At 26.7% G+C, this 1,134,202-nt stretch overlaps 15 protein-coding genes and 2 long non-coding RNA genes across 33 annotated transcripts; 10 read left to right on the top strand and 7 right to left on the bottom strand.

Annotated features, from left to right (window-relative positions):
* Positions 1-5,712: 5,712 nt before the first annotated feature.
* On the bottom strand, positions 5,713-6,540 carry LOC122498810. The gene is made up of 2 exons (XM_043606735.1): positions 6,232-6,540; positions 5,713-5,942 (listed from the first exon to the last, which is right to left on the bottom strand). The coding sequence occupies exons 1-2, from the start codon at positions 6,479-6,481 to the stop codon at positions 5,806-5,808; spliced, it is 387 nt and encodes a 128-aa protein (XP_043462670.1). The 5' UTR covers positions 6,482-6,540; the 3' UTR covers positions 5,713-5,805.
* A 219-nt stretch (positions 6,541-6,759) lies between these two features.
* Positions 6,760-129,882, top strand: LOC122498809 (protein Skeletor, isoforms B/C). 8 transcript variants are annotated; one of them, XM_043606728.1, is made up of 14 exons: positions 6,760-6,812; positions 7,449-7,577; positions 16,154-16,312; positions 72,480-72,699; positions 77,144-77,255; positions 113,495-113,733; positions 115,787-115,967; positions 119,011-119,031; positions 120,025-120,406; positions 122,844-123,164; positions 124,904-124,930; positions 126,393-126,516; positions 126,861-127,155; positions 128,849-129,882. In XM_043606728.1, exons 3-14 carry the CDS (start codon positions 16,249-16,251, stop codon positions 129,011-129,013), a joined length of 2,151 nt encoding a protein of 716 aa, XP_043462663.1. In that variant the 5' UTR covers positions 6,760-6,812; positions 7,449-7,577; positions 16,154-16,248; the 3' UTR covers positions 129,014-129,882. The 8 variants fall into 8 exon arrangements, with proteins under 8 accessions (XP_043462663.1, XP_043462665.1, XP_043462662.1 ...); XM_043606730.1 differs by having other exon boundaries at positions 6,797-6,812; positions 7,452-7,577; XM_043606727.1 differs by lacking the exons at positions 6,760-6,812; positions 7,449-7,577 and adding an exon at positions 15,808-16,064.
* Positions 129,883-140,447: 10,565 nt separating this feature from the next.
* Positions 140,448-150,254, bottom strand: LOC122498805 (nuclear pore complex protein Nup107). The gene is made up of 7 exons (XM_043606720.1): positions 149,814-150,254; positions 149,225-149,697; positions 146,435-146,642; positions 145,493-146,346; positions 145,045-145,362; positions 143,398-143,649; positions 140,448-141,213 (listed from the first exon to the last, which is right to left on the bottom strand). The coding sequence occupies exons 1-7, from the start codon at positions 150,208-150,210 to the stop codon at positions 141,112-141,114; spliced, it is 2,604 nt and encodes an 867-aa protein (XP_043462655.1). The 5' UTR covers positions 150,211-150,254; the 3' UTR covers positions 140,448-141,111.
* Positions 150,255-150,594: 340 nt separating this feature from the next.
* LOC122498808 (U4/U6 small nuclear ribonucleoprotein Prp3) lies at positions 150,595-168,856 on the top strand. The gene is made up of 6 exons (XM_043606725.1): positions 150,595-150,912; positions 151,374-151,588; positions 154,322-155,108; positions 157,863-158,220; positions 160,445-160,839; positions 167,321-168,856. Exons 1-6 carry the CDS (start codon positions 150,765-150,767, stop codon positions 167,323-167,325), a joined length of 1,908 nt encoding a protein of 635 aa, XP_043462660.1. The 5' UTR covers positions 150,595-150,764; the 3' UTR covers positions 167,326-168,856.
* An 8,694-nt stretch (positions 168,857-177,550) lies between these two features.
* LOC122498806 (peroxidasin homolog) lies at positions 177,551-201,647 on the top strand. Of its 4 annotated transcripts, XM_043606721.1 has the most exons (10): positions 187,829-187,902; positions 188,954-189,225; positions 189,649-189,946; positions 193,728-194,204; positions 195,628-196,055; positions 196,590-196,837; positions 197,262-197,511; positions 198,069-198,187; positions 199,149-199,308; positions 200,169-201,647. In XM_043606721.1, the coding sequence occupies exons 2-10, from the start codon at positions 189,188-189,190 to the stop codon at positions 200,248-200,250; spliced, it is 2,100 nt and encodes a 699-aa protein (XP_043462656.1). In that variant the 5' UTR covers positions 187,829-187,902; positions 188,954-189,187; the 3' UTR covers positions 200,251-201,647. The 4 variants fall into 4 exon arrangements, with proteins under 4 accessions (XP_043462657.1, XP_043462656.1, XP_043462659.1 ...); XM_043606722.1 differs by lacking the exons at positions 187,829-187,902; positions 188,954-189,225 and adding an exon at positions 177,551-177,880; XM_043606724.1 differs by lacking the exon at positions 187,829-187,902 and having other exon boundaries at positions 188,636-189,090.
* A 32,711-nt stretch (positions 201,648-234,358) lies between these two features.
* LOC122498776 (cytoplasmic polyadenylation element-binding protein 2) lies at positions 234,359-741,568 on the bottom strand. 4 transcript variants are annotated; one of them, XM_043606687.1, is made up of 11 exons: positions 739,220-741,558; positions 686,971-687,082; positions 397,175-397,225; positions 380,632-380,715; positions 321,697-321,738; positions 289,305-289,379; positions 251,152-251,394; positions 250,867-250,979; positions 247,797-248,189; positions 243,818-243,928; positions 234,359-237,632 (listed from the first exon to the last, which is right to left on the bottom strand). In XM_043606687.1, the coding sequence occupies exons 1-11, from the start codon at positions 740,189-740,191 to the stop codon at positions 237,516-237,518; spliced, it is 2,313 nt and encodes a 770-aa protein (XP_043462622.1). In that variant the 5' UTR covers positions 740,192-741,558; the 3' UTR covers positions 234,359-237,515. The 4 variants fall into 4 exon arrangements, with proteins under 4 accessions (XP_043462622.1, XP_043462623.1, XP_043462624.1 ...); XM_043606688.1 differs by lacking the exon at positions 380,632-380,715 and having other exon boundaries at positions 739,220-741,553; XM_043606689.1 differs by lacking the exons at positions 321,697-321,738; positions 380,632-380,715 and having other exon boundaries at positions 739,220-741,560.
* On the top strand, positions 391,760-393,473 carry LOC122498778. Of its 2 annotated transcripts, XR_006301258.1 has the most exons (4): positions 391,760-391,774; positions 392,229-392,397; positions 392,551-392,683; positions 392,996-393,473. It is a non-coding gene; the product is annotated as an uncharacterized LOC122498778 (long non-coding RNA). The 2 variants fall into 2 exon arrangements; XR_006301257.1 differs by lacking the exon at positions 391,760-391,774 and having other exon boundaries at positions 392,133-392,397.
* Positions 741,569-782,916: 41,348 nt separating the features above from the next.
* Positions 782,917-795,687, bottom strand: LOC122498792 (cytochrome P450 307a1-like). Its single transcript, XM_043606703.1, has 2 exons — positions 793,988-795,687; positions 782,917-784,518 (listed from the first exon to the last, which is right to left on the bottom strand). The coding sequence occupies exons 1-2, from the start codon at positions 794,463-794,465 to the stop codon at positions 783,344-783,346; spliced, it is 1,653 nt and encodes a 550-aa protein (XP_043462638.1). The 5' UTR covers positions 794,466-795,687; the 3' UTR covers positions 782,917-783,343.
* Positions 795,688-834,257: 38,570 nt separating this feature from the next.
* On the top strand, positions 834,258-868,111 carry LOC122498793 (cholesterol 7-desaturase nvd 1). 2 transcript variants are annotated; one of them, XM_043606705.1, is made up of 6 exons: positions 834,258-834,311; positions 834,488-834,759; positions 842,016-842,185; positions 842,477-842,637; positions 866,540-866,718; positions 866,862-868,111. In XM_043606705.1, the coding sequence occupies exons 2-6, from the start codon at positions 834,649-834,651 to the stop codon at positions 867,495-867,497; spliced, it is 1,257 nt and encodes a 418-aa protein (XP_043462640.1). In that variant the 5' UTR covers positions 834,258-834,311; positions 834,488-834,648; the 3' UTR covers positions 867,498-868,111. The 2 variants fall into 2 exon arrangements, with proteins under 2 accessions (XP_043462640.1, XP_043462639.1); XM_043606704.1 differs by lacking the exon at positions 834,258-834,311 and having other exon boundaries at positions 834,362-834,759.
* Positions 863,100-866,507, top strand: LOC122498794. The gene is made up of 2 exons (XM_043606706.1): positions 863,100-863,403; positions 863,497-866,507. Exon 2 carries the CDS (start codon positions 864,747-864,749, stop codon positions 865,167-865,169), a length of 423 nt encoding a protein of 140 aa, XP_043462641.1. The 5' UTR covers positions 863,100-863,403; positions 863,497-864,746; the 3' UTR covers positions 865,170-866,507.
* Positions 868,112-874,259: 6,148 nt separating the features above from the next.
* On the bottom strand, positions 874,260-893,920 carry LOC122498774. Its single transcript, XM_043606685.1, has 6 exons — positions 893,474-893,920; positions 891,076-891,285; positions 886,255-886,714; positions 879,060-879,701; positions 877,602-877,743; positions 874,260-874,697 (listed from the first exon to the last, which is right to left on the bottom strand). The coding sequence occupies exons 2-6, from the start codon at positions 891,182-891,184 to the stop codon at positions 874,329-874,331; spliced, it is 1,722 nt and encodes a 573-aa protein (XP_043462620.1). The 5' UTR covers positions 891,185-891,285; positions 893,474-893,920; the 3' UTR covers positions 874,260-874,328.
* A 73-nt stretch (positions 893,921-893,993) lies between these two features.
* On the bottom strand, positions 893,994-898,275 carry LOC122498775 (cell growth-regulating nucleolar protein). Its single transcript, XM_043606686.1, has 3 exons — positions 897,852-898,275; positions 896,483-896,838; positions 893,994-894,573 (listed from the first exon to the last, which is right to left on the bottom strand). The coding sequence occupies exons 1-3, from the start codon at positions 897,977-897,979 to the stop codon at positions 894,095-894,097; spliced, it is 963 nt and encodes a 320-aa protein (XP_043462621.1). The 5' UTR covers positions 897,980-898,275; the 3' UTR covers positions 893,994-894,094.
* A 202-nt stretch (positions 898,276-898,477) lies between these two features.
* Positions 898,478-921,553, top strand: LOC122498773 (ubiquitin carboxyl-terminal hydrolase 8-like). Of its 2 annotated transcripts, none has more exons than XM_043606683.1 (12): positions 898,478-898,612; positions 899,076-899,392; positions 902,610-902,947; positions 903,022-903,877; positions 903,973-904,127; positions 907,757-907,895; positions 907,987-908,145; positions 913,093-913,329; positions 913,529-913,633; positions 915,895-916,104; positions 916,230-916,582; positions 920,026-921,553. In XM_043606683.1, exons 2-12 carry the CDS (start codon positions 899,126-899,128, stop codon positions 920,147-920,149), a joined length of 2,943 nt encoding a protein of 980 aa, XP_043462618.1. In that variant the 5' UTR covers positions 898,478-898,612; positions 899,076-899,125; the 3' UTR covers positions 920,150-921,553. The 2 variants fall into 2 exon arrangements, with proteins under 2 accessions (XP_043462618.1, XP_043462619.1); XM_043606684.1 differs by having other exon boundaries at positions 899,066-899,392.
* A 3,394-nt stretch (positions 921,554-924,947) lies between these two features.
* On the top strand, positions 924,948-942,707 carry LOC122498791 (transcription elongation factor SPT5). Its single transcript, XM_043606702.1, has 11 exons — positions 924,948-925,091; positions 926,618-926,900; positions 926,991-927,058; positions 930,616-930,862; positions 931,030-931,262; positions 931,359-932,209; positions 934,152-934,741; positions 937,390-937,748; positions 937,828-938,229; positions 941,688-941,860; positions 942,025-942,707. Exons 2-11 carry the CDS (start codon positions 926,662-926,664, stop codon positions 942,256-942,258), a joined length of 3,396 nt encoding a protein of 1,131 aa, XP_043462637.1. The 5' UTR covers positions 924,948-925,091; positions 926,618-926,661; the 3' UTR covers positions 942,259-942,707.
* A 2,793-nt stretch (positions 942,708-945,500) lies between these two features.
* Positions 945,501-948,277, bottom strand: LOC122498779 (ubiquitin-like domain-containing CTD phosphatase 1). Its single transcript, XM_043606691.1, has 2 exons — positions 947,880-948,277; positions 945,501-946,512 (listed from the first exon to the last, which is right to left on the bottom strand). The coding sequence occupies exons 1-2, from the start codon at positions 948,034-948,036 to the stop codon at positions 945,674-945,676; spliced, it is 996 nt and encodes a 331-aa protein (XP_043462626.1). The 5' UTR covers positions 948,037-948,277; the 3' UTR covers positions 945,501-945,673.
* A 36,393-nt stretch (positions 948,278-984,670) lies between these two features.
* LOC122498771 lies at positions 984,671-1,131,103 on the top strand. Its single transcript, XM_043606681.1, has 4 exons — positions 984,671-985,418; positions 1,078,172-1,078,302; positions 1,113,876-1,113,933; positions 1,130,361-1,131,103. Exons 1-4 carry the CDS (start codon positions 985,349-985,351, stop codon positions 1,130,492-1,130,494), a joined length of 393 nt encoding a protein of 130 aa, XP_043462616.1. The 5' UTR covers positions 984,671-985,348; the 3' UTR covers positions 1,130,495-1,131,103.
* LOC122498772 lies at positions 1,127,844-1,128,145 on the top strand. Its single transcript, XR_006301256.1, has 2 exons — positions 1,127,844-1,127,887; positions 1,127,983-1,128,145. It is a non-coding gene; the product is annotated as an uncharacterized LOC122498772 (long non-coding RNA).
* Positions 1,131,104-1,134,202: the final 3,099 nt, after the last annotated feature.

Raw genomic sequence — 1,134,202 nt, 5'->3', positions numbered from 1 at the left:
CAATTGAATAACGCATTGAAATTGCCCGATTTAACCCGAAATGGTAGCGCATGATGTTTTCAAATGTCTTCAAATTATTTGATCATATACACATACATAGGTATGTACTCCGAAATATATACAGACTTTCAAATAGATTTTTCGTCCTGTTTTTCTCTTTTTTATTTAAATTTTTTAATTACAAAAGTTTATTTTTAAATACTTCATTATTTATAATTGAATTTTGAAAAATAAAAATTATTTCTTATTCTCATTATTGTTTGTCAAAATTTAATCAATGATTGTAAGTATAAATATTTTATATACAAATGGATTTGAAAAGAATTTTTTTTATTGAGACTTGAGAAATTCAGCAGAAAAATACTCGCAATCTTATTTTTCTATGACGCGAAAGTTTTGTTAGAATATCATATTTATATGGATATACATAGTTTTCTCACGTTTTGTGTTTGTTCCAAATTCAATATGTATAATCTCAAAACCAATATTACTTTTTCTTCGCGATAAAGGGGTGATTGGATTTTCTCATAAAGCAATTTTAAAACTTGAATATTTTCTTGAAAAGTAGAATTCGATTTACATAATATCTGTTCGTGCGTATGCATGAGTCGCAAGTCTGACAAGAGAGAGAAAAATTCTTTTATACAATAAGCAATGAAAAAGAGAGGCCGGATCGAAGAACCGACGCTTGGCCAATGCGCAAGTCACCTGCGCAGCTGGGGGATTAGTCACGCAGGCGACCAAAAGTGACGGCGAAATGCCGGTTCTTCGATTCGGCCCTTCATTATAATTATTAGTTGTAAAAACTGATTATTCTTACAACTCACAAATTTCGATGAGATTCCGAACATTCAAAAAATTAGATTTAATTACTTGTAAGAAATTCGTGTAGTTCCTTTTCTATTTTATGTAATTAAAGAATCGCGTCAATTTTGAAGAAGAATGAAAAAGAAGTCTCTTTGGATAATTAATTTAACCACAAATTTGGAGCTTTGAATCACTGATGTTTCCGACGTATCCATTAGTTTGGACTTTCTTAGAATGCCAATTATTCTCAAGTTCTACTTCAAGTATCTAGAAAATAATCCTGACTTAATTCCCTGGGAATATTCAAGAATACCCGACTTTTGGAAGGTTTTGCCAAATTTTGAGTCGTTGCTCGAAACTCCCTTTGCTGTGAATAGACAAAGCCCATATTATATACTTATTTATGTTCGAGATTTTATGTCAGTTTGGGATTGAAAGGTAGTCAATGTTCAGCTTTCTATACATAAGTGGCATTCAGTTTTTTGGAATTACAACATTACCTAATATCAAATTACCGGTGTAACGTCCTGTAACAATTACGTCATAATTAAAATATTCAGAATTTCTATATTTTACATAAACAAGATAGTAGTAAACACAAAAATCAACTCTCAAAATTTTGAATTTTAATCTTAGAATACATTATCTTAGTCTCCACATGCAAATAGAAATTTCTTGAAACCCAAAATTATTAAATAACAATTTTGATTATTTTTGTTTTATTAATTAATAGAATATGTTTAAATAAATTATCCATCTCCAAATTTTCCTCCCTTAACCCTTATGTCCATACTCGGGTACCCGGGTACCCACAACTACACATTTTTTCATTTTAGTCAAATCAATATTAAAATTTCGTCTCAGCGCTCTAGATCTACGTTACTTATGTTAAAGTAACAATTTAAGCAATTTCTTCTTAAAGAAATTATTTTTTTTATAAATAAATAAAAAATCAGTTTAAAGTATAGATATTGACTGCATTCCAGGTACCTGAGACAAATTATTTAAAAATTCATTAGATTCACTTGAAATTTGTTACTCGGGGGTTTTTTGGGTCGCTGTTTACGAATATGATAACAGTTTTTAGAAATTCAAAATGACGGATCCAATATGGCGGACATTTTTAAAATTTCATTAGATTCACTTAAAACTTGATACTCGGGGGTTTTTTGGGTCGCTGATTACGAATATGATAACAGTTTTTAGAAATTCAAAATGGCCGATCCAATACGGCGGACATTTTTAAAATTTCATTAAATTCACTTAAAACTTGATACTCGGGGGTTTTTGGGGTCGCTTATTACGAATCTGATGTTAATTTTACAAAATTCAAAATGGCTAATCCAATAATGGCTTTAATTTGACTCCTATGGCTAGTCTCTATCACGTCGGATTTACCAGGTAAAAATTTTCAAAAACTGCTAAAATGTGATTTTTAGGACTTTTACTCTAACTTTTCTCAAAATCCTGACGTGATGGGAGGTTTTTGCTGCCCGATTCGGATTCAGCGCGCCAAAAACTACGGAAAATGACTTCTCGATCTCAGACAACGGAAATTTTTATTTGTTTGCAGATTTGTGTTATTGAACAATTCATTTTGTTTAAGAAAAATCTCATTCCTTTGAAACTCAATATTCCTTATTTAAACTAAAAGATTGAACCAAAGAAATAAGAAAATAATAGAAATAATTGTTCCTAAGCTATAGGATGTAAAAATCAAGGCTTAAAACAATTTATTAATTAATTTTTAATATTTAATTATATTAAAAACAGGTATATTGTTATTTACCATTTTTTTGGGACGTAACACCAGAATTGAATTTTATTTGAATTTCTGCCTTATCGACCATCGATTAATTTAAATTTATAAATGTATCAGCCAATCGAATCTCCTAGGAGAAAAATAAACAACTACATATTTATAAAAGGACACGTAATTTTCCTTTTCATTAAAAACTAGTTTATTAATTTGATTTATTCTAAATTAAGAAGCCTTGGATCAGTTCGAATTGGGGGATTAAGAATTTAATATTTTCCAGAGATTAGTTAATTCCACTGTGCTTTTGTTCCATTTAAGTTCTTGTAAGAACTTCTGATGATTTTGAAAATTGTCAAAGAAATTTAACGTTTCATTTCTATTATTTTCTTTGATGTCGATAATGAACTTTTATTCTTTTGAACTAATTTAACTTAAATTTAACTTCAATTGTGTAATTTTTCGTAATATCTGAAAATTTAAATAGGTACCCACGCATAATTTCTTCTAATTATTTTCTTTAATAACTGTTCAAAATCTCGATGAAAGAATCATTATTCTTTTCGAAGATTATGTTTTATTGATGAATTCATATAAATATATAGTATGTTTTATTATTAATTTTGTTATTAATTACGCTTGTAAACTAAATTTATTAAATTGAAAATTTTGAAAAAGTTATCTTTAATGGCCTTTTGGTATTAAATTGACACTTGTAAGTTTAAAATATATTCTCTATTCATTGCATAGATGCTTCATAAACGCATCGAATGACCTATTTTTCAACTTTTGACGACTAACAATTAAGCAGTTATGGATATCTAAAAAATTTGGAAAAATGTACGAATTTTTGTAGTTTTTTGGTATAGCATTGTAATATTGTATGGCAATAATGCAATTTATAATGAAAAATGAAAATTTTCATGAGGAAGCAAAGTATTTATGAAATATAGACAAAAATTTCAGTTTTAACTTTGAAGCGGTTTTTAATATGGTTTGAAAATTCAGAATGCTAATGTACTTGTAAATAAAAGTTGCAGTAATTCCATGAATATTAAATTTTATTTTCTATACGTAGAAAGTAAAATTTAATTTTTAAATTTCATTTCAAAAAGAAATTTTATGTAATATTCATTTATCGCAGTAAATGTTAAATGTCAGTGAAATATGTAACTTAAATATTGCAGTAATTTTTGTAAAATTCACTAACGGTATGTATATTATATGTAGGTACGAGTTGACAGTAAATGCCTGCGATGCATGCATATGTATAATTAATTTAAATGTATGTATATGACATAAATGATCATCGTTTGATGTGAAAATGCATATTATAATTCTATAACGTGAGTAATAAACATAAGAAGCTTAAATAGAAACAAAACTATACCAACTGTTAATTGAATTGCAAAATTAAACACCCATTTATGTATTTGTCTCATATTTAGATGAAATTTAAGAGAAAGTTTATTATTACACATTATAGGTTGGGTCAAATTTTTTTTTCGATAAAGCTTATCGCAAATACGTAATCTACAGATCATTCAGAGTAAAATTGATCAAAATGACCATAGCTGCGCAAAACGAATTTCGAGGCTCCGATATTTGTGAAATAGATACAGTGGTACCTCGATTATCCGAACTAATTGGGTCAGTTCGAGTCGAATTTAAAGCCCTACTTTTGGCCTAAAATGTAAGGTTTATTTCGGTTTGAGCAGTCGCAAAGTCGGTTGTAATTATTTGAATTATTAGACCCTGCTGTATATTGCAATCAGACCCCTCTTTACCCCTGCTGAAACCTAAATAAACCCAAAAATAATAATATTAGTTTTTTAATAAAAAATAAATACTTTTTCGTGTAGAAATTTTAGTTTGTCAGTTATCGGGACCATATCATGTAAAGTAGGGCCCGAATCAGGGAAAACGAGAAATTTTTATATAAGGCCCAATTCGGGTTGTGAAAGGGGCCACACTTATCTTAATATAATAAAAAAAAATTAAAATAAAAAGTGCTGGACTTTAATTTTAACATCATCTTAACAATACAACTAATTGTGGTACCAATAGAAGAAAAAATACAAAATATTCTCTTCATTCAGCATTACAAAGGTTAATTATTTAAACGCAATGATTACTTTCTTTTTAATTAAAAATTATAATTTAAATTTTTTTTATTAAAAATTGTAAAATTAATTTTAGATGCTTTAAATTTTAATTCTTCTGTCACTTTTTTATTACGAATAAAATATGTACTGGAAACTGACTAGCCTATATGTATATAAATTATTTTTTATTTTAATTAATATGAATTTTTTAAAAATAGTTATTAAGAAAAATGTACATATATATTATATGCTTTTTGAAATTCAATGGAAATTTGAAAATTTTATGTACATTTTACTTACTTTCATTAGCGTTAATGTATAAATTTTTGAGCCCTTTTATAAAGCGATATTTCCTAACACGTGTTGAACTTTTATGTTTTCTCATTTTTAAAAATATTGTAAGCGTGAAAACGATCTGACATTTGTTAATAATAATAATTGAATATAGTTAGAAAAAAAGAAATAATAAATGTTCCACTTTTTAGAAATGACATCTGCAATGTAGCTTCCTATCAGGCCCCGAAAACTCCAATTGGAGTTTTCGGATTAGGCTATAACTTTTATAAGAAACTGGTTCATTTGAAGCTCAAAGTTCAAAAGAATTTAGTTGAAGTAGAAAAGAAAAGACTAAAAAACGATGGTTTTTAACTGTAATATATAGGTATGTGAAGAACACCAATACTGTATTTAAAGAACAGCAATACAGTATGTTTATCTTAGACAAAAGTCCTAATCATACTCGTATGTTAGAATTAACGATATCATTTTTTCAGTGTATTATCAATATAATCGAGAATATAAGTCATGATTTTTTTTAACCTTAGAAACAGGGAGTAAGGGTTTAAATATTAAAAACAAATTTTATTATTTAAACAAATTATCTTAAAATTAATTATTTTTATTTATAACTTATGGACCTGATTAAATGCAACAGGGGTTGCCCCCTTAAACATACAGTTTCAAGAAAAATACCTTTAAAGTATTATAATTGATTTACTAACAAAAAATACACTTTAAAAGGTCATCATAAGTCGTTTGCTGACGTTCAACTATCACAAATAGATATTGACATAACAATAGTCTAACATCTAAGGGACAGACATCTTACATTGATTTCAGATGTATACAGTATTAAAATTAATTATCAGCAGAGCTAACGACGTACTGCATCTGTCTTATCTTGTGGGACGAAAGTAGTATAGTATCTATCCAACAGAAAAGCGGAAGTGATAACACGCTGAAACCGATGTTGCTTGAAAGGTTAAGTAGAAAATCTGTAATGTGTTTAGGATAGCATTTCAAAATTTAATGAATAGATTATTAAACTTGAGCTGTTTGGTATTTGCTACAAAATATTATTAGTGTCATGTCTCTACTAAATAGTCACACGAGTAGTCACAGCGAAAAGAAGAGAATGTTAGCTTACTATTAAATTCCTTTCTTTCCGCTGTGATAATTATCTACTATTATTATTAATATGATGTAGCAAATATCGAATAACACAAGTTAAATAAATAAGTTTATTAAACTTTGAAATAAAAAGTATTTTTTTTGCATACTTACCACCAGCAAGTAGTTCAAGTGGGGCACAATTGAAAAATTTGTTGGAATCAAATAAACATTTAGTTAAGCACAACAGTACATTGTATACCAATAAATTTGACATGTCTCCTTTATTTTTTCTTCCGCATGCGTTTTCGGCTCTTGCGGTCATGTGCTTTCTGTCCCAAAATTCTCTTAGACTTCCTTTTGCTATTCTCTCTCTCTCTCTCTCTCTCTTTCTCTCTCTTGCTGTCTCACTCGCTCTAGTCATTCTCACTTGGTAAGCTAACGGCTCGTACTACTACTCCTGATGAATGTGTAGGTATACATTGTATATATAGTATAAATGTTGGGCTGCAAAGGCCATTGAGGGAGGCTTGCAAGCTTCCAAAGTTGGGAAAAAGCCAAGGAAGGGGTTGTGCTATGCGAACTTTAATCATCAGAGCGCAAGCTCAAGAATCTTATGTATCCTCCCACTATAGTCGAAAGGGAGGAGCTTTCATGCTTGCCAATACATATTCGGTCAAATTCATCTCAGTTCTTTCACGTCCAAAACGCGCGCGACGCACGATCTCGCAGTGCTCTGCTGCACCATAAACTAGGTATAAAAACTATTTTTCAAAAAAAAAAAATGTCAATTAAAACAAAGAAACGTGTTCGTTTGTCGACCACATCTCAAGAGTTTCAGGGATTTATGTATTCCTTCAGTGTTACATAACCTCAGCATGTTTTTTGTTTATTTAATTTAAAAAATCGATTTCATTTTTTTTTTTTCATTTATTTCTATTTTTCATCATTGAGCGTTCGAAATTTTTATTTTGCAAATTTTTGTCACTTTTTATTTTAATATTTTGTTTTTTTTATTATTTTTTTCTCTTCTTGGAAACTGACGACAAGTTATGTAATAACTCTAGTTACATTTGTAATAAGGGAAGAATAAAAAATGTTAATCTAATTATTTTTTAAAAATATTCGGAAACTTATTTTTCATTTATTTTTATTTGAAAAAGTTAAAAATTCAAGGTTATATATCAAAATTTAGTTTTTTGTAATTATTTTTCATCCTTATTCTGTTTGTTGGGTATTTAATTTCTGAAAATAGAGTATTGGGAAAATTTTAAAATATAAAAAGGAAATAACATAATAAATGTTGAATTTGAAGAATTGCAATTTTTCAAAAATGTTAATTATTGCTTTTCATTATACATTAGTATAGAATTCTTATCTTTCCTCAATAGCAGTTCCCTTCTCATCAAAAATGATGTCATCAGAACGCGAGTGGGAGTTTTTCAAAAAGATGGATTAAAATAATTTCTTGGAATTGTGCCAGTTTTTTTCTTTTGGGGAAGAAGAACGCTATACCTAAGGTGAGGAAACTAATTTTCTTCCTCGCATTGCATTTTTTCTTTTCTTTTATCTACTAAATTCTCTCTCCCCCTTTCTCTGTCCTTTAATCGTGATTTATTAAATTGAAAAACTTTATATTTTTTGCTCATTTCGCTGCGTAATTACATTCTGTTCGGTGACAAAAAATTTAAAAGAATCATTGTTAGATTGCATATTTGCTAAGTGAGAGACAAATTTTAATAATATTCAACCTTGTTTTCATTTAGACACGTTGATATGTGTGTACAAATAATAATTTTTTTTAAAGACAGTTATATTATTTTATAGTTTGAACCTTTCCTGGTAGGTGTATGATGTAATTTTATGCGAATGATTTAGGTATCCTCTTATTTTTTAAATGTTGTTGCGCCTCCTTGACCACTTTGCGGTCGACTTCGTTGCTTCCCCATTTCCATTCAACATGTCCCTTTTACTAAATTCGTATCTTGTTTAATATAATTTATTTAAAATTACTTTAAGTTTCACTTAGTTTCTAAAGTTAAATTAATTAAAATTATATAAAAATTGCAACTGCAATGATACTGAAAAGCGCGATTGGTGCTCCATCTCTTAAGTATTTGTGAGTTTTTGAGGTACTACATTTCATTTGGAAATGGGAATTCGTCCTTGTATTCACTTTTTACATTATCAATGCTGATTTTTTATTTCAATATATTCAACCTAAAGACGTTGTTAAGACGTTAATCTTCATTAACAATATTATTAAAAATCAATGTTCTTTATTCAAAAAGCTTGTTGAAAATTTTTAGCAGCTAAAATGATTTAACAATTGATGTAAATTGCTTGTAGGGTTTAAATGATATTTAAAATTATGTCAGTCGTTGCCAGAGTTTTGACAACCGTTGGGCCAACCATGTCCCGGAGTTTGCCAACTAAAAATTAGAAGTCATTTGAAATATGTTTTCCACAGTTTTGCCAACCGTTGGGCCAATCATGGCGCAAAGTTTGTCCAACCAAGAAATTTTAAGTCATTTAAACTACGTTCGCCAGAGTTTCGTCAACCAAAAAGTTTGCGTGTCTTAAACTACGTTTCCCAAAGTTTTGCCAAACGTTAGGCTAACCATGGCCCGGAGTTTGGCCAACCGAAACTCAAAATCTTTTAAACTACTTTGCTCGTTTTTGATGCGTTTCAAATTGAGTCAAAGATTCACTCACAATGATCCCAGTGTTGTAGTATACGACAAAAGCTAGACTACAAAATTTGTATAATGAGTTGTCTTTTTCCAACCGTTTAATAACACGTTTTCTATATTTGCTCTCACGAATAACAAGTTTCCACATGTCGGACTCATGGTTAGGTATTTGAAAGAACATCCGTAAAGCAAGCATTTTACTTGTTTGTTACTGAACAAAAGGTGCGAAACAATATTATTTAAAAGTCATTCTTGCGAATCAAATGGAAGGTAACGGTTTTTAATGCGGAAATTCTAGGACCAAGTTGGACGATCACTAGAATAGAATATTGACCTAACGGTAAAATTTGTACATATACACATATAGTAATTTCAATACATCACAATATGTATATATATATATAACAATGTTTCGCTAAATTTTACCTCAAAGCCTACGCGAACGATTGTATGCAGAAAAATTAACGGTATGATAGAAAGCCATGTCTTTATTATTTTCTTCATATATGCACATAATAACGAGCTGGGGAAATGTTACAAGACGTTGCAATTTATAATTAATGTCACGATTATGACTCATCACTTTTTAAAAATAGAAAGAAAAATCTAGCTTTCTTTCATTTTATTTTGATGTATTTCAAAATATAACATTTTTTTTTAATTATTTCAAATTGTAAAAATTTTTTCAATTTAAGTTTGTTCAAAACAAAGAAATTCTATAGTACAAACATTAAAATTTTAAGATGAACACAAAAAACCTATAGATTATTATACTATTGTAGTAAAAATGTTAAAAATAAACTAAAATTATTAAGTTTAAAATAATAATAACAAAAAGGAGAAAATATATAATTATAAAATAATATTGCAGCAGTTTGAGTGATAAAGTTTTTTTCCGTATAAGTTTATAAAGATTTAACATAGCAAAAGTACTTGCTGGGTTTTGTTATCCTAATTTGCACTACGTAACTGTGCAAAAATTAGAACACGTTCAAAAAATTATCACATTAATAATAATTTTAATACATTTACACAGAAGTCTCCTTTAGTTACTGATAACGAATAAATTTAATTTAAACAAAACTGAGAGAAATATTAAAAACCGCTACCAACTTAAAATGTTTATTTTTGGAAAGCTTTAATTTTTGTTTTTTTGGTGTTCATTTTAAAAACGCAGTACATTTTCATAGAGATCAAAGAATTACATGGAAATTAAATACTCAAATAATAAAAAGTGAAAAGCATAAAACTCTAAAAAACATTTCTCTTAAAAATTAAACTACTATCAAGTAGGTACATTTAGTTAAAAATAACTGATGTTGCAGTAGATTTCTTTTTTAACTGATTCAATTAGTAAAGTTTAACTAATGTTTTAGGATTGATCTATTATTATAAATTTATTACATTAATGTAAAAAATAAATACTAATTAGTAACCAAACTTGCTAGAATTTTTTTTCGATGTTTCATTCATGTCTGGACAGGAGTGGTTCCTGTTCAGAAAGCAAAGAGTACTGTCTTAACGAAAAAAAATTTTTGAACAGGGACCATTCCTGTCCGGATAATACCCAGTCATGTTTATTTTTCTCAGGGTAAGAAAAACAGTTCTTTAAAAGATAAAATAAAAGAACCTTATTTAAATAAGAATTTTAAGAATAAAAAGAAAAAGAAAAAAAAGAATTTTCTAACCAAACTTTTATTGTTGATAATGTAGTCAAAGCATTTCTTTCAGTGTATACCTAAATAGATTAAATTTTTTTAATTAAATTAAAATTAGTACAACAGGGATTGTAACTGCCATATGTACAACAATTAATTGTTTTTTATTCTTATCGACAATTATGTAATTTGCCAGTAAATCTGTTTCTTGCTGAACCGACATGTATTTGTCCCATTTAAGAATAGCAACTTTTCGTTTTTCTAAAATGGGTTGATTGCCGTAAAAAACTGTTAACAAAAATTGCGTTATTGTTAAAATGAAACGCGGATTTTTGTTGTTGATTTCATCCTTGAACTCTTCAGTTGCCACCAAATCTTGTGGATAATTTCGCGAAACATGCTTGTGAAGAACTTCCCTCCCCTTATTTTTACCAATGAGCCATCGAAATGTCGAAGATTTTATTTTTATGTGTTTATCTATGGAGTGAATATTAAAGTCGCCGTTGACTTCTTTCTGGACTCCTGTAAAAACAAATCTTTAATACGGGATCAAGCGTCCTTTTAAGAGATCGAAATTTTTCAACTCCTCTTTCAACACTGGATTTTTCGGAATTGAAAAATATACTTGTTTTTTAGGATTTTTTAAATTGAAAATGACAGATACTCCTACCCTGTCCGTTATAATAGTCCCCGAAAATTTCATTAGCTCCTTATTTATCCGTAAATGAGAAATGTTAAGGAGTCTAGTTCATCGATGAGCATTTTCAATATATTTATTTATTTTCGTGTCTCTTCTGTAAAATTTCTTTATGCACATTTTTGAATTTATTCTCATTGTCATTAATCGGTTTTAATTCTTCATTAAGTTTCGTTAACTTCCCCGCAGCTTGTCCACTGCGAAACATGACTGACATCATGGATATGTTCGGTAGACTTAGGTGACAGGGCTTTTCACTAACGAACAACCAAACAGCTAGAATGAATTAAAGTTATATATTTTAAACCGCAATTCATAAGTGGAACAAGAATGAAACTCTTCCATTTGTTTTTCGCTAAACATAATTGTAGCCGATAGAAAAAGTTGAGGAATTTATAGCATTCTTTGCGTTTATCAATGTCTGTAAAATCTAAATTTTCTTCGTTCATAATATTTAATGTTTTGTCACATTTGTTACTGATGATGAGATCGTCTCGATTTTTCATTCTTTTTCTGGATACGATTTTGCCATGTCGTATGCGTCACATCATAAACATGTTTTCTAGGTAAAATTCTTTTATTTCTTTCTTCATTTCGCTCTTGGTGGAATATCACGGCATCTGTGCTCTTTATTTCGGGATATGTTTGCAGCAACGCAGCATGCATTTCACTACGTAGTTGTTTTAAAATTTCTATTTTCCTCCTTTTCTTTTGTTTTATCTCGGACGTTTCTTCTTGTTATTTCTTGTTCTCTTTCTTATTTTTTCACCTTTAAATATTTCCATTTTAAAAAATTGAGCTAATCGATTTTGATTTGTTTTGAAATTTACATCTAATTGTTAAGTCATTTCCTGAATTGGTAATGACAAATTTATGCAATCGAATTTTTCCAATGGTCTGTCCATATATTCGGTAAATTCGGGAACAAATTGTTTATTTAATTCTGTTAGTACTTTATCCTTATTCGTTTTTTCATGACTCTTTTGGAACGAATATAAGTAATATGGACCTTGTTCACTCCAAAGATTACGAAGGTAATCGTTGTTATAAATATATATATTTATATATGTATATAGCTTGTGAAAGTTCAATGATGTTTAATGAACTCACCTTCTCGTGTCAACGAATTCCAAGTGCGATGCATTGATTTAATGACACTCCTTAAATTTCACAACGTCAAGGAAATAACCTCGAGGATGAGTAACCTAGTACCTGCATCGTTTGTTTTTTTTTCTTTTATTATTCCTTTTATAATGCTATCTCATATTTCATTTTTATTGTCAATTGATATAAGGTACCCACTTATATATTTTATTGAGCAACGCTAACTAAATCTGGGTGTTCCATTTTTTTTTTCACTTTCAATTCAATATCGTGTTACTAATTTAGCATTCAGTTTCACAGAATGCGTGGGTGCCTTACATACCTATGTATGTTGTGAAAGTCTTTTTATAGGAAAATATATGTATATTAGAAAATGAAAGTGCATTTTATGTATCGATGATAAATTTTATATTTTGAATCTCCGCAAATTGTTTGCTTTATATGCTTTTGATTTTACGACCCAATATTTTTAGGTGGAAAAATTTCAATGAAAGGGTATTGACGATTTAAATATAGTTGGGTATTTGCAATTTCTATAATTTTGATTTCTAAATATTTTGGTTTATTTCATAAATTTAGTTATACATATCTATTGTTTTAAGTATCAAAAAATTAAAATTGCAATTATCCTAAAATCTGACGTGTAGTGAAAAAACGAGTTGATTCGAGTTCAGCGTTCAAATTTACCTTATAAACAGGTTTCGTTGCTCGGGTCCAAAACCTTGTAAACCTGTAATATTTGTAACATTTTTAATTTTTACTCAAATATCATATTATACCCATTATCCATAACAATAAAAATGTCATTTCATATAAGTGATCCTGAGCCGAGTTGAACCATAGAGTTATAAGAATAGAGTGTACTAGAATTTCTTGAAGTTCATCACTAATTGATATAAAGAATTCAATTAATCATATATTTACATATGAAATTCCATATTTCGAATAAGAAAATAAAAGTTAATTTTATTAAAAGTTAATTTTATCTTGATTATTTTTTAAGATGTTGGAGTATATTGATGAGTTCTTAAAAAGAAAACTTGTTTAATGAATCTCGTGTAATGTGATGCTTCTCTATTATATAATACAGTGGAAGTTGACGTTCACTTTCATCAGAAGGATTTTTCATAAGCTGACACCACGTAAAAGAAAGAAAACCTTATAAACTTGATATCATTGTTTTTAACCCAATTTAAAAGTGAGTTTATTTTTAGGTTTCGGCTTATTAAAAATGGGTTAAATTTGTTCTTTTTTGTTTTGAATTAATTAAATTTTGTCGTTTTTAATATTTTCAAGACGCTACTTACAAAGGAATTACTAAGTTCACAGTTTTCTAAATATTTAAGATGTGGATATTAAGGATCTTAATATGGTTGCAGTTGTTCTAAAAATACATAATAATTTATCAGGGTTGACACAAAAATTTAATTTTGTTTTTCCCTGACACTAAATAATATCAGAATCAGAATTCACTCTAAAAATTATTAGAAACTCAAAAAAATGTTCGAATATTTTCGAATTTCTTTAATTATTGTAAAATTATTTTAAACAATTGTTTTATTTATATCATAATTATTTAATCATTATTTTTCTAATGAAATTATGATTTTCAAAAATTTCAAATTTAAATCTTTTGAAATTTAATAACTTATAAGAATAATATTATGTATAAAAACATGAAGAAGTCAATCATTCCGAGTCTTCGACTCGGAGTAATTGATTTCTTCATGTTTTTATAACAATTAATAAATAAAAATAAATAAATATATAATATTATTAATAAATAATAAATAAATAAATTATTATTTTATATAAAAATATTGTAACTCCTAACTTCTTTGAAATTATTTTCATCATTTAAATTCAATTATTATTTTCTAGAATTTTTAATTAAAATTCTTCTTTAAATCAATTATTATTTAAAACAACGAAAAATTTAGATTTTCAAAGATTTGAATTTGAAACCTTTGCAAAATTCAATTATTTCTAAAAATCCATGCTATGTTTTTAATATTCAATTATTATCTACAATTTTAACCGAAATTCATTTTCATTTCATTTAAATCAATTTTTATAAGAAAATTCTACGAGAATTCAATTATTATTTAAATACAAAAATAAATTATTTATTCAATAATTGAATTTTATAACAATTTTTGAAAATAATTGAAAACTTTTTCAAGAATTTTATTAAAATTTTTAAAAATAATTAAATTCCTGAGAAGAATTTAAATAATAATGAAATTATTTATGAAAATAATTGAATTCATGCGATGAATTTTATTAAATTTTGTTTAAATAATTGAAATTTTTACAAGAAGTTTTTAAAAAATTTTGACAACAATTTAATTTTTGAGAAGAATTTCGCTACCTATTTATAAAGATTTAATTATTAAGGAGAATTTTAAAAAAATTTTTAAAATAATTTAATTTCTGCAAAGAATTTTATTACTTTTCAAAAAAATTTAATTTTTGTGATAAATTTTGATATTTATGAAAATAATTGAATTTTAGAAAAGAATTTTATTAAAATTCCTTTCAATAATTGATTTTGTGGGGAGAATTTTGTTGTTTAACAAGACAATTGAATTCATTTGCAGAATTACTTAAGAATTTTTTTGAAAATAATTGGTTTCCTGAGACGAATTAAAAGTTATTTATGAAAATAATAATTTAATCATTGCAAAGAATTTTATTATTTTATTGAATAATTATGAATGTTTCTTAAATTTGAATTCTTTCGTCAAGTTTTATTAAAAATTTTAAGAATAACTGCATTTTTCGAGAAATTTATTTAAAATTATGTTAAAAATATTTAAAATTTTCTCATGAAAATAATTCAATTCCTAAATGAAATTTTATTATTTTTGAAAAAATTGAATGTTTCCGTAGAATTTTATCAACAATTTTTTTCAATAATTACATTTTTTGATAAATTTTATGAAAATAGTGAATATTGAAAATTATTGAAATGCGAAAAACTTTTAAAAATATCTAATTGAAACTTTTGCAAAGAATTTTATTTAAATTTTTTGAAAATTATTTAATTTTTCGATAAAAATTTTGCTATTTATAAAAATAATTGAATTCTTGACGAATTATTCGTTAAAATTTTTCAAAATAATTGAATTTCTTCGAAGAATTTTATTACTTTTGAAAATAATTGAATTTTGCAAAGAATTTTTTTTAAATTCTTAAAAATAATTGAATCTTTGTGAAGAATCTTGTTATTTTATCAAGATAATTGCATTAAAACTTTTAAAGTAATTAAATATTAAAAATTTTAATTCATCAATTTTTTGAATGGGTTTTTATAAGAATGTTTCTTTTTCGAAGTTTGTTAACTATTTAGAAATTGTTTAACTATTTAGAAATTTCTTGTTAAGAAAAATTTAGAAAATTAGCCACTTCCTCTCTAAAATATCACTTTGTACAATCGTTTACACATTTTTCTTGCGCAATAGGTAAATAATAATTATTAGTAAACGCTTTCTTCCGATGTGGGTATTAGTTGATATTTTTCCGAGTTCCTGGTACCGTCGATTTTTTCTCTATTTGTTCTCTTTCTTTTTCATTAAGATATATTGTACCTTTCGTGTGAATGTAAAAATTTCAGGAGAGACTTGCGATTGGCTCTCGCCCGTCTCAGACGATTCACGAAGGTTACACCTCCAACGTACGTGTAAGTCCAGATCACAAATATCGGATCGCGGTAACGGTAGATCGAATGAACCTTTGCACCGGTAAGATCTTTGAGTGGCGTGCTTGATAATTACTTTACACATTCATCTCTCTGTGTTTCGATTAATGTGAATTGCTTTTTTTGTTCGTGTCTTCCCACTGTTAGTTATCAAAGTAATTAATTTTCCTCTTTTCTTTAGAATTTGTGACAATACTTGTAAACACAGTAATAAGTGATTGTTTTCTTCTGTTTTAATTTGCAGATCAAATGTAAGTGCGCGTGTGATCGTGTGTGTGTGTGTTACTGCAACAACAACAGTACAGGCGTTTTTGGAGGAAGACTGTGGAAATCCAAAAAATGGCAAGGTGTCAACATTTCATATTCAGCCTCATATTTTACAGTTGCCTCGTGCTGCATTTTGGTAAGTCTTTCTATTTTTTTTTTCGCTCTTTTTTCACCGCGCAATTTTTTAAATGAAACTTTTGTTATCGATGCTTCCAGTTTTTATTTTTTTCCACACAATTGTGAAAAACGAATGTTCAATTGAACATCTCCAACGTTCGTTGGAGCAAAAATTGTTATTTGATTAATGAAAAGTATATAAATTACAAGAGCAACTATTTTACCAAATGAAAAAGGCAAAAGAAAGAAGAATTACAACTTGAAACATTTTCTGTTAAAAAATAATACTTTAAATACATGAAAGTATTTAAAGTATTTACTTTTTTAACATTAAAATTAAAAATTAAATTTAATATTTTGCAAGTTTCTTTTTGTTGAAGAATAGTTAAAATTTGTAAATTAAACAATGTTTTATTTAATTTGTCTTTTGTATTCTGTCGTTTGAGAATTTTTACCTTTTTTTTTGAACAATTTTAGTCAAATATCATTTGCTTTGTAAATGCTGCAAAGTTTATTTTTATTAAACAAAAATAAAATTCAAAAGTTTACTGGGAATAGTGTTCTATTTACATTGAAAGAACGATGTAGAGAAACTTTTTGATTTAAATATTGAATATCATTTTTTGAAATTCTTTTGTGTTGGTGAAACGCAAAGGTAATAAAAGTAAAATAAATGTCTATGAATGACAGTAAAGTTACTCTGTCGAAATGTGATTGAAAGTAATGAATGGAACAGAATTGCTCTAAACGAAAACTTTAATTAACTTTATCATTGAATTATTTACAACTGTTAAAATTATTTTATTTAAATTCCTTTACTTAAAAAACATAACGATTGACGGAAAAAGATTTACGATAATATAATTCTTATGTAAGAAATTGTAATAAATTTTCTATATTGCAAAATGGATATTTGAATATTCAAACATAATATTTAATAACAAATTTCTTATTACCCTAAAAAAAGTAATCTTTATTTTTGATGCGGATTTCTCTAAATTAAATTCGTATTTTTCTCCTATATTGTATCAAAACTTTATGAATTAATAAAGAAAAGCTATTCTGATGCAATAAATTAGTCATTTTAAAAATAATAGAATTTAAAAATTTTCTAATTTAAATTTATGTTGAAAACTCTAAAAAAATTGAATTTTGGAGAAATTACAAATAATTGCAGAAATTCAATTATTTAAAAAAAAATAAAATTCTTCTTACAAAATTCAACTATGTTCAAAATTTGAAAAAGATTCTTGTAAAAATCCCAATTAACTTTATAAATAACAAAATTCTTCTCCAAAGTTCAATTATTTTCATAAACGTCAAAAAAATTATTGTTCTAATTTTAATAATTTTCAAAAAATTGTCTAATTTTAATGATTTTCAATATCTATTTTAATAAAATTTTCCAAAAAGAATTCAAATTTTAATTACTATTTTACTAAAATTTCACAAAACAATTCTATTATTCAAAAAAAAAAAAAAAAATGTTAAAAAATTCCTTTCAAACATGCAATTTATATAAAAAATATTAAAATTTTTCGTAAGAATTCAATTATTTTCAAAAATAATAAAATTCTTTACAAAATTTCAATTATTTCAAAGATTTTAATAAAAATTCTTGTAAAGAATTCAATTTTTTCTTATAAATAATTAAATTTTTCAGGGGAAATTCAATTATTTTTCAAAATTTTAACAAAATTCTTCACAAAAATTCAATTATTTTCATAAATAATAAAATTTTTCTGACGAATTCAATTATTTCGAAAAATAATAAAATTCTTTGCAACATTCAAATTATTTCAAAGATTTAAATCAAAATTCTTGTAAAGAATTCAATTATTTTTATAAATATAAGTAAATTTTTTAGGGGATTTCAATTACTTTTATAAATAATTAAATTTTTCAGGAAAATTCAATTATTTTTGAAAATGTTAACAAAATTCTTCATAAAAATTCAATTATTTTCATAAGTAAGAAAATTCTTGTGAGGAATTCAATTATTTCAATGATTTTAATCAATTTTTTGGAAAGAATTCAATTAATTTCATAAATAATAAAATTCTTCTGAGTTCAAAATTTGAAAAAAATTCTCGTAAAAATTTCAATTATTTCTATAAATAACAAAATTCTTCTCCAAATTTCAAATATTTTCATAAATGTCAAAAAAATTCTTGTCCTATTTTCAATTATTTTCAATTTAAATTTCAATTTATGCAAACATTTAATTATTTTCATAAATAATAAAAATTTGACTGCAATTGAATTATTTTCATAAATAATAAAATTCTTTTAAGGAATTCAAAATTATTATTTTCATAAAAAATAATTTTAAATTCTAGAAAATAATAATTGAATTAAAATGATGAAAATAATTTTGATGAAGTTACAGGTAAAACAATATTCTTATAATATAAAATAATGATTTTATCTCTCGGTCATCGTTAATTATTATAATTTGTTTAATTTCAAAAAGGTTTGAATTTAAAATTTTTAAACTTCTTAATTCCTGTGGAAAATCCTGTTACAAAAATAAAATTAAAAATAGAAATTTTGCAAATGTTTTTCTTCTTTTTCTAAAACAAAATAATAATTTTGTTAAAAAAATTGTGATTCATAAACAAAAAATAATGCAAAATAAATAAATTTTCTATTTCTTAATCACAGTTCTAATTCTAATAAAAAAAATAATGTAAAATAAATAAATTTTCTATTTCTTAATCACAGTTCTATTTCTAATTTTCTTTAGAAGTAAAGAACAAAAATCTGCATAATTTCAATTTGACAAAACACAATATTTAACAAAATTTTAGTCTTTTAATGGAAAGAAGTGAAAAAAATTTTGATGATTTCTATTTGTCATTACAATTTTGATTGAATTATAAAATAAAAATAATTAAAATATAATAATAGAATATACAATCTATCTAAAGTTGATAAAAAACAAAAGTATAAACAAAAGACAACTTCAGAGTGTGAGGGACAGAAAAAGTATGAATGAATGAAAGAACATTCAAATTATTATAGTTAATTATAGTTAATTAATAATTAATTAATTATTAGTTAATTTAAATATTTTATATTATATTTATATTTAAATATTTTTAAAAATTCATTAAATTAATCAGATAAACAGTTTGAAATTGGTTGAGCTTTGAAAAATGAATAAATGATCTGAAAAAGATGTGTATTCTCCAAGGGTTAATTAATATTTTTGAATATTTAAAAAATACCTATTTTAAATAAGAAAAGTGAATTTTTTTATTAAAAAATTTCAAATAGGAAATTTTACGAATAGAAAAAGGGACATTTTTTTCTCATTAATTTAAAAATGGTTGGCGCAAGGAGCTCTTGAGCAACGTACAATGTAAACGACTTCTGTATGCAATTACAATTGTCCCAATTACAATAATAGGCACTTATCTATTCCAAGATGTATTTCCAATTATTTTCTTATAGAGACGTACAATAAAGTTTCAACTTTCACTAAGTTTGTCGCATTTGTGATAAAATCGAAACCTTGACACGTCAAGGATTATGTTCATCACATTCTTTTGTTTGTTAATTTTGATTCGGGTTGTGGTTGATTGTATACATAATAGAAAATTGCTATAACTCGCAGTTATTTTAAAATTCTATCTAGTTTCAAAAATAATAAAGTTTAATAATTATTTTAATTTAAATTCAATAAAAAAAGTCGCGCACTATAAACTGTCAAAAAAAATGTGATAATTTTTTATTCACTTTTTCATAAAATATGTCCGCAAGTTCTAAGAATATTGAAATATAAAATATAAGTCACTATAGAGATTAGTCACAGAGGTTGATGACGTTTTTCATAATTCCGCATTTATATATTTTTGCTTCCTTCTGATTAGCTATTTATGTGTGTGAAAGTTGCTTAAATATTCATTGAGCCAGGTGGAATGTTGATTGAAATAGTTGAATTCGTAATTATGGTCAAGGTAAAAAATAATTTATTAATGTATACAATTTATAAGCTTTGAGATATTTTTAGCTATTTTTCGGTCAGTTTCTTTTAAGGATTCTTTAGGAAAATAATCGCTGTCATCATTTCATAATTTTATGATCCTACTCTTGCACTCTTCTTCCTAACAGCGCACTTGCGACGTTGCCAAATTAACAACGTAACGTTACGATTCCTAGCACAGGTCAAGAGGAAAATATAACCTCAAAATTTAGGTCAAATCCAAAAGAGATTTATTTAATTTAGGTCAAATCAAATAGATAACAGAATCTTTTAATTGAAGGTAAAACTAACACGAACATAATCTAAAAATGACAATTTTTAGAAGTAGTACAAAAAGCTTGAATAGACGAGTCAAATCAAAATTCAGGTACTCGAATATTTTTGAAGTCTCGAGTGAATCCGAAAACTTGAGTTTCGAGCTTTTCGCACACCTCTAGAATTTTTCTGCTACAAGTGCAAAGCTTTAGGTACACTGAAAAAAACTGGCTTGTGGATAGAGACTCAAAAAACCTTTAAGTAACGACTTTCAAACGAAACTGGTTAATTTTAAAAATAAATACGCCTCGGCGGTTATGACAATTTTTAATGATCCGTCTTGACGTTTTATAAATAACAAATTTTGAAAAATCGGTATTTAGAATGTGATAACCCTTACCGGTTATAACCGATTACTGAGAGAAATTATTGAATACATTACTTTTCAGGAATGACATGGAAAAAAACGTTATTGACAAATTTTTCTGTCGGATTTAGTTCAAATTTAAATATTCCTCTAATGAATTGTTTTCAAGGAGGATGGTACCTAATCCTAACATATACTTTAACAGCAACGGATATTTTAGGTGTTCTAAAATTTCTTTAAAGTTATGGGCAAAAAACGTTTTTTTGCAAAATTACAAATGCAAAAAAATATAGTTAAAATTTATGAATCGGGCTGAAAATACTCTTATTTTATGTCCTACAGGGAGATCTAAAATATTTCTGTTTGTAGTGCAGCTCTGCTGTGATGTATAGGGTTAAAAAGTAATTTGACTATTTTTAAATATTATAAACATTAGGACTCTGAAAATCCACATCTATATTCCACCTCCTTTACGATAAAATATTTTCATTTATAGTCTTTCGTCATGATTTCACCAACTCCGATTAAAAGTTAATCAATGATTAATGTCAGTTTATAACCGCTCATGATTGGTCAGTCAATGATTTAATCATTGATTAACTTTTAATCAGTATTATGGTAAAACTGGCCCTAAATTTGATTAGAGAATTAATGGGTATTCCAAGGTTTTTAGAATAGATCTTACAAAATTATTTGAATTTAATTGTTCATGTGTTAAATTTTTTTTTAGTTTCAATGTTATGTTAAGGTCACCACTCTCCTTAAGTGGATATCAAAGTCAATTGTATTTTATATAGAGTTTCAATTCAAAAATCAAATCGACTTCGACACCCACTTAAAGAATATTTCGACCACTTGAAAATTGATTCGGATCATTTTTGTTTTAAATAAAAAAGTAAACTAATATAATAACTTATTAATATTTTGTTTTCGATTTTTATTGTCTTTTTAAATGATTAAATAAAAATTACTTTTTATTCAATATTTTTGAAAGCTATAAAATTATATAAATAAAAGATGTTTTTATTCTTCTGTTTGGCCTAATGGCTTCAGTAAGGGGAAGTCCCCTATGCACCAGACACCTAAGGTTTTCATAAAATAAAATTAAAACTATTTCAAAAAATATGACTTCATTTATGAATTAAGTAACTCTACAATCCTATATAACACCAAAATCAATTAACAAAAATACAATATTTTCCTAAACTTTCTTTTTAAGTTCAATTTAGTTTTGGTGAAAAAATACTACAATTTTGGTATTGGAAAAAATTTAATTTGTAGAATTCATAAGAAAACTCTGAATTGTTTGTATTTTTTCTTTTTTGTTTTCCTCATAAAGAATGAAACTACCACGAATTCTAATACAATACCTTTAAAATTTGTTCCTAATTCTGACTAGAATGAATATTTTAATATTATTTAATTATTTCAAAAGTTTTAATACAATATTCTATTATTAAAGATAAATAACAAAATTATTCCCGAAAATTTAATTATTTTGAGGAATTTTAATAAAATTCTTTGCAAAATTCAATTATTTAAAAAAAAAAACAATATTCATAACAAGAATTCAATTATTTTTAAAAGTAATAAATTTCTTTTTGGAAATTCAATTATTTTCATAAATAATAAAATGCTTTTTAGAAATCCAATTATTTTCAAAAAATTGATTAAAATGCCACACAAACATTGAATTATTCTGAAAAATTTTTGTAGAATAAAATTCTTTGCAAAATTTAATTATTTTTAAAATTTTTTTGCAATTTCAATGATTTTTAATACCTACTATTTTAATAAAATTTTCCAAGAAGAATTCATTTATTTGAAAAAAAAATTCTAATAAAATTGTATGCAAAAACTAGCTGTCGTACCCGTCTTCGACGGGTTTTAGTTTCTACCAATACATTTAAGTTTCTACCAATCTGGAAAATCAGGAAATAGCTAGGGAATTTAATTTGACCGGAAAAAAATAATAATTAGTTACCATTATAGCTATTTTAGTAGGAAAATATTACTATTTGAATCAGTGATTGACTTTTTGTTATCAAATTAGTTATTTTAACCAATTCAAATGCAGAGAACAATATTTATCAATTTGTAGTACTTTAATTAATGTATTAAAAAAATTAAATTTTCCATACAGTTTTTGGAGTTATAGTAGAGTCTAATTGGAACTAATTGTATCGCAAGTAGACCCTACGTTACGACTGCTAAAACCTAACATAAGACCTAAATTTTAGGCTGAAAGTAGGGCTTAAATTTTGACTCGGGTCTGTTTTCATAAATATTATACATCAATAAAAATTGAAGTAAAAAGCAATTTTTTAAAAGCGAATTAATATAATGAAACTTTTTCTTAATTTGATAGGAAAATTCCCGGTTCGGCATATTCCCAGCTTTTTACAGTTTTTCCCGTTTGGTAGATACCCAGTTAAATGTATTAGTATAAACAGAAAACTGTACGACAGCAAGTAATACAATCTATATTTATATGAACTTAAGAAACAGTATTTTCATAAAATAAGTAAATTTTTATAGCCATTTGTAGATTTATTTATGGATAAAATCAAGTAAATTTAAATTTGACAAAAAAGAGATAAACCGTGAAAAGTTTGGACAAAGCAGGGAATTTTGTTAAACAAAAATAGACACCGTGTTAACTTTTGTCTTTACATTGCTCAAAACATCTCTTAAAGTTAAATCTAGAGTTAAAATGAAAAAACGTTTTAACATGTAAGTTTTTGCCTAGTGGCATAATATGCTTGTATTGTATCACAGGTGACTTACAATTCTTGACATCCTGCGAAATCATTTTAATCATAAGAAATTTCCATTTTCAATATTTCTGAACTTCTTGAAAATATTAGATTGATTTGATAAATAATTTTGAATTGCACTATTTTGACATCAAAATATTAATCAGAGACTCCAAAAATACTACTGAATTATACTTCATATAGTAATTAGTATCGATTTTTTGATATATTGAAAATTTTTTTATATTTCTTGTAGGATAGTATTTTTTGCAAAATTATGATAAAATCTGACTAAATAACATATAATATTCATTTTTAGAAAGTTTAAAAGCTATCCATTAAAAATTGTGAAATTTGGAAATTTTCCATTTTTCAAGTTTTTGAAAATATTTTTATATTTACATCTTAGTTGTAGAATAGTATTTTTTGAAAAATTATGCTAAAATGTGACCAAATAACATGTAATACTCAAATATAGAAAGTTTAAAAGCAATCCATAAAAAAATGTAAAATTTTGAAATTTTCGATTTTTTGAAAACATTTGTATATTTACATATTAGTTATAGGACTTTATTTTTTGCAAAGTTATGCTATAATGTGACTAAATAACATATAATACTCAAGTATATAAACTTCAAAAGCAATCCATGAAAAATAAAAAATTTTGAAATTTTCGATTTTTTGAATTTTTTGAAAAAATTGAATATCTCCCGTTCTAATTAATATTTTTTAAATCTGTAAATTTATAAACCTTCCTTGGGTCAATACCTAATAACCTACCAAGTTGGACTTAAATCGATTCACATGTTTTTGTGTGATTGGGGTACAAAGTTTTTGTGACAGACAAACATACATACATACATACATACATACATACATTAAATTTTTTAAGAACATTTTTGGAATCTCTGATGTCCATAATAACTAATCATGTTAACATTTTGAAGTTTTAAGCAATGTACAGACAGACATCTGATTTTATTAATAAGGATTTAATTATTTTCATAAATAATAAAAATTTCACAAGAATTCAACTAAATTTTCATAAATAATAAATTTTTTTTAAAGAAATTCAATTGTTTTCATAAAAAATATTTTAAAATTCTAGAAAATAATAATTGAAGTATAGTGATGAAAATAATTTTGATGATGTTACAGTAACAATATATTCTTTTAATATAAAATAATGATTTTATCTCTCGGTTATTTTTAATTATTAGAAAACATGAAGATATGATATCTTCATGTTTTATAACAAATACTTTTATAAGTTAATTTAAAAAAGGTTTGAATTTGAAATTTTTTAATGTCTTAATTCCTGTGGAAAATCCTGTTCCAATAATAAGATTAAAAATAGGAATTGTGCAAATATTTTTCTTCTTTTTCTAAAACAAAATAATAATTTTGTTAAAAAAATTGTGATTCATAAACAAAAATAATGCAAAAATAAATAAATTTTCTATTTCTTAATTACAGTTGTTTAACAATTTTCTAATTTTGTTAAGACAGGATTGCCACAGGTCAGGGAAATCAGGGAATTCAGGGATTTTTATTTAAGTAGGGGAGAGTGGGGCAAAATGGGGTACCTTTTTGAAATTGGCTGTTTACAGAGAACCAAACGAATAAATCGATTCAGCTAAACTTCAGAATTCTTCTTTGTACACTTAGCTTTGAGGAAATTATGATAATAGCGGAGAAAAAAATTTTTGAAAGAACTTATATCGTATTTTCTGAGAAAGTGCTAAAATCCCATTTTGCCCCACCCGTGGGGCAAAATGGGGTGTCATCAAATAACTATACAAAACATTGAATATTTTTTCAAAATTCATTAAATTCTTGTTGTATGAGATTATAAATACAAACACAAAGTAGGATTCTTCATTATTATGAAAAAACAAGTAATATTTATTAGAATTTAACAAAAAAACATGGATATTGCAAAATATCGATATATCGATAATGAAACATCGATAGTATAAATGCCTCGAAGCAATAATATCGATTCTTCTGCTGGAAACCTTTAAATATGCATAATATAATGTTTTTAAATAGTTTTAATGAAACGGCGTAGCTTCCGGCATGCCCCACACTTAGGTACCCCATTCTGCCCCACACTGCATATTAAAACAAAATGCAATGTTTACAAGTTATTGTAAACAATTAAACAATCTATTTTATTGGAAATTACTCTAGAATAAGTACTGAAAAAGATACCACACTTGCCAAATTAAATGCATTATCCCAAAAAGTTTGGTAAGCACTTTAATTTTGAAAAAAGTTCATATTTTTTTTGCTTAAAACTTAAAAGTTGTATAACTTTCAAAAAAAAATTTTCTTTGGAGTGTCTTCATAATTAATAACAGTTTCTTATCAACATGAATGATATATGTCGAGGATAAAAAAATTAAAAGTACCTATCATGGAAAAACAGAGGTACCCCATTTGACCCGCCTACCCCATTTTGCCCCACTCTCCCCTAACTGGAAAAAATTGAATTTTTGAGAAGTTACAAATGATTGCAGAAATTCAAATATTTTCAAAAGTAATAAAATTCTTCGCAAAAATTCAATTATGTTCAAAAATTAAAAAAAATTCTCGTCAAAATTCAATTATATCTTTAAAAATAATAAAACTCTTCTCCAAATTTCAATTATTTTCAAAAATTTTAATAAAATTCTTTGCAAAATTTCAATTGTTTTCAAAAAATTTTTCTCAATTCAATGATTTTCAATATCTACAGTTTTAATAAAATTTCTCAAAAGAATTCAATTATTAAAAAAAAAAAATTTCGATAAAATTCTAAACAAAATTGGCAATAATTCAATTATTTTCATAAATAATAACATTCTTTACAAAAATTCAATTATTTTCATGAATAATAAAATTTATCATGGAATTTCAATTATTTTTAATACAATTTTAATTGAATTCCTCGAAAAATTTAATTATTCTTGAAAATTTTATTAAAATTTCTCGAAAAAAATTCAAGTTTGTTGATAAAATTCTTTACGATAATTTAGTTTCAAAAAACATTCATTTATTTAATAAATTATTTATTTTTGTATTTAAATAATTGAATTCTTGTAGAATTTCTCAATAAAAATTGATTTAAAAATGAATATTAGTTAAAATTTTAGATAATAATTGAATATTAAAAGCATTATAGCATGAATTGTTAAAAATACATAATTGATAAAATACATAATTGAATTCTTTCGACGAATTATAACAAAATTTTTGAAAATAGTTACATTTTTCGAAGAATTTACTTAAAATTTTATTAAAAATAATTGAAATCCTGTGAAGAATTTTATTAATTTATGAAAGTAATTGAATTCATGCAATGAATTTTTTCAAATTTTTTTTTAAATAATTGAAATAATGTAAAGAGTCTTATTATTTATGAAAATAATTGAATTCCTGCATCGAATTTTATTACATTTTTTTAAATAATTGAATTCTTCTGAGAACTTTTATTAAAAAAGTAGATTGTGAAAATATTTGAATTTCAACGAAGAATTTCATTATATTCGTGAAATGTAATTAAATTCTTACAAAAAAATTAAGAGAATAATTCCATTTTTCTAGGAATTTACTTTCAATTGTATTATAACTAATTGAAAACCTCAGAAAAATTTTATAATTTATGAAAATAATTGAATTCTTACAACGAATTTTATCAATTTTTTTTAAATAATTGAATTCATGTGAAAAATGTTATTACTTGTAAAAATAATTGAATTTATGCAACGAATTTTCTTACATTTTATTTAAATAATTATATTCTTTTGATAACTTGTATTTAAAATGTAAATTTTGAAAATTTTTGAATTTCAGCGAAGAATTTCATTATTTGTAAAATGTACTTAATTTAATTCTTGCAAAAATTTTTTGAAGATAATTTTATTTTTCGAGAAATTTAACTAAAATTGTATTAAAAATAATTTAAACCATGTGAAGAATTTTATTATTTATGAAAATTATTGAATTCTTGCTTAGAATTTTATTATAATTTTTGTAAATAATTTAATTTTTTTTTTTTGAAAAATTTTATGGAAATTAAAATTTTTATAAAACATGAAGATATGAATCACTCCGAGTCGAAGACTTTCGACTCGGAGTAATTACTATCTTCATGTTTTATAATAATATTCTTATAAGTTGTTGACTTTTAAAAATGTTTGAATTTGAATGTTTTGAAAAATTTTAATTCCTATGGAAAAATAATAATAATTTAATACTTATTTAAAAATTTAGTTATTGATGTTTGCGAATAATTTTATAATTTAAGAAATTCGTAAGTAAATGTGATAGAATGTTTTTTTGAGTATCTAATAATTTTTAGAGTGAATCAGAATATTCTTTATGGTCAGGGAAAAAGTGAAAATTATGTCTCGAAATCAGGGAAAAGTCAGGGAAAAATAAAATTAAATATTTGTGGCAACCTTGTAAGAAGTAAAGAACAAAAATGTGCATAATTTCAATTTGACAAAACATAATATTTAACAAAATTTTAGTCTTTTAATGGAAAGAATTGAAAAAAATTCTGATGATTTCTATTTGTCATTACAATTTTGATTTAATTATAAAAAAAAATATTAATAGAATATACAATCTATCTAAAGTTGACAAAAAACAAAAGTATAAACAAAAGACAACTTCAGAGTGTGAGGGACAGAAGAAATGAATGAATGAAAGAACATTCAAATTATTATAGTTAATTAATTATATCTTTTTTTAAAATAAAGCTTCATTTCAAGAATGAGCTTTATTTGTATATAAGTACACATTTGAAAGTTTTTAATCAATGTTCACTCTTGTTAGAAATAATAATTGTAAATTAATATACGCATCGTGAGGTGAAATTCTTTATTAAAAGTCCACTATGCGGTACATGAAACTTGACGCTTGGAGAAAACTGTTCTAATTGCCTAGTTTACATAATTGAGTACATCTTGAAGCAATAATTAAATCTGTTGTTTATGTATATACGAACTCGCGAGCTCACTATTTATAAAGATCGTTATTCTTATTATCATTTGCAAAACAGAGTTAAAAGATGTAGAACTAATTGTAAAGTCCAAGTTGGAAAGTTTTCACGTTTAAAATGTAAATTAATATGTAAAATGGGATGCGACTTTGGCGTATATATTATATCTATATAGTTTATGTACAATCATACATCATGGTCGCAAGTAATGTGCGCGCGTATACAATAATTGCATAATGGTTTCTCTGTCCGCGCTGAGATAGGGAGCCGTGGCCTGCTTTTTATATTCTATAGGACTTTCACTCAGTGTCTCTCAAACCTGTCCAGAATATATTTGCCAGGGGCAATATATATTTATAATTATATATTTATATTCAATTCGAAAATCGTAACAAGCGCTCTTTTTTTCTTTATATTCTAAGCACTTTAGTGTCCAATTTGACCATTGCTTGTAAAATATATATATATTGCTACCGGTTTCAATTTCTCCTCGATTTATAACTCTTGGCTTTTGAAAAGAAATTTTTCCTATATTTCTTCGTTCGCGTTTTTTTTTTTTTGCTTAGATAACTAGTCCGTTTTCGAGAATGTATAACATTGTATATAACTTTCAGATGGAAGTTAATGAAAGGCTAGCATCTCTATTATGTAAGTTTTCCATTAGGACTATTTTTTTTACTCGAACACTTTCTCTGTCGAGAAGGTTGAGTTATTGATTGTATGTATGTGTGTGTACTTTCCGGTTACACAAACGGATTTTAAACAATCCCGTTTCAATTCATCGAAATTGAAAGTAAAGCTGCGCTTCTTATATGTATTGATTGACGATTTAGATGATTGTTTCTCTAATAGAAATAAGAATATATTTGTTTTGTGGCACATAAATGCATTGTATATTAAAAATACAATTATATTTAAACGTTTGAATATACTTTTTTGAGGTATAAGCGTATATTTTTTTTATTTTGAAATTGAAAAATTTGCCTTTATTTATGTTTTATAGACATTAGCAATTTTGTAATTTGTTATTATTATCATTTTAGCGTGATGTTTCGAAAAAGAGGTAATCATGTTATGGTAACAGGCATATTATATTCGGGTAGGAAGAAACTTTGTTTTAAGGGCTCATCCTTCTCAAATTGCTGACGTTTAGCAGCTTATCTGGATTATAGGTACCCTACATACTTTATGTGGGGAGAATGAAAGTGAGATGAGTTCAATGAAAAACAGCCTACTACTGATACATGTTGAGAGAGTAATCTGCCAAAATCAGTAGCTTTATATACTTTTATGACATGAATTCTCTCTCGTTTATCTGAAGAAGAAAATAACTTTTGCAATTTTCGTTATGAATTTAAGGAATTAGAATGTATTAGGTATCATTATTATGTTTCAACTGCTTAAGAAAATAAAATTTATTTTGTTTAAGGGCTTTTAAACCATAATGTCGTCACTGTTTTAAAATAATTATACAAATCTTTCCCGTATCTGTTTAATGAAGTTTTGAATAATTTTTAATGAAAGTTGTTGGGAAATGTTTTTAGAATATTATATTGATGACTGCATTAAATCGATAAAATATCAGAACGGAAACTTTTACTATTTCTCGTGTAAATTTTACTATTTTCGAAGTAAATTTTAATAAAAATAGGTAATATTTACTTGATACAAGGCTTCGTACGATTAAAATATTTTCAAAAAATATTCGATATTCAATTATTTTCAATATCTAGTATTTTCAATATCTAGTATTTTCATGAAATTTCGCAAAAGAATTCAATTATTTAAAAAAAAAATTAATAAAATTCATCCAAAATTCCATTATTTTCATAAATAATAAAATTTCCACATGAATTCAATTAATTTAAAATAGTATTAAAAAAAATTTTTTGCAAAAATCAATTATTTAAGAAAATTTTTATACAATTCTTCACAATAATTCCATTACATACTTTCACTACTAATTACATTTTTCATGAAAATTCCATTTTTTAAATAAGTTTTTGATAAAATTCTAAGAAAGAATTCAATTATTTTCATTAATAATAAAACTCATCAAAGAATTTCCATTATTTTTAATACTAAGGTAATTGAAATTATTTAATCGAAAAATTAAATTATTTTCACAAATAAAGTTTTCCACAAGAATTCAATTATTTAAAATACAATTTTCATAATATTTATTATATTTCGAAAAAATTAATTATTTAAAACAATGGTCACAAAATTCTTATGAAGAATTCAATTATTTTCAAGAATAACACAATTATTTTAAAGAAATTCAATTTTTTTTAAACATTTTAAAAAATTTTTTCGCATTAGTTCAATTATTTTCATATTAATAATAAAATTCTTCTCAATATTTCAATTATTTTTGAAAATTTTAATAAAATTCCTAGCAACTATTCAATAATTTTCACCTAAATAATAAAATTCATCGCAGGATTTCAATTATTTTTAATACGATTTTACAGGAATTGTTAAAAAAATGTAATTATTTATTAAAAACTGAATTTCAATTCCACGGAAAAATCAAATATATTTAAAGAAATGTTTTTTTTTAATTTTTTGGAAGAATTCAATTATTTACAAAAATATTAGAATTTTTCACAAGAATTCAATTATTTACATAAATAATTCTTCGAAAGAATTCAATTATTAAAGATAAATACCTAATAAAATTATTGCCAAGAATTCAATAATTATTTCAAGTCATTTTAATAAAATTCTTTTGCGAAATTCAATTATTTTCATAAATAACAATATTCATCACAAGGATTCAATTATTTTTAAAAGTAATAAATTTCTTTTTGGAAATTCAATTATTTTCAAAAATTCTAATGAAATCATTCGCAAAAATTCAATTATTTTCATAATAAAAAAAAATAAAATGCTTTTTATGAATTCAATTATTTTTAAAAAAATTTAATAAAATACCACACATACATTCAATTATTCTCAAAAATTCTAATAAAATCGTTCGCAAGAATTCAATTATTTTCAAAAATTTTAATTGAATCTTTGTAAAATTGAATTATTTTCAAAAACTTTTATCAATTCAATGATTTTCAATATCTACTATTTTCATAAAATTTCCAAACAGAATTTAATTATTTAAAAATTTTTTGTAAAAATCTTTATAATTATTCAATTATTTTCATGAATAATAATAACTTTTCAGGAACTCAATTATTTAAATTAGAATTTGCATGAAATTAGTCGAAAGAAATCAATTATTTAAAATTTTTTATAAAAATTCTTTACAAGAATTAAATTATTTTTATAAATATTTAAATTCTTTGATGAATAATAAAATTCGTTGCAGGAATTCAATTTATTAGTATCAGGATAAGAAAGAAGTAAATATTTTTCATGAAAATTAGGAAAAAGTCAGGAAAATAAAATATAGAATGGAATTTTTGTCATTTTTGTGAAGTGTCCAAAACGAGTATTTTTAATCGTCATAATTTTAATTTTTCGATAGCTACTTTTTTATTATTTTTTTTTAGTTTGAAAGCTTCTTTTTGCTACATTTTTACTAATAATTATTGAGTGTGAAGTCTGTGATACTTATAGTAAAATTTTCTCCGGAAATAGTCATTGTTTCCGTAGAAATGTGCAGAACTTCCAAATAGTTAAGATTTTATTTTTTAAACAGTAAAAGTAACATTAATTTTTTTTTTCTGTTAAAAGTTTGTTTTAGGTTGATTTCAACTTTCAAGATTACAGGAAAAAGCACCTTAAAGCTAATTTCAGTTATATTCTATAAAAAAAAGTAATCTATATTTAGAGAAAAAATTCTTTACAATTTTTCCTTTTAAAACAAAAGTATTCCATTTAATGGTTTATTTTTATTCTTTGGTACCTAATAATAAATCAAAATAATTTTTTTAAGGTTCTGATTTAAAAAAAAAACTAAAGTGAAGTAAATAAATTTGTTAATTTATGTAAGTAATTAACTATGAATCAATAAATATTTTTGTTTAATTAAAAACATTTAATTTAGAGGAATCCACATGAAGTCAAGATCACTTTTTTTAGGGTCTATTAACTTTTTACTTAACATGTCAGTTATTATAAATAAAAATAGTCAACGTTTTCTACTTTTTATTTATTTTAAATCGAATAAAAATATAATTGTTGTGCTTTAAAGTCCATTCGAGATCTCTATTCATAATGAAATACAGTGAAAAAGAGATTTAATCACATAAGGCATTTGCATTAGATTTAATGAAGACAATTATAATTTTTTTCCTCACGAGAATTCAATTAAGACGTTAATAAAGATTAAAGTACAAGTTATGACTTAATTATTATTAGATTATTTAAAAACTTTCTCTACAAATATCAATTAAGTAATTATGTTATTAAGCCTCATCGTAAATTCATTTTTTGTTTGCACTTTTTATGCATTTTATTATTATTCTTATTAAATTATAATTTTATGAGATTTTTTTAACTTTACTATGTAGCATTTTTTTTTTTTCATGTTTAAAATTATACATGGGACAATTTTTCGCCGCATGAAAGAAACTAAATTATTTCTCATTTTCAAAAAAAAAAAAAAATTAAATATCCCAATTGTCTGCACAAATTACAAGTAACGTTGCAAGCAATTATTATCACTCGTTTTAGTAGTAATTTGCATTAATACACTTAACATCCTTTCTGTCATCTTCTTTGTTTCCGTTTTCTTCTGTATATATATAAATAGAATCCTTTCTTTCGCAATTCTCTTTTATATTTCCAAGATTATCCTTTTCCTGTATTCACTGATCATTATTTTTCAACGTCTGAGATGTGCTCGTGCAGTAAAGACCATTTTTTTGTGCCCTCTCATTTCTATTATTGTCCTAGAGAGAAATAAAGCAAAAGGGAAAAAAAGCACAAAAATAATATCTTTCGTGAAATGACAAAAACTATATTTATAGCAATATATAGAATGGTACTCACATTTATAAAAATGGTTTTGTAAATTTTTCCCCCCCGTAAATCTGTTGTGTTGTATCAGGGTCATTCAGCAAGGTCTTTGATCGAAAATACAAATGTGTTGAGTCTGTGAATTGTAACACAAGTGCGATCACATACAAGTACGAGCCTCATTTTCCAATAAAGCTCTTCGTCGAGTGCTCGAGGATCTCGAGTCTGACAATGAATCATCCATCTGAAACAACCTATAGATCTGCCTATATGTATAAACTGATACTAATGCCGGTTGTGAATATATATCTGTTGTACTGGTGTATATATATAGCTGCAATATTTTTTTATCTTCTTTGCCGCGAGATTAGTTCGAGTTCGATGATTCCGACTCGGTTGAGTTTCATCCCTATATATGTGCTTTAAGTCAGATTACTGAACCCCAACTTGTAACGTCTATACAGAAGGAAAACGTTGGCGTTTACACGCACTCATCTGGATGAGCTCTCTACACGACTTATCACGTGGATCAATGTCAATATTGTTAAATATTCATTAATTCGTTCCATTTTCATCATAATTATAGTCGAGAATTTTATCTTCTTGTATTTTACAATTCTCAGGTGCTCTCAGGTGCTCCATTTCTTCGGGGCTTTTAAATTCCTTGCTGATTAGTGTTTTCTTGATGATATCAATCTTGAATGCTATATACCATTTAAGGTGGTTGTAAAAATGTTACATTTACTTAATTGATGTTTGCAATAAAGAAACAGAAGTTGAAAAAGACGAAGTATCTAATGCTGTAGATTAATAGCATCATACTGTGGTGGTTAAATTTTATTTATTTTTAAACTGAATGTGCCACACAAAACTCTAAAGTATTTAAGTAGTTTATGTATATTTAGAATAAAAATTGATTTAATGATGAAGGCCTGGATCATCAAACTAATTTTTAATTTTCATACGGTCTACAATAAAAATTAAGAAATATATTTAGAATAACAGACTTCGCAGTCGATAATTAATTTTTAAAAAAATAGCAAAAAGTAGCTTTCAAATTAAAAAAAAAGTAGTAAAAAAGTAGCTATCGAAAAATTAAGGGGAGACCCCACCTTAATTTTGATCCCTTCAAAATAAATTTATTAATCGAGGTAATATTTTTTTTCTTGCATCATTTTTAACCTGAAAACATATAAGATGGTCAAAAATATTTAATTTTAATTTTTGAAGAGGTTAGAATTTTTTTCTCTTGACCTATTGCGTATTATTGCAAATCCATGCGAGAAGTTGTTTAGAATGGTAAAATATGCATGGAAAAAAATTTTCGTTAAAAAATATTAAAAACTGTAAGAGAAGATCGATTTTTAATATTTAAATCTTTAAATTTTGCCGAAATTTCGGAAGTCCTGAACCTTTATTTTTTTCCAATTTGATGCTCTGAGTCGAAAAAACATAGTTAAAATTGACGATTAGCTTATTTTCATGGTAAAAACTATAAAAATCATGGCTTTTTGCATTTATATTTCGGTATATATAAAGTATACCATAAAAGCTTCGAACTATGATTTTTATGGTTTTCACCAAAAAAAAGAGCTAAATGTCAATTATAACAATGTTTTTTAAATAATAGCATAAAATTACGTAAATATACACAATTTGGAAAAAAATTAAAGATTTACGGCTTTTGAAATTTTGGCAAAATTTAAAGATTTGAATATTAAAAATTGATCTTCTCTTACAGTTTTTAATATTTTTTAACGAAAATTTTTTTCCATGCATATTTTACCAATTCTAAACAACTTCTCGCATGGATTTGCAATAATATGCAATAGGTAAAAAGAAAAAAATTCTAACCTCTTCAAAAATTAAAATTAAATATTTTTGACCACCTTATATGTTTTTAGGTTAAAAATGATGCAAGAAAAAAAATATTACCTCGTTTAATAATTTTATTTTAAAGGGGTCAAAATTAAGGTGGGGTCTCCCCTTAAACTTGAAGAAAAAAAAACTCATTTTAGACTTTTCACAAAACTGACAAAAATTCCGTTCTATTTTTTATTTTTCTGACTTTTTTTTCTAATTTTCATCAAAAATATTTACTTCTTTCTTATCCTGCTGATAAAATTAATTCCTGCAACGAATTTTATTGTTCATGAAAGAATTTAAATATTTATAAAAATAATTTAATTCTTGTGAAGAATTTTATGAAAAATTTTAAATAATTGATTTCTTTCGACTAATTTCATACAAATTCTAATTTAAATAATTGAGTTTCTGAAAAGTTATTATTATTCATGAAAAGAATTGAATTATTATAAAGATTTTTACAAAAAATTTTTAAATAATTGAATTCTGCTTAGAAATTTTATGAAAATAGTAGATATTGAAAATCATTGAATTGATAAAAGTTTTTGAAAATAATTTAATTTCACAAAGATTGAATTAAAATTTTTGAAAAAAATTGAATTCTTGCGAACGATTTTATTAGAATTTTTTAAAATAATTAAATTTTCAAGAAAAATTTATTGCTTTAAAAATAATTGAATTCCTGTGATGAATATTGTTATTTATGAAAACAATTGAATTTTGCAAAGAATTTTATTAAAATGCCTCAAAATAATTGAATTTTCGGGAATAATTTTGTTATTTATCGACATAATTCAATTCTTTCGAAGAATTATTTATATGTAAATAATTGAATTCTTGGGAAGAATTTTATTAAAATCTAAAAGAATAATTGAAATTATTTCAAAACAATTTAATTAAAATTGTATTTAAAATAATTGATTTCTTTCGAACAATTTCATTAAAATATTTGAAAATAATTGAATTCCTGTGAAAAATTCTAATATTTTTGTAAATAATTGAATTCTTCCAAAGAATTTTAAAAAACCCTTTTTAAAATCATTGATTTTTTTTTAAAGGAATTGAAATTGAATTTTTAAGAATAATTACACTTTTTGAGCAATTCCTGTATAATTGTATTAAAAATAATTGAAATCCTGATGAATTTTATTATTTAGGTGAAAATAATTGAATAGTTGGTAAGAATTTGTTTAAAATTGTCAAAAATCCCTGAGATGAATTTGATTATTTCTATGAAAATAATTGAATTATTGCGATAAATTTTATTAAAATGTTTAAAAAGAATTGAATTTCTGTAAAAAATTGTGTTATTCTTGAAAATAATTGAATTCTTCATAAGAATTTTGTGACCATTGTTTTAAATAATTAATTTTTTCAAAAGATAATAAATATTATGAAAATGTTATTTTAAATAATTGAATACTTGTGGAAAACTTTATTTGTGAAAATAATTGAATTTTTCGATTAATTAATTTTAAATAGTATTATAAAAAGAATTGAAATTTTTTGATGAGTTTTATTATTATTTATGAAAATAATTGAATTCCTGAGAAGAATTTTATTATTTATGAAAATAATTGAATTATTGCTTAAAATTTTAAATAATTGAATTCTTGTGGAAAACTTTATTTGTGAAATTCTTCGATGAGTTTTATTATTTATGAAAGTAATTGATTTCTTGCTTAGAATTTCATCAAAATTTTTTTTTTAAATTGAATTTCCATGAAAAATGTAATTAGTAGTGAAAGTATGTAATGGAATTATTGTGAAGAATTGTATAAAAATTTTCTTAAATAATTGATTTTTTCAAAATTTTTTTGAAAATGCTATTCTAAATTAATTGAATTCCTGTGGAAATTTTATTTTTTATGAAAATAATTGAATTTTGGATGAGTTGTATCAATTTTTTTTATATAATTGAATTCTTTTGCGAAATCTCATGAAAATACTAGACATTGAAAATAATTGAATTTTGAATATTTTTTGAAAATAATTAAATCGTTTTAAAGAATTTGATTATAATTTTTGAGATTAGTTTTTTGATTTATTTGTTTATAGTTATAAACGGGCAGTGCTCTTTCGTACATTAAGTACTAAATTTAAACATTAAATGAAAAACAAAAAATGCGAAGTAATGACAATTTAATTAGCATTGGCGAGAATTAGTCTGCGCAAATCGATAATAAATCTATTTAACGAGATTCAATAAAAATCGATATTACTGTAGTACTCATTGGTACTCATTCTAGTAATAGAGAGTTTAAAGTAGTGGAAATTAAAAAAAAACAGAAATTGTAGTTTTTAGTGGCTGAAATATAAAAAAAGTACCCAAATAGTAGCATATCGTAAAAAAGTAGTAAATAGTAGGTTTTAGTAGATGAGTGCGAAGACTGTAACTTAATATGTTACTGAACTTGGAAAATCCTAACGAAGATATCTATTTTAAAAGCTTTTTTTTTTTAATAACAATTCCAACAATAGTCTGATTTGAACATACTGAATCTTAAAGTTTTAATGCAATTTTTAATAACCAAAAACTGTGATTCAATGTATTTGATTAGAAATGTTACATCATTCTAGAATTCGAAATGTCTCGTAGTACCATTAAATGTATTTATTAACTTGATTAAATCATAAAGAGAATGTGGATAACCGTATTCAATAAGGATTTAGAACTTCCTAAGAAAATACGAAAACGATTGTTGAATGAAATGCTCACAATTTATACCTTCGTTAAAATATTATTTTTTTAGAGAATCCAATTAAATTAAACCATGTCGAAGTTGTAGTTTTATCATTATTAAAATTACACAGCTTTCTTCGAACGATTTCTTACAATCAGCTGATCTATATTTTTGTACGTGTTCCGCAATTAAATATTATCTTCGACGGTTACGATATTTTGCGACAGTTTTAATACATGGTGTATACCATCCATGTTCAAAAGTCATATCATATAATTAAACTAAAATTTTGTTTTCATTTTAAGAATAACTTTACTCTTTTTACGTTTATAAAAAACATTACGTGATGCAAATTTTCAGAAACCATCTCATTATTATAGCGATTGATTTATTAACCTAATGAAATTTTGTAATTAAAAACATGTTAAAAAGATTTTAAATATGCTTGTATGCATAATATGGGTTTAAAGGAAACCACAAAATTGCTAGGTCGATTGGGAAAAGTGCCCTACACTTAAGGCCAGAATCGGGCGTTTATGTCGATTAATGGTAGCCCACACACATTGAGGGTGCAGACAGGGGCAGTAATCGATTGCGTCCCGTGAGGGGAAGTAGCCATCCCCACCATGCATCGGGGGCCTAGGTCCGAGCTCTGGAACGAAGGTGAAGAACCCTTAATCTCCCCTTAAGTGCTTTCTCTTAATGACATTTTTAAAAGGAATAGTTTTCTATTATTATTTATTATTAAAAGTTTACTATTTGCATTTGCATATTCACAACCATAAAATTATTACTAATTCATCTATATATAAGTTGTTGGTTAGAAAAAAGTTGAAATAGTTAAATAAATATTTTTAAGAATTGTGCTTTTTATTCCCTAAGCAATTCAAAGCCACATGAGAACTGAAGTTCAATAACCTTTACCTGCAATCGTTTTAACCTTCCGTTGATCCTACCAATTTATTATAAACTGATTTTTAATATAGTTTACGTATTAAATATTTTTAAACTTAATATAAAACAAGCATGCCTAGGATGGCTTAAAGTTGCGTTTGCAAATTGTTACACTGCAAAAACAAACATCTTAAAAATTTAAAATACATTGTAGTCACTTTTAAAACGTTTAAAACATCTTATTTTTCCATCTTCCATCTTAGAAACTGATGTATTTTAAGATGGTTTTGATAACTTTTTGGAAACAATAACTTAAAAAGAACTACCAAAGTATCTTAAAATAAGATGCCTTTGTTTTTACAGTGTTTTTTTGGTTTATCTAATATTAATGTATGCCCTGAAATTAATGTATATTTTGAGGAGAATCAATCATAGTTTTTCAGGTTGATGTAGGATACAGCCCGAAAGGATTTACCCTTTGATAGTCGCGACCTGTTTTGGATTCAATTAATTTCACTTCCGGTTATGATCATTACTTGGCTTCTTGTTTCGTCCGGGATCAGGATAATAATTTATCAATAACGTACCCCAGGAGTAGGGAACTCCAAAAGTACTATACACCCAAGAGATGATAACTATACTAATTGCCTGAAATTACATCAAAACATTCATTAGCTCCCTTTTCTTCCCTTTTTTTTTGGAATAATCAAAATTATAGTCAGTTTTATGCGACAACTCGATGGCACTGCCAGCCCCGAGTTAGGGTATTATACGGAGTTGAATCTTTTCCTGGTTGAGGAGGGGCAGGTTACTTCCCCTCACGGGACGGAATTGATGATCACCCGCAGACAGCGTAGCCTCCGTAGGGAACTACACATCTGGCGACCAAGCAACAAGTACGCATTTACTGCATATCCATTGCGACCAGTTTCAATTAACCAAAGAACCCGAATGTGGTTGTAATGTAGAACACGAGCACTCATATGTATATTGCAATTTGTTTCCTTTCAAATATTACCTACAGTTTTAGATACACATAATAATTGCTTGGGGATTACATGTGTATCTATTAGTTTTAAATGGATATTTATTTCTTTGCATAAATATTCTTATACAGAATTGGAAGAGATGACCATTTTTAATTGTTATTTTTTAATTTTTTTAACAATTATATAAACAACTTAATAATCAAAATAATGTAAAGAATTAACCAAACTGAAATAAAGCAAGATCATTTCAAATTTTTATGTCGAATAAACATTTTATTTTATTCATGATTCAGTATGTTATTTTATTTTCTTATCAATAAAATCAATAAATTTTTATTTACTGCGAAATATTTATAATTATTCAACTATATAATATGATTACTAAAGATGTTCAAGACAATTAAAAAGATTCGAATTCAGCGTCCTTAAAAACCCTTAAGAAAGCATTTTCAAAAGGATTGTATAAAATTTAATCTTCTTTGCCTGCCATATTGGATCCGCTATTTTGAATTTTGAAAAACTAATATCAGATTCGTAATCAGCGACCCCGAAACCCCTCAAGTAAATAGTTTCAAGTGAATCCAACAGATTTTTGAAAATGTCCGCCATATTGGATCCGCCATTTTGAATTCTGAAAAACTAATATCAGATTCGTAATTAGCGACCCCAAAAATTCCCAAGTAAGAATAATCAAGAGAATCCGACTGATTTTTGAAAATGTCGTCCGCCATATTGGATCCGCCATTTTGAATTTTGGAAAACTAACGTCAGATTCGTATTCAGAGACCCGGAAAAGCCCCCGAGTAAGCATTTTCAAGCCAGATTTCTGAAAAAATTGTACATCGAACAATAAATTTAAAATTTTCATAAATTTTTGAGTTTTTAGGCGCCATTTTGAAAAATCAAAAGTTTATATTCTAAAGGTCGACATAAATTTTGAAAGTGTAACAATCGAGTACATGATTTATGGAAATATTATTTGTTACAATTTTTTTTTTGACATTTAAATTTAAGAATTTTTAATAAAAAATCTTTCAAAAAAATGAAAATTTTTAATTATATGCAAAAAATATTGTTAAACAATTTTTTAATAATTTTTTGACATATTCGGGTAAAAGACACTGTAATACATTAAAAAAAAATTTCTGAAGAGAAAATAATATGTTTATTAAAAGATATTAAAATTTGAAGTTAGATTTAAAATTCAGTGCATTCAGGAGTTAATGGGTTAAATTTACACAAAGTTTCAGAAAAAATGACGAATTTTTAAATTTTTAAAAAAAATTGTTTTTTGTATTTTTTTAAATAACTTTGTTCTATAATTATATAGAAGTCGTTAACTTCTCTTAATTGATGTATTATTTATTTTATTAATTTAGAAAGTGTTTACATTTGTACTAAACGTACAATCCAAAAAATATATTTTTAAATTCAAACTTAAGAAATAATAATAAAAACAATAAACCAAAACTTAATTTCGTAAAAAAATTAATCTAGGTCTTGGTTTTAAATGAGCTCGAACATAAATAAATGATAACGCACTTGAAATTTATTATTCTAAGGTATTTATAATTTATAGTTACGAATCTGATATTAGTTTGTGTAAGTTCAAAATTATGCTGTTCACAAGTAATTTTTAAATAATTTTAGTCAAATATCAGGCAAACATGCAACAATATTTTTGGAGAATAAAGTAAACTTTCTCATTTCCATAGAATGGTGAAAACTTTAATTTAATAATACTCCTTATAATGGAATCTTCATTCTCTGGTAATATAACTTTTCGGGGTAAATTAAATCATTGGATGATCTAACACAGATTGATGGGACAAGTTTAATTCGTTTCAGTTTCTCATCATAATCCCATTATGATTCAATATTTCAACTTCTCATCTATTGCATAAAGATACACATATTATATTCATATTTCAGACAAATACTATTATATTGTTGTTCTACTTGAAAATCAAATTCCACGTAATTGTGAATAGCAGCATTATAATTGCCATAAAATTAGATCACGGACTGAAAAGTGAGTGTAAAATTCTTTAAATAGCTGCGTTTCATATATGTCTAAGATAAAAATATTATTTTGTTCCCATAAATGTTTCTAATAATTATGTGTATTCAATTCTTGTAATATGGTGCATAACATATATATAGTTAATTAATTAGGGTCAAGGAAAAGAATGAGCAATGTTAAACAAGGTCGAATAGGATGTTGACATTTATTTCATCATATTATAAACCAGATTGATTGATTGAGTGAACGATTTTTAATAGTCAAAGGAAATAATATTCAAATATATTTTGTCTCTTGAATACGTATAATAATAATTTTATATTATATTATTTTATACTGTTAACGAACGATAATAAATGTTAATTGAAAATTGTATAACCCATTAAACCTACCTTCTAGTTGATTGAATTTTCATTTTGTGAATTTTTTACATATTTTACGAAATTTTACATGGATCGAAAGGAACATTGGAATTAATAATTTTTTTGCTATTTAAATGAGAAATGTTTTAAAACATATGTTAAATAGAAATAAGTTTGTCTCGCTCTCTTTTAAGAAATACATATGTAGTTGAAATTATACTGTGATTTTTATCTCAAATTATAAATTTTTAGGGATAACTGCAAATTGTCTAATATTATTAATTAAAATTAATTTGCGCATTTACCCCATATGACCCTACATATAAATTATGATTTCAATTTTGCAGTGGAACTTTAATTACAAATATTTATTCAAAAATAATACTCTAAAATTCTTCTTCAAGAATTTCTACTCTGTTTTTAATCAGCTTAAAAGATTGCAGATTTCTTTCACTATAGTTTTGTTTATCCGAATCACAAAATCAGAAGAAATCGTATTTCTCAAAAGAAGGAAATGTCCTTTAAAACTATAAGATGTACTTTGTTGAGGGTGAACTGTAGAATAGACTTTCGTATCAGGAAAACAATTTAACTAATGGAAGGATATTACGTCGTGAAAACTTACACAAGGGTCAGTTTCTTTGTATATAGGTTTCTGTATTTTCTTCTTTTATATTCACAATCTTTAAGTTTATTTTTTTAAATTCAAATCTCATTGTTTCGTGCACAGGAGAAACGAATAATGTAACTTTTACTATTTTCAGATATAGGAAAATCTAAATTAGATCAATTAAACTTTTTGAATGTATAAAAGAGGTATCTTAACTACAGACCACAATTTTTAACCGATTGGAAAAACTTTTTTTTTAATTACCCAGAACAAAATTCTTCAGAGAACTGTCATTGCAGAATTTTTCTTTTTGTTAATGTTTAATTAATAAATAAACAAATATAGGTACTGATAAAATTTGACTTTTTAAGAATATGCCTAACGTTTTTTCTAAAAGAAATTAAACAAACATAAACTTAATATCTCATAAAAAGGTTGTGATTGTACTTACAGACAATGATTAATGTAAATATGTACAATCATGTGACATAGAATAGTCATAAACAATTTTCTAAAACAAAGTATTGTATGTGCTATCATATCAAGATTATTGGCTCCAATTTTCTAACTCGGAGGTTTTTGAAGTCGCTAATTACGAATCTGGTATTAGATTTTCAAAATGTCAGATCTAGTATGGAGGACGATATTATTTAGGTGATTCTAAGAAGGTCCGATTGAAGATTTGATAATTTTTGAAAACTGTTTTTTTTACATCAAGCCATGTACATGGCGCTGAAAAGGGCCGATTGAGTATAGTAATTTCCATTAATTAGTTTTCAGATCTAGCTTGCAGTGAGTTTAATTCGAACTCAATTTAATTTCGTATTGCTCTAATAATTGCGCAATTTCTGGATCCAGATCTGAAGCTACTGTTTCTTTTTCAGGTCCAAGAGATACAATGTAAAGATCTGAAGACACTAATAGTTTATGAATTAGATCTTCCATAGAATGCAATCGAGAATTTTTTCTCGTGTTATGAAGCCGAAAGTATTTAACATCTTTATTTCTGGCTTCTGAAGCCTCCACCGAATAAGCTTCAATTGGAAGAAGAAAATTGTCAATATCTTTACCTCCGTAAACTAGAATTTTATGAATTGATGAAGGCATATAATACCATGGGTATTAATTGTACATAAAAGTCAGGCATCTCTAAGGCAAAGTTATTGAAAAATTTTGATGGAATTTTTACATTACTAGCAAGCATTTCTAAGATCTGGCTAATAACCTTTCTAGTAACTCCTTGTCAACTCCAATTATTTCTGACGTCTGATCAATGTCTGCAAAAAACCTACGAGAAGTGTTGCCACAATTAGAGTTACCCTCCAGATTGTGGGTGATCTATGATCAATCCCATTTTCTTTTTGAAGTGATCACAAATTTCATTTTTTGTTTCGCGAATCAATTCCTTTTTAGCATTATTTTTCACTTATCATTTTTGGACTTTGAGCTTATATGTAAAATGCACTCCATAAACCTGATGCGGGCATGCAAAGTGGACAGACCAAAATTTTTGTAAGGTATGTTTTCAACCTTTTTTTACGTGCTCCAGATCGTTTATTTTTTATAGTCTTGATTCACAAATATAGCAAGTAGAACTCAAGTTATAAAGTGTATCAGTAAGTGCCTGTCAAACTTTACCGTCCACCATAGTTAACTTCATTTCAGTTTTAACAATATATGCAGCATTAGATTTAAAGACTTTCGTAGGCTTAAGATTCTCAATTTGAGATTTGATGGAATTTATCTCTGCCTTTGTAAGCTCTTTAGTTTCCTTAGAAAATTTCACCATGATTGGTATGCATCTTTTAGCTGATGAAGTATGAGGATTTTTCCAAACTGTTTACGATGCATCTTCCAATTTCAAGCACACAGGAACCATTGAGGCAGTTAGTAAACTTGTGTCCGACAAATTTTCATTAGACAATTTTTTGTTGTACTTTGTGCCAGTTGACAATCCATCTATGCCATAATTAAATTCAAAATCCAAGTACACTGATCTCTGTCTATTTTCCGGCAGTGGAAGATGCAAATTTGGGTCTTTAAATAGCCTATTAATAGAGAGGTCAATAAGAGACTGAATATTTATACTGGCACCATCTTCTGTTATATGTATTCCGGAAGGATAATATTTCTTTTTAGTCTGCAGTAGACGATGGTATGGTAGATAAATATCAACATTTCTTTTTTTTTAGCCTGAAACCGAAATTATCTGGGACTGATATTTCGACAATCGTGCTTGTTCCGATAAAGCTTCTTCTGAAGAGTAGGGAACATAAGAATCCTGTTCAATATTGTTTAATATTATTATTATTATTATTACAGAAATGTTTGCTCGACATCTTAATGAAGTATTTTTAACCTTAGACAGTAATTTTAAATCAATATTGCTGCAATATGTGTTTCACCATCAAGAATTGTAATTTTAAGAGTGATTTATTGAAACACCACATTATGGAAATTAATTATGAAGAAATGAACTGTTGTTGCCTATTTAACCGAGAGAAATTTCCTTATCCAAGAGTGTAACTATTGCAAGAATAATTTGTATCGATCTGCATAAATATGTGTATAAGATGTATTGGTGTCTATAACTTATTTGCAAGGTTTATGGTAATACATTGTAACGGGACTGCTGAAGCTTCATTAGAGGCACGTGACAAATGCTTGAATGTGATATCATTATCTGAACTTGCTCAGTAGTAATGGGTATCCCCCTCCTCTCTCCACTTCGTAAAGGTTCCCAGGAAATACGTGTTTCATGATCTATATATTGTGTAGAAAGCGTCACTCCACAGGGTTCTACTATGAATTACCATCGCTACCCCATTCCAGCAAATATATATATATATACACATATATATACGACGACGCTCCCGTGGGGAAACATTCATATCACACTCCAACCAAACAGTCGCGTGCGTGGGGCTGAAAATGCAATCGCGATAGATACTTTCAAATCCATATAAATTTTTTTCTTTCTGTGTATCCTACCTTCTTTTTCTAACGAGACACAATGTCATATCGATTCGTTTCCTATACTTTTCCTTCTATTCTCCATTTTTTGCGAGACGAAAAGAATTACAGTTTTTCATCTGATCTAATGGAAAGATTTTAGGGACAGTATTTGTGAATTATTACACACATTTTTTACAAGTCTTTTGAATATTACTATAAAATTCGCAGTTTCATTCAGAAAGTAAATCTTTCAATTTTCTTTAAATTCTGCAAAAAGTTTCTTGAAAGAAAATCCTGATATCTTTTTTACTAATTCTGACAAAGGAAATGTTTTAGTTTGTATGAAAAAATCAGACTACATTACTAAAGCACATGACTTACTTTCCGACCGACGCACTTATAACTTATAAACTTATTACCTTATAACGAAAGGAGTTTTATCCAAATTACAATCAAGAACTTATGAAATTCTTAAAAATTTAAATGACAATGAATTTCTTAAGCATAAATATCATAATAATCAGTTATCTGTGACTAATATCTCTTTGGCAAAATTTTATGGCTTACCAAAAATCTGTAAAGACAAAGCACCTCATTTTTTGGCCAAAATCATATGCAAAGAGTTAAAAACTGTAATTCCTTTACCAAAATATCATGTAAACTAAAGCTTCCAGTTAAAAAAAAATTGAACAATATTACTGTGCCACAAGATTTTGTTTTACTTTCTCTTGATGATAGTTCACTTTTCACTAACATTCCATGCTATTTAGTTATACAAAGCCTCGATAGAAGACACAATATTATTCACAATAAATGTAAAATTCCTTTTGTTGATATTATTAATTGTACTAAATTTCTATTTGATAAATACATATTTTGTTTTTGATGAAAAAATTTATTAACAAATTTACGGTACCCCTTGGGGTCACCAATGTCACCATTTTTTGCGGATATTGTAATGGATGACTTGGAATCTGCTTGTTTGAATTTACTTAAAAATAATTTCAATTGTGTTCCTTTATTTTATTTTAGATATGTCGACGACACGCTTTTGTGCGTCCACAAAGATCAAGTCGAACTTTTAATTAATACTTATAATTCTTTTAATATTAATTCAAAATTCTCTCATGAATTAGAAATGGATAATAAAATTAATTTCTTAGACATGACATTAATAAAAAACAATAATCAACTCATCACTAATTAGTATCAAACATCCATTTCTTCCATTAGATTAATAAATTATTTTTCACGTGATCCAATTCAACAAAAGAAGAACATTGTTTACAATCTGTATAATAGAGCTATTTTATTGTCTCACAATTCCTTTCATAATGAAAACATTAAACGTATCATTAAAATTTTGGAAAACAACGATTAACCTTTAGAATTTATACAAAAAAAAATATTAAAAAACGAAAACATTCATTAATTCATAAAACAATAGATAAAAAACAAACTAATAATGCCGTTAGTATTTGTCAACAACTACATACCTAAAGTCTGTATAAAAATTGGTTTTAAATTTTTGTTTAATTTTTTATTTTAGTTTTAAAATTGTGTTGTATTTATTTGAAAATTTTTTTTTTTAAAGTGACCTGATGATGGTGTCGAACTAGATCACCGAAAAGTCGTCTATTTTTTAAAAAAGTAAAAGAGTGTTTTTCTTTTACCTTTTATACGTCTTCCAAAAATCGAAAAAATTAATTTATTACATTGTTATTATTATTAAACGGAGTGTCCTAGGGCATGCTCAGTAGACAAATTAAACAATTTAATTTACTGGAAATATTAAATATAATGACACATTTTAAAGAACTTATAAAGCTTCCAAGAGGAAGAAAATTAAACCCTCTACTAAATTTCAAAACTATAAAAACTGTAATATCCTCATATTAGATACTCCCAATCCTTGATTTTATTTTATTATTCTCGTTTCAAAAAAAAAATGAAATTTTTATATATTGAAAACAATTTTTCATATAATAATTTGACCACCAACGTTGTGAAGCTAAAATGAATACTAAAAATTGGTACTAAAAGACCTTGCGCCCATCATTTTCAGTTTTAATGGTTACTCTTTTTTTTCTGCTATACGGAAAAAGTGAGGAGGTTTTTTTTTTTTGTTAGCAGCTAACTTTGATGCGCATATTCGTGTCAAGGACTTTGCTGCTAAATAAATGTGTTCAGAATGAGGCAGCAACGAAGGACAGTAAAAAAAAAGAGAGAAATATAATATATCGATCATAGAATTATAACATTTTATTCTCTCATCCATATAAAAGCTGTGGCGTGTATATATAATAGCTTCTCTCTATATACTGTGCAACGAATATAACTGCCTTGAACTCAAAACAATTTAAACTGGTTTTTTTCTTATATTTTTTAATAAGATAGAATTCACTTGGAAGAAACGTATGCATTGTAAAATGTTGCTTCATGTTCTTTTTATGTGTATACTCCGTAGTAGACTACATTGGTAGCTAATTTTATCAGAATATACAATTGCTCTCTTTTAGCAATTTCGCAATTCTTCACTCTTCCCATCATTCTTTAGCTCACTTTGAGCCACCTTGACAGTATTTGTGTCACGGTTTCTATTTCCTTGAAGGTTTCATTTCGCACCCTCTTGAAGAATGTTGAAGGGTCTCAATGTTTTCAGCATTTCGCTGGAGTGCGTCTCCCCCCTCCCCTCTTCTCTCCACTTCTTTTTTCTTTCAATTCAACTATTGCTTGAAAAGAAATGTGTGTGCGAATTTACAACGTGCCGAGTAATGTAAACTTTATGATGCTTTGAAATTTTCTATATACCTTTGACAAAAATCCGAAGTGTCGTAAATTTATAGGATTCATGTTTTTGGAGTTGGAAATTAACTAGAGCAAAAGCCTCCCGTTGATATAATGGGGATCATTATATGTAAAGCTAATCTCAGATGGCAGCACCATAGTAAGATTTGTCTAGCGCTTAATTTTTGATTTCGCGAAAAGTCATATTTGTTTTACAAACAAATGGGCGAAGTAAATAAATACTTTTTTTGGAATTGTGAAAAGTTAAAAATTGAATTACTTGGGTGAGGAATTTGTGTCACAGGAAAAAAGACGGTTTTGCAAGTCACAGTATCGTAAAAGTATAGATAAAAAAAATTGAGGTTATGTTGCCTGTTATTAAAAATATTGTAAACACATTTTAATTTTGAATCTCCCAACATCTTTAAATAGTTTTCCGTACTTTATTATAACCAATATTTCTGATCTAATGATTTTATTCTTTATTTACATGAACAAAAACCATTTATATTGTTTAATGAATATTATGCAACAAATCACATTTAAAATTTTGCGCCATAAAATCTTATAGTAGTGCTGCACTCTACTGGTCAAGTTTGGCTGTGAGGATCCCCATTGTAAAATTACGACGGTTTCGTAAAGCATCTTTTTTGCTATAAAACTTATATCATCCATTTTTTGTAATGCAGAAATTATTAGACGATTTTATGTACATCAAAATTTTGTTTTAGAAGATTTTGATGCATAGATAGGTATTAGAGGTATTAGTGTTTATATTTAGAAAAAAATGGTATGTATATTAGAAAGTTGTGTGAGGATTGAATACATATTAGAAAATTGTACAGATAGTGGAGGATTGTATGCATATTAGTGGTTTGTATGTATGCAAGAAGATAGTATGTATATTAGAGGATTGTTTGTGTGTATATTAGAGTATTGCATGTGTATATAGAGGATTGTAGAGAGTTCAATATTGCTCTGGGGTGGTAGGCGGTCTTAATGCATTTGGTTGAGGTAGCTTGGGTACGCATCACCAAGCACCCTTTCCGCAAGCTCAGCACATACCCTCCCTGTCCCTCTTCGCCCCTGCCCAACAATCCCCGTTCACCCCTCTTTCCTCCCTCACGATTTCAAAGTCTCTTACTCTATTTGTCCCGTTCTAGACATCATCTCTCACTTTCCCTCTGTCAAATTCGTTCCCGCGTTCTCTTTTTGACTATATACGTCGCTCTCTTTCACCCTCATCAACTATCCATCCTCTCCGAGAGTATAATGCTTCTAAAACGAAGCAACCGACCCCCTTCGGCTTTAATCTCTTAACGGGCAAACGACAAAAAATATCATTCATATTCTTCTTCTTAGAAGCCGGACGAATAAGAGTTCTTGATCTCCTTGGGATCGGTTAAGAGATTGGCGAATGTCTGGAACAATATAAATTATATTGCGTCAGCATCCTGGAGAGTACAGGCGAATTGTAATTTAAGAGAATATATCGCATTAGCATTTAATTGGAGTGAAAAATTAAGAATGTTCTATAATCAGGGTTGCCACAAGTCAGGAAAGTCAGGGAAATTAGAATTGGTCAGGGATTTTTATTAAAAGTACTAGAAAAAATTTAAGTTTTAGAATTTATAAGAAAATTCTGAATTTTTGTGTATTTTTTGTTTGCCTCACAAACTATGAAATTGCGACAAGAATTTTAATACAAAACTTTCAATTTTTTCTGTTTCTGACAATAATTTCCTTTTAAATAACTTAATTCTTCAAGAACTATATCATAAAATTATTACTTAAAAATTATTTAATGAATAATTATACTTAAAAATTTTTTTTAATTAATTAGGTTTCAAAAGAGTTGCGTTTAAAATCTGCATAAATAGATGAACTTCAAAGGCTTCAATATGAAATTTTTAAAAATTTCCATTTTTAATAAATTTAAATACAAATTTTAAGAACAATTATTGATTACAGAAATTAAATTATTTTCAAAAATTTATAAACATTCTCGTCAAAATTTCAATTATTTTCAAAAATTTTCTTCATTTCAATTATTTTTAATATCTACTATTTTAATCAAATTTTCCAAAAGAATTCAATTATTTAAAGTTAAACGAAATTTCAATAAAAATTTTACAGGAATTTAATAACTTTCCAATTTTTTATAAATTTCTTCGCACCAATTCAATTATTTTTAATTTTTTAATGAAGTTTCTCGAAAGAATTCAAATATATTCAAAGAATAGAAAAAAATAGTTCTAAAAATTCAATTATTTCGAAAAATTTAAATAAAATTCTATTATTTAAAAAAATTTTGACAAAATTCTTTACAAGATTTAGTTAATAAAATTGCAATTTTAATAAAATTTTTCTATTCAATTCAATTATTTTCAATACAATTCTTCTTAAGAATCCAATTATTTTCACAAATAATACATTTTTTATGGGAATTCAATTATTTAAAAAAATTTGAATAAAATTCTTCGTAAGAAATCAATTATTTTCATAAATAATAAAATTTTTCTCGAAAATTCAATTACTTTTTTTTTCATTATTTGAAAAATTATAATAAAATTGACTATAGAATACAATTATTTTCGTAAAATATAACATTCCTTCTAAGAATTACAATTTTACTGTCAAAAATGATTGTAAAAATCTTCGAAGAAATTCAATTATTTTCTTAAAAAATAAAATTCTTCAAAGCAATTCAATTATTTAGGAAATTTTAATTAAATTCTTCCTAAGAATTCAATTTTCTTTCAAAAATAAAAGTTTTCACAAGAATTCAATTATTTAAAAAAAAATTTAATAAAATTCTTCGACAGATTTCACTTATTTTCAATTTTTTAATGAAATTTCTCGATGGAATTTAATTATTTTCAAAATGTTATAAAAAATTCTGAGAAATTCAATTATTGAAAAAATTTGAATAAAATTCTTTATACAAGAAATTAATTAATATCATAAATAATAATATTTTTCTCTGGAATTCAATTATTTTCACAAATAAAATTCTTCACAGGAATTCAATTCTTTAAAAATTTTTTTAATAAAATTCGTTGCAAGAATTAAATTACTTTTATAAATAACAATATTTATAGCAGAGTTTCAATTATTTTTTATGTACAATTTTACGTAAACTGATAGAAAATTGCATTTATTCTTTATATTTTTGTTTGAAAATTCGCCAAAAGAATTCAATTATTTTTAGAATTTTTTTATAAATTTCTTTAAAAAAATTCAATTTTAAGAAATATTCAATTATTTAATACATTATTTATCTTTGCATTTAAATAATTGAATTCTCGAAAAATTTTCTAATAAAAATTGATTAAATATGAATTTCACTTAAAATTTAAAATTATAATTGAATATTAAAAGCATGATAGCGTGAATTTTTATAAATAAGTGAATTTTTGAAAAGGGTTCAAAAATTAAAATCTTTGAAAATTTAAATTTATAGTTGCAATATTCTTATAATGTAAAATAATGATTTTATTACTCTGTCATTTTAAATTTATTATAAAAACATGAAGAAATCGATTGCTCCGAGTCGAAGACTTGGAGTGATCGATTTCTTCATGTTTTTTAACAATTTTTTATAACTTGTTTTATTTCAGAAGGTTTGAATTTAAGATCGTTAATTCGTATAGAAAAATAATAATGATTAAGTATTTATTTAAAAAAGAAGTTATCGATGTTGTCGAATAATTTTACACTTAAAGAAATTCGTAAATATAAATGTAATGAACATTTCTTTGAGTAACTAATAATTTTTGGAGTGAATCGGTATATTCTTCAGGGTCAGGGAGAAAGTCAAAATTTTGGCTGGAAATCAGGGAAAAGTCAGGGAAAAAAAAATTAAATTTTCGTAAAACAAAAAAACAACCCTGATAATGCTGATAATCAAACATGTTTTTTTATTTGCATTATTAACAAGCTCACAGTTGGAGACTATCAAAGGGCACTAGTTCGAATAATTATAATAATAATTTTATTATTTTAATTAATTTTATTATTAATTTAATTAATTAATTAATTAATTAATTAATTTAATTATTAATTTTAATTTTATTATTAATTATAATAATAATTTTTCTTAACTACAGACCACAATTTTTAACCGATTGGAAAAACTTTTTTTTTAATTACCCAGAACAAAATTCTTCAGAGTTTTTTTTTACATCAAGCCATGTATATATAGCGCTGAAAAGGGCCGATTGAGTATAGTAATTTCCATTAATTAGTTTTCAGATCTAGCTTGTTATTTATGTGAAATGATGGAAGAGACGATCCCGATCTCTGAGGAGGAGAGGTGGAAACATTTATTTGCTGTCATGAACGAGTTAAAATTTTCTCAGGATGATTTAAAGAGGCAATTTGAATCTTACTCTAATATGCAGCAAACTATCACTAAGAGAGCAGATGGGCATGAGGCGAGGCTAATTCGGATTGAAGAAAACTTAAAATTTTCCAGCAGCATTTCAAGGTCAAAAAATCTGGTTTTATTTAATTTCGAAGATTCCGATGAAGTAAATAACGATCTATTCAAAACGTTATCGAAATTATTTAGAAAAGTGGGTCTGGATATTCCGGAACTAGCTTTTGACGATGCTCATAGACTTGGTAAAATCAAAGGAAATAGGCCAGTTTTAATCAAGTTCCTGGCTACCAGATGGGTAAGATTGTCTTTCAGTAAGGTGAAGGAATTTAAGGCAATTGGCATAATAATAACAAACGACCGCACAAAGGAAGAGAGAGACAGACGTAGAGATTTGTTGGGAAAAGTTAGAATTCTTAAAGCAGCTGGCTTGATAGCATTTCTTAGAGGCGAACAAATTTTCCTCGATGACAAACCTGTGAATTTTCAAGATGTTAACGATGTGTTGGTTTCTCTCGACAAAAACAAACCTACACACAGTAACGCTATTGATGGTGAGTCAACTCCTGACACAAGGAAATCTTCTGATCCCGATCGTACTATAGTTACTAGGAGTAGGGGTCGCCAGCGCAAGGATACTTCTACTCGCTCGAAGAAGAATACCTCCATAAAAAATACTCTGGATTCTTTCTTTGGTAGTACTACTCCAAAAGTCAATAAAGGTACTTTTAAGGAAATGCAAAACACATCGCCCAGAAGACTTTTCACACATAAAGAGATTGTCAATGCAGATGAGTAGCAACCAGTATCTTACAAGAAGATGGAAGATGGTACCGGGGAGTTAATTCGTCAGTTATCCTTCGATGTAGTTCCACCTAGGTTCATATTTTGGAATTCCAGAGGTTATAAAAATCTATCAGACATTAATAGTTTGTTGAGTGGAAAAGATGTATTGTGTGTTTGTGAGTCATGGACTTTATATGAAAATATTATTCTGGAAAATAGTGATTTTAAAATTGTTTATTCTGCTGCAACGAAGGAGAAAGTACACGGTAGGGCGAAAGGAGGTTTGTTAATTGTCTATAACTCTAAATTTTACTCTATTGACATAATTTTTAATTTAAAAAATCTGATTTTTGTTCGATTGTATTTTGGAAATTTATATATCATACTTGGATTAATTTATATACCACCCGATGAAAATATTGACTCTTTTTTGGATAGTTTGAATTGTATTCTTATACAGATTAGAGAGCGCTTTCTTAATATTCCGATTATTATAGGGGGTGATTTTAATTGCAGAGTTGCTGACATGAATCAAATTGATCCAAATTTTTCTCAATCGTTATTTCCCTTTAGCATGGAGAGACGCTCATATGACCTAGTTTCAAACGCGAGAGGTAACAAATTGGTCACAAATATGGAGATCAATAACTTTTTATTGCTGAATGGTCGTGCTATGAGTGACTCTCCAGCTAATTTTACCTTCCTGGGTTCCCAAGGGATGAGTGTGATTGACCTGGTGTTTTGCACTTTTGATGATCTTGCTCTGTTTGATGATCTCGTTGTCAGTCCTTTAGCATCTCTATCAGATCATCTCCCTGTAATTTTGAGCATGTCTCCTCCCATTGATTTTTATCAAAACGAGAGAATTGATACACCTCTCAAACTTTTTTGGAATGATGATTTTATGAGTGCATTTACAAACGCTATGGAATGGAGAAGTGAGGTGGGGGAAGTAAACCTGGATGTCGATGAACTTAACGAGACTTTGTTGTTTACGATAAGAGAAGTGTCGATGAATCTGGGGATGACTAAGAAAATAGGGCCACGCAAGCTTTTAAAATGTAAACCGTGGTTTGATAACACCTGTAAACAAGCTAAAAAACAAATGTTGGATGCCTTGAAAACCTGTAAAAGGGAATGTTTTTCTGTTGAGTCTAGGTCACTTTTTTTCTCGAGAAAGCAAATTTTTTATAAAGTTCTTAAACAAAAGGAAAAAGATTATTGTATCAATAGATTAAATGTAATTGCAAATTGCAAAGATTCTAAACAATTTTGGAAAGTTGTGAATGCCCATCGCCCCAGAAATAAACAGAATTGCGGTATTACAATAAATGATTGGTTTGAGTATTTGTGTAAATGTTTTCCGCAACAGGATCGTAGCCCATCAAGTGAATGCGTTTTTTTGAGGATTTCTCACCCTATTTTGGATAGTCATATATCAACTGATGAAATCATTAAAAGTCTTTCTTCATGTAAAAATGGAAAAGCCCCTGGTTCGGATGGAATTAATTATAATTTTTACAAGAATCTGCCTTCGAATTGGGTATTTTATGTGGAAATACTTTTTAATAAAGTACTTGATAATGAAAAGGTTCCTAAAGAATGGGGGAAGACTATCACCACTATGTTTTATAAGAAAGGTAACGCTCTCGACCCTGAAAACTACAGACCCATTACATTGGTCAACTGTATAGCTAAAGTTTTTTCTCAAGTTTTATGTAATCGTCTTGTTTCGTGGTCCAATGAATTGGGTCTGATTCCCGAATCTCAGTCCGGGTTTAGAAAGGGCCGAAGCTGCACCGACAATTTGTTCACTTTATTAGCTAGTATTCAGATTCATTTGCAAAAACCGGGAGCCGTAGTATATGCATTATTTGTGGATTTCAAGGGGGCTTTTCCATCAGTGTCGCACCATCTTTTATGGAAAAAACTCCACTCACTGGGCATAAGTACGAAAATGATTAATTTGTTAAGAGATTTTTATTATGCTGCAACGACATGTATCAGAACGGGCGAGGGTTGTACAAATAACGTTAAAGTCACTCAAGGAGTACTCCAAGGGGAAGTCCTAAGTCCGTACGAATTTTTGCTTTTTATATCTGACATGGAGGCTCATTTTGTTAACTGTGGGTGCAGAGGTATCGCAATTGATAACATGTTGGATATTTTGCTACTTGGATTTGCTGATGACTATGTATTTCTATCGGATACTCCAATCGAGTTGAATAAAAAATTGGAGGCATTGCACTCCTATTGCGAGCTTAATAAATTGAGTGTCAATGTTAAAAAAACCAAGGTGCTAATTTTTACGAGATCGGGAAATTCTTCTGCTAGAAGATATAAATCTTTTAAATTCGGTGATGAGCGTATAGAGGTGGTTAATGAGTATATGTACTTGGGTATCCCGTTTGACAGCTTTTGTTCATTTTCGGCTGCGGCAAAAAAAGCATCCGGAGCGGCTAATATTGCAATTGGTTCCGTTTTGAGGGTCATCCAGGCTACCAAGGCCGACTCATGGAGCGCTTATTTCAGATTGTTTGAGAGTATGCCCCTAAGTGTTTTATTTTATGGTGCCCAAGTTTGGGCTTTAAAACATTTAGATTGCCTAGAGAAGACCCAGCAATCTTTTTATAAGCAACTTTTGTTTCTACCCACTTGTTCTCCTGGTTATGCAGTTAGATTGGATACTGGAATAATGCATTTATCCTTCTTAGTCCTCAAAAGAGTAATGTCCTGGATAACAAAAATCTTTGATATGGAATTTTCACGGTACCCTAGGCGTTGCTTTGAGAGGCTAAAGAAGTTGGCATTGAAAAATGAAAATTGTAAATTTAACTGGTTTGCCCAAACACGGTATTTTTTTGAGGTTTGTAACCGGGTGGACAGGTGGAGAAGTTTAAACTCTAATTCTATTGCTGTGGATAGTGGGATGATTCTCAAAGAGTATGGAACTTTTTTAAAAGATAAAGATATTCACAGTAGATCTCATTCTAAGAGTCTTTTATTTTATCCTCAAATTTCTCTGCAAACGGGAACCCAGCAATACTTGCTCATGAGATTACCTATATTAGTAAAGCGAATTTTTTCACAAGTCCGAATGCTAAATGGTCATGTTTGTAGGTTGTTTATGGGCAAAAGCAAATGTGTATTTCGTTTAAATGAAAGATGTCCTTTTTGCAATTTAGAACAAGAAAGTCTATATCATTTACTAATGTTTTGCCCAGCTTGCAGGCATATTTGTTTAAGATTTTTTCCTTTTGTTTATAATGAACCTGATTTTGAGAGTGGATGGATGTCAATTATATCGTCAAATGATCGCGCAACGATTACAAAATTCATTCACATGTTGCTACAGATTTTTAAGAATTTTTCGAATTTTTAATACTTAAGTTTAATTGTAACTATTTAATGCTCATATCTTGAAACTCCTCTTGTATTTACTTTATGTAATAAGGCAAGTGTAAATAAATAAATAAATAAATATATTAGAAAATAATAATAATTTTTACTTTAGTAATGTGATTAATATGGTAATGTCTTTATATGATACGCACTAAGGTTTAGTTTAAGATTATTAATTAAACACCAATCGTCAAAAAATTTTAATTTCTCTTGGAGGAACTCAACATCATCTCGAATTTTTATACAAGTGAAAATTTTTAAGTCGTCTACGTAAAGTAGTTTGTCTACTGTTAAGTGTGAAAGCAAATCATTAATAAATGAGTTAAACAATAAGGAACCTAAAACAACCCTGGGGAATTCCTGCGATGTTGGTGTAAAGTCTGTTGAAGAAATTCCGTTATATTGTACAATATTCGTTCTATGCGTTAGGTATTTAATTCTGGAACAGAAATTTTACTATAAATTTTACTAAATCTAAATATTAATTTAGGTATGTTGCAATTAAATAAATTAAATAAATTTAAAAGTTTGTCATTTGGCTTACAGAGATATTTTTCGATAAGCTGAGATATGAATGTACAATCTGAATCTGAGATATGAAAGTTTTTTTTTCAAAAAAGTGTATTAGGAGAATTATTGCCATACGATTGACGTTGGAATGATCGGCCTGTCAATCGAAGATGAATTACGTCGTCTTCTGTTATAGAGGAGCGACATGAGCCAAGAATGTTCCCTCGGTTTTTTTTTTTCTATATACAGTGGAAAAATTAGCTTTGAACTTTGTGAGGATGTGGAGGAGGAGGAGGAGGAAAAAAAAGAAGGCGGAAAAGAACTAAGAAACACCAGGTTTTCTGTGTGTCAGTTTAAAATCCGCGTACAGCAGGGAGGCTACTTGGTCATGAGCACTTAGAAAATCAATAGCTTGGCTCACTTGATCCGGCGTTGGCTGCTGCCAGGCCATATCTTGATTAAAATCAGTGCCAACGCCATCTCGTCTCTTTCTTTACTCTTTCCTCTGTCTCACTCTATTTTCTATACCCTTGAAGCATGGTACACCCGCACAGTTCACTCTTCGAACGCCACGCCAACCTCTTCCAGATGAATCCGGTTAGTCTCGTTAATGTCTAAGTCGTCCAACTCTACGATGCCATGTAAAATGTAAACCGCCCCCTTTATTTCCTTTTTTCCCGCTATATACACGTAGACAATGAGAAATAAATACGAAAAGAATCGTCAAGGAAGAAATATTTTTTTTAAAGGTTCCCTTTCATTTATTCTCATGCTTTTTTTTGCACTAGTCTGAATTCTATCGGATTTTTTTAACAATTTTTTTGTTAGAAAGAGTTTGATTGAATCAAACAAATATTTGGTTGCTAAGGTTAATGTTCTAACTTTTCAGCGTGCTCTTTAATTTGCAATCAGTAAAAGTTACCAATGAGATGATGACAAATCATCCACCAAGTGGTTTAGAGTTTTAGACTGAAACAAAAATTAAAAATTTTTATTAAATTTCAAAAAGTTCAAAATGATTTGCTTTTACTTCAAGCATATAATGGTAGTATATCACAGTTGTCACTAATAAATCTGATTACATTCATGTAGTTTCTGATATGTTTGATAATAGTGATCTATATGTTAGATAAAGAACAGGTCTTGTACCTACTGTTAAAGAGTAATGATATTGTCAAGCATTGGGAGAAAAAGGATATATTAATAGTTCTGTATCTTACACATTCAAATGTTAAGGTTCAGTTGTTTCTATAAGTGTTATGCTCCTCCTAAAATTCATATACCGGTTTAAAATTAGAGACCAATTGTTTCATCTGTTGTATCTTCTACTCATAACTTAGCCTCATATTTATCAAAAATTTAAAAACCAATTGCAGGTGAAACATCATTCTTTGTTAAAGATTCTTCGAGTTTTAACCCTTTCTCAGTCACCTCTTTTTCTTTTTACTGAATTTGCATGAAACTCGTTACTCGGGAGTTCTTGGGGTCGCTGAATACGAATCTTGAGTCAGTTTTTAAAAATTCAAAATGGCGGATCCAATATGGCTGATATGAAAATTAAAAATCGACTGAATTTGCTTGGAACTTGTTAATCGGGGGTTTTTGGGGTCGCAGAATACGAATCTGCGGTTATCTTTTAAAAAATAAAAGTGGCATTTTAGCAATCAATAAATTGATAACAAATTTTTATTTTTAGTTTAATAATAACATATTGGTTAAATAAAAATAGTAAATGAAGATTTGTTATTTTTAGCTAAAATTTATTATTGGTCCGAGAAGCAGAGGAAAAGTAAAGTGAAGATGAGTAAAGATGAGACATTTTTTTTTTTTGAAAAGCACAGGATATGATCCTCGAGATGCATAGGGAGCCTGGTCAACATTTGATCAGAGTAAACAGCCCTTCGGCTTGAGCATAGGCCTTTTGGGAATTTCCTTTGGTGATATATAGAACTTACAGTTTTGTACCCGGTGGCATGAAACATATTGTATACTTATTGCTTTGAGCGTTGAAAAAGCACGCATTAAATTTACTCAACATATTGCCATATGATTACAAAGAAAAAAGTTTTGCAATTTTTCATTCTCTTTCGTATTATTATGGGATATATTTAAATATCATACTGCATTATATGAAATTAATTTTTGGTGACATTATTATTTTTTGAAAAATGTTTCCTTTGGTGAAAAACTATACTACATGGAAAAAAAATAATATTAACTTGATAGCAGGGTTGACACGTTTTTGCTCATTTCAAATTCCCCGACTTTTCCAGGTTTTCCAGGTTAAACAACGGAATTTTTCCAGGTTTTTAAAACTACATTATTGTTGCCAACAAAAATTTAATTTTGTTTTTCCCTGACTTTCCCTTAAATTCCAGACAAAATTGTTACTTCTTGACTCTAAAGAGTAATTCTTTATTACTCAGAAAAATGTTCTATTGCTTCTTTTTAAATTTTAAAATAAATATTAAATCATTATTATTTTTCCATAAGAATTCAGATTTTCAAAAATTTCAAATTCAAATCTTTTTGAAATTAAACGATTTAAAAAAAAATTGTTACAAAACATGAAGAAATCGATCACTCCGAGTCTTCGACTCGGAGCAATCGATATCTTTATGTTTTATAATAATAGAAAGATGATCGACTGATAAAATTCATTATTTTAGATTTTAAGAATATTGTTACTGTAACTGCATAAAAATTATTCTCATTTCAATTCAATTATTTTCTAGAATTTTTAACTAAAATTCTTCTTTAAATTAATTATTCATTCATTTTTAATAATTTTTGAAAAATTTCTTTGAATAATTTTAAATCCCTTTGTTTACAATTTAATTTTACGAAATTTCATCGATTATTCGGAAATTCTTCAATCAAATATATATTAGAAAATAAAAACTTTCAGTTAAAAGTATGAAAAATTTAAACTTTCAAAGATTATAATTTGAAACCTTTTCAAAGTTTAATTATTTCTAAAAATTGACGATATAATACTTTCTCTCTAAATTTGAATTAGTAAAAATGTTTACTATTTTAGAATTAGTGACTGAATTTTTGCTTTTGAATTAATCAATTTTACTATTAAATTAGTAGAAACGACTATTTATTGGTAAAATTTGCTAATTCAAAAGCAAAAAGTCTGTCACTAATTCAAATTAGAAAGTATTTTTACTAATTAAAATTCAGAGCTTAATATCTCAATTATTATCTAAAATTTTAACTGAAATTCATATTTAAATCAATTTTTATTAGAAAATTCTACGAGAATTCAATTATTTAAATAGAAAAATTAATAATTTATTCACTAATTGAATGTTTCTTAAAATTGAACTCTCATGAAGAATTTTATCAACAAATTTTTAAATAATTAAAATTCTTTTGACGATTATTAATAACATTCTTAAGAATAATTTCATTTTTCGAGAAATTAGATTAAAATTGTATTAAAAATAATTGAATTTCTGTAAAAGAAATTTTATTTTATTGAGAAAAGTTTTTGAAAATAATTGAAATTTTGCAAAGAATTTTTATTAAAATTTTTGAAAATAATTGAATTTTGGAAAAAAATTTTATTATTTATTTAAAAATAATTGAAATTTTGACGATAATTTTAAATTTTCAGTGAAATTCATTTTTAATTATTTTTATTAGAAAATTCTACGAGAATTCAATTATTTAAATACAAATAAAATGCAAATAAATAATTTATTGAATAATTGAATGTTTCTTAAAATTGAACTCTCATGAAGAATTTTATTAACAAATTTTTAAATAATTAAAATTCTTTTGACGATTATTAATAACATTCTTAAGAATAATTTCATTTTTCGAGAAATTAGATTAAAATTGTATTAAAAATAATTGAATTTCTGTAAAAGAAATTTTATTTTATTGAGAAAAGTTTTTGAAAATAATTGAAATTTTGCAAAGAATTTTTATTAAAATTTTTGAAAATAATTGAATTTTGGAAAAAAATTTTATTATTTATTTAAAAATAATTGAAATTTTGACGATAATTTTAAATTTTCAGTGAAATTCATTTTTAATTATTTTTATTAGAAAATTCTACGAGAATTCAATTATTTAAATACAAATAAAATGCAAATAAATAATTTATTGAATAATTGAATGTTTCTTAAAATTGAACTCTCATGAAGAATTTTATTAACAAATTTTTAAATAATTAAAATTCTTTTGACGAATTTTAATAAAATTTTTAAGAATAATTTCATTTTTCGAGAAATTAGATTAAAATTGTATTAAGAATAATTGTATCTCTGTAAAAAAAAATTTGATTTAATTGAGAAAAATTTTTGAAAATAATTGAAATTTTGCAAAGAATTTTTATTAAAATTTTTGAAAATAATTGAATTTTGGAAAAAATTTTTATTATTTATAAAGATAATTGACATTTTGACGATAATTTTTCTAAACTTTTCACCATAATTGAATTTCTACGAAGAATTTTATTACTTTTGAAAATAATTGAAATTTTGAGACGAATTTTTTAATAATATTTTCTTTTTAAATACCTAATTGAATTCTTTTGTGAAATTTTATTGAAATAGTAGATATTGAAAATAATTGAATTCTTCATAAATTATTGAAATTAATTAAATTTCTACGAAGAATTTCATTAAAATTATTTTTAAAAAAGTTGAATTGTTGAATTGAATTTCATTAAAATTTTTGAAAATAATTTAATTCTTTCAAAAAATTTAATTAAAAATGTATTGATAATATAATACTTAAATTCTAATAAATAAATTATGGGAAAAAGCTTTGGAAAATAATTGAGTTTCTTTGACGAATTTGAATAAAATTTTTAAGAATAATTTCTTTTTTTGAGAAATTAGATTAAAATTGCATTAAAAATAATTGAATGTCCGTAAAAAATTTGATTGACTTGAAAAAATTTTTTGAAAATAATTGTAATTTTGCCAAGAATTTTCATTAAAATTTTTGATAATTATTAAATTTTGACGTTAATTTTTTTAAACTTTTGACCATAATTGAATTTCTACGAAGAATTTTATATTACTTTGGAAATAGTTGAAATCTTCGGATGAATTTTTTAAAAATATTTCTTTTTAAATACCTAATTAAATTCTTTTGTGAAATTTCATTGAAATAGTAGATATTGAAAATAATTGAATTTTCATAAATTATTGAAATTAATTAAATTTCTACGAAGAATTTTATTAAAATTATTTTGAAAAAATTGAATTGTTAAAAAGAATTTCATCAAAATTTTTGAAAATAATTTAATTCTTTCAAGAAATTTAATTCATCTGTACTTATGAAAATTGTAAACGCAACTCTTTTAAAATCGAATTAATTTTGAAATATTTAAGTTTAATTATATTTCAAGTATAAGCACAATAACTTTAGAAAAGAATAATTTTCCAGGATTCCGATTAAAATTCCCTGACATTTCCAGGTTTTCCAGGTTTTCATGTTGCGTGGCAACCCTGGATACGATATGTAGGGGAGAGTGGGGCAAAATATAAAATTAATTATAAAAATGCTACCAATAAAGAATTTGCTTTAAATAATTATAATACTATGGTAAATAAAATTGAAAAAAAGTAAGAAGAGCATAATAAAGTTATACTTCCCGTTCGAAGACATTTTCCCGTCAGACTTGCCTCTTATCCGCACGAGATTTTATATTAAAAAGTACGAGACAAAAAAAGGGGAAAAAATAGTAAACAAACTGTATAAATTTAATAACTTGGTGAAGGGAAAAGTTGACAAGTCACGGTGGGCGAAAAATATAATTATAAAAATTTCCAAAGGACTTTGTTTGGAGAAAGTTCTTTTTCTCTGAAAATAAATAGAAGTTTTAATTTTTGAAATTGACATTTCTAAATAAATAAATATCATTAAAAAGTATGGTGGAATGATGGGATTAAAAGTGGATGGAGGAAGTAAATGCGTTAATTCGTGACGGTGATTATGGAGCCATTAGCGTGGCAGCCAACAAATAGCACGGTACAATCCAATAACCGTTCAGAGCCATATAATAAAAGGGACTACGGTTTAGACACCAGTCAGGGGTAGTTTAGCGTACTGCCACGTCGCACTGGGGCGTCCACCCTCCGGCGGATAGTGATCATTGCATTCATTGTCACATCACTATAATACCTCTCGCAACTCGGTGGAAGTAAGGGTGGAATTTCCTGTGCGCCCACGTCGACTATGGGACATGGACATAAAGTCTATACACGAGACCAGATATCTATAAAATGTGCGAGGTTAAAGTATTCTCCAACACATATATACAAAATAGCTACAGAAAAGGGTTCACTAAAAGCTCCTGAGATTCATGCATTAGATAAAGACCTGTCTGATGTATTAATTACTGCGCCGCGCCGTGGCATTTACTGCCTTGCAATTAAGTGCAAGTGAATTTTCACAGAATTTACAAGATTCCCGAAAATGTTTGCAATTATCGTTGCTAAAAGCATAATTTCAACTAACTTTTCATGCATAATTATATTTTATAATTGTTCTCGTGCAGACATATAAGTTACTAAAACTGTCACATTTTTTTTTATAAACTTTCATTTTTAGATTTCTTTTTGGCTAATAATTCAGGCTTCGCACTCATTTACTAAAACCTATTATTTACTACTTTTTTCACGTTATGCTACTATTTGGGTTTTTTTAGTTTTCAGCCACTAAAAGCTATACTATTTCTGTTTTTTTAGAATTTCCTCTACTTTAAGGGGAGACCCCACCTTAATTTTGACCCCTTTAAAATAAAATTATTAAACAAGACAATATTTTTTTCCTGCTTCATTTTTAACCTGAAAACATATAAGATAGTCAAAAATATTTAATTTTAATTTTTGAAGAGGTTAGAATTTTTTTCTTTTTACCTATTGCATATTATTGCAAATCCATGCGAGAAGTTGTTTAGAATGGTAAAATATGCATGGAAAAAAATTTTCGTTAAAAAATATTAAAAACTGTAAGAGAAGATCAATTTTTAATATTCAAATCTTTAAATTTTGCCGAAATTTCAAAAGCCGTAAATCTTTAATTTTTTTCCAAATTGTGTATATTTACGTAATTTTATGCTTTTATTCAAAAAACATTGTTATAATTGACATTTAGCTCATTTTCGTGGTAAATTCCATAAAAATCATTGTCCGAAGCTTTTATGGTATACTTTATATATACCGAAATAAATGCAAAAAGCCATGATTTTTATAGTTTTTACCATGAACATGAGCTAATCGTCAATTTTAACTATGTTTTTTCGACTCAGAGCATCAAATTGGAAAAAAATAAAGGTTCAGGACTTCCGAAATTTCGGCAAAATTTAAAGATTTAAATATTAAAAATCGATCTTCTCTTATAGTTTTTAATATTTTTTAACGAAAATTTTTTCCCATGCATATTTTACCATTCTAAACGACTTCTCGCATGGATTTGCAATAATATGCAATAGGTCAGAAGAAACAAATTCTAACCTCTTCAAAAATTAAAATTAAATATTTTTGACCATCTTATGTTTTCAGGTTAAAAATGATGCAAGAAAAAAAATATTGCCTCGTTTAATAATTTTATTTTAAAGGGGTCAAAATTAAGGTGGGGTCTCCCCTTAAATTCGCTAATACTATATTAAAAAATATTTGAAAATAATTGAATTCCTGTGAAAAATTCTAATATTTTTGAAAAATAATTAAATTCTTTTAAAGAATTTAATAAAAACATTTTTTTAAATAATTGATTTTTTCGAGGAATTGAAATTAAATATTTAATAATAATTACATGCTTTGAGCAATTCCTGTAAAATTGTATTAAAAATAATTGAAATCCAGCGATGAATTTTATTATTTATGAAAATAATTGAATAGTTGCTAAGAATTTTATTAAAAGTTTCAAAAATAATTAAATTCCTGAGAAGAATATTATTATTTTTGAAAATACCTAATTGAATTATTGCGAAAAATTTTATTAAAATGTTTAAAAAGAATTGAATTTCTGTGAATTTGTGACATTTTTTTTTAATTCTTCATAAGAATTTTATAAACATTGTTTTAAATAATTAATTTCTTCAAAATATAATAAATACAGGGCTCGAACTAGGTCCGTAAATCCCGTAAAAGTCCGTAACTTTGCTTGAAGTCCGTAAAAGTCCGTTTTTTTTTTAAAAAAAAGGTCCGTAAAGTCCATAATTCGATTGAAAAAGGTTCGTAAAGTACGTAAATTATACGATATAATTTGGATAATTTTAGAGAAATTACAAATGATTGAAGGAATTCAATTATTTTCAAAAGTAATAAAATTCTTCGCAAATATTCAATTATGTTCAAAAATTTTTAAAAATTCTCGTCAAAATTTCAATTATCTTTAAAAAGAATTAAATTCTTCTCCGAAATATCAATTATTTTCAAAAATTTGAATAAAATTCTTGGATAAATTTCAATTATTTTCAAAATTTTTCCTCAATTCAATCATTTCCAATATCAGTCTATTATTTTGTAATAAAATTTTCCAAAAGAATTCAATTATTTAAAAAAAATCTAATAAAATTCTACACAAACCTTTAATTATATTTTCAAAAAAATAATGGAAATTTTACAGGAATTTCATTATTTACACATTTTTTTTATAAATTTCTTCGCAAAATTCAATTATTTTCATAAATAATAAAATTTTTATACAGGTATTTAATTTTTTTGGCAAATAATAAAATTCTTATTAGGAATTCATAATTATTTTGATAAATAATAAAACTCATTGCAGAATTTCAATTATTTTTAATACAATTTTAATCGAATTCCTCGAAAAATGTAATTATTCTTAAAAGTTTTATTAAAATTTATCAAAGAAATTTAATTATTTTTAATAACCTTTGCTACAATTTATTTATTAGAATTTAAATATTATTTTTAATAAATTTTTTAATTAAATTTCTTTAAAGAATAAAATTATTGCATTCAAAATTTTTAATGCAATTCTTTGCGTAAATTATTAATTATCTTTATAAATAATAAAATTCTTCTCTAAAATTGAATTATTTTTTTAAAAAATTTAATAAATTTCTTTGCAAAATTTCGATTATTTTCAAAAATTTTCCCTAATTTAATTGTTTTTAATATCTACTATTTTAATTAAAAATTTTGCAAAAGAATTCAAATTATTTAAAAATTGATTGATACAATCAATTCTTTAAAAGAATTCAATTTTAAGAAACATATGTAATTATTCAATAAATTTTCAATAAATTGTTTGTTTTGTATTTAAATAATTGAATTCTGGTAAAATTTTCTCATAAACATTGATTTAAAAATGGATTTCAATTAAAATTTTAGATTATAATTGAATATTAAAATTATTAGAGCGTAAAGTTTTAAAAATAATTAAATTTTGAAAAGGTTTCAGATTCAAATCTTTGAAAATTTGAATTTTTCATAATTTTAACTAACAATTCTGTGGAATTAATTTTTTTGAGAAATTTTAATTGCGGATTTTTTTTTAATATTATTTGAAGTTTTTATTTTCTAATACATATGTAATTGAAGAATTTACAAATAATTGAAACTTCGTAAAATTGAATATTGTAAAGAAATGGATTTTAAAATTGTCAAAGAACTTTTTCGAAAATTATTAAAAATTATTATAGATAATCGATTTAAAGAAGAATTTTAGTTAAAAATTCTTGAAAAAAATAATTGAATTGATAATGATTTTATCACTCTATCTTTAATTATTATAAAACATGAAGTAATCGATCGCTCCTGTCGAAGACTCGGAGTTATCAATATCTTCATGTTTTTTAGTTATGAAAAAATCTAATTTATTGTTTTAAGTAATTTTACTTAAAACTATAAATTCTCTTATATATTTTTGTCAGTAATTGGTCCGTAATTTTTCATTTTTGGTCCATAAAGTCCGTATTTTTAAATACTTTCACTGGTTCGAGCCCTGTAAATATTATGATTCTCTGCATCAAGAGAGCAACACTTTAATTTAGAAACTCACAAGTTTTCTTGTATTTAATTTGCTTGAATACAGGTCGATTAGTACATTCAATTTTAAATATGATTTATAGTTAATTCCTAAAAATTTCCTGATCCAATGAATGAATTTACTGATGGAGTGATTGAATCAGCAATTTTTACCAACTAAATCAGTAAATTCTTGAATCAGCAATTCTACTCATATGTATAGTTAAATTTAGAGAATTTATTTATTTGAAGCAAATTTAGAGATTGAGTGAAAACATGACGAAATATTAAAATTTTTCACTCACAAAATACCAAAGAGAAAAACAAATTTTAAAAGGATGTATACTAATAATGTATGCAAAGTATCTGAATATTATATAGATGGAATATTTTTGAAACACGGAGAAGAAACAATTTTGCGTTTGTCGATATGAGATAGCAGACAGAATGAGTGACGGATTTTAAATTTGAATAGCTAAGTGGACAACGTGTACACTTGTAGAATTTATGCAACACAATAGATATACGTTCAGGCACAGTGAGAATGGCTAGACGCATCATCGCCCCAATACAAAAGTGATGCATCGTGATATACATACAGCTTTTAATCGCGAGAATGTTGCTAACAGACAGGAGAATTGAAATACTGGGATGTTCGTTGATTTGCATGAATTTCATTTTACTTGCTTGACAGAGCTATAAAAGACGAGAGCATGAGCGAGAAATCGAGAAGGATAGGAGGAGACATCAGGCAATAAAGATTAAAACTTTTAGTGTTCAAGGGAGATCGTTTCCGGTTCGAAACTTCAAAGAATTTCTCTTTCTCCTCTTCGCGGAAATTAAATTGTCATTTTTTTAAACATATCGTATAATGCTTGTAGTAATAAAACAGTACTAACTAGTGGGAAAAATCCGATGAGATTGGTCTTAACTTGGGGGCAAAGCTATACTAAAATTAGACCCATAATGGTCCAATTTTTGGGTCCAACATTTTGGATGTCTGGATTAATTTGATAAAATCTTCTCCTTAATAATAATTATTGTAAATTTTCATGGTAAAAACTAATCATTTTACTTAAAATTAAAAAATAATACCAACTTTTTGCTTAAATTAAACTTATTATCAATCACAGTAAACTACGAGGTATTGAAAAGCATTGCAGCACGGTGTTAATTTTGAAAATTAAGCATTTTACAAAATAATGCAGCACTATTAGAATAAAATAGCTTAGATAAATAAAATGAATAAAATAGCTTTCTTTTCCAATAAAAAGGTAAAAATAAATTTTTATAATCATAACAATAATATAAAAAATGCGTGTGTTTCGCACTTTGTTGGTGAAAACTTATCAATTGATAAATATGTAACATTGTCACATAATGTTTATTTTAATTATAAATAATTATTTATAATTATCAGATTTCGCACTCGACAATTAATTTTCAAAAAATAGCAAACAGGAGCTTTCAAACTAAAAAATGTATCTATCGAAAAATTAAACTTGAAGACAAAAAAACTCGTTTTAGACTTTTCACAAAACTGACCCGTTCTATTTTTTATTTTCCTGACTTTTTCCTAATTTTCATAAAAAATATTTACTTCTTTTTTATTCTACTAATAAATTCAATTCCTACAACGAATTTAAATATTTATAAAAATAATTTAATTCTTGCGAAAAATTTAATAGAAATTTTTTAATGAATGATTTCTTTCGACTAAATTGATGCAAATTCTAATTTAAATAATTAAAGTCCAGATAAATTTTTATTAATCATGAAAAGAATTAAATACTCACGAAGATTTTTACAAAATTTTTTTTAAATAATTGAATTCTGTTGGAAATTTTATAAAAATAGTAGATATTGAAAATCATTCAATTGCGAAAAGTTTTTAAAAATAATTAAATTTTTCCATCAATTCTATATTAAAATTTTTGACAATAATTGAATGTATGAATGGTATTTTATTAAATTTTTTTGAAAATAATTGAATTCTTGTGAACGATTTTATTAGAATTTTTTAAAATAATTGAATTTCAAAGAAGAAATTTATTACTTCTAAAAATCATTGAATTCTTGTGATGAATATTGTTATTCATATAAAATTGTTCGAAAGAAATCAATTATTTTAAATACAATTTTAATTACATTTTTTTTTAAATAAATAAATTATTTTTTTAGATTTTAATTAAATTCTTCTAAGAATTTAATTATTTACATAAAATTCCATTATGTCGTTAAATCTCAAAATTATTCCCAAAAATTCAATTATTTTTAGGCAATTGAATCAAATTCTTTGCAAGATTCAATTTATTTTTATAAATAATTAAAATTCTCACAGAAATTCAATTCTTTTTAAACATTTTAATACAATTTTTCGCAATAATTCAATTATATTCATAAATAATAAAATTCTTCTCAGGATTTCAATTATTCAAAATTAGATTTCAATTCCTCGAAAAAATCAATTATTTAAAAAAATTTTTTTTTTTTAAATTCTTTGGAAAAATTCAATTATTTTTCAAAAATATTAGCATTTTTCACAGGAATTCAATTATTTTCAAACATCTTAATAAAATTGTTCAAAAGAAGTAAATTATTTTGACTTATTTACAGAATGATAAATTCATTTCCTTTAATTGTTTTAAATACAATTTTAATTGTATTTACATATTTACATAAATAATTCTTCAAAAGAATTCTATTAGGTATTTTAAATAACAAAATTATTCCTAAAAATTCAATTATTTTGAGGTATTTTAATAAAATTTTATGTAAAATTAAATTATTTTAATAAATATAACAGTATTCATCACAAGAATTCAATTATTTTCAAAAGTAATAAAATTCTTCGTAGAAATGCAATTGTTTTCAAAAATGTCGATGAATATCTTGTCAAGAATTCAATTATTTTCATAAATAACTTTTAATTCGTCACAAGAAATTAATTATTTAAAAAAATTTTTAAGTAATTCTGCAAAAAAATTTAATTATCTCGATAAACAACAAAATTCTTGCCATAAAATTAATTATTTTAAGGAATTTTGAATAAAATTCTTTTTCAAAATTTAATTATTTTGATAAATATCAAAATTCATTACAAGAATTCAATTTTTTTGAAAAGTAATAAAATACTTTGGAGAATTTACATTATTTTCAAAGTTTTTTAAAAATTCTCGCCCAGAGAAATAAATAGGTAGGTATATAAAAAGGTAGTAAAATTCTTGTTAAAAATTCAATTATTTTCAAAAATTTTATTAAAATTTCAATTATTTAAACAAAATTTAAAAAAATTCTGTGTACGAATTCAATTATTTTCATGAATAATTGTATTCTTAGGAATAAAATTATTTTTAAAAGAATAAATAAAATTCTTCAAAACTTTTCAATTATTTTCAAAAATTGTTTTCAATTTAAAAAATTTCAGTAAAATTTTAATTAAATTAAATTGTGAACAGATGGATGACACTCCGAGTCGAAGACTTGGAGTGATTGATTTCTTTATGTTTTATAACAATTTTTTATAAGTTATTTAATTTCAAAAAGGTTTGAACGTGATATTTTTAAAAATATTAATTCCTATGGAAAAATAATAATTATTAAATATTCATTTAATATATCCCTTTGCTTTCAAAAAATTATTTCCAAATAAATTCTATTATAAATTTATAATTAGGGGAGAGGGCCCTAAGGTGGTCACCCATCTTTTGAACGACTCTAGATTTCAAATGGAATTATATATAAAGATCAATAATACGGCGTTTGAAACTTTATCTTATTACCTAACTTCCTATCATAAAGTTTTTTTCATTTCATTAATAAAAAAAAAGTTATGGCACTTTTTAAAAAAAGTTGAAAATTCGACTTTTAAAAAAGTGGCCCCAAGGTGGTCACCATACAAAAATTCACTAAAAAAGTTTTAAAAAAATGTAAAAAACGTATTATTAAGTTGTTTATTTAATATTAATTGTTTTCCAGAATCACAGAAACATATTACATTTTTTTTTTGCACTTTGTCCTTTCGTCAAAAATTATACTTTTTGTGTATGTATTAGACAGGTAAAATTTTGAAAATAATTCTATTTCATTATTATTCATCATAAAACTTAAAAATTGATAAAATTCACATTCATAGTGATAAATGTTGATAAATATAGCGTATAAACACATTTTCATAAAAAATCAAAAGTGACCACCTTGGGGCCAAAAAAGTGTCCACCTTAGGGCCAAGACACAATTTTTTAAACGTTAATGAAAAAATTTTTTAAAGCACAATATTAATTATATTCATTTGGAATATTATTGTACGATATATAAAGATAATTATAACGATTTTTCTAATTTAAAATGGTTAATTTCGATGATTTTAACACCCTGAGAAAAAAATTTCTCGATCATTTAAAAACAGAAATTTTACGACGTTCACGTTACAACAAGACTCATACGACTATTTACCTCAAAACTTTACTAAAATCTTTGTCTTCTCAAATAATAACAATAACAAAAAAAAATTGGAAGATACTAACTAATATACAAAAATTTTCTTAGGGTGACCACCTTAGGGCCCTGACCACCTTGGGGCCCTCTCCCCTATACAATTATATTATAATTATATATAATTATTATTGCATATGATACCAATCTTTAAATATAATTGACAAATAATTAAGAAATTGTATTGTTTGTTTTGCAGGACATGCCCAAATAGGAAACTATGGCAAAAAGATCGGAGAATTCAATAGTTACGCTCACGGAATCAGTGGTGATGTTTACGCAGTTGATGAATCGACAATATTCATAAAAGATTTTTCTTACGATGGAACTGGTCCCGATACACATTTTTGGGTTGGCAACGGAACTAAAGCATCACCTTTAGGATACTTAATTCCTTATCCAGAAGACTATAAGGGAAGGTTCGTAAATTATTCACATTATTTCTTGAACAATTATAAGAAATTATATGCTTCTTACATATTTTAAAAAGTAAAGTAAAGAAGTGTTTAACATTTAAGGGAAAAGTTTATTTGACTTAACCAAACTGGTAAATTAACTTAATGTTTTATTCAAAAATCGTGTTTTAAAAAATATCCCGATAAATATTTTCATCTAAGTGTAGTATAGTGGCAAGTCTATTAAATGAAATTCGTTCCACTAGAAATTGAAACTAAAGAGTTTCGTTTCCTACCAAAAAAAAAAAAAATTACGAATGCCAAGAGAAAGTACAAAATGAATATACTTGAAAATAAAATTAATTGTGACTAGGTATGAATAGTGAAATTTATGGCGTGTATTGAAAATCAATTAATGACAATAATCGTCTACGAGTAGTGTATACTCTTATTAGGGAGTAGATTCTTCATTAAGAGTTGTGTAATGTATTCGCATAGATGAACTGCAATAGCGATCGAGCGGTAATTCTCATTTTATTATCTACACCCCCGCACGAGTCATCCACCCATCTATTTTCCGCGCCCAACCCCTCGCACACAACAATCCCTGTGAGTATTTCGTTTCAACCCTTGGTTACGGACTGCCGCGCTCATCTAACCGTCCCACTGCTTTTAAACTTCCCGCACAATTCACCGTTCACTCATGATTCTAAACACGTTTTGGAATAAATAAATATAGATATATACTCAACTGTGTACGCTGCTCACAAAACCGCAGAAAATACATCATTAACTATTACATATACTAAAGTGTTTCACTTGCATCCCGCATGTGACATAAAATGTGGTCCATTAATATTGGAAAATCTAAAAATGAATCAATTTACTCGCCAATGAATTAAATTTTATTTACCGAGAATAAAAGACGAGAATTTCTCTCTCTCTCTGTTTTACGACCTACTAACAATCATTCCGTTATTCTATCTCGAGTTTTTACAATATTTTAAAAATTTTAATTTATCTGGTTTTTAGGTTGAAATAGGTTCTAAAATTATATTCTAATACAAAGTTGCCACGCTTTTCCTCATTTCAAATTCCCTGACTTTTCCAAGTTTTCCAGGTTAAAAAACGAAATTTTTCCATGTTTTTAAAACTACATAATTATATTTTACCAAATTTTAATTTTATTTTTAATTTTACCAAACTCCCTGATTTCCAGACAAAACGACTTTTTTCCTGTTCTATTACATTTATTTACGAATTTCTTTAATTGTAAAAGTTGTAAAATTACTCGAAAACATCAATAACTTCGTTTTTAAATGAATATTTAATAATTATTATTTTTTTACAGAAATTGAAGTTTTCAAAAATTTTAAATTCAATAACATATAAGAATATTTATTATAAAACATAAAGATATCGATCACTCCGAGTCTTCGACTCGGAATAATCGCTTTCTTCATGTTTTATAATCATTAAAACTTGATACTATCATTATTTTATATTATAAAAATATTGTTACTGTAATTTCTTCATAATTATTACTTCCTCTCATAGAGGAAGTATTGTAATACCAAAATTTTTCGAGTTCGATTTTTTGACATATCTTTATGTTATTTGACCTCAGGAGTTCAAAAATGACATTTTTAAAAAATGTCATTCCGTATGTGTGTGTGTGTGTGTAAACATCACATTTTCATAAATATCTCGAAATCATGAAGAGCTTTTGGGTTGAATTTTTTTTTAAATTGTAGATCTCACCTGCGGACATAAAATGAGAGTACTTTGAGATAGATTAATAAAGTTTAACTACATTTTTTGGAATTTTAATTTTGCAAAAAAAAGTTTTTTGCCCATAACTTTAAAAAAATGTCAGGACACCTATAAATGTTTTTCCATAATTTTGTAGAGTTTTTTTAGACGCATCTTTTGAGCCCTAATTGAACATTTTTCGTCCATATTAACCGGAGATATTAAACTTTTAAAAATCAAAAATTTTGGAAAATAAGACTTTTTTGAAAATTTTGTTGGAAAACGTAGAAGTACCATTAAAATTATCGTTATCTACTTGTAGAGCATTAAAAAACTCTTCGATTGACCTATTTTTGAACCTAATTCGATAATAAATTTCGAAATTATTGGTATTTTAAAAACCAAAAATTGTAAAAAATGACATTTTCTCAACTTTTTTGTTTGAAAATTTTTATTTAACTATTAAATTATTGTAACTATCTCGTAGGGTATTTAAAAATACATTGATTGACCCAAAATTCAATCACTTTTACCATATTTATAAAAAGTTAATCATATATTTCTAACATTTTTATCTCTATGAGGAAGTAAAGTGTTCATGAAATCAGCACCAAAATTATAAAAAAAATATACAACTTGGCAGCGGTTTTTTCATTTAAATTATTCAATTCTTCATTTCTAGAATTTTTAACTAAAATTCTTCTTGAACTCAATTTTTTTTTATAATTTTTGAAAAAGTTCTTTGAGAATTTCCAAATCCTTTTGTTTACAATTCACGTAATTTCGATTATTCTGACATTCTTCAATTAAATATATATTATAAAATAAAAACTTGAAGAATTAAAGAAAAATCCAATTAAAATTTAAAAAAAAAAATTAATTCTACAGAATTGTTAATCAAAAAGTACGAAAAGTTAAAGTTTTCAAAGATTTTAATTTGAAATCATTTCAAAATTCAATTATTTCTAAAAAAAATTACGCTAATAGCTTTCAATATTCTATGATAATGTAAAATTTTAACTGAAATTAATTTTTAAATCAATATTTACTAAATAAAAATCCACGAGAATGCAATTATTAAAATACAAAAAAGAATAATTTTTTGAATAATTGAATATTTCGTAAAATTGAACTCTCAGAAAGAATTTTTTTTAACAAATTTTTAAATATTTGATTTCTCTTGACAAATTTTAATAAAATTTTTAAAAATAAGTTCATTTTTCGGAAATTTGATTAAAATTTTAATTAAAAATAATTGAATTTCTCCAAAGAATTTTTTAAGAGTTTTTGAAAATAATTGAAATTTTGCCAAGAATTTTTTTAAAATTTTTGAATATTATTGAATTCCGGAGAAAAATTTTATTATTTATTTAAAAATAATTGAAATTTTGACGATAATTTAAAATTTTCAGTGAAATTTTTTGAAATAATTGAATTCTTGAGACGAATTTTATTAAAATGTCTTTTTAAATAATTGAATTCTTTTATGAAATTTTATTGAAATAGTAGGTAGACATAGCAAATAATTGAATTTTGACAAATTTTTAAAATTATTTAACTTTCTACGAAGAATTTTATTAACATTATTTCGAAAAAAATTTGAATTGTTACAAAGAATTGCATTAAAATTTTTGAAAATAATTTAATTTTTTCAAGAAATTTAATTAAAACTTTATATAGCAAATAATACTTAAATTCTAATAAATAAATTGTAGCAAAAGTTTTGAAAATAATTGAATTTCTTTGATGAATTTTAATAAAATTTTTAGGAATAATTATATTTTTCGTCTCCATTAAAATTGTATTTAAAATAATTGAAAATTTGCGATGAGTTTTATTATTTATGAAAATAATTGAATTCCTGTAAAAAATGCTATTATTTATGAAAATAATTAAACGTTTATGTAGAATTTTATTAAAAAATTTTTTAAATAATTGAATTCTTTTTGACAATTTTATTAAAGTAGTAGATTTATTAAAAATCATTGAATTGAGGAAAGTTTTTTAAAATAATTGAAATTTTGCCATAAATTGTATAATAAAAGTATTTCATAATATTTCATTTTGAAAATATTAAAACTTTTGCACCTCACTGTCCTTTCTTATCATATTTTTAGAGTTTTTTTTACAAAAAATTAGATTAGGATTTAATTGATATTTTAAGAGAAAAATTATTGAAAAATTAACATTAGAGATCTAACAGTCACATGAGGTTAATATTCATTTAATTTCAAGTTAATGAAATTAAATTACTTTGCAGAAAAAAGTTTTTAAATATATCATAGATTTCTGACATTTCATAGAGAGACTTAAATAATATAATATTTGACATTTTTTTTTATAATGTTAAATATACTTTAATTAAGTGCAATAAACATAAATTTAAAATAAAATAAAATGACTTTAAAAATAAATATCAATCGGTTTTCTTATATTTTTAAAAGTAATTACTGTATTTTTTTGAGTATTTTTTACTTTTTGTCAAAGTGTAATTTGTTCGTGTCGACCCAAACAAAATTTTTTTTTCAATCTTCGTGCATTTTGTCATCTTAAAACATGTAAAAAAATTCTTAAAGTATTAAAGTTTTTTGAAAAGGTCAAAAATACATTAGGCGAGGTAAACTGGTTTGACCTCTATTAAATTATATTTTATATGAGATTTTTTATAACATAACTTGCATGCATTATTTCTAACATTTTTTTTTTCATTTTATAGGGAACCTCCAACTTTAGGCAGCTATGAAAGGGCGAATATCATCTTAAAGTTGAAAAACGATTTGAAGATACGGGACATCAAATATCTCGCTGTATGGTGTCGCAGATTTACTGTAAGTACTAAAAACAAAAATTATAAAATATTTATCAGAATAAACTTCTCTTTTTTATTAATGCAGTTAAAAGTAAAATTTGGTATACCTGCTTATTAAATGAATGATTCCAAATAATTAGAATTTATCCATTTTTGAAAATTTAGCAAACTAATAAGATTGTGTTAAAAATGCTAAAAGGGTTTCAAAAGGGTGAACAAATATTCGTTATTTTACTCTCAAGGTTCAAAAAGTGTCATTTTATTCATTTTCATTAAAGATGATAAAAATAGACTTATTCCTCCTTTTCATCAACACACAAAAAACCCAGTCTCATTTTCGTTACAGCTCAAAATTTTAAACTCATTTTAATATCAGGATTTTTTAGTGAATAATGTTGGACATTATTCACTAAAAAAAATGATTGGCATGTTCAAAGTTTTAATTATTAATTGACTCTAATTTTCTCCATTGACTCTAAGGGCCGATTTCACCAACACCGATTAAAAGTTAATCAATGATTAAATCCTCAATTAACCAATCAGAAGCCTTTAAACTGTCTTTAATCATTGATTAACTTTTAATCGGAAGTTGGTGAAACTGGCTCTAAAAGTTGATGGCTTTAATTTAAAGAGTAAAATTATTTAGCTAGGTATACTAGGAACTATATATTCAAAGCAAGTTTATTGCATTATATAAATGATCGCGTAGCTGAGAAATTTTTCATCTCGGTTTTACTACCAGGGCCATAAACAATTCTCGTAGTGGGTTATATGGGCACGAAGGAATCGAGATAACTTGATTTTTGAGGAGGACCATGGGCGGTCCTATCGGACGTGCATTCGTGGTCAATGGTGCGTATTAGATGGATACGGAAGCCGAGACAAGGGGCGCGTACACACACACATACACTGAAACATCATTCTATATTTTCAAGGTACAAGTACATACTTTGTTGGTGAGCATTTTATCATGATGATGGACCGACCAGCGTGAGAAAAAGGAGCCAAACGGGGGGAAGGGAGGTAGAAAGTGATGTTATTACTTTACTGCAGAAATGATATTCTCGTTTTAAAGAATATTCTTTTATTACTGCTCTAACTTGTATATTCCTCCAATCATTGGATTATTTTTCTTTCATATAATTGTTCCCTTTCCCTGAACAATTTATCAGTAATTTGATTTTATAATATTTTGTCTCGAACATACCCAGGTGGAAAAGTTAACAATAGCTAATGCTACTAACGTTAGACTAACGTTAACTAACATTAACTAACGTTAGACTAAAGTTAGACTAATGTTAACTAACGTTATAATCTGATTTTAGTGATCAAAATATGTCGTTAGACTAACGTTAGCCTACCGTTAGTTAACGTCAGTCTAACGTTAGTAGCATTAGCTAACGTTAACTTTTCCACCTGGGAAAATCATGTTAAATGCTAATATAATCCCTAATATTGCTCATTATATAATTAATAACTCCCCTTTTTCAAGCTGGTCATTATTTCTAAAAACTCTTAATATTCTGCTAGTAAATATGGTAGTAAAATTATAATTTCTGATAAAGAGTACTTTGATCTCAAGAATATCAGGAGCGATCAAATTAATTTGTCGAAAATTTGTAATTAAAAGTTGTAAACCTAATTTAATTTTAGAATAATTACCCTTAAATTTTTAGAAATAATTATATTATAAAAGGATTTGAACTACAATTTTTTAAAAATAGTAAAATGGCCTCCAATATTTGTTTTTGGCCATTTTTAATTTCTCACTTTAATTCTGGTAGAATTAAGAAACAAAAAACAATCCTGTTAGACTAGGCGATCTGTCAAATTAGGGTTACCACGAAATCTGGAAACCTGAAAAACCTGGAAATGTCAGGGAATTTGATAAATCTTGAAAAAACCTGGACAAGTTAGGGAATTTTAATCGGAATCCTGGAAAATTATTGTTTTCTAAAGTCATTGTGCTTACTCTTGAAATCTAATTTTACTTAAATATTTCAAAATTAATTGAATTTTAAAAGAGTTGCATTTACAATTTTCATAAATTAGATGAACTTTATAAAAAGTTTTAATTTGAAATTTTAGAAAATTTAAATTTTGAATGAATATGAATTAAATAATAAAAATTTCACAGGAATTCTATTATTTACAAATTTTTTATAATTATATTTCTTCACAATAATGAAATTCTGTATAGGTTTTCATTTATTTTCATAAATAATAAAAATTATCTCAGAATTTCAATTATTTTTAATTCAATTTTAATCGAATTTCTTGAAAAATGTAATTATTCTTAAAAATCTTATTAAAATTCATTAAAAAAGAATTCAATTATTTTAGAAAGCCTTCCTATAATTTATGTATTATTTTCAAAAATTTTAATGAAATTCAATTTAACAATTAATTCAATTCTTTTTTAAAATAATTTTAATAAAATTCTTCGTAGAATTAAATTAATTTCAATAATTTATCAAAATTCAATTATTTTGAATATCTATGTATTTCAATAAAATTTCACACAAGAATTCAATTATTTAAAAAGAAATGTATCATTAAAATTCGTCTCAAGAATTCAATTATTTTCAAAAATTTTAATAAAAATTCTTTGCAAAATTTCAATTATTTTCAAAAACTTTTCTCAATTAAATCAAATTTTTTTTACAGAGATTCAATTATTTAGAATACAATTTTAATCTAATTTCTCGAAAAATGAAATTATTCTTAAAAATTTTATTAAAATTCGTCAAAAGAATTTTAATTATTTAAAAATTTGTTGATAAAATTCTTCATGAGAGTTCAATTTTAAGAAACATTCAATTAGTGAATAAATTATTAATTTTTGTATTTAAATAATTGAATTCTCGTAGAATTTTCTAATAAAAATAATTAAAAATGAATTTCACTGAAAATTTAAAATTATCGTCAAAATTTCAATTATTTTTAAATAAATAATAAAATTTTTTTCCAAAATTCAATTATTTTCAAAAATTTTAATAAAAATTCTTTGCAAAATTTCAATTATTTTCAAAAACTTTTCTCAATAAAATAAAATGTCTTTTACAGAGATACAATTATTTTTAATACAATTTTAATCTAATTTCTCGAAAAATGAAATTATTCTTAAGAATGTTATTAATATTCGTCAAAAGAATTTTAATTATTTAAAAATTTATTGATAAAATTCTTTGTGCGAGTTCAATTTTAAGAAACATTCAATTAGTAAATAAATTATTAATTTTTGTATTTAAATAATTGAATTCTCGTAAAGTTTTCTAATAAAAATTGATTTGAATATGAATTTCAGTTAAAATTTTAGATAATAATTGAATATTAAACTCTGAATTTTAATTAGTAAAAATGCTTTTTAATTTGAATTAGTGACAGACTTTTTGCTTTTGAATTAGCAAATTTTACCAATAAATAGTCGTTTCTACTAATTTAATAGTAAAATTTATTAATTCAAAAGCAAAAATTCAGTCACTAATTCTAAAATAGTAAACATTTTTACTAATTCAAATTTAGAGAGAAAGTATTAGATCGTGGATTTTTAGAAATAATTGCATTTTGAAAAGGTTTCAAATTATAATCGTTGAAAGTTTGAATTTTTCATACTTTTAACTGAAAGTTTTTATTTTCTAATATATATTTGATTGAAGAATTTCCGAATAATCGATGAAATTTCGTAAAATTAAATTGTAAACAAAAGAATTTAAAATTTTTCAAAGAAATTTTTCAAAAATTATTAAAAATGAATGAATAATTAATTTAAAGAAGAATTTTAGTTAAAAATTCTAGAAAATAATTAAATTGAAATGAGAATAATTTTTATGAAGTTACAGTAACAATATTTTTAAAATCTAAAATAATTATTTTATCAGTCGATCATCTTTCTATTATTATAAAACATAAAGATATCGATTGCTCCGAGTCGAAGACTCGGAGTGATCAATATCTTCATGTTTTATAACAATTTTTTTTTTAAATTGTTTAATTTCAAAAAGGTTTGAATTTGAAATTTTTGAAAATCTTAATTCTTATGGAAAAATAATAATGATTTAATATTTTTTTAAAAAAGAAGTAATAGAATATTTTTCGGAGTAATAATTTTTAAACTAATTGAGAATATTCTTTAGAGTCAAGAAGTAAAAATTTTGTCTGGAATTTAAGGGAAAGTCAGGGAAGAACAAAATTAAATTTTTGTTGGCAACAAATGTAGTTTTAAAAACCTGAAAAAATCCCGTTTCTTAACCTCGAAAACCTGTAAAAGTCAGGGAATTTGAAATGAGCAAAAGCGTGGCAACCCTGCACATCAAATCAAAATTTTCAGAATTTATACATATGCATAGAGTAGAAGAATAAAATTGTTACTTTGATAATAAGATTGTTATTAAAAAATTTAGTTTCTTGATCTAACGATTCAGATTTGTTGTGATGACAATAAACCTGTTTAAGCAAGAACAAACGAAAGTATGCGCATAAGTAGTATACCTATTCTTAAAATAATAGATCTATTTCTAAAATACTTTATAATAAGAGTATGTATTTTAGAATATTGAACTGACGATGTTAATGATAATAATCTTAAAAGTTGAATATCGTTTCTCAGTGATAAAGTAGAGGTGTGGGGTATAAGGGATATCGAGAAAGAAAAAGTGGAGGAAGGGTGGGGCGGCTGCAGAACAGAGCTTTCGCTCTTATATTAGAAGGGCTTTAATATCGAAGTCTGAGGGGTGCTCCCGTACCGTGACAACCCTCCATCAGACACGCTCTGTCACCGCAAAACGCGCTGTCCGTCGCCTGCCTGATCTACTGGGTGTTTCATCAAGACCTGTTTCTGAACGATCCGGATTGAGTGATCCTTCACTTATGAGTATTTCACTCTATATATGTATATCACTCTCATCTATATATAACGACCCACTAAGCCTTTGTTCTCTTTAATTACTTTCGAATGCTCTTCAATAATTTATATATATTCTCATCGATTATTCCACATTTTTAATAAATCTATTTACAGTTATTTATTTCTCTAGATACATTTTTTTTACCTTTTATTTTCTTACTTTGCTTCTGCATATTCATACCTACAAATTCATTGTTAAAGAAAACGTACCTACTAAATTAGGTATAGAAATTAGGAGAAAATTTTATTTCATTTTATGCAAATTGAAAAATTTCTTGGAGTTTTCTTCAAGAAGTTGATAAATTAAGGAACTATATAGACCGGAGGAAAATAAAAATGAAATTAAAATTTCAAGTGGAACGAGCAATGTTTAGTTGAAGCCAAGCTTTCTTACTCGGTTGATTGTTTATAATTCTCAAACGTCTTACTTAATAACGCCATCGACTCAAATATTAATTGCAAGTAGAATATTTTAAACTTTGATGTGCTTCAAAATATTCTTTATAAATTTTAATTAATTAACAAGTCGAAACGTTTATTTTCCCATTTAATAACTAGAAGATTGTTATTTAGAAACTTATGAATGTTTGCAGAGTTATTATTTTTCCTAATATTTATCAATACCAAATTTTTGTTTATTTTTTATTAATATCTTTAAAGAATTCATGTAATTATCACGAAAAATGCACTTTTAGAGTTCCAGTTTACTTTTCATGAGATTAAAACAAAATATAAATGAAAAAATCCAACTTTATTTATTTAAAAATTTAAGTCTCAAGAGAAGTGTGTTTTATTGCTCTTAACAAAAAATTCTATTTTCTTATAATTATTCCAGTGTAAAAATATTAAATTAACGGAGTAATTTCTTTATTTCGTCAAGCGATTCAGTAGATATAAAAAGCTTTAGTCAGACGAGTTACCATAACTGAAGCAGAATGTCGGAGCATAAAACTGTAATAGCTGTAATGTAAAATAATCTCTTTTGTGTATGTACAATCGTATTTATACTTAAGGTTATTGTTATCTCCTAATAGTCTCTTCTAAAAGTTAAATTAATCACTTAATTAAATAATAATAAATACTTTTAAATACTATTTTCTATTTTGAAGTTATCTATTATTGCATGCTATTTTCTGCAATTTTAAAAACATTAAATATAAAATATTTAATATTCAACGACAAGTTGCATTTGAGTCTAGACATTCGTTAACGAGCACAGTAGACACCAAATTATTTCTATTATTATAATTAAAAAATTATATACTTATTATTATATTAAAATTAATGTAAATTTGAATCATTTGAGTTTTAATTTTAAAAATTGAGATGCAAATCAATCTTAATATACGCTTGTGGGCAGTCCGAAAAAAAAGTTTCCAAATAATTATGATTTTATATCAAATATAAGGTTTTTGGGGTCGCTGAATACGAATTTGAGGTCAGTTTTTCAAAATTCAAAATGGCGGATCCAATACTACAACCTAATATGGCGGGATAATTTTAAAATTGATGCGTTTTGACCAAATTTCATGTCTCAGGATTTTTCAGGATCACACTTCTAAATTTGTTAAAAATTTTACAAACCATTTTGCATATTTTAAGACTGACATCAAATTTAAATTCACTTCTAAAATTTTGGTCGACATATTATCGACATCAGTTTTAAATTTTTTAATTTTAACATCAAATTTGTATTTAGTGACCCCAAAAACCCCCGAGAAATGAATTTCGATTCAATCGCATCAATCTTGAAATTATCCGCCATATTGGATCCGCCATTTTGATTTTTTAAAATCTGACATCATATTCGTAAGCAGAGACCCTAAAAACCCCCGAGTAACGAGTTTCAAGCAAATCTGATAAATTAAAAAATTTTTGTAGTCTTCATTTGTTTATAAAATTGTTATAAACAAATTATGCTGAATGAAGGGTGTTTCATCCCAAGTATAAACAAATGGATTTTAAGTAAAATTAACAATTGGATACATAGGCAAATTGAAAAAAAAAAAGATTTGTATACCTGTTTTTTTGTTTTTAATTCCCAATTGTTTAACAATAATTGTTTAAACAAATTAATAAAAATTTAGCAATTTTTAAAAACTGTTAATATTAATCGATTCTGTGTGAATAATTAGGAAAGTTTTGTATTGGTCATTTTATTCACCAAGTCGTATTTTGTTGACAAAATTGTTATAAATAAATTATGCTGGAATGAAGGGTGTTTCATCCCAAGTATAAACAAATGGATTTTAAGTAAAATTAACAATTGGATTGATAGGTAAATTGAAAAAAAGATATACCTGTTTTTTTGTTTTTAATTTTCAATTGTTTAAACAAATTAATAAAATTTGTCAATTTTTAATAATTTATTATATAATTTGTTTATAACAATTTTATAAATAAAATACGACTTGGAGAAAGAAATGACCCATACAAAACTTTCTTAATTTTTATAACACAGAATCGATTGGCATTAACAGTTTTTAAAAATTGCGAAATTTTTATTAATTTGTTTAAACAATTGTTGTCAAACAATTGAAAATTATAAACAAAAAAACGGGTATGTCTATTTTTTAATTTGCCAATGAATCCAATTGTTAGTTTTTTAATACAATGGCTGCTTTCTTCATACTTAATGGATTAATGTTTTATAAACTGGTAAATGACTTTTTCAAACCCGGTTTTGACCCACTTTCCTCTAATAGTTTTATAGGTATCACAGAAAATTGTGGAGGCTTTTAAAAATACATTCTAAAACCTTTCGGTCATATTTTTATTGTTAATTTATATTAAATAGTTTTTTAAACGGGACAAAAATTGTTAAACGTTTTTATCTCAGATTTCTTCTTATTTTGCGAAAGGAAGTGAAACACGTGAAGAACGTCCATCATCATGTGCTTATCGCAAAGCGTGTGGTACGGAAAAATGAAAAAAGGGAAGAGAAAGAAAGAGGAAAAAAGGGGAAAAAGGAAAAAAGGACGCCCCCTCAAAGCACGTCAGCACATAACTACGCGATATTCGATGTCCGAGAGGGGTTCTTGGGAAGGGTGCTGATTTCGAATTGGTTCGTAGCTCGCTGCTCGGATGGTATAAGGTTTTGCTTGGATATCGAGTAGACAGGAGCTGTCTGTCAGTCAGTTTTCCCCTTCCTGCTTTCTCATGTGAGCTTAAAGGATGTATTGTCAGGATAAGTCCCTTTCGTTTCTGTTCCTTATACACTTTTACCTTCTCCAGTTTCTCAATGAACATACACATTACACACTGTCCGCATTTCTCGCTTTCTTCAAATCCACACGAGGCTCACTCGCTTTCAAAGGAGATCTTTACGCGATATCAAACCGCTGCTCAATAGACCAACGATTCAGATAGGATTTAGTAATTTTTTTACCCCATGCTCCTGCGGGATTTGGTGATTTTATCCCAGAAACGTAGTGGAATGATGGAATCTCTCAATCTCTCTAAGTGAAAGCACAAAATCGCTTTTTTTTATTTTTTCTCTCTCCCCTCAACAGGCAAATGTATATTGAAATTGTCTGACCAGTCGTTGATCTTTACTACTTCAAGTCGAGTTAGTGTTTTTTTCTTTGGGCTTTCAACATTTGCATCACTGTACGTTTATATTTATTTCTTTTTTTTCTTCTTCTAAAGAAAGAATTATAAATATTTTCAGTTCAACTTTTTATAATTTATTATTATATTAAGTTCATATGTACAGACCTCGCACTCATCTACTAAAACCTACTATTGTCTATACTTTTTTAAGGAGGAATGGTATAGAAATTCAAAACATTCAGAATCTTTTGATATTTTGGGAAATGATTTGCTTTTATATAATAAAATGACCCACCAAATTTCAGAACTTTTCACTAAATAGTTTACAAGTTAAAAATTATTTAATTTAACATTACACGGAAAGAAAAAGTCCGTCAATCATTAATAGACTAGTATATTACTTTGAGACGGGACACAAAATCATTGAATGCATAACATACTTTGAGTCACAATCAGTGACGAGTTGCTTGCTAAAATTTAGAAAACTGTCATCAATATATAAAACTCGTTCACTAAAATTTAGAAAACTGTCTATTAAATTTTCTATGACTATCAAAAGCATTCAAAAAATTCAACTTCTTTCAGAATTATCCCTAATTTTAGACACTATTTGGTACAGAATGAACACATTTTTTTCGTTGCACAGTTCCGATATTTTATTTACACTCTTAGACGCTTTAGACCAACACATTTTCCAACACATTTTCGCACTTATAATAACTACACGTAGAAACGCACACTTATAACATTTTAAGTTTAGAAGCGAACTGTTCTTATATACCAAATAACAAAATTTTTCACAACTTGTGAGAAATGATTTTGCACTAATAACTACTTTTTAATTAGCGAGAAATATAAAAGAAAATATATTTTTATCGAGGTCAATTTCTAGACGCAATTCAACTGCAAATTATTAGTTAAGTTAAATATTCACATTACACATAATAGTATATAGGGATATGTATAGCAGACAGCAAAAACACATGGACTATAGAGAAACCGGAAGAAATGCGCATCGGTACACTGCGCAACAATGCGCTAGTGAAGAGCGCCGATTTAGAATACGAGTCAACTAACGTTTCACAAACTTTCACTAATGATTCGTAAACATTCAAACAGCCATTGATAACAATTCAGCATTAAATCTAAAACAATTGGTCACATACTGGCATTCCAATCAATCCATGACTCGTTTTCAATCGTTAAGTAAAGTTAAGTAACCATCAACGGAAGAAGAGTCCCGTCTCAAAGTAATATACTAATCCATTAATGGTTGACGGACTTTTTCTTTCCGTGTACCTCTTATGGAGAAAGCACGAATTTGCATGTTTATCATTAAAAATTTTATACTTAAAACAATCAGAATTTTTTGTAAAAATTCTATCCTGAAGGTCAAGATTTAAGCTTTATTAATCACGAAGGTTCTTTTTTATTCACTAATTAGTTTAAAAGTAATTAATTAGTTTCTGGAAGAAAACTAATTTTATGACAGACAAACAGAGAAAACGTGGCAACACTGCATATAAAAACTCACATGTGACAGCTGTTTAGTGGTACATAGAACCAAGAGATGGCGCCAAAGGTACCAAAAATGACAAATTTTCATTATTTTTAACCACAGAAATGCAAATCATAACACTTGACACTGTTACCAATGATCAAAAAGCAAACTATTTGCATTGCGAGGTTGTCACGATTAAACGCTCATTACAAATTGTTATTTGACAATGTTTATAATTAATAACATTAATATTACAGCATAATAAGACACATATATACGTAATAATAGCATTTTTTCAAAGTTTGCAATGGAACACTCGATAAATCCGAAAATAATCTTGAGAGAATTTCAGTAACTTTTATTTTCTTAGGTTTCAAATTCGTACAGACAGTTACAAAAATTATTTTCTGCTTTTATAAAAAAAATTAATTTGATTAATTTATTATCTTTTCCCTATTTAATATATACTTTTTAATATTCATTGATGTTTACTTTTATGATTTCAATAAGAAAAACTGCTATATGTAGCTTAAATAACAAAATTACAAATTCCCCTAAATGTCACAAACTTTTGGCCCGATTAGGTATACCATTCCTCCTTAAGTTTTTCTACTATTTGAGTACTTTTTTAAGATTTCAGCCACTAAAAGCGAGACGCATGCTTATTCCCGAAATCTTTATGACCAAATAGGTATTTGATATAAAACTACTTAACTTAAAATTCACATAATATGCACATTATTTGACATAAATTTCATTGTACACAAAAACCATTTAACATAATATCATTTGTCATAGAATTCATTAAACAGAAATATTATGTTACATAAAACTCAGATAACTTAATTTTTATTTGACATAAAAATTATGTAACATAAATTTCTATTGACATAAAAATCATTTAACATAAATTTCTTTTGACATAAAATTCATTTAACGTAAATTTTATTTGTTATAAAATTCATTTGACATCAATTTCATTTGGCATAAATGTCATTTAACGTAATTCTCATTTGACATAAATATCATTAGACATAAAATTAGCTTGACATAAATTTCATTTGACGTGAATATCATTCAACATAATTATTATTTAACGTAAAATTAAATTTATATAAACTTCATTTAGCATAAATTTCATTTAACATAATTCTCATTTGGCATAAAATTTACTTGACATAAATTTTATTTGGTATAAATCCCATTTAACATAATTTTCATTTGACATAAAGTTCACTTGATATAAATTTCATTTGACGGATAACTCATTACACATAATTCTTATTTGACATAAAATTCAGTTGTCATAGATTTTATTTTACGTAAAGATCATTTGACATGGAAATATAGGCGCGAATTTCAAAATTGGCGAATCACAATGTTGTTGATAATATCTAATTGGTTACTTTTAAAATTCGCGCCGATATTGTTATGTAATTTGTGTAAAATGATTTTTATGTCAAATGAGAATTTTGTTGAATGACTTTTATGACAAATGAGAATTGTGTTAACTGTCTTTTATGTCAAATGAACTTTATGTCAAATGAAAATTATGTTAAATGGGATTTATACCAAATGAAATTTATGTCAAGTAAATTTTATGCCAAATAAGAATTATGTTAAATGGAATTTATGCTAAATGAAATTTATATAAATTTAATTTTACGTTAAATAATAATTATGTTAAATGATATTCACGTCAAATAAAATTTATGTCAAGCTAATTTTATGTCTAATGATATTCATGTCAAATAAGAATTACGTTAAATGACATTTATGCCAAATGAAATTGATGTCAAATGAATTTTATAACAAATAAAATTTACGTTAAATGAGTTTTATGTGAAGAGAAATTTATGTTAAATGATTTTTATGTCAATAGAAATTTATGTTACATAATTTTTATGTCAAATGGGAATTAAGTTATCTGAGTTTTATGTAACATAATATTTCTGTTTAATGAATTCTATGACAAATGATATTTATGTTAAATGGTTTTTGTGTACAATGAAATTTATGTCAAATAAGCATGTGTCTCCTAAAAGCTAATATTTCTGCTTTTTTTGAGAATTTCTACTACTTTAAATTCGCTAATACTAGAAATCAAAAAACTATTCTCAAAAATTATAATCAAATTTTTTAAAACGATTCCATTATATTTTCAAAAAATATTCAAAATTCAATTATTTTCAATGTCTAGTATTTTCATAAAATTTCACAAAAGAATTCAATTATTAAAAAAAATATTGATAAAATTCATTCAAAATTCCATTATTTTCACAAATAATAAAATTTCTACAGGAATTCAATTAATTCAGAATAGCATTTTGAAAAAAATTTCCAAAAAATCAATTATTGAACAAAATTTGTATACAATTCTTCACAATAATTTAATTACTTTCACTAATAATAACACTTTTCATTGAAATTCAATTATTTAACAAAATTTGGGATCAAATTCTAAGCAAGAATTCAATTATTTCCATAAATATTAAAACTCTTTGAAGAATTTCAATTATTTTCAATATTAAATTATTTAATTTTAATATTAAATTAATTTTAATTAATTGAAAACTTCAATTATTTAAAATCAAATTTTGAGAATAATTGAAGAAGCATTTTATTATTTATGAAAATAATTGAATTCTTGCAAACGATTTTATTAGAATTGTTTGAAATAATTGAATTTCCAAGAAAAAATTTATTACTTTTAAAAATAATTGAATTCTTGTGATGAATTTTGTTATTTATGAAAATAATTGAATTTTGAAAAGAATTTTATTAAAATGTCTCAAAATAATTTTGTTATTTTTTATTGTTAAGGATGAATTTTGAATACTTTAATTTATTAATCAAAATTCTTATTTTTACAAAAACTAGTTTTAACAATTTGCTAACAAATTAATTAAACACAAAAATTTAAATAAAAATGTCTCAAGGTAAAACGTTATTTGCCCTTCGAAAATAATTTATTTATTTAAAGGTAGTGGATCCTTTCTTAGATTATTATTGTTCAATAATCCCGGATAGACGGTATTTATATTTAAATAAAAGGAATAAAGTAAAAAAGACAGGTGTGAAAAAGTTAATCGTAATAAAACACTACAATGTGTGTGTAATGTGATTCTCACAGTTTATTCAACTTTAAATTTTCCAAGATTAGAAACAATAATGTGTATCTTATATTTTTACATATATTGACAATTATAGTTATTCCAAATAATTAGCTGTAACTCTTTAGCAATAGTTATTGCACATTTTATATTTAGTTAATATAAACAGAAAAAGGTTTTTTTAGAATTTATTAAATTCTTGTAAAATAGTATTGTGTATGACTCTCAATGTGTGTGTGAATAATAGTAGTTATTTGACAATTTTACTCACCAATAAAAATAACATATTTTATATATATTGTTGTTACCCTTAGACTTCTGTGCTTTTCCTCAAATAATCCAAGTTATGTCACTTGAAAAATGACACTATTGTCATCAAAATTGCTTATCGCTTATTCTCTCTAATTTCTTTATTAAGAATCTTCTTTGATTTGTTCCAACAATAATAAATTAATAATTTCAAATCAACTTACAATATTCAAACTACAGGGTCACTGCATTTAAATATTTGGTTGATGATATTATTTAATCAATCGATTTTAAGTGCATTAGACGGAGGTTGATATTTCTAATATCAATGAGACTTTAATTATTTTAATTTATTTTTATTCAATTCAAATTATTTCTTTACTACTTTATTACTACTCAAATCACTTTCTTTCACAGAACTTCAATTCAATATTTAAATCAACTTTTTTTTATTATAAATATTTCACTTCACAATTTATGTCGTATAAATTCACTATAGTTATTAAATTCACAAATCAACCCTTCTTTTGGGGATAAAATATAAACCTCCGACTTTGCGGGAAATGCAAAATATAAACTCTACCAATTTTCGGTAGAAACAATATATTACGCAGCCTTACTGCGGGAGGAACAAATTCAGACTCAATCGTTAAATCGATCGAAGTTATGGATCACACCCTGAAATTGCATTAAAATGTTAATAGTGGGGAGACTGTTACACACAGTTCATTAAACTTCTTTGTTGCCAGGCAAGCTTTTCGCAAGCTTGCAAATTCCTAAAGTTGGCTAACACGAGTTCAATGCTCTAAATCCACTATACTTTTAATGTGTATGTTGCTTTTCTTGATATTTAAAACAATACATTTAGAGTCTTCCACTGGAAAATAACTCTTTCGAAATATGGGTGTTGTCCATACTTCTTAGCGATTCTTAATTTTAATAAATTAAAATGTCATTTAATATTGTTAGTGCAAAAGAAAATATATCCAAATTACTATTTAGGTAAAATTAAGGATAACAAATAGTAAATTTGTTACTTTTAAATGATAGATAGTTTGAATTGTCTTTGTGTGAATGATTTGTATGCTATAGTGTACTTAAATCTAATTACAAAATTCCCAATTTTTTAAATGAAGTTATATAATATAAGAATTTTTAATTTATTAAAAAAATTAAAAATAGTTACGAAGTCATACGTAACATTTATCTTTAATAATTCAATTCTTTCGAAGAATTATGTATGTAAATAATTGAATTCTTGGGAAGAATTTTATTAAAATCTAAAAGAATAATAATTGAATTATTTCAAAAAAATTTAATTAAAATTTAATTTAAAATAATTGATTTCTTTCGAACAATTTTATTAAAATATTTGAAAATAATTAAATTCCTGTAAAAATTCTAATATTTTTTTAAATAATTGAATTCTTCCAAAGAATTTAAAAAAAAATTTTTTTAATAATTGATTTTTTCGAGGAATTGAAATTAAATTGTAAAGAATAATTTCATTTTTCGAGCAATTTCTGTAAAATTGTATTAAAAATAATTGAAATCCTGCGAAGAATTTTATTTTTTATGAAAATAATTGAATAGTTAAACAATGATAGACAATTAAAACAATGTTTATAGAATTCTTATGAAGAATTCAATTATTTTCAAAAATAACAAAATTTTTCACAGAAATTCAATTCTGTTTAAATATTTTAATAAAATTTTTCGCAATAATTCAATTATTTTCAAAAATAATAAAATTCTTCGCAGGAATTCAATTATTTTTGAAATTTTAATTAAAATTCTTAGCAGCTATTTAATTATTTTTATAAATAATAAAATTCATCGCATGATTTCAATTATTTTTAATATAATTTTACAGGAATTGCTCCAAAAATGTAATTATTCTTAAAAATTTAATTTCAATTCCTCGAAAAAATCAATTATTTAAAAAAATGTTTTTTTAAAATTCTTTGGAAGGATTTAATTATTTACAAAAAAAAATTAAAATTTTCCATAGGAATTCGATTTTTTAAAAATATTTTAATAAAATTATTTGAAGGAAATCAATTATGTTAAATACAATTTTAATTAAATTTTTTCGAAATGATTCAATTATTCTTTTAGATTTTAATAAAATTCTTCCCAAAGATTCAATTATTTTGAAAAGTAATACATTTTTTTGGGAATTCAATTATTTTAAAAAATTCTAATAAAATCGTTCGCAAGAATTCAATTATTTTCATTTTTAATAACATGCTTTTAAGGAATTCAATTATTTTTAAAAAAATTTAATTAAATGCCACATAGACATTCAATTATTCTCAAAAATTTTAATAGAATTCTTTGTAAAATTTAATTATTTTTAAAAACTTTTTGCAATTCATTGTTTATCAATATTTACTATTTTCATAAAATTTCCAAACAGAATTCAATTGTTTAAAAATTTTTTGTAAAAATCTTCGCAAGAATTCAATTTTTTTCATGAATACTAAAAATTTCTCAGGAATTCAATTATTTAAATTAGAATTTGCATAAAATTAGTCGAAAGAAATTAATTATTAAACATTTTTTATAAAATTCTTAACAAGAATTAAATTATTTTTATAAATATTTAAAGTAGCAGGATAAGAAAGAAGTAAATATTTTTGATGAAAATTAGGAAAAAGTCAGGGAAATAAAATATAGAATGGAATTCTTGTCAGTTTTTTAAAATGTTTTTTGTTGTCAAGTTTAATTTTTTGATGCAAAGTCTGTATGTAGTGTACCTATGTTAATTTCTTTATTAAGTTTAGTTTAGCATTTCTCATTTAAGTTTTAAAATTTTTGAAAAATTAGGTTGACTTCTATACAAAAGGTTTATTTGCGAATGAATGTGAAATCTTTTCCGGATAAATTTTGTCATTTAAGAGAAACGAAATGAAATGACAAAATCCCTTGATACGATCTATTGACAATATATTACACTTGAAACGTCATTTCCTCTCTTATTCAATTTATGCTCCAACAATTTTTTATATTCCAAAAATGGGAAAAATATAAAATGGTGAACAATATATAATTGGAGATGAGAATTTTTATTGGTGCTTCAAAATATAATAATATCTTGTATGATGTGTTTGTCATTTTCATTGCTCTCGTGTTATGGAATTATTGTTTTATATATATTATGTATATTTATTGTATAATTACAATATTTAAGGAAAAACTTGATATATATATATATATATATGTAATTTAGATGCACTATCATCAGAATTCGCCTCTGCGTTTGCAGAACACTAAAGTTAATTAAACGCCTCGCAGTTATTTGGGGGAAGAAAGACAGGATATCTGGTCTTGGCGTTAAGTGTACTCTTCTTTGCGCCAACGTCAATTATCAAGCTTATATGAACATGATGTATTATATATACATATATTTATAGTATATTTATACTTAGGAAAGAGTAACTATTTTTTCACTATTTTTACTATTATATTTTAATTTTTTTTAAGAATGTAAGATTTTAAGGGAAGAGGGGGGGTCGCTATTTCTTACGGTCATATTTAATAATGTATCCAAAGGAACCTAAAATTATGATTGTCAAATAAAAGTTCTTTATAGGAAATCGTAGGATCCTCGTAAGACTCTCGCTATATTTTTCACTTTCAAATTTTTAACAAGATTCGAACGGCATTGAAAATGCAAGGGCCAAACCAGTTTCCCATATTTTTCCCTATTAGAAACCTACTAAACTTCAACTGTAGATAAGGATAATTATTGGTTCGGTGGAACCATTTCTTATTAGAAGTAAACAATTAGCCGAATATGTTCCTGTTTTAGCATAATTAAAACTAAAATTCCATAAGCAGAGTACACGTCATAAATTGAAAACACGAGTGTTTCAGAATATAAAAATGCGATTTTAAAATGAAACAGTAATTATTTGAAAAGTAAAAAATGAAACAGTAATTAGTTAAAAGGTAAACGCAAATGACAGGCACGACTGCAATTACCATATGAATAAGTAAAGTGGTAAATTTAAATCGATTAAATGAAATCTACTATTACCCACAGAAAGTTCCTAGAAATTGCGGTAAATCCAGATAGAGGAAACAAATTGATCTCCTCCATTTGAATTTAACTTCATTTCTAGGAACTTTCTGTGGCTAACAGTAGACTCGTTTTAATCAATTTAAACTTAATTCTTTTCTAATTCATATGGTAATGCAGTTGCACCTATCAAATTTTGCTTTTACCAGTTTTTAAACAAATTTCACTGTTTCTTTATACGAATTCGGCATTTTTATATTATGGGACACTCGTGTTTTAAATGTATGATGTATAATCTGCTTATGGAATTTTAATGATAAAACAGGGACGTATTCGGCAGAGGCAAAAAGTATTGGCTCAAACGTCCTTATGATGTTTTTACACAAATTCGTATTGGCTCATCTCTTACTCCTAATACGAAATTTAACATAAAAATATCGACGAGAATTTTAAATGTAACCAATCAAATAATGTAATTATATATTTTTTTCATTCTACAAGGGTAGTTAACATAAACTTTACAACCTAGTAGCTTCAATTGGAAAGGTTATGAAAACATTAAAATCTTTCATAGAGAACCAATTTGCTATAAACTGATTCATGTCGAAGTATACCCATTGCTGTTCAACTTACAGGCTAAGGACTTGGATCGGTACTATCATGATAAAGACCCTTTTATACTGAACTATTTATTCACCTACGGTACTACTTTCCAGCTTCAGATTTCGTAGATGAATGGTTCCTTTTTGTTGCTTGTACGACCCTGTCGTGCCACTCTTGTTCTGGACCTAATTTTTCTGTGGCCTTGAGAAAATATTCTTTGCATCCTCTAGAGCAATTCTGAAATTCTGTGGGCTTCTCCACACCTGAAAACCACTTCTCCGCACCTGGCCTATCCACTGTTTTACAATCTCTACCTATATGTCCATAGTCAAGGCATCTATGATACCTTGCGGCCATAACTTTTCTTCTAAGTTTACAATACACAAAACCAATCTTTACGTGTTAAATTTTCTCCAACTTGTCATCATTTTCTTGTCTGGTAACCACGATAGCGAGCTTCACTCCTTGCTTATTAAGTCCAAGGACAGTCACCTTCCGTCTGCATACTGAAACCATCGAAATATTTTTCAGGGCCTGCTCTCCAATTATTTCTGTCACCCGAGCTGTCACCTCTCTGGTAAAAGACTCCTCATTTGAAGATCCTTCAATTTTAATAAAGAGATCTTCCTTTTCGGTGGGTCTTACTCCCGCAATCCTGGTATTTTGGCCTTTGGGTTTGATTCTTTAGGAAACGTCCCCAGTTCTTGGGTGTATGTCGTTTTTTTGTAAGTTTAACAATCATCGATGATTCTCGCAGCGTTTACTTCGCCTTTTTTAAGACTATCATTTTCTCCGTTCAGTTACCTTGCGACATTTTAAATGACCTTTCTTCTTTTCGATTCCATCGTCAACTAAGGATTGCTTCTCTTCCTTTCCTAACTTTTTTTCTTACCTGGACTTCCTATATGAGCGATGTTATGATTTTAAGTCTAACCTTGATTGTCATATTGACATTCTTCTGGACTTTGTAAGTCTTCAACATTTTGCTGACCCGTTCTTCTATTTTAAATATGCATGCTGCTTCTTCCTTCTGATGCAGTTGTCGCAGACTTTTTTACAGCGATATCAAGTTTAGATGCATTACTGAATATAGACTTGCAACTGTCATGACTTGTCGCGCTGCTTGTATTTCCTCGTCTTTCCATCCTGTCAAAAATGATTCTTGGTACTAATAATGCGTTGTTGCCTTCCTGCATTCTTGGGCGCTTGAGTTCGGAACCAGTGAGGGACTTAGCCGTAGCATTACCATGCGAGAACTCTTCCATGATTTTACAATCGATGTTTGTTCTGTATCGAGGGACGATTGGGCCTTTACAGGGAACTACCATCTGGTCAAGATGGGTTCTGAACCGCCACTATTGGTTACATAGACGTTATAGTATTGCCGAAGCAATGATGCGACATCTATGATATCCAGTATCAGGTGAGCTCAGGTGCTCGGACCTAAGATAATTTACCTAGATCCGGCAAGGGACCTGGTGGCACGTGGACTAACTAGATAATCCCATTAGTAAGAAAAGGATAGGTGTATCTTCGTCCTTTTCTTACTAATGGTATTTTCAAGTTAGTCCACGTGCCACCAGGACCCTTGCCAGATCTAGGTAAATTATCTTAGCTCGGACCTTACCTACTTGTGTCAAGATAATGACAATTTCTACACAGCAATCTATACTTTAATATTATTACCGATGATATAGTTCGGTTGGCGGATTCCCATGGCTTGCAATCACGGAGGTTAAGCATCATTGAGTGCGGTTAGTACCTAGATGGGTGACCTCTGTGGGACGCTAAATCCTTTGGTGTTTTTCGCTGCGATCCAGATAAACCAAACAGGACGTTTGACGCCGAGGCTATGTTTGTGCATTTGTGATGACTATTCAAATGTACAATCAGGACTCCACAATCAATAAACCAGTTGTACTCGGGAGTAGTTTTTCTGCAGTTTTCCTCTCCCCTCGATGAATGTCCAGGCAAATGTGAATGCACCTAATTCAAGTCGGTTGCAGCCACAAAAGTAGTCCACCCCTAAGTGTTGTGAGTTGAAAAAGTTGAGTAATGATGTTGAGGAGACTGTAAAAGCCGAAAGGCATACAATGAAAATCTTAGTTTACTTTACTTTAATATTATTTATTTATTATAAATAATAATTTTTATTATTAGTTTTCAAAACAAAAATTGTTTATAATAAAATATGATAAAAATAACATTTCACCTAATACTTTAATTATAATAGTCATTACTTTATCAAACATTAGACTTAATCAATGTTATTATATGCGAAAGCACGAAGGCTCTTTTACTCAAATATACTCAGAATTTTTAGAAATTTTAAAAAGCGGAGATATTTAGGAAATTTATTAAAAGTACTGAATGAATTTACATTAATAATGTTTTTACTTTTTAGTTCAAGTTTGATAATTTGAAAATTAAAATATTTGCAATTACATTTAAAAACATCACCTTTAAATAAAAGAAAAGTTTGCAACAACTTTGTAATAATGATGAAAACAAGAGCAATTATTTAAAATTACCAATTATAAATATAATTAATTAATTGTAATTATCAAGTATAACAAAAATTTATTAAAGGAAAAATAAAGTTTCGAGTTACATTTATTTTCTTCTTTTTTGTTGGTGGTGAAAGTTTTTGTTGCGTCTATTGACATGAGTTTGATTGGCACGAAAAGTGACTTCCGTGTGATGCAAAAGCGTTATTTAAAAACAAACGTCATTGGAATTTGTGGCACGTAGCTATATCGTTGGATGTGGTGCGGCAATATAAGCATCGTATTGAATCACGACAATAGCGATCGTTGTTGATCTTAAAGTATGCCGAGATCTCGAAATCGAAACCACTATTCTTGAAAGGTCCTGAAAATGGTCCAAAGTGCGTCCGAAAGTGAGGGAGGCCAGTCAATAGATATCCGGTCGAGAGGGAGGAATAAGAGAGAAAAATCAGGACAGCTTTACTTCATCCTCGCAGTGGTGATTTTGCTACAATCGGCGAATAATGTCGGATCATGGGGTGGCTTGTCGGGAGGGTTAGAAATTTTCCCTCCTCCCGTGTACAGCGCGCGGGGGGCGAAGGGTAGAAAACGATCAAGTATTGAAGCACGACATTCAGTTGATATTCTTGCCCGAGAAAAGCGCTTGCGCGAGACCATGAAATACCGGTCGATGCTGGCCGGGCTTAGCTTCAACGAGCGCGACTCTGTTTCGGTTTCTCGACTTTAAACATCCGCCATTTTGAAACCATTTTAGTACCAGTGACAACGGAAGATGGTACCGGCACACGCACCGGCATTCTGACGCAAGAATGATATTTAAATTTTTAACAATTAACTTTGTTTTTTATTTTAAAAAACACTTCTATTTTATTCTTTCAGTTAGAAGACAATAATTCTTTAAAAAAATTTGATGTTAGATTTCAAAAATTCAAAATGGCGGATCCAATATGGCGGACAACAATTTTAAAATTTGTTCAATTGGCCTTAATGGCCAATTGAACAAATTTTAAAATTGTTGTCCGCCATATATAGATTAACTTGTTACTCACATCAGGGGTTTTAGGGGTTGATGATTACGTATTCGATGTTAGTTTTCAAAAATTTTAAATGTCGAATGATAACGATATGGCCAATAGAATAAATTAGAAAATTTTGTCCACCATTTTAAATTTTTGAAAACTAACATTGAATTCGTAATTAGCGACCTCGAAAACCCCCGAGTGACAAGATTAAGGCCAATTAAATAAATTTAAAAAATTTTGTCCACTACTTTGAATTTTTGAAAACTAACATTTAATTCGTAATGAAGGACCCAAAAAACCCATGAGGAACAAAATTTAGACTAATTGAATAAATTTTAAAATTTTTGTCCACCATATTGGATCCGCCATTTTGAATTCTTGAAAAACCCATCAGATAGCGGCCCCTAAGAAGGGAACGTTAGCTTGAATGATTCACCATTAATCTTTTTATAAATATACGATATAGTCAATTTATTATTATAACAATGTATATTACGATTCTATTATTCAAGAAAGTTTATGCAAGATGAGTTCTACAAAATCACAGTGAACTTTTTTTTGAAATATAATTAAACTAAAACATAAGGGAAAGTTTGAAAACTAATCACAGTATTTTCATAAAAAATTAAGGGGGCACTGTCCGAGGGTATCTTTTTCTATCATGGGACAGCAGTGGGAAGCACATAAAAGCTTTGGCAAAGCAGAGAAATGGCTGGTGAAGTAAAACGAAGGCAAATTGGGGCAAAGTTAACGGCGCAGGTCTGACCACGAGTGTATTTCAGCAAAAGTTATAATTTTTCGTATATATACGCTCCGGATACGAAAGCCCCCCGGGGTCTACAGTCGTATAATACTCGGCACCGATTGGATAGGAGCTTGCGAAAGTTCCAGGTATACCGTATAGTACCGCCCACTAAAGCTCACAACCACGCTTTCCTCTCTCTCTCTCTCTCTCACACACACACAAACTGACAAAGTTTTGTCCCAAACTCCACTTAGCCCTGGCTCACGAATCTGCTTCTGTTTCAACTATAATTTTCACGGATGTTCAAAAGACCGTGTCGCGTGCGTACAGAAGCCAGAGACACCGTTTTCAATAGACTTCCTCTCGTTTACTCTCTCTCCCCCTGCATAAAGTGAAACTTCGTTTCTGCTAAATTACTCAACGGCTCAAATAAGTTACTCACTCATTCTCTCTCACTCTCTCTCTCCCTCCTTCTCTTTTCAGTAATACTCCAAACTATAATAAAATAAACTAAAAAGCAAACTTTGGACAGGACTTCAATACTTTATTTTTCATCTTGATTGGAAAACTTGAACAGTCACAAAATGCTTTGGAAAAAATTCTGAATTCATTGAGCTATTCTTTTCTTTCTCCTTTACTTATTTTAAAATTAAAGTTTCTTTTCCAATTGACCCTTTTTTATGTTCAATTAATCTTTAACGTTACTTCGAGAAGAGAAATATTTTTCATCCATACTAACCGTGTGGAATTTGACAATCTTGGTCAAAATTTGGGATGTAACGTTTCCCCTGATCGGAGCCAAGTCTAGCTATTTGTGGTTCCCATCAGATAAGACGTTTCATTGCCATTTTTGTTTTCCAAACTTGGTTCAAATTAGGAGTCAGACTCCATTAAACCTAATGTTCGAGTTGTGTTCACAAAAGAGGCAAACAAAAAAACTTTTAAAAAATTTTGTGACACATTGGAACATAACCTTTAAATTCACCAATAGACGCTTCAATAAAGCCTATATCCGTCAGGAATGCTGAACAAAATCCTCTTCTATTTTACAAATTATTATTTTAAAAAAAAATTTTGTTTTAATAATCACGTTAGATATCACGACAGTGCATAACTATTTTTAACGCTGCTTCGAACGACGACTGCGTAATTATAATTGCGATCCGATCATTGCGCAGGTGCAAATTAATGCGCCTGAGCCATTGGCAATGGTCGGGATAATTAAATAAGTAAAATCCAAAGTAATACCGTTAGCTCAACTAAAGCTATGGTTACCACATTCATATTAAGTACATAAATATTATACGGTTCCCTTAACCGTATTTTTTGTTTATTCTTCCATACTGAAAGTTGTACTAGAACCTAAAATAATTACTTTTAGGTCACGGACCTCTAATTGTTACAATTTTTTAGAGAAATTTAAGTTTAAACTAAAAGACATGGGTCACGCAGACCCTTTATGTGCTCTGAGGGTTAACTTACGATGTCTTTCGCTTTGGGTATCTTAACTGCTGATGCTAACGACCGTTATCGTCAAAAATCGTCATTCTGGACGCCTGGTGGGGACTATGGGAGTTGCGTTCTTTGTCGATAGAGTGGGGATAAGTTAGCATCAGCAGAGGGCTAATACAAGGACTTTAAAAAATACCCGGTTCAATGATGGCCACTCTGTGATGGATAACAATTATTTTTTATCTTAGAGGTAAAAATAGCAATTAATTTTAAGTGTAAAATATTGAATTCTAACTTCATAATTAAATTTCAAAGGACATTTTTAATCCAAATTTCAGAAAAATGATAGTATTTATAATGACAGCACACAATTTATCGAAAAGCTTCCTCAGAAAAGTGACGTGAAAAGAGAAGGAATAAAAGTGTGTAAAATGCACTCACATTCATTCTTCAGTAAAAGTTTAATTATTATACCTCTTTTTTTTGCTCATTTAAAATTTTTATTCTCTCCTGCAGCACAGCTTTTTTCCATTTCAATTTTTTTCAAACAAGAATTGCAACAACTTAATACATAAAACTCAAGGAAGCCTTTAGAGATAATTAAGAAAGACTTGAAATCCGATTTTGTTACATCTTTGATAAAAAGTTATGTACCGTCAAAATAAAAAAAAAAAATCAACGAATGAAAATGAGTAAAATTCAGAATAATTAGATGCTTGAAAAAAAAGTATTCAACGAAAGCTTAACTCTCGGAATATAAAGTTTTGGCGGAAAGGAACTTCTATTAAAAACTCGGTGGAAACGCGCTGCGCGGCACGGGAACGGTGGTTGAAGGGCATCGAGGGGGATCGTTTAATTTATCACCTACTTAAAGTCCAACGAACATAGAAGGCCGTCTGTATACGGGAGATTCTTTTTAAGCTCGCGTTTCAACCCGCTATACCAATTGCTCGCCCGTGCAAGGAAAACGGAATCAGGTTTTATGGGGTTAGTAAAACCGAATACACCTTCGAATTAAAGATTCCAAGCTCGTTCGGTAAAAGTATCACTCTTCTCGATAAATCAATTTCACTGGAGATTTCTTTTTTATTTCATGCTTCCACTTTACATTTCTCTTTTTACTGTGTGAGATAGTGTGAGTGGGGGGCAAACTCTGTTTCTTTGCTCGCTTTTTCCGTGTATTTCGTCACGTTATTTCATTAGGGTTTTTGCAACATTACTTCAAATTAATATGTGGGGAAGTCTCCACATTCACTTTGTTTACGTTTATTAACTGTGCGAAAAGTTTTTTTTTATTAAATAATATAAATATAATAATAATAAATTAGCGTTCTCTTGGCTGGTGATCACGATAGCGAGCTTTACTCCTCGCTTATTTGGTCCAAGGACCATGACCTTCCTGCTTCCTGATGGTACTGTAGAATTTTTTTTCAGTACATCCTGAACCTCTTCCTTTTCCGTAAGGACATCCATATCGCGGATTTCCAGCATAGTTTGCCTGTCCGTTATCTGCACCTTACCTAATGCTCCTATTACCTTTGCCACCTCCACGGTGAATGACGCCTTATTTGAAGTCCCTCCAATTTTAATAAGAAGATCTTCCTTTTTAGTGGGTCTTGCTCCCACAACCCTTGTCTGCCTGGCCTTCAGGTCAGCCTTTTAACGAATTTTCTTCAGCACTTTGTCCAATGTAGTTCCTTCAGCCACTTTGACGATCACTATGGTTCTTCCTTTCTTGACTGAATTTGGCTTTAGTTCCGCTTTGGCTCCTCTTGCCTTCAGTCCTTTTAGGTGGTCTCTCCTCCTTCTTCCTCTTCATGCCCTTCGCAAGATCAAGACCGCTTATCTTCCTCTTATGACCCTCCAAGACAACGTTTTTTAGCATTGCTGCGTTAAAATGATCACATCTCAGCCTTTGGTCTTGGCGTGCTTCTTCCGACCAAGTTAATCCCTAGAAGAATTTCTCATCTTTTTTAAGCGCTGCTGCGTGCTTCTTCTTGACATCCTGTACGAGCGATGTTAAGCTTCTGAGTCCATCCTTGATTGTCATTCGTCTGGACTTCACAGGACTTCAGCATCTTGCTGACCTCTTCTTCCAATTTTAGAATGCTCGCTGCATCTTCCTCACGCAACTTAATGCATTCATCTCGATCTTCATTACAGTTAGCAATGGCAATCGCAGAAGCATTACTGAAGACAGAAATGCAGCTGGCTTGACTTGTTACACTGCTCGTACTCCCTCGACTCGCCACCTTGTCCACGATGTTATGTAATACTCCCAACGCGTTGTACTCTTCCATGTTTTTACAATCGCTTATACTTGATAATTGTCCCGTATTGATAACACTATAAATAAAACAATTATACATGTTGGAGTAGAAGAGACTCAGGTAGCAGTGGTTTATGGACCTGCCAGCAGGAGTCTTTCCCCAAAAGATAAAAGACTCAGCATTGGTTTATGGAAGGGGCAGTGTAAAATGAACCTTCTAGAAGATAAGTTGTACTATGGTATAACTATGGTAGGGATGAGCATCAATGACTTTTCATGGATTCATAATAGGTGAATATAATACGATCGCTTCAACGTTTTAATATATTTTTTGTCTCAATTTGATATCCTTAGTAAAACTGTACGTGAAAGAAAGAAAGAGGAGTTAAATTTTACAAAAAAGGGGCAACTTAGTTTTATTTATAGAGATGACCCCTAGATGAGATGCTGAGGACATTCCAACATGGCTCAACATTGACGATAAGAATTAGTCGAATATAATTTACCAGTCGTTATCATCCTACGCAAATCGGTGCGTGATGTGTGTGTGCCAGTTTGTGATATACGAGTTTCATTAATCCAAGACTCTTATATGAGGATGAAAATTATATTAAATAAATCTCGAGCAATTTGAGTCACGCTCTTTCACCCCCGTTTGATTTATTTGTTTTGGAATAAGCGGGCGTACGATGAAGGAGGCTGCCGATATTATTCAATCAAATAAATCCCCTAACAAACTAGAGAGGTAGGAGATACGATCGAGAAACAATCGTGGGTGCCGTGACCGGATAAGCATAACGGGCATATAGGTATATGGGGGATTGGTTTGCGCGCATTCGCACAATGTATATATACTACCGGTAAAATCCAGTCTGGGCCAAGAAGCTATATTATTTTGTCCCGTTATCAGCTTTCTATCACCCCTCGATGATCAGGGGTCAGACCCCTTGTCATGAAGCGAGCATCGTTTCGGAAATTGAGACATCGAGCAAACGCGCGGGACGTACATATACACATCAAACTGCTTCCCCTATTCAACGCGCATTCTCAAAGATCATTATTGCATATCGCTTTCGGAAACATTCCAATTAATTTTTTGTTTCAGTGAGAGAATACTATTTGAAAATAAAGGGCGTTTTCATCGGTATAATATAGAGAGAAAAAATTGAACAGCAGTTTTTATGAATTTAAAAACTTTAGGATTTACTTCTAGATTCTATATTAACAGTAATTATTTAATAAATGACTCGGAAGTTTTCGGGGTCCCTTATTATGAATCTAATGTCGTTTTTTTCCAAATTTCTAATTGAGGATTAATTTTTAAAAATTGATTTAATTGACAATTTTATTCTCCAGTTCTCAAGTCTAATAATTTGTTTTTTCAATTTTTGAATAAAATTTCTTTCCGTGCAGCATTTTGAGTGTCGTATGTTTAAAAAATTTGTATTTTTATTCACTTCTTATCGAGTGGTTTTTGGCATGGTCCGAGAGCCATAATAATTTTGATGGTTGGGGTCGGGTGAATTTTGTCATAAAATTCGGCGATTCTACTCACGGAATCGATAAAAGGCTTAGGCTATATCACTTGCCTACCGGGCGAATTTTGATTATCCCAGTTTGAATGTGGTGACGCAGCCAGGGCCCTACGTCAATTTGATACCTTTGATCTGGTCGTTATGGGCTGCTACAGATCTTCCCCAGCACAGTCCCCTAATAGACTGTTTATCTCGTAAGCTCGAATTTAAGATTCGGATCATACGGAGGCTATTATAAGTTTCTTTTTGTCTCTTTTCATTTGCATATTCATTCACTTTCGACATAATAATTTATATTTAATCTTCTAATACGTTAATTAATTTATTTTTGAAAAGAACTTTTTTCCTTTTATGCAGTACGGTTTTACATCTTTGTTTCATTATTGTTATTGAATATATATTTATCAAAAGAATTAAAATTGAATTCGCTATTGTACAATACTGACATTATTATACTAATTATACAATTTGACAGAGCTGGCGTAAATTTGATCGGATAAAATATGTTGTATGTCTGAACTGATTGTCGAAGTTTGAGCAGTATTGAAAATCAATAGGTATACTGCCTAAGTGCTGGCATTTAAAGTTAACTCATTAACCGTTACGATGAGACCCAAGCAAAAATTTACAATTCACTCAGTATTGTATTGGAAATTACTATTGGTTTACTGTACGATTAGTTTATTTTTTAACCAAAACTGGACAAAAACTAGTACTGCTATTAAAAATTAATTTTTTTTGTTCAGGCCTCGACTAATATGACTTCGACTTTTTTCGACTTATTTTTAAAAAAATGTGAAAAATAACTATATAGCTATAATCAAATTTTTTTCCTCTAACGTTTAGTAGTAGTGGAAATTTCTGAGAAAAATTAAGTTTCCAACTCTGAACAATTCAGTTTTTCAAGAAATATGAATTGAAATTAGTTGAATTTTTGAATATAGGTACAATAAATATAAAAATATAAAAATAATCAAAATTTTGTAGAATAAAATTTAAAAATAACAGAATTTTAAATTGTATTTTAAGTGAACTTGTTTTGAGTAATTCAAGTTTTAATAAAGAACATTCTGAAAATTATTAAAAATTAATTGAAAAATTAGAAAATAATTTTGATCAAAAATTGTATAGATATAAAAAATTTCAAATTAAAATTGTAAAAGATTTGAGTTTTCATTAATTTTAATTAGAAATTCTAAACAAAAAGTAAAAAATTTAAATTGAAGAATATATATTTGTAAAAAAAACTGTTGCAAAAATTAAAACTTAAATTTTTGGGTTCATTTTATAAATACTGTTCTTCCTCATAAAAATTTCATTTTATGAATTTTATAAATTGCATTTATTGATATTATTGTAAATTTAAAACCAAGAAACCACAAAAAGTTATTTTTTTGAAAATTTATAATTTTTCAAATGTCATTAACCTTGACTATCATGTCCAAAAAATATTCGATGAAGGGTCAGAAGATGCGCTTCATAAAAAACTTTAAAAAAATAAACAATGAAATTAAATGTCAATTTATTACCAAAAAAAAAACTTTTTTCAAAATTTTGATTCTTTAAAATATTATTAGTTACTTTGGTCAATATTATCGAAAAATGTTTAATAGGAGGTCTAAAGATGCGTCTTCAAAAGCTCTAATAAAACTGAAAAAAAATTATATAGCCATCCATATACGATTTAAAAAATTCAAAATATCGAACCTAAAATGGCGACTACAAAAATTAAAAAATTTATTAGATTCGCTTGAAACTCGTTACTTGAGAGTTTTCGGGATCGCTGATTACGAATATAATGTCAGATTTTCAAAATTCAATAATTGAAAAAAGAGATACAAAAAGCAACTTTTACAATTTCACATTAAATTTTAATTTCGTAACTTTAAAAACTTCCGTCAACTTTTAAAAAATTTGGTCGACATGTTGGATCAGCCATTTTGAATTTTTAAAATCTGACATCAGATTCGTAATCAACGAACCCGAAAACCCAATGAGCAACAAGTTTAACGCAAATCCACTGAATTCTTTTTTCTTGTCCGCCATATTTGATCCGCCATTTTGAATTTTGAAAATCTAATCTCAGAATCGTAATCAGCGACCCCGAAATTAGGCTGCAACGACTATATTCCAAATGTAATGGTTTTAATAGAATAATTAATTTAATTAGAATTTTAGTTCCTGAGGTCAGGAAACGTAAAGCAATGTAAAGAAAATCGAGTTTCCAAATTTTTGGTAAAACAATATGCTTTTATAAAGCAATAAATGTTTGAAGAGAAATTGAACATTTATTTTTAATTCTTTTCAAATTTTAGATAAATTTTAGAAAATTTTTATATTTCTTTTATTGTTTTATCATTTTTTTTTATCCTTGCTCTATAATTTCAGTTGTATTTCTATTACATATAATATACATATGGGCAATTCCACGTGAAATTTTCCAATGACATTTTAAAATCGGTTAAACATAGTATATTTTTTTCTCGTACTTTATAAAAAATATTAAATAGGTACGTATTTTTATTTTTGTATAATTGTCCAAATTTTCGAGTTATGAATTTTCGAAATTTAGAATTTATAAAAGTATAGTAAAAGTAGTCTATATCCTACAATTTTTCGTTTTTTAACACTCAAATCGGTTAAAAATTATAGGATTTAGACAGATTCGAACAGCCAATTTAGTAAAAAAATCAGACCATCTCGGGACTTTTAGAAAAATTTTCTGTATCTTATCAGGTATAAATAAATAAAGAAAAAATTAAAATTAATCATGTTCAAATTAAAAAAAATTTATTTATTTATTTATTTATTCAAAATTTGTTTATAAAAAAATAATTTTTTTCAATTAAAAATTAAAAAAAATTTTTTTTACATTACTTAAAAGTTGAAGAAGAACCACAATTTTTTTCTTAACTCAATATTGGCAAAGCTATAAGCTACTGAAAATAGGTCTACTTTTAAAAATCCTAAATTTCGAAAATTCATAACTCGAAAATTTGGGCAATTATACAAAAATAAAGAAATACGTATTTATTTTTTTTTTCTATAAAGAACGAGAAAAAGTATGTTTAACCCTTTCGTGCCCTCGAAAAACCCAACGATTGCATTTTATTGAAATTTGTTACTCAGGGGTTTTTGGGATCGCTGATTACGAATTCTGAAGTCACATTTTCAAAATTTTGAAAAATCAAAATGGCGGATCCAATATGGCGGATATGTTTTTCAAAATTGCTAAAATTTACATAAAACTTGTTACTCGGGGGTTTCTGAGGTCGCTGATTGCGAATCTGAAATCAGATTTAAAAAATTCAAAATGGTGACCCCGAAAACCCCCGAACAACAAGTTTCAAGAGAATTTGATCAGATTTGAAAAAAAATGTCCACTATTTTGAATTTTGAAAATCTGACTTTAGATTCGTAATCAGCGACCCCGAAAACCTCTGAGTAAGAAGTTTCAAGCGAATTTGAGTCAATTTTGAAAAATTATATTTCGCTGTTTTCTTATAAATATTTTACCTATTGTTTATAATAATTATAATCGTACTATGTAATTTTTTATTTTTTTTTTACAAATAATACTAACGTTCGTCATTAAAACAAGCTAAATTAATTGTTACTATTGGTTCAAATTTATAAGAATTATGTCAAATTTTTTAAGTGGTAGTTAAAAAATCGGTTAACGAAAGGGTCAACCGATTTTAAAATGTCATAGGAAAGTTTTACGTGGAATTGCCCATATATATTTAGTTTATTTTTTATTTTTATTTTTTTTTTGTTTTTATACGATTTACACAAAGTAGAAAATAACTGTATTTTTAAAAATGAAATAGTATGAAAAGAATTCAGGTATTTGAAAACTTTCAACGATGTCATATTATTCCTTTTTGAAAAAAGTATATCCTCTACTAATAATATAGATTTGTATAAAAAAAAGAAAAAAAATTGGCATTCTTTTATTGCGTTTTTCACGTTATTTGACCTTTTAAATATTGCGGGGGTTTTTGTTATATTCCGCACCTACGTTTCAAACTTTTCGATAATTACAAAATTCACAGGATTTGAAATTAAATATATATCACAAATACAAAGTGAAAATATGATTTGAAATATTTCCCCTCACGAGTAATCATCATCTTTGATGATTGGTCCATCATGTTCTATGAAGCGAGTGATTCTCTCGTCCAGTGCATTATATTTGGGGGGGGGAAGAGGGATTTTGATTGACAAGTCCTTAAACGCAATAGGATTAATGTCTAAATGCAAATTTATAGCTGCGGATCTATTGTCGACAGGTTTGATGACAATCATTATCGCTTTTGGAATATATTTATCTAATTAATCACACATACCAAAGAGAGAATTTTCTTCAAGCATTCCTTGAACATTTCATTTATTTCTCAAATTCAAAAAAAGAATTAAAAAATAATATTTTTTATTCTTTTTTTGAATTTGAGAAATAAATAAAAAAAATAATTAAAAAATAATATTTTTTAATTCTTTTTTTGAATTTGAGAAATAAATAAAATTTTCTTTTGGAAAAATTTAACTTTAATTATAGGTGTGAATAAAAAATAATTAGTATTATTTTTTCATTTTAATATAGTCGTAGGAAAAGCTTATAACTTTCTATATATAAAAAAGTCTAATAAGATTCATATTCTTTTCGGATTCGATATGAAATTTGAAATAAATGACTTTTGCGTCAGAAACTTTGTCTTCTTCATCGAAAAGCTGCACACGTCAAATTCGAAATGTCCGCGCGTGAGATTGGAAATGATTGATTGGCTTTTTGATTCGCTTTGCGAACAAGTGGAAATATGTATATAAATCTAGAGGACACAAATTAGAGATCTCCGATTTCGTTGGAGTAACTTTTGATGAAAATTCTCGCACTGATTAACTCTTTTCAGTCACTCAGAATATTTCCCCTCGTTGACGAATATGGTGAAAACATTCAAATAAACTTCTAAAAATAAATTTATATTTTTCCCTTTTAATTTTATCCTTTTTTCAATTTACTTTGTTTTATAAATTAAACTATTTTTTTAATTTAATTAATTTTAAATTATTTGTTTAATTTCAATTCAACGTTTTAATTTTTCTATTTTAAACATTATTTTCAAAAAAAAATTTGAGAAAAAAATAAGAAAAGTTAAACGTTTTGCAACAGTAGATTTTCTTTATAGACGAATATTTTTAAGAATTTTTCACTAAAATTTTTCATTTAAATCAATTAATTTTCGAAAAAGTTTTTCGACAATTATTTCAAAATCCATTTATTTACAAAATTCTATTTTACAAATTTCAATTATTCGTAAATTCTTCAATTAAATATATATTAAAAAATAAAAACATCAAATATATATATATATGGGACATTCCACGTCAACACGGACAGAGCTCTAAACAAAAATTGCTTTGATGGATTTAAACGTTCTAGGGCTTAAAAGATTTCTACGTTCATGTACTTTAAGATGCCGATGGGCGTTTTTTGCAAAATTCCATTTCCGATGCCAATAGAACTATCAAAAGTCAAAAGGTCCAAAAATCTCAAAATACTTTTATGAATTAAAAGCAAAAAACGAGGTAAATTATTCTGTAACTCATTCTTTATCATTTTTTAGGGTTCTCGAATATAAATCTAAAGTTTTTTTTTTAAAAATCCAAAATGGCGAAATCAATATGGCGGACAAAATTCAAATTTGATCAGATTCGATTAAAACTTGTTACTCGGGGGTTTTTAAGGTCGCTGATTACGAATCTGAAGTCACTTTTTAAAAATTCAAAATGGCGGATCCAATATGTCGGAAAAAATTTTCAAATTTGATCCGATTCCCTTAAAACGTGTTACTCGGGGGCTTTTGGGGTCGCAGATTATGAATATGAAGTTACTTTGTGTTTGAGACTTCAAATTCATAATCAGATACGCTAAAAACCACCGAGTAACACTTTTTAATTAAATCTGATCAAATTAAAAAATTTGATCCGCCATTTTGAATTTCTACAAAGTAACTTCATATTCATAATCTGCGACCCCAAAAGCCCCCGAGTAACACGTTTTAAGGGAATCGGATCAAATTTGAAAATTTTTTCCGCCATATTGGATCCGCCATTTTGAATTTTTAAAAAGTGACTTCAGATTCGTAATCAGCGACCTTAAAAACCCCCGAGTAACAAGTTTTAATCGAATCTGATCAAATTTGAATTTTGTCCGCCATATTGATTTCGCCATTTTGGATTTTAAAAAAAAAAACTTTAGATTTATATTCGAGAACCCTAAAAAATGATAAAGAATGAGTTACAGAATAATTTACCTCGTTTTTTGCTTTTAATTCATAAAAGTATTTTGAGATTTTTGGACCTTTTGACTTTTGATAGTTCTATTGGCATCGGAAATGGAATTTTGCAAAAAACGCCCATCGGCATCTTAAAGTACATGAACGTAGAAATCTTTTAAGCCCTAGAACGTTTAAATCCATCAAAGCAATTTTTGTTTAGAGCTCTGTCCGTGTTGACGTGGAATGTCCCATATAAATTCAATTATAATTTTTAAAAAAAATAATTTCAAAAAAAATTTTTAAATCAATTTTCACTAGAAAAGTCTACTAGAATTTCTACTAGAAATTCGATTAAAATTTTATTAAAAAGAATTAAAATTCTGCATTAAGTTTTATTATTTATAAAAATAATTGAATGCCTATAAGAGGAATTTTTTTATTTTTGAACATAATTAAATTTCTAATTAAATTTTCTAAATTTTTTGAAAATTCAATTATTTTATTACTTTTAAAAACAATTGAATTTCTGCAATAATTTATATCTTCTCCAAAATTAAATTTTTTATTAGTGTTAACTAAAATTTTTCTATAAATCAATTATTTTAAATAATTCTTCAAAAAGTTTTTAGAGAATTTTCAAATTCATTTGTTTTTAACTGAAATTCATTTTTATATCAATTTTTATTAGAAAATTCTAATAGAATTCAATTATTTAAATACAAAAATAATTTTTATTCAATATTTGATCGCTTCTCAAAATTATTATAAAAGAATTTTATCAACAAGTTTTTAAATAATTGAATTCTTTTGACGAATTTTAATAAAATTTTTAATAATAATTACATTTATAAAAGATTTTAATTAAAATTTTATTAAAAATAATTGAAATTCATGAAAATAATTGAATTCGTAAAAACAATTTTTATTATTTACGAAAATAATTGAATTAATGTAAAAAATTTTATTTTTTATAAAAATAATTGAATTCCTAAAAGGAATTTTATTATTTTTAAACATAATTAAATTTCTAATTAAATTTTCTAAATTTTTTTGAAAATTCAATTATTTTTTTACCTTCGAAAACAATGGAATTTCTGCAATAATTTATATCTTCTCCAAAATTATATTTTTCTTAGTGTTAACTAAAATTTTTCTATAAATCAATATTATTTTAAATAATTCTTCAAAAAGTTTTTTGAGAATTTTCAAATTCATTTTTAACTGAAATTCATTTTTATATCAATTTTTATTAGAAAATTCTAATAGAATTCAATTATTTAAAAAAAAAATAATTTATTGAATATTTGATCGTTTTTCAAAATTCTCATAAAGAATTTTATCAACAAGTTTTAAAATAAATTAATTCTTTTGACGAATTTGAATAAAATTTTTAATAATAATTACATTTATAGAAGAATTTGATTAAAATTTGATTAAAAATAATTGAAATTCTCCTATGAGTTTTATTATTCATGAAAATAATTGAATTCGTAAAAACAATTTTTATTATTTACGAAAATAATATTGAATTCCTGTAGAAAATTTTATTTTTTATAAAAATAATTGAATTATATTGCGAAGAAATTTATTAAAGAAATTTGTAAATAATTGAATTTTAGTGAAATTTGTATTATTTTATGAAAATAATTAAATGTTAGCGTAGAATTTTATTGAAATTTTCTTAAATAATTGAATTCTTTTGGAAAATTTTATTAAAATAATGGAAATATTAAAAATCATTCAATTGAGGAAAATTCTTGAAAGTAATTGAAATTTTGCAAAGAATTTTATTAAAATTTTTTTTAAATAATTGAATTCTTTTGGAAAATTTTATAAAAATAATAGAAATTTAAAAAATTATTAAATTGAGGAAAAATTTTGAAAATAATTTAAATTTTGCGAAGAATTTTATTAAAAATTTTTTAAATAATTGAATTTCGGAGAATAATTTTATTATTTTTTATGATAATTGAAGTTTTGAAGATAATTTTTAAATAATTTTGAACATAATTGAATTTCTGCAAAAAATGTTATTACTTTTGAAAATAATTGAATTTCTGCAATCATTTGTAATTTCTCTAAGATTCTCAAAATTATATCGTACAATTTAAAAACTTTTCGTCCTTTTTTAATGAAATTACGAACATTACGGACCTTTTTTCGAAAAAAAACTTACTTTTACGGACTTGAAGCAAATTTACGAACCTTTACGGTATTTACGAACCTAGTTCGAGCCCTGTAGTAAACCATTCACTAATATAATGTTAAAAAAATTTTTCACGAAATTTATATCCTTTCTAATTAAAAATCACTAAAATTTAGAATTTAGAATTTAGAGAATCGTTTTAGTGAAATTCTATAGAACTTTTTCAGCTGGGATACATATTATATTCTTGACTTTTTTTTTAACAATTTGGAAATATATTTTTGGAATTTTGTAAATATTTGGAATTTGGAAATACAATAATTATTAATTGAAATATGATGTATGTATATTTTTAGGTGAACTTTGGCGATGTCTTCATTCCATCGAATCTTGAAATACCAAAACCTCGAGTACTACCAGAATTTTCGAGATTAGCACACGGCTTGCGAAGTGGAAACATCAGTATTCTGGACAGCAAAACATTCTACATTCCAAACCTCCATTATGACGGCGCCGGTCCAGATGCATATTTCTGGGTTGGAAATGGCTCAGAACCTAATATACATGGCACTAAAGTACCCAATGAAATGGGCAGGTGAGCATTTTTTCCCACAATTTTTATATACTTTATTTTTATTCAAAACCAAATTAATAAATGCCAAGAATAAATTAATTTATAAATACATCAATTTACTCAAAACATTAATATCTATAACATGAAGAAAATGAATATTCTAATAATTTAAAATTTTTTTTAATTTTTCTTCACAACTGTTTCTCGATTTATTTCTATAATTACTATTTTATTAAATAAATTATTATTATTATTGCTTTTTTGTTTCTTAACTTTTTAAATAATTTTTCTTTTCAAACACTTTCAATTTTAAAATTAATGTACCTATTGAAAACCATTGAATTCTTGCAAAGAATTTGGTCCAAAAATTTAAGAATAATTTAATTCCGTCAAAGAATGTTATTATTTAGGAAAATAATTTGAATTCGTGCAAAGGATTTTGTCAAAACATTTGAGAATAATTGAATTCCTTCGAAGAATTTTATTATTTAGGAAAATAATTGAATTCTCGCGAAGAATTTTTATAAAATTTTTGAAAATTCTAATTACTTAAGTTCTTTTTGAAGAATTTCTTAGAATTTTTTTTTTTAAATAATGGAGTTTCTTTAATAATTTTAATTAAAATTTTTTTAAATAATTCAATTTTATGAACAATTTCTTTCAAGTTTTTAAAATAATCGTGTTTGTTAATTATTGCAATTGAACATTTAATTATTAAATTTTATTAAAATTTTAGAAAAAAATTGAATTCTTTTAAAAAACTTTATAACAAAATAAGAAAAAAATTAAATTTTTCGTGAATTTTTTTTTAAAATAATTGAATTTCTGCAATGAATTTTACTATTTATAAATATAATTGAATTGTTTCGAAGGATTTATTAAAATTTTTTAATATAATTGAATTTTTTTGAAAAATATTATTAAAAATGAAAAAAATTGAATTCTTTCATGAAATTTTATTAAAAATAATTATAGAAAGTGAAAAACAAAAATAAAATAATTGCATTTTTGCAAAATAAATGTAACTATTTATAAATATAATTGAATTTTTTCGAAGAATTTATTAAAATTTTAGAAAATAATTGTTTTCGTTCGTGAAATTTTTTTTTAAATTGTGTTTAAAAATAATTTAATTTTTGCAAAAAATTCTACTATTTATAAAAATAATTGAATTCTTATGAAAGAATGTTATTATTTATGAAAATAATTGAATTTTTGCTAAGAATTTTATTAAAATTTTTGAAATTAATGAACAGGAATAATTAATTAGTAAATTGAATTTGAATAAAGTTTGAATTTAAAATTATTTAAAAATTCATATTTGAAAATAAAAAATTTTGTATTTTGCATAATAATAGTAGTGAAAATACAGTAAAATTCGTCTTTAAAAATTATCTATAAATATAATTGTATTTTTTTAAATACATTATTTTATGAATTTACAAAAATTATAGAAATTGATTTATAAAAATTCAGTTAAAATTTTGGAAAATAATTGAATATTGAAAACGTTATAAGAGAAATTTTAGGAATTAATAAGATTTTTAAATTAAATTCTTTGAAAATTTAAGAGAAGCAAAAGTATAAAAATATTTAAATTTTTATTTTAAATGAATTATTAATTACATTTTTAAAGTTTTGTACCTATAATTTTATTCAAAAAATTTTAAAAAAATAATTGAATTTTAGAATATAATTACAATTGCAATTTTTACAAAAAATTAAATTTCAAAAGGTGTTTCTTTGAAATTATTTGAAATTTTAATTTCTGTGGGAAAATAAATAAGAATGAGTTTTTAAATTTTTGTTTAACAATTATTGAAGTTTTGAATATAATTTAATTTAAAAATTTCGAAAAAATGTACATAGGTATAATTAAAATTTTTTTTAAATAATTGTATTTCCGAAAATAATTTTAAAAAATAATTTTTTTGAGTTTTGTAAATATTTCAAATAAAATTGTATTTTATATGAATGTACTTCAATAATTGTAAAGTAAATTTGAATAATTTTCTAATATTTTCTATTGTATATCAGTTTGTGAGTGAAAAAATAAATGTATTTTATTTTTCAGTCTCGATCCACTGAGAGGATATCAGGGCGAGGATATTGAGGTGGTTTTGCCGAAGAATCTAACTGTCTATAACATCGAGTGGCTGTCCGTCTGGTGTGTTCAATATAAGCACAATTTCGGACACGTCCTGATCCCAAAAGACCTCGACGTCCCTCCAGCACTTGGACAAACAAAGATTACGGTAAACCGAGATCATTTTTCTTCTGATCGATGGGAGCTGAAAGCTTTCGCAAGCCACTACAATAAACCATTCGCTAAAATGCTTCCGAGAAAAGGAAAAAAAACTCAAAGCAGCTCTCATGATTTTTCATATTACAATACATCTCCATTTTTCTCTTCATTTCACAATTTACAGAGGTTTTGGATTTAACTCGTATTAATTAATATTAATTAATTTAAAAAAAGTGTGAAAAATTAATTTTCACTTTGCGTTAAGAATTTTGTGATTAACAACTTCTTCAATAATTTTAAATTATAGTGCGATAATTGTGTAAGATTATAAATTTAATGTGGTTCGTAAAATAGAATTTAAATAGAATTTAGAAATCAAATAGAACTTAAAATTTAACATTAAAGTCTTATTAAAATTATCAGTTTAATAAATATTTTTATATTTAGTAACAAAAAGAGACATTTTATAAATTTTTTAATTAAATTAAATTATTAATAAATTATCTATAATTAGTAATCGTTGAATCAAGAAATTACCAAAGAAAAAAATTGATTTTTATAGTTTTTGAAGCATTTTCACGAAAAAAAAACTTTATTTTTATGCTGTAAATGTTAAAACATACAACTGTTATTCGATTTTTTTATTTGAAAATTTATTTTTTTATTTTTCTAACTAATTTCATATCATAAGTTTTATTGTATATTAAAAATAAAAAATATAATAAAATTATCATCTGAAGTTGGAAAAATAAACAAATAAATTTTCAAATAAAAAATTGAATAATAATGGCTTTTTTTAACATTTTCAACCAAAAAAATAAAGTTTTTTTCAAAGGAATGCTTCAAAAATGATAAAAATCAATTTCTTCATTTGGCAAATTTTTTGGATTTAAAAAAATATTTTCTACCAAATTACGCAAAGATTTCAAAATCTAGGTATCAATTTTTAAACAAAATAAACATTCAAAATTCAAAAATGGTTAAAATATTTTCCATCCCCTTTTAATTTATGGCCATAGAATTCCTCTCAAAAAATCACCTTAAAAATAATTTTATGGAATATTTAAATAATTTTCTTGATATAGTTAAAAATATCGGTGTACCATTCCCTTAATAATTTTTCTATTTAAATGTTCTTAACTTTAAAATGATTGTAAGTATTGAAAATAATTTGAATTCTTGATAAGAATTTTATCAAAAAATTTGAAAATAATTGAATTTCTGAAAAGAATTTATAATTTATGAAAAAAATTGAATTTTTGAATTGAATTGAATTTTTTGAATTGAATTAAAATGAAAAAAATTGAATTTTTGCGAAGAATTTTATTAATATTTTTGAAGATCCTAATTAACATCTTTTGAAGAATTTCTTTGAATTTTTTTAAAATAATGAATTTTTTTTCAAATTTCTGAAATAATTGTGTTTGTTAATAATTAAAATTAAACATTTCATTATTGAATTTTATTAAAATTTTTTTTAATTTTCTAAAATAATTGTGTTTGTTAATAATTGAAACTAAACATTTGATTACTGAATTTTATTAAAATTTAAAAAAAAAATTGAATTCTCAGAATTTTATTACAATTTTTTTAAATAATTCAATTGATTCAAGGAATTTTACAAAAAAATAGGAAAAATATTTGAATTCTTTCGAAGAATAGATACTATTAAAGGTCTTGACAATAACAATTGAATTTTTTCAAAAATTAAAAAAAAATTTTTTTATAATCGATTTCGTTAATAAGTGTAATTATTAATTAATAATTTTACTATTAAATTTTATTAGAATTATTGATAGAAAATTAGATTCTTTTGAATGATTTTAGTAAAGTTTTTTTTAAATAATTAAATTATTTAAAAAAATGTCTTTCATTTTTATAAAAATAATGTAGTTTTTAATAATTTTAATTCAAAGTTTTGAAAATAATTGAATTAAACAAAGAATTTTTTTCAACATTTTTAAAATAATCGTGTCTGCTATTAATAATTATAATTAAAATTTTGACTATTGACTTTTATTAATATTGCACTTTTTCTATTTTTTTTAAATTGTAGGTATAGAAAATAATTGAATTTCTGAAAAGAATAATTAAATATTTATAAAAATAATTTAATTGCTTCGAAGAATTTATTAAAATTTTATAGAATAATTGAATTCTTTCAAAAAATTTTTTAAAATAATTGAATCTTTTCGTGAAATTTTATTAAAATTGTATTGGAAATAATTGGATTCCTGCAAAGAATTTTTCTATTTGTAAAAATAATTGAATTCTTGCCAAGAATTTTATCAAAAAATTTGAAAATAATTGAATTCTTGAAAAGAATTTATAATTTATGAAAAAAATTGAATTTTTGAATTAAATTGAATTAAAATGAAAAAAATTTTTTTTTTAATTGAATTGAATTAAAATGAAAAAAATTGAATTCTTTCGAAAAATTTTTTAAAATAATTGAATATTTTCGTGAAATTATATTAAAATTTTATTGGAAATAATTGGATTCCTGCAAAGAATTTTTCTATTTGTAAAAATAATTGAATTCTTGCTAAGAATTTTATCAAAAAATTTGAAAATAATTGAATTCTTGAAAAGAATTTATAATTTATGAAAAAAATTGAATTTTTGAATTAAATTGAATGAAAATGAAAAAAATTGAATTTTTTGAATTGAATTGAATCAAAATGAAAAAAATTGAATTCTTTCGAAAAATTTTTTAAAATAATTGAATCTTTTCGTGAAATTTTATTAAAATTGTATTGGAAATAATTGGATTCCTGCAAAGAATTCATCTATTTATAAAAATAATTGAATTCTTGCTAAGAATTTTATTAAAAATTTTGAATAATAAATAAATAAATTGAAGTTCATGTTTGAAAATAAAAAAAAATTAAATTTGCATTATAATAATAAAGTGAACATCATGTTTTGCGCGTAACATTCTCTGGTTGTTAAAAATTATTAAATACCTATTATTAATTATTATTAATTGAAAATTAACAGTGTTTTTAAAACAACTTATTCTTATAATTATTTCATGTTCGTTTGTTTTGCAGCCACCCTGGTGGTATAATCCTGTGAGTATTTTAGAAACATATATTTCTGAATAAAATAAGAGTTGAGCATGATTATAATTATTCACCACAAGCAACTCAACTTTTTTATGTGGAAAAAATAATAATTATTTTTAATGAAATTTTATTTCTTTCATTTCGGTCAGTATTTCTTTTGTACGAAACAAATTACTCAAATGTTCGTTTACTTAACTACTACGTATGTAAATGATTATTTTTTTAATTTTATCAACTGAATATATTTATTTCTATTACTTAGATAATTTTAATCTAATATTTCTTATTTGAAACAATTAAATATTATCTTCCTCAAATGCAGAAATTATTGATTCGAATAAAATTCGTTGGATTTAAATAAAATTAACTTCGGTTCAAGTCAATACTTTGATATTTAGTTATTTTTTCAAATTTCATATTATTAGTTTAAGTTTTTTGTTAAAGGCATTGGTCTACTATTTATTTAAAAATAATAGTAGCAATAAATGAAATATTTTATTTATATTTAAATTTGATAGGAATTACATGAGTTTCTTGAATTACTCCTGAGTTTCTTGAATTTATTTTCAACAGGTTTTCATTCACTCTTTCTTGCTTCATTTTCTGTATTCTAATTAATTTTTCTTCGCTGTCTTCTGTTGGCTTAAAAAGTGCATGTTTTTAAAACATCAATGCTGCTCCCGATTGTCCTGCCTACATCTTTACCTATACTTTTCATTTTTTATTCTTTAATAAGCAACGGTAAGTCGCTTATCATAATCTTCTTACATCAATTTCTTAGTTTCGTATTTATGCTCTTCACTTTTCAGAATAATGAGCAGAACCATTTCTTTTTTTTCAATTATCAACATTTTTTTTTTTTTTTGTATAAATCTCAATTTTATTGTTGTTTTTAATTTCGTTATTTTTATTTTATTGTACGATTTTTTAAATTGATTTTATTAATGATATTAATGTATTGATATTAATGTTAATAATAATAAGAGAAATATTTCACAGACGAGCAGTACACCGCAGCCATTTGTTCCGACGCCAACGACCCACGATTTCAGCAATTGCAAGGAAATGTTGGACGGTCGTGTTCAAGTTCAATGGGAAGTCATTGGAGACGATGTGAAAATCAGAGTATCGGGAAAAATCAAAGACGATCAGTATGTTGCTTTTGGCCTCTCCGGACAAGAAAATGAATCGAAAATGATTGGCGGCGATGTTGTCGTTGTTGCCTACGATTCGAGAACACAAAAATACATTGCTGTTGACTATTACATGTCACATTTATCTCAATGCGATGGAGAAAAAGGTGTTTGTCCTGACGAAAGAGTGGGAGGCAAAAACGATGCCATTTTACTTGGAGGAACACGAAAAAATGGAGTGACTTCAGGTATTTTTTCAAATTTTTAACAATCCGACACTGATTTTGCCTCTTGAATAATTCTGGTCACTTACTCACTTTCGATAGATTTTGTCGATCTTTGATTTAGAATAAATAAAAAATAAGAGATGCACTGGTTATTTTAAGAGAAATGTTAGAAATATTTATTTTAAAACTTATTAATTATATTTCATTAAAAAAGATTCAATGATCCAAAGGTCAGGAAAATCAAGGAAAAGTCAGAAAATTTTATCGAAAGTACAGAAAAAATATTATATTTCAAAAATGTTGATTAATGAAAATTCTAAATCTTGTTGCCCAACGTAACAGAATTAAAAAAAAAAAATATTCAATTAAATTTTTAATTCTTTCTATTTTTAACAATAATATATGAATTACTAGAAAAACTGGCTATTTAATTTGTTATAATTATGTAAATTACCAAATTTTTTATTTTCAAAAATCATCTTCAATTTTTGAATAAATTCTTCTCTGCAATAACATTATAAGTATAACAAAACATGGTCTCTAAATTTGAATTAGTAAAAATTTGAACTATTTAGAACAAAAGTGATACGAAATTTCTAAAAACTAATTTTTAAATATTAAATAAAGTAAATAAAAAAATAAATAAAATTTTGTTTTTTTTTAGCAAATAAAATTTTAAAAACCCGTATTTTGCAATAATATCAATTCGTTTTTCTACATTAATTTATAAGTAAAGCTATTTTTATATTTTAGAATGTTAACTTAATATTATTAATATTTTTAAAAAAGATTGAATTTCAAAAAGTTTCAGAAAAGTTGAATTTTAAAGAATTTTAATTAAAAATTCTGAATAAGTTAGTTTTTTTAAACATTTTTAGTTACACTTTTTGAAATTAGTTATATTTTTAAACATATATTTAATGGAAAAATTTTCAAATTATTCGAAATTCCATAAAATTGTCTTGTAAACAAGTGGATTTTAAAAATGTTTTAGTTGTAGGTGAACTTTTTTCGAAACAATTTAATTTTTAAGGAACTATCTTCAAAAATATTAAAAATAATTGAATTAAAGAAGAATTTTAATTCAAATTTATAGAAAATAATTAAATTGAAATCTTGAAAATAATTTTTGATAGCTTTTTTTATGACCGAGAAATGACCAGGAATTTTCTGTTATTAAAAAGGCGGTCACCCTGAGTACGTAAACTCCGGTTCTGCGAAAATTACTGAATTCTTAATAGATAAAAAAAGATAAAAAATAATAGTGATTTAAAGTAAGCAAATTTTTTTTTAAATTCTGTAAATTAATGAATCATTGAATTCTTGAAAAGTATTTATCAAAAAATTTGAAAATAATTGCATTCATTTCAAGATTTTATCAACATTTTTTTTAATAATTGAATTCTGACGAGAAAATGTAATTAAAATTATTGTATTGAAAATAATTTAATTCTTGGCAAGATTTTTATTAAAATTCTTTAAAATAATTGAATTGTTTTGAAGAATTTATTTCAATTCTCTTAGAAATAATTGAGTTTTTTTAGATAATTTTTAATGAAAATTTTGAAAGTAATTGAATTTTATGAAGATTTTTTTTAAGTTTTTAAAATAATCGTGTTTATTATTAATTGTAATTAATAATTTTCCAATTAAATTATATTAAAATTATTTATGGAAAATGAAATTTTTTTAAGCAATTTTATTAGAGTTTTTTTTAAAGGAATTTTATTAAAAATTTTGAAAATAATGAATTTTTTAAAAGAATTTCATCAAAATTGTAAAAAATAATTGAATTTATTTTAAAATTCTTGAAAATAATTGAATTTAATTAATATTTTTAAAAATAATTTTATTCTTTCGAGAAATTTCATTAAAACTGTATAGAAAATAATTTAATTGCTCTACAAAATATTATTATTAATGAGAATAATGAAATTTTTGAATAATAAATACGTAACAAATAAGAATATTTAATATTATGTTCTTAAAAGTGAATTTTTCAAATTTTGAATCTGTAATCATTCAAAAAAGTTTCAAATTAAATTTTGAGAAAAGTTGAATTTTAAAGAATTTTAATTAAAAATTCTGAATAAGTTAGTTTTTTGAAACATTTTTATTCACATTTTTTTAAATTAGTTATATTATTAAAAAATATATATATTTAATGGAAAAATTTTCAAATTATTCGAAATTCCATGAAATTTTCTTGTAAACAAGTGGATTTTACAAACATTTTAGTTTTAGGACAACTTTTTTTGAAATATGTAATTGAATTTTTAAGGAAATTTCTCAATAAGAATTAGAAATAATTGAATAAGAGAAGAATTTTAGTTAAAATTTCTAAAAAATAATCAAGGATCAGAAAAAAATTCATTTTTATCGAAAAGTGATAGCAGATCAGTGATTGTTGATTTATAAATAATATAGTTGATTAATTATATTAATTTATTTTTTTCAGTGACATACATGCGGCCATTGAGAACAAATGAGCCGGTGAAAGATAAAATGATTCCAGAATTTGAGACCAGTGTGATCGCCGCCATAGGACGACTAAATTCAAGAGGTGAAGCAAATGCTCATGCACCAACTGATCAAACATCCGAGGATATCAGAATTGATTTCACATCCAGGAATATTCACGAGTGTAAAACTTCCCTGTATAACTTGTCAGATTCGACAACTTTGAAACCTTGGAAGATTCCAGAAATTATTGACACTGATACTTTCACAGCGAGAATAGGACCTGCTGGCAATAAAAGGGGATATTTTGCGATTACAGGTAAATAAATTTCATTTTCTATTTATTTCACGTTTTAGCAGGTGAAATTACTAATAAATCTGATAACTATCAAATTTCTAATCAAGTGAATTACCTGAATTCCAATAATCAACGTGTGCTTCATTTACGTAGAAATGTTTAAATTTATTACTTTTTATCAACTACAAGTTTCGGATAGTTGAACTTTTTTGACTTTTCTTCCATATATTCCAACCGAATGCTACTATTTTAGTACAAAATGTAACTTATTTAGAAAGTAAAAAAATTCTCTTTTAAGAAAATTTCTCACAATTGGCAATTTAGATTTTTAGAATGAATTTTGGGTACTAAACCATTATGTATTTATTTCATTTTTATAACTAAAAACGGCTTTGATTCAAAACCCTTTTGTTCTACATTAACAACGTTTTTTACACTGCTAAATTGTTGAATTATTATTCATTAAGAAAACAAAAATTTAACAAATTTAGTTTTAAATAAAATTTAAAATTTATTTTTGAGTTAGACTTGTTTTAACATTTCTTTAAAGTTTGATAATAACAGAGTTGCCGCAGGTCAGAAAATTCATAAAAGTTAGACAATATTTTCCAAAATATAGAAACAAAAACAACAAATTTCTAGAAATATTACAAAATAAATTCTGATTTTTATTTTCCTTTAAAAATACTGAAAATTTTAAATTTCCCTTGAATTTAATAGTTTACGTTAAAAACTTAACAAAAACACAAAAAGTAACAGTTTGCAATTTTTATTAAAAATATGGAATTTTTACATATAAAATAATTGCATTACCGAATAACATTCTGAAAATTATTAAAATTAATAATTAATTTAGAGAAGAATTTTAGTTAAATATTCTAGAAAATAATTCAATATCGGAAGAGTTATAGTAGAAATTTTTAGAAATATACATAATTAAATTTGAAAACATTTCAAATTAAAATTTTTGAAAATTTAAATTATGATAAACTTTAATTAAAAATTCTTTAGAACTTAGCCAATTTTTTAAATTTTTGTGAAATTAATTGAACTTTTAATATTATTTAAATAAAAAAATTTCGTATAATCAAAATTAGAATGTAGAGTTCAAATCGAGCACTGTATTTGGTTTTTGAAAATTTTAACTTTTCGGATTTAAAAAAGTTATTTGATTTTTGTACCCGGAATTTTGAGTTTAAAAAAAAAAGAATTTTTGCACAAAAGAGCACAAATCCGGCACAATATTTGTTTTTTGATCTAGTTTTTACTTTATAAACATAATAAAAATACAAGAGAAAAATATAAATAAAATTAATAAAAAAAGAGTAAAAATACTTTTCATTGAAAAAGTCTTTTTTTCAAAATTGAATCCCATTGTAAACAAAATATTATAAAATCGTAAGAAGTAAAGTAAAATATAATATTTACTAAGAGGCATTAGAGAAAATGCATAACATTTTTTTATTTCAAGAAAAGTACGAAAGTTATGATTTTTTTTAAACTTAACGACTTTAAAAGCAGAATAACTGAATATAAATTTAAAGAGATTTTGCAATGAAAAAATATCTGACCGAGACAACCGCAAAAAAATTTTTAAATCGTCTTTTGCTTACACATAGTTATTCATTGTGTTTACAAAAATTTTAAAAACAAACGTAAGCAAAACTATAATTAATTTTTTACTATAAATATAACAATACAACTATTCTATAAAATACCTAGTTTTACAAAAGTATAAAAAAGATTTTTAATTCTTTAAGGAAAAGACGACTCCAACAATATCGATGGTATGGGACAATTTTACTTCAAATTGCATGTTATTTATGTATTTATAGTTTTATTTTTTATATTTAGGTATTTACTAGATTTCTAAAGTTTGCAAAATTAAAAATTTATTTTTTAACGTTAATTTTTATCAGAAAAAGATTTTTTTTAAAGTATCTAGATATTAACCATTTAAAAAAAGAATTATATACAGAAAATGTGAAATATTTCGTTTTTGTTACAACTGTTTTTAAATTTTTTTGTAAGAAATCCTAAATATGGTTGTTTTAAGAAAAATTCATTTTGTTTATTGAAAAAAATTACCCCTGTTTTTTTAATAAATAATATTAAACCGTGACTCAAAGCCTTGAAATTTGCCACGTATTTTAAATGCATGAAGAAAAATATAAAGTAACTTTTACTACTTTTATAGTAAAACATTTCTAGTAACTTTTACTACTTTCGGAGTAAATTTTGCTACGTTCGAAGTAAATTTTATTAATTTTTTACAAATATATTCTTTGAACGTAGTAAAATTTACTCCGAAAGTAGAAAAAGTTACCAGAAATGTTTTACTATGGAAGTAGTAAAAGTTACTTTATATTTTTCTTCATGTGGAAAAAAAACATTTTTCGGAAAATTGATATAAAATCTAGAAAAATCTAAAATTCTCAAGTGTTAATTATTTATTTTATTTGTTTATGCCAGGCGCTTTGCGTTTGTCTCTCTCGCTAATTTTTTTTGCTTTTCTGAGAATTTTTCAAAAATCTGTAAAATGTTTTAAAAAAATTAAAATCTTGGAACATTTTTAAAGAAAAACATAGTAGTCCGAATGGAAAATATTGGTTTTTCTAAATTTTATATAAAATTTATGAAAAATTGTTTTTTTCGATTTAAAAAAATGGGAAATTTGAAGAGCTTTGAGACACAGTTTAATATTGTTTAAAAAAAAGACAGAGATAATTTTTTTTTCTAGATAAACTACAATCCGAGAGGGTGAGGCCGAAAGAATTTCGATTTTTCTTTTTTTGGATCATCCTATTGTTAATGTTATTAATTTGAAGACCAGTTGATTTATAATATTTGAATCCTAATTGTTAGCACTGTTTTTTAAAATTATTTTACAATGAAAGAACCGAATACAGAGTCTTATTATTTTATTATTTGCCTTTTATTACAAAATAATTAAAAAAATGTTTAAGTATAAAAATTATATTTTCTTCCTAAACATTTTTTTAGTTAGTTTTTAAAAATAAGTTCTACAGTTGATTTTTATTTAGATATAATTTTTCAGTTTAAAAATCAGTTTTACATTGGAATGCACGCAATAGCATATTTGCTTTTGCAGTTATTTTTTTTGTATCTTCTGTATTATTATTTTCAGTGTCGTATGTACATAAAAAATTGTAGTTGATTAGCAAAGATATTCATTAGTAATTTATTTCTTCCATTACAAGTTGTAAAATAGTTAATTTTAATTTTCAGGAATACCTCCGTGGGGAATTGCTTGGTACATAAACGATCGTCTCATACCTGAAATTACTGTGGAAAGAGGTCGCACATACACTTTCATTGTTGAAGGTGGAAATGATCCATCCAACCCTGCAAAGTAAGTCTTGATAAATTTGTCTCATTAAACATCTTCGTAATGAATATAAAACGGGGCACTTATTAGTCCTGCAATATTGTTCGGTAAGAGCTTCGGTATTATATGAACAAGATAATATTCATAATTTATTTTAAAATATGAGCATTTATTTTTTTTGCTGAATTTTAAATGCTGATCAATATTTCCAGCTTTATGAATTGTTTTGCAATTATAAATAAGGCAAAATTGAATTTTTGTTTAAATAATAAATAGAAATTCTATTTATTATTTAAACATAAATTCAATTCTTTGTCTTTTTATATTTTTTAAAGAATTATTTATTTCTGATTTCTCGAATTTTGTAGATATCATCCATTTTACATAACAACGAGTCCAGAAGGTGGTTACGAGCAAAAAAGTGAGGGTCAACGAAAACAACAAAGAATTCTTGCGGGTGTTGCTCACAATAAAGAAGGTGAAGAAATTCCGACGGCCCAAGGACGCTACTGCGAGTGGGTTCACAAAACCATAGATAGAAGCGTAGAATTTAATAATTTTGAGGACTTTTTCAAAACATTGAAACTCGATTGTCAACCTGGTCAACCGGCAAAATTGGAGTGGACAGTAGCACAAGATACGCCAAATTTGGTTTATTATCAAGTGAGTCAAAAATTCCATAATTCATTTAATTTCGTAAATGGAAGTTATTATTTTTATATCTTACAAATTATTTTCATTTTCATCTTATGACTTTTTTTTACTTGGGCGATTCTCAACGAAGTGGTAACTTTTAACTACGGTAAATTTTTTTTAGATTTGGTCGAATTTTGCCTTCGCTAATATTATGAAATCTTTACGTTAAAATTATTCAAAATTATCAAAAATTCAAAAAACCGAATTTCTTAAAATTCAACATTTTTTCTTCTCTTTTATGGCATTTAGCTTCATTATTTTTGGGCTTTTCAAAAACACTTTACTTATTTAATAGTCTCCACCCTTTGGTAAAAAATCTAAAATTATCGAAAATTATCAAAAATTCGAAAAACCGAATTTCTTAGAATTCAACATTTTTTCTTCTTTTTTATGGCATCTAGCTTCATTATTTTTGTGCTCTTCAAAAATATTTTACTTATTTAATAGTCTCTATTCTTTGGCAAAAATCTAAAATTATGGAAAATTAGCAAAAATTCAAAAAACCGAATTTCTTAAAATTCAACATTTTTTCTTCTTTTTTATGGCATTTTGCTTCACTATTTTTGGGCTCTTCAAAAACACTTTACTCATTTAATAGTCTCCACCCTTTGGTAAAAAATCTAAAATTACTAAAAATTATCAAAAATTCGAAAAACCGAATTTCTTGAAATTTAACATTTTTTCTTTTTTTTATGGCATTTAGCTTCATTATTTTTGGGCTTTTCAAAAACACTTTACTTATTTAATAGTCTTCACACTTTGGCAAAAAATAAAAAATTATTAAATATTTAAAATTATTCAAAAAACCGAATTTCTTTAATATTTAACATAGAAAGAAACGATAATAAAAATCTTCTAAGTTTTGTTAGATTAAAAAAATTCTTTACTTACAAAAATTTAAATTTTTGTATAAATTTTTAGAAATTTCCCTGGCTTTCAATGAAATTTTCTGACATTCCCTGACTTTTCCATGACTTTTCCCTGACCAAAAAAATTCCCTGACTTCCCTAACTTTCCTGACTGTTAGACACCCTGTTAATGTAAAATACGGTTTTTCAAAAAATTTATTTTCTAAGAAAAACAGTACTTAATTTTTGCTTACAGTTTTATTAACATTTTTGAAAATAATTTAATTGTTTTGAAGAATTTTATGAAAATTTTGTGAAAATAATTAAATTCTTTTGAGGAGAATTCTTTTTAATTATATTAAAATTGTATATTGAAAATAATTAAATTCTTATGTACCTATAATTGAATTCTTTTGAAAAATTTGATTAAAATTATTTTTAAAATAATGAAATTCCTGAGTGAGGAATTTTATTACATATGTATGAACATAATTAAATTCTTGCAAATTTTTTCAACGAATTTAATTAAAATTGTATTGAAATTTGAAAATAATTTAATCTCGGGCGAAGAATTTTATTAAATTTATTGAAAATAATTGAATTGTTTTAAGGAATTTTATTAATTAATTTATCAAAATTAAAAGCTCAACATTTATATAAAATTCAATTATTTTTTTAATTTTTAAATAAAATTATTTGCAAAATTATTTAAAATAAGTTCAATTTTAAATCCAGTAAAGTTTAAATAGGTAGATTTTTATTCCAAGCTCTCATTCCATTATTTTTATTAAATTTCCATTTTTTTTTCTCAGTGTTTCACGCACAATAACCTGGGTTGGAAAATTCACGTTGTAAACCCTGGAGAACGAGCACGAAGAGAAGAGGAGCAAGAAGGCCTAACGAGCGCCGGTTCAGCCATCACAACAATTACAATATTCTTCCTCACACCTTTGTACACTCTTTATTTTCTAAGATGAATCTCCATAATTATTTTATTGGCTACGCTTCGCATTCAATTCCAGAAAAGAGAAGTGCGAACACGAGAAAATGCCATTTGTATGAATTCAACGACTGGCGTTGGAATGAAGAAAACGTTTAAAATTAAGATCAGGACATTCGTGATAGACGTGTGTTGCAACTTAAAAAAAGATTTAAAATAAGAAACTCACGATGCAAGGTTGTATGAAAGTACTTTAGCGCCTAAGATCTGCCTGTATCGTTAAAATCAAAAAGTGAAAAACAGAAAGAATTGTGGGAAGATATTTTTAAGAGCTACCAGATTCAATATTTCATATTATATATATATATACATATTATATACATACAGTAATACATAATTATATATATTATTATATATATGATATACAAAGAAACGACGTACACATAAAATGCGCTCAATCGGGCCGGACAATAAATGAAAATTTAGGGAATTAATAAATATTCAAAATGAAATTCAAGACAATACTTAAATAAAGAGAAATTCAATGAATTTCAGACAATAAACTGGCAGCACAATAATAATTAATGAGAGTACAAAAACCGTTGAAAGTAATAATAAAAAAAAATATTGCGGTTTTCTGTTCTCTCGTGAGTGATCAATTTTTGATCCACACTCTTAAAAGAATAGTAAATCTTACGATACGTTCTTTTATTTTTGATAAAAAAGAAAATACAACAAAAATACTTAGCGAATTAAGAAAACTTCGACAATATGAAAATCAAAATAGGTACAATCTCAAAAAGAGAAAATTCAAATAAGTGTTTTATCAGAAAAGTTTATATGTAAAAATAAATTTTAATTCTTGAAAATAGAAAAAAAAAATTTTAATTCTTGCAAATAAAAAAATTAAATTTTAACATTCGAATGTCAAAATTAAAAAAGGTTTATATTAAAAATTGTTTTTCCATTCAGCACTTTTTAAACTTGCACTTATTGAACGAAAGAAACTATTAAAAATTGAAAGTTTTATAAATTAGAAATGAAAAAGAAAAATATATTCTCTATAATTGATCAATTGATATATAAATGTATATTTTAGATTGGAATAAACTTTTAGAGTGTGGAGAGAATATATATATGTGTACGATTGTAAATTTTGCACAAAGTTATAAAATAAAAAAATGAAAATAATGATAATTTAAAATTTAAGTAAATAGCTAAGGGAATATTTATAATAAATGCTGTTTGACAATAATTCAGTACTAAAGTTGAAGCGAACGACGATTAATGAGAAATCTAATTTCTTAACAAAAGTCACAGCTAAAAAACTAATAATTATAAAAGAATAAATATGTGCTGTAACGTATAGATGTATGCAAATACAAGGAAAAAAAGTAAGCGTGAACCTTCCTAAAACGGAGTGAAAGTATAATTGTGCCTTGGGTGCAGATATATACATATACATATAAATAAATATATAGTATAAATAAAATATTGTTTAAAGAAAAAAAGAGCAAGAATTAAAATCAGGAACAACTCGGACAGGAGATACCCTGTAGTACTTAGGAACAAATTCCTTGTGCACGTCTCTCTGAGAACATAGAGAAAAAAAATTATGGCATATTTTTTTAATAGCAAATATGACTGAATAATAAATCTTATAGATGTGATACGGGTGTAGAGTCAATGTCGATTTTAGTAAACCAACAATCTCGTAACTTGTCATTGATTTTTGTCAAAAGAGATTTTTTTTTTGTTATATTAAATATTTTTGATAATCAAAGGGGCTCGAAGCAGTGAAAGTATTTAAAAATACGGACTTTATGGACCAAAAATGAAAAATTGCAAAATTATTTTCATCATTTCACTTCAATTATTACTTTCTAAAATTTTCAACTAAAATTCTTTTTTAAATCAATTATCTTCTATATTAATAAGCATTGTATTCCGGCAATCTATTCGCAGTTTAAAGTTGGTTGCTGTTTGCTTCTTTGTTAACTAACTTTTTAAATGTTTAAAATTTAAAAATTAATACACTGGAAATCATTGAATTCTTGTAAAGTATTTATCAAAAAATTTGAAAATAATTGAATTTTTATGAAGAATTCAATAATTGTAATAAAATTCTTTACAAAAGAATAAGTTTTTTGATTCATTGTTTATTTAATTCAGAATATATTTTTGGACAAATAATCCAAGTGATGTAAATTTTCCATTATTATTTATTAAATCTCGACGATTCTAAAAAAAAAATTTCTTTAGTCTTTTAATGGTAAATAATAAAAATCTTCGTAAAAAATTCAATTATTTTTATTTAAATAATAAAGTTCTTATCAGGATTTCACTTATTTTCAATTCCATTTTTAAATGCAATTACTTCGAAAATTTCAATTATTTTTAAAAATCTTGTAAAAATTATCCGAGAAAATTCAATTATTTAAAAAAATTGAATTTTTCACAGAAGTTTAATTATTTAAAAATTTTTTAATAAAATTCAAGAATTCAATTATTTTTAAAAATAGGTAATGAAATTTTTGCTGGAATTCAATTATTTTAAATACAAGATTTAATTGAATTCTAGGGAAATTTCAATTCTTTCTAAACATTCTTTTTAAATTCTTCGAAAAAATTCAATAATATCAATAAATAGTAAATTTTTCACAGGAATAGAATTTTTTTTAAATACAATTTTAATAAAATACTTCTCAAAAATTCAATTGTTTTTTTTAAATTTTGCAAATATTCAATTCTTTGTTGAAATAATAAATTTTCTCGCAGGGATTCAATTATTTAAAAAAGTTTTAATAAAAATTCTATTCAAGAATTCAATTATTTTCAGAAATAATTAAATAGTCGATTTACTGAAAATCAAATTGAATTCTTGTAAAGTATTTATAAAAAAATTTGAAAATAATTGAATTCATTTCAAGAAGTTTATCAACATTTTTTCAATAATTGAATTCTTACGAGAAAATGTAATTAAAATTATTGTATTTAAAATAATTAATAAAATAAATATTAAATATTTAATAATAATTCTTGACAAGATTTTTATTAAAATTCTTTAAAATAATTTAATTGTTTTGAAAAATTTGTTTCAATTCTCTTAGAAATAATGGAGTTTTTTTAAAATAATTTTTAATGAAAATTTTGAAAGTAATTGAATTTTATAAAGATTTTCTTTTAAGTTTTTAAAATAATCGGTGTTTATTATTATTTATTATTATTTTTGAAGGAATTTTACTAAATATTAATTCTTCTACAGAATTAGTATGAAAAATTAAAATTTTCAATGATTTTAATATGAAACCTTTTCAAAATTCAATTATTTCCAAAAACTCACGCTATAATGCTTTTAATATTCAATTATTATAATCTAATATTTCAAGTTAAATTCATTTTTAAATCAATTTTTATTAGAAAATTCTACTAGAATTCAATTATTTAAATAAAAAAATAATTTATTGAATAATTGAATTCTCATAAAGAATGTTATTAACAAATTTTTAAATAATTGAATTCTTTCGACCAATTTTAATAAAAATTTTAAGAGTTTAAGAGTTTTTAAAAGTTTTTTTAAAATTTTTTTGACACTTTTCGAGGAATTCCATTAAAATTGTATTAAAAATAATTTAAATTCTACATTGAGTTTCTATATTTATGAAAATAATTGAATTCCTAAGAAGAATTTTATTTACAAAAATAATTGAATCCCTGTAAAAATTTTATTATTCATGAAAATAATTGAATTATTTAAAAGAAATTTATAAAAAATTTGTAAATAAATGAATTTTTGCAATCATTTGTAATTTCTCTAAAATTCTCCAAATAATATCGAACAATTTACGAACTTTTCGTTCTTTTTCTATCAAATTACGGACTTTACAGACTTTTTAAAAAAAAAATTACTTTTACTGACTTGAATCAAATTTACGGACCTATTTCGTGCCCTGTAATCAGAAAGAAACATCAGTAATTTATAATTGCATATTTGAAAATAATTCAATTATTATAAAATAATATAATGTCAAGGAAGAATTTTTTATTTTAAATAGTAATTTCTTTCATAAAAATTCTTCCTGGAGGAATAAAATATTTTCGAATAAAGTGAGAATTATAATTGAAAAAAATTGTTTTCGGCAAATTTTGCAAATATTTTGACAATTCACGAGACAAACGTATGAAAGTGAAACAAAGTGATATAAAGTTATGGAAAGTATAAAATATATTAGACGACGCGCACAAGGACATATGAAACCAAGAAATCAGCGAAATACATAATCAGTGTAGATTGTAGAGATTGTAGCCATGATTTTTGTTTTTGTAATTATTTTCCACCTGTAAATGCTTAGTTCAGAGTTCCAAGTGCTGGGGTGTCCTCTAAATTGACTTTGAAAAACTCGGAATTTCAATTTTTTCGTCAATATAAGTATTATTTTGCAACTGTTGATAAACAAAAATTAAAGAAACAAAAAAGTAAAGATGAAAGTAAATAACACCAGTGCAGTGTGTAAAATTGCTATACATATTTACGCGAAACAAGAAAAAAATATACTATATAAAACTTCTGTTCTGTCTCTCCATGAAAAAATGAAACGATTTGTAAAAAGTCAAAAAAAAGTTTAAAATTTAAGTAATACCACGAGACTTAAATTTGTAATCACAAAAATAAGTGACAATAAGATTTAACACAACAGTTATATAATTAACTGTTTCGTCAATGTTGAAATCTAAGTGACGAAAAGGGCTGAGATGCAATTTTTATTTCTTATAATGGACATTTTTTAAAAATTATGTTCAATGAATGAGTGAACAAATAAACACTGCTAAAAAATAAAATTAATAAATAATAATAAATAAAAGTCAACATTATTAAAAGTAAAAATGTATTTGTTAAGTTATTTAGTTATTATCTAAATATAAGTGATGAATAATTCGGATTATATCACATAATTATAATATTAATTTATAATAATGATAATTAATTAATAGTAACAGTGAGAATAATTTGTTCAGTTCTCACTCTATATCGAAAGTTAATCCTGATTGATTCATTTTAAACATATATTTTTTTATTATTATAATTCTTAATCTGAATAAGAAGAAATTTATTTTCTAAGTTAAAAATAAAATATATTAGCATAAGTGTTTCAAAAATTCTTTTTCTCGAGACAGCATTGTTTTACCGAAAATTTATAAATATTATCTTTGCATTTAACCTTCCATTGAACCACACATAATTAAAATTATTGTCTATGAAGCACGTATTTTGTCGAAAAATCTATTTTTAAGAACTTAATTAAGTAATTTATTGTTTCATTTACTTATATTTTTATTCACTTTCAAAAAATTCTAGTTAATATAAAGAATTATAAAATATAATAAATAAAAATTTTCTTAAATAAAAATAAATTTTTTTCTTAAAATGAATTTGAGCAGAATTAACTTTTATCATATTTTTATAAGCGTCGAAAAGGGATCTAATTTTTATTAAATTTTAACTGTAAAAAAATAAACTGTCAACTTTTTAAATTAGTCAAAAATAATCGATTTGTTCAAAATAATTGTATTCTTTCGAGAAATTTTACTAAAATTGATAGAAAAATAATTAAATTCCTTCGAAGAATTATACTATTAATGAAAATAATTTAAATCCTTCAAGGAATTACATTATTTATGAAAATAACTGAAATTTTGCGAAGAATCTAATAAACATTTTAATTGTATTTTAAATTCTGAAAAATTAGTTTTTAAATTCTATGAAAAGAAATTTAATTCTTCAAGAATTTTATTAAAAAATTGACATAATTAAATTTTTATAAACAAATTGTATGATTTTCTAATTTTAATAGAATATAATTTAATATTTTACAAGAAATTTCTTAAAAATTTTAAAAATAATTGAATTTTGGAATCATAATTAAAATTTCTTAATTTTTAAAGAAGATATTTGAATATTTTTCAAGAAATTTATTAAACGTTTTGAAAATTAAGGAATTTTTAAAGGAATTTTACAGAGAAAAAGATTTTAAATAACCAGAAGGAAACAAGAAGGAAAAAATTAAAATAATTGAAAGTAAATTGAATGTTTGCAAAGACTTTATTATTTTAAAACAATAATTGAATTGATTCAATAGATTTATTAAAATTTAAGAAAATAATTGAATTTTTTCGTGAAAAATGTATTAAAAATTAAAATTTTGTTGAAAATATTTGAATTTTTGAAAAACATTTTATTATTTATAATAATAATTTAATTCTTCCGAAGTATGTTATTATTTATAAAAATAAGTGAATACTTGCGAAGAGTTATATCAAAATTTTTGAAAATATAAACAATAATAATTAATTATGTACTTAATAAGAGAATTTTTTAAATTTTGATTATGAAATTATTCAAAAATTTAAATTTGAAAATAAAAAAATTTGTACTTTGCATAATAATAATAATAATAAATGGAACATCACGTTTCAAACGTAATATTTGCTAGTTAATAAATAAATAAAATTGATTTAAAATGAATTTTGCATTATTTTAAAGTATTTGCAAATATTTTAATAGCGAAAATACTAAAGACAGTAAATTTTTCAAAGTGATAAAATGAAAATTAAATAGTTTTTAGAAAAACTATATTTCATAAAAGACTTTTTCCATTTAAAAAAAAATTTTTTTTAATAAAGAAAATATTAAAGAAACACTTTATAGAACAGTTTTTTCCTCTTTGGAATCAAAAATAACTTAATTTCAGTTTTTTATATTTTTCTCGAAATTAAAATTATCAAAGTTAGATCTCTCTTACGATCAAATACGAGCAGCGTATTTGACTTTATTAATTTATTAATAGTTGAATTAATTATTCTATTAAAGTAATCAATTATTTCATTAAATTAGTTAATTAATTATCATCATTAAAGATTAAATTAATGTACAATTAATAATTAATTGTGACTATGTATAAAATTAGAAAAGTTCAAAGCAAAACGAACAAAGAAATAAAAATGATAAAAAATGAAAATTTATAATAAACGATTTATTAAATTGATTAAAAAATTAATTATAAATGACAATAATAACATAATTCGTCGAATTAACAGCAGTGTTTTGAGTGTGTGAGCTGCTCCGGAAGAGTAGATCTAGAAATAATAATAAAGTTTATGTGAATACATATCCATTCGATACATAAACATATTATCATCAATGGACTCAATTCCCTTGTATTTTTGCAATTATTAATAATTATTAAATGTAAAAAACCATATCTTTAGAATTAAATCGAAATAAGCTGATCGTTTTCGCGGAGCAGCCCAAAAATATTGTGTCCAGAGGAGTGAATTGTTTAAAGAGACAGTTATTTATAATAATAAAATTCCCAAGACATTTTTCTTTCGTGTATATTACAAATAAGCCGCAAAAAAATTTATTTATGTAAAATATTCATCAGAATTTAAATAATTGATTTCCTTATTCATTCAAAAGAATTGATAAAATTGAGATTAGTAAATTGTATATATTTATAATAAGATTGTTAGAATTTTATAATTTCTTTTAATAATTCAATTGCTTTAACGATTTTACGTTTACTTTTCAAAAACCCTTAAAAAATTGATGAATTTCGTCTTTGATTTTTTGGGATTATTAAAGAAAATTAAAAATACATTTTTAAAATATAATAACTAATAATTATCATATTTATTTAAAAAATATTCTGAACATTTTTTTTTTACACTGGAATTTTGTGGATATTAGAAATATTTTCATTCTAATAACATAAATTGTATAAAATACATATAGATAATAAATAATAAGTATTAATAATAATAATGAAAAATAATAACAATAACAATAATAGTAATAATAATAATAATGATAATAATAATAATAATGATAATAATAATAATATTGATAATAATAATAATGATAATAATAATAATAATAATAATAATAATAATGATAATAATAATAATAATGAAAATAATAATAATAATAAAAATAAAAGTCTCGGTAAAAATGAATGAGAGATAATTGTGGCATTTAATTGTAGCTACTCTAAAGTCTTACGAATTTCGAAAATAAACCAGAACTTTGTCAATAAACATACGAAGGTCCTGCATAATAAATACGAAGTGAAAGATTCTAGAATATAAAGAGAAAAAAAAACTATCACTGTTTTTGAAAAGCACATTAAAATTTACCAAAACAGTTCTTTCTTCTATGATGACCCCTGTGACTGTTAGAATATTAGCAAAATGTTGTCTTTGATCCACGAAAAAAAATATGTTTATAAAAAAAAAAAAATGTATCAGAATCTTGTCTCAAGAAATTATATCTTCTTCCCCCCACCCTCTGCCCTCTTAACATGATAAACGTTATTAAAAAGATTGTCAACCATTTTTTTCAAAGTTTGTGTGTTAGGCTAGGCAAATTCACAAGTAATTAAAAATTAGCCAGTTGTAAAGCATTTTTAAAATCATCTTTCAATTCCCTCGTATCTCCTGTTTCGAGTAAAAAGAATGAGAAAAGAAGAGAGAGAAAGATGTTTTAATTGATTATATACTGAATAGAAAGAATGTTTTGAGAGTGAAAACGGAGAATGCTTGCCGAATAGTTACTGGACTAACAATTACCATTAATTCCTTACAATATGAAAATCGTATACGATTTAAATACACTTATTCAGCAGTAATTTTCTCTCAATAGATGTTTACCTTATCAAGTACAAGGCAAAATATTGTAACTGTCAAAAAAAAAAATTTAATTTCCCCCCGTCATTATAGATAATATAACATTTCACCATTTTGTCAATAATTGGAAAAAATTTTTTGTTCCAAGAAAAGAAAAATTGCGGTAAACAATCGTTAGTCACGAGACTAATCGATTTATAGTTTAGCGAATGTTTTTGGAAAATTGTAGTAGAAATATTGCATTAACGTTTACACAAAGTTTCATGTTAATTATGTGTCTTACAGGGTTTGAAAATGTATTTTTTATATTTCTGGCCTTTAAAAAACAAAAACAAAAAAAAAAATGCCACAAAAAAACTTCTTAATTAATAATTAGCTCTTTCTCAAATTACGTTTCGTAAAAAAATTGTAGAAATAGGCAAAAGACAAACTTAGTTTTAGAATGAGTTGACAACGTTTTATGCAATGTAAATAATTTTACGAAGACAAATTTTTTGGGAAAATAATATTTAGAGTTTACACTGGAAAACCGCTCGAGAGGTGGTGTCCAGTGTATTTGAAAACAAATGTCCTGGAAATTTTTAGCTTCTTTTAATTATTATAAATTGTCAGGAGAGAAAAGTATAAAATTTTTTTTCTGTTTTTATAGAGAATAAACGATAAAAACATAAAATTGTTAAATTGATCAAGAACTGATCAAGAAAAAAAAAAAGATTCAGTAAATTTAATGTTGTCGCAATTGTGAATAATTAAAGGAAATTTATTTTTTTCTTGAAAACTATTGTATTGAAAATGATACGGTTTTCGTAATGAAAATATAATTTTTATTAGTGAATAATTTTTTTAAAATAAGTAATATTGATGTTATTCAAGAGTCAGTCTTATTAGTATTTTGAAAAACAGTTATTTATTATTTTAAATTCTAACTGTTTTTTAAGATTTTAAACCTTTTTTCAACAATATTATGGTAAAATTTTTTCTTTTTGAAACATTCAATACCAAAAGAATTACACACTTTTTTTACAACAGAAGAAAACAATATAAAATTTTATAAATATATTTTGAAAGATTCATCAACGCAATTTTGAAAAATAATTATCTTCATAAACATTGTTTCAATAAATTATTTTTATTTAAATCAGAGAAAATATATAATTATATTTTGCTCACCATTATTTACTGAAAAATTTTATACAATTGTTTATTGAATTGTATAGAAAATAATTTATTTCAAAAAATTAGCAAAAGGAGAATTTTTATTAATAAATATTTATATTTTTAATGATTTTAATATTTTAAAAAAGAATTATCAAAAAAAATTATCAACAAGCAAAGTTATAAACAAACTTCCAATAAATGAAGTAAACTATTATTTACAGGCTTCGGGTCGACTTTAACGAACAAAAAAAGTCGCTTTAGTCGATTAAAAATAGAAAAAAAATTGAAATTTGGTAAAATCTTTTAAAAAATAATTTAAATTTAGTAAAATCTTTGAAAAATATTTGAAATTTGATCAAATCTTTTAAAAATAATTGAGTTTTTAAAAAATATAAAAAAAATAATCAAATTTTTGAAGAATTTTAATTCTTATAAAATTATAAATAATTTCTCAAAAATTCTAAAATAGTAAATTTTTTAAAATTTTAATTTACTTTGTTAGAAGGTAATTGAATCTTAAAAAATTATGATAAAACAATTCGAAGAGTTAGTTTTTCATAAATATTGTAATGTAATTTGTCGAAAATAATTGAAGAATTTTTGTAAAATTTAAAAAAAAACTAATTTTTTGAAGAATTATAATTAAAAATTTTGAATATGATTATTTTCTCCAAAATGTTAAAAATAATTCTAAAAAATATTAATGTTATTATTTTGTGTTCGTATTTGAATTTTCGGAAATATTAAAAATATTGAATATCGAAAATATTGAAAATAATTGAATTTTAAAAAATTAGAACGAAATAATTTAGAGAATTACTTTTTTCAAAAATATTTTAATATTGTTTTAAGAATCTAATTTTCATTTATAGTTTTCATTTTTATTGAATTTACACTTGAAGATTATTCATTAAAATTTTTGAGAATTCAATTATATATATACAAAATTTTCAATTATAATTCTTTAAAAGTTAATTTTCAAAAATTGTAATAAAATACTTGAAAAAATGATTTATTTTCAATTGAATTTTACAAAATTTCAATTATTCAAAATCATTTTAATTGTATAATTCAAAATTTTAATTAGAAAAATTATTCAAAAATAACTTTTCAAAGATTTGTCTATTATATTTTTTTATACTAATAAAAATCGAAATAAGTTGCATTTTATACTGAAAATATGGTATTTTGTCGCAAAATTTGGTAGAAAAATCGAAAAAGTGTCAATTTTTTAATATAAGTCGATAAAAGTAGCATTATTTGAAAATAGTCGAAAAATGTCGAAAAAGTCATAATATCCGAGGCCTGTATGTCCTAATTAACAGCTCTGCATTAATAAATTTTTCAAAATGCATTACATTTTTTTTCATAAGGATGTATTCTTAATTTGAGTTTACATCATATTGAACCTTTTTAATTTTGCCAAATTAATTCATCACTTTATAACTTTACTAAAACAAATATTATTTAATTCGAATTTGTTGAACATTTAGATTATTATGAATTATATTAATATATATAGTTTATAAACATTACGAGCTATTCACTTTTTTCTGAGTAGTCATTGAAAAGAATAATTTATATAAAAATGCACATAATTTGTATCTGCAGAAATTAAAGACTGCTTTTATCAAGATACGCATTGCTTTATTTCGAATTACAATTATTGTTAAAAAAAATACGTTGATTATACAGTAATTAAAAAAACATGTTTGTTTCATATTTACAAAAAGATTATTTCTTTTTCTGTTAAATTGACCATTACAAAAATGAAGTACACATTTTCAGTGTATGTAATATAAAAAATATCGGTATTTATATGAAATAAAAATTCACTTTATTTAATCATAGACGTAAAATGTAAAAAAGAATCTTGAATTGATAGAAAATTTATTTAAGTGTATAAAATAGGAATGGAAAATTCCTTTACAAAATTTCAGTTTAATGAAAAAATATATAATAAATTAGTCAAAGAAAACTTAATGCACAAAGCTAGTCCTATACAGAATAATCTTTTCATACTTTCAAACTTGACTAATATCTTTTTTTTTAGTCCGCACTCTGCAAAACAGCGATTCATAAAAGTGAAATCCTTTCAACAATTATGAGGTATTGTAAGGTATTATGATTATGATTATTCATTATTAAACATTGTATCAAATTTTATATTCACTTCTTGTGGTTGACAATAAACTGGTTTTATAAAAAAAAAAATTGTTCAGACTTTACATTGGATATTGTACATTTTGTTTATAGTCTTACTTACATAATGAAGAAAATTTCAAGTCCAAAATACTATTTTGAATATCCCCAGGCGTCTTTCTTTTGGTCCATCAGTGCAACCGATGATTCGCAAATCTTTTTGAAGATTTCTCTGAGTTTCTCTCTTGGAAAAACCTGGAGTAAGAAAATAATTAAATTCACTTTATTTACTTAGTAAAAGTTGGTCAAAATGTATTTTATACAAATGAAGCTTCCAGTAAAACAAATTATTTTTTTGACATAAAAATAAACCTTTTAGAAATCTAATTAAACAACAATTCTATTAATTAGAAAATTGTTTGTTAAAAATTAGAGAAATATTCTAAAAATAGAAAAAATTGTTAAATGGTGGCAAATATTTTCTAAATTTTTCAAAATGGAATATTCTCAATTTCAAAGAATGCAAAGAAAAAAATATAAGTTTTCCATAATTTTGATTTTCATTCAACAATTTTATCAAAGTTGCCAGAAAAATTTGATTCATTGTTTTTCCCTGATTTTCAGAAAGAATTTTGATTTTTTTCCCTGACCCTAAAAAAATCTCATTCATATTCTAAAAATGATTATACAAACAAAAAAATGTTTTTAATACATTCATTTCTGAATAAAAATAAATAAATTATTATTATTATTATTATTATTATTATTATTATTATTATATATAAATTATTTGAATTATCTTAAGATTTATTGAGATATGTATCATTTTTCTACAGGAATTAAGATTTTAAAAAATTTCCACTTTCAAACCATTTAAAATTCAATAGTTTATCAAAATTGCTCCTGTAACTTCTTCAAAATTAATTTCAAGACTTCACTTCAATCATTTTCTAGATTTTCCAACTAAAATTATTCTCTGAATCAATTATTTTTTAATAATTTTTGAGATAGTTCTTTAAAAATTCATTTATTCAAAGAAAAAGAATGTTCATCTAAAATTTTTCAGAAATCCACTTGTCTACAACTCAATCTTACGAAATTTCAAATATTCAAAAATTTTCTACATAAAATTTTTCAAAAAAATAAAATCTTCTGAATTTTTTATTAAAACTATTCAAAATTCAATTTTTCAAAAGTTTCAATTGAAAATCTTTTTGGATTATTTCTATGAATTCCTACTATACTATAACTCTTCTAACATTCAATTATTTACTCGAACTTTTAACTAAAATTCTTCTCTAAATCAATAATTTTCAGAAAGTTCTTTGAGAATTCAATTATTCAATTATTATTTACATAAAAAAGAAAGTTTACTTAAATACGTCTAAAATTCATTTGTTTTCAATTAAATTTTACGAAAATTCGATTATTTGAGATTTTTTAAAATTAAAGACACATTTTTATAATTTAATTAATTTCAAAAAAATTTTAATAAAAATTTTTTTAAAAAACTAGGTAATTCAATTACTTGGTATTAAAATTGTAATAGCAACTCTTCTAAAATTCAATTATTTTTGGACTTTTTAAGAAAAATTATTTAATTATTAATTATTTAAGAACTGTTCTTAAATAATTAAATAATTTAAAATAAATTCAATTTCATATTAAGGTTAAGGTTTTGAATTAAAATTCGTGGTGATTTCAAAATTAGCAAGCCATCAAAAGGAAATTTAAGAAAAATTTAATATTTCAATACTTAATATTTTAAAGGTCGCTGGATACCAAAATTCAGAATTTTTTTATGAATTCTAGAAATTTAATTTATTCCAGTACTTTTAATAGAATTTCCTGACTAATTTTACTTTCCTTGACTTTTTCCTAATTTCACTTTTCTTTGGCAACTTTGTTTATTACGAAAAATTATGTTTTGAATTCTACAAACATTTTAATTAACATATGGTTTTCCGAATGAAAATTATGATTTTTTTTACTAAAAAATGAAATTTATTATTGAATGAAATTTAAATCAATAACATTAGATTAAAATTTAGGCAAACTAAAAATTAGGATGAATTAAAGTTTGAATAAATTGAATTTTGGATTATCGGAATTGAATGTTAGTTAAAATTGGAATAATTTTAATTATGATAGATTTAATTTTCAATATTTACTGCGACTTTTGTTAGTTAAATTAAAACCGATTGAAACTAGAATTGAGGCAACGAATCTTAGAAGGAAATACGCAGTATTGATAGTAAATTCTGCAAAGTTTCTTTTTAAGTACCGAAGCCTCAATTAAGTCATTTTTTATTTGACCGGAACTCCTGATAAATTAAAAATAGTAAATGCTTAAAATATGTTTCATTTTCTTTTTTGTCTATGTTTAAAAATAGAAAAAATGCAGTAAAACAAGTTTGAATTGATATAAAATTGACTTACGTTATACAGATGATATTGTTCGGAAGCAAGAACGTCTGCCAATTGAACACACTCAAAGTGTTCATTCATTTCAGACATAACAGTGTGTAGTAAAAGAGCAATTTTTGGAATGCACAATTTTCTTAATTTCTCCATTTGATGTTCTCGTAAAATTTCCTCTGGACTTAGAGGATCGTTCTCATTATTGTGAGCATCGACTAACCAACCGCCATCAGGAAACAGAAGGACATTGAAGAGTAATTGTTTCACTTCCTAGGGAAAAAAGGAAATAAATAAGAGTTAATAAATAATACACTATCAAAACAATATTATTACAGTAAATTACAATTAATTAATTTAATTCTCGTACAGGGGAGGATACACCGATAATTTTAATTAAATATCAAGAAAATAATTTAATTTCATTTTATGACATCAAATTGTTTTTATATAGTAATTTTTATATCAATATCAGATATAAATAGCTTCAAAAATTTTTATTAGAGTTTTATGAATAATTAAATTCTTTTGTCGAGTTTCTTTAAATTTTTTTGAAAATAATGTTTTTTTTAATAATTTTAATTGAAAATTTGAAAAATAATTTAATTAAACAAAGAATTTTTTTAATTTTTTAAAATAATCTACAGTTTATAATTATAATTGAAAATTTTATTAAAATTTTATTGATAATAATTGAGTTTCTGCAAAGAATTTTACTATTTATAAAAGTAATTGAATCCTTCAAAATATTATTATTTATGAAAATAATTCAATTCTTGATAAGAATTTTATTAAAATTTTTGAAAATAATAAGCAGTACCTAATAATTAATTATTATAAGTAATAAAAATTTAATTTGCTCAAGAAATAAATAAATCATTTATTTTGAATATTCAGAAATTTAAAATTATAAAAATTTAAGAGAAATTAAAAAATTATTATTTTTAAAAGCAAAAATTGATTTAAAACTTTAAGAGAGACTTTATATTTTAAAAATAAAATTAAAATTATGGTCACTAACTTTCCTTGATTCATTTCGAAAAATTTAAATAAAATTCTTTAAAAGAATTTAATTATTTTTAACAGAATGTAACTTTGAAGCATTTTTTAAAATAGAGCTTCATTTTTGGGTTGAAAATACTAATAAATACAATTGTTATTCAATTTTTTTATTTAAAAATTTATTTTTCTTGCTAATTTCAGATCATATATATTAAAAAATTATGATCTGAAGTTAGTTAGAAAAATAAATAAAATAATCAAACAAAAACAAACTGAATTTTCAAGTAAAAAAAATTAAATAATAATGGTATTTTTAGTATTTTTAGCCTAAAAATAAAATTTAAAACAAAATGCTTTAAAAGTTAAAAAAATAAATTTTTGGAGTTTGAAAATTTTTTGTGGATTCAAAAACACATTTTTTTTACAAAATTACGCATGGATTTAAAAAATCTACCAGTTTTTAAGAAAAGTAAATATTCAAAAAGGGTCAAAATATTGTACTTCCCTTCTTATTTTATGACCATTGAATTCCTCACAAAAAATTACCTTAAAAATATTATTATGGAATATTTAAATTATATTCTTGATATAGTTAATGAATAAATAAATAGTTAAAAATATCGGTGTACCCTCCCCTTAAAAAAGAAACTATTTTGTAAAACATACTTTGGTTTGATGAGCCATTGTGCTCTTCCAGCGTTCCAATTCAGAGTTGTACTGAGCTTTTTTGTGATCGTGCGCCACTTTTTCCGTGAAAGTAGCATAGGTTGGCAAGTCCTCTAACGGAATTGGTTTTCCATGGTGATAGTGAGAAAACCATTCCGAAAAGCCTTCTTGAGCGTCGAGATATGCTTTATAACACATGTATTCACGTATTGAGGAGGATGGTTTTTTCGGAAGAGAATTAGTCATTGTTAGGTTTGCAATCGTATCACCCAAGTTTGGATAGCCTGACATTAAAACCTCGATTGTATCGTTTGGAATCTAAAAGAGAGTAAATTTTTTAATATTTAAATCTTTATTATTATAAAATTATATATATCATAATTTTTATTACTATGAATCTTTATCTTTATTATTATGATTTACTGTTAAGAAATGAAATTGGACAAACCTTGTTAAAAGTTTTTCTTGCGGCGTCAATTTTTTCACTGGAAAGAAAACATCGCATCAGTGCATTGCTCTGCCATAAAGCTTCTTCTCTCTGATTTGGATAGAAAAGCACCCAGTCGAGTGCATCAATTTTTTCTAAATCGGCAGCGGTGATTTCGCCCTTTAAATCGAGAGATTCTAATTCGACATTTTTTACACGAATATTTTCAACGACTAATTTTGTGATTGCCTCAACGTTCAAATTTGCCTCTTCAGCGGCGACGAGACACTTTTTCCTCTGCTCGTACTGCTTCACGTCTTCCAGGAAATGTGCGTAATTTGTCACTTGATCTTCTTGTGGCAATGTTGCGGCATAATAAGCCACGAGAATTGGATCGCCAATGTCAATAAGAACTCGCACGTACGCTAGTAGGACTTTATTTGCTATTTTATCATTCGAACATTTTCCAATTCGTCGTAGGAATAATACTAAATGGGCCAGGAATCGAAGTAACTGCGAGTCGCACACACCAAGGTGTATCATTGTTTCGATTTCTTCCATTAATTGGGGGATTTGATCGAGAATAAGGTACTTTTGAATGAGATGATCGGGTTTTGATGCTTCGGTGCGTACTTTTTGATCTTTCGAGGCGCGAAGTTCGGTGAAAATATCTTCGAGACTTACTTCACCTTTCCAATAATCGTCTGGCATTGTTGTATAACTTTTGGGCATTGTGCCTGTTACTTCGCGTTCTACCTTGATGTCTAGCAGGCCCTTCATGTGTGACCACAATGCATCCTGCCACGATATTGCCATCGGCAGTAATTGCTGCACATTCCCGCAAAGACTTGCATACAAAGCTCGATAAAATCGCCCTGGAAGTAATAGACATTTTTTGTTGAAGAAAACAGTTTTTTTAAACTCAAATCTGAAAAGGAAGGTCAAAAAAAGTGTTTTACTAACCAACTCGCTTATCTTCAGAAAGTTCCCAAGCACAACGCTTCCAAAGACCTCTGTTCGGATTTCCCTCCACGGGCAACTTTGTGTCATTTAGAGGATTTGTGTAGTTTGGGTCATGATACGGTGTCCAACCCAATAAACAAGCAGCTCTCCAAGGCTGACCACAGTGTATGGCCAGAGCTTGTGCCCTTTGCAGTCTTCCGCAACGAATCTAAATAAAATTATTACTTCACTGATTCATAAGGCGAAAAATTTCGATTTAACTTCTACTTATTCAAAAAGTATCCTATAATTTTAATCCTTATAAATAAAATCATTACATAAAAAATTATTATTATTATTATTATTTTTTGTCTTACATTGCTTAAAACTTGAAAATTTTAGTATAAAAAAATTGTTTTGAACATCAACAAATCCATTATTGCCCTAAGGCAATAATGGACTTTTTATTGACCTTTGGGTTATAAGGGGGAACTTAGTATGCAACTGTACAGACAGATAAAGTCACCAAAATAAGCCTGAGTTGCATAAACATTTTAATTTTCTGGGAATGTCTTATAACTCCGGTAAAATTTTGTTATGTATGAAAGTAATAAAATCCTAAAATATTAACTCTTATAATAATTATTTGTGTAAATTATGGGGGTTGCAGTTGTGCTGTTTTCAGCGAAATTATTAATTTCAAATCTAATTTCGACAGAACTTGACAAATTTCAATTTTTTGATATTAAATTTTAAAGCATATTTTGTTTACTTTTCAATCCAAAAACTCTTTTTTCAAAAAAAAAATTTTGAACTCCTCTTTTTTCAAAAATAAACTTTATTTTTCAATTGTCACAAAAAATAACTTTTTTTTATTTTTATCATTTTCATTGGAATAAGCTGAGATTTTTTCCAATAAATTATGTAAATTTTAAAAATGGGACAACAATGGGTTTTCAAGAAAATAAAAAAAAATCAACTTTTTAAATACTTTTCGTTTATTTTATTGAAAACTCATTGCGTCTCATTTTTAACTATACATAATTTAATGGAAAAAAGCTTTCCAATAAAAATGATAAGATAAAAAAATATGTAGTTTCTGTAAAAAATAAGTTTACAAATAAGGTTTTAAAAAAATAAGACAATTTAGGTTTATTTTTTAAAAAAGAAAGGTTAAATAATTTTTTTTTTAAAAAAGAGTTTTGGAAATGAAAAGTAAACAAAAAATGATTTAAAATAATTCACTATATAAAAATTAAAATCACTTAATTCTTCTAAAAGCAAAACTTAAAACGGCTTTTCAATTATTTCTATAAATTCAAGCTAGGAATAATGCTTTTAATATTCAATTTTTAACAAAAATTTTAACTGAAATTAATTTTTAAAACAATTTTATTAGAAAATTCTTCAAGAATTCAATTTATTTAAATATAAAAATAAATAATTTATTGAATAATTGAATGTTTCTTAAAATTGAATTTTAATAAAGAATTTTATCAATAAATTTTTAAATAATAATGTAATTCTTTCAACGAATTTTAATAAATCTTTTAAAGAATAATCACATTTTTCGTGGAATTCGATTAAAATTGTACTAAAAATAATTGAATTCCTGTAGAAAATTTTATTATTTATGAAAATAATTCAATTATTACGAAGAAATTTATAAGAAATTTGTAAATAATTGAATTTTTGTGAAATTTTTAGTATTTATGAAAGTAATTAAATGTTTAAGTAGACATAATTATCAACATTTTTTTTTAAATAATTGACGTCTTTTGGAAAAATTTAATAAAATAGTAGAGATTCGAAACCATTAAATTGATGAGAATATTTGAAAATAATTGATTTTCGGAGAAGAATTTTATTATTTATAAAAGTAATTGAAATTTTGACGAAATTTTTTTTTAAATTTTGAACATAATCTAAACTTTTAACTGAAATTCATATTTAAATCAATTTTTATTAGAGAAAATTCTGAGAGAATTCAATTATTTGAATACAAAAATAAATAATTTATTGAATAATAAATTGAATGTTTTTTAAAATTGAATTCTCATAAAGAATTTAATCAACTAATTTTTAAATAATTAAATTCTTTTCGAAAATTTTATTAAAATAGTAGATATTAAAAATCATTGAATTGAGAAAAATTTTTGAAAATAATTGAAATTTTGTCAAGAATTTTATTAAAATTTTTGAAAATAATTAAATTTATGCAATCATTTGTAACTTCTACAAAATTCATTTTTTTCTGGTATTTTAAACTAAAATTCTTCTAAAAATCTATTATTTTTAATAATTAATTAAATATGTATTAAAAAATTAAAATAATTTCAGAATTTGAATTATTAATTTTTTTTCAAAAATCGAAGTTCTTTAAAATTTCTAATGAAATTCATTCAAAATTGAAATTTTCTAAAACTTTAAATTGAAACCTTTTGAATTTATGAAAATTGTAAATGTAACTCTTAAAATTCAATTAATTTTGAAATATGTAAGTAAAATTATTGATTAAATAATTTCTAATATTTTTATGATATAGTTCTTCAAGAATTAAGATATTTAAAAAGAAATTATTTTCAGAAATAGAAAAAATTGAATGATCTGTATTAGAATTCGTGGTAATTTCATAGTTTATGAGCTTTTTGCTTTCGATAATTAAATTTCAATAATAAACACAATAACTTTAGAAAACAACAATTTACCAGGATTCCGATCAATTATATTTATTTCCTCGCATTAGATTCTCTTGCAATTTTTCTTTAAATGATTTCTGATATAAAAATAAACTATAAAAAGAATAATTACCTCAATAAACATTCTTCTTTCGAGTCTCTCGTCATCTTCTCTGTCTAAATCGTGAAGAGGCTTTCCCTCCCTCACTGGAGCGTCAGGATCAAGAGACGACACTATGGGTCTCGATGAAGCAAACATTATTCCAAATTGTCGATTATGAAGTTGATGTAATGTATTTTCCCAAGCGACTGTTTTGTCCGTGAATTGTTCGATTGAAGGCAATTTATCTGCTTGATCGAGGGCATTTTTCTCCAGCCAGTCGATGATTAGCTGATACTCTCTTATAAGTTTATCACTATCGTATAATGAATTAATCAATTCTTTCTCCGAAATATTCGAATTCATATCGATATCCATGGATTTTTGAAAACTTGCATTCTGACGATTCTGATACAAACAATAAATCAATCTCCAAGTATTTCGTTCATTTTCCAAATTTACTTCTTCATTTGACAGCTCTTTACTCTCCACTTTTGCCTGCATACCTAATCGAAAATAAGTTAAAAATAAAGTTTAAAATAACCTAATCTGGAATAAGTTTTGAAATAATAAAAAAAATAAAAAATGTAAATTCTTGAAAAAAGAAAATAATAAAACTTACCCCTCATTAATTCCAAAGTATCAGTGCAATTTTGAATAAAATCAGCTATGGTATTAAAGACTTCAGGTTCGGATAAATGTGATTGTATACTTTCCATAAATTCATAGTACAAATTGGAGTTTATATCACGCCAGGGTTCCTTTGATTTCAAGATAATACCTGTTGCAGAACCATCGTCCATCATTTCCCTCAGAGTGATATCAGTTTTTTCGGAGTTTGCCATAATATCACGCAACTCATGAGGTGCCATTGTGAGCGATGTATCAAAATCATATTCACTATTTTCTTTATTTTTTCTCGAAATATAGGAGAAATCCATTGAATTTCTTCGCAGAGAGTCATTTTTTATTATACTTTTATGAGATAACCTTAAAAAAGACCTTCTTCTGTCCTCCATGTTTCCACTTTACCCGTTTACCGCCCCGGTAAACGAAACAAAACTCTGACATGAGGCATTTTCTCAGCGATAACATTGTTACCACTCGCTCAATTCTACCAACAATACATAATCAAATTTATTCTTCAAATTTTAAAAAGTCTTTGTAATTACATTTCTTTTTAAAAAATATATTTATATGATATATTTTAAAAAAATTCACCACTGCCAGTATTTTAAAACAAATAGAATCAAATTTACTTATTTATTTACAAAATTAAAAAAGAAAATTCAAAATTACGCGGGCTATTTTCACCAATCAAAAAATTTGATTCTTGCAGATAATTTCAAACAGCACCAGGATTGGACGAATCGAATTTCAATATCTCGACTACCTTCACGCTGGAGAAACATAACCTCAATTCTTTGAGTAAACGATCAGCAACGTTCGTTCGTGTCAATTTTAATCTTCTTTCTTTCTAAATATTACACATGTTTTGAAATTCGAGTGTGTGAATTAGGTGTGTTGAAAAAGAGTTTATCGTGAAGAGTTATTAAATCAAAAACTTGTAATAATGTCATATTTAAGCAGGAAAGAAATAGACGAGATGAAACCTCAAATTGAACGAGCTGTGCACAAGTTCCTCGGCTTTGGGGAGCCCTCGATTGTCACCACTGCTGTTAATTGTATCACTTCTGGGTATGATAAACGCAAAACAGCAGGTTAGTAAATAATTTACACGTATTTAAAAATTCTTCCTCTGAGAAAAAAAGAATTAACTTTTTGTAATACAAACGGGTGTATAGTTTACTCTCCAATACTACTGATGCTTGAATGTAGAGTAACAGTGATGTCATATAAATCTTTTCAACAAAAACTAAAGGTATATTTTATATTTTTAAATAATAAGTAATATTTACGAACTTAATTTTATTTCAAACGCACAACAATTTTTAGAAATTGAATTTCAGAAATTTATTTATTATGATATATTTATCATAATACATAACCTTTAAAAGACATTATTTATAGAATATTTTAATATTTTTCGTCCTGTTTAAAATTATTTGTTAATACTTAATTATGATTCTCTGTAATTAAGATTTTTTTCAATTGTCTTGAATTTATAGCTGGGAATATTTTTAAGAATTAACACTTATTTTATATCAATATTCTCTTACAGACAAACTCTCGGCATTGTTGGACGATAAGAAAGCCTTAAAATTGACGGAAAAAATATTCGTAATTTATGATGACGCAAAGGCTTCACAGAGAAGTAAAAAACGATCGCATTCGGATGATAAAGACAAGGATAAAGATAAAGATTCGAAGAAGGCGAAATTTAAGGACGACGGAGGAAAAAATGAAAAAAGTGACGCGAAACTATCCGCTGATAAGGTATATTTATTTTCATTTAACTTTATAATTTTTATTTAATTTTATTACTTAATCAGAGTTGCCACAGGCTTGGGAAGTCAGGGAAATGTTTAGGAAAGTCAAATTGGTCAAGGAAATCAGGGAAAAATTAGGGAATTTTATTAAAAGTACTGGAAAAAAATTTAATTTTTAGAATTCATTAGAAAATTCTGAATTTTGGTGCCTTTTTTGTTTGTCTTGTAAACTATAAAATTACCAGGAATTCTAATAGAAAACCTTCAATTTTTTCTATTTCTGACAATAATTTCTTTTTAAGTAACTTAATTTTTCAAGAACTATCATAAAATTATTACATTTATAAATTATTTAATAAAGAATTTAGTTTAATATTTCAAAATTAATTGAATTAACAGTTGCCTTTATAATTTTCATAAATAGATGAATTTCAAAAGGTTTCAATTTGCAATTTAATAAAATTTCAATTTTCAATTAATTTAATTAGAAATTTTAAAGAACTTAGAATTTTGAAAAATTTTAATAATTTAAATTCTTCTAAAATTATAGTTAAATTTTTTAATATATATATTTAATTATTTATTAAAAATAATGGATTTATAGAAGAATTTTAGTTCAAAACTATTAAAAAAATTGAATTTTGGAGAAGTTATAAATGATATCAAAAATTCAATTATTTTCAAAAGTAGTAAAATACGTCGCAAAAATTCAATTATATTAAAAAATTTCAAAAAAATTCTCGTCAAATTAAAAATAAATTCTTTTCCGAAATTCAATTATTTTCAAAAATTTTCCTCAATTTAATGATTTTCAATATCTACTGTTTTCATAATATTTTCCAAAAGAATTCAATTATTTAAAGAAAATGTTGATAAAATTCAACGCAAGCATTTAATTATTTTCATAAATAATAAGAATTCAATTATTTACAAATTTTTTTATAAATTTCTTCGCAATAATTCCATTATTTTCATAAATAATAAAACTCATTGTAGATTTTCAATTATCTTTAATAGGTACAATTTAAATCGAATTCCACGAAAAATGCAATTATTCTTAAAAATTTTATTAAAATTCGTCGAAAGAATTCAATTATTTAAAAATTGGTTGATAAAATTCTTTATGAGAATTCAATTTTAAAAGCATTCAATTATTCAATAAGTTATTTATTTTTGTATTCAAATAATTTAATTCTTTTAAAATTTTCTGATATACCTAAATTGATTTAAATAAGAACTTCAGTTAAAATTTTAGATTATGTTCAAACATTTAAAAGGTTTCAAGGGTTTCAATTTTAAAATTCATAAAATTTCAATTTTGAATGAATTTAATTAGAAATTTTAAAGAATTTAGATTTTTGAAAAACTTTAATAATTCAAATTCTTTTGAAATTAGTTACATTTTTTAATATATATTTAATTAATTACTAAAAATAATGGATTTATAGAAGAATTTTAGTTAAAAACACTAAAAAATTGAATTTTTCAGAAATTATGAATGATTGCAGAAATCCAATTATTTTCAAAAGGAATAAAATTCTTCGCAGAAATTCAATTATGTTCAAAAAATTTGAAAAATTATCGTAAAAATTTAAATTATTTTTACAAATAATAAAATTCTTCTCCGAAATTCATTATTTTTCAAAAAAAAAAAAAAATAAATTTTTGGCATTATTTTTAAAAATTTTCCTCAATTCAATGATTTTAAATATCTAATAGTTTAAGAAAATTTTCGAAAAGAACTCAATTATTTAAAAAAATTGTAAATAAAATTCTACGAAGACATTTAATTATTTTCATAAATATTAAAAATATCACAGGAATTCGATTATTTACATTTAGAAATTTCTTCCCGATAATTCAATTATTTTTATTAATTTATAAAATTTTTTACAGAAATTCAATTGTTTTCATAAATAATAAAATTCTTTTTAGGAATTCAATTATTTATAAGACTCATCACAGAATTCCAATTACTCTTAATACAATTTTAATTGAATACCTCGAAAAATTTAATTATTTTTAAAAATTGTATTGAAATTTCTCAAAAAATATTCGATTACTTAAAAATTTATGAAAAATTTTAATTAATTTAAAAATTTGTTAATAAAATTCTTTATGTGAATTAAATTTGAAGAAACATTCCATTATTCAATAAATTATTTATTTTTATATTTAAATAATTGAATTCTCGTAGAATTTTGTAATAAAAATTGATTTAAAAATGAATTTTAGTGAAAATTTTAGTTAACAATTAAATATTAATTAAAAGCAGTATAGCCTGAATTTTTAGAAATAATTGTATTTTGAAAAAGTTTAATTGAATTTTTTGTTTGAAATTATTTCAAGTTCTTAAAATTGAATTGTAAATAAATGGATTTGAAAATTCTCAAAGAACTTTTTCAAAAATTAATTAAAAATAATTGATAATTTAATTCTTTTGAAGAATTTTAATAAGATTTTTGAAAATAGTTACATTTTTCGAAGAATTTACTTCAAATTGTATTAAAAATAATTGAAATTCTATAAAGAATTTTATTATTTAGGAGAATAACTGAATTCTTGTAGCGAATTTTTATTACATTTGTTTAAATAATTGAAATTCAGATTCTGTAAAGAATATTATTATTTTTATGAAAATAATTGAATTCTTTTAGGTAATTTTATTAAAATAGATTTTGATAATATTGAAATTCTTTTTTGCATAATTTATTGAAAATGAAATATATCTTCTTTTCAGATTAAGCAGATGATGGCAAATGCTCAGAGGGAAATAGAAGAAAGAAAACGGGCTTTAAAGTCCATAAGAAAAGATGATTTCCCACCAGTGAGACAGTCATTAAAAACGCGAGAACAATTTCAATCAATGGGTAGCATGTACAATCAAGGTTTATTGAGTAAAACCGATTCGGATAAAGCTCGAAAAATCGCTGCCCTGCAAGCTCAGATTGGAAATAAATTGAGTGCCCTTGCTTTGCCTAATATTGGCATTCCAGACAAACCGACACCACTAATTCTCGATGAGTCGGGAAGAACGGTTGACATCACTGGAAAAGAAGTTCAACTTACTCAGATTGTACCCACATTGAAGGCAAATATTCGTGCGAAAAAACGTGAAGAATTTAAAGCTCAATTACAAGAATCGAAACCAGAAGAAATACAAGATACGGGATTTTATGATCCACGAATTGGCATGAAAACAAATGTACGTCTAAAACGGGCACTTAAATTCAATGATCCAGGTAAATTTCAGCAACTCGCTCACAAAATTCGTATGAAGGCACAACTCGAAAAATTGCAAAATGAAATCAGTCAAATCGCGCGAAAAACGGGAATTAGTTCGGCAACGAAATTGGCATTAATTGCACCGAAGACAGAGGCTTTAAATGAAGATGTGCCTAATTTGGAATGGTGGGATTCGGTTATTTTGAACGGAGGTTATCCAAATGAAGACGATACTGCGGGGTCTATTAAAACTGCCACCATTACTAATCTAGTTGAGCATCCATATCAAATACGACCACCAAGTTAGTATTATTTTTTATACACTTCAGTTAAGTTTTAAAAATTCAATTTTCTATTATAATACAGTCTTTAACGTCAGAGTGGAAACGTCGAAACGTTGGAGTAACATTAAAGAATCTTTGATTGTTTTCGTTTAATTATTCAATTTTCAGGGTTGCCACAAGTCAGGGAATTCAGGGAAAAGTCAGGGAAAGTAAAATTGGTCAAGGAAGTCAGGGAAAAGTCAGAGATTTTTATTTAAGTAATTGGAAAAAATTGAATTTTGGAGAAGTTACAAATGATTGCAGAAATTCAATTATTTAAAAAAATTTTTCTCAATTCAATGATTTTCAATATCTACAGTTTTAATAAAATTTCTCAAAAGAATTCAATTATTTAAAAAAAAATTTTGATAAAATTCTAAGCAAACTTTGCAGTAATTCAATTATTTTCATGAATAATAACATTTTTTACAAAAATTCAATTATTTTCATGAATAATAAAATTCATCATAGAATTTCAATTATTTTTAATACAATTTTAATTGTCAGGGTGTCCAGCTGCCTTGAAAACCTTAAAAACCTTGAAAAGTACTTGGATTTTTTTGCTCCTTGAAAACCTTGAAAACACCTTGAATTTTATGACAAAACCTTGAAAAATTAAAAATTCTTAAAAATGAGATTTATTTCCTTGACGTTTTAACTTGAATTCTCTTCAATATTTCAATTATCTTTATAAATATAAAAATTCTTTGCCGAAATTTAATTATATTCAGGAACTTTGATAAAATTCATTGCAAAATACAATTATTTTCATAAATAACAATATTCACCATAAGAATTCAATTATTTTAAAAATGAATTGAATTTTCCGCAGAAATTCAATTATTTTCAAAAAATTTTAAAAATTGTGGTCAACAATTTAATTATCTTTAGAAATAAATAACAATAATCCTTGACAAAGTTCAATTATTTTGAGGAAAAAAAAATTTCTTATTTCGAGATGGTTTTCAATATTCTACTATTTTAATGAATTTTCCCGAAAGAATTTTATTATTAAACAAAAGTTTTTAAAAAATTCTACACTGATTCGCAAAAATCAATTGTTTTAAAATTTGCCATTAAATTCTTCTCAGTAATTCAATTATTTTCAAAAATTTTAATGAAATTCATTGCAAAATTTCAATTATTTTCAAAAATTATTTTAATCAATCAATTATTTTTAAATTTGCCATTAGATTCTTCGCACTAATTCAATTATTTTCAAAAATTTTAATAAAATTCTTTGCAAAATTTCAATTATTTTCAAAAAAATTTTCTCAAGTCAATGATTTTCAATATCTACAGTTTTAATAAAATTTTTCAAAAGAATTCAATTACTTAAAAAAAAATTTTTGATAAAATTCTAAGCAAATTTTGCAATAATTCAATTATTTTCATAAATGATAACATTTTTTACAAAAATTCAATTATTTTCATGAATAATAAAATTCATCACAGAATTTCAATTATTTTTAATACAATTTTAATTGAATTCCTCGAAAAATTCAAGTTTGTTGATAAAATTCTTTATATTATGATAATTTAGTTTCGAAAAACATTCATTTCTTTAATAGATTATTTATTTTTGTATTTAAATAATTGAATTCTTGTAGAATTTTCCAATAAAAATTGATTTGAAAATGAATATTAGTTAAAATTTTAGATAATAATTGAATATTAAAAGCATTGGAAGAATTTACTTAAAATTGTATTAAAGATAATTGAAATCCTGTGAAGAATTTTTATTAATTTATGAAAATAATTGAATTCTTGCGATTAATTTTTTCAATTTTTTTTTTAAATAATTGAATTCTTTTGAGAACTTTTATTTAAAAAGTATATTGTGAAAATATTTGAATTTCAATGAAAAATTTCATTATATTCGTGAAATGTAATTGAATTCATGTGGCAAATTTTATTACTTGTAAAAATAATTGAATTTATGCAACGAATTTTCTTACATTTTATTTAAATAATTATATTCTTTTGATAACTTGTATTTAAAATGTAAATTTTGAAAATTTTTGAATTTCAGCGAAGAATTTCATTATTTGTAAAATGTACCTAATTTAATTCTTGCAAAAATGTTTTGAAAATAATTTTATTTTTCGAGAAATTTATCTAAAATTGTATTAAAAATAATTTAAACCATGTGAAGAATTTTATTATTTATGAAAATAATTGAATTCTTGCTTAGAATTTTATTTTAATTTTTGTAAATAATTTAATTTTTTTTTGAAAAATTTTATGGAAATTAAAATTTTTATAAAACATGAAGATATGAATCACTCCGAGTCGAAGACTTTCGACTCGGAGTAATTACTATCTTCATGTTTTATAATAATATTCTTATAAGTTGTTGACTTTTAAAAATGTTTGAATTTGAATGTTTTGAAAAATCTTAATTCCTATGGAATAATAATAATGATTAAATATATATTTAAAAAAGAATTTATTGTTGTTTTGGAATAATTTGACAATTAAAAAAATTCGTAAGTAAATGTAATAGAATGTTTTTTTGAGTATCTAATAATTTTTAGAGTGAATCAGAATATTCTTTATGGTCAGGGAAAAAGTGAAAATTTTGTCTGGAAATCAAAGAAAAGTCAGGGAAAAATAAAATTAAATATTTGTGGCAACCCTGATTTTCTAAATTATATGAATTACATTCTAAAAACTAAAGAGTAGTTAGGAAACTTTTGAATACAAAATTAAGAGTTTTTTTGTATTCTTCAGCGGACCCTCTTAAACCAGTGTACATGCCTGTGTTTCTCACGAAGAAGGAGAGAAAAAAGCTTCGTAGGCAAAATCGACGAGAGGCGTGGAAGGAGGAGCAGGAGAAAATTCGTTTGGGACTGGAACCACCTCCAGAACCGAAATTACGAATTTCGAATCTTATGAGGGTTTTGGGTACGGAAGCAGTTCAAGATCCGACGAAAATTGAACAACATGTTAGGCAACAAATGGCGAAGAGATTGAAAGCCCACGAGGACGCGAACGCTGCTCGCAGATTAACAGTCGAACAACGTCGAGAGAAAAAAGCGAGGAAACTTAAAGAGGACACTTCGCTTGGCGTTAATGTCGCAGTTTATAGGTAATTACTATAATTAAATTTTTAAAATATAACTATAATTAAAAAATTATGAATAATTGAAATTTTGTAGCATTTAATTGTAAATAATTTATTTTTTTCAAGTATTTTATTACAATGTTTGAAAATCAATTATTGAAGAATTTTAATTGCAAATTTTTGAAAGAATTGAATTCTCAAAAATTTTAATGAAAAATCTTTAAGTGTAAATTTAAAAATTTAAATTAATGCAAATTAGCTTCTAAAAATTATATTAAAGTATTTTTTTAAAAAAGTCTTTCTGAGAATTTTCATTTGAATTTTTTATTCAGTTATTAATTTTCAATATTTTCAATTACCGAAAATTCAAATAAACAAAAAACCACATTAGAATTTTTTAGAAATATATCTCATTTTGAAGAAAACAATAATGTTCAAAATTTTGATATTTTTAATATTTTAATAAATTTTAATATAATTCTTCGCAAGAATTCAATTATTTTCATAAATTATAATATTCTACAGAAGAATAATTTTTATAAATAGTAAATTTTTTTGCAAAAATTCAATTATTTTCAACAAAATTTTGATACAATTTCACGAAAGAATTCAATTATTATCTAAAATTTTAATAAATCCATTAAAACAATTCAATTATTCTTTAGAATAGTAAAATCTTTGCAAAAATTCAATTATTTTCAATAAAATTTCACGAAAGAATTAAATTTTTTTTCTTATTTCGTTATACATTTTTTTTAAAGATTTCAATTATTTTCTGAAACTGTAATAAATTCTTCGAAACAATTCAATTTAATTATTTTCAAAATTTCCAATTGAAATTAATCAAAAAAACTACATTGTTTAAAAAGAAAGAAATTCTTCAAAAGAATTTAATTATTTACAAAAACTCCAATAAAATTGTTTAAAAGAGTTTAATTCTATATCAATAATTTTTAATAAAATTCAGTAATTAAATGTTCAATTTCAATTATTAAGAAACACGATTATATTACAACAACAGCAAAATTGTACATAAAATTGAATCACTTTCAAATTTTTCAAATAAAAATATTAAAGAAACTCTAGTGTTTTAAAAAAATTTTAAGAAATTCTTCACAAGAATTCAATTATTTTCATATAAAATAAAATTCTTCGAAGGAATTCAATTATTCTCAAATTTTTTGACAAAATTCTTTGCAAGAATTCAATGATTTTCAATACATTAATTTTAAAATTCAAAATATTTTAAAAGAAAAATTATTTTAAAAAAGTTAGAAAACAAAAAAGCAAATACATATCTAACTTTTAACTGCGAACAGATTACCGGAATACAACGATTATTAATATAGAAGATAATTGATTTAGAGAAAAAGTTTAGTTTAAAATTTTAGAAAGTAATTGAATTATGGAAGGGTTATATTTTTAGAAATTATCTAAACGCTGAAGTTTTTAAATTGAAAGTTTTATCAGGCAGTTAATCTTTAATGTCCGAGATTTTAATCAAATTTTATTTTCCTTACAAAAACAAATAAGTGTTTAACTTTAAATGTATATTTAACAAAATTATTGAAATTTTGAATAATTGAATTTGAAAATCAGTGAAATCAGGGTGGCCACATGTCAGTAAAGTCAGTAAAGTCAGGGAAATGTCAGGGAAAAAAATATTTTGTCAGTAAAGTCAGGGAAATGTCAGGAAAAAAATTTTTTGTCAGTAAAGTCAGGGAAATGTCAGGAAAAATTTTTTTGTCAGGACAATTAAAGAAACTAAGACGGTCATGCAATACATTTTTTGCTCTAAACAAAAAAATTTTTGTCAGGGAAATTCGTTGTTATGTCAGTAAAATGTCAGAGAAATGTCAGGGAAATTGATAAAGTCAATCTTGCGGCCACCCTGGAAATGCCAGGGAAATACAAAATAAAAATTTTGTGACAACACTGAATGAAATAAACAATTTTTTCGACTTTTTTCTATTTTTAATCTACTAAAGCGACTTTTTTTGCGCTTTAAACTCGATCCGAGGCATGAAATACTAATTTATTCAACTTATCCAAATTGTTTTGGTAAAAAAATAATCATTAAAATTGTAATAAATTTTAAATTTTCATTTCAATTATTTTCAATTTCAATCAAATGTAAATTTAATCAAATGAAATTCGAGTATTCCAGTATATTTAGAAATTAATCGATTAAATCTGAAAATTGCCACAATTAGCTGTAAAATAAAAGTATAATTATTGTCTGTTTCAGAATAAGAGATTTAGTAAATAATGCATCAAAAAAATTCAAAGTGGAGACGAATGCAAAGCAACTCTACTTGACTGGTTGTGTAATGCTTTTTAGAGACTGTAATGTTGTGGTTGTTGAAGGTGGAGCAAAACAACTGAGTAAATATAAACGACTAATGTTACATCGAATCAAGTGGGAAGAAGATATTGTGAAAGACACTGACGGTAATGATGTTCCAAACAAGTGTGTTCTCGTTTGGGAAGGTACAAGCAAAAATCGACACTTCAATGACGTGAAATTTAAAGTGTGTCCAATTGAAAAAATGGCTCGAGAACATTTTAAGAAACACCAAGTGGAACATTATTGGGATCTCGCATATAGTGGAGCTGTTCTTGACAATACGGATGATGTTAATGGTAATTATTAATATAATAATAATAATATAATTTTTAAAAAAAGTGCGACTACTGACGAGTTTAACGATAATCTCTTTTTGTCAAAATTACATTTCTTGCTCTAGAAGAAAGACTAATTCTACCAATTGTAATCAAATTTGGTAGGGAAATGTAATTTTCAACTTGGAATTTAAAAAAATGTTTAAAACATGATTAGATTTGGTTATCACGATGGTTTATACAGGATTGCCATAGGGAAATTAGATAAAAATCAGGGAAAGTAGAATTTATCAGGAAAATAAGGAAAGTCAGAATTTTATTAAAAGTACTGGAAAAAATTACATTTTTATGGAATTCATAACAAAATTCTGAATTTTGGTGACTTTATTGTTTACCTTAAAACTTTGAATTAAATTAACAAGAATTTAAGTACAAAACAATAAATATTTCTATTTTTTCAAATAGTGTATTTTAAATTATCAAGATTCGCGGTAGAGAATCGCCGCCAAGTAAAAAGTAAAAACCGCGAATATATATTCTCAAAATATCGACTGTTTATAGATAAAATCGAATAAGTCGAGTAAATTTTAACCGATTTTGCTCAATTTTTTTTTGTTGGATAAAGAATGATAAACGAAAGAATTCTGTTAAGTTTATTCAATATTTTTGATACTTTTGTAAAATTGAAGCAAAGAAAACGGAAAAAATAGTGACTTTTTGACATTTAGACAAACGTAGAGCTTAAACTTCTCTACGGATTTGTAAAATATTCTAGGATATTATTAAGTAATTGGGTTTCAGGAAATTTCAATACATTTCGTATTTTTTGAAATATTTTAATTTTTCCCCAAGAAATTGGATGTTTTTCATATTTGTTACAATTCAAAATATAACGTGAAATATTGACTCAATTATATTATAATCAATCAATATTAAAACTTTAATTATATAAATTTTACTTGGTAAACTTTTATTTCACTAATTGTTTGGACAATTACAAAAACTTTTACTTGACTGAACTTTTTGTATCAAAGATGTTTTGTTGTGTTTAAATCTTAAAGAACTATCAGTAAATTATTACTTATAAATTACTTAATGAAAAATTTCAAAAATAATTGAATTTTAACGGGTTTCAATTTTAAATTTTAGAAAATTTATATTTTTAATGAATTTAATTAATAATTTTAAAAAACAACGATTTTTAAAAAACTTTAACTCAAATTCTTTTGATATTAGTTGAATTTTTTACATTCTCATCAAAAATGAGAAAGTCTTGGATTTGTGCGATTTTGAGCAATGTCTAATTTTGCTAAATCTTTACGTTTCATGACCCCCTGATTCCAAAAAAATGGTTTTTAGAAAAGTGTCTGTCCGTCTGTCTGTCTGTCTGTCGTCTGTCTGTAGAAAAATTTGTCGCCACGATAACTCGAATAAATTTTTATGAATCGTCTTGCAATTTGGCACACTTTTTTAGTCCATAAAAATGAAGCCTGAGTTCGTTGGGCAGCCCATTTCGTCAAAAAACAACAAAAATACAAAATTTTGAAATTTTCAAAATTTTGTATTTTTTACAATTTTCAAAAAAAAAAAATTTTTTTTTAATTTTTTCCTTAAATTTGGTGCAAAAACAAACAACTTTTCCTTTAGACACTTTTCAGTACAACAAAAAACAAAAAAGTTATGAATTTTTTAATTTTTTAAAAATTTGCTATTTATTGCTTTTTTTGGACTTTTTGTCAGCCTTCTCTTCAGTAGAAAATTTGTCATATTGGGGCCGTGTTAATAAAAATTAGTTCACATTATGCTAATACACCTTTCTTAACATTAGAATCGACAATTGCATCTTTTACACAAATTAAAAAAATTTTTTTCCAAAAAAGTGCAAAAAATTGAGATTTATAGTGAGTGAAGCATTAGCCGAAACATGAGAAAACATTAAAAACATATCGAAACCTTCCTTTTTTTCTTTTAGATGCCAAATTTAGGTAAAAATACAAAATTAGGAACAAGAAAGAACTCAAAAGTTTCAAAAATTCTGCCTTTTTTTGATTTTTTCCATAAAATTTGTTTTTACATTCTCATCAAAAATGAGAAAGTCTTGGATTTGTGCGATTTTGAGCAATGTCTAATTTTGCTAAATCTTTACGTTTCATGACCCCCTGATTCCAAAAAAATGGTTTTTAGAAAAGTGTCTGTCCGTCTGTCTGTCTGTCTGTCTGTCGTCTGTCTGTAGAAAAATTTGTCGCCACGATAACTCGAATAAATTTTTATGAATCGTCTTGCAATTTGGCACACTTTTTTAGTCCATAAAAATGAAGCCTGAGTTCGTTGGGCAGCCCATTTCGTCAAAAAACAACAAAAATACAAAATTTTGAAATTTTCAAAATTTTGTATTTTTTACAATTTTCAAAAAAAAAATTTTTTTTTAAATTTTTTCCTTAAATTTGGTGCAAAAACAAACAACTTTTCCTTTAGACACTTTTCAGTACAACAAAAAACAAAAAAGTTATGAATTTTTTTTTTTTTTTTTTAAGTTCTTGGGCCAGGTATATTTTTTAAGTTTTTGGGCCAGATTTAGCCAAACGGTTTATCTAGAATTAAAAAATTTTATTTTCATATTAAAATATTTTTTTTTGTCTCTCAACATTGTTTAGAAATATTGCTTTACATATTACTCAGAAATTTTTTTTGAAGTTATTAAAAATTTAATTTTTTAGTATTTCTAAATTAAACAAATTTTTTTTGAGTTCTGGTTAACCGATATAAAATTCGAAATATGATTTTTCATTTTCAATTGCACTATTTGAATATATTTTTTTTTTTTAATCATTTTTACATTATTATCACATGAGAAAGTATTAGTTTTGGTCGAAAATTGACTTTCGCTAATTTCTTGAAATCTCGACGTTTTGGGGTCCCCTGAGTCTGTTAAACATGGTCTAGAAAAAGTGTCTGTCTGTATGTCTGTCTTCGTGTCTGTCTGTAGACACAATGGTGTCCCTACGATAACTCTTGAAAAACTTATTGCATCAACTTGCAACTTTGCATGCACAAAGTTACTGTTAAAATACAGATCGAGTTCGTTAGCCAGCCATTTTCGTCGAAAACTACACAAACTACAGTAGTTTCAAAATTTTGAAAATTCAATTTTTTCAAATTTCAATATTTTTAATTTTATATTACTTTCGATTAGAAAAATACAAACAACTTTTCTCTACAACATTTTTTCATAGAAACTTAATTTTTTTTAAGTTTTTGGGTCAGGCGAGGTCAACTGGGTTAAAAAAATTTTATTGGTTTTCTAAAATGTTGTAACTAAAATATATTCATAAAAGATATAACATTTTAGAAAATCAATGAAATTTTTTTAATACAGTTGGGCTGGTGTGACCCCTTTTTACATTTCAATTTTTGGTCATATCTTGTTGGAAATGGTTTTTTACATTCTCATCACATATGAGAAAGTAATATACCAGAGTAACTTTTCTAGGAGATAAACACTTAATTAAAACAAAAATGTCTGAGTAAATAAACAAAGAGTGAAAAGTTAGTCATTACGCTCCGGTCTACACTACACAAAAAATTTGATACTAATTCTTTAAAAATATTTTAGCTGCTTCTGCAAATCATGTTTTTACTAAGAGAGTTAGTATAATTAAAAATAACTTTACAATTTTAATCATCAAGACCAAAAATATACATTTAAATTCACTTAATATCGCAATCATCAGCAAACTTAAACATGTGATGAGAATGTAATCCTTAAAGTCGTAGTAACTTTAAGAAAAAAAAACTGTTTTATGAAACATATAATAGGAAACAAGAACATAAATAATGCACAACAATTGCAGACCCCGGCGAGCGAAGCGAGCCATTTGCGCGCGAAGCGCGCAACAACACACGGAGCGCGAAGCGCGACGTGCGAAATAATCGCCGGAGCGCGAAGCGCGACGATCAATAATCGCGCGCCCCGAGGCGCGCTGAAACTTGCGAGCGAAGCGAGCCCCCGCGCGAAGCGCGGATGAGAATGTGTCCGCGCTTGCGCGGACAGATTTTTTAATATATATTTAATTATTAAAAATTTATTTAAAAAAGAATCTTAGTAAAAAAAACCCCATAGCAAATAATTGAATTTTGGAGAAGTTGCAAATAATAATAATAATTTTTGAAATTATTTGAAGTTATTTGAAGTTGAATCGAAAATTTAATAAAATTGAATTGTATAAACAAATGGATTTCAAAATTCTCAAAGAACTTTGTCAAAAATTATTTAAAATAATTGAATTGAAAAAAATTATTTCGATGAATTTACAGTAACAATATTCTTATAAGTTATTGAATTTCAAAAAGTTTGAATTTGAAAATTTTGAAAATTTTAATTCCGCTATGGACAAATAATATTTATTTTTAATAAAACTATTGATATTTTGGAATAATTTTACATTTAAAGAAAATCGCAAATAAATGTATTAGAATATTTTTTCGAGTTTCTAATCATTTTTAGAATGAATCAGAATATTTTTAGAGCCAGGGAAAAAGTCAAAATTCTGTCTGGAAATCAGGGAAAAGACACTCTCTAAATCTGAATATGTGAAAATTCACATATTTGTACGTTATAAGTCGTCTTCTCGATCAATAAGTGCATATACACTTATAATAAGTGAAATTTCACTCAGAATAAGTGAAAAATTCACTTATTTATAAGTGTATATGCACTTATTGATCGAGAGGACGACTTATAACGTACAATAAGTGAAATTTCACATATTCAGATTTAGAGAGCAAGATTCAATTTTTTTGGCAACCCTGTTTATAAGATTTTCTAAAAAAAATGCTGCATACGTTTTTCCCAAACTCAGCCTTTTAAACGAATTACGAATTTTTCTGAAAACTTTGACGGAAACTTTTTACCTGAAATTACGAGAAATAAACAGCGAATCCGATTCAAATTGATTAAATTTTACTTCTTTTCGACTGATGAAAAAATTCGAAAAAATGGTCACCAGCTTTAAATTTTTCAATTTTTGATCTTGTCATTTATAAGATTATATTAGTTTTCTGGTGTATTTTTACTAATAAATTTTAATCAAAATACAGTGACTCAAATGACTTTAATTATATTTTACATGACTAAAATCTTTTGGCTTATCTTATTGTATTTTTATTAAAATTCACTCTATAAAAAGCACCAGAAATCTCATTTTTAAATATCCAAAATTGAAATTAGAATTCAAAATTCTAAAATTGAAAAATTTAAAGCTGCTGACCAATTTTTTTTTAATATTTCATTTAACGAGAAAACTACCTAAATTATGATTAAAATCTTTTGACTTACTGTATTTTTATTAAAATTTACTCTATAAAAAACACCAGAAATCTTATTTTTAAATTTCCAAGGTCTAAAATTGAAAAATATAAAATTGGTAACCATTTTTTTCGAATTTTTTCATGTTTCTAGAAAAATTACATTTTAATCAATTTGCATCGGGTTTAAGATTTTTTTTGTCATTTTAGTTGAAAAGTACAACTTTTTACAAAGTTTCAGAAAAAATTGTTGAAAAGGCTGAGTTTGGGGAAAACGGATACAACATTTTTTCTTAAAATCTTAAAAAACATCGTGATAATCAAATCTAATCGTGTTTTGCCTTTTTAGGGTTTCGTGGCCAAGGGCCAAAACCCTTATAGCGAGACTCCGGTGTCCGTCCGTAGTTCTTACGTCTTAAGTTTTAAGTCTTATGTAATTAAGTCTTACGTCTTAAGTCTTATGCCTTATGCCTTATGTCTTATGTCTTATGTCTTAAGTCTTATGTCTTAAGTCATAATTCTTAAGTCTTATGTCTTAACTTTTAAGTCTTATGAATTAAGTCCTATGTCTTAAGTCTTAAGACAACAGAACAACCGTTGCTATGTTAATGGTTGCCATAATAACCATTGCTATATTAATGGTTGACATAACAACCGTTGCCGTGGCAACCGTTGATATAGTAATGATTGCCATTACAACCGTTACTATGATAATAAAAACAATTTGCAATCTTAAGTACAAAAAAATTTCTAAGTAAATTATTATTTTTTTTTGTCATTTTAGGCCATAACAACCGTTACTATGGTAATAAAAAAAAATTTCAATCTTAAGTAAAAAAAAATTCTAAATAAATTATTATTTATTTAGTTTTTTGTCATTTTAGGCCACGAAACCCTATGATGTAGGCGCATTGCGCCTGCTTCTCTGAATGATTTTTTAAATTCTACATTGAAAAATACGTATCCCTACTAAATTTGATCACAATTGGTCGAATAGTGCAAGAAATGTAATTTTGACAAAAAGGGAGACTAATACACAAAGTGTACGGATCTCTAAAATAAAAATAAATTCTAATAAAAAAATGAAATATATAAATAAATAAAATAAAATATAACTTAAAATAAATAAATAAAATATATTCTAATAAAAAATAAATGTTTACTTCAGCTAATCAGTAAAAAATTTTTTGTTTTACAGAATAAAAAATTTAGCAAACAAAATGCATCATAGAAAATCAAAGTGGAAATGAACGCGAAGCAGCTTTACTTGACTGGTTGAGTGATGTTGTTTCGAGATTGTAATATTATTGTTGTTGTTGTTGTTGTTGATGATGAAAAAACGAAGCAAGTAATTAAAACGGTACCAATGAAAGTGATGTTCCCAAAACACAAGTATGTTGAAAAAAGTTTTACTAGACATTAAATTCAAAATGTTTTTCGAATTGAGAAAAAAAAATCTTGACATCATTATCAAGTTTTCAGTGAAGTTGTTCTTAACGGATAATGTATATTACGTGGAGAAAAATGGAAGCGTTAGACCAATAAATAGGTAAACCAGTTTTTTTTACATACATTTTACAAGTTTCAAAAATGTTGCAAACTTTAAAACCAACTTACCTATTAGGATATAACTTTTTAATGTAACTTAAAAATTTATCAATATTTTAATTGAAACTTGTGAAAATATCTAGAAAAGCTAAATGTTTTTTTTTCTCTCCCTGTAATAATAATAATAAATATAAATAAGTATAAATTAATGTGAATAGCATAATCGAATTGAGTGATATTCATGATTCAAGATTTTTGATTACTTATTATTTATTTAGGTATTCAATTATTGCTCTTATAAAAAAGGAGATGTTTAAATTGTTCGAATTTTTTAAATTGACATCCCGTGACGATAGAACAATGCAGAATATTATAATATAATTTAGTGATGTATATACTATACATATATATAATATTTATACTGTATTCAGTATACTGTAAATTTCTGCACAAAGTTCAAATTCGCGTCAATTTTGTCAACTTTTGCAAGTTTACTTCGTAAGTGAATGAAAAATAAAATAACTATTTTTTTTTAATAAAGTCAATGCTTGAATTTATTTTGTTGGAAAATGAAATTTTTCTTCTAAAGCATTTGAGCGTACTTTTTACTTTTTGTTTTTTTGATTTTGAATATTATGATGTAAGAAAGAAAAGAGAAATCTTTGCCCAAGGGGTTAAATATCGTAAAATTCAGATTTCAAATTCAAGGTCATGTATAATATTGAGACAATGCATTAAGACTTTGTTGCCCACGTGTCTCATGTAACAAAATGTCATCATCGTGACTATGTGCTCATTGACTCAAAAATAAGACAAAAATGAAAATATGTAGAAATTAGAAAATGATTGAAAATGATTAAAAAACAAAAAAAGAAAAGGTTTTGAAAAATATTTTTAATAAAGGTTGATCCTCGAAGTGACTTTCAATTATTTTTAATGTAAATGAGCTAAAAGTTTTATTTTTTAAATATACAAATTCAATTTTCGACTGTTATTAACTGGAGAAATGTTAAATTGATTTTTCAATTTTTATAGTAACGAAAGTCTAGATAATCATTTTTTAAATGTTATATATATATACATGTATTTTTGTGACGCTTCACAGAAACACTTTTGTAATCATAAAATCGAATATTCTTCTGTAAAGAGTTGTAAATTTGTCAATAAAATTTAGTTTCTAATTTTCCATTCAATTTTTTTAATTATTCGTTTATCTGTAGAATAATTTTTTTAAGAGTGATTTTCAATAATCCAATTGAAACTTAAAAAATAAATTTAAACATTAAACTCATCTACTAAAGTCTACTCTTAAATATTTTTTAACGATTAGCTACAATTTTGGATACTTTTTTAAACTTGTGACACTAAAAGCTACTTTTTTTCAATTTGCACTAGTTTAAATCCGCTAATATTTGAAATAAAAAAATTATTCTCAAAAATTTTAATAAAATTCTTCTTAGAAATAATTCAATTATTTTCACAAATAATAGAATTCTTCGCTAAAATTCAGATATTTTCAGTATCCACTATTTTATTAAAATTTATCGAAAGAATTCAATTATTTTAAAAAAGTTGTAAAATTTGAATGAATTATTTTTTTAATTTTTCATAAAATGATTCAAAAAAATTCAATTATTTCTAAAAATTTTAATAAAGTCTTTCTCAAGAATTCAATTATTCTTACAAATAATAAAATTTTTCACAGGAATTCAATTACTTACAAAAATTCTAATAAAATTCGATGGAAGAATTAAATTATTTTTATAATCAATAAAATTCTTCACAGGATTTCAATTATTTTTAATACAATTCCTTGAAAAATGTAATTTTGTATGTATTTTCAAAAATTTTATTAAAATTCTTCGAAAGAAATCAATTATTTTCTAAAATTTTGATAAAATTCTTATTCAATTTCAAGAAATAATCAATTATGTATTTTGATATTTAAATAATTGAATTCCTGTAAAACTTTCTAATGAGAATTGATTTAAAAATAAATTTCCGTTAAAATTTTAGATTATAATTGAATATTAACAAATTATTTAATGAATAATTTTACTTAAAAATATCTCAAAATTAATTGAATTTGATTAGAGTTGCGTTTACAATTTTCATAAATAAAAAATTTTCAATAATTCAAATTCTTCTGAAATTAGTTAAATTTTTTAATATGAATTTAATTATTTATTAAAAATAATGGATTTATAGAGGAATTTTAGTTAAAAACTACTAAAACAAATTGGATTTTGGAGAAGTTACAAATAATTGCAGAAATTCATTGATTTCAAAAATAAAATTCTTCGAAAATGCAATTATTTTCAAAAATTTTCCTTAATTCAATGATTTTCAATTTCTACTACTTCAATAAAATTTTCCAAAAGAATTCAATTATTTACAAAAAATCTTAATAAAATTCTACGCAAACATTTAATTATTTTTATACATAATAAAAATTTTAGAGGAAATTAATTATTTACACATTTTTTTATAAATTTCTTTGCAATAATACAATTATTTTGAAAAACAAATTTTAAAGCTATGAAAAAATGAGGGACTATAACTCTGCTGAGTCAGAGCAATTATTTTCATAAATAATATAACTCACCGTATAATTTCAATTATTTTTAATACAATTTCAATCAAATTCCTCGAAAAATGTAATTTATTCTTAATAATTTTGTTAAAAATCGTCAAAAATATTCAATTATTTAAAAATTTGTTGATAAAATTCTTTATGAGAATTCAATTTTAAGAAACATTCAATTATTCAATAAATAATTTACTTTTGTATTTAAATAATTGAATTCCCGTAGAATTTTCTAATAAAAATTGATTTAGAAATGAATTTCAGTTAAAATTTTAGATAATAATTGAATATTAAAAACATTATAAGCTTGAATTTTTAGAAATAATTAAATTTTGAAAAGAGGTGTCAAATTAAAATTTTTTAAAATTTGTATTTTTTTACTTTTAACTAACAATTTTGTAGAATTAATTTTTTGAAAAAGTTTAATTAAATTTGTATTGAAATTCTTTATTTGAAGTAAATATTTATTTAATTAAAGAATTTTCGAATAATCGAAATTTCGTAAAATTGAATTGTAAATAAATAGATTTGAAAATTCTCAAAGAACTTTTTGAAAAATTATTAAATATAATTGATTTAGAGAAGAATTTTAGTTAAAAATTCTAGAAAATAATAATTGAATTGAGATAATGAATATAATTGTGAAGAGGAAAAGTCAAAATTTTGTCTGAAAATCAGGGAAAAGTCAGGGGAAAAATAAAATTTTTGTGTTAATCCTGATAGTTAAATTGTCGTAAAAGTTAAAAATATTTATTAAAATTTCCAATAAATTGGAATTGTAAGCTCAAGTAGAAGTTACAGAGGAGAAATAATAAAGCATGAAAAATTGCAAATTCTTGTAATTTTATGGAATTCGAAATGCGTTTATCCAGGCATGTATAATCATATATCCTGCTTAGGAGATTAAAATCTTGTTGAAATATTAGAATTAGCTTTACATTCAAAAGAGACAATCATTTATAAATTTCATTAATTTCACAATAATTCACATAAATTCTTATTTTCTTAATATTACAGCTTTCCTCGGTTGTAGTTGCAATAAAGGGAATTTAATATTAATTATAGTTATTAATATTAATAATTACAAGAAAATTTTTTCTTAATTTTTATAAAGAAATTTGAATTGACAAAGAACTCGAGAGTAAAAAATTGGAAAAAGTCGAATGTTGTGAATTAAAAAAAGTGATAAATTTAAAAAAAAAAAAAAATTGTAAATTTATAAATAAAAATGATTTAAATACGAACGTGAAAAAAATTGATCTATTGAAAGAACTGAAAAATGTAGGACAATGGTAAATTACAGATGAGGATTTGCAAATAGAATTTTCGAGAAGTGATTTCCATTTCTTCTGATATTTTTGCAATTATTTTTATGTTCTTCTAAGAACAAATATTCTGAACTGCTCATTTGAAAAGAAATAATACTTTGCCATGTCCTTGATCTCGTTGAGAATCCCGATTTACCATTGAAGTCTAAAGGATGCTGCATTTCTTTCAGTCGTGGGTGTTTACAATTATTACATCGAGGTGGGAACCGCAATCATTATTTATGAATGGATTATTTATTTCAATGTCTAGGAAAAAGTATTGAACCTGCTTACTTCATTTCAAAATGATTCTGAATTTCCAGAAAATAAAATAGAAGCAAAAAAATTTGTTTTTAATTTTAAAGTTTAACACCAAGCGATCAACAATTTTTTCTTTTCAAAAAAATAATCATATTTGTTTATAATTTTTCTTAAACAATTTTTCTTTTCATAATTGTAATCTATTATTTAGCAACGGTTTCTTTATTTTTGATTAAAAGAATGAAAATAAATGCTAAACATTTCTTGATAAAAGCAAATTTTTGGTAAACTAAAGTCAGGGAATATAATCAAAAGTATAGAAAAAATTATTAAATTTCTAGAATTGATGAGAAAATTAGAATTTTTTATGTTCAGAATATATTAAAAATATTTAACTCTTCTTAAATGTTTTTTTGTTCATCTTATGAATTTTAAAATCACTCCGAATTTTTACTATAAAACTTAATTTTTTTCTATCTCTAACAATAATTGAAATTTACAGAATAGGAAAATTAAATTTATTTTGAATAATTTAACTCTTGAAAAACTTTCATATTAATATATTTATAAATTATTTAAGGAATAATTTTACTTAAAAACTGAAAATAAAAAAAAATTTAATTTTGCAAGAGTTGCATTTGCAATTTTTAAAAATAATTGAATTTCAAAAAGTTTTAGTTTTGAAATTTTTAAGAATTTTAATTTCCATTAATTATTATTTTTTTTACAAAAATTAAGATTTCCAAAAATTTTAAATATAAAACTTTTGAGGTCCTCAAACTTTTTGAAATTTAATTATTTATAAAAATTAAAAATGCACTAAACGGAGAATTTTTTGATCAATTCCAAAAATTTTAGGGAAAGGAACCCCGATATTTTTAACATTTCAAGAAAATAATTTAAATATTCCAAAAAAATTGTTATGACAGTAATTTTTTGAGAGGACTTAAATGGTTATCAAATAAAATCGGTCAGAAAATATATTGACCATTTTTGAATTTCTATTTTACTTAAAAATTGGAAGTTTTTGAAATACATCGATAATTTTGTAGGAAATATATTTTTTTTATTCACAAAAAAATTGCCAAACAATTGTCAAAATTTTGACAATTAATTTGTAAATAGAGTGATTATAGTGTTTTAGTTTTTTATTAGTGTATTAGTTTTTTTCACCTCACAACTTTTACAATAACAGCATTTTCAAAGTATTAAAAAATATCAAATTTTTGAAAATCTTAAATCTTAAATTCCTGTAAAACTTTCTAATAAAAATTGATTTAAAAAAGAATATTTTAGTTAAAATTGTTTCGCAAACATTTGAAGAATTGAAAGAACTGAAGTTCTAATTTTTATAAACAATTAAATTTCAAAAGGTTTTATATTGAAAGTATTTTGAAATTTTAATTTCTGGCGGACAAATAAATAACAATAAGTATTAAAATATTTATTAAACAAAAATTACTGGAAAAATGAGGTTTTTTAAAAATTTTTATTAAAATTTTTCGAAAATAAATAGCCAAAAATAATTTTAAAAAATTGAAAGAATAAGGGTATTTCAAATTTCATTAATATAAATTTTATAATTCAAAAAAATTTTATTTTCTCACTTTAAAAATTTATTTTTAAAATTACATTATTTGTATTTTTTGAATAATTGTAACTAAAAATTTGTAAAATACTAATTAAATTTTATAAAAAAAAATTTTGTATTTAAATAATTCAATTATCGTTGAATTTTAATAAGAATTGATTTAGAAAAGAATTTCAGTTAAAATTTTGAAAAGTAATTAAATATTAAATATTAGAAGCGTTATGAGAGGAATTTTAAGATATAATTTAATTTTAAGGGCATTCGAACCATTATGACGTCACAGTTTTAGAACATATGTTTTGCACCAACTGTTACATCATAATGATTCAGATGCTCTTTTATAAGGTTTTTAAGTTCAAATCGTTTTAACATTTCAAACGCCATGAAAGTAAAATAATAGAATTTAAATGTTTATTTAAAATATTAATAGGTATATTATTTTCCATTCAAAATTATTAATTTTTTGTATAATTTTAATAAAAAATTCCAAGAAATAACTGACTTTTGAAAAAGTTGCAGTTGTAATTCTTATAAATAATTAAATTTCGAAAGTTTTTACATTAAAATTATTTGAAATTTCAATTAAAATAAATAATAATAAGTTTTTAAATATTTCTTCAACAAAAATTATTGAAGTTTTCAATAATTTAATGTAGAAATTCAAAAAAAATTAAGTTTTCGAAAATACTAAATTAAAATGTTTTTGAAGATAATTGAATTCCCGAAAATAATTTTAAAAATTGAAGCAATTAAAAGTTTTGTCAAATTTCATTGAAATAAATTTTATATTTTAATGAATTTTATTTGTTTACTTTTAATGATTATTTTGATTTTCTGAGATAAATATTTAATCGTTATTATTATTTTTCTAAAGGAATTTAGATTTTCGAAAATTTCCACTTTCTAATCTTTTAAAATTAAATAATTTATCAAAATAGCTCCTGTAACTTCTTTAAAATTAATCTCAAGACTTCAAATCAATCATTTTCTATAGAATTTTTAACTGAAATTATTCTCTAAATTAATTATTTTTTTAATAATTTTTAAGAAACTTCTTTGAAAATTCAATTATTCAAATAAAAAGAAAATATAATATAATCTTTTAATTTAATTAAAACTATTCAAAAATCAAAATTTCAAAAATTTCAATTCAAAATCTTTTTGGATTATTTCTAGGAATTTTTACTTTAACTTCTCTAACGTTTTATCATTTTCTCGAATTTTAACTAAAATTCGTCTCTAAATCAATTATTTTTAATAATTTGTAGAAAGTTCTTTGAGAATTCAATTATTCAATTATTTATTTATAAAAAAAGAAAGTTTACTTAAATACGTATAAAATTAATTTTTTTTCAATTCTATTTTACAAAAATTCGATTATTACAGATTTTTTCAATTCAAAAAAATTTTTTTAATTGGTAGATTTTGAAACCTATGGGTAATTTTATAGAAAATATGTTTTTTTAATTGAAAAAATCTGTAATAATCGAATTTTCGTAAAATAGAGTTGAAAACAAATTAATTTTATTATTCAGGGTTGCCACAGGTCAGGAAAATCAGGGAATTTAGGGAAAAGTCAGGGATTTTTATTTAAGTAACTGGAAAAAATTGAATTTTGGAGAAGTTACAAATGATTGCAGAAATTCAATTATTTTCAAAAGTAATAAAATTCTTCGCAAAAATTCAATTATGTTCAAAAATTAAAAAAAATTCTCGTCAAAATTAAATTATCTTTAAAAATCATAAAATTCTTCTCCAAATTTCAATTATTTTCAAAAATTTTAATAAAATTTTTTGCAAAATTTCAATTATTTTCAAAAAAATTTTCTCAATTCAATGATTTTCAACATCTACGGTTTTAATAAAATTTCTCAAAAGAATTCGATTATTTAAAAAAAAATTTTGATAAAATTCTAAGCAAACTTCGCAATAATTCAATTATTTTCATAAATAATAACATTTTTTTTACAAAAATTCAATTATTTTCATAAATAATAAAATTCATAATAGAATTTAAATTATTTTTAATACAATTTTAATTGAATTCTTCAAAAAATTTAATTATTCTTGAAAATTTTATTAAAATTTCTCGAAAAAATTCAAGTTTGTTGATAAAATTCTTTATGATAATTTAGTTTCGAAAAACATTCATTTATTGAATAAATTATATATTTTTGTACTTGGATAATTGAATTCTTGTAGAATTTTCCAATAAAAATTGATTTAAAAATGAATATTAGTTAAAATTTTAGATAATAATTGAATATTAAAAGCATTATAGCATGAATTTTTAAAAATACATAATTGAATTCTTTCGAAGAATTTTAACAAAATTTTTGAAAATAGTTACATTTTTCGAAGAATTTACTTAAAATTGTATTAAAAATAATTTAAATCCTGTGAAGAATTTTATTAATTTATGAAAGTAATTGAATTCTTGCAATGAATTTTTTCAAATTTTTTTTTTAAATAATTGAAATAATATAAAGAATCTTATTATTTATGAAAATAATTGAATTTCTGCATCGAATTTTATAACATTTTTTTAAATAATTCAATTCTTTTGAGAACTTTGATTTAAAAAGTAGATTGTGAAAATATTTGAATTTCAATGAAAAATTTCATTATATTCGTGAAATGTAATTAAATTCTTACAAAAAAATTAAGAGAATAATTCCATTTTTCTAGGAATTTACTTTAAATTGTATTATACAAAATTGAAATCCTCAGAAAAATTTTATAATTTTATGAATATAATGTAATTCTTACAACGAATTTTATCAATTTTTTTCAAATAATTGAATTCATGTGAAAAATTTTATTACTTGTAAAAATAATTGAATTTATGCAACGAATTCTCTTTACATTTTATTTAAATAATTATACTCTTTTAAAAACTTGTATTAAAAATATAAATTTTGAAAATTTTTGAATTTCAGCGAAGAATTTAATTATTTGTAAAATGTACCTAATTTAATTCTTGCAAAATTGTTTTAAAAATAATTTTATTTTTCGAGAAATTTATCTAAAATTGTATTAAAAATAATTGAAACAATGTGAAGAATTTTATTATTTATGAAAATTATTGAATTCTTGCAACGAATTTTATTATAATTTTTGTAAATAATTTAATTTTTTTTTTTAAATTTTATGGAAATTAAAACTTTTATAAAACATGAAGATATCAATCACTCCGAGTCTTCGACTCGGAGTCATTAATATCTTCATGTTTTATAATAATATTCTTATAAGTTGTTTAATTTTAAAAATGTTTGAATTTGAATGTTTTGAAGAATTTTAATTCCTATGGAAAAATAATAATTAAATACTTATTTAAAAATTTAGTTATTGATGTTTGCGAATAATTTTACAATTTAAGAAATTCGTAAGTAAATGTAATAGAATGTTTTTTTGAGTATCTAATAATTTTTAGAGTGATTCAGAATATTCTTTATGGTCAGGGAAAAAGTGAACATTTTGTCTGGAAATCAGGGAAAAGTAAAATTAAATATTTGTGGCAACCCTGCATGTTCTTAAGAATATGATACAGTTGAAAATATTGGTGAACACTTCCCTTAATACTTTTTTCAGTTCTCTCTTAATTTGAATCAGTTAAAAATCATGGTTCTAACTGACAGTCAATGACTGACTTTTTGCTTCTAAATCAGTTATTTTTAACTGATTCGTATTTAGAGAATTCTTTTGATAAAGTTTCCTGATTTCTCCCTGATCTGTATGACAACCCTAATAATGTAAGAAATGAAAATAAAAATGAAGAAAATGAAAAATGCAAAGGGAAACTAACAACTTAGCATAAATGGTGACATTGAAGAGAAAAATAAAAAGCGTGCTTTGAAAAATGACGAATCGAAGGAGGAAGGAGAAGAAGAGGAAAGCTTACTCATCAGGAGTGGAGTATAATTATAATTATCCTTTATACCAATTTTCCAATCTCCTGATCATGTGACAATTCTGCATTCTAATGCCTCTCTATTGCACGTGACTAGGTGCAATGGATCGACACCCCATACAATAAAATCACGAGTTAGGGCCCCACTCCTATATATAATTCTCAAGGGGCCCCAGAGCCTTTCTTTCGATCGTACATCGACTTCAGTTCACGTTTATCTTTGCGACCTCTTACAACCTCAATCCGTTTACAATTTAATTGTTCATTCATTTTCAAAAGGATTCTCCGCTTTAGCCGTGACATTGATAATCAAGTTTCACGCGTTTCAGTTTCTAGTGTGAATAACTGCGAGTGTGACAGAGTTTTCATATTTTTTGTCTCTTCTTCTCATCCCCCCCCTGGAGAAGAGGAGCTTTCGGGGGAATTTTCATTCAAAATTTACTTCAATGATTTTATTTTTTTAAATATAGACTTGGAGAGAGAGAGTTAGAGAGTAAGAAAAAGGAGGAAAAATTTGGAAAAGAGAAAAAAAAAATGATCGTCTTCGCGTTTCGGTGAGTGCTTTCGATTTCATTGTAATGTATCGTTACGATACGATGCACATCCTTGTGCAATTATTTATTGTTCACACAGGGTTGGCTCGAATGCCGCATGCAATTCATTTGCATGCTAGGTGAAAGAATCGTTTCTACTTCTTCTTTTTCGTAGTGGCAATTAAATTATTTGCTTGAATAGATTCGAAAAACTATGACATAAGTTGATGCATAAACATTGAGAGAAGAGTTTGTTTTTAACAACGAAACGTGGTGTGTAAACGATCAACATTTTTTTGGTTGTATCAATAATTTTGATTTCTTAAATACAAACCAAACGTTTTGTTGCAAAAATCAAACTTTTTTCGAGTTTATAAATTTAAAAAAAAATCTATATACTTTTTAAAATGAATGAACTAAATGCCATTTAAGCCTGACATGTTATATTCTATTCATAATTTAATGAACTATTTAAATTTGATTACAAAAATAAATAATTTACTATTGATTTTTATTACTGTTATCACAAGTTAACGGTTTATAATATAAAGTAAATTTACAAATGTAATAATTAATATATCAACTTAGTTTTATTCAAATTCGTAAATCTATAATAGTGATAACAATAGTGATAGGGATAATTAAATTATTAAAATTAACTTAAATTTAAATTAATCAAAGATTATTATTAGAAAAATGTTCTCATTATTTTTGTCAAAGAGAAATCAAACCAACTTTTTAAATGCAGTATTTGAACGTAAACAAAATTTGCATGAAAGCGACAATGATAAACTTTCCTTGCTATTAAAAAGGATTTTGAATAATTTGCATAATTACAATTATGAAATTATGAATTATGAGACCAGTATTCTTTGTACTGAGAATAAATGCGAATATTTAATAAAATGAAAATAAATGAGTTAAGGGTATAATTAATAAATAAGTGCACCGAGAGAACTGTTTAGATTTAGTTAGTAAAAAGATCGTTGCTAATTTTTTATTAGTTACTATTATTGTTTTAGTTACCAGCCATTTAGTTGGTAATTTAACTAATTAAATAGTTATACCAACAAAAAAAATTATTAAATGAAATAAATAATTAAATATAATAGCTAAGTTTATTGATAAAGATTAAAATCACAACTAATAGATTAAATTAAAAATTATCTTGGAAAAAATGGTTTAACTGTTGTCAAATGGTGACAAACACTTTTTCAAAATTTTTCAACATGGAATATTCTCGGTTTTGAAGCACAGTTTTTCTATAACGTTTTGATACGTTTTTTTTGTCTCAATTTGATATTATTCTTAGAAAAACTGTGAGAATGCAAAACAAAAATAATAAGTTTTCCATAAATTTGAGTTTTCTCCATTTATTAGGGTGACCAGAAAAATTTGATTTTGTTTTTCCCTGATTTCTATAAAGAATTTTAATTTTTTCTCTGACCATAAAAAACATTCTGATTCATTCTAAAAATGATTAAATACAAACCAAAAAAAATGTTTCTAATCCTACATTTATTTCTGAATATTCTTAATAATTGTAAAATTATTCGAAATATCATTAGATTTTTTGGAATAAATATATTTAATCATTATTATTATTTTTTCAAAGGAATTAAGATTTTCAAAAATTTCCACTTTCAAATGATTTAAAATTCATTAATTTATCAAAATTTCTCCTGTAATTTCTTCAAAATTAATTTCAAGCCTTCAATTCAATAATTTTCTGATAAAATTTTTAACTGAAATTATTCTCTAAATTAATTATTTTTTAATAATTTTTAAGAAACTTCTTTGAAAATTAAAATAATTCAAATAAAGAGAAAAGTTCATTTGAAATATTTCTGAAATCCACTTGTCTACAATTCAATTTTACGAAATTTCAATTATTTGAAAATGTTTTTAAAAAAATGAATTAATTTCAAAAGAATTTGATATAAAAATTTTCGAAAATAATAAAATCTTTGAATTTAATTAAAACTATTCAAAATTCAAATTTTCAAAAATTTCAATTCAAAATCTTTTTGGATTATTTCTAGGAATTTCTACTATAATTTCTCTAATATTTAAATATTTTTTTCAACTTTTAATTAAAACTGATTTCTACACTGAAAAAAAATTATTTGATTCAAATAACCGATTAATTGACTATTATCAATTAAATATTTTCTTGAATCAAATAATATTTATTGGAGTCAATTAAATGGTATTTGAACCAATAATTTCAGTATTTGAAGCAAATACCATTTAATTGACTCCAATAAATATTATTTGATTGAAGAAAATATTTAATTGATAATAGTCAAGTAATCGGTTATTTAAATCAAATAAATTTTTTTTAAGTGTAAATCAATTATTTTTAATAATTTTTAAAAAGTCCTTTGAGAATTCAATTATTCAATTATTATTTACATAAAAAAGAAAGTTTACTTAAATACGTATAAATTTCATTTGTTTTCAATTCTATTTAAGGAAAATTCGATTATTCGAGATTTTTTCAATTAAAGATATATTTTCATATAATTTAATTGATTTCAAAAAAATTTTAATAAAAAGTTTTCAAAAAACTAACTTATTCAGAATTTTTAATTAAAATTATCAAAAGTTGAAATTTTTTAATATTTCTGTTTGAAATCTGTCGAAATTTAATTATTATAATTTATTAAAATATTGCAAACGCAATTCTTCTAAAATTCAATTATTTTCGGACTTTTTAAGTAAAATTATTCGTTAATTAATTTATAAATAATAATTTTATATGCTATAAAGAGAAAAATGTTCTTAAATCCAAAAATAAGTAGCAAACCAAAAAAATATGTTTGAATTAAACATATTTTATAATTGAATTAAATGTAATTTTTATTGAATCAAACTTATTTTGCATTGAATCAAAGTTATTATGTTTAATTCAAAAATAATTTTTGGTTGACTGTTTGATATGTTTGATTTAAAATTTAAATATAGTTTTCTCAGTGTAGTTCTATAATAATTACACCGAAAAAAAAATGTTTTATATAAATAATTTCCATCAAAGAAGAAAGATTGAAATTAATCTTTTAATTAAAAAATTTTCAAATATAGACAAAAATTCCTCTTTTTTTGTAGATGAATATTCGTATTTGAAAATAAAATGAAAAAATAATAATAGTTGAACCGAATTTTCTTCTCACTTTAGGATTTTATTTTTTTCTGTGTAAATTATTATTTAAAATAAATTCAATTTCATATTTTGTAAACTCGTGTAAATTTCAATTATTGTCAAAAATAGAAAAAAACTTTAGGTTTTGTATTAAAATTCGTGGGGATTTCAAAGTTTATAAGCCATCAAAAAGAAATTCAAGAAAAATTTAATATTTCAAAGGTTGTTGAACACCAAAATTCAGAATTTTCTTATGAATTCTAGAAATTTAATATTTTTCCAGCACTTTTGATGAAATTCCCTGAATTTTCCCTGATTTCTCTGAACAACTTTATTTTTTCTGTCTTTTCCCTGAATTCCCTGATTTTCCTTAACTGTAGCAACCCTGATAATAAAAATTATAAAAATGTAACAAATAGTATCTTTTGAATTATAAATAAATATTGATATATTTTTTTATTGCTTTATAAATAAATATTGTTGTGTACAGTAAATAAATAAATAAAAAAAATAATAAAAATGAAAGAAGAAAACAAAGTATAAAATATAATGGAAGAGTTTAAAGTATATTTCCATTTTCTTTAATTGAAGTGCAGTTATCAAGTTTATTTTAAAAGCAATTTCCAAGATATACCTAATTATTCTTTTTAACTCTCTCCCATTGACATTTAATATTGCCGTTATTAAAGCAATGTCATATTATCAGAAGAGTGCATGATTTCTGCGAGCAGTTAACATTGAAGTTAAATTATGAAGTGCGATAGATTAATTAGTGTTTGTAACAAGTCATAATTAACTTTTTATACCATTCAATGTGATGTTAAATAATTGAACCGTGTAATATTTAATTTATCATCGTGTTAAAAAGGATTCATCAAATAAATTCTTACAAGCATTCATCCTTATACCGAAGGACGTGACAGTGATATTTTTCTCATTAACTTTTCGCGACAGTGGAATTCAAATTTCATAATTTTCTTACGATTTTGCAAGTCTATTAATTTTGTTTTTATTTATATTCTTTATTAGATATAATTTTCAAACGATTTTTTGTTCAACTCCATATTCAAACGCTAATTTTTAATCCTGAATAATATGGAAAAATCACTAAATTATTCTGAGATTATTATTATTATATTTTTTAAATTATTATTATAAAAAGAAATTACATTATATACCCTTTCTTTAAAAATTGAGAATGTTTCGATAATTATTGTAAAAAATTTTTAGTTAAGAATTTATTGTGTTTACTCAATTTGTTGTTTTCTAATTTAGAAATACAACATGCGGTGGATGTCTATAACTTTCAATCCAAAACAACAATATTTAACTGTTTTAAAAAATTAATTTACACTACAAAAAATATTCAAAAATTAAAGGTCCTTAATAGTTTTAAGTATTTATGATTGAGAAATCATATCGAAAAATTCCCTTATTTTTGTTTCCGTTAAAACTTTTTAATGGAGTATGCAAAAAAACTTAAATGAAGAAATTGTTTTTTTTTATTTTGACAAGATCTTCAATTTCTTCGAAGGTTGTTTTTTTCAAGTCAAAATATGAGAAGATTTTTATTTCACAAAGAAATAAATAAAGTAGAAGAGAAAGTATAATGGAAAAAAATGACATAATTCTTATACCTTCATATGCAACAACAATGCATGTAGGACATATATATTTATTCTCAAACCTCAAGAAAGTTATTATGCAAGAAAAAATTAACCAATCAATTTAAAAAAATGTCTTTAATATTAATATTTACTAATGTCACACTTATCGAAATTAAAAGTAAAAGATTTTTCTTCTTCATTACATTACAATTATTATTGTAAAATTTTTTTTTATGTCTTACTTCGGATCTTTTTAAGATATTTTTGAAATTTAGTTTGAAAATGCTTATAAAAATAAATTTTTATGTATATAATAAATATGGGATAAATAAATAATAAACCCTTTATTTTCTTCACACCGTTGAATTGAAAGTGAATAAATAAATAATGTACTTACCAACATTTATAGACGCGAAGTGCAAATCAACTAAGGTTATCGGATACTTTTAATTATGCTTATCAGTTTGTACCATTCTCTTTACAATTGAATGGTTAATGAATAATAATGTGTTTACTTACAATGTCGACCGTTATATTATGAAAATTTTCTGGTCCTATAACGTACTTTTAAATCAATGCATTATACTAACAGTATAACTAACTCTTCCCTGTGACGTAAGTTTCTTACAGACGAATAATTATATTGTTTCTGAAGAATAATCTATGCAAAGATACCATTCACTACTTATTCATTCCTTAAAAGAACAATTGAAATTTATTTGAGAAGAAACCGTTTCTTTTTCTTGTTTACCTGAAACATTAAATAAAAGTAGAACATTATTTGTCTCTTTATTTCGTTATTCATTTATTCCACATTGGGGAAAATTTTAATCTTTTTTGCATGGAAATAATAACAATTAAGATTTAATACTCTAATCGTGGTTCCAGTGGAAGTAAGCGAAAAAGCGCTAGTTTAACGATTTCAAATTTTCAACGTTAGAAAGCGAAACTACCAATAAGTTGTCTTTTGATTTTTCTAGAGAAAGACGGTAAATCTTTCATGTATGTAAAGCAATGGATCGACATACAATTACTGTGAACCATTTTGCATTGACGGATAAGGTGAACGAAGAGGTCGTGTAGGTCACGCTGATTACGTAAAGGAGTCTCGAGTTAACCAGGAAGAGCGAATCCTAAATGTCAGATTGGATCTGTTCAGTAGGCTCCATAGAGTCCTCTCTTATTCTCCCAACAATAAATTAGAGGTCAAAGGTCATAAAGGCCTATTATCTGAAACATTAATATCGTTTAAGCTGTATGCAGAAAATTCGACCACATACTTTACGCGTATGAACAATGAATGAAATTAGCAAATAACCATAAAGAATGAGCCATCGCGTGAGTTATTATAATATTAATCCCAAGCGGATCGAGTACAAGCGAAATGTCATCTCTTACAAGACAAGGTCTTCGTTCTTCCACCTAGAGAATGTATTTATATATATATATATATACCTCTAACTCGGCTTATTTGTGTTGCCACATATTTTTAAAATAAATACCAACTTCTCATTTGAAATTACCTTTAAGCGCATGCTGAATCATTTCGGGTACTTTGACTTTTTTTGTTCTCATAGTTTTAGAAAATAAATAACATTTGAATGGTTATTGCAAATAATATTAATTCTGTGCCACGAATTTACTATTTTAATATTGTCGTATATCGGTGATTAGATTTAAAATGACATTTTTAGTCCTACTGGAAAAAATACCCGTTTTCGGTACTTCGATTTTTGAAAATATTTGTAGGCCAAAAAAATGGTTGCAAAACCAAAAATGGTTATACTTTTATGATAACCTATATAATCATAAATAAATTATGCAAATTTGAGCAATTTTGAAAAAAATGTCCGCCATTTTGAATTTTGAAAATTATGAAAATCTGACTTTAGATTTGTAATCAGCGACCCAAAAAAACCCCCGGGTATAACTAGTTTCAGTAAAATCCACTGGCTGAGTTTCCCAAGGGTATATGAGAGGGTTAAGACGTTTCTTTTGACTTTAAACACTTTTCGTTCATATTATCAAAAGTTATTAACATTTTAAAAATCGAAATTTTGAAAAAACTTGTCAGTGGGTTTTTAATAATTTTTGAGAAAATTTCTCAATTGAATTCTAAAAGAGAATACCGTGGAACCTCGATTATCCGAACTAATTTAGACAGGATCTGGTTCGGATAATCGAAAGTCAATAAAATTTCTTTATTTTTATGAGATTTTTGTACCAATAGACGTAAAAATTAATTTACTTTGTGTTTAAGATGACGAAAAAGTTCTGATAAACGGAAGTTCGGATCAAATGATTTACAGTTCGAATAACAGCAATTTAATTATTCAAAGAAAAAAAATCACCTAAAATAACTAATAGTTTTTTAATAAATAAACTAGAGTTTCTGATAATGAAGCCAATAACCATAAGAGCCACCCTCACAACAAAAGGATATCCAGAGGATATATAAAACTATCAAAAAGAGATAAATTTCAAAATTTTTTAATATTTAACATTTTTGAAATAGTGCCAAATTTTCTACTAATAAAATATTTTCTAGGGAAGTAAATTTACGATTTTAATTAAAAAATCTTTATTGTGTACCTAGGGTAGAGGGTCTCAAGATGGAAATTTCGTTTAAAATTTTTGTATAAAGTAGCAGCACCTTATGCTTTTTGTTGTTAGTATAGACGAAGTTTTTAATGCACATTTGAAGGAAAAAAAAAATTTGTTTATGTTCTGCACACACCTCCTGAAATTTGTGTCCCATGAAGTTTTCCTACAATTTCTATTTAATTAGGTAACAGTTATTTAAATTTTTATTTTCAATAGGTATTTATCGTTAAAATACTATTTACGTATTGTACAATAATATTCTAGAATGATTTTGTCGATATTTTGTTTGAATACAAATTTTTTCTGGGGCTTAAAAAATTGTGTCATTTAACCATAAAAATAGGCTACTTTTCATTTATTCTTTTCTAAGCTGTAAATGGTTTCAGACTTTGTTTTTTATATTCTTATATTTACTTTTGTTTTCGATTATACACAATTTTTAATAGTTTTGTGAGATTTTTTTGAGATTATTTAGAATATCTAAGTGTCTATCTAAGGGCCATTTTTTTAAATAGAAAATTTCGATAATTGGAAAAAATATTTTAAAAAATTTGTGTGTTGACAATAAAAAGTTTTTTCTTTGGTCAAAAGATACCTAATACCTGTATTATACTTTCATTCAGTGTATTTTAATTTAACATATATCTTATTGGGTTTGGATTCTAGAACATTAAATCAAAACCATGTCCAACATGGGGCGCTCCAATAAATTCACCCAAATTAAAGTTAAATGCAAAAAATTATGATTTTTGACTTTCTGATTTTTAACCATTAAATATTTTAATCCGACATTTGTAATTCATAATTCATAATTTCATTATTCTGACGACAAAATTCTAATAAAAAACATCAAAATTAACCCAGTGCCAAATTTAACATTTTCATGCCTCTGGTATATGTACCACTTAGAAAATTTAATAAAACTCTTATAATTTTAAACCAATAAACAATTAATATAGCTTTTTTAATCACCAACGTAACTATATACTATAAGCAGAGCTCGAACCAGTGAAAGTATTTAAAAATACGGACTTTACGGACCAAAAATGAAAAATTACGGACCATTTACGGACCAATTACTGACAAAAATATATAAGATTACATTTTTCTTAAAACTATAAATTAGATTTTTTCATAACTAAATAACATGAAGATATCGATAAGCAATCGATTACTTCAGGTTTTATAATAATTAAAGATAGAGTGATAAAATCATTATCAATTCAATTATTATTTTCAAGAATTTTTAACTAAAATTCTTCTGAAAATCGATTATTTTTAATAATTTTCGAAAAAGTTCTTTGACAATTTTCAAATCCATTTGTTTACAATATTTAATTTTATAAAATTTCAATTATTCGCAAATTCTTTAAAATTAAAAAATTATTAGAAAATAAAAACTTTAAATAATATAAAAAAATCAGCAATTAAACTTTTTCAAAAAAAAAATTAATTCCACAGAATTGTTAGTTAAAAATATGAAAAATTCAAATTTTCAAAGATTTGTATCTGAAACCTTTTCAAAATTTAATTATTTCTAAAACTTTACGCTCTAATACTTTTAATATTCAATTATAATCTAAAATTTTAACTGAAATCCATTTATAAATCAATTTTTATAAGAAAATTCTACGAGAATTTCATTATTTAAATACAAAAAAAACAATTTATTGAAAATTTATTGAATATTTACATATGTGACTGTCCACGAGAAAACAGGGCTTAGCTCCCAAACGTGAATTTCACAGGGCGAGCGATTGAAGTACTACGATTGAAGTTAACTACGCTTGAAATACCCATCTTTAAAACGATATATTGTCGAAAGTAGTTGATATTTTTAACTTTTGACTTTTGCATTTGAAAAAGCAACATAAAATCTGTCGATTACCATAAAAAACTCAAAATTTATTTTTTGGGCCTAAGCCCTGTTTTCTCGTGGACAGTCACATATGTTTCTTAAAATTGAATTTTTTTAAAGAATTGTATCTATCAATTTTCAAATAATTTGAATTCTTTTGCAAAATTTTATTAAAATAGTAGATATTAAAAATAATTAAATTAGGGAAAATTTTTGAAAATAATTGAAATTTTTCCAAGAATTTTATTAAAATTTTTGAAAATAATTGATATTGCGGAGAAGAATTTAATTATCTCTAAAATTTTGACGAGAATTTAAAAAAATTTTTGAACATAATTGAATTTTTGCGAAGAATTTTATTACTTTTAAAAATAATTGAATTCCTTCAATCATTTGTAATTTCTCTAAAATTATCCGAATTATATCGTATAACTTACGTACTTTACGGACCTTTTTCAATCGAATTACGGACTTTACGAACCTTTTTTCAAAAAAACGGACTTTTACGGACTTCAAGCAAAGTTACGGACTTTTACGGGATTTACGGACCTAGTTCGAGGCCTGTATAAGATATAAAATACATTTTTTCCAGGGTTGCCATTTTGAATTTTGAAAATCTGACTTTAGATTCATAATCAACGATCCCAAAAACCCCCGAGTAACAAGTTTTAATAATAAATCTACTGCCTGAGTTTCTCGGGGATAATGCCTAATTGACTGTCAAGTTTCACTTCTATCGGTCAAAACCGTTTTTGAGTGATGCGCGGTCAAAATTTTGCGGACACACATACATACATAATTTTCTTGATAACATTTTTGAATCTTCTAGAGTGTAAAAATAAATAATATAATAGAAATTTTGAATTCTGTGTAATGTATATATGAGGCATTCCATGTCAAGTGATCCAGGTGGAGAAAAATTTTTCTCCAATCGTAGCAAAACTTGGGGCTTTTGTAGTACTAATAGGTAGTAATTTTTCGTGAAAATATTTTTTTACCTAGTCCAATATTTTCCGAGGGGGAGGGGGTTAAATTTTTGGGTTTTTCAGTACAATGCTTATTTCGATAATTTTTTACTCTTAAACTATTAAACATAAAAATTTGGCAAGGTACATTTTGGAAAGGTTTTTTCATGCTCTTTCGATTGAAAATAAGCATTTAAAAAAAAAAATTTTTTTTGACCCAAAAAAATCAAAATTAAAAATAAATTTTAATTTTTTGGAAAAAAGGTCCCATTTTTTTTTTTTTTTTTTTTTTTTAAACGAAAGCTGAGGTTTTTTCCTAAAAGGACATATAAATGAAAAAGTGGGACAAGAATGTTTAAACATTGAAAAAATGAATTTTCTCGTAAACAGAGCTAAAAACCGGGTTTAGAGAGTAGAAACCTCTGTTTTTCAATGTTTAAACATTCTTGTCCCACTTTTTCATTTATATGTCCTTTTAGGAAAAAACCTCAGCTTTCGTTTAAAAAAAAAAAAAAAAAAAAAAAATGGGACCTTTTTTCCAAAAAATTAAAATTTATTTTTAATTTTGATTTTTTTGGGTCAAAAAAATTTTTTTTTTTAAATGCTTATTTTCAATCGAAAGAGCATGAAAAAACCTTTCCAAAATGTACCTTGCCAAATTTTTATGTTTAATAGTTTAAGAGTAAAAAATTATCGAAATAAGCATTACACCGTAAGACACCTGGATCACTTGACATGGAATGCCTCATATATAGACAAAAGTCTGATTTTATTAATAAGGACTGTAGAAAGCTTGGAGCACGGGCGTGATTCTTATTTCAACATCAAGAGTGTTGTTAAATTAATAAGCAATAGATTTTACACCATTTAAGGGCGCCACTGTCTATATGCTCATTAACCACTATGTTAAAATAACAGGCAACAAAAACAACACCACTTTTCTTCTGTGTTTAGTAATTCGACCATGTACCTGTAAAGAGATATAAATAGTGTAGCGGACGGATTGATTTATTGAAATGATTGAATCGAAATTAGCACTCGTGAGAGTAGAACAGGTAGTGGTTTGTTTAAGAGGCGAAAATGGATGGAGTGTCATTTGTATTAAAAGGGGGGAAAATAACAATCGTGATATAGAACCTTGGGAAACACTACATGAACACTGACGTGATGTTGTGGCAGGTGCGGCGCGTGTATGCAAATCAGTCTGAAATATAAGATTTATAATCTCAATATCAATAGTTTTTATATGGTGTTTTCTAATATTAGTAGTATGAATTTCATGTAAACTCTAAAGAAGGATTTTTTTTATGATGGAATGAGATTTTGCTATACAAAAACATTCTTATCAATAGCAAAAAAAATTGCAAACAGGAATTTTGTTAAAATTTTAAAAACTGTTCGAAAATAGCTGCATTTTTTTAAAAAAGCTCGTAACTCAGTTTTATTGTTGATTTTCAATTTTAAGATGCTAATGATTGCCTTAAAATACAATTAAAATTAAACCAAATTTTTTTATGAATTTGATAAACCTGTTTGGAAATAAATTAATAAAAATATATCTAAAATTCTCAAGATTCTTATGCTTCTTATTTTTTCTTTCTTCGCGTATACAGGTTCTTAGGCCTATTTGCATTCGCGCAATGTACAATTTTACCAACCAGAATGGTGCAGGATCTTGGTCGAAGGGCCAACGCATCGATGGAAAAATATTACCAACAAGAACAGGCAATTATCGATTCTCGAATTCACTTGACTCAAGGTTCACCGTCGTGGTACCTGGCTGCTTCCCACGAGATGAGTCCAGCTTCCCAGAATCTTTCAAAGAGAGCCCTTAGGATGGAGACCATGGCATTGATGCTCGTTGAATTACTCAAAATGACTCCTGAGGATGCTGTAACTCTTCTTCCTTCGGTATTCATTTTTTAAATAAATATATTTATTATAAATATTTTTAAAAACAAAATTAACTATAAAAATTCTTTGTGTTAATTAAAACTAAGATTACTAGTAGTTTTAGTTGCAGCAAAGTTATCGTAAACGCATAATTAATAATTTAAAGTAGGATATACTTTATCTAAAAAATTTCAAATATCTTTTAAAATGAAATGGACAAACTGAGACTTTTTTGTGAACGTATCTACACATTGACAAAAACAGTATATTAGCATATTAAAAATCCATTGTGTAACAAACATTGAGTAATAAATCAACAATAAAGATGTATATATATTATACTATATTCAGGTACATTTTTATAAAAGTATTTCAAAACAAATAATTATTGAAATATTTATGTCAGATGTAATTAAAGATGCATATTTAACAATTCGCGGCAATTGCTGAGATACTAAAGTTAAATCAAAGTATTTTTGCTGCAATAAGCAGTTAAATTATGAATTGATTTGCAGCATTATAATTCCATTTATCATAAAAATTATATAATCTATTACTCAAACTGATAATAATTTTTACAATCTTAATAATAACAACAGAAATAATTAATAAATCTTGTAGGTTTTTTTTTATTTCACATGTGAATTCTTTGAACTTTAAATATAGAAAATAATAATAATAACAATCCGATTTACTTTATACTTGAATGATTTTTTAATATCATAACTCGAACGATTTCCAATGAAAGTCTTTGACATTTAATTTCATTGTTTCATTCACTTTCTCTACAGTAACTACTAAAATCTTTATGCAACCTTCAACTTGAATATCTTCATTTCTTTTACTACTCAAGATGGAAATGTTATTTTCTGCTACCTCAGGGTTGCCTTGCCACAAATATTGAATTTTACTTTTCCCTGACTTTTCCCTAATTTCCAGACAAAATTTCCAGTTTTTCCCTGACCATAAAGAATATTCTAAATCACTCTAAAAATTATTAGATACTCAAAAAAACATTCTATTACATTTACATACGAATTTCTTAAATTGTAAAATTATTCGAAAACATCAATAACTAAATTTTTAAAAAAGTATTTAATTATTATTTTTCCATAGGATTAAAATTCTTCAAAACATTCAAATTCAAACATTTTTAAAATTAAACAACTTATAAGAATTTTATTATAAAACATGAAGATATTAATTACTCCGAGTCGAAGACTCGGAGTGATTAATGTCTTCATGTTTTATAAAAGTTTTAATTTCCATAAAATTTATCAAAAAAAAATTAAATTATTTACAAAAATTATAATAAAATTCTAAGCAAGAATTCAATAATTTTCATAAATAATAAAATTCTTCACATGGTTTGAATTATTTTTAATACAATTTTAGATAAATTTCTCGAAAAATAAAATTATCTTCAACAATTTTTTGCAAGAATTAAATTAGGTACATTTCACAAATAATGAAATTCTTCGCTGAAATTCAAAATTTTTCAAAATTTACATTTTTAATACAAGTTTTCAAAAGAATATAATTATTTAAATAAAATGTAAGAAAATTCGTTGCATAAATTCAATTATTTTTACAAGTAATAAAATTTTCACATGAATTCAATTATTTAAAAAAAATTGATAAAATTCGTTGTAAGAATTACATTATTTTCATAAAATTATAAAATTTTTCTGAGGATTTCAATTATTTATAATACAATTTAAAGTAAATTCCTAGAAAAATGGAATTATTCTCTTAAATTTTTTGTAAGAATTTAATTACATTTCACGAATATAATGAAATTGTTCGTTGAAATTTAAATGTTTTCACAATATACTTTTTTAATAAAAGTTCTCAAAAGAATTTAATTATTTAAAAAAATGTAATAAAATTCGATGCAAGAATTCAATTATTTTCATAAATAATAAGATTCTTTACATTATTTCAATTATTTAAAAAAAATTTGAAAAAATTCATTGCAAGAATTCAATTACTTTCATAAATTAATAAAATTCTTCACAGGATTTAAATTGTTTTTAATACAATTTAAAGTAAATTCTTCGAAAAATGTCACTATTTTCAAAAATTTTGTTAAAATTCGTCGATTTCCATTCAATTATTTTTAAAAATTCATGCTATAATGCTTTTAATATTCAATTATCATCTAAAATTTTAACTAATATTCATTTTTAAATCAATTTTTATTGGAAAATTCTACAAGAATTCAATTATTTAAATTCAAAAATAAATAATTTATGGAATAAATGAATGTTTTTCGAAACTAAATTATCGTAAAGAATTTTATCAACAAATTTGAATTTTTTCGAGAAATTTTAATAAAATTTTCAAGAATAATTAATTTTTCGAGGAATTCAATTAAAATTGTATTAAAAACAATTGAAATTCTATATGATGAATTTTATTATTCATGAAAATAATTGAATTTTTGTAAAAAGTGTTATTATTTATGAAAATAATTGAATTATTGCGAAGTTTGCTTAGAATTTTATCAAAATTTTTTTTTTAAATAATTGAATTCTTTTGAAAACTTTTTATTAAAACTGTAGTTGTTGAAAGTCATTGAATTGAGAAAAATTTTTTGAAAATTAATTGAAATTTTGCAAAGAATTTTATTAAAATTTTTGAAAATAATTGAAATTTGGAGGAGAATTTTATTATTTTTAAAGATAATTGAAATTTGGAGAAGAATTTTATTATTTTTAAGGATAATTGAATTATGACGGAATTTTTTTTAAATTTTTGAACATAATTGAATTTTTGCGAAGAATTTTATTGCATTTGAAAATAATTGAATTTCTGCAATCATTTGTAACTTCTCCAAAATTCAATTTTTTCCAATTACTTAAATAAAAATCCCTGACTTTTCCCTGACCAATTTTACTTTCCCCTGATTTCCCTGACCTCTGACAACCCTGAACCTATATGTTTCAGAATGATTTTATATTTTTATTTTATAATTTAATACGTCTGTACATTTTTAACTTTTCATTATTTATTTCTGTAATACAAATCAATCTAATTTAATATTATTTAAAAATATATTTTTTTAATTATTATTAATCAGGGTGTTTAACATGGATTGGGAAAAGAATTTTCTGACTTTTCCCTGATTTTTTACTAATTTTATTTTTGCTTTCTTGGGCCAAAAATATGGTAACTGACATATTTAAGATAAGACATTTTTATTCTTATTGTTTTTTCAACACATATTGTTAAGATATATGTAAATACGAAACAGTTTTTGAAAAAAATTAAAAATAGTGGAGATACGCACGCATTCCCGTGCAGCACTACATTCATTTATGGTGTACATGATTGGCATTTCAATTTTTATCTGAAACAAGTAAAAAAAACATTTTTTCTAAAAAGTGATATATTTTGATAAAATTTTTTTTTCTGACGTAACTATTTGGAAAAAAATTTTTTTACGTAAATGGGAATCTTTTCAGAAAGCTTGCCTTTATCTCTCGAATTACGTCTTACATTGAGACACTTGTTTTTGCAGTGTAAATAACATTCAACCATTAATAAATTAAATTTTTTTTCAAAAATTAAACATATGATTTTGTCTTATAAATTTGAAATTATTATTTATGTTTAAATTACACATCCAAAAGTTTAGTTCTATAAATTTAATTAAAGTCAGAGCAATAAATAAACTGAATAGTGTCTTTTAATAGATTCAAGCTTGAATCAGAATGGGATGTTCAAGTTTCATTCATAAAGATTGAACGAGTCTTGAATCAAACTTGAAATCAGCATTTTATATTTTCTATTACAGGTGGGAATCAATGTATGTAGTGGAAACGTGGCGAATAGTTTACGCATGGTCGCGGAATGTAAAAAAGTTGATCCCAGCTATAGAACACACACAGGAAGATGCAACAATGCCCTGCATCCTTCTTGGGGTGGTGCTCTTGAATCCTATACAAGATTCCTGGCTCCAGAGTACGAGGACGGTGTGTCTCTACCAAAATCACACCTCCCCAGTGCCCGGGAAGTTTCTACTAAAGTGCATTCGGGTGGGCCCGATCTGAAGCATCCTTATCTCATGGCACTCACAGCCATGTTTGGCCAATTTATTGCCCATGACTTGGCACACACTCCACGAATGGAGCTGCCGAATGGCGAGAGACTGAAATGTTGCGATGTTGAATTCGAGAATTTCCATCCGGAATGCTTTCCAATCCAGGCTGAAAATGCAATTGGATGCATGGAATATACCAGGTCAGCTCCTCATCCAGGAAGTACGCTTGAGGTGAGACTTTCGGAAGTACATGAGTTTAATTACACACGATATATAAATAATAGTATATGCATATCTTACTCAAGGAGAATCATAAATTTTATATATTCGATTAAATGCTTTCAGGAAGGAATGTTGATTAATAATATTTATTTAACTCAACATTTATTATATTGACTTTTTTCAATTATTTTCTCCCCATTGATCTTGGAATTTAAATTTTATTTCCTTGAGTAAAATTCAATTTTCATTTAACGGTTTTGTTATATTTTATTCATTCAAACAATTTTATTTTGTACCTTATTAATAATAATAGAGAAAGTGTTATAGTTAAATAAAAAAGGTAATAGTGTTCAAGTAAGTAAATTATAAACTCTTTAAACTTTTTCATATTTACTGACGGTTTAAGTCAGAAAATCGAATTTCATATATAAAATCCACTAATTAATAGAGGGGTCATAAAATGACTTTATTATTTTACTGAAACTGAATTTTGATAGCAGCTTGAATGTAAATATAAATCATCGTCGGCTGTCGATAATAATCATTGACTATATAATTAACGTTAATATTCAAGTGGCAAAGATGTACCGTATTGCTAATCAATCAGATGTTATCCTAAACGCAAGCTGTAAATCTTGCGACATTTGTTATTACAAACATCTTATCCTATTGATCCTTATCAAACTTTCTCAATGTACCAGGAAATTATTGTATAGTGTATTTTTTTTGATTAATTCCACACTTATTTATTTATGAACATTTATTGTAGAATTTGTAATTGACATGATGCCATATTACTACATTTATTAGACATTAATTAGTTTTTTAAAAATTTATTTACATTTTCATCCTCACTTTATTATTTTTATTAATCAAGTTAGTATCATACTCTCTAAATCTGAATATGTGAAATTTCACTTATTGTACGTTATAAGTCGTCCTCTCGATCAATAAGTGCATATACACTTATAAATAAGTGAATTTTTCACTTATTCTGAGTGAAATTTCACTTATTATAAGTGTATATGCACTTATTGATCGAGAGGACGACTTATAACGTACAAATATGTGAATTTTCACATATTTAGATTTAGAGAGTAAGATTAATTTTCTAAATTTTAATTTATAAAATAAAGTATTCTTTATTTATTTATATATTTTAAAGGGGTACAAATCTGACCTTTCGTATAAAGTACCTAAACTTATAAATGAAAAATTACAATAATCAGTCAGTCATAAACTTAGATATAGATTGTGAAAAGAAACCAACACAAATAGAAACCACATTCATTTTTCTATGAATTTTATTTATAAACAATTCTTTATTGTATAAAAATTATTATTTTCTTGAATTATTATTACCTTTAAACTATTATTTAATGTTCATTTTATTTAAGAAAAATAGTTTGTTTTCTATTTATTTAAATTTTAGGGATGTAAATTAGGACCAAGGCAACAGATAAATCAAGCGTCGTCTTATCTTGATTTATCAACAATTTATGGAAGCTCAGAGGAGACTTCGAATGTCCTTAGAGCAAGAACTGGGGGATTATTGAATACGCAGAGAAAAAATTTACCAATGGCATCGAAGGACTCATTAAATTGTCGAAGTCAAAGTAAAGCCTTACCATGTTTTTTCAGCGGTGATTCAAGAATTAATGAGCATCCTGGATTGGCATTAATGCACGTTCTTTTTCTTCGTGAGCACAATCGAATAGCACAGAAACTTGAAAAAATTAATCCACATTGGGACGATGAGAAACTTTATCAGGAAACGAGAAAAATTGTCATTGCCGAAATGCAACATGTGACTTACAATGAATTTCTTCCTGTCATCATGGGCGAGAGTCTTCTAGATAAGTGAGTCAGATTTTATGTTAAACTTAATCAAATAAATTAATAATTAATTAATTTTGTTTATTCTAATAATGTTCAGTTTAGAAAAACAATTTTATACTAAATGTATGAGTATTAATAAAACATTAAATTAACAGTATCCATGTGCGGAAAAGTTCCCGGGAATGAATCCGAGAAATTCTCAGGAATGAAATGGGAATAAAAACTGAAAAAGTCATACAGGCACTTCTGTCAAATTTTCGGTTTCGTTCCCTGGAACTCTTTCACAGGAAAGCAATTGCAGGGTAAAATTAGAAATAATCTTTAAATATTCATATAATAAAGTTTAATTGGCTATTCAGGTAATACTCCATGTTGGCATTGAAACAATGTTAGAAAATATTGCTTTAATATTACAATGAAATATTTCAAACTTGCATGCAACAATTTAACGAAAATACATATAGGAAACATTATTATAATTTAAATTACTCTAATTTTTTAAGAGAAAAAATTCAAATTTAAAAAGAATTTTTCCGTTTGTCCGGCTGTTTGAAGATTCGACTTGCGTTTAACTCCAGGAGGATACTTTCGTGGATATGATTTTCGCGTGGACGGCACAATGACGAATGCAGCTTCTTCGGCAGGATTTTCATTTTTTGTTGCATTGACACCAAAGACTCTTGATCTTGTTGACTCACGATCTGCTCAGAAGTCCGGTGAACGATCGCTTCTTTCTGCTTTTTATGCACCACAAGAGCTTTACGAGGCTGGAGCAATTGATCGATTAATCGCTGGAGCAACTGGTAAGTAAATGCACTGTGATGTCCTGAGAACAGAATCTATTTAATATTCTTTAATGGATTAAGCCTTTCCCAGGGTAACCTCAACAAACATTTTTTTTATTTTATATTATTCTGTTGTGAGTTATAGTGTACACCGCAAAACTATTTTTTTGAGGGTGCTTGAGAAGATTCACATTCAATCGCTCAAGTTCTAATATTTTGACATAAAAATTTAGAAAAATATTGTTCAAAAGTTGCAGTATCATATGAAAACGGATAATATAAATTAACTCTTTCTGTATCACCAAAAAAAATTATTAAAAATATAAATTTTTTCACCATATTAACCTTACCCCCTTAAGAAATGTAATTTACATTTTCCAAAAGCAAATTTTCTAAAAGTCATTAGATCTTCTTTAATGATAATTTGTAAATTCCATGACAGCGGGACATTCCAGAAAGCCATTTCCGCCAGGAATAAATGAGATTCTTTTGGATCGATATTTTCACGATGGAAAGACAAATGATGTTGCTGTTGACTATGCTGCTCAAATGATTCAACAAGGCAGAGATCATGGCTTGGCATCTTATACCAAATGGAGATCATTCTGCGATCTTCCAAATGTCGATGAGTTCTTCGATCTTAAAGGAACAATGTTATTAGAAACTATTGATAGATTACAACGAGTTTATAGGTGCGCACGACAGTTTATTATCTTATATATACTAACTTATAAAACTACTGTTGAGAACATGTGGTCACTTCAATTCAGTCAATTCAGTGGTCACGTATTTCCTTAGTACAGTATATGGAACTTGTGAACACTAAATAACATGACCCCCCACTGCCGTCCAAAGGAGAAAGATACATAAACAACTGTTTTGAAAAAATTGAGTTTTTGGTATCAATGAGCTGAAAGATTATTTAAATGCACCGATTAAATAAATGTTTAGTGTGAAATTTGCTTGAGCATTTAAATTACATTTTCACGTAAATCGATTTAGACACAAATTTTAAAAATTGTTACGTTCAGATTACTTTTACACTAAACATTTATTTAATGCGGACATTCAAATCCGTTCACTAAACATTGTTTCAAATATTTCAAACAGTTGAAGTAATTATTTAATAAATTTTCAGAAATTTTTCGTTGCTGTGGGGGTGCACAACATATGTGCATATATAATAATTTTCATTTATTTTTATTTTGTTGATTTATTCGATATTCGATATATTTGTTAATTTTTTCAGCAAGGTGGAAGACGTGGATTTGGTAACTGGGGCACTTTCTGAATTACCTATAGAAGGTTCAGTTCTGGGTCCAACCTTCCTCTGCTTATTGGGCAGAACTTTCAGAAATGCACGTCTAGGTATGCAGATAATTTATAAATAGTATACTTTTCAACTCTTTATTCGTTTAAAATTAAACATACAATTTTTTATTTTAATTTGCTTTTTCATGAAGGAAGCTTTATACTCTTTATTTTAAAAAATCATTAAATCCAATACAATGATACATAATGGAAATGAAACATATTCTTTTCTCTAGGTTTATCCGCTAATTTTTTCAAATATCTCAAAAATAAAAAAATCCTCCTCAATAGCAAAAATTTGTAATCTGCATTGAGGTTTGGAATTAATTATTTAATTACTTGTGGTTAATTAATTAATTAATTAATTACTAATTAATTATTGACATTGCACAATGAGGATAGAGCTGTCTGCATTTCAATTGTAATGTTTATCAATTGGAACTAAGTGTAGATTTCTCAAGCAGTTAAGTCTTTTTATAAACATACTTCCTCTTTGGGTTCAATCTTTTTCAGATGTCCCCTAAGAACAAGAATAAAATCCTGGAGAACCAGATGTTAATTCTTTCCCTTTTCCTTCTTGGAACATTGTGAGAATGTACAAAATTTTCTCTAAATTTTACATATAAAATGTTAATAATAAAATAAAAGGTTAATATGAAGTTAAGAATATTATCCAAAGCATTCAAATAGGATACAATTGAAACATTATAAATCAGCATGAAATATCATAGAGAATAGTTTGTAACAAAAAGTAACAGCGTTTAGCAAATAAAACATTCACACTTAATATAGAAAGTAATTAAATTATCCATTTGCATCTCTCATCCTGAGATAAGCTCAAAAAGAAAACCGTGTGGGTCTTACATCTTGGGACATAACAGATTCACAAAAACTAACTTAAAACTGCGAACAGAATCAATGAATGAACGAATAATTATGTAATTATTATTATGCGTATAATGTATAATAATATAATATAATTTCATGTTTTAAATTAATATTTTGCTTCTCATTTAAGGGGACAGATACTGGTATGAAAATGAACACACTCCAGGTTCCTTCCTACCAAAGCAAGTAGAGGAAATTAAAAAAACCACAATGGCGAGATTATTATGTGATAATGGTGACAGATTACAACGAGTTCAACCTAGAGCTTTTATTTTAAAGGATCCATTCCTGTAATTATTTTGATTTTAATTTATTTATTTAATATTAGATATAATATACCTTCACAGCACCGAAACTTTCCTAAAAATTTATTAAATATTTACTTGCAATATTCGTCATATTTAACTGAAAAGTTTAGTGAAAATTGTGTAAAGATTTAAATGTCCCGATTAAATAAATGTTTAGCGCGAAGCTTTCCTGAACATTTCCTGAACATGAAATTACATCTTCGCATAATTATAATTATAATTATGCGAAGATTTTATTGAAATGTTCAGGAAAGCTTCGCGCTAAACATTTATTTAATCGGGACATTTAAATCTGTACACAACTTTCAATAAACATTGCAATTAAATATTCCGAATATTGCAAGTAAATATTTAATAAATTTTTAGGAAAGTTTCGGTGCTGTGGGGGTAAATTTTATTCCCTCAGTGTAATTTTAATCTTTCTCAATCTATAATAATCATTCAATATTTATACGATACAGAACAATTTAAAACCAGAAAATAATAAATTGTGATGAATCATTTGGATACAACTTACATTGTACAATATTTTGGAGATAGTTTGCAGCAAACTGTATGTTTATATAAAAATGTCCCCTCTTTTAAGCCTGTATTAAAAAACACACTAAATTTAAAACGTAAAATTTCTGTAAATTATAATATTATTATTTTGTTAAGAAATGCACATTGTAGAAAGGAGTAGTAAATTCAAACTATGATATTACCAAGAATATTTTCAAAGCTTATTAAGTAAATTTTCATTAAAATTTGTACAGAGATGTAAAGTTTGCTGTAAACATTCTGATAATAGGATTTATTTAGAAATCTTGTAAAATCAATCTGACACTTTAACTGTATTTCAGAAACGAGATGAGTGACTGCTCAATTTATGAATCCAATGATTTAAATTTGATTCACTGGCAAGAGAGAGAAACGTCGATTTAGGTATTCACAAGTTTCCAGGTAAATAAATTGCCTGATTGCAGATTGAAGTGCCAACAAATATTTAAGTCATGAGATGAGACATCAAGAAAAAACGTTTAAGATAACATTCTAATCAGAATCAGATTCAAACACTTTTCGTGAGCATGTTATTTTGCTTTTACTGTTATAAATGAAGTGTTAAAATATTTCAAAGTACGGAATAGAGTGAAAAAGTGTCCCAACTTCGTGTAAAAAATTTTGAAGCAAAGCAGATATATATAGGATAAAGGAATCAATAATCGAGAAAGAAGTATTTTTAGATTATTCTAATGTTTATCAAGTGTGCACTGCAAAGCACTGGATGACATTATGATCGACAAATGGATACGTCTCGGAAATTGGTTCCTTCATATTATTTCATAAAACTATATTTTTGATTAAACTTTTTTTTTACATAAGCAATGTTTTAACTGATGTAAATTATTATAATTAGACAATCTCCTATATTTAATATTGAATATTATTTAATAGAATGTATATATAATTCAAAATAACTTATAAATTTATTATATATTGAATGTATCATACTTTATTAAATTAATGTTAGATTTATGATTAAGTCTAAAGTAAGCGCCTTAACCATTTTAAGATTACAAATTTGTTGTTATTATTAACTCTTTAAGGTGCGTTTAATTATTCTTCGGGTGTTTTTTGTAAAACATGTCAATGACGGCACTAATGTTATATAATTAATGTAGTATTATTATATTTATTAATGTTAATAGGAAAATAAATTAAATATTGTTTATTATTATCTTTTAAAGTTTTTATATGTGGTGGTAACTTAAGTGGAATATGGTTTAGTGTGAAAACCGTATTAGGAGGTTACGGTGAATACATTTTGCTTATTGTGAATACATGTTTTAAAACTTTTGAATTAAAGATTTCTAAGCAAAGTTCATAATATTTATGAAGAGCGTAAGTGACATGCAGTATAAAAATGCCTATTGCGAGAAGAAAATACGACATTTTGAGAAAATATTAGAAAACGAAATGTGACAGGTAGATTGTAAAATGTTGATCGATTACCATATACTTTACTGTGCTTAAAACATATTATAGATTAGAAGTATATGGTAATTACCATATACTTAATTAATCGATCAACATTTTACAGTCTACCTGTCACATGTCGTTTTCTAATATTTTCACAAAATTTCGTATTTCCTTCTCGCAATCGACATTTTTATACTTCAGGGCACTCATGCTATTCATAAATATTCTCAACTTTGTTTAGAAATCTTTAAATCAAAAGCTTTAAAAAAATGTATTCACCGTAACCTCCTAATAAGGTTTTCACACGAAACCGTATTCAGCCTAAGTTACCACCAATACTATCTACTATTCTAAATATTTTTTTGCTATCCCTGTAAAAAAAAAGTATTGGGAGGTACGGGATTCCGCATTGCGAGTGCCAACCTGCCAATGCGGTATTCGCGAATTACCGCATTGGGTGTCGTGGTGAATACGGAAATCAAGGGGTCCCAATGCGGTGCCAGTTTTAAGCTTTAAAAAAACGAAAATACGTGACAGGAAGAAATAATTAGTGTCAGTGGAGAAATATGCGAGTTAAAGGAATGAGAAAATAATAATAGTGAGAGTAAAAATGAAATTTTAAGAAAAAAGGTAAGTTGAACTGTCAAATATGGGCCCAATGCGGCATAGGCTGATTTCAATGCGCCACAGCAAAAGCAACTTTGACTGGTTTGAATGGCGTGAAATAGGTAAACAAACATTTTCTAACACATTTGTCTCCGTACACAGACCCTTTAACTAAATCTGCCAACGTACAATTGGTAAGCATCTTCTAAATTACAATAATCGAAAATATTGTTTAGATTTATGCAGAAACGTGGTTATAAAATAAAAAATTGGAAAGTAATGTAATGCAAATCATATGTCAGCTGGGCCACTGTGTTCGCTCGATTCGCTCTGCTTGCTTCTGCCCTCTACTGGCGACTTGCACTATGTACCGATTGTGTACCGTATTGAAAGCAGCCTACGCCGCATTGGACTCATATTTGACAGTTCAACTTACCTTTTTTTCTTTAAGTTTCATTTTTACACTCACTATTATTATTTTCTCATTCCTTTAACTCGCATATTTCTGCACTGACACTAATTATTTCCTCCTGTCACGTATTTTCGTTTTTTTAAAGCTTAAAACTGGCACCGCATTGGGACCCCTTGATTTCCGTATTCACCAGGACACTCAATGCGGTAATTCGCGAATACCGCATTGGCAGGTTGGCACTTGCAATACGGAATCCCGTACCTCCCAATACATTTTTTTTACAGGGTAGGCATATAACGATAATATAAATAATAAGATGTAAAAGTTGTTGATCAGTGTCAATTTTAAATAGTCCAAGATGTATATTTTGTCATTTTATTCGTCTGATCATGAAAATAAAAATTATATAAAAATCTTTAGCTTAAATAACGATAATGTTTAAAGGTCTCTGAAATTTATAGGTTAGGGGTCGTACACATATTTAAATGACGTGAAATAGATAAAAAAAACAATTTTCAATAAATTTTTTTCTGAACAAAGACTTTTTACAAAATCTACTGGCCACTAGCTGTCTGTAAACACTTTTTGCAGCATGTCATTACATTACTTTCCAATTTTTTATTTTACAACCGCGTTTCTTTATGAATCTCAACAATCTTTTTGCTTATTGTAATTTAGAAGATGCTTACTTATTGTATTTTGGCAGATTTCGTACAAAGTGTACCTAATCAAACTTGTTTTGTAAAGTGTGTACACTACTTTTAATTACTACAAAGCAATATTTCTATATTTTAGATAGCAGGGAATCAGAATATCATAATAAAAATTCCAGTCCTTGAGATTTTTAATGTTTTTTCGAACGTTGAAATCGGCTATTTTTAATACTTTCCAACAAATGGCGTTCCACTTTTTTAAGAAAGGCAATGTTGCCTCAATTTTGTTACAGGGGGGAAACATTCAAGAAACTTTCGGCGCTTTTCGGACTGAATTTTCCATATGCTTTACTAAAATGTTTAAGTTTTTAATTGTCCAATTATTTTTATAAAATAAAAAGTTTTATAAAATCTATTTTTTTTCTTTGAGTGTGAAGGTTAAAAGTGTCAAAAGTCAGAGTGATTACATAACGATTTACAAGTATGTAAGTACAACTATGTATTTTATACACTTTAATCAGACTTCTTTTAACTCTTGTTACGTTCTTTTAGTCTTTAATTGCACACGTAACCAAGAAAATTACAACATTGTTCATTGACGGAGAAGGCCTCTTATACTCATTCCATACATAAACGACATTAATCTCGAACAGTATTTAGTTTTGACATTTATCAAGAAGGGTATATATAATGAAGTTGCAGTGATCAGCAACTGAAGAAGGCGAGAATAACTTCATTGTATTGAAGAACGCACTAAAACGTCAATGACTAATGGAAAATACTTCTAAAACCTTGACCCCATGACTCTGTTGCTTCTTCTGTAGGCGAGAAAGCTGACTGACTAAATGGCGCTTAATAATAATCTGAATTTGATGTGTGCCTTTTTACAAATTACGAATTAAGGTTTTGGAAAAATTAGGTATTCATACGTATTCCTACGTTATTCCGTACAAATTTATGGGAGACAAATTTTATCCTGGATCAGTCCATATTAATTTTGTAATATTTGCTATAATTTTGCACCAACTTAAATAAAATTTTAGGTAACTTAACAAAAATCTGAAAAGTTTTAAAAGAATGTTATATTAAATGTACAATTTAAATTTGACTGAGAAAAAATTATTACTTGTTAAGCCAGTACTTTGAATATTGCGTGGGGTATCTAAACACCCAATTACTCCTTCCAGGGTTTATGTTGTATGCACTCTCTATTTGCTCAAATAATTTATTATTGTTAATTACTAACGTCTATCTCTGTACACCTAGAGAAATACAGCTTTTTCACAATTTTAAAAAACCAATCGGCTTGATAAATGTTCATATTAGAAAAAATTGCATCTTTCTAGATGCTTCCAGTACAAACTATTTAAATAATAATTACTATTACTTTTAAAATTGATGATTTAAACAAATAATTGTTATTATTTAATTACTTTTACATAATGCATACAGGGCATTCCACGCCAAGTCGGAAATCATTTTGCTTTTACATCTCAAATTCTTTTCAAATATTTTTTTCTTTCATTGCTTATTAAATTGAGCTACCATGATTTTTTTAAAATTTTTTTATAAAGCGATTTAGGAGATACAGTTTTTTTGGAAAATTACATTTTTACGTAATTTTTTTTTTGAAATACTTATAACTCAGACAAAAATTGATCAACTTGGACGTTCTTTTAGTAAAAATTTTTGTTTTCACACGTAGTTTTTAATAAAAATTTACTTTTTTCTTTAAATTTACGATAAGATTTAAAGAAATTTTTTTTTAATTTTATTTTTAACAATGTATGTATCGATCAATTTTTTTCAAAATTTGTTTGTTAGAAACTAGTATTAAATCAAGAATTTTTAAGCCTTGTCTAATTGTGGGCAAACGATAGGATCTATTTATTTCGAAATTTTTAATTTTTATATACGCAGTGAAAATGGTATAAAAATTTAAAAATAGATAGATCACATCGTTTGCCCACAATCAGACAAGACTTAAAAATTGTGAAATTTAGTAATAGTTTCTTACAAAATTTTTTTTCAAAAAATTGATAGATACACACATTATTAAAAATTAAATTTTTTAAAAAAATTTTTAAGTCTTATCGTAAATTTAAAAAAAAAATTTTATATTTTTATTAAAAACTACGGGTGATGAAAAAAAAATTTTCCTTAAAAGAACGTCCAATTTAATCAATTTTTGGCTGAGTTATAAGCATTTCAAAAAAAAAAAATTACGTAAAAAACGTAATTTTTCAAAAATCTGTATCTCTTAACCCAGCGAGTATGTGATGATCCCCAAGTTTTGAACGTTCAAATGAACGAAATATTTTTTATTGAAGATATTTTAATAAATTACTTATCACAAACAAATTTAAAAACTGAAATATTTACGTTTAGAAACTCAGTAATTAATTTTTTGGATAGTAACGCAAAATAATTGCAATAAAAATTTAATTTGGAGAAGAAATAAATAAATTTCGTTCATTTGAACGTTCAGAACTTTAGGTTCTTAGTATGTGTTTGGGCATATCATGCCCCACACTTACTTAAACCATATTAAATCTAAAAATTTCACACAACCGTCGGCGTGGCTCCACGCGCATGGCCCAAAAACATACCAATCAATCATACCAATAAAATTATGATCTTCCTGTAAAAACTAATGTCAGAAACTTAGCAAATCTACCGTTTGAAAGCCTTTAATATTCTATGTTAAATGATATCCATTTCGAAATTTTAGAAAATTACACTAAGATTTTAACAATCGACAAGTTTGAAAAAGAAATTAAAAAATGAAAGTTTTTTGACAATTTTTTAAACTCTGGCATATTTTTTAAAAATTTCAGACAAAATTTAAAACTTATAGTTATGTCATCCTTCAAGTCTTGTCTTTAATTTAAGACTAAAAACGTTAAAAAATCTTATTCGGTTCGCGAGATATCATTATAAATGTCAGTGCATGTTTTTGGACAAATGCATTGAATAAAAAATATGTTCCTTACTGGGTATACCTACAAAATTAAAAAAAAGACATTTTTTAATACTTTTTTTAAATAAAAAATGGCGGGAAAAAAGTCATTTTTTAATTTTTTCGTTTAAATTAGTGTCATTTTTTAAATTTTGATTTTTTAAGGTATAACTACTAGATAAGTACCTCAACTGTAAAAGTTCTTTTGGTTTTCTGTTTTCGACCACTTGGGACGGCCCTATACTTGCAACCGCGGAGTGCCTAATAAAATTAAAAAATGTTGAATTTTGACATAATTTGGGCACTTCTCATGAGGAATCCCCCTTTAATTACTTGAACGTAAACGTGATTTTGGCATACCATTCTGCGGTATAGGGACAAAAGATACAAAACAAAAGGTCCAAACCGAAAGGTCCAAAACTTTGAAGATCCAAAACACAAAAAGTCCATGGAATTAAATATCCAAAAATTTAAATTTAAATACTGTTGAAATTCATCGACAATATACACTAATACACACAAGTTACTACTAATACAGACAAACAGACACTTAGGACTTGAAAAAACAGATTTTAGACCTGGAATTGTGTAATATTTTGTAAAAGGTGCGCGATTGGGTGGCCACAGAGCAAGTGAATTAGTCGACTAATGTAAGTTGATCTGTAATAAACGCTTAACACTAATTACTACTGTTTTAATAACTTTACCTAACTCACCCTCCTTGAGGTGTTTATTGTTATTATAAACTAACATATTTTACTTAAATAATTGTCGACGTTTTTTCGACTGGCGCCAGGCAAACCTTAAAACTTTCATACTGAACCCTCACAACATTGAACCTTGCCGCGTAAGGTGAAGAATCTTTTTATATTTCACACTGTAAAAAATTCTGGTGTATTAAAACATACTGAATGTAATTTTACACAGCAATATTATAGGCTGGACGTAGTAAATTTACTAAGTTTCAAAGTAGTTTTACTATTTTTAATAATTTTACTTTATATGACTATGTAATTTAATAGTTTTGTGTAAATTTACTACGTCCGACGTAGGAAAATTTGATCACTATGTCCAGCATGTTGTATTACACTCGTCTGTTTTTTTACTTTATTCTGTGAATTTACAATGGTCATGTAAAGTTACCACGGATACGTAAATTTACGTTGTATTGCATGTAAGATTACATGCCGCGTGTATTTTTCCTTTAGCGCGGAGTTAAATATATTATATGGATGCTTGCACATGCTCAAAATAAAGTGAACTGCCAACACCGACATTTTGCCTTTTTTGTGTTTTTATTATTAGTATATATATTTTAGTGTTTTCAATTAGTATTATTTAACAGATTACGCATTAGTTAAATTACATGCGGCATGTTTTTGAACAGAACGCTATTTGAAGCAACCCATTTTAACATTGAGCATGTAAAATAACATGCAGGTTATGTCAAATGATCAGCCATTTGTAAAATTACACGCTTGACGTAGTGATTTTCTTTTCCTACGTCGGACGTAGTAAATTTACATGAGAATTTTTTACAGTGCATGTAAATTTTATTTAACAAAAGTTTCTGTTTCAAACTATTATTGGGTTTACAAGGATTAGAACTATTTGTTTTACAATAGGAGGAATTTTATCACAAAGAATAATTGGCAAAGGTCAACCAGTTGTTTACCCATACTCAAAAAATATTGTGAAAGAAAAGGGATATCTAATTTTATATTCTTAATTTCCGAGTATAATATATCCAATGTAAATTTTTCTAATATTCAATAAAATATTTATTTTGGAAATATACATTTAAATTATAAGTCTTAATATATAAATTATAAATATTTTTAGAGTAAATTGTTTTAAGTCAATCGTAATATACTGTATCAACTGCAGTCTCAGATGATATATTATTCAGTAAGACAAATTTTTTAGGACAAGGGGTATCAGGCCTTAAGCATTTTTTAGTAGAAAATGTTCTATAAGAATATATTTTGATTTACCACTCGACGTTACCTCATAAGCATGAAGATACCATTCGTGATATAAGAAACAAATTTTTCCATTTTGCAAAATGCACCACTTGTTGAGAATGATGATATGCCAGGCTAGGAAATTTGCTAGAGTCTACGACTGTTATAACAGAATATCATGAAGTACACGGAAAAGATTGTGGGCGCGCAGCTATCTCACTTGGCTTGAATAAATCATATATATAATCGATTTCGGAACTGGAAAATTTAATTCAATATTTTAATAAATTGAAAGTGTTCACAGGTTGTGCTTTACCAAATTCCGTTAAAAATATTGAAAATTCTTTCGCAGTTCGAGATTTTTCAGGGTATTTGAGTCATGTACAATGTGCATTAATAATCACGCCTGATAGTAATCGTTTGTCTTGCGAAACTTGTTCGAAAGGTAAAAAAACTCTTTCAAAAAAGAAAATACGCTTACAAAGAAAGTCCTACAAAAAACAGAAACTTAATTTAATTCGAAATCGGATGTACAAATCGAATAAAAATTAACTAATTACAGTAGAACCTCGATTATCCGAGGTAATGTGGGGAAGAGGTACCTCGGATAATCGAAAACTCGGATAACACGGAACCAATGAAAATTTCAAAATTTTAAATTATTTTTCATGTGTTTAAAGTGTTAGAATAATATTAAATGACAAAAATTGACGAAATTTTAAATGCAATGATCACAAATAGTGGTTTTGTAAAATTTATTTTCCAAATTTAGTCGCTCGATCCGTTTTATCCGAGTTATTCCGCATTATCCGAGCATGTTTAGTGCCTCGGATAATCCGGAATCTCGGATAATCGAGGCTCGAATAACCGAGGTTCTACTGTATGCACAACTTTATCACCATTACAAAAATCAAATACAGAAAAGTCAAGAGGAAATTTCCCTTCTTCGTAATGAAAGTTTACGAACAAAACTTGACGATATAAAAATAAATAAAAACACTCGAACTGGAATAGACGAAATATTGGCAGCATCAAAAATAAAAGATTCCAAGGGTAGACGTTATTCCGAAGATTGGATAATTTTATGTTTAATTTTCCGCACAAAATCACCAGCCGCTTATAATCTTTTAAGAGATAATAAGATTTTACCGTTGCCTGCAACAAGTACTATTAGAAGGTAATATGAACTTAAATAAATATATTGTTAGACAATAAAATAATTTTTAATGTGAAACGAGATTAAAAGTATTTTCTTTAAGTGATACATTAATAGTTAAAATTTTGGTTTAAAATAGGTATCTATCCTTAATTTAAACACCTTGCAGATTCGATGACACGTTTTTTAAATTGAACGTTTATCTCGCTTGCTTGACGGACTTAAGGGCATCCGGGAAATAATACTGGTTTCGTGATAGACGTCTCATTTAAAAAGAAAAGAATATTTTGAGTCGGGATTTTTTGGTAAATATAGAGAAATGCTCTGGGACCAGCGGTCCTCTCGGATTTTAGAGAAATTTTGATAAATAATTATTGAAAAAAATTGTTTAAATATACGGAAAAAAGGGGTTTTGAACGGTTCAGTATAGACGTCTCATTTTGAGAGGATAAAATATTTCGGGTTCATATTTGGAGGGGTGATAGAGGAAGACTCTCCGAAGAGCGGCCCTCTCCGTTTTTGCAATAATTTTGCGAGGAAATTATTTTATTAACGATTGAAAGTGGAGTAATTTGAGGTTAATACATTTCCCTCAGTTCAACTCGCGACCACTTCCGAGAATTGGCGCCACCTCCTTGACCACTGACACATAGATCCACTTGTCTGTGTGCTCGCCGCCATATTGTCTCTCACTTTCGCCCAAAATCCAACTTTTGTAATTTCGTTTTTCAATATTTATTTCAAAAATTACTTGCAAATTTCGAGAATATTCTTTATCATCATGAATTCCCCTAATTATCATGATAAATCCAAACTAAATATCTCTAATTATTTAGGAGTGAGACGACACGCGGGAAAACACTTTTTGGGCTCGATTTTTCCCGGATGCCCTTAAACATGGAGTTTTACTCATCGACGAAATGGGAACACGAAAAAACTTGCGGTTAGATCCGAAAAAAATGAAAATTTTGGGTGACAGACATAGTTTTATACTTATTGACATGTTACTATGTAACTTACATTTATAATTTTAGTTAACCTGAAGAGGATGACAAACCATGTCATAAAAACGTCGGTGTTTTGTTAAATAAATAAAATAACACTATCTGTTGTTATTTATCTACCTTCCATTGGATCAAAATTTTCCATTTTACAAATAAATAATTCAGAAGGAAATTTTCTACTATTTCTAAATCTGTAAAAATGTATAAAGCAGATCACGGTCTCGTTATAATGTTCCATTCACTAATGGAATCATTTTCCTAACCGATTGCAGTATTTGTTTCGAAGGGACCTGTATCTGGAACTACTTTAGCTAAATTGATTATCCAAGCTATATGTTTATTGGAGAAGGCAGGTGCGAAAATTCATGGAGTGGTATCGGATTTAGCTTCTTCTTTGTAAAATAAAAGTAATATTTATTATTCTTCTACAATTTAAAAATTTATCATTCAATTGTTAATAAAATTTTTTTAAAAATTTGAATTTTATCTCACAACTTACACCACCGATTCATGCAACACAGACGGAAACTTTTGAACTAAGATAAGCTTCCGACGCAAAAGTGATCGGCTATATTGAAGTACGAGCATAGCAGTTTGGTCTCCTATAGTCTATTTTCCATGGTGAGAACTATTTCCATGAAACTGGGAGTACACCAAGTTCCTGGGCTAAAATAACCACCAGTTTCCTTACAGAGACCGTAGCAAAATGGGTAGAGCCTTACAAAAATTTGTTGCTTCCCTGGCCCACATTCACAACACTTCTTTCTCAACGTTTCGCCAGCATCAACCATTTTAATAAGCTACTAGTGAAACTGTACCGCTTCTTTTGAAAATTTCGAACAACTTTTTCAAAGAACAGTGCAAGCAGAAGCCGATCAGGCAGAGGAACATCACGCCAAGTCTACCTTAAAGCAAAAAATGTCGCTGCTGGTATCCTCGCACCAACCTCTGAACCTGGGGCACCCGCTCCATCCAAAATCCGCAGTGCTCTGCAATGCCATTATTGTCCCGAAAAACATCTGCATCGCTAATACGAACATGCCGCCATGTGTCCGGATGTCGCTAGGTGACCGTGAATTGACCACAGAAATCGACACACTAGCATCGGAAAATTTTGTACGTAGTTCTTTCCTCTCAGACAAGGAAGTCGTTGCATTGAAACAAGGCTTTACACACGCACTCCTTGCGGCGGTTTATCAGACTATCCCACTTATTGGACAAATCGATCTCGACCCGATCCTACAAGGAACGAATTACCCAGGAGAATGATTTTGGGGCGACCATGGCTAAAACAACATCATGTGATCGTCGTTTCATTTTTGACCAAGTGCGAGAAATGCTCAGAGACAATGTCATAGAACCAACAACCGAGGAGTTTAGCTCTGAAATCGTCGTTGCTGGAAAAAAGGGCTGATAATTTCGTTTCTGTTAAATGACATCGGCAAAGCCAGGATATTCTCCACTGTCTATTTTAAAAGCGGTTGTTGGCAAATTCGCATGGCTCGGGATTCCCGCAAATATACTGCTTTCTCCGTCCCTGGTGGGGGACGGTTTGGACAAACAACCTTACCGTATCTAGGGTACCTCGTAAGCTCAGACCGTAATGCTACTCAACAAGGTCACCTCGAAGCCATCTTACCGTCCCCCACTCCAAAGACCCGAAAACGTTCTTTTATTGGAATATGTATTTGGATAAAGGAATACGTACCCAGAGCTTCAGAAATATTTGCTCCACTAACCAACCTGCTCTCACCCAAGAGGCCCAACATGGCCCACAAGTGGAGTACATCCCTGGACAAAGCTTTCCAGAAAGTAAAGAAGGCTTTCTCCAAGCCGATCAAATTGAGTCGCCCTGATTCCAAGCTACACTTTATTCTTCAAACTGACGCCAGTGCTAAGGGAATGGGAGCAGTTCTCATGCAGAAGGCCTAGGATGGGACAATGTGGATCATTGCTTTCGCCAGCGCTAAATTTTCTAACACCGAAGCCAAATATCATTGTATTAGCCAGAATGTCTAGCGATAATTTGGGCACTCATGAAATTCCGCCCATGCCCATACGTTTTGACAGGACGCATTAACCAAGATCCTTTAGAGGTATAGATATTTTTGTCTTCTAATTTTGTGATGTTACATAATTCTGTTTCAGACGTCAACAAATATCCAGTTTAAGGTGCTTCTATACCTCCGGTGGATTGGTCAAGCAATCGGCTCGATGAATTTTCACGGTCGGAAAATGTACTTTCATGGCGGGTATTTTTGAATAAGTAAATGTTGAAAAGGTTTTTATTTGAAAATTTATTTAAAAAAATGATTTTATCATAGAAATTCTTTTGAAATTTATGTTAAAAAACATGTTTTATTTTAAAAGTTATCAAATTTTAATTCAAAATGTTTTAATTTTCCAAAGAAGTGTAAAAAGCCTAATGTTTTTGAAATGCTAGTACAGACGGTACAGACTGTTTGTTATGAATGTACATAACCTAGCGTTGTGTTGTCTGTTCATTATTATTTAATTTAATATAATAATAATAAAATCATTAAATTTAGAATATAATATCACAAGCACGACAACACAACGCTAGGTTATGTACATTCATAACAAACAGTCTGTACCGTCTGTACTAGCATTTCAAAAACATTAGGCTTTTTACACTTCTTTGGAAAATTAAAACATTTTGAATTAAAATTTGATAACTTTTAAAATAAAACATGTTTTTTAACATAAATTTCAAAAGAATTTCTATGATAAAATCATTTTTTTAAATAAATTTTCAAATAAAAACCTTTTCAACATTTACTTATTCAAAAATACCCGCCATGAAAGTACATTTTCCGACCGTGAAAATTCATCGAGCCGATTGCTTGACCAATCCACCGGAGGTATAGAAGCACCTTTAGTAGTTTTAAATACTTTTTTAAATTAAAAAAATACAATCGTGCTTAATCAACTTTTTTTTATTACAAACAGATTTTTTGGAAAAAAATGTTATTCTAAGGGTGCGATTCCATATGAACAGAATACGTCGACCGAAAGCAGAAAATCATGAGAGTGAAAAGAACAACAATATCTCCCTATCTCTTTTGCACTCATGATTTTCTGCTTTCGGTCGACGTATTTTGCTCACATGGGATCGCACCCTTAATGAAAAAATCGACTAAAACGAGTTGAATCATTTATATTATATTTCTAAAATTTATTGTAAATATCAAGAATTATTGTCGCCACGCGATTGATAAGCAATGGGTAGGGAGAGAATGAATGAGCAATTTCCAAAAACGAGGGAAATTCAGTTCCCGACGAGAGTTCGTACACTTAAGTTGATATTATAAACCGACGAGTTTTATTGTATTATATTCATTTTAATCTATATTAATAATTTATAATAAAGGCCTTTTAAGTGTACAATATTGGTGTTTTTTTATATTTGTGACACCAAGCCGCCTTCAAGTGAAACAAAACACTATTTTAAAAATATGAGTTTAAGGCAGAACATGGTCCTTCGAGCCGGATTCCAGTGTAGTGTGGAAAGTATTATAGACTGATCAATTATACAAAATGCTCAGAGCAACAGACGTCGGGATCTCAAAAGATCAATGAAAATTAGCAACTTTTTAAACTAAAAACTCTTAAATTGAAGAATAATATAATGTGATGAATCAAATTATTTGAATATTTTCGATTATAACTGCTAAAATTTGGACATAAAACCTACAAGGCTGTTCGAGAGATCATCAGGAAAACAAACATCTATTGTCTTCAAAGTTACATCAACAATCGCAAGTACAACAATGACTATTGTATCGAGTAGTAACTCGATACAATAGTCATTGTAAATTATTGTAATCGTTTGAGTGATTAAATTTAACGAAATCTTGAATATTTAATTTAAAATTTTAATGTAATGTTTCGTTAATTATTTATTTGATTATTGTAATTATTTTGAGTAGTTAAAGTTAACGGAATCGTGAATATTTTATATCAAGTTTTAATGTGACGTTTCTTTGATTATGTATTTGATTGTTGTAATTCTTTAAATAGTTAAATTTAACGAAATAGCGATTAATATTGACTGAAATTTAATTATCATAATTGTTCGAGTGTTATTTATTCATTTGTAGTTGCGTTCTAACTGTGTACCTGGTGGCGTATTACGAGAAACACAGAATGTTACCTAAGATCATCCAATGATCTTAGGTGATTCGATGCACCCTTCGGGTGCATCCAATGATCGCAGAGATATACAGGAAGGGGAAACCAGGCTCTATGAGAGAATGCTGCAAAGTACCAGATCAAGCCTGGAACGACCTCGAATTTGTACAGAATCCCACTTTTAATTATTTCCCCCAAGTCAGTGACCATTTGGACGACAAGGCTATTACATCGCATCGGTCAAAAATCTATTAAATTTAAGCTACGGACGCTCTCAAAGTGGTTGGCCAAGAACCACTAAAGGTATATGACGAGACAAGGTTAATTGTAGAAATGTTGAAAAGAGCAGAAATTGATATCAAGCAGTTCTTTAATGAAGTGGAGAAAAGTTGAAGGATTCCTTGGGAATGGGCAGTAATTCAGCTGATGGGGAAAGAACCGGAGCTCAAGAAAAAGGCTTGTGTGTTCTCCATACTCACTTTTGAGTGTCGAATGATTGCCTCTGCGTATGAACGAAATATAAGCGAGCAAATAAAGTTGTTGTTCAAGGAGCAATCAATGACTCTATCAGGTTCACAACTTAAGCAAAAAATGGACGCTTTATCCACTCTTCCAGAAGGAGTGAATAGGATCTGGGTTATGTACCAGATGGATTTGGAACAGTGGAACTACACCTTTAGACTCCTTCAACAGATCTTTCTACCTATGGTTCTGGACATTCTATTTGGAGCTCCACTTACTCGTAACTACAGGTAGCTTACAGATCTGCAAGTAAGAAAGGCTTTTCTTTAAACCTTCAATTTTGTCCTGCTTCCGTTGTAGAAGATGTATTAAATATAAAAGATTTTTGCGAAATGTCAGAAATTCAGTTATCTTCTGAATTCTCATTGGCTTGTTTGGAACTCCCATGGATTAACTACAAAAATACTCGATATAAAATTGGAATAAATATTGCTACCGAATTTGATGATTCTTGTGGCCTGTCATTTTTGGTTAAATAGATAACATTTTTTGTAACGAAAATGGAAAAATTTGTTTCTTATATCACAAATGGTATACTGTTGGGTTTGAGGAAATCTTCATGCTTATGAGGTAACGTCGACTGGTAATTCAAACCTATTCTTATAGAAAATTTTCTACTAAAAAATGCTTAAGGCCTGATACCCCTTGTCCTAAAAAATTTTTCATACTGAATAATATGACATCTGTGACTACAGTTGATACAGTATATTATGATTGACTTAAAAAAATTTACTCTAAAAATATTTATAATTTATATAAGACTTTTAATTTAAATGTATATTTCCAAAATAAATATTATATTAAGTATTAGACAAATTTACTTTAGATATATTATACTCGAAAATTAAAAATATAAAATTAGATATCCCTTTTCTTTCACAATATTCTTTGACTTTTCTTTTTTTATAAAAACTAATTTCTAGGTTCAGGGATCGTTTAAAGGAAGATCGCAAAGGTCAGAATATTAACGATGATTTAACTAAAGTGCAAAATGATTTTAAACAACTGCAACTTAATAATGCTGGAAAATCAATCAACGGACATCGATTCACAGATCGGCAAAAAACAATTGCTCTCACTTTATTGAAAAAATCTCGAAAACCGTATATTTTTTTGAGATCATTAATTATTTTTCCTTCTGTTAAAACTTTGGGACGCCATACAAGAGCTGTCTATTTACGCACTGTAATAAGCGAAAATGTTGTAAGTCTGGTAAAAAATGTGGTCCAAAATATAGAATATAGCAAGGAAAAAGTGTGTGAAGTAAAGTGGGATGAGTTCAGTGTAGATTTCCATGTTTGGTACGATGTCAAAGATGATATTATAATAGGATTTGAAGATTATAGTATCAGAAGAACTTGCAGATTTGCTAATAATGTGTTGGTCTTCATGATTAAGGGGTTGCCATGCGGTTGGAAAATGCCTTTATCTTATTATTATTGCTGTTCCGGGCCAACTTGGGAACAATTATCCGTTTCTATAAAAGATAATGTAAAAGCAATAAAGGAGACTGGACTTCACCTGATTTTATGCATATGCAACAAAGGATCTTCAAAAGTGAAGGCAATAAATGAATTCAAAGCTCAGTATAACGCTGAATGTTAAATTAAAGATTCCATAAGAAGCTATCAATACATATGATTATATTTTATTTAAAGATCGTTTATTCGATTCCGTTAATGGTGAATCATTAATCTCACTTAAACCCTTACAAGAGGTGATTAAAAATGGTAGTGCACACATAGCATTTTGTCAGCAAGCCGAACAGAAGCTTTTGAACATGAGATGTGTTGATAAAAAAACAAAAGCACCTTATCTATATTCACCATGTTATAAAGCGTGACCAAACATACTCAAGATTATGTAAAAAGCATGAAATAAGGTCCAAGACCTCAGGTTTCCATATTTAAAGTTAGGCCTACTTAATCAGTTTGTATGCAAACTGAAATGTATGCAAGTAAAAGGAATTTTCAAAATGGTTTTAACAAATACCTTTGGGTCCAATCACTCCAAAACTGCTAATTGTGAAGCTGACTTAGAAAAACTGTAAGCAGGTATAAATTCATTTTGAAACTTCGAAAATAATAATGGTACTGAAGAATTCAATGCAAATGACGAATGAGAACATCCACAGCAAAACCAGTTAAGAGGAATAAAATGGAGTTTTACTGTTCAAAAATCTCATGCAGTAATTTTTGGTCAGAAATTGCTGCTGTACAAAAACTTTAAGGATTGTGGAAATTATAAAACTGTTTTCTTTGGCACCCAAAACAACGTTGCCTCTACGATAATAAATGAACATGCTATGGAATACTTTGATAGGGGCTATCTTAGAAGCACAACATTTATTTTTCGTAAGTTGCCTCCAATGTGTTGCAGAAGAAAAGTGTGCAGCACTTAAAGCCAAAAATGGATTTCGAGTGAATAAGTTGTTTAGACCACATAGAATAGAAGCCAATAGGCTGAAATTTTTTTGAAAATGGTAATTGTTAATTGCATACATAAATAGTGCATCCAATTAAATAAAATTTTAAGGGGAACCTTAATAAACCACGGAGGTAGCATTGTTGAAAATAATGTACTACATTAAACATTCCGCAAGTACTCAGGGAAAAAATAAGCGGTAAGTAATTGAGCAAAATAAATAAGAAATCGTCTAATAAAAAATAATATTTTTAATTAATAATTATAATTGTTATTTGCAGAAGTGGCTATCAGGTGTAAAAAAAGAAGAGATAGTATATTTTAAACATCCTTCTTTATAAGTGTTATGTTATACAGGGCCGTGGAGAGCCAGCACGGGCCCTGGGAAAATTAACATGGGCGGGCCCCATTAGTAGGATTAAAAAGCGTAAATTATACCCCATGCTGGTAGAATAGTGTAATAAGATTTGACCAATCAAAATAAGTGTTCAAAAATCCAGTCATTTGATTGGTCAAAATTGTTCCACTATTTTACTATTCTACTACCATGGGACAGCATTCTGATTGGATAATAACATTTTTGGAAATGTTGCAAAACAGAGATAAAAAGTGAGTTTAATGAAAATTTAGTTCAAGGTGTTTTCACTTGCTTTCGTTGTGCAGGGATGGGTAGTTGTCGGTTAGTTTATTTTAATCTTTGTTCGTTTGTCTTTTAATTTCTGCTAATATAGGACTGTACCCTAAAATTTGGTTTATATTAAATTTTTTTCCAAACACCCCAGGCCCAACAAGAGGAGGACAGCAGAGGTAAAAGTCCCGGGCCCCGGTACTTTTACCTCTGCTGTACCCCCCTCTTGTCGGGCCTGATGTTATATATATATATTTAAATATGTAATTTCAACATGTTATTTTTATTAATTGACAGAAATTTTCAAAGCATATTGCTACCACTCAAAGCTTAAGCAGGTGATCAAAAATACGTTAAAAGATAGCGGAATAGATACACAAACCTTCTCGACACATATCTCGAAACAAGTCGTAAAACAGCAGGATGGACTCAGAAATCTTCAGTATTTGCCAGATTTTACAATAGACCAATAGCAAATAAATCCTTATTTTCAGAAGTAATATTATGATAAAAATATATAAAACTATTATTTTTTGCATCTTTTTTATCATTTATACTAATACCATTTGATTAATCGCATAGTTATGAACATAAAGTATTTTTTATTAACATTTAAAGAAAATGTAAGAATCTGTTTTTTCATCTTACTAATAAAAACAATTTTTCTTAATCAGTTTAATACGAACAAGAAATGGAGTAATTCACTTTTAACTCTAAACATCTACCTAATTTAATCTTGAGGGCGAGGCAAAAAAATACAATTAATAAATAGAACGAACTTACCTAAAGTGAAGTTCAATTGAAACTGCATGAACTGCCTCGTCCGAAGAGATCAAACTCTTTCAACACATAGCTTCTATAACGCAGCCCCAAATAATTGTCATCGTGATTTACTCTAGACTTTAAAATATAATGAGAGATAGAGGAAACGAAGAGGTATCGACGCCTAAGAGTAGTGCCTAAAAATCTCCGGATTTAAAATACTGTGTGACGCAACATAAAGTTACTAAAGCAACTACCTGATTTGATCTCTTCGGACGAGGCAGCTCATACATTTTTAATTGAACTTCACTTTAGGTAAGTTCGTTCTATTTATTAATTTTTCGTTACTTAATGTAGTTGACTTAGTTTGCTCGTGATCTTGTTTAAATACAGTAAAAAAATTTCTTTTACACGAGTAAGGAGAAGAAATAATAACTTTCTTCTAATACTATTAATACCGCATTTATAAAGTATAATCAATGCCCAATTATCACAAACATTTCGGGACTTCACAAATTTAAATTTTTAAAATTTAGAAAACCAAAAATGTTAGTACGAGCTTTCTCAAGTTAGGCGTTGCTGTTCTATGTGGTATGGATATCGAGATATCTGCCCTACTGAAAATCCCCGTACAAGATATTGCACATTTTCCTGTACATGTTCAGTAACAAAACTTGTACCGTTTCTGTCAAAGAAAATCTACTATTTCAGCATGCGAAATTGAAACAAGATCTTGTACAACAACCTGTACACGCAAATTTTTTCTCGCTTTTAAATAAATGTTCATGCCCAATTTCTTGAAAAAGATCATGTACATGTATAAATTAATTAAAAACTTTTAAGGCTGCGCAGTAGTTTTCTATGGCTTCTGCCGCTGCGCAGTTATTTTTAGATAATAAATGCAAAGAGTCTTGAAGACAATGTTAACAATTTCCTTATATTTTGCATAAATAAAAAAATTAATAAATGATAATAATAAAATATTATCTATGTATGATCCTGCACATGATTTTGTACAAGTACACAAGAGTGAACTTGAGGTACCATTTCAAGAACATTTACATGTTTTTGTACATGTTCATTGTTCCAAATCCTTGGGGTATTTTTCTTATACAAGATGTTGTACAAGATCTTGTTTCAACTTCGTATGCTGAAATGGTACAATTTCTTTGACAGAAATGGTACAAGTTTTGATACTAAACTTGTACAGGAAAATGTGCAAGGTCGTGTACGGGGATTTATACTGATTATCTTGTCATAATAAGTACACAAAAAAGGAGTGTTAACAAAAGGAGAATAATAATTTAATGTGTTAATTTATGCTGCTGATAATTATAATTGCTCTCAAGAGCTGCGCTTTGGCCACCTGCTGCTGATGAAACCTCTCCTTGTTCTTAAGGTAGGGGAGAGCGGGGTTGAAAGTGCCGGGGGTATGTTGTACCGTTAGTTATATCTCGAAAACAAAAAAAGATTTTAAAAAAATTCAAGTAAGAGAAGTATTTTTATTGCCTGTGCACCTTTGGCAGATACTTATATTTCGTCTGCTGCGCGAAATAAACAGCTATTAGTATCTTGGTACTTTGATGCTACGTGAGTATAAATTTTCAGGTGTGCAACTTTTGGTCTACTTTTTAAATTATTAAAGCTATCAATACACTTGTTTTACTAAAGAAATTCACATTTAAATAGGAATCAAATAGTATATTATACTGAACTATTTATTCAACTGACTTTTTCATATTTTATATAGCGTCGGAATAACCGACCCCATAATAATTAATTCAAAAACTACACTAAATACTTCATAAATTGAAACAAATAGTTGATATTTTACTATTACTTTAATTCATTTTGTCGAAATCGGCACTTTCAACCCCGCTCTCGCCTAAGGAACACTAAATCTGTCCAAAATGAGGTAATACGACTGTGCTGAATTTTCTATTTTGCATTTTTATATAATTTTCATTGACCTTCTTTCACTAATAGTTATATATGATAACGTAAAAAAAGGTTTTTTATTTAATTTCTTAAGTTAATTTTTTAATTGGTTTTCACATAATTCAATAAAGTTTTTATTCCTTGGCTTACGATCAATTAACTGTTTGGAAGTCTGATTTTAGATTTATGATCAGCGATCTCAAAAAGCTTTGTATACCAAATTTCATAAAAAAGATAAATTTTTTATAATTTTTTATCCTCTATTTTGAATTTACAAAATCTTTCTTTAGATTCGTCATCAGCAACAATAGTTAGGATTATCTAAATTTCTAAATATCTCGTAATTTTAGAGTAAATAATTTTCGTTTCTGGCCCACACTGTGCATGCTGGTCGTGATGTCTCCTTATTCTACTTCATGATTAAGAAATAACTGTTGATCGAATCCAATCAAAAGAAATTCCATAGACTGTCGAACACTTAGAAAATAAAAAGACAAAAGGAATATAATGTAAAATGAAAAAAATCAAATAAAAGCACTTAAAAAGAAAAGGTTGGATAAAATCAAAAGAAAGGAACAGAATCAAGGTATTGCGAGAAAAATTCGCCCGGGCAAAAAAATTGCTTCGAGCGTAAATAAAGGGTCAAATTATTTTTAACAAACTCATTTATTAAAGTACTAAAAGGGTTTGAAATTAACAAAAAATCGTAAATTACACATAAATACCAAGTAGTAAGAATAGAATAGTAGTACGAAATGAGTACACGTGGGAGCGCGACTTCTTTTCGTTTGACGAAATACTCGTGGAGGTTTTTTCCTCTTTCTTTTAAATTTATCTATAACTCTTTGAAATTGATTTTTACATTATTTATTTTGCTCTCTTTCTTTTTGCAGAACTCACAAGGAAGATGAGGTTGTTTTAGGCGAATTTTGCTTACGATTCATTTTCCCCTCATTATTTTTTCTTCTTCTTTTTTTTATAATGCGTCTCATGCACAAATCGCTTTTTTGCTCGGCAAGGTTTTCTTTTTATCAGACAAAATTCAAAGACTTTCCATTAAAGAATCAATCTATTTTTATAGCATTTCATTTTCAAGAAAAAGGAAAAAGTGATTCTTATAATTAATAACAAACACGTTTCAAATTACGAAGGAGGTTTTTTCACACATTCAACTCTTTTGCAACACCATCTGTTTCACTTTTTTTTTGTTTTCTAAATAATTCGTCAAATACATTCAAAAAAAACGTCTCCCAAGTAACATATTTCTTTTCACCTCAATCGTTCTCTAATCATAATTGATTCGTTCTATTTTCCATTCCCATTTTTTTTTATTTTTTTTTTGTTTTGCAACTTGTCCCTAAGAAATTTCACTTTTTGTTTTTTTTTAAATATAAAACATAAAAATCATCGTCGTACATAGTACCCTTATTTTTATTATAATAGCGAAAAAGTAACACTAAGTAGTAAAAGGATTTTAGGAAAAAATCTCCCCCTCGACTAAAAACACAGCACGAACAAACGGACAAACATACACCATTTTTTTTTTACCATTTCTCTCAAATTTTTCTCTTTTCTGCTCACTTTTTTTTGACAAATATCTTCACACTTAATTCACACTTTTATGCATAAAAATTTTTTTTTTCTCGCCACACCGTCAAATTCGCCGTTTGAACACTTTTGGGGGAGGTTCGCGGGATTTTTTTTCTCTTTGGGACATTGAGGGAGGGAGGATATATAAGGTCAAAGGGGAACGCGGGAAATTCCAGACTTTTTTTTGCCATTCTTTCCGCTAAGGATTATTATACAAAATAATTAGAAAAATGTACAAAAATTCATAAAAATAGTAATAGTTACATAGTACAAATTACTTTTGTTAGGTAATTATAATAATGTGTTTGTGTGTAGGAGCATATATGTATTTGTTATGCGCATGTGTGTATGTGTATGATTTGAGAAAACGAGCACGAAAGTACCATCCTACTTTACATACATTGATATGTATAAATGTATATGTACACAGGAAATACATATATTTTTGTATGCATACAAAAATATAAGATTATTAAACATTGCGATTGCATTCAAAGACTTTGTTCCCTTCGCTTTTCTTCACCTCACCCACTTCTTTTGCTTCCATGTACGTACATATACAGGTATACATATGAATATATTTATATACACAGTCTGCGCAGTGATATCTTCACTTCAACAAGGAGACAATTTGAAAATTCGAATGAAAAATTTTTCATTACGAATTTTTTTCCTTCTCTTCTTGTTGCAATTCGCTCCGATTGATACGATTTACAGGCTTTTAGCAACTGACGTCTTCGATCTTGCGCATCCAGAGAAAAGATTTGAGCCATGTTTCGTTATACGGGAGACAAAAACAATTTTCTTGTTTTGATAAAATATTTGTAAAAGCTAAAATTTACAGCTCGATGATGGTTTTTAAAAAATAAACTTTGCAAGGGAAGAAAATTAAAAAAACATTGGACCAAATCAAATCTCAGATTGCTTTCACGGGCTTCGGAATCTTAACGACTATAATTATATGTAAATACAAAAAAGACCAATGGCTCATTTTTTTTTCTACGCAGATCTCAAGCGGATCTGTTAAAAAATTTCATTTTGTCGCATGAAATTCCTGTTAAATGTTTTCACAGCCTGAATGCGTTCTCAGGTGGGCTGTGTCCTGAGAAACTAAAATGGGTTGATCAAAGACGCCAGTCGGTGAACAGAAAGTATATGTAGTGGCACAGCCAATTTATTCTAAAAACATCTCTTGGTTTCGTTAGCGTGCCTTAATTTAATTAATGCCACAGTATACAGCCACCGCACGATACCAAGATTTTCTTCTTTTTTTTAGAGTACATTTTCTGAACAACGAGAGTGGTACTCTATTCCTTATCATCAGTGAACCAAAAGTCTTCAGTCGAATATATAACTTCAATTTTTCAAAAAGGCTTAAAAATTACATATATTTATTTGAAAAATTTTCTTAGTTAATTTCACATTCGAAAATATTAATAATACTAAGAATATTCTTTATGTAAATTACATTATTTAAGTTTTATCTTAAGCTTAATTTCTTTTTGTCTAATTTTTCCATCTTTTCATTAATAAAAAATTCTCCTAATTTTAACTATAATTTAAATATCAAGTCTCAATTGGAATTGTAACTGTGGTTCACCGAATTACAAACGCTAATTTGGTAACTGGGCGCCTTATAACAATAAAATCCCATTGCACCATATATAATGTTACATAACTATATTTATATTTTTATACAGAGTACGCTAATTAGTTTTTCCAATTGCGAGGAGAAATCACAATTTTTGTTCTCTAATCATTTTTTACAACTTTGGTTAAAAATTCATTGAAGAAACATTTATTTCTCTCTCTTCTATGAACGAGAATTTACAATCTTCAAGTGAATTTTATACAAATATTTACTCAATTGTTTACTTAAAATATGAATTCAATTGAGTAAATTTTGAAAAAACAATTGTGATCTCCCCCCGGCTTAGAATAAGAGAAAAAAAGAATTGCCCTCACGCAAATAATTTTCGCACTTTCATTGTTACAGCTTTTCTTCTCAATATGCTCGTTTTACTCTTAAATGTAATAAGGACTCGTTCCATTAAATATACTTAATTAACAATTATTCTGCGAGCAAAAAAATAAATTCTATGTATATTATCAGTTAATAATTAAGCTATTTTTTCTCGATTAAATGCTACTATATAATTATGAAGATCGACATTAGATTAAAAAAAAAAATTTAATTGGACTGGTGCGGTGGCTTCGTAGGATACTTTTTATTTTCTTTCTTTCATTTTTTTTTTTTTTTTTTTTTTTGCACACTTTTTTTCGAGGATCGAAAGACCGTCTCTCCGTTTTTATAGACCGGGCGATCTCGGTCGTGGTGCGAATTGGGAGTAGATTTTTAAAAATCGTCCTTGTTGAGCTCGGTCCTTCGAGAATTTCCTCTATTTTCTCACAAATTTAATTTTTAAAAAAATTTTTTCTTTCTTTCTTTTGATGTAGCGTGGCTCTCGATAATAGCCAATCACAGTGAATCGTCGGTCCAATCGAGCGATCGCTTCCAAAAAAAAAAAATTTTTTTTCTTTGTTTTTTGTGAATGTTACAAAAATTGAGTGAAGAAAATTCACAAAAAAGTATGAGAAAAGTGATAAAAAAAAATTATTGAAATATTGAGAAGTGAGCGCTCGACTTAATGGTATAAATTAATCGGACAAAAGACACATCGCTCATCTCGAAACGAGACTATTTTTTAAAAACAAGAAATAATTGAAAATTATTATATTGAAAAAGCTTGGAATTTATTATCAATAGGGAGATCGGAACAAGCGAATACAATTTAATACAAATTGCTCTTGTCTCCTCATCGCTGACATTTGCACTCGTTGGATATCGCTTTCGAAAAAAGGAAACATTTTAAAAAATTGATTTTCTGTGCAAACATCGCATCGAAACAGAGTAAATTCGAAAGACCAACAAGAGAAATGTATATATATATAGATTATGTATAGATTTCAATGAAAAAATTGATATTTGATATTAACTAGAATCGAACTTTAAACTCTCTATTACATGCATAGATTTTTCTTTATTATTTATTGAAAAAAAGTTGGCTTTTGAGATTTGCTCTGTTCGTGTTGTGAAAAGTGTTATACTAGTAAAAGTAGATAACAAAGACAAGGTGTAGTCTTGTGTATTAGGCAAGTGTCCGTGTCTCCCTCTTATTTGTTGTCAAGTGAAGTGTAATTATGTAGAATTTACTTTTTTTCTTTGATTAATTTAAATATAGATATGGGATCGGTAGCAATCGCAATCGTCTAAGAAGTTCAACAACGAGAATTAATATTATAAATCGTATCAAACGCGTGCATGTTACAACGTGTTAACAATGAGAAAAAGAAGCATACGCTGATACCTCCAGTACTCGAGTAATACTGTTTCTGTTCAGCTAACGATTATCTAAGATTTGCCTAACGCTCGAAACGGTCGATTGCATTGCGCACGATTTTATTTTATTTATTTATTTTTTAAATCTTTAGTCTATTCGTTTATTCGAGTGAGTCGCGTATCTATACCGAAAATAAACCTCTCTTAAAAATTGAATTGCACTCCTCTTATAATAATATTCGTCTAATATATGTTTCATCGCCATAACATAAAATAGTAAAAAAAAATACTTTAAATTAATTTACAACAAAAAAAAAACAGAACACCTGGCTTAATGTTCGATGAAAAAATATTACAAATTAAAAAAAAATATTACAAATTTCACCGATTCTCACGGTTTTAACAATAATTGAATTCTTTTTTTTTCTTTTAATAATAAAGTACTCTATAATGACTAGTACACTCATGGAAAGGAGCGAGGAGATTAAAAAAAAATAGTGACACGCGATGAAGATCAATTAACTTTATTAATTAGTCCAGAAAAAAGGTAAAAAGTGGAGAAAAATAGCTAAATACTGGTGCTAGATTTTTTTTTCGAAAGTCAAAATGACGCGAAAAAAAGCGGAAGCTCAGCGCTCCTAAGTCTATAATTGCAATCACGTTTACAAGAAATATTATACAAAAACACTAATCGAAATACTAATTTTTTTTTTTATTCGTCTTCTTCCATTTAAAATCGATCTAATTCGAAAGTTTCAAAAAAGTGCCAAGTACATTCAAACTACGAACATCTTAGGTCAACCGTATTATAATATTACTTTTTTTTTATTATTTTTTAGAAAATGGTAAAAAATCTCCCGCCAAACGATTTTTGCCAATGTGTTTTTTTTTTCACTTGCGCTCACAGTCTCTATCTCTTACTCCCGAAACTAGCTCCCGAAAAAGCCACTCACACGCTTCTGTTATTAGCTTCTACATTCATTCTGTTAAAATTCAGTGTTTATAATTTTTTTCCCCTCTTTGTTTTTTTTTCGCGTTTCTCCCACAATCATGTCGTCACACTACGTGAAAAAGGCTTAATATTTAATAGCTTTTAAAAGGTTACCTCGTATTTTTTTTAACGCCTAACTAGGTACATGCGAAAAACACCTAACGTATGAAAAAACAGGTATCTTAAAAACCTAATCTTTCCTTCGTTCTGCGCCTTTTTCTATCTTTCATCGAGCCCTCCCCCTTCTTTTTTTTTTTTATTTAATCACAATACCAACTATTTTTTCGGGTCGATTTTCGCGAATGGTGCTCGAGTTTAATTTCATACTTCTTCTCCTTCCCTCGTGGAAGGTGAATTTTTTGGACGTATAAAAAATTCTAATATTTACCAAAAAACGATTTTGTATATTATAGAGCGAGGGAGCCTCGGCGAAAATCGAATTTTTTTTCCTCCACGAATTTATTTTTTCATTAAAGTCGCGTGACCCGATCGAAGATCACGAATATATCTTGCGATCAAAAATGTCACTATTAACAGACGTGTGGCGTGAACGCGCGTGTGTTTGTGTATTGGGGAGGGGGGTGTAGAAAAAATTCGTCTAAGCGTATACAGAAATACACGTTTATAATAATGCTAAATAGTGATTATTTAGAAAAAAGAATGGTACAAAAGACTTTAGGAGCAAATTGGCTAGCGAGCTATCGAGCAAGTTGAGACATCTCAGGCTCTATTTTTTCTTTACTTTTTTTTATTTATTTATTTATTTATAATATTTATATAATATCCTAAATATATCGATATTCAACTACTACTAATGTAAGAATAATTAAGAAATCAGGTTTAACCTCTCGTTTCGCACGAAACAGCGATTTTACAAATATAATTACAAAAATTTCATTATTCCGCCTCTAATAGCTCTCTATTATTTCTCACTTGCTTCTCACTCCTCTTCTACAAAATGTACACATTAGAAAAAAAATTCAATTAAAATATATATTTATATATTTTTATATATATGTAAAATTTTTATTTCAATTAAGAATTTTTTTTTAAACTCGTATAAGTGTGTGAGGGGTGTATAAGAGTGTGTCTTGAATGAAACGTGAGTGTAACTTTTTTTTTTCCTTATGCGAATAATGCGTGCGCCACAAAATAAAAAAAAAAGACGAACTTACAGATTTACAACATTAGACAGTCATCGAAACATGCCTCGTCACTAGAAAACACACGTAATATAATATTTAGGCTAAAATGTACATATCAAACGTTGGTTTTTACAATCATCTTCCATTTTCTCCATACTCTCGTACTTTTCTATTTATTCATAATTTTTTTTTATCGTTTTTCATTTTGCATCTATATTCGGAGAACTCTTTCGATACTCCTTTAACTTTACGAATTTCTATCATAACAAAACTTATAAGAATCGGAGACGGGGAGGGTTTTTTTTTAGGAATGATCGAGCAAATTATTAAGAAAACGATAAAAATATACAATAATATTTATACAGCTTTCTAATTTTCCGTCTTTGATGACAATTTTCCCCTTCGAATATAAATACCTACACAATACGCAGAATCGAAGATAAAAAATAAAAATATGATTTTTTTTCAAAATTGCCAAAAAAAAAGCTATTCGATAATCAGTACAATTTTTTCTAACATTTGGTATTCATGCGACTCATTTATATTATTTTAATCATTAAAATTACGATTTTTTCTTTACTAGCAAATTCACTAAATAATTACGAAATATTAATTATTATTGGCTTAACAATACCCTATTATAATTGAATTCATATTAGAAAAGCTAAAAACAACAATCAAAGATTTTGACATTTTTTCTCGTAAAAAATACGAAAATTTTAAATTCAAAATAAAATTATTAATAATCACAAAAAAAATATTATGCAACACTGTTTTCATTATAGAAAATTATTTTTGAAAATAATTTCCAAAAAACTTAAAAGTTAAGATAATTTAAAATTGCAGGAAAATATAAAAATATCCTCCCAAAAGTAAAATATCAAAAAATAATTTTTTTAAAATTAATCAAATTTTGTTAAAATTAATATCCAAAAATAAAAGTTTATTTAAAATTATTCTTTCGGTAATTTTTCAAATTATCGAAAGAAGAATATTTGAAAAATAATTTTTGAGCTAAGAAACTAATTTTGGAGAAATTTATTTAAAATTTATTTAAAATTTATTTAAAATTTATAAAAAAAGAATAATATGAGAAAATATCCCAAAAGAGGATAGAAAAATACGAAGATTATTTGAAAATAAATATTTCAAATCATGAGACTTAGTAAACGTAAAATGTTTAACAAATATAAACTCTAAAATTATCACAACGAATGAAATTAATTTAAAATTTTTTCGATTCGAGCGCATTGGATATTGACATTTTTTGCTTTTTGCAGAAATTAGATTTCAATCTCAACTCTGATTTCTGATCATTTCTTTTCTTGATTCTTTTTTCGAACTTGAAATCGAAGCTTTTTCCCCATTCAATCAAAAAATGGCATCAAAGACAGAAATTATTTTCAATTTTGCTAATTTAAATTTTCCTATGCACGTAATTATACTAAAATTTTAGTGTCAACTACGTAATTTTAGTTATCATTTCAAAATTTTGAAATTAATCACACAATCAAAGAATTAAAATTAATTTTTCTACACATTAATAGTTTTTAAAGAATATTTAATAAAAGCCCGTATCATTCCATGTACCTCTCGCCACATCCCGTAATTTTTTGTTTCTTAACATTGCACTACTCCCAGCTTCAAGTTTGTCTTAAAAAGTCTTAGCAATTACTTTATACGTCTAAAGTCCTAAACATTTCGTGACTTGAATTTCCTAGCCAAAAGCGCGATTATTTTCTTCCTTTTATTCGCCAGGGCTCAAAAATTAGACATTATAATTTTTTTCTTCCTCTCATCCAAAAGAGGATGTTCGCTCAATCGTCAGTTTCACGAAAAGACTCAGAAACCAACGCTTGCCTTCTTTTAATGCTCGGATATTCACTATAAATGTCTCCACAAAATCCTTAGGCTACTTGGATTTTTTTTTCTTTTAATAATGTGCACGTTTGCGCTATATAATTTTGTCTTATTTTCAAAAATGCATTTTTAAAATTAATTGATTATGCATGCTTTTACTTTTTTATTTATTTTTTTCGTGTAAATGTTATGAAAATTTGGCTGTGTGATTGTTTCCTTGTCTCTTTGGTACGTGGAGATCTCTACAATTATAATAGTGACAGGAATCATAGCGATAACGATCAATGATAATATAACAATGTATTAAGTGGCATTATAGCAATTAAACATAATAATTATATAGCGATAGGTGCTCTTCTTAGAATTATATTGTTATTTTTATAAAAATCAAAAACTAAATTGACAATCGATTTTTTATAATTTCATTTAGAGAAATTACAAAAATTGCTCTTGTCGAATATGAATTAAGAGAATAATTATAAAAGAGACAAACAAAGAAAACAATCTTCTATTTTTTATTATAAACGCTACGGATTTTCTTTATCTACAATTAGAATAATATAATAATAACTTCTTTTTATATAAAAAAATAAAAATCATTTGAATCTTCCTCGGAAAACGGTATATCGGAGGGTGAGCAGGGGTAATTTATATTACTATTCATTAAATAATAGGTATATTGTAGGAAGTACGCACGATCACGCACGTATCACTTTTTTTTTTAAATTTGACTCTTTTTCTTCACTTTCGCGATATTGCAATATTATTATTATTATTATTTATTTTTTACACATGATTCAGGATTAATTCTCAAAGGGGTTGCAAAAATTATTTCTCATTTCGAAAATAAAAGATTTCTTCCCCTAATTATTATTCGCTTTCACGCATTATTAATTTTCATCAAAAAAACTGCGATGTTATTTTTTAGAGATACAAAAGTTTCCACAACCATCAGATCTCATTAAACTAACATCGAACCCGTTCTTTCCAATTTATATTTTTTTTTTTTGCTTATTATAGAGCCAATTGTTCATCCCCCCTCCCCCCTTGTAATCATTCACACCCGGAGGCACTCTCTTTTTTCCATAAACGCATTTACACTCATTCTCTTTTGCTCTCGCTTTTGCTCGGAACTAAGATATATAGACAAGAATATAACAGCGGTATAAAAAACTTTTCAACACTGAAAAATACAAATCTATCGTAAGTGACTACCATTGTTACTCTTTTCCCCCTCTCGTTTTTATTTTTTTTTAACATCGCGTACTTAATTTGTTTTTTTTTCACGATTTTCCCTTAATTAATTCATTCAGTAAATCGAACGACAGAGTTCGGTCGAGATGCGCCATTAAAGATTACTTTTTTTTTTATTATCATAGTTACATACCGTTGTTGTGTTTCGTGTATAAGTGATGTTTTTTTTTGAATATTTTGAATATTTTTTTTTTGTGTACCGGATTTTTTTGTAATTTTTTGTTGTTACTGTTTCACTAATGTCGTGTCGTGCAAATTATTTTTCTCTATACTGTTCGGACACGAAAGTCAATGAAAAATATAGGTTCTACCTCAAAAAATTGTTTTTGCGGGGAAAAAAAATTTTAATTCGAAAAAAAAAAGATTTTTAGTAAATTTTTTTTGAAAATAGATTTGAAAATTTATTTTTTGTTCGTTTCTTATGTGTATTCTTTCTCTGAGGTAGAAAACCGCTCAAAGTTATAAAAAAAAAGTGGACTTTTGTCCCCGAAAGTAAAGTTACATTTTTTCGTGTCTGTCAGAATATATTAAATATTTTTAATCATTATTATCATATATTAGTACTTTATATATAATATTTATATTTATATATATAATAGTCATTATATATATTCTATGCTTTATCACACACATTACAAAGGAGGTGAAGAATCACACCTAACATATTGTTATTATTTTTCTTGTTTTCTGTTAATACGCGTGCAACGCGTCAATGAGTGCTTTCATTCGTGTGTCGTTTTTTTGTTTCGCGTGCTTGTGTATCTTTTTGTGAAAAGTCAATTTTTGTCTGCATTTATTTTTTTTAAGATGAATTTTTCGAAATTCTTTTACATCTATTGTTGTGAATTTTTTTTTTTTTATGTAATTGTGTGAATTTTTTTTCTTGTGTATTTTTAAACCGCGTCTCACGAGTTGATTTTTTTCCGACAACGCGCCTCTATTACAGCTCACGATTAAAATTAAAATTCCCAATGCACTCGAGATTCGCAAAATAGTTTCGAAATAAGAAAATCTGATTTCTCCTCTGTTTTTTTTGTGCGAAAATCGATTTTGATATGTGGGTGTCTCGTATGACGAATAATTTCGATTCTGACGAGGAGTAAAGAGTCGTTGTCATCTGCATTTTGCAGAGAAAGACAATTTTCCATTTTTTTTTTTTATTCCCGGAAGAAGATTTTTTCTGTTCTACCAAAAAAAATTTTCGAATTAGCAAAATTTTGTTAAAATTTGAAAACAGAATTAAGTCTCTTTCTATGTGTGAAAAAAAGTTGTTCCTTTTCTGGGAAGGTTTTCTTTTTTCGAAAAATTCTCATGACGTGAAGACGCTTAAAGGAGATGTTTTTTTTTTAAATTTGAATTGCGTATTTATCATCATTTAGACCATAGAGCATGAGCAAGGATACAGTGAACAACAGGGCATTTCGATTCTTTTTTTTTTAAATGGTGAAGTACTACCGCAAAAGCAGTGGTTTCACGCATCAGTAATAATTCTCACACGACATCTAGAACAGTTTGATTCACGTATGAAAACAGCACCGCTTCGGCACTAGAAATCTTCTTTTATTTTTTTTTTTTTTATAAAAAGCACGATAACACAACTGAGATTTTTTTTTAATAACTACATTATTTATATTCATATTAAAAAGGTACGATCGTAATTTCGAATTGTAAGAATACGCACATTGCGTCTGCGAGAATGTTAATTTTTTTTTTTCATTTATGTATCGTGTGTCACTAACTAAAAAAAACAGCCGTTCTCACTTTTGTTATTTTTTTTTTTGGGAAATTCTCTAGGGGAATTTCACAATAAGATAAGAAGAAAAAAAACTTAATTATAAAAAGAACCTTATATATTAAATTTTGTACAATTAAACGTTAATTCTAGGTTTAAAAAAAAAGATTGTTTTCCAACAAAAAAAATAAATCACAATTCGATTAAAAAAATATCTTTGGGTTAGATATTGTATATATATAGAAATATATATAGTTATTTTATAGTTTAAAAAATAAATAGAAAAATAAATGTGCGATAAACGGCTGATAATTTTTAGTGAAAAAACTGGGAAGTAGGGGGGCGGGGGTGTGTGGGGGGGGGGTTAATGAGATTGAAAACAGGCTCACGGAAATAGCCCGGTTATATGTCATAAAAATTAGACAAATTTCACTAGAAAAAACGGTCCATTGTCGAAAAAACGTCGGCGGTCAAAAAGTCTTGAATATATTGCTACTCTCTATATAATATATATATATTATTTATAATATGTATATCAATATATATTTTTTAATTATCAATTGATTTAGGTGAATTGGTACCTAGGTAAGTTTCGCTACAATTATACCGATTAGCGTGTGTCGCGCTTGTGTTTTTATTTTTTCATTTTTTTTTCTTTTTTGTATACGTGTTTAAATGTCCGTGTATTAGGTGTGTCCTTCCACGTTAAATATAATTGTTTTTTTTTTTTCGTTTATCATTTTTTCCCTTATTGTTTATAATATATCTCTCGAAATATCGAATTGTGATGTATAGAAAAACGTTACACGAACAAAAACGCGCTGTGGGAAAAATTTAAATTTTTTGCGAGTTCACGCCATTTTTTTTTTATTTTATATTACGAATTGCATATTTATATTACGTACAATATATATTTTTGTTTTTATAAATTTAACCGCGAGTAGTGTTGAGTACGGTTAATTTTTCTTTTTCCACATTTTAATTTGTTGATAACTCCGATCATGAATTTATTTAATAAGGCGGACATGCAACGTGAATATATATGCAAAATCAAATGAAGGAAAAATCGGAATTTTTTCCCCCAAGAGCGTGTCAAGGTTTTCATTTTTTATCTTTATAATTTTATAAAAATAAATTTGGTCTTTGTAAAAATTAATGAATATTCAAAAAGAAATATTTTAAAAGTGAATTAATGTGGAAATTTTTTTTTTTTGAATAGAATTTTTTTTTATTTTTGTGTCAACGCCTCGAGTAGACAATAAAAAAATGCTGCTTTTCCGTTCATTTGTTTTTGCCATTCGCGGCTTTTTGTCCTTATTCTTTTTTTTATAATTCGCGCGTCACGTGAAAGGTCGTAACTCGCGTTAAAATTGCACTAACTAATGCTCGCTCTTTTTTGCACGCCTCAAAAAATCCCCATTGTACTATTGAATTTTCGATTTTATTTTCTTTTTTCACCTTAAAACTACGTGATCTGTGAGTTTTTTTTTAAAAACAAAGTGTTTAAAACACTAAATGAATAGAAACTACAAAAAGAGACGAGACAAACACACAAAAAACATTTTTTTTTTGTTCATTTTTATAACAAATGATTTTTCTTGAAAAAAAAGATTTAAAAAAATTCTCTTAAATATAAATAGAAAAAAAGAGGTACAAATATTTCATTTGAAAAAAATTTATTATAATTTATTTATGAAAAATATAAATCATGAGTTAGGAAATTTATTCGTAGGTATAAAAAAATTAGGGAGTAAAAATTAATTTACTTAGAAAAAAAATTATACGTAAATTGCCACAGCGAACAATAATAAGAATTAATTAAAGTATAAAAATCATTTTCATGCTAACAATAATATTTTAAGACATTTTCACAAATCACCCGGTTTTTTGTTGCCGGATTTCATTTTTTTTTTTTTTTCTTTGCTAATATTGCACGATTTTTTTCGCGTCTTCGCGATTTTCACATTTTTTCTAGTTTTACTTTTTTTGCATTGAGAGCGTAGCGCGTTTATTTTCATTTTTCGAGCAGTTGAAATACCGAGAATCGAAGGGGAGAAGCTAAGTTCAGAATGACTCTTACTAATTCTTTCCTTCGTCTCCGGCATGTCTAGTCGCCACCTACGTCCTATGGTGGCCCATTTATATACAAAAAGGAGACCAAAAAAATAAATATATATGTTTATATTTATATATATATGTATATATAGATGTGGAGATTACTTTGTCTTTCTCTTAAACCTTACGGGTCCATATTGTGGATTTTCTCTCCGTGTTTTTGTGTTTTGGTGTTTGTGTCTGAAGAAATGTTCTGTAAATCGAAAGAGGTTTCTTCTTTTCGTGTATTTTATGTATTTTCGTGTATTTTATGTATTTTCATGTATTTTCGTGTATTTCATGTATTTTCGTGTATTTTCGCATTGGTTATAATATATATATTGTATATACGTATAATCGTGCTTCAGAAGCGTCAACTTGCCCCGTCAGTGGGAAAGAAACACGACACAACACGTTCTCGACTCTTTCTAATTAATTAGAATAATTGTCCCCCATTTCGGGACACGTGTGTTACTTTTTTTTTCAATTTGAACTACGCGATTGCATTCGTTTGATTATATACACCGAGAGAAGAAATCGTGGTTAAGAGTGCGCACTCGAACGCTGCTGGCGCGGGCAGGTAGCAATAGAAGGTTTTACACATTTATGTACAAAATAAGCCCCCCCTATCTCTAATATTTAGAGGGCGATCACGAGCGAGCTCAAGGGTTTGCTTCTTTCTTTCTCGCTCTCTGCACAACGAGATCTTCATTTCTTTCCTTTTTTTGTATGAAATTTGCTTTTACTTTTTTTTTTTTTTTTGTTTAAATTGGATTTGTTCCGCTTATTGTCGGCGTCTCAACTTTTCGGACACCCTTATCCTCGATCCCTCTCCCGACTCTCGGATTTAGGTAGAAAAAAATACAAAAATAAATCGTTGATCCGAGTGACACATTGGCTATTAATATCGAAGAAATTATTTTATTTTCTTCGAAAATTCAAATTCAAATGTAAGTCTAAACCAAGAGGTATGAGAATTACTTTCGAGAGTGTAATTTCTTCGATTTTAATTTTTTTGAAGCCAAATCCAAAATTGTCTTAGATTGGAACGCGCCCACGAAAACCGCTCTCACACTGCTAGATTTTTTTTATTTTTTCCCTTATATTATTATTATTATTATAATTATTATTAATATTATTATTATTATTATTAAGAGTTAAAACACTTGTCTACCATAGCAAAAATTTTGGACAAAAAAGTTATTTTTTTTTTATATAAAAGTAGGACACGAAGCAACGATAATGCCGGTTTTTGGTGGGCGCGTCACACAATCTAGCCACTTGGATGTCGAATTCGGTGAGCATCGAGGATGCTTGATCTCGTACATCATTAATTTTCTTTTTTTTAGTTTTGCCTAGAGCTTCCTCGTGGTTTTTTTGTTATTTTTTTTCCCCTCAAAAAAAGCCTTTTTTCGAATTGCAAAAAAGGTTTTTTTTGGTCTGGCTTGAAGAAAGATAAAAAAAAATCTATCATTTCGTTATTTCGGAAAGTACATATGCCTTTGGCAAATGTCGAATTCTACGAGATAGTAGCAAAAGTCCTCTATCCTAGATGAAAATAGATCGTTTTTTTTTTTTGCGTCATTAAAGTCAAGGACGATTTTTCTTTTAACGAATTCCTACGTTTTTCTCTACTCTACGGATCACTTCTAAACCTGTACCAATGGGAGATTTAATCCGAAGATTTCTCGCTAGGTGGAAAAAATTTTCATTTTTCTGTCACGATATTTGCAAAAATTGACAAGCATTTATCGAATATTTCTTTTTTTAGAAAAATGAATTATTTTTTCCATTTAGGGAGAATGATATTTTTTGTTTGCTTCCAAATTGAAGCGTTGGCGAAGGGGTCTTTCTCTTTCTTCAGGCAGACACACCTGAAAATCTAAGACCGGATGCTCTTTCTGCGGGGCCGGTGAAAAAATAATTATCGATGAATTTGTCTCCTAAAAGGTCGCCCCTCGCGAAAAAATTCAACTATCAAATTAAAAACCTCTCACACCTCTTTTTTTTTGGAGAGATGTTTTTTGGGGGAAAAAAAAGGAATTTTTCTCCGCGCGGGCTTTTTTTTATAATTAACGTACCTATGTAACGCACTTAATAAAGATTCTTAGGTGCTAGAAACTGTGATACAGAGAATTCTTCTAATACACAGCGATAAAGCGTGGGTTTTCCATTTATCGATTAAATAACGCGCTCTCACGAGAGCGTGTTTCGTTATTTTTTTTTCCCATATATTATTAATTTCTTTAATTCTCTCCCTCTCCCCCTTTTTCCCTCCTTACTTTCTTTACTCTTCTCCTCCTCTTTTCCACCCTCGAATTTTTTTCTTTGTATTTCCGGAAGTTTAACGATCGAAAACTTGTTTTTTATTTCTCGATTATTTTCTTCACAAATGTCGTGAGAATGCTTGTTTTTTTTTGTGTCGAGAAATAAAAAAAAAATTGTTCGTCGAACGAGAAAAATGATATAAGCCGCATTATATCTGGTTCGCATAAAAGAATTCTCGAAGAAGTAAATAACACGCGATCTTAATCGGGACATGTGGTCCGACGAGGTTTACAAGAATTCAATTAACGACAATACGGGTTTTTTCTTTTTTCTATCCACTTGACACGTTGATGATGATGATCCAACTTCCTGAACTTGTCTCTTGAATATTGTATTGGACTGTTTGTCCAAATTCTAATGGTGATAAGATCCGAGAGAGTAGAGGAAGATCTTGTGGGTTCCTTTTTTTGCGTTTACGGGTTTCCTTATTTTCAATCATCTTGCGAGTAAAATCGGTGGTAATAGGGGTAGTAATGGAGTAATAAGTAGTAATAGTTTCGTAGCATATTAGTGGTAGTAGTAGTAGTAGAGTAGTAGTAGTAGTAGTAGAGTAGTAGTAGTAATAGTAGTAGTAGTAGAAGAGTGGAGTAGTGACAATCGAGTAGTAGTACTTGTGACTAGGTAAGGTGGGTAAAGGTATAATGGGTTCAGGGCATTGTAGAAGTGGTAGTTAATTAGCTAGAGCCGCGAGGTAATTAGGGGCGACGCAGTTGGGGTTAACACCAGCGAAAAGGCACGGCGCGAGGCCGATCCGCACCCTCCTTCACCAGAGGCTTGTGGAACTCTCGTCCTGGTCGGGAGTGAATTGTTGCCCAACAGTGCTCGCAATAGTACTGAAAACAAATAAATTCTTTAATTCTCCACACTCAACAATATTTGGGGATCACAACATTAATTAAACGTTCCTTTTCAATCATTCTTTTCAATTTTCATTCACGTTCAGGGTGGTCACGAGTTTCGGTTTTTTAATTCAATTTCCCTGACAATTTACTCACATTAGAATTATTTTCGGTAATTATGCAGAAAAAGGACTTCTCAATTTTGAAGATAAATGGTTAATCTTTATTACCTTATTTTCCCTGACAAAATTCTTTTTACAGAAAAAAATGAAAGTTTACCGAAAATGAGAAAAATTTATGAAATTCAATATTTTCTAAAAATTAAAATTAAACCCTTCCTGAATATAATTATTTTCTACAATTTTAAACTAAACTTCATCTCTGACATAATTATTATAAATAATTTTTAGGAAGTTCTTTTAGAATACGGATCAAAAATTAAAAATTACGGACCATTCACGAACCAACTGACAAAAAATATAATCAGACCGAGTGAAATAAAGAAACATTTTACTTAAAACTATAAATTAAATTTTTCAAAACTATAAAACATGAAGATATCGATAACTCCGAGTCGAAGACTCGGAGTGATCGATTCAATTATATTTCTAAAAATTCATGGTACGATTTTAATATTTAATTATAATCGAAAATTTTAACTGAAATTCATTTTTAAATCAATTTTTATTAGAAAATTCTACGAGAATTCAATTATTAAAATGCAAAAATAAATCATTTACTGAATAATTGAATGTTTTTTAAAATTCAATTCCCATAAAGAATTTTATCAACAAATTTTAAAATAATTGAATTCTTTCGACGAATTTTAATAAAATCTTTAAGAATAATTATTACTACATTTTTCGAGGAATTCGATTAAAATTGTATTAAAAATAAATAAAAAATTGAAATTCTGCAATGAGTTTTATTATTTGTGAAAGTAATTGAATCTCTAACAAAGAATTTTATTATTTTTGAATATTTATTATTTTTATTATTTTTGATTATAATTTTCGCGAAGAATATAATAATTGAATTTCTACAATAATTTTTAACTTGTCCAAAATTAAATTTTTCTTCTCGTGTTTTTAATTAAAATTCTTCTATAAATGCATTATTTTTAATAATTTTTGCAAAATTTCTTTGACAATTTTCAAATTCATTTGTTTATAATTTACAATCTACAATTTCGAGAATTTCGATTAAAATTGCAATAAAATTAAATGAAATTTTCCAATGAGTTTTATTATTTATGAAAATAATTGAATGATTGCGAAGAAATTTATAAAAAATTTGTAAATAATTGAATTCATGTGAAATTTTTATTATTTTATAAAAATAATTAATGGATTGCGTAGAATATTATTAAATTTTTAAATTTTTCTTTAAATAATTGAATTCTTTTGAAAAATTTGATTAAAATAATAAATTTATTAAAAAACATTGAATTGAGGAAAATTTTTGAAAATAATTGTAATTTTGCCCAGAATTTTATTAAAATCTTGGCTTTTTTAAATCAAATTACTTTTTTATTAAACTTTTTCTGTGAATTATTAATATTTCTTTCTATCTTTTCCGTAGTTCGTAACATTCTTTAGATTTTTAATCAAAATATTTATTACAACGCTACTTTTGTTTTAAAATTTCATAAATTTTACGATATGAAGTAAATTTTAGAAAAAAATTAGTAAAATTAATTTGAAACTTGGAAAAATTTCCTTCTAAAATAGTCAAATTTAATATTAAAATTGTTATTTTCAGCATAACTTTTACTATTTTCAAAGACTAATTTTTTTTTAATAGAAATTTATTTCAAAAATAGTAAAATTTACTCTAAAAATAAAAATATTTATTAGATAATTGTAATGTTCGAAGAAAATTTGAACAATTTTTTTTTAAAAAATTGACATTGAAAATAGGAAATTTTGCTGTAATTATATACAATTGAACCAAACAATTGGAATTTGGTAAAATCTTTAAAGAATAATTGAACTTTTGAAAAAAAAATATAAAAAAATAATCAAATTTTTGAAGAATTTTAATTATAAATATGAACATGATTTTTCCAAAATTTTATAATAAATCTACAAAAGAAAAAATTTTTAAATTTTAATTTACTTTGTTCGAAGATAATTGAATCTTTAAAAATTATGGTAAAACAATTCTAAGGCTTAGTTTTTTATAAATATTGCAATGCAATTTTCTCGAAAAAAAATTGAATTCCTGAAAAGAATTTTTGTATAATTTAAGAAAACTAATTAATTTTTTTTTGAAGAATTTCAATTAAAATTTTGAACATGATTGTTTTCTCCAAAATGTAAAAAATGATTCTAAAAAATAATAAAATATTATTTCTTGTGTAGATTTGAATTTTTTGACAATAATTGAGAATACTGAAAATATTAAATTTTAAAAAATTAGAATAAAATATTTTTTTTAATAAAATATTTTTTCATAAATAAGTCTCAATTTTTTTAATTTTCCTGACAAAAAATTTTTTTCCTTTTTTTTCTGACTTTACTGACAAAAATTTCGTTTTTCTGACATTTACCCCACTTTACTGACACGTGGCCACTCTGAATGTTAACGAATGCTCTATTTTATATCATTATCAAATCGAAAAAATTTGAATTTGTTCTTGTTCATCAATTGACATTAACATATTGAAAAAAAATCAATTAAAAAATAACATTTTTCTTTTAAAATTGAATCCCACTTTTGAGTTCTTGTGATTTTATAGAATTTGATATTGAATATTATTTGCTTTATTAAAACTTATGTTCAATAATGATTTTTATTTTTATTAAACTGTTTTAAAAATTGAGAAAGATTCAGTTGTTGGAATCACCAAATAAGTTTAAAATTACGCTAAAAAAACATTTCTTCGAATTTTGTTATTCCGAATGATTTTCCTAGCGTGTAAACTTTTCCGTTTATATAAACAAACGTTGAATTTAATTTTTAATAATAAAATGCATAAATCAATTCTTAGTTGAAAAGTGAAAAACAATAATTTTAATAATAGTTATTGTGTCGGTGTAGATTATTTATTTACTTTATTAAAATACGACCCTGATAGTACTTGACAGAAATGTAGAACTTTATTATTCATTACAAGAGTAAATAGTAAACAAGGCCGATTTCAAAGAACAAACATTGCTAGAGGGCTATAAGTAACTGGCATTTATATAATCAACAATACAATTATTTTCAACACATGAAATCACCACTTGAATTATAGTTTTTAATCAATTACCGGCTAGTTTAAGGTCATTTTAAAGAATATTCTTTAAAAAAAAATAATTCACGTCAATTAATGAAAAAATACAATAATTATCTAGATTGGGGCTTTTTATTTTACCGAAAGAAACAAGTGCGAGAGATTATATTTCTTTGCTAAGTCTTTTATTATTGCAATAATATTTATAGTCATTTTTAATTCTAGCTTACAATTTACTATTTTTGCCGAATATTAATTTTTACATAGTTTCATTAATTTATAATTTTGTACAATTCATACAATGCATATAATCTAGTTTTACCTAATTTCATTTTTTTAATTCTAATTTTAACCTATAGACTTTAATTTTTAAAAAACTATATTACATTAATCTTAATTTTCCGTTTTTTACAATTTCATTCTATCGTTTCATATTATTTCAGAAAATTGTAATTTTCTGTAAATTTTTTATTTCTATAAATCTATAATCAGTCCAATAATAATTAACTATTTGCTTTAACTATAATTAAAGTATGTATATTAATTTCATAATATCGTGATCAATATTTAAAAGTGAAATCAAGTAAATGTGGAATATTATAAATCACGAGAATGAAAATTTATTAACGCGGCTCAGAATTCATTAAATTATTTTAAAAAATAGTTATATATTTTTTCCATTTTTGTAAATATTCATAAAGTAACATTCAGTAACAATGATAAATTTTTTTAAAATTCTATTTCTCATGTAATGAATATGCAATGGCAGTAATTTGATAGGAAAATTATAAGAGTCTTTAAAAATCGAAAAAAGCTTCCAAACATTTCATAAAATAATTAATATTTAAATTCAATATGAATAAAGAATACTTTCTGCATTTACAATTGTAACGGAGAAATTCAATTTTACTATCTTTTTTTTTTTGAATTTTACAGAATTTTTACTAAATTTGATTTAGAAATAAAATTTTATTTAAAAATTAACATTCAAAAACAATATTTTAAAAAACTTTTAAAAATTAACATTCAAAAACAATATTTTTTTTAAATTTAAAAATTAACATTCCAAAACAATATTTTCTTTTTTTTAAAAAGAGTTTTTTCTCAGGGTTGCCACAAAAAATTTTAATATCTTTTACCCTGATTTTCAGACAGAATTTTGATTTTTTGCCTGATTCCATAAAAACATTTGAAAAAATTTCAATTATTAAAAAAATTATAATTTTCAGAAGCAAAATTTTCATTTAAGGAGAAATTTGATAAAAATTACAAAAAATAAAAATTACAGGGATCACAGTTATTTTTTCATGTAATTTTAAGTAAAATAGGGGATTTTATTTTCCAAAATGGGGATTCAGTTTAAAAAAAAGGAAAATTTTTAAATTAAGTAAAAATTATTGTATTATAGCGAAAAAAATTTATTTTAAATATTTTTCACTTTTACTTTTAACTTTTTCTGTTAATTATTGATATTTTTTATCTTTTTCTGTAGTTTGTAACTTTCTTTGAATTTTTATTCAAAACTTTTACTACAACGCTACTTTTGTTTTAAAATTACATGAATTTTATACGATATACGAAGTAAATTTCATAAAAAATTTAGTAAAATTTAAATTTAAATTTAAAAATTAAAATTAAAATGGGCCTTGGAAAAAAATTTCCTTCAAAATTAGTAAAATTTAATATTAAAAATAGTTTTTTCCAGAATAACTTTTACTATTTTCAAAGACCATTTTTTAAATAAAAGCTATAAAAATTGATTTAAAAAATAGTAAAATTTACTCAAAAAATAAGAATATTTATTAGCTAATTGTAATGTTCGAGGAAAATTTGAACAATTTTTGTAAAAAAATTGACATTAAAAATAGTAAATTTTTCCATTAAAAATCGTTATTTCCAGAGTAAAAATTAACTCGGGACTTGGAAAAAATTCCTTTGAAACCAGTAAAATTTAATATAAAAAATTGTTATTTCCGGAAAAACTTTTACAATTTTCAAAGACCATTTTCTTTATAAATTATAAAAATTAAAAATTATAAAAATTTATTTCGAAAATAGTAAAAATTGTTATTTTTAGAGGAAATGTTAAAATATTAATAAATTTTATTAAAAATTAGTAAAATAAACTTTGAATTTAGTAAAATTTATTCTGAAAATAATGCAATTTGGCAAAAATTTCAAAAAATTTTAATTTTTCTCAGAAGTAAAAGTTATTTTATATTTCTTATCTTTTATGAAAAAATTTCTAACTTTAAAGACTGAGAAATAATAAAAAAAAAAATTGTTTCAAAATAGTAAAAATTTTCCAAAGTTTGCGAAAAGTAAAAATTTTTTCTTCAAGCATAATTAAAATTGTTTCTAACTTCCAAAAAATGACAATTTTTACAAGTTTTTCTTAAAAATACGAGGAAAGGGGGAGAAAATTCAAGATTTTAGGTGTTTTAGGGAATTTTATTAATTTAAGGGGATAAAAAAGGGACTAACTGTGATCCCTGCAATTATTTTTAATAAAGTTTTAGAAATTATTCACAATTACTTTTTTGTAAAAATTATAAATGAAAATAAATTAAATTTAAAAACTAAATTATTTTAGATGTGATCTTCACTTTTTCCCAGACTAATTTAATTTCCTCTACATTTTTTCTAATTTCTCTGTTTTTGTAAAAACTTTTATAAAAAAATAAATTTTTATTTACATTCAAAATAAGAAATTTAATAACTATTTAAGTAAATTTAGTTTCATGATGAAATTTTAGATAAATCTAAGATAAAATGTGTATAGTTCACTTTTGTGAATGGTAAAGATTTCTCTACTTTGTTGCGCAAAAGGAAAGTAAGTCATATATTTCCTTTTATTTTTAGAGAAGCATATAATCTTTTGACAAAAAAGAAACGAAGGGGAATAAAGCTAAAAGAATACAAAGATAAGGTTAAAGGTAAAAGAATGTATTGATTATACCTGAAGGCAGGTAACGTTGGCGCAGAAGAAGGGAGCAAATTTTCCTCCACAGCGTTGACCTTGACATTCGTCACACATCTGATCGTCCAAGACGTAGGGTTTGACTTCGACCTAAAGAGATTTGAAGATTAGATAATTTTCCTTGGCAAGGATACATTGTATACACATGTATATAAGAATGGTTCTAAAAATATTTCAAAATCATGGCTACGGTAGATAACATCGTATAGCAAAAGCTCAAAAGCAGAACTATAGTTTTCTGATTTCACTTGTAAATTTCACTTTAAAACTTCTATTTGTAATTTCAAACACAAAAAAAATTTAAATAGAATCAATCGAAAGGAGTTCCCTCAAAATTTATCTTTTTTTAATTCTTTCTTTTTTTCTCCTTTTTTATTATCCCCTTACTTTTAAATATTTAGTACTCATTTTCATATCTCCTATTGTTAATGATATTTACAAGTTTCTTTATTTCCATAAAATCTATTTTTTCTAATTTTCAAAAATTACTGACTCAGGGTTGCCACAAACAATTAATTTTATTTTTCCCTGATTTCCAGACAAAACGTTGACTTTTTTCCCTAACCCTGAAGAATATTCTGATTCACTTAAAAAATTATTAGATACTCAAAAAAATGTTCTATTACATTTATTTACGAATTTCATAAATATTGTAAAAATATTCGAAAACATCTATAACTTCTTTTTAAAATAAATATTTAATAATTATTATTTTTCAATAGGAATTTAGATTTTTAAACAATTCAAATTTAAACCTTTTCAAATTCAATAACTTTTAAGAATATTATTATAAAACATAAAGATATCGATCGCTATCTTCATGTTATATAATAATTTAAACTTTCATAAAATTAAGAAAAAAAAATTAAATTATTTACAAAAATTTTAATAAAATTCTTCGCAAAAATTTAATTATTTTTACAAGTAATACAATTTTTCACATCAATTAAAATTATTTTAAAAAAATGTAATAAAATTCGTTGTAAAAATTCAATTATTGTCATAAATAATAAAATTTTTCCTAGAATTTAAATTATTTTTAATACAATAAAAGGAAATGAATTTAATATTTTTAATACAACTTGAAATTAATTCCTCGAAAATTATAATTATTTTCAAAACATTTCTTGCAAAAATTCAATTACATTTCACAAGAAATGAAATTTTTCGCTGAAATTCAAATATTTTCAAAATCTTAATTTTTAATAAAATTTCTCAATAAGAATTCAATTATTATTTAAAAAAAAATAATAAAATTTAAAATAATAAATCAATTAATATATTGAATAATAAATGTTTTACAGAAATTTAATTATTTGAAATACATTTTTCAAGAAAATTTTTCGAATGAAATGAATTTAAATTATTTTAATAAAATTGTTTGAAACAAGAATTCAATTATTTTTATAAATAATAAAATGCATCCCGAGTATTCAATTATTTTTAATAAAATTTTAATTAAATTATTCGAGATAATTGAATTATTCTTCTAAATTTTTATCAAACATTTTAAAAAATTCATTTATTTACATAAATTTTAATAAAATTCTTGACAAGAATTCAATTATTTTTACAAATAATAAAATTTTTCACAGAAATTTAATTATTCAAAAAAAAAAAAATTCAATAAAATTCGTTGCAAGAATTCAATTACTTTCATAAATAATAATATTCTTCACAGGATTGCAGTTATTTTAAAAGAAATTAATAAAATTCGTGTTGCAAGAATTCAATTATTCTCCTAAATAATAAAATTCTTCATAGGATTTCAATTATTTTTAATACAATTTTAAGTAAATTCTTCGAAAAATGTAATTATTTTCGAAAATTTTATTAAAATTGAATTCTTAGAAAGAATTCAATTATCAATTATTTTTAATAATTTTTGAAAAAGTTCCTTGAGAATTTTCAAATGTATTTATTTACAATTCAATTTTACGAAATTTCGATTGTTCGGAAATTCTTCAATTAAATATTTAGGAAATAAAAACTGGAAATAATTTTTTTTAAAAATTCAATTAAACTTTTTTAAAATACAATTATTTCTAAAAATTCATGCTATAATGCTTTAATAATTTTAATAATACAAAAATGAAAAAAATTATTGAATAAATGAATGTTTTTCAAAATTTAATTCTCATAAAGAATTTTATCAACAGATTTTTGAATAATTGAATTTTTTCGACGAATTTTAATAAAATTTTCAAGAATAATCACATTTTTCGAGGAATTCGATTAAAAATTATATTAAAAATAATTGAAATTCTGCAAAAAGTTTTATTATTTATGAAAATAATTGAATCTCTGTAAAAAATTTTATTATTTATGAAAATAATTTAATTATTTCGAAAAAATTTTGTAAATAAGTTGAATTCCTGTGAAATTTGCATTATTTATGAAAATAATTGAATTTTGGAGAAGAATTTTATTATTTTTAAAGATAATTGAAATTTTGACGAGAATTTTTTTTAATTTTTGATCATAATTAAATTCTTGCAAACATTTGCAACTTCTCTAAAATTCATTTTTTTAAGTGTTTTTAATTAAAATTTTTCTATATAAATCCATGAATTTTTAATAATTAGTTAAGTATATTATATTGAAAAATTAAATAAAACTAATTATGAATCCTGAAAATTTAATTTTTTTCAGTACTTTAATAAAAATCCCTTAAGGGCATCCGGGAAATAATACTGGTTTCGTGATAGACGTCTCATTTAAAAGAAAAGAATATTTTGAGTCGGGATTTTTTGGTAAATATAGAGAAATGCTCTGGGAGTAGCGGTCCTCTCGGAATTTGGAGAAATTTTGATAAATAATTATAGAAAAAAATTGTTTAAATATACGGAAAAAGGTGTTTTTTACGGTTCAGTATCACGGTCTCATTTTGAGAGGATAAAATATTTCGGGTTCATATTTGGAGGGGTGATAGAGGAAGACTCTCCGAGGAGCGGCCCTCTCCGTTTTTGCAATAATTTTGCGAGGAAATTATTTTATTAACGATTGAAAGTGGAGTAATTTGAGTTTAATACATTTCCTTAATTCAAGTCGCGACCACTTCCGAGAATTGGCGCCACCTCCTTGACCACTGACACATAGATCCACTTGTCTGTGTGCTCGCCGCCATATTGTCTCTCACTTTCGCCCAAAATCCAACTTTTGTAATTTCGTTTTTCAATATTTATTTCAAAAATTACTTGCAAATTTCGAGAATATTCTTTATCATCACGAATTCCCCTAATTATCATGATAAATCGGAACTAAATATCTCTAATTATTTAGGAGTGAGACGACACGCGGGAAAACACTTTTTGGGCTCGATTTTTCCCGGATGCCCTTAACTCTTCCCTGATTTCCCTGACAATTTTAATTGTTTGCATGAATTTTTTTTTCACATATTGAAATTTTTAACAAAACACGTTTCATTGGCATGAATTTTGTTTAGTTTCCTATTTATTTTCATAAATAATAATATTCTTTACAGGATTTCAATTATTTAAAAAGAAATTAATAAAATTCATTGCAAGAATTCAATTATTTTCATAAATAATAAAATTCTTCACAGTATTTCAATTATTTTAAAAAAAATGTAATATTAATTAGTTGCAAGAAGTTGATTATTGCTTTTTTGATTTATTATTATTATTTATTTGATTTATTGTTGATTTCTCTTTAAAAGAATGCTCCTTTTTTGATATTTGAATTGGAAAACATTTTTTTGAAAAAGCGTTTATGGTAAATATTTTTTTTTGGTAAAAATGAATTGAAAATAAACTTTTTCGACAAACAAAACTTTCTAACTTGATGGTTTGGATGAAAATGACTCCCAATCAGAAAATAAATTAACGAAATTGCAAAAAAATGTTAATTTTCAATATTTTCTGCAGGGAAATTCGAAATTTTCTCGGGAATCTAATTTGTATTTAAGAAAATTGGCCTGAAGAATTGAATTTCTCACCCTCTTGTCAATGTCGCCGTGTTGTAACTGAACGAAACGCGCTGAGATGGCGGCAATGTAACTTTGCTGATTGCTGAAAGCCACCCTTCCAGCTCCTTTGGGATACTTTAATTCAGGATCAGTGTCGATGCCGGCGTAACAAACGCCGCCGTACAATCGATCCATGATCATTGCGAGTTCAACAGCTTTCAAAGGTCGCGGTACCCCACCAACGAAAACTGTTTTTCGTGGATCGAGTGGCATTGAAGCGTCAAGCACAAAGTCAGCGTCGCTCAAGCGCCAAGGTCGAATTTGCACTGGCTTGTCCTTGATTGTTGGTGAACTTACGCACAGGTATAGTTTGTCATCGTCCTGAATGCACGCGTCAATCAACTGCTGCACCGAACTCTCGTCCTAGAATGAGAAATAACATTTTTTTAACAAGAACATTCATTTAACTTTTAACGAATATTATTTATTCCAAAATATTCAAAGAACAGGCTTCGCACTCAATAATTAATTTTCAACAATGAACTTGTTAATGAACAACTATTGTTCATCATTCAGCTTCTTCACTCTCTAAATCTGAATCAGTGAAATTCCACTGTGAAGATCACAGTGAAATTTGACTGAAAATCAGTGACTCTATTTTTAAGATTTGAATAAAATATTATTCATTCTTGAGTGATTTTTGTTCAATAAATATATATAAATAATTGTTAATTTTTCTACAAGAATTAACATTTATTTTAATTTAATAAAAAGCGATTTGAAATTTGACTATTTTGCTGGAATTTCACTGAAAATCAGTTGAATTCACTGAATGGCCATTAAAAAATTACTAGTAATTTTTGTCATACGTATATTAAAAATTTCAGTTATTTTTTAATTATTGTCCAATCAGTGAAAAATTACTGAAATTTCAATCATTTTTAACTGATCTTCAGTGAAATTTTACTGATTCAAATCGCAAGAATTTTCAAATAAAATTGTTTTCGAATCATTGATAAAATTTAAACTTTATATTCTGCCAATTGCTTCATTTTTTATTACAGAATAATTATTTTAAATTGTTAACATAAGTTTACAAAAAAAATACAAAAACTGGAATTTTTTGTAAAAAATAAAAATAGCTATTAATTCTATAAATATTGACAAAATATTTATATCATAATTTACAATTCGTTTTCGTGTCAGGAATATAATTTTCACAAAAATTTATTAAAATTTCTATATAAAGAAAAAAGTTATTTCAAAAAATACAAAAATCGATTTTTTTCAAAAATTAAAAATTAATGAAAAAAATTTTTTTTTAGATTATTTCTTGTAAATCCTTAATAATTTCAATACTAAATTTTTATGAAATTTAATTATTTTTCAAACTTTTAGTTAGAATTCTTCTAAAATTCAATTATTAGGTCAAAAATAATCTTGGAAAGTAAAAAAAATATTTTTTTTTTAAATATAAAATTTATTTCAATTAAATTTGACAAAATTTCTAATTATTAATTGGAAATTCAAATAAATATTTTTAATTTTTACGAGAATTTAACTGTATTCAAAAAATTTTAATTGAAGTTTTTCAAATGACCAATTTTCTTCATAATTTCTAAATAAAAAATATTCATTCTTGAGTGATTTTTGTTCAATAAATATATAAATAATTGTTCATTTTTCTACAAGAATTCAAATTTTTTTTAAATTTAATGAAAAGCTATTTGAAATTTAACTATTTTTTAAAATTCATACTATAACACATTTAATATTTAATTGAGGCCTTGGATCCAATAACTCGCCCGACGCTCGGAGGAACGCGCAACTGCCAGTCAGTGAGCAGTGAGCGCCTCTGGGCCACTCACTGCTACCCGACTGGCATTAACGCGTGTCTCCGAGCGTCGGGCGAGTTATTGGATCCAAGGCCTCAATTATAATCTAAAATTTTAACTGAAATTAATTTTTAAATCAATTCTTATAAGAAAGTTATACAAGAATTAAATTACTTAAACAGAAAAATAAATAGTTTATTGAATAATAGAATATTTCTTAAAATTAAATTTTCTCAAAGAATTTTATTAACAAATTTTTAAATAATTTGAATTTTTTGACGAATTCAAAAAAAAATTTTTTAAATTATTACATTTTTCAAGAAATTCATTTCGAATTGTATTAAAAATAATAATTAAATTCCTGTAAAAAATTGTATTATTTCTGAAAATAATTGAGTTCTTGCAAAGAATTTTATTGAATTTTTTGTTGTTTTTGAATAATTGAATTCTTTTAACGAATTTTATTGAACTTTTTTTGAATAATTGAATTCCTGTGAAGAATTTTATTATTTCTGAAAATAATTGAATTCTTGCAAAGAATTTTATTGATTTTTTTAATAATTGAAATACTATGAAAAATTACCTATTCATTATATTAATTGAATTATTGTATTGAATTTTATTAATTTTTTTCTAAACTAATTGAATTTTTTTGAGAAATTTTATTAAAGTATTTAATAAATTAATTTTTTTCGATTTTTGGAAGACGTATATAAAAAGTAAAAGAAAAACACTCTTTTACTTTTTATACGTCTTCTAAAAATCGAAAAAAATTAATTTATTAAATAATTGTGGAAGAATTTACTAAATATTTAATTTTATTAAAGTAGTAGATATTGAAACTATTTGAATTTCAACGGAAAATTTCATTATTTATGAAAATTATTATATTCCTATGAAACATTTTCCAAAATTTTTTTTAAATAATTGAATTATTTCAAAGAATTTTTTAAAAAATTTCAAATTGTTTTTTATTAAAATTTTTGAAAATAATTTTTTTATTTAAACTATTAGCGGATTTAAAGTAGTGTAAATTTTTTTAAAAATTAAGGAAAAAAGTATCTTTTAGTGTGACAAATTTAAAAACTGTATTCAAATAGTAGCTAATCGTGAAAAAGTAGTAAATAGTAGGTTTTAGTAGATGAGTGCGAAGCCTGAAAGAATTGAAGGAAACATTTAATATTATATTGAATTTGTGTAATTATGCTGGAGTTGAGATTTATAATTTTTTTTTTGTAATTAATTATAATTTATAGGAAACGTACCTGAAACAACAGGAAAGCGTAGCCCTTTGGTGGAAAATAGGATTTACTTTCAGCTTTGTGAGGCCAATCAACGACTAAAGGCCCGAAGCGACGAAAACTAACTGTGATCTCATCTGTAAAATGAAATTTTAAAAATGTTTAATTATTCTCAACTTTTTTTATTAACTTTTTTTAAACTTTTTTAAAAGTAAGTATAGACATTAAACTCTTCGCACATCTCTAAAAAGGACATTTACAAATAGAAAATTAATAAAATGGAAATATTTTCAGAATAATAAAATTTACCTTCGTCGATATCTGGTGGGAGACCGCCGACGAAGACTTTCCTTGAAAATCGTTCGCCGGTTTCGCTTCCCTGACTGTGTGGACTGCTTCGACTTGGGGAAGAAAGTGGTGCGGCTTGTGGTGCATTCATGCCAACTCCTACACCAACTCCGACACCGACTCCGACGCCATCCAATTGTCCAGTTGGGTCGTCTAAAAGATTTCCTCCCTGCTCGTCGAGACTTGGAAAGAATGGAGATTTGCCTGAAACAAAAACATCACAAGATTAGCAAAATTCATCATTAAATTACAATTACAATTTTCTCTTGTATTGTTCTTGAAAAATATTTCAATATTTTTTTGTCTAAATCTATTTTATATTAATTACATTTTAATATATTAACTTAATAACTTAATTTCAAAATTGCTTTTGACCAGTAAATTTTACTAATAAATTCGTAGAAATTACTATTTATTAGTCAAATTTATTAATTAAAAAGCAAAAAATCAGTCACTAAAATTCAAATTTATAAACATTTTTACTAATTAAAAATTTACAGAGTGTTTAATAATATATTTTTATTCATCTTTAAAACATTAATAGTATAAATATTTTTATAATTTTAGAAATAGTATAAAAAAGATTTCGAGGTAAATAGAAAATACAAAATCTTGAAGAATATCAAAATAAGAATAAATTGAGAAAAATTTTCGAAAAAAGGTATAAAAGTAGATGTAGAGTGAGCAGAAGGATAAAAAATTCTCTTTTACAATATAGATAAAGTAATAAGTAATAAAAAATTTAAAAAACTTCAACGTTTAAATATCCGAGTTTGATATTTTTACCTCTCAGAATTCAATATTTGACATGTTCAATTTATTTTAATGAAAAAGAAAATTTATATATAATATTTCTCTCTCTCGTTAAGATTATACACTTTCAAAAAAAAATTTAACAAAGAGACAAAAAATATACTCCCGTACACTGAGGATTTGCCTAATTAAAATGCTAATTTTCAACATTGAGTGTGTCGTTATATTAGAAAAAAAATATCAAATCCTATCAACCAAGGGATTCCGGAAATGATGAATTTCAAAAATTACATTCGTTACCGACCATCCAATTAAAATTGTCACAGTGCGTTTAAGAGCAAAAGCTTTCAAAGAGGATACAATTTTTTTTTTAAATCTCAATATTTTTTTGAAAAAATTTCATACTCACGTTAATTGGAGTAATAAAAAAAAAAAAAATACAAGAATAATATTTTAAAATAAAAATCAAATGGAAGAAGAGAAATGTGTATAAAAATCAATACACCGAGTTCATTAATGAATAAAAATAATATTAAATAATGAATATTGTTTTTTTTTTACTTTATCAAAAATTATAACTTTATAAAATTACTGTTTTATAATTATTGTTATTTTTCAATTAATAATTCGTTGAATAATTAATTGTAAATAATTATTGTCATTTTTCAATTAATAATTCATTGAATAATTAATTGTAAATAATTATTGTTATTTTTCAATTAATAATTCGTTGAATAATTAATTGTAAATAATTATTGTTATTTTTCAATTAATAGTTCGTTGAATAATTAATTGTAAATAATTATTATTTTTCAATAAATAATTCGTTGAATAAATAATTGTTATTTTTCAATAAATAATTCGTTGAATAATTAATTGCAAATAATTGTTATTTTTCAATTAATAATTCGTTGAATAATTAATTGCAAATAATTATTATTTTTCAATTAATAATTCGCTGAATAATTAATTGTAAATAATTACTGTTATTTTTCAATTAATAGTTCGTTGAATAATTTAGACTAAAAATTCATTACAAATAAAATGAAAAAATAAAATAGTGAAAGTATGTTAGGAAAATAATTTTCCTTTTAAGAAAAATTTGAAAAATGCAGATTAAGTAGAGCGAAAAAGATTTAATGATAATTAATAAATAAAATTGCAAAGAATTATTGGTAGTGCGTGATGGTTTGATATTTTATGACAAAAGAGAAAATGAAATTAAATTTCCCCTTTTTGCAGATAGCTCTCGTTGCACGTACATGCAATTGAGATAAGGCATGATGCATCGCGTGTAATTAGACGCTCGTAGAGATAAGCGAGGGATTTTAATTCCGAGGGAGGGGGGGGGGAGAAGTCCAGGTGGATATCTTCAAGACTTTCAGAGTTAGAAATCAGCCCCCAAAAGTTGATATCTGCGTGTCAATTTAATCTTGGCAACCTGCTTCTAACTCGATGAATAAGATTAGCAAAAATTTATTATTATTAACATTTTCTTTATTATAAAATTTCTCTATCAATTTTTAAATCTGTTTCTATAAATTTAACTCTGTACGAATAGGTTATTACCCATATAAATAAATAAATAAATAAATAAATAAATAAATAAATAAAATATAATATAAGAATATAATTATAATATAAATAAATAAATAAATTATAATATTATAATTATTAATATACAATTATAATTATATTATAATAAATAAATAAATCAATTAATTAAAATTTTAAAAAATTGTATCACAAAAATGGAATTAATTTTATAAATGAAGAAGATAAAAATCTTTAATGTTCTTGAACTTTGTATTCAATTATTATAATTAGCTAAACAATGTTATTCGAATTGTAAATAATAATTATTAATTGTCATCACTTTAACCCTTAATTAAAATATTAAAAATTTTATATTTTCCTGAGTGGCGCGTTTTTAAAATTTGCGGCCAATATTAAAAAATATTTTTTACTTGAACCACTCAAAACCTCCAAATTTTATTTTTAATTTATTCAATTATTGCATTTTTCAAAATTTCCAGAAAAATAGCTTCAAATTTTCACACGGAAAAAAAATTTACCATAAACATTGTGATAAAAAAAGTTGTTGTAGAATTTTCTCAGCATTTCTAAGAATTGAAAACTTTTTTCCCCCAGAAAAAAATTTAAATATCCACAAAGGAAATTCAAAAGAATATTATTAAGAAATTTCTATTCAAAGGAAAAAATACACAAATCGAATGAAATTTCAATATAAAATTATGCGTTTTCATTCAAAAGCAAAAAAATACTGACTGAAATCATTTTCAATTTAAAGCAAACAAAAAAAGAGTATTCATTAATTTTTTTTTTTTTTGAATTTTAATTTTCCAAGAAGAAAAATTTTTTTTCACTTTTCGAAAATAGCATTGAAAAAAAAAATTAAAACTCACTGTAACGTCTTTTGATGACGAGTCTTGCTCTTCTAACAGAAGTTGCCATATTTAATTAAAAAAAAGGTCTAAAAAATCTTTAATTATCACAATCACTTCAATTAAGTCAATTATAAAGATTATATAATTATTATATTGTGTATATAAATTATGAAAGAAAAGTGGGTACGAATCTTCAAAAAATATATACAATTATTTTTCTCGACGTCAAACTAAACGATAAAAATAGTAAAATGAAGCCATGTTTTTTATAAAACAAAAGTGCATCAAGTTTGGACGGTTCGTTGTTTTCCAAGAAAAATTGAGAGAAACAAATAAAATACGAATTTTTTTAATTTCCCAGAAAAATAGATGTCAGGGGCGTAGTACCACAGGGGCGGATATTGAATTTTTAAGAGGGTTCCAATTAATTATTCAAAATATGTGTTTAAATAAAATTAAAATTTTCCTATAATTGAACGAGATATTATTTTCTCAAGAATTTAAAAAACGGTTAATTTTAATAATTTTAGTAGAAAAAATTTTAATTTAATAAAAATTTCAATAAATTTAAATTTTTAATAAACGGCGAAAATAACTAATTGTCAAGTGACGTTTTATTAAATAAATTAAAGATTGTATTTTACAGATAATTATTCAAAATAATAAAAAGACAATTTTAATTAATTATGAATAATAATCAGAAAATTGAAAAAAGTGTATAATTAAAAACTTTAAAAACTGATAAATATTGTATGAAGAGAATTATAATTTTTCTGTTAATTAATTTTAATTAAAATCAAATTAATATTTAAACACTTTAAGGCGTTGTCAAAGTCGATTGGATTTTTGCATTGAGCTTCAATGGGAAAATCGCATCGACTTTGACATCCTCTTAAGAATTAATAACAGTCGTATGAAGATAATTATATTTATATTATAATATAATTATAGTATATATATTATATTATAATTATATTACAATATTTATTAATAATTTCTATTTCTACTTAGAGAAAATTAATTGATTTTTTACGTGAGAATGACAAATATTAAAAATACTTTTTTTTATGTAATAAATCAAAATGATAAAACTATTTTTTCTCTACTTTCAATTTAGATAGTTTTGATTAAATTCTTAATATGATTTTTTATTTTATTAATTTATTAGAATTTTATTATTATTAGGAATTTAGGATTCTAGTAAAATTAGATAAGTGTCTTGTTAGAGAATTTAAAATCTAAAAAAATTTCCAGTCAGTTTTCATAAAAATTACGTAAGTGTCTTTTTAAGGAAAAATCCGATAAACAATCGGAACAAAAGTTAGTCCAATGTCATAATTTCGTATTTCAGAAGAAAAAGTCAAATGAAATTTTAAATTCCCCTTGGTAGAAGCGTAAGGAATTTAATTTTCTACATTTTGATCAAATTAAAGTTATATTTGAATAAAAATTACAATTTTTTGTCAATAGTAAATGATTTAAGTAACATAACCTAAAATTTAACAAATGTTTCTTATTGACAAAATTGTAATTTTTATGCAAATCAATCATTTCAATTTTCAATCATTTTAAATGTTCGAAATGAAATTCTTTACCTTTTCACCAAAATGAATTTAAAATTTAACTTTTTCGTTTAGATTTCCGATTTTTTTTAAATTAAAAAAAATAACTACGAAAGTAAAAATTAATGAATTCTAATAACTTATAATAAGAAATTTACCTCTTCTTATTACTGGTTTTACTTTCGAACAATTATTGCAGTAGCCCGGGCATCTATAAATGGCCATCATCTTGTTTATTTAAAAATAAAAAAAAATCACTTAATCACAATCGAAAAACGTAGAAAAAATTTTCCTACGAAATAAAAAATGGAGAAACACGCACGCGCACAGTATAAAAAAAACGATGATAAATAATTAAATTCTATATACACGTGACTGAACTATCACTATCACTAGGCGAAGTATTAAAAACCCCCGAAAAAATGAAGTGTGTAAAAGCGGGCGAGAGAGGAGAGAACCGAACGACTTCCTTGTTGGGACTCAAGTGACTCTGACTCAATGACCCAGTGTGGCCAGTGGTGCCAGTTGTGCTGGTGGTCTCTAGCGATGCGATGGTGTTGAACTCTTCAACTAAACATCCGCATGTCGGATTTTTCGTCTACCTCTACTACTTAATTCCCGAAAAATTGTCTGCCGAGCGGAGTGCAATGGCCTTTCCGGGAATCGAGGGGGTTCCAGGAGAGACACACGAATCGAACGTCAACAAACCAACTGTTTCCCTGAATTTGAAAAAGTAAGGGAAATTCTACTGCGCGTTACGCCAACGATATCCTCTCTGGGGCACAATTCCGACAATACTGAAACTTATTCTTCTATGTCACCCTATTAAAGGGACGAAGGACGACCCTTTCTATTTCGCCCTTTTCCCCTTCTACAAATTTTCACGATCTACGTGTCTGGCATTCACAATTTTCACTTTTACCATTTTACCATTGGGAAAAATTTACTTATACCGCAAGAAGTGGTCGCAATTCTATACTGAAAATCAAAAATAATATAAAAATATCGCTAAGAAATTTATTTTTATTTTATTTTTAAAAAAATAAGAATTTTTTTTTATTTATAAGTCAAAAAAAAATATCTTTTTCTTTAATTTTCAATTTAAATAATATTACACGTTATAATTACTATTTTCAACAACACTACTCATGTTTTTAATAAATAAATTTAAATTATATATATTATTTTAAATCTGAAGAAACTAAAAGAAAATTTTAAATAATAATAATTATAACATATAAGAAAATTCTACTTTGAAAAATAGGCTCAAGGAAATTTATTTTCTCATCAAAGTGTGAAAAGCGGTTTTAAAAAAAAATTATTTGATGATAAATAATGATAAATAAACAATAAGTTATAGAATTTAAAAATCAGCAAATAAAAAATATGTAAAAGAATAATATATAAATTAACAAAAAAAATGAAAATAATACTTATTATAGCAAATATAAATGTAAAGCAGGACTGCCACAAAAATTAAATTTTGGTTTTCCCTGACCCTAAAAAATATTTTGATTCACTCTCAAAATGATTAGATACTCGAAAAAATGTTCTATTATATTTACTTACGAATTTCTTTAATTGTAAAATTATTCGAAAACATCAATAACTTATTTTTGAAATAAATATTTAATCCTTATTATTTTTCCACGAATTATACGATTTTCAAAAATTTCAAATTCAAACCTTTTGAAATTCAATCAGTTTTCAAAAAAATTAATTATTTACAAAAATTCTAATAAAATCTTTCGCAAGAATTCAATTATTTTTACAAGTAATAAAAATTTTCACATGAATTCAATTATTTTTAAAAAATGTAATAAAATTCGTAATAAGAATTCAATTTTATTATTTTCATTAATGAAGATGTTATTAATGAAAATAATGTTTCACAGGATTTCTACTATTTTTTTATACAAATTTAAATTAATTTTTCGAGAAATATAATTATTTTCAAGAAGTAATTGGAAAATTTTTGCAAGAATTCAATTACTTTTCACAAATAAAAAAATTCTTTGCTAAAATTCAAATATTTTCAAAATCTATTATTTTAATAAATTTTATGAATAAATGAATTCAATTATTTAAAAAAATATAATAAAGTTCGTTGCGAGAATTCAATTATTTTCATGAATAATATTTACAGGATGAAATTCACAGGATTTCAATTATTTTTATTTCAATTTTAAATAAATTCCTTGAAAAATGTAATTTCTTTCAAAAAATATTGGAAAATATTTTGCAAGAATTCAAATATATTTTACAAATAATGAAGTTCTCCGCTGAAATTCAAATATTTTCAAAATCTACTATTTTAATATTTAAATTTTCAAACATTTTAATTTCAAACCTTTTCAAAATTCAATTATTTCTAAAACTTTGTACTATAATGTTTTTAATATTAATTATTACCTAAAATTTTAACTAAAATTCATTTTTATGTCAATTTTTAATAGAAAATTCTATTAGAATTCAATTATTTAAAAACAAAACTAAATAATTTATTGAATAATTGAATTTTTCTCAAAATTGAATTCTCTTAAATAATTTTATCAACTAAGTTTTAAATAGGTAATTGAATTGTTTCTACGAATTTTAATAAAAGTTTTAAGATGAATTTTTTTAGTTAAAATGAGTTTTATATTTTATTATTAATGAAAATAATTGAATTCCTAAAAAGAATTTTATTATTTATGAAAATAATTAAATTCATACAACGAACTCTATTACATTTTTTTAAACTATAATAATTTAATTCTTGTGACAAAATATTTTGCAAATATATTTTAATTTCAACAAAGAATTGCATTATTTGTGAAAAGTAATTGAATTCTTGCAACGAATTTTCTTGTATATTTTTTTAAATAATTGAAATCCAGTGAAGAATTTGATTATTTATGAAAATAATTAAATTCTTACAACGAACTTTATTACATTTTTTTTAATCATTGAATTCTTTTGACAAAAATTTATTAAAATAGTATAGATTTTGAAAATATTTGAATTTCAGCGAAAAATTGTAATATTTGTGAAAATAATTGAACTATTGCGAAAAAAAAATTATAAAAAAATTGTAAAGAATAGAATAACTGTGAAATTTTTCTCATTTATGAAAATAAATTAAATGTTAGTAGAATTTTATAAAAAATTTTTTTTTAAATAATTAGATTATTTTGGAAAACTATATTAAAACAGTAGATATTGAAAATCATTGAATTGGGAAAACTTTTTGAGAAATTTCTAAATATGCAATTCATTCAAAATCGAAATTTTATAAAATTTAAAATTTAAACCTTTTGAAATTGATTTATTTATGAAAATAATTGTAAACGCAACTCTTTTAAAATTCAATTAATTTAAAAATATTTCAGTAAAATTATTTATTAAATAAAATTTCTAAGTAACAATTTTATAATAGTTCTTCAAGAATTAAGTTATAAAAAGAAATTATTGTCAAAAATAGAAAAAATTGAAGGTTTTGTATTAGAATTCTTGGTAATTATTCATAGTTTTTGAAGGAACCGAAAAAACACAAAAGTTCAGAATTTTCTTAAAAGTTCTAATCGTTTAATTTTTATCAGTACTATTAATAAAAATCCCTGACATATTTTTTACAGTGAAATGTTTTTAGATTATGTATAATCGTTATGTCCGAAAAATTTGAATATATAACGTATATTTCTTTGCTTCCTTTAAAAATGCGATGTAAATTCAAATTCTTTTCTTTTTTCATTGAAAACATTTTAAAATTTTTGTAGGAAATAAATCTTGTCTTGAATTCTTAGTCATATAGAAATATTAAGTCGCGGGCGAATTTCTTGATTTTCCCTACGTACATTTTCCAGATATTACACTATACGCTCTCTCGTTGGTAGGTTGAATTAAGTTCGCCTTTTCCGCCAATTTCATCTCGCTCTCTCTTCATTCTCTTTCCCTCTTTCTGGCGGCTCATCTATATATAAGAAATTTGCATAATAAAAAATCACTTCCGCCCCTCTCGCGCAATCAGGGTTTCTTGGCCTAAGGGATTGTTCTCTTTCATGTATATATATATAGGTATATAAATAAAATGACGTTGCTTGTGAATTGGCAGGAAAGAGAAGAAGACGACTACGACAATGATTATAATAATGATGATGATGATACGCGCATTCACTTTGATTGCCCAGAACAAAAAGAGATGGGGGAAGATTCAATGTGTCTATATTGCTGACAACGAGAATGTCACATTTATCTCGCAGCGTGTCGTTATACATTTCTTTCATTTTCTTCTCGAAATTGAAACTTTATACATTATTTTTTCTCCCCCTTTATGCGCATGGAAAACAACAATTTCTTAACGCACACCAGCTTTGAACAAAAAAAAAATTAAGAGAACGAGCGAAAAACTGTCATTCTCACTCGAGGTTATGGCGAATTCTTGTAAATTTTATTTTACATCCCTTTCAACCTTACACTTCCATCAACTGAAAAACTTAACAAATCAAGAGAGAGACGAGAAAATATTCAGATTTCCATGTAGAAATTTATCAAATTTTTAATAAAAAAGTATTTAGTTTAAATAATATACCCTTTTTGGACTTTTATTTTTGTTAAAATTTGATAGATTGTAAAATCCATCCGTAATTGTGTAGAAAATATGTATTTGTATATCTACAAAAAAATTGATTTTTACCATTTTTCAAATACTTTAAATTCTCAAACCTATAAATATCTGACCAATTTTATTTTCTGACCATTGATTTCCTCTCAAAAAATTACTATATAAAAATAATTTAATGGAAGATTTAAATCATTTTCGTGATATGGTTAAAAATGTAGTCGAAGAAATATTTTTTAGAAATAGAATTTTTACATAACCTAACCCCCTATCTCCTTGGACCATTCTTCAGGGTTGCCATACAGGTCAGGGAATTCAGGAAAAAGTCAGCGATTTTTAGAAAAAGTACTGCAAAAAAATTTAATTTTAAAAATTCATGAAAAAACTCTGAATTTTGATGTTTTTTTTGTTTGCATCGTAAACTATGAAATTACCACGAATTTTAATACAAAACCTTGAATTTTTTCTATTTCATACAATAATTTCTTTTTAAATAACTTAATTTTACAAGAACTATCATAAAATTATGACTTATAAATTATTTAATGAATCATTTTTATAATTTTCATAAATACTGGATTGATAAAAGAATTCACAGGAAAAAAAAAGTCTGACTCCTTTTACACCTTAAATTCAGCCCATGTATTTCACATAAGTCTGTCCTTGTTTAACGGGGCTGACTCCGTTTACATCTTAAATTCAGCCTCAAAAATAGGCTGAAAGTAAAACTTTTTTTTTAGTGTGTTTTAGTTAAAAATACTAAAAAAAAAATTTAATTTTGGAAAAGTTACAAATAATTCCAGAAATTCAATTATTTTCAAAAGTAATAAAATTTTTCGCAGAAATTTAATTATATTCAAAAATTAAAAAAAATACTTGTCATTTCAATTATATTCAAAAATTAAAAAAAATACTTGTCATTTCAATTATATAAAAATAATAAAATTCTTCTCCAAAATTCAATTCTGTTCAAAAATTAAAAAAAAATTCTCGTCAAAATTTCAATTATCTTTATAAATAATACAATTCTTCTACGAAATTCAATTATTTTTAAAAACTTTAATAAAATTCTTGGCAAAATTTCACAGGAATTCAATAATTTACAAGAATTTTAATTAATTTCTTCGAAATAAATCAATTATTTTCATAAATAATAAAATTTTCACAGAAATTCAATTATTTAATATAAAAAATTTTAAAAAATTTTCGGAAAAATATCAATAATTTAAAAAGAATTTTATAAAATTCATCGCGGGAATTCAATTATTTAAAAAAAATTTAACAAACATCTTTTCAAGAATTCAATTATTTTTAGAAATAGTAAAATTCTTCACCAAAATTCAATTATTTTTATAAACTTGAATAAAATTCGTTGGAAGAATTAAATTATTTTCAAAAGGAATTAAATTCTTCGCAGAAATTCAATTATGTTCAAAAATTAAAAAAAAAATTCTTGTCAAAATTGCAATTCTCTTTATAAATAATAAAATTCTTTAATATTCAATTATTTAAAAATTTTTTTTTTAAATTCTTGTCAAAATTTCAATTATTGTTATAAATAATAAAATTCTTCTTCTTTAAAATTCAATTATTTTAAAAAACTTGAATAAAATTCTTGTTAAAATTTCCCAGGAATTCAATAATTTATAAAATTTTTAATAAATTTCTTTGAAATAATTCAATTATTTTCATAAATAATAAAATTTTCACATGAGTTCAATTATTAAATATGAAAATTTCATAAAATTTTTCGAAAAATATCAATTATTTAAAAAGATTTTTATTAAATTCGTCGCATGAATTCAATTATTTTAAAAAAAATTTACTAAAGTTCTTTTCAAGGATTCAATTATTTTTATAAATAATAAAATTCTTCACTAAAATTCAATTATTTTAGAAAAATTTTAATAACATTTTTGGAAAAAGTTTTAATTATTTTCATAAATAATAAAACTCATCGCAGGATTTTAATTAATTTTTGATACAATATTTTAATCAAATTCCTCGATAAATGTAATTATTCTTAAAAATTTCATTAAAATTTGTCAAAATAATTGAATTATTTAAAAATTTGTTGATAAAATTCTTTATGAGAATTCAATTTTAACAAACATTTCAATTATTCAATAAATTATTTATTTTTTAATTTAAATAATTGAATTCTTCTAGAATTTTCCAATAAAAATTGATTAAAAAATGAATTACCGAATAATCGATTTATTATTTATGAAAATAATTTAATTATTGCAACGAATTTCATTACAATTTTTTCAAATAATTGAATTTTTTTGAGAAAATTTACTACTTTTTAAAAATAATTGAATTATTGTGAAGGATTTTATTAGGATTTTTGTAAATAATAAAAATTTTTTTGAAAATATTCATAGTAATTTAAATTATAACAAAACATGAAGAAGGCGATCACTTCGAGTCGAAGACTCGGAGTGATCGCCTTCTTTATGTTTTGTAATAATATTCTTATAAATTGTTGAATTTCAAAAAGGTTTGAATTTGAATGTATATTGAAGAATTTCAATTCCTACGGAAAAATAATAATGATTAAATATTTATTTAAAAAATAAATTATTGATGTTTTTGAATAATTTGACAATTAACGAAATTTGTAAATAAATGTAATAGAACATTTTTTTGAGATTCTAATAATTTTTAGAGTGAATCAGAATATTTTTTAGGGTCAGGGAAAAAGTGAGAATTTTGTCTGGAAATCAGGGAAAAAGTCAGGGAAAAATAATATTAAATATTTGTGGCAACCCTGTTCTTAAAATGCTAAATTAGAAAAATACATATTAAATTTAAAATGATTGACTTTTTTTTCAATCACAATAGCTATAAAAAAAGTATACAGAAAAATGGAAAAATTCCATAAAAACAATTATATAATGAAGCAATTAATAATAATACGTTTAGTTCGGAATGAAATAAAGCTTATGCATAAATAATGTAACGGGTGTTTAATTAAAGCAGGCCTGAATTAAAGACACTTATCAATGACAGAAGACAGTCATGTAATTAATGCTGAATACTTGATGGAACCTGTAGTTCTATTAATCTGAAATTGTCTGAAATTGTGCACGACGTCTGGAGAGAATGCATAAAGGACAATTAATTAATACATCACCGGTAAGCAATATTAAGGTGGGTTTACAATATGTCACAATATGCGCACATATATACATACACAAAAGGAATCGCTCAATTTCATGGATGATAGTGTCACACTGTGTGCCATTAACTCAAGAAGCGCGCACGCGATATCACGTCAAAAGTGTTCGTGTGTGTGCTGCGACACACGAGAAACAATTCGCAGCAGGAAGTGTTATTGATAAAGGTGCAAAATACCAAAGCGAGTTTGCTCTACATGATAATAAAATTAAGGTGAAAAAAATGTCATATCATAGCGCACGCGGATATAAAAGTAGAGCATGTTAACGAGAAATATGATAGACAGTAATATGTTGCATAAACCGCATGTTTTTTATTTTTCCTGACAAGCAATTAGGCCGTAATTCACCAAAATTTTCATTCTCCAAAGTCCAAAGTTTATGGAGAGTCATAAAATTAAAATAAATCATTCGTTAAGTATAATATATTCGAAACAATTTTTAACTAATTTAGTACCAATTTTTGGTACTAAATCGTCATTTGGTTCTATTTTAATACCGAAAATCAGCTCTAATTTAGAACCTTTTATTTACAGTGACTATAGTCATCATATAAATTATCTTTATAAATAAATAACAAAATTCTTCGACAAAATTCAATTATTTCCAAGAATTTTAATAAAATTCATTACATAATTCAATAATTATTTTCATAAATAATAGCATTCATCACAAGAATTCAATTATTTCAAAAAAATTTAATAAAATTCATGTAAAAATTTCAATTATTTTAAAAAATATTTCTTAATTCAATGAACTGAATTCTTAAACAAAAATTTTGATAATATTCTACACGAAAATTTAATTATTTTTCAAAAAAATTAAAATTTCCGATGAATTTAATTATTTGCGTAAATTTTCCGAAAATTTCAAATATTTTAAAATTTGTTATTAAAAAATTCTTCGCAGCAATTCAATTTATTTTCATAAATTTTAAAACTCCTTTCAGGGATTTAATTTCAAAAATAAAAATAAAAATTCCACATGAATTCACTTATTTTAAAATAGAATTTGCATAAATTTTTTTGAAAAAATGAAATGTTTTAAAATTTGACATTAAATTCTTTGCAGTAATTCAATTATTTTCATAAATTTTAAAATTCTTTTCAGGGATTTAATTATTTTTATAAATAATAAATTCATTCGGAGGAAGTCAATTATTTTCATAAATAACAATATTCATCCCAAGAATTCAATTATTTTCAAAAGTAATGAAGTTCAATTATTTAGAAAATTTTTAATAAAAATCATGGTAAAATTGCAATTATTTTCAAAAAATTTTCTTATTTCAATAATTTGTATATTTAAGTATTATTTTAATAAAATTTTCCAAAAGAATTCAATTATTTAAGAACAATTTTGACAAAGTTCTACACGAATATTCAATTATTTTCTAAAATAATGAAAACTTTTTTTATAAAATTCTACGCAGAAATTCAATTATATGTTTACAAATTAAAAGAAAAACTGGTCAAAAGATCAATTATTTTTAGTAATAATAAAATTCTTTTCCGAAATTCCATTATTTTCAAAAATTTTCCTCAATTCAATGATTTGCAATATCTACTATTTTAATCAAATTTTCCAAAAAAATTTACTTATTTAAAAAAATTTTAATAAAATTCTACTCCAAACATTTAATATTATTTTTATAAAATAATAAAAATTTCACAGGAATTCAATTATATACAAATTTTTTAAAAATTTCTTCTAAATAATTCAATTATTTTCATAAATAATAAGATTTTTACAGGAATTCAATTATTTTAGTAAATAAAATTCTTTCGAGGAATTCAATTATTCTCATAAATAATAAAAATCATCGCAGAATTTCAATTATTCTTAATACAATTTTAATCAAATTTCTCGAAAAATGTAATTATTCTTAAAAATTTTTTTGAAAATTCGTCGAAAGAATTTAATTATTGAAAAATTTATTGATAAAATTCTTTATGAAAATTGAATTTTAAAAAAATGTTTATTTATTCAATAATTTTTTCATTTTTGTATTTAAATAATTGATTTCTAGTAGAATTTTCTAATAAAAATTGATTTAAAAATTAATTTCAGTTACAATTTTAGATAATAATTGAATATTATATCGTGCATTTTTAGAAATAATTGAATTTTTTAATTAATTTTTTTGTAAAAGTTTAATTGAATTTTTTTTTTGATATTATTTGAAGTTTCTATTTTCTAATATATAATTATTTGGAAAATTAACGAATAATTGAAATTTCGTTAAATTGAATATTGTAAACAAATAAATTTGAAAATTGTCAAAGAATTTTTTCAAAAATTATTAAAAATATTTGATGTAAAGAAGAATTTTAGTTAGAAATTCTTGATGTTTTATAGTTATGAAAGAATTTTAATTTATAATTTTAAGTAAAATGTTCTCTTATTTGACTCCAACTGGTTATATTTTTGTTAGTAACAATTGGTCCGTAAATGGTCCATAATTTTTAATTTTTAGCCCGTAAAGTTCGTATTTTTAAATACTTTCACGGGTTCGAGCCTTAAAGTAGGCAAATAATTTATTTTGAATTATAATAAATAATATGGTTGAATGGAATAAATTAATGCATTGACTCGTATATCAAATAATTAAACAAATTAACTAAATAATTAAAAATACAACTTTGGTTTGAACGATAATTCTTTGTTAAAAATTACTAATTTGATAGTATAGAAAACTACTGATTCAATTTGTGAAGTTTACTAATTTAAGGGGACTTTCTGGTATGTAGAATCGGTAAAAAAACACACTTTATGTAAACAATGTATTAAAGTTGTTGCCCTAGGGCAATAAAGTACCCATTATTACCCTAGGGAAATAGGGCATCTTATTGATCGCTGGATTTTAAGGGGTAACGCTCACAGGTCAACAAAATACCCATTATTACCCTAGGGAAAAATGTAAGTTTGAATAACCGCTATAACTATAATAATTTTATTTTAATAATAAATAAAATAAAATAAAAATTTTATTTTAATAAATATTACACATTTCGATTAGAGCCAATAAGTTCCCAAGCAAAAATTAACAACTGGCGCAGTACTGCGCCAGTACTGCCCAGTACTGGCGGAGTACTGGCCGCCATAGTTGAACCAGTACTGGTTTAGTACCCGTGTAGAAAAATCTTCTGGTGCTGGCCTGAATCAGACCAGACCGTCTATTTTCCAATCTAGTGGAAATTTTTTTTAAATTCAATATTAATATAATAAAAAAAAAAATTAATTTATATTTGCAAACATGTAATAATCCCCAACTTTTAACTTTTAATCAAATTTATGTTTACAACGCAGAATAAACACAAAGCTATAACGAAATAAAATTTGCTACTGTGGGGAATCGAACCTACGACCTACGGACTTCTAGCCTAACACTCTAACCACTACCCTATTGAAGCTGCAGGATAATAAATTTTAATTTTCGACACCTTTTACACTTACAATTAATAAAGAGCGTTTAACTGCGTAATTAAGTTAAATTATTATTTAATTGAACTAAATTCAAAAAAACCAAATAAGTAAATTACCTAATAAATTTCCATGAATTACCTCTAAAATATCCATAAATTACCATAAATTACCGACATTAAATATTTTTGGTCTAATTTGTGTTTTACATATTTTGATAAATTATCGTATAAATTTCCATAAATTACCGCAAAAATTTCCATAAATTACCATAAATTACCGATGTTCATTTTTTTAGTTCTCGTTTGTGTTTTACATAGTTTTATAAACTATCGTCAAAATGTTGATAGATTACCGCTTAAATTTCCATAAATTACCGTAAAATTTCCATAAATGACTGAAATCCAAAATATTAATGATAATTTTTGCTTTACATATATTTACGAATTATTGCGAAAATTTCTATAAATTACCGCAAAAATTTCCATAAATTGCTAAAATAAAAGTTTTTACTTGTAACTTATGTGGAACATATTTTTATGAATTGTTGCGAAAATTTCTATAAATTACCGCATAAATTTCCATTAATTAGTTCCTAACTGACTATTGTCAGTTTACCGTGTTAGCAATACTGGCACAGTACTGGCGTAGTACTGGTTTGCCAGTGTTGTTTTCGCAGTACTGGCACAGTACTGGCATAGTACTGGCATACCAGTCTTAAAGGGCAGTACTGGCGTAGTACAGAAATTTTAATGAAGCCAGTACTAAACCAGTACTGGCAAGCCAACTGCTGGCATGCCAGTACTGGTGCAATACTGCGCCAGTTGTGAATACTGGCATTTGACAAAAATTTTTGCTTGGGTTCATTATTCCTTGAAGTAATTGAAATTAAAAGTCACATGCAAAAACAAATTTTAGCACTAGTATAAATGTTATCGCAATTTTGTGGTCAAGTGATCACTTTATTTCTAAATCCGATTGCCCATCAATCAGAATTGAGTGTCCACTTCTCGGACACGAATTGCAGTGGAGCTAAAACATATAGACGTCTCCTCGGTTCAGCTGCACTCATCAAAGTTTAAGACTTCGCTTTAGACAAAAATACCACTTGATGGCAGACAACGACTCTTTAGAGTACATTCCACTAGGGGATGAATAAGCCTTTATTTCAGGAAATGTATCAGCTGCTGACTAATGTCTTTTAATCACAGTACATACAGACGGATTCTCAACATCCAATAATGCATCACAATGTAAAAGATTTTCCATTTAGCTAATTATATTTTATTTCATTGTTATAAACCTATATACCTGGGTCGGAGGAAAGTGTTCAGAAATCAATTATATAAAAGAATAGGTACGTTTTTAAAAAGATATAAATAGAATTTTCAATTTTTCATTTTCTGTCTATTCAACGCTTTCTTCGATTTGTGATGATTCACTTTGAGGAATTCTTGATGATGGGCTGCAGCTGTAACCTGGCTCAAGATTGGTTCGCGATCGGTTCAGAAAATTGGCCTAAAATTATTTATATCAAATAAACTATAATTGTAAAATTACTTTGATGTGAATGGTTATAGTATATAAATTTTTTTTGATGAGAGAGAAAGAGAGATGCAGCCCCTCAATTTAAAAATAAAAAGCCCAATGAAACTTATTGATATAAATAATTACCTTACTTTTCTAGGTTAAAAAAATGATATAATAGCTATTATGTAAAAATCAGTTCTTCTTTTGGTTTCTAAGACCCTTTTGTATTCCGAGACTCTTCGTGTGCTACGTTGTTGACCATAATAGAGTTATCACCAGAGGAAGAAGGATCACATGACCACAGAGAACCCCTCGCTTTGAAACCGAGTTCAAGACTCTAATCCCGTCTCACTTGGACTACATGGTCTTTTCTTCTCTGTTCCTTCACCTCTTCAACCCTCTCCCTATGTATATGGTATACATGTATGATTTTCTCCTCGAACAAACCTCATCCAACGTTATATATATATATCGATTAGACGTGTGCACACTGGTGAGTGCAATTTCTTGCGAATACGATACACATGCAGCACGATCCGGTGCTTATAAAATTGTGACTTTTTTGCAAGAAAATCATCACTCATCTCATCGAAAAATATCATATTTAAGAAGCAAACGATAGGACTCTTTTAACATATCATAGAAAAAAACCTGATAGTTTGAAAATGATCCGCGTACAATACTATAATTTTCATAAGCAGCTAAAATAATAATTTAAAATGTAAAAAAATAGTTACTCTTCTTTCCCATGGTTTGACATTCCTTGTCCCCAGTTCAAAATTTTGAGAATAAAATTAAAAAATGTAAAAAAAAACTTCTTTCTTCTCCCCATGCTTCTTCCTATATAGGTACTTTGCCCAGGGGTCACAAATAAAAAACCGCTGCCAAGTTGTACATTATTTTTATAATTTTGGTGTTCATTTCATGAACACTTTGCTTCCTCATAGAAATAATAATAATTGAAATAATAATAATTGTAATATAAGAATTACTTTTTATAAAAGGGTTAAAAATCATTAAGTCCAAAAAATGTGTTTTTATATATTCTATAAGATGGTTATAATAGTTTAATAATTAGTTAATTTAATTAATTAATTTAATTAATTAATTACACATAAGTTAATAAACAAGAATGTTGAAAAAAATGATATTTTCCACAATTTTTGATTTTTTTAATTACCAATAATTTTATAATTTCTGCCCGAATCAGGTTCAGAAGTATAGGTCAATAGAAGCGTTTTTTAATGCTCTTCAAGTTAATAATATTTTTAAAGTTACTTCTACATAATTTTAAAAATTTTTCATAAAAGTCTAATTTTTCGAAATTTTAGATTTTTAAAATTTTTATATCTCCGGCTAATATGGACAAAAAATGTTCAATGAACGCTCAAAAGATGCGTCTGAAAAAACTCTACAAAACTATAAAGAAAAACATTTATAGGTGTCCTAACATTTTTTTTAAGTTATGACCAAAAAAACGTTTTTTTTACAAAATGAAAAATGAAGTTTTGTTGTCGCTATTCTTAGACTTTGCACTCGATAACTAATTTGAAAAAAGTAGCAAAAAGTAGCTTTCAAACTAAAAAAAGTAGTAAAAAATAGGTTTTGAAAAATTAAACTTGAAGAAAAAAAACTCGTTTTAGACTTTTCACAAAACTGACAAAAATTCCATTTTATATTTTATTTTTCTGACTTTTTCCTAATCTTCATCAAAAATATTTACATCCTGTTTATTTCTTTATAATAAATTGTTAAATTCGTGCAACGAATTTTATAATTCATAAAAAAAAATTAAAATATTATATAAAAATAATTAAATTCTTGCGAAGAATTTTATAGGTAAGTGATTTCTTTTGACTAGATTTATGCAAATTCTGATTTAAATAATTGAATTCCTGAGAAATTTTTATTATTCATGAAAAGAATTGAAATTCTTACGATTTTATTAAATTTTTTTTTTTTGAAAATAATTGAATTTCTAAAAAGCATTTTATTATTTATGAAAATAATTGAATTCTTGCGAACGATTTTATTAGAATTTTTTATAATAATTGAATTTTTAAGAAAAAATTTATTACTTTTAAAAATACTTAAATTCTTGGGTGGGGGGGGGGGGGTCAATTTTCCCAAAAAAAATTATTCCCAAAAAATGTTTTCCCAAAAAAAATTTTTCCCAATATTATATTTCCCAAAAAAAAAATTTTCCCAAGCAAATCATTTTTCCCAATATTTCATTTCCCAAAAAAAATAATCCAACATTGTCCACCAATCTGTTTGAACTAGAATTTATTAAAAAAAAATTTCAAACTAGAATTTACTCAAACTATTATTTTTTCAAATTACAATCTATTCAAATTATTATTTTTTCAAACAAAAATTTATTGTAACTATTATTTTTTCGAAATAGAATTTACTCAAACTATATTATTTTTTCAAACCAGAATTTATTGAAATTAGTCTTTTTTCGAAATTTGAAACTATTAATTTGTCGAACTAGAACTTACATTTTGGAAAAAATATAACATTGGGAAAATTATTTTTTGGAAAATCCAGCATTGGGAAAAAAATATTTTGGGATAAACTGTTTTGGGAAAAGTTTTTTTTGGGAAAATTGTCCACCAATCAAATTCTTGTGATAAATATTGTTATTTTTGAAAATAATTGAATTTTGTAAAAAATTTTATTAAAATATCTCAAAATAATTGCATTTTCGGGAATAATTTTCTTATTTATCTTTAATAATTGAATTCTTTCGAAGAATTATTTTTGTAAATAATTGAATTGTTGGGAAAAATTTTATTAAAATCTAAAAGAATAATTGAATTTATTTCAAAAAAATTTAATTAAAATTGCATTTAAAATAATTGATTTCTTTCAAACAATTTTATTAAAATACTTGAAAATAATAAATTGAACTTCCGTGAAAAATTCTAATATTTTTGTAAATAATTGAATTCTTCCAAAGAATTTTAGAAAAACATTTTTTTAAATAATTAGTTTCTACGAGGGATTGAAATTAAATTTTTAAAGAATAATTACAATTTTTGAGCAATAACTGTAAAATTGTATTAAAAATAATTGAAATACTGCCATGAATTTTATTATTTATGAAAATAATTGAATATTTTTTGCTATAAGAATTTTATTAAAATACCTCAAGATAATTGAATTCCTGAGAAGAATTTTATTATTTATAAAAATAATTAAATTATTGAGAAAATTTTTATTGAAATGTTTAAAAAGAATTGAATTTCTGTGAAAATTTTTGTTATTTTTGAAAATAATAAATTGAATTCCTGTGAAAAATTCTAATATTTTTGTAAATAATTGAATTCTTCCAAAGAATTTAAAAACAAACATTTATTTAAATAATTGACTTTTTCGAGGGATTGAAATTAAATTTTTAAGAATAATTACAATTTTTGAGCAATAACTATAAAATTGTATTAAAAATAATTGAAATCCTGCGATGAATTTTATTATTTATGAAAATAATTGAATAGTTGCAAAGAATTTTATTAAAATTTTCAAAAATAATTAAATTCCTCAGAAGAATTTTATTATTTATAAAAATAATTGAATTATTGTGAAAAATTTTATTAAAATGTTTAAAAAGAATTGAATTTCTGCGAAAAATTTGGTTATTTTTAAAAATAGTTGAATTCTTCTTAAGAATTTTATAAACATTGTTTTAAAATAATTACTTTTTTCGAAATAAAATAAATATTATGAAAATTTTATTTTAAATAATTGAATTCTTTGTGGAAAATTTTATTTGAGAAAATAATTGAATTTTTGAATTAATTTAAAATAGTATTAAAAATAATAATTGAAATTCTTCGATGAGTTTCATTATTTATGAAAATAATTGAATTCTTGCTAAAAATTTTATCAAACAATTTTTTAACAAATTGAAGTTCTTTGAAAAATGTTATTATTAGTGAAAGTAATTGAATTATTGTGAAGAATTGTATAAAGATTTTGTTAAATAATTGATTTATTCGAAATTTTTTCAAAAACGCTGTTTTAAATTAATTGAATTCCTGTGGAAATTTTATTATTTATGAAAATAATTGAATTATGGATGAATTTTATCAATTTTTTAAAAAATAATTGAATTCTTTTGCGAAATTTTATGAAAATACTAAATATTGAAAATTGAATTTCGAATATTTTTAAAAAATAATTTAATCGTTTTAAAGAATTTGATTATAATTTTTGAGAATAGTTTTTTGATTTCTAGTATTAGTGAATTTTAAGTAGTTGAAAATTTTGAAAAAAAATCAGAAATAGTACTTTCTAGTGGCTGAAATTTAAAAAAGTACCCAAATAGTAGGATAACGTAAAAAAGTACTAAATAGTAGGTTTTAGTAGATGAGTGCGATTCCTGCATTCACTAAAATGTCGAATAATTTTTAAAATTACTGCGATAAAACTTTTTCAGCAATCTATTGAGGGTGCACTGTTTTTGTGAATTAAGTTTGAGTCTAAATTTTTCCCCCCTTAATTTATCGACTTTATAAGAAAATACTTAAAAAGAATCCTTGTTTATCTCAAAAGCAATTCTGCGGGAAATTGGTGACCCTCAATATGATGAAATAAATACTCAATCATTGCAATATTTAAAGATCGAAAGATTTCTATTCAACTTATTTGATCATCTATATGAAATGGTGGTTCGTTCTCCTCATCGTTTCTTTTTCCTCCCTCATATTTTCTGTACTTTGCTTATCTCGAGAAGTCAATTTTGCCCAAAGCATCGAGGACCCCTCTTACCCCTAAAAAGATCAGTGCAGATAAGTCTTGAAGAAATTTAGAAGCTACGACGTAAAGATTAAACCCTCGAAAACCAACTGAAAGGCGGCCTCTCTCTTTTTTTTTGGGTAAAAAAGATTAGCTCGTAAAGTCTGATGGAACTAATTTTGGCGCTATCTATTGGAAAAAAAATACGAGCGGAATTGTATCGTCCAGCATATAGAAGTGTTTTCTCGGGAGGTTTTTTTTCCGAGGCGCAAAAAAAAGAAGTCCTGACTATATGGTCCTGATGATTTCATTGCTGGAAGTGATTCGTAGTTCAGAATTACTTTTATATGGTCTTTCAAAACTTCCCGCCGTATCTTTGACACTGTCTCTTCCTCCCTCACTCTTATCAATTCACAATCTCGCACTCGTTCTCAATGCGCGACGCAACGCACTTCTCGTCTCGGGTCTTTCCCTCTTTCGAGTCTTCCCAGACGGAAAAACGACACACTTCACCCTTCGACTTTTATCCATCGCAGACAGACTCAATGAGGTTTTATAAGAGAATCCTGCGGTTTATTACAAGCAAGAAATTTCGCCTCTAGAGTAACGCTTGAAAAAATAACGCGTTATTTACGCTTCTTTCGAATTTCGAGGAATTTATTAAAATTTTAAAACAGAACTTTTTAGATAAACATTTTACTTTGAAGTATTATGACAATTTATTTTAAACGAATCGATGTTCTTAAACCATCAGTAAGGGAAAAACTTATTTTTTGACCCCGAGGTTTGTTTTCCGTTTAAATGCGCGATGAGCGAGAGTGGCGCTTACATATATATAGAGAGAGAGAGAGATAAGAGGACTTTTTCCAATAAAAGAGAGGCGAAACTCTTCGAAAAGTGGGTCGCAATTTACTTAAACTCCATTTGAGCTTATCCCCCATCTATTCTAGTTCTCAAGAGGGTTTAAACTAAAAAAATATAGCTGCAATTTTCCATACGGGGTGACGAGTGAACGCGCTAGGGATGAAGATATAGAAAGTTATAGGTGACGGCTTAACAGAATTTCCCAGGCTCGAAAAAAAAACGACAGCGACGATGGATAACGGATTCAGAGTTTTTAAATTATACCAGAAGGGACGTTGAATATTTAAAGAAATTGAAACCGGATAATAGATCTTTATCCGCATATATAAAATAATATGCCTTCAATTTTCACCCTTGTCATTTTTTTTAATTATATCAATTATTTAATTAAATATAAATATGGTAAAATTAATTATGTATTTTAATCTAATAAAATATCAAATTGAGACAAAAAACGAATCAAAATGTTGCTTCGCAACATTTTTGATTCGTTTTTTGTCTCAATTTGATAACCTTAGAAAAATTGTGTTATAATGTCAATGTATGTAAACAATGTTGCCACAAAAATTAAAATTTTGTTTTTCTCTAATTTCCAGACAGAATTTTGACTTTTTCCCTGATCTCTATAACCCGTGTAGAAATTGCCCTACTAGGGCCATAGTAAGGAATGAAACGCCGCGCCCGATCAGGGCCAGATCGGGGCGACAAGAAAATGTGGATTTCCTGATCAGGGCCACATCGGGCGCGGCGTTTCATTCCCTAATAGGTCGGCCCTATCCGGCCCTGATCAGGGCCCCAGCGAAATTTCTACACGGGAAATAAAAATTCAAAGCAAATTGAATATTATAAAAAATATCATTTTAAGAAACAAAAATTTAATGCTGCTTTTCTTGACAACATGAAAATTGCTCTGAATTCAATGAGAGATGTTCAAAATACGACCAAACGAAAAGAAAAATAATTTAAGCGATTAAAAATCGAAGTTAAAGCTAAAACCAAAAATTGCAAGTATATTGGCCACCTCGCCCGGACATTCAAATGCACTTTTTAAAAAATGTAATTTTTAAGATTGTTCCTATAAAAATAATTTATTTTATTTTTAGTCATTTTAAAGTTAAGCGTTCAATGTTTATAATTATCAGGCCTTTAGTCGATTAAAAATCCAAAAAAATGTCAAAAAAGTCGCTTATTTTATTCAATCTTGCAACAAAAATTTTATCTTGTAACTGCGTAATTATTGTTCATGTTTTATTTAAAGCTATTAAGGTATGATATTTTTAAAAAATTATAATAAAGAAACGCTTAAAATTAATTCTTTAAAAATATTTTTAAATAATTTTCTAAAGATAATTATATATACAAATTAAATGAGTCCTTTCAATTATTTATACAATTAAAAAATTTCAAAACAATTGAATTTTGATAAAATCTTTTTAAAATAATTGAAATTTGATAAAATCTTTTTAAAACGATTGAATTTTGGTAAAATCTTTTTAAAATAATTGAAATTTGATAAAATCTTTTTAAAACGATTAAATTTTGGTAAAATCTTTTTAAAATAATTGAAATTTGATAAAATCTTTTTAAAATAATTGAATTTTGGTAAAATCTTTTTAAAATAATTGAAATTTAATAAAATCTTTTAAAAATAATTGAATTTTTGAAAAATATAAAAAAAAATAAAATTTTTGAAGAATTTTAATTATAAATATAAATATGGTTCTCTTAAATTTTAATAAGAATCTAAACAAGTAAATTTAAGAAAAATTTAATTTACTTTGATCGAAGATAAGTAAATCTTAAGAAATTATGATAAAACAATATTATTCTAAGAATTAGTTTTTTTAAAAATATTCTAATTTAATTTTTCAAAAATAATTAAATTTCTTAAAAGAATTTTTTGTATTAATTTAAAAAAAACTAAGTAATTTTTTAAAGAATTTTAATTAAAAATTTTCACAATGATTTTTTTCTGTAAAATGTTAAAAATAATTCTAAAAATTTTTAAAGTTTGTATTATTTTTTATACCTATGTATTTGAATTTTCGGAATTATGTTTTTGAAAATAATGAAAATAATTGAATTTTAAACATTTATAATAAAAAAAAAATCCAAGAATTACTTTTTAAAAAAAATGTTAATATAATTCTTTAAAAGCTAGTATTCATTAATTTTCATAAATGTACACTCTTGATGATTTTTCATTAAATTTTTTATAATTTTAAGTTTTATAATATTTTTGGTTTTAGCTTGAACTTCATTTTTAATCGTTTAAATTATTTTTCTTTTCTTTTTGTCGCATTTTGAACATCTGTCATTGAATTCAGAGCAATTTTCATGTTGTCAAAAAAAGCAACATTAAATTTTTGTTTCTTAAAATGATAATTTTCATAAATGTACACTCTTGATGATTTTTCATTAAATTTTTTTGAGAATTCAATTATTTTCACAAAATTTGCAATTAAATTTCTTCAAAAGCTGATTTTCAAAAATTGTAATAATAATACTTGAAAAAAATTAATTATTTTTCATTAAATTTGACAAAATTTCAATTATTATTCAAAATCTTTTTAATTGTATATTTCGAAAATTTAATTAGAAAAATTATTCAAAAATAATTTTTGAAAGATTTGTCTACAGTTATTTTTCACACTAGGAACATTGAAATAATTTGTAATTTATATTAAGAATATGGTATTTTATGGCAATATTTGGAAGAAAAGTCGAAAAGCAGCAATTTTAGAAAATAAGTAAAAAAAAGTTGCATTTTTGGAAAATAGTCGAAAAATCATAATATCCGAGGCCTGAATTAAAAGTTTAGACAAAATTTTGCTCTTTTATGATGATTTTTAAAATTTTAAAAAAACTGTGGTCATCTCCCTCGGACTTACCCTCTAATAGTATTTAAAAATGAAATAATTTTTTAATTAATCAATTTATTTTTTCTTTACAGTACCTAATTGAAATTGCCAACAATGTTAGTTTAGAATCTTCTGAATTAATCTTTGGAAGAAAGATTTATTTTTTCAATCAAGAAGAAAACTGCGCTGTAAGTCTATATACCGTGCAGCTTTCAAAGCTCTACCATTTCTAAATTACTCATCCGTTTAACTTAAGAAAATCAATACTCCTTAGTAAGTGCGTAAAATAAGCCCCCTTAATAAATTTCAAAGCCCCTTTAAACATGTTTAAGCATCGAAAAATAATTTAAAAGTATCATAATATCAAATATCTGAGAGGGCATTTCTCAGTTTTTAAAAAATTATGTTTTCGAAATACAAATTGGATTCGATTGAAAAATAAAATTTCCGAAGAAATGGGTCAAAAGAGCTGTAAGCTGGTAAGAACACTATCTTGGTACAAACTCGACACCTCATTAATTTTAAAGTGAGCATATGCGGAGAGTCAAAATCTTGCGGACAAGAATGAACCCATAAGTTTACATGAATAATTGCTTTTGGCGGAGGGGGGCCAACTGAATAATAATTCCTCCTGGAAAAGAGCAGCGCACACAGGGGTCTACGTACTGCTGAACATTTTGAACGAGGACACAACTGTCCGTCATACTTATACATTCTAAACACAATATGACATTCAGAGAATGGTGTTTCAGGAGCCGCAACCCTTTTCTTCATTATTATAATCCCTTCACGTGTTCCACGATTGGTTTTTCCTCATGTCAGTTATAATTTCCTCGTCGTAATCATGGGATTATATCCGATATGCGAGCCCAGGCAACTTTTGGCCCAGACAAGACCACATCCAAGTTGCCTCGGCGGAACACGAATACATTTCCAAGGGGGTCAAAGGGAAATCCAAGGGGGCATACATATGTATATATACCCGTGCGCACAGGGTCAACAAACCTACATATATATATATATTAAAGACAGATGCAGAGGGTTCCCCGCGATGACGTAACAAAACTAATCGAAATTTTAGTGGAAACTCGCCGAGGCGAGGGGAGTTGCAAAATGAAATAATTGGAGGAAAGTTTCCTCAAATGGAAATAATTGGTCCCTGCGCTGTGGGTTTTTTTTAAATTTATTGATGGATTAAAGGCTTTTTTCCAATTGGAAACTAGAATTTATTGCAAGATAGTAATCTGTATGTGGGTCAAATAATAAGTGAAGACTTTTGTCTCTTATCTATATTCTTCTGCTTCTTTTTTCTTAATATTTACCCCTATTGTAAATGTTTACCTAAAATTTTATTTAGTTTGGCTTTGGAAACATATTTTAGTTTTTCATTTAATTATTACCAAAAATTTCAGAATAATGACATAAATTACTATTTCTTATTTCCAGAAAATATTATTATATTAAATATTATTTTCCAATTAATGTAATGTTTGTTGGCCTAATGGCCAAACAGAAGAACTAAAACATTCTTTTATTTATATAATTTTATGGCTTCCAAAAAATATTGAATTATAAAATTATTATACGCGTATAAATTATTTAATGAATAATTTTACTTAAAAATTTCGAAATTAATTAGATTTCAAAAAAATTGCGTTTATGCGATCTTCATGAATAGATGAACTTCAAAGGCAACAATTTAAAATTTTAGAAAATATCAATGTTTAATGAATTTAAATATAAATTTTAAAAACAACTGATTACAGAAATTTAATTATTTTCTGTGATAAACTTCAAATATTTTCAATTTTGTTCAAAAATTAAAAAAAAAATTCTCGTCATAATTTCAATTATCTTTATAAATAATAAAATTCTTCTTCGAAATTCAATTATTTTCAAAAAATTTAATAAAATTCTTGGCAAAATTTCAATTATTTTCAAAAAATTTCCTCATTTCAAATATTTGTCGGTAACATCTATTTTAATAAAATTTTCCAAAACAATTCAATTATTTAAACAAAATTTTAATAAAAATTTCACAGGAATTCAATTAGTTACCAATTTTTTTTTTTAAATTTCTTCGAACCAATTTAATTATTTTTAATTTTTTAATCAAGTTTCTCTAAAGAATTCTTAACTATATTCAGAGAATTGAAAAAGATAGTTCTGAGAAATTCAATTATTTCGAAAAATTTAAATAAAATTCTTTTAAAAATTTTATTATTTAAAAAAATTTTGACAAAATTCTTTACAAGATTTAGTTAATAAAATTGCAATTTTAATAAAATTTTCCTATTTCCTATTTTTCCAGGTTTTTAAAACTACATTTGTATTTTACAAAATTAAATAATTCCAATGAATTTTTACAAATAAAATGAACTCTGTATTCCGCATTGTTATTTTTATCTTTTTTAAATAAATCTTTAATTATTTTTTTTTCTATTAAAATTCTTCAAAAGATTAAAATTCAACCCTTTTTGAAATTAAACAACTTTTAAAAATTGTTATAAAAGATGAAGAAATCGATCACTCCGAGTCTTCGACTCGGAGCAATCGATATCTTCATGTTTTATAATGATTAAAAATGCATGAGTGATAAAATCATTATTTTATATTATAAGAATAATTGTTACTATAACTTATTAAAAATTACTTTCATTACTTTCATCGCTTCAATTCAATTTTATTGTTTTCCAGAATTTTTAACTAAAAATCTTCTTTAAATTATAATTTTTTAAAATAATTTTTGAAAAATTTCTTTGAAAATTTTCAAATCCCTTTGTTTACTATTCAATTCTACCTCAAATTTTGATTATTCGGAAATTCTTCAATATATTAGAAAATAAAAACTTCAAATAACTTAAAAAAAATTCAATTAAACTTTTTCAAAAAATTAAATCTACACATATTTCAGTTAAAAGTGGGAAAAATTTAAGCATTCAAAGATTATAATTAGAAACCTTTTCAAAATTCAATTATTTCTAAAAATGCACGATTTAATGCTTTCTGTATAAATTTGAATTGGGAAAAAATTAAAAATGCGTTTACTAATTGGAATTATTAATGACTGACTTTTTGCTCTTGAATTAGTAAATTTTACTATTAAATTAGCAGAAACGATTATTTATTAGTAAAATCTGCAAAATTAGCAAATTCAAAAGCAAAAAGTCAGTCACAAATTCAAATTAGAAAACATTTTTACTAATTCAAATTTAGAGAGTTTAATATTCAATTATTATCTGAAACATTAACTGAAATTCATATTTGAATCAATTTTTATTAGAAAATTCTACGACAATTCAATTATTTAAATACAAAAATAAATTTATAAACGAATTTCAATAAAATTTTTAATAAGAATAATTTTATTTTTCGAGAAAGTAAATTAAAAATTATATTAAAAATAATTGAATCTCTGCAAAAAATTTTTATTGAATTGTGACAATTTTTTGAAAATAATTGAAATTTTGCCAAGAATTTTATTAAAATTTTTGGAAAATAATTGATCTTTAGAGAAAAATTTTATTATTTATAAAGATAATTGAAATTTTGACGAGAATTTCTTAAAACTTTTGACCATAATTGAATTTCTGCGAAGAATTTTATTACTTCTGAAAATAATTGAATTCATGAGACGAATTTTATTAAAATTTCTTTTTAAATAATTAAATTTTTTTGTGAAATTTTATTGAAATAGTAGGATATTGAAAATAATTGAATTTTGATTAATTATTGAAATTAATTAAATTTCTATGAAGAATTTTATTAAAATTATTTTGAAAAAAAATTGAATTTTGAAAAGAATTTGCATTAAAATTTTTGAAAATAATTTAATTCTTTCAAGAAATTTAATTAAAAATGTATATTGAAAATAATACTCAAATTCTTATAAATAAATTATAGGAAGGCTTTTTAAACAAAATTGAATTTCTTTGATGAATTTTAATAAAATTTTTTAAGAATAATTACACTTTTCGAGAAATTCCATTAAAATTTGTATATTAAAAATAATTGCAATTCTGCGATGAGTTTTATTATTTATGAAAATAATTAAAAATCTATGAAGTTTTTTATTATTTATGAAAATAATTGAATCTCTGCTGGAAAAAATATGATTATTTATGAAAATAATTGAATTTTTGCGAAGAAATTTATAAAGAATTTGTAAATATATAGAATTCCTGTGAAATTGTTATTATTTAATTAATTCATTCAAAATTGAAATTGCACAAAATTTCAAATAACAACCTTTTGAAGTTTATCTATTTATGAAAATTGTAAATGAAACTATTTTAAAAATGAAGTAATTCAATTATTAAAGAAATTTTAATAAAATTCTTCCCAGGAATTAAATTCTTTTCAAAAATAAGCATTTTTACAGAAATTCAATTAGTTAAAAAAAATTAATAAAATTCTTCGTCAGATTTTTGTGGCAACCCTGTTTGTATATTCCAACTAATGCTATATACTCTTGGAATTAATTTATAGACATATTAGTTTAATGATTAAGGTATTAGTCGCGTAAAATGGTTTTCGTCAGATTTTTTTCAAATTTTGCATACTTATTCCTGAAGTATTTATCTACAGAATGAGACCAATTTCATTAATTTTGACCGTTTCAAAGCTTCAAAAAATGAATTCAAAGTTCATACATTTTGCATGGAGAAAGCACCCAATGCATGTATTAATTTTGTTTAATAATTATTTATATGATAACTAATCGTCAGATTTTGAAATAAAACTACCAAAGTATTCGATTAGATGAAACAAATGAATAGAAAAAACATGACATTTTTTGACCGCACCAAACTATAAATATATTGACAGAAAGTTAAAAAAAATAACTAAATTATATGAATTTTCATACGAACGAATAGAGTGGGGAGTTAAACTATCTCTCTCACTCTCACTGCCCCACTCTAGTAAGCGGCCCGGTAAACTTTTGGCCAGAGCCAGCAGCGCGACTACTACCTTAAGTATAATAAGTCAATAAAATATCCTACACTCCTGGGATTATTAATTTTAAATTATCTGAGACATAATGTTGTTATTTGAAGTTATTATTACCTTTTAACCTAGATATTGAATTTTATTAGGAAAACAATAAACTTAATTATTCCTCTATAACTATTATATTTTCGAGTATACTAAACATTAATTAATTATACGTTGATTAAAATTGTTTTAAATTTTGTAATTAATTATGAGCGATTGACACACATTGTGAGCACTGAGCAGGGTATAATTTAATAAAATTTATTATATCCTTCATAATTTCAGTAAGTAATACCTAAAGATATCAAAAAGTGAATTTTAGTGTCAAATTATGTTCACTATAAAAACGTTTTCATATGTGACGCGCTCCCAAGAAAATAATAAATAAGAAACTAAAAAAAATTTTAAACAAACTAATTATTTATTATAATAAAACTATAATTATTTTATTTGAAATATTAATAATAAAAATTATCACCTACAGTTAATTATTCGTTAAAGTCAATTAAACGAAATGCAAGTATTGCAAGTTTAAATTTAATTCCGTTTTAAACTTTAAACTTTTTTTTTATAAAATTACAGTTAAATTACAAAATACGATTGGTATGAAGTGTATGAAGAAAAAAATGATATTAATTGTAAATGAGATTTTAATTGTCTCCCTCTTTCTCTCTCTTTCTCTTTTATTTCAATTGCCTTCATAACCACAAAGCATCTTGTTTCTTTGGATAAAGTGAAAAAAATGTCAAGTCTCCTTTAATCTCGAATCTTTCTTCTTACCGCACAAGACTCAAGTAATAATTGAATTTAATCCAAGCACTGCAGCATTTATAACCCCTATATTTTTAAATTAAATATAGTAGCTCAAAGCGATATGCACCCATAAAGAGAAATTAAGACGCAATGATGTCAGTCAAAATCCTATACAATTATCTTCAATTATGACTGATTATAATGCATCTCTCAAAAGCAACATAAAATAATCTTTTCCTTATAACTGTAATTATTGTCTCTTTCATTGCAAAGATAAACAAATTTCACAAGTTTAAATAAATGGGATAATTACAAAATATTAAAAACATTAAAAACAAATATGGAAATATGGAAAATTTACTCAAGTTTCAAAATATTATTATTGAAGAGCGAATTCTTTATTTTTTTATATTTACTGTTTATTTTTTTTAATTTATAATTATGATACAGTTTTTTTATCATTTTAAAAATAAAATAAAATAAATTTTTTTTTTTTGTATTTAAATCGAGATTTAAATTTTCCAGTTTCGTTTTTCCTCTTACTTTTCTAAATGGAAATTGATGAAAATCAAAATGTTGAAATTTAAACTGCAATTAGAATTTAATGGATTAAATGTCCAACTTTAACGGAGATCAATGATTCAAAACTATACTCGATAAGCTTTTACCAGAGCAGAGAGACATTGAGGTACTTTGATTGATCAGCGCTCCATCGGTCAATGTTTTTACACAATTTTCATCTAATGGCAATCGGAGCGAAGGTTTTTTTTTACTCTCAAGAAACTTGATTGCAGCACGATTAGTTTCATTTTACGTAAAAATTGAAATAAAACAATTTTTCCAAAATAAACAAAGTTCAATTTTTTCCATTTTGTTGAAACTTAAAAAATTTTAACATTAATTATTATTATTTATTAAAACTCTAAAAATACTGTTTTTTTATTAAATATGTAGGTATTTTAAAAATTTTGATTTTATTTTTAAAATGAAAACTAATAAATAAGTAAAAAATTTTCTTCAATTTCTTGATATTTAACTGATAAATATTTAATATTTATTTAATTATTTAATATTTAATATTTAAATAAATTTTTCTGGTTCGAAAAATAAATTAATAAATTAAATACAGGGTGGCCACATGTCAGTAAAGTCAGAGAAATGTCAGGTAATCAAAATTTTTGTCAGTATAAAGTCAAGGAAAGAATGACAGGAAAAAAATTTGTTGTCAGGGAAATTAAGAAAATTGATACTTTTTTCGATTTATTTTCAAAAATTGCAACTTTTTCAATTTTTTTCCAAATATTGCAACAAAATATCACATTTTTTTTAGTATAAAATGCAACTTATTTTAATAATTATAGTGTGAAAAATAACTATAAATAAATTTTTGAAAAATTATTTTTGAATCATTTTTTAAGATAATTAAATTTTTCAAATATAATCTACAATAAAAATCTTTTTGAATAATTGAAATTTTGTAAAATTTAATTGAAAATAATTAATTTTTTTCAAGTATTTTGTTACAATTTTTGAAAATCAACTTTTGAAGAATTTTAATTGCAAATTAGGGAAAATAATTGAATGATTAAAGATCTTAATGGAAAAATCTTTAAATGTAAACCTTAAAAATGAAAATTAGTGAAAATTAGTTTCTTATTTTTTAAAAATCAATATTTTCTGTATTTTCAATTACATATTTTCGAAAATTCAAAATACATGCAAAAAATAATATTTTAGAATTATTTTTAACATTATGAAGAAAAAAACCATGATCAACATTTTTAATTAAAATTCATGAAAAAATTAATTAGTTTTTTAAAAATATACAAACTTCTTTTAAATAATTCAATTATTTTCGAAAAATTTCATTAAAATATTTTTAAAAAATATTTTTTAGATTGTTTTATCATAATTTTTTAAGATTTAATTATCTTCGAATTCGAACAAAGTGAAGAAAAATTTATTATTTAGACTTATTAAAATTTCGGAGAAATCATTGGCATATTTATAATTAAAATATTCTTCAAAAATTTGATTATTTTTATTTATATTTTTCAAAAATTCAATTTATTAAAAAAAAATTTTACCAAATTTCAATTGTTTGGATATTTTTCAATTTAGAAAACTATTATCTTTCAAAATAATAATTTTATAAATTATTATTACTATACTTAATAAATAATAATTTTCAAAATAATTGAATTTTTAAAAATCTTAATGGAAAAATCTTTAAATATAAATGTAACCTTAAAAATGAAAATAATGAAAATTAACTTCTAATTTTTTAAAAATCAATATTTTCTGCATTTTCATTTACATATTTCCGAAAATTCAAAATACATGCAAAAAATAATATTTTTGAAATTATTTTTAACATTATTGGGAAAAAAATATTGATTATTTAATTAAAATTCATCAAAAAATTAATTAGTTTTTTTAAAATATACAAAAATCCTTTTAAGAAATTCAATTACTTTCGAAAAATTAAATTAAAATCTTTCTAAAAACTAATTCTTAGAATTGTTTTATCATATTTTTTCAAGATTCAATTATTATCTTTGAACAAAGTAAATAAAAATTTATGAAAATTTGCATTTTTAGACTTATTAAATTTTCAGAGAAATCTTGGTCATATTTATAATTAAAATTCTTCAAAAATTTGACTATTTTTATTTATATTTTTCAAAAATTCAATTATTTTAAAAGATTTTACCAAATTTCAATTATTTGGAAATTTTTCAATTCAAAAAACTATTATATTTTAAAAATTATTTAAAATTTTTTTTTAAAAATTAATTGCAAAAATTTCTTTATTGTTTTGAAAATTAATCTCAATAACTTAGGAAAAAAACATAGACAGTTACAATTGTTATCAAAAAATTGAGTTTTTTGATTTAAATAATTGAATTCTAGAAGAACTTTCTAAAAATTATTTAAAATAATTGTTTTTTAAAAGAAGTTTAGTTAAAAATTGTAGAAAATAATTATATTCAGGAAGTGTTATAATTGTAATTTTGAGAAAATATTGAATTTCATAAATTTTACTCATTTTTCGTAAACTTTCATTTTTTTCTGTAAAAAGAATTTTGTCAGGGAAAATAATTTTAATGTCAGCCAATTGTCAGGGAAACGTCAGGAAAATTGATAAACTGATAAACTGAAACTTGTGACTACCCTGAAATAAAAATGATTTAAGTTAAAAAATTTACTGAAAAATATCTAAATATTTAATTATAAATAAGAATTATTCTTTGCATTGAACACTTATTTTTTAATTAATAAAAATTCCGCCTCTAGTAACAAAATTGAACGGCTTTTAAAGAAAATAATAATAGAGAATTAGATAAGGAAAGATGAATAACTAAAAATTTCATCGTATAATGAGATGTTTCAGCAAGCCATAGTGTAATTAAGAAAGACAAAGAAAACATTTTTTTACCCGCAGTTGCAAAAAAAATTAACTTTTACAAAATACGTAAAATAATGAGACGTAACGTTTCCAAAAAAAAAAAAGATTCATTGTTTACGGAATTTGAAAGACAAGCGCGACGTAAAAACCATAAAGTTTAAAAAGTGTTACAACGACTTGGACACTATTCATTGCTACAACGGATATTTTTCACATATGTACATAAATTTTTTTTTTATTTTTTATATTTTTTTTTTAAACAGAAAGCTATTCTTTTACACGGTCATCGTTCAAAGTACTTCGACAGCCCTAAATTATGAGGACTTTCATATATTTTACCAAAAAATAAAAGTCGCACTGTACAAGGAGAAAGTGAACCCAAAGAAATAAGAATAAAGAAAAGAAAAGAAAAGTGCAAACCCTGTATATATGAGAACTACTCTCGGTCGTAAAAAGGGTTATGAATCTTTTTTCGAAGTGACCATTTATATATATATATATATCCATTAAATTTACAATGTAGTATTTTGTTAAATTTCAGTTGTCACTTCTCAAGACGCGTCTCGTACATGATATAAGTTTCATAAAGATTATTTTTAAATTTATTAATCATCATTAATGTCAAAAATGGGTATGAAGAAAAAATAATAAATCCTCATGTAACTTTGAAAGTACCTCTCGCGATGAGACTCTGTTGTTAATTTCGTTTCTTATTCTCATATACTTATATCGAGATCAGGAACATCAAATGGACCTTCTCTTTGCGGAATGGCGTTATAAAAAAAAGAAGGTTCTTAAGGACGACAAGTTCTTGCGAAAACAGAAGCCTGTTTCTGGGACTGATTATTGTAGGTATGTATACGGAGTTTATAGTATCGGAATCAAAGTGTGTCTCATTAATTTAAATATTATTTTCTTAACCAAATTTCTTTAATTATACTTTGTTAGGGTACAGTTTTTATAAAACGTATTTTCTAATTTTTTATTTTCCAAAACTTTTTTTTATTCTAATAAAAATGAATTTCTAAAAAAACTTTTTTCTAATGAAGGTGATCAATTTTCTTCTGAAAAAAAATTTGATTCAAATAACCGATTAATTGACTACTCTAAAAATTTGAATTAGTCAAAATGTTTATTAATTTGAATTAGTGACTGACTTTTTGCTTTTGAATTAGTAAAGTTTACTTATAAATTAGTAGAAAATACTACTTACTAGTCAAATTTACTAATTCAAAAGCAAACAGTCAGACACTGATTCAAATTAGTAAAAAATTTTACTAATTCAAAAGCAAAAAGTCAGACACTGATTCAAATTAGTAAAAAATTTTACTAATTCAAATTTAGAGAGTATTATCAATAATTAAATATTTAATTGAATGAAATAATATTTATTGGAGTCAATTAAATGGTATTTGCTTAAAATACTGTAATTTTTGGTTCAAATACTATTTAATTGACTACAATAAATATTACTTGATTCAAGTGAACATTTAATTGAGAAAAGTCAATTAATCGGTTAGTTGAATAAAATAAATTTTTTTTCAGTGTAATAATAATTGTTTTCTAAAAATTTCTTTTTCTAATAAAGGTAATTTTCAAATTTATTTTTTTCTAACAATATTTCATTTTTGTAATGACGATCAAATAGGTATATGATTAAAAAATAAAATTTATAAAAATGTTTTAATTCTTTAAAAAAAATATATTCGAGTTTTTGTTAAAAAATTCTAAAAAAATAGAGGTTATGCAAATTTTTTAACAAAATTTTTAATCAATCTAGTTAAAAATTGTAAAAAAATAGAAATTATGCAAATTTTTTAACAAAATTTTTAAACAATCTAGTTAAAAATTGTAATTATCAAATAGAAATTATAGAGATTTTTTCCCTAAAGATATTGAAAATTTTCTTTCTTTAAAAAAAAGTATTTGAGATTTTGTTAAAAAATTGTAAAAAAATAGAAATTATGCAAATTTTTTAACAAAATTTTTAAACAATCTAGTTAAAAATTGCAATTAACAAATAGAAATTATAGGGATTTTTTCCCCAAAGATATTTAAAATTTTCTTTCTTTAAAAAAAAAATATTTAAGATTTTGTTAAAAAATTGTAAAAAAATAGATATTATGCAAATTTTTTAACAAAATTTTTAAATAATAAGTAGTTAAAAATTGTAATTAACAAATTGAAATTATAGGGATTTTATCCCTAAAGATATTTAAAATTTTCTTTCTTTAAAATAAAAAATATTTGAGATTTTGTTAAAAAATTGTAAAAAAATAGAAAATTATGCAAATTTTTTAACAAAATTTTTAAATAATCTAGTTAAAAATTGTAATTAACAAATAGAAATTATAGGGATTTTTTCCTAAAGTTATTTAAAATTTTCTAAAAAAAATGTTTTATAAATATATTAATTTTGGTATAAAAATGATGCAAATTATTGTTTCTTTTTCTTCAAAGAACAGAATTTGGTTTAAAAATTGTGATAAGAAATAGGAATTTTATAAATTTTTTTTTCTTTTTCAAAAAGAAATACTCATAATTATGTGAACAGAATTGTGATTGAGAAGCAGAAAATATGCAAAATAGTTTCTATTTCCTAATCTTAATTTTTATAACAATTTTCTAACTTTTATCAAAATTATGAAATTTCACAAATTTTAGGAAAATAAATATTAGAAATCGTAACTTTTTAGAAAAACTTTTTTACAAATCAAAACTTGTTAGAAAAACTTTTTTCAGAAAACAGATTTAATTAGAAATCGCTTTTTTTAGACAAAAAGGATTAGAAAATATTTTTTAATAAAAGTGACCATCTACCTTGTAGGTTTACTCTTATTATTTAAAACTTAATTTTTTACGAATGTAAGTAATTTTCTGCTTTTTAATTAGTATGTACCTACGAATTACTTTTTCTTATAAATAAAAGATTGAAACATTAAGAAAGAATATAGAGTAGAAAATAATTAAAAGAGAGTAGAAAATAAAGAGTAGAAGAATATTTAGTAAAAAAAGAAAATAATGAACTTACAATTATTGATAAATTCACGAGGGACACCTGAATAATTTTTTCTTCCATACTGCTTATCTTGAGCTGACCACTTACCTGTAAAACAAAAAGAAAAATATTTTTTAAAAATACGGTAGAATTAATCATTAAATTAAAATTAACAGCATTATTATGCGCATTTATCACTTATATTGTCAATTTATAATTAAATTTTTGTAATTCAATTATGAATGAACATTTTGCAGAATGCAGATGTCATTCCCATTATAATTATTTAATAATTGAGTAACAATAAATTAAGTACTATGAAATTATTTAATTACAATTAATATCTCATCATGTAATTATTACCTTCTGATAATAATTTGTTGTCAAAAAAAGAATAAAAAAAAAAAAGAAAAAAAAAATACTTTTCATGATTTTATCAGTTGATTTAATTCAACAAAAAGTAGAATGAAAGCTTGATATAAGAATTAAATATTGAAATGGGGAGAAATGAGAAAATTCGATAAAAAAAAAATATTTAACATTAGTTTTCGATAATCTCCAATTGCAATGAAGCAAGAAATGTCAAAGTTGAACATAACTTTTCAATAATAGTCTATTTCTAATTTCGTTCAGCTATTTATTATGTACAGGTATTTTCCCTCTCTCGTTCTTACGGCGCATTATGAAAAAAATACGATGACATCCATTTATACGCCGTTCAAATATGGCTAATATTAAATTTCTATATATATATATACCTATACGTGATATCAGTTTTATAAATCGATTCGTCAACATAATTTCAGGTTAAATCTTAAATCTTTTAAGAACGGGCCATTCATTAATTACGTAAGGGTCATGGGGGGAGGTGTTCAAAAATCTCCACACGATCTTACGTCACACTCGACTGAGAGAGCTCAATTTCAAACGTAAATTAGTGTACAGTCTTACGTCAAAACTCAAATACAGTCGTTTATTACGTTACACAAACAATTACACATTAATATTCTTAAATATTTGATACTTTTATTAATTAGTATACAAATATTTATTTTTAAATACTAAATCTTCTTTAGAAATGAAAATTTGAATTCTGGCAAAAAATGGGGTATAGGTGTACCAATTACTGCTGCTTTATGAAAACTATTATTATTTACTATTTAAGAATTTTTAACTATTTCAAAATCTTTGAAATACTGAGAAAACAATATATATTTGAAGCCAGGGTTGCCACAAATATTTTATTTTATTTTCCCTGACTTTTCCCTGATTTCCAGACAAAATTTTTTACTTTTTCCCTGACCCTAAAGAATATTCTAATTCACTCTAAAAATTATTAGATATACTCAAAAAAATGTTCTATTACATTTATTTACAAATTCCTTTAATTGTAAAATTATTCAAAAACATCAATAATTTCTTTTTTAAATAAATATTTAATCATTATTATTTTTCCGTAGGAATTAAAATTCTTCAAAACAATCAAATTCAAACCTTTTTGAAATTCAACAATTTATTACAAAACATGAAAACATGAAATTCAACTATTAATAATAAAATAATAATAATAATTTAAATTATTATAAAATTTTTCAAAAAAAATTAAATTATTTACAAAAATCCTAATAAAATCCTTCGCAAGAATTCAATTATTTTTAAAAAGTAGTAAATTTTCTCAAAAAAAATCATTAATTAGAAAAAATTGTAATAAAATTCGTTGCAATAATTCAATTATTTTCATAAATAATAAATCGATTATTCGCTAATTCATTTTTAAATCAATTTTTATTATAAACTTCTAGAAGACTTCAATTATTTAAATCAGAAAATAAAAAATGTATTGAATAATTATTGAATGTTTGTTAAAATTGAATTCTCAAAATAATTGAATTTTAAATAAATTTCAAATTCAATTTTAAATAAATTGCATTATTTTTTAATTTCAATTTAATAAATAATTTTTAATTATTTAAGTTATTTATAAAAATAATTGAATTCTTGAAAAGAAATTTGTTAAATTTTTTTTAAATAATTGAATTCTCGCGACGAAATTTATAAAAATCTTTTTAAATATTTGATATTTTTCGAAAAATGGTATGAAACTTTGTATTTTTAATAATTATTGAATTCCTGTGAAAATTTGTCAATAATTTTATTAAAATTTTTCTAAAATAATTGAATTTCGGAAAATAATTATTTTATTATTTATAAAAATACTAGAAATTTTGATAAGAATTTTTTTTTAATTTTTGAAAATAATTGAATTCTTTCAACGATTATTATTAAAACTTTAAAAAATAATTGAATTTTGATGAAGAATTTTATTAATTATAAAAACAATTGTATTCTTGAAAAGAACTTTGTTAAATTTTTTTTTAAATAATTGAATTCTTGAGATGAATTTTATAAAAATATTTTTAAATAATTGAATTTCTATAAAAATTTTGTAAATAATTGAACTCCTGTGAAATTTTGCCAAGAATTTTATTAAAATTTTTCTAAAATAATTGAATTTCGGAGAAGAATTTTATTATTTATAAAGATAATTGAAATTTTCACCTGAATTTTAAAAAAATTTTTTAACATAATTTAAATTTTGTGAAGAATTTTTATAACTTTTGAAAATAAAATTTTAATTTGAAAAAGAAGTAAATAAATTTTGTTCGATTTGAACGTTCACAACGTTTTCGCTTTTGATACAATAATTTTAATAAATAATTTTTCGAACTCGAAAATAAATAATCTCGTGGAGAATTAGAAGCAAATATAAAATTTTAATATTGCCTCGTTCATCGTTTTCCTATGATGGCATTCACGAATTTTGCAGTTATATTATCAGAGCTGATAACTCGATAATTCATTTAGCAAAGATTGGCTGCTGGTATTTCGAACGCTGTCGATCTGACTTTTCCTTGTCTTTGACCTACATTCAATTTCTACTAAATTGTATTCTCATTTTTCACTAAATTAATTTCCCGCATTTTATTTCATTGAAATAAATTCAAATATAGTTTCATATGCCATTCGATAAATTGTACGACGAGTATTTAATTAAATAATAAAAAATAATTCAAAGCGAGAATAAGACGCAGTTCTGAAGTTAAAAATAGTTTTTTTTATGAAAATATGATAAACAATTGACAATGTAAGATACTTTTCAAATAATTTCTCTCTAAATTTGAATTAGTAAAAATTTTGACTAATTTTAATTACTGACTGACTGTTTGCTTTTGAATTAGTAAATTTTACTAATAAATTGGTAGAAATGACAAGCCAAAGCTTGGACAAGCCACGGCGGCAAGTGCTGGCTGAGTATAGAAAAATTGTTCACGACGCTCTTTGCCAACATTGCTTTTTTGACATAAACTTGATAAAAATTATAAAAAAAGTTTATGAATGTTTATAAATATAAATTTATTGAAAAAAATTAATATTTTACTTTTCAGTTGTTCATTTTTTATTCTTATTAAATTTAATAATAACAATTTAACACAATTGTCTAATTTTGTAAATAATAAATTATTTAAACAAATTAAAATTATAAACAAAATTTAAACTTTAATCTCAATAATAATTTGGTTCCTATTAAAATACTATTATACTTCTTACTATGAATAAAAAATTATTAAAAAATTACCACGTAATTTAAGAATTACGTAAAATGTTAAATGCAATAAGTAAAGTAATTTAATTTAATTATTATTAATTTATTTTATTTGAATTTATTATTTCTAACGTATCCCTATTTTTTTCTCATCTTTGACTCAATAATTGTATGTCTGAATGATACTGAGATATTAATACTTTACTGTACACATGTGTCGTTAGCATAGTGGTTAGAGCGTTAGTCTGTTAGTCCGTAGGTCGTAGGTTCGATTCCCCTAGTCAGCAATTTTGTTTATTTTCATAGGTTTGCGATATTTCTAGATTCCAATCGTTAGGTACTAAAATATGAAAATCTAATGCACACTTACTGTAATTGTTTATTATTTAATTTTTAAATGTTATAAACAATTTTTTTCCACTTCATTTACTATATCCATTGTTAGTCTCCATCTTTAATACAATTTATTTAAGAAGAGAAATATTTTATGAATAATAACTATTTATTAATATTATTTACCATTTTGTTGTTAAATTATTTATAATTATTAATTTACGACTAATTAATAACAATACGGCATTTATTGCGGCAATATTCTCAGCCAGCACTGGTCCAGTGCTTATCCATTGGGATATTACTAGAAATTACTATTTATTAGTAAAATTCACTAATTCCAAAGCAGAAAGTCAGTCACTAATATTGAAAGAATTTTGATAGTAAATTATTTATTTACTCATATGACATTTACGGGGAAGATATACCATTTTGAAAAAATCCATTTTACAATTTAATATATCACAGTACTAATAATGTTGTACATACAATGAATGATGTAATAAAATGACAGGGTAACGATAGACAGAAAATTAATTGGTAAATGGATATAAATAAAAAAAAGAAAGAAAAATGATGGGGAAAAAATGTAAGGAAGAGGAAAAGAGAAGGATGAAAAATAGAACGTGAAAATTTCATCGTAAAATGCTGTTTCACGAGCTGACAGAAACGTTAATGGCGGCACGATGTTTTCCATCGTTTTTCTCGAGCTACCGGAGCGTTAATTTTCCGATGATTAATTACGACGCGCGAAATCTCTCGCGGATGCTGCATCCATTCTGATGGAACGCTACAGACTCAACTCGTTTCCTATAACTCCCATTTCATCTACACTCTCTTCTTCCTTTCCTTTTCAAATGTACATTCTCGTAATATATATATATGTATATATGAACCAACAGGAAAATCGTCTACTGCAACTTCCATTCGAAATTTTCAAGCCGAATTCTAGTTTTCAATGTATTTTTTTATTTCATTCTTTACTTTATTTTCACACATTTTTTTTATATAAATAAATGTCTTTTATTTGTTATGAAAAATGACGAAACAATTAAAACTCGTTATTCGGAGTTTTTTAAGGTCGCTGCACTGCAAAAATTAAGTATCATAAAAGTGACTACAAAGTTATACTTAAAACATATAAGATAAAACATCTTAATTTAAGATGTTTTAAGTAACTTTGTAGTCACTTTTAAATTACTTCTTTTTACAGTGTGATTACGAATCCATGTCAGTTTTTAATAATTCAAAATGGCGGATCCAATATGGTGGACGAAATTTTAAAAAGTTGAGCTAAGCTTTTGAAAATAACTACTTGGCGGTTTTTTGGATCGCTAATTACAAATCAGTATTACAAAATTTGAAATTGTGATTAAAACAACCCACGTCGAAAAATTCCATTGAAGTACCCCCTGGAAATTCTGCAAGTTTTTTATTTTAAAAATATTTTAACATTTCCAGTGTTGTCATAGGTCAGGAAAATCAGGGAAAAGTCAGGGATTTTTATTAAACTGAAAAATTGAATTTAGAAGAAGTTACAAATGATTGCAGAAATTCAATTTATTTTCAAAAGTAATAAAATTCTTCGCGAAAATTCAATTATGTTCGAAAATTTTTTAAAATAATAAAATTCTTCTCCAAAATTCAATTATTTTCAAACAATTTCCTCAATTCAATCATTTTCAATATCTATTATTTTGTAATAAAATTTTTCAAAAGATTTCAATTATTTAAAAAAAGTGTTGTTAAAATTTAAAGCAAACATTAAATTATTTTCATAAATAATGAAAGTATTTACTGAGATTCAATTATTTTTATGAATAATAAAACTCATCGTAGAATTTCAATTATTTTTAATATAATTTCAATCGAATTCCTCGATAAATGTAATTATTCTTGAAAATTTTAATAAAATTCGTGGAAAAAATTCAATTATTTATAAATTTGTTGATAAAATTCTTTATGAGGATTCAATTTTGAAAAACATTCATTTATTGAATAAATTATTTATTTTTGTATTTAAATAATTGAATTCTTGTAGGATTTTCTAATAAAAATTGATTTAACAATGAATTACAGTTAAAATTTTAAATAATAATTGAATATTAAAAGCATTATAGCATGAATTTTTAAAACCAATTGAATTTTGAATATTTTTAAAAATAATTATATTTTTCGAAGAATTTACTTAAAATTGTATTAAAAATAATTGAAATCCTGTGAAGAATTATATTATTTAGGAGAATAATTGAATTCTTGTAAAGAATTTTTATTAAATTTTTTTTTAAATAAATGAAGTTCTGTGAAGAATTTTATTATTTATGAAAATAGTTCAATTCTTGCTACGAATTTTTATTAAACTTTTTTTAATAATTGAAATCCTATAAAGCATTGTATTATTTATGAAAATAATTGAATTCTTGCAACGCATTTTATAACATTTTTGTTAAATAATTGAATTCGTTTAAGAAATTTTATTAAAATAGAAGATTTTGAAAATATTTGAATTTCAGCGAAGAATTCCATTATTTGTGAAATATAATTTAATTTTAGTAAAAATTTTCCAAAACTTTTTAAAACTAATTACATTTTTCGAAAAATTTATTTAAAATTGTAATACAAATAATTGAATCTTGTGAAAAATTGTAATATTTATGAAAATAATTGAATTCATAGAACAAATTTTTATTACATTTTTTTTTAATAATTGAAATCCTGTAAAGAATTGTTTTCTTTATGAAAATAATTGAATTCTTGCAACGAATTTTTATTAATTTTATTTTAAATAATTGAAATTTTGTAAAGAATTGTTTTATTTATGAAAATAATTGAATTCTTGCAACGCATTTTAATACATTCTTTTTAAGTAATTGAATTCATTTAAGAAATTTTATTAAAATAGTAGATTTTGAAAATATTTGAATTTCAGCAAATAATTTTATTACTTATGAAATGTAATTGAATTCTTGCAAACAATTTTGAAAATAATTACATTTTTTGAGAAATTTATTAAAAATTGGATTAAAAATAATTGAAAACCTATGAAAAATTTTATTATTTATGAAAATAATTGAATTCTTAGAACGAATATTATTACAATTTTTTTTAAATAATTGAATTCCTGTGAAAAATTTTATTACTTGCAAAAATAATTGAAGTCTTGGGAAAAATTTTATTAAAATTATTATTATTTTTTTTTCGAAAAATTGTATGGAAATTTATTATAATCTTATTTCCTATGAAATAATAATAATGATTAAATATTTATTTAAAAAAGAATTTATTGGTGTTTGGAATAATTTTACAATTAAAAAAATTCGTAACTAAATGTAATGGAACAGTTTTTTGAGTATCTAATAATTTTTAGAGTGAATCAGAATATTTTTTAGGGTCTGGGAAAAATTGAAAATTTTGTCTGGAAATCAGGGAAAAGTCAGGGAAATTCTGTAAATTTTTTATTTGAATAATATTTTAACATTTTTATTGTGATTAGAGTCTAATAATAAGCTTTGTTGCAATTTTTTGCAAAATTCGTATTTCATTCAAGTTTTGCAAATGAATTACAACAACTTAACATTAGACTCGAATCATAATAGAAATGTTAAAATAATATAAAAATATAAAACTTCCAAAATTTCCGCGGAATCTCCACGGAAATTCCATGGAATTTTTTGACATGGGAATAATTAAATTTTCTATTGAAACATTACAAACAGGAATTAAATTTTAATTTCTAAAGAATAAAGAAATACTTAAAAAAAATGAGAAATTTAGATGTGAAGGAAAATACAGTTCTTAAAATTGACCAGAAGTTCGTGCGCGGATCATGAGGAGAAAGGAAGTGTGAAGGATATGACGAAGGTGGAAGTGAAGCTTTTTGCAAAAACATTGTATGCTAATGGGCGAGCTCTAGAAATGTAGAATATTCTTGGGTACTTTTTCCTGTTGGTCTTCCTGCTCTTTTGCACTATACCCTATATTTTCAGCTCGGTTGAGTGAACCTTCTAGTTAGAATAGGATGTTTAAGAATGAAGGGTTACAATATAACTTCTAGGGCAACATTATTATCTCGCCAAGAAATCACTATATCCACTCTTGTAATCGAAAAGTCTTGTTAAAGGAAGTCTTTGCTTCATTTTTCAAGTAAAATTTCCCATTTAAATAACTTTATTTTCAAGAATAATTTCTTTCAGGTTAGACACTTTGTTACTATGTACCTACAAAAGAACCAAAGTTTTTTTTCATTTTCTTTCAGTGAGTTAAAAAATGTTCTTTTAACTTTTTTTTAAAAAATTCTTGAAGCTTTCTTCTTGCTCTCTAAATTCAAAGTAGAAAATTGATCTTTTTTGGCATATTTTAAACCTATCAGAAACTGTAGGAAAACTGTTTGGAACCTTGCTAAAAAACCCCATTTAAATTTGGGTAAGAAGGAAAATTGCTTTTTTTTAACCTTGTTTTAAATTTTACAATGTATTTACAAATTTTTTTTTCAATCTTTTTCTAATTATTCCTTTTTTTAATATTTCCTTGAATTCTACTTCCTTTTTCTTTAAATTTAATTTATTTTTAAAGAACTTAGTATTTTTCTTTCAAGTTTTATTAGATTTTTCTTTATTTTATCTTAAAACTTTTCTTATTTATATCTTAAAACTTCTTTCCTTAAGCTCCTACTGGTAAATTTTATCTATAAGCTTCTTCCTGCTTTTCTTTCATTTTCTCACTCTTTATTTTCGTTTTGAGATTTATTCTGACTTTTCTAAAAGCTGCTTTTTCATATAATACGAATTTCCGAGATTCCATTTTTTTAATTTCCTTGTCTTCGAAAGCTTCTTTAAAATTTACTTTAATCTTTTTTATAGTCTATTTGTTTTATTCTGCAATCTTTTAATATTTTTTCCAGCATTCTCATTTTACTTTTAACTTTTTCATTTTTTAAAACTACTTGGATTTTCAAACTGCAATAATTTTCAATTTTATTATTTTTATACTATATTTAATCCTAATTCGGTTTTTTCAACGATCTTATTATTTTAATTTCATTTTTTTATATCTTTGAAAAAGGGTTTTTGCAAGCAAATTTTTCGTTTCTAACGAAAGACTTTTGATAAAATCTTGTAGAGAAAATTATCCTTTTCTTATTAAAGTTCGTTGTTTTTAGCTGCAGTGGCTAATTTTGAGAGATTTGACATCAAACAGCAGTTAAAAAGTGACAGCATTTTATTTATTTCCTTGTATAAAAACTAGAGTACAATTGATATAACGATTACGATATATGGTTGACAAGATGAAAGGATATCAGATAAAGGAATTTGTATGGATTTCGAGTGGTTTAAGGAAAATTCCAACAAGGAAGCAAAGAGATTTATCGAACCCACGAGGATCGGAAACATATATCGTCTATTACAAACTCACCGCGGAAGACGAATGTAGGTCACGTTTTCCTAGGGATTTCAAACTGTTTCAGATTATCTTGCATGTTCACAAATACTTGAGAATCCTTCAGAACTAGAGTAACTCTTAAGACTCTTCTTTCAGCTTCCAACTTCAAATTGCTGTTCTGTGCCATTGCAGAATTCTGCTTCTTCAATAAAAAGACGACGCGGAAAAAGGGAAACTTTGGTACATTTACATGTCTTCTTGAATTCCTTTATAATATATGTATAATACTGGCTGTCGTACTTTTTTTATTTTCTATGTTGGTAAATTAAAAATGTAAGCTATACATTAATTAAAACTCTTCCTGTGTCGGTTCTCTTATTGCCCTATAACCAAAGCAATAAAATTACGGCAATAAATTTCTGTTAAAATGGGAATATTTCCTTTAGAATACTGAGGAAACTATACTGTCATAAGTACATTTTTAAAAAAATGCAATTTTTTAAAATTAAATGAAATTTAACCAATTTTGAAAATTATTACACTAAAGATTTGGACCCGAGCAAAAAAATTTGTTTCTAAAGTGAACGCTGAATTCAAATTAACAGTCAGTTGTTTCACTACACGTCAGGTTTTTGAGATAATTAACAGAATTCTTTTATTTATCATTCTTTTCTAATAAAAAAAAATTAAGCAAAATCGGTTAAGATTTCCAACGTTGAAAAATTTCATAGAAGTACCACCTTTAAATTCCATATGGAATTTCCGTGAAGATTCCGTGGAAATTCTGCAAGTTTTATATTTTAATATTATTTTAACATTTCTATTACGATTTGAGTCTAATAATAAGTTGTTGCAATTCATTTGCAAAACTTTAATGAAATACGCATTTTGCAAAAAAATTGCAACAAAGCTTATTATTAGACTCTAATCATAATAGAAATGTTAAAATATTATTAAAATAAAAAACTTACAGAATTTCCCTGACTTTTCCCTGATTTCCAGATAAAATTTTCAATTTTTCCCTGACCCTAAAGAATATTCTGATTCACTCTAAAAATCATTAGATACTCAAAAAACTGTTCTATTACATTTAATAACGAATCCTTTTAATTGTAAAATTATTCCAAAACACCAATAAATTAATTTTTAAATAAATATTTAATCATTATTATTATTTCATAGGAATTAAGATTTTTAAAAATTTTTATTTCAAATCTTTATGAAATTCAACATTAACTTATAAGAATATTATTATAAAACATGAAGATATCGATCACTCCGAGTTGAAGACTCGGAGTGATTGGTATCTTCATGTTTTAAAATAATTAAAATTTCCATAAAATTTTTCAAAAAAAAATAAAATTATTTACAATAATTTCAATAAAATCCTTCTCAAGAATTCAATTATTTTTACAAGAAATAAAATTTTTTACATGAATTCAATTATTTAAAAAAGTGTAATAAAATTCGTTAAAAAAAAGAATTCAATTATTTTCATAAATAATAAAATTTTTCATAGGATTTCAAATATTTTTAATAAAATTTTTAAAACAACTCCTCAAAAAATGCTATTATTTTCAAAAATTATTGAAAATGTTTTGCAAGAATTCAATTATTTTTCGATGGAATTTAAATATTTTTTAAATCTACTATTTTAATAAAATTTGTCAAAAAAATTCAATTTTAAAACAAATGCAATAAAGTTTGTTACAACAATTTAATTATTGTCATGAATAATAAAATTCTTCACAGGATTTCATTCATTTTAAAAAAAATATAAGAAAACTCGTTGTACAAATTCAATTATTTTTATGAATAATAAAATTCTTTTCATGATTTCGTTCATTTTAAAAAAATATTAGAAAACTCGTTGGACAAATTCAATTATTTTCATAAAATACTAAAATTTCTCACAGGAATTCAATTATTTGTATTATTACAAATTACAATTTAAAATAAATCACTCGAAAAATGTATAATTAGTTTCAAAAAGTTTTGGAAAAATTTTTTGCTAGAATTAAATTTTTATTTAACAAATAATGAAGTTCTTCGCTAAAATTCAAATATTTTCAAAATCTACTATTTTAATAAAATTTCTTAAATTTCAATTATTTAAAAAAAAGTAATAAAATGCGTTGCAAGAATTCAACTATTTTCATAAATAATTAAATTCTTCACAGGACTTTAATTATTTAAAAACAATGTAATAAAAATTGTTTACAATAATTCAATTATTCTCCTAAATAATAAAATTCTTCACAGGATTTTAATTATTTTTAATACAATTTTAAGTAAATTCTTCGAAAAATATAATTATTTTTAAAAATATTCAAAATTCAATTATTTCTAAAAATTCATTCTATAATGTTTTTAATATTCAATTATTATGTAAAATTTGAACTATGTAATTCATTTTTAAATCAATTTTTATTTGAAAATTCTACGAAAATTCAATTATTTAAATACAAAAATAAATAATTTATTCAATAAATGAATATTTTTCAAAATTGAATCCCCATAAAGAATTTTATCAACAAATTTTTAAATAATTGATTTTTTTTGAAGAATTTTAATAAAATTTTCAAGAATAATTACATTTATCGAGGAATTCGATTGAAATTATATTAAAAATAATTGAAAACCCTTTGAAAATTTTTATTATTTATGATAATAATTGAATTTTTGTAAAAAATGTTATTATTTATAAAAATAATTTAATGTTTGCTTTAAATTTTAACAACACTTTTTTTAAATAATTGAAATCTTTTGAAAAATTTTATTATAAAATAACAAATGTTGAAAATGATTGAATTGAGGTAATTTTTTGAAAATAATTGAATTTTGGAGAAGAATTTTATTATTTTTAAAGATAATTAAAATTTTGACTTTGCATTTTGAAAAATTTTCGAACATAATTGAATTTTCGCGAAGAATTTTATTACTTTTGAAAATAAATTGAATTTCTGCAATTATTTGTAACTTCTTCTAAATTCAATTTTTTTTAGTACTTTAATAAAAATCCCTGACTTTTCTCTGATTTCTCTGACCTATGACAACCCTGGAAATGTTAAAATAGTTATAGTTTTAAAATAAAAAACTTGCAGAATTTTCATGGAAATCCCCTGGAAATTCCATGGAGAAAAGTTCCATGGAATATCCAGGGGGTACATATACTTTCATGGAATTTTTCGACGTGGGTTACTTGAGTTATTGGATTTCATCTATAATTAGTCGATATTTTGAGAATATATTCGCGGTTTTTACTTTTTATACTTGGCTGGCGATTATCTACCGCGAATCTTGATCTCGAAGGACATTTTTATGCATGTAAGGTCAAGAATAAAATTTAATGCATTATTTTTGTTTTTCACGAATTGCAGTAGTAGATGAAATATATATTCTGGTCCCATTTCCCAAAGATCATATATGAGATGAAAAGGGGGAAAATCCTCCCTCGGGAATTGAAGTGGACGGAGCAAGAACAAGAAGACATGGATCGTTGAGAAGGACGGTGTTTTGGTTTTCATTTGAAGACCCAAGCCAACGCAACGCAACTGAACGCAACGCCAAGTAAAGCGACAATTGCGACAGTTTCTACTCAACACCATGGAAGGGAAGGTAGGTTCGGATCAATATTACAGGTAGCCTGGCTGCGTCCTCGTTTCTCCCCCATCGCGCCCACCTTCGCCGAGGATATAACTCTGCCTACTGTCTCGAGAGTCTAGACTCGAGACCCACCAAAGGCGATTTGCCGCCCGGGTTTTGAGTGAGTGTGCGACGCTGTATCATGCAGTGCTGCATATGTCACATACACGTTCCAGTGGCTCTCGCTATTTTGTATATGTTGAGGCTTGAGGTTCACTCTCGGCGCGAGCAATTATTTCTGGCACCGGGACATAAAGCACTTCTTGGGTCCAAAAAACAACGAGCGAGTGAAAATACGTGGAAATTCATTTTCCAAAGGGGCGGGGCAGGGAGGAAATATGAAAAAATCATTATACTTGCGGTCGCCATGTTTAATTTCGGGCTTACCCTTATATTCCTATATGCACGCAAGAGAAAATTAGAAAGAACGTGTTGTAATAACCTTTCTCTTTAAAGAGCAATTTACTACGGTTTTGCGTATGCACACTAAAAGCAGAAAAGGGAAATTCAAATATTTTTCTTTGCATATTTAATTACTCTTGATTATTACAAGATTTGGTGCAAAAATATTTAACTTTTTGCCTGATCCTAAAGAATAATCTGATTCACTCTAAAAATTATTCGATTATACTCAAAAAAGATCTACTATATTTATTTACGATTTTCTTTAACTGGAAAATTATTCGAAAACATCCATAACTTCATTTTAAAATAAATATTTAATCATTATTTTTCCATATGAATTAAGATGGTCAAAAATTTCAAATTCAAACCTTTTTGAAATTAAACAATTAATAAAAAATTGTTATAAAACATGAAGAAATCGATCACTCCGAGTTTTATAATAATTTAAATTTCCATTAAAAATTAAAAAAAAATTGAATTATTTACAAAAAATCTAATAAAATCCTTCGCAAGAATTCAATTATTTTTTCAAGTAATAAAATATTTTACATGAATTCAATTATTTAAAAAAGTGTAATAAAATTTGTTGTAAGAATTCAATTTTTTTCGTAAATAATAAAAATTTTCACAGGATTTCAATTCTTTTTATTCAATTATAAATGAATTTCTCGAAAAATGTAAAATTATTTTCAAAAAGTATTTGAAAATTCTTGCAAGAATTTAATTACTTTTCATAAGTAGGTAATAAAATTTTTTGCTGAAAATTCAAATATTTTCAAAAACTACTATTTTATAATAAAATTTGTCAAAAGAATTTAATTATTTAAAAAATGCAATAAAGTTCGTTGCAAGAATTCAATTACTTTTCACAAATAATAAAATTCTTACCTGAAATTAAAATATTTTAAAAATCTACTATTTTGATAAATTTTTGTGAAAAGAATTCAATTAGTTAAAAAAAAAAAAAATGTAATAGAATTCGTTGCAAGAATTCAATTATTTAAAAAAAATATTATAAAATTCTTTACAAGAATTCAATTATTTTCATAAATAATAAAATATTTCACTGGAATTGAGTTATTAAAAAAAAATTCATTAAAATTCGTTGCAAGAATTCAATTATTTTCATAAAAAAAAATTTTTCACAGGATTTCAATTATTTTTATTACAATTTAAAATAAATTTCTCGAAAAATGTAATTAGCTTCAAAAAGTTTTGGAAAATTTTTTGCTAGAATTAAATTATATTTTACAAATAATGATGTTCTTCGCTGAAATTCAGTTATTTTCAAAATCTACTATTTTAATAAAATTTATTAAAAGAATTCAATTTTTTAAAAAAATTTAATAAATTTCGATGCCAGAATTTATAAATAATAAATCGATTATTGGGAAATTATTTAATTAAATATATTATAAGAAAATGAAATCTTCCAAAAATTAAAAAAAAAACTAAAATAAACTTTTTCAAAAAAAGTAATTATACAGAATTGTTATAGTTAAAAGTATGACAAATTTAGTTTTTCAAAGATTTTAATTTCAAACCGTTTCAAAATTCAATTATTTCTAAAAATCCATTCTGTAATATGCTTTTAATATTCAATTGATAATAAAAATTTTAACTAAAATTCATTTTTAAATCAATTTTTAATAGAAAATTTTACTAGAATTCAATTATTTAAATACAAAAATAAATAATTTATAGAATAAATGAATGTTTTTTTAAAATTGAATCCTCATAAAGAATTTTATCAATAAATTTTTAAATAATTGCATTCTTTCGACTAATTTGAATTAAAATTTTGAAAATAATTACATTTTTCGAGGAATTTAATTCAAATTTGATTAAAAATAATTGAAATTCTGCGATGAGATTTACTATTTATGAAAATAATTAAATTCCTGAGAACAGTTTTATTATTTATAAATATATAATTGAATTATTGCGAAGATATTTTTTAAAAATTTGTAAATAATCCAATTCGTGGAAAATTTTTATTATTTATACAAATAATCAAATGTTTGAGTAGAATTTTATTAACATTTTTTTTAAAATAATTGAATTCTTTTGGAAAATTTTATTAAAATAGGAGAAATTGAAAATAATTGAATTGAGTAAAAATTTTTTTAAAAATAATTGAAATTTCACCAAGAATTTTATTAAAATTTTTGAAAATAATTTGAATTTCGAAGAAGAATTTTACTAATTTTGAAAATAATAATTGAATTCTTGTGATGGACATTGTTAATTATGCGAAAATTATCGAGTTTCAAAATGAATTTTATTAAAATTCCTAAAAATAATTGAATTTCGGCGAAGAATTTTACTATATTTATGAAAATAATTGAAATGTTGACGACTATTTAAAAAATTTTTTGAAAATAATTGAATTTCTGCGAAGAATTTTATTAATTATGAAAATAATTGAATTTTATTAAAATTCTCGAAAATAATTGAATTTTGCTATTATATAGAAATAATGGAAATGTTTTCGCCATTTTTTATATATTTTTTGAAAATAATATTGAATTCTTGTGATGAATATTTTTAATTATGATAATAATTGAATTTTATTAAAATTTTTAAAAATAATTGAATTTAGGCGAAGAATTTTGCTATCTATAAAGCCAATTAAAATATTTACGACAATTTTTTTGAGATTTTTTTGAAAATAATTGAATTTTTACGAAGAATTTTATTAATTTTGAAAATAATTAAATTCTTTTCGCATATTTTTATTGAAATAGTAGATATTGAAAATAATCAAATTAAGGAAAATTTCTTTGAAAATAATTGAAATTTCTCCAAGAATTTAATTAAAATTGTTGAAAATAATTGAATCTCGAAGAAGAATTTTACTATTTATAAAGATAATTGAAATTCTGACGAGACTATGTAAAGTTATGAATACAACTCTCCTATGAAGAGTAATGTTCTTAATTGAAGAATTCAATAGAATTGAAAACAAAATAATTATAGTTGATTAATTATTTTGTTTTCAATTGTGAGGGGTATAGTTTGAAACAATTGCTTATTCCTTTTTTGTTTTACAATACCCAGAGTCAATTATTTTGTATTTTCGAAACTTGGATGTCAATTCTAGTTGCTCTTTACTTTTAACTGTACAGCCTGTTTGTTGTATTTCCTAATGCTTTATAACAGTCACATATTTCGCCCTCGACCCATTTGGCTCAATCATGTTTTGACACACTCTATTTTGTCCCATCCAATTTTTCCTACTCTCCACTTTTCCTAGTATAAAGTAAACTTGCTATACATATACAACAGTAGTCGTTGCCTAGCAACAGTATCGAAAAATAGTCAAGCAAATGATATTTCGTGACGGAAAACCGTTCAATGTTTTTTTAAGCGGGGTTTCGTTCTTTTACACACCGGGAAAATTACATTTTTCCAAGAAACTTTTGGAAAAAATGTAAAATTAAAGAAAAAGGAAAATTTGCAAAAACATTGTTATTTTTAAAAAAATTTATTTTTATCTATGCTTTATTTTACTAATTTTTTTTTATACTTTTCTCATTTTGTACATAATGCTTTCTCGTGGAAGCATTTACGGGAAATTTTCAAATTTTATTTTTATCACTTTTTTTTACGTTTAAATAAAGTTATTATTTGTCAGGAACATTTTCAAGTGAGAAAAATATCTTTTTGTGTTTTTTAGTATTAAATTGGAATAATGTATGGTAAAAATGCAATTTACAATATTCATAAAAAGAAAATGAAAATTTTCATTCTCAATGCTTATATGAAAAGAATACACAACAAATTTTAGCTTTCACTTTGCAGCGATTTTTAAAATTTTTTCTTTCCTCCCAGAAGAAAATAAGGATATAATAGAAAAAAATTTCAATTTGGATTTTCTCTTCTCCTGACTTTGAAGAAAAAATATTTATATCAATTTTTGGGGTATACAAATTTTTTGTTATACACTGTTAAAAATCTGACTCCAACTGAACAGAAAAAATATTAAAATGACGTTATTTCAATCTTACAAAGTATGAATGCTTGCATTTCATTGGTTTAAAGTTTAAACTATTTAAAGTTTTTAGTGAATCCAATAAAATGATTGAATTCATACTTTTTGAGATTAAAATTATATAATTTTTAATTACTATTATTATTTTTTTTATTATTTTATTATTATTATTATTATTATTATTATTATTATTATTATTATTATTATTATTATTATTAATTTGTTTAATAAAAAATTTAAAAAAATTTTTTTTTATAATAAAATAGATCTATGGGATGATCTATTTGATTGATTTTTTAAAAAAAAAATTTTTTATTTATTTATTTTCTTTTCGGTGTAGAGTTGGAGTCCAATTTTTAACAGTGTATTTTTCTTTACAAGAATTTATCTTGCATTTTCCGAAATTTTCCATGGAAAGCTAATAAAATACTTTTGATTTTATACATTAATTTGTTTTCTCCATTCACACTCGAGGCATTTTATTTTTCTTCAAAGTCAACACTTTTTATATTAGTTTCTTAAAAGAATAACTAAATGTGACGGCTATTCATATTATAATAATTCATCGAGATTTTTCTTTCACCCTCGCACTTTTTCACACAGCACCGGAAAAGTGCAGAGAGTAACATTTTCTTATACCCTTCAGCACGAAATTCCCCTTCGCCTTATAGTGTGGTGGTGTAGGTATAAGTTTATGAAAGGAAACAGACTGCTTCAGCAGGGAAGGGTGATTTCCAGACGCGTTCCAAATACGTAAAAACGTTTTTGTTTAATAAGCATGAAAAGCATAAAAATCAAGTCTAACACTACCGTGTCAGTGGTTTCTATAATTAAATACCTTTCGGACTTGAGGAGGTTGAAATTTATATTGTAACTCTGACATCATTCTTTTTGTGGGGGAAATTACAAAAAAATTTCATATAAAAATCAATACAGGGTTGCTACAAAATATTTCATTTTGTTTTTCCTTGATTTTCAGACAAAATTTTGATTTTTTCGCAATCAAATTATTCGAAAACATCAATGTAATTTCTTTTTTTAATTATTATTATTTTTCCATAGGAATTAAAATTCTTCAAAACATTCAAATTCAAACATTTTTAAAATTCAACAACTTATAAAAGAATATTATTATAAAACATGAAGATATCGATCACTTATAGAGTCGAAGACTCGGAGTGATCGATTTCTTCATATTTTATGATAATTAAAGATGAGAGAGTGATAAAATCATTATTTTATATATTATCAGAATATTGTTACTGTAACTAATTCAAAATTATTTTCATCATTTCAATTCAATTATTATATGTTCTACAATTTTTAAATAAAATTCTTCTTGAAATCAATTATTCTTAATGATTTTTGATAAAGTTGCTTTGATAACTTCTACTTTCAAATTAATTTTTTTGCAATTAAATTTTACCAAATTTTGATTAATTGGAATTTCTTCAATTAAATATACATTAAAAAATGAAAATTTTAAATAATTTTAAAAAATTTGTATTAAGCTTTTTGAAAACAAATTAGTACCATAGAATTTTTAATTAAAAGTATAAAAAATTCAGATTTTCAAACATTTTAGTTTGAAACCTTTACAAAATTCAATTATTTTATCTAAACTTTAACTAAAAAATGAAAATATTAAATAATTTTTAAATCAATTTTTATTAGAAAATTCTACGAGAATTCAATTAATTAACTACAAAAATTAATAATTTATTCAATAATTGAATGTTTCTTAAAGTTGAATTCTTATACATAATCTTACCAACAAATTTTTTAAATAATTGAATTCCTTCGACGGATTTTTGAAAAAAAAATTTAAGATTAATTACATTTTACGAGAAATGCGATTAAAATTGTATTAAAAATAATTGAAATTCTGCAATAAATTTTATTATTTATGAAAATAATTGAATTATTGCGAAGAATTAAATAAAAAAGTTTCAAACAATTTATTTTTTTCTAAAAAATTTATGAAAATTTTATTTTTAATAATTGAATTCCTGTAAAAATTTCATTACATACTTTAGAAAATAATTGAATACCGATTCGTGTAGAACTTTGTCAAAATTTTTTTTAAATGATTGAATTCTTTTGGAAAATTGTATTAAAATAGTAGGTATACAAATTATTGAATTAAGAAAATCAAATCAAATTAAAATCAACTGGGACGTAAAAGTTTATTCAATATGAATCAAGAAACATTTTTGAAAATAATTGTAAATTTTGCCATGAAATTTATTAAAATTTTTGAAAATAATTGAAACTTTGGCATGAATTTTATTGAAACTTTTGAAAACAATTGAATATTATTACTTTTGAAAATAATTAAATTTCTGCAAAGAATTTTATTAATTTAAAAAATAATTGAATTCATGTGATGAATATTTTTAATTATGAAAATAATTGAATTTTACAATGAATTTCATAAAAATTCATGAAAATAATTGAATTTTATAAAAATCCATGACAATAATTGAAATTCAGCAAAAACTTTTTCTATTTCTAAAGATAATTGAAGTTTTGACTTTTTTTTAGATTTTTTGAAAATAATTGAATTTTGGAGAAAAATTTTATTAATTTTGAAAATAATTGAATTTTTGTGATGAATATTGTTAATTATGAAAATAATTGAATTTTACAATGAATTTCAATAAAATTCTTTAAAATAATTGAATTTTGGCGAAGAATTTTGCTATTTTTAAAAATAATTGAAATGTTGACGAGAATTTTATTAAAATTTATGAAAATAATTGAATTTCGGCAAAGAATTTTTCTATGTCTAAAGATAATTGAAATGTTCCTGACAATTTTTTTAGATTTTTTGAAAATAATTGAATTTCTGCGAAAAATGTTATTAAGTTTGAAAATAATTGAATTCTCGTGATGAATATTGTTAATTATGAAAATAATTGAATTTAACAATGAATTTCATTAAAATTCTTGAAAATAATTGAATTTTAGCGAAGAATTTTTTTGCTATTTCTAAAGATAATTGAAATTTTGACGACAATTTTTTTAGATTTTTTGAAAATAATTGAATTTTGGCGAAAATTTGTATTAATTTTGAAAATAAATGAATTTCTGTGATGAATATTGTTAATTATGAAAATAATTGAATTTTACAATAAATTTTATTAAAATTCTTGAAAATAATTGAATTTTGGCGAAGAATTTTTCTATTTCTAAAAATAATTGAAATTTTGACATATTTTTGAAATTTTTTGAAAATAATTGAATTTTGGTGAAGAATTTGATTAATTTTGAAAATAATTGAATTCTTGTGATGAATATTGTTAATTATGAAAATAATTGAATTTTGCAATGATTTTTATTAAAATTCATGAAAATAATTGAATTTTGGCGTAGAAATTTTTTGCTATTTATAGAGATAATTGAAATTTTGACAATTTTTTTAGATTTTTTCAAAATAATTGAATGTTTAGAAAGAATTTTGATATTTATTAAGAATTCTTTCAAAGAATTTCTGAAACATTTTTAAAATTAAAACTAATTTCGACAGAATTGAAATTAAAATTTTCAAAAAAATACTTCGTTAAATGATTTATGTATGAGTAATAACTTTATGTCAGTTCTGCAATCGAATTAAGTTATTCAAAATAAATTATTGTCAAAAATAAAAAAAATCAAAACCGAATCAATTTGAAAACATTTCGAAAAAATAATATCCTTCGATGGATTATTTTAATCCTTGATGCGGATTAGAGCGTTGCAGATTATTTTAATCCATTTTGGTGTTAAAATAATACCCGCCACAATTTTCTATACGACGATGGAAAATGCGCTGGACTAACTTTTGTTTTTAATCGTTTGTCGGATTCTTGCTTCCATTCAAAAAAGCAATTTCTATATACCTTCGCAGTTAAAATTCTAAACGAGATTATAGACTACCATTGTATTAGTTTCTAATTTTCCACATTATCGATGAAAAAAGGAAACTCCATTGTGAGATGATGTTTTTCCAGTGTATACTGCCAAACTAATTTATATAGATATACCTGAAAAGACGATCGAGCGGATTGTTGAGCGAAACACGTAGCGGAACTCGAGAGTGAGGAACAATTTATTTCACCTATACCGCTATATATAGCGCAGATGCTTTTCCCGGGATCCATTAATCGTCCCGAGCAGTCCCGAGATCGTCGACGACGTTGACGAGTGGCCTCGCGCGATTTCCTGAAGGCAGGCGGAGTTCCGCTTTTCTCACTTAATGCCGCAGTGGAAACGGAATCCTCCAACTTTCATATATATATCTATATGTTTGTATGAACCTACCAACTATCCTCATCCAAAATGAACCGATAATGACAGGGAGATAATTCGACCCGAAACGACCTATCGGATCCATCCCTATGTTTCTAACACCCGGAGAGAGCCCCCCTCTCTCGCCTACCCAAATTTCCTGTTTCAAATCGATTTCAAATTCTTCATTAAAGGACTTTGATTCGAAAATTGTTCGAAATTTCTTTTCAGCTGCAGTTTATACACAATCAACTTTTGACAATTTCATTCCAACTTTTTTCATATAGTGTATTTTAATGATTTATTTGTTTTTTTGTTAAAAATTGTGAAGAAGAAAAATTTGAATAATATCGATTTGAGAAAGGAGTTTTAATAATAGCGATTTAATAGAATAGTAATAAAGTTAAAAAAATTAAAATGAATATTCATTTTCAATAATCTTCAAGAAAATAGTTTATACGTATACTAAACTAACAACTGTACACTGAAAAAAATTTAGTTGAATGGTAAGTAGTTAAATTAATTACTTTTTTAGTTATGCGCTCACAGTTTGCTTGGAAGTATCAAATTGATACTAAAGTCTATCAATTTGATAAAAAAAGTTTAGAACAATTTTTTATTTGATCCACATTTTGGTATTAAATTGATATACTTTAGTATCAATTTGATACTTTCAATAAAACTGTGGCTAACAATGTTTGTGCAGTTGATTTCACTGCAAAAATCAGATCTAAGAATGTATAGTTGTTGCAATCGGATTTTATAATTGGTTTGTAATTTAGAGGAGCATGATTATTCCCCAAATGTCATTTGACCGAATTGTCATTTTACCGAATTGCATTTATCCGAACTGTTATTTTAACGAAATGTCACTTTTGCAAATCGACATTTTTACGAATTGCCACTTTTGCGAAAAGTCATTTTTACGAATTGTCATTTTTACGAATAGTTATTGTTCCGAAATGTCATTTTTTAAATTGTCAATTTTACGAAATGTCGAATTTTTGCAAAAATGACAATCCGTAACAGTGACATTTCGTAAAAATGACAATTCGAAAAAATGTCAGTTCGCATAAATGACAATTCGCAAAAATGACAATTCAAAAAATGACTCCGTAAAAGTGACAATTCGTGAAAATGGCGATTTGCAAAAATGACAATTCGTAACAGTGACATTTCGTAAAAATGACAATTCAAAAAAATGTCAGTTTGCATAAATGACATTTCGTAAAAATGATATTTCGCAAAAATGACTTTTCGCAAAAGTGACAATTCGTAAAAATGTCAATTTGCAACAGTGACATTTCGTAAAGATGACAATTCGAAAAAATGACATTTCGGAATAATAACTATTCGTAAAAATGCCAATTCGTAAAAATGATATTTCGCAAAAATGACTTTTCGTAAAAGTGTCAATTCGTAAAGATGACGATTCGCAAAAGTGACATTTCGTTAAAATAACAGTTCGGATAAATGCAATTCGGTAAAATGACAGTTCGGTCAAATGACATTTGGGAAATAATCATATGCGCCTCGTAATTTAACTACAAAATCTGATTGCAACAACTACATTCTTAGATCTTTTAACATTTTTTGGTAGTCAATTTTTAAATTCAGTTAAGAACATATTGAATTATTGAGAGTAGTTGAAAAGTAGTCAAATCATACTAGAAATTTTTTTGAGTGCAACAAAAGTGATCAATTAGAGTAATAATTTAAATTTTTCCACCTGCTTTAAAATTATCATAATTTCCAACAATAGTTTTTAGATAATGCAATAATAAGTTTTAATTAATGGCACTTCTGAAGATAAAATGTTCAAGTAATGATACTTTCAAACAATCGTAGTTTTAATTAATGATAGTTTCTAATAGAATTTTAGGTCAATTATATCTAGTTTCAAAACAATTGTTGCCTTTACTTCGCACCCCTTTTGTTCGAGAATTTACGACACTTGCAGTTGATGATGTCAGCTTGCACAGTGACCTGAGAGAGTTCTATGTATGAAAATATTTTACTACTGCATTTATGAGATTCTTGTGATTCTGAATCTTATAGATATAATGCCTTAAAAATTAAAATATCAATATACAAGGAGAGAAAATATAAATTTTGTAAAAGTATTTTAGAATTTGGGGAAAAAGTGCAACAAACCGAAATTTTAACATAGAAAATACTAAACAGTGAAAGAATGAAATTTCATAATAATGAAATTTAGTAAAGTTATATTAGAATTTAACTATAAAATTTTAGATAATCTAACAATATTTGTACAGTAAATTTTACTATTTCTCATGTAGTAAAAATTTATAATTCAAGCAACTAAAAAAAGTAGTTGAATTTCAAAAATAACTACAAAATCTTATTGCATTAACGAAATTCTTGGTTCTTTTAACTACTTTCTGGTGGTCAATAAAAATTTTTTAATTCTTATTGAACTTATTTGACTTATTGAACTGAGCAGAGTAGTTTGAAAGTAGTTAAATTTATTAAGAATTTTTTTTCTATAGGAAAGTAAACAAAACCCGATTGCCTCGAGTCGCGATAAGTGTATAAGTTAAAATGGGAATTTTATGCTCCCTCGCAGTAGGTTAACGACAAGTTGCAATAGGTCGATGCAAGAAATGTTCGAAGAAGAGCTTTAAACTGGGCAGTGCGAAAATTTACGACTTCAAGTTGAGGTAGAGATTCGTCCTAAAAGTCGTATTTATCTCCCGGCGAGATCATCTTCTTTGGTCTACTATATAGCAAAGATTCATTTCCTTTCAAGTTACACGTTAAATGGTTTGCAATCACATGAAAGATCTAATATATATATTATACTGTGTATCACGTTTTCAGAGAGAGAGAGAGAGAGCTTGAAATTCGGCCACGTTTTTCAATTTCATCAAAAGATCGCTTTTCCAGCTATTTTTGAATGAAAATCTTTCAACTCTCGAATCATGAATGCTCATGCTCTGAATGTGTAAGACGTCTTCTTTTACGTCTACCTAATTTTACTTGTATTTTATTTTTCACTTTGAAATCACAAAAATGAACTAAATTATTTTTATTAAAAATCAGTGCATATATTTCAGACTTCGCACTAATAATAAAATTTCACACAGAAAAATGAATTTCGAATAGCATTTTCAAAAAAATTTCGAAAAAATCAATTATTTAAGAAAATTTTTACACAATTCTTCACAATAATTCAATTACATTCACTAATAATAACATTTTTCATAGAAATTCCATTTTTAAAAAGTAAATTTTTGATGAAATTCTTAACAAGAATTCAATATTTTCATAAATAATTCAATTATTTAAAATAAAATTTTCATACTATTGAAAATTCAATTATTTTCGGGAATTTTAATAAAATTCAATTATTTCCATAATTAACAATATTCATCACAAGAATTCAATTATTTTTAAAATTAATAAAATTCTTTGCAATTATTTTCAAAAAATCTAAAAAAAATTGTCAACATTTTAATTATCTTTAATTCTTTATAAATAGCAAAATTCTTCGCCGAAATTCAATTATTTTCGGGAATTTTAATAAAATTCAATTATTTTCATAATTAACAATATTCATCACAAGAATTCAATTATTTTCAAAAATAACAAAATTTTTCACAGAAATTTAATTCTTTTTAAACATTTTAATAAAATTTTTCACAATAATTCAATTATTTTTTAACCTTTTTAATAAAATTCTTTGCAACTTTTCATTTATTTTCATAAATAATAAAATTCATCGCATGATATCAATTATTTTTAATACAGATTTATAGGAATTGCTCAAAAAATGTTATTATTCTTAAAAATTTAATTTCAATTCCTCGAAAAAAATCAATTTTATTTGAAAATAATGCTTTTTTTAATTCTTTGGAAGAAGTTTTTGCAATTACTTAATTATTCTTTTAAATTTTAGTAAAATTCTTCCCAAGATTTCAATTATTTACATAAATAATTCTTCGAAAGAGTTCAATTATGTCAATTAATAACAAAATTAGTCCTAAAAATTCAATTATTTTGAGGCATTTTAATAAAATTCTTTGCAAAATTTAAATATTTTCATAAACGACAATATTCTTCTTTGAAATTCAATTATTTTTAAAAGTAATAAATTTCTTCTTGGAAATTCAATTATTTTCAAAAATTCTAATAAAATCATTCGCAAGAATTCAATTATTTTCATGAATAGTAAAATGCTTTTTATAGGAATTCAATAAATTAAAAAAAAACAATTAAATAAAATGCCACACAGACATTCAATTTCAAAAATTTCAATAGAATTCTTTGTTAAATTTAATTATTTTCAAAAACTTTCCGCAATTCAATGATCTTCAATATCTACTATTTTCATAAAATTTTCAAACAAAATTCAATTATTAAAAAAAAATTTTGTAAAAATCTTCATAAGAATTCAATTTTTTTCATAAATTGTAGAAAAAAAAAAATTGTATTATCACAATAATAGTAACGATAATGTTGGCAATGCGGCTATTTAATTTATTTTCTTTTGTAACACTCTTAGTACTTTGTACGACTGGGCTCTGCTAAAAACTTTGCCCGTTTATGAATAAATAAATAAATAAATAAATAATAAAAATTTCTCAGGAATTCAATTGTTTAAATTAGAATTTGCATAAAATTAGTCAAAAGAAATCAATTATTTAAACTTAATTTTTATAAAATTCTTCGCAAGAATTAAATTATTTTTATAAATATTTAAATTCTTTCATGAATAATAAAATTCGTTGCAGATATTCAATTTATTAGCAGGATAAGAAAGATGTAAATATTTTTGATGAAAAGTAGGAAAAAGTCAGGAAAATAAAATATAGAATGGAATTTTTCGTCAGTTTTGTGAAGTGTCTAAAACGAGTTTTTTTTTGTCGTCAAGTTTAATTTTTTTATAACTACTTTTTACTACTTTTTTTTAGTTTGAAAGCTATTTTTTACTACGTTTGTAAAATTAATTATCGTCTGTGAAGTCTGATATTTTTTAAATTATTTTTTCTCAATGCAGTTTTTTCTTTTATAAAAATTCACTACTTTGTAACTATATCCATATACTGCAAAAATAAGTGTCTTATTTGATATCTTAAAATAAGATGTAAGATGGAAAAATGGTATCTTACATTTTAAAATAAGATGTTTTCTAAAGTATCTTACTAATTTTTAAGATGTTTTATACGTCTTAGATATTTCTTCTATCTTAAAAAAGTAAGATACTTCTGTAAGTTTTTTAAAGTATCTTAATTAAGATGTTTCTGTCTCAATAAGATGTTTAGCGATAAGATACTTGTGAATTGTAAGATGCGAATAAAATTTAAGTTACTAAAAACTAAGATGCATAAAATGTCTTACATATAAGCCCATAGTTAACCTCAAAACTTTTTTCCCAAAAAATATGATGAAAATGTGTACGAAGATACTTTAAACATCTTAAATTAAGATATTTTAAATAACTTAAAAGTGACTACAAAAACATCTTAGAAATATTGACTACCAAAACATCTTAAATAAGATACTTCTTTTTGCAGTGTAGTTGTTTTGAACTGTCATATAAGTGAATATGTACGCTATAGATTCAATAGCATAACTTTTTCTTTTTTAAAAAAATCTATTTTATCTAAATTTTTAAAAATTTGGATGTGTTTCTTTATATGTTTATTGCGTAAAAATTCTACAACTCCTTGTATTCTTGAAGAAAAGGGTGAGCTGAGTGTGTACTTTTTTCTTGCAAGCATAATTCAATTTTAATTGCGACACCAATTTCATTAAACCCAGATCATAATTCACCGAAATGTGGAGATATTGCTTCTTACTCGTAGTGCTCGTATATAGATGTATAAAAAAATGCACATAAGCGCTTGTAGTGTTTTTTTCTCTCTCTCTCTCTCTTGAAATAATAGGAAAATTACACCTATTTCCGCCATTTAAAATGGGGAGGAAATTGCAAGATAAGTAAACAGTAGGCACTACCTCAAGCAATAAGTTAGAATGTACGAAGGGAATCTCATAGCACGACATAGCAGCTGACAGCGAATGAGGCTCGCGTATACCTTCGTTGCAAATCGAAATGCAGAGGAGTATTGGTGAAACAGAAAGCTAGCAGTATATGGCAGTATAAAGGGGGTGAGAAATGACAAGACCAAGAGGGTATATAACGGGGATATTAGTTCGGGGTCGAAAAATATGACAGGCTTGCGTGCGGAGGTAAAGAATATGTTTTTGGGGTCTCCATTCTGACCGAGTCTCTCTCTCCCTGCTTTTCACTCTTTTCCTCCCTCATTTTCAGGGATAAAACCATAATACCTTCGCCCGAGTGCAGTTGTTACGTGGATATTGTATGAGAATGTGCCGAGACGCGTGCGCACGGGACCCCAAGAGGTGAATGCCCTTTTCTAGGCACCCTCGTCCTTCCGTCCCTCACTTCTCCTTTTCCAGTTGGCGATACACTCATCCTCTTATTTAATGTCAAAAACGGGATGCTTATGCACAAAAATCATGTCGGATGTGCGACCACGTAGAATATAGGTGCGAGTATTAGTGTTGCACTCCCTGCTGTCCCTTTTTGGCGAATGAACGCGTGCCCAAAAAAGATCAGGTACGATAAAAGACCCCTTGGACCAAGTGTCATAAATTTGTCCTTGCAGTTTGTTTGGCATTTAGTCGATCGTGATTTTTTCCGCTCTCTGGCATTGAAAAAAGTCTATAAATTAGATTAATAAATTAATCGACTTTTCTCGATGAGGGTGATTGCGATGTAATATATATCGAAACTTGCAGAAACTTTTGGAAAACTTTTTTCAAGGTCACAGGGGTTAGGGGCTAACGATTTTAGAGTTCTGGACCATCTCTTATCGCTAGAAAACACCGGTTGGTTCTACCTAACAAAAAGACCCATTAAATAATATTAATAATTTTTTTCATTTTTATGTTATATCCATAGTTTTTCTAAGGATATCGACATGAGACAAAAAACCTATCCAGGGTTGCCACGCTTTTCCTCATTTCAAATTCCCTAACTTTTTCAGGTTTTTAAAACTACATTTGTTGACAGCAAAAATTTAATTTTGTTTTTCCCTTACTTTCCCTTGAATTCCAGACAAAATATTCTTACTTTTTCTTCACTCTAAAGAATATTTTGATTCAGTTTAAAAATTATTACTCGGAAAAATATTCTATTACTTCTTTTTTAAATAAATATTCAATAATTATTATTATACTTATTTGAAATTAAACAATTTTAAAAAAATTGTTATAAAACATGAGGAAATCGATCACTCCGTAACCGTATGTCTTCGACTCGGAGCAATCGATATCTTCATGTTTTATAATAATTAATTAATTATTAAAGATGACCGACTGATAAAATTATTATTTTATATTATAAGAATTATGTTGCTACTGTAACTTCATAAAATTTATTTTTATCATTTCAATTCAATTATTTTTAACTAAAACTCTTCTTTAAATTTTTACTAATTACTAATTACTATACACGGAGAGAGAATATATATTAAATTTTGTAAAAATATTTTCAAATTAGGGAAAAAGTGCGACAAAGCGAAATTTTGATATAAAAAATACTAAACTTTAAAAAAAACTTAAATGTGAAATTTAGTATAATTATATCAAATATCAAGAATATTAATTAAATTCTAATATAACTTTAATAAATTTCACAAAACTTTTTTTAAAGTAAAGTATTTTCTATATCAAAATTTCGCTTTGTTGCACTTTTTCCCCAATTTGAAAATATTTTTACAAAATTTAATATATATTCTCTCTCCCTTGTAATTAATTATTTCTAATAATTTTTGAAAAATTTCTTTGAAAACTTTCAAATTTTTTTGTTTACAATTCAATTTTACGAAATTTCATAGATTATTCGGAAATTTTTCAATCAAATATATATTAGAAAATAAAAACTTCAAATAATTTCAAAAGTTCCATTAAACTTTTTTAAAAAAATTAAATCTATACACAATTTTCAGTTAAAAGTATGAAAAATTCAAACTTTTAAAGATTATAATTAGAAAGCTTTTCAAAATTCAATATTACTTCTAAAATTAAATAAATAAAATTATAAATTAACTGTTAAATTATTAGAAACGACTATTCATTAATAAAATCTGCATATTCTAAAGCAAAAAGTCAGTCACTAATTCAAATTAGAAAGTATATTTTTACTAATTAAAATTTAGTTTAATAATCAATTATTATTTAAAATTTTAACTGAAATGCATATATTGAAATCAATTTTTATTAGAAAATTTTACAAAAATTTAATTATTTAAATAAAAAAATAAATAATTTACTAAATAATCGAATGTTTCTCAAAATTAAATTCTGATAAAGAATTTTATTAACAAATTTTTAAATAATTAAAATTCTTTTGACAAAAATTTTAATAAATAATTGAATCTCTGTGAAAAATTTGATTGAATTGAAAAAAGTTTTTGAAAATAATTGAAATTTTGCCAAGAATTTGATTACTTTTGAAAATAATTGAATTCTTGAGACGAATTTTAATAATATATTTCTTTTTAAAATAATTTGAATTAAATTAAAAATTAAAAATGCATTGGACAATAATAATTAAATGCTAATAAATAAATTATACAAAGGCTTTTTATAAAATAATTGAATTTCTTTGATGAATATTAATAAAATTATTAAGGATAATTACATTTTTCAAGAAACATTAAAATTATTGTATTCAAAATAATTGGAATTCTGCGATGAGTTTTATTATTTACGAAAATAATTGAAAACCTGTATGGAATTTTATTATTTATGAAATTAATTGAATTCCTGGTTAAAAAAAAATGTTATTTTTTATGAAAATAATTGAAGAAAATTTATAAAAATTTATTTTTAAATTGAAGAAATTTATAAAAAATTTGTAAATAATAGAATTCCTGTGAAATTTTTATTATTTAATTCATTCATTCAAAATTAAAATTTTCTAAAATTTCGAATTAAAACCTTTTATAAAGTTCATCTAATTTATGAAAATTGTAAACGCAACTCTTTTAAAATTCAATTAATTTTGAAATATTTAAGTAAAATTAGATTTCAAGAATAAGCACAATAACTTTAGAGAACAATAATTTTACAGGATTCCGATCAAAATTCTCTGATTTTTCTAGGTTATTTCATCAGATGATGATTTACACGAGGATTGGTAATTTCATGTTTCCGTGGTCACTGATTACGAATCTGAAGTCTGTTTTTGAAAATCCAAAATAGCGGACCCAACATGGCAGATGAATTCTCTCTAAGCATTCAACAGATCTTCATGAAAATTTAGTAAACGGGTTTTTTCAGGTCGTTGATTACTATTCTAAAGGCAGTTTTTAAAAATCTAAAATAGCGGATCCAATGTAGCTAATGAAATTTTTATACATTCAATAGATCTTCATTAAAATTTGTTAGAGGGAGTTTTTCAGGTCGCTGACTACGAATCCGAAGTCAGTTTTTATAAATTCAATTTGGCGGATGAATCTGCTTGCACCAATTAATACATTCTTAGTTATCTTTTAACTACTCTGTTAGTCAATACAACTGTTTAAATTCAATTGAGGACTTATTGCACTCAATCAGGAAAAATATAAATTTTGTAAAATAACTTTCTTTAAACTTTATATGGTAAGTTCGTAGGAGATGATCCTATACGGAAGAGATGCGGTCAATTGAAATACGACACTGAATTCCTTGATAAATGTTCAAAATGTAAAAACAAGAATAGAAAAGTAATTTGAACGGTTGAAAACTAAGTTTAAGCTAAAAGCCAAAAATTAGAAGTATTGGCCATCTCTCCCGAACACATGTGGCCATATCTCTCCCGGACATTCCGGAACAGATGGCCAAATGCACTCTTCAAAAAATGTAAATTTTAAGATTATTCCCATGTGACTTTTCACATGGAAATAATCTTAAAATTTACATTTTTTGAAAAGTGCATTATTTTATTTTTCGACATTTTAAAGTTGAGTGTTTAATGATTATAATTATGGAAAAAGTTTAGACAAAAATCGCTCTTTTATAATTTTTACAATCCTTTATAAAAACTGCGACCATCTCCTCCGGATTTATCCTAGAATATTCAATAGAATTTATATATAGTATATTTCTATGAAATTCTATAGAAGTTTTTCGACTGGGAATAGTGAATTCGTTGTCAGCAAACCTTTTTAGTCTCACAGCGAACTTGTTAGATGTCCCTATTTCAACAAACCAAGTTTGCTGTGACAGCTAAAAGTTTGCTGCCACATCAAAGCTTTTCTCCGCGTGTGGTACTTGACAAAAATATTCAGCTCTAATGTTGTAAATGCAAAAGAAGAGGACCGATACTTTACCCTACATTTAAAAAAAATGTAATTTGGACATTAACAGATTTCTTCTATATACGTAAATTTAAATTAACATAGTAAGTTCATTTACAGATTTTACAAAAATTTAATTTCTATATAATAAAGATGATTATTTATTAATAATTAAGTAAAACTATAATTATAAATTACTTTTTCTTATCACAGTAAAAAGAAATATTTAAAAAGTCGTTAAACTTATTTCAATTTCAAGAAAATTGATGAAAATTTATTTCTTACATACATACTTCAATAAAATTATTTACCATTCTTGATGTGTAATAAAACTTTGTGGTTTCTTTCTTAATCTTCAAAATTTTAAAGTTACTATTCAATCTATTGTTTCTTTTATCCCGATGAACGATTTTAAATATATTTTTTTTAATATGATAGTCTTGTATTAGTTTGAATTTTACTTACATTTACGCTGATTGTTGTTACTAAACAATTGAGCAGACTCACCTGTAACAAAAAAGGAAAATATTCATTAAATTCATCATTCGTCAAAAACAATTTTTTAATTATTTTATAATACTATTTAATAGTTCTATAATAAAAGAATGAATTTCATTCATTTTTAAAAATTCAAAATAGTGGACAAATTTTTAAAAGAATCCGCACAAAATATAAATGCGTTATCCAACATTTTTAATAGATTAATTTTTTTTTACGTCAGAATTAGAATCAGCGATCCCAAAAACCTTTTTATACTAATTTTTATAAATATTTGTTTTTTGAAAAATTTTGTCCGACATATTGAATCCGACATTTTGAATTTCTTTTCTGACGTCATATTTGAATTTACTTAAATTCTTCTTCGAAATTCAATTATTTTCAATAATTTTACTAAAATTCTTGGCAAAATTTCAATTACTTTCAAAAATTTTCCTCAATCAATGATTTTCAATATTTACTATTTTAATAAAATTGTCCAAAAAATCCTCGAAAAATGTAATTGAGGCCTTGGATCCAATAACTCGCCCGACGCTCGGAGGAACGCGCAACTGCCAGTCAGTGAGCAGTGAGCGCCTCTGGGCCACTCACTGCTACCCGACTGGTATTACCGCGTGCCTTCGAGCGTCGGGCGAGTTATTGGATCCAAGGCCTCAATTGATGTTCTAAAAATTCTATTAAAATTTGTCAAAAGAATTCAATGGTTTAAAAATTTATTCATAAAATTCTTTATGAGAATTCAATTTCAAGAAACATTTAATTATTATTCAATAAATTACGTATTTTTCTACTTAAATAATTGAATTCTAATAGAATTCTCTAATCAAAAATTGATTTAAAAAATGAACTTTAGTTAAAATTTTAGATTATAATTAAATATTAAAAGCATTAGAACGTGAATTTTTAGAAATAATTAAATTTTGAAAAGGTTTTAAATTAAAATCTTTGACAATCGGAATTTTTCATATTTTCAACTAACAATTCTGTGGAATTAATTTTTTTTTAAAAGTTTAATTGCGGACTTTTTTTGGAATTATTTCAAGTTTTTATTTTATTGAAGAATTTACGAATAATTGAAATTTTGTGTAAAATTGAATTGTAAACAAATGAATTTGAAAATTCTCAAAGAACTTTTTCAAAAATTATATAAAAAATAATGTAAATTATTTTAATAAATAATAAATAAATTAATAAAGTTTTTTTTAATTATTGCAGAAATTAAATTATTTTTTAAAAGTAATAATATTCTTCGCAAAAATGAAATATTGTTTAAAAATAATAAAATTCTTTTTAGGTATTTAATAATTATTTTCACAAATAACAAAACTCATCGAAGAATTTCTATTATTTTTTATACAATTTTAATCGAATTTTTCGAAAAATGTAATTATTCTTAAAAATTCTTAAAAATTTTATTAAAATTCGTCGAAAGACAAATAAGAATTTAATTTTAGGAAACATACAATAAATAAATTTTTTCTTTTTATATTTAAATAATATTGATTTCTAGTAGAATTTTCTAATAAAAATTAATTTAAAAATGAATTTCAGTTAAAATTTTAGATAATAATTGAATATTAAAAGTGTGAATTTTTAGAAATAATTGAATTTTGAAATTAATTTTTTTGAAAAAGTTTAATTGAATTTTTTGTTTACAGCATGTGACTGTTACAGAAATCAATGTTAATTTTTTCGACCACTTTTCTCTTAAAATATTAAATAAATTAAGCTAGTTTTTTGTGAATAACTCTAAAATATAATAAAGAAGAGCAGTGATGTACAAAAGTTTTAATAATTCTAAAATAAATTATAAAAAAATACTTTGAAATCGGAAAAGACGAGAAATTGATTAAAAGTGATTTTGAGAACTGATAATTTTAAAGTTATTTTTTAATAAATAATTTTAAAAATATTAAAACTTTTTCACATCATTGCCCTTCTTTATGATATTTTAGAGTTATTCACAAAAAACTAGCTTAATTTATTTAATATTTTAAGAGAAAAGTGGTCGAAAAAATTAACATTGATTTCTGTAACAATCAATTGCTGTTTATATTATTTGAAGTTTCTATTTTCTAACATGTAATTAATTAAAAAATTTACGAATAATTGAAATTTCGTCAAATTGAATATTGTAAACAAATGGATTTGAAAATTGTCAAAGAACTTTTTTGAAAATTATTCAAAATAATCGATTTAAAGAAGAATTTTATAGTTAAAAATGCGCTTGAAAATTATAATTCAATTTATAATGATTTTATCACTCGGCCATCTTTAATTATTATAAAATATGATAAGAAATCGATCACTTTGAGTCGAAAACTCGGAGTTATCGATAACTTCATGTTTTATAGTTATGAAAAATTTAATTAGTTTTAAGTAAAATGTTCTCGCACTGGTTATATTTTTATCAGTAATTGGTCCGTAATTTTTAATTTTTGGGGCCTTAAAAGTCCGTATTTTGAAATACTTTCACTGGTTCGAGCCCTGTTAACAGTAAATGCTGGTAAATAGGAGAAATTGATTGATAAAAAAATAATTGAAAGAATCCCATGCAGAAATTGAGATTGGAATTTTATGGGGTCCTAGCCAGAATTCCCTATCTGTAGTGGGGAACTGATTAGAGAAAATCGTTAGAACCCAACTACTTTCATAACGGTCGGCAGATGGGGTATAGACTAGAATATCTAGTCGGGAACTAGTATTAAAACTAGCTGTGTGTTGATAGGGCCCCGACTAGAATTTTCTAGTTGACTTTTAAAAATTATTATTTTTCAACTTAACCTATTTATAATTAAATTCTTCATTCATATTAACATTATTAATGAATGTTGTACACGAAAAACCTGAAACTTGAGTTGAAAAATTTCGTGCCCATGGGGGATCGAACCTTGGACCTTGGGGACTCCAGTCGGATACACATACCTCCCGGCCGTGATAGCTTGGAAGCACCTCCGCTTAAATAACATCCCGTGCAGCAATTCACCATTTGCCCCTATCTCTAGTAGGGCTCTCGCTAGATTCTAACTAGAATCTCTAGTCTAGAAAAACTAGTCGGGTTCCAATCAAATTCTAGTTAAATAATTTTTACCAGCATTATTTTTTAAAAAATTTTGCATACTATTTAATTATTTCATTTTTTAACATATTTGAAACCCAATTTTTAATATTGTAGAACATTCTTACATAAAATTCCAATAAAACAATTTTATTAAATAAAAATCTTTTATTTAATAAGTAAATTAAAAGAATAAGACACAAATAAATATTAATTATGTGAGTATAATTAATTTTTATTACCTAAATTTTGTAATATTATCCGTAAAAATAATTATTTAAAAATATATGTAAGTGCAATTATACTTTAAAATGTTTTTGACAATTCATAAAAATATTTATTTATAGAAAGACAATTTATGTATATTACTTGTACACTAGTTTGTCGCTAGTTGGAAATCAATAAGGTCCTAGTGAGTTTTTCTAGTCTGAATTATCTAATAATTTCAATTAATAATAATTCTTTATAATCTAATAATAATTTAAATTAAAAAATTATAAAGTTATTAAATTATTTAAATTATTAAAATAATAAATAATAATATCAATTAATAATAATTCTTTATAATACAAAATTAGTAATAATAATTCTTTAACTAGAATTTGATTGGAAACCGATTAGTTTTTGTAGACTAGAGATTCTAGTCAGAATCTAGCGAGGTTCTAGACAGATTTTTCTAGAGTAGATTTTCTAGGATGGTTCTAATCAGAATCCAACATTTGGTAGGGACAAGTAGGGAAATTTCTACATGGGATGATGTGAAAAATCAATAATATTTTCATATTTTGCTCGAGACGCATAAGAATTATATTTTTATCTCATCCGTGTATAGGCTGGCTCGTCGCATACATAATTATCTATTTTTAGCGCATCATAACGTGCCAAGTAAGATAGGAAAAAAAAAGAAAATAAAAATGAAAATAATAAAGAGAAGTTGTTCCACGCGAGAGAAGTGACTCTCAGGTTATTTCTTGAACTTTTCTGTATTTCTAGAGTAAAGCACACTCAAGTGTAGTAAAGTGTTGAGACACACGTGCTTACATACTACACACTTTTCTCCTCCCCTCCTCCTTGTCGCGGGGTCACTGGACGCTCACGAGCTTGGAAATTCGATCTCTCTGCGTATGTAGTATGTGTGCAAGAAAAGTATATACGATGCAAGTGTTTCCAGGCAAAATACTTTACCCCAGTAAAGTCTTCATTCAAGGCACGTTCTCGGCTCACGAGAACTACACACGAAAGCGAAAAAGAGAGAGAGAGAGAGAGAGAGAGAGAGAGAGAGAGGGAGTGACGTATGTGGAACCATTAAATGTATTGGCAGGCAGGGGTATATTGCCACGCGGTTTATCTGAATGCATCCTCCCTCACCCCCTGGGTAGCTCTGTAATTTACCCTCGTTTTTGGCGAGTGTGTCGGTCAGTAAGTTCATCAATAACTTGCAGTCGCTGCTTATGGTTATACCCATCACTGATTCATCGTATATATCAGATGCACCATTCACCAATCAATTCACTTCTCTGGTCCTTCATATACGAACTTGAATGTTTGTTCAAGTAATTTTCCTCAAATATTTACTCATGTCATACACGCAATTACTACATACATATATATATTGCTGAGTGCAACTGACTGTTTACAGCTGGAATGTGTTCATTTCGATAACACAATATGTAATTATTCAAGGAAAATGTTTCGAAAATTCAAATATATTTTCCCTTTTGTTTATCTTTTTTTTTGAAATTCACATCTTTTACTATATTTATTTTAATTATAATAATAATTTGTATAAATATAGAAAGTGAACTTATCATTCGGCATCTTTAATAATTTGTATATATACATAAATATTATATACAGTTTGTACCTATATAATTTTAGTTAAAACTTTACTTCTGTCTAAATCTCAATTAGTAGAAAGTTACTTATGAAATAACGAAAAATCCTCCACAAAATGATTTAGTAATAATTTTACTAACAATTAGTAAAATTTTTACTAGTTGTTAGTGAAATTTTTTACTAATTGTTAATAGAATTTTACTAACAATTAGCAGAACTCTTTTACTAGTCAAAACAGTTTCACTAATTCATTTAGTGAAATCAACGACTAGCGATTAAAGAAATTTTACCAATTCAGATTTAGAGAGTTGAAAAGGAAAAGAAATATAATTCTTGTTCAATCATATAGAGAAAAAATTGTACAAAGTAAATTTTATCATACTCTATAAATATTTGAATCAGTTAAAAATAACTGATCTAGAAGTAAAAAGTCAGTCACTAATATTATGGGTTGCCACAAAAATATAATTTTGTTTTTCCCTGATTTCCGGACTCTTTCCTATAACTCAAAAAAATATTCAATTATTATATTTCTCTACGAATTTCTTTAAATGTCAAATTATTCGAAAACATTAATAACTTCTTTATAAAATAAAATACTTAATCATTATTATTTTTCCCTACGAATTTAGATTTTGTCAAAAATTTCAAATTCAAACCTTGTGAAATCCAATCACTTATGAAAATATGAAACATGAAAAAATCGATTACTCCGAGTCTTCGACTCGGAGTGATCGTTTTTTTCATGTTTCATAACAATTTTAATTTCCATAAAATTTTTCAAACAAAAATTAGGTACATAAATTATTTGCAAAAATTCTAAAAAAATCCTTCTTAAGAATTCAATTATTTTAACAAGTAATAAAATTTTTCTCATCAATTCAATTATTTTCAAAAAATGTAATAAAATTCCTTGTAAAAATTCAATTATTTTCATAAAAAATACAATTTTTCATAGGATTTCAATTGAGGCCTTGGATCCAATAACTCGCCCGACGCTCGAAGGCACGCGCTAATACCAGTCGGGTAGCAGTGAGTGGCCCAGAGGCGCTCACTGCTCACTGACTGGGAGTTGCGCGTTCCTCCGAGCGTCGGGCGAGTTATTGGATCCAAGGCCTCAATTATTTTTAATAAAATTTTAAATAAATGCGTCAAAAAATGTATTTATTTTCAAAAATTTTCTGCAAGAATTCAATTACATTTCACAAATAATTAAATTCTTGTCTGAAATTAAAATATTTTCAAAATCAACTATTTTAATCAAACTTAAATGAATTCAATTATTTAAAAGAAATTTAATAAAAATTCGTTACAAGACTTCAACTATCTTCGTAAATAATAAAATTCTTCACAGGACTTCAATTATTTAAAAAAAAATGTAATAAAAATTCTTTACAAGAATTCAATTATTCTCCTAAATAATAAAATTCTTCACAGATTTTCAATTATTTTTAATACAGTTTTAAGTAAATTCTTTGAAAAATATAATTATTTTTAAAAATATTCAAAATTTAATTCTTTTTTAAAATTCAAGCTATAATGCTTTTAATATTCAATTATTATGTAAAATTGTAACTGTAATTCATTTTTAAATAAATTTTTATTAGAAATTTCTACGAGAATTCAATTATTTAAATATATATTTATTTTGTATATATACAAAAATAAATAATTTACTGTATGAATGAATGCTCTTCATAATTATATTCTCATAAAGAATTTCGTTAACAAATTTTTAAATAATTGAATTTTTTCGACGAATTTTAATAATATTTTCAAGAATAATTACATTTAACGAGGAATTCAATTAAAATTATATTAAAAATAATTGAAATTCTATGATGAGTTTTATTATTCATGAAAATAATTGAATCTCTGTAAAAAAATTTATTATTTATGAAAATAATTTAATGTTTGCTTTAAATTTTATCAACACTTTTTTAAATAATTCAATTTTTTTATAAATAATAAAATTCTTCACTGGATTTCAATTATTTAATAAAAATATAAGAATATTTGTTGCAAGAATTCAATGAATTTTCACAAATAATCAAATTCTTCGCTGAAATTCAAATATTTTCAAAATCTACTATTTTAATAAATTTTTATCAAAAGAATTTAAATTATTTTAAAATAATGTAATGAAATTAGTTGCAATAATTCATTTATTTTCATAAATAATAAATCGATTTTTCGGAAATTCTTCAATTAAATAAATTATTATAAGAAAATGAAAACTTCCAATAATTAAAAAAAAACTCAAAAATTAATTAATTAAAAATTAAATTAAAATTAAATTAATTAATTCTACAAAATTGTTAGTTAAAATATATTAATTATTACCTCAAATTTTAACTAAAAATCATTTTTAAATCAATATTTTTCTTAGTAAATTCTACGAGAATTAAATTACTTGAATCGAAAAATAAATAATTTATTGAATAATTAAATTTTTCTTAAAATTAAATTCTCATAAAGAATTTTATCAAAAAATTTTTAAATGATTGAAATTTGTTAACGAATTTTAATAAAATTTTTAAGAATAATTATATTTTTCGAGGAATTTGATTAAAATATTGTAATATTTGTACTGATCATTTAGTAAAAAATAACTGACTATTTTTGCAATTATTTTTTTTACTGAAAATCAGTCATTTTTTTTCACTGAAAAGTAGTTATTTTTAAATGATTCAGGAACAAAAAAGTCAGTCACTGATTGTCAGTTAAAACTATGATTTTTAATTAACTGATTTAAATTTAGAGGAGAGATTTTCAAGAATGTTAAATTTAATCTCTAAATCTGATTCAGTGAAATCTCGATGATTTTCAGCTATTAGTAAACCATTGATTTATCATTCAGTATTTATGCTGATGACCTTTTAAGTAAAATTATTTTCTAAATATTTTATAAATACCTTATAGCTTTATGAAAGTTTTCCAATAATTAAATTATTGAAAATAAATTCAATTTTATTGAAACTAAATAAATATAATTAAAGTTTAATTATTGTGACAAACAGAAAAAATATTTCAGGTCTTGCATTATTTACATAGTGATTTTAAAGTTTATAAGAGGTGAACAAAAAAATTCTAGAAGAATTAAATGTTTTTAAAATATCTTCAATAAATAAATATTAAAATTATCTTCAATAAGGTTACCAAAAGACAGAATTTATTATTAACTCTAGAAATTTAATACTTTTTCGAGTACTTTTGATGAAATTCCCTGACATTTCGCACTGATTTCCCTATGACCTGTGTCAACCCTATTTTTACGAGCAACAGACAAAATTTTTGGCCGCTATTTTTGAGCCTAAATTTTGAATTTTTTTTAAATTTTGACGAAAGATTCGAATTCAGTGATCCCTAAAAATTTAGAATATAGTCATTGACATTCATATATTTATTTAAGTCATTTTTCATTTAGATGCTGCTATGGGCGGTCATATACACATTGGTGGCACGAGTTATTTTTGCGTCTATAAATTTCAAACAGTGTAAAGGAGTTAACAATAGAAAATATCATTTCTCTATCTTACGTCTTATTATAAGATATTAAAATTAGTCATTTATTTCTGCACTCCTGTCTCGCTTAATTTAAATCATTAAAAATATCTGATTGACATTAAAATCTAGACTTAATTTTTACTTCTAAATTAGTTATTTTTAACTGATTTAAATTTAAAGAGCGAAGGATTGGAAAGTATTGGACGAACTTTTATCGTCAATATTGAACTAAGGCTTCGAATATAGACACCAATCTTGACTTTAAGTATTGAAAATTGGAACAATATTCATTCAAGATTTTAGTCATAAAAGAATAACTTTTAAGCATAAATAATATTTATTTCACATACATAACCACACAGAAACGAGAATTCCCCAAAACTTCAGAAGCTGAGCATCCGGAAACTACTAATACATCCAAAAAGCTTGACCTCTTGGCTCGGTTAGACATCATATTTGTAATCAAAATTCTATGTCAATATTTTTCATTTAGACTAATTTTTACAAAGAGATCAAGGGTTTCCTGTTTTTTATGGTCAAAAGAATGCTATACAAAATTTTACAACTTGTGATGTTTATTTAAGCACACAATCAATTATGTTTTCCTTTTTTTCACCAACAAACAAAGTCATTTTTCATTGACGAATTCTTTTCTTCATCCATATAGTTAAATTTTCAACAGTAAACATGATTCTTATTTATAAAAGAAAAATCCTATTGTCATGCTCTTATTTACAAAAGCGAAAAAGAAAGTAAAAGTACCTTTTACGAGGGTTTTATTAACCATAAAACTAGTCTATCCTACTTTCCCCTAAATTCGCCATTTTATGGCTAATAATCCGACCCTTAAATTCATTTACCTTCCGAAAATGCGAAATGATATATACATTCGAGTGGCACTCGAACAACATGTATAAAATTTATTAGATAAGATATACATGAAATCAAGTCTGTCTATCAATTTCCTCAGAAAGTCAGAACAGTTGTATGTATGATAATTTATTCATTTTCGTACCAATTAATTTTTTTTTGCCGCAAAACTGCAGGAAGCACAACTTTGAAAAATATGAATGTCCAATTTTTGTTCAATGATAAATATATTTTATGAAGAAAAATCGTAAAAGAAAGTCAAAATTTATTGCCAAAAAACTCAGACATGAGAATTTGCATTTTAGTCATAAAAAAAAGAAGTTGCGTGCTCTGGGGCGTCAACCCTCGAAAATCAAGTTCCGTGGGCCGCACCCCCTTGAAGAATACGCACACAGGGAGGGGTGATGATATGGGCCCATTTGCTTGAAAAAAAAAAAACTTCCAGGAGAGAAAAGGGAGTGAATCACATGTGATATTTCTATTTTTAGATTCAGACTGTGACAACGCAACACTGCTACGATCCCTTTACACGTTGCGTACATTTGGAATACCAAAAGGAGATCTAAGATGGAATCGCGTGTCAAAGGGGGTGTGTTATCGGAAAATGTGAGTAGACCATATTCTGCAGCCGTGTGCATAAAAAATGGTAACACGCTTTTAGGAATGTATATTTATATATATTTCGTTTTTATTCCACGCTGGGGAGTCGATCAGCCCTTATTCTCGGTTTTTTTTTCGATACGCGCTTTGTTGTTACTTCGATCGCTGCTAATGTCCTGTTGACGTGTCTGAATTTTTCCTTTTACACAGGAGAAAACACGATTATTCCTTTTAAATGTATGATAAAGCTATATACTCATACATAGTACATGACAGAATGGTTTCAATTCTTTCTTCCGAAAAATAGTCGAAGCATTGAAGGCGCAATCATTGTTTTCATAAAGTAATAAAACTTGTATTTTCTATTGAAGAAATTGACCCACTTGGTTCTATAGTTAAAATAGAGCTCGAAAAAGGACCAAAAAAAGTGTCCAAGGTACTGGCTAAAGACCCATATCACAGATAAAACATGGGCAAATTTAATAGAATAATAAAAATAATTACAATATTTAGAATTTTAGTTATTTTAGTGATTTAGTCAGACTTTATTTTAGTATTTGTAGCTTACTGGTTAGTGTGTTAGATTATAAATATTCTCATTGATTTTATTCCATACTGCGAGCAAACAATATGTTTGAATAGAATATAACTATCTTTGATATACAATCAACATTTTGGTTTGGAAATTTTTATACAAAATGTTTATTTTTAGTCAATAATAAGTTGAGAATTTATATGAGAATGCCTACGTACACAATTACCTATACGTTCTATAGTATTTCCCACCGGTTTGATTATTATTTATTTAAACAAAAAAGACAGGAAATGTCAAGGGTATGGAATATTTACCATAAACTGAGTTCAGGTTTTGAAGGTAATAGAAAATCTATAAAGTTTCTAAGCTAACGGTATATGTTCGATTATCGGAAGCTGGAACTAATTAAAGAGTTGAGGGAGGGGCATCAACTTACAATTAAAGACCACACTGGAGGAGGAAAACTGCTATAATACTTAAGGAAGCGAGAGTGAGACTGAATCGAATCTTCCATCGAGATACTAAAAGTCTCGTACGTGACTAGTTACAAGTGTAGGATATACACTGAAGAAAAAGGAAGTTACAATTTAAGTTTCCAGCGGGATTCTGTAAAAGTCGCACGCTTTCGAAGTTAAGGGAGAATAAGGGTAAAATATATAGTGATGACCCACGTCAAAAAATTCCACGAAAGTACCCCCTGGAAATTCCGTGGAGATTCCGTGGAAATTCTACAAGTTTTTTATTTTAATATTATTTTAACATTTCCATTGCAACAAAGCTTATTACTAGACTCTAATCATAATAGAAATGTTAAAATATATTATTAAAGTAAAAAAACTTACCGAATTTCCCTGACTTTTCCCTGATTTCCAGACAAAATTTTCAATTTTTCTCTGACCCTAAAGAATATTCTGATTCACTCTAAAAATTATTAGACGCTCGAAAAACTGTTCTATTACATTTAATTGCGAATTTTTTTAATTGTAAAATTATTCCATAAAATAACAATAAATTCTTTTTAAAATAAATATTAAATTATTATTATTATTCCATAGGAAATAAGATTTTCAAACATTTCAAATTCAAATCTTTATCAAATTCAACAACTTATAAGAATATTATTATAAAACATGAAGATATCAATCATCAAGGTATCTTCATGTTTTATAATAATTTAAATTTCCACAAAATTTTTTCAAAAAAATTTAAATCATTTACAAAAATTTTAATAAAATCCTTCCCAAGAATTCAATTCAATTCAATTACTTTTACAAGTAATAAAAATTTTTACATTAATTCAATTATTTAACAAAATTGTAATAATATTCGTTCTAAGAATTCAATTATTTTCATAAATAATAAAATTTTTCATAGGATTTCAATTATTTTTAATACAGTTTTAAATAAATTCCTCGAAAAATGTAATTATTTTCAAAATTTTTTTGCAAAAATTCAATTACATTTCACAAATAATAAAATTCTTCGCTGAAATTGAAATATTTTCATAATCTACTAATTTAATAAAATTTCTGAAATGAATTCAATTATTTAAAAAAAATGTAATAAAATTCGTTGAAAAAATTCTATTATTTTTATAAATAATACAATGTTTTACAGGATTTCATTTATTTTTAATACAATTTTTAGTAAATTCATCGAAAAATGTAATTCTTTTCAAAAATTCTTTACAAGAATTCAATAACATTTCACAAATAATGAAATTTTTATCTGAAATTCAAATATTTTCAAAATCTACTAATTTAATAAAATTTATTAAATGAATTCAATTATTTAAAAAAAAATATAATAAAAATTCTTTACAAGAATGCAATTATTCTCCTAAATAATATAATTCTTCACAGGATTTCAATTATTTTTAATACAATTTTAAGTAAATTCTTCGAAAAATATAATTATTTTTAAAAATATTCAAAATTCAATTATTTTTGAAAATTCATGCTATAATGCTTTTAATTTTAATATTTAATTCTCATATCAAATTTTAATTGTAATTAATTTTTAAATCAAATTTTTATTAGAAAATTCTACTAGAATTCAATTATTTTAAATTTAAATTCAAAAATAAATAATTTATTGAATAAATAAATGTTTTTCAAAATTGAATCCTCATAAAGATGTTTATCACTAAATTTTTAAGTATAATTGAATTTTTTCTACGAATTTCAATAAAATTTTCAAGAATTTTATTGAATTTTCATTGAATTTTCATCGAACATTTTTCGAGGAATTCGATTAAAATTATATTAAAAATAATTTAAATTCTATGATGAGTTTTATTGTTCATGAAAATAATTATAAATCTCTGCGTAAAAAATGTTATTATTTATGAAAATAATTTAATGTTTGCTTTAAATTTTATCAACATTTCAATTATTTATTTTTAAATAATTGAAATCTTTTGAAAAATTTTATTATAAAATAATAGATATTGAAAATGATTGATTTGAGGAAAATTTTTGATAATAATTATTGAATTTTGTAGAAGAATTTTATCATTTTTAAAGGTAATTAAAATTTTGACATATGGCATTTTTAAATATTTTCGAACATAATTGAATATTTCTGTGAAGAATTTTATTACATTTGAAAATAAATTGATTTTCTGCAATTATTTGTAATTTCTTCTAAATTTGATTTTTTTCAGTACTTTAATAAAAAATTCCATACTTTTCCCTGATTTCCCTGACCTATGACAATCCTGGAAATGTTAAAATATTTTTAAAATAAAAAACTTGCAGAATTTTCATGGAGTTTCCATGGACATTCCATGCAGAAGTTCCATCACTAAAACACAATTTTCAATGTTAAAAAAGTGTCTTTATTTTTTGCCCCCTGAAAAAAGATGTTATCCCCTTTTTAACCAGTTTTATCCTATAATAATAAATTACACTGTTTTATGACCGAAAAAAGAAGTTATAATGTAAATGTGGCTGAAACTTTTTTTTTTCTAAAAAAGAAAAAGAGAACGAAATCTTGAAAGGGCAGTTTCCAGAAAGGATTTCCGTCGACTCAGCTCTTGAGACTTGCGCTCGTTAATTTATAAGATTTTCTAAGTCGGTAATAAGCTCATAATTATATATAACTTTTTTTTTTAACTTTTTCACCTCTTATTTCTTATTCTGGGCGTCACAGATTTTTTTTATAATAATATATTTTTTATTTGCAAGTTCTTACACGCACACTTTGTCAATATATGCGGCCGTGTGTATTTGCGAAAAATACGCGCGAGAAGAAATTGGAAAGAATTTATATTCAGGACGTAAAGGGTGGGCGTAAAGTAAAGGGTTTTAGAAGAGGAACCATACCCGCAGACTGACATTTTAATTGCAATTATTCCTCCAATTACCATTATCGTAATCGCAGAGTTGCAACGATCACATTACTTTTGCATTGACTGTGTGCGTCGTTAAAACACACTCGCTACACAGTTAATTAGTATAACCTGGCGCACTAATTAATGCGATACAATTTTGGTCTTGAAATAAGTTTATACCTTTTTACCTTTAAAATCTGAATATATATGTATTATTTGCACCAGTTTTCCTTATTGCCAATGTCTATATAATATAATAGTTTTTTTTATATTATAATTATTCTGAATATTTCATTTTAAATTTAAATTTGCAATTTATTTAAATCAAATGATAAAATTCCTTTTTTTTACAATAAGACTTTGAAATATACAAATTAAACTGTGAAATATTTTTATCGATAAATTTGAACGCGCAGTAACTGTTGAAAAGTGTAGTATTTTGTTTCAATGCTATAATTAAAGTATTTGAATTTAATTCATCTCGGTTGAATATTTTCAACGAAAAATAGTGACAAATATAAAATGTTGTCAATGGGAAATCGTCATTCTTTGAATTCCAATAAAACACACATATTCTATTGCAGCGAATCAAAACCGTTACAAATGCAAACGAACGTGAGAGTGCATTTTATGATTTCATGAACACACACACACACAGAGACACATGTGGAGGGAGCTGATAAACCCAGGTGCTTTTCCTGGCTTAGATTTCATTCGTGGGCGCAAAAATCGATATATTTTTTCTTTACACATTTTTCATTCAACTCACATTTTAGCTGTCTCTTGTGCCAATAGGCTTTTCTGATATAGATAAGCGAGGATTTAGCGTAGGTATAGTTTAGGGGGTAGTTGGGGTCAGTTAATTTTTTTCCTCTTTTATGCACACGTGAAAAATGCAATTTATTCGCTTTCATGGGATTTTTCTTTCGTGTCTCGTTTATATAAAGGTACTGAATAATTAGTCGTTCGATAGAAACGATTTCATTAGTAGCTATCGCAAAAATTCACGTGGAAAATTTATTGTCTCAACTCGTGTTTTACGTTCTGCCTATCAGCCAAGGGGAAAAATTTATTTAATTGCTTTTTTGTAAATCTAAAATTGCGACGAACATAATTTATTAGTGACCGCTGGACTGGGAAAACCGGAAAATGACAGGAAATTTTTTTCTTGACCGGGAATGAAAAAGTTTGTTTTTTATAATTTTTGAATTTTTTGTAAAAAAATCTTTATTTTAAGGCTCAAAATGCCTAAAAATACTATTATTATTCAATTTTTTTAATTTAAAAATTCATTTGTTTATTTGCTAACTAATTTCAAATTATATTTTTTTTATCCTTGTGATTAAGGGCTGAGACTTAAATAAATAAATATATTTAAAAAATACAAAAAAGTTAGGATAAAATTATGATTTGAAATTAGGTATACAAAAATAAACAAATGAATTTCTATAAAGAAAAATTTAATATCAATTGTATTTTTAGTATTTTCAGCCTAAAGCAGATTTTTTTCCAAAAAAAAATGCTTAAAAAATTATGAAAATCAATTTTTTCATCCGAAAAATTTTTTGTGGATTCAAAAACATATTTTCTGCAAAGTTACGCATGGATTTCAAAATCCTTGCAATTTTTAAGAAAAACAGAAATTCAAAATGATTAAAAAAATTACAAAATTACAAATAATTGCAGAAATTCAACTATTTAAAAAAAAAAAAAAAAAATTCTTATAAAATTCAACTATGTACAAAATTTGAAAAAAAAATTGTAAAAATCCCAATTATCTTTTGAAATAACAAAATTCTTCTCCAATGATCAATTATTTTCCTTGTCCTAATATCAATTATTTTCAAAAATAAAATGCATTTTTCTAATTTCAATGATTTTCAATATCTACTATTTTAATAAAATTTCAAAAAAAAAAAATGCAATTATTTAAAAAAATTTTTAATAAAATTGTATGCAAACATTTAATTATTTTCATAAATAATAAACTTTTTTAAGAAATTTAATTATTTCCATAAAAAATAATTTAAAATTCGAGAAAATAATAATTGAATTAAAATGATGAAAATAATTTTGATGAAGTTACAGTATAAAATTCTTATTTTATATTATTTAATATCGATATCTTCATATTTTATAACAATATACTTTTTAAAAAAATTTGAATTGGAAATTTTTTAATGTCTTAATTCCTGCGTTGAAAATCCTGTTCCAAAAATAAGATTAAAAAAAAATAGGAAATTTGCAAATATTTTTCATCTTTTTCTAATGAAACAAAATAATAATTTTGTTAAAAAAATTGTGATTCATAAACAAAAATAATGCAAAATAAATTGCATTATTATTAACTTTTTTATAATTTTTCTTTTCAAATATTTTCAATTTTAAAATTAATATTTTGAAAATCATCGAATTGTTGCAAAGAATTTTATCAAAAAATTTGATGATTATATAGAATTCCTTCAAAGAATTTTATTATTTAGGAAAACAACTGAATTCCCGCAAAGAATTTTATTAAAATCCTAATTAAATTCTTCAGAAGAATTTCTTTGAATTTTTTTTTTTTAAACTAATGGAGTTTCTTTAATAATTTTAATTGAAAATTTTGAAAGCATTTGAATTTTATGAAGAAGAATTTTATTAAAGGTGAATTGAAAATAATTTAATTCTAGCGGAGAATTTTACTGTATTTATAAAAATTGTTTCGAAGAATTTATTAAAATTTTTGAACATAATTGAAATTTATGGAAATATTTAAGAATATTTGAATTCATCCGAGGAATTCAAATAAAATTGTTTTGAAAATCATTGGATTTTTGTAAAGATTTTACTATTGAAAAAAATAATTGAATATTGTTTAGAAGGATTTTACTATTTATAAAAATAATAAAAATGTTTCGCGAGAATTTTTAAAAATTTTAAGAAATAATTAAATTTTTATGAAGAATTTTATAGAAATATTTTAAATATTTAAATAATGAAATTTTTTCGAGAAATTCAATTAAAGTTTTGTTTCGAAAATAATGGAATTTCTTTAAAGAATTTTATTAAAATTATGTATATTATAGAAAATAATTGAATTCTTTCAATTTTTTTTATGACGAATATATTTAAAAATTGCATTGAAAGTAATTTAATTTTTATATACATAGAATTTTTTAAAAATATTTTGAGAATAATTGAATTATTTTTAGAGAATTTTAAATTTTTGTTGAAATTGCATTTTATGGAAATTTTTGAAAATAATTAAATTCTTTCATGTAATTTTATTTAAATTTGATTAAAAATAATTTAATTCTAGTGAATAAAATTTTACTATTTATATATAAAAATAATTGAATTTTTTCGAAGGATTTATTAAAATTTTAGAAAATATGAACAGTAATAATTAATTTTGTACTTAATAAGTGAATTTTTTAAATTTTGATTATGAAATTATTTTAAAAATTTATATTTGAAGATTAAAAATATTTGTAATTTGCATAACAATAATAAATTGAATATCACATTCCGCGCGTAAAATTTTCTATAGTTATCTAAGGATAACAAAAACAAAAATATAAATAGAAGATAACTTCAGAGTGTGAGGGACAGCAAAAGTGAATAAATGAAAGAACATTCAAATTAATATAGTTAATTAATTAATTAATAATTTATATAGTTAATTGAAAACATTTTATTCTTATTTTTTCCGTGAGTAGATACTACAATAAACAAAAATTTGCGTCAGCGCTGAAAATCTTTCGAAAAAGTGTCTCGAGAGAATAGAAGCGCATAATACGAACAAATAAAGTTTAATTATTATGAATATTTACGCACCTATCAACAACTATATTCGCAAACTGCGTGTGCGCGTGAAAATTCTTGTCAGACATTTAAATTCTGAATACAGAATTACTCTCGGAGGTCGTTTCCGGTTTACAATAGCAATCGCAATGAATCGTCTGCAATAATGGAGAGAGGAAAAATAAAAAAAATAGTTTTTTTGACCCGCGTTGGTGCACATGTAAACGAATAAACGGCTCTCTGGGGGGAGACACAACCTAACGTTGAATCGAAACATCGTCGTAATACAGAACAAATACATCGTGTATTTGTGTCCACACGTACACAGTACACACCTACACGTTTACTCTAATAATAATGCAACAGAGAGGATAGGCTAATTGATATCTGAAAATGCAATACGTGTGCTTCGTTACATTCACATATATGATGTTTATTTATAACAATTATACCGCCCGGCAAACTAATTGGCGAAATGCACAGAAACATCAGTGAAAGTAATGATGGGAATTGAAATAATTAAAAGAATTGGAAAATGTGACGTGAGCCATAAATAGAAATCTCCGATTTCAGAGAATTATACTTTTTAAATACAAGTGTTTGCTGTTTACTTTAAAAAAGGAGTTCAACATTGCTTTCAATTCGACATTTTTTTTTGCTTTCCTATTTTAACATTATACGGATCTATTCATTCATTTTTCACTCAGTTTATTAATTTATTTTATATTTTTATTTTTATTATTTATATTCTATATTTTAATTTTATATATTTATACATTTTTATATATTTTTTAAAAATTCAATTATTTTAAAAAGATTTTATCAAATTTCAATTATTTTAAAAAGATTTTTCAAAAATTCAATTATTTTTAAAAGATCTTATCAAATTTCAATTATTTTAAAAAGATTTTACCAAAATTCAATCGTTTTAAAAAGATCTTATCAAATTTCAATTATTTTAAAAAGATTTTACCAAAATTCAATATTATTATTTTTAAAAAATATTGTAAAATTTTAATTATTTTAAAAAGATTTTACCATAAAATTCAATTGTTTGGAAATTTTTTAATTGCAAATATAATTGAAAGACAATAATTTTTAATAAATGATTTAAAAATATTTTTAAGAAATTAATTTTAAAAGTTCTTTTATTATAATTTTTTAAAAATATTATACGTTAATGACTTTAAAAAAACATGGACAATAATTATAGTTACAAAATTTTTGTTGTAAGACTGAATTAAATAAACGACCTTTTTTGACTTAAAGTCGATCTGAGGCCTGATACTTTGAAAGTCTTGAAAATATTTCCGAAAAGTTTGCTTCTTGTATGAATAAAAATTTGAATTAGTGATTGAAATTTTGCTTTTGTTAGTAAATTTTTGTTAGTAAAGTAGAAATTACTATTTATTAGCAAAATTTACTAATTCAAAAGCAAAAAGTCAATCACCAATTTGAACTAGTAAACATTTTTACAAATTCAAATTAAGAGAGTTAATTAAAAAAATCGACTCTTTTTCGCGTATAGATTTTGATGCGGTGTATTTTTTTTAAGAAAAAAGAATACCTTGACTTGGATGGATATTAAATATAATTTAAGATTTCTTAATAAAAGAATAATAAATTTTATTATTTTAGTAATTTCTCTATTGAGTAAAAATTTAATAGTTTGGGGGGTCTCTAACACCCCATGATTTTTTATAAAAAAAATTAAAAATAGTTTTATCTATATTTGAATATTTTTAATATTTTATTTATTATTTATTTTTATTTATTTTTTATTTATTTTATTTTTATTTTATTTTTTTTAAACTATAAATTAAAAAAACTTCTTCAATTCGATCAAATGGACAATTTGTAATAAATTAGTTGAGCTTTGAAAAATGATACAAAAAAAAGGGTTGTGTTCTCCGAGGCAAGGGTTAATAAAATTTGGTGAATTCTGATTTTAAAAATTTTGAAAAGATTATCACATAATAATAATCTAACGGTTGTCGAGGAAACAAAAATTAATCATAGAGCATCTGTTATAAAAATCGTCCTGTCCTGAAATCACCCTTTCATTTTTCTTCTTTTTTTTCGTCACCACCATTTCACCCTTTCCTCTCGACTACAGAGAACATAGAGAGGTCTTTGGAAACGATCCTTTAATGTGGTGCCACGAACTCCTTATTTTATAAACTGATTTAATTTTAGATAAGTTCCAGTAGTCGGGCTAAAGGTTAACATAGGTTCGGAAGATCGACTTCTCTCTCACCAACTTGATTAAACTTAGTCTCCAAAACTGTATAGAGGATAATAATTTACCTGCATTGCACAAGCAGACTTTGTTTACTAAAATGAAAACTACGTCCCACAGAAACTTTTTTTTTCTTTTTCTTTTTCTTCTTTCGCATCTTAAATATAAATCTAGGCTGTGCTATCTATTTTTGATCAGTAAACGACGAAATATTCCTTGGTTTCACAAGCCAAGTTAAAACAAACGCATTGACGTCTTTCGCGTAGAGTTTCTCAAATAATTCTCTATAGAAATTATATGAATTTAAGTTTAACAAAAGAATGATTAAATAATGTATTTTTATTCTATTTTTACTATTTTCTAATAGATATGCTTAAAAAGTAAAGGAGATATAGACTCAGGGTTGCCACAGGTCAGGGAAGTCAGGGAATTCAGGGAAAAGTCAGGGAAAGTAAAATTGGTCAGGGAAGTCAGGGAAAAGTCAGGGATTTTTAAGTAAAAGTACTGGAAAAAATTGAATTTTAAAAATTCATGAAAAAACTCTGAATTTTGATCTTTTTTTGTTTGCCTCGTAAACTATGAAATTACCACGAATTTTAATACAAAACCTTGAATTTTTTCTATTTCAGACAATAATTTCTTTTTCAATAACTTTATTTTACAAGAACTATCATAAAATTAGGACTTATAAATTATTTAATGAATCATTTTTACAATTTTCATAAATACTAGATTGATAGAAGAATTTTAGTTAAAAATATTTTAAAAAATTGAATTTTGGAAAAGTTACAAATAATTCCAGAAATTCAATTATTTTCAAAAGTAATAACATTTTTCGCAGAAATTCAATTATATTTAAAAATTAAAAAAATTCTAATCATTTCAATTATATCTTTAAAAATAATAAAATTCATCTCCAAAATTCAATTATGTTCAAAAATTTTTTAAAAATTCTCGTCAAAATTTAAATTATATCTTTATAAATAATACAGTTCTTCTACGAAATTCAATTATTTTTAAAAACTTTAATAAAATTCTTGGCAAAATTTCACAGGAATTCAATAATTTACAAGATTTTTAATTAATTTCTTCGAAATAAATCAATTATTTTCATAAATCATTAAATTTACACAGGAATTCAATTATTTAATATAAAAAATTTAAATTATTTAAAAAAAATTTTAACAAAGTTCTTTTCAAGAATTCAATTATTTTTCGAATTAGTAAAATTCTTCACCGAAATTCAATTATTCTTATAAACTTGAATAAAATCCGTTGGAAGAATTAAATTATTTTCAAAAGGAATAAAATTCTTCGCAGAAATTCAATTATGTTCAAAAGTTTAAAAAAAATTAATGTCAAAATTTCAATTATTCTTATAAATAATAAAATTCTTTAATATTCAATTGTTTAAAATTTTTTTTTTAAAATTCTCGTCAAAATTTCAATTATTGTTATAAATAATAAAATTCTTCTTCAAAATTCAATTATTTTTAAAAACTTGAATAAAACTCTTATTAAAATTTCACAGGAATTCAAGAATTTTTAAAATTTTTAATAAATTTCTTTGAAATAGTTCAATTATTTTCATAAATAATAAAATTTTCACATGAGTTCAATTATTAAATATAGAAAATTTCATAAAATTTTTCGAAAAATATCAATTATTTCAAAAGAATTTTATAAAATTCGTCGCATGAATTCAATTATTTAAAAAAAAATTAACAAACTTCTTTTCAAGGATTCTATTATTTTTATAAATAATAAAATTCTTCACCGAAATTCAATTATTTTAGAAAAATTTTAATAACATTTTTGGGAAAAGTTTTAATTATTTTCATAAATAATAAAACTCATCGCAGGATTTTAATTAATTTTTTATACAATATTTTAATCAAATTCCTCGATAAATGTAATTATTCTTGAAAATTTCATTAAAGTTTGTCAAAATAATTGAATTATTTAAAAATTTGTTGATAAAATTCTTTATGAGAATTCAATTTTAACAAACATTCAATTATTCAATAAATTATTTATTTTTTAATTTAAATAATTGAATTCTTCTAGAATTTTCTAATAAAAATTGATTTAGAAATGAATTACCGAATAATCGATTTATTATTTATGAAAATAATTTAATTATTGCAACGAATTTTATTTCAATTTTTTCAAATAATTGAATTTTTTTGAGAAAATTTACTACTTTTTAAAAATAATTGAATTCTTGCGAAGGATTTTATTAGGATTTTTGTAAATAATAAAATTTTTTTGGAAAAATTTCATGGTAATTTAAATTATAACAAAACATGAAGAAGTCGAGATCACTCCGAGTCGAAGACTCGGAATGATCGCGTTTTTTATGTTTTGTAATAATATTCTTATAAATTGTTGAATTTCAAAAAGGTTTGAATTTGAATGTATTGAAGAATTTTAATTCCTACGGAAAAATAATAATGATTAAATATTTAATTAAAAAAGAAATTTTTGATATTTTGGAATAATTTTGCAATTAATGAAATTTGTAAATAAATGTAATAGAACATTTTTTTGAGTTTCTAATAATTTTTAGAGTGAATCATAATATTGTTTAGGGTCAGGGAAAAAGTGAGAATTTTGTCTGGAAATCAGAGAAAAGTCCGGGAAAAATAAAATTAAATAATTTTGAAATAAATACTTTTTGTGAAAAGTTTGTTGAATTATGATATAGTTTTAAATATTTAGAGTTGGAACATATTTTCATAAATTAAATGATTTAAGAAACAGTTTTTATCGCACATATACACTTTTATGAAAGATGACGTTAATCTTGAACAATTCTTATTACGAAATAATTTAAATTGCTGTAAACTTTAAAAGAGTGTGCGTGAGTTTATATATATACGCGTATATAGTATTTTCTTAGCGCGTGAGTTTTCGAATAATATCATCATGTAATAATAACGCAGGCTGCGCGAAAACAAAGTTTCTAAAACTCATTAAACATTCCTGCATGAGTGTGTGGTGACAATTTCGATTGTATAATGGGGCAAACTGAGCACTAATCACTCGTAGAATTAGAATAATGGTATAGTAGGTGCAATATGCTTGAGGAAATATTCAATATATAAAAGCCACACGTGTCACATGATTATTATCCAGTTATTAATTATTCGAAATTCATAGCCCCGCGCAGCTGACGGTAGTACCGTTAATATCACATTAAAACCCTAACGTCTTATTATATCCGTGTCCGAAATTTGGAAATTTCAAACTTCCTTCAAAACTGCGTGCACTGTGCACTATTTTCATTTCCGGACAATATCTGCGGTCACGCTTTTTTGTAAAAACCGATAAAAACGTCATTATATTTTTAGTCAGATGTTTTCATAATTACAGGAAAATCAAACCAAAGCAGATATCATAGTTATAATAATTGTGTCAATGTTAATTTATGACTTTTCTGACTATTTTCAAAAAATGCCATTGTTTTCGACTTATTTTCAAAAATTGCGACTTAAAAATTCATTCGATATCGAAAGTATAATTGAAAATTATTTCTTAAAAGAAAAATTGTTATCAGCCGAATGTTCCAGGTGAATAATGTTTTCAAATAGGGCATTTTTCATATACATATATATAAATTTTGTCGTAAGTGGAGGAAACAAAGTTTCAGTTGCACAAGATATTCGAAAAGGTCAGGAGTGCATATAATTATACGCGAATAGTGTATTCGCAGCGTCTTTCATTTTTTTCTTCATTTCTTTTTCGTTTTTTCCTCCCTTCTCCCTTCTGCTGCTCCTTCTTCACTTGTTATACACGGAGATACTCTTAAGATAGATGTATCGAGAAGAATAGATCGAATATTGAACGTATTTTGTAACTGAAAATGAATAAAACATTTCCTCTGTCTTTGTAGCCTTTCGTATAATCTTCAGTTTGCTAAACGCGTCTAGTGTACGCTTCCCCAGACGGTGTAATTTATCTAAAACGTCAGTCAAAACGCTATCATTCACTGCCTAAAATTTTCTCACATTTTTTTTTTATAAATTGCTATTGCGGTAATATATCGTTGAGAAAATTTGAATTTCTGTATTTTTGTCTCTTTTCGATGCAGTTCAATTTTTTCTTTGTTGCTCTAAAGATTCGAGAAAATTTTAATTTTCTAGAATTAGAAACGAATTGATATAAAAAATGTGGATCAAATCAAAAATTGATCTAAATTTTTGGTTTCATCCACTTTAGTATCAAATTGAAGCTTTTAAGAAAACTGTACCCACGTCGAAAAATTCCATTGAAGTACCCCCTGGAAATTCTGCAAGTTTTTTATTTTAAAAATATTTCAACATTTTCAAGTTTGTCATAGGTCAGGGAAATCAGGGAAAAGTCAGGGATTTTTATTAAAGTACTCAAAAAAATTGAATTTAGAAGAAGTTACAAATAATTGCACAAAATTCAATTTATTTTAAAAAGTAATAAAATTCTTTGCAGAAATTCAATTATGTTCAAAAATATTTAAAAATTCCACGTCAAAATTTCAATTATCTTTAAAAATAATAAAATTCTTCACCAAAATTCAATTACTTTCAAAAATTTTCCTCAATTCAATCATTTTCAATATCTATTATTTTATGCTAAAATTTTTCAAAAGATTTCAATTATTTAAAAAAAAATGTTGGTAAAATTTAAAGCAAACATTAAATTATTTTCATAAATAATAAAAATTTTTACTGAGATTCAATTATTTTCATGAATAATAAAACTCATCATAGAATTTCAATTATTTTTAATATAATTTTTAGTCGAATTCCTCGAAAAATGTAATTATTTTTGAAAATTTTATTAAAAATCGTCGAAAAAAGACAATTATTTAAAAATTTGTTGATAAAATTCTTTATGAGGATTCAATTTTGAAAAACATTGATTTATTAAATAAATTATTTATTTTTCTATTTAAATAATTGAATTCTCGTATATAATTTTCTAATAAAAATTGATTTAAAAATGAATTACAGTTAAAATTTTACATAATAATTGAATATTAAAAGCATTATTGCATGAATTTTCAAAAATAATTGAATTTTGAATATTTTTAAAAATAATTATATTTTTGGAAGAATTTACTTAAAATTGTATTAAAAATAATTGAAATCCTGTGAAGAACTTTATGATTTAGAAGAATAATAAATTGAATTCTTGTAAAGAATTTTTACTAAATTTTTTTTAAATAATTGAATTCATGTAAGAAATTTTATTAAAAAGTAAATTTCAAAAATATTTGAATTTCAGCGAAAAGTTTCATTATTTGTGAAATGTAATTGAATTCCAGTAAAGAATTTTTGAAAACAATTACAATTACAATTGAAATCATATGAAAAATTTTATTATTTAATATTTACAAAAATAATTGAATTCTTAGAATGAATATTATTACAATTTTTTTAAATAATTGAAATCATTTAAAAAATTTTATTAAAACAGTAGATTTTGAATTCTTCCTGAGAAGAATTTTATTATTTAGAAGAATAATTGAATCCTTGTAAAGAATTTTTATTACATTTTTTTAAATAATTGAAATCCTTTGAAGAATTTTATTATTTAGGAGAATAATTGAATTTATGTAAAGAATTTTTATTACATTTGTTTTAAATAATTGAAGTCCTGTAAAGAATTTTATTATTTATGAAAATAGTTGAATTCTTTCAACGAATTTTTATTAAATAATTGAAAACCTATGAAAAATTTTATTATTTATGAAAATAATTGAATTCTTGTAACATGTAACGTATTTAACATTTAACATTTAACATTTTTGTTAAATAATTGAATTTATATAAAAAATTCTATTAAAATACTTGACTTTGAAAATATTTGAATTTCTGCAAAAAATTTCATTATTTGTGAAATGTAACTGAATTCTTGCTAAAAATTTTTGAAAATAATTACATTTTTCGAGGAATTTATTTGAAATTCTACTAAAAATAATTGAAATCCTATGAAAAATTTTATTACTTATGAAAATAATTTAATTCTTAGAACGAATAATATTACAATTTTTTTAAAAAATTGAATTCATATTAAAAATTTTATAACTTGTAAAAATAATTGAATCTTTACGAAGGATTTTATTAAAATTTTTCTAAATAATTTAATTTATTTTAAAAAAGTTGTATGGAAATTTAAATTATTATAATTTGTTGAATTTCATAAAGATTTGAATTTAAATTTTTTAAAAATTTTAATTTCTGTGGAATAATAATAATAATTTAATATTTATTTAAAAAAGAATTTATTGGTATTTCGGAACAATTTTTTAATTAAAAAAATTCATAATTAAATGTAATAAAACAGATTTTTTTTTAATCTCGACGGAAATTCCATGGAATTTTTTGTCGTGGATAATAATTATTAATTAATTTTACATATTTTTTAATAATTAATTAATATTAATTATTTATTTCTAATTAATGTACGTTTTTTTATCACTTAATAGCAGTATAATACACTTTTTTTTGTAAATGAAAAAACGCATTACATGGCTAAAGTAATTATTTCCTGTAAAAAAGTGATGTCCATTTCGTATCAATGATAGGAGAGCGCAAAAAATGAATGAAAAAGAAATTCACTGTTTACGCCCTTGTTCAGATTCACAAGGGTCAGAGATGGTGAAGATAATGTTTTTATATAAATCGATTTCAGCTTCGCAGAATCTACTGTCGTGCCGAATTCCAGGAGTCAATTGAGAAATGATTTCAAAATATATTCTTGACGTCTCAACGTAATTGCTTTGCCGAAGGCGTTTTAGATCTCGATATGATTAAAAGGAAAAAAAAAGAAGAAGTATTCTTATTCTGTTACAGAGGAGAACGCATCCGCATCTGTAATGGTACATTGATCGTGTATAGATCAGTAATCGCGCCACTGATCAAACGATCTTAATCTCTCGCCATTCTTTATTGTCCAACAATGGTTTTATTTTTATGTAAATGTGCGCCTTGATAACTTTCGATCTGAAATTTCACTTTCGAGCATCTCGCTTTTTAAAGGTTTTTATTTTATTATTTTGCAAGTTCTTTTAAGGAAAATTTTCGTTAATTTTTTTTTCTTTTGTATAAGTTAGTTGTAATCTTGAAATAATAATGTAACTTACCCTTGTCGTTAAAATTATTTTCCTCGCAACAAATTAAATATATAAAACTTCTTTGACATCTTCACGATGCAAGATTACCGATCGACGTATATTCAGTGGCATTCGTTTTTCTCTCTTCGTGTTTGCATTTTATTACTGATCTTATCTGAAATTCAAATTGGTGTTTGCTGCTAATTTACGTGAGTAATTCCGTAGAGAGAAGAAATTTATTTTGGACGAATGAAAATATTTACTTGGCGGAAGTCATTAACAATTGTTTAATTTTATTTTTCATAATGAGAATTTATTTTTGCTATTCCTCGTGCAGGAAGCTTTGTAGTCCTTCAATTTATAAAATTTATCAAATTTATAAAATTTATAAACATGGTTTAAACGCCGCTGGAGTCTTCTTTTAAAATTAGCATTTTTAAGAACAATTCCAATCTTTACAAACTGTTAAAAATGTTTAAAATCGTATGAAGTGATTTGGTACGGTTTTCAAGGAAATAGGTGACTTTATAGATGAATAACAATAACTGCAAACAAATGCTAATGATAGGGAAGAAAGTAGGTAATTATAACAGTAGGACAAATGCTAGAACTAAAATGCGCATCTGTTAAAAAACATTGTTAATTTCGGCTCCATCGGGAAAGGTTGGCAGATAAGACGATATATTGAACGGCAGAAGTCAGAGCGAGTGTCTCGAAGCAAATGTATGTGGCTTTCTCGAGTCTGTAATAAAATCATCGTAAACTGCTTTGAGTGCATCTGGTCAGTAGCCTATTATTAGTTTCTCGGTAGCACTAGAGGTATTTATTACCAGATCTGGTAACTTGTTTAATCTTCGCTTAACTCCTGTCTGCATTTGCAAATCCCTGTGTGCCTGTATATTTCATATGCGTAGACATTTACATGCGCATTTACAAATGGCATTTATGCATTCAGGTATTTACCTGCGAGAGTATTTACATGAATGCCCTGTACACACATACTCACAGTCGCGAGACGAATCATAAAATGATTACGACTAAGTCGTCCCTACATGCATTTGCATAACGTAGGCGGATCCTCGTATTGTTCTTGGCACTTCGTTATACACTCTCTAAAGTAGATCTTTAGTCTGCAATTAGAGTCCGTAAAGTCAATTGAGATACACCGCTTATTCAGAAAACGTATAACAGTAGTAGTCATCCCTATTTCGTAACAAGGCCTTTCTCCGTTAACTTCACTTTGGACCTGCGAGTAATTTCTTCCTTTAAATCTCCTTTTCTTTTTCTTTTTTTATTAATTTGTTTGCCATATTTTTAAAACTTTTACCTTCTTGTGTCCCTTTGGAATTACCGCGTCACGCTATAATAATTTTAGGTAAACATAAATTGTTATCTCTTCTCTTTGCGTAAATTATACCTTGTATACCTGATTACAGCAGTATGGCTCAATTATAAAAATTTACGAGAAAATTTTTTCGGAATCTGGAAATTTCATTCATTTTTCTATACCATAAATAAATCTCGGAAAATTTAAATTTCTAACTCTAATATAGAATCTTAAGTTGTGTGTACCTACCCCGTTTTTTTTGTAGAAAAAACGAAAACTTTACGGGGGACCAATTAAAATCAGTAATTATACATGATGGTACATCCTAGGCGTATACTGCGCGTCGCAATTAAGAATAATTACCATCGTGTTGTATTCGTGTCGCAGATCACGTGCCACAATCTGTATCATGAACTACTTTTACTCACATGAGACTAGGTCCTAACTTGTCCATATGCATAAACATGAACACCTTGTAAAGTTTATAAACAGTGATACCGTGCACACGTCATTACGTATACAGTGTAGTTTGGCGAAATTTCCCTCGCGTGGAAAAAAAGTTATTAATCTAAACTTGAAGACCCATTTTTCTTTGTGTCGAAAAACAAGAGAGAAGAATGTGTATCAGACTAATTAGGGATGATGTATTTCACAGGTGCTTCTCACTCAATATTTATAGAAAGATAGAAACTTAATTTTTCCATTCATTTATCTTCTGTATTAATGATCTCCTTTAATTATGACATTTATTAAATAACAAATATTCTGATTTACTCTAAAAATAATTAGGTAATCAAAAAACTGTTCTATTATATTTAATTACGAATTTTTTTAATTGTAAAAGTATTCCAAAACACCAATAAATTCTTTTTTAAATAAATACTTATTTGTTATTACTACCGTAGGAATTAAGATTTTCAAAAAATTTATAATTCAAACCTTTATGAAATTGAACAACTTATAAGAATATTATTATAAAACATGAAGATATTGATCACTCCGAGTCGAAGACTCGAAGTGATCGATATTTTCATGTTTTACAATAATAATAATTTAAATTTCTATAAAATTAAAAAAAAATTAAATTATTTATAACAATTTTAATAAAATCCTTCCTAAGAATTTAATTATTTTTACAAGTAATAAAATTTTTCACATGAATTTAATTATTTAAAAAAATTGTAATAATATTCGTTCTAAGAATTCAATTATTTTTATAAATAATAACATTTTTCATAGAATTGTTTGCAAGAATTCAGTTACATTTCACAAATAATGAAATTCTTTGCTGAAATTCAAATATTTTCAAAATCTACAATTTTAATAAAATTTCTTAAATTCATTCAATTATTTTAAAAGAAATGTAAAAAATGCGTTGCAAGAATTCAATTATTCACATAAATAATACAAATGCTTTACAGGATTTCAAATTTTTTCAATAAAAATTTAATAAAAATTCGTTGCAAGAATTCAACTATTTTCTTAAATAATAAAATTCTTTACAGGACTTCAATAATTTAAAAAAAATTAATAAAAATTCTTTATATTCAATTATTATGAACTAAATTTTTAATTATAATTCATTTTTAAATCAATTTTTATTAGAAAATTTTACGAGAAATCAATTATTTAAATACAAAAACAAATAGTAATTGGTATCTTCATGTTTTATAATAATTTAAATTTCCATAAAATTTTTCAAAAAAAAAATTAAATTATTAACAAACATTTTAATAAAATCCTTCCAAAAATTCAATTATTTTTACAAGTAATACAATTTTTCACATGAATTCAATTATTTTTAATAAAATTTTAAAAAAATTTCTCGGAAAATGTAATTATTTTCAAAACTTTTTTTCAAGAATTCAATTAAATTTTACAAATAATAAAATTCTTTGCTTTAATTATTTAAAAAAAGTAATAAAATGCGTTGCAAGAATTCAATTATTTTCATAAATAATACAATGCTTTACAGGATTTCAATTATTAAAAAAAAAATTAATAAAAATTCGTCGCAAGAATTCAACTATTCTCATAAATAATAAAATTCTTCGCAGGACTTTCATTATTAAATAAATGTAATATAAATTCTTTTCAAGAATTTAATTTTAAGTAACTTCTTCCAAAAATATAATTATTTTTAAAAATATTCAAAATTCAATTATTTTTTAAAATTCATGCTATAATGCTTTTAATATTTAATTATTATGAACTAAATTTTTAATTATAATTCATTTCTATCAATTTTTATTAGAAAATTCTATGAAAATTCAATTTATTATTTAAATACAAAAAGTAAATAACTTATTGGATAAATGAATGTTTTTCAAAATTGATTCCTCATAAAGAATTTTGTCAACAAATTTTTAAATAATTAAATTTTTTCGTCGAATTTTAATAAAAATTTTCAACAATAATATTACATTTTTCAAGTAATTCGTTTAAAAATTATATTAATAATTGAAATTCTATGTTGAGTTTTATTATTCATGAAAATAATTTCATTTTTGCTTTAAATTTTATCAACATTTGTTTTTAAATAATTGAAATCTTTTGCAAAATTTTATTATAAAATAATTGATTTTGAAAATGATTGAATTGAGAAAAATTTTTGAAAATATAATTGAATTTTGGAGAAGAATTTTATTATTTTTAAAGATAATTGAAATTTTGATAATTGAATTTTGAACATAATGGAATTTCTGCGACGAATTTTATTACTTTTGATTTTTTGAAAATAAATTGAATTTCTGCAATTATCTGTAACTTCTTCTAAATTCAATTTTTTCCTGTACTTCAATAAAAATCACAGGATTTATATAATGACATTTATTTTATTTAAATACATAATATTTATGGATTTGTATTAATTCCTATCATGTTCGTGTGAAATGATACAAAAAAATATAAGATGTGATTCTTAAAAGTATAAGATATATAGAATGTATAAGTGCCTAATGAAAAAAGCATGCAGTAAATCTCAATAATTTAAAGGTATTTAGCTTATTAATAATTGTGCAATAGATATGTTTAATGGAAGAATGAAGAAAATGCCTCTTGGAGCATAAATAATATGTGTATGAACATACTTTCTCGTTTACTGTCTCATGTTCTCAAAACATGACAAGCAACGAGATAACTTAGTAATTCGATCGGTTCTAGAGAATCCTGTAACGGTATAACGTATGTCGTGAATGTCGACTTTGTCTTCATTGTCTTCGGTAGTTTCATGTCCACCAGAGGATGATACCTCGCCTTCAGGATAAGCGAACGTTATGTACGATAAGAAATAAAAATATCTTCTTTATTTCTCTTTCTCTTGTTGCATAACATGATTTTTAGATAGTTATTATAACAGCTATCTTGTGAAATTAGCAAATAGTTAAAAAACCATTGCAATGTTAAAGCTGAAATTTGTTTCTTCAATCTTCACTTTGGTTTCTCATGAAGATTTTGGTTTTAGAAAATATCATATAATAAATTGCATTATTATAATTTAATATAAAAAAAATCACAAATATTCACTTTCTTGACAATTTTTAATTTATAAAATATTAATAACTTTTTAGTTCTAGGCCGTATAAAAATTAAAAATATGTCAAGATTCGTCTTTAACCTTTTGCGGCAGAGTGGTAACAGAAACCTGAAGTCCTTTTTCCAAAATCAAAAATTTGAAGAAAAGAAATAATTTTTTTTCGTCACTGTTTAATACTAACACTGAACTGAACTTTAAAAATTGTGCCTTCGCCTCATTTTCTTGTATGTCCATAATACATTATTCAAATGTTAATAAAAAGGGTCGAGAAAGGACGAGACCCGAACAAGTGTATTTTTCAAAAAATGACAATGTCATTTTTTCAGGATCACACGTCTGTTTCGGAGAACATGTTGTAGTGTAGATATAATATAAAATAATGGAAAGAATGTTAATCCGAAAAAAAGAAACTTTATACACGATGCGGTGTGAAAAGAGAAAAGTATACAAGGGGAAGAGGTCCATTTGTGTCCGTGATGATCTACATTGTAAATCGCGATTGACACACACCACAGAAGAAGAGAAGGAATAATAGCACTTGTCCCATAGCCTTGAAAAGAAGTTATTCAGGATTCGTGTCTTTGAAGCAGGTTTCGAGTTCCGTTTACATGGAAGAGTAATGGTTGCTCATGGTCCCCAGGTGTTGGTCGCGGGAGTCCGCAATTTGTGACGCTTCCGTCAACCTAGCGCATTTGAATAATATGTTTCTCGCGCGTTTCTTATCCTCCAACCCATGTAAAGCGCCAGATGTTTTCGCATCTATCACCAAAAACCGTTCAACATATATTATTTTTTTCTTTTAAACTATTCAAGAGACAATGAACTGAATAAAAGTTCCCCTCACAACAAAAAGTCTTGAGATAAAATTTTCCTTTCTTCTTCCTTTCGAGGATTTTCACAAAATTTCACAAAATTTTGTACTGCGACTTAGCGAATTATAGATTTTCCTCAATACTTATTTCAGATCGTCCGGAGTACTTTCACGTCGACAAATTCCATTGAAGTACCCCATGGAAAATTGGAATCACCCCATGGAATTTCCGTGGAGATTCCGTGGAAATTCTGCAAGTTTTATATTTTATTATTATTTGAACATTTCTATTATGATTAGAGTCTAATAATAAGTTGTTGCAATTCATTTGCAAAACTTGAATGAAATACGCATTTTGCAAACAATTGCAACAAAGTTTACAATTAGACTCTAATCATAATAAAAAATTTTTAAATATTATTAAAATAAAAAACTTACAGAATTTCCCTGACTTTTCCCTGATTTCCAGACAAAATTTTCAATTTTTCCCTGACCCTAAAGAATATTCTGATTTACTCTAAAAATGTTTAAATACTCAAATAACTGTTCTATTACATTTATTTACGAATTTTTTTTATTGTAAAATTATTCAAAAACACCAATAAATTCTTTTTTAAATAAATATTTAATCATTATTATTATTCCATAGGAATTGAGATTTTTAAAAATTTCCAATCCAAATCTTTATGAAATTCAACAAAACTTATAAGAATATTATTATAAAACATGAAGATATCAATCACTCCGAGTCAAAGACTCGGAGTGATTGGTATCTTCATGTTTTACAATTATTTAAATTTCCATAAAATTTTTTCAAAAAATTTAAATAATTTACAAAAATTTTAATAAAATCCTTTTAATAAAATCAATCACTCCGAGTCAAAGACTCGGAGTGATTGGTATCTTCATGTTTTACAATTATTTAAATTTCCATAAAATTTTTTCAAAAAATTTAAATAATTTACAAAAATTTTAATAAAATCCTTCCCAAGAATTTAATTATTTTTACAAGTAATAAAAATTTTTACATTAATTCAATTATTTAACAAAATTGTAAATGAATTTCTTTCTAAGAATTCAATTATTTTCATAAATAATAAAATTTTTTATTGGATTTCAATTATTTTTAGTACAATTTCAAATAAATTCCTCGAAAAATGTAATTATTTTCAAAAATTTTTTGCAAGAATTCAATTACATTTTACAAATAATGAAATTCTTTGTTGAAATTGAAATATTTTCATAATCCACTATTTAAATAAAATTTCTGAAATTAATTCAATTATTAAAAAAAAATGTATTGAAATTCGTTGCAAGAATTCAATTATTTTCATACATAATACAATACTTTACAGGATTTCAATTATTTAAAAAAAATTTAATGAAAATTCGTTGCAAGAATTCAACTATTTTCATAAAAAATAAAATTCTTGACAGGACTTCAATTATTTAAAAAAAATGTAATAAAAATTCTTAACAATAATTCAATTATTCTCCTAAATAATAAAATTATTTACAGGATTTCTATCATTCTTAATACAATTTTAAGTAAATTTCTCGATAAATGTAATTATTTTTAAAAATTTTTTGCAAGAATTCAATTACATTTTACAAATAATGAAATTCTTCGCTGAAATTGAAATATTTTTAAAATCTACAATTTTAATAAAATTTCTTAAATGAATTCAATTATTTAAAAAAATTGTAATAAAATGCGTTGCAGGAATTCAATTATTGTCCTAAATAATACAATACTTTACAGGATTTCAATTATTTAAAAAAAATTTAATAAAAATTCGTTGCAAGAATTTAACTATTTTCATAAAAAATAAAATTCTTCACAGGACTTCAATTATTTAAAAAAATGTAATAAAAATTCTTTACAAGAATTCAATTATTCTCCAAAATAATAAAATTCTTCACAGGATTTCAATTATTTTTAATACAATTTTAAGTAAATTCCTCGAAAAATGTAATTGTTTTCAAAAATTCTTACAAAGAATTCAATTATTATTCAATTTTTTTTCACAAATAATGAAATTTTTTGTTGAAATTAAAAAACTTTTAAAATGTACTATTTTAATAAAATTTCTTAAATGATTTCAATTATTTAAAAAATTGTAATAATATTTGTTCTAAGAATTCAATTATTTTCATAAATATTAAATAATCAAATTTTTCATAGGATTTGAATTATTTTTAGTATAATTTCAAATAAATTCCTAGAAAAATGTAATTATTTTTAAAAATTTTTTGCAAGAATTCAATTATATTTCACAAATAATGAAATTCTTCGCTGAAATTAAAATATTTTCAAAATCTACTATTGTAATAAAATTTCTTAAATGAATTCAATTATTTAACAAAAATGTAATAAAATGCGTTGCCAGAATTCAATAATTTTCATAAAAAATAAATAATTTATTGAATTAATGAATGTTTTTTAAAATTCAATCCTCACAAAGAGTTTTATTAACAAATTTTTAAATAATTGAATTTTTTCGACGTATTTTAATAAAATTTTCGAAAATAATTACATTTTTTGAGGAATTCGATTAAAATTATATATTAAAAATAATTGAAATTCTATGATGAATTTTATTATTTATGAAAATTATTGAATCTCAGTAAAAAAAATTTATTATTTATGAAAATAATTTAATGTTTGCTTTAAATTTTATCAACACTTTTATAAATAATTGAAATCTTTTGAAAAATTTTATTATAAAATAACAGATGTTGAAAATGATTGAATTGAGGTAATTTTTTGAAAATAATTGAATTTTGGAGAAGAATTTTATTATTTTAATAGATAATTGAAATTTTACAATGGCATTTGAAAAAATTTTCGAACATAATTGAATTTTCGCGAAGAATTTTATTACTTTTGAAAATAAATTGAATTTCTGCAATAATTTGTAACTTCTTCTAAATTCAATTTATTACAGTACTTTAATAAAAAGCCCTTATTTTTTCCTGATTTTTCTGACCTATGACAACCCTAGAAATGTTAAAATAATTTTAAATTAAAAAACTTGCAGAATTTCCATGGAATTTTTCGACGTGGGCTTTTCTCTTTTTGTATAATTAAATTAACGTTTTATGTGTCAAGAAATTATCTATAATGTTTACGACAGACAATCACATCTAATATAACATAATGTGAAAAACGAGAGAAATTATCATTTCCGGACTCTTAAGTGTTTCTTTTTTGTCGAAATGAAGGTAATTTAAAGACCATATTATTCCTATATTTAAAAATTTTCCACAATACTCAATACACATATATATATATATATAGTTATTTGATGCATTCTGTCTTCTGTATATCTAAATAATAATACGGATGTACATTTTGAAGAGTAAAATATTTCCTGTTGTAAAAAAGGAAAAATATGCAAAGAAATTTGTATTTCTATATTTTTTTACTGCATTCTTTATATTGCTTTGTTTTTATTCTCAATTTTATTTTTTTGAGGTTTACTGTTGAAGTTTTTACTCTTTTCAATGTCTCGTAATATTCTTTTTTAGTGCAAAAGCGTAAAATGCATTAACTCTATTATACAAAGTGCATATATAGTGACGTCAGAAAAGTAAGTCGTCATAAAATATAATCTTTATTTACTTGTAAAACAAATTATACAAGTAGTGCAAATTTAGTGCTTATTTACACGCAATTTTGTTTACTTCAAATTATACCTACTTTCTGTAATTTTAGTTCGAATAAAGTATTTTTAGCTTGAAAAAATTTTTTCATTCATATGAATGAATTTTTTCTTGAAAAGAAAAATTGTTTATTGATAACATTTCTGTAATCATGTCTGAGATTTTTGCTATTAAGTTTAATAGTGTAAACAATTTTTTGTTCGTGAGATGTAGAAAATAGGAAATTAGAGCTCTGCAATTCTGCAATTTTGTGCTTAAGAAAACAGAGAATATTTTTCTATTTTTAGTAGCATTGTTATTTCACAAATAAAATTCATTTAATTTTACACGTGCGTAAGGCTAATCAAATTATTTTAACTTCCATCAAATTATCAATTTATTTACAAATAATAAAATAATTTTTTATTTTAAAATTAAAATTTAAAGTTTAAAGTAAAGTTTAAAATTAATTTAAAATTTAAAGTAAAATTTTTATGAGTTTTTTTTCATGTAAGAAATATTACATTTTTTTTTAATTTTAGAAAAAGTTAATTTTTAAAACTGTTATTATTAAAAAAAATGATTTAGGATTGTTTTTTCAATTGTCTACGAGGATGATTTTATTATTCAATAAACATTGTGTCATATATGATGATTGGGAAAAAAGCAGTATTTTGACCTGCCGGAAATAAGTGTTTTTTTTTAATGTTACGAGTAGAGGAATGAATGCTCGTGACCCTGAGGCCTCGCGATTGAAAATAGTGTAATATATATACGTAATGACGTAGTGCATGTGAAACGCGTTTACTGGAACGTAAAAACACTCGTGCGCGTGGATAGTGCATTACGCGTGCATTATGCAACGCCCCTATATAACACGTGACAAGTTAGCATAACATAATTATCATCTCCCGCACTTTAAAAGTCACATGAAAAATTTTAATTTTTTGACAGTTTTCCCATTTTGTTTTTATTAAAAAAATTTGTTTATTTTCTGTAAAAAATGAAATATTATTTTTATACATCTAAAAGTAAATGAAAAGGTTTAGAAAAAACAGAGACTATATTTTAACAATGAGTTTTAAAAATCTTAAGGCATTACATAAAAATCTAAATATGACATATATATTAACAAACAAAAAAAATTTCGTTCGAAAAGAAATATTTTATTATCTTCTTTTTAGATTAAAATACGTATTAAGATTAAAAAAATAAAAAGGTAAAGAATAATAATAATAATTTTAACTTGATTATTATTTTGTAGAAAAATTAATTTTTCAAACAAAACTAATTTGTTTTTACTTATCTTTATAAAAAGAGAAAATAAATAAAAAATTCTAAAAGAAAAAAGAATAAGAACAGTGTTAAAAGTGAGATTTTTAATTCGATTTCTGTATGTTTGAATACTATAAATGCAAATAACTCATTAGTTCTAATTTATTCAACTAGAAATGCAAGATAGAAAATTAAAAATGTGAAAAATGAATTTCGCAAAGTTAAAAATATACTTGTGAGTTTTGAAGAATTTAAAATTATCAAAATTTATTATAACATACGATTATTGGAATTCATTAAAATATAAAACGATTTAATGAATTAATTTCAGTTACGGTTCTTGAGAAACTTAAATGTCATTTTGTGTATATGTTAGGCTCAAAAGCCGAAAACGGCCAATGGCCGAAAAAAACAGCCAAACCTAGTTTTGGCAAGTGCAGTTTTGCCAAAACTGGGTTTGGACGTTTCACTTCGGCCATTGGCCGTTTTAAATTGCCAAAACTAGTTTTGTCAAATCGACATTTGCCAAAACTAGTTTTGGCAATTTAAATTCGGCCAAAACTAGTTTTGTCAATTTGACTTTTGTCAAAACTAGTTTTGTCAATTTTACTTTTGCCAAAACTAGTTTTGTCAATTTGACATTTAACAAAACTAGGTGAGGCATTTCAAATTGTGAGAAATTGAAAGAAAGAAAGAAAAGAAAAAGAAAGACCGCCGTATTAATAGGAAATTTGTTTAGAATTAGCATATTGTTTCTGTATTCTGTATTGTTTCTGTATTGAATGATTGTGTGTATGAAATAAGAAATCGTCAACAAGGTAAATTAGTCTTTGCTCTCAACTTGTAATAGCCAGTGCAACTCTAAATGTCACTCCAACATCGCGTGTAAAAATAAATAAGTGTTAAAAAAGTTTTTTTAATTAACTTTTATGTGCAAAATATTAATGGATTTTTGTTAGAGAAATTTTATTTTATTGTAAATAATATTAATCAATGACACATTTTTAAATAAATATATTCCTATTGTATAACGAAGCGGTCTTTCTCACAATTTGAAATGCCTCACCTAGTTTTGTCAAATGTCAAATTGACAAAAACAGTTTTGGCAAAAGTCAAATTGACAAAACTAGTTTTGGCAAAAGTCAAATTGACAAAACCAGTTTTGGCAAAAGTCAAATTGCCAAAACTAGTTTTGGCAATTAGAAACGTCCAATGGCCGAATTTAAATTGCCAAAACTAGTTTTGGCAAATGTCGATTTGACAAAACTAGTTTTGGCAATTTAAAACGGCCAATGGCCGAAGTGAAACGTCCAAACCCAGTTTTGGCAAAACTGCACTTGCCAAAACTAGGTTTGGCTGTTTTTTTCGGCCATTGGCCGTTTTCGGCTTTTGAGCCTAACATATATAAGAAAAAAGAAGGATGTGGTAATGTGCATCTATATACATAGGAAGTTATAATTTATTATAATAATAATTGAGTGCTTGCACAAGGAAACTTACGAAATTGTTCAATTTTAAAAAGTTTAAGGCGTTTAAAAAATTACCATGTTTTCGAATTTCATAATCGTTTACGCTTTTACCTTTTTTCAAAATCAGTTCTTGGCAAATCGTATTTTACTAAAAAAAAAGTTTAATCGTTAGAAACTGACAAAATTAAACAAAAATAATTAAAAATCGGATAAATAATAGAATATGACTTCGCACTCGTTAATTAATTTTAAAAATGTAGTAAAAAGTAGCTTTCAAACTAAAAAAAAAGTAGTAAAAAAGTAGCTATCGAAAAATTAAACTTGACGACCAAAAAAACTCGTCTTAGACACTTCACAAAACTGACAAAAATTCCATTCCATATTTTTTATTTTCTTGATTTTTTCCTTATTTTTCTTCAAAAATATTTACTTCTTTCTTATCCTGCTGAGCAACGAATTTTATTATTCATGAAACAATATTTATAAAAATATATAATTTATCAACAAATATAAAAATAATTTAATTATTGCGAAAAATTTTATAAAAATTTTTAAATAATTGATTTCTTTCGACTAATTTTATGCAAATTCTAATTTAAATAATTGAATTCCTGAGAAATTTTTTATTATTCATGAAAAGAATTGAATTCTTACGAAGATTTTAACAAAAAATTTTTTAAATAATTGAATTCTGTTTGGAAATTTTATGAAAATAGTTATGAAAATAGAAAATCATTGAATTGCGAAAAGTTTTTTAAAAATAATTAATTTTATTTTTATTATTTATCAAAATAATTGAATTCGTGTGAACGATTTTATTAGAATTTTTAAAAATAATTGAATTTCCAAGAAGAAATTTATTACTTTTAAAAATAATTGAATTCTTGTGATATTGTTATTCTTTGAAAATAATTGAATTTTGGAAAGAATTTTATTAAAATGACTCAAAATAATTGAATTTTCGTGAATAATTTTGTTATTTATCGACATAATTGAATTCTTTCGAAGAATTATTTATGTAAATCATGTAAATAATTGAATTCTCGGGAAGAATTTTATTAAAATCTAAAAGAATAATTGAATTATTTAAAAAAAATTTAATTAAAATTCTACTTAAAATAATTAATTTCTTTCGAACAATTTTATTAAAATATTTGAAAATAATTGAATTCTAGTGAAAAATCGAATCTTTTTGTAAATAATTGAATTTTTCAAAAGACTTTTAAAAAACATATTTTTAAATAATTGATTTTTTCAAGGAATTGAAATTAAATTTTTAAGAATAATTTACATTTTTTGATAAATTCCTGTAAAATTGTATTGACAATAATTGAAATCCTGCGCGATGAATTTTATTATTTATGAAAATAATTGAATAGTTGCTAAGAATTTTATTAAAATTTTCAAAAATAATTGAAATCCTGAGAAGAATTTTACTATTTATGAAAATAATTGAATTAATCGCGAAAAATTTTATTAAAATATTTAAAAAGAATTCAATTTCTGCTTGAAAAATTTTGTTATTTTTGAAAATAATTACTTCTTCTTAAGAATTTTATAAACATCGTTTTAAATAATTAATTTTTTCGAAATATAATAAATATTATGAAAATTTTGTTTTAAATAATTGAATTCTTGTGGAAAACTTTATTTGTGAAAATAATTGAATTTTTCGATTAATTAATTAAAATAGTATTAAGAATAATTGAAATTCTTCGATGAGTTTCATTATTTATAAAAATAATTGAATTCTTGCTTAGAATTTTATCAAAAAATTTTTTAAAAAATTGAATATCCATGAAAAATGTTATTATTAGTGAATTTGAATTATTGTCATGAATTGTATAAAAATTTGGTTAATTGATTTTTTCTAAATTTTTTTGAAAATGGTATTCTAAATTAATTGAAATTCTGTGAAAATTTAATTATTAACTGAAAATAATTGAATTTTGGATGAATTTTATCAATTTTTTGAAAATAATTGAATTGTTTTGCGAAATTTTATGAAAATACTAGATATTCAAAATAATTGAATTTTCGAATATTTTTTTGAAAATAATATTGAATCGTTTTAAAGAATTTGATTATAATTTTTGAGAATAGTTTTTTGATTTCTATTAGTGAATTTAAAGTAGTGGAAATTCTCAAAAAAACAATAGAAATAGTAGCTTTTAGTGGCTAAAATCTAAAAACACCCAAATAATATAGCATAACGTTAAAAAGTAGTAAATAGTAGGTTTTAGTAGATGAGTGCGAAGGTGTAATAAAAATGAAACCTAAACTCAATGTTTGTAAAAAATACAAAGTTCAATAGAAATTCTTTAAACTAATAAAAAGAACAAATAAAAACAGTTAAGAAACAAACATTGTGTGAAAATATGAAATATTTATAAAATACAACACGTAAATATTGAACAACATTGATGATCGTAAAAAACATTCTCTCCCCCGTCTGAAAGTAGCAACTATGAATTGACCGCAAGGTTCCCCTCCAGAAAATCTCAAGAAGTTATCCTAAACCAATATTCTTGATCTTCCGTCTTTTTTGTTCTCTCATAACAAGTCTGCTGCGCCTATATCCAATTTCCAACCCGAATCACACTTAGCTGCCAAAATACTGGCCGTAGTCTTATATTCCTCCCTTATTCTCATTGTCCGTCAGCCCCTGGTGTCACTTTATCCTGATTTCCACCATCTGATATGTATATACACATATATTGCGTTTAGTAGCTCATAGAGAAGAATAAAATTGCACATAGGGCGAACGGAAAAATAATATTGAACCCAAAGAAAGTATATACCCACTATGCTTCCCTATATATATGGTTGAAGGGTGAATATTGACCGGTACGGAAAGAAAACGAGAAAGGAAAAAAGTATCGATCTCTCACTTCAGTGCCACTCTCGTGAGTTTATTTATTTATTCGTCTAAACGCGTTGTTACTGCCCCAACAGGAGTGGAAGAAGAATTACGACGGTTAATTTACGGTACTAACACGTGCAAAAGTGTATTGCAATGTACACAAACTGCAGACCAGTTCCGAGGAAAATTAAACTCACGTTTCAAAATCCCCTCCTCCCACTGTGCTCCTTCATAGGATTAACCCGGGCTTTTAGTGCAACGGAATAAATTAACAATCATAATATCTCATTTTGATTTAAACCTCAATTTATTATTGCCCCTTATGTTTATATGAACCGGAAATAAGTAAAAACTTTGGTAAAATCATAGTTAATTTACATAGAGAGAAACGTGCTTCGATAGCTGTAAACTATTCTCATGTTGTATTCACTTACAAGAGGTCACAACAAACAATATTTATTGGGTTTGTGTAAATATTTCCTTCGTGAAATCAAATATTTACAAATGCAGCAATTCCCGTTAAAGAAATTGCATAACACAGCTATCGATAATATTATTTTCAAGTTACGAATAATTAAGGATAAAATTAAGAAATTGCGAATGAATTATTTTCATTAAAGGAAGTGAATTTATCATTCGATAATTAATATTACCGAGCATATTTTCAATGTATCTTTATTCTTCCTGCGTGAAATTCAGGGTTTGAGATTCCAAATATCATAGTCCTTGTACTAATAGGTTAGATAATAAAGTTCATTTAATCGGAGAACTATTATTCCTCTTGCCCCTACGGCTTCGTCTACATTAACGCCCACAAACTTCATTATACTCTTCTATTTTCCTTTCCATCTACCAATCTACTCATATTCTTATTATTTATGTTTACACACATTTTATTTTTTCTATACTTCACAGTCGCACTCTATCCACTTATTTTCTTACTCTTTTCACCTTTTTATCTCGCCAATCAGCACCTTTTCCATATCCTCCATATGATCCTAAATAATTTCTATGTTCCTATCTATATCTATAAATTTTCATACTTGCTCTTTCATTTTTAACATCCCACGTGGAAATGGAAATGTGGGAAACAGAAACAGATGGCAAACTATTGCTAATGAGCGAATCCCATAGTTAAAGAATGGCGACAACAAAAATTAATTTGTCATTAAATCAACTAAAATAAACATAAAAACTTTTAAGGTTCTTAAATTTGCACCATGGGCATAGTATGGCAAAGCAATGGGGAGAGGAAAAAACTATTTTTTATATTATCAAACCATGAGCAAAGAATAGCGAACCATGGGCAAAAAAAATATTTATTTTTGAATTTTCAAACTATAGGCAAAGTATGGCGAACCATAGGAAGAAAACAAGAATATTTTTTTTATTTTCAAACCATAGGAAGAAAATAACATTTTTTTTAACCATGGGCAAAGTTATGTCGAAGAAGAAAAACTATATTTCTTTTATATTTTCAAATTGTGGTCAAAGTATGTCGAACCATGGGAAGAAAAAAAAATTTTTCCTTGTTCGCCATTTCTTGCCCAGCATAGTTTTAAAAAAAATACAAAAAATAGTTTTTCTTCACCTCGTCATAGTTCTACGTTTTCATTCAAATAATTGAATTCTCGTATAATTTTCTAATAAAAATTGATTTAAAAATTAATTTCAGTTAAAGTTTTAGATAATAATTGAATATTAAAAGCATTATACAAATAATTTTCAAAAATAATTGAATTTTGAATATTTTTAAAAATCATTATATTTTTCGAAGAATTTACTTAAAAATGGAATTAATAATAATTGAAATCCTGTGAAGAATTTTATTATTTAGGAGAATAATTAAATTACCTATTGTAAAGAATTTTTATTACATTTTTTTAAAATAATTGATGTTCTGTGAATAATTTCATTATTTATGAAAATAGTTAAATTCTTGCAACTCATTTTATTACTTTTTTTTAAATAATTGAAGTCATTTAAAAAATTTCATTAAAATAGTAGATTTTGAAAATATTTGAATTTCAGCGAGGAATTTAATTATTTTTGCAATGTAATTGAATTCTTGCAAAACATTTTTGAAAATAATTACATTTTTCGAGAAATTTATTCAAATATGTATTGAAAATAATTAAAATCCTATGGAAAATTTTATTATTTATGAAAACAATTAAATTCTTAGAACGAATTTACAAATTTTTTTTATAAATTTATTCGCAATAATTCAATTATTTTCATAAATAATAAAATTTTTACAGCAATTCAATTATTTACAATTTTTTTTATAAATTTCTTCGCAATGATTCCATTATTTTAAAAAATAATAAAAATTTTTAGGGATTCAATCATTTTCATAAATAATAAAATTCTTTTTAAGAATTCAATTATTTTTATAAATAATAAATCTCATTGCAGAATTTCAATTATTTTTAATACAATTTTAATCGAATTCCTTGAAAAATTAAATTATTCTTCAAAATTTGATTCAAATCCGTCGAAAAAAGTCAATTATTTAAAAATTTGTTAATGAAATTCTGTATGGAAATTCAGTTTTAAGAAAGATTAATCAATTATTCACTTATTTTTTCATTTTTGTATTTGAATAATTGAATTCTCGTAGAATTTGTTAATAAAAATTGTTTTAAAAATGAATTTCAGTAAAAATTTTAGATAATGATTTTCAATTTTTCATATTTTTGACAAACAATTCTGTAGAATTAATTCTTTTTAAAAGTTTAATAAGATTTTTTATTGAAATTATTTCAAGTTTTTATTTTCTAAATATTTAATTGAAAAATTATCGAATAATCGAAATTTCGTAACATTGAATTGTAAATAAATTAATTTGAAAATTCTCAAGGAAATTTTTCAAAAATTATTAAAAATAATTGATAATTGAATTTTTTTTTGAAGAATTTTAATAAAATTTTTGAAAATAATAACATTTTTCGAGGAATTTATTTAAAATTGTATTAAAAATAATTGAAATCGTATGAAAAATTGTATTATTCATGAAAATAATTGAATTCTCAGAACGGATATTATTACAATTTTTTTTAATCAATTGAATTCATGTGAAAAATTTTATTAAATTGTAAAAATTATTGAATATTAAAAGCATTATACAATGAATTTTAAAAAATAATTAAATTTTGAATATTTTTGAGAATAATTATATTTTTCGAAGAATTTATTTAAAATTGAAATTAAAAATAACTAAAATCCTGTGAAGAATTTTATTATTTAGGAAAATAATTGAATTCTTTCAAATAATTATTATTGCAATTTTTTTTTAATAATGGAAGTCCTGCGAAGAATTTTATTATTTATGAAAATAATTGAATTCTTGTAACGGATTTTACTACATTTTTTTTTAAATAATTGAATTCATTAAAAAAATTCTATTAAAATAGTAGATTTTGAAAATATTTAAATTTCAGCGAAGAATTTCATTATTTGTGAAATGCAATTGAATTCTTGCAAAAAGTTTTTGAAAATAATTACATTTTTCGAGAAATTTATTTAAAATTGTATTAAAAATAATTGAAATCCTATGAAAAATTGTATTACTTATGAAAATAATTGAATTCTTAGAGCGAATAATATTACAATTTTTTTAAATAATTGAATTCTCGTTAAAAATGTTATAACTTGTAAAAATAATTGAATCCTTGGGAAGAATTTTTTAATAATTTTTGTAAAAAATGTATTTTTTTTTTTTTTGAAAAATTTTATGGAAGTTTAAATTATTAAAACATGAAGATAATATATTAACATTTTTATTATGATTAGAGTCTAATAATAAGCTTTGTTGAAATTTTTTTGCAAAATGCGTATTTCATTAAAGTTTTGCAAATGAATTGCAACAACTTATTATTAGACTCTAATCATAATTGAAATGTTAAAATAATATCAAAATATAAAACTTGCAGAATCTCCACGTAAATTACATGGAATTTTTGACGTGGGATGGTAATTCTAATTCGTGAGAGTTTTCATCGAAATAGTATAGATTTGATTTAATATGGTCAGCATTTTACAGTAATTGTTCTCATTGCCGTTTATATACTTAATCAATATGATAGTACCAAATTATCATGATTGGATTGAATAAAATTGATTCCAAAGAATAATAATAATAACAGTATTAGTTCTGAAAAGTTTCACCAGTACAATTGGGAGTTTTTCATTATAATAAAATATGTCTCCTTAGGCGAAATATTTTTCTAAATGAAAATTCGTAAGCACTTTTATCCACGGCCTATATTAGTAGAGGGAATTTATGTAAGTGTCGGAAACTTCTATAAATATTGAACAGTCCCGGATTTATAGTAGCCGAGGGTAGTCAACTTAAATAGAGGGTCTCGACCATTACAGGATCGTCGATTGTGTAGAATCACGTTCCTTGCCTTTAACCCCCCAAAAAGGTTATATCTAATTAATGTATTGTTTCAATTATTGCACGGTTAGAAGAATTTACATTCGATGAATATGCACATATATTAAAGTATTTGTTTTCTACATGTATACTCCGTATACAATCAATACCCAACAAGTTTCGAAATCAAAAAAATCTTACAAAAAACTGATATAGATTGAGAGGAAAGAAACAATTTATTTAAGTAGAGAAAGATCTTAAAAGTTTAAAAGTAATAAAAGTTTTAGAAAATTATAATTTCAAATGAAATATTCCATTTGTGTGTTCACACACAACTTGTTTGAAAAAGCTACTGTTTAATTAACTCGTGTGTCTACTTGGCAAGTGTCAAGGCCAAAAAGCAACATTCAAGATGTGTATTCGCGGAAACGGTGTCTTTTTGCACCTTTCTCTTTATACCCGGAAACCTCTGTGCGAAATAATCGTTGTAATACCTCACCTTTTATCTATTATTTTTTTGTGGCAGATTCACTGTAACACAGTCAAGGTGCAAAGTTTTCCTTGTCCTGCATTTCTTGGTATCCTTGGCAGCGTTTCTAATCGTCAACGCACTGCATTTTGCGCAATAAAAAAAAATATATACATATATATATATTTTTTATGCTGGGGTATAAAATTTCATCCGACAATCCAAGAAAACAAAACCACAGGGAAATCATGACATAATTTTTTAAATATCTTCCTAGGTCAAAATCATTGGACAATTCGATATTCTTGTGTTTAGCAAATGCGTTCATTATATAAGCGAAAAACTTTTCCATGATTTTCCTGATCTATGACAACCCTGGAAATAATAATGAATAATTTTTAAAATAAAAAAATTGTTGAATTTCCAGGGGGTACTTCTATGGAATATTTCGACGTGGGATTACACTACCATTGTTCGGCATTTTATATCAATTTGATAAAAAAAACTTTAATTAACATCACAGTAAAACGTAAGGTGTTAGAATAACACTAGAATGGATTAAAATAATCTGCAACAGTTTAATCCCTCTAGGATTAAATTAACACCAGAAAGGATTAAAATAATCTATTTTGGTGTTATTTTTAAACTATGAATGAAATTTTACTTTAAATAAAACACCAAAGTCAACGATTTGTAACAATTCAACGAATTTAGCTTCTACAGGGAGAATAGTAAGTTTGTAAGTTAGTTACTAACTTACTAAATAACTTAGTAACATATTTACTAAATTCAATTGTGTTCCAAAATTTAAAAAAATTCTCGTCAAAATTTCAATTCTCTTTATAAATAATAAAATGTTTCTCTGATATTCAATTATTTTACAAAATTTTAATCAAATTCTTGTTAAAATTTGAATTATTTTCAAAAGTTTTCTAAAATTCAATGATTTTCAATATCTACTATTTCAATAAAATTTTCCAAAAGAATTCCATTATTAAAAAAAATTTCAATAAAATTCTACGCAAACATTCAATTATTTATTATTTTCATAAATAATAAAAAAATTTTACAGGAATTCAATTATTTACAAATTTTATTTATAAATTTCTTCGCAATAATTCAACTATTTTTATAAATAATAACATTCTTACAGGGATTCAATTATTTTTATAAATTTTTAAAAAGAAATCAATTATTTAAAAAAAAATTTGATAAAATTCTACACAAACATTTAATTATTTTCATAAAATAATAAAAATTTCACAGGAATTCAATAAATCAAAAAATAAATCTCACAGCAGAATTTGTTAATAAAATTTTTTTTGAAAAATGAATTTCAGTAAAAATTTTAGATAATGATTTAATATTAAAAGCATTATAGCATGAATCTTTATAAATCGTTGTATTTTAAAAAAGTTTAATTGAATTTTTAAAAAAATTATTTCGACTTTTTATTTTCTAAATATTTTATTGACAAAATTTCCGAATAATCGAAATTTCGTAACATTGAATTGTTAATAAATTGATTTGATAATTCTCAAGGAACTTTTTCAAAAAATATTAAATATAATTGATAATTGATAATTGAATTCTTTCGAAGAATTTTAATAAAATTTTTGAAAATAATTGAATTTACAAAAAGAAATTTATTACTTTTTAAAAATAATTGAATTCTTGTGATGAATATTGTTATTTATGAAAATAATTGAATTTTGCAAAGAATTTTATTAAAATACTTAAAAATAATTGAATATTGATAATAATTGAATACTTATAATTTTATTTTATTATTTTATTATTATTTATTTTATTTTATTTTATTTAAATTTTTAATGTAAATTTAAATTATTATAAAACATGAAGATTGGGATTGCTCCGAGTCGAAGACTCGGAGTGATCGATATCTTCATGTTTTATAATATTTTTATAAGTGATTGAAAAAAGAATAATTGAATTATTTAAAAATAATTAATTAAAATTGTATTTAAAATAATTGATTGCTTTAGAACAATTTTATTAAAATATTTGAAAATAATTGAATTCCTGTGATAAATTCTAATATTTTTGTAAATAATTGAATTCTTCCAAAGAATTTCAAAAAATTTGTTTATATACAATTCTTTATGAGAATAAAAATTTAAAGAATTATTATTATTATTATTATTATTATTTTATTATTATTATTATTATTATTATTATTATTATTATTATTATTATTATTATTATTATTATTATTATTATTATTATTATTATTATTATTATTATTATTATTATTATTATTATTATTATATTGTTAGGTAGAATCTTTAAAATACTAATGAACCAAAAATTCATACCACTTTTTATTTTTAAACAAAATTGGTAGTAGGAGAATATTCTTTACTCGCTTGTAAAATTTTTATCCTCTACAAAGTCCTGGAGAATTAAATTAGAACCTGTTTCTAATGTCACATTGCGCACATATTATATAAATCTTGGGAAAATAATTAAAATTTACTTGCGTCTTATTACTTAAATATAAGATACCTACGACTCGAAGAGATCATTTTAAACCGTAGATTTACATTTCCCGTTTTGTTTTACTATAAACTTTTTTAATTTGTCCTTAATGTTTAAAATTCTTCTTCTTTTTCATTTTATATGGTTTTTTTTATCTCGTTTTTTATTAATATATGGTTTTCAATTTAAACATTTCCACCGATTTTACGTTTCATTCAAAAATAAATGATGCGCATTTGAAATTGTTATTATGTTTCATTATTTGTCAAGATTTTTGTGTAAATGTTATTTTAACGCACATATGAATTTCACATTAACAAGTTTGTTTAGTTTTATAAACATCCAGCTAATTGAACTGGAGAGACCGACCGACGAGTCAAGACAAAGATAATAATTGTTTGCTTCGAAGTAATTAAAGTGCGAAGCCTCTTAAAAAAAAAAGAATAGCATCTATCCATTATATGTATATAAACTTAGACGTATATAACATTTATATGCCGGTTAATTGAATCGCGTGAATTTCTCGGAACGAAACACACATTATCATAGTGTTTATCTTATCTTCGCGTGTTAAGAAATGCATCTTGATTTCACCTATACAGAAAATCTAAATGCACTTCTTTCAACAACTAAACAACACACTGTAATAATTATCCGAGGGTAATTGTTTCCTTTCGCTCTCTTTAACATGTGTAAAGTTTCCATTAGAGCGTGAATAATCCGGAGATTCTCCAAGATTCATTAATTATGCAATTTTCACAATAATTCATTGCTTTATTATAATTATTTACACTTTAACGGACAGATGCATATGTTTTTAGTAAACGAAGTTTAATTCAAATTGTTTAAAACTGAGCAAAGTGTTTTTAATTAATTGGTTGATGCAATCAATTTTTTTCCATTTTTACTTTGATATATAAAAATAAATAATTTATTGAATAAATTAATGTTTCTCAAAAGTCAAAATTGAATCTTTATAAAGAATTTTATCAACTTTTTAAATAATTAAATTCTTTGGACGAATTTTAATTTTTCTATATAGCTATACTTTTTTTACTACTTTTCTTTAATTTTCAAATTACTTTTTGCTACTTTTTTAAAATTCATTATCGAGTGCGATGTCATCAGACTTTTTAAAATTAAATTTTCATTTTGGTAAAAATCAGTTTTTTTAAGAATTTTGATTTGAAATTCGTTCTATTTTTGAATCCAAGACCTGGCATTGATTCTACATTTCCTGACGTGAACCAATATATTTGCAACATTGTTTGCATCCTAGATTTATCAAATCTTGCGCCAATCGTATAAATTTTTCCGCACTGCGAGGAAGAGAACTGCTCGCGAAAGAAGAAAAAACACAAAAATAATGATCTAAATTTTGTGAGAAAAAAAATTCTCATGTGCAAGACAGTAAAGACAGTATCTTGAACTATGAATTCATAGACACAACTGCACTTGGCGAGATGTAGGTGTACGATAATGGGTACCTGTCTGCAGTGTGGATTTGAATTTCGTGTCGTGTGTACCAGGTCGTGATACACATTGAGTATGGTTCAGAGCTCGCGACACAGTTGCTGCAATATACAGAATTTATGTAGGTATTCACACAGAGTAAAACGACGTCGATAATGTCAAAAAAGGAAGAAAAAAGAAACTTTCCAAGTCAGAATTTAAAACATTGATAATATCATACCCAATTTACTGTCACCACTATTGATTGTAGTGGATATGATGTTGAAAAAATAGCAGACAAACCTCATTCTTTTTTATCAGCTAAATATAGTTTTATGAAGACAAATGTAAAGATAAATATATAAGTAGAAGATGCGAGGCACTAATGTGGAACACCTTTGGCTTAGAGTTAGTGCTCTTTTTTTAAAGAGTAAATAATACATGTGTAGACGATTGCTTATAAGTTTGCTACGCCTCCTGAGGATTAACCAGTTACACATATGACGTGATGATTTTAACAGACGACATAATGTGATTTACGAGTCTATAGCTGTACATGGATTTTGCACAGAGTCGAGGCCAAAGGCCTCTTGGAATCGTTAGCGACTACATGCCACCTCGTTCACGCTAGTTACCTAAGACCCGATTAAACGAAAACCTCGTAATTTCAGTAATTCCCAACGCTACCGTTCCACAAACCCTGCAACACGTTCGGGGTTAATACATTCCAAATATGTTTTCTCCTAACACCCTCGCACAAAGTGTTAGCATTCATTATTTTAATTATCAAAGGGAATTTATGTCTCGCTCTTCTCTCCGCACACACGCACACACACACACACACATACATATTTCAAAAGTTCTTCTTAGCAATTCTGTTATACAAAATAAAAACAAATAATTTAATTCAATTATTGCTTTTCTTTGCATCCGAAACATGGTTATTTTTTGTATTTCAGCGCGGAGGGAAATGAATATTCATATAAGTGAATTTCGTCTAAAAAAAAAAGTCAATTGTAGTGAAACAATATTTCAGAAAATTGTTACACATATAGAAAATGACCGAACCTTATACTGCTTTAACAGCATGTGACTGTTACAGAAATCAATGTTAATTTTTTCGACCACTTTTCTCTTAAAATATTAAATAAATTAAGCTAGTTTTTTGTGAATGACTCTAAAATATTATAAAGAAGGGCAGTGATGTGCAAAAGTTTTAATAATTCTTAAATAAATTATAAAAAAATACTTTGAAATCGGAAAAGACGAGAAATTGATTAAAAGTGATTTTGAGAACTGATAATTTTAAAGTTATTTTTTAATAAATAATTTTAAAAATATTAAAACTTTTTCACATCACTGCCCTTCTTTATGATATTTTAGAGTTATTCACAAAAAACTAGCTTAATTTATTTAATATTTTAAGAGAAAAGTGGTCGAAAAAATTAACATTGAATTCTGTAACAATCACATGCTGTTAAGGAAATTATATTTTACTAAATTCTGGGCAAAAACTTCAAAACAATGGGGAAAAAAAATTCCTCCCTATAATTAAATTTGTTGCTTTTATAAAAAAAGAAAAAAATTTTCTGTCTTTAACTGTGGGCAAAAGTTTTTTTGAAAAAAGGTTCCTAAAGTCCATAATTTTAATAGAAAAAGAAGGAAAAATTCATAAATTATATAAATTGGAGAATTTTAAAGAAATTACAAATGATTGCAGAAATTCAATTATTTTCAAAATTAATAAAATTCTTCGCAGAAATTCAATTAGGTTCAAAAAATTTTTTAAATTCTCGTCAAAATTTTAATTCTTTTTATAAATAATAAAATTCTTCTCTGATATTCAATTATTTTACAAAATTTTAATTAAATTCTATTGTCAAAATTTCAATTATTTTCAAAAGTTTTTTAAAATTCAATGATTTTCAATATCAACTATATCAATAAAATTTTCCAAAAGAATTCCATTATTAAAAAAAAATTTCAATAAAATTCTACGCAAACATTCAATTATTTACATAAATAATAAAAAATTTTACAGGAATTAAATTATTTACAAATTTTATTAATAAATTTCTTCGCAATAATTCAATTATTTTCATAAATAATAATATTTTTACAGGGATTCAATTATTTTTATAAATTTTTAAAAAGAAATCAATTATTTAAAAAAAAATTTAATAAAATTCTACACAAACATTTTGAATTATTTTCATAAAATAATAAAAATTTCACAGGAATTCAATAAATCAAAAATAAATCTCATAGCAGAATTTCAATTATTTTTGTGTTTAAATAACTGAATTCTCGTAGAATTTGTTAATAAAAATTGTTTTAAAAATTAATTTCAGTAAAAATTTTAGATAATGATTGAATATTAAAAGCATTATAGCATGAATTTTTATAAATCATTGTATTTTGAAAAAGTTTAATTGAATTTTTAAAAAAAATTATTTCGAGTTTTTAATTTCTAAATATTTTATTGGTAAATTTCCGAATAATGGAAATATCGTAATATTGAATTGTTAATAAATTGATTTGAAAATTTTCAAGGAACTTTTACAAAAAATTTAAAAAATAATTGATAATTGATGATTGAATTCTTTAGAAGAATTTTAATAAAATTTTTGAAAACAATTGAATTTACAAGAATAAATTTATTACTTTTAAAAATAATTAAATTCTTGTGATGAATATTGTTATTTATGAAAATAATTGAATTTTGCAAAGAATTTTATTAAAATGCTTCAAAATAATTGAATATTAATAATATTTGAATACTTATAATTTTATTTTATTATTTTATTTTGAAAAAAGAATAATTGAATTATTTAAAAATAATTAATTAAAATTGTATTTAAAATAATTGATTGCTTTAGAACAATATTATTAAAATATTTGAAAATAATTGAATTCCTGTAAAAATTCTAATATTTTTGTAAATAATTGAATTCTTCCAAAGAATTTCAAAAAAAAACATTTTTTAAAAATAATTGATTTTTTCGAGGAATTGAAATTAAATTTTTAAGAATAATTACATTTTTTGAGCAATTCCTGTAAAATTGTTGTTAAAATATTGAAATCCTGAAATGAATTTTATTATTTATGAAAATAATTGAATAGTTGCTAAGAATTTTATTAAAATTTTCAAAAATAATTGAATTCCTGCGAAGAATTTTATTATTTATGAAAATAATTGAATTGTTGCTTAGAATTTTATCAAAAATGTTTTTAAATAATTGAATTTTCAAGAAGAAATGTATTAATTTTAAAAATAATTGAATTCTTGCGGTGAATATTGTTATTTATGAAAATAATTGAAGTTTGCAACGAATTTTATTAAAATACTTCAAAATAATTGAATTTTAGAGAAGAATTTTATTATTTTTGAAAATAATTGAATTATTGCGAATAATTTTATTAAAATATTTAAAAAGAATTGAATTTCTGTAAAAAATTTTGTTATTTTTGAAAATAATGAAATTCTTTATAAAAATTTTAATAAAAAAATGTTTTAAATAATTATTTTTTTCAAAATGTAATAAATATTATGAAAATTTTATTTTAAATAATTGAATTCTTGTGGAAAACTTTATTTGTAAAAATCATTGAATTTTTCGATTAATTAATTTAAAATAGTATTTAGAATAATTGAAAATCTTCGATGAGTTTTATTATTTTTGAAAGTAGATAATTAAATTCTTGCTTAGAATTTTATCAAAAATTTTTTTAAAAAATTGAATTTCTATGAAAAATGTTATTATTTGTGAAAGTAATTGAATTATTGTGAAGAATTTTATAAAAATTTTCTTAAATAATTGATTGTTTCGACATTTTTTAAAAAATGTTTTTCTAAATTAATTGAATTTCTGTTGAAATTTTATTATTTATGAAAATAATTGAATTGTTGATAAATTTTATCAATTTTTTTAAATAATTGAATTCTTTTGTGTAATTTTATTAAAATACTAGATAAAATTGAAAATAATTGAATTTTGACTTTTTTTTGGAAAATAATTGAATTGGTTTAAAGAATTTGATTATTATTTTTAAGAATAGTTTTTTGATTTCTATTAGCGAATTTAGAGTAGTGGAAATTGAAAAAAAGCAGAAATAGTAGCATTTAGTGGTTGAAATCGAAAAAAGTACCCAAATAGTAGCATAACTTGAAAAAAGTAGTGAATAGTAGGTTAAAATAATTTTTTACCTTCCATCCACATATCTCCTTAAAAATGCACTCGCAATAATTCTCACGTGTCAAATAACCAGAATTGGCGATGATCGTTACTTTGAAATTAATACAAGTATAGAAAAAAGAACAGTGGAAATGTTTTCCCAAATTACTTAATAGATGTATGTAATTGCAACTAATTACGTTTCATCAAACAGCCTTTTCAAATAGAATTTAAAGAAATGATTTTCAACGAATTGAGAGGTGATGCATATATATAAAATAAGCCTTGAAAGCAAAAGGAAGATGTGTATAATGAATCATAGTCGTATAACACTTCAGTTTGCAGAAAAATAATTATTACTCGTAGCTGGTGTTGTCCCACTTTAACTAATAAATGTCAACACTCATGCGGTAAATAATCTTCAGAGTTGAAGAAAAATTTTACCTGGGATAAAAGATGAATTACCCCTCAAAATTTTAATTTACTTGATGATTTATATTTTACTAAATTCAAAAGTGAATTATTAACATCTTAATAAATTTCTATGTGTTTCATTTCATTTTTCAATGTTGCGCAATATTTTTCTTCAATAATGAAAACACATTTGTCCTGAGTTCTATTTTTAATGAATTTGCCATTTAATAATTTATTAATAATTCATAAGAAAATATAACATTTTGAAATATAATAAATGTCAATTACCTTTGATAATAATGAAGCAACGAACAGAATATCAATTGGAAAAATAAGAAAGAATTAGTGAAATTACAATTGAATTTGACAATTTATGGCAAAAAAAAAAAATGATTGCAAAAATTCAATTATTTTCAAAAGTAATAAAATTCTTCGCAGAAATTCAATTATTTAAAAAAATTTTTTTTAATTCTCGTCAAAATTTCAATTGTCTTTATAAACAATAAAATTCTTCTCCAAAATTCAATTATTTTAAAAAATTTTTAATAAAATTCTACGCAAAATTCACAAAAATTCAATTATTTACATATTTTTTTTTAAATTTCTTCGCAATATGAAAATTCAATTATTTTTATAAATAATAAAATTATTACAGGGATTCAATTATTTTTCTGAATAATAAAATTCCTTTTAGAAATTCAATTATTTTCATAAATAATAAAACTTATAGCAGAAATTCGTCAAAAAAATTCAATTATTTAAAAATTTGTTTATACAATTCTTTATGAGAATAAAAATTTTAAGAAACATTCAAATATTCAAAAAATTATTTTTTTGTATTTAAATAATTGAATTCTAGTAGAATTTTTTAATAAAAATTCATTTAAAAATAAATTTTAGTTAAAAACAGATAAATTTGAAAATTCTCAAAAAACTTTTTTAAAAATTATTAAAAATAATGGATTTATAGAAAAATTTTAGTTAACACTAAAAAAAAATTTAATTTTGTAGAAGTTACAAATTATTGCAGAAATTTAATTATTTTCAAAAATAGTAAAATTCTTTTTAGGAATTGAATTTTTTTTAGAAATAATAAAACTCAATCCAGAATTTCAACTATTTTTTATACAATTTTAATCGAATTTCTTGGAAAATGTAATTATTCTTACAAATTTTATTAAAAATCGTCGAAAGAATTCAATTATTTAAAAATATAATGATAAAATTCTTTATGAGAATTCAATTTTAACAAACATTAAATTATTCAATAAATGTATTTAAATAATTAAATTCTAGTAAAATTTTCTAATAAAAATTGATTTAAAAATGAATTTCAGTTAAAATTTTAGATAATAATTGAATATTTTAAAGGCAATGTGAATTTTATAAATAATTGAATTTTAAAATTAATCTTTTTAAAAAAGTTTAGGTAATTGAATTTATTTATATTTTAAGTTTTTATTTTTTAATATACATTTATTTGAAGAATTTACGAATAATTGAAATTTGTAAAATTGAATATTGTAAATTTAAATACAATTCTTGTCAAAATTTCAATTATTTTCAAAAAATTTTCCTCCATTAAATGATTTTCAATATTTACTTTTTTAATAAAATTTTTCAAAAAAATTCTATTATTTAAAAAATAAAAAAAAATTCAATTATTTACAAATTTTTTTTATAAATTTCTACGCAATAATTCAATTATTTTCATAAATAATAAAATTTCTACAAAGATTCAATTATTTTCATAAATATAATAAATTTCTTCGCAAAAATTCAATTATTTTCATAAATAATAAAACTCATGGCAGAATTTCAATTATTTTTAATACAATTTTAATCAAATTTCTCGAAAAATGTAATTATTCTTTATTAAAATTCGTCCAAAGAATTTAATTATTTAAAAATTTACTTTATTTTTATTTATTTAATTTATTTAAAAATTTGTTAATAAAATTCTTTATGAGAATTGAATTTTAAGAAACATTCAATTCTTCAATAAATTCTTTATTTTTCAAAGAAGCTTTTTTTTCATTTTTGTATTTAAATAATTGAATTCTAGACGAATTTTCAAATAAAAATTGATTTAAAAATGAATTTCAGTTAAAATTTTATATGATAATTGAATATTTGAAGCAATATAGCGTGAATTTTAAGAAATAATTGAATTTTAAAATTAATTTTTTGAAAAAGTTTAATTACGGTTTTTTTTTTTTTTTTGTTTTTTTAAATTGAAATTATTTTAAGTTTTTATTTTTCTAATATATATTTAATAATTTACGAATAATTGAAATTTTGTAAAACTGAATATTATAAAGAAATGAATTTGAAAATTGTCAAAAAACTTTTTCGTAAATTATTAAAAATAATTGATGAAAGAAGAATTTTAGTTAAAAATTCTTGAAAATAATAATTGAATTGAAATGAAAATAATTTTCAAGAAGTATAATATTCTTATAATATAAAATAATGATTTTATCAATTTGACATCTTTAATTATTATAAAACAAGAAGAAATTAATCAGTCCGAGTCGAAGACTCGGAGTGATCCATTTCTTCATGTTTTATAGTTATAAAAAAATTTAATTTACACTTTTAAGTAAAATGTTTTTTTATTTGACTTCGACTGGTTATATTTTTTGTGAGTATTTGGTTCGTAATTTTTTATTTTTATCCATAAAGCTCGTATTTTTAAATAATTTCACTGGTTCGAGCCCTGTTACTATCTTAAATGAATTATTTTTATTTAAATGGTATAAACAATTTTTGCCTAGAATTTGTCATGGAAATTAAATGATAAAATTTAATTTCACAATAATCTAAAGTTGAAAAATATTATTTCACGAATTTAAATTCTTTCTAATTAAAAATCACTAAAATTTAGTAAAATTCATTTAGAAATTCAAAAGAATCATTCTAGTGAAATTCTGTAGAATATTCACTAGAATTTATATAAAAATAATATAAAATTATATAAGATTATTAATAAATATAATATAAATGTAATATAAAATTATTCTATTGAATCATTCTAATGAAAATCTATAAAATTTTTTCAGGTAAAGAGATTAAATAAACGGAAGTAATTTTTAGGAAATTGCAATAATTTCCCAATTCATTTTCACGGTGAGACTGTTATAGATTGCAGATAACTGGATTCTGTATGTTCTAGACATGCATCTGTGGCTTATTGTCGCGGATAACGTTAGACCCATCAGTTCCAGTTCTCGGGCGTGTCCTTGTCACGCACTACAATTTTCGATACATTGTATACAGGAACTATGCCATTATATATACCTTAACCAAATATATATATAGCATGCTTGCATTTTACATAAAGTTTCCCAATAAAATTTCAAAATGGAATCTACTTATTCCTCGAGTATATAGTCCATTATTATTATATATACCAATTTGCCCATATAATACCAAAATACGTATACAAATATAGAAAATCGATAGCACTTAGAGACTGTTTCTTCGTTTTTGTTTCTTTTACGAAATTCGAAACTTGGGGCGTAAAAGCTAAAAGCTTGCGAGAGCTTAGAATCTGTTTTCTTAACCACACTTTCTTTTTCATTAAAAAAAAAAAAAAGTTACCCCCTCAACTTTTCATGTAAAATATCGTGTTTCTTTCTAATGTTTCTCTTTTTAAAAAAGAAAATCAACTTATTTTTCAGAGTATATGGAAAAAAATTTGAAAATAAAATTTGGTATACTTGCATTCGACTGCCTGTGGATGATTTTGAAATGCTGTTCTCAATATTTGGGGTTTCGTGATAAGAAGGTGTTGACTCACTGACTTACCTGAAACAATAAGATAACTTTTTATTAGTATAAATGCCTACATTTTAAAAAAGTTAAATAATGTAAAAATTCCAAATTAAAAAAAATTATGTTTTTTTTTAATGAAAATTAACTCAAGCTAATTATAATCTATTTCAGGATTGCCAAAGGTTGGAAAATCCAGGAAAAAATCAGGAAATTATAATCATAAAATCTATGAAATTACCATGATTCTAAAAATACAAAAACTTCAATTTTTTCTCTTTCTGACAATAATTTCTTTTTTAATAATTTAATTCTTGCAGAACTATAATAAAATTATTACACTTAGGAATTATTATTTAATAAATAATTTTACTTAAATATTTCGAAATTAGTTTGATTTTAAAAGAGTTGCGTTTACAATTTTCATTAATAAATGAACTTCAAACGACTTCAATTTGAAATTTTATAAAATTTCAATTTTCAATGAATTTAATTACAAATTTTAAAGAACTTCGATTTTTTAAAAAAAATTTAATAATTCAAATTCTTTTGAAATTAGTTCCATTTTTGAATAGAATATTTAATTACTTATTAAAAATAATGGATTTATAGAAGAATTTTAGTAAAAAACAGTTAAAAAATTGAACTTTTGAGGAGTTAAAATTTATTGCACGAAATTCAATTATTTTCAAAAAATTTAATAAAATTCTTGTCGAAACTTCAATTATTGTCAAAAAATTTCTTTTAATTCAATGATTTTCAATATTTATTATTTTAATCAAATTTTTCAAAAGAATTCAATTATTTAAAAAAAAAATTTTAATCAAATTCTACGTAAAAATTTAAGTATTTTCATAAATAATCAAATTTTTACAAAGATTCAATTATTTCCAATTTTTTTGTTTATAAATTTCTTCGCAATGATTCCATTATTTTAAAAAATAATAAAAATTTTTAGAGGTTCAATTATTTTCATAAATTAAAATATCCTTTTTAAAAATTCAATTATTTTCATAAATAATAAATTTCATGGCAGAATTTCCATTATTTCTAATACAATTTTAATCGAATTCCTTGAAAAATGTAATTATTCTTAAAAATTTGATTCAAATTCGCTGAAAAAAGTTAATTATTTAAAGTTCATAAAAATTTTTATGAGAATTCAGTTTTAAGAAAAATTAATCAATTATTCACTAATTTTTTCATTTTTCTATTTAAATAATTAAATTCTCGTAGAATTTGCTAATAAAAATTGTTTTAAAAATGAATTTCAGTATAAATTTTATATTATGATTGAATATTAAAATAATTATAACACAAATTTTTAGAAATAATTGTATTTTGAAAAAGTTTAATTGAATTTTTTTAAAAAATTATTTCTAAGTATTTCTTGTTAGTCCGAACATTGTTGCGTGTAATTATATTGTTCACTTTTTTAAAGAATGTAAATTAACTATTTAAACACATGTAAGCTTATAAACCTTTTGAGAGGTTTTTTTATGCTTTAAATAAAAAAAAAAAAAAAAAAAAATTTAAATAATTGAATTTTGCAAAGAATTTTATTAAAATACTTCAAAATAATTGAATTTTTGGGAATAATTTTGTTATTTATCGACATAATTGAATTCTCTCGAAGAATTATTCATGTAAATAATTTCTTTTGAACAATTTTATTAAAATATTTGAAAATAATTAAATTGCTGAGAAAATTTTTAATATTTTTATAAAAAATTGAATTCTTCAAATGAATTTAAAAAAATATTTTTTTAAATAATTAATTTTTTTCGAGGAATTGAAACCAAATTTTTAAGAATAATTACATTTTTGGAGCAATTCCTGTAAAATTGTATTAAAAATAATTGAAATCCTACAATGAATTATATTATTTATGAAAATAATTGAATAGTTGCTAAGAATTTTATTAAAATTTTTAAAAATAATTGAATTCCTGAGAAGAATTTTGTTAATTATGAAAGTAATTGAATTTTGCAAAAAATTTTTATTAAAATACTTTAAAATAATTGAATTTTCGGGAATAATTTTGTTATTTATATATAGACATAATTGAATTCTTTCCAATATTTATTTATGTAAATAATTGAATTCTTTCGAAAAATTCTTTATGTAAATAACTGAATTCTTGGAACGAATATTATTACAATTTTTTTAAATAATTGAATTCATGTGATAAATTTTATTACTTGTAAAAATAATGGAATTCTTGGGAAGGATTTTATTAAAATGTCTGTAAATAATTTAATTTTTTTTTGAAAAATTTTATGTAAATTTAAATTGTTACAAAACATGAAGATATCGATCACTCCGAGTCGAAGACTCGGAGTGATCTCTATCTTCGTGTTTTATAATAATATTCTTAAAAGTTATTGAATTTCAAAAGGTTTAAATTTGAATTTTTTAAAAATCTAATTTCTTATGGAAAAATAATAATGATTAAATATTTATTTGAAAAAAAAGTTATTGATGTTTTCGAATAATTTTACAATTCAAGAAATTCGTAAATAAATGTAATAGAACATTTTTTTGAGTTTCCAATAATTTTTCGAGTGAATCAGAATATTTTTTAGGGTCAGAGAAAAAGTCAAAATTTTGTCTGAAAATTAGGGAAAAAATTAAATTTTTGTTGCAATTATATGTATTAAGTATTCACTAATTATTATTAATTTATTTATTTCATCTATTTTAAATAATATAAATTGTACTGGATTTTAAAATCATTTCTGACACAGAATAAAGCTTAAAGCATTAAAATAAGATGCAACACTGTTTTATTTAAATATCAAATTTGAATAAAGTTATCAAAAAATGGGTTCAAATTAGTGTCACGTTCGAGAATGCATCATCACTGGATCAAATTTGAGCATTGCATCTTATATTCTAACTGAAAATTTTTAGTGTAAATAAAAAAATTAAACTCATTTTCAATCAAGTTTAAAAAGTGATTAATATTAATTTATGTAACATAAAATCATAAAACAGAATTGAGAATATATTTTTTACTCAAAGTGATAGTTTACTTCTTTATTTTAGAATATATTTTTAAATTAAAAATTGTTTTAGTAACTATTGAGATATTTTTAAAAAAAGCAAAATTTTTAATTTCCAAGAAGAATTTTGAATCAAATGCAAAAATTTAGTAAACTAAATGAAATGAATTTTCAAAGAAATTTCATTCGATTGAGAAATGGACTTTTCAAAAGAAAACCGCGTATAGTAACTTTTCCCGACAATAATAAATGTTCATTTCTTCAGTTCAACTATTTTGATTTCCCATGAATAAAAATTTTGCGAGTCGTTCGAGTTCGTATCATTGAACGTTTTGGTTGTGATTTCAAAACCGTCAGCAACTTTCGACAGGAAACTAATGTTGAGCAAAAAGGATTGGAATCCCGCTGACAATGCATCGCAAAATAGCATTTTTATTCGCAGAATAAAAACAAAGCAATATTGCTTCATATAAATGAAAACTCGTATAATTCATTAATTCTAACAATAACATAATATTTTGATAATTGAAACCGTAAACAAATCTAAATTTGAAAACATAAGAATAATGATGAAATTATTTTATCCGTTATTATGATAATAAAGAAAATCGAGACAATAAATTTGTTTATTTTTTATTTTGCTGTATTGTATAAAAGATTTCTGTGACATAAATTATTTTAATTAAAACATAGCTATGACTGCAGCGTATAAAGTTTGAATGTAACATATAAGAAAGTAGATGCATTGTCAGAACTCCGTCTCTTAATAAAACAAATAAACAAAAAAGAAAAAACAAACATATTGTTCCGGGAGGAATATTTTCAGAAACACAAAAGATTCTGCCGAGTAACGAGAATAGAACAACTGTCCCAGAGATTTTATTTGAAAAAGACTAAAAAGTGTGAAGGCGTACCTTGCACTCGGAAGCAGCAATATGTATGATAATGCCCGGCTTATGTGTTGGTACCAAGTTCATGTGTAAGTATTATATTATGCCCGACTGTAATATACATCTAGTGTACGTAAGGTTTTCTATAAAAATAACCGCATATGCGCGCACGTTTCTATCTGTATACGCAAACTGGTTACCATCTATATTATTTCCAGTTATTCTTATACACATATTTTCCGCAAATTTCTTTTACGTTTTACGTAAACGCGATTCCAGCCAAATATTAATCTCACAAATACATACCATGCAAGGTGAGTGGAAATATTTTTCAAAACCAGTTTTTCGTGTCGTTTTCAACGAAAATTTACATTTTAATCAATAAAATCATTTTTCTGTATAATTAATAATAATTATATTTACTATTATTAACTATACTCATCTCCGTATTCTTTCATTCATTCTGTCCAAAGTTTGAAGTTAGTTTCTGTGTATGCTTTTGTTTTTTTTTCTTTCTTTAAAAAATATTGTTTGACAAATCGAAAATCAAGTATTTTTTCATGATTTATAATAAAATAATATTACAAATTAGAAAATTTAAAAAAAATTATGATTAACAAATCAAAAATATACCCAGTTTGTTTGTTATATGCTTTTTCTATAACAAATTTCGTTTGACTGATCTAAATTATCATGCACATTATTCTCCTCTTTATTTATAAAAATTACTACAAAGTTGTTAATTATTAAACAATTTTCGAATTATTTACGAATATTTTTAATTGTAAAATTATTCGAAAACAATAATTTCTTTTTTAAATATTTTGAATATTTAATATTATTATTCTTTTTCCATAGGAATTAAGATTCTTCAAAACATTCAAATTCAAACCTTCTTGAAATTAAACAACTTTAAAAATATTGTTATAAAACATAAAGAGAATCGAGTGTTAAAATCATTATTTTATATATTATAAATTAGTTATTGAAATAATAGAATGCTTCTTAAAATTTAATTCTAATAAAGAATTTTATTAACAAATTTTTAAATAATTAAATTATTTTGACGAATTTTAATAAAATTTTTAAGAATATAATTACATTTTTTAAGAAATTTTATTAAAATTGTATTAAAAATAATTAAAATTCTGCCATGAGTTTCATTATTTTTGAAAATAATTGAATTTTGCAAAGAATTTTATTAAAATGCCTCAAAATAATTGAATTTTCGGGAAAAATATTTTTATTTATCGACATATAATTGAATTCTTTAGAATATTTATCTATGTAAATATAATTGAAATGAAATCTTGGGAAGAATTGTATTAAAATCTAAAAGAATAATTGAATTTTTTCAAAAAAAATTAAATTAAAATTACATTGAAAATAATTGATTTCTTTCGAACAATTTTATTAAAATATTTGAAAATAATTAAATTCCTGTAAAAAATTCTAATATTTTTGTAAATAATTTAATTCTCCCAAAAAATTAGAAAAAAACATTTTTTTTAAATAATTGATTTTTTCGAAGAATTGAAATTAAATTTTTAAGAATAATTACATTTTTTTGTGCAATTCTTGTAAAATGGTATTGAAAATAATTGAATTCCTTTTGATGAATTTTTTTATTTATGAAAATAATTCAATAGTTGCTAAGAAATTTATTAATATTTTCAAAAAATTTCGAATTCCTGTAAAATTTTTATTATTTATATGAAAATAATTAAATGTTTGCGTACAATTTCATTAAAATTGTTTTTAAATAATTGAATTCTTTTGGGTAATTTTATTAAAATGGTTGATAATAAAAATCATTAAATTGAGGAAAATTTTTGAAAATAATAATTGAAATTTTGATTAGAATTTTATTAAAATTTTTGAAAATAATTGAATTTTGAAGCAGAATTTTTTTATTTATAAAGATAATAATTGGGATTTTGTCCAGATTTCTTTGTAAATTTTTGAACATAATTGAATTTTGTGATAGGAATTTTATTACTTTTAAAAATAATTGAATTTCTGCAATTATTTGTAACTTTCTTAAAAATCAATTTTTTTAGTGTTATTAACTAAAATTCTTCTACAAATCCATTATTTTTAATAACTAATTAAATATTATATTAAAAAGTGGAACTAATTTCAGAAGAATTTGAATTATTAAAATTTTTTAAAAATCTAAGTTCATTAAAATTTCTAATTAAATTCATTCAACATTGAAATTTTATAAAATTTCAAATCCAAATTGTTTAAAGTTCATTTACATAATTCTTATAAAGAATTTTATAAACAAATTTTTAAATAATTGAATTCCTTTGACGAATTTTAATAAAAATTTTAAGAATAATTACATTTTTCGAGGAATTTCATTAAAATATTACAAAAAATAATTGAATTCATAAAAAAAATTTATTATTTATGAAATTAATTGAATTATTGAGAAGAAATTTATAAAAAATTTGTTAATAATTGAATTCTTTCAGGATATGTACTAAAATAGTAGATATTGAAAATAATTGAAATTAGGAACATTTTTTAAAATAATTGAATTTTAGAGAAGAATTTTGTTATTTACAATGCTAATTGTGATTTCGACGAGAGTTTTTTTAAATTTAGAACATGATTGAACTTTTGTAAGAAGAATTTTACTAAATTCAATTTTTTAAATGTTTTTAACCACCATTTTTCTATAAATCCATTATTTTTATAATAATTAAATAAATATATATATTGATAAATTTAACTAATTTCACACGAAGAATTTGAATTATTAACATTTTCCAAAAATCTAATAAGTTTTTTAAAATTTCTAATTAACTTCATTATATACTACTGTTGGGTTTGTTTATACTGTTGAGCTTTGTAATTTCAAATAAATAAAGTAAAAATTAAAATTTTATAAAATTTTAAATTAAAGCCTTTTGGAGTTCATCTATATATGAAAATTGTAAACTCAATTCTTTTTATAGTCAATTAGTAGGTATTAAAATATTTAAAAGTAAAATTATTCATTAAATAAAAAAGACACTAAAATATTCAGAATTCTTTTATGGATTTTAAAAATTTAATTTTTTTCAGGACTTTTAATAGAAATGTCTATCTTTTCCTTGAATATAAATGATCTCAAAATATATGATTATTGTGGTTATAATAGTAATAATCTATATTTCAATTTTCAACTGATATTTTTTATTTTTATGAAAAAAAATTTGAATTACAATATTTTTTAAATTCTATTTTTTTAAAATTGCTAATTTTATTTAAAAAAGTATGTAAGAAGTTAGCTAGTATATATTAATTAACAAACATAAAAATGTTGAAATTAGTTTTCAATTTGGGGTGCTCGGTGAATTTATGTCGATAAATACGTATTTATATCTGTAACGAACAATAATCTAGCGACATGAAAGAAGCAGCAGATTAAGGTGTTGATTTGAATTTAATTAGATTTATCTTATTCTCTTAGCAAATAAAAATCTTGCTCTATTTATATTGTGTGTGGCAGCGATAGGAGACTGTGAATCATAGTCATTTTATGCTCCTCAAAGGCAGAAGATCTCTCTGAAATTAGGTTTCTCCTACTTTAAACGAATCAAACTGACTAATCTAATACACAATGTTGGACATTCCCTGTTGCTAGGCAGACGCTTGCAGGTGCAGGTGTCCTGCATCTAATAACACAAGTTCCAACACTCTTGCGAGTAGACCACAAGGGAAATCTACCTCTCTCTCTCTTTTTTACACCAGTAACAACGAATTAGATTTTTTAACTTACAAAAAAAAAGAATACAATATAGATTAAGTCTCGCGCACGTTAGCGGAATAACGAACAAATTTTTTATATTCATACTGCATTCTTCTTAATCTCTTCTTTTTATATATAGTTATAAAATGTCACTTTTAAATTTCAATTCAAGTTTTTGTAAAATTCATTTATTTTCACATTTTTCTGCAAACACGCGATTCTTATTTTAAAAAAATAAAATAAAAATCTCAAAAACATAAATTATAATACAATATGACGAAATTTATAATTTTTTGACAATTTCTTAATTACTTTCGGGAGTTGATATAAATTTCAGAAAGAATTAATTAAAAATTTTCAAAACTCTAATTTTTTCAAAATTTCTGAATTCAATTATTTAAAACTTCAATAATTTTTGTTAAAAAGAAACATTTAAATGTTTATAGTATCTACTCTCTAAATTTAAATTAGTAAAAATGTTAATACAAATTTAAAGGTATATAGTGACTGACTTTTTGCTTTTGAATTAGTAGATTTTACTAATAAATTAGTAGAAACTACTATTTATTAGTAAATTTTATAAATTCAAAATTTCAAAAGCAAAATGTCAGTCAATCAGTAAAATCTCCTAATAAACAAAAAGTCAGTCTCACTAATTCAAATTGATAAACATTTTTACAAATTCAAAATTAGAGAGTATAATATAAATTTTTAATAATTTCAATTATTCCGTATTTTCTGAAATTCCATTACTTTCAAAAAATATATATTATACATCTGTAAATTCTTCAAAAATTTAACTACTTTCTAGAATATTAGAATATTAGAAATAATTTCAATATTAGAAATATTAAAAAAAATTTTGAGTTGAGTTTAATTATAAAATTATTCCAAAACATCAACAAATTCTTTTTTAAATAAAATATTTAATCATTGTTATTATTCAATAGGAATTAAGATTTTCAAAAAATTTAAAATTATTCAAACTTTTATGAAATTGAACTTATAAGAATATTATTACAAAACATGAAGATTATCGATCACTCCGAGAATGTAAATTTACATAAAATTTTACAAAAAAAATTTATTTATTTATTTATTCAAAAGTTTAACGGGTAAAACCCTTTCGCACAAAGTACAAAGTAATTATTTTCAAAAATTTTTTGCAAGAATTCAATTACATTTCACAATTAATAAAATTCTTCGCTGAAATTCAAATATTTTCAAAATCTACTATTTTTATAAAATTTCTTAAATGAATTCGAGTTTTTTAAAAAAATATAATCAAACGCGTTGCAAGAATTCAATTATTTTCATATATAATACAATTCTTTGCAAAATTTCAATTATTTAAAAAATAAATTAATAAAAATTCGTTGCAAGAATTCAACTATTTTCATAAATAATAAAATCCTTGACAGGACTTCAATTATTTTAAAAAAAATGTAATAAAAATTCTTTACAAGAATTCAATTATTTTTCTAAATAATCAAATTCTTCACAGGCTTTCAATTCTTTTTCATACTATTTTATAGGAATTGTTTAAAAAATGTACTTATTCCTGAAAATTTTGTTAAAATTAGTCGAAAGAAATTATTAAAAAAAGTGTTTTTTTTTTGTAAATTCTTTGAAAGAATTCAATTATTTACAAAAATATTAGAATTTTTCACAGAAATTCAATTATTTTAAAATATTTTTAATAAAATTGTTCGAATGAAATGAATTATTTTCAATATAATTATATTAAATTTTTTTGAAATAATTATTCTTTTATAGATTTTAATAAAATTCTTACCGAGAATTCAATTATTTACATAAATAATTCTTATCGAAAAAATTCAATTGTGTCGATAAAGAACAAAATTATTCCCGAAAATTCAATTATTTTGAGGCATTTTAATATTATAAGATTAATTAATTAAAATCCAATTGTTCTGAATTCAATTTTAAGAAATTTCGGTTATTTGAATTTTTTTAAATTTATATTTAAAAATTTAACTATGTTTTTTCAAAAAATTTTAAATAATATTAAATTGTTCAGAAGTTTTAAATTTAATTATTACTCAGATTTTCTACTATATTTATAGGTACTCTTCCCAAATTCAATTATTATTTTTTAAGTTATGTTTGCAATTTTTTAAATGAAAGTCTTTATTAAATTTAAAATAATAATTAATAATAATTTAATAATTTAAATAATTTTTAAATATAATTTAATACTGATTTTATTCTCAAACATTTAAATATAAATTTTTGGGTAACTTTAAGGTAAAAATAACCCAAAAATAACTATATTTTATTGTTATGTTTCTTCTTAGGTACCTTTCTTCAAAGTCATTTAGATTATATTATTTATTATAGATAATTAAAATATTAAAAACTAAAAAATAAAAAGTGGCATTAGCAGCTTTTTTTTACCTTACAAATAAACTTTTCAATCTTCAAATAATATACTGAAAAATAGTCTTAGTTTGCAATGCTTACACAATGAATTTTGAATAAGCAAAAAACTATTGCAGATGCATTATGAGAAAATAATTGAATCCTGTTAATAAAATAATTCTGTTGGGCATTTTTTGTTAAGCAAACAAAAAGTTGGTTAATTTAAAATTGTTTGAACACTAATGTAATAAATATATGTCTATTAGAAGAGGCTTTCATTTTTACTAATAAAAGTTGAAAAAATAATACAAATTTTTGAGAAATAGATACGTTAAAAAAAAATAATAGTTCTTTTTTTTTTTTCTTTTAATAGTTACGTTTTAACGTGGTTTTGACTTTAGTTCAAACGAATAAAAAGAATATAAAAGACACACCCCACTTTTCAAACTAAAACTCCCGTCCTCAAAGTCTGATTGGTATTACTTTAATTGTCCTCATCCTTGGCCTACCTATTAATTTTGATCTCGATTTTAATTCTTATATAAGAGCATTGAAAATTTGAAATAATTTGATAATTTCCATTATAGAGAAAATTCAGAAATATTGTGAGTGTCACCGAATATGTTCAGTCAACTATCTCTGTGTCTGTATAATCAATTTATCTGCGTCTATTGACAAATTGATTCTATATTGTAACGAGGACAAAATGCGATCGACCAGTCGTAAAAGCAATGCGAACAAAATACATTGATGAATAATTGTCGCTTGATTGAAAATATAAACGAAAATGGTTTTAAGGATTTTAAGCTTTTTTACAAGAGCTGTAGGTGTATAAGGATAAAATTAACAGAGTTAAATTCATTGCCTACGGTTGAGTCCATTGCAAGGGAAAGTACCAGGTAATTTCGGTCGAGGTCGATTTTTCTATCTGCACAACTCATCCAATATTATAAACACGTTTCGTGTGTTACCAACACTACTCGTAACAACTTTTGTGAATCAATTACGTCTACGCAGTTGAATAGCAAATACGATTCTCTCCTACAAGCTTTATTTTATAACTTTTATAATTAAAAGTAGCACACTAAATATAACGGCTATTTTTTGCCTATTTCAAAAATACTTATAAGACAATCACGTGCTTTTTCACTTTTTCAAAACTTTTCATCTTATCCTTATCTTTTATAAACTCAAGAATTTAAAGTTTCTCTAAATTAAAAAAAATTTAAAGTTAATTGAACGTTTAAATATTAATTGTATTCACATAATTTTAATACTTTCATTGTTTTACCAAAAACTTTCAAACCACATTTTTTACTTTTCTTTAGAATCTCAAAAATCACATTTTTTAAAAAAATTCCATGTATTCACTCTCTAAATTTGAATTAGTGAAAATTTCACTATTTGATTCAGTTAATGTAGTTGTCACTGGAAAATAGCGAATTTCACTTCTGAATTAGTGAAAATTTCGCTATTTGATCAGTGAATGTAGTTGTCACTGGAAAATAGTGAATCCCACTTTTGAATTAGTGAAAATTGCGTCTGCGCATAAATCCACTGTCTCTCGTCGTTTAGTTGCGTCTTGTTGACAGTGAAACTCGTGAGTGAATCGTTTAAACCGAGGAAATTGATAATTTGTGAGGAGATTTATAATTAAAGATTACATTTTATTATTCACCGAAAAATATCATAAAATAAGGTAAGTTAACTTTAAACTTATTAGCAACTATATTTGTTTAACTATATATTTATTACTACTAAAGAACTATACCTAACCTCAAATATCTTTTGTTTTGATTGTTCTATTTCTCTCTAAGATTAAATATTCTTTACTTATAAATTGTTTATACAGAAGGAAGGGCTCGATACACGTTTAAAATAATAATTAATTTCTGCAAATATAAATTCAATGACTGAGGAAAATAATTACGAAGACGAGTTAAGAAAGTTTGGCGTTTCGGAAGAAACATTGTCTACTTTGAGAGGTTCGTTTCTTAATAAATATATTTTACTGTGCATGTTTTTTTGTTGAAATGATATATATTATTTAAAATCAATTCAACATGTTATTTCAGATTTTTTGAATGTTTAAATGAAATAATATTATTTTCTTTCTGGATAAATATTTTCAAAAATTAGTATAGTATTGTAATGCAAAAAATGTAAATTAAATATTTACTTATTTAAAAAATTCATTTTTTAATTAACAAAATAATTTTGCATAAAAAATAAAAATTTCTAGTAAATGAGAAAAAAAATTAAGGATCAATAAATAATTTTTTAAATATTTATTTTAGGAGGGGACTAACTTGCCTTATTCAGTCAAGGAATCGGCTTTGAAGTCAAACACGGCTGTTCAGCCATATATTTTGTGCACCAAAGGACAAAATGGGTGCAACACTTATTTTGTCCAAGGAGATGGCTTCTTTCTCAAACCTTCAAACAATGAACCAGTGAATGCTTTCGATTTGTTGTTTAAAGTTTACTTCGCGTTAAATTTATGCTATCCCATTGGTTTACAAAATTTTTTTAATTTTATGGACAGTTATGTCTACGAGGTAAATAATGAACCTCGTGGCATTGTTACATCATTTCACGTAAATTTAACTAATTTAACATTAGACGAAACTACTGAAGGCATGAATCTCTCAGATAATTAGTGCAACACTTGTCATCATTCGTTCGATTATATAATTTTTATTTCTTTGCACTATTTCAGTAATTATATTTCCTATAAATGTAAATTTACAAATAAAATTTGTATTTTTCTTTAAATATATCTTTAATTTTATTTCACTACTACGTGCTTTTCGCTTCAATTTATTTAAAGAAAAATTTTTTTACAAGTTCATTTTAATAAGTTACAAACAATTTTTAATTTTTAAAAAAATATTTTTCTCAAATTCGAAACATCGATAATTTTACTGCAGAGAAATTAAAAATTAAGTTTCTATTAAAAAAGTATTCAATACTTCAGGTAATATTTAAATCATACGATAGATTAATTATTTTTATCAAAAATTTAATTTTTAAATTCAAAATTTCAATAAAAAAATTTTTTTTAAAATTTCGCTACTTAAATCAGTGGAATTTTCACTTATTCAATAAGTGATATTATTTTTCACTGGTTGAATCAGCGAATATTCACTAATTCTCAGTGGTATACTTATCGCTATTTCAAAAAGTGACTATTCGCTGGCAATAAGTGGAATTTCACTAATTCAAATTTAGAGAGCAGACTTCACACACGATAATTAGTTTTAAAAAAGTAGCAAAAAGTAGCTTTTAAATTAAAAATTTAAATATTTATAAAAAGAATTTAATTCTTGCGAAGAATTTTATAAAATTTTTTAAAGAATTGATTTCTTTCGACTAATTTTATGCAAATTCTAATTTAAATAATTGAATTCCTGAGAAATTTTTATTATTCATGAAAAGAATTGAATTCTTACGAAGATTTTTACAAAAAAAATTTTAAATAATTGAATTCTGTTTGAAAATTTTATGAAAATAGTAGATTTTAATAATTGTTGAATTGCGAAAAGTTTTTGAAAATAATTAAATTATACAAAGTATATTTTATTAAAATTTTTGATAATAATAGAATGTCCTGTGTGACATTTTATTAAATTTTTTTTTTTGAAAATAACACAGGACCACAAAATTTTTTTAAAGAAAGTATTGACCGGACTATGTTTTTTACATGTTTTTTGAGTCGCTGAATTCGAATCCGAACTCAGTTTTCCGCCATCACGTCAAGTTTCTTCACAAATTAATAAAATTCGAAAAAAACTGACTGTAAACAAGATTTAAATAAAAATAAGCAGAATATTCTATTAAAAACCAACTTTAAAACACTGAAAAAATATTATATAATGTTAAACAATCAAAGAAACTCGCAAATATTCAAAATTTAAGATGGCTGATCCAATATGGCGTCGATTTTTTTAAAATTCATCCAATTCGCCTGAAACTTGTTACTCGGGGGTTTTTGAGGTTGCTAAATACGAATTTCACCTCAGTTTTCAAAAATTCAAAATGGCGGATCCAATATGGCTGACGTATTTTTAAAAAAATTATCAGATTTATTCGAAACTTGTTACTTGGGGGTTTTCGGGGTCGCTGAATACGAATTTCTCCTTAGTTTTCAAAAATTCAAAATCTAAGAAATTTTTAAATAATTCTTTAGCCATATTGGATCCGACATTTTGGATTTTTTAAAATTAAAGTGAAATTCGTATTCAGCGACCCCGAAAACCCCCAAGTAACAAGTTTCGAATAAATCTGATAATTTTTTTAAAAATACGTCAGCCATATTTGATCCGCCATTTTGAATTTTGAAAAACTAAGGTGAAATTCGTATTCAGCGACTTCAAAAACCCCTGAGTAACAAGTTTCAAGTAAATCTGATACATTTTTAATAAATTCGACAGCCATATTGGATCCGCCATTTTGAAGAAACTTGACGTGATGGCGCAAAACTGAGTTCGGATTCGAATTAAGCGACTCAAAAAACATATAAAAAACATGGTCCGGTCTATACTTTCTTTAAAAAAAATTTTGTGTTCCTGTGTAATTGAATTCCTAAAAAGCATTTTATTATTTTTTGAAAATAATTGAATTCTTATATGAACGATTTTATCAGATTTTTTTTTTAAAATTGAAATTTTAAGAAAAAATTTATTACTCTTAAAAATTAATTGAATTCTTGTGAATAATATTGTTATTTATGAAAATAATTGAATTTTGCAAAGAATTTTATTAAAATGCCTCAAATTAATTGAATTTTTGGGAATAATTTTGTTAGTTATCTTTAATAATTGAATTCTTACGAAGCATTATTTATGCAAATAATTGAATTCTACGAAAGAAATTTATTAAAATATAAAAGAATAATTAAATTATTTCAAAAAAAAATTTAATTAAAATTGTATTTAAAATAATTGAATTCTTTCGAACAATTTTATTAAAATATTTGAAAATAATTGAATTCTTGTGAAAAATTCTAATATTTTTCTGAATAATTGAATTCTTCCAAAGAATTTAAAAAAACATTTTTTTAAATAATTAATTTTTTCGAGGAATTGAAATTGAATTTTTAAGAATTAATTAATTTACATTTTTTGAGCAATTCGTGTAAAATTGTATTAAAAATATTTGAAATCCTGCTATGAATTTTTTTTATTTATGAAAATAATTGAATAATTGCTAAGAATTTTATTAAAATTTTAAAAAATAATTGAATTCCTGAGAAGAATTTTATTAGGTATTTATAAAAATAATTGAATGTTTGATGAATTTTATCAGTTTTTGTTAAATAATTGAATTTCGGATGAATGTTATAAATTTTTTTTAAATAATTGAAACCTTTTGCGAAATTTTATGAAAATACTAGATATTAAAAATAATTGAATTTCGAATATTTTTTTGAAAATAATTGAATCGGTCTAAAGAATTTGATTATCATTTTTTGAGAATAGTTTTTTGATTTCTGGTATTAGCGATTTTAAAGTAGGGGAAATGAAAGCTTCTAGTGGCTGAAATCTAAAAAAAGTACGCAAATAGTATCAGAACGTAAAAAAAGTACCTAGTAAATGGTAGGTTTTAGGATTTTAGTATTTTTTTTACTAAATATTAGGAATTTTGAAAAAAGTAATTTTTTGTGTTCTTTTAAGAATTGAATTGTATTGTCAAAACATAAAAATGCAAATTATAACATTATTCATGAAATAAAAATTTTCAAAAGGAAGTAAAGTATTTATGTAATGAAGACAAAAATTTTAACTGTTTCTTTCCTTTAATTTTGTTATTGAATAAAATGTTTAAAAATTTTAATGAAATTTTGCAAATGAATGAAAATGGATATTAATTTTCCGTAAACTGGAAAAAATTGTGCTTATAAGAGAAAGAGAAAGAAAGGTCTTGGATTTTTAAAATCAAGTTTGTCTCTAATCAAGACCTTTATCATGAAATTAAGCTTGAAGGAGTGAAAAGTAAAGAAAAAAATAAAAAAATAGAAAGAACGAATTGCGACTTTCTCTCTGCCAAATAGAAAGCATTATTCTTACTTTAGGTATTATATATAACTATAAATTTTAATTAAGTAATTCCCAACAACAAAGCACTTTTCTCAAGCATTCCCTTCTATTTAGCTTCCCTAACCAACGACACTTTACTTTGCTTTTTCGACCCATTGTATTTTCTCTTTTTGTTTATTGTCGCCATCTTCATCTTGCGGTTTCATTTCAAAACTCAGTCTAAAATAATACAACCTCTTCTTTGCATAATTTTTATTATTTTAAAAAATAAAAAATAATATTATTTATAAAATCAAGGTTTATTATCATTTTTCACACAATTAAAAGTGTACAAGATGTATAGTGATGATATATAATCCAAAAAGATAATAAAAGTTGATGGAAACCTCTTCGGTTATTCTCTATACTATGGGAAATAAATATTTTTTGAAAACTCACCGTGTAGCTGTGCGAGGGACTGTAGCGTGTTGGAATTGCAATTTATGAATCCTGAAACAAAAATCACATTGCTTAGAATCGGTTGCGTGCCATGCCATCGGGAAACTATCTATATATACATAAATACATATACACGAAGAGTTTGTTCTCTTATCTTTTCCTTAAAACTTTTGTGAGCTTTGTGTACTTTTTTTCTTTCTTCAAATAAAAATGAATGATTAATAGACTAAATGATCGATTTACTTCTAGGAACAATGCGCTCCAGAAAGAATAAAAACTAGCATCATCAGACAATTTTCAAGAAAAAAGAAGTAAAAGTTTCGTTTTTTTTAATATAGAAGCATAAAAAAAAGAAATAAATCATATTTCCTAATTTTAGAAAAAAATTAAAATAAACTATATTAATTTATTAATTTAAGTAATTTTTAGGACAATATTTTTTTATTTTTTTTATTAATTTATGCATTAGCAGGGCTCGAAGTAAGTCCGTAAATCCTGAAAAATTCGGTAATAAAATTCTTCGCGAAAATTCAATTATATTTAAAATTTTTTTTTAAATTCTCGTCAAAATTTCAATTTTCTTTAGAAATATTAAAATTCTTCTCTGAAATTCAATTATTTTCAAAAAATAAAAAAAAAACATTGTCAACATTTCAATTAACTTTATAAATAAATAGCAAAATTCTTCGACAAAATTCAATTATTTTCAAAAATTTTATTAAAATTCATTAAAAAATTCAATTATTTTATAAAGTAATAAAATTAAATTATTTTCAAAAATTTTAATAAAATCCATTGCAAAATTTCAATTATTTTCAAAAGTAATTAATTTATTCTTTGCAAAAATTAAATATTGTTCATTATCTACTATTTTCATAAAATTTACCAAAAGAATTTAATTATTTAAAAAAAAAAATTAATAAAATTCTACAAAAACTTTTAACTATTGTCAAAAAATAGTAAAAATTTCACAAGAATTTCATTAATAACAAATTTTTTTTATAAATTTCTTCGCAATCATTCAACTATTTTTATAAATAATAAAATTTTTACGGGGATTAAATTATTTTCGTAAACATAATAAAATTCTTTTCAGGAATTCAATTATTTTCAATAGAATTTTAATTGAATTCCTCGAAAAAATTCTTAAAAATTTTCTTAAAATTCGTCCAAAGAATTTAATTATTTAAAAATTTGTTGATAACATTTTTAATAGAAATTGAATTCCAAGAAACATTGAATTATTCAATATATTATTTGTTCTTGTATTTAAATAATTGAATTCTGGTAGAATTTTCTCATAAACATTGATTTAAAAATAGATTTCAGTTAAAATCTTAGATTATAATAATTGAATTTTTTCGAAGAATTTCATTAAAATTTTAAAAATAATTGAATTTTATCGAGACATTTTTTTAAATTGTCTTAAAAATAATTGAATTTCTACAAAAAAAAGTTTTATCAAAACTTTTTAAAATGTTTGAATTTCTGCTAAAATTTTGATATTTTTGAAAATAATTAAATTACTGTTAATTTTTTACAAGAATTTCATTAAAATTTTAAAAATAATTGAATTTTATCGAGACATTTTTTAAAAATTTTTTTAAAAATAATTGAATTTCTACCAAAAAAAGTTTTATCAAAACTTTTTAAAATGTTTGAATTTCTGCTAAAATTCTGATATTTTTGATAATAATTGAATTCCTGTTAAGTTTTTACAAGAATTTAATTATTCTCGAAAATTTTAATAAAATTCTTCGTAAGAATTCAATTATTTTCATAAATAATAAAATCCAATGCAGAATTTCAATTATTTTCAATACAATTTTAATCGAATTTCTCGAAAAATGTAATTATTCTTTAAAATTTTATTAAAATTCGTTGATAGAATTCAATTATTTGAAAATTTGTTGATAACGATTTTTTATGGGAATTGAATTTTAACAAACGTTAAATTATTCAATAAATTATTTATTTGCATTTTCACATTTAAATTTGTATTTAAATAATTGAATTCTAGTAGAATTTTCTAATAAAAATTGATTTTCATTTCATAAAAATGAATTTCAGTTAAAATTTTAGATAATAATTGAATATTAAATGCAATAGAGCGTGAATTTAAAAAAATAATTGAATTTTGTAATTAATTTCTTTGAAAAAGTTTAATTGGTTTTTTTAATATTATTTTTAGTTTCTATTTTCTAATATTTATTTAATTAAAGAATTTACAAAGAATTAAAATTTCGTAAAATTGAATATTGCCTAAAGAAATGAATTTGAAAATTGTCAAAGAATTATTTCGAAAATTATTAAAAATAATCGATATTTATAAAGAAGAATTTTAGATAAAACTTCTTAAAAATAATAATTGAATTGATAATGATTTTAATTATTATAAATTATTTTTATTAATTTTTATTAATAATTATTATTAATTATTATAAAACATGAAGAAAGCGATGACTTCGAGTCGAAGACTCGGAGTTATCGATTTCTTCATGTTTTATAGAATTATGAAAAATTGAATTTCTAGTTTTAAGTAAAATGTTTTCTTATTTGATTCGGCCTGATTCTATTTTTGTCAGTTGGTCCGTAAATGGCCTGTAATTTTTAATTTTTGTTTTTTTTTTAATTTTTTAATTTTTCTTTTTAAATACTTTCACTGCTTTGAGTGCTGCATTAGGCATATAATTAATTAAAAATAATTATCCATAATAAGTAAAATCAAACTTTTGTCAAACCAATAAAATTTTTGATTCGGTATCATAACCGACTATCAATCATAGGTAATAAGTGTAATTATTGCTTTGATATAGAATTATTTTGTAATATTTTTATCCAAGTCTAATTTAATAAACCGTATAGTTAAAAAAACGATCACATAATTTGAAAAGACGAATGTATAACAGTATCGTCGTTCATTGTTTATTATTTGTTATCCGCGCAGGAATGGCGAAAAAAATACAATGTAGTTACATTGAAAAAATGCAGCAGTGCGTGAAAATGATTATGTTTTCCGTGAGCTACAAAGTTTAACAAAACAAGAGAGATAAAGATTCTGATGCATTCGAGGAAGAAATTTATCCATGATGCAAGAACAATTTTATTACGTAATATTTAACATTGTTTTCGATATTTCATAAATATATTATGCATTCGTTAAACAAATAAATATAGGAACGAGCGTTAACAAGCGGCGCACTGCGAAAGCTCGCATTGAAAACTGATTGATTCCCGAAGCGAGAATGCACATACATACAATGAATACGCGCAATGCAGACACAAATAAATTAGATAAAACTTGTGTATATTTATCTATTTTCAATATATTTACAAATATATATATATATATATATATATCATTGTAAAAGGATTTTGTCAACGCTGATTTCTGGAATTTAGATTCTATAGAATTTCACTAGAATCATTCTATATGAAATCTATAGTGAATGTTTCTACAGAATTTTACTAGAATGATCCTGTAGAATTTCTACAGGAATTCTAGTAAATTTTAGCAAAGTTTAATTAGAAAAAATTTAAATTCCTGAAATTATTTTTTTTCAACTTTATAATAATAATAATAAATGAAAGGAAAATTATTAAAAAAAAAAAAAAAAATTTTAAATTTTAAAAAATTTAAATTCAAATTTTTGAATTTATATAATTCATTAAATTTAGTAACCAGACAATAATATAATGTTAAAAAAATTATTTCACGAAATTTATATTCTTTCTAATTAAAAATCAATTAAAATTTAGTAGAATTCATGTAGAAATTCTATTGTACTATTCTACTATTGTACTATTCTACTATTCTACTATTCTACTAAAACCTACTATTTACTACTTTTTTTACGTTATGCTACTAATTGGGTACTTTTTTCGATTTTAGCAACTAAAAAGCTACTATTTCTGTTTTTTTTTTTGAGATTTTCTACTACTTTAAATTCGCTAATACTAAAAATCAAAAAAACTATTCTCAAAATTTATAATAAAATTCTTTAAAACGATTTAATTATTTTCAAAAAATATTCGAAAATTCAATTATTTTCAAAATCTAGTATTTTCATAAAATGTCGCAAAAGAATTCAATTATTTAAAAAAAACTTGATAAAATTCATCTAAAATTCAATTATTTTTATAAATAATAAAATTTCCACAAGAATTCAATTAATTTAGAATAGCATTTTCAAAAAAATTTCGAAAAAACAAATTATTTAACAAAATTTGTATGCAATTTTTCACAATAATTCAATTACTTTCACTAATGATAACATTTTTCATAAAAATTAAATTTTTTAAAAAAATTTTTGATAAAATTCTATGCAAGAATTCAATTATTTTCATAAATAATAAAACTCATCAAATAATTTCAATTCTTTTTAATACTATTATAAATTAATTAATAGAAAAATTCAATTAATTTCACAAATAAAATTTTTCACAAGAATTCAATTATTTAAAATGAAATTTTCATAATATTTATTATATTTCGAAAAAAATAATTATTTTCAAAAATAACAAAATTTTTCAAAGAAATTCCATTCTTTTTACACGCATTTTAATAAAATTTTTCGCATTAATTCAATTATTTTCATAAATAATAAAATTCTTTTCAGGAATTCAATTATTTAAAACAATTGTAATAATATTCGTTATAAAAATTCAATTATTTTCATAAATAATAAAATTCATCGCAAGATTTCAATTACTTTCAATTCAATTTTACAAGAATTGCTCAAAAATGTAATTATTCTTAAAAATTTAATTTCAATTAATACTAAAACAAAAATTTTTTATAATAATAAAATTCATCGCAAGATTTCAATTACTTTCAATTCAATTTTACAAGAATTGCTCAAAAATGGAATTATTCTTAAAAATTTAATTTCAATTCAATTAATACTAAAACAAAATTTTTTTTAAAATTCTTTGAAAGAATTCAATTATTTTCATAAATAATAAAACTCATCGAAGAATTTCAATTATTTTTAAAAGTAATAAATTTCTTCTTGTAAATTGAATTATTTTTAAAAATTCTAATAAATTCGTTCGCAAGAATTTAATAATATTCATAAATAATAAAATGCTTAATTTAGGAATTGAATTATTTCCAAAAAAATTAAATATAATTTCACTCAGACATTCAATATTATTGTCAAAAGTTTTAGTAGAATTCTCTGTCAAATTTAATTATTTCTAGAAACTTTTTGCAAATCAATGATTTTTAAAATCTATTGTTTATTTCATAAAATTTCCAAACAGAATTCAATGATTTAAAAAAATTTTTGTAAATATCTTCCTAAGAATTCAATTCTTTTCATGAATAATAAAAATTTCTCAGGAATTCAATTATTTAAATTAGAATTTGCATAAAATTAGTCGAAAGAAAACAATTATTTAAAAATTTTTATAAAATTCTTTGTAAGAATTAAATTATTTTTATAAATATTTAAATTCATTCATGAATAATATAATTCGTTGCAGGAATTCAATTTATTAGCATCAGGATAAGAAAAAAGAAAATATTTTTCATGAAAATTAGGAAAAAATCAGGAAAATAAAATATAGCTTCTTATAGACGTTTTCGATACACAAATGACAATGTTCACACAGTAATGTTTAAATAAGTCACACATGACGTGTGAGGATTTAAATTTATTTATATTTATAGAACTATATAGAATTTTTTATTAAAAGTAATAAATTATTTTGAATTTATTCAAATTTTTTAACCATAAAATTTTTTTATTTTTTTTAAAAAAATATTATTGTTATAAATTTAAATAAATTAAATTCTGTTATGTGTCACATTTTTTTAATCATTACCATGAACACTGTTGCTTATAAATCGACAACGTCTAACCATTCATCGAAGTTTGATCCTTTTCAATGTAAAATAAAACGAATTTATAAATTAAGTATAACTTTTATACCATAAAGGTTGATATCCTTTGGTACATGTAATCTACATGCTATAAACTTTTTTTCAAGCTATTTTCGAAAATTTTTGATATCGTCGAATGTCTTTAAAAGTAAACTTGAAACTCACGTTTTTACTTCTTTCAATGGAAATTTATACAATTTTAAAATTAAAAATAACTAAATTAAAGACAACTTTCGCTATATTAAAAAAGTGGCGTAATTTTTTTTATTTCATGCAACATTTTAGTAAGCAAAAAAAAAATATATATACTGCATGTTTTATCTAAATGACGTTTTCTAAGAATTCTTTTTAAGTGTTACAATAATAATAATGTACGTTCCAGCTGAAACTCTCATCCAGTTCAACAGGAACTACATAATATTTTGCTTCAACTAGTCTCAGGAAACGAGCTGCTATTTTCTCGTGCCCTTAGCATGCTTGTCATATCCACGCTTCAGTTACACTTTATTTTACAAACATATACTCGTACGTATGAATTATTTGAATTTGAAAATACAGTTTCTTTCTTCCTCGTGATAAAAAATAGACTTTGAGGCAAAAGACAAAAATTTAGATTCAGAAGAGTTGTAAAATAATCCAAACACAGAATTTTTTTGAAAGTATCAAATTGGTATCAATTTTATATACTTTCAAGAAAACTGGTGTTTGGATTATTTTACAACTCTAGTGAATCAAATTCATGCCAAAAATTTGGATCAATTTCTGATTTAATCCTCATTTTTGGTATCAATTCGTTGCAATTTGATACTTTTAATGTTAAGAGTGAATAATAGAAACAAAACGATAAATAATGGTGACCAAAAAATTAAAAAGTAAAAGTTTCGAAAGAAGGTGTTAGGAATGTTAGGATGCTTTAATGCTGCACTGTTCTTAAACAATATTCATTATGAAACATTTGTAGGTTAACGAAGTTGGAGGAATCAGTATTATAGTATATGTTGGGCACATATTCCCATGGCACGTTGTAACCTCTGATCCTGAATGGAGGGTTCATCTCCCATGGTTCAAGCGTGTGTGGGTAAACATTGACATTTGAAATTAAAAATATTTGAGTATGGGGTTCTCCTGCCAATACTAATTTCTTGCTTCGTGACTAACCTCTTAGACTTCCTAGATCATTTGATTTTGCATCGTTCAGATCACTATAATATGCATAAAGGCAAACGAAAGGTGCAGATTGTCTCTACTTAAAACGATTTCATAAGTGTATTTGGAGAAAGTCTATTATTAGAACAATTATAAACGTCAAGAAAAATATTCTTCAATTTAATAAATTCTTCAATGCAGATGTACGTGCGCGCCTTCATTTAAATACAACCAGTGTTTTTTGATTTTTTCGAAAATAAAGTTGTATTTTCTAATTACGAGGTGTCAAAATCCAAATGTCTCCGGTTTTCAAGTTACCAAAAATAAAAAATTACGGACCGATTACTAAGAAAAATATAACCAGTTCGAGTCAAATAAGAGAAGATTTTACTTAAAACTAAAAATTAAATTTTTCATAACTATAAAACATGAAGATATCGATAACATATCGAAATAAGAAGAAACGATCACTCCGAGTCTTCGACTCATCGGAGTGTTCGTTTCTTCATATTTTATAATAATTAAAGATTACCGAGGGATAAAATCATTACCAATTCAATTATTATTTTTAAGAATTTTTAACTAAAATTCTTCTTTAAATCGATTATTTTTAATAATTTTCGAAAAACTTCTTTGACAATTTTCAAAATGCATTTGAAATTACAATTATTATTAAATTCTTCAATTAAATATATATTAGAAAATAAAACCTTAAAATAATATAAAAAAATTCAATTAAACTTTTTCAAAAAAATTAATTTCAAATTTATCCCAAAATTCAATTAATTCTCAAAATTCACGCTTTTAATATTCAATTATTATCTAAAATTTTAACTGAAATTCATATTTAAATTAATTTTTATTAGAGAAAATTCTGAGAGAATTCAATTATTTGAATACAAAAATAAATAATATATTGAACAATTAAATGTTTCTTAAAATTCAATTTCTATAAAGAATTTTATCAACAAATTTTTAAATATAATTGAATTCTTTCGACGAATTTTAATACAATTTTTAAGAATAAATGAAATGAAATGAAAAGAATAATGACATTTTTCGAGGAATTCGATTGAAATTGTATTAAAAATAAAAATAATAATTTTTAAGAATAATTGACTTTTTTGCGAAGAATTTAATTACTTATGAAGATACTTAATTGAATTCTTGACTAGAATTTTATTAACATTTTCGAAAATAATTAGATTCTTTAGAAGAAATTTAAGAAAATTATTAAGAAATTTATTTTTTGAGCAATTTATATATTTATAATTGTATTAAAAATAATTGAAATTCTGCAATGAGTTTTATTTATGTGAAAATAATTATATTTCTAAAAAGGATTTTATTATTTATGCAAATAATTGAATTCCTGTAAAAAATTGTATTATTTATAATATTTATTAATTATATATTTATTATATTATATATTTATTATATTATTTATTAATTAGAATAATTATATTAAAATTTTTCTTAAATAATTGAATTCCTTTGGAAAATGTTATTAAAATAGTAGATATTGTAAATCATTGTTGAGGAACATTTTTGAAAATAATTGAAAATTTGATAAGAATTTTATTAAAATTTTTGAAAATAATTGAATTTCGGAAAAAAAATTTTATTATTTATAAAGATAATTAAAATTTTGACAAGAATTTTTTTTACATTTTAGAACTTAATTGAATTTTTGCAAAGAATTTTATTATTTTTGAAAATAATTGAATTTCTGCAATAATTTGTAACTTTTCCAAAATTAAATTTTTTTTCGTGTTTTTGACTTAAAATTCTTCTTTAAATGTATTATTTTTTATAATTCTTGAAAAAGTTTTTTTTGAGAATTTTCAAATTCATTTGTTTTTCATTCAATTTTACAAAATTTCAATTATTCATAAATTCTTCAATTAAATATATATTAGAAAATAAAAACTTGAAATAATTTTCAAAAAAATCCACAATTAAACTTTCTCAAAAAATTTAATTTCACAGAACTCTTAGTTAAAAATATGAAAAATTCAGATTTTCAAAGATTTTAATTTGAAACCTTTTAAAAATTCAATTATTTCTAAAAATTCACGCTCTAATGCTTTTAATATTCAATTATAATTTAAAATTTTAACTGAAATCTATTTTTAAATCAATTTTTAGTTAGAAAATTCTACTAGAATTTAATTATTTAAATACAAAAAAAACAATTTTTTAATAAATTTTTTAATAAAATTTTGAAGAATAATTACATTTTTCGAGAAATTTTATTAAAATTGTATTAAAAATAATTGAAATTCTGCAATGAGTTTTATTATTTACGAAAATAATTGAATTCCTGAAAAGAATAAATTTTATTATTTACGTAAATAATTGAATCCGTGTAAAACAATTTTTTTAGGAAAATAATTGAATGATTGCGAAGAAATTTATAAAAAAATTTGTAAATAATTGAATTCCTGTAAAATTTTTATTATTTTATGAAAATAATTAAAGCTTTGCGTAGAATTTTATTACTTTTGAAAATAATTGAGTTTCTGCAATAATTTGTAATTTTTCTAAAATTCTCTAAATTATATCGTACAATTTACGAATTTATCGTCTTTTCTCAATCGAATTGCGGACTTTACCGACCTTTTTTCAAGAAAATGAACTTTTACGGACTGGAAGTAAATTTACGGACCTTTACGGGATTTACGGACCAAGTTCGAGCCCTGTATCTATGATTTTTGATAGACAGTATACACTTTTTCCTCATGAAATATATTTTTTATTTTGGAAGTTACCAGGTTTTGAAGTCTTAGGTTATTTTATTTTATATTTATATTATAAGTATATTTTATTCTCTTTTTATTATTACTCCGAATCAAGATAAATAATCGAATTTCTTTTTAAACGAAAGTCTATAGTTTACAAATGATTCAAAGTGACCGTTTTCAGTTTTATTTTAGCCCAACACTTTTTTCTTCATTCTTCCTTTCTTCATTGTTGAAGAAAGTGTTGTATTTTTCCATTGTTGTGACGAAGAATCTGATGTTTAATTGAAAGAGATTTAAATTTAAATTGTGACACATTGTGTAACGCTGTGGTAACCTTTTGCTAATGTTCGTTATTCTGGCAAAACGAGTTCTCGGATCTATCGCGAAGGAATTCATTGCAAGGAAAAAGTGGAGTGAAGTAACGTGTATCATTTAGGTTGCAACTTCTAATCTTGTCAGTTATCGGACTATATTCACTATATTTATGTATTAGTATAAATAAATATAGGAGAAGAAGCATATACTTGGAATTTATGGTTATTTCTAGCATAGCACGTGCCATTGCCTCTAAAGAAGAAACGAGGAGTGAAAACCGGATTGCTTCAGCTTTTTACGTCAAGGAAGATAATAATAATACACCATACCTTTAAGTAGAAGAAAAAGAGAATATATCTCAGGAATTTGACCATGAAATTCATTCCACATCATGTTAAGTTAAGGAATAATTGAATAATTTCATTTTTCCCCTAAAAATCGCGCATTATATTTTCAAGATGATGAATATTATCTTAATGCCAACTAATGTGAAATGCCGTTCTGTGTGGGTATTAATGACGTAGAATCTCAAGTCTCAAAAGGAATTGTTCGCGATCTGAGTCATATGAGACATCACATAATATATTTATAAATTTAGAACGTTTCAAATTTGATCCAAGCAAAAAATGTTTTAACAAAAGAAACAAAGTTAAAAGAAAGATCCAAGTAATTTTAACAAATGATATATTTTTTGGAATCAAAACAATCCTTCTCCCTAGTTACATAGGCTTCACAGTAAAACGTGAGGTGTTAAAATAACACCAGAATGGATTAAAATAATCTGCAACAGTTTAATCCCTCTAGGATTAAATTAACACCAGAAAGGATTAAAATAATCTATTTTGGTGTTATTTTTCAACTATGAATGAAATTTTACTTTAAATAAAACACCAAAGTCAACGATTTGTAAAAATTCAACGAATTTAGCTTCTACAGGGAGAATAGTAAGTTCGTAAGTTAGTTAGTTACTAACTTACTAACTAACTTAGTAACATATTTACTAAATTCAATTGTGTTCCAAAATTTAAAAAAAATCTCGTCAAAATTTCAATTCTCTTTATAAATAATAAAATTCTTCTCTGATATTCAATTATTTTACAAAAATTATTTTAATCAAATTCTTGTCAAAATTTCAATTATTTTTAAAAGTTTCCTAAAAATCAATGATTTTCAATATCTACTACTTCAATAAAATTTTCTAAAGGAATTCCAATATAAAAAAAATTTGAATAAAATTCTACGCAATCAATCAATTATTTTCATAAATAATAGAAATTTTTACAGGAATTCAATTATTTACAAATTTTTTTATAAATTTTTTCGCAAAAATTCAATTATTTTCATAAATAATAAAATTCATTGCAGAATTTCAATTATTTTTAATGCAATTTTAATCGAAAAATGTAATTATTCTTAAAAAAATGTTTATTAAAATTCGTCCAAAGAATTTAATGATTTAAAAAATTTGTTAATAACATTTTTTATGAGAATTTAAATTCAAGAAACATGAAATTAATAAATTATTTATTTTTTTATTCAAATAATTGAATTCTCGTAGAATTTACTGATAAAAATAGTTTTAAAAATGAATTTCAGTTAAAATTTTAGATTATAATTAAATATTAAAAGCATTATAACGTGGATTATTAGAAATAATTAAATTTTGAAAAAGTTTCAAACTAAAATCATTGAAATTAATTAAAAAGTATTTAAAAATAATTAAAAAGTATTTAATAATAATTAAAAAGTATTTAAAAATAATTAAAAAGTATTTAAAAATAATTAGAAAGTATTTAAAAAGAATTGTAAATATTTAAAAATAGTTAAAAATATTTCGAATCAATTAAAAACATTTCAAAATAATTAGAAACATTTAACAAAAATTCAAATCGTTTAGAACTATAATTGAAAGTATTTAAAAATATTTGAAATTGTTACGAAATAATTGGAACTATTTAAAAATAATTGAAAATATTTAAAAATAATTAAAAATTTTTCGAAACAATTAAAAATATTTGAAAATGATTAGAAACATTTAAAAATAATTCGAATCGTTTAGAATTAATTGAAAGTATTTAAAAATATTTGAAAATTTTACAAACTAATTGAAAATATTTAAAAATAATTGAAAAGTTTTCAGAATTAATTGAAACCCTTTAAAAATAATTAAAAATATTTTGAAGTAATTGAAACTATTTGAAAATAATCAAGAATATTCCGAAATAATTGAAACATTTTAAAAATTAAAGCTAATTGAAAATATTAAAAAAAAATTGTAAATATTTAAGAATAATTGAAAATATTCAAAATTAATTAAAACTTTTAAAAAACATTTGAAAATAATTAAAAATATTTTAAAAAAATTGTAAATATTTAAGAAAAATTGAAAATAATTGAAAATAATTAAAAATAATTATTAATCACAAAAAATTCGAGCCAATTTCCAAATTTATATTTTTCAATATATATTTAATTGCAGAATTTCCAAATAATTGAAATTTTGTAAAATTGAATTGTAAACGAATAAATTTGAAAATTCTCATAAAACTCATCGCAGCGTTTCATTTTTTTTTCATACAATTAAAATTGAATTCCTTGAAAAAAGTAATTATGTTCATGCAAGTTATAATAAACCACGACAAAAGAATTCAATTATTTAAAAATTTGTTACTAAAATTCTTTATGAGAATTGAATTTTCAGAAATATTCAATTATTCAATAAATTATTTACTTTTGCATTTAAATAATTAAATTCTTGTAGAATTTTCTAATAAAGATTGATTTTCATTTCATAAAAATGAATTTCAGTTAAACTTTTAGATTATAATTGAATATTAAAAGCAATATAGCGTGAATTTTTAGAAATAATTGAATTTTGAAATTAATTTTTTTGAAAAAGTTTAAATTTTTGTTATATTATTTGAAGTTTTTAATTTCTAATGTATATTTAATTGAAGAATTTACGAATAATTAAAATTTCGTGAAATTTAATATTGTAAACAAATGGATTTGAAAATTGCCAAAGAACTTTTTCGAAAATTATTAAAAATAGATATAAAGTAAAATTGTAGTAAAAAATTTTTGAAAATAATAATTGAATTGAAATATAATGTAAATAATTTTGAAGAAGTATAATATTCTCATAATATAAAATAATGATTTTATTACTTGGTCATCTTTAATTATTATAAAATATGAAGAAATCGAGCACTCCGAGTCGAATCACTCCGAACTCGGAGTTATCGATATCTTCATGTTTTATAGTTACGAAAAAATTTAATAAGCTAAAATTTCATTCATTGTAAAAAATAACACCAAAATTGATTATTTTAATATTTTTTAATGTTAATTTAATCTGCAACATTTTTTAATACCTCACGATTTACTGCGTTAGGCTTGTTTATGATGATACTATAAAAATATTTAGTAATTGTTTTTATCTCATCTTTCTTCTGTCATTTCACTTTTGTGTCACTAATTGTGAACTTGATTTGTTTTTTAATGCATAAATAATAGTCTTTATTTTCGAAATAAAGTTACAAAAACGAAACGATTATAAATTCTCTAATAATATGAACCGGTCCAAACTACTTTCATGTGAATGTGTGTCTTCAGATTTGTCACGTCATGCGAGGAAGTTAAGGATTATGCAAGAGACCATTGAATAGACTATATATATTCTGTGTCTGTCTAGACTCAGCAAAAAAAAAGAGAAGAAGACAAATTCTTTTAAAAACTGTTAATTGGTATGCTAATAAGTACCTTCCACACAGGTACAAAACTGAATTAACTTTTACTTCCTTTTTGCAAAAAAGGGAAAAATATTTCAACTTGCTGCACTTGACAAATTCTCCTCCATAAAGTTTAGAATGCAATTTATAACATTTTAATTTGTTTTCTATTTTATTAAATGAAAAATTAAAAATTAAAAAAAAGATTCAAAAACGATGTAAAAACTATAAATACTGTATCGTGATTACATTAACAATGAGGACAAAATTAATTTCATTAAAACGATAAAAGAATATTCAGCTCGGAATAATTGAGTTATAAAAGCTGTGAAAAAGAATAGACGAGCCAGTTAGATTGTTTTATGTATGAAGGAAATGAGAGGGAAGGACAAAGCCTTCCTAAAAAAAAAACTTTCAGGTCTGATGCCCACGTTAAATTTATTGTTGATTGCACAGAACTACTTTCCAGTGAAACTTCTAATTTCATTTCAATTTGCGTACATCCATCTTCACAAGATTATTCAGTCACTTTAATTTAAATTACCAAATTCTTTTTTTAAAGTCCAGTTTTATTAAAAAAACGTGTTTTTAAATACGAATCAGTGTTTAATTTTAGATTTTTCTATTTTCTTTTCGAGAACAGAGTACAAAAATATAAAATTCGAATTACTTTTGTTAGTGTTACAAGTGTTATATATTGTATACATAAACAATATATTCGCGGTAGAATAATGAAAGTAAATTAGTTGCGCTTGATATCTTTAAGCGAAATAAGGAACGTTTTTCATAAAGCATGAAGACCTCCATGACCGTGAAATTAATAAACGGTAATTTTGAGACAAGACGGAGCTTATTAGCGTTCGATATGATTATGGTCTCATGATTGCGCAAGGACGAGTGAGTCTTTTTCTCGTTTTACGCAAAAAAAAAAAACGAGAAAAAAAATCTTTAAAAGAGGTAAAAGGACTTTCACAAAGTTGGCAGTCAAGATACTCAAGAAGTTAAGAAAATACTTATCTTTGCATATAATTTATCTCGGTAATTAAATCAACTCGATGGTAATATAACTAACGATGTGTGTTAGCATACATATTTAATAAAATGCAAAATGTATAACCAACACATTAGCTGACTAACCTGAACTTTATCAGAATAACCTTTCTGCATAACTTCAGGAATAAACAACCAATTTTCATAGAAATTTTGTGAGAAATTCCATAATAAATGAGATGTAAAGGTCGCTAACGGAAATTAGATCCAGAACATGTCGGACAAATTTTTATTCGTATTTATCATAAAAATTAGGTGTAAGATTTTTTAAATAATATGCTAAAATACTATCATCTATTCAACTATCAAGTATCGATTAATATTTTCTTTAAAATTGAAAAATTGACATTTCTCTAAAGAACCTTTCGAGGTTTTGTAAATACTAAAATATACATACATTTAATTATATTTAATTACGAATTTCTTTAATTGGAAAATTATTCGAAAACATAAATAAATTCTTTTTGAAACAAATATTATTATTATTTTTCCATGGAAATTTAAATTTAAATTCAATAACTTTTAAGAATATTATTATAAAATTTAAAAAAAATTAAATTATTTACAAAAATCAAAATTCAATTATTATCATAAATAATAAAAATTCTCCATGGGATTTAAATTATTTTTAATACAATTTTAAATAAATTCCTCGAAAAATGTAATTCTTTTCAAAAATGTTTATTAAAATTCTTCAAAAGAATTTAATTATCAATTATCAATTATTTTTAATAATTTTTCAAAAAGTTCCTTAAGAATTTTCAAATCCATTTATTTACAATTCAATTTTATCAAATTTCGATTATTCGGAAATTTTTCAATTAAATATTTAGAAAATAAAAACTTGAAATAATTTTTTTAAAAAATTCAAATAAACTTTTTCAAAATACAATTATTTCTAAAAATTCATGTTATAATGCTTTTAATAATCAATTTTAATATTCAATTATCGAAAATTTTACTGAAATTCATTTTTAAAACAATTTTTATTAGCAAATTCGACGAGAATTCAATTATTTAAATACAAAAATTAAAAAATTATTGAATAATTTGATGAATGTTTCTTAAAAACTGAATTCTCATACAGAATTTTATCAACAAATTTCTAACTATTTGACTTTTTTCGACGAATTTGAATAAGATTTTGAAGAATAATTACATTTTTCGAGGAATTCGATTAAAATTATATTAGAAATAATTGAAATTCTGCGATGAGTTTTATTATTTATGAAAACAATTATTGTATCCTTAAAAAAAATCTATTATTCATCAAAATAATTGAATCTCTTTAAAAAATTTTATTATTTTTAAAAATAATTGAATTATTGCTAAGAAATTTAAAAAAAAAATTGGTAAACAATGAAATTCCTGTTAAATTTTTATTATTTTTGATAATATTTAAATGTTTGCGTAGAATTTTATCAAAATTTTTTTTAAATAATTGAATTCTGTTTGAAAATTTTTTGAAAATAGTAAATATTAAAAATCATTAAACTGCAAAAAGTTTTTTAAAATAATTAAATTTTACAAAGAATGGAATTAAAATTTTTGACAATAATTGAATGTCAGTGTGGTATTTTATTTAATATTTTTGAAAATAATTAAATTCCTAAAAAGGATTATTTATTCAAATAAATAAATAAAATAATTGAATTATTGCGAAGACTCGGAGTGATTGGTATCTTCATGTTTCTTAATAATTTAAATATCCATAAAATTTTTCAAAAAAAAAAAAAAAAAATTATTTACAAAAATTTTTATAAATAATAAAATTCTTCACAAGACTTCAATTATTTTTAAAAAATGTAATAAACATTCTTTACAAGAATTCAACTTTGAAAATAATTAAATTTTGGAGTAGAATTTTATTATTTTTAAAGATAATTGAAATTTTGACGTGGCATTTTAAAAAATTTTTGAACATAATTGAATTTCTACGAAGAATTTTATTACTTTTGAAAATAAATTGAATTTCTGCAATAATTTGTAACTTCTTCTAAATTCAATTTTTTCAGTACTTAATATTATATATACATTAGAAATTAATAATAATTAAAAGAAAATAAATTATATAATTCCATACAAATTTTTTAATTAAAAGTAGGGGAATGTAGTCAAGGTTGGTCTACTGTCTAGGTAGGCCATCGCGATTTTTTGGACAAGTTCACTAGCGCCACCTACGCGCATGCTTGTCGAAGCTTGTCTTAGTAAAACCTAACTTTTTGTTCAATTACATTTTCGGAGGATCGAAAATTGTGTTTTCTGTGACGTCGGTACAAAAAAAGCTGAAAAAAAGTTTTGTGCATAATGTGAAAAACCATTAATAAAAGATAAAAAACAAATTGAATCGTCAAGGCAAGTATGTAGAAAATTTGTGGGACTCATGGTTGAAAGGAAACCAAAGTAAAAAATCGTATCCCGAAACGTATTTCTTTATGGTTACAACAATTCGGTAATGTTACTTACTGTCAAGGTCGGCCACTATGTGTTTAAAATGCGCAAAGATGAGGACGAGCTACTTCATTTGCAAAAACTGCAATTCTGTATAACTCATAATATAATTGATCATCTTATTAATATTTTTATTTAATTTTATTAATATTTTAGTGCAAAATTTTTTTTTATTTATATTTATTTTTTTATATTGTTTATTGTTATTATTTTGTTATTTCATTAAGTTACAAGCTGTAAACAATAAAGAATCAATTTTCCGTAACTCCAAACATGTTATTTTATTTTTTAACGATTAATGCCCTTTGAATTTTAAACATGGCCGACCTTGACTGTAATGGCCAACCTGGACTACAAATTTCTTTTTTTTTAAATCTTTATAACTTTTTTATTTTTAAACCTGTCAATTTACTTTGTACAGAAAAAATGTTCCTATTAAACAGGACTTTCCAACCATATACTTCAATTGTCCAAATTCATTTTTAAAAAAAAGTTATAAACAAAAGTCAAAAAGGTGGCCGACCTAGACTACGTTCCCCTATAAAAAACTCAGATTTTTAAAAAGATTTTAATTTGAAACCTTCTATACAAAATTTAATTATTTTTCTAAATATTTCAATTATTAGTAACTTCTCGAAAATCCAATTATTATCTTTAAAACTTTAACTGAAATTAATTTTTAAATCCATTTTTATTAGAAAAATTCTACGAGAATTTAATTATTTAAATGCAAACATAATTTTATCAAAAAATTTTGTAAATAATTGAATTCTTTTGGCGACTTTTAATAAAAATTTTTAAGAATAATTCCATTTTTCGAGGAATTTGATTAAAATTATATTAAAAATAATTGAAATTCTGCAATGAGTTTCATTATTTATGAAAATAATTTAATTCTTTCAAAGAATTTTAAAAAAAATGTTGCAAACAATTGACTTTTTTCAAAAAAATGTATGCAAATTCTATTTTTAATGATTAAATTCCTGTGAAATTTTCATTATTTTAGAAGATAGGGTAAGTGTACTAATTCCTGTGGTATTTTGGTCAAGACGTCTTTTAACTATAAAATATAATTTTTATATTGATCAAATTGAACTTATGTCTTATTAAATTTGTAGTTTGTGTTATTAAGATATGTTTACAATAAATAACATCTCTAAAATATAATTTATTTTAATAAATTTAATGAATTAAAAATAATATTCAATGCGTTTAATTCTGCGCGTTTGAGTCAGTTGCTGCGCATCAGTTTCTGCGCGAATTCAATTCCTGTGGGTCAGTTTCTGCGCATAATTTTGTGCTTATGTGTATAATACCGCAAACTACTATGAAATCAAAATGGGACAATGATTTTAATCAATGTTTAATTGAATAGAATATAAATTTATTAAAAATAAATATATATCATATATTAACAAAAGTAACAAATAATTTCTGAATTATCACATTTTTGAAACATTTAGTTAAAACTTAATAACAGAATTCTTCCTTAATTAATTTATGTATTTATTAAATTTTCTTTAGTTTTTCCTCCATAATCTTCATTTTTTCTTTCATTTTCATAATTTTTTCTTGCTCTTTTTCAAAATAGATAGTCTATTGTAACCAGTCTTAGTTGATTTTCTGAGGGCGCAGAAATTAAATCAAGCCCAAATTCTGTGTTAATTACTACTCTTAAAAATAAAATATAATAACAGACAAAAATAAAGTAAAGTTTAATTTTTCTTTTAAAACAAGGTTTTCTTTATCTAAAATCATCATAATAATAACCACTTTAAGTCTAAAAACAATAATAAAGCCTTTTTTATGTAGGTATTTTTGCACCGCCAGCAAAGTTAGCAATGAAAATAAATAAAACCTTGAACACGTCAACTTTTAATTAAAATTAAATACATAAATATTATGTTTTGGTATATACTTCCTATATCTATTTTAAAACTTACATCGTTAAGTAATTTTTAAAAAAAATTTCAAAATTATTTGTGCCCTGAACAAATGTATTCACTTAAATTATTAAAATGCCGCAGAAACTGAAGCACCCGCAGCAATTGACGCACTTACCCTAATTGAATTTTGTCAAAATTGTTTTTAAATAATTGAATTTTTTTTTACAAATTTTATTGAAATTTTTGTAAATAATTGAATTTTATTTTCTTTTGAAAGTAATTGAATTCTAGTGACGAATATTGTTATTTGTGAAAATAATTGATTTCCTCCGAATGATTTTATTATTTATGAAAATAATTAAATCCCTAAAAGGAATTTTAAAATTTATGAAAATTATTTTGGAAAATTTATTAAAATAGTAGAATATTGAAAATCATTCAACAAATTTTTTGAAAATAATTAAAATTTTGACGTGAATTTTATTAAAATTTTTGAATATAATCAATTATATTCAAAAATTTTAATAAATAAATGAATACTAGGTATTATTTATGAAAATAATTAAATATTGCAAAGAATTTTTAAAAAAATTTTAAAAATAATTGAATTGTGGAGAAGAATTTTGCTATTCATTTATAAATATAATTGAAATGTTGACGAATTTTTTTTTTTTATTTTTTGAAAATATTTGAATTTTTAACAAGAATTTTATTAATTTTGAAAATAATTAAATTCTTGTGATGAATATATGTTATTTATGAAAATAATTGAATTTCTGGAAAGAATTTAGATTTAGAGAGTGGAACCTCAATATTACTGTCTAATAAAACATTTATCGTTTTATATAGGTGTTCATGTCGATCTACTTAAATTTATATTGTTATTGACATATTATCCAATATATTTAATATTTCCAATTTCATGATGATCAATTTCTACTAAAATGTTTCAACTTTTATTTCATTTCCGCATATTTATGCTTATCTCCAGAGGGGAGTTTAAACATTAATATTGGAAATTCATTATAAAAGTTTCTTAACTGTTGAAATGTTGTAAAATTTGAATTATAATTCATTAATATTTTTCTGGAAAATTCAATCCAGATTTTAAATTAATTAAGCAAGCTTTAGTAAAATGTCCTAATATGTATTTAATTTTCGAAAAACTTATTAACATATTTCATTAGAGGTTTTTAATTACTTTATCGTACAAATTTTCAAACAAAATGTCAGCCGATTATATTTGTAAAAGTGTGTGTGTGTGTGTGTGTTTGCATAGTCACGAGATTTATACGATTTGCGCAAGTCAAGTGCATTGGAGTAACTTGTGATTGTGTCGCAGTAATTATAATTTAAATTAAACTCCACAAATAAAAAGTGAATGCGGAAGTGCTCGGTTTTCTCGCCGCTGAATCAGTAGAGGACCCTAAAGAAATCTAACGCAGAATTTCATCTTACTTTTCGTTTAGCGAGAATTTTTTTAGAATTTATAAAAAAAGAAAAAAAAGAAAAGAAAACATGCTTTAAATTTTATGCAATTTAGAATAGTAATTATAATAATACAATGTGTTAATTATACAGATACAAATTTGTTCTTTTAAAGATTTATTTATCTCAAACACTATAAGAGTTAATCAGTAAATACAAAACCTTGACGACTGATTGGCTAATTTCAAGAATTTAACTTACGACCTCTAAATAGCAATGAAACTGAGTGTGCCAATGCAATAACTCGTTCGACGCGACATTCAAAGTCCCCTTTATTTATGTACTTGAAGATACGAACGTTCAATGAACGAAAAGGCCCGGGCCATTCGATCACTGTAATTCAGGCCGGCACACCGCAGAAGACAGTGAGTAAGGGGAAACAGGTAGCAGCCCCCACCATACCACCATATAGGCTTGTGCGGCAGGCCCAGGGACAAATAGAAAGAAGGAAAACCCGCAATGTGATGTCCCCCACTCCTTTCCCCTTACTCGCAGACTGCTTCCGTGTGCCGGCCTGAAATTTGTCAATTTTCAAAACCAAATAACTCAAAGATGACCGACTGGAAATTAAAAAATTTGTATAAACAATTTGATTATTTAGTTATGAAGAAGACAAAAAAAATTGTTTGAACCTTCACAAAAGCTAATAACCTATAATGAACGGTGAAAACGCTATTTTCTCACCGTTTCATATCAAAACTTCAAAATTATAAAAGTCAAAGATGGCCGCCTGGAAATTAAAAATTTTGTAGTAACAATTTCTTTATTTAGGTAAAAAGAGTATTAAAAAAATTGTTAGAACCTTCGCTAAGGTCAAAATTTTGAGAATTTTAGAAAAAACTGGTCTTGAACGGTAAAAAATCAAAATTGTTAATTTTCAAAATTAAAAAAGTCAAAGATGGCCGCCTGGAAATTAAAAATTTTGTATTAATAATTTATTTATTTAGGTAGAAAGAGTATTAAAAAAATTGTTAGAACCTTCGCTAAGGTTTGAATTTTGAGAATTTTCGAAAAAACTGGTCTTGAACGGTAAAAAATCAAAATTGTTAATTTTCAAAATTATTAAAGTCAAAGATGGCCGCCAGGAAATTAAAAATTTTGTATTAACAATTTATTTATTTAGGTAGAAAGTGTATTAAAAAAATTGTTAGAACCTTCGCTAAGGTCAAAATTTTGAGAATTTTCGAAAAAACTAGTCTTGAACGGTAAAAAATCAAAATTGTTAATTTTCAAAATTAAAAAAGTCAAAGATGGCCGCCTGGAAATTAAAAATTTTGTATTAACAATTTATTTATTTAGGTATAAAGAATACAAAAAAAAATGTTAGAACTTTCGCAAAAGTTGAAAACCTATAATGAACGGTGAAAACGTTATTTTCTCACCGTTTTTTATCATAACTTCAAAATTAAAAAAGTCAAAGATGGCCGCCTGGAAATTAAAAATTATGTATTAACAATTTCTTTATTTAGGTAGAAAGAGTATTAAAAAAATTGTTAGAACCTTCGCTAAGGTCAAAATTTTGAGAATTTTCGAAAAAACTAGTCTTGAACGGTAAAAAATCAAAATTGTTAATTTTTAAAATTAAAAAAGTCAAAGATGGCCGCCTGGAAATTAAAAATTTTGTATTAACAATTTATTTATTTAGGTATAAAGAATACAAAAAAAAATGTTAAAACTTTCGCAAAAGTTGAAAACCTATAATGAACGGTGAAAACGTTATTTTCTCACCGTTTTATATCATAACTTCAAAATTAAAAAAGTCAAAGATGGCCGCCTGGAAATTAAAAATTATGTATTAACAATTTCTTTATTTAGGTAGAAAGAGTATTAAAAAATTTGTTAGAACCTTCGCTAAGGTCAAAATTTTGAGAATTTTCGAAAAAACTAGTCTTGAACGGTAAAAAATCAAAATTGTTAATTTTCAAAATTAAAAAAGTCAAAGATGGCCGCCTGGAAATTAAAAATTTTGTATTAACAATTTATTTATTTAGGTATAAAGAATACAAAAAAAAATGTTAGAACTTTCGCAAAAGTTGAAAACCTATAATGAACGGTGAAAACGTTATTTTCTCCCCGTTTTATATCATAACTTCAAAATTAAAAAAGTCAAAGATGGCCGCCTGGAAATTAAAAATTATGTATTAACAATTTCTTTATTTAGGTAGAAAGAGTATTAAAAAAATTGTTAGAACCTTCGCTAAGGTCAAAATTTTGAGAATTTTCGAAAAAACTGGTCTTGAACGGTAAAATCTCAAAATTGTTAATTTTCAAAATTAAAAAAGTCAAAGATGGCCGCCTGGAAATTAAAAATTTTGTATTAACAATTTCTTTATATAGGTATAAAGAATACAAAAAAAAATGTTAGAACCTTCGCTAAGGTCAAAATTTTGAGAATTTTCGAAAAAACTAGTCTTGAACGGTAAAAAATCAAAATTGTTAATTTTCAAAATTAAAAAAGTCAAAGATGGCCGCCTGGAAATTAAAAATTTTGTATTAACAATTTATTTATTTAGGTATAAAGAATACAAAAAAAAATGTTAGAACTTTCGCAAAAGTTGAAAACCTATAATGAACGGTGAAAACGTTATTTTCTCCCCGTTTTATATCATAACTTCAAAATTAAAAAAGTCAAAGATGGCCGCCTGGAAATTAAAAATTATGTATTAACAATTTCTTTATTTAGGTAGAAAGAGTATTAAAAAAATTGTTAGAACCTTCGCTAAGGTCAAAATTTTGAGAATTTTCGAAAAAACTGGTCTTGAACGGTAAAATCTCAAAATTGTTAATTTTCAAAATTAAAAAAGTCAAAGATGGCCGCCTGGAAATTAAAAATTTTGTATTAACAATTTATTTATTTAGGTAGAAAGAGTATTAAAAAAATTGTTAGAACCTTCGCTAAGGTCAAAATTTTGAGAATTTTCGAAAAAACTGGTCTTGAACGGTAAAATCTCAAAATTGTTAATTTTCAAAATTAAAAAAGTCAAAGATGGCCGCCTGGAAATTAAAAATTTTGTATTAATAATTTATTTATTTAGGTAGAAAGAGTATTAAAAAAATTGTTAGAACCTTCGCTAAGGTCAAAATTTTGAGAATTTTCGAAAAAACTGGTCTTGAACGATAAAAAATCAAAATTGTTAATTTTCAAAATTAAAAAAGTCAAAGATGGCCGCCTGGAAATTAAAAATTTTGTATTAACAATTTATTTATTTAGGTAGAAAGAGTATTAAAAAAATTGTTAGAACCTTCGCTAAGGTCAAAATTTTGAGAATTTTCGAAAAAACTGGTCTTGAACGATAAAAAATCAAAATTGTTAATTTTCAAAATTAAAAAAGTCAAAGATGGCCGCCTGGAAATTAAAAATTTTGTATTAACAATTTATTTATTTAGGTATAAAGAATACAAAAAAAAATGTTAGAACCTTCGCAAAAGTTGAAAACCTATAATGAACGGTGAAAACGTTATTTTCTCACCGTTTCATATCATAACTTCAAAATTAAAAAACTCAAAGATGGCCGCCTGGAAATTAAAAATTTTGTATTAACAATTTATTTATTTAGGTAGGAAGAGTATTAAAAAAATTGTTAGAACCTTCGCTAAGGTTTGAATTTTGAGAATTTTCGAAAAAACTGGTCTTGAACGGTAAAAAATCAAAATTGTTAATTTTCAAAATTATTAAAGTCAAAGATGGCCGCCAGGAAATTAAAAATTTTGTATTAACAATTTCTTTATATAGGTATAAAGAATGCAAAAAAAATGTTAGAATTAAATTATGCGAAGTGAAGTTTTGATGATAAAATTTAGATGTTTTGAACATTAGAAAATTAAAATTTGGGGAATAATCATGCCCCCCCCCCCCCATCCAATGTTTGTAAACCGAAATATCATTTCGTTGTCCCCTTTTTGATTTACGTTTCTTGTGCTAAGCAATGCAGAACGGTTACAAATATCTAAGTGAACCGAGCTTAGCCGAACGCACCCGAACTAAGACCCAATAGGAACAAAAACACAAGCTCGGGTCACCAAGGGATTTACAGCATTGCTACACGGAGAGAAATATCTGGGCTTTTTAGCATGAAGTTCTTCATACTACGATTGCAAGAAACCTATGCGATTTCGGTAAAAGTTTTCTGCAATGTGATTGGTCGGCCCAGGCTCTGGGCGTGGCCTAATAGCCAGTTGCAAGGGTCTAATACCGAAAAAGCATAGGATTCTTGCAATCGCAGTATACTGTTTTGCAGTTATAGTATACTAACATTTCATACTTTTAAAATACAAAGCATTCATGCTATAAACGATTGATTTTTCTCTCCGTGTACCTGTCGCCTAAGCACAAAACGAAAATGAAAAAAGACTCGCAAAATAAAATCTATTTTCGCCTGATTTTTTAAAAAAATTAAAATTATGGTGGAACAGAATTTTAGAAAAATAATAAGTTTTTTTGGATTTCGCGAACGTTTTCACAATTTTTTTTTAATTATTTATAACTAAAAAAAATGGTTAATAAAATTTTTTTAAATTTCCAGTATTTAAAAATAAAATAAATCTAAAAATAATTAATTATGAGATTGTAAATTTAATGAAATACCATTTTTTAAAGAAATTCTCAAAAATTTTGACTATAGCGAAGGTTCCAACATTTTTTTTGTCTTCTTCATAACTAAATAAACAAATTGTTAATACAAAATTTTTAACTTCGAGGCGGCCATCTTTGAGTTTTTTGGTTTTGAAAATTAACAAATATAAGATTTTACCGATCAGGACCATTTTTTTTTACAAATTCTAAAATTTTTGACCTTACCGAAAGTTCTAACAATTTTTTTTTGTAGTCTTTGTAACTAAATAAACAAATTGTTAATACAATATTTTTAATTTCCAGCCTGTCATCTTTGACTTTTTTTAGTAGTCAAATTTTTAGGCCTGCACAAGGGAGCACTTAGCGTGTAAGGGGAAACAAGCAGCAGCCCCTACCATGCCACTATAATAGGATTGTGCGGCAGGCCGAGGGGCGAGGAGAAAAAAGGAAAGCCCCAAGGCAATGTCCCCACTCCTTTCCCCTTACTCGTTGACTGCTCCCGTGTGCAGGCCTGAATTATTTAATTTTACTACTAAAAACCACTATATTATTATATATATTCAATAAGACGCACTGTCCCCAATACTTAAAAACAGCAAAAACAAATTTTTTTAGAAATTTTAAAATTCTAAAATTACAGTGACTGTACTGAAAAAATGAAAACGCTATTTTCTCACCGTTCTGTATAAAAACTTCAAAACCAAAAAAGTTTATGAAAACCAACTGGAAATAAAACTTTTGTGCAAACAAGTAGTTTAATTAGCCTTAAAGAATATAAAAAAATTGTTAGAACCTTCGCTAAAGTAAAAATTTTGAAAATTTACAAAAAAAAACTGATTCAGAACGGTAAAAACTCAAATTGTTCAAATTCTAAAGCTAAAAAAGTCAAAGAAGACTGGCTGGAAATTAAAAATTTTCCCAGGCGCGAAAGACCAATGCTGACGATGGATTGAAGATTTATTGAGCCTTGAACGCCCAGCCTGGGTAACCCAGTGTTGAAGCAGTCTTTATACCACTGTCACTCAATGTTGATTCAGCATTGGACACCAATGTTCGTTCCATGCTCGATTCAAGACTCGGTCAATCTTCGTGAGTGAAGCTCGAACATCTGATCTTAATTCAAGCCTGAATCAATCTTGACAGTTTATTTATTGACGTGTGCACTTAAAAATATTAAATATAAATATTTATAATTTATAAATTAATTAATATTAAAATATTTTTTATGATAATTTTGTATACTATTTAAAAATTATTATTAATTATTATTATCAAGATATCAATTGGTAAATAAATATTAATATTTATTTAGTGTATAATATTTATATTAATTATTAATTTATTAATAATAATGATTATTATTATTATTATAAAAAAATATTAAATTAAAAATAAATATTAAATATTATTATTATTATTATTATTATTATAATAATTATTATTATTAATTATATAAGATTTATATAAATAAAGTTAAATTATACATTATTATTTTTTTCTTGCACAGTGTCAAATAATTGTATTCAAAGTTCAAGAGTTTCGTTTGTCTGAAAAATTTTTAGTGAAAAAAATGTTTATTAGGGTGTAATAAATATTTATGCCTAGTAGTTTTACACTAGGATTAACTGTTTAGTAAATATGTATTATCAAAAAACTATTTTTTGTCAAACGCGTGCGATTAAACACAAATAACCTTGAGACTTTAGCATTGCCAACTCAAGAGTTTAACGTATGTGTTGAGTTGGTAATGCTGGAGTTTCAAGGTTATTTGTGTTTAGTCGCGCGCGTTTGACAAAAAATAGTTTTTTGATAATATTTACTAAACAGTTAATCCTAGTGTAAAACTACTAAGCATAAATATTTATTACTACCTAATGAACATTTTTTTCACTAATAATTTTTCAGATAAACGAAACTCTTAAACTTTGAAAATAATAATTTGACACTGTACAAGAAAAAAAATAATATATATAATTTAACTTATAAAATTATCATAAAAAATATTTTAATAATAAATAATTTATAAATATTGATATTTAATATTGTTCAGTGCACACGGTAATAAAGAAAGTGAATATTGTATCAAGATTGACCGAGTCTTGAATCGAACATGGGACGAACATTGGTGTCCCATGCTGAACAAATATTGAGTGACGCGCCGTATATACAGAATATACGGCGCTGGCATTGAAATAGTAGATTAGGCGAGGTGCCTTCCAGCCTTCTGTGGCCGAGCGGTTTAAATGCGTGCGTTTAGGACTTCCGGTATGCGTTAGGGGCGGGGTGCGTGAGTTCGATCCCACATGCGAGCGAATATTTTTCATTCTTTGTTTTAAGCGTTATATCTAATAATAAAATTGTGTGTTGTGTTGTGAATAAAAAATGTGAATATGTTTGTAAATAATATTAAAAAGTCTGCTGAAAAATCGAGAAAAAAATGTACCGATTAACAGAAAAATTGTTTTCTCTTACTAAAATTATTTTTTTAATATTACTATTTCAAATGACATTTATTGTTAGTAATATAAATTATTTATATGATAATAATATAATTATTATAATAGTAACTTAATGCCATTAAATTAACAAACGCATATAATATGAATAAAAATAATAACAATAATATTCATTACTATTATAATTATAATTATTACTATTATTATTATTATATACAATTCATATATCCATATTATATTGAATGAGCGCGAGAGACGCGTAAATTTGGGAACAGTGGAAGCAGCCTTGTTTCAGTCCTGCATTATAGGGTTCCGCAGCATTGATTGAACATTGAACGCCAATCTACAACAAAGACTGGAGCGTCAGTCTTAAATAAGTGTTACATTATAGCTAGAAGCAACCTTCGTTCCGCCGTCCCACCAAGGCTTGATCAATGTTGACCAAGCCTCAACGAAGGTTCCGTAAAGCCTGAATCCAGCGTCAGTTCTCGCCTGGGTTGTATTAACAACAGAAAAAGGAAACTCAAGAATAAAAATTGTCTTAGAAAAACTGGGGCCCTGTACAGAGAGTAGAGTAGGGAAATACCCGGGGACGAAGTTTCGGCGCCAAGCAAACAAGAAGGGCGAGTTTCACATCTAAAAGAAAATCGCCTGCCATAATTCATTAATGCGAGAAAGAGACTTTAGCGTTATCACCGTTCATTACAAGTTATTGCACTTTGCAAAGGTCCTCACTATTTTCTTGTATTCTTTATAACTAAATAAATAAATTGTTAATGCAAAATTTTTAATTTCGAGCTAGTCTTCTTTGACTTTTTTAATTTTGAAAAATGACAAATTTGAGTTTTTACCGTTCAGAAGCAGTTGACCAAAAAAAGTTGTTTTTGAAGCAATTTTGACGTAGCCAAAGTTCTAACAATTTTTTAGTATTCTTTATAACTAAATAAACAAATAGTTTTTACAAAACTTTAATTTTTAGGCGGCCATCTTTGAGTTTTTTAATTTTGAAGTTATGATATGAAACGGTGAGAAAATAACGTTTTCACCGTTCATTATAGGTTTTCAACTTTTGCGAAGGTTCTAACATTTTTTTTTGTATTCTTTATACCTATATAAAGAAATTGTTAATACAAAATTTTTAATTTCCAGGCGGCCATCTTTGACTTTTTTAATTTTGAAAATTAACAATTTTGATTTTTTACCGTTCAAGACCAGTTTTTTCGAAAATTCTCAAAATTTAAACCTTAGCGAAGGTTCTAACAATTTTTTTAATACTCTTCCTACCTAAATAAATAAATTGTTAATACAAAATTTTTAATTTCCAGGCGGCCATCTTTGACTTTTTTAATTTTGAAAATTAACAATTTTGATTTTTTACCGTTCAAGACCAGTTTTTTCGAAAATTCTCAAAATTTAGACCTTAGCGAAGGTTCTAACAATTTTTTTAATACTCTTTCTACCTAAATAAATAAATTGTTAATACAAAATTTTTAATTTCCAGGCGGCCATCTTTGACTTTTTTAATTTTGAAAATTAACAATTTTGATTTTTTACCGTTCAAGACCAGTTTTTTCGAAAATTCTCAAAATTTTGACTTCGCCGAAGGTTCTAACAATTTTTTTAGTATTCTTTATAACTTAATAAATAAATTGTTAATACAAAATTTTTAATTTCCAGGCGGTCATCTTTGAGTTTATTAATTTTGAAGTTATGATATGAAACGGTGAGAAAATAACGTTTTCACCGTTCATTATAGGTTTTCAACTTTTGCGAAGGTTCTAACATTTTTTTTTGTATTCTTTATACCTATATAAAGAAATTGTTAATACAAAATTTTTAATTTCCAGGCGGCCATCTTTGACTTTTTTAATTTTGAAAATTAACAATTTTGAGATTTTACCGTTCAAGACCAGTTTTTTCGAAAATTCTCAAAATTTTGACCTTAGCGAAGGTTCTAACAATTTTTTTAATACTCTTTCTACCTAAATAAATAAATTGTTAATACAAAATTTTTAATTTCCAGGCGGCCATCTTTGACTTTTTTAATTTTGAAAATTAACAATTTTGATTTTTTACACGGAGAAACTTTTAATACCACTAATTCTTAAAACTGGTGAGACATTTTAGTATGTTAGGTTAGATTCAAGGGAAAAACGACATAGGTTATAGAAATTGCTATTGAGACTATCAAAAACACTCATTCAGTATATATTTTACAGTTCTTCATAAGGAAACTAACGAAAATTAGTATGTTGTTTTAGAAAGAAAATAATAATTTTTGCAAAGTTGGGAAAGCCATGAATTAAAAAGAAACACAACAAATTAATTGTCTATAGATACTCATAGAGACGATAGTGATACTTGGAACTGATGGTAGATGGCATTAGTGTATGTCACTGTAACTGTAGGTAAATATATTTAACACGACGTAAGAACCTAACCTATATTATTAACGCACACACGCACACGCAAGTAAAGACACGACGATTGGTCACGGAAACCGAAAGATCGCACGATTCGTTAGAAGTACACAGCTGAATCGTCCTTATATATTAAACGAGTGGAAAAATATGTGCCTTCGAGAGAGAGCATTTTTTAAAATAACTTACTAATCAAATTATGTAAATAAGTAAAAGTCGTGAAAAAAATTATGTTATATTGAGGAACAGTTCTTGAATTTAATTTGGCATGAGGAGACATTCACGTTTATTAATAAAAGGTTTTTTTCTTTCATACACGTGTGAATTTCAACTTCGAAAACATTAGGGTTAGTTCGCGACGTCAGGTGATGGACTCGGTGATGCTCGGGCGAAATCGGTTAAGTCCGCCCGCAGTCCTTCCAAAATTGGTATGTTACGTTAGAATGTCTGTTATATATTCTATCTATATGTGGAAAAAAGGTTAGAATTACCGTATTATTTCACAAACAAAAACTAGCATTTTATTCTTTTCTAAAGAAAAATAAGACTATTTCTAATGCAGATAGTAATTTTTGTACACCGAAGGTTGCTTAATATATAACGAACTTATCATATTTTCGTATTAATGTTGAAATTATTAGCACAACGCACGAAAAATCCTCACATTCTAACGTACTTTTAGAATAAACATAACCAAATATATTTAATATTAGAAGAAAAAGTTTCTCCGTGTACCGTTCAAGACCAGTTTTTTCTAAAATTCTCAAAATTTTGACCTTAGCGAAGGTTCTAACAATTTTGTTAATACTCTTTCTACCTAAATAAAGAAATTGTTAATACATAATTTTTAATTTCCAGGCGGCCATCTTTGACTTTTTTAATTTTGAAGTTATGATATAAAACGGGGAGAAAATAACGTTTTCACCGTTCATTATAGGTTTTCAACTTTTGCGAAGGTTCTAACATTTTTTTTTGTATTCTTTATACCTATATAAAGAAATTGTTAATACAAAATTTTTAATTTCCAGGCGGCCATCTTTGACTTTTTTAATTTTGAAAATTAACAATTTTGATTTTTTACCGTTCAAGACCAGTTTTTTCAAAAATTCTCAAAATTTTGACCTTAGCGAAGGTTCTAACAATTTTTTTAATACTCTTTCTACCTAAATAAATAAATTATTAATACAAAATTTTTAATTTCCAGGCGGCCATCTTTGACTTTTTTAATTTTGAAAATTAACAATTTTGATTTTTTACCGTTCAAGACCAGTTTTTTCTAAAATTCTCAAAATTTTGACCTTAGCGAAGGTTCTAACAATTTTTTTAATACTCTTTTTACCTAAATAAAGAAATTGTTACTACAAAATTTTTAATTTCCAGGCGGCCATCTTTGACTTTTATAATTTTGAAGTTTTGATATGAAACGGTGAGAAAATAGCGTTTTCACCGTTCATTATAGGTTATTAGCTTTTGTGAAGGTTCAAACAATTTTTTTTGTCTTCTTCATAACTAAATAATCAAATTGTTTATACAAATTTTTTAATTTCCAGTCGGTCATCTTTGAGTTATTTGGTTTTGAAAATTGACAAATTTCAGGCCGGCACACGGAAGCAGTCTGCGAGTAAGGGGAAAGGAGTGGGGGACATCACATTGCGGGTTTTCCTTCTTTCTATTTGTCCCTGGGCCTGCCGCACAAGCCTATATGGTGGTATGGTGGGGGCTGCTACCTGTTTCCCCTTACTCACTGTCTTCTGCGGTGTGCCGGCCTGAATTACAGTGATCGAATGGCCCGGGCCTTTTCGTTCATTGAACGTTCGTATCTTCAAGTACATCTTTATTTGAAATAATTTCCAGATACGCGAGGGACATGTATGTATAGCAAAACGAGTTGTTGCATTGCAACACTCAATTTTGCACTTCTACAAACTACAATTATAATAAAAATCCTTGCTTTAAAATAGTATGTGTGTACCAAGGAGAGTATCCCCTGGAAATTGCATAGAACTTATCCATGGAATTTCTATGGAAATTCTGCAAGTTTTTTATTTTAAAAATATTTTAATATTTCCAAGGTTTTGTCATTGGTCAGGGAAATCAGGAAAAAGTCAGGGATTTTTATAAAACTGAAAAAAATTGAATTCAAAAAAAGTTACAAATTATTGCAGAAATTCAATTTACTTTCAAAAGTAATAAAATTCGTCGCAGAAATTGAATCATGTTCAAAAATTTTTTAAAATACCACGTCAAAAATTCAATTATCTTTTAAATAATAAAATTCTTCTTCAAAATTCAATTATTTTCAAAAATTTTCCTCAATTCAATCATTTCCAATATCAGTCTATTATTATTTTGTAATAAAATTTTTCAAAAAATTTCAATTGTTTAAAATAGTGTTGATAAAATTTATAAAGCAAACATTAAATTATTTTCATAAATTATAAAATTTTTTACCGATATTCAATTATTTTCATGAATAATAAAACTCATCATGTAGCTGTAGAATTTCAATTATTTTTAATATGTAATTTTAATCGAATTCCTCAAAAAATGTAATTATTTTTGAAAATTTTCTTAAAATTCGTTGAAAAATTTAAATTATTCAAAAATTTGTTGATAAAATTCTTTATGGGAACTGAATTTTAAGAAACATTCAATCATTCAATAAATTATTAATTTTTGTTTTTAAATATAATTGAATTCTAGTAGAATTTTCTAATAAAAATTAATTTAAAAAAAAAATTCTCGTCAACGTTTCAATTATTATCTTTATACATATGGGAAAAATCTTCAACAAAATTCAATTATTTTCAGGAATTTTAATAAAAAATTCTTTGCGAAATTCAATTATTTTCATAAATAATATATTATTCACCAAAAGAATTTAATTATTTCCAAAAATTTTAATAAAATTCATGTCAAAATTTGGGGCCGTTCAAAAAATACGTAACGCTATTTTTCGGAAATTTGGACCCCCCCCCCATGTAACGCAATGTTGTATACATTAGCGCCATTTTTTCTGCTGACCGTAACAAATAGCTTGACCCCCCCCCTCCCCCCTAAAGCGTTACGTATTTTTTGAACGGCCCCTTTCAATTTATTATTTTCAAAAATTTTTAATAAATAAATAATAATTTTATAATAATTTTTAATAAATTTACGAACATTTAATTATTTTCCAAAAACATAAAAATTTTACATGAATTCAAATATTTAAAATAGAATTTGAATACATTTTTTCGAAAATTTCATATGTTTTAAAATTTGGGATCAAATTCTTCGCAGGAATTCAAGTATTTTAATAAATTTTAGAATTCCTTTCAGTGATTTAATTATTTTCATAAATAATAAAATCATTCGGAGAAAGTCAATTATTTTCAAAAATTTTAATAAAATTCATGACAAAATTTCAATTATTTAAAAAATTTTTTTTTTATTCAATAATTTGTATAATAGCTAATTATTTTAATAAAATTTCCGAAAAGAATTCAATTAGGTATTTAAAAACAATTTTGACAAAATTCTACACGAATATTCAATCATTTTCTAAATAATTTAAATAAAATTTACATAAAATGAAAATTTCACAGGAATTCAATTATAAAAAGTAGAATTTGCATACATTTTTTCGAATAAAGTCAATAATATTATAATATAATAATAATAATAATAATAATATAATAATAATAATAATAATAATACCTACTAATAATAATAATAATAATAATAATAATAATAATAATAATAATAATAATAATAATAATAATAATAATAATAATAATAATATAATATTTATAAAAATAGTAATAATATTTTTATAATATTTTTGTTATAATATTTTTTGTAATTTTTTTTTATAAAATTCTTCGTAATAACTCAATTATTTTCATAAATAATAAAACTCATTGCAGAATTTAGATTATTTTTAATACAATATTATAATCGAATTCCTCGAAAGAATTCAATTATTTAAAAATTGATTGAGAAAATTATGAAAAAGCAGGATTCAATTTTAAGAAACATTCAATTATTCAATAAATGTTCTAATAAAAATTGATTGAAAAAATAATTTTATTTAAAGTTTTAGATGATAATTGGATTTTGGAGAAGTTACTAATAATTATTGATTTTTCAGAAATAATTGAATTTTGTATAAAAGGTTTCAAATTAAAATCTTTGAAAATCTGAAGGGGGGGGCTGTTATATTAAAAAAATTGAAATAAATCAAAATAAAGTTAATGAAGGGGCAATATTTATAAGACTTTTATTTAAAAATATTCTTCGTAATTTTAATCGGGTGTAAGAGATCATTTACTAAAAAAAATATAGCAGATAATCCATGTCTAATTATTATAATTAGGCTACCTATAAAATTCCTGTTAATCTTGTAGAGATTAATCCATTAACTATTAAACTTATATATGAACTACAGAAGAGTATACTAATTTTTTAGTCAGGAAAAATGAAAATTAAATTTTTGTCGCATCCCTGTTGAGGAAAATTAAGAAAATCTTTTACGAAATAGGTGAATTGTGTATTTTATATGCCGGAAAAGAAATATACCTGCTGCTACTGGGCCAAATATTAAAAATGAGAACTGGCATATATTCCCTTTTGTTTCATGATAAAGGTTTATTGGCGATGTTTTTTTTTTATTTTCTTTTATTTTTTTTTTGTTTGTTCTGGTGTATCGAACATGAGCGCAGAATTTGAGACGCCGCCAATATACCACGAGGAAGTGTCACGCAACAGCTGCCTCGAATAGTAGCTTGCTACGATTGAAGTTGATTACACAAGCGACCCTCGTGGTACGTGGATCGCACATGCAACGACCAACTCGTACATGCAGCCATTCATAGAAACCTACGAGTATGCACGTGCACACCCACAGTGGGGGAGTACTTATACAACTCAACTTTTCTGTTCGTGTGCCCGCTCATGGTTGTCAGGCGTGTCTGCGCAATCCCTCCTTCTCCTTTATATACAGATACACAATATATATATACATCATCAACAGCGAACAGCGATCGATGCACCTTCCACTAGAGAGCACCATCGAAATTAAATGCCCAGGTACTTGTAACCTTTTACGTGAACAGCAGATCACGTAAACAACATAAGACTTTTTTTTAAATCCCAGAGACTCTACACTCTACAGACTACAATTACCATTCGCGAAGCCATCATTAATAAAAATATACAATCGGTTGAAAATTATCGTGCATCATGTGATAAAAATTAATGTGCTAAAATCTAGTAATGGATATGACTGTAGTATCAACACCTAAAAGCTAAAAATAATAAACTCTTCTACTAAAGTATATACTTAAAACAAAACCCTGTTTATTCTATTAAAACTATTAAAAGATACAAAAAACTAAAGCTAAACTAACTAAACCCAAAAATTAATTAAGTTCTACTAAACTGTACTTAAAACTTCCCTGTTCATTCTACTAAAGGATACAAGAAAATACAGGTTCGAAAGAGTCTTAAAAAACGAGGGACAAAACCAGACTTTGCACTCATCTACTAAAACCTACTATTTACTACTTTTTTACGTTATGCTACTATTTGGGTCTTTTTTTAGATTTCAGCCACTAAAAGCTACTATTTCTAGTTTTTTTTTGAGAATTTCCACTACTTTAAATTCGCTAATAGAAATCAAAAAATTATTCTCAAAAATTATAATCAAATTCTTTAAAACGATTCAATTATTTACAAAAAGTTTCGAAAATTCAATGATTTTTAATATCTAGTATTTTTATAAAATATCGCAAAAGAATTCAATTATTTACAAAAAAAAATTGATAAAATTCATGCAAAATTCTATTATTTTCATAAATAACAACATTTCCACATGAATTCAATTAATTAAGAACAGGATTTTCAAAAAAATTTCGAAAAAATCAATTATTTTACCAAATTTTTATACAGTTCTTCACAATAATTCAAATGCTTTCACTAATAATAACATTTTTCATGGAAATTCAATTTAAAAAAAAAATTTTGATAAAATTCAAAGCAAGAATTTAATATTACTTTCATTAATAATAAAACTCATCAAAGACAATTTTTTCCACAAGAATAATTTAATTATTTCAAATAGAGTTTTCATAATATTTATTTTAATTCGAAAAAATTAATTATTTGAAACAATGTTTATAAATCTCTTATGGAGAATTCAATATTATTTTAAAAAATAATAAAATTTTTCACAGAAATTCAATTCTTATTAAACATTTTAATAAAATGTTTCACAATAATTCAATTGTTTTCATAAATAATAAAATTCAATTTCAATTCCTCGAAATAATCAATTATTAATTATTTTTAAAAATATTTTTTTAAATTCTATGCAGGAATTCAAATATTTTCAAAAATTTTAATAAAATTCTTACACGGAGAGAGAATATACCTATATATGAAATTTTGTATAAAAGTATTTTACAAATTGGAGAAAAAGTGCGACAATACGAAATTTAAAAAAAAAATTTTTAATGATTTTTATAAAACTATTTGCTAGAATTTAATTATTTAAAAAAAATTAATAAAGTTCTTCATAAGAATTCAATTATGTTTGGAAATTTTAATAAAATTTGTTGCAAGAATTCAATTATTATTTAAAAAAATTTTAATGAAATTCTCGGCAAAATTTAAATAATTTTCAAAAATCTTCCTCAATTCAATGATTTTTAATATCTACTATTTTAATAAAAATTTTCCAAAAGAATTCAATTATAAAATTTTGATACAATTCTACGCATACATTTAAAAATTTTCAGAAATAATAAAAATTTTACAGGAATTTCATAATTTATAAATTTTTTACAAATTTATTCGCAATAATTCCATTATTTTTAAAAATAATAAAATTTTTTATAGAGATTCAATTATTTTCATGAATTATAAAATTCTTTTCAAGGTTTCAATTGTTTTCATAAATAATAGAACTCATCGCAGAATTTCAATATTATTTCTAATACAATTTTAATCGAATTTCTCGAAAAATGTAATTATTCTTCAAAATTTTATTCAAATTCGTCGAAAAAAGTCAAATAGTTAGAAATTTGTTGATAAAATTCTGTATGAGAATTCAGTTTTTAAGAAACATTAATCAATATAATTCAATAATTTTTTAATTTTTGTATTTAAATAATTGAATTCTCGTTGAATTTGCTAATAAAAATTGTTTTAAAAATGAATTTCAGTAAAATTTTCGATAATTGAATATTAAAAATTTAAAATTGATTATTAAAAGCATTATAACATGAATTTTTAGAAATAATTGTATTTTGAAAAAGTTTAATAAATTTGAAATTTTTTAAAAAATTATTTCAAGTTTTTATTTTCTAAATATTTAATTGAAAAATTTCCGAATTATCGAAATAATTGAATTGTAAATAAATGGATTTGAAAATTCTCAAGGAACTTTTTCAAAAATTATTAAAAATAATAATTGATAACTGATAATTGAATTCTTTCGGAGAATTTTAATAAAATTTTTGAAAATAATCACATTTTTCGAGGAATTTATTTAAAATTGTAGGTATTAAAAGTTTTTTAAATCCTTATGGAAAAATTTTATTATATTTATGATAATAATTGAATTCTTACAACGAATTTTATTCAATTTTTTTAAATAATTGAATTGATGTGAAAAATATTGTATTACTTGTAAAAATAATTGAATTCTTGCGAAGGATTTTATTAAAATTTTTGTAAATAATTTAATTTTTAAAAAATTTGTTTAAAGTTTTATAATAATATTCTTAAAAGTTATTGAATTTAAATTTAAATTTTTGTGGCAACCACAACAACGGATAAAACTACCAAAAAATTAAGTTTATTTAAAAGACTAAAAAAACTACTATATAGAAAAGACGTTCATTGCATCTTCGGGAAGAAATGACTGCCATAAAAATAAATGATTGGGTACTATCTTTTACATTGACAGGCGTCACATAAGGAAAGAGACCTTTAAAGATCGCTTAACATCTGACGCCTCTCGTAAAATTAAAAAAAAAATCATTTACGATGCCTACCGATTCATTAATCTTTTTATAAAAGATGCAAATTTTATCAAAGCTGTATATCAAAATACGATTTGAAAAACTAATGGCTCCCGACATTTTATATTTTGATTGACTATTCATGTTTGAAATATTACTTAACTATCAAATCAACATTGAAAGTGCTTGTTTTTTTTAAACTTTTCCATTTTTAGATTAAAACATATATGATTTCTGTATAGTCAGTGTATATTTGTTATCAAGTTGTGTAATAATATTCTTTAAAGGCAAAATCGCATACTCACATATTTCAAAATATTCAAGTATAAAAGATTTCTATATGTAAAAATATTGTCATTAGAAATTTCTATATTTAAAATTTTAAATCGTGAAAAATTAAAAATGTTTGTAAATCGTTTTTAAAATTGTACTTTTTATAAAACAAGTTAGAAAATTTTCACGTAATGTTAACTGTATGAAATTTAATATACATTTGAAAGCAAATACTTTTATTGTAAAAGATTTAAAAATAATACCAAAATTAAATCATAAACAATTAATTGAAACATAAACGTAATTGAATCATAAACATTTAATAACGAATTTTAGTAAATTGACAAATTATTTAAATAAATGAAACTTCAATTTGAAGAATTAAAAATTTCCTTTTATTAAACATATTTTGAGAAAGGATAGAAATTAAAAATTTCGCAATGCAGTAAAATGAGTGCTTCATCTTTTGAAAAATGTTAACTATATAGAGATAGTAATTCTTCTTGTGAAAATTAATAAACGAGAGATAAAGACAACAGAAAAAAAAATTAAAATAAATATCGTCCTGTCCGATGCAAAATGCAGTGAAAAGTTTATGAGAGAGCATCTGGGCCAACAAAGAGCTCATTTGTCAGATCTAATAAAACCTAGAAATAAATTCTTATCTTCAGGAATTTCACAGAAAAAGCCAGACATCACTTTAATATAAATAAGATAAAATATCCTAGTTACACACAATCTTAATAGATCTACATTCTGAGCTTCTTTTTACTCCATTATTATTAACTTCCACTATTTTAATTTTTTTATTTATACAGGAAATAAAATAAAAAATGAAAATCTCTCGCTAGCAGTACACTAACTCTCTAATATTTACAATTTTAATTCTTCTGATTCTTTCAATTATTACTAGCAACAATTCTAACTTCTTATTACCTTTTTTAAATAAAATTAGTAATTTTCAAAATAATAGAATTTAAAAATTTTCTAATTTAAATTCATGTTGAAAACACTACAAAAAAATTCAATTTTAAAGAAATTACAAATAATTTCAAAAATTCAATTATTAAAAAAAAAATAAAATTCTTCTTACAAAATTCAACTATGTTCAAAATTTAAAAAAAATTTCTCGTAAAAATCCTAATTAACTTTATAAATAAAAAAATTCTTCTCCAAATTTCAATTATTTTTATAAACGTCAAAAAAATTATTGTCCTAATTTTAATAATTTTCAAAAAATTTTCTAATTTCAATGATTTTCAATATCTACTATTTTAATAAAATTTCCCAAAAAGAATTCAAATTTTAATGACTATTTTACTAAAATTTCGCAAAACAATTCTATTATTCAAAAAAATAAAATGTTAAAAAATTCCTCTCAAACATTCAATTAATATAAAAAATAATAAAATTTTCTGACGAATTCAAGTATTTCGAAAAATAATAAATTTTTTTTGTAACATTCAAATTATTTCAAAGATTTAAATTAAAATTCTTCTAAAGAATTCAATTTTTTTTATAAATAATTCAATTTTTCAGGGAAATTCAATTATTTTTTTTAAATTTTAACAAAATTCTTCAAAAAAATTCAATTATTTTCATAAATAATAAAATTCTTCTGACGAATTCAAGTATTTCGAAAAATAATAAATTTCTTTGCAACATTTAAATTATTTCAAAGATTTAAATCAAAATTCTTGTAAAGAATTCAATTATTTTTATAAATAAGTAATTTTTTTAGGGGATTTCAATTATTTTTATAAATAATAAAATTTTTCAGGAAAATTCAATTATTTTTGAAAATGTTAAAAAAATTCTTCATAAAAATTCAATTATTTTCATAAGTAAGAAAATTCTTGTGAGGAATTCAATTATTTCAAAGATTTTAATCAGTTTTTTTTTGTCAAGAATTCAATTAATTTTCTAAATAATAACATTTTTCTAAGGAATTTTAATTTTTTTTTAAATTAAAATCGATGCAAAAATTCAATTATTTCTATATATAAATAATAAAAATCATTGTAGAAGTTCAATTATTTTTTCATACAATTTTAAATGAATTCCGCGAAAAGTGCGCAATATTATTTTTAAAAAATCTTATTAAAATATATTTATAAAATAAAAAATCTGATTTAACATTGATTTTTTCGAAAAAATTTTTAAATAAAATAATAAAATTTTCAAATAATTGCAGAAATTCAATTATTTGAAGAAAAAATAAAATTCTTCTTACAAAATTCAACTATGTTTAAAATTTGAAAAAATTTCTCGTAAAAATCTCAATTAATTTTATAAATAACAAAATTCTTCTCCAAATTTCAATTATTTTCATAAATGTCAAAAAAATTCTTGTCCTAATTTCAATAATTTTCAAAAAATTTTATAATTTTAATGATTTTCAATATCTACGTTATTTTAATTAAATTTCCAAAAAAGAATTCAATTATTTAAAAAAAAGTTTAATAAAATTTTATGCAAACATTTAAATATTTTCATAAATAATACACTTTTTTAAGGAATTCAATTATTATTTTCATAAAAAATAATTAAAAATTTTAGAAAATAATAATTGAATTAAAATGATGAAAATAATTTTGATGATGTTACAGTAACAATATATTCTTTTAATATAAAATAATGATTTTATCTCTCGGTCATCTTTAATTATTAGAAAACATGAAGAAATCGATCACTCCGAGTCTTCGACTCGGAGCAATCGATATCTTCATGTTTTATAACAATAATATTTTTGTAACTTGTTTAATTTAAAAAAGTTTTGAATTTGAAATTTTTGAGTGTCTTCACTCATGTGGAAAATCCTGTTCCAAAAATAAGATTAAAAATATAAATTTTGCAAATATTTTTCTTCTTTTTCTAAAACAAAATAATAATTTCGTTAAAAAAATTGTGATTCATAAAGAAAAATAATGCAAAATAAATAATATTTTCGATTTCTTAATCACAGTTGTTTAACAATTTTCTAATTTTCCTTAGAAGTAAAGAAGAAAATAATTTCAATTTGACAAAACATAATATTTAACAATTGAGTCTTTCAATGAAAAGAAGTGAAAAAAAATTCTGATGATTTCTATTTGTCATTACAATTTTGAATTAATTATAAAATATAAAAATAATTATAACATAGATATAATAATAAAATATACAATCTATTTGCTGAAATTAAGACTCGTTTTAGTGTAAAATTAATAAATTGATACTTTTTTTTATATTTAATGGTTATTCTTTTTCTTTCGCCTTTGATTTTACGAGCGGCACATGTTGTGCATTGAGAGAAGAATCAGGAAACCACCCAATTAAACGCAAATGAACAGAGGCAGCCTGCGTAAGAAATCCCCCAATGCAATTGCATCATCACGATCATCTGAGATCGGGTTTCGACCTGGTGGATTAATGTTTCCTGTCTATTTTATCGGCGCCCTCGATATCACCCGTTAACACTCAATAAATTGCCGCGCTAATTGAACTAAAACAGTATCAAATTGTCAGGAATCATCAGAGCCTCCATACAGCCGCACGGGAAGAAAGTTTGGAAATTTCAATACATTTATCACTTATTCAATCAGAATACAATTAAATTTAACTAAAAGTGAAACCATTTTTTCATAATTATATATATAAGAAAAAATACTTTAGTTTTTAATTAAACATAAAAATTAGGTACTATTTAAAGTTTTTAAATTGACAGGGCTCGAACCAGTGAAAATATTTAAAAATACGGACTTTACGGACCAAAAATGAAAAATTACGGACCAATTATTGACAAAAATATAATCAGTCTTACCAGTCCGAGTCAAATAAGAGAACATTTTACTTAAAACTATATAAATTAAATTTTTATAATAATTAAAGATGACCGAGTGATAAAATCATTATCAATTCAATTCTTATTTTCAAGAATTTTTAACTAAAATTCTTCTTTAAATCGATTATTATTTTTAAATAAAAAATAAATAAAATAAATAATTAAAAATTTACTCTAAGTTTTTCTTAAAAATAAGGGGAAAAGGGGAGAAAATTTATGATCTTAGGTGTTTTAGGGGATTTTATTTATTTAAGGAAATAAAAAAGGAGAAAAGAGAAAAAAAAGGTAATTAACTGTGATCCTTGTAATTGAAGAAAGCAAATGTTTTTTAAATTATTTTTATATTCGACTAAAGTTTTTAATTATTTTTAATTTTACGAATTCAAGTACCTATAAAGTATCTAATATGAAAAAAGGAATTGCGGTTTCTTAGGTCTCATTGGTTTCAAGAAGCTTATGGTGCAAATAATAATTCTTTTATTGAAAAATGCGCTTGATAAATGCCCGCAACTTGAGGTAAATGTTTACAATTTTTAACGGATGTGCCACGCAGTATCCTTGTCTCAATTTTTACTTCCAACTTTGTGGAGAAATGGTGCTAAAATTTTTACGACAAAACCATAAACTTTATTTATTTTTCTGCGCGTACACCTGTGGAAATCATGGTCTAAAAAACTTTAGGCCTCACTTTTTAGAACAGATGAAGTATCACAAAATTTTCTTTTCAAACTTTTTATATGTTTTGAATTTCTTCGTATAAACATCTTCAAACATCCATTTGCTTTTTAATTTTAAAAATTTTTTTTTTTTTTTTTTCTTTTAATTTTTTTTTTTTAATTAAATTGTAAATAAAAAATATTCGCCAAAAAATTAGTATAAAATAGAATCAATTCAGGGCTCAAACTATACGTCCTGAAATTCGGTAAAGGTCCGTAAATTTGCTTGAAGTCTGTAAAAGTCCGTTTTTTTAAAAAAAGGTCCGTAAAGTCCATAATTTGATTGAAAAAGGACGAAAAGTTCGTAAATTTTACGATATAATTTGGAGAATTTTAGAGAAATTCAATTATTTTCAAAAAGTAATAAAATTCTTCGAAAAAATTCATTTATTTTGAAAAATTTGAAAAAAAATTTTCGTCAAAATTTCAATTATCTTTAGAAATAATTAAATTCTTCTTCGAAATTCAATTATTTTCAAAATATTTAATACAATTCTTGGCAAAATTTCAATTATTTTCCAAAATTTTTCTCAATCAATGCGATATTCAATATTTATAATTTTAATAAAATTGACCAAAGAATTCAATTATTTTTAAAAAATTTTTATAAAATTCTACGCAAATCTTTAATTATTTTCATAAAATAATAAAAATTTCACAAAAATTCAATTATTTACAATTTTTTTATTATTTCTAATACAATTTTAATTGAATTTCACGAAAAATGTAATAATCCTTAAAATTTTTATTAAAATTCGTTAAAAGAATTCTATTATTTAAAAAATTATTGATAAAATTCTATATGAGAATTCAATTTTAAGAAATATGCAATTTTTCAATAAAATTTTTTCTTTAAAATAATTGACTACTAGTAGAATTTTCAAACCAAAAATTGAATTGAAAATGGATTTCAGTTAAAATTTTATATTATAATTGAATATTAAAAGCAATATAGCGTGAATTTTTAAAAAATAATTTGATTTTGAAATTAATTTTTTTGAAAAAGTTTAATTATCGCATTTTTTGTATATTATTTGAAGTTTCTATTTTCTAATATATATTTAATTGAAGAATTTACGAATAGTTGAAATTTCGTAACATATTGAATAGTGAAAAAAAATTAATCTGAAAAATGGCATTTTTTTAAATAAATTTTTTTTTATTTTTATAAGAAAAATAATTGTGTTTGATAATATGTAAAAATTATTATGGAAATAACAATTTTTAATATTAAATTTTGCTATTTTTAAAAGCGTTGTAATAAAAATTTTGATTAAAAATTTAAAGAAAGTTACGGACTACGGAAAAAGATAAAAAAGAATATAAATAATTAACAGAAAAAGTTTTTTAAAAAACATGAAAAGATCACTGTCATCCCTGAAATTATAAAATTCTATTTTTGCTATTGTTTTTGTTTTTTAAATTATATAAAAAAATATTTTTTATTAACTGACGTTACAGTAATTTTTTATAAATTGACTTTTTGACTAATTTTTTTATGCTTACAATTTACAATAAATTATGAAACTAAAGTTATCAACGATTTTTTCGACGAAAAACGAGAATTTTTTTTAATACCAAGGAGCAAATAATTTTTCATAAAAATAACTTATAAAACTTTGCTATTTTATCTGAGAGGGGACGACAATAATGACTAATTTAAATATTTTTATTTGATTTCATCGACGTGAATGTAGATAAATTTAGATTCATTATAATAAATTTACGCAGTATTTGGTATAAAAATACATAAAATTTTCAGAGGATATAATTCAAATCAAAACAATGTTTAAATAAAGTTTGCAATTTTAATTGTAATTGAATTTCTACAATTGTTAATGCTTTTAAAAAGCATAAAATAAAACATAAAATTCATAAAATGTTATATATTATATAACTCGTCATCAGAAAATGTTTTAAACTTTCAAAATTTATCTTATGTAGCCAGTGATAAATTTGTATTTTTACAATTTTAGTTTCAAATTAAACATGAACTTTCATTTATTTTTATTTATTTTTATTTATTTTATTTACACACAACATTGCTGGGATATCAAATTAAGACAAAAAACGAATCAAAATGTTGATTCAACACTTTTGATTCGTTTTTTGTCTCAATTTGATATCTTTAGAAATCTAATATTTCTAGATCTAAATGGACCATTATTTGGATATTATCTCCTGAATATCTTGTACTCAACGGGTTTTTTTTGTACATCAAGAAACCAGTGCACTACAATGTCGAAATTTTTCGACAAAATGCGTGAAAGACACTTTCTCTTCTCAAAAAAAAAAAAAAAAAAAAAAAAAAAAAAAAAAAAAAAAAAAAAAAAAAAAAGTATTTGTTTCTTCGACTTCTTTATAGACAAGATATTGACACGTGGGTTCTGAGCGAGTGATCGAACTTCGATTTATATGGAAACATCTACTTGAGTGCAGAATAAAAATATAAAGTTAAAATCATCAGCGTATATATATGTACTATAGGTATAGGTGAAGAAAACGTGATCGGAATAACTACAATTATTATTCGAGAAGAGTTAAATATTTATATAAAAGCAAATAAATAAAGCAGATGGCATTATTATATGTACAACGTGGCTCTGCGTTTATGTTCTCGATTTAATTGAATTGGGTGTAGACTTTTACGTATACGCACATACTTTTGCAATGTCATCGCAAACGATGAGAAAGTTTTGTTATTACTTTTTAATCTGCTCGCCGATATTTAACACTTTGCTTAACGTACTTCATGAATTCCATTTAATTGCCAATTTATTTTATATCCTTTATTTATTTATAGGAATTTATAGGAATTTTGAATATTTTTTTAAAAGCAATACGAAATAAATTATATGCAATATAGATAATACAAAGAATTTTCAAGAATATTTTAAAACAAGTTGTGTAAATAATAATTAATCTTTATTATTGATAATTAAGTTATTCAACATTATTAATTATTAAATTTTAACTTTATTGTATTAATAGACATTAAATCAACAATTTATTAATTAAAAAAGTAATCGAATTTTTTTAATTATTTATTTATTTTATACTTTATATAAATTAATTATTTATTATTGATAATTAAGTAATTATTCAACATTATTAAATTTTAACTTTATCATGTATTAATATTTAATAACAATTAAGTTGAAAATTTATTAATTAAGAAAAAGTTCGAACTTTTCGTAAAAAAAACTTAGTCAATAGAGCGTCTATTCAGCAAGTTTTTTAATTTCCACTATACGGCTATCATGGAAAGCTTGATGCTATCAAAAAATAATTATTTAAAAACAAAATCTTTGTGAAAGTAAATTACCAACTTTTAAGGAAAGTAGATTTAAGATGAATCAATAGGCGGCGAGAAGATTATAAAAACCAATAAAAACTTACTTGTAATAGAAAGAGAGGTTATAAAACAAGTTTTCGCTTTCACCACTTTTTTGTTTCCGCAACGACAAACTTACTGGACCAAAGATATTATTCGACTCATTTGTCTTTTTTAAAAATCGTCGTCACTACTCGCTTAATGAATTTCGAGTCCATTATTTCATCAAAAAAAAAAGAAAAAAAAATATATCTAACTTTCGCCAAATATATCTATATTTCTTCTATTCTATAGATACTTTTAGTTATACATAAGACTTTCAAAAAATGATTTCTTTTTTAATTTCATTATTTTCAAAACGTTGTAAAAATGTAACATAAATACTACAAATTAAATGAAATATGAATCATAAAATTATTTATTGGTTTATTACTGCTCAATTAATTATTTTTAAACAGCTCTTATAGAACTGTTATAATAAAATTTAATGAAATGTCTTGAGTATTTTATAACTATAATTTATTTCATAGATGAGTTCAGTTAGTAAATCAGAACAAATCGTAAAAAAACAGATAAAAATTACTAGGATTAAATAATTGATTACTGAACTATTTTTAAAATAAATAATTATACGAACAAAATGATTTTTAATTCAATCAAATAAAACTCTATTCGAAATAGAAAAAAAATTTAAATCACTTTTTGACCCCCTTCCCTCCATATGGACAATCGTGGATTTCATGTTTTATAATAATTAAAGATGACCGAATGATAAAATCATTATTTTATATTATAAGAATATTGTTACCTACTGCAACTTATTCAAAATTATTTTCCTATCATTTGAATTCAATTATTACTTTCTACAATTTTTAAAAACAATTCTTCTTTAAATCAATTATTTTTAATCATTTTTGATAAAGTTCTTTTGAGAATTTTCAAATTCATTTATTTATAATTAGATTTTACGAAATTTCATTGATTATTCGAAAATTGTTCAATTAAATATGTATTAGAAAATAAAAATTTGAAATAATTTTAAAAAATTTCGATTAAGCATTTTAAAAAAAATTAGTTGCATAGAATTTTTAATTAAAAGCATAAAAAAATTAAGATTTTCAAAGATTTTAATTTTTTTAATTTAAAAACCTTTACAAAATTCAATTATTTTTAAAAATTGCAATTACAAGTAAAATTCTACGAGAATTTAATTATTAAAATGCAAACATAGATAATTTACTGAATAATTGAATGTTTCTTCAAATTGAATTCTTATACATAATTTTATTAACAAATTTTTAAATAATTCAATTCTTTCGACGAATTTTAATAACCTTTTTAAGAATAATTACATTGTTTGAGGAATTTGATTAAAATTGTATTAAAAATATTTGAAGTTCTGCAATGAGTTTTATTATTTATGAAAATAATTGAATTATTGCGAAGAATTTTATAAAAAACTTTCAAACAATTCGATTTTTTCGAACAAATTTATGCAAATTCTATTTTTAGTAATTGAATTTCTGTGAAATTTTCCTTATTTTAGAAAATAATTGAATATTCGTGTAGAATTTTGTCAAAATAGTTTTTAAATAATTGAATTCTTGTGATAAATATTGTTATTTATGGAAATAATTGAACTTTTGCAATGAATTTTATAAAAATTTCTGAAAGTAATTGAATTTTATTGTCGCAGAATTTTGCTATTCATTTATAAAAATAATTGAAATGTTGATATTTCTTTAGATTTTTTGAAAATAATTTAATTTCTAGGAGGAGTTTTATTACTTTTGAAAATAATTGAATTTATTCTTGTGATGAATATTGTTATTTATTAAAATAATTGACTTCCTCCGAATGATTTCATTATTTATGAAAATAATAATTAAATCCCTGGGAAAGGAATTTTAAAAATCAAAATAATTGAATTAATGCGTAGAATTGAATGACAAATTTTAAAACATTTGCAATTTTCGAAAAAAATTGATGCAAATTCTATTTTAAATAATTGAATTCTTGTGAAATTTTGATATTTTTGAAAAATAATTGAATGTTTGTGTAGAATATTATAAAAAATTTTGTTTAATAATTGAAGTCTTTTGGGAAATTTTATTAAAATAGTAGAATATTGAAAAAATCATTGGATTAAGAAAAATTTTTGCGAAAATAATTGAAATTTTGACATGAATTTAAATGAAATTTTTGAAAATAATTCAATTCTTGTGATGAATACTATTATTAATGACAATAATTGAATTTTGTATAGAATTTTATTTAAATTCCAAAAAATAATTGAATTATAAAATTTTATACAATTTTTTTTTTAAATAATTAAATTTTTTTGGGAAATTTTATTAAAATAGTACCTATAGAATATATTGAAAATCATTAAATATTAGGAAAAAATTTTGAAAATAAATGAAATTTTGCCATGACTTTTATTAAATTTTTTGAAAATAATTGAAATTTTGCTGTGACTTTTATTAAAATTTTTGAAAATAATTAAATTTTATGATGTACTTTTGAAAATAATTGAATTCTTGTGATGAATACTGTTATTTATGAAAATAATTGAATTTTGCAATGAATTTCATTAAAATTTTTGAAAATAATTGAATTTCTGCGAAGAATTTGATTAATTTTGAAAAATAATTGGATTTCTGCGAAGAATTTTGATATTTATTAAGATACTTGCAGATACTTGAATTCTTTCAAAGAATTGTGTTAAAATTTTTAAAATTGAAACTAATTGCATCAAAATTGAAATTATAGTTTTTCAAAAAAATACTTCATTTATTGATTTATAAATAATCACTTTATGGCAGTTCTTCAATAGAATTAAGTTATTTAAAATAAATTATTGTCAGAAATAGAAAATATTTCAGGTTTTTTAGAATTCATGGTAATTTCATAGTTTATATGAGGCAAACAAAAGGACAAAAAAAAATTTAATTTTCTTATAAATTCTAAACATTTAATTTTTTCCAGTACTTTTAATAAAAATCCCCAACTTTCTCCCGATTTCCCGGACCAATTCTATTTTCCCTACTTTCTTAATTTGAATCAGTTAAAAATCATGATTTTAACTGACAATCAATGACTGACATTTTTCTTCTGAATCAGTTGAAAATAACTGATTTTCAGTAAAAAATAACTGAAAACTTGGTTAAACTTGACTAATTGAATCAGTCAAAAACAATTTACTGAAACATTAGTTATTTTTAACATAATTTTCAGTAGAAATATTACTATTTGAATTAGTGACTATGACATTTTGCTTCTGAATCAGTTGAAAATAACTGATTCAAATTTAGAGAGAGTGACTTTTCCCTGAATTCCCTGACCTGTGGCAACCTTGTAAAATATCTCAGAAACTTGACTTGCAGGATCGATTCTGTGGCTAGACTCGGGTGCAACTCATCAAAAACCTTTCGGAAAGTATGGGGTCCATTTTGAAAATTTAAACCTCTCTTTACAAGGCAGTTGCATATTGATCATAAATACCTAGATTGCACCCTAAATGCATAACGTAATTTATAAATAATCCATTTAGAAAAAGAAAATTGTTTCCTAAAATATTCCTATATTGTACAGCATTTACAGAACGAATAAACGAAACAAAACGCCGTACAGGTACATAAATTTCTCAAAGAGCATTGCTCTATTCAGAGAGAAATAAAATAACGAAAACTCTGATCAGTTTAACTGTTTAAATGTGTATATAGAAATACGAAAAGGTGACTAATGTAAAACAGAGGTCGCGTCCACAATTGAATGGTGCGGGAAGAACTTGGAGCTTATCGGTAATCGTTATCGCATTAGAGAAGTGGCAGTAATGCAAAAAGCGGCTTCAAGTCAGTGGATTCGATTTTCTCCTTGGGTTATCGAGAGCAGGTGCATATCAACAATCGAACCCGGCAGCGCAGCGTATTTATATAGACCCACTGATTGGTGCGATTCCACTTTCCATATGAGATTTACTGAATCTCTTTTCAGTGAGAGAGAAAGAGAGACTAACGAGAATCGACTAATAGCCTCAAAGGATCTCGACGACGCGGCAGATCGAGGAGACACGGAAGCAGTATCTCTTTGTGGATATTCATTCAATTATTTTTTAATTCCTCCTCATCGTGTATAATTATGCTGCGTGTTACAGTAAAACAGAAAGGTCGCTCCGGAGCTGAGGATGTAAGTAGATCTCTCGCCAAATGGTGACACATGGGAATTATTGCAATCGTTGTGGAGTTTGTCGTCCCTACCATGCATAGCAGTGAGAGGAGAGCAGCTCTTATCGCGCACGTGTTTCCCGCTTGAGGGAACTTATTGCTGCATTCATTAAAGTTTTGCGGACTAACTAAAGTTAATCGCATTTAACTACTGCGAGCTGAATACTATGCAAGTGGTTAATGTATTGTGGAAGTTAACTCGGAAGCTTATTTAGACTGACGTCTACAATTCATACGATTTACTTCATTCCGAGAGGAATTATTCTATGTATACACATATACATACAAATATTATACAGGTCTCAGAGTTGTGAACTAGAAAATACATTGCTGTATTATTTCAATTAGTATTCAAATAATTGAGAAATGGCAAATGAAAAGAATATATGGAGTGTACAATGTCTTATTCCTGGTCTAAAAATACTCGATTCTATCAAATCAATATTATTTTTAAACCTATCAATTGAACAAATTTGGAGTGAAATTTCACCTCATCAATACGTCAATTTTTTTTATTTTTTTGGAACAACAATTTCACTATGTTAATAACAGAATTTCTTTATTATTTTAGAATTTTCGTATCAGAACTACGAAAACAGTCTAAAAAATGGTTTGCGTAATTGATTTCACTATTTTTAAAGTAGTTAAAAAATATAATAGTTCAGTTGACTCAAAAAAGTAGTTAATAATTACAAAAACAATTACAAAGTCTGCTTGCACCAACTACATTTTTAGTTCTTTTAACTACTTTTTGGTAGTAAATACGGTATCCGGTCAAATTCCCGAATCCAAAAACCCGAAAGCGAAATTCCCGAAGACCTTTTCCAAGGTTGCCCAAATATTTAATTTTATTTTTCCCTGACTTTTCCCTGATTTCCAGACAAAATTCTCACTTTTTCCCTCACCCTAAAAAATATTCTGATTCACTCTAAAATTTATTAGAAACTCAATATATAATAATAAATAATATAACTTTTTTTATAATATCTTTTTTAAATAAATATTTAATCATTATTAATTTTTCCGTAGGAATTGAAATTCTTCAATACATTCAAATTAAAACCTTTTTGAAATTCAACAATTTATAAGAATATTATAACAAAACATAAAGAAGGCGATCTCTGAGTCTTCGACTCGGAGTGATCGCCTTCTTGATGTTTTGTTATAATTTAAATTACCATGAAATTTTTCAAAAAAAAATTTTTTATTTACAAAAATCCAAATAAAATCCTTCGCAAGAATTCAATTATTTTTAAAAAGTACTAAATTTTCTCAAAAAAATTCATTAATTTGAAAAAATTGTAATAAAATTCGTTGCGATAATTCAATTATTATTTTCAAAAATAGTAAATCGATTATTCGGTAATTCATTTTTTAATCAATTTTTAATAGAAAATTCAAAAAGAATTCAATTATTTAAATTAAAACATAAATAATTTATTGAATAATTGAATGTTTGTTAAAATTGAATTCTCATAAAGAATTATATCAACTTATTTTTAAATAATTCAATTATTTTATTCATTTTGACAAATTTTAATGAAATTTTTAAGAATAATTACATTTATCGAGGAATTTAATTAAAATATTGTATCAAAAATTAATTAAAATCCTGCGATGAGTTTTATTATTTATAAAAATAATTAAAACTTCCCAAAAATTTTATTAAAATTTTTCTAAAATAATTGAATTTCAGTGAAGAATTTTATTATTTATAAAAATAATTATATCCTTGAAAAGAACTTTATTAAATTTTTTTTAAATAATTGAATTTCTGCGACGAATGTTATAAAAATCTTTTTAAATAATTGATATTTTTCGAAAAATTTTATGAAATTTTCTATATTAAATAATTGAACTCATGTGAAAATTAAGATCCTAAAATTATGAACATTCAAATGAACGAAATTTATTTATTTCTTCAACAAATTAAATTTTTATTGAAATTATTTTGCGTCTCTATCCAAAAAATTAATTACTGAGTTTCTAAACGTAAAATTTTAGTTTGTAAATTTGTTTCTGATTATAGAAATGCATAAAAATATCTTCAATAAATAATATTTCGTTCATTTGAACGTTCAAAACTTGGGGATCATTAAAAATTTTATTATTTAAGAAAATAATTGAATTATTTCAAAAAAATTTATTAAAAATTTTATAAATTATTGAATTCTTGTGAAATTTGAACAAGAATTTTATTAAAATTTTTAAAAATAATTGAATTTTGAAGAAGAATCTTATTATTTATAACGATAATTGAAATTTTGCCAAGAATTTTATTAAAATTTTTGAAAATAATTGAATTTCTGCGAGGAATTTTATTATTTATAAAGATAATTGAAATTTTGACAAGAAAATTTAAAAATTTTTGATCATAATTGAATTTTTTTGAAGAACTTTATAAAATTCTTTTTAAATAATTGATATTTTTCGAAAAAATTTTTGAAATTTTTTATAGTAAATAATTGAATATCTGTGAAAATTTCATTATTTATGAAAATAATTGATTTATTTCAAAGAAATTTATTAAAGATCTTGTAAATTATTGAATTTCTGTGAAATATTGCCAAGAATTTTATTAGTTTTTAAAAATAATTGAATTTCGTAGAAGAATTGTATTATTTATAAAGATAATTGAAATTATGACGAGAATTTTTTTTTTAATTTTTGAACATAATTGAATTTTGCAGAAGAATTTTATTATTTTTATATAATTGAAATGACCAGTATTTTTTTTAATTTTTGAATATAATTGAATTTCAGCGAAAAATTTTATTACTTTTGAAAAAAATTGGATTTTTGGAATTATTTGTAACTTTTCCAAATTTCATTTTTTTTTTAGTATTTTAAACTAAAATTCTTTTATCAATCTAGTATTTATGAAAATGCTAAAAATGATTCATTAAATAATTTATAAGTCCTAATTTTATGATAGTTCTTGTAAAATAAAGTTATTGAAAAAGAAATTATTGTCTGAAATAGAAAAAATTTAAGATTTTGTATTAAATTTTGTGGTAATTTCATAGTTTACGAGGCAAACAAAAAAAAAAACATCAAAATTCAGAGTTTTTTCATGAGTTTTTAAAATTCAATTTTTTTCCAGTACTTTTACTAAAAATCCCTGACTTTTCCCTGAATTCCCTTACTTCCCTGACCTGTGGCAACCCTGTTTTTCCTGAAGGTCTTTAAACCCGAAATTTTTTTTTCAAATCTATTAAAAATCGGAGTAAGTAAACCAATTGAATTTTTATGAGAAGTTTCATTAAAATAGTAGATATTGAAAATTATTGAATTTCAAAAAATTTTTGAAAATAATGAAATCCTTTCTAAGAATTTTATTAAAAATTTTCAGAATAATTTTTTTTTTATTTTAACTTTTAGCGAATTTAAAGTTGTGCAAATTCTGAAAAAGGAAAAAAGTTGCAATAAAAATCCTTAAATATTTCAAATCATTTTTAAAATACAAATAATTTAATAAACACTGTATAAGAAAGTGTTAATAAGTTTAAGTTAATTTCAGGTATTAAAATAAAATCAAAAGACGATCTGAGGGTATTACCTAATATTGGGTATTAACCCAAAATATACTCTAAATTGGTAAACTTATCTTTTTAAACTTTTTAAAATATAATTCGAGCAAAGTGCTTGATTATTTTATTTTTGATTGAAAATTTGTAAAATTTGCCTTATTTAAAAAAATAAAGAAAACAAATATTCCTTTTCTTTCAGCACCTGAAAGAACCCCTAGATAAATTTTCCGATTTTACAAGGTCTGTTTACACTGACCGCTTTATGACTTTTGAGTTATAAAAGTTTCTCTCGTGGCTTTTCATACTTTTCCGGATATTCCTGAACTGCGGTTATACTGCCTTTTCTATTTTATTTTTTAAAGCACATTTTCGTATACGGAATCCCACAAAATAGATATATACAGTGAAATATATTTTCTACTATTCATATACTACTTGAAATATTAAAGATTTTTATATAGAACGGACAAAAGAAAGGCAAAAAACGAGAAAAAAAATAGAGTGTTAGAGATACATCACGTTCTGACAACAGGATTTTTAAAATTGTTTCTCAATTCTAGTTTGTATAAATATAAATACCAATACAAATATAATACTGTCTTCTTCGATATAGAGTAAATTTTATGAAACAGACAGTGAAGGAAATTTATTACCTATTTATTTGCAAATTACGTTTTGGATTTTGAAACTTTAATAGGATTTTGTTGGCAGATATGGGTTTCGAAATTTACGGTATTATGAAAGTTTATATTATAACAAAAATAGTAAAAAGTTTATACCAGCAAATAATACACTAGCTCTTAATTTCCCAAATAAAAATATTTTCATTTAATTATTTAAATCTTTATAATAATGTAAGCAATAGGATGCAATAATCGACTCGATATTTTCGAATTCATGACTGAATTGGAAACGCCTACTTAGGACTCCCGGACGATTCATTGGCCACATTCCAAGGTCATAAAATGACAGCCAATGGTTTTTTCATGACCTTCATGTGTGGCCAATAAACTAAGCGGAAGCCTCAAGTGGGCGTTTTTATTCAAGCTACGAGTTTCCGCAAAGGATCAGTTTCACATTCGAATAAAAAATAACTGTACTTATTATAATTTTTACCTTTTTATTATTTATTTAGAAATATAAACGGATTTGGAAAATAGTATCCTTTCACATTATTATAAAAATACTACTTATTAATATTATTATTATTATTATTTTTTATTACATAAAGAGATTAAATCTAAAGTTTAATTAAACATTTCACATGTGATAGAAGATAAACTTTTAAAAAGAATATAATTAGATCTTTTCTACTTACGGGCTTTACTCGCATCCATAGGGATATTCAGCGATAATTCGTGAAAATTCAGCGATAATTCATGTAACTTCATCTCACCTGAAAGACGAAAAAATTTGCACATTAATTAATATGATAATTTTACGATCTTCATGCAAACTCTTACCGTATAGTTTAAAATATCGAACAAAACTGTAAAGTATTTTTTTAAGGAAAAGGTATAAAAATTAATTATCATCAAATCTTATTATTACTATCAATTAAAACATATATAATGTTAAGATAATTAATTTTCATAACACTGGCAATTTCTCATAGCAAAGTGTTTCTTTATTATAAATTAAGCAGATATGCTAATAATTTTACTATCTCTAAATCTGAATAAATGAAAATTCACTTAAGGAATTAAGTGATTCTTTACTAAAAAAGGTTTAGAGAGTAGTAATTAGTTTAAATTTAAGTGGATTTAATAAATAAAAAATCAGGGTTGACAAAAAAATTTAATTTTGTTTATCAAGATAAAATTTTGACTTTTTCCCTTCTTTCGAGAACTTTCAAATTTATTTGTTTACAAATCAATTTTATGAAATTTCGAATATTGGAGAATTAAATATACATTAGAAAATAAAAATAAAAATAAAAACTTTCAAAATTTTACAAAATTCAATTATTTCTGAAAAATTGCAATTATTAGTAACTTCTCCAAAATTCCATTATTATCTAAACTCTGAAATTAATTTTCAAATCAATTTTTATTAGAAACTTCTACGAGAATTTAATTATTAAAATGCAAAGATAGATAATTTATTTGAATAATTAAATGTTTCTTCAAATTGAATTCTTAATTCTTATACATAATTTTATTAAAAACTTTTTAAGTAATTGAATTCTTTCGACGAATTTTAATAACATTTTTAAGAATAATTACATTTTTCGAGGAATTCGATTAAAATATTGTATTAAAAAAATTGAAACTCTGCAATGAGTTTTATTATTTATGAAAATAATTGAATTATTGCGAAGAATTTCATAAAAAACTTTTAAACAGTTCGTTTTTTTCGAACAAATATATGCAAATTTTATTTTTAATAATTGAATTTCTGTGAAATTTCCATTATTTTAGAAAATAATTAAATATTCGAGTAGAACTTGGTGAAAATTGTTTTTAAATAATTGAATTATTTTGGAAGATTTTATTAAAATAATAAATATATACAAATTATTGAATATAGAAATATTTTTTAAAATATTCTAAATTTTGCTATGAATTTTACTAAAATTTTGAAAATAATTGAATTCTTGTGGTGAATATAATTGAATTCTTGTTATTTATGGAAATAATTGAACTTTTGCAATGAATTTTATTAAAATTTCTGAAAGTTGTTGAATTTTGTCGAAGAATTTTACTATTTATTTTTAAAGATAATTGAAATGTTGACAATTTTTTTTTTGAGTTTTTGAAAATAATTGAATTTTTGCGAAGAATTTTATCACTTTTTGAAAATAATTGAATTCTTGTGATGAATATTGTTATTTATAGAAATAATTGCTATCCTCCGAATGATTTTATTATTTATGAAAATAATTAAATCCCTGAAAAGAATTTTCAAATTTATAAAAATCATTAAATTACTGCGAAAAATTTAAGGCCAAATTTTAAAATATTTGATTTTTTTGAAAAAAGTTATGTAAATTCTATTTTAAATAATTGAATTCTTGTGAAATTTTGATATTTTTGAAAAATAATTGAATGTTTGTGTAGAATATTATAAAAAATTTTGTTTAATAATTGAAATCTTTTGGGAAATTTTATTAAAATAGTAGAATATATTGAAAATTATTGAATTAAGAAAAATTTTTAAATGAATTTTATTAAACTTCTTGAAAGTAATTGAATTTTGTCGAAGAATTTTGCTAGTCATTTATAAAGATAATTGAAATGTTAACAATTTTTTTTTATTTTTTGAAAATAATTGAATTTCTGCGAAGAATTTTATTAATTTTTAAAATAATTGAATTTTTGCGAAGAATTTTATTAATTTTTAAAATAATTGAATTTTTGCGAAGAATTTTATTAATTTTTAAAATAATTGAATCATATGTTAAGAATTTCCATATTTTTGAGAATAATTGAATTTTTGCGAAGAATTTTATTAATTTTTAAAATAATTGAAGCATCGGTTAAAAATTTTGTTATTTTTGAATATAATTGAATTTCTGCGAAGAATTTTATTAATTTTTAAAATAATTGAATTTCTGCGAAGAATTTTATTAATTTTTAAAATAATTGAAGCATATGTTAAAAATTTTGTTATTTTTGAAAATAATTGAATTTTTTAGGCGAAGAATTTTATTAATTTTTAAAATAATTGAATTTTTGCGAAGAATGTTATTAATTTTTAAAATAATTGAATCATATGTTAAGAATTTTGTTATTTTTGAAAATAATTGAATTTCTGCGAAGAATTTTATTAATTTTTAAAATAATTGCATTTTTGCATTGAATACTGTAATTTATGAAAATAATTGAATTTTACAATGAATTTTATAAAAATTCCTGAATAGAATTCAATTTCGTCGAACAAATTTGCTATTTATAAAGATATAGTTGAAATGTTGATGAGAATTTTTTTATCATTATTTTTTTTCAATTATTTTTGAAAATAATTGAATTTGATATTTATTAAGATAGTTGAATTCTTTCAAAGAAATGCGTTAATATTTATAAACTGAAACTAATTTCAACAGAATTTTCTCCAGTATATACTTTTAATAAAAATCCCTGACTTTTCCCTGAATTCCCTGATTTCCCTGACCTGTGGCAACCCTGAATTTATTTTAGGGACTTTCTCGAAATTTGGTAAAATAAAAGTTATACTTTTCATATAGCCAAATACTGGTTTTCTAAGAAAAAACTGAAATTAAAACAAAAATGTATCCGTTTTACATTTGTATAATAGTGAAGTAGCTAAACATGATTGTAATGAATTAAAGCATTTTTACATGTCCTCGCGACAATAAAAAGATATCTCTCATCATTATATTGATATCAGAACAAGGAACAGATTGTGATTGCCGGTCGAGTTTAATAGTATACATATAATAGAGAAGAATGGCGTACACATCAGAAACCGCAAAATAAAATTCAAAATATAATTCAATCGTAAATCTTCCACCGTTATTAACTTTCTCATATTTTTTATTAACTCTTTGATTGCCATTAACATAAAAGGCGCACAATAATAATAATAATTTTTACACACCCCAATGAGACGCGATATATGAGGAAGTTGTGTGAAAGTATTCCGCAGCTTTTGAATTGAAACGATAAAATGCAGACAGTACATGGCAGTGCATCAGAAAGAGGCGCTTTTAAAAGCGTTATTGCTAGACATGTGTTTGAAAAGTGTGCGCTCACTAAGTATTGTAACGTGTGTAAAGAGAGTAACGACAGATGCTCGCCGTGCTGTGTACCATAACTGAGTGCTTGGATGATTTGCAATCCCGCTGCTGTCTCTCTTCTTCTTTTTAATAGTGTCGCTCTCTCATCGCGCCACACCAACAATGGAGACGCGGATGTTACAACCTAAGGTGTAAAAGAATCCTTAGAATCGGAGGGAACATCCTTTAGTTCATTGACGTCTTCCGTGATGGCACTCATCTTGATTAATATTTACTATGCCTTATCTGTTTTTATTGCCATGCCAGAGGGCATTTCATCTTTCTCATACTTGTCACTCGTCGTTGCGAAAATTGCTTCCGTCATTTTATGGAATCTGTTCTTAATAATTTAACAAGAGGATGAATTTACTGATACACATATAAAAAAAAGGTGATGCTTTTGCTGTTTGTTATTTTGACACACCACTTTAGATGCTGAAATAACAGTTTCTTTTTGTGTAAACAATTCTTTGCATGCAAGAAATTGTTTACACAGAAAGAATTGTTCACAAAACTGATTTATTATTATTTGTATTTTTAACGAGTTTGGACATAGAACAAACAAACAAAAAAACAATTGGATATTGACAAGAATTCAAGGTGTAAACTATTTTCTTCATTCATTTTTATATCGTGTCTGAAATACGTTTGCGGAAAGAGTCCTCGAAAGATATTATACCGGAAGCAAAAGAGATGATGATCACCAACTCTCGAGTTGAGATCTGAAGCGAACAATGACCATGAAGTAAAGAGAAAGAGAGGGAGAGAATCAGTAACGGGAGAATTAAGTGTAGCAAAATATAAAAAAAGAAGGATAGAGTCGACAGAGAACCAACATGAGGTCGAAAGAGTTAACACGAAAGCTGGTAACGCTCTCTTGTTCTCACGGTTAGATGAGATGATGAGGAGGAATAGAATCTGTAGCTAGAAAGAGTGGTGTGAAAGAAAAGAAAAAGGAAACAAGAAATAGAAGAAGAAGAAGAAGAAGAGAGCAAATATATAATGGTGGTCACCACCTTTAACTTTGATGCTTTATAGCGATACCGCTAACCAAGTCAAGTCAACTCAGCGACAGACTGACTGACGGACCGATGGATGGGATACTTGCGCATAGACAACAGAAGTGCATGACATTGCACCAAGGAAAGATCAAGCGAAGCGATCCTCCGGGGTTATTGCAATGTGCCTCGAGACTAGAGAGAGAGATCACCCAGCGATACACCTTCCAAGGACCAGAATCATCGTTATGCACTAACAGCGACTTGCAGAATAATCCCTCAAGTTCTGCTCTCGTCTCAAGCGAACCACACTTTCGACTTCAAGTCTTATTTTTCTAACTCTCATTCTGCTTCATCTTTTTATTTATTAAATTCACTTAAATTTAAACTAATTACCTCTCTCCAAACCTTTTTCAGTAAAGAATCACTCAATTCTATAAGTGCACTGCAAAAAGAAGCATTTTAATTATTTAAGATGTTTTGATAGTCATTTCTATAAGATGTTTTGGTAGACACTTTTTATTTATTTGAAATATTTTAATTTAAGATGTTAAAAGTATCTTCGTACACATTTTCAGTATATTTTTTTGAGAAAAAAGTCTTGTGCTTAACTGTGGGCACATATGTAAAATACGACTTTATAAACTCGACATCACAATCTGTTCCTTGTTCCGATATCAGTTTAATAATGAGAGATATCTTTTTATTTCCGAGGACATGTAAAAATCCTTTAATTCTTTACAATCATATTTTGCTACTTCACTATCTTCGCACTATTCTCTCAATTTGATATCAGAGTTGCCACAAATATTTAATTTTATTTTTCCCTGATCTCTAGACAAAATTCTCACTTTTTCCCTGACCCTAAAAAATATTCTGATTCACTCTAAAAATTATTAGAAACTCAAAAAAATGTTCTATTACATTTATTTACAAATTTCGTTAATTGTCAAATTATTCAAAAACATCAATAATTTCTGTTTTAAATAAATATTTAATCATTATTATTTTTCCGTAGGAATTGAAATTCTTCAATACATTCAAATTCAAACCTTTTTGAAATTCAACAATTTATATAAGAATATTATTACAAAACATAAAGAAGGCGATCACTCCGAGTCTTCGACTCGAAGTGATCGCCTTCTTCATGTTTTGTTATAATTTAAATTACCATGAAATTTTTCAAAAAAAATTTTATTATTTACAAAAATTCTAATAAAATCCTTCGCAAGAATTCAATTATTTTTAAAAAGTAGTAATTCTAAAAAAAAATTCAATTATTTGAAACAATTGTAATAAAATTCGTTGCAACAATTAAATTATTTTCATAAATAATAAATCGATTAAATTCGGTAATTCATTTTTTAATCAATTTTTATTGGAAAATTCTAGAAGAATTCAATTATTTAAATTAAAAAATAAATAATTTATTGAATAATTGAATGTTTGTTAAAATTGAATTCTCATATAAAGAATTTTATCAACAAATTTTTAAATAATTCAATTATTTTGACAAACTTTAATGAAATTTTCAAGAATAATTACATTTATCGAGGAATTTAATTAAAATATTGTATCAAAAATTAATTAAAATCCTGCGATGAGTTTTACTATTTATGAAAATAATTAAAACTTTTCCCGAAAATTTTATTAAAATTTTTCTAAAATAATTGAATTTCAGTGAAGAATTTTATTATTTATAAAAATAATTGAATCCTTGAAAAGAACTTTATTAAATTTTTTTTAAATAATTGAATTTATGCGACGAATTTTATAAAAATCTTTTTAAATAATTGATATTTTTCGAAAAATTTTATGAAATTTTCTATATTAAATAATTGAACTCATGTGAAAATTTTATTATTTATGAAAATAATTGAATTATTTCAAAGAAATTTATTAAAAATTTTATAAATTATTGAATTCCTGTGAAATTTTAAATAAGAATTTTATTCAAGTTTTTAAAAATAATTGAATTTTGAAAAAGAATTTTATTATTTATAACAATAATTGAAATTTTGACGAGAATTTAAAAAAAAAAATTTTAAATAATTGAATATTAAAGAATTTCATTATTTATAAAGATAATTGCAATTTTGACAAGAATTTTTTTTTAATTTTTGAACATAATTGAATTTCGGCGAAGAATTTTATTCCTTTTGAAAATAATTTAATTCTTCCAACGAATTTTATACAAGTTTATAAAAATAATTGAATTTCGGTGAAGAATTTTACTATTTCTAAAAATAATTAAATTCTTGAAAAGAACTTTGTTAAATTTTTTTGTAAATAATTGAATTCCTGCGACGAATTTTATAAAATTCTTTTTAAATAATTGATATTTTTCAAAATTTTTTTTGAAATTTTCTATATTAAATAATTGAATTCCTGTAAAAATTTTATTATTTATGAAAATAATTGATTTATTTCGAAGAAATTTATTAAAGATCTTGTAAATTATTGAATTCCTGTGAAATTTTGCCAAGAATTTTATTAAAGTTTTTGAAAATAATTGAATTTTGTAGAAGAATTGTATTATTTATAAAGATAATTGAAATTTTGACGAGAATTTTTAAAAAATTTTTGAACATAATTGAATTTTGGAGAAGAATTTTATTATTTTTAATGATATAATTGAATTGACCAGATTTTTTTTTTAATTTTTGAATATAATTGAATTTCTGGAATTATTTGTAACTTTTCCAAAATTAAATTTTTTTAGTATTTTTAACTAAAATTCTTTTATCAATCTAGTATTTATGAAAATTGTAAAAATGATTCATTAAATAATTTATAACTCATAATTTTATGATAGTTCTTGTAAAATTAAGTTATTTAAAAAGAAATTATTGTCTGAAATAGAAAAAATTCAAGTTTTTATATTAAAATTCGTGGTAGTTTCATAGTTTACGAGGCAAACAAAAAAAAAAACACCAAAATTCAGAGTTTTTTCATGAATTTTTAAAATTCAATTTTTTCCAGTACTTTTACTAGAAATCACTGACTTTTCCTTGAATTCTCTGACCTGTGGCAACCCTGAATATCCTTAAAAAAACTGCGTATTCGGCTTTGAAAAGTAAAACTTCGATTTCACCAAATTTCTAGAGCATAAGTCACTAAAATAAATTAATCAAGATTTTCATCAAGAGACATGGATATAATAATTTATTGAAAGCTTGAAACTATAGGAAAACTTAGAAATTTAATTATTACAGTTAAAGATAAAATTTACCTTTGCTGAACACCACTATTGGGTTGAAACCGAAAAAATTTAATTATAGAACTAAAAAATTTGTGAAATTTAAAAAATCCTTAAAATTGAAAAGCATTAAATTTAGTAAACTTTCTCTTGTTCGAAAAATACTTGGAATTCTTTGAGAATCAATTGTTTTCGTACAGTGACTAATGTCAGTTGAAAATAATGGATATGGTCAGTGACGAGCGAAGAATTTAAACTCACATTGTGCATTTTATTTTGTCTTTGATGTGACTCATCGTGTATCGATTTCAAGATTATTACTATCGGACATTCTTCTGAAAGTACAATTGGTATATATCTCTGTAAATATTTTCGATCATCATCGTTTCATCAAAAAAAAAAAAAAAAATGAAGGTCCCTGACCTCTGTCTCTCTCACCGCGCTTTACAATATCCTTCTCTTTCTTGCCAAGCGGAACGAGAGATTGAGACTCTGAAGGAGTTTCATTTCAGGTAGCTATAAGCTTTTATAGTGACAGCAGAGTCATTTCCTCCTTCTATATTATCTTGTCCCGGGCGTGAAATGTCATACAGAAAAAAATATGTGAACGTTGAGAAATTTATTTTTAATAGGTCGCTAATGTCTTTTTTAATAAAGATATGTTTATTAATAAATAGAACTAATATTAATAAATAAAATAATATTAATAAATAAAATATTAAATACCTATAACTATAATAATTATTTCAATATTAAATATTTAATCTTTTAGTTCTGCATAGTTATTGGAGTAAATGCAAAAAGATAAAATATTTAATTTTTAATTTCTTGTTTATTGAACCTGCATTTTTTTAAAAGAATTTTTCAAAAATTGTTCACTTATTAGAAAGTTTGCTTTTAATTTTTTAACAACAATGAATAAATGTTTTTAATTAAATAAATTTTATTAATGATTAATAGTTAATTACTTACATTAATTAATTTATTTACATAGCAACAATTCGCGCATGGATAACTTCTTCCTCTCTTTTTAAATAAAATTAGCGCTTTTGAATGAATTTAATTAAAAATTTTAAAGAACTCAGATTTTTGAAAAAATCGACAAATTCAATTATTTTCAAAACTGATAGAATTCTTCGCAGAAATTCAATTATGTTCAAAATTTTTTTTTTAATTCTTGTCAAAATTTCAATTATATTTATAAATAATAAAATTCTTCCCCGAAATTCAATTATTTTCAATATCTACTATAATAATACCTAAAATTTTCCACAAAAATTCAATTATTTAAAAAAAAATTTAATAAAATTCGACGCAAACTTTTACTTATTTTCATAAATAATAAAAAATTTACAGGAATTCAATTATTTACAAATTTTTTTATAATTTTTTTCGCAATAATTCAATTATTTTCATAAATAATAAAACTCGTAGAATTTCAATTGTTTTTAATAGAATTTTAATCGAATTCCTCGAAAAATGTAATTCTTCTTATAAATTTTATTAAAATTCGTCAAAAGAATTCAATTATTTAAAAAAAATTTGTTAATAAAATTCTTCAAGAGAATTAAACTTTAAGAAGTAATCAAGTATTCAATAAATTATTCATTTTTGTATTTAAATAATTGAATTCTCGTAGAATTTTCTAATAAAAAATTGATTTAAAAATGAATTTTAGTTAAAATTTTATAGATAATAATTAAATATTAAAAGCATTATAGGATCAATTTTTGTAAATAATTGATTTTCTAAAAAGTTTCATATGAAAACCTTTGAAATACCTTTTGAAAATATTTACATTTTCGAAGAATTTACTTAAAATTGTATTATAAAAATAATTGAAATTCTATATGAAGAATTTTATTATTTAGGAGAATATAATTGAATTCTTGCAACGAATTTTTATTACATTTTGATAAATAATTGAAATTGTATGAAGAATTTTATTCTTTATAAAAATAATTAATTGCAACGAATTTTAATAATTTTTTGTTAAATAATTGAAATCCTGTAAAAAATATTATTATTTATGAAAATAATTGAATTCTTGCAAGAAATCTTATTGAAATAGTAACTAGATTTTGAAAAAATTTTAATTTTAGCACAGAATTTCATTATTTGTGAAATGTAATTGAATTCTTGCAAACAATTTTTGAAAATAATTGAATTTTTGCGGAGAATATTGTTATTTATAATGATAATTGAAGTTTTGCTCAGAATTGTACTACATTTTTAAATAATAATTGAATATCTGAGATGAAAATTATAAAAAGTTTAGAAAATAATTGAATTTCTGAAAGAATTTTATGTAGTGTTTGAAAATAATTGAATTTCTGCGAAGAATTTTGTTATTAATAAATAAAAATAATAGAATTCTTTTTAAGAACTTTATTAAAAGTTTTGAAAATAATAGAATTTTTGCGAAGTATTTTATGATAATTTTTGAAAATAATTGAATTCCTGCTAAGAATTTTGTTATTTTTGTAAATAATTGAAATTTTGTCAAGAATTTTATTAAAATTTATGAAAATAATTGAATTCTTACGAATTTTATTACACTTTTTTTAAATAATTGAATTCATGTGAAAAATTTTATTATTTGTAAAAATAATTGAATTCATGTGAAAAATTTTATTACTTGTAAAAATAATTGAATTCTTACGAAGGATTTTATTAAAAATTTTGTAAATAATTTAATTTTTTTTTTTGGAAAAATTTTATGGAAATTGAAATTATTATAAAAATGAGGTTGCACATTTAAGAAAAAGTTGATTAAATAAAAATTCTATTAAATTAAAATTAAGTTACGTAAAAATTCAATATAAGCGCAGATAATCCGCCTTATAAAAATTCAATAAAACGGAGAAATCTTATAAAATTTGGTTAAATAAATAACCTTATAAATTTCGACACTCACTCGCTCTGAAAATCCGATAATCGCGAATTTAAAAATTATATTTTATGCATCCCAACGTTTTAAATTATCAATTCCAATTAAATTAAAGCTGATTTTGTCAAAGGTTAAGAACCAAAAACTAAATTAAGACAAGACGAGTCGCTTTCGCGAGAGTGTCACGCGAGAAATAAGATAAACGAGCATGATCAACATTATTGCGGTGCTGGACACTAAATTGACACGAGGTCACCAAAGTTCACCTGCGAAGATCATCATCTCGTCGACTTATTTATTTTAATTTTGTCAAAATAAAATAAAAAAAAATGTATCCAACGAAACAAAATAGGAATTCTAGACTTTACTCTAGAATTCCTATTTTGTTCTAGAATTTCTAATTTGTTTCGTTGGATACATTTTAGATTCTAGACTAAAAACTAGAATTCCTATTTTGTTTGCTTGGATACATTTTGGAATCTAGACTAAAGTCTAGAATTCCTATTTTGTTTGGTTGGATACGTTTTGGATTTTAGAATTTCTATTTTGTTCCGTTGGATACATTTTAGATTTTAGATTAAAAACTAGAATTCCTATTTTGTTTGGTTGGATACATTTTGGAATCTAGAATTCCTATTTTGTTTGGTTGGATACGTTTTGGATTCTAGAATTCCTATTTTGTTTGGTTGGATACGTTTTGGATTCTAGAATTCCTATTTTGTTTGGTTGGATACGTTTAGGATTCTAGACTTTCTAATTTGTTTCGTTGGATACATTTTAGATTTTAGATTAAAAACTAGAATTCCTATTTTGTTTGGTTGGATACATTTTGGAATCTAGACTAAAGTCTAGAATTCCTACTTTGCTTCGTTGGATACATTTTGGATTTCTATTTTGTTTTGTTGGATACATTTTTTTCTTTTAGAAAATGAATCGAACAAAGTTTATGCTGTAGCCTAGAAAAGAGGAAGAATATTCTAGATTAATTTATTTCGGGGCCTCATGGAAAAGGACGACGCGAAATCGTTGAAGCGTTCATGCGTTAGACCGAATCTTCACAATTTCTTGCATTTTTTTCTCGTTTTGAATCTTTTTGTTCTATCTTCACCTCTATTTCTTCTTCAATTGTTACACGAGAGACTATATGGAGACAACTTTGGCTGATTTCCAAGCGATCTCGAGATGGATTCGAACGGTGCACGGATGCGGTCTAGTTAACCGTAAATTTCCAAATCCCACAGAACAAACTTACATGAATAAAGGTGGAGGTTGAGAAAAAAAAGCCTCAAATATAATTGTGCTTAGAAACATCATTGATAAAACCGAAAATATAGAATAAATTTATTTTCCAACTATATTAAAAGTCAAAAGTTAGTACACTTATAATTGCATAACCATTCGTTGGATTATCATTGGTCGGTTTAATAACCTGTCACATAATCGATCTCGTTTTGAGCGATATTCCAATCGAAGGTCAGTTTATAGCATGTTGCGCGCATTTCATGCCTCGCATTTATCGTTTTAGCACAGTGATAAACCCGTTTATGTATAGTGGCCTTGCCTGATCGGCAGAGATGCGAAATTATAATTCATCAACCAACAATTATATATACTAATTTTAAATTATAAAAATAATTAGAAAATTAAAAGTACTCTTCTTTTTCAATAGGTCAAATAACAAATAACAAATAAAAATAATTAGAAAATGAAAAGTACTCTTCTTTTTTAATAGGTCAAATAACAATTCCTGTTTATATTAATGAAAACACACTTGTTATGCAAACGAATGTACATACAATAATTAATAATTAATGCTTGAAATTGAATTATAAAGAGTCAATGCTTATTCGCGAAAAGCTGTTGATAAGGGGAGTAATTGTTATAAAATGAATGTACTTTTAAAATGCAATTGTGCAATAAAAATAAAGAGAATAAATAAAATTGAATATACAAATGTCAATATATTTTCGAATTATTGATAATATTCAAATTTCAAAATATAAGCTGTTCAGAATATGGATATTTTCATTCATGAAAATGATATTTTTGATGTGATGTGGATTTACTGTTTAAGCGAAATTTCAATTATCGGAATTTCTATACTTATCTTGTGTATATGGAAAATTTTCTAGTTAAATGAATTTCCAATTTAACGGAAATTCTATTTATAGGTGAATTTTAATTTAATGGAAAATCCGCTATTTTAAGCTAATTGTAATCAACTATAATTCGTATTAATCAAATTTAGAGAATTTCAGGGTTCGAATCCAGGGAAATTATTTAAAAATATACGGACTTTACGGACCAAAAATTAAAAACTACGGACCAATTATCTACTGACAAAAATATAACCAGGCCGAGTCAAATAAGAGAACATTTTACTTAAAAATTTAAATTAAATTTTTATATCTATAATAATTAATAAAGATGACAGTGATAAAATCATTATTTTATATTATAACAATATTGTCACTGTAACTTCTTCAAAATTATTTTCATCTCTTCAAATTCATTTGCTTACCATTCAATTTTACAAAATTTCATTTAATTCCTAAATTCTTCAATTAAATATAAATTAAAAAATAAAAACTCGAAATAATTTTTTTTAAAAATAGTTAAACATATGAAAAATTCAAAATTTTTAAAGATTTTAATTTGAATCCTTTTCAAAATTTAATTATTTCCAAAAAAATTCATGCTAGAATGCTTTTAATATTGAATTATAATATCTAAAATTTTAACTTGGAATTCATTTTTAAATCAATTTTTATCAGAAAATTCAATACGAGAATTCAATTATTTATTTATTTCTCTCTTTATTTTACAATCAATTAAATACAAAAATAAATAATTTATTAAATAATTAAAAGTTTCTGAAAATTAAATTCTTATAAACAATTTTATCAATAAATTTTTAAATCGTTAAATTCTTTTGACGAATTTTAATAAAATTTTTAAGAATAATTACATTTTTTAGAGGAATTCAATTAAAATTGAATTTATAATAATTGAAATTCTGCGATGAGTTTTATTATTTATGAAAATAATTGAATATGTAAACAGAATTTTATTATTTACGAAAATAATTGAATCTTTGTAAAAAATTGTATAGTTTATGAAAATAATAGAATTGTATTACGAAGAAATTTACGACAAAAATTGTAAATAATTGAATTTCCTGTAATATTTTTATTATTTATGAAAATAATTAAATGTTTTCTTGCAATTTTATCAAAATTTTCTGAAAATAATTTAATTTCGGAGAAGAATTTTATTATTTACAATTAGATAAATGAAATTTTGGCGAAAATTTCTTTAAACTTTTGAATATAATTGAATTTTTGCAATCATCTGTTACTTCTCAAAAATACAATTTACAAAATTTCATGTATTCCTAAATTCTTCAATTAAATATTTATATTAGAAAATAAAAACTCAAAATAATTTTTAAAAAAAATAGTTAAAAATATGAAAAAATTCAAATTTTCAAAGATTTTAATTTGAAATATAAAATTTGAATCTAAAATTTTAACATGAAGCTCATTTTTAAATCAATTTTTATTAGAAAATTCTCCGAGAATTCAAAAAAGTTTATTAAAATTTTTGAAAATAATTGGATTTCTGTGAAGAATTTTATGAAAAATTTTTTAAAATAATTGAATTCCTGCTAAAAAAAATTGTTATTTTTGAAAATAATTGAATTTCTGCGAGGAATTTTACGAAATTTTTTAAAATAATTGAATTCCTGCTCAAAAATTTGTTATTTTCGAAAATAATTATATTTCTGCGAAGAATTTTTTGAAATTTTTAAAAATAATTCAATTCTTGCTAAAAAAATTTGTTATTTTAGAAAATAATTGAATTTCTGCGAAGAATTTTGTAAAAAAGTTTTAAATTAATTTAATTCCTACTAAGAATTTTGTTCTTTATAAAAAGAATTGAATTCTTATGAAGAATTTTGTTATTTATAAAAATAATTGAATTCTTTTTAAGGAGCTTTATTAAAAGTTTTGATAATAATAGAATTTTTGGGAAGAATTTTATGATAATTTTTGAAAATAATTCAATTCCTGCTAAAACATTTGTTATTTTGAAAAATAATTGAATTTCTGCGAAGAATGTTATGGAATTTTTAAAAATTCCTGTAAAAATTTTATTATTTATGAAAATAATTAAATTCCTAAAAAGAATTTTATTATTTACAAAAATAATTAAATCCTTTTAAAATTTTTTTATTATTTATAAAAATAATGAAATTATTGGCGAAGAAAATTTAAAAAAAAATTGTAAATAAGTAAATTCTTTTGGAAAATTTTATTAAAATAGTAGATTTTGAAAATCATATTGAAGTGAGAAAAATTTTTGAAAATAATTGAATTTCGGAGAAGAATTTTATTATTTATAAAGATAATGGAAATTTTGATGAGAATTTTTCCAAATTTTTTAACATAATTGAATTTCTACGAAGAATTTTATTACTTTTTCAATTTTACGGACCTTTTTTTAAAAAAATGAGTTTTACGGACTTTAAACAAATTTACGGACCTATACTTCGAGCCCTTGAATGTATGTTGGATATAATTTCCGGAAACTCTGATAAATATTCCATGTATCATTATACAATATTTTGTAACTATACAAAATATTAAAAAACACTTGAAGAATTTTAAATTATACAAGTCTTTTGTAAATTTTCTATTTGCATTTGTTTAAAAAAGATAAATGAAAAAATAAAGTCAACTTCTCATTGAAGGTATAAGCGAAGGCCTCGCCGTCGAAACCTTGTAATAGTTGCTAACTTGCTAGCATCAAAATGCGTTGTAGTAGAGAGATCTAACGAACGAGTTACATTACAACTCTAGAACCAATTAACGTCCATATGTACATGCACAAGTCTTCTATGAAACAGTTTTGCACAGCCGTGCGTTGGCGCGCACCGATTCATTATAAAACTTTCTGAATGAAGTTGAAAACATTTACGTCACTTTAAGTATGGGAATAACCACTTGAAACCAACAAACTTCATTCACTTTATCAACAGCTTGCAACCATAAAACTCAACCCTCATATCCAATATATATACGAAAACGAAATATTTTACAAAAGCGCACAAAAACTTTTCGCATAAATTCACACGAGTCAATACACACGAAAAAAAAATCCAACGCGAAACGTTAATGGTCAATAAAAAATGATAAAAATATTATTGAGAATGGAATGTTTCTCAATAAAATAATTAATACAATAAATAACTGTATAGAAAGTTTTGTGGAAAAATTTGTGGAAAATTATTAATCTACTCTCTATAATTGAATCAGTGAAATTTCACTGCAGTCGATAATTAAATCGCACTCGATAATTAATTTTAAAAAAGTAGCAAAAAGCAGCTTAAAAACTAAAAAAAAAGTATAGTAAAAAGGTAGCTATCGAAAAATTAAACTTGACCAAAAAAAAAAAAAAAACGTTTTAGAAACTTTTCAAAACTGACAAAAATTCCATTCTATATTTTATTTTCCTGACTTTTTCCTAATTTTCATGAAAAATATTTACTTCTTTCTTATCCTGATGCTAATAAATTGAATTCCTGCAACGAATTTTATTATTCACGAAAGAATTTAAAATAAAAATAATTTAAATAATTTAATTTAATTTAATTTTATTAGTATTTTAAAATAATTGATTTTTTTCGACCAATTTTATACAAATTTTAATTTAAATAATTGAATTTCTGAGAAATTTCTATCATTCATGAAAAAAATTGAATTCTTACAAAGATTTTTACAAAAATTTTTTTAAATAATTGAATTCTGTTTGTAAATTTAATGAAAAACGAAATTTACTTAAAATTTATTGAAAATCATTGAATTGCGAAAAGTTTTTAAAAATAATTCAATTTTACAAAGAATTCTATTAAAATTTTTGACAATAATTGAATGTCCATGTGGTGTTTTATTAAATATTTTGAAAATTATTGAATTCCTAAAAAGCATTTTATTATTTATGACAATAATTGAATTCTTGCAAACGATTTTATTAGAATTTTTGGAAAATAATTGAATTTCCAAGAAAAAATTCATTACTTTTAAAAATAATTGAATTCTTGTGATGAATATTGGTATTTATGAAAACAATTGAATTTTCCAAAGAATTTTATTAAAATGCCTCAAAATAATTGAATTTTCGGGAATAATTTTGTTAGGTATTTATCTTTAATAATTGAATTCTTTTGAAGAATTATTTATGTTAATAATTGAATCCTTGACAAGAATTTTATTAAAATCAAAAAGAATAATTTAATAATTCAAAAAAAATTAAATTAAAATTGTATTTAAAATAATTGATTTCTTTCGAACATTTTTATTAAAATATTTGAAAATAATTGAAATTCTGTGAAAAATTCTAATATTTTTCTAAATAATTGAATTCTTCCAAAGAATTTAAAAAAACATTTTTTTAAATAATTAATTTTTTCGAGGAATTGAAATCAAATTTTTAAGAATAATTACATTTTTGGAGCAATTCCTGTAAAATTTTATTATTAAAAATAATTGAAATCCTACAATGAATTATATTATTTATGAAAATAATTGAATAGTTGCTAAGAATTTTATTAAAATTTTCAAAAATAATTGAATTCCTGGGAAGAATTTATGAAAATAATTGAATAGAGTTACAAAGAGTTTTATTAAAATTTTCTAAAATAATTGAATTCTTGAGAAGAATTTTATTATTTATATAAAGATAATTGAATTATTGCGAAAAATTTTATTAAAATGTTTAAAACGAATCAAATTTCTGTGGAAAATTTTATTTGTGAAAATAATTGAAATTCTTCGATGTGTTTTATTATTTATGAAAATAAATTGAATTCTTGGTTAGAATTTTATTAAAAATATTTTTAAATAATTGAATTTCCAAGAAGAAATTTATTACTTTTAAAAATAATTGAATTCTTGTGATGAATATTGTTATTTATGAGAATAATTGAATTCTGCAAGAAATTTTATTAAAATACTTCAAAATAATTGAATTCTCGGTAACAATTTTGTTAGTCATCGTCATAATTGAATTGAATTTTTAAGAATAATCACATTTTTTGAGCAATTCCTGTAAAACTGTATTAAAAATAATTGAAATTCTCCTATAAGTTTTATTATTTCTGAAAATAATTGAATTATTCAGAAGAAACTTTTAAAAAATTTGTAAATATTTGAATTTCTATGAGAAGAATTTTATTATTAATAAAAATAGATAATTGAATTATTGCGAAAAATTTGATTTAAAATGTTTAAAAAGAATCGAATTTCTGTAGAAAATTTTATTTCTGAAAGTCATTGAATCATTGCGAAGAATTGTATAAAAATTTTGTTAAATAATTGATTTTTTTGAAAATGCTATTCTAAATTAATTGAATTTCTGTGCAAAATTTTATTATTTATGAAAATAATAAATTGAATTTTATCAATTGTTTTCTAACAATTAAATTCTTTTGCGAAATTTTTATGAGAAAATACTTGATATTGAAAATAATTGAATAGTTTTAAAGAATTTGATTATAATGTTTGAGAATAATTTTTAGTGTTCTAGTATTTGCGAATTGAACTTGAAAGTAGTGGAAATTCTGAAAAAACAGATACAGTAGCTTTTAGTGGCTGAAATCTAAAAAAGGGATATAGGAAAAAGTCAGTCACTAACTAAAATTGATAAGAATTGTTTTTAAATACTTTAGAGTGTAAGGATGATAAAAATTAAAAATATTTGTAACGAAGACAACATATCTATTTTGATATTATAATAAGGAACATTAAAGAGAAATTATTTATTGCATTATATGTATGTAAGTTGTGTAGACAATGCCCATTCTCCACTCTCTTTATATATGTCGATAATCTGCGACGAAAAAACGAAATTCTGAAAAAACGTTCAGCTTTATTGTGTAGCAATGCTTAAAAAAAAGCAGAGAAAAAACAAAAACAAAAAAAGAGAATTTCAGATTTACGTGACTTGTGTATACCTTTTGCATGTCTTTGTTCAACTGCGTGCAAAGAGATCGAAGTTCAAGGATAAAAGAGCCGAGAGCTCTTCAATAATGTCTGGCCTTGACCCTCGCGCGTATACAGTTTGTAATTATGAAATGTAATAACACGTTGTAATTTGTAATTTGTAATTTACAATTTACAATTTTAAAGTTCAATGTTCGCATTACTTAATACATAGACAAAAATTCATCTACTTTATAAAATATAACTTTTATGAAAATATGCTAGATTACTTTTAATGAGTCAGTCGGAAAAAAAAATTCATAGCTACTGTGTTAGTTAACATTTTTTTTTTTGCTCGAAATGACTCGACAATCTATTAATGACCTAAATTAATGTTTACTTATATTCTCTAAATGATATGGGAAAAAGTATTATACTTTTTGACAAACAATTTTATTTCCTTTTTCTATTTAGCAAAAGCTAAACATTCAGATTTGACAAACAATTTTATTTCTTTTTTCTATTTACATATAGCAAAAGCTAAACATTCAGATTTGACAAACAATTTTATTTCCTTTTTCTATTTAGCTTTCGCTAAATATTTCTATTTAGCTTTTTTTTCTATTTAGCTTTCACTAAATAGAAAAAGGAAATAAAATTGTTTGTCAAATCTGAATGTTTCGTAAAAGAAGAATCATGAACAGATCCTTAAATCTAGAAAAGGATTTTATAATTATTAAAGAAAATTATTATTTGATTGAATAAATATTTACATAGTTTATAAGTTTAATGATCTTAGATAAGAGACCTTGATTTAAAATTGGTTTGAATCATTAACTGTAATTTAAATTTCTTCAATTAGAACATTATGCAACTACTTTTTCTCTCGTGTACTGTTCAAATAAGCACAACATAAGGTCACATTCTCTCAGCAAAATTAGAGAAAATAGCAAAAATATTTCAAACAATAACGAGTTAATTCTAAAATCAGAAATGTTTTTTATCAGAAGTGTTTCTGTATGACGAAAAAATGCATTATTTTTTTTAAAAAGGGTGTTTTACTGTATGATGAATGACTGAACATGTATAGAGGGAGGGAACAAAAGTGTTACAGGTGCGCATATGGATTTTCTGCAGTTATAATAGAGAAATTAATTGACCTCAATCCTTGTAGAATTCAAGAAGAGGGTTATCAATTAATAAAAAGTATCGTAATTGAGTCTTCAGTATCATAATTGAGGCCTTGCAGTGAAACTGCCAATTAATTGCGCGACATGAACAAATGTACATAAGCAACACACACTACATACATATGTGCAATGCAAGTTCAAGGTGGATAAAATATAAATAATAATAATTGTTACACACTGTGTTATTGGTAAGAAAATAATTATTCTTGGTCTGTTAAATATACTTACACAACCAACCGGTACTTTATTTTCACTTGCGAGATTAATAATTTTATATTGTAATAATGCCACTATGACTTTGTCATCCTTTCGAGAAATCTCGTAAAAGGCATATTATACGACTCTTTAATATTTCCTTTAATGACCCTTTTTCCTTTACTACAAATAACGTCGTTCTATCGATTCTTAGTAGACATTATTAATTTGACGGTGAATTATTATTCTTCGAAAGTGTGGTGTTGTAAAAAAATATATCTATACAATCTTTTCTTCTGAAATTGATCCACAGGAGTTTTTTTTTGAAAATTAAAAAATAATTAAAAGTGGGAATTTTAATAGAAACTATAGGCTAACTACTCACTCATTTTTTTAAATAAAATTAGCAATTTTAAAAATAATAGAACATAAAAATTTTTAATTCAAATTTTTGTTATGAAAATAAAATATGAATTGGAATATAAAGTTTCAATGTTATTATAATTGTAATTATCATATATTCTGACATAGGGAATTCAGAGGAAAAAGTCAGGAATTTTTATTAAAAGTAGTGAAAAAATTAAATTTTTAGAATTCATAAGAAAATTCTGAATTTTTGTGTCTTTTTTGTTTGCTTCTTAAACTATAAAATTACCACGAATTCTAATACAAAACCTTCAATTTTTTCAATTTCTGACAAAAATTTCTTTTTAAATGAACTTAAATCTTGAACAACTATCGTAAAAATGAATAAATTATTTAATGAATAATTTTACTTAAATATTTCAAAATTAATTGAATTTTAAAAGAGTTGCGTTTACAATTTTCATAAATAAATGAACTCCAAACGGTTTCAATTCGAAATATTATAAAATTTCAATGTTGAATGAATTTAATTAAAAATTTTAATGAATTTAGATTTTTTCAAAATTATAATAATTCAAAATCTTCTATAAAATTAGTTAAATTTGTCAGAATATATTTAATTAATTATTTAAAATAATGGATTTATAGAAGAATTTTAGTTAAAAACAATAAAAAAAAATTAGATTTTGAAGAAGTTATATAAATAATTGCAGAAATTCAATTATTTTCAAAAGTAATAAGATTCTTATCACAAAATTCAATTATGTTTAAAAATTACAAAAAAAATCTCGACAAAATCCTAATTTATATCTTTACAAAGTAAAAAATTCTTCAAAATTCAATTATTTTTAAAAATTTTAATAAAATTCTTATAAAAATTTCAATTATTTTCAAAAATTTTCCTCATTTCAATGATTTTTAATATCTACTATTTTAGTAAAATTAGCCAAAAGAATTCAATTATTTAAAAACAATTTTTATGAAATTGTACGCAAACATTTAATAAATTATTTTTATAAAATAATAAAAATATCACAAGAATTCAATTATTTACAAATTTTTTATAATTTTCTTTTCAATAAATTCAATTATTTTCAGAAATAATTAAAGTCATGGCAGAATTTCAATTATTTTTAATACAATTTTAATCAAATTTATTGAAAAATGTGATTATTCTTAAAAATTTTATTAAAATTCATCAAAGAAATTCAATTATTATAAAAAGCCTTTCTATAATTTATTTATTAGAATTTTAGTATTAATTATTGTCAATACATTTTTAATTAAATTTCTTTAAAAAAACTAAATTATTTTCAAAAATTTTTATGAAATTCTTTCTAACAATTCAATTTTTTTCAAAATAATTTTAATAAAATTCTTAGCAAAAATTCAATTGTAGTCAAAAGTTTAAAAAAAAATTGTTATCAAAATTTCAATTATCTTCATAAATAATAAAATTCTTCTTCAAAATTCAATTATTTTCAAAAATTTTAATAAAATTCTTGGCAAAATTTTAATTATTTTCAAAAACTTTTCTCAATTCAATCAATTTTTTTTACAGAGATTTAATTATTTTAATATAATTTAATTATTTAATATAATTTCAATCTGATTTCTCGAAAATTCTTTATGAGATTTCAATTTTAAAAAACATTTAATTATTCAATAAATAATTTACTTTTGTATTTAAATAATTTAATTCTCGTAGGATTTTCTAATAAAAATTGAAAATGAATTTTAATTATATTTTAAATAATAATAAAATATGAAAAAATAATTGAATTCCTGATAAAAATATTGTTATTTTTTTTTTAAAATTGAACTTTTGTGAAGAATTCTGTTATTTATGAAAAGATAATTGAATTCTTTACAAGAACTTTATTTGAAACTTTTGAAAATAATTGAATTTGCGCAAAGAATTTTACGAAATTTTTGAAAATAATTGAATTCCTGCTAAAAAATTTGTTATTTTTAAAAATAATTAAATTTTTGTGAAGAATTTTGTTATCTATAATGAGAATTGAATTCTTGCCCAGAATTGTATTATATTCTTCAATAATAATTGAATTCGAAGAATTTTGTAAAACAAATTTTAAATAATTTAATTTCTACTAAGAATTTTGTTCTTTATGAAAATAATTGAATTCCTAATAAAGATTTTGTTGTTTTTGAAAACAATTGTATTTTTGCGAAAAATTTTGTTATTTTTAATAATAATTGAATTCTTGCCCACAATTGTATTACATTTTTCAATAATAATTGAATATCTGCGATAAAAATTAGGAAAAGTTTAGAAAATAATTGAATTTCTGCGAAGAATATTTTATATAGTTTGAAAATAATTGAATTTACTTTTGCATTTAAATAATTTAATTCTCGTAGAATTTTCTAATAAAAATTAAAAATGAATTTTAGTTTAAATTTTAAATAGGTAATAATAAAGTATGAAAATAATTTTTAAGAAGTTACAGTAACAATATTCTTATAATATAAAATAATTTATTTTAACACTCGATCCTCTTTAATTATAAAACATGAAGAAATTATTGTTTTCAAATAATTTTACAATTAAAGATATTCGTTAATAAATTTAACAGAAAATTTTTTCCTTTATTTTCTAAATATTCAAGAATTTTCAGTTTCATCTTCAATTAAATTTTCTAATTGACAAATATAATTTATAAACATTTTTTTTCCTTCTTTTAAAAAAACTTTGAATGTTATTAAAATAATTGAAATTAAGAAATAGAATTAATGCAAATTATTTCCTTATGAAAATTATGAGAATTTTCTACAAAAATATTAAAAAACTTGAATATCTCATGTTTTTCTTTCCCGAAGAAAAGAATAATCAGTTTGTGAACAATATTGTTATTGAGAAATAAAAATTATCCATAAAATAGTATATTTCTTATTTCTTAATCATAATTTTTTAACAATTAAAAATAATTAATTAAAAATTATCTAGCATTTTTTATAAATAATAATGAGAAGATACGGAGATTAATATAGTTAATAATAATAATTTTAAACAATTAGATTCTGAAAGATAAACAAACGAGCAAAAAAAGTTAAACTATTATAATTTTGATTGATATTTTATTTGATATATTATTAGTTTGCTGAATACAGTGCTCGAGAAATACACACGAATCATGAAAAAGAAAACAGTCATTATATTATATGTTGATGTTGAAATAAATAGCCCAAGGGAAATTGAAATGGAACATGAAATCGACTCTGATCCGAACACGTCAAACGAATTCACGCTTAGACTTGGTGAAAGTATTAGACAACCATATAGTCACGAAGGAAGTATTAAAGCCCGTGATGGACTACTTATCGAGTTCGCGAGCCCATTACTAATCTAATTGTAAGAGTGAATCTATTCAGTTTGCACATCAGCTAATTCAAATTTCATTTCACGAAGGTGGAAACTATAAATTACATATTGAAATCATAGATTTACATAACGTGCTGAATAAAGCATTTTAAATAAATTATTAATTAAAGAAAGATGCGACGGTAATAAATTAAAAGAAGAGTAAAGCACAGTTTCGTTTCATTATAAGATTATAAACTCTGAATGTATATTTATTGCTTTTAGATGTTTATTATCAATAGGAAACCAATTTAATTTAATTCCTCGCTTATATGCTTATAAATTTTAACAGAGAAAGAGACAAGAGCGATAATTTATTGACAGCATTATGATCTGCAAATATTGCTAATTTTTCATAACAACAGGTGCAGCGTCTTTTGTAAATTCGTTTTTTATTGATATCTGATAATACTGGGGATCAATTATGTAAAATAAATTGTCTTCCTCTTCCATTTCGTCATTTCAACGCTTTTAAAGGAGTAACCTAACATCAGACAATAAATTAAAAAAATTATTTCTAATTAATTATTTAAATATACATGACAGGGCTCGAAACAGTGAAAGTATTTAAAAATACGGACTTTACGGAAATTAAAAGAAATTAAAAATTACCGATTGATTACAGACAAAAATATAAAGTCTGAGTCAAATATATAGGAGAAAATTCTACTTAAAATTATAAATAAAAATTTTTTCATAACAATAAAAATGCCCGAGTGACAAAATCATTATTTTATATTATTATAAGAATATTATTACTGCAACTTCTTAAAAATTATTTTCATCATCATTTTAATTTAATTATTATTTTCTATAATTTTTAACCAAAATTCTTCTTTAAATCGATTACTTTGAATAATATTTTCGAAAAAGTTCTTTTTGAGAATTTTCAAATCCATTTCTTTACAATACAATTTTACGTAAAATTACGATTATTATTCGGCAATTCTTCAATTAAATATATTGTAGAAAATAAGAAAATTCAAATAATTTAAAAAAAAATTCAATTAAACTTTTTCAAAAAAAAAATTAATTCTACAAAATTGTTGATTAAAACTATGAAAAATTCAAATTTTTCTAAAATTTTAATTTGTAAACTTTTTAAAATTCAATTATTGATAAAAATTCACGATATAATGCTTATTTTAATATTTATTCAATTATTATCTCAAATTTTAACTGAAATTCATTTTTAAATCAATTTTTATTAGAAAATTCTACGAGCATTTAAAGGAATTCATTAAAATTTTTGAAAATAATTGAATTTGTGTGAAGAATATTTAAAATTTTTTTAAAAAGAATTGAATTCCTGATAAAAATGTTTTTATTTTTTAAAAAAATTAAATTTTTTGGGAAGAATTCTGTTATTTATGAAAAAATAATTGAATTCTTTTCAAGAATTTTTATTTGAACGTTTTGAGAATAATTGAATTTCTGCGAAGAATTCTATGAAATTTTTAAAAATAATTGAATTCCTGATAAAGAATTTGTTATTTTTTAAAAGAATTCGGATAGTTATGAAAAGGTAATTAAATTCTTTCCAAGAACTTTCTTTGAAAGTTTTAAAAATAATTGAATTTCTGCGAAGAATTTTATAAAATTTTTTAAAATAATTGAATTCCTGCTAAAAAATTTGTTATTTTTGAAAATAATTGAATTTTTGCGAAGAATTGATGATAATATAAATGATAATTGAATTCTTGACAAGAAATGTATTCCAATTTTTTAAAATAATTGAATTTCTTCGATGAATTTTGTAAAAAAAAAATTTAATAATTTAACTCCTACTAATAATTTTGTTCTTTATGAAAATAATTAAATTCTTACGAAGGATTTTGTTATTTATAAAAATAATTGAATTCTTTTTAAGAACTTTATTTAAATTATTCAAAATAATTGAATTTCAGTGAATAATTTTCTGAAAATTTAAAAAAATAATTGAATTTCTGTTAAAAAATTGGTTATTTTTGAAAATAATTGAATTGCTGCGATGAAAATTATGAAAAGTTTAGAAAATAATTGAATTTTTGCATAGAGTTTTATGTAGTTATTTGAAAATAATTGAATCATGTTAAAAATGTTTGTTATTTTTTAAAATAAGTGAATTTTTGTGAAAAATTTTAAATGATAATTGAATTCTTGACAAGAAATGTATTCAAATTTTTTAAAATAATTGAATTTCTTCGAAGAATTTTGTAAAAAAAATTTTAAATAATTTAACTCCTACTAATAATTTTGTTCTTTATGAAAATAATTTAATTCTTACTAAGGATTTTGTTATTTATTAAAATAATTGAATTCTTTTTAAGAACTATATTAAAATTATTGAAAATAATTGAATTTATGTGAAGAATTATATGAAAATTTTAAAAAATAATTGAATTGCTGTTAAAAAGTTGGTTATTTTTGAAAATAATTGAATTCCTGCTGAAAAATTTGTTATTTTTGAAAATAATTGAATTCCTGCTGAAAAATTTGTTATTTTTGGAAATAATTGAATTTTTGCGACGAATTTTTCCATTTATAATGAGAATTGAATTCTTGCAATAATAATTGAATATCTTCGATAAAAATGATGAAAACTTTAGAAAATAATTGAATCATGTTAAAATATATTTGTTATTTTTGAAAATATGTAATTGAATTTCTTCGAAGAATTTTGTAAAAAAATTTTTTAAATAATTTAAATTTCTACCATATGAATTTTGTTCTTTATGAAAATAATTGAATTCTTACGAAGAATTTTTTTATTTATAAAAATAATTCAATTCTTTTTTAAACTTTATTAAAATTTTTTAAAATAATTGCGAATTTTATGAAAATTTAAAAAAATAATTGAATTCCTGCTAAAAATGTTGTTATTTTAAAGAATTGAATTTTTGGGAAAAATTGTTATTTATGAAAAGATAATAATTGAATTCTTTTCAAAAACTTTATTCGAAAGTTTTGAAAATAATTGAATTTTAGGGAAGAATTTTATTATTTATATAAAGATAAATGGAATTTTGACGAGAATTTTTAAAAAATTTTGATAATAATTTAATTTTTGCGAAGAGAGTTTTATTATTTTTGAAAATAATTGAATATCTGCAATCATTTGTAACTTTTTCAAAATTTCCAAAATTATATCATATAATTTACAAAGTTTTCGTCCTTTTTCAATACAATGCAATTACGGATTGTACGGACCTTTTTTCAAAATAAACTGATTTTTACGGACATGAAGCAAATTTACGGACCTATAGTTTGAGCCCTGAAATAATAATAGTAGTGTAAAATAAATAGTATCAGTAGTAATAATATATCTCGTAAATTCGTGCATGACAAATGATAGCAAAACATCCAGTCTCGCATAAAACTTTCTAATTTCATTTGACCTATTCAAATAAATGTAGCATGATGACACAAGAAACAGTGAATTTCAAACTGCTATATAAATATGTATAACTATATGGAAGTCATGTGAATATTAATAGAGTGCAAATTCTTGTAATGAAACAATAAAGCCATTTAATAACGAGATGATTATATTTCTTACCGATAAATTATACAGCTTATAAATTTGACCCGGTGACATACATATATATCGGTAAACTTTCAACTCTGTGTTCATCGTTTTAATATGTGGATCTGCAAATTATTATTAACCCTCTGCAAACTCATTCTCAATTTATTTTCAATTTGCCACTTTATGTGAGTAATTATTTTTCTTCTTTTTTTTGAAAAATCTGATTCTACAAATGGGTGTTAATTAAAAAAATGTGCCTTTGAGATAAATTCATCATCCGAGCTATACTTCTCACACAAGAAAAAATTAATCACTTAATTTTCTTTTTACAATTGAGTTAGAGAACATTTTTCGTATTAATTCTTAACCCTCTAAGCCAGCAAATCCTTTTTGTAACTAATAATTGCTATACACTAATTAGTGATATTGTCAATGAGTTTGAAATATTAGGTTAATTAATAATATTAATTGACTAGAAAATAGTGAAACATCCAGAAGAAGATTTTTATACAAACTTTCACATATATTTCAATCTAATTAGTGTCTCCACGATGGCATTAATTATTATTATTATTGTAATAATTAATTGGAAATTCTGCATGCATGTTCACAATGTGTCCTCTGTAGAATTTGTCACTTGAGTGTCGTGAGGAACCTATGGACATAATTTGTCGCCGAGATATAATTCTCGAATGAGGTTTCATTCTGTCTGATAGTCAACGATCAATGATTCCCGCAGCTGTTAATTAAAATTTTCACTTGACATTTTCGCCATCAGGTAAAGTTTGATTGGTATTCCTCAATTATAAGCATTTTAATATCCAATATATAATCACATGTTGAAAATATAAATGCGTTATAAATTTCACTGTTTATTTTATATGCAACTTGCGGCTATAATTTTGTATATATAGGTAAATGACTTTCTATGAAGAAATTATTTTTTCTTCTTTTTAAAGTAGCAGTGATGATTATCGAATAAAAGTATATTTATTGCCTGAAAAACGAGGTATTGAAAGCTTTATAGGATTCAATTGCGCAGCTTTTCTTCAACATTTATATGTATATGAAAGTTACTTTCCTTTTTTATCAAATGTAATAAACTCGAGAGGTCGTGAAACTTAATTTCTTTATTTTGGTTTTCTGCGCGAGAAATTTAGGGTTCAGCAATAAAACTATCTTCTTTACTTCTGCAGAAAGTTTGTATTATACCAAACCTCGCAGGGATATAATGATAATATATGGTGTAATAATATTTAAAGATGGTTTTATCGATGCTCATAAGGAAATCATAACCAACGTTTAATTTGAATAGACGTAGACTATTCCTCGAATGAGAAATTGAAATGGGAAAAGATTGTCAACATTTTGAAAATTAAAATTTCGAAAGTCGAAACATATTTGAGAAGAAGAAAGAAAGAATGATTTATTATGACGAAGTTACTGGAACTGACAATGCGTCAAAAGAAGAGAATGCACGTTGGAGTGTTTCATTTATGAATTCACATATATATGAATGACTTTTGATGAACAGTTATAGTAAAGATGCCGGATGCACTAATGAAATTACTGCCATAGTGGATTAATAAATTGTTATCACTGCCGGAGAAACCCTAAACTGTTTAACCAATAAAAACATACTACGTTCTATTTTGCTTGATATTCCTTCTTGAAGAGACGCACATGCAACAATAGCCCTATATACATTATATGTTCACATAAATATACGTGTATATATATATTGGGCCCTGTCGCCCAATTATAATCATCGCATCGATGGCATAACGTGCGTAAGCTGCGATACGGATGTGCATATTAACCCACTTAACCGTGTTACGTGTGACCAATGCGCATTACACGGACATAACGAGAGTTACTACTGCTTTGCATTAAACGTGTCAGGGATGCTCAAGAAAAAACTGTCTTATTTCGTGTGTTAACATATATTTTTCTCATTATTGCTAGCTTTAACGAGGTGCACACTCACACAGGCGCACAAAGAAAAAATTAATAAAATACCTAACTTTTACCATTTTCAGGACTAGAACCAATGAAACTATTTAAAAATACGGACTATACGGACCAAACGTGAAAAATTACGGACCCATTTTCACTAACAAAAATATAACCAGTTCGGAGTCAAATAAGAGAAAATTTTGATGAAAAGACAATTATTTTTTAAAGAACACTAAAACATAGTATAAATTCATTCTAGTATTTGCCCGCATACTTTGCGTCAGACTCATTATTCCATAGCAAGGAAAATGTATAGAACTTAATAGAAAATTAAAAAATCTTGCAAAAATTGATTCTAACCGTTGCCCATACTTTAACAGACTCTTCTCTTTATACTGCAAAAATAGAAGTTTTCTTAATGTTTTAAAAGATGTAAGATGGAAAAATTGTATGTTAAATCTTAAAATAAAATGTTTTGTAAAGTATCTTGCTTCTTATCCAGTATAAATTTTACTTTTATTTTTCAAAAGTGTGCGACTTTTATAAAATTCAATGGAGTGTTTAATTTTAATTTATTCCTTTTGGTTGCTGACTTAGGACATCATATATTTATGATGACTAAAAATTTTTAATTTAAACAACAGAAATAAGAAATATAGTATCAATCCTTATAGTATAATTCAATTTTATTATGAAGGACATGACCTTAAAATTTATTTTAAGTTTTTTACAAGTCCAACTCGTGTAGAAATTGACCCACTTTGCCCTACTTAAAATAGACTTAAAATAGGGCTCTATAATAATGGCCTTAATAAAAAAAAAGGGAAACTGACTAGACATGAAAGCTTAAACCTAAAATTGCATGTCAAGAGACGAACTTAACCTCAAAATTAAGGTCAAATTCGCTTTCCAATAATTACTCTAAAAAAACTAATAAGCACTTACAGAAATAGTGCTGTACTTGAAAATATAATAGTAAATATGATAATTTCCTATTTTTACATTTTTAACCTGTTTGTAGAGAATAAAATTTTTGCGAGTAGCACGAATTTTTGCACGTTTTTGCAAATTTTAGCAAAATGAGAAAAGCTTTTGGAACATGAAAAAAAACTATGGTTTTTTGATGGGACAGAGAAAAGCAGACTTTGGATGAAACCTTTGCGGATTCTTGGCGAATTTTTCCATGTGGAATTCCATTATCTCTATAGTATATAAAGGAGCACGAAACCCTGGTAATATTAACGCGACCTAATTTCAGGGACTCGGATTTTACCCCGGGGGTAGGAGAACTAGGTAGTCAACCTACAACGAATCGATAATCTCGCCACCTACAACCCTCTGCAACCACCTCTGCACCGTGGAGGGAATGTACATCTCCATTGACATGACCCAATTCGGAGCCAACCGATCCAGGGCTTGATTCAATTTCATCTCGCGCGCTGTCTCTATTCTCGTTCTCATTTCCCCCAAAAATAGAGCAAGCTTATATATTCATATTCTATAAATATTTCTCTTTCCATTTTATCTTTTTCCTTCTTGCATTAAATATATTCGCATATATATTTCAAATTATAGGCATTTTTACATTTTTCTGATTTCTCTGCATATTTTACTGGATAATCATAGAGAGAAGTTTTAAAACAAGTTTTAAAAGTATAAACTATTTTAGTAGTTGTGAGAAAGTAGTTTACAAATTTGTGTTTTCTGCAATTTTTCATTTATGGTTATAAATAGTCAATTATGTGAACAACTCTTTTGAGATGAAAAAAATTCATTTGCATTTTAGTCGAAAAACATGTGTCAGTTTTAATAATTGCCATCATGGATGACCTTCAATAGTGTGACGTTTAACGCTATTGTGTATGATCGTTAAAAAATTCACAAGTAGTCACCGTTATAGAAAAACGGAAGGAAAAACAACAGCCGTATTACGTAAATAAAAGTTAACAAAAGAAAACATTAAAAATTTTCTCAACTGAAAAATTATTCAATTCATCTTTTCCTTTAAAATGATAATTTTTCAATGAATATTAATATACTGTGTGCTGTTTTTATTTTTCTTTATCATTTTTCTTTTCGTCTATTGTTAAGATATTATTTTTGTTTCCTAAAAACGCGGTTTTCGTATATACAGGTCTATGATATTACTAGGAAAATAAAATTTACATTTGCAAAATTCAGTTAAGGTTAAAAAGATGGACCATTCCTTTTTCAGGGTTGTCACAAATATTTAATTTTATTTTTCCCGGACTTTTCCCTGATTTCGAGACAAAATTCTCACTTTCTCCCTAACCCTAAAAAATATTTTGATTCACTCTAAAAATTATTAGAAACTCAAAAAATGTTCTATTAAATTTATTTTCAAATTTCATTAATTGTAAAATTATTCCAAAACATCAATAATTTATTTTTTAAATAAATATTTAATCATTATTATTTTTCCGTAGGAATTGAAATTCTTCAATACATTCAAATTCAAACCTTTTTAAAATTCAACAATTTATAAGAATATTATTGCGAAACATAAAAAGGCGATCATTCCGAGTCTTCGACTCGGAGTGATCTCGCCTTCTTCATGTTTTGTTATAATTTAAATTACCATAAAATTTTTCAAAAAAAATTTTATTATTTACAAAAATTCTAATAAAATCCTTCGCAAGAATTCAATTATTTTTAAAAAGTAGTAAATTTTCTAAAAAAAAATTAAATTATTTGAAAAAATTGTAATGAAATTCGTTGCAATAATTAAATTATTTTCATAAATAATAAATCGATTATTCGGTAATTCATTTTTTAATCAATTTTTATTGGAAAATTATAGAAGAATTCAATTATTTAAATTAAAAAATAAATAATTTATTGAATAATTGAATGTTTCTTAAAATTGAATTCTCATAAAGAATTTTTTCACCAATTTTTTAAATAATTCAATTATTTTGACAAACTTTAATGAAATTTTTAAGAATAATTACATTTATCAAGGAATTTGATTAAAATATTGTATCAAAAATTAATTAAAATCCTGCGATGAGTTTTATTATTTATGAAAATAATTAAAACTTTTCACGAAAATTTTATTAAAATTTTTCTAAAATAATTGAATTTCAGTGAAGAATTTTATTATTTATATAAATAATTGAATCCTTGAAAAGAAGTTTGTTAATTTTTTTTAAATAATTGAATTTATGCGACGAATTTTATAAAAATCTTTTTAAATAATTGATATTTTTCGAAAAATTTTATGAAATTTTTTATATTAAATAATTGAACTCATGTGAAAATTTTATTATTTATGAAAATAATTGAATTATTTCAAAGAAATTTATTAAAAATTTTATAAATTATTGAATTCCTGTGAAATTTTAACAAGAATTTTATTCAAGTTTTTAAAAATAATTGAATTTTGAAGAAGAATTTTATTATTCATAACAATAATTGAAATTTTGACGAAAATTAAAAAAAATTTTTTTTAAATAATTGGATATTAAAGAATTTTATTATTTATAAAGATAATTGAAATTTTGTCAAGAATTTTATTTAAATTTTTGAACATAATTGAATTCCTGCGACGAATTTTATAAAATTCTTTTTAAATAATTGATATTTTTCAAAAAAATTTTTGAAATTTTTTATATTAAATAATTTAATTCATGTAAAAATTTTATTAGGGTAGAGTGGGGTAAAAAAGCCACATTTTTACTTTTGATGCTGTAAAATCTGTATTTAAAATTTTTTTCTCAAATTTCCAATTGTTATTGAAAGTTTAGTTATTAAGCTTGAAAATTCTTGCCGGAAATATTTTTTATCTCATGAAAGGACTAAGTTATAAGAGTTTTACGAAAGCACTGCAAGTGGCTTTTTTGCACCACCTGGTGGGGTGAAAAAGCCACCCTTTGATTTTAGCAAAACATGTTATCAATTTAGGTATTTTTATAGTTTTCCTTTATTTATATGACAAATAGTCTTATTTGAAAAATATTTTAATAAATATTAAAGAGTTTTTAGCAAGCAAAATTGAAAATTATATTAAATTTACCTGTTTTCGATTTGCACTGCCAATTTTTCGTACCTTTTTTAGAAGTTCTCTTTAAGTTTTACCACAGATAACATATTTCGTTGCAACCGTTTATTCATTGTTTATTTTTTAAATGCACTTTGAACTACTTTTTCGTCGTGTTTAATTTATTTTATTAAATAAACACGAGAAATTTTGTAAAATAAGAAGGTTAGTTTAAATAGAAAACAAGTGAATTTCACAAAATATTCAATGGATTTTTTGCCCTGGCTTTTTTACACCCAAGACCAGTTATTAAAAAAAGCAAAAATAAATTGTTAATTCAGTTCAATTTCTAAAAATTAACATTGTATACTTTTTCGGTATACTTTTCTCCTTATGTACAAACATTTACTTTTACTATTCGTTCACTTAATCAGATTGTAATATGTTTGAAAAGTTCACCAAAATGTTTTCAAAAAAGCAACAAAAAATTAAAATTACAATAAAAACAATATTAATCTAGGAACAACATTCAAATTAGATTCAAAAGTTGCGTATTACCTAATAGTATTTATATTCTAAACAGCTGATAAATCGGCTTAATAGTTTTTAAATAAAACTCAAATGGCTTTTTTACACCATGGCTTTTTTACCCCACTCTACCCTATTTATGAAAATAATTGATTTATTTCGAAGAAATTAATTAAATATCTTGTAAATTATTGAATTCCTGTAAAATTTTGCCAAGAATTTTATTAAAGTTTTTAAAAATAATTGAATTTCGTAGAAGAATTGAATTATTTATAAAGATAATTGAAATTTTGACGAGAATTTTTAAAAAATTTTTGAACATAATTGAGTTTTGGAGAAGAATTTTATTATTTTTAAAGATATAATTGAAATGACCAGAATTATTTTTTTAATTTTTGAATATAATTGAATTTCTGCGATAAATTTTATTACTTTTGAAAATAATTGGATTTCTGGAATTATTTGTAACTTTTCCAAAATTCAATTTTTTTTAGTATTTTTAACTAAAATTCTTTTATCAATCTAGTATTTATGAAAATGCTAAAAATGATTCATTAAATAGTTTATAAGTCATAATTTTATGATAGGTCTTGTAAAATTAAGTTATTTAAAAAGAAATTATTGTCTGAAATAGAAAAAATTCAAGGTTTTGTATTAAAATTCGTGGTAGTTTCATAGTTTACGAGGCAAACAAAAAAAAAACACCAAAATTCAGAGTTTTTTCATGAGTTTTTAAAATTCAATTTTTTTCCAGTACTTTTACTAAAAATCCCTGACTTTTCCCTGACCAATTTTACTTTCCCTGTCTTTTCCCTGAATTCCCTGACCTGTGGCAACCCTGTTTTTGATAAAGAAAAAAAGTGAAGTTTTGTACGCACATATAGCCTGCTATGTGCCTACAAAACTTCACTTCCCTTTTTTTTAACAAAAACCTCAGGAGGTTTTCATTTATCTCGAGGTAATATGCAGGCAAAAGTTAGAATCAATTTTTACAAGATTTTTTAATTTTCTGTTAAGTTTTGTACATTTTCCTTGTTATGGAATGAGTCTGACGCAAAGTATGGACAAAGATTAGAATGAATTTATGCGATGTTTTAGCGTTTTTTTTTAAATTTGTCTTTTTATCAAAATATGGAAAAATTTTGGCGAAGTATGGAGAACAGTTGAAATCAATATTTGTGACAATTTTCATTTTTTAACAAACAGTTTTTATCTTTTGAAGTATGGCAGAAGTCTAGTAAAGTTTTAGCAACCAGCTAATATAATTTTTTTGCGAAATTTTCAACAAATTAAGAGAGCATGATTTCTACACTTGCAGAGGGCCAACATTTATATTCGACGCTTAGCGAACTAATATAATTTTTTTTCTCATATTTAACCAATCATGAGCTTTGGTAATTTCTCTGATGTGAAGTAAAATGAAATACGATATTGCATATATCGAAAAGATAGCGATAGGCCCAAATAAAGTCGATGTAGAGTATACGGATGATGACGGTAGCCTGCTCATCGCGTAGAGCGTGGATTCTATTTCCGGTCTTGTGAAAAACGAGCGTCACGTGTTACGTATGCAACATACACGTAACCACGTCAAGTGCTCAGATGCACACAAGCATAAATGCCAATATATATGTACACACGAATCTTGAATGCACGTACAGTACAACGAGGATGTCATACCATACCACGCGAGGCAAACACGAGTGCCGAGGCACTCGCTTATTCTTAGGCCACTCAACGCAGCTACTAATGAAAACGTCGCCCCTGGCTTTCAACCACTTTTAGGTCGTTTACTTTTAAATAATTGCAGGCCCCAAACTTATTTTTCCTTCATACATAAATTAGTATCATTATTTTATTATAAACCATTAACTGTAACTTGCATAACGATATTATATATACACGTACAACAACTACTGTATATATGCATCTATTTCCGTGAAACTATAATTTACTCGCATTCACATTAGGAAGAAAATATCGTTTTCATTATACATTATATCTACTTAAGCTATATATACACACATAATTCTATGGTAGTTTACAAACGACTTTTTAAATAGCTTTTATAACTATATAATGATTGTTTTTAAGAAATGCTATTAGATTTTCGAAACCTAAAGATTATTTTATTAATTACTTAATTATACACAATCATTTTCTTTAAATGAATTATTCACTTTCAGTTAAAACAAATCTACAATTATCGCACCATTTACGGATATTAGATATTGACGATAGTTTTCAAAAGATGGTATAATTTAAAGTACTAATCATTAAATCATTGCAACAAATTTAGTTAGAATGTAAAATGTCAAGTAAATCGTGTGTGATTAATTTTACTTGATGGTTTCAAACTATATATGGTTTCCTTTAGCATCTTGTGGATTTTATTAATAATAGTAATTCCAAATTATAGATGCTTAATTCAACTAATGGAAGAGCTACATAATGGATGATTAAAATAGTAAGATGCTATATTTGTGGTGCAATATTCTTGTATATATTGATCGCTACTTCACATGACAAAATTGATTCTTATAAAATATTAGTGCCCTTTATTTTTACGATAATAATAAAGATCATTTTAAGATAATAAAGCAGAGGAAACCAGTTTTTACAATTGCGTTATAAATTTATTATTCTTCAAATTTGGGTCAGTTAAAATTTTAATCTATTTAAATCAATTATTTACTGTTTTCTATTAAATCTTAAAATTTACTGCTAAATCAGTAAATTTTGATTTGAAAGCAAAAGTCACAGGCCTCGCACTCATCTACTAAAACCTACCATTTACTACTTTTTTTTACGATTTGCTACGATTTGGATACTTTTTTTTATTTGTTATTACACTAAAAGCTACTTTCTTCCATGTTTGAGAACTATTTTGAATACAATTTTAAATAAATTCCTCGAAAAATGCAAACACTCTTAAAAAATTTTATAACAATTGTTTGAAAAAAATACAATTATTTAAAATAAATTTTTTAAAATGCAAATTTCATCAAAATTCTGGAAAAAATCGATTATTTAAAGAAATTCTTATAAAATTTTTCACAAAATTCAATTATTTTAAAAAAATTTAATGAAATTCGTTGCAAGATTTTAATTATTTTTGTAAATAATTAAATTTTCACCTTGGTATTCAATTATATAAAATACAAATTTCATAACAATTTTTGGAAAAAAATCAATTATTTAAAAAATTTCTATAAAATTCTTCACAAGAATTGAATTTCTTAAAATTTAATAAAACTCTTCGCAAGAATTCAATTATATTTATAAACAATAAAATTTCTTCTCAAGAATTCAATTAATTTTATACACAATAAAATTTTTCACAAAAATTCAATTATTTTTTAAAAATTTAATAAAATTTGTTGCAAAATTTAATTATTTTTGTAAATAACAAAATTTTCATAGGAATTCAATTATTTAAAATACAAATTTCATATCAATTTTTGGCAAAAAGTAAATTATTTAAAAAATTTCTATATAAAATTCTTCATAAGAATTGAATTTCTTAAAATTTAATAAAACTTAGCAAGAATTCAATTATTTTTATAAACAATAAAATTTCTTCTCAAGAATTCAATTATTTTCAAAATTTTTTTAATAAAATTCGTGACAAGAATTTAATTATTTTCATAAATATTAAAACGCATGGCAGGATTCCAATTATTTTTAATATAATTTTAAATAAATTGCGCGAAAAATGCAATTATTCTTAAAAATTTTAATGAAATTCTCTATAATAATTAAATTGTTTTCAATGCAATTTTAATAAAAATTTTTGAAACAATTCAATTATTTTAATAAATAATATAGGGGAACATAGTCTAGGTCGGCCACCTTTTTGACTTTTGTTTATAACTTTTTTTTAAAAATGAATTTGGACAATTGAAGTATATGGTTGGAAAGTCCTGTTTAATAGGAACATTTTTTCTGTACAAAGTAAATTGACAGGTTTAAAAATGAAAAAGTTATAAAGATTTAAAAAAAAAAAAATTTGTAGTCCAGGTTGGCCATTACAGTCAAGGTCGGCCATGTTTAAAATTCAAAGGGCATTAATCGTTAAAAACTAAAATAACATGTTTGGAGTTACGGAAAATTGATTCTTTATTGTTTACAGTTTGTAACTTAATGAAATAACAAAATAATAACAGTAAACAATATAAAAAAATAAATATAAATAAAAAAAAGTTTTGCACTAAAATATTAATAAAATTAAATAAAAATATTAATAAGATGATCAATTATATTATGAGTTATACAGAATTGCAGTTTTTGCAAATGAAGTAGCTCGTCCTCAACTTTGCGCATTTTAAGCACATAGTGGCCGACCTTGACAGTAAGTAACATTACCGAATTGTTGTAACCATAAAGAAATACGTTTCGGGATTCGATTTTTTACTTTGTCTTCCTTTCAACCATGAGTCCCACAAATTTTCTGCATACTTGCCTTGACGATTCAATTTGTTTTTTATCTTTTATTAATGGTTTTTCACATTATGCACAAAACTTTTTTTGAGCTTTTTTTGTACCGACGTCACAGAAAACACAATTTTCGATTTTCCGAAAATGTAATTGAACAAAAAGTTAGGTTTCACTAAGACAAGCTTCGACAAAAATGCGCGTAGGTGGCGCTAGTGAACTTGACAAAAAAACGCGAGTGGCCTACCTAGACAGTAGGCCAACCTTGACTACATTCCCCTACAATTTTCAAAGAAATTCAATTACTTAACACACAATTTTTATAAAATTCTCCTCGATAATGCAGTTATTTTAAAAACTTTATTAAAGTTCGGTGACAAAAATTCAATTATTTTCATAAATTTCATAAAATTCTTCACAAAAATTCAATTATTTTCTAAAATTTTCATAATTTTCATCGCGCAGATATTCAATTATTATTAAAAAATGTAATACAATTCTGGGCAAGAATTCAATTATCATTATAAATAACAAAGTTCTTCGCAAAATTCAATTATTTTCAAAAATAACCAATTTTTTAGCAGGAATTCAATTATTTTTAAAAATTTGAATTAATTTCGTCGAAAAAAATTCAATTATTTAAAAAAAATTTGATATAATTTGTTTCTTAGATTGTAATAATTATATTTAATTAATTTTTAATTACATTTCTTGAATGAATTTAATTATTATCAAAAATTTTAATGCAATTCTTCGTAAAAATTCAATTATTTTAAAAAATATATTCAATTAATTAATAAATTATTTATTTTTGGATTTCAATAATTGAATTCTCGTAGAACTTTGTAATAAGAATTGATTTAGAATTGAATAAAATAAAATGATTAGTTTTGAATAATTTTATTTATAAATTTCAAGAAAAAAATGATTGAATTTTGAAAGTAATTGAATTATACAATTACTTAATTGTAATTTTTAGAAATAGTTAAATTTCAAAAATTCGTTACATCGAAATCATTTGAAATATTTTAATTCCTGTAGACAAAAAAAATAGGTATTTAAATATTTATTTTTAAAAATTATTCTATTTTTGAATGTAATTAAGAAATTATAAAAAAAAATTGAGTCGTCAAGTTTAATTTTTCGATAGCTATTTTTTTACTACTTTTTTTCTGTCTTTAAGCTACTTTTTGTTACTTTTTAAAATTAATTATCGAGTACGAAGCCTGCAAGTTAAAATTTTAACTTAGCTATTCATATTTAGAAATTAGGTTTAGAAAAATAAAACTTTTTTAATATTAACTCAGTTTTTCTAAGGATACACTGAAACAAAAATTTATTTGATTATTATTTATTTTATTAACCGGTTAATTGACTATTATCAATTAAATATTTAATTGAATCAAATAATATTTTTTTGGAGTTAATTAAATGGTTTATTTTTGTATTTCAATAATTGAATTTTGTTTATTTGTTTCAAATACTGAAATTATTGATTCAAATACCATTTAATTGACTCCAATAATAATAAATATTATTTGATTCAAGTAAATATTTAATTGATAATAGTCAATCGGTTATTTGAATCAAATAAATTTTGTTAGTGTATCAAATCTAAGATAATCATAAATTATGAGAGAAATTTGAAACTCATCATCTAAAGGAGAAGATTTCAAAAGATTCAGATTCTTATAGAAGAATATTATTATGAATCTTGCCTTCATCTTTTGTGAAGAGTTTGAAGCAGTTCCTGTGATTTTTTGAAAATCTATGTTGCCAAAAGTATATTATACGGGTGTTGTGGTTTCAGGAAGTAATTTCCAACTTGTGTATAACTTTCGAGCAAAAAGAGGTAATTTGCAATGAACTGCAATTATTGTCCTTGGACTAAGTGGTTAAGAGTGCGAAACGAGACCTCATAAACTAAAGATTTTCAGATAAGGAATAGAGAATAAAGATTTACGATCATTATTTACTATTCGATAAATATTTCTGCTTCGCGATGTATATATATAAATATAGTGCCTATATATTAATGTTTCACTTCGACCAATTAGTTAAGGCTGTAAAAAGAAATTACAGCCTTTAGAAGGTTATTTTATTCGACACGCTTTATTATTACACAAACATTTGCTAATTTTATCCTTATAATTGTTATTGTTCATTTCTCTAGAAGGTTGGTCAAAATATAAATTTAGCTATACAAATACATAAATGCTATAAGTATAGATAAATTCATCATATAGATTATTTATACAGCATATCAAAAATTATAAGAAAATGGAACTAAAATTCAAACTAAGAAGAAAATTCTTCTTAATTATTCTATTCTACTATATAGTCATTTTCTTAGTGACTTATTGAAACGAAACATAGAAACATTGACGAGATTTGAAAAGGATGCGAAGTTTATCGAGAATGATCACTTTATTGCGAGGAAACTCAAGGTTTTAATCAAACTGATGTCTTCCCACGTATCATTTTTATCAAATTACAAGTACACTGGGGTAGGGACAAGACGTCACAAATGATACAAACATAAAAACGTAGTAAGTATACATGTGCGATCAACGAAAATAATACCTACTCTTTGAAACGTAAAATCCATCATGCGACAAAGTTTTCCTAAAATATATGTCATTATACAATTATGACGTAATTCAGTTCATGTGATCAATAACAAAAAGTGTATATATTTCGAAAATAAAAATTCTTTTCCATCAAAAATGCACTTTCCTCGTGTCAAATAATGGCCAGAATGTGTGCGATGAGGGAAAATATATCCATCGTTCCTGTCAAAACTTTATAAATATTTAAGGAATCGTTCATATATACTACGTGGACAATTTTTTTTATCACTTTTTGACCCTCCCTTTCTCCCCCCATTGTGGACATTTGACACCCCCCCCCCTCCCATAACTGACCATGTGGACATGTTTTTGTGAGAAATTAATATTTTTGGGAGAATATAAAAACTTTTTACTATAAAAAAGGTTTTTTACTTTATGATGGTAAATATGATATTTTTCTCTCTTGATTTGAATCATTTAAAAATCGTGGTTTCAACTGACAATCAGTGACTGAAATTTTGTTTCTGAATCAGTTAAAATTAAAAATAATTGATTTTCAGTAAAAAATAACTGAAAAATTAGTTAAACTTGACTAATTGAATCCGTCAAAGAAAATTTACTGAAACCAGTTATTTTTAACTAGTTAAAAAATGAAATGAAACAGTTATTTTTAGTGACTGACTTTTTGCTTCTAGATCAGTTAACTGATTCAAATTTAGCTAAAGTTTTATTTAATGATTTTTTTAAAACAAATTTAATTATATTTAACACAAAAGTATTTATAATATTTCAAAATATCTTAATGTTTTGTACTACAGGCCTTGAATCGATTTTAAGGCGTAAAAAAGTATTTTTAGTCGATTAAAAATAAAAAACAGTAGAAACAGTTGTTTATTTAATTCTGTGTTGTCACAAAAATATTATTTTGTTTTTTCCTAACTTTTCATTGATTTCTAAATTCAATCGTTCAAAACTTGAATAATTTTGTTAAATAAATGTTTACATCCTTATTTGTTTTTCCATTAACAAGATTTCAATTTAAAACCTTCTGAACAAATTCTAAAAATTACAACATAATCCTAATGAAATTTAATTATTTTCTACAATTTTTAACGAAACATCATCTCTAAATCAATGAATTTTAATAATTTTCCGAAAGTTTTTCGAGAATTCAATTATTTAAATACAAAATTGAATTTTTTATAATAATTTTCCGAAAGTTTTTCGGGAATTCAATTATTTAAATACAAAAATTCAATTTTTTATAATAATTGAAACCATCCATGTTTTCTTTAAAATCATAATATTTTTAAAAACTTATAATAAAGAAATTCTTCAAAATATTAATCTTTTAAAACTATTTAAAAATCATTTTTAAAAGATAATAGTTTTTTAATTACCTACACATATATACAATTAATTAATTATTTTTAAAAATTTGAACAAAATTTTTAGAAAAAATTAAATTCTTTAAAAAAATTTGATATTTTTAATTCATTTTTAATTACATTTCTTGAATGAATTCAATTATTATCAAAAATTTTAATGCAATATTCTTCAGAAAAATTCAATTATCTTAAGAAATATTTAATTAATCAATAAATATTATTTATTTTTTGTATTTCAATAATTGAATTCTTGTAGAACTTTGTAATAAATATTTATTTAGAATTGAATAAAATGAAATGATTTTAGTTTTTAATAATATTATTTATAAATTTCATAAATATAATTAAAAAATTTTCAAACAATTCAAATTTAATGAAAATCTTTAAAAATAATTGAACTTTTGAAAAATATAAAAAAAAGTAATCAGTTGTTTGCAGAATTTTTATTAAAAATTTTGAATATTTCTACAAAATGTTAAAAACGATTGTAAAAAAATTTTATTTTATTATTTATTGTATGTAATTGAGTTTTTGCTAATATGTAATTGAAAATATTAAGTATAATTGAATTTTAAAAAATTATAATGAATTAAAAATTATTTTCAAACTTTGAAATTAAAATTCTTTAAAAGTTCATTTTAAAAATTGTAATATAAAATACTTAAAAAAATAAGTTATTTTTAATAAAATTCTACAAAATTTCAATTATTCTAAAATATTTTATTAATACGAATATTTTTTATCGTAAAAAAATTATTCAAAAATATAAGCTTGGAAGATTTGTCTATACACGGAGAGAGAATATTGTATATTAAATTTTGTAAAAATATTTTATAATTTGGGGAAAAGTGCGAAAAAGCGAAATTTTGATATAAAAAATACTAAATTTTAGAAAAACTTTTGTGAAATTTAGTAAAATAATTATATTAAAATTTAATTAATATTCTTGATATTTGATATAATTATACTAAATTTCACAAAAGTTCGTTTTAAAGTTTAGTACTTTTTATATCAAAATTTCGCCTTGTCGCTCTTTTTCTCCAATTTGTAAAATACTTTTACAAAATTTAATATATATATATATTTTACTAAAAATATGGTATTTTGTTGCAATATTTGGAAAAAAGTCGAAAAAGTCGCAATTTTTGAAAATAAATTTAAAAAAGTCGCATTTTTTGAAAATATTCGTATAATATCCGAAGCCTGCTACTAATAAAAATAATTTTTGTTAGAACAAATCTTTTCAAAATGAAATAAAACAGTCGTGCAAAATTTGAAAGTTGGATAAACAAAATATAAGAGATTTTTTACTTGGGTCCACGTGGACATTTGCTTTGACCCCCCTTCCCCCAAAACTGTCCACGTGGTATATTAACGACCCCTAATAATCATTAAATTAATCAATAATAGCCAAAAAAAAAAAAATTAGAATTGATCAAATGTAGGAAATATTTTTTCAATATAGAAATATTTTCAAAAAATACTGACTTTAATAAAAATTGTAAAATTTAAATGTGGAACTTTATAAATAATTTTTAAATACCTTACTTAATATTATAATAAATTTTGAATTCGTAAAATAAATAATTACAAACTTTCGATCATTTGAAAATTAAAAATTTTGTGGACATAAATTGAGCGCTCCAATGCAGCAACTCGTTGACGCTCGAAAATTTTTCGAGCGTCGAACGAGTTGTTGCATTGCAGCGCTCAATTAATGAAAAAAATGAAAAGTTAAAGTTATAAAAAATAAAATTTTATAAAAATATGTAAATATATAAATATATTTAAGTATAATATTATAAAATATTTATAAAAGATAGTTCATAATAAAAGTTTGCTAATTAATTTTCCATTCCAGATTTAAAAGAAAATAAAAAAAAAATAATTATAGATTTAAAGCTGCTCGACGGCATATATTTAGGAAAGAAGGATCGCAGTAGTGGGCATTTGTGGAAAACATCAATGAATTACATTAACAAAGCTTCTGCGTTGGAAATGTGTTAGGCAGAAATGGACGCGCCTGTACACATGTGTGCCAAACGATCAGCTGGTCTGCACACGTGGTTCCTCCCCTCTTTATACCCTCATATCGCCCCCACCTACTCGAATCCCTGCCATCAATCCCCTCCCATACGTTTTCATCCATCGGACTGGGCGACTGGGGGTTTCCAAGTTGACTCCAATTTTTTTTTCTTTCCTTCTAATATGTATATCCATTCTACATTCATACCAATTCATACATTTATCCTTCACACTAACCCGACTACAAAACGCTCCATTACACTAAATGGATTACAGTCACTTTTCATCCTTTCTCCTTTTATCAGTTACTATAGACATTTTTTCCCACGACGCTATGAATCTTTTTTCGAAAATTTTGATGAAACTTCATTCTTCTTCTTCTTCTTCCTTGTGTATAGATTCTAAAGATGAGCTCATTAATTAGGTCATTGAACAAATTTTTCATATCGGTATTTTTTACCCCAGTAGAAATTATTATGTCCTTTTTAAAATTAATGAATTTCTTTTGAAAACAATTTCTATATCTAAAAATAAGAATTTAAATTATTCTTTTCCCTTTCCGAATTACACATTTTACCTTCTTTTATATTTAGAATCGATTTTTGGGGAGATCAGGCCTCGGATCGACTTTAACGAACAAAAAAAGTCGCTTTAGTCGATTACAAATACAAAAAAGTCGATTATTTAATTTAGTGTTGTCACAAATATTTTATTTTCTATTTCCCTGATTATTCACTGATTTCTAAATTCCATTAATCAATTAATGAAAATTGAATTTAGACAAAAATTTTTATTAAAATTCCTGAAAATAATTAAATTTTGCAATACATTTTTTAAAAATTCCTAAAAATTGGATTTGGACAAAAATTTTATTAAAATTTCAAAAAATAATTGAATTTTGCAAAGAGTTTTAGTAAAATTCAGTAAAATAATTGAATTTTTCAATAAATTTTTTAAAAAATCCTGAAAATTGAATTTAGACAAAATTTTTTATTAAAATTTCTGAAAATAATTGAATTTTGCAATAAATTTTTTAAAAATTCCTGAAAATTGGATTTAAACAAAAATTTTATTAAAATTCATGAAAATAATTAAATTTTGCAACGAATTTTAATAAAATTCCTAAAAATTGAATTTAGACAAAAATTTTATTAAAATTTCTGAATATAATTGAATTTTGCAATAAATTTTTTAAAAATTCCTGAAAATTGGATTTAAACAAAAATTTTATTAAAATTCATGAAAATAATTAAATATTGCAACGAATTTTAATAAAATTCCTAAAAATTGAATTTAGACAAAAATTTTATTAAAATTTCTGAATATAATTGAATTTTGCAATAAATTTTTTAAAAATTCCTGAAAATTGGATTTAAACAAAAATTTTATTAAAATTTATGAAAATAATTAAATTTTGCAATGAATTTTATTAAAATTCCTAAAAATTGAATTTGAACAAAAATTTTATTATAATTTCTGAAAATAATTGAATTTTGCAAAGAGTTTTTTTATTAAAATTATAGATGAATTAGAATTTTAATAAAATTCCAAAAAAAAAGTGAATTTTGCAAAGAGTTTTATTAAAATTCATGAAAACAATTGAATTTTCAATAAATTTTTTAAAAATTCCTAAAAAAATGGAATTGAGACATAAATTTTATTAAAATTCATGAAAATAATTAAATTTTGCAACGAATTTTAATAAAATTCCTAAAAATTGAATTTAGACAAAAATTTTATTAAAATTTCTGAATATAATTGAATTTGTCAATAAATTTTTTAAAAATTCCTAAAAAAATGGAATTGAGACAGAAATTTTAAAAATTCATGAAAATAATTAAATTTTGCAACGAATTTTAATAAAATTCCTAAAAATTGAATTTAGACAAAAATTTTATTAAAATTTCTGAATATAATTGAATTTTGCAATAAATTTTTTAAAAATTCCTGAAAATTGGATTTAAACAAAAATTTTATTAAAATTCATGAAAATAATTAAATTTTGCAACGAATTTTAATAAAATTCCTAAAAATTGAATTTAGACAAAAATTTTATTAAAATTTCGAAAAATAATTGAATTTTGCAAAGAATTTTATTAAATTATAGATGAATTAGAATTTTAATAAAATTCCAGAAAAAAAAATTGAATTTTGCAAAGAGTTTTATTAAAATTCATGAAAATAATTGAATTTTTCAATAAATTTAAAATGAATTCCTAAAAATTGAATTTAGACAAAAATTTTATTAAAATTTCTGAAAATAATTGAATTTTGCAAAGAGTTTTATTGAAATTATAGATGAATTAGAATTTTAATAAAATTCGAGAAAAAAAACTGAATTTTGCAAAGAGTTTTATTAAAATTCATGAAAACAATTGAATTTTTCAATAAATTTTTTAAAAATTTCTAAAAAAATGGAATTGAGACATAAATTTTATTAAAATTCATGAAAATAATTAAATTTTGCAACGAATTTTAATAAAATTCCGTAAATTAATTAAATTTTGCAAAAAAAATTTATCAAGCAAATAAATAATTGAGTTTTTAGAAAATATTAAAAACATAATCAAATTTTTGATCTTTTATCTTTTTAAATCAATTTGTAAGAATAACCTTCCAAGAGAGATTGCAAAATAGTAAATTTTGAAAATATCAGCTATATATGAAGGAATTATAGGAAATGATTGAATGATTGAAGGAGGACAATATATATATTTTTTTGCTGAACTTTTATGTGATTTCCAAGAGTCGAAGGGGATTTGAAAGAGCTCTTTGAGGGATTTCCCAGGTAATTGAAGACGAACCATTCAAACGATTCAGGAAATAATCTTATTTTCAAGGTTTAATCAATTTTTAAAAAAAATCTTAATCATAGTTTTACTAAATTATGATAAATTATCTTGTCCTATTTTTGGATTTTATTTTTTTTAAAGAAACGATTTGGGCCTATTGCATTTAGAAATGTTTTAGGACAAGAATCAATTAGTGTTCAAGATGCGACGATCCCCCGGATTGTCTCCTCAAAGTTAATTATCTCTAATATTATAATAAACAGTTCAATTTTCCTCGCTGCTTACACGTTTTTGTTCTGAAAATTAAATTATCTAAAATGAAGTGTACATCTACTACATTTATTTTATTACTTTTTATTAGAATAAGTCCGGAGGAGATGGTCACAGCTTTTATAAAGGATTGTAAAAATTATAAAAGAGGGATTTTTGTCTAACCTTTTAATCATTAAACATTTAACTTTAAAATTAGGAAACAAAATATTTTCATGGAAACAATCTTAAAATTTACATTTTTTGAAAAGTGCATATTGGCATCTGTCCCGGAATGTCCGGGAGAGATATAGCCACATGTGTGCGGAAGAGATGGTCAATACTTCTAACATTTGGCTTTTAGCTTAAACCTAATTTTTAATCGTTCACATTACTTTTCACTTTTTCTGGTCGTACTTAGAACATTTATCATGGGATTAAGTTTTCATGTAGTCAAAAATGTCAAATACTGCACTCAATCCAATCTTCAATCAATGTCGTTTGATTATATCTTTCGCCACAACCTATACAAATATAGATTTCCACCTCTGGTGCCAATTAGATCAATTATTTTGTTAACAGAAATTTTTTAATTTGTTTTTCTTTAATATTTCTTCAGCATCTAAAATTAACATTAAAAAAAAAATTTAAATAAAAGTCATTAAAATGGCCATGGTTATATCAGGTTATATCAAAGCAGGGATTATTCTGTAGGTATACTGCTTAATAAAACATGAAATTAAAAACAATCTTAAATAACAATACAATAATAAGAAATCTGAATTCTCTAATTTTTTTAGAACCATGAAAAAAAGAAGGATTACATTTACATTTTCATTATTTTTCAAAACAATAATTTCTTGTTTACATTCATTTTTAGTTACCGACTCAAAATCTAGCATTTCAGCAATTCTTAATAAAAATAATAAAAATCCACTAATTAAAAACATACAAAGAGAAATAATCGAACTTTCCCAAAACCAAATCACCATATTATTATTTTGGATTCCGGCACATCAAGGAATCATTGGAAATGAAACAGCAGATAAAGCAGCAAAGGAAGCAACAAAAATGTTACTTATAGACCCCACTGCAACTCCAAATATTTCAGAAAATAAAAAATTCATCTTCAATAAAATAATAGAAATATGGGACTTTCAATGGAAAAATAAGTTAACTAAACTTCATGACATAAGAGAAAATACAATGGAACAACCTCTATTTAAACCTAAAAATCGTCGAGAAGAAACCATCATCAACAGACTTAGAATTGGACACACAAACTTTAGTCATCTACACTTAATCACCAAGGAACAACCAAATAAGTGTTCAAGATGCAACTCCCTACTTACAGTTCAACACAGTCATCTTAGTAGACTGTAACAACTACAGAAGTGAAAGAAACATTATAAATTTACCAGTGCAATTAAGAAACATACTTAATACACCTGACGGTTGTGAAAAAACAATTAAATTCTTAAAATCCTTAAACTTATTAAAAACAATTTAACCATTTATAGAAAAAGCTAAACTGTTATTGTTATATTTCAATTTTCCTGTATTTTACTATTGTAAAGATTATTGTAACATAATTATGTTTAAATGTTAATATGAACAGTCGCTTATGACCCACGTTGTTAAAGCGACTTTAAATAAACATATTAAAAAAAAAAAAAAAAAAAAAAAAAAAAAAATGTATTGAAAATAATACTTTAATTGTAATAAATAGATTGTAGTAAAAGTTTTTAAAATAATTGTATTTCTTTGCTGAATTTTAATAAAATTTTGAAGAATAATTACATTTTTTTTCGAGGAATTCCATTAAAATTGTATATTAAAAATTAAAAATAATTAAAAGTCTGCGATGAGTTTTATTATGTATTTATGAAAATAATTAAATCCGTGTAAAAAATGTTATTATTTATGAAAATAATTGAATAATAATTTCTGAAAATAATTTTTGTTGCGTGTGGCAGTGATCGGATTTACCAAACGAATATAGTAAGGCAAACAAATCAGTTTGTTAGTAGTTACTAAACGGGCATTAAACCGCAAGAGGCGCCACTGTCCTTCGCCATTTAGATTTATTACTAAACGCGTTCTGTAGCCATGACTCTAACTCTTCTCTCCGTGTATAGATGCGGGCTATGGGCAAAGCTATGCTGTTTACATATCTGTGTAAGAGTATAAATCGAGAATGAAGGAAGCAAGCAAGAGTGAGCTGAAAAGGGATTTGCAGACGCATTGGAGGGAGAAGGACGAAAGGAAGAGGAGGAAATTGAGTAAGAAAGAGAAAGAGTAAAAAAAATAAAAGAGTAAAGTAGAAGAAGAGAGAGAGTGAGGTCTTGCCGAGGGGTAGCCAGGACTATGGGATCGATAGTTGAATGCCCTCCAGTTGACATGCGTAGCCCCTACCCTATTGGCTACACAGCTCGACTGTGATAAGTCTCTCCTTCTCTCTCCACCACCCTCTAAATAATGTCATTTTTCCTATCCCACACATCCTTATTCACTCTTTCGCATGCATACATTAACGCACTCTCGCTGCCGCTGTCCCTTTCCGCTTTCCGCGCTAGACACAAAGCAAAAATAACTCGATAGTCGCACTCTATCGACGTTGTCATTGACTGGCGTTGGAAAGACTTGTCGGGGAATTTCCATTGAGAGGAAAACCTCGTGTACGCAAAACCTGAGACCGCCTGAGACTAAACTACCCGACTTTGGCATCAGATCCTTGGCAGCTGTTTGAATTTGTCATCGAGTCATCAGGCATGAAATCGGAAGTGATCATTTTACTTTTGAGGCGACAGTCTAGAATATGCTTCATTTCAGCTGCGTGGGGGATTGTATTTCTTCCTCTTTTTGCTTCAAATTGCTTTAGTACTTTTCGTGGAATGCACTCGTGCGATTTACTGATGAAGATGAAACGTATTTAAAACTGTCATTTCAGATATAGCTGAATCAATGCTTTCAAATCTCTCTATTATATAATAAATATAAACTTAATACTCTAAATTTGAATCGGCGAGATTCTGCAGATGGAGATCTATTAAAAATCATTTAGTTTTAAATTCGCACTATTTCAATTTCAACCAAAATAGAATTAAACTTAGAAATTTATTAAAATAATAAAATAAAACTTGGAAAAAATTATTGTTGTGCGTCGAATGATACTTTCTAAATTTGAATTAATAAAAATCTTAACTACATAATTTGAATTAGTGACTACGACTTTTTGCTATCGAAATAGTAAATTCAATTAATTTTACTAGTGAAATAAATAATTTCTACTAATTTATTAGAAATTTACTCGTTTACTGATTCAAAAGCAAAAGGTCAGACACTAATTAAAAGTAATAAACATTTTTATTAAATACCGCAGGGTTGAATTTTTTTGAATAATTTTAATTTCAATTCTGTTGAAATTAGTTATAATTTAAAACATTTTTGATGCAATTCTTTAAAAGAATTCAACTCGAAGTTCTTTCGCGAAATTCAATTACTTTCAAAATTAATAAGATTCTTCGCAGAAATTTAATTATTTTCAAATTTTTTTTTTTAAATTCTCGTCAACATTTCAATTATTTTTATAAATAACAAAATTTTTCGCCGAATTTCAATTACTTTCGGGAATTTTTTAATAAAATTCAATTATTTTAAAAAAGTAACAAAATTCTTCGCAAAAATTCAATTATTTTTAAAAAATCTAAAAAGAAATTGTCTTCAACATTTCAATTATCTTTATAAATAGCGAAATTCTTTGCCGAAATTCAATTACTTTCGGGAATTTTAAAAAAATTCATTATGAATTTTAATAGAATTCATTGCAAAATTCAATTATTTTACAAACGTAAAATTATTTAATTGTTTTAAAAAATTTAAATAAAATTCATGGCAAACTTTCAATTATTTTCAAAATTTTTTTCTTTATTCAATGATTTTCAATATTCTACTACTATTTTAATAAAATTTCCAAACAAAATTCAATTGTTATGTTAAAAACAATTTTACAAAATTCTACACGAACATTAAATTATTTTCCAAAAAAAAATTTTACAGGAATTCAATTATTTAAAATAGAATTTACATAAATCTTTGCAAAAATATCAAATATTTTAAAATTTGGACCTAAATTCTTAGTAGTAATTCAATTATTTTTACAAATTTTAAAATTCTTATCAGGGATTTAAGTATTTTTATAAATAATAAAATCATTCGGAGGATTACAATTATTTCCATAAATAACAATATTCATCACAAAAATTCAATTATTTTAAAAAAGTAACAAAATTCTTCGCATAAATTCTATTATTTTTAAAAACTCTAAAAAAACTGTCAACATTTCAATTATTTTGTATAAATGAACAACAAAATTCTTCACAGAAATTCAATTATTTTCAAGAATTTTAATAATATTCATTGCAAAAATTCAATTATTTCCATAAATAAGAAAAATTTAATTATTTTCAAAAGTAAAAAAATTTTTAAAAACTTCCCTTAATTAAAAAATTTTTTATATCTACTATTTTAATAAAATTTTCAATTAAAAATATAGTTTGTATAAATTTTTTTGAAAAAATCCATTATTTGAAACTTTTTTATTAAATTCTTCGCAATAATTCAATTATTTTCAATAAATAATAAAACTCATTGCAGAGTTTTAATTGTTATTAATACAATTCTAATCAAGTTTTTTGAAAAATGTAAATATTTTAAAAAATTTTATTAAAATTCGTCGAAAGAATTCTATTATATAAGTTGATAAAATTATGTATAAAAATTCAATTTTAAGAAACATTTAAATTAAAATCTTTGAAAATCTGAATTTTCATACTTTTAATTAAAAATTCTATGGAACTAAAATTTTTTTCAAAAAGCTTAAACGAAATTTTTTAAAATTATTTCAAGCTTTTATTTTCTAATGTATATTTAATTGAAAATGTTTTAAATAATTGAAATTTCACGTAAAATTAATTTTTTAACAAATGGATTTAAAAATTCTCGAAGAACATCTTTTTTCAAAAACCATTAAAAATAATTGATAATTATATACTAAATTTCTTATTTAGTTAAAAATTGTAGAAAATAATATAATATTGAATGATGAAGATAATTTTAAATGAGTTGCAGTAACAATATTCTTATAATAATATAAAATAATGATTTTATCACTCGGTCATTGTTAATTTTTTTATAAATTGTTTAATTATCAAAAACGTTTGGATTTGAAATTTTTTGAAAATCTCAATTCTTATGGCAAAATAATAATGATTAAATATATTTATTTAAAGATTATTTTAGATTGAATCAGAATATTTTGTAGGGTCAGGGAAAAAGTTAAAACTTTGTCTGGATATAAACAAAAAAAAAAAATTCAAGGGAAAACAAAATTTAATTTTTGTGTCAACCCTAATTTAGATTTCCACTTTATGATAAAGAATATTTATTCTCTGCTTATGTGCTATTTACATTAATAGAAAGTTTAGTACTGAGTGCAGAAGTTGCAGATTGAACATAGTCTTTCTAATAAAGGATATATCAAATTGAGACAAAAAACGTATCAAAAAGTTGTTTCACAACACTTTTGATATTTTTTTTCTCAATTTGATATCCTTAGAAAAACTGTGTGCAATCTGCAATTTCTGCACTCAGTCCTAAACTTTTTATAATATATAAATCATTTAAAAAATAATGTTTCAAAGTTTAATAATTGTTTTAATGTTTTTTTTTAATAATGTTTTTAAGAAAAGATATAAATGTTTTCTAAAGAAAGAATAAAAATAATCAACAAAATACGAAAAGAAAGAAGCAAAAGAGAAAAACCTAAAACTTGAGAGACTATACAAAAGCTCAACTTGATTTGAGAGAGCAGTGAATGTTTGTAATTGCGGTTGAAATTTCGAATGTGCCGAACGAACACAGAGGAATATCGCGAGTTCGCATGTCACTGTGTATAGAAAGTAGGTATTGATTTTGCTAATTAATGGACACCGATTGTTCACCATTCCTGCGGGACCGGCATATCCTCTTGTCCCGTTTCCTTCTTCCATCCTTTATATATGAACAAAATACGACTAACGATGCGCCCTATTTGATAGCTCACTCAAAATCGTCGAGTTGACTAACAAACAATATATACCTATTCTCAAACACAGTGGTGTGCACGTCACATGCTTTTCCAGATAATTGTATAATAATCTTAATAGCCACTGTATTGTTTTGCATTCATGGGAAATTTAATAATTTCCGGATTCAAATTTTAGATTTTACACGTTTTTTGAGGTTCAATTTTTTAAATTAGTTCACTTTTCAATTTATTCAAAATTCAATTTTCCTTATTTTTCACCTTCGCACAATATAATTATTATTTCTTTACTTAAAAATTTTTCAAGTTACTTACAGAGCAGCACATGCGTAAATACAAAAAGACAATTGACCCACCTGCAACAAAAAATTATACAATGTTAGCATATTGTAATTTGCATTTTTTTATTATAATATAAACAGTTAATCAAAATTGTCTTCCAATACATTTTATAACAAAGTTGGTTTTCGGAAAAAATTTACAAAATAAAACCTAAAATATGGCTCAGACTGGGAACCTTCACATTTAAACAATTTTTACTCAATATATAAAAAGCATCTGGGTCATTCTCACAATCGGGACACATGACACGTACAATAGATTTTTAAAAATAAATAATAATATTTTTTCAAAATCTTTACGTCCTAATAATAGCATTCATCATGATTTAATCGGATCCTATGAAAAATAAATCGAAAATTTGAAATATTTAAAGATACACGTGTTTATATAGCATAAAAACTCCCCTCCGTTACCGTTCATGAAGTAAGTTTCATTTATAGAAAAGGTATTATATTAATTCTGTAATACAAAAAAATCTTTTGCCCGGTAATATCTACTTATTATTTTATTTCTAATTGAATCATGAAAAATAAAGTAAAATATTTGTTAGTTATTTTTACCTAGAATTAAATTAGTTTTGTGCAGAAATAAAACTCCCCTCCGTTACCGCTCACAAATATAATTATAAAATATAAACAAAAACGATAAAATAGAAATAAATACATCAAAACTCTTTGTAGTGTCAGTATAGTTATGGTTATTGCATAAAATGATGAAACAAAATGAAAACAATTAGTTTTAAAAGAATCTTTAGTTTGTCAGTGTTCATCGACACAATAAAAACTCCCCTCCGTTACCGCAGTAAATTTAGTTTTTAGGACGTAAATAATAATAATTTTTAATAATCTTTAAAACATTGTTTTATTTAAAAACAAAGAAAACAAATGCTGTCATTAATTTATTTATAATATTTATTTTTTTTATATTATAATCATAACATTTTGAAGCTGTATAATGGAAGAAAACTCCCCTCCGTTACCCATGGTATATTTCCATTACACAGCACGTAAATTACAGACTTTATTAATCATCGGATTCGCCTGAAAATCGTTACTCGGGGATTTTTAGAGTTGCTGATTACGAATATGATAATAATTTTTGAAAATTCAAAATGGCGGATCCAACATGGCGGACAATTTTTTAAAACATTCATCAGATTTGCTTGAAACTCGTTACTCGGGGGTTTTCGGGGTTGCTGATTACGAATCTCATGTCAGTTTTTGAAAATTCAAAATGGCGGATCCAATATGGCCGACATTTTTTTAAAAACTGCTCAGATTTGCATAAAATTTGTTACTTGGTGGTTTTCGGGGTCGCTGATTACGAATCTGTTATTAGTTTTTAAAAATTCAGAATGGCGGATCCAACATGGCGGACACTTTTTGAAAAATTCATCGGATTTGCTTGAAACTTGTTATTAGTGGGTTTTCGGGGTCGCTGATTACGAATTTTGGGTCAGTTTTAAAAAATTTTAAATGGCGGATCCAATATGGCGGATAATTTGAAGATTGATGCTATTCGATAGAAATTCGTTCCTCAGGGGTTTTTGGGGTCGCTGAATTCGAATTTGATCTAGTATGAATAATTAATTAGATTGGCTTAAAACTTGTCGCTCTGGGGATTTCGGGATTTTGAATTTTCAAAAACTGACATCGGATTCGTAATCAGCAACCCCGAAAACTCCCGAATAACGAGTTTCAAGCATACCCGAAGAATTTTTGAAAAAAGTGTCCACCATATTGGATCCGCCATTTTCAATTTTCAAAAACTATCTTGAAATTCATAATCAGCGACCCCGAAAACCCCCGAGTAACGAGTTTCAAGCAAATCCGTTAAATTTTTGAAGAAAGTGTCTGCCATATTGGATCCACCATTTTGGATTTTGAGAAACTGACATCGGATTCGTAATCGGCGACACCTAAAACCCCTGAGTAACGAGTTTTAATTAATTTTCATCAATTTTGAAACCCATTTAGCTGCGAGAAATTTTCAACAAAAATTCTGATTAAAAAACATTAATTTTTAATAATAATGTTGATAAAGATTGTAACCACGTATTTTATAGGCTTATTAGGATCCCCCTTTTGCCAAAGGACTAATAATAAAAGTGAATTTTCAACTTTTTTTAAAATGAAATTTCAATTCTGAATTTGTTCATTTCTAGAGATTGACCCATCTATTTTTGTCGATTAAAGATAGAAAAAAGACGAAAAAGTCGCTTTTTTTTTAATTTAGTGTTGTCACACATTTTTTTTTTATTTCCCTGATTCTTCACTGATTTATCTAAATTCAATTAATTAAAACTTCTATAATTTCTTAAAATAAATATTTAAATACTTCTTAATTCTTTTTTCACAGGAAATAAAATTTAAAAAATTTCAACTTCTGAAATTTAATAATTTCTAAAAATTAAAACTATACCCCTTCTGAAAATTCAATTATTTTCTACAATTTTGAACTAAACTTCATCTCTAAATCAATTATCTATATTAATTTTTAATCATTTTCCGAAAGTTCTTCGAGAATTTAATTATTTAAAATTTTAAATACAAAAATTCAATTTTTTACAATAATTGAAACCGTCAATTTTTCTTTTTAAAAATATGAAGGTAGAATAATTTCAAAAGTTTTAATAAAGAAATTCGTAAAATTAACTTTTTAAAAATATTTCTAAATAATTTTTAAAAGGCAAAAGTTTTACAATTACATACAATAAAAATATGTCAAAAAAATTGAAATTTGGTAAAATCTTTTAAAACATAATTAAAATTTAGTAAAATCTTTTAAAACATAATTAAAATGTATAGTAAAATCTTTGAAAAATAATTGAAATTGGATGAAATATTTGAAAAATAATTGAGTTTTCAAAAAATATAAAAAAATAATCAAATTTTTGAAGAATTTTAACTATAAATAATTTCTCAAAAATTCTAAAATAGTAATTTTTAAAAAATTTAAATTACTCTGTTCAAAGGTAACTGAATCTTAAAAAATTATGATAAAACAATTCTAAGAATTAGTTTTTTTATAAATATTGTAATGTAATTTTTCGAAAATAATAAATTGAAAAATTTTTGTATAATTTAACAAATTAATAATTTTTTGAAGAAAAGAAATTTTTCTCCAAAATGTTAAAAATAATTCTAAAAAATTTTAATCTTATTATTTTGTGTATGTATTTGAGTTTTTGAAATATTGAAAATAGTGAAAATATTGAAAATATTGAAAATAATTGAATTTTAAAAAATTAGAACGAAATAATTCTGAGAATTACTTTTTTCAAAACTATTTTAATATTATTTTTAAAACCTAATTTTCATTAATTTTCATTTTTATTTGAATTTACATTTGAAGATTCTTCGATAAAATTTCTACTACTGAAATTTAATAATTTTAAAAAATTAAAACTATAACCCTTGCAAAAATTTAAATATTTTATACAATTTTGAAGTAAACTTCATCTCTAAATCAATTATCTATATTAATTTTTTCTCATTTTCCGAAAGTTCTTCGAGAATTCAATTATTTAAATACGAAAAATAATTAAAACCGTCCATTTTTCTTATAAAAGATATATTTTTAGAAATTTTAATAAAGAAATTCGTAAAATTAACTTTTTAAAAATATTTCTAATTAATTTTCGGAAGGAAATAGTTTTACAATTACATACAATATTAAAAAATATCAAAAAAATTGAAGCTTAGTAAAATCTTTTAAAAAATAATATAAATTTAGTAAAATCTTTGAAAAATAATTGAGTTTTTAAAAAATTTTTAAAAATAATCAACTTTTTGAAGAATTTTAATTATAAATAATTTCTCAAAAATTCTAAAATAGTAAATTTTTAAAAATTTTAATTTACTTTGTTCGAAGGTAATTGAATCTTAAAAAATTATGATAAAATAATTCGAAGAGTTGTATAAAGAAGAGTCTTTATAAAGATTGTAATGCAATTTTTCGAAAATATTTGAAGAATTTTTGTATAAATTAAAAAAAATTTTCTTTGAAGGATTTTAATTAAAAATTTTGAATATGATTATTTTCTCCAAAATGTTAAAAATAATTTTAAGAAATTTTAATTTTATTAGTTTGTGTATGTATTTGATTTTTTGGAAATATATTGAAAATATTGAATATCAAAAATATTGAAAATAATCGAATTTTAAAAAATTAAAACGAAATAATTCAGAGAATTACTTTTTTTATAACTTATTTTAATATTATTTTTAGAACCTAATTTTCATTCATTTTTCATTCTTATTGAATTTACACTTGAAGATTATTGACTAAAATTTTCGAGAATTCAATTATTTCCAAAATTTTCAATAAAAATTCTTTAAAAGTTAATTTTTAAAAGATGTAATAAAATAATTGAAAAAATAATTTATTTTCAATTAAATTTTACAAAATTTCAATTATTTAATTAGAAAAATTATGTTCAAAAATAAATTTTCAAAGATTTGTCCATAGTTATGCTTTTCACACTATAAAAATCGAAATAAGTTAAATTTTGTACTAAAATTATGGTATTTTGTCACAAAATTTAGAAAAAAAGTCGAAAAAGTAGTATTATTTGAAAAAGTCATAATATCCGAGGTCTGATGAAGATATAATAATATATTTTAATTTTGTGAAAAAAAATTTTTTCCGAGTGTAAATATATTAAGTAAATGCATAATAAAAATCAATGTACAAAAATAAATATAACTATTTTGTGAAACATTTGTTTACTTTAAATATTAATCTATTTGGGGAAATCTCACGAACCTTCCAAGCAGTTTAGAAGTCATATAAAATAAAACCTTTCAGTTATCTAAAACTTCTGACTGACATCAAGGCTAGGAGATTTGTTGACCTTCCAAATCAAACCAAATAGCATTTATTATTTACACGGGAAATGCAGTCATACCTCAAATTTTATGATTTCAGCGAATAAATTTGTTATTTAAACCCTTGATTTTGATAAAAACATTTCCATACCTACTAATTACCGTTATATCCTATAATAATAGGCAATTGGTCCCCATCGTATAAGACCTCATCTGATACATTCAATAAATAATTTTAAATAATAGGATTGTAATAATTATAAAATATATTATTTTTATATTAGTAAAAAAATAATAGACTTCTTCAGTTAAAAATGATTAATAAAACATTACATAAATAAGGCGAAATTTTCGTGGAAGAAAGTAAAATAACATATATGGAGGTTTATATTAGTGCGGAAGAAAAGAAAGTAAAAATTGTTAAAAATAAAGAAAGGTCAGTTAATTGTGGGTATTGAATAATTATATAAAGCATATCATTAGGGAATTTTCGCCAACCACGAATCACTGTCAGAAATTTACGTTCATTATATAAAAATCGTCTAATTTCATGGGAATATCGCAGTTAAACTTAAAACTGACCGTCACTCTGTCCAATAAACTGACATTGAAAATATAATCAGCTCCAGACAACAAAATAACATCAACTCTACTTGCAGGGAAATTCTGTATACTTAAGTGAAATTTGCGTGATGAATGTTTTAAAATCACACGACTGAATTGCATGTATAATAAAAATAATAATAATAATAATACGCTCTTTAGAGAAAAAAGATATTTTCTTTATGTTTTCACCATTTATTTGCCTTATTAATGATGAACAATGACAGACAGTTTTATAAATAAAAATACTAAATAAAGACCGCTGCATTAAAATGCACTTAAAACATTTAAATAAAAACTAAATAAAAACGTATTCATTTTGGGAGTGTGTTACATTTTTGGGTTCATCTTCAATTTTTTCAATTTCTGACAAAAATTTCTTATTATAAATAACTTAAATCTTGGACAACTATTATAAAATAAATAAATTATTTAACGAATAATTTTACTTAAAAAAGGCAAAATTAATTCAACTTTAAATGAGTTGCGTTTACAATTTTCATATAAGTAAATGAATTTTAAACGGTTTCAATTTGAAATTTTAAAAAATTTCAATTCTGAATGAACTTAATTTGAAATTTCAATGAACTTAGATTTTTGAAAAATTTTAATAATTCAAAATCTTCTAAAATTAGTTAAATTTGACAATATATATTTAATTAATTATTAATATAATGGATTTATAGAAGAATTTTAGTTAAAAACACTAAAAAAATTGAATTTTGAACAAGTTACAAATTATTGCAGAAACTAAATTATTTTCAAAGGTAAAAAATTCTTATAACAAAATTCAATTATCTTCAAAATTTACAAAAAAATCTCGACAAAATCCCAATTATTATCTTTCGAAATAATTAAATTCTTCTTGAAAATTCAATTAATTTCTAAACATTAATAAAACTCTTGTCAAAATTTCAATTTTTTTAAAAAAAATTCTTTTCATTTCAATGATTTTCAATACCTATCTACTATTTTAATAAAATTTCCAATAAGAATTCAATTATTTAAAAAAAAATTTTGATGAAATTCTACAAGAACATTTAATTATTTTCCAAAAACATAAAAATTTCACAGGAATTCAATTATTTAAAATAGAATTTACATAAATTTAAAAAAAAAAATTAAATATTTTAAAATTTGGCCATAAATTCTTGGCAGTAATTCAATTATTTTCATAAATAATAAAATCATTCGGAGGATTACAATTATTTCCATAAATAACAATATTCATCACAAGAATTCAATTATTTTTATAAAGTAATAAAATTCTTCGCAAAAATTCAATTATTTTCAAAAACTCAAAAAAAAAATTGTCAACATTTCAATTATTTATATAAATGAATTGCAAAATTCTTCGCAGAAATACAATTATTTTCAAGAATTGTAATAAAATTCATTGCAAAAATTCAATTATTTCTATAAATAACAAGAATTTAATTATATTCACCACAAGAATTCAATTATTTTCAAAAGTAATAAAATCCAATTATTTTCAAAAATTTTAATAAAATTCATGGCAAAATTTCAATTATTTTCAAAGATTTTCTTTAATTTAAAAATTTGTATATCTACCATTTTAATAATATTTCCCAGATGAATTCAATTATTTAAAATCAATTTTGACAAAATTCTACACGAATATTCAATTCTTTTCTAAAATAATGAAAATTTCATATGAATTCAATTATTAAAAATATAGTTTGTATAAATTTTTCTGAAAAAAAATCAATTATTTGAAACTTTTTTATAAAATTCTTCAGAATAATTAAATTATTTTTATAAATAATAAAATCATTCGGAGGATTACAATTATTTCCATAAATAACAATATTCATCACAAGAATTCAATTATTTTTATAAAGTAATAAAATTCTTCGCAAAAATTCAATTATTTTCAAAAATTAAAAAAAAAAATTGTCAACATTTCAATTATTTATATAAATGAATTGCAAAATTCTTCGCAGAAATACAATTATTTTTAAGAATTTTAATAAAATTCATTGCAAAAATTCAATTATTTCTATAAATAACAAGAATTTAATGATATTCACCACAAGAATTTAATTATTTTCAAAAAGTAATAAAATTCAATTTTTTTTTTAAATTTTAATAAAATTCATGGCAAAATTTCAATTATTTTCAAAGATTTTCTTTAATTCAAAAATTTGTATATCTACTATATTTTAATAAAATTTCCTCAAAGAATCCAATATTTAAAAACAATTTTACCAAAATTCTTTACAAATATTCAATTCTTTTCTAAAATACTGAAAATTTCATATGAATTCAATTATTAAAAATATAGTTTGTATAAATTTTTTTAAAAAAAATCAATTATTTGAAACTTTTTTTTATAAAATACTTCACAATAATTCAATTATTTTCATAAATAATAAAACTCATGTCAGAATTTCAATTCTTTTAATACAATTTTAATCGAATTCTTTGAAAAATGTAACTATTCTAAAAATTTTCATTAAAATTCGACAAGAGAATTCAATTATTTAAAAATTTGTTAATAAAATTCTTTATGAGTATTAAATTTTAAGAAACATTCAATTATTCAATAAATCATTTACTTTTATTTTTTTGTGTATTTAAATAATTGAATTCTCGTAGAATTTTCTAATAAAAATTGATTTGAAGATGAATTTTAGTTTAAATTTTGGATAATAATAGAATATGAAAATAATTTTGAGGAAGTTACAGTAACAATATTTTTATATTATAAAATAATTATTTTAACACTCGATTCTCATTATAATTATAAAACATGAAGAAATCGAATACTCCGAGTCGAAGACTCGGAGTGATTGATTTCTTCATGTTTCATAACAATTTTTTATAACTTATTTAATTTCAAAAAGGTTTGAATTTGAAATTTTTTAAAATCTTAATTGATTAAAATTTTTTGCTATTAATTGTTTATCCCTTTTCGTATCAATTTTGATATTATAAAAAACACTGTTTTTAAAATAAATAAATAAATACATTTTTTCATTTCAATTTAAATGATTATAACTATGTGGTTTTTTTTTAGAAACAGATATTGGAAATTCGATAAAAATATGTATTCTGCAAACTAAGCTTTGAAAAAAAGTATATATTTTTCCCAATGCTGATTGCTTTTAAATGATTAATATTTATTTCGAAATATAGAAATTAACGTTGAGTGTATACTTATGATTATTTAATTCGCGATTTATTATTTCCAATCACGTTTAAAAAATGGTATTTCTTTATTTTCACAAAAAATAATAATGGAATTATATTCGAGAGCACTATGATGTATTTATTAACTTTGATTTAAAAATTATTTATATCGAAAATGGACAATTTCTAGATACATACATTTATATTTATATATATATATGAAATTCTGCCTATAGATAACAATCTCGTGCATTACCGATAATATCAAACAAATTTCGATAAACTATATCTATATGCATTTCTTTATAAATGTTACAATTTTTTAATTTAATTTATAAATTCATTTTTTGAGAAAACACGTAATTTTATTTCTCAGTTTTTTTAATTAAATTTTTTTATATTTTGTCTATACTTATATTCTTCACTTGTAATCCACTTATAATAATTTATTCGTTTTTCTATTTTTATTTTTCACATTTTTTCCCTTCTGATAGTTTCCTTATTTCTTTTCTCATTTGTAATTTTTTATATACAGATATATACCTAATTATTTCTTACATAAAATATAATTGATAGAGGTTTGTATTATTCTGTACATATTTTCTTGAAATAATCATTTAAAGAAAAACAAAAGAATGTGAAAGACGAACGTATATATTAGAAGAAGTTTATTTATTGTGAATATAATCGAAGATTGTAAGAAAATAATTGATATATCGTTCGATTTTGAAAGATGAGTGAATATAAATTGCAGAAATTTATTGACGATATAGATATAATGTACAATTATAATTTATAATCCAAGAAAGTGACGTTCGATCAACCTTCGAAAATTGCAAAGACTATTTTATAATAATCGCTTTCACACGATATCAGAGGATTTATTTCTTGTTCGAAAAAAAGAAAAATTAAACGTCATCGACTAATTGAAAATAACACCTTTTGCACAAAAAGAAAAATATTTCCCATATATATATAATAAAGAACAAAATTATCGGAAGTGAGACTTTTTAGAAGTGATTAAAATACTTTCGAAACTAATCTCTAAAAGCCCCTTATCTATAGAATATAATAAATATTGAATAAATATAAATTATATTTTCAAATGTTATATAATATTTTATGCATTTTATATATATTTTCAGTTTTTATAAAAAAAACTATACTAATTGTCTAATCGTGTTAAGTATTCATTAAACACGGTGCGAGTAAAATTTTCTCCAAAGAATAGTTTGACTTTAATACACGACCTTTGTATATACCAGGGGATGATTAATGAATGTCGAAATTGTCGGAAAAAAAATGGGAACCTATATAAAAACCCTCTAAGGATTCGAGAAAAGAGAGCCGCCCGCCGAAAAATTCTTTTCACTTCAAACAATTCCGACTCTCTCAGTAGTGAATACCAATTACTTCCACAGTTGTAGTTTCAGAAAAAATTAATTATCGATGTAAAGTTTTTTTTAAAACAAAAATTCATTGTTGTTTTCAAATAATCCGGAAAAATTGTTTCTCATGCGAGGTGAAAATTAAAAATTAAAAATTTTAGTATAGGTATTTATTAAAGTGAAATTCAAGTTTAGCAATTTCAATAATTAATAATTATTTAAATAATTAATAATTATTTAAAATAATTAATTTAATTAAATTTAAAAATTATCTTTAGGGTCAAAATTGTTCAGAGGTAAAATTTTATATGCTGACAAGATATTAATATATTTCTTTGAAAAGAGGTTAAATACTTCATTTAGAGTCAAAATTGATTAAGTAAACAAAAAAATTGTTGATATAAGAAAGAATATTAAATAATAAAAAATATTTTACTTAGTGTCAATATTTTTTTGAGGTAAATCTATTTACTTAAAATGTTAAAATATTAAAAAATTACAATACTTAATAAAAAATAATAGGTTTAACTGAAAAAGTGTTGAAATACAGTAAAGTTGTTTTCGAAAGCAAAAGATTCAATTTTCCTGATGTAAAATAATAAATTCTACTGTTTCCCAATGGGAAATTTACAACTGGCGTAGTACTGCGCCAGCACTGGCAGCACTGGCGGCAAGGCTGACAGACAGCACTGGCATAACTCTGGGATGATAACGCCGTCCGGCGCTGCCGAAGTACTGTCTGTCAGTGCTGCCAGACAGCGCTGGCGCAGCACTGGACCAGTGCTGGCTGAGAATATTGCCGCAATAAATGCCGTATTGTTATTAATTAGTCGTAAATTAATAATTATAAATAATTTAACAACAAAATGGTAAATAATATTAATAAATAGTTATTATTCATAAAATATTTCTCTTCTTAAAGAAATCGTATTAAAGATGGAGACTAACAATGGATATTCTAAATGAAGTAGAAAAAAATTGTTTATAACATTTAAAAATTAAATAATAAACAATTACAGTAAGTGTGCATTAGATTTTCATATTTTAGTACCTAACGGATTGGAATCTAGAAATATCGCAAACCTATGAAAATAAACAAAATTGCTGACGAGGGGAATCGAACCTACGACCTACGGACTAACAGACTAACGCTCTAACCACTATGCTAACGACACATGTGTGCAGTAAAATTTTAATATCTCAGTATCATTCAGTCATACAATTATTGTATCAAAGATGAGAAAAAAATAGGGATACGTTAGAAATAATAAATTGAAGTAAAATAAGTTAAACTAAATTTTTAATAATTAAATTACTTTACTTATTGCATTTAACATTTTACGTAATTCTTAAATTACGTGGTAATTTTTTAATAATTTTTTATTCATAGTAAGAAGTATAATAGTATTTTAATAGGAACCAAATTATTATTGAGATTAAAGTTTAAATTTTGTTTATAATTTTAATTTGTTTAAATAATTTATTATTTACAGAATTAGAAAATTGTGTTAAATTCTTATTATTAAATTTAATAAGAATAAAAATGAACAACTGAAAAGTAAAATATTAATTTTTTTCAATAAATTTATATTTATAAACATTTATAAACTTTTTTTATAATTTTTTTCAAGTTTATGTCAAAAAAGCAATGTTGGCAAAGAGCGTTGTGAACAATTTTTCTATACTCAGCCAGCACTTGCCGCCGTGGCTTGTCCAAGCTTTGGCGAAACAAAAATTCTGTACTGCGCCAGCACTAATTGTCGAGGCTCGGCTAGAATACGCCGAACAATCGTCTGAGTACTAAGCCAGTGGTGAACATTGGCACGACACTGGCATTTCCCATTGGGTTTTTGTATAATATACTCCTGGAATTTCCAGGGTTGTCATAGTTAAGGAAAATCAGGGAAAAGTTAGGGATTTTTATTAAACTGAAAAAATTAAATTTAGAAGAAATTATAAATGATTGCAGAAATTCTATTTATTTTCAAAAGTAATAAAATTCTTCGCAAAAATTCAATTATGTTCGAAAATTTTTTCAAATGCCACGTCAAAATTTCAATTATCTTTAAGGGGCCATTCAAGTATTACGTAAGCATATTTTTCAGGTTTTTAGACCCCCCCCTCCCCCATGTAAGATTTTTTATATGCATTAGCGCCATTTTTTCTAATGGAAATAAGCAATAGCTAGACCCCCCCCTCCCCCTTAAATGCTTACGTAATACTTGAATGGTCCCTAAAAATAATAAAATTCTTCTCCAAAATTCAATTATTTTCAAAAAATTTCCTCAATTTAAATCATTTTCAATATCTATTATTTTATAATAAAATTTTTCAAAAGATTTCAATTATTTAAAAAAAAGTTTTGCTAAAATTTAAAGCAAACATTAAATTATCTTCTTAAATAATAAAATTTTTTACAGAGATTCAATTATTTTCATGAATAATAAAACTCATCACAGAATTTCAATTATTTTTAATATAATTTTAATCGAATTCCTCGAAAAAATTTATTATTATTCTTGAAAATTTTATTAAAATTCGTCGAAAAAATTCAATTATTTAAAAATTTGTTGATAAAATTCTTTATGAGGATTCAATTTTGAAAAACATTCATTTTTTCAATAAATTAATTTTTGTATTTAAATAATAATTGAATTCTCGTAGAATTTTCTAATAAAATTGATTTAAAAATTAAGTTATTAATACAGTTATTAATACAGTTAAAATTTTACATAATAATTGAATATTAAAAGCATTATAGCATGAATTTTTCAAATATAATTGAATTTTGAATATTTTTAAAAATAATTATATTTTTCGAAGAATTTACTTAAAATTGTATTAAAAATAATTGAAGTATACTGTAAAGAATTTTATTATTTAGGATAAAAATAGTTGAATTCTTGCAACGAATTTTTATTAAATTTCTTTTAAATAATTGAAATCCTGTAAAGCATTGTATTATTTCTGAAAATAATTGAATTTTTGCAACGCATTTTATTACTTTTTTAAATAATTGAAAATATTTGAATTTCAACGAAGAATTTCATTATTTGTAAAATTTAATTAAATTCTTGCAAAAAATTTGGGAAAATAATTACATTTTTCGAAGAATTTATTTAAAATTGTATTAAAAATAATTAAAAATAATTAAAAATAATTTAAAATAATTTAAAATAATTTAAAACTTATGAAAAATTAAAAATAATTTAAAATAATTTAAAATAATTAAAAATAATTTAAAATAATTAAAAATAATTTAAAACCCATGACAAATTTTCTTATTTATGAAAATAATTGAATTCATGTTAAACATTTTATTACTTGTATAAATAATTGAATTCTTGAAAAGAATTTTATTAAAATTTTTGTAAATAATGTAATTCTTTTTTGAAAATTTTTATGGAAATTTTAATGATTATAAAACATGAAGATATCAATCACTCCGAGTCTTCGACTCGGAGTGATCGATATCTTTATGTTTTATACTAATATTTTTGTAAATTGTTGAATTTCATAAAGATTTGAATATGAAATTTTTGAAAATCTCATTTCCAGTGGAAGAATAATAATGATTTAATATTTATTTGAAGAAAAATTTATTAATGTTTTGGAATAATTTTACAATTAAAAAAAATTCGTAATTAAATGTAATAGAACAGTTTTTTGAGTATCTAATAATTTTTATAGTGAATCATAATATTCTTTAGGGTCAGGGAAAAATTGAAAATTTTGTCTGGAAATCAGGGAAAAGTTAGGGAAATTCTGTAAGTTTTTTATTTTAATAATATTTTAACATTTCTATTATGATTAGAGTCTAATAATATAAGCTTTGTTGCAATTTTTTTGCAAAATGCGTATTTCATTCAATTTTCGCAAATGAATTGCAACAACTTATTATTAGACTCTAATCATAATAGAAATGTTAAAATAATATTAAAATATAAAACTTGCAGAATTTCCACGGAATCTCCACGGAAATTCCAGGGAATTTTTCGACGTGGGTATATAAAACCAGAAAATATCAGGATAGAATATAATTTTGCATACAATATTCAAATATTAAATAAAATGTCAGTGTATCAAGCAGAACAATATAATAAGAGTAAAAGATAAACATTTTTTGCAACAATAGAAAGTTAACTTTGATAACAAAGTTCTCTTATTAGGTCAATTGAAAAGGTGTAAAAATGAAGGATATGTCAATTAGAAGTATATAGGCATGCAAGAAATGAAAGGCGCAATAAGAATATTGTATTTTTTATATGAAAAATTATAAATTATCAAGAAAATAAATTGAGCTGTTTGTATGATTTTTTTAAATTAATTAATTAATTGTATAAATTTTAAATTAATTATTATAAAATACTTTAAACTAAACTAAACTTTGAAACTAAACTTTAGGCGCATATATTTATACGTGACAGTTGCTTAATAATGAAAATGAGAGACCTCCTTCTGATTATTATTTGAGCATGGCAGTGGGGAACTTTCTTTATTTTGTTAATTACTCGCTTAATGAACGATCAACTTTCAATTACACCGACTGAGTTTATATCCAAAAGGATGAGTCTAGAGTAATATAATCAAATTGACTCTCGTGAAAAAGTTGAAGGGTCGCTAAAGATAAGCTGAATCTTCGAAAACCCTTGTCCTTTCTCAGTGTTCGCATTTCATTTTATTTTGTTCGTTAAACATTCAAGGAGACTCAAATTAGTACCAAAATGATGATCGTAAATTAAGATTGAAACTGCCTGTAATTGGAAAGCTTGTTCTAATTAAAATTTCCTGTCAATTGTTTGATTGATTTCTTTTCCGATCAACTTCATTTCTCGCTTCTGCAAAATTTTCGTCAGAAATATTATTCTTCATTATTTGACACTCAAATTTTATTATGTATAAATTTATTAAATGTCAAATATACAATAACTCTTGTTATGTTTTAAAAACGATTCCACATTTATGAAAATTTTCACCAACTCATCCAAAAAAGTGTAACTCTTATAAAATCCTATATAAAATCCTGTTGAGAGTTAAAAAAACAATGTAAATTTGAAAATAGAAAAAATATTTTTGAAAAATTCTTCATGTCTAATACTTTTTTCTCTCACGTTAGCTCAAAATTTACAACCCTAGGGAATCTTACCTGAAATGAGGTGAAAGTTATGAAATTCTGTTGAAATATTGAAAACTCGTTTCGTAACAAGTACAGACCATGTTTAGCTTGCAAGGACTGGACACAACTTCATTTCAACTCATGCCCATATTTATCGTAAGGATTGCGCAAAATCGGCAAAATTCTGGTATTGACCAAACATAAATAAAGGAAGAACTCTGTGTGTTGTTATTTGCGTCTCTTTAGTCTTGCGAACTACGTCATCAAAAAAAAAGTAGCACTTGAAGATTGCAATGTGAATAAAATATTCACGTTCAACCAAAAATAGACTAAATTTCAACCAAAAAAAAATAAAAGAAAAAAACTCTAATTGATATTCCGAGAGCGTGACAGATTCATATCTTCGTGCATAAAGAAAAAAAAAGATAGAAATTTTAAAATCGCAAATTTTTAAATTTCATTCACGGAATATTTATATATACCTGAAAAAGTTTTTATCATTCAATTATATTCTTACTGCTTCTTTCATTTTAAATTAGAATATTCATTATAATTAATTAATATATGAAAAAAGCCTAAAGGCTTTTTCATTTTTCTGCAAATTACTATATTCAACGGTCAACCAACAAAAAGTATAATATAAAAAAGAATAAAGTATATTTTACAATTAATGAAATTTGTAAATAAATTTAATAGAACATTTTTTTGAGTTTCTAATAATTTTTAGAGTGAATCAGAATATTTTTTAGGGTCAGGGAAAAAGTGAGAATTTTGTTTGGAAATCAGGGAAAAGTCAGGGAAAAATAAAATTAAATATTTGTGGCAAAACCCTGAAAGTAAAAAAATTGGACAGTTGCTGTATGTAATTCAACATTTTCAGTAAATTTTAGTTCAATTTGAATATAAAAATAAAAAAAAATTTTTATTCATATGCGTTTTTATTATTTATAAAAATAAAATTACGCAAATTTTGTAACGCGTCAAATTCAGTGAATTGGTTTATGTAATATAGAGGTTAAAAGTTGAAAAAATTCCTGAATGCTGATTGCATACAGTTTTAAAATCGCTATCGCGTATTCTGGGCACTCGTCCTTTTATATGTTGGTGTTGTTGTTTTTTTCTGGTTTTTTTTCAAGTGTGTGAGTGCTATGGAGACTCCAATGGGTATAGAAACTTACATCGCATTACGTTTACATAATATCCAAGCATGCGGGTGAGAACAGAGAGTTATCTATACAACCTTATGTTACATGCCAACTCACCAAACTTTGATAATAATAATAATAATATAATGTATGTGTGCGTGCGTGCACACGAATAAACATTTGACATCATCAACTTTACGACACTTTATCACGAAAATCAATATATCTAATCTGATAATAAAGCTTTCTGTTTTCAATAGATTCACCTGCCTCGTCATTTAAATTCAGGTCAACAATTATTTTTACCGATTAGAATATATATGAAAAAAATTATTTTACTGCAAATCAATGATGATTATTATTTTAATAATTTATTAATATATTTTTTCTTAATATTATTTTTTATATTATTGTAATTAAATTTTCCACGATGTTGGTCATTTCAAATTCCCTTACTTTTCTAGGTTTTCCAGGTTAAAAATCCAGCTTAAAATTCAGGTTAGAATTCAGGTAAAAATCCAGGTTGAAAAACGTAATTTTTTAAAGAAAAAATATTTAAGGTTAAAAATAACTGGTTGAATTATTGGCGCCAACAAAAAATTTAATTTTGTTTTCCCCTGACTTTCCCTTGAATCCTAGACAAAATTTTTACTTCTTGAATTCTTACTCCTTATTGACTCTAAATAATATTCTCATTCAGTTTAAAAATTATTACTAATTGAATAATTCAATTATTTTGACAAATTTCAATGAAATTGTTAAGAATAATTATCAATTATTATTATAATTATTAAGAATAATTATTATTTATCAAGGAATTTGATTAAAATATTGTATCAAAAATTAATTAAAATCCTGCGATGAGTTTTATTATTTATGAAAATAATTAAAACTTTTCCCGAAAATTTTATTAAAATTTTTCTAAAATAATTGAATTTCAGTGAAGAATTTTATTATTTATAAAAATAATTGAATCCTTGAAAAGAAGTTTGTTAATTTTTTTTTAAATAATTGAATTTATGCGACGAATTTTATAAAAATCTTTTTAAATAATTGATATTTTTCGAAAAATTTTATGAAATTTTCTATATTTAATAATTGAACTCATGTGAAAATTTTATTATTTATGAAAATAATTGAATTATTTCAAAGAAATTTATTAAAAATTTTATAAATTATTGAATTCCTGTGAAATTTTAAATAAGAATTTTATTCAAGTTTTTAAAAATAATTGAATTTTGAAAAAGAATTTTATTATTTATAACAATAATTGAAATTTTGACGAGAATTTTTTTAAAAAAATTTAAAATAATTGAATATTAAAGAATTTTACTATTTATAAAGATAATTGCAATTTTGACAAGAATTTTTTTTAAATTTTTGAACATAATTGAATTTCGGCGAAGAATTTTATTCCTTTTGAAAATAATTTAATTCTTCCAACCAATTTTATACAAGTTTATAAAAATAATTGAATTTTGGTGAAGAATTTTACTATTTCTAAAAGTAATTGAATTCTTGAAAAGAACTTTGTTAAATTTTTTTTTAATAATTGAATTCCTGCGACGAATTTTATAAAATTCTTTTTAAATAATTGATATTTTTCGAAAAATTTTTAAAAATTTTTTATATTAAATAATTGAATTCCTGTGAAAATTGTATTATTTATGAAAATAATTGATTTATTTCGAAGAAATTAATTAAAAATCTTGTAAATTATTGAATTCCTGTGAAATTTTGCCAAGAATTTTATTAAAGTTTTTTAAAATAATTGAATTTCGTAGAAGAATTGAATTATTTATAAAGATAATTGAAATTTTGACGAGAATTTTTAAAAAATTTTAGAACATAATTGAATTTTGGAAAAGAATTTTATTATTTTTAAAGACATAATTGAAATGACCAGAATTTTTTTATTTATTGAATATAATTAAATTTCTGCGAAAAATTTTATTACTTTTGAAAATAATTGAATTTCTGTAATTATTTGTACCTAACTTTTTCAAAATTCAATTTTTTTTAGTATTTTTAACTAAAATTCTTTTATCAATCCAGTATTTATGAAAATTATAAAAATGATTCATTAAATAATTTATAAGTCATAATTTTATGATAGTTCTTGTGAAATTAAGTTATTTAAAAAGAAATTATTGTCCGAAATAGAAAAAATTCAAGGTTTTGTATTAAAATTCGTGGTAATTTCATAGTTTACGAGGCAAACAAAAAAATCACCAAAATTCAGAGTTTTTTCATGAATTTTTAAAATTCAATTTTTTCCAGTACTTTAACTAAAAATCCCTGACTTCCCTGACCTGTGGCAACCCTGACTTTAATTATGAAAACAATTTAAAGTATCTGAACCTGGAAAATATGTAGTTTTGGCTCAAATAAGAAAAAAAATCAGTTATTTTCAACTGATGCAGAAGCAATAAAAGTCAGTCACTGATTGTTAGTTAAAACCATGATTTTGAACTGATTCAAATAAAGAGAGTTTATTTTAGTTATTTCCTTTTTCTGGAATTGTTACATTAATTAATTTTGTTAATTGTTACAGAGACTCCACTTTTTCCAAAAACATGATTTAATAACTATGATAAAAAAAAATTGAAAAAGATGAGAATTTATACTGAAGCTGTATGGCATTATAATGGCGCCACCCATTATGCAGATACATGGCGCCCATAATTCAACGAGTAGGAAGCACGATCTCTTCACGATCGAACGCCTCTACTCGCGTCTATTCTCCGTATTTCTATGCGCTGTAATGTTGGTCCTTCGTTTCTCATAGATTACACATATATTTATATTTTCTCTTTTACTTTATGGTGAATTCCTCCGTCTGGAGGCAGAAAATCGCGTGCACGCGTGAGCGCGGTTAAAACCAGGGAAACCCCCTGGAGAAGGTGTGGTTTCGCCTTGCGTGGATCGATACCGCGACGTATGCGACGCGCTCTAAATCGGGAATAAACTCTCGACGAGGCAGAGGGGATCCTATCTTATGCGACCTCATAACATCCATGAATCGAGCCAAGACACAATACACTACGTCATAAAGGGGCAGGTCGCAAAAATTATTTTATTCAATTATCGACGCAAATTAATTTCAAAATAAAAAAACAATTTTCTTTTTTTACACTATCAGGGCTCGAACCAGTGAAAGTATTTCAAAATACGGACTTTACGGACCAAAAATTAAATATTATGGACCAATTACTAAAAAAAATATAACCCGAGACAAATAAGAAAACATTTTACTTAAAAATATAAATTAAATTTTTCATAACTAAAAAAATGACCGAGTAATAAAATCATTATCAATTCAATTATTATTTTCAAGAATTTTTAACTAAAATTCTTCTTTAAATCGATTATTTTTAATAATTTTCGAAAAACTTCTTTAAAAGTTTTCAAATCCATTTGTTTACAATATTCAATTTTACGAAATTTCAATTAATCGTAAATTCTTCAATGAAATATATATTAGAAAATAAAAACTTAAAATAATATAAAAAAAATTCAATTAAACTTTTTCAAAAAAATTAATTTCAAAATTCAATTCCTTATAAAAATTCACGCTTTTAATACCTATTCAATTAATATCTTAAATTTGAACATGAATTTCAATTTTAAATTACTTTAAAAACTAAAATTCAATTATTTAAATACCAAAATAAATAATTTATTGAATAATTGAATGTTTCTTAAAATTCAATTCCAATAAAGAATTTTATCAAAAAAATTTTAAATAATTGAATTCTTTCGACGAATTTTAATAAAATTTGTGAGAATAATAACATTTTTCGAGGAATTCGATTGAAATTGCATTAAAAATAAAAAATATAAAAAAATAATTTTGAAGAATAATTGACTTTTTTGCGAAGAATTTAATTACTTATGAAGATACTTAATTGAATTCTTGACTAGAATTTTATTAACATTTTCGAAAAGAATTAGATTCTTCAGAAGAATTTTAATAAAATTATTGAGAAATTTATTTTTTGAGCAATTTATATTTATAATTGTATTAAAAATAATTGAAATTCTGCGATGAGTTTTATTTATATAAAAATAATTGAATCCCTGTAAAAAATTGTATTATTTATAAAAATAATTGAGTCCCAATGAATAATTTTATTATTCATGAAATTAATTAAATTACTATGCGAAGAAATTTATCAAAAATTTGTATTAAATTTTAAGTATTAAAAAAATAATTGAATTTTCACGTAAAATTTTTTACTATTTATGAGAATAATTTAATGTTAGCGTGGAATTTTATTACAATTTTTTTTAAATAATTGAATTCTTTTGGAAAATGTTATTAAAATAGTAGATATTGTAAATCATTGAATTGAGGAACATTTTTGAAAATAATTGAAAATTTGCCAAGAATTATATTACAATTTTTGAAAATAATTGAATTTCGAAAAAAAGTTCCATTATTTATAAAGATAATTAAAATTTTGACGTGAATTTTTTTACATTTTAGAACATAATTGAATTTTTGGGAAGAATTTTATTATTTTTGAAAATAATTGAATTTCTGCTATCAATTGTATAACTTTTCTCCAAATTCAATTATTTTACTGTTTATCACTAAAACTAAAACTTACGAGAATTCAAGTATTTAAATACAAAAATAAATAATTTATTGAATTCGATTAAAATTATATTAAAAATAATTGAAATTTTACTATGACTATGAGTATTATTATTTGTGAAAATAATTGAATCCCTAAGAAGAATTTTATTATTTTTGAACAATATTGCATTTTTGCAAAGAATATTATTACTCTTGAAAAATAATTGAATTTCTGCAACAATTTAAAACTTTTCCAAAATTAAATTTTTTTTCGTGTTTTTAACTAAAATTCTTCTATAAATGCATTATTTTTAATAATTTTTGAAAAAGTTCTTTGAGTATTCTCAACTTCATTTGTTTACAATTCAATTTTATAAAATTTCCATTATTCGTAAATTCTTTAGTATTAAATATATATTTAGAAAATAAAAACTTCAAATAATTTTTAAAAAAATTCAGTTAAATTTTTTCAAAAATATTCAATCTTTTACAGAATTGTTAGTTAAAAATATGGAAAATTCAGATTTTCAAAGATTTTAATTAAAAACATTTTCAAAATTCAATTATTTCTAAAAATTCACGCTATAATGCTTTTAATATTCAATTATAATCTAATATTTTAACTGAAATTCATTTTTAAATCAATTCTTGGTTAGAAAATTCACCTACAATTCAATTACTTAAATACAAAAAATCAATTTATTCAATAATTGCATATTTCTTAAAATTAAATTCTCATAAAGAATTTCATCAATAAATTTTCGAATAATTGAATTTTTTTAACGAATTTTAATAAAGTTTTTAAGAATAATTACACTTTTCGAGGAATTCCATTAAAATTGTATTAAAAATAATTGCAATTCTGCAATGAGTTTTATTATTTATTAAAATAATTGAATTCCTGAAAAGAATTTTTTTATTAAACCTAAATAATTGAATCCGAGTAAAAATTTTATTAGGAAAATAATAATTGATTGCGAAGAAATTTATAAAAAATTTGTAAATAATTGAATTTACTGTGAAATTTTTATTATTTTATGAATATAATTAAAGGTTTGCGTAGAATTTTATTAAATTTTTTAAAAATAATTTGATTCTTTTGGACAATTTTATTAAAATTTTAAATATTGAAAATGAATTGATTAAGGAAAATTTTGGAAAATAATAATTGAAAAGTTTTGCCAAGAATTTTATTAAAATTTTTGAAAATAATTGAAATTTTGCCAAGAATTTTATTAAATTTTTTTTAAAATAATTGAATTTCGAAGAAGAATTTAATTATTTATGAAGATAATTGAAATTTTGACGAGAGTTTAAAAAACTTTTTGAACATAAATGAATTTCTGCGTAGAATTTTATTACTTTTGAAAACAATTGAATTTCTGAAATTATTTGTAATTTCTCTACAATTCTCCAAATTATAGTATACAATTTACGAACTTTCTGTCCTTTTTCTATATCAAATTACGGACTTTACGGACCTTTTTTTAAAAAAACGGACTTTTACGGACTTGAAGCAAATTTACGGACCTACACGGAAAAAAAAGTACAACCGAAATGGAGAAATTTTTCGCCATAACAGCTAAATATTTCGTCAAAAACGAGCGAGCGATATTGGCATTATCGCTAGAATCGCGATATTGAATTTTACTTGAAAGACAACCTAACCCTAAAATGATTTTTAATTTTTTTCAATTGTATGTTTCAAATTATAACCATATGAAAGTAAATTATTGAAATTAATACTGTTTTAAAACTAAAAAAAACACAAAACTGATATTTATGCTGTCAAAAAAATTTCTGGGTAGGAGCCGTAGGAGCGGCAGGTTTCCATATAGTTCCAATATGGCTGACGAATTGCACTCAACCAAAGCTCACTATCACTGAATTGGCTAAACTTTCGGCTAATGTAGTTAAGCTTAATTCCAAACGTGGGTTATGTTGTTCTTCATTTTAATTATATTCCCAATATTGCTCGTTCGCGTCATGAAATTTTTTTCCGTGTAGTTCGAGCCCTGCACTATGTAATTATGTTAAAAATAAATAAAACTTATTTACATTGAAAATATCACAATTCCTGTTTGTAAAAGGCGTATATTAATTAAATCACGACGACGAGTGTAAATGTTAATAGCAAGGTTTACTGCAACCATTATATTATTTACTCTGATATAGTTTACATATCGTGAGTTTAATGACAGTCATTTGCAAAATACTCGATATTAATTTTTTCCCTATAGATGGTTATTTTTTTCATACTTTTATTTTGTACATATAGCTAAACAAGTGAAGGTACAGGTATGTATAATTATAGAAAATCTTGGAAGCAGTTGAGAAAAGTTTCCATGTCGTAACGACTGTCGCGCAGTTTCCTTTATCGCCTCAGAATAAAACTCCACTTTATCACAAGTGCGAGCGCTATCCCCAGATATGCCGAGTGTTTAACAGTTTTCCCTTTCTCGAACACGCATCTAAGGCATCTCAGGCACAATTCAGATAATCAGCTTTATAGAAAAGAATGTTTCGACGCAAACCCAAAGAGGGAAAAGGAAAAACTATTATACTAGTAAGGAAGTATGCATTAAGCTGAATGAAATCGCCAGCCTATCAGACTCACTTAACCGACACGAAACCCGCGAGATCGTTAATAATCTCCGTCAGAACAATTGTGCCTGGCTCCACTCTTCTCGTATCCTTTTCAAAAGAGAAACACGTCCCATTTCAGTCCATCAAGCACCCCGTGGGGTAGACAAACGATGTCGCAGACTATCGATTGCCGGTCTGCTATATACGACAACTGTATATATACTTATTCCAAAGTAAAACCACTATTATACCAGTTCTTAAATTATTTTATCCTAAAGAAATTCCCCTTTCAAACTGTCTGAAAAAATTTAATTAAACTATTAAAAATGTCTCCTAAGTCTCTATTTTTATTTATTTCTATAATAAATGTCCATTATTTATGTATGCACTGCAAAGAAAAACATCTTAAAATAAATTGTAGTCACTTTAATTTCAAACATCTTATTTTTCGATCCTCTATCTTGAAAATCAATGCATTTTAAGATGTTTTTGATAACTTTTACGAAACAACTTACAAGTGACAACAATAGAATCTTAAGATAAGATGCTTTCTTTTTACAGTGTGACATAATGTATATTTTATTTCGAGTCAACAATAGAATTCTCCAAAATGATGAAATATTTCGAAAATAAAGAATCAATCATTAAAATCCGCTATGGACACAACATAAATTCCTTTTACTCGAAAGAATTGATTGACAAAATATTTATTCTCGTTAAAATTTCTAGCATTATACATACACCTATTAATGCAGAAAAATAAAATCACATCAGGGTTGCCACAAACATTAATTTTGTTTTTCCCTGATTTACAGACAAAATTATAACTTTTTCCCTGACTCTAAAGAATATTCTGACTCACTCTAAAAATTATTAGATACTTGATGTTCTATTACATTCATTTAAGAATTTTTTTAATTGTAAAATAATTCGAAGACATCAATAACTTCATTTTTAAATAAATATTTAATCACTATTACTTCATCATAGGAATTAAAATTTTTCAAAACATTCAAATTCAAACCTTTTTGAAATTCAATAACTTATACACTGAAAAACAAAGAGTTTAATAAAAGCCTTTGTAGGAATTTAATTATTTTTATAAGTAATAAAATATTCCACATGAATTTAATTATTTAAAAAAGAGTAATAAAATTAGTTGCAAGAATTCAACTATTTCTATAAATAATAAAATTTAATTATTTTCATAAAATTCCTAAAAGGAATTCAATTATTTTCATAAATAATAATATATTCTTTAAAGGATTTCAATAATTATACAAAAAAATTAATAAAATTCGTTGCAAGAATTCAATTATTTTCATAAATAATAATATTCTTTACAGAATTTCAATTATTTAAAAAAAATTAATAAAATTCTTCACAGAATTTTAATTATTTAAAAAAAATGTAATAAAAATTCGTTGCAAGAATTTAATTATTTTCCTAAATAATAACATTCTTTTTAGGATTTCAATTATTTTTAATACAATTTTAAGTAAATTCTTCACAAAATGTAATTATTTATAAAAATTTTAATAAAATCATTGATAAGAATTCAATTATTTAAAAAAAGTGTAATAAAAATTCGTTGCAAGAATTCAATTATTCTCCTAAATTATAAAATTCTTCATAAAATTTCAATTATTTTTAATACAATTTATTTATTTAGTATATTAACGGGCTTATATTGCCGTTTCGTACAATATGTTATGACGATTCTTTTAATAATGAATAAGAAAATTTATTAAATCAAACAAATTATATTATTTCCCTTATTCGTCAAAAATCAAAATTCGCACCAAATATAGCTGTCAGACGCCAGTTAGTTTAATTGTTGAAAAACTAACAAAAAACAATAATTCAATAATGATAAAAAAAAGTAAACCAACACTTCTCTAAAAGTCAAAATAATCCTCGAAATAATCTCAAAGGAGATTCCGCTTAGAAAAGTTAAGAAGGGAAAGTATAACCTTTTTGAAACACGACTTTTAACCAATAATTTTACTTACTATTTTCTTGTCAATTTATCCTTCTGCTATAGTCAGGAATTTAGACAAATCAATCTTCTTTAAAGAAAACACAACAGAAATACACTTTCAAAAATAACACTTTTATTCAAACTATATAAATTCTCTTTAAATACAACCTTCCGAAACTCCACAGCCCGCATGTCTATTACTCTACAAGATCACAAAAATTATATTATATTTACTCCATGTGCTTTCGTCGTCTGCTACATTTTTCGCGAAACGTCGCTACACACTTGTCATAAAGGGGGATTTACATTTCTCCCTACGCCTTAAAGTCAAAAAGACTAACGCGCTAAACCAAAAATCAAATAATTATTAATTCAAATTATAATAATAAAAAGAAAGTAAATAATGAACATATCGTGACGAAACCACTTCGTCACAATGTATATACTGAAAAATGAGAATCTTATGTTGACCGCATTGTTGTTATTTTGGTCGAAAATCTGATTGTACAGTTCTCTAACAAACGCGTAATTTTAAGTCAATTCTTCAAAAAATGAAATTATTTTCAAAAATTTTATTAAAATTCTTCAAAGGAATTCAACTATCAATTATTTTTAATAATTTTGGAAAAAGTTCCTAGTGAATTCTCAAATCCATACACGGAGAGAGAATATATATTAAATTTTGTAAAAATATTTTCAAATTGGGGAAAAAGTGCGACAAAGCGAAATTTTGATATAAAAAATACTAAACTTTAAAAAAACTTGTGTGAAATTTAGTATAATTATATCAAATATCAAGAATATTAATTAAATTCTAATATAACTTTAATAAATTTCACAAAACTTTTTTTAAAGTTTAGTATTTTCTATATCAAAATTTCGCTTTGTTGCACTTTTTCCCCAATTTGAAAATATTTTTACAAAATTTAATATATATTCTCTCTCCGTGTATTTATTTACAATTCAATTTTAGGATATTGCGATTATTCGGAAATTCTTCAATTAATATTAAAAAATAAAAACTCGAAATAATTTCAAAATAAAAATTCAATTAAACTTTTTCAAAAAAATTAATTCTACATACTTGTTAGTTAAAAATATTAAAAATTCAGATTTTCAAAGATTTTAATTTGAAAACTTTTCAAAATTCAATTATTTCTAAAAATGCATGCTATAATGTCTTTATAGTATTCAATTATTATTTAAAATTTTAACTGAAATTTCATTATTAAATCAATTTTTATTTCTTATTACATAATTCCACAAGAATTCAATCATTTTAATACAAAAATAAATAATTTATTGAAAAAAATAAATGTTTCTCATAATTCAATTCTTATAAAAAATTTTACCTACAAATTTTTAAATAAATGAATTATTGCAAAAAGATTTATTAAAAATTTGTAAATAGTTGAATTCCTGTTGAATTTTTATTATTTATGAAAATAATTTTATGATTGCTGAGAATTTTATTAATTTTTTTTAAAATAATTGCAATCATGCAATTGAATTCTTGCAATGAATTTTAATAAAATTTTTGGAAATAATTGAATTTTGGAGAAGAATTTTATTATTTGCGAAGAATTTTATTACTTTTGAAAATAATGCAATTTCTCAAATTATTTGTAACTTCTCCAAAATTCAATTTTTTTCAATGACTTTAATAAGAATCCCTCATTTTCCTGACTTGTGGCATCCTTGATATCACACATATAATAATGTACAATTAATTATGAGCTCTAATTAAAAGATCATTCTGCACGGATTTGTTTCAAAATTGTCATTAAAAACAATGGCACAACATTTCATTATAATAATAAAAAAATTATTAATATAATAATTAACGTTTTAAAAAATGACAAGATACTGAATAAATTTGGAATTTTAGGTCAGTTGCGAATGAAAGTTTTTTGAGGTAAAAAGAAGATGGATTCTTTATCTGCATTGGAAGGCTCGACGAAAAAAGATGACGCTGTGGAGTTGGGTCACACTGTCGAAATTGAAAATACCCTCGGAAAGTGCAAGAGAAATGACAGAGAGAAAGGGAATAAAACAAAAAGAGAAAAAAGAGAAAAAAAGAAAAGAAGAAAAGAATGAGAGTGAAGGAGAATTTTCGAGGGGTTGAGTGATGCATTGAGAGCGACTAGGGGTAGATTGTAAAAGTGCAGACTGTAGCAGGTAGCGAGTAGGGTGAAAAGTTGCGCAGGTCAGGCCAGGTCAAGGCACTCTTCCCCATCCCATCCCTTTAATTCTCTCTTTCTCTCTCTCTCTCCCCTCCGAACCCCCCCCCCCCCCTTCTCATGGGTTCGCTTCCTAGTAGATTCTTAGTCGACGAGCACGCACAAACGCTTACTTCACGCGAACAAACTTAACTACCACTCAGGTGCCAAGCACCTGCCTTCTATTTTCTTGGCCCTTTAAACTTTAAAAAGATCCTTACAGGAGTCTTGGCTACACTATATTCTACGCTATTCTTCTAAAGCCACATTGTTACGAATTTATGCTGTTATTGTGCTCAAAAATTAAGGGAACTCCCAGTCCCAAAGGCACACAACTATAGATACTAAACACTATTTTTTCCTTCACCATTTCCTTTACTTCTTTCTCTCTCCAAACAGAGTCTTATTTTATGGCACCAAGGTAGTCTTAAATTAAGATCAGGATTGCCACACTTTTCATCATTCCGAATTATTATATTCATCTATCACTCAATCAGGGATGCCAAACAAATGTTATTTTGTTTTTCCCTGATTTCCAGACAAAATTTTGCGACTTTTTTCCTGACCCTAAAGAATTCTGATTTACTCTAAGCTTAGATTTCTTTAATTATTGTAAATGTTACCCCAACGTTTCGAAATCCAAAGATTTCGAAAATTTTTAAAATTCAAACACAAATTCAAACTCAAACTTTCGAAATCCACAAATTATTTTCATCATTTCAATTCAATTATTATTTTTCAGCATTTTTAACTACAATTCTTCTTTAAATCAATTATTTTTTATAATTTTTCAAAAAGTTCTCTGATAATTTTCAAATCAATTCGCTGTAAGCAAAAAAATTGAATTGTAAATTCAATTTCAGGTGAAATTTCGATTATTCGGAAATTTTTCAATTTAAAAAGATGTTAGAAAATAAAAATTTAAGTAATTTCCAAAAAATTCAATTAAAATTTCTCAAAAAAATTAATTCCACAGAAATGTATAAAAAAATTCAATTTTCAAAGATTTTAATTTGAAACCTTTTCAAAATTCAATTATTTCCAAAAAAATCCACGCTATATTTTTTTTTAATTTTCAATTATTATTCAAAATTTTAACTGAAATTAATTTTTAAATCAATTTTTATTAGAAAATTTTGCGAGAATACAATAAATTATTTAAATACAAAAAGAAATAATTTATTCATTGAATGTTCCTTAAAATTGAATTCTCCTAAAGAATTTTATCAACAAATATTAAAATATAATTGACTTATTTCGATGAATTTTAATGAAATTTTTAAGAATAATTATTTCATTTTTCGAGAAATTCGATTAAAATTATAAAAATAAAAATAAGTAAATTCTTTCAAAAAATGTTAATAAAATTTTTAAGAATAATTGACTTTTTGCGAATAATATAATTATTTATGAATATTTACAAATTTTTGCCAGGAATTTTATTAAAATTTTTAAAAATAAATCGACTTTCTACAAACAATATTGTTTTTTATTAAAATAATTAAATTTGAGCAAATAATATTGTATTAAAAATAAATGATGAAAATAAATAAATTCCTTTATGGAATTTAATTTAATTAAATATTTAGTAAATTCTTCCACAGTTATTTAATAAATTAATTTTTTCGATTTTTGGAAGACGTATATAAAAGGTAAAAGAAAAACACTCTTTTACTTTTTTATAAAATAGACGACGTTTCGGTGGTCAGGTTCGCCACCATCATCAGGTCACTTTAATAGAAAAATTTTTTTAAAAAAAATTAATACAACAAAATTTTGAAAATTTAAATTTAAACAAAAAATAAAAAACAATTTTTACCTAGTTAAAGTCAATAAATAAACATCACGTCAATAAATTAAAAACATAAATAAACGCAATACAACAAAAAAATAAAATATTTAAATTTACAAATCACAAACATATTAAAACGAGTGATTAGTCAAACTGACTGAGCCGGTGACAATTTTCGCGTTATATACAGTCGATGGGGTCAATGACCCGCAATCGAAATATTATGAATTATAACCATTATTTCAATTTATTAAGCAAAGGAAAATAGGAATTACTAAGAAACTGTATATCTTCCTTCTTGTTAATAGTAAAATTATTGCATTTAATATAAATCATCTCAGAAATTAATCGTTTTTTATAAGAAGTTTCATAATCTAAAATTTCTGCATCGTCAAAATTAAAAGAATGATTATATTCAGTTTGATGTTTGTTCACAACGGATTCGAGGTTTTTGTTTTTATGCTCGCTAATTCTTTTTTTCAAAGTAATAATACTTATTTAATAATACTTATTTTGTTTTTGATGAAAGAATTTATAAACAAATTTACGGTACTCCGATGGGGTCACCGATATCTCCATTTTTTGCGGATATTGTAATGGATGACGTGGAAACTGATTGTTTGAATTTGCTTAAAAACAATTTCAATTGTGTTCCTCTATTTTATTATAGATATGTGGACGACACACTTTTGTGCGTCCATAAAGATCAAGTCGAACTTTTCATTGACACTTTTAATTCGTTTAATATTAATTTAAAATTTACTCATGAACTAGAAATGGATAATAAAATTAATTTCCTAGATATGACATTAATAAAAAATAACAATCAACTCATCACTAATTGGTATCAAAAATCCATTTCTTCTAATAGATTGATAAATTATTTTTCACGTCATCCAATTCAACAAAAGAAAAACATTGTTTACAATTTATATGATAGAGCAATTTTATTGTCTCACAAGTCCTTTCATAATGAAAACATTAAACGAATCTTTAAAATTTTGCAAAACAACGATTACCCTTTAGAATTTATACAAAAAAATATTAAAAAACGAAAACATACATTAATTCATAAAACAATAGATAAAAAACAAACTAACAATGTCGTTAGTATTTATCAACAACTACCTAAAATCTGTATTCCTTTCAATGATATTTATTATCAATTATCTAATATTTTAAAAAAATATAATTTACTTTCTATTCCTATTGTGGAAAAAAGCTTAAGCTCTGTAATAAAATTAGGAAAGGACTTGACAAAAAAGTGGGATCGGAATAATATTGTTTATAAATTTAATTGTAATAGTTGCCCTGCAACATATATTGGTGAATCAAAGCGTACTTTGAAAAAAAGAATTAGCGAGCATAAAAACAAAAACCTCGAATCCGTTGTGAACAAACATCAAACTGAATATAATCATTCTTTTAATTTTGACGATGCAGAAATTTTAGATTATGAAACTTCTTATAAAAAACGATTAATTTCTGAGATGATTTATATTAAATGCAATAATTTTACTATTAACAAGAAGGAAGATATACAGTTTCTTAGTAATTCCTATTTTCCTTTGCTTAATAAATTGAAATAATGGTTATAATTCATAATATTTCGATTGCGGGTCATTGACCCCATCGACTGTATATAACGCGAAAATTGTCACCGGCTCAGTCAGTTTGACTAATCACTCGTTTTAATATGTTTGTGATTTGTAAATTTAAATATTTTATTTTTTTGTTGTATTGCGTTTATTTATGTTTTTAATTTATTGACGTGATGTTTATTTATTGACTTTAACTAGGTAAAAATTGTTTTTTATTTTTTGTTTAAATTTAAATTTTCAAAATTTTGTTGTATTAATTTTTTTTAAAAAAATTTTTCTATTAAAGTGACCTGATGATGGTGGCGAACCTGACCACCGAAACGTCGTCTATTTTATAAAAAAGTAAAAGAGTGTTTTTCTTTTACCTTTTATATACGTCTTCCAAAAATCGAAAAAATTAATTTATGGAATTTAATTTAAATTGTATTGAAACTATAATTGAATTCTTATAAACAATTTTGTATAATTATATTAAAATAATTGAATTTTTACGAAGAATTTAATTATTTATGCAGATAATTGAATTCAATTAAGAAAAGAATTTAAAAAAAAATTCGAGAATTAATTCTTGACTAGAATTTCATTAAAATTTTCAAAAATATTTAAATTCTTTAGAAGAATTTTAATAAAATTATTAAGAAATGCATTTTTTAAGGAATTTTTATTTATAATTGTATTAAAAATAATTGAAATTCTGCGATGAGTTTTATTATTTTATGAATAAAATTGAATTTTTTAAAGAATTTTATTATTTATGAAAATAATTAAATTCCTATGAAACATTAAATTATTTATAAAAATAATTGAGTCCCTATAAATAATTTTTTTATCCATGAAAATAATTGAATTATTATGCGAGGAAATTTATAAAAAAATTGTATTAAATTTAAAATATTAAAAAAATAATTGAATTCCTGTAAATAATTTTATTATTTATGAAAATAATTGAAATTATTGCGAAGAAATTTATACAAAACTTGTAAATAATATATAGAATTTCTGTAAAGTGTTTATTATTTTTGAAAGTAATTATAATATTCACATAGAATTTCATTATTTTTGAAAATAATGGAATTCGTGCAATAAATTTCAACTTTTCCAAAATTCAATTTTGTTTAGTGTTTTTAACCAAAATTCTTCTATAAGTCCATTATTTTTAATAATTAATGAAATGTATATTAAAAAAATGAATAAACAATCTGAGTGATTAAATGGATGTAATTTTAAAAAAAGTAAAAGAAACATGTAAAAAATATTAATTTATCACCTTTTGCAAAAAATAATTTTTATGATTAATTATAATAGGTTTTTAATCAAGTGTTCATTCACTTGAGGCTTTGTTCTCCTTGTACAACTGGAACAATTAAATCCATTTTTAAAATTGTGTTTGAATATTTGTAGGTCAAAGTCAACGCATAAGTTATTTAATAATGGACCATTGGACCATTTACCGCTTGTAAAATAATTATATCTAAATATAAAACAACGATATATATCTGTATATACATCGAAATGAAGGAATTCGACATAGCAACATATTACTAATATTCCTGTTCCTGGCCGCAAGCCAAGTAGACACGTTAATTTCTGGGGACTTGGAAAGCTTCGAGATTTCCAATATCCCACAAGCATCAGGCATATTATTTTAATCGATACTATAAATTGCTTCTATGCGGCTGCTGATGCAAAAATAGGCCAAATAGTGGATATTTTCTTCGTGACATTAACTGTGAATCTCTTCAGTTTATTCATGAAAATTACACTATACGCACTCTCATCATTTTTTCCCCTGATGATTACAAATTAAGAAAAAAAATAAAATCTCTATAAACATTTCTTATTGAAGTTTATAAAAGTTTAATATTACAGGAGCACGTAATATTTCATCATCGCTATAGGAAAAGAAAATATTCTATGATAAAAAGTTAATACTTTGTATTTTTATTATTTTATTTCAAAATTAATAAATGCAGTTTCTGAAGAAAAAGAAATGTGTCTTTAAATTTAAGATTCTACTCTCGTAATCTAAACCAGTGAGTAAACCGAATAACTGAATTGAAATTAGTGAAAATTCTCACTGTTTGAACCAGTGACTGCAACTGATTGCTGGCAGTGAAAATCACTGGCTGAAACAGTACGAGAATTGAAATCAATGAAATTTTCAATATAGTTCAAATTAAGAAAGTATTGAGAACAAATTGAATATTAAAATGCGCTATAAAATGAATTTAAATTATTTTCAATTTTTTTCTCTTTTATTGCGGAAAAATTTTAAACACAACAAAAATATTTTGAATATCAAGAAAATCATATTTCTTTATAATTTTTTCTTTTGCAACGTCAACCGTATGGAAAAGTGATAATGTCTCATCATCTTAAATACTTCACTTGCTTTATATGATATCGTTATTTGAGATGAAAGTGTAAATTAAAGTTGATCATTTTTCACTCTTGAGAATTTGATATTCATAAATCTCGAATGTTATATATAAACGTATATAAAAACTAATACCTAGATTAAAAAAATTTCACTGATTTTAAATCGAGCATCCCAACAAATGGAACGGTTAGCGAACAGATTCAATTTAACCCTTTACTAATAAAATTTTCAATAATTTAAACCAGAAAAATAATATATATAAATGTTGATTTAATTTATTCAAACTCTGAGGATTTTTTTTACTAATAAGAATTATTATCGGCTCAATTGTAATATCAGTGCATTTGAATCGATAATTTGATTCACTACTTTGCGAAATATTCACACACAGCTTGGATGCTAATGGATTCTATTTGACCCAAATAACTTATTCCATAAATAAATTTACTCTCTCAGTTGTACGCCAAGTTTTGCACGTTGTCAGTGAATTTTATATAGGGAATTCTCAAAATAGCAATGTCAATAATGTGTGGTTCATCAGAATATTTTAAACTGCAAAAAAATCAATCCACGGTTTACAGATTTTATTTTCATTTTTATAAAAAGATAACGAGAATCGACTAATAACCTAAAAATGTCTCGAGTTTTTTCATTATAAAAATGATTCAATAATTATGTTCATTTTAATTTAGTTTGTTTTGTGAGTCAGAATCATTAAATTACCTACATGATCCTATATAATATGATTAATAATTTTTTATATATCACAACAAAATTTTCTAACCTATGGTATCAAATATTATAAAAATTAATGCGTTTTCACTGAAAATTAATATAAATGGAATATTTTTTTGAAATGAATTCTTGGATTTTGAAAAATATATTAATGTCCACAATTAATGAAAGTTATGTGTAAGTAAAACTAAAAACTCACCAAATTGATATTAGAAAATTAAGCAAGGGAATCAAAATGAAACTTTTGTTTTTCTAATATTATTTAATATATTTTATTTTACGAGTTTCTTCAATGCAAATCAATTATTATAAGTATAGAATACGACGTATTATTTGAAATAATTTGAAGTATAATTAACTGATGCAACACTCGGAGGAAATTGTACAATGTCTGAAAAAGGTAATTTATAATGTATACCAGACAATAAAATAGAACATTTTATCTATTGAGAATAGATAATAGTTTACATTGAAGTCTTTATCTCTCTTTCTCTCTCTTCAAAAATGAAAAAATAATCACTATAGATTTAATAACTTTCGAGATTATATTTTACCAGAAAGTGCTTTGTGGTAAATTTCCAATTACAAACAATTAATATCTGTTAGATTCGAAAATCAACAATAGACAAATTATTTTTACTTGTTGTACACACACGTTGAGCATAGACTAAGTTCAACCTAAAAGTTTTTGCAGAGTTAAATTTTTTCTGATTATTTTTGTTCAGGATGCCACATGATTCAAAGGCGAAAATGAAAATAAGCGATTGAAGAAATTTTATAAATAAATTCAACTTATCGATTTTTTAAGGTTATTCTATACAGTTTTATTAACGCCTACAAACTTTAATTTGTTAGTAAATCTTCTTATTAACATCGAGGAAGATGTTGCATGATTAACAACGCTGATAATTATCAGTGGAAACAGAAAAATGGCAATTCTAGTAAACTGTTGCCAATGACTTTAGCCAAAGTAATCAAGCTTTGAGCCATAATTTGAAACCTTGGCCAACAATTAATAACACTATTGCTTATGGCCTTCTCCTATACTATAAAAAAATTATAATATGTACCACTGCCAAAATCTAGCAAACCATGGTCGAAAACAAAAATAAGTATTTAAGTATGAAGAATTTTCAATTTTTAACTGTGGCCAAAAAATCGAAAAACCATGATGGGAATAGCGAGAATATTTTAAAACCTAAAAATTTTTTATATTTTGACCATTTTCAAAACTTAAACTTTTTATTTAATGCAAAAAATAATATAAAAAAAGAAAAAAAAACATATTTTTTTTTATTTTATTATACTTTATTGCATTAAGATATTAAATCTATTACAACAGTCCGTCTGAAACAGCTGTAATATATATCAATAATCATTTTCTAACAAAAGTGAACGTCGTTTCAGACTATGCGTAATAAAATGAACTAAATTTTTACAATGTAATATTGAATCAGTAAAAAGAACCTTACAAAAAGGATCACAAATTAAATACTTTTCCAGGGTGGCCACAAGTTTCAGTTTATCAATTTCCCTGACATTTCCCTGACAATTTACTGACATTAAAATTACTTTCCAGGACAAAATTCTTTTTACAGGAAAATATGAATGTTGACGGAAAATGGGTAAAATTTATGAATTTGAATAATTTCTAAAAATTACAATTATAACCCTTCCTGAATTCAATTATTTTTTTACAATTTTCCAGTAAACTTCATCTCTGAATCAATTAATTTAAATAATTTCCCAAAAATTCTTCTAGAATTCAATTATTTAACTACAAAAATTAAATTTTTTATAATAATTGTAATTATATAAATATAATAGTTTTTCAATTTTGAATAATTTCCAAACAATTAAAATTTGGTAAAATCTTTTAAAAATAATTGAATTTTTGAAAAATATAAATAAAAATGATCAAATTTTTGAAGAATTTTAATTATAAGCAGGACCATGATTTCTGAAAAATTTTAATAACTCCAAAAAGTAAATTTTCATAAATTTTTATTTACATCGTTAGAGGATAATTGAATCTTATAAAAAATTATTATAAAACAATTCTAATAATTAGTTTTTAAAAATATTTTAATGTAATTTTTCGAAAATATAATTGAATTTCTTAAAAAAAATTTGTATGATTTAAAAAACTAATTAATTTTTTTTTTAAATTTTAATTAAAATTTTTGAACTTGATTGTATTTTCCAAAATGTTAAAAAGAATTCTAAAATGTTATTATTTTTGTATGTATTTGAATTTTTGGAAATATGTAATTGAAAATACTGAAAACATTCAATTTTAAAAAATTAGAAGTTAATTTTCATTAATTTTCATTTTTAAATTTTCCTTTAAAGATATTTCATTAAAATGTTTGATACTTCAATTATTTTCAAAATTTGCAATTAAAATTCTTCAAAAAATGATTTTTAAAAATTGTAAATGAATTCTTGAAATGTTTGAAAAAAAGTTGAAAAAGTCGTAATTTTTGAAAATAAGTCGAAAAATTCTCAATTTTCTTAATTTCTCTGACAAACTTTTTTTTCCTGACATTTCCCTGACTTTACTGACAAAAAATTTGTTTCCCTGACATTTCCCTGACTTTACTGACATGTGGCTACCCTGTTTTCTCTCAAATCCGCGTACTTAGGACACTCCCACATAAAATGTTCTAATCTCTAATGATTCAGGTACATATTCATCACAAAGTGTATACACATTGCTTCCGTTGAGAACCGATAAACTATTTTGTTGAATTTAAATCTTACTTCATTAAAATTTGAGAGTCTTAATTGAGCCATAATTCGTGTAAAATGAATAGGGACTTGAAAGGTTCAATATTTTTCACATATAAGCTCATTTAAATTAACAAGAAACTTATAAATTGGACTATTTCTAGAATCACTCACTCGTTGAATGTCACTATTAAAAGAAAGTAAAAAGAAAAAAAAAATTAATAAAGCTTGTAGAAAAATCTGTTTATTAAATTTATAACTTAAAAAAATCATTTTGCATTATAAATTCTTATTTTTGAAATTCACTTATTTTACAAATCAGTCAAGTAAAAACAAATTCAGATTCAGAGAGAAAAAGCCATAATATATACTGAAAACAAAAATTACGATAAAAAATATTGGTAAATTGATACCGAATCTGTATGTAGGAATTTTTTAATTAATGAGCAACAAAACCCATTAATCGTGTATTGACACAATATACTATCGAGTTTGATTGAATATTTTGCGACGCAAAACGATACTTATTGGGAATTACGAGGCCTTGTTCTAACGATAAAAACATGTGCAATCGAGATATGTGTGTATAATGTATCAATTTTCATCTCTGAGGGATTTAAACGCAAAACAAACATATTGCATTCATTTTTGCAATTTGTATTTTATATTATAAAAGATAAAAACTATCCAATAACTATGAAATGAATTGAATGCGAGTATAGAGGTGTATATTAGGTAAAAATATCTCTCTCAATCCGAGGACACCTTTATCATAACACGCGAAAGACAAGAATTGGTCATGCGCGTACAAATAACAAATCTCCTCGTCTTCTTTCCATGCGTATCATCCCCACCATTTCTCACATGTCACGTGCTCTAAATGCATTCCACATCATTTTCTTTTTAACAATTATTAAATTGCCCCACATGCTTTCTATATGTGCAATAGAAAACTATTAATAATCCATTTTAAATTATTAAACCATTTCTCAACAATAGACCCCATTTGTATTATATTGTGTTTTGTTGGGGACTTTTTCCTTCATTTTTCATTTTATCGGTTGAAAAAATATCGGGTTTTTTGACTCAGAGAAACAAATTTCACTTTCAGAAGAATTTCGTAATTTTCTGTTTAAATCTGAAGAATAATTATAAATTTAATTAGGGGATTTTAAAGCAAAGATATGTCTTTTTTATTCTTAAAGTATTTTAAGTTTTAGTTTATTAAAAATATGTTTTGTAAAAGATACTTTATATAGTCGTCATTATTACTTTTTCGTTTAGGTACTAAACGCGTCAAGTAGAAAATATATACAGTAGGATGCCTTTAATTTCAAGGACCTCTATAGTTTCAACTTTCCCCTAATTTATCCTCCCTCAGCACCATGTTGTCGAACCGTGACGTCACTTTAAAAGGCGGACGTAAGTTTAAGTAAACATAACCTCTAATATAAATAAAAAGTCGCCAGCAATAAACTGGCGAAGTAGGACAAATATAAAAAAATATTCAAGATTAAGCGACTGTGATATCAACTGCAGCAAATCACTGATATCACTTACGAAAAATTTTAAATTCCCTGCAGAAGTAAAAATCGTTAAGAAAAAAAGCCCGCCAATATTAAATATTTATTATGCACAGTGAGAATAAATATTTAATATTGTTATTCCTCAAAAGCGGGCCATTTTTTTAAACAGTTTTTTACTCAAAATCGGTTAACAAAGACCAGAGAAAAAATATATTCATTTGTCACAGTTAGCAATTTAAATTGTTTATAACTTTAACCAAAAAATTTTTTTTTACTCCAAAAATTGTATGACATCATTTTCAATATAAAAGGGTTAGAAAAAAGTAAGTTGAATTGAAAAAAAAAATTATTTTAATTTTAGCTGATCCGTTTGGCAAAGCCAGACCCATCAAACCCAGACTTATATATATAAAATCAAATTTCTAAATCAAAATTTTTTTAATTTTAGTTAAAGTCAGGGAAAATTTCTTTAAAATTACATAAATATGGTATAGTACAAGCAACATAGTATTTCAGTTTAAATTATAGTAATTTTTTTGGTAGAAAGAAAGTTTATATAAATAGTAAATTGTTTATCTTTATTAATTTCAAGTATTCAGAAGAAGCATTTCAATGTATAAGTGTTTAATGTTATTGTGACAAGAAGAAAAACAATCTGATGAGGTGAACCTGGAATTAAAAAATTTTTTATTGAAGAAGCTTGGCTGTCATAGAAATATATTACCGACATTAAAAGAAATTAACATTTAGAACTGTATACTATCACCTAAAGGTATTGCAAAAGTTCTTCTATAGAATTCAATTATATTTTAAAATAATTTTTGAAAGATAATAATTTTTCAATTTAGAAAAATTTCCAAACAATTAAAATGTGGTAAAATCATTTAAAAATAATTGAACTTTTGAAAAATAAAAATAATCAAATTTTTGAAAATTTTTTTTTTTTAAATAAATAAATTATAAACAGGACCAGGAATTTTCAAAAAATTTTAATAAGTCCAAAAAGTAAATTTTCATAAATTTTTATTTACATTGTTTGAAGATAATTGAATCTTAAAAAATTATTATAAAACAATTCTAATAATTAGTTTTTAATGTTGTTTTTCGAAAATATAATTGAATTTCGAATTTTTGTATAATTTAAAAAACTTATTAATTTTTTGATGAATTTTAATTAAAAATTTTGAACGCATGATTGTTTACTCCAAAATGTTAAAAATAATTCTAAAATGTTTATTATTTTTGTATGTATTTGAATTTTTGGAAATATGTATATGTGAAAATACTGAAAATATTGTATTTTAAAAAATTAGAAGCTAATTTTCATTAATTTTCATTTTTAAATTTACCTTTAAAGATTTTTTATTCTTATTCAAAAATTGATTTTTAAAAATTGTAACAAAATACTTGAAATAAATAATTTACTTTTAATTAAATTTTACAAAATTTCAACTATATTTAAAAAGATTTTTATTATAGATATATTTGACAAATTTAATTATGTTAAAAAATGATTCAAAAATAATTTTTGAAAGTTTTGTTTATAGTTATTTTTCGCATTATAAAATAAAATAAACCTAATTTCTCTGCCAAAAAATTTTTTTCCTGACATTTCCTTGACTTTACTGACAAAAATTTTGTTTTCCTGGCATAACTGACATGTGGCCACCTTGCAAACTTTTCCGATAGTTCGAAAAATGTATCAAATTTATTAGAAAAGTATATAAAATTCACAAAAATCGATTCTAATCGTTGCCCGTACTTTGCCAGACATTTAAAATTGACAAGAAATGTGGAATGAAAATGAAGATTTTCGAGTGTTATCATTTTTCTGGTATGTATAATCTTGTTTACTTCTCAAGTGCAATTATTTTTTTGACCATAAAACGGTGTTATTTAATAAACAAAAACAAATTTTTAGTTTCTTTAAAATTTTGTTTTAAACTTGTTTATTATGATTAGTATTCAATTATCACTTATACATTAATATTAAGGAGTTATTTTCTTCGTCATATCACTCACAAAACAGTCTATTTAAATAAAAAGGAATCTTTTTACTATAAGCGGATTTTCCTTTTAATATTTGTCTAAGAGGAATTCCTTTTCTATTAAAAGGAAATTCCTTTAAATTATATCCTTTAATTATTAACTGATTTTTGTTTACTATTAAAAAGAATCATTTTATCAGTAGTTTAATTTATTCTTATTATCTGTGATGCATTAATTTATTTATTTAATTGTAATAATAATTGTTTTATTTGGGACTCAAATTTATTTATTTATTTCTCTTATCATAATTTCCATATATAACCTTCTATCAATTTAGAAATTTTTTAAATGTTATGAATTAGATACTACATTTTTTAATTATTTAAATTACAGTTTTCGAATACATAAATAATTATTATAATTATCCAAAATTGACAATATTTTATTTAAATTTTGTATTTTGTTTATTTTATTAAAATAATAATTTAATTTTTATTAAGTATTATTATTATTATTAATCATTAAATTTATTTGTGCAGATTACCTTTGCATTATATAAAGAGTAAATAACATTTTTTATTTTAACATTTTGATTTGTTTACAAACGTCAAATCACGTGAAACTATCCTTTTGACATATAAGGATTTCATTTAAAAATCAAAAGAAATCAGTTAATATTAAAACGTATTTCTTTTTTCCAATAAACTTCTAACCTTTTTATATTTAAAAAATTCCTCTTACAATAAAACTATTTCTGCTAACGATTAAAGGACATGATTTAAAAGGAAATTAGTTTTATGTTGAATAGATAATTTTTGTGAGTATAATGTGAAAAAAAATTTTAATATCTTAAACCGGGAATTCGAAGACTAAAAAATAGTAGACACCCTGTTTTGTCTCTATCTTAAAATATTCACTTTTCTTACCAAATTCGTTAAATTTTTCCTTTTTCCTAAATAAGAAACAATAAAATAATATAAGTATAAAAATAATAATTACTTGACGTGCATCACTACAAAGAAGAACTGAATGAAAATATTTAGATGGATGAATATTCAAAAACGAAGATTGCGTAATCTTGTGACAGATGACAATAATAACACTAGCATACATGTAATAATAATAATAAGTTTTGTAACATGTCGAAACTACCAGAATTTTGGGAAAATTATATAAAAAAATTTCTAGATTATACGAGCTTCATCATTACTATTGACGCGAAATACAACAGAATTGTCTGGAAAAGCCGAAAGAAAGAAAATAGGAATAGTGTCAAAGAGAAGAGGAACCACACACATGTAATAGAGAACTGACCATGGAAGTAATTTATAAAAATGACATAGCAATCGAACCTTTATTGTAGTACTGTGTTGTGCTCCAGGGGTACAGGTCGCCGGCTGAAGGTGTTTCCGGCGGAGCAGTGCCGTACGCTCGAAACATCTTCCCCTGGGCAATTTACAAACAGTGTCACTCTCACAAAATATGTGAGATGTTCAAGCCAAAGCAGAGTGTAATTCCTTTTGGCTTTTCTTCTTTGCTTTTATTATTTGATCACTGTCAAAAACTTGTACACCTTCCTTGTTAAAAACAGCGCTTACGCCACTGAGTAATAGAGACGATAATCGATTCTCCTGTATAGCAGGGAGCGCCAATCACTCGAGTTGGTTCAAACGTCGATATTGTTTTCACACCGGCGAGAGATCAGATGATTTTTATTTGTATTTTGATCTGCTTTCATTAACGACAAAAATTGTATTCACTTGGAATTCACCTTATTTGATGTTAAATGCATTATTGACGTGAAATGCGTGTATCACAGCGTTTTGCCGGTTCGAATCACGAAACACCGGGTGGAACACGTACGATAAACGGCACTGAAAAACACGAGGATGTTGTATGTGTATGGTCACTTGCGAGATGATTCTGTATTGCAAGATTTTCACAAGGTTGACTGGTTTGTGAGCGAAAAAGGGTTAAAGAGAGAAGATGGTAAAAATTGACTCTTCAAGTGACAGGGGCGTAAAATTAAGGTGATAGTATTCGTTTTCTTCCACCCTTCTCGTTAGCACTGAAACACTTTTTTTTTTATAAATCACTTTGTTGCAATTGTTTTTTTTTCTTTTTTTTAAGAAAAGTTCCTAATTGTCTTGTTGTGTGTGTGTTTTTTTCGAAAGGTGTGGTTGTCGGGATCTTGTGAATGAAAACACACGTTTGATCCACGCTGTTCGAAGCTCGGTGAAGAAATGGCTGCTCTGCGATGGTCCCTGGCCCCCAGGCGTGGGAGGAAGCAAGGAGGGGTAAAGGGTGGGGGACACAGTCGAGTCGTGGTGTGACTGTGTGCGTCACTGAATGAGAGTGTGTACGAGGGGAAAAAGAGGGAGAGAGCAACGGAGAGAGAGAGAGAGAGAGATATGCGAAAGTGAGAAGGAGAGAGTGTACATAGAACAAGACGAGTTTGAGAGAGAGAGAGAAATGGAGGGATACCACGTTGATAGAGAAGAACGGAAGCAGGGAGAGGATATGCTTCAGAGTGAGAGGGATAGTGCTTGCAGGAGGCTATAACTCCCAGGGATGTGACTTTGCCATTTCGTGCCATTCGTTTTGTTCTTCTTGTTATAAGCATAGAAATAGAAAAATATTGAAAAAACAGACACTTTTTAAGTCTGCAAGAATAATTATTATCATCTCTCTGCATCCATATTATTTTTTAAAATAGTGAAAATCTAATCTAACACAAAATATAAGGCAATGAGAAAAAATTGATTATTTTGGAGTCACCGCATTGACTTTATATCACATAAATTGCTTTTAATTATAATAATTTGCAATAAACATTTCTAAAAAAAGTTTTTTTTTAACAAGTTTTACTCAAAAGTTATAATTTCTAATACTTATTTTGCTATTAAAATTTGTGATATTCCATAATTTTGATAAAAGTTAGAAAATTGTTTAAAAAAAACTAAGATTTTAATTAATTATAAGTTTCTTTTTGAAAAAGAAGAAAAACCTTTATAAAATTACTATCTCTTATCAAAATTTGTTAACAAAATTCGGCTCTTCTTTTAAAAAAATAATAATTTGCGTCAAAATTTCCATAATTAATTTATTAATAAAACACTTTTTTAGAAAATTTTGAACATCTTTAGGGAAAAAATTCCTATAATTTCTATTTTTTAACGAAATCTCAAGTATTTTTTTTTAAATTAAAAAGTCTTAGTAAATTTTATTTTTTAATCATATATCTATTAATCGTCAATATAAAAATTGAATATTGTTAAAATTTTTTTTTTTTGAAAATTACCTTTAGGATTAGAAAAAGATTTATTAGAAAATTTTTAGAAAATAAAAAATAGAAAAAACGTTTTAGAAAAACTGTACCCCAACAGTTCGAAACACTAAATTGGTTAAAAAATGCAACGAAAAAGTTAAAATAAAAATTTTCCTTTGTGTAACAAACTGCGAATTTTATGCATTTATTAAAATAAAATTAAGAATCACCTTTAATTCTTATTTCTAATGGTTCATTTATTCCAATTTGATATTCGAAAATAACGATAAACAATTATAATCGATATTTGATAAATTACGTAATAACTCGAATACACTTAATAATTATGAGCCGGATTCTGGTATTTCTCAAGATATACAAATATTTATACCGAAAAAGTTTTTTGGTGTGGGAGAAACAATTCAAGATAACGCAGTTATTTACTTTGGTTTCGTTATTATTTACAAGCACAACCTGTAATCGACCAAAAAGTGCATAATCACTTTTCCTTATTTAAAAAATATTTAAAATATGTAAAAATTATTATAATGAAAATTAAATCCCTCTTTGGATTAATTTTTTCCATGAAAAAAATGTATCTAAATATCAAAACCAAATCACTTTGAAAACATTTTGAGAAAATTAAATATTTTTGGAAGCCATAAAACATCTTTTATTTATATTTTGAGAAAATAATCCTTCGATGGGTTATTTTAATCCTTGATGGGATTAAAACATTGCAGATTATTTTAATCCATTTTGGTGTTAAAATAATACCTGAAAATTTTCACTGTTAATTTAAAAGTATCAAATTGCAACGAATTGATAACAAAAATGTGGATCAAATCAAAAATTGATTTAAAATTTTTGTATCAATTTGATACTTTGAAGAAAACTGTGAGTTCAAGATGGTGTTATTTTAACGCCCATAAAAAATGCGTAATAATTTAACACACTCTAAAGTTATTTTAACACCAAATGTAGTGTTAAAATCACAAATTAACGGTTTGAAATATTGCGCGTATTGTTTTAACATCACATTTGGTGTTAAAATAACACTTTATTATTTTCTGTGTAGAGAAAGTCAAGGGGATGAGAAGTGTCCAACTGAAATATTTTACAGAATTTGTACAAAAAGATCACTTATTTTTATGGTTTATTCTTTAACCTTTTTTGTGACTAAAAATAATTGTAAACAATAAATTGTTGGAAAATAATTTAAATGCGGAAGTGTAATCTTTCTTCATTTGTGATGTGAATAAGGTAACATAACGTGCTACTTGGGAATGTATTTTTATTTACTGAAAATTAAAAATATATTTTCATCTATAGTTTTAAAAATAAAAATCAACTTGCACTTTGAAAACGAAAGTGAAAAAAAATTTGTTGTTTTTTGCCTGGGGAAAAGAGTTTAATATAGTGATGCGAGAGTGTAAAAAATGCATTTAACCTGAGACATCTAAATATAAAAGAAAATGTCACATCCTCCAATCATCAGCGACTGTAACTTTTAACAGTTTGCTCTTTCATTTATCTTGTTTATCATGCATTTTGGAGCTTGTGGAATGTTCATCTCAAAGGATTTCTAAAATTGGCACTAAGAACTTGGGCTACGTTATTTAATTTAAATGACAATATAAGAGAAATTTATTTTAATTGTTCTCAAAATGAGTTCACAGTTTTCTTAAAAGTATCAAATGGATATTAAAGTGTATCAATTTGATACCAAAATTTAGGTCAATTTTTTATTTGATGCGCATTTTATTAGTATCAATTTTTGTTTCTTTCAAGAAAACTGTGTGTTGTTAAAGGGACAGAAAACAAGTATTGCATCTTATTTTGATTGATATAGTAAGACACATATTTAAATTATCTCATTTTGAGACACTTTGTCCCATATTATTTTTACAATGTGCTTCGGAAATTAGGAACAAAGCTGCAGATTACTGCACGGGAAAATTCAAACAGAAATAAATTAATATAAAAAATAGAAATGCCTATAATTCAAACAAAAAATTAATGTCTAGCAATATTAAATTAACACTACACTTTTGATGTGATTATACATTTTTAAATTAAAAATATATACTATTTTAGTAAGTATAGGGTAACTGCACCAATTGCCGAGGGTGCTCCAATTGTCGAGGATAATAATTTTCTTTTTTAGATAAATAGTATAATATATAATATTTAAGAACAAAAAAAATTTCTAAATAATCTTTGTATTTTCAACTGTATATTTATATATACAAATTTCGTAGCGATTCTACTAAAATAATTATTTAATTAATATTATAATTCACTGCTGTGAAATTTACACGAATCTCCATTTTCTTAATACTTCAGGTTGATTAAAACAGATTTTTATAAATGCAAATTAAACGTATTTATAATGACTTTTTGTGTACAAAATTATTATTATAATTTTGTACACGAACTAAATTAATTTTGTATGCATGTTTTTTTGTTAAAAAAAATATTTAATATTTTTTAAAAGCAAATCATCGGTATTTGGTTCCTTTTTTCTTGACAGTTCCATTTTTCGAGGTAATGACTCGAAAATTGGTGTAGTCACTTTTTTCGCTGATGCACCATTTATCAATGGTTAAGTGTTTATTTACTAAACGTCAAACATAAATGCCAAACATTTATAGGTACAGAGAAAAAGAAAAAAAATGCTCCAAAAATTTACAACCAACAGAAAATAATCAACCAAAAAAACGAGGAAGACCGAAAAAAAATTAATAAAAAAATGCATTATTTAAAACTAAAAAATTTTGTACTATAGTTTAATTATAATTAACCATTATATTTACAGTTCGTAATAAAAGTTTATTTTATTCGTTTACAAATTTAATGTGACTTAAATTAATTTATTTTTTCAATTAATGTCTGATTAACAAAATTAATTAAATTTAATTAACTTATATTTATAAAAGTTTAAAAAACAGTTAAATAATTTTCTGTCCTGTATCATCTACTATAAAAATGTTTTATATCGATATTATAAATTATTCAATTATAGTTAAATAAATATATTTGTTTTCTGGTAACGTTCTATAATATTTTTATCGAAAAAATAAATATCTACTCGATTTTCTAATATCTGTACAGGTTAATTGTTAGGTTATATTGGGTTATATGTTTAAAAATGTCATACCCTCGACAATTGGAACAGACCCTCGAGAAATTAGCACAAGACCATCGACAAATGGTGCTTTTGCTCGATTGACTTTTAAATATATTTTTTGCTTAACAATTTAGTTTATATTAAAAAAATAAATATGAATATTAAACATTATTAGATCCTTCGTCCAAATATACAAAAATCAAATTTTAAAGTGCATTTACTTCCGAGAAAAAAAATGTCAAAGTCACATGTTGCCTAAAACCCTCGACAATTGGTACAGTTACCCTACCTATAAATTTAAACTTTGAAAATATTTTCATACTTTTAGTAGAATATGCTATAATTTGAGAAACAGAATTTTATTGGATCTGTGGTAGAGGACACATTGTAATTATGTGTACATACGAAGTATTTAAGACTCTACTTAGATAATTATAGAGATTCTGTAAAATTACTCGCGTACACATATAAAAGTTTTGTCCAACTATTATACGTCAACGAAGCAACCTGATAATATCGTTCAAGGCTGTCTACTTGCTTACGTGATTATCTAGTTTTATATGTTCGAAATATCGTTCTCCGATACAGTTGCAAATATCAGAAAGATTGTTTTCAATTTTTAATTTTCTAGCTTATCAAAATCATCGACAATATTGCTTATAATTATTTATCAATCTGTTTTATAAATTTATAAAACAACTCTTAAAAGAGACTTGTTAAAATGGTGTCAACTTCGCCAGTGCTGGTCCAGTATTGGTTCGTGTTGATTTTCGCATTTAAACGCAATATTAAAAACATTTGAAAAATTCTTACCACTCGCGGGGATCGATACCTCAACCTGATGACAAACCGAACACTGAGGCCAATTTTAAAATTGACCGCAATCTCTATTTTCTTGATAACTTCTGATTGGGTCAATTATAAGATTGTCGCTGAAACCTTTTTGTCGGATGTTTGTTCGGGCAAATGATACTTCTGTCATTTGATAACCACGTCGAAAAATTCCATGGAAGTACCCCCTTGAAATTCCATAGAATTACAGTAGAGATTCCGTGGAAATCTGCAAGTTTTATATTTTAATATTATTTTAACATTTCTATTGTGATTAGAGTCTAATAATAAGTTGTTGCAATTCATTTGCAAAATTTGAATGAAATACACATTTTGCAAAAAAACTGCAACAAAGCTTATTATTAGACTCTAATTATAATAGAAATGTTAAAATATTATTAAAATAAAAAACTTGCAGAATTTCCCTGACTGTTCCCTGATTTCCAGACAAAATATTCCATTTTTCCCTGACCCTAAAGAATATTCTGATTTACTCTAAAAATTATTAGATATACGCAAAAAACTGTTTTATTACATTTAATTACGAATTTTTTTAATTTGAAAATTATTCGAAAACACCAATAAATTCTTTTTTATATAAATATTTGATCATTATTATTATTCCATAGGAATTAAGATTTTCAAAAATTTCAAAACTCAAATCTTTATAAAATTCAACAACTAATAATAATTTAAATTTCCATAAAATTTTTCAAAGAAAAAATTTAATTATTTACCAAAATTTTAATAAAATCCATCCCAAGAATTCAATTATTTTTACAAGTAATAAAATTTTTCACATGCATTCAATTATTTAAAAAAATTGTAATAATATTCGTTCTAAAAATTCAATTATTTTCATACATAATAAAACTTTTTTAAAATTTCAATTATTTTTAATACAATTTTAAATAAACTCCTCGAAAAATGTAATTATTTTCAAAAATTTTTTGAAAAATTTAATTACATTTCACAAACAATGAACTTCGTTAAAATTCAAATATTTTAAAAATCTACTATTTTAATAGTAAATTAAAAAAATTCCCAAAAATTCAATTATTTTGGAGGCATTTTAATAAAATTCTTTGCAAAATTCAATTATTTTTATAAATAATAATATTTATCACAAGAATTCAATAATTTTTAAAAGTAAAATTTCTTCTTGAAAATTCAATTATTTAAAAAAAAATGTAATAAAATGCATTGCAAGAATTCAATTATTTTCATAAATAAAACAATTCTTTAACAAAATTTCAATTATTTAAAATAAAATTAATAAAAATTCGTTGCAAGAATTCAATTATTTTCATAAAGAAAGCAATTCTTTACAGGATTTCAATTATTAAAAAAAAATTTAATAAAAATTCGTTGAAAGAATTCAACTATTTTCATAAATAATATAATTCTTCACATAAATTCAATTATTTAAAAAAAAATTTAATAAAAATTCTTTACAAGAATTCAATTTCTCCTCTAAATAATAAAATTCTTCACAGGATTTCAATTATTTTTAATACAATTTTAAGTAAATTCTTCCAAAAGTATAATTATTTTTAAAAATATTCAAAATTCAATTATTTTTGAAAATTCATGCAATAATGCTTTTAATATTCAATTATTATGTAAAATTTTAACTGTAATTCATTTTTAAGTCAATTTTTATTAGAAAATTCTACAAGAATTCAATTATTTAAATACAAAAATAAATAATTTATTGAATAAATGAATGTTTTTCAAAATTGAATCCTCATAAAGAATTTTATCAACAAATTTTTAAATAATTTAATTTTTTCGACGAATTTTAATAAAATTTTCAAGAATAATTACATTTTTTCGATGAATTTAATTAAAATTATATTAAAAATAATTGAAATTCTATGATGAGTTTTATTATTCATGAAAATAATTGAATCTCGGTAAAAAATGTTATTATTTATGAAAATAATTTAATGTTTGCTTTAAATTCATCAACACTTTATTTAAATAATTGAAATCTTTTGAAAAATGATATTATAAAATATAATAGATAATGAAAATGATTGAATTGAGGAAAATTTTTGAAAATAATTGATTTTTGGAGAAGAATTTTATTTTTTTTAAAGATAATTGAAATTTTGACGTGGCATTTGAAAAAATTTTTGATCATAATTGAATTTCTGCGAAGAATTTTATTACTTTTGAAAATAAATTGAATTTCTGCAATCATTTGTAACTTCTTCTAAATTCAATTTTTTTCAGTACTTTAATAAAAATCCCTGACTTTTCCCTGATTTCTCTGACCCTGGAAATGTCAAAATATTTTTATAATAAAAACTTCCAGAATTTCCATGGAAATTCCATGGAATTTTTCGAGGTGGGTATTTCGGCATTTAAAGAGCTCTACTAAGTGATAATTTGTGCAAATAAAAATTCAGACAAATGAAGATTTGATGTAATAGAATTTATAATATTTAAATGTTCGGCTCACTTTAATATTCTCCTGATATTTTTCTAAATATTCTATTAGAATTCGATTAGATTACGTTTTTTTTATATAAAAAGTCTGTTATAATTAAAACTTTAATCAATTGCAGATTCTACTGTTAAATAAAATTTCGGCCACTATTTTGTTAAGTAAAATTTTTACTATGTAAAAACTCGCCTTAATTTATATTCGAAATTTTTTAAATTTATACTAACCTGATTTTTTTAAATAAATATTTTTCTGCACAGGATCTTAAAAAAAATAAAAAAGTGGACAAAAGTGCTCCTTGGGGTGTTACTGGGAAGTCATAACTCACCGATTGGAGAGCGTAAAGACAAAAGGAGTTACGAGAGTAAAATGAGAACACATAAAGAAGAATGAGAAGAGATAATATACGAAAACCAACCGCATGTAAGATCAAAATTATTTTTTCTGATCAGATAAATCTTTGGGTTGTCAAATATTTTATGATGCTCATCTTTTTCTAAATTATATATAAGAAACTTTTTCTGGATTGTAAAAAAAAATTCTCTTTGTGAAATCAGATACACATGCATCGTAAAAATGGACTCTTTATATATATATACGAATTTTATTTACATTCATACATATACACTTCATAGAAGAATAATTTGTGTAAATTTTCATAAAATTCGAGAGGAATTTAATGAATGTCCAATTATATATAAATAAATTTTTCCATATATCGACAAATTAAAAAACTCTTGAGAAGCGAAAATAACTTTGGCTAATAAACACACTTATAAATTAGAAACACATCACAACAAAACTTTCCTTTTTCTTATTTTCTCGCATCAATTAATTTACTTCCTCTAAATGACAATATATTTGTCAGTTTAAGAAATTACATAATATAGTATTTCTAAAATGAGAGTTATTTTGACATTAATAATCCTTTTCACAAATTCTCTGATATTCCATATGGATCAATAATATTCGAAATAATGCGTATTTGTTTTAATGATTACGAATCTCGTATATGAAAGGCTTTGCGTGCGAGGATCAACTCATATTATTTCATGTATATATATAAAGGAATGTAATACATATTTGCGTATATGTACAAGATATGTGTAAAAAATATAAATATAATATTCATTTCTCCCCCTCTCTCTTATATTATTATTTTCCGTCTCGACTTCATCCCCTTTTTTGGAATTTTTTTTCCTCAACTGCTCACATTAACCTTCAACGAGAGTGTATATATATATGCGTAAAACCACCCCTGACGCGTTCCGTTTTTATTCATTTTCTAGTGACGCCCTTCGCTAAGTCCAAAATAATTTCCAAGAGACCCCAAACTTTCAAGTCTGACGCCTCGGGGGAAGAACTCGCGGAAAAATATTCGACTCAATTTACTCTGATTTTCCTTTTTTTATTTTAACTGAATGGAATAAAATTGAATGAAAAACTTATTTCAAAAAATGCTTTAAAATTTATATGTAAATTTTAGAAAAATTTTTAGTGTAATTTAAAATTTGAGTATTTTGAATAAAGAATTCATGTGTCGTAGAATTTTCATTTGAAAGAATTTTATTATAGACTTCGCACTCAACTATACTAAAACCTACTATTTACTACTTTTTTTTACGTTATGCTACTATTTGTGTACTTTTTTTAGATTTCAGTCACTAACAGCTACTATTTTTTTAGAATCTACACTACTTTAAATTCGCTAATAGAAATAAAAAAATATTCTCAAAAAATACTCCAAATTCAATTATTTTCAATATCTAGTATTTTCATATAATTTCGCAAAAAAAAATTCAATAATTAAAAAAAAAATTGAAAAAGTTCATCCAAAATTCAATTATTTTCATAAATAATAAAATTTCCACAGGAATTCAATTTAGCATTCAAAAAAGCATTCAAAAAAATGTCGAAAAAATCCATTATTTAACAAAATTTTTATACAATTCTTCACAATCATTCAATTACTTTTACTAATAATAACATTTTTCATGGAAATTCAATTTTTAAAAAAATTTTTTTGATAAAATTCTAAGCAAGAATTCAATTATTTTCATAAATCATAAAACTTATCAAAGAATTTCAATTATTTTTAATATCTACTATTTTAAATTAATTAATCGAAAAATTCAATTATCTTCAAAATAAAGTTTTCCACAAGAATTCAATTGTTTAAAATAAAATTTTCATAATATTTATTATTTTTCGAAAAGGTTAATTATTTTTAAAACAATGTGTATAAAATTCTTATGAAAAATTCAATTATTTTTAAAAATAACAAAATTTTTCACAATTCAAATATTTTCATAAATAATAAAATTTTTCTGAGGAATTCAATTGTTTTTAAAAATTTTAATAAAATTCTTAGCAACTATTCAATTATTTTCATAAATAATATAATTCATTGTAGGATTTCAATTATTTTTAATAATAAAATTTTACAGGAATTGCTCCAAAAATGTAATTATTCTTAAAAATTTAATTTTAGTTCCTAGGAAAAATCAATTATTTAAAAAAATATTATATAGGTGTTAGAACTTTTTACAGGAATTCAGTTATTTTCAAATATTTTAATAAAATTGTTCGAAAGAAATGAATTATTTTAAACTTTAAATACAATTTTAATTAAATTTTTTTGAAATAATTATATTATTCCTTTAGAGTTTAATAAAATTCATCACAAGAATTCAATAATTTACATAAATAATTTTTTGAAAGAATTCAATTTTGTCGATAAATTACAAAATTATTCCCAAAAATTCAATTACTTTGAGACATTTTAATAAAATTCTTTGCAAAATTCAATTATTTTCAAAAATAATAATATTCATCACAAGAATTCAATTATTTGTAAAAGTAATAAATTTCTTCTCAAAAATTCATAATTTTAAGAAATTCCAATAAAATCGTTCGCAAGAATACAATTATTTTCATAAATAATAAAATGCTTTTTAGAAATTCAATTTTTTCAAAAATATTTAATAAAATACCACACAGACATTGAATTCAAAAACTTTTATATAATTCTTTGTAAAATTTAGTTATTTTTAAAAAAATTTTCGCAATTCAATGATTTTCAATATTCTACTATTTTCATAAAGTTTCGAAATATAAAAAATTTATTTGAATTAATTATTTAAAACATTTTTTGTAAAAATCTTGGTAATAATTTAATATTCTTTTCATGAATAATAAAATTTTCTCAGGAATTCAATATTTAAATTAAAATTTGCATAAAATAAGTCGAAAGAAATTAATTATTAAAATATTTTTATAAAATTCTTTGCAAAAATTAAATTATTTTTATAAATATTTAAACTCTTTCATGAATAAAGTTCGTTGATGAAATTAAATTTATTATCTGGATTAAATATTTTTGATGAATATTAGGAAAAATATCAAAATTTTTTAAATTCTTAAATTTTTTTTTTTAAATTAAAATACGCAGCATTAGGTATTTAAAAGAAGAGTGAAATATTGAAGAAAGTAGACGAGAGAGTTGATAAAGAAGATATTTTAAAGAAATGTCAAATATGTATCGAACACTACTTCGCTTTCATGCACCGTATGGCCCTGAGTGTTTATATACTTTTCGGCGTCAAAATGTCCATACTCAAAACTTTAGATACCAGTACCGAGCAGTTTAATATTCAAGAAAGATCTTTATTTTATGAATTAAATATTTAAAAAATGTCATTTTTGAATTTCTGAGATCGAAAAGTTAATTGAATAATTTTAGACGAATAATTAAACTTTTTGAATTTTGAAAGTATAAAGAACATGTTATACAAGAAATTGAAATTCATTTCTGACACTAAACTAAAAACAGAGTTTGTTTCAACAAAAGTAAATATAATAACATTCTGAAGTGGCACTGAGGGGCTTTCGAGGATTATGTAAATTACAAAATGTAGCAAATGACAGAATATGAAAAGTAAGTCATGTATATAATGCTGCACAACTTTCGTTTTAAATAAGCTTGACAAATTTAACTCTGTCTTTTTATGGATATATATTATATATATATATATGTATATATATACTGAAATGCAAGGACTTGAGAAATTTATAAAAAGATGGAAACATTTCGGCACGAGTTCTATTTGAAGTCGTCTCAAGGATAAAATAAATTTGAATAATTCCCGTCCCTTAAAATCCTGGGTTTTCTCGTCATCTGTCGGCAAACATTTTCGACAGCTACTTGGATTTGATACCTCCATTGACAATCGTTTAATATGTGAAATTTAAATTATAAATCCATCTCGAAATATAAATAATAATAATAATAATAATAATAATAATAATAATAATAATAATAATAATAATAATAATAACAATAATAATAATAATAATTAACGAGGATAATAAATAAGATCATTTTTATAAAAAATAATTCAAGTAAGGAATTTGTTATACAAACAGCATTAAAATAATCCAGCTGCATTAATGCATTTCAAGTGCAAAAATGTGTCCCAATTCTGAACGTACTTTAATTTAGAGTAAATCACGCGCATGGAAAAGGTTAGCTACTATATGCAAACTTTGTTTTAGTTGAAATAGGAACGCAGCTAAAAAGTTTTCAGTTAGGTCAAAGAAGTTTGCTGTGAGCGAATGTACTTAAATTTTTACTGATGATGGTTGTCACATAGTACAGCAAAATAGTTCGGTGCCTCTGCAACATATTTTAGTTGTAGCATATCTAATTTTTAGAGATTTCATCGCAAACAGTCAAGAAATAAACAATTTTTTTTTTACTTTTATTTTCTAATTATTAAATTGTTTCTGTATTCTGTTTTCCATTATAATTATTGAGAATAAATAGAAATAAATAGCCTGCAAATTTTAAGCAGTATTAAAAATGTTTTGTTCAATTAAATAAACTGTGCGAATAAAGGAATTACTTTCACTAAGTGCTGACTTCGGAAAAAAAATAAATTAAGCTCCACAGTGATTCACGCAATGTTTTCGATAGAATTTTATCTGTAAATATTATCAGACATTATTAAGCATTATTAATTAACTTAAGAGGATTTGGGAAGTCATCGAAAAACAGATGGACTGATAATAATTGTATATCCGTATATGTCCCTCTTGTAAATAATTTCTCTTTCAAGGAAAATAATATGTCTAATTATTTTTAGAGGGTTACTATGTGACTTATAATTTTAAGATCATTTAATTTTACTTTGCGAAATTAAAAAAAATGAATTCTCGAATTAATTGTTACATTGTCCAGAATAATTTGATATCTACGATCCCCCTTTGCCTGGTAAAAAATAAAAGCATTGTCAACCTGATTCTATGCGAAAGATGCTTAATCAATATGCGAGGTTAAGCCGGCCTACGATTATTATGATAATGTACAAGGGTCTTGTTGCGACATTGCTCGAATAATGTATGTGTTATAATATTTCGCTAGTATGTGTTTTGTAACACACACCGATTATGTAACGCAACTATTATCACTGGAAACTATAGTAATATATAAATACAAGGTGCTCAACTAACCACCGACATCTTGTGGATAATCTCATGTAAACATATGTCGTATTACTCTCTAAATCTGAATCATAGCGGAATCTCACTGATTTACAGCTATTTCAAATACTTTTCAGTACATGACAGTGAAAATTAGCCAACATTTATATTTTTTATTTCTTATTAATTTTACTAATCTATGCAGGGAGGAACATAACAAAGCAGACAGAACATACCGATAGGTGCTTCTGAAAGGAGTCTTAAAAAAGTCTAGTACTGAGTCCCATACTGACTTCAATGTGAGTATGGCGGTGTGGATCGTTTCAATTAGAACTTAATGAAATAACCAGAATCTTATAGTAACCTAAATTATTCTTTTTGGTTCAAAACATTCAGCATTCTTATAATTATTAATAAACTAACTATTTACCATTATTTTTGATATATCGAAAAACTTGAATATGTAACTTGAATTGAAGCTTAAATCTGAATAAACTAATGCATTTTGAGATGCTTTTGATAACTTTCTGGAAACAACTTAAAAGTGACTACCAAAGTATCTTAAAATAAGATGCCATCTTTTTGCAGTGTGATTTAAAAAATATTGTATTTAATAATATGATAAATTTTCGTCATATTTGTAAGGAATGACTTTGACAAAATTAAATGTTATCTGGATACTCCCCTAGAAATTCCAATAACATTTCTGATACGGTACACGCCCACTTAATGCATCAAATACAAAAAACAATAATAAAATAATTTATGGAAACAGAATGTTACATCCATAATATTGTGTGAACGTAAAATGAACAATCTTATCTCAGTTTTTGCGCATTTGATTCAATATAAAACAAGATTCCAAACGAATTTAGGTTTGAATGGGAAAAAATGAGGCAAAAAGCGCAGATATCATCATTTGTCTAAATGTGTTACATTTCCCTAATTTAACGTTGCAAGGTTGATCCATGGAAGTGATTCTCGTGAGGCTTACAAAATTTATCAAAGTGAAAGAAGGTGTTAGTGTCTATAGACAATAAATTTTGTAATGTTCTGCTATGTATTTAGCCTGACGTAATTCCTTTATATCTACCGTTCTATTATCCAACAACGAGCGATTATTAAACGCAGATACATTTTAGAAAATATCTAATGCTCGCAGGGTTTGAACCCTCAATCGAACGCACCCTTGGGCCAACCATGACCCAAAGATTGTTCAACTGAAACTTGTTTTTTAAACTACGTTTCGATGAGTTGTGCCAACCTTTGGGCCCAAAGTTTGTCCGATGATTGGTTAAACTTCGCATGCTAAAGTTAGGACAACCTCTAAACTCTGGCAACCAACCTAAATTCGCACCCTGGGGCAGTAATGGTTCAACACTGTCTCTCAGTGCTGAGAAAAAAATATGTACCTGCACTATACATCTGAGAAATTAAATAAAATTATAATGAATCATGATATAACAGACCTAAACGCATACTAAAATACTATTTAAAATTCCTAAACTAACTGAGCAAAAATATCTGAAATTTTGAAATTATTAAATATCGCTCTTTTTTTTACAAGCGGCAAAGAAATGTTCCTAAAAGGACTTTGATAAAGTAGATTCATAGCTTGCGAATTAATTTTAGTTACACGGAAAAAAAAAGTACGTGAATCCTTCCTTGAAAGTGCTTGACTTTTGGATAGGACACAAAATACAAGGCTGTATCATATACTTTTTATTAGAAAATATAGAAAAGTCCTAGAGTTATTCTAGTACTAGTATGGGCAACAGTGTTTTTTAAATTTTAACGAAAAGTCATTTGTTCAGTTTTATAAAGTACGTGAAAGATTAGTTGACTGCGCTTGAAAATTCTGTAGAGCATGCGCAGTGTGCGTTGCGCGTTTCTACCCAAGGTAAATGCCAGCTGATCGTCTGTTTCCATTTGTGTTAATTTCAGATGTGAATATACTATTATTTTATGAAAAACAAATAGTGTTAATATATATTTGTCTTCAAGAATTGACATTCAAAAAAATATTTTTTGTTTTGTGTTTCTCACAAAACAGAATGTTATGTAAGTCTCAGTTTTCAGTGAAATAGCATGTCTCAGAAGTCGTGAAAAATTTCACCATGTGGTATATAAGAACAATTCGATACGTACTTTTAAGTGTTAAGTGTGTGTTTATATTTAAGTTATACGCGAATATATGTGTGTGTTATAGGTTAGTTCATAAGTGTTGACGAACGTCGAAAAGTGATACAATAATTGTTCTTTGTTTGTGTGATTAATTATCCAAATATGTGAATGAATGAGTCAATTTCAGAAAAACTGTGAACAAGTGGAAATTATTTTTTTTATTTTACAATTTTTTTGAAAGTCAATGAAATTCTCAAGCAAGGTACTAGAAATTTTCATTGACTGCTTTTGAAACTCTCATGCAAAAGTACAAGACTGTTTTCAGTATTTTGTGTCATATCCAAAAGTCAAGTACCGAGTCAATGAAAATTTCACGTACTTTTTTTTTCCGTGTATGCGTTAATGTTAGGATTAAGTTTGTGACAAGTTGGTTGGTCAAAAAAAAGTTTTTTACATGTGTGTTTGTTCAGTGTTAGGATTGTGTGAATATGCAGAAGTAATTTGATCACATGCCAGCACTGGTTCAGTATTGGCTGTCAGTATTCTGTCAGTACTGGCGCAGTATTGCGCCAGTTGTAAATTTCTTGCTCGGGTGGTTGAAATTGTATTTAATAATTCAAGTATTAGGAATATGATGATGAAAGTAGTAAATTTTTAATAATAAAAAATGAATAATTTCTGTTAAAAATGTGCTATCTTCGCTCCAGACTTCGTTCCTAGGCGCCCTGGCACATGGTGGGAGAAGTCTACTTCCCCTCATGGGACGCAATCAATGACTGCCGCCAGCAACACTTTCATATCTCTGCAACATCCTTCATCTTATCCCTTGTGTAAATTTCCCCACTTGTCTCCCTCTTTTTAATTTGTTTTGCAATAAAAACTAAAAAGTTTTACTATTCACCTCTGGCGAGGGACTTTTTTTAGTCTATAGATGGCCTAAGGAAGCCCTGAAAAAATTGTTTACATAATTTTAATGTAAATTTTAATTATTTATATTGTAACGAAAAGTTCATATCATCGAAGCTACTGAGTCAAATCATGTCTAACAGATCAAAGTTGACCCTTAGTTCTTCGATTTTGATGAAATTTTGAGAATGTGCTTTGAACATCCTGAGGATGTTTATGTCCGTTCCAAGGATGTTCTAAAAATATCTTATGTTCTAGAGACATCCTAAGGACATAAGATGTTTTTTGGATGTCTTTCGAACTTTATCAACAGTAGGGCAGACTGGTTGTTAACCTTCTACTATATACCTGAGACCAATTTCCGCATGGAATATGTCGTCATTTACAACTTGCAACAACAAATTGTCCCAAGATAAAATATGCAAAAATAACAGTGCCGTTTATTATTATCTGATAAGATAATGCGCGGTGAATTACTCACTTAAATCATTATTGCAATAATTTACCAAAATAATCTTTAATAAAATTTACAAATTATTATGAAACAAACGTATAATTACAAAGATCCATTATTTTAAATATATTTGAAATCTAATTCCAAATTTGTATTTAGTATCGATCGACCATTTTGAATTTGTTAAATATAAGTCTAGACTCTTATTCAGCATTTTCTAGGGCATTAGAAATTGAATCCTAAATTGGAGAAAATTTTTCTATCAAGCTTCTTGCTCAGCACATCAAAAACTGCGGTAAAATTACGTTGCATATTTCAGATATCTGATAAAAAATTCTTAGGCTTATGTTATATCAGCTTCGGTAATTTCCTGTTACGGGAGGCAACATATTTTTAATACACTATGAATTGCTAATTTTCAGAATATTATAAAGCAAGTACTTATAGGAGATGTATATATAATTTTGAGAAAAGGCATTTTTTGGTTGGTTGAATTGTTGCTAAGTCGGTAGCGGATTGTTACGGAGGACTGAGTATGTAGAAACTGTACAAGTCGTTAAACAGTAATACAAAGTGAGCACAACTAACAAGAGTGAAGTGTACATTGCCAAATGCACGTGGCTGCCGTATGTATGTGTATAATACGAATATAACAACAAGGCGAGTCTGAGCGCAACAGCCTGCACCCGAAGGATGAACATACACATCGTATTCTAAATTTAGCCTAACTCACTCTGCTTACTTCCGCTTACTTTGGCGAAAGGTGAAGGCGTACCAACAACGAGGATAACACTACTCGACATTTCCTGCCTCTCTCTCTCTCTCTTTCTTTCTTTCTCTACTATTCACAATTGCTTTACTTCCGTTTCGACGAATTCTTCAAGACACAAGACAAGGAAGTTGAGTCAGTGACCTTTCTTAACCAGTTTTTAGATTTAACACTAAATAATCTCTTCTGTTTACCATCGAAAAATAGTGTAAAACAAAGAGATAGGCATTTCTCCGAAAAATCCCTTTCATTTTTTTGGAAATATCAAAAATTTGTATATACATATATTTACAGAAAAATTAGGTGTTATACTTGTTATGCAGGGGAAAAAAATATTCCATGTAAATTTGGGGATATGACACATTTTTACATTGAATGTGAAATAAAGTGTCAATAAAACCAGTTTTCGAAGTGTGAAGATTATTTTTGTACTTAATGCAGATTTATTGTAAAGTAAATATGTATAAAAAGTAAACAAATTGATGCATATTATAGCAATTTTACGTGCAATGATCCAGTCGACGTCCTATCACTATAAGGAAGAGATTACACAACAGTTCACTTTCCTCTATTATTATCCCAAAAAATATCTCAACTCACACTGTGATAACTACGAACCAGCCTGTCTCAAACTAGCCTTTTTGTGTTCACTACAAATAAGCCTGTGCGAAACACAATAAAATTTGATAGACAGCACAATTCGACCGTTTTGTGTATTCAACAAATTGGCGTTGTAGTACAATAAACAGAACATTTTTTTCCTTTCGGGAAATCCTTTTTTTTTGTCGATTTTACCAGCAGTTCTATTTAATTTGAAAGATTTTTATTTCTTTCAATCTACACCTACGTGAAGCAACATCTTGAAAAGTAAAAACAAGAAAATTTTCAAATCCACACAAAGATAAGATTCCCAAGTATATATTTGATAAATGATTAGAGACAAAAATAGCTAAAATAAAATATGTATACAATCTACCGTATATGAGCATTGGGATAAGAGAATGAATGAGGGGCGTGAGAAGAAAAAAAAAAGAATGAAAGAGAGAGGAAAATAAAAGGATGGCATCTGTAAAAGAAGGATAGAAGGATGGGAGGCAATGCATTCTTATCGCAGAAAATTTCTCTTATCGCGGGTCCCCGACGACACAACTACTAGTATAAAGGTGTAAACTGCGGGATATAATGTACACATATAGAAGCTGCATGAAACTCGATTCTCTTCTTGCTTAACATGCTACACGAGCTCAAAACAATAAACCAAACCGGGTACAGAGCATTACAAAATCCTGAATGCTCTATTGTTTAATTGTTACTGCTTGACGTTAGAGCAGCAGTCGTCGCGTCGACGGACTTGAAACGGGAGGGCATCAGTTCCATCAACCAGCATTCTCTATCATTATATAATTCTCTCACTCTATATCATATTACAATGGAACAAATATATCATTTGCAATACATTAGACTAGTACTCAAATCAAGTAATTTATCATCGTACAACTTTATTATAAAACTAGTGTAGTTCTAAATAATCATAACTTGAAAAATGTGTGGAAATTTTAATTAATCGTAGTTTTAGTTACGAACGCTCATCTGTAAGATTAATATCTTGTAGCATAGCTGGTTCTAAAAAATATAATAAAAAGGAAGTAAACATTAATTAAACTATTAAACATTTGATTTATACAGTAGGTAGAATTGGAATCAATTGCAATTAATGATAATTTTAATCAACCAATAAGTTTCAAATAATGGTAATTTTAAAAATAGTAAAAAACCTGCATCAGAAAATCTAGTTACGAAGGAGATAAGTCATATAATTTATTTGGTGCAAGCTTTGTTTTTCCTATGACAAGGTCTTGATGTTTCACAATGAATATGCGAAGCCTTTCTATTAGTTTTAATTACATAATAACTGTCGCCCGCATAACTGGCCTTGATGTTACTTTGTCCCGCTTACAGTGTGAACTTGTTTAGTATCTTAAATAATTACACAGAAAAACTACAATTGCCATTTACTTTTAAGAGTGAAAATAGAATTTTAAATTGTATCGACTACCTTCCACTATTTACTATTTACATTTTCAATTCATAGCAATTCTCTATTTTTCTAAACGGAAAAAATACAATTCAATAAAAGATAATATATATTAATGAGATGGAAAAAAAAGGAAAGAACTGTGCACACTTAAGGATTCAAGTTATGATCAAGGCCATCGTCATATCACTGCCAAGACATTATACACCAATTATTACTGATGACTCGCTATACCCTTAAGAAACTGGGCTAATATTAATAGAAATTTCTACTTTTTCAGGAAACAAACATCACTCATTCCAAGACCATTACGAATAACGCAAGTACATAACCACGCGCCGCGAGATCATTAATCATCTTCGCGTTCAGAATACTCTCACAATATAAGAATAATATAGAGTCGAAATATTTGCTATGCAATAATAAATGACAGAAATCATTCTTTTATGTACATAAATATACAAACGCATCACTTTTGGAGAGAATGAAGCATATCTGAATATACGGAAAAAAAGCATGGAAAATTTCTGAAGAAGGGAAAATGCAATCTATGGGAAAGTATGTTACATTAGTTTAGTTACTATATAGCTAAGGATTGTCTGAATATTGAGCCAAAATCCAAAAAAATTAGATCAATGCGAAACCTCGAACTTAAATGTTAAAACACGTTCCAATGTTTTAGTCATAGATGACATTAATTCTTTAGTTATTTTCTTTTAAAAAGTTGTAAATTAATTAGAAGTAACTATTCATAACTATTCATGCAGTAATTATTTATTGTTACATAATAGACCTCGTATTGTATTTACCGATTAGCCATATTTCTTGACACTCTCCAAACCTTCGAATAAGTGAAATTTCTCTGACAATCAATATTGAAGTAATTTAAATACCACACATTTTTCACTGATTAACCAGTTAAAAAATAACCGAAATTTTCAAATCCGTCATTGAAGTTTCAGTTAACTGATTTCATGAAATTTGACTGAATTTTTAGGGAGCATGGATCAATTCAAGGATATAATAGTGATTTTGCCTTCATTAGGGAAAAACTTGCCATATGCCAAAAATATTAAATCAATATTTGTATCAAAACCAAGAAAATTATTATAATTTAAAATCATGTCGTAAAGTTTAAAAAATCTATTATACATATTTATTAGGGGAGATTGGGGAATTGTGGGCCACCTCCATTATTTAATAATATTTAAAAGTTTGATAATCCAATTAAAAAAAATTTTTTTTTGTTTGTCCAAAAGAGATTTTTTATAACCATGTCATGACTTTACAACGTTTTACAATTAACTATCAGCCGTAAACAACAACCAGCTGAAAAATTATGAGTTCAAATAGTTATTTTGGGTCTTCATGTTTTTATTGTTTTTACAAGAATTTTCAATTATGGACAATATTTTTTTAATTATTATGTGGCATTGGTATTTTGACTCCAAGAAGAAATTTTGCATCAAATTAAAATGAATAAATAATTGAAAGCTTTTTGTATAATGAAGCATTTGGTGAATTGTGGGCCACTTGTTTTGAGGAAGTATATTTGTTGCTTGTTTTTGGTAATTTAATTGCACAATGCAGGTGTATATTATTAAAATTACTCGTAGCTATAGTAATTTAACAAAAACAATTCGATTCATGCGATAGAGCTGTTCATTTAAAATGTGCAATTAATGGAGCCTATTTTACTTGTCTAAAATTGTGATCCCGATTAATTTTATCTTTTTACTTTTTCTTTTCTAATTTTAAGCTAATAATTAAACATTTATAACATTATTTATATCTCTAGCCATTTAATATAAATATATTTTATCGTTATTTTTTATTTTGAACTTAATTTAGGCAGTGGCCCACAATTCCCCAACATTTTTAAAAATCATAAAAGTGCACTCTTTGGTAAAAATGAAATTTTTTTGGGTAAGTGATAATTTTAGGAAACTGACTATGATATATGTTAGTTTATACCTCTTACTGACAAAAAAAATTTTAAAATTAAAAAAAATTTTTTGTGCAAGATATTGAGCTAAGAAAAAGTGTAGCCCACAATACCCCAATCGCTCTTACCTACAAATGTTTACTAGAATTTAGAGACGTTGCCAATTTATTCTCAACCCAGGTGCGAAAAGTTGGTCGGGCCATGGTCGCGCCGACCAAGTGGATAGTCGTGCCGACCTTGGCAACCAAAGGTCGGCCGAACTAGCGAATTGTAACACCCGCCGTCCAGTGGCTGACATGGTCGGGCCGACTATGGCTGCCAAAGTCGGACCGACCAGGGGTGCCAAAGTTTTGCCAACCATGTGAAAGAATGTCGGCTTGACTTTGGCAACCATGGTCGTGCCGACCTTGGCAGCCAAAAGTCGGCCGACCGATTGCAAAAAATTATTAATTATTTATTATTATTATTAATTATTATTATTCATTATTTATTTGTTTATTGTATACATCTTAACACTAAAGAGCGAGTCCACGTCAACTGATCACAACATTTTATGATTATTTGAGCAAATTTGATAAAATTGATAATTTGAGTTAGTTAAAGGGTTAAAAAAAGAAATACCAAATATTTTTGAAAAATTTGAAATATTTTCCAAATTATTCAATTTTGAAAATTTTAGCATAATTTTTTTTGATTAATCATAACTTCCGTTATTTTAAAGCAATTGAGTTGGGTTTTGTATTAAATTACTCGTATTCACAAGCATTTTTATAAAAAAAATATTAACCCAAAAAACCCAAAAAAATTTTAATTGTTATTAACAAAAAATTGTTTATTTTTTAAATAATTTGAAAAGTATATCTTCGATTTATTTCAAAAAATTCATGAACATTCTTTATAATGTCCTGAAAAATTTAAGACCTTAACAAAGATGGTATCTATAATAGTTTTTGAGAAAAAAATTATTTAGTGGAGCCATGCAGACTGCTACGAGCCGTTGCGCGCAACGTGACTTGCGCAGTAGACACGGACAGGTAGTACTATGTCTGTGTGTGAACCTCTTTTCATTTGTTTTTTACTCTTACCTCATGCTTGCTGTCATTCTTTATCGTTATGTCGATACGTTAAATGTTTTTAGCTTACTATTTATTGTTTAATGTTCACATAATTATATTAACCTAAACAAAGTGTGTATTTTATTCTATAAAATAACCTCTTAAAATAAGACGTATATTCTCGTTACCTGTTAATAAAATTTTTTAAACTGTAGTTTTTCATGTTTTTTTCGTAAAGTGATGTGTTTGTGAATACATGTTTATTTGAAATTGTTTTTTATTTTCGCCCTGTAGTATATGAGCATTTTTTAATTTAAATAAAACGTAAAAATGCCATTTAAGTTTTGTTGCAATCCTTTAAAAAAACCTAACCATAATTATTGCACAAAAAGTCTGCGAAACATACCAGCATCTATTTCCCAAATAAATCCATTGTTAACAAATGAACATCTAATTTGCAATACATGTAGGATTAATGTTTTATCTCAAAAATTTCCGGTATTGAACTTAAGCGTTACTTCTTCGAAAGAAGTAGAGAATCTAGTCGAGAATGAAATTCTTGAAGAAATTGAAAGCGAATCTTCAGAAGAAAATTTTGATTTTGATCAAACAAAAATAGACAAAGAGCTCGCCTTTTCTCACTTGAATCAGTGTTTAAAAGTTTTAGGAGAATCTCCTATAAATCATAACGAACTATCTTCTGTCGCTAAAAAACAAAAATCTTTGCAAAATATTATTTTAATTCTGAAAAATAAATTATTTGATTTACCTGATTTCAAAACCGATGATAATGAGTTACTAACTCATTTAAAAGAAAAATTTTCTAATACTGAAGATCGATCACTAAAAATGAAAGTTTTAACTGCTCTTCCAAACTCTTGGCCTCAAAGGAAAATAGAATCAGTTTTTGGTGCTTCAAATCGAATGGCTCGAATAGCGATTAAATTAATGTCACAGGGACAATTTTTGAGTTCATGCAAAACAAAATTAGGAAAAAGCTTGTCTTCAGAAACTGTTACGTATGTAAAAGCTTTTTATGTAAACTACAGTAACAGTCGAATGATGCCAGGAAAAAAGGATTTTGTCACAATTAAAACAGACGGTAAGACAGAAAAAGTGCAGAAACGTTTAGTTTTGTGCAATTTGAGGGAATTGTACCAACTATTCAAAGACAATTATCCAAATATAAAAATTGGTTTTTCAAAATTCGCAGAGCTAAGGCCTAAAGAATGTATATTAGCTGGAGCAAGTGGAACACACTCAATATGTGTATGTGTTTCTCATCAGAATGTGAAACTAATGTTCTCAGCAGCTGAAATTAACAAATTAGTTGTCGATAATCCCGATTTTACAACTTTGACTTATAAACACTGGATTGCTCAAATAATGTGTAATCCTGCATTGCCAATTTGCCATCTTGGAGAATGTAAATATTGTCCAGACGATAAAAACTTGCGAAAACAATTGAAGCAATTGTTTTTTGAAAACTTTACCGAAAAAATTTCGTTCAAACAATGGATAACAGTCGACAGGTCCAACTTGGAAACTGTTACTAAGCCAGCAGATGAATTTGTAGACATGTTAGCTGATATGCTTAAAAAACTCAAAGTGCATGATTTTTGTGCTAGAGAGCAACAAAATTTTCTAGAAGAAAAGAAGACTAAACTAAAAGTTGGAGAATTTGTAGTCCTGGGCGATTTCTCTGAAAATTTTTCATTTGTTGTCCAAGATGCAGTGCAATCATTTTACTGGTCTAACAGTCAAGCGACTATTCATCCATTTGCAGTTTATTATAATACAGGCAATAAATTAGAACACATCAGCTTTGTAATTATAAGTGAAATTTTAGATCATAACACTGTTTCGGTCCATTTGTTTCAGAAAAAATTATTAAATTTTATTCGAGAAAAAGTAACTCAAACTGTGCACAAAATTTTTTATTTTTCAGATGGTTCAGCTGCACAATATAAGAACAAAAAAAATTTCATCAATTTAGCCCATCATGTTGATGATTTTTCTTGTGAAGCAGAATGGCACTTTTTTGCCACATCACATGGCAAAGGACCATGTGACGGCATTGGCGGTACAGTCAAAAGATTAGCGGGTTTAGCAAGTTTACAACGCCCATTTAATAATCAAATTACTACTCCTTATGATTTATACGAATGGGCTAAATCAAATTTGACAAATATTCATGTAGAATATTGCAATCACGAAGAATATCAAGCTGAAGAAAAATTGTTACTCAAAAGATTTAATCAGGCTGTAACTATTCAAGGAACACAAAAATTACATTCTTTTGTACCCTGTGAAAACAAAACCGAAATTCAGACAAAAATATACTCCAATTCATCGAGCAGTTCAACGAAAAAAATAGCACGATAAAAGCTTATGGATAATACAATTAAATTCTCGGAAAAGAGTTACAATTAATTAATTACGTATATGGATCAATTAGTCAATATCAATCAGTCCTTTTCAGGACTTTAATTTCGCTAAATAAAATTAAAATTCAGTTCAATCAGTCCTTTTCAGGACTTTAATTTCGCTAAATAGAATTAAAATCAACTTCAATCAGTCCTTTTCAGGACTTTCTTTATAAATAGAATTAAAATTCGCTACAATCAGTCCTTTTTAGGACTTTTTTATTTCGCTAAATAGAATTAAAATCTACTTTAATCAGTCCTTTTCAGGACTTCAATTTCACAAAATTGCTTCAAATGAGTGCTTAAAAAAGTTTGAGTTTAATTTTCCCATTGTACCTAAGGCTTGTGATATTAACCAATTTTAATGAATTTTGCATAATAAACAACTAATCCCGTAGTATTAATTATATTGAATAATGATAAGTTATCATAAATTTTAGCGTTAGGACTCATAAGGAATTTACGGGCGTGTCTACTGCGCAAGTCACGTTGCGCGCAACGGCTCGTAGCAGTCTGCATGGCTCCACTAAATATTTTTTTTCTCGAAAACTATTATAGATACCATCTTTGTTAAGGTCTTAAATTTTTCAGGACATTATAAAGAATGTTCATGAATTTTTTGAAATAAATCGAAGATATACTTTTCGAATTATTTAAAAAATAAACAATTTTTTGTTAATAACAATTAAAATTTTTTTGGTTTTTTTAGGTTAATATTTTTTTTATAAAAATGCTTGTGAATACGAGTAATTTAATACAAAACCCAACTCAATTGCTTTAAAATAACGGAAGTTATGATTAATCAAAAAAAATTATGCTAAAATTTTCAAAATTGAATAGTTTGGAAAATATTTCAAATTTTTCAAAAATATTTGGTATTTCTTTTTTTAACCCTTTAACTAACTCAAATTATCAATTTTATCAAATTTGCTCAAATAATCATAAAATGTTGTGATCAGTTGACGTGGACTCGCTCTAAACGCAATCTTACACATAAATACAAATTAAAATTTCTAACGCTCGCAGGAATCGAACTCGCAACCTAACGCACCGAAGTCTAACACGCTAACCATTACGCTACGCTTACATGAAAGCCTAAGAACAAAAATGATTTTATAAGCTGCAACTTCAAACTGACCATCGGCCCGACTCTGGCCAAAGTCGGCCCGACCAAGTGAAATTAGGTTTTTTGCACTCTGGCTGCCATAGTTTTACCGACCGTCGGCCCGACTCAGGCCAGAGTCGGCCCGACCAATTGAAATTAGGTTTTTTAAACTCTGGCTGCCATAGTTTAACCCACCATCGGCCCGACTCAGGCCAAAGTCGGCCCGACCAACAGAAATTAACCTTTTTAAACTCTGGCTGCCATACTTTAGCCGACCATCGGCCCGACTCAGGCCAGAGTCGGCCCGACTAACTAAAATTAGGTTCTCTAAACTCTGGCTGCCATAGTTTTACCGACCGTCGGCCCGACTCAGGCCAGAGTCGGCCCGACCAAGTGAAATTAGGTTTTTTGCACTCTGGCTGCCATAGTTTTACCGACCGTCGGCCCGACTCAGGCCAAAGTCGGCCCGACCAACAGAAATTAACCTTTTTAAACTCTGGCTGCCATACTTTAGCCGACCATCGGCCCGACTCAGGCCAGAGTCGGCCCGACCAACAGAAATTAGGTTTTTTAAACTCTGGCTGCCATAGTTTTACCGACCGTCGGCCCGACTCAGGCCAAAGTCGGCCCGACCAACAGAAATTAACCTTTTTAAACTCTGGCTGCCATACTTTAGCCGACCATCGGCCCGACTCAGGCCAGAGTCGGCCCGACCAACAGAAATTAGGTTTTTTAAACTCTGGCTGCCATAGTTTTACCGACCGTCGGCCCGACTCAGGCCAGAGTCGGCCCGACCAACAGAAATTAGGTTCTCTAAACTCTGGCTGCCATAGTTTTACCGACCGTCGGCCCGACTCAGGCCAGAGTCGGCCCGACCAACAGAAATTAGGTTCTCTAAACTTTGGCACCCATAGTCGGCCCAAACTTGGGTGGAAACAGTAACCAAAGTCGGCCCGACTTTGGCTGCCGACCTATTGGCAGCCATAGATGGGCCGACCTGCGCCCGACCTTCCAACTCTGGCGGCCGACCAAAATTCGCACCTGGGAATATAGGAATTTGCAAATGAAGGATTTTCTAAGTCTAAATTGGTCCAATATTGATATAACAGATTGTTTACCAATGTCTCAACTAATATTTGATTATATCTTGGCTACAAATATTGGGCTAACATTCAAAATCAATGTTTTACAAAATAAAAGCAAAGACAAACACGTATGGTAAAAGCTTGTCAAAAAATAAATTGAATTATAAGTAAAAAAAAAGGACAAGTGATTCTATTTTTGCTTAAAAATGTTAGCATCATAAAATTACTCTTTTAAAATATTTTTTAAGAAGTATGCAAAAGAAAACAAGTTGTAATTTTTATGACCGTTTCTTAGCCCATTGTATTATGTTACGAAAACTTTAAAACCTTTAAAATTTTCAGATTTCTACCCACTGTTATTTTCTATGTCTCTCATAGGGCCAAAATCGCTAGTTTTTGTCCCCCAAAATAAATTTAACGCTCTCAAAAAGCATTAAATTTATGCCGAAGGAACGTTCACAAATGATGTCACGTTTTTGGGGGTATAGGGGGAAGGGTCTCTACTAAACGCGACACAATGTATTTTTCACATGTGAAATTGCGTGACGGGGGGGAGGGTGGGTTGAAAATCTCAAAAAATTGCGTGACATCATTTGTGAACGCTCCCCAATATGTCGGACATAACAAATTTTAAAAATTAATAAATTTTAATGAAACTTAATGAGAGGGGTTTTTGGGAGAAGCTGATTTCGAATATGATGTCATATTTTAAAATTCAATATGTCGGACATAAAATTAAAAAAATTATTCAATTTTCATGAAACTAGATATCAGAGGGGTTATCTTTCGAAAAATTAAAATTGTATAATCATATAAAATATTTACGAGAAACATTTTTTTTCTTGTTAAAATCAAAATGGGCAAAAATGAGGATAAGATAAAATATACTATCTAAGAAGTAATTTTGCATATTTCTCATTTAATTTGGTGGTGGAAATCGAGGGAAACTTTAATTTAAATCTAGTCACGTACGAAATTATATCTATAAATGATTATTTAATCAGGCGTAACTTCAACTCAAATTAATTAGGAAGCTGCAATATGATTGATTAACAACCTTTTATCTTATATGTGAATATAAAAAGTGCCTGATTATGACATTTAAAAAAATTGTATATAAAAAAGTGCGTCAAACATTCATGGAACACTAGAAATTTAAAAAATAAAAGTTTGTGTTCAAAGAATTGTATAATTCTTCTCAAATAATATAATGCAAAACTATTGCAGTATTTGATATAAAAAAAAATGTATAGAAATATGTAATATACATCTTCTCTAATTGAAATCAAGTTAAAAAAAATTGGAGTTCCTGGCCCACTGTGGCTTGATAATTTCAATTCTGTGGACGAGTTTTCTTTGATGAATCAGTGCAACTTCACTGAGAATCAGTTGTTTTTCCGCATTCTCAGTGAAATTTCACTAATGAATTAAAGAAACCTTTTCCACTAAATTGAAATTAGTGAAATTATCATTGATTCAGATTTTGAATGTAATTTATCATTTGGAAACTGATTTTGGATAGTTGGTATGGACACAGACGTGAGTTAATATTGATCCGATTTGAGTAACATCTCTCCTAAAACTGACCGAATCTTATATATGCCAATCGTATTTTTCCCACTGGGTATGTGAATGATGTTGCAAGAATAAATTGGCACGCGCAACCACAGTCCAATCATGTGAAAGCCTGGATTTATACTCCCCTCGAGAGAAACAATTATGTTTAACTACAAGTCATTTATTGATAGGTGAAATCTAAATATGACAATCGCAAGAGGGATACAGTGAAAGAAAACTCTCTTACCAATTTTCATCTGAATGCTTTTGAAAAATAACGAGGGTTTGTATATACATACATACATATACTGTTGTAACATTATAGGTGTGCCATTAACAGAAGAATCGATAGGAAAATTAAGTCAATGTTGGAGAAGAAACCTTATACCGAGAAAACAATGATTAACCGAGTGGAAGAACAACAGATTTTCTCAAAAAGATGGTTTCTATTCAACCATCAAAAATGTGATAAACTGAATGAGTTTTTCTTTTGGTGAAAGATTATACGTACTTTATATTCCCATGTTCTTCAAAATTAATTGTAATCAAAATAATTATTTATTAAAATGAAAAAACTGCTTTTCCATTTTACTTATTTGAATATCTAGAATGAAAAGAATTGAAAAAATAATAATTCACACTGAAAAAATGATAAAAATATATACATACTGCGTATAGCTAAAAGAACGATACTGTATGTCATTATTTTATCCAAGTAGTTCACGTATCCCGAATTACTATAAAGTATATTGAATCAAGAATATTATGTTCCTGAGCAAAATAATTTTAATATTTTAATATTGTCTGAAAAACCTCCATTTCTTGAATGAAATCGATTTATTCATTCGCTTTGAAAATTTGTTTACTTAATACAAAAACAGTTTTCTTGATCACAGAAAATATTTCTCTTCAAATAGATATGAAATTTAAATAGATGTAGCATGTGATTGTTAGAAATTCAATGGTAATTTTTTCGACTACTTTTCTCTTAAAATATTTAATAAATTGAGTTGAAATTTTGTAAGAAAGTCTAAAATATAATAAAGAAGGGCAGTGATGTGCAAAAGTTTTAATAATTCAAAAATAAATTATAATAAAACACTTTGAAATCGGTAAAGAAGAGAAATTGATTATAGAAGTGACCGGGACAACTGATAATTTTAAAGTGATTTGTAATAATTAATTTTTAAAACATTAAAACTTTTGTACATCACTGCCCTTCTTAATTGTATTTTAGACTTTCGTACAAAATTTCAGCTCAATTTATTAAATATTTAAGGGGAAAAGTAGTCGAAAAAATTACCATTGAGAACCTAACAATCACATGCTGTTAAAAGCTATTAATTGAGTCTAGGATGGTTGTACAGTCTCTGATATTATTATTATTATTTAGGTTCAAATTTTCAATTCTTGAATTATGTAAGATATAGGTAAGAATCAGCTGACAAGTAAGTAAATGCCTGTGGTTCTGTTAGGACCGCTCTATATAGTGAATCTGTCTATCTGAATGCCAATTTTGTATAAATTCTCTCCCCTGTTATTCGTAATTTGGTCTGACCACTCCGTGTGTCTCGAGTTCAAGTCCCCTGCCAGTAAATAATAATTATTGACTGAGTGAAGATTTAATTCTTAAAAATTAAGTTTAAATCATTAATATAAGTTTCTCTTATATATTCTTTGAGGGCTGTTATGCTACCATTATGCCATCCTAGACTCAGTAGAAAATTTAAAAAATCTTATTAAAGTTTCGTATCTATTTGAAGCGAAATATTTATTTAGTTCAAGAACACTGTCTTTGTATTTAGTAAAAAAAACTTTCAAAGAGAATAAATTAAACGGTTTGATTCAAGAATAAATGAAAATTTTCCAGACAATATTTTATTATTTTGCTTAAAAACATAATATTCTTGATTCAATATACTATTCGGTACTTCGGATAATTATAAAATATTTGGTTGACAATGATAAAATATTTACTTCTGTCAAATGCTAAACTCTTAATTCGAAAAATCTGTTCAGTGCTAATAATTATACTTGGCACAAGCAAATAAATTTCTCTCTTCCAATAAATAGGGGATTGACGCAAAAAAATTATGTCAAAGTTAATTAATTTACTTTATTCAATAAAATTTTTTTCAGATATAGGAACCCACGTCGAAAAATTTCATGGAAGTACCCCCTGGAAATTCCATGGAGTTTCCATTGAAAATCTGCAAGTTTTTTATTTTAAAAATATTTTAACATTTCCAGGATTGTCATAGGTCAGGGAAATCATGGAAAAGTCAAGAATTTTTATTAAACTACTGAAAAAATTGAATTTAGAAGAAGTTACAAATGATTGCAGAAATTCAATTTATTTTCAAAAGTAATAAAATTCTTCGCAGAAATTCAATTATGTTCAAAAATTTTCTAAAATATTTTGGCATATGCCACGTCAAAATTTAAATTATCTTTAAAAAAGAAAAATTCTTCTCCAAAATTCAATTATTTTCAAAAATTTTCCTCAATTCAATCATTTTCAATATCAATTATTTTATAATAAAATTTTGCAAAAGATTTCAATTCTTTGAAAAAAATGTTGATATAATTTAAAGCAAACATTAAATTATTTTCATAAATAATAAATTTTTTTTACCGAGATTCAATTATTTTCATGAATAATCTTTATGAGGATTCAATTTTGAAAAACATTCATTATTCAATAAATTATTTATTTTTGTATTTAAATAATTAAATTCTCGTAGAATTTTCTAATAAACATTATTGATTTAAAAATAAATTACAGTTAAAATTTTACATATAATAATTGAATATTAAAAGCATTATAGCATAAATTTTCAAAAAGAATTGAATTTTGAATTTTTATTTAAATAATTATATTTTTGGAAGGATTTACTTAAAATTGTATTAAAAACAATTGAAATCCTGGGAAGAATTTTATTATTTAGAAGAATAATTGAATTCTTGTAAACAATTTTTATTACATTTTTTTAAAAATAATTTGAAGTTCTATGAAGAATTTTATTATATTTATGAAAATAGTTGAATTCTTGCAACGAATTTTTTTTAAATAATTGAAATTCTATAAAGCATTGTATTATTTATTAAAATAATTGAATTCTTACAACACATTTTATTAAATTTTTTAAAATAATTGAATTCATTTAAGAAATTTTATTAAAATAGTAGATTTTGAAAATATTTGAATTTTAGAGAAAAATTTCATTACTTTTGAAATGTAATTGAATTCTTGCAAAAAATTTTTGAAAATAGTTACATTTTTCGAGGAAATTATTTAAAATAATTGAAATCCTATATGAAAAATTGTATTACTTATGAAAATAATTTAATCCTTGCAACGCATTTTATTACAATTTTTTTTAATAATTGAATTCATGTGAAAAATTTTATTACTTTTAAAAATAATTGAATTCTTGGGATGGATTTTATTAAAATTTTTGTAAATAATTTAATTTTTTTTTTTTTGAAAAATTTTATAGAAATTTAAATAATTGTAAAACATGAATGATTAAATATTTATTTAAAAAAGAATTTATTTTTGTTTTAGAATAATTTTACAATTAAAAAAATTTTTAATTAAATGTAATAGAACAGTTTTTTGAGTGTCTAATAATTTTTAGAGTGAATCAGAATATTCTTTAGGGTCAGAGAAAAATTGAAAATTTTGTCTGGAAATCAGGGAAAAGTCAGGGAAATTCTGCAAGTTTTTTATTTTAATAATATTTTAACATTTCTATTATAATTAGAGTCTAATAATAAGCTTTGTTGCAGTTTTTTTGCAAAATGCGTATTTCATTCAAGTTTTGCAAGTGAATTGCAACAACTTATTATAGACTCTAATCATAATAGAAATTTTAAAATAATATTAAAATATAAAACTTGCAGAATTTCCACGGAATCTCCACGGAAATTCCATGGAATTTTTCGACGTGGGAAAAGAAAAATAATTTTTATCCTCTACTCTGAATCTGAATGAGCGAAATTTCATTGATTTCCAGAAATAAGCATACCTAACACTAATCTCTGAAAGCATATGCTAATAAATTAGTGAAACACTGATTGCACGCTAATTAGAGTCAGTCGTATAATACGCACTTATCGCTTTTTCAGATTTGTGCTAAATTTGAAATTTGAAAGTGTGCGCTATGATTATTATTTTTTTCCAAGCCGAAAAATTAGCAAAGTAATTATTTTGTTAATTTTTTGGCGTGGGAAAGAATAATAATAATAATCATAATTAGCATGATAATCATAATTATTATTATTATTCTTTCAGACGCCAAAAAATTAGCAGAATAATTATTTTGTTAAATTTTCGGCTTGGAAAAAAATAATAATGATAATTAGCGCACTCGAGTATGAAGCGATAATTATTATACCACTGATGCCAATTAGCGTATTTACGCTGTGAATTAGTTAAATTTTACTAATTCTAAAAAATCTAAATATCCATTGAAATTTATTCTTAACTATATGAGTGAAATTTAGAATTTTTTTTAATTTCCAAAAAGCATGATAATTAGGGTTTGACATTTTTCGGAAATGTAATTGCATAACTATTTATTTTTTATGGAGAATCTGAATGATATATCGTTTGAGACACAGAAAGTGATAAAAAATTGTAATACCCCTAAATTAAGACACCAAAAAGGACAAACAGTGAGAAAAGATTGTTAGGATAAAGAAATTTTTTATGATGTGAATCTGAAACGCAAAGGAGGATAATTCGCGATCAAGTTATTTCCAAGACCAGAATGTGACGAGATTAAGTACCATGATTAAACTGTTTTTTCCTCATTTTTTTTCTTTATTCTTTTTATCATACTTACCGCAGTGCAGAGCGGTAAACTCAGCGTATTTTAAGTGGAAGCGTTATGGCTTTGGTGCTAATGGCCACTGTATATATAGCGAATGATATTATTGAAGGGATAAAGGGTTAGGTATAGAGTCAACATACATATACATATATGTATAGTCGAACGCACAAGGTTATATTATGAGGAAGGCAGTCGTATACGATTATATAGGAATAAAAATCCGTTGAGCCAGATATCGTGAAAACACGCCCAAAAATGATACGAAAGAGAATTACGAGATTACTATATACGCGACCATCAAAGTGTACATATATTTTTTTAAATAAATATCATCATTCTTTCATGATCATTTAAAATTAAATAATATTATATTTCATTCAAATATATAAATTTTGGTTGATTTTAAATTACACATAACATTTTCAAAAAAGGGGTTTAAAACCCATAAAAATATTCAGATTTTGCCATTTTCGGAGTTGCTGGAATCGAATTTGATGTTAAAATTAAAAAATTTAATATTGATGTCGTCAACATGGTGACCAAAATTTTTAAAATAAATTAAAATCTTTTACTTCAGATTTGTAATCAGTGACCCAGAAAACCCTTAAATACCAAATTTGGTAAGATGATATTTATCTATTTTAAATTTTTACATTAATTAATTAATTAAATAACTATATTAATTTGAATGTTCTTTCATTCTTTCATTCTTTCATTCACTTTTTCTGTCCCTCACACTCTGAAGTTGTCTTTTGTTTATACTTTTGTTTTTTGTTAACTTTAGATAGAAAATAGAAATCATCAGAATTTTTTTTACTTCTTTAATTATTAAACAACTGTGATTAAGAAATAGAAAATTTATTTATTTTCCATTATTTTCTTTTTGAATCACAATTTTTTTAAGAAAATTATTATTTTGTTTTAGAAAAAGAAGAAAAATATTTGCACAATTTTTATTTTAATCTTACCTTTGGAACAGGATTTTCCACAGGAATTAAGACATTCAAAAATTCAAAATTCAAACCTTTTTAAAATTAAACAACTTATAAAAGTATTGTTTATAAAACATGAAGATATCAATTGCTCCGACTCGAAGACTCGGAGTGAATTTCAATAAAATTTTTTATAATTGAATTCTTTTGAAAAATTTTAGTAGATATTATAAAAATCATTGAATTGAGGAAAATTTTAAAAAATAATTGAAATTTTTGCCGAGAATTTTTTAAAAATTTTTTTAAATAATTGAATTGATTCGAAGAATTTTATAAAATTTTTTTAAAATAATTGAATTTTTGCAACGAATTTTATTAAAATTTTGAAAAATAATTGAATTCTTGCAAAGAATTTTATCAAAAAATTTGATACTAATTAAATTTCTTCGAAGAATTTTATTGTTTATGAAAATAATTGAATTTAGGAAGAATTTTATTAAAATTTTACATAATCTTAATTAAAATTCTTTTGAAGAATTTCTTTGAGTTTCTTTAAAATAATGGACTTTCTTTAATCATCTTAATTACAAGTTTTCAAAGTAATTGAATTCTATATGAATAATTTATTTCAAGTTTTTATAATAATCCTCTTTCTTAATAATTGAAATTAAGCATTTAATTCTTGAATTTTATTAAAAATTTTTGGAAAATAATTGAATTTTTTTGAAAAATTTCTTTAATTTATTGAATACAATCGAATTTTTTAATAATTGTATTAAAAATAATTGAATACCTGAGAAGAATTTTAATATTTATGAAAAATACTTTAATTCTTGCGATGAATTTTAATAATATATTTCTTTTTAAATAATTGAATTCTTCTGTGAATTTTTATTGAAATAGTAGATATTAAAAATAATTGAATTTTGATATTATTGAAATTAATTTAATTCTACGAAGAATTTAATTCAAATTATTTTGAAAAAAATCGAATTGTTAAAAATTATTTCATTAAAATCTTTGAAAATTAATTTTAATAAAAATTTTAAGAATAATTACATTTTTCGAGAAATTCCATTAACATTGTACGAAAAATAATTGAAGTTCTGCGATGATTTTTATTATTTATGAAAATAATTGAAAACCTACATATACCTATAGAATTTTATTATTTATGAAAATAATTGAATTCCTGGTTAAAAAAATGTTATTCTTCATGAAAATAATTGAATTATTGCGAAGAAATTTATAAAAAAATTTGTAAATAATAGAATTCCTCTGAAATTTTTATTACTTAATTAATTCATTCAAAATTGTCATTTTCTAAAATTTCAAATTAAATTTTTTTTTAAATAATTGAATTCGTTTTGAAAAGTATTTTATTAAAATCGTAGATATTGAAAATCATTAAAATTAGAAAAATTTCTGAAAATAATTGAAATTTGGAGAAGAATTTTTTTATTTATAAAGATAATTGGGATTTTTACGAGAATTTTTTTCAAGATTTGAACATAGTTGAATTTAATAAGAAGAATTTTATTTTATTTTGAAGAATTTTTGCAATTATTTTTAAATTCTACAAAATTGAATTTTTTTAGAATTTTCAACAAAAATTTAAATTAGAAAATTTTCAAATTTTATTATTTTTAAAATTGCTAATTTTATTTAAAAAAAGGTTGTAAGAAGTTAGCCGCGCGCTTTAGCGCGCGATTTGTTACTAGTTTTACTTTAAGATGATGTGATTAAAAGCAATTATTTGCTGTTTGATTCCGAATTTGACGCGTGAGATATTTTAAACATTCAAAATGTCTGATTTAATATGTCAGCAAAAAGGGCAAAAAGCATAGACAGAATTGTTGCATGCCGAACGATTGATCGACTAATTCTATATCCAAAGTCGAGAATATCAGTTTGAACTTAGTAAATTCTCAGTTCTGCGTTGGTTGGAACCCTTGAAACTTGTTTCTTGGAGGTTAATGGAATCGCTAAATCTATACAAAATATAAAAATATAGACGATATGACTGAAATCTTATTCTTGTGCTGAAATCAAGCATATAGATACAGTTTTCTCTGACTTAAATCTTAAAAAACATGCAACACTTGGCATTAAAATAAGACTCTGTTTTTATAGTGAAACGGCGCGTGGACAAATTCAACAAGCACACGGTTCCATCCTTGGATTTATGTAAGACTTCAGTCGTTCTAGCGTAATTTGTAGGCTTCTGCCTCACACACACCATTTACCTATACGTAAGTGCATATTGTTACATTATTGTATCAAGCACACACATACACAGTCGTTTATATTTTTAATAATGTAAAAAATAAAACAAATGGGAAATATATAAAATGCAAGTCAATTTTCTAGACTTGTGATCCTTGTGATCCTTGTGATGCGAAGGTTATGCCCGATAGATTATCGCGTTCCACTGGTTATCTTCCTTCGGAATCAATGCGCGTATTCCATGCGAAAGCCGATACCAGACACGATTTGTATATGATACACGTGGTATTTATGAGACGATGATCGGGAGAATGGCATAAATTGTCCTTTACCCATTAAGGTATGCTGTGTTTCGAAAGGAAAAGTCCGAAATTAAACATAAAGGATAAACACCAGCGTTTAATAGTGATGCAATATTGCCATGTGGAAATTGATTAAGAAAACGAAACGACGCCCATTAATAATATTGGCATAATTCTGGAGGATCTGCGGAGATACGAGAGACTTATATTTATGTTCCTGTTTTCCGAGCAATCTATAACATCCGAATTCCTTAGGTGAGATATTATGCTTAACACATACGGAAAAGGAAACTTGTGAAAATGTTTGCTGATATTGAAGGACACCTCGACGGAAGCGGATACTAACCATTATATTAATCATTCAACACAAACAAAAGCGGCGACCTTCATTTCTTAATTGTTCCTTTGATTAATGTGTATTGCAGAACTGTAACACATTTATCAACGGGAAATACAATTCTCCCTTTAGTATTAATTGTCAATGTTTAAATAATAGTCTTAATAAACTCACAACTTTCTTGTAAAAATTATGCATGAATCTTATACTTCAAGTCATAAGTTGTGTCACACATTTGCCTTGGCTTAGGTTGATTATATCTCTAAGGGTTCCTCGTTATGTTGCCAGAATTATCTCAAAGTTTTTTTATTTAAGAAACTAATATATTTTAATGAACTTTTGAATCGACATTTTTACGAATTGACACATTTGCGAAAAGTCATTTTTGCGAAATATCATTTTTACGAATCGTTATTATTCCGAATTGTCATTTTTACGAAATATCATTTTTGCGAATTGACATTTTTACGAATTGTCACTTTTGCGAAATATCATTTTTACGAATTGTCATTTATGCAAACTGTCATTTTTGCGAATTGTCATTTTTTCGAATTGTCATTTTTACGAATTGTCATTTTTACGAAATGTCACTTTTGTGAATCGACATTTTTACGAATTGACACTTTTGCGAAATATCATTTTTACGAATTGTCATTTTTTCGAATTGTCATTTTTACGAAATGTCACTTTTGTGAATCGACATTTTTACGAATTGCCACTTTTGCGAAAAGTCATTTTTGCGAAATATCATTTTTACGAATTGTCATTTATGCGAACTGTCATTTTTTCGAATTGTCATTTTTACGAAATGTCACTGTTGCGAATTGTCATTTTTGCGACAATTGCTATAGTAAATCTATATATATGCATACAAGTTTACTATAGCAATTTTCGCAAAAATGACAATCCGCAACAGTGACATTTCGTAAAAATGACAATTCGAAAAAATGTCAGTTCGCATAAATGACATTTCGTAAAAATGACAATTCAAGAAAATGACATTTCGGAACAATGACGATTCGTAAAAATGACAATTCGTAAAAATGATATTTTGCAAAAATGACTTTTCGCAAAAGTGACAATTCGTAAAAATGGCGATTCGCAAAAGTGACATTTCGTTAAAATAACATAGTTCGGATAAATGCAATTCGGTAAAATGATAGTTCGGTCAAATGACATTTGGGGAATAATCATGCGCCTCGGATACCCAATAAAGCGAAAAATTACGAATCCAATGTCAGTTTTTAAAAATTCAAAATGTCGGATCCAATATGGCGGACGACATTTTCAAAATTTCATTAGATTTACTTGAATTTCATTACTCGGGAGGTTTTTGGGGTCTCTGATTACGAATATGATGCCAGTTTTTTAAAATTCAAAATGGCGGATCCAATATGGCGGATGACTTTTTTAAAATTTCATTAGATTCACTTGAAATTTATTACTCGGGAGTTTTTGAGGTCGCTGATTACGAATTTGATGTCAATTTTTCAAAATGCAAATTATTAAATCCAATATAGAAGTCAACATTTATTAAAAAATCTGATTTCTTATGAATGTTGGTATCTGCGTTGATCAAAATGGCCGATCTAAAATTTTATTTAAAAATTAAAAAATCGGTGTATTTTTATAAAACTTGGTATCTAGAGATTTTTGAGGTCGATAATTACAGATATGATGGTAGATTTTTTTTATTTGAAATGTCTAACCTGATAAAGTAGAAGATTAGAAAACGCCATATTCGATACGCCATTTTGAATTTTGTAAAATTAAAATCAGATTTGTAATCAGTGACCCCAAAAGACCCCCGACTAACGAATTTCAAGTAAATTTTATGAAATTTTAAAAATGTCCGCCATATTGGATCCGCCATTTTGAATTTTTAAAAACTGGCATCATGTTTGTAATCAGTGACCCTAAAAATCTCAGAGTAACGAATTTTAAGTGAATCTAATGAATTTTTAAATAATTTGTCTTAAGCACCCGGAGTGCAGACACTGCATATCTATATTTTAAACTAATTTTTTATTTATTTATAAAAACAATAATTTTTTTTAATGAAGAAATTGCTTTTATTTACAAACACCACAAAAGAAATTAACCAGAAGAAATATGGAGTTTTTTCAAAAATCAATCAGTGAAAAGTGTGTCTTTTGTAGACAATTAAAAAATCTTGATTTCAATATCTTTTACCAATAAAAAGTTATGCGGTTACAAAAAAAAAAAAAATACCAGTCGTACATTTTCCATTGGGAAATAGGGTCTAAATGAATTACAACAACAACCTACTTTACGACTGCTAAAACTCAAATAAAATTTACAATTATTCAGGTTCAAAGTATACGGCTTCAATTTTGACATGAGAAGATTTAGGAATTTAAGTTAATCCAATACCTTTAACGTTAATTGATCGAACCATTTTCTTTTCTTTTCTCTTTCTTTTTTCTGTGCCACTAATAAAACTTTAGCAAAAGGAAGGTGCTAAACTACCAAAAGAAAGAAAAAAATTTTATAGTTAAACTCAGTGAAAATTTTTTCTACAGCTTGAATTAATAGTTGCTTTACGCTCTTTTAGATTTGAAGAGTTTTTTTTATTTCAGTTAAATCACTTTGCTTTTCTAGGTCAAACAATTTTCACAACTATACGAGAGAGAATTCTCTGTTGACTTTGGCTCAAGTTCATGTCCTATAAATTAGATTTGCGATATAATATTTTAAACAATATAATTGCCGCCTTACGGTTGATTGGAGTACAAAACACAATATAATAGTGCTACATATGGGAAGATAAAACACGTGTGTATGTTTAAGCAGTAAATCAAAATAGAGATTAAATATTAAAAATTATGCGTTTCAAGGGAATAATGTGTGTGTGTGTGCGTTTGTGGGAGAAGTCAAACAATAGGCTCCTTCGATTAGACTAGACGATATTGATTTAGGTATTAATTCAAAAATTTTCCTTTGAAAGATTTAAAAAAAATTCTATATGTATTCTTTAAAATATATAAGATACGAGATTTATTGACTTTTATACTGTGTTTAAACTGAGAAATATGCTTTGGTAAATATGCAAGGTTATGATCCTTATAAATATCTATTTTTTTATATAAGACAAATATTTAGAAACTCGAGAAGTGTGAAAAGCTTTTATTTTTGAAAAATAAAATATAAAAATATGGATACAAATTAACTATATTAATCTTTGTATTCTTTCATTCATTTTGTCCGCAGTTTGAAGTGAGTATGCTTTTGTTTTTTTTTCTTTAAAAAATATTGTTTGACAAATGGAAAATATGCAGGTTTTTTTCATGATTTAAGTAATAAAATATTATTACAAATTAGAAAATTTTTTTTAAAAATTATGATTAACAAATAAAAAATATACCCATTTTGTTTGATAACAAATTTCTATAACAAATCTATAACAGATCTATAACAAATTTCGTTTGACTGATCTAAATTATCATTATGCAAATTATTCTCCTTTTTATTTATACAAAATACTAGAAAATTGTTCTGTTATTAAATTTATTTACGAATATCTTTGATTGTAAAATCATTCGAAAACAATAATTTCTTTTTTAAATATTTTAAATATTTAATTATTATTATTTTCTCATAGGATTATTTTTGATAAAGAATTTAAACCAAAATTCATATTCGAATCAATTTTAATTAGAAAATTCTACGAGAATTCAATTATTTAAATACAAAAGTAAATTATTTATTGAATAATTGAATTATTTTGACGAATTTTAATAAAAAATTTTAGGATAATAATTTTTTAAGAAATCCGATTAAAATTGTATTAAAAATAATTGAAATTCTGCGATGAGTTTTATTATTTCTGAAAATAATTGAATTATTGAGAAGAAACTTGTAAAAAATTTTGTAAATATTTGAATTCCTGCGAAATTTTTATTATTTATGAAAATAATTAAATGTTTGCAATTTGCATACAATTTTATTAAAATTGTTTTAAATAATTGATTTCTTTTGGGTAATTTTTTAAAAATAGTAGATATTGAAAATCATTGAAAGAAAATTTTTTGAAAATAATAATTGAAATTTTGTCAAGAATTATATTACAATTTTTGAAAATAATTGAAATTTTGACAATAATTTTATTACAATTTTTGAAAATAATTGAAATTTTGACAATAATTTTATTCAAATTTTTGAAAATAATTGAATTTTGAAGAATTTTTTTATTTATAATGATAATAATTGGAATTTTGTCGAGATTTTTTTGTAAATTTTAAACAGAATTGAATTTTGTGATAAGAATTTTATTACTTTTGAAAATAATTTCTGCAATCATTTGTAACTTCTTCAAAATTCAATTTTTTTAAGTGTTTTTAACTAAAATTATTCTTCTATAATTCCATTATTTTGAATAATTAATTAAATATATATTGACAAATTTAACTAATTTTAGAAGATTTTGAATTATTAAAGTTTTTCAAAAATCTAAGTTCATTAAAATTTCTAATTAAATTCATTCAAGATGAGAATTTTATAATATTTCAAATTGAAACCGTTTGAAGTTCATTTATTTATGAAAATTGTAAACGCAACTCTTTTAAAATTCAATTAATTTTGAAATATTTAAGTAAAATTATTCATTGAATAATTTATTTATTTTATGATAGTTGTTCAAGATTTAAGTTATTTAAAAAGAAATTTTTGTCAGAAATTGAAAAAATTGAAGGTTTTGTATTAGAATTCGTGGTTATTTTATAGCTTATGAGTCAAACAAAAAAGACACAAAAATCCAAAAATTTTTTATTAAAACTATATATTCCAATTCATATTTTATTTATATAAAAAAAAATTTGAATTAAAAATTTTTACGTTCTATTATATTTCAAATTTGCTAATTTTATTTAAAAAAGTAAGTGAGAAGTCAGCCGCGCACGAATTGTTACTATAATATTGTTTTTGAAACTGTTATCCGCATATTTAAAATAAATGAATTATTGTTCACAGTTTGTTTCATTTTTTTGAATTTATCAAAACTTCAAAAATGTATTATTTTTTTGCAGGAAAAATGAATTCTTGACGTTATCTTTTATCCATTTATCATTTTTTTCGTCACAGAGTCATGAACACCGATTACGTGGTTGCATGTATTGTCATTCGACGTTATCAATTTACAACACATTTTCAAAAAGCACTCGTAAAAAAGAACAGAGAATATTTTCAGTTTCATATCAAATTAGTAATTTTATTTTGCAAAAATATTCGTCATTGTATAATTTGTTTTTATAGTTTACCATTATTTTCGGACATTAAGTTTCAACCAGAATATTGATAATGAAATATTTTATCGGATGAATGTCTCTCTTCAAATCTCACTATATTTAATAAAAATCTACTGATTTTACATATATAAAAAATATCATCAGTCACCATGATTTGTTAGTATTTCATTATAATTAAATTTTTATTCTGTGAAGAGTAAATCTTCTTTTAATTATCTTTTAAATTTTATTGATAATCATTTTTGAATTATATTATTAAAAATTTAATGTAGGACATGACCTGCATCAAATTTTATTCACTTTAAAAAAATAAAAAGTTTGAATAATTGATGTCAGCAACAGATGTTTTATTAGCAATTACTTACAATGTTACAAATAAGTAATAAATTAGTAAATACAAATATTTATTAACAAATTCATTAGTTAAATGTAAACTACGATGAAAAAAATTATACAGATTGAAAACAATGTTTTTTACTCATTTACCTAATTTTTAAAGTAATTTAGGTTTTGATTTTATTACAGTTTATTTATTGAATATAATCTAAAATAAATATCTCATCTAGAATTTATAAATTTTCTTTATATTCTAATTCCTAACGCGCATTATTAAAAATTTCTTAATGAATTTCCTCGGCGATGTAAAAAAGTCAACGATATTTATCTGTTACAAATAATAAATTCGAGACATAAGAAAGTCGATTTTTTGTAAAATTATCAACTAAACCACACGACTGAATGTGATATTTATCAATTCTAACCGGAAAAGCATTTTTCTAGCTGCCCTTGTATAATATACTTGGGGGTGTCTACCCTTCCCCTTTTCTTTCCCTAGATCTATGGACTAGAAACATGAGAAACAAGGTGTTATTTTTATTATGAATCACTCCTTAGCACTTTATATAATATACAATATATATATATATATATATATATATATATATATATATATATATATATATATATATATATATATATATATATATATATATATATATATATATATATATATATATATATATATATAAATATTTAATATTAATGAAAAATTATTTGATTAATATTCCCAACCTTATGAAAAGTAAACTAAATTTTAATTCATTTTACATTTCAAAAAATGTTTAATTCTAATTAAAAAATCAAAAAATTTAATAAAATTCTTGTCAAATTTTCAATTATTTTCAAAAATTCTCCTTATTTCAATTATTTTTAATATCCATTTTAATAAAATTTTCCAAAAGAATTCAAATATTTAAATAAAATTTTACAGGAATTCAATTTATTATAAATTTTTTCGCACCAATTCAATTATTTTTAATTTTCTAATGAAGTTTCTCGAAAGAGTTCAAATATATTCAGAGAATTGAACAAAATAGTTCTAAGATATTCAACAATTTAAAAATATTTTGATAAAATGTTTTATAAAAAAAAAAAAAAAAAAAAAAAATTATAATAAAATTGATAATGGAATACAATTTTTTCATTTTTCTAAGGAATACAATTATTGTCAAAAATTAATGTTAGAAAAAATCTTGGAAACAATTCAATTATTTTCGTAAAAAATAAAATTCTTCGAAGCAATTCAATATTATTTATGAAATTTTAATAAAATTCTTCCCAAGAATTCAATTTTTTTCAAAAATAAAAAATTTTTCACAGGAATTCAATTATTTAACAAAAATGTAATAAAATTCTTCATCAGATTTCAATTATTTATTTTTTATTTATTTATTTATTTTTTTTTCATGAAATTTCTCGACGGAATTTAATTATTTTTAAATAGTTTTAAAAAATTCTGAGAAATTCAATTTTATTTTAAAAAATTTGAATAAAATTCTTCACAAGAAATTAATTATTTTCATAAATAATAATATTTTTCTGTGGAATTCAATTATTTTCACAAATACAATTCTTCACAGAAATTCAATTCTTTAAAAAAAAATTTTTAATAAAATTCGTTGCAAAAATTCAATTCTTAAAAAAAAAATTTTTAATAAAATTCGTTGCAAAAATTCAACTATTTTTCATAAATAACAAAACTTATTGAAGAATTTCAATTATTTTTTATACAACAATTGTAAATAAAATGATAGAAAATTGAACTTATTGTTAAAATTTTTTTTAAATTAGCCGAAAAAATTCAATTATTTTCAAAAAAGTTTTGAAAAATTCGATTATTTAAAAAAATTTGAATAAAATTCTTCAGAAAAAACTAATTATTTATATAAATAATACTATTTTTCTCTGGAATTCAATTATTTTCAGAAATACAATTCTTCACCAGAAATTCAATTCTAAAAAAATTTTAATAAAATTCGTTGCAAAAATTAAATTATTGTCATAAATAACAAAATTTTCGCAGAATTTCAAATATTTTTTATAAAATTTTAAATAAAATGATAGAAAATTGCACTTATTATTAAATTTTTTTTTTAAATTTGCCGAAAAAATTCAATTATTTTTTAAAATTTTGATAAAATTCTTCATAAAAATACAATTTTAGAAATATTTAGTTATTTTATAAATTATTAATTTTTCTACTTAAATAAATGAATTCTCAAAAAATTTTCTAATAAAAATTGATTAAAAAATGAATTTCACTTAAAATTTTAAATTATAATTGAATATTAAATGCATTAAAGTGTGAATTTTTAGAAACAATTGAATAATTGAAATGGGTTGAACTCTGTCGTCTTTAATTTATTATAAGTTATTGAATTTCAGAATGTTTGAATTTGAAAATCTTAATTTCTATAGAAAAGTAATAATGATTAAATATTTAGTTTAAAAAAAGAAGTTATTAATGTTTTCGAATGATTTTACTATATTAAAGAAATTCGCAAATAAATGTTATAGAACAGTTTTTAGAGTATCTAATAATTTTTGGAGTGAATCAGAATATTCTTCAGGGTCAAAGAAAAAGTCAAAATTTCGTCTGGAAATCAGGGTAAAAGAAAATTTAATTTTTGTGGCAACCCAGTTTAAGAAGCAAAAAAAATATATTTTTAAAAATATCTCAAGTTTTTTCCAAATTATTTTCGGGTGTCATCCAGTAATATTACAAATTGTAAATTAAAATCAAGATTTTATATGGATTATTTTTATTTATTAAATTGAGACGTTTCAACACCGTCGTCGGTGTTCTCTTCAGTCAAATTACATTTAATTGAAAATTTTTTTGATATAATAATATTTTTATAAAAAAGACATGTTCTCCGAAAATGGGAGAACATATTTATTGTTATTCATTACATGTTTGTTATTTTTAATTGAAAAATCTTTGCTTCAATTTCAAACTTTTAACACGTGTCAAAAATAAGAGCATTCTTTTTTATAAAAATATTATATCAAAAAAATTTTCAATTAAATGTAATTTAACTGAAAAGGACACCGACGTCGGTGTTGAAACTTCTCGATTTAATAATAATAAGAATAATCCAAAAAATCTTGAGTTTAATTTACAATTTATAAAAATATCGTGAAAAAGGTTATAATCAAACTTAACATTTTTAGCTCTAGCGTGGAAGTTTTTGTTAATTTTCGCATCAAATAGAACACAAAAAAGGTTTCTGGAATATATTTTACTGATATAGTGAACATATTTCCCTTCCTTCCCAAGAAGAAATGGTTTGTACATATAAAAGAGTGAAGAAGTTGAGTCACGAGCTGGTAACGAGGTCAATGCACTCAGTCGCCATTAGATTCAACCCCTAGACACACGAAAATGACGTTGTTGATAGTTACGGGTTGCGGAGTTTGATTGATGAGGCATACCTACTGCTGGCTGCCCATCTACAATCACCCGTGAGTCGTGCGACCCTGATTCCATTTCGACCATCCCTCGATGACCCCAATACTTTTCAAGGAGGTGAGGACCTTTATATCTGATTCTAATTCCACCTCTCCTTTTATCTATCCTACTTCCATTTTTTTTTCTTTTCTTCCCCTTTATATACTGTCGTACATGCTTTTCCTCTCCCTCGAAAAAAAACTTTATCTTAGTCTCGCTTTTTCCCCTCTCAAACTTTCAAACTTTTTCGAACATTTCACTGCTATTTAGGCTCTCTTAACAATTACTCTCGAATGACAGGACGAAATCTGGTTTCGAGTACCTAAAAGGAAAATTAATCACAAGAAGATAAAATGAGAAAAGGAAATTAAGAATTTTATTAGAGCATTTAAATATAAATATTATAAAGCATTTTACAATATGTATGTAAAGTTGGTCCCCTATACTTGTAAAAACTATTATTTTTCGGAAATCTAAATTTCTTTCTAGAGTTCCTGATTTATTTTACTTAGAAATTGTTTTCGCAATAACAAAATTTTTAGTATGCAACAAGAGTTCTGTTAAATTTAAATTTTCGCAGTTGCCATATTGGATCCGCCATTTCGATTTCATAAATATAATAAAATTCTTTTTAAGAATTCAATTATTTTTCTAAATAATAAAACTCATTGCAGAATTTCAATTATTTTTAATAAAATTGAATTTTTAGAAATAATTGAATTTTGAAAAGGTTTCATACTAAAATCTTTGAAAATATGAATTTTTCATATTTTTAACTAACAATTCTGTGGAATTAATTTTTTGGAGAAAGTTTAATTGCGAATTAATTTTTTTTTTGAAATTATTTCAAGTTTTCATTTTCTAATATATATTTATAATTGAAGAATTTACGAGTAATTGAAATTTTGTAAAATTGAATTGTAAGCAAATAAATTTGAAAATTCTCAAAGAAATTTTTCAAAAATTTATTAAAAATAATGCATAATTATATTAGAAGAATTTTAGTTAAAACACGAAATAAAAATTTAATTTTGGAAAAGTTACAAATTATTGCAGAAATTCAATTATTTTTCAAGAGTATATATTTAGTATATACTAAATTTAGACTTTAGTATATTTAGAGTATATATTTTTCGCAAAAATTAAATATTGTTCAAAAATAATAAAATTTTTTGTAGGAATTCAATTATTTTCCTAAATAATAAAACTCATCGCAGAATTTCAATTATTTGTTAGGATAATTTTAATTGAATTCTTCGAAAAATGTAATTATTCTTAAAAATTTTATTAAAATTTGTCGAAACAATTCAATTATTTATAAATTTATTGATAAAAATTTTAAATTTTATTTTATTTTTAAGACACATTGAATTATTTAATAAATTATTTATTTTTGTATTTAAATAATTGAATTCTAGTAGAATTTTCTAATAAAAATTGATTTCAAAATGAATTTCATAGTAAAAATTTTAGATAATTGAATATTAAAAGAATTTTTAGAAATAATTGAATATTGAAATTAATTTTTTTGAAAAAGTTTAATTGTATTTTTTTTATATGATTTGCAGTTGTTATTTTCTAATATATATTTAATTGAAAAATTTGAGAATAATTGAAATTTAGTAAGGGGCTGCGTCCATAAATTACGTAAGACATTTTTTTGAAAAAATTGACCCCTCCTCCCCACTCGTAAGATATTTTATATACATTAGCGCCATTTTTCCTATTGTTCGTAAAATCTTGCTGACCCCCCCCCCTTCCCTCTAAATGTCTTACGTAATTTATGGACGTCCCCTAAAATTGAATATTGTAAACAAATAGATTTAAAAATTGTCAAAGAACTTTTTCGAAAATTATTAAAAATTAATATAGATAATCGATTTAAAGAAGAATTTTAGTTAAAAATTTTTGAAAATAATAATTGAATTGATAATGATTTTATCACTTGGTCATTTTTAATTATTATATAAAACATGAAGAAACCGATCACTCCGAGTCGAATGTTTTAACTTACAATCTTCGAAAAAAATTGTCACTTTTTCTAATTTAATTTTTTTGCAATTCAAATTTGGGATTCTGAAAGAGGGCGAAAATCCCATAAGGAATGGTACAGGTGAAATTTTTGCCAATGGTGGGCCATTAATGATAAATCGTCCAAGCGCCCATCCTGCCGGAAGGACGTTCCGAAAAAAAGGCTTTTAAAAAAAGGGAATTCAACTTTTCTTTTCTGGCACTCTTTGGGGTTAAAGTAGACGAAAAGACGAAAAAATCCATATTTTTGACTTTTTAAAATAATAATTTAAACCATTTTTCAAAGCCTTCAAACTTGCTATGTTTATAAACAGTGAAAAAAACATTTTTTCGTAAATTTAATGTAAAATCCCCAAAAATCAATATTTTTTGACCGGACAAGTCTCTTTCTCTTCAGAAACGTTCAAAGAATGAAACCTAATTGTTCAATTAAAAAACAATTCATTTTTAATATTGTTCAGTATATCTGAGTAATACTCAGGCGCGAGTCCCTTCGAAATTGCTCTATAAAATTAATATGGAAGCAGATAAATATAAAACTAAATATATCGTTGGAAAGGTAATGAAACAAGTTTTCAAATGATGTAAATATCGAGTCTTTAAATTTATAAACCTGGGCTAGGCAATCTCTTAAATAAAGCGAAAAGCGTCCTGCCGGCAGGACCGGGCTTCGTCATTCTGCGACTAAAAATTATGTGAATTTTTGGAACATGTAACTTCTTCAAACTACCCAGCCCTTAGTTTTGGACTTACAAGCTCGATATTTATATGCGCTGAAAGCTTGATTCGTTACCTTTCTAATGATATATTTCATTTTTTATTTATCTGAATCCATGTAAGTTTTCTTTAGTGATTTCGGAGGGACTCACCTGAGTCTTTTTCGTCCTGCCGGAAGGACGTTGGACGATCTATCATTAAGGGCATCCGGGAAATAATACTGGTTTCGTGATAGACGTCTCATTTAAAAATAAAAGAATATTTTGAGTCGGGATTTTTTGGTAAATATAGAGAAATGCTCTGGGACCAGCGGTCCTCTCGGAATTTAGAGAAATTTTAATAAATAATTATAGAAAAAAATTGTTTAAATATACGGAAAAAGGGGTTTTTTACGGTTCAGTATAGACGTCTCATTTTGAGAGAATCAAATATTTCGGGTTCATATTTGGAGGGGTGATGGAGGAAGACTCTCCGAGGAGCGGCCCTCTCCGTTTTTGCAATAATTTTGCGAGGAAATTATTTGATTAACGATTGAAAGTGGAGTAATTTGAGGTTAATACATTTCCCTCAGTTCAACTCGCGACCACTTCCGAGAATTGGCGCCACCTCCTTGACCACTGACACATAGATCCACTTGTCTGTGTGCTCGCCGCCATATTGTCTCTCACTTTCGCCAAAAATCCAACTTTTGTAATTTCGTTTTTCAATATTTATTTCAAAAATTACTTGCAATTTTCGAGAATATTCTTTATCATCATGAATCCCCCTAATTATCATGATAAATCCGAACTAAATATCTCTAATTATTTAGGAGTGAGACGACACGCGGGAAAACACTTTTTGGGCTCGATTTTTCCCGGATGCCCTTAATGTCTGTCGACTTCCAAACCCCAATTAACACCATAATAGTGGGCCTAATATTGTCTGTCAACATTAGGGGCCAAGTTTACCAATGCTGGGCCAGTATTTGACCATGTTGGTTTTTGCACTTAAATTTTTTAATAAGGAAAACAACTTCACATTCATTAGATAACTGGATGTTAACAGACTAAGGGTGAAGAAAAATAAAAAGCAGACATGAGTCAAGTCTGTTCATACGTGGACGATTTTCGTTATATATTCTTATAAGTAAAAGATTTTAAAGATCGCAATTCCTATCAGAAATTCTCTGAATGCTTTGAACATTAAGTAAGCCTTATTCTGTGATCCTGCGAGGCATAATTAAACACAAATCCTTGTCTGATTGCTTCTCGTAAAGGTCTCCGCTGTGAAGTATTCTATATACACTTGCTGTATAATGTTTCGGATGACTTAGTATGAGTTTATATATTATAGGAAATGCTTCTTCGGTTTGTTCGGCACGGCCACCTCTGCTTTTAATGACGCTGGGAAATCATGCGAAGTCTATTTCAATCTCGGGATACTCTCTCTCTAGCAATATGGGAAAATTAATTCCAAGGGTAACTCTCTTTCTCTCTCCCTCTCTTTCTCTCTCTCTCTCAAATCGAATCGAATTCAGCAAAATCTTATCACGGTAGTCTCAATATAATACCGTCGTTGATTGTTAGTTTTAATGATCGTTCACGTTTAATGACCTTTAAGAATAGAAGTATGCAGTCAAGTATACAGGAATCAAACAAAAGTAACATTACAACTGATCCCTTCTCCCCTTATCTGCGTCTATGTATTTGTCAATCTACACACTCAGGATTTCTATCGAATGTTGGCGATTAAGATTTTTTTTCAAGAGCCTGTCTTAATGCTTTTGAAGAATAGTGAACAAAGTACTTTAGCTTCTGAGGATTTAGAAGAATGCCGCATTGTCAAAAAGAAAAATCGCAGAAAAACAGATAACAAGAGTGATTGATGTCGAACTTAATGTCGAGGAGGATATTACGTTGATTCTTGCTTACAGACTAATTTTTTTTATCAAAATTTTGAGAGTAAAAAAAAATAGGTTGATAATTGATTAGAGTTAAATCCTTCCATAATTTAGTTAATATTATTAAATAAATGATCACGGGAAGGTGGAAAATTGAATAGAAAATCCAATGCGTATCGTCAGTAAAGCGACGTTTCATTGGCTAAGGTTCGCCAACTTCATCAGGACAGTTAAAAAACTTATCAAAGAATCTATCGTCCAACATTGTTTAATTTGTTTTTAAGTTCTAAACTATTGTTAATGTGTGACTGTGGTAAAGTAATACAATTTTTTAAAGAAGTATACAGTATTTTAGCCAGCAAATATGTAGGACTATTTATTAAGGAAATAATTGGTCGTAGTAGGACATTTTCTTTATATGTTTTTCGAAGTCCATAAGCCATAGCCAAAACAGTGTCAGTCAAGATCATTTGATTCGGGTGACAATTTTTATCAAAGAAATCGATTTTATTTAAATATTTAAGAATTGCTGATGTTTCTTTGATAAGTTTCTTAATTGTTCTGATAAGGTTGTCAAACCTTAGTCAACGAAACGTCGCTTTACTAACGATACTCATTGGATTTTTTATTAAATTTTCGACCTTACCATGATCATTTATTTAATATCAAAAAATAGGTTCTTCTAAGTTAATAATAAAACCCCTCACCAGGCTGCTTTATAGAGAATAATTTTAGGTACTTACGAAATGAATTCTCAGTAAAAACTTGGACTCACCTGTAACAAATAAATGAAAGCGTTGTTAAAATTTGTAAGTAAAATACATTAATGTGTTAAATATATTATCAAAGTAAAGAAGTAAATAATAATTAGTAATCATTATGTCACGTTCTCGTGACGAATAATTTTATTTCATTGAATAAAATTTTAAGAAAATTTTTATATTGTTAAAAAAACTTTAACTTTATACCTAAAGTTAATGTAAGATTGCCTCCTTGTTACCATGTGCCTACAATCAATCGAGGAGTTAACTATTCTTATCATAATACAATGCTTTGAAGGGTCACCTGCGAATCTTCGATTCGTTATTCCACGAAAAATCCTCTTCTTGAAACAATGGGGGTGTTGCTCTAAAAATGGATTATTTGTGAGTGAATAAACGACCTTGTTCTTCGGGAAAAGTTATAGTTTTGTAGCAGTCCATCAGTTTATAATTCGTCATCAACCTTACAAGTAAGTCGTCAGTTTGTGTTATAGTTCTTTGTTATCAGTGACATTTTTGATAAACAACCTACCGCAACTTTGTGCGTGATATCAGAAACTAGTAAAACTTATATAAGTTTGAAGTTTAAACGCCCTCTACAAAACTCCTGCACGGCCTACAGTATTTAAGTCTAAAAATCCTAAGACAGTACAACGCTACTCTAGTCCAACATCTCCAAGGGTGTTTTTCCCTACTTTTTTCAACTTAAAGTTGAAAAAAGAAGATAATGTTATAAGTTCAAGTTCTAGTCTTTTTGAAGGATGTTCCAATCTAGTTTTAGCCTAGTCTGAAGGAAGTTGGCAATTTTAAAGAAGAGAGTGTTGCCCATTCATTGTGACAAATAATTAAAAGATCTCTTGACATTAATTCTGACCATTGATTTCCTTTGCCTATTCTCTTCGTTCAGAACCTTCCGCTCCGTCAGTAGAACATGAATTTTTAAAATAAGGTTGGTTAAATACAAGTCTTTTTCTCAGACCTAACAGTTAAAAGATTTAAAAATTAAAACACATTAACTTTTAACTAAATCATTAACACTTTTATCTCCGAGAACAACAAATTATTTAAATAGGAAGCAGTTATTCAAAAGATCCCGATATCGTTTTAAAAAGCGGAGAAATAGAAGAACAAAGAAACAAGAGCTGAATGGAAGATGCTATATCTGAAAAAATATCGAAAAGATGATTGTCGAAGAAAAGGAAAAATAGAATTAAAGACAACGGAAGGGCGTATATTCAGTTTCGAATCTGTAGAAAAACAAGAAGCGTGGGCAGGAAAGAGAAATTGAAAGGAAAAAATACAGAATGCCTATCTATGACTCCTGTATGCTACACTAAAGGTGAAGAAAGGAAATAGATATAGGAGAAAATGAGGTGGATTACCAGGAGGGAAAGTTTGAAAAGGTGAGACGTGCTTTAAGCTTGGAGCGCGAGAAGAAAATTTCGCGAGGGTGGTCTCCACAAAGACCTAATTGGACCGTAATTGGCTAAAAAGCTTGATCGCTTCGAGACTCGTTTACACTCGAACGCATGTGAACGTATTCACCAGACCAGAAGGTGAACTCATTACCTCAAAAAAAAGAAAAAAGAGAATTGAGTCTGAAGCTCATACTTTGAAAATCCATACGAAATCAACCTTGTAATGAAAAAAAATATCCTTCAAATCGATCTCTTCAAACTCTTCAGGAGAGTAACATTATAGATGTGTTAAAAAAATCTATTCTTCCAAAGTCATTAATTGTAACAAGAAAATTTTTCTTTTCGAACATAGAAAGAATATTTTATTCTAGAAATGTGTAAATCATTAGTTTCAAAGCTTATTTCTTTAATGCAATACAAATTAAAATTGTCATATGAATTCAATATAGCGTATGGTTTTATTATATAGTTTTCATGTTTTTCGAAATGCATAATATTGCATTGATAATTCAGTCTGAAGCGTAGTTTTACAATTAGGTAGCTTTCTTTCATGGAATAACATTTGTCATTTTTGCTGAATCATTTATTTGCAATTTTGGAACAATTCTTAAAAATTCGTGATGCTTTAACGGGTAATTTCATAGCTATACATATAGTTCACACACAACTGATGATATTTTGAGGGGTCGAAGAAGAAAGTGATCGACAAAAAGTGCAAAAGAATTGTGAAAGTGAGGGGAAAAGCTCTTTTTTCCCGAGGATATGTAATTTTTCATATAAAACGAAAACTCTCTCTCTCTCTCCTCCCCCATTTCCAGAACCAATCGTAATGCAATGGTTTGGATGGGTAAGTTTTCCTAAACGGGGATATTGGTCGGCCTCAGCAGGCTTTTCCCCCAATTTTCTATATATCGCATCTCTCCCCAAGTCATATAAAAAGAGAACTTGGAATATGACATGAAACTGCAGAAAGATGGTATGAGTTTTCACAAGAAAAACTCAAGTGCAAGCGGAAAACTTACACATCTCAAAAGCGAAAACTTATTCCGATTGCGAATTCCTATGAGAGGTTTGCGGATGAAATTTTATTGCAACTTTTACACAACTCATTATATATATATAAGATCGTTTGGAGTATTAAAAGTGTATTGCGGTTTAAAAATCTGTACCGAATAATAACTTATTTTTTCATGTATAGAATCTTTAGAATGTTAATTATGTACCTACACAGTACTGAAAAATAATTGGTCGGGATAAATGTTGAATGAATTTGGTGAAACTAGTAAAAAATTTATAATTTATTAAATGTTATACACAGTGAAACGAAATTCTTATTTTATGGCAGTAAGACGGTCTTAAATTAAGATGCAACATTTTTAAGGTAGTCAATGCTAAATTTACGCAATGGACTTCGGAGAATTTTACATTGAAGCAGATAATGCTGAATTTAAGACCGCTCTTCTCATGACCTAATTTTTTTCCAGTTCTTGGGAAAGTGTTGTTCTGAATAAAAGACTTTTCAACTTCCTGATCCTCAAACGTGGTTGGAATTCTTCCTCCTGCAGCAATGCTCTTTACATGGGAAGTAATTTAAGCTATACTTGCAATCTGCAAACTTGTAATTGGACTTTTTGCACATAAAGCACAAAGTCGATCTGTCCGCCGTCACTTTCTACGTGCTCAATACCCAGACACTGATGGCAATCCAGTGATCATAATACAGTTCCGATCATACCCAACTGCTTTTATGATCTATGAAATGGAAACCTTCTTGTTGGTGTAATCTTTGACTTTAGTCAAGCTTCCCTTCTTTGTTAAACTCTTGACAATTTCATTAGACCCTAAAAATATGGATTAACTTCCTTACAAAGATTGTAAAGGTCAGTGCATTTATGCACTTTTTGTTAATAGAATCCGTGTCTAAATCTAAAAGCTAACAACACTAATGCTGCTATTGCTGTTTCTTCAAAATTCTACTCCTTTCACGAAGATGTATTGCACTGTAAACTGTTGAGAGCCTCTTGATTCTATGTCCTCTTGATCATCAGTCACAGAAGTCTGGCAGTTAAATTTCCTGCTCGCAACCTTCTCACAAGGGGTACTAATCTTGAATTCAGTGATACCATTCTAAATGTTTGGTGCCTGCCAGTAAAAACTAAAAATTCCCACCATATAAATATATGGTGTTATATATGTTAACGGACCCTTATTGTTAATTTGAGTTAATTAGAAGCAAATGGCAAGATTCTAGGTGTAATCCGCCATATTGGATCCGCCATTTTGAATTTTGAAAATCTGACTCCTGATTCGTAATCAGCGACCCCAAAAACCCCCAAATAACTTATTTCAAGCGATTTAATTAATGGCAAGGTCTTAAACATTTTTGGCCCATTTTATAATATTTTATCTGCACGCAGAAAGAGTTGATATACCTAAACAATTAAAATATAAAAAAATTTTCAAATGGTTTTAAAAAAATGATAAACCTAGATAAAAAATGATTAAATATACGTATGACAACCTTTGGATTAGAAATATAATTTGAAAGATTAACAAATTAATTAGATTCACGGTTTATTATTACCCTAGTAGAAATTTGTCGTGGCATGACTAGATTTATTCAAGTTACTGTACAGTTTTAGTCATGGAAGTTTAATCTAGCTTAACTGGCGAATTACTAGACAGCTACTGCATAACACTGTTAAAGAAAATATAAAGTTGAACTTGATTATTACTGCATAGAAGTCCTGTACAGTTATTTTCATGGCACTGTCGAGGCGTTCCGAGAAATGATGTTCCAAAGTTTGTCGTGGCGTTAGCGCTACCGCCAGTTTCAGTAACTAAACAGTTGTGTATTGACATTTTCGAAATATTTTCTATAAAATAAATCTTTTGGTTTTACAGTTTATAGTTTTTATAATTTTAATTTTGTTCTTTTATTTTACTGTTGACAACTAAATAACAAATTTTTTAAATTATTTAATATTAAAATTTTGATTTAATAATAAAAATTTCTTTTCAATCAAAATTTATTTTTAATGACAATTCCTTTAGAAAAAAAAAATTTTTTTAAAATTCGCTTCAATTAATTGAGTTAATTAAAATAACTAATTTTTTAAATTCAGAAGACAATTTCTTTTCAAGATTATATACTCTTATTATATGTATAAATATTAATTTAACAAACCTGTTACATACAAAAAGTTAGAATTGGTCCAATAAAGTGAGGTTATGTTTTACATTGATGAATTGACGTTGACATATGTATAGCTCTCCGATCTGAATAACAGAACTGTCTATAATTAATGACAGTAGACAGTAACAATTTATTACTAATTCCTTACGGAAAAAATAGACATAATTCTAGTTACACCCGCGAATTATTTCTTTCAGTGTATACTCTGATGTATTTATGGAAAATGTCTACACAACACTGTTCAGTTGCTGGACTGACGGTAGCGCTAACGCCACGACAAACTTTGAAACATAATTTCACGGAACGCCTAGACAGTACCATGAGAATAACTGGACAGACAGAACTTCTATACAGTAATAATCAATAAGTTCAACTTTAGAGTGTTATGCAGTAGCTGTCCAGTAATTCGCCAGTTGAGCTAGAAAAGATGAAAAAGGGAACTGCTTTACCTGCCGGTAGAGTATGGTTCTTATTTTTCCGGAATCGTCCATCGACTAGAACGGCCGTGATGCGTAAAGCGTGCGTTTAGGTATTTCGTCCCAGTGTGACCCGAGTTCGCTCCCCGAAACCGCTAGATATTTTTCGTTTGAACTGAATTAATTCTTCATATTAGGGTTTACTTATAAGTTTGTAGTGTGATAAAATAATAATATTTATTTCAGTGTTGTGCTTAATTAAAGGAAAAAGTGAATGTTGTTTAATGTAAAAAAATGACATGTGTTCAAGAATCAGTAATTTTTATATTTTTTTTTAATTATGTAGTTATTTAAAAATAATTTTACAGATAATTTATTATAAATCATTTATTATACGGAACAATAGATACACCAACAGTAAAAATATAGTTTCGTAAAATTTTAATTTATTTAATTTGTTGACAAAAAAATTTAACGTTATATTTTCAAATTTGTACGTGTTTAATACGTAACGTCAATATAAAGAAAGTTTTGACATTTCCAAGTGAATTATTTTGTATAGTTTTTCTACAGGACTGATGATCAGAAACTGTAAAATTTGACTGGACAATAACTTGAAGAAATTAGCGTGACATCACTTTATAGTTTTTAGCCAGTTTAACTGTAAAGTGCCTCGAAATTTTCCAGTGGAACTGTCCAGTGCCCTTAAAGATACTATGACAAATTTCTACTAGGGTAGGATCAAACTCACATGATATCGTAAGTCAGTAATTGTCGATGTAGCAGATGTCGAAAATTTATTGCGAACGAGAATTTCGTTAATGCCAGATAGGAGAAATGAAGATAGAGGGAAAGAAGCTAATTGCAAATACTCCGTACCGATGAGGCTGCTTATTAATTTCCCTAATGAATCGACTGCAATGAGGATCGAGGGTGAGGTTAACTATATATACTCGAAGGTAATCGGTCGATTAAATGCCAATTAATCGACTTGAGTTCATGGTCTTGCTATTTCGTTATAGGTAGAGGATATTTTTGTACAATTCTCTGAATCGAAAAAAAAATTGTCCTTTCAGCTGTAAAATATATATAATTGTTCTCGATGAAGATTTTAGGCATAATTAAAAATATTTCTCAACGTCAAAGAAAAATGAGAATTTCTCAAGAGAAAGAAGAATTTAGTTTTATTACAACTAACGAATTTTTATTGTGATTTACAGTAATTGCAAATTAGGATGTACTTGTTTCGAAATGAAATTTGTGTTTACAGTTATAATTAATGTTCTATTGACATTTTACAAAGTGGGAAAAGAAAATCCAATTGAAGTGAACTATTAACAGGAACAATAATAAGTAACACTAATTTTTTCACAGGTTTTGTATTTTAGTTAATGCCACATCAAGTCATGGTAAGATTTTTTCAATGCGGTTTCTAAGCACCACGGAAGAAATATCTTGTGGTCGAACGAACGGGTCGAGTAACTCTAACAGAATGACAAATCGCGTTGGTACTTTCGCCAAACAATCTAGTTCTTATTTTTTCATTTTATTTCCCGTTTGAACCTCATTTCGAAAATATCGGTTATTAAAAGTTTTATATTTTAATAAATTCAATTTGCTATAAAAGAAAAGAACATTGTCAAAAGAAGGCATCTTTATTTAAAATACTATTGAAGTCACTTTTATGTTGTTTCGAAACAGTTACATTGACAATATTGCTGAAAGATTCTCAATATTGAGACAATGTTGTCAATGTTGTTGCAAGTTTAGATGCTGTGGGGTTATATAATTTTTTTAGTGAAATATTTACTATATTAGTAAATAGATTTGAGGCATTTTGTGCTGTTTTTCTTCATGAAAAAACATTTTATTAGAAAATTTAATAAACAGATTATTAAATCTGGGTTATTCACTGTTCGCTAAAAATATTAATAGTGTTACTGGCCAATTATCACAATAAAAAAGAAGAGAAGTTTCATTTTTGTTGCAGTTAGAAATGAGACAATGATAAACGCGATAGAACGTGGCGCCACCAATGAGTCATTTTTTGTTGCAACTCAAGATGAGTAAACCTACGCTACACGAGACCAGATTTATTCACTGTATTTTCATTCAAATTATTAGTATATTATTTAGTATATCTCTTCGCTTCATTTAATAGCCGCCGGTCAAATTTTGATATTATAGTTGTTTCTGAAACATGGTTAATAAAGTTTGAGAGTTTGTTTGGTGTCGGTGAGTTTCTGAAGTTCTTTTTATCCTACAGCTAAATTATTATTTATTGATAAATAAGCGAGAGATAATAGTGCAGTAATTGGAATTGTTTCTAAACCTCCAAATGCATCGTTTGACTTTGATTTGGAGAACAGAATTTTATCTTTAATTCAATTTTTAACAGCACAATAATAATTATAGCTGACTTCAATTGTGACTTAAATACAACTTCTCCTTTTAGTATCTCACCTTAATTGTGTATTCTTCAGGCTTGTGTATTGTCTCTGACAGCTCTACTTACCATCTGAACAACTTTAGTACTAGACTAAACGCAATTTTTGTTATAGTGTTCTCTATAGAGTAGTTTCATTTATGTAGCATTCGGAACCTACTTTATCTAATCATCATATAATCAATAAAATATTACTGACTATAGACCTATTGCAATTTTATGTACTCTGTCTTAATCTGTAGAACGGACTGTTTGTTCCCAATTAACTTCATTTTTAACTGATAACGATTTTCCTAAACCACTACAATCTGGTTTTCGTTCAGGACATAGCACATGCTCAGCTTCATTAAAATTTATTACTGGCGTTGATCTTACTATGAACGTAAAGAACGTAACAATTGTAGTGTTTTTTGATTTTTCGAAAACATTTCCGTCAGTAAATTATAGTATTTTATTAGGTAAACTTCATTTCTTTAATTTGTCTGATTCCAAAAAGAGTTATTGACGACAATAGTGATTACTAAAACTGGGACATGGTAAAGTGTGGTATTCCTCAAGGAGCATCGCTTTCCTCTTTGCTGTTTAATTTATTTATCTCTGATCTGGGAATAGGGCTTAAATATTTTAAGTATCATAAATACGCTGATGATTTTAAGGTCTATCTTTCACGTCCTTCATCATCATTTCCTGAATAGGTATGGTTCAAAACGACGTTGACTAATATTTGGTAAAATGGGTTGAGTTTTAAAAAACTGTTAATTTCCTATTTAAAGAAAATCATTAGCTTTCACAGCACAAAAATTAGGTGTGAGACGTATAATTATTAGCTGTGACAGTTAACAATCACTGCTATCTATATAATAGTAATTTAGTTAGCTATGATAGTTAAAAATTAGCTTCTTCTCCGTGAAAGTCTGAATCATAGTTAGAATTTTATTTGGGGTCATCAGGAATAACCCCCGCAGTTGATGTTTTCTGGGTTATGATTTTTAATTTCTATAAATATTTAATAAACTTGAACTCTTCTAAACAATTTGATGTTTCTTTATTATAATCTTAATCTAACATCTTTTTGTTAATTTAATGAACTGTTATAGTGAAAGTTTATTTTCCCCGATATGAAAGCAGTAAAGAAGCAGTAAATAGCATAGACAGAAGCTGGTCGAATATCAAAAGTTGGAAGGCGATTACAAAGTGTCTCTCTCTTTCTCTCTCTTTCTTAACGTTTTCGGTTTGTCCGTTTCTCATCAAAGCGTTTTTGGCAAGTTTTAATTAACTCATTTGAGTTCCTCCCATTCTCTACTTTTTAGAATAATCTTTTTATCAATGTTCTTTCTTCTTTACCACCTTCCTTTGTAGATTGTGAGTTCCTAAGATTATACAGTGCACTTTCCAGGGCACTTATATTCTTACAATGTATTTTGTAGGATACTAAAAGATGAGAATGTCAGGATGAATAATTCTTGGAAGCAAAATAACGGTCTTATACTCGACAAACCACTTCCTCTTTTTTCTGTCGCGAGTGATTATGCGACAGCTTCATTATTTTGCAAAAACTTCCGTTCATATAGTACATGTTTTATATTTTCTATTATTATTAATTTTTATTCAACCAATAAAAATTATACGCAGCTTGTACAATGCATAACCCCATCTAATCAAGTCCTCTTATTAATTTTTATCATTGCATATAATTTATTTTACAATCCGAAATGGAAATCACTTGAATTCATTTCAATAATTTTGTATCAATTCAATAAATTAATCTCATTTAATTATTAATAATTTATTCGTTTTAATTAATTATAATTATGAATTTTTAATAAATTCTTTATTTCTTTAAGTGACAGAGTCGAAATATAGGTTCTGCTTTAAAAAAGCTAACATCTTCTTAACGTCTTCTTTAATCCTACACAATACTTCTCAATCCTTAATTCTTTACTTTGGTACTCTCTGAAATTTTTTGTCATGCTTGGTTTTTGACAGAAATATTTTCTGGGAAATTATAGGGTGTGCCTCAAGAGAACCTTGAGAGAACTTTATATTTTTTATTAAAAATTGTTTCAAAAAATTTTATTTTTAAATGTATACAAAATAGGAAATAATAACAAGGAATTAATAATAAAAAACATTAATAAAGTATATTCAATAAATCATTAGTTAATAAGAATATTAATAAATAAGTTTATAGTAGACTTTGTAAAAAGAATTATTGTAAATTAATTATATGATTACCAAATAAATGGTAATTTAATTTAATAAACCTGATTATGAGACAAAAAAAGGTAAAATTTGTCCTCATTTAATTGCAAGGATAAGTAGCGTATCAATAAAGCATATAATAAGAAAATATCTACATTGTAATTTATTGAATTACAATTTGTCTGGATATTAATTTGCGTCAGAAAATTTTGCATAATTAATTTGCTTTTACTTCCGTAATGAAGGATATTCTTGTTCAATTATTTAGATTAAATATATGCTTTAAAGTTATTGGAGAAATTATATGGAAATTATATAAGATTAAATTGAATGTTGCATCTAATAAAATTGTGCGGACATTATCATGCTTGTGAACATATCACATCTATATTATGACGAATCAGCGCGATTGTAATTACCCAAGAGACCGTTACTTTCCGAGTACTCAACGATTACCCTTTTCGTGACTATCTGGCATGCTCGTTTCATATTTTCTTCCTCCCGAGTCGCAATTCCATTAATAGGTCTCTGTTATAACCCCTCGACACTTTTCGTTCCCACCTACTTTTGCTATAAATTATTCTAATAATAATAATAATAATAAAAATATTAATATCAAAGGTGGAAGAAGTTAGCGATCTTTCCGAATCAATTTTTCTTTTGAAGCTCTCAATATCATGTATCTTGATAACTATAATAATAATTTTAGGTATGTTTATGTAAAAAATAATATTAATAATTAATATCCTATTCAGAAGAATATTAGAAATTCTGAATAAAAATTCATTGTCAATTTTCAGCTATTTTCAATGACTAGAATTTTCTAGTAAGTATATAAATATATAAATATGTTAATTCGAATCTTTTGAGGTGGTAATTCACGTATTTGGGCATCCCTTTCTCAAATTCTGGCTCATTTCTTTCGGCGGCAAACGGAGCGATTAATGCGGGAAAAGGTTAGCGGTCGGGGGAATTATGAATATAATTTATTCTTCTGTGGCTAACTCGTGGTTTTCTTTTCGGAAATTGTTTCAGAGTATTGCAGTGAGTATTTTGTACTATGGGATACAAGTGTGGGAGTTTTGCATCTAGAACGAGATCAAGAGAATACAACTCACTTTTTTAAAAAATTTCTCTCTTTGCCAAACAATACGCCAAATTAGACGGTGAGATTGGAATTGGAATCTCTTTGACTTTTTGAATGAATCCAAGGCAGCTATTAGACCTAACGACCATACATCTGTTTCTGATTGGACACGACATAAAGCCTACTTTTATGCGTCCCAACTTTTCAAGTTTTTCAGCTTTTTCCAAGTTCGTGAATACAACAGAGAGCTTTAAGCCATGTTTGAAGTTGTTGGATCCTAGGACCGTCACTCTTCTACCAGCTGATGGTGTTCCTAAAATTTCCGCCAAGGCTTCCTGGACTTTGTCATTGTTATTAAGGTAATCCAGGTCACGGATCTCCAGTGTGACCTTTCGATCCGCCATCTGCACCTTACCAAGCTCTCCTACAATCCTTGTCACCTCTTCGGTGAACTTCTCATTATCTTGTCATTCTTCCAAGTTTATAAGAAGGTCACGTTTCTTCGTAGGTCTTGCTCCTACTACTCTTGTCTGTCTGGCATCAGGTTCAGACTTTCTTTTAATCTTTCCCAAGCATCAGCATAACTAATTCTTTTAGCTACCTTGACAATCATTGTTGATTCTCGCTGTAGCCTTGGTACCTTTCTGCCCTGGTTTGCATTCGATACTTTGTTGACCTTGCCCACAGATGATTTGGGAAGTTTCACCTCCTTTTTTTCTTTTGACCAATCGCCGTTTCAGAACTGCTTAATCTTCTTTTTTGTGACCTAATAGCAACGTTTTTCAATGCAATTGCATGGAATCTATCTCTTCTGCGTCTTTGGCCCTGTCGTGTCTCCTCTGACCAAACTAAACCTTGATAGAGACGCTCATCCTTCCTTTTCGCTTCATCGTGCTTTTCCCCAACGTTTTGAATGAGCGATTTTAGCCTTTTTAGTCCCTCTTTAATAGTCATATTGACATTTTTCTGCACCTCGCAGGTCTTCAGCATTATGCTGACCTCGTCTACAATGATATCAATGCATACTGCCTCTTCTTCTCTCAGCTCAATGCATGTATCTCTATCCTCATTGCAGCTTGCAATGTCAAGTTCGGATGCGTTGCTAAAGACAGTAACGCAACTGACTTGACTTGCCACACTGCTTTCACTTCCTCTTGCTGGGTCCACGATATTTTGTTAATCGTTCGTAGTCTCCACCTCGATGTAACAGTCAAGTAGGTGCAAACGATATTGAACCGGATAGATGGATGTTGTAAGAAAGTAGGTTTATCTGTAAATCCTGGAAAAACAGAAGCTGTTATCTATACCAGGCGGCATAAGTGGAACGCAAGCAAAGTATCTAAGGGTAATTCTGATTGCTTTAGAAAAAACATTCAGAGGAGAAGTGCAAGAAACTTACAGCTAATTTTTGGCAATGTAGAAGGTCCATTTGATGGAAAAAATGGACTGGCAATCATTCCAACGAATTGTGATATCTGGTATACAGATGAATCAAAAAGGGAAAGTGGATCCGGTACAGGAGTCTATCATGTAACATCTCAAGTGAGACACTCCTAAAGTTAGGGTCCACTGTTACTAGGTTCCAATCCGAAATGATACCGAAATTCCATGGTGCTGTAGAGGCCCTAAAAATTTGTGAAGATAAAAATATTTCATAGCAAGGCAGCGATTTTTGCATTGAAATGCTATGTAACTACATCACAGCTGGTCGTTGACTGCCATAAAGCACTCAATAAACTACACGGAAAAAAAAATCAGCCTAATAATGCATGGAGTCTATTGGTTCGATTTTTACATGAGCCCATTTTGCAAATATCACACAGGAGTTTACTAAAAATGCATGGCTTTTGTGACTTTTGCCACAGCACCATGCGAAAATAGGATGGATTCCAAGCTAATCACGCATGGTAGTGTGCGTGCAATATACACAACAGACGCTCATGTGTTTTTAGCCTAGTATTTTTTTCCGTGTATAGTTGGAATTAATTACGCTACTCTTTTCTGGGTCCCTGGTCACAGTGGATTCATTGAAAATGATAAAGTGTATGATGTAGGTGCTAGTAAGTGCTACGGAACAATATATTGGGCTTGAGCCTCCTATTGGCGTTTCTGACAAATTTTTAAATGACAATTTAAAAAACAGACTATTGGCATGCTAAAACACTCATGGGAACTAACAAGAAAAGAGGCGAAAATCTTAAGAGGGACTGGTCATGATGATTTACTTTATAATAGGCATAACATGAGGATTGTTGAAGATCCTAAATATCCTGAGTGTGGAGAGGAAAATAAAACCTCGATACATACAATATTAACAACTGAACCCATATGAGTTATTTCTCTATAGCAATAAAGATATATTTACATGGAATTCTTATGACGCTTCATTATTGTTTCACTCAAAAATTTATATTGAAGGGAAAAATATTGAGTATTCGTGGAAATCAATTTCAAGATTCAATAAAGACTTTTGCAAATATCGAAATCTATCTTTAAGGGAAAATATACAAGAAAAAGGCGAGGAAGTGAAGGAAATGTTCACCATGAGTACTTTTGAGAATATCTAACCTTTTGACCAACCTCGTAGACGCACCGGTCGAAGATATCACTTTCCGATTTCCAATTTCAATTTCAATTTCGAATGGCATATAGAGTCGTGTTCTCGTACATATATCATGAAATCGATACACATAAAGAGTGCACAGTGCGTCGCTAGATATACGACTCATCGTGTATATGTATTCAGATATGGGGTGTATGAAAAGCATCATCTCTAGTGAATTCAAATTCGACAAATACTCTCCACGCAAATTGTTTATATAATAGGAAATTCCCACAAATTTACCCATGTTTCATTTGTAAATAATTCAGAAATCTTATTGATCGCGAATGTTGTCCAAAAATAGTCAATAAGCGAAAAAGTTACGTTTTAACCCCAGATGAGATAAGATTTTGCCAAGTGGAAAAATATTTAAATTTAGATATAAAAATCTAATGAAAAAATAGTAAATAAAAAAATCAAACAATGTTGGTTAAATATAGTAACCAAAAAGTAATGGCAGGGTCATTTTTGGAAATTTTTTCAAACATCTATTTCATTCTGTTCTAGCTCGCCACCATGAACTACAATCGGGTCAGCTATAATTTTCCTGTAATCTACAGAGCCCTGATCTATTACCATATGATTCCTAAATCATATTCCTAAATCTATTATACCATATGATTTAGGGTATTTTCGAGGTTCGCGCTGAGGGCGCTGTGCGGTTAACTATATCTTTTTCTAACCTTTTTCTAAAAAGTTACACTTATGCTAACAGCGCTAACCACGAAAACTCCCTTAATCTCATATGGTAATAGATCGACAGAGTACAGTCTGTCTGACAAATTTTATTTTGTTTATAAAAATTAAGAGTGAATACAGAATATTTTCTGATGCTTCGTACAAAAGTGAATCCTAAATTTTTTTCTAAATAAAATAAATAAAATAAATAAAATCCTAAAAATATTTCCTAAATCATTTAAAAATAAAACATTTTCTGCAATATATCAACTTAAAAAAGTTTATATTCATATTTCAGTTCATATTTTGAATAAAAAAAAATTTTAAGTAATTGTTTTTATTTCGTACTCCTGTTGTATTACAGAATTAATTTTGCAAGTATCAATTATTTCTAAAAATTAGTCAGCAATGACTTTCTTCATTAAAAAAATTTAAAAAAGTAACTTATATCATTACCTCTATTGAAAATAATTATTTTTGAGAACAATAAATATTTTATTTAGAAAAAAAAAATAGTTTATTGTTTTCAGAAAACTGTTTCTGAAAAAAAAAATTTTTAGCAAAATTGTGAAAAGTAATTTAAAACTAATAAATTTCTAGTGTCAATGAACTTTTTACACTGTGTATGTAGACAAAGTTATACATCATGTGTGCGATTCTTTCTCGATTATTCCCTCGATTCAAACCTTTTTGAAATTCTCTCGCCTTTGTAAGTCTATAATGCTCGCGTGTCGCGAACCGTTTTTACCATAGGACGTTATACGCCTGTTTTGCATGTCTCAATGCGAATGATAAATGCTTCAAATATTGATGCGCGCAACAAAAATTTTCAATTTCCCGCTAAATTTACACAACAAAAATGTGTTTTTGTATAAAAGTTTAACTGCAATTTTTCAATAGCATAATAAACAAATAACAATTCCTTTATTTCACATCATTTAATAAATTAATTAACCCATTAAGCCCAATGAAGAAATAAGCAGTCGTTTTATTAAAAAAGTAACAATTGGATTCATAGACAAATTGAAAAAAATATACCGATTTTTTGTTTTTAATTTGCCTATGAATCCAATTGTTAATTTTACTTAAAATCCATTTGTTTATGCTTGGGATGAAACACCCTTTTTCAGCATAATTTGTTTATAACAATTATATAATTATAAACATAATACGACGTGGAAAAAAATATGAACCTACAAAACTTTCCGAATTTTTCACATATAATCGATTAGCGTTAACAATTTAAAATCTTTTTTTAATTTTTATTAATGAATGTATACTAGTGAAACACATAGTAGTAATTGCATTGTGTGGAACCACAAAAACCATTCGTAATACGCAACCGACAGTATTCATCTGCATCCGATATTGTATGAAATTGAGTGTAGTATAAGATATAATTGTTGCAATAAATAACTCTATTATTCATTTGCTTCTAATAACATTAATACATACTTAATAAACATAAATATTTAGAACACACAATTTCAGTATAAAATGATTTCTAAAAATTAAGTGATGATAACAGTAATTTATTTAATTAAGAAACATTTTTATTGTAGTTAAGAATCAACTACACAAATAAATTAAACTGACCAGATATTCGATTCTTTTTTATGAAAAATTTATAAGTGTAGGTATTCTAATGACTTAGTGCAAAATATCACTTTTCTTTTATTAATTTAATTTATAAAGTATGAGTCTGCACATTGAGGTACATAATGTGAATACATTTTTTTGCAGAAATAGAAACATAGTTTCTAATAGTTTAGAAACTTCTAAATCTTTTGCTAATTTTTTTTTAGTGATTTTTAATTTTCCTATATCAAAGCCAAATAAAAAGAATATGATTTTATCGAAACAGGACAACATAAAATATATGCAGTGTTAATCGCATAATTAATTTGTCTCTTGTTGACGAATCACTATTATAAGTAGTAGTTGATTAATCAAGCACTGTCTTTATGAAACAAGAATGATAGTTAATGATCTGTAAAGACCTGTTTCTGTTTATTTTAACTCGTGTCTTTTCATATAAAACATATTGTATGAAAGATGTAAGTGAAAGGATCCAGAATATTGAGTTGTAACACCCGCAATCATGAATCATTTAAAACGATCATAAATTACATTTGTCATTACTAAAACTTTTATTGCTGTTGGTAAAAATAACCTTTTTTTTAAAAATCTACGTAGACAATTTGTCTATTAAATACTTTTGATTAACCTTGGAAGTTACTATAGTTTCAGTGTTGGATTTTTAGATTTAAAACATTATAAATTATAAAAGGAGGAAGTTATAAATTATTATTATTATTAATATTATTACTATTATTATTAATGACAAGCAGTAATAGTAATATGTCAATTATCATCGAGACATATTGATTCTTTCAAGGAAATAAATGATTGAACAGTGAAAAAGAAATCAGCGATTTCTAATGAAATAGTAAATAAGAGAATTTTATATTTTGTTGCGAAGCAGTGGAAAGCACGTCAAGTTCACGTGAAATCAAATGGCAAACTTGAAATCATGTCGTGGAACGAACGATTCTCGGGTCACAAACCCCTTGGCCACAGTGTCGCTCAAGTGCGAACAATATTGCTATTGCTGTCTCTACTTGTTTCCTTAAGATGAACTTACCAGCATTTGTGGACAAGTAAGAGCTCGTAAAGGTTCAAATTTATTACAAACTCTTAAAGCTATTTCAAATAAAACAAGAACCCTTTTCGCCTTTGAGATCGGCGTGAAATAGTGCAAAACGCTTACGAGTGTTTCTTTTCATTAGAAAATTATTCATTAAGATATTTTCATTTAACTATGCATAAAGTTCTATATCAATTAAAGAATCACCTAATTACAATAAAAAATACTTATATTGAAATTTTAACATTAAATTAATATACACATTCAAAAAAGTACATAATATTTAGTTTTTATTCACGCAAAAATCAGTGATGCCTATTATGGACTTTAAAGTTAAAGGAAAAGTTGAATTAAGATGTGAGAAGATTGTAAAAAGTATAAAATGTATAAAATGAAATCTTAATTGTTTAGTTACCCAAATTAACAATATAAAAACAATTCCGAATGTAAAACTTGAATTGGAACTGTTTTATTTCAGCTTTATCCACTATTGTCTGATGTATAAAAAGTGATAATTTGACAATGAAATACAAATGCCATTGTTTCGTAACTTTATTGATGAACAATAGGGCTTTGGTGTATACGTACAATACACTAGATTTGTCTTAATTTAGAATGCATTCAAAGCACATTTCTTTAGTAACTGCACTATAACTTTGAAATTGAGACAATTAAATAAAATGTATTGCAACAGGAACGCACTTTGTGTGTGGAGTACTATATACATATACATTTCTAGAGTAAAACTGTCACTAAATTTTAACGAGAGTGCAGTGTCACAGAATCGAGTTGCCAACTATCGACAGGTAACTCTGTGAACGAGTACCCTTAACAAGCAATTTTCCATCCAACCATCACTCCTCTGCTGTCAATTTTTTTGCTTTGTTTTTGTTTATTGCCTCTTGGGAATGTGAAAAATTTGTCTCTATGAAATTTCATATGTGTTTAACTGCGAAAAACAAAATGGTTTATATATAAACATGGAAGGAAATGTACTGGTGTTGTATTCAGTAAAATATTGTTGTAATATCCAATGAAATGGAAAGGACAACTTTTCAAATGGAAACAGTTTCAAAATACTATGAATGGAGTGTGAGCCATATTACTCAAGTATAGCATGCAATATTATATCTTAATATCAGTGTACTACTATTACATTGGATATTCGTAACATTACTTGTAATGTAACCTTGGGAAAGACATTTTAATATTGCTGTTATGTAATATTACGAACAAATTACATGTAACATTACAGTAACACATTTTTTAACCCTTTGAGTTACTCAATTCAGGAAAAGTCGAAATGTTAAAATGTCAGGTTTTCATAATTTTTAAAATTCAAAATAGCGAATGCAATATGGGGACGACTTTTTTTAAAAACTGATCCAACTTGCCTGAAAATTGTTACTCGGGAATTTTAAAGGTCACTGATTACAAATGTGGTGTTAGTTTTTAAAAATTTTAAATGGTGGATCCAATATGGTGGACGACTTTTTCAACAATCGAACCAATTTACTTAACCCTTCAAGACCCAGCGGTTTCGATTGAAACCATGTTTGTGTTTAAACATTTATAACTTCGTCAAAATTTAATCAATTTTTTAATTCTAAACACCAAAGATCCATAAATTTATATTACTTTGTAAAAATAATTATAGTCCAAAAAATTTAAAACAATCTTGTAATTTTAACAATAAAAAAAATGTTTTTGCTAAGGTTTGATAAAAAAGAGGCGCATGATTAATTCCCGAATGTCATTTGACCGAACTGTCATTTTACCGAATTGCATTTATCCGTACTGTTATTTAAACGAAATGTCACTTTTGCGAATCGCCATTTTTACGAATTTTTTTCGAATTGACGCTTTTGTGAAAAGTCATTTATGCGAACTGACATTTTTTCGAATTGTCGTTTTTTCGAATTGTCACTTTTGCGAACTGCCATTTTTTCGAATTGTCATTTTTACGAAAATTTATTGATATAATAAACTTGTATGCATATATAGATTTACTACAGCAATTTACGCAAAAATGACAATTCGCAACAGTGACATTACGTAAAAATGACAATTCGAAAAAATGAATTTTCGCAAAAGTGACAATTTCGCAAAAATGACAATTCGAAAAAAAGAATTTTCGCAAAAGTGACAATTCGTAAAAATGGCGATTCGCAAAAATATCATTTCGTAAAAATGACAATTCGAAAAAACGACAATTCGAAAAAATGTCAGTTCGCATAAATGACAATTCGCAAAAATGACAATTTGAAAAAATAACTTTTCGCAAAAGTGACAATTCGTAAAAATGACGATTCACAAAAGTGACATTTCGTAAAAATGACAATTCGAAAAAACGACAATTCGAAAAAATGTCAGTTCGCATAAATAACAATTCGCAAAAATGACAATTTGAAAAAATAACTTTTCACAAAAGTGACAATTCGTAAAAATGATGATTCGCAAAAGTGACATTTCGTGAAAATAACAGTTCGAATAAATGCAATTCGGTAAAATGACAGTTGAAAGCAAAGCTCATGAAAATTACTACTCGGGGGCTTTCGGGGTCGCTGATTACGAATCTAGTGTTAGTTTTTTAAAATTCAAAATGGCGGATCCAATATGGCGAACGAAAAAATTTTAAAATTGATCTAGGTTCATGAAAATTATCACTTGTGGGTTTTTGGGGTCGCTGATTACAAATCTAATGTTAGTTTTCAAAATTCAAAATGGCAGATCCAATATGGCGTATAAAAAAATTTGAAAATTGAATTAGGCTCATGAAAATTACTGCTTGGGGGTTTTTTGTGATTGGTGATTACGAATGTGATGTTAGTTTTTCAAAATTCAAAATAGAGGATCTAATATGGCAGACGAAAAATTAAAAAATTGAGATATGCTTATAAAAATTATCACTTGAGATATTTTAAATTTAGGAATTAGTTTCTGAATTTTTAGGAACTAATATCAAATTTGTAATTAGCGACCAAAAAAATCACTAAATGGTCATTTTTATAAGCCTGGCTCAATTTTTCAATTTTTTCGTCCGCCATATTGGATCCGCCATTTTGAATTTGGAAAAACTAACACTAGATTCGTAATCAGTGACCCCAACAATCCTCCAAGTAATAATTTTTCTTATTATTTCATATCTTTAATTGCTTATATCAATTGACAATAATAAATTCAAGTTCTTCACAAATGTTAATAATTTTTTTGCAATTTTGCAATAAATTGTATGTTTCTTAAGTAATTTCAAAGAATTAAAAAATTTAAAAAAACAAAAAATTTTAAATTCAACTTTAAAAAAATTATTTTTATTTACAAAAAAAAAATGTTTCACATTATTGCAATTTTTTGTGACTTTGTTTTTAGTATTTTATTAACAAATATATGTATACCAGTTGTACTTTCGTACAAGTATATATTTGTTAATAAAATACTCATCCTAAAAATGTTATCTGGGGTCAATGTTCTGTAGAGCGATATATATATGTATACCAAAAATATTACCAAGTGGCGGAGTAGGAGAGAGAAGGATAAAAAAAAATTTGCATACATTACACGATTATACATTCGCCTAATAGCTTGGCGTGTATATAACACAATAGTGCGAGCACCACATGTCATTGCATGGCAATCATACACGTTTTAAGTACGCGTTACGTGCTTACATTCTCCACAATGATACGTGATGTATAAATACCCATTCATGATACATCCATGAGTTTATTTGACACAAGACAAACACATAGAGAGATACTTCAAGACAATAGCTTTTACATACAAATTAATACGAAGAATTTGCAAAGAGCTGGCCACCTAATTAACATATAAATATTTTTTTTTCTCACTTAAACTCCATCCAAAAACTCGAGTATATTATGTCTAGTATATACATGCATAAAGGTCACAGCATCACAAACTGATAATTTACTGATGGCGTGAATTAAATTTTTCATTTTTAAGCACTTTTTTTAGTGTTCATAAAAATTAATATTAATTGTAAAAAAAATTTGCATTACACTATAAAAAATTTAATTCATTTAAGTAAAAAGATGAGTTTGAATAATTTTATTTAGTTTATTTTATTTATGATTGTAATTATAATATAATTATAATATAATATAATTATAATATAATTATAATATAATTTATCCATGAATATAGTTTTTATATACAGTAATGATTAAGGTTACGTCAAATTTGTTGTGGAAACATTGAGATTGAGAGATCAAAAGTGAAAGAAAGCGAGAGTGGTCCAAAGATCTTAAAAGTAAAGGTGGCGGTGATATTTCTTATATTTGTAATAGTGGCTAATATATTTTTGTATAAAAAACATCCTCTTTTCAAATAATTTATATTGTTTGAATAATATAAAGATTACCTGTGACTTGACCATTTGACTTTTCAAATTTCTCAAATTTGCATTTTACTGAAATACGAACAATACAAAATTAGCATGTTTCTGAATTGGCCGATAACTAAATTTACATTTGTATGAATTTCAAATAGGAGAAGTTTAAGTTTACTAAATTTTTCAAGCCATATACGAATTTGTCTACATTATAATAATATTTTGTAAATTCATAGAAATTTTATAAAAAGAAGGACCCAAGGGTGCTAAGTGTCGTACACCTCTTTTTCTACTATATGTAAAATATGAAAAATCTTCTAAGAAATAAGAAATGAAAAAAAATAAAAATGCGAAAGAAGAGACAAGATAAAACAAGACAATAAAGATGCTGCAGGTGTATGTACGCTCTTCTTCATAAACTTGTCTCAACAAGCGTCTAGAAATATGTTGTATATAAATGAACCTTATCTCAAAACCGTAATTAAATTTTAGTAATAATGTATCATTTTTCTGCTTCTATTTGTGAAGAAAGAAGAAATATTTTAAATACATTTTTAAATTACAAGACAAAATTTTAATTATTCAAAAAAAGGTTTGAATCCGAATCAGTACTACGTCGAAGTTAGAAAAATATTAAAGTCAATACAAAGCAATACAAAATTGCCATTAACACCGAATCAGCATTTAAAGAAGGTAAAAAAACATCAACAAAAATTTGTTATAATGTTATTATATATTAAACCGGTTATACTATTAATAATAAAATCGTTTAATTTATTAAACATTAAAATATTATCCAAATGTTATCAACAGTCAACAACAACAGTTTTTTAAATAATTTTAATTTGTTTAAATAACTTTTTGAAACAAAAAATTGTTCCATAACCATTCTTTTGGACTTTGAGCAACAATTATGAACTCTGAGCTAAATTAAGTTTGGTTAAAACATTTTTTATATATTTCAACAATTAATTGTTACAGGGTTGCAACAAAAAATTAATTTTCTTTTTCTCTAATTTCAAGACAAAATTTTGACTTTTTCCCTGAGCGTAAAGAATATTCTGATTCACTCTAAAAATAATTAGATACTGAAAAAATGTTCTATTCTATTTATTTACAAATTTCTTTAAAAGTAAAATTATTCGAAAACATCAATAAATTTTTTTTTAAATAAATATTTAATCATTATTATTACTCCATAGGAATTAAGATTTTAAAAAAATTTTAAATATAAACTTTATGAAATTTAACAACTTATAAGAATAATATAATAAAACATGAATATATCGATCACTCCGAGTCCTCGACTCGGAGTGATTGATATCTTCATGTTTTATAATAATTCAAATTTCCATAAAATTTTTCAAAAAAATATAAATTATTACGAAAATTTTAATAAAATCATTCGCAAGAATTCAATTATTTTCACAAGTAATAAAATTTTTCACAGGAATTCAATTATTTAAAAAATGTAATAAAATTCGTTGTAAAAATTCAATTATTTTTAATACAATTTTAATTAAATTCCTCGAAAAATGTCATTATTTTCAAAAATTTTCTGCAAGAATTCAATTACATTTCACAAATAATGAAATTCTTCGCTGAAATTAAAATATTTTTAAAATCTACTATTTTAATAAAATTTTTCAAAAGAATTCAATTATTTTCATAAATTATAAAATTCTTTACAGTGTTTAATTATTTTAAAAAATGTAATAAAAATTAGTTGCAAGAATTCAAAGATTCTCCTAAATAATAAAATTATTCACAGGCTTTAAATTATTTTTAATACAATTTTAAGTAAATTCCTCAAAAAATGTATAATTATTTTCTAAAATTTTATTAAAATTCTTCAAAAGAATTCAATTATCAATTATTTTTAATAATTTTTGCAAAAGTTCTTTGAGAATTTTTAAATCCATTTGTTTACAATTCAATTTTACGAAATTTCGATTATTCGGAAATTCTTTAATTAAATATATATTAGAAAATAAAAGCTCCAAATAATTTTACAAAACATTCAATTAAACTTTAAACAAAAATTAATTCTAATGAATCGTCAGTTGAAAGTATGAACAGTTTAAATTTTTCAATGATTTTTATTCGAAACCTTTTCAAAATTTAACAATTTTTAAAAATTCATGATTTTAATATTCAATTATTATCTAAAATTTTAACTGAAATTCATTTTTAAATCAATTTTTATTACGAAATTCTACGAGAATTCAATTATTTAAAAACAAAAATAAATAAATTATTGGGTAATTGAATTGAATTCTCATAAACAATTTTATCAACATTTTAAATAATTGAATTCTTTCTACGAATTTTAATAAAATTTTTAAGAATAATGCCATTTTTCGACAAAATTCGATTAAAATTGTTTTAAAAATAATTGAAATTCTTATTATTTATGATGATAATCGAATTCCTGAAAAGAATTTTATTATTTATGAAAATAATTGATCCCCTGGAAAGAATTTTAACATTTATAAAAATATTTAAATTCTTATAAAGAATTTTATAAAAAAAATTTAAATAATTGTATTCTTTTGATGAATTTAAATGAAAATTTTAAGAATAATTACATTTTTTGAGAAATTCGATTAAAATTGTATTAAAAATAATTAAAAGTCTGCGTAGAATTTTATTATTTATAGAAAAAATAATTGAATTCTTTGGAAAATTTAATCAAATTTTTTTTTTTAAATATTTGAATTCTTTTGGAAAGTTTTATTAAAGCAGTAGATATTAAAAAAATCATTGAATTGAGGAAAACTTTTGAAAATAATTGAAATTTTGTCAATAATTTTATTGTTTATAAAAAAAATTAACATTTTAACGAGAATTTAAAAAAATTTTTGAACGTAATTGAATTTATGTGAAGAGTTTTATTAATTTTGAAAATATTTGAAATTTTATCAAGAATTTAATTACAAATTTTTTTTAAATAATTTAATTTTAGAGAAGAATTTTATTATTTTTAAAGATTGAAATTTTGACGAGAATTTAAAAAAAAATTTTAAACATAATATGTAATTGAATTTCTGCGAAGAATTTTATTACTTTTGAAATTAATTGAACATCTGCAATCATTTGTAACTGCTCCAAAATTAAATTTTTTTCCGTGTACCTTAATAAAAAATCACTGACTTTTTCCTGACTTTTCCCTGACCTGTGGCAACCCTGTGTTAAATAATTTAAAATTCTCGTATAATTACCCTAAATTATTGTATTTTTTCTATATTATTAATTTGTTTTTTTTTGGCATTGGAACAACCCCAACAGCACCGAAACTTTCCTAAAAATTTATTAAATATTTACTTGCAATGTTCGAAATATGTAATTGCAATGTTTATTGAAAGTTGTGTAAAGATTTTAATAAATTTTTAGGAAAGTTTCGGTGCTGTGGGGGAAACTGCGGTTTTTTTTTACGTTTTTCAACGAAAAAAAAATGTTTGAGCCACCCTAATGGAGATTTAGTGAAATCAAAGGTTGGTTCATGTACCAAAAGCGAAAACTCTTTTTCCCGTGCGAATAATACTTATTGATTTTATAAAAATTTAAAAATCAACTTCAATATTCAATATACTGGGCAGAAGCAGAAAATAGAAATTCGAAGTCGAATCAGAACATTATTTATACTTTTCTTTTTTCAGCTTCTAGAGTGAAGCACAAAAGTAATAAAGTTAACTCACTTTTGGATACAATTTTTAACTCCGGAAATTTGCCTTAGAAAGTCGAAATTTTTTTCTGTTGTCGAAAACTTAATTTGAAAAGCCGGAGTTAGGTACAGTTACAAGTATATATGTCTGTTTTGTATGGTTAAATTAATCGGAGAGTGCAGTGCGCGCCTCTCAAACATTAATATTCGAAATTTGTTTAATACCAACTTAGTGATCATCAATCCGCGCTTGCAGAACTCGGGGAGGTCGAAAGTTCAGTTATTTCTTGTAGAGTAGTAGCTTATCAAAGTAGTCTGTATCAAAGTGCACAGTGGGTGCTTCATGGTCTATGTTTTCATTCGTGAATAAATTCCACAATTCGAGTTCAAGGAACACATACAGCTTCATCTCGGGGGTTCTCATTTAAGTTGAGTCTTATTTTTCAACAGGAAGGTGAAAGAAGAAGAAGAAGAAGAGGAAGAACCTATCTTTAATATTTACCCACAACCTACTTGTTCGATTTAATGGAGGTCATAAGTTAGCTGACGTTGTTGACACTGCCTGTCAAAATGAACAGAATGAAAGTTTTCTATAAATGTGTGTGTTTGTAACAAAAATCGATTCTTCGAGAGCAAAACATATTATAAGATGATTACCAACATTTCAAATTGAATTTACCTAAGTATCCATACTTTGACTGAAATATGTATCTCCATCTTGTATTTATCAATGATGTTATCGATTACTGAGCATTCCTTTATATTATTACGGCTCACGTTTCACTTTATGCTATAAATGTACTGCGAGATAGCCATTTAAGCATTAGTGTACATTTTTTCCCCAGGTTAATTTTCATATTTACTTATCGATTATGCATAATTTTAGTCAGTTAAAGAATTTATAATGCTTATTTATTTCTTCAAATATTTCGCATTATTGATTTTTTAACGGATGTCATAAAATAGAGAAATTCTGTTTACTTAATGAACGTAAGAATATTTACAATTAAGTTTAGCATGTTTTTAGAAAATAATCCGTGTGATTATTTATGGCAAAACAAATAAGTTAAATAAAGACAAATTATTTTTATTTCAGGCAAATTTTATTTCATTTATACCAAAATTCTATTTAAATCAAATCTTTAGTTTGACTAATATCTGTTCTTTTGACCCCAAAATTGCTATCAAATTAGAAGAAAAAAATGGTTTATAAAGAAATTCCTTTAAATTGAAAATCATTTAAATGGAAGTTCATTTGAATAAAAAATGTAGTCGAATAAATATTTTGTTAAATAAAAATGAGGTGAAATGGAAACTGTGTCGCGATTATATAAAAATTCAGTGTGATGGAAAATTCGGTTAAATTTTAGCTCGTGAATTTTAAAGCTATACGAACAGAGTGAAAATTCCAAATGAGTTAATTGGAGATGAAGAAGACGTAAAGCGAGATTAAATCATGAAAGGTCATGGTTTTAAGTTCCAGTGTTGAGAGATATGTCATACAAGTTGTCAAATTGATTCTGCGCATCCCTGACCGTTACGTGAAACGAACCGTTGAAGTCGGTTCTACAATGGGCACGTCGGACGTGGTCGTCGGACGTGCCGTGCTGACGTCACCCATGCTATTCAAATGGGTGACGTCAGCACGGCACGTTAGACGTCCACGTCCGACGTGCCCATTGTAGAACCGACTTGAGATAGCTTTGAGTAGGCGACAGGACTGTAATTAATTTTCGATATACATAACCGCCCCGAGCGGTGAACACGAAAATTATTGGGGCACATTAATGCATCGTAACACCGATTAATTAACCGTAATATCACCATCAACCAGTATCAAAACTTAATATAACCAGCTATTGCTCGAGGAGATTTAACAGCCTCTCTTTTTCGACCAACTTCCACCTACGGAATATTATCATACCCTGCTTCTTCTTCTTCTCCTTATTCTGCTTTTTGTAGACCTCGTGGGAAATCGCGGATTCGATGTATACCGAAGATATCATATTCAGACGCGCCATAACTATATTTGTATTATGTCTTGTGTTCTTAGTTTATGGAAAAGTATCTAATTCACGTCTAGAAAATCTAGTTTATGTTTGAAAAAAAACTTATTTAAATTGTGATGTTTAAAAAATTGTTAATGTATCTTGTATTAACATTAGTTGTAAATTGTATTAACATTAGTATCTTGTATAAACATCTTGTATTAACAGAAAATATATATAAAAAAATAATAAAAAGAATATAATATACGCATGTATGTTGTATCTGTGACAAAACCCGAAATTTTGAGTCATTTACCTTTTTCTCCTGCAAATATGAAAATCGACAGTTCACCAGTGGCTATGTACTTTTTTTTATTTTTTCTCATTACAGTGATAAATTTTTCATTTTTTAAAAATCTTTAAATTTTCCGAATTTGCCTTTAGACTGCTTTTAGAAGAGTCAATGAATTACCTCGTATGTTGATCTTCATATATACATATACATTTGGTTTCAATTCATTCATTAGTCCTTCAATGTAGGAACAATATACTGCCGTCCTGATGAAGAAAATGGTTACTTGCAGTCAGAGTGATTTCGAGATATTTAACGAAACGCGTTTCTAACGAGCTCCACTAATATTTAACAGTTTTTTTAATTTTTACAATTGCTATTATAACTAAATTTAATATGCTCTATTTAATGGTGTTGAAATAATTTAAAAATTTTAATTTATTATAAACAAAATGTCGATTACTGTTAAAAATTAGTTTTTAAATCGTCGAAATACTGCCTTAAAAGCGTAAGTGCACTTACGGCCTGAGAAGCTTAATTTTTGACACTGCTTTACTAACCGTAACTACAAATTCTATTAGACATTTTAGCATGGCGTGCATAAAACAATTCAAATTTTAAAAGTTTGCACAATTTATTGAACATATTATTAAAATGTAACGTTTTTTTTGTTTAATGGTATTTTTTATTTAAAGTAAAAGAAAAAATTAAAAATCAATGAAAAAAATATTTTCAATAATTACTTTACTTTAATCCAAACTCAAATTAACAATGTTCAATTGAAAAGATACAGAAATAATTGATTTAAACACAGTTCATATGATTCAAATAATTATTGAATTGAAGTAAATTTTTAGTAAGTTATTAAAAATATATCCTTCCATAGTTTGATAATGTTGATAATGTATATGATCTTGGGAAGGTAAGATTTGAATAAAAAATTCAAAAGTGTGTCGTTAAAAGAGCGACGTTTCGTTGGCTAGGGTTTGCCAACCTCATCAGGCTAAAATTTTATTAAATACATAGGTTACACATCAGTATTTCTTTGGAAAGGTCTAAAAGCACTATTTCTATAAATTAACAATAATGATATACCTAAATTTCGTTAGAACATCGAACACATGCTAACACGTCAAAGATTAAAATTCTGTCAAAATATAATAAAAAATCACTCCACACTTATAAAAATAAAATTTAAAGTAGAGAGAAGACATTCTCACACAGCGATTCACTGTCAACTGAAAAGAAATTTAATTATCTTACAAAGTCGAACCAGGAAACACGTGAGAGAAGTCAATGAACCAAAACATAAACACATTCTTAAATGAGGTACAAGTTATATTGATTTTATTATTTTCTCTATGGACACGAGTCCATACGTCTAAGTAAAGGAAAGAATGTTTTGTTTAAGGTGAAAATATCTTCCTTTCTGTTGATAGTGGAATGATTTGTTTTTATATGGATCATTTCAGATATTCGTCTTTTTTTAAAATTAGGTTCATTATCCAATATTTTTGTATTTTCCCAATCAAAATCATGATTAAAATTTAAACGATGTCGATAGACCACAGAATTGTCATTTACTTTTTTATGTTCGTTGATGCGAGTTTGTAGTGATCGCTTTGTCTCTCCTATATAAGTTGCTGGGCAGTCTTTACAATCAAACTTATATACGACATTCGTTTTATCCCATTTTTTAGTTGTATCTTTTCCCAATTTTATAATAGAATTAGAGTTTTTGTTAACGATGGGAATAGAGGTACAATTAAATTCCCTAAGAACATTTGACAACTTAAAGAAATATTTTTCATTAAAGGGCAAAGCAACCTTGGGGATTTGACTATATATACTAACTCTATTTGGATCGTTATTATTCTCATTCGAATATTTTAATTTGTTCATTCTAATACCAATATGTTTTTCAATAAAATCTAAAGGATAACTATTGTTTTTAAGAATTTTTCTAATTTTCTTCAAGTTGTCAAAATGGAATTTTTTATTGGATAATGAAGTGGCTCTATCAACTAAGTTGTACACAATATTCTTTTTTTGTTGAATTGGATGATCTGAAAAATAATTAATTAGTCTGTCGGAAGAAGTAGGTTTTTGATACCAGTTAGTGATTATATGATTATTTTCTCTAATGAGTGTCAAGTCAAGAAAGTTAATGGAATTGTTCTTTTCTATTTCCATAGTAAATTGTAACTTCTGGTTATAAGAATTAAAAGTGTCAATTACAAGATCGACGTGTTCTCTTCTTACAGCCAAAATTGTATCATCCACATATCTGAAGTAGAATAGTGGAACACAATTATATTTTTCTTTTAATATTTCAAGACAATCACTTTCAAGTAAATTTTTATTTGATAACAGTCAATATTAAAGAAATAATAAATGAATTTTATTTATTAGAAACAATATATTTATTATTGCTGCGCATCAGTTTCAGCAGCAAAATTATAGGCAATTCATATTTTAGTAAAAATTTTCTTTCAAGTTTTATTAAAATAATTGAAAAAATTATTTCAATAATATAAAAATATTTTGCAGAAGCAACCAACCTAATAATTACAAATTACTGCTTCGATTATTTTGAGTCACTTAAAGTTTGTTATTTATTCAATTTGATACTAACTCAAAATGAGTTGCAAAAAAGTTATAATTGATTTAATTATATTATTATTTGCATTATAACTAATGATACATAGTAATGAAATTTTGTTTCGGATTAAAAAATCAATCAGATTTCACTTTATTAATATACATTTTATTACCAGCACAATGCAGAAATGCAAGTACGCTTCTGAAAGTTGATCATTTTGGGGTTATAAAATTTGAGAATAAAGTGGATAAGTGTTATACGGTTCAACGCTTTAGTTTCTTGGGTCTAGTCGGGCTACATTTCCAAGCCGCACTCGCCAATACGGTTCGAGCTCCAATGAAAGTTCTCATCTACGTCATCATTTTGGCGAATCTTTGCAAGTACGGTTAAATTTTCTGCAAGTACGGTTCTATAAATAAGTATTTCACAAAAATCTCTGCAAGTACGATAATTAGGGTCTCATTATCTTTAAAATTAATTAATATCGGTAAAAAGTAATACTGTAGATAGATTCTAAATTTTATAACGAATCCAACGGTATAAAAATCTCATTTTTCATAAAAATGTCACTTAACCACTTTCTTCATCAGGACGGCAGTATACTAATAACAGCTCATCATCTTTTGTAAAATATTTTCGAAATTCCTTTTCTCTGTCATTCTAAAAAATATCAAAAATATTCAGTCGTAATGACCCAGTGATTTGAAACTTTTAAAGTCTGACTTGAAATTTGTAATCAGGACCCAAACAACCACTAAGTGTACTTAGTACATTTTAAAGCAAAATAAATTAATTTTTTAAAAAATGAGCACCATATTGGATCCGCCATTTTGAAATTTTAAAATCTGACTGTAGATTCGTCATCAGCGACCTTAAAATCTCCCAAGGAACAAGTTTCAAATAAATCTAATTAAGTTAAAAAAAATCGAAAAGAATTCCTGAAATTTAGTCAATTTTTGGATCTTAGAACGGGAACCTCTCTTTAAGTAAAAAATATAATTGGGATATTCTTTGTCAAATTTTACCCCCCCCCCCCCCGTCTGTCCATTTTTAATTTAAACGATAAAAATCAAAATAGGGCTTAAATTAAAGCTTGGAACTTTTATTTTTATTTGAATGGTGGCTTTTTAAAAAAATTCAAATTGATGGACTTTGTACGTCGCTTTAAAGAAGTCATATGGAGAATAAAAAATTCTACTTTTTGCTAAAAAAATATAAATTTAATACTTAATGATAAAAGTAGTTAATTTTTGGCACAAAACATACCTCATTATGCGTACTTTATTTACCCTTATTGACATTTGAGAAATTTCAAAATGGCCGATCCAATATGGTTGAAAGAATATAAATTTTTGTCAATCTTTGCGAAACTTATTATTAAAGGATTATTTCGATCGCTGATTACGAATCTGAAGTAAGTTTTGCAAAATAAAAAATGTCGGATCTTTTAAAAAATTTATATTGAGTATTTTTTTGAAATTAAATTTTCATTTTATATTTTTAAGACACTATTTAAAATACATATTGATTAGTTTTGAATGCTGCGTTAATTCATGAAAAACAAAAAAAAAAATTGTTTATAAGAAGCAAGGACAAGAAGAAAGTGAGACTATTTTGTTGCGTTAGAGATCCATTGAAGTGATAAGAGAAAGGAGAGACGAATTTAAAGAGAGAAAAAGGGACTACAAAAGTGGTGTAATGCATCGTGAAAGTAACGCAAATGGCTTAAGACGAGTGGTGAATTAAAACCATATATGAATGATAAAATCTACATTTCGCTTTTTATTCAAATATTTCCGACATTTGTGAATGAGACCCATTAAAAGGGAATTTTAAGATTAAAAAAATTAAATAGAACTCTAATTTAATAATTGAATATTACAAACAAAAATATAAATTAATTAAAAAGGAATTTTAAGATTAAAAAATTAAATAGAATTCTCTAATTTAATAATTTAATATTACAAACAACAATTTGTTTATATTTTATTTAACAACACACTTTAATCACCTATTTCGGGTAGTGCAAAATTATTCAATTTTAAAATTTATTTCAAATTTTTTATTTTATATTAATTTTAAAATAGGTAGAAATCATACATTAGGGAATGAAAAAATTAAAAATATTTTTAGTTTTAGAAAAATTGTTAGGACGCTTATAATGATATCTCATGAACCGAATAAGATTTTTGAACTTTTTTGGTCTTAAATTAAAGGTGATATTTGAATGATGACATTTATATCCTAAGTCATAAATTTTTTCTGCAATTTTTCAATAATATGCCAGAGGTTAAAAAATTGACAAATAAAAATAAAAATTTCCTAATTTTTTTTCAAACACGTCGAGTGATAAAATCTTTGTATGTAATTAATTAAAAATTTCAATTATATATGTTTTCTTTTTCCATAATTTCCAAAGTATTAGTGCAAAAACAATTATGAAGCCGTAAAATAAGTTTGCATCAAAATTCACTAGTCACCTAAATAAGACGAAACTTCAGTCATAATTAAATATGAAGCAATAATATAAAAATTGTCGATTACCCTATGATGCAGCAAGTTGAACAATGATTTATTAAAGTAGTGATGCTTTTTATCATTTCTTTTATACCTGAAACAAAAAAAAAATAGTATTTAGATTAATTATTAGGAATTATGAACAATTATTAAAATAAATAAATATTTTATTTGTTCAGTTTGTGTCCAAACATTAATCAAAACTCCACTATAGTTAAAAAGGTGTCTTCTTTATAAAAAAAAGATTTCGACTTTATCAGCCAATAGTGACATCTATGAGATGTCAATTAAACTCTTTGGTTTAGAGTTCGATGTTCTTATGATAATTATATCGATAACGAATCTGACATTAGTCTTTAAAAATTCAAAATGGCGGATCCAATATGGCGGTTAACAAAGTAAAAAATTTATTCGAACAATTTTGAATATTTTTGCGCCATATTGAATCAGCCATTTTGAATAACTGATTTCAGATTTGTAATCCACGACTCTGAAAATCCCCGAGTATTCAGTTTCAAGTCAATCTAATCAATTTTTTATTTTGTCGTCCGACATAATGGATCCGCCATTTCGAATTTTTGACAACTGATAACAGATTCGTAATCAGCGACCCCGGAAACCTTAGAATACCAAGTTTTATAAAAATACATTAAATATTTTTTAACACACTTTTGGCCCAAACAGTGAAAATCTCGTCGACAGCCAAGGGTCTAAAATGCATCGTTAAATGCATATTAATAAATCAATTTAGATGATTATAAGGATAAAATAATAAGGAATTAAAATAAAATTTCTAACAAAAAATATTTGCTCAGTATAATTAAAAAGTTTAACAACATTTAGAGAAGTTATTTAAAAATGTTTGTCATATTTAATGAAGCCAGACAGGTGAAAGAACGTCCGAAGAAAGGTAAAATTTTCTACAGTTTTTTGTTAAGAGTGAAAAAAGCTTTTTTATAGCATTTTAGTGCTTTTTGATGAGGGCTGAGGAAGTATGATGATGGGGAGGAGGTGGAGGAGGCGATGGTGGGGAAAGAAAGGAAAGCCAGTTGTGAAAAAGGGGTAAAAAATAATCGGACCTCAACGTTTTCCCCTGCTGCTGTTGGAACTGCGAGGAACAAAAATTTTGTTCAAGTTATTAGTAGAGAAACGTGAGTCTCAGAGCTGGAAAATTGTCCCCGCCCCCTGCTTTTGCAGAGCGTACGACCTCCGTTCATTTCACTTCCACCGCAACCACCACCAAACGCGCGAAAGTCGGTGCGCGACCGGAGGGGGTTCATGCTTTATACGGAGATTTAAAATGCTGAGCGTCAGGTATGCCCCTGAGTTAGTAGGCTTTTTGTGGAATAAAGCGTTCCACCCGGTAGTGGGACATAATTTTCATTTTACATAACCGCGAGATCTTACCACATGACGTTGGAGGGCAGCCGAAACGTGAAAATTCGCCTATTTTATTTTGACAAAAATTAATTGTTACTAGAGCTTTATGATCAAAATATATCACAAAATTTTATGCATATGATTTTCCAATTATGAATATGTACCCTCTTCACACACATATATTTACATAAATACAGAATAAACCTCTGGGTCAAAAATTATTATTATCGCAAAATACTCATTTTGATAAGCAGCAAAAATGATACCATTCCTTGTGGAAAAACTTGACCAAGCACTTAATAGACCGTCCAGTGTCTTTCTAGGCCTCTATCTTCTTGATTAAATTCAAATGTTGAAAATCTTTAAGCCTTAGAATTTCCTGATCTTGTAAAAACCACAATTTTGATTTTTTTCACGTCAACTACCAGTTTGTTTAAGACACAGTTTTTTTTTAGAGTGGAAACAGAAAAATATCAAATTGCATCCGAATATTTTGGATAAACATATTTAAATACCTAAAAATTTAAATATATTGAAAATAGTTAATATCTAGTAAGACATGTCCAACTGCAAAATAGTTTAACCCTTTTAGTCACGCATTTTTGTTTTTACTGAATTCGCTTGAAGATAGTTACTCAGGGGTTTTTGGGGTAGCTGAAGACGAATCTGGGGTCAGTTTTTAAAAATTCAAAATGGCGGATCCAATATGGCGGACATGAAAATTAAAAATTGACTAAATTCACTTGAAAATAGTATTACGCGAGGGTATTTGGGGTCGCTGAAAACGAATCTGAGGTCAGTTTTTAAAAATTAAAAATGTCAGACATGAAAATTTAAAATCGACTGAATTCGCTTAAAAATAGTTACTTGGGGGTTTTTTAGGGTAGCTGAATACTAATCTGTGGTTATTTAAAAAAAAATTAAATATGGCGGATCCAATATATGTTGGTCATGAGAATTCAAATTCGACTGAATTGCTTGAAAATAGTTACTCGGTGTTTTTTTAGGTCTGGTGAATACGAATCTAAAGTCAACTTTTAAAAATCCAATATGGCATATCCAATATGGCGGACATGTAAATTAAGAATCTAATATTTTTAGTCGATCATCTTGCTCTCAGCATTAACCAGAACCAACGACAAGGACATAACAAGATTGTGGTTCCAAATTTTTTTAATTTTATTTATTTTTTTGTTTTAAATACAACAATCTATTTCAATCAAAAATATTATACATTGGATTCAGTAACAAAAAAATGAATGCTAATTTTCTTGTAAATAAAAATATTGATGCTAATGAATAGGCTATCATTTTATTACAGATTATTCCATATAATTAAAGATTGTTTGGTACATGACTTATATATAAGCATCTTTTATTTTTATTCAACCGTTTTAAATCATTAAAATCTTTTTTCATGTTCGTATTCAGCGACCCCAAAAAAAGCCTATAAGTAACTATAATTTCAAAGAAATTCAAACGATTTTTAATGTTCATGTCCGCCATATTGGATCCGCCATTTTTAATTTTTAAAAAATAACTACAGATTCGTATTCAGCGACCCTAAAAACCCCCAAGTGTCTAGTTTTAAGCGATTCAGTCGATCTTTAATTTTCATGGCCGCCATTTTGCATCAGACATTTTGAATTATCGAAAAATAACCTCAAATTTGTATTCAGCGGCCCTAAAAAACAACAAATAACTTTTTTTTTAAAAAAGGATATAATTTTCTCTAAAAATATTTTTATTAAAAAAATATTACATAATAAAGTAATTTACTGTTAAAAATTGAAGTGAAAATTCACAAAAAACAAATAGTATATTTCGTAACGAGTGCGAGTAGTTGTCAATTTTTGAATGAGCACTTTTTTGGAACAAACTAATATGGAAATTTATAGAAATTTTCGCAATAATTCGTAAAGATATGTTCCACATATAAGTTACAATTAAAAACTTTTATTTTAGCAATTTATGGAAATTTTTACGGTAATTTATAGACATTTTCGCAATAATTCGTAAAGATATGTAAAGCAAAAATTATCATTAAAATTTTGGATTTCAGTCATTTATGGAAATTTATGAGATAATTTATGATAATTTTGACGATAAATTTTTAACTAAAAAACTTAACTTTGGTAATTTATGGAAATTTATATTAAAATATGTAAAACACAAATTAGACCTAAAATATTTAATGTTGGTAATTTATGGTAATTTATGGATATTTTAGAGGTAATTTATGGAAATTTATTAGGTAATTTACTTACTTGGTTTTTTTGAATTTAGTTCAATTAAACAATAATTTAACTTAATTACGCAGTTAAATGCTCTTTATTAATTGTAAGTGTAAAAGGTGTCGAAAATTAAAATTTATTATCCTGTAGCTTCGATAGGGTAGTGGTTAGAGTGTTAGGCTAAAAGTCCGTAGATCGTAGGTTCGATTCCCCACAGTGGCAAATTTTATTTCGTTATAGTAATTTCGTTATAGTTATTTCGTTGTAAACATTAATTTAATTAAAAGTTAAAAGTTGGAGATTATTACATGTTTGCAAATATAAATTAATTTTTTTTTATTATATCAACATTGAATTTAAATAAATTTTCCACTAGATTGGAAAATAGACGTTCTGGTCTGATTCAGGCCAGCGCCAGAAGATTTTTCTACACGGGTACTAAACCAGTACTGAACCAGTACTGTCTGCCAGTAATGCGCCAGTAACATCCAACCAGTACTGAAAAGCTTTATCATTTCAGTCAAATGCCAGTACTGGTTCAACCATGGCGTCCAGTACTGGCGCAGTACTGCGCCAGTTGTCAATTTTTGCTTGGGCTTCACATACTCAGTGTCTCTTAAAGGTGTTCTAACACAGGTAGAAGCAGACGCATTAAAGTTCCTTACCACATTAATAATTTTTGTACTTAGTCCAAGTCCACGTAAAAATTGTTATATTACATTTATTTAAAAAAATTTTAATTTTTAATTGGTTTGTTTCAGTATTTGACATTAATCTCAAAGTGTCTAATTGCTCTAAAATATTGTATCTCTATTACACTGTAAAACATTTACACAATATTCTAAAACACCTCTATGAATAAATAAAATTTCTTGTTAGAGTGGAACTTTCTCAAGGATGATGTGAGAATTCCCCTAAAAGAAAAAAGTAACGAAAAGAAAACTTTTTTGCGAAAAATTGTAATGTGTGTGTGAGAAGAAGGAAATTGAAGGAGAGGGAGAAAAGTGTCAAAAATAAGGGAAAGAAAACACGATACGATCCCCGAAGGTGTTCGAATGCTTGGGAAGTACTAATTCAATTCCTTCGATCCGCGTTTTTCTTATCCTTCCTTCTTATTCTTCTTCCGGAGTCCGCCGCACGTCGCCGCCAGGCCGACCCTCATTTTTATTGCTTTTTTCCCACCTCTCGACTTTTTTTTCTCTTCTTTTTTTCCTCTCTCTTTCTGCAAACCTTCCTTGAGGACATTGTGTAGCCCCGTCCTAGCCCCCGGCGAATGGGAGAGTTTTCTCCGTTGGGAAAACTACTGGGTTCCTGGAGAAATGGCCATTGCCCGTAAGCCATACGTGTCTAGATTTACTTTGAATCAAAGACTCGACTTATGTATAGTGAAACGAGGAAAAGCGATTCTTTGCTAAGAAAACAAGAGGAGAGATTTCGAGTGTGGAGAGGACAGTAAACGAAACGTCCAGAATAGAGTTCAAGTTATTCCCACAGTCATGAGACTTACAATAATTTTTCGAAATCGATGAAAATCAAGTAGAATCCTCAATAATCAAAGATACGAATTTCCATTGGGTTTACGAATTGAAGAAATTCTAGGGATTCCAGCAATTCCGAGTTATACTCGCTACGGGTGATTGAGACCAGTGGTACGATCTCAATGGAAAATCTAAATCGACGGAAGAAAAAGATATTCGATAAGTGCTCTTGCAAAGTAATGTCTCCGTCGAGTCATTGGATTTTATCTGACAACGAATTTTCACAAGCAGCACATTTCCACCTTTTACTGTTCCAGTTTATTCAAATATCAAACGACATTTGGAGAGCGACGAAATTAGCAAAATTTCCTCCTCAAATTATCCTTTAAAGTAGATAAAGTCAAATTACTCAAATCATACAAAAATATTCAACTATTTTATAGAATAATTTTAGTTTAAAATAATTCAATTTGCCGAATCATCAAATCGATAATGTTCTTAGTAAAAAAAGATTGTTAATTGATCTTTATTATTAGCAGTAAGAAAAAATGGCGCTTTTTAATGGTCCCTTACGAATATGATGTCAGATTTTCAAATTTCAAAATGGCGGATTCAATATGGCGGTTAATTTCAAGATTGATGCGGTTTTATCCAAATTTATATCTCAGAGGTTTTTTGGGATCGCTGAATTCGAATTTGATGTCCGTTTTTAAAAATTCAAAATGGCGGATGCAATATGACGACCAAAATTTTTAAATGTTGCCGGATTTGTCTAAAATGTTTACTCGGTGGTTTTTGGGGTCAATAAATCAAAATTTGATGTCAAAATGAAAAATTAATGTCATTAATATGTCGACTAAAATTTTTAAATTTAATTAAAATCTGATGTCAGACTTCAAAAATGCAAAATTGTTTGTAAAATATATAACTAGTTAGAAGTGTAACGTACGGTTCAGTATAATTGAAAAAAATAGAAAAAACAAATTTTACAATTTACAATTTTACATTAAATTCGAATTTCATAACTTTAAAAACTCCCGAATGAATAGTTTTAGAAAAATCCGTCAACTTTTAAAAATTTGGTCGCCATATTGGAACCTCCATTTTGAATTTCGAAAATCTGACATCAGATTCGTAATCAACGACCCCAAAAACCCTCGAGTAACAAATTTCAAGCGAATCTAATAATTTTTTAGAAAAATATTGTCCGCCATATTGGATCCGCCATTTTGAATTTTTAAAATTGGACTTCAGATTCGTGATCAGCGACCTATAAATCCCCCGAATAACACGTTTCAAGCTGATCTAAACACTTTTAATAATTTCGTACTTTCGAATCTTGAAAAAAAATTGAACTTCAAACTCCATTTTTGAGCCGCCATTTTAATTTTTAATTTTCTCTATTGTCCTATCTTCTAGGTTATATATCTATGTCGCGTTATTTGCAACATTTGGAATTATTTCTCCGCTATTTCATAGTAGAAAAAATTGTAAATTAAACAAAAATTGGAAAAAAATCGGACATTTTTTATAAAAACATTAATAACTTTTTTGTTTATAAATTTTTGACTTTTTTTAACGCCATTCCATAGAGCGCATATGAAAACATAAGAAATGATGATTCGTGAATTTTTCTATTAATTTTTAAGTACCGAAATATGTTCTCAAACTACATGCCAAAATTTTGTCCATTTGGGCGTTAAAGAGTTAATATTTTTGTAAAAAATTCTAAATTTTCAGAAGAAAATAATAATAATAATAATAATAATAATAATAATAATAATAATAATAATAATAATAATAATAATAATAATAAGTTTTTTAAAAATAAAGGAAAAAAATGTTTATAAATTCTATTTGTCAATTGCAAATTTTAATTGAAAGTAAAGTTGAAAATTTTTAAATTTTAAAAAAATAAAGGGAACAATTTTTTCTCAAAAAAATGTTCTGTTATATTTATTTACGAATTTCTTTAATTGTAAAATTATTCGAAAACAATAATTTCTTTTTTAAATCTTTTAAATATTTAATTATTATTATTTTTCCCTAAGAATTAAGATTTTCAAAAGATTCAAATTCAAATCTTTTTAAATTCATTAACTTGTAAGAATATTTTTTTAAAACATGAAGATATCGATTGCTCCGAGTCGAAGACTCGGAGTGATCGATTTCTTCATGTTTTATAATAAATTAAAGATGACCGAGTGATAAAATCCTTATTTTATAAATTATAAAAATATTCTTACTGTAACTTCTTTAAAATTATTTTCTTCATTTCAATTCAATTATTATTTTCTAGAATTTTTAATTATTTTTAATGAAAATAATTGAATTATTGAGAAGAAATTTATACAAAATTCGTAAATAATTTAATGCCTGTGAAATTTTTATTATTTATTCAAAACATTTTTTATGTTTATTATTTATGAAAATATTAACTGTTTGAGTACAATTTTATTAAAAAAAATTTTAAATAATTAAATTTTTTTTGGAAAATTTTATTAAAATACTGGATATTGAAAATCATTTAAATGAAACAAATTTTTTGAAAATAATTGAAATTAAGAGAAAAATGATATTGACATTTTTGAAAATAATTGAACTTTGTGGGAAAATTTTGTTATTTATAAAGAAAATTGAGATTTTGCCAAGAATTTTTTTTAAATTTTGAATATAATTGAATTTTATTAATTTTGAAAATATAATTGATTTTCTGCAATTAACTGTAATTTCTCCAAAATTGAATTTTCTTAGTGTTTTCAACAAAAATTTGAAATAAAAATTTTCAAATTCTATTATTTTCAGAATTGCTAATTTTATTTAAAAAAATAAGTAAAAAGTTAGCCGCGCGTTTTAGCGCGTGAATTGTTGCTAGTTTTAATTAAAAACAATTTCAACTAATTTTTCGTTTTTCAATATATATAAAAGTTTAAAGTTGAAATCGTGTGTATAAATAATTGGATAAACAATAGCACACGAATTATTTTCACTCTGGAAAATATTTGTTCAACATGGAAAGAACAAACAAAAGAAAATTGAGGGATTTGATGAAAAATTATAGAATTATAGAAATTATAGAAATTATAGCGAAAAGCAAAAAAAAAAAAAAAGTGCCGTGAGATCAAAACTTTTCAAGGACCATTTTAAGTCCCTTCGCGAATATATAATGTAAGAAAGACACAAGGATTCGAGGACCTTGAAAAACTTTAGATGGGACATGATTCGTGAGTGCGTTTTCATCAGTACGTTCCGCCTGTGACGCTTTTTTCACCCTTTTTTTTACTCTTTTAAAGTAAGCCTTTTGTCCCTCTGGATATTTGCAAAGCTTTGTCTTCTCTTGACGGGGGCCCACTGCAGCTTAAATATACTTCGCTAATGGCACGAGAACCCGCGCACAAAGGACTCCCCCGCTTATCAGCAAATGTTTATTTATAATTTGACCGTGGTCAACAAAACAACGTTCAAAACCTGAGCTAGAAGGGAGGAAGTACCTCAACCTTTGAAACTTCCTGTTTTAATTACCTCGTGACAGTGACTATACACAATTTCATTGATAATATCGCTAAATATATATATATCTATATAGATTTCGCACGTTACCTATTTTATTAACGCCGTTTACAATTAATCCAGCCAGGATTATGCTGTCAATTTCAATATACAATATTATGCAAATGTTGATTCATTTTCAGATTTTAATTTCCATCCATAATGTACGTCTATCGAATCTATATATACTAAATAAACGAGAGACGCCTTTCAATTTATGTGCTCATGTGAGAAAATTATATTTAAAGCAAAAGTTGATTGAACATTTAAAATAAATGCTCGTTAATTATTTGTCGAAAATATTTGTGAAAAATCAAAGAATGAGACAGACATACTAGTGTATGGCGAAAACTTATAAAATTTCTACAAGATTCCCAAATATTCATGTCTGTCGGATTTCTAAATAATTTCCATAAACTTCCAAAATTTCTATGACTCAAAAATAAGGAAATCCATGATTTTTTTTAGTTCAAAGCTCCTCGTATTACACTAATACATTTTCGCTGTTTCGTAAGCTACCTATCATTTCTCATCGTCCTTACTAAATGGAACATTTCTTTACCGCTTGTGAAAAAAGTGCCACATTTTGCAAATTAAAAATTTTAGATATTTTTGCTAGACTAGTTTGAGAATTTTAAATAGTATTTTAGTATGCGTTTAGGACAATTTTACTATTTTTTTAATTTTATTATTTAATTTATCAAATGTATAGAAAAACTATTATTCAATTCGAATAATAATTGTGTCAAGCAAATTATTTTCTATTAATTAAATTTAAAAATTTTTTAACGATTATCAATCATAAATCCGTCAACTTTTAAAAAATTTGGTCGCCATATTGGATCCGCCATTTTGAATTTTGAAAATCTGATATCAGATTCGTAATCAGCGACCCCGAAAACCCCCGAGTAATGAATTTTGGTCGAAACGCATCAATTTTAAAATTATCCGCCATATTGGATCCGCCATTTTGAATGTTGAAAAACAAACCTCCAATTCGAATTCAGCTATCCTAAAAACCTTATTTATGATGAAATCACATTTTTTAGAAACTTTTCTCGGACCGTTTTTAGGACAGCAAGCAATTTTTAACTGAATTGCGAAGGGGTTAAAAAAATGGCTCCAAAATGACACCTTTTTAAGAATCACTAAAAAATGGGTTAAATTAAAAATAAACTTATAATAATAATTTTTAAACTGATTTTCTCTTTTTAATTTTGCTTCTTAACATTTAACAATTTTTAAATTTGTAATTTCAATTACGAGGCTTACAAAACTATTGAAGAAAGTGTATAACACAGGACCACAAAATTTTTTTAAAGAAAGTATTGACCGGACCATATATTTTATATGCTATTTGGGTTGCTGAATTCGAATCCGAACTCAGTTTTCCGCCATCACGTCAAGTTTCTTCACAAATTAATAAAATTCGAAAAAACTGACTGTAAACAATATTTAAATAAAAATAAGCAGAAGATTCTATTAAAAAACAATATGCGTCAATTTTTTTAAAATTCGCCCAATTCGACTGAAACTTATGTTTACTCGGGGGTTTTTGGGGTTGCTAAATACGAATTTAACCTTAGTTTTCAAAAATTGAAAATGGCGGATCCAATATGGCTGATCAATGTTTAACAAAATTATTGGATTTACTTGAAACGATATACTCGGGGGTTTTTGGGGTCGCTGAATACGAATTTCACCTTCATTTTAAAAAATGCAAAATCTGATAAATTTTTAAATAATGCGTTAGCCATATTGGATCCGCCATTTTGGATTTTTTAAAGCTAATAAGGTAAAATTCGTATTCAGCGACCCCATAAACCCCCAAGTAACAAGTTTCGAATAAATCTGATAAATTTTTTTTAAAAAATTAAAAAATTCGACAGCCATATTGGATCCGCCATTTTGAAAATACTTGACGTGATGGCGGAAAACTGAGTTTGCATATTTTTAAGCTTAAAATTGGATTAAGTTAATTTTAGGACTTAAAATAAATATTATTAATAAATAAATATTTAGTTTAAAAATGGTTTTAGAAAAATGTGGACTGAAAGTATGATTTTTCTTACAGTGCGTGTATGGTGACAAAAAAATTGTGAATAACAAGAATCCTAAGATTTACTCTCTAAATCTGAAAAATGATAAGTATATCATTATAACCTTATTATTTTTTTGACTAATAATAACATTTCAAGCCTTTGAAAATAAATAAATAAGGACTTAATTTCTAGTATTAAAAATAATTATAAATTTCAAAAACATTTTAAGTAAAATAAAAAGAAATTAATTTTAAATAGTGAATTGAATATGAAGTAAATTTGAACTCAATTATTGAAAATAATGATGCAAATTGTAATTAAATCAAGCAAATTAATTAAGCGCGTTACATAACAATTTTCAGGTTAAAACTATAATAACAGACACCCGATACTTGCTGTTGCCACGGTATAATATTAACCGATACTATTTAATATCGACATTTAATGATATTTAATAATCTGCAGTATGGAATTTTTTTAATTCAGAGGTCTTGACATTATTATTTTCTTTAATACAAATTATATTTAACCTTCTGACATTTTCCAAGATCGTATATATATATGGGATATTTAAGAAAGATTTTTCATATAATGAAGTATTTTTTTTTTATTTATAAAACGTTCAACGCGTGTATTTGTGAGGCTAATAATTCGTAAACACTCTGGAAATTATAGACGTTGAGAAATTGTCAAGAATCATCACACTTTCTAATTGGCACGCGCGTCGAGTGCCTTTGAAATTCATGTATAATATAGAAGATAAATCGTTAACTAAATGTCCGATTACTTAAACAGCCTGCAATTGATTACACATTTATTTTTGTATACACATCACGTTACAAATGAAAACACGCTAAGAAAACATTATACTTAATTCGAATAAAAAAAATAATTATTCTAAATGATTTTGTTTTAAAATTAGTTTATAAGCCTTATTCCAATATATAGAAAATACCTACTCAGCTTTGATTCAAAAATATTATTTGTTTTAATAATTATGTTTAATTCGAACATAACTGTTTTGGTTTAAACAAAAAATATATTTAAAAATTTTATGTTTGATTTAAAAAGTTGATTATAAACAGGGTTGGCACCCAACCTGGAAACCTGGAAATGTCAGGGAATTTTATAAACCTTGAAAAAACCAGGAATTATTGTTTTCTAAAGTTATTGTGCTTATTCTTGAAAGATAATTTTACTTAAATTCAAAATTAATTCAATTTTAAAAGTTTACAATTTTTATAAATTTTTATAAATTTTTATAAATATATAAACTTCAAATGGTTTTAATTTGAATTTTTGTAAAATTTCAATTTTCAAAGAATTTAATTAGAAATCTTAAAGAATACTTATATTTTTGAAAAATTTTAATAATTTAAATTCTTCTGCAATTAGTTACATTTTTTAATATATATTTTATTAATTATTGAAAATACCTAATGGATTCATAGAAGAATTTCACTTTAAAATACTAAAAGAAATTGAATTTTGGAGTAGTTACAAATGCGATTGTAGAAATTCAATTATTTTTAAAGTAGTAAAGTTCTTCGCAAAAATTCAATTATTTCCAACAATTTTTAACAATTCTCGTCAAAATTTCAATTATCTTTATAAATAATAACATTTTTCTTCGAAATTCAATTATTTTCAAAAATTTTCCTTAATTAAATTATTTTCAATATCTATACTATTTTAATAAAATTACCCAAAAGAATTCAATTCAACAATTTTAATAAAATTGTACGCAAACATTTAATTATTTTCATAAATAATAAAAATTTCACAGGAATTCAAATATTTACAATTTTTTTTATAAATTTCTTCGCAATAATTCAATTATTTTCATAAATAATAAAATTCTTTTTAGGAATTCAATTATTATTTTCATAAATAATAAAACTCATTGCAGAATTTCAATTATTTTTAATACAATTTTAATCGAATTTCTCGAAAAATGTAATTATTCTTAAAAAAACTTATTAATATTCATCAAAGAAATTCAATAATCCTAAAAAACTTTGCTGTAATTCATTTATTAGAATTTAAGTATTATTATCAAAAATTTTAATAAAATTCTTCGTAGAAAATTAATTAATTTCAATAGTTTGTCAAAATTCAATTATTTTTATTTTTAACATCTACTATTTCAATAAATTTTCACTGAAAGAATTCAATTATTTAAACTGGAAATAAAATATTAAAATTCGTCTCAAAAATTTAATTGTTTTCAATAAGAATAAAATAAAATTCTAATAAAATTCTTCGGAGAAATTCAATTGTAGTCAAAAGTTTAAAAAAATTCTCCTCAAAATTTAAATATTATCTTTATGAAGAATAATATAAAATTCTACAAAATTCAATTATTTTCAAAAATTTTAATAAAATTCTTGTCAAAATTTCAATTATTTTCAAAAATTTTTCTCAATTCAATCAAATGTTTTACAGAGATTTAATTATTTTTAATACAATTTTTATCTAATTTCTCGAAAAATTAAATTAGTCTTAAAAATTTTGAATTAATTAAAATTAAAAAATTCTAAAAAATTCCTCATAATAATTTTAATTATTTAAATATTTGTTGATAAATTTCTTTATGAGAGTTTAATTTAGAGAAACATTGAATTATTCAATAATTTATTTACTTTTGTATTTAAATAATTGAATTCCCGTAAAATTTTCTAATAAAAATTGATTTTCATTTCATAAAAATGAATTTCAGTTAAAATTTTAGACAAGAATTGAATATTAAACTCTAAATTTGAATTAGTAAGAATGTTTTCTAATTTGAATTAGTGACTGACTTTTTGCTTTTGAATTAGCAGATTTTACCAATAAGTACACAGGAAAAAAAAAGTCTGACTCCGTTTACACCTTAAATTCAGCCCATGTATTTCACATAAGTCTGTCCTTGTTTAACGGGGCTGACTCCGTTTACATAATAAATTCAGCCTCAAAAAGAGGCTGAAAGTAAAACTTTTTTTTTAGTGTGTAGTCGTTTCTATTAATTTAATAGTAAAATCTACTGATTCAAAAGCAAAAAGTCAGTTACTAATTCCAATTAGTAAACATTTTTACTAATTCAAATTTAGAGAGAAAGTACATATTGTAGTGTAAATTTTTAGAAATAATTAAATTTTGAAAAGGTTTCAAATTATAATCTTTCAATGTTTGAATTTTTCATACTTTTAACTGTAAATTGTGTGGATTTAATTTTTTTTGAAAAAGTTTAATTGAATTCTTTTAAAGTTATTTGAAATTTTTATTTTTTTATTTGAATTAAAATAAATTGAATTGTAAACAAAAGGATTTAAAAATTTCCAAAGAAATTTTTCAAAAATTATTGAAAATAATTGAATTGAAATGGAAATAATTTTTATGAAGTTAAAGTAACAAGATTAAATAATGATAAAATTTTTATTATATATTATTTCTATATTATATTATAAAAGAACGTTTCTATTATATATTATCAAATAATGATTTTATCACTCGGTCATCTTTAATTATTATATAAAACTTGAAGATATCGATTGTTCCGAGTCGAAGACTCGGAGTGATCGATTTCTTCATGTTTTATAAAATTTTTTTTAAAATTGTTTAATTTCAAAAAGTTTTGAATTTGAAATGTTTTGAAAATCTTAATTCTTATGAAAAATAATAATGATTAAATTTTACAATTTTGTAAACCCGTTTATAATTAAAATAAAATAAAAATATTTATTTAAAAAAGAAGCATTAGAAGATTTTTCTGAGTAATAATTTTTAAATTGTATGAGAATATTCTTTAGAGTCAAGGAGAAGTAAGAATTTTGTCTGGAATTCAAGGGAAAGTCAGGGAAAAACAAAATTAAATTTTTGTTGTCATCAAAAATGTTGTTTTAAAATCGTGGAAAAATTCCGTTTTTAACCTAAAAAACCTGTAAAAGTCAAGAAAATTGAAATGAGCAAAAGCGTGTCAACCTTGTTTAAATAATTTAAAATCAACCATGTATGTTTTAATTAAAAATATTATTTCTTTAAATGAACCAAAAAATATGTTCCAAGCTTAAATGTGTTTTAATGTATAGCAAAAATATTTTAAGTTTGATTTAAACAAAATTTGATTGAATCAAATAAATCATAATACTCTTGTAGGTCCTAAAGACATCGACATGATATCCTACGGATATAAAAATAAAGATTTAAACATTTAAAGATACTTTCGAAAATGTAAAAATGTTTTAACTAACATGCAATGTTTAGTGCATTTTTACGTCAAATACACAGTAAAAAGTAAATCTTAATTTAAGAGCTGCCTTAAATTCAACACTGTCTGCTATAATGTTAAAGGATACGAAAAACGTGCGTAAATTCAACATTGACTGTCTTAAAAATGTTGCATCCTAATTTAAGGCAGCTTTCGTGCCTTAAAATAAGATTTTCTTTTTACTGTGTATTAAAAATCAGTAGATATTTAAGGAATTACTTTAAGTTTTATGAGCTTCGCAAATAAATATAAAATCCTAAGGATATCCACAGGATATACCATTTTGACACGACATTTAAAAATGAGAGGAACTAAGAATATTCGATTTTTAGAGAAATGAAAAAGAGAGATAGAGAGAGGGGCGAATCCCTAGGGAAACATGGAAAATGCAGAAGAGAAGGAAAAGGGAGTTGAGGTGGACGACATGAGTTTTTGGTGAACTGATTACAATTTCAAATCGCACTGTCGATGAATTAAAGATCCTCACATAGCAGCATCGGTCTGTCTGTATTTTCGCATACAAGATTATATAGAGGGGTCAGGCACACCATTACATGATTCAATTTCTTGCTTCCTTCCTGTTTCTATGTTCCCCTGTTTCCCAATTCCTTCACTGCTTAATCGCAAACTCTATTCAATACCATCTCAATGCTCAGCCACAAATGATGCAATTAACCCACTTAAGCAAAGTTTCTTCCTTTAAATTATAGCGAATTTCCAGTTTATGTAATTCTTTCTCTCCTCGCTAATGGCTTTAATTAACTTTATAGTTCTAAACAATAGCATATAGATGATAATAATACTTCATTCATCTGTTTCTAAATAAGTAACATCATTAAATACTCTAATATTTTCACTCAATAGTAGAAAAAATAGTCGCATTCTTAATCTATTGTTATAGATGTGTTCTTTGCTGGTTGGTTAAATCTGTGAAATTTCTAGCAATGACAAAACCAAAAATTCAGATTATGTCTCAAAATAGGTCATAATCAATTTTAATACTATTTTGGAGCTAATACAAAATTTTGTTATTGATTTCTCTAAAATTGGAAACAGAAACATTTATGAAAATCATTAGTTTACAAAGGTAGGTGGTCACTTTTTCTAAAAAATGTTTTCTAATCGGTTAAATAATGTTTTGGGTTATAAATATTGGTTTAAGAAGAGCGATACCAAAAACATCAAGAAATCCTATTTTCTTTTAAAGCTTTAATCATTTTTATAAGTGGGAAACCTGCATTAAAACAAGAACTTCTCATTTTTATGAGAATGTAAAAGATTAGAAGATCGATTTTGGAAAACTGTGAAAATTGGGTGTAAAATTTTTATTAGTTTATATTCCTGAGCTATAGGACATAACTATTTAGGTATCGTTTCGAAAAATCTATATTCCTTTTATGAATAAAAAACTTCAGGTGGGCCAACCTGCAAAGAATTCCCCTACAGAATAAATATTCACCTATTCCAGGAAATCTGTAACATCAAGTTAGATCTCCAATGCTAATTTTTCAACCATTTTTCTCTTAATACATTATGAATAAATTGAGCTGATATTTTGCGAGGAATTCTAGAATATAATTCAAAAAGACACTAAAAAGCAAAAGTTTTAATAATTTTTATTTATTATAAAATACTTTGAAATTTGTAAGATAGTTAAATTGAAAATGATCGTACAACTGATCATTTTAAAGTGTTTTAAAATTATCAATTTAAGAAATATTAATACTATTGCACCTCAGTGTCCTTTTGTATCATATTTTAGAAGAGAAATAAAAGAAATTGAAGCATAAAGAAAGATAAAAATGATCAAAAAATTAATAATTGGTAATTTAACAGTCATGCTAGATTATTTTCAGATGGATGCTTTTCACTTATCTTTTTTAAAGTTTAACTAATATTTTATAATACATTTCCATTTATTACGATGTTATTTTTGTTTGGATTTGTAATTTTAGTATTTCCATTTCCATTTATATTTTATAAGGATTTTTCAAAAGTAAGTACTGACTGAATTGATACAGTAAGTTACCATACTAACACCAATTTTTATAAAGTAATTTTTCATGCCTTAATTTAAGAACGTTGAAAACTTAAAGATCTCCAAGATCACGCAATTGCGATACAGAAAAAGTTGAAGAGCGCGCCAAAAAAGAGAAAGAGGATAAAAAAGCAATTAAATGAGGTGAACTCTCTTTTTTTGGGAATCTCGTGAAATTATAGTATAATGAGTTGCACGATACTTGTGAGGTTAATGAATGGGCTGGCGGACCGCGTTTCTTTTCTTTCGCGGGAGTTATAATTTATTCAAGAGTCGTTTTGGAAGCTTGGACGAAGGGGTGCAAAGTGGAACGTTGGAGATATTTAGATTTTGGACAACGCTGGCTCTCTGCCTATTGACCGACTGCCACCAACAGCCGCATTGCTGTGACCTACGGTACTGGATGTAGGTACGCCAACCTCCACTACCATAACCTATTTGTTTTTCCTTCAAGTTTCACTTCCAACACACTGTGTATACACAAAAACGGTGCTATTGCACTGCAAACATGCCCATCACGCTTGTTTGTTCGAAATTTCGAATTTAGTGTTGTAGTAAAATGAGAAAGTTTGTATTTGTCAACGCTCCTCAGATGGATCTTGCAACAAGCTTTCCGTTCAAGTTTTGTCAGCTTGCATTCCAAGATTGTTGCAAGTGTCAAAAGTTCCGCTCATAGTAAACTTCCTGCCTCGGTGAACTTAAAAAAATTAAACACTTGAAACTATTTTTTGTTAATGAAAGTGTTCATAGTTTAAGCAACTAAACTTTGTTTTCTAGGGAAATTGACTTTTCGATGAATTTGTGAAAATCTAGGAAACTGAGTCAAAAGAGAAAGAAGTTGTCACGGATTAATCTCGGATAAATCATAGTTGCTCAGGTGATAGATGTGTCGAGGGATTCGGATCGACAACCACCCTCTACAATTCGGAAAAGAAAACTAATGACATCCTTGCTTTTCTCTACACTCATTTTCTCCTTCGTCTTCCGTTATCGACACTTTTCGCCACTTTATCCTCTTAGCTTAATTCACGGGTCACTTCTTTGATAAATGGAGAATTTAGATTTCACTCTCCGATTACCCAAAAGCAAATATATTAATCTCAACTCTCAGCATTCCAGTGAAATTACATTCAAATATCTATCTCTTCTTCTTTTCACATCACTCTTGTCACTTAATTCAGAAAATCCTAATAATTGCGTAGAAAGTTATTAAAACTCATTAGTGCACTAAAACTTATTGAATAACTTATTATTATTGCATAGAAATCTGCATTTTATAATCGGTTTAATTCAGCGTTGATAATACTTAATGGAAGCAAACATATTTTTTTTCATACAAAGGAAAAGAATCCCATATGTATATGCTTACAATGCAATCTCTGCCACATAGATTTTGGAAGATGCGAGTGTCCACTATGCATGCAAATATCTCACCCCGTAGTTACAAACCTGCGTTTCACGCAACGGGATTTTAATTAAAACTAGGTTCCGTAATGACGTTCTGACACCTGGGGTCAAAGTTCTATAATGAAATTTGTTATAAATTGAGAGGGCAACTTGTGCCATCGTTTTGGCTTTTCATAAGAGCCTTTAAAAGTGTTTTCCATGGGACATTATTTTATCTTCTATTCATTTTTCTCCCAATGTTTTTTTAAAATTGAATAATTAAATTTTTTACAAAAAAAAGAAAAGATGCCAGAAACTTTCAGTTCTTACTTCTGGAAACAAAAAAAATCATTTCCATTTTTTTCGAATAATATAAGAATAATAAACAGAATAATAGAAGCACTAATTGACAAACAAATGCTAACGAGTTGTGTACAATATCAATATCATAATCGCCAAACAAGATAAAGGATAAAACGTGAAAATTTTTGATGGAATGAAGCAAAGACTATTGGATAAGGAAATTACTGAGATTTCTCAAGGGAGGGAAGATCTGCCAAAAGTCTATACTGGGCATTAAAGGTGAAATCTAATAAAGTAGCCTCAGGGCTGGCATACAACTACCGCTTCCACTGACTCTGTCGGTAAGTATTTCTTATATCGACAGCGATCAATAGCGCAACGTATCCCTCAACTATCAACTCTCACATAATCTAAAGGCAATATCGTATCTGACTGACGCCAACTCGTAACAGACACCTGCATCGCGATCTTCTCGAAGGATAAATTTTCAAGAAATTTCAAAAAAGTGATGGCAAAAAAAAGCAATAAAAATATTCGTAGTGTTTTAACATCAAGAGAGATTGAGAGAATCGCAAACATTGGAAAAGTTCTTGATCTCTGATTTTCTACAGTCTCTCTCGAACTATCCTCAACTTCGTCTTCGTCAATGTCATCGATCCATCAAACACTGCAAAGCAAAGTTCATGACCCCCCAACTCAAGATTCACTATTTATAATAAAATCAAAGACTTCGGGAAAGAAAGCTTTTAACGATGAATTAGAAAAATCAAAACCAACTATACATTCTGAAATGAATAATATCGATGCCAAGTTGATTTAATAGATTTACAATCCCAAGCTGATAAACAATTTAAATTTATTATGGTAGGTACATCAAGATCATCTCACAAAATTTGTTCTCCTTCGACCACTAACATCTAAACGTGCAGATTGACATCTTGCAAAACAAAAAGATGTTTATGCAAAAAGGACCTGCTTTGTAATTCGAAGTGACACAATAGTTCGACATGATGCAACAAATGACCGACATAAAACGACATTAATGTTAAAAAATGTAAAAATGAAATGTTAAAAAAAATATGTAGATTTAAAGGCAAAGAGGACCACTTTGATCAAAAATAAAAAATCATGCAGGATTGTGTTATTAATGGAACAGATATTATTGAATCCAAACTGAATCAAAAGTTAAAGTTTGGAAGATACTTTGTACAAAAACAACATACTCTATGTATGTCGCACTAAAACATTTCTAATATAATGCTCGTTATAGATGATGGTAGAATTTACGAGGAAAATATATTTTGACGATGACTTGAACGATGCTCTTTATTAAAAAGGTTATACTCACTAACTTTGTGGTCGCAACACACAGAAAGAGTTATATTTACTTTATTCTTTGCTTTTAGAACAACTTTATTAAAATGAGAAGAATGTGGAAAATGAAACTTGACATTTCTAATTCTCTCAATGAAAATAAAGTTATAAGAAATGAAACTTTCAATATTCAAGTAAGCGTGGAAATTAATTCTTTTGAAATTAAGTTCTTCTTAAAAATATAAAAGAAAAAAAAATTGATTTTTATTTACATTTCAAACAAAGATTAAGATTAATGAGATTAATTTATCTGCTCCTGCAAGATTCACTAGAAATTATTTACTTTTTTGTGACCCTGTCGGGCTGGCAGTAGGTCGCCAGTTTATTAAATTTTGTTATGTTATTTATTGATTTATTTTTTTATTATACCAACCCCACATAACCTTAGAGTGCGGAATCCAAGGTATCTGTAGTCAGATTTCCCAAAATTCGATAAGCAAAACAGAAAAAAAGATTCACCTCAGCATTACTTAAAATAATATTGAGCCAACCTAGATGTTAGTTGTTAATTGTAAACGAATTTAGTTTTCATAAGTATTAATGTACGAAGGGGCATGTCCCGTCTAAATACTAAAATAAAAAAAAACAAAGAGTTTAATTCATAAATAAAGATATAGACACAAAGCAGAAAAACCAGAAAAATCAAATGATTTTTGAGTAAAATTAGTCGAAAATATGCGGGAGTATTTTGTGATAAATGAATCTGTACGCCACTAATTTGAACGGGGTAAATAAATCAATGTCAAAGTAGTCGATATAACGTTATGTTGATACTTTATTAAATCGAATGAATTCATGTTGATATTATTAGGAAATGTATAGCAAGCGCAGTAAATTGCAAAAGTACGTTTTATTGCACGCAGACAGTATGGACATTGGAACGATCTCTGAATATTCAAGAGACATGAGCTAGGATGTATACCGGACCGTTTTGTACGCGAATTGAATGCTGCCACACCGTTTAATTTACAAGCGATCACGAAAGTGAATCGACCGCGATGTGTTCAGGGTTTTCAGAACTAAAAACGGGCGGAGCTCAAACTATATGCACGTATGTATATATAAATGCACGTATATACATATAAAGACTAAGGCGTTCGTTTGCAATTTCCCAATGCGAATTTTCTTAATGCATCTCACATAGTCTCGGCGTGGGCGCACGTATTACTATGTTGCCACCATTTGGATAATTGGATGGAAAACTCTTGCCTTCTACCCCTGATCTCCATTTGCCAAAGCTACAGTAAAAGCAAAGAGAAGTTAAACGACATGCGCTAAATACCAAGACTGAAATGTACTTCTGTGGTCACGACAAACATAATATGTGTGTGTACACACTGCACGTATTGCATGGTAGAAATGCATGTTAGTACATAGTTCTGCAACTATTTAGAGCGCGCAGGGGTGCTCGGAGATTGTCCCAGGTGTGAATGGGGAGCAACCGACGGATCGTTAAACAAGCTATTGTTTCAACTCCCAAGCAAACTCAATACTAATTTACCAAAAATTCCTGCTACACATTTCTCTAAGCAACAATTTACTTCAAGAGGATATAGACGTGTTGATTAATTTCTTCCATTAATACTGTTGAATTTTAAGTTTCATTATAGCAACTTCAGGAATGCTTCATCATTTTGCTTCCTCATGGAAATAGATTTGTTTTCCACTAAAACCTAAATTTTTTTTAAAATGCTCTGAACATTATCAGTGTACCCTCCCCTCAAGTGATGCCAAGAGACGGAAATTAAATCAGGAAAAAGAATTAAAGGATGATGAATTTATTTAAAAAGTAAAGAAAATAGTTAGTTTTTTATTAGAAACATCAGATGAAAATATTGTGGTAATTGGTTTTTTGAAATAAAACTTGATAAAGTACAAGAAAGCAAATTCTCAGGCAGCGTGGATAAGAGTAAAAGCCAAAATGTTATTTCAAAACTTAATTTAAATTCTTCGTCATCTCTTCTTATCAATTATAGATAAACAGAATATAGGTATTTGTTAAAAATTAATATTCTCCTTCTAACTTATAGATAAACAGAATATAGATAAACCTTATACATAAACAGAATATAGGTATTTGTTAAAAAATTAATATTCTCCTTCTAACTCAATTTATAAATTTATCAGAAAAGATATTTTTGTGCAAAAGGAACTGAATGATCGCGCATAGATTATTTATTTAATTTGAAAACGCATTTAAATTAATAATCATTTGTTTCCTTTCAGATGAAAATCATAATTCTAAAAGATAAGTTACACTCAAAAAGATAACAGTGGATGTACTTTCTGGCCGTGCAGCGTGACATAATCACAAAATTCGGAATTTTTAAAGTTTTTTATTCAGATTCCTACTAACTAAGATATTATTTTAATAGATTTAGCAAATTCTAAAAGAATTTATAATTTACAGGCACGTTATACATCAAAAAAGTTATTTTTTAAATCAACTGTAAGCGGTGAGAATCAAAGACGCCATTGGCTATTGCATTCAAAATTGAAAGGTTCTGTATTTTATGCAGAGTGCAAATTCAGTGACCTCTTCTGACACATATGTACCGAGCTAACATTAACCTGTTGATAGTTTTCATTATACAGACGACATAACATTTTTTTGAAATTAATGTGATCTACACAACGGTCGATCCAGGAATATCGGCAATCGCTGACGCGAGCATGGTGCTAATTTTACGCACGCGTCAAGTCCCGTGACAATATTCAGAACATTAACAATACAAAATCCACCCCGATCTTCTAATTAATAATCGCCAAGGATAAATTTCCGTTAGTAAATGTTATTGATTGAGTTTCTTAGTAGTCAAGATTAAGCCTTTCGAGGAAGCATTGACATCATAGGTTCAGAATGCAACCTGGAATTATATAGGAATCTTAGAAATGATTGCAACTTACAGATACCTTGGATTCCGCAAACCAAGGTCATGTGAGGTTGGTTTGAAAGGAGAAAAATAATAAATAAATAAAACATTTTAACTTAAATAGCTGGCGACCTACCACTAGCCTCGACCCACCAAAATCCGTAAACATTCTTGAGGAACCATTTTATCCACACTCGGAACTGTGGTAAGACTTCTGCCTTCAAGGGTGCCACTCCATCTTTGTCGAGAATACGACTTCTTCTAATCCCTGCAACTATCCATATTTTGCTACTAAATTTTCTTATTTACTTTTAGTTTCTTCGGAGTCGTTTTCGACTCTTCAAGGGCTGAGCGCGACGCTCCGTAGACTCCACTACCGGCCATAAGGTTCACCTTTACCTTATCCATACTTTACCTTACAAAGGAAACAGCTTAGGCTTCTTTTACACTTTACGAACTTATGATCGACTTCTTCGCGCCTGAACCACGCACCTGAACCTAGTGAATATCTCTCTCTTCCTAATTGAATCTCCAAATTCTATAATTGGGTCGGTGTTTACAACCGCAAGCATCATTCCTCGACAGTTTTGGGCGAAGGACAATCAGCTTCTTCAGAACATCTGCCAACACTTTTCAGACCTCTTCAAATATGTTAAGTCGCCTCCTACTTTAATCTAGAGATCTCCCTTTATTGAAGGTTGTAACGAAGTGTTTCGTTACTTACTCTGCCTAATTTGCCATGTGTAGGAAAAGCATTTTCAGCGTATGGAGAGTCGTTTGTTAGTCTCTTTCTTATCATAGGTCTGTCTCGATTGTTGTCAAGTCTCTTGTATATTTCCTTTGTATCAGCACGTAAGGAGCTGCAGTTTTCATGAAATCAGAATTTATATGATTTTGCGCATGATTAATTGTCAGCGTACGTCATATCGTCAGCGATCTTTTCCTAGTTTCTTTCAAGTGCTGTTCCGTGGGGATAAGCAGAAAGGTTCTTCCGAAAATTGCGAAGGAAAAACAAGGAAACCATTTGATAATGAGAAAGCCTACTGGGGACAATCAGATGGTTCGACACTTACTTGCGGGTTTGTGAGAAGTCGCGACGCGGTTTTTGACGAGTTTCAGAAGTGAGAGATAATTTGAGAGTTTGATTTATTGTTTTGTAGTTTGTTGATTATTTCGAGTTTTATTAATAAATACTTGTTTTCGTTAATTGTGAGTTTTACTGTGTTTTACGTTTATTGAGGACCGGAGGAAAGTGCAAGAGTAGAGAATATTAGTAGCGTCTCAACGGTCGTGTTTGAAAAGTTCGTTTGGTTGTTCGTCGTTCAGAGGGCCGTTTTGCATTACGGCATCGGCATGTCAGAATTCCCCGATGAGATTGTGTGGATTTTGAGAAAAGCGTTAGTTGCGAGTGGCAGAGTATTTCTTGGACGGGATTCCATGCAAATGTTTCGGATTGAATATATAAATACATTAATTTGAATCATCAGTAACCTTCAACGTCACAAGGTTTTGCAGCTGTAACTCTTATTGTGTGGCTTTCCTCCTTCTGGTCTTTACGGTGACACTCCGCACCGCTGAGAACGCATGCCAATTCGAAGTCCTGGATGATTTTGAGACCATCGTTTACAGTCCTGTTTACGTTCTTTTGAATGTCATCATCCTTGCGACCTCCAACTCCATTTTGTACAGGTAAGTGTGAATTCAACCTCTTCAGGATTATCCATGACACTGCGCGATGTTGTGCGCCTCCACAATCCGTGCGCACTTGAGAACCATTTCTAGGACTCGAGGTGAAATTTCCCGTTTCCGGCCTGCTGACATGGAGTACTTTCTCTGAATTTGTAGAATTCATTTATTCTTGCTGTTTGGTTGTCCTTAAGTGAAAAGTTCAGCTACCACGATAAGGTCTACAGAGCGATGGTCAGACAAAACAGTAGCATGTTGTGCACTGAGCGTTTCGTATTTTCCCTTCGGAGAAGCACTTTGTACAATTACGGAAAATACAAACGAGCTTTTAACTACCAGGGCAGAAGCAGAATGATTATATGTATATTAAATTTTTTCAATTGAAAACATAAATATTAGCTAAGCTTTGCTGTTATATTTTAGAATACTTTGACGCAACAAGCAAAATTTTACAAATTACATCTCTTAAAATAAGTGACGTTATTTTGTAATACGAAATTTGCAAACCTATATTGCTGGATTGCAATAGTATAGAATAAACTTCAGAAATATTAAATATTTATTCTACAACTTCTGAAGTTTATCCTGTATTATTCACCACATTTTACAGAACTTCGTATCGTGAATGGTTGTACCTACTAGCCTGTAAAGGCATTGTAAATTTCTCTGAATTATTATTTACCTTATACTGGGTCAGGAGATATTGGAGTTTTTGTAAAAAAAAAGTCTGCGTTGCGCCGTAGTGAGCATTAATTTAATAAATATTCAATCGAAAATAGAGTAAAATTACAATACGAGTTGTAAAATATCTTGCAAAGTATTATAAAATAAATACCACAAAGTTTCAGAGGATTACACTAAATTTCCTATTACCTACAATATTCTACATATAAAATTTTGCTTTAATAAATTAGCAAAGAAAAAGGAAACACGAATACTGCAACGTAATCCTCTATTAGAAGTTTACGTTTAACAAAGAGATGATCATAATAATTTAAGATAAATTTATAGTTTGTATTTATGATAGCATACATAGGTAAATAGATTATGTTACAAGCAAAAATATGGTTTCAGAATTTTAAATAAAAACATTAAATTATGTTTGCTTAGTTAAATACTACTGACTTTTTCTCTTCAGTATATTAATTTATCATCGAATTTTGCATAAAAAGCAAAAACAATAATTTTATTCGTTTAACTCACCGAAAAGAGAATTAAATTCAACGATGAATAATACAATTCTAAAGGGTTTATGCGTTAATCTCTAAAAAGATATTTCTTTTATAATTGAAACACATACATACTTTTTAATGCAATTTAAAGGATTTGCGAAAACAATAAAAACATTTTGTTTGTATCACCATCACAATTTCAAAATATTGAATAATATTAATAAGAGCTAGAATAGGAGGAATGGGTTTTTTCAATAATGTACTAGCTGTCACATAAACAAGATTAAAAGTAGCAAACAGTTAGAGAAAGTCATTAAAAATTTTCTTTTGACATTTATCAGTAAATTTCTAATTATTAATAAGCTTAGCGTTCTTAATTTAAACCGTTCGCGTTCTTGTATTAAAAACTGAATATGCTGGACATTTAAGTCAGGGAATTTTAATCATGGCTTCTTTTATGTATTACATTATAATTAATTCTCTTTAAATTATATATATATACTTACATAAAAACGTTTATCCCACAAAAAGAATTTATATGAACTCACCTGAAACAGAAATGAAACAATTCGATTAGATTATAAATATATGATTATAATATATAATTGTTTTGTAATACGGTTAAATTACATCTATAATATTTTCTAGTGTTTGAGAAGATATAGATTTCTTTATCTCTCTTTAAAATATATGTTACTTATATTTTTCACACATTCTTTGTATAAAAATACACCTGTGCAAATCAAATTTTAATACTTTGTGTCAAATAGTTTTAATACAGTTAATGTTTAGAAGGAATGGTAATTTCTAATAAATCTTTGATAAAAAAACATTACATAAATTCTTTGACAATACTATGAGTCAATGACCATTTATCTCTAATCACATTCGCTATGTTTTATGTGTAATCTAAGCCGAAAAATTATAAGAGGTGTGCAAGATTTGAATTGAAGAACTCTTTTTTAAAAATCGTAACTTTGACTTTCGAATTGACCGATTCTTGCTTCGAATTAATTTTTGTTACAAAGTTTTAATACGAAAACAATTTTAAGGCGTCAGATGCGCTGCTTATCTTCGAGAACCGTAACATTTGTTTATTTATAAGATACAACTGCAAGAAATTATCAAACCATAATTGAAACCATTAAACACAAATCATGGTAATAATTATTATAAAATCATCAAATTCTCTGATATAAATGGAGAAAAACAATCAATATAAAAAAACATAATAAACATAATTTTTTATTTTGTTAAAGGAAGTCCTTTAACAAAATTTCAAAAATATATAGAGGGAAGAATAATTCGTTCTATGGATGGAAAATAGTTTACGAGTCTTCTTCGTTCGAGAAGAATGAGCTTTATATAGAAATCGTAAGGAGGTCCAAGACTTTTATTTGTTCCCTCTGAAACTCAAGAATGAGGGATCATCAATTTTTATTATATTTTTGATTTTTCATATAGACCGTCTCTGAATAATAGGTATTTTCAAATATCCAAATCCTATTATGGTTCAAAGATAATAAGTCCTTAGGAAAATAATAATGAGAAAAAGTTCCCGAGTGAACAAAAGATATGCTTTATATATCTTCTTTCGAAAACAAATATTATTTTCGATTTCCGTTGAAAAAGATTTGCCTGTGAATCTCTTGAAAATTTTCCACTCCACGTTGACCCAAATGCGATTGAATTTTAACTTTCAATGTTTTTTATATCTTCTCGTATAGAAGTTTTTACGCTTAACATTCAAACCATTAAATATATGTTAAGATTTTTGAAGTCTTAACATTATTCTAAATTTCAGGTAAATTTGTCAGATCTTAAAATGGGAGATAATGTTTATTAATTAACTTGGATGAAACTTGATTTCTAAAAATGTCTAGGATTCTAAAATAAAATGTTATTAACTTGTATTTGGAGCCACTAACCTTGCTTAATGCAGAGGGAGTAAAAAAACTAATTTCTGCCTGGATATGCGCCCGACAATAACTTTTACACAATTGCAAACATTTCGAATATTTGGATCTTATTTTTTAGGGTTTCTGTTTACTGTTTCTATAACAACCGTTGATATGGTAATGGTTACCATACGAACTGTTTGCATAGCAACTGATGCTATGATAATGGTTACCATATCAATTGTTTCCATAACAATCACTCCCATAGTAACGGTTGCTAGGGTAATGGTTACCAAATCAAAGGCGGATATAGTAATGGTTACCAAATCAAAGGCGAATATAGTAATGGTTACCAAACAAAGGTGGATATAGTAATGGTTACCACAGCAACTTTTTTTCATAGCAACCGTTGCTATATAAACAGTAACCATAGCAACCGATGTTATGAAAATGGTTTTCATAGCATTAACTGGTTGTCAAGATGGAACGAAAGTCAACAGTCAGTTAAGAATTCCAGATCCCTTTTGGATGTTAGGCGACAGACTGAAAATTCCCGGCGGGTCGCTGGTCGGTAGAATGCTAGTAGCGAACTTAATCTGTCGACCATTAATTAGTAACTACTTAAACTCGTTATGGCGAACTTATTTTCTAAGCATGTTTCCAGACAATATTTTCCTTGACTCCTTACTTTGTTTTGCAGCGGCGAAGCTTTCCCTTGAAGGGATTTTCAAACATCAACAAGAAGATAAGGAAGGACACGGGGTCGATTTACGTTAATTAATTGAGCATCGGGTAAGCACTGGAAAATATAACAGAATAAAAGAAGAAAAAGAAAAGTTTACAGCAAAGTGAAAAACTGTCAGTTCGCTCTCTCTCTTTCTCAAACTCTGTTAAAGTGAACAGAAAAAAAGGGAGAGTAATTTCCCTAGTGTTACACAAAAAGGGACCCGAGGAAATCGGAGGCTCCCGGCAATATCCAAAGTAGGAAGCGCATACGCTTGATTCTCATGTGTAAAACCAATAAATCTAAATGGGAACCACCAGTCGAGGAGTTTCGTACCTTCGCAACCTTTGCTTCATTTCCTCTATAGTTTTTTGCTTGCTTGCTTACTTCTATCATCATTCCTTTTATCATTTCACTCGATGGTGAACACTTTAGGCAAATCTTTAATCCAAATCTATAGTCACATATACTCATAAGTAAAATATAAACTTATGCAAAAACCTTCAAGGGGATGAAGAAAAAGAAGAGGCCAACTGTAATGGTTGTAACAAAAATAAAAGCTTGATATTGAATAATTTATAATAGTTAGGCCAAAGCTCCACGTATTTACTTTGGCCTGTCGGAAGGCCATAATAGATGTTTCGAAGACATGGAAAAAGACTTCAAAAGTTCTTTCACTTGTCCAGACCTGGCATTTATAATAACAATTTATTAATAAAAATTAATTAACCAGGTTACAAATTAATATAAGTTAAATATTCTTGAAGACTTATTAACTAAAGGAAACTATTTATAGTAAATTTTACTAAGAATTTTGTTGAATGCACTCTCTCTCTTTCTCTGTTTCTCATTCCCCCTATCAATCCACCACTGGGTGTTCAACTTTCAAATGGTATTAAAATCCCATAGAATAAATCAGGCACGTGAAGAACTGAGCTGTATAAAAAAAGAAGCAAAACAAAAGTTCGTGCGACCGATAGCGTCGATTTTTGTACCCTTGCTCTTTAGCACATATCTGCAACCGTTGCGTATAAATAAAGAAAGAAAAGTACTGAGAAGGCAAGGGTTGAAAAACCTAAAAGATAACTTTTTGAACATTCTTTTTTATGTTCATTCATGCATACACAAAACAATTGAAGCTAAACTCCTTCATTTACATTTCTGCATGTTTTATGTTTCTAAAAAAATTCTGCATGTTTTACACTATACAGGAAAATAAATATAACTTATTGAAACTTATTTTACTATTTGTCTAAAAAAAGTCAAAATACTAGAAAAAGTGAACATTTGTGGCCACTTTCTTCATGAACATACAAAAATGGAAAGGATTTTAAAAGAAATGGAAATTTTTAATGTTGTAAAATTCTATCCACGAGTTTATTCATTGTAAAGTTTTTAACCGCAAAATTTATCTTATTTTAAAAGCAATATTTTCGAGTGTTTTTGAAAGAAACGATTTGGAAAAGTATTTCTGAAACATAGAGAGCGTAACTCGAATATAAAGAGAGTCTCGTACATAAAGAAAAGTTTAATATCGGCTGCGAACGGCGAGAACAAGAAATAAAATCGCAAAAAAAAGAAATCAAATTTATTTATAATATAAGGGAGAGAGGGAAACAAAAAAAATAAAAAAAAATACAACAAAAGAAGTGTCTTTAGTATATATACATATATACAGTTGATCGTTGGGTACTGTGGTTACTTGTGTGATCGAGAGCAAAAGCCATAGGGTTCTTTCACTCGCAAAATGGCATTTTTCACCCCCATTTCGCGTCAAGGGTCACTAAGGGACTTTTACATCTTATAGAAAGATGCTTTCGTCCTACCGAAGGTCTCTCTTGTGCCAGTCCTCTTTTCTTATATATATATGACGCTCCCTTCTCTTAATAATCTACGATCTTCATGGGTACATCGTTTCTTTGATAAAAAAAAACGAAGACTGACGTTTATCCCAAATTACACTTTCCTCAGTTCACGTATGTCGGCAGGGTCAACAAATTTCTTACATTCAACGTAAATGTGAAATTTGATTTTTAGCCCGGGGTTTAGAAATTTCCTGCTTTCATAAAAAGAAACTAATAAATGCTACTGGTGAATAAAATATTCTTTAATTCAAAAGAAATTTAGTTTTTTATATTTAAACATTTTTTTATTTTGAAAAAGTAAAGGTTTTTGAATAAACTGTTTATAATTTAAATTTTATTATACATGTAAATATCTGAATGTCAAATGCATTTTCGCAAAATGAGTCACGAAATTATTTTTGACTTACGTATTTTAGTTTAAGAGTGTGTTATTTTCAAATGACATTTAATGAATGTGTCACGTAAAGCAAAAAAAATAATTACTTTAATAAGAAAAAATGATAAAATAATTAAGTGTCAAAGAATGACATTAATCAAGAAACAAATTATATTAATTTTTTAACTATTAAAACACAATTGACAATTATGTAAATAAAAAAAAATGTATCTACTATTAAACCACAGAATGTTATTAAAATCTCGGTAATTTACTCACAGTCCTGAACATTCGTAAAATGGCCAATTAAAATATAAGAAAACTCCTGAGTATTAATATTTAATCTCACGCAAAGAGCGCATTATCCTTGTTTTGTATATTAAGGTATAAAAATATTACTTGATATAATGATAAATATAACACATTATTTCTATCACCACATGATATAGTACGCAATTAGAAAAATTTATATTTAATTTAAGTGTGCAAATATTGTCCATTGTTATTTGTAAGTTATGACGGTATTCTTTAAAATTATTTACATATTTTTGAAATATGTATAAATTGCTGTATAGTTGAAGATTAACGATTGATTATAATCTTTCTAAGATATATAAAATTTGATTACAATTTTTTTAATGGAAATTTTCCTTTCTGTATATATCGACTTCAAAAGAAGAATTTGTAGACTCTTTTATACTATAAGCGATTAATGTAGGTGCACTTGATGTGGCTTGTAAAAATTGCTATTTAGTAGTAAAATTTAATTCAGAAATAACATCCTCCCTGACAAAGCGATGCAATTCAAAGCTTATATCGAAATTCTCTTAGGCAAAGGCATTCCGGGGAAAATCCGCGCCCACGAAAAAAACATTATAGAAATACATATTTGTGACTGAAAACACTAATGGTAAATAGTTTAACAGTTTCCATGCGGGTATAAATACTTGTTCAACTAAAAGTTGTAATTTCTTGTTCGTCAAACAAATTTTGGATAAAGTGCAGATAGATGTACTGTTTTTCCTATTTTTCCATTTTAAATTAACAATTTCGTTTATTATTATTATTATATTATTATTTTTGAATTTTGGTATTCTAGAGGTCAAATAGGTAACAAAAATACATCAATAATTAAAAAATGGAAAATTTCCACCAACGCAATAATTTATGCATCAGTAAATGGAGAACTTGGTGCCAGATAACTAGGAAGAGGAAAAAGAATGCTCTTCGGTCAGTCACTTGGCAATGGAACTCAGAATGAATTTCGAAGTATTTAATTAAATTTAAAGCAACATAAATTAAATTACATATAAAAGAAAAATAAAATGAAGATGTTTCCAGAACTGCAATAGTACACTTTGAAAAGTCAAAAGTAATATAATTAATAATAAAATGATAAATTTTTTTTTGTTATGAAATTTGAAATTCATTTTTTTAAAAATATTTTTCACTAATATCTCTTTTTCGCTCTTTTTTCGTTTTAGAAATATTGATTTCAGTGTTGCAGTTTCTATTTATATGATGCAGGGAACCTTGCCAAGTGGAGAACCTGAATTGCAGCAGTTCGAATGCTATCGTGGCACGAACCAATCGATTCTTTAACTACGAAACAAACATGTCCGACAGGGAAAGAGCGAGCGTGGAAAAAAAGAGGAAAAGACGTGCGAGTGTGCGGCATCGGAGGGAAAATGAAAGAGGCGAGGAAATAATTTGTGTGCACGTTTGTTCGAAGGACAGACGAATTTGGAAGAACAAAAAACGAGAAACTTGTCATTCAACTTCAACCACAATAAATTGAACTTTTCTCCGCGTGATTTCTACCCTCTTCTGATCATATTGTAATTTTTAACACACACACAATTAAATACATATGGTTCAAATTTGGAATTAATCTAGGCTCTTGAAAAGACCCTTTACAATTAGCTTAACCTGCTAATGATAATAGTTGACGTCTATTACGACGTTAACAATTTTTAGTATAAAATCCATTGATCGTGGATTATAAAATCCCAGTTCTTTGGAGAAATTAACGATAAAAGAAAATTTTTAATCGATCTTAAAATTTATCTTCGCTATTCCTCGCCAAATAAGGGATATATGCGTTACGTTCGGTTTCGAGTCTGAGAAAATAGTTTGAATATTTAGCATAATTCTATAGTCACAGGAAGTTCTCAAAATTGAATGTAAAACCAACAGAATCAAATCAAACATCTAAGAGTCATCAAAATTTCACAAAAGAAGGAATTAAACCAAATATCTCATCTCATTCTTGAAATTACAGAACCCAAAATGGTATTTAGTTAAAGCTATCGTTGGCACATCTAGGTCTCTATAAAAAAAATTTTAAAGTTGAAATAGTTAAAAAAATGTAATTCCAAAAAAGTAGGGAAAAGAATAAAATTCACCGTGGAGCATTGTGCAGTGAAAGTGCTTTTAGTGAAAAATGGAAAAAATGTTTGCGAATGTAACTTGAGTTATGAATTCAATCGAGGTTGAAGGACTCATTTACAAGAGCATGAAAAAAGGGGGCTTATCGGTCTGGTGGTAGCTGAGGTCACGCTGGGATTTTCTAAGACTTGACCTACTAGTGCTGTTTGAAGTGTCGTGCTGACACTTCTCAAGATGGCGTCGTTGCAAGTACGCCCACTCAGCGGAGCCTTACAATGCCTCGACAAAGCTTTTTGTTCTAGAATAAAGACCTTGCTCAGACCACCAGGTTACCCCTACGTTTCTTCAACGTTAAACTTGCCATATACGCGCGCCGAAAACGAATACATTTAATTACACTAATAATATTGTCAGACCGGGTGATTATCAGTTATGTAAGAGATGTATACTTCTCCTTCTCAATTAGGAAAAGATTTAACACCTATACTCTAAGCCAAAACACTTGCCTATAACACTAATACTTTTTATGTAAAAAAATACCGATCGTACATCAATTAGACGACCTCCCATAACCTTCGCCACGTGGAGGAACGAAGAGCAGCGGAATTTAAGTTAAACCATTCTATAACTAGGAAAATCAACAGGCTCCGAGCAGCTAGGCCCAACAAGCAAAGGCCCCACTTCAAATCCAAGCGAATATATGGAGTTTTATAATTAGCATTGATGCAGGCGTCGGAACAGCCACCCTGGCAGAGAACCCAAATCTACACGTGTACGATTCAAAACAGCATTAGACTAATGAGGAAAGTTTGATATAAAAAGGGCACCAGTTCTGTTCAGATCAGAGAGTAATTATTTAGAAATCAACCTAAACACATCGTTCAGTACAAGAGACTAGAGAGTAATTTTTTGGAAATCAACGTGAACACATCGTCTCCAAGTGAACAGTACAACTCCAAGTATTATTTTTGAACGTGCATCGTTAAAAATGAACTATTTCTCCAAGTATTAAATTTGAATTGAACTTTAAACCAACCTTTTATAACACACCAATTTACAAAGTATAATTTTGAACAATTTCCAAAAATTATTAAATTGGGAATAAACTCAACTAGCAACGAAGGTCTAATATTGAAACAACACATTCCAAATTTCGAACCATCAAAATTTGCTCAAGAGGCGACAACCGTCTGGAAGAAAGCAGATATTTTCACAATACAATACACTATCTCATTAGTGTAAACAAGAGGACTAATACCAAACCATTAAGGACAACAGGCGGAAGGCCTCAACGTCTAGCGCTCAATACCATTGAGATTGGATTACCAGATTATCATCATACCACCAGTAATCGTTATTCTTTAAGTTAGATTTGTAATTTTAATTATACTCATTGTATTTTTGTCAACTCTTTTCTTTCTTGTTGGTTTTTAAATAAATTATTCTCTCAGTACATTTAGTTAGCTCATTGACTCATCCTCATCCCAAATTAGACTCATTTATGAAACTAATTTAAAACGAGAAACGTTAGGTATATTTAAAAAGGTTTTTTTACGTAACATTAATTTTGAATGTTTAAAATCATATGCATTCTAACGATCTCGAAAATTCCAAACAGTGAATATGATTAATTTTCAATATTCTTGATCATCATATCAGGTCCACTATTTTCTTTTTTTGAAGTCTGATATTTTATTCATAATTATATTCGTAATCAAGGACCCAAAAAAATTAACGTGCAGGAATATCAATACCAAATCTCCATGCCCTTATTTTAACTGCAAATATCATTTTTCGATTTAAGTGCTGCTGATATTTTAATATTTATTCTTATTTTTTAATAACTTTGCATTCATTTTAACTTCTGACAATTGGTATACAGCTTTTTAAAGACATTGACAATCCGAAAATTAAGTTTCCAGAAATGAACATTATCATTGCAATTTTATCAATTTTTTGCGACTTTATCGACTTCTGGCAAGGTCAAATTGCAGACTTGGACTTCTGGCAATAATTTTATGTGATGTGTCCAGAAAATATCTACCTTCTGGCGGTAAGGTTTTGTGTTCACGTGTTAATAAGGAAGGCTTTTATAAAAAAAACTTGCCTTACAACTTATCGTTTCTAAAATTTCTTTTTGGTAAATGATAATAATCTCTTAATCTTTCTTCATCTGACTTCATATATTATTTCAACGAATTTAAAAGATTGAAAACTTTTCCATCAAGATTTTTGCTTATCGACGTTGAAGCAATGGGGTACTTCTTTATATACAAGAATATTTCAGTCGCTTAGTTTTTTTGAGGTAACTCACGACGTGAGTCAGGCAACGACGAGGATTTTAATTGCTGCGGGAGATCCAAGTTTGAGAAGAGCGAAAGAAGTAGACAAAGAAATAATCACCGCTTAATCGCAAGGCGAGTATGCACTTTGCGGCTTTTGCTTCTCAAAAAAGTCTCGAAAATAATAATTATAAGAACACTAGGGGAGAGTCTCCAGTTGTGAGACGGGTTTTATTTTTGACCCGTAAATTGTAAACGGGTAAACGAAATTGTAAATAAAATACACCGTTCGAAAGGTAACAGAAATACGCAACTTTTATTAAAAGAAAGTATAGTGTTTCGATGAACTCAAAAAATTTTACGATACATTTTCCGAGCACATCGCTTTTTTCAAAAAAAAAAAATGTCTCCAGTTGTGAGACACTCATTAAAAATTGCTAAAATTTAATAAGTTTGACATAAAACGTTATGTTTAGTAGAAATAATTGAATATATTAATAATATATATTTTTATATACTAAATAATAATATTTATTCGGCAAAATATGACTATCAAATAAACACAATTTAATAGCTTCAACAAGAGCATTAAAATTGATTTCTTCTGAATCAATTGACTTTTTTCCACTTGACATGCCCAAAAATACTAGAAAAAGAAATCAAAACAACATTTAAATAGTATGCCTGCAAAGTCGTATTTTTTATGCTGCCCAGATGGGTGTTGACACCGTCTCACAACTGGTGATATGCTGTGTCTCACACCCAGAAATTCGCGCTATTTTGAAAAAGGAAAATTAAATTATTTTCAACCGTAAATTGGAACAATGCAATATTGCATCACAAAATATAAGGAAAACACTAAAAGAAAATGCATTACATTTACCTTTTCCAATTAATTAACTTGGAAAAAAATTACTTTGCATTTATTGAAAAAACGCTTTTTAGTCGATTATCACACACAGTGTTGGTATTTATCAAAAACAGTTTATATATCCGCTTCAGCGTACACGAAAAAGTTAGCTCATATAAAAAGAAATGTTTTTATATAAACCAATCGGCTTTTTAATATTGCATGTTAAAAAAAATTGACTGTCTCACAACTGGAGGTGTCTCACAACTGGAGACTCTCCCCTATATATACAATAATTGAAGTGAAAAAAACTTTAAACAGCAGTGATAGAAAAAGAAAATAAATCGAAAATTTTAATTGTAGTATTTCACTCTTTTCTGAAAGGGTAAACAATAATGGGATGTCATTTCATTCATACATGAAATTATTTTTTAAAATTAAGGGGCGTCATCAAATAACTCGATCTATGTTTGGAAACTCACGCAAATACCAGTCGGAGAGCAGTGTGCTCGAGTGCAGATCGAGATATTTAATGATATCCTTTAATTATTAAATGAAAACTAGACTTCTATAGAAAAAATCATAGGGGAGAGTTGGGTTACCCTTATCAGGGGCTACCGACAATTTTTTAAAGATTATGAATTTGCTACCTATATTTGTCCTTAAATTTTTCTTAATAGGTTTAATTTTTTTAAAAATAGATTTGTTTTAAGGAGACAGTTTAATAATAATTCAAATAATAAGTAAGGTTTGTTTAATTAAATATATTTTTTCTAAAATAAGACATATAATTTTTTTAATTAATTAAAACTCATTAAAGTTTCTTTGATATTCTCATTCTACATGTAAAAATAAATAAGTATGCAAATTTTTAGGTCTCTAGGTAGAAAACAGTGAGCGCCAGGAAAACAAAATTTTTAAAAAAACTTTGAGTTTTTTGCTAAAAACACTATAAATATGATCTTTAATCATGTTTACTATATTTTTCCTGCAATCTCCACGTAAAAATACATATGTATGCAAATTTTTAACTCTCTAGATAAAAAACAGTAAGCGCTAGAGGAGGGGGGGGGTGGTTACATTGTTATGGTATGTTCACCTCTAAATATAAGGCTGGACCTGAAAACAATATCATCAAGTAACTTTATTTTTTATAAATATAAGTCAATATTTCTTTAAAACAGATAAATTGCTTTATTAGCTGTTTTAGTTTTCGAGAAATACAAATTTTTAAAAAGGCTTCTCTAATTCTTTAATTTTATTACCAAACAAGCAGTGTAGTACAAGTAAAACAAGTAAACACTCAATAGTTAATAGAAGCTTGCTCTTCGTTATAAAGTAATTTAATTAATATTACAAACATAAAAGTACAAATTATTCATTAAACTGCTTAAATTACAGGATATAATTCTTTAAGATTTTAGTTGTGTTACAGTTTTTAAGAAACATTATTATTCTAATAAGTGAGAAGATATCTTTTAGTACCGAAGGGGGCATCTAATTCACCTAGGTAGGTGTCCACTCAAGGAGCATGACCTTAAGTTTACTTTCGGTCTTGTGAGAGATATATCGTCCTTCGAAGTCCGAGCTTCCGAACTCACCTGACACTGAATATCATAGACGTCGCATCAATGCTCCGGCAATGCTATAATGTCTATGTAACTAATGAAGGTCTGTAAGGTCCAGAAGAATGTTAACATGACAATCAAGGATAGACTCAAAAGCTTAATATCGCTTAAACAGGATGTCAAGAAGAAGCACGCAGCATCGACCAAAAAAGATGAGATGGTCTTACAATCTTACAATCGTGTTAAGAAATGTGCTAGGTGCTGAGAAGCGGAAGAGAAGTAGTCCTGAGTTGCCGAAGGGCTAAAAGAAGAATAAAGAAGAGAGATCTCCAAAAAAGACTGATGGCAAGAGGGCCAAAACGACACTGCAGCTAGGTTCAGCCAAAAAGAAAAGAGAGCCACAACAAACAATAATCTCCTAAGTGGTTGAAGAAATGTCATTCGCCACAGTGCTGCGGAAGGTTCGTGAAGAGGCAGACCTGAAGGCTAGTGAAACAAGAGTTGTGGGAGCAAGACCCACTAAGAAAGGAGACCTCCTTATTAAAATTAAAGGGTCTTCAAACAAGAAGTCGTTCACCGAAGAGGTGACAAAGGTAATCGGTGACTTTAGGTAAAGTGCAGACGGCGGACCGTCAGACTATGCTGGAAATCCACGACACGGACATCTTTACGGAACAGGAAGATGTTCAGGAGGACCATGATAAACTATCTACGGTACCAGCTGGAAGCAGAAAGATCACGGTTCTAGGACCAAATAAGCGAGGAATAAAGCTCGTTGTCGTGGTCAACAACCAAGAGGACGCTAACAAACTGGAGAAAATAGTGCACGTTAAAATTGGTTTCGTGTCCTGCAAAGTTAGAAGAAGAGTTATGGTCACAAGGTGTCAGATGCCTTGACTACGGCTATATAGGTTGAGATTGACAAGCAGTAGATAGGTCGACTGCGTGCTTTAAGTTCGGAGAAGCTGGTCATAAGGTTGCAAGAAAAGCCCATGCTGCTTCTTATGCCAGACGAAGTTCAGCAAAAAGGAGAATATCCAACATGTCGCTGGATCAGGCAGATGCAGAGTCTTCAGAATTGCCCTAGAGGAAGCAAAGAAGGCTTTGTCAAGGACAAGGAGAAAATAAAGCCAGAACAAGAGCCACACAGAAGAGTTGTGTCAGCGACTAAATGGGACCATTTATCTGCGAAGACTGAAGCCGAAATCTAGTTCCGTAGGTGGATGGAAGGTATCGTCCTGCATGCATCATTTTGTAGAAAATTGGTTCTCTATAAAAGATTTTAATGTTTTAAGAACCCTTCCAATTGAATAAATTCGGTTGTAAAGTTTATGTTAACTACCCTTGCAGAGCGCAAAAAAATCCACCCCTACGTGGAATGCATAGCCAAATGCAGAACTTTAGTATTTTCATTCTTATTAATTTTTTATTTAATCTAGGTATCTGGAAGTTACATGTCAATGATAAATAGGATTAGTGTCGAAAAATTAAATATCCATTAAAAAATATTAATATTTATTGAAATTAGTTGTAATTTTTAAATTGGGGGCATATATTCGCAGTTTACTATTTAGTGCAAAGATCGACTGAATGTTTAAAATAAATGATCGTGTTCTATATTTGATGAAAATATTTGCATATTTGGAATTTTTTCGATTAATGTTTCTAATTATTTTATCTCTTCATTTGTGTAGTAAAAATAAATTTTTGTGAACTTTCTTGTAGATAGTGATCAATATGGTAAACTAGAATAAGATTTCCAACATTTGTCAAAGTTCATTGCATAAGGGATAAAGTTAAATAAGTCAGTGACCGAAGAAAACCTTGAACCAAAAACGTCTTCATTCAGGAAAATTACACGTACAACATGCAAGTTCAGTTTCACTTACGGGCAAGAGAATTACTGTCACGTACATAAGGAAAAATGAGGCACGTGAAGGAAGACACGATACGTAAAATTCCTTGAATTATACTCATAGTCTTATATCAAAAATTTCAATTACTTCTGTCCATTTTTCTCACTCTTTTTATATCCTCTTTATTTTGACATTTTTCAGGTTGATGGATGATTTAAATAAAGTAAAGAATTAATTATCAATTCAAATTGTTTTTATAATACAACTTGAATGTAATATAGAGAATAATTTCTGATACGTCATCTGTCAATATTAATTTTTTATTATAGTAATAAAAGCACATCCTAAACAACTTGCGTCTTTTATTACGCAACTATTGTAATTAAATTAGCCTCCTTTCATTAGATTATACCATACACCTCTTAAGTATGCACGTTCGATTCTTCGGCTGATCTTTCATTCAATGATCACATTTCTGAAACAGTATCTAAAGCTTTGAGGTCTTTGGGATTTGTAATAATATGTGCCTCAGTTTTCCATAATGTATTAACTTTGAAAGTTCTTTACTTTGCACATGTAAGATCAATCCTTGAAAATGTTTCAATTATTTGGGTCCCTTTTTATACTTTTAATATTTTGAGAATTAAGAGGGTTCAGAATAGATTTCTCCGGTTGGCTGCGAGAAAGCTTAATTTACTATTTGATACAGAAATGCATGATTACAATAATCTGAGAACCTCATTAAAATTCCTTTGATTACGTCCAGATTCCTTTATATAGACATGGTTTTTTGTATAAAATTTTAAATGATTATACTAATTGTCCTACGATATTATCAATGATAAAATTCTCTATTCCACAAAGAACTACAAGAAATTATACATTGTTTTCTGTAACACTTCACAGAACGAATTATGGTAACCATTCCTTAATGAATAGACTTTGTAGGGAGGCTAATATTATATTTGATGAAATTGATTTTTTCGATACAAACTTAACAAGTTTTATGTGTCTTCTGTGTCGTTATTTGTTAGACACAATTTTATAATATAGTCATACTAGCTTTTTATCAATATAATTCAATGTTGAAGTATGTAGTGTCAGCATTGGAACGAGGAATTACTTGTATTACATAATTTCAGGACTGTTACTGTCACAGAAACGCTTCTCTCTCTTACGGTCTAGTCTTCTTAGATCAGAAAGGTGCGTATCAAGTTTCAGGTCGAGAAAGACGAATTTAAGGGAGGTGTCTGCATCCTCTCTCATTGCCACCCTTTCATTTTCCCCTTTTGAAACAGTTTGGCTCTAGGAGCGGCGCGACGTCGATGATTGCACCCTTGCCCTTGACTAGTGCGCGAGAATGCTTATGTCTGAGGGTTGCAATGATGCAGACAAGAGGGGAGACACGGGCGAAAGAGTTAGAGAGGAAGTGAGAGGACGCGACACCAGACCGCACAGTGTCGAGTAGGTATATAGATATAACTAATACTATCCTCCTTCTATACGAGTGCCGAGTGCGTAGAATCGAGTCGAGTGGAGTGGAGGGAGCAAAGAGAGGGTTATATGCGTTAAGTGGTTGGTTGGCTGGTTGTTGGTGGATTGCAAGCTGCCTGGTTACCTCTACGGTCGTGTCGTCGGTTTCAATGGTAGACCAGCAAATTCCAGCGATCGATGCAGTGGATTCAGTCGATTGCAAAACCGAAATCTCTTCAATGATTAGCTCTGAATAGCAGTTTTTCCCCACTAAGCCTCTCAAACATTTTATCCCCAGGATATTACAGTCATTTCACAACTTCTCTAATTTGTCATTTCACAATCACAATTCATCTAAAATCTTTTTCATGATTTTTAATTCTTCTCACGTTCATTTTAAATGAAGTTTAAATTAATTTTCACACTTTTTTAAGGAATATTTTTTTAGTATCTAATTATTTCTAGAGTGAATCAGAATATTCTTTACGTTTAGAGAAAAAGTCAAAATTTTATCTGGAAATCAGGGAAAAGCAAAATTATATTTTTGTGGCAACCCTGATTAGGAAAAATTGCATTTATGACATCTTTAACCTAACTTTACAGAAAAATTTACTAAAAATTAACAAACAAATTTTCTCCGTGAAAGAGAATTTCCACTAAAGCTTAAAAGAATATTTTAAAAATAAAATAACTGCAGCAACAACTTTCGTCATTTATAATTCACGTTTTATTCCCAGTAAATAAAAGAAAATTTAAACAAGTCAGCTTTGGAAAATGGAATTTTCTTGAAAGTTTGATGTTAACCTTTAAAAAAAACAAGATCAAATCTGTTAAGAATTGTAAACTGTCGAGTATTGTGAACAGAATATATTCTTTATTTCAAATACTGCGCGACGTGTTTTAACTCTAAATACGCTTCCACTTCGGGTCTTGTCGAGCTTTAAATTAAACTGGAAAAAGCAGTCGTTGCAAAATAAGTTTTCCAACCGAGTTTCCCTTCTCGTTTTACGGTAAAATTTTATTTTATCTGCTTCTCTGGCTAAGCTTCACCGCTGAATTGATTTACTCCCAATCGTAATGAACGCTAATAAAGAATACATATTATCAAAGACTGAATATTACTTTGAATTAAATTTTCTCGAACAATAAAATTTTTGCAACAAAATTTAAATTTAAATTAAAATTAACTAAATTCGTCTTAAAGTAATAATAAAGTCAGAGAATTTATATACGGAATAATATAAAAGTTATTTTTAAAAAAATTTCTGCAGTAAACACTTTTAAGGATAGAACGGGTAAAATACTTTGTAGAATGTTGACAAAATAAATCCAGAAGCTTTCTGTCATTTTGAGAATTAAATAATGTTGCAGGAGTAGAATATGAAAAAACTCGTAAATGTTCAACTGAATTGTCATTTTTAACAAAGTAACAGACATAAGAGGCTTCCATTCGTATTTTTTTTTGTCGCTTTATGTATATTTTTCTCCATTTCGCGAATTCTTCGTAAGAGCTCTGCTCAAACATCAACATTTCATTTATAATATGTCCTACTTTTTAATTCACACAGAAAAAATAGTGTGACAATTCACATTAAATTGTGGTGCATTCATGTCAAAATTCCACCCAATGGGAGATACCAATGCAACGAGCCGCTTGAAACAGACAACTGTATATCTTGACTCGTTCATAAATCATGCAGTGCCATTTCCATAGGAATACGTGCACTGTGTGGTTGCATGGTTATGGTCCTTTAATATCTCTACCTATATATACTGCATGTAAGCAGTGAAAATGGAGGTAAGCAGTTAACCGTAAGGAAGAGAAATATTCATGCGTGTCTTATTTTCCAAATCACGACAAATCTCTTCAGGTAAATAGTATTAAGATTTATTATATTTTCTACAAGTGAACCGATGTTATAGCTCGATACTCATCTCATGTGATCATTTGTCTGGGAGGTCTAAGGCCCCAAGTTTAATATTGATTATAATAATAAGATATATTATTTTATTCATAAAAATATAAAATGTTATATGATATGTACTTCTGTCATGTATTATTGAGTGATATGGCCATTAATGACTTTTATTTTAATTTTTTATGTTGATTTTAGATGCATAGAAAATATTAAAGGAAAACAAATTAAAAAGTCTCTGATAACAAAATAATTGATCTAAAATTGACACCAGAGGTGGAAATTTATTTGCAGGTTATTGATTAGAGACTTTTTTGGTTGAGTGTATGAACTATAGAGAACTTTTGAAAACAATTAAAGTAGTACCAATCTCCTGTTTTTTGATTAATTTCTGTTCCTGTTTAGTAGATCGCCGGCTACCGTAAAGTAGAGAGAGACGATAAGTCAGATCCAGTATTGTACCAGTCGTGTCTCGTCGTTGGCATTTCTGCTTGCCAAGTTGTTCAGGCAGAATTCCCTCTGACGATTAAGAGAGTATCGGAAGTGTTGTTGTAATTGAATTAGTTTATTAATTTGTCTTGAAAATTAATTGGAACCTGACGGCAAAATTTATTTAAGTTTCTAAATTTTTGTTTACGTTTAAAGCGTCAGATTTTGCTTGATGTTAAGCAGAAGATTTAATTTCTTAAATTCAAACTTCACAGTCATTATGGGTATTGGAGTTTTCACTGGGTGTATTGACCATCAATACAGTCTCGCAGCTTCTTCAGTATATCTGCGATATGCAGTCGGATGGCATGGCATGCTGTACATCTGGGAAAAGCTGCTACTATAAAGAAGGGATTCCCTCACCCTGAATTCGAAAAAAAAGAACTACAAAAACGAATAAAATATCGAGTCTCGAAGAAAATGGCGCTATTGACATCTCACCATCTTGAGGAAAAAAAGTTCTGATTTATTTGAGCTGGTGTCCTCTGGCACGTACCGTGCGTTTCGAGACCGAGAGAAAACAAGAAATACCAGAATCAGGAAAAAGGGACAGGAATTGATCTGTCGCAAGAAGGGTTACGTGTTTTTTTTTGAAGAAGAGCAAAATATTTTATACATCCCATTGCACTGCCACAGTAGTTGAATTTTTAGAACAAATGTTTTTCAGTGTGAATCTAGCCCAACTGTACAGTTTATTATAAACTTGCAGGACTTTCTACAAGGAAAGTTGCAAGTCGCAAGTTGAAAGTGTATGGATGAGCTAAAGTTTATCAAGAAAATCTTTAACGACCAATGACTGGTTGCAGTTGTAATTGTAGTTTACTGTATTTTGTGAAAAAAAGAATGTCCGAAAGTGCAAACGTGAACGTTGTACAAGTGTCAAGCGCACAGGCAAACGGGCGCGCTAACGATCCATTTAGTTTGCCGACGATCCATTTGGGGATAGTTTCAGTAACGCTCGTGGTAAATAAGCGCACATTTACCGAAGCGACCCGATGCGGTGTGCTCTTGGCTCAAGTGACCCCTGTGGCCAGGAAGCCGTGAATTTGAACCTCTCGCGGGAGTCCAAGTATTTCCGAAAGTTTACCGAACATAGCTTTTCCTATTATACAAAAGCAACGAAGCGACGAGTAATCAATCTACTTCACATACTGGAAGCCACATCCCACTTAATCCACTTTCGATGTGACAAAGACATTACCTAGCTTACACGAAATTAATCTCGATTCCAAATGAACATAAGCTTACATGTGCATAGCAACTATAGATGTATTACCTCTAACATTCATGAGGTCATATACTTAATCTTCATTTGCATCTCTGATTTAATTATCGAAGAGCATAGAGAAATTCTTCTAAAGACGTAAATTTCAATTGCAACATATGTGCAATTTCCAAATATTTCATTTTATTGGTAATGAAAATGAAATTTTTCGTATTTATTATATTAGGTAGGTCCATAAAAAATAGTGCAGTTAATTAACATTTTTTTAATACTTTTAACCACATAGAAAAAATATGTGTTAAATTTTTTGCGTGTAGTTTTCAGATGGTGTTGTTTTAACACAATGTTGGTGTTATTTTAACCCCATTAAAAATGTATATTAATTAAACAACCTCTAGTGTTAATTTAACACGCTCTATTGTTATTTTAACTCCAATGTGGTGTTAAAATCACACAGTGACGGTTAAAAATTTTGCGTGCAATTTTAAGGAGGAATGGTAGACCTAATCGGGCCAAAAGTTTGTGACATTTAGGGGAATTTGTAATTTTTTTAATTAAGCTATATATAGCACTTTTTCTTATTGAAATCATAAAAGTAGACATCAATGAATATTAAAAAGTATATATTAAATAAGGAAAAGATAATAAATTAATGAAATTAATTTTTTTTATAAAAGCAGAAAATAATTTTTGTTACTGTCTGAACGAATTTAAAACCTAAGAAAATAAAAGTTACTGAAATTCTCTAAAAATTATTTTCGGATTTATCGAGTATTCCATTGCAAACTTTGAAAAAATGCTATTATTACGTATATATGTGTCTTATTATGCTGTAATATTAATGTTATTAATTATAAACATTGTCAAATAACAATTTGTAATGAGCGTATAATCGTGACAACGTCGCAATGCAAGTAGTTTGTTTTTTGATCGTTGGTAACAGTGTCAAGTGTTATGATTTGCATTTGTGGGGCTCAAAGAAAAAGTGGTATAAAATAACAGTGCGAGCAAAAGTGAGTTAACTTTTCTGACGGGTAAGAATGGGCCAGATGAATGCTGCGAGGAAAAACAGAATTTCTTTCGAGCGCGAGCAAAAGCGGGCTAAATGGCTATCCCATTTTTGCTCTTAGTCAAAAGTTGATCCGCTTTTGCTCGCACCGTGAAGTCTATAGTAATGTCGAGATACGAGCCGTCGCTACATTTTGACAATTTGACGTTTGATTCCATTTCGTTTATTTTACTTTTATTTAATTGTTTCAATGTGTGAATAATAAAATAAGAATAAATAATAAAAATAATAATAATAATGTGTGAATATTGATAGAATATTCCTTTAAAGTGAACAGAATATTTCTTCCAAAACTTATTTTAAATATTTTGTTGTTGTTGAAAAATTTGTTAGTTACATTAAAAATATGATCATGTTATTTATTTATTTATTTATATGTAGATAAATAATTTCCTAATATTTTTCAAGTTTTTAACATGCTAATTTTTACTGGAAAACTTTTTCATTTTTCTCGAACATTTTTCTCGAAAAATTATTTTCAAAAGGTTGTTAAATAATAAATTTTAATAATTGAAATTAACAAAAAATTTCAAGTCAAAATTACTAAACATTATAACTCTATTTCTTCCAAAGTTCAATTATTAAAATTTTTTTAATAAAAGTTTAGTTTCATAAGTCAATTTCAATTATTGTAATAAAATTTTTTAGAAATTCAATTATGTTTAAAAAATCTCGCATTAAAAATTCCTTAAAATGTAATTACTGACCTAAATTTGTGAAAAAAAGTAAGTATTTCAAATATACAAAAATTTGTATTTCAAATTTCCTACATTTATATTATTTACAAACTTTTTAACAAAAATTATATTTCAAATTAATTATTTTCAAAAAATTATAGTATGAAATTTAAGGCAAATTTTTAGCAATTAAAATTTACAAATATTCGTAGTTTAATTTTTCTAAAATTCAATTTTTATTAAATATACATTAGAATTTAGATTGAAATTTTAAATAATTAAATTTTAATGTGCCTGAAGTTGCCATCGATGCTCAGCATCGAAATTTTTTTTTCATCAGACAATCAATTTTTTTGCATTTTCGTACTCAAGTAGGTACCCAATAAATACCTAATAAGTTTCGTCCTATTATCGATAGGGGAAAGTTGTCAAATCAACCCCTAAATTTAAAAAAATAAAAAAAAATAGGAAAAAATTGTTATTTAAAAACTAATAACGAGACCATAAATTTTATTGCATAAAATGCATTCACTCGATGCCCAATGAATACAAAAAAATTTTGACCCGCAAGTCGATAGGGAAAAGTTGTCATTTTCAACCCTTAATATTTAAAAAATCGAAAAAAAATTACAAAAAAATTTATTAAAATTGCAGTTATCCTTTGACCAGCGATTTTCTTTTTGTTTATTGTTTCTACATACTCCACTAATAATGAAAAATAATTTCAGAAAAATCGCCGCCCGGAAAACTTGACTTTTTTGCCCGTAAAAATTAAAAAATTGAAAAAAAATTAGAAAAAAATTTGTGAAAATTACAATTATCTTTTGACCAGGGATTTTCTTTTTGTTTATTGCTTCTACATACTCCACTAATAAGTAAAAATAATTTCAGAAAAATTGCCGCCCGGAAAACTTGATTTTTCTGCCCGTAAAAATTAAAAAATTGAAAAAAAATTAGAAAAAAATTTGTGAAAATTACAATTATCTGTTGACCAGGGATTTTCTTTTTGTTTATTGCTTCTACATACTCTACTAATAAGTAAAAATAATTTCAGAAAAATTGCCGCCCGGAAAACTTGATTTTTCTGCCCGTAAAAATTAAAAAAAAATTAGAAAAAAATTTGTGAAAATTACAATTATCTTTTGACCAGGGATTTTCTTTTTGTTTATTGCTTCTACATACTCCACTAATAAGTAAAAATAATTTCAGAAAAATCTATTTTTCAATTATTATTGTTTACAACAATTTAAAAAAATTATTATATGTTTTATTAATTGCCTAGTGGTCTGCTTGGATTATCTTGAACTGATTTAAATCATGTGCAGTAACGGAATAAGAAATAAAAGTCCATTTTAAAAAATTGTATTAATTTGTTAACTTTGATTAAACTAAAAAATTATAAACAATTAAAATCTCAAAAATCAGTCTCAAGGGATGTCATAAGAATTTATTCCCCTTTAATTTAAATACAAGATCACTCAAATCGTTTAAAAATTGTAGGCTGAAGACATTTTTGAAAAGTAAATTGTAAAAAAATCCCACTGTGTGTAGGACCAAAATGTCATTTGGTAGTCCCTATTCGATTTTCGTTCTTTGTGCTAAACGTGGAAAGCAACGTAGCGAGTCTTTAAATCTCAAGGTAAGCCGAAAATTGCCGAACGCACCAGAGCTAGGACCCAACAGGCAAACACTCAAGTTCGCGGAGAGAACAGGCGACGTTGAGAGTTTGTGTTGGAGAATTACTTCGGGTGTATTCGGGTAATCTCGTCTTCCCGTAGGATTTAAAGTATCGCTGCATTGCCCGAGCACTGAACGAATGCCAAAAGAAGACACGATAAATAAAAATCTCCCCTTGAATTGCACAATTCGGACAAATGGCAACTGTGATTTTAACAATTTTTTTTCTTATTTTTTTGAGTTTTACTAATATTTACGGGCAAAAAGTAAAACTTTCCGGAAGGCAATTTTTTTAAAATTATGTACACATATTAGAGGAATATGTAGAAGTAATAACAAAGAAGAAAAAATCCCTGGTCAAAAAACAACTGTAATTTTTACATTTTTTTTTTAATTTTTTAATTTTTTCATTTTTACGGGCAAAAAATCAAAGTTTCCGGTCGACGAATTTTTTGAAATTTTGTTGATACATTAGGAAAATATGTAGAAGTAAGAAACAAGAAGAAAATCTCTCGTCAAAAGAAATTTGTAATTTTCACCATTTTTTTACCTATTTTTTCTTAATTTTTTTGTTTTTACGGGCAAAAAAGTCAAAGTTTCCGGGCGACAATTTTTTTGAAATTGTGTAGATACATTAGGGGAATGTGTAGAAGTAAGAAGAGGAAGAAAATCTCTGGTCAAAAGACATCTGTAATTTTTACAATTTTTTTCTTATTTTTTTTTGTTTTTATGGTCAAAAAAATCAAGTATTCCGGTCGGCGATTTTTCTGAAATTATTTTTATTTATCATTGGAGTATGTAGAAGCAATAAACAAAAAAAAAAATCCCTGGTCAAAAGATAATTGTAATTTTCACAAATTTTTTTCTAATTTTTTTTTAATTTTTACGGGCAGAAAAATCAAGTTTTCCGGGCGGCAATTTTTCTGAAATTATTTTTACTTATTAGTAGAGTATGTAGAAGCAATAAACAAAAAGAAAATCCCTGGTCAACAGATAATTGTAATTTTCACAAATTTTTTTCTAATTTTTTTTCAATTTTTTAATTTTTACGGGCAGAAAAATCAAGTTTTCCGGGCGGCGATTTTCCTGAAATTATTTTTACTTATTAGTGGAGTATGTAGAAGCAATAAACAAAAAGAAAATCCCTGGTCAAAGGATAATTGTAATTTTCACAAATTTTTTTCTAACTTTTTTTTCAATTTTTTAATTTTTACGGGCAAAAAAGTCAAGTTTTCCGGGCGGCGATTTTTCTGAAATTATTTTTACTTATTAGTGGAGTATGTAGAAACAATAAACAAAAAGAAAATCGCTGGTCAAAGGATAACTGCAATTTTAATAAAGTTTTTTGTAATTTTTTTTCGATTTTTTAAATATTAAGGGTTGAAAATGACAACTTTCCCCTATCGATTTGGGGGTCAAAATTTTTTTGTATTGATTGGGCATCGAGTGAATGAATTTTATGCAATAAAATTTATGGTCTCGTTATTAGTTTTTAAATAACAATTTTTTCCTATTTTTTTTTATTTTTTTAAATTTAGGGGTTGATTTAACAACTTTCCCCTATCGATAATAGGACGAAACTTATTAGGTATTTATTGGGTACCTACTTGAATAGGAAAATGCAAAAAAATTGATGGTCTGCTGAAAAAAAATTTTCGATTCTTGTCTGATTGTAAAGTAATTGAATTTATATTTAAATACCTAAAAATTGAAATAATTATATTATTCTTAAATTAAAATTTTAAAAAATTGAATTTGTTAATTAATTTTGAAATAATATCATTATAAGTATTAAAGTGGTAATAATACCTATAAAATATATGGGAAGAGTGAAACAGGCAAAAATGAATCTTAAAATGAGTGCGGGCAAAAACGGAATATATCTGTATCCCTTTCTTGCGCGCAGTGAAATCTTATCCCGCTTTTGCTCGCAGCCAAAAGTAATTCGTTTTTCCTCGTAGCGTAACATTTGTTTCGTTCTTCCGCGCTTACGAAAACTTGACTCACTTTTGCTTGCACTGTTATTTTATACCACTTTTACTTTGAGCCCCTCATTTGTGTGGTTAAAAATAATGAAAATTTGTCATTTTTGGTACCTTTGGCGCCATCTCTTGGTTTTATGTACCACTAAACAGCTGTCACATGTGAGACTTTATATACAGTGTTGCCACGTTTTCTCTGTTTGTCTGTCATAAAATTAGTTTTCTTCCAGAAACTAATTAATTACTTTTAAACTAATTAGTGAATAAAAAAGAACCTTCGTGATTAATAAAGCTTAAATCTTGACCTTCAAGATACAATTTTTACAAAAAATTCTGAATGTTTTAAGTATTAAATTTTTTATGATAAACATGCAAATTCGTGCTTTCCCCATAAGAGGTAATGTTAAATTAAATAATTTTTAACTTGTAAACTATTTAGTGAAAAATTCTGAAATTTGGTGGGTAACTTTATTATATAAAAGCAAATCATTTCCCAAAATATCAAAAGATTCTGAATGTTTTGAATTTCTATACCATTCCTCCTTAACACTACGTTTAGTGACAATTTTAAAATCCAATTGTTTACAATATTTTATTTTACGAAATTTAAATTATTGGTAAATTCTTCGATTAAATATATATTAGAAAAAATAAAAACTTAAAATAATGTAAAAAAAATTCAATTAAACTTTCTAAAAAAATTAATTGCATAGAATTGTTATCTAAAATGTAGGAAAAATTCCGACTTTCAAAGATTTTTTTTTTTTGAAACCTTTTCAAAATTCAATACATTTCTAAAACTTCACGCTATTTTGCTTTTAATATTCAATTATTATCTAAAATTTTAATTGAAATTCGTTTTTAAATCAATTGTTATATTAGGAAATTCTACTAGAATTAAATTATTTAAATCCAAAAAAATAAATAATTTTTTGAATAATTGCATGTTTCTTAAAATTTAATTCCCATAAAGAATTTAATTAACAAATTTTTAAATAATTGAATTCTTTCAAAGAATTTTAATAAAATTTTTAAGAATACTTACATTTTTCGAGAAATTTGATTAAAATTTAATTAATACCTAATAATTGAAATTCTCCAATAAATTTTATTATTTGTGAAAATAATTGAATCTCTAAGAAGAATTTTATTATTTTTGAACAATATTTAATTTTTGCTTAGAATATTATTAATCTTGTAAAATAATTTAATTTCTGAAATAATTTGTAACTTTTCCAAAATTAAATTTTTTTTCGTGTTTTTAACTAAAATTATTCTTTAAATGCATTATTTTTTATAATTTTTTGAAAAAGTTCTTTGAGAATTTTCAAATTCACTTGTTTACAATTCAATTTTACACAATTTTAATTATTCGTAAATTCTTCAATTATAAATATATATTAGAAAATAAAAATTTGAATTAGTTTTAAAAAAAATCCGTAATTAAAATTTCCCAAAAAAATTAATTCCACAGAATTATTAGTTAAAAATATGAAAAATTCAGATTATCAAAGGTTTTAATTTATAATTATTTAAATAAAAAAAATAATTTTTTGAATAATTGCATGTTTCTCAAAATTGAATTCTCCTAAAGAATTTCATCAATAAATTGTTTATTAATTGAATTCTTTTGAATAATTTTAATAAAATTTTTAAGAATAATTACATTTTTCGAGAAATTTGATTAAAATTGCATTAAAAATGATTGAATTCCACAATGAATTTTATTATTATTGAATTCCTAAAAATAATTTTATTATTTGCGATAATAATTAAATCCCTGCAAAAATTTTATTATTTATGAAAATAATTGAATGATTGAGAAGAAATTTATAAAAAATTTGTAAATAATTGAATTCCTGTGAAATTTTATTTATTTTATGAAAATAATTATATGTATATATTAAAAATGATTGAATTGAGAAAAAATTTTGTAAATAATTAAAATTTTGTCAAGAATTTTATTAAATATTTTTGGAAAATAATTGAATTTTGGAGAAGTATTTAATTATTTCTAAAGATAATTGAAATTTTGACGAGAATTTTTTAAAAATTTGGAATATAATTGAATATTTGCGATGAAATTTATTACTTTTGAAAATAATTGAATTTCTACAATCATTTGCAATTTCTCTAAAATTCTCCAAATTATATTTTCTCATTGATTCAAAAATGAAAAGTTTTGTGTTTATATCGTCAGTTGATTTAAGAAAAAATTTATTTTTGTTTTTGAAATGCTATTTAACCATATTTGCTGATTAGATGCAAATTTGTATCATATCCTCAAATATAATATGATAGTAAAAATGTTAAATATTATGTCAGAAAACATTGTGATTTGGAACATCAAATTACATCGCAAATGTGAAATTTCTTTTTTTACTGTTCTCATTTTACTTGAATTCACATTTTTTTATCCTCTCCATTTTTAACCCTACATAGTATACGTGATGACTCTAAATTTTGCGAAACGAGGGTTTGCCAACCAAAGTCAGGAAATTGGAAGATCTCAACATTACTCTGCACTTTTTCACTAATCGACAATCGATACTTTGTCCCACTCAGCTCCCGGTGTTCAATTTCAAAATGAATTGCACCAATTTCATTATCCAGAATTAGCCAAATTAAATATTACACTCTTCAGATTAGTGTGGGATAAACCTTATTGCATTAAATAGAATTGAATTGAAACGTACTTTAATTCAATTTCCTAATTCACAGAAACAAGAAAAAAAAAAATAGGTATATCCATTCTTACTTTACGCTAAGTGATTCCAACAATTATTTTTAAAAAATTGAAAAGATAAACTTATGTACTTGTTATGTAATTAAATTAGCATTTTTATCACAGTAATTTTTTGTTTGTATTGATTAATAGTAACAAAAGTAATTTAATTCACTGAATGTTATTTTTTATTAATAGTTAAATTAATGATCACGAATACAAAGTCAGAGTTTAAAAATTCAAAATGGCGGATCCAACATGGCGGACGAAATTTTTCAAAAATCTGTGGATTCGATTGAAATTTGTTACTCTAGAGTTTTCAGGGTCGCTGATTACGAATCCAAAGTCAAATTTGGAAAATTCAAAATGGCGGATTCAATATGGCGAACAAAATTGTTAAAAACTAATTGAATTCACGTGATTATTACTTAAGAGGTTTCAGGGTCTCTGATTACGCATTCAAAGTCAAATATGGAAAATTCAAAATGGCGGATCCAATATGGTGGATAAAATTTAATATGTCGAATAAAATTGTGCAAAAAGCAATAATTGAATAAAAATTTATAAACCCCTTTTTCTGTAGAGTTTAAAAAAAATTTAGTTTTTTAAAATTTAATATGTCGAATAAAATTGTGCAAAAAGCAATAATTGAATAAAAATTTATAAACCCCTTTTTCTGTAGAGTTTTTATGTTAAAATACAGTGTCAAACTGAATGTAAACAAAAATGCTTAATTTAAAAAAATACTTTTTTAAAAATCTAAAACAGCTAAAACTAAATAAAATTCTAAAAATAAAAGCGGATTTTCAAGAAATTCTCGTTTCTCAACTCATTTTTGTAGCTATTTGTCTGAAGTAGGTAAGGGCGGGAATTCAGAGGGTTGCCTAGTCCACGAAAAAGAGAAATCGCAGTGAAAAGTGGCGCAACGAAGCCAAAGAGGCAGATGAAATGTGTAGAGAATAAAAATCGAAAAAGGAGAAAAAGGCGAAGAACACGAGAGAGTCGAGGTGGGATTGACGCACTGAATTGAGTTTCCGTATTGGGTCGCTGTCATAGATTTGCGACAATCTTTCTGAGACACATTGCCAATGCGATTCTACCTTGGATTCTATCTTCTGCTTCATGGACTGTCGACCTTGTCGAAAGTCAAGAAATAGATGAAAGCCAAAATGGAAAAGGAGAAGACACAAAACGAACGTTAGGTATACACAGCCAATCATAAACAAATGGTCGTGCCAATGGGATATTTAGGAATCTTTTAGAAACGTAAAATACTTTGCTTCCGTCTTTTGCGTTTGTACTCTTTACTCTCATATTTTTCAGAAAGCTTTTATTCAATGCACTTTTGGTTTCATAAGATTTACGAAAAAAAATGTTACTCTATATTCATCATCCGTAGTTTTGAAAAAATATTATTAATTTGATCACGCTATTATAATAAAAGTTCTTCATTATTCTAAATATGGGGGGTCGATTATGTAATTTGATTTCACTTTGATTTTGAATTCGAATTTACGTCAAATGTGTGTTGACTTGGAATTCGAATTGACTTTGGTGCCAAACTCATTTAGATTTCAAATTCATTTTGAAGTTAATTCTAATTCGAAATCAAAATGAATGTGGCGCAAAAGTTAATTCAAATTCTACATTAAAATGAATTTAACGTCAAAAACAATTCGAATAACAAACTATATTGATTATATTCGAGATTCCATACACGGATCTTTTTGTAAACATATACAGTTGTAAAATTTATGATATAATTATTATTTTGGGAAAGTTAAATTATTTAATTCTTAATTAATGCAATTCTGTGTTGGTCTGGAAAAGTGTGACGTGCAATTTACAACATGCAAATAAGTGTTGCGACCCAGTGGGCACAGGGACATGTGATGTTTATAAGATGTCTCGTTAATGTTCATATTCGGAAGTGTACAGCATCAGAAACAGTATTCTTACCTTTTAGATGTTCCGGAGTATCAGCCGCACCCGCTCGCATGATGTCACTTAAATAATGTTCTAACGTCCGCATACTATCCAAAGGTGAATTTCCGTTAGCCGTCATACGCTCCTGAAATCAGACAATTTTTATTAATGGTTTTTTCTAAATAAACGATTTAACACATATAGATTTATAAAACTTTTTATCACATATTTTTTTAAATTAAAGCGCCAGATACAGTTATATTAACCCCAGACAGTAGCTAATTATGTAAATGTTGTTCTTTTTGTTTTAGATTTTTGTAAATTCTTAACCATATTTTTCATCCTATAAAAAAATAAAAAACGCTATCTTCTTCCTTATAAAAAATAAAGAATATGACATAATAATAAACAAAACAATTTTGCGCTTCTACGTATATGAGTCAGCTATGTTGTTCAGTCTAAATTTAAAATTTAAATATACATAAGAGAAATAACAAGATAATCGATTTTTACTTCGCGGTTTGTGGAGTCGCTTATTACGATTCTGGCATTAAATTTTTTAAATTCAAAACGGTGGATGAGTATTTCTAAAAGTCGATCGTTTCTTCAAAACCTTTATAGACTTTAAGTTGTGTGAGAAACCAATTTTTTTAGATTTCGTCCACTATATTGGAACAACCGCATTTTTAACTTTGGAATTATAACTTTAGATTCATATAAAAATCAACCTGGAAAACCTCTGAATTTCTTTTTTTTAGTAAACTTTCCTTTTAGAAACATATGATATGCAATTTACAACATGAATAAGTGTTGTAATTTACGTGGCGTATTTTCGCGACGCCAGGAATAAAACATTAGCTTATCGAGAATGTCAAATTATTTTGAACTTTTCAGGTAACCTAATCAAATTATCAAAAGCGCTAATTAGTGTATTTTTAATGTATTTTAAACCCGGTAAATCCGGATCTCAAGCCAAAATTGGCATAGTCGTTCAAATTTTAAAATAACCTTACACGAATAAAAAACTTGGTTAGTTGAAATAGGAACACGCAGGAAACAAGTTTGCTGCTATATCAAAAAGGTTCGCAACCGTTCGTTCGGACGTGAAAGTCGATGTATCTCTTCAAGATAGCAGGAAGCTTCCGCAAGGGGAACGCATCTTATAGTATCTCTTCTCTAGTCCGCTGCAAACTTATTTGTTGATACATAATTTTTTTAAAATTATTTTTCGCCCGCACACTAAATGCATGATTTTGTTAAAGCTTTTTGCTTTTATTGAACACTTTGCTACCTCTTGAAGATTTTTTAGATCAGTTTATTTTTTTTTTTATTACTACATAAATTTGATTACATTAAACACTTCTGCTTTTATAAAATTATTTTTACTATAAATTTTGAAAATTATGCATTCGGAATGATATTTTTGAAAAATGTGATTTTTGAATTCTTGAGGTTATAAAAAAATTATTTAATAAAGATTATTAATTTGCATATTAACAGGTACAAAAATAAGAGTTAAAAAACAATCGCAGAATAACTGTGAAGTTATTATTTTACTGCAAATTGAGCTGCAATTGATTGTGAAATAGTTTATAATTAATATGAACATATGAAAGAACTTTTATTAAAATAAAAGTTGAAATGTTCCGTGTTTACTAAACTTTCTGTTTAATGCAAAAGTAACAGAATTAGAGAACGTGCAAAGTATCCCATCTAGTCCTACTCTCCTCTAATTTGTTTAATTTAAGAAAGTTAATTTTTCTCCATACAAAAATAATAACAACACCAGGTATATAGTTTTCCTGAAATGTGAAAAGAAACTTTGCGAAAGGAATAGGAAGAGAGGGAGGAATAAAATAAAGAAGAAACTAAAGGGATACTTCCCTATAAGATACTTACGCACAGTATATTGAGCTACTACGTAGTGTTCGTGAAAGTCAAGTCTTTCATTCCTGCCATACCTCTCCACCATTATACTTAATCGAAATGAGCTCTTCTGGTCAAGAAAAGACTTTTAGAGATGGTAGAGGAGCTCGGACAGAAAGACCAAACCCCTTCTCTCTTTGCAATGGGGTATATAATGGTGACTCAAAAAAGAGAAGAAGAAAAGGAAGAAGACTTGCCGGAGCGGAAGGTGGATGGCAAGTCAAAGGTAGATCGAGAGATCGGAAGACGCAGAAAACCCGTCAAGCTGCCCAAAGGGACTAGACGCACGAGGGTGTAAGGGTTTGTAAAGGAGACTGGAAAAAGAGAGAAAGGCCTGTAATAGACCACTTGCACGAACTAGAGTGCTGTTAATGCGAGGAAGCATTCAAAACGTCTACCACCGCCTTTCCAACTCCCACTCTTAAAAACCAAACTGAAGCCATTTTTTCCGTCTCGCCATCCACTTTGAGACTATCAACATCGGCTAAATTCTAAAACACCAAGTGTTCAACCGATGCCATATGAGCTGCAAAAAAGTCAGTCTTGTTAAATGTACATTTACTTTTTTGTGAACTTGTACTAAACTACTAGTTTAACAATTTCTCATATTTATTTTGTAATAGAATACATTATTTATTTTTTCAGTCGAAATGACTTTTGTGAAAAAAAACTTTACTGATAGACTAAAATTAGCATTTTTCAATAATACTCTGACTTTAACTTTTCTTAAAATGAATTTTTTTCACTTTATCAAGAACATTTTTTACATTTACGCTCTCATTTTCACTTCCACTAAAATTAAAATTATTTTTTCCATTTACACTATGACTAATTTTTACCACAACAAACAGTACTGTATTTGAAGAATAGCAATTCTATATGTTTATTTCAGACAAAAGTCCTAACCATACTCGTACGTCAGAATTAACAATATAATTTTTTTCAGTGTATACAAAATTACAGCTTTGCTATTTGGCAACGACTCTGTGTATGTACAGGCCTAAAAAGGAAAACGACCTCAGAAAGTAGAGAGGAAAAGGCGAGTTTGACATTGACCAATTGAGAAAAACGAGTGTTCTAACGGAAAATAACGAGTGGGAGAAATAGGTGGACTAAGAGAAATGTCAGACGACACGTACAAATGCCACTGGCTGACTTAAAAACCTCTTTTCATTCCCTCTTTTCGCGTTAAAACCCACGATAAGGCTCGTCTGACCACTGTCGGATCTACACTACTTGTCAGACGACGTTTCTCTTCGATCTTTCCTTCTGCCTCGCCACCAGCGATTCTTTCTCCTTGCACCTTTCATCCTTTAACTACAGGCATTAATCTTAAAATTAGATTTTAACGTCCCATTCCTGGGGGTGGGGTTTACAAATTTTACCCATTTGCGTAACGTAATATGTGAATGATCCCCTTACGGCAAATTATAACTGACAAACAGTAAATCGTGAGGTGTTAAAATAACACCAGAATGGATTAAAATAATCTGCAACAGTTTAATCCCTCTAAGATTAAATTAACACAAGAAAGGATTAAAATAATCTATTTTAGTATTATCATTGACTATGAATGAAATTTTACTTTAAATTTAAATCAAACACCAAGTCAATGATTTGTCAAAATTCGACGAATTTAGATTCACCAGGGACAATTGTTCGTTAGTTACTAACTTACTAACTATCAAACTTACTAACTAACGAGCTAGCTAACTAACTTTCTAATTAACTAACTTACAAACTTAATTACTAATTAAGTTACTAACTTATTAACTAACTTACAAACTTAATTACTAATAACTTAATTAACTTACTAACTAACTTATTAAATTAATAACTTAAATACTGACTAACTTAGTAAGGAAGTAAGTAACTAAGTTAACTAGTTAGTTAGTTAGTAACTAAGTTAAGTAAGTTAGTTAGTTAGTAAGTTAATTAGTAATTAAATTAGTAAGTTAGTTAGTTAGTAGTAAGGTAGTAAGTAACTAAGTTAACTAGTTAGTTAGTTAGTAACTTAGTTAAGTAAGTTAGTTAGTTAGTAAGTTAATTAGTAATTAAATTAGTTAGTTAGTTAGTAGTAAGGTAGTAAGTAACTAAGTTAACTAGTTAGTTAGTTAGTAACTTAGTTAAGTAAGTTAGTTAGTTAGTAAGTTAATTAGTAATTAAGTTAGTAACTTAGTTAGTAAGTTAGTTAGTAAGTTAGTTATTAAGTAAGTTTATTAGTAATTAAGTATGTAAGTTAGTTAGTAACTTTGTTAACTAAGTTAGTTAGTATGTTAATTAGTAATTAAGTTAGTAAGTTAGTTAGCTAGTTAGTTAGCAAGTTAGTTATTAAATTAGTTAGTAAGTTAGTCAGAAAGTTAATTAACAAGTCAGTTAGTTAGTTAGTTAGTAAATTAGTAAGTTAGTTAGTTAGTAATGGTCGTAGTTCGTCGAATTAAGTAATTAAATTTTAATATGTTACTCGGGGGTTTTGGGGTAGCTGATTACGAATCTGAAGTCGAATTTCAAAAATTCAAAATGGTGGATCTAATATGGCTGCCGAGTTTTGTAAAATTCATGGAATTTAGTTGAAACTAATTACTCGGGTGTTTTCGGGGTTGCTGATTACGAATTTGAAGTCAGATTTCAAAAATTCAAAATAGCGGAATCCGAGAAACGATTTTTAAATGAATTCCATGATGCATTCCATTTTCAGATTGAAATGGTGAGAAATACACTCTTTAAGTTAAAAATATCTGGTGTTTCAGTACCTAAATTATTTTTTTAACTGATTCAATTAGTCAAGTTTAACCAATTTTTCAGTTACTTTTTACTGAAAATCAGTAACTGATTAATATTATTTAATAAAATTAAATGATGTAATATTTATATTAATAGGTAACATAATGTCGCTTATGTAAAATCAGACAATTTTGTCCACTTTTAAGTTGTTTCAATGCATCGTTTTTAAACTTGGTTCCTCATCTGAGGGATGGAATAGGGTCAAGGTAGTAAATGAACAGAAATATAAAGCAGAGGAAGGGGCTTCAAAAAATAGTGTACACATTCCTGTTGAGGACCAACTTGGAGTAATCGTCCTCATCTCTCGGAGATCCTTTACACTGATACTATCAACCCTCCCCTCTACTATCAACCTTGCCCAACTTAGTCCCACCCCTATTATCTCCTCTCTCTTTCTCTCACCACGTGACTGAATATTCTGGTCCAGGTTTAACCTACTCCTCTCTCTCTCTCCCTCTCTCAATGCATCCGCATTTCATCTTCCTTTCTCCACCTATATAATATTCATCTCGCTTCCTCTATACTCAAAACTGTATTCTCTCCCTTTCATTCACACGGCACACTGGAAAATCAATAAAGGGAAACTAAGGAGCGGCGCGGCGGCAGGCAAGCAAGCAGGGCGTCGACAGCAACCCCCATGCTAGCTCCACCCCATTTTCACCCCTTCTCTTCAACCCTCTGCGAACTTCCGTCTCTTTCGATTCATCTATCTCTGTCCCATTTCATCCAACTTTCTCTTCCTTCCTCTCTCATTTCAGAGTGATTGGAGCTCGCTTTCAACCTACTGCCAACAGTTATTGACTGTTTCTCATCAACCGTTAACCTTCATTGGCCATCCGAATACCATAACCCCTTTTACACTCACCCACCATGTTTGTCGCATCGTTGCATTAATATTTCCCTACAATACTTCTATTGCGTTTTGCAATAGTGATGGCGAGATGCCTAGAAATTAGCTAACCTCAAAAGTGTGCATAAGATCAAAATAAGACGGAGAATGGAAGTCTATTATTCCTTTATTTATAAACCTTTTCTAAGTCAAGGAACAATAATTATAGCCGCAAATTTTTTCTATCATTCATATTTTTTTTAATCTCAGGTGTGAAAACCAACATGACTCAATACTGACATAGGATTGTCAATGTTAGTAGGACGTCGACAGACATTAATGGTCCAAAATTGTCTGCCATTATGCTACCATCCAAACAACCATTTCTGTCAAATGCCAGTATTCACAACAGGCGCAGTATTGCACAATTACTAGCGTGCCACCAGTTGGCTTGCCAGTACTGGTTCAGTAATGGCTTCAATAAAATTTTTGTACGACGCCAGTACTGCACTTTAAGACTGGTATTCCAGTACTATGCCAGTACTGTACCAGTATTGCTAACACGGTAAATCGTTAGGTGTTAAAATAACACAATAGTGTTATTTACTAACTAACAAACTTACTAACTAACGAGCTTACTAACTAAGTTTCTAACTTACCAACTAAGTAGCTTACTAACTTTCTAACTAACTTACAAAATAAATTACTAATTAACTTACTAACTAACTGACTCACTTTCTAACTTACTAACTTACTTAATGACTAACTTACTAACTTTCCAACTAATTTTACATCCTCCCTTACTAACTAGCTAACTAACTTACAAACTTAATTACTAATTAACTTACTAACTTACTGTAACTGACTTTCTAACTTACTAAGTAGCTAACTAACTTACTAACTTACTATGTAACTTCCTAACTTTTTAACTAACATATAAACTTACTAACTTATTTACTAACTAACTTACTAACTAACATACAAACCTAATTACTAATTAATTTAATTAACTTACTAACTTATGAACTAACTAATTAAGTAGCTAACTAACTTACTGACTTACTATGTAACTTCCTAACTTTTTAAGTAACATACAAACTTACTAACTAACTTACTAACTAATTTACTAACTAATTTACTAACTAACTTACTAACTAACTTACTAACTAACTTACTAACTAACATACAAACCTAATTACTAATTAATTTAATTAACTTACTAACTTATGAACTAACTAATTAAGTAGCTAACTAACTTACTGACTTACTATGTAACTTCCTAACTTTTTAACTAACATACAAACTTACTAACTAACTTACTAACTAACTTACTAACTAACATACAAACTTAATTACTAATAAATTTAATTAACTTACTAACTAATTTACTAACTAACTTACTAAGTAACTTACTAACTAACATACAAACTTAATTACTAATTAATTTAATTAACTTACTAACTTATGAACTAACTAACTAAGTAGCTAACTAACTTACTAACTTTCTAATTAACTTATAAACTCACTTACTAACTAACTGGTTAACTAACTTACAAACTTAATTACTAATTAATATACTAACCTACTAACTAACTGACTTTCTACCTTACTAACTGAATAACAAACTTACTAACTTACTAAGTAACTTCTTAATTTACTGACTAACTTATTAACTAATTTAGTAACTAAGTTCCTAACTAATATCCTTACAAAGTTACTAAGTAACTTACAAACTAAATTACTTATTAACTTAATTAACTAACTAACTAACTTACTAACTGACTAACTAACTAACTTTGTAAGATAGTAAGTAACTAAGTTGGTTAGTTAGTAAGTTAGTTCGTAACGAATGTAACTATTTAATTAGTAAGTAACTAATTTTAGTAAGATATTTATTAAGTAAGTTAGTTAGTAATTAAGTTGAGTATGTATATTAGCGAATTAGGAAGTAACAAGGCTAATTATTAAGTAAGTTAGTAAGTAAGTTAGCTACTTTTTAAGTTAGATAGTCAGTTAGTACTGGTCAGTACTGGCGCAGTATACGGCTTATATTTCCTATAATTAAACAACCTTCAAACATTAGAAAAATTCTTACAGCTCGCGGGGATCGATACCCTAACCTAACTCACCAAAGTTTAACACTGACCACTCTGCTACGCTGACGGGAAGTCGAGAAAGCAAAAAAGTTCTTATAAGCTAGACTACTGGCCAATATTGTACCATTATTGGGCCAACACTGAAAAAAGAGTATTCTAACTTTAAGGATATTCTACTTGACGTTAGAATATTCGCCACTTAAATGAGCGCCAAGAATATTTTCTTAGTGTAAGTGGGGAATATGCTTTAAATAAGAATATATTCTAAAAGTCTCTTTTGAGAATATATTCTTAACCTATTAAGCCGTTCTTCTTATACTTATTAAGAATATTATATTCTTGAATTTATAAGCACATAATATTTTTGGGTTTCTGGAAATAATATTTTTCATTTATGATCTAAATAATAAACTTTCAATTAAATAGACATAATTTTGGAATGATAATATATGACAAAAATATGAAATTTGATAAAACTGTTTGATATAATCAAAATATTTCTTAAGTTAAAAAAATATTTATTTTTTTAAATAAATTTTTTCGAAACAAAATTTTGGATAGAATTTTGTAATAACAATATTTTTTATTATAATAAAATTTGGTCGGTCAAAACTATATTAATAATAATAAGAAAAATAGATTAAACAACTTATCTCTTGTATCTTTACTTTAAGGTTAAAATATACATTACCTGTCAAATTTACGTAAATAATTCTTTTAATAATAATTAAATTAATCTATTTTTAAAAATAGTAATAATAATCTAAATAATTTATTGTTATTAATTACATCTAATTCATTTTTAATAAATAAACACACAAAATTAAAACTCAACACTGCGTCGCACACACTATAAAACCAATTAAACGAATGAGTGCGAATGAGAAAACGAAGACGCGTTATGGCGACCGCAGCACGCTCTATCGTAAGTATATTTTCTTAGCTTGCCAAGAAGATATTCTCAAAATAAGAATATTTCTTTCATCGATAAGAATATAATTTAGAATATTTCTTTAAGAATATAATATACTTAAAAGTAGAATACTCTTTTTTCAGTGAAGCTACGTCCCAATATTGGCAATTATAATTTTTTTAATAGAAATTTTTTTTAACCATTAACCCTTTTGTGCCCCTGGAAAATCCAGACAGTGGATTTTATTGAAACTTGTTACTCGAGAGTTTTTGGTGTCGCTGATTACTAAGGTAAAGTTAGATTTTCGAAATTTTAAAATTTCAAAATGGCGGATTCAATATGGCTGACCTTTTTTCTCAAAATTGCTCAAATTTGCATAATATGTAATATGATTTGCTGAATACAAATCTGACGTCCGATTTTCGAAATTCAAAATGGCATCCCTGTAAAGCCCCGAGTAACAAGTTTCAAGCGAACAAATGCAATTTTGAAAAAAAATGTCAACCAATTTGAATTTTGAAAATCTGACTTTAGATTCGTAATCAGCGACCCCGAAAACCCCTGAGTATAAGAAGTTTTAAACAATTTTGAACGACACGTCCGACACGATTTTGCACACATCAACGAACCAAGAATTTTCAGAAACTAGAGCCAAAAAAAGATACCCATGTCTGCCCGGTTGTCGAGATCAAGTCGTTTACAGTTTTTAGGAGTGAAAACTTTTCTTAAGCATAAGGTTACCAATTGTCTTGCTAAAAATCTCGAAAATGGGAAATTTTATTTAAAAATTGGTTTAACATTATTGGAACTATTAAACATACCCTTATTAATAATTTAGCTCCAACTTTCAACCTCAAAACTACACCTATTTTGATTTATTTAATACAAATATCATGATAAAACTAAAAAGTTTACGATTTTTTTAAATTAATCGTTGAATAAGTGTAATATCTTTTTACAGCCTATCATTTTCAATTTTCCACCCCAACTCTTATCTCAAAACAAATCCCTAAGGTAAATCAACATATTTAATATTGCCCTATGATTTTTTAATTTTTATAAAACTTCGTATATAAGGGCTTCGGTCGCTAATTACAGATCTCAAGTCAGTTTTTAGAAATTCAAAATGGCGTATCCAAAATTTCGGACAAATTTTTAAAAGATCATCCGATTTTTATGAAACTTAATAACCACGGTATAACGGACTTGCGGAATATGAATTTAAAGTTAGTTGTGTAAAACTCAAAATTACTGACTTTAAAAAAAATGTATACTTTTATGAAATTGAAATAAGGGTTCTTTAAGGGTTAGGGAGAAAAATTAAAATTGATAGGCTGTAAAAAAATATTACACTTATTCAACGATTAATTTTAAAAAATCAAAAACTTTTTAGTTTTATTGATATTTTTTAAAAATAAATCGAAATAGGGGTAGTTTTGGGGTTAAAAGTTGGACCTGAAATATTAGTAAAGGTATGTTTAATGGTCCCAATAATGTTAAAACAATTTTTAAATAAAAATTCCCCATTCTCTAAATTTCCCATATTGGGAAATTTCTACACGGGATATTCTACAATACCCAATAGGAAATGGCAGTAGTGTAGTGCCAATGATATGATTAGCACTGACATATTACAAAGCCTATTGTTCAGCCATAATCCAGCTGAGCCATGACAATTGGTGTTAGGGCAAGATAAAATTTTTGTTTTCTCAATACTCAAAAAAGCCTTGATTTTCAATATTTGATAAATGTTGAAAATTATATCAACACATGTCTATAAATACATTTAGTTTAAACATAATTAATCTTTAATTATGAGGCTTCAAAGCTAAAAATATTCGAGAAAGTGAGGAAATTTTAAGTAAAAAAAGGTTTTAAAATATAATAAAGTTATAATTATAATATTTATAACGTCAAAGGTAAATTTTTTCGAAAAACTGTATGAATATTTCAATATCATCTTCGAGTTTATTTTCAACACAAAAATAAATATATATATATATATATATATATCACTCAGGTTGGTTTAGCACAGTTTCCCTTCGTATATGAGATGAGAAGTTGAAAGTATAGTATATATTATATATATATTTCTAGAAGTAAACAAACTGAAAGTAATAAACAGTAAGGAACAAAGTAAATAAAGTAGCAATAGAGGTGATGAAGAACATAGTAAAGTAGCACGAGAAGGAAAAATTTCGACTTGCGCCGTGTCACGGGATGCGCGTAGGAAAATACAGAAAGCATGTGCCCGCAAAGCGTTTGACCCAGTTCAGAGTTTGCCGCTCATAAAAAGCAACAGCAGCAGCACTACCACCACCACCGCCAGTAGCACCCCTCACCCATCCCAATCGTACAACCTACAAGCAACAACCCCTCCACAGTTCACAATCACCCTGGAAAGTCGATCTCATCCTCCCAAGTCTCCCCCAGTCGAACGACGATCCGCCTGCCAGAAACATCATACAGAGCATGAATCGAATTACGCTGAACGGAACAGAAACTGCCGGATGTAATTGTCGTGAAGCCGGGTCTCATCCCTGTCTATTGGAATTTCGTACCATGTACACACATACATACATCTATATATTAAAGTTTTGTCCCATGTACATTCAAACATAACATCACTACGATTAACAGGTATCTCATCTTGAGAGAGACGCAATATTTCATTTCAAAATATTAATAATCCTGTCATGCATTATTTACTATTTCTCTCAAGTAAATTTTACTAATTGTTACTAAAATTTAGAAATTAGAACTTTTAATTGTAAAGTGGTGAGCAAAATCACGCAGGAATTTCAGACAATTGAGGCTCCGGATCTAATAACTCGTTCGACACAGCTGTGTGTATGGTGTTGACGTGCAAATTACTTTGCTAGCCAACCATGACATGTAGAGTTCAGCCAACCATCGGGACAACTTTGGGCCCAAAGGTTGTCCTCAATGTTCTGGAGAAAATCGAATTTTGACTGAAAAAGCTCTTTTGGACTGGACACGCTAATATTGCAAAAAAGCAAAAATATTTTACATTAGCAAAGACGTCTATGTTGTGACTGTACAAAAATCGAAGTACAGATTGATGATGATTAGATACAAACATATCCAAATCTGGTTGCAGTGTACGAAACATTTCATTACACCTCAGTAGAACGTAATGTTCCAGTAACATTGACAACATTAAGGCAATATTAGAAATGTTAATGCAGTCAGGGTTGCCACGGACCTGGAAAACCTGGGAAACCTGGAATTGTCATGGAATTTTTTTTCAGTCATGGAAAACCTGGAATTGTCAGGGAATTTTATAAAGCCTGATACTAAAAACTCAATTTTTTTTTGTATTTGAGTCGTAAAAATTTCAAGTTTTCAAGTTGACATTATACAACTTTTTGATTTTAAATTTACTGCTTCCAATTGAAATCAATATGGCATTTCTAAATTTTAGTTTCTTTTAGTCAATATCTTCCTTTAAATAATTTTAAAATTAATACATTTTAGAAACCTAAAAATTTTATGAAACTGAAGTTACCAACTTTTATGCAATGAAAATTTTTTCTTTTGCTAATTGTTTTTTAATGTAAGAAGGCCTTTAAAAAATTGCAAGTGCATCTATATTAAGAAATAAACAATTAGCAATAAAAAAAATTTGCTTCTAAAGCGAGGAAATGATAATTTAGTTGAAATTTCGGGATATTTGGAAAATCCACGACAAAAATAATTAAAAATCATCTTAAAATTTTTTTAAATGACTTCTCACATTAAAATAAATAATTAGTAAAAGAAAAAATTGCTTATGAGCTGAGGAAATAATAATTTTGTTGAAATATATGGTTTTTTTGGAAAATCCGTGTAAAGAATAAAAATTACTGATTCCCCCAACTTCGATCTTTTGAAATTTTTTAAAGGGGTTCTAACATTAAAATAAATAATTATCAAAAGAAAAGATTGTCATTGGATAAACGTATGTAACTTCAGTTTCATAAAATGATATTAAAATGTTTAAAATATTAAATTTGCTTATTTTTTTAAAAATGATAAAATTTTGAACAGAACAAGATATTTCAGAAGTCGTTTGGCCAATAATTCATTTAGATATTTTTAAAAAATCGCTATTTTCAATGTTTTACAAAAATTTGAATAACTTCTAAAATAATGAACGCTTTTTAATGATCTTAGGCTTATTTTAAAGGTCATTTGCTACACTATAAGAATTACTTATAGAAATTAACGTGTTATTTTTTTCTTAAAAAATGCAGGCGGTCAAACTTGAACCAATAAAATATAACAAATTTGAAACATTCTTATTTACAGAAAAATAATTTTTAAAATTCCAACGTATTTTTTTTATTAAATTTTCTTGATAAATCTACACCATATAATGTTTTATGTATTTTCTAAAACAGTTTTTAGTACAGAAAAATTGTTCCAAATTTTTTGAATTTTTTTGGTGCAAGTTTGACGGTCTGCATTTTCTAAGAAAAAAATTACACGTTAATGCCTATAAGTAATTCTTATAGTGTAGCAAATGACCTTTAAAAAAAGCTTAAGATCATTAAAAAGCGTTCATTATTTTAATAGTTATTTAAATTTTTGTAAGACATTGAAAATGACAATTTTTTTAAATATATCTAAATAAAATATTGGCCAAATGACTTCTAAAAGATCTTGTTCTTTTCAAAATTTTATCATCTTTCAAAAAATAAAAAGCAAAATATTTTAGATTCCATACATTTTATGTTTTAAAATGTTTTTCAATCACCTGAAAGTGGATGGTTTCTCAATTTTGACCGGTAGTGTAACTTATTTTATTAACAATTTACTTGAAGGAGTTTATATTTTTTGTCGTAATTAGCTAAAACAAGTTGTAAATCCAGATGTTCATTACATGAACATTTTGCTTCCTCTTTACGATTATCAAAAAAAATTTGCTTCCTCGTGGAGGAAGCATTAACGATAAATATATTTCATTTTTAAATAATTATTAATACAATTTAACATTTATAAAATAAAGTGCATTTGTCTTAATAGAAAGAATAAAATTTTCTTATACAGTAATATAAATCTAAATAAACAAAAAAATTTTTAGTAAAAAAGTGAATTTTTCAAATTTGATTGTAATTAATTCTTTAATTTTCAATAGAATATATACTTTATATACATCAATCGATTCGTCTTGATTTAAAGAATAAGATTTTTGATTTATTTTTCAATAAATAATAACATTTTATTGTACAGCAACATGATTTTTAAGAAAAAATGAATTTTTATTAATAGTGCAAATTTTTTGTCTATAATTGGTTTTAATTCTATAAATTTAAATACAATATATAGTTGACATATACCAATCGATTCGTCTTGATGCAAAGAATAAGATTTTATTATATATTAACTTCAATAATCAACTTAAAAAAATTTTTTTGAAAAAAAATTTTTTTTAGAAAAAAGTCAAAAAAATTTTTTTTTTGAGAATTTTTTAAAGTCTATTAATCCATTTCGAGATATTTTTATGAAAAATATACCTGGTAAATTTTAGCCAAATTCGTTAAAACTTCTTCGAGTTATCGTGTTCACAAAAATCGGGATCCACACACACACACACATCCATACATACATCCGGACAATAAATTGTTCAGGGTCTTATATAACATAGTCCTATATATAAAAGAAAATTTGTTAAAAGGATTTTTAAAAGTTTTGTAAATTAAACGACTACAAAGCTTCCTCACGAGGAAGCAAAAATACCAAAACAATTTTATTTTTGGGTCTGGAATTATTTAACAAATGGTCTGGAAAACCTGGAAATGTCATGGAATTTTAAAATCGATGTTTTGTGGCAACCCTGTGCAGTGTTCTCAATATTGCTGTAATATTACGTGCTACTGGGGCAGAGTATTTGCTAAAATATGGATTCCAGACCTTATCAGCATACTCAACTTTTGAACGAACAAGAGAGTTAAACAAAGTAAGGATGGTATTAAGTTGTTTGAAGTCTTTGGTGCTACGGATCAAAAATCCCAAAGCCCTTGATGCACTATAGTATCCAGTTTGCTATAATGTTCATGAAAATTTAGATTAGAGTCAAAAGTAACACCTAAATCGCAGGTGGAAAATAATTTTTGCAATGAAGTCTGGTTTATAGTGTAATCAAAGAATACAGACTATTCTTATTTTTAATTACTTTACCAGCTTGCCTAAATCAGCCGGGTAATCTTTATCCGATCTAAACGGATTGAAAATGCTATACCATCTTTTCTTCATCATCTGGGTAATCCTCATCAGATCTTTTCTGATTTTTTATTAACATTTTGCCATTATCGGATGGATAATCCTTCGTGAAAATGAATCGTGCGTATTTCGTACGAATTTTGTTCGGAATTCGTTTAGAAATTGGGTTAAATTCCAATAGGAATACGTGTGCCGTTTTGGAACGTATTTCCTGCGAATTCCAGGTGGAAAAACGGATACAGAATTAATAAAAAGAACCATTCCACACGAAAATCCAAACGGAATTCTGTCCGTAAAATATATGGGGAATCTTTTTTAAAAATTCCGCTAGGAATCCAGTAATAATTCCGCACGAAATAATTGCTAAAAATTTTTAAAAATAATATCTTCACCAATTTTACATTACTACCTTGCCTTTAGTGGCTGGGTAATGTTGATCTTATCTTTACAGATTACAATGCTACCACATAGCTTTCATCGGCTGGGTAATTTTTGTCTGATATTTACTGATTAAACATACTATTACGTGGTGGTCCTGGGCGCAGGATAAGCTACTTATAGTCTGCCACGTATCGTATGAGACAACAAAAGGGGGCTCTCGGAGGGCTGCTGCTTCTTACAGGCTAGCTTGGGCTCTCGCGTAGAGCTGAAATCATGACGTCACTAACAAACATGGCGGTCGGCAACGGGGTCAAATTTTAACAAACACACATGTTTCAGACTTCTTTTTAATTATTTTTTATATAAAAAGTTGAATAAAGTTAATTGGGGGGCTAAAAATTGTTTCAGTTTGTTTATACGCAAGTTTTAAAAAATTATAAAATGCAATACGCTCCAAATAATTAATGTATTCAGTAAAATAAATCACATAAGTAAATGCAACTGTCAATAAAAGAATTGTTTTCATATCGAAAAACATTGTTTACTTCATTAAAATGTTAAAAAATATCTACTCTAAATATTTAATTAAAATTTGAAGTGGAAATACAGTTTTCTTTTCAAGAAAAGTTAGGAGTTAATCGAGTTAAAAAATAGTTCCAATAGTTTTAAGGTTATGTTGTGTTTCTTGTTTACCAATCTGAAAATGTTAAATAAATATGTTGTAGGAGACACACTACAACGAAAAAATATTATTTATAAACTACTTTTAATTTCAAATCTTGATTAACTGAAAATACAATTAATTAAACATGTTTTAATTAAATATTTATTGTGACAAAATAGAGTTAGATTATTGCTTTCATACTTTGCTTTTGAATATCTCATAATATTAATCAATATTATTTATTGTACTGAATGTGTCTGATTCGTAGTATTTTCTTTTTTCCAAATTAATTTAATTATTAATTATTATATTTTAGGATTTTTAATTATAAAACTTGCGAGTTTAGAAATTATTCCATGTAAAATGTCAAAATCGACCCCGTTGTATTAGTTAAATTTTCTGCCACCAGAATGCGTATCGCAGTATTTCAGATCCCTATACCGATGACGATGATGGACAGTGCCATGTCGAGGATTGTCCTCACTAATTTAAACCATTACGATAGAGTATTATCGGAGCCGATACGAATGCAACTAACTGCTACTTCGTTTCATCGGGTACCAATCTTCTTGCATTCTGGGCATAGTCTATCTTATTGCGCTAGTATCAGTGGAAGGAATTTACTTTCTCTGATAGGAAGGGAGTTTCTCAATGAATTAAATGCTTTCTGAAACGTTTTTCCTATCCCACCGTACCTGTGGGTGGTTACTAGACAAAGTGGTCACTATACAATATGCTATTTGGACTATAGTCCTTAATGGACCCAGGCACCCGCATAGGACCTACAAGAGGCTAAGGCCTCTTTCTTAAAGATACGGTATACTGCTGGTTGCACATGCTACCATTTTGTCTTTATCAACTTGGTAATCCTTGTCTGATTTTAAAATTACCATCTTACCTAAATCGGCTGGATAATCTTTGTCTGATGTTCACTGATTGTACATGCTACCATCCTGCCATCATCTAATCTATAATCTTTGTCTGTATTTCACTGATTAAGTATATGCTTTCCCGTGGTGGTCCGGGCGCAGAATAGGACACCCATTATCCATCGCCTGTCGTAGGACGTGACGCGACTAAAGGGGGCACTGAGTCGCTACTGCTTGCGAAGAGCTTTGTCATGCCGCTGATGTGAACAGTACCGTATCAGTCCGGTAAGTCTAATATTGAACCGACTACCCGGAGAATAAGCGTGTTTTTGTCCTACGGACCTAACGAACCCGGAGTACCTGAGATGGACCGCCTGCCTTTGGCGTCGCCTATTTTGAATAGGGTTTAACCGACAAGAGAATAGTTAATCCGTCTGCCATCGGTCAATTTATCTTGAGTGTGTGAATATGACATGTGGTTGGCTGACTATATATCAAAGCCATTCGGAATATAGTCCTTAATAGGCACAGGAATCCGCAAACCTTTCCTTAAGGTATGATCCAACGATGACTGAACATGCTACCATCTAGCTGACAACCTGATTTAGAGATTATGCTCTTTAGTATGCTTCTTCTATTTTACCACTCCTTACAATTCTCTTTCTCTGCATTTGCTGCAAACAAATTTTTCCACTAATCCTCCATATCGTTAAGCCTATATTAAAATGTAGTTATTTACTCACTTTCAAATCATCATTACCGACTGGCTAAAAATCAATAATAAAACTGACAACTCACAAAGTCGAAATTTGTCACGGTAAATTGATCATGATAAAAAGCTGCATATAGACCAAACACATTATTTACTTATACTCAACACGTTCATTGCATCAAATTTTTCATCCAAATAAAGTAAAGCAGACTCGTAATGTTGTTCACAACAAAGTAATTCAACGAGCACAGTCTGGTTTAGCAAGGAAAACAATGAACAATATAAAAACAAGTAAAAATAACGTGTAGAATGTAATTGCAGGCGAGACGCATTCTTCATTGCCAACGACAAGGGAAAAGGGTGATGTGTTTCACGTCGCGTAACTTTGAAACGGATTTAGAGGAGTTGTAGGGTGGTAAAGCGCTGAAAGAGAAAGAGGAGAGAGAGAGGGCTGAAGAGGAAGAACAGACTGGAGGTGAGGGTCGAAGGCGACTATAAAGAGGTACCGAACAAAAAGTCACTCAAATTTTGTCTCTGAGTGCTATTCAGAAGCAGACTCTGCTTCTCAATGCCGGCTGTGTCGACAAACTACGCCCTGTCGGGAAGGTTTTGTTTTCGCGTAAAGTACCGACAATCCCTGCAGTCGCGCTACCGTCTTCTTCACTCGTTCGGTATTTTCCTCTCGTTGCACTGAAGCTATAGCTGCAGGTACTTTCTTTCTCTGTATATACATACATGCAGAGAGAGAGAGAGAGAGAGAGAAAGTACCTGCTATTCGTTCTGCTAAATTTCTACGTAAACAACAGCCGGATTTGATGCTTGCGAATAGTTCAAGTACCGCGTTTAAATGTTTATTCCGACAAGATGGAAGGGCTAAATTTAATGCGAAACAATGCAATTCGTTAATAAAGAATTTGCTCTGCTTTTCAGTTATGTACTTCAAGGCTGGCAACACTTGACTATTATTAATTACGTAATTACGAAAGGGAGAAAAACTTTAGCTCTATCAAATGAGCTTACATACCGCTGCTGTATTGTTGTTTTGTTAGGAAGAATAATTAGCAATTTCATAAAATAAAGGCCAACTTGCTGCAAGCAACGGTGATACGAATATTTTAATTTAAATACTCTTGCAATAAGATTGTTTAGTATTTGCAGAACAAAAGATTTTCTTCACATTTTTTAGTTACAGTAAACTCTCAATAAGACAAACTCGAAGGGAGACCGAGAAAACTGAGTTATCAAATGTTGATAATGCTTATAGGGAATTACCGGGACCTGAGTATTTTTATACATTTTTGCTCACAAATGTGTCCATTTATTACATTTCTTTTTAAACTGATATTTTTAACTATGTCAAGAAAATAATTTAAATATTCCATAAAATTATTTTTAAATCAATTTTTTGTGAGGAATTCAATGGCAAACAAAATTCTTAAAAATATGCCATTTTTTTAATAAATTAACCTTACCTCCATTTAATAATAGAATTGTCAAGTTGGTTTTTATTTCGTTTTTTGCGCGAAATAAACAGTCGTTAATACTTTGGCACTTATTCTAAAATAAAAACTAAAAGCTTCTTTTCATCAAGCTTTTTAATAATAATTAAATAAATTTATACATACTTACAACCATGAGAGTATAATTAATGCATTGACCAACATAATCCAAAGAAACTCACCTGAAAGCAAACGAAAAAGTTTTTGATTGTTTTATATGTAAATAAGAATTAACAAAAACATACAAACTTATTATATACATTGAATATATATTTACATATTTATTTAAATTAAAATATTCATATATATTTGCACGTAAAAAATTTAGCGGAGTAATTGTGAATAGTTAAATCAGCAGCACCAACAGAGGGGTGTTCCACATGTTCTTTGGAGAATGGGAATAGTTTTTTGGGGCGCCTATAGACTAACACATCTATACGTTTTCATAATTTATATTTATATATAAATTTGAAGTAAAATTTCATTATAAGAGCACTGCAAAAAAATAATTTAATTCAAATAATCGATTATTGTCTATTTATCAAATAAATGTTTACTTGAATCAAACAGTTTTTATTCAAATCAAATAAATTGTATTTGAACACCCCTGATGGAGCGATTAATATTGAGTAAAAACTCGACAAGATTGTAACGATTTTCTTATTTCAGAAAATAAATAGAAACCGCGACAATACAAAATACAAAAACAATAAAAATTATAAAACGAAGAATTTCAAATAATTAAATAAAATAACGAAATTGCACAAAATACAAAATACTCGATTAATAAACACACAAATAATTTACAAAAAGAAATAAAATGTATATTTCCGTCAAAAGTTTAAATCAAATAGGCCTGACGTCAGGGATTCATACAAGTATAGAAAATAAAATGACAAATAGACACACAAATATACGCACATTCAAATAACAATATTTAAAAAGAAATCAGTCAAAATAAAATACAATAATAAAATCAAAATAATAAATTAATAAACAAGATAATTAAAAAGAATAATCCGCAACTCATCACACGACTAAAATCACTCTCTTTCTTTTATACCATCAGACATAGACATTTTTAAATGATAATTTAATTGATAATTTAATTTTAATTATCAAAGTTTATAAATTTGTGCACCTGAAATCACCAGGGCCACTTTATTAATTATGGTCGTGCACTTAAGAGTAACCCAACAGTTGGCAAAGAATACTCGTTCCGTTGAGGAAGATTTTGGTTTCCCGACCGGTTCCGACTTCCAAGTCACCATATTCGTCCAATATTATAAATAATGATCTTCATTATATTTAATCCGTATCCAATAGTTATTAATGGTCACACTTTATATTTAACACAAAAAGAAACACATATTTTATAAAACAAAAATAATAAACTGAATTTTAAATAAATTTGGATTTAAAGAAAAACTACCTTCCGTGTCCTCGGATGGCACGTGAGAGCGTAGCCGCTGTTGATCCCGTGTCGATGAATTGCGAAAGTCAATTAATAAATTAATCAATCGCACTTTTCATCGACCCCGCGATTCAACCCGTCAATCCCCACTCCTAGCCGAATATTAGATGACACGGAAATGATTAAATTTTGGAAATACTGTGAAGTCGGACCGGTAACATTTTCCAGGAGTCAATCTTTCATGAGATTGTATCGCTTCAAGATATAGGTTGAAAGCAAATGTTCTAAAAAATTTTGAAGTTCATGGTATATTAAAAACCTCTATCAACAACGGATATTTGTTTGTTTGTTTATACACCCGTCTTACGCTTATCTAGCTATACAAATGATTTTACATACCATTTCTCTTACCCTAATAACCTTATACTAATTTTGCGTCTACAGAATGACTTGAAATTAGGAGTACTCGCATTTGCCTGGACCACCCGTCTAATGGGTTTTCTCGCCAGAGGAGAAGGAAACTGTAGAATACCTCTCCTGAGTACAACCGGTTTATCAACAGCCGAGTTCTAATGGTGTGTACCGAACAATAATCGATAGTGCACATCATTATACTTCGACGTCAAACCTCCTGCTTGATAAATTACGAAAGTACTAACCGCACTGGACGTTGCTTAAACCTCGATGATCGCAAGCTAACGGAGTCTCGCCACCGTAATTTACCATCGGTCAACAACGGATATTTTAGGATATTCTACGTATCTAGTCACTTCTGGAATTTATCCTTACCTATGAATTTCCTACGGATATAATAACATCCGGATATCCTTAGGACGTTCGTAGAAAACCCTGATTATCTCGATTCTGTTAGGGACATTATAATTTCTTTTGACAAAAGTTGAAAATCTGTAAAACATCAAAAACCTGGAATAAATCCAAGGTAATGTTGGTTTGACCGCACTTGTTCTAGCGGACCTACTAAAAACCACTCCCGTCTTTGGATGGACTTTGGAAAAATGTCTCTGTGATTTCGATTAACCAATATGTTCTTGGTACATGCGAGAATTTTCTTGGCTTTTTCAAGAGCCGTCCTGAAGACTCCACATACGCCACGTCCGGCTATGATGTTCACCTTGTAGCCCAATTTTTTCTACATAAAATGCAGCTTGCACTCTTCTGGAAGGAGGAAATCGTATGACCAGCTTCTCAGCTCCTAAATTATGCAGCCGACTGATCCAATTCCTTATAGCCATTCCCTAAATGGTCGTATCCTGGGCAACGATGACACCGTACGACCATCCCTCTTCTCCTAATCAGGCAGCACACAAAGTCAATCTTTATGTTCTCAAATCTCTCCGTTTCCTCTTGGTCGGTGATAACAACAGCCAGTTTCAGTCCTCGCTTGTTGTATTCTAGAACATTCACTTTCCTGCTTCTAGACTTTCCGAAACGTTGTTTCTTGGCCTTCGTCTTTCTGGGGAAGTGAATACAAGTCTCGGATTTCGAGAGTAACTATTTAATCCGCCGGCTGTACCTTTCCAATGCTTCCAATCACTTCAGTTACCTCTATGGTAAAAACTTCTTTATTGGAGTCTCCTCCAATTAGAATCAGAAGGTTATCCTTTCTTGTAGGCTTTGCCCCCTACAACGTGTTGATTTTTTCGTTGAATTCTTTGTCGGCTTAGGCTTTGGTACCTACATCTTCTTAATTTATTCAATAATGACTTAATTCGATTTTAGAAATCATTTCAGTTTCCTCTACGCTCATAGTATCACACTGCTTTATATTTATTAACACTGCTTGTTAATAGCTTCCGTGTCCAACTTCGAAGAGCCATTTTGCGGTACAGTTTAGAACTATGTCTTATAATTATCGACATACAGTTTTCAAGACGTAGTTACGCAAGGTTTTATTTCGTACAGCACTATAAGAACAGCAAGTTCAGTGAGGTACAACTAATTCTTGGTATCTTGACCGAGATATATTATGTGCCTCACTCCTCCCCCACTCAAAGCATACATTCGTTATTATATAAAACGTATTTATTTTTTTAAACAAGAAATCTTTTACTCTTTTATTTATTATCTATAAATACCAGTATAGATAAACATCCACTGTTCAGAAAGATGAACTTTACTCAACTTTTGCTTTCACCGTTACTGAGTGTCATGTTACTAGAATTTATACAGAGAAGCCAATTCAACAATTTGATAGGGATATTATTTAATACTCGTATTTCTCCTACTTTCCACTTATTGCAGGTACTTTCATACTTTTTAATATATCTATATTTCTTTTAGTTCTTAACACTATCAAAGTATAATTCACCTTCCTTACAGAAAAATTTCAGGATAATTGGAAGTATAACAAAGGCTAATTGAACAACCGGACCAGTTCACCAAAAACAGATTTATCTACAATATATAATTAGTATTTTGTTGTTTTATGTTATACCGTTATTCGATAATTCTTATGCATAAACAAAAGAAGTTGACAAATATGTAGATCAGTTATTTAAAGCATACGTTTTTTTTAACAATGTAAAAAAACATAAAGTACGTGACTCAACCAGTTTCTCTTTTAAAACTTTGTCTTGTGACCTCCCGTACAATGCTATAAGCAATGAAACTTTAACATTACTGGTCACTGTATATAAACTTTTTTCCTAACTTTAATACATAAGAAATGAACCACTGGCTATTTATCCCACATAAGAAAGAGGTGCTTTCCACATTGAGAGAAATTTATAAGTGAAATTACATGAACTGCAGCTATACTTTTTTCGCATCTATATGACGTTCTTCATTGGTAGAAAACATATTCATTTTGTAGAGTTAACGCTATTTTGGAATGTCCCCTGAGAGAAATCGGTATGTATTCATAACGAAGCCTCACGTCAGAGGACATACGATGAACGCTCATTATTTCAATACTATTTAGTACAGAAATTTGTCTCAGTGCAGTAAAAGAAGTATCTAGCGTAGTCGTTGAACGGTCCTACAATATTGTCATCAACTCTGTGCTCCAACTCGCTTCTCCAAACACTCTTCTACATTTTATGATGAATTTCATAGAGCAAATTATGGGAATAACTCTACAATAAACAGAATATGGAGGGAAGGTAACCTTTACAGCGACTGCCTGAATTTTCTAATACTAATTTGAATAGATTTATTGTTACTTTGCGCAAAACAATACTAAGATGTTAAATATCCATTAGGTTGTAATTATATAAATGTTTAAGAGCCAGTTCTACAACTCTTTTTAACTAGAGTTTAATTCGATGAACTTTGTTTAGTAATGTAATTAGATCGAGTTCAACGACTTAAACTCTGGTTAATACAGTTGTGGAACCGGCCCTAAAACCTGGAACCTCGAAAGCCCTCTAAATCAAAGGATAATAGATAAAAACAGCTACGCTGAATACTTTTTTACTAGGTTCCAAATAAGTACACATAGGTACATAACTCGGCTCTTTCTTATATTTCGACAAAATAAAGCTTTCTCGTCAAGGAAAATAAAAAGGAAAAAAAATCCTATGTGACCCGTCACCCGGTTATTCCATCACGAAACATAGAGAAGGTCACATCGAAGAGAGGAAAAAGAATAAAGAGAGAATTAAGAGAGAAAGAAGTATAGCGATAAAGGTATAGCCACTATGCTAGAGGGAGGAAAACGTGGCTACGTGCAGCCGGGTAGCGTAGCCTGGATTGTAAAGTGTACTGAGGAAACGGTTTCAGCCGGATAGCATAAGTAGGTCACCCCATTGGCGTGAGTACAACCGAGGGACTGAACGAGCTGCAACGAGAGACAGAGGGAGTGAAAGAGATGAAACCTGAACCAGCGATATAATATAGTACGAGTAAAAGAGGATGAAAATAGATAAGAGAGAAGGGAAGAGAAGAGGGAAAGGTTATTGAAAGATGGGTCCAGGAAAATAGAAAACAATAAGAGTAGAAACAAGATGAAGGAAAAACAACCAAGGTAATGGTTATACGAAGAAATGGTTATAGTAGAATAGTAAATACCTTTGTAGAAATTTCAGCAAGATTCTCGTATGAATCTGGTCAGATTTCCCTATTACCTTCAGGAATCTGATAAGGAAAAATGCAAGGAACTAGGAGGGTCCCGGGATTTTCTGTGACGCTAACGAAAAATTGTTGGTTTTTTTATTTTAGTTGATCCAGTCCAGAAATATCCTGCTCACCGCAAGATGCCTCGCTTCGGAGGAGCTCCCGCAAATTCTTTATAGAAGTTTTTAAAAAAAATTATTTTTATAAATAAAATATGTCAAAATATAGTTCAAAGTACCCTTTGTGCCTTAATTTTTAAATTGAAATACTCAATAGTTTTCTCAGAAAAAATTCCTAAAATATTGACTATTTTTGGCTATCTAACTGGACGTAACCCCTTAAGGTGAAAGAAATTTAAAAATCTCTCATAACAATATATTTGATGTAATTGACACCAGAGGGTGAGATCTGTATTTGTAGGTTGTGGCGAAAATTACAATCAAATGACTTTTATTGAATATTGGATTCAGTGAAGTATATAACATTTTTGGCAACATGAAAACTGCTCTGAATTCCATTAATATTGATGTTTAAAATACGAGCAAAAGAAGAGAAACATAAAATGTCATTGAAAATAACGATTGAAAATTAAGTTAAAACTAAAAGCCAAAAATTATTGGTATTGACCACCTCTCCCTCAAATATGTGTCCATCTCTTCCAGAGATTCCGGGAGACATGGCCAAATGAAGTTCTTAAAAAATGTATTTTATGGCCTCCAAAAATATTAAAATAATATTTTATTGTATTGACGATTATATGTCGTCAAAAGATTCTAGATATTAATCTTTGATAACCAGATGCTAAGCGTTGATATTCATTTTTAATGAAAATGGATAAACGAGGTAAAAAGAAAGGGGAGAATAAGAGCAAGAGAAAAAATGGTTAAGAGGGATAGAAGAAAATGAATAATAATAGAGGTAGATAATAAAATAAGAGATAGAAAAAGATAAAGGAATACAAAAAGCAGAAGAAACCAGAAGTGAAAGGAATGGATAATAGACATAAAAACAAGAATTAATAAATGTGGTGTGAAAAAAAATGAAAAGAACTAAAAGGGATAGGAAACAAGACGAAAAAAAATTGCATCGGATGGAAAGTGAAACTGATCAGAAATTTTAAATAGGAAGAAAGACCCAATAATGGATTTATTATATGGTATGAGGGTTGCCCATCAACAATTAGGGAAATCAATGAAATGTAGCAAAAAAAGAACCGAATGCAGTGAAAAATACCTGAATACACGGTGTATACGTACATACGTATACGTCTACTGTGAACTTATATAAATAATCGCGACGACGTCACAGAATCGATATCCAGGGGAATCCCCTCCGCGCCTGCGGCACGCTACCCGGCGAACTTCCGCGCGAGAACGGCAACTCTCGTACGACTCTTAAATTCATTATCGACTTTTCCCGAACAAAAAACAATCGCCAACCCTATTAACCCTGTCGTATGATGTGAGCAGTCAATTCTTTCAGGCGGGAAGTCCGAGCATCCTACACTGAATAAGACACACATGCGTGCAAAATGTCCAAGTGTTTTTCCTGCGGTCATATAACGGCTTGCCCCGTTTATCGGAGATTTTATGAGGGTGTCGACGCTTTTGGGACGCGACATACATTCCTTGGGATACGCGGGAATTCTCTATTTTCAGAATCGTTATTCTCACCACCAAGAATGCAAAAATAAAATCTTTAGGACAAGAATTTTCTAAAATATGTTTTGTTTCTAAATTGAAATTATCCTAACAAGATAAACACTATTTTATGTTTGTATTTTCATAATTTTAATTGTTATTGCACTATTTGCAAATTCTAAAAATTGACAACAACTTAAAGAAATAATGATATATTATTATCAGAGGAATCCTTAATTGGAAAATAAACTAGCATTATTATGCAATTAACTCTTGCTTTTTGATTCAAATTCAAAAATCACCAAACTAAGAATAAAAGCAGGAGACTTACAATATGATGGAAAACAATAACCAATTTTTGACAATGTTTTTCCAGGTGATTTGCAATTGGTAAACTTTTCTTATTCAACAGCTTCACTATAGTTTAAAACTTTTCCCATAAACACTAGGGGGTCTGGGCGCAAAAGTTGATCTCTCCTAAACTTTCTATGAAAACTTTTCATTAAACTCTTCACGTTCCTCAAATTCTCCCACAAGAAGTTATGTACAATCAGAGTATACAATCTCTCTATCGTGAAATCGATTTTTTTCCACTGAGACAATTACAATAGCATTAAGAATAGTTTCAATGTAATTTTAGATCTCTGAAATTCCACCATCATGAGAATATAATCCTCCTTTTCAATAGAAATTGCTCCTACATAAACATGATATATACTGCAAAAGAGGGGATTTCGATTTTAATTCACAATGGGATTTCATAAGAGTCATATACCTTCTTGGAGTTGAGGTGAAGGAAGTACCTAAAATTTAAAGGGCTGAAATTTTACTTCCGTGAAATTATTCTTTCATTAATTGTAAATCCGAAATAACTTGTGGAGTTAATTTTTATTTGAAAAGCATTACTCCTTAGGGGCAGTCCATAAACTACGTTACCAATTTTTCAGACTTTTTAGACCCCCTACCACCTCGTTACCATTGTGTTACATGTAATTTTTTTAATTTTTGAATTAAAAAAATCCCCCCCTCTCTAAATTGATTGATTGATCCTCCCCCTAAATTGATAACGTAGTTTTATGAATGGCCTCTTACTCTAGATGCCATTAACTCATGAAATATTTAAAATTATATTTGCTGTGAATTTATAATTAGAATTTCTTCATTGGGACCTATGAGCTGCGTTTTTCAAAAAGTATATAACGACACTGAGACAAAAAAAATTTTAAGCATTTAATTAATTAATGTCAAAATGTAACTTGAGTCATTCTGTACAGATTTTGTTTATTAACATAGACCACTTATCGAATAACCGCATATGTACGAAATAAATTATTAACCGATGGGGGGACACGAACTCTGCACTTAACGCATACACTAAACACTAAAACTAACCACAGTATATACTCAACTATAATATTTCAGCATCTAATACTCATTATATTTTACATATTTCATAAAAAATAAATTTTGAAAATAAATTATGAATAATATCAATAATAATAAATAATTAACAATTTTTAACACAATTTTTCTCCTAAGTGGCTGAACTGATTTTCATGAAAAAAATATTTGTTACAGAACACATAAAAACAAGTTTAAAGTAAAATTGTCTACCAAATTCTCACACATAAAGACAATAACAATTTTTTTTTATTTTAAAACAATTTTTTTGGTCGAAAATTTTTTTGCACCACCGACATTTTTTCTATAGAATAACTATCATACCAAAAGTAGGATATATTTTTTACAAGATGATTAAAAGGGTACTTTGTATTTAAAAAAATAAAAAACCGATTTTTGGCCCCGAAATAGTACAGTTTTCTATATAATCGAGGGGACAACATTTTTTTAAATTTTAAATTCCTAAAAAAGTTAATAGTATATGAGTATATTTATTGCAAATATATATTTTTTGGTAAACTTTTCGAAAATATATTCACAAAAATGTTAAGACACTGCTGCAAAACGATCGCCAAACAGTTTATTCCGGATCCCATGTTGCAACAATTTTTTATTTGGTAGGTCAACACTTTTCCCAATCAACATTTCCCAATGGACATTTTTCCCCCAAAAAAAATATTCCCAAAAAGAAGTGTTTCCCAAAAAAATCGTTTCTCAAAAAATCATATTCCCAAAGAACTTTTTTTCCAAACTATGTTTTTTAATTGTCAGTAATAGTAAATCGTATTTTTGTAAATCAAAGTATAAAATCATGGCTGAACTTATTGTGAAAAATAGAAGTATAGAAGTATAGAAGTATCTTAATATTGGAAATTTTTTATATTACAAACATTCGTGGAAACAAAATATTATTATTGAAAAAGGTCCGCAGCAATCGGAGCTTAGCCATGCAAACATAAAATTTCTACAGCGGTATTCGTTAACCCCTGACACCTCGAAAAATAATTTTTTTAAATAAAGTTTTTCACTATCTTATAGGAAATTTCCTTGCGCATTTTTTTTCTCCTTATGGCTTTTTTTATATTTATAACAGTTTTTGAGAAAAAAGCCAACGAATACCGCTGTTGAAATTTTATGTGTTGTTTTAAGATCCAGCCCCTCAATTTTAATGCACTGGTATTGAAAATCAGCAAATATAAAACAAAACTTTAAAATTATAGTTAAATAGAAAATTATTTTTGAAATTTTGGGGAAAAAGTACTTTGGGAACGTGATTTCTTTAGAAAATTTTTTTTTTTGGAATTACTACTCCTTGGGAATGGCACTTTTTGGGAAAAATACCCATTGGGAAAAGTCAATTGGGAAAAGTGTATACCAATCTTTTATTTATTGTCCAATGCAAGATATTTAGCAAAAATTGTCAGTTCCATTTTTTCGATTGTGAATATTTTGTAAATTTTTTTTTCAAAAATTGGTATTTTATTTTTTAAAATATAAAATATCCTTTCAATCATCTTGTCAAAAATATATTTTACTTTTAAGATGATAATTTCATTAAAAAATTAACCTTTTTAAATTTTAAACAAACTTTTTGAAAAAACGAAGTAATTGACGAAAACAGTGACGAAAATTAAAAAAGTAATTTTAGAAGATACAATTTGTAAGTAAATATTAGTGTAAATAGTGTAAATTATACAAAAACCTTTCTACATAAAATGAGCTAATAATCTATAACTGACAAACCCCTCGTGGTGTACTTTGGGCAAACGGGAACATTTTTACGAATGTCAGTAGTGCCATCTTTACTTTTTAGTAAATTTTTTCGAAAAGTTTCCTAAGAAATATATTTACAATAAATATTATTATTAACTTTTTTAGGAGTTTTAAATTTTAAAAAAATGTTGGCCCCTCGATTATATAGAAAGCTGTACTGTTTAGGGGCCAGAAATCGTTTTTTTATTTTTTTAAAATATGAAGTACCCTTTCAATCATTTTGTCAAAAATATATGTTACTTTTGAGGTGATAGTTATTTTATAGAATAAAATGGCGGTAGTGCAAAGAAATTGTATTAAAAAAATTTTTTTATTCTCGTTTCAGCCATTTAGGAGAAAATAAAAATGTTTGAATTTTCAAAAAAATCGTTTAACTCAAAATCAAATTTTTTTTGAATTGAAACTTGGTGTAAATAAGTTAATAACACAATAATAACAACAATATAGCTAATAACACAATGTGTTTTCATCAAAAAACTCGAAATTTTTTATGAATTTATGAAAATATGTTTACTCTCCCTCCTTGCATTCTGGTGTATTTTGTAAAGATTATATAAAAATTTGTAATTTATTTACACAAAAGTAAATATTAATAATAATAATTATTATTATTATTATTCTTATTAATTGTCAATTATAAATGAAAAATTCAGTACGTGTACGGAACACCCTCAGTACGAGTTTATCTTGCTCTTTTTCGATTTTTGGTATTAAATTGACATTTAACTTTAAATATTTTATGTTCCATTTAATTTTATTAATATTATTATTAATTATTAATTTTATGTTTTCAGCTTAAATTAAAAATTATAGATATTCGGTGAAAAATTAAAAATGTTGATAAAAGTGACTTTTCGAAGAATTCCTGTTAGGGGCCATCCATAAACTACGTTACCAATTTAGGGGGGAAGGGTTCAAAAATCTAAAAAATTGCATTTAACCCAATGGTAACGAAGGTGAAGGGGGTCTAAAAAGTGAGAAAAATTGGTAACGTAGTTTATGGACGACCCCTTAAAGACATTAATGATGTTTTTCAATACATAAAAAGAAGAATTCTGACTCCAGTCCCCAGCAGAGTACTCTGATATTTATACACAAACAAAGTCAAATATAAAAAGAGATAAAAGGCAAAGGTCTATATGGGTTTGGAGGAGTTAGGTGAAGTGAGTCAGTCAAAAAAGAGAAGATTAATCGAGCAAGAGGCAATAAAAAGAATGAAAAACGGTCACGGGAGAAATAGAAAATTGTAGTCAGCTAAAAGAAGAAAAAAAGGGGAAAGGATAATACAGGAGAATAGGTTTTAAGATTTTCGCACTGGCCGCTGGTCGAACTGAAGGGGTTGGCACTCGCACTAAAAATCTATATAGCTAGCACCGGGCTGACCTATAAACGAGAAACTAGGTCATACGACTGCGGTGCGCCATCGAACTAGTGAAAGACTAGGATCTGATCTTCAATCATTCTGCATTTATCCTCTTGTTTGTTTGAACCAGTTGCATCTTCCACGAATAAAAAGTTTGATAACCCTAGTCAAAAGAAATATGTCGTACAGTCAATAGATTTATTCAAGTTAGTCACCAGTTTTTCCTAAACTCTAAACTGGAAGTAATTACAAAGAAAATATTTTCTATTCATTTCAGGATATTAAAAATATCATTATATCGTGGATTCTAATTCATAGCAAATTTGTAATAAATGCTGCAATGATAAACTCTTTTCGAAATGAAAATAAAAATAAAATTCTTTAGTTAAAAAAAGCTTTACAGGAATAATGTTAAAAAATCAATGCTGGACATACAGCAAGCAAGACAAAATATTTCAAAGATTGGTATCTCATCATCAGTAAGAATCAAAGAAAAGGCGAAGATTTCCTTCACTCCCGAGAGGAAGAAGAGTCTAGTATCGCGACCGTTCGTCTCGGTTCACCCTAAAACGATTAATCGTAGCCAAGTGTGTGTGTGTGTATGTGTGTGGGTATTGGAAACTCATGGGAGTTGTTTTTCTCGATTTTGAATGCAATGCCATGTCCCATGGGTGCCATAATTCCATAGACAAGAAAGAGAAACTTTGGGACAGGAGACGCTGTAAAAAAAGTACCAAGGATTCTTCAAAAATTTCCACTAACAATAAGAAGAAGAAGAAGTTATTTTCGCAGGGAGAGATTCACTTCTACGTCCCTTAACGCCTCTATAACTGAGAGACACTTAAAATTTATTTATTTAGTACTACCTACAAATTGTCACAAGTTCTTGTAAAATAATAGTTATGCAAATCATTTCCTTATATTTTCCTGTTGGAAAGTTTTTATTTTAAGTCGATGAATTTTTTATGTTGTCAGTTTTAATTATACAAAAAAGTAGATATTCAAAATATAGTAAAATTATGAAAAATGATACTATAGTCCTAATGAAGGTTTCTAAATTTTTCTAAATACGTTTAAACCGATTTAATTCAATGTCAGTTTTCCGAAATTCAAAATGGAGGATCCAATATGTCAGACGGTAATTTTTAAAGGTCGAGCTAAGCTTAGAAAAATGGCTACTATGGGGTTTTTGGGGTCGCTGATTACGAAACTGAAATCATATTTCAAAAATTCAAAATCTAACCTAAAAATGGTCCATCACGTCAGGATTTTCTGTAATATTATGTTAAATAGACAAAAAATGTCCATTTTTGTGAATTTTTTGTGACATCAAAATTATTTTTAATTTTACGAAATGTTTTCGTAAAGTGCTACTCTTAAACTTGTTTTACGATTTGTTATAAAAAAGTTTATGCAGATTTGAAATTTTTTCATTTAGTTAAATATGCATGTGAAACTATGAAGGTTGCGCTATATAAGAAAATTGATAATAATAATAAAAGATTAACTCAATTTTAAACAAAAACACATGTAATCATTTCTTATTATTACAAATTAATTGCAAATAATTTTTTTAACAGTTTTTTTTATAAACAATTACAATTGCTTGCTTTTAACGCTTTCATAATGTATAAAAAAAATTGTATTAACAATTTGCAATTAATTTGAAATAATAAGAAGTTATTATGTTTGTCTTTGCGAATTACCAAACTTCATATAAATACTGATTCAGATTAAAAATAAAATTATTGTTTAAACAATTTTAAACAATTTTTTAATAATTTATAATTTTTATTTACTAACTTTTATGAAAATTTACTTAGAAAGTTGCAGTTTTTTCAAAATTTTGCAATTTAGCAATTTTTATATAAGCACCGATTCAGATTCTTTCAAAATTTGAATCAGTCCATATGCGCTGTTTCGTCAGTAAAGTAAACTGAATTGACATATATTCCATTAGTTTTCCTTTCTTTAAGTGTATTTACTTCGTTTTATACACTTGTTCTACAAAAAAATGAGTCTATAAAATTGCTTCTATTGTTCGGTTGGGTGCTAAAAATTTCCTTTTATGACATACCAACTGTAGCATTCACTAACGAATTAAGCGGTGCAGAAATTGGAAGTGATATATGATAAGAAGTTATATATATATGAAGTTGCGATTTACGGCTGGATTTGTCAGACCTGTTATTTAAACCAATAAAAATTATAGTTTAATTTTTAATCTTTTCACCTTACTGAACACTATACAATTATTAATTGTTTTACATAATTGTAAAGAAAGTGTTTTGTGAAAAAGTTTAAATCTTATTAAGGATGAGTCATTGTATAATCAACAATAAACATGATGTAAATTTGAAATTTTTGCGATTGTGACGAGTGTTATAGAGTTAAATTTTTTGTATGTAGCGGTCGTTAAGTGACTCATATGCCACCCAAATGTAAGTAGAAACTGGCTGCTGGCTCTGAATTTAGAGGAACGCACATTTACGTCGTTTAGTCAGGTTGGCCCGGTTAATTCTATTCCTAGACATACGTATGACCGAATACCTTTTCCCCTCTTTCTATTCGACGTTACTCGTATTTGCGAATCACTGACTGATAACAAATAGACACACATTGAGAACGACAATTTTCCTAAATCTTCAAGTTCAATTTCATTTAAAATTTAAAGTATGTCTAATACCTTTAAATTTTCTAATTTCTAAATATTCAGAAATACCTGTGAATGAACTGAAATACATAGTAGGGTACACTAACAACTGTAGTAAGAAATATTCTTTTTCTTAACCGTTTGTACAGCCGGGTATCGGGTTATGCCCACTGCACTGGCTTTAATTTTTAAAAAATGTTTATGCTTCGCTTAAAATATTTACCATTAAAGCTTAGTAAATTACCATTAATAATATCAGAATAAACAATATGCAATATAAAATCAAATTAAAATCATGAAAATACAATAAAATCTGTCCAAAGAATATTATTTCAAATGAAGTTTCAATAACTTCAGAAGATTCATTTGAAGCAGTAGATATTGTGTTGGTGGTCCAATCAATGAAGAACAGGAATATTGGATCCAATCATTGCAGGTAAAATATTTTGGAAATTCATATAATGATGATCAAGGGTATTGGATCCAACCATTGAAAGTTATTTTGGAAGTCTAATCAATGAAGATCAGGGATATTATATCCATTAACCATTGAAGATAAGATTGTGTTGATGGTCCAATCAATGAAGATAAAAGATATTAGATTCAACCATTGAAGCTAAGATACATTGGTTGGCAAATCAATGAATTTCTGAAATGTTAAATGTGTTGGTGGATTAATCAATGAAGATAAAAGATATTAGATTCAACCATTGAAGCTAAGATATATCGGTTGCCCAATCAATGAACAGTCGTGCTAAGTAATGCCTTCTCTCAGGGAAGGCAACAATTTCATAAAGTTTGCCTACCTTCTATATTGTCTAAAAAATCACCCAATGGAAAAGCATAATTCTGTTGGAATTATTAACACGAAGTATAAAGAATATAGAAAGTGGGCAAATCGCGTAAAATTAGTGTCTTCCCTGAGAGAAGGCATTACTGAGTACGACTGAACATGAGGAATATGACATTCATCCATTACAGATAAGATATTTTGGTTGCCAATTAATTGGGATACCAACCCACATCCTACCCTCAAAGGTTGGATATAATATCCCTGATTTTCATTATCAAGAATTATTAGCCATTTAATAATTTAGAACGTCCTTTGAACAGATATCATATGTCCCTAGTGCCCACTAGACTGTTTGGATAGATGAACATAACTAAAAATTAAAAAATTAAATCTCTGTTCACATATTCAAAATAGACATCCAGATATGCCAAATCTCAAAAAGCAGTACCATGTGATTTTAGAGGGATTCAGAGCTACCAATTGCAACCGCAAGCTATATGTGTGTAAAGTGGGGATGGACATGAGTGTATGGGTTGGGGTATTTGCGAGCCACCCTAATCTACAATGCAAATACGGCGCGAATATATATATTCATGCCAAAGCGAAGTCAAGGGGGCAGTAACTTTGGCTAGGTAACAACCTATAACGGAAAATTTACTTGCACATATCTTGAAATTTCTAAAATTGGTACACGGAAAAAAAATTTATGACGTGGACTAGAAATATATTTAATATAAAGGACGACACAATCAAAGTTGTGAACTAGACTTCACAACATTAGCCGAATGTTTAGATTCAGCTAGAATGAATTTTTTAGTTGAGTCCAATTTGTCGTTGCAAAAACGGGTGTCTCATACTTGGACAGAAGTTCTTAAATCAAGAAACTTATGGTGTGTAAGAAACTAAAAGTATCCTACTTTAAGAAACTTTTGTCCCATTTTTAAGACACTCGTTTTTGCAATGAAGAAATGAACAATTGCTTCAATAATGGTCCACTATTGGGAGCCAGTCGTTTTTTTTTTTGTTGTAGCACAAAACGAGATAATGATTAACGATGACGAACGTGGTGCTACCAAAAAGTAACATTTTGCAATTCAAAATAAAAGTCTAGGCTATTCATTTTGAGACCAGGTTTTTTTTAGTGCTGACTGCCAATGATGGACCGCGATTGGTAAAATCTTAGGATGATCACGACCTTGACAAGAGTGGGTTGAGAAAATGTTGGGTCTTCATTGGTTTATTCATTTATTCATTCCTGAAGAAAAGTGTAGTAGTCCTGTCGAAAAATATTCATTTTTAACGATTCTACAGAAAATCTACGAAAAAGCGTTTTTTCACATGTAAATTATATGTGAAAATTCATGGGCTCTGCGGCACCATTAAATATTTATTAAAATCAAAATGCAAAAATACGTATCTCTTTTTTCTCATTTAAAAGAAGATTTTGCCTGGGGATACTAAAAATTCAATATGGCCTATTCTTGATAGCCTTATTTTATCCAAACTTTTATTTAAACAAAATGAGATCTATTCATCTATATTATACGTGAGATCAAAATAAAAGGAAATTTTAGGATTAAATGTAATTAATGGTTTTAATTACATTCTAATTCGGTCTCTTCTTACGGTGCACTTCTTGTCAATACAAATTGGAATCAATTATTTCCCTTAATACATAGAAAATCATTCTCGGGTCAATACTGAATCAATAATAGCTCTTAATTACACCAGTACCCTATTATGGAGTCAATCATTAATTTCTTGTAATTACAATTAATGTAAAATTAATATTAAAACAATTAAAATCCATTTTTGAGTTATCCGTGAGTATTTCCAATTTTAGAATATTTTTGTGAATATTCCAAATTCTCTGCGCAATTGATGTAAAATATGTGGGAAGAATAAAATGACACGCAATGCACTGAAAACTTAGTTAGAAAGTCACAAGTTACAATTATCACATTACACTGGAGGACTGCGCTTTTATACGCGTTGGTATTGATTCGTTGGACATTCCATTAATTACGGTCCACTATAGAATTCATTACACAGTGCTTCCTATAGTTCACACATTCGTTTATAATTTACGTTTGTAATATCCAGCGAAATGTATTTCTGTTGTATCGCCGCTAGAATAATTATTATATAAATGAATATTCATACTAGGTTAATCGGCATCGCACCAAGAGAATTGCAATACCTGCACGGCTTCTGTTAAGCTCTTTAGCTATCCCGAGAAAAATATTATTTTGAATTCATTGTAATTGGATTATGTCAAAACATTCGTGGTCAATTTTATTTCCACACCATTAACAGAATTCTGGAAAATGCCTGCTTGATACATTTGAATTATAGTAATGTTCTTGGAGAAAGTGTCGAAAGGAAGTGTAATAAAAAATATTGGGAAAAAAGGAATGTTGCAACTCTGATGTAGATATTTCGTGCTGTTTTATGTAAATGTGAAATTCTCGTTCAAAAAACGAACAAACTTGAAATTCCATATAGTTTCTGCCTTCTCGTGCAGATGCAATAAGATGAAGGAGGAAAATCGTCGCATGCTAGTGGCAAAGTGGCATTGCACTAGTATATAATTGTGAATATTTATTGCCTAAGATTACAAAAGAGTGATTTAGAACTGCATTTCCAAGTCTTAATTACAGATATTAAAATTCTCTTTTTTTCCTTTTGACACTGACATTTGTTTCTTTTGTGCGATATTTATCTTAAATTTGGGTGTAATAAAAAAATAACTTAAATTCCATTCTCCCAAAGAAGAGAAGACTATATATTTGATATTTTTTACAATGCCTATAATTCCTAAAGTTCGATTGATTAGATCTATGTATTTGAAAAAAAAAATTGTAAACGAATAACAAAGGAATTGCATTTCAAGTATATATATTGGATCCGACATTTTTAATTTTTGAAATCCGACTTCATATTCATAATCAGCGACCCCAAAAACCCCCGAGTGACGATTTTCAACTGAATTCAATAAGTTTTATTAATTTTGGCCGCCATATTGTATCCGCCATTTTGAATTTTTGAAATCCGACAAAAATGTAATTCTTATTTGTAAAAATGTAGGTTCATTTAAATCAAAATCTCAAATGGACCAAATATAGGCCTTAGGGGCCCTCTCCTAAATGGAGATTTTGTACCATATATAAATATGAATATTAAAGATAATATTAAATTTCTGTTTTTGATTCCTCATGGTGGAAGTATTGTAATACCAACATTTTTCAAGTTCGATTCTTTGACATATCTTTATGTTATTTGAATCCAATTAGTAGTTGAAATTCAGCCCATTAGTGTAAATATGTCCTAAAAACAGCAAAGCTGAAATGCTTCAATAAATTCATTCATTAACGTTAAGTTAAACACTATTTTTTTTAAATTATAAGTATGCTGCAGAAAAAATTATGTCATTAAGCTGGTTTTTAATTCTGTAAATTGTTGTTATAAACAATATTTACTATTGATTTTCAAATTCATTAAATATTTTAAAAATATTTTACACTGTCATTTCTTGTCGTCCCAATGCAATGTGAACTTCAAAAAGAGAGGAGTAGGTACACTCTAATTTCTCGTTTAAAAAATACAAAAATATTAGATGTTTTCCTGGTCATTGAACTTTATGTTTCTTATCACATTCGACCACGGTATTTACATGTGTAGTTGAACCCATTTCAAAGTATATTTATATAATTGAAATAAATATTGTATTATTTATATACGTATGTCTTTTCATCTCCAGGTGCATAATATAACTTTTCATTCTTTATCATCACATTCAAGTTTTGTTATTTTTATTATCTTATATTATTACGAGACAGGTCCTGTGTCATTCTTCCCTAGTCGACTGATAACTTTTCACTCGATCTTCGTTTACTTTATTCTCTTATAACGGCAACCTTACCACCGAGGCCATGTCGTGAAAACGACTTATTTTTAGCGTGGCAATCGCTTATCTTGACACCTTTGTGATACCAATTATTAAGCGCAAAATAACTTGCTATTTACTACGAAACTTAGGTGTATTGTTATAGCAATTGTTTTCAACGCATCGAGTGAAACATTTTCTCGATGCAAGAATACTTTCAAATTAATTATTTATTCAGATGCCACAAACTTTTAAATCTTTATTAAAAAATATGCACTATATATTTGTATAGAAAATTTTAAATCTTGAAGGCTACATTTTGCTGTACTATATTATCTATTTTAGGGAAAATGTCTTTTTATTAAAATATGGTAAAGATTATTATACTAATTTTTTATGTGTAACTTTCTTAAATTCTCAAATGATTCATAAACTGATACTATATTTTGCCTGAATTGATATATTTTATTTTAAATGTTCATAGGAATAACAGTGATATTAAGATAATTTTATGTGCTGCTTAGGAGGTCGACACTCCTTAAATCCTATTTAAACTTTAACCCGTCTGTGAAATGGCTTAATATTTATCAAATGACCCGTTCTTATACAGCTCATTTTTTTCACATTCTAAACTGAATTTCTCTCGACCTAAAGAATTCCAACTTTCACAAAATAAGAACCACCCTAATATAATATAAATAAAAAAATAACCTATGAGATTTTGAGGATTCGAGGGGACCTCAAAATTGCGTCTATAAGTGAGGTGAGCTTACAATACATACTGGGGCGGGGATTGTGTTATCGACCAGTGTTCCAGTGTGTCCAGTCGATACGACACGAGGTTTGCAACAAACGGATGGTAGATATCTAACCTCTATGAAACCAACTCACTTTTAAAGTATCATCTTCCTCCACTAATCTCTCAGTTTACTCGCAACACAATTTCAACTCGTTATAACTCTATTTATCAAATGCAATACAAGAGATTTTCACAAATCTAAACTATAAACCGATTAAATATGATATATACTTATTTAAAGAAGACAACACACCTAACCCTTTAGCAACGAGAACAAAATAAATTGAAATACTTTAGAGAAATTTTGAAACTCCACTTTCCATTATGCTTGAAATATTCTTGTAAACAGAGGTCTTTGAGAGGTCAGGTAAAGTAACCAAATTCCAACCACAGCCTCTCTGTAAATTGTAACAGTGTGAAAGCATATTTGTATATAGGACAGACGTTAATTATATTCTCCCTGGGAAAAGCATTATGTTAAAATTCGGATGCTAGAAGTTGTACACTACTGCATAACTCGAGAAATGAGAAATTTCAATCAAAAATAATGTCATGATTTGCATACCATCCAGTATAATATTATATTATAGTATTATATTATATAGTGAAACTAACACTATGATATAAACATTCTGTTTGTGGTATCAGTTCTTTGCCAAAATATATTCGAAATCTGCTAAAAACAAATCACAAAATTTTAGTGTTTAGTAAAATTGCAAAAAGAAAACAAATTCCTTACGGTAAAATCCGCAATTTTCCAGAATAACTTAAATTACGAGAGAGAATTCACGAATTGGTTTAAACGAAAAAGTTTAACGCTACTTCTTCCTTTTAAAATAGTTTGGGAATTCTTTGGCACGCAATGACTTTTCCCATATCTTCAGTTCCTAAATAAATTCAAGAATAATCCTTGAACAAATAAACTTGTTAATATCTATTTTTTTGGCTTTCGTATTCATAATAAAAAAGATAAATTTGTGTCACGAAAATATTATTTTGCGAGACAAATTCAGTTAGTTAAAAATTCTTTCTATATTCACAAATGTATACTCGACTATTTTGATTTCATTTTCATTTCTATTCCGGTCATAACGGAAATATAAATAATAAAAAGTACATTGAAAAAAATCTTTATATGAGCGACTCGAAGTTAAATTTCTGATACGTGGGAGTAAGTAAAATTGCAATGAAACTTAGGAATTAAAATCTACACATAAAAAGAAATGTTTTCACCAAAAATTACGTCAAAATATTCAGTTCTTAAAATGTCAACATTTTGAAAAAATTTTGAAATCTATTTTTTTCCATTTTAACCAAAACTCTTAATTCTTATTTTTTTTAATTAAGAATAACATTTGTCTTATATAATTATAAAAAGACGAAAAAATGGTTTATATTTATACAATATTTTTATAAACTAAAGAGATATTAAATAATAGTTAACTTTTGAGCGGCCAAACGAAATTAAATGAGACAAACACTAAACTAATCTTCGCTATGGTTTCCTGAAGATTCCGAAAAAAAAATTGTGTAATAGAAACATTTATATAGAATATTTTAATATTTTTCTTCAATTTTGAACGTAAACATCATAAGTTTCTGCTATTTAACGTGTAAATTTAATGCTCGCGCACACCTCTCCTTCTAAAACTGGAAAGTAACGATTTTCTTGCAAATCCGAACAATTTTTTAAAAAATCATCCGCCATATTGAATCCGATATTTTAAATTTTGAAAATTTTGCAAAACTGATATCGAATTAAGTAATTTGTGACCCCAGAAACCCTTAACTACACTGGTTAATAAAATTGTTGTTACTTTTAAAAAGTCAGGCGTAAAGGGAAAACGAGTAACTTATAAAATTTTTGTTAAGGAATATTAAAAGTCAGTAGCAAAACTTTTTTAAAAATTCAAAATTTAAATTATTTGTTCAATATAAAAATGGTTATTAATAATATAAATATTGGTAATATAAATTGTAAATGAAAATGAGTCCATACATCCTTCTTTTTGAAAATTTAAAATCAACACGAATGCAAAGCTTCCTTATGAGGAAGCAAAATAAGGTCATGTATGTTAAGAAAACTTTTTATAAACAAAATTAGAAAGACAAAAACAACTCAGTAATTTATTTTTAACCATATAAAATTAGTACGAAAAATTTTTTTTCTTAGAGAAAAATTTCAAAATCATTTTTCTTAAAAAGATCTCAATGCAAGATTTTGATTCTTTGATTTTCATAATCTATAAACATAACACTTTCAAAAACAAGAAAATTTCAAGTACTTTGATATTTTGTTTCGTTTCTCTCAAACGTATCGTGAGTAACAAGAAAATTCATGTTGTGTAAGACTTCATCGCAGCCTACACCTTAAATTTCATATTAAATATCATATGATATCAAAATGCAATATTGATGCAATTCCAATGAAATCTCTTATTTAAGAAAAAAAAATTAGAAACTGATTTAAAGAAAAAAGGAATGAAGAAATGAAATTGCTTCGTTGATGTCGGTTAAAATCTTTATCTGAATCGATTGGGCGGATTTTTTCTTTTTTTTAATGCATCAACTATGGTTTCATGCATGTGCATGTGTTTGTACGTGCACATGAATATTTCTGTGTTTTGATACCAACAGAAAGCTAACAGCAATTGGTTTTCTAGACTTGGTCGCCATTTGCACGTGCCTGGATTTCTACTCAAGGTGAATCACAAATACAAACTACGAACATTGGATAATATATCTTCTATCCGATAAAGAGTTATTGCAGTTTCTATTTTCCTTTTTATGGTCTATGTGAAATAATGAAGACTTAGACAAAATTAGATGCTTACAATACAGTTACAGATATTTGGAATTTTACGATGGGTTATAAAATTATGAATATGGCGATTATTAAATATGTCGGTTTTAATTTTAAAAAACAAATTTTCATTTTTTCAAAAGTGATAATTTTTTTACCCATAAAACGTGTGTGAATAAAATTCAATTCTCAACCATAGGTGGATAAAAATTGTATACTTTTGAGAAACAAAAACTATAGAATTTATAATTTCAAGATGGCGTCAAATATGAAGTAACATTTGAAAATTTCGGCCACTATATTTTAAAATATCAAAATTTATTGAATTCGACTAATTTTTGTTACTTGGGGGTTTTTGGAATCGCTGATTACGAATTCGATGTTAGTTTTTAAAAATTGAAAATGTCGGATTCAATATGGCTGACAAAAATTTTAAAATTTATTTAATCGACCTTAATTTTGTCACTTGGGGTTGTTGATTACGAATTCAATGTAAGTTTTCAAAAATTCAAAATGGCGGATTCAAAATGGCTGACAAAAATTTAAAAATTTGTTTAATTGACCTTAATTTTATCACTCCGGGGTTTTAGGGGTCGCTAATTACGAATTCGATGTTATTTTTCAAAAATTTTAAATAGCGGATTCAATATGTGGGACAAAAAAATTTTTTAATTTATTTCATTGGCCTAAATCTCTTTATTTGGGGGTTTCCAGGGTAGCTGATTACGAATTCGGCGTAAGTTTTCGAAAATTCAAAATGGATGATGCAATATGGCGGACTGAAAGTTTAAAAATGTTTAGGGTTTTCCAGTGTTTCTAATTGCGAATCTGAACAATTTTTTTTTTTTAAATTCAGAATTATATAATTTAAAAAAAATGTTTGCTTTTGTCTCTTAGCCACCTAATAGACTTAATTTTTATTTTAAAATTTTTTTGTAATTTCAATTTTTCAACATATTGCATTATTTTGAATTTTTGAAAAATAACATCGAATTCGTAATCAGCGACACCAAAAACCCTTGATTAACAAAATTTAGGTGAATTCAATAACATTTTGGTATTTTGAAATATTATAGTGACCAAAACTTTCAAATTTCAAATTTACATTTGACGCCATATTTGGTCCGCCATCTTGGAACTTTTAATTCTAGTTTATGTCTCTTAAAAGTATACAGTTTTTATCCACCTATTTGTTTGTTTTTTCAAATTAAAACCGCCATATTTAATATTTGGTTGAACGAAATTCCTTTTTACACCGGAATCGAAAAGAGCACACTCAAAACCTATAAGAATCATACTTTTAGATTTAGTATAAAATATAATCCATTTTATTCATAAAAACCTAGGTTGAAATTGCTCAAAGAATTTTCTTGTTTTGAGCGTTAATGGTTTAGATTTGAATTTCTTATTTTCTTACGATTTCAGGTTTATGTTGTTTGTTTTAAAAATGTTTAAAGGATCACAGGTGCGACAATTGAAGGAACTATAACCTCCCAACGAGATTCGCCATTTCGCTGGGATGGCATGTAAGGACTATTTTCAGCCCGCAGCTAAAATAGCTGAGCTTAAACTTCTGCTAGACACTGTCAGAGCTAGCGCATCGCAAGGGAATTAGGTCAGAATTTCGACGACGACGATGATGATAATGATGATAATGATGATGATGAAAAGACAAACAACTTGCAATTAAGTTTAAGACGCATAAATAAGCCTTAAAATTAACTAGTTAGTATTTTCATTTCATAGAATTTTTTTAGTTTCTTAAGTTTTACGGCTTTCAGTCTTAATTATAAGGCTGTAAGGGTAAAAAGCGTCCTTTTTCTTGACTAACTCCAATCACAGCTCCACAAGCTTTGAAAACTCCTCAGGTATTTAAACTAGAAACTTTTCTTTCTAATTTGCGTGAATGCAGATGTTTTCTAAAATATTACTCTCTGCGATTTGCAAAAAAAAACTTCAAACATTAAATAAAGAAGGTATTTTCGGTATTTTTGCAAGAAAATGTATAAAAAATCTGTAGAAAAAGAAACACAAAGAGTAAAATCTATAGTAAAAATCTATTGAAAAAGGTGTAGAAAAATATTACTTTTTCTGAATGAAGGTAAAAAATGAAGACACAGTGGAATACAGGGAAAGAGATATATAGTGCTTAGAATTGAATCATAAGAAAAACTTCAAAAGAAATGAAGTGGTGCAACGACACGAAGCAATCATTTCACAAAGCGTCAAAGCATGGCTGTTGAGACAGCCGTTGCACTGGCTAAATTTAAATCTAAGTCGCATTGCATAACCTGGTACGAGTGAATCACCCATAGAAGAAGAAGAGAAAGAAGACGACAACGAAAGAGAATATAAACCAAATGATGAAAGGGGCGAGATTTCATCGTTATTTTCTATGTGAGATTCTTTGCGATAACACTTAACGTTTATAGAAATCATTCTGATAACACAGGTCGACAACATTTTGTAGAATCTTAAAACCAAGAACCAAACTAATATAAACTTTTCCAAGGGTTTTTGACGTGATAAATCCGAATCACTTGAAACTATCGTTACTCAGGATTTGTCGAGGCCGCAGATTACAAATCCGATGTCAATTTTTAAAATTCAAAATGGCGGATCCAATATGTCGGATCATTTTTCCAAAAAAGGCAAAAAATTTAAAATTGTTTCAAAATAAATAACAAAACAATTTCGAGTAACAAATTTCATACGCATATGATCAATTTTTAAAATATCTTTCCCCATATTGAAACCGTTTTTTAAAATTTTATGAATCTGATAACAAAATTAGAACGGGAAACACAAAAACTTTTGACTAACAGAATTCAGATAAATCTAGTTAACTTTCAAAATTACTGGTTCTCATATTGGATCCGTCATTTTGAAAGTCGACATCATATTAATTGTAATCTGCGACCTCGAAAACCTATGAGTAACTAGTTTTAAGTGAATTCGATGAATTCTTAAAAATGTCGTCCGCCATATTGGATCCGCCATCTTGAATTTTCAAATGTAATGCAAGATTCTCACTCGGCGACCTCGAAAACCCCGTAGTAACATGTTTTAAGTGAATCTGATGAGTGTTTAAGAATGTTGTCCACCATATTGGATCCGACATTTTGAATGTTTGAAAACTGACACAAGTAACAATTTTGGGACAAATCTGTCTGTTTTCTAGACAAAAATCTGCTTACGTCTATACACGACATCCATTGCCAAAGGGTTAAATTATTTTATAAATAGTGTTATATTAATTTGAAACATTTTCTTTTTTATAAATTATAATATCTCAAAATTGTGGAGTAAAACTGTTCAAAAGTGAAAATTAAAAATTACTCTACATCATTAAGAATCTTGTATTTTTTTACACTTTTAAAGAGATATTTTTATGATCGTTATGAGTAAGATTTTATCTTCAGATATTAGGTAATGAAAATGCGAACTCCAAATTAAAAATAGAAGATTAAAAAATTTTCAAAGCAAAAAAAAAGTTAAAAAGAAATTTTTTTTCTATAATATTAAAAATACAAATAAGAAATTCTAATTAACGAATCCAAATATTTGAGGTTTGCAAATTACAATAACTCTACTGTTCCTAAAATAATTATAATCTTGGGTCGAAATTAAATTCAAATTCATGCAAAAATAATAGCTGCGAGAATGTATAGTATTTTATTCTTATTTTATTACAGAAAATAAATTTATTACAAAAAATAAAAATAATTACAGAAAATAAAATAAATAGAAATAGATAAAATAAAATTTAAAAAGTAACCCTCTGAAGACAACAAATGAAACAGATAAAATTAAAATTAGTAATCTGAGTATAATGTGATGCTTATATATGACCTGAGCACTTAAAAGAGGCCTGCAAAAAGTAGATTTCTGAGCAAATTATAAAAAATGTAAATATCAAAGAAAAGAAGGTATTTGTATTTTTTACCAAGTTTTCAAGGTATTTTAAAATTTCAAATGTGAGAAACTATAATTTACAGAAGTCACGAGTCAACCCTTGAGCTCAACATTCTAATTATTAAAAGTTCCTTTGTACATGTGAAAAGACAGTGATATTTTTCGACCAACTTGTGTACAAATTACCTAACTTGCATAAAACACTAGGTTTAACATTTGAAAAGCACAATTTGAGAAGTCCACGAGAAGTGGACTTTTGTTTCGTTACTAAATAAAATTTAAAATACATTTGTAATTTCACCCCGTTTTCAAATATCAAGAAGGAAATAAAAATCAACTTTTGAAAATGTTTCTAGTTTTTTAAGTATAATTACACTGTAAAAAAGGGAGTTAAATTTTAACTCCCCAGGGGATTCTATAAAAGTCGCACCCATTAGAGAGTTAATGCCAGGGGAGTTAAATAAAGAGAGTTAAAATTTAACACCCAAATGCTAACTCCCCATGGAAAAAATAACTCGCGCGGGTGTTGAATGAAGGGAGTTAGAAATTAACTCTCTTTTGGAGTTGATTTTTAACTCGAAAAATTTAACTCCCAACTCCCGAGTCCGTTAACTCCCTAAATTTTTTACAGTGTACTTATTATTTATGATTCATGTTATTATTATTTATATTCAAGTTTTTTAATGTTTATTAAAACATTAAATGTTATTTTTTATATATTCGAGAAGGAAATGAAAAATTTTTAATGAAATCGATTATATAGGAAGGAAACTCCTGAAGTGTTAATTTAGGTTGGTCGCGCCAGAGTTTGAAGGTTAGCCTAAGGTTGGTCTAACTTTGTCATGCAAAATTTCGGTTGTCAAAGTTTCCCCACTTTACTAGGTACTTTGCCCATGGTTGGCCCAACTTTGCAAGCCAACCATTACTTCCAGAGTTTAACCAGCTCTGGGCAATGGTTGGCCCGATAATTGTAAAAAATTCAAGGAACTTATATTATTTTAACAGACTTAAAATTTTTAGTTATCCAAACTCTGGGCCATGATTGTCACAACAGACATAGTTTTTAAATTAATTTCTTTATATAATCCCATGAAAGCGTAGCGTAAATGTAATGCCCCCGAAAATAATAATGAATTAATTGTTATTTAATTATTTTTTTGGACTGATATAACTAAAAATTCGCACCTAGGCCAATCATCATCAAATATGCAAAAAAAAATTGTTGCTTCAACTAAAACATTCCGCGACCTACGGCAGCAAAGCTCAATCGATTTACCAAAGCCCCTGCAGTTATATCGCATCTACTTAAAATAAGTGAAACTTGAACTCTTAAAGGAACCATCCGATTGTTAGATTATGATTTAAGTTTTCCTTCAATTACAATCGATTTAAACTATCTGCGCTTCTACCTTCTTTCTTTAGTTCAAGTAAAAACCCTGTGATAGACTAATCTTTTATCTAATAGGTACTTCTTGAAATTTAATAGTCTTTCAAAAATCTAGCTGATCTGTTAAAAATATTATCAAATAATATAATTAAACATACATTATATTTTGATATTTTAATAAATTTAAATTTAATAAAGCAATACGATATTTATTTCCAAACGATTCGTTTGGTAAATTTTATGCTTTATGCGATAATACAAAATCGCCTGACTAACATTTTATAGATGCTCGAAACAGTCTTGACAAAAGAATCTTTTCAATAATTGACAAAAATTTTTAGTTACTCTTTCGTGGTACTGCAGTAGCTCCGTCGACTTTATTCACACCACAAATTTAAAATCAATCCAAGGACATAGGTCGCCAAGGATTTCGCGAAAAGCAAAATTTCATATATTTATTTCCTAAATATTCCATTTGTCGCAATCTGCTTAATTATCAGAAAACATTTGAAATTTAAAGTAGCAATAAAACATTTTTAATGAATAAACAAATGGAAAATAAAAGATTTAGATACTTTTTAAACAATAGGAAAGTTATGGATTTTTCAATGTTTTCATGGTCAATATACTTGAATGCATAAAGCATTCAATCAAAATCTTGGCAAGAAACCAAGTAATTTATATGAATGTCTAAATGAAAATCAAAAACAATACAAAAACAAACCTTTACAGTCATTTAACTTTCAAACTTTACCCAACAATCTTGTGCTTTTTTCAAATTATATATATACTTTACTTGTCAAAGTTATTAAAAAAATAAACATGATTTGTTAAAACACAAATTTATTAAAACTGTTTGAAAGTTCTCTAATTTGTGAATTTCTATATACACTGTAAAATATTGTGACTTTATTTTGAAAAGTATATTCATTGTAAAGAACACTGGAGTTAATATTATTATTTATATGCACCGGAATAATATTAAATCAATACTACATGCAAAGAAAGTATAAGTTAATCGGTCAAGGAAAGATACAGAAATTTGATAAAATGCTAAGTTGATTATAGATAATGGCACGAAATTGCGGATGAAAATGAAAAGAAAATACTTCGACTAGCAAAAGAGAGAATACAAATTAAATACTGAATATTTATTTCACGCGAAATAAACATAATAAATAAAAATTTGTTTCTAAGACATGAAATTGTGTACTAGAATGAGAAATTTAAAAGAAATATGTTTCTCTACTATTACTTTATTAACAAAATAAATAGTGATAACTCTATACAAATGTTTTATGAATGAAGTTGTCATGTGAAGATAAGGTATCAAAATAAATACTTATAAAAGGGTCAATTAGAAAAAGATTTGGGTCGAATCTATATAATAGAATCATCATTCTATATTTAGAATCATCAGGTGAATATTAAATCAATTCTATATTTGTAGGTAATATATTCATATTCAAACCGTTCTATACTTATTCATGAAAAAAAAGTAAAATAAATTTTTAAATAAATGTTCTTGCTTATGACTGGAAAATAAATTAATAATAATATAGAAGATATACATATATCGTCAGAGCTACAACAGTAATCTTGATTTTAACGGATTCTTCTAAATTTTATACATATTCCCTCATATGTATATGATAACAAAAATTCTAATCTTCACTTGAGAGGATTTTCCAATTAAGGTTATGAACTGATAAGAGAAAGTTATTTTGACACAACAATAAATTAAATGTTTTCAATGAAATGAATAAAATTAATGATTAATAATTAATTACCTACATTGATTAATAAGTTTATTAATCTTTTTATTTCAGTTTAATTCAATGTTTTCAACCCTTATTTTCATACCTGGGTATACCCGGGTATACCCGGGTACCAGGGGGTAATCAGCGACCCCAAAAAACCCCGAGTAACAAATTTCAAGTGAATCTAATGAATTTTTAAAAGTGTCGTCCGCCATATTGGATCCGCCATTTTGCATTTTTAAAAACTGGCCTCGAAACTGGCATCATAAAAAATAATCTGATTATTTTTTATAAATTTTTTGCTTTAGTAGGTACCCAGGTACCCTGGGTGCGAAACAGCGTAGAATTTCTTGGGTATGGACACAAGGGTTAAGGGAAGGCACCGCCCCCAACTTTGACCCTTTTAAATTTTAATTATCAAAGAAGATTATATTTTTTTCTTGCACTATTTTTAAGCCAAAAACATATAGGATGGTAAAAAATTTGAAAATTAAATTGTTGAAGAGGTTAGAGTTTTTATCTTTAAACTCGTTGTATATTTTTACAAATCCATCCGAGAGGTTGTTTAAAACTATAAAATAATAAGCTTAGAAAAAAATTTACGTTAAAAAATTTTGAAAATTGTAAGACAAGATTAATTTTGAATGTTTAAGTTTTTAAACTTTTGACATTTTATAATTTTGACACCTATAATTTTTTTGAAAATATGTGTGCTTTTAAAAGTTTATGCGCTGAATGCAAAAATCATAATTATATTTGTCAAACGACTCACAGTTTTAAGGTAAATATTATAAAACATTTACTGAAATAAAATTTAAAAAATATTGAAAGAATCTTTCTGTTTGATATAACAAAAATTAATTAATGTTCCAAAAATATGAACACAAATTATTCATCAAAAAGTTTATGTGTTTGTGGCTATCCCATTCTCCCCTATATTAAAAAACAAACATTTTTTATATTAAAATCGATATTAATTTTGGATTATATAAAATATTATTTAAAAACAAACATTTTTACGTTATCAAAATGCATAATAATTTTATATTTTCAGAAATAAATATTTAAAAAATCCACAATCAGGGCCACGTCAAGGCCCCATTAGGGATGATCCGATATAGCCCTGATCAGGTTGGCCACATTTCTTTTCTGCACGAGATAATACATCAACTATATATGTAATTTATTTGTTAAATATTTTTTAAAATTCTATTTTATTTTTATGGTAAAAATAATACAACTTAAAAAAATAAAATTATTAAAATTTAAAAAAAAATTTTTTTAAACTTTTTTGAATTCATTATTATTTATGTTATTATTTGTATTATTATTGGTATTAGTATTATTATTATTAGTATTATTCATAGTGTATAGCTTCAAATAATTACAAATGTACAACACAATTTCAATTATTACAAATATTGGATAATACAGTCTCGAAATTCAAATGGACTGTAAGTGGAATCACTCCTAAGCTTGCGTGCGCGGTACGTGTATTCAACTTGCATCTTCGAGGTCTAGGGTTTGATTCATTTAAGTGAGGGACTGATAGTGAAAATGGTTTATAACAACAATGGGAGCAAAAAGGGGTTAAAATGATTGATGAATTTCTTGATAAATTAATTATATTAGTGCTTAAAAAGTATTTGCAAAAGTAAAAAAAGACTTATTTTATTTAAATTAATATTTTGTAATCATTAGCATAATAAACTTATCGATAAATTCATCAATCATTTTAACCCGTTTTTGCTCCCAAGTCACTTATGCCACTTTTGCTCCCGTTGTTAAATTATAAACCATTTTTACTATCAGTCCATCAAGTGTTTTGTTTACAATATTTGTTAATATTAATAACAATAAATCATATGTACTGAAATGTATGTATAAATAATAATAATAATAATTTAGTGATTTACTAATCACAATTAAAAAATAGCAATTATACAAAAACTTGGTTTTTTAAAATAGTAAAAAGAAATTTGAATGTTTTTACTAGTAATAGCAGGTTTATTAAAATTAATACTTTAACCTACGAAAAGATCAATATCTATAAACAAAATTAATATTTTTTATCTAAATTTGATACGTTATTTTCTTCAGCGAAGAGAGGGCGTCAACAATTTATTGACCAGAAAGTATCTACAATTTTCTATTGTTTAAAAAATGTATAAACAAATGTTCAAATTTATAAATTTTCAAAAACCAGCATCAGATTCGTAATGAACGACCCAAAAAACTCTCGGTAATAAGATAAGTTACAAACGAATTGCATTAGAATTTTAAAAAGTCGTCCGCCATATTGAATCTGCTAAACATCAGATTTGTAATTATTACAAACCCCAAAAATACAAGTAAATTAAATTTTTCCTTTCGTTAAATAATCATTTTAAAATTATTATTCACAAAAATAAAATCTTAGAATATAAATATTCACAAAAATAGATGTATAACTACCTCCAAAAATTAATTAATACATTAAAAAATTCTACTTGACATATTTTGATTCAACACTTGATTAATTTAAAAATCAATAAAAAAAATTAATTTAAGAATAATTGAAAAACCGCAAAGAAATTAAATGTTGATCGTATTTTACTTTCTTACTTAATCCCATAAGAACAGTAAATAATAATTACATTGACATTATATGATATCACGATCAATAATTACCAATAAAGAATACCAGTATCGAAATTATATTTCTCACCGACTTTCGCTTTTATTAATATTATCGGAAATCTATGCTGTTCAACGAAAGTCACCATATCAATATATTATATTCAGTTACCAAAACACTGACAAGGCAAATGTTAAATAATTAATGTTAAAATGTTAAATTAATGTTAAATAATTTTTGTTATTTATTTTCCACACGCTCAGCATTTATTTATTATTTATTGAAAACAAAATTAATTTACGATAATATTTTGAAAAATTACTTAAAAATAATTTTAATTTTTCATTTTAATTTTCACTTGACATAATTGCGCAAAAAATTAATTCATTAGTAGAGTAGTTTTTTTTTTAATTCATTAATGTTGAAAATCATAAATGCAATACTACAACTATGCTCGAAATGTAAATTCACAAAAATGTGTGGTTTATATAAAGAAAAGAAATTTAAAAAAAAATGAAGAAATGTAAATTTTGTTACAAATCCATTGAAAATTTTTCGTCTATAATGAAAAAGTTTAACATAAACAACTATAGCAATCAATTGGCATATTTACGTCAGTAGTTCATTAATGTTACAATGAATGTATAATGGGTGTTTAGTTTTCAAATGTTCACACAATACAGTTCACCTCGTATAATGAACTCTTGCATTCTTTTCCATCAAATTACGCAATACGCATACAATTGCAAGAACACCCCACTTAGTGAGTTGCTGGCTCGCTGCAATGGGTGTCCTTGAACTTCTTGTCTTTAATAATTTTAAACATACTGAACATATTTACTGTATTGTGTATTCTTAATCTCATAAAGAAACAGAGAAATCCAACTGTTGAAAAATAAAATGGAAAAGGCAAAACTTCTCAACTTCTATTCTACTTTTGATGATCCTAACACTATTAATTTAAAAGCATCAAATTTCAACGAATTGATACCAAAAATCTAAATCAAATAAAAAATTTGGATCAATTTTTTATTTGATCCACATTTTTGGTATCAATTCAAATTTCAAGAAAACTGAATACATAAGTGGAATTTAAATAGACTAACCTGCTGATATGGTGGAAGCTGCATGAGATCCCGTTCATCTGCAGAGGTGACCTCGAACGTGGGTGTTGGTTGAGGTGGGTATAAATTACCTTTCCCGGGATATGACGTACTTCTTCGAAATTTCACTGGACTAATACTTGATGGATGACCCGTGGGAACAGGATGACCGGGAAATGTTGGACTTGGCTTCCTGTTTTGTAGACCCGCTGCTGCAGCAACGGCAGCTGCAGCATGCAATGACGAGTGCAATGGTGGTAGATTTGGTACAGATCTGCCACGACTCCAAGGCGAGAGTGCAGGACTTTGAGCAGCAGCTTGAGGTCCACTGCCCCATTGTTGTGGGGCTTGTGGACCTCCTGACCAGGCAGCGTATCCTTTCCCCTGTAGATAGACACCAGGGTGAGAGGATTGCTGTTGTTGTTGCTGCTGCTGTTGTTGTTGTTGTTGTTGAACGGACGCTGTCGGTAGACCATGCCTGCTACTTGGAGCTGCATTTCCATGTTGTGGAAAATTGTGACTAGCTGTGATTGCACGTCGTCCAGTGGCACTGGATCCGGCAAATAGGCCAGGACCACTAGTTGGAAAATTTTGAAAGCTAGCGATTGATCCATTTACCGGAAGTGAGTGCAGACTAGAGTCGTCTGGAGCTGCCCACAGGCTGGGTACCCTCACTTGGTCCGAGAAGCCTTGTAAACCCGATGTGGTATTACAGGATAAATCCTTTTCGGAGGAAGTGACATTCTGTGTTATACTGATAGTGTCAACTTCCACTGAATCCTTTGATTTGTCCTGTCCAATGCTCTGGTCTAAGACACCACCAGGTGAAAGTGGAGCACTTTTCGCCGAACTCTGCTTCTCGATGAGTAAGTCGTCTTGCATTGTTGTTGTAATTGTTGCACTAGTGGAGTTAAATGGTTTGTTGATGGGACGACAATTATTGGAGTAAAGGTTAGCCTCACCAAAGTCCCCCATAAAACGCAGGATAAGTGCGGTTTTTCTCGGCCGATTACGAGTTACATGAAATCGGGTCACTTATGCTGATGAAATTTCACCTCGTGTCGGAGTGTGAATGTCACCAGGGGGTATTTCGCTAACGTCAACGTCAAGTCGAGCTCGCGAGGCCACTATCGATCCACGCCACGCTCATCAAGACACGCACCGAAAACCCCGGAAGACCAAGAGGTTAGGGGTTTCTAATTTTTATCAATGAAAAATGATATTATGTAAAACTGTGATAATGCTTTGCACTAATCACTTATCACTTTTCCCTTTCAATACTAACGGATTATCCGACTTGGTAATTGTGTCTGATCATTAGAAAAGAGACGGTCATACATCATCTTCCTGATTGTCGATTCAGAGTGTTAATATTAATTTTTCTGCACTGATTTTGCACACTCACTTGTCTTACTATGTACCTCAGAGCTAAAAGAGGTTGAGCTCTGTTAAAGGATTGTTCTTTTATCACTAGTTGGCCCTACTTTCCCGCACGATGATTCCAAATAATCAGAATCAATTGACACTCGCGTTCGGCACCGTTCACACCGTTGAACACCGTTCACGAAATATGGGGAAAGAAACTCCGACACACTACGAATACACGGTATTTGACGACACTAGGAAGTGAGGAAGGTCAGGGACGGTAAGGGTAGTTGTGAATCTAGGGACTACTCGAACGAATCCAGGTGAGTTTTAATGAAATGATGTCCTCCCACCTCCACCGACCTCCACCACCACACTCCAGTTTCAAAGTATATTTCTCGTGATGTACAACATTTCCACAACGGCTCGCATTGGGGTGGCGTGACCTGGAATCAGTAGCCGTTGTCGGTACTATCCTCAAGTTTGCAGTTACTCGGAGTTTGCCAGGTTCTCCCCTCGGAGTCCTTGCTTCGCGCAGGATCAGCACTTCCGTCAGGAGAGTGGAGGCTATCGTTCAGCGAGCCGTGACGACGATACGTTTTGAGGAGGCACACGCGTTGTACGTATATTTGAGGTTTCGGGATTCGAGTGTGTCTCGAGGATATTCTTGGTGTGTGTGTTTCGCGTGCGTGTTCGTTTCTTGTTGAACGTGTGTCTTAAGGCGTCGACGTGCGGTTCGTGCGTGGTGCCGACTTTTGGAACACTGCGAGAGTAGCCCGTGCCAGGCCAAACCAACCGGAGTCTCCACGTAGCCGTGCTTGCTCGGTGAACTTCGGTCGTTGCGACGCGCGTCGTCGTCGTCGAAACCCCACGCAAGCGCCCTCGAGCTCCACCACCTCGACCTAGTACTCACGTCGACGTCCCTGTCGTGGTCGTCATCGTCATCATCGTCGTCAAGCCATCAATGCAACGAAAAACACTTTCCCCGCTATATTATGCTCTGACTTAATTACTGTCCTTCCTCAACTTATTGTTTTTCTAAAAAGCACGTGGGAATTACAGTCCAACAACTTGGGTGCTGAAAATCGATGAATGTGTAAACGTTGCTCTCTAATTCTGAATTAGTCACTTTTGGCTAATTCAACAACACCCATTCGTTTATTAAATTAATTAATTTCTGATTTATTTCTAATAGTAAAAAATTGGTTAATCAAATTTTTCTAATAAAAAAATTAGTAGATTTATATCCACCAAATATTTTAGTAATTTTTCACAAATTTTTAATTAGATTTGACTCTTGAATTAGTTGTTTTCTACTAATAATTAGTTATTTGTTACTAATTCGATTAGGACCGATAGTTCACGATTTTACTGTTAATTTTGCAATTTTCTAGGTATACTAATTCAGATTTAGAGAGTGACAAAAATGTTTTCTTTAATAAACTATTGGTCCAAATTCCTGGCATCATCGACTTACATGATAAACACAATAGATAGAGACTACAGAAATAGCAGTAACCTTGTTTCCGCTTATCGCGTAAACGTCATGCTTATCAGTGGGACTGTTCGAATAATCGTACGACTTTTAATGAAAAATATCATAGCGCTCAACATAAAAGCTAACAATGCAAAATACTGGTTCTTGAACAGGTTGAAAACAAATAGTTTTCACTGTTAACTAGAAAGTGTCAAATTGCATCGAATTGATATACCAAAACTATGGGACAAATTCTTTGACTAAAATTTTTGCTATCTTGATACACCTTCAAGAAAACTGTGATTAACATATAGAAAAATTATAAATCATATAGATAAGAATGGATTTGATTCAAGAGTCGATCGTTTTGAAAACAACTAATAAAATAGTTAAAGTTCACTTATGTAAAACATTCAAAATTTGAGAAATTGTTTTAAATTCAGAAAACAAATGGGGAAAAGGGAAGACTTCCTGATTGATAAGTCCCTTCTGGCAAAATTTTGCTTACCACCTATCTGCTTTATCACAATGCACCTTTATCTTGTTCGAAAAGATTTCTTTATAGGCTGCATTACAATTCATAACACGTTATGTGTCGTCTGTACGCATGCAGCATGTAACCGTCCTGACCGATATTGCGAGCGCGATTGCGTAACTGGATGAGACCAAGTAAATGCGAGGCGCCTCAACGTCACACGTACTAGTAGCTTTACCTTATCGTAGAAAAATAAATAAAGACTGATTTGAATTAAAATTATATGCACAGGTGAACTGTATTACATTTTAGGTGAAGAATAATTATTACTTTTTAAAAGAATTAATATTATCATTGATATAAAAGACATTTGGTTAAGTTGTAAAATGGAAAAAAGATTTACTAGGAAACAGTAAAAGTTTGCAATATTGTTTTATTCTATTTTTTTCGATATAGATGATTTTTATGTCCATATCAGCTGAATTTTAATAAATTAACGTTCAATTCTACACGAACTATATATTTTGAACTCATTTTTTTAAGTACACCCATTGACAAAAATTGTTTATTTTAACCATTATCAATGGGTCGCAAACCATTTTATTTCACCAAATATATTTTTGACCTTATTTTTTAAAAATTTTAATAGTTCAGAGGGGTATTTTTACATGATTTGAGACGACAAAATGCAAAATAATAATTACAACAAAATTATTTTTATGATAAAAAAAATTTTTAAATATAAAAGACCCGAAAAATGGCACATTGACAGACAATAAAGAATAACTTTGAAAAATCAGTACCTAATTATTAATTAAACTATAATAATTTTTGTATCAGTGCTACCAGATTGGAAGATTTTTCTTTAAATCTGAAGAAAATTAAAGCAATAAGCGATATTTTAAGAATTTGAAGAAATATTATAAAAACTTGAAGATTTTTTGAAAATTTTTCAAAGGCTTTGTATGTATATCAAGTAATAATGAAAATGTTTATAAACATTTAAATAATATAAATAAACCATTTTTTAAAGATAAATTATAATTTTTATTCTTTACATTCTTATGATTATAATAATAAATGTAATAATTTTTAATTACTATCGTAAATGTTACTGTTCCATTTATTATTTCGCAAATTAAAAAATTTTATGTTTTCAAATATACCTAAACATTAAATTTTGAATAATTTCATATTCAAAATTTAAAAACTACATAATTAATATTCTTAACTATTCCTGTTTATTATTTTCAAAAATGTTAATAACATTTTTCGCAAGAATTAAATTATTAAAAAAAATTTGTAATTATTATTAACTATTTTAATTATTAAGTTATTTTCAAAAATTGTAATAAAACATTCTTTGAAAGAATCCAATTATTTTTATAAAGAGTAAAATTCGAGCATCGTGGATTTAATTATTTTCAAAACAATTTTAATAAAATTTCACGAAAAGATTTAATTATTTTTTAAATTTTTTAATAAAATTCTTGTTAAGAATCAAATTATTTTCAATAATTTTAATAACATTCTTTATAAGACTTCGATTCTTTTTATAAATAATAATATTTTTTGTGATTCAATATTATTTTCAATACAATTTTAATTAAATTTTCTCGAAAGAATTCAATTATTTCAAAAAGATTTGGATAAAATTCGTCAAATGACTTTAATTATTTTTAAATTTTTTGATAAAAACTTTGCAAGAATTTAGTAATTTTCAGTGCATTAATTTTTACAATTCAAAACATTGAAAAAGAAAATTTATTAAAAAAGTTGAGAAGCAAACAAAAACTAACTTCAAATTTCAAACAGATTTAAACACAACTAGGTATATTAATTTTTTTTAAATTGTTTGTGAAATTTAATTTTATTTATAATATTTTAGAAAAAATTATAACCAAAATCTGAATATTTGCGTACAATTTTATTAAAAATTTATTTTTAGTAATTAAATTCTTTTGGGTAATTTTATTAAAATATAGATATTGAAAATCATTGAAATGAGGAAAAGTTTTTGAAAATAATTGAGTTTAGAAGAAGAATGATTTATTATTTATAAAGATAATTGGGTTTCTTTATTTCGAGATTTCTTTTTAAATTTTGAACATAATTTAATTTTGTGTTACTAATGATTTTATTTTTAAAGGTTAAATTTGTGTTTTGTAATTAATTAAAGTATTTAATACCTAAAATAAAATAAAATGTAAAATATGTTATTAAAGTTTCTGTAAAGAAATGTCAAAAATCTATCGTGTTTAAGAACTTTTTTCTGAAAAGTAATTTAATTTTAGTGAATCGGAATTATTAAGATATGTAATAAGTATTTTAATTACATTTTAATATTATGTAAATACTTTTTTGATAATTTGCTTAGAAATATTAAAATTTTTACCTGAAAAGTTGATCACTATTCATTTTATCGGTATTTTGAAAGTTTACTCAAAGTAAATGTTTATTTTAAAGGTTATCAACAAGTAATAACATCTAACTTGAAGTTGGTTGGCAAATGGCAATAAAAATCAAAGTCAAAATAAATCAATTTTTTAATGTCAGTTCAAAATCCTATTTAATCTCTTTTTACTAAATTATATAATCAAAATTAAAAAATCTGAATTTAGTAAATATACAGACGGACATACATACAGACGGACAGACAGACGGACTCGCCGGATCATGTTTTTCGGGTTCAGGGGACACCAAAACGTAAAGATTTCATAAAATTAGCAAAAGTCAATTTTCGACCAAAACTAATACTTTCTCATGTGATGAGAATGTAATGAAATTAAAAATTACTTGGTTCAAGACTCCTTAGTACATTCACAAGTCAACTTCTTCTATATATACAAAATTTCTTAACCTATAACGCCACTCATGTCCCACATCAACAAAACTTAACCTACACGCAACTTAACCTATTCTCATCACACTCATCCACTCAAAATTTGCCAGTATCAGGGCTTCCGTTACCCGTTCCCTTTGTCCACACTGATTGATTTCCCATTAATGCTCCACCCCTTTAAATTACTTAAATCCTTAAACTCCATCTTCATTCCTATCCTTCTTCGTATTTCTCTCCATTCACCCGATCATTTATTCCAACTTCAAACATTCGTCCATTACATTCTCTCACGCACCATTTTACCCCATCCACCCACACACATTCCCTACCCATTCTTACTTCCCTTCCACTCCTTCTTTCGATCCATGCCTTCTCTCTTAGTAAACATATCATTCTCCTTTCCCTCCACTATCCTCATCTATTCTTTCAACACGTCCTTTCAACCTCATAACCTCCTCTTTTTCCTCCTCACTTCCCAGTTCTACTAACCACATCCTCGGAATCCCATTCGCATCCATACTCATTGCTTTCATCTGCCTAATATTAATTTTCACCCCTATCCTTTCAGCCAGTCTCCCCACCTCTCTTCTTCCTTCACTTAAACCTGCATTCATACCCCTAATCACTATATTTCTTTTTCTTTCATCCTTTTCCATCCATTCCACTTTTCTTTCCAGCTCATTCACCTTTCGTTCATAATATACACTTTTACTTCCCTCACTACTCATTTTTATCCCCTTTTTTAACATAACCTCTAGAGTTGTGCAAAAAGCTCGAGGCTCGAGGCTCGAGCGAGCTTTTTCGAGCTTTTCATTTTTCGGGCCGAGCCGAGCCGAGCCTAATCAGTTCGAGCTCGAGCCGAGTTCGAGCCGAGCCGAGCTGTGTAAAAAGCTCGAATAGTTTCGAGTACTCGAGTTAATTCGAGTACTCGAATTTTTCGAGCACTCGAGGGAATTCGAGTACTCGAATTTTTTCGAGCTCTGAGTAAATTCGAGTTCTAGAGAAAATTCATAGAATTTTCGCATTTATTATATTTAGCAAATAGATATATTGATTCAGTAATTCAAAAAAATTCGAAATTTTTTACTTATTAATAGTTTTTTTAGTAAGTCAAAAGCTCGAATCCATTCGAGTACTCGAAAAATTCGAGTACTCGAATTCACTCGAGTGCTCGAATTTAATCGAGTACTCGAATTTACCCGAGTACTCGAATTTTTCGAGTACTCGAAGTCACTCGAGTACTCGAAAATTTCGAGTACTCGATACATCGAGCCGGCTCGGGCTCGGCTCGGCCCGAAAAAATTTCGGCTCGGCTCGGCTCGACTTTTCGAGCTTTTTGCACATCTCTAATAACCTCTATTTTTTTATCCTCTTCCTTCTTCTCTAATATGCATTTTTCCAAATCATCCACTCTTTCTCTCATACCTTCCAACTCACTCGCCCACCTTTTCCACTTTTCCTGCATCCTTTCCATTTCCTCATCTTATTCATCTATCTCTTTACCCCTCTCATCACCTGCTTCACACACCGTTACAAAATTCTTCCTCACTCTCACAAAACGCTCTTCCATTGCCTCATTCAACATTTCCACTAGCTCTTTTAAGTCCGTACAATCTTCACACGTCATCACCTTTCCATTCTTCCTCATCATTCAATATTTCACACTGTCTCTCTCTCTCTCTCTCTTTTCTCTCACTTCAAGCAACCTAACCTCACAATATCCACTTCTCTTTTTTATCTTTTTTATCACTCACACTTACCCACTCGTACATATACACTGTTTTTATTTTCACCACCACTCTTTCCTTTGTTATCTAAAACACTACTACCCACCCTTTAATAAAATACTCAAAGTTTCGCCAACAACTCTTAACCCTTTACAAACGCGTGCACAACTCAACGGTACCGGTAACGGAAGCCCACCCAGCTTTATATGTATTTTTTGTTTAAGGTAAATTTAAAAAAGGAGGAAATGCGGTATGTAATTTTCTCCTTGATACTATAAAAAATAAAAAATTGTTTATTAAGACAAAATTTGTGACGCGCTCTCAAGAAAGGTACACTTGTGTTCATCGATGCCTTTGTCGGATGAACGTGTTGCACTCATAGAAACATATGAGTGCAACACGTTCGTCCGGGGAAGGCATCGATGTACTCAAGTGTACCTAAGAAGCAAACGAATTATAGGTTGAGTTCGAGTTAGATTTCTCTTGATTAAAAGTTTATTTTTAATTATTTGAATTTGAAACTAATATTCATTGAATATTTTGAATATAATGAAGACTTAAAGACCAACAATTTTTAATTATTAATTGATTCTCTTTCTGTATTTTTACTCAAAAAATTTAAAACATAACCTCAAATTTTTTGCTTCTTAGGTACCTTTCTTGGGAGCGCGTCACATTTATCTATTCTCTGATAATTGTGCCGGTCAAATTAAAAATTATTTGACACTTACTTTTTTATCTTTACTTTCTAAGAAAATTACAAGTTGAGATTCACCACTTGTTTTCAAATTGCAGTCACTCTTTCTGTTCTTGTGATAGAAATTTTAGCACATACGCAAAAACAAAAGAGCAGACAGAAACAATCGAAAGTGCTAAGAATATATCAAAATAATTAAAGGAGTGAGGAAACCATTATTCTTGGTAATAAATGATTCCGAAATTACTGTTCATGATTTTGAACTGCATTTTCCAAATAAAGTAAACATTCCAAAAACAATGATAATCTGTGAGTCAGAAAAAATCAACTATTTCCCAAACGGACAAATTAATGTCTTTACAGATTACAATGACAACAATTTACAGTATAATCTAAGGACTGATCTTGAGTTCAATGACTTACAAAAAACTCAAACCGCACCTTTCGCAGGGATAACAATGTCAAAAGTAAACGATGTAAAATCATTACTTAAATATTTAAGTCCTAAAGAGCTGTAAAGGGTTTTTTACAGATTTATTTGAATCATCTTGTATGTCAAACATCATGCGTGCAAGAGTGCAAACAATAAAAATGATGTATTAAACTCTCTGTGCGCGATCACATAAATTTATTTGGAAGAATAGAATCTCACTATTGTCATTCAACATCAAGACAGGAATAAGAACATATTTATGCTGTCAAGGTGTCGTGAACAAATTACTTGAAAATTGTATGTTCAGTAACAGCAAGTATTATTAACTATCTGCTGAAATAAAAAAAGAATTGTTAGAAAGACAATTTAATTGCAGGTGTTGAAGAAAAACAACTTAAAATACCTCAAAGGGATTTAGACATTTTAAAATCAAATTTCACTTTCAAATTAAAAACTTTTATTCGTTCCAAAAAGATTTGGGACCCTAATTTACGTTCATCACAATTCAAATAAAATAAAACTAAGTGTTTTTTAATGAATAACAAAAATATAATTATAACTAAAGCTGATAAAGGAAAAACTACTGCAGCTTTGTATAAAACTGACTATGCTACAAAATTGGATGCAGTTTATTGAAACACAGATTTTGGATGAAATTGCTTACCATATAATTTTATATTATAGGTATGTTAATGACATGATATGTTGTCTTCCGATTAGTGAAATGCAAGATTTTGAAATAGATTTAATTCGAAAGATGGTCCACACTGGAGATGGTCCAAAACAGAATTGGAGGTTAAGATAAGGGCTCTGAAAAACAATAGTGCTGTTCGTCTAACATCAAACCAATTTCTTCATATTTAATTCATCTTCAAACGCTGACAATTTTCCAGATTACTGGAAATTAGGAATCACCTCGCCTATGTATAAATCTGGTGACAAGTCTAGTACCCGTTCAGGTCGCTCGCACGCAGTACCACTGGGATGTTTTTACAATTTACTATTCAAAATTGTCTAGAGCAGACAAATTTGATCGGATTTTGATGTTCTTAATCTTAAAATAAAGGGGATAAAATTCTTAAGACATTAGAGTTAATAACTATCATTGTTATTAACAATTACACTGGAGCTTCACTTATTTTCACATGGTCGAAACAAATCAAAGCTAAGAGTCTCACTTATTTTCACTTCGAGGCGTGATCCACAGCATTTAAGGAGCTTATCTAATTGGCTCGTTCTATTTGAAAACGAACCAATGAAAATGTTAGGTTGTCTCTGTTTGCGTTTGCGCACTATAGCGCACTATTGGCATGAAATTGAGGGTTATGTTAGTTATTTATGTCAAAATATTTTACAGTATACAGTGAAAATAAAGGTAAGAGACTGTGCATTATTATTACAACAAATTATTAACAAATCCAGAAGTCTTTTATTTAATTTTATCCAAGCTGTAAAGAAATGAACCGATCCTAGGTGAAAATAAGCGAGACTAGAAACTATGAAAATAAGTGGGACTGAAAATAAGTGAAACTCCAGTGTACACTAGTTTACAAAGATTTTGATCCGCTACATTTCACTGTCATTTCTTATGTAAAATTTTCTCCCGAATCTGAATATGAAGTCAAATATTAAGAAAGTAGAACAGTTTTCGAGATATAGGTACATTTAAATTTTTTTAGTTTCGACAAGAAGTGGATTCACTTATTTAGTAATTTACCATTATTTCCGAATGTAGTCTATCGATTTCAATATTCTTTGAAGCAAAGTAAAGGTAATTAAATCTCCCATAAAAAAAGTATTAAAACATTTACGAGCTATCTATAAATTTATTTGGAATTTCTTATTATTTTAAATAAAATTTTAGAAAACTATTCACTTTTTCGATTAATTACGTCATAAAAAACGCGTTTACTTCTGGTTTTCTTTTTTGGTCGTCAAAGTACAATGTCTTAGGAAAAAAATAAGCCGTTGCCGATTGAAATTTCTGTATTTTTACTTAAGTAGTTATATCTTCTATATTTTCAGTTCAATTTTTATCGGCAACGGCTTATTTTCTTTCCAAGAAATTATTATACCTTGACGACCAAAAAAGAAAAGTCGAAGTAAACATGTTTTTTATGACAAAATTAACTAACCAACTCAATAAATAATTTTCTAAAATTTTATTTAAAATAATGAGAAATTCCAAATAAATTTATAGATAGTTCCTAAACCATCGCGTCAGTCGAATTAAAAAATGTTGTAATTCCTTTTTTATGGGAAATTTAAATACCTTTAATTTGCTTCAAAGAACATTGAAATCGATAGACTACATTCGGAAATAATGGTAAATTAGTGAATCCACTTCTTGTCGAAACTAAAAAAATTTAAATTTACCTATATCTCGAAAACTGTTCTACTTTCTTAATATCTGACTTCATATTCGGATTTGGGAGCAAATTTTACATAAGAAATGACAGTGAAATGCCGTGGATCAGAAATTTTTTTTTTAAATGAACAATAATAATAATACAAATTAATAATAATCAAAAGAAACTTGATTATTGGTCATACAATTGGTAATAACAATGATAATTGTTAAATCCGATCAAATTTGTAGGCTCTAGACAATTTTGAATAGTAAATTGTAAAAACATCCCAGTGGTACCATGTGCGAGTGACTTAATTATTTATTTAAACCCATCAAACTTGTCAGGCCCACACTGAAACTTTTTGCAAAACCTTCTTAGCATTTCAAAGTATATTTTAAAGAAAAAAAATAAAAAATGTATCATACCCAAACTTAAAAAAAATTAATTTTTTTATTTGTTTAATAAAAAATGATTAAAAATTTTTTGTTATGATTATTTAAAAGTAGAAAGAAAAACAAAACTTTTTTTTTCTTTAGAAAAAATAAAAAGAAACAATATTTTTTGAGTTATCTGACATTAAAAATATATCTACATTTAAAAAATGAAAATTTTGAAAACTCATAACTCAAAAATTTGTCCCAAAAAAAATTAAAAAATACGTATTTATTTGTTTTCAATACAGAATAGGAAAAAAATATTGTTGGTTGATTTTAAGAGATCCATTGAAGTCTCACGTGGAATTGCCCATATGTATTTTAAGCTAGGGACCTTAGCTAACTGCTAGCAATGAAAGGGAATTAATACAAAATTTATGAAAATTACACAATTTTAAAAATATGAGTCCTCAATATTTGATTCGCTACTTTAAATTGGAAAAATTGGTTTTTTAATTTGATGCAGCAGATTCTAAAACTTCATTCAAAGTCAAACTTCTTAATTTCTTATGAAAATGTAATGTTATAAACAGATAACGTTAAGTTTCAAACAGGCTTGGTTACAAATATAAACTAAAAATATGATGATAGTTTACGATAAATGTTATGTGTGACGACGCATCTTATACTTCCTCAAATAAGTTTTGACATAATTATGTTTCATATACATATTTATTAATATTTAACTCCCTAAAAAATTCGTTTCTTGACTAGCAACGATTCTATCCTAATTCTTTAGATATGATAGAAATGTATTTCTTTTAAAATGGAAGGAAAATAACTCCCTCGGAAAATGAAAAATTAAAATTTCGCCTTTTGTGGGCAACCCGATATACAGTTCTGTATATACGAAGTTGGTATATAGAAGAAATCAGAAGCTAAAAACGTAAATTATTTCTCTAATTTAATACTATTATTTTTATTATTATTATTATTATTATTATTATTATTATTATTATTATTATTATTATTATTATTATTATTATTATTATTATTATTATTATTATTATTATTATTATTATTATTATTATTTAACAATCATAATTATGTAGGAAAAATTTTTTCTATTATTTTTAATTAATAGTTATAACAAATAATTTAAGAGAAATATTTAAATGAAATAAAAAATTAACATTTGTCAAATTTTTCAAAAACACATTTTTAAACATTTTTTTTCTATAAATCCCAGGCCATAATATATTATACGGAAATGAAAACTAAAAATATTAAGCTTTATTTTTAAATAATTTTGATAAAAATCGACGAGGGGTGTTTTGACGTATTAAGAGTTTAAACTTTTAAACAGAAAATAAAAGTGGGATAAAAATATTTTTTTAACATGACATATAATATTTTGTTTTTAACTCTTTGTCATTTATTTTTTAAAATTAATGACAAAAAAGATTAAAATAATTTTTTACAAGGTTAAAATATATTTTTTCATTTTTAATCAATAAATAAATTCCTTAAAATGTCGATACGGAAAACTTGCAGCCAACTCAACGACATAGCGCCAAAAATTGTGAAAAAGTAAAACTCGTCTAACAATTTTTTGTGCTAAAAAAATAACAATTATTGTTTAAAATAATTCAATTTTACTAAAAATAACAATATATATAATACTGAAATAATCTTTTTGCTTGTTAAGAAAGCAAAGTTTTTGTTTTATTTGACAAGTGTTTTAATTAATTGTTTCAACAAGGTAAATAATTTTAGCAATTACTTTTTTTAATCGGAACTCTTTAGCTCAATTTGATAAAAAGTTGTATATAAACAATAATAATTTGTTTAAACAAATTAGCAATTACATGGAATAATGTTTAAAAATCAATATTTGTGTTATTTATTCATAATCTAGAAAAAAACTTTGATAAAAATAGTAAAAAATATTTTTTAACGATTTTTTTATAATTTTGAAATTTATGGGGTTTTTTGGGGCTTTATTAAAAATAGTTGATTTAAAAAAATGATTGAATATACAATTTAGCACTATTCTTTGAAGTCTTCTGAAGAGAAGCAGAGTTTGCTGAATGAAAAATATTGATTTTCAAGGATTCTATACCAATTCTACGAAAAAGTGTTTTTTCCCCATGCATTTTACAAGGGAAACTTCGAGCGCTTTGAGCGACCTCTAAATATTTTTTTATTTTCAAAAAAAAAATAGGGGTTTTTTTTTCTCCATATAGAACAATCCTAGGGGGTGAGAGCATTAAAATTCTGATTTTATTGTTTTCCCATGTATTTTTGGACCACCCTACTGCACACTACATAGAGAGTGACTCTATCGAGAGTAAAATTTTTTTGTAAAACAGTAAAGGGACAGGAGGGGAGATATAGGCGTAGTCAAAAGCGAAAAAAAGATGAAAAGAAAAATGAAAGAAATCGAAAAATCTTTTTAGATATTGAAACGATATAGATATAAACGATATATGTAGGTCAGCTTAGAGCAAATAATATTAATAGTTTAGTGTTTCATTGTCTAATTCATCAAGAATCGCTATGCGACAATGCGACGAGTCATTAATTCAGTGCTACTGTCGTATTCTTACTTGTTTATTTTCAAATTTTTTTAACGAATATTTGAATATATATACTTATAAATGTATGTTTACTTATATTTATAATTTGTATTTTATGTTAAATAAATAATTCATAAAAAGGAGAGCGAGGAAATAGGTTGGATGATAAGTGCCAAGCAGTTCATGAAAATATTAATCTAGTTGGAGTTATGCTGAAAAGCCAAATTTATAATTTTACAGACATTACGAAAGCCTTGAAGCCATAAATATTTAGTGGCCCTTCATATTGAACCGTATTTGTTCGATTATGTAATATTTTTGTCAATTTTTTGACAAACTAATTTTTAAAGTGTAGTGTATGATGTAGTGTAGTTTTTATAGTGTAGTAATAAAAACCTTAACGGTATTTAAAACGCGCAATAATTTGTAGTTGTTAATATAAAATAATATTACTCATCGGTGTACTATATGTGGTATTTAAACTGAATAAATTCAGTGTTTTGTATATTTAATGTATTTTTAAGACTTTTTGTTATGGACTTTTAAACTAAATTTATTTGTGTTTTATCATTTACGACATTATAAACACCAAAAAATAATTCTATTTTTTTGGAATTTTTTACCCTGCCTTTGCCTCCTGGCAAAATTTAGAAAAGTTGATAAAAAAATAGTTACTTTCACAGACTATTCCATGTAATCCAAGCTTTAAATAGAGACAAAGAACAGCAAAAAATATTAACGGTTTCCGAGATATTACAAAAAGAGTGGGACCGTGCGAAGCAAAATTTTCAATCATCAATTTCTCTAATTTGCCGTTGAGTCAGTTGCGTGGCTGTGTGAAAAGTGTCGAAAATGAATTTTACCAAATACATACCAAATTTTGCCAAGAGTCAAAGTGAAGGTAATAAATTCCCAAAAAAATAGAATTATTTTTTTTGTGTTTATGACATGATATCTCGCTTCCTATTTATGCAATACAAATTAAAATAGAGTCATTTCATTGGAAACGTAATAAGCTTTCCAATGCAATTTAAAAAAGCATCTAGCTTCATTTTTGACGGAGTTATCACAGTTTTTGTACGGGTGTGTTTTTTAATAGCTCGAGGTGTTAGCGGTCGAACAATTTCCGCCGGTAGTGTATATGTTCAAATATAAAAATTAATTTTGAGAGATACTTGACCCTTTTTGTATAACATTTTGTCTTTTAATATTTGATCAATATCAATTGGTATTGTTGTAGTTGCTAGGAGAATTGCACTTTCAAGCGAGTCACCACTTAAATTGCTTCGGAGTTGAGTTTTTATTATTTTCATTGTTGAAAATGTACGTTAGCAAATGTGATTAGAACCAAATATCAAAAAAAAATTTTAAAGCGAAATATCTTAAATTTGTCGTTTGTCACTACCTAATTCTAATCTGAACATTAAAGATTCAATTTATTAAAAACAAAATGCTTTTTGGATTGGAGGAATTTATAATTGGTGAAACCTTAACGAAAAAAATTATTGGTAATGAATTACGGTTGGTACTTAAATTGATGCATGGCATACATGTTTCTCTGCGTAAAACCTTTAAACTATTTCTGAAAATACCAGGAATGTTATATTAGATTATTTATAAATTATATGAACAAATTTTCTTAAGAATCTCACGTAATATCTAACATACTTCAGGTAGACTTATGGTTAAGAAAATACAAGGATGAAACTGACGATCTACTTTTACCATTTGTGATCTTTTATGACGAGTTAGAAATTTGTAATCCTTTAGGAAGTCATGCGGGAATCAATAAATTCGGGGCTGTGTATGCAGCAATAGCATGTCTTCCTTCTAATATTGCATCTCGTCTAGATAACATAATTACTTAAACTTTATATTATGCTAATGATATAAAGGAAACGAATAATAAAAACATTTTTTCTGATAAACTAACTGAAGAAATAAACTTTCTTTGCCAAGAAATAGTAGAGAAAGTAGATGGTGTTTCGTAAATTGTAAAATTTCGGTTGGTTTTGATTTTTGGCGATAATTTTGGCTTTAATAGAATTTTGGGGTTTGTGGAATCATTTAATGGTACTCACTTTTGTATAATTTTACCAGAATCATCCCTAAGCTCAATTGTTGAAAATGATTGAAAAATGATAAAAATTATGAAAAGAATATTAAAACTGCGGATATATCTAGAAAAAGAAAAAAAATCGCTGTGCGTTTAACGATGCCAGAAGCGTTTATGTCGTGGAAGATTTGAGCGTCAATGTAACGGATGATATTTTAGAAGGCATTTGTAAATAGGTACGTTATGCAGTTTCTAATTTATGAATTCATTTTCGGTAAAAAGAAATGTTTCACATTCCAAACGTTAAATAGTAGAATTCAGAGCTTCGATTATGGTCATGAAAACAAACAAACCTCCATTAATTTTAGCGCATAGGAATAAAAAAGAATGGCTTTGAAAATGTCTGCTTCAGAAAAAATAATGTGCTTGACACGGTATTTTGGTTTAATAATAGAACACTTAATTCCTAAGAATAATGAACACTGGGAATTGTACATATGCTTGCGTCAAATTCTTAATATTTTTACCTTCCCAAAAATAATTTGCAGTCATGCAAAGACTTTGAAAACAATTGTAGAAAAACTGAATTATCTATATTTAAATTTTTTTGGAGTTTATTATGCAAGAATTTTATTGGAAAATGGCTCAACTGTTTATTTCTGGTGTATGCGTTTTGAGGTGCGTGATAGAGCTTTAAAAAATTTGCGCAAACTGCAAGCAGCACTATAAATCTGTTAAAAACAATTTTCACTAAACAACTTCTTCAAATGTATCACACGATATATAGTTTAGAATTCAAACGTAAAATGAAGTTTGGATCACTCGATAACAAAAAACTTAATTCGATTTATGTCCATTTTGGCATCGTGGTACTACCTAAAGAAATCAAGTGCTTTAATTATTTATTTATTTAAAGTTTAACGGGTTATACCCTTGATTACATTTATAAAAAACAGAAAAAATTATAATATTATAAAAGAACATATATAAGCAGTACATGTAATCATCAAGCAGTATCGTATGCCATTTTAAACGCACCATTCCGTGACAAATTCAATTGTCTCTTAAGAGCAGAGGGTGAAGAGTCAAAAAAATTTACATCTTTATAGAAGTTTGCTTCTCTGCAAATACGTGACAGTGGACAATTCTAACCGTAATTAGTACATTTGCAACATGATATATGAAAAGGGAATATTTTATAATATTTTATATGTAGTTAACGGCGTTGGCAGGTCTGTAAAATTTATAGGTTACGTGAGACCACCGATTATCACCCAAAAGAATAAGGCACTGGCTGATTTAAATGAAATAGGTAAACAAACGTTTTAAACCACTTTTTCTTTAAACACTGGCACTTTTATCAAAATAGGCAAACGTACGATTTAAACAACCTTTTGGATAATTGAATTTTAGAAGATGCTTACCCGTTGTACGTTGGCCTATTTTTTAAAAAGTGTCTGTGTATATTATTCATAAAAAAAGTAGAGGTTGCACAATCACCGCCGGTACTGTAATAGGTAAAATTCCATCTGTGAGTGACGTCTTGAATTAATTTTAAATTGTCTGCTATAATGTTAAAGGATACGAAAAACGTGCGTAAATTCAACATTGACTGTCTTAAAAATTTTGCATCCTAATTTAAGGCAGCTTTCGTGCCTTAAAATAAGATTTTCTTTTTACTGTGTAAGTTTAGTTTATGAGCATTGCATCCAATGTGTCTATTTCCCCCTACGAAATCTTCCCCATCTTAGACAACATTTGCTGCACTATCTGTGACAATAGCACTTATGCGGACGAAGTCAATGTCTCAATCAGTACAAACTTTTTGCAGTTTCATTTTTATATTCTCTGAAGTATGAGCTGTAGGGAATTCATACACTCCTATGATGACAGTTTCCGTCTCGGAACCGACAAAGTAGTAGGCAGTAATTACTAAAAAACTTCGATTATTTAATGTTTCCATCTACAAGTCTGAGGTTAACGTAATGTTTGAATAAGTTTTTAAAATCTCTTTATATGTATTAGAAACTTCATCATATTTTTTATCTAAATATTCTGTAAAACTTTTTGCATGGAATGACACTATGATGCTTTTGCGTCTACATGAAACGACACCTTAAAGTCCTATAATATAAGAACACTGCTTTTTCTTGAATATTTCAAAAATGTTTTATATGTAATGTAATATGTATTCCGTCTTAAAAGTAACTTTTCTCAAAACCGAAGTAATTGATTTTCGATTTTTTTTATACTAGAATCACTGATAAATAAAGATATTTCAAATGATATTTAAAATTATGTCAGTCGTTGCACAGAGGTTTATTCGACTTTTACACTTGTAAAAAAATTAGCATTTAATTTTAAAACAAAAAAAATTCCTTTACTAATAAAATTGAGTTTTATAGTAGTAATTCTTAGATACTTACTTAAATTCTGACAAGTTACTTTTTTAGACCTTTTGAAAGATAAAAATAAACGTTTTTGTTCGCCTCTTATGTCCTTGGTCGTCTCAATGTATCTTCAAATTGATCTTTGTTCTTGAAAAAAGTAAAGATTTTTTTCAAAACCGTAATTCTTATTTCTACACTCTCTGTGAGACTCTTCATATTCCTAATTTTGATAAACTACAAGGATTATAGTGGAAGTGGAAGGACGGAGTTTAAAAACTTCTCAAAAAAAATGTGATAACAATAGACTTCCTAAAAGATCCTTGTCTGTAATAAGCACCACTGCAGATCTAATTGTATTTATCGTTGCATAAGCTGATTCCTCGTGCAATTTTTTGGTTAAAAATCTCAAAATCATATTTTTGTCCAAGACACAAGGATCGTGATTTTGTGATTGACAATAAAGTCACCAGGACTTTAAAGCAGAATCATATTGCTTCTTTTTACCTGAACATATTTGGGGGATTTTCTTTTGATGCAACGTATTCTGCGAAAATCCACAGTTCTTTCAATACACCACAATCAGATTTCTTTGGTTATTTCATTTAGATACCTGTGTTTAATAAAATTAAATTTTGCGAAATATCTCAGTCTGAAAGCAATATTTCAATGTATCTAAAGTTTAAAATGCACTTTGAATAATCATAGAGGAGTAAATTTTGAAAAAACTAATAAAAATATACTTCCTACACAAAGGGTCTAGCGGGGTAAGAACGTGCAATCGGATCCAGCACGAAACAAGTTCGGGTATATATAATTTTTTTAATTAGTAGTAATGAGATGTAACTTTTTGACAAATATTAGTCTCCAAAATATTTCCCTTTCAAAGTTGTAAGTGATTTTTCAAAAAAATATTCTTTTTTCAAAAACGGTTTGACTGATTCGAGCGGACTAATTTTTTTCTTTTTATGTAATCTAATTACAGCGAGTTTACAAAAAAATTGAAAAAGACTTGAATTAAAATTTCTTTAAAAAATAAGTAAATAGCAGCTTTTTAAATTTTAAAACAATATGTTATCGGTTAATAAAATATGTGTATTTTTCCATTTTATTGTACCGATTTCCACACCACCCAAAAGGTACAGCACGTGGAGCGTTTTTTTAAAGTGGGTTCCCCAATAGTTTCTCTGCGTTTCTACTTCAAATGCTTTAAAAATAATTATTATTACGGTGTTTTATTACAATAGATAAACAGTATATATAATCGTTTTTCATTCATATATTCACAACACAAATTTTCTGTGCACACAGGTACTTTTTATAAAATCTGTCAATGAATCTTCTTAATTACCTGAATCCAAAAGATTTTGTTAATCCATGCACAAACGCGATTGCAAAATGGGAAATACCATAGTAATTTAAGGCGAATCATATGACATCTGAGCCTTTACGCTCGTTGCATTACATTACTATGGTATTTCCCATTTTGCAACCACGTTTCTTCATTTATTAAAAAAATCTTTTGGATTTAGGTAATTAAAAAGATTTGTGTCGTTAGTACCTGGGCAGATTTTGTAAAAATTGTCTCTGTGCAGAGAAAAACTCGTTCGAAAATGATTGTTTACTAATTTCACGTGATTAAAACCATTTAAATATTTAAAAATTCTGTGATAGAAATCTTTATAAAAAATTCAATTTTAAGAAATATTTTATTGTTTAATAAATTATTTTAAAAATAAATAATGGATTAAAAGAAGAAACAACGACCTTGGCAGCTTGGTGCCTCCCCGAACCAAAATTAAAGGTCCATTTCAAAAGTCCGAATTAAACAACAAAAATAAATTTCCCGGTTTGTAACATTTAGAATTGTTTTGTCTATATTTACAAAAAATACAAAATATAAATTTCAAACAACTTTTTTTCAATAATTTGAAAAATAATAAAAAATCCAATTACTAACTTCTCGTTATTGTATGTATAGACAACCTGAAAATATAAATTTTTACATCATCAAAAAGACCCTTTCTTTACCGATCGTTCGAAAAGGTACGTTTGACACCGCTTCCACAAAACAAATCAGTCTTCACAAATTGCAGTAAATGGCATGTTTTTCGTCGTTTATCAGAATTGTCACACTCTTCCCCCAAGCGACGTGTTTTTCTTATATGAGAATATATTTTATCTCACTAACAAGCAATGACGGATGGTGCATTTGAGCGAAAACATCGTATTTCTAACTTTTATATAGTTGTATAATTTTGTATATGCTCTTTACACAGACAGTAGTGCAACATTTCACGGCGCACATGCTGGCAACCATATGAAAACAACCCTAATAGTTTAGTGTTCTCGGTATCACTAGTCTATAAAATGCAATAAAATTTCATGTTCCTACATCAGTTTATGAACAGCAATTCAAGGATAACTAAGAATAATGACTGTCAATATCAATTTACTTTTATTGGTATAAAACTATATCCGCAAACCAAGCACGATAAAAGATGTATACCATAGAGCGTAAACGGTAATTTTTATAAACAGGACTGCATTTCTTTATTTTTAAAAACCAACATTCTTTTATATTAAGTCTATTAAAATAAAAAACTTTTTTTTATTCCTGGTTAGTGCGATGAAAAAATCAATTAAATTTAAAAGTAAAAAAATATTAAAGAAATATTAAATTTTAGGTTTCTATCTCAAAAAGTGCTACACTTATCACTTTTGGCATTAATTGTGTGCATTCTAATTTTTAATATAAATCAAAAAGTAATGAATTCTAAAGTGCTGTTATTATTTTAATTTAGCTACTCAATGGTTACAAACAGTTTATTAGTGCTCACTTAAAATGAACTATTTTTAGCAATAAACAATGTAAAGCTCTAACAAGAAGAACATGAGACCATTCTTTCAATTTTTTTGTAGGTTGTACCTCTTAGTTCCAACTATAAAGTTAATTTGATCTCCTCTTTTATTAAAAGAGAGTCAAAAACCTGCGGAGTAAAGGAAATTTTAATGTTATTTTCATTTTTTTTCATTTAAAAAAAATCAAATTAGGAGAAATATGTATTTTATTTATTTGTACACTCGTCTTTTTCGTTAATACTAATCGTTACAAGTGTCCCCGTGGAAATTTTCTTACAAACTATGACATATACTACATTTTTACGTCAACAGAACGACTTTGAATTAGGAGTACTCGCATTTGCCTGGACCACCCGCCTAGATGGGTTTTCTCGACAGAAGAGAGGGAAACTATAGAAAACCTCTCCTAAATACAACTGGTTTATTGACGGCCAAGTTCTAATGGTATGTGCTAGACAATAATCGACAGTGCACATCATTACACCTTGACGTTAAACTTTTCGCTTCATAAATTACAAAAGCAGTGAGAAAACACCGGGCTATTGCACTGAACGTTGCTTAACCTCGATGATCGAAAGCTACGGAGTCTCACTACCGTAATTTAACATCGGTTAAGAAGAAATATGTATACAACATAAAAGCGTATTTTAACGAAATCAACAACTTTAATGTACAAGATTTTATTTATATTTTTAATTTATAAACAGTTATAGGCAAAAAACCATAATATTGATCATGTTTCCCACCCCTGTCAGTCCCAAAGTTAACTTTTTTGTCTTCCCCTATCTGATTTTTTATTTTCTAACTACAGTCGAATTGTGTCTAGGCCTTGATATAAGAAAATTAACTTATGGGAGATTCTACTGTAAATGAAAGCTTTTCCAAAAAGAATAATAAATTAACTCTAAAATTGGGAAAAGCCCTTCTTCTGCATAATTACCTTTATTTCTGTCTATAATTTACACACTACAATCTCAATACATTGAACTTTCGAAATATGTAAAAATATCGATTTTTTAAAACCCTGGAACCAGTCGATTAATTGACTCTTTGAGTGAGAATGGCGCATCCGACGAAACAAATCGGCACCGAGGACTTAGAATAATATATTTACCTTCATGTCCCGAAATGTGTATGCTTATTATTGACGGATTTATCCTATGTGCATTATCCTCATAAAACTTTAAGACATAATCTACGGAGATCTTTAGGATTTTCTTTTAATCCTTTTCACAATGATGACCACTGCGGAAATGGAAGTCCTTTTGAATAATAGGATATTTCCTCCTACATCTCCGGTAAAATGATTTTCATACATTGAATTATTACAATGTCAATATCCTTTTCCTCCATTTTGTACATTACATAAAGGAAATGCAAAGCTTCGCTTTTTTTGGCAAACCAGTCGATTTTCTATACGGCTTCATTTGATACACGAAATAAATACTGCAGCTACATCGGAATTAAAAAGGTTTAGCTTTTATCACTTTCCCATTATAAAAATCTGAAGATTTAGTGACATATTTACTTATGTCTAACAGTGCAATCAATTTTGTATTGTAATAATAACTCTTGTCATTCACACTATTTTCATTTGTATTACATAAATAGGAAGCGACATATCATGTTATAAAAACAAACAAATAATTTTTTTTGTTGGAATTTCATACCCTGACTTTGACTTCTGGTCAAGTTAAGAAAACTTGATAAAAAGATTGTTACTTTCACAGATTATTCCTTGAAATCTAAGCTGTAAATAGAGTCAGTTGCGTAGCTGTGTCATTTCATTGAAAATTTAATAAGCTTTATAATGCAATTTAAAAAAGCATCTAGCTTCATTTTTGACGAAGTTATTACTGTTTTTGTGCGAGTGTGATTTTTAATAGCTCGAGGTGTTAGCGGTCGCACAATTTCCGCCTGTAGTGTACAATCGACAAAAATAATTTGCAATAGATCACTGATTCCATAAACTTATACATTTTCCTGGTGTCGTTGTCCTTTACTGGAAGCATTTCCACGATCTCATTGATAAAACTTTCAGTACTATTGTCATTTGCGTCGTTGGATTCGCTCCATTAGAAGATTTCAGAGTCCTCGTTACCCGAAATAGAGTCGTGGAACAACTTGTTCCCGACACCTACAGCGGAATAATAAAGAAGTATCATGGAGAACTGAATGCTCGGCGGAAGGTGGAGTGCCATCAAAAGAGTATACATCCCTAAACCGATTGACACTTATACGAGCTACAATTGCGTAACACACACTGTCGTAGAAAACAAAACAGTTCTCGTGCTTTTTCACGGGTATAAATGCGTTCACCATTACGAAATAGTACATTGCGTAACAAGTGTGAACTAGCGGCCTTTTTGGAAACTATTTTAGAGGGGGGTAACCAATAGCAACCAAACGACCTTCCTTTGTTCAAAAACATAATTTAGTAGACATTTTTTATCAACATGACATACATGCAGAACGATTATAGTTACTTTTTAAAGCATCTTGAGAAAGTGTCGTGACTGCGAACATATTTAAGTAAAAGTGATTACAAGTTTAATTTGCGTAATAAAAGTGATGACGATAAAATTCGAAAAGAAGACCTGAAAGTTACAGGAAACTTTTCCAATGCTCATGAGGAGCATAACGTTGACAATGTTAAAACGGTAGGCGAAGTGACCATCCCGCTGATTACAACAGTTTAAAGACTGCACATGTGGAGCATAACGTCGACAATGTTAAAACGGTAGGTTTAGCAAATAAATTTTTACAAGAAGCGACCGTACCCGAGGAAGAACAATTGTCCAGATTGGCGTGTACATCTCTACATGAAGCAATCAAAACCGCAGAAGAAGATTTGTCCAGTTTGGCGAATAATAATCCACAAGAAACGACCGTGCACGCGGAAGAACAATTTTCCAGTGTCGCGAGTAAATCTCCACAAGAAGCGACCGTATCCGCGGAAGCAGACAATATCTCTTTTACCTCGGAGAACAAGGTTGTGAGCAAAGAAGAGCTATTAAGTTCTCAAAAGTCAGTGGGAAGGCCTAAACGAGTGACTGAAATCGCGGAAACTAAAACCCTGTTACAACAGTTGAGTGTGCCGTTTTTGCTTATATTTTATTATTATTAATAATAATAAGAGAGGGGGTAACCAATAGCAACCAAACCACCTTCCTTTGTTCAGAAACATAATTTAGTAGACATTTCTCATCAATATGGCGCACATGCAGAACGATTATCATTACTTTTCAAAGCATCTTGAGAAACTGTGGTGACTCCGAACTTATTTAGGTAATAGTGATTACAAGTTTGATTTACGTAATAAAAGTGATGCCGATAAAATTCGAAAGGAAGATCTGAATTTCACAGGGAAAGCGTTCTCAGCTTCAATAATCTCTATAGGCAGATACATTCAAAAGTATGGTGGTACGGTGCAGGAATTCATATCCACTCGAATTTACAAGCAAAGCCCAACAATTTGTGTCGGTCAGTGTCTTTAGGAGTAAGTGTTATGCAATCTGTGACTTTATCCGTTAAACCTTTAAAACTTGTTCCTCAATCCATTTAAATAGGCTGCAACCAAACAAAAAGTATATTAAAATTTATAATTATCTAAGGAAATACTCATTTTAAAGGTTTTACAAAAAAGTGTCAATTATTGTACTTATTTGTACGTTTGACTTTATCCGCGGAATTGGATAAATTTTATCTTTAGGCAGATACATTCAAAATTATGGTGATGGGGGTGCATAAATCCATGTACCACAGTGTCTTTAGGATTAAGTGTTATACAAGCTGTGACTTTCTCCGCGGAACCTTCAAGTAATTTTTTTTAGTTTTCATGAAGCTGCAAATCGTGAAGCGGAAAATCTAACGAACATATCGTATAAAACAGCAAAAAATTTTGGTATATTAGTATTCAATCGCGATACAGGAATTAAAGCCCTGACTGTAAAAATTAGATCGTCGATCAACAAAACCTTAAACGTAAATCGTATTAAATTAAAAGTTTTAAATAAAATAACCCCCATACATTGTAGACGAAAAGTTGCAATGCGAAAAATTTATGTTAGCTATCTGTAAGTTACTACCAGATAAATAAAACTTTTTAAAATATCCCAATAAGAACCAAAACCTACAGTGACTGCAAGAACGCTGCAAGTTTTGGTTCTGATAAGGACGTTTTAAAAACGATTATTTAAAACCGCCAGAGAAATATCTTAATTTAAAATCAATATTTTATTTAGCAAAGAAGAGTATATACTCACTGCCACAAAACGTTATCAAGCAATAGTACAATTGAAAGATATGAACCAAAGCTCGAGTTTAACAAAACTGGTACTTCTTCATCTCTCTCTCTCTCTCTGGATCGGAATCTCCTTCATCACCTCGTGCGCAATCACGCTCTTGATCACAATAACACTCTCCATCACAATCACGCTCTCCACCACGATCACACTCTCAATCACAACCTCCTTTAACATCTCGTGCGCAATCACGCTCTCGTTCACACTGACGCTCTACATCAAGAAGGAGACGAAGGAGACCATCATTTTAAAAAACAAATAAATGCTAATAGCCTTGTATAGGTGCAATCACGCACTTCATCACAACCTCCTTCATCATCTCGTTCGCAATCACGCTCTCGACCACAATCTCAGTTTCGATCACAATCACGCTCTCCACCACGATCACACTCTCAATCACAATCATGCTCTCGATCACAATCACACTCTGGATTACAATCACGCTCTCCACTAAGATCACACTCTCGATCACAACCTCCTTTATTATGTTGTGCGCAATCAAGCTTTGTATCACAATCACACTCTCGATCACAATCACTCTCTCAATCTCTATCACGCTCTACATCAAGAAGGAGACCAACATTATATCAACAAATAAATTCTAATAGCCTTGTATAGGCACAATCACGCACTCCATCACAATCACACTCTTGATCACATCCTCCTTTATAATCTCGTTCCTAATCACGCTGTCGATCACAATCAGACTCTTGATTACAATCACGGTCTCCTCTAAGATCACACTCTCAATCCCAATCATGCTCTCGATCACAATCACACTCTGGATTACAATCACGCTCTGCTCTAAGATCACACTTTCAATAACAATCACACTCAAGATCACAACGTCCTTCATCATGTTGTGCGCAATCACGCTATCGATCACAATCACACTCTCTATCACAATCACGCTCTCCCCCATGATCACTCTCTCAGTCACAATCACACTCCTGATCATAACCTCCTTCATCATCTCGTTCGCAATCACGCTCTCGATCACAATCTCAATTTCGATCACAATCACGCTCTCTACCACGACCATACTCTCAATCACGATCATGCTCTCGATCACAATCATAGTCTGGATTACAATCACGCTCTCCTCTAAGATCACACTCTCGATCACAACCCCCTTCATCATGTTGTGCGCAATCAAGCTCTCGATCACAATCACACTCTCCATCACAATCACGCTCTCCACCACAATCACATTCTCAATCACAACTTCCTTTATTATCTCGTGCGCAATAACGCTCTCGTTCACAATCACGCTCTACATCTACAATAACTATCGCGCTCAACATCAAGAAAGAGACAATGGGGACCAACATTTTACCAACAAATACATGCTAATAGTCTTGTATATGCAATCACGCACTCCATCACAACCTCCTTCATCATCTCGTTCGCAATCACGCTCTCGACTACAATCTCACTTTCGATCACAATCAAGCTCTCCACGACGATCACACTCTCAATCACAATCTTCTCTCGATCACGATCACACTCTAGATTACAATCACGTTCTTCACTAAGATCATACTCTCGATCACAACCTCCTTTATTATGTTGTGCGCAATCAAACTCTGGATCACAATCACACTCTCGATTACAATCACGTTTACCATTTAGAAGAAGACAAAGGGGACAAACATTAAACCATCACAAAAATGCTAATTAATATCATTGTATGGGCCACGTATTGTAAACGTGGTCCATACAATGATATTAATTAGCATTTTTGTGATGGTTTAATGTTGGTCCCCTTTGTCTTCTTCTAAATGGTAAACGTGATTGTAATCGAGAGTGTGATTGTGATCCAGAGTTTGATTGCGCACAACATAATAAAGGAGGTTGTGATCGAGAGTATGATCTTAGTGAAGAACGTGATTGTAATCTAGAGTGTGATCGTGATCGAGAGAAGATTGTGATTGAGAGTGTGATCGTCGTGGAGAGCTTGATTGTGATCGAAAGTGAGATTGTAGTCGAGAGCGTGATTGCGAACGAGATGATGAAGGAGGTTGTGATGGAGTGCGTGATTGCATATACAAGACTATTAGCATGTATTTGTTGGTAAAATGTTGGTCCCCATTGTCTCTTTCTTGATGTTGAGCGCGATAGTTATTGTAGATGTAGAGCGTGATTGTGAACGAGAGCGTTATTGCGCACGAGATAATAAAGGAAGTTGTGATTGAGAATGTGATTGTGGTGGAGAGCGTGATTGTGATGGAGAGTGTGATTGTGATCGAGAGCTTGATTGCGCACAACATGATGAAGGGGGTTGTGATCGAGAGTGTGATCTTAGAGGAGAGCGTGATTGTAATCCAGACTATGATTGTGATCGAGAGCATGATCGTGATTGAGAGTATGGTCGTGGTAGAGAGCGTGATTGTGATCGAAATTGAGATTGTGATCGAGAGCGTGATTGCGAACGAGATGATGAAGGAGGTTATGATCAGGAGTGTGATTGTGACTGAGAGAGTGATCATGGGGGAGAGCGTGATTGTGATAGAGAGTGTGATTGTGATCGATAGCGTGATTGCGCACAACATGATGAAGGACGTTGTGATCTTGAGTGTGATTGTTATTGAAAGTGTGATCTTAGAGCAGAGCGTGATTGTAATCCAGAGTGTGATTGTGATCGAGAGCATGATTGGGATTGAGAGTGTGATCTTAGAGGAGACCGTGATTGTAATCAAGAGTCTGATTGTGATCGACAGCGTGATTAGGAACGAGATTATAAAGGAGGATGTGATCAAGAGTGTGATTGTGATGGAGTGCGTGATTGTGCCTATACAAGGCTATTAGAATTTATTTGTTGATATAATGTTGGTCTCCTTCTTGATGTAGAGCGTGATAGAGATTGAGAGAGTGATTGTGATCGAGAGTGTGATTGTGATACAAAGCTTGATTGCGCACAACATAATAAAGGAGGTTGTGATCGAGAGTGTGATCTTAGTGGAGAGCGTGATTGTAATCCAGAGTGTGATTGTGATCGAGAGCATGATTGTGATTGAGAGTGTGATCGTGGTGGAGAGCGTGATTGTGATCGAAACTGAGATTGTGGTCGAGAGCGTGATTGCGAACGAGATGATGAAGGAGGTTGTGATGAAGTGCGTGATTGCACCTATACAAGGCTATTAGCATTTATTTGTTTTTTAAAATGATGGTCTCCTTCGTCTCCTTCTTGATGTAGAGCGTCAGTGTGAACGAGAGCGTGATTGCGCACGAGATGTTAAAGGAGGTTGTGATTGAGAGTGTGATCGTGGTGGAGAGCGTGATTGTGATGGAGAGTGTTATTGTGATCAAGAGCGTGATTGCGCACGAGGTGATGAAGGAGATTCCGATCCAGAGAGAGAGAGAGAGATGAAGAAGTACCAGTTTTGTTAAACTCGAGCTTTGGTTCATATCTTTCAATTGTACTATTGCTTGATAACGTTTTGTGGCAGTGAGTATATACTCTTCTTTGCTAAATAAAATATTGATTTTAAATTAAGATATTTCTCTGGCGGTTTTAAATAATCGTTTTTAAAACGTCCTTATCAGAACCAAAACTTGCAGCGTTCTTGCAGTCACTGTAGGTTTTGGTTCTTATTGGGATATTTTAAAAAGTTTTATTTATCTGGTAGTAACTTACAGATAGCTAACATAAATTTTTCGCATTGCAACTTTTCGTCTACAATGTATGGGGGTTATTTTATTTAAAACTTTTAATTTAATACGATTTACGTTTAAGGTTTTGTTGATCGACGATCTAATTTTTACAGTCAGGGCTTTAATTCCTGTATCGCGATTGAATACTAATATACCAAAATTTTTTGCTGTTTTATACGATATGTTCGTTAGATTTTCCGCTTCACGATTTGCAGCTTCATGAAAACTAAAAAAAATTACTTGAAGGTTCCGCGGAGAAAGTCACAGCTTGTATAACACTTAATCCTAAAGACACTGTGGTACATGGATTTATGCACCCCCATCACCATAATTTTGAATGTATCTGCCTAAAGATAAAATTTATCCAATTCCGCGGATAAAGTCAAACGTACAAATAAGTACAATAATTGACACTTTTTTGTAAAACCTTTAAAATGAGTATTTCCTTAGATAATTATAAATTTTAATATACTTTTTGTTTGGTTGCAGCCTATTTAAATGGATTGAGGAACAAGTTTTAAAGGTTTAACGGATAAAGTCACAGATTGCATAACACTTACTCCTAAAGACACTGACCGACACAAATTGTTGGGCTTTGCTTGTAAATTCGAGTGGATATGAATTCCTGCACCGTACCACCATACTTTTGAATGTATCTGCCTATAGAGATTATTGAAGCTGAGAACGCTTTCCCTGTGAAATTCAGATCTTCCTTTCGAATTTTATCGGCATCACTTTTATTACGTAAATCAAACTTGTAATCACTATTACCTAAATAAGTTCGGAGTCACCACAGTTTCTCAAGATGCTTTGAAAAGTAATGATAATCGTTCTGCATGTGCGCCATATTGATGAGAAATGTCTACTAAATTATGTTTCTGAACAAAGGAAGGTGGTTTGGTTGCTATTGGTTACCCCCTCTCTTATTATTATTAATAATAATAAAATATAAGCAAAAACGGCACACTCAACTGTTGTAACAGGGTTTTAGTTTCCGCGATTTCAGTCACTCGTTTAGGCCTTCCCACTGACTTTTGAGAACTTAATAGCTCTTCTTTGCTCACAACCTTGTTCTCCGAGGTAAAAGAGATATTGTCTGCTTCCGCGGATACGGTCGCTTCTTGTGGAGATTTACTCGCGACACTGGAAAATTGTTCTTCCGCGTGCACGGTCGTTTCTTGTGGATTATTATTCGCCAAACTGGACAAATCTTCTTCTGCGGTTTTGATTGCTTCATGTAGAGATGTACACGCCAATCTGGACAATTGTTCTTCCTCGGGTACGGTCGCTTCTTGTAAAAATTTATTTGCTAAACCTACCGTTTTAACATTGTCGACGTTATGCTCCACATGTGCAGTCTTTAAACTGTTGTAATCAGCGGGATGGTCACTTCGCCTACCGTTTTAACATTGTCAACGTTATGCTCCTCATGAGCATTGGAAAAGTTTCCTGTAACTTTCAGGTCTTCTTTTCGAATTTTATCGTCATCACTTTTATTACGCAAATTAAACTTGTAATCACTTTTACTTAAATATGTTCGCAGTCACGACACTTTCTCAAGATGCTTTAAAAAGTAACTATAATCGTTCTGCATGTATGTCATGTTGATAAAAAATGTCTACTAAATTATGTTTTTGAACAAAGGAAGGTCGTTTGGTTGCTATTGGTTACCCCCCTCTAAAATAGTTTCCAAAAAGGCCGCTAGTTCACACTTGTTACGCAATGTACTATTTCGTAATGGTGAACGCATTTATACCCGTGAAAAAGCACGAGAACTGTTTTGTTTTCTACGACAGTGTGTGTTACGCAATTGTAGCTCGTATAAGTGTCAATCGGTTTAGGGATGTATACTCTTTTGATGGCACTCCACCTTCCGCCGAGCATTCAGTTCTCCATGATACTTCTTTATTATTCCGCTGTAGGTGTCGGGAACAAGTTGTTCCACGACTCTATTTCGGGTAACGAGGACTCTGAAATCTTCTAATGGAGCGAATCCAACGACGCAAATGACAATAGTACTGAAAGTTTTATCAATGAGATCGTGGAAATGCTTCCAGTAAAGGACAACGACACCAGGAAAATGTATAAGTTTATGGAATCAGTCATCTATTGCAAATTATTTTTGTCGATTGTACACTACAGGCGGAAATTGTGCGACCGCTAACACCTCGAGCTATTAAAAATCACACCCGCGCAAAAACAGTAATAACTTGTTTTTGTTTCTTGTGGAGTATTATTCGCGAAACTGGACAAATCTTCTTCCGCGGTTTTGATTGCTTCATGTAGAGATGTACACGCCAATCTAGACAATTGTTCTTACGCGGGTACGGTCGCTTCTTGTGAAGATTTATTCGCTAAACCTACCGTTTTAACATTGGCGACGTTATGCTTCTCATGTGCAGTCTTCAACCCGTTGTAATCAGCAGGATGGTCACTTCGCCTACCGTTTTAACATTGTCAACGTTATACTCCTCATGAGCAGTTTTCAACCCATTTTGATCCGCGGTAATGGTCACGTCGCCTACAGTATCACTCTCCAAGCTGCTAAATCTTATATTTTGTTTCCCTGTTCTCTTTCTTCTTCTGTTTTGATTCACCTTTCTTTTTCCCACTAATAATCACAGCACTTGTCAGAACGGTCTCATGTTTCCCGGGAACGATCCTTTTGCAATTTAAAATAGCCATTGTCCAATTACAGACGCCATTCGCAAGCACATCTTGTTTATTGATTTTGCTTCTAGCTCAAACGACGAGTAGACTCTGAAACAATGGGAACAATAGATGAGTTTCTTGTCCCGTTCCACGGAAAAAGTCAAGCTTGACTGAAATTGCAGGCGAGAAACTCATATAAAAATGCATCATTTTCACTTAAAGTTTCTTACCTACTTGCACTGATTTTTGATTTTATTGTTTGAAATAAAATCTGTTTTCATTTCCCTTGTGCCCATAATATACTCTTGTCTCTGTTGCTGACTCAGAGTCGGTGTTGTCCGACGAACTAAGGATTGTCATTTTAATGCTCTTTTTAACATTCAATGGAATTCACTTGAAGATCCAAAATACTTCTACTACTTGCGGAACATCAAATTCATTTTTTAGTTGAAGTTAATTAAATTTTTCCGAGAGTTTTTCAATTGACACTTATCTAAGACCTCTACTCTTGCATTGGTTAGAAAAAGTAAATCTCTGCTTTATGGATTTTAATGCAGAATTTGAATAGTAATCAAGTATTATTTTCGAGACCTGTTAATTAACTGGGTATTCTCTTAAATATTTAATTTGTTTAATTGAACTAAATAATAATTAATTTATTGATTAAGTATTGTTATTAATATTTAATAATTAGGATTAACATATATACTCAAGATAATAAAATTGATAATATAATAATTTTTTTAATAACTAAAAACTATAATGAACCGCTGACAAATTGATCTCCAGCGGGCAATAACTCGATCTGCGCTCAGAAGCACTTTCTAATGCCAGACGGCTGGCAGTGAGTGGCGCAGAGGCGCTCACTGCTCCCCGACTGGTGCTTGCGCTTGCGTCCGAGCGCAGATCGAGTTATTGCCCGCGGAAGCTCAGTTGTATATTTTTTTATAATTTTGGTGCTCATTTCATGAACACTTTGCTTTCTCATAGAGATAAAAATTATAGAAATATATGAACAACTGTTTACAAATAATTTCGTAATTTATTATCGAATTAGGTTCAAAAATAGGTAAATCGAAGCGTTTTTTAATGCTCTACAAGTTGATAACGATAATTTTACCGTTACTTCTACATTTTTTAACAAAATTTTCAAAAAAGTCTTATTTTCAAAAATTGTTGATTTTTAAAAGTTTAATATCTCCAATTAAGGGCATCCGGGAAAAATCGAGTCCAAAAAGTGTTTTCCCGCGTGTCATCTCACTCCTAAATAATTAGAGATATTTAGTTCGGATTTATCATGATAATTAGGGGAATTGATGATGATAAAGAATATTCTCGAAATTTGCAAGTAATTTTTGAAATAAATATTGAAAAACGAAATTACAAAAATTGGATTTTTGGCGAAAGTGAGAGACAATATGGCGGCGAGCACACAGACAAGTGGATCTATGTAGTGGTCAAGGAGGTGGCGCCAATTCTCGGAAGTGGTCGCGACTGGAACTAAGGAAATGTCTCAATCTCAAATTACTCCACTTTCAATCGTTAGTAAAATAATTTCCTCGCAAAATTATTGCAAAAACGGAGAGGTTCGCTCCTCGGAGAGTCTTCCTCTATCACCCCTTCAAATATGAACCCGAAATATTTTATCCTCTCAAAATGAGACGTCTATACTGAACCCCTTTTTTCCGTATATTTAAACAATTTTTTTCAATAATTATTTATCAAAATTTCTCTAAATTCCGAGAGGACCGCTTATCCCAGAGCATTTCTCTATATTTACCAAAAAATCCCGACTCAAAATATTCTTTTCTTTTTAAATGAGACGTCTATCACGAAACCAGTATTATTTCCCGGATGCCCTTAATATAGACGAAAAATGTTCAATTAGGGCTCGAAAGATGCGCCTAAAAAAACTACAAAATTATAGAAAAACATTTATAGGTGTCCTAGCATTTTTTTAAAGTTATGGGCAAAAAACCTTTTTTTTGCAAAATTAAAAATCCAAAAAAATTTAGTTAAACTTTATTATTTTATCAAAGTACCCTCACTTTATATCCGCAGGTGAGTTCTACAATTTAAAAAAAATTCAACCCAAAAGCTTTTCATGATTTCGAGATATTTATGAAAATGTGATGTTTACACACGCGCACATATACGGAATGACAATTTTTAAAAATGTCATTTTTGAACTCCTGAGATCAAATAACATAAAGATATGTCAAAAAATCGAACTCGAAAAATTTTGGTATTACAATACTTCCTCTATGAGGAAGTAATAATAATAAAACAAACATTTTTGGGTTACACGTGATGTAGCATTTCTTACATGTTTTTGAATGACACATTCAATCCTAAATTTCTAATTTTGAAAATCAAATCCCAAATTTGTAATCAGCGACTCTAAATACCTCTGATTAACGAGTTGTAAGCCATTTACCGCGTGTCATATTACTCTTAAATAAGTTTTTATATCTCGTTCAGATTTATCAGGATATTTAGAGGAAAGCGTGCTGATAAAGAATATTCTCGAAATTTACAAGTAATTTTTGAAATAAGTATTAAAAAGCGAAATTAAAAAGTGTCATTTTTGGCGAAAGTGACAGACAATATGGCGGCAAGCACATAGACAATAAAGGCCAACGCAGAATAGATCTGTAACCGGAACCGCAATCGTAAGCGTAACCGTAAGAATGAGTTAGAGAAGGATAGGTATATTGTTTATCCTTCTCTAACTCATTCTTACGCTTACGGTTACGATTGCGGTTCCAGTTACAGATCTATTTTGCGTTGGCCTTTAGATCTGTGCCAGTGATTAAGAAGGTGACGCGAATTCGAGATAGTGGTCGCGGCTGAACTAAAAAAATGACTCAATCTCAAATTACTTCAATTTCAAATTTTTAATAGAATCATTTTCTCTCAAAATTATTATAAAAAAGGAGAAGAGCGCACCTCAGTGACCCTTCCTCTATCACTCCTCCAAATATAAAATCGAAATATTTTAACCTCTTGAGATGAGACGTCCCACATTGGTAAACCTAAATCGGTTTTAGAAAGGGTAGATATTAAACATTTAGATAGACTAAACAGAAGACAAGTAATAAAATTAATAAAAAATTTACGTAACTTTTCTTTCACCTCCGACATGAATTAACCGAGACAGATTTAGTTTCTCATGTTATTTTATCAGTCAATGATATCCTAAAATCCACGATACAATATCGCTACTCTCTTATTCACAAACAAGAATCTTATTAACAAATAAAAAAATTGCTAGGACTTGGAATAATAAAAAAAAGTCTTCTCCTTTTAATTCTCAATTGTGGATTATCCTAAAAATAAATAAATTATTGCCTTGACTATCCGATGATAGTCAAGGCAATATACAATAGAGACCCGTAATCCTTTTTCGCGCTTTAAAGTCAAAAAGTATAGGGGGCGCGTAACCCTTTCCCAACATTTCTGAGATTTTGGATTCTGTTGGAAATGACAAATTTTTCTCAATCTTTGATGTGGCTTTTGCACTTTACTAAATTCACATATATACCAAGTAGATAGAGCAGACTGTTTTTTAACCGATAATGGCAACTATGAATTTCTTTGCATGCCTTTTGGTCTAAAGTGGGTCTCAGCCACTTTCCAAAGGCTGATGGATCGCATGCACGGAAAAAAAAGTTCACGAATCTCTCGTGAACTAGTATATCACTTTTGGATGGGACACAAAATTCTTGAAAATCAACAAACACAGTTCGTCAAAATTTCATCAACTCCTTCACTAGAAACATAGTACGGTTTCCGAACTTTTCGTCAAAGTTAACGAAAAATTCGTGAACTTTTAAAAAATGCTAAAAACAAGAAAAAATAATTTCCAGACACTACTTTTTTATAGTATTTCACTTTATTTGATAACTTGACGCCTATTACGCATCCAACTACACAGAATACACAATTTTATCGCCATTAAAATTCGTAATTCGCTTCACGGGATTCGAACCTAGTACCTATACCCTATAACATAATATTTCTAACAACTAACCGCCACGGCTAAATCTAGATACACTGTCCTTCGACAAACGAAACGATTAGCTTTGTCTGCTGTAAAACTCAGGACCGTGCAAAGTAGAAAAAGTCCCTTATCGTAACTTTTAATTCATTTTATGAATTATTTGTTTCACAAAGGAAATTAGCAAACAAAAATATTCACTAAGTAATAAAAAACACTGATTCTAAATAATAACTTTCATCAAAGAATTTTCCCGAATGTAAACACCGATGACACCGACTGAATGATGAATGCTTGATCAGCCATATTTGATGCGCATTACGAACTGCGCATACTACTGACACTCGCGAGTTCACGATTTTTTCGTCAACTTGTACCTCTACTTTTGACGAACTACTCTTCATTAACAGTTCATCAAAAATTCATTAACTTTGTTTCAGTTTTTCGTTGACGTTCGCCATTTCTAATCAAAAGTGAATGAAAATTTTGAAATTTTGTGTCCCATCCAAAAGTGATATACTAGTTCACGAGAGATTCGTGAACTTTTTTTTTCCGTGTATCTAAAATTACAGTCACATTACCTTTATCGGCTTTGCAAACAACAATATCCTTATTTTCTTTAAAAAATTGTTGTGTCTTTTGACCAATAGAGCTATATAACGAATTATTAAAGACATGATGATTATTATTTATTATTAGTATTAAAAAATGTTAATGAAAATAAATTGTTTCATTCATATTTTTGAAAATCCCCGCCTTCAACTAAAAGGAACCAGGTCAAACCGCAAACTGATGGTGGCGACGCCCTACACATTTGTGGGAGAAGCCATGCCGCATCTAGTATATTTATTTAAGGAAGTACTTTTATTGTCAATTTTGGAATCATCATTTTTGTCAAATTTTTCATCACATTCATGAGTTAGATAAATAATTCATTATAAATATTATTAACAGGAATACTAACTTTAGGTAGTTGTTGGTAAATACTAACAGTATTATTAGTTTACTTCTTATCTATTGTTTTGTAGATTAATGAATGTTTTAATTGTGAATTGTAAGACAATAAGATAGCTCTAGCAAACAAATTTATAAACTATATTCTTCTTTTGTTGAATTGGATGACATGAAAAATAATTTATTAATCTACACTAAAAGAATTTTGGGCAGGCTGTTAACCTCAAAAAGGCGAGAATCTACTCCCAAAAGGTAAGCAGCAACTCCTCAGGGGCAACTGCTCACCTTTCGGGAGTAGATGCTCGCTTTTTTGCGGTGAGCTGCGAGCCCTGTGCAAGGGGCACTAATTTCGGACATGTAAAGCCAGCAGCCTGGCTAAAATTCTTTCAGTGTATTAGAAGCAATGGATTTTTCATACCAATTAGTATCTTTTACTTTTGACGTTACAGGAATTTTAGTATGAAACTTCTTATAAAAACGATTAATTTCTGAGATGATTTATAATAAATGCAATAATTTTACTGTTAACATGAAGGAAGATGTACAGTTTTTTAGAAATACATCTATTTTTATTTGCTTTATAAATTGACATAATCATTCTATAGAATATTAATAACATTAAAAAGTGGGTGTGTGCTGTTGATTTTTGGCATAGATGATCTGAAACAAAAATTGCAAACAGTATTAGATTTAGCGGATGTTTATAGTTATAGCGCATATTTATTATCTATAGAAGTATTTTATTATGTGTAATGTTAATATTTATAATTTAAACCTAAAAAAAATTTACAAAAATAGTATTTTTTAACGCGTCTAAACTCGATAGTCCCCTTTAAAAAATATCCAGTTGTGAGAAAAACTTCAAAACTTATTTTAATTTCAAAAATTTTTGACTAAATATTTTATTTTCTTAATTTAAGTATTTTTATCATAAAACTAGAAAAAGCTTCTGAACCGCTCATAAACACAGAAGATCGATTTACTTTGGTAATTGTTTTGATAAGTTGAATATTTCAGCACGGAGTTAAAATAGAAAAATTTAAACGCCTGTATCTTGACAACCCGTCATACCGAGAATCAGATGTCGCATCGACATTAGGTACTCCGACATTGAAAAACATAGTAAGATTAAAAAAGTTGAAATCTATAGAAAAATATATAAAACCTGATATTTTTTATATGGATTGTAATTATTATAGAATTTTTTACCATTCTACATTTTTTAGTAATTAACATTCACTCATACCTTTACAACAATTAACCCATAAGCATAATGATAAAGATTGACGAAAACTAACTATTGAAATGAGGACATTAGGTAGCAAACATGTAGAAACACAGTTAAAATAGTTTTTATGAATTGCTTAAACAATGATAATTTTTTTTTATTTATAAGTAATTTTAAAAACTTTAAAATTTTATTTTTCCTAGCAGTCCAATAAATATAATTACTTATAATTGATTTTAATAAATTATGTGTCTGAAATAAAGAAACCAATAATATTAATTCTTTCTTTCTTCTAAAACTACCCTTATTTCAAAAAACAACCCTTAAAAGTATTAATAGCAGTAATTACTGAAAAAAGTTCCAAACTTTTGTTTGTTTAAAATATATAAAAAAGGTAAATCTATAGCTTTTTAAAAACAACCCCTAAATTACAAATCAACTCCTAAATTTTCACAATTTATGTTACTAAATAATAGAATTTGATAACACCTAGATGCTAGTCCGGAATTAATCTTGTTATGGTCAGGTTTTTGCAATACGAAATTATAATTATAGTTTGAATTTATATGAATTTAATACAAATTGTTTTTAACTGGATAAAGTTCAGATTGTGTATTTTAATACCGATTTCGGACTAACGCGGATCATTTTCGGACCTTTTTCATACCCTCACAGCATCGGGATATTCAGGATATTCCAGAGACGTCCTGGGGATATCGATTTGTTTTCGGAAGTTTGGATATCCCTGGAATATCCTCTGGATATCCATGGACGTCCCTAGGATATCCCAGAGATATCCAAACTTCCGAAAACAAATCGATATCCCCAGGACGTCTCTGGGATATCTTGAATATCCCGGTGCTGTGAGGGTACAATTTTCGGACTGATGCGTACTAATCTATCTGTATTTAATTTGGAATTAGTCCGAAATTTTTACCAGGGCAGACAGACAGACAGAAATTTGATGTGTTAGAGAAAATCTAACGACAGATTCGAATTGAGCGTAAGAAAATACGATACAAAACGTTCTTACTTCTCCGGATCCAAAAGTTGACCCAAATTTGTTTTACTGGGTATCTAGTTAATAATAATTCAAAAACTATTCAGTTATATTAAGTATCACAAATAATTAAGAAATAAATATTTTGATTAAAAATTAATATAAATAATTAAATCAATTATTTAATTAATAATTTATTAATTAACCTTCGGAGAACACACCTCTTTTTTAAGTCATTTTTCAATGCTTAACCAATTTTGAACTGTTCATCTGCTTAACCTAAGGATTTTTTGAAAATATAGTTTAAACTCTGTAAAATAAGTCTGTGTACTTTAAAATCCTTATAAAAAATATTAAACAATAGATAAAAAGCTTTTCGCAAAAAATCGTGGGGTCAAAATGATCCCATGTGTTCTCCGAGGGTTAAGTTACTATTATAAATAAAAATAATCACTATGAGTATTTTGAAAATTTTTATAAAAAACAAAACATTTTCCCAAATTTAAATTTACTTTTTATAAGTCTTTTAAAATTAAAAATTGACTATACTTAATAAATAAACATTACCCAAACAACATTCGGATATACAGGATATCCTACAAACTTCCTAAGGATATTCGTGGATTGTAATATGCGTAGAATATCCCAGAGATGTCCTGGGATATTTTGAGGACATCCTAGATATATCCTAATTTCCAGATACTACTAGGATATTGATAGGATATACTGTAATATGCATTTGTGTTAGGATAAAATTAATTTAATGTTGGAATTCATATATAGATGTAGTATACTATTTTTGCTGAATTAAGACTTTTATAATTACGAATGATGAATTTGACTTTGCACAGTGCATTCTAATATGCAAATTATTTTTTTAAAGCAAAATTAATTTAAGTTGATAATTATTTATCGATAACTTGATTCATATAATTATCATATGAACGCCAAACTCTAAACCAAAGAGTTTAAATGACAACTAGTAGATGTCACTAATTGCTGATAAAGTCGAATTCTTCATTCGTAATTAATATTTATTTATCAATTTAAAAATGAATAATGTAATTTTAATTATATTTAATAACTAAATAATAACCATTAAAAATATTACTAAAAAATTCACAATATTAAATACTATTTTAAATAGTTTAAATATTATTTAATTAAGTACACACGGAAATGACAAACTGAATATCGTGTCAAGATTTACTGTAAAAGGAATAAGTGTTAAATTAGAGTTTCTTTCAGGTAATAAAATTGAACCTAATGATCCCAAAATAAGTACTAAATTGTTACTTTCTACTTCTTACAGTGTTGATTTAGGCTTGAATTGAGATTGAATATTTAAGTTTTACTCATGAAGATTAAATGAGTCTTGAATCGAGCTTGGAATGAGCATTGGTATCCAAAACTCAACCCATATTAGCTTAACATTTAAATATAAAGGTTGCTTTCTGTCTAGGTTACCCAGGCTGGACGTTAAAGCTAGAATCAAGCTTAATCTCACCATCATCTTTGGTTCATCTCACCTGGGTATATCTCTAATATTTTAATAATGTCTACTACTACTACTAACATTTAGTGATAAAATTATTATAGCTATTGCCTCAAAAATTTAATTGTTTGTAAATTCAATAGCAGAATAAAAAATTATTATCTAAGAATTTATAGAATATGAAACTTCTCTCATAATTTAAAATTCTATACATGTTATAATGCAATGAAAGTATTTTCTACAAACCACAACTCGGATTTATTAATAGAATTTTTATCACGATGAAGTTTTTCAAAAAAAGTAAAAAAGTAAAACTGACTAGATGAGATAGAATGCCTGGGAAGCGAATGTTTAAAATGTTTTTTTTTTGGTACTGCAGCATCTAAGACAAGTTTCCTATCCGATTGCTGTTTTTTTATCCTAAGCCTAGTAAGAATCTAAGACTGGTTTATAATCCAGTCCTTGCTTCTTAACTTGTCTGGATAAAGTAGTCTTGTTTATGTAAAGTACTTAGAAATAATTTGAAAATCAAAAAATAATGCATGAGTAATTGAAAGCAAAATTGCAGTTAGAAAATACCAATACTGGAGAGTCATCGCATCCTTTTACATTTACGGTAGGAAATAATTTCTGATTTGTACAAAATGCTCCAATTACTTATTAAAACGATCGTAACAGCCGAATAATGAAATACATTAGATGAAAGTCTTCGACCTAAATACATATATCTTGAATTTAAACAATTTTACAGTGAATAATAATTCCTTTTTTCAGGATATATTTTAATAAATATTCAGTTGATAGGAGAAATATTTTATGCAAAAACATGTTTACTTACATTACTGAAAAGATATGTTTCATTAAATAGACTAAGTAGATAATGGTTTAATAATTAAATAATATTAATTATTTTATTTAATTAATTTGAATAAATAAAATATAAATGAATAATTTAAAAAATTAAATCTCAGACAACTATAGTTATACACTTTATAATCTTCGCTTTGTAAAAGAAAGGATTTTTTTACAAAATCCTATCAACAAATTCGCAAAAACTACAAAATATCTATAAATTAATAATGAATACACATGTAGAATAAATATTGCATGTTACGTGTTGAATAAAATTGAAGTAAAAACATATATTTATTTCAATAACACCCCTACAATTGAAAATAAAATATTGTTCGTGTTCTTTAAAAAGGGTTAAATGTTTACAACATTGAAAACGGTATTCAAAAGTGGGCCAGGGATCCGAGTTACATATCTTTGCACGGAATAAGGATAGTGAGTAAACGAAGTGGAGAAGAAATAAAAGAGCAGGAAAAGAAGAAATACATGTAACAGACGGAGGCGAATTAACAGAGTGTGGGATGCGGGTAATAAGATGAAATCGAATAACTCGCGCTTAAAATTGCTTGAAATTCAAGGGCAGCAAGGAATGGTGGTATAGAGATTGCCTGTGCCATGAAAAAGGTGAGATATAAACGACAAAGGGCCTCGAATGTAAAAACGTCGTCCCAGATGGATGAGGCAGACGAACGAAAAGAAGAACTTCTACTGCCAATGTCGAACGACTTCTTCGCCCGATGCCAGCCAAGGTGATCATCTTCGCGATCTTCTCCTTCATCTAAGAAAGATGTCCTTTTTTAAACTTTTCTTAAAAACCGTCTAAGGTTCTCTAAGATATTCCTCTTTCAATACATTTAAAAAAATGTTTTTAAATACACAAACTTTTTTATTTTTTCTTTAACAAATTAATACAATTGTACAATTGTTACCTACAAAAATATTGCTATAGTTATATATTAAATAACTATTTATTGAATTTAAACAAGTGTTGAAATCAGTGTAATGAATTATTATTCATTTAAAGATAAAATATTATTCTACTAACTAAACTTTTAATTAAGTGAAACATAATTTTGGTTTACACCTTTTTGGAAGTTATTCTAATTAAAACTTTTCTATTTTAAATAAATACTTTTCTGCATTGTTATTATATTATTAGTATTCTGAAAAATTATATTAAATCTAATTTTAAGAAGTAAACTAAATTATTTTATATTAATTGGTTATATAATAATTTATACACTTTCAAAAATATCTCTTACTTTAAGGAAAACTAGTCTTATTTTATGTTACAACATTTTTAAAAGTGTTTATTTAGATTCAGAAAAGATTCTTAATTCTGCTTTTTAGCTCTTTTCAGATGCTCAATTTAAGTCAATTATCTACTAAAATCATGCATTACCTTTGTGCTGTATTTAAAATGTTCCATGTTTTTTAATAAATATATTTTACTTTCCTGCACTCAATTAACTGTAAAAACAATAATAATTCTTTTGTACAAAAGTGGAAAATTAAAAGTATTGGGAAAATGAAAAAAATCTAATGTAAAATATGAAATTTAATAAGGCAATCTTACAGGAAATACTTGTTTTGTATTTATAGTAAAAGATAAATAGAACAATTATAGTTAACAATATTACTCAGTCTTATTGAGAAGATTATTTCGTAATAAAATATCTGAAATAATGAAATCAGTATACAAGTTTTTAAAACTAAACGACAACTATTGCTATTAACTCGGAAAATTTAATTTAATTTAATTAAAAAATAGTAATACCATAGTTTTATTATATCAAATTCATCAAAAGAATCGTAATTTTATTACGGAAAACTGCAATATACGAGAAATTAAGAACAAAAATTTTTCAAACTAATAGCAAATTATTGCACATCATTTTTATCAAAATGTAATATCATTTAAAAATCTTAATATTTAGACATCGCAATTAATATTCTATTGAATATCATACATAATATACCATTCAGTATCTCTTAAAATTAAATAAATGAAAGCACCATGTAGAAAATTCTTATAAAATGAGTCTTTTTCGAAGTAATTTATTCTACAAAAAAATAAATATGTTTTTCCAAACGAAAATTTAAAAAACTAGGCTTGCATTAAAAAAGACTATAAAAAATGTTTTAAAAAAATGCTATTACAACTAAAACAGAAAGTTTAATGTTTCTTAACATGATTTAAGGACAAGCGATAATTAAAATCATTTTCACAAATTAGCTAATACATGCAATTTTTGGTGTTGATTACGTCGCTCTGAAAAATGTTAATACCAAATACATCAAATTAATTATACGCTATTTTTGATAATTGGATAAAGTAAAGTTCATGAGTAACATTATTAAAACTACTTCCGTGGTTTTAGCTTTAAATGAAACGTTTCTGGCGGAAGGGCCACGAGTCCAGGTTGTAATCGACTCATTACATCGTCGACGGCAAAGACGTCATAATTTGAAAGAATTGTCGAGACCAAAACAAAAGTCAATCCCTGAACCAATTTTTGACCAATGCAAGTTCTCTTCCCAGTAGAAAACGGAAAGAAAAAATTCGGTTTAACAACAATATTTTTCCGTTGACCATCAACTTTATCAACAATCGATTTCAAAAAGCGTTCTGGTCGAAAAACTTTTGAATCAGGTCCCCAGTATTCCTCTCCCAAATTAAGTTGATAATTGTTGATAAAAACAACAGTATCTTTCTTGACAACATATCCGCCAACTTCAGTATCTTGTGTAGCAACATGCGGTACAATTGGAGAACTATTTGCTCTCAACGTTTCCCACATTACAGCTTCTGTATAGGGCATGTCCTTTTTATCGTCTAGAGAAATTAAACTTCTTCCTGATTTCGATAAAACCTCATCACACTCGTCTTGAATCTTTTTCTGCACTTCAGGATAAATGACTGCATATGCAAAGATGATCATTGCCAAATTGCCAATCGCAGAATGACCACCAATAAAATCTTCTAGTTCAAAAATAATATGTTCCCAAGATAATTCAGAATCAGGACTCTCCAATTGTATCAAAAGATTGTCAGTAAAATCAAGTTGACCAATATTTTCATCATACTTTCCTCGCCGAGGATTAACAATTTTATCTAATATAAAATCTCTTATTTCCGAAGTCCAAAGATGTAGGCGTTTAAATACGTGTGAATAAAATGGTGAAAGCCATGGCATAAAATCAACCGCATATCCTTGATTAATGTCCCAAAATATTTTATCAAAATTACTGATAACTTTATTGAATCTATCACAATTGTAACCAAAGCGAGTCGAGCACATGTAACCAGTAAACATATTGGCAGCTGCGGCAAGCATCAATGGTTTTATTGGTTGTTGTCCATTGAGATTTGGAAAATATTCTTCTTGCTTAAGAATCTTGAGAAATTCAAAACTTTCTGTATACGCCACTCGTGTCAATTCTTCTAACTGGAAACTTCCACCTCGTGGTGAGCAGAAACTCCTCGCCAGTGACCTGCGCTTCCGCTGAAGATCTGACCAATCACATAAAGCGAGCGCTGAAATTAAAAAAAAATTTGCTATAAAAAACTGAGTTATGTTTCTGAGATATTTTTTAATATTTTTGCAAAAGAGGACTTTCATGAATAAACTTTTCAGTTAACTTTTTCTGCAAACACAAACTTGAGCCTTTTAAACGCACAAAAACATTTTTTTAATAGTGGAAATAAAACTTTTTTCAAATAAAAAACATCTTATTATCCAATTATAACTGCGAACATGTTAATATTCAATAATAGTTATTTTCGTATTAAGGGCGCAAAATAGGTGATTTTGGCGAAGGCGAGATTAGGGAAACCGAGGGGACCTGAAGCACCGAGGCGAAGCCGAGGATGCGTAGGGTCGCCGAGGTTGTCCCATAATCTCGCCTGAGACACTATCACCTTTTGCGCCCGTGCTGCGAACAACATTTTTTGTCCTGCTGCATGGAAAGTGTGTTATTAAGTGCACACACATTTGGATGAATTGTTTGTTTGTTCCATATGGCTAAAAATGACTTGTGATGTCATTTTCTAAAAGTTAAGGTCACTGGATGCACAAATGAGCAAAGAAATATTTTGCGCCCGCATCTATATAACGGCAGCGGGCGGGAATGTATTTTGCGCCCGCTCTTATGACGTCAGCGGGCGGGAATGTACTTTGCGCCCGCTCCTATGACGTCAGCGGGCGCGAATGTATTTTGCGCCCGCTCACCTTACCTCTGGGCGGGAATCACTTACTTTGCGCCCCTTTCATGTGCACGAAATAACACATTTTCCGTGCAGGCAGGACAAAAATACATATTCCTGAATTACCTTTTTTAGTTTCTTAAACTTTTTTGGGAAATATTTTAATTGTTCTATCTCAAAAATAGTCTGATCTTAGATACTCCGCAATGCGTTTTGTTAGTGAGAGAATCGAATTTTTGACGCCTTGCGGACAAACATGGAACTATAAATTTAAATGAAATCCGATAAATTGTTGAAAAATGTTCCGCCACATTGGATCCGCCATTTTGAATTTTAAAAAACTAAGTTCAAATTCGTAATCTTCGACCCGGAAAACTCCCGAGTAAGAAATATTAATCGATTCCGATAAATTTAGAAAAAAATTCCTCCATATTGAAACCGCCATTTTGAATTTTTAAAAACTAAGTTCAGATTCGGAATCAGCGACCCCAAAATCCTCTGAGTAAATAATTTCAACTGAATTTGAGCATTGTTTACGAATTTCATACAAGAGGTTGTTATATTATACAAAAATTGACTTTTGGTCGACATTTTGTATCAGCCATCTTGAATTTTAAGCAAATACGCTTTACCATCTGAAAGCTTGAACATTTTGGACGCGATATTTCATAGTTTTACGAACTTCTTCTAACTCAATACCTTAAAAAAATACATTTTCGAAAAAACTTTCAAAAAAAAACGTTCTTCCAAAAAAATGTCTTCAACTTTTTAGTTTTGATTTTTTTTAATTTTGAGTGCAGATTCTGAAAGAGTGATATCCAAGACGTAAGGTATAGTTCTCCTGAATTTTTTAAACCCTTGGTCGATGAGAAAAATACCATAAAAATAGTCTTTAAAATGTGTCCACCCCGTTTTTTAAAGGTTAATTAAACTTTGTTAAAAAATATTTTAATCTAATTTTTGAAATATTTTGAAGATACTTTCAAGTGTAATTAGAAGAAAGGCAGTTTAGAAATTCGAATATATTTTTTAAAACCATTATTAGTAATTTTTTATCTAATACTTGCATTAAAGTTTTAAAAATAAATTTGAAATAAATAGAAATATTAAAAAGATAATAATTATATAAAGTGAAGAAAGAAAAAAGGAGAAAAAAAGGTTGTTTAAGAGTCAGAGTAACCTTGACCTTGAACTTCTTGGAGTCGACAAAATTTCCTACCACCTGGGCCCAAAGTCTGTTGAATTTACTTTCTCGGTAGTCGATACCTATACAAGAAAAACAAAATTCTCCAGGAGTTCTCCATCCTTTCCTTCACACTCTCTTACGCATACGCGCACATCGAGAATGAACGGAAAATAAAAGTCTTGCGATGCTCGTCCATCGACATCGTTATCGAGATCGAGTTTAACTTGCACAAGAAGAGATACATCGGAGCATTCGGATAAGTTGTTAATTCGACTGTCAAGTCACTCTCCAGGTTACGCTTCCTGTTCCTAGTATTACGAGTTTGTATTTATTGATAACCAATCGCGCCACAGTACCCTCACTTTTTCCAAAACAATATATATAAATAAAAATATAATATATCTTTACTTTTCTCATCAAAAAATTTAAATTTTTTAATTACAAGAGGAAACCAAAGACTGATTGAGAAACCGGCAAATAAGAAAAACAGGTAAAAAAAAGAATATATGCATTAAGAAATAAAGGAAACAAATGATTAATTCCAAAATATAAACTAAAAACAAACACATCCAAATTATTTCACTCATTAAATAAAATTAAAATTATAAAAATGATAAATATTTGTCAATTCGGAAAGAAGCGGAACAAGTATCAACAAATATGTTCATTTCTCCGATCAATTATAAAGATGCAACAGAAATTTTATTTGATTTAGAGATAATAATTGTTTATATCTCAATGTAAAAGAATGAGTAAAATGTTAAAAGTAAAAATAGAAAGAATTTTTAGGCTTTATTTGAAAATTATCGACTTTCAATTTACAGTTGATCATAAAAAAGACAAAGTATTCAAAAAGACAAGAAGATTGATTCATTACATAAAAACTTAACTGCAATGAAAGCGGAAAAAACACTTTACATAAAAATGAGGATCATCAATCTTCTCAACATATTGACGTTAAATTCTAGACTTTATGAAAGTTCTTTACTATCAACTATTGAATATTTTATATTAATTTTACTTAAAACTTATTTTAACATACAAATTGTTTGTAATATAGAAAAGAATTAAAAAATTTTACGAGATAGATAACAAATTATTTTTTATAATATGAATACTCATCCCCTATTAGTTGTATATACTGTTTTCACTGGATTCTTCGCGAAAGTTCTCCAGACGACTAGATATCATGTAGCAAGACTATTATGTCTAATATAGATATCGCAGGTATACGTGAGAGTAAGACGGTAGCGTGTAAACAAATCCGCATATTACGGAACTGCTTCCGTAATATAAAACTACATTCTTCATAATGTCGATTCGTAAAATTTTAACGAATATGATCCTCCTGTTCTTTCTTTTTAATTTAACTGTTCTTTTAAATGAAATATAAACTACAATTAACAAATAATCTATTTTTCTAATAAGGTTCAAACTATACTCTCAAAATCATGAAAAAATTAGAGCTCAAAATGATCCCCCTATATACGATACTCATATTGATAAACAGGCAAAATTGAATCTGAGTTTTTTCTATCCTGTAAATAAGTGAAATTTCATTTCTCTTAATTTATAAATCGCTCTCTCAATCAATTAGCGCATATATGTACTTATAATAAGTGAACCGTTATTTCAAACCACACTGGAACTCCAGTTATTGAGATACTCACCTATTTAGCTTGCGCGTCTCAATAACTGCAGTTTAAGCGAAATTAACTTTTTTTTAATGAATAAATGGGATAAAACAAGGAAATAATGCTAAACTTCCTTTAAAATAACGTAACAAATGGGTCAAAATGCTTTATTTCGCCGAATGTATTTTTGATCTTTTGATAAAAAACTTTAATACTTAAGAGAATACATTAACAGATAATAAAAAATATTTTAAAACAGCTTACTTCTAAAAATATAATGAGTGCGATTAATACTTATTAGCACTTAATTAAAATATTCAATAATACAAAATAAAATGATAAAAATAGTAGTAAAATATGTTATTTAAGTTTCTGTACATGTAAAAATTAAAATATTTTTACACTTTAATTACATAATCAATTAAGGCTTTAAAAATAAATTTCAATCTGTTTTTTATATTTTTAGGTAAGTAATTACAGCTTTTTAAAAATATTTTTCGATGCCTGTCTAATGTATTATTTTTCCAAGACCTCTTGATTAAATAATTTTTTTAAAATTTGTAATGTAATTTTTTTTAAATCATCGTGCATTTAGACCTCGGATCGACTTTCAGGAGCAAAAAAAGTAACTTTAGTCGATTAAAAATACAAAAAAAGTCGAAAAAGTCGTTTATTTAATTCATATACAGTAATTTCACAAGAATTTTATTTTGTATTCTCCTGATTTTCCCCTTTCACTGATTTCTAAATTCAATTTTTCAAAACTTGAATAATTTTATTAAATAAATAATTAAATTATTATTATTTGTTTTTCCATAGGAAATAAAATCAGAAAAATTTCAAATTAAAACCTTCTAAAATTGAATAATTTCTTAAAATTACAATTATAACCCTTCCAAAATTAAATTATTTTCTATAATTTTTAACTAAACTTAATTTTCAAATAAATTATTTTTAATTTTTCTTCCAATTATTTAAATCCAAAAATTCAATTTTCCATAAGAATTGTAACTATAACTGTTCATGGTTCTTTTTTATGAAAATCATAAAGATAAATTACTGAAAATATTTAACCAAAAATGTTGAAAGTAACTAATTTTTAAAAATTATAATAAAGAAATTCTTAAAATTAATTTTCAAAATATTTTTTGAAAGTTTATAGGTATTTAATTTATACAATTGAAAAATTTTCAAATAATTGGCATTTGGTAAAATCTTTCAACAATAATTGAATTTTTGAAAAATATAAAAAGAAATAATCAAATCTTTATGAAGAATTTTAATTTTATAAATGAACATGATTTCTCCAAAATTTTAATAAGTCTAAAAAAGTAAATTTACAAAAATTTTAATTTATTTTGTTCGAAAATAATTATCTTCGAACAAAACCTAATGAAACAATATTATAAACTATAAAACTCAGTTTTTTAAAAATGTTGCAACGTAATTTTAAAAAAATAATTGAATTTCTTTAAAGAATTTTCATACAATTTAAAAGAAACTAATTTTTTGTTAAATTTTCAAAAATTGTAATAAAATACTTTAAAAAAATCAATTATTTTCAGTTAAATTATTCACAAAATTTCAATTATTGAAAAATTTTTTAATTGTTTTGTTTCAAAAATTTAATTAGAAAAATCATTCAAAAATAGTTTTTGAAAGATTTGTCTATATAGGTTATACTTTTTACACTATAAAAATCGAAATAAATTGCATTTTATACCAAAAATGTGGTTTTTGAGACAAAACTTGGAGGAAATGTCGAAAAAGTCGCAGTTTTTAAAAAATAAGTGGAAAAAGGTTGAGTTTTTTGAAAATAGTTGAAAAAAGTCGAAAAAGTAATAATATCCTAGGCCCGTGGATTTTGTCATTTCAAAACATGCAAAAATATTCTACCAAAGTAATAAAGGTTTTTAAAAAGTTTGAAAATACATATTAGGCGAAATAAAATCGATACACTCAAATATTCTAATTTTACCAGGAAACGAAAATGTTTATTTTTTTAGATGTTTTTTGTTTTTATTCTAATGCTACTCGATAAATTTCAAACTGACTGAAAATTAAATTCTAAATGATGCATAAAAAACGAATTATTGAAATTAATTGTACGATACTCGTAATTCTAATAAATTTGCAAAAGTTAAGATTATTTTAATTCGAAAATAACAGCTATATAAGTGAAATAAATAAAGACCTTGTTACCACTATGCCGATCAACTGTTTTTTATTAGTTTGCTCCCTGATATAGTGTGTGCTTGCCCTAGTATCCAGCAGCCAACTAGACCTGCGGCTGACCGGTTTTTGCCGGAAGATTTTCAGTTGCATGAAGATAAATTAGAACTATCGAAGATTGGTTGCTCTTAACCTGTTTTAGGTATCCTGTACTACGCATTTTAAAAAGATAACAAAACTCTCAGTACCGAGAAAGTGTCTGGAGGTAGGCATGCACTGGTTGCATGGTTCTTCATTGCAACAAAATCAGATCATTTCTAGTTATAGACTCGTAAAATAGAATGAGAAAAATCGAGAAAAATTATCATTCCAAGGTATACAGAATATAATAGAGAATACAAATGTCAATGAAAAAATATGTAAAGCTGAATAAATATCGATAGAGTGTCATCAACTTAAAATTGTCTGAAAATATTTAAAAACAATAGGTGATCAAAATTCGAAGATAAGAAATAAAACTGTGAAAAACAATCTATCTTACTTAACATCACGAATTGCTAAACTCACTATACGATATTTTAATAAACTGATATAGACTACCAGACAACTACCCATCCATAACGTTGATTAACCTTTATGATCAGACAAGAATATGTTCTATATCGACGTTTGTTTATAAATTATTATTTATTTATAACAAATGTGTACACTATTTTATAAATTTTAGTTTTATACAAAATAATTTCTTCTAAAACAACATAATATACACTACCAGTCAAAATTGAGAGATCACCTATTTTCAGGTGAATGAAAAACATTTTAATGTTTTACGAAACTTTGAATAACTTCTAAAATAATGAATGTCAAGAGTTTTCAAGTTTAATAACTAAATTCTCGTTACGAAATTTAATTTTTTTGTACTTGATTTTAAAGAGAGATAGGTATAGATACACCTATTATGGTAAGAAATAATAATTTTGCAATTTTGGCATTTCCTTAAAGATTGACTTTTTAAAAATGTCTGGCGAAAATTTCAATTCGTTATCTTAATAAAAATGACGAAGTTATTGCCGGAAGAGTAAACCGTACGCCGAAAGAATGCCATACCGCCCGCTGTGTTTCGGGCAGAGCTGCGTAGAAGCTAGACGAATATCTCCATTGGAAACAATATTTTGACGACGTTAATATTTCTTCTTCCTCAGACACCTATATTATGGTTCTGATATTGATAATTCTACGTATGTTGTAAAATTTCATAATATTCTCTTAAAATTTCAAATGCATTTTTCAAAAATTCCAAAACTATATTTTTCAAGTCGGTGCCGAAAACTTTTCGAAAACCACTGAACCGAATAAATAATAATGGTCGAATATTTTTGAAATAGAACTATTTTCTATTCACTATTTTTTTCACAGGAAAAATAAGATTCTATTTTTTTATAAAAAATCGTTATTTTATATTCAAACATCAACCATTTTGTTAAAAATCATCAATATTTTCAAAAACAGCTGCGTCAAATAATAGATTATAGTATATCTATCTTAATAAAGTTTTTGATTTTTTTTTTTTTTTTTTGATATTTTACGGTTCTCAGAAGTAATTAGAAGCATGAATATTCACCAATTCTATTATGACATAAATTTCATTTGACATAAAGTTATTGAACATAAATGTTGTTTTCAACGGCGTATTCCGTCTAGCCTCGACGCAACTTGGACCAAAACACAGCAGGTGGTACGGCGCGGCTTCGATGGAGGTTTACTCTTCCGACTATATAATTTCGTTATTTATAATTATAATTCGCATTTGACATAAAAATTATATTTGACATACAATTTACCTCTTGGAAAAATTAAATGACATAAGGACATAACCTTATTTGGCATAAATCTTGTTTCAAGTAAAACTTACTTATGTAAAACTTATACAATTATGTATTATAAGTCATTTGTCATAAGCTTCACTCTGCATAAATTTTACTTATTTGATGATTTTCTCGCACCATAAAAGAATATAGTAATATAAAATTGTTTTACAGCAAATCATTCAATTTATAATTTTAAAAAATCAATTTAAAAATGGAAAAATTAAAAGTTTCTATAAAATTTTAGAATTTATAAATTATTTTGAAATTACATATTATGTAAAAAATTTTCACAGCCTCCTTTGAAGGAGAGCGTCTAGGTACCTCAATGTGCCTAACCATCTAAAGTAACCATTTTCAGATGTTTTGTCACTTAATTTTTTGTTCAGAACAACTTCAACTATACAGAATATGCTTACGAGAAAAATCACAATATTTTACCCATTTTACTTTAATTCTAAAAGCGTATGCGAAATTTATAGAATTTTGTTGAGAATTGAATTCTAACACTTTTTGTCAGTGTAATTATATAAAATATTAAAATATCCTTCATTTTACCTCTTTTCCCAATTTCTCTCAGATTTATATATGCAAATTTTCGCTATAATTTAAAAAAGGATTATGTTTGAAAAAATTGTCATAGAATTTCGTATCATTTCTACCTAATATTATAATTGTATTATTATGACTAAAAACATATTTTAGAGAATTGGATATGAAAAATTTGTAAACTCGGCAGAAAAAATGTACCTTTTATAAAAATCTGTGATGATATCAAAACTGTAGTTTTCGCATAAACAAAGGCGTGTTTGCTCAATAAATATAAACAAATCCTCTTACATAAATGAAAATTTCATCACATTTTGTAAACTTGACAAATTTTGTGATTATAACTTCCGATCAAACATGAAAGTCCTTTTAAACTTAATTAAAATGTTCTACTAGTAATGGGATATTTTTTGTAAATTCTCACACAATTATTTTTATTCTAATAGTTTCAACTTTAAAATCAACAATATTTCAAGTCGAAAATAAATTTTAATAAATTTTATTTGTTAAAATATTTCAATAAATTTTAAGCATAATAATATCAAAATAAATTTTAAATAATTCCAACGAGTAGTGAAAATATTTATAATTTGTTCTGAATCAGGACAATGATTATTTTAATTAGAAAGATAATTAAACACTCAGGGAAAAGTTCATTTGATATAATAAATAAATTATTATTACTAATTAATTATTACTAAACTATATTACTAATTTTGTGGTATTAACCAAATTTACCATGTAAAATTAACCCACTTTGATTGACTGAATGAAACATTTGATCACTTGTCTAATAAAATATTCAATTAACTAACTAATAGCTGATTTAAACAAATTATTTCTTTATTCATAAAACATTAGTAAAAAAAACAGTTCGTTTGAAATAAACCTTTCCCGGAGTGTTTCCATTACTTCAAGCTCCTTACAATTTTTTAGGTTTACTATTTTAAATTAATTTCTTTGGTTTTTAGGCTCGATTTAAATGAATTATTCAAATTATTGCACATTTAATGATTAAAATAAGTTTAATCATTAACAAATATAGGAGAAATCCCATTATCCTGATTTTCTATTATCCGAACAAGTTTTCGGTTTCTTTTCTTTTATTAACTTTTTGAAACCTGATATTTTAAGACAGAAATTATAAAAATATGAATAACAAAATGTTAAATTAATCGTCTTTTTAATGCTAATTTATACGTATATTGTATGTAAATTTTATAATGTTATAGCGTTTTTATTTCATGATTTAAAAAAAAATGTTTACTTGCACCATTAGTCCGGATAATGGGGTTTCTATTGTAATATAAATAGCGTGTTTAACAGGAATCAAAACAGAACAGATTCTAGTCAGCAATAATTATTATTATTCAAAGAAATAAAAAAATACTTGCAGTTATTTCGATCTCCGTTAAAAAGTTTATGGAATCGGATAAAGTCTGGACGACCGCCAAAGTGACTTCCCTTCGTAATCAGGACTTCCTTGACCATGTCGTAGCTGCTGACAACAACGCATTTTGCAACACCTAATTGTATTTGATAAATGCTCCCATATAATTTTGCTAAATTGGTAAATGCCTCAAATGGTCCACCAGGTGCTCTCAATAGATGCAAGCTTCCAATAAATGGCAGACTTCTCGGACCTTTCAAAACTTTCACCATCGTCTCATCAGACTTGTTCCTTACTTCCTCTTCCATTTCTCTTTCTTTCGCACCATCATTACTAACACTCTCATTCCTCTGTTGTGTCTCAGTCAACCTGAAATTCCTCTTTTCATTGAATTTCCGCGATTTCGATTTATTCGTCTGTCTAAGGATTAATAATAAAATTGTGCAACAGGAGCAGAGGAGCCAGAAGACAGTGTCCGTCATGATTTCCGGTCAAGGACGTGTTCCAAGTTCTCCGGCGAATAACGTCTTGTACACTAGGTCAAGGTCCTTTTCTCTCTCCCAATGTCACACGAAATACCCAGCAGAAGGTCGTCGTCGTTGTCGTCGTCGTCGTCGTTGCACTTGATCCTTCCTGATTGTATGGTGCGAAACTCCTAAGACCTAAGACACTCTTTATGTACTCACTCGGAGCGTGTTGCGCGGTTACTTCGCGATCCGAAAGTGCATTTGGCAAAGCACGGATACCGTTAGAAATTCCACCGTGTTGAGAGGTCTTTTTCGCGTACAATCATACACACTTATCGCTATATTCTCTCTTGAGCCTTTCCTCGACCCCCCTCCCCTCGGTGTATCGTCTTCGCCTTCTTCTTCTTCTTCTTACCGCCCGCTCAACCAAAGGATTGACCATCCACCCGGATTATCACCGAAAGGAGGAGGTACTTCCGGAGAGGCAGTGATCCAATTGACTTCTGACTAAAGTTGCTGACGGTGTGTCTTTTCGTGAAAATCGCACATGCATACAGTTGTGTGTTTGTGTGAATACATACAAGAAACACTGTCCCATGAAAAAAGTTGAGAGAGCAATAAGGCAAGGCAATAAGGTAAAAAGAAAGAATTGATGGAAGGAAAAAAGAAGGATGATTGGAAAAAAGTTGCAACGAGGAGGAAAGAAGAAGAAGAAGAAGAAGAAGGGGCAGGACCAACGATAGAAGAGAACAAGCAGGGTGGATTGAAGAAACCAAGGTGTCTGAATGGAGAACGGAGGTAGAAGTGGGGATTAAAGATAACAAGATGATGATGAAGAAGAGGGGATTGAAAAGAGTGAAGAGAAAAACAATCCAACGTGAATCGAAATAGATGCTGTTTTTTATGGATCAAAAAAAAATTCTAGATAACGATAGAATGAATAGAGAATTAATAGAAATACTTTTCAAAAAAAGTTTTTCTAAACAACAAATTTTTTTGAGATAAACACCGCAAAAACTTAATTTTGCAAGTGTATCTGCAAGTTACTATCCTGATAGAGATCGGCTAGACGGGAGAGTACCTAAGTGCTACCTTGATACTGAATGGAAGGTTGTTAGGCGGGGCAGGGGTTCTTATAGTGAGGGCCGAGAGTTTCAAGCCCGTCTTCCCGCTTGAGGTATACCATATTACGGCTCTTTCCAACCCGCTCTTTCCATGTTGTGTCACACGATTTTGTATATACGAAACTTTAGTCAAGATTTATATATTTCACGTATATACGCGAACAATCTTATCAGATATTAAAAAAAGAGAAGAAATTCATTAGAAACTCCGAAAAGTTTTCCCACAAAATTATTATTATTTAAATCATCTATTACAAGGTCTTTTAATAATTCTTTGAACAAGTGCTTCTTTTCGAACTAGTTAATAGAAAAACATTGTGATAATCATTTATTTAACTTATCTGGTCTTATTTTATTCTAAGCAAATAATTCAAAGCGAATCACTACGCAGTTTTATTAATATTCTATATCATTAAATGTTATTTTATACAGAGACAATTTTTAAGATGATAAATCTCAAAAATTGTTCCAATAAGTGAGTCAATAAAAAAAAATTGCCTTTTAAGAATTTCGTTAAGAATTTTATTGTTGATAGTTTTTGAAAAAAAGTTTTTCAAAGGTCTGAAATTTAACATATGAATAAGTTATTTTTTATGAATAATTATTATTGAACAATGAAATAAAAGATAATATTTAAAGTATTACAAAATTCAATTATGTATATATGTGTATTAAATGTTCTATTTATCAATAAACTGATAATTTTCATGAAAAATAAAAGTATTTTTAACGCTGCTTAACCCTTTTGTGTTATAATGTAAAAATTACTTATTGCGTGTCATTTTTTTTAAAAGAATATTAAAACTCAAAGTTATCTATTTATATTTAAAATGAATGTTTGAAGAAGAATTAGAAAAAAACAATTATTTTGGTTAGAAGTAAAGTTGAAAACTTGTAAATATAAAAATGTATACACTGAAAATGTTATACTATAATATTAAACTAATATTTTAAACAAATGCAGCCGCTGGATCGAGAAGGGCATGTAAATTTTTCTTGTCCTAAATCAAAGTTCTTCTGGAAACTCAAAATTCAATTTAAATATTTTTCGGCTAGGAAAAATTTATGTTTTTTTGGCTCAATTATAGCTTTTCTTCCACATTCATCCAATACCTTTTCTTTTTTACACCCACACCTATTTTGTACCATACCATCATTTCTCTTCATCCTCTTCTTTCCAACCATCTTTCAATTTATGCCTTTATGGGAGGCCTGCACGATAAGCATATCGCAAACAGAAACAATAGTACAACTGAAACAGAGAATTTTTTCGCCATAACAGCTAGAGTATTTCGTCAAAAGTGAACGAGCAATATAGGCTTAATAGCGCATTTTTGAATCTTCTGATTCATATTTTTCAAATTACAACCAATTGGAAGTAAATTATTGAAATTAATACTAAAAATAAAAAATAAAATAAAAATAAATACTAAAAAATAAATAAAAAATAATAAATACTAAAAAAAATAAATACTTAAATACTTAAATACTTTAAGTGAAAAAACGCAAAAGTTGATACTTATAATTTACACAGTAAATTGTGAGGTATTAAAAAGCGTTGCAGATTAAATTAACACCAAAAAGGATTTAAATAATCCATTTTGGTTTTATTTTTTGCTATGACTGAAATTTTACTTTAAATCAAAACCAAGTCAACGATTACTAACTAACTAACTTAGTTACTAACTAACTTACTAACTAACTAACTAACTTACTAACTAACTAACTAACTAACTAACTTACTAACTAACTAACTAACTTACTAACTAACTAACTCACTTATTTACTTACTAACTTACTAACTAACTAGTTAACTAAGTTACGAACTAACTAACTAACTTACTAACATAGGGACCATTCAAGTATTACGTAAGAATTTGAGGGGGACGGGGTCTAGCTATTGCTTACTTTCATTAGAAAAATTTGCGCTAATGCATGTAAAAAATCTTACAAGGGGGAGGGGGTTTAAACACATTAAAAATAATGCTCACGTAATACTTAAATGGCCCCTTACTAACTAACTAACAAACTTACTAACTACCTTATTAACTAACTTACTGACTAACTTACTAACGGACACACTAACTAATTTACTAACTAACTTACTAACTAATTAACTAGCTAACAAACTTACAAACTTAATTATTAATTAACTTACTAAATAACTTACTTACTTAACTCAGTTAATAACTAACACTGAAAAAACGATAATCTAATTTTAAGAAGCTCCTACTTAAATAGGAGCCAAGACTATTCCCCACTTAAATTAAGTACGGAATATTCTTACAATAAGATTGATATTCTTATTGTAAGAATAATTCCCACTTAATTTTAGTGGGGCCACTTAATTAAGGTAGGCGCTTCTTAAAATTAGATTATTGTTTTTTCTGTGAACTTATTTACTTAACTTAAAGTCTTAAATATTAACTAACTTACTGAATTGTTACCTAACTAACATACTACCTAACTTTCTAACTAACTTACAAACTTAATTTCTAATTAACGTACTAACTAACTAACTTAGTTACTTACTAACTTAATAAGTTAGTTAGTAACTAAGTTAGTAAGTTTATTAAGTTATTAGTATTTAAGTTTGTAAGCTAGTTTGTAACTAAGTTAAGTAAGTAAGTGAGTTAGTAAGTTAATTAGTAATTAAGTTTGTAAGTTAGTTAGCTATTTAGTAAGTTAGTTGGTAAGTTAGCTATAGTAAATTAATTAGTAAGTTAGTTAGTTAGTTAGTTAGTAAGTTAGTACGCTACTTAGATAGTAAGTTAGTTAGTTAGCTAGTTCGTTAGTTATTAAGTTTGTTAATTAGTTAGGAAGTCAGTTACTAACTAACTATTATCCCTGCTGAAGCTAAATTCGTCGAATTTTGACAAATCGTTGACTTGGTGTTTAATTTAAAGTAAAATTTCATTTATAGTAAAAAAATAACACCAAAATGAAATTTTTTAATCCTTTCTGGTGTTAATTTAATCCTAGAGGGATTAAACTGTTGCTGTTGTTAAGAAATATTTCTTGGTAAGATCGATAAGTTTCCAAATATATACAACATGTCTGACAAACTTGACTCAACCTAAATTCTTTTAGCTGAATCGGATAAAGATTCTTCTAATGTTGTGAAGCTTAATTCACAATATTGGTTGTGTCCTCCTTAATATTAAATATTATAGTGCTCGTCTACATCGTAAAATCTTTTTTCCGTGCAGTATTGCTGCAAGATTATATAGGGATTAAAACCTTATAGGAGGGCACATTTTCTGATATTTTTGAAAAGTTATATAACCCAGACTACGACACGCGGAAATTATTATTATTACATTGAGAGAAATGGATGGTAAGATTTTTATGGTTAAAAGTAGATGATACCCGGTACCATCATTATGTTATTGAGTACCATTGTTATGTTATTGAGTACCATCATTATGTTATTGAGTACCAACAAAGGTGTTATAAAAATATGGTTATGTTATTCACTACAATCAAAGGTGTTACTACGTACAATCTGATTATAACTGATACAATTTATATAGCTGTTCTCTTTTACTCTATCATTAAATGTAACTACAACCCAAATAACTAACAAGGTATTAGTTAATAATAAACTCTTTTTGTTTAACTCACTTTTGGAGTAGATTTTTAACTCGAAAACATTGCTTCCCAAATTTTTACAGTGTAAAATTACAAGTTATTTGCGTATATAATACTGCATCTTAAAAAATTTCCCCTTTTACATACAACTAGGTACATCAAAAGTGAAAATGTATAAACTTAAAAAAAATGCATTTTAATGTTTTGTCGTTGAAAACGCTGTAAAGTTAAACTTATTAACAATGTATATAACACAGGCACACAAAAAAAAAAGTGTCGTGGCCGAGACACTACAGTAGTATATTCCCATGTATTTTTGGCCGCTGAATCCGAATCTGAAGTCCGAATGCTCAAATTGGTTCTTTTTTTTTGAGTTATACTCAAAAAACGACTCAAAACACGAATTTGAACCAAAAAAATTAAAAATTTTTTTTGTGACATGACAATAGCATATTTCCATGTATTTTTTCCCGCTGAATCCGGATTCGAAGTCAGAATTGACAGATGTGCTCAAAATTATGAGCTAAACTCAAAAAACGACTCAAAAAACCGAATTAAAATGACAAAAATGAAAAATTTTTTCTGTGACACTGCAAAAGTATATTCCTATGTATTTTTTCACGCTGAATCCGAATTCGAAGTCAAAATAGACAGATTTGCTCAAAATTTTGAGATAAACTCAAAAAACCACTCAAAAAAAGACTCAAAAAACCGAATTAAGATGAAAAAAATTTTTTATGACACTGCAAAAGTATATTCCTATGTATTTTTTCACGCTGAATCCGAATTCGAAGTCAAAATAGACAGATTTGCTCAAAATTTTGAGATAAACTCAAAAAACCACTCAAAAAAAGACTCAAAAAACCGAATTAAGATGAAAAAAATTTTTTATGACACTACACTACTATATTCCCATGTACTTTTTCCCGCTGAATCCGAATTCGCAGTCAGAATTGACAGATTTGCTCAAAATTTTGAGATAAGCTCAAAGAACTGATAAAAAAGCGATTTAAAATAAAGAAATGGAAATTTTTTGCTATGACACTACATTACAGTATTTCCATATCGGATCTCGCATTTAAAGTCAGAATTGACAGATTTATGACTGATTTGCTCAAAATTTTGAGATATTCTCAAAAAACTGATAAAAATGTAATTTAATATGAATAAAGGAAATTTTTTGCTATGACACTACACTAGTGTATTCCCATGTATTTTTTCACTGTGATTCCAAAGTCAGAATTTTCAAAGTGGCTCAAAATTTTGGATTTCATTAAAAGTGCTCAAAAACATGCATGCTTGTACCTGTAACCAGGGTTTGAGTTCTAAAAAATTTTATGTCATTCTGATAATTCTAACTTCGAATTTGTATTCAGCGTATATAAAATTCATGAGAATACACTACCGAATCCCAAAAAAATGAACTCTTTTGCATTAAATTAAATTTTGAGCATTTTTGGATTTAACTTAAAATTTTGAGCCAATTTAATAATTTTAACTTTGAATTTAGAAGCACATGTAAAAACATGAGAATATACTAATGTAGTGTACTAGCAAGAAAAGTAGAGTTTCTTGACTTTAATTTTTGTAACTTAACAGATTTTCTTGTGTGTCTCAGAATTTTGAGCCATTAGAATAATTTTGACTTCAAATGCGAGATCCGAGTGTAAAAATATATGGAAATACTGTAATGTAGTGTCATAGCAAAAAATTTCCATTTCTTTATTTTAAATCGCTTTTTTTATCAGTTCTTTGAGCTTATTTCAAAATTTTGAGCAAATCTGTTAATTCTGACTGCGAATTCGGATTCTGCGGAAAAAAGTACATGGGAATATAGTAGTGTAGTGTCATAAAAAATTTTTTCATCTTAATTCGGATTTTTGAGTCTTTTTTTGAGTGGTTTTTTAAGTTTATCTCAAAATTTTGAGCAAATCTGTCTATTTTGACTTCGAATTCGGATTCAGCGTGAAAAAATACATAGGAATATACTTTTGCAGTGTCACAGAAAAAATTTTTCATTTTCGTCATTTTAATTCGGTTTTTTGAGTCGTTTTTTGAGTTTAGCTCATAATTTTGAGCACATCTGTCAATTCTGACTTCGAATCCGGATTCAGCGGGAAAAAATACATGGAAATATGCTATTGTCATGTCACAAAAAAAATTTTTAATTTTTTTGGTTCAAATTCGTGTTTTGAGTCGTTTTTTGAGTATAACTCAAAAAAAAGAACCAATTTGAGCATTCGGACTTCAGATTCGGATTCAGCGGCCAAAAATACATTGGAATATACTACTGTAGTGTCTCGGCCACGAAACTTGTTTTTTTTTGTGTGCCTGTGTAATCAAAGGATTGAAAAACTTCCAAGGAACAGTTTCAAGTGAATTTCATTATTTTTAAGAAAATTCATACAGTATGTACTTTTTATTCATTATACTCCTTGACAAAGACACCTCTCCTGCAGAATATACGATTAATTAAAAAACTTTTAAAATGCTTACATTTTTAAAGTTTTTTTGAAGAAATTTTTAAACGTATCCTATTTTTATAGGGGTTTCAGCACTTGGGGATCCCTTACGAAAAAACCTTTTTGTTTAACAATATTGTATTGCATTCACAGAAAAAAGTAAAAATTTCCAAGTCAGTCAGTCAATAATGAACAGTTAACAAATGATTTATACCAGATCCATTAAAATAATGAAAATGAGTTAAAAGTGATTTATCTGCTTTTTTTGTCTTTTTCGAATAACGATTAAGAATCTACAAGATAATCGTGTATGTTTAGAAATTTGCAATATACATTTGTTATTTTTCGCTAAATGTTGATTACGGTTTCACTAAAGTATTTCGAAAATAAATTGAGGTCAACCCTATGACCGATTGTTACTTTCACATCTGTGATTGGCCAAGGTATTTCGAAGGAAAAATAAATTTCAGGTGGTAATAGTGCAATTAATCTTCTTTCATGTACTTTGCATAAGTAAAATTAGAAAATCACTGTTAAGGTAAATACTTATATATGTATAAGTATAATTATCGTTGTTTATAGTTTACGAAATGCAAAATCACGTGCGAAACTTTTGCTTAATGAAGCAACGATTTCACAGATTTTTCAATAACAAGTCAATCAAAAGAAAATATATATATATTATATTCCCTACAATCATCATTATGAAATTTAAGATTAATTTTATTTGTTGTTGATTTTAGTACCAATAAGATGAAAAACCCATGAAGTACTTCAATATATAGTTATTACTTATATTGGTTTGTCTTAGTGAAGCTTTGACTTAGGGAACGTTCACAAATGATGTCACGCTTTTGGGTTAGGGGGGGGTCTCTACTAAACGTGACACAATGTATTTTTCTCATGTGAAATTGCAAAAATTGCGAGACAGGGGGGAGGGGGGGGGTCGAAAATCTCCAAAAATTGCGTGACATCATTTGTGAACGCTCCCTTAGTGAAAATTTTCAATTGTGATTTTTCGATTGATTTCGATTTTTTTCGACCATAGGAACTCAAAAATGGTGTTCTCAAAAAATATTCTGAGATGTATACGTGTAAATATATATATATATACCCTCAAAACTCATGAATATTTAAGATGGATTGATACGTACAATTGAATGAGACATACAAGTAGAAATATTTTTACCGGATTATCATATTTGTGTCCTTTTTTAATTTTAATTTTGAAAAAAATGTTTTTCGTTCATAACTATTAAAAAAAATATTCTCAGGGTGGCCACGTGTCAGTAAACTCATAAAAACAAAATAACACATTTTTTAGTATAAAATGCAACTTATTTCGATTCTTATAGTACAAAAAATAACTATAAGCAAATCTTTCAAAAATTATTATTGAATAATTTTTTAAATATATCTGTATAATAAAAATCTTTTTGAGTAATTGAAATTTTGTAAAATTTAATTGAAAATAGTCAATTTTTTTTCAAGTAGGTATTTTATTAGGTACAATTTTCGAAAGTCAACTTTTGCAGAATTTTAATTACAATATTTTTAAAAACTAATTCTTAGAATTGTTTTATCATAATTTTTTAAAATTCAATTATCTTCGAACAAAGTAAATAATAAAAATTTATAAAAATTGACTGTTTTAGATTTATTAAAATTTTTAAGAAATCATGGTCGTATTTGTAATTAAAATTCTTAAAAAATTTGGTTATTTTTTAAATATTTAAACAAATTTTAATTCTTTGGAAATTTTTCAATTGTAATTTTAATTAGAGAACTATTATCTTTAAAAAATTATTTAAAAACATTTTTAAAAAATTAATTATAAGAATTTCTTTATTATAGAATTTTTTAAAAATATTATACCTTAATAACTTAAGAAAAAACATGAACAGTAAAATTATCATAAAGAATTGAGTTTTTGTATTTAAATAATTGAGTTCTAGAAGAACTTTAAGAAAATTATTTAAAACTATCTATAATTCGCGCGTGGACAACTTTTTATTTACCCATTTTATATAAAATTAACAATTTTAAAAATGATAGAATTTAAAAATCTATCATTCAAATTTTCTTTATAAAAATAATTTTTCTCTTCCACTCGAACATTTACAATAAAAATTTTTAATCAACTAATTTATTTCAAAGTTGTCAATAAATTAATTATTGAATATTATTCTTCATAAAATTGGTCTTATAGTATACTAAGCAAGAAGAAATAATAAAATTGTTACAAAGAAAGGTTTAATAATAAATTTTTTCCTTGTTTTTAAAAAAAACGCAGAATTTTATATAAAACTTGTGATTCAAAAAATGGAATTATGCAAATATTTTTCTTCATTTTCTAAAACAAACATATTTTTATAAACAAAATTGTGATTAATTGACAACAAACATGCAAAATGGGTATATTTTCTATTTTGTTATATTTTTAAAATATTGTAATTTTGTAAAAATAATGAAAAAAATATGCATGATTTCGATTTGATAAACAACAATTATTAACAAAACTTTATTTTCTTATTCAAAAAAAAAAAAATGAAAAAAAAATTTGTATGATTGCTATTTGTCAATTTTAATTTTTGTTACAAAGTTCTAATTTTTTTCTTAAAATGGAAAAAATTTGCAATAATCTCTTTTTTCTCAATAAAATAATAATTAATAAATAAAAACAGTAAATTTTTTTAAATTAATTAGCATTTATTTTAAGTAATTAATAATAAAAATTTTGAATTTATTATCAAATAAAAAAAATAATTACAATAATGAAATCTATACAAACTTAACGAAAAACAAAAGAATGCACAAAATACTAACTTCAAATGTGGACAGAAAGAAAGAATACGACGACTATTATAGTTAATAATTGATTTGAAGATGAAGTCTGGTTGAAAATTGTAGAAAATAATTGAATTCAGAAAGAGTTGTAATTGTAAATTTTTTAAATTATTAAAATTCACAAATTTTACTCATTTTTCGTAAAGTTTCATAAGTTTCTGTAAAAAGAATGTTGTCAGGGGAAATAATTTCATTGTCAGGAAAATGGCAAGGTAATTGATAAGCTGAAACTTCTGATCACCCTGATTCTTCTTTTTAGAGGAAAATTCCTCTTCTAAAATCCACTTACATTTTATGTTAGAATTAAGAATATTATTCTTCATAGGAGACCATTTCCTCTACTTTTAAAAGGAATACTTTCAAGTAGAGAATAATCCTTTTAAAATAAGAGGACATAATATTTTCTTTTATTTTGTAGTTTTTTGAGATGCATCTTTTGACCTATAAGCGAAATTCAGTTATAATTTTATTCAGAGTTGTAAAAGTTTATAATAACAATTTGAAGAGAGCATTTTTTAGTATTTTCAGTTTAAATCTATATATAAAATAATCCTAATTTTTTCCTTTTGTTTAGTATTTTTTAAACACGCATCTTTTGACCTATTAGCGAGTAATGACAGTTTTAATGTAAACTATAAAACATCAGTATTTGTCAATTATTTATAGTGCTTTATGCGTTTTGTAGTGCTTCAAATAATAATGGCATTAAAAAATATTCCAAAATTGTTTTTCAGAATATATTGGGTCTAGGAGTATGAAAGTAGGGTATTCAACATTTTAATGTATATTGTATACCAAGTTTGACCTTTTTTTATTATTCTTAGATTATAAATTAGTAAACAATAAATAAAGATTGTTGCATCGATCAGTGGCGGATCCAGAATTTACTCCAGGGGGGGGTCATTTATAGATTCGGCGAGCAACGACCATAATTAGCTGACCTTTTTTTTATGTAAATTTTTCGCCCCAGGGGGGGGGGGTCATGACCCCCATGACCCCCCCCTGGATCCGCCACTGGCATCGATCGAAGAAAAACGTTAAATTTACTAGGTATAGATAATGCGAAAAATGTTATACAAAATATCTTGCCAGGTAAACTTATTGCCTATTATTATGATTTATTATTATGAATTGATGATCTAACAAGACAGTGAAAAAAATTTAAAGAAACATATAAAATTTACTAAGAAAATTTGTTGTCCATGCCTACCTCATCTATAATATTAACGTTTCTTTTTTCTCTCCAAGTGCACTTCTTCCTGAAGCCAGAAACAATAGTGGTTAAAGTGGAAAGAAAACGATTCCGAAAAGGAAGGAGAAAAAAGATAGAAAAGAAAAGGAGAGAAAAATTGCAAAGAGAAAAAATTTCACGTCAGCATAAGAAAGCTATCGTCGATCTCCTACTGAAACATTGCTTTCTGATAGTTTCTATACATGTAACATTCAAATGGTGAGTCAACAGTTTCCAAAATACCGAATAAACAATTATATATATTCTTTAAGACTATGGAATACAAAGAAATTTCAATTCAATTGTTCACATAATATATTATATTATACATAAAGAGAGGGAGAGAAGAAAAAATTTTAACACTCAAAGCTTAAGTTTATTTAATTGAAACAAACTGTGGAATTAACCTATTTTATTTGTATACTATAAAAGTTTTGTTGATTCGAATAAAAATTTGGTTCGTTTTAATATAAATACATAACATTCATTAAAAAAAAAAATATTTATCTAAAGTTGTTTGTTTCATTCAATCAAATTAATATTTTGAGCGAAGAATATTGTTCAGTTAAATATAATTTGGTCCACATTAAGCACTAATTTATTTCATACAACCAAATCAGTTATTTATTCAAACAAATACTTACTTTTTTTATTTAAATAAATTTTTTTTTGTGTGGAACAAAACATTTGGTTAAAGAAACAAAAAACTTTTGTTGAATGCAATAACTTGCTTCATTCAAATAAAAATATTTAATTGAAAAATTTGGTTAAATTAAAGAAACGTTTAGCTAACTGTATAGCAATATTATTTATTTGGTCGATTCAAATAAAATTTTGTTGTTTCAAATACATTTTTTTCTGATAAAACAATATCTAAGTCTGTAGGGCATATAATTCTTCTTGTTAATAATATATATATGTATATATAATATATATAATACGAGTGGTTTTATATTGGATACCTGCGCTTGCATTTCATGATTCTATTAGTGTACACATAATATATACACGTGCGTGTGGAGATTTTCCTCTGAAATTGGAGCGACGGTGTCGCGTAATACGCGGAGCAATATCGCGAAAAAAAATTGCTCAACTTACTCATGTATAATATATATATATATTTTACAAAATTATTTGCAGATGAGAAAAGAATATATGCAGCTTTTTATTATTTACAATACTCAAATAATTTAACACGCATTTCCTTATCTATATATTGTTAAATAAATTATGATTACTAAATTAAATTAATAAATCATGTGAGAATTAAAAATTAGAGTTAAATTGAATTAATTTACAAATTTAAATTCTATTTCTAGAATTGCTAAATAAATCACAAAAAAAAATTCCGTAAAAATTAAGAAAGAAAAGAACAAGATTTTGCAAAACAGATCACTTTCCTCCTTGGGATAGAAGGTGTATAATGCATATTAATTAACACGACTCTTTTGCATATAAAATAAACCACATGTTATATGTTTGATGTATGCTGTGTTTATAGAAGAGGCAATGTGTGTAAGTCTTTAAGGAAGAGTCAGTCAAGTTCAGGGACTTAAGACTTTCCAGTTCCTTAGCTGAGACTACCTTCTTTATCACGATGAAAGCAAATGTGAGATTAACTATCTATATGTTTACTTGAAAGTCATTAATAGTTTATAAAAATCAACTGACACATGATGATTGATTTCAAAAAGAAAATTTTTAATTCTTATTACCTAGTCACTTTTTAGGAATTATTTTGTTAAACCCATAAAAGAATTAATTATTTTTTAATCAAAGAAATATTTCTAAATTGAAATTTTTATAAACGAAATATGTGTACTGAATCTTTTGGACTTTATAATGTGTGTTCCGTCAGCTATAGAATTGGATATTATCTTTCAGCAAAACTATCTTAGGTAGATTGAAAATTCTCAGAGTTATGCTTGTTAGAAAAAAATTACTTTAAACTTTAATGCCTGGTAAAACACAAAATTTTGAAAAAAAATTTTCCCTCTTTCTTCTCTTACACAACACTATATTTGCACCAAATTTCAAAAAAATTGACAGACCCAATGCAAACATTAATTTTTTTAAGAAAATTTGACCCATATTAGAGTGCAAAGGTGTCAACCATGGCGCGCTTTAAGGGTTAAGTAAATAATAATAAATAATTATATAAAAATTTTTGACGAAGAAACTATTAGGTAAGATTCTAAAATAATTTGTAAAAAATTGTCCATGTTTCTAAGTTTTTAAATCATTATTTGAAGCATTCCTTTAGAACGACAAACTTTTAAAAAAATAATGTTATTCGTGAATATTCAAATTGGAGAATAAACGGACGTAATTGAAGGTTCTTAAATGATAAAAAAAATGCTAGCTTCCTGATAATGGTATAATCGGTCTGCGCTACCGTATAAACATATAAGATTTAGTGCCAGACTGCCGATTCCCTTGAGGCTAATTATTAGTCCCAGGACTTGGATCAAGTTTAGATTTGATAATTCATCGTTAGATTCGAGACGAAAACAGAAGAATAAGAAAAAATCGTCTGCTGCTAGCCGGACCTTACATACTTTCACTTTCAGTCTACTGTTCCAAAGAGAGCTTTGACGAAGAGGTGCTTTTGCACCTTATAGTTAGTGAGATCAGAGCAAGAAGAAAAGGATCTAACGACCACCCTGAGGAAGAAGAAAGAGACATGCTAAAATGAAGTAAGATAAATGTGAAGGGAAGATGGGGGAATAAATTAGAGGTACAACCTGTGTTGCTTCTAAAGCTGAAGATGCTACTTGTTGATAAACATTCGAAAATATATATCTCGTTCAACCACTATTTTCTTTATGATGATGATTTTTCGAATATTAAAACTTAAAACACAAACAACTGTTTTATAGCTTTTCCCTATACTGGATTGCATTAATTTAAAATTTATAAAAAGGTGGTAAAACAATTTTCAAATAATACACTTAAAAAATACTTGCGCATATGATTATAATTAGCCCACCAAGAAACAAATACAGTAGTATTTAGTATTTATATAGTAACAGTACAACAAGATTATAATATATAAATGAGAGAAAAAAATTAAATTGATATTATACACTACCGTCCATAATTAAGTGGACATCCCTTTTTAATTATATAGAGTAGAAAGCGTTAAACGTAAAAAAAAGAATCAAAATTATATATTTATTTATAATATTTTTACGGACAGTGCCCGTATAAATGAGATAAAAAATTATCTCTATTTTTTTCCTAAAAGCTGATAAAATGCTGAAAAAATGACTTCTAATAGAAGAGATTAGGTCAAATTTTCTGTTAGATATATAAAAAAATATTGATTTTGCATGCATTTCTTAATTACTTGATCGTTATTTAATATTAACTACTCGAGCTACTTTATATTAGCTAACATTATTAGCTGTATAATAGCTTACTTGGACAACTTTTACAGATAATGATTAATTATTTTATTTATTATCAAATACATCCCCGCGGTCCTAAAAAGAACCATAAATGGGTTACAAAAGAAAAATAGAATTGAACAAAAAATGTGTTTTTAGAAAAGCTAATACAATCAGAACTAAGCTGCTTAAAGGAAAAAAAACAAAAATAAAACGGAAAATAAAATTAAAAATATGTTAGCTAATAGTGACGTGATCAGTGTTTTGTTCTCGTAGACTGACAATATAGTTTTTTACGCATTCTGCAAATTTAGATTGTGACGCCACAAATAAGTCCATATTCGGACAAAAAGAATTGTACATTCGGTTTATATGATAGCACGCAAAAAAGATAGGAGAATTTTTTATTCGAATTAAGTCATTTTGGTCAATATATAAAATGGTGAAACATCTCTGGATGATATACGTGGGGTCCTGAAATTAATTAATTCTAGTAGTTTTTTACAGTCAATGTGATAGTTGATGATTTTAAATACAAAAATAGTTGCATTGATTATGCGTCGTTCTTCTAAAGTCGAAAAATCAAAACTTTCACACAGTGCAATATAATCAATATAATTATTAAATGTAATTTAAATTTAAACTTACTTTGTTTTAATTGTATCGCGTGAACTTATGACCAGCCGACTATCCAATTAACATATTTAATTGGCAAAATGTCAGCTTTTCAATAAAAATAAATAAAATTTTTTTAAAATACCCAATGGGGTGAAAATTCATGTTATTTAAAATGTCAAAATTTTAACCCCCACCATTTTCTACTATTTTTTAAAAATAAACTAATGTTTTAAAATGTGTTACTTTCTTATAGGACAATAATTTCCTGAAGTATCAAACCAATTTCAAAACTTTTGCCTTTTGGTTGGTACATTTGAGGAAAAATGACTCATATCATCTTATTCCACTTAATGTGGTTAATAAAGCGATTTTTGATAATCCCCTTTCATTACATTTATCTCTAAAAAGGCAAAAATATTTTATGATGTATATATAAAATTATTATCAAGAATTTAAAAAGAGATTTTAGTTTTTCACTGAAAACACCATAAAGATCAATAATTTTAATCATTTTGGCTATATTTTTCCTTCAATCTACGCGTGAAAATACAGAAGTATTCCAATTTTCAGCACTCTAGATAAAAAAAGTGTGGGCACTAGGGTGAAATTACACGTTTTTTTGAAGATATTTTCAAAAACTTCGAATTTTTCGATGAAAAAATATAAAGATCAAATCCAATCATGTTCGCTATATTTTTCCTGAAATCTACACATGAAAATACATAAAATAAGCAAAACTGGAGTCCACTAGACCAAGAATTGTGAAAACCAAAGGGGGGTACTACTTTTTTCTAAATCAAAAAATTTTGATTTTTTCGCAAAAAAAGTAGATTATAACTCCAATAATTTTTTCTGTATGTTGGTTAACATTTACACATGACAGTAAATAAAAATGTATAACTCCAGTCCACTAGATTAAGAATTGGAAGAACCAGCAAGGGTTAAAGTATTTTTGAGCTTGCAAAAAGAGATTTTAGTTTTTCGATTAAAATACCATGAAGATCAATTCTAATCATTTCCGCAATATTTTTTCTGTAATTTACACGTAAAAATATATTTAAGTATACCAATTTCCAGCTCTCTAGGTAAAAAAATGTGGACGCCAGAGGGGTACATGCATTTTTTAAAAATTTTCGAGTTTTTCGCTGAAAATTATTATAAATTATAAATAAAAATTACAATACCTTCTCATTTGATAATAAATTAAAAAGAAACAATTTACAAACAATTTATTTAATTATTTAAATTTTCTTATCTGATAAGCCAAAAAATAATAGATCTAGACAATCTATTAGAGACAAGAAAAGAATATTTTTTTAAGTCTTGAATGCAGCCAATCAAAGAATTTGGTGTAATAAACACAATTTTTTCATGTTAAGCTGCAGCTGCCCTAATAAAACCTCATTGCCCTGTCAAGCGTCTCTCTCATTCCCCTGTCATTCCGAACCCCCGTAATTCTTTTGGTCAACCTTACCTCTGCGTTTTTTTAATCTTCCTTTTCCTTTTTTCTACGCCTCAATTACGCATGGATTCAACCTGTCTTATATTATACGCACCGAGCATTGGCGCCTAAACCTCAACTTTTCGTCATTTTCATAAACGATATTTAATTGAAGAAGAAGAAGAAATAATAATAATTGATATTTTAAAATTAAACGGCTCTTAAAAATTATTTGATCCATCGAATTAGTAGTAATAAAGTTGATATGTGTTTTGTTGGTTGCAGACATAATAATTGCAACGGAGAATTCATATTACAGGTTTTACTCACGTACAGGTAACAAATAATAGTGTGCGATGTGCTGATTAAGAACAAATGTTTTAGTAAGCGAATGACAAGAAGTCAAATCGTCATATATGTGTATGTAAGATGATACTTGTTTGAATATTTCTGAAACTACTATTCTGGTAATACCAAGAAATAAAAATGTTTGCCGCCTATGGTGAACACGGTGCACAAGTGCCATTTCTTACGAATGTTTCATGAGCGTTATAGTGTATGTACGTTCATGGAAGATGTGCACCGAGAGGACCACACTTAATAATTTTCGTTACTTCACATCCACTTTTTTTTATTCGCTTTTGACATTTTCGGCAAGATTCGATTACAACCACCAACCACTTGTGTCGTGCATTGACTAAAATACGAGTGTACTTACCAAAAAAGAAAAATCATGCAGTGCCTCTCTTAAATTCCCCAAACCACGAGGGCATATTTGAGAATACTGTCCTGTCCGGTTATGGAGTCTCCGAAACCTGTTTCAAAACAACATTCGCTTTTTAATACAATATTTTTTTGCAAAAATTGGTTGTTCTTAAATCATTTCTGGGGTAGTAAGTATAATCGCAGGGAAAAGATTAAAGAAAATAAAAAATCAATTTAAAAATAAGTTTTCAACTTATAATCTTTTAACTTAAAAGATAAAATAGAAAAACAATTATTCCTAACATTTTCAAGACTCACAATTAAAAAATTAATTATTTTCAATTCATCATTTTCAAATTTTTCTAATTTAACAATTTTTAGTTATATTTTAATAACTTCAGTTTTTGAAGTTATAAATCATTATAATTTACTAAGTATCAAGAAAGTTAAATTTTTTACATTCCGTGGTAGAAATCGAAGTACATTTGAAATTGGGCATTTTGCCCCAATAGGACCCTATAATCAATAAGGAACACTAATGATTACCTCACCAGTTTCCAAGTTGAATTTCTGCACATTGTAAAAAAACTGTTTCATATAATTTTAATAGCATAAAAGTTATTTCAATTTCATCTTTGTGTTTATAACCAAATAGGAAGTTTAGCATATATGGTCAAATCTACAGAACTGATCGATTTTCACTTATGAAAATTAAAATTTTAAAATTGTAAGCCCACATTTTTTATATATAGTTCCATTTCTTCAAAATTTATTCCAAAACAATTATCATCTTCTGTTTGTTTCTCTAAAAATTTTGTAATATGTGCAAAACATTTTTGCATTATAAAATATTATTAATTATAATTATTGACATAAGACAATGAATATTAATTTATTTTAATTAACATAATAATTAATTTTATTTTGTCATCTAGGATTCTAATTCTAACACTAATTTTGACGTAAGTTTAAAAAATATGTCAAATTTTCTCAAAAAAAATCAAAGTTTGTCATGGGTCTTTCAGTTTTTGCGAAACTTGGTATAAATGTAGTGTTTTATGACAGAAGATTTTAGGAAAAAAAGATTAGAATTTTTTTTTGAAATTGTAGATTTTACAGGGCATCAAACATTAAAGTAAATTTTTTAAAAACAAATAACTTTTATCCATTTAGTTAGATTTTGTTTATACTTTATATCACATTTTTTTGTAACTATGATATTTACATTGAATGTAAATATCATAGTTACAAGTTAGATGCCTATCTTCTCCAATTTCAAAAAAAAATTCCTTGAGACTTAAAAACTAACCAAAATATCGAATTTGTTGTCCTAAAGAGCACATACTTTGCACTCACGCAAATCTCGCAAAAATTAGATTCTCAAATTTAATTATGTGTTGACAAATTTTTCTTTCAATCGCAAGTAAGTCGAAGTTTTTATAGACTACTTTAAAATTTTTTTCTATTACTTTTAAAACATTTGCAGAATCCAGCTTAGTTTCTTAGAAAAAATACAAATTTTATATAAAATAATTGTCAGCTTTAAACTTTACTATTTTAAAAAACAATTTTTCGACAATAAATATTTTTTGTGAAAAGGGATATTTTTCAATTTTTGTTTAAGATAAAGAAGGAAAATTAATATCAAAACTTTTCAAGATATTATGAAGTCTAAAATATTACTAACATTATTCCAATGATGATGAAAAATAAAAATAAAAGCTAAATGTAAAATATTATTTTGCTTTTATTGTACTTTTATTTGTCCATCGAGACATAAGGTATTTAAAATAAATGTTAAGTAATATATAAATTTATATAAAATAAATATATTTATCTATTTTTATTGTATTTCTTTTTAGACGAAAGACAAACATTAATTGTCAACAGTAGCAATGATGAAATGGGATAAATGGAGGAATCATCTAATTACAGAAACGAAATGATTAAAAATTAAAATAATTAGGTACTTTTTAACAATCAGAGATTGTTGGAAACGCAATTCTGAGGAAAATAAAATAAGTTGTTACAATAAATTAATACAATTAATTAAAAATAAAAAAGAGTCTCAAATGTAACAATATAATTAATTTTATAATTAAAAAAATAATTTTATACTGTCGCACTTATTGTATTATTTGCTATTTTTTAAAAATTATTTATCTTCAATAACAGATTTAAAAACCGCTGCCAAGTTGTGTATTTTTTTTTTTATAATTTTGGTGCTCATTTCATGAACACTTTACTTCCTCATGGAGATAAAAATAATAGAAATATATGAATAACTTTTTATAAATATAGTAAAAGTGATTAAATTTTGAGTCAATCAATGTATTTTTAAATACCCTACTAGATAGTTACAATAATTTAATAGTTAAACAAAAATTTTCAAACAAAAAAGTTGAGAAAATGTCATTTTTCACAATTTTTGGTTTTTAAAATACCAATAATTTCGAAATTTATTATCGAAGTAGGTTCAAAAATAGGTCAATCGAAGCGTTTTTTAATGCTCTACAAGTTGATAACGAGAATTTTAAAGTTACTTTTACGTTTTTCAACAAAATTTTCAAAAAAGTCTTATTTTCTAAAATTTTGTATTTTTAAAAGTTTAATAACTCCGGTTAATATGGACGAAAAATGTTCAATTAGGGCTTAATAGATGCGTCTAAAAAAACTCTACAAAATTATGGAAAAACATTTATAGGTGTCCTAACATTTTTTTAAAGTTATGGGCAAAAAACGTTTTTTTTCAAAATTAAAAATAAAAAAAAAATTTAGTTAAACTTTATTAATATATCAGAAAGTACTCTCACTTTATGTCCGCAGGTGAGATCTACAATTTAAAAAAGAATTCAACCCAAAAGCTCTTCATAATTTCGAGATATTTATGAAAATGTGATGTTTACACACACACACACACATACGGAATGACATTTTTTAAAAATGTCATTTTTGAACTCCTGAGGTCAAATAACATAAAGATATGTCAAAAAATCGAACTCGAAAAATTTTGGTATTACAATACTTCCTCTATGAGGAAGTAAAAAATGATTGTACCACTGAATTTTCAATAATATTCTTTGATTAATTTCGTTTTTCATTTTTCTATATTCGTATAATCATAAAACTATAAATTTTCTACGTATTCTAAAAAATTGTTATCTTAAAATTGTTTTGTACTACTTTTTAAAAAATGCGTAACTTCTGTTGCAAAAATTCAATCAAAATTTTTTATATAAAAAATTGTGCAAAAATTGTAATATTTTATAATAAAACAATCAGAATTATAAAAAAAAATTTTTCATTATTTTAGACGAATTTGAAAAATAAAAATCGCTATTACGAATATATTAGGATTTTTAATTTTTTAATTTTTATACCAAATGATATCTAAAATTGTCTTTTATATGACCTATGAGTTTCATTATGGGACAGCTATAAGTTTTCAAGATAAATAATTAAGTGTAACGAAATTCAATGAACTTATATACTTCTTTTCAGAAAATGTGAAAAACAAATGACAATGACAAAAGCAAGACCGCGGATTGTTCTTTACCACGAACGAGATTTTACAATACATAACGTTAAACTTAATTTTTTTTCTCCAAAACTTATTATTAAGGTCCCACAAAAAACTTATATATCAAGTAGAAGACAATTTTTGGCTTTATTTGTTATAAAAATAAAAAAATTTGAAAACCCTATATTTTTTATTTTTAATTTTTAAGTTATCAGGTGTTGAAATATTGGGTCATTTTATTTTCATTTTATTATTACTTTGAATTTTGAAACAAATAAAGATAATTAAGTGAATTGTTTTTAATTAAAACCTTAAAGTCTATATTTTAAATATGAAATAAAGCGATTGCTAAAAAGAACTTTTTAATTGTTATTAACAATTGTTTTAAACAATTGCAAATTAAAGAATGTCCTCAATGTTTTTAAAAGATTTAATTATGATATATTGATGAGCACAACTCGAAGGATTCATTAAAAAAAAAGAAAAATCAGTAACCTCAAATATTATAGAAATTATGTAAATTTTTCTTCCGAATCGCAGGCGAAAATTGACTCAAGTTTCTGGAAAAAGATAAAATTGGAAACGGACAAATAAGATCTTCTTTTGTTATGTTAGAAACTTCACGCTTTCAAGCGGATTTTTAAGATTAAGAGTCGATTTTTGCCTGCATTTTGGCAGAAAAATTTACACAATTTTCATAATATTAGAGGTTACTGATTTTTCTTTTAAGGTTAAGGTTAAGGTTATAAAAAATTTAGCATTAAAAGTGGCTTAAATTTGATTTACACTGTTTGTTATGCATATTATCTGGTTCTCGAATAAAAAGCCAACAAAATTCACCTATTATTGCCTCGTCCCGAAATCCTTGGTAGAGACGTTCCATGTCCTTTATTTGCTGGTGAAAACGTATTCACCATGTTCATCACTTTAATCGCCTAAATTTTCTAAGAAGAAATCCAGATGGGACGCAAGGAAATGTATTTTCAAAGACATATTTACACCTATTCCAGTAAAAACGAATTAAAATAAATAAAGTTTGAAAGTTAAGAATGTATTTGCGCGACTTTTTAGAATAAAAAAATACATACACAGACATCTTTTAAAAAATATTAGTAAGCTCAAGCAAAATAAATAAAAGAAGGCGTATTTGTGGCTCCACAAATTAAAAAACTAATGAAAGACGTCAAATTTTGTTCAATTTTGTCAGAAAATGAGGCAAAAGCATGGTATTCATTTTGCTTGACCATATCTGGCTTAAATCGAATTTTAAACAACTTTAAATGTTTAAAATTTTTTAAAACCTTAAACCAAACAATATGTCGTTAATAAATCGTAAAATTAGGTAAAAGCTAATTTTCTGTATTTTTACTTAAGTGGTTATATCTTCTATATTTTCAGTTAAATTTTGATCGGCAAAGGCTTATTTTCTTCCTAAGAAATTGTACTTTGACGTCCAAAAAAGAAAACCCGAAGTAAGCACGTTTTTATAACGTAATTAACTGAAAAATTCAATCATCGGGAGCAAATGAAATGTCATAAGACACTGTCATAAAGAATGACATTGATATGCCTTCGATCAGAATTTTTTTTAATTTTATAAACTTGTATAATGGGTTATTCTTTAATCTTTTGTGAATAATAATAAATTTAAAAAACAAGAATTGTTGAAAAATAATGAAATTGAAAATATGTAATCCTATTTCATATTTTTTGCATGAGTCTAAAACAATTTGAGAAATTCAGATTTCTTATTGTTATTTTGTTAATTTTAATATAATTTTTAATTTTATGTTTTATTGGGTAGTTCATAACACATTATGACTTTTATTTAAATTTTTTATGTTAATTTTGGGTGCTTGAGATCTATTAAAGAAAAACAAGTTAAAAAATGTCTGATAACAAAACAATTTATCTAATCGAAAAATTCTCCGTAACGAATGGAAGCTTTACAAATACTTTTTTTAAACTGTCACGTGAGACTGATTGTCAACTGTGTTTGTTGCATCGTTTTCAAAATCTCTATCAACTAATTCGTCAACGGGATTTTCATGAGAATCAGTCTTTTTCCTTCTATAACTCTGCATTTCACTTGTACGATTACACTTCATCACAAAATGGTTTTTTCAATATTTTATTTGTGAAGTCTTTCTTATTTAAACTTTATGTTAAAAATAGATTAAACAGTATACTTGGCAAGAGATGGACGCCATATTGACAACAAATATCACGTGACGCATGAATACTTAGGATGTCCAGAAATACAGTGTTGTTACAAAAGTGAAGAGGATGTGTACTATTAATTTTTGTAATAAGAATATTTTTAATAATTTAATTCAAGTAGCAAATGGGCTTATTTTTTATAAAATATTTTAATGTTTAAATAATAATTTCACAAATATTTTTCTTTAGATATAAAGAGAACAATTATATTGCACTTCTTATTATTAAAAAAAACTTAATACTATTCAAAACTCCTTTTTCAACACTCGAATTGAGGACCTTCATCAAATATGAGGACGAGAGCGCAGACTGAAAGGTATCCCTTTATATTATTATTATATTTATTTTATTATTATTATTATTATTATTACATTATTAATATTTAATATATATTATTTTATTATTATTATTCTTATTTTTATTGTTATGAAGACCGTCAATTACAGGCGAATAATTACAAAACTTTTGTTGAAAGGAACAACAATTTCGTTTAGCGCTGACGCTATTGATAAAAGTTAATTGGCTATATTGAACTATGAAAATTCTCTCGAATTTAGAAAATATTATTTTTTAATAAATACTTTAAATTCTGAGATTTGTACTAGTTTGTACGGACTTTTAAATTTGTACTATTGATAGGGTACTAAAAAAGTCATTGGGGTACTAGTGTACTACAACCTGTCAAATTGTACTAGAAAAGTACAATTTTACTAGTAATAATAACCCTGATTCTAATATATTATATTAAAAAACAGAATTGAATCTTTTGCAAAACCAATAAACAGTTAGAGCGGCAGCAAGATTTAAACATTTGAAATGCCACCGCATTAAATTGGACAATCGACATTTGCGCATCTCATCATTTCTTGGTCACTTCCGGGCTCTTTGTAATCGCACCACAATTGCTCACTATGAGATGACTGCTTATTTTGTTGCGTGTGACACATTTCTAATAACTCCGTATTTAATTTACTTCGGTTCAAATAGAATTTTTTGTGGGTAGCAATTAGATTTAATTAATCAAATTGAAGGTCTTTCTTTTAAAGTTCTACAAACTTTCTTCATATTGGAGGCAATTATTTTACCGGATTTCACCTTGTACCAGGTTACAACAAGCATTGTACCGCTTTCGACACTTTTAAAATTTTTCATAAAGCTGATTTAATGTCACACTGGACTACTCAATTATTCTCATAATTTTAATGTATTTTGTTTTGGGAAGTTTTTTTCTTGTATTTTTTCTACTACATGATTCCTGGAGTATCATCTGACATAATATCCTGTTAAATTTATTGAATATTTCACTAAAAGTAGAATGCAAGCAGGACAAGGGTCAAGATAGCAGAATTTGAAAGCTAAAAGCTGTTCTTAATGTTGAAATTGTTGAACAAGAAATAGACCCCCCGTCAAATAAAAATGCAAATAGAGAAGATCAAGGGAACAATGAAGCCTTTCCTAAAACAAAGACTTCTTCAGACAGCGCGAATAGAATCGATCCTACTGAAATCATATGTTGGAACCCGAAAGAAATTTAAAAATGGGAAAGTCAAAAAAACGTCCAATGCCGACCAAACTGTATTAGTTAACGACCAGGATACAGGATTTAGCTTCATCTACCCGTGGAAAGGTTCACGACAATCAGAATAGGTAATACCCCTAACGTTCAAGCTTTAATTGATAATGGTAGCATGAGCATCGCGTACAGTATCGGGAAATATCGGATAAAAAATTAAAATTCCAGAAAATTTAAATGTTTCAACTTCTAATTCCCAAGAAAGGTTTCTTACAATGAGTCTTTGAACAGTATTTTATAAACAAATAAGAAATTATCATATTTCATTGCTTTTTAATGGAAACTCTATCACGAAATGTGGTTCAAGATGTAATCCATGGCGTTGAAACGGGTTTCACATCGATGATTCCATCAATAAAACATCATGTAAATACATTTACTTCAGAAAATTTATTATCTGTTGAAGATTCAGGATTTTTGGTACAGTCACTCACGTTAATTACTTCTTATCTTGGACATTTTTAAACAGAAGCCAACGAATAAAATATTTTACAAAACAGGAAACTTATATATCCATTCCTTGTCTTCCACCTTGGCGTTCTTTTTTAATGAGTATTTTTCTTGTGTTATTGTTTCATGCGGCTGATAGGATAATGTTTGAGAACCTAGTTATTTTTTAAAAGCTCATTAAAGAGTTGAATTTTTTGAATGAAAAGGGCATCGAAATAGATATTCCAAGTTTTAAAGGGACAGTTTATTTCGAACTAGCATTAATAGAGACAATTTGGGAATTCAATCAATGATAGGTTTTGTGGAGAGCTTTTCAGCAAACTTTTACTGCAGAGTATGCACAATTAAAAAAAAAGTTTTTAAAGTTCAATGTTATAAAGGGGTCGTTCATAAACCACGTAGCCAGTTTAGGGGAGGGGGGGGGGTTAGTGAAGTTCTACTTTGGACTATGTGGGGAGGGGAGGGGTCCGAGCCATGACTACGTAGTTTTTTACTACAATATTTATTTTGATATTTTTGAAATAGCGCGGGTGATTTTAAGTAAGAACTGAGCGATTAATCGATTCGAGTCGACTCAATAATCGAATTCCATCCCTCCCTGTTACTTCTTTTACCGGCGTATTTTGTTTACATACATCCGAGCGCAAGTTTAAACCGGCATCCACCACGTGCAATGAATAATGTTATTAAAAAAGTGCAATCTATGTCGTTATACAGTAGATTATTCGATGCGTACAAAAAATGTTACACAGGAGAATTTTCGAAGTCGAAAATTCAGAAGGATGTGAATGAGTTGTGGAAAAATATAAAAGAAAATAAAGCGTCATTAAATGAAAATACGGGAAATAAAATAAAACAGTTGCTGCAAAAAAAACTAACAAAGATGCAGCTCGAATTAGTTTTCTTACAAATTATCAACAGGTATGTATGTTGTGTTTTCATTTGTAGTCTAATATTAAATAAATAATTATTTTTATTTATTGTAATAATTATTTGAATGAATTTCATTTTGTCTACTCTGCTGTTATGAAAAAAATTGTAAATGCACAGTAGTTTTATTATAGCAAACATTTAATCTATAAAAGAACGTTTTAATTAAACCTATTTTTTATAAGAATAATTAATTAATTTATAACTAAAATTAAATTAGTAAAATTTCAAATAGTCCATTAAAAATTTTAGAGAATTAAAAATTTTTATTAAAAATTTCTTTTTATAAAATAATAGCTTGAACTATTAAAATTCTTACAGATAAATTTCTGTTAAATAAATTTTTACTGCATTTACCATTCTGTCTCATAACAACATAGTTAAGAAAATGGAATTTATTTCAAAAACTATTATTATGAACAAAAATACGATTAGACTTAATATTAATTAAATGGAGATTCTAGGAAATAGAGTGGACAACCACACTTCTAACAGTACATCCTCTTCCAATATTACATCCACTTTAAACACTCCATTCACTTCTAACACTCCATCTACTTCCGACATTCCATCCACTTCCAATATTCCATCCAGTTCCAATATTCCATCTACTTCAAGTGATTTATATTTCGTTTTTCAGAAAATAAACGTAGAAGAGTGGAGCGAATTCTGAGCAGTGATGAGGAAAGCGATTATACAAGTATAAGTCTTGCTAGAAAATACAACACTCCTATTCAAGACACTTTGAAGGCCAAAATCAGTTTAATCAAAAAAGAGCTAATTGCAGCAATTGAGGGCCGCGACTCTGGTCTCATTGGGCCTGAGATTCAAAAAAAGATTAACGACTTGAAAAAGAATCTTGAGGAAAATAAAAAACTACTTACAAAAAAGGAAAACAAAGCAAAACTCGCACGAAAATATAGATTACAGAGAAAACAGGCACTCAGTATAATTAAAACAAAAAATCCCGATGTAGCTAAAGCTTTACATGTAATTTAAAGGTATAAAGAAAAAAAACTTACCTCTCTAATGTAAAAATTCATAATATTTTATCTTTTCTATTCTAGATTCGAGAAACACCAGGCAGACCCCGACTCGAAGACGACCAGCCAGAACTATTGAAAGCAATTATTGACATCGCGATGTTCGGAGGAGCTGCTGACAATCGTCGACGAACAGAGCTAGTTCAGAGTCGCAAAACCTTGGAGGACTTACACATTGAACTGCAAGCACAAGGTTTTAATTTATCGAAAAGTGGTGTCTATTTGAGACTTCTTCCTGGGAACTCTCGTACAGCGGAGGGTATGAGGCACGTCACTACTGTGCCAGTAAAGCTTTGTCGTGCTCAAAAAGATGGACGAAAAGGACATCGTGATGGAAAATTTTGTACAGCATCTATGAAGTAACTATTAAATCTATTACCACTTCTTTTAGGTAGAATTTTACACTTTTAGCTGCAATGACATTCTTTTTCATAGGTCTGTGGAACAACTGATTTCAATATTAGGCCCTAGGCAAGTCGCCATCATCTCTCAAGATGATAAGAGTAAAGTGCCTCTAGGCCTGACTGCTGTAAAGAAGCAGGCACCTATTCTGATGCACTTGGAGTACAAAGTGACATTACCAGATCATGACTGGGTGGTAGCACCCAGTCATAAGTTAATTCCAAGTGTCTATGCGGGAATTAAGGTAGAGAACGGCAAGATTGGCGATCCAAAATCTGTCACATATTCAGAACCTACGTATATTGCGATTCGCAGTGCTGAACATTGCTCCAGCATTGCAGAATCACACGCATTTGATTTTCAGAAGCTTGTACATTTAGAATGTTTTAGAGATATAATTTACGGTAAAAGCAATTATAATACAAAATATTATAAATTGGTAAAGTTGGTTTTAATTAAATTATTCTTTTCCTACAGACGGAGAACAAGTAAAGCCTGTCCTAGTGATCATGTCCGACGGTGGACCGGATGAAAATCCACGCTACCAGAAAGTGATTGAGTATGCAGTAAATCATTTTATTATGTACAATCTAGATGCACTGTTTATAATTACGAATGCTCCTGGGCAAAGTGCGTATAATCGCGTAGAAAGACGTATGGCTCCGTTGAGTCGGGAACTGTCTGGTCTAATACTACCTCACGACCATTTTGGCTCGCACCTCAATAATAGTTTTGTAGTACTAGACAAAGAGCTTGAATTAAAAAATTTTGAATTCGCTGGGGAGACTCTTGCGGACGTATGGAGCAAATTGATAATTGACGAGTATCCAGTAATCGCAGAATATGTCAAGCCGGAGTGTTTCGCTGAAAAACCAAATATTTTATCACCCGAATGGTACTATTTACATGTACAGGAGAGTCAATACTTCCTGCAGGTTTGAATTATTATCCTACAATCGTAAATAAAATGTTGTTTTAATTATGTTTAACAAAGAGAAAATAAATCATTTATAACGTTTTAATAATGCTAGATAGTCAAATGCGCTGATCGAAACTGCTGTGGAGATTGGAGGAGCAACATAAAAGATGTTCTTCCAACGAGTAATGGTTTCTTACCACCTCCTTTTCCATTACGCAGAAATGATCAAGGAATAGTTATCATTCCAAATCCAGATGACGTTAAAGATAGTGATAGTTTTCCTGATCTTTGTCTTCGCCAATCGGTTGGACTTAAACCTGTTACTACAACGGGTTCAAGTATCCCTTACGATTTTTACTGCCCTTCAGTGCGTAACGAGATCGAAGGTATTAATTAAAAAGGCATTGGATGATTAATTTTAATTTAATTTTCATTCAATTATACTATTTCGACAGTCAGATTACTCCGTAAAGTGTATTAATAAAAACTTACTTATTCAAAAACTTTTTGACCATTAAAACAGTCCTTTATAATTTTACTATAAACTAACAGTTTGTCTTTATTTTTAGGAAGAACGTGTGATTTTTGTCAAGCATATTTTGCATCAAAAAAGCAAAAGGCCATACATAGTAAGGCGATACATGGCTGCAACATTACTGACAAACAGCGTGCAAAAAATTAATATCAAAGCAGGGCACAGAATTACTGTGTGAGCTTGACATTTTAGAACCCGTAGTAGAATGGATTGAAGAAAATGACGTAGAAATAGTTACACGTGAAGTACCTGAAGTTCAGATAGACGAAAATGTATTTCCAGTTTTAAACAACTTACATGATTGGCTAGTCTCGCCATTTGAAAACGATGATCTCTAACAAATGAGAATTTGTTTCGCTGATAAAAGTTATATTTATATTAATATACATGTTTTTTTATTTATATTTTATTACGATGATCTCGACAAATTTATATTTATAATATAAAAAGAAAAAATTAATAAAAATTTAATTTTTGTATTTTGAATGATTCTTTTTAATTTAAACTATGTACTTATGCGATAAAAAAGCATTAAAAAAAAATTTTTTTAAAACTACGTTCTCCCCGGGGGAGGGGAGGGGTGTTATAAAGAAAGTCTACGTTAGTCTACATGGGGGGAGGGAGGGGTCAAAAAGTACCAAAAATAGGGCAACGTGGTTTATGAACGACCCCAAAGATATAAAAAATCTACGAGAAAGTAAAACCTATGAAGCTGATATAGCGCAAAATGATCTATCTGCAACAGACATTAAGGAACGTTGTGCTTGGTTGGACGTAAAAGATTTCAGCTATATGAACAATTAGGGGTTGATGTCATGAACGATATTTTAGAAGGCGTTGCTAAGGATATTTTTGTTTTCACTTTAATAGAGTTCATTTAAAAATATGAGTTATTTTCACTGTAGTAGTTAAACGATAAATTACATACGTTTTTAATTTGACCTTATTATAAAACAAGCTATGTTTTATAAATGCAAAGCATATTAATAATGGAAACATTTGTATGTCTCCTGGAAAGATGTTGACATTTTTACGTTTTTTGGAGTAATCGTAAGAGATTTCGTTCCAAAATATAATCCCATTTGGGATTTGTACGTAAAATAACGAAAACTAATTGACTTATTCATGTCCTTAAGTATTTCCGCAGGAATTGAAAGCTTGATACAAGTTTTGGTTGCTGAATTAAATGAACAGTACATGAAATTTACTAAGAAAAGTCTCAAATCTATATATTATGAGATTTGAAGCCAAACACCAAAAATAAAAAATGGCAGCTCGAGCATCGTGCAACAGGCAAAATATTACTTTAACGTTAGCTAAAAGACACCAATTATAACTGAATTAAATATTCGTTGAAGGTAAACTTCCTGAAGTTCTCAAAGTAGAGTTAAAAAATTATGTTAAAATGTGAAATCGATTTTATTCTAACTCAATTAAATTTAGATCGACACTAGACACAACCAAAACGTCAATTTTGAAATGATACTGAAATGATATCCCTTTACTTATGATCCAATAATTTTACAATGTTGAGGAAAAACATTGCATTTTAGTCGATCTTATCAGACATGTGCGAGAAAATTTGAAATGCAAACTATAACGAAAATTATGTACAAACAACAGTAGCGCAATCTAGCCATCTATCTGTGGCAGGTGTAGTAGAGTCAGAATTCGTGAAATTTTCATGAGCGACAATTTTATTATTTTAAAAGTTATAATGAAAATTAAATTGTCAGACCGTTAAAAAAATTAATTGTTTATAAACAACTTATTAAAAAATAAACTTTTTAAAGATGTTCTAATTCTAAACGAAAGTAGGGGAATAGGTTTGGTTGTGGGCATAGTTTCGTTTTTGACTTATAACGTGTGCCTAAGTAGATATTAAACGAACATATGCATATGTATTTAAAGCTAAGGACCTTAGCTAACTACTGGTGAAGAAACTGAACTGATTCTGTCGAGTAGAAAATACATATCAATGTATAATTATTAATAATATTACACGTAGTAAGGTATGGACCAGCAATCTGGATCGAATGGAGATCGTAATGGGTCACCAGGCAAACTTTATAAATCAGATTCAACCGATACGGTTCAGGTGGGATCCGGCAGTGAGTTTGAATGGAAATCATCTTCACCGGTTAAACTTTCTCAAGACGTTTCCACTGATACGCGAATACTACAAGCCTTCAGCTCATTTGGCTCAAATTATAATTCTTATCAATCTGAATATCGATCACGCACATTGACAGCTATCCCATTTGTCTGGTCATCGTTCAGTGCGACAAAAAAACCTTCTGATCGCTTAAATAGCTTCCCCACCTACGTCAAATTCAAAATTGTTGCCTCGAACATTAAGAGATAGAAAAAATTCAATGTGAAATTATGGATATAAATGTAAAATTTTTACATCCGAATAAATAGTATATTAAGCAACAAGGGTATAAAGGCAGCCATTTGTTCTCGTGTTACTTACGATATTTTTTATTCCTAATGCACAAAAGTGGCGATTTCAGATAGCAGACGACAGGGAGTAAAAGTCATTCACTTGTTCGACTTATATGAAAATGGCGGCCGTTTTCTCCCATGGGCAAAAATAACGCATGGGATCAGCTGTTATGTTTGCCTCTTGGGAGAAAATGGACGCCATTTTCATATGGTCGAACAAATGAGTGACTTTACTCCCTGTTGTCAGCTATCTAAAAGCGCCATTTTTGTGCATGTGGGATAAAAAAATAATTTTTCTCTCTCCCAAAAAAAAAGTTTGTAATGTGGTAAAATTTGATTACACAACTTCCCGGTGGAGTCTCGATGGTCGCAACAGCTCGGAGGTCAAAATCATTAATTATTGTGATTCCGACGTAAACATTAATTTTGTAATTTTTTCTTATGTACAATCAACTGAGGATCTACGAGAAGCACCAGCTGGAGTTTTCCGCCAGAATTGCCTTTTTCTCCAGGGATCACCAAATTGGAATTTTCCCGTCAAGTAATCAAGCCACTGCTCATTTTACAATTTGAAATTACACCGCCTGTCGGCCATTATCACAGAGGGCCAATCACAAGCGACACGTTTCCATTATATCTACCAATCAGAAGGCTACTGTCAATTGTGAAGGAAATTTACTTGGTTTCTCCAACAAAAGGGGGAAAAGTTACCATGGTTACGCTCCTGGTGACAGTACTGCCGTTTGAAATAAAAACTTAGTTAAGGGAAGGGTATAGTATTTTAGCTTTTTTTTCATTTTTTTAAATTTTTTTATTTTAATCTACAATATTTCAAGAGTATTGTGTGAAAATATGAAGCAGATTCGAGCAAAACTGACGGAGATATGGCAGTTTAAGTGTCCCTTCCTCTGAGGCGGTTTTTATACCTGCTCACTACGAATGACGCGCGCTCAGCTGGCAGCAACTTCGTGTTCTTTTGTATTTCCGAAATTCCTTGCATTGTCAAAGAGTCTTGTTATTTGTATACAGACCAGTCTAGAAGTAAACTATCTGTCGAGCAGTTGATTTTGTACGCTGAAAGTTCGTCTTAATTTTCGTTGTGTTTAACGGTGTTCGATCAAGAAAGGTATTTAAAAATGGCGGTCAGAAGTTATACTTTTAAAAAATTGCAATAAATATCTCAATTGTGTTAATAATCCATTTCAGATGAAGCATAAGTTCTGACAGCCATTTTTAAAGGTTTTTCTTGTTCGAAAACCCTTAAATTCGACTTTCGCCGTGATTTTGTATTTATTAGTAAAATGCCAAAAAAAGTAAGCAGAGATGATCACGAATCTAGTTCATCGTATTTGTGTCGACAGAAAAAAATTGTTCCACCACATAAACGTCAAAGCGATGATGTTACAGGTCAAAGTACGTCGTTTAAAAAAATTAAATTAAATACTTCTGCAGACATTGATGAGGATCTTGAAAAACATTACAGGATAATTGATTTTCTTTTAGCTTTCTCTACTATTTCTACGTTAGTGAGGTGCATAAATTGTGACGAAAAAGTTTCATTTCAATCTTGCAAAAAAGAAGGTCTCGGCTTCAGCATCAAAGTTACATGCGAAAAATGTAAAGTACTTAATTATGTTCCATCTACTGAAAGGATTGACTCTGGTATTTATGAAGTGAATATTCGATTTGCTTTTGTGATGCGAGTGTTAGGGATAGGATTGGCTGGATGTGACAAGTTTTGTGGAATTATGGATTTCTCAAGTTCTTTCATATCAAAAGCAGCTTATAATTCATATGTAAGCAAAATGTGAATAAACATACAAAGCGTTGCAAATAGATTTTTTTCTTCGGCTATAAAGGAAGAACGAGAAGCAACTTGCAAAGCGAATGGAGTACAAGAGACATCAGAATTGACCATATCAGGAGATAGAACTTGGAAAAACGAGGATTTTTATCATTGTTTGGTCCAATCCAATCTTCCATGATTGGACATTATACTGAAAAAGTTGTTGATATTCTTGTAAAAAATGACTATTGCCAAGAGTGCACAAGTTGGAGTAACAGACTGAATACTGCAGAGTTCGAAGAGTGGAATACAGATCACGTGAATAGCAGAAGATGCCATATTAATCATATTGGACCATCTGGTAATATGGAAGTCGATGCGATTATAGAGATGTTTCAAAGGCCAATAAATCATGAAGTAAAGTATCGCAATTATATTGGAGATGGCGATTCGAAAACTTACACTGGTGTCGTAAATACCGAACCTTACGCAACAGATTTCTTGATAAACAAAAAAGAATGCATAGGCCATGTGCAAAAAAGAATGGGAACTCGTTTGCGAACTTTAGTAAAAACAAATGTAGAAGATTCAAAAACTAAAACAGGAAAAATGGTAAAAAGAAAAAGTCTTGGTGGCAAAGGTAAGCTTACTGCTAAAATGATCGACAAATTAACTGTGTACTATGGTCTTGCCATTCGACGTAACCATGATTCTATTGAAAAAATGAGAAATGCTATTTGGACAACTTATTACCATTACTCTTCGACAGATAAGAATCCGCAGAAAAAAAAGGCCCGAGAGGCAAAGACTCATGGTGTGAATGGCAGAAAGCTGTCGCTGAAAAAAAACTGAAATCATTCAAACACAGTTACAGTGCATTACCCAGAGAAGTTACAGAAGCTATAAAACCCATTTATATTGATTTGAGTAAAGACACACTTCTGCAGCGATGTCTTGGAGGATTTAATCAAAATAACAATGAGAGTTTGAATCAGGTAATTTGGAAAATTAGTCCAAAATCATTGGGTGGTAACGCAAATATTGTTGAAATCGCAGCTAATGTGGCAGCATGCACTTTCAATGAAGGCAGTTTTGCTTATCTTAGCTTTATGAACGAGATGGAAATTAGTACGGGTCCAAGTTCTCATGAATGGGCGCGCGCAACTGACAGAACGCGAATAAAGAAAGCCGAGGAAAAAGCTGCAAATGAAAGCAAAGAAGGTCGAATTCAGCATAGACAAGAGCAAAAGGATGCCCTCGATAATTTACCTGAAACCTCTTTACTTTATGGCTCTGGAATCGATGATAGTATGTAAGTATAGACGAAATAATCCTTACTTTTCACTACTCAAAACTTTAAACCGTTTTTCCCACACTTGCTGTTTTTAAAGTCGGTGTTCACTGTCACTCAAAATCTACTGCACCGATTCTTTTGAAATTTGGTACACTTTTTTAACACATAAATGGCGAGGTAACGCTGTCGAGTTTTTATTTTTTTGTTAATTATTACTCATTTTACAATAACAAATGTGTTGACATTTTATAGCAAAAATCGATTTTTTGACTTTAAAGTGGTGCTAAAAATCCAAAAATAAAAAAAAATAAAAACTCGACAGCGTTACCTCGGGACACTAATCAGTTAACAAAAAAATCTTGTGTTTTTGATTTCAGATGATCCAGCTTCAACTTACAGTGAACACCGCAAAATGGTTTTTTTTGAAGGCGTCTTCGGAAATCGCGTGTCAAACACTTCCTTCTCATCGTATATCTTTTAAATTTTGACTAAATTATCTTTAAATAATGTACAATAAATGTAAAATTTGTCCAATACACTGGCTCTAACCAGAGCGCCAAAAAAAATCACGAAAACATGCCATTTTTTCACAGAATTAACTATACCCTCCCCTTAACTGACATTCATATCGAAACGAGAAAATAAGAAAAAACTGTTTGCTTTCAGAACCCTAATAAAAATTAAAAAACTGTTCAATTTAACTTCACATACTGGGTATAATGATGGTGCTCTATTTAATTATGAAATAAAAAATTAATTATTTAAACAAATTATATAGAAAAATGCACTTGCGTGTTTTTCCGAATTAGCGAAAGTTAGGTAAAGTCCTTTGCGTAGTGCTCAACAAAAAGGTACGCGACCTCGGCCCTCTGATTTGATGTAAAAACTTACCTAACTGACAGTGACGTCATGTGGTAAGGGGACGGCTGCTTGCTGCTTGCGACCCGAGGATAAATCGAGTCTAGCCGAATGCAGTTAAGTAGTCGTTCGGCTCTGTCTCGACCAAAAATTTCATTTAGCATTGTTAAGAAATATTAATTTCTTTAAAAAAACATTTTAATTATTATGTAATTGATATTTTTTAGACATATTTAATTACTATTTTATTCATTCGCAACATTTAGACATTCCTATATTGAATACTTTTAGAAATATATATTTTCCCTAAATGTCATAAACTTTTTGCCCGATTCACCGTCCAGTTCCTCCTTAAGGATTGCATATCAAAAAGAAAAAATTGTTTAAAGCAAATATTTTATTAATTATGAATTTTTTTGTAAACGCGCGCAAGCTCCATGATGTGGGCTCCCGCGTCTGATGAATGTCGTGTCTCCCGCTATGCACGCTTTAACTTTTTTATTTTTAAAGGTTTTCTTTCATAATTTTTTTAAAATTTGGTTTTTACGTTTTGAACTAAAATTCAATGGGAATACTTGTTTATAATAAAATTAGTAATATATTATTTTATTTATATTTATTTATGTAATCTATTTTAAGTTTATTATTTAATTGTTTTCAGTTGAATATTTCTTTCTTCGAGAAAAACAAGTTTTACAAAATTTTTTTGTATTATATATAATTTAAAAAAGTTCTTTTAGTTTGAGTAAAATTTTTTTTACCTTTACGTAATTTTGAACAAAATTTTACCACATTATGCTTACCCAGGAAATTGCCTTAAAACACTCATAAAAAATTTTTAGTCTGTTTAGTAGTAAAATATAATTATAGTATTACTACTTTTTATTTTTAATAGGTACGAAAGTTTACAAGTAAATACATAAAATTATAGAATTCAAAAAAAATAAGTTAAAATATGTTTTTATCGAAACGAGAAATATTCTCTAATAGAACTATCTTTTTGCACATTTACACTGATAAATTTCAACTTTTTAAAATTTAAGGTCCACTTGAGAAAATCTAACACAAAGTGAAAATTTTATTTTACATATATTTTTTATTTGACGAGACAATGAAAGAAAACTAAATAAAAACTGAAAGTTCATCACAAATTCTTAATATTCCATAAGTTTTTACTTAATTTTATAATCCTATATTTCACCATTATCTGTTAATAAAAATCGTAAAATTAGGTTACTTTACTGATGAACTTTAAAATAATATTTTATTTATTATTTTATATTTTAAAATGCTTATATCCATTTATTGTAATAAATTTCGGCATTTTTATCACATGCCAATAATTTTTGTTTAGATGATTTAAGGTTAACTGTTTTTAATGGTTATTATATGTATGTACACTGATTTTTTTAATTCGGCGAGTTGACATTTATGTCTCGACAGGAGTGATTCCTGTTATGTTTATTTTTCTCAGTGTAGTAATTTATAATAAAAATAATTCTATTCATCGCAATTGATGCGATAGAGCTGTTCACTTAAAATGTGTAACTAATGGACTCTAGTTTACTTGTCCAAATCATGATTCCGAATTATTTCATTCTATTACTTTTTATTTTCTAATTTTAAACTAATAATTATAAAATTTATTACATTTCTAATATTTCTATTTATTATTTAATCATATTATTTTACTATTTGTATTAAACTGTAAGATTCTTTTCTGGGATCGGTATCAAAATTGAGCCACTTTTAATATTATTTTCGTAATCAGCACATTAAAATATACATACATATAAGAGAGATCACAATTTACCTGACGATTGATGAGTTTATTTTTTTAATTTAATAGTAAAAGTGGCTACTATAAAAATATAGAAAAATATCTCTTTGTGTTTTCATTGTTTTAGTAAGTGATTAACTAAATTAGTAATCTCTAATATGATACGATTGTGGTCTCCATTAATTTATATTAAATTCTCTTTAAATTCCAATCGCTTAAAATTATTGAATAGAGTTCAATTAATTTACGGTATTATCAAATTTACTTTCAAAATATATCTAATTATATTCTTTAATATTCATTGATTCATATGCCAAATTGGATTTCCCAGGTCATTTTTCTAACTTAAAATTAAATATGAAATTCACTTTCAATTATGTTACTTCAATAATAAAAATAAGGAACAATATATTTTTAATAATTTATATAATTCATCAATCGACAAATATTTTTGAACTTGTTTTTGAATTGAAATTATCCGTCTCAAGAATCATTTTAAAACTATTTTATAGGTAATTAATAAATTAAAGATATTAACTCTGTGCATATTTACAAATATTATCGAAATTAAATTAACTTCTTTGGGAAGAAAAAAATAAAAAATATTTCTACATTTTCTGACATCATTCTCGTTAGTTTCCGTTCAAATATTAGGTAATTTAAATAATATTGAATTTGTTTGCTTAAACAAAGATTAAATTCTAAGATTTATGTCGAAATTATTCGATTTATTTTAAATTCATTGAATTCAGAAAATTAAAATTTTAAATACAACTTGTTTAAATTTCCAATAGCAGATTCGACAAACAATAAGTTTTACTAGCCTGATATCAATTCGACTGCAGGAAGTACTTTAACACACTTCTTATTAAGGTTTATTAAAAAATAATGATAAACTAATATGAAAGGAATGTAGGTATAGTATATATGAGGCATTTTACGTGAAATGTCCTAAGTTGAAATTTCAACTTCTTGAAAAAAATTGAAACTCAGGGAATTTGTTGTTCTATCAAGTAGAAATGTGCCCCAAAAAATATTTTTTATTTTTTCAAAAATCTGGAGGGGGCAGAGGGGGGTCAATTTGACCAATTTTGCTAACACCGGCTACTTTGTGAATTTTTTCTGAACATACTTGTAATGGGAAAAATTTTTTAGAATATGTATCTACGTATCTCTGACTTAACCAATTTTAATGACAAAAATATGTTTTTTTGTAGAATTAAAAGACAAATTATAAAAAAAATACTCAAATTTTTTTTTGAAATTTTGAAAATTCTTTTTAAAAGGGTTATTGGAGAGGCACCATTTTTGAAATGTGACAAAAATATCTCTAAAAGTTTCTACTTTAACATTTAATTTTTCTAGATTTTTAAATTTGGTGGAACATATTGAAAAAAATTGAAAACTTGAGAGCTTAACGTCATTCTAGCATCTACGTACTTCGGCTTAAGAAATAAAAATAGTGTTTTTAAACCATTCCATAAAACTCAATTTTCACAATGGTAAGATAAATTATAAAAAAAATTATAAAAAAAATAAAGAAAATTTTGCCCAAAAAACCCGGAAATTTTTTTTTTTGAAATTTTTTTAAAAAGGTTATTCCAGAGGTACCATTTTTGAAATGTGAGAAAAATATCTCTAAAAGTGTCTACTTTAAGATATAATTTTTCTAGATTTTTAAATTAAGTGGGTGTAAAGTAGAAATTGGTTACTGTCGAAAATATTGTATTATACTTCAGCGTACTCTGTATAACATATAGTTCTGTTCTATGGTTATGAATAAGTAATTAAACAATTTTCTCTTTACACTTTTTTCGGGTAAAAATATGTAGTTTAAAATGAAAATAAAATTAATAAAAAAAGCTTTCATTTAAAAAAATATAAAAATTTTTGTTTGTAAACCGCTGAAAGAATTAGAGTCGAATAATGGTTTATCATTTGAATATTATCAAATAAATAAGATTTTCTTGCAGCAAATAATTTTTGAGATAATTAAATAATTTTTATTTTATTGAAATGAAAATGATTTGTGTGAAGTAAGTATACATTTATTTATTTGTTAGGCGTTAAGAAATCGATTTTTTGAGTCAAATAAATTTTTCATTCATTTAATTAAATGGTTTTTCAAATAAAATATAGACATTTGTTATCACCTAAATAGAATTAGAGATAAATGGACGTGCTATTACCCAAGATTTTATGCCTTTATGGCTATATAAGGATGTAAATCTATGCCATATCTATTAGTTATATGTAGTTGTGTTCTTAAAAAAGAAGAAATTTAGTTTTACTTTAGTTGCGGAAAATAAAGGGAAAATATGAAAGAGAAATGACAGAAGCAATGTAGTGAGAAGAGACGGAAAGACATAGAATCGCAGGAAGCCAGTGCAGATCAATGATAAGATCAATTATCAGTAGTATCAAGTCCGATTTAACTTGATTCTATAAGTGCAAATGTACTCTATAAGTACAGATGTACTCGACAGTACATTTACTCCCACTGATATATTCACATGTCGAAATTGACGACACAACGTATCGAAGCTTATCTACAGCAACTGATGCGTGTGTTGACCTGATAGAGGAATATATGTATTTTTATGGGTCCTCAAGCTGGACCACGTAGTCAGTATATAAAGCGGTCAAGCTTCCGAAGGAGCTGCAGTTCAAACAAAACTAGAGATCAAAATTTTTTGTAAATTTATATTGCATCACTTATCGAAATTGTTTTTAATTAATAAAATTTTGACTTCCTTATTGAATTCTCAAAGAAAACAAGAAATCTTAAAATGAAAGAAAGGGCACGATAATTTTTTGAAAATTTTCCCCATATTATAGACAATATATTTTTTAAAAAATTCTCAATTTCAGATATGTGAAGGAATACCTTTTAAATTCAGTTTATACATGATTTTATATTTAAACTCCAATTTCAATTTCAATACTAACGATATTGGATTATCAAGAAAAGAAACTGTGATCAAGAAATCACAGTGAGTTAAGGATTAAATAAAGAAGAGGAATCAACTAAGATGTTGGAATGGTGGATTCAAAACACCCTTACTGCCTTACTAGTCTTAATATTCACAATAATCATCATACTAGTTTACTTTGCATTATTTGTTAACATCAACTGGGTCAAGGTAAATAATTTATTTTTGGAAAAAATATTTTAATTACTTCATTTAACTTTATTTAACACCTTTCTGGGAAAACATTTCTCAGATTTTCTAACGTCACGCCCTTCCTTTAAAAATATAGGTTCAAAAAAATTAAAAAATCAATTGAAATTATTTTTAATATATTTCGTTTAAAGGAATCAACCAATTTTTTAATCACAAAGAAATATGTACTTAATATTTTTTTAATAAAATATTTTTATTGAATATTTAACGCTACTAGTGTAAATCGAAAATACAAGTAAAATTTACAAAATATTGAACAAAGCTTATTTAAACTCATTTCGAATCCCAAGTAGCATGTGACACTACTGTAATGTCATATGTAATGTTAGTAATATTATACTGCTATAATACAGTGACATTACAGTACATAATATTAAAATATCCGTCCCAAGATAATATTACAAGTAATTATGTTACAGTGACATTACATGGTAATATTAGCTTAGGGTGTACATTTTAATATTACGGTAAAGTTACATGCTACTTGGGGTGCGGTTGTAGAGGATAAATATAGCAACACATATTATATTTATCAGTATTTTCAAATTATTAATTCTTTAATGTATGGTCAATTAATTTATTACTTTTTATTACAATTAAATTCAACCTTACAGTACCGTCCGAAATTGTCAGTCCACCCATTTTTAAAAGAATGAAAAAAATTTTTTAACATAAAATTTATGAAAACTCAAATTTTTTTGGTTTATATTTTGAAAGACGATAAAATTTTGAAAAGAATAAGACCTCACAGAAGTCATTTGGACAAAATTTGTAGAAGATATTCTTAAAAATCGTCATTTTCAATGTTTTACAAAAATTTCAATAACTTCTAAAATAATGAACGCTTTTTAATAATCTTAGGCTTATTTTAAAGGTCATTTTCTACGGAATAAGAATTACTTATAGGCATTAACCTGTAATTTTTTATTTGGAATAAGCATGACGTCAAAGTTGAACAAAAAAATTGGAAAAATTTGAAATAAATTTTTTTTACTAAAAACTATTCTAGAACATATATAAAACAAGATATGGTGTAGATTTTTCAAGAAAATTTAATAAAAAAATATGTTTGAATTTCAAAAATTATTTTTCTTTTAATAACATTATTTCAAATTTTTTGAATTTTTTTGTCCAACTTTGACATCATGCTTATTCCAAGTGAAAAATTACAGGTTAATGCCTATAAGTAATTCTTATTCCGTAGAAAATGACCTTTAAAATAAGCCTAAGATTATTAAAAAGCGTTCATTATTTTAGTAGTTATTGAAATTTTTGTAAAACATTGAAAATTACGATTTTTAAGAATATCTTTTACAAATTTTGGCCAAATGACTTCTGTAAGGTCTTATTCTTTCCAAAATTTTATCTTCTTTCAAAATATAAACCAAAAGAAATTTTAGTTTTCATGAATTTTATGTTAAAAATTTTTTTTCATTCTTTTAAAAATATAAAGCATAAATTGTTTTAAATTTTCAAAATTCATCGATAATACAGACAAGAAAGGAAGTAATAATTTTCAAGATACTGTTGAAAGTATATTCTTAATGAAGGAACACAACTTTTAAAAGTAATTATTAGAAAAATATGATATATGTAGTAATCAAAACGTTAATCGGTGTTAAATTGTTTATCTATTACAAGTCAACCTAATAATATGAATTTAAAAATATTATTCTCTATTCATTTATTTTTTAGAACTATAGGAAAACAAGTGAAATCTTATTTTAGAATATTCTGTAGGGGAGAGGTACGCACGTTGAGACACTAAGATATTATAACCTGTGTAACTGATAATACCAAAAATTTTATTGGCATTTTGTCGTATCATTAATACCAAACTTTTTATTCAAAAAAAGCGCAATAACTCCTGTTTTTTTCGGTAGAACTAGAGCGAACCAATTTTTTAGTTAAAAAAAGTGTTTTTCAGAATTTCTGTTTAGTGTATTTACTGTATTTTTTAGTGGCAGAAAAAATTGCGGATAACATTTACATATCAATTTTAGTCCTACTTTAAAGTTCCGACGAAAATTTAGACATACGTTAACATCTACAAATAATTTCAAAGCTTTAAAAAAATAACGGCAAGGTTATTTTAATTTTTTTCTTTGAGCTAAGACCATCAAAATAAGTAAATAAACAACAAACAATTAGAATCTGACGTAATTATTCATTTTCTTTTAATTTAAAATAAATTACTATGAGTGTCTCAACGTGCGTACCACTTTTTTTTGGTCAAAAATAACATGTTTAAAAAATCAGCTATAAATTTTTCAATTTTGTCCAAAAAAATAACTTTCTTTGGCAATGTTGTAGCCCTGGACAATACTTTTAAGAAAGCATTTCGAATTTTTCGCTAAATTTTGTTTTTTAAAAATTATAACTGAAAAACAGAACCCGTCTCAACGTGCGTACCTCTCCCCTACAATTTTCTCAAAAAATTGAAAAAAACTGTGTTTTTTGGTCAATTAACCCCCGTAAATAATAACAGGGGGTTAACGGCCGTTAAAATTTCACAGGCGATTGTGCGCTCGTGTTATCTTAGTTTACTATGTAAATATTTAGTTAATTCAAATGAAAATAAAGTCAAAGAGAATTGTTTCATATTACTTACCACTTTATAAGGAATAGACATTTTTTGGCTGCCTTCTACTGATACTGAATTTGTCACAGAAAAAATATGGAAACTTTATTTTGTCCACTTTTCTTATCTTCACAACCACTCACTTCGCACGAATGTACAGTAGTGTTCAATGAAGCCTTCCTCGGATGATCGTGTTGCACTCATATACTCCCATGAGTGCAACACGATCATCCGAGGAAGGCTTCATTGAACACTACTGTACACTCGTGCTCAGGAATGCCTTCCGCACTCGTATGTTCCCTTGGAAACATATGAGTTCAACATGTTCGTCCAAGGAAGGAATTCCTGAGCACTCCATTCTCTTCAACAAACAATTGCACAATAAAACAAATTTCACATTTAACAGGGGCTCAATCTGACAGTTAGCCAAAACATTGGAATCAAAACAGCAAATTTCGCGCCTCTGTAGATAATCATATAAAATATATAGATAATTTGTTCTATATCGACGATAGAGTGTATTAAGAAAGTAAAGAAATTATTTTAATCAATTCTTACAAAATAATAAATTACGATAATACACATTAAGTTTTCAACCCTATTTGCGTCGTGATTATTCTAAATTAAACAAAATTACTGAAATTCCTAACTTAAAAATACCCTATCAAAATAGAAATTTAATTGAACTTGTAAAATTAAAAAGTAACGAATATATAATAAATTATTATGTTACAAAAAATAAATTCATACTGAATGAACAATTCGGATTTAAGCAAAAAATTTCTACAGTTCATGCAATAACTAAATTATCCTCAGATGTTAACAAAGCATAAATACTGTGGCGGCCTATCTGCTGGACCTGGAGAAGGCCTTCGATACGGTATGATTGAATGGAAATTTAGAGGCGAGCCAAATCTATAATCTTAATCAAGGGCTCCAAAAAGGAGCAATAAACTTGCCAATTCTGTTCAATATATAACTCGCGGATTTGATAGGGATGTACAATATTAATAAAAATGACGAAATCAATGGAATAGCCTTTGCGGATGACATTATAATGTATGTTGAAGATGACGAGATTATAAAAGCGAAGAACAAATTGCAAAATACTTTTTAAAAAATCTTAGATTATTTCGACACATAGCATCTTACTGCAAATATCGATAAATGCAAAACTATCATATTCTGCCCTGTAGGGAATGCAAAAAAAATAAATATGAATGCAAGAATGTGGAGAACTTTCTTAATATACGATGAGGCAGGGAATTCCAACTTTCTAATACATAAATTCGTTGTAAAGTATTTCGGGGTTCGGTTGAGAGATCAGTTTAACTATTGTAAGCACATTAAAATTCAGGTTGATAATGATAAAAAACATTTTATAGAAAAAAAATTTATTCTACTCTAGACTGTTTAATTATTGTGTTAAATTATTATGCACTTAATTTTGATCAGACTGATACTCACCTACGCATGTATGATATGGTATGGAATCTCTCCCCATATAATGAAGAGCTGCGTGCATTTGAAAGAGTATGTATGAGAGCATGCCTCGGCATGCATCGTGATCAGGCGACCAATTATAATGAAATGATCTCTAATCAAATAATTTGTGACAAAGCAAAAATTACAAGAATTGACAACTTCATACTTAAATTTATAAGAAATCATATTATTAAAACAACCAAAAACCAAAACAATAGTTTTATTAAAAAATCGTTTAGAGCAACAATAGATGTACTAAGAAAAGTTGTTCGCTGGGCTACTTGCCTGTCGACGCAATTACTTTTCGTGATAGGGAAGGGTTTGTCCAAGATTTTCACAATGTTCCGAATTTAAACCACATATCCAGACATGGTTGGAGCAAAAAAATAAAGTACAACAAAACCGAGATTGAAAGAAACCCTGAAATTAAATTAATCCTATCTCATGCAATTACAAAAGTAGATATATACAAAAACATAAGAAACTCGAATAAATACCCATGGCTTAATATTCAATAAAATTTTTATCCTATTTTAAATTGCAAAGATATTAAGTTGACTATTTTACTGTAAATGAACTCGGGCCCTCAATTAATTGTGTTCGAGTGTGTCAATAGCATTGGCGCTTTTGGGCCATTTTTTTTCTCAATGTAGGTCTTTTTTCAGCTTCTAGACTAGAAAATTGAAAACGAGATTTTTAAATTATTTTTTTAAATGTTTGATTATTTATGTATTATTGAGTAAAAGGCTTATCGGTCATGTTTTTTTTAGAAAAAGTAACAAATCACTTTTATTTTAAAAAATTTTCTAATCATTTGTCATTCTTAGTTTCTCGTCGTTAATTATTGTAAGTTTAAATTTTCTCCTTCTGAGGAAATTCGGACAAATTTTTAAATAACAGGTCTTTACTCATAGTTGTATGTTCTTTTCATATAAATTATTAATTTTCTTAACTTTATTATATAAATTTTTTTTAAATTGTCTAATAAATTCTTTTCTGTTTTTTTAGTCCTGAAGATGGGTCGTAACTCGAAACGTCAACACTTTTGTTAATAAGAAAAATTTTTTTAAATAAAAAGAGTGGTTTTTTACTTTTAAAAAAACACGACCGATAAGCCTTTTACTCAATAATACATAATTAATAGATGGTCACTAACTTCAAGTATATATATTTGATTAATTATATTCACGTAGAACATCTTGAAAACAATATCATTGAAATATTTGTGTTTAAGCATTTTTAATTTCAGAAATTAAAAAAAAGTTAAAACTTTTTGTAAGCAATGTAAAGACATAAGTTGAAATACAGGTACATGATAAAACCCGTCGAAGACGGGTTCGACAGCTAGTTTAGAATAAAGTCAAACACAATTTATCATTAGACACTAGGTATTGACAATAAAGTATAAATGTTTATTATTTCATGGCAAATGTCTTACGTTTTAAATAAAAAATGCATAAGAGAACATATGCTGAAGTTACAAAAAAATAGAGTTTGGTTGTTTTAGAGAGGGACAACTTGAACAGAGGTTTTTTAGACGATCAATGAGAAAGAGGGTTTTTTTGAAGAGAGGTATCGATGTACGGAATATAAAAATTCTCTCCGTGCTGTTTACCAAGAGCGAAAATGTACACAACTATATCTAGAAATAATGTCAATGCTGTATGTGTATTTTTCAGTTAATGAATTAGTTAATCCTTGTAGGATATTCATATCATAAAAAAAAGTATCACGATAATTAAAGATTTGCTCTAGTTACCTATCTAATTTTTAAAAAAATTGTAATATTACGAGCATGGAGTCACGTAGAAGCATATTACGCAAATTTTGTTATCTGGAAAAATAATTGAAACATTGCGTAAATATATACAAAAAACAGATATTTTTCTAGACGCAGTAAACATAAACACTAAACAGCAACATAATATAAAATGTGTTTTCATTTTTAAAAAAAACTTGATATCATCAAAATTCTTTTCTAGAATTTTTGTATGTTGTCGAATAGTGTATTTTATTAATATTTTTCAAACTGTATTGCAATATACTAAAAAAACGCCTAATTTTCGCACAAAATTCAAAAGTTCTTATACTTAATCATTTGTCGAATTCTCAAAAGTTTGAATTCTTATTTGTTCGAATTTCTAATACATACTTAAAACATTCAAACATTTGAGAATTAGATCAAATGAATATTCGAACAAATAAACATTCATACCCAAGCAAAAATTTCTGTCAAATGCTAGTATTCATAACAGGCGCAGTATTACATCAGTACTAGCGTGATAGCATTTGGCTTGCCCGTACTGGTTCAGTACTGGCTTGAATAACATTTCTGTACTACGCTAGTACTGCACTTTACGGCTGGCACGCCAGTACTGTGCTAGTATTGCGAAAACAACACTGGCAACTTGGTACAACTTTTAACTCCAGTACTTTTTAACATTTCTGAAGGAAATGTTTGTATCGAAGTAAAAAGAAAGTTTTATTTCACTATTTTTAATTTTTGTTTATCTGTATATAAATATATAATATAGACTAAATCCATTTCAAATCATGAAAGTCGTCTAACTTGAAGTTGCAGATTTACTTGTCGCTAAAGTATGTTATTATACATGAAAAATAAAGAGACACGTATTTTTTATGTTAAAAAAATCTAAGTTTAACTAAATTGTGTACATTTGAACTTTGAGTGGTAAAACTCGAATAAACAATAAAAAAATTGTTATGCTTGTATTGCTATTATTTATTTTCAGAAAACCATCCCCTATTTTGTTAATTTTAAAGCTTCTTACAAATTTCAAACGAGATTTTGAAGATGGCACAATCATCTACAAAACCCAAGAAAGAAAATTAATTTATACTCAAGAAAAAAAAATAAAAGCAAAAGAATTTTTTTTCATTGTTTATTCGAGTTTTACCACTCAAAGTTCAAATATGTGTAACTCTGTTAAATTTAATTTATTTTTTATGTACATAGAATAACATATTTTAGCGACAGGTAAATCAATAACTTGAAGTTTGTCGACTTGCCTGATTTGAAATGGATTCAGTCTAAACTGAAATTTGTTTTAGCGCAAATTCATTTAAATGAAAAGTTTTGTTGGCTGAAAATTTTCAAGATTTTTTGAAATCAGTATTTATTCTCTAGGGACGAAAATTCCAAACTGGTGACAAAGATTTTATCCTAAGAAACAAAAAGAGAGGAAATTTACCGCCCGTTTTTCCAAATGGTTGGTATGCTGTTTCAGAAAGTTCTGAACTTAAAAAGGGACAAGTAAAACATGTAATTGCTCTCGGAGAAAATTTTGCAATTTTTAGGTAATTTTTAAACTTTACAATTAAAGGTCTCCATGCAATGGGGACGAGCGCACGGTCGGCAACAGATAATACCAATCTGGTAGGAATGACAGTCACTGATATGAGGCACTCGCTCTACCTGACTGGCATTATCCCTTATCGACTGTACGCTCTTCTTTTTATTGCATGAAGGCCTTCAGTTGCAATAAATAATTATTGTTATAAATTAGTAAGATTATAAATTTTAATTTAATTTCATGTGATAAGTTTTCTTAAATTAAAAAATATATATACAGAAAAATTATTTTACAGAACTGTATCAGGAATTGTAAAAATTTTAGATGCCTATTGCCCACATTTGGGTGCAAATTTGGGGCAAGGATTGGTAAAAGGCGAATGTTTAGAATGTCCATTTCATCATTGGCTCTTTCGTGGAGATGGTTATTGTGAAAACATACCTTATTCAGAAAAAGGTAAATTTATCATTTTATTTTTTGATAGTTAGTCTATAATAATCTACATTATTAACCTACATCATGATGTAAGAACTATAGGTGTAACGTTGCGCACGACCACTTTTCGAATTGTTAAAATATTCCTTTTTAAAAAAATAAGAATAATTCTAATTAAATAAATAATAATTTTTCAATAGTTTCAAAACATATTTGAAACTATTAATAACTATTGATAGTGATAACTATCACTATCAGTGACTTTTCATATTCAGAATCATTTCTTCAAAAGAGCTACAAGAACACAAGATCGCAAAATTTCGTATAATAATAATTTTATAAACTTTCTTTATAACATTACTGTATTGGTGATAAATTCACGGTGAATACAATTTCGTGTCAAAGCTGTATTGGGAGGTTACCGGTAATTTCATATTCCTTTTAATCTATATACGTTGTAGGCACAGTAAAGCATATGGTATCCATCAACATTTTATAGTCTGCCTGTCACATTTTATTTTCTAATATTTTCTTAAAATTTTGTAGTTTCTTCTCGCAATCATCATTTTTATACTTCAAGTCCCTTAGTCTTCATAAATATTATAAACTTTGCTTAGAAATCTTTTATTCGAAAGCTTTAGAAAAATATATTCATGGTAAGCTAAATGTATTCACCGTAACCTCCTAATACGGTTATAACGCAAAACCGTATTAACAGTAAGTTACAACCAATACTTTGTTTCTATTCTAAATACTTTTTTGTCCTGGTGCGCAACCGCTCAAAGCGCATTATCAAGCTGTACTCAACCTATAAAATTAATACTGCAAATTAATATTCTAAGTCACCTATTTACTCGTAAATTTGATCCCAATTTGTAAAAATTTTGGGCATTTTTTAAATTTTCATTTGTTTAAACTGACATGTAGGAATTTCTTCACATTATAATGTTTGATCGATCCTGGAAAATGAGCGACCTTACGGTATTTTCACAATAGGTGGCGCCTGTTCCTGGACACTTACCAGTGAAGTGCTTGAATTTTGATAATTAATTATAAGAAGTGCTGTGTGTTGCGTGAACTTTATTAGTGCGAGTGTGACATCGCTCAACGCGTACAAATAAGCGTGAAAATAATATGCTGGGCACACCCAGCATATCTACAAAATCTAAACTTGAAATCACACAAGTCGGCTTATTTTTGTTCTACCTTACATCCTATCTTTCCATAGTACGAGCCTCGATAAGCAGCTAGAAGGAGCAGAAAGGAAGGTTTGTAACCCGGTTTACAATAGATTTCACGTTGATAATATTAGAAAATTGCGCTACAAGGCTGTTTTAGTAGAGGTTAAGACACGGGAAGATCTGGACATGATTATGAAGATAGATGCTCTAGCAAATGTGGGACTGGGGGTTGACGTTTCTGGTCTGAATCACGACCAGGGCAGAATTTGATAGAAACTGCAATTTTTTCTAAAACAGACAAAAAAGATATGAACACAACAAACTAAGTGCTGGCAGTTGCTTTTAGTATTAGGAACTATTTTCGAAGAGCAGAGAGTGTACATTGGTTCTTATAGATGTAGAATGTTGGATTTTACTAGAATAAGCAGATGTTTTAAGTATCAGAGTCTCGGCCACATATCAAAATCATGTAGAGCTGAAAAGGAGACTTGTGGACATGCTACAAAGCGATGCAAAAAGCTAATGGTGAGTCGTAAGTGCGCTTGGAGTAAAAAAATGCTTAGAGAATTTGATCATGTGTCTGATGAAAGGTGTCCGCCGTATAAGTTTTTATTAGAGCTGCAACAAAATCGAAGCGATTATCACCAGTAATCGTAATAGATCATGACCATCGAGCATTTTTTAATACATTTAGAGCACTCGATATAGTAGAATAGATTAAGAAGCCTAAATATAATATGGAAATTGCATATTTGATAAACTAATAGTGGAAAAGATACTTTTGGATACAGAAAGACAAATAAATTCTGAAAACCATTGGGAAATATTTGCAAAGGATGTAACTGACGCGCTACAATCTGTAACGGATGATACCATTCAAAGAAAGAGAATTTTACAGAAATTAGTGCCCTGGTAGAATAAGAGCTTTACAAATACGAAAAGAAGTGTTAATAGACTAAGATGAACATATCAGAGGCAAACGAATGATAAAATAAGAGAAACACTTAAACGTCAGTATATATATATAGCTCTGTAAGAAGAGATTATACAAAAATGGTGGATAGGAGTTAGAAAAGACAGTTGGGAAAGATTTGTGGAAGGTGACAGCAGCGACAATTCTTTTGTCGTAGTATACAAAATGGCAAGTGAGAAGATAGGCACAAAATGGTCCTGCACAGCATAAATTGTAGGGGTCAGCACTCGGAAGATTGGATCAGTACTGCAGATGCATTTTTGGATGGATTCTTTGGATAGGATAAAAATGAGGAGAGTGTGACGCAAGAAAATCAAATTCAGATTAAATGGGTGATAGCAGAAAAGTTTGATAAGTGGTCTATGGAAGACCTTTATAAGGAACTTAAAACATTAAAAATGGTAAAGCGTCAGGAGTGGATAATCTAAAGGTACAGATAGTAAAGAAGGCTGTAATATTTGGTTTTATGCTTGTCCTGTGCAGGTTAGGGGAGATTGGGCATAATTAAGAAGGGGGTTTTTTTAAGTCGTAGTACTAATTAAATTTTACAAATTTTGATCAGATTTTTTCATCGACATAAAACTGAAACTCTTTAGCTAATACATATATTCTAAACACAAATTATTATGACTATATAATAATAGTATATTAACCAACAACGAGACAAAGATAGCCATTTGTTTACGGTCATTTTTATAAAACGAGTGGAGGTTGAGGTCGCCGTAGTATTTTCTACCATAATTTTGCGATCAGCGGTATTATATTATATTTTTATTCGGAACTTCTAAGACTGCGACACAAGTCCCAAATCGCACCACTCGACTGCAATGCCTTACGGCGGCAGTTTTTTAAAATCTTTCCTTCCTTGCAAAAGGGCTCTTCCACTTATACAGTTACGTGAACAACTTTTATCGCTGTCGACCTTTATCACTTCGTGTCTGGTGTTTAGTGCAATACTAAAAAAAATAATGGAAGAAAATAATAATAATAATCAAGAAGAAAACTCAAATAAAATGCAAAGATCTGCAACACCCGAATACAAAAAACCGGACAAGTGCGAGTAAAACTCGTACTAAAACCTAGGGTTCCGTACCCTCCATAAAAACTTCTAATTTTCTTTCTTATAAAAATAAATATATATCAATTCCAATTCAATTTGAAGTTACTCTGTTTTGAAAATATAAACAAAATAATATTTAATGATTGTATTAATAAAAAAACAAATTTAATTTTTAAATATTTTTTTAAAAGATTATTTTTTAAAAATAGTGAATTAATAATGATTACTAAATATAAAACGCGTAATCTACGCGTAAAAATACATAAGTGTACCAATTTTCATCTCTTCAGGTAAAAAACTGTGGGCGCTATAGTAAATAACACGCATTTTTGACGAAATTTTTAAAAACTTTGACTTTTTCACTGAAAAAAATATGAAGATAAAATTCAATCATGTTCGGTGTATTTTTCCTGAAATCTACATATGAAAATTCATAAAATAAGCAAAAATATAGTCCAATAGGCCAAGAATTGTGAAAACCAAAGGGGGAGTACACACTTTTTTTTCTAAAACGAAAAAAAATTTTAGTTTTTCGAAAAAAAAAATATGAAGATGAACTCCAATAATTTTCTCTGTATGTTTGTTGAAATCTACACGAAAAAATAAATAAAAATGTATAACGCCAGTCCACTAGACTAAGAATTGAGAGAACTAGCATAGGTATAATTATTATCAAAAATTGAAAAAAAAAATTTAGGTTTTCGCTCAAAACGCAATGAAGATCAATTCTAATCATTTCCACTATATTTTACCTGTAATCTACACGTGAAAATACAAAAGTGTACCAATTTTCAGCTCTTTAGGTAAAAAACTGTGAGTGCTAGGGTGAAATAAACGCTTTTTTGACGAAATTTTTAAAAACTTTAAGTTTTTCGATGAAAAAAATATGAAGATCAAATCCAATCAGGTTCGCTATATTTTTCCTGAAATCTACTGACGAAAATACATAAAATAAGCAAAACTGCAGTCCAATAGGCAAAGAATTGTGAAAACCAAGGGGGGGGTACACACTTTTTTTTTTAAAACGAAATTTTTTTTAGTTTTTCGCAAAAAAAATATGAAGATGAATTCCAATAATTTTTTCTGTATGTTTTTTGAAATCTACACGAAAAAATAAATAAAAATGTATAGCGACAGTCCACTAGATTAAGAATTGAGAGAACCAGCAACGGTTAAAGAATTTTCGAGCTTTCAAAAAGAGATTTTAGTTTTTCGATGAAAACATCATGAAGATCAATTCTAATCACTTCCGCTATATTTTTCCTGTAATCTATGTGTAAAAACGAATAAGTATGCCAATTTTCAGCTCTTCAGATAAAAAACTGTGGGCGCCAGGGGGGGGGTACATGCATTTTTTTCGAAATTTTCAAAATTTTTGACTTTTTCGATAAAAACAGAATGAAGATCAATACTAAATGTGTTCGCTATATTTTTCCTTTAATCCATTTTTGAAAATACATATGCATACCAATTTTCAACTTTCTAGGTAAAAAACTGTGAGCGTTAGGGGGGGTACATGCCTTTTTTTGCGAAAAATGGACAAAATTTGATGTTTTTCGACGAAAACTCTATGAAGATCAATCCCAATAACGTTCGCTATATTTTTCCTGTAATCTACGCGTGAAAATACATACGTGTACCAATTTTTAGCTCTCTAGGTGTAAAACTGTGAGTTCTAGGGGGGGGGGTACATGGTCATTTTTGTAACCGTTCCAATAGGGTTCCTACCGGGTACGGAACCCTAAAAACTATCCCTAACGAGTCCAAAAAACAAAAAAAGAGTTCAAAAATATAGAAAAGAATGGGAACAAGATCCTACACTATATGCATGGTCGCGTTGTCTTGCAGAAGAAAAAAAACAAGCCCAATCTATTGTTGGTATTGAAAAATTTAGAGCAGATATTTCAATTATAAATCTGCATGCTAAACGAAAGAAACACTTAAGCTTCATTAAAGGTATCAAAAAATTCCATATTTTTCTCTTCAAATTATGCGGTGATTTGCTGAATAATTCAATTAAAAGCGTACTTCAAAAACATAGTAATAAAAGGAAAGAAGACTTTTTTGTGGATGTTAGAAAAGTAGAAATAAAACTGTGCTCCTGCATAGCTAAACATAATTTGTCATTACGAGCAGCACATTATCTCTCAGATGATCTCCAATTTTTTCTGTTAAATTCAACAACACAATAATTAAAGTTTTGTTTGATTCTGCCTCTATCGACAATTTTGTTCAACCTACTTACCTCTCTCCACTACAGTTAAATAAGTTACCCCTTTACCAAGAGAGTGAAAGTAGCAAAAAAATGAGTAACACTTAATATGCTCAGAGAAATTAGATTAAAATTTCAAATCAATAACAGAACTATGGAAGCAAGGTTTCTAGTCTTAGCCCAAATTTTTAATCCCTTGATTTTAAGGATAGAAGAGGGATAGAAGGACTCATAGTTAGAACAGCATCAAGTAGTCTACGACCGATCCCACCGATGTATCCATGTTGGAAAAGGAAACCGAGATACAATTTATTTCGAAAATCACACTCCTTGTTATTTGGTAGATTTCCTTGTGAATTTTGATTGTCTCGAATTTCGACTGCATCTTGAAGTGAACTAACATTCGCTTCTTCATTTAGTATCGCAGATATTTCTAAATAACTGGATTTCTCATATTGCTGAGTGAAAAAGTAGTAGAGCACTAATCGCATCGAGCAATAAAATATTTTTAATATAATATATTTCAATATATTTCAATATAATATTTTTTATAGCAATATAATATTTGAAAAATATCCAGAATCTCTTAAATTTCTCTTCATGGGAACATGAATGATAAAAAGTTGAGAACACTTTTGTGTCTCTCTTTCCCTCTGTTCTGGGCAGCTTTTCGTGAGACGGCAACAGAGTCGTACAGATGATACAAGTTTCTTTAAATAAGGCATTAAGTGAAATAATTAACATTATCGTCTCGTTTGATACTGGTTCGAGAAGATTTTGAAATGGAAGGAGCTATGACAGCCTGAATGGCTACAGTACGATTATTGCTTTTTTGTCTGGCAAAATACTTGATTATGCGACTAGAAACAGAAAATGTAAAATGTGCGATTTGAGACACGCTAAAGATGACCACGACTGCCGTTTGAATTATGAAGGCAGTGCTAAAGCTATGGAAGCTGATGCAGAAGTGCAATTGGTCAATCACAGCAAAATTTTACATGAATCTGGTCTTCAGGTTCGAGTCATTATTAGGGAAGAAGACAGCTCAATGATAGCAGCTGTGCGGAAAAATAAACCAGAGACCAATTTTCATAAATTAACCGATAAAAACCACTTAACAAAAAATTTCTCAAACGAGTTATACAAAAGGCGCGATTAATTTAAGCAATTCAATAGAAAAGAAGTCATTGCTCATATTAAAAAATGTTTTACCTACACTGTAGCTCAAAATAAGGGTAAAAGAGAGGATTTATCAAAATCATTACAAAATCTACAAGATCATTTATTCTAGGCGCATTAAAATTGTGGAAATTGGTTTGAGCCAAAAGAGAAGCATACAGTATTATTAACAGACCACACGGAAAGAAATTTTTAAGAATATTTACCGTGCTGACACCTGAAACTGTGTTCAAAGTGTATTCCAGCAGTTTTTACTGTGCTGCCTCTACAATCTATAATGCAAAATTGTCGAGACAGCACATAAAACAAAAACAGATTCAACTAACGATGAAATAGAAACTCTATGCATGCAATTAAAAAAGTCAAAACAAGTAAACGATTCTTTATATTAATAACTGATGTATCGATGTATTTTAAATATTTATCAGATTCTAATAAATGTTCACTATTTGCCCTAGTGTAAGTGGAGTATATTTTCGTTATAAAGGTTGAGATGTCTCATTGAAACTGATTAGTTTAATACAAATTTATATTAGATATCAATAGATAGATAATCTAAACTTTACTACAACAATGTTATATTTGGTCAGGGAATTTTAAGAAAATTGGTTTAGCAAACCTGTAAAAGTCAGAGAATTTTGAAATGCTGAAACCGTAGCAACCTTGAAATAGTAACATTTTGGCAAAGTTTCGAGAAAATTCATTTTTTGACCTGGACAGTTGAGTAATTTTGCCTTATACACGAAAAAACTTTTAAGCAGTCTGCTCACCCGAAACTTATGCGTCAGCGCCACCACTGAACTTGTTCATCTGCACTCCCAAACTGGGTGACCTACGTACACAGTTGTCATTTTCTAAACTTTTTGGGAAGTTTCACTATCGAAAACGGTAACGCTACGCACCCAGTGGCAGGCGATCAGACTTTCCATGCAGTGAGAAGCGAAATATTGTGACAGTGGGAAGACAGACTTCTCAAAGGTTTTTCCGTGTAAGAAATGCTCTAGAGATGATTAGAACGACCTATGAACATTTTTGCAATTTTTTAAAAAGATTGTAAAAAGATCTGTCATTATTCTAAACATGCCTAAGAAGATGCCCTCAACGAGTTTGTCTAAAATACGCCCTAAACTTGTTCCAAATGTGTCCAAAATACGTTCCCAAAGTGTCCTAAGTTCGTCCCAAACATGTCCTTAAAATGTATAAAATATGTCCATGGATGTCCTATGTACATTCTAGAGAAATTTTAAAGACGTCTCTGGGTCAGACATAGAACGTCCTGTGGACCGCTTATGGTCGTATTTTTCATACCCCAAGGACATGAAAAGTTAATCTGGACATTTGAGAACATTCTTAGGATATCTTTAAGACATCCTACTACCCACTGGGTTGTAAACCTATAATATTTTTTTTATTTAACTGATGCACGCGCAGCTATCAAAGGAATTGACAGAGAGCGGAAGCTTTTCGCCAGTATTAGAATGCAATTAAGATCGTACCTCTGTGCGTACTACAACGTACAGTCGGGAACATACAATACCGCTCAATAACTTTTGCCCACCCTACAGCAATTAAACACTTTACAAAAAGTTTTCTATTTTATTTATTATTGAAGTTAAAAAAAACTTAGAAAGGTCTCATTTAAAAACTCATGTCCTGAGCTTTTGCACCTTCTCTTCAAATATGTTTAAAAATTTACAAAATTTTAAACAAGGAAATGAAAAACACATTATACTCATTGTAATAATAATTTCTTAACATTAAATTATTTTTAATTCAATATTTATGATTCTTATGCTTAAAGCAAATTTTTTTATTACTAATAACATAATCATTTTTTGAACTGGTGTGTTAAAACGGACATTAGGTTCAAAAAAATCAATTTTAACTTTTGCAGTTATTCTTATAGAAAACGATACACTCTTTTCAATTATAATTTGATGCCAAATTCATAATCAGCGACCCCAAAAATACCTGACTAATGAGTTTCAGGCAAATCCAAAGAATTTTTACACGGAGAGACCCACATTTGTAAAAATTACTAAAAATGGTTGCAATGACCGGAAATAAGGGGACTTTTAGCATAATATACTACAGAATTAGATAAATTTACATCCAAACTTGCAGCAACATTGACAACATTGCCTCAATATATTGTCAATGTTGCTGCAAGTTTTGATGCTGAGGGGGATTGTATTCGCAATTTTTTATTTTAAAAATATGTAGCCAGTTTAGTAATCAGCGACTCCAAAAACCTTTAAGTAACAAATATTAACAAAATATGTTAAATTTGCAAAATTTTGCAAGTAAATCAATTTGATTCTTGCTTGTTAGTACCATATATTGAGTTCGCCATTATGAATATTGAAAATGTAATAATAGATTTGTAATTAGCAACCCTAAAATGATTTTTAACGATTTTACATAGAAAATAATTATTTTGATGTAACTAATTTTAAGAGTTAAATGACGTTAAATTGGTAAATAATCATTTTCGAACAAGTTTGTTTCTGCACACAGGCACTTTTTATAAAAAAAAGTATGTTTTTTTTGCATAAGATCCATCGACATGAATCTTCTTAACAGCGTTGAAAAATCTGTGAAATTTCTAGGTTATGTGAGACCTCCGATTATCGCCCGACAGAATACGGCATTGCCTGGTTTAAATGACGTGAAATAGGTAAACAATCATTTTTTACCCACTTTTTCTCTAAACACAGCCATTTTAATCCATTATTTCTCAATTAATTAATTCCTTATATGTCTTCTACGGTGGTGCATATCAGATGAACTGCGGATTTACAATTTCTATAATAAACTTCATAAGTTCCATAAGTTCATTGTACGTCCACCATGAATACCGCGTAATCTTAAAAAGTGGAATGCACAAATTATTATTTGTTATTACACGGAGGGAAAGGAATAGTTAACACATCCAGATATATGGATACCACAGTCATATTATATTGAAAAATACGGGATATCCATAGTCATAGATACTGCAACCGTATGCAATGACTGGCTTTGTATGTTTAGAGCAACTAGAGAAATATTGTTGGATGATCCAAAGTAATGAAAATGGGACTTTCATTTAATTGAAGAATCACAGCCTAAGTGAAGAGCATGGATACCATCGCCAGATGTCCAGATTCATCGAAGTAACGTCCAATTGGTCGTCAATTGTCATCTGTACTTATCAACGAGTAAGTCAAGGCACCAATTTCCTTTAAATCTTCCTTTACCCTTTTTGACACCCATCTAATTTATAGCTGTTAAATTTCAATATGGCTGATACCGAAATTAAGGAATTAAAAATCCTTAAAAAGATCATTAAAACGGTACCTTACTACCAATGAAACCGCGCTAGAAAAAATTGATACCTCAAATCTCGCTTCTCCAGACCCGGTGGGACGATTACAAAGTCAGCAACCACTGTACTCAAATCTAGAATTAATAATTATGAAGAAGGGTTAAACTTTTTCGTAGTTCTTCTTATTACAAGTAAGTTACCATCAGTTCCAATCAATCTATCAAATTTGCAAATCTCGCAATTTTTCAAAAAGCCAAATTAGGCTGGATTCTTGCGGGTAATGTATACCAAGATTCTCAAAAGTCAGAATCTGAATTTCGTCATTTAACCATCAATTCAATGTCCACTGATTTAAGTGAAATTTTAAAATTCTAAGAACTTGATAAAGTTCCTAACAAGAAGTACCCATCCACAGAAGCGCAAGCATACGAAGCTCATTTTCTCGAAAATACGAGGCGTAAATGTACAGAAAGATACATTGTTAATTTGTCGTTTAATGAATCAAAGGAGAAATTAGTTCAATTATTTAATATGTCAAAAAGACTATTTTCCTTTTAGAAAATAAACTTCAAAAAGACGTGCTTTTAAAGGAAAACTATTCCGACCTTTTAAAAGAATATGAAAATTTAGGTCTTAAGTATGAAGTTCCCGAAAACACAATGGACTCAGGATACTTCATACCTCATCCCGACATCATGAAATATAACAAAAAGTTCCGAGTTGTATTTGACGACTCAGCAGGTGATTCAAATGGATTGTCATTAAATGACACCATTTCCTTATGCTCTAACAGTTGATATTGAAAAAATGTACCGTCAAATTGTAGTTAATGAACAAGATTCACATTATCAAAATATTCTATGGCGAGAAAATCCTTATGAAACTATAAAAATCTATCATTTAAATACAGTAACATATGGTACAGCATCTGCACCATATCTCGCTACTCGTGTGCTTTCACAATTAGCTTCTGACGAAGAAAATTCCTTTCTATTCGCATCACAAATTTTCAAACGTGATTTTCATGTTGATGACGGACTGACAAGCCCTAACTTTAAGAGACGAATTAATTGATCTGCTTAAAACAGGCGGATTTACATTGTGAAAATGGGCCTCAAACGACCACGCTTAGTGAGTAATCTCGAATACAATCAAATGATTCCCTTATTTCATTGCAATCAATAGAAACGGTAAAAACGTTAGGAAATTCTTGGCTTCGAAGCAAGGACTTGTTTTCGTACTAATCCTCGCAGTTTTGATTACACAATTGGAAATCTACCTGCGGATCGAACAATTGCAAGTTTATGTTTGCGAGACCGAAGCTATATTTTGAATTACCGACCCTTTTCTCCTCTCTCTTTCGATCCTAACGCCCTTTAACACCTTGTCATTTTCTCTTCTACCTGAAGAGGATCTTAATGACGTCAAGCCGAGCCGGTTCTCTCTGGCAGTACGCTCAACAAGTGAGGCAACATTTCTGGTGCCGTTGGCAAAAGGAATATTTAAGTGAATTAATTACTCGCAGCAAGTGAAAATCTGGATCATCGGACATCTCTATAGATACTATGGATGGGATTGTTACGAGTTGTCGCAGTGAAAACTCAATCAACATCATATAAACGATCTGTTAGAAATTTATATCCACTTCCAGTCGATCAATAATATATTGAACTCTCTCTTTTGCCTGAACAGCAAGCAAAACACATTTGCAGGGTATCGATAGAGCTATCTTTATTTCTATCAGAATAATATTAGGACTTTTTCGCACAGTTCCTATTACCAATTGTATCTAAAGCTGGCGTGCCTTATCCGTCGTATTATAGATCTCAGAATGCTCAACAGTCTATACTTAGGTGTTCCCAATATCAATTGAGTGTTTTCAACACTAAGAAAAAGGCCATAGATAAATTTGGTACAATGACCTCCTATCGGTTCACAGAAGGATTGAGAGTCTTAATAATCACTACTATTAAACCATCTTATTTCGATCTCACCTGGGATCAACTCTCCCATTTCAATTCTACTGATCTACTCTTAGGTAAGGAAATTAAAAATGATCTAGATCCTAATTCTAAACTAGATTTAATTATTCAGTTAAATTATCAAAACAACATAAATGCATATACACTGACACCTCTTACAACTACAACACAAATAGATCAGCCATATCTTTTTATATACCGGCTAAAAATACAAGGTTCGGTGTAAGACCCTCTTCTCTTCATTCTGTTCTTTCCCTTAAAATTTTTGTGATTGCCGCTGCATTAATAATTTAAAAGTTTGAAAATGTAATAATACTTACAGATTCTCTCCAGACAGTCACTCAGGTATAATCGGTAATGAAATAGCGGACAAAACAGCAAAGATTGCGACCGAGTTTCCCTTTTTTCATCGCAATAAAATTTTATATGATGATCTTAAAAAGGTAATAAGCGAAGACAATAACTATTGGAACAAACTATGCTAACCATATGTCCTAGTTAATCAATCAAATAATTTATATTACCAATATATAAATTTAAAACGCCAAAACCTTGGTTTAAAATATTCAATTAAAATAGATACGCTATTAATTTAATTACGACACTAAGAGCTGGTCATACCCACACAGATGAACATTTCGATAGCACTGCATGGGATAAACAAATGGTATGCAAATGTGGATGTCCCGATTTTACACTTATACACACCTTTTGTATGATTGCTCTTCCTGACAAGGGGCAGAGCTAGATAACCTTGTCATTAATTTCAGAAGGGCGGTCTTATTGTTATGGAAAGGCATGCATATTGAGATCCCTAAATTTTCCAAACAGGTAAATGTTGTAACTGTTACAGAGTCGGGAGAAAGTAATACATGATAGATAATTGTTTTTATTGTTATTTATTTCGAATAATACAAACTTATTTACATGTAAATGACTTACTACTTACGAAGACCAACACCGTCCAGTGACGCAACCTCAGTTAAACAGCAAGTTCTAGCACTGATGCGCCCTTAATTACGAAGACCAACACCGTCTAGTTAGACAGCAAGTTCTAGCACTGATGCGCCCCTTCAGACCACTATCCTTCGCTGAACCACACGTTCAACGCGAATACCCATTTAGCACTGACTGGCCAAGAATCCCTCTCCAGTGGAATTGCTGCAGTATCTAATCTTCTTTCAGCTCAGGCGATATCGTCGGCATATACAACGAGTGTTTATTACGCTCAGTCTAGACTATGAGACTCCGGCAATCAATAGCCCGTCGATAATTCTCTCCCTTCATTTATTTACGAAGATTAAACAATTAGTAAAGTAAATTAACAATTTAACGATTTAGCAACAGTAACAGAAAAATTTATCATTAATTAAAATGTTTTATTGTTTTGGTTGTCTTAAAGACAAAAACAAACCCACCTAACCAACAATCGCGTTTCTTTATGAATTTAAACCTCCGAGTAACGATTTTCGAGCAAATCAGATGATTTAAAAAAAAAAATTTCGAAACTTATGAACGTAAACTTTAAATGCGTTTTTCTCAAAATGTCTTTTTTTGATCTGGTAAGAGTGATATCTCGAGTTCTTCTGAAGCGATTTTGAAAAATCAAACGGCTTTTGATTCAGCGTCATCATGCCTATAAGTGGAACCTCAAAAACTGGGAAATATCCAACTCCCTTTCTTTTTATAAGAGAAATTCTGAATAAAAACACCTTTTTAGGGTTTCGTGGCCCATGGTTGAAAGCCTTATAGTTTCAGTTTGGCGTCCGTCCGTCCGTCCGTCGTAATTTGGGGCACTATAGATCCCAAATCAGTTTCGTGGCCGATGGCCGAAAGCCTTATAGTTTCACTTTCGCGTCCGACCGTCTGTCCGTCGTAATTTGGGGCACTATAGATCCCAAATCAGTCAGTCAGTCTTAACCACAATGGTTTATGATAACCAAAACAGGATTCGTAAATGCCTGCTTTTATTTTTTCTCTATTTGTCACAAATATATTATCTATGGTAGTGTGTTTTTACCATTTTTTTGTTAACCATGGATTTAATCAACTTGTTAATTGGTGGAGAATCAATTTATAGAAATTAATTGTACATTAATTAAACATCCATAGTTTTTTAAAAAATTTTTTTTTCTTTTTAAATGCCACGAAACCCTAGATGTAGGCGTTTTGCGCCTGCTTCTCTTCCAATTTTTTTTGCTTATTTTTGGGAAAAAGTACTCTAAAAAAAAGGAAGGGAAGAAAAATCCACTTTTTTGAGGTTCCACACCTAAATAAATATCTAACCAAGAGAATGTCACTTCGTTTTTGGTTTTACCTGTTTTAGAAAGTTTGGAATCGATTTTACCACCGAAAATGGGCATTTTCGAAAATGGTGTATATCGCCGCCATTTTGAAATAAAAATGAAAAATTTTTTTTTTACAAATTCTTAAATAAATGATTTATTACATGTAAAAGAAATTTTGTAAATAAATGTCATAGTTATTTTAATAATATATACTAAAAAAGCCCTCTTTTTGCCTGTTTTGAACTGGAATGTCCCCTTAAAAGATGCATATTCTGTAAAAAGTGTCTGTGTTGGTATTCAGAGAAAAATTAGTTGGAAAATGTTTGTTTACCTATTTAACGTCATATAATCCAATTAGTGCCGTATTCTGTTGGGCGATAATCGGACATCTCACATAACCTAGAAATTTCCGAGACAGGGTGGCCGCAAAATTTTATTTTCAAAATTTCCTGACTTTTCCCTGCCTAATTTTTTATTTTCCCTGACTAACAAATTTTTGAATTATTTAATATTCTACATTAAAATGTCCGTAAGAAGTTCCAAACTTATAAAAAGTGTGACGGCACCATTATAATGAGCTATATGTATTACAAAAACGTCTAAATAAAAAACTGAATTGACATTTAAGTATCAAAGTTTTTTAATTTGTGGTTTTTCTCGATCAAAATTCCCTGAGTTTTAAAGAATTTTTAAAAATTCCCTAACTTGCGGCCACCCTGAGAGAACTTCCAACACTCTTAATTTTTACAATGATCCTAATGTGAATCATTATTTTCACCAGTCGTGGATATATACTACTCCAGTGGTGAATCACTTACAAAAATCTTACCAAAAAACATTATATTTCAGATTTGCAAAACAGATACTTTATAAGATTACGCGGTATTCATGGTGAGCCTCTCTAAAAAATGCATAGTTAATAACCTATTTCGATCTACCAACTTTTTCTTTCAGATCTTTAACCCTTTATTTACCTATACATAGTTCATTCCTTACAAAATGTTACAAAAGACATTCAGAACACTATTAATAATTCATTTGTTTAATATTAACAAATAATTTTTTTCAACAATGAAATACATTTTTTTAGAAGCTGAAATCTTCATTAATTGTATGTAAAATGTCCAAAAAATCTCACAATCAATTTCTGATAGAGTTGTGCAAAAAGCTCGAGGCTCGAGGCTCGAGCGAGCTTTTTCGAGCTTTTCATTTTTCGGGCCGAGCCGAGCCGAGCCTAATCAGTTCGAGCTCGAGCCGAGTTCGAGCCGAGCCGAGCTGTGTAAAAAGCTCGAATAGTTTCGAGTACTCGAGTTAATTCGAGTACTCGAATTTTTCGAGCACTCGAGGGAATTCGAGTACTCGAATTTTTTCGAGCTCTGAGTAAATTCGAGTTCTAGAGAAAATTCATAGAATTTTCGCATTTATTATATTTAGCAAATAGAAATATTGATTCAGTAATTCAAAAAAATTCGAAATTTTTTACTTATTAATAGTTTTTTTAGTAAGTCAAAAGCTCGAATCCATTCGAGTACTCGAAAAATTCGAGTACTCGAATTCACTCGAGTGCTCGAATTTAATCGAGTACTCGAATTTACCCGAGTACTCGAATTTTTCGAGTACTCGAAGTCACTCGAGTACTCGAAAATTTCGAGTACTCGATACATCGAGCCGGCTCGGGCTCGGCTCGGCTCGGCCCGAAAAAATTTCGGCTCGGCTCGGCTCGACTTTTCGAGCTTTTTGCACATCTCTAATTTCTGAGATATAAAAGTTTTAAAATAGATATTTTCCAGTAAAAATTTGTCAAAAATATTTATGACTTTTACAACCACCTAAATCCAAAATATTTTTTTAATCCATGCAGAAATGCGGTTGCAAAATGGGAAATGCAAAAGCAAAAAAAGTAATGTAATGACAGGCGGCAAGACGTTTGTTACAGCCATTTGCCATTAGAGAGCAGAAACATGCAGGGAGCGTAAAGGCTCAGCTGTTAAAAGGATTCGCATTACATTACTCTAGCCTGCAGATTTTGCAAAAAGTGCTTGTGTGTAGAGAAAAATTCGTTCGAAAATGATTGCTTACCAATTTCACATCATTTAAACCAGACAGTGCCGTATTTATTGGGTGATAGCAGTTTGTCGAATATAATCTAGAAATTTCAGAGACCATCGAACACCGTTAAGAGACAGATGAGTTTAGATTTGAAACGATTTTCAACAATAGATATTGTACTCTAAATTTTATTGCACTTAACTGACTTTTCATCTGTTTGTAATTAGGGCCCAGGACCCTTTACCTGAATCTGTACGAATTTAACTATATTCCCTCTTTTTTCACTGCATCCCTACTTTTTTAAACTAAAATCTCAGGATACATAACCGATCTTAGATCCAGGTTGCTCTTCGCCTTTGTACTACATTATACATTCAATAAATATTTGTAGAATCTGTAAAATATTCTATGCGTTTTATTTATACGAAATCCGATGTATCTTTTTAAGTTGAGATGAATGGTTGATTAACTTCTAACTTTTTAAAAGAATATTAATTCAACTATCAAAACATTGTCCTTCAAGCTAGATTCTATAAAGAAAAGTAAAGGTGAAGAATTAAGTGATTAAATAATATATTTCAACTTGCACGACACGTTAACTCCTTTTTGGAAATCGAGGAAGGGAATAAAAATGTAACTTGGTCAGAGGAAGAATTTGAATGCGAAGAATTCTTTCGCAAAACAGTAAAACGCGTTCAAAACGGTCAATATGAGAATGAGGTAGCGTTATTATTTAATTCTAGACTTTTGTAACTCGGAAATTCATATTCAAGAGCTTTGAAACGATTAAAAGCTATTATTTATAAATTTGAAAAGGATCCTACTTTCGCAAAAGAATACACAAGAGTAATAAACGAATATATTACTTCCGGACAAATGACTGAAGTTACGGGCTCCGCTGATCCAAATGACGGATTTTATTTACCACATCTGTGGTAAACTGTGATTAAAATTTTAAGTCTTTCACCAAAATTTCGCGTTGTATTCGATGGTTCGTTTATAACGTTGACTGGTATGTCATTAAATGAAGTTTTAATGGCAGGACACATTATTCGTTTTCGTAAATATAAATACGTCATTATAACAGATATAGAAAAAATGTATCGACGGATTTTTGTTCGCGAATAAGACCGAAAATTTCAAAAAATTCTATCGAAAGAAGGTGATACTGTTAAAACGTACACGTTTTAACAGTGTTTTAACACTATCACATTTGGTTTGTCTCTGGACCCTTTTCTAGAAATCTAATGTCTTTATCAACTTGCCGAAGACGAAGGCGATGAATTTCCTTTAGCACGTGAAATTTTAAAAATTTACTTTTATGTCGATAATGTTTTAACTGGTATCGAAACTATTTCACACACGATTAAAATGCGAAACGAAATAATTGAGATTATGCGTCGTGATGGATTTAACCTTCGTCAATGGGCCTCTAATAATGAAGAAATAATTCGCGACATAAGTAAAAACGATAAGTGCGTTGAATTTGAAAAAGAACAAACGGTGAAAACTTTGGGAATTACGTGGAACGCAAAAAACGATGTTATTAAATATAAGGTTAATCCCATCGAATCACATTTGGTAAATACGAAAAGGAACATTCTTTCCGAGATAGCAAAAATGTTCGACGATTAGGTCTTTTAGGTCCAGTAATTTTATTCGCAGAACAAATAATGCAAGATCTTTTGAAATTAAAATTACATTGGGATGAATCAGTACCCGCTAATATTTTCACCTAATGGTCTCGGCATTGTAATCAGTTACCAGAATTTTAATTTCTTACTATTAAAAATTGAATTACGCGGATTCAGAGACGCTAGTGACCCACATAGCACAATAATTTTCTGCAAATTTGCGGCAAGTTTTCAAAGCCAAATTTGAAAACTTGCCTGGCAAATTTGCAGCAAACTTGCGGTAAATACCAAAATGTCCGTTTGGTGGCAAGTTTGCAGAGCAAATTTGCAGAAAACTTGCGTGGCAAACTTGCAGATAATTTTGTAGTAAACTTGAGGAAAATTTGCAGCAAACTTTCAAAAAACCTAAAAATTTCAAAAAAAATCTTTTTGTATTCAAAATGTAAGTATTTTGATAAACGTTGCCTTCCCTAACAGGGAAGGTGACATAAATGTAGTGCGCAGCTCTAGATGTCATGGAATACTACTGCGCATGCATTTAACATTTACTTTGCCATGCAAATTTTTTGCAAATTTGCTCTGCAAACTTGCCACCAAACGGACATTTTGGTATTTACCGCAAGTTTGCTGCAAATTTGCCAGGCAAGTTTTCGAATTTGGCTTTGAAAACTTGCCGCAAATTTGCAGAAAATGATTGTGCTATGTGGGGAGAGAGGTTACGGTGCTTGTGTATATTTAAAATCATCTGACGAAAGTGGAAAAATGATTGCCAAACTAGTGTATGCAAAATCGCAAGTGGTCCCGTTAAAAACCGTTTCCTCACCGCAACTCAAATTATGCGGCGCGCAATTGTTGGTTAAAATCACTGACGAACTTAAAAAGGACTGCAAATTAGAATTCGATTCAATCACTTACTGGACTTATTCGACTATTACTCTCAACTGGATTGAAACGTCTCCTCACTTATTAAAAACATTTGTAGAGAATCGTGTTTCGGAAACACAAAATTATTCGAAACCAGAGCAATGGAGACACATATCTTCGAAATAAAACCCAGCCGATGCGTTATCACGAGGTCAATTACCGTACGACTTTCTCAAAAATCATCTTTGGTTTAACGGCCCAAATTGGCTTCAGACCAAAGAAGAATTTTGGCTACAATCTCAATTTGAAAGAATGAACGAACTTCCTGAAATAGAAAAAAATGTTTGTCTTTTGTTAAGCGAGAAAATGCCTGAATTTTTATTATCCTTTTCTTGTTATTCTTTATTATTGAAAGTCGTAGCGTATTGTTTGAGATTTAAATATCTAAAAAACAGAACTTTTTGATATCGATGAATAAAATCGAGCTGAGAAAAGGATAATTAAAATAATTCAAGCATCATCTTTTGCGAATGAGATTCGACTATTATCCCAATCAAAAGAACTTTCCAAGGGAAGAAAAATCCATCCACTTAACCCATTTTTAGGGTTTCGTACACCTACGGTGTAACATCGGAACCCTATTGGGGAGACTCTTGTGTCCGTAGCCAAATCGTGCCCCCCCCCCCCTTAGCGGCTAAACTATTTGACCTAAAGAGCTCAAATTTGGTCCAGATATGTATTTTCACTCGTAGATTACAGGAAAAATATAGCGAATGTGATTAGACGTGATGGGCATAGCGTTGTCAAGAAAATAACAAGATTTTTGGCCAAAAATGCATAAAAAGTGACCATTACCCCCCCTTAACTTCTAAACTATTCGACATGGAGAGCTGAAATTTTGCATGCTGGTATATTTTTACTCGAATATTACAGGAAAAATATAGAGAACTTGATATGTAATGATGGCCATAGCGTTGTCAAGAAAAAACTAAAAAATTTAAAAAAAAAAATTTTTCCCTAACTTTTACATTATTTTACCTAATGAGCTGAAAATTGGTATCCTAGTCTATTATTACAGTCTGACGACAAAAAATTTATTTAAGAAACTTTTTTACAAAAATCAAAAAAAAAATTTTTTAATTTTTTTTAGTTTAAACACGTGGCATTAAATATTTTAAAGAAGAGAGTGAAATTTTAAGAGAATAAATGAGAGATTGTTTTCTGACATTAATTTCTTAACTAAAAATAAAAAAAAAATTGGACAAGTGCGAGTTGTACTCGCACTGCAATGGCGGGTTCCGTATACAAATATTAAAACAATACTTGCAACATTGATCGGTAATTGGTAGAATTAAAATAAACAATTAAAAAAATATATTAAAATCATTTGATAAAAAAAATAGACTTTAATTTTTTTAGTTATTTTTTTTTTATCAAATGATTTTAATATATTTTTTTAATTGTTTATTTTAATTCTACCAATTACCGATAAATGTTGCAAGTATTGTTTGTGGCGAAACTTCGCGAGACTTGAATATTTTTGAAAATTAAATGAATAAGGATAAGGGTTCGGCTCACGACAGTCGACACAAGGGTTAATGAACGAAATCTTCACACATCAAAAGTAGATTTTACCAATTTAGTATTAATTAAATGAGCAATTGCAACATTATTGAAAGACGAGACCAATAGACGAGATAGAGAAGATTAAGCGAACTTACCAAATGATGCAGCACAAAGGTTGTCCTATAAATGATATTCCTAATGATGGGAACAAACACAATAAAACAAAAATAATTAAAAAGAAGATATTTAATTATCTATAAAGCGCGTTACAACTATGCGTCGAAGCGCAATATGCACACACACACACACATACACGCGTTATTCCACGATTACAAAAAGAGATCTCGTAGATCTCTTCGGTGTGCGAAGGCACGCTTCTCTCTGATGAGAATTTTCACGTAATCGTCATCGTAACCATAAGGCCATTCGTCTTTGGTCCGATGACACCCAAATTTATAATTCTTTTAAGTTGAGTCTCCAATGTGAGAGAAGGTGCGCATCGGTGTTCATAGCTATAGGTATACTAAAGCATGCTGTGGTATATCTATAGCTATGAACATCGATGTGCACCTTCTCTCATTGTAGACTCTGCTTTAACGACCGGTGGTCGCAGTAGCTATTAGGCTAACACCTAGCGCGATAAATTGTGAATTGGGAAAACAATCTGAAAATGGCATATTTAAAGAAAAGTAAGAAAACGGTATGGATCGTTACATGTTTTAATATTTGTGTACGGAACCCGCCATTGCAGTGCGAGTACAACTCGCACTTGTCCAATTTTTATATGACGAAAATATTCCTAGAGTGAGTGGAAGGTTAAAAAATTCATACTTGCCATATATGCGGTTCAACATCCTATTCTTATGCCTAAATCTCTTGCGATAACTGATCTTATTATTCGTTATTGCCATTTAAAGAATCATCATTCAGGAATTCAAACAACCCTTTATTCCATGAGACAAAAGTATTGGGTAGTCGATGGTCAAAGTGCAGTACGAAAGGTTATTCGTAAATCCGTACGATGTTTTTGAACAAATCCTCCAAAGGTTGAGAATATAATGGGTAATATACTGAAGGTTAGAATTACGGAAGCACGACTATTCATAAACGTAGGTATTGATTATTGCGGACCCTTTTTCGTGAAAGAAAAGAAATTTCGAAATCGCAATAAAGTAAAAATATACGTAGCTATCTTTGTTTGTCTCGTAATTAAAGCAGTACATCTAGAAGTAGTCAGCCATTTGACTACCGAAGGATTTCTGGCCGCATTAAAAAGACTTATAGAAGGCAGAGGAAAACCTCTTAACATTTTTTCTGATAATGGGACTAATTTTGTTGGTGCGAGCAACCAACTTAAAGAAATTTATGTTTTGTTCAATTCTAATGAGCATCAGTCAAAATGTTTCAAGTTTTCAAGCGATTTATATGTGCGTTGGCATTTTATTCCATCCGTTTTTCATAATTTCAGAGGACTTTGAGAAGCATGTGTCAAATCATTTAAACATCACGTTAAAAGAGTAGTAACGAATTCTTTATTCACATTTGAAGAATTCAATACTTTTGCAATCCAGATTAAAGCCATTATGGACTCCAGACCTTTAACTCCTATCTCAAATGACCCTAATGACTCCGCCGCTGGTTGTCCACTGCCGAACATCATTGATGTCTTTGATGTGCTGGGAGAAGCGGGTCCACTGCCAAACATTATTGATGTCTTTGATGTGCTGGGAGAAGTGGGCCCGCTGCCAGACACGACTGGCATCATGGATATGTTCGGTAGACCTTGCCGTGGTGGTGGGGCTCTTCACTAAAGGACAACCAAACAGCTAGAAAAAATGGATTCACAAAATTCAAAGAAGGTACCCCATGTGCGCAGGTCGGAAACGGGAAATCTCACCATCACTCCCAGGTCTGATGCTCAAGTGCACGCGGATTGTAGGGGCGCACAATTTCTTGCAGTGCCACGGGTGGTCGTGGAAAGGTTAGACACAAAAAACATCGTGGAAGGAGAAAGAAAAATTAAACGAAGCGCTTCAAGTCTTCTGAGTGTATCAAGTTGCAGTAGCGGAAAAATCGCACATAGCGCTATCCACTCAGAAGTAGACGACGAGGCGATAGATGAGACTCGCGAGATATGCTTGCGGCTCAGAAAGGAGGAGGCGACTTGTCTCGACAAAATGGAGTTGGAGGTTGCTAAGATGATAAAGTCTTGCGACATTCAGAGGAACGTCAACAGGACGGTAAAAGATGGACTCTAAGTCATCGAAGTCCTGCTGAAAGAGGCAAAAGTAAAGCATGCCGTGGCCGATGAGTCGGACTCCGATTTGGCATGCGTTCTCAGCGGTGCGGAATGTAACCGCAAAGTCCGTAAGGAAGAGAGAGAGAGCGTTTCTATAGGCGTAATCTCAAGTTGAGTCTCCAATGAGAGAAGTTGCGCATCGATGTTCATAGCTATAGATATACCACAGCATACTTTAGTATACCTATAGCTATGAACATCGATGCGCACCTTGTCTTATTGGAAACTCAACTTTAAAAGCGTCATAAGAGATGCTCAGTAACGGAAGAGAGAAAGTGACAGTCCAGAGGAGACTCGAACCCAAACCGATAAGAGGAAAAATGAGGAAGCTGCTCCAATGGAAACGGAAGTAGCAGATCCAAAGATTTTCCTCGATTGGAAAGAATGAGGTAAAAAAATCCGCACTTCTAATTCGAGCCTGTTAAGGATTAACGTATGCTGACATTCTGGGTAAACTTCGCAAAGAGGTCAACCCGGACGACTGCCATACGAGAATAGTAGCAGCAAAAGCTAAAAAGAAAGGAGACCTTCTGATTAAGATCAGAGGAGACTCCGACAAGGACGCTTTCACCGCTGAGGTCACCAAGACGGTTGGAAGCATGGGTAAGGTACAGTCGTTGGATCGAAGAGTTACACTCGAGATCCGTGATTTAGATGGCCTTACCCAAGACGTCGAGGTGCAACAAGTGTTGTCTGAAGCGATGGGAATGCCAGGAAGCAGGACAGTAACGGTCTTAGGACCCAACCGCCGAGGGATGAAGCTCGCGGTTGTAGCCACCAACCCGGAAGAGACGAACAGGCTGGAGAAATTGGGACACGTAAAAATTGGTTTTATGTGTTGCCCAATTTAAAAAAGAGTAATGGTCGTCGGGGCTAATTTGTAATTAGGGCCCAGGACCCTTTACCTGAAACCGTACGAATTTAACTATATCCTCACTTTTTTAAACTAAAATCTCAGGATAGAAAACCGATCTTAGATCCAGGTTAGTTAGTTGCTCTTCGCCTTTGTACTACATTATACATTCAATAAATACTTGTAGAATCTGTAAAATAATCTATGTGTTTTATTTATACGAAATCCAATGCATCTTTTTAAGTTGAGTTGCATAGTGAATTAACTTCTAACTTTTTAAAAGAATATTAATTCAACTAATAAAACATCTTACATGGAATATTTGAAAAACACGTTTTTCCAAAAGAAATTAATGTCTTCAATAAGTTAAAAAAATGACCAGACAAATATTTTAACAATATCTTAATTTTGTTAAGCCTAAATCAATTTCATCAAAAGGAAAATAAATAATTAATAAAACAATTGTCTTACTTTAGTACCGGTCAATGCAAAAACAAGGACTTGGGAATCATGCGAGGTAAATAATTTGATCTTCGTTTGGTACCATGCAGAATCTGAAGAACCAAACTGGAGACCTCAGGCTGTCCCAAAAATTTCTAATGGTACTTGGAGGTATCAAGGGAAAAATGAATTTTACGTCAACAGTCACATTCAGGTAAATCTAAACAGAAGAAAATTTAGAAAAAAATATAATAAATAAATACAATCTTAATGTATCTCAATAAAAACAATTCATATACAAATCCTAAAAATTAAAATCTATTGTATAGATAAAATAAAAAATTAATTATATTCAAGGATATTCCAGAAAACGGTGCTGATGTGGCCCACCTGAATACAGTGCATGGACCAGCAATGTTTCTAAACAACATTTTCCCTGGTCTGATGAGACACTCATGGTCTGATGCAAAGTGGATGGCATGCAAAAATGATTCAGAAATACAAGAAATACCCCAAACTGACGGAACAGTTTCGAATGGAATAAACAGAAAAAAAAGTTGCGAAACGATGCAGAAACATAAGGCCATTCTTCATCTCAAACACAGTTTGATTTTGCTCGAGAAATTCAAATTATTAGAATTGTCAGTAAAGGCGGTGCAAATTGGTCCAGGATACGTTGAACTGCAACTCGATAGTTTTTGGGGTTCCATGTACATCCTTCAAACGGTAACTCCAGTTGAGCCAATGTTGCAACGTATAACTCATCACATGTACTCGTCGCGAAGTCTCGGTCCTTATGCGAAAATCGTAATAATCGGAGAAACATTAATGTTTCAACGAGACATCGAAATCTGGAACAACAAAACCTTCACGAAAACTCCATTATTAGTAAAACAAGATCGTGCAATTACAGAATTTCGTAAATGGTACTCGCAATTTTATTCTGATAACAGTCCGACTTTCCAGACAGCGTCGAAATCCCTCGATTGGTAGTTTATAAATAACTCAAACTTGTATTCTTTTTATCTATTTCTTCGGCAAATTATTATACGAATGGATAAACCCACCTATTTATTTATTGTCACAACTCAGCAAAGTCACTGCGTTATACTCAGTTATACTCACTATTAACTCAATTAGCGATAAAGAATGTCACATCGTCACCTTAATACGTAAACTTCATAATACCACTTTAGGTCAAAAATTACTTTTTAATGTTAAAAGTAGCATTTTCAATAAATAAATATAACAATTATGTTTCAGACACAATCGGGGTGGTCACAAGATTCAGTTTAGCAATTTCCCTGATAATTTACTGACATTAAAATTATTTTCCTTGACAAAATTCTTTTTACAGAAAAAAATTTAAATTTAAGGAGAATTTATAAAAATGAATATATTGATAACATCAAGAGTCTATTCTACTTTGTCCTCAAGTACTTTTTGATAAATACAGGCCTCAGGTCGACTTTAAGGCGCAAAAAAAGTTGCTTTAGTCGATTAAAAATACAAAAAAGTCGTTCATTTAATTCAGTGTTGTTTTAAAATTATTTAAAACTTCAACAATTTTATTGAATAAATATTTAAATAATTTTCAATTGTTTTACCACAAGAAATAAAATTATCCAAAATTTAATTATTTTCTACATATTTTGAACTAAACTTCATCTCTAAACCAATTATTTTTTTTAATAATAATAATTTTCCAAAAGTATTTTGAAAATTCAATTATTTATTTATTTATTTATGAATCTACGGGCATGTTGTTTTAAAAGATATTAGAGTATAATATTTTTAAAAAATTATAATAAAGAAATTCTAAAAATTAATTTTTGAAAGATAATAATATTATTCAATATTGAAAGATTTCCAGAGAATTGAAATTTTGTAAATTCTTTGAAAATAATTGAAAGGTACAATTTTTTTTAAATAATTGAATTTTTGAAAAATACAAAAAAGGAAATTTGTAAAGATTTTAATTTACTTTATTCAAAGATAATTAAATCTAAAAAATTATGATAAAAAATTCTCAGAATTAGTGTTTTAAAAATATTGTAATGTAATTTTTCGAAAATAATTGAATTTCTTTAAAGAATTTTTGTATAATTTTAAAAAACTTATTTTTTTAAAGAATTTTATTTAAAAATTTTAAAAATAATAATTGTTTTCTACGAAATGTTAAAAATAATTCTAAAAAATTTTAATGTTATAGGTAATTTTTTGTATGTATTTGATTGTTCGGAAATATGCAATTAAAAATATTAAAAATAATTGACTTTTAAGAAATTTGATGGCTTACTTTTTTTCAAAAATATTTTAAGGTAGGTATAATTGAGGGTCCCAATCAAAGAACCGGTTATAATTTTTTTAAGCTCAAAATCATTGCCCTGTAAGTCGAAAATTAAACTGTTTTTAATCCCAATTTTTTGAGAAACATTTTGGTAATCTTTATACAAATACGAAATGTTTTCAAGAAATTGAAATTTTAAATACTTTTTTTATTTAGAGGTCGAGAATTTTGAGTCTCAAAAACTTATAACCGGTTCTTTGATTGGAAGCCTCAATTTTTAGAAGCTAATTTTGATTCATTTTTTTCAAATTTACACTTCAAGATTTTTCTGAATAAAATTTTTGAGAGCTCAATTGTTTTAAAAATTTGTAATTAAAATTCTTGAAAAGTTGATTTTTAATTCAAAAATTAAAGATTTCAAAAAAATTTATTATTTTTAATTAAATTTTACAAAATTTTATTTATTCAAAAAAATTTTAGTTATAGGTGAACATTAAAAATTAAATTATCCTAAAAAAATTACTAAAAAATAATTTTTGAATGATTTTTCTATAGTTAAGTAGTAAAAAGTAGTTTTAAGACTAAAAAAGTAGTAAAAAGTAGCTATCAAAAAATTAAATTTAACGATTAAAAAAACTCATTTCAATCTATTCACAAAAATGATTAGAATAATTAATTATTTCTTAAAATTGAATGTTTATAAAGTATTTTATTAAAAGTTTAATAATTAATTGCATTCTTTGAGGAATTATTTTAAATTTTTTAAAAATTTAATGTAAATTATATTTTAAATAATTAAAAATCTGTGAAAATGTTATTATTTATGAAAATAATTGGAGTTTTTGCAAAGAATTTTATTAAAATTTTGTTTAAATAATTGAATTCTTTTGTGAAATTTTCGTAAAATAGTAGATATTGAAAATAATAATTGAATTTCAGCGAAGAATTTCATTATTTGGAAAAATAATTGAATTTTTCCCAAAAAAAAAAGTTCTTTAAATTTTGGAAAATAATTGAATCGTTTCAAAGAATACTATTAAAATTTTCGAGAATAATTTATTTATTTCAATTATTAGTGGACTTAAAGTTGGTAGTGTAAATTCTAAAATTTTGACTCAAATTCATTTTTAAATAAATTCTGGTTAGAAAGTTCTACGAAAATTCAATTATTTTAATACAAAAATAAATAATGGATTTAATTATCAAAATTTTTAAAAATAATTGAAAAAAAATTAAGAATAATTGCGTTTTTTGAGTGAATTTATTTTAAATTTTCAAAAAATTGAATGAAAATCTCTGAAAATCTTATTTATGAAAATAATTGAAGTTTTGGTAAAGAATGTTATGAAATTTTTTTTTAAATGATGGAATTCTTTTGTAAAATTTTATTAAAATAGTAAATAATGAAAATAATTGAATTTTAGCGAAGAATTTCGTTATTTGTAAAAATAATTGAATTCTTGCCAAAAAAATTTTCTTATAATTTCGTTTTAAAGAATTTTATTAAAATTGTTTAAAGTGCTTCTAAGAATTCTATTAAAATTTTTGAGAACATTTTCTTTACTTAAATTATTAACGGTTTTAAACTAATCTAATTTGTGAAAAAAAATTGCTTTTGGTGTCAGAAATCTGAAAAAAGTATCAAAATAGTATCAAATTGTAAAAAAAAAGGTAGTAAATAGTTAGTCAAATGTAGTTACGAGGTTTGCTGAATAAAGTGACGATATATAATTTATAAACTTTTACACTGATTAATATCAGTGATAAAATATCAAATTTACTGTAATATTTACAGATATATTATAACTCAATAATATTAAATAGACATTAATTTTAATCAACGTCTTATTTATTAAAAAAGATTTTTTTTAATGTGTATAAGTCACTTGATTAATAATATTGTTTTTATTTTGTATAAATTTGAAGAAACTTTTTAAAATTCTTCTCATTACTATTGAATATCACGGCGTGTCCAAGAACCTGGTTCAGATCCGTCGAAATAATCTCAGGAATTCCAGATCAGACAAAATGTAAAAATTTTCATGGAAATTACTTCTTAAATTCAGTCACTGGGGTTGGACATAGCGCAACATATTCATGTATACACGTTCATTATCACAGGGCATGCTTGGCTTTCTTGGACTTTGAAGATACCTTCCAATTATTATTATATTCTAACAATACAAATACTTCCAAAGTTCTAAACGTTCTCTATTATCATTATTATTATTAATATTATTTTTTATTATTAATATTAATATTATTTATTAATGTAATTAAGTAACTAGTTTAAAGCTAATTTTTCAAAAAATTATTCACTTTTTTTGATTATGTCTGGAATTGGCATTTTTTAGTTGCCTGAGTTTGGCCTACATTCAAAAAGTTCGAATTTTTATTTGTTCGAATGCAGGGTTGCCAGAAAAATTTTATTTTATTTTTCCCTGACTTTTCCCTGATTTCCAGACAAAATTTTGACTTTTTCCCTGACCCTGAAGAATATTTTGATTCACTCCATAAATTATTAGACATTCAAAAAAAATATTCTATTTCATTTCTTTACAAATTTCTTTCATTGTAAAATTATTTAAAAACATCAATAACTTCATTTTTCAATAAAAATTTAATCATTATTTTTCCGTAGGAATTAAGATTTCCAAATTTAAACCTTCTGAAATTCAATAACTTATAATTAATTTAAGATTTAATAATAAATAACAAATAAGAGTCTTTTCAAAATTCAATTATTTCTAAAATTTAACGCCATAATGCTTTTAATATTCAATTATAATTTACAATTTTAAATTAAATTCATTTTTTAATCAATTTTTATTAGAAAATTTTTCGAGTATTCAATAATATTTAAATACAAAAATAAATAGTTTATCACATAATATTTATGAAGAATTTTATCAAAATTATTTTAAATAATTCAATTCTTTCGTCAAATTTAAAAAAAATTACGAACAAGTGCAATTTTCTATAATTTTATTTAAAATTATATAAAAAATAATTTAAATTCTGCGATAAGTTTTGTTATTTATGAAGATAATTGAATTCTTGCAACAAATTTTATTAAAAATTTTTTTAAAGAATTTAATTCCTTTGAAGAATTTTATTTGTAAAAATAATTAAATTCTGGAGAAAAATATTATAATAATAATTTATAAAAATAATTAATTTCTTGTGAAGAATTTTAATCAAATTTTTTTAAATAATTAAATTTCTTAGAATTTTTTAAAACTTTTTGAAAATAATTAAATTCTATACAGAAATTTCAAAAAATAATTGAAAATAATTAAAATCTTGCAACGAATTTTATTAAAAAATTTTTTAATGAATTGAATTTCTGTGAAAAATTTTATTTTTGAAAAGAATTGAATTCTTAGGAAGAATTTTTATAGAATAAATAAGAATTTTATAAAAATTTTTTAACTAATTGAATTTCTAAGAATTTTATTTTTTACGAAAATAATTCAATTGAATTCCGGAGAAAAATATTATTATTTATGACAATAATCAATTTCTTGTGAAGAATTTTATTCAAAATTTTTTTAAAAAATTAAATTTCTTAGAATTTTTTAAAACTTTTTGAAAATAATTACATTTTATAGAGAAAGTTTATTGAAAAATTGAAAATAATTGAAATCTGACGAAGAATTATTTTTTTTTTTTGAAATAATTGAATTCCTGTGAAAAATTTTATTTTTGAAAAGAATTGAATTCTTGGGAAGAATTTTATTAAAATTTCTTAAATTAATTGAATTCCTAAGAAGAATTTTATTTTTTACGAAAATAATTGAATTGTTTCGAATATTTTCACTAACATTTTTGACAATAATTGTATTCCTAGGAAGAATTTTATATTTTACGAAAATAATTGTATTCTCTGATCAATTTTATTATTATTTTTCAAATTTATAAAGCACTTTTTAAAAATTTTTAAAATAATTAAATTCTCGAGAAAAATTTTATTATATATGAAAATAATTGATTTTTTGCGAAGAATTTTATTCAAATATTTTTAAATAATTGAATTCCCATAAAAAATTTGATATTTATGAAAATAATTGAATTCTTAAGAAGAATTGTATTGAAAATAATTGAATTATATCGGAAAATTTTATTAAAATTGCAATTATATTAACTAAATCTTGTAAAGAATCTTGTCAAAATTTTTTTAAATAATAGTTTTTTTAAAGAATTTTATTTAAATTTTTCAAAATACTTGACTTTATCAGAACAATTTTCTTAAATTCTCTGAATATAATTAAATTCTTTCGAGAAACTTCTTTAAAAAAAAATATAAAATAATTGAATTGGTGCGAAGAAATTTATAAAAAATTTGTAAGTAATTGAATTACTTTCAAATTTTTATTAAAATTTTGTTTAAATAATTGAATTCTTTTGTAGAATTTTATTAAAATAGTAAATATTAAAAATAATCGAAATGAGGAAATTTTTTGAAAATAATTAAAATTAATAGCCAAGTATTTTATTCAAGTTTTTGAAAATAATTGAATTTCGGAGAAGAATTTTATTATTTTTAAAGTTAATTTAAATTTTGACTAGAATTTTTTAAAATTTTTGAACATATAATGGAATTTCTTTATTCATTTGTAACTTCTCTAAAATTCAATTTTTTAATTGTTTTTAACAAAAATTCACCTATAAATCCATTATTTTTAATAAGTAATTAAATGTATATTTAAAAAAATTGAACTAATTTAAGAAGAATGTGAATTATTAAAATTTTTAAAAATCTAAGTTCTTTAAAATTTCTAATTAAATTCACAAAAAAGATACAAAAATTCAGAATTTTATGAATTTTAAAAATTTAATCATTTAATCCCTGACTTTTCCATAATTTTTTTTAATCAATTCTAATTTCCCTGACTTTTCCCTGAATTCCCTGACCTTTGGCAACCCTGGAATGTTTAAAACATCGAAAATTTATATTGTTTTGAGTTTACGTTCTATTCTTAACGATACACTCTAGAATTTTGAATGTTTTGAACATTCGAACAAATAAACTTTCGAACCTTTAACTATATGAACAAACAAGCATTTGAACTTTTGAGAAATCGATCAAATGAACATTTAAACTTTTGGCTATTCGTTACATTGATTAGTCGAACTTTTGAAATTTGAACAAATGTTTTTTTGATCTTTAGAAATTTAAGCCAAACCAGGCGACTCTTTCTATCTACATTAATTCTTCTTATTTCTTTATCTATTAACATAAAAAAAGTACGAATGTTTAGAACTTCAGTCATATTCAGTATAATTATATTCTAAATGTTTGACTACGTTTTTGTTTTCAATCTGAAGATCAAAATGAAATCTTTAAACGATTATAAATAACAGACCTCTTATCGTGAGCAATCGTCGTAATGATCATTGGAAAATGAATAGGCAGCCGCGAGAACTTGATTCAAAACAAGTTTCCTTAGCCCAAAACAATATCATTAAATTTGTGTTGCACTAATAGTCCATTAAACACTGTTTCTAAAGAAATGACACACACACACAATCGTTCACTGTACCACAAAGTTTTTATAATTACGAATTGCTCGTAATCTTTTACGAAGAGATGAAACAAGATCCGTGGGCTGTAAAACAACTGAAATATCACGACCCACAGCACCGAGACGCTCTTGAGCACCACCTTCGAAAATATTCAACGGTCTTCCATTAACTTCAGTGAGAGACCAAGTAACAGTTGTACCTAAAGGCGCTGCAGGATCTGCTGCAGGAACGTAGGAAGGAAGTCCTTGTGAAAGAGCTACACCACCAACTCTCGACACTTCATTCGCATTTACTTCTAATCCAAAATCATCGCTCTCCGATCTTCTGGTCAGCGTTAATGCACGAGCGTGTGGTAATCGCTTTACTATCATTTCAACCTGGAATTTAAAAAAATTCATGAATCACTCAAAAATTAAAAATTATGATAATTTTGTAATCCTTTTGCTGTATTCTTTTCAATTTCAACGATTTTCACAACGTTGAAAGTCATACTTGGTGAGAAGAGTAAAATCTTAGAATTAAAACTTTCGTGATTATTTTTGATAAAGCTTTCTGAACAATGATTCAATAAATTGCTTCTCTTTTACAATGGCATTTTTCATTTATTGCTTAAACATTTTTTTCAGCAATATGACTATTATTATAGTGAATTTGAATAATCATTTTTGCAATCAGGACTCGAACCAGTGAAAGTATTTAAAAATACGAAATTCACGGACCAAAAATGAAAAATTACAGACCAATTGCTGAAAAAAATATAATCAGTCCGAGTAAAATAAGAGAACATTTTACTTAAAATTATAAATTAAATTTTTCTTAACTATAAAACATGAAGATATCGATAACTCCGAATCTTCGATTCGGAATGATCGATTTCTTCATGTTTTATAATAATCAAAGATGAAGTGATAAAATCATTATCAAAAAACAGTATTTGACAAAAATTAAGGTCCTAAAAACATACCAATTATTATTTTCTGGAATTTCTAAATAAAATTCTTCTTTAAATCAATTATTAATAACAATTCTCGAAAAAGTTCTTTGACAATTTTCAAATCCATTAGTTTATTCAATTATGTATTTCTAAAAATTCACGCTATATTGTTTTTAATATTCAATTATTATATTATCTAAAACTTTAACTAAAACTAATTTTTAAATCAATTTTTAATAGAAAATTCTACAAGAATTCAATTATTTAAATACAAACATAAATAATTTGTTAACTAATTGAATGTTTCTTAGAATTCAATTCTCTTAAAGAATTTTATCAACAAATTTTAATAAAATTTTTTTGACATTTTTAAATTTAAAATTTTAATGACATTTTTCAAGAAATTCGATTAAAATTGTATTAAAAATAATTGAAATTCTGCGATGAGTTTTAATATTTGTGAAAATAATTGAATCCCTAAGAAGAATTTTAAAAGTTTTTTAACATAATAAATATTGAATTTCTGCGAAGAATTTTATTACTTTTGAAAATAATTGAATTTCTGCAATAATTTGTAATTTCTCAAAAGTTTAATTTTTTTAGTGTTTTTAACTAAAATTCTTCATTAAATCAATTATTTTTAATAATTTTCGAAAAAGTTGTTTGACAATTTTCAAATCCATTTGTTTAAAATATTAAATTTTACGAAATTTCAATTATTCGTAAATTCTTCAATTAAATAATTAGAAAATAAAAACTTCAAATAATATAAAAAAAATTTAATTAAACTTTTTCAAAAAAATTAATTTCAAAATTCAATTATTTCTAAAAATTCACGCTATATTGCTTTTAATATTCAATTATTATCTAAAATTTTAACTCAATTTCATTTTTAAAGCAATTTTTATTAGAAAATTCTACTAGAATTCAATTATTTAAATACAAATAAAATGCAAATAAATAATTTATTGAATAAATAGAATGTTTCTTAAAACTCAATTCCCATAAAGAATCGTTATCAAAAAATTTTCAAATAATTCAATTCTATCAACAAATTTTAATAAAATTTTTAAGAATAATTACATTTTTCGAGAAATTCGATTAAAATTGTATTAAAAATTATTAAAATTTTGCGATGAGTTTTTTTATTTGTTAGAATAATTAAATCCCTAAGAAGAATTTTATTATTTTTTAACAATATTTAATTTTTGCGAAGAATATTATTACTTTGGAAAATAATTGAATTTCTGAAAAATTTGTAACTTTTCCAAAATTAAAATTATTTTTCGTGTTTTTAACTGAAATTTCTTCTATAAATGCATTATTTTTAATAATTTTTGAAAACGATCTTTGAGAATTTTCAAATTCATTTGTTTACATGTCAATTTAACAAAATTTCAATTATTCGTAAATTCTTCAATTAAATATACCTACCTATATATTTGAAAATAAAAACTTGAAATAATTCCAAAAAAATCCCATTAAACTTTTTCAAACTAAACATTTCACAGAATTATTAGTTAAAAATATGAAAAATTTAGATTTTTTAATATTTTTATTTGAAACATTTATAAAATTCAATTATTTCTAAAAATTCACACTCTAATGCTTTTAATATTCAATTTAACTTAAGTTTTTATCTGAAATCCATTTTTAAATAAATTGTTATTAGGAAATTCTACTAGAATTCCATTATTGAAATACGAAAAAAACAATTTATTATTATATTAAGGTGAAAGAAGTTGTTAACTTCTTTCACCTTAATATTTAATTGCCGAATGATAAATTCATTTCCTTTAATTTATTAAATAATTTCATGTTTCTTAAAATTGAATTCTGATAAGGAATTCTGTAAATAAATTTTTAAACAATTGAATTATTTTGACGAATTTTAATAAAATTTTTAAGAAATAATTACATTTTTCCAAGAATTCGATTAAAATTGTATTGAAAATAATTGAAATTCTGCAATGAGTTTTATTATTTATGAAAATAATTGAATTCCTAAAAAGAATTTTATTATTTCCGAAAATAATTGAATGATTGCGAAGAAATTTATAAAAAATTTTAAATAATTAAATTCCTGTAAAATTTTTATTATTTTATGAAAATAATTAAAGGTTTGCGTAGAATTTTATTAAATTTTTTTTTAAATAATTGAATTCTTTAGGAAAATTTTATTAAAATAGTAGATATTAAAAATCATTGATTGAGGAAAATTTTTGAAAATAATTGAAATTTTGACAAGAATGTAATTAAAATTTTTGAAAATAATTGAATTTCAGAGATTTTAATTATTTGTTTCTTTAGGCAATAATAATTTAAAAGGATGTTTAATATAACTTACCCGGGGAGTTGTACAATTTTTCAGGATATTTTTAACGGCTGTAGCTCCTGCCGGAGGAACTCCTGCAACACTGAGCACCAAATCGCCTACGTGTAAAAAATTATGCAATAATGGATGTTCACGCTGCTTCCAACCAGCTACCCTGAAAATAAAAAATATCGGTATTGTAACAAAAATTCTAATAATTATTATGAAAAGACATAGTTCACGTCTTTTGCCAAGAATTTTATTACATTTTTTGATAATAATTGTATTTCGGAGAAGAATTTTATTATTTATAAAGATAATTGAAATTTTGACGAGAATTTTTTTTAAATTTTTTGCGAAGAAGTTTATTGCTTTTGAAAATTATTAAATTTCTGTAATCAGTTGTTCTAAAAATTTCTATTTAAATTCATTAAAAATTGATATTTTTTCTAAAATTTTTAATTGAAATCTTTCAAGTGCATCTATTTATGAAGATTGTAAACGCAACTCTTTTGAAATTTTTAAGTAAAATTATTCATTGAATAATTTCTAAGTAATATTATGATAGTGAATTACAAAACGGTCATAAAAATTGCTATATAACTTTTTTTGTGTATATTTCTTAAAAAATGTTTTGGGACAGTAATTTTACAGACCTCGGATCGACTTTAAGGAGCAAAAAAAGTCGCTTTAGTCGATTTAAAATAGAAAAAAGGCGAAAAAGTCGTTTATTTAATTCAGTGTCATTACAAAAATTTTATTTTTTATTCTTCTAATCTTTCACTGATTTCTAAATTTAATTATTTAAAACATGAATAATTTCGTTCAATAAATATTAAAATACTTCTTGTTTATTTTTATACGGGAATAAAATTTTAAAAATTTCTATTTAAAACCTTCTGAAATTTAATAACTTCTAAAAATTACAACTTTAATTCTCTTAAAATTCAATTATTTTCTACAATTTTTAATCAAACTTCTTCTCGAAATCAAATATTTTTAATAATTTTCCGAAAGTTCTCAGAGAATTCAATTATTTAAATACGACTTAGAATGTTTTCAGGATCTTAATTTTTGTCAAATAAATCTGTTTATATTGTGACCTTGGGTTCAAAGAACCCAAGGTACACTTTTAAAAAAATCAATTATTTTTAATTAAATTTTACAAAATTTCAATATTTATTGAAACTCTTTTCAATTGTAAATCTCAAAAATAAGTTGCATTTTATACTAAAAATTATTGCAATATATTCGGAAGAAAAGTCGAAAAATTCGTAATTTTTGAAAATAAGTCGAAAAAAGTCGAAAATGTTATAATATCCGAGGTCTGATTTTATGATACTAAAGGAACATTTTAAAGCAAAAAGAGAAAAATCGATTTTTTTGAAATCCTTAACCAAAAAGTTCCCTTGGAAGAAAAAATGACGAATTAATTTAATTTCAAGTTTTAACAATAAAATTTCTATACTGAATTAATTTAATTCTCCTCACCAAACGGCACCAAATGTATCAACAAATGCGATTCCATCTTTACAATCTCGTCTTCCCAGTTGCAGTCTTACACCAGCAGGATGACTCATTTCTCGTCTGAGATGCATAACCTGTTGCTCTCTAAGCGTTAATTGTCTACGGATATTAGGCGTAATTCCCCGAACTTCTCTCGTCTGTTCAGACGGATTTTCAGTCTCAGTATTTCCTAAACTTCTGTATTCCATGAGAGCAGCATAACGATCACTGGACTCATCATTTCGCGTTAAATTTAAATTTACGGCAGTTGGTGTAGCATCCTCATTGGAAGGATGCGACGAGGCGAGAAAGACACTTTCATAGCTTGAATTACCAACGTCATCATTACTTGTTGTCGTTATTGTTGTTGTTGTAGCCGTTGCTGTTGCTATTGACGGAGAAGGTGTTGGCGGTGGAGGAATTCGAGGACTTGGAATAGGCGGCGGTGTTCTTTGCGCCGGTGTGTGTGTTGTTCCTGGCCGCAATCTGTGTTCCTCAACGCTTGCATCGTCGAACGTGAAAACAGACGGTGTTGTTCCTGAAGTTGTTTCTCTCGTAAACGGAGAAGTATTGGCAGCGCTTGCTGATGATGGAGATAATGCTACTGGTCTTTGTGTATTTGACGTTCTGAAATCAAATTAAAAAATTAAATTTGAATCAAGTTTCAATTTTCAGACTTCGCACTCAATAATTAATTTTAAAAAAGTGAAAAATATAGTAGCTTTAAGAATGAAAAAAGTAGTAAAAAAATAGCTATCCAAAAATTAAATTTAGCGACTGAAAAACACGTTTTAATAAATTTACAAAAATTTAAAAAAAAATTGATTCTGTATTTTTCTGATTTCCATAAAAAATAATCACCTTTTTTCTTAATCTAGTAATAACTTGAAATTTTAATTCTTATGAAATTCAATTATTTTCCAAAATTTTAGTTAGAATTCTTCAAAAATTCGATTATATTTCAAAATAACTTTTAAAAGTAAAAATATAAATTTTTTTAAAATATAAAATTTATTTAAATTCAATTTAAAAAAACTTTCAATTAATTAGAAATTTACATAAATATTAAATATTTTTAATTTTTACTTTAAATTCACTATATTCAAAAAATTAAAATTGAAATTCTTCAAAAGATTAATTTTTTCATAATTTTCTAAATTAAATTATTCATATTTGGATATTTTTTGTTCAATAAATACATAAGTACTTACTTATTTTTCACAAGAATTAAAATTATATTATAATGTAAAGGTAATTTAAATTTACCTACTTATAAAAATTTATACTATAACGCATTTAATATTAAATTATAATGTAAAATTTTAACTAAAATTCATTTTTCAACTAATTCTTATTAAAAAGTTATACAAGAATTCAATTATTTAAATAAAAAAAAAATAATTGATTTTTTTCTAAAAATTTTAATAAAATTTTTATAATTTATTCTTATTATTTTATTATTTTTGAAAATAATTCAATTCTTGCAACGAATTTGAGTAAAAATTTTTTTTAAATCATTGAATTCCTGTGAAAAAATTTTTTATTTGTAAAAATAATTGAATTCTTGCGAACAATTTTATTTAAAAATTTTTTAAATAATTAAAAATCTTGCCAAGAATTTTATTATTTTTGAAAATAATTGAACTTGCGTACAATTTTATAAATTATGTAAAATAATTGAAATCTTGAGATTTTTTTATTAAAAAAGTAAATTTCAGGAATTTAATAAAAATTATGTATGAAAATATTTTAATTCTCATAAAAAATTTGATCAAAATTTTACAAAATAATTAAATTTTTTGCGAAGGATTTTATCGATTTTTGAAAAATAATTGAATTCTTTTGAGAAATATTATTGTAATTGAATTAAAAATAATTGAATTCCTTTAAAAAAATTTATTATTTATGAAAATAATTGAATTCTTGCAATGAATTTTAGTAAATTCTTTTAAATAATTGAATTTCTGTGAAGAATTTTTTTTATTTTTGAAAATTTAATTCTTGGAACGAATTTCAGTTAATTTCTATATAAATCATTTAATTTCTGTAAAGAATTTTATTATTTATGAAAATTGAATTCTTGCAACGAATTTCAGTAAAAAAATTCTATTAAATCATTGAATTCCTATGAAAAAATTTTTTATTTCTAAAAATTTAATTCATGTAAAAATTTTTTTTGTTAGTAAAAATAATTGAATTCTTGCGAACAATTTTATTTAAAAATTTTAAAAATAATTAAATTCTTGACAAGAATTTTGTTATTTTCGAAAATAATTGAACTTGCATAAACTTTTATAAATTATGCACAAAATAATTGAAATCATGCTAAGAATTTTATTAAAATTTACAAAAGTGAATTTGAGAAACTTAATAAAAATTAAACATATGAAAATATTTTAATTTTCATAAAGAATTTGATCAAAGTTTTACAAAATAATTAAAAATTTTTTGTGAAGAATTTTATACATTTTTTTTAAAATAATGTAATTCTTTTGAGAAATTTTATTGTAATTGCATTTAAAAATAATTGAATTCCTAACAAAAATTGTATTATTTATGAAAATAATTGAATTCTTGCAAAGAATTTCAGTAAATTTTTTTAAATAATTGAATTTTCAAGAATTTTTTTAATTTATGAAAATAATTGAATTCTTGGAACGAATTTCAGTAAATTTTTTTAAATAATTGAATTTCTGTGTAGAATTTTTTTATTTATGAAAATAATTTAATTCTTGTGAACGATTTTATTAAAATTTTTATAAATAATTAAATTTTTTTAGAGAATTTTATGAAAATTTAAAAGAATAATTCAATTACTTCGAATAATTTAATTAAAACAGTATTAAAAATAATTGAATTCTCGCAATGAATTTAATTATTTATGAAAATAATTTAATGCTTGTAAACAAATGTTATCAAAATTTTAGAAAATAATTAATTTCTTCCACAGTATTTTATGTAAATACTAGCCAAACTATCCGCGCGCAAGCGCGCGGGAATGTTATATGGGGCTGCTTATTTTAAACAATTTAAAAAATTTTAAAGAAATAATTATTATAACCTAACAAAGAGATTTAACTAACTAAAATTCAAATAATTTCACTCAATGGTCTCAATTTAAATAGAATTTACATTACTAGACTTAAACTATGGTTAGAACAATTACAATTAGTATCTGGGTCAGCTTTTGCATTGCTTATTTTATAAAGCAATTTTAAATCAAATACTTTTTAAAGAAATAATAATTATTACACACTGAAAAAAGTTTTACTTGAAATAGCGATAAGTTTCTCGAGAATAACGAAAGTATTAATTGAAGCACTAAATAATTTCGCTACTAAAGTGAAATCTGTAAATCATCCAGCTAAATATTTTTTGCCGTGCATAACGAAAAAAGAATTAAATTAACATCACATTTTCTACATTCAAAAAAAACGAATTCAAATAGAAATTAATCAATTTACAACTTAACCAAATTCACCCCAGAAATCACTGAATTCGATAATTTAGAAGAAAGTCAGACAAAAGCAGGGTTCCTACAGAATCTGGAAATCATGAAAATCATGGAAATGGTATGGAATTTTTAAAAGGCTTCTGGAAATCAGGGAAATCATGGAAAAGGCCTGTAATTTTTAAAAGTTTCTAAATTTTTTCAGTTTTCCATTTTTTCTCTTGAATAAAAATTCAAATAATAATAAAGCTAAATGGTATAAAAGAGAAAAAAAATGTTGAATTTTAAGAAATTCAATTTTTCGGATTTTTGATCATTTTTAATAATTTTTTATTTTTTTCCAAAGAGTCGAGACAATTTAATAAGTAAAGTATTTTCCAAAAGCACAAAAATAATGAAGCTAAATCCCATAAAAAAGAAGAAAAAATGTTGAATTTTAAGAAAAACGGATTTTTGAAATTTTGATAATTTTCGATAATTTCACATTTTTTACCAAAGAGTCGAGACAATTTAATAAGTAAAGTATTTTCCAAAAACACAAAAATAATGAAGCTAAATCCCATACAAGAGAAGAAAAAATGTTGAATTTTAAGAAAATCGGATTTTTGAATTTTTTCGAATTTTTGATAATTTTAGATTTTTTACCAAAGAGTCGAGACAATTTAATAAGTAAAGTATTTTCCAAAAGCACAAAAATAATGAAGCTAAATCCCATAAAATAGAGGAAAGAATGTTAAATTTTAAGAAATTCGGATTTTTGAATTTTTGATAATTTTCGATAATTTTAGATTTTTTACCAAAGAGTCGAGACAATTTAATAAGTAAAGTATTTTCCAAAAGCACAAAAATAATGAAGCTAAATCCCATAAAAGAGAAGAAAAAATGTTGAATTTTAAGAAAATCGGATTTTTGAATTTTTGATAATTTTCGATAATTTTAGATTTTTTACCAAAGAGTCGAGACAATTTAATAAGTAAAGTATTTTCCAAAAGCACAAAAATAATGAAGCTAAATCCCATAAAAGAGAAGAAAAAATGTTGAATTTTAAGAAAATCGGATTTTTGAATTTTTTCGAATTTTTGATAATTTTTGATTTTTTACCAAAGATTCGAGACTATTAAATAAGTAAAGTTTTTTCCAAAAGCACAAAAATAACGAAGCTAAATTCTATAAAAGAGAGGAAAAAATGTTGAATTTTAAGAAATTCGGATTTTTGAATTTTTTCGAATTTTCGATAATTTTAGATTTTTTACCAAAGAGTCGAGACAATTTAATAAGTAAAGTATTTTCCAAAAGCACAAAAATAATGAAGCTAAATCCCATAAAAGAGTAGAAAAAATGTTGAATTTTAAGAAAATCGGGTTTTTGAATTTTTTCGAATTTTCGATAATTTTAGATTTTTTACTAAAGAGTCGAACTATTAAATAAGTAAAGTATTTTCCAAAAGCACAAAAATAATAAAGCTAAATCCCATAAAAGAGAGGAAAAAATGTTGAATTTTAAGAAAATCGGATTTTTGAATTTTTGATAATTTTCGATAATTTTAGATTTTTTACCAAAGAGTCGAGACAATTTAATAAGTAAAGTATTTTCCAAAAGCACAAAAATAATGAAGCTAAATCCCATAAAAGAGAAGAAAAAATGTTGAATTTTAAGAAAATCGGATTTTTGAATTTTTGATAATTTTCGATAATTTTAGATTTTTTACCAAAGAGTCGAGACAATTTAATAAGTAAAGTATTTTCCAAAAGCACAAAAATAATGAAGCTAAATCCCATAGAAGAGAAGAAAAAATGTTGAATTTTAAGAAAATCGGATTTTTGAATTTTTGATAATTTTCGATAATTTTAGATTTTTTACCAAAGAGTCGAGACAATTTAATAAGTAAAGTATTTTCCAAAAGCACAAAAATAATGAAGCTAAATCCCATAAAAGAGAGGAAAAAATGTTGAATTTTAAGAAAGTCGGATTTTTGAATTTTTTCGAATTTTTGATAATTTTTGATTTTTTACCAAAGATTCGAGACTATTAAATAAGTAAAGTTTTTTCCAAAAGCACAAAAATAACGAAGCTAAATTCTATAAAAGAGAGGAAAAAATGTTGAATTTTAAGAAATTCGGATTTTTGAATTTTTTCGAATTTTCGATAATTTTAGATTTTTTACCAAAGAGTCGAGACAATTTAATAAGTAAAGTATTTTCCAAAAGCACAAAAATAATGAAGCTAAATCCCATAAAAGAGTAGAAAAAATGTTGAATTTTAAGAAAATCGGGTTTTTGAATTTTTTCGAATTTTCGATAATTTTAGATTTTTTACTAAAGAGTCGAACTATTAAATAAGTAAAGTATTTTCCAAAAGCACAAAAATAATAAAGCTAAATCCCATAAAAGAGAGGAAAAAATGTTGAATTTTAAGAAAATCGGATTTTTGAATTTTTTCGAATTTTCATTAATTTTAGATTTTTTACCAAAGATTCGAGACAATTTAATAAGTAAAGTATTTTTCAAAAGCACAAAAATAATGAAGCTAAATCCTATAAAAGAGAGGAAAAAATGTTGAATTTTAAGAAAAACGGATTTTTGAAATTTTGATAATTTTCGATAATTTCACATTTTTTACCAAAGAGTCGAGACAATTTAATAAGTAAAGTATTTTCCAAAAGCACAAAAATAATGAAGCTAAATCCCATACAAGAGAAGAAAAAATGTTGAATTTTAAGAAAATCGGATTTTTGAAATTTTTTGAATTTTTGATAATTTTAGATTTTTTACCAAAGAGTCGAGACAATTTAATAAGTAAAGTATTTTTCAAAAGCACAAAAATAATGAAGCTAAATCCCATAAAAGAGAGGAAAGAATGTTAAATTTTAAGAAATTCGGATTTTTGAATTTTTGATAATTTCCGATAATTTTAGATTTTTTACCAAAGAGTCGAGACAATTTAATAAGTAAAGTGTTTTCCACATTAAAAAGTTTAACATTAAAAAATATATAAAAAATGCCAATACTTAACCCACAAAATTAAATTTTCAAAACAAACAAATGAATGCAGATAATTTGCTAACGGGAAGGAAACTTACGATTATTATAATGTATGTATATGTATATGTATATTTCTATTTTCTATCAAAACGTATAAAAAACAAAAGAATAACTATAACTAACTTCAAGTGTGGACAGAGATTCGGAAATCTGGAATCACGACGATTATTATATATAATTTTAAATAATTGATTTCTTTCAAAAAATTTTTTTTTATAATATATTTCATATAAATAATTGAATTTCTGTGAAAATTTTACTAATGATATTAATTGAATTTTTTCAAAGTATTTTATTAATTTTTTTTTTAAATAATTGAATTCTTTTGAGAAACTTTATGAAAATTGTAGTTTTTGAAAATATTTGAATTTCAGCGAAGGATTTCATTATTTGTGAAAATAATTGAATTCTTGCAAAAAATTGTTGAATTGTCTCTAAGAAGAATATTTATTAATAATTATTTTACTTCAACTATTAGCGAATTTAAATTTTAAAATAGTTATAATTTTGAAAAAAATGGAAAAAAGTATCTTTTTTTAAAATCTTTTTTATCTTTATCTTTTCACAAATTTAAAAAAAGTATCTAAATAGTAGCTAATGGTAAAAAAGTAGTAATTAGTAGGTTTTAGCAAACGAGTGCAAAACCTGCAAGTTTTCATAAATAATCATTGAATGAATGAAAATTTACCCAATTATGGAAGGAGGAGGTGGCAATGGACTCGTGGGATCTCGCGTGACAATTCTTTCTGGACCTTTGGAGTAGAAGTTTTCCTTGGGACGGAGAATTTTCATATCAGTTAACTTTCTAGTGACGGCCTGCACCCAATCGTACATTGCTTGATACGTGGGCGCTGCCAATCTGAGAACTCGATCATCATTGAAATTGACACAGAATTCATAGTCGTTACGCTGTGTTGCACAGAGCGTCGGTGATAAGTGCAATACATTCCTGAGTGAATGAGACCACATTGGTGAATGAGTTGTAGCTTGCTTCTGATCAACGTAACCCTCAAGACGCGGCTCCATATCATCGTGAACGCAAAATGCAACCCAAAATTTGCATATCTCCTTGTCCGTTTTGTCAGTTCTTCTTAACCAACCATTCTTGTGAATTTCCCGAAATTGAACAGATATATTTCTCAAGTCACCTAGAATCAGAAACAAAAAAAAACTTATTAAATTCATTCTCAATTTTCTTTTTGAATAAACAAAAAAATAGCAAATGGAAAATTACGATCTTTTTTTAATTGAAGTTGAAAATTTTTAAACAATTGACAACTTAGGTTTTACTTATTCAGGATTGCCACAAAAACTTAACTTTGTTTTTCCCAGACTTTTCCCTGATTTCCAGACAGAATTTTGACTTTCTCCCAGACCCTAAAGAATATTCTGATTCACTCTAAAAATTATTAGATACTCAAAAAATGTTCTATTACATTTATTTACTAATTTGCTTAATTGGAAAATTTTTCGAAAACATCAATAACTTTTTTTTTAAATAAATATTTAATCATTATTATTTTTCCGAAGGAAGTAAGATTTTCAAATTTCAACCTTCTGAAATTCAATAACTTATATAATAAATTTAAGATGACAGAGTGATGAAATTATTATTTTATATCATAAGAATAATATTATAACTATAAATTCAAAAATAGAATTTTAAAATAATTGTTTCGTGAAAAATTTTGGGAAAATTCATATAAATTCAAATTTTCAAAGATTTTAATTTGAACCCTTTTCAAAATTCAATTGTTTCTAAAATTTAACGCTATAATGCTTTTAATATTCAATTATAATTTACAATTTCAAGTGAAATTCATTTTTTAATCAATAGTTATTAGAAAATTTTTCGAGAATTCAATTATTTAAATACAAAAATAAATCATTTTTATGAAAAATTTTATTAACATTTTTTTTAATAATTGAATTCTTTCGGCGAATTTAAAAAAAATTTTACGAATAAGTGCAATTTTCTATCATTTTATTTAAAATTATATAAAAAATAATTGAAATTCTGCAATAAGTTTTGTTATTTATGAAAATAATTGAATTCTTGCAACGAATTTTATTAAAAATTTTTTTAAAGAATTGAATTTCTATGAAGAATTTTGTTTGTGAGAATAATTGAATTCCGGAGAAAAATATTATTATTTATGAAAATAACACTGTGCAACAATTTTTAGTTTATTGTTTCTTTCCCAAATAAGTGTAGGCTTAAATTGAAGTAGATGTATGCAATAATGAAACTCCAAAAGGATTTTGCAAACTTAGTTCATTTTATATTTTTATGAAATTTTAAATTTCAAGTTACAATTTGTGATATTTTAAAAAAATTTTGCACCTTTTGTGATATATAATTTTAAAAATAGATTGTTTAAAAAAATAGTTTTGAATATTTTTTCCTTGGAAAAATTGTTAAACAATTTAAATATTATTATTTATTTACATTATGGTTATAAAAAAATTTTTAAAAAAGTACAGAAAAATTCGATAAATTAGCTTTTATAATCACTTTTCCAATTAAGTACTATAATTACACCTTTTTAATTAGAATTTATTTGATACTTATATTTTACTCATTACTTAATTCATATTTCTACTTAAATACAGCAAAAGATTGAAAATTTTTGAAAATTTCACAAAAATGAGCATAAGTTCAAAGGTTTATAAAAAATAAATTTGAGCTACATTTCAAAAACCCTTGGAGGGTTAAATTACTGTTTATTTGTACTATCATTTAGCACAAGAGCCAACCGGGAAAGAAAAATGTGTCGCACAGTGTAATTAATTGCTTATGAAGAATTTTATTCAAATTTTTTTAAATAATTAAATTTCTTGGAATTTTTTAAAACTTTATGAAAATAATTAAATTCTATAGAGAAATTTCTTTGAAAAATTGAAAACAATTGAAATCTGACGAAGAATTTTATTAAATTTTTTTTAAATAATTGAATTCCTGTGAAAAATTTTATTTTTAAAAAGAATTGAATTCTTGGGAAGAATTTTATTAAAATTTCTTAAATAATTGATTCCTAAGAAGAATTTTACCCTTTTCGAAAATAATTGAATTGTTTTGAAGATTTTTATTAACATTTTTCACAATAATTGTATTCCTAGGAAGAGTGTTATATTTTACGAAAATAATTGTATTCTCTGATCAATTTTATTTGTGAAAATAATTGAGTTCTTAATAAGAATTATGTTTGAAAACAATTGAATTATATCGGAAAATTATATTAAAATTGCAATTACATTAACTAAATCTTGTAAAGAATGTTTTCAAACTTTTTTTAAATAATAGAATTTTTTAAAGAATTTTATTTAAATTTTTCCAAATACTTGACTTTATCAGAACTATTTTCTTAAATTCTCTGAATATAATTGAATTCATTCGAGAAACTTCTTTAAAAAATAAGAAATAATTGAATTGGTGCGAAGAAATTTATAAAAAAATTTGTAATTAATTGAATTCGACTGTGAGATTTTAATTAAAATTTTGTTTAAATAATAATTTAATTCTTTTGTAAAATTCTATTAAAATAGTAGATATTAAAATTAATTGAAATGAGGACCGAGTGATAAAATCATTATTTTATATTATAAGAATATTGTTACTGTTACTTCTTTCAAATTATTTTCATCATTCCAATTCAATTATTATTTTCTTGAATCTTTAACTAAAATTCTTCGTTATATCAATTATTTTAAATAATTTTTGAAAAAGTTCTTTGAGAATTTTCAAATCCATTTGTTTACAATTCAATTTTACGAAATTTCGATTATTCGGAAATTCTTCAATTAAATATTTAGAAAATAACAACTTGAAATAATTTCAAAAAAAACTTCAACTAAACCTTTTCAAAAAAATTAATTCTACAAACTTGTCAGTTAAAAGTATGAAAAATTCAAATTTTCCAAAATTTTAATCTGAAACCTGTTTCAAAATTCAATTATTTATAAAAATTCATGCTATAATGCTTTAAATGTTCAATTCATGCGAAGAATTTTATAAATTTCGTTTAAATAATTTAAGAGTTGTCAAGAATATGATTAAAATTTTTTTAAATAATTGACTTCTTGAGAAGAATTTTGCTATACCTGTTTATAAAAATAACTTAATTCTTGACGAGAATTTTTCAAAAATTTTAAAAATAATTTAATTTTTGCAAATTATTTTATTACTTTTCAAAAGAATTGAATTCTTGTGCTGAATTTTGATATTTATCAAAATAATTTAATTTTGGAAAAGAATTTTATTAAAATTCCTTAAAATAATAATTTATTTTATGGGAAGAATTTTGAATTGTTTATCAAGATAATTGACTTCTTTTGCAAAATTACTTAAAAATTTTTGAAAATAATTGATTTTCTGCGACGAATGAAAAGTTACTTATTATAATTAATTGAATTATTTCAACGAATTTTATTATTTTATTGAATAATTGAATGTTTCTTAAAATTGAATTCTTTCGTCGAGTTTTAATAAATTTTTTAAGAATAATTGCATTTTTCGAGGAATTTATTTAAAATTGTATTAAAAATATTTGAAATTCTGCGATGAAAATAATTAAATTCCAAAAAGAATTTTTATTATTTTTTATGAAAATAATTGAATGTTTTCGTAGAATTGTATCAAAAATTTTTTTCAATAATTAAATTTGTTGATAAATTTTTAATGAAAATAGTAAATATTGAAAGTCATTGAATTGCGAAAAAAACTTTTGAAAATAATTGAAATTTTGCAAAGAATTTTATTTAAATTTTTCAGAATAATTGAATTTTTGGTGAAAAATTTTTCTATATTTATAAAAATAATTCAATTCTTGGCGAAATATTCGTTAAAATTTTTGAGAATAATTGAATTTCTACGAAGAATTTTACTACTTTTGAAAATAATTGAATTCTTATGATAAATATTGTTATATTTATTATGAAAAGAATTGAATTTTGCAAAGAATTTTGTTAAAATACCTTAAAATAATTGAATTTCAGTGTGGAATTTTGTTACTTATAAAGATAATTGCATTAAAACTTTTGAAATAATGAAATAAAATATTAAAAAATTCATTCTTGTCAGAAATAGAAAAAGATTTTGAAAAAAGACACAAAAATTCAAAATTTTCTTATAAATTCTAAAAATTTAATTTTTTCCAGTAATTCCCGACTTTTCCCTGACCAATTCTACTTTACCTGACTTGTGGCAATCCTGTTTTATATAAAAAATTACTTCTTTACGATAACATTTTCATTCTAGTTCCATTGAAGTTTATTGACCATTTTAAGTTCGGTTTCCCCTATTCATGTTTCATAGAATGCAATAAGAGTCGTTAAAATGTTACGTAATTTACTTTTTGATCAATTTACAAGTCCCTCGTACTGAAACCTATTATACGCTAATTTTCATGAATTTTACTTTACTTTTTTTCTTGTTCTCTTAAGTTTATAGACGAATATTTTTTTTTTGCTTTTTTAAATTTAATTGTTTCATTTCAACCAATTTTTATACTTTCAATATCTGTTGATGATGAAGCTCCATCCATCGATCGTGCATTTGAACGTTCTCTATCTTCAGATGGTCGAGCCAATTCTGTTAACATTCGAACCGCTTGCAGCATGATTCTAAATATTGTTTCAAATAAATGGACTATTTTCACCAGTGATTTCTTCTTCTTCGTCTTCTTACCATCTTTCTATTTATTCTTTATTATTTTAAAACCTGAAATGTAAATTTACTTTAGTTTATTATATAATAATTAAATTTTCCACTTAAAATCTAAATTATTATTTTCAGTTATTTCAAAACAAATTATAAAGTTTATGGAATTTAAATTTGAAGAGCTTATTAAAATAATAATCGAATCTAAAATAGGTACTTAATAATACAAATTGATAATTAGTTTTCAAAAGCTAATGAATTATAAAGTTCGTAAAATTAAATGAACACAAAAGGTTCAAAAAAGCAATAGTTTTGATAATATTAAATACTTTATAATTAATCAATTTCTTTTCTATATATGGAACTTTATTTCTTATTCGTTTATATATAATTTACAAATTATATAAACTGTTTTTGTGTTAAAAAAATGTATAAAGATTAACTTTTACTTTTACTTTTTTTTTTACTTCGATAATTCATAAGAATTATCGAAGTAGAATCTGCCAATAAATCTCAAATGTATTAAAGAAAATTAAAATATATTAAAATTTTTAAAAATAATTGAATTCATTAGAAGAATTTAAATAATAATTTATGAAAATAATTTGCATTCATGCAAAGAATTTAATTAAATTTCGTTTAAATAATTGAAGATTTGCCAAGAATTTTATTAAAATTTTTGAAAATAATTTAATTTCTGCAAAGTATTTTTTTTCTTTTCAAAAGAATTTAATTCTTGTCAAGAATTTTGATATTTATCAAAATAATTTAATTTTAGAAAAGAATTTTATTAAAATTCCTTAAAATAATTGATTTTATGGCAAGAATTTCACATTGTTTATTAAGATAATTGAATTCTTTTAAAGAATTACTTAAAAATTTTTGAAAATAATTGATTTTCTGCGACGAATTAAAAGTTATTTATTATAATTAATTAAATTATTTCAACGAATTTTATTTTTTTATTGAATAATTAAATGTTTCTTAAAATCGAATTATTTCGTCAAATTTTACTAAAATTTTTGAAGAATAATTTTATCTTTCGAGGAATTCATTAAAAATTTTATTAAAAAAATATTTGAAATTCTGCGAAGGAAAATAATTGAATTCCTAAAAGAAATTTTATTATTTATAAAAATAATTGAATGTTTTCGTAGAATTGTATCAAAAGTTTTTTTCAATAATTAAATTTTTTGATAAATTTTATGAAAATAGTAAATAGGTATTGAAAGTCATTTAATTACGAAAAACTTTTGAAAATAATTGACTTTTTGGTGACAAATTTTTCTATTTATAAAGATAATTGAATTCTTGACGAGATATTCGTTAAAATTTTTGAAAATAATTGAATTTTTTTTATGAATTTTGTTATTTATTATGAAAATAATTGAATTCTTGTTATGAATTTTATTACTTTTGAAAATAATTGAATTCTTATTATCAATATTGTTATTTATTATGAAAATAATTGAATTTTGCAAAGAATTTTGTTAAAATTCCTTAAAATAAATGAATTTCAGTGGGGAATTTTGTTAAATTTACTCACTTTATTTGTCATTCATCGTTTATATCGTTTATATACAATTTACAAATTATATAAATTGTTTTTTTATAGAGAATTAAAAAGAATGAATAAAGATTAACTTTTACTTTTAAACTGCTGTTACCTTATGAATTATCTAAGTAGAATCTGCCAATAAATCTCAAATGTATTGAAGCAATTAGAAATGAGTTTTTAATTTTATTTCATTGAGGTGATTAAACTTTCGCTCGTTTAAATCTTGGAGCACGCTATATTCCATAAACTTTCATTTACCTTAGACAAAAGTATTTGAATACAAAAAAAAGGAAAATTATAGAAAAAATTTATAAATAAATAAAAAAACTGTAAATTTTGAAAAACTGATTTTTCTTTTATTCTATTATTCTAAACATAGTTTGTAACAAAAGATAGAAATAACGAAAGAAAAAAAATTGAAATAATTTAATTTTTCCCCGCAACATCAAAAGTATAGAATAACAATTTATTTATTAACTTACATAATACGATATTCCATTAAATATTATAAAGTAATGAAAAGAATTTATAAAACGGAAATTAAAAAATTAAAAAAAATTGATTTTATTGTTCGAAACTTTGAAGTGGACACAAAAGTGTGTTTTTAAAGCATTTGTTTTGAAATAATGACAAAGAAGCTGCGAAAGTGACAGCTGATTATCAAGAATGTGAAAAATCTAATGCACTTGCCTAGTTTCTCTCTATAAAGTCCTCTTAAAATCGATCATCAGCGGTGACTCTGTTTCTCTCGGCACCCACAACTCGTCACGAAGAACTTGTTCTGCAGAAAAAGCTTTCTACAGTGAATCCTTGCAAAAACATTGCATGCCTACGCATACGTGAAAAATGTGAAGGTGTGGCAGTAATCTTACAACACTTATTTCGTTTCAGTTTTAAAAAGGAGTGCAAGATGACACACAGCACTTGCAATTGTTCGAGAAAAAATTTACCAGACACATCGACATTGCACTTTTCATTGTTGGAAATTAATCTTCAATTCTTCAATAATAAATGAAACTGTACTTTTTAATTTTTCATTACACTATAGACATTGTTAATTTCTTTATACATTCGCTAAAGGATTAAACAAATCGGTTAACAGGAACATTAACGGACCACCACCACCAACGTTTTGTCGCCATTTTGAATTTTACGTTGACAGTTGTTGTCTGCTATTTAAGGCGCCAAATTCAAAAAGAAAACAAAGGAATTAATTTTTATATCAAACAATTTTATTAATAAATTGCTGCTTTCAAGCAATTAAGATACAAAAAGTGTTTCATTTTTCAACAGAATCTAAATTGGGCGAATTTACGTTAAAGTCACTTTCTCGTCATTGATACTAATTTCACTTACTTTTTTAATTTTCTTATCAAACTTGAGAGTTGCTTTTTCACTATTGGAGTTATTTGAATGTTCCATATAACGGGCTATGACTTTTTTTCTTAACTTCTTCATTGACATTTCTCCCTTTGTTGAAACAATCTCGATTATAGTATTTTTCCAAGAAAACTTGGTAGTTTCTTCTTCCTGTGATTTGTCAATTTTGTCAATCGTTTCCTTCAAATCGGTTTTCAGTCTTTTTTTAATCATTTTCTCATTTTCTTCTTCCTCTTCTACATCTTGAGTCTCAGTAGTTTGCAAAGCCCTTTTCTTAGATTTCTTCTTTTTTCCTTCCTTTTCAGATTCATTATGTTTCGCAGAATTTCCATTTTCTTTAACTGCATTTTCATTATTTTGATTCTCTGAAACGTTGTCCTCTGGTTGTTCTGCTTTCCCATTTTTAGGATCTTTAATTAAAAAAGAATCATTAGTTTATGAAAATTTTATAAATACAGTACTTTTTCGACTTTTTTCGACAATTTCAAATAATGCGACTTTTATCGACTTATATTTAAAAATGCGACTTTTTCGACTTTTTTACAAATTTTGCGACAAAACACCACATTTTTTCGTATAAAATGCAACTTATTTCGATTTTGATTAGTGTGAAAAGTAAAATAGACAAATCTTTGAAAAGTTATTTTTGAATAATTTTTCTAAAGAAATTTTCGAAATATACAATTAAAAAGCTTTTGAATAATTGAAATTTTGTAAAATTCAATTGAAAATGATTGATTTCTTTTCAAGTATTTTATTATATAAATTTTGAAAAATCAACTTTTGAAGAATTTCACATTGCAAAATTTTGCAAATAATTTAATTCTCAAAAATTTTAATGAAAAATCTTCAAGTGTAAATTTAATAAAAATTAAAATTAATGAAAATTAGTTTTTAAAAATTATATTAAAATATTTTTGAAAAAAGTAATTCTCAGAATTTTTTCATTCTAATTATTGAAATTCAATTATTTTCAATATTTTCGATTACATATTTCCGAAAATTCAAATCCATACAAAAAAAAAATAATTTATAATAATAATATTTATATAATAATTAAAAAAAAATTTGGAGAAAATAATCATATTCAAAATTTGTAATTAATATTCTTCAAAAAATTAATTAGTTTTTTTAAATTATACAAAACTTCGTTTAATAAATTCAATTATATTCGAAAAATTACATTAAATATTTATAAAATAAGTTGTTTATTTCATGATCATTTAGCTTCCTCAATATAATATATTATATAATATAAATAATATAATTGAATTCTTGCGAAGAATTTTGTTAAAATTTTTGAAAATTCTAATTAAATTCTTTTTAAAGAATTTCTTAAAATTTTTTTTTAAATAATGGGGTTTTAATAACTTTAATTAAAAATTTTGAAAATAATTGAATTTTATGAACAATTTCTTTCAAGTTTTTAAAATAATCGTGTTTGAAAAAAATTGAAATTTAACATTACCTATTTATTGAATTCTTTTGTGTAATTTTTTTAAAAATATTTGAATTTTACAAAGGATTTTATTATTTATAAATATAATTGAATTATTTGAAGGATTTATTAAAATTTTAGAAAATAATTGAAAATAATTGGATTTTTGGAAAGATTTTATAACGAATTAAGAAAAAAAATTTAATTCTTTCGTGAAATTTGTTTGAAAATAAAATTGAAATTTTGCCAAGATTTTACTATTTAAAAAAATAATTGAATTGTTTTGAAGGATTTATTAAAATTTCAAAAAATAATTGTATTCATTCGTAAAATTTTATTAAAATTTTGTTTAAAAATAATTGAAGTTTTGCAAAAAATTCATATTTGAAAACAAAAAATTATGTAATTTTCATAATATAGTAGGTAATAAATTGAACTTTATCAAATTTAAATTATTATTTTTCAAAGAATTTATTCAAATGTCAATTATTTTTCAAAAATTTTACCAAATTTCAATTATTTTTTAAAAGATATTACCAAATTTGATTTTTTTGGATATTTTTTAATTGTATATAATTGTAAAACTATTGTCTTTCAAACATTATTTTTAAATATTTTTAAAAAATTAATATTGAGAATTTTTTTATTAAAATTTTTGAAATAAAAAGAAAAATGGACAGTTTTAATTATTATAAAAAATGAATTTTTGTATTTAAGTAATTGAATTCTCGAAGAACTTTTGGAAATTTTTGTGACAAAACTGAATTAAATAAACCACTTTGTCGGCTTTTTTCCATTTTTAATCGACTAAAGCGACATTTTTGCAGAGTTAAAGTCGATCCGAGGCCTGTAAATAGATTTGAAAATAATTAATAACTTACTGGAGTCATTTTCAGATAATTGATTGTTGGGTGTTGATTCTTTAAACGATTCTTCCATTTTCGTCCATAGAGATTCAATAACAGTCATATTTACTCTATTTCCAAATACACTGCGAATGAAATTAAGAAACTTTGCTTTCTTTCTTGGAATGTTTTCATGTCTGGATAGAGTATTTAAAATATTTCTTTCAGGTGCTGATAAATCTGTCGAAGAATTTAGTAAATTTTGAACAACATTGATCCATTCTTGTTGCTTACGCTCTCCTTTATTGGCACTTGCTTTTAATTGAAATCCTTTGCCACCATATCTTTCGTTTTCTGTTATGCATTTTGTATGTTTAACGTATTCATCGCCTCTGAAAAATTTAATTATTATTTTATTCAAAAACATTCATAAACAAATTTTAATAGAAACATGAACAATTCGGGGTTGCTACAAAAATTTAATTTTGTTTTTCCCTAACTTTTCCCTGATTATTCCAGACAAAATTTTGATTTTCTCCCTGAAGATAAAATTCTGATTTTTAAATAATTATTTAATCATTAATATTTTCCCATAGGAATTAATATTTTCAAAAATTTCAAATTCAAACCTTTTTTAAAATTTGAAAACTTATAATAATTAAAAATGACCGAGTGATAAAATCATTGTTTTATAATAAAAGAATATTCTTACTGTAACTCCTTCAAAATTATTTTCATCATTTCAATTCAATTAGTATTTCCTAGTATTTTTACCGAAAATTCTTTTTTTAATCAATTATTTTTAATAATTAATTTAACATATATTAAAAAATTGAAATAATTTCAGAAGAATTTTAATTATTAAAATTATTCAAAAATCTAAGTTCTTTAAAATTTCTATAATTATTAAATTCATTCAAAATTGAAATTTTATAAAATTTCAAATCCTTTTGAAGTTCATCTATGACTATTTATAAAAATTGTAAACGCAACTCTTTTAAAATTCAATTAATTTTGAAATATTTAAGTAAAATTATTCATTAAATAATTTACAAGTAATTTTATGAAAGTTCTTTAAGAATTAAGTTATTTAAAAATAAATTATTGTCAGAAAAAGAAAAAATTGAAAGTTTTGTATTAGAATTCGTCCTAATTTTATAGTTTATGAGGAAAACAAAAAAGACACTAAAATTCCGAATTTTTTTAAGAATTCTAAAAATTAAAATTTTTCCAGTACTTTTTATAAAAATCCCTGACTTTTTCCTTGCCAATTTTTCCCTGACCTGTAGCAACCCCGCAATTAAATATTTGTATTTAGAAAATTTAATTGTACATTAAAATAAGTTTCTCTATCAACTTTTTTAATAATTAAAAATTTTAAATAATAAAAAAATCTAAATCTTACCGAAAATCCTTGTGGCAATCGACACACGTGAGAAAAATTGGAGTGCAACGAGAATGAAATTGAAAGTGTTTTGCAACTTTAGGCTTTTGTAAACACTCGCCGCAATTATTACAAGTGAAAACTACCATTTTAAATGAAAATGTTACTTGACTTTGTTGTAAAATAACAAACAAAAATTATAATCGCCCTTATAAAATTGAGTTAACCTAAAAACTCACTATTATTTTTCAACAACTTTTACGTCCAAAGGTAAATTAAAATATCTCATTCACTCACACACATATGAATGCAAATTTCCTTTCGTTAATAGGCAAGTGTCCAATAATTAATTACAAGTATTTTGTATGAAAAAATAAGAAAATTTAATAATTTCCCCTTTTCCCCACGTGTAGTGTTTGAAAAGTTTTGCGGAGCGCAGTCGTAGTTGTGACTTGTGAGTGGAAATTGGAAAATAAAATGTCGCTCAAGTCACTTTTGACAGCTAACCTGTATAGAATGGTACGTTTATCATTCTAGAAGTAGATGTTTTATTTCCAAAAAATATGATGTGAGATACAATTTGTGAAGCTGGTGACTTCATAATAATAATAAAGTAACGCATTTAAATCCATCTTTCATCAGTTTCGAAAAACATTCCATCAAAATTTGTACAGAAGATTAAATTTCTCTCTTTGGATCTAAAATTCAGAGATAAAAAGCTAATTAAAGAATATACTTCGATTCTAAAATTCTACGTAAAAGTTAATTCTTTTCAATAAATGGTAAGTTTAAATTATCAATTATTTTTCTTGTACAATATGTACAATTGGATTGTTGTATTGGGATAATGGTTTCAGTGTCCAATACACTTCAAGTCCTTGGAATAATATTTTTAACGCTAAATATTTTATCGCTTTTCACTTGTATTCACACTTAATAAAATTCTAAAAGTAAATTATTTATGTATTGAATAACAATCTCGGAAATAAGTAAAATAATTCAACTTTGTTGCAAAGCATTGCAAAGTTATAATGTTAATTGTACAATACCATGTAAAGTGCAATCAATAACCTTCAAATATTCTACATTAAAAGTTTTTATTCTTGAATTATTGTAATTTCTTTGTAATAAATAATTAGCTCGAATTCAGTAAATCTGTAAAATTTTATAAATTTATCATTAAAAATTTTCTATAAGCCTTCGAGTTGAAAATTAAACAAACTAAAAATTTCAAGTTTTTTACAGATTAAATAGAGAGTAAAAAAGAAGGTTACCTGAAATATTCTTTGAACATTATGGCTAATACAAAGAGTGCAAATCGTATTCAATCAATACAAGATCTCAATAAAAAATCACAGGTGAATCTTAGTGGTTTCACACTTAAAAATTTGTTTAGCAAATTAAACTCAGTACGTGATCAAGGAAAAGAAGCATTAAAATCTCATAAAGAAGAAGAGGCATACATTTATTTTCGACGATGGCAAAATTGTGTTGAGCATATAAAAAACTCTGAGAATAGAAGTGGCAAAAGAATATATTCTCTTCTAGTATCCGAAAAAGAGGTAATTTTAGAAAAAGTTTACTAAAAATTTCCAAGTAGCAAAATTAAAAAAATAGGGTTGCCACAAATCAGGGAAAATAGAATGAATTGGTTAGGAAAAAGTCAAGGATTTTTATTAAAAGTACTGGAAAAAAATTAAATTTTTAGAATTTATAAGAAAATTATGAATTTTTGTTGTCTTTTTTGTTTGCCTCATAAACTATGAAACTACCAAGAATTCTAATACAAAACCTTCAAAATTTGTTTCTATTTCTAACAAGAATGCATTTTTTAATATTATTTAATTATTTCAAAAGTTTTAACGCAATTATCTTTATAAATAACAAAATTCCTCACTGAAATTCAATTATTTTAAGGGATTTTAACAAAATTCTTTCCAAAATTCAATTCTTTTCATAATAAATATATGAATATTCATCGCAAGAATTCAATTATTGTCAAAAGTAGTAAAATTCTTCGTAGAAATTCAATTATTCTCAAAAATTTTAACGAATATCTCGTCAAGAATTGAATTATTTTTATAAATATAGCAAAAGTTTTTACCAAAAATTCAATTATTTTCAAAAATTTAAATAAAATTCTTTGCAAAATTTTAATTATTTTCAAAAGTTTTTTTTGCAATTCAATGACTTTCAATATTTACTAATTTCATTAAAAATTTATCAAAAAATTTAATAATTGAAAAAAATTTTTCATACAATTCTACGAAAACATTCAATTATTTTCATAAATAATAAAATTTCATTTACGAATTCAATTATTTTCATCGCATAATTTCAAATATTTTTTATACAAATTTTAAATAAATTTCTCGAAAAATGCAATTATTCTTAAAAGTTTTATTAAAACTCGACGAAAGAATTCAATTTTAAGAAACATTCAATTATTCAATAAAATAATAAAATTCGTTGAAATAATCCAATTAATTATAATAAATAACTTTTAATTCGTCGCAGAAAATCAATTATTTTCAAAACATTTTAAGTAATTCTGCAAAAGAATTCAATTGTGTTGATAAACAATACAAAATTCTTCCCATAAAATCAATTATTTTAAGGAATTTTAATAAAATTCTTTTTTAAAATTTAATTATTTTGATAAATATCAAAATTCATTTCAAGAATTCAATTCTTTTGAAAAATAATAAAATACTTAACAGAAATTAAATTATTTTTAAATTTTTTACAAAATTTTGGTCAAGAATTAAGTTATTTTTTTAAATTAGTAGTGAAATTCTTCTCAAGAAGTCAATTATTTTAAAAAATTTTAATAAAATTCTTCACATGAATGCAATTATTTTAATTAATTATTATTTAAATTCTTCTCATGAATTCAATTATTTTTAAAAATTTTAATAAAATTCTTCAAAAGTTTTCAATTATTTTCAAAAATTATGATAAAGTTCTTTAATTCAATAAATTTTAGTAAAATTTTAATTAAATTCCTCAAAAGAAATCAAATACTTTCAAAAATTGTTAATGCAATTCTTCGTAAAAATTCAATCAAGAAACATTCAACTATTCAATAAATTATTTATTTTTGTATTTAACTAAATAAATTTGACAATTTTTTAATAAAAATTTATTTCAAAATGAATTTTGTTTAAAATTTAAGATAATAATTTAATATTAAAAGCATTATAGCATGAATTTACAGAAATAATTAAATTTTGTAAACGTTTGAGATTAAAATCTTTGAAAATTTGAATTTTTCATACTTTCAACGGATAAATTTGTGGAATTAATTTTTTTGAAAAGATTTAATTGAAGTTTTTTTTGAAACTAGGTATTTCAAGATTTTAGTTTCTAAAATATATTTAATTAAAGAATTTCCGAATAATCAAAATTTTGTAAAACTGAATTGTGAACAGATGGATTTGAAAATTGTCAAAGAACTTTTTCAAAAATTATTAAAAATAATTGATTTAATGAAGAATTTCAGTTAATAATTCTAGAAAATAATAATTGAATTGTAATGATGAAAATAATTTTAAATAGAATTAGTCAGGGATTTTTATTGGAAAAAATTTAATTTGAACGATACATAATTAGTTTTATTTAGTTTTTTAATATGTATTTAATTAATTATTAAAAATCATGGATTTATAGAAGAATTATGTTCAAAAATTCAAAAAAAATTCTCGTCAAAATTTCAATTATCTTTAAAAATAATAAAATTCTTCTCCAAAATTAAATTATTTTCATAAATAATAAAAATTTCACACGAATTCAACTATTTACAAATTTTTTATAATTTTTTTCGCAATAATTCAGTTATTTTCATAAATAATAAATTTTTTTACAAAGAGTTTACAGAAATAAAATTCTTTATGAGAATTCAATTTGGAGAAACATTCATTTATTCAATAAAATTTTTTCATTTTTGTATTTAAATAATTGAATTCTCGTAGAATTTTCTAATAAAAATTGATTTTAAAATGAATTTCAGTTCAAATTTTAGATAATAATTGAATTTTAAAAGCATTGTAGCGTGAATTTTTAGAATTAATTGTATTTTGAAAAAGTTTAATTGAATTTTTTTTAAAATTATTTTAAGATTTGTTTTTCTAAATATTTAATTGAATAATTTCCGAATAATGAAAATTTCGTAAAATTGAATTTTAAACAAATGGATTTGAAAAATCTCTAGAAACTTTTGCAAAAGTTATTTAAAAGTAATTGAAGAATTTTAATAAAATTTTTGAAATTAATTACATTTTCCGAAGAATTTACTTAAAATTGTATTAAAAATAATTGAAATCTTGCAACGAATTTTATTTCATTTCTATTAAAATAATTGAAATCCTGTGAAAAATCTAATTATGTATGAAAATAATTAAATTCTTGTAACGAATTTTAAATAATTGAATTCTTTTGAGAAATATTATTAAAATAGTAGATTTTGAAAACATTTGAATTTCAACGAAGAATGAAATTTCTTTTTCATTATTTGTGAAATGTAACTGAATTCTTAAATAATTTAAATCCTGGGAAAAATTTTATTACTTATGATAATAGTTGAATTCTTACAACGAATTTTATTAAATTTTTAAAAATAATTTCATTGATGTGAAAAATTGTATATTACTTATAAAAATAATTGAATTCTTGCGAAGAGTTTTTTCTGGAAATCAGAAAAAAGTCAGGGAAAAAAAATTAATTTTTTGTGGCAACCCTGAAAAAATTCAAGTTAATTAACAAATTAATTTATTTCTCTAGGTGGATGAAATAAAAAATGAACTACAAAAACTAAATGAATTTTTAACATCACGAATTAATAAAGCGAAAACTCTGAATAGTGAACTTGGTAATACGAACGCAAAGTCTTCTTTAATCAACTCTTATGCTGACGATCCATTGTCTTTACCTGAAATACCACCCGAGGATCCAGTCGTTGAAGATTCAGAAGAAATAACGTGCATGCAACTTTATCAACTATTAAAATCGTCAGACAATAAAATTCTTCTCATTGATGTTAGACCACAAAATGATTTCACCAATTCTCATATTCAAAATGAAAAATGTATAAATATTCCTTCGGAAGAAATTAAAAAGGGGTACGTAATTTGAATTTATTCTTATTTTTTTTTAGAAAACAGGGAAAATTTAAATAATCCAACTTCTATTTTAGGATTCTGTGCAAACATTTTGAAAATCTATTCAAAGATAAAGAATCAAAAAAATTATTCGAAAATCGTAAATCTTCCGATATTGTTGTCCTATTGGATTGGTATTCCACTGAAGAATTTTTAAAAGATAATGGCCGTTTAAATGCAATGAAGGATTTATTGCAAAATTGGGATCCCGGCGCAAAGTACAAGAGAATATCAACTTTACAAGGTGGATATAACGAGTGGCTCACTCGTTATCCACAATTTGTAACAAATCACGACGTAAAACCTCCCGATGTTGAAGAGAATGCACTGAATGAAATTTTAGAAAATTTTGAATTCCCATCGATAGACGACGATATTCTCAGTGTGTACAAGTCAAATAAAAAAGATAATTTAGTGGATAAGAAACAATTGAGAAAGAGTCAAGTTAATAATCATATTAATAGCGATGAAAATGTCATTCAGCCAATGAATAAAACCCACGATTCAGGAAATAAATGGAGATCCTCAGAATCGTTGCACGATCAAAAGTCAATAAATTCGTTTCGAATTGAAAATGGAATAAGTGATAAAGTAAATTTTAAGAAAAAGGATATTCAAGCAAATATTCTCAATACCAAAGTAATTGATATTCCAAAACCAATGTTTGATCGAAGCAATAAACCTTCTTCATCATTGCAACAAAATACACAATCAAAAGTTCATTCGTTAATGGAAAGTCTTTATGTCGTGAAGAAAAATTACGAGGAATTGGATAATGTTATTTTGCAATTGGAAGAGAAATGGCTTCAAAGTAAACTTCTCAATGATAATCAACTTACAAAAACGATTTCTGATAAATTATTTTTACAAAAGGATGAATTAAAAAATCTGGTAAATTTTTTTACTTTCGTTTAATAATATTGATTTGTTGTTTCAAGTTTGACAAAAAAACTATTTTTGTCTAATAAATACATTTTTCTGCTTAGGACGAAAAACGCATTAAACTTGAAAATGAGCTTAAGTCCTTGAACTATTCAAAAGAAGATGCTCTAAAAATTGTAAATCAACAATTACAATCGCGGTTTTTAATAAATGAACAAAATCAAATATCAATCTCGTCTGAACGAAAGAAGATTCATGAGTAAGTTTTATATGTTTTCTTTAAAGGATTATTTACACTAACGGCAGCAATTGTGCGATTCCTACTTTTTTGATGACTATTAAATAACTTAAAACTTAAAAAAAATTATATTTAAAATTTATTTCCATTTTATTTTCAAAAGAATAGGCTTCGCACTCAGCTACTAAAACCTATTATTTACTACTTTTTTTAAGTTCTGCTACTATTTGGCTACTTTTTTTTAGATTTTAGCCACTAAAAGCTACTATTTCTGTTGTTTTTTTTGAGAATTTTCACTTCTTTAAATTCCCTAATACTAGAAATCAAAAAACTATTCTCAAAAATTTTAATCAAATTCTTTAAAACTCTTCTTTTTTTAAAAATTATTTTCAAAAAATATTCAAAATTCAATTATTTTCATAAATAATAAAATTTTTCACAGCAATTCAATTAATTAAGAATAGCATTTTCGAAAAAATCAATTAGTTGACAACATTTTTATACAATTCTTCACAATAATTTAAATACTTTCAATAAAAATAATATTTTTCATGAAAATTTAATTTTTTACAAAAAAATTTTGATAAAATTCTAAGTAAAAATTCAATTATTTTCATTAATAATCAAACTCATCGAAGAATTTCAATTATTTTTCATACTATTTTAAATTAATTAATTGAAAAATTCAATTATTTTCGCAAAAAAAGCTTTCCACAAGAATTCAATTATTTAAAATAAAATTTCCATAATATTTATTATATTTCGAAAAACTGAATTATTTAAAAGAATATTTACAAAATTCTTATAAAGAATTAAATTATTTTCAAAAATAACAAAATTTTTCAGAGAAATTCAATTCTTTTCAAAAATAACAAAATTTTTCAGAGAAATTCAATTCTTTTTAAACAGTTTAATAAAATTTTTCGTAATAATTCAATTATTTTCGTAAATAATAAAATTCTTCTCAGGAATTCATTTATTTTTGAGAATTTTAATAAAATTCTCAGCAACTATTCAATTATTTTCATAAACAATAAAATTGATCGCAGGAATTCAATTACTTGAAACACAATTTTACAGGAACTGCTAAAAAGTTCCTTTCCAAAAATTCAATTCGTTGAAAAAATCAATTATTTAAAAAAATGTTTTTTAAAATTCTTTGGAAGAATTTAATTATTTAGAAAAATATTAGAATTCTTCACAGGAATTCAATTATTTTCAAATATTTTTATAAAATTGTTCGAAAGAAATCAATTATTTTAAATACAATTTTAATATTTTAATTCAATTTTTTAAAAATAATTAAATTATTCTTTTAGATTTTAATAAAATTCTTCCTAAGAATTCAATCATCAACATAAATAATTATTCTTCGAAAGAATTCAATTATGTCGTTAAATAACAAAATTATTTTTGAAATTTAATTATTTTGATGCATTTTAATAAAATTCTTTGGAGAATTCAATTATTTTCATAAATAATCAAATTCATCGCGGGAATTCAATTACTTTAAACACAATTTTACAGGAATTGCTCAAAAATTCCTTTCCAAAAATTCAATTCCTCAAAAATATCAGTTATTTTAAAAAAATTTGTTTTTTTTAAATTCTTTGGAACAATTCAATTATTTACAAAAATATTAGAATTTTTCACAGGAATTCAATTATTTTAAAATATTTTAATAAAATTGTTCGAAAGAAATCAATTATTTTAAATACAATTTTAATTAAATTTTTTTGAAATAATACAATTATTCTTTCAGATTTTAATAAAATTCTTCCTAAGAATTCAATTACCTTCATAAATAATTCTTGGAAAAAATTCAATTATGTCGATCAATAACAAAATTATTCTTGAAAATTTAATTATTTTGAGGCATTTTAATAAAATTCTTTGGAAAATTCAATTATTTTTATAAATAACAATATTCATCACGAAAATTCAATTATTTTTAAATGTAATAAATTTTTTCTTGGAAATTCAATTTTTTTAAAAAATTCTAATAAAATCGTTCCCAAGAATTCAATTATTGTTAAAGAATATAATTGAATTCTTTCTAAAATTTAATTATTTTTAAAAACTTTTCACAATTCAATGATTTTCAATATCTACTATTTTCATAAAATTTCCAAACAGAATTCAATTATTTAAAAAATTTTTTATAAAAATCTTCGTAAGATGAATAATTAAAATTTCTTTGGAAATCAATTATTTAAATTATAATTTGCATAAAATTTGTCGAAAGAAATCAATTATTTAAATATTTTTATAAAATTCTTCGCAAGAATTCAATTATTTTTGTAAATAATTTTAAATTCTTTCACGAATTATAAAATTCGTTGCAGGAATTCAAATTATTAGCAGGATAAGAAGGAAGTGAATATTTTTGATGAAAATTAGGAAAAAGTGAGGAAAATAAAATATAGGATGGAATTTTTGTCAGTTTTGTAAAGTGTCTAAAACGAATTTTTTTGGTCCTCAAGTTTAATTACAAGAATTTACAAGAATTTATCTAATTTCTTCAAAAAATGCAAGTCTCGAAAGTTGAATGAAAAAAGGATCAAAATTATAATTTAATTCAATACTTTATTCGAAGTTAATTTTTTTTTTTTTTTTTTTTTGAAATAACGCATTTTACAAATCCTTTTTTAGCATCTTGGTAGCGATAATAATTTTTTGAATTTTCTTGATACAACTTTAATGACTTTCTCTTTGTAAAGGAATGCACGTAAATAAATTCTTGTAAAAAAATCTCAATTCTACAAAAATTACGATTCAAATGAGCCTATGAACTTTAAGAAACTTTAATTTTTTCAGAAGGTATAAAGAAATTAGTCAAAACACTAAAAATGAGATTTTTGTTAAAAATGTCTGATTGAAAAATGAACTTTTTTTTCCCTAAAGGTCTCATTTTTTCAGAATTTTGCCAGTCTTTTGAAAATAAAAAGAAAAAAATTTTAGTTATATTTTTAAGTTTAAAGTTATTTAATAGTCATAAAAAAAGAAGGAGTCTCACAATTACTGCCAGTAGTTTATTTACATTTTTCTGTTTTTTATATAATATTAATCAGTGATCATAAACAATCCTATTTTTTTTACACTAAATCTGTGTATTTATTTACTTTGATTGTTATAAATTTATTTTTGATATTTGGTTAAAAAATTATCTATAGTTGAAAATTTAACAATTTTTAAAATTAATTTTGATTTCTAAAAGCAAAGTTGATAAAAACTGGAAGTATAATTTAAACCGATTATTTTAATATACTATTTAAAAAATTTCTTGTTTCTATTTTTTTCAATAATCAAAATGCAATAACTTTTCAGAAAAATTTTTATTTTTAATAAACCTTGGTAAATATTTTATTCTGTTGTTGATAGAAAAATTAAATTTTGTTTTTACAATTTTTTACACCCACTATGTCTATTTTGAATTTCTCATAATTTTGTTGTGATGAATTTGAGAATTGACGCAGAAATACAATATATGGTTTTACGAAATTGTTTTGATAAATTTTTGATTAAGAACATTGATTCTAAATGACATAGAGAAGTTGGTTAGCAGTTTAGAAAGAATTAAATGAATGTGAAGATTAAACGAAAATAATTATAATGTTGGATACCTTTTATTTAATACTCTATTTATACAGATCCTTTAAGCAGAAACGAGAACAAAAACATTCCTTGTCGCAAATTGACGAAAGTGATATTTTAAAGGAACCATTAAAAGATACTTCTTCAACAAATGCCAGTCTTACACGATCATACTCTAGTCCAAATCTTGTCCAGGTAAATAATACACAAAAAAACACTTAATAACGATAATTATATTAATTATTTCAAAAAAAAAATTGTTGATCTATTTGTCTTTAATTTCAAGATGGAGGATCAAAAAGTGCCAGAAATAGATAGAACCTCTAAGCCAAGTATAGCAACGAAGGAGAACCGTATTACAAATGTAAATAATAATATTAAGCGATCATCAATGAATTTAAAGGATCGAGAAGATAGAATGGAACCTGTCTATCGAGGGGAGAGAGTAAGTATTCCAATGATTCATATTCACTTACAAATTTTTGACAAAAGTAATTTTTTCAAAGTAAATTTTTTGTTTATAATTTTTTAAATTATTATTATTTATTATTAAACAAATCTTCTTCTATATTAATAATCGTTGCTGTATGTTTTTTTGTTTCCTAACTTTTGAAACAATTTTCCTTTTTAAATGTTTTCAATTTTAAAATTATTTTACTGAAAATCATTGAATTCTTGCAAAGTATTTATCAAAAAAAATTGAATTCATTTCCAGAACTTTATTAACATTTTTTTCAATAATTGAATCTTTCGAGAAAATATAATTAAAGTTGTATTGAAAATAATTTGATTCTTATCAAGATTTTTATTAAAATTATTTAAAATAATTGAATTGTTTCGAAGAATTTTTTATCAGAATTGTTGAAAATAATGGAATTCAATTATTTTTATATAAACAATAAAATTCTTATCGGGATTTTCCTTATTTTTAATACAATTTTAATTGATTTCTTCGAAAATTTCAATTATTTTTAAAAATCTTGTAAAAATTCTCCGCGAAAATTAAATTATTTTAAAAAATAATTCAATTTTGCACAGAAGTTCAATTTTCTAAAAACCTTTTAACGAAACTCAATTCAACAATTCAATTATTTTCATAAATAATGAAATATTCGCTGGAATTCAATTATTTTAAACACTTAACATTTTAATTGAATTTTAGGGAAAATTAAATTATTTTTAAATTCTTCGTAAGAATTCAATTATATCAATAAATAGTAAATTTTTTCCAGGAATTCATTTATTTTAAACACAATTTTCGTAAAATTCTTTGCAAAAATTTAATTATTTGCAGAAATAATAAATTTTTTTGCAGGGATTCAATTATTTAAAAAACTTTTAATAAAATTTTATTCAAGAATTCAATTATTTTCATAAATAATGAAATTTTCGATGTACTGAAAATCATTGAATTCTTGTAAAGAATTTATAAAAAAAATTTTAATGTAGGTAATTGAATTCATTTCAACAATTTTATCAACATTTTTTTCAAATGATTGAATTCTTTCGAGAAAATGTAATTAAAATTGTATTGAAAATAATTTAATTCTTGGAAAGATTTTTATTAAAATTCTTTAAAATAATAATTGAATTGTTTTGAAGAATTTATTTCAATTTTCTTGAAAATAATAGTTTTTTTTAATAATTTTTACTGAAAATTTTGAAAATAATTGAATTTTATGGTGAATTTCTTTTAAATATTTAAAATAATTGTGTTTATTATTAATTGTAATTAACAATTTTCCTATTAAAAATTAAAATTATTCATAGAAAATTAAATTTTTTTAAAACAATTTTATTAGTTTTTGTAAATAATTACATTTTTTTTTTATAAATTTCATTAAATTTCGTACAAATAATTTAATTTTTTAAAGCAATTTTAATTGAAAATTTCGAAAATAATTGAAATTTGCAAAGAATTTTAATAAAAAAACTCTTGAGAACAATTATTGAATTGTTTAGAAAAATTTTATTACAATTTTTAAAAATAATTGAACCTGTTGGAGTAATTTTATTAAAATTATCTTGAATTGAATTTTTTCCTAGAAATTTTATTAAAATTGTATTAAAAATAATTGATTTTCTCAGAAGAATTTTATTATTTACAAAAATAATTGAAAATTCTTGCCAAGAATTTTACAATTTTTAAAAATATTTGAATTGTTTCGAAGAATTTTTTATCAGAATTGTTGGAAATAATTGAATTTTTATGAAAATTCTTGAAAATAATTGAATTCAATTAATATTTTTAAAATTAATTGTATTTTTTCGAGAAATTTAATGAAAATGTATTGAAAATAATTGAATTCCTCTGAAACATTTTATTATTAATTTATATGAAAATAATTGAATTCCTTTATAGAATTTTATTATTTATGAAAATATTTGCAATTCTTGCGAAGAATTTTCTTATTTATGAAAATAATTGAATTCATGCGGAGAATTTTACAATTCATAAAAATAATTGAATTGTTTCGAAGAATTTTTAAAAATAATTGTATTCTTTTGAGACATTTTATTAAAATTGTATTAAAAATAATTGAATTGCTCCTAAAAGAATTTTATTATTTATGAGAATAATGAAATTCTTGCGAAAAATTTTATTAAAATTTTTGAATAATAATAAACAAGAATATTTAATATTATGTACTTAATAAGTGAATTTCTTTCTCTACAGTAGAGATTTTTTTATTTATATTGAGTTTTTAAATTTACAAAAAATAATGTTTCCCAATAAAAATAAGAGTTTGTAAATGTTTGTTTATCACTTTTGAACCTATGTAGATAAAAATGAAAATTAAAACGTATAAAAAATGTTTTCGAATAAAGTAAATAAACTAAAAATGAAAATATCTTTAAGAGTAATTTTTAACTAATTCATGTCAATGATATTTAGATAGTCATTTAATAGGTTTTTTTTTATCAATTCTTTAACGCATTATCTAAAACTCAATTGGTGGCATTCACTATCGTATCGAATTTTATAGTTTCCTACGCAATTTGAACTTAAAAACCCATAGCATTGTTTAACAAGATTTTAGTATTTAACAAAATTTAGTTAACAAATCGTGAATTAACAATGAAACATTAATACTCAAACACGCGACTACTTTCAGTCTCTGACGTGAGTTGTTAATAGCATTAAAAGATTAAAAATTCTGTCATCTTTGAAGTTATCGTGTGGAATATAAACAAAATATATTAATAATTTTCATTAAAAAAATTCATCATTTCTATTTACAAAAATTTTTTTAATAATAATAAAATTTTCTGAAATTAAATTCTAGATGAGAAATTATATTTTTAGTGATAGCTTTAATGATACTATATATGAGAACTTATAGAAATCAGATTAACTTGTAGCTTGTAGCGTTATAAATTCCAAAATGTTGGCAAATAAATTCAAAAACTTTATCACAAATCAGAATCCGCGCTGATAATAATATATACGTAGATACATTTTCACGTGACATTACGTTTAATATGAGATAATTTTCTTATCACGTGTCAGTTGCCTGGCAGCTCTCCATTCTTGCAATTCGGATATCAATTTCAAAATTTTAATTGACAAATAAAAAAAAACAAATGAAATAAATCCAACTTCCTAGTTTCTTATCAAATTTTGAACTTTCTAAATATCTAAACTTTCGTTTATTTATTTATTTTTTTTTGAATTATTTTTTTTTTTGTAAATTATGGTGCAAATCAAAATCTTCAGTGTAGTGGACAAAAGTAATCCTGTGAGTATATAAATATCAGCTACTGTTAAGAATTTTAACACTTGACTAAGGAAGTGCTGATAAGAAAAAAGTTTTGAATAATGTGCAGAGAAAAATTATTATGAAGTCCAATACTAATCGCTATGAGTGAAATATATTAAAAATGGGATTGGTTATAACTAACATGTTAATGAAGAAGAGAATTTTGAACTAGACAAAATAATTTCAGAATATAACTTAGGTTTGGAAACTGTTCTTTAATTCAAGCCTCGTCCAGTGAAACTCAACTTTATTTAGTTGTTCTAATTTTAGAGACTAAAAACATTTTTTTTTTTAATAAAGAGAACAATTATTAATAATGAAAATAAGAAATATTGTGGAAAATTGTGCAATGAATCTCTGAAGATATAAAATCTAGTGTTCAATGTATACTGTATTGTTGCTTGACCTTGTGTGTTATCTATTGATGAAGCAGACAGTATTTTTCATCATTCATTAAAAGTCAGATAATAAAGCATCTTCAGGTATCTAGTATATTGAGATAAAAAATTATTTTTCTTTAATTTCAATCATTTTTAAAAATATGAATTTCTGCAATTAAAATTCTGTCAATTTTCGAAATTATAAAGCTTGTGAAAAAAATTAATTTTTATAATATAGAAAAAATTATTTTTTAAATAAAAATTCTTGAAATTCAATCAATTATTTTCGAGATTATAAATCATGTGAAAAAAATTAATTTTTAAAATAGAAAATCAGAGTTAATATTTGATATAAAGAATTATTAATTATTAATTCAACTCTTAAACTGAAACAATTCGGTAAAAAGGTGGGAAATGGAAAAAATTGACTATAGTTAGAAAATTTTTGTGTGAAAATGAGGCAGTTTTTCTTAGCAAATTGCATCTAATAGAAAAACATCTGCACATGTCTGCGGAAATACTGTTTACTTGCTAGGTTTCTCAATCCAATTAATTCTAGTGGCCACTATACTAACTTCCAGCTGAGTATTCATACCATTTCACACACTGAACTGCTCATCAACAATAATCTAATGAATTTTTCATATTTCTTATACGAAATAGTGTTTGACACATGTCATCGTGAAAAGTGCAACAAAGATGAATTCCACAGTGAAAAAAAAATAATTCAATTGTTTCACCTAATTAGCAAATTATGATAATAATTAATTCGAGAATAACACTTTTAAAAGTTTTGTCACAGGGTTTTTGTAGTGTTTTTTTTTTAAATTTAAATAAATAAATTCATTTGAGTATTTTGAAATGGTTTATATTAAAAAGAAATTGATTCCACGGCATATTATCAGCTATTTCAGAAAGGTAATAAATCAAAAATTTTTTTCAACTGAAAACAGTGTTTTTTTTAAGGAAATATTGAATTTTGGGTATTTGATATTTTAGTAAAAAGATATATTTAATGAACTTAGCTCTATTTTTCATTATTTCATAGATTATTTTTTGTTTTTCAAGATAAATTCATTTTACTCTTTTTGAATGTCGTTAAAAAAATATGTGACTATTTTCAGAAATTAATTTTTTCATTTTATCCAAAGAAATTAATTAAAAACTCAATATACCTACAACTATAAAAAAAAATATGAATCATATTTGATTTTAAGTAAATTTGGAATTAAAATTTTTTGTTTTTTTCAGCATCCAGGAATCACAGGACTGAAAAATTTGGGAAACTCGTGTTATATGAATAGTATAATTCAGTGTTTGAGTAATACGGCAAATTTAGCAAAGTACTTTAATGACAATTCGTATGTAGAAGATCTTAATAATAGTAATGAAAATGGAACTCAAGCTCAAGTGACTGAAGAAGTTGCTCATGTAATAAAAGCTCTTTGGCGTGGTCAATATAAAAGTATATCGCCACGTGATTTAAAGGTATTATTTTCATTAAATATTTTTTCTTTTCACATGTCTTCTACTTAACTTCCAAATTATTTATTGAAGTAGAAATACATTTGTATTCATTATCACATGAATTTTTTTTTTAGGTAAAAATTTATAAAATTAATTATAAAACTAATGGTTCTTTTTCATAGTTAGTTACTACTTTTTAAAAAAAATTATTATTTACTAGGTTGTCATTGGACAATATAGGCTACAATTCGAAAGTTATGAGCAACAGGATTCTCACGAATTTTTAACATTTTTACTGGAGTGGATGCATAATGATTTAAAAAGGGTAAGTATACGACAATTTCGTGTAAATTTTTACAAGAATATTCAAGTTATATTTCATATGAAAAGTTTTTCACTTTATTTTGAAATAAATAGGCTTCGTACTCATCTTCTAAAATTAAATTTACTACGTTTTTTACGATTTACTACTATTCGCATTCTTTTTTTTTAGATTTTTGAGACTAAAAGCTACTTTTTTTTATTTTTGAGAATTTGCAAAATTCTAATAAAATTCTTTGCAAACATTAAATTATTTTCATAAATTTATTATTTTGTTATTATATTTATTATTTTTGAAAATTTGAACTACTTTGAATTCGCTAATAGTTGGAATAAAAAAATTATTCTCATAAATTCTACCTAATAAAATTCTTATAGAAGCTATAATTCAAAAATTTTTAATAAAATTCTTAGAAGCAATTCTAAAATTTTTAATAAAATATTCTTTGCAAACATTCAATTATTTTCATAAATTTATTATTTATGAAAATAATTGAATGTTTGCAAAGAATTTTAAAATTAAAAAAAAATTTTTTTTTATTTATTATTTATGAAAATAATTGAATGTTTGTAAAGAATTTAATAAAAAATTAAAAAAAAAATTTTTTAATTTATTATAATATATGAAAATAATTGAATATTTGCAAAGAATTTTATTAAAAAATTTTGAATAGCTTCTAAGAATTTATTAGAATTTTTGAGAATAATTTTTTTATTTAAACGAATAAAGCGAAATTTAAACGAAGCGAATTTAAACTAGTGCAAATTCTCAAAAATAGAAAAAAGTAGCTGTTAGTGTCAGAAATCTAAAAAAAAAATTATCCAAATAATAGCGAATTGTAAAAAAGTAGTAAATTGTGGGTTTATCTTCACAAGAATTCAATTATTTAAAACAATTTTCATTAAATTTATCGAAAAAATCAATTATTTTCAAACAAATAAAACTCATCGTAGGATTTCAATAATTTTTAATGCAATTTTTAATAAATTCCTCAAAAAATACAATTATTCTTGAAAACTGTGATAAAATTCTTGAAAAGAATTCTATTATTTAAGAAAATTTTGATATAATTATTTGATTATTGAAATTTAATAATTACTTTCAATGCTTTTCTTATTAAATTTCTTAAAAGAATTTAATTATTTTAAAAAGCTTTAATGAAATTCTTCGTTCCATTTCAATTATTTTCAAAAAAATTTAACAAAATTCTTCGTAAGAATTCAATTATATTTATAAATATTAAAAATTCTTTGCTAGAATTTAATTATATTTATAAATATTAAAAATTCTTCTCAGGAATTCAATTATTTTTAAAAATTTTAATGAAATTCATTGTAAAAATTCAATTCTTTTCATAACTAATAAAACTCATCGCAGGATTTCAATAATTTTTAATCCAATTTTAAATAAATTTCTCAATAAAAAATGTAATAATTCTTAAAAACTAATAAAATTCTTGAAAAGAATTCAATTGTTTGAGCAAATTTTGTTATAATTTGATTATTAAAATTAAAAAATTATTTTCAATACTTTTCTAATTAAATTACATGAAAGAATTTAATTATTTTAAAAAACTTTAATGAAATTCTTCGTAACAATTCAATTATTTTCAAAAAAATTTAATAAAATTCTTCGTAGAAATTCGAGAAAATTTTAAAATTTGTCAAACTTCAATTATTTTTATCATCTTCTATTTTAATAAAATTTCCCAAAAGAATTCAATTGTTTAATTAATTTAATTTCAATTATTTCTATAAACTTAAATTTAAATAAATTATTTGAAAAGTGAAATTATTTTTAAAAATTTTGTTAAAATTCTTCAAAAGAAATCAATTACTTTAAAAAATTTTGATATAATTCTTTGTAAGAATTCAATTTTAAGAAATATTCAATTATTCAGTAAATATTTGTTTTTAAATAATTGAATTCTCGTTGAACTTTCTAATAAGAATTGATTTAATTGAATTTCAATTAAAATTTTAGATACAGTAATTGAATTTTTGGAAATAATTAAACTTCAAAAGATTTAAAATTGAAATCTTTGAAAATTTTAATTGTTGTAAAACTTTAATAATATTGAAATTTTTATTTTTAAAGAAAATGATTAAAGTTTTGAAGAATTTTATTTAAAAATTAAATTCCCGTGTAAAAATAAATACAAAGTCTAAATAAATAAATAAATGATGAAATATAATATTTTAAATTTATATTATATTTATATTAATATTTCAATTGACATTAATTAAATGTATTTTTCGTTTCAGAAAGATAAAGTTATAGTTAACGATCTTTTGACATCTGCCGAGAAAGAATGGATTAAAGCAATGAATGGACAAAAATCAATGATTTCTCGTTTATTCTTTGGCCAATACAGATCAACAATAACCTGTGCCACGTGTGGAAAAAATAGTGTAATTTACGAGACGTTTAATAATTTAACAATGTCTTTACCACCCACGAAGTGTACGTTGGACGTGAGTATTATTTTTTTCTATTATAAAAATGAAGAATTAATTTAGTAAAAAAAATATTCAAGTTAATTTATTAATTTATAATTTATAAATAATAATTTTGAATTTAATTTTCCATTAACTCGTAGGACTGTGTGAAGAAATACGTCAGCGGACAGAGAGTTTTCGGTTGGAAATGTCCGCATTGCAAAGTTGAAAGAGAGGCGACGAAAAAATTTGACTTTATTAAATTAGCGCCAATTGTTGTTATACATTTAAATCGTTTTGGAGAAAGTGACGGTTGGTTAGAGAAGAGAAATACACAAGTTGATTTTCCATTGACGGATTTCAATTTAAGACCTTATGTTGTTAATGATACAAACACGAATATTAACACCAATAATTTAGGATATAATTACAGTCTGTATGCTATGTCTAATCATTATGGGACCATGGAAGGAGGACATTATACTGCGTACTGTAAAAGTGCCCCTCAAAACAAGTGAGTATTTTTGTTTACTTATTAACTAGAACACTTATAAAATCAACATAAAATTACATTTATTCTTCAAAATAGAATAAAAATTACGTTTTTGCCAAACACGTGTTACACAAAGCACTATTATGCAATACAGACTTATTATGATCACTTTAACTTTTTGTCACGCTGATTACGAATCTTCAAAGAAAAATGCCCTTTAAACGTTGAGTTTTTGAGAAAATTAGTGTTAAAAATGAAAAAATCGTATTTTTGACAATCTATGATTTTGAATGAAATATAAAAAATAAGAGATGCTAAAATCTCGTTCTTGAGTTCAAATAAAAACTTGAATCGAGGACAATAATTTCCTTGAGGAAGAATTCAAAGTCAATTAGAAATCATTTTTTCTTTTGCATTCAATTTGGTTTTTCTAACACCATATGTATAACCTCAGCAATGTGAAACAAATGATAAACAAATGAATATTTTACCATTTGAATTTAAAAAAATTTTATATAATTTTCCGGTTATTTGTAAATGTAATTTATCAATTTATGAAATTAAAACAGTTTATTGTAAATTTAAGACTATTTGTGTTATAAGACTTGAAGTAATTATTTGATGATATTAAAAGTTAAATTTTTAATAATTATATGTATATGGATTAAATAAGTATTTACGTAACGCAAAAATGAAATGGAGAAGTTAGGAAAAATTTAAGATTCTTATACGGATTCAGGATAAAACATATATTTAAAAATTATAATTTTTGAAACTCGTGAAATGACCGAAATGACTAAGATTCAATTGCATTTTCGAAATACTTTATTTTATATTTATATTTATATTTTATATTATTTTATATTTATAGTACAATTTCTGTTTTTTTTAGAAATTCCACCACTGTAAATTCGCTAATACTAGAAATTAAAAAACTTTCTCAAACATTATAATCGAATTTTTTAAAACGATTCAATTATTTTCAAAAAATAATCGAAATTCAATTATTTTCAATATATAGTTTCAAAAAATTTGCCAAAAGAATTCAATTATTTAAAAAAAAAATGATATAAAATTCATCCAAAATTCAATTATTTTCATAAATAATAAAATTTCCAGAGGAATTTAATTAATTTAGAATAGCATTTTCAAAAAAATTTCGAAAAAATCAATTATTTAACAAAATTTTTATACAATTCTTCACAATAATTTAATTATTTTCACAAACAAAGTTTTCCACAAGAATTCAATTATTTAAAATAAAATTTTCATAATATTTATTATATTTCGAAAAAATTAATTATTTAAAACAATGTTTATAAAATTTTTATAAAGAATTCAATTATTTTCAAAAATAACAAAATTTTCCGCAGAAATTCAATTCTATTTAAACATTTTAATAAAATTTTTCGCAATAATTTAATTATTTTCATAAATAATAAAATTCTTCTCAGGAATTCAATTATGTTTGAGAATTTTAATACAATTCTCAGCAACTATTCAATTACTTTAAACACAATTTTACAGGAATTGCTCAAAAATTCAATTCCTCGAAAAAATCAATTATTTAAAAAAGTGTTTTTTTAAATTCTTGGAAAAAATTCAATTATGTCGATAAATTAAAAAATTATTCTTGAAAATTCTATTATTTTGAGGAATCTTAATAAAATTCTTTGCAAAATTTAAATAATATTTTCATAAATAACAATATTCATCACAAGAATTCAATTATTTTTAAATGTAATAAATTTCTTCTTGGAAATTCAATTATTTAAAAAAATTCTAATAAAATAGTTCGCAAGAATTCAATTATTTTAATAACTAATAAAATGCTTTTTAGGAATTCAATTATTTTGAAAAAATTTAATAAAATATCACACAGACATTCAATTATTGTCAAAAATTTTAATAGAATACTTTGTAAAATTTAATTATTTTTTAAAAACTTTTCGTAATTCAATGATTTACAATACCTACTATTTTCATAAAATTTTCAAACAGAATTCCATTATTTAAAAATTTTTTTGTAAAAATCTTCGTAAGAATTCAATTCTTTTCATAACTAATAAAAATTTCTCATGAATTCAATTATTTAGATTAGAATTTGCATAAAATTAGTCGAAAGAAATCAATTATTTAAAAACTTTTTTTATAAAACTCTTCGCAAGAATTGAATTATTTTTACAAATATATTAAAATTTTTTCATGAAAAATAAAATTCGTTGCAGGAATTTAATTTATTAGCAGAATAAGAAAGAAGTAAATATTATTGGTGAAAATTAGGAAAAAGTCAGGAAAATAAAATAAAGAATGGAATTTTTGTCAGTTTTGTGAAGTTTGTAAAACTAGTTTTTTTGATCCTCAAGTTTAATTTTTCGGTAGCTACTTTTTTACTACTCTTTTTAGTTTGAAAGCTACTTTTTGCTACTTTTTAAAAATTAATTATCGAGTGTGAAGTCTGCATAACTCAAATTGTATTTCCAAAATTTTATTTTCAAATCATTTATTAATTCACTTGATGTGAGTCTATATTTTAAAATTAACAAAAATAGTTCTAGAAAATTAAATAAATAAGTAATTTGAAAATTATATAACATGTTTTTAAATTCAAATGCTGAAACATTCATTTGTTTATCACTTATTTTGAAATGCTGAGGTTATACAAGGTGTTAGAAAAATATGAAAAATGACAAAATGCGACAAAGTGAATTTCTTATATATATGAAAAATTCTAAACTTTGAAAGTTATGTGAAGTTTAGTATTTTTTTAATCAAAGAACGTTAATTAAATTTGAATACAACTATATTATATTTCATATAACTTTTTTTCAAAGTTTATAGTATTTTCTGTATCAAAATTTTGCTTTTTCGCATTTTCCCTCTAAACCTGCTAAATACTTTAAAAAATTATTTAGAAGAAATTATCACTTTTTTCGTGATATAAACCCCTATAATAATAATCAAATTTTACCTAATACTTTACTTATGGTTAAAAAAAATTTTCTCAAATATACAATAGAAAAAAAATTTTTTTAAATAATATGAATTATGTAAAATATTAAGTTTGAAAAATAATCTTTTGAATATTTTAAAACACGTTATCTCCTATTTTTTTTAAACATATTTCAAAATAAAACTTAAATATTCTAATGAATTCACTGTAAAGATTATAAAATGGACAATTCAGGAGAATTTGAGAAATTAACTTATTTTTACAAATTTTTGTCAAAGGTAAAAGTACACTTTTTTTTTTATTTTTGTAAGTTTCGAAATTTTTCTTCTAAAACCACTAATAATAAATAAAGTTCAGTTTTATTAATTAAATAGTAGAAATAATGATTTAAAAATTGCCTTACATTTGGCAATAATTTATGACGAGGGTCGTTTTCAAATAATATAATAATATAATATAAATATTTTTTTTTTAAGTGTAAATAGAATATAAAATATTTTTTTCTTTCAAGGTGGTATAAATATGATGATCACACTGTTGCCGAAGTCTCATCGAATCAAGTGAAGTCACAAAATTCCAGTGCATATTTATTATTCTACACGTCGTTACAAACTGGACTTCTTTCGTACATTTAGGAAGAACTATCGCTCTCGGAAAATGTCCAAGAGAAGCGAAGTACTCTCAGTTATCTCTACCTGATAGAGAGAAAGTTAAGAGGCACTTTTAATGTTTACTTTTTCAAATAAAAGAAAAAAAAAGAAAAATACAGAGACAGTTTGAAAGTGGAAATAGAAGAACAGTGTGATAGTATTATTTATACGCTTGTACACATTGTTACACTAATTCCAGACAATGAACTATTATTATATTATATTTCATTTATAAACATTGAATGAATCTTCAAATTTACGATGAGTCTTATTGTAATTTATTCTGTGTGTTGGAAGGTAGAAAATCGATAATCATTATATCTATCAATTTATTCCTTCTATTTATAACAATCGTTTTTTTTAAATTATTTATATACCTTCTGTACGGTGTTTTTATTCAAGGAATACGTTTATAGTTGATCTAACAGTATTTATTATTTTGAGAATTTTCTTCTGCTTTTTGTGCGTATATTTTTTATTGAATTTATTTTCTGATGCAAAGTTACAATTGTTTTTCATGATTTCTGTATGGGGCCGAATAGTAAATATTATTTATGTAATTACTGTCAAGAATTAGTGTTATAATGTACAGCAAATATGTAAGTTACTATCGGATTTCATGTAAAGCTTTACAATATTTAATAACAATAATAATAGTCTAATCAGTATAATTATAGTAAAAACTTTTAATGAAAAGAAAATAAATTTTTTTTTTGACACTTGATATTGATGTTTACAAAAATTGCGTGCCTATTGTATATTGTACATAAATTTCGCGTATTTTCCCTTAATATAAATTTACATATATTACGAAAATTGCTTCTTTTTTGCACGTGAGGAAAATAATTGAGAAATTAGAGGAAAAAAGTAAGAATTTACATTTTAATCCGATAGATTTTAAAAATAGCTTTTAGGCAAATGTATTAATATTATCAATGTTGCTTCGAGCAATCTGTAAATATGTAAATATGTACCAAAAAATGACAAGTATTTATACCTGTCTACTTTTAATTTAAGAGAGCTTTTACGTATCAGTGGAGTTTGACAAATTCTTACGATTTTTCTATGTATTAGAAAAATATAGGAAGATGTGTTAAATTAATAATAATTTCAATAACTCCCTGCCGTGAACATATAGATAAATATCTGCTTCATTGTGCATTGAGTGGTGGTAAAATTTATTTCTGCTTTCTTCTTATATTTTTTAGGAGACAAAGAAAAATTGAATTATACATATACATAATAATAACATATTAATGAAAAATTGAGCATTTTTAAATTTAGTCATATCACAGGAAATTTTATATCTTTCTAAAATTCAAAAAGCACACTACTCGTGTACACTCTGCTTATTTAATATGTAATAAAAAATCATTTTTGAAATATTAATTTACTTGTTTTAATTGTATACTATACTTTTTTTTAAATAAAATTCGCAACTTTAAAAATAATAGAACTTAAAAATTTTTTATTCAAATTTTTTTTTATAAAAATAAAATATGAATTGGAATATATAGTTTTAATATTATTATAATTATAATAATCATACATTCTGACATAGGGAATTCAGGGGGAAAAGTCAGAAATTTTTATTAAAAGTACTGAAAAAAATTAAATTTTTAGAATTCATAAGAAAATTCTGAATTTTTGTGTCTTTTATGTTTGACTTATAAACTATAAAATTACTACGAATTCATAATATTTATTATATTTCGAATAACTGAATTATTTAAAAGAATATTTATAAAATTCTCATGCAGAATTCAATTATTTTCAAAAATAACCAAATTTTTTAGAGAAGTTCAATTCTTTTCAAACAGTTTAATAAAATTTTTCGTAATACTTTAATTATTTTTATAAATAATAAAATTCTTCTCAGAAATTCAATTATATTTCAAAATTCTAGTAAAATTCTTCTCAGGAATTCAATTATTTTTGAAAATTTTAGTAAAATTCATTGCAACTAATCTTTTAGATTTTAATAAAATTCTTAGCAATTATTCAATTATTTTCCTAAATAATAAAATTGATCGCAGGATTTCAATTATTTTAAACACAATTTTACAGGAATTGCTAAAAAATTCCTTTCCATCAATCGTCGAAAAAATCAATTAGGTATTTAAAAAAAAATTTTTTTTAATTCTTTGGAAGAATTTAATTATTTACAAAAATATTAGAATTTTTCACAGGAATTTACAATTTTCATAAATAAATTAACTTCAAACGGTTACAATTTGAAATTTTATAAAATTTCAATGTTGAATGAATTTAATTAGAAATTTTAATGAACTTAGAATTTTTGAAAAATTCAAATAATTCAAAACCTTCTAAAATTAGTTAAATTTGTCAATATATATTTATTTAATTAATTATTAAAAATAATGGATTTATAGAAGAATTTTGGTTAAAAACACAAAAAAAAAATTGAATTTTGAAGAAGTTACAAATGATTGCAGAAATTCAATATTACTTTCAAAAGTTATAAAATTCTTATCACAAAATTCAATTATTTTCAAAAATTGCAATAAAATTCTTGTCAAAATTTCAATTATTTTCAAAAATTTTCCTCATTTCAATGATTTTCAATATCTACTATTTTAATAAAATTACCCAAAAGAATTCAATTATTTAAAAACAATTTTAATAAAACTGTACGGAAACATTTAATTATTTTCTTAAATAATAAAAATTTCACAGGAATTCAAATATTTATAAATTTTTTTATAATTTTCTTCGCAATAATTCAAATATTTTCAGAAATAATAAAATACTCATCGCAGAATTCCAATTATTTTTAATATAATTTTAATCAAATTCCTTGAAAAATGTAACTATTCTAAAAATTTTAATTAAAATTTGTCAGAAGAATTCAATTATTTAAATGTTTCATAAAATTGTTTTTATAGTAAATTTTTGAGAGCAATTCGTCAAAAAATGTTTTCATCCTTTTTGAATTTTTATTTTTCTTAAAAATTAGTCGATTTTAAAATCTGTGCGTAATTTTGTAGAAAATGTGTTTTTGAAGCCACAAAGAAATTATCAAACAAAAAAATTGATTTTTATAATTTTTTAAGCATTTTTTTGAAAGAAAACTTTATTTTTATGCTGAAAATGCTAAAAAATACAATTGTTATTCAATTTTTTATTTGAAAATTTATTTGTTTATTTTTCTAAATTATTTTATATCATAATTTTTATATATTAAAAATAAAAAATATAAGAAAATTATGATTCTCAAAAAATTACTTTAATAGAAAAATTTTACGTGGAATTGCCCAAATAATCATAATATTATGCATATGGCTATAATAATTACAATATAATAATAAAAATAAAAAAAATTTAATATTTAAAATTAATATACGTAACTTACGTGCCTTACGTAAGACTATACGTATCATACGTATGATAGCGCAAAGGCACGTAAAACAAATCATGGACGGGGTGCTACCCTCTGTACCAAAAACATAAGTTCGAATGCTCATTATGCCGAATTTACAATTTAGAAATGACCAGATGCGCGAATCCTCAATAACCTAAATTGTATATTGAATGAAATTCAAAAGTAGGGAATAATCATTTGATATATTCTGCATATGGAGAATATTATTTTAAACTAATTCTTTTTTTCCACAATTTGAAATTATTGCAATTTTTATTTTTGGAATTTCCACTTTACCTACATTTTAATAGATCGAAACGTAAAATATCAGAATTGACATTTAATTGAAATATGATGGAGAATAAATATATATTCACTGAATAAAAAGATTAAATAATTATTAAATGTTTGAATTTAATAAAAACATATTGTTCAAAAGTTACAGTGCGAATTGTACAGAATATATATTAATAAGAAATATAATTTGGCAGAATGTCGATTCGATCGATTTTATATTTGCAAGAAATTCAATTTGACAGAATATCAATTTATAAGAAACACGTTTTCGTAGAACTTTAACTTGTCAGAATTGTAATTTTGTAGAATATTAATATTGGCAAATCTAATTTTGGTAGAAATCTGCTTTATCAGAATGATCACATGTTCGAATCCTCAAAAGTTAGAATTCCATTTTTACCGAAAATGGATTCCACATAAATATTTGGCGCAAATTTTAAAATCGACCAATCAGAAATCAGAATTTTAAAATTTGCGCGAAATATTTATGTGGAATCCATTTTCGGTAAAAATGGAATTCTAACTTTTGAGGATTCGAACATGTGATCATTCTGATAAAGCAGATTTCTACCAAAATTAGATTTGCCAATATTAATATTCTACAAAATTACAATTCTGACAAGTTAAAGTTCTACGAAAACGTGTTTCTTATAAATTGATATTCTGTCAAATTGAATTTCTTGCAAATATAAAATCGATCGAATCGACATTCTGCCAAATTATATTTCTTATTAATATATATTCTGTACAATTCGCACTGTAACTTTTGAACAATATGTTTTTATTAAATTCAAACATTTAATAATTATTTAATCTTTTTATTCAGTGAATATATATTTATTCTCCATCATATTTCAATTAAATGTCAATTCTGATATTTTACGTTTCGATCTATTAAAATGTAGGTAAAGTGGAAATTCCAAAAATAAAAATTGCAATAATTTCAAATTGTGGAAAAAAAGAATTAGTTTAAAATAATATTCTCCATATGCAGAATATATCAAATGATTATTCCCTACTTTTGAATTTCATTCAATATACAATTTAGGTTATTGAGGATTCGCGTATCTGGTCATTTCTAAATTGTAAATTCGGCATAATGAGCATTCGAACTTATGTTTTTGGTACAGAGAGTAGCACCCCATCATGGACGCGTCACTCACGACAATAACCTGGGAAGTTGAGAATCGTGTGATTATTGTGAATCAGTGAAATTTATAAGATTTATACATTTATAAGTTTATAAAGGTCAGTATAAACACATTTCAACTAAAATTTATTAAATTTTTTAATTATTGATATTTTAAATGAAGCTCTACTTTTGTGCAATTTGTCAATAATTTATTGTCAATGTTTTTGCACACTATGGCTTACAGTTCGTAGTTTTAACATAAAAATTCCAAATAATTGATGAATTATTCATATTTTACAGTTTTAGATAATATAGAATAGTTATTTTTAAATAATTTAAAATGAGTAACTTCCAAAACATGTATTTACTAAATTTTATAGCTTTAGCACTGAATTTGAATTACGGTTTCAAAAGTTAACCTCAAAATTATTAGAACGTTCATTTTTCTTTATATAAAATGTTGGTTTGTATATTTTCAATTGTTTTTTCAATTGTAAATTAGAAAAATAAGATTTTTTTCGAAAGATTATCTTTTTATAATTAGAATTATCTATAAATTAATATCAAATGTTTATTAAGCCAGATTCAAATATGTTTTGGAAAATTGACATTGACAGATATAAAATAATGTTTTTCGTTTATTTTTACGATTATTACTGATAATTTATGAAAAAGATGTTGTATTTTTTCTTTTGCTGCATTTTTTCTAATGGTGAATTTCTATAAATATTTTTATATAATGAAAATCATTCTTCATATATAAGGGTATAAGGTTATGACATACATATACTATTCGTTGTAAAAATGTTTCTTTATATTTATAGTTTTGACTTGGCATTTGTGGAGTTATGTATTTATATTGAGAATCTTGAGAATTTAATTATGTAAAATAAAAAAAATTATTCGTCAATTATTATTTAGGGTGGCCACATGTCAGTAAAGTCAGGGAAATGGCAGTAACACAAAATTTTTGTCAGTAAAGTCAGGGAAATGTCAGGAAAATTTAAATTTTCGAAATATACAATTAAAAAGATTTTTAATAATTGAAATTTTGTGAAATTTAATTGAAAATAATTATTTTCAAGTGCCTATTTTGTTAGAATTTTTGAAAATCAACTTTTGAAGAATTTTAATTGCAAATTTTCAAAATAATTTAATTATCAAAACTTTTAATGAAAAATCTTTAAACAAAGGTTTAAAAATTAAAAATAATAACATTTTAGAATTATTTTTAACATTTTAAAGAAAAAATTCATATTCAAAGTATTTCATTAAAATTCATCAAAAAATTAATTAGTTTTTTTTAAATAATACAAAAATTCTTTTAAGAAATTCAATTGTTTTCGAAAAATTACATTAAAATATTTTTAAAAAATACTTAATTCTTAAAATTTTTGTATCATAATTTTTTAAGATTTAATTATCTTTGAACAAGGCAATTAAAAATTTACTTTTTTGGACTTATTAAAATTTCGGAGAAATTATTAAAGAAAATAATTAAATTCAAAAAGGGTTTAATAATTGTAATTTTTAGAAATTATATTAAAATATTCTCATTTTTCGTAAACTTTCATATTTTCCTGTGAAAATAATTTTGTCAGGGAAAATAATTTTAATGTCTTAATGTTTTCTTCTTTTACAGCTTGCTTTTGAAGTTTCTGCAGTGTTTCCCTTTCTTGGGGAAACATGTCGGATTCAGAAGGAAGTAATTTTTCCGAAAATGAGAGCGAACGAGGAGGTCGCCGAGGAGGTGGCAGCGATAGTGAAATTGAGGAGAATCATTCCAGAAAAAGTGTCTCGAGATCTAGATCTAGATCAAAGTCAAGATCAGGATCGAGATCAATGTCTAGATCAAGATCCAGGTCAAGATTAAGTAGATCAAGATCTAGATCTCGTTCCCGGTCTCGTTCACGATCTCGCTCAGGGTAATAATAACAATATGTTTATTAATTAAAATGAAAAACAAGTTTAGTTTTTAAAAAAAATTGTTACATTTCGATTATTATTTCTCTAAGGTCTGTTGCTGAAGCTGAAGAAGCCAGATCAGGAGATGAGGATGTTGAACCTGAGGAAGAACCTGAGGGTAAATAAATCGATTAATATTTTCTATTAACAAGGTTGCCACAGGTCAGGGGAATCAGGGAAATTTTTCATTAAAAGTACTGGAAAAAATTTAATTTTTAGAATTCATAAAAAATTCTAAATTTTGTGTCTTTTTTGTTTGCGTCATAAACTATGAAATTACTTAAATATTTCAAAATTAATTGAATTTTAAAAGAGTTGCGTTTACAATTTTTCATAGTCATAGATGAACTTCAAAAGGATTTGAAATTTTATAAAATTTCAATTTTGAATGAATTTAATTGTCTTGAAAATGTTTAAGAACTTAGATGTTTGAAAAATTTTAATAATTCAAATTTTTCTGAAATTAGTTCAATTTTTTAATATATATTTATTAAACGAACCTGACCACCGAAACGTCGTCTATTTTATAAAAAAGTAAAAGAGTGATTTTCTTTTAACTTTTATATACGTCTTCCAAAAATCGAAAAAATTAATTTATGAAATAATTGTGGAAGAATTTACTAAATATTTGATATAGGTATATTTAATTAATTATTAAAAATGATGGATTTATAGAAGAATTTTAGTTAAAAACAGTAAATAATTTGAATTTTGGAGAAGTTATAAATGATTGCAGAAATTCAATTATTTTCAAAAGTAATAAAATTCTTCACAAAAATTCAATTATGTTAAAAAAAATTTTTAATTCTGGTTAAAAATTCAATTATCTTTATAAATAACAATTCTCTGAAATTCAATTATTTTCAAAAATGTGAATAAAATTCTTGGCAACATTTCAATTATTTTCAAAAATTTTACTCCATTCAATGATTTTTAATATCTACAGGGTGTGTCTACTGGTCCTAAAAGTCCTGGAATTTTAAAAAATGTCCTTAAATGACATGGATTTTCAACTTTTGTCCTTGAATTTTCCATATTTTGCTTTAAAATATTCCATAATTAAAAATTTTTACTCAAACTTGAAAAAAATTTTTTTTTGATCTATCAACAAATAATTCCAATTTGTCGTTTGATAAATAAATAGGTACTATCTTCAATACAGATTTTTCACTCTTGATATGATAAAATGAATATTTTTGTTCAAGTAGGTTAATTTAAATTATTCTAATCGTAATATAAAATAATATTATCCATTTTTATGTCCTGGAAAAATAAGGAATCTGTCCTGGAATGTCCTGAAAATGTCCTGGAATTTTAAATCATATTTTCAGTAGACACCCTGAATCTACTATTTTAATAAAGTTTTCCAAAGAAATTCAATATTTAAAAAAATTTTAATAAAATTTTACACAAACATTTAATTATTTTCATAAATAATAAAAAATTCACAGAAATTCTATTATTTACAAATATTCTATAATTTACTTCGCAATATTTCAATTATTTTCATAAAAATAATGAAACTCATCGTAGAATTTCAATTACTTTTAATACAATTTTAATCAAATTCCTCGAGAAATGAAGGGCTACATAAAATAAGGGGACGAACGCGAGGCTTGGAAGGGATATTACCAGTCGGGTAGCAGTGACAAGCCTTGAGCCGCTCACTGTTACCTGACTGATATTATCCCTTTCAACCACGCGTTCGTCCCCTTATTTTATGTAGCCCTTCAAATGTAATTATTCTTAAAAATTTTATTAAAATTCGTCGAAAGAATTTAATTATTTAAAAATTTGCTGATAATACTCTTCATGAGAATTACATTTTATTGAATTCAATTTACGAATAATTGTAATTTCGTAAAATTGAATATTGTAAACAAATGAATTTAAAAATTCTTAAAGAACTTTTTCGAAAATTATTAAAAATATTGCATTTATGGAAAAATTTTAGTTTGAAGCAGGAGAAAAAAATTAATTTTGAAAAAGTTACAAATTATTGCAGAAAATCAATTATTTTCAAGAGTAATTAAATTATTCGCAAAAAAATTCAATAATGTTCAAAAATTTTTTTAAATTCTCGTCAAAATTTCAATTATCTTGAGAAATAATTAAACTCTTCTCCGAAATACAATTATTTTCAAAAATTTTAATAAAATTGTTGTCAAAATTTCAATTATTTTCAAAAATTTTCTTCAATTCAATGATTTTTAATATCTACTATTTTAATTAAATTTTCCAAAAGAATTCAATTATTTAAAAAAAATGTAATAAAATTCTTTGCAAACTTTCAATTATTCTCATAAAATAATAAAAATTTCACAAGAATTAAATAATTTACAAATTTTTTATAAATTTCTTTGCAATCTTTCAATTATTATTTTCGTATATAATAAAATTTTTACAGGGATTCAATTATTTTCATAAATAATAAAATTCATAGCAGAAGTTCAATTATTATTAATGCAATTTTAATCAAACTCCTCGAAAAATGTAATTAGGTCTTAAAAATTTTATTAAAATTTATCAAAATAATTCAATTATTCAAAAATTTATTGATAAAATTCTTTATGGGAATTGAATTTTAAGAGACATTTAATTATTAAATAAATTATTTATTTTTACATTTAAATAATTTAATTCTAGTAGAATTTTCTAATAAAAATTGATTTGAAAATGAATTTTAGTTAAAATTTTAGATTATAATTGAATATTAAAAGCATTAGAGCCTGGATTTTTAGAAATAATTGAATTTTGAAAAGGTTTCTAATTAAAATCTTTAAAAATGTGAATTTTTCATATTTTTAACAAACAATTCTTTAGAATTATTTTTTTTGAAAAAATTTAATTGAATTTTTTTGAAATTATTTCAAGTTTTTATTTTTCAATATATATTTAATTGAAGAATTTACGAATAATTTAAATTTCGTAAAATTGAATATTGTAAACAAATGGATTTGAAAATTCGCAAAGAACTTTTTCAAAAATTATTAAAAATAATTGATTTAAAGAAGAATTTTAGTTAAAAAGTCTAGAAAATAATAATTGAATTAAAATGATGAAAATAATTTTGAAGAAGTTACAGTAACAATATTTTTATAATATAAAATAATGATTTTATCACTTGGTCACCTTTAATTATTATAAAACATGAAGTCCGTGTCGAAGACTCGGAGTGATCGATATCTTCATGTTTTATACATTTTTTTATAAATTGTTTAATTATCAAAAACGTTTGAATTTGAATGTTTTGAAGAATTTTAATTCCTATGGAAAAATAATAAAAAATAATAAGTTGTTGAATTTTAAAACAGTTTGAATTTGAATGTTTTGAAGAATTTTAATTCCTATGGAAAAATAATAGTCATTAAATATTTATTTTAAATAAAAAACTATTGATGTTTTCCTATTGATGTCTTTTCTCAATTAAAGAAATTTGTAAATAAATGGAATAGAACATTTTTTTGAGGATCTATTTATTTTTAGAGTGAATCAGAATATTTTTCAGGGTCAGGGAAAGTCATAATTTTGTTTGGAAATCAGGGAAAAACGAAATTATAATTTTGTGGCAGCCAGGTTAAAAGTAATAATTACGGAAACCATCAGTTAGTTATTTCATTTGCAAAGTTTAGACTTTATTTTCTTGCATTATTTATATTACGTTTCCATTTACAGGAGAAGATTTAGATGACAGTGAGTATGACGAGGAGGAAGATGAAGACGACGATAGACCAAGGAAAAAGAAGAGAAAGGATAGATGCAATGACTTCATTATTCATGAAGCCGAGGTTGACGACGAGGTTGAAGATGATGAGGATTGGGAAGAAGGTGCTCAAGAAATGGGTATTGTGCACGAAATTGAGGAAGCTGGACCCACAGCTCGAGAAATTGAAGGCAGAAGAAGAGGAACAAATCTTTGGGAGTAAGTTTTTAAAAAGAAAAATTAACTTCTCATTGAATCGAAAGAGAAACTTTAATTATTTTTATGTTTTATATTTTTTAGTTTTTTAGTTTTTTATATTTTAGTTCACAGAAAGAAGACGAAATTGAAGAATATTTGTAATATTTAATTATTTTTATGTGATTTAGTTCACAGAAAGAAGACGAAATTGAAGAATATCTTCGCAAAAAATATGCGGACGAGTCAATGGCTGCTCGTCACTTCGGAGACGGTGGCGAGGAAATGGGTGACGAAATTACTCAACAAACTTTACTTCCGGGTGTTAAAGATCCAAATCTTTGGATGGTCAAGTGTCGTATTGGGGAAGAAAAAGCGACACTTTTATTGTTAATGAGAAAATTCTTATCATATCAAACTGCTGGTAAGTAGGAAACTTATTCTATTCTATTAAATTTGAGTTGAAAAATATGAAAAATAATTTTAGACATTTTGTATTTCCTTTTTATTTAATTTCCAGGTCAGCCACTTCAAATAAAATCGGTCGTTGCTCCTGAAGGAATAAAAGGCTATCTCTACATTGAGGCGTACAAACAACCACATGTGAAATCTGCCATCGACAATGTTGGCAATTTGAGAATGGGTATCTGGAAGCAGCAAATGGTGCCGATCAAGGAAATGACGGACGTCCTGCGAGTTGTAAAACGACAATCCGGCTTGAAGAAGAAGCAATGGGTGAGACTCAAGAGAGGCATCTACAAAGACGACATTGCTCAGGTTGATTACGTCGATTTGGGACAAAATCAAGTCCACTTGAAACTATTGCCGAGAATTGATTACACAAGACCTCGTGGCGCTCTACGAACAGCTCAAAGCGAATCAGAGGCTCTGAAACGAAAGAAAAAACGACGACCACCGGCGAAGCCTTTCGATCCCGAAGCTATTCGTGCTATCGGTGGAGAAGTGACGAGCGATGGTGATTATCTTCTTTTCGAAGGCAATCGATACAGTCGCAAGGGCTTTTTGTATAAAAGTTTCACAATGAGCGCAATTATCGTCGAGGGAGTGAAACCAACACTTTCCGAATTGGAGAAATTCGAAGAGTCGCCAGAAGGAATTGACATTGAATTAAGTGGCACACCATCGACCGGTGCCTCTACTGGAAAGGAAGATTCAACTGTCACTCATTCATTCAGTAATGGTGACAATGTCGAAGTCTGCGAAGGTGAATTGATGAATCTTCAGGGAAAAATCGTCTCCATCGATGGGAATATGATTATGGTTATGCCTAAACACGAGGAGCTTAAGGAAGCTCTCGAATTTCAAGCCAATGAATTGCGAAAATATTTTACCATGGGTGATCATGTGAAGGTAAGAAACATAAAATTCTATCTTGAAGAAAATAATTATTATAGCAGACCTCGGATATTATGATTTTTTTCCACTATTTTCAAATAATGCGACTTTTATCAACTTATATAGTTGAAGTTGAATTTGATTACATATTTAGAAAAATAATTTAATTCCTGCGAAGAATTTTGTTAAAATTTTTAAAAATTTTAATTACATTCTTTTCAAAGAATTTCTTTGAAATTTTTTTAAAATACATAATGGAGTTTCTTTAATAATTTTAATTAAAAATTTCGAAAATAATTGAATTTTATGATCAATTTCTTTCAAGTTTATAAAATAATTGTGTTTAAAAAAAATTGAAATTAAACATTTAATTATTGAATTTTATTAAAATTTTAGAAAGTAAATTATTTTTAAAAATTTTATAACGAATTAAGAAAAAAAATTGAATTCTTTCGTGAAATTTTTTTTGAAAATAAAACTGAAATTTTTTGCAAAGATTTTACTATTTTAAAAAAATAATTGAATTGTTTCGAAGGATTTATTAAAATTTCAGAAAATAATTGTATTCGTTCGTGGAATTTTATTAAAATTTTCTTTAAAAATAATGGAATTTTTGCAAAGAATTTAACTATTTATAAAAATAATTGAATTCTTACGAAGAATGTTATTATTTATGAAAATAATTGAATTCTTGAGAAGAATTTGATTAAAATTATTGAAATTAAAGAATAATTAATTAGTAAATTAGTTAATAATTGAATTTTTTTAAAGTTTGAATCTGAAATAATTCAAAAATTCATATTTGAAAATAAAAAATTTTGTTACAGTAGAACCTCGATTATCCGAGGTAATGTGGGGAAGAGGTACCTCGGATAATCGAAAACTCGGATAACACGGAACCAATGAAAATTTCAAAATTTTTAATTATTTTTCATGTGTTTAAAGTGTTAGAATAATATTAAATGACAAAAATGGACGAAATTTTAAATGCAATGATCACAAATAGTGGTTTTGTAAAATTTATTTTCCAAATTTAGTCGCTCGATCCGTTTTATCCGAGTCATTCCGCATTATCCGAGCATGTTTAGTGCCTCGGATAATCGAGGCTCGGATAACCGAGGTTCTACTGTATTTGCAAAATAATAATAAATTAAATATCACGTTCCGCGCGTAACATTTGCTAGTTTCAATTATTTTAAAAAGATTTTATCAAATTTAAATGATTATTTTTCAAAGATTTTATCAAATTTCAATTATTTTTAATAAGATTTAAGATTTAAAAATAATAATTAATAAGATTTTACCAAATTTGAATTTTTTTTAAAAAGATATTACCAAATTTGAATTTTTTGAATATTTTCTAATTGTATATAATTGTAAAACTATTGTCGTTCAAAAATTATTTTAAAATATTTTTTAAAAATTTATATTAAGAATTTTTATATTAAAATGTTTGAAATAATATTCTACCTTAATATCTTTAAAAAGAGAAATATGGATAGTTTCAATTATTATAAAAAATTGAATTTTTGTATTTAAATAATTGAATTCTCGAAGAACTTTCGGAAAATTATTAAAAATTAATATAGATAATTGATTGAGAGATGAAGTTTAGTTAAAAGTTGTAGAAAATAATTGAATTTTGGAAGGGTTATAGTTGTCTTTTTAGAAATTATTAAATTTGAGAAGTTGAAATTTTTTAAAATTTATTTCCCGTTGAAAAATAAATAAAAAGTATTTATAAATATTTATTTAGCAAAATTATTCAAGTTTTTATTAATTGAATTTATAAATCAGTGAAGAATCAGGGAAGTACAATTAATAAAATTTTTGTTACAGAACTGAATTAAATAAACGACTTTTTTTTCTATTTTTAAGCGACTAAAGCGACTTTTTTTTGCTCGTTAAAGTCGATCCGAGGCCTGTAACAGAGAAAATAAATTAAGCATTCTTTCAGGTTGTTGCAGGAAGGTACGAGGGCGATACGGGTCTAATTGTCCGTGTCGAGCATAATCGAGTCGTTCTATTTTCCGATTTATCAATGCATGAATTGGAAGTGCTTCCTAGAGATTTGCAGCTCTGTTCTGATATGGCGACGGGAGTTGACAGTATGGGTCAGTTCCAGTGGGGCGATCTCGTTCAATTGGATCCACAAACTGTTGGCGTGATAGTGCGACTTGAACGTGAAAATTTCCACGTTCTCTCGATGCATGGAAAAGTTGTTGAGGCTAGACCTCAAGGTCTGACAAAACGCCGAGAGAATCGACACGCTGTCGCTCTTGACTCCCAGCAAAATACTATTCAGAAAAAGGACGTCGTCAAGGTTATCGATGGACCACACGCTGGAAGGGGTGGTGAAATTAAGCATCTCTATAGAAGTTGCGCGTTTCTTCATTCAAGAATGTACATCGATAATGGTGGTATATTTGTTTGTAAAACAAGACATCTGCAACTTGCTGGTGGAAATAAGGCAACAATTACACCATCAATGTCGCCAATGGCTGGATTTATGTCACCGAGAATTGCTTCGCCTATGCATCCTAGTGGGTTAGTATCTCTCGAAAAAGTGAGCAATTCTTTTTAATTTAGATCATTTTACTTTGTGTTAAAGATGAGATATTTTATGATTCAAGTCAGAAACAAAAGGCCAGGACTTTTGTTTTGAAAAAACAAAAACCCTTTTGAAAAGAGGACAGATGATTCCCTTTTCCCCTTTTTTCAATTTTTGACGATTTGTTCCCTTTTTCTAACTAAAAATAAAGAAGTTTGTCTTTTTTGAAATCTTTTTCAAACGGTAATCATAAAATTTAGACTCAATATTATAGAATTCAGTGCTTTTTATTTTTGATTATAAGGTGGTTCATTCAAAAGAATACAGACCTCCAGAAAAATAATTAATTTACATTCAAATAATTAAAATATTATTATTAATAGTTTTTTTTTAGAAAAAACAAAAATTCTAATACAAAACCTTTAATTTTTTCCATTTCTGACAATAATTTCTTTTTAAATAACTTAATTCTTGAAGAAATATCATAAAATTATTACTTATAAATAATTTAATGAATAATTTTACTTAAATGTTTCAAAATTAATTGAATTTTAAAAGAATTGCGTTTACAATTTTTATAAATAGATGAACTTCAAAAGGATTTAATTTAGAATTTTATAAAATTTTAATTTTGAATGAATTTTATTAGAAATTTTAAAGAATTTCGATGTTTGAAAAATGTTAATAATTCAAATTCTTCTGAAATTAGTTCAATTTTTTAAATATATTTTATTATTTATTAAAAATAATAGATTTATAGAAAAATTATAGTTAAAAAAACTAAAAAAATTTAAATTTTAGAGAAGTTTCAAATGATTGCAAAAATTCAATTATTTTCAAAAGTAATAAAATTCTTCCCAGAAATTATCTTTATAGATAATAAAATTCTTCTCCAAATTCAATTATTTTCAACAATTTTTTAAAAATTCTTGGAAAAATTTCAATTATTTTCAAAAAATTTGCTCAATTCAATGATTTTCAATATCTACAAATTTTTTATAAATTTCTTCGCAATCATTCAATTACTTTCATAAATAATAACACTTTTACAGCAATTTAATTATTTTCATAAATAATAAAACTCATTGCAGAGATTCATTTATTTTTAATACAATTTTAAACAAATTCCTCGAAAAATGGAATTATTCTTAAAAGTTTTATTCAAATTTGTCAAAAGAATTTAATTATTTAAAAGTTTGTTGATAGAATTCTTTATAGGAATTGAATTTTCAGAAACATTAAATTATTCAATCAATAATTTATTTTTGTATTTAAATAATTGAATTCTCCTCGAATTTTTTGATAAAAATTGATTTAAAAATGAATTTCAGTTAAAATTTTAGATAATAATTTAATAATTGAACATTAAAATCAGTATATCGTGAATTTTGTAATTAATTTTTTTGAAAAAGTTTAATTGAATTTTTTTTATAGGTATTATTTTACGTTTTTATTTTATTGAAGAAGTTACGAATAATTGAAATTTCTTAAAATTGAATATTGTACACAAATGAATTTGAAAATTCTTAAAGAACTTTTTCAAAAAATTATTAAAAATATTACATTTATAGAAGAATTTAATTAAAAAAACACTAAAAAAAATTTAATTTTGAAAAAGTTACAAATTATTTCTGAAATTCAATTATTTTCAAAAATATTCTTGAATATTCTTAATATTCTTGCCACAAATTAAATATTGTTAATAAATAATAAAATTCTTCTAAAGGATTCAATTATTCTCACAAATAATAATAAAACTCATCGCAGAATTTCAATTATTTTTAATACAATTTTAATCGAATTTCTAGAAAAATGTAATTATTATTCTTAAAAATTTGATTAAAATTCGTCAAAAGAATTTAATTATTTAAAAATTTGTTGATAAACTTCTTTTTGAGAATTCAATTTTAAGAAACTTTCAATTATTCAATAAATTATTTATTTTTCTATTTAAATAATTGAATTCTAGTATAATTTTCTAAGAAAAATTGATTTAAAAATTAATTTCAGTTAAAATTTTAAATAATAATTGAATATTAAAAGCAATATAGCGTAAATTTTTGGAAATTATTGAATTTTGAAATTAATTTTTTTTTTTAAAAGTTTAATTGCATTTTTTATATTATTTGATGTTTTTATTTTCTAATATTTATTTAATTGAAGAATTTACGAATAATTCAAATGTCATAAATTTGAATATTGTAAACAAATGGATTGGAAAATTGTCAAAGAACTGTTTCGAAAATTATTAAAAATAATCGATTTAAAGAAGAATTTTAATTAAAAATTCTTGAATAAGAAATAATAATTTAATTGATAATGATTTCATCACATGGTCATCTTTAATTATTATAAAACATGAAGAAATCGATCATTCCGAGTCGAAGACTCGGAGTTACCGATAACTTCATGTTTTATAGTTATGAAAAATTTAATTAGTTTTAAGTAAAATGTTCTCGGACTGGTTATATTTTTGTTAGTAATTGGTCCGTAATTTTTTATTTTTGGTCCGTAAATTCCATATTTTTAAATACTTTCACTGGTTCGAAAAGATAAAAAAGATGAGAAGAGAGATATTGAGATGAGATATTTTATGATTGAAGTCAGAAACAAAAGGAATAAATTGGTGATTTTTTTTTCGCAGTGGTGGTTTCGGAAGAGGAGGAGGTGGTGGAGGAAGGGGAAGAGGACGAGGTGCTGGTGCAAGACGTGATCGTGAATTGATTGGCACTACTATCAAGATCACCGGAGGACCCTACAAAGGAAACGTTGGAATTGTCAAAGACGCCACTGAGACAACAGCCAGGGTTGAACTTCATTCGACTTGTCAAACAATTTCAGTTGATAGATCGCATATTGCTAATGTCGGAGTTCCAACGAAAGACGGTGGTTTCAGCAGTTACAACAGAACACCTGCTTATGCTGCTGGAAATCAAACTCCAATGTACGGCAGGGACGGTTCCAAAACTCCTATGCATGGTTCTCAAACTCCCATGTACGAAAGTAAGTATAGAAGACAAGTTTACATTATTTATGCAAAAAACGGAATTCAAATAATTTCCTAAAAAAAAAACTTTTTTAGCTGGTTCTCGTACTCCTCATTACGGCTCAATGACGCCGTCTCATGACGGATCGCGTACGCCTGGACAATCGGGTGCTTGGGATCCGACAGTCACTAATACTCCAGCCAGAACAAACGATTTTGATGGATACAGTATGGAAGATGGTGGATCACCGGGATATGCTCCGGGATATTCAGCAGCGGGAGGACCGTTTACTCCTCAAACACCTGGAACGATGTATGGATCAGAACAAAGTTACGGACCCTATCAGCCGAGTCCAAGTCCAGCTGGTAGTGCAACTGCTAGTCCCAGTCCACAAGGTTATGTGGCAACTCCGTCACCGTCGGGAACTGGATACACTGCTAGTCCGCATGGACCTTTCGCTACCCCATCTCCTGTGGGGTACAGTCCTATGACGCCTGGTAAGAGAATAACCAATAATTTTACAAAACTGGTCTCATTGAAAGAATATTTCTTTCTTCTTTTTCTTAAATGACTTTAGGCGTAGCCAAGTGTCAGAACAACAATATTTGTTTCTTAAGTGAAGCGTAATAAACTTCAAGAAGACCTTTTAATACCTATCTAAAAGCAGAAATTTCTAGCAGGCTTCGTACTCATCTAATAAAACTTACTAACACGGTGGCCACCGGACCTTGAAACCTTGAAAACCTTGAAATGGACGTGAATTTTGTCAAACTTTGAAAAAACCGTGAATTGGACGTGAATTTTTTTAAAAACCTTGAATTTTGGTATTATATATTATTAAAACCAAAAAAAAAAAATTTTGACCATTTTAAAAATTTTATTTTTTGAAAAAATTAAAATTTTTTAAAATCTATACGATTGATTGTTCAGAATCGTAAAATAAGACTATAAAAAATAAAAAATATAAAAAATTATAAAAAATTATAAAAAAAAAAAAAAATAAAAAATAAAAAATTATAAAAAAAAAAAAAAAAAAAAAAAAAAAAAAAAAAAAAAAAAAAAAAAAATTATAAAAAATTTGGCAATGAAAAATAATAAAAAACGTGGAAGTAGTTGAATTTTTGAAGTATTACTATAGTAAAATTTAAACCAATAAAAAAACCTTGAAAATTTCTTAGAAATCTTGAAAAAACGGGAAATAGACGTGAATTTTGTTCACGAGTTTTGGTGGCACCCTGTTACTATTTACTACTTTTTAACATTATCATACTATTTGGATAATTTTTTTTTAGATTTCAGCTACTAAAAGCTACAATTTTTGTTTTTTTTTTTTTGAGAATTTTCACAACTATTCGCTAATACTAGAAATCAAAAAACTATTCTTAAACATTATAATCAAATTGTTTAAAACGATTCGATTATTTTAAAAAAATATTCAAAATTCAATTATTTTCAATAACTAGTATTTTCAAAAAATTTCACAAAATAATTTAATTATTTAAAAAACAAATTTATAAAATTCATCCAAAATTCAATTATTTTCATAAATAATAAAATTTACAGAGGGATTTAATTAATTTAGAATAACATTTTCAAAAAAATCAATTATTTAACAAAATTTTTATACAATTCTTCACAATAATTCAATTATTTTCACCAATAATAACAATTTTTCATGGAAATTCAAATTTTTAAAAAAATTTTTGATAAAATTCTAAGCAAGAATTCAATTAATTTCATAAATAATAAAACTCGTCGAAGAATTTCAATTATTTTTACCACTCTCTTTAAATAATTAATCGAAAAATTCAATTATTTATACAAATAAAGTTTTCCGGAAGAATTTAATTATTTAAAATAACATTTTCATATATATATTTATTATATTTCGAAAAAATTAAATATTTAAAACAATTTTTTGCTAAAATTCTTATAAAGAATTTCATTATTTTCAAAAATAACAAAATTTTTTACAGAAATTCAATTCTTTTTAAACATTTTATTAAAATTCTTCTAAAGAATCTAATTATTTTTGAAAATTTTAATAAAATTCGTAGCAAGTATTCAATTATTTTTCATAAATAATAAAATTCATCTCATTTCAATTCCTCCAAAAAACCAATTATTTAAAATAATGTTTTATTAAAATTCTTCTGAAGAATTCAATTATTTACAAAAATATTTGAATTTTTTACAGGAATTCAATAATTTTAAAATATTTTAATAAAATTGTTCGAAAGAAAACAAATAATTTAAAAAGAATTTAATTAAATTTTTTTGAAATAATTCAATTATTCTTTTAAATTTTAATAAAATTCTGCCGAAGAATTTAATTATTATTAAATTATAAAATTATTCCCGAAAATTCAATTATTTTGCGAAATTTTAATAAAATTCTTTGCAAAATTCAATCATTTTCATAAATAATAACTCATAAAAGAATTTCAATTATTTTTAATACTATTTTAAATTAATTAATTGAAAAATTCAATTATTTTCACAAATAATAAATTTCTTCTTAGGAATTCAATTATTTTTGAAAATTTTAATAAAATTCGTAGCAACTATTCAATTATTTTCATAAATAATAAAATTCATCGCAGGATTTCAATTATTTTCAATACAATTTTACAAGAATTGCTTAAAAAATGTAACTATTCTTAAAAATTTAATTTCAATTCCTTGAAAAAATCAATTATTTAAAAAAATGTTTTATTAAAATTCTTCAGAAGAAATTCAGTTATTTATTAATAATTAATTATTTATTTTCATGAAGTTTCTAAACAGAATTCAGATATTTAAAAAAAATTGATAAAATTAATAAAAAATTCAATTATTTTCAATACAAATACAAATTGTTTTAAGAAAACAAACTTTTATACAATTCATCACAATAATTCAATTACTTTCACTGATAATTACATTTTTCATGGAAATTCAATTTTTTAAAAAAAATTTTGATAAAATTCTAAGCAAGAATTCAATTATCATATTATTTATTGTATTTCGAAAAAATTAATTATTTCAAACAATCTTTATAAAATTCTTATGAAGAATTCTATTATTTTCAAAATTAACAAAATTTTACCAGAAATTCAATTCTTTTTTTTTCAGAAAATTCAATTATTTTGAGGAATTTTAATAAAATTCTTTGCAAAATTCAATTAATACCTATTTTCATAAATTACAATATTCATCACAAGAATTCAATTATTTTTAAAAGTATCTAATAGATTTCTTCTGGGAAATTCAATTATTTTCATAAATAATAAAATGCTTTTTAGAAATTTATTTACATATTTTCAAAAAAATTTAATAAAATACCACACAGACATTTAATTATTGGCAAAAATTTTAATAGAATTCTTTGTAAAATGTAATTATTTTTAAAACCTTTTTGCAATTCAATGATTTTCAATATCTACTATTTGCATAAAATTTCTAAGCATAATTCAATTGTTTAAAAAATTTGTTTGTAAGAATCTTCGTAAGAATTCAATTCTTTTTATGACTAATTAAAAATTTCTCCGGAATTCATTTATTTAAATTAGAATTCGCATAAAATTAGTCGAATAAAATCAATTATTTAAATAATTTTATAAAATTCTTCGCAAGAATTGAATTATTAATATTTACAAATAAATATTTACAAATATTTAAATTCTTTCATGAAAAATAAAATTTGTTGCAGGAATTCAATTTATTATCAGGATAAGAAAGAAGTAAATATTTTTGATGAAAATTAGGAAAAAGTCAGGAAAATATAATATAGATTGGAATTTTTGTCAGTTTTGTGAAGTTTCTATAAAACGAGTTTTTTTGGTCATCAAGTTTAATTTTTCGACAGCTGCTACTTTTCTTAGTTTGAAAGCTACTTTTTGCTATTTTTTTAAAATTAATTATCGAGTGCGAAGTCTGTAATAGGCAAAAATAAATAAATATTCTTAATTTCTAGGAATAGCGGGAAGCCCATACAATCCGCAAACGCCTGGATCAGGAATAGACATGGGTGTTGGATCAGGACTAATGGGCTCTGAATGGCACACCACTGACATTGAAATTAGAATACGTGATTCTCATTCAGATCCTGGACTTGCTGGACAAACTGGTGTTATCAGAGGAATTTCCGTAAGTTCAATTTTTAATAAAAATAATATTAAATCAAAGGTTAATTCACCGTTTCATTCATTAACGTTATTAGTTTATAAATTTCTAGAAACAAAAAACTTTAATTTGGAACAAATAATTTGATTAGTTTTTCTAAAATTAAAAATTCAATTTTTATTTTTTAGGGAGGAATGTGTGCAATTTTCCTACCGGATGAAGATAGAACAGTAAATTTAGAATGTGATCAACTGGAACCCATTGTACCATCACGTGGAGATAAAGTGAAAGTTATTCTGGGAGAAGATCGAGAAGCCGTCGGTGTACTTTTATCAATTGACAACCAAGAGGGTGTCGTTAAAATTAATGACGAAGAAGTGAAAATGTTGCAGCTAAGATTCCTCTGTAAAATGAAAGGCTGAACTTATTAGCAAACAAATGTTTCAGTTTACGTTTATCTACAAGATAAATGATAATTAATTTTGCTGGAACTTGTTGTAACATTATGTGAAGATAAAGTAATTGTGATCTTCGAAGTAAACCGAGAGATGATTTCGATATTCAGTTGAGATTCATCTACAAAACTGAAAAAACTAAAATTATTCCCAAACGAAACATTGCAGTTCAAATCTATTTGTAAATTGGATTATTAAAATGGTTTTAGAAACTTAATGTTGGTATGTTTCAATTTAAACTATTTATTTTTATTATTCTTTTTTGACAAAATTGTTTCTTAGAGCAATATTTCCATTTATAAATTAATAAATATTTTGAAAATGTTAGTGCATATCTTGTCTTCTAGCGGTGTACAAAATTGTGTAGAATGTACAACACAAGCATAACATTAAAAAATTTATCCAATATATTAAAATTTATTTTTTTATTTAGCTCCTTAATATATGTACGGAAATACCTGAAAAAATGTGAAAATGCTATTAATGCTATTGAATCTATTAATTTCAAAATTCAATTATTTCTAAAAATTCACACTTTTAATAACCAATTATTATCTAAAATTTTAACTGAAATTCATTTTTAAATATATTTTTATTAGAAAATTCTACTGGAATTCAATTATTTAAATACAAAAATAAATAATTTATTGGATAATTAATTTTTTCATGAAATTCAATTCCCATAAAGAATTTTATGAACAAATTTTTAAGTAATTGAATTCTTTCGACGAATTTTAATAAAATTTTTAAGAATAAAATTACATTTTTCGAGGAATTCGATTAAAATTGTATTGAAAATAAAAATAATAATTTTTAAGAATAAATGACTTTTTTGCGAAGAATAATTTAATTATTTATGAAGATACTTAATTGAATTCTTGACTAGAATTTTATTAACATTTTCGAAAATAATTATTAGATTCTTCAGAAGAATTTTAATAAAATTATTAAGAAATTTATTTTTCAAGCAATTTATATTTATAATTGTTTTAAAAATAATTGAAATTCTGCGATGAGTTTTATGTATGAGAATAATTAAATTCCTAAAAAGAATTTTATTATTTATGCAAATAATTGAATCCCTGTAAAAAAATTGTATTATTTATAAAAATAGTTGAGTCCCTATGAATAATTTTATTATTCATGAAATTAATTGAATTATTATGCGAAGAAATTTATCAAAAATTTGTATTAAATTTAAAGTATTAAAAAAATAATTGAATTTTCCCGTTAAATTTTTATTATTTATGAGAATAATTAAATGTTAGCTTGAAATTTTATTAAAATAATTGATTTCTTTTGGAAAATGTTATAAAAATAGTAGATATTGTAAATCAATAAATTGAGGAACATTTTTGAAAAATTGCCAATTTTAGAAAAAAATTCTATTATTTCTAAAGATAATTAAAATTTTGACGAGAATTTTTATACATTTTAGAACATAATTGGATTTGTGCGAAATTTTTTTTTTTTTTTAGAAAATAATTGAATTTCTGCTATCAATTGTAACTTTCTCCAAAATTCAGAAAATTATTTTAGTGTTTTTCACTAAAACTAAAACTTACGAGAATTCAAGTATTTAAATACAAAAATAAATAATTTATTGAATTCGATTAAAATTATATTAAAAATAATTGAAATTTTGTGATGAGTTTTATTATTTGTGAAAATAAGTGAATTTCTAAGAAGAATTTTATTATTTTTGAACAATATTTTATTTTTGCAAAGAATATTATTACTTTTGAAAATAATTATTGAATTTCTTCAATAATTTGTAACTTTTCCACAATTAAATTTTTATTCATGTTTTTAACTTAAATTCTATAAAAAATGCATTATTTTTAATAACTTTTGAAAAAATTCTTTGAGAATTTTCAAATTTGTTTATTTACAATTCAATTTTACAAAATTTCAATTATTCGTAAATTCTTAAATTAAATATATTAGAAAATAAAAACTCGAAAGAATTTGAAAAAAAATCCGCAATTAAACTTTTTCAAAAAAATTAATTCCACAGAATTTTTAGTTAAAAAGATGAAAAATTCATATTTTCAAAGTTTTTAATTTGAAACCTTTTCAAAATTCAATTATTTCTAAAATTTGACACTCTAATGCTTTTAATATTTAATCATAATTTAAAATTTTAACTGAAATACATTTTTAAATAAATTATTATTAGAAAATTCTACTATAATTCAATTATTTAAATACAAAAAAACAATTTATTGAATAATTGCATGTTTCTTAGAATTGAATTCTCATAAAGAATTTTATCAATAATTTTTCGAGGAATTCGATTAAAATTGTATAAAAAATAATTGAAATTCTGCAATGAGTTTTTTTTTATTATTTATGAAAATAATAGAATTTTCCTAAAATAAATTTTATTATTTACGAAAATAATTAAATTCCTGCAAAAATTTTATTGTTTATGAAAATAATTAATGGTTTGCGTTAAATTTCATTAAATTTTTTTTAAATAATTGAATTCTTTTGGAAAATTTTATTAAAATAATAGATATTAAAAATCATTGAATTGAGGAAATATTTTTAAAATAATTGAAATTTTGACAAGAATTTTAAGCAAATTTTCGAAAATAATTGAATTTTGGAGAAAAATTTAATTATTTCTAAAGATAATTGAAATTTTGACGAGGATTTTTTAAAAATTTGGAACATAATTGAATTTCTGCAAAGAATTTTATTAATTTTGAAAATAATTGAATTTCTGCAATCATTTGCAATTTCTCTAAAATTCTTCAAATTATATCGTACAATTTATGAACTTTATTCACCTTTTCTCAATCAAAATACGGACTTTACGGACTTTAAAAAAAAAAAAACTGACTTTTACGGACTTCAAGCAAAATGCCATCTTTTTTTCTCTAATTATATTATACGTTTAATTAAAATTTTTTATTAGAAAATAATTTATTCTTGTAAATTGAAAATAATTGTTTTAAAAAATCAACCGAAAAAATAATAAATTAAAGTATTGTATACAAGTTCAAAAAACAAAATTTAGAGAAAAAAGTTTTTATTGGAAACATTTTGTTCTTTTTTCTGAAAAACAAGTTAAAATAATAATCATGTGAATTATTATTATTATTAATTATTATCATTTTAATTCCTCCATTTTGACAAAATAAGTAATTATTAATGGAAACTGGTATTTTTATGATTTTGGTAAGAAAAAATATCTTCAGAAGTATCAGTGTATAGAAAATGATTTATTATTTCAAAGACATAAAAATAATATTACGAAAAAGGATATTTTTGTCTACTTTTAGTATTAATTTAATTTGCGATTAACTGTCGTAAGACAAAAATCTCAATGAGTTTTTAAAACAAAAACTTCAATCTGAAAATGGTTTTTTGATTGCTAAGTATTTTGTTTTTCGTTCCCTTCATATCTCCTACTATGACTCTTTATTTTCTTCGCTCTATATTCCTCCCATTTTCTGTGATTCAACGTTTGAAAATCATCGAGTTTCGCAATAAGTTCCAAATAATCGGAAAGCTTTAAAAGTTCACGATCCTTCAGTCTATTTAAATGAGCTTGCTTAAAAGGTCTGATTCGAAGACCCGACTGAGGATTCATGATAAAATTCCTCCTAATATCGTCAAACATAATTGTATTCTTCGATGAGAATTGCTTATATTTACCCCAAATCATGCCAAGGGGTTTTACATCAACAACTCCGTATTTTGGAGTGTGAACGGAAATCATAGCAAGTGAATCTAAGTGAAAGGCAATTTTATAATTAGCATTATTTGTTACACCGAGAAGTTTCATTTTTTCATTAATCCACTTCATACTGGTGGCCGACCAAATAACAATGTCGTAATCTTTATAGGCCCTCGTTAAAAATTCATGTAAAAATGGCCTCATTAATTCAATACCAGATTCTGCAACTGATCTGTGATCAAATAAAGTGTAATCTATATCGAGAACTAACAATTTCTTTCCCTCGCGAAGTGGATTTAATTCTAGGACGTTATAATTGTCTATTCGTTTTTGAATTTTTGAGAGGTAAACTTCGGCTTTTTCAATTTCCACTTCCTCCTCCTCGATGTCGAGATCATTTATCACGTCTGGTAGATTCTCAGGAGCTTGACTCACTTCTGCGATATCTTCTTCGCGGGATCCCATTAACATGAGTTTAAAGCCCTTTTTAATGCCCAGCATTCCAATTGTGTTTTCATCTTGTGTCGGTTTTCCTGAAAATACATTTTTTGGTGGTTATTGATACGATAATTAAAAAGCAAAAAAATGCAATAAATATATTTTTAAAAGAATTTTTATCACAAAATGCAATAAATATATGTTTGAAATAATTTTTATCACAAAATGCAATAAATATATTTTTAAAAGAATTTTTATCACAACAGTTATCAAGCGTTGATGAAAATTTATACTGAATTGTAATGCATAACTTTGATAAATTGTATTTTTCAAAACGAATTGAATATTAATAGTCTTTAATTATTATTTGTATTATAGTATTTTTGAATTCAAATAACATCAAAACAAATTCTCAAAACTTACAAAAAAAAAACAAAAATTGTAATAAAGCTTTATTGGCGTTTTTAAAATACATACATTATTAGTATCACTAGCAAATGTTACGCGCGGAACGTGATATTGAATTTATTATTATTATGGAAATTACAAAATTTTTTATTTTCAAATATGAATTTTTGAATAATTTCAGATTCTAATTTTTAAAAAATACAATTATTAACTATACCTAATCTACTAATTAATTATTCTTGTTTATTTCAAAAATTTTAATAAACTTCTTCACAAGAATCCAATTATTTTCATAAATAATAACATTCTTCGTAAGAATTCAATTATTTTTATAAATAGTAAAATTTTTTGCAAAAATTCAATTATTTTTAAACAAAATTTTAATAAAATTTCACGAACGAATACAATTATTTTCTGAAATTTTAATAAATCCTTCGAATAATTTTATTATTTTAAAAAAAATTTACTTTCTAAGATTTTAATAAAATTCAATAATTAAATGTTTAATTTCAATTTTTTTTAAAACAAGATTATTTTTAAAACTTGAAAGGAATTGTTCATAAAATTAAATTATTTTCAAAATTTTTAATTAAAATTGTTAAAAAAACTTCATTACTTTAACAAAAATTCAAAAAAATTCTTTAAAAAGAATTTTCAAAAATTTTAACAAAATTCTTGGTTAGAATTCAATTATTTTCCTAAATAATCAAATTCTTCTAAGGAATTCTATTATTATCAAATTTTTTTGCAACAATTTGATGATTTTCATTACATTAATTTTTAAATTGAAAATATTTGAAAAGAAAAATTATTAAAAAAGTTGGGAAACAAAAAAGCAAACAACAACTGAAGCAACAAACAGATTACAGGAAATACAACGATTATTAATATAGATTTTGTTATTTAGGTAAAAATGCAAATTCACGTAAATATGTGAATATTAAAAAGAAAAATGTATTTATAGAGAAAATAATTCAATCCTTAAAATTTGTTTCAAAACAGTAAAATTAATTTAGAAAATTATTTATGAAACGATTAACAAATTATGCTTAACCTTTAAATTTAAGATTGAGAAGCTTTTGTCTTTCTGGACGGACACCAGTTTCATCGTAAATACGTTCCTTTAATGTTAATACTGTGTCAGTTTCAAAAATATTAATGGAAAATTCTTTTCCACTCCACTTCACAGTAATTTTACATTCATTTTCCATTTCGGTTTCAGAATAAAAATATATAGCTGTCAAATTTTACATATAAAGGAAAAAGTTTGATTATTTTTTAGACACTCATTTATCAGTAACAGAAGAAATCATCAGTTAGGTGATTTATAAAATTCAATTCTCTCCTGATAAAACTGCTTAAAAATGTATTAGTTGTTTAAAAATGTAAATATAAACTTTGAGTTATTCTCATCGGCTGTTGACTATTTTGATATCACTGTACTATACCTGAAACCATGAAGAGAAACATACTCGATTGGTAATGTCGCCTAGAAATTGTTAGTAGATTGGTGCTGCCTCTGGTGAATGAAGAAGTAAATGTTTCAACTCACGGGCGTTGTAACAAGTTCTGAGTATTTCCGTCGAGCAAGCAGTTTTCTAGTTGAAATGAGTTTTCCAACAATGCAAAGACAATCATCAAAAAACCAAGTGAGAAAATTGTTTTTATGGCGAATTTCCTTTTAAATCAAGTCCTTTACATGGTTAAAATAATTAGTTTCATTGTAAAAGGAATTTTTTGAATTTAAAAATGTTTGACCGTTTATTGACAAAATTAAAAAAGTTTAAAGAATATTTTGTGGAAGCAGGAATTTTTTTTCAGGCCCCGACAATTTGTTTCTAAAAATTGAACATTTTGATGAGACTGAGGTTAAAAAAACTAGGATAATTTCAATTTTGTGGAAACAGGAAATTTTTTTCAGGCCCCTAAATTGCTCAGGCGTTCATATATGTAGGCTATCATATGGCAAGTAAAGAGAGTGCAAACGAAAAGATTTGGAAAGGGAGCAAAGATGTCCCACAATTTGTTTCTAAAAATTGAACATTTTGATGAGATTGAAGTTAAAAAACTAGGATAATTTTAATTTTTTGGAAACATGACATTTTTTCAGGCCCCGAATTGCTCAGGCGTTCATATGGCAAGTAGGTTATCTTTTTTTAGCACCTATATGTTTCCTGAAGTGGTGAAAAAAACTGTACTACGGAAGAATGTTCCAATAAAAAAATGTAAATTTATCTCTAACAACAGAATTGTAAATTTCACAAATGTTTTATTTTTTCTTCGTTATTGAAACGAGGAACAAATGTTCTCATAAGTATTCAAATCTTAAAAAGATAATAATAATAATAAGTTGCAGCAATATTATTTAAACCAGAATTTCTCATGAAACCCGAACGATCTTCGGTATTGACAACAGTTGAAGGATTAACCTCATTGGCGACATTTTCAGCACCGACCGCATCAACGTCATCATCACTAACAAGTGGTACAGAAAGAAAGATTGATCATCGAGCAGGTAAAAAGATGAAAATTATTAAATGCAAATATATTAACAATACCTCTCGATTAACATGTAACATTACTTTAACGTCAATATAATGTTGACAGTAATATCTTTAATATTACAAAGTAACATAACATTAATATCACGTGCTTTTTGGGTATTAAAAAACAATTTTACTACTTAAATAATATTTCTAATAGATGTAAAGAGAATATCATCGTCGTCGTTGGACACTCAACCTGAGCGATCTACCACAAAAATGCCAACAAATATCAAAAAATGAAAATTACATCAAAACCAAGTAATAAAAAATAAAAAATTTTCCAAACTTTTTTCATTAAGAGATATAACAATTTCTTAGTTAAAATTTTTATAACGAAAACAACAACAACAATTTAAATAAATTGTATTATGCATTATTAATTGTCCGGTGGTGATACTTGACGAATTTAAATTGATTTCGGTCATGTGAAATGTAAAAATAAAAATATAAACATGATTTTTTCTAAAAATATTGTAATTTGTCAACTTTTTGAGTAACAGGAAAAAAATAATCAATTAAAAATTCAAAAATCGACTTTGATGGATCTCTTAGTAATTTTAGACCAAGAACATTAATATCCGATAAAATTTTTAGTTTCTAGACAATTTTTCATAGTAAATTGTAAAAAAATTACACTGTTCATCGCGCTGGAGTGCGCGAGCGGACAGACAAATTTTACTTATTACACTATATCTTTGGCAAATTTTTTCGGCCCATTTTCCGACTTATATCTTCTTTTTGGGGAAATCCGAAGCTTTAATTTGAGATTATTAAAAAGAAAAAAACATGAGATGTAAGTAGGACATTCTTAAGAGATCTAAACTACAAAACAAGTTGTTTAAAAAAAATTCCTGTTCGTGAGAAGATAGAATTTTTGTGATTTTTAGTTTGATAGCTCAATGAAATTAGAATTTCTGTAACAAACAGCCGGATGACTACTCCCTCCTAGTCTCATGAAAATGTTCAATTTTTAGAAACAAATTGTCGGACAACTTTGCTCCCTTTCAAAAACTTTTCTTTTGCACTCTCCTACTTGCCAAATAAACGCTTGAGCAATTTGGGGCCTGAAAAAAAATTCCTGCTTCCAACAAATTAAAATTATCTAATTTTTTTAACCTCAGTTTCATCAAAATGTTCAATTTTTAGAAACAAATTGTTGGACAACTTTGTTCCCATTCAAAAACTTTTCTTTTGCACTCTCCTACTTAGGAGAGTGCCAAATAAACGCTTTAGCAATTCGGGGCCTGAAAAAAATTTCCTGTTTCCAAAAAATTGAAAATATCCTAATTTTTTTAACCTCAGTCTCATTTCATGTTTCCAAAAAATTGAAATTATCCTAGTTTTCTAAGTCTCAGTCACATCAAAATGTTCAATTTTTAGAAACAAATTGTCGGACAACTTTGCTCCCATTTGAAAACTTTTCTGTTGCCCTCTCCTACTTACCATATAACTGCCTGAGCAATTCCACTACTGTAAAAAATTTCCTGTTTTTAAAGAATTGAAATTATGAAAGTTTTGTTAACCCCGGTCTCATAAAAATGTGTGAATGTTATAAATAAAAAAAAAATAAATCGTCATACGACTTTGCTCCCTCCTAAAAACTTTTCGATAGCATTTTTACCTTTGCCAATTAGATGGCCGTATAATTCGTGATTAAAACAAAATTTTCTTGTCTCTCAACATTGAATTTATCCATGTTTTCTAACCTTTTGTCTCATGAAAATGAACAATTGTTATAAACAATTGATCGGTTGTCTATGCTCCTACCTAAGTAGGTCACCAAAACAGGTTTTTTTAAAAAAAATATATTATTCTCAAAAATTAAAATTTTTTAAAGATGTTTATATTAAAAATTAAAAGAAATGGCAAATTTTTTAAGGATTAATAAATGAGTGAAAGGATAAATTGTGTAAAAACCATAATAATCATTTTAAAACTCTGAAAAACTGAAAAGAATATAGAACCATGTATATAAAATCCTTTAAATCTACAATTAATGTTTATTTACTATTTACAGAAAAATATTATAATAGGTAAAAGAACAAGTATGATTTTTGACAACATAAAATTAATATATTGCTTTTGGTGAACATTCTTATCATTAATTACTATCTAAAATAAATAAGAAAAATGAATTTTGAAGTTGGAGGTACATTTTCAAATCGTAAAATGTAATTGGGTAATAGAGTGCATGTGCGTTATTTGTTAAAAATACTTGGTCCGCTTGTTCGTTAAGATATTGAGGTTAAGTTAATATAATTTATAGGACAGTCCTGAAAGTTCAGTTTGAAAATGAGATTCACATCTGACGATATAGACTATATAGACGATATATATAGCTTCTGGGATTAAAGCTTTATTTCCTAATGAAGCTACTGATACTCTTGCTGAAAGATTAAAAAAAGAATCTTACAAAAGAAAAAATTGTGTTTGGTATCAAATATATAAAAACATTATGATTACATATAGTGAAAAAACTATAAAATTACATGTAAAGAAAAGCAACAAAAGAATCACAAAAACAAAAAAGTGCTCTAAATAAATATAATAAAATTTAAGTTTTAAAACTTATATTTATCAATTTTCCCTACTTCACTAAACAGTATGTTTCATTCTTTAGAAAGTGTTTATAAAATTCATGACAGTCAATTTGATTAAAATTAACAGAAGTTTGCATGATTCTTTTCACGCTCGAAAGTTGTAATTTGTTTCTAAAACCACTAAAACTGATTTGTAAAATGCATTTTTCATAAATAAGTACGGTTGGGAACCCTACACTGTCCTATGGTACGTGAAGTTATCGCACACACTTTACGATAACCCGGGTCAGGATTCCGGATAATCCTCCCCCCAAGATCTCAAACACTGGCCAGTTGTTACGGTAGCATTCCCTGGTTCACTTGGTACGTGGAGCTGATTCTAGGGAGGTCGATAGTCAGAATCCAGAGACAAGCACGATCACTCCCCTCTAACAATTTCACTGACCAGTTGATACGGCAGTCCGCTCCTTGGTCATTTAGTGCTTTGAAACGGATTGGGGGGACGGTGTCGAAGTTCTCGGGTACCATCATCACCAGGACGCTCACCCCTCTCTTTAACTCGACCATTGGCACGTTGATACGGGAGTTTTCGCTTCTGATTTCACGTAGTGCGTGGGACGGTTTTCGAAAGGGACAGGGCTCTGGCTCACAACACTAATCTAAGGGCACAATCCCCCCCCCCCGAACCACTGACTCGTTGATACGGGAGCTCGCTCCCTGCTTCACTTAATGCGTGGGTTAAACTGGAAAGGGAACGCCCAAACAGAATTAAATAACATCAGTCATGGATCAACAATTGTAACTCATTGTAACACATTCGGATGCTAATCAAGCCAGCTGGTCAGAAGCGATGGTTTTGACCAGACAAAAAGTGAAACAAGTTCAAGATAGACTGAGAAAAGCGAAATAAACTAAAGAATGCGACTATATTCATACGATTCGTATTTTCATTATTATGAAAATTTATAATTTAAAAATTATGGTACATTTTTTGTTCTTTCAAAAATTATGGTACATTTTAGGATTATGGTACGCTATGGATGGTATCAGGGTACGAAGAGTAAAATATGGTTTGTTTAAATAATTATGATACTGGTAGTCAACTCTAGTAAATGTTGAAGAGTTGTAGTGCAGACTTTACAGCACTTATTAAGACTGCTGTATGACAATGATTTACAAAAGCTCAGATTATTTTGTGTATGCGACACTATAAAGATATACGATACGCATGACTCTCCTCGTCTTTACTCTGCTGCATCACATCCCCGGTCGATCCCTTTGCTTCTCGATCACATTCACACTACACTCACCTCCATACTCCCGTCTCCCGCTTCATCAACCCCGTTAGTCACTCCGGCCTCTTACCACTACTTCTGAGCACCTACAAGCTTTCTACCGAACGTTAGAGCGCGTAGAGTCGCACAATAACTTTAAAATAGTTGGATGAAAATGTTATATTTCTACTGTATCAACTGTCAAAACCGGGAGGACAGCATTAAAGCATCAGGGTGTATCTCTCAGCCAAACTATCTTAGGTAGCAAAGCACATCTATTTTTCAGAAAAATATGTTTCATGGTAATTTGTTTAATCATAAAAAATTTGAATTAAAAAAAAGCATGAAAAAATGTATTATAACTTAAACCATTATATCTACCGGAATGTTTAATTTTTGTGTTTAAAAATTTAACTGTATACTCTTGAGATATAGGACTTTTAGAAAAAGGTAGTATAATAGTTCATGTTAAATTTCTATTTATTTTGAAAAATGAATAGTCACTTTTAAAGTGCAAAGGTCGAGTATGAGTGTCAAGCACCCAGGGTGTGCTTTAAGGGTTAATCAAATAATCAATCTAGTAGATGCTCTATCAGTGGCGAAACTACGAATTTGGGGTTCCCCTGCTCAAAGAAAAAATCATTACTTAAATCTTAATTATAAAATGCTTGTAAATTTTCTACAAATTTTGAGTTTGAATTCCATACGGAATTCCGTAAAAAATTTCCTTACGGAATTTCTGCAAATAGTTCACACAATGTGTGAACTACATTTCAGTAGTTTTCGATAACTTTTAAAAAACTTAAAACCAACTCCAATTGAAGTTTGTAACAGTTTACCATTTTTTTATCAGTATAACTCAAAGAAAGAACCAATTTAACAATTCTGACTTCGGATTCGGATTCAGCTGGCGAAAATACATTGCGTTATAAGTATTAGTAGTGTAGTGTTTCGGATACAAACTTTTTTGTGCCTGTGTAATGGCACCTTTACGGCTTTAGTTTCGAATATATAAATTGCAAATTACATTTTTCATCGATGCGACATAGTTTGGAGAAGCAATTCGTTTTCTCTAATCCTAGGGTACTACATGAAACTCGTTAAACAGACTCGTTCTCGTCTAATACGTTCATCACTTTTTCAAACATATTTCGCATATTTTCTTTTATATTGGAAAAAGTTTGTGGACATTCTGATAATTTATAATTTGGTGACTCTGAACTAATTTCTTGTTCACTCCTAAATTTTGTAATTTAAAATTGTTCATAAATTCGAGACGCATGCTTATATTCCCGAAATATTTTTTGACCAAATAGGTACACTGTAAAAAATTTAGGGAGTTAACGGACTCGGAAGTTGGGAGTGAAATTTTTCGAGTTAAAAATCAACTCCAAAAGAGAGTTAATTTCTAACTCCCTTCATTCAACACCCGCGCGAGTTATTTTTTTTTTGGGAAGTTAGCATTTGGGTGTGAAATTTTAACTCTCTTTATTTAACTCCCCTGGCATTAACTCCCCAATGGGTGCGACTTTTATAGACCCCCCGGGGGAGTTAAAATTTAACTCCCTTTTTTTACAGTGTATTTGATATAAAACTACTTAACTTAAAATTCACATAATATGCACATTATTTGACATAAATTTCTTTGCACGCAAAAACCATTTAACATAAATATCATTTGTCATAGAATTCATTAAACAGAAATATTATGTTACATAAAACTCAGATAACTTAATTCCCATTTGACATAAAAATTATGTAACATAAATTTCTATTGACATAAAAATCATTTAACATAAATTTCTTTTGACATCAATTTCTTTTGACATCAATTTCATTTGGCATAAATGTCATTTAACGTAATTCTCATTTGACATAAATATCATTAGACATAAAATTAGCTTGACATAAAAGCTCGGTGAAACAAGCGACCCGCCGGCCGCCAGCCATCAGAAGAATCCATAGGCGCCGACACACATAGTAGCGCGGTGGCCCTATAAGGTTCAATCAACGCAAAAACAACGTACGCTAGCTATTACAGTTTATAGAAAAAATTGCAATAGTCACATTTTAAACAGCAATAATCTCCCTTTAATTTGTGACCAAAAAATAAAAATTAACCCAATAACGCCCAACTCGTGAAAATTCTTTGGTCATTTTCAAGCTACGTAATTATAAATAAAACGGTTGACAATTTAAACCAGAGGTACATTTTCTGAAGGTTTTGGATGTGCTCTTTCCGATTCCGGTGTCAAAAATAAATTTCGTCCAAACCAAAATTAAATATGGCGGTTTTAATGTCAAAAAACACAAAAAAAAAATTCATTTCTTCAAGTTTGACATTTTTTTTCACCTTAAAAAAGTATAAGAATAAAATTCTATTTTCAACCATCGGTGCATAAAAATTATACACTTTCAAGAACCGTAAAGTAGAATTAAAAATTTCAAGATGGCGGACCAATATGGCGTCAAATCTAAAGTAAAATTTAAAAATTTTGGGCAATATTGGTCAAATTGCCCAAAAGTCAATGGATTCGCCTGAATTTTGTTACTCGGGGGTTTTTGGGGTCGTTGATTACGAATATAAACTTCATTTTCAAAAATTCAAAATGGCGGATCCAATATGGCGGACGAGTTTTACAAAATTTCATCGAATTCACTTGAAACTTGTCACTCGGGGGTTTTTGGGGTCGCTGATTACGAATATGAACTTTTTTTCAAACATTCAAAATGGCGGATGCAATATGGCGGACAAGAATCTTCAAATTTCATTCTATTGACTTAAATTTTGTTACTCAGGGGTTTTTGAGATAATTTTGAATCTCTTGGCGGACAGCAAAATTGGAAAACTCATTTAATTGGTTCTCGGTGTTGTTTATGCACATAAACTGAAAAAAATATATTTATGGTACTGATATAAATATAACCAATTCTCAGATATTATATTGGTGTATATGGAACTGACATACAGTATTGCTGTTTCAGCCATATGGAGTGGAGAACAGCCATATGTATGTGAGAGACAGTAATATGTATGTGAAGAACAGAAATACAGTATTGCTCTTTCATTTATAATACCTTACTATACTCGTATGACAAAATCGACAATATCATTTTTTTCAGTGTAATTAGAAAGAAAGCAAGTTTATATATAGTAGGCGATACATATATGCACATTCTGGAATTGCTATTGGTGGTCCACGGTTGCATCTGAAGTATAATAGGAATATTATTTTTTACATACGTTATGTTTCTCTGGCCCTTTATAATGGCATAAATTATTTATTTTTTTGTTTTATCCTAAAGAGAGGCAGTTTTTTCATACAGCACGATATTGTCATTTTTGTGTATAGTTGTTTCATTCAGTTATTGATTTTTAACGGTTTGGTTTTTAGAAATGCCGCCAAAAGCAAAACGTGCTAAAAAGTCATACACGCGTGAAATAGAATACCCCAAAAACCCCCGAGTAACAAGTTTCAAGTGAATTTGATCAGATTTAAAAAATAAGTCCGCCATATTGCATCCGCCATTTTGAATTTTTGAAAATGAAGTTCATATTCGTAATCAGCGACCCCAAAAACCCCCGAGTGACAAGTTTCAAGTGAATTCGATGAAATTTTGTACAACTCGTCCGCCATATAGGATCCGCCATTTTGAATTTTTGAAAATGAAGTTTATATTCGTAATCAGCGACCCCAAAAACCCCCGAGTAACAAGTTTCAAGTGAATTTGATCAGTTTTAAAAAATAAGTCCGCCATATTGGATCCGCCATTTTGAATTTTGAAAAAGTAACATCAGATTCGTAATCAGCGACCCCAAAAACCCCCGAGTGACAAGTTTCAAGTGAATTCGATGAAATTTTGTAAAACTCGTCCGCCATATTGGATCCGCCATTTTGAATTTTTGAAAATGAAGTTCATATTCGTAATCAGCGACCCCAAAAACCCCCGAGTAACAAAATTCAGGCGAATCCATTGACTTTTGGGCAATTTGACCAATATTGTCCAAAATTTTTAAATTTTACTTTAGATTTGACGCCATATTGGTCCGCCATCTTGAAATTCTTAATTCTACTTTACGGTTCTTGAAAGTGTATAATTTTTATGCACCGATGGTTGAAAATAGAATTTTATTCTTATACTTTTTCAAGGTGAAAAAAAATGTCAAACTTGAAAAAATGAATTTTTTTTGTGTTTTTTGACATTAAAACCGCCATATTTAATTTTGGTTTGGACGAAATTTATTTTTGACACCGGAATCGGAAAGAGCACATCCAAAACCTTCAGAAAATGTACCTCTGGTTTAAATTGTCAACCGTTTTATTTATAATTACGTAGCTTGAAAATGACCAAAGAATTTTCACGAGTTGGGCGTTAATGGGTTAAGTCCAAAATTGATCGAGTTATAAATTTTTTTCGATTTTTTTTCCAATTTAATATGAATTACGAATACAAATTAAAACAAAAAATTAAACAAGGACTGTAGAAAATTGCAACCTCCACGCGGCACACTCTGGGGCAATGAATTTATTCATCAGCTAATCGCAGGGATAGAAACAACTTATGCACACTAAAATCAATATAAAAACTTTAAAAAAAGTACTAAAAAAATTCAAAACTCAAACAGTTTTATAACAATTTTTTTTTATAAAAAATAAAAAAGGATTATCACCTTTTAAAGTAAAACAATTGCAAATTTTTATTTTAATAAATTTTTAATAGACAGCGTTCCCACCCGCCCGTATCAGAAAAACGAAAATTGAAAAAAAAGTTCAAAAAAAATTCATAACTCGATCAATTTTCGACCAAATTCCTGTTTCTTGGTCGCAAATTAAAGAAGCATTAATGCTTCTTGTCACTGGACCAACAGGAATATGATTAAAATATTTTTGATAGCCAGCGTCCCCACCCGCCCGTATCAGAAAAACGAAAATATCGAAATATGTCAAAAAAAATTCATAACTCGATCAATTTTCGACCAAATTCCTGTTTCTTGGTCGCAAATTAAAGAAGGATTAGTGTTTCTTCTCACTGGACCAACAGGAATATGATTTAAAAATTTTTGATAGCCAGCGTCCCCACCCGCCAGTATCAGAAAAACGAAAATTGAAAAAAAATTCATAACTCGATCAATTTTTGACCAAATTCTTGTTTCTTGGTCGCAAAATAAAGAAGCATTAATGCTTCTTGTCCTTGGACTAATAAGAATATGTTTAAAAAAATTTTGATAGCCAGCGTCCCCACCCGCCCGTATCAGAAAAACGAAATTTGAAAAAAAAATTCAAAAAAAATTCATAACTCGATCAATTTTCGACCAAATTCTTGTTTCTTGGTCGCAAATTAAAGAGGGATAATTGATTCTTGTCATTGGACTAATAGGAATATGATTAAAAAATTTTTGATAGCCAGCGTCCCCACCCGCCCGTATCAGAAAAACGAAAATTGAATAAAAAGTTCAAAAAAAATTCATAACTCGATCAATTTTTGACCAAATTCCTGTTTCTTGGTCGCAAATTAAAGAGGGATTAGTGTTTCTTGTCACTGGACCAACAGGAATATGATTAAAAAATTTTTGATAGCCAGCGTCCCCACCCGCCCGTATCAGAAAAACGAAAATTGAAAAAAAAAGTTCAAAAAAAATTCATAACTCGATCAATTTTCGACCAAATTCTTGTTTCTTGGTCGCAAATTAAAGAGGGATAATTGATTCTTGTCATTGGACCAATAGGAATATGATTAAAAAATTTTTGTTAGCCAGCGTCCCCACCCGCCCGCATCAGAAAAACGAAAATTGAAAAAAGAGTTCAAAAAAAATTCATAACTCGATTACTTTTTGACCAAATTCTTGTTTCTTGGTCGCAAATTAAAGAGGGATTAATGCTTACTGTCATTGGACCAACAGGAATATGTTTAAAAAATGTTTGACAGCCAGCGTCCCCACCCGCCCGTATCAGAAAAACGAAAATTGAAAAAAAAATTCATAACTCGATCAATTTTCGACCAAATTCCTGTTTCTTGGTCGCAAATTAAAGAGGCATTAGTGTTTCTTGTCACTGGACCAACAGGAATATGATTAAAAAATTTTTGTTAGCCAGCGTCCCCACCCGCCCGCATCAGAAAAACGAAAATTGAAAAAAGAGTTCAAAAAAAATTCATAACTCGATCAATTCTCGACCAAATTCCTGTTTCTTGGTCGCAAATTAAAGAGGGATTAATGCTTTTTGTCATTGGACCAACAGGAATATGTTTAAAAAAAGTTTAACAGCCAGCGTCCCCACCCGCCCGCATCAGAAAAACGAAAATTGAAAAAAAAGTTCAAAAAAAATTCATAACTCGATTACTTTTTGACCAAATTCTTGTTTCTTGGTCGCAAATTAAAGAGGGATAATTGATTCTTGTCATTGGACCAACAGGAATATGATTAAAATATTTTTGATAGCCAGCGTCCCCACCCGCCCGTATCAGAAAAACGAAAATTGAAAAAAAAGTTCAAAAAAAAATTCATAACTCGATCAATTTTCGACCAAATTCCTGCTTTTTGGTCGCAAATTAAAGAGGGATAATTGATTCTTGTCATTGGACCAACAGGAATATGATTAAAATATTTTTGATAGCCAGCGTCCCCACCCGCCCGCATCAGAAAAACGAAAATTGAAAAAAAAGTTCAAAAAAATTCATAACTCGATCAATTCTCGACCAAATTCCTGTTTCTTGGTCGCAAATTAAAGAAGCATTAATGCTTCTTGTCATTAGACTAATAAGAATATGTTTAAAAAATTTTTGATAGCCAGCGTCCCCACCCGCCCGTATCAGAAAAACGAAAATTGAAAAAAAAAGTTCAAAAAAAATTTATAACTCGATCAATTCTCGACCAAATTCCTGTTTCTTGGTCGCAAATTAAAGAAGCATTAATGCTTCTTGTCATTGGACCAATAAGAATTGTGACGATGTGAATTGTGGTTTTTTATTTTGTCGAAATTCTGAATCGTCATGTCATCTGTTGGAATTATCCCTGAGTAGTGGGAGGAAAACAAAGAAATTAAGTCCGGCCGAAGGTCCAAAGTGATTAGAACACTGAAGGACTGGGACTTAAAATTATTTGGTGATGACGATAGTGCCGAGGAATTCTTGGAGCGCTTGGAAGACTGTAAGGCTTGGTCAGATTTTTCTGATCAAGAAATATTGCAAGCGCTGCCAATCATCCTTCAGAAAACTGCCAGCAGCTGGTTTAGGTCGTTGCGCCGTGAAATTAATTCGTGGAAATCATTCAAGAGGGCGTTCAAGAATGAATATCTGGTGACGGTAGACGACGATGACGTGATTGACGAGTTGAGGGCCAGGACGCAAGGGAAAGGAGAGAAAATATCTCCATACTTGACCAGCTTCAGGTTAATCTTAGGACACATGAAGCGCCCCCTTGACAAGAAACAACAAGTCAAAATCGCCTACAAAGGACTTACGCCGGAATATAGACGACAGTTGGACCGTTTATATTTCGATTCTCTCAGTCAGATGGAGAAAATTCTACGAAACTTCGAAAAGGCCAAAGATCTAGACGAGAGGTATACCCCCCCCTCCACCAAAGGAGAAGATGCGTTTTCCTGCAGCAGCCGTGAAGGACAGCAGATTCAAGAAAGTCCCGAGAGAAGAAATAGTGACGTCAGAGGAGGAGTCAGAATCGAGTGGTAGTGACCACTCTACCAAGGAAAGTAAAGAGACGAACGAGGCCAAGATAAAAGAGAAGCCAGAAAGTGTATGTGTAGACGCCATGACACTTATGACAGCAGCCCAAAAATCAGCAGAGCAGAGCCAAGTAGTCAGTTCACCCCCACCACAAATCTTTCCAGGACCTATGCAAATTGCATACCCAGCCATGTATGCAGGAATTGTGTCAGGAGGAGCCAAACCAGTTGGTTTGCCAAATGTAGAACAAAATTGTTCACAAGCGGCAACAAAGCAATTTATGGGAGTTTGCTTTCAGTGTCAGTCTATAGGACATCGGGCCAGAGATTGTCCTAGGAGGATCTGTTTCCAATGTCAGCAACATGGACATTATGCCAAACAATGTCCCCTAAGGCAAGCCCAAGTGGAGTCATGCCTAGTGTGCAAAACACAAGGAGTAAACTTTTTGAGCTGCCAGAATTGTGTGGCAATACGGAGAGTCTTAGAAAGCAGTGCCTGGAGGGCATAGAGAAGCCTTGTACACTTGGGCTACGACAGCGAGAGAAGAAGAGCCGAGAAATAGAACTGTGTGAGAAGAGTGCCAGAACCGACCGAGTAAAAAGAGCTTACTCTGTCAAAGTGTAGTTGAAAGCAATGCTGACGAGTGTGGGACTAAAGGTACGGATGTGATCCCAGTACCTATAGTCCAGGGGAGGGGAGAGGCTGTGAGAGTCACAGCTGACCCAACCCTAAGAAAAAAAAATTTTTTTTTTTGAGATTAGAGATGTTAGAAAGCATTGTAGACAGAAAATTTGAGAGAAGAGCCGAAAGCCGAGAGCCGAGGGCCGTAGAGAGGAGAGCCGAAAGCCGTGAGCAGTGTGAGGTAAAAAGGAGAGCCGAGTTTCGTAAGTCGTGTGCCGTAGAGTGGAGAGCCGAAAGCCGTGAGCCGAGGGCCGTAGAGAGGAGAGCCGAGTTTCGTATGCCGTGTGCCGTATAGAGGAGAGCCAAGCTTCGTGAGCAGTGTACCGAAGAGAGGAGAGAGACTCATACCAAAATTAACGAGCCAGCCATTGACATCGGACAGTAGTTAGTCATTGGTAATGACGGTCCTACTGGGAGTAGTACCGGTCATGGGGAGGGGATTGTGACGATGTGAATTGTGGTTTTTTATTTTGTCGAAATTCTGAATCGTCATGTCATCTGTTGGAATTATCCCTGAACCGTGATCGTTAATTGGTATGGTAATTTAGAAAGTCGGAATTGCCGTGTGACCCACTATCAGTGGTGAATGTGTGTCGCGCGGATAGTTAGTAGGAGAGAAAGTGCTAGAGGGCAGAGCCGCTGATGGTTAGAAAGAGACAGAGAGAGGAGAGCCAGTGGAACGAGAGAGAAGAAGAGTTGAAGAAGACGAGCACGTGTGGAGAAAAGCCAGAAACAGGTGTCAGTAGTTTTTCGCCGACATCTTGGTAATGTGTGTTCTACAAGACGTGTTGAAAGAGTTGTGTATTGAGAGATTTGTCGAGAAAGGTGTCACAATTTTGTCAAAAGTTGAGTGTGTAAAAGAATTAGAGTGTCGTGCCGAGAAAAGGGATTAATAAAGAGTGTAAAAAGAAGTGAAGTTGTTTTCTTTTGGATTATTCCCTAATTTATCCCCGAGGAAAACAGCTGCTGAGAAGCCAGAAAGACAGAGAGATCGAGAAGCGTCTTTGGGTGAGTCAGTATCGAGCCAGTGTTGTGCCAGTCGTGTCTCGTCGTTGGCATTTCTGCTTGCCAATTTGTTCAGGCAGAATTTCCTCTGACGATTGAGAGCGTCTCAGAGGTGTTGTTGTTTGTCGGGTTGTGGTTAAAGAGTCGAGTAGTTTATTAATTTAGCTTAAAAATTAATTGGCGCCTGACGGCGAAATTTACTTGTTTAAATTTCTCAAATTATTATTGTTGTAAAGCGTCGGATTTTGCCTGACGTAAGCAGAACTTTTTGACTTAAAATAAAATTTAGTTAAAATCATACGTCACAAAATTTGGCGCCCAACGTGGGGCCAGGCCAGAACCGAGACACGACTAAAGTTATTTATTGTGCCACATTGAAAGTGATTATATTGAGCCGAATTGTATGGTGAGCCGAAATAAAAATTCAGAAGAGTCTGAACAAAATTATTTTGACAGTTTGTTTTACAAGTGTGAGCCATAGTTCTGAATTCTCCATTTGCCAAAGCCGACATTTTCTTGTCAATAGCCGAGAGTTCAGAAGTTAATTGCCAGAAGCCGAAATTTTTGAATTTTCAATTTGCCAGAGCCAGATAGATTTTTTTGCCAAGAAAATTCAAAAATTCATGTTGTCAGAATTTTAAATTTTTTGTTGCTAACGCCAGACATACAAATTGTATGTTACCAGCTAACAGAAAATTCAAAATTCATTTGCCAGATTGTTTGCCGAATTTATTTTGCCAGAGCCAGAATTTATTTATTCATAAATTGTGAGTAAATTATTGCCAAAAATTGTGTAAAATAAAATTGTAGAGTGCCTTTGCCATTAAATTTTAAAATTTCTTTTTCTTTTGAGACTGTAAAAATTTCCTGCCGTGATAAGAAAAATTGAAATCAACAATTAAAAATTTTTCTTTTGTTTGTCAAAAGCCAGTTCTGTGAGAAAAATCCGAGTAAAACTCCCAACAAACTTGTGTAAAATCAAAAAAAATTTTCCCAAAATTTCATGCCGAGCACATGTTAAACCGGAAATAAAATTTGGATTAGTCACGTGACTGCAAATAGTACGCCGGACGGTCGAGAGAAACGACGCGCCGGGATATTTGAAATTTCAACAGCCGAGAGAAGGTTTGCGCGTGCCAGGAAAAGTAGCTTAGTAGTAGTAGTAATAGCGGCTACAGAGAGAGCAGAGAGAGAGAGAGATCGAGAAGAAGAGATAGGGGGAGAGTCGAGTCACCAGTCCGCCAGAAAAGAAAAAAAAAATTTTAAAAGGGGGCCCTCTTTGAGTAGTTACGTCCTTGCTTTCAAGACAGCACAGGGCCGTGTATACTAATTGTGCACCCCCCTGAAAATTTAAAATTATTCGAACTTAGAAATTTTTTTGATTCTTTGAAATGGCAAAGGCAAGTAGCGAGATGCAGGAGTACAAAAGACGCATGAGCGAACTAATTGAAGTACCATGCGTAAGCCGAGCATGGGAAACAATTAGAGTCATGCAAATTGGCCAAGTAGTGACGAACTTATTGCGACACCAATTGTGTATCAGTGGTTCGACACAAGTTTTGAGAGAGAGATTGTTAAGAGCCGAGATGAGACTAGCCTTGACTGACGGTACTGAAGTGCCATTTAGCGACCGGTATGACCTTGGAAATTCCGATAAAATCTTTTTATTGGAAGCCTTCGCAGAGCCAGAATCTAGCCCGTTTCGTTTTGTTACGCGACAAAGGGGTGGCCAGTTTTCATCGGCGGATAATGAGGAATCCGACAGTGGGGCGAGCCAGATTTTTGAGCTTATTTGTGACAGGAAAACTTTCGGGAGTGGGGGAAGTAAATCGGAAATTGGAACACCGTACAGTAGACCTAGTCCGACCAACGTTATGTCCACACCAAATTACACACCCCCACCACCAGTCATGTCAACAACCAGTATGACGACAGTTTCTCCCACCACTACCAGTGCTCAATTAAGTATGACAACGAGCACTGTCATGACATCGCCGCACATCATCACCTCAGCCACAATGGCTCCGAATGTCCAGAGCCTTCGAGATTCAGTCGCGCGTTTGGGTTTGTCGCCAGAAATAAGAAGACTCATGGAGTGTGCCGAGAAAATAGACCACCAGTATGCTGGAGGGGGGTGGGAGTTACATCAAAGCCAATGTAGGGCCGAGATTGCGGATGGGTACCAATTGACCCACCACCAACAATCGCGTATAGTAGCCGAGACCTCACACTCACATCATACTAATGATAGAGTGAGGCCCACACCCGCCCCTAGAAGCCAGTCAAGCCGAAGTAGTGGGAATGAAGACAAGGTAACTCAACAAAGAGTGCCACGAAATGGAGAGCCGGTAGGAGAGCCAGTGAGAAAAGAGACTGAGAGAAGTGTGTGTAGTAGAGGGGGAAGAAAAAGAGATCATGTTAAGAAATTGGGTAAGATTAGAGAAGAAGGCCAGAGAAAAGGGGAGAGAGAAGCCAGACTGAAAATAGGAAAAGAGTACGAGAGCAGTGAAGGAAGTAGTAATAGCGAGAGAGTTAGTAGTGGGGATAGAGTTAGTGTTAGTGATAGAGTGAGTAGAGAGTGTCAAAGAGAGAACAAGAGGGCCGATAGACCGAAGAGAGGTCAGTGGGAGAGCCGGAGATCAATCTTAGATGACTCTACGAGTGAGTCAGAATCTGAGAGTGATCTGAGTCAATGCCAGAGTAGTGGGAGGAAAACAAAGAAATTAAGTCCGGCCGAAGGTCCAAAGTGATTAGAACACTGAAGGACTGGGACTTAAAATTATTTGGTGATGACGATAGTGCCGAGGAATTCTTGGAGCGCTTGGAAGACTGTAAGGCTTGGTCAGATTTTTCTGATCAAGAAATATTGCAAGCGCTGCCAATCATCCTTCAGAAAACTGCCAGCAGCTGGTTTAGGTCGTTGCGCCGTGAAATTAATTCGTGGAAATCATTCAAGAGGGCGTTCAAGAATGAATATCTGGTGACGGTAGACGACGATGACGTGATTGACGAGTTGAGGGCCAGGACGCAAGGGAAAGGAGAGAAAATATCTCCATACTTGACCAGCTTCAGGTTAATCTTAGGACACATGAAGCGCCCCCTTGACAAGAAACAACAAGTCAAAATCGCCTACAAAGGACTTACGCCGGAATATAGACGACAGTTGGACCGTTTATATTTCGATTCTCTCAGTCAGATGGAGAAAATTCTACGAAACTTCGAAAAGGCCAAAGATCTAGACGAGAGGTATACCCCCCCCTCCACCAAAGGAGAAGATGCGTTTTCCTGCAGCAGCCGTGAAGGACAGCAGATTCAAGAAAGTCCCGAGAGAAGAAATAGTGACGTCAGAGGAGGAGTCAGAATCGAGTGGTAGTGACCACTCTACCAAGGAAAGTAAAGAGACGAACGAGGCCAAGATAAAAGAGAAGCCAGAAAGTGTATGTGTAGACGCCATGACACTTATGACAGCAGCCCAAAAATCAGCAGAGCAGAGCCAAGTAGTCAGTTCACCCCCACCACAAATCTTTCCAGGACCTATGCAAATTGCATACCCAGCCATGTATGCAGGAATTGTGTCAGGAGGAGCCAAACCAGTTGGTTTGCCAAATGTAGAACAAAATTGTTCACAAGCGGCAACAAAGCAATTTATGGGAGTTTGCTTTCAGTGTCAGTCTATAGGACATCGGGCCAGAGATTGTCCTAGGAGGATCTGTTTCCAATGTCAGCAACATGGACATTATGCCAAACAATGTCCCCTAAGGCAAGCCCAAGTGGAGTCATGCCTAGTGTGCAAAACACAAGGAGTAAACTTTTTGAGCTGCCAGAATTGTGTGGCAATACGGAGAGTCTTAGAAAGCAGTGCCTGGAGGGCATAGAGAAGCCTTGTACACTTGGGCTACGACAGCGAGAGAAGAAGAGCCGAGAAATAGAACTGTGTGAGAAGAGTGCCAGAACCGACCGAGTAAAAAGAGCTTACTCTGTCAAAGTGTAGTTGAAAGCAATGCTGACGAGTGTGGGACTAAAGGTACGGATGCGATCCCAGTACCTATAGTCCAGGGGAGGGGAGAGGCTGTGAGAGTCACAGCTGACCCAACCCTAAGAAAAAAAAAATTTTTTTTTTTGAGATTAGAGATGTTAGAAAGCATTGTAGACAGAAAATTTGAGAGAAGAGCCGAAAGCCGAGAGCCGAGGGCCGTAGAGAGGAGAGCCGAAAGCCGTGAGCAGTGTGAGGTAAAAAGGAGAGCCGAGTTTCGTAAGTCGTGTGCCGTAGAGTGGAGAGCCGAAAGCCGTGAGCCGAGGGCCGTAGAGAGGAGAGCCGAGTTTCGTATGCCGTGTGCCGTATAGAGGAGAGCCAAGCTTCGTGAGCAGTGTACCGAAGAGAGGAGAGAGACTCATACCAAAATTAACGAGCCAGCCATTGACATCGGACAGTAGTTAGTCATTGGTAATGACGGTCCTACTGGGAGTAGTACCGGTCATGGGGAGGGGATTGTGACGATGTGAATTGTGGTTTTTTATTTTGTCGAAATTCTGAATCGTCATGTCATCTGTTGGAATTATCCCTGAACCGTGATCGTTAATTGGTATGGTAATTTAGAAAGTCGGAATTGCCGGGTGACCCACTATCAGTGGTGAATGTGTGTCGCGCGGATAGTTAGTAGGAGAGAAAGTGCTAGAGGGCAGAGCCGCTGATGGTTAGAAAGAGACAGAGAGAGGAGAGCCAGTGGAACGAGAGAGAAGAAGAGTTGAAGAAGACGAGCACGTGTGGAGAAAAGCCAGAAACAGGTGTCAGTAGTTTTTCGCCGACATCTTGGTAATGTGTGTTCTACAAGACGTGTTGAAAGAGTTGTGTATTGAGAGATTTGTCGAGAAAGGTGTCACAATTTTGTCAAAAGTTGAGTGTGTAAAAGAATTAGAGTGTCGTGCCGAGAAAAGGGATTAATAAAGAGTGTAAAAAGAAGTGAAGTTGTTTTCTTTTGGATTATTCCCTAATTTATCCCCGAGGAAAACAGCTGCTGAGAAGCCAGAAAGACAGAGAGATCGAGAAGCGTCTTTGGGTGAGTCAGTATCGAGCCAGTGTTGTGCCAGTCGTGTCTCGTCGTTGGCATTTCTGCTTGCCAATTTGTTCAGGCAGAATTTCCTCTGACGATTGAGAGCGTCTCAGAGGTGTTGTTGTTTGGGGGCGCATGATTATTCCCCAAATGTCATTTTTGCGAAATGTCATTTTTGCGAACTGCACTTTTGCGAAAAGTCATTTTTCCGAAATGTCATTTTTGCGAAATGTCATTTTTGCGAAAAGTCATTTTTACGAAAAGTCATTTTTACGAATTGTCATTTTTGCGAAAAGCCATTCTTGCGAAATGTCATTTTTGCGAAAAGTCATTTTTACGAAAAGTCATTTTTACGAATTGTCATTTTTGCGAAAAGCCATTCTTGCGAAATGTCATTTTTGCGAAAAGCCGTTTTTGCGAAATGTCATTTTTGCGAAATGTCATTTTTACGAAAAGTCATATCAGCGAAAAGCAAATTTTGCGAAATGTCATTTTTACGAATTGTCATTTTTGCGAAATGTCACTTTTGCGAATCGCCATTTTTACGAATTGTCACTTTTGCGAATCGACATTTTTACGAAATGTCATTTTTACGAATTGTAATTTTTTCGAAATATCATTTTTGCGAAAAGTAATTTTTGCGAAATGTCATTTTTACGAAAAGTTATTTTTGCGACAAGTCATTTTTGCGAAATGGCATTTTTACGAATTGTCATTGTTGCGAAAAGCCGTTTTTGCGAAATGTCATTTTTGCGAAATGTCATTTTTACGAAAAGCTATTTTTGCGAAATGTCATTTTTGCGAAATGTCATTTTTACGAATTGTCATTTTTGCGAAAAGTCATTTTTACGAAATGTCATTTTTGCGAAAAGTCAATTTTGCCAAATGTCATTTTTACGAATTGTCATTTTTGCGAAAAATACAATAGTGAATCTATATATACTACTAGTTTACTATTGTATTTTTCGCAAAAATGACATTTCGCAAAAGTGACAATTCGTAAAAATGACATTTCGCAAAATTGACTTTTCGCAAAAATGACATTTCGTAAAAATGACTTTTCGCAAAAATGACAATTCGTAAAAATGACATTTCGCAAAATTGACTTTTCGCTAAAATGACTTTTCGTAAAAATGGCTTTTCGCAAAAATGACATTTCGCAAAAACGGCTTTTCGCAACAATGACAATTCGTAAAAATGCCATTTCGCAAAAATGACTTTTCGCATAAATAACTTTTCGTAAAAATGACATTTCGCAAAAATGACTTTTCGCAAAAATGATATTTCGCAAAAATTACAATTCGTAAAAATGACATTTCGTAAGAATGTCGATTCGCAAAAGTGACAATTCGTAAAAATGGCGATTCGTAAAAGTGACATTTCGCAAAAATGACAATTCGTAAAAATGACATTTCGCAAAATTTGCTTTTCGCAAAAATGACTTTTCGTAAAAATGACTTTTCGCAAAAATGACAATTCGTAAAAATGACATTTCGCAAAATTGACTTTTTGCTGATATGACTTTTCGTAAAAATGACATTTCGCAAAAACGGCTTTTCGCAAAAATGACATTTCGCAAGAATGGCTTTTCGCAAAAATGACAATTCGTAAAAGTGACTTTTCGTAAAAATGACTTTTCGCAAAAATGACATTTCGCAAAAATGACATTTCGGAAAAATGACATTTCGCAAAAGTGCAGTTCGCAAAAATGACATTTCGCAAAATTGACATTTGGGGAATAATCATGCGCCCCGTTGTTTGTCGGGTTGTGGTTAAAGAGTCGAGTAGTTTATTAATTTAGCTTAAAAATTAATTGGCGCCTGACGGCGAAATTTACTTGTTTCAATTTCTCAAATTATTATTGTTGTAAAGCGTCGGATTTTGCCTGACGTAAGCAGAACTTTTTGACTTAAAATAAAATTTAGTTAAAATCATACGTCACAGAATATGTTTAAAAAAATTTTGATAGCCAGCGTCCCCACCCGCCCGCATCAGAAAAACAAAAATTGAAAAAAAAGTTCAAAAAAAATTCATAACTCGATCAATTTTCGACCAAATTCTTGTTTCTTGGTCGCAAATTAAAGAGGGATTAGTGTTTCTTGTCACTGGACCAACAGGAATGTGATTAAAAAATTTTGATAGCCAGCGTCCCCACCCGCCCGCATCAGAAAAACAAAAATTGAAAAAAAAGTTCAAAAAAAATTCATAACTCGATCAATTCTCGACCAAATTCCTGTTTCTTCGTCGCAAATTAAAGAAGCTTTAATGCTTCTTGTCATTGGACCAACAGGAATATGTTTAAAAAAATTTTGATAGCCAGCGTCCCCACCCGCCCGTATCAGAAAAACGAAAATTGAAAAAAAAGTTCAAAAAAAATTCATAACTCGATTACTTTTTGACTAAATTCTTGTTTCTTGGTCGCAAATTAAAGAGGGATAATTGATTCTTGTCATTGGACCAATAGGAACATGATTAAAAAATTTTTGTTAGCCAGCGTCCCCACCCGCCCGTATCAGAAAAACGAAAATATCGAAATATGTCAAAAAAAATTCATAACTCGATCAATTTTCGACCAAATTCCTGTTTCTTGGTCGCAAATTAAAGAGGGATTAATGCTTCTTGTCATTGGACCAAGAGGAATATGTTTAAAAAATGTTTGATAGCCAGCGTCCCCACCCGCCCGTATCAGAAAAACGAAAATTGAAAAAAAGTTCAAAAAAAATTCATAACTCGATCAATTTTCGACCAAATTCCTGTTTCTTGGTCGCAAATTAAAGAGGGATAATTGATTCTTGTCATTGGACCAACAGGAATATGATTAAAATATTTTTGATAGCCAGCGTCCCCACCCGCCCGTATCAGAAAAATGAAAATATCGAAATATGTAAAAAAAAATTCATTTTTCGATCAATTCTCGACCAAATTCCTGTTTCTTGGTCGCAAATTGAAGAGGGATAATTGATTCTTGTCACTGCACCAATAGGAATATGATTAAAAAATTTTTGTTAGCCAGCGTCCCCACCCGCCCGCATCAGAAAAACGAAAATTGAAAAAAAAGTTCAAAAAAAATTCATAACTCGATCAATTTTCGACCAAATTCCTGTTTCTTGGTCGCAAATTAAAAAGGGATTAGTGTTTCTTGTCACTGGACCAACAGGAATGTGATTAAAAAATTTTGATAGCCAGCGTCCCCACCCGCCCGCATCAGAAAAACGAAAATTGAAAAAAAAGTTCAAAAAAAATTCATAACTCGATCAATTTTCGACCAAATTCCTGTTTCTTGGTCGCAAATTAAAGAGGGATAATTGATTCTTGTCATTGGACCAACAGGAATATGATTAAAAAATTTTTGATAGCCAGCGTCCCCACCCGCCCGCATCAGAAAAACGAAAATTGAAAAAAAAGTTCAAACAAAATTCATAACTCGATTACTTATTGACCAAATTCTTGTTTTTTGGTCGCAAATTGAAGAGAGATAATTGATTCTTGTCACTGCACCAATAGGAATATGATTAAAAAATTTTTGTTAGCCAGCGTCCCCACCCGCCCGCATCAGAAAAACGAAAATATCGAAATATGTCAAAAAAATTCATAACTCGATCAATTTTCGACCAAATTCCTGTTTCTTGGTCGCAAATTGAAGAGGGATAATTGATTCTTGTCACTGCACCAATAGGAATATGATTAAAAAATTTTTGTTAGCCAGCGTCCCCACCCGCCCGCATCAGAAAAACGAAAATTGAAATAAAAGTTCAAACAAAATTCATAACTCGATTACTTATTGACCAAATTCTTGTTTTTTGGTCGCAAATTAAAGAGGGATAAATGATTCTTGTCATTGGACCAACAGGAATATGATTAAAAAATTTTTGATAGCCAGCGTCCCCACCCGCCCGTATCAGAAAAACGAAATGTGAAAAAAAAGTTCAAAGAAAATTCATAACTCGATCAATTTTCGACCAAATTCCTGTTTCTTGGGCGCAAATTAAAGAGGGATTAGTGTTTCTTGTCACTGGACCAACAGGAATATGATTAAAAAATTTTTCATAGCCAGCGTCCCCACCCGCCCGCATCAGAAAAACGAAAATTGAAAATAAGTTCAAAAAAAATTTGTAACTCGATCAATTTTCGACCAAATTCCTGTTTCTTGGTCGCAAATTAAAGAGGGATTAGTGTTTCTTGTCATTGGACCAATAGGAACATGATTAAAAAATTTTTGTTAGCCAGCGTCCCCACCCGCCCGTATCAGAAAAACGAAAATATCGAAATATGTCAAAAAAAATTCATAACTCGATCAATTTTCGACCAAATTCCTGTTTCTTGGTCGCAAATTAAAGAGAGATTAATGCTTCTTGTCATTGGACCAAGAGGAATATGTTTAAAAAATGTTTGATAGCCAGCGTCCCCACCCGCCCGTATCAGAAAAACGAAAATTGAAAAAAAAGTTCAAAAAAAATTCATAACTCGATCAATTTTCGACCAAATTCCTGTTTCTTGGTCGCAAATTAAAGAGGGATAATTGATTCTTGTCATTGGACCAACAGGAATATGATTAAAATATTTTTGATAGCCAGCGTCCCCACCCGCCCGTATCAGAAAAATGAAAATATCGAAATATGTAAAAAAAAATTCATTTTTCGATCAATTCTCGACCAAATTCCTGTTTCTTGGTCGCAAATTGAAGAGGGATAATTGATTCTTATCACTGCACCAATAGGAATATGATTAAAAAATTTTTGTTAGCCAGCGTCCCCACCCGCCCGCATCAGAAAAACGAAAATTGAAAAAAAAGTTCAAAAAAAATTCATAACTCGATCAATTTTCGACCAAATTCTTGTTTTTTGGTCGCAAATTGAAGAGAGATAATTGATTCTTGTCACTACACCAATAGGAATATGATTAAAAAATTTTTGTTAGCCAGCGTCCCCACCCGCCCGCATCAGAAAAACGAAAATATCGAAATATGTCAAAAAAATTCATAACTCGATCAATTTTCGACCAAATTCCTGTTTCTTGGTCGCAAATTGAAGAGGGATAATTGATTCTTGTCACTGCACCAATAGGAATATGATTAAAAAATTTTTGTTAGCCAGCGTCCCCACCCGCCCGCATCAGAAAAACGAAAATTGAAATAAAAGTTCAAACAAAATTCATAACTCGATTACTTATTGACCAAATTCTTGTTTTTTGGTCGCAAATTAAAGAGGGATAAATGATTTTTGTCATTGGACCAACAGGAATATGATTAAAAAATTTTTGATAGCCAGCGTCCCCACCCGCCCGTATCAGAAAAACGAAATGTGAAAAAAAAGTTCAAAGAAAATTCATAACTCGATCAATTTTCGACCAAATTCCTGTTTCTTGGGCGCAAATTAAAGAGGGATTAGTGTTTCTTGTCACTGGACCAACAGGAATATGATTAAAAAATTTTTCATAGCCAGCGTCCCCACCCGCCCGCATCAGAAAAACGAAAATTGAAAAAAAGTTCAAAAAAAATTTGTAACTCGATCAATTTTCGACCAAATTCCTGTTTCTTGGTCGCAAATTAAAGAGGGATTAGTGTTTCTTGTCACTGGATTAACAGGAATATGATTAAAAAATTTTTGATAGCCAGCGTCCCCACCCGCCCGTATCAGAAAAACGAAAATATCGAAATATGTAAAAAAAATTCATAACTTGATCAATTCTCGACCAAATTCCTGTTTCTTGGTCGCAAATTGAAGAGGGATAATCGATTCTTGTCACTGGACCAACAGGAATATGATTAAAAATTTTTGATAGCCAGCGTCCCCACCCGCCCGCATCAGAAAAACGAAAATTGAAAAAAAAGTTCAAAAAAAATTCATAACTCGATCAATTTTTGACCAAATTCCTGTTTCTTGGTCGCAAATTAAAGAGGGATAAGTGTTTCTTGTCACTGGACCAACAGGAATATGATTAAAAATTTTTGATAGCCAGCGTCCCCACCCGCCCGCATCAGAAAAACGAAAATTGAAATAAAAGTTAAAAAAAAATTCATAACTCGATCAATTTTCGACCAAATTCTTGTTTCATGGTCGCAAATTAAAGAGGGATAATTGATTCTTGTCATTGGACCAACAGGAATATGATTAAAATATTTTTGATAGCCAGCGTCCCCACCCGCCCGTATCAGAAAAATGAAAATATCGAAATATGTCAAAAAAAATTCATAACTCGATCAATTTTCGACCAAATTCCTGTTTCTTGGTCGCAAATTAAAGAGGAATAATTGATTCTTGTCATTGGACCAACAGGAATATGATTAAAATATTTTTGATAGCCAGCGTCCCCACCCGCCCGTATCAGAAAAATGAAAATATCGAAATATGTAAAAAAAAATTCATAACTCGATCAATTTTCGACCAAATTCCTGTTTCTTGGTCGCAAATTAAAGAGGAATAATTGATTCTTGTCATTGGACCAACAGGAATATGATTAAAATATTTTTGATAGCCAGCGTCCCCACCCGCCCGCATCAGAAAAACGAAAATTGAAAAAAAAGTTAAAAAAAAATTCATAACTCGATCAATTTTTGACCAAATTCCTGTTTCTTGGTCGCAAATTAAAGAGGGATTAGTGTTTCTTGTCACTGGACTAACAGGAATATGATTAAAAAATTTTTGATAGCCAGCGTCCCCACCCGCCCGCATCAGAAAAACGAAAATTGAAATAAAAGTTCAAAAAAAATTCATAACTCGATCAATTTTCGACCAAATTCTTGTTTCATGGTCGCAAATTAAAGAGGGATAATTGATTCTTGTCATTGGACCAACAGGAATATGATTAAAATATTTTTGATAGCCAGCGTCCCCACCCGCCCGTATCAGAAAAATGAAAATATCGAAATATGTCAAAAAAAATTCATAACTCGATCAATTTTCGACCAAATTCCTGTTTCTTGGTCGCAAATTAAAGAGGAATAATTGATTCTTGTCATTGGACCAACAGGAATATGATTAAAATATTTTTGATAGCCAGCGTCCCCACCCGCCCGTATCAGAAAAATGAAAATATCGAAATATGTAAAAAAAAATTCATAACTCGATCAATTTTCGACCAAATTCCTGTTTCTTGGTCGCAAATTAAAGAGGAATAATTGATTCTTGTCATTGGACCAACAGGAATATGATTAAAATATTTTTGATAGCCAGCGTCCCCACCCGCCCGCATCAGAAAAACGAAAATTGAAAAAAAAGTTAAAAAAAAATTCATAACTCGATCAATTTTTGACCAAATTCCTGTTTCTTGGTCGCAAATTAAAGAGGGATTAGTGTTTTTTGTCACTGGACTAACAGGAATATGATTAAAAAATTTTTGATAGCCAGCGTCCCCACCCGCCCGCATCAGAAAAACGAAAATTGAAATAAAAGTTCAAAAAAAATTCATAACTCGATCAATTTGCGACCAAATTCTTGTTTCATGGTCGCAAATTAAAGAGGGATAATTGATTCTTGTCATTGGACCAACAGGAATATGATTAAAATATTTTTGATAGCCAGCGTCCCCACCCGCCCGTATCAGAAAAATGAAAATATCGAAATATGTCAAAAAAAATTCATAACTCGATCAATTTTCGACCAAATTCCTGTTTCTTGGTCGCAAATTAAAGAGGAATAATTGATTCTTGTCATTGGACCAACAGGAATATGATTAAAATATTTTTGATAGCCAGCGTCCCCACCCGCCCGCATCAGAAAAACGAAAATTGAAAAAAAAGTTTAAAAAAAATTCATAACTCGATCAATTTTTGACCAAATTCCTGTTTCTTGGTCGCAAATTAAAGAGGGATTAGTGTTTCTTGTCACTGGACTAACAGGAATATGATTAAAAAAATTTTGATAGCCAGCGTCCCCACCCGCCCGCATCAGAAAAACGAAAATTGAAATAAAAGTTCAAAAAAAATTCATAACTCGATCAATTTTCGACCAAATTCTTGTTTCATGGTCGCAAATTAAAGAGGGATAATTGATTCTTGTCATTGGACCAACAGGAATATGATTAAAATATTTTTGATAGCCAGCGTCCCCACCCGCCCGTATCAGAAAAATGAAAATATCGAAATATGTCAAAAAAAATTCATAACTCGATCAATTTTCGACCAAATTCCTGTTTCTTGGTCGCAAATTAAAGAGGAATAATTGATTCTTGTCATTGGACCAACAGGAATATGATTAAAATATTTTTGATAGCCAGCGTCCCCACCCGCCCGTATCAGAAAAATGAAAATATCGAAATATGTCAAAAAAAATTCATAACTCGATCAATTTTCGACCAAATTCCTGTTTCTTGGTCGCAAATTAAAGAGGGATAAGTGTTTCTTGTCACTGGACCAACAGTAATATGATTAAAAAATTTTTGATAGCCAGCGTCCCCACCCGCCCGCATCAGAAAAACGAAAATTGAAATAAAAGTTCAAAAAAAATTCATAACTCGATCAATTTTCGACCAAATTCCTGTTTCTTGGTCGCAAATTAAAGAGGGATTAGTGTTTCTTGTCACTGGAGCAACAGGAATGTGATTAAAAAATTTTGATAGCCAGCGTCCCCACCCGCCCGCATCAGAAAAACGAAAATTGAAAAAAAAGTTAAAAAAAAATTCATAACTCGATCAATTTTTGACCAAATTCCTGTTTCTTGGTCGCAAATTAAAGAGGGATAAGTGTTTCTTGTCACTGGACCAACAGGAATATGATTAAAAAATTTTTGATAGCCAGCGTCCCCACCCGCCCGCATCAGAAAAACGAAAATTGAAAAAAAAGTTCAAAAAAAATTCATAACTCGATCAATTCTCGACCAAATTCCTTTTTCTTGGTCGCAAATTGAAGAGAGATAATTGATTCTTGTCACTGCACCAATAGGAATATGATTAAAAAATTTTTGTTAGCCAGCGTCCTCACCCGCCCGCATCAGAAAAACGAAAATATCGAAATATGTCAAAAAAAATTCATAACTCGATCAATTTTTGACCAAATTCCTGTTTCTTGGTCGCAAATTAAAGAGGGATTAGTGTTTCTTGTCACTGGACCAACAGGATTATGATTAAAAAATTTTTGATAGCCAGCGTCCCCACCCGCCCGCATCAGAAAAACGAAAATTGAAAAAAAAGTTCAAAAAAAATTCATAACTTGATTACTTTTTGACCAAATTCTTGTTTTTTGGTCGCAAATTAAAGGGAGATTATTGCTGTTTAAAATGTTTCTATTGCATTTTTTTCTATAAACTGTAATAGCTAGCGTACGTTGTTTTTGCGTTGATTAAACCGTATAGGGCCACCGCGCTACTATATGTGTGTCGGCGCCTTTGGATTTTTCTGATGCCTGGCGGCCGGCGGGTCGCTAGTTTCACCGAGCTTGACATAAATTTCATTTGACCTGAATATCATTTAACCTAATTATTATTTAACGTAAAATTAAATTTATATAAATTTCATTTAGCATAATTCTCATTTGGCATCAAATTTACTTGACATAAATTTCGTTTGGTATAAATCCCATTTAACATAATTCTCATTTGACATAAAGTTCACTTAATATACATTTCATTTGACGGATAACTCATTACACATAATTCTTATTTGACATAAAATTCAGTTGTCATAGATTTTATTTTACATAAAGATCATTTGACATGGAAATATAGGCGCGAATTTCAAAATTGGCGAATCACAATGTTGTTGATAATATCTAATTGGTTACACAGGAAAAAAAAAGTCTGACTCCGTTTACACCTTAAATTCAGCCCATGTATTTCACATAAGTCTGTCCTTGTTTAATGGGGCTGACTCCGTTTACACCTTAAATTCAGCCTTGAAAACAGGCTAAAAGTAAAACTTTTTTTTTAGTGTGTACTTTTAAAATTCGCGCCGATATTGTTATGTAAAATGTAATTTGTGTAAAATGATTTTTATGTCAAATGAGAATTTTGTTGAATGACTTTTATGACAAATGAAAATTGTGTTAACTGTCTTTTATGTCAAATGAACTTTATGTCAAATGAAAATTATGTTAAATGGGATTTATACCAAATAAAATTTATGTCAAGTAAATTTTATGCCAAATGAGAATTATGTTAAATGAAATTTATGCTAAATGAAATTTATATAAATTTAATTTTACGTTAAATAATAATTATGTTAAATGATATTCACGTCAAATGAAATTTATGTCAAGCTGATTTTATGTCTAATGATATTTATGTCAAATGAGAATTACGTTAAATGACATTTATGCCAAATGAAATTGATGTCAAATGAATTTTATAACAAATAAAATTTACTTTAAATGAATTTTATGTCAAAAGAAATTTATGTTAAATAATTTTTATGTCAATAGAAATTTATGTTACATAATTTTTATGTCAAATGGGAATTTAGTTATCTGAGTTTTATGTAACATAATATTTCTGTTTAATGAATTCTATGACAAATGATATTTATGTTAAATGGTTTATGTGTACAATGAAATTTATGTCAAATAATGTGCATATTATGTGAATTTTAAGTTAAGTAGTTTTATATCAAATACCTATTTGGTCAAAAAAGATTTCGGGAATAAGCATGCGTCTCATAAATTCACCTATATGTATATATAATAAACTATATTGTTATAGTCATTATTACAATATTCAAATACATTTAACGATGAAAATTTGAAATTACTTTCCACCCTGTTATAATTATTTTGATTATTTATGTAATAATAGTAACAATAATAATCATCGTATTAAAAAATTATTAGTACTTATTAGTAATAAAATAATAATAAAGGAATAGAATGTAAACTTGATATAATGATTTGTAAATTTTTGTATTTTGAAATAGGCGTGTTATATAATGAGGCAAGAATAGTGTTACTTACGATATTTTTTATTACAAATGCAAAAAAGTGTCGATTTTATATTTATTTTAAATTTCTATTTGTGTCTAACATGAATGACCAGGAACATTATATCGTTATAATATTCCAAGGTACCTATTTGTTTCTTTCTGGATCCCAGAGCTTCTAGGTATGTATTTATTAATTTTTTTATTGATCCATATATACACAATCTATCTAAGGAAGTTTATCTAGACTTGATGTTACATAAAAAAAAATTATTTTTTATTTATAATGATTTAAAAGAAATTCCTTGATGATAATCTACATGCGTAATAATAAAGAAAGGATTTTAAAAATATATACTTTTTTCTAAACTAATTGGAGAATAATTTAAAGTGTAAGATTCTTATATGACGAAAATTTTTAATATACCATAAACTAGTCACTTATGTATTTATTAATATAAACAACCATTAACAAATAATTTAATACAAATAATATAATAATAATTACTGTTAGTATACTGCTGCTATGGCCAATTTCTGGCAACTTGCTGATTTAGGCAGTTTCTCATTAATTTTTTATTTTAATTTGACAAACAAAATGTAACAAAACTTTAATTTTTTTAAAATAAATAAATAAAAAAAATTTGCATGATCTTCATTTGTCAACCAGCAATGTTCCCCTCGCTAGCTTGGATTCAATTGTCTTTGTTGACTTATGTATTTAATTTTCTGTTATAGTTTCAATTATAATATTTAAATGTATATTAAATGGAAATTTCTTTATGTAAGATTATTTTATTATAGAATAAAATAAAATCAATAAAATTCTTTTCATTATTACTTTTATAATAGAGATAATTCTCTTTTGTTATAGGCTATTGCCTTTTCATGGGACCTCCGTCCCATGCTACCTGAGAATCAGTCTCTCTTTGTTTTTCTTTAAAGGTTATTCCTTTCTCGTCAATTTTGAATAACGATTATTTTTCACAAAATGTCCTCCGACAATTTCTCTTTTATTAATTTAATTTTTGAAAATATTCATTTAAACTTTACACACAAACTTGCAGAATTCAAACTCAGAAGACCGTGTATATTTTGTTATTTAACAATACAATTTAATAATACAAAAAATCAAACATTAATTTACAAGTATTTCCCTCGAGAGAAACAATCAATACACAATTTTCAAACAGTTCGAATTGGGACTAACCAGGACTAACTTTGTTTTCAACAATTACGAAATGATTCGATATTATAATTATTCTGATGTATTTTATGTTATTAAAAAATTTAATCTAATTTTTTGAAATAATATTTTTTTCTAAGTATTTCTTTGTTGTTTTAATTTACTTTTTATTTGTTTTTTTAAATATTTTTCACTACGAACCAATTTATTTATTTGTAAGTGTAAGCAGAATATTCATATAAAGAAGTTTTTATTCAACTGAACATTTTTAATTTTTTTTTTTAAATACAGTTCTAAATTTTAAATTATTACCTATTTATATACTGTAATAAATTTTCATTTTAATTACATTAATATTTACATTATGTGTATTTTCCTTGTTAGCCAAAAATACAAATAACTAGAGTTAAAATTTAGATTGGATTTAAACATTTTTAATAATAATTCCAAATGTAAACTATTCTTTAGAAACAGTTATTAGTACAGGTATAAAAAGTTTTAATATTTATCATTTTTAAATACATTTTCAAGAAAAAATATTGTAGATCGTTGTTTGTTTTTTAGATCGGTTTATGTTGATTTTAAAATGTCGGGACTGAACGTGTGCTGTTATCCTTGCAATAAAAAAATCATAAGTGCATATATAAAAATATAAAATTAGTTAATGGCAATTGGAGTGATGTATCGTCGTGTTAGCGCAGTATCGTATACTTATTCGGCAAAGAAGGCAAGAACATACCTATTCAGAAAAGAGGCAAGAACGTGCTTATTCAGAATATAAAGTAAAAACATACAAATTCGAAAATTAACCTTATATGTCAAATTTCTTACAGGATTTTTGACGTAGATTACAAATCTGTAAGTGAAATTGTCCCATCACGTCTCAAATTTAAGAAAAACTGGGTCAAAGTGCCAAAAAATGACATTTTTGGCACTTTTTAAAGCACAATAAGAAAAGAACGCGACGTGATAAAAAGTTTAAATATGGCTTCAATTAGAGCTCAAACCCTTAATTTTAACATCCAAAAGCAAAAGACCATGTAGAAATAATTCAAAATTGTGGGTAACAACTTTTCACCAATTTACCCTATATGATCGCTTCCAAACAATTTTGAGTTATTTCTGCATGGTTTTTTGCTTTTGGATGTTAAAGTTGAGGGTTTGAGCTCTCATTTAAGCCACATTAGAACTTTTTATCACGTCGTGTTCTTTTTTTATAGAGGTTGAAAAAGTGCCAAAAATGGCATATTTTGTTACTTTGACCCCGTTTTTCTCATATATCTACCAAAAATCATAGATAACTTGAAAATTGGAGACAAACATTTTTTAAGTGGCCGGTTTCACTTATTTTGGCCCAACAAGTTTACAAAGACCTGACAACGGCCAAATTACAACGCCTAAAAATTTCTATACGTGAGCAAAAGGGTTTTTCAAGAAAATATCATTCGACTTTTGTACTCATCAAGACTATGAGAGAGAAGAAAAAACTTTAGAGTCTCGATACTCTAAAGTTATCACCATACCAAACACCCGTCAGTACCACTCATTTCAGCCATCTGAAACTGGAAAACATATCTTTTGTAAAAAGATATCATCCCTTTCAACTTATAAAGTTTGTAATATTGTAAAATAAGTTATGCTTTAATAATATAATGTACGTATTACGTTTCTTAAAAGTTTATTTTCTTCGAGATAATTCATGCAATGTGTGAAACAATTAATACGAATTTTTATATTCTAATATAAAAATTTTATAATCATAAATAAAACAAATTACACTCGACTCTCGGATCTTTTGCATTCAGTTCTTTTACACTATCGTGTCATTTGCAATTTTTCTCCCGCACCTTTTACCTTTTACATTAAATAAATAAATGACTATCAGAGTGTCAAAACATTTATTTCACGATAACTTTGGTTATCTAAAGTAAATTATAACAGCTCCTCCATTATGTGATTAAAATTATATTAAAGTTTTAATTATTATTAATGTAAATATTAAAACTAAAACCTAAATACTGTCATTATTTTGCATATTTGGTTATACATATTTTATTGTTTTGCGTTACCGTGGCATTTGTTTTGGTAAAAGGTATGAGAGGATTTGGTCCCATAAGTGCAAAAGATCCGAGAGTAGTATGATTTCTTATATATAATACTATTAAAATAACCACATTCGAGTCATTATTTCGAATTTCTTTGTCATACTTACAGAAATTAGGATTCAAACTAAAATGCTTACAAGAAGGAAAATAAATACATTCGCTACACGTCAAGTTTCCCAAATACAGCTCGTCATCTTCCTGATTTGTCCAAATGATTTGATGAATTTTTCTGATGTTAGGAATAGTACAAAGATTTTTAGGAATAAGAGCATAATTATTTTTCATCTCAGTTTCAGATATTTCGAAAACATAAATTTTTGAGTCAGATAAATTTCCATACATATTTATAATATTAGATGTAGAACGGATGTCTTTGACTTGCATTACAGCTGAATCGGACTGCTGTTTGAATGTTCCACCAACACCATAAGCGTAAATATTTATTCCGAGCATAAAAAATATAATTCGTCGAACCGACATTTTAACAAATATGAAAATTCGTTTAAGCGACATATAACGAATATCAAAATGACTCTGACAAATAGACTAAAGAAATTACAAAAAACGAACATTTCACATTTCCATGTCTCCCAAGCAATGTTATAATGAGATGTGTGACTGTGAAAACTGCGGAAGGAAATTTAAGACCGCAGCCACATGCCCCCGTTGCGCCAGAGGATATAGAAATTTTCTATTAAAACAATCCAAATGTAAATTAAGCAAAGAAACAACTTTGTCCGGCTCTTGAAGAAGCCAAGAAACTCCCGATCATTCGGAACCAGCCCCTTGATGTTGTTGCTGGTTATGCTGCAGCTTGGGCACATGATGTCCACCGAGACCGATCGGATTCCGACAGGAGACTTGCTGCATCATGTGCAATTGCTGCGGTCTGTGCAGGCCTCATGCGAACCCGAGCTGATGGTGTCACCCCAGAGGGTGACTGGAGATTCGTCGGTGTTCTCTAGGAGTTCCCTTCAGCACCCCAGGAATGTGCCACAACTGATGCAGTGCGTTCCGCCCTCACTTTAATGATAGCGACGAAGGCCAATTGGTGGGCCATGAACCACCATACTGGCCAGGGAGCAGTGGCTGGAAAGCACTGTAGTGTGGTAAAAGGTAAATTAAACAAAAAAACAACTTTGTTAAAAAGAGACGAGGAGATTGAAGAAGTGGAGAGATTCCCCATTGACGACATGGAAACCTTTTGCTACGTATGATGTGGGAAACTGAAGTCAATTTAGGCATTAATATGGATGGTTATGGTAACAACGAAAGGGCATGGAATGTTCCTAAAACACCATCACCACCTGTAGCAAGACGTCCAATTTTATTTACATCCAAAGATCAATTTAAGGAGAAGGAGGCGATTAAGGTTGTAGAAGGATCAGATAATTTTGAATTGGTCAAGGATTGTGTGGAGAAGTCTGAATCGCCCAGTGAAGACAAATATGATTTACCACCTCCATATGAATCGACCAGGGAGCAGACAACACAAATAGTGAGAGCAATCCAGGAATTGACAACTGCCATGAAAGGTTTACCTAATGTGACGATCGACTTGGCAATTCAACAACTGATCAAGGAAAGACAATTGGAGTTGGAGCGATAATTGAGTTATTTGAACAATTATAATTTTTTTAGTTATTCGAACAATGATAGTATTTTTTTTTATTTTGAACATTTATATAATTCTATAAAGTTCCAGTATTATTTTTATTTTTGGATTTATATGAATGTTGACATACAGTTGTATGTCCATTCTTGTTAAGGGGATATTGTGACAAAGTGGTTTTAGTCATTTAATTTTGATATTCTTTATTAGCATTATTAGATCATAAATTTTATTTCCCTTTTATTTTTCTATTGTAATTTCAAATTAAGCGGGAAATTCTTCGACTTGGAAAAATGGAAACTTTCCTTTATGGTTTAATTTTTGAAAGTATATAGCGCGCCTTTATAGCAGATGATAAAGGCACATGGGAAAATATATAGTTTGATTTTGTATCGAGAAATGTTGACATGGGTTGTGGAGAGTTGAATTTTGATAGAATAAATGAGAGTTTAATTGAATAAATAATAATAAATCGAGAAGTGTACATATTTGTTAAATATTTGTTGTTAATCCTATCTAAGGACTGGTGAGACGATTGAAAGAATATTGTGACGATAAGTAATAAGTAAATTATTTGCATTAAAAATGTCGTGTTTCAAAGGTTAAATTTTCCCTTGTTAACTTTTCCCAGCGGAATCTCCTCTGAGATAATTTTGTTTAATATTCACTTCAACTCAGAAGAAACCCTGTGATGAAAGATCCTGTCAGATTCCCTGTTAGAGTGTGTTAGTTGTTTAGCATGTCGGTTAGGGTCTTTGGTTAGCGTCCGTCGAACTTGGGTTCAATTCACAATTCCCTCGAATTTTTTTCAAAAATTTCTTATCAATGTTAAGTTCCAAAATGAAACAAGAAAGGCATAAGTAATAATAGTGGATGTCAGAAAGATCTTCAGATCAAAAAAATAAAAAACTAAAAATAATTTTTTTTTAATTTAAAAAACATTTTTAAAAAATTGCAGCAAGCTTACTGCAGCTTGTAACAAACGAGCGACACACTTGCAGCAACATTTCGTAACAAGCATGTACCAATCTTTCATGGTTCTTCTTGCTTCTCACTTTCAGTAAACTTTGAAAAACAACTTGCGATTTTCTGATTTTCATAATGTGAAAGATCGTCTCAAATTTTATAATAATGGGCAAAAAAGTGAAAAATGATTTTTGACACCTAAGCCCCCTTTTTTCTTAGACCAGGTCACATATATAGTTAATAAATTATTCCCGACAAAAGAATAATGTTCTCTGCGAAAGCGCGGGCGCAGCTGGTTTGGCGCGACGTCGCAAGTTGTACTTATACGCCTACAAGTCAGTTCAACGGCGACGCGGCACCAGACGTACGTGGTAGGACATAACACCCATCCTATAAAAGATTAGTTTTGTGACTATTTCCTTCATCGTGTTGAAGTACGAAAAAAAAATTTACAAATACAAAGTCGCCAAGTACACCGCAAAAAGGGGGAAAAAGTATTTAAATATTTTATTTGGTCAAAAGCAACAGAAACCGAGCAAAAATTAATTGTTTCTGAAAATAAATTGTTAAAAACGTGAAAAAAGTTTTTATAATTTCAATCTGTATTTGCAAGAAAATTTTGTCTAATAAATGCAGAAAACTGAAATTAATTATTTCAGTAACTGCAAATCATATTGTTGGTAAAAGAAACTTAATGGAAACACTGTAATATGAACTTTCGGAGTGTATAACTTGGTGCTGTATAAATACCGGCAAGTGAAAAAGTGGATTATAAAGTGTATGAAGCCTAAATGTTATTTGCAGATCAAACTCAAATTTTGTTAAAAACTCTTCTTTAAGAACAATTAGAGAAAAGTAAATTTGAATTTCTCCTAGTGAAAATTTCATTGAAATTTCTAAACAGTTTTTAAAATTTGTAGTTCCGTAATTGATTAGTTCAAAAAAAATTTACTGTCCAAAAAATTTAAGGAATATACGTGTTTGTTTAAAAACATAAGAAGTGTATTCTCGAAAAAGCAAAAAGAAATAAAAATGGCTTTCGCGAACATATCAAAGAGCCTTTTGCTACCAATTCTTCTCGCCGCTCTTATGCTCTGTGTAGGTGAGTGTTATTGACCGTGAAATTAACAGAAGTATCTAATATTGTAATTGTTCTATTTAATTTTTACATAAACTTTTTAAGCTTAGGGTTAAAAGTGCCTTATACAGCGGGAAATACAATTTATTTTTACATAAAGAACACAATGCAGTAACAGTTTTACATATGAGTTTTAAATCTTTATTTGAAGGTTCTCAGGTTCTTCTAAGTTCAACGAATTAAATTTAACTCCCATTTTATATACAATTATTAGTTAAAATTTGTAAAATTCTTATTTACATTAAGATTTTAAGATAGTTGTAGTTGGCAGTGCCTGACTACATAGTGTCCGCTACATGTGACATTATAACTAATTTTTTGATTGAATCGACTAAGAGTTTACATTTTTATTTGAATAAATATGTAATTATTACTTTATTTACCACCTTACATTTAAAATATAATATTATATTATTTCCAAATGAATTCATTTTATTTAAAAAAAAAATTTTAAACAAAGTTATCTATTGTAAAAGTACGAAAATTTAAATTAAAAATTCATTTACTTCGAATTTTATTATGTTAATTATGAATTTTAAATCAGTTTATAATTATTCATACTTTTAAAGTACGTAAAAAAGAAAATTAAAATATAAGGTACACATATTATTTCATTTTAAAACTAGCATGTCAACTAAGACTTTGTATCTCGAGTTCCCGCTCGAGATGGATCATTCAAAAAATATTGTAGACGAAATTGAATCTCGCATGCGAAAGATTTTTGAGAATATTATTTTCAATCTGCCAAAAATAAAGTGTGTAATTTTGTGTGTAAAAAGTTAATACTTTTGAAAGATAAAGTGTACAGAAAAATTTACTTTAACAATATCAAATTTCTTTGAATAGATTTTTGATTTTGCCCTTTGTTCAAAAGAACAATAACAAATGACAACTTGAAACTAATTGACTTATTCGTCGAGTTGGGGAAACTGGAACTCCTTTAAGATATTGTTAAGTGTCATTGTAATTATCTTTCTTGTCCCAGTTGTAACTATAATTTATGCTGGTGCAGTGAACTAGGATGCATATAAAACAACGAATAAAGAGACCAAAATTGCTACGGGCTATCTGCCTTAGAATAAAAAGCCTCACATTAAGTTCACAACTTCTCTGCATTTACGTACGCCTGTGTCATATCCAGTACATGCTTTGATAATAACAGAACTTGAATTAAAATTTAGATCCTTTTTTATTCTTCTAAGTAGTATATATCTTCCTACAGAGTAATGCTAGATTAAAATTATTTTAAACTATTTTACTTTAATAAAAGTTTAGCTTACTCTAATTTTGGAAATGTCTGCTATTCTTTAGTATATTTTAAACTTTTTTACAAAATAGAAAATCATGTTCCCCACTTCGACTTCAAAAATAGGCACAAATTTTCCATTCTTGCAAAGAAAATTATAAAGTAGGATCTAAATTCAATAATAGTGATAAGTCTTGTAAACTTTTATTTTTTTATTCTTAACCTTACATTTAAAAAAATAATTATATTCATCTTTCGAAAGTTTAATAGAAGCACTACAAAGTTAAAGAAATTTATGCTACTTTTTAAGTCAAATATGTGATTAAATGTATTTTAATTATAACTTACTTTACAACTCATGAAACCTGCATTAAGTACTTGCATTAAGTACCTGCATTTGAGTTCAAAGTAGACCTTACACTTGCCAAATTTTTTTTTCATTTTACGAAATTGTTTCATTTAGTACTACTCTTAAGCTTCAAAATCCAATAGTTGCACATTTTTGCATTTAATTAAACATACATGTAAGACTGGAAAGCTACACTATATAAGACGAGTAATAATATAAAAAATAATACAATTTTCAACAAAGATATAATTATTTCTTATACACTACCGTCCACGAGTATCAGGACGATTACACGCGACTCTATAAAAAATAGTCGCAATATGTTTTCCTCTCAAAACAAAATTATGCCACATAAATGTAGAATATTTTTATTCTTTAGTCGTTAATAATAGAACAAAAACATTTGTTGAGGTTTAAATGACAAATGATGATTAAATCTGGAACAAATAAGAGTATTTTTATATACTCTACAAGATGATTATAATAATTTAATAGTTAAAGAAAAGTTTTTGACAAAAAAATTAAGAAAATAGTGTTTTTCAGAATTTTTGGTTTTTAAAATAAAAAAAATTTCGTAATTCAAAAATAGGACAATCGAAGGGTTTTTTAATGCTCTACAAGTTGGTTATGAGACTTTTCTTTTCTGGCTCAAAGAACTTTTATTTTATGTCAGCACGTGAGACCTAAAATTTAAAAATAAATTCATCCCTAAAGCTCTTCATAGTCTAGAGATATTCATGAAAATGTATAATGTTTTCACATACACAAACAAACGGATTGTCATTTTTTAAAAATGTGATTTTTGAATCACTGAGGTAAAAAATTATATCGATATGCCAAAATTATTTATATTTTATAAAGAAAGTGTATAGAAAAAATGTGCATTATACTTTTTATTAGATATTTACTGCTAAGAAGTTTGGTAACATTTTTTTACATTATCTTAATATAATAATTGTAATACTACACACTTTTTAATCGTATAAGCTTTTAATTTTATTCCTCAATTTTTTTTACAAATATACATGAATTATAAAAATATATAAAAGTTATCGCCTTCAAACAATTAAATTGTTTTAAAACTTTTTTCCATGGAACTTAATCAAACTTTTTAGATTTAAATTCAATTTCGTTGCATATTTACAGAAAGTAAAAAATTTCAGGTTAATTTTATTTTTTCTGAACAAAAAGTTAACCTACGTAACTTTCTCATGAATTTTTTGTAAATATTTTATTCCTCAAATCATTTCGTTTCACTGAATTTTCAAGAAACAAGTTACAAGAAAATCTTATTGTTTTCGGATAAATGTTTTGCTTTAATTAAGCCTAACTTTCCTTGAAAAATTTAGTCCATATTTTATTTTTTTTATTTTACAAGTATATGTAAGACTATAGATTCAAGACTTACATATAAAATTAAGTCAGAAAAATGTATTGCATTAAGATTAAAGTGTCTTTAAAATTTTTTTAAGTTGATTATAAGACTAGAATACTTTTACAGACTAAAATTAAGACTGATATTAAAAGTAGTCCTACTCAGATTTAAGACTTTTTTCTGTGTAATGAATTCAAGATACTCGGCTTTGCAGTGTTAAATGATATTTTATTAGAGGAAAGAGAAGCCAAAAATCCTCTTTTCAAAGCAAGATATCTACTCAGAAGTCAAGGTAAAGATCCTCAAATGAGAGGTGCATATTTCTTCAAAAATGATAAAAAAATTATCACATTCAGAAATAGAAGAGATTTTAGGCGAGACGTATTCTACACCGCAATCAGTTAAAAACTTCGCAGGATCTGCAAAAACTATTAAATCAAAGAAGCTAGGGCATCCTATAGAAAGCACTCTAAAGTCTAAGTTATCTGGCTCCTTGGAGAAGTTTGTCCAAACCACATCTAAATCGACCAGATAAAGAAACAATACAATGACTCATAACAAATAATTATTTATCGTACAAGAAAAGTAGAAACGAAAACCTTCCTTTAATTACGTGAAATGTAGATAAAAGGGGATCTAACAACGGCCAAGCTCACTGAAGACCATACCAACCTAAGAATTATCTTCTGGAACTGCTTCAGATTCAGGAATTCCTCGGACATTCGGGAAAATGACCGGGAACGAGCTAAAACTTTTAAAAAGTTGTTATTAGAAAAAGAAAAAAATTGTAGAAACCCTTTAAGATTCAATTAATAACTATCAAGATTCTAAAGCATTTTTAGACCCAAACTTCACTTTTCAACCTCTATAAGTTTAGAACAATATCATGAGTATTTTTTACTTCTTTTCCGTAAACTCGTTGACTATTACATTCCGATTTCCAATTAAATTGAGCCAGATAGTTTGAACTTGATTCTATGTTTTTTTTTAAAAAAGAGCGAAAAAAATAATCCTGACAATTTTTGTTGCATCTTGATAGTAAACTGCATTACTAAACTATTCACACAAATCTTGAATCAAAGATTGACTATATGGACGGATAACAATAAATTGTTACTAGAATTTCAATCTGAATTTCGAAATGCTTTCCCTTCCATTAAGCATAAGTTACTGTGGGAGAAGCTGTTGTATTTGGGAGTGAGTAACAAATTTATCAAAATTTGCATAAGCTTATACGATCAAGCAGAAATATCAGTGCGTTCATCAAAAGGTAAATAGAAACATACTGGATCACTGGATGATACATACAAATGTAGTGTGACAAATTCGAAAAATGACCGAGAAGATAATTTTTTGAAGATCCCAAAAATTTAGAATGTCAAAAAATATTTATCAACATACACTGAAAAGGGAAGAATCTTCTAAAAAAGTACACAAAATGACGAAAATTCTTCATGTACTAAAATGGATAATAAGAATGAAATTTATTTGAATTATGATGTAAAATCATTAAATGAAATTGCAAATGAAAATTTTCTTAAAATTTAGAAGACACTTGGAATTGTAATAAAAAATCATCCAGAAGGAATTTGGTGTTCCAATTTTCCAGATTCTTATCAAAAAGAATATGGTTGCATTTTATCATTTATGTTTTTATTATTTGGAAATGAAAATATCTTAAAATGAAGAAGACATTTGAAATTATAATTTGGTGTGACAAACTTCCAGATACTTATCAAAAAGAATGTGGTTGCATTTTACCATTCAAGGAAAATTGTGTTTTTATTATTTTAATATTTGACTTGGAGGATTGATAATTTTCATGATATTTTAAATTAATAAATTTATTAACTAACAATGTTATTTTAAGATAAACACAGTTGTTTTTTGTAAATAATTAAAATAGCCCCCAGATTTATTGTTAAATATGTAATAGAGATGGAGAAAACTGCGAAAAAATAGGTGGATCGCTGAACGACCCACTGTGACGCGAGGGGTTAAGACTTATTATACATCCTGAAGACGACAGGATTAAAAATATTTAATTATATTCGAAATTAATTTCAATTCATTTAAATAGTAATAAATAATAATTATTAATTAATAAATTAATTAAATTACTATTGCTTTAATTTAGAGAATTATTGTTAGTTTAAACGTTCTTTAAATTATTTTTATTAACTTTTCATAAGGACATTTGATTCATTTACTCAATTTTTAATGCACAATACTATTTTTGGGTGACAATTTAAATCCAAAACCACTGCTGGATACTTGCCATGAATGGATTACGCTACATGATTCGGGCAATCTTTTACAGAAGAGTAACGTTTGCCACAAGAGAGTCAAGTTTGATTGGCTGAAATCTACTCTTGAACCTTTCTACGTAGTTGTACGTAAATAACCAGGAGTTAGAGAAATGCGAAGGGTTTTTTGATGAGTTGATTTAAGCAATTGTTATAAACAATTAAGAGGTTTCGCGACCGTTTCTTACATTAATAAAATTTTTTTAAACACTTTCTTTTGTAGGCATTTACAGTGGTGTAACCGCTTAAAGTAATTATTTACGAAAAGAAAGTGTTTTAAATTTTAGGCAATTATTTTTTCATAAAAACACAGAATCTTCACATATGACGCATATCTCACGAAATTCCACCAGCAAATCGAGTCGATTTATCACACCACACCGCATAATGAATGGTGTATCAGCTTAATTTGCTTACTGGTGCCAAATTACAATCATGATACAAATAAAAATCATTTCTGAATTATTAAATACCTTAATGCAATTTCTGAAAGGAATGTTATACGTACTATTATTATAGCGTTTTAATTTACAAATTGTTAAACTGTTGTATAAATAATGTTATTTATAATTAAAATTTAGTCACGAAATAAAACCTTTGAATTAAGGTGATGGTTGAATCATTAAGAAAAATATTATAACTAATGCAATTAGTAATCTAATATTATTATTAACTAAATTAGATTATGACTTATGATTTAATAGATACCCGGGCGTTATGGCTAGTTTTTTACTTCACCATTTTTACATTATTTAGATGTTTATTCTACAGAAAAGTGATTTTCGTTTAGATTTCTTTAAAATGGAATACGTTCCGATATCCCATTTACTTTTTTCTAGAATTGTTTTTCTGCAGCATTGCAGGAGCGGGTCTCTGAGTTAGTCTCACTTCTTTTTATCCGTTCCTAACCATAATTATCAAAAAATATGTCAGTGGAAAATCCTCTCAAGTGAAGATTTATTTCTTTTGATATCATATTGTTACGTGAAAACTGAAATCATTTTAAATGTCCCTATTTTACTATTTCAATTTAATTTCAGAATTTAATCTAATTTGTGATGAGGATAAGTCAAGGAGCCTACTAAATGTTGTGATAGAATAATTATTCAAACACCTTACGAAAAAAGATAAGTTTGACAATTGTACAATAATTATATTATAAAATTAGAGTCTTACTGTAAGAGGAAAACGATTAGAACTCGTAGTCGTTATCTCGTTCTCCCATCTCTTGTGCAGTTGTGAACTCGATACAGGTGCCTTCCGGTAGGAATTCTCAACGATTGAGTTTTTCGATAGTTTTTTTCACTTATGAGATAAGCTTGGGACAGGAATAAGTGCAAAATTTATTAATTTATAATGGTCAATTTCTGAGATAACGAACGACCTACGTTTCACTTTATATTTAATTATTGTAGATAATATCCAAATTTATTTTACATACGCGAAACATAGTCACTGTCAATGATCGGATGGCATCGGCTCATTTACGGAGATTGACGAAGTTAGCAACCAATAGAAATGCAGGCGCCATATGACTGCACTCGCTAGCCACACTTGCTCACCAAAAATTACTACAGTGGATAGTAGGTTTTAGTGGAAAATGTTTTCATTTGGCAGATTTTGTCTAATTAAATTAGAGAAAACTATAATCAATTTTTGCTACATTTACAACTCTTACACAAAATATTATAACTTGCTATTTCAATGTAGCAAATTTATCTATTTCTTTTGTAAATTTATCTAATTCTGTAGTACATTATGCTAAAAGTCCCCTTATTTCCGGTCATTGCAACCATTTTTAGTAATTTTTACAAATGTGGGTCTCTCCGTGTACTTTTTGGGGTGCACAAAAAAACATTACGAAATTAAATTATTTTCACGTTTTATTCAAATGTAAGTTTTCCAAATGAGAAATTATATTTTTTGTTGAATTACTTAATTTCTGAAGGTGCAATAAATCCTCCGACTTGCACTCCCATTGTCGTTGAAATCAATTTTCAAACTTTTTAAGTCCTTTAAAAGCTTCAACTGCTTCAGTGACAATGTTGCCCGCTTAAACTAAAAAACTAAAAAAAAATTTGCCCTCTCTAAATTGGAACCTTCATTGGCTTGCAGTTTCGAGAAACTTGCAATTCCGAATCTTGCAATGACGAGACACGACTGTATATTGTTTAAAAATAATTATATTTCTCGAGAACTTTACTACAATTTGAATGATTTTCCAAATTAATTCTTCTTGGGTCTCTTAATTGTCTACTTTATTAAACGATGTGCAAAAGTCAACTTCCAAAATAATACTCTCTGCCTAAACGAAATTGTTCGCTCCTTTTATATTAATTTCACTGTTATTTTGATGATTCACGAATTATACACGTGCTGGATTTGTTTTTCTCCTGTGCAAGCTAGCACATGAATGTAGCATTTCCATTGTATTCTCCTATGTTCCCTTGTATATTTGATAGCAACTACAGGAGATTCCTATGTTATTCGGCGTTCCTTGCTTTTCTCTAATGCGTGTGGCCTCATTTCACTTATAAAAGTTTGTTTTCGTATTCACAGAATTGATGTGAAGTCGTTATCACACTTGTTTTTATTATATTTGTTAAAATATTGCCTTTCTTCCTTGAATTTGTTATAAATTATAAATTTATTTGAAATATACAATTTTATACAGTACATAAAATGTATATGACGTAATAATATAATGCAATAATAGAAGATATGTGGAAAATGTATTAATAGCAAATATAATTTTAATAGAAGATATATGGATTTAATTAACATAGAATATAAATAAATATTATATATAAAGATTACTTCCTATAGGATGTATAAATCTTCTCCTTTAGTGAAAATGGATACTAATTCATTCATTTAATGAATTTGTTTAATTAATTCATTTAATGAATTTATTGAATTGATTCATTTATTGAATGAATTAGTGGTGTTGAATTAGACAAAATTAAATTACTCATTAGGTTTTGAGATTGTAGATATATTACATTGATGAGGTCTAACATTTGCATGAATAGATGCTCTTCTCTAATGAAAATTTATTCTTTCTTCTTTTCTGCAGGTTGGTTCTCAAAAAAATCATCCCAACCAAGAAAATGATTAATTAATTTTTATTATTCTTCTTTTAATTCTCATCACTGTCCGCGCGATTAAAATCTATTCAATTTTCTTGTGCTTGCTGGTCTCGTTTAGTCGCTCGCCGTTGGCCTCAATTACTGCTAATTTGAATTCAATCTCCAGGAATGTGACATGCAATTAAAAATCTTTATTACTAACTCATAAATTATTATTTTTGCAATTAACAATAAAATTGTCACTTGTGATTTTCATGTCATACGTTAAATTAAACTTTCTTATTACTCGGGAAATTCTATTTTTACTTTATGGTTAAAAGTGGCTTTATCTTCGTAATTAATTGATATAATTGTATCGTCAGGAAAATTTGCTCTTTAAAAGTCTAATTTTATTGTTGTCCAAACAGAGATTCATTTGGAAATATCCTTATTTACACAGACCAATGGTTGTCCCTAGGAAATTCTGAATATCTGGATGTTGTCATGGTTGTAACTTTCTCAAAGTAAACAAAACAGAGAAAATGAAAATGAAGAATAAATGAAGAAAATTAAACAGAGAAAATGAATGTCAGAAATTATTGCAGGAAATAATCTAATAAGGTACCAGTGCCAGTCTAATATAGACGTATTTGCCATTCAGATATGTTTGGGACATATTTTGGACCAGACATAAGGTGTCCGAGGATCAAAAGAAATACAAGCTCTCTTTGAACATTCTGACACTATTATACTTATATATCTAAAAAAGAGAAGTTTCGACAAAATAGTCTATTTTCTAAAAATGCTATTTTTAATTAGTAAATCGGGTTTTTTAGTGAAAAGAAAAATGAATTAGAGTTTCCGAATTAAAAATAAATAAGATTTTTATCCTAATTAGAAACAATTATTATACTTATTAAATAATTTTTAAATATTAATAATACAATTACTAGTTTTAGTTTTACATTTTTACCCCCTGTTATTTTCTACGGGGGTCAATTACAATATATTTACAGAAAAAGAAACGTTAAATAAAAATTAATTGAAAATATAAATGAATTAATTATATACGAAAATAATAATTAAATAAAATCAATAGGTTACATAAAATACGACACAAATTAATCACGTTAAAATAATAAAAATTTATTCCACACAAAAATCAAATCACAAATAAAATTAAACCCGAACAGCGGTTCTCACTGTATGCATATGTCGTAGGCAAATAGAAGAATCCGTCATTTAGCTAAATGCCTAGGCGTTTAGCCTAGCGGCGCCGAATAGACGAATGGACTTGAGAAATGATTAAATTCGTCTATTTGCCTAAAAAGCTTAGGCGTTTAGCGAAATGACTAGGCAATTGTCTATTTGCCTAAAACTGTTCAGGCAATTAGAAGAAAATATCTATTACCAACAAATCGTAGCTAGCGAAATTCTCCATTTATTTTTTATGTAATAAATCATCCTGTCCCTTCCACCGTGTCCAGTTTGAGTGTGAGCCTCCTCTAATTTTTCAAAATAATCCTCAATTGACAAAACATAAATTAACGGATCGTTTTCGTTTTTTCTTTTTAAAATTACATGGTTCTCACCACCAAGTCTTACGAGTTCATATAATTTAAAACAATGATAATATGCACCACTTTTCGTCGATTTCACTCCTTCGAATTCTGACAATACTTGAATAACTTCGAGTAGCCGTTTTTTATTCCATATTGTTCTGTTACATTTTTGCTCGGAGTACAATATTTTTAATTTTTCTTCAAAATCACTTCGATTTACACTTATTTTATATAAGAAAAAAATCTAGATTTCAATTAAATTTCGCGTTTGCACGTTAATTTTAATTTATATTTCGAGTGTACGAGCAGTATGAAGATACTAAATTAAATTATGTTTTCTAACGAATATTCAAGTTACTAAAGTAATTTTGTTTTGATCTTTTGTTTATGGATTATGACGAAATTTATTTACACTTTTAACTTTTATATTTATAAAATATTTTTTATTTTTATTTTTTCAAGTATTCAATTTATTTTTCCATTTTCTTCATTACGATTTGTTGGTAATAGATATTTTCTTCTAATTGCCTGAACAGTTTTAGGCAAATAGACAATTGCCTAGTCATTTCGCTAAACGCCTAAGCTTTTTAGGCAAATAGACGAATTTAATCATTTCTCAAGTCCATTCGTCTATTCGGCGCCGCTAGGCTAAACGCCTAGGCATTTAGCTAAATGACGGATTCTTCTATTTGCCTACGACACATACACGCTTTCATAAATCGGAAAATAAAATAATAAATATAACAATAGAATAAATTCAAGATGTGTAGACAATAAATGGACAAAAAAGGGAGGGAATATAAAATAAATAAAAGAAAAGAAAGGGTGAAAGGATTTAAAATAAATGTCAGATAAACTCTGGGCGGAAAAATGTGATAAATTGATTCGACTGAAATAAATTAATTAAATAAGAACACATTATATAATAAATTAAAATTGAAATAAAATTACCTCTGGGCTATCGACAATACGCAAAGGTATAGCGAGTATGATTAATAAGTACTCCGGACAATATCGAAAAATAAGAACAATTTACGCGCGCAAAACAATTTTATCGACCATCCAGAATGTACCCCCCTAAACCAGTACTATACACCTTATCTCGACATTTGGCGCTCTTTATGCGAATTTTTATTTATTGCATATTTAGATTAATAATAAATATTAAATAAATAAATATTATGTATGTTAAAAATCATTTTTCCCGAGTCAAGTAAAAAAAAATAATTGGTTTTCTTTTTTAACTTTCTGACGATTACTAACGTCTTTATCAAAAACTAAAATTTCTTAAAAACATTTTTCATTAATACATTTGAATAATTAAAAAAAATGTTAATTAAGTATAATTAAATACGATAAATATAATAAAACAGTGTAAAATATTCGTACCGAAGAATTGTGTTTGATTGCATCTGCGGACAGACGAATAACGGTGTTGCGCAATTTCAAACAGTGGTCGCCTTTTAAAAATGGCTGCTTGAACGTAAACATAATTTCAAACGGATTGTTCTCCCAATTTGGACAATTATTGCAAAATAGGGAAAAATATCAGTTATCCTGAAATTTTGTTCTTTCATTTGTGCACAAGAAATTGAAAATCCAATATAATACACGACGTCAGGAAGTAAAATGAGAAAATTAGATGTGCCCATTAGGTGCTGCTTTCTGATGGTAATTTTATGTATCGCGCATTTGTTTAACTTTTTCCTATTTTACTTTCTGTCGTTGTAAATCTAAATAAATCTTTTACTTCTTGCGCGAAAATAAAAGATAAAATATTCAGGATATCTTGTATTTTTTCCGATTCTGCAATAACTGCCCGAATTGGGAGAACAATCATTTTCAAATCAAGTATACATTTGAGCAGCCATTTTTAAAAGGCGATCACTGCGGAACACCATTAACTAGAGTCTTTTGATCGTCAAAAACAGAAGTATATTATGTTTATTAAGTATATTAAGTATATTAATTATTATTATTGTAATTTTAATTATTAAAAATAATTAAGATTAGTAAATTGCTTTTACATCGAAAACTCGAAATGAGAAATGGTCTCCTTTCATGTGGTCGTCCACAAGTGATCTTGATAGTATAGAATAAATTTATATTCACCGTCTGCCTGTGTTTGGAGATCTATCAAACCCACCCGGCACCTTGAATTGAATTCTGCAGAGAGTATGAGTTTCACGACTACACCTTTCCTTTTGCATTTAGATTTTTTTTGGTAGATTTTGTAAAGACTTAAATAAAGCATAGTCATTTCTGAAATAATGTTTACATACATGTTATTCATTTCTTTTGTATAACTGTATTTTTATCCCCGTGACTAACTTTCATATTTGTCTCATGAATTGTCCACGATACTTGTCAGACAATTTCCTCAGTGGTCACAGGTTACTAATAAGTATGTCGAGGGCGCCCCGAGACCTCCTCTCGTGTCACAAAAGTCACAGTAAACAAATGGCTGCCTTTGTCCGCTTGTTGCTTAATATACTATTTGATATCGGATTCGTGTTCATCACATCCTAAACTATAAATATATATAAAATATAAATACCAACAGATTTAAATAATAAATTATGATAAAAATGTAAAAAGTGAACTAATCCTATGTTTAACCCTTTAGAGACACGGGTCAGCTGTCCTTGTAGATGTATGTCATCTTTTTGTCAATTAAAAGTAAATTTTTGTTTGGGAGCTGAAAAATTCTAATTTTTGCAAAATAAGGACCACCTTATAGCATTTTCTATAAAGTGCATTTTATATATATATAGAAAATGCATTTTAGTTTATATGTTCACTGAGCAGAAGGCTAAAGGCTGCCTTTGTTTTATTTATTTAATGAGGCAATAAATATATAATCAATAAGTATAAAATTATTTATTATTACGATGGAATGTGGGTCAGTGTCTCAGATTGTTTGTGGTTTGTAGGTTACTCATCATAGGGCTTGTTAATCATAAATTACAGTATATACATAACTATTATCTAGTAGATTCTACAATTATGGAATGATATACTAATTGATGGATAAATGTATGTATAACAATGCATAAATACTTGTCTACAGTAGATTTTGACTAATCGAGTTAATGTACAGTTTATCCATTTAACTCTAATTGCCAGAATTAATTTAATTCCAAATATGTAGAGTTTTGGACTACTTCAGGTGGTGATATTATCTAGAGGGTGAAGAGAACTTCGAATAATTAACAGTCTCTCTGTTTCTTTTCTTCCGTTTTTTAGGAACTTTCTTTATTTGTTTCCACTATATCGTAAATTAAATTGTTAAACTTAAATCAACTTTTAATATTTGAAGTACATTTAAACATCCAATTGATTATATTCCTCAATCAATCAATTATCAAACCCGTTAGACGGAGGTCGGGGGAGGTTGTTACTTTAATTTCAATCTTTCTTTGCAAATATTGAATTACTTTATTCTGCCCTTTTTATATATAACTTTAATATACAAAATCAACAATCAAACTCGACTTTTTTACTTGATTCAATTAATTTCACTTTGATTTAATCAAGTGTTTTTAATTTTTACATTAGATTTTATATTAATTATTTTTATTAGCCTTTATGTATATCTCAAAAAAAAATTATAGCAATTAATCCAGTTATTTTGTAATTATAGTTTATACTCGGTTAACAAAGTTGTGGGTCAAGTTTACCCAGAGTGTCCGTGATCGAAAAAATAGGTGTATTCTCCTAGGGTTAAAGCGCTGAGTTTCACACGTACGCCCTTCTACGATCCTGCGCTTCAATTACAATTTTACAATTGAAAATATTGATATTTTCTATTGCAGTTTGAAATTTTAAATTACAGATAGTTTTGAAATTAAACAATTTTTTTATAAAATGCTTGTGCGTGTTTTTATTATTGAAGTATTAAGTTTTTTTTCGTATTTTGTGTATGTTAAATCAAAACTAATCAAGGATTAGAAAACACTGTAAATCACTTTAAATTGTTATTTTGCATCTATTTTTAAGTGTCGGTATGAATTAAAATATTTTGTTTAATTTTAGCAAAAGATATAAGCTTTCAAACACACCGTGCAGGAAGACAAATATTATCAACTTTCTTTGTGGCAACTTTCTGTTACTATTTTATGATTCTACAAACCTTCCTGATGAAAATGCTACTTTGACCAAAATCGTAAGAGCTAATTTTTCAAAAATATTTGAATATTTATATAAATTTTCGATGCAAGTTAGCGTAGAATATAAAATTATATACATATATATGTTTTTTAATGTCTTTTAAACAAACAAACGTCTCGAATATCGATCGTATCGTTCGTCAAATGTTTCTTTGTGTTTAGACAAAAAAATTATGGTTTAGTTGTCAAAATTAAAAATGGCAATTGCTGTAGTTAATTAAATCAATTTGTGAAATATTTTTGAGTAGCGCTCGTTTAATTCTATAAAGTAGCTAGTTCTAAAATAGTTATTAACATGTCTGAGTTTCTTGGAAAAACTCATGAAGAAAATAGAGGGAAAGTGTGCGCTCCGTGTGGTAAGAAAATCAAATACGGAGGAAAAAGTGCAAATCGTTTTCTTATAACTGATAAAATTTGTGAAAGAATAAAATGTTTCATCGATCCTGATTTCTCTACTCAAAACAGTAAATTTCCAATTGGTATTTGTGCAACATGTTCTACAACTTTGGTTGAACACGAAAAAGGTATCAATAAAAGGCCTCTACCACCAAGGATAAATTACGAGGATATTCATCTAAAAAAGGATACGCGGTCGGGAACTTTTGAAATTTGCGCATGTTACATTTGTCTGACGGCAAGATGTAATTATCACAAAAAACCAGAATATTCTCGTCATGAAGGTCGCCAATTTAATACAATAATTGATGAGCATAACGGAAAATACGGAAAAGAAATAAATAGTAAATTATCGATTGCTTCATTTGACGACAACAATCCCGTTAAAATTGATAAAATTTCGAAAAGTATATCACTGTGTAGTAAATGTTATCAACCATTTGGAAAAGGCAAAATGCATTCTTGCAGTGATAAGAGCATGTCTGTAGCCTCGATAAAAAATATTTTAGAAAATTTACCTCAAAAGCAAGTGGAACAAGTGGTTAGTTCAGTTGTGAAAGACTTAAAAAGTAAGGAAGTCCCAGAAAAATCGTCAATTGTGCTGAGTAATGAAAGAGGTAAACCGACAGTTCTTTATACAAAATCTATTTCAAATAAAAATGACTTGTTCTCTAACGATGATCTAGACAATTTCGCAGTTAACTCAAATTCTTCAGTCCGCGGACTCAGAAAATTAACCAATTTCATACGTTCTAAGGTAGGCCGTAATTCAGTTCCTAAAAGATATGCCGAGCATTTTACAGAGAAGCAAAGAAAGTTAGATTACCTCTATAAAAGTGATACGTTTTCTTTTGATACGTCAAAATCAAAAGAGCAGAGGCCTGTAATTTGGGCTGACGCTACAGATTTAGTAGAAGCAGTAGTAGAAGCAAGAAAATTCATTGGATTTTACTCCGTAAAATTAATGGCAGATGGGGGTGGGGATTTTTTCAAACTTTGCCTAACCATACTTCCAGAAGATTATTCTTCTGAAGAATGTGAACAAGATTGCTTCGAAGAACCATCGAAAAAAAGAACGAAATTGTACGCTGAGGGTGGGTCCGCTGGTTGCAAAGCAAAACTGACGAGTGTGAAAAGAACTATTATTCTTGGTATCGTTCCAGACATAAAGGAAACATATGAAAATGTGAAAATTTTATTTGATTTAACGAAAATTAATGATGTTTCATTCAAAATGGTTTGCGATTTTAAATTAATGTTGTTAGTCAACGGAATGCAAACAGCAACATCTACATTTCCGTGTCCGTACTGCTTCGTTACTTTGAAAGAATTGCGCTGTATCGGAGAGGATCATTCTGAAAATGCAGATTGCGAAAAATCGGTTTCTCTTAAAACATACGGAGATTTGAGAAAAGACTTTTATAAATTTGAGAGTATGAAGAAAGTTAAAAAATTTGCTCCTGAGTGCCACAGCACTGTAAATCTGCCTCTTCTCACCGAAGCTGATGATGTATGCGTTCTTGAGAAATGCATTATACCCGAATTACATGTTCTTCTGGGCTTTGTTAATCATTTGTTTTGGGATGGACTCGTACCCATCTTAACAGAACCAGTGGCACTATTATGGCCGAAAAAACTTAACCTTGTTACTAAAAATTACCATGGACGCCAATTTGAAGGTAACGCCTGTCGTGTTCTGCTTAAATCGGCTGATATGCTTAAGGACAAGGACATATGTGGCGAAGTTGGTGAGCTACGTGTATTACCATTCATCAACGCTTTTAAAGCTATGGATAAGATAGTTGGCAACTGCTTTTCAACAAAGAAAATCGAACCAGAAACTGTTCAAAATTTAAATAAATTAAACAAAATTCTACCAGCAACGGAAATTTCGAAGACCTTAAAAATCCATGTTCTGCTAGATCATTTTATGGACTGTGTCAATTTTTTGGATGGAGATGGACTGGGAAATTGGTCTGAACAAGCCGGCGAATCGATCCATCATGAGTTTTTAATTCACTGGAATCGCCGAAAAGTGTCTTCCTTTGATAATCCATCCTACATTAATCAACTAAAGTCCGCTGTCATTTCATTTTCATCTTTAAATCTGTAAAATTTGGTAAGTTTTTTGTAATTAAAATAAAGAAAATAACCTTTTGCAAAGTACAAATAGTAAATATAATTAAAATACATTTTTACGCAATCTTATTAAAATAAAAGTCATTCATATTCATTTATTTTCGATAAATTAGCTCTTACGATTTTGGTCAAAGTAGCATTTTCATCAGGAAGGTTTGTAGAATCATAAAATAATAACAGAAAGTTGCCACAAAGAAAGTTGATAATATTCGTCTTCCTGCACGGTGTGCAAAATATTCTCTGTGTAAAAATCACCCAGTGTGTGTCGAACGTAAGTTTTTGAAGTGTGTACTTCAAAAACTTTGAAAAGTTTCGAGTTCTCAAATATTTTCCACCATTTAATCACTTCGACGGTAGGACTTCAAACAGGCGTCAAGCGTGACCTGGCCTAGACGGGAAAAATGAAAAAATGGAGTTATGATTATAATACTAAAAATTTAAATTTTAACCAGGTCATGCTTGACCTCTTTTTTGACGACATAAAAAAGTGGTGAAATCTATCTTGAGAATTCGATAGCGATGGGGTTTTATAAATTTTCGAGTAATTTGTTATATTAAAAAAGGTTGATTCTGTTTTGGATCTACTTTATGAGCTCTTATCATACCTATACTTGTTATATAAGAGGGATAGGATTGAAATAATTGCAAACAAAAAATAATCGATTAAACGATAAAAATTTGTTTATAGTGACGTCATAATTAATTGTGTTAAAGAGTTGTTTTTGCGAAATATAATTTTCTATTAAGAGATCACGTAGTGAAAATTACTTTTTCTTGATGACTAATTCAGTGAAAGAGCAACCCATTTAATCATTCTCTCTCGAAGGTGTGGAATGGCTGAGAGGGTATCTGGAATCCATCTGACGTTAATGTGAGAGATAAAGGTTTTCTTCTTTCCAGAGGTGATATTCTGTAAATTTACTTCACTTTGAATTCATGTCACTTTCTCTTCATTATCACTTTACTCTTACATCACATTTACTACACTCTCACATTGCTTTCATTTTATTATATTTTTACTATAGTGAGAGTATAGTGTAGTGACACTGAAGTTAGAGTAAAAGATATAGAATTTAGAGTGAATTAACATTAAAGTGAAAGTGAAATGAAATTCAAGGAAAAGTGAAGTGAGAGTGATGTGAAAGTAAAATGAGAGTATAGTGACAGTTAAGTAAAAGTGAAATGAATGTGAGGTGCGAGTGAAAAAAATTGTAGTAAAAGTGAACTTACATTAATTCTTCTTGCGTTTACATGCCTAATGTATTGATCGACACAAATTTTTACGAACCAATTGGGAACTAATAAATACTAAGGTTTTGTCTACAAAGTCCAGGATCTTGAGCAATGGGTATGAGAATATTTTCTCAGGAATATACCCGCATTGCATGCGAATTAGTCCGCACGCTATAATTCCCTCAAGCAGCTGTATTCGCATTTGGTGTCAGTCATTAATTATAGTCGTAATTAACGTCACGCCACCAAGTGTAATAAAGTTCATATCTTAATTTTGCGTTGGACAAGAAGCCGCACATTAAGAGCACTCACGTTTCCAATAAAATCACTTTACGATTCCTCATCAAGAATCGAGGCTGTTTCAACTACACTTGAATTTGACTCACTTGAAATTAGTTTCCTAGAGTGATATTCCATGAATTCATTTGATATCCATTCCAAGCATGTATTCAATATCGATTACGTCAAGTCTCAAATGCGCTACGATGCCTACCAATCGATTACAGATTCGCTCCCTCTTAAAGATGAAGAAATTCTCTTAACGATGGAAATATATATATACAACTACACTACAGTCGGAAATTGTCGGTTCGATCGACCGGAGTGAATGAAAAAACACTGCTCCGCTAAAATCACGATATCCGACAAAAATATAGATAGAGACTTAATCTTACGGATTCGGAAAATTTATAAAATCCTGCCACAGATAAGCGTTGGTTAATTTTTTTAACGCTAAAATTTGTTCTATTATTTAATAATTTATGCAACAAAATTCTCAATTATTGTTTGATATGTACAGCTTGTTGCATGATGTACAAAAAATATAGAAAAAATTTGGAGTTTGTATAATTTTCTTTAATAAATTTTAAGCTTTAATTTGAGCCAAAGAAATTTAAATAATACACTGCCTGAGTCAGATTTGCTCCATCACGTCAGGATTGTTTTCTAACCTTAAAAAATATGTCAGATTTTATGTAAGTTATGTAACATACAATTTTTTTAAAAAATTGATAAAATTCATTTGAAACTTGTTCCTTGGGTGTTTTTAAGGTCGCTGATTACGAATCTGCAGTCAGATTTAAAAACTTCGAAATGGCGGATCAAAATCGAAACAAAAAATCACTCTTTTTGAATCCTAATATTTTCAGACTTATAAGCTAGTGAAAATAGGTCGACTTTTACAAAATCATAATTATCTCGTCTGAAAATCCTTCCGAACTTAATTAAAACACTAAAATTTTATTTAACTAATGGCAACAACTTTGTAAGTTGTGAGGGATTTTCATCTAAACCATTTCTCTCTACGTCGGGCATTCCACAAGGTTCTGTTTTAGGTCCCGTCTTATTTACAATTTATATTAATGACGTTGTGGACACTCTCGACGTTGAGAAACTATTGTTTGTTGAAAACTTCAAAATCTTTGCTAGAAATGCTCTTCAAGCGACGTTGCAATCCTGCAAAAAAATCTTGAGACTTTGATAGAATGGTGCACACACAACAAGATCTCAACCAAACACACTCAAATGCATCTCTAAAGCCTTTTGTAATCTTCTCCGAAATACTCGTAATTTCAAAAATATCAGAGTTTTAAATATTTTCTTTAACCTTTTTGTGAGGAGCAAAATTGAATATGCTTGGCTCGTTAGGGAACCACATTTTAAAATGGACCTACTTTTAGAGAGAATCTAAAAACGTTCTCTTAAATATTGTACTTTACTAAAAACTAATAATTATCCTCCTCAAGGTTCTGATTATATTTTACTTTGTAAAGACATTCTTGACCACGTAGCATTATTATTATACTAAACTCAAGTTTGTAGTTAATCCTATAAATGACTCTGTTATCTGTTCAGAATTGTTATCCTTTTAAATTTAAAAATTTCACTTAGAAGGTTTAAAAGTGACAAATTTTAATTTTTCATTTCTGACATTAAATTTGAGTTTATTTATCTCAAAAACCACCATGTAAATACTTTACACAAATCTGGAAACTTTAAACAATTTGGTTGTCATATTAAATCAGCAGCTATTTTTAAATTTGCAAAACGGACGTTTCAAATTAAGTGACCCCAAAAATCCCCGAAGAACAAATTTTGATAAAATGAATTCAATTTTAAAGTTATCCGACGCATTAAATACGCCATTTTAAATTTATTAATTCTAATGCCAATTTTGTATTCATCGATACCCAAGACTCTCAAAAAACAAACTTTGATTAAATCCATTAAATTTTGAATTTATATCTAGCTATAGGATACCTATACTTAAATTCAAATTGAATTAAGATTACTATTTTTTGTTTAATGTGGACATATACGGGCCACGAAGTATTAATTAAAATTAAAAGACTATATTCATTATTCATTGCATTTAAATAGAAACCATCAATTAAAAGTAAATAAGTGGACAGTGAAAATGGAATAAGTAAAGAGAAAAACAGTTATTGTGTTTAAGATTAGATTTAATTTTCTTAGACAAATTCCTGTTCTCTGCAATAAATCAATCTGCTCAAATGATGTTTACTATATCTGACATATTCAAACATTGAATCTGTGTAATCTGCAGGTTCGCTGCATGTTCTAAACATACATCTATTGTTTACTATCAGTTTCTCTATTGCACTCTATAGACTGAATTGTTGGAAAAGAAGTTATCTCCCGTGCAGGTGTTTATGGGACACACACTTGCTAACTATTTATAGATGTTTATAGCAAATAGCGTTATAAATTTCATATCAAAATTGGTAACAATATATTCCATAATTTTTCCTTCTCATTATACATAAACAAGTAATATTCCCCGTGGTCTAATAATGTGTGTAATTTTACTCATATGCTTCATATCTTTGAAAGTAAATACAATACATAACTATATTTCATATAGTTATATATAATTATATTATATATACTATATATAACTATATTTATATAGTAATAACTAATAATAATAATAAACTATATAATTGTTCTCTCTATATTTAAATTAGAAGAATTTTTACTAATTGAATAACTACATTCAGTTATTTGAATTAATGATTTCGAGGTAAATTTAAAGCAAAATTCACAATTAAATCCACGCTTTCTCGATAATGGTTATTCAGAATGCAACGAAACAACATGGAAATATATAAACTTTACAATTTTTATTATATTTGTTATTTAATTTCAGTCTACAAGAAATCTCAAAGAATTTTAAATTTAGAGGAATACTTATTAATTTTTCTCGTTTAATTGCAATATTCAAATATTTAAAACAAAAATAATATTTTTTAGCACATCAAAACGTAATATATTCACTATTTCATCCTTTCCAATATTTCTTCTCTTAGGGTTTCGTGGCCAAAGGCCGAAACCCTTACGGTTGCTAAGGTAATGATTTTTTACCATAGAAACTGTTGCTATGGTAACCAAAGAAACTACAAGATGTTGAGTGAAAGTAAAAATTCTCAATTTGTCTGGTACTTTTCTATTTCTTAAAAATTAATAATGTCCGTAGGGTTTAAGATTGGTTTTATTATTTATTCTTTTCATATTTTCAGGCCACGAAACCCTAAGATGTAGGTGCATTGCGCCTGCTTCTCTCACTGTATACCAATACTTATTAACACTACAATAATAAGCAAACACATAACAGCTTGTACAATAAAATTTTAACAATCGTGATGGGTGGAGAAATTTCGAATAAACTCATCCAAATTAATTGCGCTATCTTTCGTTTTAACATTTAGAATTTTAACATCACACTCGAATGGGCTCGCTATATTTAAAAGTGACTCGTATTATGAGACTTTTTCGACGTTATAAGCCGGACATTCTAGCATTATATGATAAAGAGATTTTACCCAGGTACCCAAACACGCATCTCAGTTATCGCTTTGAAGAAAATTCAACTTTTTATTGTTAGTGTATCCATGAGATAATATTGGTCACTCTGGATTGCGAAATTATATTTTTTTTTATAAAAAGGTATTTTAAAATCCAAATAAGGCTGGCGTCGCTCACTCAAATCTAAGTAGGGAAAAAGTTGGAGGCTACTAGACTTCAAGAGTCTGCGTCTATAGGGTAAACGCACCAATTGTCGAGGGTGAACCTATTTCTCGAGTCAACAAATTTTGTTTTTGACTTAAACATGGAATTACAATTTAAATGCCAAAAATGTTTAGAATTATGTTTATTAAATGTCATGAATGTTAAAAATAGTATATTAATATTATGTCCACAAATAAATTAGACATTTTAGGCAATATTTTTGGTTATTACCATGGTAACATCGACAAATGAAACCTTGTATAATTTTATCAATCTATTAAAGCAGATTCTCAGAAATCTAGTCTCCTCCATCCCTTGCAATTTTTCCATCCAGTTTGGAACTCGTTTTACAACTATACTAGAGAGTGGGTTGACACCAACCTCCAAACACCTCCCTCACAGCGTTGTTCGAGCATTGTGTCGGAAATGATAAAAATCTTTTGTAGAAGGAGGTTTGAATAGCGTCAATTTCTTGTAAGTATCAAATACCCCATACCTCAATAGCATACAGCAAAACACTACACACTAGCAACTTTAACAATTTTCCTTTCGTTCCCCATACTTCTAATTTGGATAGAGTACAATGTGCTCACGAGTGCAGACATAACTTCTGAAACCGAACTTTTGATTTCCTGCAGTACAAATTTGAATGTACTTGAGTTGGAAAATTGTGTCCCAAGATGACAAAAAGTTTTTGTGGTTTCTATAATTTCATTTTTATAATAAAACGAATTATGTATTGTGTGACCATGTATGAAATATTTCTTAGGTTCCATAAAAAGTTTATCAAAATTTAACCTGCAATGTGAACATTTTTTCTTAATTGCCGAGAAAATTGTTGCCATATAAACCAGACTGTAATAATCTGCTTTCGGTTTTACGCTTTCTGCTCACATGGGATTGCACCCTTACTCTGGGTGAATGTTAAAAACAGCCTATATGTGGTATGTCTGTTGAGTGGATGAAGTAAAATTACACAGTTCTTTTACTACAAACAGAACACTTTGCTATTTATTTAGGATAAAAAAGAATTCGTTCGTAAGTACAAAACTGTAACTAGTGTATATTTATAGGTGGCGTTCAAAAAGAAGTCACGTGTCCATTGCAGTCGTGTAGCGCAATGTATAAAAAATGCATACTTTATTACTCCCCCTCAATTAACGAGCACTTTAATCTGTACTCTGTAAATCTCACTAGACTGAGGCGGTCCATAAACTTCACATGTTTCTGCTTCTGTAGTCGTTTTGTTAAAACATAGGCCGTCATGTCATCTGTGAGTAAATACTTTATTATTATTTCTCCCCTTTTTAGACTTTCGCGAATGCAATGGTAATGAACGTCAATATGTTTACTTCGGTTTTGGAATACCGGGTTTTCTGCTAATTTACAAGTACCATTATTGTCACAGAAAATAGTTATTTTTTCCGTCTTTGCGAATCCTAGTTATTTGAGGAAAAGTTTCAAATACGTGGCTTCCTTCCTGACTTCAGCTAAGTTCATGTTTTCGGCCTTAATTGATGAGAGAGCTTCTCTGCTCTTTGACATTACGAAAATGAACGAGAAACCGTTATAAAACTTTAACATTTGTGAAGTATGCGTAATCGACAAATACTTTTCATTAATCCAAAGTTCCATCTTCTTTATATATTTATTCCTTAATATTGTACGACTGACAATTACTGCTTTGTTATTCATTTTGTCGACTATAGCCTGGATGTCATTAGTTAAACAATTCTAAATAGAAAAAATATTTTATTCCATGTTCTAAATTTATGACAGTTGAATTTTTAAAATTCACTTCCAGTTCTCTTTGGAATCGTCTTATTGACGATCTGAAATGAGCGTCCATTTTTTAAGTTGCATTTCAGTAGCAAATTCTATGAAAGTATTTTTAACCACTGCTTTTCAGACATCTTTTAATCTCCACTGACCACCATACACTGTCAGGCAAAAACTCTCTAATCTTATTGCACTCGATTTATTCATAATATACTCAATTACTTTTGGATTTTGAATCTTTAAAAAGATTAGAAAGAAAAAGAAAGATTAGAAATGAAAACGTCCTCGTTTCCCTTTAAAATATCAATTACATTACAATATTCATTTGATTCAGCAGCCATTGTAGACATCTTTTATTCCAGCGGCTACATCAGGATTAGTGATGCATTCATTGAATAAAAGATTTTGAGTAATTAACGACGTTGATAAGTCCATTTATTTAGATTGTTCTTTAAAAAAAGTTCACGAGCATTTTTTTTATACAATTTGAATTTTGAACTTTTTTTTTAATTGCGTCCCGTCTCATTACAATTTGTGCAAACAATTTTTGATTTTTGATTTATTAATTTAACTTGAACAATGTTTTTTTGGAAACGAAAAAAGTTATGTCTTTTTTAAATCTTCCTGTTCAATAGTACCGGCATCCACTAGACCGATATTTACAATGTTTCTTTAATTGTTTCGATTTTTCTTGAAGTATTTTTGTAATTAAAGTTAGATTCGATTTTCTGTATATCTTTTCGAAAGTTGGAACGTTGTTTTCAACGGTGATTAAAACTTTATTTGATTTACCTATTAATTCGTTATTAATGAAATTACTGAATAATGATTCAGACTCTATTCTCGACGATTTTCTAAAATTCGAAAACCTTTTTTTCTTTGTAATTTGCTTTTTTACGTCAAATACTGTTTTTTTTAAATTTTTAAGTTGATTTTAATTGAGAAACGTATCTTAAATTGTTTATTCCTAAATGCTTTAAAGTTTTTCTAAAACTTTATTTTTGCAATGTTAAGTTTATATAAATTTTTAGCTATTTTTGTATTTCAACTCAACGTCTTCTAGATTGAAGAAAACAGTTTCATTTTCTTGTGGAGGGTTATTTAGAAGATTTATATTTTTCGAATGTCACTCAAAAAAATGGAAGAAATTAGTGCCAATGACATTTAAAATGTTGCCTCTTATTTTTATGCATATTTTCCTCTTGCATATTGTTCAAAAAATATCGTCTTATTTTAAGAAGATTATTCTTCGATGAAGAGTATTATTTTTTATTCAAGAATAAAATTTAAGAGGATTTTTGAAAAGTATTTTTCTTCTTAAAACAAGAGTAATTATTTTACGTTTAAAGCATTGAATGAACTGAAAGTAGTGTGCAATAAATTTAATAACTTTGATTGATGAACAAATTAGAAAGATCGAAGTAAATTACAAATACTTAATTGCTACCAAATATTAGCCATTATGTGTTTCCTATTCGACAAGTGGTATTCAAGAATTTTTAAGAGACATTGTATTCTTCTTAAAGAAATTGATACTAAAGACAGTTTAAAAGAATTTAATCAAATAAAAAAATGTTGAAAACATTCATCGATTTGGATAATCAACATTGGAAACGTTTTGCTTATTACATAAAAACAAATTATTACAAAGTATGTATTGCAGAATATTTAAAAAGAATTGATGGTAATTATAGAAAATTTATTTATTATACTATTATACTATTTATTAGCTTCAAAATATTGACAGAATGAATGAAGTAATACTGTAAAATTATAAAATAATAAAAACATGTTTCAATTGTATTGAATATTCAATTTTTGATTTTAATTGGTTTTAAATATTTTAATATGTTTTCTTTTATGTGTATACAGTTGGCAGTAATGTAAATTATATTTTAGTAGGATCAACTAGATATGTCGATACTGCGCTTGTAATAAACTTTACATTATACCGACAAAATTTGCCAAAAGTGAACTCGTCTAACGACATTTTGTGACAAAAATCAATTATTGTCAGAAACAGTTTAATTCTATAAAAAATAACAATTTGTACATATTATGAAATGCTGTTTTTCTAGTTTAAAAAGCATATTGCTTTTTTCATTCAACAAAGTGTTTTGTTTTTTAACCAAAACAAAATTTGTCTTCCATTGAAGTGATTGTTTTAAACATGTAAAATGTACATGGGCAATTCCACGTGAGATTTTAGTCGACCTCTTAAAATCGGCCAAAAATATTTTTTTCTATTCTGTATTGAAAAAAAACAGATACGTATTTTTTTATTATTTTTTTGGAGGCCAAATTTTTTATTTATGAATTTTCAAAATTTTCGTTTTTTAAATGAAGATATATTTTTAAAGTCAGATAACTCAAAAAATATTGCTTCTTTTCATTTTTTGACAAGAAAAAAAAAATTTTTTTTCTCTCTACTTTAGAATAATCATAACAAAAAAAATTTTTTTTTCATTTTTTATTAAAAAAATTAAAAAATTTTATAAACAAATTAATTTTTTTCAACTTTGGGTATGATAAATTTTTAATTTTTTTTAAACATACCTGGAAATGATAAGAAGGTTTTGCAAAAAGTTTCAGAGTGGGCCTGACAAGTTTGATGGGTTTAAAAAAATAATTAAGCTGCCCGTGCAGGTCGCACGCACGCAGCATAATGGGATTTTTTTACAATTTACTATTCAAAATTGTCTAGAGCCTACAAATTTTATCGGATTTTGATTATTATTGAATTTGTAGGTTCTAAACAATTTTTAATAATAAATTGTAAAAAAATCCCATTGTGCCGCGTGCGTGCGACCTGCACGGACAGCTTAATTATTTTTTTGGACCCATCAAACTTGTCAGGCCCACTCTGAAACTTTTTGCAAAACCTTCTTATCATTTCCAGGTATGTTTTAAAAAAATAAAATTAAAACTTTATCATACCCAAAGTTAAAAAAAATTAATTTGTTTATAAATTTTTTTATTTTTTTAATAAAAAATGAAAAAAAAATTTTTTGTTATGATTATTCAAAAGTAGAGAGAAAAACATGCAAATTTAACATAATTACATACTAAAATATAAATATTTTAATGAAATTATATACTATTTAGTAAAATTCAATTTATTGTTATTAATTAAAAATAATAATAGACAAAAATGTCAAAATTGTAATGTTTAAATAAAAATTGTAAAATTTGAGAGCACATTGCTTGTAGTGACCAGTAAAATTATCTATGTTAAGAATTAGCATTTTTTTAAATGATCTTAAAGTAAGTGCGTTAGTTGTTACGGATGCTTCATTTGTTGCGCGTTTCCGATAAAATTTCAAATGTTTTAAAAACTTGTTTAGAAACACATCCTACTTTTTAAAAAAAATATAGCACAATTTGTCACAAGTTTTAATTTAAAAAAAATTAAAATGTTAAACTTGAAAAAACCACTATCCGTTTTACCGATGAACACGATTTTTTAGCAAGCAGAAAAGCTTCTCATTTTCGTGAAGTAAAGAATATATAGTAAGAGATGGAAATTTTATTATTACGTTGGACTTTGTAGAAAATTACACTTGCCAAGTGCAATATGACATCCTGTCTCAAGATTGGGCTAATATTCAAGCCACTTTGCATCCATATGTTGTGTATTACAGAGAAAATGATACAATTATAAGTCTGAATTATATCATAATTTCAGAATATTCACATCATGATGCGAGCTCAGTACACTTTTACAATTGTAAATTAATTGCCAACTTAAAAAGAAAATTTGGTTCTAAAAACATCAAACATGTATCTTATTCTACGGAAGGTGCTGTTTTCCAGTATAAAAATAAATTTAACTTAATTAACTTAATGAAACATGAACAAGACTTAACATTAAAGCCCAGATGAATGTTTTTGCTACTTCACACGGCAAATCTGCGTGGGATGGAATTCATGGCACCGTAAAAAGACATGCCATTAAGTCTAGTTTACAAAATAAACGTATTACTATTCCAAAGCTTTTTTTTGAATGGGCAAGAAGTTTCTATAAGAAAATTGACTTTCATTTTTGTACACCTGAGGAGCATATTGCACATATTGCAACCTTAAAAGCTAGTTATAAAGTGGCAAAAACTGTAAAAAATATTCGGTAATATCATAGTTTTACACCAATAGATAATAAAAGAGTTACCTGTAGAATATAATCTCGGACTCTACGAAAGAAAAAACTAATGGAGCAGTTGAATTTATTTTCATTTGTTTAAATAAATTGTTTATAATTTTAATAGACTACGTTATATTATGAATAACATAGAGAAAGTATTTTGGAAGCAAACTTAAATTTCTGACTAATAAAAAATTCTTAATTTCTTGACCAAAGGCCACAACAAGAAACTCCAATTATAAAAACAATTCTTTTCATAAAAAAAGCTTGACTAACTAGAAATTAGTTGCCCACTCAACGAATTTTCATTCGTAACTATAATACAAAAAATTATTTTATGTTTTAAATATTTTAAAAAAATTAATGTTTTAATTGTGAAATTATTGTATATTTGATAATATTAATATTAATACTCTTTAACGTCCTTTGATATTAAATTATTGAAATAAAACGACCACAAAAGGACAATAACAATCAAGAGGTATGTCCATTTAAAACATCATGTTTGACATTTCGGAGTTGATTCAACCCCCTCTTTCAATATGATTTGAATAAGATAATATTAATATTTATAATGTAAAGGTATAATATTTGTTGCTACTAATTTATTAATTATTTATTTTTATTAGTGATTTATTTACTAATAATTACATTTAAATAAAAAAGTACTTTATATTTTATAACCGCAAGAATTTATGTATTTTATTAATTAAATATAATTATTAATAATAAATTGTTCCTATTGCTTTTATCGCAATTTTCATTTCGATCTTTTAATTCCGACAATTTCCTTGTGTAATCCAATGATCTTTACATCCCCTGTGATATTAATTCGACATTCACAAGGTGTTCATACCCAATGGTCTTCTGATTTGTTGGATGAACGATTTATAATTTCTGTATTTACTAGTAAACATTCAGCATAAACTACATTCGCATGTGTTTGGTTCTATTGAATCCGCTAAAGTTGTTCGCTTTATGACCTTGTTTTCGACACTGGTGACGTATAAATTTAAACGGTTCACTCTTTTGTCCATTGTCAAATTTACTATTGTCGACTGTTCAAGTTGTATTGCGAGGTTTAAAGAACTTTTTTTGTGAGCAACGCGTCAGAAACATTGTATTGAGTTCCATTATTTCCGATTCTTTCTCGCTTCATATTTCTCTTCTATTTCCACTCGTAAAATTTCGGGGTTTGGAAACTCATCGCGCTACTCGATCGTGCAGCAAAAATGTTCAAAACTAAGTACGAGAAAATGTGGAATTCCTGACCAGGGGGTCGATAACGTATATTGATTTGTTTTGACTTTCACCTACTCATTGCAATTTTTTCACTAGACAGTTTTTCACTGACAGTTTGTAAATGAAAATGAAAATAAATCATTTTACACATTTATTTACACTTTCCTACATTAATATGTCTAACTAAGAATTAACCAAGAATTTAAAAACAAAAGCTCTTTTTTGTTTTTGATGTTTCGATAAAAACTGTCACTGAAAAATACGTGTCTTGAAAGAATATTGAAATGCTGTGAAAGTTAAAGTCAAATCATATCAATTTAGGTAATCGACCCCCTGGAACTCTCACAGTGTCCTAAATTAAAAACCAGAAGTGGAGGCAATGCTTCACATTAAACAATTGGACTTTCTATCAATTACGGAAACTTGGCTAACTCTTTAAAATTAAGTTTGTATGAAATAAACAAATTATTTTCCAAAATGCTTTGTGCAAATGAAAGGTCTTTGTTTAATTATTTCACTTAATGAAACATTTTGTAAATTTGTATTCCCGGTACAGTCCACCCCTCGGTCCACCCACAACGTTCCTCGAACTTTGTCTTTTGGGAAAAAGAAAAAGTAACCTACAGACGCCTTTTTTTTTGTCTCGTTAAACAATCATCAACAACACATGGTTTACTGTCTATTTATTCAACCATTTTGTAATTAAACTCTACAACACTAAAATGCAAAATAATAGAAGCGAATAAACCGGCTATCAATAATCATTTGAGACTTTTATGTGAAAGCAAAGTTTCAATTGTTAACATATTCAAAAAATTAAAACATCATATCATTTGATTGAATATACGTAATTTATAATTTTGACCAAAATCAATACAGGAGACAAAATTAATATAACGTTTCTACAGTGCTACAAATTAGAAAGATAAATATTGTAATTTTCAATATTTTTCTATACACCCCTTTTTATTAAAATAAACAATTAATTACAAAATTATTAAGTTTTATTGAAATACATGTTACAGTTATTTTAAATTATTTATTTCAATTAAATGTTTTTTGGAAATTTTGAATTTATTTGAAGAGTTGCGAAGGAACGTTGTAAGTGAAACAGAGCACTGTAATTGGCTGACGGACGGTTAGCCCCTAAGCATACGCACGCATTCATTTAATTATTTTAATTTTTGTTGTATAAAAATTTTGCTATAAAATCTAGTTCAGAAAATGAAAATTTTAAAGGTTGAAAATTATTCATTTGCAAAAGAGTCTACCGATGTTACTTAAACATTTGTCCATGTTAACTTCAGTTTAATTTTAGGAATTCAATAAAATATATACACCGAAAAAAATAAAATCTCAAAGTGAGTAGAAAATTCCGCTTAACAATTAGTTTTACATTTTATTTTTAATATGCGAATATTCATTTACAAAAAAGAGGAATTTTTGTTTATATTTAAAAGTTTTTTAACTAAAAGATGAATTTTAATCTTTCTTCTTTGATTGAAATTATTTCTCTCAAATTAAAACAAATTTATAGTAGAAAGAAGATTTTTAAGCTGTTTTTTGTTTTTCTGAACGCACCTTCAAACTGTTTAAAAAGTGCCATTTAATGGAAAATATAAAAGAGGAAAATCCTCTCAATTTGAAATGAAAACTTTAGTGCCTCTATATAAGAGGAAAAAATGCTGCAAAAGAAGAGGAATAGTCTAAAATTGAATTTTTTTTTGTGTATTTAAACTATAAGATTAGTTTATAAGGCATTGAATATCAGTTAAAGGAAGTGTATTTGTTGTTTGACTTAACATTTTACATTGTCCTGAACTCTTGATAGCTGTTAAATAGTTCGCACCTTTTACCCCACATTTTTCCATAGTTGCCTTTGCCCATTTCGATTTTAACACTGGTGTACGTCAATTATTCCCAAAATGTTATTGAGGACACTGTTAATTGGAATTGCACTGTATTTGAAAATCAAACAAAGATATCACACCAAACAATTGTATGGGTCTTTTGTTCTCTCATGAAGCATTATCTAGTAGATTTGCAATTCTCTGCAGTATTAAATTCTCTACTCTTGAGGTGCTGATTTTTCTAAAGAATCAGAAATAAAAGGTGAGTTTTCTTTTTGAAAAATATATATATCAAGGTTCATTTATATCTTTAATATGTCAAACTTATAATAATGTCAAAATATCCAATACAATTTTTTTTTATTTTATGCAACTTTAAAGTTTTGGATAACAACTACAATTTTTGTCGAAATTAAAACTGTTGTAAAAGTTTTTGAGATTTTGTATTAATTTTCGCAAGTGCAACATCATAATATAATAGTTGTTAATATTAATCAAACGAATAATTGTGTTCTGGACGCCTTCCGTAATTTTTTTAGAATATTAAATGATATAAATCAAGGATAAAATATCTGAAAAAGTTGGTAGATCGAGATAGTTTATTAGCTATGAATTTTTTTGTGAGCGTGGTGCGAAAAATCTTGACGTATTTCTCCATACCGTTATTGCATTATTTACTAATGGATTTTAAAAATATATTTAATATATTGGAAATAACTTGAAAAATTAATTAAAATGCCAAATAAATGTTGAGCTTCATTGCAGAAAAAAACAGAATTGCATTTATAAAAATTTAGTGAAACTAAGTGAACATTATATAATGAAAAATTCAGTAATAACACATTCAGACTTCCCGTTTTTAAACCTTTATGGCTCTAAAATATATATGTACAACTTATAAAATGTAATATAACTCTTATAATTTTAAACCAATAAACATTTAATACAGCTTTTTTTAATCACCAACATAACTACTATTTATAAAAAAATAAGAAATAACTTAGTACTATTATAATTATTTCAAACAGTAGGTAGAATATTGCTGAAAAATAGCCTTTAATTATTCAAAATTTTCTTAAATTCGTTTAAAATTTGTTATTTAGAGGTTTTCTTTTTAATAAACTTTTAAAAATATAATATCATTAATTTTGTTCTAAAAGTACAGGAGATTTTTGCACTTTTTCAAAAAATATAGTATAACTCTTTTATAAAAATTTTCTTGATAATCGTCCCGTTTTTCACTTTCTCCCTATTAACAGGAATAGTTACTTAAAAACTAAAAGCTTTCACAATTTATCATTGGAAAGTAACTAGCTTGTAAATTAAAGAATTCATTGGAAATTATTGAGTTCCTTTCTTAGCCTACGAGATTAGTCACATAAAGAAATCTGGAAAGGCCTTTTATTCACAACCAGGTCACTCTTAAGGAAATCGATCTCTCATATTTCAAACCTTTGACATTGACTTCTTTTGATTCAATTTACAATTTGTGAATTTTTTTTGTGTCGAAATAGATATATACACATCAATTGCAATGCAGGATTTCCTTAATTCATTATTTCTACATAGAATACATATATGGTATCTGAATATTTAATTTTTGGGATGAAAAATTCTCACATAAAAATATTTCACTGATTACGAATCTGCTATTAGTTTTCAAAAATTCAAAATGGAAGGTCCAATATGGCGGACGAATGTTTAAAAATTTAACGGATTTACTTGAAACTTGTTACTCGGGGGTTAATGGGGACGCTGATAAAGAATCTAGTATTACTTTTTAAAAATTCAAATTGGGGGATCCAATATGACCATATTGGATCCCTCAATTTGAATTTTTAAAAACTAATACTAGATTCTTTATCAGCGACACCAATAACACCCCGAGTAACAAGTTTCAAGTAAATCCTACTGATTTTTAATTTTTCACCCTCCATATTGAATCCGACATTTTTAATTTTTGAAAATGAATAGCGGATTCGAAATCAGCGACCCCAAAAATCCCGAGTAAGAAGTTTCAAGCAAATCTGATGGGTTTTTATATTTTTTTCAACCATCTCAAAAGGTGATCGATATATCGACCACTGTGACTGAAAGGGTTAAAAAACATTTTGTAAGTTACCTGTCTTCTACGTTTGTTTTAGAAATCATGTATGTTAGATGATTGTTTTGGAAACTACGAATCTTTCAGTTTCGTTCAGAAATTACGTATCACTGACAGTAGCTTTAGAAGCTTTACATTTTATTATTATTATTTTGAAGTTAATATTTTGTTGTGAAGTAAATTGTTTCGTAAGTGAATTTTCGTATTAATTGTTCAAATTTTATAACATGTAATTTTTTATTGTTCATTTAAAATGCAGTTTTATATTCCATATTTTCATAGCAGATTAATATTTTAACGTATTATACAAAATATGCTATTTTTGATTGCTTGTTTCCAGTTTCTTGGAAAAAAAACTTATATTTCCTCTTGCTTTCCAATTAGTTAATTGGAAAATGTACTATTACAATTCATTTGAATAATTTAGTTCAAACAGCTTTAATAAAGTACACTATTTTGAATTTAACGTATAATATACAATTACTGAATACATAAAAATGTTATGCTTGAGAAAAATAAAAAATTTAAATGTTTTGTAGTTGTTTGTTTCACTAATATTTTGTTTTTATTTTTTCTTCTTATTCATAAAAAAACAGATTTAAATAAATTATATATTTTCCTCTAATATATATATATATATATATTTGTAATAACATTATACCTCAAAATTTTTTAAAAATATTTTTTATGAAAAAATGAACAGAGTAAGATATTATTAAACCATGTGGCTTCAAAAAGAAATATGATGTTACAGTATTTATATAGGTACATGACCAAATACGCGAATGACTTTAAATTTAAATTTTTGCAAACTTTTTGCTTCGTCGTGGAGGGATTTTTTGTAGTCCCTCAAATTATAAAACTTTTAAAAATGGTTTATACAAATTTTCCTCTATATAGGAATATGTTTTATGAGTCAGTATATGAGATCCTGATCAAATGTACGGAAGTATGTGTCTGTTTATGTGACATTTTTTGTACGTGTATGTTATAGCAAGAAGCAATCTTGCTTCTGCTATCTCACCGAGGCTCAATCAATCTTGACCAAGCCTCAACCAAGCTTCGTAAAGCCTGAACTTATTGTCAGTTCTCACCTAGGTAATATTAGAGTTGTCTTCTCGTATGACAGAGACCCTTTCAACATTTTTTGAAAAATAATGATCCTAATCCTTTTGATTTTAAAAATCATTTGATTTACTGTATCCCATGCCAGAGCGGTGTTGCAAAAAGCACATTTAAATTGTATAAATTATTTTTATCGCCTTCTCTGATTCTTAGTGCTATAATAATATTCTTTATCTTTTCATTCTAACTACCTAGCAAACAACCCTTGCTTCGATTTTTGAACTTTTCTAAATGAGGAGCAAGTTTTCAAAAGAAGATAAATCCATTTTTCAATAAAATAGAGATAAACATATGAAATAATTAGTTAAAAATTTAGGAAATACCATTTCCGACGTAAACTTTATCGCTCTTCCGGAATATGAAGATAAAATTTGTTTATGATTTTTATTAAAAAAAATTTTTTTTCTTTTTGATTTTCTAATTTTTTTCAATAAATAGTATAAAGTTTTAACTCTGCTCTCCAAATCTGAATTAGCAATAATTATGACACTTATTCATTTGTTTGTTTGTTTTGTCATTTGTTTTTGACTGTCGATTTATTACGAAATACTTCATCAAAAACAAATGACGATCAAACAAAAGTCTAACACATCAAGTTGTTAGTTTACGATGAAAAATCAGTGATTTGTCTTGAGGATGCGATATTTTGGGCTTTTGAGACCACATACTTAAGTTTTCCATGTCAAAATATTAATAGAAAAATGTTGGAAAAGTTTTTTAATAATAATTTTATTCTTTAAGCTGCTTAAAAAGTTAGTTAAGTTAAGTTTAATGTTAAAAATTTTAAGAATTAAAGAAAAATAGTAAAAATTTCTGAAGTGTAACAGCAAATTTTGAGATTTACTGTATTTACTTGGTAATACATGAAAATAAAACATTATTATGAAAAAGAAACATTAAAAAACATTATTATTAAAAAAAAACATTATTATTATTAAATGCCTAGAAAGATTTTTTAAAAAAATTAAATTTCACTTAGTTATAAACAATTTAAGTTTTTTTAGTGTTTTATTAAAAAATTAATATCACGGAAAGGAATAAACGAATTTACGAATCGTTATAAAATTTGGTATATGTATACTCAGAAAATGATGTAGTTTAAAATAAAATAATTATAAAAATTAAACAATTTAATTTTTATAATTATTATTGCAAATTTATTTGTTTACTTATAAAAACAATGTTCTTAACCCGTTGACTGTCGCTGACGCATATATGCGCAAAACTAAACTGGCCAAAAGTGGTTCATGACGCATATATGCGCAACTTTAAAAATGTGATTAAAAACTTCTTAAATGTTACTGAAACCGGTTACTCGGGGGTTTTCGAGGTCGCTGATTACGAATATGACTTTCGTTTTCCAAAATTCAAAATGGCGGATCCAATATGGCGGACAACAAAATAAAAAATTGATCAGATTGACTTGAAACGTAGTACTCGGGAGGTTTTGGGGTCGCTGATTACGAATCTGACATCAGTATTTCGAAGTTCAAAATGGCGGATCCAAGATGGCGGAAATTTTTCAAAATTTGTCGAATTTGCTTGAAACTTGTTACTCGGGGGTTTTAAGGGTCGCTGATTACGAATCTAACATTAGTTTTCCAAAATTCAAAATGGCGGATCTAATATGACGGATGACAAAATAAAAAATTGATCAGATTGTCTTGAAACTGAATACTTGGGGATTTTCAGGGTCGCTGATTACGAATCTGTCATTATTTTTTCAGGGTATTTATCGAAATTTGATTTCACCAAAAATTATCATACTGACTTCAGATTAACCAGTTTCAAACAAATTCAATTAATTTTAAAAAATTTTCAGCCATATTGAACCAGATATTTTGAATTTTGAAAAACTGTTTTCAGATTCGTAATCAGCGACCCTGAAAATCCCCAAGTATTCAGTTTCAAGACAATCTGATCAATTTTTTATTTCGTTGTCCGCCATATTGGATCCGCCATTTTGAATTTTGGAAAACTAATGTTAGATTCGTAATCAGCAACCCTTAAAACCCCCGAGTAACAAGTTTCAAGCAAATTCGACGAATTTTGAAAAAATCCCGCCATCTTGGATCCGCCATTTTGAATTTCGAAAAACTGATGTCAGATTCGTAATCAGCGACCCCAGAAACCTTAGGGTACCAAGTTTCATAAAAATCCATTAAAAATTTTTTTAACACACTTTTGGCCCAAACAGTGGAAATCTCGTTGACAGCCAAGGGGTTAATGTCGTAGGAAGTTCTTTTAAATTAACAGCTGTACATAAATGTTGTTCAAAAAAAATTATTTATTAATGTTATAAACAAATTAAGTTAACAAATGAACTGTTCATTTGCTAATAGTCGAAATGGCAACGTTTTTTTCTAATCGTTTTAAAATTATGTTACCAATATTATTTTTTATAGACATTTTTCATAGGTTATTATTTGTTTAAGCTATAAACAAATAAAGTTAACAAATGAATTGTTCATTGGTTTATAGGCTATTTTATTATTATTATTATTATTATTATTATTAATAATAAAATATTGAAATTTAATTTTTTTGAAAAATCCTTCAAGGCATTTAATTATCTCATAATTATGTTTCATTTTCATGTATTACCAAGTAAATACAGTAAATCTCAAAATTTGCTGTGACACTTCAGGAATTTTTACTCAGTTCTTAAAAGTATATCAATATATACGGTATAAAAGGCTGTTATTGAGCTATCGACCATGAGTGCGAGTATGACAGACTTATGCTGATTCGCTTGATTTCTTATGTCCTCCATAAAACAATTGTTTACTGCATAACCATAAGTAGAATGCGTACTATTAATTTAAAGTTTTTTTATACATGTAGTTAAATAGTGACGAATTTTGTCATATAAGCAAACAATAAATAATTTTTAAATATGTAAAGAATAACTTTTCACGACATAAATTGAAAAAGAAAATTATTTTTTTCTTTTTCTATTCAAATACTTTTTTATATGAAACTTATTCTCTTTGCCTGTTTTAAGGTTCTTTAAAAGAATTTGTTTTTTTACTTTTTTACTCCATCTGTAGTTTCAAACTGCATTTTCTTTTTAAGTAATAAAATCCTTTAACAGATTTATCTGTCTTGTGGCATATTTGTGAAAAGCTTTTTTCTAGAAAAAGTAAAGTATCAAACGATTATTGCATTTTCGTAAAAACTTTGGACGAAAGTATCTGAAAATGTTCAAACTATATAAAGTTAGAAAGGTGGCACATTTGGTAGAGCAGGATTGTAAGGGAAAAATATATATAGACATTTTTTCGATACCTCTTTAGTTTTCTTTGTTTTTGTTTTACCATTCTAACGTACCTACTCATGTTGCAAGGTACCTGTCAGGATGCCCAAAAGAGCTATCAATTATATCCTCCTTTCATTTCCTAGAATTTTTACCGCACGGCTTGTTCACTTTCTACGCGATCCAATATTTTGTTCAGCGGCTTGATGTTTTTAAGCCATCGTACACTTGGCTTGTCATCTGCAGTCTTCTATAAGATTTCTACTCAAATATATTATCATAATGGCAAAGCTGATTTAAAATTTTCTAAAAATACTTGAAAGTTTGTTAAAAAATTGTGATTGAGAATATAAAATGTTTCAAATTTATTTTTTTCAAAAGCAAAAAAAAAATGGATTTTGTATGAAAATTGTGATTGTGAAATATAAATCATGCAAAATAAGTATTATTAACCTTAATTCTTTCACAGTTGCTCGCACCGTTGAGTAGCTTAAATTCAATGTTCTCGCTACTTGCCGCAGGCCTAATCAACCCATGGTCTCCTTACATTTCTAGGTGCTCCTTCTCTTCGTACTTCTGGCACCAAGTCGCCTCCTACAGTCACTCGTATTAACAGACGTGTTATGACTTCGTGACTTGGAAATCTATCGCGGTTTGGAAATCGTTATCTATATAAGTTTGGAGCCGCAAAAGATTATTGTCCACCAGCATCATTGTGACAAATTACCATGTCTACATATCACTGTGTTTTCTTATGTATTTTAAATATAATATATCTTTCGGCTATGGGATACAGAAAAATCACTTTAAATATATTATTACTAAAACAGTATAATTTTATTAGACTAATTATTTTAGAATTTAAAACAGTAGATGATATTTTAAATAATTTGTAATATTCTTCATCACCTTTTATCATTTTACATATATTTTATTTGTATTACATATATAAAGAAAACAGTATATAAAGTTTTAAATGTTATTCATCTTCCTTTTATATATTGTTGCCTTTTTATACTTTCCGAGAAACAATACAATTATGCAAATGAGTCGTGGTAATGTCTGAAGCTTATTTAAAAGCAAATTTCAAATTTCTTTCGGTTATTCAAAGAATGAATAATAATGAAGACAATTATCTTATACTAAATGAATAATTAACATTTATACGAAAGTGGAAAATTCTTCAAATGGAAATTTATTTTTAATGCTTTATAAGATTATAATTTATTAAGTAGGAATTGTAATTTTATCTTGGAAACATTTATTATTTGTTACAACGACATAATTACAATTGTGTAAGAAGGAAGATTAGCAAATTTGTCAGATTCTTTTTTCGAGTGACATTTCCTTCAATAATATTCATATTCGTTTTGAACAGTTACCTTTCAGTCTGTGAATTCTTTCACTTCCTTCTTCTGGCGCACACTGATGATCATTTTCTATTATCTTGAATTAATTTTGCTTCCGATTACTCCATGATTTTCCCAAGATCTTTGTAATGTGAATTTATGAAATGATATTTGGAAAATATAACATTTACAAATTTATTAGTTTTCACGCAACATATTTCTGATTTACTAAATGCATATCCTCAAGTGCATGTAATTTATATAGATATTAGTAAAGCATTTGTGATAAATATCAAAAAAATAAGTTCGTCAAAAGGGAATAAAGTAAAATATAAGGCAGAAATTGCACCGCTTTTCAGCAAACAATTTTTTTGTAGATTGGTCTGAAATAAATATATAGAGAGAAGAAAAACAAAAAGGCTATTATGAAGATTAATAATTTTTTTCTAATTTCTTAATCTTACCAGAAACTATGTTCTTTGGAATTTTACTAGAAATCTTGATAGGTTGGCTTCGCCCTATTTTGTAAACTTTACAATCACATTTTATATCATTATTTAACCTTGTACATCTCTTCAGTGGTTGAAATATTGACAAATCAGGGGATTTGATTTTCATTTCACCAGATTCAGCTCGATATATGTTTCTTCTGCATGAATTGCATAAAGCTGCAGGAAACCGTTCATCATCAACGTAATTGTCGACTAGCTTTTCCATATGAGTCTTCAGCTTGTTTTCGATAACAAACATTTTGTTTTGGACAATGAATTAGTTAATTTTTTAAAAATAAAACATACAATAAAACATAAAACATATTCTATATTTTAACATTAATATCATTTTTTTTTAAATTTCGATTGTAAAAATATCCAAACTTACTTTTCTCGAAAAGCCCTCGGCGGATTATTTTAGTTTTTGATTTTTGTTAAAATCAGAGAACACTACTGATTCAAAATCAAAAAGAAATTTTGATGTGCAACGACTTTTGATTCAAATTCAGTTTAAGCACCGTGAGATTGCAGGATAAGTTAACACATGTAATTAAATCTTAATTAACTAATCGACCTAATTTTATTCAGTATAATGGATATGAATTTAAACTTTTTTTCCCTTCATCTGATGTACCTCAGGGATCTAATCTTGACCTTTTCTTTTTACCGTCAACATGTTTATATTTAATGTATTATCACCTTCTTTATACAGATAATGTTAAATTTTATCTTCCAATTACTAATGACAATTCGCCTCCAGTACTTCAAGATAATTTAAATAATTGTAATGATTAGTATCAAAAATAATAAATTTAACTTAAATATTGATAAACGAGCTAGTATTAATAAATGTAAAATTATAATATTTGTGAAAAGAAAAAAATATAATCTTCTATCAGTACCTATTCTATCGAAGGGAACTACACGGAGAGACCGAGATTACTAATTTTTGTATAAAATCACACTAGAATTTACTATTTTCACATTGCAACCACCGGAAATAAGGGGACTTTTTGTATTTTTTACTATTTTCTACACTAAGTCACTAATCCGACAAATGTTCACCAAATTAGCAAAGTTTCTTACTATTTCGTCCAATAGTTCCAAACAACTGTAGTAAACTCAGAAGCATTGTGTACGTAAAATTACTATAGTCGTTTGTAAATGCAGAAAGAAAGAGTGAAAGAAAAAATAGGGATTTTTATCGCCGGTTTCCCGTCAATTCTTGACTAATGGAGGTAAACTGGAAGGATTTTTACATACACAGACACACACACACACTTATATATTTGTTGGATAAATATTTGAAGACACACACATGTTTATTTCACTTATATGTATAGACGCGGTTAATTAATACACTAATACACAACTGCACGCACGACGACGAATTTCGCTGAAAGTATACATCTTTGTTTCCTTATATATTGAATGATGAAAATTTACAGCACTTACGAGAAAGAAGTTTACTTTTAACAACTTATTATAAGACATAGTCCTTGGGACAGGAATAAATGCAAAATTTATCAATTTATAATGGTCAATTTCTGAGATAACCAACGACCTACGTTTCACTTTATATTTAATTATTGTAGATAATATCCAAATTTATTTTACATACGCGAAACATAGTCACTGTCAATGATCGGATGGCATCGGCTCATTTACGGAGATTGACGAAGTTAGCAACCAATAGAAATGCAGGCGCCATATGACTGCACTCGCTAGCCACACTTGCTCACCAAAAATTACTACAGTGGATAGTAGGTTTTATAGTGGAAAATGTTTTCATTTGGCAGATTTTGTCTAATTAAATTAGAGAAAACTATAATCAATTTTCGCTACATTTACAACTCTTACACAAAATATTAAAACTTGCTATTTCAATGTAGCAAATTTATCTATTTCTTTTGTAAATTTATCTAATTCTGTAGCACATTATGCTAAAAGTCTCCTTATTTCCGGTCATTGCAACCATTTTTAGTAATTTTTACGAATGTGGGTCTCTCCGTGTATGTTAAGAGGGTAAATAAGATCAAGGATCTTGGTGTTTCTTTATCACCTAGTTTGCAATTTAAGGATCATGTTTCAGATATGGTTAATAGTGCTAGTAAAACTCTTGGTTTTTTATTTAGATCTTGCAAACAATTTAACAGGACATCAACTTTAACGGTTCTCTTTCAAGCAGTTGTTGCATCAAAATTTTTATATGCACCAGTTATTTTGTCTCTGTTTTTTTAAAAGTACCCGGATGCAACTTTTGTCGCTGGGAGAAAGACGATAATATGTTCATATTATTTTTCTTTTTAAACTTATTAGAGGCATGATTGAGTGTCCCTTTGTTTGATAGATGATATCTTTTAATGTACCTAGTTACACAATAAGATCTGGTTTTTATGTCTTTGAATGAATTTATTTTTGCAACATGTAAATTTATAAAACAAGCATCGTAATTTAGACTCTGAGTAATCTGTATTGTCAGTTTGTATTCAGCAACAATTTGATTTTGTAATCTTAGTAGTCCTATTAATTATCTTTACCTGTTGGGCTTTGTCATAAATAAATAAATAAATTTAATTGATAATATCCCATCTCTCAATTAAACAATTGAGAATAAATTCAACATCATACATAAATAAATTAATTAATTAAAGACAAAGTCTTATTTTTAATAGAAGTTGATTTTAAATTTTGCATTGATTTAAGATACTTTTTAAACCCTAGAACGGAAGACTGGAGTGATTAGGTACCCCAAGCGAATTAGCGAAGTTCAAAGTATGTTCATGACTTAACCACTATTATTTTTCCTTCAAGATCCTATAACCATAATTCATTTTATACATCTGATAATCGATTTTTGTAGGTTAGAGCGATTGATATGATTTTGGTTGTGATTGGTGCGTCAATTTTCCTTAATTTTTGTATATATTGTATTGTATATAAAAGTTGTTTTCAGTAAAACAAGCCTTTTACAAATGTTTCAAATTTGGGATGGCAAACTGCTCCAGTTTTCCGTTAGAGCATAAAAAATCATATTTCCTTTTTAGGGTTAAGTGGTTTAATCTATACTTCATGATGTGTAAAATAGAAATTATATTTTAAAAAGAAGTATTGTAGTCTTTTTATCTCAGAAAAATCGTAATCTACAAAAGGTGTCCAAGAGCACTCTGATTGCTTTTTAGCTCTATCGGCAATTTTTTCTTTTATCGTAGTAACTCCGGCAGCTCAAGAAACTCGAAGACAGCTCACAGTCGCTAGAAATGCTGAAGATAAAGCCAATATTAATGTAGAAGGACAGTTATAAGGTGCAAGCATGGCAGATTAACGGTGTGTTCATTTTTCATAAGTTTTCATATTTCAAAACTTTGAAAGTGTTTTTCTCGAAATGACATTTTTCAAAACGGTGAATAGTATAGCTTGAACAGTTTTTATCAGATTTCCTTCTTTCTTGTGGCCTAATGGCCTAATCTCATATGAAAAAGTTTTTTTCAAAAAAGGTTTTTACTATTGTTTGTCTAAACGTGGTTTTTTACCATTTTATGATTTCTTTTATCGTTTATGAAGAGTTTAAAGAAATAGTGACAGATCTATTTTGAGGTTATGTCTGAATGTTGAATGTTCCATGTTTATTTATTTTTTGACTTTTATTTTGTCTGACGTTTTGTTCCGTTTTTTTCTGATGAGGATGCAGAATACTGCATCGAAACGCGTCAAAATTTTGATGTAATTTAAATAAAGTTTAAAGCCATTAGGCCACAAGAAAGAAGAAAATCTTTACTTTATTAAAGATTTAAATTTATTTTTTATATTCGTTTTCAACAATGTATTGTTTTTATTTGCATTTTGCTATAAAATATTATATAGTAATAGGAAAAATAACCTACAATAAATTATATCTTCTTGCAAATTCTGTGTAATATTTGAATTGTCTATTTTTACCGGACTTAACCTATGTTAGAGTTTTAACGTTCAAATATATATGTTACCGGCAAAGTATGAAATCCAGGCATTTTATAAAATGCCTAGGCAGTATATAAAAAGCCTGTCCATTTCAGGCAATGTATATAATTAAATTATTTTTTCATATATTGCCTAGGCATTTTATAAAATTCCTAGGTATTTTATAAAATGCCCATCGAGCATAAGGTAAAGTATATAATAGTCTCAGCAGCTTGAAACGTCTACCTTTTTCTATAAACACTTTCCACGATTTTTCTATTACAAATAGAAAATAATAAGTATATAACAATAAGTATTTTAGCTATGTTTACATAGCTGCATGTTAGCAGTGAGTAATTTTATACAATGAAGTTCAATATTTCTAACTCTTAAGAATAATACTTAATTAACAGAAAATACAAATTTTGTCAGTCAATTCTCACATTTTGAGGTAATCAGTCGCAGAAACATAAATTTGAACTTAAAATGAGTGCAGAAATAGGAAATGTTTCAGTGACAAGGGATAGATTTTTTCCGAATTTTCTAAAATTAAAAATGCAATGGCAAAAAACAGTATATTTTTATCAGACGAACGGTATAAGCAGTTGATAAGTGATGTTAATAATGTTAAAGCTACCGAGAAAAAGGAACAGGCCAAGGTTTTGTAAAATGTTCTTGTAAAAAACTGTCAAAGCAACAAATATTTATGCATAAAAAATAAGGTCCAGTGTCAGTCGAAATGTCATTCAAGTATGCCGTGTTGTAACAAATAAATTACAAAAGAAAGTTAATATTTTTATAACAGAAAAATGTATATTATTTGAAATAAAACTAAATTTTATACTTTGCCTAAAGTCTAGTGGGCATTTTATATAATGCCTAGGCAATGTATAGAAAATCTTTTTTTTATACACATTGCCTGAGACAGACAGGCATTTTATATACTGCCTAGGTATTTTATAAAATGCCTGATTACATACTTTGCCGGTAACATATATATAAAATTGAAATCCACTTTGGTATTCTTTCAGGATTCAATGAAACTCGTATAAATTTCTCTCTGGAAGTTGGTTCATCATCTCGCGAAATTGGATTTCAAATCAAATAAAATTTTTCCTATTATAAGTTTTTCTGAAGCGAGTATTTTATTTTGTTTCAATGTAACTATAGCAAACATTGTCCCATTCACCATAAATTTTATACTACAAGTTAGCTGTTTATTCTGTACATTGTTTAAGTTTCTGAATAATTTATAAAATATTCTGATGGATAAGAGATATTAAGTGTTATAATAGTATCTCATTTTGCTTGTTGAGTTCTTGGGAAAATCTGTATGATTAGTTTCACTGTTTTAGTTAAAATTTTTATTTGACTTGTTAATTTTTCAGTTCATTTATTGTTTTATAAAGTAAATAGAATTAGTAAATTAATAAATTTAGACTATCTTGTGGTTCCCTCAAGGATTACCAGTTTTATGCTCGTCATTACCATACACGGAAAAAATTATTTTATTATATTTTACAGAACTAGTCTCAGAATAGTAAATATGAAGAAGAAAATAGTATAAGTTAAATATGACTCATTTTTAAGATATGGAGAATAATTTAAAAAAAAAACACTAAAAACTTTTGTGAAATTTAAAAATGGTATCAATTCAAATTCGATTAATATGAAATTTGAATAATTAATTTATGTTTTTATTTATATTTATTTAAATAGTATATTAATATATTGTATAATGATAAATAATAGTGTGAAAAAATCAAACAGCGAAATAAAAATTATTATTCATTGAATTTAAAATGATGCAATTTTGTAACTTGAGGACATCTTTCAACATTCTATACGTCAGAAAGTAAGGGTCGATAAACTTTTCATATACCGAAAAAAAGGGTTTTCAATTTAAGAGGATTTTTCTTCTTTTGCAGCATTTTTCCTCCTACATATATGCAATAAAGTTTTCCTTTCTACTTGAGTGAATTTTCTTCTTTCATATTTGTTATTAAATGTCAGTTTTTAAACAGTTTAAAGCTGCATGCAGGTAAACAAAAAACAACTTAAAAAACTTTCTTCTCGTAAGTATAAATTTGTTTCATTTTTAAATTTTGACAAAACTATTAAAGATACAAATTTTTAATAATTTTAGGAAATTTTTTTAATCTGGGGGTAAATCAGGACAGTCAGTTTTATGCGGTTAAAACTTATCTAAATTTTTTTCTGCTCTATAAAATTGATCTAGGGAACTCAAGGAAGAAATTAATGCAATATTGATAACTGGAAGTATTGACTTTTAAGATAAAAAACTTACGTTATTTGTGAAGAATAGATATTTTGTACCGATTTACCCCATTTCACCCTATGATATTTTTTATATATTCATCTTAAAAAATTTATTATTCTGTAATTAAACTATTTAAAATATTGAAATACATAAGAAATTGTATTTGAGAAAAAAAATATTTCTTCTCATTTGCGAATTAACAGAGCTCGATTTTACACTAGAAAATCTACATTTGGGCGTTAATGAGTTAAACACTGCTGGTCTGTTATAAAACTACAAGTTTGATAACTTGCTTGCACAAGGAATGTCGGTGCTGTGTGCCGAATACATATTGCATGAGTTCGTCTTTTTCTATTTCATATTAACATATCCAGCACGACAGGGATTGTGCGAACACACTTACTCCGTTGCAGTGTACAGGATTTATATTAAATATGAGTTAAAAAGAATGGATATATCATTGTGACTTTTTCTATCCTATTTGATACGTATCCATCCCTGTCAAAAATATGACCAACAATTAAAGGTTTCATAAATGTTCTAGAAAATAGATCTATTCAGATCTAATCAGAAAAAGCACTTACGAAGCACTTTCTAACATATACATATCAAGATTCGTATAATGTTTTAAGAACACCATTTTCACAGGCTATAGACCGCATTTCATGGGATCCACTTTTTAAATTAATTTATTATATAATTGTATTTAAAAAGTGGATCCCAGTAAGGTTTTACTTGGTAAAATTCATTTGACTCTGATTCTTACACCCACGCAACTGACTCAACGGCGAATTAGAGGAGTCGATGGTTGAAAATTTTGCTTCGCACAGTACGACTTTTTTTGTTATATCTCGGAAACTAGTTAAAATTTTTTGCTGCTCTTATTCTCTATTTGAAGCTTAGATTACAAGGAATAGTCTGTAAAAGTAACAATTTTTTTTACCAACTTTTCATCGACAGAGTTATCACTGTTTTTGTGCGGGTGTGTTTTTTAATAGCTCGAGGTGTTAGCGGTCGCACAATTTCCTACGGTAGTTTATATTAGGCAAATTTTTTTTGATGGCCCGCTCAAGGGTCCGCTTTAAACGATAACGTTTTTTGAAGGTCTCAAACGAGTGAACTGGCTGTACCGTCAAATTTAAACCTGGAATAAAAATCTAAAAAAATTTCTTTAATATATGCCATAAACTAGTAGACCACGTAGGAGATTTTAAGAATACCATTTTTTCGAAAGATGTCGAGTATATAAACCAAAAGTACAGTTTTTGCATAAAAATTTAATTACTTAATTAATTGTAAAAAGAATTTGCCTTTGCTCGTTGCGTTGCCTCGTCTCTTCTACTGAAATCTTCCTTCTTCCCCTTTTGGTCTACAATATCATAACAAATGCACATGTATTTTGACGGCTACCTCAACGCTTTATCATGTGTACATCTTTTATTTTATTTCATGCACTATTCTAAATTTACAAAAATATTAATTTGACAATAGCTAAACATTTTATTGTAACTTCTTGGTTACAATGAAATACCAGAGGACTGTAAGTTGTATGCATATACAAGCATTAATGCATATGTTAATCTGTATGCAAAACGCTTAACCGACGGAGTCCAGTGCGAGCTGTTTTGAGGGAGGTTTTAGTTAATTAAAATATTAAAATAATTGTGTCTCTATGCAGTGACCCCACGAAAAATCACAAGTGCGCGTAAAGGGAAAATTAGATTCCCAGTTTTCAAACTGTGTTTTGCTTAATGGAAATCTTACTGTACGCCCCGTCGGTAGGATTAGTATTTTCTAGCTGTATGTAAGTCTGTATCGTTTCTTTACTAATAACCATGTTAATTTTAATGCACATCCTTTAATTTAAAACGGGTTGCAAGTTTTATTAACGTTTACCGTGTTCTGCATTATGTTTAAATAAATTTTTTAATGTAAAAGCCAAATCTGATATTTTTGCTATTTGAAACTCATAAATTAAGTAATGTAAATAAAAATCAATTATATGATTACACGAATCTAATCAGGTAACATTTAAAAGTATAAGATAACGATCCCGCAAATTAAACAAGGTCCATCAGACCTTGTCAGCGTGGAGCCACCACAAACACTAAAATTTATAGAACCACCTCAAAAGACCATTTAAAATCAGAGACCGTCAGGGAATCAAAACAAAATTAAAAAATACTTTTGTTTTGATTCGGATATGGCTATCAGAATCAAAATTAGTCACTATTCAGTTTTGATTCAGATAACCGAATAAAAATTAAATGTTGTTTATGTTCTGATTCCAGTATCAAAATCAAAATTCCACTCTATTTAGTTCTGATTCCAATATCAAAATCAAAATTCTACTCTATTTCGTTTTGGTTCCAATATCAAAATCCAAATTCTTTTTTGTTTTAATTTTGATAAAATACTACTGTCCATGTATAAGTCTCATTGAACCTAAATTTTGTTGCAAATGTCAAATATATCAGAAGATATATATCGTTTTTACATACCAAATCTGAAGTAGAATTCGAATCGACTTCTGTTTCTATAAGAAAACCGAATTGCAGTATTACAGTATCAGAATCAAAATAGGAAGTAAATTTTGTTTCGTTGCAGTATCAGAATCAAAATAGGAAGTAAATTTTGTTTCGTTACAGTATCAGATTCTAAATAGGAAGTAAATTTTGTTTCGTTACCGAATCAAAATCAAAATACATTAATAATTTCGTTTTGTTTTGGAATATCGTAACGAAATCAAAATTTGATTTCCGTGACGGTCCCTGTTTAAAATTAATTTGCTTTTTTGTGCCCATGGGTTGTAATGAGTGCAGGTTACTTGTTTATAACATTTTTACAATAGGTCATTTTAAAAAAATGTTGCAATACATGTTCTCATAATTCTAAAGGGAACCATGATTCCATATTTCGGTTTACGAAGGGCATTTTTTTTAAATGGTAAATACCACTTACTTCAATTGTAATGTATCCTTGGAAAGCTTGTTTCTCTAATAACAAAATCGCCATTGATTATTTTTACATTGTTTGAAAATGACAATTTCTACAAGAGCTTCCTCGAAAATAAATAAATATATGACATGGTCTAGAGAAAGTGGGCTTACGTGCGAATTGTCGAGAAAACTACTGTTAAAGTTAAACAATACTTGTTTCTTCAGTTATTCCCGAAAATACAACTCCAGAAGATTTGCAATCTTCGCGTATTGTAGTATTATTACAGTTCCAATTCCTCTCTCTTGATTTTAAATATGTGCATGAACGCTGCAGATCAACCTTTACCAACAATTTTTGCTAACGACTCTATTTTTTTAATAAAAATTCATCACAAGAATTTAAAAAAAGAGAAAAGTCTTAAGGTAACATATTTTTTAAAAATTCACCGGATTCGCTTGAAATTCATTACTCGAGTTTTTCGGGGTCACTAATTACGAATTTGATGTAAGATTTTAAAACTTTTCTTACTTTTACCATGTAAGAGAGATTCTCAAATTCTATTCTAATCATCAAAAAAGTGAAAAATGATTTTTCGTTACCTAATTTAACTTTTATATTATATTAACACTAATTCGATATAATTTAAACAGGGTAAATATTTTATTTTAACAAGTAAACTAAAATAATTTTTTTGTAATCGAAAAAGTAGAATGCTTGATATAGGAATGATTGAACGACGAGCTCTGTATAGTAATCAAAAAGTCAGAAAACAGCATTTCTCAATCATATCCAGAGCGTCTTTTAGTTGCTTAGTTGAACGAAATCCCTTTCATCTGAAATGAACAGTCGTGAAAAACTTGTGCCCGCAGCGGTTTCAAGTTACAAAAACCTAGTTTTGTGTTAATTAACCCTTCTGCAATGGTTTTGTACTCGTGAAGCCGTCTATCACCAAAGCAGCTCTTCCTCTATTTATTCGGTGGCTTTTCAAGAAAAACAAAGAATTCGAGCAACGAAAAGTATCGTCGTTTTCTATTCTTTTCACGTTATATGTATATAGGTTTATTTCCTACGTTATTGTCACATTTTGTATATATATATGTTTAATTACTTTTTTCAAAATACATGTAAAAATTTACTTTTTATTATCTCTCATTAATTCTTTGTTGAAAATATATTTTAGGAGCATATTTTTTTCTATTACTAGTGAGGGCTCTATTGAAATTACCGCGATTATCACACCCTACGGTCACTAGGAATTTTTTAGAGTGACTTTTTGATTGAAAAGTGGAAGAATTGTTTTGGAGTAACAACCGAATTGTTATTTTATTTTTTGGTAGTAAACTATTGTTTTTATAATTATTTATAAAATGGTTTTACTTGTAGATAATAAAATGAAGCTCTGTTATTAGGGATATGAAAAATAATTAAAGAACTTAAAGGGATCAAATGCTTTCAAATATTCGAATATCCTTCCTCTTTTCCTTTTAACGTGTAGTATTTCTAATACTACACGGAGAAAAAAGGATAATTAAAGTTACACTAAGCAGTGTTGAATCTCCTCAGGTTAAGTTACAAACAGAAGGGTGTCAAGTTTTTTAAGTTTTACACTCTTTAGGGTAATTGTAATTATCTTTTTTTCTCCGTGCATCTTTCTTCATCTTATTACTCATTACACTTCATCCTAACTGTTTTTTGTTTGTATGCGCTATCACAAGCTAGTTCTCCTTCTTCAATTTATAATTTCTGTTTATGTTCTACAATTTGTAAACTATGAGATGGACATAAAAAGAGATTAGTTCCATGCGAACTATTCCATTAAAAAAGAGACATTTTAATTTTAAAATATCTGAAATAAAATATAAAACTTTACAGTTTAATAAAATTTTTTATTTAAAAAATTCAATTATTTTTTAATTTTTTTAAAATTTAATTATTTTAATACAATTTTCAATTTATTTAAAGATATCTTTTTCATTAAAATTAAAAGATTTATTTTTAGTTAATTTTTTTCAGTTTCAGGTAAATTATATTTTGTTTAACTAAAAACGTTTAATTTAGTGCATCAAAATTGCAATAGTATGCAAGAGGAAAATCTTTTAAAGTGAAGACTACTATTACTTTTGATACCATATATAGGAAGAAAATATACATTGAGTTTTAACTTTAAATATTACACTTTTTTTAAGTAATATTCAGTTTTCTATTTTATGTTTTTTATAGGACATACACAATTACATTGGATTTAAAATTATTATCCACGTATTAACACAGTGGGTGGATCTTTGTATTGATTTACAAGAACTGGCTGACTTTGTCACCTTAACAGCTAAAGTGCAGCTCTATAATCTCTTTAACCACAATCCTTCACTGAATGATGAGCATTTTCTTGAACACTTGGGAATTGTAGTTCAAGTCAAACAAGTGTCAAACGACACGTTTATATATTGCTACTCCGGCCTGCAATTCAAACTTTACTCACTGTGAAGTTTGACAACGATGTTGTTAATTCCAAAGCGTCCAACAATGGAAAAATTAATTCTTTGAATCCAAATCAGATAGTCTCTAGTCAAACGGAAGTGAATTTTAAAATGCCAAATGATTTAAAGGTTTAATTAAACATATTATTTATAGATTTTGTAAAAAGATCTAATTAAGAAGAAATACAACAAACCCGATTCCAATTGATTGAAAATAAACATTTTTTTAAATGAAAGTAAAAAGAAGAATCCGACGTTAGTGACAGTTTTAATCATGATTATTCTGATTTAAGAGATTTATTTAAAATACCTGGTATTACATCAAGATTTTTATACGCAGAATTACTTTTTTTGTACGGAATACTTAATAACTATATGTGGATTGCTCTAAAATCCTTTCTAACATAAATTTTCTGTTCCTTCAAGATTACTTTGAAATCGTACATTTAAAACTTATTATCATAGAGCTGACTATAGCGAGAATGAGATCTACACTAGAATTTGTAGAACGGCAAATATTTATTGTGGTAATTTAGATTTTTATAATTCTTCGTTGCACACTTTTGTAAAAATATTACGATCATTAATTCTAGACACTTCATAATTTGTTTCCCTTGCATATTTGCATTTTTAGTAATTTAGACTAATGTCTAACTTAACATATCGCTTCGATTTGAATTTATTTATGCATCCAGGCAATATATTATACTGATATCTTTAATGTTAATTATTATTCTTGCAAATCGAAAATTCTGTAAATATTATTGTTAAAAAATATTTGTCTAATTCTTTCAGCACAATGATTGAAATAGTAATAACTATTTCATGCGTTAAGTTGATAAGCGCAAATAACAAATATTAATACAAAACTTGCTTTGTTTTAGAGATATATACTCATTGTTCTCTTCTTTCCAGAGAATGTGGATATGTCCACACGAGAGTGTTTATTCTTTTCTATAAACACTCGGACATACTCCTTTGATAAATATGGATATTGTGGGTGTCAGAAGGAGGAGGAAGTGAGGGTGCAAAACGACGATGGTCGTCATTGTTAGTCAAACCACCTGGTCTCTCGTCTTGCGAGTGTTACTTGCTCTAATCCTCGAGAGAAAGGTAAAAAACGGTGTGTAAACCCGTTGAAAAATAGAACAGCTGGCTAGATTGCCGCAGGGTGGTAAAATCCGTAGCCCTTCACTTGAAGAAGTCTCATATGGAGTAGTTGTACTTAACCTTTTTCGAATATATTTTTTACGTTTTTTCAGACGTTTTCAATATATATATAGGTTAGAAATATAAAACTTGCATTTGATAGTTCATCTCGATTTTTACAAGTCCCTTGCGACTTTATAGAATTTTCCAGTCAGCTTAGATATGTATACGGTAAGAAAAGCTATCCGTCAGTCATAGGAAAGTATGGGAATCGCATAAGTTTGTCTCACTCCCACTCATGGGACATGACTGACGTGGTAGGTTTTACTGTATATAAAACTGAATTCCCATTGAAACATTCAAGGTTTCAAATTATCAATATATCGATATTGATCATTCTTCGTTGAAACATATGGTATCTTTTATGAAATCTTCAATTTATTGTAAATAATATCACTAATCAGTATTTAATTTGCCAAACTTGATATGCTACAATTGTTTCACCTTAGTTTACAGTTATTACAATTAAAAAGCAAATTAACTAAATGATTTTAATTTTCTAACTATGAGTTTAACTATTTGTAAAATTTATGATATTAAATAATTTAAAATTTATTGCACGTGCACTTTCTATTAAGATTACAGAAAATATCAAGATGAGAAAATTACATTTACATAAACGTTAATTTAGTTTTTGGTGTGTATCCATATATTTTAAAGATTCTTGATGTGATAAAAGGGCATAAAGCTAAAATATTTTTGCTTAGATAGAAAATGATATCTTGTGTTCAGTGACTTTGAAAGTCTCGAGTCACGTTCTTGTTATACTGTCTGACGAATTAGTGGTTTTACTACTTGATGTAATAAATTTGGTCGCTTAGCTGGAAAATACTTTCTACAATTTAAAATTTTTTATAATTTTAAATGTGAATTTTTATGTCTTCTTTCTCTCTTGATTCGTCGAATATTAAAAATGAAATTTATGAATTCCATTTTATGATGTAAATGCCAATAAAAATCATTATTTCAGAGCCTCTTTGTGCCTGTACATATATATGTATATTTACTGAAAGGAAATTGCAAGGATATAGAAGAAATCATTGCCATGCATTTGCTTTTACGACAGTGATAATACTATCGTGATAATATTACCGTCCATACACGGAGAGAAAAATCGAGTATTTGTAGTATAGCGTGGACTATAATTTTTTTGCGACTGTACTATACATACTTTATTTGCAAGAATCATATGCTTTTTTGGTATTTGTGTTGCCGTTTCGAGCACTGAATAATTCTCAGAAATTCTATTGAAAATTCTCAACTTTTCCTCGGAGAAATTTTTAAATTTAATATTTTTGCATTTGGGCATTTTACATTTGAAACAATAGGGATGGTCACTGACAAACTTTTTCAGTAGACAGCAGTACAAATGTAAAATTTTACGCCGTAAAATTTTAAATGCAATTTGGAGCATGATATAAAGTAAATGATGTACAAAATATTTTTTTTATGAAAGAGAAAATACACTTTTACTTACCTTATAAATCAGACGACTTAGAGAAAAAGAATCAAATAATTTTGAATTTTCATTTTTTATCAACTAATTTTTTTGAATGTTTAATAAAATTATAAATTTATTAATATGGTATTATCGAGTGTTTAACTCTATAAGATTGATTTAAATTTTTGAATAAGTACTTTTGATGATGTTCAGTTATTTGAAACTCGGGATTAATTTTATGGTTAGTTCTGTCATGTAAATCGTTAATGAATGTGCGTATATCAGGAACTTGAATCAACTATTAAACATAGTAAGTAAATCATTAATTCAAATACCAGAACCGTGTCAAACTAGAAAACTATTCAATCTGAAACTCCAATCTGTTGACGCATTCTTGTTGCAAATGAGTTTACATGCTCCGTCCTAAAATGTCACATTGATTTAGACAAAATTATATTTTTTCTACAAATAAAATAAGCTCTTTACATTAAACAAATTTTGCTTTCAATTTTTTGATATAAAAAAATGTTGAAATCCATTGCATAACTCCATCAAAATATAGAAAATGTAGGAAATGATAATGAAATGATAATCGAAAATGAAAACAGAAAGAAACAAAAATATTTTTTCTAAAAAAAGAAAAAAAAGTTAAATTTACCAAAGGAAGAGAAGTTTACGGGCTTTCTTCTGTAAATCAGGACCACGCTTTTGAACCGCGAAAAGCTTGCATCGAGTCCGTTGCCTGAGGGTGTTGGCACGTTGAACGAAATGCAGAATGGTGGATTATTAGCCCGAGGTCGTTTAGAAAAGAAAGAGAACGGGTGAGAAATGGCAAGGCAGGTCGCGGTGGAAAATACTATAGAAGGTGATGTGAATCGAGAACGGTTTTTTGAAGAGTCTTCTGAGCGAGACCGTTCTTGACACTCCTGAAATATTAGAGTATTAAAAACCGTTTGATACAGATGAGAATGCTATGTTATTTTCCATTTCGATGCTTATTATCAAATTATAATTTATCGATACATAGAAAATTTAACATCAAATTTCTTATCATTTCTTTTATTTCGACTTCTAATATATACATATATACATATATACATTATAATAATCGTAAGTTTCCTTTCCGTTAGCAAATTATCTGCATTCCTTTGTTTGTTTTGAAAATTAAATTTTGTGGGTTAAGTATTGGCATTTTTTATATTTTTTAATGTCAAAGTTTTTAATGTTTGTGTTCTATATTATTGTGCAGTGCTGCCAGATTGGAAGATTTTTCTTTAAATCTGAAGAAAATAATAGGAATCTGTGAAATTTGAAGAATTTGAAAAATTATTGCAAAAACTTGAAGATTTGTTGAAAATTTCCTTTTATAAATAATAATATTTTTTGCGAGAATTCAATATTTTTTTTAATACGTTTTTAATTAAATTTTCTAAAAAGAATTCAATTATTTTAAAAAGATCTTTATAAAAATTAAATGACTAATTATTTTTGAATTTTTCGATAACATCTTGGTAAAAATTTAGTAATTTTTAGTGCATTTATTTTTTTAATTAAAAACATTGAAAACAAAAATTTATTAAAAAAGTTGAGAAGCAAACAAAATTACTTTTAAATTGAGAACAGATTCAAACACAGCAATATTAATTTATTTCTTTATAATTCTTTGTGAAATTTAATTTCATTTATCATATTTAGAAAAAATTATAACCAAAATCTGAAGAAAGTTTTTTGACTAATTTAAAGATTTCTGAAGGTAAATAAGAAAAGTTTGAAGATTTGTCGTTTTAATCATCTAGCAGCACTGTTATTGTGTCTAATTCAATTTTCAACTTTACAACCATCATTTGCTCTAAAGGTAAATAATACTTCTCTATAATTTAATGTCTATAATTTAATGTTATCATTATTTCAATATTATTGAAAAAAGTTATTTGATATAATTTACATTCAATTCAATTATATTTTTTTTAATTTCTTAATTACAGAATATTTAGTTTTTTAACTTTCTAATAATTTTTTAACTTGCAAAATTCTAAATATTGTAATTGTTAAAAATATATTTATTTTTCATAATTTTTGACAGATATAATTATTATTTGAAATAATTACTATATTATTAAAGACTACAACATAAATTTAAATTATTAAAATATATTTTACAAAATAGTAATTTAATACAATTTTTATTTCTTATAATTTTTATTACATAAAAATATTGTCTAATATAATAGTTTTAAAGGTTATGTTACAGTTTTGAATAATGATTATTTTTGAAGTATAAACAAATTACCAAAATTTAAATTTATTAAATTATCTTATTCATTTTAAATTGGCTTTAAGGTAATTATCCCAATTTGTGAACTGCTAAAATTTCTACAGTACTTAAAAGTGAAAAATGTCTTTTAATTTGGGTTAAAATATCTAAAAATCCTGACGTGATTAAACAATTTCAAGGTCATTTTTGGATTCAGTGTAAAAAATTACATTAGAAATGACTATTCTGCTTTGTGAGTCTAAAATTTGTAGGCTTGTGTAATAAAAAACCAGAATAATGAAATAATAAAAATGAAAAATGAAAAAAGTTTTAATAACAACAAAAGATGCTATTTCATGATAAAAACAATAATCCTTTATGAAACTTTTTACTAGCGTAGTGTCATGAATACACAAATGACCAGATGGATGATACGTCAAAACAGTCGCGAGAATGACGGTGCGTCTGTTTACAATTTTTTATTATTCGAAAACAAAAAACGCTCTCGTGAAAATTAAGTATTTTTTAAAAAATCATTTCAGCTTTCCAATTAAAATATTTTTTAAAAAATGTGTCCCAAGTTAAAAATAACTCGAATTTTTTTTATTAAAAAAATTTTTTTTTCCGCACATAGAATTAAAGTTTGTAAACCGATAAGATGAAAATTCGGAATTTATTTTAATATAATAATTAGAATTTGAAACTCTTTCTTATTTAAATCTTTGAAATTTTATTTGTTTTCTGTAAAACATTTGTATTATTATTAATAAATTAATGTAATGTTTTATAATAGAAGTATGATGAATTATAACGTGTAAATAAATCAGAGAATTTTTAAAATGTGTATTAATTCTTTTTGGTGCATTTGAATGTGTATTACACATTTATTAACATATTTAAATTAACTGCAGTGCAAATTCACGTGATTATTTTCGAAAGGGATTTAATGAAATTTAATCTCTTCATATAATAACATCAACTATACTGATTTAAATGCAAATAATTTTTATTGATTCTGTGAAAATGAAGAGAAACAAATGAAAACCATTTAGGCAAATTTAAAAAAAAATGTAATGCAATTTGTACTTCTATGCATATCCTATCATAACCGCATTTTGACATACTTCTCCAATGCATTATTTGCTACAAGGGTTCTACATTTTAGATTGGTTCAACTGCCCGTGAAATGACGCTATAAAGCAATGATGTCTCCCGCAATTGGTTACTTTGTGCTCCGACAGCTCTGCTTACGATCTAGGAATCAGTGCGTTTCCTTCAGCTCGTTCCATTCATGCATATCACATTATGCCTAATTTGCATTTGGCTTCTAGCTAGATATCCGCATAAATTACTACAGATACCTCTGAAAATGAATATTGCATATTTTTACTTCAGGGAAAGAAAGAAGATCAATTGTCCAAATGCAAGTACACTAAAAAAATTTTAGTGCATAAGAGCCACCAAGATTAGTGCAGCACTTGCTTTTTTTGTCTTGGTAGATCCGACTAGCCAATTTTGGGACCACAAGAACATCAAATGGTGCAGGAGACGCACCAGACTTATTGATCTAATTTTTTTTAAAAACAAAGATACATCCTTGAAATTTTAAAAATTATTTAAAAATTATATTTATATACTAATATTATATTTCACCTAAACTCATTGCGGCTAATTTTTAGAAAAATCTAATCATTTGTAGAATTAATGATTAAAAATCTTAAATCATAATTCAATTGCTTCTTGCAGTTAGTCTTTTTTTCATCGATAACGAAATGATAGTTTACCATTCGTGGAACCCATTGATATAATAAATCATAATATACCTAGTAAATAATACGAAATTATAAATAAAAAAAAACAATGAATATGGATGAGACATCGTTGACGACCGTTCAAAAAACAGTAAAATAAAAAACACAGTGAGGTGTTCGAAATATAGTATTCATAACATCAGCCGAACGTAGTGTTTTAGTCACTCTTTGCATATTTCAAAAGATTTACTCACACGTCGGTCGAGATGCCGGAACTTTTGATCTTGGATAATAACGAATTCTACTTGTTGATACCTTCTTTAGATTTCTGTAAGCAAAATGGAATAATTGTCTTGTCATTGCCACCGCATACGAGTCACAAGTTACAACCTCTCGACAAAGGAGTCTTCGGTCTAATAAAGCACTTTTTTAATGCATCTTGCTACAATTAGATACAGTTACCAATGAATGCTTCAAAAATGATCAGCATACATGGCATACCTCTATAACCGATTCAAAGAAGTTCTTCAATTGCGAACGTACAAGCAGACTTTCAAAAAACTGGAATTTGTCCACTAAATGACAACATTTTCATGGAAGAATATTTCTCGACATCAGAAAATACAAATCGCTCTCTTGAAGTTTTGATTCCGCTTTCTGTCGAAGAAGCAAACGTGAAACAAGGAATGGAAAACCAAGTTGACGTTAAAGAGCTTAAAAACAACATCAATAACTTCGATGCTATTATAAAAGACCTTCCGAAGAAATAGAAACTTTGCGCAGTGAACAGGAAACCGAAAATAAATTGCTTAAAATTGAAACAGCATCTGAGAGAATAAAAAGGAAAATTTTCCCCGCGGCAAATAAATTAAAAATTTTGAGCCAATCAAATAATTCTGACATCCATATTTTGTGTTCTATCGTATCTTAAAAAATTAATTTGCTTTATAATTTATACGTTATTATTTTTAGCAGGTTTAAAAAATGTTTCGCGAAGGGTTAATATTATTCTTGATTTATATTAATGACATATTTCAAGTGATCAAACACTCATAGTTTCTTTTATACGCCGATGACTTGAAATTGTACCGTGAGATACTTTCTGACGATGACATTGAGATTTCGCGAGAAAACTTAGATGCCATTGCTCAATGAAGTTCTGTTAATAACATGTCAATGAACGTCAGGTGTTTTACAATTACTTTTTCTCGAGGAGCCAGTATTACTTATTTATATAGAGTGGATGGATCTATCCTTCAATCTGTGAGGACTATTAATGACTTGGGTGTTGTTTTCAGTAGCAATCTTGGTTTTCAAGAACATATCATCAATATTTTCTGCGTGTAATAGCGTACGAACTAAAGATACCGTAAAAGACAGGTTACCTCAAAAGAATTTGTGATATTTTAAACTTAGATTCTCTAGAGTATAGGCGTACAATTTCGGGTTTAATTTTTCTTTATTGTTAAATGAACTTGTTGATAGTCCAGTTCTATCGCATCAAATTACATTAAGAGTATTAAAGAAGTCATTACGATCTATTAATTTATTTAATGTACCTGATCATAGGACTAATTATGGATTAAATTTATAAAATTATCATTATATGTTTAAAACTTATAATTATTTTAATAAGCTATCTTTCGATGTTAATATCTTCGGCCAATCTTTAAATGAATTCATTTAGAATAATAACATTTTTAATTGACGATTGTACGACACTCTAAAGCTATACATATATTATCAGCAGATGGTCCCGCGGTCTAAACCAATTACCAGTCATGTTCTAATTTTTTTATTTTTTCAAAGTGCAATCATTGGAAGTATTAGATACGTTTGACTAAGAAATATAAATAATTAATACATAGAAACATTTCCGTGACATTTTTTAAAAATATTATTTTTATTATTTCTAATAATAATAAAAATCATTTCATTGTACAGGAAGTTTAACAAGTTATTTGAACAGAATAGTTTTTGTAAAAAAAGTTGTACAAAGTTCTTCGAATAAAAACTTCCACAAAAGTTCTTCAAAGAAAGATTTTCCGACTGCTGGGATAATGTCCATAATCATTCCTATATCTGCTTTCTTCTCTTTTGATATTTCGTGTGAACATAGTTTCAAAATTTTCAATGAGTTTTGTAATACTAACCATGCTTCCATAAGATGGATTTTTCAAAATTATTTTGTTTGAAATTGAAATTTTTTCCCCTTTTGCCGTAGTGTATTCCTTTTGCCTCTATAATGACGCTCACGATTACTTTCACGTGCGCACATTTTTCTCCGCTCTCATTAAAGCCACATATATCGAAATGTTAAGAATTGCATGTACAATATGAATACGCATGCAAAAATTGATTATTGTTTATTGTAAAAGTTTACTAACCTTATAAAGTCGAGACACGTTGTTCTAATCCGTCTTCTCAATCACAAGTAGACAATATTGCTGGAAGCTGACGAATGTTATTAAAGATGGCGTCCAACTGACTCTCGATTAACAAATACTCCTCACTTTAATGAAAAAGGCCTACCGCTCTATTGTACGAACGAATAGAGCAAATGTGAGAAAGAACAGGGTTTCTACGTAGGGCGCCATGTGTTGATAACAGATTTAGACCGCAGACCTATGTCGCTCATAGCGAAATGCGATTTAAAAAATCCATAAAAAAACTAAACAGAATTTTTGAGCTTTCTCTGCGGGATATTAACAACATATTTCAGAAGTATCGAAAAATGTAAAAAGTCAATTTCGGAAAAATGGTGCTTAACAGGTTTAGACCGCAGACCCATCTATTGTAAAATACTCAATTTAGATAGCTCATCGCTTATTATTATTTAAAGAATCAAAAAAGGAGTGAATATTTTCTAGAATAATATTAAGAAGGCTTTGATTGTGTTTCATAATTGTTTCAGAGATAGAACTGGATGAGAGGTGTCATAGATGATCTTCCAGGTTTAGACATTTTATTTATTTATTTAAGGAAATACAGGTTCCTAAGGCTAATAAGCCCTTTGAGAAACAAAAAATTAAATAATTAATTACAGAATATTAATTTTTAATGTATCTTGATTGATTGATTATATTAATCATAGTAATAATTTTAATTATAGCAGTGTATTTAATATCGGACGTTGTCGTTGTTTTACTATGTATTTGCCTAACCATCCTTCACAATTAATTTACAAAAAACCCTTCAATTTTGGGTCTCCAGAGTAGAGGACCCCCTTGCCTTAAGAAACAAATGAATATCAATACTATGATGTTCATTTGTTTTTTTGACAAATGCACAAAAAATTCAACGCTTGTCTTTATGTAATTTTTGGTTTCTTCTGATTCTTATTTATTTCCTGAAATTGTAAAATTGGCAATCTCGTGTAACAATTTTAAGAATATAAATATTTAAAATTGTCTGATTAATACAGAAGGTTAAATAAAATTACATTGAAATTTCGTGTTGTTATCACATTGTTGGTATATTTTCTTTTTCTAATAATAACAAGCAATTTTAATAATAACTGCCTTATCATTTGTTTTCTGATAATAATTAGTGTACATATGTAGTTTAATGGTTTATTTAAAGAAATAGAATTCGTGAAACAGGTACAATCCCAAAATATGCAATAAATAATTAAAATGTCTGTGACAAAAATACTTTACGAGAAGATAGTTGGACTGTGCAGCACAATGAGAATAATGAACACAACATTATCATAATCAGTGACCAAAAAACCCCTTGATACCTATTTTTATACGAATCCATAAAATGTTTTAAAAACTTGTCCGACATATTGATTATGCCATATTGATTCGTAATCATTTACCCGAAAAACTATAAAATATTAATTAATTTTTTTGTTTTGTTTCCTATTCAATCTGCTATATTGGATTTCCTGGTGGTCGAAACCAGAGAACCCATTGACGAAAACTTACCTGATTTTGAAATAGTTAAAATATTTCGTTGAAATAAGAGTAAAAATTTTGGACGTTTAGGCGTTAATGTGGTAAAGAGACAATGCATTTAATTTAATTAATGTCTATTAAATCAAAAAATAATTTTTTGATATTAGTCTAATAATAATCTTTTATTTTTCAAATAATTTTTTTTTCATTGTGGTTAAATTTTAGTAAAAATTTTTAAAATCCCTTCCTCTTAATATATAATTAATTAAAAACAATTGGAGCGATTGAAGACTTTTCTATAGATAATCGTAATGAATTTGAACAATACGATTAAAAAACGCGATCAACAACAATAGTGGAAGTTTTTAAATCACACTAATCAATTTCTTCTATAAGAGACAGTAGGATCTTGTGTTTTAGTAAGTTATTAGAAATATATCCTTCCATAGTTTGTTAATGTTGATAATGTATATGATCTTGGGAAGGTAAGATTTGAATAAAATTCAAAAGTGTGTCATTAAAAGAGCGACGTTTCGTTGGCTAGGGTTTGCCAACCTCATCAGGCTAACATTTATTAAATAGGTTATACTTCAGTATTTTTTTTTGTAAAGGTCTAAAAGCACTATTTCTATAAATTAACAATAATGATATACCTAAATTTTGTTAGAACATCGAGCACATGCTAACATGTCAAAGATTTAAATTTCGTCAAAATATAGTATACAATCATTCCACACTTATAAAAATAAAATTTAAAATTAAGAGAAGACATTCTCGTACAGCGATTCACTGTCAACTGAAAAGAAATTTATTTATTTTACAAAGTCAAAGCAGCAAACACGTGAGAGAAGTCAATGAACCAAAACATAAACACATTCTTAAATGAGGTACAAGTTATATTGATTTTATTATTTTCTTTATGGACACGAGTCCATACGTCTAAGTAAAGGAAAGAATGTTTTGTTTAAGGTGAAGATATCTTCCTTTCTGTTGATAGTGGAACGATTTGTTTTTATATGAATCATTTCAGATATTCTTCTTTTTTTAAAATTAGGTTCATTATCCAATATTCTTGTATCTTTTCCCAATTTTACAATAGAATTAGAGTTTTTGTTTACGATAGGAATAGAAGTACAATTGAATTCTCTAAGGACATTTGACAACTTAAAGAAATATTTTTCGTTAAAGGGCAAAGCGACCTTGAGGATTTTACTATATATATTAACTCTATTTTGGTTATTATTATTCTCATTCGAAAATTTTAATTTGTTCATTCTAATACCAATATGTTTTTTAATAAAATCTAAAGGATAACTATTGTTTTTTAGAATTTTTTAAATTTTCTTCAAGTTGTCAAAATGAAATTTTTTATTGGACAATGAAATAGCTCTATTAACTAAGTTGTACACAATATTCTTTTTTTGTTGAATTGGATGATCTGAAAAATAATTAATTAGGCTATCGGAAGAAGTAGGTTTTTGATACCAGTCAGTGATTATATGATTATTTTCTCTAATGAGTGTCAAGTCAAGAAAGTTAATGGAATTGTTTTTTTCCATTTCCATAGTAAATTGTAACTTTTGGTTATAAGAATCGAAAGTGTCAATTACAAGATCAACATGTTCTCTTCTTACCGCCAAAACTGTATCATCCACATATCTATAATATAATAGAGGGGCACAATTATATTTTTCTTTTAATATTTCAAGACAGTCATTTTCCAGATCATCCATAACAATGTCAGAAACAAAAGCCGAGATTGGTGAGCCCATAGGAGTTCCATAAATCTGCCGATAAAATTTCTCATCGAGTGAGAAATACGTGTTATTAAATACAAACTTAGTGCAGTCGATAATGTCGAAGAATGGAATTGATCTTGTGTTTTAACCACCTTTGACTGACTTCGAATTTATCGCTGTTGCTGCGGAGGTTTCTGAATTGTCATTTTCAACTTCTTTTGCTCTTTTTCTTTTTCATCTGTTGCTTTTCAAGTTCTTTCTTTTTAGTTAAGTGTTTATTTGTTTCTTGTACTCTTCTTCATATCCTTTACCAAAGTGCAGTACACACTCAAGCTTCTGGACAACAAAATCCACTTACGGGTTCGATGACAATCAGTTGGTAAATGTTTTACTTTTCCCGTCTCCAATATAATACGCGAACTTTATAACATTTTTAACACGCCTTGGATTTCTATGCCCCTACTGCTGTACTGCAATCCATTCTTTTACACCTTTCTTAAAAGTTGTACACCTTCTATAAGATATGAATATATGCAGAGCTTTTACGATGTATTTTTCAATAAATGAAGTTACTCTAGAAAAATGTCATATTCAAAAATTAAAGTGAGCACCACTGATTGTGAGTGATCCGCGAGCACGCCGAAAACACCCCATAAGTGAACAAAACAGAGACAGACCAAAGTGACCCTCACCGTGAAGTCGCATAACGAAGACGATTTTTCTGTTCACTTTAACTCTGGACTATTTTTTTTACAAGGATCGATTTATTTTAATCGGCAATTAAATGTTAAAAATTGATTCAAAATCAAGCTCAGCAATATTTTTCCTCATGAAAATTATATCTTTGTTACATTCTTTACACTTCACAAATTTTGACAGGGCTATAAAAAAGCTAAAAGATAAAATGAAGTATAACAAAGCGTCACTAAACTTTACATTAAAATCTTCACATCTCTTGACTTTTTTCGTGGACACACCGTTTCAACTTCTATACTCTTCTGTAGCAGCAGCAGTAGTAGTGAACTGGTTCCCTTGAAATTTTTTTTAGATAATAACTTTTTCGAATAAAATTTTTACGACTTCCTTTATGTCTGTATGTGTTCATTTTTTACAACAAAAATTGAGCATTTACATCAACGATTATCATAATGCGGACGTAATAGTATGTTAATATATTAAGCAGAAAATATATTTTATGTATGAACTCATATGAACATTAAAAATGCCAGCTTGGCTATATAATATAATTATAATGTACTGTAACTTTTGATAGGAGCTAAATTTTGGATCGTAAAACTTTAATCCTGTATTGTAGAGATATTAAGTATGACAAAAAAGAAAAAAAATTCTCATTAGTAATCCCTCGTAATAATATATAAAAGATATTTTAAACCTATGGGCTATAAAATTATATAAAACGTCAATATTTTAATATTACTGTTGTAATATTACATATTGATTATTTATTAAAAATATTTAAATTGAAGTTTTTTAAATTTTAAATAAGTAAGCGCTTTTAAACACATACGCAGTAGAATCAAGAGAAACACTAGAGGATTTACAAGACAGAGGTTAAAATTTGACTATCTTTTAAATCTTCTCTGGATGTTTTCGGAACTTTACCTAAGTTTACTGCGAGTTAATGGTGATTGGTCAGATCCAACGTTATGTTATTATTTATTGTACACCCTGATGCTTTAATGCCTTCCTTCCGCGCATCGTTTTTCCATTTATTTTTGATGCGCAGAACTCAATCGGAAGGAAGGCATTAAAGCATCAGGGTGTATCATCGTTAACTCGGGGTTAACCCTGGGTGAGTGCCGAAACGAAGAATACGTCATTACTGACACTCTCTAATTTACAATTAAATATTATTTTTAAAACATCACTATTAATAATTTTATCATCTTCTATATAACTCAATACTAATATACCAAATGTTACAAATAAATGATGTAGTAAATGTAATATAAAGTTACTGATTCTTCAAGAAATTGATTCTTTTTCTATTAAACTGATTATTTTTTATGATTTTAATGAGGAATGAACTAGATATACAAGTCGAAGGTCGGACACTTTAGCAATAAGCCTAGATAATTAGCTGGCTAAGCACTCTAAAAACTATAGAGTGCTTGAGTAGAAAAAAAGTAGAGATGTAAGAAAGTAAGGAGATGAATATGAAGAAAATGAAGAAAGCCGCCCTAAGAGAGAGTGAGGCTAGGGTCGTGCTTAATCTGAATCTTCGCCTGAGGCAATATATGTATGTATATGAATTCTATATACCACTTCAATATTGCGACTCTTCATATCCAACGTGTATGCATATATACATTATGTATATATTCTGTTCATTTAAATATACGAGGCATTCATCTATACACTGACTTATGCATTTTCTGAATACTCGTGTTATTAATATTCGACAAATTTCAAAACGAAAAATCACTATATGTACAGTGAGACAAACCTCGAGTAATTGGAAAAGATGAATTTTCTTCATTGGAACGTGAAAACTTCTGCCAAAAAATTTAAGAACCTTGATGTCAGCAATTCTTTTGTCTCGAATAATTTAATTTAGTTATTCAGAGTCTCAAGCCAATGGAAACTGTTCTTATGTTAGAAATCAAGATTTATTTCATTACCTTATACTCCTAATAAATTTTATGTAACAATTGACTTCATTCATACATTGCAACCAAACGTTCAATTACTTTTATTTTATATTGATTAAAAAATTTTACTTGAAAAAATATAAAATGCAGCTTAAAGTTGATTTCACATGATGTGGGTTTAAACTTTAAATATAAAATAATCTGGTTTTCATAAATGGGCGTTTCCATTTTAGATTTATAGTCGGTTTTTAAAATTCGAGTAGGGTAAAGTGGGGCAAAAATAGTCAGTTGGTGTGTTGCGTAAACGGCTCATTTAAAAAGCGCCTCATTCGTCATGTGTACTCGCCTTGATACCAGAAGACGACAAAAAAGTTTAAGCTTTTCCGGCCGCCATTTAAAAACGCTACATATTGATTTGTGTCAAACGTCGTTTTGCTTGAAATATTTTGTTATTATTTATATCAGTTTTTCACGAATATTTTCTTTTATATATTTTTTATAAGTGTATTGATGTGGAATTTTGTGCTGACTTCAAATATTATGTTCGGAAAAAAATTGCACTGAAAAATAGTGAGAATTCGAAAAAAAGTGCCCACAAGACAAGAAGAGTTAGTACTTGTTTACAATACATATGACGCGAGCCGGTCCGTCTGATGTGGTTTTAAACTAGGGCGCGGTCGTAAACAACCGCTCGACGAATCTGAGTTCGTCCTGGAAACACGTCCTTATTATTAGGACGCGGACGTAGTAGTTGTGGACCAACTAACTATTCTTGATCTATTCTCGCCTAAATATATTTTATTTTTATTCTTTATTAAATAATAAGAGATATTGTTTTATTTTAAATATGACAAAAATGTTGACATATCGTTACCTTTACCTGTAAGTCTAATTTGACCTACTGTAAGTTCGGAGAATTAATTTATAAGTTTACAATCTCTTGAGTTAAGATAATAGCTGAGTACTATTATTAATAATCTCTTTATTTTGTAGGTTCTACCCACTTCTCTGGTATGCCTTGTCAATCCAAAATAAATGAAACTCAGAATGAATGTACTAAATTTAAATATTTTTATTATAAATAATCTATTTCCTAACAATGTTAGTGAAGTAAAAAGGGAAAAATAATAAATTTTTTTGATACACTGTTATACTCACTGCTTGATATATTAAACTACTATTATGACAAAATGAAGAAGATATTTCTAATCCCTTTTATCAAGATGGCCTGAATTAATTTTCAATTAATTAGTTTACTTTATCATGGATTGTCTTTTGTTATATTCTTGCTTTTTATTTCTTATGATCTCTTTATACTACTTTAGATTTGCGGTACTTGAAAAGAATAAGCGGAATATTTACAATATTAAGAATTTAATTCTTCGTCTCACACGTTTCAATCAAAAGGAGAAACTTTTTTTTTATATTGTTCTTCATGTATACCCCATTTGGGTTTTTACATATATGACAACCCCTTATATTTTCTCCAAATTTCCCCAGATTCCCAAATACCCTCTATTTGCGGTCCGTAGCCGACTTTTATTAGAAGTACTCGTATTCATATGGCCCTCTTTGGCCATAGTTAAGGGAAACTACGGAAAACCTTTAACTGAGTACAGCCGATTTATCGACAGCCGAGTCGTGGATGTATAAATTCGAAGTCTCGAATATTACACAAACATGTTCTCAACGTTCAAATCTCCCGCTCAGATTATCTCACGTGCCGGAAAAATCCAAGGCTAATGGGCGCGAACCAAGTACCCTTGGTCCTAAGCGTCCGCCGAGCGAGGCATTTATCTGACTGAGCTACTTTTCAATAAGAATTTCGCGATCAATTAATTTTTAAATTTCTTTTATTCTATGAAGTAGCTTCGAGGGAACAAGACCAACAGGCTAATTTAACGACAAAAATTGAATTAAAATAAATTGCAAATTAACATTATTTACATAAGACAAGGCCACCAGACTAACCTTCTGACAATAATAATAATAATAAAGAAAATAATGAAAAAGTTGACATTAAAGGGACAAAATCATTTGACATACAGATTAAAGATTATTAAATTCCGAATCAAAATTAAAAGTTCATAATCCTCCCGGCTCAGCAGATATAACGTGGGTAGGGTGGGTTGTTGCACCCACTCGGAATTTTTTGGGTGTGGGTAATTACCAACCCGGAATTCAACGGTGTCTTTCTAATAAATACATAAAAGTTCTTGGATATACTTTTAATTCAGAAAATTCAAAGCGCAGTGCAGTTTTTGCATTGAGCAAATAATTCCGTTAATAGTAATTATTAGGTACTATAATACTTTTTATTACAAACTAAATATATTCCTTTATTCTTAATAAAGAATAATTCATTAATTTCATTTCATATTTTTTATTCATTAAATTTATATTATATTAAATATTTATATATAACAAGATACAATTTTATATCCCCCCGAGTAACGAGTTTTATACAAATCCAAAATGTTTTGTAAATTTTAACCATAATTTACAATTTTTTTTAAACAATATCAAACAATACTTTCTGGTCTACATATTTTTGAAGTCCTGTATTTGTTCAAGAAAACGCTCCAAATTTGAATGAAAAATATTAATTTTGTAAAGTATAGTGGGCTTATGACAAAAAGGTGGGTTTTTGGATTTTGACGATTTCTTGCATTTCAAGGTCTTAAAAGTGTAATGCGATTAAATTGGGAAAAATTTTTTGTCGTAATCCCTTTTTTCTCCGACGCGGTCAGAAATAACATCTTTTTCGTGTGGTTGTCTTAACTTGTAGACAGAACGATCTTCTCTATTAATTAGTACTTTCTCAGGCTTTGGACAAAGTTTGTTTCATCACAATTATATATTTTTATATATACTCTTGACGGATCGATATCTAATAAATTCTTATTTATTAAATAGTTTTGTACTTTGGCAAACTAATTTCTCAAATCTTCTTCACTTACAGAAACTTGGGGAAGAGTGAGGTGCTGAGGTATCCTTAGCGATAAATCAGGATGACGTTTTAAGAAGCTCTCGTACCAATGAAGTCCGGGTTGGTTGTTTGTGAATGAATTCCTCTCTTTCAAGGTTACTAAATAAAGCTGTACACTATCTAACAAATCGTCGGAGCTACTGCAATACCGCACCTCTTCACTTAGTTAATACCTTTTGTTCTAATTATGATAAAACTGGTCTATGTTTTGACTAACTTTCTTCAAGTTTAATTTTTCTTCTAAAAATTGATGTCAAAAGAACTCGGAAAATTTTTACTTGTATCCTGTAAGAAATTCCAACTCATGATGGCTTGAAGAGTACTTTGAACATCATTTTCAGAATAAGTTTTAACGTATGATACTTTCATATTTTTTCTCGTATTACTTCTTAAATGATTATTTCTCTTTAAATATTTGTTAATATTAAATTTATAGGTTAGAATTTTGCTGTCAAAACTATAATTTTCAAAGAAAAGTCACTTACCTTAGTATTTTATGCAAAAATATTCATGAGCAGTATTAAAAGTTATTATACAATTTGACAAATCAAAATCGATTGTTTCTAGTTGAGTGTGTGCGTGAATTTTTGCTTCTGATTTAATTTTGAACTGTTTGTAAATAGGTTTTTAAAAGGTAATTAATATTTATTATAAGTAATTTAAACTTTAGAATATAGTCTACTGAACTTTAGAAAAGCACATAATTTACGGAAGACTGTAGGAGTACAGAAAACTTTAGCAGAAGTTCATGAAAGTTTTGTTGACTATTCTGATTTTTCGGAAATCACAATATGTACGTGTCTTTGAGTATATCTTAAAATTTCTTTCGAATTATTTTTGCTTGCTTAAATTGAGTTTTTTACATCAACATTGTTTAGAGTAAAAATAGAAACTATTTTTTTGTTTTCAGTCAATTTTCAAGACTGCATTTAGATTTTTGTCGTTAATTAAAAAACAATAATTTAAAAATTTTAATTGCATTTATTTAGTATTTTTTATATTTACTTTTAATTTGAAAAAGTATATTTTCTCTTTTTATCCTCAACTATTGTGAAAAACTGCAATGATTTCAAGACTTTTGCTTCCTAGTGGAGAAAGCTTTGTAATCCTTCAAATTACAGGGATAAAAGTTGTCAGAACTTTCATAAACTAGTCATTTATTTCTAAATACGGTATAAATTCATTTAAAAAATAAGTCTCGTTTTTAAAATCATTGACAAGTAATTCATTAACAACAACATGTACGAGTTTATGAAAGTTTTGAAAACTGTATTCTAGTTTTTCGAGAGTTGGAATGTACAATGATCCGTTGCGCATTTCTGTCTTGGCTTCTGTTAAATCTCATATGATTCTGATAAAACGTGAATCTGGAATTTATCAAATAATATACAATAAATTTCTATTTAAAAATTGACCTTAACAAAAATACATTTCATTTATGTTTAATAAAAATTAAAAAATTAACTGTTATTGACATTTCCCTGCAATATCATACTTTATAAGTTTTAAAAAGTTAATCATTTAATATTATTTAATTTCATCTTTCAATGTTAAGCACAACAATAAAATGTCTTTGCTCCCTGTGTCGAATCAGTGTATAAAATTATTAATAATTGTGTTCAAAGTTAAAATTTTCTGGTTTTATATCAACTTAAAAATGTTTTGATAGCCAAGGAAAATAAAATACACTGCTTTCTAAACTGTAGTGAACAACCGTACAAATTTTAATGAATTACTTGTCAATGATTTTAAAAAGGAGACTTATTTTTTAAATGAATTTATACCGTATCTAGAAATAAATGACTAGTTCATGAAAGTTCTGACAACTTTTATCCCTGTAATTTGAAGGATTACAAAGCTTTCTCCACTAGGAAGCAAAAGTCTTCGAATCATTGCAGTTTTTCACAATAATTGAGGAGGTCAATCAAAGAACTCGATTTTTGCTGAGTTGATCGTTGGTAAAAGTCAGTTTTATAAAAAAATGAAACATTGGAATCTCAATTTTTTTCATTAAATTACTATTTTGTTACACAGAAAATAAAAAGTGTTATTTTAACCAGAATTTGGTGTTGAAGCAACATGCAACATATTTTACCCTCGTAGGTGGCTCCACATTCTATGTCAATTAACATTAGCTAATTTCACACGCCACAAAAATCACATTAATAAAATGAATAAAAATTATAATTATCAATAATATGATTAATAATATTAAGAAAGAATATTAATAATAATATAATAATAATAATAATATTAATAATATTAATATTAATATTATTAATATTAATTATCATTATTTATAACAAAATTATTAATAAGATTTCCTCCACACGGACATACATTTTCTATTAATGGTTACAGTAGTCAAACATTACTGTTTCTTATGGTAATGCTTAAAATGGCTTCGGGAATTACTATTCCCAAAGGTGGGCAGAAATGCGTTAATTTGTTAATCATTAATTAAACTGTTAATGAACTTATTAACTTTCATTATAATAATATTCTTTTAACTAAAATCCGTTAAAATTTAATTTAAGATTGGTAGAAAAATATTTATGTATCTATTTTGGAGTTTATTTTTTTAAAATATAGGATGAATGGTTGATGAGCGAAACTTTTCTCGTTGGTGAAGTTTGGGGTATAATCGAGTTATAAAGTTGTAGGATGAGCTACGAGGTTTCTAAAAAGGGTTGTAAGGAGAAGAATTTATATGGTATTCAGTCGAGCCGTGTATCAACTGCATGTTAGTTTGACCAACTTAATAGAGACTTTCAACGCTCATACGCTTCACGATTTGGGAAACCAATAAACTCGACAGTTATATCATATGGATGTTTTTGTTCCATTTGGTTCAAGGAGATTCTGTAACTCTCGATTCATTTTTACTCGAGGTAAAAATTTTAGAAAATATTTCTCTTGAAAGCTTGAGAAATTTCTCTCACATTTAGCGAAAATTTAGCAGAAATAAAAAATATTAGGAAATAATTTACAAAATATTATGTACTGCACAAAATATTTATTATTTGAGGGCGCAAAATAATTCATTGTGGCAATGAAGGTTTTTATAAAGGAAAAATTTACTGGGCCCAAGTAGCACGTAAAAGACTAAAAATTGTTGTATTGAAAATGTAAATTGTATTGTTGAAGTGTGTTAGTTTTCCAAAGCTAGATCATAACTAATCATTTTTCTTAGAGCAATATTGACATGTAATGTCATTGCAATATTACTTGTAATATTACCTTTGGCGGACGTTTTAATATTACTTTTAATATCACTGAAAAGTTACAGTAATGTAACGTGCTACTAGATATATGTAAAAGTTCGCGAAAATAATTTATACAAAAATATTTAAATGCCTTCTAATCTACATACAGAAATATTTCAAGAACCCTGCCATAAGAATTTAATGCATATATTATAATTGCCAGTTAGTTTTTCAGTGGAACAAACAAAACCACTTGAACTCCGAACAGTCAACATAAGCAAAACCACGAATTTCAAAAGAAATTTCTTCCACTGAGAAAAACCGCAGAGATAGCGACTCTTTGAGAAACGTCACTGAAAAAATCTATATACTCACCGAGGATAAAACATTATTTATTAAATGTAGAGTTAATTATTGCTATGTATTGCTAAAAATTTTAATTTTTTAATCAATTAAACTTTGTCACCATATATAAATCACATAAACATAAATATCTCTTCCCTGTTGAATTTAACAATTAATCGATACTCCTTGGCCATTTTTATTTTATTGTTAGACAGTTTCTGTAAGCATACTTGAATGTTGCTTGTGAGACTTTTAAAATTGTTTATTTTTTAAAATTTCATTTAAATTAGTCATCAGAATTCTTAAAATACATAAATATTTTAACAAAAATCAATTAAACAAAAGATTTTGAATATCTATAGAAAGCTTCTCTTGAAAGGTATTTTCACATAAATCATAACATTATATAATCTTAACTTACTTATAACTTTGTTTCTTACAAACCTCCTTTAGTTTCGAAAGTTTATTTGAAACTTCGTGAATTTCATTATAATAGCAAAATGTATAGCGCAACATTGCTGACCGCACTATGCTAAGCTGCTATATGATCCCAAGCGTCGATTAAGTTCATGCTTTCCATAAATGCAATATTAAAGCTAATGTAACTTCTGCTGCTGAATATCCGATTAATCCTAATACCCAATATTGAAAGCTTGATTAAACTTGTATTTTTAACAAATTGAACTCCATCTCAGTGTCTGATATCAATTTCCTAGAGAATCTAATTTTTTCTGTAAGCTTCAAAACTTAGAAAATCAGAAGTATATAAAATTCATGTTTTAAACTATTAAAGTTTTCTAAAGCTAAAGTAATATTTTATCATAGTAAACATTTCATAAGATCTTTGATTCCCGAACGATCTCCATATAACGAGAACATTATATGGAGATTCGAGTGTATATTCCTTTTTGAAAAATTTATCAATATCGAGGTGCTAAAAAAATGGGACTAGGTGGCGAGTGTCATTTCTGCCGTATGAAAACGACAAACCATCCTGAACAGCTGCTACTACTTTCTCAACAGCTTGTTCTTGGTTTTATAGGTTTTTGAATATATTTGCGCACCATAGAGCTGTAAATATGACAAAACAATGAAGTTATTAATATTGATAACTCGCCACTTAGCCCTACAACAAAGTCGTCACATAATCCCACTAGCACACTTCACAAAAAAACTAAAATATGTGGTGCCCGGACTGCACTTTTCAAGCTGCAATTAAACATTTTACTAATTTCAATAAAACAACTTTATATTTTTTTTATAAAAATAATGGAGATTTATTGATTATGGTATTTCGAGGTATCTATACTCAATTTTAGAATTTAAAAATTATAATTAGTATCAATTCTTGAAATTAAAAATCCAAAGAATTCCCGATAATAAACATTGTTTAACTTTTAACAGTTCAATAAAAATATTCTTAAAATTCTATTTGAATAAAAGTGTACCAAAGTTTGTTAGTTTTTTAATACAAGTAATGAAAATAGAACCCCTAAAATAAATTTTAATTCTTTACCTGGGTAAAGAATCTGCATATGCATATGAATTGTTGGAAAATGACTGACGTATCATTTATCTAGAAACAGTGTGATCAATGGCTTGTGGTCAAGAGACAACCAATTTAACCTGTCAAATCAATGACGTTTAGTGCAGCCAGTATAATTAACAAGAGGGTGATTCGTTTCTGAAGGATAAGGCGCTAATTGATGTTTTGATTGAAACAGTAATATGTGCATAGACAGTGAATCATGTCTAATATTCCTAAATTTGATCAACTAAATTTGTCTTTAATCATGATTTTTATTGCATGACATGTAAGAATGTCATTTTAAGCCACTTATTCAGTGTACACATTATTATAATATAATTTAGTTTACAATATAATCGTTTACTAGAATAATTTACAATGAGATTTTACACGACACTTGCAAATGGTGATTTCGATTTCATGTTTCACATATTGTAATTCGGCAGCTATATTACCAAGCAATTCGAAACTCAGGGAATATGTACACACTTTCATAAGTATAATTGACGTGGAAGATCAGACTTATTAGTTGTAAAATACGAAAACAAATACTAAATGTTGATTTCGCCCTAGTCTACTCTACAATGAACTAAACATTTGTTTAATTTTCAAGACTTACTTAAGGAAAATATTTTTTTAATTATTGTGTGTCATTTCCTCGCAAGCGATTGCAGTCTCAGTATGTTTTACTAATTCGGTTTCTTGATTTTAAATAAACGTACCCATTAACTATTAATTTTTTATCAACAATTTTCGCCGAATATTCCATATTTGACACACAAGAATGTAGAAAATAATTTACATAATTTGAAAAAGTATTTACTTTTACACAAGAATTATGACATATTCAGATTTTCAAAAACATGGACAATTTTGACTTTTTCCATAACAACCGAAACGAATTGTTTTTTGTCGGGAAAAAACTTGTTGTGAAATTAGATTCAGGAAAAAATGTGTCAGGAAATTGTTTTCGTGAAAAGTATGTGTCGGGAAAAATAATTTCGGGAAATCGTTGGGCAACCCTCATACCTATAGTAATTTAACAAAAACAATTTTTTTAATATTTATAACCATTTACTAAATATATTTCATCGTTATTTCTGATTTTGAACTTAATTCAGGCAGTGGTCCACAATTCTCCAACATATTTAAAAATCATAAAAATGCATTTTTTTAGTAAAATTATAATTTCTTTTAGGTAAGTGATAATTATAAGAAAGTGTCTATGATATATGTTAGGTTATACCTCCTACTGACACGAAAAATTTAAAAACCTAGAAAAAATTGTTATTTAAGTTATTGAGCTAAAAAAAGTGTCCCAAAATACCCCAATCTCCCCTATTAAATGCACACTTAATATATTCATATTTATTAATTCACAAGTTTTATTCTTCTTACATTTTTATGCTTACAATTAACAACTAAACGCAACGGAAAATTTTCCAATCATACGGGATTGAACCTATAGCTAACCATACAACTTAATATACGCATAACTCTAAAACGAACGCTTTAACATTAAGCTACTTGGCAATTGCAATCGATAGGGTTATGAATGGGGGCCAGATTAGGAATCCCCGATCAGGGTCAGATAGGTAACTTGCACGAAATGTGGAAATTTCTACACGGGTCATTACACATAAAGTAGGATTAATTAACAAATCTGTTAATCGAATCTAACCATTTGTCACGTTTGAATTCTAATGTAGACTGTAAAATATGAGGTGCTTTACATTTTCCAACCAAATCTATCACGACAGAACATTCTTGACACCACTTTTGGCTCTTAAAACAAAACGTGACTAGAATTCTCAAGTTTGTTACAGATTGTTGGTATTAGAAAGAAAATTACCAGTATATTTCGCTTATTTTACTCATCAGATAAAACACTGTAAAAGACTGTTAATTTAGTACTTTATTTTTATAGTGCATATATAAACGGGAAATGATCATAGTTACTTATCATTTGCTTAACAAATGTTTAGAGAGAGAATTTATTAATAAAAGTATTTGGTAATTCCAATTATAAAATATAAAATTCTCAAATGCTAATAAAAGAATAAGAATATACAAATGTCTACACCATGTGTGTCAGTTTTATAAATTATACACCTCGTCGTCAAAATTACAGTCAAGAAGAAGAACCTTTTCTCGTGTAGCGTCACATATTCTTACTTATTCATCTCAAAAAAATAAAAATGTCCTGCTTCTTAACAAAAAATTATCACAACTGTTTTGATTTAAAGGTATTTTGAAATCGAGTGCTAGATTCTAAAAGAGTATTAAAAACTCCATAAGGAAATGTACTTTTAAAGTTTTTTACCTTCACGAAATCGTAACAAACAATGTATGGTCTTAAAAGTTGTTTAAAATAAATGTTCTTACACGCGTTAAAGAGTTTATTGATAATACAGTTTAATCACAAAATCGAAATAAAAGAATTGTTTGATAAAGATTCGCTTAAAAATAAAAGGCCTCACTCAAACTTCCACTACTTTTCTCTTTTTCACTCCTTTTATCTGTTACTGAGATTAGAAAAATAAAAAACCAATAAGACAACACGACGCCCTTTGTTATTTCGCTTGAAAGTAAAAGTCCCCACTTATACCTCACTCACTATTCAATCTATTCGCCTCTGAGAATTGAGATAACATGATGCTTCTTTGAAATCAAAGACATAGGCGTTACTTCTTTAGCTATTCTTCCCTTTTTTACTCATTCTGTAAACTAATAGGAAAGACGATACCTCTTTATTGTTCCTTCTCTCTCATTTCAAACTAGAATTTTTAGTCAAAAAGTAAAAAATTCTTATTTTTCTAAACTTTTCTGAAGATGACATTGTTTTCTAATTTTGAATACCATAAGAAGTGGTCAGGATAACGGAATCTTTTACTTTCTCGAAGATGACGATTTTAGAGCACAATTTCAAAAGGTCATGATGACGACATCTCTATTCTGTATTTGTAAAAGATAACTTATCCCAAAAGAAGTAAGGAATTATGCTAAACGTTAGAAATTACGTTTACTTTTTAATTGTATTAATCTTGGGCAAAAGTGTAGATCCAATATATAGGCCATGGATGGTTTCCACGAATGGAATAGAGTTTTTAGCTATAGATCAAGGCATTTGTTTCTACTTGGGATCAACTTTAAATAAAGTTAATTCAAATCACATTCGTTTGTTTAATAAATAAAACCTGCATAAGTGAAACCTGAAGGGACCGAAATTTTCGTTCAACTTATCCACGTTGTTTTAAGCCTAGTTCCATTTAAAGAGGTATATAATTTCTTAAATATTTTTGAAGTAATTCGGATAAGTCTTCTAACCACTAGCTGCACAACTTTGAATCTACTGAATAACTTTCGCCACAAATACGTTTAAAAATAATATCGTTTTGATTTTTAAATCCTTCAATCCATCCATTACTAGCTGAGAAATTTACAATGCCTAAAGAAAATAATTTACTTATAATTTACATTTACAGTCCTTGTAATAAAACAATTGAAATAAAATAAAGACCTAAGTCACTAGAAAACTTTTTTGCAAATACACAGATAGTAAACAACAAGTACACGTGTCGAGTAAAATAACAGATGAATTGTAGTTTAATCAAAAGTTTTAGATACCACTTATAAAGGTACATGAATAAAAAGTTCCACTTATAGAGGGATCGTTTCACTCATAGAGGTAAATTTAAGAAAATGTTCCACTTATAGAGGCCTTATTTCAAAAAATCAGTTCCACTTATAGAGGTAACGTTTTCCCACTTGTAGAGGTTTCCTTTCGATATTTTGCATTACTTGTGCAGGGACCGCAAAAAAGTTCCACTTAAAGAGGATTCCCACTTATCCAGGGACTACTTATTCAGGTTTGACTGTATTATCTATAACTACTAGATATTATAATAATGAAAGTAATTGAATAGAATTGCGTTAACAAATGATCTGAAAATATAGTCAATTCTATCGACATTTGTTTTTTAGTCAAAAATGACTTTTTCCGCAGTTTAAAATCTTTTTAAAATGTCAATGCTGTGTGTTTTTTATACATGATATATTATACTTAACGAAAAAAAGAGTATCGATAAGTTTAAATTCCAACATCGAAAAATCAACATTTATAGGAGCAAAAATGACATTTTAATTTTAATCACCTGTATACGCTGTTGGTCGATAATGTGGACCATTACTTTCTTAGTGGGACATACATTCAAGCTTGTTAAGAGGATCTGTTGCCAGGTGCAGGAAACTGAGTAAATGTACTTTTCGATTTCTCCGTTAAAGTGTCTTAAGTCGCTTTATGAACTTTCAATTATATCTTATTAAAGTGTTAAAAAGGTGTTTGAACTTTAACTTTATAATTCTTAACTTTTATAATAAACATAAATACAACTAATGATTTCCGAAAAATTGATATTATTAATAAGAAAATAGACCAATAAATTTATCCTTTTATTGTAGAAATTTTTTTTATAATTTTATAAATATTATTAAAATTAAGATGTCTTCAAACATAAACATCTAAATTGTGTTACTGTTTTGCTCTAATATTTATCCACTTTTTAGTTAAATGAAGATAAATTGTATGTAGTTAGATTACTTTTACTACATAACTTTTAAAGCTTACATTAATGTACCTTTTTATATGGACACAGACGAAAAACTCTTACTTGTCATTTTCACAGGCGCTCTATATCTTTCAAGACCTTTTATAAAAAAATAACACACTTCTTTCCACATGTTACTTAGTATTTGTATATAGTAGGGTGGTTCTTATTTTGGAAAAGTTGGAATTTCTTAGGTCGCCGGCCGGAATTTGAATTAAAATGTGAAAAAAATGAGATACCCAAAAGAACAGCCCATTTGATAAATTTTAACCCGTGCCGCAAAAGGGTTAAAGTTTAAATGGGGTTTAACATGGGTTTGGTGCACTTGTGCAAACTTTGTATTATAACTTTTACATTTTTTAAAAATTTGACTTGGGTCTAAGTATTCCCATAGTTTTTCGTACGCTGAACACGAATATGATGTCAAAAATAACTTTTGACAGCTACCAGTTGTCAAAAAAGCTGTCAAATTTTGAAGATGAGAATTTTCTCGACTTTTACATTAATTTCTACGAATAAAAAGGTTTCTTGTGAATATTTCAGTTTATATTTAGCAAATTTATACCCTTTGACAGTTGCCATCTGTCAAATGAGTCGTCAACTTTTATAAAAATCAGTTTTCAAAGAGTTTTAAATGAATTATCAAAAAAACGGTTCTGTAGGTAAATTTAGTTCATATATAGGTATTTAATATATTTTGGCAGTTGACAGCTGTCAATTTATTGGTCAACTTCTATTAAATAGGATTTTTAAGACGTTCCCAATTACTTCTTATAAATTTTAAAATTTATAAAAAATTATTTCCTCCTCAAAATAATTTTTAAAAAAATTAAACTTAAAAACATACATGTATTAGACAAAATAATAAAAAATATAAATTTTTAATTAATTAATTAAATTATGTAAATCAAATATGAATTTATAACGCAATAATTAATATTTTTATACTACATATATTTTAAAGTTTATTTGTCTTTAAAAAATTATTTTTAGAAAAAAATATTCATTTAGCAATTTTCGAAGTTTTTTGTGATAATTGATTTAAAACTCTTTGAAAACTGATTTTTATAAAAGTTGACAACTCATTTGACAGCTGGCAACTGTCAAAGGGTATAAATTTCCTAATATAAACTGAAATATTCACAAGAAACCTTTTTATTCGTAGAAATTAATGTAAAAGTCGAGAAAATTCTCATCTTCAAAATTTGACAGCTTTTTGACAACTGGTAGCTGTCAAAAGTTATTTTTGACATCATATTTGTGTTCAGCGTACGAAAAAGTATGGGAATACATAGACCCAAGTCAAATTTTTAAAAAATGTAAAAGTTATAATACAAAGTTTGCAGAAGTGCACCAAACCCATGTTAAACCCCATTTAAACTTTAACCCTTTTGCGGCACGGGTTAAAATTTATCAAATGGGCTGTTCTTTTGGGAATCTCATTTTTTTCACATTTTAATTCAATTTCCGGCCGGCGACCTAAGAAGTTCCAAATTTTCCAAAATAAGAACCACCCTAGTATATAGTCTCCTTCTAGCTATTCTGTGAAGCTTGAGAGACAATAAAAACAACCAAGGAATAGCATCTGTTCTTTTCCTTGACATTTGTCTCCACACTTTTTCTGCAGCACCTAAAAACACATTTACTGTAAAAGTAGATTACTCTTGTTTTTTATTAGGTAAAGAAACACTAAATAAAGTTTTTGAGATTAATATACATATATAATTTAAAAAAATGGTTACTTTCTTTTTCTATACATTTTAATCAGTTACGAAATTAAACAAATATTACAATTTAACATATTAATATATATTTATATTAATATGAATTAAATGTTTTCACTTACCAGAATTAATTTAGAATATTTTGTATTCGATTTGCCGTATTATAGTAATTGTTTCCATATTTCTGATTATAATAATTTTTATTATCATTTTCTCTTCGCGAATCTAGAAAATAATTATAATAAATTATGAATAATGTTATTATTAATAAATTATAGTTATATGTACATATGAAAAAATTTCCTAAGAGTGAAAAATTTACATTTTCTTTATAATAATTTTATTTTATTAAAATTGAATAACAGTTGTTCATACATATTAAAAAAATTAAATTACTTCATTAGATTACTTCATTTTAATCTATATTTAATCTATATATTGATAACGAAAATATTATTTTACTTACCATTGTTATTTTTATATTTTTCACATTGTTTTGATAAATTGAAATACTTTCTTCTATACCATAAATTGTTAGAAGAATATTTATTATTAGAAAAATATCTTGTATTAAAAAAAATCCCGTACAACCAATCAACTGAATATTTTTATATATGAGCTTTCAATGTTCCGAATGTGCTTTGTACTTAGTCAATATTTGTCTAACTACAAAAGCAATACAGGCAAAGCTATTGTTTCTATCAAAAAGCAATTTTTGACTTAGTTAATAAGGTAACAAATTCATGTCATCAAGTAAATTATTTACTTATGTAAAATCGGAATTTATAATTTATTAAAACAATGGATATTAACGCAAGAAATTTACTACAGAAATGTAATCAAGGAAATTGTTTACGCATAAAACTGGACCGTTTTAGTTATAAAGTTTACACATTCATACCTGTTATTGAAATTGACAAAGTAGTTCTCTTATTTTTCTTTATTTAATTAAAATAAAATATTAATATAATAATAAAAATAAAAGTCTTCTCTTTTCGTTGACCATTCGCCGTTATGTTACACAATACCAAAATATATGACCGCAGGAGAAGACGCCGAAATTGTGAAAATGACATACGTCTTACAAAGATTATTCATAAACAAATTTCATAAAGCACCCCCACTCGAAGAAATAAAAAGAGAATGGCTATGTCTTTTAATAAAAAATGGACTCTTTTTGCACTTAAAATATTAACGGGCTCTCCAATTGAAAATTTAAAGACATTTTTGGACTTCAAATTAAAAACAATTCTTATCTATGGGTATAAAAAACCCCACCTAAAGTACAACCACTTAACTAAAAGTCAGCAAAAGTATTAGGAATAATAATTTCAGTGTTTGAAAATAAATACAATTAAATTGACTTCAATATAAATTATTTATTGATACAAATAAATATTTATTTGATAACACAGTGGAAACCAAAAAATGGGTTATAATTTGACTATGATGGGATGAAAATACTACCCCAGTAGAGTAAAATCCCCAAAGGATTTTTAAAAATTAGCGGCCGTTTGATTTTTATTGTAATTTTAAGTTTTGATAATTCAGTAATTTATTGAATAATCGCTTTAATCAGCTTTTGGTATTTTGACAATAACTTCTTACCTTTTTGAGTAAAATTGTAGTTTTTATTCCAATAAACAAATTTCATTAACAAACTTTGGTTAAAAAATTACCTTTAGTTAATGTTTTTTATTTTAATGTACTATATACTATATTTTGTTGTAGATTAAAATTATTTTAAACATACTACATTTATTTGTAAATAATTATTACAAAAGATATTTAAAATATGCAAGCATCTTAACTAAAATAGAAAATCAAACGGCTATTAATTTTTCAAAACCCTTTAGGGGTTTTACTCTGCTGGGGTAGTACTTTCATCCCATTATAGTCAAATCATAAATATATATTCTTTATATAAAGTGGCTTTGAAATTAATATATTAATATTGTATAAAAGAGTCCAAAGAATCAGGCAAAAGAGTAAGGTGATTGAGAAAACGATATTCTTCTGGATCTACTTCATATATAGAAAGAAGCCCTCTTTGGGACATCTATTTGCTATTCTTAATTGCTCTTTCACAGCTATTGTGTAAGCAATATTTTTACGTCAAGAAGTTGATTTGGAATTCTGAACTGAAGGTTAATGTTTTTCTTTAAATCTATCACATGTATAATTGGCTGGAACACCAGTTATTCTATTATGTGCGGATACTGTAACAGTAACTGATGTTTCGGTTTTAGGGTATCGGAGAACAATTTCACATAAAGATTATGATGCTGTGTTATTTTTTGGCGAAGTACAATTAACACCTCTTTCTGTACTTGTCGACTTAATAAGATGTCTTTAATGTCGCAAAGAACTAAATAAAACTGCCAAACTAGATCATTAACATCTTTAATAAGATCGCCAACTAAAAGTGAGAAAATTCGAACAAATATTCGCATTTCGCTTGCAGTCATTTCGATAGTTTTCGCACGTATCCAACTTTCTTTTAATTGAACGAGTTCATTAGAAATGTTTGGTCTGCAATTAAATGCAATTATTCGGAAGTTAAGGTTATCTATTGTAAAATATTTTCGTTCACAAATTAGGTAGAATTATATGTGTCCCATATCATATACACAAACATCTTTATATATGTCATGCATAACATCTATTTCTGCAAAAAAATGTAACCGTAATATTAAAAGGGCGTTATAAATTAATATTTATTAAATTCATTGTAGAAACATAAATACTTTTGATAAATTATTATTTAAAAATAGTCAAAGATGTATTTTGTGTCAATTTTATTCGTCTGATCGTAAATAATAATAATAATATAAAAATGAGCTTTCGCTCCGCGACGCAGAGCCTCCTCAGATAATAAATCTGCGAAAAAAGGAAAAAGATTGTAAAATCCTCCCTTCACAAAAATATGCGAATCTTATAAGAGTTAACCTCAAAAACTTACCAAAACACGAGTAAAAAACAGATATTGTACATAATCATAAAAAAACTCTCCTCCAACGAAAAACATGAGTGACCGCCAACGACAAAAACTATTACAAATTAAACAAACGAAACATAACAATAAATAGAGGAAGAAAAACTCCCTCATTTTTTTAAGTCACATGTTGGCAGATGATTTTCTTTACAAACTTTTTTTAAAAACGCGAATATAGTGCATGTGTTTGGTTGGTAAAACAGATTTCATTCATGCAACCTTTACGCACGGAATATAGGGTGCGTTACACTCTCACGAAAAGATTCAAAAAAAGATTTTTTAAAAAAATTACATTTGGTTGGAAAATTTTATAATTTGTTTGTATTTAAAATTACATTTCTATAAATGTCATTGAGTGACTTGGTATCAGTTCTCAAATTTACTGAATTGGTATTTTTTACTATTTGGAACATTTCTTTGAAAGTTCTACGGGTGTAGCTCCTCTCTGTTTTTAAAATTTTAACGTTTTTAAATTGAAAAAGATGGTCATTCTCATGGGAGTGTTTAACAAGCGCTGATTTTTGATGGTCACGTTCACAATCTCTCATATGCTCTTTCACCCGATCTTTCAAATATCTCTCAGTCTGACCAATGTATACACTACCACACTCGCACGGAATACTATATACAACATGCGATTTCAGGTCGAAAGGTGTTAAATCCTTATTCTTAATAAAACAATTGTAAGGATCTTTTTCGTAGGAGAAAACCACCCCGATGCCAAAAGCATTATAAACATTCTTAAAAAACAAGATAAGTCTTTACTGTAGGGTAAAACTATCATGTTCCTTGTATCAAAGTCTGTCCTCCTCGACACATTGTTTACATTAGAATTAAGAGACAGAAGTCTCATGTTCACATATTTCTTTATGAATGGTTCTTGTTTGAATGGTTTGAATGGTTCTTGTTCTTTATGAATGGTTCTTTATGAATTGGATCTTGTTTTAAAATGTATTAAGTTAAAATGGAAAAATATTAGAGATAATACAAATATTCCAGATAAGGAATTTCTAGATTTAGTTAGTTTTTGCATCGATAATTCCTATTGTGTTTTTCAGGGAGAATTTTTTAAACAAATTTTTGGTACACCAATGGGGTCCCCCCTTTCTGGTGTTATTGCTGACTTAGTCATGGAAAAGTTGGAAACTGACATTTTACAAAAACTAAATTTTGAATATATTTTTTATTTCCGGTATGTCGATGACATAATCACCTGTATACCAGAAGAGTGTGTCACCGACATGCTTGACATTTTTAACTCTTATCACCCAAGGATTCAATTTACCATCGAAGAGGAGTCGAATAATTCGATTGCATTCTTGGATGTAAAAATTTATAGAAGAAACAATAGACTTATAACTAATTGGTATAGAAAGTCAACTTTTTCAGGACGATATGTCAATTTCAATTCAGAAGTTTGCGTTAAAGATAAAATTTCAGTCATTTATGGTTTAATTGATAGAGCTATTAAATTATCCGACATTAGTTTTCAGGATGAAAATGTAAAATTGATTTTTAATATACTTAAAGAGAATGATTTTCCAGAACCATTCATAAAGAAATATGTGAACATGAGACTTCTGTCTCTTAATTCTAATGTAAACAATGTGTCGAGGAGGACAGACTTTGATACAAGGAACATGATAGTTTTACCCTACAGTAAAGACTTATCTTGTTTTTTTAAGAATGTTTATAATGCTTTTGGCATCGGGGTGGTTTTCTCCTACGAAAAAGATCCTTACAATTGTTTTATTAAGAATAAGGATTTAACACCTTTCGACCTGAAATCGCATGTTGTATATAGTATTCCGTGCGAGTGTGGTAGTGTATACATTGGTCAGACTGAGAGATATTTGAAAGATCGGGTGAAAGCCCGAGTCGAAATTTAAGCCCTACTTTCACCCTGAATTTTCAGGGTCTATTGAGTGTTAGGAGTAGTAAAGTAGGGTCTAATTCTAATACAATTAGACCCTACTTTGACTCCCAAAATAGGCGGAAATTTGCCAATCTTCCATTTGGAGAAGCAAAGGAGGGTCTACTTCTAAGAAACCTATACCGTACTTTTATACCTCGTAGACCCTACTTTCATACTCCTAGACCCTACATTCTAAAAGAAAATTTAGAATTATTTTTTAATGCATTACTTGAAACACTGCAAATGCAAAAAGTACTCCAAATTCATAAATACTGATGTGTTTTATAGCGTCTATATACACTTCGTGTATATAGACGCTATAAAACACATAAAATTCCACTTTTACTCATCCCTAGTGCTTCAATTGAATCTGAGCAAATCTTCAAATTTTTCTTTTTCTAATTGTAGGGTCTAGGAGTATGAAAGTAGGGTCTACGAGGTTTAAAAGTACGGTATAGGTTTCTTAGAAGTAGACCCTCCTTTGCTTCTCCAAATGGAAGATTGGCAAATTTCAGCCTATTTTGGGAGTCAAAGGAGGGTCTAGTTTTTAAAAATTGTATTGAAATCAGACCCTACTTTACGACTGCTAAACCTGAATAAGCCCTACATTTTCAGAGGCTAAGTAGGGTCTAAATTTCGACTCGGGAGAGCATATGAGAGATTGTGAACGTGACCATCAAAAATCAGCGCTTGTTAAACACTCCCATGAGAATGACCATCTTTTTCAATTTAAAAACGTTAAAATTTTAAAAACAGAGAGGAGCTACACCCGTAGAACTTTCAAAGAAATGTTCCAAATAGTAAAAAATACCAATTCAGTAAATTTGAGAACTGATACCAAGTCACTCAATGACATTTATAGAAATGTAATTTTAAATACAAACAAATTATAAAATTTTCCAACCAAATGTAATTTTTTTAAAAAATCTTTTTTTGAATCTTCTCGTGAGAGTGTAACGCACCCTATATTCCGTGCGTAAAGGTTGCATGAATGAAATCTGTTTTACCAACCAAACACATGCACTATATTCGCGTTTTTAAAAAAAGTTTGTAAAGAAAATCATCTGCCAACATGTGACTTAAAAAAATGAGGGAGTTTTTCTTCCTCTATTTATTGTTATGTTTCGTTTGTTTAATTTGTAATAGTTTTTGTCGTTGGCGGTCACTCATGTTTTTCGTTGGAGGAGAGTTTTTTTATGATTATGTACAATATCTGTTTTTTACTCGTGTTTTGGTAAGTTTTTGAGGTTAACTCTTATAAGATTCGCATATTTTTGTGAAGGGAGGATTTTACAATCTTTTTCCTTTTTTCGCAGATTTATTATCTGAGGAGGCTCTGCGTCGCGGAGCGAAAGCTCATTTTTATATTATTATTATTATTTACGATCAGACGAATAAAATTGACACAAAATACATCTTTGACTATTTTTAAATAATAATTTATCAAAAGTATTTATGTTTCTACAATGAATTTAATAAATATTAATTTATAACGCCCTTTTAATATTACGGTTACATTTTTTTGCAGAAATAGATGTTATGCATGACATATATTTCATAAGCATAGTTGACTATTACGTACATATATCTAGTTCCTCAATAAAACACTTTAATTAAAAATTCCTCAAAGAAGTTCTTTGTAAAGCACAAGGTTGTTTAAACGGTTAACGTATTGTTATTAATAGTGTGCAAAAACATCGAATAGTTGGGCCGAGCTCGAGCTAGACTCGATATATCGATTACTCGAAATTTTCAACCACTTTAATATTTCGAGTGCTCGAATTAATTAGAGCACTCGAGTTAAATCGTGTACTTGAATATTTCGAGTTTTCAAATTACTAAAAAACTATTAATGCGTGGAAGAAAGCGAATTTATTCTGTACACCGAAATAATGGTGAAACATGACAGGCAAAATCCTCCAGTTGTTCCTCGAATCATTCTTAATCAATTCCAATTGTCTTAACTTCTCAAAATATTAAGAAAAAGCTTTAGATGCGGTCGGGGAAAAAGAGCTAGAATTATTTTATATCACGCCGAGATAAGAATACTGATTCAATACCCTAATACTTTTACAATCGTATTTTAAAGATTTAAACCTTTTAGTAACAATTCCCCGATGTTGTAAAAATTGCTACGTTTGTTTTTTTAGTATTAACCGTTAATTCGTTCATGATACAATAGTTGTTTAGTGCTTTCGATGAAAAAATTTTCAAAATCACTGTTAAATAATAAAAATAAAAGCGGACTGAAGATTTCTCCTTGCAGAACTTCTCTAGTCACTCTAACGTAGTCTGTGTAACCATGACTAGTCTTAATACATCTCTCATTGTTTAAATGGATCTCAATTGTAACCATAAAAGTAAAGCCATTGTCCATACAACTCCTTCGTCTTCGAAAGCCAGATTGCGATTGAACTTGGTGGCTCAAGATCCCTTCTTAAACAACATCGTTGTATAAAGTTTCCCCCACACTTTATGACTATTAAACGAATTGATACGTATAAATTCATTTGAGGTGATACTTCTGTAAGGATCGGGAGATAACTAGTTTAAAAAAATCTATACCAAGCAGACAGATCGATATCGAATTGTTGATAGTTTTTTGCTTTCGTTATTATTAGTCTTCCAAAATTGAAAAAACTTAACAATTAATTTTAATTTTTTAACAATTGATTGCTGAATTTTTTACAGTTGAAGATTTTAATTAATTTTCTTTTTTTATTTAAATAATTATTTTTGTATTCAGAGAGAACATGGTGTCTTTTGACAAACTTAACGCTATTAAAAATACTTTTTTGTTTTCTACATTCAATATCCACCCATGGCCTTTCTTTGTATGACATAGAACTCGAAATTGACTTTACCATGCCCAAATTCTTAGCAACCTTGATAATTGAAGATGTAACAGTATCATTTAAATTATTGATATTTTGATTTCAATTTGAAACTTTCCTCTCCAAGCCATAGACATAGAGAAAACAGAAGCCTTCTCAACAAGGGTAACAATCGGTAGAACTAATAAATCATTGATTAGAGGGACAGCGGCAGGCGAGTACCAGACCAAATCCACTAAACTAAAGCCCTGTACTCCTGTAAAAGTAAAGCTTGCAGGAGAATCACGTGAAGAACGACCGTTTAAGAAAATAAAGTTCTCAAGCTCCATATTATTTTTTAACACATTTCTACAGTGACTAAATCGAGAGATGATCTTTCAGGGTATAATTGCATTGGCTTGTAATTCAGTCTCACCATTCCTGTATTCCTTCTCACCATTAAACCAAATTTTTTCAAATGTATTAGTAAATCTGGACTTGTAAAATAGTTTGCAAAATACAAATGATATTGAGCCAACTTTTTAGGTACAACAGAAGTGAGAAGACTGCACCATTTTCATTACAACGCGAGTTTCTAAAGCGCATTTAGTAAGACTTAGAACCAAATCAGAATAATAAGAACTTGATCCTTTACCGCAGTTGATGTCACAGTCAAATACAAATCCTTCAACACTGCAAATAGACTACATTTAAATTCCAAATCGAATAGATTAATTCTTAATGTACTGTTTAATTACTGCATTACCATGAAATTTTACCATCATCTCATCTACCGACAAAGCAGTACTGAAAAATCCAATTTTTTTATATTTTTTCTAAAAATTTCTAAATTATTGGTCTAAAGAATTTCATCTTTAGACCAATAATCTCTTAGTGATTTTCTCTAGTTAAAGCTAGATAAAATAATTCGTCCTAGGAAACCATCAAAGTCTGCGTTCTAAAGGCTGTATCCATTACTGTGTGTAGCTTCTATTAATATAAGTTTTGAAATCTACTGAAAAGAAGAGTTCAAGTAAATCAATAAAAGAATATTTACAAAATTTCTCTTTTACGCTATCAGAGCAAGATTTTTATTTCAGGATGTGGTCTATGGCTGTAGCGCATGGGCGCTCTTGCTGAAATCGTACGAGTTCGTGCTTACGCCGAAAGTGAGCGCCTATGCGCTAAAGACATAGACCACTGCGTGCTACAAAGCCCCTGTTTTTCTCTCAGTGTAACCACTAAAAATTGTAATTTGGTTCAAGTTTTGTGTGCTTCTCTGTGTCATCTTTTATAACCTGATAAAAGGAAGCTGTGTATTAGTAAATTCTTCCGAATCTAACCTCTCATCACTTGAACATTTCTTCAGAATTCAGAAACATTAGCTGATTCTCCTGAATCACCTGGATTGGAAATTAACATCAACTTTAATCTATCATCGTCTTCTTTAATTTCGACATCAACAGTACTTTGCTCCACATGTGCAGAAAAGTACTGTTTTGCGCCTACTTTACAGGTATGTAAAGTCATACTTTCTATGTGGGTGTTGCACAAAATACATTTCCGTCTGCTGACATTACATAAGCGGTCGGTAAAGTTTTTTGCGCCTGGATTAATTTTAATTACGCGAAATTCACCCAAGTATCAGTCTTTTTAAATTATAAATAAACAAGCATTAGTTTTTATAACTGTTGAGTACAAATATGTTTTTATACCTGGGAAATAAACTATTTTTAATTACAAGTGTCACACAATTCATGGAACGAGTATATTTTAAAGAGTTTAAATATAACTGGAGATAACGCACGATGCTTTGAGTTATTTACAATACGTACAAAAGCATTTGAATATTGTATATTCACATGAACATTAGAGTTTTTTACTCTCATGAATTTGCACCTCTATCAATTTATTTTGCTTCTGAAGAAGGTCATATCTATTTGACCTCGTATGTACTAACTGCAGTCAAGGTGCAGTTCCATACACCAGTAATTAACTCATTATTTACATTTATCTACTAATAAAAATATGTATGTCTACCAAATCACAGCTCACTAGGTCTAAAAATATGGAAGTTAAAGGGATGAGACAGGATCATTTTTCTGAGTTTTTTTTCGAAAAACAGATATCTTTCAACCCTTAAAACGATGTAGAAATGAGTTTTTGTATTTCTTAATTTTTTTATTTTGTTTTCATTTTGATAGTTAATTTAATTATAATTATTTTTAGCATAAATGTTAATGATAAAATTTATTGTAAGATTATTATTATTATTATTGTGGATTTTTGTAAGTTGTTAAAATATATTTTATCCTACAGGCATAAATACGGTGCTTTTAGATAGCTGACGACCGGCAGGCATTTTTCTTGACATGTAAAAATGACGCATAATCCCGTTCGGTTTTTCTCAAGGATAAAAATGAATACCATTTTCATACATGTCGAACAAGTAAATGACTTTATTACTTCCTGTCGTCTGCAATCTGAAATCAACAGTTTTGTGCCTTTATTTAAAATCATTTTCTGTAATTGAGATTTAAAAGATCTGTGACTTAATTCAAGCCCCTACAGACATGTCATTTTAAAAACTCTCAATTTTAACAATTTTAATCCTTAAAACCAATTTTCTCATTTCCAATACAATGTTTCTCTGGTTTCGATCTATAGCAGTTTCTGGAATCTTTTAAGCCAATGTTTTTTTCGATTTTCACTGCAGAAATAGTTACAGATACAAACTTTATTTCTCATTCTTTTTCTCTTTCGAATCTCATCGGTCGAGTATCAGAAGAGCAACAACTTTTCCAATTTCCCTGAGGCTGAATTGGTGCATGACTCTATAGATAAACTCAAACGCTTGCTAAAACCTTTTCTTTCAAGGTTCATAAAAGCTTTCCATTAAAAGTTCCCTTTAACAAATTAGATCATAGGTTGAAGACCACATATTATTTGCTAAGAGTTTCTTCTATCGGCTTTCCAATAGAAAATTTTACTTATATAAATAATAGCATAAGTTTAGAAATAAATTTACAATTTTGATGATGAGAGGCTATAAATATTAGGTAAACTTTTACTGCTCATGAAGAAACTAATAATAAGTTTCGAATATAAATGTTGTATTAATACTTATAAATTTTGTTTTTAACGCATTTGAATGATCTGAATTGAATTGATTACTTTCACGCCCGACGCCAATTCTGAAGCCCTGCCGCGCAAGTGGTTAAACTTTAAAAACTTTAACATCCTGTGACTAAATTCTTTTCAAACTTGTAATTTTAATGTTTTACAATTCGCTAAATACTAATTTATAGTCACAATTTAAAATTATGGATCAAAAATCTTTAAAAAATTATTTGAATTTAATCAATTATTCTACTGAGTTCAGCTGAATCTTGTTACTGTCAGTCACTGAATACAAATTCAAGGTCAGCGTTAGAAAATTTTAAATGACAGGTCCGTTTATACGTGTTCTTATTTCAGTTTAATAATAAGGATTCCAAAATTAAGATGGAGATTTAGCGATATGTGAAGAATTTTCCGGTCAGACTTTTTAGCTTCTTTTCTCAGAAGCTTCATGATTTATGAGCATTGACGGAAGCTTTTAACTTTCAAAGCAGACAGGTGCTAATATAAATTTTTGTCACATTAGGTTTTGATTTTTCTCAATTTAGGCTTTTAAAATGCGGTTTATTCCTTAGTATTTGTAATTAAATTGTTTTTGAATTCGTAATTATGTTCTGTTTCATTAAAATTTTTTTCATAATCTTACATTTTTTTGCATATAGAAATCCTTTTAAACACTGGAGGTATAAACAAAAGTTCCAAGTAATGTAAAGTCTAAAAGTACAAATATCCAAAAGGAAAGAAATTGAAAAGGAGCATACGCTTATTTAATTGTAAAAAGTGTAAACAATGTAGCTGTATAAAAATTTCAAAAGGTGTGAAAATGTGATTGTATGAAGTGTAAGTTAGATGTGTAAGTTGTAAAAAAGTAGTTTGTAATAAAATTCCTGATTTTTTTACCCAGCTGAAGATATGTTTGCATGCACTCAGTATCACCTTGTTTAACAGTTCCTCCCACACTAATCGTCTTTGCTTTAACCCCACATTGATTTTTTATGCGTCTCCAATAAATTATTGTCTCAACCTCAAAACTTTACTTGGTATATAGAAATCCATTCATATAAATAACCAAAAAAACTGAAAAATTTCCACTTGAATTGTAAGTACACTTACTGAATAATTATAAAAATCACAGAAACTTTTGACAATTGTAAATTGAGGGAAAATATACTGAAAAAACTATTATGCGACATATTTAACAACTTTATTTATTTAAATAGGTAATTAATATTGGTTGTATAACACCCAATCAACAAATAATTTATTTTCTTGGCTTAAAACATGGATTTTTGAAACTTTTTATGAATAAATGTTATATTAACATGCAATTAAAACAATGAGATCTTAACCAACTTTTTATCTTTCTTAGAATTCAAAATAAAAAAAAACGTCTGCAATACCTTTATTTGCCGTAGAGTGGGTAAATCCTACTAAGCGGAAGTGTGTTGTAAATGTTATATTTTTAAAATTGTATAAACATTATCTAATATGTTATTATCTTATTATTCTAATATTTTATTGATATTTATAAATATATATTTAATATTATCTCTAAATCTGCAAAAGACAGTAATATTTTATAAATTTATTAAACGTACAATTTCGTTGTAAATGTATATTGCTATTTTCTGATTTTTCTTATAACATTATCAAACAAGAGTGTAACTAAACTGATATCCGCTAATTGAAAGATCATGTTATACGGATCACATTCTCTATTGTAGGATCTGTTCAAGGGCTGAGATGTTACATATGTGGTCAATACAATGATGGTGTTGGGAGCATTACACCTTGCATCAATTACACAGCTCACATGCACTTAAAGGACTGCCCGCCTTTGTCAAAGTGGTGTATTGTAAGTAAACTATAATTTAATTAACTTATATAATTAAAAAAATATTAAGTATCAAATGAAAGTGAAAACACAAGTGAATTTGATTAATAAAACCAATATAAAATTTAAAGTTATACTTTAATTAGAGAAAGTGTTTTCGTAAAGTTCAAGAAAAATATAATTATTATCATTGCAATCTGTTTATAATTAATGTGTTAAATAATTAAGAAACATGAGGTAAGTGTTATTGGTCTAAGGCTAATGCTATCAGCTTTATTTATAAAGTGGACAAAACATTCTCTCCAACTTAAGGGATATTCCTTGGATTGATAAAGCAAGTTATAAATATCGAAAAGAAGTAACTTATATTTAACAGGTAGATAATTAATTTGAAAGTTCTTAAAGAAATTAATTTTATATAAGTTGACATTATTTACTGATGTTGACTGTAAAAATGTTTTAAACTAGATACTTTTTTAATGCAGAATTCATAAACTGAATTTTCTCCAAAAAATATTATACTAATAGTGAATGTAAAGCAAGTTAAAATTTTTAATTTTAAAAATTTGACAGATACATAGCAGCTGGTCAGACGTCAGATTCGTGTTCGGCATATCCAAAACCGTAAGAATGCATACACACATGTCAAGTTATGTAGAAATGGAAAAGTTATAACATAAAGTTTGCAGAAGTGCACTAAACCCATGTTAAATCAAATTCCATTTAAACTTCATGCCTTCCGTGGCACGGGTTAATATTTATCAAATGACCTGTCTTATGCACAGTTCATTTTTTTCACATTCTGAAATGAATTATGTCTGACAACCTAAAAAATCCCAACTTTCGCAAAATATGAACCACCCTATAATATATAATAAAAATTATTATTTACAAAAAATGGTAAATTAATATTTTTTAAGGATTCTTTTACTTGTATAAAAATTATAAAACCAACGTAGTAAAATAAATGTTGGGAAGTGTCTCCATGAGTTTACCACTTTTCTATTTATTCAAATAAAATTTTTCAGAAATAGCTATTGCCCTAAACCTGACAAGTGAAAAAAGTTGTTGTTTACTTTTGAAACATAAGTGATTAACAAGTCTTTTGCTCTCCTTGCATTTAATAGAATTTATATTATATTATTATATTCATTATATAAAATATATTAAGTTGAATTTTTAATAATTCTAAATGCCGGATGTCATATGGACGCATAATTTTAAAAAAGTTTTCGTATTGGTATAAAACTTGTTTTTCGGGTGTTTTATAGGGTCACTAAATAGGTTTCTGAGGTTAGTGATAAAATAAAGCTGAAGTAAAATAAATTTTTAGATTAGTGTCTATTTTTAAGCAGGTGAAAAAGTTTCACCACTTTCAGTATAAAAATATGTTTTCAACAATAATGTTGTTAATGTTAATGTGATGATCCAATGCGCCTACATCTTAGAAGAGCAGTCGGATTCGTCATAGAATTTGTAGCAGAAGTCTGTAAGCTGGTCATAGTAGCTTTACGCTTAAGAATGGCACCTATTCCGTCATAAGAATTTTTTGCATGAGCTGTAGGGTGAAAATGCCAGTCTGCTGGTATTTCAAAGTCTTCTTCATGTTTCAATAAATTGGAAATTTGAAAGCGATTTTTGAAGTACTGTTTGGTCCGCCAGAAAAATAAATTATACGATTCAATTTAGTTATATCCTCACTATCTTTGTAGTAATCAACTACTGGCATTATAGTACACTAGTCAATATTTTACTAAAAAGCTTGAGCTGTATTTTTGATGACGAATGCATAATTTTCCAAAAAGTCCAATAACACCAGTACTTCTCTTTCCTTGACGTTTTTCTTAACGTTGTCAAGAAACATTGACTGCTGCTTAGCTATAAATGAGTGGGGTTTCAATTTTTAAAGCGTTTTGCATAGTTCTTCTACGAATTCAAAAGTAGAACATTTTTGAGCTACTAAATTTGATATGCCAGTCAAAACCCATGAACTATATAAAATGTTTTCAATGCTTACATCACTTAAAATGTTTGTCACATATTCAGAGAAATATTCAATACTAGGGAAGTTGTCACATTTTCCTAAGTGACATAATGAAGCAGGAGATTTACACTTAATCAATTGTAGACAATCTTGTTAATTCTCTATAGAATGCTCCAAAGTTTTTGTGATGTCTTTTTATAAATTGCATTGAAGATTAATTTACAGTTTTCCTGAATTATACTCACGCATACAAAATTAGTACCGGAACCTCCAGCGAATACACGATTTTTCAGATGCAGTTTTTCAAAGACACTGAAACTAATTGAGTGTTCTGATTTTATTCGTTTTTATCCTTGATGTACCTTCTTTAAATAAGCCAACAACCAACGTTTTTGAATTAAAGTTCTTTTTCCATCAATGATTAGTGAAACTGAATCTTTTTTACGTGGCATAATTCTGCTGTATATGTTACGGTCAATGTCCGGAATCGGGCAATGTCTGACAATGCCCACAACCACTGGGCATTGTCGACAATGACCATCAATTTCGGTCAATGTCCGAAATAATTTATATTATGAAGTTTTTTCGGGCAATGTCGACAATGCCCGGTCCAGTTTAGGCAATGTCAATAATTAATTTTTTAATTTAATATAAATTCATTTTAATCGAAATGTACCGACTAGTTATAAATAAAATGTCTCGTAAATTGTAATATTATTTCGTTTACAATAGATTAAGTCTCACATTTTGTAATAATTGCTCTCACGAATAATAATATAAATATAGAGAATAGTTTTTATTTGTTTACAATCATTTGTTTATAATTACCATTATCAATTTTTAAAGCAAATATAACTTTAAATGAAGTTTTATTGTCAAAATATAGTAAAATATTGTGTTTTTATGGAAAAATGTTAAAGTACCAATTTGTAAACGCTTACTCTAATTGTCCCATTTTGTGAAAAGACATGTACCAATTATTGCAGTTTCAAATATTTTAGTCAATTTATTAATTTATTCCAATAATTTAATGTTATAAATTTTAAATCGTTAAATTATTATCTATATGGTTATAAAATGTGATGTTTTGAATTTTTTTTAAAAATTATAAAACTTAGAACTAATAAATAACCCCAATATTAATGTTCTATTAACAAAAAAATATCACTCACGTTGTCACTGGCCATTTTTACCAATGATTTAATATTTTAAAAGTCTGATTTTAATAGTATAATTAACTTAATCCTTAATGTAAACAACATTGCCCAAAAATGAATGGGCAATGTCAACAATGCCCGGGCATTAACACACTTTGCTGAATATTATTGAAAATGTATGGGCATTGTCGATAATGCCCAGTGATTCCGGACATTGACCGTAACATATATATCACTGTTATTAAAGTCAATAACTTCTTTTAGTGTACCTTCATGTAATTTTCTCCCATCTTTAGAAGTTGTTGAATCTAGAACACCACTACTAATTCTCAAATTTCTGGTTTTTTAGCCAATCGTCGTGTGGTTCCAAATTCCTTATCAATTTTGTGAATTAACCATGATAAATGAGCTAGTGAGAATGGTTATTCGCATAGATAGTATCATTATTATCCTAATTTTTTAACTTCTGGTTTAAGTCAAAGTCTTCTACGCAACTATTAGATATTTTAATACGTTCAGACTTTGGATTACATTTTTGCTTAGAGAGTTGAAGCTTATAATTAGAACATATATTTGTATCAATTGAAACATCAGGAAACTTTTCTCGAACAATCTTCGAAACAGGACGCAAACTTTTTTGGCAATGATTATTAGAAGCTTGTAATTTAAAAGGATTAACAACTTCATTGGCAAGGCGTTCCAAATGGCGTTCACGCGTCTTGGCCCAGCCTGGCAACAGACCGAAATGGCGATCCTAATCAAACTTGATTTTTAAAATGTGTACACGACTTATAATTACTACAAAGCAATATTTCTACACTAAAGATCAGAAGCGGGACTCTGACTTAGCGCCACGCAATTTATCTAACTCAGAGTCCCGCTCCAGCCTTATAGGTTGAAGCGTTTTTCTGAAACTTATTGTTTTTGAAGTCCGTGTACGTCATAACTCAAAATCTACTGGACCAATTTAGAATTTCTTTTAGATATTGCAAAGCCCTAGATAGGTCAATTTTTATGGTTTTACGAGTGTAGACTGACTTAATCATGTGCTTCTTATTGTCTAGTTATTACTATCTAGTGACTAAATGATGAAAATGTTTTATCTCTAGCTAGTTTCAAGACTAGTTTGACATTCTTGTGTCTCTGTAGTAATTTTTAATCTAGACTGGCGCGCTTTAGTGATATATAGACGAAAATGTTAACTATGTTTCCTCTGTTGGAGTCTCTAACTGTTAACCTAATTTGTAAAACTTTCTATTTCTGAATTTACATTTGTGTAGACTGTAATATACATATAAATATCGGTTTTCAACTATCTTGTGAAACCATCAACCGATTAATTAGAGCTTTTGTTTCAAAGGTAAAGACGAATAATTTTTAATTGACTACGGATTGCTACTAATTTACATTTTAATACACTTTGATATTATGTGAATTTTAATCTTTTGATTAATAACAATATAAAAACTCTATGAACGACATAAATTTTTTTTGTCTTCACAAAGTAAATTGTAAAAAGAATGGACACCTTTGGATAATATGGTGGGTAGAGTAGTTGACTTAACCGATCGTCTTACTATTGTTGAGCAGATATTTAACAAGTATGAGGCGGGTTGTTCTCAAATAGTCAACCCAATACTGGAGACTAATGCCTGCATCAATTAAATTGTTGATCGGTCGGAAAGAAAGTGTAATCTAGTTTTGTTTAATCTTTCTAAAGATAAAACTCAAAACAAAGATTCTAACACCTTGAAAGCTGTTGTTATTAACAAATTTAAAAAGTTTACAAAGTCAAATAATCTGGATAATCTGGAAAAAATTTATAGACTCAATGTCAGAGGATTTTTAAAGAAATAATGATGTACTAGCTTCTTATAGACAAACAACTTTCGAATTTAATAATATTATCTCTAATGAAAATTTAAATAATAGTAAAATTCCGATTTTATCTAATATCGTAAATTACACCCATAGAAAAATATTTTTTTAACCATATATATATTTTATTTAAGTTAAATAAACGTATATTTGTCTTAGAACTAACTAGACTTTTTATTTGTTTTAAATAAAAATTTTATTCGACATAAATAAAACATATATTTGAACCAAATATAATTTATTTGAAGCAAATAAAAAGTCTAGTTGGTTTTGAGACAAATATACCATTTCTCTGGGTGTATGCAAACGTAAATATTGATAGTAACAATGATATTATCCTTAAAAGTCAAGAAGAAATAGGTCAAAGTCAGTGTTTAAAATTTAATAGTCAACAAAATGGTGTTGTTGATATGATTTTAGAATCTGTTTTATTAAACAAACCATCGTCATGCTTTTACATAGACGGTCCTAGTGGATCAGGTAAAATATTTATACTAGATTATATTATTTATTATAAACTAAGAAAAAAACTATTTGCACTACGGCATTTACGAGTATTGTACCAATATTACTTCCTCATGGCAAAACACTAAAAAAAACTTTTGAACTGGCAGTACCTTTGTTTTCAGACTCTGTGTCGAATTTCAAAATTCAATCTAAAGATGCTGAATACTTCAATCAATTTAATGTTTTTATCTGGGATAAAGCACCAATGGAACCAAGTTATGCTTTAGAACCAATTGATAAAACTTTGCGTAATTGTATGAACGTAGATTTACAATTTGGCGGAAATGTAATGATACTTGGTAGAGATTTTAGACAACTTTTACATATAAAAATGTATGCTACTCGAAGTGAAATGATCAATTAGTCAATGTGCAAAATGTGTAGCCCCAAAATCTGATAATATTATTCTCACAATTTTTGGTTCATTGATTGCAGAACGTAAATACGAAAATTTATCAAAAGTTGCAATTTTAGCTGCAAGAAATATTGACGTTGAGAAAATTAATTGCAGAGTTGTAGAACTCTTCTATAAGATGGAAGAAATTTATAGTAGCGTACATAAAGTGTTAAAAACTGTGACAATGAAAAAACTAATCATGGAACTTTAAATACTTTAATACATTAAACCCACCTAACTTTCCACCATACAAATAACAATTAAGAGTTAATTGTATTGTTATGATAGTTAGAAATTTTAAGTACTAATGAAGGACTGTGTAACGGAACAAGATTACATGTGTTAGAGCTTGCGAATAATCCTTTACGATCTAAAATTTTAACAGGCCATAGAGCTGGTGTTATAGAATTTATACATAGAATTGTTGCATTTTCAAGAGTTCGTTCTTTGGAATCTCTTAAAATTTTTCTGGAGGAGGCAGACGCAAACTGTACAGCGGGAGAGCGTTTGCACGGCGAGAAGGCTTCGGGAGAGATGGGCTCCGGTGGGCTGCTGCGGTACCCCAGTGTACACCGGCACCGGCAGAGTGCCGGAGTCTTTTGTCTCAGGGTGTCCCCGAACCAACTCGGTGACGTCGGTCTTGAACCTAACCAGGGTTCTAAGAAACGAAACCCGTTCTTCTCCAGGTGTCGGCCACTCGAACCTAAGCAAGGTTCTGAGTACTGTCCCCTGGAGCCGGTTGGCTGTTGCTGCAGAACCAAAATCATTCCAACGGAAGTAACTAATCTTGAAAAGGACAAGTTACTTTATGTTTGAGAAACCTGGTGCTGGTAGAGCGTGGTCACTCCTGGAAAGTCGATGGTCGAAAATGAGCTTGCTCCGGCAAGTTCGTGCGGTGTGGATGGTGACTTTGTCCCCCCTCGAAGTAGTGGCGTGGCAAAGTGGAGACGACCTGTCTCCTTCGAGTCTAAGAGAGTTCTGAGAGAGAGTCGGGGAAAATGCGGCATATTTATGCGCATCTGCCGAGTCACATCCGCGGTTTCCCTTTCTCACAAGGAGGGAGCCAATCAGCGTGCGCGGTACCCCTACCTGGTCGCGCATGCGCGAAATGGTGGAGAAATTAGGAGCGAGAGTTAGTCGAGCGAGAGCAGCGGAATGAGTAAGATGTACCGAGATGCTCTCTCTACGTAATGTTTTACCCTTGCCAACCAGTCTTTACACTATGCTCAGATACATTAATAATAATCGGAATATAATAATGACAGATTATGTGTTGAGAAATAACATCATTGTCTCTGCATCTCATAAGAAAAAATCTTTTTTGAGAGTGCTATAGCAAGTTGTTCATTTACAGGTGTCAATTTTTTTAGAAGACCTCTAAAGTGTAAGACATATTTTTCACGAATAATGTACATAAAAAATTAAGCTGACAATCAATAATGAATGAACTGCAGTAATTTATAACGGTACAAATGTACTATTTTTTTATAAATTAACAACATTAGGAGACCTAAATTTTGTTAGAACATAGAATACATGATAATATGTCAAAAAAATTTAAAAGTTTTTGAAAATATAATAAAAGATCGTTCCACACTTGAAAGAATAAAAATCAAAACAGATAGTAGACATTTTGAGACATCAGTTCACTGTCAACTGAAAAGAAATCAGAATTTACTTACCTTATAAAGTCAAACTAATAAAAAAGAATTCCCTTAAAAAACTCATAAGAAAGATATCAGGGAGTTCAAAATACCTATACGAAAATTAATTTACTGATTAAAAATATTCTAATCTACTGACCTTGACTGACTCTGTGTTGGCTAAAGCGTAGGTATGGGTTTTCAAAAATACATAAGGAAAATGTTACGCTTCGTCCAATCATTTCTTTAATAAATAGTCCTACTTACTTTCTTGCTAAGATATTATATAACTTCTTTAAAGATTACATATGTTTACCACGATCACATATTAATAAAATAGTTTAGAACTCAAAAATATATTATGTAATTTAACTCATTTGAGAAAACAGTCGTATAATCCATGACTCGTATCAAAAACCGACTTTTTCAGATAGACTTATTAATTATTTTTTAGATTATCTAATCCAACAAAAAAATACACAAAGAATACAAAAGAAAAACTTTAATTCTATTTGAGAATTGGTTAAAGCTATGACTTTGATTGTAAAGACTGCCCTGCAACTTATATAGGCGAGATTCAGGGTGCGTTTTTGGCTTTAACAACAAATATACAAAATCTGACTAAAGATATTTAGTAAATACATTAGGTACATGTTCAGGAGACCCAAATAGGCTAAAATACTTTTGGCGATGAGAATATATCCAAAAAATATACTTAAAAGTTGAAATTTTCTTTTACGTAAAAATTTACAGATGTAGGGTCAAAACACACTTAATATTATGGACACCGCAAAAGTGGACAGAATGTCACATAACTTCGGACATTTATTAAGAGTAATAAAACCTTTCCATAATCAAAATTGCAATGCTCTAACTACTTCTGTTAAAAAGATAATGAATTTAAACTGTTTTGACACTTTAACATTTAGCCCCAGTCTCCCCTATATACTAATTTTATTAATATATTTTTTATCGATATTTAACATATTGTAAATAGATAATTATTATTATTAATTAAATAACCTTTTGTAAATAACAGTAAAAAGAGGATTGATTAAGCTAAAATAAGACTTCCACAAGGATTGATTCAACATTGAACAGCAATGTTAGATCAAGCCTAAGGCTTAAGGTCTACATCGATGTGACTATTCTAGCTTCGATCAGTCTTGTATTCGCTGACTCACTAAGGCTCAATCAATATTGGCCAAACCTCAACCAAGCTTTATAAGGCCTGAATGCATCGTCGCTTCTCACCTGGGTAAATGAGCTATATAGCATTGTCTCTAATCGTAATCCCCCTACAGGTGTTTTTCACTGTGATGGAGATGTATCAAGTGGAAGGTTTGACGTCAAGGCACAATAGTGCGCATCGTCTATTATTGTCTAAGACACATCATTAGGAATCTTGATTGTTGATAAGCATGTTGCACTTAAGAAGAAGTTTTCCAGTTTTCCTCTTCTGAAGCAAGAAAACCCATTAGATGGTCTTGATGAATGCGAGTACTCCTAATTTTAAGTCTGTCTTTATACACTGTAGTTAAAGTCACTTGTAAAGCAAATAATATATAGAGGCAAAAATGATAGGAATATGTATAATAAATAAATAATAAATTTGTATGTAATACTACTAATATGCTCTCTTGGAAATAATATAATTATCTTAAAATTAAGTTTAATTTTGAAATTATAAACAAACTAAATTTTGCAATAAATATGAATTTTTTTAATTTAAAAATGTTTACGACTATTTAAATTTTAATCTTTGACTACTTGCAATGTAAACTATATTTGAATATTTAGTATACTACTATTAATTTTACTTGCTTGTGTTCTTTTATTATTTATTGTATTTTATTAATTTTGATGTTTTTAAATAAATTAGCCTGAAGAAGATAAGAAACCACACCATCAAAACGTCGCAACTTTAAAAAATGACATGAACTTGTTTTTCATGTTTCTTGCTTTCCTACTGATCAAATTTACTTCTAGATAAATTACATATTTGAAATGAAATTCTGTTTTCATCTTAAAATAAAAAAATAAAAATGTAAAAAATAACATGTTATCGTAAAGCTTTCGTCCGTACTAAAAGTTTAATTTGGTAAATAATAAAATTGAATTCCTTGCATCAAAGTGATTCGTTTGATCTATATTTAAAATAAAGATGTTTTCAAAAATTTATAAAATTATTGCAAATGAAATTGAAACAGCCACAGAATTAAACGATTTGAAGATTTCGTATTTACAAAGAGGAAGAATTCATACATGTATAATATCACTCGATCTTTTGTATGTATACATAAATGAAAAAAAAATGATTAGATCGGAATTGAATCTTCTTTTTCATGAACTAGAGTGGAATTTTTACAAAACGAGATTCTTTAAAAGAAGGTTATATATCCAGTGGCCTTTGACCTTATGAAAGTCACATTTACAAATGTTCACAAACACAGAAACATAGAAGACCATCCTACAAGGAAAACATATGAATGTATGGATGCTACTGCATATATAGAGAAAAACTAGTATGGATAAAGTCTCACTCCCACTTTTGATCTCTATAATATCGGAATCCATTGAAGAGCTCAATAGCACAATGAATATAGGCCATAATATATGAAATATGATAGCCACTGCGGGAATATGTGCCGCTCACAAAAATTCTCGACGCCCTTCTCCCATCGCCTTTAACACCTAACTATAATAATGTCTCCAAATTTCAATAAGAAAACTATGAGAAAGTTTTTAAAAATCTAAAAAAAAATTTTTTTATACCACATGCACAAAAACGGCGCTTTCTGATAGCAGACGACAGGGAGGAAAGTCATTCATTTCTTCGACCGTATAAAAATGGCGGCCGTGTTCTCCCAAGGGCAAGAAAATTAGCTGTTCACGTGCATTTTTCTTGTCCAAGGGAGAAAACGGTCGCCATTTTCATACAAATCGAACAAGTGAATGACTTTTACTCCCTGTCGTCTGCTATCTGAAATCGACGCTTTTGTGCATTAGGAATAAAAAAATATCGTAAGTAACACGAGAGTAAAGGCAGTCAATTTCTTTATGATGATTTTTGTGACACTTGTTCCGGTCTCGGGACGCCCTCGACGTCCATTCGTGTCACAAAAATCACCGTAAAGAAATGGCTGCCTTTATCCTCTTGTTGCTTAATATACTATTTTACAATACATTGTACGTTAAAGAATATGTTCCTGCATGATGTACTTTCCTAATAAGTAAATAATTTTCTTGTTTGTATATACATACAGTTTTTATTAAAATTGCAGTGAGAGACAAAATTTCTCGAAAATTTTAATTGCATTTTTAAATTGACTTCAGTTGATACCTACGTGATTTGTTTAAAATGTCTTGTTTATTTTTATACGTACAATATCAAATCATCAAAATTTAAAAACGAAAAAAGTGATAACTTGAAAATAGAAAGATTTTTTTATTTCTTGATTTTTCTTAGTGTATTTTTTATCATAATATCTCCTCTGGTTAGAATTACAGAATGGTTTTGAATTAAATCTAGACTAATTAGTAACGGAAATGATTGAGAAATTACAAAAAACAGTCCAAATAAAAATTCTATATCAATTCGCGGGTAAAGTGGCCAGCGGGACATAAACTTGCAGACTAGACAGGGAAATAAACTGGTTGGGCAGATAATAAATTATCACTACACTGAAAACAAAATTTAATTGAATCAAGTAATTGCAGTTATTTAACATAATTTACTGAAATAAATCCCATAAAGAAAGAAATTTATTTTTTATGCCTAGTAATTATTAGCATTAACCCCTTCACAGTGTATGATGTCTATAGAGGAAAAAATAATTCGTTTCACTAATGTGTATGACCACTATAGCGGCATCTAAAAGAAAAATCTCTGTAATAAATAAAACATGAATATCAATAAATATTTTTAAGTTTTTGGGGTCGCTGAATCCGAATCTTTGATCAGTATTAAAAAATTCAAAATGGCGACCAAAATTTTTTAAAAGTTTATGAGATATGAAAACCTTTATAGTTATAAATTTTTAGAACCTACGAAAATATTATTTTCTCATCAAAAAATGTCCACGTGATCAATCAGGGGGGGGTCGGACCAAAATCCACGATTGTCTACGAGGGGGAGGGGGGAGTCAAAAAGTGTTGAAAAATGTCCACGTGGTATTATTATGAGCTTTCGCCCGTCGATGACAGGCATCCTCAGTTATGTTAAGAACAGAAAACACATGTAATTATTATAATGAAATTTAAAAAAAATTTAAAAAAAGATTTAAAATAACACTATAATATTGTTTGACATAACATAACCTTAAACTTACCAAAAAAGTTTCTTGAGATTAAAAATTTTTTTTATCCCACATGCACAAAAAAGGCGCTTTCTGGTAGCAGATGACAGGGAGGAAAGTCATTCATTTCTTCGACCGTATGAAAATAGCGGCCGTGTTCTCCTATGGGCAAGAAAATCAGCTGTTCCAATGCGTTTTTCTTTCCCATGGGAGAAAACGGCCGCCATTTTCATACAAGTCGAACAAGTAAATGACTTTTACTCCCTGTCGTCTGATATCTGAAATCGCCACTTTTGTGAATTTGGAATAAAAAATATCGTAAGTAACATGGGAATAAAGACAATCAATTTGTTTATGACTACCCAGGATCACCATGTAGAAGCATAACATTTTTTTTTATAAACTACATGAGATTATCTAGTCAAGTGTATTTTAAGTCAATAAAAAAAATTTAATGAATAAAAATTCCAAACAGAAATAACCCCTTAATCAAGTACAACATGTCCTTGATTAACGAATGTACGATTTCCATCTAACAAAAAATTCAATATTCAATATTGATATTTAAATTTTTATTAATTCTCAACAAAACTTCTTGGTAAGTTTAAGTTTATCTGTTATGTCTAACAATATTAATAGTGTTATTTTAAATATTTAGGATTTTTTGAATTTTATTATAATAATTACATGTGTTTTCGGTTTTTAAAATATCTGAAAATGCCAGTCTTCGACAAGCGAAAGCTCATAATAATAAATAATTATCAACTAAATTTTATGGAATTTTTTCGTAAAGAAAAACTAAAACAAACTAAAATTAATAATCCAAAATAAAATAATATCTTTATACAAAATAATAAAATATTGTCTGGAGAATTTTTATTTTTTGAATCAAATTCGCTTTAAAATTTTTTTAAATTAACCGTTGAGAAAAAAAATTAGCTTCAATCAGTAAAAAAGATGTTTATTGAAAACTGCAGCTGTGTAGAGCTGCAGTTACTTGCAGTAACTGTGTGGTTAGTGTAGAACTGCAGTACATGTTGTTAAAGTCGTGCTGCGTCACAGTGGTCTGAAACTGATAATAACTGTTCCAAATAGGCTATAGCTCACAAATCAAAACCGATTTAAAAAAAATTTCTTTTAAAACTATTTTTCTCGACTGTTCAATTAATTGGCTATAACACTCAGAAATAAAAAAATTGGGAAAAATTATAACTTTTGGAAAAATATTTGTCTTTCTAAAACAAAAATACACAGACAAAATCACATTAAGAAATATTTTAAAGTATCAACAGTGAATTATATAAAAGCATGAATTAATATTGTTGTAATTAATTTATTCAACTATTTTACTCTCTAGTCAAATTGGCATTAAGTATAAAGTAATAGTTTTAAATTTATTTTTTAATTATTATTGATTGACGGTGACGTCTAGGTTTAGATACCGGTACTCCTTGAATTTGAAACTGGGCCGATATAGTAGGTTTCAGCTTAACAGTCAGTGAAATGACTTGCTAATGAATTGACATATTGTTTCGTTGAAAAATTCTGGGAAAATTCAAAAATATATAAGCTCCAAAATGCGAACCATCTTGACTATTTAGACGATAAACCTATGAAAATTGTTGGATAGGTCCAGGGTTTCCAATTTATTTTTCAATTAATATTTATCTTATTAGCATAAATTATATCAATCTTATTATTCTTCTATTATTATTAGTTACTTTATGAAATGAACGATCTAACGAAGAACGTGCACGGCTCACGCTCGACTGATAGTCGATCTTGGTTAGCTCAACGTATCGCGCATGCGCGGAACGGAAGGAAGGTAACTAACTCGCTGATTGGCTGTTGCCAATGGGGGAAAGGGAAGCCGCGGATGCGACTCAGCAGAGGCGCATAAATACCACGAAATTTCCCGGATTCGCTCTCAAACTTCTCTTCTACTTTGAAGTGTATAAATAAAGTATATAAATACAGCAGTGAAATTATACTTCTAGTTTCTATAGTAGCAATTAGAGAAAAACCTAACGGTACTTCTCATTTTTTGGAAGTCTATATAACTTATGGTCTAGTTTAACAGTCTATTTATTGTGTATATATTGTACAGCTGTAATAAGCTTTTCTGTAGGACGAAACACGTGCATTATATTTCTCTGTTAAAATATAGGAAACTTTTTCAATTCATAAAAACTTCATTTCACTCTTCACTTTCATGTGTGTTAGGAGAACTCGTCAAATTAATGTTACTAGTCTCTTAATGTGCAAACTCTGTACATTTATAAAACATGAACACATATTTGTGTAGAATGTGTGTGTTTCGCAAGTAACCTAAATAATTATATATTACCATTTTCTCTTATTAATGCATACTTATTTTTTCAAAATGATTAATAAGTGAGTTTCAAAGATCTGAAATGTTATAAACTTGTATTCTACATAATATAATTTGAAAAACCTTCTGAGGTATAATTTTTATTTCTCAAGGGAATTTCTTATTCTAAGAAGAAACTTCATAGTGCACATCTCATAAATTCTAAGCTTGCATAATAAATTGAGTGAGAAGCTTAATACAAAAAATTCTGCTATGAATTAATAGGTATTGTTTAAATTTTTAAGTATTTCTTGAACATAAAATAAGTTAAAAAAGCTTTAAACAGTTTCGGAAACAGTAAAATGAAATATATATACGTGTCTCATTATACATATAACATTAAAAAATTAATTATATTGTCATTATAAGGTCTGATTGTAAAGTGTTAGCAAGGTATTTATAATAGTTGACAACCCGAAGTACTTTTGGAAATTTGTAATCTTAAATAGATAATGTCATTCTTTACCAGACACTATGTATTTAAAAGATGAAAGTAGTGAATGTTCTACAGAAATTGTTAATCTTTTTGCGAAATATTTTAAATCAGTCTATAATACTTCTACCTTGCAACCTAACGATGTGACATCTACTAGATATAGCAAAGTAAATCTTCCTTCTATAGTAATATCGAGAAATGATATATATATATATATTTGTTAAAATAAGAGATTTGGATGCAAGTAAGAGCAGGTCCGGATGAAATCCCTCTTCTATTAATGAAAGTACATTTCTTATTATTTAAAAACAGAAAAATAATAAAATTTAAATTTATATTTCTATAATTTTACCTTTAAAATCTTCTCGAAATATTGAAAGATGTTGTCCCAATTTATCACAGATATTGAAAATTACCCCAAATCAATAAGACTGAGAGCGTAATCTCTCACCTATTAATGAGCATCAGCCCCACTCCCAAAATTCCTATCTTTTACAATACAGTACCGAAAAAAATGTTTGGCTTCCTATTCTGAATTCTTTTTCTACTTTTTATAGTATATGAGATTGTTTAATTGAATTTAATAAAGATTCTTAGTAGTAATGCATTACGAGCAAGTATGGTTTCGCCTAGACCATACTCGCTCGTAATGCATCACTAATTCTCAGACCACAAAGAGTGATGATTCTCTTCTGAATTCAAGGGATCGTATAATAATAGACTGTAATCTGCCTGACCCTTTATTGACTCGGTCAAACCCGCGGGTTCGTTTTCTTTGACTTTGTCCAAGGTCATTTCTTTTTATAGGTCTGCTTCTATCGCACAATAGACTCTCTTTGATGGTAGTTTCGACATTTGTCCCGCCTGAGGATTTAAGGTATTTTTCTTTGAATAACACTGATTTCGGGTGAAACCAGTTTCCTTAGAAAAACTACATATATTAAACCAGTGCGTTGTGTTAAAAGTAGGTTTCTACTTCCAAAGCCTCCTGCTGTGCTCTGATTGTTTCTGAGTTCTGTGATTGTATTGAACATTTTTAACCGTTTAATATCGTCAATACACAGCTTCTATTGCAAAGTTTTGGTTCATTTTACAAAGATAGTTACTTTTGAACGTTTTCGTTGCGAACTATCCTGGCAGGATCGCTAATTTTGTGACGAGATTTCTTAATTATTTTGTTGGAGAGGGGAGAAAACTAGTTTTTATCAAGTTGAGCAAGTGTGGAAAAGAAAAACTATTTTTTGGGATTTTAATAACTCGAGCGGTAGGGCGTCAAAGTAAGCTTCATGCGGGGAAACGACTCTTCTGTAAAGAGATTTCTAATATCCAAACAAAGTATTCTGATTTTTATGATTAAGGAACGTGTACATAAACAGAGAAAATTAATTTTCTTTTTCGAGCAAATATTTTTTTGCACTCCTTTTGAGTGAATTTTGAGTAAATGTTGCCTGCATATTGACGAGCAATATTGGTTATATTGGCATGGAATATTGATATAATAAGCTCATGTTATGTGCTATTTGGGAAGCTGAATAAAAAATTTTATTATAAAAAATGTGGTGAAAACTTATCAACATATCTATTTTCAATATGTTTTCTATGCATGCACATATACATATATATTTACTAATCATTGACTTTATATTTAATTAGAAACGTATATTGCAAGAGTAGAAAAGTAGGTCGTAAATTCGACTCATGTAATATCAAGTATAAAGTGACACTTCTCGAAAATAGCTTTGACTTTCGAGTTTTATGATTATAGGTAAATTTATAAGTATATAGATGCAACGACAACAAGATAAAAGAAGAAAAATGTTTGAAATAATAAAATAGCTTATTATGATGATTACTTGTTTCTAAATTTTCTTGTGTAATATTAATTTTTTCCAAAAATAATACTACTTTATTATTTCATTTATTTTTACAATTCTTAATGCTTAGTACTATAACTCATAATATAAATAATCATAAAAAATCTAATTTTTATTCTCAAAACGGTTTTAATTGAATGCAATTTAATTCTTTTCAAAAATTTAAACTAATTTTAAGTGCAATATATATAAGATAATTCATTTGTCAATTACTGTTTATCTTCAACAATGATAATTAAAAAGTGGTTGAATTTATTTGCAAAATGTTTATAACAATAGTAATTGTTAATTTAATTTTTTATTTTGCTAATAATTATATAAACAGCTTTATAAACAAAATAATGGGAAGGTTTAACAAAACAGAAGTAAAACATGATCGTTTATCACATGGATCTCAGATGCGACGCATATTATTATAATTTAATACACTAAAAAATATAATTTGGTTTTTACAAAATTGTTTGCTTTATAGTTTGTTGAAAGCACTTAAAACTTTTTTATTATAAAATAAATACCACATGGATTGCAAATTTTTCTTTTTAAATTGAAGATGAGATGTTACACCAAGTTTTATGTGCATTAAGGATTTAGAAAAAGCAAAAAAAATATATAAGTTAAACAACAAAGAGTGAAAAGTGCGCCAAGTAACGGTTGTCAGACAGAATGTCCAAAATAAAAGGTCCAAATTTAGAATGTCCAATAGTTATAATGTCCAATGGTAAAAATTTCCAATAGTTAGAATGTCCGAAGATAAAAATGTCCAAAACTTAGAAAGTCCAAAATTTCCAAAAACTCCAAACGACAAAAAGTCCACCACTTTAAAATCCAAAAAGAAAAAAAATCAAAAATCCGAAATAAAAAAGAATGAAAAATTTAAACAAGTATATTTCGTATACATATTGTCTTTTGTTTGATATGAAGTTTCCCTGGTTACAGTAACAGTCGTGTCAAAACATTTTTCGCGTTCGGATCACATCAAAATTTTCGTGCGGTTTTAAGTTGCAAATTTAGTTAAAATGTCTGACCCCAGGAGGAAAAGTCGGACGAATGTCGGATTATACAACCGCCTGGGATCCGCGCCCGTAAGGACCGCCAGCACCGATGGTCTGTACCGATTCGGATCCTAAAATGCAACCGGCGCGGAACAGATTAGGCTCCGACTTTTGTATCCGCCTTTCTACTTTCGTCAGTACTGGCGCGGTACTGGATTTGTTCCGCCTGCAGATTTCATTCTTCTACGCGCGTCGGAAGAATGACGGATGTTAGGTCTGTACTGGCTCGGTGCTGGGGCGGATCCGACTGCGGATCTCGTCATTTATTGTTATAGTTTACATTATCAGTATAATCATAAATTTATTTTATTATTATAATTAATTATTACAATAACTAATTGCATTTATTATAATATTATTATTAGTTAACCAATAAATAAATTAATAGTATTTATGCAAAGGAAGAATATAAGAAACTTAATTTTTTCATTATATATATAAAAATCCAACTTTATTAATGCGCAATTAAATAAATAATTTTTAATAAATAATATATTAATTTGAAAGAAGTAAAATATATTTAACTTGAAAGAAAATGTGATCAATATATTATAATGCCTACAATAAATACCTAACATATTAAATACAATATATAAAAAAGAGATTATTATTAATTAATTAATAATCTCTTTTTAATTTAAACAATATATTAAGTAATTATTTATTGACACTTTTCTGCAAATTAAATAATTAAAAAAATGTGTTGTGCATTAAAATTTTATTCAATTTAATACTATTACTTATATGTTATAAATTTTGTTTTGCAGTGAAGTTATGTTCATATTATTCGATATATTATGTAATAAAATATTAAAAAACATAATAATAAAAATATAACATTTTTTTTAAACGAAATATAGAAATATTTATAAATACACATTCAGTAAAGTATTGAAAATATACCGGTATTACATCAGTTCGTATTTCCAAATTGCCTATTGCCGCGTAGTAATTTTACAATTTTCATTTTAGCTAGTGAGACTTGAAAGCATTTAAGGTTTGAGAGTTCCATGCGAGCGTAGCATAGTGGTTAGCGTGCGAGATTTCGGTGCGTAAATATTCGGTTAGGCGTAGGTTCGTACCCCCAAGCGTTAGGATTTTTCAAATGTGTATGTAATAAAAAATTGCGTTTAAGTGTATAAAGAAATAAAAAAATGTGTAAAGTGAACTGTCAATGAATTGTTATCAGTATTTATCTTTTGCAATTAATTATTATTTTTTTATTGATATTTGTTGAAATTATTATTTTGATCCGAGCCGGTTGTCAGGCGGTAGAATGCCAGCATTGCCAGCGCACATCTGGCTAGGAAATGAAAGATCCGCAGTCGGTACAGTGCCGGGTCCCAGCCGGTTGAATTATACACGGAACGGCTCTTCGCGGCCGGTTACCGGGCGGTAGAATGCCAGTTCCGAGACGGATGGCCAGCCAGCTCCTGGCCAAGTCATCTTTTGGTAGAATACCAGTTCTCGGCGGCGGTAGGCAGGCGGTTCCCAGCCAGTACCACTACTCCGGCGTCGGTACAGGCGAGGATCCGCGCCGGTTGGAAATTTCCCACTGGGACATTGAAGGGGAAATCGTTTTAGTAGGAAAATCGCGTTATTTACACGTGGAGGGTTTTTTGTACACAAAACATTCCTCTGGCAAGGACACGAAAATATATTGGCAGTGCAGAAGAAGGAATGATTGTGATGCAAGAGCAACTACGGTCAGTGTTGGGTTCGCCGTCAGGATTGTTTCTGAAGGACATTCTGCATCTCACAAACACGCACAAAAAAAAAATTTTTTTTAACTTTGGACAATCCAATTTTTTGGACATTAAGTCCTTTTGACTTTACAACTTTTGGACAATTTGACCTTTGGGCTTTCCGTCCATTGGACCTTCCGGTTTGGACTTTCGGTCTTGGACCTTTTGTTTTGGACAATCTGTAGTGTAATCCCAAGTAACACCAGTCTCTCCTATCCAAATTAAAATTAACTATCTAGGTTTTTAATTAATAATATCAAAGAGATTTTTTTTGTTATAGTAAAATATTAGGTGAATTCAAGTATATAATAAACCTAATGTTATATCTAAAGTCTTCAAATATGTAATGTTTGCACATACATAAACTAAAATGATATTTTCAAATACTCGTAATGATATTATAAGTACATATATGTAAAATAATAATATTTAATGATGTGTCAAACTTATATACGATTATAAAACTTATATTCTGACGTTTATGACGTCAGCAATAAGCCTATGACCCATAGATAATGCAAATTCTATATAACCTGAGTGACCTACTCAACCAACCAAAAAAGCTCGATGAAGCAATATTCGAACTTGAATAGCAAAAATAACATTTCGTCCATTTTGATGGTCTGTCTTTTTAAAAGTCTCATCTATATTTTCATCTTGGCAAAGGAAGTATTCAGAACCATTCATCCTATATCTCAGAAGAAAGAAAATCCGTTTTGACTCGAACTGATTCCACAAAATTGACACATAGTTTAAAATTCTAATTTCATGTATATTATAAAAATATGCACTTTTTTGTTAAATAATGTAATTGTTCACATCTAAAAGATGTAAAAAAAATTTTAAGAGGGGATAATTCAATTTAGAAATAAATTTTATAAAGTAAAATGTTAATTATTTGTGGAAAATACCACAAAAACCACCCCTAAGTTTTCCACCGCTATATCTATATAAAAAATTTTATGTAATAAAAATGTATAATATTATTTAAAAAACACACAGGAGAAAACCCTCGACTAGAGCAGACTCACCCCTTAAATAATACAATTGTTTTAATAAATGTTAAAAGGAAAATGAGTTTATTATCAATGAGAATATTGTTTTTCACAATATGAATGTGATGAATATTGAGTAGAGGGAAAGTTTTACAACAATTTAATACATATTTGTCTTAATTATGATGTAAAGTTAATCTGCTCTGGTAACTGTTGAGTGTTAATTAATAACCGAATCGTGCACTTGGCATGGAGCAGGCAAGGGTGGTTAATTAGAGGGTGAATTCAGTGAAGACCGTAATGTCCCTAGGCACAATACAACTCAAGTAGATATAACCTTATTAAACAATCACCACAGATGTCTCCACAGCATTGAACCTTCAAACCACATCTAGAAATTCATTTATAAATTAAAAACATATTTTAATTCTAAAAAATTATCACAAATTTTTAATTACAAAAGGAATTTTTAAATTTGTGTAAGGCTTTGTTAACAAATATACAGTTTGCAACTTATTTTCTGAATTCCATGAAACTGGGGGAAATAATAGTTCTAAGTGAAATAGTATAAATCCCTAAAGGTTTTCAAACAAATTTCAAATTTATAACAATTGTTTCTGTATTTTCTTCAACATTATTTTCAAAAACTAACTTCTTTAGAATTTTTTAATTATTAAATAAAATTAAAATTATTGAAAATTCTCTAAAATTGCATAATCGACTTTTTTGCCTTTCGTGTAATGGACTGGTTCAAGGTGGTCGTCGAATAACTCAAATTAAGAATAACGAAACATTAAAAATGTTGAAAATTATTTACAATATGCCGCTCAAAATCAATTCAAATATATGTGATGGTTGTTGTCTATTGAGTAAAAGGAAGATTCAAGATATTCGTAACAAAGAAAATGTTGACTCTGAGGAAGATTCAACTGAAGAACCGAGTAATACTAAAAAACTAAGGTTACCCATCTCGAAATGTATTGCTACACGGAAAAAAATAGCGTGCAAATGTCACTCTAAAAACTAAAACTTCCGTGTAGTCAAGATGTGTTATTTGCAAAAGTGTATATGATCGAAATAGAAACTCTAGATCTTGCAATAGACATTTAGAGGACGAATTATTGACTAGTAATGCAATCAATATGATGAAAAGGTTACCATTAACGGATCTAAATGCGAATGAGGTAATAGAGCACTTAAACAATCTTCGGGACCAAGCGAGAAAAAAAGTTTCGATTTCGATAATACTAGCGCGTTGACTGATGAATATTATTCTCGACTGATAGATTTAAATAAAAATCAATTTGATCAGATTGTTGGATTCGTCAAAGATAACATTCGAAATACTGATAATCGTTCATAGCGAAAGCGTGTTGCATTAAGTTTAATGAAGTTGCGTACGGCTTTTTCGACAGTTCACCATCTTCATGAAGCTAATTTATTTGATAATAAAAAATTAATAATATTACAACGAAATACTAGAATAAAACACATATATGTATAATAATACCTGCATATACTAAAACTGTATCATATTGCAACTATGTCAAAATAAACATATTAGTTTCAATACACATACGACATAACTTAAAACATGTAAAATATAAATAAAACGTTTACAAAATAAATAAGGACGCGTACAAAATTTTAAATAAGACACGAAAATGTCTGTCATTTTGATAAGAGCATGAAGTTAAAACTAAATAAAATTATATGAAGGAATACCACCTCTTTGATTTCGGTGTCAATGAACTGAAGGTAAAAAAAAAGAGTCTATTATGAATTTAGTTAATTGATTCGTGTGTTCAATGAGCGCTTTATCTGGACGATATATCTGGACGATATAATTCGCTAAACAACTCTTGCAATTAAATATATACACAAATTCGTTTCTTGTCACTTATTAGTAGTGTCTTTTCCCAATTTTACAATTTATTTAAGAGTTTTATTAACAATCGGGAAAGATATTAGGAAAAAAAGTTCATTTTATAAAATTTTAACCAGAAAATGTGTTGGGCTATTTATTAGTGAAACAATCTGACGGCAAGGAACATCTTTTATGGATATTTGAAAGAACATAAAATTTTTGTAAAACAGTATCAGTTAGCGTTAACTGATTATTATGGTATTTGTAATTAGGAAATTCGTTGTCGTTTAAATTTTTTAGAAATTATGAGGTTCTTATTAAAAGATTAGGAAGTGGATTTTTTGTATGAACAGTATATGTTGAAGTGTCAGAAAGAAGATCATTCCTTTTTCGGTAGACTTATTAATTACTTTTAAAGTCATCCAATTCAGCAAAAAATAAATATTGTATACAATCTTATATACAGAGCAATTCTTCTTTCTCACCACCTTTCTCATAAAGATAACTTTATAAAATTAAACAAGCTCTTACTAATAATGATTATCCTTCTTCGTTTTTTAATAAATACATTAAAATTCGCTTAAATAAAATAAAATTTTATACTTAAGATACAAAATCAAAAAAGACCCAGGCTTTTTTATACAAAACCAATTCCAAAAACTTGTCCACCATTCAATAATTCTAATTTTATTAAGTAATCTAACATTCTACAAACATATAACATCCTATCTATTCCGATTGTTAATAAAAATCTTAAATCTATTGTAAAATTGGGAAAAGACACAACCGATAAGTGTCAAGAAACGAATGTTGTGTATAAATTTTATTACAAGAGTTGCTCTGCGAATTATATCGTCGAGATAAAGCGCTCATTGAACACACGTATTAATTAACATATGAATAACCAAAATGATAAATCTGTTGTTAGTGCTCATTAATTAGAGTTAAATCATGATTTCGATTAGAGTAATACCACCATTATTAATCGTGAAATATGTATCACAAAAGATGATACATATTTTGAGTAGTGATTTTATGATTAATGAGAAGGAAAATATTTGTTTTCACAGTAAAACTTATTTCCTCCTTGATATAAGACTAAATTCATAATAGACTCTTTCTTGTTTACCTTCAGTTTATTGACACCGTAATCTAAGAGGTGGCATTCCTCAAAATAATTTTTTTTGTAGTCGGAAGTGGAAAATCTGTGAATGCAGATACCAGGATAAAGAATCCCAGGTTATGTGGGGATGACCGCACTTGTTCTGGTCGACCCACTTCAAACCACTCCTGTCTTTTTCTGGACTATTCTTCAACCCACGGAACTACCTATTGGCTTTAAACTTTGTGGGGCGAAGGTCCCATTTTGTTGCTTGCGGAATCCTTTCGTGCCGCTCTTGTTCAGGGCAACACATAAATCCAATCTTTATGCGCGCCAAAATCTCTAGTATTTATAGCTTCAGGGTTAACCTCCTTGTGGATATTTCCAAATGCAACAGCGTACGTCTTTCCTGGCGCGACTCACAGGAGGTGCTTCCTCCTTCTTCTTTTTCACCTCGGCCTTGTTCTCCTCTGGACTGCAAAAGCATCTCTTCCTTTTTGAGCCTCTAAGACCGCCTTTCGTAGACGTTTCTCCTGGATACGGTCTCCTGTTTCGACTCTGAATCTACGTTTATTGTAAACAAGGCCAAGAGCGCACGACAAACGATCCACACCGTTATCTCCTTCCAAATGCTTCATCTTGGCTTCCTCGATAATGGCCTGTAGGTTTTTAACCCATTTTTATCGTGCGGCTGACGTTCTTTTGAATGTCACAAGACTTCAACATCATTAGGACCTCATCTTCAATCTTTTTGATCATTTCTGCCTCTTCCGCTCTTAACTTCACGCACTTTTCGCGTTCTTCAGCAATTGCTTCCTTGTCGAGCTCCGAAGGAACCAGGCTGTTTGGTTGCCCTTTAGTGAAAAGCCCCGCCACCACAGCAAGGTCTACCGAACATATCCATGATGTCAATCATGTCTGGCAGTGGATATGAATCCACTAATCCCAGCACATGAAAGACATCGATGATGTTCAGCAGTGAACAACTATTGGCGGGAAAGTAATTTAATATTTAGTTTTGAATTGATGCTCTTATCAAAATGACATAAATTTTCGTGTCTTACTCTAAATTTTGTACGCGTCCTAATTTATTTTGTAAACGTTTTATTTATATTTTACATGTTTTAAATTATGTCGAATGTGTATTGAAAGTTATTTGTTTATTTTAACATAGTTGCAATATGATACAGTTTTAGTATATTCAGGTATTATTAATTTATACGTATACATGTGTTTTATTATGGTGTTTCGTTATAATATTACTAGTTTGTTTTATTATCAAATAAAGTAGCTTGATAAAGAAGATGAAATAAACTGTCGAAACGTCTCCACTCAAAAAATCACATAAATGTTATTTATGTCAATCAACAAGTCTATCTTTTCACGCAATATTCAATATTTTGTATTTAATATTTGTATAACTCTTTTGTAGGTAGGTAGGTATGTATGTTATTTCGGGCTCCAAACCCGTAAACGATCATTGAGCAAAAAAATCGGTCGCAATAAATTCTGGTTCCTTTAATTTGGTAATAAAGCAAAATTCGTGTTGTGGCACGAGCAAAAGCTTCCACAACGCGTTGACTCATACTGAAAACGGCCATAAAGCACAATTCGCTTTATTCATTTTCTCATATTGCACCACGATGCGTTGTGGTAGAAAGTAAATATCAGAACGTGTTGTGGACTGCTTTTAATGCAACCATGCAATGACTGTTAATACATTTATAATGCAGTAATAATGTATTACAAACTTCAATTAAAATAATAAATAATTAATATAGAAATTAATATACTAATAAAATGAATGAGTTTTTTATTTACATTTGTAATAGGCAACGATGTATAATGAAATGGTACTTCTACGTATGAGCCAGCATGTTGTACTGTTGAAGCGATTGACTTTCCTCCTGGTCAACATGCATCTGGGGTTGCCGGAGCTCGGGGATGTGTGGAGTGGGGTCTGGTGTCGAGACTATATAAAATCTGACAAATTTGGGACCTATCAGGGTTCTCGGTTCGGCACGCCTCACCACGTGTGAAAGAAAAGCGGGCAAATTAGCGGGAAATCAGCGTCGGTTCACGGAAGCGGTGATCAAGACTTTAATTGATCGTCGCCCTGAGAACCGAACGGTTGTATCCGCGCCACGCTTCAAGTGCCTGCCGAGGACGCTGATGGTATGCAAAAATAAAAAAGAACCAGTGCATTCGCGAAGTTTGAATCCTAATATTTTTATATATATCTATATTTTTTTTGTTTATATTGATTAGTGTGGCGAATAATAAGTGGGCGGATTTGTAATAAAACAAGGTGACACAACATTTAATCTCACACACTACCCAGACGGCATTCCTGCATCCTTGAGATCCTGGCATTTGAAGAATCCTATTGGTCAATATAGATCTGGGATCTTATCTTGCAAGAAATTGGATCCAGTGGATGAGATATATGCATGAGTTTGCTGGGAGGAGAGGAAAACGGCTGTATAAAAATTCGCTAAGTATCCAAATTTGAGTATAAATGTGTGCGTGCAGAAAAGTTTAATGATCCGTCGGTTCTAGGGCGTTTGTTGATAATTGCTATTTGATCGATTACATTTTTGTATAATTGATAATTCCATTTTGTTTATTTTTTTGTTTAAACTATAATCGATTTGATATCTATGAATATGTGTCTCGTTTATGTAAATTTAATATTGACTTGATTGTTTTAATCATATATTAAATTTGACGATAATCGAATAATTTCTGATCTTTTATTTTAACTATAATTTATATTTTTAAACAATTTAATAATTTATTTTATAACAATTTCAATGATTTTTAATAATTAATTAATTTCGTTTTGTTAAAATTTAAAGTAAAAGAATAATTTTTTACACTGTCTAGGGTTAATAATCAGAATTTATCGATCACTCCGAATCAGGTTGATATAAAGAAATCAAGAAATTTGTACCTTTTTACGTTTCAACGTCACAGCCGTTAAAATATAATATAATAATATAATATAAATATAAAATAAGAACGTCCAAAAAACTAATTAAGTGATTCATTTCTGTTTCATATGTAAATTGTAATCTGTTATCATATCTATTGATGCACTCTAACGTTTCAGAAATTTTATCTTTTGGTATACATGTGATTACATCATCCACATACCTATAGAAAAACAATGGTGAAAATGAAAATTTGTCAATACATTGCATAGTCTCAAGGTTATTCATAACAATTTCTTGATTTATTTTTATCAACCTTACTCGGAGTGATCGATAAATTCTGATTCTTAATTATTAAATGCTGCCGAGTGATCAATTCAATCTACATACTACTTATTATAGTTTGATTAATTATATTAGAATATCAAGTCGAATTAATTGATATGCAGTATGAGCCCGATCACGATTACAGAGGTTCTATATACTGTCTGAATCAGTGGCGGCGGCGAAACGATTTTATATTATTGGGATAGATTATCTATATTATCTTAAATGATAATGATAATACTTAACTATGAAAGAAGATTTCGACTATATCAGCAAATTGCATTGATAGACTAAAGTCCCGCGTTAGGCGGGTCACTAATTGCTGATATAGTCGAAATCTACTTTCATAATTTTAATTCTTAATCAGCGAAAAATTCTAACATTAGATGATATTGCATATATTATATTACATTAAATAAAAATTATATATTAGATAATTAGTTTATTAAGTAATATGTAAATATTTGCTTAGAAGACAAGCTAGTTGTAAGCTTCCGGGTAATATTGCTGCTAGTTTACGTAATCAAACGAGGTTTGTCTGGGCCCAGGACTGCCAGACGGGCATTTTTACACTTGTTTGGATGTATACTTTTGATTTATAAAGGTTTCAATCAGTATGAAATGAGAAGATTAAATATTCTATTTTTTTAAACGTTCAATCATTGCCAGACAAAGAAATAGCACGTAGCATCTTTGAAGAGCTGCCAGATGTGCTTTGACCCAGCCCAGATCTACTAGACGGTGATTTTTTCCTTTGTTTGAAAAAACTTGAGTTTTTTATTTATATGAATGTAAACATTCACTTCTAAAGGTTTGAATTGGTATGAAATGAGAAAAAGTTACCTTAGTTTCAACTATTTACACGCGTACAGTAGTCGCCTCCTGCCCTAGCACTGGTCTGACATGTCTGCGTTTTTGTTACATATTTACATGTCTTGACTAGATTCTACTAAAGTTTTTAGCCGGTATAAAATGAGAAGATCGATTTGGTCGCCATCTCCTGGGATACTTTTAAAATTGTTTCTAGCATTTTGTTAATTATTGTTAATTTTACTTTTTATGATAATTTGATGAAAATTTGATATGGATTGGTATTTATATATTACTTTTATTGTCATAATTTAAAATAATTATCAATGGTTTATCAACGCTATGACCATCACCTCCAATCACGTTCGCTATATTTCTCTTATAATAAAAAACACACTTTCTACTTGTAAAAATACATATTTGTACCAAATTTGAGCTCTCTAGGTCATATAGGGGTTTATTTATTTCATTCTATAACTCGAAGTAAATAATAAAACAAAAGTTGACAAAATGGAATGAATCAATAAGTAAACTGTTGATTGTAAAAAAGGAATCTTTCTTGACACGTGGGAACTAGTAAATGTGATATATGGGTAACCAATTTAACTTTGCAAATTGTAAAGTTATGATGGCAATTATCTTAAAAATGGAAAATATCTTTAAAAAAAATTGATATTCATTATTTTGCAAGAAGCCACTACATTGAAAGTTTTGAAAACAGCTGAGAACAGATAAATACAACTTTTCAAACTGCAAAAGTTTTCATTGAGTTTAAAAGTACGATGAGATTCATGCATGTGTGGAGTTTGCGACTGTTTTATCGTATATGAAGTGGGGGCAAAATTGCAACAGTTATAGGACGTTTCCAAATACACAATATTGCTGCCAAGATTTCTGTCATGTTTTCTTTTTTCTTCACCAGTCTTCTTTTCCTTTTTTAAAGAAAAGATAGATCTGGACATAGTTTATTTTAAACTAAATTGAAGTTCGTTCGACTGGAAGGCACACAAGGCGAGAATCAAATCGGAAATGCTAAGAACTCTGAATTTGATCGTCAACCTGGCGCCAAAGATGGCTTGACAACTTTCCAAGGAAACACTTTATTGGTACATTTATTTACAAGAGATATGAAAGAAAATATTTTATTGTACATGAGCTTTATAAACGACTCATTATATCAATAATTTAAATTTTTAAAAATTATTATTTATTTAATAATAATAAATTGAAATTATTTTTTAATCTCACATTTTTTACTGTTTAGTCTTCAATATGATTTAGCAAGATATTTTCAAAATTAATTGATAAATCATTTTTTTAACAGTTATCCTCACAAAATTGTATTCAGGAACACAAAGTATGTAAAACTAAAAATTTACCATTTGTTCAATTAAATACATTTTCTAAGATGATTTTTTAGTGTAGAAGTTAATTTATTGCCTACATGCCGTCCTCATTTATAAAGCAAGCGGAAAAGTTAGAGCAAGTTCCTATGAACATCCCAAATATTTAACGACGATTCAAGGGAGTAGGTAATAAAATTCTAGTCTTTCCTCAATGAATCAAGTGTATGTTTGTTATGTCCCTTAAAATAACAGTTACATTAAAATGAAAATAATAAAATTTTAAACGATCTTTAACCGGATGTATCTCAAAAACATTTACTATTAATGACAAATAAAGTTTCATTGTCGCAGCGAAGATAGCTTCAATAAAATGTTTTTCACATAAAATATAAATTTTAATTGCTACGCACTGTACACGATATATATTTTCTAGTAATTCAAAATTTATTTTTATAGATAAAAATTCTACAAATATTTAATCAAAATCCAAAAAACATTTATAATTAGTTTTCAGAATGACTGAAAATATTTTTGTACCTGATGTGAGTTGAAGTACACGCAGAGCTACAAAATGAGCCTTTAGAGAGACTACATACATTAAGAATAATAGTACTGAAGCATGCAAATTTTAATTGTTTTAGATAAATCGACGATTTATTGAAATATTAGTCCATGAAAACGATGGTCTTGTAACACTATATTTGGAAAATTTGTTTCAAATTTTTATATTTGCTTTTAGAGGATATATAATATTTGTATATAGTGGTAAAACTTCAAAAAGTTTTAAGAAAGAAATAATTTTAAAAGATCTTTTATAATTTATACCCACTACATTATCCAATTAATTTAAGGTCATCTGGAAAATATACCCTCCGCCCAAAAAGTGATTTTCTGCGTGTCATATTACTTCTAAATGATCAGAGATATCGAGCTCGGATTTATAGGGATAATTAGAGAAGAGCGAACTAATGAAGCATGGAGTATAAGCTTTGCAAGAAAAATATTAAAGCTATAAATGGTGTGAATTTCAATTAAAAATATTATTAATTAAGTTATTAGTAAATTAAAAGCGAAAACCTATTATCCCTTTTAAATTAGGTCAGATTTCTTGTTTTTAAACTTTCTGTAAAAACAAAAAAAATCTAATGCAGTTTTCGCCAAATCGATAATGTAAAAATTGTCTGAGTCTTTTACTCAATAGAAAAAACTAAATTGATAGAAATGATAAAAGATGAAATTTTATATTACATATTATTCTTTGGTTTTGGTTGTAAATAATAATTATATTAATTATCACTGGTCGAAACAAAGGAATACCATTTTTCAAAAATATCAAGATTGTTTTCCGTCATTATAAAATAAATTTTAATCGCTTAATAAAAAATGAGATTATCGTTCGGAATCGATCGAAATTCCGGTGCTATACAATATATAAAAAAACAAGAGACTCAACGATATTTACATTTGAACAATTTTTTAAAACGATCAATATAAAGTGAGATAATTGAAAATCTCATATCATTATGCATCACTAGCTTACAACCGAACTGAATAAACATTTACAAAGCGATTTGAACACCAGAAAAAATATTTAAAATATTTTTTATGTATATTTGAAACCCTTCATTGTTTGACATTGTATAATTTTTATTTTAAGTTTTGTTTGCATTTACTGTTTACAACGCTTCCCAATTCCCACGAGGTGGACGTCTGTGAGCGGTGTATAGTTTTTTAAACTTAGTTTCTCTTTGTATATATTATTACTTTTAATATAAAATCTATCGAAATTCAATATTTTTTACATATATTCCTTCTGTAGAATTACATTTGTCATTATCTTTTTTGATACAAGAAGATTTGCTAAATTTTATTTTATGGTAACTATTGATACACCTTTTGGAAATAAGCAAAAACTGATTACGATAAATAAAGTCCTACTTTCTTAAAAATTTACCCGGCTAAGATTTATTTTTAAATGTACAATAACAATTTCGCCTTTATGATTTCCATTAAGTATTTCCCGGTAAATCGTAAAACTTTTCAATTCTTTTTTTCAATCTTGTACCATTGCAAAGACCTTTTTCTAAGTTCGTGTTTCTTAAAAGTATATGTATGAGGCATTCTATTCCAAACCATACCATCTGTAAATAACTGTCGCCGGTAGAGCACTTTTTATATATAATTAATTTTATTTTCAAAAGCATTAAATATAAAATGTAATTAATGCATTTAATAGAGAATTTCTCAAGCTTTAAGAATATAGAATCTTTGAGCGTTAATGTTTCAAAATATGTTGTCGTTACTGTTTTTGAAAGTTGTCTCAAAAGATAGAAAAGATTCTGTTGTTTCACTGTAAAAAAAGAGCGTCTTGGTTTAAGACGTTTACATGGTCACATTTTAGACGTTTATAAGCGTCTTATTTACCTTCTAAAATGCATGTATTTGGAGGTTATGTTTTTCATTTAAGACGCCCAAATAAGACGCTTATTTACATAAGACGTTTATAAACGTCTAAAGGCGCTCTCACATCTAGTAGGCAGCATACAAATTTGAATTTACTATCTCTTTCACTCTAATTGATTTTCTCTTTTACTCCAATTACTGCCTGCGCAGGCAGGCAGAGCTGTGAGAGCTCCATAAACGTCTTATTTTTAGACGCCATTTTTTGCAGTGTTTTACCATTCAAAGATTGTTTTGGGCTTTTTAGTGTAATCAGAGAAAAAAATAAAGTATAAATTCGTTTTTTACTGAATTTGGCATAGAAAAACTAACCCTGTATTAAAAGCATTATTTACATTTAATATTTAAAGTTTTTCCAAATAAAATAAATTATAATTATATGAAAAGTGCTCTACCCGCGATAGTCATTTGCAGGTGGTATGGTTATTAATAGAATGCCTCATATCCATTGCTCTAATTTTAAGTTTTAAATTATGAGGTGAAATTCTGTTTGGAAATATTATCGAGTGTTGACCAGACAAATTAATTAAAAATTTAATTATTCTTTAAGGATTTTATAAATGTGGACGTCCGCATGAAGAGGGGCCATTTTGGCACTATTGGACTTATGCATATGGACAAATTCCTTGTTAAATATAGAATATGTCAAATATGGTTTGTTTACATTTTCGTTTGTTTAAATTTCACAACTTGGACATACCCTTAACGTGTTGTGTTCAAGACTAAACACAAATGTTTGAAGACTGTCCCTGGTCAAAACAAATTGAATATCCCTTGGACATGTTAAGATATTGATTGTAAATGTATGTATCTAGGATCGCTATAATTTAATTGTTCTTGTTGTATTATGATAAAATTTTAATATGCTAAAGACGTCATATTATATAATCTATTACAAGAATTAAATAATAGTATTATTAAAAGAATTTTTTTCAGTTTTGTAATTAAGCTTAAATGCTCATTAGGTAAATAAAATATTAACAATAATTTAAATATTGAGGTATTTCAAGATTAAAGTAAAATATTATTAACAAGAAAATAATTATTGTAAGAAGTACATAAAAATAGGCGTAATTCAATAAGAACAATATCGCTAGTGTTTTATTAAAATTCATAACAATTTATGTAAATAATTAAAATGTAATGGAAGAAAGAACACAACATTGATATACAGAGTGCTGGTTCACAATCATCGTCAACAACCAATTACTAGTCTTAATTACAAGATCCTTAAACGCGCCGAAAAATTCTGCAATTTTTACTCATTCGTTTTAAAGGCGAGGGATAAAACAATAGAATAGATTTAAATTTATATTGAAATAAAAGATTGTAACAACGATAAAATCTTATTGGGTGCTTATTTTCTCAGTGAGTAGCTCTTGCGAACTAAATTCTCATATCCCGTTTGTCTTCATTACTCTCCTATTATTTGATGGAGCTTTCTGTGCCAAGCTTTCTACATTTCTCTCTCTCTGCTTTCACACACCACGAACAATCTCACTTCAGTTTTCTATGAGAGTTGTACAAATTGGCTTCCGGTTTGTCCTAAAGCTCTCCGAGAATTACTCATATACCACTGATTCTTTAACAGGCATATAGCTTTTCTGGGAAATTTGATGGTATTTGAAATGTATGGCATTATATGTTTCAGTGTGAAGAAACATATATTCAGTACTTCATATATATTAAGACTACTATTAATCACAGTTAGTCTTTCATTGTAATCAAATTTTTTAAAAATATTATCAGCCAAACTTTTCTGAACGTTCCAAAGATGACAGCTAAGTCGAAACGACACGAAAATTTGACGGTCGTGTCGTGTGACGATGATTTACGCTAAAAGATAGTGTTCTGCTTCCAAAAACAATGGGGTTCTCTATAAACTTATTACTTAGGGAGTTTTCGGGTCGCTTATAACGAATCTGAAATTGATTTTCAAAAATTAAAAATGTAAAGTACATTTCATTATGCACATTTGAAATGCCTTTTCCAGACAGCAGACGTATAGTTTGGCGCAAAAGCTGTACATAATGTACGTCAGTTACGCAAAAATGGCACAGATGGAGTGCAGAATGATTGTATGTGGGGTTCCTTCATTCCTTCTCTCTCGCGATTAGAAAATGATAAATGTATGCGAACTGATATGAGTGTTCTTGCTCGCGAATAAAGTGAGATGTAACGAGTGTTTTGCGCATGATTAATTTGGCATCATCTTCGTCACATTTCTGAAATGGTATATTCAGTTGGGTTTGGAGCTACACAGCGAATAGTCCACTCTATACATTAACAATCGCGGATCTAATTAATTATTATTAATTAGATAATTCGTCATGAGTTTTCAGCTTGCGCTATAGACAGTACTCTTTAATTGATTATTGGCAACTTCGTTTTGATGTCCACGGTTCTAAATACAAAAGACCTTACAATCCAATGGAACACTGATTGAATGAAAACTTTCATTTCTACTAAACCATCTATTTGGTCGATTTTGGTTCAAATAAATTAATTACTCTACAGGTTGAGGAAATATGTTATAGAACAATATGATTTGTTGCAGAATTTTGTTTGCATAAAAAACAACCAATTATCTTATTTTTTTCTCCCTTTTATTGAAGAATTAACTGAATTACACATAACTCGTTTTTATTCAGAAACATTTTTACATAAAGAATCGATCTCAATTAAATTTTATACACTTCTTGCTCTTGTCGATTCACCTGCGCGATGTGGAATTTAACGAGTAAAACAGTACAATGGATAATCTGGTTGGGGTTCGTTATTGTTTACATCCTGGAGAAGAAATACCGTTTGACAATGGACACACGAGAGTATATTGTGGAGATAAACATACCGAGAATAACTGTAACACAATAGATAAAGGACGCATCAACAGTTGCCGAAAATAGTGAAATTGAAGAAGTTTATAGTGTATAGGCCACTTCAGTAGTAATGCAATTAACAACTACATACCTGAAGAATTTGATAATAAATTTTTTCTTAAACAGGAAATTAAAAGTCTCTATCGAGCCGGATCGTCCGACGTCTCCCGTTCATAAAATTCTACCTTAAACGTCAATGCAAAACAATTATATTTGCAAAAGAAGTGCAATATGAAGTTAACAGAAGAAATGTGCAAGATAATTCTATTTCAAATTCCGTGTAAGACAATTAATTATATCTCAAACTTACGTTCAAAATATTGCTATGTTTACAAAAAAATGCTATCAAAAGTTTTAATGCAAGATATAATAAACTTTAATACTAGTTAAACCAATTTTGAGGTTCAATCATTTCTTTTTGTTTAAATCAAGATTAAGAATTATCTTTCATTGAAATTTTGAGATAGAATTGTCTTGCACGGAAATTGAAATAGAATTATTTTGCACGATTCTTTTGTTAACTTCATATTGCACTTCTTTTGTAAATAGAATTGTTTTGCATTGACGTTTAAGATAGAATTTTATGAACAGGAAGCGTCGGTTTAATTTCTTCTTCATCGTAAAAGAAACTGAAAATAATATTCCTTGTTTCCAAATAATAATTAAAAGCAAATGTGTGTGCACTCCACACACCAAAAGCATTTTAGGCAGACTGCAGGCTTTTCATGGTCGAAATTAAAACCCTTTTCTCAGGGCGCAGCTCAAAACTTAAATTCAATATTTTATTTACACTCTAAACAACATTTATCTTTAAAATTTCATAATTATTTTATAGTAAAGTTTTAAATTAAGATTTTAATATAATTAAATGTCCAAAGATTTAAAGAAAAAAAATCAATTTTTTAACTTTATAAAGTAGGACCCTTCTTAATTCAAATTATTGTTATCAATGAAAAAATAAATTCTAATAATTTTAGTCTCAAAATGTAAAAATTTGTATTGTTTAAACAATAAAAATTCTTAAGTTCCGTCACATTCGTGGCTGTGGTAGCCGCTATTTCGAAAATTTCTTAAAGAGACATTCCGCATTCAAATCTACATTTGCCTTTTCACATGGAAAGATATGTATACATATATATACGAATGCAGGAAAAGACCACGACGATTCGACAGAGGTTATACGGACGCGATGCGGAAGCTACATTCTCTATATTCCATCGAGCTTGAAATCATTTTATCTCGGACAAAAGCTTCCCATTGCTCCTAAAGCACAAAGACTTGCGTATTTGGCGATACAGCTGTGAGAAAGCTCTAAAATGCTTAAATGCAGAAAAGAAGATGTAGAGTGTCTCTCAAAAAGTGAGAGAGAGAGTGCAATCTGTATAGTAGACCTCAAGTATAAATTGTGCTAATATATATATACATTATATGTTTGTGTAAATTTTAGAATTTCTATGAAAAACATTACGAGAAGCAATTTATAAAAAAAACAGTATTGATATTTAAGAAAAAATTTATTACTTTTTATTACAGAAATATGTCAGCGAAGGGTCAATGGTTCGAGATTGCGTTCCATCGTGTTCTGAAAAGGGTAAGTTTTATTAATATTTATTTTTCTACTTTTTTACATTTATTATATTTTTGTTATTACCCTTAAGGTGATGTTATTCAGTGCTCACGTGCCCCATATCCTTTACTATAGAAAAACGTCTCACTAAATAACATGACCTTAAAAAGGACAAGAAGATTGTTTTATAATTCTATGCCAAAATAAATATTTTTTAATTAAGATTGTAAAAGATTATAGATTACCGTTTTTCTATCTCATTTTTTTTCTTCGTCAGAATCACATTTTATCTGGGTATAGAGTCAAATAAAGAGAATTCATATAGTTTACTGTAGGGGTAGTTCTACAAATGAGAACATTTATGTTGTCCAAGGTTGCTTTTTACATTAATTTAAAAAAAAGAGAAAATTATTTTTAATGGAAACTGCAGAGCTTAATGGTTTCTATTATGCCACAAAACGTAACCCGAAATCGAAAAATATTGTTTGCCAAAAACAAGCATTCAAGTGCTAAATTTTCAGTTACCCAGCATATTTCAATGTGAAAATAAAAGTTAATAAACTTAATAAATATTATTTTTAAGCGTTTAAATTTTACATACTTGGATAAAATTTTTAAATAGCTTTCCTTTACAAAGATTTCAATAATTGCAACATTACTTTATATTTCAAATACAAAATATTACCTTGATTAAGGTTGATATGTATTCAATATTCCTTTCATGTAGACATTTAAACAACCACATAATATTCCATGAGCATCGCCAATCAATGCTTCTAACCTAGCTGGGCGAGGTACTGTTAAGTTTCAAGAAAACTTTGGTGCTGCGTGGGTATTAGTCCTTTTAATCCATTATTTATTATTCTTTTAAATGTTAGAGATTGGACATTTTTTAAACCAAAGGGCATTCTATTATGTTCATAATGACCTTCGTTTGTGCTAAAAGATGTTTTCTCTTCGTCCTTGTGATTCATTTCTATTCTGCCGTAGAAAAGAAAAAAGTCTCTAACTGACATTTTTATGAAAAATTAGTTTTTTATATCAATAGATTCGTTAAAATTTGGTGCGTATATTACACATGATAAAAATGTAAGAATCTTATTATTTTTTTCTTCATTACAATTTAATACCTTAAAAAGGTTAGAATATTAACATTAAAAAGCCTTAACTGTCTAATAATTTGTGATCCCGATAAAAGTACAAAAGAATCGATATTCGATCATCCGAGAGCTGTAATGTGTTACAATATAAAAAAGCATCGTGCTATTAGGGTTTCCTAACTTTGGAAATAATTCAAGTAAAGTTCACATTTGCAAACATAAAGCCATTAATAGCACAAATAACGATGAATTTTAATCAAGATAAGAAGAATCAGTTCAAGATGATGAAGGCAATAAACGACAAGTTCGTAAATTATTTTTTACATCGATGCTGGGTTTAAAAGAAAGCAATAATAAAACGATTAAAAATGCGTTATCTTCTATGGATCCTATTACTTTAAAGAGGTCAAGCAAAAAGTACTTCGGCAGGAGAAATTAAGAATTTAATGGAAGCTCATATTGAAAATTATCACCCTTCTGTTTCGCATAATCGTCGCGCTCCCGCACCTAACAGGCGTTATTTATCATCCGAACTAACAATCACAAATATGTACAATGACTTTCTAGAAAAATATCCTCAACACGAAATTTCATATGAAAGTTACCGATTTGTAGTAATTAAAATAAATATTTCCTTCACAAAATTAGGCGATGAGGAATGAGAAGATTGCGAAATATTTAAACTTCATAATCCTAACCACAATAAAGAAAATTTAAATCCCGACTGTAAAGATTGCAATAAATGGTCAATTCATAATAAAAACACAATTCAAGCTCGTCAGAAATATCAAAATCACAGCGAAAAACTTACACTTCATCAGAAAAAGGGTACTTTTCCGTTGGCTTGTAAAAAGTTATATTGCTGCCAAAAATGGAAGAATATAAAGTTGTATTATTTACTTGAAGAATTGTTGCCTCCAATCAAAGTGTCGTTCCATTGGGATCTTAGCAAAATATGCGAAAACTAATAGCTGTAATTTGGCATAAAGCTGTCAGGACAAAAAAAAGACAACATCAGTGCTTTTCACAGTTTTTTCTTGCAAAATTGGGACAAAAAGCACCTTACACTATGGTTAGATAACTGTGCAGCTCAAAATAAAAACTGTCGTTTATTTTATTTTCTTATATACCTTGTAAATTCCGAGGAAATTAAAGCTGATTCTATTGAGTTCAATTATTTTAAAAGTGGTGATACTTATATGTCCGATGATTCGGAAATCAGATTTCTGATTTCTGTTTGTGGATTAATTATAAATCTGATCAGAAGATAAAGAAGCAAGTAAACCGACCTTACCTTCATGCCATCAAATAAGTCAGATTCAACCGAGGAAATTATAAAATAGTTTATAGTTTATCCTAAGAGCAAAAAAACTTACCTGAGTTCGATTTTTGAAACCCAAAAGTCTTAAAATCAGATCATTTTGATTTTCCTAATGGCTGAATTATTTCATCAATACATGGTAACAGGTATTTGTTAAAAATTATTGTTTCATTAATTTTCGATAATCAATTACAATTAACCATTTTACTTTGCCTGAAGCGTCCTTTTTTTCTGTGGAACTATGCATAACATTTCTTAAATTTTGTTTGTTGGTTGGTTCATGCAGGTGTGGTATATGAATAAATATGAACTAAGATATATTTAATACATGTATTTTCAATGATATCAACACCTTATACATAAACAGAATTTTACAAATAAAGAAAAAAGCAATTTAAGATTCTACGTGAGTGATAATATGATATGAATTGTATTGACTAAATTAGCGCGTTATGATCTAGGCACGCGACTGTCAGATTTTATTTTGATTTTACATTTCATCCCTGTTTTTTTTGTCGTCATGCAACTTCAGGAGATTCTATTTAACTAGTGGGGGTTAAAAAGTGTAATTATTGGTTGAAATTAAGAAAAGGGGAGGCTCGTAGACACCTTCGCTTAACGTCACAGATTTCTGGAAAAACTGAATTAGGCCTTTTTTACAAATGAGTTTATCCCAGGTGATTTAATTGAACAGGATTATAGTTTGGGCGACCAATAATAAATTCATTTGGAGGGTTTAATGGCTGTTATCTTTTTTACTATTGTCGTCTGTGCGTGCGTAGAGTAGTTATTCTAGGATTGAGTTGTAAACTTCTAGTGGAGTATTTACAAATTGCTTCTTAAAATAAAAATCTTCGTAAATAAACATCTGTTTTTTCAAAACTCTAAGTTTTCCTGTTGCATGTTTTCTTTAAGCATTTTCAAACAAAATATTAAATTAAAATAAAATTGTTATGACGTAACAAATTTGTTAGTAGACTTCTTCCTGTAACATAGGTGGATATCTATATTGATTTGTATTAACAGATTGGTCGTCTGTCGATATAATAGAATACTCTGTTAATTTAGTTAAAGCATTTTAGGTCATAGGTTTAAAATACATTTTTCTAAGTCAAGCTAAAATTTTTAATCGTACAGTAAATTCATTCCAATTAAACCATTTTCTCTAAATGTATTTTTATCTTTTTTAACTTGGAAAACTGATCTAAGTCTGTCAGTCAGTAAAATTGAAGGGAATGAATTGTCTGTGTCTATTGTCTCGTTCTCCCTACTTACTCTATATGAATTTAAATTCAGGTTGGTATAATTAATTTTCTATATCGTTTCGTACACTTTTTATCTAGAAGTTAAAGTTTAATTTTTTATTGTACATTACACAAATATTTAAAGTAAATATCTTGATGTGAAATGTTAATATATTCTTTTCAATATCTACTTTTGAATATCCATTTTTCTTGGTAAAAATTGCGATATATAAATATATATTAATTAAATTAATAAAATAAAACAAAATGTTTGAAGTGTGATTCGTGATGAATATAAATTCTATCAGATTTTTAAAATAACACATGAATGATTTAAAGTAACGATTTTCAGTTGATTATCTAAACCAATAGTAATCATTGAAGGGTGGTATAATTGGAAAAGCCTGACGATGGAAGTTCGTAATTTGGAATCATCAAGTTGTATAAATAGTGCTGACAATGAGACATTGGTTAGCACTTCAAGTTTATCGAGAACGTACATACATGTATATTTACTAGGGGGGCTCCACCCCCTATGCGACAACCCCATATTGGCTTTTAACTTTACTTACAAATTTTAAATTCCACAATATTTACTGTACAGGCTTTTTATTGCTAAAAGTTCTTATTTAATAAAATTGGCATTAGTTTTACTTTATCATTAAATATTAATATTGGTATTTAGCCATTTTCTTTGAAATTAAATTTTTCTTATTACTTTTCAATTCAATCAAATTAAATCAATTAATTGTTTTAATTAAATTATAATCTGTATGTGTGTGACTCAAATTTTTATGTAACTTAACAATACCTAGGGTTCCCCCTTAAATTGAAAACAAACGTCAATTTAAAAATTCAAAAATTAATGCGTTATATCTTTAAAAGAAAAATTCCTAATAAAAAGAACTATTTTTGTTTAAGTGACTAAAGTAAAATCTTAAATTTTTTATAATGTTCAATGCTTGAAGACTTGCAATTTTTCAAATAAAAATTTTAAACATAAAACTTCTTTTGAAATTTATTATAGGAATTAATAAGTATATTCATGTAATTTTAGTACACTTCTAGTTTTCTTAAAATATATTTAAATGGATTAACATAACAATTTTTATATTATTAAAATTAAACTAATGTATTAAAAATTTTCATCTAGTTACAGATACACAGCAAAATAATCGTATTTTTTTTATAAATTTTTATTCAAGTTTTATATTAAAATAGAATGAAATTGCCAACGTATGGAATTTTGTTACTAAGCTAGTATAATTCTGAATGCACGTCATCGACTTCTGATTGCATCTCACCCGCATAGCTATACTGCTCACTTGACGAGTTCGGGTAAAAGGAAAAGTAGAAAATGAAAAAAAAGTTTTCACTAAAGCATTTCTCATGGTTTAATCGTTCTAGTGGACGGTCTCTCCCACAATCTGCATTTAATTCGAACAACGTTATTGTCGCCTCTATTACCATAGAGAATTGAAGTATTAAATCTTTCAGAATTTAGTTTTTCACATGATTTATTTCTTCTAAAAACTTTTCTATGAACAAATCATTTTGTATTAATATTACCATTATTATCTACTTTCTTAAAAGTCTTTGGTTTTTAATTTTTAATGATTGGTAAAATAAAGCCGTACTATTAAAATATTTCTAATTAAAATTATAATTTTTCAAATAGGAATAAGATATTTTTTTACTGACATAAAATTGTTTTTTTCATTTATATTATGCTCTTAAAACTGCTTATGTATTAAATACTTTTGAAAAATAGTTTCTAAATAAAAAAAAATAATTTTTCTAATATTAATTTGTAATTATTATTTAAGAAAATAGTCAAAAGATTTAACTTATAATTCTTCATAAAGTTTATGAGAAAAAATATTTTTATTTAATATTAAAATATAGGAAAATCAAGGGGAATTTACTGGTTTAGATAATGTACCATTACCTATCGTTATTACACTATAATTACAATAATTACAAAATATTTCTGTTTATTTTACTCAATTCCGACTAATTACAGAAATATTGCTAGGTTAATTAATTAACCTGATTTAATTTCCTCTCGAGAAAAATGATCAAGTTAAATTCTGTGAAGAAGATTAACATAAGCTACATCTAGTACCGGTTTAACACTTCGTGACATTATGAAAATCCATTTTTGTCAAATAGGTTAACCTCGCTAAAGAAGTTAAATAAAATTATCCACATTCCGGGTAGACACTTTATGACTTTGCGACTAACTTGGTTTTTAGGCGTTCTCAAGTGATTTTCTACAAACATATACAAAAACACCAAGAATTACTCCCGGAATTATTCTGGAAAAAATTCCCAGGAGACTCCGAGAAGTTTTCTACGTGGTTTTGCTAATTCTTTTTATTAAACTTTACAAATAGATCAATATTAATTATATTTTCCTTGTGTTAATATTGCTTCGAAATATTTTTTAATTTAATTTTTTAATTTTATAAAATTTTTCAAATTTACAACACTAAAATAAATTTTTGGATTATCCTTTACTTAATATTATTCATTTCCCGAAATTTAAAAAAAATAATTTTGATAATTGTATTTTTCTAAAAACCGTAATTTTGCTCTTCTAAATTGTCAACTGGTAATTTAGAAATAGCTGGCATAAATATGTTTTATTTGATCAAGCAAGGATCACCTATCTTCTTAGAATTAAGGTAATTGTTTGAGAGTAACAATAACTCGTCATTGTATAATTGCTCTGAGATACACTCAAACCTTTCAAATTTTGAATAACTCCACCTTTTTGGGTTTTTTCTTTAAGTAACTAATCCTAGAAAAATTAATCCCCCTCTTCCAAATTTGGCACATTTCTTTCACTCACAATCCTCACCACTTCAAATCTTTCCTAAAAAAAGTCAGAAACTTTTTGAAAGTTGTAAGCAAAGGATACAAATTAAACTCCTTTTTACATTACAGGTACCGCGAATTTGTAAAGTTGACATTGTTTCAAAATATAGTTGTAACAGAGTGAATTTCTCTTAATGTTTTTTTACTCTTATATTCCTTTCTGATAATTGTAAAATTTGCTATTTACAAACAAAATTTGTAAAACAAAAGTTTTAGTTTTTTAAAGAAAAAAATTTGACGAAACTGCTTAGGCCGTTGATATAACCACGAGTTTGATTTATTTCAAAAATGAGTCATTTTACTAATTGCCCGCGGTTTGTTAACTGCCGGATCCTACCATCTACGTACGATATATACAGTGAGGGAATCATCCCAGTAAACACAAATAACATGCGCATAACAATTATGGAACAATTATATGCAAATGTCAGCTTATAGGTGTAACCTGTTACTGGTATATAACTGTTATAGAACTATTGTGCATCAGTAAGAGGGTAAACCTGTAAGCTGACATTTGCATAGAATGGTTCTATAATTGTTATGCGCATGTTATTTGTGTTTACTGGGAAGTGACTTCAGACTTCCCAAAAAGTATTAATATTGCAGTTCTCAAGTAAACCCACGGTTTGAGATCTCTGAGATCCCATGAGAGGCATCAGGCAGGTGACATCACCTGAATAAGAGACACCTATAGCCCCTCTAGCAGAAAAGCACCGAGCAACGTCTAGGACAACGTTTAAAGTCATTAAATGTACCGAATTTTTATTTAAATTTATTTAATAAATTATTATTATTATTTTTTTAATTAATTAAATAATAAAAAATTATTAAATTTATTTAAATATCCTTACAACAGAATTTTACTTTATTAAAAAGAAATTATTCATCCGATTCGAAAATATCAGAAGAATCTAACAACTGGAAGAAACAACAGATAAACCAATAGAATTAAATGATTTAATTACACTGACAGAAAATAACCTTACCGAAAAAACCGGTAGAACTTATCAAATTGGATAAACAGATCAAATCCATTTAAACAAACCGAACCTACAAAATATATTAAAAGAAGACGAGTAAACACACGGAGAAAAAAGGATAATTAAAATTACCCGAAGAAGTGTAAAGCTTGAAAAAGTTGACAGTCTTCTGTTTAAAACTTAAACTGAGGAGTGTCAATTTTTTCAAGTTTTACTCTTCTCAATTTAAATTTAATTATCCTTTTTTTCCAAGCAGTGATGAGACACAAGTAATAGAGATCGAAAAAAGCTTTGAAGACTCTAATCTAACTCAAGATAAGTAATACGAATAGCAGTGAACCGATAGACAAAGTTAACCAAGAGGATATGTGAATGATGAAAGTCAGCTCAAAAGAATATTATAACAAAGAGGTATAAACATCACTTCTTATAGTTTTACATATGTCAGAAAGTACTTCTTTTTACTTAATTTTTAATGAAAATTACCTAACATTTTTTTAAAAACTTCTTAGTTAATAAGTTAATTAAAATTTTTTTCATTTTTTCTATTTTCAACCTATTAAATCTGTTTTATTATAACATGTTAATAAGACAGATTTAATAGGATTTAAGCAGTAAACAAGCTTCAAATAATCTTAAAATTTTACAGAAATATTCGTTTATTTATATATTAAAATAATTTTTATTTGAATTTCTATAGGCAGTTGAGTTAGTCATTGGAACTGGTGTCTTTATTAATAAAAGTAATCGAATAGATTTTGAATAAAAAGCAAAATCTCCTACCACTCTTGCCAGAGCAATTATGCTGCTTCTTTTTACATATAAGGCTCTAATAAGTTGTACAATTTTTGGCTGACCAAAAATGAAGAAAGATTCTCAAAATGAAAAAGCATTGCCTTCTGCTTTATATTTATAGATTAATACAAAAGTGCATATAGAAATTCCACGTGGAATTTCCATGGGACGGTTTTCATAGAATGGGCCTTATCCACATGGGCCTTATCTACATATGTAATGAAGATATTTCATACTCCAAAGCTTAAGAAATAATTCGTACTTTAGCTATTTCTGTTAAATTATTCATTTGAAATTGAAGTGCGTTGCAAATATTACACCTTATTGGGTCTGCTTTGTATCTGTAATGTGGTTGTAAGCATTACCATCTATCATCATTAATCGAAGAACGTACACAAATGCTTTGATACCCTTGTTTCGTACGCTTGAAGCAATTTTATTTGATTTTCGAAAAACATTTTTACTTTTACTAGTAGAGTCGCAGTTTCATTTTCAAAAGAAAACTCAAGAGGTCGACAAAACCTTGCGGTGATGACGGCCTTGGATTTTATCATATAATTATTTTCTTTTGCAAGTTTTCGGAAAAAGTATACATTTGCAAAGGGACACAAGAAGTCATAAATATTACTCAATCTTCTAGATTTGGATCATTATTTTTAAATTGTAACTTGCCTGGCCAGACGAACCATCAAAACCCCATTTATAAATAAGGGTTAACTTAGTCCATTCACTCGGTGAAAGTGTTTGCAGAACTTGTTCTTGCACAATAAGTAATCTTTCAGTGGTTTTATTTAGCAGTGATTGTACATCAACTACAACATCTTTTTAATAAATTTTGATAGAGCAATGTTACCTTCTGATATAGCAGCTGCATTGACACTTCCGAATAATTATCTTTTCTTAAGTTGGCTGTACGCTAACACTTAGCTCTTTCAGACAAAAAATTAAATTCTATATTTGGTCGTCCACAACCTATTAAACAAAAATATTTATTCTATAAGGTATATGAACAGTGAATTAAATGTGACCGATTTTATTTATTTGGAGTCTAGAGCAGCAATGGGAAAAACCTATTGGGATTGTAAGAATGTTCGTAAAAGTGAGTGTACTGCAACGGCTATCAATTGCTTCAATAGTGCAGAAGAACTTATAGTTTCAAAAGGTCTAAACAAATCAGGCCATCAACATGTTTGTGAAGAAGAGTCAAAGCATAACCTAAGAAAAAGTTGATAGAATTTCAAACACGGCTAAGAGCAATTACATTGGAGTATAATGAGTACATAAAAGAAAAATATGAATTAGATTATGTGCGTGCAATTGCTCATAACGCTGCTCTATAATTCTTCGAAAGTACGATGAAATAAAAATTAAGTGTTATGAAGAAAAAATAGAAAATTTGTTTTTCGTGAACAATACTTTTCGTCAAAAAAATCTTCGGGAAATTGTATTCGACATTTTTTAATTTCGGGAAATTTACCTTTCGTGAAAAGATCTTTCTAGAAAATTTTTTCGGGAAAATAGGTTGATACCCACAATTCATTTTGCTATAAGAAACGGTCGGCTTTCCTTTGACAATTTTCCCATTTCTGCTGCAATAATGATACAAAGGTTTTAACTCTAGCATGTAAAACTTTTCGCGCATCTTCATTAAGAGTAGTTAACTGCATTACAAATAAAAGAAAAAATATAGTCTAATAAATAAAAAAACCACATTGCTCATGCGCATTAAGTCCGACATAAAAGAAATAAATTTATTGACCTTAATTACAGATGTGCCAAATGAATATATCCTTCAATGTATGTCTAGTATAGAGCATTTAAACTAAACTTATGTTATAAAATGCAAAAATTGTATATATACAGTAATACCTTTGCGAAATAAATGAGATAAATAAGAATAACTTACTTTAAATATTGCTCAAGAATCATACAACATTTTTTCTGTAGGGGAACATTTTCAATTTTCTTTTAAAATATTATAACATTCTAGGTTTTCAAAAATTCTATTTTAAATATTGACTCCTTGAATAAAAGAACTTGGTAAGAAAACTTATTTTATAAAAGGTAGAAAATGTCACTTATAAAATGCATTCGTGATTTGAACATATGTATCGCCTTCTACAATCAATTACATTGTAAATATCGATCAGTTCTGAAGTCTAGAGACACTTATGAGTAAGAATCGCTTTATCCAGTTTAATTTATCGCAATTTGAAAATTACCATTTTACGCATAAAATAGTGTCTCTCCGACCACTGTGAATCGGATAAACTGCCTCGCACGCTGTTCCCAAATTTCGATATGCATACTTTAAAATCGCCACTCTTGTTTATTTATTTCTACAAAATAAAAAAAACAAATAAAAAACATCCCAAAAAATAAAACATTATATAATAAATTTAAAATTAAAATAAAATTATCTCTGGCTGTCGACGATACGCAGAGATATGGCGAGTATGATTAATAAGTACACAGGACGATATCGAAAAGTTAGGCCAATTTACGAGCGCGGAACAATTTTATCGCCCAACTAAAATGTACCCCCCTAAACCAGTACTATATCCCACTAATCAGCATCGCCCTCACCTCAACTCTCCAATTGGCGGTATTTACAACGACTATCGCAAAAAAATGTTGACTTTATTATAGAGAAAATTATTTTGTCAAAGTTTATAAATCTTTGGTTACAACCCACAAAATTATTCAACGCATTAATAAAAATTTTTCCTGAAAGTTTGAACAATATTAACACATGCCTCTAGGTAACTGAAATTTGAAATGGTGAATAAAGTAATTTTTAATGAAAATGTAGTACATAATATTATGTCGGAAATAAATTTTTTATAAATGTTATCGGAATTATTTTTCCCACTCACAAGCTTGATAAATGTCTCGTTTACAAGAGTGGTAATAGACGAGAGGCAAGTCTCAACCCCGTAAGTGAAAAATATATTCATGTTCGAAAAACTTTTGTGAAACGTTTCATGTCTACCAAATTAACATTTTAAAAGAAGAAGAAGAACGTTAAAGAACATATTTCAAGAACATTAAATCACAGACAAAAATGGATTATACAAATAGGATTATAGAAAATAAGATCATACTGAATATAATCTTATTAATATTTATATAATATAATAATACTAAGGAGCCGTCCATAAATTATGTAAGACATTTAGGAGGGAAGAGGGGTCAGAAACTCCTTACGAACAATAGAAAAAATGGCGCTAATGTATGTAAAATATCTTACAAGAAGGGTTAAATTTCCCCAAAAAATGTATTACGTAATTTATGGACGGACCCTAAATATTAATATAACCTGGATTATACCACGTATAATCTATTCTTTCCCCAACGATCTTTAATGTTACTTTGGCAGACATGAAACGTTTTAGAAATCTTCTTCAAACGTAAATGTTTTTTGGCCACTGGCAAGGTGTAATAATACGAACTCATGTATGCGTAGATTTGTATTTGATCTTTTACACTACAAAGAAGTTTTAGGTACATTTTAGCAGGGATGACTTTATTTATATAGTCCGGTTCCATAAACCTCGATTAAGACATTAACAGACCGTCAAATTTCTACTTGCGTTTCACCAACTTTTAACGGAACGTTATCTTGATTTAACCGATGATAACTCTAACCGGCCACAAGAGGTCGGTTAATGTGCCCTAACGTAAAAAGTGTTTTGAAAGTGACAGACAAGTGTAATTCTCTTTGCCAGAAAAATGGATGTCTTGAGCAATTTATTGACAGATTCAGATAGTGAGGAAATAGAAGAAGAAATTTTCTTTAACATTCGTAGAAGGGAAAGCATTTTTTTAAATAGAAACAATTTTATGATAAAAACATTTACATTAGGATTCGTTTAACAAAACTCTGCATTTCTTATTTACCAGAAGAAATAGAATATGAATTATTACACGCGACAGAGAAGTATTTTTCACTCTAATGTAATATATTTTTTGTCCTACCTGCACGAAAAGTATGTCATTTCGGGCACTTAAGGCGGGCGCAAAGTAACACATTACGCCCGGGAGTGGAGGAAGCGGGCGGAAAAGTATTTTGCGCCCGCTTGTATGACGTCAGCGGGCGGTAAAGTATTTGATTTTCTTCATTAAAATGCGACATTTTCGTCTTTCTTTTTATGTTGACTATAAAACTGCAAACATTTTCAACTTGTTTTATTTTGTCTATAAAAATTTGCAATTTTTTTTTTCTCTAAAAAAAATAATGAGATATTTGGTTTTGTTTCCATTTCGTTTATCAAAATTGTCAATTTTAAAAGTTCCTGTTTCAGTTTTGTTCAATTATTAATTACTACGTTCTAAATAAATACTATGTTTCCAGAATACATTGTTTTTTATTTCTATTTTAAAACTTCTATCATTAGAGACTTCATTCGATATAATGTTTATATAGAGCTTAATTTTTAACTAATATGAGAGTTTAATCGTGCGTGCCCTCAATGCCATACTTTCCATGCAGTTAGGACAAAAAATTATGTTCGCATCATGGGCGCAAAGGTGATTACGACTTTGGCGAAATTTCGGGACCTCGGGGACACTTTCGCTCCCTCGGCTTCGCCTCGGGCGCGAAATTGTGTCCCCTCGGTCCCTTCATTTCGCCATCGTCGCAATCACCTATTTTGCGCCCTTGTTACGAAAATAACTATTACAACTTTAATACATTTCTTACGTCGATCCCGAAAAGTAGGTTGGGTTGTTCTATACTTTTCTGATGTTTTGAAATTACACTTGTACACGCTTTATTTAAAAGATTCGTATAATCTGCGTCATCTACTTCTACGAAGGAAATTTTTATTGATAGACAATATAACTTTTAATTGTTTTTTAATAACGTTAATTATTATATATTTTATTAGAATAGAATATTATTAATTTTTTTACTGCAATGTAATCGCTATCGAACGGATATGGTAAACTCGTTACCGTTGCTTCAATGATCGGTTTGATGCATTCAAACATTGCAGCGTCCTGTCCAGTAAAGTCATTTTCAATTCGTCCGCCTCCTACAAAATTTCGTAAATTGTATATTCATAATTTTGAATTACATTAAGTATTCAAAAAATAATTATTTATTTAATGTAAAAACTTCAACTTATTTACAATAATTTGTAATAAGAATGATTGATTTTGTCTTACCTGTTAGACGAACCTGTTTTTTAAGTTTGCAAAATGTTTGCGTGTACCGCGTTTTAAAATTTACCACAGAATTTTTAAACTTTTAATGCCACGGTAAATTGCACTACCATGACTATTAACTTCTTGAGTAATTTTTATCCATGTTTCATTTTTCATTTTGATGTTGACTGCATCGCTTTCTTTGTTTTCAATTATTTCTTATACTCTGTCACCAATTCTGATAAACAAGACTTTTTGCCTGGAAAACAATTCGGTGACCTTTTTTCCTGTCATTTTATATATTTTTGCAATATAATTTATTACATAAAACTTTTATAAAACAAAGCGTTGCAAAACGTATGGGCTATGATACCGAACACGTGGTGACTTCGTGAAGATAATGCTATACAGCTCCAATAAACGTATACTTTCCGTTAGAATTGACCAATCACAATAGAGAAAGTAAAAAAATTTTTTTCCTTTTCTATACTTGTAATGTTCTTCTAAAGGGTAAGAAACTTTTTCATTTTTTTTCACAAATTAAAACATAACCTCATAAAATCTTTTTAAATTAAAATTAAAACAATTTTAATTATTTTTTTCAGATATTTTAATCCTTTTTGAAATCTTTTTATGATGTGTCCAATATTTGGATAATTTTCTGTAAAATTGTTCATCCCCTGATGAGGAACCATATGGTTCGAAACTAGTCGGGATTATAAAATAAACATCATATAAAATAACCGTATCTAGGCCTTTTCATTATCCTACAAAATATATAATACGGTCAAACAAACAAAAACTACTAGAGAAAGTAAATGTTATTGCGAACAGAGTATACATTTAGCTAATCATGGCTTATAACATGTTGGTGGAACGCATAGGCTGTTAAACTCAGCTTAACAGAGCCTTTAACTTTAACGGACCGTCAGATAATCGAACCTATAACTACGAGTATATAGGTTCCCATTCCTGTTAAAAGATGAGTGGAACTTTATCATAGTCTTAACGGACAAATACAGATCTACGCATACATGAGTTCGCATTACAATACCTAAAGAATTGCCTCTCGACCATTACTACTCCCGTGTTATAAATATTTATCCAGCTTGTACGCAGAAAAAAAATCAAGTTAATATAGTATAGGCACGGTCCATACTTAAAATCTACCATCGAGTATGACTATTTATTAAACAAAACAAAATTAAGTAGATCTAATTCTATATTAGATCTTGGCGTTCATTTTGATTCAAAATTAACTTTTAATCTGCACGTTCAAATGGTTGAATTTGAAGCAACGAAAGCTCTAGGATGTTTAATACGAAACTCTAAGTGCCTCAAGAACCTTAATTGCCTTGTTACTTTGTTCAATGCATTAGTTTTATCAAAATTTATTTATGCTCAAATTATATAGAATACAATTTTTTTAGAATATATTGATGCTTTGGAATAAATCTAAAAAAGGTTTTTGAAGTATTTGACTTTCCGTAAGACACAAATATATCCACTTCGTGGTTCAGATTATATTGCTCTTTGTAATGATTTTAATTTCTTAACTCTAGCTTAACGACGATTAATTGATCAAGCTATTTTTATATTTAAATTACTTAATAATAACATCTCTTGTCCAAACCTTTTGAATTAAAAAAATTTCAGAGTACCTAGAATAACTTCACGCTATCATCAACCATTTTCTTTACCTATGCCTAGATCTGCAATTGGCTTTACAGCACCAATTCATTCAATGTGTAACATAATCAACATAATGTTTTCACGTTCTGAACAAATTGTCGACTTAAATAACAACACAAACAAATTTCAAAAAAGCATTGTTAGGATATATCATGTCTATTAGATAACTTCTGATATTTTAACGTTTAATATTATTTTAAGATTTTGCTTTTGTATACTATACTTATTTCTATGCTGTACTTCTATCAATTTTGTATTATTATGTAGTGCCCTTTAATGGTTTTATACCGTGGGCTATCTCTTTGCAAATAAAAAAAACGCACGTCGCTGTTTATACTTGATTTGCAGGAATCTATGGTAAAAGAGAAAAGTACTTCAAGGGTGAAAGGGAGGGGAGTCAAGCCAACTCAAAAGGTACATTAAATTAAATTAAACCGTCATCTTTATCCTAGTATTTGTAAAAAAAAATTTAAGTCGAAATATTCAAAATTGCCGTCGTGGCACTCCTTCAAGCGCAAGCCCGTCGTTTTTTAGGTACCTAAACGGTGTACATGAAATCTCACGTTTGGGTGATCTAAAACAAACAAACAAAATATGGTTGTCATCTACATAGTATTGACTCTCGTCTGACGAAGGATTTTGTCGAAATCTGTTTTTATTTAATTGTTATAATCAATAATAAAATCAAATGTAAAAAAAAATTGCTAGGGGAGAGAAGGAAAAAGCGTTAAGAGGGGCAAAGACGTTTTTTAAAATATCTTATTTATTTTTTTCTCTATTATAATTTGTGTTTATAATTGAATTTAAATTTAATTAAAGCAAACGTTTAAACAATAAAAAACAGAAATTTTAAGAGACATAAAATTATATAAATATTTAAGAAAACGTTCTCGCCCCGCTTAACGTCTTTGGCCTAATCTTCTCTATTTACCCATAAATTCTAGGATAGTTTAATAATTTAGGGGTAAATGCAAACAGTTTCGTGCGGTTTAATGTTACCTATATTTTGCACCACCCTATAAAATTGATCCATTGGGAAGTGAAATATCAGCTTAATGCAGAGAAAGAAATTTTTTTTGTGATTTAAAAGAAAAAAACTTACGATATTGGAAAAACTTATTGTAATTCCATTTGCATATTTACTACAACTTACCATGATATGTTTCTGTTAATTTTCCATTCCGATTTAATTTTTTCTTTAAATAAAGAAATAAAAACGTAGACGGACGAAAGCCGTCGGAGACATTAGTGATTTAAGTAAAACTGAAATGTAATTTTCCTAATTTTACAGAGGTGTGGGGAACGAGGACGTATTGCTGTCAGAATGATGGATGCAACTCTGGACCACCATTGGTGTCGTTTTCATTCTCTTTCTGGATATTACCAGTGATCCTCGTTCTTGTAGGCAGCAATCTTTGTGGTTAATTTCGTTGTGAATATCAATTTTAATAAATAAGAAAAATATGTTCGACGATCATCGACATCCTCGTCTGCGTAACATCTCTTTTACAACATATGAAAGACACAAAAGTAAGGTCTGCCTTTTCTATATGGTGATCACCATAAATTCCTAATAAGCGCAGAGAATCGTTCACAAAATAAATAAAATTAATGACTTGCGACTGTGTAATTCAACGTTCCATTTCTTTATCCTCTCTTACATATTGGTAACATATTTATGTATCCTTTATGCATACACGAGAGAAAATCAAATCCTACTTATCACTGTTTAAGATTTCAACATAATTTCGCACTTAAGACACTGCTATTTTTTCTAGAAATTCTAAAAAAAATTAAAAACGTATCGCTATTAGTGCTTTTTTAATTGCTAATTTATGGTGCTAAATTTAGATTAAGTGTACAAATTAGATTTGTCTAAAATTTTACGAGATTTCGAAAAAAATAAGATACTGATTTTATTGAAGTTCAATTATAACGATAAAGATTCTCTTTACTAAAAATTTATTTTCATCTCGCTTAATTTAAAACGATTAGAAAATAATTATTTGTCGATAAAAATTAATAATCGTAAGTTTAAAAATTACAGGTTAGCAGCAAAAAATTATTTAAAAGTAGTCAAATTTGAATAATTTAATCAGTAGATAAAATTTACTGAAACGTCAGTTATTTGCAATTAACCATAAAGTTATTTTTAACTTAATAAGCATTAGAAATATTACTTCTTAATTCAGTGTACCTAACTGAATTTGTTTTCAAAATAAATTATATTTAACTGGCTTAAATTTGGAGAGAATATAAATTAAAAAGTTATAACAATATTTCTATGAATTCATTATTGAAAATGTAACTTTTATAAGAGATTGATCATTTTTTCAAAAGTAAAAAGTTACCTTCTATAATTACAACATGAATTTAAATTATTGAATCATTAACAAATATATAAATATTTATATTATCACTCGGTCATCTTTAATTGTTGAAAAACATGAAGATAACGATCACTCGGAGTCCAAGAATGACTCTTTGACTCGGAGTGATCTTCATGTTTTACAATTAACAAAAATATTTCATTAATATATTTATTTGAATTAAATGTTCAGTCATAAATGGATTGATAAAAATATTTCGCAAAGCATTCAATTATAATTATATTCTCAACTATATGTCGTAAGATATAGCTTTTATCATTATTAGTCAATAAATCATTAATGTGAATTAATTTTTAAAAAATTTACATCTGTTAAATTAAAAAAAATGATAAATTTTAAAAAATGTTATGTCTTTAAATTTATAGAATAAAAGGAAAATAAAAATTTTTATGTTATAGGTTTATTCTTGTATTAATAAAAAAATTTCAAATCAGTATTTGAATATTTAAATAATTTTTCATAATTATAGGAATTTAATTGTAATTATACGACACGTTAAAACTTTGTTTATAAAGTAAGTACATTTGCACAGTACATTTTTCATATCTATTTATACTGATTGTAAATGAGCAAAATAAATTATTATCAACAGTGTGTCTGGAATAAAAATCGTATCAACATCGAATCTTAGTAATATCCGAACGATTTCTCTGTACACATAAGAATAACATAACAAATTAAAAGTCAACTTCTTTTATTAACTATAGAGAACAAACCAACTGTGAATTCAACCCCGCGTATTGTTCCATAAATCCATCAACTTTTTGTACCTAAAACGGTGATGTGCTTGGAAATTTACTTTGTCTAATTTTATCCAATTTTTTTCAATCATTCTACTTGGTCTATTTTTACTATTTTTCTGCAATTTTTTATTTCGTCGTCAGATTTTCATCATACATCTAAAGCTCATGGACTAATTCAATTTATTTGAGGAAATTCTCGCGGAAAAGCGTCCAGCATTCGACGTGTATATAGGTATATGATGCTGGACACATCTGGTTTCGATATCGGCATTTGCTTTATTTATTTATTTTGCAGTTTTACACCCAGAAAAAAGTAATCCCATATTTAGAGGGAAAATCCTCTTTTAATATCCTTTAAATTATTTCCTCTCAAAGCAAAAGTATTTCACTTGAATGTAGAATAATTCAATTTTTTGGTGGTTAATAATAAAATAAAACAATTTTTTGAGGTTCTGATGTTAAAAAACATTAAACCAAAAAGGTGAATAAATTTATTAATTAATGTTTGATTGCGAGAGGAAAAACCTTTTATGTGAAGGCTACTGTTTGATACAATATATAAGAGAAAAATATATGTATTCAATTTCAAGGAATTCGCTAAAATGAAGATTACTTTTTTAGGATGTACCTCTCTCTCATACTTTATTTATAAAAATTAATGATATTTTTATAAATTTAAGATGCATGGAAGACTTTTTACTAGCTATGTTCTCGTATAATGAATTATTATTTTATGGAAATATTATATTACATTAATTGTGGCGTAACTTCATTAATATTACACGAAAAGCATAAAGATTAATTCAGTCATAAATGTATTTTAACAAAATTTAGATTATGTATAAATTATTATTAACAAATCTTAATAAATAATTTTAAAATATTAAAATTTTTAACAAAAAATTTCTTATTTTTAAATCAATATCCTATATTTTAAAAGAAAATAAAACTAAATGTAAATTTTTACAATTTTCTGACAAATGTATAGGTAATCTACTGACATTTAAATGCAAGTGGATTTTTTGAATTTTCTTATTTGGAAAATCTCTATTTTTCACCCTACTGTAAATTTCCATTTGACACAGTTTTTTTTTGCTTTTCTTCTTCTTTTTGTTCATATTTTCTGTCGGTTTCCATGAAAAGTCTTTCATCATTGTGTTTTTACTTTCTTAACATACATATATAAGTTTGACCCTAAAAATATACGTACAAATTGCTTTATTTGGCAAAAATATCTGGCACTTAAAAATATAAGGGAGAAATAAGAGAAATCACTCGTGGTTGAAAAAGAGGAGGAGGAGAAAAAATAAACCTCGTAATTTATTCTAAACTATCGCGATTTTAGAAATATAAGAAAATACGGTCGGAGAAAAAAGCACACGCCGAACGAAAGTATATAAGAAACGAGAACACGTGAACTCCGATATACTTTTCATTGTCTACTTCCAGCACACTCGACTGGTTGGAAACAGGACGAAAAATTTCACGAAGATCTGCTTTTCTACAAAGATTAACTTTCTTCTTGGGTTTGAATTTTTTACAATTTTCTGAAAGAATTCCTTTTCACAGCTGAAAGAAAATTGAACACTGTGAATTGGCGCTTAAAGCTATTTTGCATTTTGATTCACTTTATTTTATAAATACAAGAACACTTATCAAAAATCTGTTATAATTATTTTATTTATTTTCTTTTTTAACAAATAATTTTTAGAGGAAAATCTATTTTCAACCAATCGTGAATCCATATCGTGTTTTGGAGGAAGTTAGACGTTTTCTGGACCACAAAAAGTTGATGTAATTAATAGTTAAGACTAAAGTCAAGTTAAAAATCGTCTTAGTTACTTGTCTGTCTGGACAAATTAAACGCGATATATAACCGACCATGTGACATATTTTTAAGAGAGAAAAAAAATCTACATTTACAAAAAAATTGAGGTACCATTATAAATTACATAATTATTATTTAATTGCAACTTTAGTAATTAATAATTGTTATAATA

This window comes from Leptopilina heterotoma, unplaced genomic scaffold (genome assembly GCF_015476425.1).
Source record: "Leptopilina heterotoma isolate Lh14 unplaced genomic scaffold, ASM1547642v1 Lhet_16, whole genome shotgun sequence".
Taxonomy (NCBI): domain Eukaryota; kingdom Metazoa; phylum Arthropoda; class Insecta; order Hymenoptera; family Figitidae; genus Leptopilina; species Leptopilina heterotoma.
Note: the sequence above shows the minus strand (reverse complement) of the source record. Positions and strands in the feature narration are given on the sequence as shown.

Excerpts from the sequence above, each read along its gene's own strand:
- LOC122498792 (XM_043606703.1), bottom strand. The coding sequence starts at position 794,465 with ATGACGGACACTGTCTTCTGGCTCCTCTGCTCCTGTTGCACAATTTTA. Across the intron at positions 784,519-793,987 it reads TAACGGAGATCGAAATAACT|CGCTCGCTTTATGTGATTGG; the intron begins GCAAGTATTTTT and ends TTTTAATTTCAG.
- LOC122498809 (XM_043606728.1), top strand. The coding sequence starts at position 16,249 with ATGGCAAGGTGTCAACATTTCATATTCAGCCTCATATTTTACAGTTGC. Across the intron at positions 72,700-77,143 it reads CCAGAAGACTATAAGGGAAG|GGAACCTCCAACTTTAGGCA; the intron begins GTTCGTAAATTA and ends TTCATTTTATAG. Across the intron at positions 115,968-119,010 it reads TTGGACAAACAAAGATTACG|CCACCCTGGTGGTATAATCC; the intron begins GTAAACCGAGAT and ends TTTGTTTTGCAG.
- LOC122498774 (XM_043606685.1), bottom strand. The coding sequence starts at position 891,184 with ATGCTGCAAGCGGTTCGAATGTTAACAGAATTGGCTCGACCATCTGAA. Across the intron at positions 886,715-891,075 it reads ATCATCAACAGATATTGAAA|GTGACTTGAGAAATATATCT; the intron begins GTATAAAAATTG and ends TTCTGATTCTAG. Across the intron at positions 879,702-886,254 it reads CCTCCTCCTTCCATAATTGG|AACGTCAAATACACAAAGAC; the intron begins GTAAATTTTCAT and ends ATTTGATTTCAG.
- LOC122498808 (XM_043606725.1), top strand. The coding sequence starts at position 150,765 with ATGTCATATTTAAGCAGGAAAGAAATAGACGAGATGAAACCTCAAATT. Across the intron at positions 155,109-157,862 it reads ATATCAAATACGACCACCAA|CGGACCCTCTTAAACCAGTG; the intron begins GTTAGTATTATT and ends TGTATTCTTCAG. Across the intron at positions 158,221-160,444 it reads GTTAATGTCGCAGTTTATAG|AATAAGAGATTTAGTAAATA; the intron begins GTAATTACTATA and ends TGTCTGTTTCAG.
- LOC122498771 (XM_043606681.1), top strand. The coding sequence starts at position 985,349 with ATGGCTTTCGCGAACATATCAAAGAGCCTTTTGCTACCAATTCTTCTC. Across the intron at positions 985,419-1,078,171 it reads CGCTCTTATGCTCTGTGTAG|GATCTGTTCAAGGGCTGAGA; the intron begins GTGAGTGTTATT and ends TCTCTATTGTAG. Across the intron at positions 1,078,303-1,113,875 it reads CTTTGTCAAAGTGGTGTATT|AAATATGTCAGCGAAGGGTC; the intron begins GTAAGTAAACTA and ends TTTTTATTACAG.
- LOC122498793 (XM_043606705.1), top strand. The coding sequence starts at position 834,649 with ATGTTGGAATGGTGGATTCAAAACACCCTTACTGCCTTACTAGTCTTA. Across the intron at positions 834,760-842,015 it reads TTAACATCAACTGGGTCAAG|GGACGAAAATTCCAAACTGG; the intron begins GTAAATAATTTA and ends TTTATTCTCTAG. Across the intron at positions 842,638-866,539 it reads CATACCTTATTCAGAAAAAG|TACCGGTCAATGCAAAAACA; the intron begins GTAAATTTATCA and ends GTCTTACTTTAG.
- LOC122498806 (XM_043606721.1), top strand. The coding sequence starts at position 189,188 with ATGAACACTGACGTGATGTTGTGGCAGGTGCGGCGCGT. Across the intron at positions 196,056-196,589 it reads GGCGAGAGTCTTCTAGATAA|ATTCGACTTGCGTTTAACTC; the intron begins GTGAGTCAGATT and ends GGCTGTTTGAAG. Across the intron at positions 198,188-199,148 it reads TTTCAGAAATGCACGTCTAG|GGGACAGATACTGGTATGAA; the intron begins GTATGCAGATAA and ends TTCTCATTTAAG.
- LOC122498794 (XM_043606706.1), top strand. The coding sequence starts at position 864,747 with ATGGATTCACAAAATTCAAAGAAGGTACCCCATGTGCGCAGGTCGGAA.
- LOC122498775 (XM_043606686.1), bottom strand. The coding sequence starts at position 897,979 with ATGGTAGTTTTCACTTGTAATAATTGCGGCGAGTGTTTACAAAAGCCT. Across the intron at positions 896,839-897,851 it reads GATTGCCACAAGGATTTTCG|AGGCGATGAATACGTTAAAC; the intron begins GTAAGATTTAGA and ends TAAATTTTTCAG. Across the intron at positions 894,574-896,482 it reads ATTATCTGAAAATGACTCCA|ATCCTAAAAATGGGAAAGCA; the intron begins GTAAGTTATTAA and ends TTTTAATTAAAG.
- LOC122498805 (XM_043606720.1), bottom strand. The coding sequence starts at position 150,210 with ATGGAGGACAGAAGAAGGTCTTTTTTAAGGTTATCTCATAAAAGTATA. Across the intron at positions 146,347-146,434 it reads TTCTGAAGATAAGCGAGTTG|GGCGATTTTATCGAGCTTTG; the intron begins GTTAGTAAAACA and ends TATTACTTCCAG. Across the intron at positions 145,363-145,492 it reads CAAGAAAAACTTTTAACAAG|ATTCCAAACGATACAATCGA; the intron begins GTTTGTCCAATT and ends ACTCTCTTTTAG.
- LOC122498773 (XM_043606683.1), top strand. The coding sequence starts at position 899,126 with ATGGCTAATACAAAGAGTGCAAATCGTATTCAATCAATACAAGATCTC. Across the intron at positions 903,878-903,972 it reads AGGATGAATTAAAAAATCTG|GACGAAAAACGCATTAAACT; the intron begins GTAAATTTTTTT and ends TTTTCTGCTTAG. Across the intron at positions 908,146-913,092 it reads CTGTCTATCGAGGGGAGAGA|CATCCAGGAATCACAGGACT; the intron begins GTAAGTATTCCA and ends TGTTTTTTTCAG.
- LOC122498779 (XM_043606691.1), bottom strand. The coding sequence starts at position 948,036 with ATGGAAAATGAATGTAAAATTACTGTGAAGTGGAGTGGAAAAGAATTT. Across the intron at positions 946,513-947,879 it reads TCTCAATCTTAAATTTAAAG|GAAAACCGACACAAGATGAA; the intron begins GTTAAGCATAAT and ends ATGTATTTTCAG.
- LOC122498791 (XM_043606702.1), top strand. The coding sequence starts at position 926,662 with ATGTCGGATTCAGAAGGAAGTAATTTTTCCGAAAATGAGAGCGAACGA. Across the intron at positions 931,263-931,358 it reads CTTATCATATCAAACTGCTG|GTCAGCCACTTCAAATAAAA; the intron begins GTAAGTAGGAAA and ends TTTAATTTCCAG. Across the intron at positions 937,749-937,827 it reads TCAAACTCCCATGTACGAAA|CTGGTTCTCGTACTCCTCAT; the intron begins GTAAGTATAGAA and ends AAACTTTTTTAG.
- LOC122498776 (XM_043606687.1), bottom strand. The coding sequence starts at position 740,191 with ATGGGGGACTTTGGTGAGGCTAACCTTTACTCCAATAATTGTCGTCCC. Across the intron at positions 289,380-321,696 it reads TAACAACAATCAGCGTAAAT|GTAAGTGGTCAGCTCAAGAT; the intron begins GTAAGTAAAATT and ends TTTGTTTTACAG. Across the intron at positions 243,929-247,796 it reads ACGGCGACATTGACAAGAGG|GTCGAAGTCAAACCCTACGT; the intron begins GTGAGAAATTCA and ends AAATCTCTTTAG.
- LOC122498810 (XM_043606735.1), bottom strand. The coding sequence starts at position 6,481 with ATGACTAGAGCGAGTGAGACAGCAAGAGAGAGAAAGAGAGAGAGAGAG. Across the intron at positions 5,943-6,231 it reads ACTTGAACTACTTGCTGGTG|ATTTTCTACTTAACCTTTCA; the intron begins GTAAGTATGCAA and ends AACACATTACAG.